Source organism: Homo sapiens, chromosome 10, assembly GCF_000001405.40.
Source record: "Homo sapiens chromosome 10, GRCh38.p14 Primary Assembly".
Taxonomy (NCBI): Eukaryota; Metazoa; Chordata; class Mammalia; order Primates; family Hominidae; genus Homo; species Homo sapiens.
Window position 1 is genome coordinate 106,486,580 of NC_000010.11, and position 1,153,433 is coordinate 107,640,012.

A 1,153,433-nucleotide genomic window follows, 5' to 3' on the forward strand; every position below is an offset into this window, starting at 1 on the left:
AAAGGCTTCCGCAATTCTAGATATAACTTTCAGATGTAAAAATTTCCAAAAGAGGAAGGACAATTTCTTAGTATATTTAGGGAACGCTTTCCTAGAAGTCTCCCTGAGAGATTTTCCCTTGCCTGCACTTGGCCAGAATTATATTGTAAACCAATTCCCAAACCATTCACAGAAAGAAGGAGATGAGATTCCTGGGACTGGCTTAGTGAAAAATATGTCCATGCTTAAGAGAGTAGATTGCCCAAACAAAAGTAGTTCTTTTAGACTCTATTCGTAGGCAACTTGCTGTGTCTATATGTGTATTGTATTATGGGAGAGTGAAGCTGGACACTGTGCTTTCACTAAATAGCACAGGATTCAAGTTTCATTGCAAACTTCACTAAAAACAACAAAAAATGAAAAAGCCTCCAAACAAACAACAACAAAACAAAACAAAACAAACAAACAAAAACCCAGCAACAATGAATGAATCTACCAATTTTTAAAATCTCACAGAAGAAACAGTTCTGTTTTAACTACTGGAAGATCTGGACAGTCTAAGTAAAATAGGATAAGGTAATTCATTTTAGATCTTACAGGGTTGTGGTCAATATTTTCTTAATGCTGCTGTGAGTGAATTCTGGATAAAGATGCCAAGAGCCCAGAATTTCTCGAAGGAAGAGTCAACAGACAATATATTCTCCCATGACCCAATGACTATTGCTTGTCTCCTTTAGAGCAAGCACAGTCTCTAAGGTGCTGACCATCAGGAAGTCAAGATTCCTGAAAAAAATGCAATTATGACATCTGTAAACCTAAGTAGTGTCAGGTTGAGAAATGGACCTCACCCCTTATCTTATACCTTTCTAACATTTGATGTGCTCTGCTCCTAAATTTTCAATATAATTTTTGATCCAATATTAGGTTGGTGCAAAATTAATTGCAGGCTTGCCCACAATTAATTTTGCACCAACCTAATACGAAAGTACAAGGGGAAAAATGTGGTTTTCATATATATTATAGAACCATTTAAAGAATATTTGCAGCCAGGTGCAGTGGCTCATGCCTGTAATCTCAGCACTTTGGGAGGCCAAGGTGGTGGGATAGCTTGAGCTCAGGAGTTCAACACCAGCCTGGGCAACATAGTAACATTTTGTCTCCAGTTATACAAAAAATAATTAAAAAAACAAAGAACATTTGGGGTGTCAGAGTTTATTAGTTCTTCAGCATTGCAAGATTTTTATGAATATAGAAAATTGAAACAAAGCACAAATATGACTATCAACTCATGGAGATACTTTCTACCTAATCCTCCTCTTAGTTTTATCAGGTTATGCCTAGGGCTACCATTAGCCCAGTGATTATGGGAAAATAAATGAGTGCAAAGATAATGTAATGTACTTTTCTTCTTTCCTAATATGATTTTTCTTGTTTAGAAGAAAGGGAAATGTAATAAGCTATAAGCAATCTGTTACATAAAAGAAGCACTTCACAGCCTTTCAGTTTGTCTTCTGACTTATCAGAAACAGAATTTATTTAAAAAATTTGTGAGTTAACCGAGCAATTGTGGGAGGTCCAAATTCTTTAGAGGTTGGAGTACAAGAATTATGATACTTTTTATAATCTAGGTGGTCTTCATGGGCCAGGAGCAAGAACTGGCTACAGTTGAACAACCCCTCTAGAGTTCATGCTGCGGTTCATTTACTTACGAGTCCAAAGTCCTGTCTGAGGAGCATAGTGTGACTTAGACAAAATCCATCCTCAATTTGTTATTTATCATTCTCAAGGCAAACCTCAGACAAGCTCATAAGGACATTTTTTTTTTTTTAGTTTCAAATCTCATTTGTAATCTAAATGCTATTGGTTTTCCTACTCTTTGCTAAACCAGATCTTGTTTGCTTTCCTAAGTGATTTTTAGGGGAGGGGGCAATTCTGAGGCACTTGGTCCTAAATCTCCCTAAAACTGAAAGTTTCAACTAAATCTCTACAGTATCCAGTCTCATAACTGTTACAAGCTTATTACTTAGATACAATTAGAGTCCCTTTTATTTTGGAAACAGAGACCATCAGAATCCATTACCCTAAGTCAGATAAATGTTGCCCAACATTTATCCAATGAGATATTATCTAATGCTGTTGATATACGGGTGACTTCACTCAATTTAAGGTTGTGGAGGTCTAATATTAGTGTCCAGACAAGAGGTCCCAAGCCACAATGTAACCATTTACTTATTCATTACTACTTACTTATTACTTTTACCCACAGCAGCTTGGGGAACTTGGGCAAATTGCTTAATGCTTGGGGGCTTTTTCTTCATCTATAAAATAAGGGAATTGCACTAAGTAATCCCAAAGTTCTCTTCTGCCTCTAAAATTAGATGATCATATGATTAAATGACCAACAATAATTGTGTCTACTAATCAAATGAGTCAAAAATTTGTTTTAAAGATGATAATGGAAATTATTTAGAATAGTGGGAATAAAAGAAATATCAAAATATATCCTCAGGAAGGTCTCTGCATTTGACATCCTCTGAGCCCTCAGAAACTGTAATCACTTAAACACATATACTGTAGGCAGAAAGAACAATAAATTTTGCAGGCTGCTTTACAGCTTAACTAAGTGCTTCTATGTCTATTACATTGATGGACTTTTACAACAAACCTCTAGATGGTTATTATTATTCCCACTTTACAGATGAGTAAACTTGGCTCAGCTGAAATAAATCCTTGACTTGGGGATTGAAGCTAGTCACTTGAAACCAGGTTTGAGATTTTGCTATTTCAACACATTCATAAAATCAGCGTTTTTCCTTAACCTTATTGTGGTGTTAGAGACTACATATGGTCCTTTCCCTGGGCTGACTTCTAATGTTCCTCTAAACCCCTTTTGTTTGTTAAGTCATTACACAATTTGAAGGATTTGACATTTTACAATGTCGTCTACCCATCAAATAATGCAACCTTGTCTCCATTTTTCAATTTTTTTGTCTCTCAATAGAGTTTTAATTTTTCTCCATGTAGGTAGAGTTTCAATTTTTCTCCACAATATATTAATTTATATTTAAACTTTTTAAAAAGCATTATGAGTTTTTCTCTTATAGTTTCTAATTTATTACAAATAATTGAAAACCCCATGTGTTTCATTTATTCATATATAGTTCATTATTTTAATTAAACATATTTTTGTTTTATGTTTTATTTAATTTACTTCATTATGGTTAACTTTTTAAAATTTTGTTTGCCCTTAATTTATTCTACTCTTTAATTGAAAAACAGAATAAAACAAATTTCTTGTCTTGCTGTAAATAATTGTATGCTCTTATATGCTGCAATCAAACAACAAAATAAAAGAATAAAAGCATATTTAAATCCCACCATTCAGAAAGAGATAAGTTTGAAAAGCATTGAGGTACATTATAATATAAATTTGTTCACTTTCAAAAAAAATTTTTTAGAGACAGGGTGGTCTTGCTCTGTTGCCCAGGCTGTAATACAGTGGTATGATCATGGCTTATTGCGGCTTCAAACTCCTGGGCTCAAAGAAACTACCACCCCTGCCACCTCAGCTTCCCAAGCAGCTGGGACCACATGCGTGTGCCATTACACTCTAATAGTTTGTTTTTTTTTTTTTTTTTTCGTAGCAATGGAGGTCACACTATGTTGCCTAGGCTGGTTCCAAACTGCTGGCCTCAAGCAATCCTCCCACAGTGACCTCCCAAATATGCTGGGATTACAGGTGTGAGCTACCATGCCTGGTCTTTGTCCTCTTCAAAAAATCTGTGTTCTACTGTTTGAATGTCTCCCCAAAACATTCAGGTGTTGAAAACAACCCCCAGTGCAAGTGTTAAGAGGTAAGGCCTCTCAACGCAATGAGGCAATTAGGACATGAGGGTTCTGTTCTCATGAACGGTTAATGTCTACCTTTATCTTGGGAGTTGGTTAGTTATCACAAGAATGGGCCTATTATAAAAATGAATTCAGCCCCATCTTGCTCCTTTGTGGTCTAGTGCTCCTTGCCCTATTCCCTCCCACTACAGGATGAGATAAAAGGCCTTTAGCAGGTGTGGACCACTTAACATTGAACTTCCCAGCCTTTAGAACTGTAAGAAATAATTTTTTTTCTTTACAAATTACCTGATCTGTGGTATGCTGTATAGCAACACACAATGGACTAAGATAGGGTGCTTATGAGGTGTTTATATTTTCTTTTTTTTCCTTTAATTTCTTCTTGCAACATTGGAATAGTATAGCATATACAACTATATCTTCCTATGTTTATCATTGTTCCATGCCACTCAAATGTAATTTTAATGGCTGCATATTTTAGCATATGGATTTACTAAAACACAATAGCCATAGTGAGTTGAATGGTGACCACTACAAAAGATATTTCTAGCTGAATCCCTGAAACCGGTGGACATTGCCTTATTTGGAAAAAGGGCCTTTAGAGATGTAGTTAAGTTCAGGATCTTGAGAGAAGAAGATTATTGTGGGTCCTAAATCCAATAGGTGTCCTTATAAAAGGCACACAGAGGAGACAAACAGAGATGAGGAAAAGGCGATGATACCACAGAGCCAGAGACTGGAATGATGTGGCCACAAGTCAAGGAATGCTGACAACCACCAGGAGATGGAAAAGGCAAAGAATGTGTTCTTCCCTAGTGCCTCCAGAGAAATGTGGCCCTGATAACACTTTGGTTTAAGATGCCTGGCCTCTAGACTGTGAAGGAATACATTTCTATGGTTATAAGCCACTAAGTTTGTGGCAGTTTATTACAGCAGCCATAGGAGACTAATACAATAGGGAATCTAATATTGTTAAACATTTACATTGGTTTCAATTTTAAACATTATCAGTAACACTACAATGTATTTGTGTTTATCTCTGATTTTACACTAGATATTTAATTACTGGCTGAAAAAAGTGTGAACAGTTTAAGACGATTTTCAGGGAAGTGGTAATAATTGCACTTCCAAAAGCTACATATGATGAACCCTTCCACTGTCATCTTGCCCACAACATGTATAACAATATCATTTTATATACTTGATAGGAGACAACACCTTGATATTTGAATTTGGAATATATAGATTAGTGTCATATTTGGATGTAGTTTCATAAGCTTATCAAACAATTATGTTTCTTTTTTGAAATTTTCTTTAATTTGCAATGTTTGTTTTGGGTTGCTTATGCAAGAGCACTTTATGTATCAGTGTACCTTGCCTTTTAAAATTTTACAAATTTACTTTTCTGGTATTTCATTTGTCTTTCCATTTTATAACATTTTGTAATGCATAAGTTTTATTTTCCTTCTTAATGTTGTCCAATATTATATTTCCCCCATTGTATATATAAAATTATATTTCCCCATTTTACATATATAATTATATTTCCCTCATTTATACTATTTAAGTATATATATTAACATATATAATACTTAATGAAATATATGAATAATGATGAATATAAATATATGAATATGAATAATAATGAAATATATATTATATATAGTTCACATATTATATATTAAGTATATATAATATATATTTATATATTAAGTATATATAATATATATTTATATAAGTATATATAATATATATTTATATATTAAGTATACATAATATATATTTATTTATATATAATATATATTTAATATATAATGGGGAATATAATTATATAATATAATTTATATAAATTATATTAAAGCATAATAAGCTTTAGTTTTGGCTGAAAAAGAGGGGAGGAAGTTTACAGGTACTAGGAAGGGGTATGGCAAAGCAAATAAGACAGCATGTTGTTGACCTTATTCCCAGCCCAATCATGAGCCCTGTGGAAGGAAGAGTTGCAACTAACAGCTAGAAGTTCTGTTTACATGTAGGTCTTATACACATATACTTTCCTACATGCTCCCTACATTTTATTCAAATAGGACTAATTTCTTTATGCACCACCTGCAATAGGCAGAATTCTAAAGAAGGCTTCCCACCCCCACCCAGATTCCTGCCCCCTAGGTATTCAAACACTAATCTAGGTACTTCTGTGAAAAAACTGCAGATGAAATGACAATTACTAGTCATCTGATTTAAAAATAGGGAGATTACCCTGTTTTATCCAGATGGACATAATGTAATCACAGGCGCCCTTAAAATCGGAATGGGAGGTAAAAGAGGAAGGAGAGATTCAGCGCATGAAGCAGACTGAACTCACCAACCCACCACTGCCGGAGGGAGGCCATATGAAAAGTATGACAGTGTTATCGGAAAGGGGTCCCAATCCAGACCCCAAGAGATGGTTCTTGGATCTCATGTAAGAAAGAATTCAAGGCGAATCCATAAAGTGAAAGCAAGTTTATCAAGAAAGTAAAGGAATAAAAGAATGGCTACTCCATAGGCAGAGCAGCAGCATGGGCCACTGGTTGCCCATTTTTATGGTTATTTCTTGATTATATGCTACATAAGGGGTGGGTTATTCATGAGTTTTCTGGGAAAGGGATGGACAGTTTCCAGAACTGGGGATTCCTTCTCTTTTTAGACCATATAGGGTAACTTCCTGATGTTGCCATGGCATTTGTAAACTGTCATGGTGCTGATGGGAGTGTCACTTAGCATGCTAATGCATTATAATTAGTGTATAATGAGCAGTGAGGAGAACTAGAGATCACTCTTATCGCCATCTTGGTTTTGGTGGGTTCTGGCCAGCTTCTTTATGACACAGCCTGTTTTATCAGCAAGGTCTTTATGACCTGTATCTTGTGTTGATCTCCCCTCTCATCCTGTGACAAGGAATGCCTTAACCTCCTGAGAATGCAGCCCAGTAGGTCTCAGGCTTATTTTACCCAGCCCCTATTCAAGATGCAGTTGCCCTGGTTCAAACAACTCTGACAAGAGGAATGCGGGCAGCCACCAAGTGTAAAAACTAGGCCCCACCAGAGTCACTGTATTAGTCTGTTTTCATGCTGCTAATAAAGACATGCCCAAGACTGGGCAATTTACAGAAGAAAGAGGTTTAATTGAACGTACAGTCTTGTGGCTGGGGAAGCCTCACAATCATGCCAAAAGGCAAGGAGCAGCAAGTCACATCTTACACAGATGGTGACAGGCAAAGAATGAGAGAGCTCGTGCAGGGGAACACCTCTGTTAAAAAACATCAGGTCTCATGAGATTTACTTACTATCAAGAGAACAGCACGGGAAAGACTTGTCCCCATGATTCAGTTACCTCCCACCCGGTCCCTCCCATAACAGGTAGGAATTCAAGATGAGATTTGGATGGGGACACAGCCAAACCATATCAGTCAGCAAGGAAAGAGCAGCCTCAGTCTTACAACTGCAAGAAACTGAATCTGGGCAAAAACCTGAATGAGGCCTGAAGTGGATACATGCCCAGATCCCTCAGAAAAGAACACACCCCTGCTGACACCTTGCCATTGGCTTTGTAAGACTGTAAGCAGAGTGCCCAGACTCTAAGTTAAGTGATGCAGCATCCAGATTTCTAACCTAACAATTGTGAGGTGATAAACAGGTATTGTTTTAAGCCACTAAATTTGTGGTAAGTTGTTATGGCAACAATAGGCATTGAATAGATCACTCTCATTTATACACCGCTTTATTATTCTCGGTGTATTTTGCTTTGTAAAGCTGGGATACCTCTGCACCTTTCCCTTGCCCCTCCACAGTCTGAGATGGAATAAGAGTGGGACACAACTCCTCCTTTTTCTTTTTTCTTCTCCTCATGATCACAAAACCCACACCACTACCTTACTGATGCTACAGCTGCTCACACTGAGGCTTTAGTCGTACATACAAAGAAAATAGCCATTCTTCACCGCTCTCGTAGTGTTTTACTTAAACATTACTTAAACATTTCCAGAAAGTGGCCTCAGGAGATTCAAATATGGAACCAAGTTGCAGATTGTTCCACATCCAAAAGATGTGCTAAACAATTCATTGGCAGCCTTATTGCCTCCAGCCAGACCACCAGGTTGCCCATTACCCAATATGACCGTGGCAACCAGATATGCAAACCTGCATGCCCTACCCCTGATGTCAATTCCTGCGCTTTGCCTCATAAAAAAAGCCCTACATGCTCTTTCTGGGGAGCCAGCCAGAGAATCCTTCCATCTCTGCCATCTCCCTCGCACTCGAGCACAAGCCCCAAAATAAAGACTTGTCTGGGAAATCTTCTTGGCCTCTTGTTAATTTCAGTTACATGGGAAGCCTAAGAGCCTGTGGTCTCTGAAAAATCTACTCAAATCTCACCTTCCCTTCAAGGCAACACCATTCCTACCACTCTCATAAAGTCTTTATAAACCTGAGACCTCTCACCTCCTCCATGTCCCCTGCTCCCTAGAATACTTTATACTTCTCTCAAAACAATTATTCTATTTAATGAGTAATATAGTTATTTAAGCACAAACTATTATGTTCCCTCTAAATTAAAACTTATAGAAGGCAGCCTTAATTTCTATATTAGCCAGTTTTTTCTGTGTCACAAAAAATTCCAATATCTTAGTGGCTTATAACATTCAAAGCATTTATTCTGCTCTTGCTTCGCAGGTTAGGCACAAATTAACTGATCTAGTTTGAGCTCTGCTGGGCAGATGTGCTGCAGCATGCCCATCCAGCTGTGTTTGGATGCAATCTATGGGTTGGGCTTAGATGTGCTGCATGTATCTTCCTCCTTGGGCAGAAAGGGAAGTACTTAGGCAACCTGCTTTACATGGCAGATCAAGAAATACAAGAGGGTACTAACCACTGAAGCACATTTTAAGCTTTTGCTTCTATCACATTCATTAACAACTTATTCACCAAACGAAGCGTCATGGCCCAGACCACAGTGAAGGAAGGATACATTCACCCACCATGGATCATGGCAATAGGGTAGATTTATAACTCCGCTTTAAGAAAGGGAGAAATTGGAACCTATAATTCAGTTCACCTAGGTATTCTTCATGATGATATTCTTAGCCTCCCCTTATCTGATATAAACAAAATGTTTAGCACATTGTCTTCTGTGTGTTTGGTGGTTGGCATGAAATTGATTTACTATCCCTCCTTGGCCATACTACAAGAGAGTTGTTCCCTTCCTGGTCATTCAAACACATATTCCCTTTTATCATTCTTATAAATGCACTTGCCTCTGTTCAATTTAGCAGTTGGTTCATTTATCATTTTTAAACATTATTTTCAGCATGTACTTTTTAGCTCCCTGGATAAGTCATGAATTCCTAAAGGAGAAACTGCTTCATTTACTTACTCTAAGGCTCCCACACAGTGTTTAGCTGAGGGCTGAATAAAGTAAATGCCCAATAAATACCAGATGACTGTTATTTCCCATTAAAAATGGTAAGACTTCTTCTTTGGGAATTTTCAGAATGTGTTGCCTGTCTTTCTATACGGAAAACATCAATGGTGCTCAGCTCATTACAAACCTGAGTGCCAGCCTTAGCTACATTTTATTTAAAGAGGAATAATTGGTACATAAATTCTCTCACAGAGCATTGAGAAGCTGATATATGACATTTTCTGTCAATCTGGGCTTTTTCTATCAGGGTAACTGACACTGTTCTTGAAATTCCTGTGGATAAAGTGCACATCTGTGCTGTTGGGGGAATTAACAGAATTCCTCTTTGCTTGTAACAAGTTATTGGTGATAATCTAAAGCTACTATTTGTGTGGTTGCCGGACACGTTGAGTTTTCAGAGGAATACACAGCATGAAGAAAGCCTGGAGGTAGAAAGAGTGCTACTGCTGTCCTGGATCACATTCTATAGGATAAAACTGCAGGCAGAGAAAGCTCTTCAATATACTCTTTTAGCTGTAAGGTAATAACACCTCCTTGACTTCATTATTATTCATAGATGTGCCTCTGACAGGTTAATAAACCATTCTAAAGGACTTTGGCATTGCAAGTCATGCTATTAAGAAGAACCATGACATTAGAAATTAGACTGAACAAGTTTCTTAAGAATTTCCAGGTGGTTTTATCCCACAGCAGTTACAGGAGACTCTGAGGCACGCTCTGGCTTCATCATAAGATCAGTTGACGGCAGAGCCATTGGTAAAAATAATCACTTTGGCGTGTATACAAAAAACAAATGACTGTCTGTCAACCAGAGGAGCAGAATCACATGGGCTTAATACTCTCAACGATACTTAAATGGCTTGTGCTCAAACTGACTTAAGTAGACCCTAACACTATAACATTATTATACAGTCCTGCAGCTACTACAGAAAGAGAGAGAGACAGAAAGAGACTTTTAATGAATGACTGCCTGCCTACCAAAGTAATGGCTTCAACAAGGCTGAAATTCCACAGCATCATTATTTTTGGAGATTCTAGAAATCATGCTAGAAGGTGTACAGAACCAAAACTGCCTTTGCAAAATTATGACAATAAAAGAAATCTGACATGCTCGACTCCATTTCGCTTCTAACCTCTGAGCTGTCCTTGGTCATTCCTGGGTGTAGAACAAGCTAACTTTGGGAGAAGAAATTTAGTTTATAGTTTAACCTTAACGCAATGATGATAATAGCCTTCCCTAAAACTAAACTTCCTTTATAAAACCCATGAAAGGCCACAGGTTAGGATTATGAGAGGGGCCTGAATTCTGCTAAGATGTAGGCATAAAGGATAGCCAGCCGTTGTTCTGCAGGTCACAAAATTTGTAACGTTCCCAATTATTACTGTAGATAACATCATTATTGTAAAACCTAAGATTGGCCTTTTGAGATTTTTTTTAGACTTTTGCATTTCTGAAGATCGGCTGACTCTCCTCTGGCTGCAACTCCTGACTCAACATGTCTTGTGGCCTCCATCCAGAGGCAGAAGCAGTGCACGAGGACCATTTTCCACACTCCCTATGATTTCATTCCCAACCAATCAACATTTCCCACTCCCTAGCCCCCGGACCATCAAACTATCCTTGAAAAACCCTAACCTCTCTGCCTTTCGGGGGACTGGTTTAAGTGGTAACTCCATCAACCATTATGGCCAGACTTGCATCAGTTAAACTCTTTACTACAAAGCCACAATCTCAGTGAATTGATTTTGTCTATGTAGTGGGCAGGAAGAACCCATCAGGTGATCACAGGACTTTATATCACAAATATTCCATTTAAGTCATGGCAATACACTGACTTTGGGCAAATCAGTTTATCTTTTGGGGCCTTCATTGTCTCACCTATAAAATGTAAAATAATTTTACCTGCCCTCTTTATTTCCTAAAGTTGTTGTGAGGGTTGCATGGTATCATATTTTGAAATGGTCCTATAATTTAGAAATAATCATATAGAAAGAGATCAATGGTGAATATGTTGCATTTTATAGGAGAGGCAACAGGGTTCGGAGAACCTAACTGACTTTCCCAAAGCAATGAGTTAATTATTATCTGTCAGTACTTATGCGATAATGAACATAACGATAGCAATAAACATAGCTAGTACTTACTGAAAATTTACTGTGTGATAACCACTCTTTCAAGCATTCTGTATGTTAATATACGTAGTCCTTTCTGAAACAAACTATGAAGTAGCTACTCTTATTATCCACATTTTTCCGGTGAGCAATATCAGAGAGAGATTTAAGTAACTTGTCTAAGGTTATGCAATTAGCAAATGGTAGAGCCAGTATTTCAACCCGGGAGTCTAGGTTCAGAATCTATATTTACAGAACAAATTACGGTCATATTTATGTTTTTTGCAGATGTGAAAGATCCGCTTTCAATCAATTCCCAACAGTTGATTGAGCCTCAGTGATGAACATTAGGATAATACTTGCCACTTTCTAAAGCCTCATTAGTAAATGTAATCATTTTCTAATCTTGGGGAAGTTGTTCTTTTTTGTCTAGGTCTTTGCATGGAGATTTGGTGACTGTGTTGGTGTTTTACTTTGTTTTATTCTATTTCCTTTATTGTTCGTCCACCAATTTGTTGTGTATTATATCTGAACCCCTTGATCTGTGAATCAGCCCGGCTAAACTCTTATGTCTTGTATCATAATACACTTTACAAATGAAATCTCACCCCATGGCTTACATTTCAGTCCTGACTTTAAGTTAACTACCAGGCTAAACTCAGTAACTGTTCTAGCAACTGCCCTCACTAAAAATACATATGGGATTTATAATCAAGTCTTGATAATCTGCCCTCGGTAAAAATCATTGTTAGTCTTTTAAAAATGAAGAACTCTGTCTCCCTTTCTGTCTCTTTTTCTCTTTCCCTCTCTTTCTCTCTCTCACACACACAAATATACATGCTCACGCAGAAAAAAATTTCTAAAGTGTCTTGCTGTTTGATTTAAAAAAAAAAAATGGACTTTGTGCTACAGACCAAAGTCTAGGTTAGTCATTAAACATTTAAGATATCATGTTCTTGGTATTGAATGAAAAGCTCCCAAAATTTAGTCCATGATAGTTCATTGCCAAAATAAAGAAGCGAAAATGTAAAGCCAGAGTGAAATCGTTCTGCACAGTTGCTTAAAAGCTGAAGATTGTCTGGGGATCATTATAGGATTTAGTGGCTGTTTTATGCACACACATATGGATTACACATGGATTACAAAAAGTCAACTGCATAGTAATTAATTCCTCTGATACTGTGTAGTTAGGGTTGATAGTTAGGTAGACATGAGCAGTGTGGGAGAGGATTCCCCCCGCTCCCGCCCATAAATGTCAGACAACCATCAGGTGATGGTCAGGCAGTTGTTAAAACGTTTCTCTAAAATAACTGGTTGCAGCCAATGCCAGGGAAAAGCAGTCTCCCAATAGATAGAAAACACCTGAAGCTGGTGATCAGCAGCTTCCCAATAAGATCTCAGGATTTGGGCAAGTGGGCTCAAGCATGCACACTAAGAGGCAAAATGGTGGAGTTTAACTGGTATATGCCCTTCCTCTAGGAACACTTGACTGGTAAAGGAAAAACACCTCAAATCAGTATGCACACAACTTCAGTAAACACACTGTGAATGGGACCCCTCCCAAGTGCAGACAACCTGCTCCAAGGAAAAATCTAGGAAGGAGAGATGCAAAACCCTGAAATCATACCAATACATAAAACTCCAAGTCAAAGGTCAAACAGGGCAGTTGGATTTCTCAACCTGCCCTGCTGGCCCTCTTCCAAGTGTATTTTGCTTCCTTTTTCCTGCTCCAAAACTTTTTAATAAACTTTTACTCCTGTTCAAAAACTTGCCTCGGTCTCTCACTCTGCCTTACGCCCCTGAAATGAATTCTTTCCTCTGAGGAGGTAAGAATCCAGTTGCTGCAGGCCAATATGAATTCATTGGTGCCAACAGTATCACAGGCTGGGCTCCTGATACATATGTTATATAACTATATAGAGAGAATTATGTTATATAAATATGACTGTTAATATTTTGTTTGACAAATGGTGAAAACATGTATATCAAAGTGACGCTAAAGTGGCTACTTTGCAGATTAGCCACAAGAATCCTTTGCACAGGGGCACCATTGTACAGGTACACAAATCTGTAATTTCCTTTTTTTTTTGTTTGTTTGTTTCTGTAGAAAGTCCACATATGCCAAGCTTGCTAGGTAAGTGTCACAACAGTAGTAAACTGCTGATTTTACAAGCCCAACTTCTTTCCCCTTCCTTTTTGGAACAGGATTATAGCTTTTATTTGAGGAATCACCTCTTCCCAGGTGCATGTGGTTTTGGTACAACTTCTAGCCAGGTAGACTTTCATGACTACTGGTGACATGAGTCAGGCCAGGCTGACTCTTCTTCTCTGAAATTTGTCTCTTCAGAAGAATAATATAAGCCCAGGAAATGTGTAGAGCTGATCAGTCCCAGCTGTGGAGATCTCAGTGTACTTTCCATTTTAAGTCTTCTTACCTCTACCTAGACTTTGTCCTTTCTAAAAATAAAAACCAGTACTTAATTAACTATTTTATCTAGCATGTTTTTGTTAAATAAAAAAAAAATCCAGATTTAGTAAGAAGAGACTTTATTCAAAATGTTTATTGCAGTGAAGGATAGAGGAAGAGAAGGGGTTAATGTAATATGAGGAGGGGCTCTGTTGCAATAAAGAGAAGGCTCTGACCAAAAGATCTGCAACCATTCTCAAAGGTTAGGAAAAAAGAGTTTTTCTTTTAAACGGAGGAGTAAACAAGATTAAACAACCCAGATATGGGAAAGTAGGGTGAAAGGGTGGCTTGATGAAGAGTAGAAGAGAGAATGTTTTGCCCTGAGGCTAGCCTATTCTTAGAGGGCTATTAAGGAGTTGTTTGCTGCCTTAGGCTGAGGATAGGTCAAACTTCAGGGGGCCTAAGGGAAGGAGACAAACTCAACCAGAGTTTGGTTAACAAGCATTTTGTTGAAACTGATCAGTGGGAACAATTGGTTCAGCTAATTATTCATGAAAGTAAAAAAAAAAGAAAAGAAAAGAAATGAAAAAGAAAAAGGAATTTGTAGGGTCTGTAAAAGGTCTTGCCATAGGTAAACAAGGTGGGTGTCCATGAATCATATTTAAGTCATATAGTGAAGGGTGGTTCCTTGAAGCTGTTTCCCAGAACACAAAGAGGATTTCTTAAACATTGTGGTTTTCAGGATCCCAGGGTTTCAGTAAAGTTTAACATTGACCATTTCTATTGCTGGCAACAAAAGAATATGAAATAATGTACCACCTCAATCCCCACATGGTATGATCTGAAGCTGCTTTTAACATCATATGTCATCTGATGCATGATGCAAATAAAAGAAGAAAGAGAGGGAGGAAGGGAGAGAGGAAGGAAGTGAGGAAAGGAGAAAGACAAACAAGCAAAACCTATCCATATCATGGGAACTGGAGAGAATAGCAAGTCCACCCAAAACTCATACAAGAAAAGGGCATACTGCTCATAACCTAAAAACATGCAAACCTGGGTCAAACAGGGTCACAAATGACTGCTCAACATGTTTTATCCTCCCTGTGAAATCTTTGGAGATGTTTTCCCACCTCCCTACTGTATCACAGAGAAAACCACCAAAACCTGCCTTGCACACTAAACCTGGTGCAAGAACTGCATACACATGATGTAATGCATTGTCTCAAATGCCTCATCCTCCAAAATAAGAAAAGGAAAACCATGAAATGTGAGATACATTAATAAGACAAAGAACTTTTCTCTTTGTATTTTCTAGTCTTTGTTGTGAAGATGTTCACAGAGTTATTGTAAATTTCTCAGCATCATTTCAAATGTGAGTGCATGCTAGATAAATAACCTCAAAGAATTCCTGATGGGCACACTGCATAATAATCCATAATCACTCCAGGAACAAAATAAAGCCCACTTAAAATATCCTCTTATTTGAAGTAAAATGTATCACAGTACAACATACTCATTGCAAAAGACAAGAATATGCAAATCTCCTCCCCACCCCTTTGACCATCATGGTTGATGTCCTTATTACAGCAATTGGTCAGCAAAGAGAAAACTTGGTAGTAATACTCAAACAACCAACATAAGGTTAATACGGTTTTTTAACAGAAAGGAAAATAATGATACTTGACTTGAAATGCCTATAAGTTCCTCATTAGGATCTCAAAAACACATTATAAATTGTCATTTTTCTCCTAGGACATGATTCGATTGTTTCTGGCTTGTAACTGATCATCACCTCTTTATGCCTATTTTATGGAGTCCCCTCATGAACAGCAATCTGCTTCTCTTAATAGCACCTTCTTTATAGAGCACATCATTTTCATTTACCTGCTCTTGGACTGTGTGTTAAATCCAACTAAATCAATTTTAACAAGCCCCTTCTTCAATTGTGAAGAGGCAATTAGCACCCAGTGATGTCACCCAAATTCCCGTAATTATGAAGCAAATGTCTTCCATCTTTCTTCATAGTTTTAAAATTCTGACGACTTGGCATTGTTACTGGTCCATTCACGAATAGAATTTAATTTGTCTTTTTTTAAAACAGTCCCATTTCCCCTAAGTTGTCTGAGTTATATAAGAAAAGAAAATATCCTGACACCCAGAGAAATATCTATGAAATACCTTAGTTTTTATGATGCTCCTGCCTCAGAGGAATTCTCTATTAAGAAAGGGGTTGATTCTAGGAGAATATGGTGTCTAGTTGACAGAAATTTTCTGCTCCTTCTCTCATATTCTACCCTGATCTGTCTGCCTAAGTGTAAAATCTTCTCACTAGTTTCTTTTTAGCTTTCTGGTTCTTTAATTCTGGTCTCATTACATTATGCTAATCCTCATCTTGCTGAATTTGTTGCCTATTAGACCACATGCTGAAATAATCAAAATCCCTCTGTGTTAGAGTCACGATCTTTTTATCTCTCTCTTGGCTGAATGCCTCCTAGATCATTTCAGGATGCAGATCTTTCCAGTGACTAGAAGTCTCTCTTCCCATCCCAGCCTCTTCTATATCAAATACCATAAGAATGGCAGTGAGCTGTTTGAAAATTTGATGCCTTTGATTATTTAAAAGAGACCTGTTCTCAAAGTTCCCTTTATTTCGAAGAGGAGACAAAGTTTGTTTCAGTCTGGAAATGGATTTAAAGTTGTCTCAATTCTATGTCCAGGGAAAATGGCCTATGTTATAAAAGCAGATCCATATGTTTCTATATATGGTAATTTCACTGGAAGTTTCCTTTTTTTAAAATCATAGATAAATGACAACATGCCATGGCTTGCTTTCTATGTTTATTTTTATTTATTTTCTTTTCTTTTTTCTTTTTTTTTTTTTAATTGAGACAGAATCTCACTCTGTTGCCCAAGCTGGCTGGAGTACATGGGCACAATCTTGGCTCACTGCAACCTCCGCCTCCCAGATTCAAGCGATTCTCCTGCCTCAGCCTCCCCAGTAGCTGGGATTACAGGCATGTGCCACCACACTCAGCTAATTTTTGTATTTTTAGTAGAGACAAGGTTTCACCATGTTGGCCAGGCTGGTCTTGAACTCCTGGCCTCAGATGATCCACCCATAGTGGCCTCCCAAAGTGCTGGGATTACAGGTGTGAGCCAACATGTCCAGCCTCTTTCTATTTTTAGAAGGAGGAATGAAAGCTATCCTTTCTTTTCTTTGAAAAGCAATACTAAAAATATTTCAAATGCTTTGACACTTAGAAGAAAAGTAGAGAAAATGGTATTGCATATTTAAATATTATTAAACAATGAACATTTATTGTCATGTATAAGCTGCAAGATGGAGGGAGGAGTAAAAAAAGAGTAAGGTGACTTAACACTGTCGTACCTTCAATGGCACTAATGATCTCATGGGAGAAAAAGAGAAAAACTTAAGAAACAGCATAGAGGTCCTTTTGAAAAACCTAAGAATTTTTAAAAATTCTTTGGGTTAAGTAATGAAAGGCAAGGGCAAGTAGCTTGTGAACAATCTCCTGAGCAATGTTGTTCTGTGTGTTTACTGGGCTCCCAAGCCTGAAATTATCTTCCCTCTATACCACCTAAATGTGTTCACTTATCCTCAAGCCATCTGAAATCACATTAATTAAACAAATTGTGTTAAATAAAAATGGTTCTTAAAAAATAAAAATGCTATTGGGAGTGTTATCATTCTATCAGTACCTCTGAATCCTGTGTGAATTATTCAGTTTGCATTTATTTGACAAATAGATAAGACCAGAAGTACCAAGGAGATGGGACAGGAAAGGAGGGTGTACTCTTGGGGCATGAGACATGGTGGGGTGGAAGATAGGCAAGAGTGGGCCATCACAGTGGGAGGTTTAGGAACATATAAAAGCCTAGATGACAAGTAGAAGGTAAGAGAAGTAGAGAGACAAAAGAGGCTCCCAAAATAAATCTTCTTCTTCAGTTTGCCTAGAGTCAGCCATCTCCTCTAGAATGGGGAAGAAATGGTGCTACCTTCTATTTAGATCCTCACCCCTTTTTGTTCTTTCTTTTTTTTTCTTTTCCTCTTATCTTTCACTTTCACTTCATCTTCTCCTCTTACTCTTTCTCTTCTCTCCATCTTTTGATTCTGTGCTTCAAAAATTCAACCACCACACCAGTATTATATATATTCAGTTGCATTACATGTTAAATCAGTTTGGGGATCCTGGTCTGACAAAGGAATTATCATTCTAAAAGAAATGTGTTAAGAATTTGCAACAACCAAATTACGCCACATTTTGGAACAAAAACAATGTGTAAATCAGGTCCAGAATACCATCGGCACGCTAAGGCATGGATTACATAGCTTCTGGTTATACTGATCCTTACTGATTTCCCAAGCATAGCCAACTCTGGGTGGCATGGGCCTGCTTCCAGCTCAGATTCGTGACAAACGTGCTGGGAAATGATAGAAACACAGAAGATAAAACACACTTTTTTTCCCTTCCCCAAAATTACCACTTTTTTTTTTTTTTTTTTTTTTTTTTGAGACACGTTCCACTCTGTCACTTAGGCTGGAGTGCAGTGATACCATCTCAGCTCACTGTAGCCTCAACCTCCTGGGCTCAAGGGATCTTGCCACCTCAGCCTCCCGAGTAGCTGGGACTACAGGTGTGTGCCACCATGCTCAGCTAATTTTTAAATTTTTTATAGAGATGGGGGTCTTACTATGTTGCCCATGTTGGTCTTGAACCCCTGGGCTCAAGCAATTCTTCCACATTGGCCTTGCAAAGTGCTGGGCTTACAGCCTGAGCCACTGCCCCCAGCCTGCCACAGCTTTGACTGTGCTCCTGTTGGTTATATCCATTCAGAAATAATCTCGTTAGTATCACTGTATCATAAATGCTTCCTTGCTTTCATTTTATTGAATATTTTTGGAATCCATCCAAGATACTTTCTATTCTTGATCACTTCATTAAAACCATGAAAGAATATGTTCAGGGTTTAATGTTGTGTCCTGATATTTTTCTGTATGAATCTTATATCCCCAAAGTCTGACCAGAGTTGATAGAAATAGATCTTTCCCTTACAGGGAAGGAAATTTTAGTGGAATAGGTCTTCCTTTCTGAATGTAACATTTTCACATAGTGTTTGTTAATTCATGGATGTATAGCTATTCTTGAGTTTACCATGCGATGTTGGTTAAATCATAACTGAAGTCTATTCTCTAGTTTACCAAGGGTCAAAGCCTATTTCATTTAAGCCACACTTGTACTCATTATATACGGCAAGGTATAAAAAGCCAAAAACTACAGAGTACAGAAATGTTCTATACACTCATGGACTGATAGATAATTATGGGTGTGGTTCCCTTTAGTAGAGCTACCATCTCCATTACAGATCCACCATTAGGCCAAATTCCGATATCCGTAGCATGTTTTCTCTCATCCTCATTCAGTCTTTCCTACTGCCATTGTGTTTCTATCTACAATTGCAGAGAAAGTCCATCTAAATTCATGATTTCATTTGGGTCACTTATAATTGCCTATTTTGATTCCCATGAGAACCTGGCATTAAATGGTTAAACAGTAGACAAAAGGTGGCATTACTCGGAAGAGGCCTTAAAACACAAGAATATAATACAACTATGTCTGTAATTTAGTAAATATAGTCAATATGGTAAATTTTAGTGTTGAATTAACATATGAAACAAAATAAATGTACCACCATATAAGAATAAAATCAGTCCTCCAGAGAGCTAGCAGATGGTTAAGCTTGGATTTAGAGGTCTAAGAATTGTCTTGTTACTTCTATAACCTTCATGATACCCTCTTACCTTCTCATCTAGGTGTGTAACATGCATCCCACCCAAAACATGTGCTTGCAAATAATGCTTTAGAGAGTAACATGAACTTAGACAAGCCTATGGACCATCTGAATTCAGAATCTGCTTTTACCTGTGGCCACAGAGGTCTATTTACCTCCAATCTCTAGCAGTCTACTAGACTTAACTGATCCCATAAAGCTGTACCAAAATTCTTCCAACTCTTCAAATGCAAAAAAAAAAAAAAAAAAAAAAAAAACAGCCTTCTGTTTTTGGAGTTCTACCTCTGGCAGTTTCTTCCTACTTCACTCTCACGAATTCAGGGCACAGTAAATGTCTCTTACCAGGCTAGCTCAGCTTCTATGATATACTCTCATAGTATGCTAGTATGCTCTTTGTTTCTCTGTTAACACCCACACACACTGTAATAAACTCAGTTTGTGTAATAGTACAATGAGTTTAGAGATGAGATGATACAAGGTTGGCATCTAGAATGAAACAACTTCCCTCAGAGGTCCTCAGAATTCCCTGGGAGTGGCAGCCTCTCAAGCAGCACTGTCTTGGTACATTCTGTGGCCATTGCGAAATTCCCCAAACATTCTGTAACAAAGGTTATAAAGATGGTCCTTGATTGGCAGGTGTCGAGGGAGAACTTTGCAAAAGAATTTTATGCAAAATTGGAGTTGAGTTCCAGGGTAGACTGGGTACGGACCTCATCCTCACTGGTTAGAAACAATGGAAAACCCCACATGGAAAGTCGCTGGTTTAACAGCATTGAGGCAGGTTGGATCCCAGGGCCAGAAGAGGAAAGTGATTAAAATAAGATAGGAGATGGTGTTTCACCATTTCCTTACTCAGACTCTATTTGTATCACCTAAAATTCCTCGGATATGCGCTTCCTGGGGAAGTGACTCATTCCTTCTCATGACTGCTTCATGCAGAACACATAATATCTTAGGTAAAGGTAGTAAATACATTTTTAGGTCTGTCACAAAGGGCTGCCATTTTTGCCCTCTGTCACATCTGGTATCATCTCCTAGGTACCAAATTAATTGTTTTTGTTCTCATTTTTTAGGAATTTACTGGCCACTAAATAATCATGTCAACCAGCCTGTTTTTGACTGGAGGCTTAGGGAAACACTGTGCTGGGAGGAAACAGTCCCAAACTCCTTTCGCTGTAATTTCAATCTTGTTCTTGTTTTATGTGGCTTTCCCTTGATTGTTAGATACACATATTTCTGGTAGGATCTTTTTCTTCTTCCTTTCTTCTCTACTGCTATTCCAAGGACTTAAATTTCCAGTCAAGTACCTCCTAACCCCACATTTCTTTATAGATTAATCTTACAGTATAATCACACATTTTTAAGGAATCCTTTCTACTAAATAATAACTAACATTTGTTGAACTTTTACTATAGACTTGGCACCATTTTAGGCACTTTACATGTATTCGCTCTTTTGATCTGTATAGTAACTCTGTGGAGAAAGGTACTCTGCATGCTCTATAAATGAAGCAATTGAGACACAAACACAGCTAGTAAATGACAGACTGGGATTCAAAGCCACAGAGTCTAGCTTCAGAGCCCAAATTCTTAGCTACATCATTTTAATACGATTCAAGTGTCATCAATGGGGTTAAATATATGCCAGCCCCATCACAAGATACAGCAAAATAATAGCAAGCACTTCACACAAAGCTAAGATCCAGATTAAAAGTTTGTGTTGAAATCACTAAATTAGCAATTTCAACTTCTGAAACATAAATTGGATTGTAATAGATATCAATGGGAGGTCTTTGTTTAATCTGGGAAAATAATTATAGTCACCAATGGTATGGCACCTGCTATAAATAGGAAAAAGCAGTGGCACAGATCTACTGATGACTGGTACTATCGTATCTACTTTGGGAGATATGGATTTAATATTGGATCCAAAGCTGATTTTTAAAGGTCTGACCTTTAAAAATCTACTTTCCTAAGGCTCCATTTCCTCATATAAAAATGGTGCTGGGAAAAAACATTTCGCTAGATGTCTACTACATGACAAGCTCTCTGTTGATAATGTGGATGCATTACTTCATTTAATAGTCTGATAGGTGTTTAGCATCATCTCCAATATATAGGTTGAGAACCTGAAGGTCACAGAAGTTAAATAACCTGACCAGAGACAATGGCTATTCAGTGACACAGCTAGAATTTGAATCTAGTTCTACTTGACTTTAATATCTCTCAAATTTCAGCTGCACCACACCAGCTTATAGAGATAATATACTTGCTTGTAGAGATAATATGCTAGGACAGAATTTTGAGTTTTGAATGCAGAAATGTATAAGAAAAATAACTAATGTTATGACATACCTGGTAAGCATTCAATGTTAGCTTAGCAGGGAGGCAAACTTGACTTTACAAAAAGTTTCCAAATTTTATATATTGGTTCTCTAAAGCAGAGATATGGTATTATAATCAGCTAAAAAATATTTATTAGTCACATTAAACAGCTTTCAGGATATCTCAACATCAGAAGAATGGATGTGTTATTTTAATTGTGGGGTTCTATGCCAACTATATAATTTACCTAATACCTAATAAAGCCTACATGTCCAGCTCTATAGAAGACACTGTCCACTGTTGGGCCCTATAACATGCCACCCAACTCTTTTCTATTTCAGTGTACATGGACTAGAATTTCAACTGCTGGCACATGGATACGTTTGCCATTCATGTCTGTCTTGGGACTCCAGAGCCTCTCTGCCTCTCTTCCCTGTAGCATGAAGTATCAGGGAATTAATGCCCACTAAGAGCAGCCCCCAAATAATGACTGAAGACAATTGGTGTATATATGGCCCAATTTCATCACTTCTCCATTGGTATAACTCTGGGTCCATGTTCCACACTATTTATTTTAGAGTTTTCCAGTTAAACTCACAATGAGTCACCCTAGTTGTTTACCATGGAAAGTAGCTTATTAAGCTACACATTCTTTATTTACCTCCTACGCTTTTCCATCTCCCTTCCCTGATTTCTTTACTAATCTATTTGCAATCAAATATTTGTCTCAGAATCTGCCTCTGTGGGACTGTAAAATAAGACAGATTACTTCAGACAATCACATTGGTGGAATTTGAGGACACCAAACAAAAACTCCTCTCTCCCTGCAGAGTTCTGTATTAATTAAAAGTTGTTGTAAGGGAATAAACCAAGTAGAGACCAGAAATATCTTTATTACTCATAAATCTGTTGAGTATTTCTGGGCAAATTACCCTAACAATGACCTTCATAACTATGCAATAGCACCCTCAGTATCAGGTATCCCTGGACAGGGTATCTCCTGCTCCTTCCAGGTGAGAGGCAGCCCCCCTTAGGAAATACGGCAGAGAGAGTAGAAGCAAATAAGTCTTTGAGTATATTACCCTGATAGAAGGAAGAGAAGAGATCTCTCCATCTCTCTGGGGCAGAGTAAAAATGCAAAGAGAAATGAGAAATACTGTACTAGTTGGTATTAATCCACATGAAAAGAAACATCAAGAGTAGAGAAAACATGCTTCTAATATGTATTTAAAAACTTTGAGCCCATTAATATGTAAGACAGTACTTTGAACTTTGATGCTGATTTCTTTTTTTAAAAAAAGCTAGATTAGAACTTATATTATTATTATTATTATTATTGTGATGGAATCTCACCCTGTCGCCTAGGGTGGAGGGCAGTGGTGCAATCTTGGCTCACTGCAACCTCCACCTCCCAGGTTCAAGTGATTTTCCTGCCTCAGCCTCCCAAGTAGCTGGGATTACAGATGTCTGCCATCATGGCTGGCTAATTATTGTATTATTGTTATTATTATTTTTAGTAGAGATGGGGTTTCACCATGTTGGACAGGCTGGTCTCGAACTCCTGAACTCAGTGATCCACCCACCTTGGCCTCCCAAAATGCTGGGATTACAAGTGTGAGCCACCACGCTCAGCCGCTCAGCCTAGATTAGAACTTTTAATCTAATGTCATTCATAAGGAGCAACTAGTTTTAAGTACAACTTTTTTATCATTAAACATTCCTGCATTTCTTTAACATCACTGAGAAAATGAGAAAGAACAAAGGAAGATTGTTTATACTGTTATCTAGCCTCTTGTCAGCCTTAGATTCTACAGATGATAGCTAGACCAAGTTTTACAATCTTAGTACAAATCCTAAATTAGTAATGTGTCTCAAATTCTTCCTATTAAAAGAAATTGTCAAAGTCAGAAATGGGCAAAACATCGCATTTACAGGTTACATTACAAAATATTTCTCTGTATCATATTAGATATAGATTATCATTATCATACTTTTAAAACTTGAAATTATATCATTTAAAAGCAAGCTTACAGCCTTAGCAAATAAAAATTAAGAGTACTTTGATAATGATTTATAACTTTACAATTATAAAGTTAGGAAATTTCAAGGTGTTTTAAGATATTGGACTGAGGTAAATTATAGTGAAACAGATGACCTTAATACTATATTATAACAAAAAAAATCATTGTATTTAGTAGGCATTCTCCAAAAAATCAATGACCAATCATAAAAAAATTTAATTTTATATCTGTTTACTATTGGGAATCTAATTGTGATCAAAGTCATGCTAATAGGCACCATACATTTTGGAAGTCTCAACATTTCTATTGCAGATCAAATAGCTCTCCTTGTATGTTACACAACTTGCCTCTGCCCACTGGCAAACTCTTACAGGCTATTTTGACCTAACTCATTTACCAATTGCCCCCTGAACCCCAAGCCAGCCACTGAAGTCTGTTGAACTACAGTCATTATTGTATTTAACAAACTCTATTATGTTCCTCTACCGTATTTTCAGGTTTCTGATGACAGATGCTGTGTGTTATGCCTCACCTGTCCCAAGCACCCTGCTCAGAGCCAGACAAGTATTAGACAATCTGTAAATTTTTTCAATGACCATTTGACATGAGACATCTATATAGTTCAGGCCATGAGTTTGAAACACGTACCATTAATATTGTCATATAAAAATTATCTTTCCTATATTAAGCAGCACAAAAATCTGGAGTCTCAACTAAATGATTTATCCAGGAAAGTGTAAACTTAATCCCTTTGACTATCTTATTCCTTTATTTAATCCATAAAGAGTAGAAGAGAATATATGAATAAAAATTAAACTTATCCCACCTATACATGTAATACTCTAAAGCATGAATATCTCTCTTTAATCAAAATGGAAGGATAGAGGGCACTTGAGACACTCATCAGATATGTGTATCACAAATTGCCTGTGATACTTTCCTTGCCTAACATTTAACCCAGCGCTTAGGGAAATAACATCCATTATTAGGTCTTCTATCTCTCCACTGAGTTATGATACAATGCTTTAAGATAATCACTCTATTATTTAAATACTATTCATATGTCTTGGGAGAGATATAGGCAAAGAAATTGTTACCTATTGAACTTTACATGGGAATTAATACAATAGTAAATCCCAAAGTATAAGACATTATTAATTTAAAACACCACTAGTGCAGAATTTGTAACATCTTTGATAAGAAGTTGATTTGTAGTTTTTTACAAACCATATATAATCACACATAGGTATACATACACAAACTCACACACAAAAGGATAATTTATGTCAAAATTATAGAATTAGAATTAGGTTATGCTAGGCCAAATCAACTCCTTTAGAATTTTTTAAAACCTGATTTTTTTCTCTAACAATACAAATAAAACATATCTGTGATAGAAAATTAGGAAATGTAAGAGATGTCACCCGTATTTACCTTCAGGCAGATTTGACTATTGATATTTTAGTTTATGTCACTGGTGTATATACTGAGCTTGAGTCTTTTAAGTCGTTTCAGATTTCCTAATAGATTTTCTTTCCTTTTATTTCTTGTATTTCACACTTTTCATTTATTAAGCAAGCAATGACGTAATTGCTCTGAAGAGCTTTGGAAGTATGAGGTAAGATATGGCATTTCAATATAGTTGACTGTACATGATTTTTTAAAACACATAAAATGGTGTTAAGTTAGCAAGAAAGGATATTATTAATTAACACAGATAGTAAAGTCAATGATCTATTGGGAGAAGAGAACCCAAGACTTCTTGGAGGAGATAGCATAGGCTTCCCTTACCTATTTTATTGTTGATTATACAGAGTAAAGCAAAATCTATTCATGAATTCTTCTCAGGGAAAAAATAGCCTAAACTCACTATAAGAAAACAAAAAGGCAACCAGAGTCCAATGGTTTAAATCTATGTGAACCAACTACCATTGCACTATGAACATTTATTGAGGTTCTACTATTTGACACTACTGGAATTTATACCAGACTGAAAAAAACCTTAATATTTATCTGTCTTTGTGGATCCCACTTTTCAGTGGGAGAGACAGACGTCTAAGAAATAGTAATGTCAATTATAATTATGCAACAATGTAGTGAAGGCCGTGGTCAAAGTACATTTGAATACTATGAAAACAGGAGGTGGCAAAGGATTTGCTCTGCCCAAGGACTAAAAGGGGTTTTGTTTTACAAAGGAAGCCAAGAAAACCCATGAGTTAATACATTTCAAACACTGATGGATTTTGGAAATTAGTTGTTTGTGTATGTTTGGCATCCATTTACCCATACACCAATAACTACACCCTGATTTTTCAAAGGGAACCCATCTGTCTTCTACTTTCATTCCAAATTTTGACCCATGCCTAGCCAATTAGACACACTTTAGGCAATCCAGTTAGAGTAACTGATTCAAAGATGGCCCTAGGACCCCAGCCATTGAAATACATGTATGGGAATTGTTTGTTTTGTTCAGCTGATAGGTAAAAACCCAGTGCTGTGTATACCATAAGAAGGTAGAAACCTGCTTAGAACACAACCCAAGGATAGGACAGAAGTTACACAGAGAGAAACAGACTAAGCTCTAATGAAATTACTTGAGGTCCTGAGCATAGCTATGCCTAGAGCAAACTCCAATACTGGGCTTTGTAATGATATGACTTTGAGGAAGGGAGGTGTGCAAAAGATTTCCTATAGCTTAACACCCTTTGAATTAGTTTGCATTCAGTTGAAGAGTAGGAAATGCTAAGTGTTCTAAGGAGTTAATGATGAGCACCTTAACCTAAATGCAGTGCAAAATATAAGGAGATAATGATAGCACCAAGTGAACAAAGAATAACATTTTTTCTCTAAGAAAGAACCTATATTTATAAAATGTTGTCCCCACCAACACCTGGCATGTGACATGATATTCTGCTTTTATAACACCCCTACCAAGAATAAGAGCCTCTTTATTCATACTTCTATGAGTCATCATCACCAAACTGTTAGTGTTTGTGCTGATAAAAACCCTCCTAGGAACCCTGAATGCTTTGTTTGTTTTGTTTCAGACAGATTTCCCCCCCCTGCAATTTCTCTTATTGACATGCCAGCAGTGTTAGAGACAGATGGGCGTGATTCCGTTCATTGTTACCTTCTGAAATGAAAGCTGCCACATAATAATTACCGGTGAGAGGGTGCCTGGTTGTGGTGTCACTAGTCGCAGCAAAATAGAGATGGGTTTATTTAATCTCCCCCTCTACAGCAGGCTATTTGTCTCATTATGGAATAGGGAAGCTACTTTTTTTTTTAAAGGGAACAGGATAAAGACACAGCTAAGTAAAGATTTGCATGTTTTGAGTGATCGTAGAATTGGAAATTGCTCCCGAACTGGAAAGCTACCAGAAATGAACAATACTGATTAAAAAAAAATGAATGGAGAAGATAAGAGAAAGTGTTTGCTGCTGTCAAACAGAATGGTTTTCTTTAACTTGATAATAAATCATCCTTGGGAAGTATAAGAGGGTCTTTAACTACCAACACAAATCTGGTTAATTCAATTAAGCAACTAATGACATTTAAATTAACTAGATCAACAGCCACTGTTAAAACTGGTACAAGACATGATTATAGTAGGTTATGGAGACAACAATGTTGACATTATTCACTTAAAGAATAATTTTTCAGAAAGGCCAGAGAAAGAAGCAGAATTGAGTATAACTGAATAAAGCGTCAGCTTTTTATCACAATTGAGAAATGTGCTCACTGTACAGGACTAGAAAGAAAATTACAGGCTAAAAATACTAAGTAACAATGCCAGCTGAGTATCCCAACAATTGATTACGAACTAGTTATGTGAAACTAATTGGGTAGGAAGACATTCCCTGGCTCTGTGTGTGTGTGTGTGTGTGTGTGTGTGTGTGTGTGTGTGTGTGTGTGTTTGCTTTGTTTTGGTGAAGGTTTCTTTTGCTGGGAGAATATGACTGCAGTCACAGAACAATGGCGGATTTAGTTCAATCACTCTAAACAGTGGTCAACAGCAGCAGCACCATCCTACAACCTACTTAACCACAATCTATTGTTAGTTGCCATTACATTTCTTAGGCTAGCTGAATGTGTAGGACAAAGCTTAGCAAAAATTATAGCTTTCCCCAAACAACAACAAAAAACCCCACTAATTTCTCAATGAGATAGGAAGGTGAGATGCAGAAGGTTGGGCCACCCAGATATTTTGAGAGTAGTGCATTCCAAAGCCTGTACTTTTCTAAACTGCTACAGTGATATTAGCAGGCATTTATTTAGAGAAATTGGCAAGCATGTTGTAGGGAGTCTTGAGTTGTCTAAGAAGAAAAATCAAAACAAAAATTAAAAATAAAAGAAACAAACAACATCAGAAGATGGTATATGCATTGGATAAAGAGCCTACGGTTTTCTAGCAGCTGTAATGGGTCTGGGAGTTTCTTGCTTCCCACTCATTGCACAGACACACCCTCCCCACCCCCACCCCCGCCCTCCCCTTGGTGATCCTAAGGCAGTGGCCCATCAAGTATATGGGATTCCTATTGGGACAAGGACTGACTATGGAAGTTCTATCTCTTGTAATGATGCTTCCTAGAAGTTGGATTCGAGAAAGGATCCCAGCCTTTATCAGGAGGCCAATCTCTCTTCTTTTCAATGGCTTTGTTATCAAAGCCAGAAAATTAGTGCTTACACACTGTAAGCCTCATGCAATCACTGAGTAAATCATGCTGAATTGCGAGTTAGCTATATTTTCTAAATTTGTATCCAGTGGCATCAATTGTCATCACAATCAGTTTGTAAAGGCATTTCCCTGCCAGTGATTTTTAAGCCTGACTGCACAAGAATCTGGAACTTGGAGTCCACTGGTGGATCATATAATTAGTGTGTTAGCAAAACAAAGGCATGCTCTTTGCCGGTTTAAATCCAACCCTAAGATCAACCCAAGCCCTTTTCCGTTCCCCAATCATCTCTTTATGATCATCTCTCCTTTCTCGAAATGTTTTTAACATGTAATGTTCATGTTCAAACCCGTCCCCATTCCAGAACAAACAACAAAATCATGTGTTCTGCCAGCAATTCTGACGTTTACTAGGACCAGCATTCCTCAGGCTACTCAGGCTTAAAAAAAATGTATGGCCTTTGATTCCTATTTCTCACTATTGCTTACTTTTATCTAACCATTTGCTAAGCATTATCAGTTCTACTATTGCAATTTTTCTTATATTTTTCTATTATTTACAACCTCATGTACTACTTCAAGAGCTTTCTCACTTACCTATCTCTTTTTAGTCTCTTCTACTGTAATATGGTATAGGTCACACACTTAAAAAAATAAATGGATGTATGAATATTCATCTCAGAAACTTTTTCTGGTTCACAATTACCCTCAACAATTGCTCCCCATTCATTTAACCTTCTCTCATTTCTACCATTTGTTACGAAACTTTTAAGTGACAGTAATTTTTGGACTATATCACTGATGAGCCCACTATTCCCTAGGAAAAAGTACAGAGAGCTATGTGGGTTTTTTGAGCATTTTCTCATTTTAATTTTTCATGATTGATTGTTTTGACTTCTTCAAATGTTTAATGTTCATTCTCCTTGAGTAAATTTTTTAAAGCATATAAAAATGTATTAACCATGAGATGAGAAAACAGAAAAAAAAAAACAGATCTGCATTACTACGAAATGCAGATCTCATCAAAGAGGTATTGAGTAAAACTTGCTTAAATGGTGACAGGTTGAAAAAAATCTTACCCTAAACATAGTAGTTGGAATAGATTAGGGTTTTGCTGGAGTGAATTAGGCTTCATGCACAATCAAGTATATGCTTTATCATTTGCTTTGCTGTGACCAAATCTTGAGCCAACAAGAAAGGAAGAGGTAGTTTCTGCACAGAAATTTTTCATGGTTTTTACAGTTATCCAGTTTCTGAAAATACAGGTTCTCTCTTTTTATTCCAACTTCCGAGCACTTAGAATCCCATTTGGTTTTGATTAACTCCCACATTTCCACCTGCCTGCAAGATGGCTCTGTTCTGAATACCTCCAATTGAACACAGTCAAATTCAATTTACCACATCTCCACCATAAATCATCTCTTCCTTGAGAATTCCCAAGTTTTGTGCATGGGTCCCACCTTTGCTCAAAGCTTTCTGTGGCTCCATTGTCAAAGGTATTAGGTCTAAGTTAAATAATGTGTGAACAGGTTTATTAAACAGCAAACAAGTATGGCATTGACAGACTCATCACCACCTTTGACTTATTTCCAAGTTTTGGCATGTTCCTTAAAATCAGTAATGAATATAAGATGCACATACATCTATAATCACCTTCTAGGGCTATGTTAAACTAGGCAAAGCAAAAAATATAATAATAATTTAAATAAAGAAAAATACTTGACCTTATATGGAACCATAATAATTCCTAACAATTACATGCTACTTGCACTTTGCCAGGTCACTGCTCTAAGAGGTTTACCTATATGAACTCACTTAATCATTCCAACAACCCTATGTAATGAGTGTAATAAAAGAAAAATACCACAGTTTCCACCCTTTCTAATATATCCGCCACTGTCGGATTAATTTTTCCAAATCATAGCTGAGAGCATAGCACTTATCTCTTATAACTTTAAATATGTTTCTATTGATTAATAAATAATTTCAACTGCCCAACCTGAAATTCACAGTCCTGCACGTTCTGACTCTAACTTTCCTGCCTGTCACCTTCGACTCTGCTACTATAGCTCCATACTGCTGGCTTCTATCTATAAACATATCCAGTGCTTTCCTGCTTCCACATTTTTTCCCCATACTTTTCCTTCTACTTCTCCTAGATCTGCAAAATGAAATTATACATAGACTTTAGCTATCAGTTTTTGTCACCAGTTTTTTTTCTGAAGATTTTAATTAACTCACCTGCATTTGACCTCCCCATCTATGAAACCTAATATATTGTTGCAAATCTCTTAGCATTTACCATATTCCCCCTTGAAATTCAGCAATTTATGAGTATATTTTTCTACACTATGTTGAAATTTCATTGAAAAAGAGTATTTGCCACTTTTCTCTTTTTTTTCAGAACAGAATGAAATAAGTTGATGAATAAAAAATAATTAGAACAGTGTCTTACACATGGTAAATGCTCAATGAATAAAAGGCACTATTAGCTAGAGAAACTATTCAATTTTCATGAGAATCCAGCAGCACCATGGTCCTTTGACTTAAGTGCCGTTTTTCCCATTTTAGAAGTGGAGAAGCTGCATCTCAGGCAGGTTAAATGACATTTCCGTATTTTTATATGGCAAATGGTAGTACAAGCAAGGTTTTGAACAATACCTTTTTGATCATAAGACTAATGCTTTCTTTAGTATATTTTGCCATCTGTCAACACAGTGGTTCTCATTTATTAAATTCATTACTGGATTCTGAGACTAAATTAAGTATTAATATGTTGTTAATTTGAAGTATTAATGTCAGGTCAAGCCTAGCTTAGTGCCTCTGGTTATAAATAAAGTTTTATTGAGATACAGCCATATCCATTTGTCTACATATTGTGCATGTTTGCATTTATGGCACAGTAGCTGTGACAGAGAGCCATACAGACTAAAATATTTCCCATTTGGACATTTATAGAAAAAAATTTCTGATCTTTGTTCTATGTCCATGATTCTCAACCCTGATAGACATTTAGAATCACCTACTGTGGAGTTCCACCTCTTGAGTGCTTATTAAATTGATACAGAATGGGAACCTGTGCATTTGTGGTTTTTAAAAACCTTGCAGTTGATTCTATTGTGCAGTCAGGCTTAAAAATCACTGGCAGGGAAATGCCTTTACAAACTGATTGTGATGACAATTGATGCCACTGGATACAAATTTAGAAGATATAGCTAACTGGCAATTCAGCATGATTTACTCAGTGATTGCATGAGGTTTACAATGTGTAAGCACTAATTTTCTGGCTTTGATAACAAAGCCATTGAAAAGAGGAGAGATTGACCTCCTGATAAAGGCTGGGATGATTCTAACACCTACTTCATTTCCCTAAACAAAACTACATTTTATTTCAGAGGATCAAAGGCAGTTAATTAGAAGATTATTTGTGCCTTGATTAGAAGTCTCACTTGCTGAAAAATACAGAATGCCACTTATATTAACACAACTGAAACAAGTGGAATACAACTTTTGTGCACTTGTGTTGTCAATTATATACGTAATCAGCTTATAATTGTCACCACTGTTGTCATGACTGTCTCATAATAATGATCCTTGAATAAGTGTACATATACACACGATCTCCATCCAACATTTATGTAGGAATGTTTATAAATCATGCAATCATATTTTTTTGGCTCTGTGTGTGTGTGTGTGTGTGTGAACAACAGAGAGGCGAACTACCTAAACACTATGAAGATTAAGTTTTGTAGCTTGTGTCCTTCTAATTTTATGGCAATGTGATGGTCTCGGTGAACTATGAAAAGAAGTCAAAAGAGGGCAAAATCTGTAAAAAGAATGTCTCTAGAGTTTTTATACTCACCTAACTCACTAAAGGTACTTCCACCCAATCCTTCCTACAGGGTTTGTGGAGTTCCTAGTGAGGTAGGAACTACCTCTTCCTACTAGGAAGAATATTCGGAGTATGGAATAACCAGGGTTCAGAGTTTAATATCTGGTGTCATTAGAATGAGTTATGGAAGCCAGAGAGGAATAATGCTAAAGTTATACCATTGCTTTTCTAACTCAACTCTATGAGTTAGAAACTAAGCCTGTGCCTGTAATGTCCTCACAGAGAGCTGAATTCTGCGTCACTGAAAAGAGAAGAGAGGCCACGATAATAATGTGGAAAATAATGTTAATAGAAATCATTACTTTTCTCCCAGAGGTAATGGAAAGAAAGAATCTACCCCTGGTTGCCTCTCTTGGTAGCTTCCTCCCTTTGGAGGGTGTATTAGAGTTCTAATATTAACCATCACAGGAATGATTTCTCTGGCTGTTGAGGCTGCCAAAGTGCAACTGTCATTGGTCTTTATTTCTCTCTTGGCTAGGACTAACATGTTAAAGGCTCAATGTGCCACTTGGCCTTTCTGCACTTGATAAGCTACAAGGTCAGCTACTATCTTCCATGCAACCAGCTGGGTAAGTTATTAGGAAGCCTATTCTAAGTTCTCATTCCTGCTATGTTCTTTAATCAAAACAGGCAGAAATGAAGCCTCCTCCACTGATTCAGAATTTGGACAGGGGATGCATGTGATTAACAGTTTCAAACCCTCAACAGTCGTTTCTGGCATATTTACCATACTTCATATGATTCAAAGCATAGGCCCTTCATAGTAGCCCTGCGAGGTCACTGAAATTGGTACTTATTTCAAATCTCTTTTGAAAGTCTCTGGCTCTCTCCTCCTATTGCACTCATAGAGCTGTAAAATAATCCACTGCAATTTATTTATCCATCTGTCCATCCTTGCACCAGATTTGTCCCTTTTGGCAGCACACAGGATTGCCCAAAATTCAGGCGTTCCTTCCTTAACAAGCTCCAACAGTCGAATTATCACCCCCAAGAAGTCTTCAATTCCTTAACTAAGCATAAAAGTCACAAACCTGATGGTATGGGCACACCTAGATAAAGAGAGTAAAAGAAAGTGGGACTGCCAACCTCACTCTCTAAATAAAAATTGTTGACCTGGTACCACGCGCTAGGCACTGGAGATACAACAGCAAAACAGCAGTAGTCTCTAGTTTCAGAGAGTTTACAGTCCAATGACCAAAGGGTACTGGTACATTATCTTGATTAGCCATTGGATACTCTACAAGCCCCACTTTAATGCGTTTGTTTCTTAGTTCTGTTGCTGCTCCAAACCTGTACCATGAAAAGAAGGATATATACTCATAATACTACAGCTACAGGGACGAAATGACAAAGCTTATGAAAAGGCATTTGGGCAATCATCATTAGAGGGCCTGTTTCTCATTCCTACTCTTCTCGGCTTTGTTTTAAAAAAGAACGTGAAAGGGATTTTGTGAAATTGGATGCTCTTCTTTCCCAAATCACAAAACCAGAAAACTGCCCCTCATATATAAAAAAGCAGCTCATTCATCCCCATGGCACCTCATGATAAAAACAGAATTTATAACTTAAGGTAGAAATACAGTAGTAGGAATAAACTTTTAAAAGTAAAAATTATGTTTCCATTTAACTGACTTATGGAAGAATTATCAGGGGAAAAAAAAGATAACGAAAACAAGATAGAGAAAATAGCCAGAATTGTTTCAAAACATTATAGAACATTTTTAAAGAGATAGCCCTGAAGCATCAAAGGCTGTTTAAGATTCAGCAATTAAATAAACACAATTTGTACAACACTCTGAATTATTATTATCTCGGTAATGAGGAACATTTTTCAGAGATTTGTTCTGCATTAATATACTGGAAAACAGATGGTCATAATAATTTTAAGAACACATCAGGAGTTAATTTTGACCTCGGCTTGCTTCATACATCACAAATCACAGATCCTTAACATCGGAGTTTGAGTGCAAATTCTGTCTTTTTATGTTCTTTTCTTTTTTAAAAAAATCATAAGCTCCAAGATTTCCTTCTTGAAAGAATTCATCAATCTCTCATAGTTTGGAGACACAGAAGGAAATTCGGAAGAATTCTAATCAGTTTGGGTATTAAATAATTGCAATGAATATTGTAATCTTTGCTAACTTAGTCATTATCACTGATTTGCTTTTCTTAATAAGCCAAAACACAGGTATCAAATTATATAGTTCATAGTATACTGGTATGTTAACAACGTATTAGTGCAGTTTTTATATTTTGGGAGGTTGTTTCCTGAATCTGACTTTCATCACGGTGTTCTTCTTATAGTTTCTAAAACCGAAGGTCTGAAACCAATAATGTTACATTTCAAAGAGCATGCAAAAAATAAAGCCCTGCTATTTCTCAGCTGAATGTCATTCAAAAAGTTACTTAATTTCTCTGAAGATTTCCCATCTATAAAATAAGTACAAAAGTACCTCCCTAAGGCTGGGCACGGTGGCTCATGCCTGTAATCCCAGCACTTTGGGAGGCTGAAGCGGGTGGATCACGAGGTCAGGAGATCAAGACCATCCTGGCTAACATGGTGAAACCCGTCTCTACTAAAAATACAAAAAATTAGCCGGGTGTGGTGGCAGGCGCCTGTAGTCCCAGCGACTCGGGAGGCGGAGGCAGGAGAATGGCGGGAACCTGAGAGGCAGAGGTTGCAGTGAGCTGAGATCGCGCCACTGCACTCCAGCCTGGGCGACAGTGCGAGACTCCATCTCAAAAAACAAAAACAAAACAAAACAAAACAAAAAGTACCTACCTAAAAGTTTAACAAGAAATGAAAGAATTTTACAATATTTGTTTTCATTTCTCCAAACAACCCACATCAACCTAGTCATAGCAATGATTCTCACATTCACCATTTTCCTAATTACTCTTTTCTGACATGTATATTAATCTTTATATAAAGAAAGATAATTTTGCTAAAAGGTATCTGGATTCTGAAAAAATGCTAGAAACAAAATTATCCATGGTTCTTACACTGAATTCAGGTTTTGGACGTGAGATGTGAGTTTTGGCACCAGGTGTGACAATGGTTAATAGCTGCCAAGACACTGCTGCTGCACTCTAAATATATTACCATTTGCCCATGTGAATTATCTCCTCATGTTTATTGAGAGAACAGTGCTTACCTGAAATGCTGCAGTATCATAAAATCATTCTTCAAAAATACATTCTGGTTGAAGGGGCGATATTTCAGTCAGACAAGATTCTCAGGCTGTAAGGTTTAAGTAATTAAGTCAAGTAATCAATGGGTTTTATAGCTCATAATGGATGAATTAATCTTTCACTTAAATAACCTGAGTAGCTAAAAGCTTTTGATAATTTTCTCATTATAAGATTCAGTTGTTTAAAGACAAACTATTTTCTGCAACCGACCAAGCAAACTCTGTAAATCAAGTTTCTGGCACCTTGCTATTACAACCTCATATAAATATCTTCCTTTCTGAAGAAGATTTTGGGTTCATAGAATATTCATTGTGTGCCTGGCCACTCTATCAAGAAAAAAAATTATACATGATTAAATAGAATATATTTTTCTGCCTTATTTGCATAATAAATCAGATCTACACTTGGTCACTGAGTACTAGTTACAGCATCTAACAAGTTGTACCTTAAACCTAACTCTCAATTTTCAAATAGAAATAATTGTAAAGGGATATAAAGTCTTTACATTGTGAAATTACAGATGGATCTTCAAGAATATGTAGCCTCTTTTAATATAAGCATTGCAGCTATGTGGTGTCATAGCAAATAATTCTACCAATTAAAACAGTTTGGGGTTTGACCCACTACACAATGGCTGATATACCTGCTTTTGAGATTACTACATATTGTGTTAGGGTATTATAGATAAAAACTTTTCTTGCAGCCTAACCTCAAATAAAAGCAATAGTATGTCTTTGCTTACATCACTGTGTGTTCTCCCCATTTCCTGTTTGGATAAGAAGATATTAACTGCCCTATCCTCAATGGAGATGTATACCAAGATAACTAGACCCAAATCATATAGTCACCATTAAATATTTAAATTATTAAAGTATTAAGATGGAAAGTAACAATAATCCAAATTTTATCCCCATTATGATCTTATAATTAACCATTAAGTGCATAATAATATATGGAAAAAACTTGTCTGGGGCACGGTGACTCACACCTGTAATCCCAGCATTTTGGGAGGCTGAGATGGGTGGATCACCTGAGGTCAGGAGTTCAAGACTAGCCTGGGCAACATGACAAAACCCCATCTCTACTAAAAATACAAAAATTAGCTGGGCATGGTGGCGCACATCTGTAATCCCAGCTACTTGGGAGGCTGAGGCAGGAGAATCACTTGAACCCAGGAGGCAGAGGTTTCAGTGAGCTGAGCTCACGCTATTGCACTCCAGCCTGGGCAAAAACAGTGAAGCTCCATCTCAAATAATAATAACAATATATGAAAAAAATACCATTCAGGCCCTCTGTGACAATATTACAATTGAAATTTACTCTACATGTAGACGTGTACACAATGAAAAAAATATATTGAATGTAAAATACATGCATTAATAATGATGCATCTACACAGTAAAGTGGATGCTCCCAAGTTGGAAAGCTAAACTATGTTCTTCCATTATTTCAGACACATCTGAAGACAGGTGATTCAGGTCCTCCAGAAGCCTATTTATATAATAGATCTGGTGGCCTTCTGAGAAATTACTCATCTCAAGAGAAAAGGAAGATGAGGAACACTAAGTTGGTACATGGACAATAGAACAATGCTGAAGAGGAAGATCAATCTTGAGTGGAGAAGAGTATTGACTACCCACAGCTTTATCATCCCATCTTTATAAATTTAGATCTGACAGTTAAGTCCATTAGTTATAATTTTGCAGTGGCTCATGCCTGTAATCCCAGCACTTTAGGAGGCCGAGGCAGGAGGGTCATGAGGTCAGGAGATCGAGACCATCCTAGCTAACATGGTGAAACCCCATCTCTACTAAAAATACAAAAAATTAGCCGGGTTTGGTGGCGGGTGCCTGTAGTCCCAGCTGCTCAGGAGGCTGAGGCAGGAGAATGGCGTGAACCTGGGAGGCGGAGCTTGCAGTGAGTGGAGATCATGCCACTCCACTCCAGCCTGGGCGACAGAGCAAGACTCCATCTCAAAAATAAATAACTAAATAAAATAAAATCAGTAATAATAGAAGAGTTGCCTTTACCAAACTTTTTGAAAGCAATAAGGAAATGAATTAGTTCTATTATGCAACCTAGGTAATAGAATAAATCAAAAGTAGGGGAGTGAAATATTATCTTTCTTGGCATCATGTGTTGGAAAATGTGAAATATGTAAGTTAGTGTGAGCAAAGAGCTGGACCAGAGAAAGAAGGAAATGGCATAGCATATCAAGGAGTCTTTGATGGCCTCAGCAGAAGACAATACAACAGAGGAGGAGAAAAACAAATAAAAATAAGCAAGAGTTCATGAGCATGTATCATTCTTATGCCTTTGTGTCCTCATAGCTTAGTTCCCACATATTGGGTGATGGGTGCACCAGGATCTCACCAATCACCACTAAAGAACATACTCATGTAACCAAATACCACCTGTACCCCAAAAAGCTATGGGAAGATAACAAAAATAATAAAAAGTAAATACATAAATAAAATAAAAATATACTTCATAAAGAAAACAAAGAGTTCATGAGCATGTAAGATGCCCCTTGGAGACTTCAATAACTGTTTGGATTGAGCTACATTTTTGTAACCTTTTAGCCTGATAGTGTAAGTGATACATACAGCATAGAAAAAATAGAAAAGGCACAAATTAAAGCAAATATAATTCATGTGTGAGCTCATCAAAATCAGGAAGAATTAGAGGAAAGTGGAGTTCTTGTAGGTGAGCACAACAAAAAACTATAACCATAACAAAATTATGTTATTACTGCTATTGTGATCTCAGCTTACCCCTGAACAGGATAGTCTTGTTAATTTTGTAGGATCACATTAGTATACCACAGACATGAATGTATACCATAGATATGGATACATAGGGATGTCTTATGACTCCCTCATTAAATAAGCCATTTTCTCCTAATTCTTACAAGTCAACTTTTCCTGTCACTTGTATATTTGCAAATCTAGGCAATGACATCCCTTGAAACATGGAATCATCAGGCCAACAAAACATCTAGACAGCATCAGATGTATTTGCTCTTCTCTTAGTTGAGTGCTAATAACTCTTGGCTTATTTTCTATTTCCTGGAATTTCTTTAATACATACTATAGCAGTTTACCTCCTTCAGAAGCAATCAACATAGTGATTAATATTGACCTATGGAATACAATTTCATATCATTAACAGAGTGAAATCAACATCAGTAGCAAAATGATGCATATTTTAAGCATGATTTGGCCCCATTTCAACAGTATTTAGTATACTATTATACCTGAAGTTTTGTCATTTTCTCAGAAAATTGAATGTTCTAGAGTGATACTGTCTCCATTTATTATTGCTTTACCTAATATTCATGTCTACAATGCCATCAGATAGTAACCTAAATATTGTACCATGACAGTACAATACAACTGAGAAAAGCTTGATGCCATGGTATTAAAGGCAAAATTGATTATAAGACATTACAAAAGAAAGTATCCTTTATTCAAAAATTTTAGAGTACAAATTGATTAGAGATTTGAGCTGAACATTCTGTGACAGAGTGAGCTCCAGATCCTTAATCAGTTTCTGAATATTTGAATCTCAACAAATTGCACATTCCCTGACACATGATAGATATTCAAGAAATGCATATTGAATAAATGACTGAATGAATCCTCTAGTTTTGAGAATGCAATAGAGCTGCAAAGATCTACTTTCCCCAACCTCTGTAAGATGAGCCATGAATAATAGAATCAGATTACTGGAAGTTATTAGGTAACTGCTCTTTTGCTGACATCGGTCACATGGGATCTGTCCAGGTGGTCTTCCTGTTCATTCTGTATCTCTCTGTTCAATCTACATATTAATCATCATTCCCACCATCTCACTTCTGACTCCTTTTCCCAAAGCTCTTCATTCTTACTGTAAGTCCTGTGGATTTCAATTTCTTCTCCTGACTTTCAAGATTTTTCATGATCTGTGGCCTACTGAAGCTCCTTCCCTATTGTTCTCTTTCCCTTGTCTTTATCCTGTTTCTGCTGGAAATACTCATGGTTTCCTGATCCATCAACATTCAACAATCATTTCCACCTCTGTGATTTATGCCATCAAGTTCTCCATGCTGCAAATATTCTTTGCTCCCTTCTCCCCTTTCTAATCCCACTCAGTCTTTGATATCTGGACTCAGGCCCTGTTATGGTTTGAATATGTCCCCCCAAAAGCATGTGTTGAAAACTTAGTTCCCCAGTGCCACAGTGTTGGAAGATGTGGGCTACTAGGAGGGATCAGGTCACAAAGACTCCCCCCTCATGAATAGATAACTGACAATTATAAAAGGGCTTGGTGCTATGAGTTTGATGTCTTGCTCTCTCACTCTCTCTTGCCTTTCTGCCATGAGATGAAATGGGAAGAAGGCCCTTGCCAGTTGCTGCTACCTTAATATTAGACATTCCAGCCTCCAGAACCGTGACAAATAATTTTCTTTATAAATTACCACGTCTTTGGAATTCTGTTATAGCAACACAAAACAAAGACAGAAGTCTGATACCAGAAATGGAGCTGTTGCTATCATAAACACCTGAAAATGAGGAAGCAGTTTTGGAACTCGATAATGGGTAATTTGGAGAAGCAGGTTATAAGAAGCCTATACTGTCATGGATGGAGCCATAAGGGCCATTCTGGTGAGGGCTCAGGAGAGACGAGTTGTAGAAACTCTGAAATTTCTTAAAGATTACTTAAGTGATTGGGATCAGAATATTGATAGAATTACAGATAGTAAGGCCATTCTGATGAGGTCTCAGATAGAAATGAGGAATAAGATATTGGAAACTGGAGTAAAGGGCATCGTTTTTACACAGTTGCAAAGAACTTGGAGGAATTGCCTCCATATCCAGGGACTTTGTGAAATGCCGAACTCAATGGTGATGAACTAGAAGAAATATCTAAGTGGCAAAGCATCCAAGATACTGCGTGGCTTCTTTGGCTGCTTACAGAAAAATAAGAGAAAATAGAAATGCCTTAAAGATGGAATTTATAATTATAAGGGAAGCAGATATGAAAGGTTTGGAAAATTTGCAGCCTAGTTATGTAAAGAATAAAACGATGTGTTTAGGAGAACAAACCATGAGTGTGGCCAAGCAAGTTTGCTAAGAAGATTAGTATGGCTAGAAGAAAGCTAGATTCCATTCATCAAGAAAACAAGAGAATAAACCTGATAACCCTTCAGAGATTTGAGGCAAGCCAGAATCTTGAAGGCAAGTCTTCCCCACAGAGGTGCCAGCAGAACCTCGGGATCTGCTGCCCCGGCACCATCTTGTCTCTATTCCCTGCATTCCAGCATCATGCTTTTCAGCCACCCCAGCTTTGGCTCAAATGGGCCTAGATGTGGCTTGTGCCACTACTCTGGAAGCAAATCCTTAAACCATGGCAGCATCCACATGGTGCTCACTCTGCAGATGTACTGAATGTACAACCTGTGGGGTCACCGCTGCCTCTATCTGGATTCCAAAGGATGTCACTGACAGCCTAGGGGCCCAGGAAAAATTTGTCACAGGGGTAGAGCCGCTGCCCAAAGGATGTCACTGACAGCCTGGGGCCCAGGCAAAGACTTGTCACAGGGGCAGAGCCACTGCAAAGATCTCCTCCTTGGGTAATGCTGAGCAAAATGTGGGGGCAGAGCTGCTACAGAGATTCCCCCACTAATGCAATGCCTAGTAGAGCCATGGCAGCAAAGCCATCTCACAGACCCCAGAACTATAGGTCCACCAGCATGCAACTGTAACCTGGGAAAGAAGCAAGTATGAGACTTCATCCATTGCAAGGTACTGAGTACACCACACCCAAAAAAACCATAGGGATGGGGCTGCCTGAGGCCTTGGGATCCAGTCCCTGCCCGTGTGCCCAGGATGCAAGACATGAAATCAAAGGAGATGATTTTCCAGCTTTAAGACTTAACACTATTTCTCTTGTTGGGTTGTGGACTTACTTGGGACCAGTTATCCCTTTCTTCTTACCTATTTATCACTTTTAGAATGGGAATGTCTATCCTATGACTGTCCTGCCATTGTATTTTGGAAGCACACAAATTGTTTTGATTTCACAGGCTCACAGATGAAGAAAATTTGCCTCGGGATGAATCCTTCCTTGAGGCTTCCCCATATCTGATTTATATGAGACTTTGGACTTTTGAGTGGGCACTGAAATGAGTTAAGACTTTGGGGCTATTGGGATGGAATGGACGTATTTTGCATGTAAGAAAGACATGCATTGTTGGGGTCAGGGAAAGAATGCTATGGCTTGAATTTCTCAGAAAACCATGTCAGAAACGTAATCCTCAATGCAACTCTAATGGGAGGATTTAGGTCTTGAGGGGTTCACCTTCATAAATAGATTACTACCAATGATAAAAGGGCTTGAGGCTACAAGTTTGATCTCGTTTTCTCATGCTTTTTTGCCTTTCTGCCTTCCACCATGGGATGACGCACCAAGAAGGCCCTCACCAGATGCCTGTACACCGATATTGGACTTCTCAATCCTCAGAACTGTGAAACTAATCCTTTTTATTTATAAATTACCCAGTCTGTGTTATTCTGTTACAGCAACACAAAATGGACTAGGACAGGACCTGTGTGAACTTTTTGAACTACTGATCTTTTATTGATCTCTTATTCATTCACTGTTAACTTATTATGTGCAAGATACAAAGTCACTAGCTGGCAGAGATGCAAATATCAGTATGACACAGGTCTGGGTTTTTAAATTCTTATATTTCAGAAGAAAAGGTCAACATGTAAATAATTACAATGTGAAGAGATAAGCACAAACCTGAGTGTGTACAGACCGCTATGGGAAATACATTTGTAACTCTTACGGTCTTTATCTCATACTTGAGAATGCATTGTACATTTATTGTCTTTGTCATTTTCAGATGTTGTATAAGTATTCAACACATTTCCGTTTTTCAACTTTTCTCTTAAATGTGTACACAGAACTGAACACATTGCTGAAATTCCGTTCTTTGATTACAAAACTGAAGGTTAAACCTTATGATTTCAGTGGCCTTTCAGCCTGTGCATCTCCCAATTGCAGATGTATTCTCATTTCACCCAGCAAATGAATCCATATTTCTAATCCATAGGCCTCCAAAGACTTTAATATTTATGAAAAATGCATCATTTCTATATCAGTACAAACCAATTAGTAAATAACTTGTTTTTGAAAGGATTATAGTATTATAAAAGCTTACAATCTAAACAGACATATATTGATATAAAGAGAGACTATATATCTATGGACCTTTTCCTGTCTAATCTCACTCCATGCTTTCTTCCCCTGGGCTTTGACTTTGACGTTCTTTATGTGAAGAAGATTGTCTCAAAGAGTGGACAGAATTGGGACCCCCTTTGGTCCCAGTCTTACTTCTTTCACTAACTTGGCAAAAGTGGCATCCAGAAGCCACATAATCATTCACTATTTCTATTTCTTCCCTTTAGAAGGAGATGAATTGTATATATCTTGTTGACTTCAGTGAAGATCACGTGTAACTTTTACATGTGATAATAAATATGCAGTGCCTGGCATATAGCTATCATTTAAGTGGTAAGTATCATTTTTTATTAATACATTGTACATTTTACACATGTATTTTTATCCTCTAGTAACTTAGTTTTACTCATTAATCATGTCTTTCTGAATCATCTCTAAGATCTTAGAGGGCAAGAAAAATAAAAACATGTAAAAATATTTTTGTCCTTCAAGTGTCTGGGTGCATATTAATAAATACTAAATACATGCAAAGTTAATGAATAAATATATGAATAAATACAGTGCTTGCTCTGGGCCCCACTTAAATAATGAATAGGTAACACCGAACCTCAAGAATCTTATGGGTTAATGGTTCTATAACCATGGATTCTGACTTCCTATGAAGACAATAAATTTTATAGAAATCCCTAAGAAAATAATTTGTTTTTTATTAAAGCTAAAATGGAAAGAAATAAGCCAAATAATATTAAGAATTTACTCATTTCACAAAGAATGGATGCTTCTTGATGTTGGAATAAAAGACTTTAGCTGATATAACCCTTTATTAAATATTGTTTCTAAAGCTATCAGATTTAGACAAGGTGTTTGAAATTAAGTTTGGTGTGGAAATAAGAGGAAGTACATTAACCTAGCTAATTCTTTTTCAATTTTATGCTAGAAGAATATAAATTATTTTTATCAAAATTAGTGTTCATAGTACTGGTTCTTTGATGTCAATATCAGCTCAGCTGCCCTCCCAAAGCACAAAGTCAGTGCAGGGGCTCAGAGGTTTGTATTTCCCACTCAATTATCTCCAAGAAAGATATATAAAGACATATTTGCACGAGTCTAAGATATATTTGCATAAGTCTATATCTCTAAGGAAGATATATAAATATATATTTGCATGAGTCTAAGACACCAGATCAAGGGAAAGAAACTGAGGGCCATCTGCTTTTCATATTTTATTCTAGTGGGCAATAGGCTTTAGAATGGCAGCTAATTTCTCATTGTAGTCCACAGGGCACACTTGCTATTAAATGAAAATGGTAAACTGGTATATAGAAAATATTCAGTAAATCATAGGTAATGTCTTATCTAAACTTCAAATCAGACCTATTGAAGAAGGTGTTATTATTCTTATTTTGTAGATAATGGAATGGAGACTCATATACATCTTATAAATCTGGTGTCATATAGACCTAGATTTGAAACATGGCTTTGCCAATTTCTAACTCTGTATCTTTGGGTAAAGTGTGTCCTCTCTCTACTACACCACCTGTGCATTCTCCCCTCCAACAGCTAACTTCAGTGGAACTCATATTTTGTGGAACTTCCTCATTCATGATCTGATCTTTATTCTTGGACTATACAGGCTAGACATTGATTAGTACTGAGCTTTCTTCAACTTTACTCCTTTCATATCAGATGCATTCAGATGCATAGCCTAGCTCTCACATTATTTTTATTTTTTTTTTTTTTTGAGACAGAGTCTCACTCTGTCACCCAGGCTGGAGTGTAGCGGTACAATCTCCACTCACTGCAAGCTCCGTCTCCTGAGTTCACACCATTCTTCTGCCTCAGCCTCCCAAGTAGCTAGGACTACAGGTGCCTGCCACCACGCTCAGCTAATTTTTTGTATTTTTAGTAGAAACGGGGTTTCACCGTATTAGCCAGGATGGTCTCGATCTCCTGACCTCGTGATCCACCCGCCTCGGCCTCCCAGTGTTCTGGGATTACAGGTGTGAGCCACTGCGCCCGGCTGCTCTCACATTGTTAGTGCCAAGGGAATTTAGAGCTTATTGTTTTGCTTATACATGGCTTAAACTCGTGAGCCAGGGAAGTATACTAACTTTTCATAAATGATTTGTCTTTTTGATAAAATTTCACTTGATAATTCAGAAAACTACAGGACACCTTCAGTAGATCAGAGCCAAATACTACACAAACTTTTTTACAGTCTTTTCAGATCATCAAGCTGAATAATGAATCTGAAGTTTCCTGATGTCTTTTTTGCCTTGAAGTTTAAATTAGATGTGATATCCCTTGGGTACCATTCAAAAGAGTTCTAATGACAGTGTAAAAATATTGAAAGAAACTAAATGAGATACTCTTATTTAAATATACATGACTATATATGTACTACCTTAACTTCATTGAAATGAAAAGGAAAGAGCTAACTTCAATGTTAATATCATTCTCCAACTGCCTGACTTTATATATAAATGCCAATAATTTGAAGGTTTTGCAAGATGGACATTTATAATTACTGCAGATTTCATTAGCTAAAAAGCCAAAATTAGAAGGCAAAAATTAGATTTTAATGAACGATTCTTAGGAAGGATGTCATGAATTGGTTTCTGGAGAATATAATTATGACTTAAAAATCAAGTATATTAAATGAGTCCAGGAAAGGACTAGATAGAGTAAAGATTAAAATAACTTCAAAGGCAGGCCCCTCTTGAACCACTCTTCCCAACCCCTGGGGGAAAATAAAGTAGAAAGAAAAGAAATAAGAGAGAATAATAAATGTGTGTTTTAAAAATGGAATTTGTACTTTAATGCTTTATAGTTGATGGGAAATATTTGAGTTGACAATTTTTACAGTTGTGATTTAACACAGTAAATTAAAGGCTTTTGTAGCGAGTAAATAGATTCACAGTGATTGGTGCTGAAATTCAATGGCCTTCCACAGGTTATTGTCCAAATTCTGCCTTGTCAGACTTCATGAATCCAGTGCCATCTTCGGAGCAGTTAATGACCAAGATAAATTGAAGGTATGAGTTTTCCAATGCAGCCTGGGAAGAGATCTGCTGCTGATGATGATAGAAATAATAAGAACAAGTAATATTGCTTTTATAGCCAAATGCATAGAGCAGTTTTCCATGCCATGCAGTGTGCTAAACATTCTATATACATAAAATGTATTTACTTGAAGAGATGATTTAACAGGGAGGTTTAAGAGTCAAAATATAAGAAAAACCTTCCCTCACAGTCTTGGTTTATTTCTAGTAAGTATTGTGTATTGTGTCATAATAGTTTCATATCAGTTCAAGCTGCAGGTTCATTTATATTTTTAAAATAATAAATAATTTAAAAAAGTAAAAGGAAAAGAATGAGCTCCCTCTACTTAGTAGTAATCATTAAGTATTAGCATTTTATTGTAGAAGCTAACACTTATAAGAAGTTCTGAAATCACTGTGTCTACCTAAGAGTATTGTGCATGCAATAGATCACAGAGAGCTAGTGTTAGTCTTGCAGGGGAGAAAGAATCATAATTCAGTCTAGGTAGTGGTCCAGTAATTCTCAGTTGACACTTGTGGTCATCCATAACCCCTTCCTTTTGGCTAAAATTTATCTTCCTTTCTATGGTCTCATTCTGAAATCTCTCTACCTCCTGCGATTTTTATTTTATAAATGAAACAAGGATAATTTGTATAGCTCTTTCTTTGTTTACAATTCTGTTGTGGGGGCAACAATAGTAAATCATTTCAAAAATGGACTCTGCTCAATCGTTAGAGACATTTTGATCCTTCTGAAAATTTCATACTAGTTTGGTGTTATTGTTTTCATGAGAATGCAAATTGTGCATATGTGTATGTGTGAGAGAGAGAAATGATGAATAAGGAATGGACTCATATAATTATAACAGGGAGATACAGCGAACACACTCACAGGCACATTTAAGGCCTCTGATACCTATCTTCTTTTTTTCTCTATTCCTCTGCAAATCTTAATTATAGAATAACAAGACTATTGCCTGTATTTGCTAAAGTATTGTCTCTCCTGCCACAAAATATTTGCTAATACTGAGTCTTTACTACCTCCATCTCTATTGAAATGCAACTCGCTTTTTAGGAGTTAGCTGAAATGCCACCATGTTTGTGAAGTCATCCATTACCAAGCTAATCACAATCCCCCCTCTTCTTCAAAAGCCTTAGAAATATCCTATGGAAACATTTTATATATTGTGATGCTATGTTAGTCATCCATTTTCTCTCTTACTACTTGAAAAATGCTTGAAGACAAGGTCCATGACTTCTGTCTTTATCCTCATTACTGCTCCTTGTTGAGAACTCGGCATTTTGTACAAATTCAATAAATGCTATTGAATAGTGTGTGCCTGAAATGAAATTTAGGTCCTATAGAATTATCTACTTCAAGATCTCATTTAAAAATAGTTCTTGCAAATAAGAATTCATTACTTGAGTTTATATACCTTAGGATTACCTTTTTTTTTTTTCAACCAACTCATTTCAAATAATATAAACTCTAGGATTAAATGCAAACACTTTGCAATCAGATTACCTAGGTTCAAATCTCAATTCTGCTGCTAAATAACAGACAGCTTGGGCAAGTTACTTAACTTCCCTTTCCCTCAGTTTCTTCATCTGTAAAATGGACTTGATTATAATAATACTGATTATTATTACCCATCTTCTAGGGTCATTGGGATACTTAAATATAAGTACATGTAATATAAATATATGTAAAGTGCTTAAAAAGTACCTACCAGCAATAGTGTATGCTGTGTAAATAAATAGTAACTATATTGCTCTCTGTTGGACAGATGAGAGATTTCAAACTGGCATCCACAGGCTGAACCTATTCTACAATTATGTTGTGTTCAGCCTAACACTGTTGGCATACACAATACTTTTGAATTTGTTGTCAATATTTACAGAAGGATATTTTGCATAAAATCCAGATTTTCTAGATTCTCTTAGGAAAAAAAATGGATAAAACAGAGGTCTTTGTTTCTCAAAAGAAAAAAAAATCAGCTGGAAGCGAGCAAATGATGCCTGCCTCATTTAGACAGGGCATGTGTTCTCTGGTGTTCTGGGATCCACAGCTGCTTGCTGCCTCCCTAATCCAGAGCCCACATGCCAACATGCTGTTCCTCACATCACAGCTTATCTAACGCACTCATCCAAGCTGTCTAGGTGGATGAGACTTCTACTGAATGTAGAAATTAAATGTAGAAAATTTTTAAAAATTAAATTAAAAAATAATAATTCATGAGTATATGATAAGTCTCACCTATAACAAAAGCATACCTAACCTGTATGGTAGGTGGATGAGTCTTCTACTGAAAGTTACAAATTATGTTAGTGCTATATTAATTAAAAATACTTTTTCAAGATATATTAAACATAGATAAACTGGATATTGCTTAGAAAAAAAGAAAAAAATTAAAATATTGCAGAGAAATGTCTTAGAAACATTCTACGGAATGTAGAAGGCTCTAAAATTAAAAAAAATAATAATTCATGAGTATATGATAAGGCTCACCTATAACAAAAGAATACTTAACCTGTATGATAAAGTCACTATTGCAACAACTATGATTTTGACCACCTCTGTTACTATTAGTCAGTGTTTATTGAGTAAACAGTATTTACCAGGTGCTATAATAAGCACTTAATATAAAGTATTTCTAGTACTTAATGAGAAATCTGCAAGTAGGTATTGTCAATTTAGGTATAGTACCAGTGAGGAAACAGAGGTTCAGTGAAATATAGCTACTTCTGCTGGGTACTGTCCTGCAGACCCCAGCTGTACGACGGATGAATAACGTACTCAGACACTGATATTCAATGAAAGAGTGGGCTAGGGGGCCAGGCCACTGACTGAAAGAGTTGTAGCAGCCATGGCCCGGAATAGCTGGTCCTGCTGGCATTTATTCAGCACACATTAAATGACAAAGGCTTTGAGTCAACACCACTAGAGGGTAATTAACCCAGTCGCCCTCTCCCCAAGAGAGACATCCTACTCTCAAAAGATCAAAGGTTAGTTTTAGGACCACATGAGTAAACAAGCTATTTAGATAAACTCCCTTACATTCCTTTGTACCTACTTTAAGCTATTTACTCAAGGTGAAGATTAGACTGCCTTCAGCCAGATCTATGACTGAAGCTTATGCAACACCCCCAGGCTTCCAAGAAGGTTTGTGACTATTTCTTATAACTATCTTTAAAATGCTTCCCACCAGCCTGCCTGAACTCCCTCATACTTGCCCAAAGTCAGTGCTGGTGTCAGCAAGACAACCCAGTACCATCTGGCTCCACACCCACAGTGTTTCCATCATGTTGGCTGACCTTCTCCTTGTCAACCTTTCTGGCTTCTCTTACACAATGCATATCCACAAATAGGGGAGGACTGAAAGGGGGTGATTTTAGCTCCATTTTACATATGAGGAATTAAGTATAGACAGACCCCAAAGAAAGAAAATGACAGGGGTGAGCAAGCATAGTCCTGAAACAAATGCAGACCTTGTTTATCTATTAGAAATATTATGAAAATATAATTCAGAAAAAAAGATATTGCCCCCGTCTATACTACAGCCTGCTCTATTCACATCTTCTGAAGTGAGACAAAAGCCTTTAAAGATATAATTTTCCAGCTGTTGATGCTCAGCTCTGTTTTAGAATACGTAAAAACTTATTGTTTGAAAGCTTAACAACCCTTTTCTAATGAGGCAGAGAAACAGTGCAGTTCCATTAACATACACACTGGTAAGTATATTTCAAGCAAGGGAAAACTCACTGTATGTATATAAATAGTGAATTAAGTACCCATTATTTATTCTCATTAAGACACATAACAAACATTTTCATAATTCTACTAAGAATTATGTAGCAGTTGCTTGTTAATTTTTGTTTATATTTTTATTGAGCTCTTTGGAACTCAAAATACTATTGTTTTGCTGAATCATTTATAATACTGCTAGAAATTATACTTTATGATGTCTTTTGGGGATGGAGGATCCATTTTTGCATATCCTGTTATCTTTTCTGATTCTCCAGGAAGCAAATAATTTAATGCAATACTTCAGTTTCAGAATAAATTACTTTGGATACCTTGAAATTCTCTCTTCTCTCTTTCCTTCTCCAGAAAAAAAAAATAGAAAAGCAAGCCATAAATTGCCATAATAATTGTCAGTTTTGATAGCCAGTTATAAATTATGTTAGTGCTATATTAATTAAAATTTTTTTCAAGAGATATTAAATACAGATAAACTGCATATTGCTTAGAAAAAAAAAGAAACAAAAAATTAAAATATTGCAGAGAAATCTCTTAGAAACCAATTCATTTAAGCCCTAGAATTAAATCCAGAGAATGTATAAGCTCTTAAATGTTCACGATCACTCCACTATGGCAGCCACTGTGTAAGTTTACCAAAATTATTTACAAGAAAATGAGCTGTTACCTCAGAAAAGGGGAAAAACTTGTCTCAAAATCCTTTATATTTGTCCAAATTTTTACACTTACTAGGCTCCAAGCAAGCATTAAGGGCAGAAGGAGGGGAGAAGAATCCTAATAAATAACATATGGGGGAAGAATCTCTTTATCTCAATTTACATTACAATGAGTATTGACAACCATAAGCAAAGTGACCAAATCACCAATCACTGGGATCTATTGGAATGCACCTTAATCTTATTTAGATTTACCAACCCATTCTGTAGTAATTGAACATGTCACAAAATAATGCCTTCCTTACTGTAGTATGAAATTAGTAATGACTGTAAATAAGGAACAATCAAATTCACCTATTTTAACAGTGAACTGTCACTATGTTGTTTTTAATCTATATGTACAAAATAATTCGTCATTTATATAGCACCCAATCCCTTGAATATGTCAACACATTAATCTGGCTTTCTGTCTCCTGCAAGTTCTCAATCATCTTTACATGAACAAACAGTCACATTGTAAGGCAAGCAAACATCCTAATATACTCCTGCTATTATTGTTCCTTGGAAAAGATCCAGAGCCTCAATAAGGCAGTGATTGGAAATGCACAAAGTATTTTAATATCCTAATTATTTTGATTTAACTTCCTCTAATAGTTTGAATTGATACTGAATTTATTTAGAACCCATTAGAGGTTGTTTTTTTAATTCAACAGATTATAAACACAGGCTGAACTTAATCTCAAGACAAAATTAATTATTCATGCTTCAAATTGCCAATACACTTCCAAAAACCTGCCACCCCCTTCTACATTCAGGCTTTTATTTTAATTCCCTTTCCATTTTAGGAAAGTAATTACTGGCAATGTGTATGTCATTCTGAAGAGCAGTGAGACCTTCTACCCACTGATCCAAACACAAAACAGACACTCAGAGCTACAGGGAGAGAAGCTGGTGGGCATCATCAATGCAATATCACCACCACAGGCTACCATTCCCTTGCAGCTGAGCTACCAGGATGAAAAGGACAGAAAGTCACAAGAACTCTCTCTTGCATTCATGACAAGAGAACCAATCACTAAATTGTCTCCCACACACACAGAAAACTCAAGGCTGTCTTCAAAGAACACAATGCACTTCTTTGAAAGTTAACACTTGCCGTTTTAGTCATTTTACCGAGTGTAAATTGTTGTTTTCGAAAGGAATGGGTTTTTGACCAAATGGAAACATTACATATTCGAACTTGTTAGTAACCCACTGTGGCAACGCAAGACCTTTTAATTCTTAGGTTCCCAAATCTGAGTAGGGTTAGAGAATAACAGTGATGATTAATCAAAAACCTACCAATGCAACAAATGGTGCTAAGCATGTCACACGTATTAATCCAGTTCAAGTTTCAGAGAGGCTTATAAGTTCTATCTTAATTAATTTTACAAATTAAAAAACAAATACAAAAATTAGAAAGATGAAGCAATTTGCCCCAAATCCTGGAGATGGTAATAACAGAGGCAGGTCTGTATACCATCCCTGACCCCCACCCCTTTATTTATTTATTTATTTATTTATTTATTTTGAGATAGACTCTCACTCTGGCTTCCAGACTGGAGTGCAGGCAGTGGCGCGATCTTGGCTCACTGCAGCCTCCACCTCCTGGGTTCAAGTGATTCTCCTGCCTCAGCCTCCTGAGGAGCTGGCACAATAGACACACACCACCACGCCCAGCTAATTTTTGTATTTTTAGTAGAGATGGGGGGAGGTTCTACCACGTTGGCCAGGCTGGTCTCGAACTCCTGACCTCAAGTGATCTGCCTGCCCTAGCCTCCCAAAGTGCTGGGATTACAGGCATGAGCCACCACACCCATTCTGCTCTGTTTACCTCTTAACCTAAGGTGCTTAACCACCATGATGCTGCCACTCAGCACCAGTGGCATCTGTATATTTATTCGTTCAACACATAAATCAGAACATTGTTGCATAGGGCCTTGGTTTGTGTTTGAGGCTGTGAAAAATACTAAGATGGTTAAGACATGATCCAAATACTCAAGAAACTTCTAATGTAAGAGGATAGATATACTTCACAAATAAGCATTTTGATTATAAAGAATGAAAGCAGCAATTATGACAAAAATTTAATTTTCCTTCAATAAGAGATGCCGAAGAATGTATTAAATAGATGGGAATAAAATAACAAGGGTGAATACCTTCTAGGTCAATCAGGTAGAATCTGGAAGACCTGCAGTGCAGGTTAGATCTATCACTAAGTTCAGCATTGCCTTGGGAAAATCTTTGACTGTCTTGTCCCAGATCCCCCATCTGTGAAGAGGAGGATAGATTACCAAATCAAATATAAAAATAAAATATACCAAAAGTCAATAGAAAATAATACAGCACTATTTAAATATAAGATGATATTTTCTCTAGTTTCAGCTGTGTAACTCATTTCATCTCTGTCTTCTGACGTCAGGTGACCCACCTGCCTCGGCCTCCCAAAGTGCTGGGATTACAGGCCTGAGCTTTGTCTTTTTCTTCTCTCCCGGCTGATTTTCCTAAGGTGGGAAGGTTTGATTAGTGATGTTACCCAGAACCTTGGGCAGAGCAAATTATGAGACAAAAAACAAATGAGAAAATGGTTCAAGAGGTTTCCCTTTCTTTCATTTTAGTTGAAGGGGCAGAAGCTCCATAAGTCATCTATCCCAGTAAGGGATGTAATTTATTTCTCCGGTTGCAGGACACAGTATTCCAAACAACTACTGTTAGGTCCTTCTGTGTCATCCTACCAGCCTACCAATTAATAATCTCAGTAGATATAATGGCCAAATACGACAAGTTTCTAAACCATAGAGTACTCTGCTCCTTCTCCTTACTCCCTCCAGTGATTTGCCCTTCTTTTTCATACTATCTACTCAAACTGCAAATAATCTGTTTCACTTCCATACCCTCAATAAGGACTTCCTTGGTGAAAGTTTGGCTGTTTAATGAAAATCCCTGAAACTGACTTCTGGCTTCAATACTTCATAGCTGTATGAGTTTGAACTAGTTACTTAAAATTTACCAAGGGTTTGGGCGCAGTGGCTCATATCTGTAATCCCAGCATTTTGGGAGGCCAACATAGGAGGATCACTGGAGCCCAGGCGTTCAAGACCAGCCTGGGCAACACTGCAAAACCCCGTCTCTACAAAAAATAAAAAAAATTAGTAGTGGTGTGCGCCTGTCCCAGCTATTCCAGAAGCTCAGGTGGGAGGATCGCTTGAGCCTGGGAGAACGAGGCTGCCATGAGCCATGATAGTCCCATTGTACTCCAGCCTGGGCAAAAAAGCAAGACCCTGTTTCAAAAAAGAAAACAAACATAGAAACAAACCGCAAAAGTTTACTAAGGTTTAGCCTACTGTAGGAATTTAAATAAGCTAATGGACATAAAACATTCAGCACAGTGCTTGGCACATAATAAGTGAAAGAGAAATATTAACTTGTGCTACAATTCATAATCCCCAAAGCCTTAATAAACTCTTTCTCTTCAATGTAGAAATTTTACAACATTTTTTTTCTGTGCCGCTCATTTGGTCATTAACATAAACTTTTTTTGTTTTGGTGACCCCCTCTTTTAGAATTTTTTAAGTGTGGCTTTCTAATTCACTTTTGGGGAAAAGAATTCATGAGCTATTTGTTTCTGCATTTTCCATAGCATCTAGCAGAATGCATTGATATGATGGGCACTCAGTCATATCTGTTGTGTGAAAAAATGAATAAAATGGGTGACTCACTTGGCTCCTGGAGTGTGGCCTCTGGATATTTCACTTGTTTGTTCCTCTGCCCTGACAAGAGTCTGATATTTGCATTATCTCCCAGTCTGTGAACAGCTCCTGCCTTTTTCATACTCTGCTGCATATTCTAGGCAGCCAGCTTTCAGCTCTGCACTCCACTGTGGCTTATTAAGAAAGAATAAAACTCACACTGGCAGTGCTGAAGGCAGTTAGACTCCAGGGCACCCAAGCAGAGTAGGAGTCTGAATATTTTGTTAATGGACAAGAAAACACATTAAAAATTCAAGAGTAGCTTTGAAGCCAAGTGTGCAGAAATGCACTCACCAGATGGGCGCAGTGGCTCATGCCTGTAATCCCAGCAGTTTTGGAGGCCGAGGTGGGTGGATCACTTGAGGTCAGGAGTTCGAGAGCAGCCTGGCCCACATGGTAAAACCCTGTCTCTACTAAAAATACAAAAGTTAGCTGGGCATGGTGGTGCGTGCCTGTAATCCCAGCTACTCGGTAGGCTGAGGCAGGAGACACTCTTGAACCTCGGAGGTGGAGATTGCAGTGAGCCGAGATAATGCCACTGCACTCCAGCCTGGGCAACAGAGTGAGACTCCGCCTCAAAAAAAGAAGCACTCAGCATTCAAGACATTCTTTCCAGAGAGAACAAAGGTGAGTCTTCACTTGAAAACAGACCCCATGCCTACTACCTGAGACAGAGGAGTGTCACCGAAAATGTCTGGGCCTAAAAGTGAAAACAGGAAGGATCAGATTCCTATCAGTCACTCTCTATGTCAGTTTGGGTAAGCAACTTGCCTATGAACCTCAGTTTCCCTTGTGCAAAAGAGAAGGAACCAGATGTCTTCTCACATTCTTTCAAAATGTACAATTATATGAATATAAAATGTGTCATACATGGAATGAGACACAGCATGGTAAACCAGAACAGCATGAAGGAGTTTGGTTAAAAATAGGAGAAGCATGTCGATGTCCAATTCAAGAAAGTTGAAGCCCCATTTTAGTGGATCAGGCACATATAATTCAGCCAACATTTGACATTATTCAAGATAATCACTTGATTTGGAGTCAGACTATAGACAATAGAGGGAAAGAAGTTAGGTGCCATGTGATACAACTCAGAACCCCTCCTAGAGCAGTGCTCAACATAAATAAAAAACAAGTTATCTTATGCTCTTGATATTTTAAAATGAGTTTGCCTTAAAGTACATGTTGTTATGAAGGAAAGCACACACTTTATTTATTTAATTGCATCTTTTAAGAAGTGTGACCTGAGTGACAGAGACACTGTACAATGTGTCCTTACGAGTTCTTGGAGAGAACAGGTTATGAAAACAGGTGAGGTTTTTTAGTTTGTTTTTTTCATCTTTTCTGTTCCAAGGGAATGTTAATTCAAGGACAGGTGTCTGAATTTAAGGAATTCCTTGTCCTGCAATTCTTAAGAAATGCAGATTAGAGACCAAGTTCAGTGGCTCATGCCTGGAATCCCGGCACTTTGGAAGGTGGAGGCAAGCAGATCACTTGAGCCCAGAGTTCGAGACCAGCCTGGATAACATAGAGAGACTCCATCTCAGTGGAAAACAAACAAACAAAAAGAATGCAGATTAGAAAAAAATCTAAAAATTTCCTACAATCACCCCATGTCCCTCTGACACCTATATCCCTACACACACACACACACACACACACACACACACACACACATACAGAGAAAGAGAGAGAGAGATCCAGTATCAGTGTCTCTCCCAGAGGAGACACTATGGGTAAAGGGGAGAAGAACAGAAGGTGGTGGAAGAAGTTGTGTGCCATTTCTAACTATTTTCCAACAACCCGCAAATGTTCCAAGTTGCTTGGCAAGCATGCTACACATAAAATTAAATCCGAAGTGCTAATTTGGCACAATTTTTTATTCATAACATCAATTCTCAACATTAATTTTGACTTTTTTTTAAAAGATTTCCAACTGGCAGTGAAAAATTACTTGGCAAAGTAGTATTTGGTGAGAAATATGATGGCGTCCCTGCTTCTGGCTACAGGTGACTAGTGTTCTTTGCCCCTGCTTGGTAGATGGGTGCTATTTCCTTCCTGGGCCTAGTAGCCAGTTTTTACTCCAACTCTGTGCTATTGACTCTGGAGAGCTAAATGGAACTTATTTCCCCACTCATGACTTGGTTTGTAAGCTCATAAATCACAGCAAACTCTCTGAAATCCATTCGCTCAAGCCTCCTCTTGATAAACCAGAGGTAGACACCTGCTAGAGGTCAGGAGACTGGCTCAGAGATCTGGGCTCTATACCTACGTACTCTGTTAGGGTCACTAGTAAGTCATTTCCATCATTAAAACAATGGCCAGTTGGAACATTTGCCATTGGAGGTATATGTTTGTGCATGTCTATTGCCATAACCAGGAAGGAGGTGAGGGTTGTTTGTGCCTGCAACTGAGAGAGAGGAAGCGAGGTGCAGGGTGGCTATATAACATGCCATTGAAAATCAGAGTGCTTAAGTTTAGGTAATAAATCTTACTAGCCTGTGTCTTAAAGTTGTTTTCTCCACCCACAAAATTCAGGCATTTCCATATCACCCTTGTGATTTTTGCCACATCTGTGTGCTCATATATTAATAAATATTTTTATTTACCTTGCTTTATTTTCAAGCCAATATCCATCTCAAAGCTTGTCTTAAAAATATAATCCATAAAACTGTAGGATTTATTTTCTGCTCATGTAGTTTATAATGCATAGTAAAATAAACACAGAAAGTATTAAAAGTTTTAAAAAAGTATCTGTGTAGCATCTGAAAAAGTGTTTTCATCGTCAGTAAATTGTATAACACACCTAAAAATACTGCTCTATAAGATTCACCATCACTGATATTAAAGGTCAGCGCACTCGTGCAAAAAAAAACAATTTCTTGATGAGAATGTTTTTGCCTATTGTACTTTTCAGATAAAACCAAGCACAGCTGGGGTATGTTACAGAATTCAGGCTTGGAAGGGACCACCAAAAACCTAAAGTCTACTTGGGAAACCACCTCCATGTATATGAGATAACCAGAGTACATTAGTTAATCCAAAAGAAAATGCTTTATGATTGGAAAGACAATATAATATACAACACAGAGCAATGCTATGAATTAATGGTTTTAGACTATTGAGAGAACAAAGCTCAACCAAAGTCCTTTTCCCTTTGAGAAAGAGAGATAAACCTAAATTTATCAATAATCCCGCAAAAAATCTTGGACCAAAATTAACCGTGAAGAACTCCTTAGTAAACCACACTCTATTTAATACATTTAGTTAATTATAAAATTTATCACTTAAAGTGATAAAGGTAAACTTTGGTTTACCATCATAGACTTTTTTCAGAGTTAAAGGTACAGCAGAAAGGATCAGGCTCTGATGCTGTACTTGGATGTCAGATGTAAGTATTAAGAACTGGCCGGGCCTGGTGGCTGATGCCTGTAATCCCAGCACTTTGGGAGGCCGAGGTGGGCGGATCACGAGGTCAGGAGATTGAGACCATCCTGGCTAACAAGGTGAAACCCCATCTCTACTAAAAATACAGAAAATTAGCCGGGCATGGTGGCGGGCACCTGTAGTCCCAGCTACTCGGGAGGCTGAGGCAGGAGAATCGCTTGAACCCAGGAAGTTAGAGGCTGCAGTGAGCCAAGATCGTGCCACTGCACTCCAGCCTGGGCGACAGTGTGAGACTCTGTCTCAAAAAAAACAAAAAAGAAAAAAAGAACTGTGGCTGTCTGGGTAAGTAGGAGCTCCTGAGCTCAGTGATTTGCCTCGCTAATTGTACAGGGCATGGAGGGAGACCAAAGTCCTGGGCAGGCAAGCAGGTACCTTGATCATGCCCTGTGGGCCCATATCATAACTAGCCTTACCTATTAATATAAATGGCAGCTTTATCAAAAGCAGAACAGAGAGTAAAATGTAGATAGCTCAGCCCAATTTAACTTTAATCCTAGGAAAAGTTAGAACTCTTGCTTTAAGATCAGACTTAAAGTAAAGTGAAGAAATTTTGCTCCTGAAAGACATATGTCCACTAGGACATATTACAAATTTTACTACAAAGATGTGAATGGGCTTTGGCTGCATTCATATGTATATGCTTTTGTTGCTTATGCTTCTGGGGCCATATCCAAAAAAATATTTGTCCAGACCAATGCCATGGACATTTTCCCTTATGTTTTCTTCTGGTTTCAGAGTTTCGTGTCTTATGTTTACATCTCTAATCCACTTTGAGTTGATTTTATATAATGTGAGATAAGGGTCTAATTTTACTTTTCTGCATGTGGCTATCCAGTTTTCCAATACCATTTATTGAAGAAACTGGTTCTTCCCCTATTGTGTGTTCTTAGCACCTTTGTCTAAAATCAGTTGGCTATAAATGCATATATTTATTTCCAGGATCTCTATTCTTTTCCATTGGTCTAAATGTCGGTTTTAGGCCAATATCATCCTGTTTCTGTTATTACAGCCATTTTGTTAATTGTTTTCTAGCTGTTCTATAAATCCTTTGCTCTTTCTCCCTCTGTTGCTGTCTTTGCTTATGGCTAAGTGACTTTCTCCACTGATATGTTTTGATTCCTTGCTTTTTACTTTCCTGCTCTTGGATTTTGCTTTGTCATTACCATGAGGCTTGCAAAAAATATCTCATAGTTATAACAGACTATTTTAAGCTAGTAACAAAGTTGATTGGAAAAAAAAAATCTCTAATTTGACTCCACTTCCCCTCAAATTTTGAATTTGCATTGTCAAAATTTATACCTTTTTATATTGCATATCCTTTAACAAATTATTGCAGTTAATATTATTTTTAATATTTTTGTCTTTTATCCTTCCTAATAAAGATATAAGTGATTTACATACCACCATTACAGTATTCTGAATTTGACTATGTGCTTATTTTTATCAGTTTTATACTTTCAGATGTTTCTTCCACTTTATCTCATCTCTTAGTTACTGGTTGCTATAAAGTTTGCAGAAGCATCCAAAATATAAAAAGGTATAAGCCTTACAACAATATTCTTTCATTTTTTTCTTCTGGTCCTTTGGGCTATTCTTATCATTATGAATTTTTTAACATAAATTTTAAAACCCACAATCAATTGTTAATTTTGTGTTAAGCAGTTTATTTTTTAAGACACTTAAAAATGAGGAAAAATGTCTTTTATATTTACCATTGGTAATTATCTTCATTTATTTATGTAAATCAAAGTGTCCTTCTGTCACCACTTCCTTCCACCTGAAGAACTTTTAAAATATTCTCATCGTACAAGTCAGCTGGCAGAAAATTCTTTTAGCACTTGCCTGAAAAGTTTTCTTTTACTTTAATTTTCAAAGAACTTTTCTCCTGGGTATAGAATTCTAGATTATCAGATTTTTCCCCACGAGCACTTTAAAATTTTGCTCCATTATCTTCTGGCTTGCATAGTTTATGAGATTTCTTTTAAAAAAATTTTTTATTCTTGTTCCTCTTCATTTGGTGTGTTCTTTTTCTCTGTCATAATTCTTAGCTTTGCTTCTCAGTATTTGATGTGTCTTTTATCTCTCAAAGCTTTTACAATTTTTTGGCTACAGATTTTTATCTTTTTTATTATAATGCGCTTTTTTGTGGATTTCTATAATGTGTCTGTCTATTGTTTTCATCAAATTTGAGAAAATGTACTTGTTTATTCAAATATTTTCCTGTCACTTCCATTTTTTCTGGGACTCAGATTATATGTATGTATATTAGATCAATTGATGCTATTTTATACATCACTTAGGTAATACTCTTCTAGTTAATTTTGCTTTTTGTCTTTTTGCTCAGTTTGGATACATTCTATTGCTTCAAGTTCAAATTTGATTATATTTTCTTCTGAAATTTCTCATCTTCTATTCATTTTATGCTTAAGTTTTTAAATTTGGGTTTTTTTAAATTCTTAATTTCTAGGTGCTTGTTCCACTGGTTCTTTTATGTATTTTTTCTTCTCTCATGTTAATCTTTTAAAACCTTTTCATACTTATAAAAGTTGTTTTAACATCCTTCTGGACTAGTTCTATTATCTCCGTCATTTCTAGTCATGGGTTTTCTTTGTTTGTTTGTTTGTTGTTTTTTCCCTTGAGACAGAGTCTCACTCTGTTGCCCAGGCTGGAGTGCAGTGGCACGATCTCGGCTCACTGCTGCCTCTGCCTCCCAGGTTCAAGTGATTCTCATGCCTCAGTCTCCTTAGTAGCTGGGACTGCAGACACGTGCCACCACGCCTGGCTAATTTTTGTATTTTTAGTAGAGATGACGTTTCATTGTGTTGGCCAGGCTGGTCTCAAACTCCTGACCTCAGGTGACCCACCCTCCTCAGCCTCCCAAAGTTCTGGGATTACAGGCATGAGCTACCACGCCCAGCCACTGGTTGTGTTTTTAATGACTTATCTTTCTGCTGGTTATAAAGTACATTTACCTGCTTCTTGGCATGTCTGGTAATAGCTCAATATTGTGAATGTTACATTGTTGAGTGCCTAGATTGTGTTGTCTTCCTTTAAAGAACACTGAGCTTTGTTCTGTCAGGCAGTTAAATTATGTATGGGTTAGTATGATCCTTTTGCCGTTTGTTTTTAAGCTTTTCTTAAGTGCATCTAAACTAGAGTAATCTTCATTTCAGGGTAGTTCAGCCTCACTCTTGAAGTATCCGATTTCTGGGAAATTTACTAATTACCGTGACAGATCACTGAGGACTCGACTCTGACTGGTTGAAGTTTCAACGTCTCTTTACTTTCTGTGAGCTTTGGGTCGCTCAGCCTATTATTCTGTGATTCTTATTTTTTCATCTTTGTAAAGTTTCACCCTTTGAGAACCTTACAGAGATATTTAGGTATCTTTTTCTACATTGCTTTCTCTTTTCCAATGTTCTAGCTACACTTGTAGATACTTCAGTCTCCTTGAACTTTGATCTCTATTTTTTCCATTTAGCAAGATCGCCAGGCCCTTTTTGTTTTTCCCTTTCCTGTACCAATGGTTTGAAAACTGTCACTAGGTAGAGAGCCAGGAAAATTGTAGTATTCACTTCATTTATTTTTCATCTCTCAGGTATCATATTCTGGCACTTCCTAGTGTCTGAAGTCTGAATACTGTTAGTCAATCTATTTTGCCAGGCTTTATAGTTGTTTATGGTGTTTTTTTATGCTCTTTTATATACAAAAATGGAAGGAAACCCCATACTTTCCATATGTATTTTAAATTTTTATAAAGTATACTATGATTGAGCATTTTCACAAGACACTTTGAATTTTCAACTTTCTGAATCTCATATAAAATACTGAATTTTGTATTTCTGTCATGCCAAATAGCTAATAAATCATAGTCTTTCTCTTTTTAGTAGAGCAATTCCATTGCAGGAAAGAACAAAGAAGACTTTAAAGTTAATCCTTGCATGATATCTGAACAACCTACAACATGTTTCTGCTTCATTGGTAGCTTATATTTGAATGCCTCCCAGAAGAAATCCCATCCCATGATAGAACACTCAATTACGAAGTGCCTTCTTAAATTGGCCTAAATTCTTTCCTCTTATACTTTCTAATATCTGGCCCTTATGTTAGCCATTGGAATCATTCAGAATTTAATTTTTTACATCATTCGCATCTGATTTGTATTCAAATCAGAAGTGAAGTAGTGTATACAGAATGATGTATGAGTACGGCCCTCAAGTTCCCTAGCCATTCTCTAGTCCAAATTAAGCATTTCCTGGTCCTTCAATTATTTCTCCTATGACATGACTTAGTTCATTCCAGACCACTTTGGCTGCTCTGTTTTAGACACACCTTGTGGAAATTATCAATGGCTCCATTTGTTTAAATACCATGCATACTACTCACAGTCAACAAGCATATGTACAGGCAGCCCATAGCAAACAAAAAGCATGTCTTTCCCATGTATCCAAATTTGGTATACATTTTCTCACTCTCCCAAATCAGGATCTATGTAGAGCTCATTTTATTAGCTCCAAAAAATTATTGGCATGGGACAAATTATTGGGAACCTCTAGGTTCCCAAGACTGTTGAATCTTCAAACATTAAAATGGGAAGGGAGTGAGGCAAATTATTCACATGGCGTAAACTCAGTGGAAACCTAACATAGTTCAGGTCGCAGATGGGAATTATTCTTGCTGAGTTGTAAATTAGTGACATAGCAGTTAATGTGCACGATTGGCTTTTACTAGATCCCTTTACACTCCTTAGAGTAGACAGTGGAAGTTGACAATGCATCTAGAGACAATATGGTCTGTAGTCACTAAATCAGCACCCAGGCTGTGTTGACATGTGCTTGAGTAGAATAAAACAGTGCTGGATACGGCCTCGTCTCTGGTCTGTGTGGCCTCTCCAAATTCGATCTCTAAACAATCCTTGAGACCCACTGCCCTTCTTGCATTTTTTTTATCCCCTTTGTCTCTCTTTTTCTTCAACCCTCCCCCACCCAAAATATCTAGGTTCCACATTCTAAAGTTTCTCTTCTATTTTATATTCTTTCAAAAATCTCTTATCTATGCTAAGTTATTCTTATTTCCTTGAGTACTCTTTTTGTTTTAATTTCTGCTTTGCCATCTTATAATGGTGAAGGATGATTTGCTATTGACTGAGGCATGCTCAACATGACTAATCATTAGGGAAATGCAAATGAAAACTACAGTGAATTATCACTTCACGCTTCTCAGGATGACCACTATAAAAACAAACAAACAAAAAAAACCCCCCACAAACTGCCGGTCATGGTGGCTCACATTTGTAATCTCAGCACTTTGGGAGGCTGAGGCAAGGAGGATTATCTGAGCTCAGGCATTTGATACCAGCCTGGGCAACATGGCGAAATCCCATCTCTACAAAATTTAGCCTGGCATGGTGATTCATACCTGTGATCCTGTCTACTCAGGAGGCTAAGGCAAGAGGATCACCTGAGCCCAGGAGGTGAAGACTGCAGTGAGCAGTGATTACACTGCAGCACTCCAGGCTGGGTGGCAGAGCAAAACCTTGTCTCAGCAAACAAACAACAATAACAACAACAGAAAATAAGAAGTGTTCACAAACATGTGGAGAAATTGTAAGACTTGTGCACTGTTTGTGGGAATACAATGCAGATGTGTTCAGCCACTATGGAAAAGAGTATGGAGACTGCTGAGAAAAGTAAAAATAGAATTACCATATGATCTAGTAATGATCTGTTGCACAATGACGTGCATTTGGTTAATGCTACAGTACTGTATACTTAAAAATGGCTAAGATGGTAAATCTTATGTTGTGTACTTCCTACCACAATAAAAAAAATACAGTGGATACATGTAGTAAGGGCATTTGACCTTTTTTTTACAAGGTGGTGCTGAAGGCAAAGAAGGAAGCTCCTGCCCCTCCTAAAGCCAAAGCCAAAGTGAAGGCTTTGAAGGCCAAGAAGGCAGTGCTAAAAGATGTCCACAGCCACAAGAAAAAAAAAGATCTGCAAGTCACCCACCTTCCGGCGGCCCAAGACACTATGACTCCCGAAGCCCCCCAAGTGTCTTCAAAAGACTGCCCCCAGGAAAAACAAGCTTGACCACTGTGCTATCACCAAGTTTCCACTGACCACTAAGTCTACCACGAAGAAGATAGAAGACAACAACACACTTGTGTTCATTGTGGATGTTAAAGCCAACAAGCACCAGTTCAAACAGGCTGTGAAGAAGCTCTATGACACTGATGTGGCCAAGGTCAACACCCTGATTAGGTCTTGTATTAGTCAGGGTTCTCTAGAAGGACAGAACTAATAGGATAGATGTATAAATGGGAGGAACTTTATTAGGGAGTATTGACTCACACGATCACAAGGTGATGGTCCCATAATAGGCCGTCTGCAAGCTGAGGAACAAGGAAGCCAGTCCAAGTCCCAAAACCTCAAAAGTAGGGAAGCCAACAGTGCAGCCTTCAGTAGGTGGCCGAAGGCCCAAGAGCCCCTGGCAAATCACTGGTGTAAGTCCAAGAGTCCAAAAGCTGAAGAACTTGGAGTCTAATGTTCAGTGGCAGAAAGTATCCCGCAAAGGAGAAAGATGAAGCCTGGAAGACTCAGCAAGTCAAGTCCTTCCACGTTTGTCTGCCTGCTTTATTCTAGCCATGCTGGCAGCTGATTAGATGGTGCCCACCTAGGTTGAGGGTGGGTCTGCCTCCCTCAGTCCACTGATTCAAATGTTAGTCTCCTTTGGCAACACTCTCCCAGACACACCCAGGAACAATAGTTTGCATCCTTCAATCCAGTCAAATTGAAACTCAATATTAACCATCACAGTCCTGATGAAGAGAAGGCATATATGTTCAACTGGCTCCTGATTACAATGCTTTGGATGTTGTCACCAAATTGGAGTCATCTAAATTGAGTGTGGATGGCTAATTCTAAATATATATAGCTTTTCACAAGAAAAGAAAACAAAAGAAAAGAAAAGAAAAGAGAGAGAGAGGAAGGAAGGAAGGAAGGAAGGAAGGAAGGAAGGAAGGCAGGCAGGCAGGCAGGCAGGCAGTTGAAACAGTAAGCAAAATTGACGGTCTTTCCTAGAGCTCATGTGGATGTTTTAATTCTATTGATGCCAGTGCTAGATTTTCCCATCAATGAATATGTCTTAAATAAAATCTTTTTTTCAGAGTGGGAGGCAGAGGGAATAAAAAGAGGGGGTTATAGTAACCATGATAGGGGCTCTAGAAATGAGGCTACAATTTAGCCATCAAACTAAGGCAGCTAGGTTTGCAGAACCAAAAATGCAAGTTGTACTATTGCAACTACAGTAGCCAGTGCTTTAGAAGTTTGAACATTAGATTAAAATCAACACCTTGACTTGAACTTGGAAGCTGACCAAGAGCCAGTGTAAATTAAAAAGCTAATGTCCTGAGCCGGAAGTCACCCAGCTGGCTTCAGAAGAAGCTGCACATTAAATTCAGGCAAAGGAATGCTTCCGTGTTATCCACAAAGTGAGCTGTACCTTATGAGGTTAATATTGCTGTGACAAGTCTAAAAGTCACTAAGTGTGGCCACAGACACACACACACACACACACACACATACACACATACATACATGGTTCTATAGTCACATGAGAGGATTCTGCGGTTTCTGCCCATATGGCATACATTTCTCCCTCATCTCGTAAGAGCATCTGATTTTTATGTGGGGGAATCACAAGTCCTAGTCAAAGTGGTTGGGATGGTGCTGACCCACCCTAAGACTGAGCTAGACAGACAACCTAGGTCTTGTCAGATAATTTCTTCCTGCTGGTCACAGAGATGGGTTAGCAACTGCACATAATCCAAGCCAGGCTTACTAGTGTTATTTATCACTAGGGTTTAGAGAAAGTCCTTTCTATTTTAGCACAAGTGACTAGCAGGACAGGTAGGAAAATGGACAGCCCATTTAGGAAGGGAATTACTGAGAAAGATACCCTTCTTCTGCTGCAGTTACTAAGCTGAAAGAACTAAGTTTCTAGAAGCCATTCTAGAGACAAAGAGTGAAACAGAACCGAGGGGTGGAGTTACTTTCCAGACGATACTTTGCAAAATCCTGGATGCAGGTGTGCTCATAAAAACCCTTTAGGCCTAAGTCAGTTTGCATTGGTAGTCTATTATTTACAGCAGGAAGAGGCCTGAAAATAACACTGTACCCAGTTAAATGATTCTATAGACATTTTCTCTTCTTACTATGTCTATATCTAATATTCTCACCTGATCTGTAAGTTCCCTGAGGCCCCTTCGAAGGACTCAATCTCCTTTGTTACTTATCATAACACATAGTACTATCCCTGGGACATAATAGATGCTCAATAAATAATTGGTGATTAAGTCCTCTCTTCCTCAACCATCCTCTACTATTTCTGCATTTGGGACTCCAAGGTTCTAAGTGGAGTATATACTAGTGAGTGTATCCAGTAGTTTATTTGTTTGTTTGTTTCCTTTTTCATGAAACTCAGTGTGTGTTTTTAGAAAATGCATGAAGTTTTTGTTTTGTATTAAAACCAACCCTCCACTCTCAAACACACACATACACAAGAACAAAAGCAGCCTCTTCAGACATCTCTATATCTCAGTACGCTCATTAGGAGTGTTTAATTATAAGCTGCTGGAGTTTGAATTACCACTCATTAGCTATGTGACTTGAGTAAAGCATGTCACCTCCCTGTGACTTAGTTTTCTTATATGTAAAGTTGATTCGTAACAGACTTCACTTCATCACATTATTGTGATGAAATAATACTTCACATTATTGTGAGTGAAGTCATTAAATACATATGAAATATTTAAAACAGTGCACAGAGTAGGTTCTCAACAAACGCCAGATTTATATTGTGGATAAATGTAAGGATGAGTAAAGACTTTTCTTCATAGGGAAAGAAAATCCCTCCAAATGATAGATGAATAGAACAAACAAGCAAAACAAAACAACAAATGAAAACATTTCATTTTTTTCTCACAGGTGCCATGTTTATTTTTCTCTGATGATTACTTAAAGGAATTGTAGAAACCATTATTGGTGGAAACTGAATACATTTTTCTCATTGATCAGGTAGCAAAATGGTACTCACTAGGGTTTAGAGAATGTCCTTTTCATTTTAACACGAGTGACTATCAGGACTGGTAAGAAAATGGACAGCCCATTTAGTCCAGATAGTTACTCCATAAGCGCCAGCTCCATGGCTGCCGACAGACTAGGAAAGAGCCTGTGCCACTCTGAACCTTACTTGGCTCAGTCTTGGGCATTGATCATATATTGCAGTGGAGCTTTGCTGCTGGAACTCATTAAGAAGGAACCACTAAGAAGGAGCTAATCTGCCTTTTCCTGAACTGATCCCATCACCATCACTGCCTCTTTCCATTTGCCCCCAAACTTGTACTTTCGTTTTTGCTGTCTCCCTACTTGTTTTCAAAGCCAGTGCCTAAATTTCCATTTCTCTACTTCTCCCCCATTTGTTTTAACAGGAAGAAACCATTTAAAAATTGGAGAAAGGATGTAAGATTTTTCCAGGAGAGACCATAGAATAGGCAGTAGTGTTCAAACTTAAAAGTGGACCACTTTTTTTTTTTAAAGGGGAGAAAAAGCTTTCCAAATCTCGGAGAAAATATTTTATATCCTAAAATAAGAATCATTGATTGGTAGGGAAAATTTAGGGACATAAGATTCTTCTAGTTAAAATTATGGCTTTGCTCATTATTGAGGTACAGCTTTGGGAGGGTGACGTAGCTTCCTTGAGCCTCAAACTCCTGGTTTGTAAAATGAGGATATAGTAAGGACTGTCTGAGAGGATGGTTGTGGTGACCAAATGTGTTAGCATGTGAAGAGGGTATGAGTTGCTAGACAAGCAGCAATTTTCTTTTCCCCTCTTTCCTTACATGCTTTCTCCTTAGTGAAAGACAGTAATTTACCTAAGAATAAATTTGATTAACTTCAAACTCTGCATTCCATCCTAGAATTCTCCAGAACTTCTAAATGATTTTTTTTAATTTGCACATATTAAGGTTCATTTTTTGTGTAGTAAAGTTCTGTGGGTTTTGAAAATTGCATAATGTTATTTATTCACAGTTATAGTGTCACAGAATAGTTCCACTGTTCTATTCAGCTCTTCCTCTGTTTCTTCAGAACCCCTTGCAATCAGTTTTTGATGACAGTGAAATAAGCTACTATAAACATTTGTGTGCAGGTTTTTGTGAGGACATCAGCTTTCAACTCACGATTGAAATACCTAACAGTATGATTTTTCAAACACATCGCAAGACTGTGTAGAGCTTTTTAAGAAACTGGCATTCTTCCAAATGGCTGTCTTATCTAGTGGACCCCCCAAGGAGTATATGATTCCATAGGAGTGTGAGTCTTTGAATGACTTTGGCTGTGTGGCAGACAGACTCTAAGGTATATCACAATAGTACACAACTCTGGTATTTGTGTCCTCGTGTAATTTCTTCCCCTTGAGTAATCATGGATCTGTGACTTGCTTCTACTCTCACCAACAGAATATAACAAAGCGATGGGATGTCACTTCCATAATTACTTCATGTTATATACATCTGCGTCTTGCTAGCAGACTTGCTCTGGAGGATCTCCTTGCAGGATTAATGAAGTAAGTGACCATATAATTAAAACTCACATGGGAAGGAATGGGGATCGGTCTACAAGAATTTCAGGTGGCCTTTTGGAGCTAAGGACAGCCTCTAGCTGACAGCCAACAAGAAGCAAGGTCCTCAGTTCTACAACTGTGGGAAGATAATTCTGCTGACAATCTGAGCTTGGAAGTAGATGCCTCTCTGGTTGATCCTCTGTGTGATAACCTAGCCCTGGTCAACACTTTGATTGCAGCCTGTTAAGACAACTACACAGAGGAAATAATTATGCCCATATGCCTGGCCCAAGGAAACTGAAGTTCAATTTTCATTGTCATCTGTCTTAACATCTTAGTGGTTTACTCATTAATTAGTGAGTTAAGTAAAATATTTGACACTTGTTAATTTGATGTTGTATTAGTTAGAATTCTCCAAAGGAACAGAACTGATAAGATGTGTATAAATATGGAGGGAGGTTTATTATAAGGGATTGGCTCCTACAACTATCAAGCCTGGAGAGTTGAAAATCTGCAGTGTGGGCCAGCAGCCAGAGACCCAGGAGAGCCAAAGGTGCAGTTCCTATCTGAAGGTAGTTTGCTGGATAATTCCCTCTTGCTCAGAGAGGCCAGTCTTTTTATTCTACTTAGGCCTCCAACAGATTGAATGAGGGCTGCCCACATTTTGGAAGAGAACCTACTTACTGAAATTCACGAATTTAAGTGTTAATCTCATTCCAAAACACTCTCCAAGTTGACACATAAAATTAACCGTGACAGATATTTATATGAGACTGAAGATTTTTTTAATAAATTATCTTTTAACAGAAGGGTAAGAAGTGTTAGCAGCCGTGTTGAAGTGTTGCCATTTCAGAAAACTTCACTGAGATATAAGTGAGAGGACAAGCCCTGTGGGAAATCAGAACATTCCAGGAAGAAGTGCAGGGGCCTGGTGTAAGAGTGCACTTCTCTAAAAGACAGGCAGGAGGCTAGTGTGGCTGGCACAGTGAGAGCACAGGACAGAGGAACAGGGATGGAGGTTGGAGCTGTAACAGAGCGACAGATCATAGGCCACTGAAAAGATGAAGGATGTAGGGTTGTAATAGAGTGAAATGGTGAGCCATTTCATGGTATGAACAGAGAAATAATGAGTTAATTTTGCAATATGTTTTTTTGATATAATTTCAATTAAAATAGGCCTTAATGGCAAAAAGTCAGGTACTATTTCAGGAATGTCTAAGATGCCATTTGAACTGCAGTTCAAAGTATTTAAGTAAATTATCGAAGATCACAAAGGTAGTAAGTGAAGGAGACAGGTCTGTTTCTCTTTTCCCTATGATATGCTGTCATCCCAGTCACTCTCAGCAGGAATCATCAAATTAGTCTAGGTAGCAAAAGACCAAACTTCTCTTTTCTTTTCGGTGAGCTCAGGACTAGGATTTGTATGCAGTGATGAAAGCCACTTCTGCCTCCTACTAATGGTCTTTGGCTTAAAAATGTCAGCTTGTTCATTTTCCCAGATTTCAATCTACTCAGTGATATAACGAAACAGGTTTTTTCCCCCTTTCCTTCAGTCAAGAGGATAAGAAATATTTCTCTGGATAATGCTATTACAATATTCAACAGCAGCTCTCTGGAGAGAAAGGATAATTCAAAATCTTAAATAAGATATTCAATTTGAGATTAGTTAAGTGGTTATTTGGCTGAAAGGGATTTGACAAACAAGAAGCACTTCTCTATCTTCAGGTAAAGGAAATATTCAGTTGGATTTAATTAGCAGTGGGATTTTTAAAAATGAGGATTCTAAGACCAAGTGCAAAATACGGCTCTGTGATTCCCAAGTATATTTTCTCAGAGATCGTAGTTAATATACAGACTGTAGTCATGCATTTTATTAACAGTTATGGTCTTGATCAATTCATTTTAAAATCACACAGCTTTCAAGTCTGGTAATTTTAGGCTTGGAAGAACATACATCATGAATAAATGTTGGCACTGAGTTTCTTTAGAACTCCCCGGTAAGCATATTCAGCCCTGGCATGGCAGAAATACTTGCAGGTTAAAGTGAGCCCTTGTCTTTGGATTGTCTTTGTGAGGATTTCTTCATGGGGTCTGATGGCTCAAAAACAAGGATACCATTGATCAAAATCTAAATGATGATGAAAATTACACAAGTTCTAACAGTGGGAGATAGTGAGTAGCTAGTTTTGCACTGTGAATATTTTACATGTTCTAAGTGTGGGAAGACCTAGGCCACTTCCTCATTTGTCCTTTTGTCCCCCACTATTCTTATCCCTGGTGTGGAAGAAGGCTTTAAGTATGACATATCAAAATTCTACTCTGAGAGACAGTGGGTATTAGAAAGTAAGAGGCTTGCTTGTTTTTGCAATACTTCATCCATGAAGAATGTGAGCATTTAATGCAAAAGATTCATAATGGAAAAATGTAGCTGCTGTGAGGTAAAGTCATCCCCAAGGAAAAAGTGACAGAAAGGAAGGGAGAGACAAAAGAAGGGAAATGTGAACTCTGGATGGCTATGTGAACCCCAGGTGTCCCTGTAACATTGATGGGGGAGGCAAGAGGGTAAGACAAAAAAAGATTTTCTCTGGCTTCTGAAAATTATGGGGCTTATGGAAAGCTTTCTGAGACACTATCATGCTTTTCCACATTTATAGGGCATAAGTGTATGTTAACGTTTATTTTTTGTTGTTGTTGTTTTGAGATGGAGTCTCACTCTGTTGCTCAGGCTGGAGTGCAGTGGCACGATCTCAGCTCACTGCAACCTCTGCCTCCTGGGTTCAAGCAATTTTCCTGCCTCAGCCTCTCAAGTAGCTGGGATTACAGTTTCCCACCACCACGCCCGGCTAATTTTTGTATCTTTAGTAGAGATGAGGTTTCACCATGTTGGCCAGGCTGGTCTCAAACTCCTGACCTCAGGTGATCTGCCTGCCTCGGCCTCCCAAAGTGCTGGGATTGCTGGCGTGAGCCACTATACCAGGCCCATATTTGTTTTAAGTTCAAAAGAATGCCTTACATATAATATAAGGCTTAGAAGATGAACATATGCATTTATCTTTCAATTCTTCCAGTGATGTACTGTAGCCAGCTCATAACGGCTTGTGAGAACTGATGGCTAAGTTTTTCTGGAACTTGTGAGGCAGTTATTAACCATGGGTAGCTTGAAATTGGCCATGGTAGAAATATTTACACACTGGAATCCAGCAAATGGTACACATCAGGGTTTCCACCCACTCACCCACATGGAGAGCCAGCTGTTAAACCTTTCTCAGCACACTACTGAGGTTTTCCTCTCACTGCTCAACTCCATGCCATGTGTTTTTCTTCACTTCCCATCCTGCTTATAACCTTCTCCTAGATACCACAGACAGCACAATCTCTGAACACACTTGTCCCCACACAGTCCAGCTCCTTCCTGACCTCTCACAACATTCGGCACTGCAAACTGACCTCATCTTCCCTTTCCTCCTGCTATCATGTCCCGTGCAATTCTGAACTCTTTTCTTGATTCCTTTCAAAAATTCTGGTTTTTTCCTCCTTCTTGCAAATGTATCCATTTTTCAAGAGGCTAAACTGAACCGTCTTCCTTCCTTCCCCTTTGGCCAAGCCATTCCTTGCCGAGTTTATATTATTGCTTATTTATATTATTGCTCATCCCCTATTTTTCATGGTTCAGTTCCAGGTTAGTATTTCAACAGCCTGCTAGATGTTTGCACATGGGAGGGCCACTGATATTACAAAGTCAATCTTTGCAGAAGCAAACACATTATCTCTCTGTGTCTCCTCAACATGTCCTCTAACTTCTTTATTCTTGCCAACGACGCCATCATCTGACCAGTCCCATATACCCTATCTGATGACGACAGATAGTTTAAAAATAAGAAAATTTTGAATAGTTCTTAACATCTAATTTACTGAAAGTCTTGCTAAAAATAACCCTCATAATTTATCCTCATAAATGTTTCTCCTGACGTTCCTCTTCTTCAACACACTGCCTTAGCTGAGGTCTCCTTGTTTGGCCTCTTTACCATTGCACCAGACTTCTGATTTGTTTTCCTGCCCCAAATATCCTCTGGAATGGGAGGCACCAGATGTAAGGTAAAAATCCCTAAGACATTCCAATGATAAACCATCTATATTGGTCTTATTAATAATTCATGTCCCTAAATTCTTTGTTATCTCCCCCTTCAAGAGTTGGAGCCCAGTTCCTTCCTCTGACTCCTGCCCCTGCCCATGTTTGAGAGTAGGCGGGACTTAGTGACCCACTTCTTTTTTTTTTTTTTCCCTTGAGACGGAGTCGGGGTCTCACTCACTGGGCTCACTGCAACCTCCGCCTCCCGGGTTCAAGCGATTCTTCTGCCTCAGCCTCCCGAGTAGCTGGGACTACAAGCACATTCCACCATGCCTGGCTAATTTTCTGTATTTTTAGTAGAGACGGGGTTTCACTGTGTTAGCCAAGATGGTCTTAATCTCCTGACCTTATGATCTGCCCACCTTGGCCTCCCAAAGTGCTGGGATTATAGGCGTGAGCCACCACGCCTGGCCAGTGACCTATTTCTAATAATAGAATAGAGCAGAAGTGACAGGGTGCAACTTCAGGGACTAGGTCATTAAAAGCATGAGGCTTCCTCCTCATTCACTTTCTCTTGGAACGCTCTAGGGGAAGCTATGTCATGAAATGGCATGAAGACATTTAGGCAGCCTGTAGAAAAGCCCATGTGGTGAGGAACTAAATGTTCCAGTGAAAGCCATGAGATTGAGCTATCTTGGGGGATCCTCCGGCCCACTCAAGTCCTCCTACGATTGTAGTACTGGCCAACAGTTTGACCACAGCCTCATAAACCCTTGAGTCAGAATCACCTAGCTTACTCACTTCTGGATTTCTACCTCTTTGAAACTGCAGAAGTAACAATGTTTGTTTTTTTAAGCTGCAACATTCTGGGGCAATATCTTATGCAGTGATAGATAACTAATACACCATCCATCTTACACTCTGCTCCAAAGTAAACTTTAAAAGCAGAGTTCTGAGCATACCATTTCACTGCTAAAAACTTCTAAAGGCTTTGGAATTGAATTTTCGTCTCTTGATAAAGACCTATCTTTTCAGTCTGTTAGTTAAGGCCTTCCATGATCTATCACCAACCCATCTCTTTAGCTTTATATCCCAAAATACTCTCTATTGCCATTGCTGTTTCAGCCAATCTGGAAGATGATCTATTCTCTGTTTAATATGCTCTTTCCTATCTTAATCCTGTTCCCAAAAGAAATGTAGTAAAGTTTTTCATGATGATCAGAGAGGCTTTTAGCTTCATCATTATTTGAAAACTTTTTCCTTAAGGAAATACAGACATGAATGCTTCTCTTAAGTACAGCAGAAGGATAGAGACTTAGAATGAAAGATGAAGAGAAGAATATGTTTTGGGTCAGCTGGGTGCGGTGGCTCACGCCTATAATCCCAGCACTTTGGGGGGCTGAGGCGGGCGGATCACTTGAGGTCAGGAGTTTGGGACCAGGCTGGCCAACATGGCGAAACCCCGTCTTTACTAAAAATACAAAAAATTAGCCGGGCGTGGTGGTGCGTACCTGTAATCCCAGCTACTCAGGAGGCTGAGGCAGGAGAATCGCTTGAACCCAGGAGGCGGATGATGCTGTGAGCCGAGATCGCGTGCCCCTGCTCTCCAGCCTTGGCGGCAGAGTGAGACTCCATCTCAGAAACAAAGAATATGTTTTGCGTCATCTGGTATTTCTGCAGATGAGGACACTGGAACAACTATTTTGGTTGGTCAGGAGCGTGACTCCGTCCTCTTTTCTGCTCCATCTCTCTATTGACTTTGGGCCCACTTCTTCCAGAGCTGCTATTTCTGAACTGTGTCAGGGTGTCCACCACTCTGGCTCTGCTTGACCAGGATGTATATGAAACCTCCCTGATATTAAAAAATTGTGCTCGATTTCATTCGTCACCTGGCTAGAGAAATTTATCTCTAATCCTTTTCTTTCTTTTCTTTTATCCGTTATATGTTTAAGTGCTGTTCTTCATGCTTTTACTTTGAGGAAAGTGTGCTTATGCAAAAACAGTTAACATTTTAAATTTTACTAAAAAAACAAAATTCTATCTCAGTCCTTAGGCACTAGTAGCTGCTTTAGCAAAGGCAGAATTTTGATTTCTCCTGCCTGGTGCTTTTGCGTTTACGATGGGGGCATCTCAAGTCCTGTTACACTCTGTCCATTTAATTTAGTCATGTGAGTAAATTGAGGCCTGTTCTTGCTAGACTCTCCCATGGGAACAGAATAGTTAGGCATGAGTCAGCCATCTGATATGCCTTTAAAGTAGGCAGTGACTTGTAAATGCTTCCATCCTCCTGAGGTGCCAAACCCCATTCAATTTTTTAATCTGGAAGATAAAAAAGTTATATTTTCTTCTTCAAGACTGTCACATAATTGTGTGACATTTCTTAGACAATGACAATCTACCAGCTTTCCTATATGAAAAAAGTGTATAGTCTGGGGTACTGACGACGTGTGCTGGGTAATTTTGTGTGCCAGCTTGGCTGGGCAGTAGTGCCCAGTTGTTTGGTCAAACACAGTCTAGATGTTGCCATGACAGCATTTTTTTTTCTTAGATCTTATTATCATTGAAATCAGTAGACTTTGAGTAAAGCAGATTACCCTCCATATTGTGGGTAAACCTCACCCAGTTAAACACCTTAAGAGAAAAGACTATGCTCCCGGGAGGAGGAATGAATTGTGTCTTAGGAATCAAGACTGCAACATCAACTCTTGTTGGGATTTGTAGCCTGCCAGCCTGTCCTGTGGATTTCAGTCTAAGGCCCCATTATCATGTGAACCAATTATTTAAAATATATCTCTCTCTATATGTATATATCCTATTGGTCTTGTTTCTCCAAAGAACCCAAACTAATACATGGCAATACTGCATTTATGCCATGTTTATCATCTATTAACTTAACCAACCAGGTATAAACATTTGTACTATTGTACTGCTACTAGCATTGCTTACTACTGCCACGGTTCCTAACCAGCATTTATTGACTGCTTAGTACATACCAGACCCTTCACTAAATATTTTCTGTAGATTATATTTTTAAACCACACGTTAACCATTTGAAGTTGCTGTATATTACATTTTATACAATTGAGTTGAAGGAGAAAAAGAAAAAATTTAAAAAAAGAGAGAAGAGGAAGGGCCAGGAAAGAAAAGAAAGAAAAGAAAACCTTGCTGGCCCACAACAATCCGTAAGAGGAAGATCCAGAACATTAATTCAGATCTAACTCCAAAAGGCATATTGGTAGCAGTACCCTGACCTTTGGTGCAGGACAATCCATTAGTAACTTGCGAATTGAGGCTCTGCCATTAGAGACTCCATGCACATTGATAAAAATCTCCTTTTGTAATTTCATTCACTGGCCCTACTACAGCAATTTCTAAGCAGCTGGCCATGGTGAGAAATGAGTTAATCCTGAGCTGAACAAATAAGAATGACTAGTTATTACCAAAAGGCAGTCTAGGAATCACATCTACAGAATGTCCTGCTTCTTTAGAATAATTGAAATATAGAAGAGTCACAGTCCATTTAGTTTATTTATGTGGCATCATTGGGCCGTCAAGGGTTTTACAAAAATAAGCCCTTTTTTTTCATTTAAAAATAACTGAAGCATTTCACTTTAAATGCCAGAAAGCATTTTAATAATTGTCAGTGGATCTTTAGAAAATATACTATACTCATGACACCTCCCCCACCAGAAAAAAAAAAGACTCAACATAATTCAAATGATCTTTCTGAAGTAGAACCACCATTATGACCATATACCTTTTGTTCATAGAGACACCTTCCAGGACTGCTTACATATTTAAGACTTTTTTATTCCTTCATTAAAGTGCCTTTGATGTCTTGGATTTTATACATTTCTCTGCCTCTTATAACTTTATTTTATTTTATTTTATTTGAGACACAGTTTTACTCTGTCATCCAGGCTGGAGGGCAGTGTCACGATCTCGGCCCACTGCAAGCTCTGCCTTCCAGATTCAAGAGATTCTTGCTTCAAGAATCCTGCCTGAGCCTCCCAAGTACCTGAAACTACATGCACATGCCACCACGCCCGGCTAATTTTTGTATTTTTAGTAGAGACAGGGTTTTGCCATGTTGGCCAGGCTGGTCTCGAACTCCTGACCTCAAGTGATCCACCTGCCTTGACCTCCCAAAGTGCTGGGATTACAGGCATGAGCCACCTTACAGACCTCTTACAACATTTTGATTACCTTATGCTATCTGCTGGTACCTCTCACCAATGTCATCAGCAGTCCTTATTGCTTCTATGCAGTGTATTTAAATCCAAAACCATTATGTTTACCAACACCTTCTTTTCAAAGAGAATTGTTATACTTCCGGCTCCAAATCTCACATTTAACTCCTTTATTTCTGGTTTCTAGTGCTTAACATATTACCAAATTTTCCTGATGCCACTTCCTCTAATTATTCTTTTTTCAAAATTTTATTTTTAGTTGACATGTAATTGTACACAATTTAATTAATTCTTATGTGACATATTCATACATACAATTTTCAGACAAGATTTATTAAAGTGTAAGCATTCTCCTCTCTTCCCTTCATCTAGTTGTTTAAAAGGAACCTTTTGGAATGAAGAATCAGGTGAACGGGTAGAGACTAGACCAGAGAGTAGATTTAAGCAGCAATCTAAACTGATTTACACAATAAAAAACCCAGGAAGGTGAGTGCAGGCCGAAGTGGAAGATAAAGAAAAAGCTGGAGGAGCACAGGTTTGACTGAGACTCCCAAGCAGTTGTGAGGGGAAAACTGGGAGGTGTAGAAAAAGGTGCTTTTGAGAATTGTTGCTGGAGTTATGAATCACGTCCCTAGCAATATTCCTTGAAAGATGCAAGTGAGGGTTAGAGATTTTTTTATTACTAGCTGATGACTAGATGGCTACTTTTAAAGTTATACGCTTCAGAGACTGTCCTGTGATTCAGTATTCAGATTGTGTTTGTTGGATGAGTGAATAGACTCATAAACAAATGCTTTCTTTTTCTCTTCCTTTTCAATTATTTATTTATTTGTTTATTTTTGAGACAGGGTCTCACTTTGTCACCCAGGCTGGAGTGCAGTGGAGCAATCACAGGTCACTACAGCCTCGACCTCCCCTGGCTCAGGTGATCCTCCCACCTCAGCCACCTGAATAGCTCAGACTACAGGTGTGCACCATCACGCCTGTCTAACTTTTTCCCCGAGACAGGGTTTCACCATGTTGCCCAGGCTGGTCTCGAACTCCTGGGCTCAAGCAGTCCGCCTTCCTCAGCCTCCCAAAAGGCTAGGATTACAGGCATGAGCAGCCATGCCTGGCCTCAAATGCTTTATTTTTCATGGGTTGAGAGACATCTCATGGCTTCAAACCATGGATTTTGTGGAAGTTATTTTTCTCACAGTTCTTGAACTTTTTTCTACTCATTCTAAGGATCTTGGCTGTGTTCTGCATAGAAGGGGATAGAGGAAGGTACCATGGAGAAAAGAACCATGACTAGCAATGTGGCTTAGGAAAGAAGATGCAGGAGTCTTTGCTTTGCTGTTAACTTATGTGTTCATGAAGAAATTGTTGAAACTTGATCATATGAGGTGTTGGTCAAGTCGATGGTCTAGCATGATGCATAGCACATAATCAGCACTCAAAAATACTTAGAGAATTACTTCTAATTTCCCTTTGAGCCCTAGAATTCTGTGCATCTATGATTCTAGCGAAGCAGTGCTGACTTGATTCTTAATATGGATATCCTCTGAGCTCTGAAAATTAGAACTCACGCTGAGTTACTTTCTGCCTCTGCTTCCCAGGAGTAGATGGCAGTCCCATTTGTAATGCCTCTGAAATTATGCAGAGTGGGCTGCTGTAATATGCTTAATAAACCATCCTGGCATCGCTTTTGTTTTGTTCCTACCACACATTCTACCAAAAAGAGCACATCTGCATATACACAAAGTACACAATCCTGCTGGGTTCATCAAAAAGTTTCATCTGCATAAGAGTTCAAGGCAAGTTGGTTACATGTTCACTTATTTTATTTGTTGTCCCCTAAAACTATGCAGAACTAGGACCAAGTCAGTGTTGATAACAAAGGAAAAAACGATAATGTGGAAAATGTGGAGGGAAAGAAAGTGCAGATAAAAAATTCATTTGAACCTGATAACAAACGGGTGGTTGCTTTTATGTAGGTGGCCCTTCTTCATGCCAGTTTTGAGGGACTGTCAAAGAAGCTCTGAAATTACTAATCAATCCCCAGAGAATTTGGAGGAACTGGAATCCACTGTGTCCCAGAACCAGTGCCACCAAAGATTAAAGTATGTTACGAGTCACCAGTTCAATCTGGGAGGTTAGGATGCTTTTAGATGTGGGTCTGGTGTGCCTGAGATTAGCTCTGAACGCATATTTTTGGTGAATCTCAGCTATTACTTTGTCTTCACTGCATGGCTTAGATGTGGGGACCTGGCCTTTGCCTCAGTTTTTTGCTGAGACTCCAGATACCTGACAATGGCCCCTTGAACCCAGATGCCCTGATTTGTCTCTGCCACCTTCTGTCCTACAGAGTTAGCCTTTGCCTACCTCCCATCCCAGGTCCCTTATTCATAACAGACTGATATTGATTATTGTGGATACCCAGGGACCACCTGGCTTACAACCACCAGCTAGATTGCTGACATAATCACTGATTGGAATCTTGAGGTAATGTGTTTCGCCTGTGGGCTTGGGCCCAGCACAGTCCATTAAATCAGACGCTACATGAAATTCAACAAGCAGTCTCTCCGATAGGTCAGTCCTTCTGCCCCACCAGTCCTCTCCTGCCTTGCTTTCTTATTCCTTCCCACTTGAGTTTCAAAATGCCTCATGACTCATCAGGACATCCCAAACCAGTTCTTTGCTGTTTGCAATAATACTGTGGGCTCTCATCAGTTAACAAAAACAAACAAACATACATATATATATGAACAAAACCAACCAAACCAAAAAAATGCTTAGTAAAATGTTTTCAGATATAATAGAGCCACAAGGCTTCATTCTGTATTAAAGAAATTTTCCACTCATGGGCCAAAGTGGAGAAGGAAGGTCTTGCCCTGCAATGAGGCCACTGAAGAGAAAATTCATGCATGAGCATGGGAATTCCGTAGGGGATCCCATCTCTAATAGGTTAAGCCATATCTATATATATGGCTTATATGTAGCACTCTGGGTGCTGTATGAGCTGCTGGGTTTCGGATGACTTAGTGTTGGTATTTGGAAAATACTTACTCTATATCCACTTGTTTACTGAAGTGAGTAGCAAATATCAGTTCTTTAGTTCAAGAGAGCTTAGACGGCCCACCTCCCCTGTGTACCATATCAACTAAGGTCGAAAGGAATAAGTCTCTATTTGTGTAATTCAAAGTGGGGCTGAGGCAGAATCTGGTATATGCATTTACAAGAATAGCTCTTTTCCTCGTGTAAACTCTTTCCAACAACCACATTTGGAGCAGAGAACTGCATGAGCATGCAGTTTTGTTGTTTTGAACCATCTCTTATTTGCGGCTTACCTGTAGGAAGACTGGAGGAGTGTATGGGTAGAGTGAAAGAGGATTAGGAATCATGGGTTGAAATTCTGACTTTCCTAGTTTACTGGCCATGTGATCTTAGACAAGTGAATTGAACTTTCCAGACTGATGTTTCCACATTATAAAATAAACATACCTACCTTAAAGTGTTTGCAGGTTTTAAATCATGTATTCCTTTTTCCTTATAACATAGTGAATGTACCACAAATCACCACCTTTAACTCTTCTCCTTTCCTATAGCCCATTGCCCTCTACTTATATCAAACTACTGATTCTTCTGTCTATCTCAACACTGTTTAGACTATATTTGTGTAAATTCAAGAGGCTAAAAAGATATATTTACAGTGCATTTGGAAATAACATCTAGAATGATGCACTAAACAAACAAAATAACTTTCCGATTTGTCTGCCATATTAAAACAAACCAAATCTGCCCTCCTAGATATCCTAGAAGCAATGTCAGTTTGTTTCTATAGAAAAATCCCATCTCAGGTCAATTATTTCCCATGTGCTTGCCAGTGTAGTACTTTAACCAGAGAGAGAGATTTTACCAACTTACATCTACCCTCCCTCTCCAGATGCCCAGATTTGATTCCATAAATCCCTATGGACATCTATTAAATCCCAACCAGGAGAAAAGCTCTGCAGAGCAAGAAGGAAGAACTGAATCTTTTTCTGGGCATTCTTCCAGACAGAAACTTGGCTGCGCATGTCACTAAGGACAACTGTGTCTGCCTTGCTTTTGTGCCATCTGAAATGCAGCACACTGGAGAATTTGGAAAACAGTCTCCGTTGTATTGAGCAGTTTTCTGATTTACTCGAGCACGTAAGTGGGCTTTGATGTGGAACAGATCCAGTGGGGTTTCTAAGTTTCCCAAGCTTCAGGCCCACCTAGTTTTCAAGTCTTCTTGAGCCACTCTTTGAGTTAGCTCAACCCTTCAATTATTATATACCCCAAAGAGGAGATTGACATATTATTCATCTTTTAGGAAAAAATACGGCGCAGAAGAAAAGCGAGCATTTTGGTGTCATACAGACCTCCTACTCCATGATCATGATGAACAAGTGAATCACTTCAGTTCTCCAAGCTCCACTTTCACCAAATGTAAAAGAAGAAAACCATTCCTACTTCGAGAGTTTGTGTGGATTAAATGAGATAATGGGTACACAGATGACACATTATATTCAAAATGGTAGCTGCTTTACTATTTTTTCATCATTCGTATATTTTTCACTCACAACTTCCTCATTCTACACTTTTGCTTCATTCACATCTTTTATTTTTAGGTAACGTTTAACTGTGCGCTTGGGAATTAAAATCTTGGTAGCCTTTGCCCCTTTGCACTTAGTGTTCACATGTGCTCACACCAGTGTTTTTGGCCCTGGACTTTTCACTGAGACTTTGGTTCACTCACAACCTGACTATCAGCATTGCTTCTGTGCCCTAGCCTTGGCCAATGAGAACCTCCTGCCTCCAGTTATTCGGCAGACACTTGGTGAGGCTAGTCTCTGTCATTTGTCAAGTGTGTGTGTATGTATGTATGTATGTGCATGTGAGGTATTATATCTTGGTGCTGTTATTAAGTAAGGTTGGCATTCTTCTTGTGGCTGAAGGGTGTTAAGGAAAGTGAGTGGCTGCTGGTTAGGCAATTAAGAAGGTTGCTACACAAGTTACAGCAAGGGTATCTTCCAGCAGGTTTGCATCTTCTCCCCTAGAAATAACTCTTCTGCCTTCACTTCTCTTGCTTACCCCAGTCATGATTACCGAGGAACAACAAAATCTTCAGACAGTATTGGTTTGCGATACTCAACACACAGTCAAGCAATGGGTCTAGGCCCATTAATAGCACATGTTTCTGTATGTTTATGAACCATAACTAACTACTATTACCATATTGTTGTTTTGTATCTATGCAAGAGTGTTTACTTCTATGTGTAGCTGCACATATCTAAATAATGTATAGGCTGGGCGCGGTGGCTTATGCCTGTAATCCTAGCACTTTGGGAGGCTGAGGCAGGTGGATCACCTGAGGTCGGGAGTTCAAGACCAGCCTGACTAACATAGAGAAACCCCGTCTCTACTAAAAATACAAAATTAGCCAGGCGTGGTGGTGCATGCCTATAATCCCAGCTACTCGGGAAGCTGAGGCAGGAGAATCACTTGAACCCGGGAGGCGGAGGTTGCAGTGAGCCGAGATCGCCCCATTGCACTCCAGCCTGGGCAACAAGAGTGAAACTCCGTCTCAAAAATAAATCAATAAAATAAAATAAAATAATGTATAAATATATATGTACACATATTTACCTTACACTTATACTGTAAAATGTTATTACATGCATGTATATATATCTGTATATATATGTCTGTGTGTACATGTATATTACATATATACACATGGATCACAAAGTTAAACTGTTTAAAAATTGTAAACATTTGAAATTTCATGAGTTAAACTGCAGGTGCCATAATTGCAAAATAATATTTGTATCTCAATATGAATTTAAATTGATACACATAAGGTAAAAAATTGTCTTATCTAGAGAAGTTGTTTTTAACTTATTAAAGGAATTTAAGTATATGCTGTCAACAATTATGAATTTTCCTATAACTTTTATATATTATTTACAATAATTACATAACTAACTTAATTAGCAAATATTAGAATATCTTAGAAGATATATAAACAAAGATCAAGGGAATTAAAACACCCATAGTTTTACAAGTTAGAAATAACCTGTGTTAGTATTTTTCATCTCGTTCTGTCCTTATTTTCTGTACAAATTATACTATGAAAGTCTTAAATTCTGCTTTCTCTTAACATCATGTGAAACATTTCTCATGTCCTTCTTTAGAAAAGAGTTTTAACGAAATTATATTTTATTATATGCATATATATTGATTGTTTGTTAACTAGTTTATACATAGTGCTTACTGAATCCTTTTTCTGCATCTACAAGCTGTTATTAATATTCACATAAAGAGAAAGATGTTATGAAAATAGAAATGCATATATTGAAATATTTTACTTAGTATTGTTTATAAAGTGTTTTATGATTATCTAGCGGCCTTGAATTTATTTTTAAACATTTCAAATCTTCAGCTGTTTTACTTTCCTTCAAATACTTCATAAATGTCTTTTTCACACCATGTTTTTTTGTTGGTTTGTTTTTGGAGACAGTCTTGCTCTGTTGCCCAGGCTGGAGGGCAGTGGTGCAATCTTGGGTCACTGCAACCTCCACCCGCCAGGCTCAAACGATTCTCATGCCTCAGCCTCCTGAATAGCTGGGATTACAGGTGTGCATCACCACACCCAGCTAATTTTTGTATTTTTATTAGAGAAGGGGTTTCCCCATGTTGCCCAGGCTGGTCTCAAACTCCTCGACCTCCCAAAGTTCTAGGATTACAGGTGTCATTCACTGTGCCCGGCCAGCCATGTTTTTCTTTAACAAGGGGTTCTAACCACAACTTAACATTGTTTGGGTCAAAGCCTGTTTCTAAATATTTGTTGCTGGGGTAGGTGGAAATTGGATGATGTTCTAAGGTCTGTGTAAGTGAATAGGGCTGCTGGTCCCTACACTGAAAGGTCTCAGGCTGAGGTGACAATTTTAATGAGGATTAGCACTATTTCCTTATCTTTTTCCTCTGCTGTCAAGTAGGGTTTCTTCCCTCTACCAGTACTTTTAAACTGCCACCTAAATTATAGTCAGTTCTGCTATCAAGCAGTTTTGAAAACATAAATTTGTTCTAATGTAATTGATATATTAAGGAAGAATTTGAGGATAATTCAAATGCTGTATTTGCTTATGCATGATTTTGTCAATGAGAAAAACTAGATGAATGCAGAAAACTGCATCCAGCTGAAATCAGCTGTGTAAAAGTACACAGAACACACACACACACCCCTCAAACATCTGCCGGCTGCGTCCACTTGCCTTGTGTGTTACAGCCACATTATCTGTATTTGGTATTGCAAATTTCTGTCTGATTTCAGGTAACTTCCCTTCTACCACTTCACAATAACTCACATGCTGTAGGCATTCCAACGCCCACTCTCATAAGCAAACTTCAAGTCTTTTTCAAGGTAAGTGTTTTGTGTATTTAACTATTCAGTGTGTGTAAAACTATGCTACCATTTTTATTCGGTTTGTACCTTTTTAAAAATGTGCCCGGAGACACATTACACTGAGATATGACAAAGTTTTTGTGTGTTGTGCCCCAGCCCCATCTTTTTTCCTAAGCTTTATGGGCTTTATTATACCATTTGGCATAGAGGGATGATTTTGGAAACACATGTTACATAATAGTGCAACTGAGTGTACAGATGATCTCTGGGAAAGACCCTGCTTATGTGCAATGGAAGAGCTATTTTCCCTTAAACTCAGAAACATTTCTAACTGTTGTTTAGGTTCAAAATTGTTTGTTTTCTGGGCACAGTTGTTCTAAGGTGGCTTTTGAACATACTGGGACCATGCAGGTGTCTAAATGGCTGTCTCCTTTTTAGCCTTCAGATCCTGAAGAGGTTTTTGTTCAGCATCTAGACATTTTTGTTTCCGAGGACCAACTCTCCCCATCTCCCGCCCCCACCCCTAGTCACTCTGGCCGCCCCGTCACCTATCATGTTATTTTTACATTTTGATATATTGAAATTATCTTATATGTTTGATGGCATTGCATATGTTACATTAAATTATATTATTTGTTCATTGTTCCTACTCAGGTATTACTTCATAAAGCCAGACATGTTTTCTGCCTTGTTCACAGAAGATTCTCACTGCCTAAAACAGTGTCCACCACACACTGATCAATAAATATCTCTATGCTGTAAAACACGGGTCTCTTTCCATGTGTTTAGCACAAAAACTTTATAACAGCCATTTCCTTGTATTTGTCCATCTGGAATTATTTTGGACTTCCCTACTATACAAGCCTCTGACTAACATGCATTTTCACAGTATTGTTAACTCCTTGGGGAATAGGAAAACACATTTTAATAGTAATCCAGAAATCAAACTTAGACCTTTGTTTTTTATGCTAGTTTCTAGCCATTTTTTTTTCTTCTTCTTAAACTGCAATTATTTCACTTAATGTCTAAGAATAGCTCTGGGAATACAGCAGCTTGAGTGGTAACAGAGATGGGCAGGGATATGTTGATTCTTGACAAACACCAACTGAACATGTAATTAGAGGTGCTAGCTGGGGTAGAGGAATCGGACTGTGAAGCCACCTCAGAGATCATCACTGAATAAAATGGACTTGCTCACAACACTAAGCTGAAAATCAAGGGCTGAGTTCCAGCAAACATTTATCTAGTGCCCCCTAATGGCAATGCCCAGTCCTAAATGCTGAAATAATAAAATGAATAAAATAAAGATCCTTCTGTAAACGAGTGTAGAATTTGGTGAGCAAGGCGTAAGTGCCACAAATAAACATACAGCCAAGTTCTAAATATGTGATGTTTAAAGAAAAATACGTGAACATAGTCACAGAGAAAGGAGCACCTACTACGTATTATTTATTGTTTTGAGACAGTCTCACTCTGTCGCCCAGGCTGGCGTGCAGTGGCGCAATCCCAGCTCACTGCAACCTCTGCCTCTCGGGTTCAAGTGATTCTTGTGCCTCAGCTTCCAGAGTAGCTGGGATTACAGGCATGCACCACCACACCCAGCTAATTTTTGTATTTTTAGTAGAGACAGGGTTTCACCATGTTGGCCAGTCTGGTCTCAAACTCCTAGCCTCATGTGATCTACCTGCCTCAGCCTCCCAAAGTGCTGGGATTACATATTATTATTTTTTAGACACAAGGTCCTGCTCTGCTGTCCAGGCTGGAGTGCAGTGGCATGATCATCGCTCACTGCAGGCTGGAACTCCTGGGCTCAAGCAATCTCCCCCAACCAACCCCTCACCTTGGCCTCCCGTAGCTCTGGGATTACAGGTGTGAGCTACAGTACCTGGTGCATTTGGGTTGGGGGAGATATATTGGTTATGATATGGGCTGGCCATGAAAGGGGTGCTGTGCCAGTCACCTGCCTGTGTTCTCTCAAATCCATTTCCCACTCCCTCGCGGTTCACTTTGTATTCCAGAAAACAACATTTCCCAGGCTCCACGGCCCACTGGCTTGTGGCTGGGTTTGTGCAGTTAAAAGGATCGGCAACAGCAGAGAAGACCAGAGCAAGGGAAAAAGCGAGCTACTTCTCCCTACCCCTCTGCTTGGGCAGCATCACAGGACAGGTAGCAGTCACGTCTCCTCCATGGCTCCAGCTCCTGCCAGACAAGTCCTCCATGACTTCAGTTTCAACCTGGTGGTCCTGACTCCAGGGCTCTGGTAATACCCAGATCTCTCCAGCACAGGGAAGTGAGAGGCTTCCAACTGAGGCTGATCTTAGAGTTGCCTCACCTGCTCCTATTTGGTATTTTTGTGCTTCCATTAACCCAGCAACACATTTTCTGTATTAACTCCCCTCTGTTTGACGTGTATAGGGATGCTGTCTGTTTGTTTGCCTGACACAGGTGATACATTGCTCCTGATAGGAAGGAGGTGCATGGGCTCTGGCCTGGAAAGGAATAAAGATTCAGGAATTTAGTCTGTGGGAATGGAAAGGTTAAGGGCCACCTAAAGTAACAGGAAGTTTCACACATGCTGAGATTGAGCTGAAGCAACACCACTCTGTGTCTCGGAGGCCTTCGGGAAGGCTAGGGAGGGTTTTATGCCTGTACAAATGTTTCAGCCAAATATCAGCACCAAATGATGCCCAGGGAGAAATGCCACTTACGTAGGCAAGCCACAGGGCTGAAAAGATGGATCCAGTCTACCACGTTATTTTCTGCTAACTTTAAATCAAATATTTGGGACTCTTGGGGAATGACTCACCCATAGTATTTGGAAAGGCAGAGCTGGAAGGGATCTTCTTTCAAATTATATGAACAAGAGCACTAAAGCTCTTATATGTTAAAATGATTTGCTCAAGGTCACACAGCTGGCATAGCCAGAGGCGAACTCCTCTTTCCTGATTCCAGGTCCACAGCTGTTTTTACTCATCTGCTGTTTTTTACCACTCCCCATGTTTCAGTTCATTCCATGCAGGTTCGGTCCTTTGGTAACCACAAGGTTATGAACAAATTTGAATGGGTTTGTTCCCCATCAATAATTTCGAATTCTGAACTAATAATAACGAACACGTACTCATGTACGTTCCAAAATAACCAGTTTGGACTAATTTTTAAATCAAAGTAATTTAATAAACAGACATTGTATAGTTAATTGAAATGCAGGTAGAATTCAGGTAGTACATACATTCTGCCTTGTTAGTAAAAAACAGCCAAAAACCTCAAGCCTGTGGTGTTTACTCTTTCTTATGCAATTAGCCTTTATGAAATCCTATACATGCAACACTTCTATATTTAGAATGAACACCAAGGGTTTAGGATTAAAAAAAAAAATACCTGAGGCAAAGACTTTAGAGACATTATCTGTTTAATAAATATGATTGTAAAAGCAATAAACAAGAGCAATTATACATTACACTACATAGTATTTAACAAAAAATACATCAAAAAAGTCATTTTAAAATTAGAAGTAGTTCCAATACTATAAGAAAACTTTTTTTTTTTTTAATTGGCTTCCTATAAAAATAAGTCGGCAAATGAGAGATTTCAATGCTCAGTTGGATTCCTGGAAAACACAGAACAGCTGCCAAGCACCCCACTGCTCTCAAAGTTGCTGTTTGGAACTTCTGAAAAAAAAGCAAAGCAAACCTCTGCATTTTGGACAGTGAATCCAATTAAAAATAAGGCAAGGTAGAAAGTGTTGCTTGGGTGGTTCAGGGTAGAACATGCACAGTTTGCCTTCTGGGATTTTGGAAAACGTTGCAGTATCGGATTTTTAGCTTGCCCTGAATCTTACCTTCCACATACATCCCTCCCTACACACTCCTCTGACCTTAAGCCCACCAAACTCCTTGTGTGTTTGCACCTGCGATTAGCGAGTAGGTAGGCACTTAGGTCCCTCCCATTTGTAGGCTCTCATTACTGCCTTCTGTTTGAGATTCAGCTGGAATGGCCTAGTACAATGGTTCTCAAACTTTAGTATGTATCACAATCACTGGGAGGGCTTGTTAAAATAGGTGGCTGGGCCCACTGTCACTTAGCAACAGAGAACACCACTATTCATCCCCTAGAGTTTCTAATTCAGTAGGTATGGGGTATGGATCCAGAATCTGGATCTCTAACTAGCCCAAGTGATAGTGATACTGCTGATCCAGGTACCACACTTTGAGAACAACTGGCCAAGGTCCTAAGAACAATGAGGTCCTCCTCTCTGAGCAGCACCTTGCCTCACTAATCTCCTACAGATGGGAGGGAGCTTTGAGGAGAGGCACATGAGGATCCTGGAGATGCTGAATCTCTAGCTGGCCATCTTTGGTCACTTCCCAAAATGCCAGGTATCTCATGTCGACCTCTATTTTTAATTAGGATTTACAGCCCATTCTTCCCTATGTCTTTCCATTCATTTATTTCTTCAACAAATAGTTTTCATACTACTACTCTAGGCAAGGCACTGTGCTAGAATAAGAGTGTTATACCTCTTTCATACTTTTCTAATTAAAATGAATTGAACTGCAACTCTGAGGACTCCCTGTGCTGGTTTGAGTGAGCCTCTTTTGATTTTCCAACACTTTGTCTTCCACATTAAATTTGGGAGACTCCAACTGAAGAGGATCAATGAGGATGTTTCCTATGAGATAGGAAGCCTGGCAGGTTGGGGATCAATTGAGTTCTACAAATAGGTGACTGCCTCAGGCCTAGCCCATTTCCCAGATTCATATGGGGTATCCTCAACCATAAACATCTCTGCCTGACAAACTTCTGACAGCAGCTTTGCTATTCTTTCTGTGCCTGAACTACATGAAGTCATGGACATCAGGATCTTTAGGACACCCTCATTATCACCAGGGCCTGTGTTATACCCTGTTGGCTTAGGGACATAGCAAAGAAGGAGGCTGAGCATACTAAGAGGTTTATCAGAACTTCTTTCTCCTATAGTTTATAGTGGGCTTTGCCCAGTCCATAATACTAAAGGGGCCTCTGCTGAACAGGCTTTTGTTTCCCTCTTTCTCTGAGCCTTCTTTCATGATTACCCTGGGAAAAATGGGGTTTCTTCATGCTTTGTGCCAATCTTTTTTGCCAATCAGTAACTCTCCTCCTTTATACAGACTTAAATCTTTACTTTAATGATACTATGATACTCAGAGGTCAGAGAGCACACATGAAATCACTGGGATCATCCTAAATAATCAAACTCTCACCCTAATGTAAGACAAGACCCCCATTTATTCTCTCAGACTGTTTGACACTCTTAAACACAAAGTCCATTAACCTGTTTCTCCTTCCAGTTAAAATCAGTTTTATTTCACAAACATTTCTATTCTACTGTGAGAGTGGAAATACCAGGTAACAGCAACCGTCACAGGAGGAAATTGCCCTGCGAAATTGTCACACATTCAAAACATTTCTCACAAGAATCTTCTGGAATCAGATCGCACGAGATTTTCGTTAAGGTGTGAGAACACCACAATTCATCTCTATGCTTTCTTTTCCAAAGTACATGGCCAGGTTTGAATTACTTTGCATATATCAACTCTTTCGCATACAGTATATGTTTCCAGGTGGGAAAAGGCAGGGATATTTGAAAAAGGCAGGTTCTAGAGGAAAAGACAAAGATACATGAAACTGAACCCTGCTGTGCAGGATGCAGCAAGGTCCATGGGCACAGAAGCTGGCATGCTTGGGAATGTACAAAACTGACAAAGGGCTCAGAAACTTGTGAGTAGTGGGGGCAGGGGCGGCACAGGCCAGGCCAGTATTTAGGAAACGTCAGGGTTAATGTCCAGAATCTAGCAATATGTTTGGGAAGAAAAACTGAGAACAGTTGAAGGACAACTTACTTGGGGTTTGGAGGGAAGAGATTCAAAGATATCAACAGATCATGGTCACACATGGATGACAAACAAATGTGAAGACAGGACAATGGGTAACTAATGGGATTCCATTTCCTACTGCAGTTGGGGCAGGAGTAGGGAAAGCTGCAAGGGGAGGCAATCATGGTGGAAAGAGGTGAACAGGAAACCAAGGTCCGTTTCTGACATGCTTTGCCTCCCTGCCTCCCTTCCTTCCTTATTCTACCGGCACAAAGGGATCTTCAACTCGCATCTTTGTTCCTGTGGCCACAGAGAGTGCAGAAAGCAGCCTTGTGGCCACTGCTGACCAACAGAGCTACCAAAGCTAACTTAGAAGGGAAATGACAGTATGGAAAGTGGAACAGAGAAACAGCTCAGGGTTTCAAACTCCTGTGCACGTCTTTGTGTCTTATGAAAGGAGCTGGGGTAGCTAATCCACCCATCAGCCTTTAATGCTAAAATAGCTGATAAATCTAGAGCCAAGAATATTTCCAAAAATACATGCAGATTTCCTTGGCCTATATATGTTATGAATTTTCTACAAACACGACCGATCAGAAAAAAGAGAGAGAAGAAGAAAGAGGGAGAGGGGAGTGTTTTCCATTAAAATAGAGCACCTGTACACTGCCCCTCCAGACATGTTCTCAGAGTATTGTCCACATGCACAGGCTTAAAGCTAAAAACCCTTGTTGTCTGTGTCTGAAGAATTAAAAAGTCCCGATGCAGTGAGTGTTTGTTTGTTTGTTTGGATTTTGATTGTTTATATTTTATGTTTTGTTTTGTTTTTGTTTTTGTTTTTTTACTGGCGTCCTCCATTCAAACATTTACATAGGTAGGGATTTCTTTTGTGCTTTGATTCTCAGCAACTATGGAAATACTTCCTGGCAAAATAGGAAACAGAACAACAAAGGAAAGAAAAAAAACACAAAGTTAGTGGTCATGAAGGATGATGTACTTGACAAGAGCGAAATTCTTTCCTGATCAGCAGGTCGCCTGTAGCCTTTGGGGGTTTTCCTTAAATTGCATACTGTGCCCCAGCAGATCCCCGCTTTGGCGTTGAAGGCGGAGTGGCGTGTCTTGCTCTTTGCAATCGGAGAGATGAGTCACCAGGTTGAGTAGAAGGGGAGGGAGGGGAGGGTAAAGCTACTCTCCTAAGAGAAAACGTGTAACACTTACTCATTTAATGACACTGGAAAGGGAAAGGTGTCAGAGACTTTGCAATGTGCTGCGATATCTTCCTGGAGAAGGAGGAATTACTACTTTAATAAAGCAAACAGAGGCTGTGCTTCATACCCTACGGAAATGCGACTGAGAACCAAACGATCCCCAAAAATGCACTTAGAAGCTTTAGGAATGAGTAGACAGGGTGAATGCTTCTCTGGACTTGAAGGCAGAAAAGACTTTTTTCTTTTTAGCCCCAAGCAATCACACATTTATTACCTTGCCTCTCCAAATAAAAGAAAGTGCACTGTGAAAATCGGACACCAGATGTGACTGCAGTTGTTATCATTATCTATGATAGGAGCCAGTCACTGCATTTACATTTCCCCTTAACACAGCCACAGACCTTTCCCATATTCATTTAAAGAGGGTTATGTTTCCGTTTACATACTCATTGTTTTCCAAGTAAGATTAAAAATTTTATGTAAAGGCCTTCTAGGTGGTTTGGCATTATCACATTAGAGTGGAGCATGAATGGTTATATAATAATTTATTCACTGTTGTCAGCAATGCAGGATCTAGATGTAAACATATAAGGCTTCAACTCCTAATGCCAACAGACAGGAGGAACCAGACAGAGAAATGGATCAGCAATAGTGGCTTCATAGGTTTGTCTAGCTTCCTGGAAAATTTCTGCTGCAATAAATAGCAGAATCTAGCAAGTGAACGTCAGATTCTCTATACCTCGTTGTTGGATTCCCATGCCTACTTCACAGGCAGAGAGAGAGCCATTGAAATATGAGAAAGTCCATTTTACAACTTCTGGTAAGGGACAGTCTAAAAAGAGGAAGAAATTTGCTAATCTGCTCTGTAATAGTCTCACCCACCAGTGGTCTCTCTCAGGATGCTCTACTGCCTGGATGTCTGCAAACATTATGCCTCTTGTCCTCAATCTTAGGTTCCAAATCTCCTGAGGGAAAGTTCCTAGACTACCAATAGATGTAAAAAAAAAAAAAATTCCCTGGAGGATCAGGCTGGCCACTCTCATTATGTCACTTCTCTACTGGTGTTCCAGAGCAGTTTGCCCTCCTTAAGAGCTGTATCCAGTTGAGGCTACCATGTTTCATTCTAGTCAATACATACCATGTCCTGCAAACCCTGCCCAGCCCTCTGGTCCACCAGCCTTAGCCTCTGAGGCCTCTCCTTCTTATATACTATTAAAGCAAATGCTTTGCTCTTTGCCCATAAACATATAACATTTTAACATTTTAAGCCCAATATTTTAGGGAGGGTTTTGCAAAAGGAGGAATAAACTAATGAGAGAAAAAAACTAGATAGAAGCAAGAGGTTTGTTTGTTTTTCCCCCATCCCAATCAGAGGAAGCAGGGAAAAAGCCATCTTAGCTGTTTCTCTCAGGGGTGTTAGAGCAAAAGAAAGTGGTTATGTCAAGCCAGAAAGGGGTTAGAGAGAGAGTCAGCCATTGCCTACTCAGCCGAACAGCTGGTGGCTACTGGGAATCATTTACCTATGAGCTGGGATTCCACCTTCTCATCTATAAGCTGGCCAGGCCTCCTTAGTTCAGTCTGAGGGACATTGGGCCTGCTTTCAGAGTGACTGACTGGACTGATCATCTCTTGTTCTTTCTCATTCTGCATCTGGGCATAAACATTAATCCCCGGGATCTTCCTAAAATATTAATAGAAACCATCACTGCTATGCACATCACTGTAACACATGCTTCTGAACCTGTCAGGGAGAAGGAAGAGGTCAGGGGTGGGGGAACGTGGATAGAGGGACACGCACCTTTTAAACTTGTAGATGACGAACACTGCCAGCCCCACAAACACCACTGAGAGCAGCATCAGCATGGCAGATCCACTGTGGGTTGGAGTGAGGTCCACCAGGGGGGCTTGTGGGGGAAACAGAGCAGAGAAAAATGAGCAGAGAACTGGGCAGGTGAGACTCTATGAGAGGCTCAAATGTTTCACACACAAGCAGAGGTAAGTCCTGGAAAACCATGTGGGATATACACACAAGATGCATGTCACATGGCTGACATGGGATGCATCTGAGCCCACCCCTACTCCCACCCCAAATGTTCCTGCTCTGCAGCAGAGCAATGAAAAGCACAGACCCCAGGGCCAGGCTGTCTGGATTCAGGTCCCACTCTAACTAGCTATGTGGTCTTGGGCAATTTGCTTCACCTTAATGTACCTTATGTGGTAAAATAAAAATAATGGTATATACTTCATTGGGTTCTTATGAGGATTAAGTGAGCTAATGTATGTTACGCATTGAGAAAAGTGCCAGGCACATAGTAAGTCATGTACCTATTAGATTTCATTTCTACTGCTGCTAGTATTAGTATTATTAATCAATATTTATAATATAATAATTATATTTTATTATACTCTGAGTGTAAGCTTTTTCCACAAAGCAAAACAGATTGCCAATAAAACCACCTGCAGGAATACATTTGTGAATTCAACCACCCCGTCACCCCTACTCCAGTAGTTGTCATGTGAGAAAAATAATTGGAAAGTTGTCATACGTGAGAGAAAGAACAGCAAAGTGATGGAGCATGCTTGTATTTTTGTACACAGGAAACTGATGGCCAAGTGAGTATTTCACGAGGGTAGCCGCGGAGATGCTGAAGGAGGGATATGCCACCTGGCTGTCTCCACAATCTCCCAAAAGCTCTGACAGCCCTCCCCAAGATGCTCCAGCCTCTCAAACACAGTGAGTTTTTCTCTCAGACAAAACAGAAGCCTCTGCCTCCATGAAAGAGTCTCCCTCCCTGAGTTTCCCCTTGAGGTGCAGTCTGGAAAACACTTCTCGCCACCTCTCCACCTTCCCCCATCTCACAGTCAAACCTGTTGTACCTGTAGACTTTGCAATTAATTTCTACCCTCTTAAAAGTTGACATTTTGCAAATGTAGTGCAGCTCGTGCATAAAAGACAAGCCACATGTACTCCAGGGAAGCCTTGGTGCTGACCTTTACCTTCCATCAACTTAAGCAAAGCCTGATACCCAGAAATACAGGTGACCTTTAATCACCATTTTCTGTGGTTTTCTCTGGTGTGAGCCGAGAGGGCAACATTCTAATCACCCAGGTAAAAAAGTTCAAGAATAAGTGACTATAATACTGATGGTCTCAGACAAGACTCTCAGTTGCTTCTGCTCTGTCTACTCTTTTCAGGATTACATCTCGGCCACTCTGTATTGATACTGGGAAGCATATTCCATCTAACCACATAGTTTTGGTGAAAAATGAAAGCCACCCCTTCCTTCTCAGAAAATAGTCATTTCAGGAGAGTTGGCTTTCAGGAGGCACTGAATATAAGGAACCCCCCCGCTATTTTCTCTCCCCTGTAAGTCAAACTTCACCTCAGTTTTGAAATGGGAATATGTAGGTTTGTGTGTAAAAGATGGGTGGGGTCCCACTGCCGTGGAACGCCCAAGGCAAATTTTCTTTTGGTTCAAAATTAGAAAACAAAGCTCTCAATGCCATCGGCAGAGAGGTTCAGAAATTCTTCAGAACTCACCCTGCAACTGGTAGGATGTCATCAGGGGAAGAGAACACCTTCCATTTGTCATAGACATTATCACAATTGATTTTCACAAATGGAAGGCAGTGACTATGATCCCCATTAAACAGATAACAATGAAGTTCTCATTGGTTAGTGTTGTTTTAAAAGGACTTAGTACTTACTAGTAAATGGAAGAACCAAGACTTGAACCTGAATCGTCATACATACACACACACACACACACACACACACACACACACACACTTTCTATATACTCAATCCTGGGCTAATTTCAGTAAAAGACATATTTCTGAGGATGGGGATTAGGACTAAGACTATAGCACAAAAAGCAAATTAACAAGGAGCACAAGTTAAAATACTAAGTTTTAAAAGGAGCAGTAGGAATAATAAATCATGTACGCTTACGTTTGGAAGACAGGTATGTGTATACATATATGCATATGTGTATATATATGTATGGATATGTATGTGTGCATGCAAACACACACACACAGAATACAGAAATGAAGCCTCATGTACCTACCACTCAGCTTCAACAACCATCAACCAACAGCCAGTCTTATTTTATCCAGTCCCCACAACCTCCAACCACTGGATTATTTTGAAATAAATCTTGGAAAACTTATAATTTAACCACCTATAACTCTAAAAGATAAGATCTCTCTCTCTCTCATCATTACCACAATACCATCATCACATCAAGGAAATTATATTAGGAAGATGTTTTAAAGGCAATATTCTAATGCAAACCCTTAATTTGTCAGGGAACAATGGAGGCTCGGAAGGGGCCACAGATGATTGGGATGGTTAGAGGTTGAAATAAAGCTAAACTTTTCACTCCTAACTAAATGCTCTTTCAGCATAACCAGAATACCAGTGATATGAAGCAACTAAGAATACTGAGCTTGCTTGAAAAGGTTGGCATTTGAAATAAATGGAAAACTGAGAGAAAATTACTTTGTCCAAGCTGTCAGCAACACAGCAAACTCGCATATGCATGCATGCACACACACAAACACATACACACACACACACACACACATGAACCTTTTCCCTTCTCTTTCCTTCCTCCTATCTCTCCCCATCCCCAGGTTGTCTTTCGATTCTAAATCATTTACACTTAAATCATCATTCTTCAACAAGCAGCATTAACACTGTTAAGTAATTAGCATATTATTCTGGGAAAATGAACTTCTGTATCCCAGTTCTAAAATGTGTGTTATCCATTCACCCTCCCCATCTCTGCATCAGTCAGTCATTTCTCAGAGGCAGGAAGCAGGAAGCAGGAAGCAGCCAGCAGCAGTGGCCAGAGACTGACTACCACTGCCCTCTGTTCCGTGGGTGGTGTCTGCTTGCTGATTGGTGCCTGAGTATAAAGGGACCTATTATTGCTCCATACAACAGCAGCTGCATTTCTTAGTTTGCCCAGCACTTAGGTGCATTTGTGTGTGTTTTGCTGAGGGATGGAAACTTGTGATAAATGGGCTTTAGCTTGTTGTGTGGAATTAGCATACTTTAATCCCTTTCCAGTTGCAGCTTAAACAAGGTAGACGTGTAGGGGAAAGTGCTGAGCAGTTTTTTGCCATTATTCATGCACAAAGTAAAACATGGATACCAGCAGTACTCCAAGTGACTCAACATTTTTAAGCCTGCGTACTTGCACATATCATTTCTAAAATCCTCTGAGGAATTTGGAAATGCATTGAATTTTTATATTTTATTCATGAGGACCTGGAACGATAATAATGGGAACACTTACAATAATAACAACAATCTTCTTGTGAAAAGTGATTGCCACGTAGTAAGTGCTAAATAAATGGTTATAGTTGTATGTATGAGAACAAATTCAAAATTCCACATTTGGGGTTAAGTAATGATATGAGCCCTTTTCAGAATCAAACCTGGCTCTGTCACTTATAGACTAAGTGACTTAAATTAAATCTCAGTTTCCTCATCTGCAAAATGGAGACGAAACTAGTGTTTAGTCTAGAAATTTGTGAGATTAAAATGAGATGGAATTTATAAAGTACTGTCATAGTATTTGGGACAGACTACATGCCCAATATTTCTAACATTGTCATATTATTGCTATCATATTTCTGAAAGTGTATTCTTCTACAGAAAAAAAATCCTGAAAAATGATGACAGTTCCCTGGTGAGATAATTTGGGGCAATGATACATACAACATTCCCCATATGGAGATTCACAATGCACATCAGTATATTAAATGATCACAGCAGCCCTTGCAGAAAAGAACACATTTAACTTTACCATAGTCTTTCATAAACTCATTTGACCACAGACCCTTTGCAGAACTAGGTTCCACATAACACTCTAGGAAATGCCTCTCCCCAGGCACTGCTTTCCCTGTTGCTGCAGTTTTTTCGTTTTGTTTTGTTTTGTTTTTAGATGAAGTCTTGCTTTGTCACCCAGACTGGAGTACAGTGACACAATCTCGATTCACTGCAATCTTCTCCTGTGTTCAATCAATTCTCTTGCCTCAGCCTCTCGAGTAGCTGAGATTACAGGCACCTGCCACCACGCATGGCTAATTTTTTTTTTTGTACTTTTAGTAGAGATGGGGTTTCACCATGTTGGCCAGGCTGGTCTCGAACGCTAACCTTGAGTGATCCACCCGCCTTGACCTCCCAAAGTGCTGGGATTACAGGTGTGAGCCATTGCACCCGGTCCCCCTTGCTGCAGTTTTGCCCTTTGCTCGGTTTCTTTCCAAGTTTTAAGGTCAATAACATGGTAGCATCACCCAGTGAAGCCATGCAGAACAATCTTATTGTTGTCCAGTGTTCACTTTCATTCTATCAAAAGGACATTCCTGGAGAACTGCTACTTGCACTATGACCCCGAAACTTTCAACTCTAATTCTAATCCAAGAGTTAGTGTTTTCAGGATGTTGTAGAAGTAATTTACCATACCTTGATATTCTTTTTTCCTCTCCTGACCCCAAAGTAGACTCAATTCAGGCTTGAGTTATATGCTTTGAATATCACAAAATCCATGTGGTCTGAAATATTTTTTCAGAAATTACAGTGATATGGGAATAGCACAGAGAAAGTTTATCCAGAATGCAGAATAGGCAGAAAGGCTTCCATTTACAGAGCACTTTCAGTTGTCCAATGGGCCTTCCCTCCATTTAGAAACAAATCCAATCATCAGAGTCTTAAAGTTTCCTATGTTATTGGGAAAAAGCCACAAGACTGCAGACTAGACTAGGTGGGAATTTCCAGGGAAGTCTCTTGTTAAAGTAGCCAATTGGGAGGCCATTAGACTGAGGCAGCTCTGGCGTCCTGGGTTCCTATGTAACCAAACCAAAACCCAAGTAAAGAGTAAACAGTCATATTCTAGGAAAACAAAACTTAAGCTTAATCAATTAGAAACCACTAGCTAATATCTAATGAGAGACTTTCTACTAGAATTATCCAAAGAAGGCTATTCCTCCATTTTAACCGATCAAATATTTTCTTTGCCTAGCTTTCACCTTCACCCCATAAAAGCCTCATGCCTTTTAGGGAGCCCTAAATCAACTGTGGTCTAGTGCTAACTGATTAATGAATCATTGTTTGCCCAAATAAACTCTTTAACATTTTAATGTGTCTCAGTTTGTCCTTTAGTAGCTCTAATGACAAGTGAAGCATTGTTTCTGAATTTAAACTGAGGGTGAATCTTCAGTAATATCCAGTGACAGGGAGTTGAGGTCACTTAGCCAAGTAATGACAAACATCAGTAACTCCAAGACCAACCATCATCATAATAAACAGACAAGAGGAGAAGAATGACTTATGGTTTTCTAAGGTTGGAAGGTGATGATTCCTGGCTACTATGTGAAATATTCCTCAAAGTGTAGCTTATGGACTACCTGAATCAGAATTACTTGGAGCACTTGTGAAAATATTGTTAGCTAGGCTTCACTTGAAAAAAAAACATGTATAGTCCAAAAAAAATTAGCCAGGCATGGTGGCAGGCACCTGTAGTCCCAGCTACTCGGGAGGTTGAGGCAGGAGAATGGCATGAACCCGGGAGGTGGAGCTTGCAGTGAGCCAAGATCGTGCCACTGTACTCCAGCCTAGGCAACAGAGTGAGACTCTGTCTCAAAAAAAAAAAAAAATGTATAGTCTTTGAGAGTAGGTCTCCAAAATCCATATATGTGACAAGGTACCCAGGTAATTATTATGTATAACAGTTTGAGAATACCGCATAGCAGGCCCCAGATATTCTCACTCATAAAACTTCCAGTCCTGTCTTTAGGGCATGCCTGACTTTTATATTTTCTGGATCACTAAAACAAAGCAAAAATACCCCCCTACACACACAAATGTTCCCCTTTGCTGTTGATAGTAGCTCAATCTGGTGATGGCTCCAGAAGAAAGTTTGTTAAACTACCTAAAAGCATCTCAAGTCTCCCCTAAGTGAGCAGTCAGCCTCATGTAGATATGGATTACATTGCTGGCTCAATCCTCTACCCTTCTCTGTGTCTAAACTTTGTGCAATGAGTTTGAAGCTTGTCTCACCTAAAAGGCAAGAGGTAAAATCTGTTTCTTCATGTCTTGAATCTGAGCTATTATTATAATCTGCATCTGGCAATGGAATGCAATGGAAGCAATGGTGTGCTAATTGTGAATTTCACGGCCTTGCATACCTCTGCTTTTTCTCTTGGAATCCTACCACTGCCATGTGTGAGCAAGACCAGAACAGTCAAAGGATGAAAGGCCATGTAGAGGCCAGGTTAATTATTCCAACCAAAGCATGCTAGAGCAGCCTGCAGGCAGCTGACCCGTAACATGTGAGACAGACCAGCCAAGATCAGCAGAGCTCCCCAACCAACAACCCATAGCTGATTGCAGACAGACAAGTGAATGTAGATAAGACTAGACGCATAAGCAAAAATAAATGCTTACTATTAAGCCACTGAACTTCTAGGTGGTTTGTTACATAGCAATAGCTTATTTACTTTCCTCAAAAGTCTCTTTCAACTGGTTAAACATTCAATTACCAATTATTACCTTTGAGCTCCACATTAGCCAATTTTTGGTATAGTCTTCTATCCCCACTCTCAGGGTGGCAGGGTAAAAGTAAGAAGACCATACATATTATTTTCAAAGATAAGACACTTTAAGAATGAAAGGGGGCGCTATTAAAGCTTACGCTGATATAGCATAGATAACCCAGGACAGTCCTGATCACTCTAGGTATCAGAAACTTGGTGTCTAAAGGGTAGCTTGTCCTATGTTCTGGCATCTTGTCTGTATTTTATATGTGTTATCCTTCCCCTTTGCTTTACTTTTTTTTTTTCTTTTTGCTAATTTCTCTTGACTATCTGCCTTGCCTTCCCCTGGGATACTGCATTTCTGACGCATGTTTGTGCCCCTGTTTCTGTTCATCTGACTGTTCCTTGCTGACCATTCTCTGACCAAGAGTTTCCAGACATATCCTCTAGCCTGGCTAACTCAGTCTAGTTACCCTGTAATCATTTCAGCCCCTTTTACGGTCCCCCGTAATCTCAGAAAAAAAGAAATGGTGAAGAAAGAATTTATTAGAAGCTAGGCCAGGCATGGTGGCTCATGCCTGCAATCTCAATGCTTTGAGAGGCTGAAGTGGGTGAATCTCCTGAGGCCAAGAGTTTGAGATCAGCCTGGGCAACATAGCAACACCCTGTCTCTACAGAAAATAAAAATATTAATTGGATGTGGTGGTGCGTGCCTGTAGTCCTAGCTACTCGAGAGGCTGAGGCAGACAGATCGCTTGAGCCCAGGTGTTCAAGGCTGTAGTGAGCTATGATGTGCCCCTGCCCTCCAGACTGGAAAACAGAACTAGATTCTGTGTCTAAACGAAGCCAACGAGCAACCTCATTGCTGCACGCTGGTAGGTAGATGAAAATATCACATTTAATCATATTGCGGGGAGGGATATATTTAGATATATATCTACATGATAAACCCACTATTGTTTATAACACCATAATGATTAAATAACTATGAAAAGCCGCTGGGTCTATGTATCTGTGCAACTACCTAATTACTTGAAGATAAAAAATATATTTATTTTGGGGAAAAATAAAAGGAAGAAAACATATCGGTACCAAGGCTTTACTTAAAAAAGACTTGTAAATGATTACTATGTAGATAATACGGTGACCGAAAACTAAAGAGACAGATAAACTTACTGGCTGTGGAAGAATTTCACCAGTACTAATTTCATCCCTAAATGGAAAATGTTATTGCAACAATTTACTTCACTTTACAGTTCAGAGTTCCACAACTCCTATTTGGCATCTGCATCCATAATGTTGTGGCTGAGATTATATTGTAGTTTCTAAAACTTCTTGACGAACGGTAATTCTCCCTTCAAGTGGAAAGTCTTTTTCTCAATGTGAAATTGTAGTGCAGAATTCATGATGTATCACGACCTAGGTCGAAATTTGAAGTTTCTTATTCCCTCCCAAATTTACTCATAACACATCCAGTGGTAGCAACTGAAGCCTGGAAATATTAATTCTCTAATATCTCTGTGATAACATCTTTTTATTACACCTGCAAAAGAAATTAAACCAGTCAGCAGCAGCCATAGAGGCCAAGATAACACAAGATAACAGTTTTATTAAAAAACCCACACATACCCTTGACAAAGGACAGTTTTCCTGAACCGAGCAGTTTAAATAAGGCAACTGATAGACAGACAGGAGGAGGTAGAAGCAAAGTTCCTGTGTATTTTTTTTGGGGGGGGTCATGTTTTTTTATTTAACCTGAGGTTTGAGGCTCTTCCTTTGATAAATATTAACCCTTTACCATTTTTATAATGTGCGTTTATCCAGAACTCCAGACGAACAGCGACCAAACTGGAAAGCCCAGCGTAGGGCAACCTCTGAATTCTGAAATATGTACAGACATATAGTGAAATGTAGCTGTATCATTTTATGCTCACACTGGCACATGAACAGCATCTAGATAATATTATTTGTTTAACTCTCATAAAACTCAAGGCTGTTCAATTACATCTGCCATTAAGATTCCAGTTCACACTTTAATCATGTTTCAACTGCTTCATGGCCACAGCTCTTGGCTGGCCTTTGCCATTCATCTAGATTATGGATTTAATATGCCCCAGATTCAGGGGCATGTTTCATTTTCTCCCCCTTCCTCATTGTCATTTGCCCATTCTGCCAATTAGGTTAGCTCCAAATATTCCAAGAAATTAGATTTTAATATTTATTACTAATTTCCTCCTGTACTTAATATCACAGGCTCTCCTTATTTAATTCATGCTTCTGTTTTAGTGGATGGCTTGAGTTGTAAATCAGATTTATTACTGGAGATAGTCGTTCACCTTTCCTTGTTATGCAGATGGATTTCTGTCTGTGAAAGGCTGTTGAACAGTGGTTGTTAAGACCAGTGAAGAGGCCACCGTCGTAAGCATCATTAGCAGAAACTTGCTAAAAATGAAGATTCCTGGGGCCGGGCGCGGTGGCTCATGGCTGTAATCCCAGCACTTTGGGAGGCCAAGGTGGGCAGATCACGAGGTCAGGAGATCGAGACCATCCTGGCCAACACGGTGAAACCCCATCTCTACTAAAAATACAAAAAATTAGCCGGGCGTGGTGGCAGGTGCCTGCGGTTCCAGCTACTCCGGAGGCTGAGGCAGGAGAATGGCGTGAACCCAGGAGGCAGAGCTTGCAGTGAGCCGAGATCACGCCACTGCACTCCAGCCTGGGTGACAGGGCAAGACTCCATCTCAAAAAAAAAAAAAAAAAAAAAAAAAAAAAAGAAGATTCCTATTCCTGGCTCCTTGGGATTCTTCACTGTGTGTGGTGAGGCTTAGAAAATCTCTATCTTTATAAAGCTTCCTAAGTTAATTGCAATGTAAAGTCACGTTTGAGAACAGCTGCTATTTATAGCAGATATCTCCCACCCTGAGTTGGAAAGAGTTTTCTAACTATGGGGCAGGGTTTCATGTATCTCAAATGCTTTGAGGGAACTAGTCAGCTCCAGCTCTTTTAGTTCTTTGAGCAGAAGTCCCACCATCCAAATTGCAGTTCATTTGCCCAGTACATAACTTACGAAGGGCACATAATCCCTAAAGGGTTGTTATTTGCTATTTAGGAGGTATCCATCTAGTTAGGCTTTTGCCTTCTCAAATAAAAGTCAGTGTTGCCCCTTGCTTGCCCTCTTTTTACTTTCTATTCTCATGGAAACCTTACCTATTCTGTCTTAGAAGAGTCAACAGGTTTTCAAGTCATTTCCCACTCCCTCCTTCTCCCCACCAAATATAAGGACTAAATTTACTCATGACCAAGGGTTCTCATGAGAACAAAGATACAGGGTTTGATAGAGCTTGAAAGATTTAAATCGGCAATTAAGGCTTTAACTTATCACCTGTCAGCAGATTCCCCTCACCTGATGATCTGCTATGAGATGGTAAATTAAAGCTCATAGTTGAATGTATATTCTGGTCCTGGTCTTCTCACCTGAGTTTCCATTCCATATTTCCAGCTTCCTGATGGGGTTTTTCACTTATATGTTTGATGACATCCAACCCAACATGAACCACCAAATTTATCGTCTTTGACGACGAAAAAAAAAAAAAAAAAAAACAAGCTCCACCTCCCAGGTCTCCATCTCGACTAAACAAATTACCATATCTTGCCACTTGCCACTTGAGTTGTAAACTTGTGTGTAAATACTTTGTTAAAAATAGAAATGATAATGGAGTTTTGCCCAAACCTATTATTAAAGGAAAAAACCCCAAAATCCTTCTAGCAGCCTTTTTTTCATTTTCCAAATTCATTATACCTTATCATCTCAAATTTGCATTAATAAAATTTCTTCACTAGCGCACAATGGATGATGGACAACAAAGTTTATAATATACTAGCATATTATTTTTCCTGAATTTTATCCCTCTCCCTTTGCTCATTATTTTACCCTCAGTAAATATACTAATTATGAATATTTGAGGGTATATATCTAGAAGCCCCAATCCATGTCAGACAACACATAATTTTATACATAAACCATATAATTCCACCTTTCTGTGCCTTTGTGCAACCTGGCCTCTCAACCTGCAATGCTTATTTGCTCTTTTTTTGGTGAATTCCTATTCAACCTTAAAGACTCAGCTTTACTGAATCTTCTGCATAGAACATTTTTTCATTCTCCTCATTTAGAATTTAGTAAAGTTTCATGCAACTAGTATTTGTGCCTCAGGTCTAGCCAGCTCAGTGTGAGTGAGGGCCCTCACTCATCTCATATGCCCTGATAAACTATAGGTTTAAAGGAATAATTTCAAAGTAAGGCATAGAGTCATGTGAAGAATAAGATGATAAATCTAAAAATGGATCCTGCCCTTGAGTACATTTCAAGTTACTAGGGTCAATGAGAAAACTATTGGCACTTTAGGGATATTTTCTTAACGGCTCAGGTTTGTTCTTCCACAAGTAACTATATGGATCAAATGGTGTGCATTAGATTCAGGGCCTTCCAGATTCTTGCTAGAAAAACTCTCCCTAAAATGACATCATAGCTGTTTTATGTTTTTGTTTTTGTTTTGAGATGGAGTCTTGCTCTGTTGCCCAGGCTGGAGTGCAGTGGCATGATCTCAGCTCACTGCAACCTCTGCCTTCTGGGTTAAAGTGAATCTTGTGCCTCAGCCTCCCGAGTAGCTGGGGCTACAGGTGCACGCCACCATGCCTGGCTAATTATTGTACTTTTGATAGAGATGGGATTTCACCGTGTTGGTCAGGCTGGTCTTGAACTCCTGACCTCAGGTGATCCACCCACCTCATGCTCCCAAAGTGCTGGTATTACAGGCATGAGCCAGTGCACCCAGCCCATTATAGCTCTTAAGATACACGATACAGAAGGCTAGGGCAAATGCATACACGAGAGATGGGGAGGACAAGGGAGGCATCACAGAAGATGTGAAGAAGGTTTGGCTGGTTTGTTAAGGTGAGGAGTGTGCAGTCCAAGGTACGTGACCATGAGCTATGCCATGAAGTGAAGCTGCTCTGACACTGAAACCATGTCTTCCAGTGGCCAGAGCAATAAAATAGGGACCAGTGATTCAGTCTCTTTTGGTAACAGTCGCCTGCCAGTCGTTCTCCCATTCTCTCTCAGATCTCTCTTTCTGGGACGTAGAACTCCAGGAAGGATAGGCCCAGTTTTCTTTCAACTGCCCATTCCCCACAATGTGTATATAAACAATTACAATGCATATTTAAAGAACACCTGCCATAAGAAAAAAAAATACAAAGATTCCCTAGATGCTTATTGTGTAAATGAATGCAAGTCTCCACTGATGAGTTATTTGATAAGAAGAAGCATGTCATGGGGACAGGTTCACAAATGAATAAACTGAATAAACTGGATCTGAAGGTTAACTGCGGGAATGGGATTTTGAATATATCTCTGCAGGCTATAAATTATGCATATAATTATTCATAAAAACAATATTTGTTAAGCACCTGATATGTGCAAGTTATCTGCTAGGTAAAATGATGAAGATGATATAAAGATATATGAAGAAGCTGATATAAAGACATGATGAACTATATCCAAAAGAAATTAAATAGGAGTGATTCAAAAGGTGATGGTCATGATCATCAACATCAGACAGATAAAGATCTAGAAATCCATGTGATTTCAGACAAGGGGAAGATGTTGTCCAGGCAAATGTCTCTGGAAAGATGTCATGCAAATGTTGGCATTGAACTGAGCCTTAAAGTACAGGTGGACAAGGAGAAATAGGTGAAGAAGTGGGGAGAAATATTCCAATCTGGAATATCATGAGTAGACGTACACTTTGGTCAAGACAGCAGTGCTTCCAGTCTAACACTAGCTTGACTGCATTCTATTCCCTTTTCCAACTCTTTGTATTGTTTTTGCAACATCATAGCCTTTGTTTGCTAAACATGGATGCCAGCTGCCATCAGGTACTAAAAGTCAAAGGGAGCCACTCAGGCCATGACCCTCCCTCAACCTTCTGGATAACATGTTTCTCATTCTCCCTTATTCTCATACAGGTTCAAGTCTCTCCTTTCCGCAAAGAGAATTTCAGAAACATACCTGTCAGGAGTGGTTAGACCCTTAAGAAAAACTGCATGAAAACCAAGAACCACAGGAATGGCTAGGAACAAAACAAGGACTACATTCAAAATTTAGCTCAGCTTAGATACCACAGTTAATGAATTCCCAAATGGAACGTGTTGGTGGGTGGGGGGCAGACACCATCCAGTCTCTAATGACATTCAGGTATCTGCAAATGCTTTCCTTGTGTTCCCATAAAAGCAAACAGGGAAGTGAATCTGAAAACCAAAATAAGGCTAGTAAATTCTTGAAAAGAGACAGTTCTTTTTCCTTGGAGACAAACCAAATTATGCATTTGCTTCTCTCACCAACAACATACTCTGGCTCAAACATTTTTAAAAGAAGGCTGCTGAACATCTGCTGAGCAATTAATGGGATGCAACAGCATGTTGTAATGGTCCCTGGGAAGGTATTAGCAATCCTGCTTATGAGACATGAAATGTTGCTAACAATGGTTCTTTTTTTTTTCTTTTAATTTTTATTTTCCCCTGCCTACAGGGGGGATGAGAGAAAGAGAAATAGAGTTGATGTGGAAGTTCTACATCTAATACTCCTCCCCACTGTTTCTCTTTTTTTTTTTTTTCAGGCTTCCTTCTCCTTCTCTTCCTAGCCACCCAAATATTAATGTGTTAATTTCAACCTAATAAAAGCAATTGTGGTGGCTCATGCCTGTAATCCCAGCACTTTGGGAGGCTGAGGCAGACAGATCACTTGAGCTCAGGAGTTTGAGACCAGCCTGGGCAACATGGTGAAACCCTGTCTCTACCAAAAACACAAAGAAACTTAGCCGGGCATGGTGGCATGAATCTGGTCCCAGCTACTTGGGAGGCTGAGGGCTTGAGCCCAGGGGGCAGAGGTTGCAGTGATCCGAGATCATGCCACTTCACTCCAGCTTGGGTGACTGGGTGAGACCCCATCTCAAAAAAAAAAAAAAAAAGAAACAAAACTGTGGCAAGTGTGTCTCGGCCCACCGATACCCTACCAAAGTGCCAAGTTTTCCATGAGTGAAGGGGGAATTCCCTCCACTGTTTTTTGTATATGTAGGGTCTACCACCCTATTCAAATATTTTTTTTCTTTTTTTCTTTTAATCAGGTAGCTAAAGGTAACGTAGGAGCAATCACCAACAGGAAACAGATCCCTCCCATATTTTACTTCCTTATCACAATTGCTGTTCCCGTTGACACGTTTGTCTTTTGCATAAGAAAATCGAGCCCTGAGTGACTGTGCTCCTGTGGACACCGCCAGCTCTAATGCGTTATGACCAGCATAGCCAAACTCAATATAGCAAAAGTTTCCAAAACTCAGTTATTCCATCAGCCCATGACATTATCTTTGTTTACTTATCAAACTGGAGCTAATTATCCACATATAAATCTATATCTACTCCAGTTGCTGAACTAGCCATGACAGAAAACTTAATAATGCCAGTTGATCAGGCTTGGAATTATATAGCCGAAAGACCCTACTATCAAAACTAACAGGAAAGATTTCTACAATGGTTGGAAGTCAAAGAATTTTCTCACTCTCTCCAAATTGGTCCAGGCTAAGATTGGGCTTTTATTTGGAAATGGATATTTTTTTCTTTGGTGACTTTGTGTTACACATACCTATACTGCAAGGGGTTCTTCTTTAAATCTCAGTGTGCATATCTGGGTCCCCAAAATATACCTCCCTTTTGCCAGCCCTTCTTCCCAGGAGTCTTAGTCCTGCTTCCGAAACTCCTAGTTATAGAAAAAACTACAAACATGAATTGGAAACATTTTTCAGTTCTTCCCAACTTTGCATTATTTTTTGTCATCTGGAGTTTTTACCAGTGGGATTAACATATCATGGTTATCAGGAATTGACTTCCCTTCCCACATGGAGCTATAAATCCAAGGACCTTTGGATGCCTTTGCTGTATTCAGTTTCTCTGGCCAAGCCAGCTGGCCAAACCAGTCTCAGCTAATTACCCACTTTTTGATCTCAATATTTCAGCTTGGTCCCAGCTCTAAACTATTTGTCATTGAAGAAAGTTTCCTTAAGTAACATTTAAAATAAGGTTTCCTTTTTTTTACATACCACTTCTCCCTAAAGTTAAATACGGTTAACATATCAATCTTTTAAAATTTTTTAAATTCACACATAACAATTATACATATTCATGGGGTACATAGTGATGCTGTGATACATAAGCATAGTGATCAGATCTGGGTAATTAACATATCCATCATTTCAATCATTTATCGTTTCTTTGTGGTGGGAACATTCATTATCTTCCAAAATGATCTGAACCATCATTAGAGCATAATGCAATAATCAGTTAAATAAAAACCAGACACAGATGGAGGAGAAGTATGGAAGGAAGAAAAAGAGTGAAATGTGAATGGCCTCCAGAATTGAAGAATGGGAGAAATAGGGTTAGTTCCAGGTCTAGCTTGACCTCCAGTGCTCTCCTGTTCAACAGAGCAAGGTCTCCGGACTAAAAAAGGCACTGTGTTCGGATACACCAAACCTAAAGATAGTGTTCATTCAAAGGCTGCTTATGCTATAAAAGCAAATTTTGCATCATGAAGGATAGACAAGTTGGCCACATCCCTTCAAACCCAGACTTCAGTATGGAATATCCGGCTTAGTTGTTTTTAATTTCTAAACTCAAAGGGAACAAGTAGTGGCTGATGAAGTTCAGTCTGCTACCTAAACAGGCTCCATGGTCTGATTAGATGAAATAAATCAGTGAATCTTTTTAAAACGATATTCAGTGGTTACTTTCTACTCAGTTGACATTTGTCAGTGGCTTGGCTATTAGGATGACTACAACTCTTGTTTCTGGAATTTGATCATTCTCCCATACAACTAGTCATGTGTGACTCTGCCATGTGCTACCCCCATTCACCAAACACCAAAGCTCAACATTTTGGGTAGGAAAAGGCCAGTCAGGACCATCAAATGCCCTGAGATAAGTTGGCAGTGGCAGCCTTTTCTTCAGAGAATTTTCACCAGCATACGATTCAGAAAGTGGCTTTTACCAGCAATAGCAGTTTATGAGGGCAGAGACTCTGTCCCCTATGTTGACAACATTGCTTGGCCCAGCGTAGGCAGGCACTCGGTAAATATCTGTTCAATGGATGTGTTAGGGTGAAAAGATGCAGAATAGGAGATGTGCCCTACTCAATCCTCCTTGCTCCTTACACTCATCTTTTTCAAGGAATGCTCTGAATCAGTCACACTTCTGTTCAAAGGTCTTGATGGCTTCCCAGACCTTTGATGGCTTACTCACTAAAGTAAGTACAAACGGCACACCCTGGCATGTTTCCACCCTCCACACCTCCATACTCCATGCTGAGGAACAGTGACTTTAAATAGTGGGATTGAAAAAACAACAAGAGCAATAAAATATTCTATGAAATCCAATAAAGAAAAAAGATAAAATCCAAGAAGGTAAGAAGTCAGTGGTCAGCCTGCTTGGCCTTCCGCTAGACCTAGCAGAGCCTCGTGAAATCTCCAGGAAACCAGAGAATGGTGCTTGCAATAGCTACTTTTTGTCCTCATTTACTCAGCATCCCCAAAGCCCTTTAGGCTTTACTTCCTTGGTGCTTTGGTGCTTAGAATGACCTCTTGCATTTAATGCTATCCATACTTTAAGGTTCTTCCTCGAAACCACCTACTCCATGAAACAATCCTGTATCATTTTGACAGGATATAACTCATACCTGCTTTAAATTTCCTATACAGCTTTAGTTGCTAATAATAATAACAGTAAAAATAAATATTAAAGCTATGTTTCAGACACTATCCTAAGTGCATTACCTGAATTAATCTTCACACAATCCCACTGGCAGAGATGCTATTACCATCTCTGAGACATACAGAAGTTAAATGTCTTTCCCAGGATTCCATAGTGAGTAACAAAGCCAAGATTGAAACCAATGTTCTGACTGGAAAAAAAAATCCAAGTGCTTAAATATGTTACGTAGTCTCTCTCTCTATAAGCATTTATGCAGTTTGCTCACTGACTACTCTCCACTGCCAATTCTTCCCATCCCACAGTACCACTGCCATTGCTACACCGAACTTCCCCACACCACAACCAGGTTATAAGTTTTGTGAAGATGAAGACCACTTTGCACTGGTGTTTGTACTCCATGGAGCACCAGCATGGTACTCTGCAAAAATAAGTACTCAATAAATATTGTTAATTTATTATTAATACATCACAACAATGTCTGTTTCTAAGTGCTTGTATTATCATTGAAAACTATCCTAAGCTACTTGTGTTATCATCTATTCTAAGTTACTTGTATTATTATTGAAAACTCTCCATAAGCTTAGAAGGAGGATCCCCCATCCTCACCACCACCTTCTCAGTTGAAGAGATGGAAGCTCAATGACATTAAGTAAATTGTAAGATCATGACCAATTCCAGGTTCAATTCCTGGGTGTGGCCCTGTACCACTCCTAAGTTCCTGCTATCTCTACTGCGTTACATTATCCTGAAACGTAAAGAAAGAAAATTCTTTGTAATATGAATATGTTGAAAATAAGACTTTGCAGAAAGACCCCCACAAATGTATTTGTTAATGTTATTTTCAGGATTTCTGATGAGATAAATAAAGCATGCTTCCATGTGAGACGTATATAAGCGGTTTGCTGACAGTTTTTGCCAGAGACTAAGTATAAAATATTACCTTCTCACTGGGTCACCCAGGTTGGAGTGCGGTGGCGTGATCTCGGCTCACTGTAACCTCTGCCTCCCGGGTTCAAGCGATTCTCCTGCCTCAGCCTCTCAAGTAGCTGGGACTACAGGCATGCACCACCCTGCCCAGCTGATTTTTGTATGTTTAGTACAGATGGGGTTTCACCACGTTGGTCAGACTGATCTCAAACACCTGACCTCAAGTGATCCACCCACCCCAGTCTCCCAAAGTGGTGGGATCACAGGCATGAGCCACTGAACCCAGCTGAAAGTGTCACCTTTTTCTGTTGTTTAACGGTTCTCCATTAAGGCAGAAACACCAAGCAAGGGAACCTCCAAGATCCGATGACTGATTTGATTTCTGATTAGCATTGTTACCATCTAGCCTTTTTATGAGGAAGGAAGCACGGACTAGGATTCCCTTTGCCAGAGCCACCAGCCAGAACCCCGGGACATGGACACTGACCCGCTGTTAAGTGAGCAGCATGGACAAGGACTCGGACTCCTGGCTTCAGCTCGAAGTGTACTGAGTTTTGGTTGAGCGTGTGGATCAGCAATTCTGATATCTGAAAAAAGAAGCATAGTTAGTGACACCAAAAGTGTCATACTGATTATAAACCAATAAGCTTAGAAATATTTACTATTTTCACCAAGGTATCACAATATTATACCCGTGAGTTATATAAATAAGGTTTATATGATTTTGATTTAATTCCAGAATATGCAGATACAATTATTTTTAAGCATGACCTGTCTTTACGTGCTAATTGCAACAAAATAGAAGAAACTATTAGTGAATGAAAATAATTATACTCTTTAAAAATTATTCTGTATGATCTTAGAAAACTTACCCCCAGTCTTTTGAGAGAACATTTGTTATGCATGAGGACTTAAAAGAAGTATATACAATTTACACATTCCGATAAGATTAATATATATTCATTTTACTTCCATTCTATTTCCCAAACCATGTGATTTTCACAAAACACTTTATGAATATTTATTGTATGGTAAATATAGTTCTGCTAAAATATGCAATTGAAACAAAGTACAGCCACAACGTAAGTAACAAATTGGCTAACCTTTATTTCATGCTTATAAATATTATCTAAACTGTTCCTCAGGCTGACACACGGATACCGGGCAGACCCATGGAATTCTGGACTATGAAATATTTAACCCCAAGCACGGGGCAAATAACTTCATTTGGGTAGAAATAGTGTAAGGTAAGGTTTTATGGATGAGGTAAAATGGTTCGTCTGTTTAGAGTAGAAAACCTAGCTCCATTTGCTGTGTCCTTTATAATGTTGAGGAATTTCTGAAAAGTTACGGGGATAACAACACTCCTATTATATTATTATTATTATTATTATTATTATTATTATTATTATTATTTGAGATGGAGTCTTGCTCTCTTGCCAGGCTGGAGTGCAGTGGCACAATCTCAGCTCACCGCAACCTCCACCTCCTGGGTTCAAGCGATTCTCCTGCCTCAGCCTCCTGAGTAGTTGGGACTACAGGCGTAAGCCAACACACCCAGCTATTTTTTGTATTTTTAGTAGAGATGGGATTTCACCATGTTGGCCAGGATGGTCTTGATCTCTTGACCTTGTGATCAGCCCGCCTCAGCCTCCCGAAGTGCTAGGATTACAGGCATGAGCCACTGCGCCCGGCCCACTCCTATTACTTTTATCTGGTCTGCTAGCCTTATTTTTAATATTCTAATAATCACTTAATATTTTACTTAACATGTTATTTAAGTCTAATTAGATGCTTTCTGACCATCATTCTGCTAATTAAATTCTTAATTTTTTTTTCCTTTTCTATTTGTTGAGTTTTATTTCCTTCAGTGAGTTGCCAAAATAACGCCTTTAATCCCTTTATTTGTTAAGCAGGGCCTGATGGCTTAGTTTGGAAACAGACAGTCACCTGCAGAAGCCCCTGATTGGTGACAGAACTGAACTGCCCCACAGATAAACTTCTCTCCTGAACAACAGGAACAGAGGATGACCATCACTGCCCAGTCGTTGAGCACCTGGGATCCAGAGCAAGCCCAGCCTTTCAAATGCTGTCATTTAGCAAACAATGCAGAAAAACAAGATTGTCATAAAACTATGCTGAAAACAAAAACAACTTTATTCTGTGTATTAGGCTACTTCTTTTCTTGGGTGCTGGGAATCAACCAGAATGATTCAGGTTTACAGAAGTGGATTTCTGGCCGGGCACAGTGGCTCACTTTGGGAGGCTGAGGTGGGTGGATCACTTCAGTTCAGGAGTTCGAGACCAGCATGGCCAACATGGTGAAATCCCATCTCTACTAAAACTACAAAAAATTAGCCAGGCATGGTGGTGCACACCTGTACTCCCAGTTACTTGGGAGGCTGAGGCCAGAAAAATCACTTGAACCCAGAAGGCAGACGTTGCAGTGAGCCAAGATCATGCCACTGCACTCCAGCCTCAGAGACAGAGTAAAACTCTAATTCAAAAAAAAAAAGAGGAGGAGGAGGAGGAGAAGGAAGGGGAGGGGAAGGAGAAGGAGAAGTGGAGAAGTGGATTTCTAACACAGATTGCATACAATGGTTTTCCTCTGTGTTCTTATCTTTTAATTGGCAGAGTCTTTATAGGAATCAGACAGTGGAGTTTTTAGAGGTCTATCACAAAGGTTTTAGCTATGAAATACACACACATACATGCACACACACAGATACAGAATTTCAGAAAAAATATTTTTTATTCAAATATGAAAGACTTGGTCAAAAGTAATGAGGGAATTAGCCTGTTTTGCCAAATTTATCACATGGACTAAAGGGAACTACATGTATTTGTGGGAGAAAGACTCCCCACTTTCAACCAGGTGAAGCCATATTTCTTTCTTTCTTTCTTTCTTTTTTTTTTTTTGAGACAGAGTTGGAGTCTTGCTCTTGTCGCCCAGGCTGGAGTGCAATGGCGCGATCTCGGCTCACTGCAACCTCCGCCTCCCTGATTCAAGTGATTCTCCTGCCTCAACCTCCTGAGTAGCTGGGATTACAGGCGCCTGCCACCACATCCGGCTATTTTGTTGTTTGTTTGTTTGTTTTGTATTTTTAGCAGAGACAGTGTTTCACCATGTTGGCCAGGCTGGTCTCGAACTCCTGACCACAAGTGATCCACCCGCCTCAGCCTCCCAAAGTGCTGGAATTACAGGTGTGAGCCACTGTGCCTGGCCGCAATATTTGTTTCTTATCACTGAGAATGTTTTCTCTTCAAGTGAGATATACCAATAGCTAAACCAGAAAATGGAGTTTATCAAAATAACATATTTTTAATTTATAATCTCCAGGAGAGACCCTTGTGAAAATAATTAACTACTTGGTTTTGTTTTGGTTTACAACATTGTTTCATTGGCTCTATCTGTGTCACTTACAAAATTTTAAGAAGGAAATTTAAATTTAAAAATTATCTGGTAACAGAAAGTACGTTTCATATATTTAACTTGCATCAAAGGACATTCAACAATGAACACATGCTTTGTGAGAAAAAATTTGCATAAGAAAACAAAACTAAATAAAATTTACATTGCATATAAGAATAATCTCAATTAGAACCATGTGCTTTTCTACTGAAATGAGTATGAAACTGTTGACAGATTTTGACAATATTTTAGATGTTTTCCACACCACTTGTAGAAGTGTTTATCCTGTATTTTTTCAAAAGATTACAAGTTGTTACATATATTCTAAAGGACATTATATATGCTGTGAACACTATTTTGGTAAAGTTGCTTGCTTCTTACTATCTTTTCTAGCAGAACACATCTTAGGTGTCAGTGCTGGCATCTTCATGGAAAGGAACATGGAGCTTAAAGGAAATACCAAAGTTTATTCAGTTAATATTTGAAGAGTTGAGACTAGACTTTGGCTTTGTTTGACTCCTAATCCTAGGGTATCTCCATTAAAAATATTTTCCTTGAACAAGCTGACAAAGAGAGAGACAGCAGAAGAGAGTTGGAGAGACGTCTGGCAGGATAGGTTTATAAGATGAGAAAATACAGCACTTATATTAATTATGCTGCCTTCTCTCATTCATCTGTGAAGCACCCGAAGTTAAAACATCAGCCCCAATGCCCAGTGACCAATATGGGCTACAGGAGTGGGGATTTCCTAACACCATCCTCAGAGGGGCCACTTTCTGTTCACCAGTTGCATAATTGGGTAATGTTTGGGAGAGTCTTCGGCTATAGAAAGGAGTAGAATAAACTGCATTCTACTGGAAAGTATGGCAACAGCCTAAATGAGAAGAAAAACACTTGCCTGATAGAGACTCAAGTGAAATACTGTGTGATTTCTAGGAGGGAGACTGAACCTGCTAAAGCAAATTGAATTTATTTCTTTTTCTTTTTCTGTCTGGTGAAAAGCGTGTTGTCTTAACAAATTTCATTTATCCTGTATACAGTCATCCCTCTTCTGCTGCTTTCCAGCACAGTCCATTTTCTATTCCACATCAGCTAAACAATCACGCCATAGAAACAACACATTATTCTTGGTATCTGCCTATTTGGTGGAATATGCCTATTATTCAAGTGCAACCTACATTTCATTTAAAGTCCCACTTAAAAGGACAGTGGAGGCTCAATTCGAATTTTAGGAAAGCTATCATCAAAAGGATGTCTTGGGAGGGACCTGTGACAGGGAAAACACCAATGTTCCTCATTGTCTTCTTCACACAAGAGGAAGATTGAATGCAGCACTCAGAATCAACTAGATATGGCTGTGGGCAGGGCCTTCAATCAAGAAAGGTCAATTTTTTGCTCACATGTCATATCCATGGCAGCTATGCAGTGGTGTTGGGCTCCCTGTGGTCACACAGGGACACTGGCTGGTGGAGCGGCCATCACAAGCATTTCCATTCATTACATACAGCACAAGAGGGAAAAGGAGCTAGCAAAATTCTACAATGTGCATTTGAATACTTTAGCTTGGAAGTGGCACATATCACTTCTGCTCCCACAGTCCTGAGGCTCTGCCCCAGCAGAATAGACTCATGGTACAGTCCTATCATGTACCCTGAAAGCAGTGGGCTGGAAATATTTAGTCACACAGTGATGGTTACCACACAAAGAACACATTCAACATCCAAACAATTTCTAATGAAATCAAGAGGGGGAAACACTATCAGATGATCAGAAGTAAAGTGGCAATTCTTGAAACATGAAAAAATAAAAGTTTTAAGGACAGTAGAGTAGTTTATAAATTCATAGAACACATAACCCAAATAAGTGGTACAAGGTAAAAATGCAGATGCAAATGGGCTTAGACAAATGTATTAATGGCAAAGCTACACTGGGCTAAAATACGAATATTTATTCTGAAGGTGGTAGGATGAATGCAAATCTTACTGAACTTAATAGCATTCTAGTGCCATGTTTAAAGAGGGTGTTGCCTGGGATGACCTGGGAGCTGGCTCAGTTGGTCAGTCTTGATTCTGCCACACTATTAAAGTCTCTTCAAGTAGCAGTTGAGGAATATTCCTTTTGTGTTAAACAGAGGAAGATCTTTCCCAATTCATACATTTTTTGCATTGAATGACAGGGAAGCAATGGAGCCAAATACTAAATTCTAATTAACAGTAGCTCAATTTCATTCCTTCATAACACACACACACACACACACACACACACACACACACACAAACACACACACAAATTTAGCCTGATTAAAGTGCCTAAGGGGTCTCCTGGATAATGGTTCATGAAGACACAAATCCGTCATAAATATGTGTTTCCTTTGGATTTCCCATCACCCACTTTAAGCTTCTCTCTACCTCCTCCTGACACATTTGCTCTGGTCCACCTCTTACCTCCTCCACTTTTGGTTATAGTTCTCCTACTTCAGTGACCTTCCTTGTAAACTCCAGAGTATTTTTGTAATTTGACTCCCCAAGTTAAAAAGATCTGGACTGATAAGCAAAATGTGTGGATATACAGAAAATAGAGATTATTAATTCCATTTCATAATAAATTTCTATTTTCTTAAAACTGTCACCCTGCTCCCTATCGAGATCTGCCTTTCCTTTCTTCCTTAGGTTTCAGGCTCTGCATCTGCCAACCGTGTAGAGTAATAAAAACAGCCAAGGAAGAAATATATATATTTTTGTGGTTGACATTTTTTTCACATCTTTTTTGTTCTTTTTAGATGTTCTAATGTCCTTTAAGGATCCTGAAAGACAACACACCTAGGCTCCTTATCTCCCCAGCACAGCATCACAAACAATCACGATAGAGCATGGCGGTCTTTCCTCCCTACAGGAGAGACAGAAACAAATTTATTCACCCCTGAGGACTCCGAGGGGAGCAAGGAAGTGGGATGCTTGAGGGGCAGGGCTTGCTCCACATCTAAGCAGCTGGCCTCAGGACAGCAGCACGCGCTCCCCTTGATGAGGCCAGCTCAGGGCACAAGAGCCTTTTCTCACTCACCAGAGATCCCAAATAAAGGCTGGTGGAACCCTCCCAGACAGAGGTCACTCGATTAACCCAGCCCGCCTCATCCTGATAACAGGGTCAAGTACTTCTCACTGTGAAGAATTTTCAATTTATTTCACAGACAAGATAGCTCGATCCAAGCCAGCATCGCTGCTCCCCAGGAAGGCTCTCAGAGGAAGCTAAGGAAGGAGGACTGAGAGTCCTTTGCTGGGGCCCTGCCCTCCCATTCTTTAGGGCACCTCTGTCTAGGATCCCAGTTCTTTCACTGCAGGGGGATCTGTACTGCACCTTTACAAGAAAGGGGGCCAAGGCGTGAAATGAGGGGATAAGGACAGCCCTTCTCAAGTTTCCGCTGAGATTTAGAGTACAGCCTTCAAAGGAGGGGGTTCATTTCTGTTCTTTGGGTTTGCTTTGCATTTGTCTTAAATTTCTGTATAATTTATGATACCAGAAGTCAGTTGCGTTTGCCTCCCAGCATTCCCTCTCCCTTCCCCACATTGTTCTTTGAGGAATCCATGTCCTTGTCTAGTCTTGGTCCATTTGGTTCAGGGAGGGTATAAAACGTCTCAGTTGTCACTGACAGCACATTATCCCCAAGACTGCAGGGACTAGCTAAGAGATGACCACTTTAAACAGGTCAGACAAGTGAAAACTGTGAACCTGCAACTCTCGCTGGTGCAATCAGGTGAGAGGTACCGTCTTTGGATTGGGTTGATAAACTGGCTAAATAGAAGTTGGGGATGCCTGTGGCCATTCTTGCTTTCCTATGTGTTGGCTTCATTCTCAGGCCAACTTCCCATATGGTAGCCAGGAAAACAGACGGAGAGAGAGGAAGAGAGGGAAGTAATTTGGTGATACTTTTGAGTGGTTCTGAATTCATCTATGCCTCAACTGTACCTCTGGACTTCTCAATTAAATTAATTCAAAAACTCCCTTTATTTTTACCCATAAAGTTAAGTGATTAAGTCAGAGCAGAGAATGAAAGGACCCCTCCTGGATTGAAAACTATGGGTCTCCAGGAGACTCCCCTGTCTCACAGGGTCTAGACATGCACCTTGGTTTAATAAGTTGATTTCAGGTGCATTTTTCCATCAGGGTAATAATGTTCTCCACAACTAAGACACTAATTTCTGATGTGCTCTGTTTGGCATTTGTAAAGTCACTGTGTCTACTTTGCTTTGAGTCCTGGAATAGGCTGATACACTGGCATTTTCCTTAAACAAATTTACAGTCTCTAGCTTGGTACCTTACTTTCTTTTCATGCTATAAATCTGCATAACTCGCATGAGCTCATGCCATTCAGATACATTCCTTCCTTATTGTCCTTGTTTTTCTCCATTTTGAGTAACTGCATTCATTAATGTTTTTTCCCTTATTCCCATCATCCTCTCTTCCAATACATGCCCTTGACTATACCAGTCTATTTAATAGGCCTAAACTCATTTTTTTCATTTTCCACATCTCTTCTTACCATATAATGAACATGAATGTAACCATTATCTCTATATCTCCAGTGAACATTTTACTCAAGGCCAAGTACTTTGCTATATCATTTCTTTAATCCTCCCAGACACCCCATGAGATAAGTGTGACTTTGGCTCAATTATTCAACTTTTCTTGTCCTCACTTTCCTCATCGGTAAAATGGACATAATAAATATCAGAGGTGAAACTAGAAACTGGTTGATATTTACGTAAACCTGTGTTCTAACAAAATAGACAGACTCTTCTACATGTGTGCCAATTCTAAGTCACACAGCCTTCAAGCAAGCTAGTTAGTTTCAGATCTCTGATGACATGGTTCACCAATGACTGATACAGTCTGCCTTGAGGGCCACACTCAGCTCTCTGAGAATGCCTTTGCAGGAAACACCCAGAAGAGACAGAGAATGAAGGGAAACAAGAAGTCTAGAGAAAGCAGACAGTCAAAGCAAGACACATCCATACATAAGTATAAGAAGTTTCACAGAATGGACCCCTCTTCTTTCCAAATTTCCCCTCAAATAATGATGTAGAAAATACAACACTTTTAGAAAAAAACATGGAAAGTGTGAGAAATAAAAGTGCACAGATGATGTGGTAACTAGGAAAAAAAGGTGACTCTAAATCTGTACCCTCTTCCATACTTGAAAAGATTAAAATCTGGATTTCATGAAAAACCAGTAAGATTTAGAGGAGGTACAACTGCAAATGTTCCTATCTAAAGGCTTTGGATAGGGATCTGCTTTCCCTCTGGGTTCTTGACAATGTTGTGATAAGAAATAATCTATTCTTTCTCCCACCAAAATGCAGTGCAGATAATAATTTGTAGAGTATGATGGGAAGCTGAGGTGGGGAGTGAGGTTAGATGCAAATCTGAGGAGTTACCTGCTGCCCACCCTTCACCTCCACTTCACTAGGAAATGGGGTTCAACAGGGCTTTCCATGAGAGCTCTGCTCTTCATTACTTGCACACAGAGAAAATTATACAGGGGAGCCTTCTGCCAAGTGAAAAAGTGGCAGCTGAAAAGAAGGTGTGTGCTAGGAGGTGGGCCATGCCATAATTTGGGGTTGTTTTTAATAAGACTATTATAGAAGTTTCTCAAGTCATCCTGGAAGACTAAAGATCATGGGGCTAGATTATGGGTTTAGTAAACAGAAAATCTCCAAGTACTGGAAGGGAAACAGCCAATATTTACTTAGTGGCCGAGAGGAATCTTATTTTTAATCTATTTACCTGGAAGAACTGATAAATCAAAATCATTTCGTTTCTAAAAGTGCAACTAGGCCAAGGCTGATCATTTTAACTGAATGGACAAAGAAGGATAACAACAACATAATTATCCCCACTACAGAGACAGGAGAGTCTTTTAAAGTTAAAAGGAGGAAAGGGAAGAAAAAAGAAGACTAAAGGGGAAAAGAGAAAGAGAATCACACAAATACACACACAGATATACACACACACACACACACACACACACACACACACACACACACACACACTCAAATGCTCCAGAAGGTAGTGGAGATGAGGAGGAGGTGAACCCCACAGGGCAGTAGAGTTGCTCGGGAGCTAATGTTACTCATTACAAACACAAATTAGATCATCAAAGGATTAGTCATTTGTATAAAAGTTGAACCTGTTAAAAAAGATATGCATGTCATGTCATTTGCTTCTCACGGCATTCTTGTGACAAGTATGATATTGTTCAGCAACTTGCTTTTTTTTCCACTTGATATCACGGACAATTTTTTGTGTTGGTATACATAGATTAATCTAATTCATTGTAAACTCCACAGAGTATTCCACACTGTAAATAATTTAGCCGTTCCCTGCTGATATGGTTTGGCTGTGCTCCCACCCAAATCTCATTTTGAACTGCAGTTCCCATAATCCCCACTTGCCATGGGAAGGACCCAGTGGGAGGTAACTGAATCATGGGGGCAGTTACCTCCATGTTGTTCCCACGATAGTGAGTTCTCACAAGATCTGATGGTTTTATATGGGGCTTTCCCTGCTTCACTCTACACTTCTCCTTGCTGCCACCATGTGAAGAAGGACAGGTTTGCTTCCCCTTCCGCCATGATTGTAAGTTTCCTGAGGCCTCCCTAGCCATGCTGAACTGTAAGTCAATTAAACCCCCTTTATAAATTACCCAGTCTTGGGTATGTCTTTATTAGCAGTGTGAGAACAGACTAATACACCTACCATGAATGCTCTTGCATGTGCTTTTGGTGAAGCTGTAGTTAGGATCACCAGTTTATGGGTCAGAAATGGAGGCTTAGAAAGTTGAAGACTCCACAAACGGTTGAAGCTGAAAACGTCTCCTTTTCCAGGGGACTCACCTGCTCCAGGTCATCAGTTGACCTTTTGTTTTCTCCAGCTGGATCCTGATAGGGTAGGACAAAGAGTTCAGCAGTGGTGGGTAAGCCAGGGAGCACCGCCACCAGGATGTGCTGGCCTGGAACCCCTGTGGCCTGAGGGACAGACACAGGGGCTCACATTAGTGCTGCAGAGAAGAAAGCTGAGAAGGGACCAAGTATTTGGTGGGGGGATCAGGGGTAGGCAGAAGACACCACAAGGGGCCTGAAAGCAGAGGCCTGGGCATATCAGGCAGGGAGTATGTGAGAGACAGCACTGGGCTATTAGGTCCAGGCTCCGGAGTCAGGCTGTCTGTGATTTAATCCCAGCTTCAACACCGTGAGACCTTAAGCTCATTGCTTGTGTTCTCTATGCCTACATTCCTTTAAATAGAAGACAGGACAGTTGCAGTACTTGCCTTGTTCATGGCTGATTTTGAGGATTAAATGAGTTACACATGAAGTATTTACAGTAGGGCCTGGGGATTCAAATGTTAGCTCTTTTTGCTAGAGAGCATCTCCAAGGTGGTGACCATGCCAGTGAGAAGACCTTCACTTTATCATCTGCCCCTCATGCCTTAGCCCTTTCTAACCTAGCTTCCTCCTTCGTCAGCCCACTGGAGTTACTCTTCAAATAGACCCACCACATCCTAACCACCTAACCTAAGAGGACATCCCCATATCACAACCCTCAGGAGGCCCCTGTTGACTTTTCTGCAGCATCAGACCTGATGACCAGCCCTGTTCCCTGAAGCACCCTGAGCCCTCCACTTGGCCACACTGACTCTTCTGTTAAAATTACAGATATCACTCAAGGACTTCTTGTTTATCCTAGCTCACTGTTCTCTCTCTTGAGCTTATACCCCAGGGTTTCCCCTGAATCCTCTCTCTAGATGCTTCTAGAATCAATAGCTATAATCCCAGCTTCTCTCTCCAGCAGTCCAATTCTGATCATGTTCCTTGTCCAAAATGCTTGCAAGAATTCCCAATGCTAACAGGATTAAGGACATATTCAAGGCCTTCTGCAATATGGTCCCATGCTTCCTTTCCAAACTAATTACCCACAACTCTTACGCTTTTGCCAAATGGGATGATGTACAATTTCTCAATATTTCAGCTTTTTCCTGCAAATGTTCCTGTGCATGTTATCTCCACCAGAATGTCTTTTCTCTGCCTTTGCTATTTATCCTTCATGAGTCATCTTAAAGCTTATTTATTTCATTATTTCCCAATTAGGTGATTATTTGTTTTTGAACTCCACTGTGCTGCATTTTTTTTTGAAGTAGCAAGAAATTCCAGGTATTAGGTCCTCACCTAATGTTATAAGTTACTTAGCACAATCCCAGGTACTTCCTGGGTGTATTGTGCTAAGTAACTTATATTATTTGATGTGACCTCCAACAACGTTACTATTATAAGTAACTTATAATATTATTTTAGGCAACCTCCAACAACAACCCTTTGAAGCAAATATGATTACACCTCACTCTGCAGTGAGAACATATCATATGCTGGGGTCCTCAGGAAGCTGACTCTGAGTTTAGCATGCAGGATGTTTACTAAGAAGTGCTCTTGGGAACAACACCTATGGGAGCAAAGGGAAGGAAACAAACATGGACAAGGGAAAACTTGAGCTGCCATGTAGGCCCATGACAACTTCAAGAGACCCCGAGGGGAGACAGAATGGCCCTTCAGAGTTGTCTTAAATTGGGCTGAGATGGCCAGGACTTTACATAACTGCACCAGCCTGTCATCAGACATGAGCCACCCTAAGAAGTGACACGACTTGGAACCCAGCTGGTGAAGACTCTGCCCATAGCCCTCCCAGAAAAGACAATAAGTGTCTCCCTGAACAGAGATCTGGGTGGTGCATCTCAATTTCCACTCCAGGAAAGATGGTGGCTGTAGGAAGATTAGACAGTGGCTCAAGGCCATCTAGGAAGTGACTGCTGATGCTTTTGAAGCCTGGTCTGACTGTGAAGTCTGTGTTGGGACCCAGTGCTCTGTACCTCCCTTCTCCAGACACTGACAAACAACAGCTCCTATTACAGCAAACCCCACACTGTTTTATGCCCTTACTAGACTGTAAACTCAGAGATTGTGCCTGAATAATCTTCATTGTACACAAAAATGTTTATAATGACATTCAATTAAAGATTTCATTGTGAAATGTCAATAGCAAAAGCCATTTTGAGGAAGAAAAGGCAAACAATTTAATACTAAATTTTGTTTCATAATGAATAGCAAGAAAACTGCAAATAAGCTGACTCTCAGTTGTACCTCTCATAGGGTTTATTAGTGTACACTTGCCAATGTGGTCCCTTGGGACTTAAAAAAGTGGCCAAGTGCAATTACTGATCTCAAAGTCAGTGCAAATTGCTAGGAACCAAGCTCTGCATCAACTGCTTCTTGGGATTGGGTGACTAGGGAGCCTTGAAAACTAGAAGGTATTAATACCACCACCACCACTGCTATAACCCTGCCCTGAGGGATAATGAGTCAATCTGTTTATTCTGCATATTCCTGATTATGCTACACAGCAGGCTAGAAATCCTGATGAGCAGTAATTTCTAGCCTAATGGACAGCTGGTAGAAAGGTGGAGGTACAGGGCATCTGATCTCTAAGTAATAAGTGTGAAGAGAAATCAGCCTGGAAGGCTGGACATTGCTGAGCTAGTGCTTGGTTGATACATCACCTGGGGGAGTTGGACAGATAGAGGACCTATGGGGACACAGGTCCCTAGAATGCTGCAGATGAGAAGAGATGGACAGTGGGTTCGTTAAAGAGCATAAGTCATCCTTCTTGGACAGCAGAGGACAAAAACCAGTTGTTACCCTAGAGACGGATGGCTCAGAGTAGAAAGGCCTATTCCTTTTAGGGTTGTAGTCTGGTAGTCGTGCCTCCTGGTGGTGATAATGTGTAACCACCAATCATGTCACAGATGCTGAAAGCCATAGAGACAGAGGTGGGTGGCATTGCTCAGAGGCACATGAAGATACCCCTTCTTTACCCCAGTATTCCATCTATCCCTGTTTCTCCTTGGAATAAGGAAGAGGATGGCCCTAGAGTGGAGTGGTTAGGAAACCACAAAAATCAAGATTCAAACCTTGATGGTTTGACTCCAGAATCTGATCTTTAAGTGCATGACCTTGGATGAGTAACCTAATATCTCTGAGTTTCATTTCTTCACCTACAGAATGGGTAGTTCTGAAATCACGGTTTCAACATCGTAAGCTTATTTGGGGGATTAAATGTGTTAAAATAATGCAAAGCACTCAAAAGAGTATCTAGAATATTTTAAGTGCTAACCAAATATTAACAAAGGTAATGAAGACAGGGAAGACCAGCTCCTTGCAAGAGGCTGGATGTAAGATCTGTTTTCTGATCAGGAGTTATCTGAATGCCTTTATTTCATCATCTTTTTGTGTCCTGTGGCACCATGTGTTGGAAGCAGGAAAGAATGTTCAGCAAACCTAAACTGATTTTCATTCTGAGCTAAGAATATGCCCTGGGAGTGGATAACTCACTTCTGATTTTCCGCGTTTGCACAATAAGCTCAAGCTGCCCCATGAGCGGCTATCCCACTCCTCTGCTCACTCATGAAAGTAGAATAAGGGGCCGACGCAGTGGCTCACGCCTGTAATCCCAACACTTTGGGAGGCCGGGGCAGTTGAATCACTTGAGGTCAGGAGTTCGAGACCAGCCTGGCCAACATGGTGACACCCGTCTCTACTTAAAATACGAAAAAAATAGCTGGGCGTGGTGGCAAGCACCTGTAATCCCAGCTACTTGGGAGGCTAAGGTGGGAGAATCGCTTGAACCCGGAAGGCAGAGGTAGCAGTGAGATGAGATTGAGTCACTGCACTCCAGCCTGGGTGACAGAGTGAGACTATATCTCATAAAAGAAAAAAAAAAAGTAGAACAAGGAGGGGAAGATGTGCCTAAAAGAAGGTGTCTTCTCTAATTGCCAGTGACATTTGCTCAGGGAAGGATAAAACACAACCACCTTGTTATTCTCTGAGAAACCTTAGGAAGCTTTGTCAAATACACAAAAGCCCAGACATTGGACTCAGGCCCTTAATTTCAATTTTGCAGCTCCATCCTCTATTAGATATGAGAGTTTAGGCAAGTTACTTAACCTCTCTAAACTTCAGTTGCCTCATCTACAAAGTGTGGATAATAATTCCTTTTTGGGGCTGTTACAGTACAGAAATTTCTTTAAAAAAATGAGGAAATAGAAATATGACTAACCATCATATACTGAATGCTCACTGCACTGTTATGCTCACAGTTGCGGAAGTTGGAACCTGGGACCACTCTTACTAATTGTAGTCAGCCGAGGACACTTACATGCTGAGTTCCTTCACTGGCAGGTACAGTAGCTGGTTTTATAATTCCTAATGGCCTAATTGTGAACTCTGCTACAGAAATGTGGACAAAGGAGTTTAGGATGTACTTGTCCTCCTTCTCTAAGCAGAACAAGAGTCACAAGAGGCAAGGACCCCATGTTTGTCCGTGGTTCCATAGTTGCATCCCCTTTAGGGCCTTTGAGGTCTCTGCATGTGTGGGGCTCAGCTTTGCAGACATCAGGCCAGAACTTCCCATGGGCTCTAGCTTCTTCCTGCTGGGTTAGTTTGTTTGTTTTTGTACAAAGCTCCCCTTTCTGTGAAATTCTTCAAGGACAGAGAGAAAAGGTACCCGGGCAAGAGAAGAAACTGTGTGCACTCACTTCCACCAGGGATTTTTTGATGACTCGACCGATGTCCCTCCTCCACTCAGGGATGTCCGGGTTGTAGTCATCCAGGTTTGGAGAAAAGGACAAGCGAAGAGACCGGAATTCCTCTGGGGATATAACAGTAGATGGAGTACTATAAGTCAAATAGTCCTGTCAAGAGGTTTGTTAGACTTTATATTTTATACAAAATGGAGGGTCCTTCCCCTTCACTTACCATAGGGACCTTTTTAGAAGGCAAGCCACTACCCTGTGAATATCTCACCAGCCCCTTCTTTTCTTTTTTTGTTTGTTTTAAGGAGCGGAGAGTTTAATAGGCAAGAAAGAAGGTAGAAGAAAGAAGGAAGAAGCTCCCCTGTATAGAGACAGAGGGAGGGGGCTACAAAGCTGAGAGAGGAGACCACCCCCCCAGACTACCCCTGGCCCCCCTTCCCCCCTTCTCCTTTCCTCTGTCTCCCCCTTTCCCCCTTTTCTCCCCCTCCCGCCCCCACCCCCGCAGCGTGACCGATACCATCCAGTTATATGAGGAGGCAGTGTCTGATTTGCATAGGGCTTAGGGATTGGTTTGACCAGGCATGTCATTCATGATATAGACAGGGAAAAAACTGGCCCTCTCACCCTAGCCTTTTAGTATGCAAATGCAGGGTGCCATGTTGTTCTACACACAGAGGGATACGTGGGGGCAGCCATGTTGCCAGTCACATGTGAGGGCAAGGGCAAGAACAGGGCAGGGAATTGCCATGTTTGGTTGGACCCAGTTTCTAATGGCCAGCATTTGCATACCAAAGGTTGCCAGCAGGCTCTAAGAGCCCGTAGCCCCTTATTTTCTAAACCAAACCCCTAACTTTGTTCCATGCCTATCTTTGCAGCCTTTGCCTATTATTCCTAGTTCTAGGTTCTGCGCTCCTGGATAGTAAATGATCTGGAGCAACCTGAATGCATGGTAGGTTTATGACCCTGGGCCTCTTTGCACACACCGTTCTTCTGCCTAGAACGCCCCATTCTCCCCACTGTCCATGCACAAAATATTCAAGCTCTAGTTGAAGCACTCCCTGGCTCACTACCCTCCCCCGGCTCACTACCCTCCCCCATCACATTTTAATTTTCTTTTTTATGGCACTACTCTGTTTTGTACATACTTTTTATTATTATTATAGGATTATGGAATAATTATTATGATTAGATATTTATAATTATCACTGTAATCATTCTATTGCTATCGTTTGTTTGCATGGAAGTTTCATTTAATGGAATTTTATGTTATTCAGGGATTTTCTTCATTGTCTCTGTAGCACCTGAGTTAGTTTGGTTCTCCAGGAAGCAAGATGGTGATTACACAGGCAAGGATTATATGAGGGGAATTCTCTGTGCGAGAAAGTGGGCAGGAAGCCACAGGAGTCATGGAGAACTATCGACCACCGTGCATGCATATAGGACAGTCAAAGAGAGGAAGAAAGAGTGGGTGACTACTCTGCAGTCTGAGGAAGGTTCAGTAAGCCTGTTCAGGAGTCTTGGAGCCAAAGTCGCTGGCAGAGGAGTCCCCTGCGTTCCAGGAATGGTTCAGCCTTAGTATCCCTGCTATACTCTGTCATTGGCAGGGTAAGTCCCTGGAAGGTGGAGCCCTAGCCCTAGCTTGGTGATAAGCTTCAGAGCACAGCACTGGTGGCCTTGGTCAGTTACACTCTCTGGAGTTGGAGGTCTGTGAAGCCCATTCTTGTGGCTTCAACACTCCTTACCCAGCATAGTGTTTGGCACATAATAGACTCAGATCATATGGCTCCCCTAAAACCTGCCAGTGCCTCCACATTGCATTTAGTATAAAATTTAGATTCTTACCACAGCCTTCCTGGCCCTACATAACCTGGTGGGGACTTCCTTTGTCCTGTCCTACCTGGCTTTCCTGCCCTCTCTGTGCTCCAGGACCTGTACTTCCCTGTGCTCCTCAATCCTGCTGGCTCTGTCCATACCAGCTCTCTCCACTTCACTGGACTGTAGCAAACTCCCCTCTCATCATTCAGTCTCACCCCGAGAGGCCTTTCCAACCACCCAACCTCAGGTAGCCTCCCTTCCACCATCCCATGCACCCTTCATCACTGGACCCTTTGTCTCTTTTTCACACTCAGCGCTATTTAAATTATTTTGTTTTCATTGATATGTCCTTCAAACTGGAATATAACCTCAATCAGGATGATGGCTCTGTGTTCCTGGCCCTTGTCTAGCACACAGTAGGTTTTCAGTTACTATCTATGAGTCATTTATAATTAATAAACATTTGTTGAATAAATGTATGCTTAACTTATGGTGTAGCCTTCTCGAAATTTATGCATTTATTTATTTAATAAACATTTTTTATGTTAAGCATGCCCTTTTGTTTCATTAGGGTCCAAGCGACATTGGGGATGCCAATTTACATTCAGGAAGCACAAAAGTTCACTTGTACATTTCCTAACAATGCTAAGGAGTTATCAAACACATGTTTCGAAGACTCTGACTTTATAAGGTATGTTTTCGTGGCAGTTAATATATTCCAAAGAGGTATTGTTCAAAGCTTGACTATTTTATGAGTCACTGGTCACCTATGTGAATATTACCTGATGGGGAACAATGAAATGCACGTTAACTAAATAGTGTGGTAAACAGCAGTGCCAAAGAATCACCCATTAAGTCCTCACTTCTTGCTATGAAGATTTAAGTTTATGTCATTCTCACTTTCTCCGTACCTCTTACCAAACTGCAGAGACTTCATCCACAAGGGAGAATGTTTATCTTAGTAAAAGGACACAAATGAGAAAATGATGCAGCTCCCTCCGTAATTACTTAGCATACTAACCAGCATGGCAGGGAGGCAGAATGGCAGGGAAACGTACTTAAGTTGATTCAAGAAATAGGGGATGCGTGTGGGCGGACTGAAAAGGGTAAACACCAATAATATAATATTTTTTGCAGCTGTTGAGAGAGATAAAGTCTATACACTTGCGTATTTTTATTTACAAGCAAACTTGTGCCCTGGAGCAAATTAGAAGAAACAATGCAAACTAGATTTTCTTTCTTTTAATTGATTGTGTGGCTTTGAGTAGACAAACCTTCCCCTGTCAATTTCCCAAATGTGATGCTTTTTTCAGTCCCATCATGACAATAGGACTTCATGTTCCCATCAATCTCACTAAATTTCAAACAAGTTTCTGTTTCTTCCTGACTGTAAGCTCCTGGACTTGCTTTTCTTAGAGTATTCTGGAAAACTTACAATTGTAAATTCCTTCTCTGTCCCTTGAGATGTAAAACTTCTACAACTCATGAATGTCTTTCTCAAGGACCTGGGAGCCATTCCTTTGAAATGTAATCATCAAGAAAGATAGCACCCCTCCCTATCTCCCAGTCTCTGCGGGAGAGTAGGAGACTGACTTCCCTAAGCAGTGATTAACTCACACAGATGGTCTAATCACACTGGAAACCCACGTGCTTCCTAAAGTTCTCCAGTATTTTCCCACTAGCTAACCCCAGCGTTTACAAATCTTCCTGCTTTTTCTTTCAGCTGGGTTCAATCTTTCCTGTTTAACTTTGCCTGCTCCAACTTTTGTTTAAGGAGTCACACCTGTCATTAAAACTGTCTGATCATGGAACCAGGTGTGGTTACTCATGCCTGTAATCTCAGTACTTTGGGAGGCTGAGGAGGGAGGATCGCTTGAGGCCAGGAGTCTGAGACCAGCCTGGGCAACATAGGGAGACCCCATAACTTTCCGATTATGTATATGAATCTCTGGATAACTCAACTGACCAAAGACAAATTAAGGGTGGCCGATGGTGCAGGAATTTGGTTAGAAGAGGAGGAGAACCTTGCCAAATCTCTTAACGAAGAGACATATGATAACCTATTTTTATAAAGAGTGATTCACCCTTGGGTGATACCTGTAAAGAAATTGTAGAAAGAGGAAGAAGCAAGCATAGCAAGGCATGGGAGGTGCTTACAAACATACCCTCTGGATTCAGAATTCTTAGCTCGTTTATTATACTTGTCTCATGTTTTCTCATCCGTAAAATGCATAATTATAGAATATTTCTCATAAATCTGAGCAGATTTAATAAAGCAGATCAAACCAAATGCTTAGAACAGATGCCAGTGGCTAGCAAAGTCTTCATCAATGTCAATTACTATCACCACCACCATCGTTATGATCATATTTGTCACCAATCAGCAGAATGACTTTAAGCCAGTAATTCCCTATGTCTGGGCCATAATTTCCTATCTATAAAATGATGGGCTGGACCAGATAAGGCCAAGATTTAAGGTTTTCTTCATGATTCTAATGACATCACCAACATGCATAACCAAGAGGACATCTGTTGGGCTAATAGGTCAGTGCCCATTAGTGCAACCTGTGACATCCAAGAGGGAGAGAAAGGAAAAAAAAATCCAGTGAAAATAAATGAGAATCAGTTAAGTAGGATAGTTTCAGTGCATGGGCCCTGAGTCTAGATGGGTTGGGTTGCAAACCCAGCTGCACCACTTGCTAGCTGGGGCAAGTTATTCATCACTCTGAAAAAAATGGGGATCATAATATCACCTGCTTTACACTAGGGTTGTTATGAAGAATAAATGCATTCCCAGCACCCAGAAAGGAGATGGAGAAGGGAAGAGAGGCAGACTTTGCCGCACTCTATACACAGCCACTGTTTGGCCACCTCGTACCTTGCTAATGGGACATTGGTAGGAAAATCACAGCCCTGGTTTATTTCTTATTATCTGGGCTGATCAAGCCTTTCAGGAGGAAGGGAGAGAGAAGAAATTATAAAATCTAACACCCAGCCATGAAAGGAATAGTGTCCTTAAGGCCTTTTGATCCTTAGATGTGTTCAAAGTTGCTTACAAATTATTTTCTGATTTTGAAGGTCAAGTTGGCAAGATGAGCATTAACAGAACCTGACTCCTCACAGGAAAATCCAGCCCCAAATTATCTCATCAAAATCAACTGATAAGGGAACTGGGCAATTGACATTATTTGGACCACGAGCTAGGCTGTCTGTCTCTCTCTTGCTCTTTCTTTTTTTTTTTTTTCTTTCGAGATGGAGTTTCTCTCTTGTTGCCCAGGCAAGAGTGCAATGGCGCGATCTTGGTTCAGTGCAGCCTCTGCCTCCTGGGTTCAAGCGATTCTCCTGCCTCAGCCTCCTGAGTAGCTGGGATTACAGGCATGTTCCACCATGCCTGGCTAAATTTTATATTTTTAGTAGAGATGGGGTTTCACCATGTTGGTCAGGCTGGTCTCGAACTCCTGACCTCAGGTGACCCACCCGCCTCGGCCTCCCAGTGCTGCGATTACAGAAGTGAGCCGCCGCACCCAGCCTCTCTTGCTCTCTTTCTCATCCTCCTTCCTTCCTCCCTCCTTCTGCCTCCTCCTCTCTCTGCACAGCATTTCCTTCTCCTATCTAATTTCCACTTCTTATATTTCAAAAGCTAATTTTTCAGGATTCATATGTACCATTTCCATATTAATAATAAACATTTTTGCCATGTACTAGTAACACTTAGTGCATATCCATATGACTATCTTTCTATGCAGAAAAAGATTTACCAAAATGAAATCAATCCATCAAGTATTTTTTTTATTTCCAGTTTTCAATCAATGACTCCATCTTTTCATTTCAGTACACATTCATTCCATCTAATCCTGTGACCATATTCAATTTCCCCAACTGATCACAAAATTAGCCATTTGTTCAAATATCCCGTCTATGGCTATGTACGACATCTAATTGTTATGACCCTTCCATCACTCTCAATCTAGCAGATAATTTTTTTTATGATACAGATTTGTGGAAGAGGTTTTTAAAGTATTTAGACAATGGCAGATTTCCCTTATTAGTCAAGAATTTTAAAGTTGAACTTAAAAAAAAGAGATTCAACATTAGCTATTTTATTTTGTAACTGGTATTCAAATATTACTAACAATCTAAGTGAAATGAGTTAGCCTTACACATCCTAAAATCCACTTTACACTATGAGTGAGTGAATAGTCACTCTACCTCTAAGAAAACCCTTTCTGGATCCCGTGACGCTGTTTTACCAGTGATTCAAATTTCCCTACAGGAGAAGATGAGACTCGCCTCAGCTCTTTCTCAACTACTGCCCTCCGTTCTCCAGGTAAAAGTCACAGCTGGGGGATGGTCTCTGGCATCATGGCACAAGAGAACCTCCTCTGAGCATGAAGACAGCAGTAGATCCACTGAGATGGGCACTCACCATATACTGCGATGGTCTTTGTGTCTTGTAGGATGGCATTCCCAGCTGAGACCTGCACTGTGATGGTATTCATTCCTTCTGAAGTAAATCTGAAGGATATGCTTCCCTCCAAGGTGATCAAAGGCTAAAATAAACAAGGGCCCAGAGTGAAGGGAAAGCTCTTTAGTTACAGGTGACACAGCCACTAACTGTGAGCCAACAATAGGCTGTCTAACCCAGCAGAGGCTCTTCCTGATGTACCACAATGGCACTGAGTCCCTCTATGCCTCCCTATCATCTCAAGCCCAAAGCAGAAAAGAGGCTATTGGAGCAATGACTCCAAGCAAGTCTGCCTATTCATTGTGAATTCCTGATATCATCCTGATTCAGGGCTGGGGAGATGGATAGGTCTTGCTTGCTGGTGGAATGTATGTCTCTCTTTATGCATGACCTACTCATATCAAGCAGATCCCTAATACAAGGAAATGATCAAAGCAAATGAGAACGGGGGCTCATATTAATCCAGATGGAAGCAGCAGTCACTGAAAATCTATAAGCTGCCATGTGTTCATCTCCAGGGTGTACGATTTCTGTAGAATTACAATGGAACATGAATCCGGTACACCAAAACCATACACTAGTTAAACAGCAGTGGCCTTGTGTGCTGGCCCGCTTTGAGAAGCCTCATCAGCAGTTTCCTGGAAGTAGCTGCTGTGGAAACAAGCACTAATTGGATAGTGGTTTGAGGATTCAAAACAGAAAAAAAAGAAAAAAAAATTTGGCGTGGTGCCTGCAATACAATCGACTGCTAGGGTCCTAGAGGAAAAAATATTAGCCTACTGACCTCCCTTGACACACTCCTCACAAACATTTATTTCCCATCTTTTCTTAATTAATTTAAAAATCAAAATTCATTTAATTCCCTGTATGGCAGAAAGAAGACTAACGCCCAGCATGAGAAGCCTTTTCAATGGGGTCTCTTGAGAATCTGGTTTTCTTTTAAAAGGAAAAATAAAAAAAATAAAAAACAATAGGGGGTACAAAAGGAAGTTGTTCAGTACATTCACCTTTTAGTACTAGTTTTCAGGGAAATGACATAGATTCCTGCTCTTCCGCTATGGATAGAGGGCCCACTATGGGCTGAGTTCACACACATAGTTTCAGGTGAAATTAAAAAGGGTCTCTTTTCAGTTTAGTTATGGTTGCAGTAGAGGTGAGAGGTTCTTTCCACTGTTTAGGTTTGTCCTGGGCCTGTGCAAAATTATATCTCCAGCTAAAGCCAAGTTTCAGCTCCAGAGCAGAAAAATGTTTTTATTAAAATAAGAGACATCGTATTTGAAGAGCAAAGTCACCAAGTGAAAGCAGCTCTGATGGAAGAAGATGGAGTGTTTCAGTCCAGAGCAGTTCATCCCAGTGTCCTTTGGGGCCTCAGCTCTATTGCCTAACTTACATTTGGAAGCACTTTAATTTCTGAGAATGGAATGAGTTCAAAACTGAAATAGACCATGCAGCCTGGTGTAGAGGAAAGAAACATTAGTGGAGGCATCAGAAGGCCTTAAATTTGGCCTCTTATGAAGCAGCTGGAAGAGATCAAAGCAAACCACTCCAGCTGCACCACCCTCACTTTTCTCATGTGCAAAATGAAAGACTTAGAGTAAACAAGGTGTTAGGTCTCTACTAGATTTAAAATTGCCACTGACTTTTGAGCATAGGGAATATTTGGAAAAACATATAAAAGTTAAAGCTGACCTAAATAAATAAGAGTTTTGATTTAGGGTAAGAAGGCCATTGGGGGTGGGTTGTAATGGAAATCTATTGCTTGCGCCTGTCCAGTTGCATCCAGTTGCTTCGTTTTCTTTTGGTAATCACTTCTCCCCTTCTGTAGTTCACGTGGTTCCGAGGAGACTGACTTCTTCACCTCCCTCTCTACCCCCAGCACTGTGATCAAGGCCTGGCCAGTAAGACTCAATTTCAGGACTGTTGTTAGAACTTTCAGGAAATAGAGTTTAATTTCTCTGCTAAGCTAGGGCTGCTAAGAGTCACTACAAAGACAAGTACAGCTGGAGAAAAACGTAAACATAGAGGAAGGCAGAGATGAAATGCAGAAGGTGGAGAGGGGCCAGAGAGAGAGAGAGAGAGAACATAATGATGAGATACTTGAGCACCAAGGGAGCTTGTTGTCCTTGAAGCTACAACTGCTTCTACACTCTAGGGTTCATAAGCCATTTCATTCCCTCCTTTGCTTCAGGCAGCGTGAATTGAGCTTCTGTCCCTAGATCGCATGTGGAAGGTGAACCCACCTCCGTGTTGTTTCCGTACCACCACACGTAAGTGAGGGTGCCCACTTGGCTGGGCCACAGCACTGCCGTCGCATTGACCTCTTTGTTCTTTGTGGTGACAAAGGGAAGAGACAGGTGCACGTGCTCCAAGGGACCTGAGGCACAAGAGAAAGAGAGGCCATGGATGGGGAAGAGCTTCCTCTGCTCTGTCCTCCCTGCTCTGAAGAGATCACACATTTACTCTTGAAGCCCCCAAAACCTGGCTGCCATATTCCCCAAAAGAAGTGTTCAGATGCTTTCCCCACTTTGGAGAAAGAATACATTGAGCACAATTGCATCTTGACATTTTGCACTTACCAATCTTTCTACCAGTTCTAACACCTGAGTTAGGTGTGTGTAAAAGTTAAAAAAAAATTACAGGTAACTTATGAAGTCCTTAAGAACAGGCATCATTTGGGATTTCACAAGGCAATGCAGTCTTTCCAAGAGGTTGTATCCCTGGTGGTGAACCAGAGTCATGAAGACCTCATAGAATCCATATTGATGAAGGGTGAATGGACAAATCTTCAAACCACTCTCTATGTCATTACCCTTTATTATTTATTGGGTTTTAAAGGTCTGTGTATGTGTGAATGTGTTCGTGCATGTGTCTGCAAAGCTGTCTAGTTAGGTAAGCATGGCACACACACTGTGTTTGGGGTTGAATTAAGTTAATTCAGGACAGAGGTGTGTGTGTAAGTAGATAGAGAGCTCTGTGGTTCTCAGAAGATGCTCACCTAAAATATAGAATGATTTTATCTACAGAGGCCTATAAAAACTGGAAACCTTAATTAGATGTACCAACCTCACAAAGATATGAATGCCCTCTTCATAAAGAACCACTAGGACCTTTCCTTCAACCCTCAATCTTCTCTTTGAGTCACTGTTTCCAGGCAAAATGCAGCTTCCTATGCATTTGCCATCCCCATCTTTGTCCCATGAGGTAGAGGAGAGAGCAATACCTTGGGTCTATTCACCTGGTTTATTACCTCCTCTTCTGCTTGCCCTGTAAATGTGTTTCCCAGAGTCCTGTGTTGAGACTTTTTCACTCTCTACAGACTTTTCTACTAGGCAACACCATCCACACCTTAACCTTCAAATATCAAATGCATGTGAAGGGCTCTAACACCCCTTTCTGGGCTCTAGACTCCTTCTGGGGGGGTCTAGACTTCTTTGCCTCCAGCAATCAAATGTTCTCAAGGACCCTGTTATTTCCCTCTCCTGTATTCTCTACAGTTTGGTGATTAACACTCATATTCATCCAGGAGCCCACTCCAGAAACAGAAAGTCAATTTCAATTTCTTTTTTGTTATTCACATCCATTTAGGAAACTGACGATTTGGTTTCATAAATCTCTCTAAGATATTTAGCTCACCCTCCCTAATCTGGCGCCCTGGTTCATACTCTAAGCACGTTCTCACTTATCTTCCAGATTTTCCTGCCTGTAACCTTTCACCACCCGAATCCATCCTCCAAATGGCTGCAACAGTAATTTTTCTAGAAAGCGAAGCTGATCATGTTACTCATACTTGTTCAAAATTAAGATTCCCGTGATTGGGAATGTGATGTGGTGTGGTGGCTCATGCCTGTAATCCCGACACTTTTGGAGGCCGAGTTGGGTGGATCATGAGGTCAAGAGATCGAAACCATCCTGGCCAACATGGTGAAACCCCATCTCTACTATAAATGCAAAAATTAGCTGGGCATGGTGGCATGCACCTGTAGTCCCAGCTACTCAGGAGGCTGAGGCAGGAGAATTGCTTGAATCCGGGAAGCAGAGGTTACGGTGAGCCAAGATCACACCACTGCACTCCAGCCTGGTGACAGAGCAAGATTCCATCTCGAAAAAAAAAAAAAAAAAAAAAAAAGATTCCCATGATCCAATTATGATAATAATGATAGCTAACACACATTGATTTAAAATTTGTGAGACAGAAGACAGAGGCTGAAAACTTCTTGAGGGTAAGAATTCTTCATATTTATCTTCATACACAAAGACTAGCAGAGTTTCTAAGACATTATAGATGCTCAAGTATTCACTGGGTAAAACAAATGATATAACTTCCCATGTCCGTCTTTGTGCATGCTACTCCCTCTTTAGAGAATGAAAAGTCTGGTGATCAGCATACAGAATCAAACTGATCTTCTGGCCTATAAAGCATATGTTGAGAAGCAGTTGATTATAAGCCAGAGCAGTTCAATGAAATAATAAAAGGGTAACATTTACTGAGCGATGACTACAACTAAATGTTCTGCTAACGACTCTGTTTTTCTTATTTTATCCTCACAAAACAATCTTATGAAGTAGGCACTAATATCCTCCCCGTTTAGAGATGAACAAAGTAACGTGACTTTCCCCAGGTCATACAGCTAGGAAAGCAGTTTGGTTTCAGAGCCCTTGTTCTGAGCAGATGGAAGTGTTTGAAAGAACCTTTCCAGTCAAACAAAATAGCTATTAAGAGTTGCTGCCTCCTCATCAGGTAAATATGTCCCAGGCATTGGAAAATGCACTTTCCACCTGGTTTCATTTATTGCACAAGTCTTGCCATTTCCCTATCAAATGGTTTGTTCCAGCAAGCCATGTCCTGGTCCACCCCAGGGCCTTTGCTTCTACACACCTTTCTTATGGCACCTGTCAGTCTTCAAATCTCAGTTCCAGCATCCCCTCCTCTGTGACATTCTTCCTGAGTCCCTCAATCTGCGTTAAATGAATACATTAGAATACAATGACTAGATAAACTATGCTAGAAATGCTAGTTCCATTCTAAAGAGGTTCATTTTGTCTCTCATATGTGAGCTTTTTTTTTTTTTTTTTGAGACAGAGTCTCACTCTGTCGCTCAGGCTGGAGTGCAGCGGCACGATCTCGGAGCATTGCAACCTCTGCCTCCCAGGTTCAAGCAATCCTCCTGCCTCAGTCTCCCGAGTAGCTAGCTGGGACTACAGACACACACCACCATGCCTGGCTAATTTTTGATTTTTAGTAGAGACAGGGTTTCACCATGTTGGCCAGGCTGGTCTCGAACTCCTGACCTTGTGATCCGCCCGCCTCGGCCTCCCAAAGTGTTGGGATTACAGGCGTGAGCCACCACGCCCGGCTGAGCATTTTTTAAAAGTCATAAACCAGCGTAAGAACAATGCCTATATGTCATTGTCTCAATGAAAAATTCGAATCTTGTTAGTAAAACATGGTAATTCATTCACTCAGTTTTTTTATTTTTATTTATTTTTTTATTTTTTGAGACAGAGTCTCCCTCTGCTGCCCAGGCTGGAGTGCAGTGGCATGATCTCAGCTCACTGCAACCTCCACCTCTCGGGTTCAAGCAGTTCTCCTGCCCCAGCATCCCAAGTAGTTGGGATTACAGGGGCGTGCCACCAAATCTGGCTAATTTTCGACATCCGGCTAATTTTTGTATTTTTAGTAGGTACGGACTTTCACCATGTTGGCCAGGCTGGTCTCGAACTCCTGACCTCAAGTGATCCACCCACCTCGGCCCCCCCAAAGTGCTGGGACTACAGGCGTGAGTCACTGCGCCCAACCCTCACTCAATAGTTTTTGAGTCCTGTGATCTGTTGGGTATTATTCTAGGTGCTGGGGATACCTGGCATTTGGTGGAGCTTAGGTATTTCTGAGGAAGGAGGGTGCTGAATGCATAAAGCAGAAGTCGGTGACAGAGTGCTATTTTTGAAAGTGTGATGATGGAAGACCTCTCAGAAGAAATGGCATTTGAGCAGCAACCTGAATAAAGTGAAAGACAGCACCAAGTATCAATTTTGAAAGCTCCAGGGTGAGGGTAGAGTAAGTGAAAAGACCACGAGGAAGAGGGATGCCTGCCATGTTTGAGAAATTGTCTTATTATTTTTTCATTTATTTTCACATAATCACGTTTTGGTCAATGACGATTTTTTTTTTTTTTTTTTTTTTTTTTTTTTTTGAGACGGAGTTTCGCTCTGTCACCCAGACTGGAGTGCAGTGGCACGATCTTGGCTTGTTGCAACCTCTGCCTCCTGGGTTCAAGTGATACCCCTGCTTCATCCTCATGAGTAGCTGGGATTACAGGCGCCTGCTATCATGCCCAGCTAATTTCTGTATTTTTAGTAGAGACAGGGTTTCACCATGTTGGCCAGGCTGGTCTCGAATTTCCAATCTCAGGTGATCTGCCTGACTCAGCCTCCCAAAGTGCTGGGATTACAGGCATGAGCCACCATGCCGGGCCAATGATGAATTTTCTAAGAGAAATTCAAGACACATAGTACGTTGGCCTTGTAGGCCCTGAAATACATATGTGTTTGTATAAGTTCACGCATACATGCATATACATTATATATGCATACACATATTAAATTTATCTTTCAGATTTCCACAGCCTCTTTTATTCATTTACTTTTCACGGGTTTAAAATACCTGGTTCCTGCTATCCAAAAGCCTATTCTTTGACCATCTCTGTTAATCACAGAGGGTGCAGTATGCCCTATGGAGCCACAGAGGTGAAACTCCAGACCCTGGAGGCCCCCAGCTGGCTGGCTGCGTTAAGTAGGATGCTGAACTGGCAGATGCGGCTCCATCAGACAGGTGCCTGCAATGCACAAAAGGGACAGTAGGTGGCGCTGCATCATTCCATATGAATCTTCCTGGAAAGGTGGTTGAGAGAAATGGGGAATTGTGTGAACTGGGTTTCCCCTCTCTTTTCTTGTTTATAGCCCTCCTGTGCTGCAGGAAACAACTGACGCCCGTGAGGCTGCACATTGTGTGATTCTGTGTGTGTGTGTGTGTGTGTGTGTGTGTGTGTGTGTGTGTGTGTGTACACTGGCTGCTCTGGCCTGCCTGCAGCATTTATGATGTGGAGACCTTTGGCCACCTAAATATTGTGCACATATCATATTGCTATTTGTCTGCAATGTTTAAAAAAGCTACTAGAAGAAATAAGAATGATTCAAACTATTAAGCTGAGATCCTAAAACAGAGTTTCTCAAATTTCACTGTACGTTAAAATCATACTAATCTCTTCAAAGCAGATTATGATGCCATACTTCCAGGAATCCTAATTCAGTGGGTCTGGGATAAGACCCAGAACACCACATTTTTATCATTTAATTTGGGGGCAGGTGGCTCATTAAGCCACACTTTACAAAATTCTAGTCTGACGTTTGCTGGTCAATAAAATGATGGTGTGAATGGTCGAAAAACTACGTGGGTTTTCAAGCTACACAGATCATTTTACTCTAAGATGGGGCCAGAAAGTCATCTGCACATGGCTCCTATATAAGGGAACAGATAAGGGAAGCAGTTTAGGAAGGACTACAAGATCCACCTTATCTTTTTTTTGTCCCCAATTTCTGTTCTGCAAGTTTGCAGTCTTCAGTGATTTTTTTTTTTCTGCAAGACTGGCTGCGACAAGGCAGCTTTCTGAGCAGAAATCTGCATGCTCTCTAAAACCTCTGCCCCATCCGACTGAAGGCAACACTGGCTGCAGCACGTGTCTCATTAGTTTGCAAACTAGCAGAGCACAGTGAATACTATCCCCAAGGAATTACCAACTGTCAGGCTACAGGAGATTACCAGGCGCCCAGCAAGACCGGCCCACTCCCAGAAACACTATGCAGGAACATCGGCTCCATTTGTTTCAGATGACCTTTGCAAACCCATCTTTTTTTTTCAAACCCTCTGGTTTGGAATCAAATCACTTTTCTGCACTGGAGAGTGGTCGGAATGTGTATGTGAGACAGGCAATGGGCTTTCAAGATTGCCCCTGAGGGTAGGAACTGGGGAGGGGCAGAGGACAGGCTTGGTGAGCTAAGAGTTGCTGCTAATTCTCCTCTTCCTCATGATAGAAAAATCAAGTTTTACTAGGTGCCAGGGTACCATATATTTTGCTTGATGGGACTTTTGGGAACGAGATGTGCATCTACTTGACAGAGGAGAAAATCAAGGCTCAGAGAGATGGAGTGACTTCCCCAGGAGTTTGAACCAAAATCTGGACCTAGTCAGAATGCCCGACTCAGTCCAGTGCTTTTCTTTCCCCTATAAAGCCACCTCTCACTGCCATATCATGGCACTTTGGCATCCACAGTCACTCATGACACCCTCCATCTTTAAGATGCCTGAGAGTGTGACTCGGTTATGTTCTTGTTCTGACTTGCTTTGAGCATAAAGTGATGCCAGAGTCACAGTGCTTCTCCAATCCTTGATTTCTCCATCTGAAAGAAAAGGCCAGAAGTCTGTTATGGTATAGATGTGAAGATGAGCAAAAAGAGTTTGTGGGCATAGCAAAGCACCCTGGATCTTTAGGAGGGAGGCACTAACCAAACATGTCAGAATCTGCTGAAACAGTTATATGAGTTTATATGTATGTGAGTTAGCAAACAGCTTCAAACATGAACTTGCTTTTAACACAGTTAGTACCAAAAAGCCAGGCTTAGAAAGAAGTTCCATTATATGAGGCATGCTTATCCAACCACTTAACCCAAGATGAGTCTACAAAATTAAAATCAGAACACGAAACATTCCATTACAAATTATCTTCCTCTAAGGTTAAGGTCAAATATTTGGTCCAATCAACTAGGCTAATGAAATGAAAGAATTGCAAATGAATGAAGAAACTGGTTTCTTTTAGAAGGGTTTCCGCAGCCCTTAATCTTAAGCAGAGACAATCTCTGTGTGTGTTGTTTTCCTCTCCAGGATTTCGTTAACTAGGGAGGAGTTTTGCAGGGGAGCAGTAGACACCTCAAGGGGTATGATCACACACACAGGAATGAGAAAAAAACCTACAGAGTGACAAGGAGGTGAAGCTATGGAAGATTTAATGGGAGACCCTGAAAAATTTAGATCAGAAGCTGATACTGGCTTTTAAATCAGTATTTACATGTGATTGGACTACGGTAGATGTATAACAAATTTGTGGTATATGGAACACAATTATAATTTGTAAGGAAGCTAGCTCTCTAGCAAAATCACCCCTTATAGAATAAGCTATGAGATAATAATATGGTCTAGGTAGGAGCCATTCTTGGCAAATGTGCTGTCATTTTTATTGCAAGTTATTTTTGCTACTAATCATTAATGTTTGTGACGTATTGTTAAAGATTTTAGTATGATCATTTCTATGATACCATTGCTATCATTTCCCTACATACTAACATATAGGGAGGTGTTATGTCTTAGTAAGTGGAAAGTCCTGAAAGTCTATATAGGACGAGTTAGGGATGGCAGTTAGATGGACAGGAGCCCCCGTGATGAGTACTGAACTATGTAGTTGTGTAACAAGCACACTGCTTCTAACCAAAATGTTTATGTTTCTTCAAGATGATCTGTAAAGAGTAGGGAGTAGATAGTAAAAGCTAATGGAGACAGCTCCTCCAATCCCAAGCCGCTCTTGGCACTGACACTGACCTTAGTTATCAAGAGCTAGGATCCTTGCGGCAGGTGGACCTGAGTCTGAAGCATGGTTCTGCTAGGTAGTAGGTGGGCCACTTCAAACAAGTAACTTAAGCTCTCTGAACCTCAACACTTTTTGTAAATAGGGTTACTAATAGTGCCTACTTCAAGGGACTGTTTTGAGAAGTGAGATAACATATATTAAGAGCCTGTTTAGCACAAAGTCTGGAACACACTGTAAACTATAGCCAAAAATAGGCAGATTGAGTTGGCATACTGAGAATCATGTGTAACTTTGTCAGACCCAAATAAAGGAGTGCATGTTTCTTTGAAGCACCTCTGCCATGAGAGTACAGGAGACAGAGATCAGAATTACTGACATGTTAGGAAGACTCAACAACCAAAACACCTTTTTGTCATCCCCTAATAGTCTTGCCCTCTCACTGGACCACAGCAGCTAAAAAAGAAAATGTTCTAATTGATACTTTCTGTATTCAATTTTGTTCCATGGGCAAGGTGCAGAGGAGAGGCATGGAGTAATAATGGCTGGCCTTGAGGCTCTTGGACTAAAACTTGATATTTGAACAAGACCATTCATATAAAGGAGCTGCTTTCATTTAAAGGAAACAATTTCTTTAGTAACCAACACAAGTCCTATGACTGGGAAACCCCTTACACCTAACATGTTAATGACACATGTTTTAAGCACACATAACTTAGAAGTTATTATTGTCTCATCATACTTACTCACATCTTTAGAATCCCCAATGAGGGAAAAGCTTTAGCATTTCTTGGAACTGTTTCCTACCACAGTTTCCTTAACACTGTTTTTATACTCTTTCTCTCTACACCACCTTCTCTCTAACACCAAGTCATCCACAGATAGAAGCCCAGGAAAAAGGAGCAAAACCCTAAAAGGATTATTAATAGCAACATATTATGAGAAGACAGAAATAATCAGATGGGGAGAAATTTCTTTACTTGGGCTAATTCTCAATGCATTAGATTGAGTGGTGCATGTGGATTGTTTTCAACAATTTCTGACCCCAGCAAAACCAAATTTCTTTGTTTCAACCAAATAGCTCTGCAAGTTACTTAGGCTCAGCCTCCAGATTCAAGTGTCATATCTTCAAGGCACCCGGGGTAAGCAGAGGAAATGCAATGAGAATTTGAAGCAATCCAGAGAGTCCAGGATTAATCAAATTCTACTCTTTGATTTTCTTCTCACTCTTTCCTTATTTTGGTCTCTTAATCATTTCTTCCCCATTCCCCTTCTGCTAAAAGATAACTAGTGTACTTCTTCTAGATATAAAATTGTGAATTCAATTTGAAAAGGACACAATATTTAAGATAGGTCATAAACCAACAACAGTAATAACATACAAGTTACATGTAAGTACAGGACGGCGCTGTCAGAACCCAGACTGTTGTCCACCTGCACGGTCACACGGAAAATGCCCACGTTCTGATAGACGTGTTTGATCCCATCTTCCATGGAGCTGAGATTGACGTAAGACACCGCGATACCATCGCCAAAGTCCACTTGGATGAGTGTCCGCTGAACATCACCCTGAAAAACAACCCAACATCAGAGGAAATGAGTTAGTATTCGGCTGCTCCTGCCTAGGGGACTGGGGACTACGGCTTGTCCTAGTCCCTGGCTCAGGCATGATGGCAGCCCTGGCTCACTCCTACAGCTAGGAGCATCTGCCTGCCTTTGACAGAATCCCTGTGACATTCCCTGGCAGGCAAGAGTTTGCTACGATGGATACACTCCAAATCTGAAGGACACCAACTACTGTAAGTTTCAGGGGTTTGAAAATTAATAGTGCTTGATTATCAGCTGCAATGTGATATTCAATTCCTCCAAAGGCTTTGGTAATAGTCTTAGCATCCACAAGGATAAAAGGTGTACACACACAACTTTAAAAATTTAGCTTACCTGGGTCAGGCACAGTGGCTCATGCCTGTAATCCCAGCACTTTGGGAGGCTGAGGCAGGCAGATCACAAGGTCAAGAGATCAAGACCATCCTGGCCAACATGGTGAAACCCCGTCTCTACTAAAAATACAAAAATTAGCTGGGCGTGGTGGCGCACGCCTATAGTCCCAGCTACTCGGGGGGGCTGAGGCGGGAGAATTGCTTGAATCTGGCAGGCAGAGGTTGCAGTGTGCCAAGATCATGCCACTGCACTCCAGCCTGATGATGGAGTGAGACTCCGTCTCAGAAACAAAGAAACAAACAAACAAAAACCCAAAAATTTTAGCCTACCTGACTGACATGGTAATGGACCACTCCACTTCCTGTGTCTTCAAGACCACCCCTCAACCTGAATACCCCTCGTTATTTCTTGTTCCCTAATTGTATCATAGGAAGGACGGAAGACACTTTGCCTGATATCTGATAGGACACTGTACGCAGCCCTATTATTATCTGAGATAATAATGGTTAATTCTTTTATGCTTTAGCATTTCAAGCTATCAAAATGATCTCATGTTATTCTTCACAGATTCTTAGTCTAGTCTGGAGAGAGGAGTAGGCAATCTTCTCCCACTTTACAGAGGAAGAAGATGAAGTCAAAAAAGATGTCATCACTTGTTCAAGGTTAACACAGCTAGTAAGTGGCGGTCCTGGTATTCTAACTCACCTTTCTGCACTTCCAGGTCATTCATTATAGAGAGAATATAGCACTGTAGGTAATCAAGGCTCCCCTGGCATGAATTCTCATGTGCCATTAACAAGCTGGAAGACTTCATGCAAGTCATTCAGTCTCCTGCAGTCTCAGTGACAAATCTATGAACTGGGTATAATAATACCTTCCTGTCTTAAAGAGTTGTAAAAACTATGCAGTAAATTAATTACAGATTAATTAGTCATCTGTAAAACGCTACATAAAAATGACTATAAATCAATGTAGCTATAAAAGACCTACAATTGTCCCTTTAAAGCTTAATTGAAATTGTAGGATTCCAAATTTCCCATGGGTAGGCAGAAGAAGATACATTCTGCATTATAAAATCCCAGACCTGTAAAAAAAAAAAAGAAATGGCCTTTGGAACAACAGTTTAGATTCTTAAGGAAAAAAAGTTGCTCAGACCCCATTGACAAAAACCAGCTTCCTTCACACACAGTCCATCCTTTAACAAATTTTGTTGTTGTTGTTAGCCTTTCCCACTTTCAGGAAAGAAAAAAACAAAAACCTTTGAACTAGAAATGTATTTTCGATTAAGTAAGGTTCATATGGTATCATATTTTTTGAAAAGGCCAAGTTTAAAATGTTGACATTTAAAAGATTAATTCACAGGGAAAAAGAAAAGCAGTTCAAATCCTATGAATCTGTGTGACCTACTCCTCTGCTCTATGCCCAGCCAAGCATTGTGTGTGGGGCTCACAGCAGCAGACTCAATAAGTACATAGGCACAAATTCTCCCCTAGGGTAAACAGAGAAATTCCATTCAAAACTACAAAATAAATATCCAAAGCCCAGACATTGTGCACTTACTTGAATTCCCTTCACTAATAAATATAAATGTCAACTATTCTTGCTGACGTGTCCTTCATTTAAACAACCAAAGTGGACTGATCAACTTCTCATTCTGTTTCCAGTTAGTTTCCACCCCTAGTTTTCAACAGAGTTGCTGGGAAGCCAGCCCTAGGTGTGGGCAAGGGGAAAGAGCCCACTTTTGAAGCAAGTATCTGAGGGAAATAGCAAGGGTATCTGGGGTTATCCATGGAATAAAACAAGGAATGCAGTTTCCACTAGAGAGGGGGGAGGACATGACGGAAGAGGGAGACAGACAAGTTTAAAGTACTTTGTGGTGACAGAGTGAGCATCAGGCAGGGGCCATCATTTGCTAAAGGACAGAGGGGAGATTCACACCTTCAGTCAACTCTACTTCAGCCTCCATTGAGAGACAGCAGACACTCACACAGCTGGGAAGAATACAACTTTGGCTGCCATTGCTTGAGTCTACCTTGCCTTGCCCTTTCTGTCTGGTCTTCATCACTTCCATTTTGTTGTCCTGGATCAAGACCAGTTACATAAAAACCCTCCAATTTCTATCTCTCTTGATGTCTACTGTCTGTCTTGCTGGGTTTTGTTTCATGATAGGATTCTTCATTGTCCATTCATGGAATGCTCTCTGTGTATATAATGGGTGAAAGGATGGAGCTACTCAATGTTTGGACTAGGGCATTAGTAAGGTTTCCATTTCAGAGTCAGGTTATTAGGGTGTTAGGTCAGGTATTTTATATATAATTATATAACAGATCATACTTTACATGATAGAATCAGGTATTAGGTTTAACATGCACCTGACAGCCCCTGAAGACAAAGACATGGAATACTCCAATCAAATGTGAAGTCCCCAGGACCTCCTGATATTGGGATAGGCCTCTTGGCTTGGACTCTGCACTAGGAGATAAGAATGTCAAGGGGCCATGTATGACAGCAGAAGGCAGCTGATTATATTCCTGCTGTCGCTTTCCACTAAAGGTGAACAAACTGGATTCCATGCCTTTTCCTTCAGGAGCTCTCAGGTAAGTGGTAAGGCTACGGCCACTGTAACAGCTTCACGCTGGGGCTCATCTGTCATCAGATTCCGGTGTTCCTGGGCTCAAATGACCACTGGAAGCAAGGATGTCAGCCACTTTCAGAGAATAAGAAACCGAGCAAAGGGAAGGCAGCCCAAGTCCTAATAACTATTGAGTAGACATACTCACCCTACCGGCGCTCTGGTCATTCACTCATTCACCCAACAGTCAGATATTTATTGACTGTCTATCTCATGTCAGTCACCAAATGGGAAAATGTTATTAAGCAAGCAATAGCCAAACAAACAAAATAAATATGGCCTGGGCTTTCATGAGCTTACAGACCACTAGTGAAACACATGCACTTTAATTAACTAATCATGCAAAAAAAATTATTGCAGGGTGACATGAAGGAAAGGTACATGGAGTTGTAAGCTTTTGTAATATGCAGGACTGGAGAGCCGATCTGATTGGGAACTTCAAAGAAGGCTTCCAAAAGGAAGTGATATCTGAGCTCAGAAGACCTGAAAGAAGAAGGTAAATTAACCAAATGGAGGAGATGAATGAGTGAGGCACAAGTGAGAGAGTGCAGGCCAGGGGAACAGAGGGAACAGATGTGCAAAGGCCCTGTGGTAGAGGGAGATAGTACGGTTGAAGAAATTAAAAAAGAAGGAGGAAAAAGAGAGAGAGAACAAGAACATGTTACCAAATGAGGTTAAAGCAGAGAAAAATACCTTCTGGGACTTGTGGGTCAAATTCCTGATTTTTATCTTTCTCCTAAGAGCAATGAGAAGCCATTAAAGTGTTTTACTTTTTAAATGTTTTTAAAATTTTAATTGATAATAATCACACATATTTATGGGGGTATATGTGATATTTCAATACATATATATAATATGTAGTGATAAAATCAGGGTAACTGTGATATCTATAACCTTGAATCTTTTTTATTTCTTTGTGTTGGAGACATTCAAATTCCTTTCCTCTAGCTATTTTGAAATATATAATAAATTATTGTTAACGAAAGTTAACACTGTACTGTGCTATAGAATATTCGAATTTATTCCTCCTGTCTAACTGTGATTTTGGACACATTAACCAATCTCTCCCTGTCCAGCCTCTTGTAGCTACCATTCTACTCTCCTATTCTGTAAGATCAACTTAATGATTCAAGTGTTCTAAGTAGGGGTTTAAGGGAAGATGGCATGATGATATTTTTAATTCAAAATGATCACTCTGGCTATGATATGGAGATGAACTGGAAGTGTGTTGGAAAGCCAATTTGGAGGTATTCTAGGATAGATGATAGTAGATTAAACAAACAAACAAACAAACAAAAAATCTCCAGCAGAAAATTATATGCACCTTTCTGTCAAAATTAACTCTCATAGTTTATTGGTTTTGAAATCAGTGATTCTGGGCCTTTGATATCAACATCTTTTTTAGGAGTTTTATTTCTTAATCTGGATGTCCAACTACTACCCAAGACCCAGCACTGTTTTGAGGCCTCTGAGAGGATGCCCAGTCCTGCTGCAGTCTGAGGTCTGCAGCCGATGCTAGGCTGTAGCAAAGGCTGAGGCCCTCTCATTCTGATTGTTGAATATTAGGTCTTCTTGTGGTCGGATACATCTGAAGATGAACACTATAGCACAAGCAGATGCTATTCTTATCTGATTTTAATATGATGAAAAAGCTTTACCAGGAAGCTTTAGGACTGTAAGTACTAAGGGTGTATTAATAAGGCTGGGAATGGAAAGACTAAATTCATTGTGGACTGAAGCATAATCACAAACAAAAGTGTCATGATACACGCAGCCAAGATTAGCAAACTTCGCTAGGAAAATGAGTTGCTGGGTGGTACTAGGGTAGACTGTGTCAACTCCGGCGGGGCTAGGAAGTGTCTTGTTAATGTATCTTCAGTGCCTTAATGCAACACCTGCGAATGATCCTTTTTAGTTCCATATAATTTGAAAGTTGCACATTTCTATTGTGTGTTTGTCAAAATGCTTTCTTACATATTATCTCATGTGGATGTTAGGACATCTAGGAGATAGAAAGGACAGATGTTATTTATGTTTGATATAACAGAAAAACTGGAGCACAGAGGGGTTAAGATGCATAAAGTCACGCAGCTAGTTAGACACCTGCAAAAGGGTTTAAGATGATCTGTGCTTTGACTTGACCTATTCAGTTCAGTTCTCTTTGAGTTTCTTTAATTGAAATTACTCGCAATATTTCTTTCAGACCAAGAGGAAGGTGGTAACAAAGATAAAGCATTATTTTCTTTTCTTGCTTGACTGTATTCCTGGCTTTGACTCTCTTTTCCTCTCTAACGATGATAGGTTGGCATTTACTCAATACTCTGCTTCTGTCTACCCACTAGTAAGACAGTATCATGTTTAAGCCGTAAAGAAGATAGAGAATATGAGAAACAATTGGTATTCATAATCAGTAGTCAGGAAAGTCTTGTGTATAATTAATTGAAAAATACTTCAATCTAATAACTCAAAAGAAATCATTTCTGAAACTAAATCCAGGCTGGCAAACATCTAGACTATTATAAAATTCTTCAGATCTAATGCTCTTTAGTCACATGTCCTAATACAGACACAGAATTGAGAAGACTAGTTCAAAAGAAGTGCCTGAGAAAGGCACAAAACCCACATGAAATCCACGTGATGATTCTATTCTCCAAGGGCATTGCTGACGTCTAGAATAGAAAAACAAATTTATCAAATGGCCACCAGGAAGCCAATATTAACCTGAGCAATGAAAGGTGTGTGAACCTATCAGTTCCTGTAACACAGATTCAGAGAACACTGGGACAATAAATGCTATGGAAACTCCTCACGGACAGCCTCAGTCCAGAAGTGAGACTCCAAGATGTCCCTTAAGGCATCAGAGACCCATTGCAGATAGACACCAGGCTCGTATATCAGAACCTGGTCCATGCAAGCATGACAGTGGCCCTCACTCAAGCTTCATCAACATTTTTCTTGGAAGAAAGCAGAAACCACATTGCAGAAAAATCACTAGTATAACCCATTTTTAATAAAAAAATAAGCAACAAATAACACAGTAAATATACCATAAATCTGTATGTGTTTGTGCGAGTACAGAGAAAGGTGAAGCAAAAGGTAACCCAGACTGTTAATATTGATTACCCTGGGAGTGGAGTGAAGTGAGGGGCAGGAAGGGATCAGCTGGATTCAAAGAAAGGAGGAGTGAATGAGGGGAAATAAATATTTCTCCAAATTTAAAAGGGGGTAGAGTACTGAATAACACAAGAAACATTACAAAATACAACACTATACCTCTACTATTACTATAAATATTTAAATATGGGTTAAGTACATTGGAAATAATCAATGTAACAAAGACTTTGTTTTGACTGATGATGGAATACAACCAACTGAATTTGTTGTTATTTTTGTGTTATTTTGACCACAAAGTAAGATTTTTCACACATCATTAAGCGGCACTGAGTGACAGAAAGGAAATCAGATATTTCAGCCATTTCTTTGTATGACTAAGGATATTTAGGCAGAGTAGGGATTATGAAATAAAAGTAGCTCACCATTATCCTGCATACCCTACTCTAGGGAGGTAGACTCAGGTTAGCAAGGTCTCGACAAGGAGTGGAAAAGGAAATAACAGTTCAACGTACCCTGGCGTGCAGAGAAGAGATTTCATCAGCCAGTGTAGTAAATGCATGGCATGCGACTTTGTATACAAAGTGAGAGTGCAAGTAAGATTGATCTAGTTGGGTGCAGTGGCTCATGACTATAGTCTCAGCACTTCACGAGGCTGAAGTGAGAGGACCACTTGAGCCCGGGAAGTCAAGGCTGTAGTGAGCCATGATTGCACCACTGCACTCCAGCCTGGATAACAGAGTGAACCACTCTCTCACTAAAGAAAAAAAAAATAGAAAAGGAAAACAATTGCTCTACAAGATCCCCTGGGTGGTCACTAAGGGAGAAGACAGAGAACATTTTTTGAAAGTTTACTGTGTCAGAAATAGCAACTACTTTCTATATATTATCTTATTTAAACTTTGTATCAGTCTGTTTTCACACTGCTATAAAGAACTGCCTGAGACTGGGTAATTTATAAAGAAAAGAGATTTAATTGACTCACAGCTCCACATGGCTAGGGAAGGCCTCAGGAAACTTACAATCATAGTGGAAGGGAAAGCAGGCACGTCTTGTAGGAGGAACTGTCAAATACTTATAAGACCATCAGATCTCTGAGAACTCACTCACTATTATGAAAACAGCATGGGGGAAACCACCCCTATGATCCAATCACCTCCCACCAGGTCCTTCCCTCGACACTGGGGATTATAGGGATTACATTTTAAGATGAGATTTGGGTGGGGACACAGAGCCAAACCATATCAATCTTCAACCCTAAAAGAACTCAGACCTGTTCAAATTTGCCTAGAGTCACAAGACTAGTTTGAATCAGGCTGTTCTTAACTCCGAGTCCAGCACTCTTACAACTCGTTCACAGAAAACACTCAAACTACTCTGTGGTGCTCATTCCCAGATGGGTGCTAAAGAATGAATTCACTGATGTGTGAAACCAAAGAACTTTGTAAGCTTCGCTAACTACAACCCTTTAGAGGAATGCCAAAGTGATGTAAGATGATCCCAGTGTAATATGCCAGGCTCTGTAAAATACCCCAGAAGCTACAAAATGGGTTTGTGAGGATTCCTGGTAGTGTGAGTGTTTGACAAAGTCTGAGATGACTAATCAGGAAACAACTGTTGAAACTGTGTTGGACCTTCTTGTGTGACATTTTATAATAGTAAACTGAGCTTTTCTAGAACAGTTAAAAACCAGTCTAGGATAAAAGGCAGCTGCACATGCCCTATCTTCTGTTCCCAAGCAAGTTCTTTGTCCTCTCTGGCTTCTCTTCCAAGAGGTGCTGGCACTGCTGAAAGCCAAAATTTCCTCACCAAAGCAGCTAGGACAGAGTGTTCCCAGGATGTCTGGTTTGAATCATGCTGTATAGGTGTTTCTTCACTTTCAAAACTGAGCTCTGGAAGATGACTCTAAAATGTCCAAATCCATGCATAATTACGGAGTATTGTCAGTCTTCTCCCCTTGCCTATTCAAAGATGGTTTTCTAAAGCACACGTCTTTCTCCAAATGTGCAGACCTCCTGAGCTTCTGTGCAAGCAAAACCTACAGTGAACTTAGATGCTCTGACCTGGGGGATGAAGAGTCGCCAGTGAAGAGGATAGTGCAGAAGGTTTTACAATTTTTCTAGAGAACTCAGATCTGTCAAGACCATGAATTTCAGAGACAGCACACTTTGAACACATCAAATCATCTGCCTAGATTTATGACATTTCACTTTCTCTCAGATGAAATGAAGATGGCTGTTTTTTCAGGCCCTTCTAAGAGGACTCAGATCCTTGGGACTTGCCTAACTAAATACCCAAATACTTCTGGATCTAATGCCCAGATCAAGGCATTCCAATAGGAACATCACAAAGTGGTTTGGTCCTTCCTTTAGAAATGGATGATAGTACCATGTATTTGACTGAATCCCAAATTTCCCTTTTATGTCTTCTGTACTTGGTGTCTGGTTTAAAATGCAACAGAATACATAAGACAGGAGGAATACTTAGCTTGTGTAAGCAGATAATGACTATGAGCTGGGGCCTCTGTACTCCCTCTAGATATTATGGTACAGAGAGGTTCAGAACCTTGACCCATTGCACTTTGGAAGCACTTTTTAGATAATAAAGGACATTGCTATACTGTTACCACTGCATGATGTGGCTGTAGGAATTACATCAGCAGGCTCTGGCTAGAAAACTAGGGGGCTGCCAAATGACATAAATCTTAAAATGTTTTTGAGTGACTTTTGGAATTCACTCATAAAGTAAAGACATTCAGCTATGTAATTAGAACAAAACTATATATACTTTAAAAATGGTAGGAAGTTTCCTTTAGGAATAAATCTCTATAGAACCAGGTTTCCTAGTAGTAAAATATGTAACAGAAATATGTTAGCTTTATTAGAATAAAGAAAAAAAAAGGCACGGTACATTCATTGGGAAAATACAGAAATACATAAAATAATGACAAAGAAAATTAAAATCACCCATAATTATATCACCCACAGATTACCTTGTTGGTGAATATCATTTTAATCAATGAGAATGCACATGGACACAGATACCACCCCTATAACACTGGAATCACTATACTATTTTTAGCATTATGCAGTCAATATGTTTAAATAGCTTAAACTTTTATACCTAGTATCACTTGGTGGTCTTCACCAAGTCATAAGACCTCTTCTATGAAATGGATATATGATTTCTTGCCCTGGAAGTCACTTCATCCCCCTTCTAAATTATTAGGTTGTTGTGTAATTTATTTTAAAGAGGTGCTGTATGTGAAAGAGGTGCCCTACAAAAGTCAGGTGGCAACCTGGGAATTAGAAGACCTAGTTTTGTGTCCTTCAAAAAACATTGTTTATTTGGACCTCAATTTCTCTACCTGTAAATTAAAGATGGTAGGACCTGATGATCCTAATTGTCACTTCCAAGTCAGATAATCTGTGATTTTTACAATTCTATTATTCTTGTTATTGGCATTATTGTGCATCCACATATACATATATATATTCTAACGTCAATTTGAGCTGCTGAGATAAGCTCAGATCTCAGGTAAAGATGCAGAACTGATTCAAGTGCTGCTGTCATAGGTAGAGACTTACCACTGCACATTAATGGTAGACCAGCTTGAGGACTGAGCGGCTGAGCAGAGGGTCATGGAATAATAAATGGCAAAGTGCAAAGCCAGAAGCCTGAGGAAGTTACTCACTCAGGCGAGGATTGCATGGTGTGGTGAAACCCTGATTCAGGGGTAGTGACCACCCATGTGGATGAAGTGGGACATTAGTATTGTTAGGGCCTCAAGTAGGCAGACTAGGAGATTGAAAATCCAAACTGAAGACTATTTCATGAATCTAGCCTCTGGGATGTTTGCCGAACTGGAACTGTCAGTAATGAGCCAGGTATCTAAGTCAGACTAAAGTTCTTAGCAAACATCTTTTCTTTGAGACCCTAAAGAACAGCAATATTCCAATATATGTGGATTAGTTTTGAGGGGAGTGAGAAGTGGAGACTTAGAAAGAGTTGCTAACCAATCCAACTTGAACTTCAGACATTAGGCTTCCGGCTAAAGACAACCTATATTGCCTGCCTCATTTCCTTCAACAACAAAAAGCAAGAAGAAATGAAGTGGCTCAATTACCTTACTAGAGTCAAAGAGAATAATGCTGAATGGAGTAAGGAATAACATAGGAGAAAGCCTCAAATCTCTAAGGCTCATCGAAATCAGCTTCCACTCCTTTGTATGGAGGGAGAAAACAGTTGAGGCATCTACGTCAGAACTAAGCTGGCTTAGAAACTGATACCTGCCTCACGAGGTCAGGAGATCGAGACCATCCTGGCCAACATGGTGAAACTCCGTCTCTACTAAATATACAAAAATTACCTGGGTGTGGTGGCACGTGCCTGTTACCCCAGCTACTCGGGAGGCTGAGGGAGGAGAATTGCTTGAACCCAGGAGGTGGAGGTCGCAGTGAGCCAAGATCACGCCAATGCACTCCAGCCTGGCAACAGGGTGTGTCTCAAAAAAAAAACAAGAAAGAAAAAGAAACTGATGCCTGCCTCAACATAACACTGTTTATTAACCCTTTGTGCCACCACTAAAGGCTCCAAATAGCCTTTTCTCCAGATGAAAAAGCAGGTCAAATTGTGTCATGAATTCAGACAAGTGAGTATCTTGAAGAAATTTTTATCAACAGCCATCTTCTCTACCATCTGATGGCTGACAGCATCCTGCAATACTTATGAAGTGTTATTACACTGTGGGTACTTTAGTGCTCCCATAAGTCTTTCAATGTATGTGAAATTACGGATCATTGAAACCTGTCTAATGAGGACACAGTCCTCATGTTTTGGAGTTAAATCTCACAAAAGTGATAATCATGAATTTTCCTTATTAAGTTTCAGTCTTTGTATGTAAATTGAAGTATTAAGACAATGAGATACAGATCAAAGTTTTAATTTTCGTCCCTAGCCTCAGATTTAATTTAAAAGTCTTAAATTATGCAGAGAATTGCATCTCTTTATTCTTACAGCTGCTTAAAACAGATTTAATTATCTTCCTTAATATGCAGATACTACTTCTGCCTACCAGTTCTCTCAAACGAATGCCTCCCAAATCAGTTTTGTTGAGTTCTTCAGACTGATTGGGGCCTTTGCCATTTATCCTGTGCCTTCAGGTTCTTGCATTGGATTTCTCTGGGAAGCTGAGTTATTGTGTTGAAAGTCTATAGGCTCATTAGGTTCTCATTAGTGGTCCAGAGGACATCCATCTTGAGTGAGTCTCCAAGCACAGAGATGCCACCTCTCACTGCATGCTTGGGTCTCAGTGCAAAACACCTTCAATCAGCTTTCTAAAAGTCAGGCATGGTTTGAAAATGTCCGGCATCTTAGACTCAACTTTATGGACTTCTCTACTCCTCTTCCAGTTGGTTCTTGGATTAATTGTTCTTTATTTTTAAGGCCATAATGATGCATAAATGCATTGTGTGTGCTTGTGTGCGCGTGCATGTGTGTTCTTCTTGCATCTGCCACAGTGAGTCTGGGATGGAAGTACGACTGCTCCTTTGCCTTCTGCTGCTAATGAAGGTTCTGTCATGAGAGTACACTTGGAGAGAACCCTAAAAGCAGCAGGAAATGAGGCAGGTGGTATTGATGACATTGGAATTTTTCATCAACCTCAGAATAGCTATGTGGCTCTCTGAGTAACATATCAGGTGAGCTAAGTTGTGGGATTTTGGAGGAATTGTGTTATGGAGGTATTTCTGTCATCTAGGTTTTGAGGGTGACCCCATATGCTATTTGCAGGAAAGAATCCCATTTCTTGCACATATTAAATCTGTAATTTTCTGGCTTGAGTACATACTACTGTATGTAAAATTGCAAACTAGTATCAGTGTACCTAGCCTTTTATTATTTTCTGTCAATAAGAAGTGCTCCTCTTTGCTACGGTTTTAGCCATGTTTTCATTGATATTCTTATGCTAGAATTAGGACATGCATTCTAATGCATGTCTAGGAAAGGATTAAGGAAGAGATTTAGATTTCAGATGAAGACTTTACCATGTTTTGACTGTTTTTCAAATGTTAAGAGTCTTTTAAGTTTCAGTTTTATCTCTATGCTTCTTGGGGAAGGCTATCCAAATCCACATACATTTATTGAGTTTCTATCAATATGTTAGGCACATTGTACAGAGATGTGGGAACTGCAATCAGGAGTGACATGATTCTTACCTTAAAGATATGTATAGTTTACTGGCGGATGCCAAAAATATTATTACAAAATAATGCAATAAATTATTGCATTATAATTTATTATATTTAGATAATTTATTATTAATCTTTTTTATTTCCAATGGATATAAGGTGTTAGGCACTTTCTACTTCATGTCATTAGATTTTTACTTAAAACTCAATATAACAGAGGTCCTAGTCAAACCAAAACATATATTCCCACAAACTAAAGTAAGTCCATTAATGAATGAAAAGTACATGATATAAAATTGGCTCTTGGTAAAATATTTGTCAAAGAACAAATAAATAAATACAAACATCTAACTATTTGCTGAGACAGTTGATTCCTCAGGTCTCTAATGGTTTAGATGAAATGCAGAGGAGATGGAAATTACATGGAGAGGTTTGTATGCAAGTAACTGGGACAAAGAAAAGAGGCTTAGATCAGTCCGTAAGCCAACCTAGCTCCATCGAAGGAAGACAAGACTGTAGGAGAAAGTTGAACCATGAGTTAACATGGATAGAGGCACAAGCTCTGGTACTCACATGAAAAAAATATTGTTAACAACTTGGGGAGGTGAATCTTTTGCCCTCTCTGCATTAATCACACTGTGATGTCATATAAGAACCTAGCAGGGACCTCTAGGTTTCTTTGGTACCTAGAGGACTTGCTCTTTACAGGCATCAGAAGCATGATCTTTTGACATCAGAAGATCCCTGTTTTTATAAAGAATTGATATCAGAAATGGGGCAAGACTCAGGCACTATTTTCAAAGTAAATTCAGAAGGATCAAATTCAAATAAGAAATGCACTCATATGGATTTTGAGGAGAATAAAGACACCATGTATTGCTAGTAGGGGCACATGCCAGGGATTTTTTGTCTTTGTTTTGGATTTAATTAAAAAATATTATGGCTTAATTTATACCCAAGCCTCTGAAGAAATACACGTATTCTAAATTCCTTGGGTGCTGCATTCATATCCTATGTTTTTGCAATATTCTTTAGAATAGATAAACAGTGTCAGGCACACTAGGCATTCAACAAAGGCATCATTTTCCAAAGAGGGGGAACCCAGAGAGGATTTCGCATCTCTCTTTGCTGAAATGTTTTTCCACAAATGGATCCCAAGCCATTAGTATTCTCAGAGAAGCCAGGAGGAAAATTTTGGTAGATTTATTGATTAGTGTCTAAGAATATAAGAGCCACAGGCCAAACTGGCTTTGGTCATTGATGATTTGGCCTTTTCTTTCTACTCCTTGATCTTTGTGACTACTTATAATCCCAGCCGTGGGTTTCTACAGAGGCTTAGGAGCTACATGAAGTTCTTCTTAGAAAATGGTTCCTTCACCATAGAGAGAAGCAACAGAAAGACAAGATACCATAGATCCTGGATTAGACCCTAGGCTCTAATAGTTAGCATTTGTGTGATCTCAGGTAAGTTACTTGCCTTTCTGTGCCTCATATAAAATGACAACAAAATGACAATAACACCTATTTGCATAGAGTTGCTGTAAGATCTACGTGAGATAATTCATGAAAAGCACTCACAAACTGGAACAGTGGTGCTCAATAAATGTTGGATAATCACATTATTATCATTGTGTCAAGTGTCAATTCTCCTCAGCTTTTCAGAGACACTCTGTGTCTCTTCATTCTGCATTGCCAATCACGTGCACCTCCCGTGCCTACGTATATAATCCAGAGGGTCATAGAGAAATTGAGGGTCTTTTTCTGCAAGGAGGAGTCTGAATCATTAGCACAGCATCTCACAATCACATGTGAGGTCCTCAGGGCCTCCTGATATAAAGAAGATGCTCTTGGCTTGGTGCTCTGCACCAGGAGAACAGAGTGTCAAGAAACCAGATCTGACAGCTGGAGGCAGCAGATTTCATCCCTGCTGTTGAAGCTTTGCCCACTCAAGTGGAGTGAACTGACTTGTTATCTTTTTTCCTTCTTGTGCCCAGAAGGCATGAATTCACATATCTTCGAACCAGATTCCCCAATCTGTTCCCACATCACTCAACCCAGTGTGAGATGCCTGATGATGATCTTTATTACATGGAAAGCAGAGTTGAACAGATGAGAACCAGGCCTCTGTCCCTGAAGTGTGTTCTCTATCATTTGCACAAAGGTTGGAGCTAATCAGAAGTGAAAGTTCTTGTTTCAGATCTTGCTATATTGTGTTCTTAGAAACGGAAAAACTTTCTGAACTCTGCTATAGTATAAACATCTGCTGCTTCAAAAGATGACAGTTCTCTGGGTATCAGGATCAGGTGTCTCATGTCTCTGGGAAGAGAACTTTCACATTCACCTTGCAGGTAAACACAGGGTGGAAGGTCGGCCCTAAGCATACCAGAAAGGTTTTTCTTATTTTTCCTTTTTTTGCCCAAATACCTAGATATAAAGTACTATATTTTATATGGATTTCTGAAATGATTTTTAAGTAAGCTTTTTGTTGAGTAAAATATACATTAAAAATGTACAAATCACTAAATATACAACTTGATTTTTACAAAGTGAATGCATCCATTAGCTGCTGCCCAGATGAACCAACTGAAAACTGCCAGTACACTCAAAGTTCTCCAATCACTCCGCCTCCAAAGTTAACAATAATTTTTCCCTTCTATTACCATGAATAATAATAATAATTATTATTATTATTGAGACGGAGTCTAGCTCTTGTCACCCAGGCTGGGGTGCAGTAGTGTGATCTCAGCTCACTGCAACCTCCGCCTCCCAGGTTCAAGCAATTCTCCTGCCTCAACCTCCCAAGTAGCTGGGATTACAGGTGCCCACCACCACGCCCAGCTAATTTCTGTATTTTTAGTAGAGACGGGGTTTCACTGTGATGGCTAGGCTGGTCTCAAACTCCTGACCTTGTGTTCTGCCCGCCTTGGCCTCCCAAAGTGCCAGGATTACAAGTGTGAGCCACCACACCCGGCCACCATGAATTATTAACAGCTTTGACTATTTTTGCATTTTAATTAAATGGAATAATGCAACATATATTCTTTTTAGTCTGACTTCTTTAGCTCAATAATGGATATGACATTTATCCAAGTTTTTTGCATATAGCTTTAGTTTGCTCTTTTTCATTGCTGTATGACATTCCATTCTGTAAATATACTGTAGTTTATGTATTCTACTATTCATGAATGTTTAGATTGTTTCCAGTGAGGGCTCTTACGAATACTTTTGCAATGCATATTATCTTACATACATTCTGGTGCATATGTGTATGCATTTCTGATGAGTATATACTTAAAAGTGGAAACGCTGGGACATAGGTGGTATACATGTTCAGCTAGAGCAGTTAATGTCAAACAAGTCCCAAATGGCAGTATGTATCTACACTCCAAATAGCATTATATGAATGACCAGATGCTCCACATACTCAATAACACCTGATATTATTAGCATTTTTTTTTTTTTGAGAGGGTGTCTTATTATTTTTTTTTTTTTTTTGAGAGGGAGTCTCACTTTGTCAACCAGGCTGGAGTGTAGTAGTGCAATCTCAGCTCACTGCAACCTTCACCTCCTAGGTTCAGGCGATTCTCCTGCCTCAGCTTCCCAAGTAGCTGGGACTACGGGCACGTGCCACCATGCCCAGCTCATTTTGTTTGTAGCTGTTTTTTGTTTGTTTGTATTTTTAGTAGAGATGGGGTTTCGCCATGTTGGCCAGGCTGGTCTTGAACTCCTGACTTCAAGTGATCTGCCCACCTTGGCCTCCCAAAGTGCTGGGATTACAGGTGTAAGCCACTGCACCCAGCCTATTATTAGTCTTTTAAAATGTAAACCTTCTGATGGTGCACAGTGATATATTATTATAAATTAAGTTGCATTACATAGGGATGTTCCGAATTTTTTCATATGCTTATTGGCTATTTGGTTATTCTGAGTCATTTGTGCATTTTCTGTTGAGTTACCAGTGTTTCCCTTATTAGTTTGTAGAATTTATTTATACTCTTCTAATTATGATTCCCTCATTAAAATTATGTTTATTTTGCATAATAAAAATAATAAAAAACATAACAAAATAATTTTATTATTTTATTACTGTAATAATACCTTTTCAATAAGGTATTATTACAAATACTTTTTTCCCTCTAGGGCTTAATTTAATAATAATAGCTTATTGAAAACGTATTATTATAGATACCTTTCTCCCCTCTAGGACTTAATTTTTTATTTTTGAAATAATGCCTTAAATAACAGAAATTCTTAATTTTAATGTAGTCCTATTTAAAATTAGTATAATTAGGCTGGGCGTGGTAGCTCACGCTTGTAAATCCCAGCACTTTGAGAGGCTTAGGTGGGCAGATCACTTGAGGTCACGAGTTCAAGACCAGCCTGACCAACATGGTGAAACCTTGTCTCTACTAAAAATACAAAAATTAGCTGGGTGTGGTAGCTGGCACCTGTAATCCCAGCTACTCAGGAGGGTGAGGCAGGAGAATCGCTTAAACCTGGGAGGCGGCCAAGATCATGCCACTTGCACTTCAGTCTGGGTGACAAAGGTAGACTCCATCTCAAAAAAATAAAAATAAAAATAAAATTAGTATAATTATAAAGAGATTTGTTGGTATAATTCCTTTATACTAAATGGGTTTTCTTTGCTGTTTTAAAAAAGTCTTTGCATAACACAAGGTCATGAAGATACTCTTCTGTGCTTTCTTTTAGAAATGTTAGTATTGTTGGGCACGGTGGCTCACGCTTGTTATCCCAGCACTTTGGGAGGCCAAGGTGGGAGGATCACTTGAGTTTAGGAGTTCGAGACGAGCCTGACCAACATGGTGAGACCCCGTCTCTACTAAAAATACAAAAATTAGCTGGGTGTGGTGGCATGCCCCTGTAGTTCCAGCTACTCGGGAGACTGAGGCAGGAGAATCGCTTGACCCCAGGAGGCAGAGGTTGCGGTTGAGCTGAGATCTTGCCACTGCACTCCAGCCTGGGCGACAGAGTGAGACTCAAAAAAAATAAATAAATACATAAATGTTAGTATTAGCTTTCAAATTTTGATTGACAATCCAGTTATAATTATGTTTGTATATTATGTGAGATAAAGATTCATGTATTCCCATATGGATATTCAAAATTGTAGCACCCATGTATTGAAAAGATTATAATTTCTCCACTGTACTGCAGTGTCTCATTTGTCATAAAGTGGGTGGGTGTGTGTCTATATATATATAATATATGCATGTATATATGTTTCTTGACTCTCCTTGTTCAGCTTGTTTATGATATACATACATATATATGTATATATATGTGTGTTTGTATGTGTATATATATATATATATATATATATATATATATATGGTAATGTCAGTCATCCAAATTTGTGAGTCACCTTCAAAAGTATCTTTGCTATTCTTCAGGTCTTGAAATTTTGTGTAAATTTTGTGATCTTGTCAATTTTAATACACAAAACATGCTGGAGATTTTTATTCAGATTGCTTTTAATTCAAGTCAATATGAAGAAAATTGATGTCTTTTTATAATACTGAGTCTTCCAATCCATGATCAGGATGCATCCCTCCATTCATTCAGGTATTTTTCAAAATTTATTTCCAAATTTGTGTTGTTTTCTGGGTAGTGCTATTGAAAATAAGTTTTTAGATTTGAGTATAAATGTTTGTTGTATTTTGATGCTATTATAAATTTTACACACACACACACACACACACACACAATTTTCTACTTGTGTAGAGGATTTATATGTCCAGGTATCAAGACTCACCCTAACTCTAGTGAAAATATCATGTGTTTGAAATTAGTAATTAAGATAGGTTTTAAATTCACAAGGGAACAGAATAGAGTGCCTAGAAATGGAACCACAAATAGTCAATTGATTTATGACAAAGGCTCATAGCAATTCAGCGTGAAATGAACAGTTTTTCAATGGTATTGGGACAATTGGATATGCATGTGGATGAAATATAGAAACCTGAAAGAGCTTTATTCAAGATAAATCATACACATTAATGTGAAACCTAAAGAGAAATCTTGTGGTATGACTTTTTTCACAATGTTGGTTTAGATAAAGACTTCTTAAGCCTGACAAAAAGCACTGAAGTGACAAAAATCACTAATTTTCAAAATATAATTACTGATATTTGAGTATATATCTACCGTTTTTTAATTTTAATTTTAATGTGTTTGAGACAGGGTCTCGCTCTGTCAGCCAGGCTGGAGTGCTGTGGCGCAATTATGGTTGACTGTAGCTTTGAACTCCTGTGCTCAAGTGATTCTCTCACCTTAGCCTCCCAAGTAGCTGGGACCACAGACACACGACACCACGCCTGGCTATTTTTTTTAATTATTTTTATTTTTTTGGTAGTTGTCCAAGCTGGTCTCAAACTCCTGGACTCAAATGATCCTCCCACCTTGGCCTCCCAAAATGTTGGGATCCACCGCACCATTCCTATATCTACCATTTTAGTATTTGTTTTCTATTTGTCTCAACTGTATTATATTCTTTTTTTTCTCTTTTACTTGTCTTACTTTGGATTAATGAAACCCTTTTAAAGTTACTGTAATTCCCCTGTCAGTAGCTTGATGATAAGATTCTCTTACTACTTCTTCAGTTGTTACTCTAGATATTGAAGCACACATTTTGGATACGTTGGAGTCTAATATATATTAGTATTTTTATCTCTTTATAGATATATCATGAACCTTAAACTACTTTAACTCCACTTAATTCGCTCCACATACTGTGCTATTATTCTGATGTATTTTAATGCTACATATATTTTAAATCCCACAGCTGATTATCATTCTTGGTCTGCACAGTTATTATTAATTTCAATTTACCCCCTTTCTTGCTCTTCATTCCTTCTATTATTTTGTGTGTGTGTCTCTGTCTGGGTCATTTTCTTTATGTGTGAAGAATTATTTTTAGCATTTCTTTTTATAGACATTGGTTTACATGACAGATATTGCTATGGAAGGAAGTGCTGGAAAGGGAAGGGAATGGTCCCTTTAAATGATACAGAAGTGGGGGAAGGGCGTTGGTCCCTGGCTAGGGCTCCACCCCTGGGCCCCTGCCCTGGGACCTAGGTGAGAACAGGCCCTCCTGCCTTTGCACCCAAATGTTGTGTTTCCCAAGACCACCCTAGCCTGCCCTGCCCCCATCCTGTGCCTATAAAAACCCCTGACACCCTAGCAAGCAGACACACAGGCAGATGGACATGGAGAGGAATGCACCGACAGGCACCAGCATGCCAGCAGGCCACCGACCAGGAGAACTATCCTATACGGAGTTTAGCTGGGGCACTGAGTGGCCGGACTCCAGTGGAAAACCTTCCCACTCCATCCCCTTCTGGCTTCCTCCATCTGCTGAGAGCTACCTCCGCTCAATAAAACCTTGCACTCACTCTCCAAGCCCAGGTGTGATCCGATTCTTCCAGTGCACCAAGGTAAGAACCCGGGATACAGAAAGCCGTCTGTCCTTGCGACAAGGTAGAAGGTCTAATTGAGCTGGTTAAGACAAGCTGTCTACAGACCGCAAAACAGAAAGAGCACATGGTAGCAAACGCCTACTGGGGCTTCAGGAGCTGTAAACATTCACCCCTAGACACTGCTGTGGGGTCAGAGCCCTGCAGCCTGCCCCTGTATGCTCCCCTAGAGGTTTGAGCAGTGGGACACTGAAGAAGCGAGCAACACCCCCATCACACGCCTGTTAGGGGGACAAGGGAACATTTCTTGTTTCAATATCTCTATTATTGTTTATCTAAAAAACTATTTGTGTTTTCTGCAGCTCTTCAAAGGTGTCATTCCATTTTCTTCTGGACTTTTTAAACACCTCTGTTTGATTTTAGATTTCAGCAGTTTGAATGTAATAGCTCAGTGATTTTTCTTTGCACATATTCTTCTTGAGTTTGCTGATTCTGTTAAATCTATAGGTTAATATGTTGATATCTTTCATCAGGCTTGGAAAATTCTCAGCCCTGATCTTTTCAAAAATGATTCAGGTTCCTTATCTCTCTCCTCTCCTTCTGAGGCTACAATTGCATCTGTGTTAGACCTTTTTATCATTTTCCATTTGTCTCTTACTGTTTTTTCTCTATATTCTATTTCTTTCTTTTATGCTCTAGATGGCGTATTTCCTGCTGTCCTTTCTTCCATTTAACTTCTATTCATATGGGTTCAATTTCCTGTAAACCTAAGTTCTTAATATCAGTTATTATATCTTTATTTTTACAATTTCTATTTGGTATTTCTTATTGATTACCACTCTGGGGTTCAATTTTCCACCTTTTCTCACATTCATGAACATAATAATCATTGTTGTTTTACAGGATATCTTAAATAAACACTATATATCATCCAACTGTTGTTCTTTTCTGTTTTTCCCCCCTCTTGGTCCTATATCTTGATATACTTGGATATTTCTAAATGCCCAACATTTTATATGAAAAATATTAGGTAAAGCTCTGGTTTATGTTATTTTCCACTAAAGAAGGTTTACTTTGGTTTCTAACAATCATTTTAGAGTTGAAGAGAGTCACTCTAATCGATTCAGAGACTGAAGTGATTTCAGATTGGATTTCTGGGTACAGAGGGCTTGTTCTAATTTGGGTTTGCCTTCACTCCTAGGATAGAGATTTCCAGAAGTTCCAAGAACCAAGTCTCAGATAGTTCACCAGGGCCCTCCTCCTTGATAGGTCTTGAATTCAAATCTTTATCTCCCCGAAGGGTGATACTTCTAAAACCTTTAACTTCTCAGCCTCTTATTGAGTGCTTTCTATGTTTCCTGTGTTACTTGGGTATTATGAAATACCTCAGGGAGGAAAAAGGCCCTGTATGTGTGCTGCTTCCCTGTGCTTTCCTTCTCCCTGGGACATGACCTCATCAGTCCTAGCTTTGGAATATCCTCAAAGTCCAATTTTTATCTCCCAAGCCTTGTGAGTTTATTAACACCTGTTTAGCCAACACTTTCTACTCGGCCTTTTACTGGAAATCTGAAATCTGAACCTCCTCTATAGTGTGGCATATAAATTGCTAAAGTTCTCGAAAGGAAAATATAGCATAAAATGTTGGACTCACTGCAGTCAATTTCCCATCTCTTAAGAAAGGAATTTTAGCTTCTCAATCCTCCTGATAGTTCTCTTAACTCCTAGTCCTCCTTTTCCTCCTCTTCATTTTTCTTCTTCTTCTCTCTCTCTCTGTCCCTCTTGCTCTAAATATATACGCATATATTTGGTTTACTGCAGGCTAATCTGTCATAGTCTCAAGCAGAAACCTCCAGAGTTTATTTATGTGAAATATGAGCAACTCCAATTTGCCTAAATTGGCCTGTGTTTTTCTAGTTCCAACTGAAGAATTTTTGGGCATCTTAGTATTTAGAAGATTGGATATAATTGAGAGGCACACATCAAGGAGATAATCAGGAAAGGAGTATGGGGTTACACAGTCTGTAAATGGCCCTTGGACCAGAGATATGCACATCGTTTGAGCTAGATTTCAAACTCGTTATTTCACAGTTATTTTTCCTATGAGAATCAAAATACTAAAAATTTTCATCAAACCTGACAAAGCAATCATAATTGCTTCATCTTTCCACCTTCTTGTCACACTCCAGAGCCTCCGACTTCTCTATACCCCAGCCTTGCCACTGTTTTGTTTTTCTTGAAGCACAATGCACAATGCACAACCTGTGAACTTGTTAGAAATGTATATTCTTGGGCCCTACTCCAACCTACTGAATCAGAATCTTTAAGGATGTGGCCAAGAAAACTGTGTTTCCAAATGCTCTCCAGGTGATTTTCTTATACATGGTAAAAACTGAGGGTCCCTGGACTATCAGCAGAGGAAGTTGGAAGTCAATGTTATGTATTTTAATCCTGGGTGTCATTGTTAGCCTTTAAAATTCCTTCATATTTACAGAGCTTTACACAATGATAACCATAATTAGGTACCCAGAAAACGTGACTGAGGACAGGACTGTTTGGTTTAATAATCGAGATGATTTAATGTAAGTACTTATCCTTTGGAGACCATCTTCCCCATTTACAAGATGACAGAATTCCTGTGTATGTTCTAAAATATATAAGATAAATTTCATCTTATCCACCATATAAATTTCAGACATTTCAGACAACCATAATCTGGCAAATAATAATGTATGCTTTTAATGATATCCCTGAGGTGCTACACAATACAAACTCTTAACTGCCAAAGAAATTACACTCAATTATGTTTACATTGGCCTCAGTGCTATATGCATGACCATCGTGTTGCCCTTGGAAAAGAAAACCCTGCAGGCTGAGAGGGGATGAAAGTATTAGCATCTCTTAGGTTAGTTTAGTATATGTACGTATTAAATTATTTCAGGAATGTTATTTATGTATTCTGAGAAAATGGATTTTGCTAAAAGTGCCAATAAGGCAAGATTAAATCCAACAGATCCTCCAAGAGTAAGAGATTAAGTATGAGTGAAGAATAACTTGCAGTGAAATGTAAGTAATTAAAGAAATAGATCAGGGAAGGTGAAGTGATAATAAAAGAAAAACAAGGAACTAAAAGTAAAATAAAAATTTTTAAATAGCATCTAAAATGGAGAAAGTTGAAAAAGATATGGAAACAAAACCATGGTTTATTAAGAAAAATCACTGGCCCTAGAAAGTAGGGGGGAGATAGGAATCAGTCCTACCTCTTCTAATTGCACCATGAGAGTGACGTTGTGTCCTTGTTCCGCTGTCAGCTTTCCATCAGCCGTGACTATCCGCAGCCCCCGCGGGGCTTTCCCTGGGCACTTCTGCGGTTTGGCAGTGTACTGTTCCCTTACGCCATCAGTGCAATTATTGGAAACCACCTTCCTGTACCTAAATGGAAAAAAGCTCAAGTCGTAAACCAGCTCATTATAATGTGAATCATTCCCACTTTTTAAAATTAGACATAGTGCCTAGCCCTGAGGACCATCAGTAAGCACCTAACCATCTTTCATGCTACTATGAGGAGTAGGGTTAATTCATATAAAGCACCCAACAGAGAGATAATCATGGTCACACATTGTATCTATTACTAGCATTGTAACTGAGTTTTATTCATCTATTAAATTAATGAATCACTTCATTTTGAAGTTGTGGGAAATGCACAGAAATAGAAGATATAGCCCCTACTCTCACTAAGTTTATAAGCTAGTTGGAGAGACATAGATGGCTAATCTAGGAGATAATTCAAAGGCTATATAATTAAGGACTAGAATGAGTAATAAATATCGCAAAGGAATTTACAATTCAGAGAAAAAATAGATTATGATAGATATATGACTCAACATTCACAGATCTCATAGAGACTGCTACAGTAATGGTGTAGCACAGAAAACACTGGCTAAACTGGATATTTCTACTCAGTCTTTCATGAGAGGTTATACTGGCTAAATGATCAAACCTCACATTAAAGAGACTTCAGTTTTTGCAGATTGATGCTCTTTTGCTTATTTCTTGTTTTAGCTTTAACAGGGAAAATTATTCTACAGAATTAACCTATATAATTTATCAGATTCATAGAAAATTAAAATGTACAATTTTAGGATGACAAACCTTTAAGATTTTTGAGGTTCAGCGTTATCTAGCCATTATCGTTTTATACTGTTGGGTCTGCAGCAACCACTTTATGTATGTATATATTTGATTTCCCAAGTTTATTTGCCTAGAGTTAGTGGTAGAGCCCAAATAAGATGCAATCAAAGCTTACTTTCCACTCTTCTAGACCAGAGGTCAGCAAACTTTTTATATAAACAGCCAGATAGTGAATGTTTCAGTTTTGCAGGTTATGTAGACTTTGTCACAACTACTTATCTCTGCACTTACTGTATGAAGGTGAACACAGACAACACATAAAAGAATGTATGCAGCTGGATTCCAGAAAACCTTTATTTACAAAACTGGCATAGTTTTCCAATGCGTTTAAGTCTAGTGAATGTCCTTTCCTCTGTGAGAAAGTCAAAGGAGATACTGTCTGGAAAAGTACTTTGAACACTATAGATCACTACAATGTCAATTATTAATGCTTATCTCATATGTTAAATGTAAGAATTAAATGGGTTAATGTACACAGAGTACTTAAAAGTATCCTAATACTCTGCAAGTGCTCATAAAATATTACCAATTATTTCTATTTAATATTATTACTATTTTTCTTCTCTGTTCAAAACCTTCATGGACTTCATATGACCTTAGGATAGCTGTAAATTCTGTAGGCCTGGGCATGAAGCCCTGCACTAGCTAATTTTATTCTGCTTTCCTGGACTCTTTCTCCCTCATAAGCCCATGTCCATTCTCTTTTTAATCTTCTTGAGAGTACTTCTGTTTTCCTCTCTCTCTTTCTGCTTCAGTGTCCTCCTGCATGCCCTAGCAGCTGCCTAAAATTTGCCCACCCTTTAAGGTACAGCTTACTTCTTGTCTTCTCTAAGACAATTTCCCTGAATATAAGAGTAAAATGGCAGGAATTTCATATTTAGAGAGTGCTTACTATGTCCTAGTTATTGTGCTAAGTTCTTTACATAAATTAACTCATTTATCTTCAGAAGTATCCATAATAAGGAAGATGTAATTATTCCCAATAAACAGATGGAAGAATTGAGATTCATAGGTGTCAACTAGTTTTCTCAAGATCAAATAGCCAGGACCTAGACAATTTGTCTCTAGCACACATCCCCTCTTTACTACTGCACTGCTACTTTAAATGGAGTAAGATTATCCCTCCTCTAAACCCTTAAAAGAATCCTTACGATTTACTTGATAGGAATTCTTTATACCTTGTATGATTTTCTTCCTGGTGTGACTGTGTGAAATTCAAGCTCCTTGAGGGCCTCCTTGTGTTCCAGATATTCAAAGCTGGTAATCAGGAGGTCCATACCAGTAACTGTACCAGTTTAAATGTGGAAATATCTGCATAATAATTGGTTATTACCACATCCCCAAACCCTCCAAGCATCTCACTTACCAACCCAGCTATGCTGATCCCTGTCCTTAGAGTCCTTGCTTCTCACAATTAGGAAACTTATGGGTTAACACCTAGCCTATGAGGGGGTCACCAAAACTCCGCTCCAGACATAAGATAACTGCCCATGCTGGTTGGTCATTGTTATGCCTAAGCAATTTGAACATCATTCCATCTGATTTTTTTTTTTTGTTTGAGACAGTCTCGCTCTGTTGCCCAGGCTTTACTTGGCTCACTGCGGCTTTATTATGGCTCACTGCAGCTTCCACCTCCTGGGTTCAAGCGATTCTCTCGCCTCAGCCATCCAAGTAGCTGGGATTACAGGCATGTGCCACCACGAATGGCTAATTTTTGTATTTTTAGTAGAGATGGCATTTCACCATATTGGCCAGGCTGGTCTCAAACTCCTGGCTTCCAGGGATCTGCCCACCTCAGCCTCCCAAAGTGCTGACTAAAGACATGAGCCACCACGCCTGGCCTCATCTGATATTTATTTTTTTAAAAATCCTTTGTAGTTGCTTTTAAGTATATGTAAAAGAGAAAATAAGGGCAGGTGAGAGAGAGAAGGAAATAAAACACAAAATGCAGACACTGGTGTATGATAGCATCCTGGTACCAGCAATAGTAGCAAAAAAATGACCAGTGATGTCACCCAGGTTAATTGTGGCATCTCAGTGAGTTTCACCATGCATCAGAGACTGTCTACAGGTTTCAGAGGCAAGGCACTGTGCAAACTGAAGTCAGGTTATGATTTTTAATCACTCAACATCCAAGCACACCTGTGATTCTCTCTTGGTGGGCAGCTATAGAAACACTGGTTCACCATCACCACTAGCATCATCAGCTAGAGAATATTCTTTTGTTTGTCACTGTTCTGATCAATCATTACCTTAGGCTTTCCTGAATCCTGCAATAACAGGAGTTCTGCTTAAATCCAAAGCACGAATCCATCCCCCCGGGACTATGCCACAGAAAAGGCTGTTGGTAATTTTTTTAAATGCTCATTAAAAACCATTCTGAAACCATTTTATTTCCTGTATGAAAATGGCATCACATTAGCCCTACCAGACCTGTCCCTGAAATTTAGAAGAAAATTGTGCCGTAATACAGAGTTCATTTACTCAAGTAAGCACACACCTGCTTTTTGCATTACAGAATGGTTCTATTTTCATCCCAGCAGCTGTCCCTGGGTCTGAGTTACATAAATGAATAATGCATTTAATATGTTATTAAATGGGGCTGCTACCTCCGTAATAACAAGGCAACTTATGATTATGTTGGACCTGCGCTCTGAATATTACTGGGATGCATTTAGTTGGTAAAGCATTCTTCAATCTGCCAAGAAGAAAAGTGCTTTGTAATGGCAAGGGAGTCTTTGTACAATTACTGAAAAGGAAACATTCTGCAAATGTGCCTTTGATATTACCGATGGCTCACCAGTAGATAGGATCTTACTACTCCAACAACCCCAATTTTTAGCTATTCTCTTCCTCCCTATTTTGATATGCTTCTGTCACATTTTCCTTTTTGCCCCTACCCTCTTTGACTTTGCTTCTTTGCTACCTGGAAGTCTTAAAAAAGATGAAGGCAATAGGCTGGGCATGATGGCTCATGCCTGCAATCCCAGGACTTTGGGAGGCCGAGGTGAGCAGATCATGAGGTCAGGAGATCGAGACCATCCTGGCTAACACAGTGAAACCTTGTCTCTACTAAAAATACAAAAAAATTAGCCGGGCTTGCTGGCGGGCGCCTGTAGTCCCAGCTACTCTACTCGGGAGGCTGAGGCAGGAGAATGGTGTGAACCTGGGAGGCGGAGCTTGCAGTGAGCTGAGATTGCACCACTGCACTCCCGAGCGAGATTCTTTCTCAAAAAAAGAAAAAAGAAAAGAAAAAAGATGAAGGCAATATTTTTCTTTGTGAAAGTAAAACTGGAAGGAAGCATTAAAAGTCTTTGTAATCTGTGACTTTTCTATTTAGTAGGTTTTTTTTTTTTGACATTTTGAGGTGGTGATGGCAAGATACAGATGTTTTTGAGTATTCAGTGTATACTAAGGTGACAGTAGCTTAGTAGCTTAGTAGATCTCAACCCCGTCTACCCTTTGGAATTAGCTGGGGGTACTTTTAAAATAGATGGATACCCAGGCTCTGCAAACAGAAATGCTGATTTAATTGAGAATTATGGGGATCAGTTTGTTTTTGTTTTTAGGTTCCCCTGGTGATGCTAGTTTGCAGCCAAGGTTAAAGACTACAAATTTAAGAAGTCAAAAACAATAGATGTTGGTGTGGATGTGCTGAAAAGAGAACGCTTATATATGGGGTAGGAATGTAGATTAGTACAAATTAGTACCACGTCTATGGAAAGCAGAATGGAGATTTCTTAAATAACTAAAATTAGATCTACCATTCAATCCCGCAATCCCACTACTGGGCATCTACCAAAAGGAAAAGAAGTCATTATAGCAAAAAGACACCTGTACATGTATGCTTATCACAGCACAATTCACAATTGCAAAGATATGGAACCAACTTAAGTGCCTATCAGCTGATGAGTGGATAAAGGAAATGTGGTGTACATACACCATGGAATACTACTCAGTCATAAAAAAAGAATGAAATAATGTCTTTTGCAGCAACTTGGATGGAGCTGGAGGCCATTATTCTATATGAAGTAACTCAGGAATGGAAAATCAAATACCACATGTTGTTACCTATAAGTGGGAGCTAAGCTATGGGTACACAAAGGCATAGAGAGTGGTATAATGAACTTTGGAGAGTCAGAAAGGGTGAGGGAGGAAGGAGGGTGACAGAGAAAAAACTACATATTGGATACAATGTATGCTACTCAGATGACGGATGCACTAAAATCTCAGGCTTCATCACTACACAATCCATCCATGTAACCGAAGACCACTTGTACTCCAAAAGGTATTGAAATAATATATATAATAAATATATATTATATATCTCAAAAATATATAACACTATATGTGTGTGTGTGTGTGTGTGTGTGTGTGTATTTTTTTCAAGAAAATAAATAAACACTACTGACCTGAAGGTTAAAACTAGTGTTGTAGAACCAAATTGTCGGAGTTTAAATTCATTCTCTTACTCTATGAATTTGGGCAATTTACCCATCCTCTCTCAAATCTTTGATTCTTTGCCTACAAATTAGGGATAATTATGGAATCTTTTCCTAAAGTTCTTGGGAAGATTAAATGAGACAATGCATTGAAAAGGGCTTAGCATAGATTTCAGCACATTTAGAACGTTAATAAATATTAAAATATAAAAAGTTAGAAAAAAGTATTTAAGTATCAAATATTAACTTGCTATGATATTTCAAGTTCCCCCAAAATAAAAGTGACGTTCTTATTGCCAAGGTCGTCTTAAGATGAAATCCAATTATGTCAATTCCTTTCTTAAAATCATTCAAAATTTCCCATGGGCTTATTCTAAAGAGTAAAGTTCAGGTTTAAAGTAAAGATCCACGACCTGACCTCAATGCATTTTTCTAGCATCATCCATGGCCTGACATGCGCCCTGAACCAAGCCATTCTGTATACTAAATGCCTTCTTTTGCCTGTGCTGTTCATTCTGCCCGGGATGCTCTTTCCTACTGGCAAACTTCTACTCATCCTTAAAAAAAAAAAAATCAGCTTCAAAATCATGCTTTTTGTGAAACCTCCTCTTCCCTTTTGTCACGGTAGTTATCACATGCAACCAAGGTGAAACTGGAACTCTAGGTCTTCTTGTACCCCAGGGGGTGTTACTGTCATTGAGCAACGGTGGTCCTCATTTGCACTCACAATAAAAAAAAAGCATAAATAGTTTAATTTCTTGGCTTGTGCTATGTGCATTTGCTTTCAAGGGAAAATACTGCCTTGTTACAATGACACTAGGCTTAATGAAGCAGGAAATGAAGGAAGCCTTGGGGATGGAGAAGGGGGCTAATTCTTGATAGAGTATGTGGCTAAGACTTAAAATCTTCCAAATCCACCACCTTAGTAATGTAGGTGTGCAATGACAAAACAGCTATATGTGTTATGTTCATGTGTGTAAATTAAAAGAGCTATGTAACTATAGATCTCTCACATGAAGATACAGGGCTACGATGGCATGGCTTAACAATTAGGGTAGAGAGAGATTCTTCTACCCCTGCATCCAGAGAAACTGCTTCTGAAAAAGCAGTAGTGGTGGCAGCCTAGATTTCCTGATCTCCTATTATATATACCAGAATAGGGATTATACCAGACTTCCAGGCTGACAGACCTCATTGGTGGCTGTATATTAACCATTGTGACTCTTCATCAATAGACACAGGCAGCCCCAAAATGGTCATTTATTCTTTAACTGGGATCCCATGTGACAAAGTATGCTCAGGAGTGACAATGTGTCCACATATCAACAATAATCTTATGTAGCAGCCATAGCATCAGCAATCAGGAATAGACTTCCATGGCTGGCTAAGCAGGCTTTCCAAGTTTCTCTCTTCAAGGCAACAGCTCTTTGGACTATTCCCCTCAATGGAGTAAACAGACCTAGAAATTAGCGGATAGGCATAAGACAGAAGACCAGGTAAAAAGAAGAAAGCTTCTCTTGCATTAAGCAGGATGGAAGCAGACGTCATTTAATTTGAATAGTAATAGGAATGTGACTTCATTTTGAACATGAGCTTGATGAAATGGTGAACTGGGACATATGGCCACACACACTTCACTAAATCACTTAATATCGAGAATCATACTGATTGAGAATGGCTCACAGAATCCACTATCTGAGCCTACCAGTTGTACGACTAAGTTAATATGAATTTGTTTTCTATCTTTTGAGGGCCTACAGTCCAAGGAATTCTAATATTGAATCCTTTCAATTGGTCATGGAAATGTTAAAGCTTGAAGGGGTCTCTAAGATCATCCAACACTATCCTTTTGCTTTTCACATAAGGAAAAGGAAACACAGTTTAGAGAGTTGCACCTCACACAGGGGATGACTGGCACGTCTGGGACTCTGGACTAAGTCTGGTGTTCTCTTGCCACTGTACCATAGCACCAGGATAAGAATTGTTAATGCCAAGGCCATTGATGTGGGCAAGAATCGCCATGTGAGAAAGCAAGTCTCCATGTACAGTGATATTCACCTTTTCCTTCATTTCCCAACCCCAGTGTCATGCATGAAAAGATGGAAAACCTCATTTAAGAAAGGTTTTCTTAAGAAAGTTTTCTTCAGAAAGTTGACTCTGTAGCAACCAACAATTATTGAGTGTGTGCAGTGAGGCTGTATGGTTCTTGGCTAGAAAACAGCTACAGAGGCCCCTGCAGTGATGAGTCTGTAAATAATGCAAGTGATTGCCTTTTTGTGGACTTTAAACACATGCACCATTTTTAGGGCCAATTATTCTCCTTGACGCACACTGAAAAGTATCCTTGAGAGGAGATCAGACCAAACATCAAAACCCCCACAAGGCAACCAAAACAGAATCACCTGGAAAAGACCAAAGCTCCAGAGACACTGGAAATAGCAAATCCAGGAAGTGGCAGGTTAGCAGAATCTAAGTGTTTTATGGCTTATGTAGAGAGGAAGTTTTCAAGTTTTTATTTTTAATTGACATATTATACATATTTATAAGGTACAGTGTGATGTTTTGATACATATATACATTGTGTAATGATTAAATCCATCATATCCATCACCTCAAACATTTATCCTTTCTTTGTGGTGAGAATATTCAAACTTCTCTCTTCTGGCTATTTTGAAATCCACAACATGCTATTATTAACTATAGTCACTCTACTGTGAAATGAAACACCAAAAGTTATTTATAAAAAGCATCTTTTAAAACATTCCAAATGTATCTTGATAGTATAAACATAACTATTTTGCTAGAATTTATGTGTGTATTTTTTCTTGGACCCACTGTATATTTGTAAATAGATACCTAACTTAAACTTTTTAAAAATGTCTTTATTGTATAAATATCCCCATTGGAATCTCTTGAATCCAGGAGGCAGAGGTTGCAGTGAGCTGAGATCACGCCACTGCACTCCATCTTGGGCAATAGAGTGAGACTCCGTCTCAAAAAAAAAAAAAAAAGTCCCCATTGCATATTGAGAAACTAACCCTGAAGAGCAGTAAGAACTGTCTTTGTACCTTCTTCCATGAGGAATTAATGGCCCCTATAAAGAAACTCTACAGATAGAAATTTCTAAACGTACTTTATAAAGCACCTCTAGAAATATCTCCAGCTTAATAGCAGGAAGAAATCTTTCCCTTGAGAAGATTATCTTGGTTTCTTAGAATAAACCAACCCACTGCCCACTTTATTTTATATTTACAGAATCTTTTACCACTGGCATGAAACAAGTAACATGCTAGTTAATTTAGCAACTTAAATTTTGCAGTATGCTCCCCGGTTCCAAAACAGTATAAACAAGATTTAACCATATATAAGTATCACTGAATGAGCTTGTGCTTGTGGATGTGCATACTGAGATATTTATAGATACCGAAAGAGAAACAAAGAGGAATAAATTTGGGGTTATTTCGGCACTAACATGAAATAAAATACAAATGAATACTGCTTTCATTTTATTTGAGCAAAAGGAACTCGTTCAGTAATCAGCTAAACACATTATCTGGCCTGAGTGGCATAAAGGGACAGACGTGCTTTGGTGTACAGTGCTTTCATCACTTTCTAATTATGTAACTTTATGAGCCGCATAGGTTACTATTTTTGTTTTACAAATGAGAAAACAGAGACTTACATTAAATATGTCTCAGATATTATTACTGCAGTGACAATTAAACATCAAATACATGTCTGGACTGTGGATTCATAATAAAAGTAAGTTTTTTCCCTTCTTTCTTTACTCTAGAGGAGTCTTCAGACAATAACTATTGGTGATGACACACATTTTGTAAGGTGATGACTATGTGCTAGGCATTGTGCTACATGCTTTACATACAGTGTGACATTTAATCAAATTCTGAAGGCAAATAGCAAAATGTTATAGGTTAAGGAACTAAGGTCAAGGAAACAAAGTCACTTACTAAACATAACAGTAAATGGCAGAGGTTAGATTGAACATCCTTAATTGTTTCATTCCAATTACTCACTTTTTCACCGAACAAAACATCCCCAATTGTATTTCACTCTCAATCCCTAACAGGCTAAGGCCCCAGTACCAGCCTCCTTGCTTTCCACCTTCATGTCAAATGACATGTAGAAGCTGTGAGGACAGAGGCTGAATAGAGGCAGGGAGCCAATCGTGGAGAACACAGCAGGCTCTACTGTTCCACTGTGTGGGTATGAGAAACCCTGACGCCACTGGACCAAGGAGCAGGACTGGTGGTTACAGCCACCTGGAGGGACATTCTGCACCAAGTTCACTTTTTATTCCATCCATCCTTTCTAAGTCCTAGCCAGCAACTAAAACAAAAATTGTGCAACCATTCACTTCTACATAGTAAAGATGATAAATATTTTGGCATCTCATCAAAATAGCATTTTATTGGGCACAATAATAACCGATGCCAGGATTTCCCCATCATGGAGAAGCAGGTAAACCTGAGAACACTGCCATATACACAGGGTAATAAGCTGACAGTGAAAGTAACCATAGACATTTATAAAGTGAGTTATTTAAGAACTTTTTTTTTTTAAAGGAATGATTTCCTGCATGCTTCCAAATAAACTCTCAGAAAGGTGATGCTGGGAGGTTTGGTCATTCACCCCACTTAATTCATTTTCCCACTGCATGTCTGTATCATGAGCTATGCTGTAAGAAAAGTGTGAGACAAATGAGGTGCCCAGGGAGCAACATTTATGAAGGGGCTCACTCTCTGGCCAGCCCTACACTTGCGATTCCTTTGCACTTCATCCCAGCCCTGAGGCTAATACAGATTCTGCACTGACTGAGCATGAGGTGACCATGGATGGCTTAAAATGGCACTGGACACAGGGTTCCCAGTGGCTGCTTAACTCTATAAGCATGCAGGCATTGGCATCTGGGCTTGTCCTTGAGAAAACTACTATTGTGGCCCTTCCCCAGGATCATTTCTTGTTCTTTTTGCATGAAATGACCTTCCTCACCTTATTAATTTGGCTAAATCCTACTTCTCCTTCCCCTCAGCTTTCCTTTACAGAATCCACTGGCATTTGAATTTTAAAGGAGGACGGCACTTAATACAAATGAATCTCTAATTTTTGGGACTCACAGGCAGCCCATGAGCAGGAAGCCAGTGTTTTAACCCTTACAAGGGAGAGATGTGGCAATGTCTGATACCCAGGTCTGAGACGTACCCAGTTGGCTGAGTGGAATTTGCATTATGAGCTAACAGAAACACCTCCAATTGCCAAAAGAGACTTAATTATCTTTGTATTATTTGTATAACAAGTTTTATGGGATGAGAATATTAACTGCAGCATTATTTATAGTGGCAGAAAAAACAAAATAACCCAAACATCCATGGAAGAAGGATAACTGATAATATTATAATAATACTTAATACTATGAAATTAAAGAAATGAGAAAGTGCCCTTATATACTCTGGCTTAGAAAGATGTTTAAGACATATTTTTGAATGAAAAAGGAAAATAGAAGAACAATGTATCTAGTAGGAAATCACATATAAAAACAACCTCCCAAATTAATTTGTGTATTTTCTCTTGGGACAAGTATTTACTAGCAAATGCAAAGACAAGTATTTAGAAGTATGCATATCAAACAGATCACAGTTGTGTGGGGAAAGGGGGCCAGGATTGGGATGATGATGTAAATTGGCTTTTAAACATATAAAACATACACATTTATTTTGTAACTAAATATTTTTTAAGTAAAAATCTAAATGTATAGTGTCAGCATTATTAGTGGCTACAAGATTATATACTGAATCTGCTTATAAAATACCACTGAATCAACACATAGCCAAATGACATCTGTGGTGAGGGGCTGAAGTGACATTAAGGGAGGCAGAAAGTTCTTTTCCATCTTTTCCAAGTTCACCAACATTTTACCTCTTGCCAACTCTTGAGTTGGCTACAGACACTGCTAATGTGAATTCAGTGGTGTGAGGCCTTCTTTGTAGATGATTTCAGGCCTTTGTCCCAGCTAAGGGTCTTCGTGTTCCTAATGCAAAATGTGTAGCTTAGACAACATGCTGATCAGTGGGGTTATTATTGACAACCACTCCCGTGACTTTAGTGTATAAGACCCTATTTGGGTATTCACTCCTCCACCTGTGAGCATCTTACTTATGAGAGCAGGACATTTACCATACCCGCTGATGGCTGGTATTTATCATATGTTCTCTTTACACTAGCTTGCTCACCAATGCTGATGCTTTTCTGCAAAATCTTTAAACGGAACAGACGAAACCAGTGGACGTGGCAACTTAACAAAAATCATTTGGGGTCAGATGCTATCGTGTAATACCCACAGAAATGAACAGGCCCCTGAGAGTTAAGGTGGAGTCCTAGAAGGTAGTGTTGTAATTTCGTGACTACTAAACATAACAACTGCATTGACCAACATTTATATACCTGGATGCTTATTGCTAAGTCACATTTTAATTGACATTATGATTTTAATTTTATATGGCATAGATGGTATTCTTTTTGAATATAAAATTACTTAATCGTCACTGATGTTTTATTTGATGTTAGTCAGAATTTATAAGATCTCAGATGGGCCAGGCGCGGTGGCTCATGCCTGTAATCCCAGCACTTTGGGAGGCTGAGGCAGGTGGATCACGAGGTCAGGAGATCAAGACCATCCTGGCTACTATGGTGAAACCCCATCTCTAGTAAAAATACAAAACATTAGCTGGGCTTGGTGGCGGGTGCCTGTAGTCCCAGCTACTCGGGAAGCTGAGGCAGGAGAATGGCGTGAACCTGGGAGGCGGAGGTTGCAGTGAGCCGAGATCGTGCCACTGCACTCCAGCCTGGGTAACAGAGTGAGACTCCATCTCAAAAACAAAGAGGAAAAAAAAGATCTCAATGAACTGAAGAGTGAGGGGTCACAGGTATCATTCAGCCTTGGTCTATGATTGAGTAGCATCTGGAACAATTTGATCCCTCTGTGTTTCAGCCTCCTATCATCAATACCAAAGACAGACTAATATAACTTCCTTGACTGATTGAGCTGGTTAAAAAAAAAAATCAATTCTTAAATTAGCTTGAGGGGTTTCCAATGCCCTTTACAGTATCTAAACATGCTAGTACCAGCAAGTAATAAAACTCCTGTCTTTTGCATTCCTTCCCCATTAAGTTTAGTTATTTTATTAACCTTTTCATTTTTTTCCTCCATGGTACTATGCTAAGACCTCACTGACCCATTGCTATAAAAGTGTTATTTATATTTCCTTGGATGTCGTGTTATCATTCAAAAAAATCATAGCTTATTCCTTTATTCAAAGGTTCTAGGAATCCCTAACATCAGAAATAGGAATCATTACAATCCTTTTCTATGTGTTTTCCTTCCTTGAAAAGAATAGTATCTATTATTTTGATAATCTTTTATAAAAATTAAACACATTTAAAATTTCAAATACAGAGTACATAAATGGAAGTCTCACCCCCTCAAGTGGATTCTCTGTACTGTAGCTGGCTCAAGAAAGGAGAAGGGGCTTTGTCAAGTAAAACTGGCTGATTGGTAAGGTTCCTATCTCCTTACTTCTCCTTTCTCCTTCTTCCTTCCCTTTTTTTTTCTCTCTCTCTTTTTTTTTTTTTTTAATAGATGGGGGTTTCCCTATGTTGTCCAGGGTGGCCTTGAACTCCTGGACCCAAACGATCCTTCCACTTCAGCCTCCTGAGTAGCAGGGACTATAGGCATGTGCTACCACAATAGCTTCTTTTTAACTTTTTATTATCAGAACTTTCAAATATGCATGAAGAAAAGTAATGTAATAAATTCCCATGTACTCATTACCCATCTCCAAAAATTATCAATACTTATCTGCTTTTTAACACATTAAAACAAAACTCACAAAAATATGTATCTCTAAAAAATAAGACTTATTTTTTTCTTAGCCTAACCAAAATGACTTTATCATGCCTAAATATATAATTCTTTAATATCACCTATGATGGGTAACTTAATATGCGAACTTGACTGCGCCATAGTATGCCCAGATATTTGGTCAAATGTTACACTTCTGTGGGTTTTTTGTTTGTTTGTTTGTTTTGAGACAGAGTCTCACTCTGCCGCCCAGGCTGGAGTGCAGTGGCACGATTTCAGCTCACTGTAAGCTCTGCCTCCCCTGGGTTCACGCCATTCTCCTGCCTCAGCCTCCCAAGTAGCTGGGACTACAGGCACCCACCACCACACCTGGCTAATTTTTTGTATTTTTAGTAGAGACAGGTTTTCACCATGTTAGCCAGGATGGTCTCGATCTCCTGACCTTGTGATCCGCCCACCTCACCCTCCCGAAATGCTGAGATTACAGGCGTGAGCCACTGCACCCGGCCACTTCTATGTATTTTTAAATGAGATTAACATTTAAGTCAGTAGACTGAGTAAAGCAGATTGACTTCTCTAGTGAGGGTGGGCCTCATCCAATCAGCTGAAGGCCTGAATTCAGCAGGTTGACAGTTCCCAAAGTAAGAGAGAATTCCTTCTGCCTGATGGCATTCATATTGGAACACTGGCCTCTTTTCCTGCCTTCGGTCTTGAACCGAAAGATAGGCTCTTCCTGGGTCTCAGGTCTGCTGGCCTTTGGACTAGAACTACAACATTGGTTCTATGGTTTCAGGCCTTCAGATTCGAACTACAACTATACTGTCAGCTCTCCTGGGTCTCCAGCTTGCTGACTTACCCTGCAGATCTTGGGACCCACCTACCTCCATAATCGAATGAGCCAATTCTTTACAATAAATCTCTCTCTTTTTTTTTTTTTTTTTCTTGAGACAGAGTCTTACTCGGTCACCCAGGCTGGAGTGCAGTGGTGCAATCCCGGCTCACTGCAACCTCTGCCTCCTGGGTTCAAGTGATTTTCCTGCCTCAGCCTCCTGAGTGTCTGAGACTACAGGCGCACACCACCATGTGCAGTTAATTTTTTTTTTTTTTGTATTTTTAGTAGAGATGGGGTTTCACCATGTTGGCCAGGCTGCTCTCACACTCCTGACCTCAAGTGATCCGCCCACCTTAGCCTCCCAAAGTGCAGTGCTGGGACTACAGGCGTGAGCCACTGCTCCTGGCCAATAAATCTCTTTCTAAATAAATATACATCCTATTGGTTTTGTTTCTCTGGAAAGCCCTAACTAATACATTACCTGAATTAGTATATGTTCAATTTTCCTCAATGGCTCAAATGTGCCTTTTTACAGATCATTTGTTTGAATCAGAATTTAAATAGGTTCTACACACTATTTTAAAGTTTATAGATACCTACTACATTTGAGACAAATTTATGATTTTTTTTCCTTATTATGGTATTTCTTAAATAATATTGCATAAGCCCCATGACACAGAATATTAAATACCAAATTTCAGAATGTGATTCTGGATTTACAAAGGTCAGAATGCATGTTTAAATGTGTCAAGACTGAACATAAAGAGAAAGCAAAATACATTCGTATTAACACTAGTATACTTTTGAAAAGTCAGTGAGTTCCTTTTGTGATTCCAGGTTCCACATCTATAAAACAGAAAATGCAAATATTAAATATCTATTTGGCCTTCCTCATCATGGATACAATGACGGTAAAAGGTAACTTCACAGGATTAAATAGCTTGAAAACAAAGTGTCGAGAAAATGAAGACACTTTTAATATCATCATTGTGATCTTCAATCAAGAAACATTTCTCTTTTTTCAATTTGCAACTGGAATCTTATTCTCACATGAAACTTGCACTATTAGTGCAAAGTTGTGCTTCATTGTTAAAATGAACAAAAGCAATTACATTGTGCTGTAAGGAAATATGCTTGGTCCTTGATCAGAAGTAATTCTGTCAGTATAACACGTGCTGAAAGGCAGCAAAGGTTGGCCTCTCAAGGTCACTACTCCAGACACTTACCCAGTACTATTGAGGTAACTCTGTCCCAAGCTGCAATCCTTTGACAGAGAGGATGGATTGAACCAAAATGCCGGCAGGCACTGGCCATTGCTGTGTCGCTCATAACCATAGTCGCTGTTAGGAAAGAGCCGAGAAAAACCTTTCACTAGGTGGCAAAATTACTGAAAACAATTCTACATCAGTCCACAGCCAAGTTCCACACTAATCAATTAGTCATAACAAACAAAAATAAAAACAAAAAAAAAAAACACAAGCATTCCCTGAATCAATGACTTCTCAAAAATAGAACTTTTTTCATAGAATATCTATCAATTAATTATTCAGGAAAATATCCTACACAACTGGTCATTCCATTTAAACACTCTCAAGCTGAGAGAGTAGATTGTGCTCTCATTAGAACGATACACAATACAGGTGGCTGGGCCCAGAGAAAGCTGTAATGAGAAAACGGGTGTGGTGGAACTCAACCCTTGGTGAGAAATTCATCGCAGAGTTTAACACGGCCACATGTGGCACAGTCCTCATTACTGGTGATGTCTTTGGGATGCTCTTCCAAGACATCTGGATCTACCAAGAGAACTGAGCCAGGTCTCTCTGTGTACACTCCATATGCTTCAAAGTTACAGCCAAAAAGGAAATGTCCTTCAGGAGTGTCTCGAGCATTCCCCTAAGGAAATGTTTCACACTAGGCAGTTAGCGCTGCCACTTGGGACTAACTGTTTTAAATCCTCTCTCTACTTCGGAAATAGCCAAAGACTTCCCTCTCAGCCTCCTCTCATTCATGCTTCCAGGAGCCTCTGAGTTGCCTGATATTCTTGGCAACTGGCAGATGAACCTGGGCACAGAGAATGACAACAAATTGCACCTCCACATGCACAGACAAATTGCAGGCAGCAATCGGCAAGCATTAGTATGAACTGGCCCATCTGTGTAATGGAGGTGAGATGCTGGCACACAAGGGTCAGTAAGGGAGAAATAGGCTCAGCTCAGGGGCCTGTCACCAGGCAGCTGGTACTTAGAATTTTGCACATACCAGCAGGATTTGGTGCTGGTTCAATGCAGCATGGGTAGGAAGACTTCAGAATTGCTGCCTATAGGACAACCAGTGTTTGCTTCAGGAAGTTACTTTACGAATGCTGGAGAGGGACAGGCAAGGTCATTTGGGGGACTGTCCAGGAGAGGGCCAAACCAAGGAGAAACACTCAGTGACAATCACCTTTCATTACACTACAGCCAGGTGTAATCACCGAAACTCCAGCTACCGGTAGAACCCCAACAAGGTTGTGATGAGCCTTCCCAAATATTTTCAGAAATCATGCAGTGACAGAAATCCCACTGGACCAGAAAACCTTACAATGAACTCCTTCATGATTCATTTCCCACTTCTCAGAATGCATTTCAGCTGGTGGGATGAGTAGCCGATTCCAATCACAAATGAATGCAGGGATTGGGCCAAGACTAAGGGGCACGAGAGACACGGGAGAGGAGAAATCTAATTGCCTTCCTTATCTGGTATTCCTTTCATTCTGGACTAGCTTACAATTGAAAAAGAAAAACAACAACAACAACAACAACAACAAAAGACTGGCTTACTTTGAAGCCTGTAGAAAAGATTCCCAGAGAAGCAAATGTTTCAAGGAGAAATCAGGACATTGGGACATCTCATCTCATCTCATTTTTTTTTTTCTCTTTGGTTTTCTACCAGAGAATAAATTTGCCTCCTGCTAAAGAATGGCTGTTTCTTAAGGCAAAAGCTAAACCACTAATGTAAGATGCTAACTTCCTTTGCAAATCTTCCTTGAATACAGTAAACGAAGAAGCAGCAGTGGCTTCAGAAAGAGGGATGCAATGAATGACTTAAAATCTCATGGTAGTTTTCCCTGTGAATGCATTTCAGGATGTTAGTCCCAAAGGGTAGTACAGAGATAAAATATTTTTGTCATTGTAATAATATTGCACTGACTAAAACAGAAGTCACACTGGGGAGGCCCCTGAAGATTTCGATGATTTGAGCTCCCTGAAGATTTGAGCTCCAATGTAACTGAAGCTCTGTTGCCCTCTGGCTGAGCCCAAAGAGATACTTCATTCGCTCTTGGCTTGGCGTCCTCACCAACAAGGGGATACAGCTGTGGGTTACTGGTCTGACGGCTGGCTGCCACTCTTGTCAGACCTTCTTAGTACTATTTATTCAGAGAATATCTCCAGATGTCTACCATAAGAGAAGGCTTAACTTTTCTAAGATATGTGATGTGTATGTACACAGTATCTCAGTTCAGTCACTGATATTTTAATGATTCAATATGTAACCTGAGGTTGCTATACAGCTAGAAATAAATTGTTGAAAAATGACTTTAGTTCTTATACGGGTCAAGTATTAATTTTTTAACACATATGTACATATTTAGCGATTGTGTTTTCTAAATTAAAAACAAATAAACGAATACATGAAAACCAAAAAGAAGAGGGAAGAAAACAATGGAAAATGAGATGGAAAATATCAAGGGAGTTACCACCTACTTGTCCTCAATACTTTGTAAGCCTTACCTGAACAATTAACATTGACAACAAGCCAAGGGCTTCACAGTGCCCACAAGCTAGCTTTCTGCTGAGCAAATGTCTCAAGAAGGACTTTATGGCACTCTGAGTTTAGTTTAACCTCTAAATGTCTCAGTACTTCTCCAGTTTAAATTAGCTTAATCCTGGTAAAGCAAAAAGTCTCCTTTATCACTACGTTCACCGAGTTACAGATTTGCAATGCCATTGAATCCATCCTTGCTCTGAGTTCAGCAACATCTTCCATGAATCTCATAAGCTATGGTCAGCTAACTACGAATCGAAAACTTGCAGGGACAGAAAATTTTCTGCCTTAAAAGGCTATTATTCCACTACAGGAAATCCTAGATTCTAGAAAGCTTTCATCTTGAGCATAGATGTTTGTTTGCTCCCTAAAAAGTCCACTTAGTGTTTCCAGTGTTGCTGTTTGAAGCAGCACAGAAAGAATCTGCCCATTTTTTTTTTTTTTTTTTGAGATAGTCTCACTCTGACGCCATGCTGGAGTGCAGTGGCGCGATCGTGGCTCATTGCAATCTCTACCTCCTGGGTTCAAGCGATTCTCCTGCTTCAGCCTCCCGAGCAGCTGGGATTACAGGTGTCCGCCACTATGCCCAGCTAATTTTTCTATTTTTAGTAGGGACGGGGTTTTACCATGTTTCCCAGGCTGGTCCCAAACTCCTGACCTCAAGTGATCTGCCCCACTCAGCCTCCCAAAGTGCTGGCATTACAGGCATGAGCCACCATGCCCGGCCAAATCTGCCGGTAATGAAGATAATTACCAGCCATCTTCCGAGTCCTCTTTCAGTCTAAAGAAACTCTTGATTATCCCACATACACATACACATAGCTAGTAAACTATGAGGTAATTTTATAAGAATATGAAGCTGGCCACTTAGCCCTATGTATGTTACTATTATTTCAATTCTAAGCTTTCATTCAGGCCCATGTGGATTTGATACACCAAATGGCTCCAGGAGATAATTGCACAAGCTCACCAATCAAAATCAGCCTCAGTGCAGACACAGGGTTCAGATTCCATAGCTCCTGCATATTTTCCTTGCATACACTTCCGCTCTGATTTTCGCTTCTTATATATCCTTTTTGCTCCCATGATACATGCTTCCCCCTGTAAGCAGAGAAGGATCACAGATACTTGGGCACATAGCTTGGACTTTCTCTGCTCCACATGAGTGACATTTAGGGAGACATTTGCACATCTTAGTGTAATGTAAACTTTGGTAGCCCTCTTTGTGCTAACAACATTTTCCTTTTGCGGTCTAGAGCCCTATTATACAACCTGACTATAAAGGCAATCCTAACAATCATTGAAGATTATTAAACAACATCCTTAATTTTGTGTGCACTTATCAAGCCTTTATTTGGCAAAGTGTTGGGTGCAGTGCTATGAAGGACACACAGACTCAGCCTGTACCTAGTGTATTGCCAGTAAATCTGCAGTAATTAAGTTCAATTCCCCTATAATAAAAGATGTATACAGTTGGTCATTTATGAGGGCATGAAAGAGGAGCATTGCTAAGAAATATAAAGATCAATTTTGCCTCGATTTATTATGCCTCTGCCCACACAACTTTACAGCACAGATTTTAATGTTCCTCTACCAGACAAGCGAGAGAGCTAAATTCAGTGTTTTCCCACAAAATAAATAAAAGCTTTGAATATCACAATGCTTGTGCATCCCAAAGGAGAAAATATCAGCAATGTAAATGAACGATTCTATTGTTAAGCCTCTGAATAGGGTGGGTGTTTCCAGCTAACGCAGGGCCCACTATCAGACACACTCCTCCTTTTGTGTTTCTGAAAGATCAGAGTAGAATTTTGCTTTATCTACTGTACACCGTCTTTCTTGAGCAAACTCACTTTAACTGGCTTCATTATACATCTACATTTACATATATTACTTAGTCTAGGTTTGAGGTATATGACGTTTTTCTGCCTGAATATGGTGATGGCTTTGCAGCAGGTACTTCTACCAAATCCTTTGAGAGATCTGCGGAACGACTTGTACCTTGGGAAATCAAGGGAGAGACACTTCCATCCAAGCATTTTGATATAAGCTGGATATGTGAGAGGCCAGGACAAATGAAAGTTTCCTATTAATAATTCTGCATTCTCATACCAGAAGTACCTTGCAAGGAGGCAAAAAGTACCATATAGTTCCAAGGAATCAAGGCAAAGGGGAAGAAGGATTTCTCCGGCAACACTCACCCAGCATAATTTTGTTATTTTATGTCTCTGCTTGCATTGCTAGATAAAATTGAAGATATCTTCCTCATCCCTGCCCCCACCATGCAACCATATGACATTCTCAGATGAAATATGTTTGGATCTGAGTGCTGAACTGGTATTTCATTTTGATTTGTAAGCCTAAGCCAAGCACATTTGAATTTTATCTCATTATATCCTAGCACAATAAAAACAGAAATGACTTCACAACAAGCTATTAATGGTGAGTTTGTTCACTGCTGTGGAACACAAATGTGTAAGAAAACAGTAGATGGACATTTTGGCCTAGAGCATCCTAGTTCCTATACCTTAGCAACTAGCTTTCCCCCAACACCACTCATGCTTCCTGCCCAGGCCTTAGTCTCAGTTCTTTTCCTCCTACCTGGCTGTGCAGCTGCCAAGGTCTGTAGTCCTCTTCGGCACACCGTCTATCAAAAATGGACTTGTAATCTACTTTGACCAGCTGCCATTCAGAGCGGTGGCTGAAGTGTCCAAACACTCTACAGAGTTCATGGTGATAAAAATAATTACAATGATAACAATGTAATGAGTAATAACAACAGAGAGCATTTGTGGGGCGTTCACCCTGAGCTAAGCACATTACATGAATCATATCATTTAATCCTCAAAACGCATTCATGAAGAGGGTACTTTTTTTTTTTTTTGAGACAGAGTCTCGCTCTGTCACCAGGCTGGAGCGCAGTGGTGCGATCTCGGCTCACTACAACCCCTGACTCCCTGGTTCAAGCAATTCTCCTGCCTCAGCCTCCCGACTAGCTGGGATTACAGGCACGAGCCACCACACCAAGCTAATTTTTTCTATTTTTAGTAGAGATGGGGTTCCACCATGTTGGCCAGGATGGTCTTGATCTCCTGACCTCATGATCCGCCCGCCTTGGCCTCCCAAAGTGCTAGATTACAGGTGTGAGCCACCGCACTTGGCCGAGGAGGGTACTATTACTGGATCCACTTCGCAGATAGATAATATGAGATTCAATGAGTTTTGTTAACATTGCAAAAACAAAATCAAGTCATAATAACAGGCAGAACCAGACCCAGAGTATTTAATTCAAGAGCCCACTTGTACATATTGTGCCACAGGATTGGTTGAGAAAATATGGTTGAGAAAAACAATCATAAATGCTGTATTCTATGTGGTCCAAGATTAGACTTCTAGGTTATCTTGCTAATGTACATAGTTCCCATGGTTTCCATGCTATTTTACTTTCCCACCAGCCCCTAGTGAAAGTGATCAGCAGAACCAAGTACTAATAATGGTTTCCTACACTGTACATTCTACTCTCTTTACTCAGAGAGACTTAAGTATTTACTGAGATGTTTGAATTACCAACCATAGGTTTGAAGAAAAGCCATGAAGTGGCCTGTTGGGTCAGTTTTTTAAAATCTGTTTTGAAAATATAAAAATTGAAGAAAGACAAATTATGGAATGCATTGCTAATTTAGCTACGTCTCTCATTGAGAAAAGTGTAGCTATTAGGCATATTAGATTTTTATTGTTGTTTTCTACCATTAAAAAGCAGAAGTGGTAGGCCAGGCGTGGTGGCTCACACCTGTAATCCCAGTACTTTGGGAGGCCGAGGCAGGTGGATCACAAGGTCAGGAGATCGAGACCATCCTGGCTAACGTGGTGAAACTCTGTCTCTACTAAAAAAAAAAAAAAAATTATAAAAAAATTACCCGGGCGTGGTGGCAGGCACCTGTAGTCCTAGCTACTCAGGAGGCTAAGGCAGGAGAATGGCATGAACCCAGGAGGCAGAGCCTGCAATGAGCCGAGATCATGCCACTGCACTCCAGCCTGGGCGACAGAGTAAGACTCCGTCTCAAAAAAAAAAAAAAAAAAAAAAAAAAAAAGTAGTAGTGGTAGGGGAGAGAATTAGCTTACCAAGTATTGACTTTGGCTTGAAAGTTTTCATTGATGACCAGATCAACTACTTTATAACCTTCCCTTTCTACTTTCCATGTCCAGTTTTCCAAAGGAAGGAACTCTCACAGTTTCATACTTGAAATTCAAAGTCCATGTATTGAAACCCATAGGCAGCGTCATTAATCTTTCACAAATTAATGATCATCACATTCCAGACAAAAATGAGTGTAAATGCAATTTCACAATAACAGACTGTTCTCATGATTTTCCTAATATGCCTCACAATTGGGTTAGGTAAAGAGCCAGGGAAAAATACAATGCTTTGTGGCATTTTGATGAAACTATGCTCTGACTTAAAGCGAACTCATTCCTATATACCTGAGATTTTCTACATATCCAGGTTCTTTATTACTGAAGTTTTAAATGTACAGCTTTATTTCCTATTGAAATCATCACTTCTAATTTCTCTAAGCGCCTCAGTCTGGGTCTCCTAAAAACTATCAGAGAACCAAGAAAATAGCTGCCCACATTTTTCTTCCCTATTTGCTGTACACTCTTGCAGTAAGATGCAACAACCTTGAACCTAACAGCTGCAAATCAAACAGGCTTAGCTATAAAACATTTTTGTGGATTACTCTTTTCTATGAAGGCTGGACCACATCATACTTTTCAACTTACGTCATGATGAGAGTCTCTTCTCCAGGCTCACCCAGAACCCCATCCACAAAAAGTGGAATAGATGTGAAACTGTATTTGCTCCAAGATCTCCCTTCATCAAAACTCAACCTAATGATATAAAAAATATCAGTCATCAGATCTCCAAAGGAAAAAAAAATGTCATTTCAAAGGAAAGATACTCTCAACCCAGAGATAATACATTTTAAAAGTAGCTGAGATTTTGTCAAAATGAGCCTTTCATATGAATAAGTATTCTTAATTATATCAGAAAGTAGAAATACAGTTAGCCAAGCCACCGGGACACAGATGTATTAAAACATCAATAAAAGCAGAGCTACATTAAATGAGAATAACTATAAGTCTTTTATAAAATTGTTGAAAGTTTGGATATTTTATTATATCTTAGGCCTCAAGCTCTTGACCCTGTCCAAAACCTCTCTACTGTCTAACAAGTCTTACAGGTGATCCTGAAGAGCGATGACCTTGTAAGACTTACTTAGATTTCAACCAACCCATCTCTAAGTGACCAAGTCCTCAGTGTGTCCTTCTTACAACCATAAATCCTGGTTGACCTTACTGAATGAATGAGTACAAGATAGGCTCTTGAAAGCAAGAGAAGATAATTCTTCAGTCCTGATGGTCACTGGAATGCTCTAAATGCTTGTGTCCTCTCTAAAATTCAAATGTTGAATATCTAATCGCCAATATGATGATTTTAGAAGGTGGAGACCTTGGGAGGTGATTAGATCCTAAGGGTGGACCACCCATGAAAGGAATTAGTGATCTTTTAAAAGAGGCCTCAGAGAAGTGCCTTGCCCTTCCACCACGTGAGGATACAGCAAAATGGTGCTATCTATAAACCCAAAAGTGGAACCCTCATCAGACACTGAATCTGCCAGCATTTTGATACTGGACATCTCAACCTCCAGAACTACAAGAAATTAATTTCCGTTGTTTATAAGCCACCCAGTTTATGGTATTTTGTTATAGCAGGCCAAATGAACTAAGATGGCCACCGAGGACCTTTTCTTTGCTCTGCATTTCTTTATGAATGCCCTTGCCCAAGCTTAGCCTTTCTTTTTTCTCTCTTTTGCAGCTTTCCCTTCAGTCATCAAACTGACTAACAGTAGAAGGAAAACCAGGCTTTTGATTTTGGACAAACTCATATACGGAGAGAACCACTTTCAAAAACACAGTTAAAAGAGCCTATTGATAACTCCTCTGGGAGTTAGTCTTTATACATCCATCTGTGGGACACGCACAGGCAGAATTGTGGAATATCACCTCAAAAAAGAAAAATAAGAAAGCAAGATCAGGAGAAATGAGACTGGAGCAGAACTGTCATGCACTGATCATCTCTGTGTGGAATGCAAAAATGGATATGGATATTAAACTCCAGGAGATGTTATTTGGGAAAGGTGACTGCAAGAAGTCAAGCTATTCAGAGACTATACCTGATCATGAACATTGTTCTACCTGTAATCGTGCTGAGAGAATAATATACTGGTGAGGGTGTGAGGGTGAAAGTATTATCACATTTGCAAAGTATAATGCAATTTCTCTCTCATGGAGTAAAACTCTCCCTCTCTCTCTCTCTGTCTGTGTCTCTCTCTCTTTCCTACCTCCACTGTTCTAGTAGACCTTGACATTCTGAAACTGGCCCAACTGTCCCATAGAACTGATGTTTATGGTTTCTTTGAATAAACACAGAAATTGATCCTCCTTGTCTTAAAACTTGAGAAAGTTACATTTGTCTTATCTGAGTTCTTCTCTCAGGAAACCAACCATCAGGCCTCCCAGGTAGTATCAAGGAGCTGAAACTTACCAGATAAAGACATCTGGACAATGAGAAGCCAGACTACTTACCCATCATGATTGCCTAATTGACAACTTGCTTCCTGTTGACCACTTCCTCTTCCTCACCTCCTCTTCTTTACCCTTCCCTAATTCCTGTTTCCTTACACCTGGTTACATTTCTTCCCTCTATATAAACCCCTACTTTTAGTCATCAGAGAGATGGACTTGGGACTGATTGCCCATATCCTTGGCTGCAGCACCCACTTAAAGCTTTCTTCACTGGCAATATTTGTTGTCTCAGTGGATTGGCTTTTTGTGTGGAGAGTAACAGGACCTGAACCAAACCTCGGCATTTTGGTAACAGATTTACTACAGAAACAGACACGGTTTGATAGCCTGACTCCTAGACTGATCTTAGCAGTTCAGGACCATCAGGTGCAGATTTCACAGGCAGCATGTGCCCTTACCAAAGATGTCGAATTGGGAGAGATGTGTGTTTCATAGCAACCAGGACTCCACCTTGATCCAGGTACAAAACACTGTGCTCTTCTTCAAAGATCTGGATGAGGAAAACACATACATGGACACACATCCACATCCACACATACCCAGGCTTCAGAGAATCAGTCTTCACATGAGAACAAAAATCCTTCCCATGATAAAAATAGGTTTCCCTAAATCTTTGCGAAAATAAAGCTATAGAACAGTTCTTCCCAACATGGGCTATTATACCATTGGTGTTGTACAAAATAATTTTAGGTGTGTATAAAATAAATTTGAACAATGAATATTTATGGGTTCATGCTTAGATTCCTTCATTTTCATGATAATTTCTATTGATTCCCAGTTATGATGATGTCAGAATATTGGTTAACTGTCATATATTATACATCTCTAGACAGAGGGAACCTTAGAAATCATTTACTCCAATAGTCTCATTTTCATAAATAAGAAATCTAAGGTTTAGAGAGATGTGGTAACTTGCCTGAGATCATGCATACAGTAATGGATAGAGCTTGGACTTGCTGCATTACAGTGCCCTTTCCAGATCTTATTATTTTGAAGTTTCCAACTGTTATCAAAGAAAACTGTTCTTGTTTAATTAATAGATGTTCCACCAAAATCATGGTGAGTTCTGTTGTCATCTTTGGGTACATGTGTCATTTGGTCTTTCTCCAAATGTAGAGAAAGAAATTTGAAGTCAAATGGAGACACAATGGAAACAATCTCTAGATCCTTTCTGTATAAGATGCATGCTGTTTTCTCGTCAGATTATTAGTGTAGCCTTGCCTGGAGTTACATTACAGACAATCTTCTTCCAATTTGTTTATTTCTTATACCCAAGATGCAACCCAAGACTATAGAAGTAAAGACTTCTTTGCCTTGCTTGCGGTGTTGGAAAGAAGAAAATGGGATCCTGGCTCTCTATTCTCCAGAGGAAGTTTACTTAGAATAGTCCAGGTTTCTACATACCTCCAAGATCAATTGCTATGGAGTTTCTTATGCAAATTTCTTCCCTTCCTCCTCCGCTCAAAATATCAGAATCCCACTGAGGATCTATAGAGGGTCTGAAGCTAAGAAATGGCATTTGGAATATAATGTGGACACCTCTGACTAAAATTTAAAGGAGAGTGCTCTCATCACTAAGTGTGATTACCTGTGCATTAGATTTCAATTTACAGTGCTAGTTATTGTATGATAATTAAACGTCAGTAGGTTATTAAAACATATTGATTGAAGTATAACAACCAAGCATTAGGTGCATATCTTGTTAAGATTGCTAAACCTCATTAAATGCCTGTTTTGTAAGCTATGGGTATCTAATTTTCATTCAGAAGAAAGGCAGGAAGCACTTAAGCTAAACACACTGGTTTAAAGTATTCCATTTCTACTTTCTCTAACATATGCATCCTGATGGTTATTACTCTGTCTTTTGCACATGAGATTTAAACATCTCAGAACACCACCTGGGTAATGGCCATTTCTATATCTGCATTCCTTCCTATTCTGACTTCAAGGCAAGGGGAATTTATGGAGCCAACTCAGCATTAGATATGTAATCTACCCTTAAGGCTGCATATTCCCTATATGATAAACCCTTAGGAATTCTGGTTTTCATCTGTGGGAAAAATTTAGTCAGACTTAATTTGGTTTCATTGTGACTTATAAACACCCTTACATACAAGCTCTGAGTAAGGAACATCTTTATTAAATGATAAAAAATCAAATTCCATAAATATTTGCTACACTCCAACATTTAAGACTTTTATATAAAAAGGAAAAATAAACATATTCACAGTCATTAGGATTTATGTGTAGCACCGCTGAAAAAAGTTCCCAGATTTGAACCAAGCTGGGCAATTTTTATGTTACTTAAACTTCAGCGATTTGACCCAGGGTATTTTCTTACCTGTCTCCAGGTGTTCCCTGCATCTGAAGAGACAAACATGCTGATGTCAGTGTCTGACAATTCAGAACCTATATTACCTAGAAAGAGAAAGGTGCCATTAGTGAAAAGAACTTTCTGCAAAAGCAACAATGGACTATATTGGCAGGTGCACTGCCTGAGAAAGATTTTGACTGCAAGCATTCTGTCTGTGCAGGGGTTTTCTGCAGACTTGCTTCAGGTCCAATGGTTTAGGTGCCTTTCAAAATTATTTTTAGCTTGCTCATTAAGTTCCAAGTACAGATATCTAGCTTCTTAAAATAAACTTCCAAGTACAGATATCTAGCTTCTTAAAATAAACACTATTTACCACAGCCAGCAAACCAGGTAAGCTTCTTACCTGATGCCACTATGATGCTTGGAGCTGTGTCTTTGCTGGCAATGATCCCTGATGTGTAGGGATTCTCAGAGACCTTCAGGTGAAGGTGTAGTGAGCAATAGGGCTGAAAAGAGAAATAATAAGTGCCACAAAATCACATAATCAAAATGGTCATTTGAAGCTCAGAATCAGATCATCCATCCATCTAACCAACCATCCCATTTACCATACATCCATGCACCACTCCAACCACCCATTGTATCTATACCTACCCAACATCTTCCATCCCCCAAATATCTAGTGTCCACTAAGTGTAAAACAGCCTTCAAGTTAGTAAAGACCACCTTCATTTTAGGTATAATCTAATTTGGTCTTTGTCATTACAGAGCTTACAATTTATATAGAGGGCATGAGATCCTTCCATTAATTACCATAAAAAGAGAATCTTTTAACAGCCATAAAAAATGAAGAGACAAAATAGTATGAGATTCTAGAAGGTGGAGAGACTATGCTGAACTTTGAATCATGAATGACTCCAAAAAGAAAACAGTGCCTGAAGCAAAGATGGATAGGCTATGAACAGTAGGTAGATGTTCAAGACGTTAAAGAATATTTCAAGCCTGAGTAACAGCAATAACAAAGAAAAAGAAGCAGAAAAGCTGAGCAGCACAGTATGTCATCAGAAAAGACTGAAGAGGAGAAATGGGATATGAAGCCAGGAGAGAAGGTCAAGTCAAGCTGGGAGGATTTTGAAAAAGTAGGTTGGCATCTCTTAGTCATTCTCCATTTGAGACCTTGGTCTCAGTTGTATAGAAAAAGTATGTGAAATTATCCAAATACCCGCCAGACAACTGACCCAGTATCTCTACCAGGATATTATCAGAATCAGAAATATTCAATATAAAAGTCACACTTGTAGACAAAATGCACTAGTAGTAAAAATTTAACTGAAAATGTAAGGGACTTGTTTGTGCAGAAACCTCATTCAAATTATCTGATTGAAATATCAACAGTTTTCAAGAAAAAAGGATAATAAATCTTATATGAATTTTGTTTAAAATAGTTCTTGTACTGAGTTGTCAAAAAATATAAGTTTGTGTTTGAGCCCACATTTCTTTTCATATCTCAGGAAGATTACTTTCTAATCTTATCAACTTGAGTTTCTGGAATCACCAGTGTATCTCTGTTATTACTTTTATTCTGCTCTGTAAGTTTCAGCCAGCAGACATTCAGACACCTACAGATACAATGATTAAATTTATATAGGATGGAGTAAATGACAAAGTGAAAATGAAACTCAGGAATAAAAACAGCCAGAACGCTGGTGAAATAAAACAGCAGATCACAATGGGATATTTTCTTTACTGCCAACAAAGTAAAACTCTCAAGGTGCACTAATAGTAACAAATGATTGGTTTTGCATAAAAATTTCATGTAAAGCTTTCAAAAAAAGGAGTTTTGACTTTATAATGTTCTATAGGACTAAAGAAGACAGCCCCTATTAGAAGAAATATCAGGCCTAGACTCTTGGCTTTTATTTGTCCAAGAGGAAGACTAGAACAGATATAATTAAATGCTGTGGATGTTCCAGAACAGCATAGTACAACACTCAGATGATGTAAGACAGGGTAAACCAGGAGTGCAAAACCAGTTTTCCATGAAAGTCTTCCCGATAACTGCAGCCTATCAGGCTCTCCTCTCCTCTAATCCACAACAATTTGTTTCACTATGCACAATCTTGTATTATCTATTTCAGGTACATACAATTATATCTCTCTAAGAATACACTCTATAAATAAAGATAACTGATTAAGTACTGTTTCGCATCTTTTGTGAAACCTAGCATAGAATCTAAACAAGATAATAAATAGAAGCTTGCAATATCAAGTAATGCTTTTTTGTTGGGACATGAAAGATATCACTTTACTATTTTACTCAGAGCAATGCCAGGAGTATGTGGGCTGGATTATCAACCACATAATCTGAATAATGTTGTGAGCATCTGTATGGCATTCCAAGAAGTAGACTACTGCTTGCGGATTATCCCTAGACATATGAGCTTAACAGAGGACTTTCTGCACCACCAAACAGAGGAGGACATCCCTAGCCAGGAGAGCACCCAACTTTCAATCTTAAGCCAGTTGCTTGCCACTGCTGGAAGATTTTGAGTTATTTGCCACCTGACCTAAGGATTATTTGGTAAGGGGCAGTTGCCATTACAAAAGAAAGATGTCAGGCCGGGCATGGTGGCTCACGCCTGTAATCCCAGCACTTCGGGAGGCCAAGGTGGGTGGATCACTTGAGGTCAGGAGTTCGAGACCAACCTGGCCAACATGGTGAAACCCTGTCTCTACTAAAAATACAAAAATTAGCCAGGCATGGTGGTGGGCACCTGTAGTCCCAGCTACTCGGGAGGCTGAGGCAGGAGAATCACTCAAACCCGGGAGGTGGAGGTTGCAGTTAGCCAAGATCACACCACTGCACTCCACCCTGGGTGACAGAGTGAGACTCCATCTCTAATACAAAACCAAAACAAAAACAAACAAAAAACAAACAAACAAACAAAACAAAAAACAAGAACAAAGAAAAGATGTCATTTTTCCATTGGCTACCTCAGCATGCCTCTGTTGCTATGGCTTTCAGAGGGCTGGGATACATTAATCTGAGGAAAAAAGACACCAGTTCACTCAGTAACAGCAACATTAGAAATGATCTTTTGGTGTACTTTTTTCTCCACTCTCACATTTGTAGTACTGGATTGCCCCCAGCTGGTATAAGGAAAATATTCTGTGGCTTTTTTCTTTCATTTTCTTCAAGGAAGTAACATAGTCTACACAAATATTTAAGGAAAAAACAGTGTGAAGTGATTCATCTTCACTTTTTTAACTTAAGCTGTTGTACTGACCAGTTTTGGACATTTGTCCAAGTTAAGTCATAAATAATTAATATAGTTTATATTAGTATATTTTATTATAATGCTTATCAAACCCCTCCAAGTTTCTGAAGGACACAGGACAAAGCTCTCCAGTCCTTATGCACATTTTGCCCAGGCTGGGGGCACATCATAGGCCCCTCTCTTCATTTCTCTTGTCTTCTGCCTTCTTTTCTCTCATTAGCAAATATGTGCTGAGTACCTACATATGCTAATAGTCACAATAGTTATCTCCAAGTCAATAGAGTCAAAGCACAGCCTGTTCCAAAGGCAGTTCTCTATTTTCCTGACCTTTCCACATTAAGAAAATGTAGAAATGTACACCCAAACCACCAATGCCAGCAGCTGACCTACAGAGGACAGAATGACCAGCACACATGCTTGGAAGCTGCCCTTTGCATCCTCACACATAGTCACAGGCCATGGCATATCATCAATTGGTAAATTCTAGGAGCAACTAGACTGTTAGTCTGTAATCTTTTCTGGGTCAGGTACAAAGTTTGGGGATCTGATGCAAATGAAAGACCAAGAAAAAGTGCACAGACACAACCATACAGAGTTTTTCACTTAATTTCAGGGAGTCTGCAAACCCCGAAACCCATAAGTGGACCTCTAGTTACTAGTTACCTTTCTTTGCCTGATTCTTTTAACCAATAAAATACTTTGGCTATTCCAAGTGTTCAATAAATGTCTGCTGAATTTAACTGATCCATTATTATTGTTTACTTCAAATATTTATCATTTATTCCTCTTGTCTAACTGAAACATTGTACCCTTTGACCAATATCTCCCTATTTCCCCCAACTTCTAGCCTCCAGTGACTACCATTCTGTCTCTGCTTCCATGAGTTTGATTGTTTTAGGTTCCACATAGAAGACAGAAATGCAGACTTGGTCTTTTTGTACCTGGCTTATTTCACTTAGCATAATGTTCTCCAGCTGATCCATTAATTATCTACTGTGTTTCTAGCATTGTGGATCCCACTGGGGAATTACCATAAAATGGAAGACATTTCCCCACCATGTAATAAATCAACTTTAAAAGCTGTTATATTACTTAAGGGTCAACCAGCTTCAAATCCCAATTCTTTCTCCTCAGCCTCTGTATCAACTGCCTTTAGATGCTATCTTCATGGTACCTTTATCTCCATGGTATCTAATCTGAATATTGTACTGAAAGGACAGATCAGAGCTTTTGTAAAGAACAAGCTCCCAAATAGTATCCCCAACACTCTCCCTCCCGAAATACATACTCATTTGTATAATTTCTTTCTTTGAGTTGGAACTCAAATTTATTACATCTTCAATAAAGAGTCAACGGCAAAGAGGAAGGAGGCCCCTGGAACAACTGGCTGGGTATGGGGAATTCAGCTCCAGCCCAAATCAGCAAAATATATAGAGTCACAGACAATGGAAGAAAGGTGAAAAACAGATTCTCCAATGGAAGAAAGGTGAAAAACAGATTCTCCTGGGGCAGCTGTCTGCTCAGCTCCAGTAGCAAACTGCCAGATAGGCCGGGCACGGTGGCTCATGCCTGTAATCCCAGCACTTTGGGAAGCCAAGGTAGGTGGATCATGAGGTCAAGAGATCAAGACCATCCTGGCCAACCAACATGGTGAAACCCTGTCTCTACTAAAAATACAAAAATTAGCTGGGCATAGTGGCACACACCTGTAATCCCATCTACTCGGGAGGCCAAGGCAGGAGAATCACTTGAATCCAGGAGGCAGAGGTTGCAGTGAGCCGAGATCGCACCACTGCACTCCAGCCTGGGTGACAAAGTGAGACTCAGTCTCAAAAAAACAGAAAAGAAAAGAAAACTGCCAGATGAATCCACAAAGTCAGCGCCTCTTTCCATTAAACACTGTGCTTTCCCTAAGGGCCCAAGGATTTGTCACAGGCTCAGTTCAGCTCACATCTTGCCCCTTGGGAGCCCAATCCTGAGGCATTGGACGCAGGTGGACCATGACCTGTAATATTCTATCTAATTGTACAATGCAGTCTTCAGAGGAAAGAAATCCCAGCTGGGCCCTCCAGGCAATCAGTCTAAAAGTCCTAAAAATATAGCCCAAATTACCCTAGATGTTTTATTTCTATAGCATAGATTTTTACCAGGAACACTGCATTCGGGCTGCAATTCTGAACTTATTCCACATCTGTAACAGCCCTGCTGAAAAAATCTCTTTTCTAATCACTAGGCTGTGCTTTCAGTGACACTGTCACTTTCCAAGTACTCACAATCGAAATCACTTTTTATCTCATCTCTGCCACCAGCTCCCAAGCCTAAAGAAGGTTTTTAACAGTCTTCGTCTCCTGTAGCTCAAAGATTTTCTTTCCTATTTAGTGCCTTTGGCAGATTTTTGTAAAGTGATTTTGGTCTCTCCTCCCTGCTTCCCTTTGTCATTTTCCCCTTCTCACCTGCAGCCTGCTTTCTGAAGCTCAGGTTGAAACTACATTAAACAACAGGGTTAACTAAGAAGGAAGGCTGGAAAACTCCCGAGTTCCATACATCTGTGTCCCAATAATCCCTCTTTCTTCCATCTTAATGAGCTTCCTGCTTTTGTTAACTTTGGGTTCCACTTGAGCCCACGAGCTTCAGAAGGTAGAAAATGTGACAAATCCTCCAGTGGACTCTCAGAGGGAATGAACAGCTTCCATTAAAATCCAAACGCGAAACTGTCACAACACCTTTCGATGGAGTGCACACTCCCAACGTGGCACCCCTAATGTTGAGCCCCTACCACATGGGTTGAGCCCCTACCACATGGCAGGTATGATTCCTGGAGTTGATTCTTTGGAGTGGTCAAAAACACAGGCACCGTCCCTAGGTTCATGAAGCCCACACTTCAGCAGGCAAGATGGACAAGAAAATTAAGTAGTACACCTGCTCATTTCAGATAACAATAAGGACCATGAAGAAAAAAAGAGTTAAGACAAATACAACTTTAGGGGATGCTCAAGAAAGTTCTCTAAAATTAAGATAATGAAGCAATGATCTGAAGGCCAAGAACAAGCCAGACAAAGAGAAGGGCATTTTAAGAGAAATTATAACAAATGCAAAGACCCTAAGAGATACATGAACATGGTGAGTTCACAGTATGCAAAGAAACACCCCCTCCTCCACTCTGGCTTACATATAAGGAAGAAGGGGAGGAGGGAGAGGCTGGAGACCAGGGAGGAGAACTACACAGGGGCCAGATCACATGGGGCCTCATCGGTCATGATAAAGTATTTTTATTTATTCTACATGTATTAGAAGCCATTAGAAGGTTTAAGGAAAGAAGGGATACGATCTGATTTTTCAAAAGTTCAAGTTGATAACATTTACACACAATTTTAAAAAACAGCAATCTGATATATAGTAAAATAAAGTGGATCATTGGTTGTGCTGGGCTGAGAGTGTGGGTTCTAACTGCAAAGAGGCACAAAGGTATTTTTCAGGGCAATGGAAATGTTGTCTTGATTGTAGCAATGGTTATATCGGTATATACATCTGTCAAAATTCATTGAACTATACTCTTAAAATCGGTATGTAAGTATATTTTACCTCAAAATAAAGTTGATTTTTTAAAAAAAATGGTCCCATTGGCTGCTGTCTAGAGAAGTGATTGCCAAGTAAAAGTGGGAGGACCAGTTAGAAGCCTGCCACTGTGGATCAGGTGAGCAACAATGCTGGCTTGGATTAGGGCAGTCCCAGTGGTGATGGGGAAGTAAGCTGATATTACATTTATATTTTGGAAGTACAACAATAAGAGTTTCTGACACTGCGTTGGGGGTGAAGCAGGGAATACCTTGCTAAGTGCTTAAAAGCCATTTTTAATGGTTCATTTATGATGCCAGAGTCCCCAGGCAAGCCCATTTAGGTGACATGGTTAATTATCTCTCATAGGCATTTAATCTCCAAAGTGCAGAGTAGAGACCAGCTTAAGGAACTGGCATATCCCATGCATCTTTGGTTAAGCAGCACTACGCTCCAACTTGCTATAGCTGAACTAGGAAGGTGGCCCTGTTTTTTAAAATGCCACCAAACTGTGCCTTGCGTAGAGTAGGTATTCAATAAATAGCTGCTACATTTACTTACTCTGTCACTGGCATTGTGCACTTACTATAACAACTGGCTTTTTCCTCCTCTTAAGTTGCCAGTAATAAGGATAGAAGCTGAGTGGGAGGCTGAATTTTAGACTGCTTCCCTGATGCACAGTGACAACTGTGATATCCTCTGCAACTAATAAGGTCAAGCTATGGCTGCTGGCATCTTCTCAACTAGAAGGGTGACCCGCCTACAGCTGTAAGAGATGAACCTGCAAAGTGACTGTCCAGACTTTATGGGATGGAAGGAAGCAAGCTGAGTGCGGATAACATCAAAGTCAGAACCGCATGAAGAGTGTGAACAACTATATATGTGTAGTTCATACACACACAACCCCCTCCCCTACAAGCCCTTCTTACTCAAATGAAGTGGTCCTCCCTCTAGGCTTACACAATCAGCTGTCCTTTTTCTAAATGTAGACACAACTTCTGAAGTGTTTTACAGACATTGATAGTATTAATAATGTTTGCAATTTGCAATTTGCCTCTTCCTCGCCTCCTTCTGCATTCACTCATTACTTATCTGTGTGTCAAAATTGGGGCAGGCATCAGAGCTACTAAGAGGAATAAGACGTGACCCTGCAATCTTCCATTTATTAATCTAGACACATTCAAGTAGACAAGTAGACTGCAAACTCCTTGAAAGCAAGATTCATCTTTGATCCTCCTTTTGGATGCCATCATATATCAAATATATAAATAAATTCATACTAATCTATATACTGCCCAAATGTAAGGCAACTAAAAGAAAGCCATACTTTAAAGTAGGGGTCAGCAAACCTTTGTAAAGGGCCAGATAATAAATATCAGGCTTTTTTTGTGATACAGATAATAAATACCTTGGCCTTTGTTCACCAAACAAAGTCTCTCTCGTGACTACTCAATTCTGCCTTTGTAGAGTGAAAGCAGCCGTCAACAATACATGAATGAATAAGCATGACTGTGTTCCAATAAAACCCTATTTAGAAAAACAAGTGGTGGGCCATATTTTTCCCACAGGCTATAGTTTGCCAACTTCAGTTTTACGGAGTAAGACATAAATGAACAGAATATATTGTAAAGAATACCAATAAGGGTATAAATCAGTGGTTCTTACCTTTTTTGAGTCATAAACTCCTCTGAAAATATGATTAAACATCTCCACAAGAAAATACACCTACACGACTCTGCATTCAGTTCATCAACTCTACAGCTGAATTTATGTATCATTAGTTCTGCAACAGGTTACTCATGAGAAAATAGGTTGTTCAGTGTGTATCCTCACCAGGGATAGAAACTGTCATATTCTCCCTCAAACTACCATTTGAGGCCCTCATCAGAACTTGGGCGGGAAACAAGGATCCTGGAAGGGCACAAGAAATATGCCCATGTTCTCCCATCTCTTTGGCACATCACACTAGGCAGTGCTGTGAGTTTTCTACACCCTTTGCCTTCACGCCCTTCCCCACTCCCTTTTGTTCATCAACTGAGCAAAAGTCCCAGAACTATCCTCACCCTCTGTTAAATATCCATTTCCATCCCTCTACTGTGTGAGGCATTCTGCTTCAATAGGAAGACTCACCAGCAAGCAGTGCACGGGGTCCCCCCTTAGATCCGTGTCCGGCGCCTGCAGCAAACGCCAGTCTCTGCCTTTGTTATATGTGATGAAAGTCTTCACTTGGTTGTCAATCTTCTTGTTAGCCAAGAACATTCCCTTTATCCCTGCTACCTGGGAAAAATTGACATGGCTGAAAAATACATCAATTTGAGAAGGGATATATTTGTTTACTTTTTAAAAAAAGAAGGCTGTCAAAGTCAGCTGAGAGCACTTGCCTTGGAGGAAAGAAAGGTTGACGATGGGGGAAGGAGGTGGCTCAAGGTATAATGACTTCCTAGGCTACTGGACAAACAACAACAGATTGGTGATCCTTATCATATGGGGGTCACAACAGGAGTTTGATAGGGGTTTCTTATTACCCCTAACATAGGCTGACAGGAGCCCGCAGTTGCCAAGAGATAAATTCTCATGGTTTCAGCTCTGTTGCTTGGTAAGTAATAATAAATAAATAGGGGCTACTTCTATTGTATGCTAGTGTAGCACCCAGATCTCACTTAATCCTTAAAACACTCCTCTTTGGTATCGTTTATTCTATTTCACAGATGAAGAAAGCTCAGGCTCATCCAAACAAAGTGACTTGCCTAAGGTCACACTGCCCAAGGGCACACAGTAAGTATCAGACTCAGGATTATTAACCCACAACTCTGCGGCTTCACAGCTCATGCTCTTAATGCCTACCTCAATTATCAAGCTATCTGCAGGCTTGGGCAGTTGAAAGAGGCAGTTAAAGCTCCTGAACCAATTACTGTTGCTTTATTTCTATGTAAGATCTCTCTGTTAAGCCACCAGAATACACGGAACATAAGAGGACAGCTTTTAAATTTAAATAAATGGTGATTTCCCTAAATCATCAAATACTCCCTACTTTGTTTTTATAACATGGTTGTTCTCAGCCTAAACAGATGCTATTAATTATTTGGCTCTGAAAATATGATTGTCTCCTCCCTTCTATATGTTAGGTAAGAAGTAGTAATTAGTAATTTGTCAAACTATTACAAAAGCAAATAATTGTGCATTACATTTTTCTTGTGTTTTGGAGTTTATCAAACACATTCATGCATATTTTACCCTGCTTGCAACTGTAACAGCTCAGGAAAACTGGAGGGCAGTGAGGAAAAGGACTGAAACATGTTGAGTAATGCATTCCAATGCTGCATGTACATTACCTCATTTAATACTCAGAATAACCATGGAATAATTATCATTAGCCACATTTTGAGGATGAGGAAATAGATACTTTGACTTGGTGGCTTTCTGGAACACACCTAGGGAGTAAGTGAGCAGGCTAGCAAGCCTATTTGAACCTACTTAACTTGGGCCCTTTATAACACGAAAAATTTTTAAGCAGAATAGTGAAGCAATTAGCTGTCACCTCTCCAGACCTCGCCAAACGCCAAGCACTATGTCCAGCATTTTATTTACAAAACCTCCAATACTCACTACAAACCTGCACCTGCAGCTTTTACCCCAATTCTACAGATAAAGAAACTGAGATCACAGAAAGTTGAGATTCACACCCAAATCTGCCTGACTTCCAAGATTGTTTCAACAAATACAGCTTGAATTTGTCAATTCTAAGAGGTTGGGTTTCAATCGATAGAAGACACACATTTTGCCTTTGCTTTTGACAGTCAGACCTCATTAGTGTGTACCTGCTGATCTGGCATCTGGGATAATTTATAGTTGGGCCAAATTTGTACTCTTTTGAAACAACAAGCATGTTAAACAACTAAATGGTATAAATGAGCTGCAGAGAGGAATACTTTGAACTATCATACTCAGGAAACAAGGTGCATTCTGTGCAATCAGTAGCAGCCAGACCAACTTCTTGTGCATTGTCTAAACTCAACAAATGTGGAAGGCATAAACTCCAGGAGCACTCTACCTCACAACAGCAGTGTGTTAATTACAAATAATATTTAGTAATTTACTACACCAGCTCCGCAAGGGCTTCCCACCAGGGAATTCCATATTGGTTTTGTATATGTTCAAGAAGCTGTTACATACTCAAATATGAATAAACTGCCAGTTCTTTAAAAAATTAAATTACGTAAATCAGAATTTCACAAAGTCATACTGGTCCTTCCTCTATACCATTCCCAGAAATGACAAATGACCATGTCTTAGCCATTCAACACTCTAAAGGGTGACAATAACTGCAGAAGGAATAAAAATGTTACCTATTCCAGTAGTTTCATTGCCCATTTTCCTTCCTGCCCTCTCCCTCTTCTGGCAAGGGTGCCAGCGCAGGGTTATACATGTTTGGGAGCTGGTTCATTTGATTCGCAGAAGTGGCGACTTTATTGGCCCCCGACTGCTTGGCATTATCAAATGCCACTTGAGCAAAGAGCTGTGCTTTGTAATTCATCTCTGGCAGCTTGGCCTTCAGGTTTATCTTGAGGAATAAAAACTTGGCAAAGTAAAGGGAATGTGTATCGACAGGGGATAGAGCTGGAGAGGGTCTGCTTATTGCTTATTTTCCTCTTGCAGCCAAGGCACTTTGTCCATTTAAGGTAGGGTTTTTTATTTTGTTGTTTTCTTTTGTTGCTTTGGCCTGGTCTGCAAATGTAGTCAGCCCTAGTCTTAGGTTTTTGTGCTATTCACTGTTCCTTTCACTCTGAGCTTGAGAAATCCGTCTTTCTGTGTGTCTCACGGAAACCCCTAGGCACGCACAAGCCACCTTCTTCCAGTACTCTATTCTAAGGTCTCATCCTACGTTTCTTGGAACCTCTACCCTCTCACTGTAGGACTTTGGCTATCAAGGGGACTAATACCAAGCATTAGTGCCCCAAATGTGGAATGTGTGTGGGTGTACATGGGTGTACCTGTCTATGCATGTAGTATATGTCTCTCTTTGTGTGAGTGTAAGGTCTGAGGTTCCACTGAGGATGAGGGAGCATGTTTATGTTTCTAGATAACCTCTCTGTATCCATACTGCATGCATATTTATGGAATAGAGTGGAGCTAAGGGATGGGGTAGGGTGGGGTAAAGTAATATTTCCTACGGAAGCCATGTCTTCCCATAGACACAGAATTTCTGATGACAAACCTCCCATGGGAATGGTACATCCCACTGTTGGAAGTCTGTCCTCCTTTGGGAAAAGAATTGTTGCCTTTAATGCCCTTCTGAATTCTGCATAAAGATCTTTAAGAATTCTAAGTGTGCTGGAATGCTACTTTAGTCCCTTTGCTTCTCCTACAGAGAAATTTGCTACCAGACATCTCAAAAGTAATTAATAGTTATTTCTTATTATTTAATATCATATAAGTCAAGATATCATTTTAATTAGACTAAATATGAAGTGTTATAGCTCAAACCTTAAGCCTAACACAAAGTACATCGGTGCATTTCCTGTTGCCAACGTGATGGTCTCAGAACACTTCCTTCCCTTCTCTTATCTGACTCTCTTTGTTCACAAAGGCCACCCCCAACTCCCTGAGAAAGCCTCCTGATGTGCCTCTACCTATTCATCCTTAAAGATTCAGCTCATAAACCTTTTCCAAAAACCAGGATCTCTTTTCATCCTGATTATCCCAACACTTCTCTGTTCTTTAATTTGTCTCTCATACAGATGGTATCTGTATCTTGACTGTCAAGAACTGTGGGATCTTCCTAGGGGACTCAATATTCCTGTAAACATCTCTAGTACTCCTTATGCTCTTTATCATAAATTAATTCCAATTTGGTCATCCCCTGTGTGACCTCTCACATTATGGTCTCCTACTCTAATACAACCTTCGGATTGTCATTCACTCCACCAACCTGCTCTTTAAAATTAATAACAGTAAAGTAACTTTATACAAAGAACCCTGTTTGTTTGTTTGTTTGAAACAGGGTCTCTCTCTCTCTGGCACCTAAGCTGGAGAGCAGTGGTGTGACCACAGCTCACTGCAGCCACGACCTCCTGGGCTCAAGCGATCCTCCCACCTCAGCCTTCCAAGTAGCTGAGACTACAGTTGCACACCACTATGCCCAGCTAATTTTGGGTTCTTTTGTTTGTTTGTTTTGTTTTGTTTTTGGTAGAGACAGGGTTTTGTCACATTGCCCAGGCTGGTCTCAAACTCCTGGGCTCAAGCAAGCCACCTGCCTTGGCCTCCCAAAGTGCTGGGATTCCAGGTGTGAGCCACAGCGCCAGCCCCTGTTTTTTTTCCTACTGAAATAGGTAGTAAGAGTTCTGCATTAGAAGGTACAACACCCAAGCCTCTGGTAACCACGACTGGGGAGAAGATGCGAGGAGGAGAAATGGGGAATGACTACTAATGGTTGTGGAGCTTCTGTACTGGACAATGAAAATGACCTAAAATTGTGGTGGTGGCTGTGCAGCTCTGTGAACACACTAGAAACCACTGGATTTTACATTTTAAGTGGGCAAACTGTATGATATGTGACTTACATCTTAATAAAGCTGTTTTAAAGGAAAGATATAACAATCCAAATTTATTGATTATTAAATTTCAGGTACCAGAGGTTGAACATCCCTAATCCAGAAATCCAAAATGCTCCAAAACTTGGAATGTTTTAAGCACTGACATGATGCTATAAGTGTAACATTCTACACCTAATCATATGTGATGGGTCACAGTCAAAACACAATCAAAACTCTAAAGAAAAGAAAAATATTTAAGGTGATGAATAATCTCAAGTATACTAATATGTTATTTACTAATTATATAAATGTATTAAATTATTATATATACCCTGAAAATGTGTGCCTATTATGTACCAATAAAAAATAAAAAATAAATTTCTAGAATACAAAAAAACTGTTTAATGCACAAAATTATTAAACATATTGTTTAAAATTACCTTCAGGCTATGTGATAAGGTATATATGAAACATAAATTAACCCTGTGTGTACACTTGGGTCCCAGTTCCAATATATCTCATTATATATATGCAAATATTGCAAAATCCAAAAATGTCTAAAATCTGAAACCCTACTGGTCCCAAGCATTTCAGATAAGGTATACTCAACCTGTACATGAAAGGCTTTGCAAACATGAACTTGTGAATCTTTGCATGCTTTAGAATTCATATTATCCTTATTTTACAGAAGAGAAAACTGAAATTCAGATGTGGCTAATCACTTGCCTAAGGTCATCCCATTGGAGAATCTTAGATCTGGACTCCAAGTCAGTCTGTCTAACTACAGAGTCTACACCCTTAGGCCTGTGGCTGTACTGTCTCTTCGAACTTCTCTCTCATCCTAGAGTGGCCTGAGAGAAATATCGTATCAGAATGTTCTACTCAAAGAAATTGTATTTTATTCAGTCGTTAGTACATTTACTCTAGCCATTCAATAAATATTTTCTGAGCATCTACTACGTATCATATGATCTTCTAGGCACTTGGCAGATATAATATGTAGAAGATCTCAACAACTATCTTTTTTGAGAGTTAGAATGTGCTAGGTGCTGAGAATTCCTATTTCTTTGGTGACTTAAAGAAAAAAACACAGGTATCTCCCTTGCTTTTTAGGTTTACTTTCTGGATGGTTCTGTCCTGTTCTTATGGGAATCAGTCTTCCCATAAATATCTCTAGTACTTCTTATGCTCTTTATTATAAATCAATTCAAAGGAACTTACATATTTGTGTAAGAAAACCTTTTGTAAGTTCCATGCAGAGGCTAAGTTGGGAAGACTCCTGTGCAAGAGTTTTTGCTTATTTCTGCCTTTAATGCTGACTAAAAGATGAATACTACCTACCACCCTCTCAGTCTCAGACTTAAATTACAAATCCTAAGTGCCAAAATTTCAAAAAAAAATTAAAAAGATGAAACAACGACTGTGGCAAGAAAGAGAACATATTCATGGCCACAATTTCTTTGGGCTTTGTGGATGGGATATTTTTCTCGAGAGGACAACAGGAAGGATAAACATGAGGCCGGGGTGCCTTCACAATCAGGGAACCCACTGGCCAAGAAAAACCTAAATGTTCTTTCCTTCTCTGTTGCCTCAACCAAAGAGCACTCTCCTCCTCAAACAGCACTCTCCTCCTCTAGAGACAGTAGCCTGAAATAATAGTACATTCTTTTATTATTATTATTTTTCCTTTTTTGAGGAGGAGTCTTGCTCTGTCGCCCAGGCTGGCACCATCTCGGCTCACTGCAACCTCCACCTCATGGGTGCAAGTGATTCTCCTGCCTCAGCCTCCCAAGTAGCTGGGACTTCACCACACCCAGCTAATTTCTGTATTTTTAGTAGAGATGGTTTCGCCATGTTGGCCAGGCTGGTCATAAACACTTACCCTCTGGTGATTCTTCTGCCTCTGCCTCCTAAAGTGCTGGGATTACAAGCATGAGCCACTGCACCTGGCCAATAGTACATTCAATATCCTGTAATAAATGTATCTTCAATAGGACAGCATTTTTCTTCCCTACCTCCTAAACTAGATTGTAAGAGGCAGTCTTGCTCCAAAAAATCAAGATGTATGCTATATTATCATAACCGTTGAGTTTTCTCTTTTAAAGAGAGGGTACTCATAACGTACAGAAGACACTGTGTGTAACAGAACATGCCCTGGTCACTGGCTGTCCTTCATGACACCCACCAGGGCTCACTCATGTATGCACACATTCTTGTGTATTCTGAATTTGTCAGCCAGGTGGCTTCACTCCCAACACAACCCTTTGCACTCAGCTGGGGTGAACTGTCATTGTCTATTAAGCCAAAGTGCTCTTCATCATCATTAATTAATATTCACTTCCCAAAGGAGAGAAGGTACCATCCAAACCTGTCAGGCTCCCTCTCATCATCCACACTACACAAAACCATCAGGCATCACTCTTCTCACAGACACTCAGCACATTTTTTTTTTGCTCTGGCCACCATCAGACATGCAGCCTGATGCACTGCATGATGCACACGATGCACCGGACCATTCATTCTATTCAGGTGTGATGGAGTTTTAGGACACTTGTTTCCAGGCTTTTCTTACACAAATACATCCACCCGACAAGACTGTGAGCCATGTGTAAATATAGCCTGAACTTAGCTGTAACTAAGGACTTGGTACTAAAGGTGCTGCATAGATAGGTCTCGGGCAATCAAACTTCTGATTCTCTTTACATTGACTTTTCCCCAGATCATTTTCTTCTTCCAGTCTTCTGTTTTCACTGGTATGCAAAGTCTAACCCTATTTACCCTGCCCTTCTACGTTCTTCAGTCTTAATGCTGTCACTCTTCCACAACCAAATACAAGCCCAGATGCTGATCCTTCAGGAAAAATGTGACAGTCTATAGTTGAGAGTTTGCACACTCTAGGGTTTAGGTCCTAACTCTGCCACTTACCATCTTTGCGGTCTTGCAAAAGTTGCTGTATTCCCTCTGCCTCCATTTACTTATATTTGAAGTGAAAGTGACAACAGTCCCTACCTCATAATGTATGTACTGAATGGGAGAGTTATGGAAGGTTCTTTACACCATGCCTGGCATAAAGTGGCCCAAAATATTAGCCATTATTAATGATATCAATTAATGATATTAATGATAACAAAATTCATTTCTAGTATTTTTGCTCTGTGGCCAACTTTCCTGGCTCTCATTTCTTGGCTCTCTTGAATGGAGTCCAATTGACACTGATGGAAAATTCTGATATTTCAATAACTAAACCATACAAGCTGTACCCTCAACACTTTGTCTCCAGCATTTCTCTCTCTCATTCCACACACACACATAGTTCTAGGGTAGAGAACACAGAATCTGTAGCCAGGTTCCAATGTATTTGCAAACAAAATGCTTAATTTTAATGAGCACAGTGCTTCCTTCTGCATTTTTTAGAAAGACCCGTCAGCAATGCACATCCTTGATACACAGATCCATCTACATGTTTATACATTATACAGTTCACCTCTGCTAAAATAGCCTGAAGAGCTCACAAAGGCAGGAATAGCACATAATTGGCATGAAGAAGCAAACAAAGAACAAAGGCCATCCTCTTCAGTCACCCCAAATGTGAGCAGACATGCACTCCATGTATGCTATCTCTGTAACCCCCACCTCATGTGTTGCTCATCTTTGCTCCTTAGTAATTCATTTATGGATTTTCTTACTTCTCATTTATCTCTAAACTCTCATCATTCATTGCAATTCTACTGGGAAATTCATGCTGGATGGCTTTCAGCTTCCTGCTAGCCAGAACAATCAGATTTAAGGGAACATTTGTGCCAGGCTCTGTGTCAGCCAATATTCTTTCTATCTAGGTAATCAGCAGATACGGCACTGCCGTTCTGATCACATCAATTTCAATTCAAGTTGCTGTGAACTGTCAGGCTAATAAAACAAAGACTCCTCTCTCCCAGCCCCAGGATGCAGAGCACCTTTACATAATACAGTCACATCACTGCTCAAAATGATGATAATAAGAGCCAGCAGTTTCCCTACAGATAGTCAACTGCAAGAGAGGCACAAAGGGGAAACACAAGATTAACAAAGCAATGTTTGGCATGTCCAGAGGTCGCCTTGTTTCCTCTTTTCATTTCATACCTGTTACCGATGTTTGAATTCAGAAAACTAGTCATGAAAATAGCTGCAAACAACAAGACATTGCAAAGTCATTCCTGTCTAAATTTGTCATTTTTTCATCATCAAGGGACCAATTAAAATGGTTTTTATTTCTGGCAGTAAACAAAATTTATCCAGAGAATCAATTCCATGTTGACACAAAAAGAGGGAAGAGGATAATCAGGAAGGGGAAAATGGAACCTGAAAGTCAGAATATGTTTTTGGGAGACTAAGGATAGAACGAGGGCTAGGAAAGAAAACTGGGGATTAAGCTTGGGCAGTTGCTTTGACTTCATGCCAGTGGATGCTCAGAGCAAGAATCCTTCCATTTCAAGTGTTCAGTCAAGGCAAGAAAATGCATGGCATTTCAACAAAACATACTTCAAGTTAAAATGTTTATAATCTATTTACAAATGAAAAGAGAAATGTTGCAATTTACACTTATTTATAAGAAGACAGCTACTTGGTATAGGCCATAATCCCAGCACTTTGGGAGGCCGAGGCGGGCAGATCACAAGGTCAGGAGTTCGAGATCAGCCTGGCCAATATGGTGAAACTCCGTCTCTACTAAAAATACAGAAATTAGCCGGGCATGGTAGTGGGAGTCCCAGCTACTCGGGAGGCTGAGGAAGGAGAATAGCTTCAACCCAGGAGGCGGAGATTGCAGTGAACCAAGATCACGCCACTGCACTCCAGCCTGGGTGACAGAGTGAGACTCCATCTCAAAATAAATAAATAAATAAATAAAAGACAACTACTTGGTATAAAGAATGTCACGTGGCTGCACTAATTTCAGTATGGGAAGATGTAGGAATCCAAAATAATATAAATGTTTTGGGCATTTACACAATGCAGGGAGATGTTAAGGCTATGAGAGTAGAAGAACACTGTAGTGGTGCTTGAACACATTGGAAAATAATATTAAAGCCCTGTGCTCCGTGCTTTGAAAGGATTAACTCATTTAATCCTCAGAAAAATCACATCTAGTAGGTTTCATGTTTATCTCCATATTTTAAGCAACGAAACTGTGGCTCAGAAATTACTGGATTTGTCTCAAGAATACATACAAGTGGCATCGCTAGGATTTAAGCACAAGCAACCTAAATCCAAAATCTGTACTCTAAATTAAATTTTATTCAACATGAAGATGAAACTAAATCATCACAATATGTAAATTTCTTCTAGAATACAGTCTGAGGCTGTCATACATGATATTGTATTTATCTGAAACATGGGCAGGAGAAGAAGTGGAAAAACTTATGAAAGTATGAAAAAGTTTGCAATGCATTTTTCTAAACATATACACATAAACTAGACCCTATGCTAGTCTGCCATAATTTCTATTACAAATACCTGGGCTCTAAATTTGGCATACAGTTTACTAACATGCTTTTATACATACACAGAAGTTTAGATACTAGAAGAAAATCACTAAGAACCTCTGAACGAGAAGGAAGATAGAACACATCATTGAAAGGAATTACAATGATAGGTTAAAATTTCTTAAGTGAAATTAGTTTCTTTCATACTGGATATACCCTTACTTCTTAGACAAACAATCTCTTGACTCACTGCTCTTGTTCTCAACTAAATGACAGTGTCATTATGACTGTACATATCTGAATCCATTTTAGATTTTTTTCAGCTAGAATATAGGTATATTGTTACACTTCCCAAATTCTGACTGTTTTCAAATGGCTTATTATAACCTATTATAAATCTTTCATAGCGCATGATAAGAGTAACGAATGGCTAAAATCCATGCCAAAGCAGCAGTTTTCTTTCTAGCTAACTGTGCCTTCAATGGCAATTAAAGCATTGGTATTTATCATGAAAGCCAACCAATCCAACATACATGATTTTCTTTTGAATCTTGGCCATTTTGAGAAATAAAGACTCTGCTAAGCTCTGTTCTTGATGTTGTAGTTGTTTATTTTATTTTTCTGGATTTAGGAGACAAGCACCTGTTAATCTTATCTCATTCTCTGGCCCTGTGAGAAAAAGGCCATTAGCCAAGGGAGCTTATTTAACCAGAAAGGTCTTCAAGTCCAAATGGAGTGTCTTCTGCTGGATGCAGGAGACCTTATCCCCTTCATTCTTTCTTCTGAGAGACAAGGGAGTGCATCCACCATCCCTTTACTCACAGCCCTGTCTGCCTTTCAGAACTATGTCCAAACATCACAAGCAGACCACTCTCATCAAACCCTGTAATTGACTGCCTCCCCAGACATTCCGCAAGTCCACAAAGCCTTCATGTCCTATGGAGTTTGTCAAAAAAGAATCCCTCCCAGAATCCCCCAGAGATCTTCTGTGGATTGCAAATTAACTAATAAAAATGTTCTGCAAATCTTTCCATCTCCCAAGAGAAATGAGGCCACATAAGGAACTGTATTAAAATGACCAGGAAAAGAGTCCATGCGGGGCTTCCATCAGCCAGCTGGGCACTGCTGTGGCTTAGGACCACATATGCCTCGTGACATACCTCATAGAGGTCGATCATGATGTTGCCCTCAGGGCCTCTGCTGCTCTGGACATTCTCCAAGGCCAGGGTGAAGTAGACACCACGTGTGTCTGAGATGTAGAGGTTGTACGTGTCATTCTGGTTCCATTCTTGGACCGCTGCGAACACCTGATTCTCATCGGTGCTGATAACATGCATGTCCTGTGAAAAGACACAAGGTCGTGAAGAGGGAAAAAGAGTTTTATACATTAACCTGGCAGGCATCCAAAGAGTGTGGAATCAAATGAGGAATACCAGAATGAGCACTTTAATGGAAGATAGCTTCCTTTTGCATATATAAGAAATAATAGTTAAGCATTAATCATATATTTCCTTTGTCACTTGTGGGGTTAGGCAATAAGGTCATGAGAAAATAGGATGAAGGGATGTTTGATAGACCAGTTTTAATTGCCTCATTACATAATTCGAAAAATGCTTTCTTAAATATGTATGATTCGGAGAATCAAGCATCCTGATATTTTTGCCAAGCACAAATATGATACTTGCTCAGAAGGCATATATGGGGTAGATATGAGGAAAAGCTGGAGGAACAGAGAGAAAATAGACAAACCCTGCATGTCTCAGCATGGCTCATGGACCAGCAGCAAGGACATCACCTGGAAGCTTATTAAACATATAGAACCTTGGGCCTCACCTGGTGAATCAAAATGTGCATTTAATAAGATTGCTAAATAATTACCATGCATATTAAAGTTTGAAAAGCACTGCCCAAAGGTTCAGCAACCCCTAGCCAGTCTCCTCTACCCTCAGCCCTAAGAAAACATTCACCAGAGAAACCCAAAGTACTAACCCTCATGTTAGTGTGTTCAAAGACTTAGCTGCTTATCAAAATCTAAACTGAGAGGTTCTGCAGGAATCCTCCAGTGAAAAAGGGTAAAAGATAGCCTGCATAACTGATGATGTTTTCAGAGCCTGTTTGTCCTGGAAGATAGAATTAAAGCAAAGGTAGCGCGGAGGCAGTAACAAGTGCCCCTGGGGTGGGAATTTCAAATTCTTTTTCCCCCATTCATAACTCTAGAGAAGTACAATGGAAGCTACCACAGTCCAAAGCTTGCTGACTCAGACCAAGGCCTGCTTTCTTCTTTATGGGATGTCTGTTCATATGCTCTAGCCTGCATTTTACCCTTTGCCCAAGATAGTAGTCATAAAACAACTTCCAAAAACCAAAAAAATTAAAGCTAAGTAACCAAAACAAACAAACGAAAACAAAGATTGCATATAACCACAAAGGTAGAAGAACAACGTAGAACAATTCTTGTTTTCGGCATCACTTAGTGCTCTAATCTTTCCAGATGCACCATACTCTATTTTTGAAAAGCTTTAGGAAATCTGACAATCTTCCTGTTAACAATTCCAGTGCGGGGAAATTCCACCTAACTACTAACCTAAATTTCTTATTGTCATATATGCCCATGTTCTCAATCAAGCAGCATTTCAGCTCTGACTCTCCTCTAGACGTGTAGGAACAAGACTCCCTATCCTCTTTACCGTTTATCACAGTAAACTCGTGATCCCAGAGGGAGAAGTCCATATCCAAAGGGCTTTATATTCCTCACCTCTACTCAGGTTCCATATGACATACTCAAGTTTGGTAACATTTTTGTAGAAAGAACCCCAAGTGGATAGGTCAAAAAATGAATCCTGCCCATTAATTTAATGTGTGCTTCTATCTGTTGAATGTCTATTTACATTTCTCCTGGTAATTATTGCTCTCTCTAGGTATCTGCAGGGGGATTGGTTCCACAATTGCCCTCAGATACCAAAATCCACAGAAGCTCAAGTTCCTTATATAAAGTGGTGTAATATTTGCATGTAACCTATGCACATCCTCCTGTACACTTCAGATCATCTCTGGATTACTTACAATACCTAATACAATGTAAAGGCTATGTAAATAGTTGTATCATTTATTTAATTTGTATTACTTTGTATTTTTTTTAATATTTTCAATCTGATGCAGAACCTGAGGAGACACAGGTCCAAGTGTATGGATTGATGTTTTTTGAAAAACAGCCTCATCCCTCTCAGATATATTTCTATATTAAATCTAAACTTTTTCCTACTTTCTTCTACCAGCAGCACAAGAAATGAGCTTTTAGAACCGGCTTTCAGAATATTCCATTTCTCTGGCAACAGCAACTGAATAGGTGATGGGCAGGTGGCCCACATAAGGTCAATATGACATGTTTCTGGAATGACTGCGGAGTTATTAGGGAGAGACAAAATTAGTATCTCACTATTGGTTTTTAAGCAGTAAGAATAAAAAAGAAAACTCCAGATCTGCTGGAGATATATCTTGGAGGTAAAGGATGAAACCAATCCTGATGAAAACAGGCTCAGCGGATGGAGAGAGATGGCCCAATCCTGTGACATTTTTTTGGTCCCTAAATGTGGACATTTAAGAAGCTCATCCCACCGCCAGACTTTTCAGTTAAAGAAGACAGTCTAGTAAAGTGGCTGAAGAATGGACTTTGGAGTAAAACTAGTTGAGTTCAAATCTTGGCTCTATAACTTAGCCATGTGAATGAAACTCTGTGTCTCATAATTTCAATCTACAAAATAGAGACAAGGATAATAGGTCCCCCATGGAGTGGTGAGGATGAAATCAGTTAATCAGTGTTAAGCACTCCTAATAGTGCCTGGCACTTAGCATATGCTCTAGGTATGTTAGCTACTCTCAGTTAAGTGAGCCCTTACATCCCTTTTGTTGATTAATCTAGGTTCATGTGACCTTTCTGTTTATCGCAAATACTCAAGTCCTAACTATATACACGATAAGAAAGTGGTTCACCCAAGTGTTTTTGTTGTTATTGTTTAAAATAAAATTTAAAATTCTTTGAACCAGGAGAAGCTATACCCAAGTGTTTGGTTTCTTTCTAATGGAGAGACTTGTCTGTGGAAATTAGCTCCAGAGCTGTTCCTGCCTTGACAACCAAACCTCCCATGGCTCCCCATCCTATAGGGTAAAGACCTAAATCCTTACCTTGGCCTTGAGAAACATCAAACAACTATTCCCAATTCATCTTCCCTTCTTTGTCAGTAAGATGCAGCATCATCCCTGAAGCCAAGTTAAAATATCTCAACAATAACCTGACCCCCGCATAGCTAATTCCCACTTCTGTGATTTACAATGAATCTCTGCACTGGTGAACCTCTGAGTTTCTCACAATAGACATTTGATTAAATAATCCTAGGCTGGAAGAGTAAAGTGCATCACCTATACCGGCCACTTCTCCCAAGACTTTATTTTGTAGATTTGGATAGGAAAACACAGATGTATCAAATATTGTGGTCTAGGTCACTTAGAGAACTAATCACACAATGATAACAGATTAAAATGGCCATCTCTAGATATGAGCTGAGTTCCAATCCTTCCTTTGTTTCATGTAATTATGTTGTACAGCCATTTTCAAATGATATTGGTCTTAAATAGTTTAATTGAAAAGTTTAAAATATTTATATATTATCCTTCTTTTTTCTCCTTCCCTAAATCCTGTTTCTATTGGGAGAAATGCGCTTTTTCTCCCAATGTGGCACTTTATGTTGAATGCTTTAACCGAATCACAGAATTTGAGAGCAAGGTGTGATCTTACAGATTTTGTATTGAAGCATTTTCTAAAGTCTGCTCCATAGGACGACAATGTTGTTAGGATTTTAGTAGACTTGAAAAGGAGGAAGGGATCCTTTGGTAAAACATATTAATTAATGGTGAATTAAAGAGCTTTCTTGCTTATTGGATGTTCTAAACCTTCAACACACCAGTGAGCTACTGTTACTCTCTAGGCAAGAAACACAGAATGAAGTTTATTCCTTTTTTCAGACATATTTGACCACACAACCAAATTCTCAGGAAGGATTACTAAGGACATTTTATTCTAAGTAACACATATGAGAAAATATTGTTGTGAATCTAAGCTCCTTATTTAAAAAAAAAAAAAATAAAGAAAAGAGACATTGACAAACCAGCCCAAGGTTTCAAAGCAAGTTAGTGACAGATCTGGGTCCCTAATCCAGGTCTCCTGCTGCAAATCAAGCAGCCTTCACATCACCTGCATCCTGGTCCACATCGATCTTCCACCACGGAGACAACTAGATCCATACTAATAATAATATTACCTTGCTTTTATAGAGTATCTGTCCTCCAAAATGCTCAAAGCACTTTCGTATGTATTGCCTCATTTATCTCACTTGAGTAGCTCAGAATGGGTTCCCAGCAAGTTAAAAGAAGGAAAACTCATTACTTTCCCCTGTCTGGAGGGCCACATGCTCTTAATGGCAATGGCAATATTAAAATCTCCCTACCCACTGTCATTCTTTACTATTAGTAAATATTTTTTTGAGCACAGCTCAGGGTGACTATGATCTTTCAGGAGTTGATACAATGGTAGTGGGTGATTAAAGAAAATTGAGCATAAAAGTGCTGGTTTGTCTCAATTCCTTTGGTCGGCATGAAGCTTTGTTCATTTCCAGTTGCACCAGCCCTGACAGGCCATGAAATATATGCACCTTTGTTGCAGATCATTCCACCCAAGCTGGGGTTTCTTTTTGAAGGTATAATGGGATTGTAATAAAGAATCTCATTGCCTTAAATAATAAACATCCACCCGGACTAAATAATACATTCATCTGCTGTACTAGCCCCTATTTTTTCTGGGAACAAGCTAAATTAATCACTGCATTCTACCCTCAGAACCCAGATAAGACTGAGTAATGGAACATGCTCTTCTGGGAGAACAGGAGGAAGAAGACAGATGCAAATTTGGGTTCAAAGTAAAACTTTTTCCTTCCATATTGGCTAGATGCCACTGCGGGCAACTGTCAGCAGTGATCTGTGTGATGGCTATGAACAAGCAATGCAAAGTATCTGTTTCCCAAACCTCCAGCAATGAGTCTACAAACATTTCTTTGATTTTAAACTATGATTTCTGGGGCTCCTTAAGTCAATGGGATTTTCTTCTTAATGCCCCTGACAGTATATGGAATTTTGATGGGGTGATGATGCTATGTTTTAATAACAGAAGCTATTAATTTACTAAGAAAGTATAATATAAAAAAGTACTACCTTGAGAGTCAGGAGACTTGAGTTCTAGCCTCAATTATGCTACAAATAGCATTTGATTTCCACCAAAACTTATGTCACTTAACGAGTTTATTACCGGCCAGGCTCAGTGGCTCACACCTGTAATCCCACCACTTTGGGAGGCCAAGGCAGGCGGATCACGAGGTCAGGAGTTCAAGACCAGCCTGACCAATATGGTGAAAGTCTGTCTCCGCTAAAAATACAAAAATTAGCCAGGCTTGGTGGCACGCTCCTGTAGTCCCAGCTACTCGGGAGGCTGAGGCAGGAGAATCGCTTGAACCCGGGAGGTGGAGGTTGCAGTGAGCCAAGACTGCGCCACTGCACTCCAGCCTGGGTGACAGAGCGAGATTGTGTCTCAAAAACAAAACAAAACAAAAACAAAAACAAAAACAAAAAACAGTTTATTCCCAAGAGTGCGCATAAGATGAGGATATGGTCTCCATTTCCACATCCCCCTTGAACAACAGCAGCATGTCATTACATTGAGGATAATTCTTTTTTTAAGGTGCAAATCCTGCAAGTCAACTACTTCATTTATTAGTCAATCAAAGAAACAACAATTTATTTCAATGCTCAAGAGGAAAAAAACAAAACAAAACCTGGCTCTGTTGTATTTATTGAGTTAACATGTTCATTTCTCTGACAGACCTTCCTAAGAGATTATCAGAGGTAATTTGAACAACACTCAGTTTTCCTTTTACATAGTGATGTTATCCAATTCTCATCTAAGGCACAACTTAAGTGTTGTAAATTCTTGTCTTACTGGAGAAAAAAAAAACAAACACTTAAGCCAAATCAAGAACAACAAGAACTTAAATGTATCCATACACAGACATACATACAGTTCTGGATAATTACCACAGTCATTAATCTCTCAGCAGCTGAAAATAACAACCACGAACATAGCTATAGTTCTTTCAAGTTAATAGTGCAACTCAGTGTGTGTTATTACCTCTAATGGGCTGAGGCTTACATCCCACCTTTCACTACGTTAGGGTGAGGGAAGGGTGGTAGCCAAGAAAGAGAATTCATCCTGGAGAAACCAGAACAATCTGTTACCACTGGCTCTCCCGGGAGAGGAGGCGTGCTGTGTCCTTGTGTTATGTCTATTATATGACTTCCTGGGCAGCTATCTGGTGTTGGTTCAAGACAACATACGACAAAGTGATGGATGAAAATATAAGAGAAAGAGGCATGGCAACTCAATTAAAAAAAGTTAGGTATGTTCTTTGTGCAACCCAAAGGCTTCAAAGTTGAGCTATAACTCTCTTTAAACCTGCATAGTCCCTTTCTTATAGCCACATGCATCTCCCTTGCTCTAAGATTAAGGCACAGTACATTTACAGTTCCTAGTCACTTCAAATACATCACGATGGCAGCAAGATCGCAAATACACAGCTCTGAGCTCCCGAGTCAGTTTGACCTCCACTAGGTGGCGCTCCATATTAACGCAGTTCTTCAGCACTTCTGGAAAGACAGCCTGGGGATGTCAACAGTTGAGGGTCTTTAACTTTTGTTTGCCTCTGTTTTCCAAAGGATATGCCTTTGGGGAAGTCTAAAAAATTAGCTGCGACTCAGAACTCTAAAGACAACCAGTCTCATAAGTTTACAGGGAGCTGACTGGCTGAGAAAGCAAAGGCTGGTGCCACGTCACGGCATCACTGCTCAGTAAACAACTGATAATCAAATGGGACAGAAATGGACGGCAGCTGTTGCACTGATACATAACACATCCAAAAAATATTTTCTGTCTTGTTAGAAAACCAATACATATGGCTTGAAAATCTTTACTATTGAAAAGCAAATCAATTATTAAAATTCATATGAATGTTCCTATAGCAACAATCTCAGAGACAGAGAAGAAAGAAAGAAAGAAAAAAGAAAGAAAGAGAAAAAGAGAAAGTAAGATGAAAGAAAGAAAAAGAGAAAGAGAAAAAAAGAAAGTAAGATGAAGGAGAAAGAGAAAGAAAGAAAGAAGGAAAGAAAGAAAGGAAGAGAGAGAGAGAAAGGAAGGGAGGGAGGGAGGAAACAAGAGGAGGGTAATAGGACTGACCAAAGAGACAGTAAGGCAGAGCAAACTTGGGAAACAGAGATGAGAGATGTAAAGAAAACATGACTATGAGAGGCTGAAAGAGTCCTTGGGAAAGGGATGGAGGCTGGCTTCTGTGAATGAGAGTCAAGAGTGAAATGAAGAAAGTGATTTAGGCCATACCTTGGGCAAAGCATATTTCGGAAGCTTCATTTGGGCAAATGCATTCCTTCGGTAGGACACGTAGTAATGTGGCCGCCCTCCTGATGTCAGCTGGATCATAAAAACAAGACTGTAAGAAGCTCGAGCTACTGTAACAGGCACAGGTCACAGAACAGTCACCTGAATGGAAGGAGGAAGCTTCCAACACAACAAATGGCATTAATGTCTATTGCGGACAAGTGTAAAGAATTGGCCTTCAGTTCAAACACAACTTATAAAGACATATGAGCTGGTCAGCGGCCCAAACTGAACCTACTGGACAAAAATACAATTCTTAAGTTTGCACTGTGACTCAGATGCCAGAAAACATTTTGAGTTATTTTTTTCAAATGGGGTACATTGGCTGATTGCCATCACCAGCCCAGGTCTCTAGACCCAAGTCTATGACCCTACAAGTAGGTCCCTGTGCCATATCAGAATGAAATGGCCCAACCCAAACAGTGGCAGAGCTGGAGGCTCACATCTCTGGGCACTGAATTCCAGTTTGATGGTGTTACACTGATGATTATGGGCACATGGCACAGACAGGAGTGCTGGCATATTAGATGGAAAACCAGGCTAGGATTGGTGTCCAAATTCAATCTAGGTCTCTTCTATTTAATTTAATTTTTTTTTTTTTTTTGAGATGAAGTTTCACTGCTGTTACCCAGGCTGGAGTACAATGGCACTATCTCGGCTCACTGCAACCTCCGCCTCCCAGGTTCAAGTGATTCTCCTGCCTTAGCCTCCAGAGTATCTAGGATTACAAGCCCTTGCCACCACACCTGGCTATGTTTTGTATTCTTTTAGTAGAGATGGTGGGGGGGAGGGTTTCACCATGTTGCCCAAGCTGGTCTCGAACTCCTGACCTCAGGTGATCTGCCCGCCTCGGCCTCCCAAAATGCTGGGATTACAGGCATGACCCACTGTGCCCAGCCTTTTTGAAAAAATTTTTAAAGCTAAATCTCACTCTATTGCCCAGGGCTAGAGTGCAGTGGCACAATCATAGCTCATGCACCCTTCAACTCCTGGGCTCAAGTGATCCTCCCCAGGAGCTGAGACTACAAGCAGGTGCCACCACAGCCAGTTCCCCTCCAATCTTGTCCAAAGCATGCAGCCCAAAGAATCCTGGTGGGTGTGAGAGAGGGCAGGAAGGTACAGAGGGCAGGTAGAGAGGGCAGGTGTGGTCTCCAGCCAGCACATGAGCAACCTGCAGGCACAGTGTCAAGGGCACCACCACGTCTCTCTCTCTCTCTCCTACACAGCCACTCTTAACCCCTCTAAATGCCTGGAGTTTCAATGACAGCTGGAGTCTGCATACTCAGAATGTCAACAAATGCGCATGTTCATCACATTAGGAATGTGACTTGGAAAGTTATCATCTTCACCGTCATGTGGCCAGATGACCTCTTAGGTCTAGTGAGGGGTTACAGGATGTTCATGGTGGCATGGGTAAAGACTGTGTGAAATTCCAAATGCAGAATTGATTCTCATTTGTAAGTCATAGATGTGGATCACAAAGTGTTATTAGAAACCAGAAAAGGTTCCTGGGAGCAGCACTGATACAGAAATGAATTATTATAGACAGAACCAATACATGTAACTATTCGAATGTCCATTGACAACTTGATGCTGAAATTGTCAGAGTATTAATTACTAATTTCCCTGAAGAATAAAGAAATGGTGTGTGTGTGTGTGTGTGTGTGTATGTGTGTGATCATATGTGAAACATTTTATAAGTACACAGGGTGGTAGGCATTTAAACAAATTGCATCCTCAAAGCATGTAATTAAATATTCCAAATCACAATTTCTTGTCGAAATAAATGTAATACTGTCTAGAATGGGTCTTTATATATATATATGTATACTTTTATATATACGTATAAGCTATTTAGTAATTGTACCTTTGTCATTTTTAACATGGAAGGTGGTAACTGAGTTTTAAAATGCATTGTCCAAACAAGCTTAAATTTTTCCTTGAATGCTGAAAAGCAGTGCAGCGTATTTGCTTCTTGTCTCTACTAACAACTCAGGAAACGTCAGCTTCTTAAACTGTTCTCCACTCTCTTGGGGGTGAAAAACCTGGCTGAATACATCTGCTCTGAAGTGTCTTTATTCTAATCACAGTTGGTGCATGACAATAAAAGCTGATTACTCTCCCCCTGGCCTCTGCCTCCCACTATCTCCAGCCACCCCACAGCTTCCCTTCCCATTCCTGCTTCTCCACTTTTAAGGTGGGTATTGGGGAGGGGGCTGATTGGCTGACCCTTTCCCAGATAGAAAGAGACTGACATATTTGTTCAGTCCCTTTGATAACTGGGAGCTTCTTTGGAATGCAGGTGTGGGGGACAGATCGTACTGTGCATCATCCTAGAGACAATCTCACTACTCTGTGCGATGCCTTCATGACCCCATGTTGATAAGATCCTCTGGACACAGCCCAAAGAAATTCATGACTAGTCTGTTAGTATAGAAGATTCCACACTCACTAATTATCCTTTTATTGAAAAGATAGTGATTTTCCCCTCTCTCCCTACCTCCTTCCCTCCCTCCCATCCTCTCTTTTTGACTCTTAATGGAGTGTAAAGCAGGCAAAAGGGACAGAAACAAGGAAAAGAAAGGTTTCTGAGACAATCAACAGAAGTGGATTTTTCCTACCTGAACAAACACATAATGATCCTGAACAATCAAAGAGTCTGGGTCAATGTAGCCTGGAAAAGGCTGATTCCTGTTGGCCTCTGTACAGTTCTGCATTCGGCAAGTTAGATAATGTGAATCTGAAAAACAAAAACAAAAACAAAAACATGGGGTTGAGGGGGATATACAGACAGAGATTTACAGTCAGGGTGGACGTTTGATATTTCCCTTACCATTTCCAATTTTTTTTTTTTTTTTTTTTTTTGAGATGGAGTCTCGCTCTGTCGCCCAGGCTGGAGTGCAGTGGTGCGATCTCGGCTCACTGCAAGCTCCGCCTCCCGGGTTCACGCCATTCTCCTGCCTCAGCCTCCTGAGTAGCCGGGACTACAGGCATCCACCACAATGCCCGGCTAATTTTTTGTATTTTTAGTAGAGACGGGGTTTCACCGTGTTAGCCAGGATGGTCTCGATCTCCTGACCTCATGATCTGCCTGCCCTGGCCTCCCAAAGTGCTGGGATTACAGGCGTGAGCCACCGCGCCCAGCCACCATTTCCAGTTCTTTAAACAAGCCTCACAGTCTTTGTTAAATACGTTATTGTCATTGTTATTATTATTTAAATTATTATCATTATTATTTTACTCACTTGCTCTCAATACCACCTACATCATCTCCTGGTGCTTCCACCAAGTCTTGATATCCTAGAATACTAAATTCTTGCTAATTATTTTTTTCCCTCCCAAACCCAAATGAAAATATTTTCAAAAACTGGCAATAATACTTGGGATTTCATGGTCAATTTTTTCTCATTAGTAGGTTTCACCTTCACACTTTGATCTTTGACAAAGAGGAAAACACACATACATCTAATCATTCATCATCTAATGATAAAAATGATGTGGTTATAAGATTCTAGGTTAAGTAAGATAAGGGTTTTTCTTTCATAATTCATTAGAAGTAAAACAGAGCCGGGAGCTGTGGCTCATGCCTGTAATCCCAGCACTTTGGGAGGCCAAAGCAGGTGGATCACGAGGTCTGGAGTTCACAACCAGCCTGGCCAAGATGGTGAAACCCCGTCTCTACTAAAAATACAAAAATGAGCTGGGCGCAGTGGCAGGCACGTAAAATCACAGCTACTCAGGAGGCTGAGGCAACAGAATCACTTGAACCCAGCGGGGCGGAGGTTGCAGTGGGCCAAGATCACGCCACTGCACTCCAACCTGGGTGACAGGAAAAAAAAAAAAAAAAAGCAAAACCGAATTGGGAGGAGTTCCTTGAGTTAAGACTTTGCTTTTACTTTACAATTGAATCAGTTGAGACCCTGGATCTCACCTGGTGATAAATACAACATCAGTAATGACAACTCTTACGTCAGTTTGGTCGCTATTGCTGGAAATACATTTTATCAGGGAGGCTATTCCTGTTTTTTGAGCACACTATCCTGGCCTCTATCTAATCAGATTATGTTACTCCCTTACTTAAAACTCCTTTTGCCTCATTGTATTGAGAATAAATTCAAACTCTCCACCACCCACCATGCCAACCCTCCAACCTCCCCCACTTCTCACCATGCTAATCTCTTCTACTCTCTCTGTGATTCTTCTAATCCACCCTACTTTATGTTCAGGAAGTTGGCCAAACTTTCTACCACTTTAAAGACTCTTCATTTGCATTCCCTCTGCCTAAAATGCTTCTCCCCAGGCTGTTCTCAAAGCACGTTCTAGATTTCAGCTAGCTCACTGTTACATCTGAGGATCTTCCATAGTTATTCTTTATCACACACCATCCTATTAATTCTTTCTATGGAATTTATCACAATATAAAATTACCTTGTTATTTCTTTCTTACTGAGCCGTGCTCCCATTAGAATGTAATCTCTATAAAGACAAATGCCTTTTTTGTTTTTGTTGTTGTTGCTGTTATTCACTGTTGTGTCCACCAGATCCTAATACTGTTCCTGGCACACAGTAGGCAATAAATGAATATTTGTTGGAACATGCCACTTATTGAAATATATCCTTTTGAGTATAAAAAAGGAGTTATTTTACTTGTTTTTGATGCTTAATGAGTAGGTGGGTTTGATTTTAAGATATCAGAGACTTATGCAGAATTCTATTTTTCCAAATGAAAATATCAGAAGATGATTATTTACAGGAAATAGAGGTGGGGAATAGTATGTAGAGATAGATAAGCTAGATATAAGGATTCACTAAAGATTTCTCTTAAGAAAACTAGGAAGGCGGAATTGTCCAGGACCACCTTTACTTAAGGAACTTATGTGTACCTACCTGTATTCTGCAGAGTGCCACTAGGGGGCGGCATGCACTCTTGCTCCCTCTGACCAATGACTGATGGGGTTTCTGATAACCTCTCAGTAGACAATGGTGGAGAGCCTTACACACCATCTTCCTTCACCCCACTGCCATTTCCGAAGATGGGGATAGCTCTCAAGTGCTTTAACCTGTCTAGTCCTGGTGAAGCCACCTCCAAAATTAAATTAGAGTCCTCTATTCTTCCTTCCTCATCTCCTTTTTCAGGCATTCCTGTAATTTCACGTTAGAGCAGAACACAGGATCTTTTTCCTTAAAGACAGTTTCTGGGACTATCCCTTCCCAGAACGATCCTCCGTCTAGCACACAAAATCTTTACCTCACAATTTTACACTCCACCAGACTGTTTTACAGCTTTTAAGTGACTTCTGTTTTCCAAAATGTAGCTTGGGGGTCATAGAAACAATGGAGATTTATGACGATAAGAACTGGGCTTGAATTCTGGTGTGGTTTATTTATTAGCTGTGTAGTTCATAAGAAATCCTTTCATCTTCCTGAGTCTTGCTGTTACTGCAATGCTAACCAATGTTCCATCTTGGTTTTTCTGTTCATGGTACTGAAAGCGAATCACTGAGACAATGAGTATTGCTAAGGAAGAAGACTTGAATCAGATGCCACAGCTGAGGAAATGGAAGATCAGTCTCAAATCTATCTCCCTGGCAAACTAAAATTAGGAGTTTATATAGCAGGGAAGAAATGTAACAATGTGTGGGAAAATAGGAATTAGGGGGTGTAAGGAAGAAGAGCTGGTCAACAGAAAGCAAGTTGTCAGTTAGGCAATCAGGATGAGTGAGGGGTCTGGTATCTCATTGTCTAGATGCAGTGATCTGGTAAGCTTAAGTTCCTTGATGATACCTGGGAGGCCTGATGGTTGGTTTCCTGAGAAAGGAACTTGGATAAGAACTCGGATAAAACAAATGTAACTTTCTCAAGTTTGAAGACTGGAAGGATCAATTTCTGTGTTTATTCAAAAGAAAGCATAAACATCATGTTCTATGGGACAACTGGGCCAATTTCACTGCCTCCTTCATCTATTAAAGGAGGATGCCAATATCAACTATCTTGTACTTTAGCTGTAAGAATTAAAATAACATATATGCTAAATGTTTTGAAACTCAAATTCATACAAATGTTAGTTGTTATGATTAAGAATGATAATATTTCTGTTTTCTGTTTTGCCACCTTTCATAATGATGAGAAATTTTGGGAACACACTTAAAAAGACTAGTTAAGCCAAATTTAAATATTCCAGTTATATTTCTGAATCAGGTTCTTTGGCGAGCTACTGAACACCCATTGTTCTCTGGCTTTTTGCTGAAAAATCCAATATCGGATCTGTCAGCTCATCTTTTCTCCATGTGACTCAGAAGTTCCCATATGCAAGGAGGAATGTTGTCACTCTAAACCTACTCAAGCCTTCCTTCTCCACTTGCCATTGGTTGTTTTAGAAGAGGGTATTTAAACCTAGTACTGGTACATGAGAAGTGAGGAGAGAGCTTTTAAGGGGAATCTGAGAGATATCAGGAGATACAGCAGAAGATCTTCTGCCTCTGTAAACACTGTGTCTCAATGTGAATGGCTCTAGGTTTCTGGTTGCCCAAAGGAGCCAGTCTTACAGTCAAGCTTATATAACGAGTATGACAACTAGATGGAAAGTACCCATTTCCTAATGACATCATTGAGCTGTTGATGGTACTGAGCCTCAAGCTGCCCCAACCTCTGTGCTTCTTGTTATGTGAGATAATGAACAAAAACAATGGCTAAACACAATGAGAGTTTGATTAGGAGGTCTTGACCTTCAAATTACAAATACAATTTCCAACTAGAATTTTTAAGACTGACACCTAATGAGGACTTGATGCATACACAATTCTTGTTTTATTTGTATTAGTGTCTGATGGCTCTTTTCTTTTCCTTAAGACCCTGTACAAACATAAGATGGAAAATAATAACATACCCTTTTCATGTTTCTAATTCACCTATATAGAAATTATTAATCTAAGGAATTTAGGGAGAAAACAAAGATGGAATTTAACATTTGTTGTTCATCTGTGAGCCAGGCAGTCTGAAGCATGTTCACATAGCTATAGCACGTTTAGTCTTCACAACACTGCAGAGTATACCAACTGACTTTGCAGATAAAGAGAATGAAGCTAAAAAATAGTGATGTGTAGAAACGGCAGTATGTGGTTGCAACGTGGTTAGACTGACTCCAACTTTGGTTTATTTCTAGTATACTGTGTTGCATGAAAAATCCCAGTAAGTTTGGGGCCAATTTTTGTTAAGTATATTTTGGCTTCTATCTAAGGTTCAAACAGATACCCCAAGATACAAAATAAGAACACCTTAATATTTTTGTGTGGTAATTTGGCAATATGAATCAAGATACTTAAAAATGCAGGACCAGCCTGACCAACATAGTGAAACTCCATCTCTACTAAAAACACAATAATTAGCCAGGCATGGTGGCACGTGCCTGTAATCCCAGCTACTTGGCTGGGAGTCTGAGACAGCAGAATCACTTTAACTCAGGAGGTGGAGATTGCAGTAAGCTGGGATCACGGCACTGCACTCCAGCCTGGCAACAACAGTGAAACTCTGCCTCAAAAAAAAAAAAAAAAAAAAAAAAAAAAGATACCCTTTGACCTAGGGTTTATTTCTGAGAATTCTATCTAAGGAAAAAAATCAAGGATCAATGCAAAGATTCAACAACAAAGATATTTATCAGTGTTATTTATAATAAAAAATTTTGGAGAAAACATAATGGCCAACAATAGAAAAAGAACTTAATAAACTATGGAACATTTAGAGTTTGCTATTAAAATCTTGCTTTTATGAGGAAATGCTTAATATATTTTATATTATAGAAGTAGGTTACCAATTAGTAATATTATTCCAATGTTAATTTCCTAGTTTTGAAAAATATACCATGGTTACATAAAATGTTAACATTAGAGGAAGCTGGGTATAAAGTACATGTATTCTGTACTATCTTGGGTGACTTTTCTGTGTATCTAAAATTATTCCAAAATAAAAGTTTTTAAAAAGTAGGTTACCAAAATACGTGCATTATGGACCTGAGTTTTTTTGCAAGTCGTATATATATCTATAAATGTATGTTTGCACAGGAAAAATAAATAAAAGATATATATGAGATGTCAACAACAGCGGAGAGCCACTAATGTGAAAGAGTTGGCAATCTTTACAACAAATCCCTAGTCCAGCCCTTCTACAGCCGGGCAAGTAGGGGAGCGGGGAGTCAAGATGGACTTGTGAGATCAACTGTCTCTAATCTCTCTGCTTGTTCTTTCTCTACTTCCCATGCCTCATATTGCTGTTGAGCTGTGCAATAAGCCTATCTTTGGTCTGAGAATTACCAAGTTTAAAATAGGGACACAAGAAAAGCCCCGGAAGAGGTCTTCAAACCACTTCTTGCTCTGAGTGGCTCAAAGTGAAATTTGCAAGCTGAAGGGGAAATGAACCATCTTGAACAGTCTGCCCGTGGTAAAGTGTTCCTGGTTTGTTCCCTTTCTCCTCCTAATGGAAAACAGAAAGAAACTGGCTGCACTTCATAATAAGGGACCAAGCACTCATCCCCCTTGGGGCTTGCTGTAATAGTATTAAGTATGATGAACTCTTTCCATATTCAATTCTGGTGAGTGTATGATGTGATTCCATAGGAAGTATCTTGTAATTTGGCATTAATTAATGTCAATTAATGCATGCAACTGCTAGACATTAGAATTAATTTCATTACTTTTCCTACACAGATGTTTTCCTTGCCATAGGTAATTAGGACACTGTGCTGTTCTTTTCAAGCATCTTCACTCTCTGCAACAGCTGCTGCTTAGAATAATGCAATCCCCATCCACCCAAAACCTGTGCTGTTCTAGAGAAGGGAAGCTGCTTTTAAAAAGGTAGGCTTTGAACAGAGGATCAGAGGTTTAAATGCAGGCTCAAGGCCTGCTAGCTTAGTAAATCACTCCACGTCTCCAAACGCTGATCTAGAAAATGGGAACAAACAATATCCATCTAGCCAGAAGTTATGACATTTGATGACCTTAGTCTTGAAATGTGTTGAGTCTAGCGCCAGATTAGACTGTACTCACATAATGATAGCTGTAGTTGGTATTTAAGTCCTCTCTCTGTAATCACCAATACTGCTCACTGTGTCTCAAGCTAACCACCTGTAAAGTGCTAAGGATATTTCTACCTGAGGCAGCTTCTTTCTTTTTCTTTTTTTTGAGGACAGAGTCTCACTCTGTCACCCAGGCTGGAGTACAGTGGCAGCGATCTCAGGTCACTGCAACCTCCCGAGTTCAAACAATTCTCCTGCCCCAGCCTCCCGAGTAGCTGGGACCACAGGCGCATGCCACCACGCCTGGCTAATTTTTGTATTTTTAGTAGAGACAGGGTTTCACCATGTCGGTCAGGCTGGTCTCGAACTCCTGACCTCGTGATTCGTCTGCCTCAGCCTCCCAAAGTGCTGTGATTACAGGAGTGAGCCACCACACCCGGCCACTTCTTTCTTTTTATATTCAATTTTTGTTTGGGTTAAAGATTTTTTAAGTACGTTTTTAAAAACACCATGAAAAAATATTCTCCTTATATAATAATTAATACAAATACAGATCTTCTGCATAGGCAGCAGACAGCACTGCCAAATAAGTAGGGCTACAAGGAGAATGTGGAAGTCATCTCTGCACCCAACACACAGGGCCAATCAGCAGGTGTGGCAGGTGTTCCGTCTTCCTGTTGGAGCTATCTTCTAGGTCCTAGTTCCATCTCCAGCATGGCGTGTGACTCTGAGAAGGTCATCAACCAAGCTCAGTTTTAGACTATTTCTTTACATAATGAGAGTTATTAGAAGCTTAGAAACAAAACGGATGTTAAAAATCAGACTATGACTTTAAGATCCAACAAATCTTTACCATAAATTATCCACTGAAACCTGTTTCCTTCCCACTGCTGCCAAAACAAAACAAAGCTCTGTGATGTTGCTGGCAAGTCTGTGTCTTGAGGGCTTCTGCTATTTCTAAACAGCATGCTTAACTCCTGGCTGATTCCCTATGTTCATTCAGAGTTCTGCTGGCTTGAACAGCCTTTTCCTTTCCTGTTACTCAGTCCAAATACTTCCTGGACCTTCTTCTGTGAACTTTTTCCTGGGGCTTAGACAAACCTTTCCATCCCCAGAATGTCTTCATTGATAACAGCAGCAGCAGCACTAACCTCCAAAATAACCAGAGCAACCTTTCCTCGGGGTCAGGAACTGTGCTAAGTGGATCACATGTTTTTTTCTCTCTTAAATTTTGCTTAAAATCCAGGCCGGGCTCGGTGATTCACACTTGTAATCCCCAAACTTTGGGATGCCGAGGCGGGTGGATCACTTGAGGTCAGGAGTTTGCGACCAGCCTGACCAACACAGCAAAAAAATATATTACAGGTCTCTGGGACTCTATCCATCCATTCTATCATTCAACAAGTGTTTATTTAGCACCAAATACTTTAATTTTCCCTAATATTGTAGACGTTTAATTATAAACAAAGCTAGAAACGATGCAGGCAAGCATAAGCACTTTGAAACTCACCTATTCCTCATTGTTTCCACTTGGAAACAATTTAAATCAGCAATTTAAGCAATCTGTTTAAAAGCAGAACAGATTTTAAAGCCCATACAAGCGCATATAACTTTTCCTTTTGTTCTACTGCTCTATTACTTATTTTGAAACTTCTGTATTAAATGTTCTCACTCATCACGCACGCACACACGTGTCAACACGCTGCTGTTCATATACACTTAATTCCTATCAGGATTCTAGTGCCCTCTGTCACATGTACCAGCTAGAAATTGAGAATGTCAAAAGTGAGATTCTAGTCTTGGTTCCAGAAAGTCTACACAGAGGACAAGATACTTCTGTGAAAATTATAGACTTACATCAAATGTTCTAGCTTGGCATGATGAGTGTGATTTAGCATTGCTTTCTTCTGTGAAATTTCTTGATTTGGGACCAGTGTAATTGACTAAATATTGTATTTTATTGTTGGCCTTCAGGCATTCAGGAGACCATGACTACTACAGGGAAAATTCTGGGATCATAAAATTTAGCCAAGCATGAAACTAAAAACTGGGAACATGAGAGAGAAAACAAAAGCACACTATTAGGTTGGTGCAAAAAGTAACTGCAGTAATTGCCAAAAACCGCAATTACCTTTGCACCAATCTAATAATATAAATACAGAAAGTTCACTGTCCAATTACAATGCAGCATGGTGAGCGCATTCTAGGATGAATGGAAGTGCTATGGGCTTGCCGGTGAAATATTTAATCCTCATACCTCTGCACAGATGTTTTACTCTGTGCTAGAAACTTTTCCTGTGACTCTGAATTTATTTCACTTTGTATCACACAGAGCTGTGGACTTGTTATTCTTTCATGGCCTATTTAGTCCTCTTTAGGCTAGAGACTATTTTACTATTCAGACTATGTTATAGAGTGAATTACTTTCGTCAGGGATGGGGACATGATGGAAAAGCTGAGGGAAAGCCTAGAAGGCTGCCTGGAATGATGACAAGGATAACTCATTATTCCAGAAAGAAGGAGCACTGGGCAGGAGCAGAGAGGCAAGAGAGAATGTGAGATGTGTTTGGGGAACACTGGCTGTGTGTTTTGCGAGAAAGTCCTACTGGAAACCCACACTAGAACCTAGTTTAGTTGGGTAAAGACAGAAAATCATATACAAAGTCACACTCAATCATGGAGAACTGAGAAGCACATCACATAACTTTCTGTGTCCGCAATTGGTTCCTTCTGGTGGGTTCTTGGTCTTGCTGACTTCATGAATGAAGCTGCAGACCCTCACGGTGAGTGTTACAGTTCTTAAAGATGGTGTGCCCGGAGTTTATTCCTTCAGATGTTCAGATGTGTCCAGAGTTTCTTCCTTCTGGTGGGTTCGTGGTCTTTCTGACTTCAGGAGTGAAGCCGCAAACCTTCGCGCTGTTACAGCTCATAAAGGTAATGCAGACCCAAAGAGTGAGCAGCAGCAAGATTTATTGCAAAGAGCAAAAGAACAAAGCTGCCACAGCATGGAAGGGAACCCGAGTGGGTTGCCACTGCTGGCTGGGGTGGCCAGCTTTTATTCCCTTATTTGGCCCTGCCCACGTCCTGCTGATTGGTCCATTTTACAGAGTGCTGATTGGTCCGTTTTTACAGAGTGCTGATTGGTGCACTTACAAACCTTTGGCTAGACACAGAGTGCTGACTGGTGTGTTTTTACAGAGTGCTGATTGGTGGATTTACAAACCTTTAGCTAGACACAGACCGCTGATGGGTGCGTTTTTACAGAGTGCTGATTGGTGCGTTTACAAACCTTTAGCTAGACACAGACCGCTGATGGGTGCGTTTTTACAGAGTGCTGATTGGTGCGTTTACAAACCTTTAGCTAGACACAAAGCACTGATTAGTGCGTTTACAAACCTTTAGCTAGACACAAAAGTTCTCCAAGTCCCCACCCAATCCAGAAGCCCACCCAGCTTCACCTCTCATGTCCAAATTAAGTTTACAAAGACAGTAGGGAGTAGGGGAAGGAGTTAAAGAGCGACAGAGACAGAGAGAGAAGGATAAAAAGTAGGAAGAAAAGAAGAAAGCAAGCAAGAATGAAAAGTGGAAAGTGGGGAGGAAGAAATGAAACCATTTAGCTCATGAAGGAGAAAGCATACAGTTTCCAGTTTCTTCTCCAGGTGTTTTATTTTTATTTTTGGAAGGGGGAGTGAGGGGAGAAGGTGTGCACATTTACTTAGATGTGTCTACACGCTATAAGATTAATTTCAGAACAGAGAGACACTGCCTCTAAGACATGTGGATATATTCAATGAACAGTTTCTTTCTTTCTTTTTTTTTTTTTTTGATGGAGTCTCGCTCTGTCGCCAGGCTGGAATGCAGTGGCACCATCTTGGCTCACTGCAACCTCCGTCTCCCAGGTTCAAGCGATTCTCCTGCCTCAGCCTCCCAAGTAGCTGGGACTATAGACAAGTAACACAGTGCCCAGCTACTTTTTGTATTTTTAGTAGAGACGGGGTTTCACCATGTTGGCCAGGATGGTCTCGATCTCTTGATGTTGTGATCCACCTGCCTCGGCCTTCCAAAGTGCTGGCGTTACAGGCATGAGCCACTGCGCCCGGCCTCAATGAATAACTTCTTGATTATTTTTATCACCCTCCATACCAGCTATCATACCTGAAACATAAGAGATGCTCAACAAAGAACAGTATGGCACAGTCCTTGTCTCAGATAATGGAATAAAGACAGATGACACGTTTGCCCGCCCCTCTCTCTATTCCAGCCACCTGGCCTTCTGTTATGCCTCAGCCATGCTAAGCATCCTCATATCCATATCCTTTGCATGTACTCTTCCATTTGTCTGGAATGCTCTTCCACCAGGCAGACACACAAGTCTCTCCCATATTTCCATACAGACTTGGCTTAAATACCAAATGCCACCTTATCCGAGATTTCTTCCTTGATGGCCCTCTTTCTCTGATCACTCTCTATTCTCCCTACTCTGTTTTTCTCACACATTTGTAGCTCCACTTCTCATACAAATACTTCATGCATTTTTTATAACATCTCCCCTAACTAGAAGGTAAACTTTATGAGAGCAGAGCCTTTGCATCAATTCCTAATCATCCCTCATTCATGCCTAGAAGAGCATCTGATGTGGCGTAGATGTCCAACAATATTTTTTGAATGAATGAATAATAGGTCCAGAGTGAAACAGACCTGGCTTTAAATCCTAACTCTGAAACAATGGAAAAAACACTTAATCTTTGTAAGCCCCACTTCCCCATCATTAAAATGAGGAAAATAAGAATAGTGTCTACCTCCAAGGATTGTTATAAGTAAGGCAGCTGAAAAGTATCTAGTGTGCTCACACCAGATAAATAATAGGAATATAATGCATGATCCTAGCATCACTGTCACTTGAGAATTTAGAGGACAAAGGAAGAAAATATGTGAGTAAATGCCGATGCTACTTTTTTTTTAAGTACGATGCTACTTTTTTTTTAAGCCGGAGCCAGAAACATTAGAAATTTTTCACTTGGGGATTACCACACCTGCATGTTATATGGAGTGCTGCTATTGTATTCTGAGGGATACCAAGGACCCAAAGCCTAGATCTTTGTCCTAAAGTTAAGGCCTGTGAGTGAAAAGTTTTCTGTGCACCTTTGTTCTCTCAGCCTCAGCATGGAAGATAAGGGCACAGAGCTTCATGCAGGTGGGTGGGCACCTGGGAAGCAGAGGAAGTGGCATATAATGGCTACAAAGAACCCAATTTGAAAGCTGCCCAGCTGAGCCTGTTGTTGTACTGTCACTATCAGGCTTTTCAATGCTGTGCTAGGAGGCCCGTGTTATCTTATTTCATGCTTTTCTGGGTGGTTGTTAGGGCTGTCTTCAGGCTACTAAATCAGAGAGGTCAAGTGGATATCACTAGTCATTGAAATCAAGAGCCTTTTGCAATACGAAATATGGGGTCAGAATAACACTGCTAGAAAAAAAAAAAGCATAGTACTAGATTCTGGCTATACTAGCTAAACCTTGATGCTTTATTTGGGGATAGAAGAGAGGTGAGAATGTGCATTTTCTCAGCATGTCAGGAAGTGGTAAGGATCTGTTAGAATCTGAAGCTGACCAGAAATGGAAACGTCTAACCTCTTCCAAGGTCTACCTTGGAAGTTATTAATAAATTGACTAAAAAAAAGATAAAGGAAGACTATGAAATGCGGGGTCTAATAATGGCAACTGTTGTGCTAGTGTTGGAACTTTGGCCAAAGTGGGGGTAGCAATCTGATATTTTTAAATGTGTGTATCAATGCCAAAGGTTTCATCTTTTCTATTCAAAAGATTTGATTTTTTAAAGTTCACTGAAGAAGAAATAAAGGTAGTGACGAAAAACAAATAAAAATTCTCAACCTCACTCCTAATTAAATAAATACAGATTAAAACAATAAGGATATGCCTTTTTAAAATTTGCTCTCAGATGGGTTATATTTGAAAAGTCTTTGATAATGTCCAAGATTGCTGAGGGCTTGCAAACACAGGCATTATGATACTGATAGACTATTTATTGTTGCAAATATTTCAGAAGGCAATCTGACAATGTTTACAAAAATTTGAAATGTATATAATCTCTGACCCAGGAATTTTCCTTCATAAATTCTCTTTCCGTAGTGTTTGCTGCTTACGCGAGCTTGAATGCGGACTAACCAAATAAATAATATGTGTGTATGTGTATATATTCGCATTGTTTGAAATAACCAGAGGTCTGTATATCTACAAAGGTCTCTATAATTTAGTAATTACTAAATATAGTTGACTTTATAATGGAGTTCTATGTATCAATTAACCATGAAGTTGCTAAATTTATATGTGCTGATATGAAAAGATTTTTAACTTATATTTGTATGCACAAACACTAAATTTGCCACAACAATTTTTCAACAAGAACATGCGTGTAAGTATACGTGTCTATACATATACATACTCATCTGTATAAGCCTAAACAATTTCTGGAGAAATATAGCAAATATATAAATACACACACACACACACACACACACACACATATATATATAACAATAAAAAGATAAGAGTTTATATATATATATACCTTTTTATTGTTATCATTGCTATTTTTGTTGGTATAAAAGTAATCTATATTCATAGTAAACACACTCTGTAGCTGAGATATTGAAGACTTTGAGAACTGAGATCTCTATTACCTCCCCAAAGCATTTCAGCAGCGCTTACCTTATCCAGATTTTGACATACTTACTGTTCAATACGGAAACTAGGTTGGAAAGCTGGTGGATAGGAAGTAGAAAATGAGATTTCCAGTTCTTACCCAAGACCAGAATTAGTGGGATGCATAGTTATATAAAGTTGTGAGTTTCTTTTATTTCTGCTTGTTAAAATGCTAGTTTGAGGTTCATTTCACAGAGTTCTCAGGCAGTCATTTTCACAGTTGGTTAAAGGGCCAAGGTTTGTTGTTCCCCGGTGAATGAGATTAGTCCTTGGGAAACTTGTTATGAGGTTACTTATTCATGAAAATAAACACTGGGACCAGTAATTGTCCCCTGTCCCCTGTTCCTGCTGGCACAGATCACCACCAGTACAGAAACATTCAGGTTGCGGGTTGGGCCTTTTATTTCAGAAGTAAAAGGGAGAAGCAATAATGGCCAAAGGTGGTACTGCAGGTTCTCTTACAGATGACCATAATATACAACTATATATCCATGTGTAATTGCCATGTGAAAAATTCTGATAAAAGTTATGTTATTTTCCTCCAAAATCAAATATGCATAAAATGTGGCACCCAGTTTCAGGGAGGTAGTAAGTCTCTTGCATTCATCTGTTAGTGCTCCAGGACTCCACAGACCCAGTGGTTAAAGATCCTTCTTTCAGTAGATATACCTAAACAGTGACACATTAATATATTTATTCAACAAATATTAAATGTTTCATCTGGGTGTGGTGGCTCATGCCTATCCCAGCACTTGGTCAAGGCAGGAGGATCGCTTGAGCCCAGGAGTTTAAGACCAGCCTGGGCAACATGGTGAGACCTTATCTCTACTAAAAACGTAAAATAAAATAAAAAAGAATGTTTTGGGCTCTAAGTTATCTTTTGGACATAGAACGGAGATTAAATAAGATACAACTTTTCACACAGCTTTCAATCCAACAGTTTGGTCAACGTTTTCTCTTTAACTATATGCATTACACACACACATACACAAATGCACCTATGTTAGGTAAATCAATAGAATGTAGGTTTCCTTTTTAGTATTTTAATGTACTGGGCTCCTACGATGCACACACACACACACACACACACAGAATATTTAAACAATAAAAGATCTGCTTCATGGATGAGGACCTGTCAATTTGTCTTCTTTGAACTCAGGGGCCAATAATAAATGCCACATCCAATAAATATGTTCAAAAATTTCCAGTAATACCTCCCGTGATTGATTGTAGTTGAGCCTGCTCTTTTCAGCTCACCTCCCAAGGCAGAAAGTAATACAATAAAGAATAACATCCTTGTCACAGATGTAAACTACAAGATATCTACATATTAGAGGATAGTTGGTAAGAAACATCAGTGCCAACCATAGACTCTCACAGAACAAAAGCTTTCTAAAGGATCTAAGATAAAGTACTAGTTTATATAAATAACCACACATTCCTATGCAGACACTTGTTGCTTTGGGAGCAAAGGTTCAGAATCTGTGCCATGGACCCCATCAGCAATCTGAGAAAGCCTGTGGACCCATTTTTTCAGAATGTTTTTAATGCATAAAATAAATTACCCAGAATAGACCAAAAAAAACTAATTCAATTAAATTTAAATAAAGTTATTAAAAGATTAAAAAACAAATATTTAATACCCTTGTATGTACTTTTTAAATTAATATATTATATATCAAGATCTACTGGCAGGTCTGATAACTACTACAATTTTGAGGAAAGAATGAGCATAAATAATATTTTCAGATGTAATGACTGTATTATGATATAAAAATTTCTGTGATTTCTATTGCAACAAAGTCGCTTATATTGCTAATACTACTCGAGTTAATTTCCAACCCTTACAATTGAAAGTAATCTTGTAAGTTATAAGGTTTATAAAAATAAAGATATAAGGCCGGGCATGGTGGCTCACGCCTGTAATCCCAGCACTTTGGGAGGCCGAGGCGGGCGGATCTCAAGGTCAGGGGTTCAAGACCAGTCTGACCAACATGGTGAAACCCCATCTCTACTAAAAATACCAAAATTAGCTGGGCGTGGTGGTGTGCACCTGTAATCCCAGCTACTCAGGAGGCTGAGGCGAATCACTTGAACCCAGGAGGTGGAGGTTGCAGTAAACTGAGATTGCACCATTGCACTCCAGCCTAGGAGACAGAGTGAGACTCCATCTCAAGAAAAAAAAACAAAATAAAATAAAATAAAAATAAAAAAATAAAAATAAAGATATAATTCTTTTTTCTCATGTAAAAAACTAAAGCTTTCCAGAGCTCACCTCCCCTGAAATATGGGAACTTCAATGGAAACAGAAATTAAGTATAACATGTAATCTAGGGACATCTGAAATAGACCAAAACTAAATTTTGAATAACAAACCCAGATAAGAATTCACAACACACTCCATGGGGAAGAGCCAAACTGGCAAGTGGGGGATTTTTCCTGTGTCAAATGTCTCAGTATCTTGACTACAAAATATGTGAACACACTAAAATCAGAAAATAATTTCTGGTTCAAAGTCAAAAACATGATGGCCAGGTGTGGTGGCTCATGCCTGTAATCTCAGCCCTTTAGGAGGCCAGCGTGGGTGGATCACTTGAGGTCAGGAGTTTGAGATCAGTCTGACCAACATGGCAAAACCTCATCTCTACTAAAAATACAAAAATCAGCCAGGTGTGGTGGTAGGTGCCTGTAATCCTAGCTACTGGGGAGGCTGAGGCAGGAGAATCCCTTGAATCCAGGAGGCAGAGGTTGCAGTGAGCTGAGAGTGCACCACTGCACTCCGGGCTGGGCAACAGAGAGAGACTTCATCTCAAAACAAAACAAAACAAAACAAAATAAAAACATTATATTATTGTAAAGTATATTTGGCATATACTCTACAGGATGTACAACCTAGAATAAAAACCATGGGTTCCATATACATAAACAATAATGAATGGGGTCGGGCGCAGTGGCTCATGTCTGTAATCACAGCACTTTGAAAGGCCGAGGCAGGTGGATCACCTGAGATCAGGAGTTCCATACCAGCTCGGCCAACATAGTGAAACCCCATCTCTGCTAAAAATGCAAAAAACCAGCTGGGTGTGGTGGCGGGCACCTATAATCCCAGCTACTCAGGAGGCTGAGGCAGGAGAATCACTTGAACCCAGGAGGCGGAGGTTGCAGTGAGCTGAGATCGCGCCATTACACTCCAGCCTAGGCAACAAGAGCAAAACTCCATCACATACACAAAAATAAATAAATAAATAAATAAATAAATAATAACAGTAATGAATGGATGGAGAAAAAAACAGAGGATCTCAATTAGGAAATGAGAAAGAGGCCAGCCATGGTGGCTCACGCTTGTAATCCCAGTACTTTGAGAGGCAGAGGCAGGCGGATCACTTGAGGTCAGGAGTTCGAGAGCAGCCTAGCCAACACGGCAAAACCCCATCTCTACCAAAAATACAAAAATTAGCCTGGTGTGGTGGTGCACGCCTGGAGTCCCAGCTCCTTGGGAGGCTGAGGCAGGAGGATGGCTTGAACCCAGGGGGCAGAGGTTGCAGTGAGCCGAGATGGTGCCAGTGCACTCCAGACTGGGTGACAGAGTGAGACTCTGTCTCAGGAAAAAAAAAAAAAAAAAATAGGAAATGAGAAAGAGATAACACAGAGATATGAAATTCGTAGTGCAGCTGATGAGACTGTAACCTGATTTTGATAAATACACTGTCAAACTTTGCCCACTACATTTGCTGACACCTTGCTACCCTGACCTCTCTGTGCTATTTACTTCCAACCTCCTCCTCTCTGTTTATTTTGTTGTTGTTGTTGTTGTTTTAACTGGAGCCTTGGTTATTGAGACAATCTCTTTCCCTCTCTTTTTTTTTTTTTTTTTTTTTTACACTGTGACAGGTCAGGTGTTATGCTTGGACCCTTTAAAACAATTGGTAGATTTTTTTTTTCCTGTTTTGTTTCGACAGGGCTAACTTTTCAAATTAAATCCTTTTATTGAATTTTCACCCTTGGATAGTTTCTGAAGATGCTGCCTTCGCAAAAAAAAAAAAAAAAAAAAAAAAAAAAAGTAAAATAAATAAAATTAGAACTGATACATTTCATGCTTTGTGAAAGCTAAGCCTGAGATGACAGTTTGGCATTATCAACCGCCATGCCTTCAGGGAGCACAGGAATAATGCTGGGTGTAAGAAAATGTGCAGATCACAGAGAGTGATGGCCTCATTGTTTTTAGGATAAAGCGTCATGTGCATTGGATGCCACAAGCCAGAAAACAGCAGCATATGCCCAAAAGCTTGAAAATGAAAGCAACCCGGGATGCTACCAATTCCATCCAGAGCTTCCTAAACTAGGGGTGCAATCATGGGAAACAGACCCTCAAGCTCTTTCACTAATTTTCTGTTGTGGAACTTTGCTACTCAAAGCATGTTTCACAGACCCGCAGCATGGATATCATCTAGGAGCTTGTTAGAAATGCAGACTCTCGGCCGGGTGCGGTGGCTCACGCCTATAATCCCAGCACTTTGGGAGGCCGAGACGGGCGGATCACGAGGTGAGGAGATCGAGACCATCCTGGCTAACACGGTGAAACCCCGTCTCTACTAAAAATACAAAAAATTAGCCGGGCGTGGTAGCGGGTGCCTGTAGTCCCAGCTACTCAGGAGGCTGAGGCAGGAGAATGGCCTGAACCTGGGAGGCGGAGCTTGCAGTGAGCCGAGATAGTGCCACTGCACTCCAGCCTGCGTGACAGAGCGAGACTCTGTCTCAAAAAAAAAAAAAAAGAAAAAAGAAATGCAGACTGTCAGGCCCCTACTGAATTACAATGCAGATCTTAACAAGGTCCCTAGGTGGGTAGCATACATGCTAAGGTTTAAGATGTGAGGCTCTAGCATTTTCAGACAACCTGGTAAGTGAGGTGAGATAGCCACTGGTAGCCCTGACAACTGGTCAGCCGGGTATGCCATCATTCAACATATGCTTAGTGAGATCTCTCTACATGTAGATGCCATGGCATGTGCTGGAGACATAATGTTTTTGTTTTGACATGGGATCTCACTATATTGCCCAGGCTGGAGTAAAGTTGCTATTCACAGTTGTGTTCACAGTGCACTACAGTCTTGAACTCCTGGGCTCAAATGATCCCCCTGCCTCAGCCTTCTGACTAGCTGGGACTACAGATGTGTGCTACCATTCCTGGCTCTGGAGACACAATACTGAATATGATATACATGGTCCCTGCTCTCATAAAACTTACAGACTGGTGGCGAGAAACGGTTGTGATCGAATAAACACGTAAAAAGAAAGTATAATTTCAAACAGAGAAGAACATGATAAAGAAAAAAAATAGTTGTATAAAAGCAATCAAAATAAGAAACTCATTTAGACTGAGAGTTTACGAGAGGCTTTTCTAAGAAATAGGCGATTAACCTGAGGTCTCAACCATCCACAGTAATCAATTATGCTCGATTGGTCAGGGTATGGGCAAGAAAGAAGGGTATTCCAGATAGAGAAAACAGCATGTACCAAGGCTTTATGGCAAGACACATACCCCTGTATGTTCCAAGAATTGAAAACCCGCCTAAAGGCCTGCAGGCAACGAGTGAGGAGAGGGCAGACTAAGATTAGGCTGAGGGAATGGGCAGACACAAGTTATGCTGGAGCTATAGGTCAAGATGAGAATTTAGCTCTTTATCATCAAAGCAATGGGAAGTAAGCAAGACTTTTTTTTTTTGAGACGGAGTCTGGCTCTGTCGCCAGGCTGGAGAGCAGTGGTGCGATCTCAGCTCACTGCAACCTCCGCCTCCTGGGTTCAAGTGATTATCCTGCCTCCACCTCCCAAGTCGCTGGGACAACAGGCACGCACCACCACACTCAGCTAATTTTTGTATTTTTAGTAGAGATGGGGTCTCACCATGTTGGCCAGGATGGTCTCTATCTCCAGTAAGCAAGACTTTTAAACAATGATGTGTTTACTTTTGCATTAAGAAAATATTGATCTGTTATGTAGCAAGAACTGGACCTTGGAATCCAAGATAACATCATCTGCTCCAGGGAAATGGAGACGTCACCACCAGAGCGAGCCCCCTGAGGAGGTGGGAAAGCTGCTCTGACCTGTTGAGCTCATTCTGTGTCAGGCACAGTGCTGGGCATGTTACATGTGGCAGCTTTGCCTGGGTTACAGAGGATGATGGTCAGCCTTGATCCCTAACCTGTGCCCCAACTGACTCTGTCAAAAAATATATTCACTCCCCCAAAAGGGAAACAAACCTTTAGAGATGAGAAATCTCATGGTACATGCATAGTAATGAAAAATGTGTGGTTTCTGGGGAGTTTGGGTTATAGGGTTGACCTGCTTTGTTTGGCTGTAAGCTGGTAAAGTGCAGGACCTTCTGCCTTTGTGTTCAGAAGAGCCAAGGACTGGTAGGCACAAACGGCAGTGATTAGGGTGCTTTTGAATTGTGAGGGATATTTTAGAAACTGGGAAGGTCTTGGAAATGAGATGGTCACTCTCTGGGCCAGCGCTGGGTAGCCTACAACAGCCTCATTGCTCTGTGGTAATTGTGGATAGTCCATTCTCTTCCTCTCCTCTACATCTGAGACCTCTTCCTTTCTCCCTGTCTTTTCTCCCCTCACCCTCTTCTATATACAGTTTCCCCCTTTTCTCATTTTCTTTTACCCCCTCACCTGGAGTGCTCTATCCTAGGCCTAGCGGTACCCCTGCAAATGCTTAGCCCTTCTGAGGATCCTCTGTACCAGAGAAGGGGAAGGAAACATTCATTGCTGGTGTTAGTAGGTCAGGCACTGTGTGAAGTATTGTATATGCATGGGTTTCTTGAATTCTCACCTGAATAGGCTCTGTGAGATAGACATCACTGTCCTCTACTTATTTACCATATTAGCTTAGCTATATTATTACTTAAGCTTTCTATGCCTTTGCTTCTTCATATGTGAAATGAGAAAAACAACCTACAACATTGTCATGAGGCTACAAAGTGTAGTCCTGTCCTTCACTGCAGCATAACCACCCGGAGTTGATAAGAACTACTGACAGGTGAGCAATTCACTCAACTGACTCTCCTCCTGCTGCCTCTCATGGGGACACACAGAAAAATTCTCTCTCTCTCTTTTTTTTTTTTTAATTCTTTCCAAGTGTTTTGTGAATCTCCAAACAAGACAGTGAGGCATGGCCTGGATGGTATCTGACAAAATAAGGAGACTGAAGAAACAATTCAACACAAAAGAGTAGCAGCAGCAACAACAATGAAACACTTTAGGAATCAAGAGTTTGGAAGTATTCTCTTTACCTGGAAAGACACTTTGATTGGATGAGAGGGCTGTGCTGGTATCACCACTATCAAAATATGCATATTTCTGGATAACCTATATATTTATATTTACAAATATATGTGAAAATATATATTTATGAAAAATTATTAAGACTATTTTGTATTACTGAAGACAGGAAATGTCTTCATGCCTAAATCACACGATTATTGCCACTGTGCCACTGTGCCTGCCTACCTATCCTTAGCTCTTCCGAACAGAAGATACCTGCACTTTACTAGCTTAGAGTCAAAAGAAGCAGGTCACCCCTGCAACCCCAAATCCTCAGAAACCACACATCCACTATTACTCTGCATACACCATGAGATTATTACACAGACTCAGTTCATGACAGAGTCATAGAACTAATATTACTATGAGTATTGCGGCAAAGTTGATTTACTTACGACCATCCACAGTTCTGGCCTCAAGATGCACAAGGTCTGGTTCTTTATTTGACCCCATCACAGACCTAAAAAATGGAGAAACATGAAAAGAAACATCCATATTAATGACTTCACATGTGCCTTAGTGGAACTCGGCAGAGCCCCCAGACTATTAATATCCACAGGCATCTAAACCCACAATCCTTAGAATATATCTACTCTATGTATTTATACAGCCTGACAGTAAAATTTCCACTTAAAATAAAAATGATAATGAAAACTACATTTGATGAAAGGCAGGCTGCATTCTAGCAAGGATGTTGCATGTTATTAGCTGGGACTTGCATACAGGTCCTACGCATGTTGGGTGTGTACTCTTGCAACAACCCCAGTGACAGTGTATTAAACTTTCAAAACTTATTAGGCAGGCATGCTGCTTCAGCTGGGTGACTTGATCAGCGATTCCCATAGCACACTGATCTAATTAATTTTTTCACTGAAATTTGCCAAACCACCTACGACTGCCCTATGAACAAACCCTGTGACTCAACCAATACAGCAGCAGTTACAGCAGAGTGATGATTCTCTGTATTGTCGAACCCGTGTGAAGAGAAATAGATGCACCTCACTTTCTGATACGTGCCTGAAACCATATGTGTAAGCAAAATAAAAGCCTATTTAAAATGCCTTGGAGACACATATTATTTTGTGTAATCCTGCAGTAAGCTATATTAAATAGAAAATAATTATTATTCTGGAACATAAATAATATGGGCAATCACGCTTTATCTCTAGGATTTTTATACAATGAGATTAATTAAACTTGGGAACATCTGCACTTTTTGAAAAAATCAGGCTTTGCAGAACTTTAATTTATTCCATTTCTACACAGAAAACAGCGAAATGCCTCCAAACTGGTCCCTCTGCCTGCCCCCAGCCACTCAGCCCAGCCACTCAATCAAGGCTAGAAAATGCAGATGTTAAAACTACTTATCCCTGGGCCGGGCGTGGTGGCTCACGCCTGTAATCCCAGCACTTTGGGAGGCTGAGGTGGGCGGATCACAAGGTCAGGAGATTGAGACCATCCTGGCTAACACGGTGAAACCCCATCTCTACTAAAAATACAAAAAATTAGCCGGGCGTGGTGGTGGGGTGCCTGTAGCCCCAGCTGCTCCAGAGGCATGAACCCGGGAGGTAGAGCTTGCAGTGAGCCGAGATCGCACCACTGCACTCCAGCCTGGGTGACGGAGTGAGACTCCGTCTCAAAAAAAAAAAAAAAAAAAAAAAAAAAAAGTACTTATCTCTCCAGAGCCTAGTGCGGTATCCACGACCCTGCACAGACTGGGTCCATCTCACTTTTGCTGCCTCATCTCCTGCCACACTGAAAGATGTTGCCATTGTCTGAAAGTGCCACACTCATTTCCTCGCCCCTCTGTGAGTCTCTAAGCTTCTGCCTTCAGGTTGAGATGCTCTTCTCCAGCTTCACCTAACCCCTGAATCATAGTTTAAGACACAAGTGAAAAGTCACTTCCTCTGTTAAATATGTCTCATTTACGACAGGGAAAGGCTTTTCCTCCGATCAGCAAGTGTTTGTTATAAATCCTGTAAGGTCCTTATCAGAGTTTGTTATAAAGAATTATTTTTGTGTTTTTCCAATATGAAGGCATCCTCTTCCCCCAACAGACACACACACAACACACAAATACAAAAGATACACACACAGAGATACCCAATAAAGCTACTGGAAGGTCTTCTCTTTACACACTTTATATTCATAGATATAGTTCCTGGTATATAACAGACAGTCAAATGTGAAATGAAAGAAGGAAGGAATGAAGGAAAGACTAAAGAAAAGGAAAGAAGTTAGGAGGAAAGGCAGGGAGGACAAGAGGAAGGAGGTAAAGAGAAAGAAAGCGAAGGGGCTATAAAGGTCTGCGGGTTTTCTGAAGTAAGTACATTAATCATTGTCCTAGGGTTATTCCCAGAACTCTACTTACTTAAACTCATTTTTCCAACTCAAAGAAGCTGAGTGGCTAGCTGGCTTAATCACTCTTCATCTGGAGAAAAGAAGTCTCCTTAAAGCCCTGTTATCGCTGTCAATAAGTTTTCTCTGATTGATACATGGCCTGCAATTCAGAGCCTATGCTTGAAACATTAAATCCTACTTTGTTCTTCCCCTAGGAAGCAGATATTTCCTAATAAGGGTCTCATAATTTCCCTCATATAGACATGGGACATGCATTTGCACATTTTAATCACTGGAATCTGCTTGAATCCAGGCAGAAAGTGACCCTTTCATCAGAATTTCAGTTAAGTACTGCAGCGACTACTAGGCTTTGGGTGGTGACTCTCCTCACACTGAAGCATTAACTGGATCCGCAGGTGACCTTTTCTGACAAGACTGCAAGTCATGAGCATTAAAAAAGAAAATGAGCTGCTTGACAAGCCTCAATCCAGAAAGCTCAGCAGTTAACTGTTTTATTTCAAAATGGGCAGTTACATGTTGTTCAACTGTCCACCTTGCCTTAAGTTTCATCCTTGAAATGACTACCACCACTTATTCCCAGGAGAAACGCAGTACCCCAGAAACACAAGGTTAAAACTAGCATGCAAGCCTATCTACTTGGCTTACGGCTAGTGTCAACGGGAGGCAAAATAATTACGCTGGATTCAGTGTAGCTTTCCATGTGCGTATAGTCTCAAATAAATAATAGCAGTAGTTTTTAAAAATCTTGTATTATCTTTAATGGCAAAGCTGTTGTTTCCAGTGACATCTCCCACTGCCTTATCAACAAACAAAAAACAGGCAAGGCCAGGTGCAGTGGCTCACGCCTGTAATCCCAGCACTGTGGGAGGCTAAGGCAGGCGGATAATGAGGTCAAGAGATTGAGACCATCCTGGCCAACATGGTGAAACCCCGTATCTACTAAAACTACAGAAATTAGCTGGGTGTGGTGGTGTGTACCTGTTTCGGGAGGCTGAGTCAGGAAAATCCCTTGAACCTGGGAGGTGGAGGTTGCAGTGAGCCAAGATCACACTGCTGTACTCTAGCATGGGCGACAAAGTGATACTCCATTTCAAAAAAAAGAAAAGAAAAGAAAAGAAAAGAAAAGAAAAAGAAAAAAAAGAGGCAAGAGCAAAACAGAGTTCTCTGTTCTCCCCAAATCTACTGTGGCTAACAAACCTCCTTATTCTGCCTAAATGTTTTCTCATCTATAGTAAAACAATTACAACTACAAAACAAAGCTTTACATATGAAAGTCAAACCACAGTGTTTCCAATGATTTTTATTTGATGATGCCTCACCCCTAGACCTGTGGTCCAAGAGTATCTCTAGCAGTTACAGATGATAAAGAATTATTGCTGCTTTTACTTTATGGCCTAGTGAGTTCTTAATTGCTGAGGCCAATCAATGCTGAATGTCTGTATAAGTGCTGATTTTAACGGTCCTGTCATTGACCAGATACCTTAGAAAAGCATATCATTGCAGTTGACCCAAATGATATCATTACTCTAGCCTATATATGCTGCTAAATTTTAGCTGGAGCTACAGAGTTAGGTAGCATTCTGTGTGTTTTAAGACCAACTATGTGTTTCATCCTCATCCTCATCATTAAACATCACTGTCATCATCATTATAATCATCAAAGAAAAACAGCATCAACATAGAATTTAATACAAAATGAACTCTTCATGGTCTTACTTGCAGAATGAGATCTTGAGACTGATATTCAAGCATCTCTATCCAAAGACGTTGGTAAATCTGACTTCTGGTATTAAGTATAAGGGATTGGGCACCTTTGTTTTATGCCTCTAGATTATCCGACACATATCACTGTCATAGTTCATAATGATTTGCTACATGTCTGCATAAATGACTCTCTTAATACACCGGACTCCCAAAGGCAAGTGTTCTGTCTTTTATCACTGAACTCTCTCTGCTTGCCTAAGTACAGAGAAGCAAGTTTTCTCAGTAAATACATATACAACATTTTTGCACCAGTCAATATTTACTAACATCCAATACAGCATGTTATTCTTTCTGGGACTCAGAACCTCTCTGTAAATATATGATAAAAATTTTGTCTAGGATATTTTAATTATTTAAAAAAAGGCAATAGGTAGATGTATCTTGTGTACCTTTACACTGCCTTTATGTTGAACTAGGAAAATGAACTCCCTTCTTGAAGTGAATTTTATGGAAGGGAAAGGGAGTCTTTCTGTGTACATCCTGGTGTCTGCCTGGGATCTCCTCTCATCCTTCTTCTGCCTTCATAACTCTTATTGCTGTGGCTCAGCTGCAGATGACTGAAGTTGAAAACAGGCTTCTCAGTGGGGGTGCCACTTAAGCCAAGTTGGTTATCCTTTCTGAGACTTTCAGAATGATGAACATACTTTTGCACAGAAAAAATTAGGCCATGTTATAATTGGTGACTCATTTGTCAATCTCCTTTATTGACAGACAGACTCAAACCTTTCTGTACCTCTGTGCCAGGCACCTGCATGCCACAGATAGATTAGCAAAAAGCATTAACTGAATGGCTTTTGAGAAAAGAGAAGTACACAAACCAGCCATATCAGCATGTATTAATTTATCTGTATATGTAACTTTTGTTAAGTTAGTTAACATCTCTGTGCCGTCACTTTTTTAGTCTTTAAAATAAGTTAACATAATTTTTTCTATATTTTTCCTATAATATACATCTTTAAGTACCTAGAAGACTCCTGGCACAGAGCTAGGGCTCAGGAAATACAGTTAATTTATTTCTTCTCTTTTTCCCCCTTTTTATTTCAAGAAATGGGTGGGGGAATATTAATACCTAAGAAATTAAAATGTATGCTGGTATTAAAAAACTCTTGACCAGGCGTGGTGGCTCACACCTATAATCCGAGGATCACCTGAGGTCAGGAGTTTGAGACCAGACTGGCCAACATGGCAAAACCCCGTCTCTACTAAAAGTACAAAAATTAGCCGGGCATGGTGGCGGGCAGCTGTAATCCCAGCTACTCAGGAGGCTGAGGCAGGAAAATCGCTTGAACCCGGGAGGTGGAGGTTGCAGTGAGCCGAGATCAAGCCAGTGCACTCCAGGCTGGGCGACAAGAGCGAGACTCCATCTCAAAAAAAAAAAAAAAATTCTTGACATATCATGGATGCCTTGCTAACAGAAATGATCTATCAAAATTATTGATTGTCATAAGTCAATAGACAAAAAATGAGTCAATGGCTCAGAGATCAATTATATGAATAAATACAATTCAATTATTTATTCATTTATTTAGTCAGTGAAACATTCCAAACCCCTACTATGAAATAAGAATGAGGGCTACATAATTACTGCACTTAAGAGCTTTAGAACTACAGAAGAGGCAGTAACCCAATGAAGAAAGGGTTCTAACATTCAAGGTGCTATTTGAAGACACAGGAGGAATGACCTTTCACCTGCAGATGGAAACCTGGAGGAAAAGCAAGGTCCAGGAACCCTTTGGAGTAAATGAATCAAATCTTCAAGTATATGCAGCAATAGGATCAATGGACAGAAGGAGTGAAGAGCATTCCATTTACAGACAAATAGCAGGTACTGGGGCCCTAGCTCAAAGAAAGGATGACCCATATATGTATCTATTGTAAGTCAATAGGATGGATCCAGTGTTTCCAAAGTAGATTAGCAAAAGAGAACTGAAAAGACACCAGGGGCCCAATCAAAAAGCACCTTTTGTGTAATGCTCAGGTTTTGTATTTGATCCTAAAAGCCATGAGATGGTGCTAAAGAAAGGTAAGCGTATACATTTATAAGCAGGTGAAAAGACTTCAGTCCTGGTCTATGTGTGGTCCTCGCTATTGAGGGAGTATGAGGCGAAGTTGCACAGGTCATCTAGATGAGCTTTGTTGATGAAAACAAGACAAAGCCCATTGCAGCCTCCTACATCTATACTTCCAGTATCTTAAGTAGGTTTTCACATTTAAGAGCTATTTTGAAATAAAACCTAAAGATCACTAAAGACAAGAATATGAATAAAAACAAATCACACTCTGAAATAGTATACCAGTGACATAGCAGCGCAACATCAGCCTTCTGAAATACAATCAGCCAAATGCAGCCTTTGTAGACATTTTCTACAGAGAAACTCAGAAATGTCACTAGTTTATCATTCGCCTGGCATTTTGTCTGAGTTTATACCAGCTTAATATAGTGCCCAATAAATGCTGCAGAGCCACAAAATGTCCTGATGTAGATAACCGCAGAGCAAGTATTACAAAATAAATATCATGATGGGATAGCACCTATTTATTCAGATTCAGAATTGCAGTTAATGGCATATGGGAAGAAACGAGGAGGGACCTGCAGAGGAACAGAGGCTGGAAGGTTGGAGACCCCTGCCTTCCTCTTCATGTTCCCACAGCCCCTCTTCATAAACAAAGTCCATGAGGGCAACAGGTCCTGTCTGCTACCAAAGTGCCTGGCAGGTATTGGCAGTGACATACCTTGGTTTCCTCTCCTACAGTCAAGGGTTTCCCCTTCACCTGCCACTATAATTAGGCCCTCAGAAAAACATCATCAAGATAACCCTGGTTAAAAAAAAAAAAAAAAAAAGATAACCCTGGTTAAGGCCACAGTTTTTGTTTTTGAATAGATCATCTTAGCCTGAGGTCTCGTCTGCGTCCAACACGGGCAAATGGGCCAGATAATCTACAAAGCAGCCGAAGGTGCCATTTAACCTCTCCCTTTAGCCTAAGAAACATGTCTGCTTTCTGCTTTTATTCCTCTGGCCCCCGACACTGTCAGTCACATTGGTTCTCCAGAACCAAAGGTGCCTACTAAAAATAACAAATAAATAGATCAATAGATAAACAGACAGATAAAAACAATGCTTAATCTCCTCAATGCACAATGGCCTACTGAGAATCAGCATTGCCAGCAACCTGAGGCCCTCCACGTGCTGCATTTTGTCATCCTTACTCCCCAAGCCAGAAGCCCAAGTGTTTATTTCTATGATGTCTGCAGCAAAGTGTGTGTGTGTGTGTGCATGTGAGTGTGTGTGTATGTGTAGGTGTCAGGGAGCAAAGTGAGGCACGCAAGTCTGACCTGGAATGAAGAAATACATAAAGCTCAGGAGAGCAGTGAGGAGATGAAGATGTTTATTGAGCAAAGGGCTTGGTAAATAGGACTAAAAGTTTAAACAACAATGTTTAGAAACAAGCAACCTGTCTCTAAAGACATCACAATGACCAGACCTAAACCAGCCAAGAAGAAGCTTTCTGCAGCAGCTCTCCCCTTCCTTTCCCCACTTTCCCTTTTCTAATTTAATGACTTTGCTTTTTCCATCAGTGTTTGCATTTTTCTGTTTCCTTCTTATTTCCCCACTTTTATGCCCCCTCTTTGTCTTTGTTGTTTCTTAAATAAATATTTTTTTTAAAGAGGGGGGTGGTGCAGGCATGGTGGCTCACACACTTTGGGAGGCCGAGGTGGGTGGATCACTTGAGGTTGGAAGTTCGAGACGAGCCTGGCCAACATAATGAAACCCCATCTCTACTAAAAATACAAAAATTAGCCAGGCGTGGTGGCACACATCTGTAATCCCAGCTACTCAGGAGGCTGAGGCAGGCGAATTGCTTGAACTCAGGAGGCAGGGGTTGCAGTGAGCCGAAATCATGCCACTGCACTCCCCTACCCACCCCCACCAAAAAAGGATAAAAGTATGTGGGGGGTCTAGAGAGATACCAGGGACCATGCTCAAATCAGTGCTCCTGATCCCCAAACAAAAATCACAGTGCCAATGAGATACAGAGAAATGCACTTCAACTGATCAAAAAGAGCATGAGATTAAGGTAAAGGAAAAGCTTAAAATATTTTTAATAAGGTTTCTTTTTATCTTTTTAAACTTTAGTGGTATCATACCCTGCATATTTTTAGCAACTTGTTAAATGTACTCAATAATATATCTTGGAGATGGTTCCATACCAGAACAAAAAATTAATGAGATAAATCTCTAACTATTTTATTGCAACCTATTAAATGAAAATATCCGATTTTTTCAGTCGTTGTCTATTGATGGACGCAAAGAAAAAATATACATAAATGGGGAAGAAAAAACTGGAGATACACATTAAAAATTCATAATTGTAGTCACTTTTGGTAGAGTTTGGGGGTTGTGGGTAATAGTCAAAGGGATCCTTATCTTTATCAGTAATTTAAGAACTTTTATAAGGAAGATGTATATATGCGATTGTCTAATAATTAATACAGCTGTACTATTAATAAAAAGAAAATATTCTCCATCTGGAAAATAAAATCTAAGTGGGTAGTAAATGTGAGCAAATCACAAAGGGAGAGAAAAAAGGATGAGTGACATTTCTGTAGGGAGGAGACCTGGGATTTTCTCAAATCTTGAATACTTATAAGTCAGACACCATCTTAGTGAGAGGGCCAGGAAGGTGAAAGCCTAGAAGAGTTGTGGTCAGAGAAGCAGTGCTAAGGACTTCCTGGAGGGGTGTGCTTGTGTTGATGTTAAAATCAGTGTGAGAGGAAGGAGGCTGGAGATCCTGCGTGGGGCCAGAGGGGCCACAGTGACAGAAGACAGGGAGAAGAGAGAACCTCTCCACTTCTCCTCTCTTTATCCATTTCTGTTAAGGACAAAGAACTTCAGACTAGAGGGTAGAACAAATATAAGTTTAAAGGAATTGCTCAGCGCAGTGGCTCACACCTGTAATCCCAGTATTTTGGGAGGCTGAGATGGGAGGATCGCTTGACTCCAGGAGTTTGAGACCAGCCTGGGCAACAAAGCCAGACCCCATCTCTATTAAAAATTTTTAAAAAGGCCAGGCACAGTGGCTCACGTCTGTAATCCCAGGGTCTCACTATACTGCCCCGGCTGGTCTTGAACTCCTGGACTCAAGCAATCTGTCCACTTTGGCCTCCCAAAGTTCTGAGATGACAGGCGTGAGCCGCTGTGGCCAGCCAGGGATTGTTTTAAAAGGCAAGGTTAGTGGACTAGGTATTTGAACTACAGACTCACTATGGATGATCAGAAAGGTTGGGTAAATATTAAAAGTAATAAGAGACCAAGCAAAGAAATAAAAGAATCATGAGGCCAAAAACTGAGAGAAGATGGAAATTCAGAGAAGAAAGTCCAGAGTTTGGCCCACTCTTCCCCTGGGGAAAACTGTCATTGTCTTGGCTGGGCATGGTGGCTCATGCCTGTAATCCTAGCACTTTGGGAGTTCAAGGTAGGTGGATCACTTTAGGTCAGGAGTTTGAGACCAGCCTGGCCAACATGGTGAAACCTCATCTCACTAAAAATACAAAAATTATCCTGGCGTGGTGGCACATACCTGCAATCCCAGCTACTCAAGAGGCTGAGGCAGGAGAATCACTTGAACCCAGGAGGCAGAGGCCGCAGTGAGCCAAGATTGCACCACTGCACTCCAGTCTGGGTGACAGAGAGAGAGAGACTGTCTCAAAAAGAAAAAAAAAAAAAAGGAATTGAAAATTTAAACCAGGCCGGGCGTGGTGGCTCATGCCTGTAATCCCAGCACTTTGGGAGGCCGAGGCAGGTGGATCACGAGGTCAGAAGATCGAGACCATCTGGCTAACACGATGAAACCCCGTCTCTACTAAAAATACAAAAAAAATATATATATATAGCTGGGTGTGGTGGCGAGCGCCGTAATCCCAGCACTTTGGGAGGCCGAGTCGGGCAGATCACGAGGTCAGGAGATCAAGATAATCCTGGCTAATGTGGTGAAACCCCGTCTCTACTAAAAAACACAAAAAATTAGCTGGATGTGGTGGTGGGCACCTGTAGTCCCAGCTACTTGGGAGGCTGAGGCAGGACAATGGCGTCAACCCGGAGGCAGAGCTTGCAATGAGCTGAGATCACGCCATTGAGCTCCAGCCTGGGCGACAGAGTGAGACTCTGTCTCAAAAAAAAAAAAAAAAAGAAAATTTAAACCTGAGCATTTTGCTGCTGGAGATAACCTGACCCCATGGAAATGATATTCTATAAGAGAATTCCAGAACAGCTATCTCCACATGTTTTGTTTGAACACATCAAGCAAGGGGGGGAAATTAGGCACCCCCAATACATGATGGTTTATTAGATATAAGTTGTGGAAATGCAGTACAGTACTTACATACTAACTTTAGAAAATATACACAAAATAGAAACTAAAATCGGAGCAAAGAATAATCAGAAAGTATCTTCTTCCCACACCTCAGTGAATCACCAATTACCCCCCTAGGGTGTGGGTGCAGGTAAGTCACCATGGAGACTGTTGCTCTAAACTGAGGATTCCTGGGATATCCTTAATATTTAACACCAGGCATGGCAGATGGTTGATTCTGAATTAATTTTTTAATGAATAAATAAATAAATTTTTGAATATGTTTACTGAGTAACTACAAATGCTAGGTGTAGTTCTAGACATTAGGGGTTTAAAATTGAATAAAAAAGAAAAATCCCTGTACCTTGTGAAGCTTACAATTCAATATGGAACACAGAGAAATTAAAAATAAACATGTCAGGTGATGCTCATAACATTTCTTGAAAGCTGTGTGAGGAAAAATATATAAAATACAAGGCATTTAGCTCCATCAGAAAAAAAAACCCATTGTTCCCCGGTGTCAATCAATGGCTGGTTTCCATCTATTAAGTGTGAGATTGATGTCATATAGGGCCACAAGGCTGTGCTCTTGTTGGTGTCCTGCTCATCAATTGTCAACAACTTGGGTGAAAATACATGTTGTGTGCCTAGAAAATTCATACATGACACAAATTCAGGAAAAATAATGAAAAGATAAGAGAAAGACAGTGTTATCTCTGAAAGCAATTTACTTGCCTAAGGGCATAGAGCTAATAAAAGATACAATCAGACTGGAACCTAGGCATTCTAATTTCTCTAGGGCTCTATACACCACCTGTAAAAAAGAGTAGAGATAATAGTACCGAATAATACGATTGTTGTGAAAGGTAAAAGACGAAATACGTGTAGCTACTACTACTGTCAAGAGTATGAATCAAGGAATCCTTTAGGGACAGAAAGTCTGTTAGAGATTAACTAGTTCAAATACCTCCTGTTACAATTAAGAAAGCCCAGGCTTCCAGAGAGCAAATACCATGTCCAAAGTCATACCACTCAGAGTGTATCAAGGTTGGAATTACTAACCCAGGTCCTTAACTCATGTCAATAATTCTTTTCATAGAAAAAAAAATTACCCCTTAGTGTCTGAGGCAAGACAGTGTTAACTAGGAAGATAATGTGTGTCTTACACACTAAAAAGATAAGGAGAAGCCAGACGTGATGACTCACACCTGTAATTCTAGCAGTTTGAGAGGCTAAGGCAGGTGGATTGTTTGAAGCCAGGAGGTGAAGACCAGCCTAGCCAACATGGTGAAACCCCGTTTCTACTAAAAATACAAAAATTAGCTGGCGTGGTGGCATGCACCTGTAATCCCAGCTACCTGGGAGGGTGAGGCAGGAGAATCACCTGAACCCAGGAAGCAGAGTTTGCAGTGAGCCAAGATTGCGTCACTGCAATCCGGCCTGGGTGACAGAGTGAGACTCTTTGTCTCAAAAAATAATAATAATTATATATAGAGAGAGAGAGAGTGAGAGAGAGAGAGAATGGAAAATCCTGACATTTCAACATCCTGCAAGCGTTAAGTGTATTGGCATACATGAGCCTAGACATATATGAGGGGTCCCATGTCCCAGAGATTGGAAACAGACTAGATATTAATTTCTTCAGCTTAGACCTTAAATAGCAGGGTTTCTAAGTTTGAAGGTGGCTTTTTTGCAGTCACTTGCAAAATGACTAATACATTCTCTCCCTTCTCAGAAAACACAGTGTCAGTTTTTACACGGACAGCTCAGTGCCTGGCCTGTAGGTAAGGCTGGTTTAGCTATCCTTGTAGTCGCTTTTCCATACTTCGTCAGATTATTATGACACAAAGTCTTCTCTTGCTTTATGGTTGGGTATTGGTACTTCTGCAAAAATACACTAAGAGGCTATTGCCCTCAAATACTTCAACTGAGAAGGAAAAGAGATCCAGTCAGTAAAGCTTGGAAGGGAGTAAGAATAGAATTGGGTTAGATATAGGAGGAAATTAGATTGATCTTCATTGGAGAGGCAATTCCTGGGGTGCGAAATGGCAACTGCTCTCCTTAGCAGAGGTTGAGTATCCCTTATCTGAAGTACTTGGGACCAGAAGGTTTCAGATTTTGGATTTTATTTTTCAGATTTTAGAATGTCTACATATACATACTGAGATATCTTAGGGATGGAACGCAAGTCTAAACACAAAATCCATTTATGTTTTATAACACCTTGTACATATAGCCAGAAGATAATTTTACACAATTTTTTTTTTGAGATGGAGTCTAGCTCTGTTGCCCAGGCTGGAGTACAGTGGCACAATCTCAGCTCACTGCAGCCTCTGTCTTCTGGGTTCAAGTGATTCTCATGCCTCAGCCTCCCAAGTGGCTGGGACTATAGGCGCATGCCACCACACCCGGCTAATTTTTGTATTTTTAGTGGAAATGAGGTTTCACTATGTTGGCCAGGTTGGTCTCAAACTCTTGACCTCAAGTGATCCACCTGCCTCGGCCTCCCAAAGTGCTGGGATTACAGGTGTGAGTCACCACGCCTGGCCAATTTCATACAATACGTTTATTAGTTCTGTGCATAAAACCAAGTTGTGACTGCATTTCGACCAGAACCCATGGCACGAAGTATGGTATGAAATTTCCCACTTGTGACATCATGTTGTCACTCAAAAAGTTTCAGATTTTGGAGCATTTATGGTTGGGGATTTTCAAATTAGGGCTGTACTACCTGTACTTTGTTTGTTGATGAAAAATTTCTGGAGTTCTGAGTATAAGGTGTGAAGGGATTTGAAACTGGGCAAAGACAGGGAAGCTATTTTGTGAAAATAATTTAAAGGCTGTGCCAGTTTGCTTTTGAACTCATGTAAACTCCTTGGCCAAGGAAACTAGTGTGATGACAAAAAAAGAAAAACACACCTCTTAATTTATCTCATTTTGGGGTCTGTTTTTAAATCAGTAGTCCACTATGGATGTGAATTCCTAAAGTTGGTTTTGAAAATATCTCAATGTGACAAAGAAAAGAGAGAAGTGGAGGAGGGAAAGGGAAAGAGAGGGAGTAAAAGAGAACATGGGAAAGAGAGGATAGGAGAATGAGAAGGGCAAATGAAGGCATTGGAGACAGAATGAGGATAGAAAGGGAGGAAAGAGAAGCCAGAGAGAGGAGACTTTCTTCGCTATGACTATTCCACAGGGGTCACCATGCCCTCCTGCTGCCTGGCTGCCACCAGTCCCACCACACCACCATCCATCTGGAAATATGTTTGACTGCTTTATTATTATCATTATTTGTATATTTTATTTTATTGAGAAGGAGTCTCATTCTGCCACCCAGGCTGGAGTGCAGAGCAATGGTGCGATCTCAGCTCACTGCAACCTCCGCCTCCCAGGTTCAAGTGATTCTCCTGCCTCAGCCTCCTGAGTAGCTGGAACTACAGGTGCATACCACCGTGCCTGGCTAATTTTTGTATGTTTAGTGGAGACGGGGTTTCACCATGTTGGTCAGGCTGGTCTCTAACTCCTGACCTCAAGTGATCCACCCACCTTGGCCTCCTAAAGTGCTGGGATTATAGGTGTGAGCCACCGCACCCGGCCTGTATAATTTATTTAAATAGCATGCTTTAAAAATAACACCGCTGTGAAAAATCTGACTGCAAAAGGAGTATGTATTCATTGAAAATATAATACTAAGTATACAGAAGTAAAAAAAAGGAAACTAAAACATTCTTACAATCCCTCCATCTAGAATTAACCACCTTTAATATTTTGCTGTTAATCCTTCAGTACTTTTTCAGTGTTCGTGTAGGCACTCCTTTTTCTTTTTAAGACTTTTGCATCATATCACGAACACAGCGTAACACACGATGTAATATTAGAACACACTGTTTTGCCAGCCGTACAATATTCTATAGTTGACTTAACTAGTTTTCTGATCACAGAGTATTGGTAATATCTATCGTTTTACTTTTATTTATTTATTTATTTATTTACTTGACATAGAGTCTCGCTCTGTCACCCAGGCTGGAGTGCAGTGGCGCGATCTCAGCTCACTGCAAGCTCCACCTCCTGGGTTCACGCCATTCTCCTGCCTCAGTCTCCCAAGTAGCTGGGACTACAGGCGCCCGCCACCAGGCCCAGCTAATTTTTTTGTAGTTTTAGTAGAGACGGGGTTTCACCGTGTTAGCCAGGATGGTCTCAATCTCCTGACCTCGTGATCCGCCCACCTCGGCCTCTCAAAGTCCTGGTATTTCAGGCTTGAGCCACCGTGCCCGGCCATCATGTTACTTTTAGACATGATGCTGCACTGATGATCTTTGTAGGTAAATATCTGTATGTGTCTCTAATCTCTCTAGTTTTTCAATAGGAACAACTGTTATAAGAGGAGATATTGTAGTCTTCCCTTACCCACAAAGTTTAAGTCCATAAGGTATAAGAGTGCTTACAATGTTTAGAATATTTACCTTATGACTATACCATATTTTTCATGTATTTTTTAATTGGTGAATTTAGAACCTTCATTCTTTGTTTTGGGAATTAAAATGACTTAAACACAGAGGTTAGTAGCCTGCTTACAGGTCTGTTTTGTTTTTGGGAGCAGCCAGGCTTGCTTTTTTCCTTGGTTAAGACAGAGGAGAGACAGGAAAAGGTAAAACAGAGTGTGAGTGTGAGTGTGTGCATGTGTGTGTATGTGTATAACATCTTCCTTTTGGAAAAGATGTGTGAGTTGCCCAACTGAACAAAGAGGAAAGCTCAGAACTACTGGGTGAGAACCCCACCTCCATGGTCAACCAAGAAAATCAGTCACAGAGAAAGTGCATTTGCTTCTGACGTCTCCATTCCAGGTCAGACTCTAAAATGCTCCTTAAAAAAAGACCAACAAAAAGTTTATTAGCCAAAAAGTCTTGCCCTTAATTAGTAGGTCAACAGGGATCCTCTTGACAATAGCTCAGAGCCAGGGCAGAGGGACACCTAAAGTGAGAAAGAGATATTAGTAAAGAAACAATAAGGGCCAGGTGCGGTGGTTCACACCTGTAATCCCAGCACTTTGGGAGGCCGGGCAGACCAAGAGGTCAGGAGATCAAGACCATCCTGGCTAACATGGTGAAACCCCATCTCTACTAAAAATACAAAAATTAGCTGGGCATGGTGGCAGGTGCCTGTAGTCCCAGCTACTCGGGAGGCTGAGGCAGGAGAATGGGTGAACCTGGGAGGTGGAGCTTGCAATAAGCGGAGATTGTGCCACCACACTCCAGCCTGGGCGACAGAGTGAGACAACGTCTAAAAAAAAAAAAAGAAAAGAAAAAGAAAAAGAAAAAAAGAAACAACAAAACACAATCTAGAATTGAGCTTATTCACCTTCATTAGCACACTACAGTAATAATTGCTGTAGGCAAGATTGGCTATGAATACTATAGTAGGCAAAACGCATGTTCTCAACGTATCTCTCCAAAATCTTGATCAATTTTCTGGTTATATTAACATATGTTCACACACTTTTTGATACTTATCCTGCCAGGAGTTAGAGCTTAATTCTCCTTCCTTTGAGTGTGGGCTGAACTTAGTTACTTGCTTCCAACAAACAGAGTATGGGACAAGAAAAAGAGTAACTTTTCAATGGAGAAATCTGGGAGCTTCCAACAAATAGAGTACGGGACAAGAAAAAAAGTAACTTTGCAATGGAGAAACCTGGGAGACGCCCCCTTCACCAAGTGATCAAAGTTAACATCATCAGTAATAAGACATATTGATATCTTGTACTCCTTGATATGAGGTGATGAGAAGGGTACATCATTTCTTTGATATTCTTCCCAACAATCTATAACCCTGTAATCATGAGAAAATATCAGACTAACTAACCCAATTTGAGGGGCACTCTACAAAATACCTGACTAGTACTCTTCAAAACTGTCCAGGTCATCAGAGACAAGGAAAGACGGAGGAACTCCTATGGATTTGAAGAGACTAAAAAGACATGAAAAATAAATGCAATTTGGGATTCTGGATTGTACCCTGGGTCAGGAAAAAAAAAAGCGGGGGATATTAGTAGAAAATCTGGAGAAAACCAGACAGTCTCTATTTTAGTTCACTGTTTTTTACCAATGTTAATTTTTTATTGGTAAACATTGCACCATGGTAATGTAAGATGTTAACATTAGGTAAAGCTGGGTGAATAGGATATGGGAACTCTCTGTATTATCTTTGTAATTGTTCTGCAATTCTAAAATTATTTTTAAATAAAAGAGGAAAAAAATCCTATGCCCAAATCTTATTAAGGACATGAATTAGAGCAAAGCCACAATTTCCTACAAAGAGGAAAGTAATCTATTCAGTAAGTCAGCCTCATCACATGGAATGGACTGGTTATACTGTCATTAAAGAAGGTAAACAACTGTATCACTTCAGCTGTCTTATATTTATGATTCAGGCATTTCGACAATCACAAAATAATTAAGCTACTTCATTTTTCAAAAAAGTGTTAAGGTTGTTTTAGTGGCTCTTATTTCTGGGATGTTTTTATTTTTGATTTATTCATAAGTAGAAAACAATGCTGACAGCCAGCGTTCTTATTTATTCTTGGGCTTCCCTGGTTACCACAGACAGAACCTGATAGCAGATGACAACATAAAGATGTTGGGTCCAGGAGCTGCTGAAATGTGAGGTCAAATGTGAGGCTTGTGCCTGATGTGGTTGTCTGCTATGTCTCTTTTGGATTCCTCTCTCTTAGGCATCTCGCTTTCCTTGACTACTCAATTACTCAGGAAGGCCAACTGATCATAGAAGGCAATGGAAGAGCTGGTTTGTTCCCTGGGATGGTGAAGCAGAAGCTATCCCAAGTGCATAAATATTCTAACAGGTTTCATCCTGTCACAATAGAGTCATAAAATTGCTCTGTTCAGCACATGATAATGGCTTTGTAATTCAATTATTGGTAGTATTTGTCTTCTGGGATTTAGCTGCCTTAAACTTCAGCACTCATGTAAAACCCTTTACCATAAATCTCATAAACGCAGGTTCTGTCCCTCACCCCAGGGCACATCTTGCCATGCCTGTGAAAACCTTGACAGCTTTCTCTAAATTATAGAATTGTCCTGTTTAGAGGTGTTGATGTTTTAAGTGCCAGAGTCAACAATAAAAAATAGTGGGACAGCTCCATTTCCTCTAGTTATTCTCTTTAGAGGAAGACAGATCCTGACAGACAGACCAAGTTCCATTCCCAAACCAAAATGATGTTTCCATCCATTTCTCTAGCATTTTTTAGAAGAGATTCCTGCAAGTCATAGGGGGTCAGATGAGATGTCTTCTAAGTTATCTTTGATCCTGAGATTCCGATGCATAAATACATCAGGGCTCATCACCTACATAGATTCACTAGTCTTACAGTTGGTTTTAGAATTTTCCTCTATCTACTCTGCCTTTCTTTTGTGCTCAGTCAAATAAGTCAACCTTCAGTTTTTGGGTCTTCTCTACTCTTCTGTCTTGAATTTAGCATTCTGCATCTCGGTAGTTATCTACTATGACAACCCTATTTAACCTTCAATTTGAAAATGTACTTAAAGATACAACATGACAGATAGATAGGAAGCATAAGTGCTCGTGTTCTATAGCACAACAGGGTGACTACAGTTAACAATAATCTATTATATATTTTCCAATAGCAAGAGGAGAGGATATAGAATGATCCCAGCCCAAAGAAATAAATGTTTGAGAAGATGGATATGCTAATTACTCTGATCCGATAACTATATATATATGTATCCCATAAATATGTACTATTACGTGTCAATTGAAATATTAAAATAAATAAAATGAATAAATAATGCCACCTCATTCCCATCATCTGTCCTACATTTTTCACTCACTCAGAAAATATTTATTGAGCACCTCTTCCATCCATTCCAAAATGCAAATTTTTTCTCATTTTAACATCTTGTACATCAGTAGGTATCTTATGATTGTTCAAATGTTATACAGGCATACTTTGATTGCACTTCTTTTTATTGCTCTTCATAGATACTGAGTTTTTTTGTTTTGTTTTGTTTGTTTTTTACAAATAGAAGGTTTGTGGCAGCCCTTCATGCAGCAATTCTATCAGTGCCATTTTTCCAAAAGCACGTGCTCACTTCATGTCTCCGTGCCACATTTTGCTAATTTTTGCAATATTTCAAACTTTTTCATGATTATAACATCTGTTACGGCGATGTGTGGTCAGTGATCTTTGATGTGACTATTGTGATTGTTTTTGAGTGCCACAAACAACAACCATATAAGACTGCAAACTTAATTGATGCAAACTTAATTGCAAACTTAATGGCATGTGTGTTCTGATGGCTCCACAGACCAGCGATTCCCCCATCTCTCTCCCTCTCCTCAGGCCTCCCTATTCCCCGAGATGCAAGAATATTGCAACATTCACTTATTCGTGCTAGTCTGGAACGAAACCCACAATATATCTTAGATATACCTGTAGTTTAATTGGCAGCATTTTTTTTTGCTGATACATAAAATAATAATGCACCTCCATTTGATGAAAATTTAGACTTTATGATAACATTACATGCCACCAACTGTTCTAGGCACTTTGCTGTCTCTGCTCTGTGGTCAATTTCTTCTTACACCTGTGTGTGAGTGTGTGTAACAATCCTTTCCTTTTGTCTTCTTCTCCCACATTTACCTATGTTTTCTGCAGAAAATATGTCAATATTGATTATATTGACTAATCCTACATCTCAGCATTTTGCTTTCAGGATATAGAAAGGGGAAGCATGACTCAACCAGAGGAGGAATATTACCTAAATATACATAATGTGGCATACACAAATGATTTCATTTTGGGGAAAGTTATTTATCACATTTAAGTTATGGAGGAACAGAAATGCCATCATGCTAGGTAGAAGCATAATTTTGCTTTTGCTTTTATTTGGGAGTTATACATGGTTTCAAAATACCTGCACAGGTGACAAGTTTTCAAAGGATAGACTGTGATTTACTTCTGCCTGAACTATATTTCTCAGAGTCTCTGTAAGGTTTCATATTACAATTCACCAATAGGAAATATGAGATTTGGAAGGCAGGAAAGGGGCGCAGTCAATTCCTTCCAAGACTCATTTTAGTTAGAGGTAGTGAGAGGCAGATGCAGATGTCCCGACAGGTTCTAGTTTGTCCTTGTTCTTCTCTTCCCAATTCCATGCCCAGTTTTACTTGAGACTGCCCGCCTTGTGACCTCAGGCCCCAAACCTGCTTGGCTGCAAACTCACTGAGCAGTAGCTATGCAGGGAAAATATCCTTCCATATGCTTCCTTAGGCATTCTCTTTGCAGTCCTACCTAAGCAGCTGCAAGCCCCTTTATGGAAGGAACTGTGTTTCCTACATCTTTGTGGCCAGAATTTGGCCTGTAAAATCACTCCATTGAAACTAATTAAATGAGTTGAATAATATAAAATTGAGAAGCTACAAATAAAACCTTCAGCTGATTTTCTATCCACTGTTCCTGATTCTGGACAACAAAGAAGTAAAATACATGCACACATTAAAAATTCCCATTGAAAATATAAATTATTCAATCGAATCAAAATGAGATTGCCACATTTCAGAAACACATTAATATCCAACTCTTCCCTATTCCTCCTTTTAGCAGCAGTTAACATTTACTCATCACATATGTAACCAACCTGAATGATCTCATTTTAATCCTTACAATGAGTATACGAGGAAGATACTCTTATGAGGACCATTTTACTGATGAATACTGTAAGGCTTAAAGAAGTTAATTAAAGAGCTCAATGTCACACCCCTTGAAAACAGGATTCTGGCAAAGGTATTCTGACTCCAGAACTCCAATTTTTACACATTAAACACCATCTCCTATTGACTAAAGGCAACATTCAAAATCGATGATTGAATGAACAAGGATAAGCATACAAAGACGTGAAGCAAACTTAGAGGCCCTTAATTTGAAAGCTAAGTGAGGTGTGATCACTAGGGCCAAGTAAACTCCTCCTAATAAAATTATAAATTAAGAAGACACAATTATGAGGATTTTTTTTCCCTCTTACCCTCACTCATGGTAATCACTTGCATTCTGCCATCATAGGAATTCTTAGTGAAGTCTCGAGAAGTGACTGAATATTGTTCAAAGATAGAGAAGCTGCAGCCTATGGGGACAGGCATCATCAAGATAAGGATCACAGGAATCAGTGATGGCCATTAGTGAATGAAGGTCGCATGAAAAGTGATGGGCTCACACTGCAGAAGGGGAAATTTAACTTAATTTGAAGGTAAAACTTGCTAATCACAGGAAAAGATTAAGAAGTGGAGGAGGGGCCGGGCGCAGTGGTTCAGGCCTGCAATACCAGCACTTTGGGAGGCCGAGGCGGGCGGATTACGAGATAGGAGATCGAGACGATCCTGGCTAACACGGTGAAACCCCGTCTCTATTAAAAATACAAAAAATTAGCCAGGCTTGGTGGCGGATGCCTGTAGTCCCAGCTACTCGGGAGGCTGAGGCAGGAGAATGGCGTGAACCTGGGAGACGGAACTTGCAGTGAGCCGAGATCGCACCACTGCACTCCAGACTGGGCGACAGGGTGAGACTCCCTCTCAAAAAAAAAAAAAAAAAAAAAAAAAAAAAAAAAGAAAAGAAAAAGAAAAGGCCGGGCGCTGTGGCTCATGCCTGTAATCCCAGCACTTTGGGAGGCCGAGGCGGGCGGATCACGAGGTCAAGAGATGGAGACCATCCTGGCTAACACGGTGAAACCCCCTCTCTACTAAAAATATAAAAAAATCAGCTGGGCGTGGTGGCGGGCGCCGTAGTCCCAGCTACTAGGGAGGCTGAGGCGGGAGAATGGCGTGAAACTGTGAGGCAGAGGTTGCAGTGAGCCGAGATAGTGCCACTGCACTCCAGCCTGGGCGACAGGGTGAGACTCCGTCTCAAAAAAAAAAAAAAAAAAAAAAAAAAAAAAAAAAAATGCGGAGGAGGTGCAAAAGCGTTAGCAAGCAGCATTCATGTGGAGATCATTAACAATAAAAAAAGAAGAAGAAATACCACGCCTCTCAAGGTAATAAAAATTTTCTTATCTAGCACTCCTAGTGCAGGCACTAGAAACGCCTCAGTAGACCTTGGGAAGGGATCTCTGGGAAGATTCTCTGCCACTTCTCCCTGCTCCTTATCCAAACCATACAGGATTCTACTCAGAGGGCAGGGGCTCAGAATTAGAAGAGACTGCCTCAGAGAATTAGGGAAAGTGTAAAAGAAGAGCGAACAAAGTCCATTCTCAAAGAAAAGGGCTTTCTGAGTTCTTCTCCTGAACTCCATATTCTGAAATGTATCAAGACCTGTCAAAATCAGCAGTAAAGGACAGGCTCGCACTGTGAGAGCAGTCTAGGATGAGTCTTTCTGTTTTTGCTTGAATTTCTCTGGTTACAGGGATCTCATTACTCCTTAGGACAGCCTAAGGAGTTAATAAATAGCCTAGTGCATGGAAAAGTGTGCCTTTCATGGATCTAAAATTTTCATTCCTTCAATATATATACTCCAGTGATTTAGAATTCTGGCATTTTCATGCTAGAGGGAAATACAGAGGTTACCTACTATAGCTCTCTAATTTAACTAATGAGGTCTACTCAAGATATTTCAGTCTCTGCGTTGATGGATTTACATGTGTACATGTACAAGCATGTGTAAATCTGATGAATTTTAGTACCCTGTGTGTGTGTATGCACAAGTTTCTGCTGCTCTATTTACTGTAGTACACAAGATAGAAATATGTTAAAGGCAGAGCCTTGAACCTTAAAAAACTTATCTTCTAGAAGGAAATGAAAAGAAGACAATAAAGAAATATATATGGAGAACATACTAAGTGCTAAGTTACTTAATGGTAATAATGATAATATGTCATTTTTAATGCTAAAAATAAGACTTTGTAGCAGGAAATTGAAGCTTGGGCAGGTGAAATTGTTTCTTGGAATCACCTAGTTAGTTAATAGTAAAGCTAGAAATTTACACCTGAATATGTTCATCCTAAATCCATGCTTTTCCTACCAATCACATATATAGAGCTGCAATCTGGTACATGGTATGATATATTACATTTTATCTGTGACATCATCACATTTAAATTCAGAGAAGAAAGAGATTTCTTTTGTCCCCAAAAGCAGGAAGAACTAAAGAAGGCTCCATGGCACAGGTGGGCTTTCGTATACGGCCAGAAAGATCCACTGTGATCCTAATAAATGACAAAAATCCTCACACAGCATCTTTGTATTCAAAGACTAAAACTGTCCTGGCTCATAATAGGTGCTAAAAATTAATCATTGCTAAAATAAATAAGGACAGATATAAGAAGTATTGACAGATCCATAGACTTACTAGTGCTTACTATTACTTACCTGGACTCCTGGAATTTAGCATACAGAATTAGAGTGGGTAGTAGGTCAGAAAAAGTACATTCAACCCCACAATGGCAAGAACCTAGTTAGATTCTTCCTCTTCAATTTATGTTGCAAACAATGAGGAATGAGACAAATATTTGATTGGGGAGACACAAGAGTCCTTGGGCAGTGATATAGGAAGATGAATGGAGAGGCTTTTTCATTATTTCTCATTGGGGTGTTGGTGGTGGAGCTAAACCAGGGTAATGCTAAGGAGAATGGGGGAGGAAGTGGGCAGGGATAATACTATGAGGGAAGAACTGACACAACTTGGAAATCCACATATTTAAGAAGAGGTAAGACAGCAGAGATAAATATGACCCAAGAGTATTCACACTGGGATATGAGGAATCAGGAAATATGGAAGCCTATTTTTAAAAAGCTGATTCTAAATGGTAAGATATTCCACTGCCACCGCAACATAAATTGAAAGTGAGTGATGGTATTCATTTTGAAGTTTTTTGCAGACAGTGACCTGCTTCATAGCTTTGAGTAAGAGATGAGGCAGAGTATCTTGGAAAAAAAAAAAGCCATACCCCCTTCCTAATATATTATCGGTATATCTGGTCATTTTTATCTAATAGAGTTTTATGCTCTTTCTCTCCTTTTTTTGTAACCTTTTTAGACTTCATCCTATTTCCAGTTTGCAGAACCTGGAGAAGGAAAAATGCAGAGGCTCAGTCTCTTGTTACTGAATCCACTAAATTCACCAGGGGGCAGGAAGAGGAAAGAGTTACAGCCATCTCGCGCCACATTCTCTAAGTCTCTTTGGTGTGGGTGGCTTAGAGAAGTCTTAGGGGTACTGTGCTGAATAGCTGGTATATCTGAAGGAGGAAGAGGAATGGCCATGGTGACCTCGTGTGTATATAACAAACTATCAAACAATAATAAGAGGGATAAAAACCTGAAGTTGGCTCGGCAGCAATATTCAACAAGGCCTTGAGAATGAATGGTAATGATACGAGTCAGAATCAGAGAGAGAGAGAGGCTATTTTATATTCTGGAGTGTTTTCTGATCATGGACAGGTATGTTAGCAAAAGTTTATGAAGCTGCCTCTTTCGTGTCAGCCTTGATACTCAAGGTTAGAGGAGAAAATTTGGGGCAGCGATAATAGGCCAGGTATATTAAAAAAAAAAAAAAGTCACTTCAAGGACTAGCGGTGAGGCCCAGTGGATATGGATAAAGTATCTGCCAGTGTAGGAGTTTTACGTAAGAAGAGAACTCAAGCTCAAAAGCCAGACTTTATTGGTCCATAGCACAGTGGGCGCCATGAAGATACACTGGAGGTAGATTATAGCATAGTGTGCAGATAACACAGGCTCTCTAGCCAGACATACCTGGGTTTAAATTTCATTACTATTGTCTACTAGTGGGAAACATTAGGCAAAATTATATAAGATTGTGTTTATTTATTTACCTTATTTATTTCTCCTCTGAAAAAGAGGACTGAAACATCTCTGGATAATGGGTACCTCTTGTTGATGCCTTCGCATTATCTTCCCCACGTCTTTTGGTAAAAGCACCTTAGTCTCTCCTGGGGCATCATATTCCTTACTTTCTGTCCATGTGGTTTAGTAAAGTTGATTCTAGCCCGAGGTCTATCTATGGGCATTTTACCTAATCAGAGCCCATAAGATTTAATGCTAGGAGTTTTTCTGGAACAAGCAAGAAGTCCTTTTCTTTAACATTGGAGTGAATTGGGAAGATAGAAGCTTCTAGAGGCCACTGCAAAGAGATATTTTGCCCAAGTGAAGCTAAAACAGAGGAAAGGAGAGTGGAATGATGGGGAGAGATCAAGCTCTTATGCCTTTAAGAAGCCTATGGATACAGTGGAGTCTAATAAAGTTCCTTCTGACTTTCCAGACCCATAAGCCAATATCTCTTTAAAATTTTTTTCTTCTTAAAACAGGATGCATTTTTCTATCACATATCTTGAAAGAGTCTTGATCAATAAACTATTTCACATCAATTATTTGAGGATTGATTTAAACGATATATGCAAAATACTTAGCACAAGGCTTGGCACACAGTAAATGCTCAACAAATGGGACTTGTTGAAAAAGATGGGGAATGGGAAGTCATTCACATTGACTGGCATTGAACTGTGGGGAAGAATGAGAATGTGTATACATGCTGAAATGCACTGAGTATAGCATAAGGATAAACATTTATCCTTCTGCTATATAATACAGATGTCATATAACTCCCGGAGGGACATCCTTGAAACATAGCTGGCATTCCAAAATAACAAAGGTTCATTGCTGAGTCAGCTCTTGATTTTCCATGTGTGAATTAGTCACAGAAAATATGTATCACCATTCAGCTGTCCCTATTTCAAGCCAGCTGTCTGTATGTCAGAGCAACATAATCAATAAGGTAAGGCTGAACCTATTTTTAATTAAGTGAAACAGCCCCAAGATTGCATTGTCTTTTGCATAATTAATAGGTTGCTGAAGAGTTTCTAATGAGAAATGCCTTCCATTGCTTTATACTAAACTTGACTCAGATCCTAACAAACCACACTCACCATCCTCCAGTAGAGAATTTGGCTTTTGGCAGGAGGTTTCCTTATTTAAGGCATTTGGATACCACTGATCGTCCACCACCATGTTCTTTGTTCAGTGTCAAATGCGGCACCTTAGCTTTTACCTACTGAAGTGCTAAACTAAAATACAATTTCAAAATTTAAAGTTTTTTCTCCTGTCTTTTATTGGAGGATGAGAAGGGAGTAAGTCTTGAATTTGAACTGATCTTTCAAAACCTGGCTGTTACAAATTATGTGTTATGTTGGATAAACAACATCACTTCACTTTTCTGTTTCATCAGAATGGGGATAATAACCGCTACCATATAATCTTGTTAAGAGGATCAAATAGCATGATTATCATGTGGCTAGCTAGACCAATGTAGTTACTCAACAAATATAAATCCCCTGATGGAATTATATCCTTATGACACTCAGTTCTCCCATCTCTATATTTTTTCCCTAAGAAGAAAACCCATCTTCCCTTACAGTAACATAATCTTTGTGTGTGTGTGTGTGTGTGTGTCTTTTTTTCCCTTTTTAGGAATTACATTTCCTCCAACCTTGAACCATGCAGTTTGATTAGGTCTCAACCCCAGACTGTATTTCAATTCTTGGGGTAGATATGTGTCTGACCTACATGAGTAATGAATTATCTTGTATGTCCTTGATCCAAGCCAGGCCTCTCAGATTCAATCCCTGGAAATAGAGAAAAAGAGACAGACTGGCTTGATGGGGCTTCTAAGCTGTTAAAATGTAAGCCTAGGCTGGGCATGGCGGCCCACACCTGTAATCCTAGCACTTTGGGAGGCTGAGGCAGGCGGATTGCCTGAGCTCAGGAGTTCAAGACCAGCCTGGCCAACACGGTGAAATTCCGTCTCTACTAAAATACAAAAAATTAGCCAGGCATGGTGGCCTGTGCCTGTAGTCTCAACTACTCAGGAGGCTGAGGCAGGAGAATCTCTTGAACCCGGGAGGCAGAGGTGGCAATGAGCTGAGATTGCACCACTGCACTCCAGCCTGGGTGACAGAGCAAGACAATGTCTCAAAAAAAAAAATAAATAAAATAAGTAAGCCTAAAGCTGCTAGTGTCCACTGCTGTCACAAAATGGGGAAAGCAAACCTGATCATAAGACAACACAAAGAAAAACAAAACTAATAGAGATAGAAATAGATATGAATAATATTAACACTGGTAGCCAGTGGGCATTCAATATGGTTCTTAGGCACAAGGCATGTAACCAACTCACAAGAAGCATCTCATTTGATGAAGTAGGTATTAATTATTTTACAGGGGAAAAAACTGAGTCACACAGAAGTTATGTAACTTCCCCATGATTTTTTTACTTAGTAAATGGCAATGCTAGAAAGTAAACCTCAGTGTCCTTGAACCCCTTGACCTGCAAGTTGTACTGCCTCCCAATATAATTGATTTCCAGCACAGGAAAGAACAAGACCACTGTTGCTGTCAGTTAAATTAAAAGGACACCTATTCTATTAATGGTAATATTATGCTGTCTCTTACATGATGTCCTATATATGTAAGTCAGTTTTAGAAACAATCTGAACTCCTTGGAGGAAAGTTCTTATTTATGGTTGCTATGGTAGTATTAATAAAACCAGCTCAATACTCCCATACACTGTTCTTTTAGATAAACATAGAAATTGACCCTTCTGCTGTTAAAGCTTGAAACTTGTATTTGTTTTATCTGAGTTCCTTCCTCAGGAAAGGATCTTCAAGCCTCTCAAAAAAAAAGTATTAAAGAACTGAAACTCACCAGATCATGAACCAGATGCCTCCTTGCCCCTCCCTAGTTCCTGTTTTACACCCTGTTACATTGATTTCCTGCTATATAAACCCATACTTTTAGCCAGGGAGATGGATTTGAGACTGAGCCCCCGTCTCCTTGGCTGCAGCACCTGATTAAAGCCTTCTTCTTTGGCAATACTTGCTGTCTCAGTGACTGGCTTTGTGTGCAGTAGGGTCTTGACCAAACCTCCAGTGCTTTGGTAACATTATCAGAAACCACTGTGATAACGTAAGAATAAGCTGTTGCATGCCATAATTATTTCACAATTGCTATTTATTACTTCCAGGGGTGGCATGACCATTGCTACCAGAAATAAAAATAATTATCAATATGTTAGGTGATGAGGAAAAAATATGAATTTGCCTTCATTTCTTCTCTAGGGAAATTCTATGTTATTACCCATGGTAACTTAACAATTTGATTTAACACTAGAGAAATCTCCCTCAGTCCCATACACACCCCCAATAGCCAGGTTCCAAGCAGAAATGATTAAAGGAGGTTTCTTTTAACTACGCTTGCTGAATTATCCTAGATAGCCCCATAGTTCCTACATAATTTGAAGTAACTGGTTTCCAGAAGTGAGTCTAATAAATATTGCTTTGATTGACAACTTTTCTGTCAGCTTAAGGTAGTTGCTCAGAGTTAGAAAATACAGACCATGTGGGCAGAGACCGAGATTTTCATCAACAGTCATGGTACTATGCAATTTACGAGTTCCCATGCCTTCTCTAGAAAAATCATCCAAGCTTAAGGAACCCTTGTGAGCCATTTGACAAGCACAGTTGGCACTGTGGTCAAAAGAACTTTGGGCTCTCACCACTGATATGCCTGAGTGGGCTAGATTTCCAGGGCTCACAGTCCCAGCCAAGAACGTAAGGCTAAGAGGCAGAGACAAGAGCATTTGTTGATTTAGTAGAGCACAGACTGTGGTGACAGACAGCCTTCATTCAAATTCTGGCTCTGGCACTTTCCAGCTGGGTAACTTTAGCCAAATTACTTACCTTCTCTATGCCATAGGTTCCCTATCTGTTAATGATGATAATGAGAAGCTTACTTCAGAAGGTTGTTATGAGGATTAAATAGCTTAAGTTTAAGTAGTGCTTGTTGCACTACTAAGACGTGAATGGGCAAGATATGTCTGTATTCAAAAACAAAAGAAGGAGGTTTTATTTATTTTACTTAACACATCAATCAGAATTCACATACAATAATGTGTAATGGCTTTTATAAAAATAATTTTATGGCTTTTGATTAGAAGAGCTTTGCTGATCAAGCTTTCACATAGAAGATTCCTTCTTCAAGGAATAGGAAAGAAAATATTGCAATTAGCACTGGCGGAAGCAGTGGTGAGGTCTGTTCAGGTTATAATAATGCATAAATAAGACCTCTGGTGACATAGAAAACACTGTATATATGTACCATTTACATGGGAAGTGTTCTCATCTCAGTTCCTTTCTCTTGCCCATCCTTTCAATATTTTTCATTGTTTCTATTGGTAGGAACCAACTTCTGCCAAGCCCTACTTCCTACCCTCTAGTTCTGGGCACCATGTACAGATATTTGCAGTCATTTGAAAGTAGGACTTGAGAAAAGATTTGTCCCTCATGCTTTTTCATTAGCAAAGCAGCAACTCCATTTCCAGGATAAACTAGGGGGACAACATTCATTTATTTCAGTCCTTCATTTGCTTACTTTCTGAGGCCTTTCTATGCACATATAACACCCCCAAAAAGGGAGAGAATGAAAGAAAAAGACATGAACCCTCTCTTCCATAAACTAACTTTATACTTTACATGTAAAACACACAGAGATGAAGGTTTCTCATGAATACGATACAAAATTAGTAAGAGAGGGAGAAAAAAACGCTGACCAGAGAAGGAAGATTCAGTAAGAGACAGAGTTGAGATCCTGGAGAAAGAAGATGTCAATTTGGACTTTAGAAGCAAGGCTCACAGCATCCTGAACAAGAGCACCAGAGGGAGAGAGGTAAATAAGCTTCTGTGCAACAAAAACCTCCTTTAGTTACAAATGTCTCATTATGATAGGGGAAAAAGTGGTATCTTACCATATAGAAGTCCCTGTGTTATCTCTGAGCCAGTTTGTTTGCAAATAGCTTGTCTAACTTTTTCAGGCAGTTTTGCTAGCTTTTTAAGAGATTTCTCTAATGTAGTTCTCTGGCTTTCAACTCCCACAGGGGTTTTAGGGCAGTGTTTGAAAATGAGAAAGATAAAAATGCATTCCTCTTAGAAGTTCATATAAAAGCGAAAGAATTGGAGTGGAGGTGGGAAGCTATTATGTACTTCGGTGATCTATTCTGCCTGTAACTCTAAAGGCTGATGAGAGGCAGTGTGATTTCAGGAGGAATCAAGAGGAGATACTTTCACTGCCCTCATTACAGGGAGATCATTGGCTCCTAAAAGGTCACTGTCACAGTGATTCTAAATGACATGAATAAAGGATATTTAAACTCTTGTCTGAGCCAATTCCTTGTAACACGGTTTATAGTAGTAAAAATCTTGAAACAACCTAAATGTCTTTTCCACAGGCAGATTAGAGAAATTAGGGTAAGGTAGAATCACGTCTTTTGGCAGGAGGTAGGATGTACATTCAAAGGTATTGATAAATATTAATATCAAAATCACACTAGAATGTTCTGTGATTTGTTCTTACTTTGCCAGAATCTAAGATCTTGGAAACTTAAAAGCCACAGTTAACTTCTGATATTTTTCTTGTTTTCAATTTTACCCACCCATTCCCATGGACACAGCCACCTCTAGTTTAATTAGGGGGATGAACTGAGGCAGTTAAAGAAAGGAATGCTATTTCCTTTGTCCCTTTCTTTCTCTTGCTGCCCCCTTCTCTCTCTCTTCACGTATTTCTCTTTTCCCATACACAGATTCCCGCTAACATATATAGTTTATGTTTTGCATTAATTAGGCATAAGATTTACCTCCAATCTATATTTTTAGAGCAAAATGATATGTAGTTAACTAAAAATAATGATATATGCATAATAAACTGCATCCCTCAAAAAAAAACAAGGCATAGAACAGTGTGCACAGCTACCATTTATGTAAATGCAAGTATCTCTATCTATATATGTTAGGGACTGAATATTTTTGTCTCCTCAAAATTCATATGTTGAAACCATAACCCACTATGATGTGATGGTATTTGCAAATAGGGCCTTTAAGAAGTGATTAGGTTTAGCTTAGATCATGAGGATAGGGTCCTTATGATGGGATTAATGCCCTGATAAGAGGAGGAAGAGGCCGGGCGTGATGGCTCACGCCTGTAATCCCAGCACTTTGGGAGGCCGAGGTGGGGGGATCTTGAGGTCATTAGATCGAGACCATCCTGGCTAACACGGTGAAACTCCGTCTCTACTAAAAATACAAAAACTTAGCCAGGCGTGATGGTGGGCGCCTGTAGTCCCAGCTACTTGGGTGGCTGAGGCAGGAGAATGGCGTGAACCTGGGAGGCAGAGCTTGCAGTGAGCTGAGATCAGACCACTGCACTCCAGCCTGGTGACAGAGTGAGACTCCGTCTCAAAAAAAAAAAAAAAAAAAAAAAGAGGAAGAGAGATCAGAGCTCTCTCTTTCTACCATGTATGGACACAGACAGAAGGCAGCCATCTGCAAGCCAGAAAGGGAGTCGTTAGCAGGAACCAAATCTGCCGGCACATTGATCTCGAACTCCCCAGCCTCCAGAACAACGAAGAATAAATATCCGTTGTTTAAGCCACCCAGTCTATGGTATTCTGTTACGGCAACCCAAGCAAAGTAAGACTACATACACACAAACACACACACACACTAACACACACACACACACACACACACACGCACATTTGGCAATTCACAGAACATTTCTAGAAAGATAATTGAGAAACTAGCAATAGCAACTGTGTCCCACATGACAAGGGGAAGGCCGGCCAGGCATGCTGGCTCACACCTGTAATCCCAGCACTTTGGGAAGCTGAGGTGGGTGGACCACTTGAGGTCAGGAGTTCAAGACCAGCCTGGCCAACATGGTGAAACCCCATCTCTACTAAAAATCCAAAAAGTAGCCAGGCATGGTGGCGTGCACCTATAATCCAAGCTACTGGGAAGGATGAGGAAGGGGAATCATTTGAACAAAGCAAACAGAAGTTGCAGGGAGCTCAGACCGCACCACTGCACTGCAGCCTGGGTGACAGAGTGAGACTGTCTAAAATAAATAAATAAATAAATAACAAGGAGAAGGCCTACAAGATCTAAAATCAGGAATGAGAGGAAGATCTACTTTTAGACTAAATAAAACCTACTTATTTAGACTGAAAATCTTCATCTGAATATGCGATATATGTGTATATAATGCTTTTAATAATAAAAAGTCACTATTAGATTTTTTTAAATGTCTGTCTCAAAGGTTCCACCAAAATATAACAAAGCAATTCTCATAAAGCCCCTGCAGTTCACTAACCTCCATAATCCATTTGAGGTTTTTCAAGAAGACTGTGACACATTTTTTAACATTCTCTTAAAGTGTTTCTTACTCTAATGTCACATCCTGCCCTGAGGGGATGTGGGCATGTCCCAATAAGAACAGACCTTATGTGAGAGCACTGGTGAGAACAAGATTCCAATGGGCATTTACTAGGTCATATCTGACTAGGTCATATCTTAATGTGCTACAAGATAAAGTGAGACTTACCAGTAGAACCTGTTTGGTACAACCCCTTCTTGGATAAGCTGCCATCTTCTCCCAAATTCAGCAGAGCTGTATAACTGTAAAGAACAGAAATTACTCAGCACTATGGTTCTATAGTACATCAAATACACAAACATCAGTTCATTGGATCAATAGTAATAATAATAATACCCAACATTTACTGAACACCTGCCATATACAAGGTGAGTGCTCCATGTGTACCATCTCTATTCCTTATACAAATTCTGCAAGTCAGACTAATATCATCATTTTACAGTTGAGGAAACTGAAGCTTAGAAGGATTAACCGACTTGTGAGAAATTACATGTCAAAGAAGTGGTTGAATGAACTGGAATGCACACCCTGTTCTGCCTGGCGATAAAGTCAGCTGTGCCACTTGACCTAGCATGTGCTGAGCATTGTGGGTGATGCAAAGAAGTGCAAAATCTAGACCTGGTTCTGGAAGAGTACGCAATGTAACCTGAACCTGGCTCACATAATGAGAAATGCACGAGGCAGCCAGTGAGAAAATAATGCAGAAGACAGGAGCCAATTTAGGGATGCTTTCCAGATGCTGTGGTGAAACAGCTGGGACCTGAACGAATGACAGCATTCAAATGGACAAAAATAGCATTATTCACAAAAGGAACAACATGAGTTAAAGTGGTAAGATAGACAGGGACAAGATATAAATAAGCCTAGCTTATCTATGTAAGCTTATCTAAGTAATAATTACACATTATTCAGGCATCTAGCCAAGGAGAATCTGTAACTTTTTCTTTCTAAGTCTTTTTTATTATTCTTTTTTTTTTTTTTTTTTTTTTTTGAGACAGAGTCTTGCTCTGTCGCCCAGGCTGGAGTGCAGTGGTGTGACCTCGGCTCACTGCAAGCTCTGCCTCCCGGGTTCACGCCATTCTACTGCCTCAGCCTCCCAAGTAGCTGGGACTACAGGTGCCTGCCACCAAGCCCGGCTAATTTTTTTTTTTGTATTTTTAGTAGAGATGGGGTTTCACCATGTTAGTCAGGATGGTCTCGATCTCCTGACCTCATGATCCGCCCACCTCGGCCTCCCAAAGCGCTGGGATTACAGGCGTGAGCCACCGTGCCCAGCCTATTATTCATTCTTTGGCCATCATGCCTGGGGGAGACTGGTTTCCTGGGTACATTTCATGTTTGATATATTTTATGAGTGCCAAGGAGAGATGGGTGACAACTCCCCTCATAGAGATAACAGAAGATGGGACAGGTCACACTGTCTTAACTGAGAACTCAAACAGCCAGTGTATACATGGCCTGCTTCTTGCTCTCAGCATGTCCTGAACACCTGGTATTTCAACACAGAGGACTGTACAACAACAGCAGGCACCCAACCCGAGAGTATCCGCTTCTCTCTCTCTCCCCTTTGTCTTCTTTTTTTTAAGCCCGGAGCTCTACTTCTTTCTATAAGTTTAAAGGGAACAGAGTTCATACCATTGTGGTGTGCCTATGTCATATAGATATATCGATATTTAGTAACATACAAAAATTAATGCAAATGTAAAAGTATCAGGACAGTTCAAAATAATAATATGTCTGGGTAACAGGCTGAACTCATATACATGCTGCAAGAATAATATATAAACTCTGTGTGCTCCTATGGCTATACCAAAGGATTGCTATTCCTGCTCCCACAGAGAATTCATCTCTGTGAGGAATTGTTGGGCGCCAGCGTTTGTGGTTCTTTTTTTCTCTTGTTAAATGTATCCCCTAAGCTTGAATCTGGAGCCTGTGGACCACTCAGGTATGTCCCATGACATTTGTTTATATCTTCAAAGAGCAACTTTGTTATTTGTGAGCATATAGAGGCCCCTCAAGTGGTGGGTATACAAAACAATCCACTAAACCAAGCCTCTCTTATTCAGCTTACTGAGATTCTTTCAATTTACTCTCTCCAAAGGTAACTTTCGGTCCTGGTGGGCTGGCCCTGTCACCTTCTCACACATGCCCTGCTACGCCTTCACTGAGGCTGCCCACTCTGGCAGAAGTGGCTTCAAGACTTTCCTTCTTCAACACCAGTCTTGTTTTCAGAGCCAGATGAAAGGCCACCTCTTCTATGAACCCTCCTCTACCTACTAAGATTCCTACCGGTCTCATCTCCAAAGAACTGTGGAACAAGAGCAGATGCTATCAAACTACCAGCCACGTATTTATATTTAATTCTCTTAATAGCCTTTCAAGAGAACCTTTCACAAATGCAAGGCAGAAATTCCTTTCTATCTAAAATTACTCTAAAATATCTAAGACCACTTCCTGCCTCTTTAATGAGATTGCAAAGCTTTTAGATGTTGGAAATCCTATCCTTCTACGTGTACGGGTGCCTCAAACACAGTAGATGATAAAGGAAAAAGATAATGATTTTGTACCACGTGAATTTCCTAGTCACGTTTCTACCTAATAGAGAACACAGGTTTCACAATTGGTGTACAAAGAAAATTTATCAGAGGAATATGTTTTGCTTCCATGGATTTATAACTAGAGGCGTATACCTAAAAAACAAATAAAACACACATCCACAAAACCCTATAAATATCAGTATATTTGAAACTCCCAAGGATTTGAAAGCAGAGTCTTGAATATTCACTTTTAGACAAAATTGCTCTATATTCTCCACCTACTACTTCAGACATTTTCTCCCTAAAAAATTAATTGTCCAGCCTGGTGTTATACCGACCAAAAAGAAAACAACAACTCTGCCATTCAAGTTAACGTGTTAATTAAACCTACAGAGTCTGGAAGCAAAGTGCTCCTCCACAAAGAAGGGAATGGTATCAAAGCATTTTACCCAATGACTGTCTCAGCCACCAGCGGAAGGCTTTCCCTGTAGAATGAGTCAATGTCCTTTAATAAAATTCATAGTGTTGGCAGCACCTAAGTAAGATTTATTTCCCTCCCTGTCTGTCTCTGACTCCAAGGTTTCTTTTGACTGTCAGAACACGGAACTGAGAACTATCATTACTATCTGTCACATCAGAGAAAGCAGCAGCAGCTTTCTCTAGCTATGCCAAGCTTAGAGAAAGATAGAAAGATTAGGAAGAGAATGAAAGAGTACTTAAACTAGTTTTAGGAGGGCACTATTCCTCTACTAGTGCCGTGTCATGAACTTAAAAATGCCATTCTTGGCCGGGCGCGGTGGCTCACGCCTGTAATCCCAGCACTTTGGGAGGGCGAGGCGGGCGGATCACGAGGTCAGGAGATTGAGACCATCCTGGCTAACACGGTGAAACTCCGTCTCTACTAAAAATACAAAAAATTAGCTGGGCGTGGTGGCCGGTGCCTGTAGTCCCAGCTACTCGGGAGACTGAGGCAGGAGGATGGTGTGAACCTGGGATGTGGAGCTTGCAGTGAGCCGAGATCGCGCCACTGCACTCCAGCCTGGGCAACAGAGCAAGACACTGTCTCAAAAAAAAAAAAAAAAAAAAAAGCCATTCTTGGGTTTGATTTTGTTTAGCTAACATTAGTATAAATGTTGAAAAAGAACTGAAGGAGCAGAAATGTTAGAGAACAGGGAAAGATTCTGGTTATATCTGCAATAAGAATGCAACACAGAAAATCCTTTCTGTGTAAAATCATTCTAAAGTATCTGTGACTACATTGCATTAGTAAATACAACTTAATGAGCACAAACCCAACACTCACCTGTGCTCAAGATCTATTAGCAGCCTTAGGGCCTAACCCTCCACACTGTCATTATGCTACTCTGGGGCTATTAGCACTTCTCTCTCTATCCTGACATGTTCCTCTCCTGAAGGGTTTTTTTTTTTAAGACATCTTTCACATTGGCTTGTTTCCTTGCCATCTGTCTTTGTTTGCTTTAAGAAGAATGCAGATAAAAATACACTTAATTCCAAAGGATGAAATTGCCAGGGTTAGTTTCATTGAGAGCTTTGAGCCAACTGTTAGGCATCTCTGGCGCCATCCTCTGAATGTCTTTGGAGCTGCCAGTTGGGTGGTAGGCACTGACAAAGAGGGATGCCACAGCAGGGCAAAATAGCCTGGGGGAGGGAAAGAATGGGATGCACTGGTTTTGCTCAATTCCTAGTCTACAGCAGATGAAGATGGGATGAGAGAAGGGTAGCAGCCATTTCCAACTTTCATTTCCACCTTAACATTCACATTTTGGTTAAATCCCTAGAAGAGTGACAACTTGCTACTAGATAAGAAATTCAACTCCTTGTGGTGATCCACAAGCTTGCAATTGTCAGTGTCCCTAGAAAGTCTTTTCAATATTCCTAAATCGGATCAACGTATCCTCTCTTTTCAGATTGTTAGACAGGTGCACGTGATAGAATTCTCTTTTGCAGCTGGGAAATGAGTGAAAGAGCATCCATTTCAAAGAAATTTGTGCTACGAGAATTCCATAGAAGCTAAGAGTTGTGATAACGTTTTAAGTCTTTGGTTCATGGGACCAGATGTTGTTCACCACAAAGCTTCCCACGGTGGCTTCCCCGGTCAAGGGGTAGTTTCCTGGGGATCCTCCACACAGGCTCCTTAGGAGGCGCCTGTGTTGGCGGAAAACATCCTGCTGTCGGCTCTTTTCAAGGTTGCCTGCCCACTCCTCTTTCCTTCTCTCCTCTTAACATTTTGGAAGCAGGGGGCCTGCAAATTGTACTTCTTGAAAAGGCTGACAGAAAATCCTGCCAGTTCTATTTTATTTGCCTCATCCTAATACTGCCCTGGGGATGGCCTGGGTACAAAGCACTCATCCACCTTATGACTCTCTGCTTCTCACTGCTGTTCCTCCATCCTTTTTTAGCAAGAAAGAGATGGTACCTTAAGGACTTCATATAAATTCCTAATGCCAGGCCTGAGGCATCACAAATATCAAGTTCTTTTTTCCATCACCCTCAATAGGAAGAAAGAGAATCAGTCCAGAGAAAAATGCGGTCCTCAGAAGTATGTTCTGATGCTCTGGTTCCACAGCATAGGAGGGGGCCACGACCCATGCAAAGGGGAACCAAAATCTACAACACTTAAAAGGATTCCATAAACTTCACTAAGAGCTGACACAAGTCTTTAACTTGGCTGTTCCGTACAGAGAGCAGATAGTGAAAGAGCCATGATGCCCAATCCAGACCCCCACACCCAACCCTGCCCCAATAGATTTAAGTTTCTCAAAGAAAATGTTGTGTATTAGTGATATCACAGACAACCTACAGTAATGTGTAATATTTTGTGCACAGTGTTGTAGTGGCCTATGTTGTAGAGAAAAAGTTTGGAATTTGCAAAAGAATTCACAGCGGGCTTTGTAATACAATTAATATGTCTTAGAATGAAGACATGCAGAAAAAGTGTTCTAGGGGAATGGGTCAGTCTGTGCAAATAAACAGAGCAGCAAAACTCAGGGTGATGTTCTCACATTTCTTTGGTCAATAGCAAGAGACCCAGTTTGGCTGGGATACATAATAGAGTGAAGTGGAAGCTGGGGCTACAAAGAGAGCCTGGAACCAGGCTGGGTAGGTGCAATCTTACCAATACTTGTGGGGAGCTGATGTAGACTGGATCCAAATGTCATTAAGGTCAAAAGATAAGAGTATCAAAGCTGAACAGTCAGGCTTTGCTGATGAAGGCTGGGCAGGAATGATGGCCTATTGCTGGTTCCACCAATCTCTCCTACAGCTGGATTTATCAAATTTGTCACTGCCCATTCCCCAGCTGTCACTGAAGTCTGTCAAATGCCCTACAGTTGAGGGTGGTACTCTGAAGCTTGGAAGATTAGACTTACGGAACTAGAGCCGGTTGGGAAGGGAGGGCCAATATATGACTGTGGGCGAGTTTGATTTGTGAACACCTCCTGTGCATTCAGGTCTGGAGGTATATAGGAAAATGATAAGATAAAATCTTGGCCTTAAAGATTCTTATATATTTATTTATTTATTTATTTTTGAGACAGAGTTTCGCTCTGTTGTTCAGGTTGGAGTACAGTGGCGCCATCTCGGCTCACTGCAACCTCTGCCTCCAGGGTTCAAGAGATTCCCCTGCCTCAGCCTCCCCATTAGCTAGGATCACAGGCATGCACCACCACGCCCGGCTAATTTTTGTATTTTTAGTAGAGAGGGGTGGTTTCACGATGTTGACCAGGCTGGTCTCAAACTCATGACCTCAAGAGATCTGCCTGCCTTGGCCTCCTAAAGTGCTGAGATTACAGGCATGAGCCACCACGCCCGGCCCCTTAAAGGTTCTTAAAGACAAGCGTTGGTGGCATAGAACAGATGAAGAACTAGCTAAAAATTTGGACAAACAAATACCTCTCTTTCAAAGCCTACAAAACTATTAAATAGCACAATTGTGCCTGTTCAAATCTTAAACCCAATTGCTTGTTTTAAAATGTTCATTTCTCCTTATTCTTGTAGCTCTATTTTTTTTTCCCGAAATCATTAGAAACAGGCAAATCAAACTGTTCCAGGTAGCAATTGAAAAATAATGATACAACCTGTTTAAACACAGTATCTAAGGTGAACGTAGTAGGCCTTCCTTGTTTGCATATGATGGCATTTCAGCTTGAGAATTCGTTTTATAAACAAGTGTTGGGGTTGACATTTAGCGAGCTCCCTGGTTTCCACTCTAATTGCCAGTTTTGTACTTGGATACTTAAATTACTCACATATTCATGAGGTTAGAAATCAGATCTGACACTGGGAAATTTCAAGCACATGAAAATCCTGCCAAACCAGCATGGTATATAATGCTCAACATATTTCTTATAAAAAACTGAGTGCCTTTTAACTTAATGCAGTGCCTTGGGGAAACATGATGGCATTAGGTAGATATCAGTTTCCTAAGTGTTTGTGCTTGTGCAGAAATCATTTGAATATCCCCAGGGGGTTGAATTTCAAGGATCAATTTGTCTTTATCTCAATCTTGCCCTTTTGACATTAAGGGGCTGCTAGGTCTATTAAAAAACAAATAGAGTTAATGTGAAGATAAATACTTTAATATTTAATGGTTTTCTATTGTTATAATCAATAATATTTCTAAGTACCACATATCTGTCGGTCCTGTTCCATTCATTCTGCTTCCATGGGACCTTTTAGTGATTGTCTAAAAAGGCATTTAAATTAAATTGATTAAAGTGCCTGTAGCTCTGCGTACTGGAAAGGCACAGGGATAAGACAGCCTCTGCCTAAGACATGCTTTGTCTAATTCCAGCTGCACCACACCAGGGGTGCTTTCTTTCAGGTCTTTGGATAATACACTGGCTGGCATCTATGCCATGTTTGCTATGTGTCAGGCTCTGTGTTCATATTTTGCATGCGTTATCTCAGTATCATCAAATAGTCCCATGAGCCAGGTACTCTTATTATTGTTCCCACTTTACAGTTGGAGAAACTACATTTAAACGACCTGTTGAAGGTCACAGAGCAGGGGTAGGACGTGACAGAGCAGAGAGCTGATCCTCTTACCAGCTCACTCTACTGTCGGTCAGTGGTGAGAAACCTTAGTATGACTGAGATTTTGAAAGCGCTGGCATCTATTTCTTTATTAAGTAGTCAATATTTCCCAGGGAATGTCTGCCATTGAAAGCAGCCATGATAAGTATTGCCCTTCTGTGAAGGCTCACTCAGGAAAAGAAAGGAACAATTGGCTGGGAGCGGTGGCTCACGCTTGTAATCCCAGCACTTTGGGAGGCTGAGGCAGGCAGATCACAAGGTCAGGAGTTTGAGGCCAGCCTGGCCAACACAGTGAAGCCCCGTCTCTACTAAAAAATACAAAAATTAGCCGGGCGTGGGGGCGGGTGCCAGTAATCCCAGCTACTTGGGAGGCTGAGGCAGGAGAATCGCTTGAAGCCAGGAGGCGGAGGTTACAGTGAGCTGAGATCGCGCCATTGCACTCCAGCCTGGGTGACAGAGCTAGACTCCGTCTCAAAAAAAAAAAAAAAAAGAAAGAAAGAAAGGAACAATTAAAAGGAATAAAGAGAAGATTTTTTGTTTATAGATATGTTTATAGATATACATGTAGAATAGATATGAAACTTTAAAAACATTGCAGGACTGGTAGAGAGAGAAAGAAGGCAGAGAACTAAAATTAGTTCTTTTTTAATAAAATTCACTTTTATGCATGTTACTAAAATTCTGTCATTGGCTGTTCATCACATTGGCAGTCCATTTTTCCTTTTCTATCACCATATGATTTTAACTGAAAGTCAGCCTTCATTTCTGAAGAGAATGCCAGCTGTTAATATTTAGAGTTTCCAGCCAGGCACAGGGCTCACGCCTGTAATCCCAGCACTTTCAGAGGCCGAGGCGGATCACTTGAGGCCAGGAGTTCGAGACCAGCCTGGCCAACATGGTCAAACCCAGTCTCTACTAAAAAAATGCAAAAATTAGACAGGCATGGTGGCAGGTGCCTGTAATCCCAGCTATGCGGGAAGCTGAGGCAGGAGAATCGCTGGAACCCAGGAAGCAGAGGTTGCAGTGAGCCAAGATGACATCACTGCACTCCAGCCTGGGCAAGACAGTAAGACTGTCTCAAAAAAAGAAGAAAAAATTAGATTTTCCATTATTTGTAAACAGAACCTCCCTATCAAAGCCTGTTTTCTGCCTTTAAAAGTATGTTTTGGTATCTGACACATATGTACCAAAAAATGTTGAAGGGAAGGCCAACATACAGGCCTTAGGATTTTCTGTTTATTTCATAAACTGTGATCCTTTGGAATTTAAAGAAGATCAGGAATGAAGCAAGTTTTCCACATGTTCTTACTTGGACTCATAGAGCTCCAAAATAAGCGAGTCAATATAAACTTACAAATATTCTAGAACTGCCACAAAATAAAGGGTGGCCCACCAAACTGTCCTAAAAGTTTTATTCTCCCTCGACAAAACCGATCATTTATTTGAATGTACTTTTTTCAAAAAATCGCAAAAAAAAAAAAAAAATTAACATCTTCTCAAATAAAATCAAAAGAGAGACCCATGAACAAAGAAAAACAAAGATAATGGGAAAGAAGAAAGGACAACCACAGGGCAGCAGATGAGGTTTATTTGTCCTATGCAGTGCTTCTTTTTAAATTTCTGAGGTCATTGTTACACACATAAAAATAAGAAAACTTCACATTGAAAACAAAGCAGAATTACTTCTCTCAAAAAAAGAAAGAATTCTGAAGGTCTGGTGACATTGGACCCACCTTCCTACATGGCAAGAACAGCAGGCTAGAGCTTGACAATATCCCTCCCTCCTTCTAAATGAACACCTGCTCTCCAACTTCCCACAGCCTGGACCCAGCCTGTTTTGTTCAGTTGTACTTCTTGCCTGTTTGTATAGGAACTGCGTTCATGCTCTACGTGGTCTTGAACGTCCACAAGGGTGGGAATTGCACAGGACAGGAGAAGAGCAGCCCTTCCTGCTCCTGGTAAGGGGCAGCAGGCCCTTCTCTGGAGCTACCTGAAGAAGAGGTCTGGATAAGGACAGCAAGGGGCCTCTGCTCTCCAGCCACTCAGCAGCAAGAGTCCTGACAGCGTTCATGTTGGTTTCACAACATGGCACTCTCCCCTTTACAAATCACGTCTCCGTTGCAAATCCTAACAGAGGCTCCAAGAGCCCTTACCCCGGCATAGACAGCAAAGCTGAGGTATACACAGATTCTTATACTTCTCTCCTGTTTTTTTTTTTTAAATTTCCTTACAGTCACATCTGCTCTTTGTTTTCTCTCATTTCAAATGTTTCCCAACACATCATGTTTAGTGAGGTGTTTAAGACAGACTGAGAGATGCCGTTGGAGGCAATGTTTTATAGCACAGTTTGTACACTAGTTTATTGCCAAATTGAAATAAAGATGTAATCTGGCAGGCTCAGCCTTCTGCTAAGCCTTCCTTGGGTGGTTTCCTGTATTGAGGCAAGAAAGTCAGCTAGCAATGAAGTAAAGGACTATATCTCCTTTCTCTTATCTGCTCAGTTTCCAAATGCAAAGAATTTTTTTAAATGGGTAGAATGCTTGGTTTGCCTACTGTTTAAATTATAGAAATAAAAAAAGTAAATTAATAAAAGAAAGCAACATTTTGGTGCTCCTATAATAAATGCCATGGAATTCTTCATACTTTCCACAAGGATTCATTGTTTTAAAAATGTGAGGGGTGGGATTGTAGACACCAAGTAGCCCCCTGTCCATTTGAAACAGAATCTCTATAATTGTATCTATAATGTTCCTTTTTCTGAAGATTTCAGGGCTTTCCAAAGGCACATCCTCACATAGGCCCTTCAGAGGCCAAGTCCAGCTCCTATGTCTTTACTCGATAAGTCTCAGGGCAGGGTTTCCTATGAACGCAGGCTACTTATTTAAGAATTTCAATGGGTAAAAGGCTCCACACATTTTCCTTTCAGTCATTCTAGTGGTGCCTGGATAGCCACATCCCCAGACAAGATAGCATTTACCTCTTGGCAACTATGATGGTGGTCAATTTTATGTGTCGACTTGGCTAAGAGATGCCCAAAGAGCTGATAAAACTTATCTGGGTATATCTGTAAGGGTTTTTTTAGAAGACATTAGTGCCTAAATCAGTAGGCTGAGAAAATCCACCCTCTCCAGTGTGGGCAAGCATCATCCAATCCTTGGAGGTGTTGAATAGAAAAGGCAGAGGGAGGGTGAATTCCCTCTTTCTTTTTGAGCTGGGATATCCATCTGTCTCCCCTGGCCCTCAGACATCAGAGTTCCTGGTTCTCAGGACTTTGGACTTGGACCAGGACTTACACCATTGGTTCCACCCCCAACCAATTCTCAGGCCTTCAAACTTGGACTGAATTATACCACTGGCATTCTTGGTTGTCCAGCTTGCAGATGGCAGATCTTGGGACTTATAAGCCTCCACAATTACATGAGTAAATTCCCATAATCAATCAATCAATCAATCAATCAATCTCTCTCTCTCTCTCTCTCCCCTCCTCTCTCTCTCTCCTCCCCTTATTGGTTCTGTTTCTTTGGAGAATCCTTAATAATACAACCACCTAGATGTTGAATATCACAAATAGATTTCTCCTTCTAAGTAAAAACAAAAAATATCAAAAACCTTGGTTTGTGAATTCTGAGGACATTTGGCCATACACATTCTTCCCTGATTAAAACCACCTTTTAAAATCTTAATATGACCTCCCATAGGACTGATATCCAGTAAAATTCTATCTTGGACCAGAAAGGAACACCTGTTCAACAAAACTCTTTGAGTCCCTTATAATGCCCACATCAAAAAGCCTCCACTGGGATTTAGGCACCCAAAATGAAACACAATTAGAGCAGGGTACCGCAGCTCATATACGGTCTATCCTGCAGGCCGGAGCTCCAAACTCTGTCCTTAGGAGCTTAAAAGTCACATGCACTGAAGGAGAGAAAAAGCAATGTCAGGGAGATAAGGGGAAAATAAATGTGGCTATGTGTTCAAAAGACGGAGAGTATGCCTTAAAAAAACAAGGAAGCCAGCAAATAAAGAAAAAGAGAAAAGAGGAGGACCCTGTTCATAGGAATTGCCACCTCAATAATGCATTTTCTAAGGGATTGTTCACCACAATTTGATGTAAAACAGCATCCAGCAGAGATAATACTAAGTAAGATCCTAGCTGGGAGATCTGCAGCAGTGACATTAGCAGCTGTCACAGAAAAACTGATGAGCAATACTTACATGAAAGAATAAATGTTCCTGTTTCCTAGGCAAGGGCAGTCACTGGCCAGCCAACACCAGCACATGGTCCTCCTTGTTGCCACACATCTCATCAGTGCTAAAAGTTCCACGACCCATGGGGGACTGTCAGCTTTTATTTCCGTATCACTGACCCACCTGAGTGGCCACAGACCCTCTCAACTTGACTTCCAGCCAATGCCATCAGCTAACGGCTGCGGCTCACTCCCTTCCAGCGAATGCCCCACTCCCTATTCTGTGATTCAAGCCTTGAGATACGGAGGTCTTCTCTGATTCCTACTTGTAGAGCTGGCTATCCATGATGTGTTTTTTCCAGTATGATTTATCCTTCATCCTCTCTTAAAGAAACAGAGAGGTCAGTAGAAAGCCTGGCTCTTTCCCATCTGTTCATCTCAAAATATCACCTTCAAAAACGAGAACCCTGGCTGGGCGTGGTGGCTCATGTCCGTAATCCCAGCACTTTGGGAGGCCAAGGTGGGTGGATCACAAGGTCAGGAGTTTGAGACCAGCCTGGCCAACAAGGCGAAACCCCGTCTCTACTAAAGATACAAAAAATTAGCCAGGCGTGGTGGCACACACCTGTAATCCCAGCTACTTGGGAGGCTGAGGCAGGAGAATCGCCTGAACCCTGGAGGCAGAGATTGCAGTGAGCCCAGATTGCGCCATTGCACTCCAGCCTGGGTGACAGGGCAAGACTCCATCTCAAAAAAAAAAAGAATGAGAACACTATCAAACGTCAGGTAGCCCCTTACCCCATTTGTAGAATATCCACATGTGATACCAATTAGTGATTTTTCCCTTTGAGAAAATGTGTTAACCTCTTAGATATTTAGATCCTTGGCCTCATACAGAAAAACAACAACAAATAAATGAAGACTGCTTCCAACTTTAAAATGACAGGATTCATTGGGTCTGTGGTCACAAAGGGTACCTTTTGGTTCTTACCCTTAGCATCTGATGCCAGGACTGCTGTAATATCATCCCAACTGGTCTTGTTTTTGACCTCATATTACCACAGTTTATACTGATATTACTACTGATTAACGCTTGAAATCTATAGCCCTAAACATATCATTCTCTGGATGCAAATTTCTGAAGGCTCCTAATTAAGGAAACAAAAATTAGTTTTCCTAAAAATCAAACAGCCAAAACAGTGAAAAATAATAAGGATTAGGTTCCAAAGTGTGTGTGTGTGTGTGTGTGTGTGTGTGTGTAAATTATAACTAGCTATAACAAATTTTAGTTTCAGCCAAATAGAAAAATTTGCAATTTTGTAAATGTGATTTTTACAATTTCATGTATATGACATTCCTGTTGTAAAAAATTGGCCTCCCCTACTGTTACAATAGAAATCCGACATATCCATTAAAGTCCAGCTGAAGTCATTTTGTAAGACTTCTAGAGTAGACAGATCACTAGATCTCTATCTCCTGAACTTTGAGCTACCAATTTAATGTAATTCATCCAGTCCCTTGTATATAATATTCAGTGACAGCACTGCCTTTGTGGCCTCTCTTAAACTATTGGTCAACTCATATGTGTTAATCATCTATCTCCAGATGGATAGAATATTGTTATTTTATATCAACACTGTATCATGCATGGCACTTAAAAGAGATGTGGCATCTAACATTTGTTTCTTTTTAAATCACTTTGGAAGGGTACCTACAATTATAATTATCCATACAAACACATTTTAACGCAAAGGAAACCAACGCTAAATACTATTCACCATAAGTAGCTGGGATGAAGTCACAGCCCAGGCATCCTAACTGGTCTTGTATCATCCACTCTGCCACAGTGACCATGGGAGGCACTCTTTGAAGTGCTGGGAACGAAAGGGTTACATATTTGGGCATCTCCTCCAGCATAACTGCAAAGATGCAAAGCTTTTACTTAGGCAGGTAAATCTGGTCCTCGCTGTGCCTCTGGCATCGGTGGGGGGGAATTAACCAACTGTCGAATAAAATGTAACAACCCTGTGGATTAAATGACTAATACTCTGTCTGAGCTGGTCAGGCTTCGCCTCTGTTAATTGCACCATCCTGGACCAGATGCACTGTGGCTTGACTCCAGAAACAAAATTGTACATTCTGCTGAAAGGGTAGCCAGGCTGCTCAACAGGAAAAAAAAATGAATTGTAAATTCTTTCTATTTTTAGGATTAATGTGCATTTTATTTGGCAGTAGGGGCAGCATGAATAAAACTCCAATCTTAAGAATTTTAATTTGCTTCCTTTAAAATGCTCCTGTCAGTAGAGACCTTGGGAAGTTGCTCATACCATTCTCCTACCTTCAAAAATGCCACATATCTATGCAAACCCAGACAAATGAAACCCCAGAATATTCACCTCACTTAGTTAAGTCCAGTATTTCTTTAAATTTATATAATTTCTAATTCATGATCCCTCTAAGGAGAATTCTCAGAATGACTTCACTGCATAATGCATTTCACAAGGAGTATTCTAGTATTTCACCAATTATCCCTCTGGTTTTTATGGCCAGAGTCTCTCTCACATTTGCCTGTGTAAATGCTGTTTCTTTTCATTTTAATTTAATTTTATTAGCTATTGCTAGCCTTTTATTCTACCTGAGAAAGCAAGTTCCTTAAAGGCAGGGACCATATGTATGTTATAGTATATATGTCGTATAGAGTACATAATATATATTATAGGATGACATTTTATGGGTCATATGCACATATACACACACACAGCTAATACCATGAGCTCATTTAATCCTTTCTTACGAAGTGGACTTCTTCAACTTTACCACCAAGTGAAGAAAAGTTCTGAGATGACTAGGTTCTGCATAAGGTTACCTATATACATCATTATTGTTCCTCTGGCCATTTCTCTCAGTGTTTTAGAACAACCCTGCTTCGTGTTCTTAAACTTTTCAGGGTTATGCTTCCCTTTAAGAGTTTGAGAAAAGCCATGGGTCTTTCACCAAGAGAAATGATCACCAATCCACAAACATAAGACACTGTCTCCAATTCAGTGGGGGTCAGAGGCTCCTGACTGCCTTAAGCATCTATGCTGAGAACTGCTTCTCCACCATGTCTTACTTAGTACACCTAATCTTTATTTGGTAAGTGGTTTCAGATATTTACATGATTTAAACAAGCAACCTGAGACTCTCCTTGCTTTCCCTTGTCCCATTAGCACAGAGGTCAGGCTACTGCTCAGAACAAAAATGATCACTGAGGTGAAATGGAGAGATGATTAAATTAGCACTATTTTCCCCGGAGAACCATGCTTCATTGTCTCAAACAAGGTAAGTATGCTCACCTTTTGGTCTTGACTGTATGCCAGAATCCAGTCTTCTTGTTTGGGGTGAAAAAGCAAGCTTTGAATGTAGAAGTTCAGCCGGTACTTTTGATAAGTTGCCCCTTCATCTGAGCTGATCAATAAACTGCTCTCAATCTCCGGGTCTGTGAGTAACATTATCTGCAGCAAAGAATTGTTGGAGAAAGAAACAACAGAAAATTAAGTTTACAAATTTGCAAAACTTGAAAATTAGCTAATTTTTGACAAGGGAAGGACAGGGGCAGGCAAAGAATGCTTGGCCAAACAGGGACCTTGACTCTGTCAGGATTATTTTTCCATCTTGGATCAATGCTACAGAAATATTTCTACAAAGAAATGAAGGGAGTAGGAGAAGCTGGAAGAACGAGGGATGAAATAGATAACTGTATTCTCTTCTCTTTTAGGGGACTCTTTGTTTTATTTCCAAGGTTATTTCCTGAACCTGGAACACTTACCCTTCTTCCCTTCTTCCTACTGTGCCTTATGCACTTTCCATTTTGGGGGATTAACAGACTGGTTATAGTCTGCTGTGGGAAAAGTGGAAGAGAAAGAGGATGGAGTCCATTGTTTTTCTTCCCTACCTCGAATCTTTTCATTCCACTTCAATGATTTCCTACGCCATCCAAACTTAGCCTGATTTTCTGAGTCTTAAGTCAGTCTAGGCTCTAAAGCTTTCTCTAGGAATTTCACAAAGGCTATTTTACCCCACCACCCTCATCACCTTCTAGCCTACTATATAATTTACTTATTTATTTTGTTTCTTGTCTATATAACCTCTACTAAAAAATAAACCCTGTGCGAACAGAGATAGCTGTCTGTATAGTTCACAGATGAATTCCCAGCAGCTAGACTAAGGTCCAGTATGCATGGTACACTGATAAATATTTGTCGAATGAATGAATAAATGAATGCATAGAAAGATGCCCAGAACACTCTGAGATATGGATGGAAGCTTCACAACTTCTAAGTCTACATGACTCTCTAAAACTCTCTGAAAGAAAAGTTGGTTGCTCTGCACAGTCTGCACCACAGAAGAAGCTATAAATACGTAAAAATTCACAGCTTCAGACGTTTTACACTGTCTCATTGGGATGCCCAATTTTGTCCAGAGCAATGGGATCAATCACAATAGCAGCAAGATGGAGGAGCTGCCTTCGAAACTGCCTTAAATCCTCATTTTATGCCTTCACGAATGTGTGATAAATTACTTCATTCCCAACTCTCTGTGGGTCTTTCATTCAAAGTGTGCACCTAATGTCTCCAGACAGGTGGCCTTAATGCTACCCGTTGACCTCTTCCCCATCAACTTATTAATTGGTACTTTCTGAATTTGGTTCAGGGAAGCATGAAATATGTGTTTAATGTGTTGCTGTATGAAAAGAAATCACTGCAGCCCAAGGATTAAAGATTACCAGCTGAGGATGCTGCACTTCCAAGAAAGAGAGAGAGAGGGGAATAGAATCATATCTTAAAAGAGCAGAGTGCCAGGCAAACACATGGAGCTTTCTCAAGCATTTGGAGGCAATCATATTAAAGCCTCTGAACAGTTAGTGTCATCTTTGAAAGTGGTGTCCTGTCACTGTAAATGGCACAAAAGGATTGCATGCCAGACACTCTGCCCAAACTCTGTTTATGCTATCCAGGACGAATTTAAGGTTCCTTGCTGTTCTTTCAACCTCCCCTTCTTGAAGAGGAGAAAAGGGATGTAATGGGGTGAAGGCAATGCTGTTGCTATCAGCTACACTCCCGACAAGATGAAAAGCGCACACAAAACTGAAGACTAATTGCCTCTTGTACCATGTTCCAGGAAAGCCACTGCCCACCAACCATAAATTCTGACAAAGTTATGGATTTCTCTGTCTCACATTCACCAAGCAGACGGCGTTCCCTCATCAGATGGCCGACAAGGAGCCATCAGGTAATCTACGAAGTATAAACTCATATGGCTTCATTAAAATCTAGTGTATGCATTAAGCAAGTACATTTAGATGGCTCCTAAATTCACAGGAATATTTCCAAGTGAGTTCATATTTATGAATACATAAAACCTGTCATTTTTTGAATAACAAATAAGCCATCAAATGATCATATTGTTTTGTGTCTCCAATCACAATTAACAATAATGTAAAACAACCTTTTTGCACTACTGCCGAAAAGTCATTTCCATGATAATATGAAGAAGCTCAATTTTATAGAACATCTATTGTCTCAGGCAAGGTGATTCCCTTCCCCACTCTGATTTTCTAGTTCCCTGTTAGCCAGAATATGCTTTCCTCTTTTCCCATGAGTATAGATCTCCCCACCTGCTTCTCCTGGCAGAATACTTAATCAAAATAAAATTAAACACAATTACAAACTAGGCCTACAGAATATTCCCAAAGCAAGCTGATTTTTATCAATCACTTTAAAGTATTTTTGATACCCATTTATGCTCCACGTGATCAGACTGCATAAGACATCCTGTATCAGGTAATATTGGGTGCGAGTGGCAGAGTAACGCACATATTTCCCAACAGATGGAAACTTAATATTATAAAAATAAAGCGACTCGTATCTTTGGCTTTTTTTCTGGATGTTGAAAATAGGCAGACCAAAATCCCACCTTCTCTATGCAGCCCTCACCTAAAACTCTCCATCTGAGAATTTGACATTTTGGAAATAATGGGAAATAGAAATTTCCCGGTGAGCTTTATAGGTATGTCTGTACTACAGAAACATTCCAGTGGCTGCTCTCTTAAATTTCTGTTCAATTCTACTCAGAACAAACAGGTCAATCTGGATCCATTTTTCATTAGTTATTTTTCTTATTGCAGAAACAACTCCATAAGACCTCTGGTAGAATTCAAAAGAAAAAGAAAACAAACTCATGACCCTATCATTGCAAGTTAAACCATGTTTGTGTTTCTTTCTACTTCTTTATCCACATCTCTATATCCTATTGTGGATTGAGGATTTTATTCTGGTTTTTTCTTTTAAGTTTGACATTATGGCCCATATTTTTTTTTTTTTTTTTTTTGAGACAAGAGTATCGCTCTGTTGCCCAGGCTGTAATGCAGTGACACAATCTCAGCTCACTGCAACCTCTGCCCTCTGCCTCCTGGCTAATTTTTGTATTTTAGTAGAGATGGGGTTCGCCATGTTGGCTAGGCTGGTCTCGAACCCCTGACCTCAGGTGATCTGCCTGCCTCAGCCTCCCAAAGTGCTGGGATTACAGGCATGAACCACTGTGCCCAGCCCCCCAAATATTCATTTTTAACTGAGCCATAGACACACAAATGCACACACGTTAACACACATGACTGTATAATGTACTCCAATTAATCACAACCTTCAAATTAATTAAATTATGATTGTTGTAATGACTGAAACATAGTATGTACCTAATTGTTAATTGAATAAGTAAAATCTTATTATTTTAGTCTTAAATTCAAATTCTTTAATAATTTTGCTTCAAATGAATTGATGTTTGTCCTACCATTTTATCAGTAATAAAATATAAATAAGCTAATAAGTAAAAAATTTAATGCGATCTAAATAAAAAAGCCTTAACATACTTGAGAAACAAACACTGAAAATAATAAATATGATCCAGTCTTTAGACATAGATGATATTGTTCATAAATGAATAAGTCATATCTTCTCACAAGATTTTCTGCTCAGAAATATTTTCAAAATAGTAAGTTCAAATTAGCAAATATTCTTCAAAAACAATAGATTACATTTCTTAAAGATGCCTAACAATCCCTATTTTTGCTAGTTTAGAATGACTCTTTATCCCCTTCTGACTCTTCATGTAACTTTGAACAAATAATGTTTTGTTGTGTTTACTTCTCTGTATTCTGGAGCATGTTCTGGACAACAGAATTTTAGCATGCCTTTGTAAAAGGCATGAATCCAAGCTTTGCAGATTCCTAAAGTAAGCTCTCCAAAAAGAGAGGTCATTGTCTGCCAGGATCAAAGCTTGTTCCATAGTAGGTCCACATACTGTTGTAAATGAATAAAGGAATGAATAAATGAATGAGTCCTTTTCATTCCTGCCTTCTGCTGCCTGCAGGCCAGGGGCCCCTGCAACACTGGGATTTCCAGTCCCCTTGAGCAAATCCTCGCTGTTCTACTTGAGGCAAGGAAGGTGAAGATAAGAGAAAGACACTGCCTTTATCAGGAAAGTAATTATTCCCTGTTCAGTTCCACCCATGAGTGATTAGAACCAGTTTACTTATGCCTTGCAGGGTGTGCCGACTGACTGCACCTGCAGATGAATTGTTTCCATAGAAAGTCAATAATGGCAACACAGGATCCTACCACCCAACTCCAAGCAATCATTCATCACCCACTTCAGAAGGAAGAAGAAACTTTATTTGCTTTTCCTAGAGTAGACAAATGAACATGAAATGCAATTTATAGATTTCAAATACGTCACTTCTCCTTTTTTTTTTTTTTGGTATTAGTCCTTCTGACAGCTCAGTGTCATCAAAAATTAAATGCACTTTCACTGTCTTTAGTTTGCTCCAGATTCAACATATGGCTACAGGAAGTAATTCTACAAAAGGTTGGCAGGCAGCTTTCTGATCCTTCCAGTTGTCGTCTCCTGCGGGCCTTCTTCCCAGAGGAATGCTGCTACTATTTAGTTTTCCAAATTCTTTTCCTAGATATGCTGTTCTTGGAATTCCACCATTTATTGGTTTATGTGGCGTGGAGTTAATAAAAAGTTCTTCACCACCTCCGGGCATATACTTTTTCGTACCATTTCTTTGGTCCTAATGGAAAAAGTATTTATTTTATATGTTGTTCATTATTTGTTGGCTCATTTGTCTATTCTTTGTCATAAATGGGCTGGAATCAAGCAGAGGTAATGGGCTGCTGTGTGGATATCTCTTTTGCTTTACTCAGAGCTTAATTCAGCTCCAGATGCCCATATCACAGGTGCATAATAAATGCTTTTCATAATGATAATGACAACAGCAAAGAAAAACAGCAACAGCAGCAATTAGGCACTCCAGTTATCTACTGCTACCCACTTTATTCAAACAGAAATATTTCTCTCTATAAACAGAATAAAAGTCTATTTGCAAACCTCTGATCTCAAAATTAAAATCAAATTAAGCAAAATGTAATCAGAGAAAGTAAGTCATCTGCTGACCAATGAGGGTGGAAAAGCTACCTATTCTCAATGAGGGCTGAGTACTTATCCTTCCCAGATGAGCTGAGGGAAAGAGCAATTAAGTGCTTATCAATTGGCAACTATTTGGAGGACAGTGTTAGGGAAAGTTGAACAGGATCCCAGAATGAACCATGGAAAGAAAATCACAGAAATACAAACAGTGAAGGAAGGGGAGGAAGGGGATTAAAAAGAAAAAAGCTCAAATCAAGCACACACTGATAGAAATGAGTCAAATCAAGCACACACTGATAGAAATGAGTCTGTAAGAAGATGGAAATGACACAACCAATTTTCCTAAATCCCATCCTTCCAAACTCAGCGAAGCTTACCTATGTGCCATCTTTGTTTATTAGCACAAAATCGCGTCATTCAATACTGAGATGAACAGAACATTTAGGCAACAGACTGTCTGCTTGTGACCTGGAAAGTGATTCAGTGAAATGACTGGGAAACTATGGCATTGTATTTTAAAGAGTTTATTCTGTCCTTTTGATTTCAAACTGGTTTTCTAATGAGGATCCACAGACTCAGATTTTTTAACGGAAAAAAACAAGCATAAAAAACATTTTTTAAGACAAGATCTTGCTCTGTCGCCCCGGCTGGAGTGCAGTTGAATGATCACAGCCTCAAACTCCTGGGCTCAAGGGATCCTCCCATCTCGGCCTCCCAAAACACTCAGATTATAGGCATGAGCCACCATGTAAGGCTGGGAAGAAACATTTTTTTAAGGAGCATGTAATTTCAGTCCTTCATATGTGTGTTAATTGCCTTGTCAGGAGACCCAACCCATTAATTATTATTTGTAACAATAATGAGGAGTCATTCAGTACCTCTTGGCCAATTCCACAGAGTACATAGAAGATGAGTAAGGTTTATCAGGAATGACAACATATGAGTTACAGTCCTTGGAAGATGATTCAAAAAAGAAAACGTATAGGACATCTCTTCTTATTTCACTTGGGACTACTGAACATAGTCTTCTCCTTTGAGACAATTTAGAGAAACCCAAACGTACAAACACTATTTTACTGTAAGAATCTGCTTCCACCATTGTGAATGGCACTGAACTTCTATAAAGGAAATATATGTCCACGTATATATTTCCATGGCGGGTTGATCCACAGGGCTGAGCATGGGGCTGGTGCACCACAGACTTCTGTTCCACAGGAAGAGCCATAACCTAATCCTAAACCTGGCTCTAGTCAATGTCTTCATGAATGTGTACTTTTCCTCACAAAATAGAAAAGAAGGGAGTGTGCTTAGTGAAGGTCATTCACACCATGAGAAGAAAGGTAAGCTACAATCACAAGAAATAGTAAGGGGCCTGGGTTTAAAAACTCGGATTTGAATTTCTTCTCTGCTATTATCAGTTGTGCCACTTTGAATACCTTATAGCTCATTAAATCCTTTTTTTGAGTCTCAGTTTCCTCATTGAAGACAGTAGTGATACCACAAACAAGTTGCCATTTATTGAGCTGTTGTGTATCAGGCTCCCTGCTAAAGCTTTAAACTAAATTATTCCATCAGATTGTTTATGAAAACTACTTCAGGTAGATATCATTATGTCCATTTGATATCGGGCTTAGAGAGATGAGGCAATTTGCTCAAGGTTGCACAGCTAGTCAGTGGTAAGGTTATCTATGTCATGCCCTGCAGAGATTCGTGTGAAGATCAGATAAGATTATCTGTGCAAAAGCACTGTTAAGTTTTGTGCAAATATTGCGTTTACCTCACAAAGGATGACATATATAGTACTTTATGTTCTGCTAAAATATGATAGTTGAATTCCAAAAAAGAGAGGGAAAGAGATTTAAATCTGGCATTACAAATATCTCATAAAAATATTGCCTAGATGAAAAAAAAGAGACAGCAAGAAGAAATGGGGTGTAAGATAATGGAGAATTCCAGTAACAAGTGTAAGACGACACTATATTCTTGAACAAATAAAGATAATTTCTTGGTTTTAAATATACAGTCAGAAGATCAAAACAGCCAGTTATGGTTCATACCCCAGATTTTTCACAATGGCTCTGGCTTCCTTTACCTTGTCCTTCCAGCATGATTCTTCCGTAGATTGGATTTTATGCTTTATCATAAAAATGGATGGGAAAAGGATAATAGGAATGGGCAAAAATCTCTGATGTAATGTTCTTATTGGTGGAGAAACATTTTCCCACATGCTAGTTCGCAAAGAAGTTTATGCTAAAGCAAATAAGAACTATTACAGTGTAACTATTTTCCTAATAAGTGCATCCCATGCTTAACTGTCATTTAAAAAAAAAACAGACTCATTTTACTGGAGAAATTGCTATTATTAATATCATATGAGGTGACAGTGCAGAATATGGAATATTCACTAATGCTTAGCATTGGGTCATCTGGTTTAAAAAACTAAACCTGGGGCCGGGTGCAGTGGCTCACGCCTGTAATCCCAGCACTTTGGGAGGCCGAGGCAGGCGGATCATGAGGTCAGGAAATCGAGACCATCCTGGCTAACACAGTGAAACCCCATCTCTACTAAAAATACAAAAAGTTAGCTGGGCGTGGTGGTGGGTGCCTGTAGTCTCAGCTACTCAGGAGGCTGAGGCAGGAGAATGGCATGAACCCAGGAGGCGGAGCTTGCAGTGAGCCAAGATCGCGCCACTGCTCTCCAGCCTGGGCGACAGAGGGAGACTCCGTCAAAAAAAAAAAAAAAAACCTAAACATGGTATTTCAGAGGGAAATAATGATGTACACATTCAAAGAATGTTTTTATTATTGCAGTCACTATGAGAACTAATTAAATACCTTGAGAATATTTGAGCCACCTTAAAAATCTCATTATCCTATAGCCTCCGTTCCAACCCAATCAGAACACACTTCCATCAACATTACAAGTCCCAAAGTAACTTCTCTCTTAAATCCCCAAAGGTCTATAAATGCCAAAAGGTTACATCATTTTAAAATGTTAGCTGCTATCAGAAGGAGCCATGATGCTAAGAGAAACAGACATTCATCTTCTTTGCTCATGGGAAACTTTACAAGAAATGATGTTCATTTAATGATAAGAAATCTCTTTATTCCACAAGAAATGATAAAGAAACACAGGTGAGAAGGAAGAGAGAGCAGGAAAGAGAAGCTATCAGTCTATCTTAACATTGATTTAAGTGAGGGAAATCCATTTTTGGTAAAATCTGTAAGTTGTGTACTTGACTTTAGAGTTTGAATAAGTGTCAAGTTGAAAGTCAGGAAAGTAAAATGAAAAGTCCATAGACATTAATCCACTCTAAAAATCAGTGAACAGAATCCATCCACATTCTTCATCCCTTGCTGTATTTGTATCATCATCCTAATGAAGGAGTTCAGGAAATGCCACCCCAAAATACCCTGCTTTGGTACACTGATTACCTCAAACTGAGGGCTCTTGGGGAACAGCCAATGCTGGCAGGAGCTCTCTCTGAGCTCTCCTTATCTGTCTGAAGACTGATCTAAAATAACTCAATTGTCATAATTTCCTTCCCCAGGAATCTCATCAACCAAAGATGAACTCAGATTACAGAAGAGACTAGAAGTTGACATTACAACCAGACTCGCTATCACCTGTTCTTCTGAGGGCCCATTTGTCTTTCCCAAAATTCATTTACTTTTCCCTAAATTGCCTACATCCCTCCTCTCCTCCTTCCTATGAAGTGGGCATATAAGCTTTTAGATCTCACTGGGTTTTTGGTATTCACTTTTCTTTCATGTGATGCCCCTGTACATGTAATACATTTGTTTACCTGTTCTCTTATTAATCTGTCCAGTGATGGTTTATTTCATGGACTCAATTATAAAGCACTCAGAGGGTAGAGGGAATTTTTTCCCTTTCCTACACTAACAAGTACGTTTTAATTTTACTTATATTAATGCTTCATGATAAACTGGCAAATATACTAGGGTGTACTGGGGAAGATTAATGAAGTCTCAGCCACGTGAGACCTTGCTAATGTATTTGACTATTAAAGCTTTCCTGAAAAGACTACGGAGACCACCAGGGATTTCTCTTATACAGGATTTGCAGATTAGTGAAGTGAGAATAGCCTGGTGCAGCTCTACTGCAGAGCTCTTTGGAAGATGGGCCTAGAGGGGGTCATCCAGGAGGAAGCCTCTCATATTAACAATGAGGTCCATTTCATGTAAAATTTTCCTTCCTTCTTCAGTTATTTAATGACAAACATTGATCATCTCAAGTTGTTGATGAGAGGTGGAAAAGGGTCAATGTGCTTAATTGACATGTCAGAGCATAATTACATCATCTGCTGCTTTCCTCTCTCTTTTTGGATTTCAGTCACAGCAGGAAAGACAGCAGTGCGGTGTTTTATGAAGATGATTTTTTTCATGACTGCATATTCTAGGTTTAATTCTATCTCAATATACATACCTCAGAAGCATTAGAACTGACATAGTATACTAAAGAGAAAAGGAGTTCTATTCTACTTATGTATTGTATAACAATCTATCTCAGAACAGTGGCTTCAAACAAGCATTTTGTTTTGTTTAAGATTTTGTGGGTCAGGAATTTGGGAAAAGCTGAGCTGAGTAGGTAGTCTCAAATCCACATGATGTCAACTGTGGTGGCCAGAGTTGGATATTTCACTTCCAAGATGGCTCCTTCATTCCTGTATCTGGTTGGACCTCTCCCTTTCTCTCTGCATGACATCACATCCTCCAGGACCCCCCATGTGGCTGAACATCACATAACATGGCAGTTTCATAATAGTTGAATTTCTTATATAGCAGTGGTTTCCTTCAGTGTGAATGTCCCAAGATCAAGTATTCCAAAGGGCTAAAGTGGAAGGTGCAAAGCTTTGCATGACCCATCCTTGGAAGACCCAGGACATCAATTTTGCCACATGCTATTGGTCAAAGAATTCTGGGCCAGACTTAATGGGAGGAAAAAAATAGACTTCACCTCTCAAGGGAAGAAAAGCATGCACACGCACACACACACAAACACACACACACAGAAGCAAGCCATATTGAAGATAAGTAACCACAACTATCTTCTGTAAAACTTGTCACATAATTTTTAAAAATAGATATGATAAAAAGTTGTAATTATTATATTCAATATGAATTAAAATGTCCTCATAATCATAGAATTCCTGGGATATAGATATCTTGAAGTTGCCAGAATTTTCATTGGGTCTTACCTTAAACTTTTGAAGGCTGAAAAATTCTAATCTGTTATCAGATTAAGGTAAGTGTATTTATTGAAGACCAAGTGAATTGCATTGTTTAGTCCCTCTCAGGGACATTAAGGGAGCCAAGGTTGAGTAATTTCAGTGTGTGAATTTTCAGGGTACATAAATTACCCAGATTAAATTATAGAAGAATAGACCAGTTCAATGTCCATTAAAGTGTGCCTAAGCAACTCTCTAATAAAAGAACCTATATCTAGGCATTATAATCCCCTCATTTAATTAAGGATCTGATATCATGAAATATGGGTTTCTTAAGAGCAAAGTAGTCCTTGCTCTTCTATGCTCACAGAGAAAGCACTGATATCATTTACAACATAAACCAGAAATTGAAAATAGGATACTTAGTGTTCCCTTCAGTTTGGAAAATGGATCTTAAAATAAACCTAATGATTTTCAGGTATCCTTGGGCTAACAACAACAAAAGGCCATTTAGGTCTGAAAGTGAATGGTAAATGTATTCTAGAAACATAAAGAAAGTTCAATTTTTATCATGCCCAGGCCCACATAAAACCATCTAAAATTTTTATTTTATTATTTTTTAAAATTGTATTTGCATCTGGCTGCATAGCTCAATTCCTGCTGCTGCTATGCCAACCCTATAAAACACTCATCTGCTCCAAGTTATTACCAACAGGGAATCCACACTTCAAGAAAATAACCACAAAATCAGCTCTCTTGACATCAGTGGTATTTCTCAACACCCCAAAAGTATTTTGTATGCAAAGGGAACAAAAATGTTGCCTTCTTTAAACCGTTTCAAACAACACGATCTTTTATGGATCTGGCCTAGTATCTTTTATACAGCTAGTCACCACAATTGCTTATAGGCAAGGATCCTCATCAATCAGAATAATTCCTAATCAAGGGGCTACCATGAAGTCCAATTATAAAAGCTCCAATTCTGTTTTGTGACTATACAAAAGCCATTTTCAGACCCAGGTTCATATTCATGATAAGTTGAATAAGTTCATGAAGATACTGTCATTTTAAAAGTTGTCTGATCTTGATTCAAGAGCTGCCTTGATCATATGAAAGACAGTTCATAGATGGTTTGGCTTTCTTTGAATGTGTCATGAATAGGGTGAACATACATTACATGTTGCCTTTGAAAGTCTTGGCTTATTCCTATAGCACCATCATAAATATTATTACTGACATGCAGATATGACTTGGATGATAAATTAATCAAACAGTTATAAAACCAACAGAGCTCATGAGAACTCACTCACTATCATGAGAACAGCATGAGGGGAACCACCCTCATGATCAAGGTCTCTCCTTCAACACCCAGGAATTACAATTCAAGATGAGATTTGGGTAGGGACATAAAGCCTAACCATATCATTCTGCCCTGGGCCCCTCCCAAATCTCATGTCTTTTCATATTTAATAACCAATTATGCCTTCCCAACAGTCCTCCAAAGTCTCAACTCATTTCAGCATTGACTCGAAAATCTACAGTCCAAAGTCTCATCTGAGACAAATCAAGTCCCTTCTGCCTCTGAGCTTGTAAAATCAAAAGCAAGTTAGTTACTTCCAAAATACAATGGAGGTACAGGTATTGGGTAAATGCTCACACCAAATGGGAGAAATTGGCCAAAACAAAGGGGCTACAGGTCCCACACAAGTCTGAAATCCAGCGGGGCAATCATTAAACTTTAAAGCTCCAAAATGATCTCCTTTGACTCTATGTCTCACATTGAGGTCATGCTGATGCAGGAGGTGGGCTCCCATTGTCTTGGGCAGCTCTCCCCCTGTGGCTTTGCAGGGTACGGCACCCCTCCCACACCAGCTGCTTTCATGGGCTGGTGTTGAGTGTCTGTGGCTTTTCCAGGGGCACAGTGCAAGCTATCAGTGGATCTACCACTTTGGGGTCTGGAGGACGGTGGCCCTCTTCTTACAGCACCAATAGGCAGTGCCCCAGTGGGCACTCTGTGTGGGGGCACTGACCCATTTCCCTTCTGCACTGCCCTAGCAGAGGTTCTCCATGAGGCCTCTGCCCCTGCCTCAAACTTCTGTCAAGACATCCAGGCATTTCCATACATCCTCTAAAATCTAGGTAGAGGTTCCCAAATCTCAATTCTTGACTTTGTGCACATGCAGGCCCAATACCATGTGGAAGTCACCAAGGCTTAGGACTTGCACCCTCCACAGCAATGGCCTGAGCTGTGTGGTGGTCCCTTTCAGCCACGCCTGCGACAGAGGGCACCAAGTCCCTAGGCTGCACAGAGCAGCAGCAGTGCCCTGGGCCCGGCCCACAAAACCATTTTTCCCTCCTATGCCTCCAAGTCTCTGATAGGAGGGACAGCCATGAAGTTCTCTGACATGCCCTGGAGACATTTTCCCCCTTGTCTTGGCAATTAACATTTGGCTGCCTGCTAATTATGCAAATTTCTACAGGCAGCTTGAATTCCTCCCCAGAAAATGGGTTTTTCTTTTCTACTGCATTGTCAGACTGCAAATTTTTCAAATTCATGCTCTGCTTCCTCCTGAATGCTTTGCTGCTTTGAAATTTCTTCTGCCAGATACCCTAAATCATCTCTCTCAAGTTCAAAGTTCCACAGATCTCTAGGGCAGGGGCAAAATGCCACCAGTCTCTTTGCTAAAGTATAGCAAGAGTGATCTTTGCTCTGGTTCCCAACAAATTCCTCATCTCTATCTGAAACCACCTCAGCCTGGACTTCACTGTTTATATCACTAATCAGCATTTTGGTCAAAACCATTCACCAATCTCTAGGAAGTTCCAAACTTTCCCACATCTTCCAGTCTTCTGATCCCTCCAAACTGTTCTAACCTCTGCCTGTTATGCAGTTTCAATTTATACCAGTACTCCACTCTCTGCAGTACCAATTCACTGTATTAGTCTGTTCTCACACTGCTCTAAAGAACTGCCCAAGATTAGGTAATTTATAAAGCAAAGAAGTGTAATTGACTCACAGTTCTGCGTGGCTGGGGAGGCCACAGGAAACTGACAATCATGGCAGAAGGCAACTCTTCACAGGGCGGCAGGAGAAAGAAGAGGTGAGCAAGAGGAACTACCAAACACAAAACCATCAGATCTCTTGAGAACTCACTCACTATCATGAGAATAGTTAGGGTCGGGTGGGGACCATCCCCATGATCCAGGTCTCTCCCTCAACACCTAAGGATAACAATTCAAGATTAGATTTGGGTAGGGACACAAAGCCTAACCACATCATGGTGCTTCTCAATTCATAAACAATTGATACTGGACTTAATTCCTTCAATTTGTTACTGTAACATCAGAGATTTGTTCTAGGTCCTGATGCTCAACAATTGGTACTGGACTTAATTCCTTCAATTTGTTACTGTAACATCAGAGGTTTGTTCTAGGTCCTGATGCTCACCACACAGAAAGCCAATCACTGAGACGATGAGTTATTACCAAGGAAAAAGGCTTTAATCCGGTGCTGCAGCCAATGAGCTGGGAACTCAGTCTCAAATCCATCTCCCTGACTGACTGAAACTAGGGGTTTATATAGCAGGGAAGAAATGTAATCGTGTGTAAGAAAACAGGAACTAAGGAAGGGCAAGGAAGCAATCAAAGTGAAAGAGGGGTCCAAGCTTCTCATTGTCAGGATGTGGTAATCTGGTGAGTTTCAGTTATTTGATACTTTTTTTTGAGAGGCTTGAAGGTCCTTTCCTAAGGAAGGAACTCAGATAAAACAAATGTAAGCCTCAAGCTTCAATTGACCAGAAAGGTCAATTTCTATGTTTATCCAAAACGACAGTCTATGGGACTATTGGGTTGGTTTCAAATTCAGAATAAAAGAATGAAGACAAAGAGTGCTCCTAGTGATGGCCGGACAGGTTTTTAAGCTACTTGTCCGATGTCTAGCTCTTGCTAGGTATGAATCTTTGTGTCAAAGATACAATAATTTTGTTTCTTTTCATTTAGTCATATTATTTGCTTTAAAGTTTAGGTATTGTGTTCACATATGAACAAGAAAAAATATGCATTAACTGCAGATATTTTTGAAAAATGTCCCCAAAAACGTACTCAGAATAAAAGAACAATCACTTAAGCATCACTATGCAGAGATTATTGTCACTGACACTTTGATATTTGTTTTCAATCTTTGTTTTATGCATATATAGATATACACACATATACATAAATGTTTATGGGTGTCAGAAAGAGACACAAAGTGGGAGAAAGAGAAATTTATACAGCAAGAGGGTGTCGTGTGACACTTCCTGCTTTTTAACCTGCTTTTCCCACTTTAAAGCCGCACTTCGAAGATTTTCTATGGTTTTCAATATTCTTCTGTGTTATCATTTTTATTGGTGATATAGTATTGATTGTACAAATATGCCACTATGTAATTAATCTCTTATTTACCAGGTTTCCAATTTTCACTAATATTATGATTAATGTAGATTAACATTTCTGTATGTCAATTACTATTTCCTCAAGTAATTTCCTAGTAGTGAAATTTATGGATAAAGAATATGAATTTTGGCCAGGTACGGTGGCTCACACCTGTCATCCCACCACTTTGGGAGGCCGAGGCGGGCAGATGGATCATGAGGTCAAAAGATCGAGACCAACCTGGCCAACACTGTGAAACTCTCTCTCTATTAAAAATACAAAATTAGTTGGGCGTGGTGGTGCACAGCTGTAGTCCTAGCTACTCAGGAGGCTAAGGCAGGAGAATCGCTTGAACCCAGGAGGCATAGGTTGCAGTGAGCTGAGATCGGGCCACTGCACTCCAGCCTGGCGACAGAGCAAGACATTATTTCGACAAAAACAAAAAAAGAATATGAATTTTGCAACCACTTTTGATACACACTACCAAGTGTTTTTCAGAAGAGTATACTAATTTAACTGGAAGTGCCTATCGCAACACTAGGTTTTGTCTGTCTTTTTATATTGTTTTCTAAGATGACTGGAGAAAAAGATGTATTTTATGTCAATATATACCACTTTCATTCCTAATGACAGTGAATTTTTTCATTCCTTTTTCCCTCCCTTTTATCCTTTTGTCATTTATGTTTACTCACTTGAAATCCTCATTTGATACACAGACTGGTCATATTTTTCTCCATTTAAAATTCTGGGTATGTCTCTTTTTCTTATTGATTTGTATACATTGTTATTCTTACTTCATAGTCTGTTTATAAGTCTGCTTATGCACACTTTCTATCTTCATCTACATTTCTGGAAAAAGACAACACAGTAGCATTCTGCACATATTATACACACATAGACATGGGTGATCCCAAGTGCGTATTTCAAGCTCGAAGACAATTAAGAAATTAGAAACTCTAAACTGCATATTTCAGTAATTGCGTTCCCGAAATAAAGGAGCTGTAGAAAAACATTATTTCTCCTTTTTGTACTATGTCATCAATTCCCAGTCAAACCTTTCTGGTTATCCTTTTATAAATTCTAAGATGTTAAAAAATAGCTCATTGCACAAAAAACTCAAATTTGTTAAACTGCTATTTCAAAAGATTTTATACTCACATGACGTTTTTCATTTAAGCATTACACAGCGCTTTACAAATGTTAATTAGGATATTCCAACTGGAAATTGAAACAAACCTCAAGAGAGTGAAATTAGGCATGGAGAGACATAATCATTCCTCCAAGATTATTCCAGAGCATCCTTGGCATTTCCATGGCTCACACCCAAGTACCTGGTTTCCCAGGACTGCATCTTAACCATTAGAGCACATAATAAGCAGGTCTTCGTAAGCACGGGCTTATAGAGTAACTAACCAACATTTTAAAATTTGTCTAAAACATAAGTGAAAATGTGAAATAAATAGAAATTCTCTCTTTGACACACGTTACACTCAATTCATAAGTGATACACTAAATGGAACCTTATGTGCCTTGTCTATAAAATATTTTAATGAATATAATAAATATTCAAAAAAATTAAAATTTTTAGAATCCTTTTTTAGGCCTTTCAAGAACAAATAGAAAAACACGACTTTTGGAAAAACATCACTTTTTTGAGAGGAAAATTTCATTCTTTGTGGGATGAGCAGATGTTCATCATTCAACCATTCATTTCATTTTTTTTAAAATCTAATTTAAGAAGTTTCTGCAACCAAGTGACAGTCCCTGTGCTTAAGACTTGGGATTAAATAATGAAAAAGACACTAAATGCCTTATTACAACAGATAACACCACAAAAATAACAGATCAATGAAACTACCATTGCAGAGCTATTGAAATGTACAAAATTTTACTAGAACACGGAAAAGCACTTTTTTTTCCTATTGCTGGAATAAGAGATGTAACCACAGAATACCTGACACCAAAATTAGTTCTGAAGGAAGTAAAGGTGTTTAACAGAATAAGTAGGAAAGATTCGTGACAGGGGAATCACGTATGCAAAAGCAGAGGAATGCGGGCATGCATTACATGTTTTGGTAATGGCAAGTTCCTCAGTTTGGCTAAAGTTAGGCAAAGCAGTCTACAGCCAAGTTGAAAGAGACTTACTTGCCAGGTAAAGCGATTTTGACTAAAGCAACAGAACCTATTTATTCAGGGGCATACATACAGAATCAAGATTTTTAAGCAGGGGAAGAGAAAGAGTATAGCTCATTCAGAATGATCACTTTGGAGGTAATACAGAGATTGTGTTAAAGACAAGAGAATGGGGGGCAGGAAGTTCAAGCTAAGAGGTTATTACATTGGTTCAGCTAAGAGGAGTGTTTCAGAAACACACAATAACAGCGTTAGGCAAAAGAAAAATACTCTTAAATCCAGGCAGATGACCAGTTAAGCATTACCCAAAATATGTCCACCAGGATTCCAAGCATACTTTATAGCTATTTCCAGCCAAATGTATAAGTACTGGCAATTCTGAAAATACTTTTCCAAAACACACTACTTATAAAGCTACTGCTGAGTCTGACAATCAATCCTCTTTAAGGATCTAACAGGAAGACAGAATAAACAAAACATATGTCTCCCCAATTTAACACTTGCCAACAATGTAAATGAGCACATGTGCCTTTTCAATGTTCAACAAATTCCTGAAGCCACAGAATGTATAACTGCCACAAAGGAAACCATCAGGCTACAAAGAATGATTTCAGTGGCAGACCTTTTTTCTTTGGCAAGTAGCATAGTGAAATGCAAACATTAGAACCCCATAGTCCACAGACTGACTCTGACCAGCACCCGAGTTCTATTTGATGTAGATAATATTGGCCCAAAGAGCACTGTTTAACAGATTTTCCAACAATGTCCAGATGTCCTGGACATTATTCCCATATGGCCATACTCTACAACAACTCTAGAACTGCTATCCCCTATAGAGAGGTCATAAGCTTTCCAGGTTACCACCACCCACATCATCTTTTGTTATCTTGTTAAAACTAAAAGCAGGTCTCTGTTGGCATTTCTTATTGATGTAAGGGGAAAAAAGCATACATTCTTAGCTAAAACAAAGTATTGCATCCTTCTGGCTGTTCAAACAGAACAACAAACAGATTTAGCGGGCAGAGAGCACATTAAACACTGGAAATATTCCTCACTTCCTACAACGTCCTATGCTCACTAGCATTGTTTCCTTTTCTTTTTCTTTTTTTTTTTTTTTTTTTGAGACAGAGTCTCGCACTGTCGCCCAGGCTGGAGTGCAGTGGCACGATCTCGGCTCACTGCAAGCTGTGCCTCCCGGGTTCACGCCATTCTCCTGCCTCAGTCTCCCGAGTAGCTGGAACTACAGGCGCCCGCCACCACGCCCGGCTAATTTTTCGTGTTTTTTAGTAGAGACGGGTTTTCACCGTGTTAGCCAGGATGGTCTCGACCTCCTGACCTCATGATCCGCCCACCTCGGCCTCCCAAAGTGCTGGGATTACAGGCGTGAGCCACCACACCGGGCCCTCATTGTTTCCTTTTCTTAAAATAAAGTTTCTGTATTCATAGACTCCCTAGTCACTCCATTCATCTACAATTACCTGTGTAAGTCAATAGGTATTTGAGTTGAGACTCCTGTAGGAGCTAAGATCATAAACTTAACCAGGGGTCCCCCAATTCTGCTCACTCACACGACCTTAGGAAATCACTTCTTATGTCTGATCCTTTATTTCTATAGCTATGAAATGAGGCTAACAATACACAATTCACAGAGTGGGTGTTCATTATGATTTGATGGAGCTAACACAATGAATGTAGCATTTTCTAAGTGAAATTAAAAGTTCTAACACCATAAGAATTCAATAGTCATGTAAATTTGGGGGATACCAGAATGCAGAAAATAAAACAGGTTCCTTTGGTTTATTAAAGTCTTTGGAAAGTGCATCCTACAGCAAGAAGAGTCGAAGATAATTTGTCAAATGTATTCAAAGATATAATCTAGTTGTTTTTTTTTGTTTGTTTTTTGTTTTTTGCCCAGGAAGCTTCTAGAGAACTAAGGTTCTGAGAAACATACTTTGGGATACTAGTGATTGGTTAGTATCCCTTTTTGGTACATAGTAGATACTTAACAGTTATCAACTCATTCTTAGAACTGGATCTAGAATTTCTGTAAGGTTTAGATCAAATTCAGCTTTTTCAAGTTTATCTGTGAAAACAAGATGCAAAATAATAACAATAGGAACACTGAGGACTAGACCACGTGATGTGGGGTTGCTGGCTAAAAGAGGGGTAAGAAGCTCTGGCTATAATGATCCTTTCTGTTTCGGGAGATGATCAAATCCATAACATTCTGAGCCATTGAAATAATGGGTGTTCGTGTGATCTTTGGTATTTATAGGCATCAAGGTATTTGCTACATATTCTGAAGTTATCCAGTATAATGAAGGAAATTTGCTACAACTCTAGAATTAAGAAAGAGATTGAATGGGAACATTCTGTAAAGGTGGGTCAACCTCTAAGAGACAGCAGGGGGAGGCAGTGTGCCGTGGAATGAGATACGGGGTCCATCTCTGCCACTGTCTAGTTCTAAGACGCTGGGAGAAAACCAACTAACATCTGTGAGCCCAAATTTCATCATGGTCAAATGCTGAGTTAGAAGAGAAAGTTTCTAGTGATCTTCCAGTTCAAACATCATGTGGTTTTTCTGGGGTGAGAGATGCATGCTAGTGAGGTTATGAACAAATCAAATTTTAGTGAATCAAATCTTATATACCTATAAATTGATATTACATTTTCCAAAAATGCCATTTCTCACCATTAATTGATCTTCCTGTGGCACTGGATCTTAGCATTTTAGTCTTAAGTTTTGCCCTTATTTAGCAAAACATACAAGGACTGCCTGCTATTTTTTAAAATGTCTGCACTGCTTCTTTGTGTAAAGTGAAGAATTTCTACATTTACATGTTGACAGTTCAGATTTTCTAAAATCAAGGTAAACCTAGGGTGCCAAGGACACAGCAGACATTAAGTCTGTGCTAAATGGAAGCTTTAAATTATAGAAACTTCAGCATGTTTCTAAATCTAAGATCAGAAATTTTCAAGAAGATGTAGATCTTCTTGACATACAATGTTTCTCACCAGTCCCTTTATCAAATTTGTTTTTTTCCCTGAAGGAAAATTCTTCCACTGCTGCATTATACTCATAAGTCCCATCCCGGCAAGACTCAATTGCCAATGATACTTATAAGATTATATTTACTTCTTTGAGCTAAAATGTAAAGGTCATTTTCTGTATTAAAGCTCAGCCTTTAGGCTAAATATCTTTCTTCTCTTTTCCTGGGAAAGAGTGAGAGAGACAAAGATTGACAGGGACAGGGACAGTTGGGGGTGGGGAGAAAGAGAGCGAGCAGAGTTTGGGAACTAGAAACTTTTACTAATGGATCTGAAATTGGTTCCCTGGATCCTAACCAAATTTAATTTGTCTAATCCATAGTTTAACTAGAGTTTCCACTCAAACCAAAAGTAAATCTTACCTAGAAAATAATGTACCTGGCCGGGCACAGTGGCTCTTGCCTGTAATCCCAGCACTTTGGGAGGCCAAGGCGGATGGATTACGAAGTCAGAAGATTGAGACCATCCTGCCAACATGGTGAAATCCCGTCTCTACTAAAAACACAAAAGTTAGCCGGGCGTGGTGGCGGGTGCCTGTAGTCCTAGCTACTCGGGAGGCTGAGGCAGGAGACTCGCTTGAACCTGGGAGACGGAGGTTGCAGTAAGCCGGGATCACGCCACTGCACTCCAGCATGGGCGACAGAGCAAGACTCAGTCTCAAAAAGATAATAATAATAAAAATAAAAGAATGTACCTTTCTCAGACAGGATAACAACCACTTTTTTACTTATCTTTCATCTTTATTCTAAGAGATTCAGTAAGATTCTTTACTGGGAAAAACACTGTCATTTTGCTCTGGCTCTTTTTATCTGCATCAAAGTGTTTCAAAAACCTCTGAGCATTTTGGAATTCCTAGACAATGGCATTTAACTCAAATATACAATTTTTTTTTTCAAATATATCATTTGCCTAAATTTCTCTAAGACTGAAAAGTAAACTACATGATGTTGTTAACTCTTGGAAATCCTGACCCCAACATCTATACTTAGGTGATTTTCATGAAAACCACACAGATTTTCTTCTAAACTCTGAATACAATCCTTTTCCAATTTAGTCTCTTGCTGAGGAGTTGCTTTTTTTTTTAGCAGTGCCAGAATACATGAAAAACAGAGGGTAGAAACAACCAACCAGGTGCATTCATGAATTTTTAAACCAGGTCTGCTGAAAAACATGCAAAACAAAACCTCTCCAAGCACGCTTGGGGTAAAACATCAATCTGAATATTATTCAGTATCATCTCCATGTCTATACCAGCCCCAGCAGATGGCCAATTTGCTTTTACCACCTTCAGTCCATGCAGCCAGATGCTCCCAGATGATGGCTTTTTCAGACTGCATCTCTGATTGTGCAGTCCAGGTACCCAGGGAGCAGGGCAACCCCAGAGTGGCACACAGATGTAAAAAGTAAAAATAACCACATAATCCTCTAAAATGTTTTTAAAACTAACCGTAGGCAGAGATGGGCTAAGATATAAAGCAATCTGACACAGAAAGTTTACCGGAACTTTCCTTGAAATATGAGGTACCATTTCTTATGGGTACTGATATGGTTTGGCTGTGTCCCCACCCAAATCTCATCTTGAATTCCCATGTACTGTGGGAGGTACCTGGTGGAAGGTAATTGAATCCTGGGGGGCAGATCTTCTCCATGCTGTTCTTGTGATAGCGAATAAGTCTCACGAGATCTGATGGCTTTATAAGGCAGAGTTTCCCTTCATAAGCTCTGTTCTCTTGTCTGCATCCATGGGAGAAATGCCTTTCACCTTCTGCCATGATTGTGAGTCCTCCCCAGCCCCGTGCAACTTTAAGTCCATTAAACCTCTTTCTTTTGTAAATTGCCCAGTCTTGTCTTTTTTTTATACTTTAAGTTCTATGGTACATGTGCACAACGTGCAGGTTTGTTACATATGTATACATGTGTCATGTTGGTGTGCTGCACCTATTAACTTGTCATTTACATTAGGTATACCTCCTAATGCTATCCTTCCTCCCTCCCCCCACCCACGACAGGCCCTGGTGTGTGATGTTCCCCTTCCTGTGTCCAAGTGTTCTCATTGTTCAATTCCCACCTATGAATGAGAACATGCAGTGTTTGGTTTTTTGTCCTTGCGATAGTTTGCTGAGAATGATGGTTTCCAGCTTCACCCATGTCCCTACAAAGGATGTGATCTCACTCTTTTTTGTGGCTGCATAGTATTCCATGGTGTATATGTGCCACATTTTCTTAATCCAGTCTATCATTGTTGGACATTTGGGTTGGTTCCAAGTCTTTGCTATTGTGAATAGTGCCGCAATAAACATACGTATGCATGTGTCTTTACAGCAGCATGATTTATAATGCTTTGGGTATATACCCAGTAATGGGATGGCTGGGTCAAATGCCATCTCCATCAAGCTACCAATGACTTTTTTCACTGAATTGGAAAAAACTACTTTGAAGTTCATATGGAACCATAAAAGAGCCCGCATTGCCAAGACAATCCTAAGCCAAAAGAACAAAGCTGGAGGCATCACACTACCTGACTTCAAACTATACTACAAAGCTACAGTAACCAAAACAGCATGGTACTGGTACCAAAACAGAGATATAGATCAACGGAACAGAACAGAGCCCTCAGAAATAATGCCACACATCCACAACCATCTGATCTTTGACAAACCTGACAAAAACAAGAAATGGGGAAAGGATTTCCTATTTAATAAATGGTGCTGGGAAAACTGGCTAGCCATATGTAGAAAGCTGAAACTGGATCCCTTCCTTACACCTTATACAAAAATTAATTCAAGATGGATTAGAGACTTAAATGTCAGACCTAAAACCATAAAAACCCTAGAAGAAAACCTAGGCAATACCATTCAGGACCTAGGCATGGGCAAGCACTTCATGTCTAAAACACCAAAAGCAATGGCAACAAAAGCCAAAACTGACAAATGGGATCTAATTAAACTAACGAGCTTCTGCACAGCCAAAGAAACTACCATCAGAGTGAACAGGCAACCTACAGAATGGAAGAAAATTTTTGCAATCTACTCATCTGACAGAGGGCTAATATCCAGAATCTACAAAGAACTCAAACAAACTTACAAGAAGAAAACAAACAACCCCATCAAAAAGTGGGCAAAGGATATGAACAGACAATTCTCAAAAAAAGACATTTATGCAGCCAACAGACACATGAAAAAATGCTCATCATCACTGGCCATCAGAGAAACGCAGATCAAAACCACAATGAGTAACCGTCTCACACCAGTTAGAATGGTGATCATTAAAAAGTCAGGAAACAACACGTGCTGGAGAGGAAGTGGAGAAATAGGAACACTTTTCCACTGTTGGTGGGACTGTAAACTAGTTCAACCATTGTGGAAGACAGTGTGGCGATTCCTCAAGGATCTAGAACTAGAAATACCATTTGAGTATGTCTTTATCAGCAGCATGAAAATAGACTAACACAGGTCCTAAAAGGGGAATTGCCTTCTGTCACTTTATTCTTCAAGTTCCTGCAAGAAGCCTAGGATGTCTAGATTCAGAAGTGACTGAAAGCAGAACTATTATATGCATTGCCACAAATGTAACATTTGGTTATAGAGATCAAGCAGGACCTATTACAGGGAGTCAGAATTGTCTGCCTGCCCTATTTTTCTACAACTTAGACCAGGCTCTTGATTTTGATGCACTGCTACAGCTGGATATGTTGTCTCATTTGTAATTGACCTATAGAGGGTGATACCTTCTAACACTAGCTCTAACCTCTCAAGCAAAAAATAATAATAATCTATTAATAAATAATTAAATGTACCAGTAGGACTCACCCACCAAGGAAAGTAATTGGTCATGTCCATGAATCATTTTGAAAAATAAAAAAGTATATGCTAAGTGATACTTACATAAAACCTCCATATGACTGTAAGACTTCCTAAAGGTTGATATCTCTGTTTAACAGAACATTTCTAGGATTGTGTACAATACCATACACAAGGGATTTCTGTGTCTGTGTGTTATAGTTCACCAACATACCATCAACAGCAGAGATTGAGGGGCCAAAAGATACATAGGTTCTAGGTGAATCTTTTTTTTTTTTTTTTTTTTTTTTTTAAGATGGAGTCTTGCTCTGTTGCCTAGGCTGGAGTGTAGTGGCGCGATCTCGGCTCACTGCAAGCTCCACCTCCCGGGTTCATGCCATTCCCCTACCTCAGCCTCCCCAGCAGCTGGGACTACAGGCGCACACCGCCACACCCAGCTAATTTTTTTGTTTGTTTGTTTGTTTTGTTTTGTTTTAGTAGAGACGGGGTTTCACCGTGTTAGCCAGGATGGTCTCGATCTCCTGACCTTGTGATCTGCCTGCCGCAGTCTCCCAAAGTGCTGGGATTACAGGCATGAGCCACCGTACCCGGCCAGTTCCAGGTGAATCTTAAAAAGAAACAGAGGGTCTCCTAGGCCTTCAGTGGGCTGGATTAGGTGACCTTCCTCAGTCCTTCAAAAGCACCCTGGGATTAATGCTATCCCCAGATCAATTCTACTTTGTCGTTATTTCCTTATTTGTGTATCTCCTTTTCCAGACTGGAATATCAATACCACACACTGGAACCTTTCATCGTCTTTAGTTCACTATCTCTAGGGCCTCTACATAGTAAGTTGTTAATCAATGTCTGATGATTGAATGGACAAACAAAATATTTTCTTAATTTTATAATATGTATTTAGAAATTAGCTCATTAAATATTTATATGAACACCTAATTTTCACATACTATCATATTAAATATGTGCTATTCATAATTTTAAGGAAAGCAGGAAGGACAAGAGAATAAACAGAAAGAAGAAAATAGGAAAGGAATAAAGGCAAGAGAAGGAAGGATAAAGTTTCTAAATAGTATGGTTTGGGGAATTAAGAAAAATTTCTAAATGTGCTTTATATATTAACCATAATTGGTCTATTTTTTTTACTAATTTATAAAACATCACAGTAATAGCAAACATTTAATAGCCCTTACTATGTGTTAGGCTCATTTTAAGGGATTTGCATATATTAACTCATGTAAACCCACGAATTTATTGGGCAGGAACTATTAGTATAGCCATTTTTTTTTTTTTTTTTTTTTTGAGACGGAGTCTCGCTCTGTCTCCCAGGCTGGAGTGCAGTGGTGGGATCTCGGCTCACTGCAAAGCTCCGCCTCCCAGGTTCACGCCATTCTCCTGCCTCAGCCTCCCGAGTAGCTGGGACTACAGGCGCCCGCCACCACGCCCGGCTAATTTTTTTGTATTTTTACTAGAGATGTGGTTTCACTGTGTTAGCCAGGACGGTCTCGATCTCCTGACCTTGTGATCTGCCCTCCTTGGCCTCCCAAAGTGCTGGGATTACAGGCGTGAGCCACCGTGCCCAGCTAGTATAGACGACAGTTTACAGATGAATATGCTGAGGCACAAAAAAGTTTCATGACTAGTCCAAGACCACATAGATGATAAGTGGCCAAACCAGGATTGAATGTAGTTAGTTTAGCTCTAGTGTCAGCGTTTTCATCCATTATGCTATGCGGCTCCATCTCGAATTTGCAAGCATTTATTAAGTACTTTCATTCTCAAAGTTCACGCCATTTGGTCAGGCACAGGAGGGATATACATGTCTAAGCCACTGCTTTATATTATCAGTTCCTTTACCAAGTACATGTCATATCTTCTAAGACAGAAAGTTGCATATGGAGAGTAAAGACAGAGTCCCAAAAAGAGCATACATACTGTAGGAGTACAGAATCAGAAGAAATGTTTAAGGATGGTGTAGTCAAAGAAAGTATTATGAGAGTGATAAGGTGAGCCTGGCTTCAGGGAAGATTTGCATCCACAAAAGGCAGAGAAACATATGTACAATGGAAGGGCCACTTAGCAAAATTTAACTTTACACTTTTTTTGAGACGGAGTCTCACTCTGTCACCCAGGCTGGAGTGCAGTGACACGATCACAGCTCACTGCAACCTCTGCCTCCCGGGTTCAAACAATCCTTCTGCCTCAGCCTCCAGAGTAGCCAGGATTACAGACATGAGCCACTAAACCCAGCTAATTTTTTTTTTTTTTTTCGAGATGGAGTTTCACTCTTTTTGCCCAGGCTGGAGTACAGTGGCATGATATTGGCACACTGCAATCTCCGCCTCCCAGGTTCAAGTGATTCTCCTGCCTCAGCCTCCCACGTAGCTGGGATTACAGGCATGCCCCACCATGCCCAGCTAATTTTTGTATTTTTAGTAGAGACGGGGTTTCACCATGTTGGCCAGGCTGGTTTCGAACTCCTGACGTCTGCTGATTTGCCCACCTCGGCCTCCCAAAGTGCTGGAATTACAGGCGTGAGCCACCGTGCCCAGCCTAATTTTTGTATTTTTAGTAGAGACAGGGTTTCACCATGTTGGCCAGGCTGGTCTCAAACTCCTGACCTCAGATGATCCTCCCGCCTTGGCCTCCCAAAAGGGATTACAGGTGTGAGCCATCATGCCCGGCCTGACTTTACAGTATTTTTTAAAACTTCGTTAAAATGCTGGCTCAAGGCAAATTATGACAGAAAGGAAAGAACTATCCTTTAGTCAGGAATGATCTTCTCCCTTCTGATTAGGGAGACTGGGCTACTTCTCTTTCACTTGATCACATGTGATGGCCTCAATAGTCTGTAACATATGTTGACACGACACCAACCTAGAACGCAGACCTTGGGCCCAAACCTCTGCTCACCAAACCAAAATCAGCCAGCTTGCAATATTTATAAGAAACTTAACCAATGTACCAATAAATGAAAATCGTGGTTCAAGAATGAGGGTAGTATTCTTGATGAAACAGATTTATGGTAACAAAATTATTCATTTACATATCCATATCTTTCCAAAGAATAATATTTTGTATTACAAAAGGGACACACACTTATATGGAAAACATACCAGGGCACTTGACCACACTTATAAGAGTATTTATTGTAAAAGGCTAGTTTTTATCAAATCATTCACCTACAGATAAACGCAGAAACTTTGATGTCTAGCACTAGTTTTCATTCTCACAATACTTTGTACATTTGAGTGATTAGATTCTGTCCTCTTGATAGCATGGCTGAAGCTTGTTGGTCAGATTCCAATCTGTTCTGGGTACTGGTCATACTCAGTATCTTCTCTCCAACCTCTATCAGCTCTTTAGGTCTTGTTATCTCAATGATACATTTTGGTGTCTCTCCAGCTTATATATTGTTTATTGACTGATGTGAATAATGTAGGGAGGGTAGAACATTCTTTGAAGGTTATGAACAACTGATAAAAGAGTTTCTGAATGTAGTGTCTGTCAGAATTGTTACAGCCAAGGGATGCAATGAAATAGATTACTGTGCATCTTCTCCCTGGCTCCCAATCTAGGTTTGCAGCAGAGAATTTCTGGGAACCATTTCCCATTACAGTTGATTTCTGCAAGGACATTTTTCATATCAGAATCTCTAAACATCTACTCTACAGATGACTCATGTGAACAAAAGTGACACACGACCATTTAACAATCAGCCTATTTTACAGGTTAAATTCCAGGAGACTATGGGGCCAATTTGTGGGGATAGCATCTGAAAAAGAAAGGAATTTCCAAACCTGAGTGTTTCATTAGAAAGAGGAAGTCAGTTGGGCAAGCCACAGGTAATCTAAACAAATTGATGGGAGAGAGTGAAAAAGTACTCATAATTATTGTATCAAAGAAAATCTCTTCATTATCAAAAATGAGGAGAGTGTGCTTGGGGACAAATATGGCTACTTGCCATATCAGCTGCAGTTTGGAAACATAATTAACAACTGTGTATGGAAATAATTAATCTTGTGCTGCAGTGATCCATGATTGCATGACTGCACTCTAGACTGGTTACAGAGTGAAACTCTGTTTCCGAAGAGAAAATAAAATAAAATAAAATAAAATAAAATAAAATAAAATAAAATAAAATAAACCTAACAAATTGAAAATCTTAACAATTTAGTTGTAAGAATAATCCTTCTACGTGGTAAACAGAAGGAAGAAACATCGCTTAACCACAACAAAAATTAAAACAAACACACACAACTTAAATTCAATCAATAAAGTAAAAAGTTTATAAATATATACCAGAACCATTACAAAGAACAAAAACATATATACAATTCATAAAATAAAAGAAATGCCAAATGTAAGATGCTTGAAAAAGGAAGACGAGAATGTAATCTAATTTTGAAATATTTTTCAGTAGAAGATAAGCTTCAGTTATCTAGGAAATCCACTTAAATAGACTTTTCCTAGCATGGTGCACTCACAAGTGATAGTGAAATATATGGACCTCTTCATGAACATATATTACAGCAACCCCTGGTACAGAAGCGTACTCAGAATTAAAGCAGGTGGTCCCAAAAAGAATATCATTGTTTCTAAAGATAGATAACCCATTACATAGGATATAAGCGCACTAAGAAAATGGTATTCATTTATATTTACTTTTGCAAACTAGCTCCTGGTTATTCAGTATTTTCAGAATGACCATTCACTGATGCCCTAAGATTATGTGCAAACTATAAATATGAGAAAGTGAATTTCAAAACCATTTGTATCAACCTCAGAACCCAATTGTCATAACCTTTTAAGCCCTCCTGAGCACTACAGATTTATCACTCCCCAGGCCTTCCAAAGGACTTGAAAAGGTATTTTATCTCAATATACAGCAGTTAAGTTCATTCACTGTAATCACTTGCTAATGGACATCATAGCTGCAAATTAAACTAAAATGGTGTTTAGAGATAACAAATCAATGGGTTAGATTAAAGGATATTATCAAACAAGTAGCAGAGAGTCTGATAAGGATCCTACGAAACTAACCAGGGAGATTTGAAAGGATTAACTTACTCCTTGAAGAGGTACCTCTGATGTTGTGAGGCTTGGAATCTATTACCTTTGGGGTCCCCATGCAGAAAGCCAGCAGCTGCAAACTACTACTTAGTTTTACAAAGTAAAGGTCAAGTAAAGAGAGCAGACTGCAGTAGACATCAAAGGAACTACAATATGTTAAGTAGAAAGGACCTCATGACATTTATAGGAGATCTTAAGGTTACTATCCATTTAACTGATTTAAAAAAGATCCTATGATGCTAAGTGCTTTATTCCCAATGCCAGGAAGATGAGACAAGTTGCCCAAGGCCACCCTGCCTGTTGACTCACTTGCCATCTATAGCTTCCAATACTAGTTCATGCCATGACAGAAATGATTTATTTGCCTATATGGTATCTGGATGTGGCATTTATTAATTTTTTCTGGATATATACATATAAATCATAATGATGCAAAGGAAATAGATTTAAAAAAAAATCAGCCGGGCGTGGTGGCTCACGCCTGTAATCCCAGCACTCTGGGAGGCCGAGACAGGTGGATCACGAGGTCAGGAGATCGAGACCATCCTGGCTAATACGGTGAAACCCCGTCTCTACTAAAAAAATACAAAAAATTAGCCAGGCGTGGTGGCAGGTGCCTGTAGTCCCAGCTACTCGGGAGGCTGAGGCACGAGAATGGCGTGAACCCGGGAGGCAGAGCTTGCAGTGAGCCGAGATCGCACCACTGCACTCTAGCCTGGACGACAGAACTAGACTCCGTCTCAAAAAAAAAAAAAAGAAATCATGGAGTAGGCCGGGCACGGTGGCTCACACCTGTAATCCCAGCACTTTGGGAGGCCAAGGTGTGTGGATCACGAGGTCAAGAGATCGAGATCATCCTGGCCAACATGGTGAAACCCCGTCTCTACTAAAAATGCAAAAATTAGCCAGATGTGGTGGTGTGAACCTATAGTCCCAGCTACTCAGGAGGCTGAGGCAGGAGAATGGCTTGAACCCGGGAGGCAGAGGTTGCAGTGAGCCGAGATCAGGCCATTGTACTCCAGCCTGGGTGACAGAGTGAGACTCCTCCTCAAAAATAAAATAAAATAAAAATAAAATAAAATAAAATAAAATAAAATAAAATAAAATAAAATAATCATGGAGTAGCGTCTACCTACCCATGGATATAAATCCTGAGAGACTACAGCCCTTCTGATGAGAGAGGAAGCCTTTTTTTTTTTTTTTTTTTTTTTTTTTTGAGATGGAGTCTTGCACTGTGGCCCAGGCTGGAGTGCAGTGGCATGATCTCCGGTCACTGCAAGCTCTGCCTCCCGGGTTCACGCCATTCTCCTGCCTCAGCCTCCCGAGTAGCTGGGAGTACAGGTGCCCGCCACCTCGCCCAGCTAATTTTTCGTATTTTTAGTAGAGACGGGGTTTCACCATGTTAGCCAGGATGGTCTCCACCTCCTGACCTCGTGATCAGCCCACCCTGGCCTCCTGGAGTGCTGGGATTACAGGCGTGAGCCACCGCACCCGGAGGAGAGGAAGCCTTTCAAATAAAGAAAACTCCACCTTCCCTATTATTCATGACAAATGCATAATTGCTTGGCTCTTTTCAACATCCCGCCTTACTCACATACTATCATGCTATAAGTGGAGCTAAGATTGTGTATTTTAATTCCCATAGTCCTGAACACAATATCAATAAAGGCATGGGGAAAAAAAGCACATATGTTCACCATCCTACTTCTCGTCATAATTTAGTATAAAATTCAGGGAAACCCAATTAGTTTTCCCTTTATCTTTCTCTTTAGATTACTTCTCTAAATACTTAGCTTGTACTGCAGTGTTGGTCAATGACACTATCAAAGGTTTTCTGCTAACATAACAATCTGCTTTGAAGAAGGAAGGAAGGAAGGAGGAAGGAAGGAAGGAAGGAGAGAGAGGGAATCTCAGTCGGAGAGTGCAAGGACTGCAGATAAAGAACTTTCTCCTCCTAATGTTTGTGTGTAGACAGAGACCACATAGCAGCACTGAATGGTAAACTGTCTTTTTTGAAACTTGAAACTTCTGTTTAAATGGCATTTAAGACATGATAAAATAAATTGTTTCATTCACTAAGCACTGGGACTCCCAATTACATCTCTCCTCTAAGAACCCCAAGTCCCTATTGCCTGCCCCTGCTTTTTGAGCTCAGATGTTTGTAGATCCATGCAAGAAAAGTAATTTCTCTTGGTTGGTGATTTCTGGCTGTGGTTTTGCAGGTTTTTCACTGAGATGTAAAACAAAGGCCCTGACTACTCAGTCATTTAAGGAAGACTCCCTGGAAACTTTCTGCAAAAGGTAGTAATATTAACAGCAATTGCCCTGGCCAGAATCCATTGCAAGTAATTGCATTCCACCAGGTAGTTTATAACAAAAGCCTCTTCCCATGCAGTCTTCTGCATCTCTGCCAAGAATACAGCAGCAGCTAAGCTCCAACTATGTTTGGGTCAAAACAGTTTCTGGAGTGAAGTCATTTAAGGAATACATACAGTGAGCCCCAACTGCCACAGCCTCCTTTGTTGTCTGCAATGATTGCTGTATTAGTTTGCAATGTCAATGCATTCTTTACATCTTCCCATTTGCCAAGATTCAGCTCAAATCTCTTCTCTTCCAATGAGTCCTTCAAAAGCCTCTCAGATTGAGATCAATTGCACCCTTTTCCGAGTTTCTTCTTCTACATGGTATTAGTGACTCTATTTTTATTTATTTTTATTTTTTTGATGGAGTTTCGCTCTTGTTGCCCAGGCTGGAGCGCAATGGCGCGACCTTGGATCACCACAACCTCTGCTCTTGGGTTCAAGCAATTCTCCTGCCTCGGCCTCCCGAGTAGCTGGGATTAAGGCATGCAGCACCACGCCCAGCTAATTTTGTATTTTTAGTAGAGACAGGGTTTTTCCATGTTGGTCAGGAGGGTCTTGAACTCCCGACCTCAGGTGATCCACCTGCCTTGGCCTCCCAAAGTGCTGGAATTACAGGCGTAAGCCACCGCACCTGGCCCGGTGCTGTTTTTAAATATTAAATTCAGCTCAATAAATGCACATCCCTTTGTGTTTGTGACCTCCTGGCCCTCACTCCCATGCAATGAGCTAACAGAATATGTGTTATTATCAATATTTGGAGATAAAGAGTGGCACCCAAAACTGTGTGGTTTTGTGTGCACAACAGAAAAGAGTTTATTTATTTTATTTATTTATTTATGTGAGGCGGAGTGTCGCTCTGTCGCCCAGTCTGGAGTGCAGTGGCGTGATCTCGGCTCACTGCAAGCTCCGCCTCCCGGGTTCACACCATTCTCCTGCCTCAGCCTCCCTAGCAGCTGGGACTACAGGTGCCCGCCACCTCGCCTGGCTAATTTTTTGTATTTTTAGTAGAGACGGGGTTTCACTGTGTTAGCCAGGATGTTCTCCACCTCCTGACCTCATGATCCGCCCACCTTGGCCTCCCAAGGTGTTGGGATTACAGGCATGAGTCACCGGAAAAGAGTATATGTAAAGCAAAGTTTCTGAATGTCTTTTGTTAGCTGGAGGGGTAATCAAAACCAGAGGACTCCACTACTTTCATCCCATTTAGAGATCTTTGTTCTCAATCTGAAACTCCCTCCACTCTAGAGGTGGCAATTTCTTTGCATGTGTTTGAATAAACCAAGTCAAAATAATAACTTCAATGTATAAGCCTGCAGGAATCTGGAAGCAGTTGTCCCTTTTACCGCCAGTTGTAAAGTAAACAAGACATGGGATTCAAGCCAAGTCATCAGACTCAGATTCAGTCTTTGCATGATGATTTTCTTTTTTCTAGACAAGGCTTTTTTCGTTCTTCTTCTTTTTGTTTTGTTTTGTTTTTGTTTTTGTGGTTGTGGGGGGAGGGGCGAGAATGGGGAGTAATAGGTATACAATAAAAATAAATAAATAAATAATAATAATAAAAAACCTCCCAGACTAAAAGTCTCGAAGTTCTTAGACATTGGAAATGAAGTTGACCTTGGGCTTGGCACAGGGACAGAAGATGCCAGGGTTGGAGGAGCTTACTTTTCTCTTGGCTGAGATGCTCTGCTGCCAGGCTGCCCTTTTGAGAAGATGGCATGATCCAATCTGTACTGGGCTCCCAGGAAGGCTCTCTCATCATGCCAGGATCCCCCTGCTAGCCCTGTACAATTCCACTCATCACGGCAGGATCTTGAAAGACATGACGGCCAAAATGCAAAATGGAGATGAGTGACAGCCCAGCTTTGGCAGCACTGGGCAGAGGAAGGCTGAGCTCCTGAGTACAAAGGAAGGGGCTAGTAAAGGTGACATCTGGTGGTATCTGGACCATTTATTCTTCCATTAGTTCTACAGCCTTCACAGACTCCCCTTCACTATATATATATATAAAAAATCTCCAGAATCTGTTTGTAGGCTGATATGAGCACCTGGCTCTCTATTAAAGTGAAAGAACCCTCTTCTGTGTATTTGTGTCTGTCTCTTTTCAAACAATAGTCCTTTTCTTCCCTTGTGTTTTGTTATTTCACTTTAAGGCACATCTACTGTTTGTGGATGGCAGAAGGGAGGCACTACAATTATGGAATAGAACATGTCCATGATTAATAGCATCTTTTTGTGGGGAGGTGAAAAATGTTTAAGTTAGCCAAAAGCAGTGGCCCACGCCTGTAATCCCAGCATTTCGGAAGGCAGAGGCGGGCGGATCACCTGCGGTCAGGGGTTCAAGACCAGCCTGGCCAACATGGCAAAAGCCCGTCTCTACTACAAATACAAAAATTAGCCAAGTGTCGTGGCACGCGCCTGTAGTCCCAACTACCTGGGAGGCTGAGGCAGGAGAATCACTTGAACCTGGGAGGCAGAGGTTGCAGTGAGCTGAGATCATGTCACTGCATTCCAGCCTGGGTGACACAGTGAGACTCCGTCTCAGGAAAAAAAAAAATGTTTAAGTTCAGTGACAGGCAGTAGCCCACTAGTCCAAGCTGCCTTAAAGCTACATCAGTCCAAATTTAAAGCAATATAACCCCCTCTTCACTCATCTTGCAGGCAATGATATATGTTAGAATTTATTCCCAAATTTGTTTTTTAAAAAAATACCTGCAATTTTTTAAAAAAATGTTCTTCTTTCAAGGGCTCTTTGAATAGCACTTTGTATCTAATAAGCCTATGTGGGATGCCTGTGTTTCATACCAAGACAGAGTCACTTGCTGTGCTAAGGAATAAAGTTAGAACTCTGGAATAATGGAGTGGAACTTTTGAAAAACAAAATTCCAAGAAGCTCCCCTCCCTGGGCTTAACAAATGTCTTTGAATACACCATAATAGTGGCCTCCCAGGGCTCTGGAACGTTCAACTGCTAGTAAGCATTCTATGCCATGAAGTAACTAAGAATTATGAATTCCAGTCCCTACTTCAATTCCTAAGTGGAAGAGCAGAGGGGAAAGTGCTACCTGCTCACTGTGCTCTCCTAATGCACTCCTAAAAGCTGTGGCTACCCATTTCCTTAAATTTCAAAGATGCTCTGAGCATGTCTATGTACTCTCCTTCACCCATCCAGCAGCCAAATGCAAAATACAGCTGTCTTTCTAGGAGAGAAATCATGAGGCTAGTTTTTATGTCAAAGGGACAAATGGAGAAAAAGGGTATAATTTCTTTTTTTTTTTTTTTGAGATGGAGTCTCACTCTGTCGCCCAGGCTGGAGTGCAGCGGTGCATTCTTGGCTCACTGCAACCTCCGCCTCCTGGGTTCAAGCAATTCTCTGCCTCAGCCTCCCAAGTAGCTGGGATTACAGGCGCCTACCACCACATCCGGCTAATTTTTGTATTTTTAGTAGAGACGGGGTTTCACCATCTCGGCCAGGCTGGTCTTGATCTTCTGACCTCATGATCCACCCACCTCGGCCTCCAAAGTGCTGGGATTACAGGCATGAGCCACCAGAAGTTTTCAAATCAAAACTTCCACTGTCCAGTAGAGGACTGCTGGTTTCAAACACATAACTTCAATATTTATCCTTGCATCACCAACACCAAGAGCCTTTTCATAAAGAGAAAATGTAACCAAGAGTTTCACTGAAAAATAATGCCTTCCTGTTGGCACAGCTCACCTCTGTTTAGTAAAGTGTAGTACTTGGTCTACGTGCAGCAGAACTGCAGGGAGATGGAAAAGTGGCACATGCTTGTTAAAATGCAGATTCTCAGAACTAACGACCTAGAATTTCTGAGAAATAGGCCCCCAGATCTGCAGTTTAACAAGCTCTCTAGATGATTTTCATATATGCGGACGTTTAAGAACCTCAGTAGTAATTTAGGCACTTCATCCCACTAATCCCTTGAAAGGCAACTGGGCATATCTTTAGGATTTTCATTTATATTGGGAAAAGCAAAGATATCAAAACATTCAAGCAGCAGTACTCTGCTATAAATGGCTAAGAAACAGAAATTACTGTTACTGCTTGCTTCATTGAGCAGTTGCTATTAACTCCCAGGCACCCTTGGGGAAATAATTGTGGCCCTAAGGAGATTATACTCTTTAGTTACTATGTAGAGAATGTGAATGTTAACCAAAAAGCTCGAGAAAATCTCCAGGTTGCCACATCCTTGCATGGTTACCAGCTACATGACCTGGACAATCCACTCACTGAATCTTCATTTCCTCAACTTGAAAATGGAGTTTATCATACTTACCTTGATGGTTTCAGAGTTTGTTTGTTTGTTTGTTTGTTTGTTTTGAGATGGAGTCTAGCTCTGTCGCCCAGGCTGGAGTGCAGTGGCCCGATCCTGGCTCACTGCAAGCTCTGCCTCCCAGGTTCATGCCATTCTCCTGCCTCAGCCTCCCGAGTAGCTGGGACTACAGGCGCCCGCCACTGCATCCTGCTAATTTTTTGTATTTTTAGTAGAGACGTGGTTTCACTGTGTTAGCCAGGATGGTCTCGATCTCCTGACCTCATGATCCGCCCGCCTCGGCCTCCCAAAGTGCTGGGATTACAGGTGTGAGCCACTGCACCCAGCCTGGAGTTTTGTTTTGTTTCTGAATCTACTACCACCATACGTGGGAATGTTCTCAGTACATTTCACATATGCATGTCTTAGAGCTTACAGTTTATTATAATCACTGATTTGAGAAGCTGGAGCCATTGCTGTTCTATTTCTTCTTTAAAACGTGTGAGTGTGGGTTACTTTAAATACCACTTAGCTCAAAAGGCAAAGGCAGATTTCTAGTTCCAATTTAGGTCTAGTTGTAAACAGCTTTCTTTCTAATATTTGTCTTTATATCTTTCCCTGTGGTAGTTCTATTAGTTTCTTTTATAAATCTGATATAGAAAAAGTGTCTGTCACTGAAAAAGTGGGGGGAGAGTTATTCACTAGGATCCATGTGTTCAGTGTTTAATAGAGTAAATGCAACATACATGTATGCATGTATGTATATTATGTATATATTAATAGCTATTTATACTACAGAGGAAATTTCATGGAAGAATAGGATCTCTCTTTTCTAGGGAGCTGAGAAAGACTAGTAGTTCCTACAGAAAAAGCAAGTACCTACAGATTTAATGGTAGTATATCTCAAAGGTTAAAGGTAACGATAGAGCCACAAGATTTGATCAGAGCCCATGAAAAAAGCTGTACAAGGGAAAGAACAAGTTCTGCTCAGCACGCACATGCAATAATGTAGTGACCATTTCTCAGCTGTGGCTTCTCCAAGAATCATCATTTAGGGCAATGGTATCTAAGCAGATCCTTGCACCAAACATCAGCGAACTGTATTGTCCCTCATGACACTGGCCACAGATAAGTGAGTAGGACAGGCGCATTTCTTTGTTTCTTTTTCTTCTCTTTTCTTTTTTTTTTTTTTTTTTTTTTGAGATGGAGTCTTGCACTGTCGCCCTCGCTGGAGTGCAATAGTGAGATCTTGGCTCACTGCAACCCCTGCCTCCCAGGTTCAAGCTACTCTCCTGCCTCAGCCTCCTGAATAGCTGAAATTACAGGCACCCACCCGCAAGCCCAGCTAATTTTTTGTATTTTTAGTAGAGACGGGGTTTCACTATGTTGGCCAGGCTGTTCTCAAACTTCTGACTTCGTGATCCTACCTACCTCGGCCTCCCAAAGAGCTGGGATTACAGACATGAACCACCGCGCCCGGCCTGACAGGCGCATTTCTGAAATGCATTCCCTCCAATGGAGAAAAGAAACCCAGAGTAAACGAATGTACGTTGTGAGTAAAGAGAGGCAGCTGTAGGCCACCAGGAAATCTTAAAGTTAGAACAAGAAATATTGTCTTGTTACAGAAATGGCATGACATCTCCCTGCCATTGAAAATCTATCTTGATTATTGTTGGCAACTCTAATCTTAGAAATACCAAGGGCCAGGCAGAGTGGGCTCACGCCTGCAATCCCAAAGCTTTGAGAGGCTGAGGCAGGAGGATCACTTGGGCCCAGGAGTTTGAGACTAGCCTGGGCAACATAGGGAGACCATGTACCTACAAAAAAAATGTTTTTAAATTAGCTGGCAGAGGGGACAGTGGGCGGTGTCATGTGCCTGTCATCCCTACTTACATTGGAGGCTGGGGTGGGAGGATTGCTCCAGCCCGGGAATTGAAGGCTGCAGTGAGCTATGATCACACCACTGCACTCCAGCTGAGGCTACAGAGTGAGACATTGTCTCAAAACAAAAACAAAAGAAATACCAACGAGAAAATCCATCAACTTCCTTTTATCTATTATATTCATTCATCCATGCATGTATTTATTCATTGACTTATTGGCAAGTATTTACTGAGTCCTTCCTAGAAACCAGTACTGAGACCTGGACTTACAACAAGGTTTTCTTGGGATCCTCGATGTAGAATCCTTTTCAGACTTCTGAAAGCATCAAGCTTATCCTGTAAATCTGTCAAGGCTGTTATCCAGAAATGACAAGCTGAATTATTTTACATAAGGCAACTTAAAAATATGACATATGGTTTGCCTTTACATTTTCTCTGTGCTTTGTATTTTATCTGAGATTATATAATTCGTATTTAAAACGCGAAATTTATTGAAGATCTACAGAGGGATCAGCCTGAAGAACACTAGTAAAAACTAACCTTCCAGACAAGAAAACTGGAGCAAGGTTTGGAAAACAGTAAACTATGATAGAAGAACATAGACCAGAAATGCAAAGATCGGGGTTCTAGTTAAAGGCAACCAGTCACTAACTAGGCTTCACATATAAAGCAGCAATGCCTTAACCTCTCCTACCCACCTCATGGTATTTTTATAAGGATAAGATGATTACACATTCATACTCACAGTTCTGTAATCATTCTGAAAATATACTATGTTGTAAATATACAAGGTGGTCTTGGCCGGGCGCAGTCGCTCACACCTGTAATCCCAGCACTTTGGGAGGCCAAGGCGGGTGGATCACGAGGTCAGGAGATCGAGACCATCCTGGCTAACGTGGTGAAACCGCGTCTCTACTAAAAATACAAAAAAATTAGCCAGGCGTGGTGGTGGGCGCCTGTAGTCCCAGCTACTTGGAAGGCTGAGGCAGGAGAATGACGTAAACCTGGGAGGCGGAGCTTGCAGTGAGCCCAGATCGCGCCACTGCTCTCCAGCCTGGGCGACAGAGCGAGACTCCATCTCAAAAAAAAAAAAAAAAAAAAAGGTGGTCTTATATTCTGTCCTTTTATTTATTTTTTAGTTTTTGAGACGGAGTCTCACTCTGTTGCCTAAGCTGGAGTGCAGTGGCATGACTTCGGCTCCCTGCAACCTCCACCTCCTGGCTTCACGCCCTTCTCCTGCCTCAGCCTCCCGAGTAGCTGGGATACAGGTGCATGCCACCACACCCAGCTAATTTTTCTATTTTTAGTAAAGATGGGGTTTCTCCATGTTGGTCAGGCTGGTCTCGATCTCCTGACCTCGTGATCCACCCACCTTGGCCTCCCAAAGTGCTAGGGTTACAGGCATGAGCCACCTAACCCGGCCTCTGTCCTTCTAATAAATGATATTTGGAAAGAAAAAAGGAAGGAATAAAGGGAGGGAGAGAGGGAAGAAAATAAAATAGCAACAAACTAAGCAGTTGTAGATACATAATATCCAGTATCCAATTTCAACAAGGCCCTCTCCCACATATTTATTTCAGTGTTCTTTGTAATTCCCCCAAGTTAGGTATGTATGGGAGGAACATAATGAACCATGGGCAAAACTTTGTATTTATAATAATTGAAGCCAAATGGTTTGGGTTTGATAATCTTCTGGGCTTTATCAAATGAGCTTGATCAGTTTCCACTGGTACCTGGGTAAGAGAATGCTGACTTGGGTCTCCAGGGAGCCAGATGGCCTCCTACTCATCATATTATACTCTCAGTCTATACCACCAAGGCCTGTGGGGTAGGATAAGTGAGATGCTATGGCTCTCGGGAATTTTTAAGCCCTCATACAAGTATAATCTTCACAAGTCTATAAAATTTCAAATAGTAAATAGAGGGGAGAAGGGAAATATAACTGCAGAAACCACTTCCTCTGCAGATCAAATAATTAATTGCATTTTCTGCATGTGGTTGTTAGCACTAAAAGTGCAAGGAGGAAGTGGGAGGAAGAGGCTACTTCTACAAGAAGAGGCCAGTTCTTTCTGTCAAGCTTTAACTTGCTTAGATCTTGAATTTTAAATCAAACGGGGAAAGGCAAATTTCAAGCTCTATTTACTTTTTAGCAAATCGGGACTTCTTGTCTCAATCTGAGTAAACTCAGAATTCTTTTTGGGCCACTGTGTTTGTATTATGGCCATTTCTACCAAAATAATTTGGTTGGTAGAATTTGGGTTCGAATCCCATTAAAATGTCAGCAGCATCAAACCCTTAGCACAACAGAAGGTAGTGGAAATAGAAGAGTGAAAAAAGTTACAAAGGGAATTATAAACCTTTCAATACCTTTTCATTTTTATTTCTCTAAATTAGCACATCTTTAAGGCTACTGGTCAGTCAGAAGTACCAATCTTGCTACAATGAACATCTGTGATTTCAGACAAACTAGTTCTGGCTCCAAATGCCCTAAACCTAAATTTGATTATAGGAAGAAACTTACGTTTACCTGAGAGGCCACCAGCCTAGCAGTGTGCTGGTAACTCATATAATTTGATAGGTAGAGGGCTCAGTGCCTGATGTCCCACATGCTGGGACTTTGGTCTCTCTGTCAGCTTGCCATAGAGCATACCCAGCTATGCCTAGGGCAGAACGGCCCTGCAATTTAGCAACAAATCATCATCAGGAAGTAATTAGAGAGCTCTGCTGTTTTTTGAAGCTGGGATAATCCTACAGGCAACTTCCCAATTTTTTCCTAATTATTTTATTTATTTAGGGTCATTATTTATGTTGACACAAAAGGTCATTTAATTGAAAATGATTGGTAATTCTGGTGGTCTGCCCCTTCTTTTAAAGAAAGCATACATTTTCTTTTGCAGGTCCCTCTCTTCTTGTTTGAAAAAAATAATAATAATAAAACGAAGACTAAAATGAATGCATCCCACCAGTTGCAATGGGCATCGAGCCAGAATTACAGCAAGCACTGGCGCTGCAGGGGTAAGAAACAATGGATTTTAATTGGTGCCTAGGGGTAAAGGTCAGCTCTCTTGGAACAATGGGCATCTATGGTAGTAATTGACTGAGTCCTCTGTGGGAGTCTGTAAATGTCAGCAATGTACTTCCAAATGGAAGCACAAAGGGCTTGGGCCCAAGGAACAAAGACAGTATTAGTGAGTGGAGAAAATACGTAAATCAGTTCGTTAAATAATGCACTAATAAAGCAAAAGTGGTGGACACACACAAACACACCACATCACAGAGATTCAAAAGAAAACAGACTACTTCAATATCAAATACATGCCTTCCTATAAGATCCAACCTCTCTTTCCCCAGCACAAGTTCAGCTGTTTTCCTGGACAGCCTGGAATCCAAACACTTTAATTATTTGAGTCAAGTTGGATGGGTTTGGCTCCTAAGAAAAGCTACATCCATCCCGGTGAAATCTGGATGCTGATGGGGATAGCATCCACAATTAAAGTTGTAGTTATTCTTGTTCAAGGGAATTTGGGCCCTTTTTAGAAAGTAGTAGAGAAAAAGATGAAGTACTAATCATTGGAACACCAGGCCCCTCCTGCTTCCCCACAAATGCTTGGCTGCTTCTTTTATTGCTATGTTTTACTCCATTTTTCTCATTTCCTCATCTTTCCCAATATTCACCCACTCCTGTGATCCAGACCACCTCCTCAGGGTCCAATAAGTTTAGAGAGACTGTATTCTCTACATCAAGAATTTACATAAACGATCTATCAAAGGAACATTTTATGAGCTTTAAGAGGCAAAAGAGTAGAATATGTAACATAATAACACATTATTAAGATTCTAGAGAATGAAAGATACAGTACCTTTACCAGTATAAACTCGATGCTCATTTCCAACTACATAGTTCTCCCTTCCATCTGTGAGCTCTCTGCAGACAGGGCCCTGTGTTATGCATGTTTGTATCTCTACTGCCTGGCAGTCAATAAATATTGGTTCAACTAAATGATATTTTTCTGTTGTGAATGTCATGACTTTGTGTTATGCTGATCTGCTTCATTGGTCAGCTTAAGCCCTTTTATGCTGCTTCCCTGACTATGTGAGATTACAGCCCTCTCTAAACTCTTAAAGCCTTTGTTGTCTGTACAATCCACTCTACTACCTTATATTATTTAATTGCATTCCTGAGCTGGGATGGTAAACTCCGTAAGAGCAAAGCGAGGTTCATGTTTCTTTTATATTCACCTTTATGCTTGCAGAGAACAAGGCACAAGCCAGGTGTTCAATAAAACATGTCAATTAATCTCTTCTTAATATTATACCCCTAAATTTCATCAATAGTTCTGACTGGCCAGTAGTACTTAAGATACATGCTGAATATATCAAATCTATAATGTGAATTTTAGTTGTATTAATTCAATATTAATAATGTCACCACTGCCCATTTACTGATTTTACAAGCAAGACAGGAAGAAAGTTTATTGCACCTGAAAATAAATTACATTATTACATAAAAACTGTAATTCAAATGGGTCATGAGGATTTTTTTTTTTTTTTTAGATGGATTCTTGCTCTGTCACCAGGCTGGAGTGCAGTGGCGAGATCTTGGCTCACTGCAAACTCCACCTCCCAGGTTCAAGTGATCCTCCTGCCTCAGCCTCCCGAGTAGCTTGGACTACAGGCACGCACCACCAGGCCCAGCAAATTTTTGTATTTTTAATAGAAACGGGGTTTCACCATGTTGGCCAGGATAGTCTCGATCTCTTGACCTGGTGATCCGCCTGCCTCGGCGGGATTACAGGTGTGAGCCACCACCTCCAGCTGGAATTTTTTAGGGTTTAATTAGCATAGTAAGATAGCAGTGGAAATTAACATGTTTTACGAGTCTAAATAGACACTCTTAATCATTTAAATCTGAAAACTACGTCAAGATATGCATTGTGCGCTTGTGGACACTAGTTTCTCATAGTACATACACCGAAAGACTGTTTTCATCTTCCTTTCCCCTTCTCCTTTGACAAATATTTGCATCTCTGTGAAACCTTCCTAGTCTCCAAAGATAGAGTTCTATGTACATAGCTATCATGATACATAAGTACTGTGCTGTAAGAGATTGTTTATACATTCATCTCCTCAACCAGACTGTGCAATCATTAAGAGTAAGAACAACCTCTTATATTTCTATTTCCCAGTTCTTAAAAAAGATCTGGAACAAAATAGGCATTTAATACCTTCTGGTTGAGTTGACAAAAGACAGCATAAGGCATGGCCATATAATTTGGAACAGTTAAGAAGAGTAACAATGAGACTAACATTTGTTGAATGCTTGCTAGGTCTCAGACACTGTTCTTTGCTGGTTTTGACTCTTTATTTCCCATAACTACTTTAGGATGTTGACACAATCATTATATTTTAGTTTGGAGAGGAGGAAACTGTGTCATGCAGGGGTTTACAACAAATAAACCAACAAATAAAATGTTGTCTAAGGGCACACAATTATTATGTAGCTTAGCTGGAATTTAAGGCCAGGTCGCCTGGCTCCAGGGTCCATTATATTAAATACTGTTCCACAACTAATGATGCCCCTGAGCAAAAATTCATAATGACCACCTTCAAATAACAAAGTGTATCTCCGCAGTGACAGGAAATAGGTGCTGAGTTGGTATACGTGACGAGTGCAGAAAATACAAGGTATACATATAAATACAAGAGATCATTGCACAGTGGTATGAGGGAGTAGCTAAGAGAGCATTAAAAGGACAAAAATCCATTAAGTGTGGGCAGCAGCGATGATATTTGAATCTGCTGCAGGGGAGCTGGAGAACCTAGATCTAGGCCTACCACACCCCCACACTTGAGTCATAATTGTGCTTTCCTTCCTGGCAAAACCGATTTCAACCACAGCCATCAATATCTTTTACCCCTTTGAAACCACTCAGGAAGAACAGAAAGATAAGGGTAAATTGTACTCCCTCTGAAAGTCTTAATAAGTTCCTGGTAAATTAGCTCTCCTCTCTCTGAGAGATCTCCAGAGATTCCTAAACTTCTACTGCTGAAAATATTTACAATTTTATTATTTCTTTTTCTTCTGCCCTCTGTCTTCATTGTGCTCTTTGTATTAGCATTCTCCCATTACTCTGGTTACTTTAAATTCTGCACAGTAATCTCTGTCGTCTTCTCTCTCGGCTTTACCTCTGTATCCTTCCTTCTATGCCTCTTCTCTTATCTGTGAGAGGCTGTGCATTCCAGATATTTTCTTTTTACATATCTTTTGTTTTTTGGATACATCCACATTGTCATTTTCTCCACTATAAGCATGTTCATTTCCTGGTGCCAGATGCCATCAATCAAGGCAACACTTAGTATTCTACTCCCCAAACACACATACTGCCCCAAGCAGCCAGGAAAAGATTTTTCTCTCCCAGCTGTTATATTGTATATATCCCATACAGCAGGCCTTTTCACCTATGAGCATCTAAGCCTACCTGTTACCTACAAGCTATAGTTTTTGTTCTGCAAAACCTAATTTAAGTACTTGACTTGAAAGGTTGTAAAACAAGAGCACATTAGAGGTCAAGGACCCAGTAAAGTAGGGAAGTGATGCTTTGAGGAACAAAGGGACAAAACCATCAAAAGAAGATCTGGTCAAGGGAAAGGTCAGGTCAGCAAAAGAAATGTTTGAATGGAAACAATTTAGCCCCTGAGGCTGGTGGTGCACTCTTAATTTCTCCAGGGGAGAAATAGTGGTTTTATTAAAGATTCATCCACATTGACTTTGTTTTCATGACAGCACCAGGAGAAAGCTTGGGGCAGTTCTGATACATTGGAGTGAAACATCTCCACCCTAGTAAATATCGCAAATTTCCTGTAGCGGACAGCATTCATCTCCATCCATCTTATATAAGAGCAGCACAGGCTATTCACTAGAAACAAATGTTCTAGATACAGTATGTCAAACACAAGATGACGGAAACCCCTGAGAAACCACAGGGAGTGTGCTGGAAGCAAACAGACCAGAATGTTGAAAAGACCTCTGACCATTTTCCACAGCAGAGCATAACTTGGAACCAACCAGAAATAATGCATTTGACCTTCATAAAAGGGTAATGGATGGGCACTTAATATTTGGCCAGCCAGACCTCAGAGAACATGAGCTCTAATAAGGACAGATGATGAGACAAAAATAAATAAATAATTAGACAGATAACTTTAAAAACAAATTGTTCTCAAAGAAGATTGCGCAGATAGTCTATTATGCTTACTTGAAGAATGGTCAGCTTCCAAAAGGTTTCCTTTTGTATTTGAGAATTTCTGATCACTTGGCCACAGAGGCAACCTATTTTCCAAGAACCACTCAGTGATATAAAAAACATGCAGTTTCCAGATCAATCTTCATAATATTTAGAGAGTAATTTAGGCTATCATTACCTTGATTAATTTCATTTGTTAAAAAGGTATCAAACCAAAAGATAGAGTCTATTTTTTAATGAAAAAAGCATTATCTAAACTTAGAAGAGATTTATAGGTGGACCTATCTATTACCTTTCTACCTATTTATTGAGCTAGCTAAATACCTGTATCTTTTAAAAATACATAAATGTAGCTAATACAATTTTGAATTATAATGTCAATAACATATAAACTTGATCATCATACAGATATAACTTAGTTTTTAAAGTCACCAATTCATGATTAATATGTAATGCATTAGATGCTTCTTATATGTGATAGACATAACACTTACAAATGAAGAATAACAAATATGTTAATTAAGCAGGAAGCTTCTTTCTATCAAAAAAATACTTTGTACTAGGCAGGGCATGGTGGCTCATGCCTGTAATCCCAGCACTTTGGGAGGCCGAGGCGGGCGGATCCCGAGGTCAGGAGATCAAGACCATCCTGGCTAAGACTGTGAAACCATGTCTCTACTAAAAATACAAAAAAATTAGCCAGGCGTGTTGGTGGGCGCCTGTAGTCCCAGCTACTCGGGAGTCTCAGGCAGGAGAATGGCGTGACCCTGGGAGGCAGAGCTTGCAGTGAGCCGAGATCGTGCCACTGCACTCCAGCCTGGGTGACAGAGCAAGACTCCATCTCAAAAAAATAAAAAAAAAAAAAAGTACTTAATGCCACATGAAGTAAAGCAGTAAACCACCTCTGAGAACCAGGCAAATTAGCAGATATGGGGGACAAGAAAAGATAGGAGGAAGGAAAAAGTAAGTTTTGGAATGTATGCATTGATCAGAATTTACTGCCTGAACCTGATTTATCATTAATTAATTTATTTTTTACTACATCAGTGTTAGATAGACACAGATAATATCCCAGAAAAATCAACTAGGTACTTAGTGTGTAATGTAACATATTGTATTAAAATTTAAGAGTGTAGTTTTATTAGCATTTTTAAATTTATGAATGTTATAATAGGTGCTTTGATTTATATAAACTAATATAGAATATATGGCAATTTCGGGTATAGGTCAGTGTACAGAGAGGAGTGTCTTAGATCAGTGTTGTTTTTCTCTATGTTCCAAAGAGCCCACGAGTTCCAGAGGCTTCCGCAGGGACTTCTTGGAGTGACAAGGGGTTGTGGAGTGGGCACTGCTCCTGGCACTCCAACCCTGTTTCAAAGAGAGCATTCTGCACTTATTATTCTGTAGCTCATTTGAAACCCAGGGGATTACTGTTGGAAAATCACTCCAAGTAAAAAGAGAGATGCAGCATGCTTTCTTGGATTTTATATTTTTAATGTTCAGGAAGAAAACAGAACAATGCTTCATGGACTGAAACAGTATAAACACTCAGCGGTACCCAAAAAAAGATCAAAGGAGAGGACCTTTCCCTTTGGCCATCATTCCTCAGGTTAAGTGTAGGGAAGTAAGGATTTACTTACTACACGTCACTTTTATTGAAGTTTGGAAAATGCCACTTCCACTATGTCTCTGAATTCATGTGTGGTTTTTTTTTTTTTTTTTTTTGAATATTGCTCTGTTGTGCCCAGGCTGGAGTGCAGTGGTATGATCTCGGCTCACCACAACCTCCACCTCCCAGGTTCAAGTGATTCTCCCGCCTCAGTCTCCCAAGTAGCTGGGATTACAGGCACCTGCCACCGCACCCGGCTAATTTTTTTGTATTTTTAGTAGAGACAGGGTTTCAGCATATTGGCCAGGCTGGTCTCAAACTCCCGACCTCAGGTGATCCACCCACCTCGGCCTCTCAAAGTGGTGGGATTACAGGTGTAAGCCACCGCACCTGGACCATTTCTTTATGAATGAAACATACATCCTTGTTAAAAAGATTAGAGGCAAATGGATGATCTTGTGTACAAAGTGACAGATGAAAGAGTTAAGGTGGAATGAGCAAGTGTTGCTTGTCCGCCAAGGGAATGTCATGCACCCCCTTTGATGTATTATACAATACGCTAGCTCCTCTTGGCCTCCCTAGATAATGTCAAGTGAGTGCTATGCAAAGTCCTGGCATTTAAAATATTAATCATGTTCTTCTTGGTTAGAACAGACAAAATTATACATTATGACCTAGAAATGACTAAAACCTACAGAGATTCTTTACTGTTCTTGTTTACTCACTTGAAATAATTAAATTTATAGTTAGAGAAAAGAAAGGAGTCAAAGCTGATTTCACAGAGCATTTCATTTAAGTTTCAGCCTAGGAGTCCAAAAGCGAACCAAAGTTCAATTCAAATATTCAGTCATGTATTGGACACCTACTGTATACCAAAATCCTATGCTCGGCACGTTAAAGAATACATAACTGATTAAGGCACTTTATGCCATCTAGGTCCTCGCATTCTAAAGGGAGTATTAGACATGGTCAAGAACAACTATAATCAGAAGTGAGAGTAAAGTGCTAGAAAAAAGAAAACGGATGTCTTGGAGATAAGAGGGAGTGAGCAAGTCTCCTCAGGGAAATTGATTAAATTTTATGGAAGAGGTGGCATTTAAGGTTCACTTTCAAGGTCTAATGATCTTAGCTTATCATTCCCCAGCTGCATGTAACTTCAGACAAGTCACTAAACTCTCTGGGACTCAGTCTCCATATCTGTTAAAGAAAAGAGTAGAATTTTAATATCCCCAAAATCTTTTAGATTCAGATTCAATGATACGTGATTCTTCCTAAGAGAAGGTGGCAGATCCTATCAACCATTCCTCTTTGCTGTCCTCAAAAGTCACATACATGGGCCTGGCGTGGTGGCTCATGCTTGTAATCCCAGCACTTTGGGAGGCCGAGGCGGGTGGATCACCTGGGGTCAGGAGTTCGAAACCAGCCTGGCTAACATGGTGAAATCCCATCTCTACCAAAAGTACAAAAATTAGTTGGGTGTGGTGGTGCATGCCTTTAGTCCCAGCTACTCAGGAGGCTGAGGCAGAAGGATTGCTTCAACTCAGGAGGCGGAGGTTGCGGTTGTGCCACTGTACTCCAGCCTAGGCAACAGAGCAAGACTCTATCTCAAAAAAAAAAAAAAAAGGCTGGGTGTGGTGGCCCACACCTGTAATCCCAGCACTTTGGGAGGCCGAGGCGGGTGGATCATGAGGTCAGGAGTTCAAGACCAGCCTGGCCAAGATGGTAAAACCCCACCTCTACTAAAAATATGAAAATTAGCTGGGTGTGGTAGTAGACGCCTGTAATCCCAGCTGCTCGGGAGGCTGAGGCAGAGAATTTTTTGAACCCGGGAGGCGGAGGTTGCAGTGAGCCGAGATTGTGCCACTGCACTCCAGCCTGGGCAATAGAGTGAGACTTCATCTCAAAAAAAAAAAAAAAAAGTCACATACATGATACACAAACTACTCAACCAAATGACAAGAGGAATTAAGCATGCTCAGATATAAAGAGACAAGAAGTCAATAATCAAACCCTTATTTAGAAAGTGCCACATATAATAGGGTAATTAAAACTTAAACATCTGGAGAAAACACAGTGTTTAATGCTGGTATGTACCAAGAGACCCGTAGGAATGACCAATGTATTCTGAGGAGCTAGGGTCCTCTTTATAGAATGAAAGTCTTAGAAGAGTCTCTCAGCAGGAATGATGTAAATTAAGTGGTGATAACACAGAAATGAGAAAAAACTGGAGTGTGAAGGGGGTGCAGAAAACATAAAGAACAAATACTGTCTAGTTTTTTCTTTGCTAGATAGTGTGCTGAGACCACAAGGATAAAACAACTAAAAGAATTGGCTTTTCCAAGTAAAAAACCAAAACAAAACACTTTTTTTTCCTTTTATTCCCCAGTGAATTCCACTAGGGGTTTTATATTCTTTAATCCTTGAAGATGTTACACGATCCTTGTGAAGGGAGAACAGCTTGGGTTAGTTGGGGGTGATGGGAAAGGTATGGCTGATAAAGACACACAGAGTATATAGAAGTTTTCTTTTTAGGCAGAATACACATCAACTCAGAGAATTTGAGAGTGAAATTGAGATTTCAACTTTTTTTTTTTTTTTTTTTTGAGACTGAGTCTCGCTCTGTCACCCAGGCTGGAGTGCAGTGGCGCGATCTCAGCTCACTGTAACGTCCGTCTCCCAGGTTCACGCCATTCTCCTGCCTCAGCCTCCTGAGTAGCTGGGACTACAGGCACCCGCCACCACGCCTGGCTAATTATTTTGTATTTTTAGTAGAGACGGGGTTTCACCATGTTAGCCAGGATGGTCTCAATCTCCTGACCTCGTGATCCACCCGCCTCGGCCTCCCATAGTGCTGGGATTACAGGCGTGAGCCACTGCGCCCAGCCAAGTTTTTTTTTTTTCTTTGCTACATTTGTATTAGTTCTTCCCATCACCTTCTGCATCCCAGCTGTTCCTTTCCGGTACAGGTTAAATCATCTTTTCTTACAGCAGACTTTATGTGACCAATAAACCTCTGCTGACACAAACAAGCCTTGGGATTTATCATGAACTGGGGTGGGGGGAACTGCTCTCCCTCTGAGACATCGTGACAGATAGCCAGCCTGCCTCTCCTCTGGCACTGGGACCACTCAGCCTTTTCTTCTGGGCTAACCTCATATATCAGCGGCCAGATGCAGGTTTCCTTTGAAAGAACAATCTAGGCTAATACCTAGGACCCCTCTTTCTATCTCTTAGTCAAGATTTCTTACACTGACATATGTTGAGATTACAGTTTTTACTGTAACAGACCTAGCCAAGGAAAGCTGCTGTAATTTACAGCAGGCTTGCAGGGAAACAGTCGATGGATGATCATTAATTTAAACTGTAAATAAGATCCTGCTTTATTCTGGACTCTGATCCCCGGTAGTACCCCTAACAAGCTGCCTGCAAAGGCAAGGCATGAAGCCTGCTGTTTCCAACATGATGATTGAAGAACTGCTCTTGTCCGCACAAATGGCTAAAAATAGCTATAAGAATGTGAAGGCAAAACAGGTTTCCGGGAATGCTGAGAGTTACCCTGATGTTGTCAGTTTTATTCCAGTTGCTCCCACTAGCGTGAAAAGCAGAGAGAAGTATCTGGTACAAAAGATTTTGACTTGCTAGATAGCACCGCGGAGACCTGAGAGAATTAATACAACTTTTTAAAGGAGTCTGCCCTTTTCACTGGAGGATAGCTTAAGTCCTAGAAGAATTGGAGCAAATGTGAGCACTGCCTTTGTTCTGCATAATTAACAGAGCCTGAAATTTCTTTCTTTTTGTTTTAACATAAATTCTCATTGATTGGAGAAAATATATTCACACTTTAAAATGTTGTGCAAGTACTATCTCTTTGATTCAAATATGTCCTTTGGGTGGGCGGAGTACATATTTCATGGTGATAAATTCACCTTATAAGTAGAAAAACTATGCACAAATATACTGCGATGTCAACTTTATTGATTTGTGTACCATTGTTAAGACGTTCATCGTCCTCCAATATTTCTTAAATCTATCAGCATCTCAGAAAGTGACCATGAAGGCCTCATTTATCTATAGAGGAAAAGATCCCTTCCTTTAGGTTCACTCATAACATTGTGATTTAAACAGCTCAGGACCACCTCTGCTCTGAAGGGTAACAGTCCCAGAGAAAGCCATTCCCTCATAGTCATGCACAGGGACTTCTCTTTTTGTAGAACTAGGGTGTGTCAAGTCTTAAGAACAGTAAAATGCCCATGGCTAAATGCCCTTTTAAACGTCCTTCAGATAACTATGGACTAATTATGCAGCCTGATTCATGGTATATTGACTTGAGTGGATTTGATGGTTAGGCTCTTTGCTGTATTATTACCTCTCTGCTTCCCTTCCAGTCTTAGCAGCTATATCTGGACTTGAGCATCTCACTCCTTAAGTCCTGCTCCTGAAACAATCCTGGAGTTTCTGGATCATCACCATATATTCTGCAGCTACAGAAAAGCCTATAGTCAGATTTGATATTTGGCATCTTTTTTTTTTTTTTTTTCATGTTTCTCTCTAACAGCATCAGTGAAACAGAGACTATCATTGATTACTCTGAGGTCTCTTCCAGGCATAAATGTCTTCCATTTTCCTATATTAGTTTACAAATGGAGAAAATGTAAATGATTCACCCAGAGTCACCTGTTAGGTGGAAGTAGATTCAAGGCAGGGACTTAGATTTCTGAATCTTAGTTCAGGGATCTTTCAATTACAAAACGTCATGCCACATTTAGTACTAGAATATAGGACCTCTGAGGATGAGTTGCTGGCTTATTTCTCTTTACATCCTACAGTGCATAGCACATTGCCTAGCATACAGTTTGTTGACTGTTAAATTAAATTTGCTAAAAATGTGAACTAGAAGAAAAATTAAGAGAGATTGTAAAAATCGATACAAAGCCAACAAACAACTAAATTTCATCATAAAAATAAAAGATATAAGTTCAGTTCCTTAATTTGGGACTGCATACAGCAGATCAAAATTGTTTAGGTGTAATTGTTGATGAAGTAGCCAGCCAATTAAGGGAAGATAGGAATGTTTGGGTGTAGTTCTAAATTTGTGAGGTTGACAGTATTGGTTGTGTGGTACTGTGGCCATCAGCCACCCACAGCTATATCAATTTAAATTAATTAAAATTAAATGAAATTTAAAATCCAATTACTCAGTAACACTAGCCATATTTCAAACATTCAAAAGCCATAAATTGTTAATGTCTAAAGTACAGAAGAGCTTAGAAGAAAATTTCTATCATCAAGTTCTGCTGGACACTTCAGCAAGAAAAAAGAATGAAGAGAAAACATTAATTAAGCTTTTACTATTCTGTGCTAAGCACCTGAAATGCCTAATTTCATATAATCCTTACAACTTCCCACACGAGGTAGGTAGGTACTGTAACTGTCCCCCTTTTAAACCGAATCCCACTGTGCTTGGAGAGATTAAGTAAATCACCATGCTTATATACTTGGTAATAGGTTTAGCTGGGTTTTCTCTCTTCTTCTTACTCCAGAGTCTATGCTCAACTGAAAAGTTATGCTGTTTCTACTGAAGAACTTGAAATGCTTACAGCCAGAATGAACATTACACTTTATATTAGTGGTTCTTAATCCTAGATACCTATCAGAAGCATCTGGGGAGCTTTAGTAAGATATAGTTACCTGAGCCCTAATCCAGAGCAACAGTGGTGGGGCTAGAGCTTGCACGTTTGGGGACCACTTTTGACAAGCAGCCAGAATTGAGAGTGATTGCTTAAGAGATATTTTCATCACCTTCCATATTCCAGATGGCAAAATGCAGACCCTACCCAAGGTCACTAACAGTAGCTAATGAAAAATCTGAGATGAGAACATAGACATCAGTGCTACCTTCATAACACATTATGGTTTAGGGTATGTTAATGAATGACACGTTTCTATTTCCTGATTAATACTATTAGTTCATGTAACCTATGTACTACTTAACAATCGTATGTCAGAATTTGGAATTTGATAATGCAAGTTTATGAAAATAAAGGTATAGATGTAGTACCACTCCCCTTCAGGGACAAATAAATGTCTTCCTCATTTAAAAACAATATTTTCTTCCTAAAAAATGACATACCTGAGGAGTAGATAAGCTCTCATAATAGGAGATGTATGACATAGTGGAAAAAGTATGACTGCTAACCAAGACGCCTTAACTCTAGTCCTAATTATGGCCATAACTCTGCAATGGGCACAAACTATTTCTTTCCTCTGAATCTCAGTTTTCTTATCTGTAAAATAACGGTGTTGTAGATGATGATCTCCAAGGCTTCTTGAAGCTAAGATCCATGCTCAGAAGGGACTAATCTTATCACTCTTTCCAAGCTACTCTATTCTGCTAAATGCACTGCATTCATCCTGACATTTGTGTGCAGACTGAACAAACTTTAAAAATGAAACTTCCTATCTGCTGCAGGACAATGCATTCACTTAAATTCTAGTTAATCTATTTGTTCCATGTCAAGGAAAAACTGGGACATCAGATGAAAATCCATCTTTTCTGCTGTCTTGTCAAGACTCATTCTGACTCTTCTGATTGACTGGTCAGAACTCTTACTAGAGAGTCAGCAGCATCCACCCAACAAGACTCATTCTTTGTAGCTGCCTTTTGGAAATGGTAATGATCTACCTATCCCTCACCCTCTTACATTCACAGCTGCTGATCTGAAAATTATGATGTGTCAGACATTTTACAATCTTAACATCCATCAACCCATCTTTACATTTCTAATCCCAGATTAACTGTAATGGATTTTTAGGTAGCTAGAGTGGTTAGCCAACCAAGACAGAAGTCACATCATGAATGAGTAGCATGCTGAATATACATTTCTTACCTTACGCTTGTTGGTAGGACACACATAGAGATAGCTCAAAATGGTTTTCAAACCAACTTTATCATTCAGCTTCTCATAGGTTGTTCCATAATCGGTTGACCTATAATCCAAAAAGAGCATTAATGAGGACAGAAGTATATGTCATTTGGCTGCTTGTCAGTATAATGCATGCTTTACACAGTAGAATGGCTCTCAGGAGGTTTCTCAATGATTCATGTAGTATATAATGATGCTTAATTATGTACACAGTAGCATCATGTGAGTGGTTAAAATTTGCATTTAGATTGAATTGGTAAAAATTAAAACTCCATCTCTCTACTGCTCCTTAATGTACGCACATTGCATAAAGAATGTGGTTAATTTAAAAAGATTAAGAGATGAGGGTGTCCCTTGATTTGACCAAAGAATTAAAGAGTTTTTAGTCAGATATGACATTTCCAAACTTTTACTTTATGTTTGGCCCAGTAGAAAAGCAGGTTCTCCTGATTTATCAACAAATTGTGTTTTCTTTCATGAGTCAGGGAATATATGGTGGGTCAGTCCCTTCAAAGGTCAGTCAGTCTTTTCTTATTATTTAAGAGCAAGAAAATGTCTCAATAATCAGTGAGATTTCATGAATTTCATACTCCATAGCCTTTTCCAGTGTTAAGCAATCCTGAGTCAGGAGGACATGACTTCTCGACACTGACACTGTTTTTTCCTATAGAGCCTCTCAGCTTTAGCCATTGGTCAATAAATTATTCACTCGGATTAAATAAATTGCTTTTAATTACCTTCTCTATGAAGGTCTACTCTATTTCAGAATTTTAATCTTATTATATCATCATGACAACTATGTACAATAGGGATTATTATCTGTCTTTGATGAAAATGGCTGAACTTCAGTGACTTATTCAAAGAAATTTAAAAAATTTCCTGATAAATGGACAGCTAGAAATTGAATTCAGGTATTTTCGCCTAGGCCCCATGTTGCTTTCATTATACCTCAGCTTTTTTTTTTTTTCCTTTTTTTTTTTTTTAAAAAAATTTAAAGAATATAGGGCTGGGCACAGTGGCTCACGCCTGTAATACCAGCACTTTAGGAAACCAAGACGGGTGAATCACTTGAGGTCAGGAATTCGAGACAAGCCTGGCCAACGTTGCGACACTCCTTCTCTATCAAAAATGCAAAAATTAGCCTGGCCTGATGGCACATGCCTGTAGTCCGAGCTACTTGGGAGGCTGAGGCACAAGAATCACTTGAAACCAGGAGGCAGAGACTGTAGTGAGCCGAGATCACACCACTGCACTCCAGCCTGGACCACAGAGCAAGACTCTGTTTCAAAACAAAACAAAAAAAGGCCAGGCACACTGGCTCACACCTGTAATCTCAGCACTTTGGGAGGCTGAGGCAGGCAGGTCACGAGGTCAGGAGTTTGAGACCAGCCTGGCCAACATAGTGAAACCCTGTCTCTACTAAAAATACAAAAATTAGCCAAGCATGGTGGCAGTCGTCTATAATCCCAGCTACTCGGGAGGCCAAGGCAGGAGAACTGATTAAACCCGGGAGGTGGAGGTTGCAGTGAGCCAAGATCGTGCCACTGCACTCCAGCCTGGGCGGAGTCTTGTCCAGAGCAAGACTCCATCTCAAAAAAAATAAATAAATAAATAAAAAGGACATAGACATAAAATGATATAAAATTTCCTCTCAGCTTTCTTTTCTTAGGAGATTGTTTGTAAAATTCATTCATTCATTCATTCACATTTGTAGCACTCCTAAGACTTACCAGACAGTGTTGCTAAGTGTAAGGACATAGCACACAGCCTCTACTCTCAAGTATGTCACAATTTTATTTGAAAGAAAGAAATATAAACAAATATTTAGAATATGTTAAGTGCAAAGATAGAGATATGAGTTAACAATGCTTAGAAATTAAAGTTGATTTAATTCGAAAAACACAAAAATTGTAATCATCTTAATTAATTTCTGAAACTGGTAAAAGTTACAAATTCCTATAGGCCATAACGACTAAGCAGAATTGCATGTTAACAACCTCACTACCATCCATTCAGTATACACAGTGGACCAAACACTGGAGCAAGAAAGCTGCATAAAAGTGATCCTGGAGCTAGGAATTAAGGATTTATTCTGGCTGGAAATTCAAGATATTTCTTCCTAAAATTTATACATAGATGGCAAACAGAAAACGGTCAACACTTCAGAGGATTTAGATGCCATTCCTAATCGCTGAGGAACAAAGTACTACGCAAAACTTCTTGAAAGAACTATGAACCTTGAAAATGGGTAAGTTTAGAAAACAAAATTAGAAAGAGCATCACAGACTAGATGTTACCTTTGTAACAAAAATATATACCTGGCTTATTTCAGGACCAGTCTCTGCACTACTATAATCAAACACACATTAGCTTGATAGTCAAGAATATTTGAGGAGCATTCCAGAGCTATTTCACAGGATATCTTATTAATGAATCACAACAAAACTTCTTAACATCTTCCTTCCAAATCTATCTTTTTCTCCAAAATTCATAGCTTGTTTGAGGGAATTCCCTGGTATTCTCTAAGAAATATCGAAGAATTCTTTCCTAGCCCAGTCCACTTTGTTTTCGCTTTTTTTTTTTTTTTTTTCTTTTTTGAGACGGAGTCTCACTCTGTCACCCAGGCTGGAGTGCAGTTGGGTGATCTCTGCTCACCGCAACTTCCGCCTTCTGGGTTCGATCGATTCTCCTGCCTCAGCCTCCCGAGTAGCTGGGATTACAGGCACACATCACCACATCCAGCTAATTTTTGTATTTTTAGTAGAAATGGGGTTTCACCATGTTGGTCAGGCTGGCCTTGAACTCCTGACCTTAGGTGATCCACCCGCCTCAAACTCTCGAAGTTCTGGGATTACAGGTGTGAGCCAAGGCACCCGGCCCCTAGTCCACTCTTGGTGTTTTGTCTTTTTTTCCATTCTTATCTTAACCTCCTGAGTCAACATTCTCTTTCTTGTGTGTCTCCCGCATCTTGCTAGCCTTATTCTATCTCCTTTTATTGTACAGTTTTTTCTATTCATTATTCTGAACAATACTCACAAGTTCCAGAACAAAAAAACCAGATGCAAAATCTACCTGGGGGCGGGGATGGTGGGAGAAGAATGAAACATGTAAATACTGCTATATTAATAAATTTAGCCTGATGATAGGTGGAAATCGGTAAGACTACATGAGAGACAAGAAAATGGTTCAATTTTCCTAGTGGAATAATGAAAAAAGAGACTAAAAAAGTAGGAACTAGTCTATAGAGAGTGTGAAGAGTTTCTTATAATTTCTATTAACTTGATCCCTGAGCTACTCGATGAAGATTTTCACATTTAAAAAACAAGCCATAGAAAGGCAAATGAGGATTATATTATAAGGATGCTACATACAATCATCCTTATTTGCATGTGTGTGTGTGTTTGTGTGGGTGGGTGAGTGGGTGAGTATTAAACTCTAATCCCAATGTGACAAGATGACAATAGAGTGACTTAGTCAGATTTACATTAGCAACATTTTTTTCAGAAAGCTTACACTATATTATTGGACATTTTTATCTTATTGTAACATAATTCATCCACCAATCCAGATCCCTCAAGGTATCTATCATTATTTTTTGGTGCCATCACTTGTTTCTTGATTTTACAAAGCTCAAAAGTTAACCCAAATTTTGATAATTCTCCACTAGAGCAGAATTGCCTATTTAAACATCATGGCTTTGTAATAAGCAATTGATAGAGAGAAAATGATGCATTTTCACACATCCAAGTGGTACAGATCAGCGGTTGTCCAAGCGTGTCCCAAAGAACTGGAATTAGATAGAGTGTTGACAAGTTTCATCGGTAGAACCAACAATCAGCCGGCGTACATTGGTATGGTGGTACAGAAGTAAAAATAGTAAATACTTTCAAACCAGTTGATAAATAGTTACTGCACCAAGTTCTCTGAGTAGTTGTTCCTGCGAGGCTTATCACCTATGGTCTCTCACTCAGGGGCCTCTCAAGTTTCCTCACAGTCTAGCAATCAAAAGATTGAGGCCTGGCACAGCAGAGATCCTCAAAAAACTTGCTCCAGCACCAAGACCAACACACCTGTGCTGATCTGTCGATGCCTTTGCCAATCAGGCTGCTCCCCAGTGGGGGACACAGTGACCTTGGGTTGGCACTGCATCATGGAAGGCAATTTCTTTCTTTTGTTATTATTATTATTATTATTATTATTTTGAGACGGAGTCTCGCTCTGTCACCCAGGCTGGAGTGCAGTGGCGCAATCTCGGCTCACTGCAAGCTCCGCCTCCTGGGTTCACGCCATTCTCCTGCCTCAGCATCCCGAGTAGCTGGGACTACAGGCGCCCGCCACCATGCCCAGCTAATGTTTTGTATTTTTAGTAGAGATGGGGTTTCACCGTGTTAGCCAGGATGGTCTCGATCTCCTGACCTTGTGATTCACCCACCTCGGCCTCCCAAAGTACTGGGATTACAGGCATGAGCCACCACGCCCGGTCATGGAAGGCAATTTCTAGTGCCCCTCTGTAAGTCCTGATTCACAGCTAAGAGATGCTTCCAGTTCTAGTCGCACATTTATGGGAGCTGTAGTCTCCTATGGACATGAGCTCTAAAAGAGCAGAGGATGCTTTTTGCCCAACAAAGAGGTTAGGCAGCAGACTGGCTTGTGAGCCGATATGCTGGTTAAATATTTTAACTATCATCCCTAGGTATGGGAGAGGACATTTTCCAAGAACAAAAAATATTGAGAAATATGTGATTAGGCAACATTTAATGTTCCTTTACTTCATAACTTTTCACAAACTATATTATTCTAATATACATTGAACCTCTTAAAAGCATATTTCATGCGACATTTTCCAAACATATTTGATGATAGGATCCATTCTTGAGGGATATCTAATGAGATTAGTGTTCTGAGCAACACACTTGGGGAAGCATAAGATCAAAGACAAAGAAAAAAAAAGAAAGGTATGGATCTTAATTTCGTAAGAAAGAGGAACTATAAAATTATCTTAAATGAAAATTGCAAACAGAAATGCCAGCCTGGACTAACCATAAAGTGACTACTGTTGTAATAGAAAAACAAAAAACAAAAAAAGGAAAGGATCTTAAAATGTGTATCTTAAATAGTCATAATTAAGATGCGACATATGCAGCCTTGAATTCTTCACTTGTACCATTTTTAAAAAATCATTTCAAAGCAAGCATTTTTATTTTCAGGCTTTGTTTACAGGTTGACTTATCTATAAATGAAAAAGAGAGCTTCTGTCAACACCTATACTGTGCCAGAAGAAGCTAAAAGCTTAACAAAATAAGCATTCCATGAAAATAAATCTGCAAGTGATTAAATCAAGGCTTACTTTCTTCTGCTTTTGATCTTTAATCCTTACACTACGTTTTTACAAATATATCTTAGTAGCTTTTAGAACATTTGAAAGTATGTCTCTATTTAAGTATTTACTGTATACACAGAGCTGAAATAAGTCGCTCTGTGGAGTTCAGAAACCACCATCTGAGGCATCCCACCCGCCTTCCAAGAGGTTATTATCTTTTTGAGGTGGCAAAATCTCCTATCACGCTTGAAAAAAGGATCAGTATAGGATACAGCTAGTTTCCATAAGAGTTGCAGAAATGCAGTGTGTGACTGGATTTCCTTCACTATAATCTTATGCCATCAAATGGGATGCTAAATAAACACAGAATCATTGTAATCTAAATTAACCCATAAGCACAATGATTGGCACAGAAGCAAACTATAAATGATAGCTTTTGTTACTCATTTTCTAACATTTTTTTCTTGATTGTTTTTGGTGTTCTTTGCTCAATACTTACTAAAACCTACAACGTGAACCCTCAATGAAAACCCCAACCACTGAAAATAATTTTGAGTTAGGTTGCTTAGAAGAAAAGATATTCATAAAGCAATTACAACATTTTAAAAATGTAGCATAATTTAGTCTATCATATCTTGAAGGATATGTGCTAGTAGTTTTAGGTGGTACTTGGATCACAGAGTTAATGGTAAGAACTGGAATATAAGCAATAAAGATTCCACACTCTGCTTCTATAATAATTATGTCACAATTCCATTTCTGAATAGACCATTATGCTTAAAAATCCTAACAGAAGCCGGGTGTGATGGCTCATGTCTGTAATCCCAGAACTTTGGGAGGCCGAGGTGGGTGGATCAACTGAGGTCGGGAGTTTGAGACCAACCTGACCAACATATAGAAGCCCCATCTCTACTAAAAATACAAAATCAGCCGGATGTGGTGGCTCATGCCTGTAATCCCAGCTACTCAGGAGGCTGAGGCAGGAGAATCGCTTGAACTCGGAAGGCGGAGGTTGCAGTCAGCTGAGATCGCGCCATTGCACTCTAGCCTGGGCAACAGGAGCGAGACTGCGTCTAAAAAAAAAAAAAAATCCTAACAGACAACATCATAACAACGAATGCTCTTTGAGTACATACAATGTTATCTGAGCTCTTCACATGTAGAATCCTATGAGATGGACACTGATATTAATATCACATGTTACAAATAAGGAAGACTAAAAAGTGTAACTAGCCTGCTTAAGACTACAGAACTTGGGAGGTGCGCCGGGCGCAGTGGCTCACGCCTGTAATCCCAGAACTTTGGGAGGCCGAGGCGGGCAGATCACGAGGTCAGGAGATCGAGATCATCCTGGCTAACACGGTGAAACCCCGTCTCTACTAAAAATACAAAAAATTAGCCGGGCATGGTGGTGGGCGCCTGTAGTCCCAGCTACTCGGGAGGCTGAGGCAGGAGAATGGCGTGAACCCAGGAGGCGGAGCTTTGCAGTGAGCCGAGATTGCGCCACTGCACTCCAGCCTGGGCGATAGAGCGAGACTCGGTCTCAAAAAAAAAAAAAAAAAAAAGATCTTGGGAGGTGCTGAGTGCGCACTGGCCAGCATCCTTAACTCCATACTGCCATGCCTCTGTCAAAAGCCACCGGGAGAAATCTGCAGTTAAGGAGATGTATTCAGAAAACCTAGTTGAGCATTTTTTGGTAAAAGAAACATTAACTAAAACTCTTTGAGGTTGTATATGGTGTAGACCAAAGCCTGGCTTTTCTTTATACCTATTAAAAGGCAGACCTGCCAGGGAAAATTGATTAAATAAAAAAAAAAAAAGTATAAGCAGAAACTCTCACAAGGATCTATGAGGAAAAGAAGGTATATCCTTTATCTGATCCAGCCTGACTCCTGTGAAGGCTGAAAATATGGACAAAGTGATTGGGCTCAACCAGTTAATGACTTGATGATGCCTCATTAAGATTAGCAAGATATCTCAGTCTAATAGAAAAAGCAAGTTCTTGAAGCAAAACACAACTGGAATTAGTCACTCACTGTTACCCACTGCAGTGCCTACATGTATTAGTTGGACTCCTAGCCCACTTATGTTGCCCAGTGCAATGCCAATACGTCAAAACTAGATTCCTATTCAGCTTTAACTCTGCTTATTTTTAGCAAACAGGATGTCTGTGGTCAGGAGTTCCTTCTTAGAAATAAACCAGCTGAAGTTAGCAAAATCCAAAACTGCAGCTTACTCAACCTCTGAAGAACTTCTAGCTTCATTATAATCCAATTTCCATGCTGAATGACACTCCCACCAGTATCATGACAGTTGACAGTCACCATGACAATGACTGGAGCAGACCAAGAAAAAATAGAAAAGAGGCAGCTCCTTGATTCCAGGAAAGTCTCACTCCCTTCAAAAGAAAAGCATAAATATTCCTCCCCTTGCTCTTCAACCCAACCCCCTATGTTAAAGATACCCTGTATTTGTAACTGCCTGGTTCTCAGGAGCTGGGAAATTAATTTATGAGCTATGTTCCCACTTCTCCAATTCCATGATGATTGAATAAAGACAGTACTGCTTGACACTCACTTTCAGTTTTGTGTATTGGCTTTTGCAACACCAAACAGGAAAAAGCCCCCTTTGGGGTAACTGAGACCCCCAATAACATCACTATCTAGTAGGCGGTCAGTGCCCTGGTTTCTACAACAAATAAATCTCTCAGTACTCCACAGAATTTCATGTATAATTTGCATTCCAATTGTCACCTAATAGGATTGCAATATAATTGTGAGCTGCCTGATACCCAATCCCTCTCTTTTCTCTGCCTCCTCCCAACTCCACTCACATTCCAGTCTTGTCCCTTCACTTGGAAAGGTTTTTTTCCAGATACCTAATAGACAACTGTCTTATTGCTTTCTGAACAATGCTCATGTTGTATGAAGTGACAGCCTCCCTCACCCACCCCTCAGCACACTCTGCCCTTCCTAGGTGCTTTTATTTTCTGTTCACAATATTTATCCCCATCTGATAGATTTTTACTTATTTTTATTGTGTCTTTCTCCATGGGAACAGGGCTGATGTCTGTTTTGTTCACAGATGTCTTCCTAGCACTCAGAACAGCGCCCTGGGCACAGTAGGCACTATTTGCTTTTGACTACTTGCTAGCCTGATGGAGGCTTGCTTTTCTTGTGTTACCCAGTGGACTTCCATGAAATAAAAATTGAGAAGCTCATATGGTTTGGCAAGGACTTTTGGCTACAATAGCCCCTGCTGTTAGAAGATAAAATCAGCCGTGTGGAAAGAAGGGACACTAGGGTGGTGACTCGGTTCTATGCCCTCTACTTTTTTTAAATTAATAACCTTGATTTTTAGAGCAGTTTCAGGTCCACAGCAAAACAGAGTGGAAAATAAGTAGTTCTCATATAGCCCATCCCTACACATGCATAGCTTTCCCCATTATCAATATCCTCCTTCAGAGTGTTACATTTGTTACAATCAAAGAACCTATAACGAAGGATAATGATTACCCAAAGTCCACAGTTTACATTAGGGTACATTCTTGGTGTTATACATTCCATGGGTTCTGACAAATGCATAATGACATGTATCCACCACTTGACATCATAGAGAATAGTTTCACTCGGTCAAAAATGCTTGGTCCTCTTCCTATTGATTCTTCCTATTCCCCTAACCCATACTAACCACTGATCCATTTACCCTCTCCATAGTTTTGCCCTTTCTAGAATGTCATATATAGGCATACCTTGTTTTATTGCACTTTATTTTACTTTGCAAACATTACATTTTTTACAAATTGGAATTTTGTGGCATCCTGCAGGGAGCAAGTCTATTGGTGCCATTTTTCCAACAGCATGTGCTCACTTCATGTCTCTGTGCCACATTTTGGTCGTTCTTGCAATATTTCAAACTTTTCCATTATTATCGTATCTGTTATGGAGATCCGTGATCAGTGATCTTTGATGTTTCTATTATAATCATTTTGGGGTGCCCTGAACCATGCCCATGTAAGATGGCAAATTTAATCAATAAATATTATGTATGTTTTGACTGCTCCAACAACCAGCTATTCCCTATCCCTTTCTCCCTCCTTTTCTTTCCTCCCACCCCTCAGGCCTCCCTCTTGCCTGAGATAAATGATATTGAAATTAGGCCAATGAATAACTCTACAATGTCTTCTAAGTGTTCAAGTGAAAGGGGGAGCTGCATTAAATAAAAAGCTACAAATGATTAAACTTGGTGAGGAAGGCATGTCAAAAGGCAAGACAGGGCAAAAGCTGGGCCTCTTGTGTCAAACAGTCAAGCTGTGACTGCAAAGAAAAAGTTGTTGAAGAAAATTAAAAGTGTTACTCCACTGCACACAAGAATAAGAAAGTCAAACAGGTTTATTGCTGATATGGAGAAAGTTTTAGTGGTCTGGCTAGAAGATCAAACCAGCTACAACATTTCCTTAAGCCAAAACATAACCCAGAGCAAGGCCGTAATTTTCCTCAACTCTATGAAGGCCAAGAGGTGAAGACGCTGTGGAAGAAAAGTTTCAAGCTAGCAGAATTTGGTTCATGAGGAAAAAAGCCTTCTCTATAACGGGTAAGTGCAAAGTGAAGCAGCAAGTGCTGATACAGACACTGCATCAGGTTATACAGAAAATCTAGCTAAGATCATTGATGAAGGTGGCTACAGTAAACAGCAGATGTTCAATGTAGAGGAAACAACATCCAATCAAAAGACGATTCCATTAGAATTTCAAAGCTAGAGAGAAGTAGCCAATGCTGGCTTCAGAGCTTTGAGGGACAAGCTGACTTTCTTGTTGGGGGCTAATGCAATTGGTGACTTTCAGTTGAAGTCAATGCTCTTTTATCTTTCTGAAAATCCTGGAGTCCATAAGAATTATCCTAAATCTATTCTCCTTGTGCTCTATACATGCAGCAATGAAGTCTGAATGATAGCACATCTGTTTACAGCATGGCTTATTGGATATTTTAAGCCCATTATTGAGACCTATTGCTCAGATAAAAAGATTCCTTTCAAAATATTACTGCTCACTGATAATGTACCTAGTCATCCATGAACTCTGATGGAGATGTACAAGGAAATGGATGTTGTTTTCATGCCTGCTAACACAACATCTATTCTGTACTCCATGGATCAAGGAGTAATTTTAATTTTTAAGTAGTATTATTTAAGAAATACACTTTGTAAGGCTACAGCTTCCATAGATAGTGATTCCTCTGAAAGATCTGGGGGCAAAATAAATTGAAAACCTTTTGGAAGGGATTCACCATTCTAGAAGCCATTAAGAACATTCATAATTCATGGGAGGAGATGAAAATACCAACATTCATAGGAAGTTGGAAGAACTTAATTCCAATACTCATGGATGACTTTGAGGGGTTTGAGACTTAAGTGGAGAAAGTAACTGTACATGTGGTGACCATAACAAAAGAATTAGAAGTGGAGCTTGAAGATGTGAGTGAATTGCTGTAATCTCATGATCACACTTGAACCAATGAGGAGTTGCTTCTTATGGATAAGCAAAGAATGTGGTTTCCTGAAATGGAATATATTCCGGTGAATGTGGTGTAAACATTGTTGAAATGACAGCAAAGAATTTAGAATATTAAATAAACTTAGTAGATAAAGTAATGGCAGGATGTGAGAGAATGAACTCCAATTTTCAAAGAAGCCCTACCATGTGTAAAATGATATCAAAACAGTATTGCATGCTACAGAGAAATTTTTCATGAAAGGAAGAGTCAATTCATGTAGGAAACTTTATTGTTATTTTATTTTAAGAAATTGCCAGAGCCACCTTAATCTTCAGCAAATATCAAGGCAAGACCCTCCACCAGCAAAAAGATTATAATTCACTGAAGGCTCAGATAATAATTCACATTTTTTAGTTATATTATATATATATATATATATATATTTTTTTTTTTTGGATGGAGTCTTGCTCTGTCGCCAGGCTGGAGTGCAATGGCATGATCTTGGCTCACTGCAACCTCCACCTCCCAGGTTCAAGTGATTCCCCTACCTCAGCCTCCCGAGTAGCTGGGACTACAGGTGCACGCCACCATACCCCGCTAATTTTTTGCATTTTAATAGAGACGGGGTTTCACCATGTTGGCCAAGATGGTCTAGATCTCCTGACCTCATGATCCGCCTGCCTCGGCCTCCAAAAGTGTTGGGATTACAGGCATGAGCCACCCTGCCCAGCCATAAAATATTTTTGATTAAAATATGTACATTGGTGGCCAGGTGCAGTGGCTCACGCCTGTAATGCCAGCACTTTGGAAGGCTGAGGAGGGCAGATCACTTGAGGTCAGGAGTTTGAGACCAGCCTGGGCAACATGGTGAAACCCCATCTTTACTAAAAATACAAAAACTAGCCTGGTGTGGTGGCATGCGCCTGTAATCCCAGCTACTCGGGAGGCTGAGGTGGGAGAATTGCTTGAACTCAGGAGGTGGAGGTTGAAATGAGCCAAGATCACAGCACTGCACTCCAGCCTGGGCGACAGAGTGAGACTCCATTTCAATAAAATACACACACACACACACACACATTGTTTTTCTAGACATAATGCTATTACACACTTAATAGACTGTAGTATAGTATAAACATAACTTTTATATGCACTGAGAAAGCAAAAATTCATTCACTTGCTTTATTGTGATATTTGGTTTATTGCAGTTGTCTGGAATCAAATCCACAGTATCTGAGGTATGCCTATAGTTGAAATCATACAGCATCTAGCCTGTTCAGATTGGCTTCTTTCACTTAGTGATATACATCTCAGCTTCCTGCATGCCTTTTCATGGCTTGATAGCTTTTTTTCTAAGTGTTGAATAATGTCCCTTTGTCTGGGTGCACCATAGTTTCCAGTCACCTACTGATCTCAGTAAATCTCAGTTGCTTCCAAGTTTCGACAATTATAAATAAAACTTCTATAAACATCCATGTGCAGAATTTTGTGTAAACATGTTTTCAACTCCTTTGGGTAAATATCAAGGTATGTGATTGCTGGATTGTATATTGAGTATATTTGTTTTGTAAGAAATTGCCAAACTGTCTCCCAAAGTGACTGTATCATTTTGCATTCTGACCAGCAGTGAATCAGAGTTCCTGTTGTTTCACATCCTTGTGGGCATTTGGTGTTCTCAGTGTTTTAGATTTTGCCCATTTTAATAGGTGTATAGCAGCGTATCATTTTTTTTATTTGTAATTCCCTAAAGACATACGAGGTTTAACATATTTTATATGCTTACTGGACATCTGTATATGTTATTATTTTATTATTTTATTTATTTTTGTTTTTTGAGACACAGTCTCACCTTGTCACCCAGGTGGAGTGCAATGGCATGACCTTGGCTCACTGCAACCGCCATTTCCCAGGTTCAAGTGATTCTCCTGCCTCAGGCTCCCGAGTAGCTGGGACTACCCTTGTGCACCACCAGGCCCGGCTAATTTTTGTATTTTTAGTAGAGACAGGGTTTCGCCATGTTGGCCAGGCTGGTCTCGAACTTCTGACCTCAGGTGATCTGCCCACCTCAGCCTCCCAAAGTGCTGGAATTACAGGCGTGAGCCATTGTGTCTGGCCTATTCTTTCATGAGATGTCTGTTCAGGCTCTTTGTCATTTTTAAAAAATGGCTTTAAATATAAATTTCTTAATGTTGAGTTTTCTCTGTTTTGTGTTTTTGAGATGGAGTTTCGCTGTTGTTTCCCAGGCTGGAGTGCAATGGCGTGATCTCAGCTCACTACAACCTCCGCCTCCCAGTTTCAAGCAATTCTGCCTCTGCTTCCTGAGTAGCTGGGATTGCAGGCATGTGTCACCATGCCCGGCTAATTTTGTATTTTTAGTAGAGATGGGGTTTCACCATGTAGGCCAGGCTGGTCTTGAACTCCTGATCTCAGGTGATCCACCCACCTCAGCCTCCCAAAGTGCTGAGATTACAGGCATGAGCCACTGTGCCTGGCCCTTACTGTTGAGTTTTAATAGTTATGTGCATGTGTGTGTATGTATTTCCCCAATTTACTGATACGATTGACAAATGTAATTGTATTTAAGGTATACAATATAATGTTTTCATATAGGTATACATTTTGAAATAATTACCACAATCTACTTAATTATATGTCCATTACCTCAAACATTAACTGTCTGTGTGTTTATGCAGTGAGAACACTTGAGTTCTCTAGGAGCATATTTCAAATATGCTTTGCATTAACTAGAGTTACTATGTTGTAAATGAAGTATCCTGAACTTATTCATCCAATAGTGAAAAGTTTTTATGCTTTGACTCATATTTCCACTTTCTCCCAACCCCCAGCCACTAGTAACCACCACTCTACTCTCTGTTACTATGAGTCTGGCTCTTTTATAGATTCCACATGTAAGTGAGATCATGCATCATTTGTCTTCCTATGTCTGGCTTATCTCACTTAGCATAATGTTTTCCAAGTTAATTCATGTTGCGGTAAAAGGCAGGATTTCCTTTTTTTTTTTTTTTTTTGTGATGGAGTCTCGCTCTGTTGCTCAGGCTGGAGAGTGCAGTGGCGCGATCTCGGCTCACTGCAAGCTCCGCCCCCCAGGTTCACGCCATTCTCCCACCTCAGCCTCCCAAGTAGCTGGGACTACAGGCATCTGCCACCACGCCCAGCTTATTCTGTTTTTGTATTTTTAGTAGAGACGGGATTTCACCGTGTTAGCCAGGATGGTCTCCATCTCCTGACCTCGTGATCTGCCCACCTTGGCCCCCCAAAGTGCTGGGATTACAGGCGTGAGCCACTGCACCCAGACAAGATTTCCTTTTTCTAAGGTTGAATCATATTCTACTGTATATATAATACATTTTCTTTATCCATTGATTTCTCAGACACTTAGGTTGTTTCCGTATCTTGGCTATTGTGAATAATGTTGCAATGAACACAGAAGCACCAGCTATCTCAAGATAGTGATTTTATTTCCTTTGGATATGCACCCAGGAATAAAACTGCTGGATCTATATGGAGCATATTTAAACTTTTAGGAGCCACCACATTGTTTTCCATAGTGGCTGCATATTTACACTCCCACCACAAGTGTACAAGGGTTCCCTTTGCTCCACATCACTTGTTATCTTTTGATATTTTGATAAAAAACATCCTAATAGTTGTAAGGTGATATTTCATTGTGGTTTTAACTTGCATTTCCCTGATATTAGTGATGTTGAACATCTTTTCATATACTATTGGCTTTTTATATGCCATCTTTGGAAAAATGCCTATTCGTGTTCTTTGCCCATTTTTAATCAGGTTTTTTGTTTAATTTTGCTATTTACTTGTATAAGTTTCTTATATATTGTGATGATTGTTTCTTTGCTATGCAGAAACTTTTTTGATTAATATATTCCCACATTTTGCTTTTGGTGTCTGTGCTTTTGGTGTCAAATTAAAATAAAATCATTTCTAAGACCAATATTGAGGAGATTTTCTTCTATGTTTTCTTCTAGGAGTTTCATGGTTTCAGGACTTATGTTTAAGTTTTTACTCAATTTTTAATTGATTTTCATGTATGATATAAAATAAGGATACAATTTCATTCTTTTGCAGGTGAATGTCCAGTTTCTCCAACACCATTTACTGAATTTCTTTTTTTTTTTAATTATTATTTTTTTTAAATTATACTTTAAGTTTTAGGGTACATGTGCACATTGTGCAGGTTAGTTACATATGTATACATGTGCCATGCTGGTGCGCTGCACCCACTAACTCGTCATCTAGCATTAGGTATATCTCCCAATGCTATCCCTCCCCCCTCCCCCCTCCCCACCACAGTCCCCAGAGTGTGATATTCCCCTTCCTGTGTCCATGTGATCTCATTGTTCAATTCCCACCTATGAGTGAGAATATGCGGTGTTTGGTTTTTTGTTCTTGCGATAGTTTACTGAGAATGATGGTTTCCAATTTCATCCATGGCCCTACAAAGGACATGAACTCATCATTTTTTATGGCTGCATAGTATTCCATGGTGTATATTTGCCACATTTTCTTAATCCAGTCTATCATTGTTGGACATTTGGGTTGGTTCCAAGTCTTTGCTATTGTGAATAATGCCGCAATAAACATACGTGTGCATATGTCTTTATAGCAGCATGATTTATAGTCCTTTGGGTATATACCCAGTAATGGGATGGCTGGGTCAAATGGTATTTCTAGTTCTAGATCCCTGAGGAATCGCCACACTGACTTCCACAATGGTTGAACTAGTTTACAGTCCCACCAACAGTGTAAAAGTGTTCCTATTTGTCCACATCCTCTCCAGCACCTGTTGTTTCCTGACTTTTTAATGATTGCCATTCTAACTGGTGTGAGATGATATCTCATAGTGGTTTTGATTTGCATTTCTCTGATGGCCAGTGATGATGAGCATTTTTTCATGTGTTTTTTGGCTGCATAAATGTCTTCTTTTGAGAAGTGTCTGTTCATGTCCCTCGCCCACTTTTTGATGGGGTTGTTTGTTTTTTTCTTGTAAATTTGTTTGAGTTCATTGTAGATTCTGGATATTAGCCCTTTGTCAGATGAGTAGGTTGTGAAAATTTTCTCCCATGTTGTAGGTTGCCTGTTCACTCTGATGGTAGTTTCTTTTGCTGTGCAGAAGCTCTTTAGTTTAATTAGATCCCATTTGTCAATTTTGGCTTTGGTTGCCATTGCTTTTGGTGTTTTGGACATGAAGTCCTTGCCCACGCCTATGTCCTGAATGGTAATGCCTAGGTTTTCTTCTAGGGTTTTTATGGTTTTAGGTCTAACATTTAAATCTTTAATCCATCTTGAATTGATTTTTGTATAAGGTGTAAGGAAGGGATCCAGTTTCAGCTTTCTACATATGGCTAGCCAGTTTTCCCAGCACCATTTATTAAATAGGGAATCCTTTCCCCATTGCTTGTTTTTCTCAGGTTTGTCAAAGATCAGATAGTTGTAGGTATGTGGCGTTATTTCTGAGGGCTCTGTTCTGTTCCATTGATCTATATCTCTGTTTTGGTACCAGTACCATGCTGTTTTAGTTACTGTAGCCTTGTAGCATAGTTTGCAGTCAGGTAGTGTGATGCCTCCAGCTTTGTTCTTTTGGCTTAGGATTGACTTGGCGATGCGGGCTCTTTTTTGGTTCCATATGAACTTTAAAGTAGTTTTTTCCAATTCTGTGAAGAAAGTCATTGGTAGCTTGATGGGGATGGCATTGAATCTGTAAATTACCTTGGGCAGTATGGCCATTTTCACGATATTGATTCTTCCTACCCATGAGCATGGAATGTTCTTCCATTTGTTTGTATCCTCTTTTATTTCCTTGAGCAGTGGTTTGTAGTTCTCCTTGAAGAGGTCCTTCACATCCCTTGTAAGTTGGATTCCTAGGTATTTTATTCTCTTTGAAGCAATTGTGAATGGGAGTTCACTCATGATTTGGCTCTCTGTTTGTCTGTTGTTGGTGTATAGGAATGCTTGTGATTTTTGTACATTGATTTTGTATCCTGAGACTTTGCTGAAGTTGCTTATCAGCTTAAGGAGATTTTGGGCTGAGACGATGGGGTTTTCTAGATAAACAATCATGTCGTCTGCAAACAGGGACAATTTGACTTCCTCTTTTCCTAATTGAATACCCTTTATTTCCTTCTCCTGCCTGATTGCCCTGGCCAGAACTTCCAACACTATGTTGAATAGGAGCGGTGAGAGAGGGCATTCCTGTCTTGTGCCAGTTTTCAAAGGGAATGCTTCCAGTTTTTGCCCATTCAGTATGATATTGGCTGTGGGTTTGTCATAGATAGCTCTTATTATTTTGAAATACGTCCCATCAATACCTAATTTATTGAGAGTTTTTAGCATGAAGGGTTGTTGAATTTTGTCAAAGGCTTTTTCTGCATCTATTGAGATAATCATGTGGTTTTTGTCTTTGGCTCTGTTTATATGCTGGATTACATTTATTGATTTGCGTATATTGAACCAGCCTTGCATCCCAGGGATGAAGCCCACTTGATCATGGTGGATAAGCTTTTTGATGTGCTGCTGGATTCGGTTTGCCAGTATTTTATTGAGGATTTTTGCATCAATGTTCATCAAGGATATTGGTCTAAAATTATCTTTTTTGGTTGTGTCTCTGCCCGGCTTTGGTATCAGAATGATGCTGGCCTCATAAAATGAGTTAGGGAGGATTCCCTCTTTTTCTATTGATTGGAATAGTTTCAGAAGGAATGGTACCAGTTCCTCCTTGTACCTCTGGTAGAATTTGGCTGTGAATCCATCTGGTCCTGGACTCTTTTTGGTTGGTAAACTATTGATTATTGCCACAATTTCAGCTCCTGTTATTGGTCTATTCAGAGATTCAACTTCTTCCTGGTTTAGTCTTGGGAGAGTGTATGTGTCGAGGAATTTATCCATTTCTTCTAGATTTTCTAGTTTATTTGCGTAGAGGTGTTTGTAGTATTCTCTGATGGTAGTTTGTATTTCTGTGGGATCGGTGGTGATATCCCCTTTATCATTTTTTATTGTGTCTATTTGATTCTTCTCTCTTTTTTTCTTTATTAGTCTTGCTAGCGGTCTATCAATTTTGTTGATCCTTTCAAAAAACCAGCTCCTGGATTCATTGATTTTTTGAAGGGTTTTTTGTGTCTCTATTTCCTTCAGTTCTGCTCTGATTTTAGTTATTTCTTGCCTTCTGCTAGCTTTTGAATGTGTTTGCTCTTGCTTTTCTAGTTCTTTTAATTGTGATGTTAGGGTGTCAATTTTGGATCTTTCCTGCTTTCTCTTGTGGGCATTTAGTGCTATAAATTTCCCTCTACACACTGCTTTGAATGCATCCCAGAGATTCTGGTATGTTGTGTCTTTGTTCTCGTTGGTTTCAAAGAACATCTTTACTTCTGTCTTCATTTCGTTATGTACCCAGTAGTCATTCAGGAGCAGGTTGTTCAGTTTCCATGTAGTTGAGTGGCTTTCAGTGAGATTCTTAATCCTGAATTCTAGTTTGCTTGCACTGTGGTCTGAGAGATAGTTTATTATAATTTCTGTTCTTTTACATTTGCTGAGGAGAGCTTTACTTCCAACTATGTGGTCAATTTTGGAATAGGTGTGGTGTGGTGCTGAAAAAAATGTATATTCTGTTGATTTGGGGTGGAGAGTTCTGTAGATGTCTATTAGGTCCGCTTGGTGCAGAGCTGAGTTCAATTCCTGGGTATCCTTGTTGACTTTCTGTCTCGTTGATCTGTCTAATGTTGACAGTGGGGTGTTAAAGTCTCCCATTATTATTGTGTGGGAGTCTAAGTCTCTTTGTAGGTCACTCAGGACTTGCTTTATGAATCTGGGTGCTCCTGTATTGGGTGCATATATATTTAGGATAGTTAGCTCCTCTTGTTGAATTGATCCCTTTACCATTATGTAATGGCCTTCTTTGTCTCTTTTGATCTTTGTTGGTTTAAAGTCTGTTTTATCAGAGACTAGGATTGCAAGCCCTGCCTTTTTTTGTTTTCCATTTGCTTGGTAGATCTTCCTCCATCCTTTTATTTTGAGCCTATGTGTGTCTCTGCACGTGAGATGGGTTTCCTGAATACAGCACACTGATGGGTCTTGACTCTTTATCCAACTTGCCAGTCTGTGTCTTTTAATTGGAGCATTTAGTCCATTTACATTTAAAGTTAATATTGTTATGTGTGAATTTGATCCTGTCATTATGATGTTAGCTGGTGATTTTGCTCGTTAGTTGATGCAGTTTCTTCCTAGTCTCGATGGTCTTTACATTTTGGCATGATTTTGCAGCGGCTGGTACCAGTTGTTCCTTTCCATGTTTAGTGCTTCCTTCAGGAGCTCTTTTAGGGCAGGCCTGGTGGTGACAAAATCTCTCAGCATTTGCTTGTCTGTAAAGTATTTTATTTCTCCTTCACTTATGAAGCTTAGTTTGGCTGGATATGAAATTCTGGGTTGAAAATTCTTTTCTTTAAGTATGTTGAATATTGGCCCCCACTCTCTTCTGGCTTGTAGGGTTTCTGCCGAGAGATCCGCTGTTAGTCTGATGGGCTTCCCTTTGAGGGTAACCCGACCTTTCTCTCTGACTGCCCTTAACATTTTTTCCTTCATTTCAACTTTGGTGAATCTGACAATTATGTGTCTTGGAGTTGCTCTTCTCGAGGAGTATCTTTGTGGCGTTCTCTGTATTTCCTGAATCTGAACGTTGGCCTGCCTTGCTAGATTGGGGAAGTTCTCCTGGATAATATCCTGCAGAGTGTTTTCCAACTTGGTACCATTCTCTGCATCACTTTCAGGTACACCAATCAGATGTAGATTTGGTCTTTTCACATAGTCCCATATTTCTTGGAGGCTTTGCTCATTTCTTTTTATTCTTTTTTCTCTAAACTTCCCTTCTCGCTTCACTTCATTCATTTCATCTTCCATTGCTGATACCCTTTCTTCCAGTTGATCGCATCGGCTCCTGAGGCTTCTGCATTCTTCAGGTAGTTCTTGAGCCTTGGTTTTCAGCTCCATCAGCTCCTTTAAGCACTTCTCTGTATTGGTTATTCTAGTTATACATTCTTCTAAATTTTTTTCAAAGTTTTCAACTTCTTTGCCTTTGGTTTGAATGTCCTCCCGTAGCTCAGAGTAATTTGATCGTCTGAAGCCTTCCTCTCTCAGCTCGTCAAAATCATTCTCCATCCAGCTTTGTTCCGTTGCTGGTGAGGAACTGTGTTCCTTTGGAGGAGGATAGGCGCTCTGCGTTTTAGAGTTTCCAGTTTTTCTGTTCTGTTTTTTCCCCATCTTTGTGGTTTTATCTACTTTTGGTCTTTGATGATGGTGATGTACAGATGGGTTTTCGGTGTGGATGTCCTTTCTGTTTGTTAGTTTTCCTTCTAACAGACAGGACCCTCAGCTGCAGGTCTGTTAGAATACCCTGCCCTGTGAGGTGTCAGTGTGCCCCTGCTGGTGGGTGCCTCCCAGTTAGGCTGCTCGGGGGTCAGGGGTCAGGGACCCACTTGAGGAGGCAGTCTGCCCGTTCTCAGATCTCCAGCTGCGTGCTGGAAGAACCACTGCTGTCTTCAAAGCTGTCAGACAGAGACTTTTAAGTCTGCAGAGTTTACTGCTGTCTTTTGGTTTGTCTGTGCCCTGCCCCCAGAGGTGGAGTGTACAGAGGCAGGCAGGCCTCCTTGAGCTGTGGTGGGCTCCACCCAGTTCGAGCTTCCCGGCTGCTTTGTTTACCTAAGCAAGCCTGGGCAATGGCGGGCGCCCCTCCCCCAGCCTCGCTGCCGCCTTGCAGTTTGATCTCAGACTGCTGTGCTAGCAATCAGCGAGACTCCGTGGGTGGAGGACCCTCCGAGCCAGGTGTGGGATATAGTCTCGTGGTGCGCCGTGTTTTAAGCCGGTCTGAAAAGCGCAATATTCGGGTGGGAGTGACCCGATTTTCCAGGTGCGTCCGTCACCCCTTTCTTTGACTCGGAAAGGGAACTCCCTGACCCCTTGCACTTCCCAGGTGAGGCAATGCCTCGCCCTGCTTCGGCTCGCACACGGTGCGCGCACTCACTGGCCTGCGCCCACTGTCTGGCACTCCCTAGTGAGATGAACCCGGTACCTCAGATGGAAATGCAGAAATCACCCGTCTTCTGCGTTGCTCACGCTGGGAGCTGTAGACCGGAGCTGTTCCTATTCGGCCATCTTGGCTCCTCCCTGATGCCTTTCCTTTCTAGGAGAGAGAAAGGCATTCCCAAGACACCCAAGAGCCTCTATTTGGTAAGGTCTCCTTTACAAATGTGTATGTATCTCAAGCTCACAATATTCCTCAGAGCTCCAATTACCTATGTCTAACTCATTTTTGACACCTTCATTTGGATGCCTCATGGGAATAGATTTCAAATCTATCAAGTCCAAAAAGGAGTCATTTCCACCCTGCCCTCATCTCCCCTGCCACCCACCACACACACGCCCTACGGCCCTATTCTAGGCCTAGGAGTCTACCTATCAGTAAAACATCACTATCTTCTAGCCAATTGCAAAAAAACACAGAAACTTGGAGTCATTTTTGTTCCTGTCCCTCATCTCTCACATGCAATCCAACAACAGGTCCCAGTGTTCTACCATATCTCCACTGCCACTACCTTAATCCTAGCCACCTGCACCAGCTAGCTTGAAACCTACTGAATTTCTTTGTATATTGTATATGACAGGCCTTCATCAGATAGGTCTTTTATAATTTTTTCCCAGTCTGTGGCTTGTCTTCTCATTCTATTGGTATTATCATTCTCAGAGTTTTAAAATTTAATGAAGTCTGGATTACCCATTTTTTTCATAGATTGTGACTTTGGTCTTGTATGTAAAAAGTCATCACCATATCCAAGGTCATTTAGGTTTTCTCCTAGTTATCTTCAGGAGTTTTATAGTTCTGCATTTTACATTTAGGTCTATGATACATTTTGAGTTAATTTTTGTGAGGGCTGTAAGGTCTGTGTTCAAACTTCCTTTTATTTGTATTTATTTTTGCCTGTGGGTGTCCAGTTGTTTCAGCACCATTTGTTGAAAAGACTTTTCCTCATTGCATGGGCTTTGGTCTTTTGTGAAAGATCAGCTGACTATATTTATATTGTTCTATGTCTGGGCTCTCTACTCTGTTCCATTGATCTATGTATCTGTTCCTTCACACAATAACAAACTGTCCTGATTACTACAAGTTTATTGTAAGTCTTGAAGTCAGGCAGTGAGTGCTCCAATTTTGTTTCCTTCCCTTACTACTCAGTTGACTATTCTGGGTCTCCTACATCTCCATATAAACTTTAGAATTATTTGTCAACATCCACAAAATAACTTGCTACATTTTAATTGAGATTGTGTTGAATCTATAGATCAAGTTGAGAAGAACTGACATCTTGGCAATATTGAGTCTTTCTGTCCATGGATATGGAATATCTTTTCATTTACTTAGTTTTTTAACATCCTTTATCAGAGCTTCATAGTTCTCCTCATACAGATCTTGTGTGCGTATGTTGTTAAATTTATGTCTATTTTCTTTTTTGGTATGCTAATGTAAATGGTAATGCGTTTTTAATTTCAAATTCTGCTTGTTTGTTACTAGTGTATATTACTTTTGTATATTAACCTTATATTGTACAATCTTGCTACAATTACTTATTAGTTTTTTCATTGTTGTTGATTCTCTAAGATTTTATACATAGATGCTTCTGTCTCTGCAACAAAGATAGTTTTATTTCTTCCTTTTCAATCTGTATAACTTTTATTACCTTTTCTTGTCTTATGGTATTAGCTAGGACTTCCAGCTAAAAAACAGTGGTGAGGAGATATTCTTGCCTTGTTCTGATCTTAGTGGGAAAACTTTCGAGTTTCTCACCACTAAGTAAGATGCTAGCTGAAGGTATTTTGTAGATGTTTCTTGTCAATTTAAGAAAGTTTCCTCGGCTGGGTGCGGTGGCTCACACCTGTAATCCCAGCACTTTCGAAGGCTGAGGCAGTCGCATCACAAGGTCAAGAGATCAAGACCATCCTGGCCAACATGGTGAAACCCTGTCTCTACTAAAAATACAAAAATTAGCTGGGCATGGTGTTGCACGCCTGTAGTCCCAGCTACTCAAGAGGCTGAGGCAGGAGAATCACTTGAACCTGGGAGGTGGAGTTTGTAGTGAGCTGAAATCACACCACTGCACTCCAGCCTGGGTGACAGAGCGAGACCCTGTCTCAAAAAAAAAAAAAAAAAAAAGAAAGAAAAGAAAAAGAAATTTCCCGCTATCCTTAGGTTGCTGAGAGTTTTTACCATGAATTGGTATTAAGTTTTGTTATTTTCCCTCATCTATTGGTATATTATGTGATTTTATTTAGCCTGTTGATGTGATAATTACATTAATTGATTTTTGAATATTAAACCAGCTTTACATATCTTGGATAAACCCCACTTGGTCATGATGCACAATTCTTTTCAAACATTATTGGATTGAGGGGTTTTGCATCTTTGTTCATGAGAGATAATTGTCTGTAAGTTTGCTTTTTTCTCCTAATGTCATTGGGTGGTTTTTGATATTGGAATAATACCAGCATCATGAAATGAGCTGAGAAGTATTCCCTCTGCTTCTGTATTCTGCAAGAGTTTGTAGTAAATTGGCATAATTTATTTCTGAAATGTATGGGAAAATTCACCAGTGAACTGACTGTGCCTGGTGCTTTCTGTTTGGAAGATTATTAATTATTGATTCAATTTCTTTAATAGTTACAAGCCTATTCAGATTTCTACATTTTCTTATGTGAGTTTTGGCAGATTGTGTCTTTCAAGAAATTGGTCCACTTCACCTATGTTATTAAATTTGTGGGTAGAAAAGTGTACATAATAGTCCTTTATTGTCTCTTTAGTATCCATAGGATCTGTAGTGCTCTCTCCTCTTTCATTTCTGACATTAGTATTTTGTGCTCCCTCTCTTTTTTCTTAGCCTGGCTAGAGGCTTATCCATTTTCTTGATTTTTTTTTTTTTCCAAAAAAACAGGTTTTGGTTTTGTTGATTATCTATTTTCAGTCTTGTTGATTTATGCTCTAATTTTTTATTATTTCTTTTCTTCTGCTTATTATCAATTTAATTTGCTCATTTTTCCCTAATTTTCTGAGGTGGGGGTTTAAATTATTGATTTCATATTTTTTCTTTTTAAATATACACTTTCAACATTGTAAATTTCCCTCTAAGCATGGCTTTTACTGCATCCTACAAACTTTAATTAATTTTATTTTATTTTCCTTTACTTCAAATTATAGTTTCTCTTGAGATTTTTTCTTTGATCGATGTGATATTTAGAAGCATGTTGTTTAATCTCTGCTTATTTTGAAAATTTTCAGCTATTTCTTTTATTGATTTCCAGTTTAATTTCATTGTGGTTGAAAAACAGACATTGTATAATTTCTATTTGCTTCAGTTTGTTAAGGTGTGTTTTATGGTTCAGAAAGTGGTCTGTCTTAGCAAATTTTCCATGTGATCTTGAGAAGAATGTGTAATCTGTTGGTGTTAGGTGATATTGTCTAGAGATATCAATTTTACCCTGTTGGTTGATGGTGTTGTTGAGTTCAAATATGTCCTTATAATTTTTGCCTACTAGATCTGTTCATTTTTGAAAGACGATGTTAAGGTCTCCAATTATAATAATGACTTCATCTTTACACTTGCAGTTCTAATCAGTTTTTGCCTCATGTATTTGGACACACTCATGTTAGGCATGTGCATATTAAGGACTCATGTCTTCTTGGCATATTGACTCCCCTTTATCATTATGTAATGCCCCTCTTTACCCTGATAATTTTCTTTGCTCTGAAATCTGCCCTGTGTAAAATTAATATAATGACTCCAAAGACCTTCTAATTAGTGTTAGCATGGTATATCATTCTCCATCCATTTACTTTTAATTTGAATGTATCTTTGTCTTTGAAGTGGGTTTCTTGTAGACAACATATAGTTAGGGCTTGTTTTTCTCATCCACTCCATCAATCTCTGTCTTAATTGGTATATTTAGGCCACTGACATTTAAAGTGATTATTAATATAGTTGGATTATTGCCTATCACATTTTTACCATTTTCTTTTTGTTTCCTTTATTCTTTGTTCCTATTATCTTTCACATGTTTTCTGTCTTTTGTGATTTTAATTGAGCATTTTATACGAATTTATTTTCTCTCCTTTCTTAGCCTATTTGTTTTCCTCTTCTTTTTCACTCTTTTTAGTACTTGCTGTAGAGTTTGCAATACATATTTACCACTAATGAAGTTCACTTCTAATAACAACACACTACTTCATGGGGAGTGCAGGCACTCTGTCATAACAACTTATTCCTAATTCTCCTTCCCAATTCTTGTATTATTGATGTCATTCATTTCACCTGTACATAAGCATACCTAAGTGTGTATGTGTGTGTGTATATATATACATGAGCATACGTAATTGAATACATTGTTGCTATTATCTTGAAGAAAGTGGTATCTGTGAGATTACTACTCAGAAGAATAAAGGTTTTTGTGGTACATTCACTTATTCATTCTGATGCTCTTCTTTTCCTTACATAGACTTGAGTTTCTATCCTGTATCATTTTCCTTCTCTCTGAAGAACTTCTTTTAACATTTATTTCAAAGCAGGTCTACCAGTAACAAACTTCCTCAACTTTTGTCCGTCTGAGAAAAGTCTTTATCTCTCCTTCACTTTTGAAAGATAGTTTTGCAGGGTACAGAATTCTTGATGTTTTCCATTATTTTTTCCTCTCAGCACTTTAAATATTTCATCCCACTCTCTTCTTGCCTGTATAGATCTGAGAAGTCAGATGTATTTTTCATCTGTGCCTCTTTACAGGTAGGTGTTCCCCATTCTGCCTTAAAAAAGTTTTTTTTAAATCTTTGATTATCTGAATTTTGAATATGATATACCTATGTGGGGTTATGATGGTTTTTGTGGTTGTTGCTTTGTTTTTTGACATTTATCCTGCTTAGTGTTCTCTGAGTTTTCTAGATCTGAGGTTTGGTACATTATTTTGCAGAAATTCTCAGTTATCATTGCTTCATACATTGCTTGTTTCTTTCTCTTTCTTTCCCTTCTGTTATTCCCACTATACATATATTACACTTTTGTAGTTGCCCCACAGTTCTTGCTCTGTATTTGCACTTCGATGGTCTTTTTTTAAGTTTTGGAAGTTTCTGTTGAGGCATCATCAATTTCAGAGATTCTTTTCTCAGCCATGTCCAGTCTACCAATGAGCTCATCAAAGGCATTCTTCATTTCTATTACATGGTTTTCATCTCTAGCATTTCTTCTTGATCTTTTCTTAGAATTTCCATCTCTCTGATGACATTATCCATCTGTTCTTCCATGTTGTCTGCTTTTTCTATTAAAGCCCTTAGCATGTTGATCATACATTTATAAAAATTATCGGTTTTTCTAATTCTGATATTCCTATCATATATGACTCTGGTTGTGATGCTTGTTTAATCTTTAGAAACTGGATTGTTTGCCTCTTAGAATGCCTGAACAGCTGACATGAGGTACTAGGTAAAAGGAACCATAGTCAATAGGCCTTTAGTTGTGTGATGGTAATACGGGGAAGCGAAGAGGGAGACACAACATTTTTTTTTTTTTTTTGAGACAGAGTCTCGCTCTGTCACCCATTCTGGAGTGCCGTGGTGCAATCTCAGCTCACTACAACCTCAGCCTCCCTGGTTCAAGCTATTCTCCAGCCTCAGCCTCCTGAGTAGCTGGGATTACAGGCATGCCTCACCGCGTCCAGCTAATTTTTGTATTTTTAGTAGACACAAGGTTTCACCATATTGACCAGGCTGATTTCGAACTCCTGACCTCAGGTGATCCACCCACCTCGGCCTCCCAAAATGCTGGGATTACTACAGGCGTGAGCCACCCCGCCCAGCCAGGCAAAACATTCTTTAGTTCTATGATTAACTCTCAGATTTTTTGGGAGTCTTTGCCCCTGGAATGTGAACTTTACCAGTGCTTCTCACATTTCTTCCCTGCTTAGGTGGAACATAATAGCTAGAGGAAGTTGCAGTTGCTTATTTCCCTTCCCCCTAGTCAGTTATGGTCTGACAGATCCCCAGCAGGTGAGGCTCTGTTAACTAGTTTCTCCTGAGGGCAGGTCTTGTTAAGACAGAATGCTCTGGCGTATTTCAAAATGGTTACTTTTGCCCTCTCCCTGCTGGAAGTACGAAGGTAAGTTCCCCCACCAGTTGTCACTGTGGGGAGCTGGTAAAGCTCCTGGAGGTAAAACTCACAAAAGTATGAGGGCCTCTCTGATTAGGTCCCCACGAAGTTCTTAACTCTCAGACATGTCCACACTGAGCCTCCTGCAAACCATCAACTACTGTTTAAGTTTTTGTAACTTAGCACTGGTTCCTGTGGAAGTTTCTGCTTGTTGAGTTTCTGCTCAGGTAAATTGTGATTTGCTGTGTCTGACTGTTGGTCTTTCCAATTCGGGGGACAGCATTTGTCCTGTGACTTCACTTGTAGGATGATCTGAACAGAGTTGTTAATTGTTCAGTTTCTTTAGCTTTTAACTTGCTAGGAAAATGGACAAACTGTGAACTTCTTACATGCTGGACCAGAAACCAGGAGTTCACCTCTCTTCCTTCTGATCAGAAAATCTCTGCCTGGCACCCATCTCCTGATTACTCTAAGTGCCCTGAAAGCAGTGAACATATCTTTGTTCACCCCCAGATCCCCAGTCCCCAGGACAGTGCTGGCACAATCAGGTGGCTTCTCCACATGAAGGGTGAATGAATGCCTAATGGGCACGTACTGAACCAGGGATGAGCCAAGCTGCTCCTTCGGTAAGGCTTTAGAAAGCATACAGATATCCTGCCCATCTCCTTCCCTACCCAAAACCCCACAGACGGAAGATGCCTTATTTCAGAAACACAGAGCCATACTGCCAAGGTCACAAAGCAAAGACTCAGGCTATAGAGGGAAGCTTGGGCACAGGAAGCATCAGGGCATTACTCAAATCACTGCCAACAAGATGTCCTGAAAGCGGAACAGTGTTCACCTCTAAATCAAGCAGCTGCAGCGTCTGTGTTTTGTTTCTTTCTTAAAATCATTAAGAGCAGCCACTTCCATTGCTCCTAGTGCATTTGGTGGCATAAAAATAGCTCCGAAAGCCAAGGGCGCATTGGGTGCATCACAGACTCTGCTCCTTAATAACTTAGGATGCATGAGGTTAAAGCAGTGAGAATAATTTAGGGTTTGGAAAATGTTTGCGAGTGAGTCGACATTTAAATAACTTCATTATCATTCATTGACAGATTTTTTTTAACCTGTCAGTGCAACTGATATTTCTATTACCATGTTATAACAAACCCCTGCACATTTTAAATACAGTCACTGGATTCCACTAGTCTACCCACTGTCAAGAAAATATCTTCAAATCCATTTTTCATAATACCTCAAGAATATAATAGGCAATCTACATCAAACGATGACGTGGAGCTGAAGGAAATTGTCTCCTGCTTTCTAAGGAATCTGCCCCGAAATACGTTTGCCTGTCAGCCTAAACATATAATTCAAATGTGCTGCCGAGACATTATGGTGCATTCTGAGCTGAATGAGCTTCCCTCTCTTTCCTGGATTCCCTGAACCTTTCAGCGTAACTTGCAGAATTAGCTAAGGGGATTAAACAGTAGGTTAAGGGGAAGTCATGTAAAATTGACATAAAAATATTTCCATTCTGTCATGTATCACAGAATTTTTAATATCACATCAAAAGCTTTTATTCTTTAAATATGTTACTTTTATGTTAATAAGGGATAGAAGTTCTCATCTATCTAGCAGTCTGTTCCATTTTTCTTCTCCTAATTATATCTTTATTCTGTGTTCTTGATGTTTCTAGTCATACAGATCCGGTGAGATAAGAAATTTGGGTGCATTTGGCTGGGCGCAGTGGCTCACGTCTGTAATCCCAGCACTTGGGGAAGCCGAGGCAGGCGGATCACGAGGTCAGGAGATTGAGACCATCCTGGCTGACAAGGGGAAACCCCGTCTCTACTAAAAATACAAAAAAATTAGCTGGGTGTGGTGGCAGGCACCTGTAGTCCCAGCTGAGGTAGGAGAATGGTGTGAACCCAGGAGGCGGAGCTGGCAATGAGCCGAGATTGCACCACTGCACTCCAGCCTGGGAGACAGAGCAAGCCTCTGTCTCAAAAAAAAAAAAAAAAAAAGGAAAGAAAAATTTGGGTGCATTTGATTGGGGTTGTGTGCAGACAGTGACTTTTCTGCTGTAGGTTACCCTTACCACTGACATGTCTGCTGGTTTATTTTTGAGTATAAAAGTAACTTACATTGGCCCTGATACCTGGATCTCTATTTTGCATAAGAAAGGGCAAAGTAATTTAAGCAGAGGTCTCCTGTTCATCTTTTTAGGAGCAAATTGGAGTACTATCCTTCACTAGATGATGTCCATGACATCCTTCTTATACAAACACACAGTTGTCTGTGCCCAATGTATCCAATATGTACCATCCATTCTAGTTCTTACTGCCATTCCTAGGGCAGGCCATCACTATTTCTGCTGTGGCTAGAACTTGTTGCAGTAGTCCAGGTAAATTTACTAGCAGCTCCCCCTCACAGATGCGGCCTCTCTCATACCTCCATGTCTTTGCAAAGGCAATATCCACTGCTAAGCAGACAAGCTGGTACTGGTGAGGAGGGCATAGGGCACGTATTCCTTCTCATCTTTTAACATTCTACTCCACAGTTTTCTTCCCAGGGATGCCACTCCTGACCATGCCAATCAACTAGCAGTCAGCCTTTGTTCTTTCTTCCATGACAACCCAGATTCCCTGGCATTGTATCGTTGTTGTCAATGCTCACAGTTGTCTGTGCTAATAGACTGCATTTTCTAAAGGCAGGGATAGACAATAATTTATCCTTTCACTCTTCTTTCAGCCGATCACAATTCATTCATACACTTCAAGGCTGGAATCAAATATCCTTTCTTTTTTTTTGAGACTGGGTCTCACTTTGTCACCAGGCTGGAGTGTGGCGGCGCGATGTTGGCTCACTGCAAGCTCCGCCTCCCGGGCTCAAGCGATTCTCCTGCCTCAGCCTCCCCAGTGGCTGGGACTACAGGTGCGCACCACCATGCCCAGGTAATTTTTGTATTTTTAGTAGAGACGGGTTTTACCATGTTGGCCAGGCTGGTCTTGAACTCCTGGCCTCAAGTGATCTGCCCACTTTGGCCTCCCAAAGTGCTGGGATTACAGGCATGAGTCACTACCGGCCAATATCCCTTCTTTCATTGAACCTTTTCACATCCCTCTGCTGAATGGAATGCCTCTCTCCTTTATACTGTATGTGATTTATTTGAATCTCTCCTTATTGGCCTTTATATGCTGCCATGTATTACATTTACATGCGTTTGATCTCGCTTACCAGATGGCCATCTACTAGGAGCAAAATGCATTTATGCTTACTCTTCTGTATCTCTCTCCACCATTTAGCTGCTTCTTACAATCCAGAAGGTGCTCAGTGTTGCTAGGTTGAACCGAACACACTATCCTGTAAAGTTCTCCTTTATCACCAGAAAATTCAGTTTGAAAAATTTCACATTTGGGTTTTGCATTTCCTTTTGGAGGGTTTGGGAGCAAGAAAACTTCAGGGCTTCCAGCTGAGTTTGTGTTGGGTAGGAATAATTATGAGACATAAATATAAGAGAGATTAGTGACTCACTAAGGAAGAACTCATACAAATGCATATGCAAAATGTATTATATATCAGTTTGTTTAAATGTCTATAAATACAGCTATGGAAAATAAAATATCCATTTGTCAGTTATAAGGGTAAAGATAAATTTGGGAGGAGAGCAACTTATCTTTTTAGCTTTGTGACATGTTCTATCTTTTGATACAACCCCAATCTCCAGGTACTTCTAGTCTGACAGGTAGAGCATCCTTCATCACACTGGGGTCAAATCTTCATAGGCTGCATTACCCTACACTCCTGAATTATGCGGTTTATGAATAACAGTGAACATTTATTGAATGCTTAAGATACCACACACTGGGCTAAGCACTTCATAAGGATTACCTCACTGAGTTCTCTAACATCGCACGAGTTAAGTACTGGTATGATCCACATTTTACAGATGAGGAGACCAAGACTTAAGGAAGATGATCAGCTTGCCCAATGCCACATAGGAGTGATGAACATGGCCTAGATTCAAACTCAGGCAGTTAGGCTCCAAAGTCAGCATGCTTAATACAGAGATATGGTGAATTGTCCATTTAAATAGGGTACTATTCGTAGAATGATGGCAGTGTGTCTGAAAAAGAATAGATTTTTCCTAATGGAGCTCCCAGAACTTACATCACCTGCCTTCCAAACAACGAACCACTGCTGTTTGTAATATTGGCGAGTTGTCATCCTAAATTCAATTTTTTATTAGAATGAGGATCCTTAATCCAAGCTTCTAGTAAACTAGTTCAACTGTATTAAAGGTAACAGGGATTACTGCAGACTTCCCCCCAGTTGTGAATGCACTGTACTTGAAATGAAATGGCATACATACACACGTCCTTTATCTTAGAGCCCTTGTTAGAAAATGAATTGGAGCTCCAATTCTGCCAATGTGTTTCACTCTCTTCTCACACGGTACTCAGTTGGCTGAAGACGCAGTGTTATTGTCCCGACTTAAGAATATGCAAAAATAGGCCAGGTGCAGTGGCTCATGCCTGTAATCCCAGCACTTTGGGAGGCCGAGGCAGGCAGATTGCCTGAGCTCAGGAGTTCGCAACCAGCCTGGGCAACAAGGTGAAACCTTGTCTCTACTAAAATACAAAAAAAATTAGCCAGGCATGGTGGCATGTGCCTGTAGTACCAGCTACTTGGGAGGCTGAGGCAAGAGAACTGCTTGAACCCAGGAGGCAGAAGTTTCAGTGAGCCAAGATCGCACCACTGCACTCCAGCCTGGGGGACAGAGTGAGACTCCGCCTTAAAAAAAAAAAAAAAAAAGAATATGCGAAAATAAATAAAATACTTACCAAATGAAGTCAATGTTACTTGGCTCTCCTAGCTTTTCCATCAAAACATACATATGCAAATTATGAAAAATGTATTCTAGAAGGACAAGCTACGAAACATATAGCAGTGACAATGGAATTTACTTGATCCCTTAAATTTAAAATGGTTCAAATACCCTCAATTGGCCGGGCGCAGTCCCTCACACCTGTAATCCAAGCACTTTGGGATGCCAAGGCAGGTGGATCACGAGGTCAAGAGATCAACACCATCCTGGCCAACATGGTGCAACCCCATCTCTACTAAAATACAAAAATTAGCCAGGCGTGGTGGCATGCACCTGTAGTCCCAGCTACTCGGGAGGCTGAGGCAGGAGAATCACTTGAACCTGGGAGGCAGAGGCTGCAGTGAGCCAAGATTGTGCCACTGCACTCCAGCCTGGTGACAGGGCGAGACTCCATCTCAAAAAAAAGTGTAAGCTGTCCTCTAGGTGTCATAGTATAATGTCAGCTTGTTAGGTTTCTTTCTTTTCTTCACCATAGATGATGAGATTTTCAGTCTCATAAGATACATGTTTAACTGAGCTTTTGTTACCTTTAGTTTTCCAAAGGTTGAATGAGGTAAAAAAATGAGTAAATCAATTCCTCATCTGTAATTGGAGACAACTGGACCAGCTGATCTCTAGCTTTGACTCTAACATTTAAGAATTCCAGTATCAGGGAGTTTTAGGGAACTGAACATCTATAGTGAAACCTATTACACACGTGAAAAGTTAAACTTATGGATAAATATCATCCCCAAATCACTGGAGACATTCAGGGTCAGAGTGTCAGGGTGAACGCACATCTTCTTTGTGTATTACATCCTGTCTGTTTTCTACTTAATTTCTTGAAGGGTGAAATAATTGATGCTATCCAGAAAACATATGCTTGCCTATTTGTGCATATCATTACAATGTCTTTTAATATCACCATTTATTTTGTCCCTACCCATTACTTTGAGGAAACCTAAAAATCCTAGAAAATTAGAGCTTCAATGACATTTAGAAATAATCTCATCTCTCTTCAATGTTTTTTTTAAGTGGCAGAAGAGTTTACGCCCAAGTTAGTCCTCATTAAAACACCTGTTCTCCATTTCACCCCCGACCCAACACACACAGTTTACCTTCCTTATTAACTGTTTCACACTTTCATACAATTTCATAGGATCAATAAAATAGTTTTCATATAATAAAAAGTTTGGCTGGGCGCGGTGGCTCGCGCCTGTAATCCCAGCACTTTGGGAGGCCGAGACAGGCGGATCATGAGGTCAGGAGATCAAGACCATCCTGGCTAACACGGTGAAACCCTGTCTCTACAAAAAAAAAAAAAAAAAAAAAAAAAAAAGTTTCAGCATTCTGATTCTGCAGATGAAGTAGCTGAGACTTAGATTAAAGTAAGTCAAGCATTTAGTTGAGACCAAAGTCATGAAAAGAATCCAGGTTTTCTGATTCTCATGGTAAGATATTTCTTAGAATTATACATTGTCAAATATGCAAAGGCACCTTCAACTCGTCGATTAAAAAAATTTTGTAAAGTCTATCCATTTTAGAATTAGCTAATACTGTAAGAAAAAATCTGATAATATTTCTTTAGAAGTTGATTTCCCCCCAAACAAACAAACAAAACAGAAACAAACAAAGAGGGCTACAAATGTAAAAATCTGTGTCCTGCTACACTTCAGAATCATACCCAGCTGAAAACTGTAGTTACATTTGGGCAAGAGGCAAGGTCTAAGAGAACATTAAAAATAAAAATATTATATGAAATGCTTACAGAGGGCTGGGCACGGTGACTCACACCTATAATCCCAGCACTTTGGGATGCCAAGAGGGGGCAGATAACTTGAGGTCAGGAGTTCAAGACCAGCCTGGCCAACATGGTGAAACCCTGTCTGTAGTAAAAGTACAAAAATTATCTGGGTGTGGTGGTAGACACCTGTCATCTCAGCTACTCAGGACACTGAGGCAAGAGAATCACTTGAACCCAAGAGGCAGAGGTTGCAGTAAGCTGAGATCGTACCACTGTACTCCAGCTTGGGCAACAGAGCATGACTCCATTTCAAAAAAAAAAAAAAAAGTGCTTACAGAGAATGCATTCCAGCATCCCTCATGAAATAGAGATGATTTTTTTTTTTTTTTGCCAAGATCCCCTTCAGTCACTGATCTCTATTCCTCCAGTCTGCATGTAGTGATTCCCAACCAACTCACAGGCAATATCTGTTTCACAAAATCTGGATGGTAGAGCTGACAGAGGGTGGCGCTCTAATATGCACCATCACACTAGACACACTGACATTTGCCCACAAGTCCCAAGAGAATTGCCAGATTCCCATTGCCTTCAGATTTTCCTTAAAAAAAAAAAAAAGCAAAGTAATACAGGAAAAGCTGCCAGTCCCATCTCACAATCTTTCCAGAGTCCCTTCCCTGGATTCTTGAATGCTTTGAGATGAACACTGTGTAGACGAAAACACTCAGATTCTTCTTGGCTTGGGTTCTTTCTGTGGCAAAGGCTAGACCTGAACAGCCAGTAACAGATGCTGGAAAATGTTCACCCAAAGCCCAAGACTTTGATTCTTCAAAACCCGCACAGTATGTAGCCTGTGTGAAGTTAATTCAATTATTAGAAACTTAGTATAGAAAAAAATCTAAAGTTGGCTCACTAGAAACAGGTAGTGTGCTTGGCTGTCATGGAGAAAAATGAAAGTAGTGAGTAAATACATATTCAACTGAAACAACCAGGTGCTCACATTGGGACTAATCAAGAGAACAACTCAGTCCACGGAGAACAGAGAAAAGCAAGGCAGAATGACGGTCCACCAGGGAGCAACACAAAGCCAGGGTAACCTCCCCCGCCCAGGGAAGCAGCGGGTGAGTGTGTGACTCTGGGAACCCACGCTTCTCCCGTGGATCTTTGCAACCCTCGAGTCAGAAGATCCCCATGTGAACCCACTCCACCATGGCCTTTAGTCTAACACACAGAGCTAAGTGGGGGCTTAGCAGAGCAGCCACTCGAGCACATGCAGAGACGTGGGAACCTTAGATACTCGGGCTTTCTGAGCTTCCCGGCAAAAGCAGCTGAAACTCTGGCAAAGCAGGAGGTTAGACCCTCATATACACCCTCAGGAAAAGGCTGAATCCAGGGGAATGAGTAGCATTCATCTTCAGGCCCTACTCCCACAACACATCAGGATAAGACCTGCTGATGCGGAACTCCAGCCAGCCACTGGTAGCAACAATTGCACCTCACTGAGCTGGAGCTCCTAGGGTTGGGGGGTGGGGTAGGGGTTGCCATATTGGCTGTGTGGCAGACTTAGCTTTTTCAGCCTTCGGGCTTTGGAAAGACCAAGGTAACCAGGGGCTGAAGTGGATCTCCAGAACAGCACAACTGCTCTATGAAAACGTGACTAGACTGCTTTTTAAAGAAGGTCCCTGATCCTGTTCCTCCTCACTGGGTGGGGCCTCCCAAACCAGGGTCTCCAGCCACCCTCAGTGGTGTTCACTGGCCAACAGAGGTTTCAAACCTCCCTGAGACAGCTCCCAGAGGGAGGGGTGGGCCACCAACTTTGCTGTTTTGGTGACTTAGCTGTCCTGCCCTTTGGGCTTTGGAGAGACATAGGTGACCAGGGGCTGAATCAGACCCCTGGCACAGCACAGCTGCTATACAAAAATGTGATGACAGCTGCTATACAAAAACATGGCCAGACTGCTTTTTAAGCGGGTCCCTGATCCAGTTCCTCTTCACTGTGTGGGGCCTCCCAACCCGGATCTCCAGCTACCTCCTACAGGTGCATTTGAGCTGGCAATGGGTCCATACCTTCCTGGGACAGAGCTCCCAGAGGGAGGGGCAGGCAGCCATGTTTGTGGTTTTGCAGCCTTCGCTGTTGATCCCTCCAGGTACTGGAAAACCCAAGTTGACTAGGAACTGGAGCGGACCCCCAACATACCACACAGCAGCCCTATTAAAAAGTGGCCAAACTGGGCCAGGCATGGTGGCTCATGCCTGTAATCCTAGCACTTTGGGAGGCCTAGGTGGGTGGATTGCCTGAGCTCAGGAGTTCAAGACCTGCCTGGGGAACATGGTGAAACCCCATCTCTACTAAAAATACAAAAAATTAGCCAGGCGTGGCAGCGGGCACCTGTAATCCCAGCTACTCAGGAGACTGAGGCAGGAGAACGCTTGAACCTGGGAGGCGGAGGTTGCAGTGAGCCAAGATTGTGCCATTTCACTCCAGCCTGGGCGAGAGAGCAAGACTCCATCTCAAAAAAATAAATAAAATAAAATAAAATAAAAATAAAAATAAATAAATAAAAAGTGGCCAGACTGTTTGGGAGGCCCAGGCAGGCAGATCACCTGAGGTCAGGAGTTCAAGACCAGCCTGGCCAACGTGGTGAAACTCCATCTCTACTGAAAATACAAAAATTGGCCAGGCGTGGTGGCATGCACCTGTAATCCCAGCTACTCAGGAGGCTGAGGCAGGAGAATCACTTGAACCTGGGAGGCGGAAGTTGCAGTGAGCTGAGATCACGCCACTGCACTCCAACCTGGGTGACAGAATGAGATTCCGTCTCAAAAAAAAAAAAAAAAGTCGCCAGACTATGTGGATGCCTGTTCCCATATCTCCTCACTGGCCACCCCCGACTAGGGCTATTGAGCCAATAGCAGCTCTGTAACTTCCTGGACAGAGCCCCCAGGGGTAACTGAAAGCCTCTATGCCACTGACTCTGCAGTGGAACTGCCCTTGCTACCCTCCAACAAACAAAAGAGCAAAGACCCTAAGTGCCTTATCCACACCACCAACAAGCTGCAGTCAACCCAAGAAGAGGAGGTCACTCCATCTCCCATGGATCCCCTCCAACCCCACTCATTACCAGACAGGGAACCTGCAGGTTGGGCCCATCGCACAGACCCGCTATCCTGAGCTGATTACACTGAGCGACTGCTGACCTGCATCTCTCTGGGGTAGAGTCCCCAGGAGACATGCAAAAGACCTTTAGCCACACCACTACTAAGGTCTCTTCCTCTGCTATCTCCAAGTTAGGGAAGGAACATAAACCCTGAGATTTCCCCAGAGCTGCAGTGGGCAGCCCAAGAGTGCCAAGCTGCGATCTGCAGCCAGAACTCAAGGGGGAGAAAAGCCCACACTTTCAGAGCACTGAGAGGGAACAAGGCTGCAAAGGAGAGGAAACATGGGGAAGCCACACAACCGAGCAAGGATCTACCAACTGACAAATACACCTAAGCACCACCTACTGGATCATACCTCAAAGCCTCAGCACCAAAAATATCTTGCTAAAAACCCCACTTGCTAAAAGAAGTCAGCTTCAAATAAAAACGCTGCAGAAAACCTCGACCCTGTGAGAACATTTAGAAAAGACATCTATTGACTGTACTTAATCTACACTGCACTTAAAGGAACACCCACATGCAGAGATGAGAAAAAACCAATGCAAAGCCTCTCGTAACTCAAGTGGCCAGAGTGTCATATGTCCTACAAGTCACCACACCAGTACTCCTCCAACAAGAGTTCTTAACCAGGCTGAGCTGGCTGGTTTTTGTATTGTCCATGAAAACTTCCCCAACTTTGCTAGAGAGGCCAAAAGTCAAATTCAGGAAATACAGAGAATCTCTGCAAGATTCTACACCAGAAGGTCATCCACAAAACACATAATCATCAGATTTTCCAAGGTCAAAATGGAAAAAAAGAATGTTAAAGGCAGCCAGAGAAAAAAGGTAGGTCACCTACAAAGGGAATCCCATGAGGCTAACAGTAGACCTCTCAGCTAAAACCTTATAAGCTAGGACAGATTGGAAGCTTATATTAAATTTTTTTTTTTTTTTGAAACGGAGTCTCGTTCTGTCGCCCACGCTGGAGTGCAGTGGTGCAGTCTCGGCTCACTGCAAGTTCTGCCTCCCAGGTTCATGCCATTTTCCTGCCTCAGCCTCCCAAGTAGCTGGGATTACAGGCACCCACCACCACGCCCGGCTAATTTCTGGTATTTTTAGTAGAGATGGGTTTCACCGTGTTAGCCAGGATGGTCTCAATCTCCTGACCTCGTGATCCGCCCGCCTTGGCCTCCCAAAGTGCTGGGATTACAGGCGTGAGCCACCGCACCCGGCCATATTCAACATTCTTAAAGAAAAAAAAATTCCTCACCACAGATTTCATATCTGGCCCAACTAACTTCCTAAGTAAAGGAGAAATAAGTTCCTTTTCAAATAAGCAAATGTTGAGTGAGCAATGGAACACTAAGTATAGAAAGGAAATACCACTACCAGCTAATAGAAAAACACACTTAAATACACAGACCAGTAACAGTATAAAGCAACCACAAAAACAAACCAGCATAATAACCAGCTAACAACACAATGACAGGATCAAATCCACACATATCAATACCAACCTTGAATGTAAACTGGCTAAATGCCCCACTTTAAAGGCACAGAGTGTCAAGCTGGATGAAAAAGCAAGATCCCATGAAATGCTGTCTTCAAGAGACCCATCTCACATGTAATGACACCTATAGGCTCAAAATAAAGAAATGGAGGAAAATCAAATAGGAAACAGAAAAAAGCAGATATTGCTATCCTAATTTCAGACAAAATAGATTTTAAACCAACAAAGATCAAAAAAGACAAAGAAGGGCATTACATCATAGTAAAGGGTTCAATTCAACAAGAAGACCTAACTATCCCAAATATATACACACCCAACACAGGAGTACCCAGATTTATAAAGCAAGTTCTTAGAGATCTACAAAGAAACACAGACTCCCACATAATAATAGCGGGAGACTTCAACACCCCACTGACAGTATTAGATCATTGAGGGAGAAAATTAACAAGGATATTCAGAACCTGAACTCAATATTGTACCAAATCAATCTGATAGACCTCTACAGAACTCTCCACCCAAAAACAACAGAATATACATTCTTCTCATCGTCATATGGTGCATAACTCTAAAATCGACCACATAACTGGACATAAAACAATCCCTGGCAAATGGAAAAGAACCAAATTCATACCAAACACACTCTCAGGCCACAGTGCAATAAATGTAGAAGACTAAAAAAATTGCTCAAAACCATGAAATTACATGGAAATTATGCAACATGCTCCTGAATCACTTTTGGGTAAATAATGAAATTAAGGCAGAAATGAAGATGTTCTTTGAAACTAATGAGAACAAAGATACAATATACCAGGATATTTGTGATACAGCTAGGGTAGTGTTAAGAAAGACATTAATTTCTGCATTAAATGCCCACATCAAAAACTTAGAAAGATCTCAAATTAACAATCTAACATCACAACTGAAAGAGAAGCAAGAACAAATCAACCATAAAGCTAGCAGAAGGCAAGAAATAACCAAAATCAGAGCTGAACTAAAGAAAATCACGACATGAAAAACTATTCAAAAGATCAATGAGTCCAGGAGTTTGTTTTTTGAAAACATTAGTAAGACAGACATGCCACTAGCTCGACTAATAAAGATGAAAGGAGAGAAGATCCAAATATACAAAATGAGAAATGATGAGGGAGGTGCTACCACCGACCCCACAGAAATAAAAATAACCATCAGAAACTACTATGAACACCTCTATGTATACAAACTAGAAATCCTAGAAGAGATGGACAAATTTGTGGACACATACACCCTCCTAAGAATGAACCAGAAAGAAATTGATTCCCTGAACAGAACAATAACAAGCTCTGATATTGAATCAGCAATAAACAGTCTACCAACCAATAAAAGCCCAGGAACAGATGGATTCACAGCCAAATTCTACCAGATATACAAGTAAGAGCTGGTACCATTCTTACTGAAACATCTCCAGAAAACTGAAGAGAAGGGACTGCTTCTCAACTCATTCCATGAGACTAACATCATCCTGATACCAAAACCTCGCAGACACACAACAAAAAAAGAGAAAATTTTAGGCCAATATCTTCGATGAATATCAATGGAAAAATCCTAAGCAAAATACTTGCAAACTGAATCCAGCAGCACAGCAAAAGTTAATCCACCATGATCAAGTAGGCTTCACATCCAGGATACAAGCTTGGTTCAACACAGGCAAATCAATAAATGTGATTCATCACATAAATAGAACTAAAGACAAAAACCACAGGATTATCTCAATAGATGCAGAAAAGACTTTTGGTAAAATTCAACGTCTTCTATGTTAAAAACTCTCAATAAACTAGGTATTGAAGGAACATACCTCAAAATAATAGGAGCTATATATGAAAAACCCACAGCCAACATCATACTGAATGGGCAACAGCTGAAAACATTCCCCTTGTAAACCAGCACAAGACAAGGATGCCCTCTCTCACTGTTCTTATTAAACATGTTATTGGATGTCCTAGCCAGAGAAATCAGGCAAGGGAAAGAAACAGAGGGCATCCAAATAGGAAAAGAGGGAGTCAAACTGTCGCTGTTTGAAGATGACATGATTCTATACGTAGAAAACCCCATAATTTTGGCCCCAAAGCTCCTTCAGCTGATAAACAACTTCAGCAAAGTTTCAGGATACAAAATCAATATACAAAAATCACTAGCATTCCTATACACTAACAACAACCAAGCAGAAAGCCAAATCAGGAACACAATCCAATTCACAACTGCCACAAAAAGGATAAAATACCTAGAAATACGGCTAACCAAGGTGGTGAAATATTTCTAGAATGAAAATTACAAAATACTACTCAAAGAAATCAGAAAAGACACAAACAAATGGAAAAACATCCCATGCTCATGGATAGGAAGAATCAACATCTTTGAAATGTCCATGCTGGCCAAAGCAACCTACAGATTCAATGTTATTCTTATCAAACTACCAAAGATACTCTTCATAGAAAAAACTATTTTAAAATTCATATGGAATCAAAAAAGGGGCTCAAATAGCCCAGGCAATCTTAAGCAAATAGAACAAAGCTGGAGGCACCACATTTCCTGGCTATAAACTATACCACAGGGCTACAGTAACCAAAAGAGTGTGGTACTGGTACAAAAACAGGCACATAGACCAATGGAACAGAATAGAGAACCCAGAAATAAAGCCACACACCTATGACCATCTGATCTTCCACAAAGTTGACTAAAACAAACAATAGGGAAAAGACTTTGTATTCAATAAATGGTGCTGGAATAACTGGCTAACCATATGCAGAAGATTGAAGCTGGACCCCTTCCTTAGACTGTATATAAAAATCAACTCGAGATGGATTAAAGACTTAAATGAACAACTCGAAACTATAGAAATCTTGGAAGACAACCTAGGCAATACCATCCTAGACATAGGAACAGGCAAAGATTGCATGACAAAGACACCAAAACCTATTGCAACCAAAGCAAACATTGACAAATTGAATCTAATCAAACTTAAGAGCTTCTTCACAGCAAAAAAGAAAAGAAAGAACAAAACTATCAACAGAATAAACAGATAACCTACAGAATGGGAGAAAATATTTGCAAACTATGCATCTGACAAAGGTCTAATATCCATTATCTATAAGAAACTTAAACAAGTGTATATAAGAGAAAAACAACCCCATTAAAAAGTGGGCAAAGGACATGAATGGACACTTCTCAAAAGAAGACATACATGCAGCCAACAGGCATATGAAAAAAGATCAATATCATTGATCATTAGAGAAATATAATCAAAACCACAATGAGATAACATCTCACACCAGTTAGAATGGCTATTACTAAAAAGTCAACAAATAACAGATGCTGGCAATGTTGCAAAGACAAGGGAACACTTATACACTATTGGTGGGAGTGTAAACTAGTTCAACCGTTGTGGAAAGCAGTATGGCGATTCCTCAAAGAGCTAAAAACAGAACTAGCATTTCCCTCATCCTCAAGGAGCTAAAACCAGAACTACCATTCCACCCAGCAATCCCATTACTGGGAATCCCATTACTGGAGGAATACAAATCATTCTACCATAAAGACACATGCATGTGAATGTTCATTACAGCACAATTCACGATAGCAAAGACATGGAATCAACCTAAATGCCCACCAACTACAGACTGGATAAAGAAAATGTGGTACACATACACCATTAAATGCTATACAGCCATCAAAAAGGACAAGATCATGTCTTTTAGGGGAACATGAATAGAGATGGAGGCTATCATTCTTAGGAAACTAACACAAGAACAGAAAACCAAATACCCCATGTTCTCATTCATAAGTGGGAGCTAAATGATGAGCACTCATGAACACCAACAAGGGAATAATAGATTCTGGGGTGTAATTGAAGGTGGAGTGGGGGATGAGGGAGAGGAACAGAAGAAACAACAATTGCCTACTTGGCTTAATATCTGGGTGATGAAATAATCTGTACAACAAACCCCCATGACATAAGTTTACCTATGCAACAAAGCTTCACATGTATCCCCCCAACCTAAAATTAAAGTTAAAAAAAACTTGGTGTAGCAATGTAGTGTGATAGTTCATTTATTTATTCAACAATTATTTATGGAGAGTCTACCATGTTCCATGACTTGTTCTGGCCACTGTCAATGAAACAAATAAAGAAAATAAAATACAAAATTGATGTCCTCATGGAGCTTAAATTCTAGTGGAAATAGAGTATGAACAATAAACAAACATATAAGTAATTTTTAAAGGGATGGTACATACCATGAAGAAAAAGGAATCAGTTATGGAAAATAGATAGTTAAAATGGAGCATACTACTTTATATAGCATAGCCAAAGAAGGCCTCCTTGAAACGCATTTGAGAATAAATCTGAATGACATAATTGGGCCAGGTGCATGTGTTGAGGAAGTATATAAGAGGCAGAGAGAAGATCAAGTGCAAGGACACCAAGTCAGACCAAGCTCAGGATATCTGACTTATGACCAGGTGGTGAGCATATTTGAGGCAAAGTCTGTAGCTGAGGAAGAGAGCTGTAGCAAAGATGATCATTCACCACGATAACTGTGCCTAAACCACAATAAGCCTTGCAGACCATGTGAAGTCAGTGGAGGGTTCTGAGAAAGGGGAGAACATGACTTTACTAAGGTTTTAATAGAATAATGGCTCTGGAGTTACACTTGGAAGCTTAGCTCCCAAATGCAAAATAGGGATAGGCATGCCTATTCTCCTAAGAATGTTGGAAAAGTTAAACGAGATACTCCCTAGAAAGTTCTCAGCATGTAATAAGCTTTACCAATATAAGCAGTTACTACTGTGGTTGCAATGGTTAGTCATAATAATTTGCTTCCAGGGAACACAGGAGATATAATCTGAGGTACCAAAAGACAAAATTAGATAGGACAGAAATTTATCATTATCTTGAATCTATTTATCTTAAATCTCAAGGGAAGAAACAAACATAAAGAAAAAAGAAAATAATGGAAAGTAAAGATGCATCATGTTTCTTAAAATTAACATAATTTCCTTGGCCAGGTGTGGTGGCTCACACGTGTAATCCCAGCACTTTGGGAGTTCGAGGTGGGCGGATCACAAGGTCAGGAGTTCGAGACCAGCCTGGCCAATATGGTGAAACCCCATCTCTACTAAAAATACAAAAAATTAGCCAGGCGTGGTGGCAAGCACCTGTAGTCCCAGCTACTTGGGAGGCTGAGGCAGGAGAATCACTTGAACCCAGGAGGCAGAGGTTGCAATGAGCCGAGATTGCACCACTGCACTCCAGCCTGGGCAACAGAGTGAGAAACCAGAAATAAATGGGTAATCCCAGCTACTCAGGTACTCAGGAAGGCTGAGGCAGGAGAATTGTTTGAACCCGGGAGGCAGAGGTTGTTGTGAGCCAAGATTGCACCACTGCACTCCAGCCTGGGCAACAAGAGCAAAACTCGGTCTCAAAAAAAAAAAAAAAGAAAAGATAATTTCCTTGATATTTATATTCCTAGAGGATATTTAGCAGGGCATGTTAATAATAGTGGGGCCTATGTAATTTGCATGTTGGGCTTCAAGGACTGAAATACTCCATACTTGAAACCAGGTATCATTTTCACAAAACTTCAGAAAACACTGTTTGAGGAAGGTGAATTGGTGGCATATAATGTTAGAGAACAGACTTTCTGATACCATGGCCTACATAAACTCTTCCTAAACCATTTTGGCCCTATGACTTATTTATTACCCCTGCCAAAGTCACCTACTTTAATTTTCTACATACGTTCCTGCTTTTTAGATGCCTATTTTTCAAACTATATTTCTCTAATTCTCTCAAAAAATAATATATCCTCCAATTCACCTCAATTAGGCAGCATTTTCAATTTTCAATAGCTGGCTCCAATTTCTAATTACACCAATAACTCCTTCACCTCGAGGCCTTTGTAATTCTCTCACTTCAGAACATTTAGTGTTTATACGCCTACCTTACAAGAAAAGCGATCAGGGGTCACCCTTCCAAAAAGAGTCAGTGCCAGGGCTTGTCACAGTAATGGGCTCTGAAGTCGCCAATGCAGGTTTTGCCAATGACCTGCTGAGTGACCTTGGGCAAGCTGCCCAACCTCTCTGGGCTGTGCTTTAAAAATGCTGATTGACCTCACAAGGTTGCTGGGAGGAATTACTACTAATCAACCTGATTGTGAAACATTTAGTCAATATAGAGTACTTTATAAATATTTACTAATATACAATGAGCTCACTGCATCTAAGAGCCAGGAGATTTGCATAACCACAGAAAACTCTGTCTGGACCCCACAATAGCAGTCAACATTGTGCCTGAAATGGTTTTTTAAATCTTATATATTATCAGCATTCTGGGATGATTTCGGTTTTTTATCCTAAGTGAGGAGAATGAACTAGATCAGGGAAGCTTTAGAAGTCACTTACAAGTCAAAGAAAACAATGATCTAGTCCATTAAAGTGGCATAATTATATGCAGAAAACAAATTATTATGACATTCATAATAAAGTGTGTGTACAACTGAGCTTATCACTCAAGAAACCAAGTGAACTAAGGACAATATATGACAGACACTGTTTTGGTTACTTTGGATACAATACTCAATAAAACAAGCAAGGATCCTACTCTTCAAGAGCCTGCATTTTAGCATAAGAGACAATCAATCCAACCAATCTGACTGTTGACATTTTCTTGTTTACATATGTACTCAGATGAAAACAAAACTGTGTTGCAGTAAAAAGTGACAGTACTTTACATTTGATGACCTTGGAAAACCTCTCCTAGCAGATGACATAAGCTGGGAGGCACATGGCTGTGCACTGGAAACAGAACAAACTACAAGTGCAAATGCCTTTAAGATGTATTAGAGGAACCACAAGACAGTCATATGCTTATAGTTCAGACGGTGATGACTAGAAAGAGGCAGGCAGTTGCTAGATCACGTATGGCCTTTATTGGAGTACAGGATAAGACATTTGGATTTTATTATGTGTAAAGTAAGAAATCATATGAGGGATTTCAGCAAAGACATATCATGAACTGACAACATTTTTGTGTTTTTTCTGCTTGTTTTGCTTTGTTTTTATTTTTTAATGTATTATTTTATTTAAATAGCTTTTGGGGTAAAAGTGATTTTTGGTTGCATGGATGAATTATATAGCGGTGAATTCTGAGATTTTAGTGCACCCATCACCTGGGTAGTGTACATCGTACCCAATACGTAGTTTTTTATCCCACATCCCCCTTCCACTCTCCTCCTCCTGAGTCTCCAGAGTCCATTTTATCACTCTGTATGTCTTTGCTTACTCATAGCTCAGCTCCCACTTCTAAGTGAGAACAAACGGTATTTGATTTTCCATTCCTGAGTTACTTCACTTAGAATAATGGCTTCAAGCTCTATTCAAGTTGCCACAAAAGATATTGTTTCCTTCCTTTTTATGGCTGAATAGTATCCCAGGATGTATATATACCACGTTTTCTTTATCCATTCGTTGGTCAGTGGGCACTTATGTTGGTTCCATGTCTTTGCAATTGTGAATTGAGCTGCAATAAACATACATGTTCAGGTATCTTGTTCATATAATGACTTATTTTCCCTTGGGTAGATACTCAGTAGTGGGATTGCTGGATTGAATGGTAGATTTACTCTCAGTTCTTTAAGGAATCTCCATACTGTTTTCCATAGAGGTTGTACAAATTTACATTCCCACCAGCAGTGTATAAGCGTTCCCCTTTCACCATATTCATACTAACATCTATTGTTTTTTGACTTTTTAATAATGGCCATTGTTGCAGGAGTAAGGTGTTATCTTACCATGGCTGTAATTTGCATTTCCCTGGTGATATTGAGCATTTTTTCATGTTTATTAGCTATTTGTATATCTTCTTTTGAGAAATGTCTGTTCATGTCATTTGCCCACTTTTTGATGGTATTATTTCTGACAACATTTTTGAGGGATAATTTTGGCTGCTGAATAAAATACAGAGTGACAGAAGTAGAAAAAGTAGGGAGGCCAGTTAAGTGACACTGATGGCTTGGACTAGGGACTTATGCTAGGAGTCATTTCTGGGCTTTATTTTTTCAGTTAGGAGTATAGGCTATGATCAGTTATCATTTGCCTCAAAATATAGTCATTTATAATTATTTTGATTTATAAATCAAAATAATTTCTATTTATTATTTATATTTTCTAGTTATGACTTTTAATATTTCTTCAATTTAAGCTCTTCTTCAGCATAATTCTGATTCAGTGCCTGAACCTTCCTTTTCACTTAGAACCAGGCAATTGCTGAAGCATTCTGGTTAAAGATACACTGTAAGGAATGCAGCTTCTCTGACATTGAGGGCGCGGTTTTTATAATCAACATGAATAATTCAGCAGTGCATTATTTGTGCTTTATTATTGTTTGCTTCAACTTGAACTGTAGTTAGAAGTTATGAACTTTTTTTTTAATCAGCAGAAGCTCATCCATCACTCTGCATCCCTTGCATCTACCAGGTTATAAAATTCACTATTTATAGCAACAATTGCGATGTGAAATGAGAATCAGTATTTTGTTCCTCTGATACCTAACCTTAGGTCAAGCACAGGATCTAGAGATGGATTTTTACAGGAAGTGAAATGAAAGCACACTGCTGGAGATTAATGCCAGTCTGGTTGCTCTAGGGAATGCCCTCTCTGGCTGCTTCCCAGAAGAAAAATGGTAAGTAATGTGGATTGTATGTCAAATCTACACAGTGGGTGGCAGTGGAATGACGGACAGGATGCCCAAGTGGTCTGGCATCAGAGTCCATGAGCCTAATTTTCTCAAAATGAGTGATGATCTCCTAAAATCCTGTTCAGAGATTGCTTGGGAAAGAAGTCTCCAGGACTCATTACTTAATTCGTTCAGTCTTCAGCTCTTTATTATATCATTTATGTTGTTAGCTCTGCTCTAAACTTCTTTCCCATGTCACAATATAACTTCTCGTGTCTCTTGCAAATACTACCAACATGAATAGCCACTTTAATCAGTCCTTCTCTTCTGATAACTGAAGAGGGGGCATTTTCATGTCATTAAGAGGTTTTTTCAGAGTAAGCTTCTGGAGGACAAAGACTGTGCCTGTACTGTTTCCTTTGTAAAGTGCCTAGCATAAAGTCTTTACTAATTAGACATTTACCTAATGATTCTGATAATTATGAAGCTAATGAGAATCACTGGTTATTTTTATACCTCTGAAAACATTTCAACTCTTTTGTGCTTTAATGTCTGAAAATCTTTAGGGAGAACTTTTCTTTTGCCACAGCTTGATTTTTCTACAAATTATGAACAATACAAAATCTTCTCAAAAATTCAGGGATCAAACTCAGGCTGGTTAATGGGCTGTAAGAGAAAAATGCTAGCATCAGTCTACTTTTGAACAAGTAGAACTCTATTCAAAGAATAAAGTGGGAATGGGCACACTAGCTCATGCCTGTATTCCTAGCAGTTTGGGAGGTCGAGCAGGGAGGATTGCTTGAGGCTAGGAGTTTCAGACCAGCCTGCACAACATAGAAAGACCCTGTTTCTACAAAAAAAAAAATTAGTTGTGCATGGTGGTGCAATGCCTGTAGTTCCAGTTTCTCAGTGAGTTATGATTGTGTCACTGCACTCCAATCAGGGTGACAGACCGAGTCCATCTCAAAACAGAACAAAACAAAAAACTGAATATAGGCCCAGCAAAAACATGGGTAATGTTTGGTGACAGGTGGGAAATAAAATAAATATTTGACCTACGTATCTAGGATTTGTGGGATTCGAATTCTAGATTAGAATCTGGGAATATGCCGGTCCTGACAGAATCCAGTCCCTCGGGGAAGCCACACTCAGTGTACAGCTTCAGTGAGGAATTACTCCTACAGATGAATCACCTTTGAAATGCAGAACCGTATTCTGGTTCTGTGGTGCAGAGAAGAGAGGCAATGGGAGGAGACATGCCACAAAAAAGCAGGCAGATTCTTCCATAATACCTGGCAGGGTATTCTTACAGACATAGTGTCCCACTTTTCAGAGGGTGGAAACAACTCTCAGAGTAGTAAGGAGGGTTCCAAATGTCAGTTTGTCTGACTCCAAAGTCCTTAGTCATAATCTCTACCCGATACTATCTCTCTAACATACTATCCAAGAGTGAATTGAATATTGCTGGTTTCTCTACTCCTACTCCTAGTCTATGAATGTCCCCATGGTATAAATGGCCAGGTCATACCATACATGACTTCAGGTCTCTGTTTCTGGCAAGGTAGTAAATTTTTATGAGCGGACCAAGAGCAGACAGGGCTTTTTTTTTTTTTTTAAGTCCAGATACTACAAAATTCCCTCACCTTGCCACTGTTTCTCAGCTGGGGTACCACTGTCTTCTGGGGGACTCCTTGTGGGAGGTTATAAACTTGTCACAATAATTCGGGATATACATACTGCAGGGGGCCTGGGAATATGCTATGTTCTGAATGTTTGTGTTCACCCTAAAATTCATATGTTGAAACCTAATTACCAATACAATGGTATTAGGAGCTGGAGACCTTGGGGCGGTGATTAGGTTATAAGGGCAGAGACCTCATTACTGGGATTAACACCCTTATTAAGGGGCTGCCTTGCCCCTTTCTGCCATGTGAGGATATCATCTATGAACCCCATAAAGAGCCTTTGCCAGACACCAAATCTGCCAGTGCCTTGATCTTAAACTTCCCAGCCTCCAAAACTGAGAAAAAAATTTGTTTTTTATAAACTACCTAGTATATATATATATATATATATATATATATTTTATAGCAGCCTGAATGGACTAAGACAGGAAGTTGATGTCATCACACAAAATTTTTATATGTCCCTCTGGGTTTTTGTGTAATTTTGTGTAAAATTTATATGTAATTTTACATATAAAAATTTCTAGGTTTTTTGCATTTTTTACATATACTAATGTTTACAGAATGTGACTCCCATGTAAGTGAGGAAATACTGTATTCTTTTTTAAAAAATTTCCCTGGGCGCAATGACTCGTACCTGTAATCCCAGCACTTTGGGAAGCTGAGGCTGGCGAATCATGAGGTCAGGAGATTGAGACCATCCTGGCTAACACGGTGAAACACCGTCTCTACTAAAAATACAAAAAAAAAGTAGCCGGACATGGTGGTGGGCGCCTGTAGTCCCAGCTACTCGGGGGGCTGAGGCAGGAGAATGGCGTGAACCCGGGAGGCAGAGCTTGCAGTGAGCCAAGATGGCACCACTGCACTCCAGCCTGGGCGACAGAGTGAGACTCCATCAAAAAAAAAAAAAAAATTCATTGATAACTTACCAAGAGTGAGCAATGGTGAGCATGCCGTTTAAGAAAGTCACATAACTGATGACCACACTGCTCACGGAACTTGCCAACCCTACTCACTTGTATCAGTCTTCACAGCTCTTCTGACAACTTTATTACTTTTGGCAGTGTAATGTCTAAACACTCACATACTAAAATACATTTTTAATCCATTCAGTTATTATATATTACACTCTTTTTATCTCTACATTGTATTACAGTTAGGGGATTATTTAGTTATTTTTAACCACATGTGTAGGTGAGTGTAAGTAGGCAGAATTTTCCCTCCTCCTCTCCTAAAGATGTTCTTCCCTAATGAATAGGTTAGATGACATGACAAAAGGGACTTTGTAGATGTAAGTGTGGTTACTGATCAGTTGTCCTTAAAATCAGGAGATTATCCTGGATTATCCAGGCCGACCTGATATAATCTCATGTGCTCCTAAAGGCAGAAGAAAAAGAGAGATTTAAAGTGTGAGAAGGACAGCCCCTGCCATTGCTGAAGATGGAGAGGGCCAAGTGAGGAGAGCTGTGGGTGGTGTGAAGGAGCAGAGAACAAGCCTTAGCTGTCAGCCAGCAAAGGCACAGTGAACTCAGACCTACAGCCTTAGGACCTGGATGTGCCAATAACCTGAATCAGCACAGAAGAGAATGCCTCCCCAGAGCCCCCAGATGGGAGTCCAGCCAGCTGATACCTTAACATCAGCCTTGTGAAACCCTAAGCAGTGAGCAAGCTGAGCTCATCTGGACTTCTGATCTACAGAATTGTGTGAGGTAATATATGGATACACTTTTAAGATGCTAAATTTATGGTAATTTGTTAGGAAGCAATAGAAAGCTAATGTAGTTTCATGTGAGATATTAGTTCTGCTAAAGCTAATAACGACAGCACAAGGTGGTTGGTGGCTAAGGTGCCTGGAACGCAAAGTGTTCACAGTATCATTATTTGGAACCTGGGACAGGTATTGATCAGGCTTCAATAATAGTTCCAAATGAAGTCTTTAGGTATGAGAGTTCCATTTGACTTGTTGAATAAGCATGCTCTGTCCTTCCTGATAGTCAAAGGTACAAAAAGAATTGTTGCACTTCAGTCTTATTACATTTAAAGATACTATGAAATAAAGACTAGCTTTGGTGCTAAAAAACTATAAAATCATCTTTTTTGTGTTAAAAGAAAAAATACCTATGAACATATTTAGGAAAACAAAATTTTTCAGTTGAAGAGTTCCTAAATATGTCACTGAAGGGCATTAAAGGGCCAATTTTCTAAAGGAGAGTCTGTCTGGCATTTATGAAGTGGGGAGAAGGATACAGTCTGTTAAAGATTCAGATTCATGGGTTTCTTTCCCAAAGCTTCTAAACCAACAGGTCTTGGAAGTGCTCAGAAATCTATAGTCTAATAAGCTTCCTAGAATTAGTACAATCTACTTTGAGAAAAGGTTTAGGTAAGGGAATTATATGAAGAGTGTTTGAAACTCCAGAGGATAAACAAATAGGCTAAAAATAACCTAACAAACAATGAAGTAGAAGAGAAATGGAAGAAGAGTATCAGTATAACTCTTTGTGCAAACTCAGCTACTACCCTAAGAAACAAGCAGTAGGCCATTTCGAAAGCAGAATAAGCCGGGCACGGTGGCTCACGCCTGTAATCCCAGCACTTTGGGAGGCCGAGGCGGGCGGATCACAAGGTCAGGAGATGGAGACCATCCTGGCTAACATGGTGAAACCCCATCTCTACTAAAAATACAAAAAAAATTAGCTGGGTGTGGTGGCAGGCGCCTGTAGTCCCAGCTACTTGGGAGAATGGCGTGAACCCAGGAGGTGGAGCTTTCAGTGAGCTGAGATCACGTCACTACACTCCAGCCTGGGCAACAGAGCAAGACTCTGTCTCAAAAAAAAAAAAAAAAAAAAAAGAAGCAGAATAAATCTCCTCAAAGGACATGACAAAGAGCAATGACTTTAGAACAGAGAGGTTATGCGGTCCAGTAAAATGACTTTGGGCTTTAGGGACAGCTAGACCTTCATTAACATCCTTACTGATTCACTCACAAAGTCACTACAGGAATTTTCTCCATCTTTTTAAGTTTTAGTGTCTTCCTCTGCAAAATAGGAACAGCAGTGCCTAATCCTTAAGTAAGTGTTGAAGATTAAAATAACTATCGTCATTTTGGCAAACTGTAGCTATTTAATAAATACCTATTCTTTTGTCTGCTCTCTGTTAGAAACAAAAGCTCCAAAGGTGACAAATATATTCCAAATTGACTAATCCCACTCCTGGTCTTTAACCTTTTCAGAGAAAAAAGCTTGCATCCCATTATTTTTTAAAGGCCAGAAAAGGAAATTCATTAACATCTCTTAGTCATTTGTTCCAGTAACATCATTTATACCAGAAATGCCTTCTTCAAATCCCACCTAATAAAACTGGAACCTATTATCTATCTACAACATGTACTCATGAAGTAGAGAAGAAATTAAAATGAGACAGCTAATGTCACTAGAGACCAACGGGCTTAACAGCAAGAGCTAAGAAGATTCAAATTTGTTGCCACCTTACTAAGCCACCATTTTTAGAATAGATTTCTTACCCGATATCCTATTTATCCCCTGTGAATTGGTAATAATTATGGTAACAATCCCCCTTTGATATGCTTGTATTCATTCAACCAACATGTACTGAACATTCTATTGTATGCCATAGGCCCTGCAAAATACTGTGGGCACAGAAATGAATAGAAGTTGGTTGGTTGCTCCCTAGGATCTCTGAGGGCAAGCTTGGCTAAAGTGAAATCTAAGTTACTACCTCTTTCAGATGCTCCACGGAGGCAATAAATACCTAAGTTCTCTGTGTCTGGATTTAGTACAGTTGCTTCTGAGTTATTATTTGTCATTCCCAGCTTCACCCAAGATACCTGGAGAATGAACTGCAATTCCCCTGGTTCCACCATTATGCTGTGAATCTGAGCATACTATTGGGAATATGGTCTACCAGAGGTATCCAATCTTTTGACTTCCCTAGGCCATATTGGACGAAGAAGAATTGTCTTGGGCCACACATAAAATACACTAACATTAATGATAGCTGATGAGCTTAAAAAAAAAAAATCACCAAAAAAGTCTCATAATGTTTTAAGAAAGTTTATAGATTTGTGTTGGGATGCATTCAAAGCCATTCTGGACTGTGAGTTGGGCAAGCTTGGTCTAGGTCAACATTTGGCAAACTTTTTTCTGTAAAGGTTCGGGCACTACATATTCTTGGCTTTGTGGGTCATAGAGTCTCATTTGCAATTTTTCAACTCTCCCATTAGAGCATGGACAATATGTAAACAGATAGGTGCAGCTGTGTTCCAATAAAACTTTATTTATAATCAGGTGGTAGGCAGAATTTGGCTGTTGTTGACCCTAGTCTAGATACTTTAGGCTAAAATTCCTAGTTGCTGACTTTTTAGCTTTTTAACCTGAGATTACACACGCACACTCACACTCACACACACACATACACACACAATCTATTTGTGTGGAGGCGGGGACAAAAACACAAAAACAAAACCAAAACAGTGGTTTTCCTTACAAAGGGATTCACTAGAGAATTTTAATAAGAATGAGATTAACCATGAATTACATTGGATGGAGACGCAGCACAGGCTTGGATTTGGGGCTCTGCACTTGACAACCTCCTGATGATTGTTGAGGTGGAACACTGAATGACTCCATTTCAAAAACAAACACAAAACCCCAGCAAAACTTTCATAGAATCAGGTTCCATTCTGATCACACTGAATGACCATCCCCACATACACATTATATAACATTTCGACTACAAAAGCCGTATGATTGCAGAAATGATTGTTGAAAGACCTAGAAGAGGTTCTACAGAAGGTGTCCCAGCATCTTTGGAGATATCCATCCAGTATGTTTTCCTCACCATTTGTAGAAAGCCACTGGCATTTCAGAGTCAGATGGTTTTCAATTTGATTTGATTTTAGAAGACCCACTTGTAGCCGACCTGAGATACACGTATGACCAACATAAGCATGTTATAGGCCTTCAAAGTGCTTCTGAATGACGGGTGAGGTTTATAAGTTTAGCATATGTTGTCAGGAATGTTAATAAAATCTTCATAGATTTTTTCTTTTACCCTTCGATCTTGCAGATTCTACGCCATGCTCAAAGACTGAATGGGGGCCATAGGAGCTAAAGTGCAACATCATTTAAAAATATAATTAGCAAATGTATTTTTTTTTTTTTTTGAGACGGAGTCTTGCTCTATCACCCAGGCTGGAGTGCAGTGGCACGATCTCGGCTCACTGCAAGCTCCGCCTCCTGAGTTCACGCTATTCTCCCGCCTCAGCCTCCCGCATAGCTGAGACTACAGGTGCCTGCCACCTGGCTAATTTTATTGTTGTATTTTTAGTAGAGACGGGGTTTCACCATGTTAGCCAGGATGGTCTCGATCTCCTGACCTCGTGATCCACCCGCCTCAGCCTCCCAGAGTGGTAGGATTACAGGCGTGAGCCACCACGCCCGGCCTTCAAATCTATTAACCAATGGTCTTGGTTGTATATCTATTGCCAGCTCTACTCATTTCTTTGACTTAAGCTTCTCTGACTCACCAGGGAAAAGAAAACGATGATGTTTCTGATCTTGCACAGGTAAGTTGACCTTTCATACAGTGTCACAGCAGGAAGAACCTGGCTTGTTCACTATTTTTATATGTTGGCATCTGCAGTCCGGTACAGTCTTGCTCAAAATTCATAATACACCCATAGCTAGAGTTCTGAGCCAATAGATTGTTATTTTTTTTGCTGAGAACATAAGTCATTTCTCAAGCCTTAATATATATCTACAACCTTGCTTCCTCTCCCTAATTCTGTAAACTACTTAGCATCTGGGAAAGCTGTAAAAACTTACTCTGTCTTCTCTTATTTCCTCTTTTCCTCTCTCCTTCTTTCTTTCTCTCATTGTAACTATATTCATGGCACTCCCGCAATGTTCTGTGAGAACTAAGGCTCTTGGATTCCACTGATATGAAAATTTAAGCATTAAATTCCTTTTTACAAGATTTTGAATAGTCTAGCCACAGCCTATTGTGGAAAAAACAACTTCCTCTCAAATAGAGTGCTGAGATAACGTAAGATTATCTAAGCTATAACCACCTTTCTCTGGAAGCATCAAAGATTGTCTTTTGTCTTATATTCTGGGAAAGCTTTCCCACTCAGCAAATGAGGCACCTTAACCTTCACATTCTATTTTTTTTTTCTTTTAAATTTATGGACACCATTTAGGGAGATTTCAATTCCCATTAATAATATGTGCAATTGATCTACATTTAAGAGAATTTAATCATGTCTTGGTGACAAATTTAGCTTAAAGCAGAGCTTCACTTAGGACTTCCAAGTAAATTTCCATTGAAAAGGTCAATTTCTAACATTTGTCAGTTAAAGCCCATACCAGACAAATTAAATTCTCCTCCACTTGTCTGCTGCGTGAACACTTTCAATGCTGAATATCACCAGCGGTTGTCAATTAGGAAAACTGCCACCCTGCCCAAAAAAAATCATAATTGAGAAGTTTTTAAAAGAAGACTTGAATGTTTATCCAATAGTTAGAATTTTTTTTCATACTAAAAAGTGATCTATCTCATAGTGGCAATGAAAAAACAAAATAAAACACTGTCTTACTGGATTTTGAGTAAAATCAATTCAATGGTATAAGTATGTGAACATCTATTACTAGGAAAGAAGTCAGGGCAGGGCCTAAACTTTTACTGAAGCTTGAGTTTCACTGGGATACAAAAGCACCTGAGCAATTAGAAATTAACATGTAATCATCAAGGATAAAGACTGATAAAATCATGGATCCCTTGTTATACTGAAGACAGTGTGTGATTTTGGATAGTAGAAAATCTATGTTGTTTAGAATTTCTGTGGAAGGCTTTACAAAACAAGAAGGATATTGTAAATAGCCAATTTAGACAGATAAATAGAGGCTAAGTGCTACAATAATCATATAATTTTTTCTTCTTGCTTCTCTGTATTTTCTAATTTTCAACTGTATGTATGATTTTTTTTAGAAATATAATAAAGTTTTTAAGGAGAAAATTGGGGGGGGGGAACTTGAAGAAAGGGGAAAGAAAAAATTAGTTTTCAATTTCCTCTAGTCAGCCTCAGATCAAATAGAACTGGATGTTCTGGTTTCTCTCCTTTTTGGATCTCAATTATTGAATGCTTCATAATTTAGTCTGAAGAAAAGAATTCATGGCCAAACATCTAAAAATGATTTTTGCCCATGAGGTCAGCAGCAAAGGAAAGAGATTTGGCAGGTCTTACAAGAACTCTTCTTTCATTGTTGCAGGAAACGTGAACAACTAACAGGGCTATCTGGAGGACAGTGAAGGAACAGGCAGCCTCAGAATAGGGGAAGCAAGGATGCTCAATGTATGATTTACATGCGTATCTTCTAATATAGTGTAAGAAAAGGTAATGGTAGCCATGTGATATTGTTTGGCTGTGTCCCCCCCCAAATCTCATCTTGAATTGTAGCTCCTATAATTCCCATGTCTTATGGGAGGGACCAGGTGGAAGATAATTAAATCACGGGAATGGTTTCCCCCATACTGCTCTCATGGTAGTGAATAAGTCTCACGAGAACTGATGGCTTTATAAGGGGAAATGCCTTTTGCTTGGCTCTCATTCCCTTTTTGCCTGTCACCACATAAGACGTGCCTTTCACCTTCCCCCATGATTGTGAGGCCCCTCTAGCCATGTGCAACTGTGAGTCCATTAAACCTCTTTCTTGGCCAGGTGCAGTGGCTCACTCCTGTAATCCCAGCACTTTGGGAGGCCAAGGTGAGCGGATCACCTGAGGTCAGGAGTTCCAGACCAGCCTGGCCAACATGGTGAAACCCCATTTCTACTAAAAGTACAAAAATTAGCCTGGCATGGTAGCAGGCACCTGTAATCCCAGCTACTCAGGAGGCTGAGGCAGGAGAAGCACTTGAACCCAGGAGGTGGAGGCTGCTGTGAGCCAAGATCACACCACTGCACTACAGCCTGGGTGACAAGAGTGAGACTCTGTTTCAAAACAACAACAACAACAACAACAAAACCCAAAACCCTCTTTCTCTGTATTGATTACCCAGTCTCAAGTATGTGTTTATCAGCAACATAAAAATGGACTAATACACCATGGTGGATTATTTTCTACATTATTTTCCTGGATTTCTTCCAGAAATTAGTAATTCTTAGTAATTCTTAGAATCAAACATCACACACACACACACTCTCTGTTATCTTGGGTTGAGTGACAACACTAACTAAGCTGTCCCAAGATTATAGAGGAGGCTGTCTTTTCCAAGTACCCTGTGATTACTATCGATCTGTTCAGCTCATTGCAACTCAACCTTACCAGGCTGGTCAGGAAAGAAGGAAGAAGGATGGATGTTATTAAAGATCCTGAATACCTACTCTGCAGGTATCATTCATTAGAAGTAAACTAAATGTACCAACATTCACACATACAGAAAAGCTATGCAGCAGATCCATTCTCTTTCTAGAATCCAGACCCTATAATGCCATAAAGCTCAGACAGATTTAAGTGGAAGTTTCTACTGTGAAAGTGTAACATGGAAGTTCAAATGTATTAGACGATACAAATAACTGAGCAAAGGAAAGGCTAGAGTAGTTGTCTTCAGCAACCAGCAGTTATTTATTAAGCTATCATGTGCCCAGGACTATGCCAGGCACTAAGCAGAGAATGTTTAGAAAAAGAAGACCAGGGACCTAGAGACTGTGACCTTGAAAATATAATGGTCTTCATAAATGAGAGTTGATGGCTTCTGAAACAGAGTAGAAATATCAATTACAACAAGTCTTACCAACAGATTCATAAACACCAACAGAGTACCAGTGAAAGCACACATCAGTCACATGAGACAGTATTAATGTATTATCACTAATTAATATTAATATATTGTTTAACAACTGGCCATAATTGTGCTTTTTCAATACATGTAATAACATTCAACAAATTGTTAAAACTAAGCAACTGTTGATACATTAAAATGAAAATGACATTTAAAATATGTTAATGAATATTATTTTGAAACAATATCACTATTTGAACTTAGCAATAATTCACATCTTTACAGTATTTTGGGTTAAAAAATAGAAATCAAGATGGCAAAATCATGCCTGACATTCAGTAATTTTAGATGGATTAGAGAGTTATCAGAAAATGAAAAATGTTATTACTTTGGTATAGAGACTATAAGTTCAAATATAACCTCAGGAGGCTGAGGCAGGAGAATCACTTGAACCCAGGAGGCAGAGGTTGCAGTGAGCGGAGATCACGCCACTCTACTCCAGCCTACACGATGGAGCAAGACTCCATCTCAAAAATAAATAAATAAATATAACCTCCTAATAAAAAAGCATATATAAAGTGCTTAGAAAATAGCCTTTCAATAAGTGGTAATTATTAGCAGTAAGACAAATAATTAGCTTAAAACATACTCCTGCACTGACAGTTACAGAATCACTCTTAAAAGGATCTAGTATTGAAGACTTTGGAAATTTGCTTTCTTAAGCTACATTCTGTAATGTTTACATGACTATTATTTTTTCATTACAAATACATTGTTTTCTAACCTGTGGGCAACTTATTGATATACACAGTATTCTGTATTCTTTCTGTTGCATACAGATACACTCTAACTGAAGATGGAGTGACTACGTAGACAAAGCTGCAAACTGCATGCTCACCTGAACAGGTTACTCTTCCCTCTATCATTGACTTATTATGTAACATGAAGCAAATTCCAAATTCCCAACTCCTTGGGCCTTAGTCTTGCCAACTATAAATGGCGACAGTACTGGCTCCTCTCTGCAATCCATGGTGTCATACGGATAAGTGAAATAGAATCTGAGAACGTTCTTTGGGTTTTTATAGAAAAATATGGAACACAAACTATTCTTCCATTCTTCAGAAGCTGATTTGAGGTAATAGTTTATAGAATAAATGGAAAAGAAAAAAAAGTAAAATACTATTGGCCCAATACAGAAGTTAAGTCTCAGGCCTTCTAACTTCATAGTCTCCTTATAAGATCAAACTGACTGAGGCTGCTCAACAATTGGAAGGTATTTGGTGCTGGTGCCTGTACATTAAGGAGGTTCGTGCCTTTAACATTTTTTTCATGATAGAAACAGCACTGGAAAAGAAGAAAATATCAAGACTATCATCAAAATAAGCAAAAGAACCAAGACGGCCCTATTTACCATAAAAGTAGGGTCAGTATTTAGCTAAGTACCTGGAAACCATAGATGACCAATAAATATTTCTTGAATGAAAGTTTTCTATCCTGGTTTTACTAGTGGGAAATCAATTAGCCTTGGTTACATTACATAAAATGAGGGTAGTAATAACGTGCCTTGTTGGCTTCACAGGTTTCTATTCCGTGACCAATTTAAGTGTCACTTCGATAACCATCTCAAATGGAAATAACCTACTCTCCAACTGGAATGAATATCCTATTTGCATGTCAAAAGATAAATATAACCAACAGTGCAAAGCATGAAATGGTATCTTATATCCTCAGATTGTAAGCTGGTAAGAGTAGGAGAATCTATGTCCTAGACCTTGCTCCAAACATTGTGCCAGCCACTGCAGGAATGGAACGGAGTTTACGCTGGATAAACTAATTAACCACAGATGTGAAAGCATCTGTAAAATTTGAAAGTATTTAAAATCACAAGGTGCGGTTTTAGAAAGGTTTATGTGACACAAAAAACTACTGGGAATAAAGATGTGAAAAACATCAAGGTCATTCCAATAAACGCTTTTTTTCAATAGGAGGTAAAATTTTTTGTAGAAAGAATACTTGTCTTTACTCAAAAGTATTCAGAAATTAGAAACAATTTTCTACAGGTTCACAGAAATACGGGGAAAGGCAAGTTGTTACTTTTTGAGATACTAGGTTAAGCATCCTCTTCTCTGGTTCCCCAGGCAGCCAAAAGCTTGGCAGAAAGCTCAATCTCCTTGCCTCAAGACACTTAGTGCCGTAATGGACATACAACCTAGCCAATGCCCCTGCCAACTCTCTTTTCAGCACAGCACCAAGGAACCAAGAAAAACAGACAGCAATTGTAGGGCCTTACCACCCCAAATGTGCTCCACTGACCAGCAACAATGGCGTCACCTGGGAGCTCATTAGAAGTATAGACTCTCACACCATACACCATCCATAACAAAAGAGAGCCCCAGGTAATTTGTGTGTCTATTAAGGTATAAAAAGCACTTCCCGGCCAGGCACGGTGGCTCATGCCTGTAATCCCAGCACTTTGGGAGGCCGAGGTGGGCAGATCACAAGGTCAGGAGATCAAGAGCAACCTGGCTGACACAGGTGAAACCCCGTCTCTACTAAACATACAAAAAAATTAGCCGGGCACAGTGGCTCACACCTGTAATCCCAGCACTTTGGGAGGCCAAGGCAGGCAGATCACCAGGTCAGGAGATCAAGACCATCCTTGCTAACACGGTAAAACCCTGTCTCTACTAAAAGTACAAATAAATTGGTCGGGCGGTAGTCCCAGCTACTCGGGAGGCTGAGGCAGCAGAATAGCGTGAACCCGGGAGGCGGAGCTTGCAGTGAGCCGAGATCGCGCCACTGTACTCCAGCCTGGGTGACAGAGTGAGACTACGTCTCAAATAAAAAAAAAAAAAAAAAAAAAAAGCACTTCCCTAGACCTAGCTTGATATTAGGACACCCTGCTCTTCTGATGACTTTACACTACTATTTCTCAATTACACTACTATTTCTCAAAGTGCAGCAGGCAATGGAACAACCTAAGGGTAAATTATCTGGGGTTTTTGTAAAAATACAGACTTCTGGGTTCTACCACAAACATAGTAAAGTTACCGGGATGGCAAGCAGAAGTCTGCATTTTAAATAATCACTCAAAGTGATTCTGATGCACAATTAATTTTATGCACTATTCTTCCTTGTTGACTGAAAACCCTTGGCTATTTCCCTCCCATTTCCCTTTCTCACTGGGAACTCTGACATTTCAGGTTGTCTTTCTCTCCCTCTCCCCACTCACCATTTACAAAGATTGAACCTTTTTTTCTATCTCTAAATAATCTAGGGATTGTTTTCCTCTAATAAAATGGCTACACTCTTGATTAAGGAATGTGATAAGACTGCCATCAATTACCTTAATTGATCTGACAACCTGATTATACCTAGAAAGGGGAAAATTTCCTCAGTGGAGCCTTATTAAAAAGGAGAAAAAAAAACAAAGGTCTATATAATTAAAATGTGATCGCTAGCGATGAGTATGTAAAATCAGCCCTGAGAGGCATTAGTGATGGGAAAACTTTTCTAAATGACATCTTAGGAAGACAAAGGAACAGAAACTGGTCAAATAAATCAGTGGGCTACTAGGGGAGAATGCTGAATAGAAACACAAGGGACTCGTCTCAATTCTTAAGTTACCAGAAGTTTTGAAATTAACAAATCCACTCGTGGCTTACGATGTAGAGAGCCCTAACATTGGCCCTGTTTGTACCTCTATGAACCAAAGTGGAATGTCAGTTACTGGCACCATTTGTGGTTTTACATTTATATACATACATTTTTTTTTTTTTAACTGGGAAATCATGCTAAAAGTAAAAGCTTGAGACCACATCTCAATAGGAATTGAATAAATAATCCTATGAAGCAGAGTTCAGAGCATCGATTCTACTTTATAGTAACCATGACAGCTCCAGCAAAAAGAGCAGCAAACAACATGTGTTCCTGATTCAAGGATAATTCCTCTAGTAGTATTTATGATACATTTTCTTCTCTGACTCACTCTTAGTGGAACATATCTTCTGAATTTATCCCCTACTTGAGTAACCCCCAGGCCTTCAGGAACAGTAAAGCAACATGGTTCCCGTATTACTTTACATAACAAAAATATCTAGGTCCTAAGAGTGCTAAGAAACAGAATATTATTAATTAGGATGAACTGTCACACTGGAGTACTTGATGAAATTAATCAAGCTGATGATTGGTCTGGAGGGGATAGGAAGCTGTTTTTATAGTGCACCTGTAAATTGTGCTAATAACCGGTGGCCCCTTAGAAATCTGAAGAAAAAGTATTTTTAGATGAACAACAAGTTAGCAAAAAGTTGATAGAGTGATCAGAATCAATGAAAATACCCCTTGTACAGTGAGTATTGAGTAGGTATCAAATATATGAATGAATGGACAGATTTGAGTTTCCTGTTCTCTTGACCTATGTCAAGACAACAAAGTAATCAGAAGTTTCAATGGGAATTCTTTTTTTTTTTTTGAGAAAAGACCTTGCTCTGTTGCCCTGGCTGAAGTGCAGTGGCATCACCATAGCTCACTATAACCTCGAATTCCTGGGCTCAAGTGATCCTCCCACTTTGGCCTTCCAAGTCACTGAGATTACAGGCATGAACCACGGCACCCTGCCAGGGATCTTCTTTAAACTGAGTATAATGATCCTCTTTGACAATTACACAGAATAAAGATTAAAAAAGACCAAAAGGAATCAGCATCAAAGAAGATTTTTGTCTTAATTTAGGGCTTCAACTAAACCAATCCATTTTTAGTTTGATAAAGACATACAGGAGAATTAACAGGCTGTAGTTTTGACAATCTACTCCCATGCCTAAATCACTTAAGAAATGTACTGTTCTTTCATTTCGTGTGAGGGTCCAGGGCTGGGGAGCAGGAGGTAAACCATTCCTTCTTCTACCACAGCGTTCTCAATTGGGTAAGCATCAAAATTGCCTTAATTCTGACCAATTCACTCCAAATGTAACATTCTATGCCAGACTACATTTGCACGTGACCCTAAATATGCTTCACACAAAGCCTTCTCCATGTCTCAGAGCAAAGGTTCCTGGCATTTTATAACCTACATGAGTTTGCTACTAGGCTGATCTGCAGATGTGAAATTGAATGAAATGGACCGAGATTTCCCTTGAAGCCAAATCAAATGGGAACACGTGTCAACAAGTCACCAACACTCTTTGGTGACCCTAGAGTTAAACAACGGTTCAAATAGGATTGCAACTGCAATCCACTTGTCTTATTCGTAAACAACCTTTTATTCTAAGTCACCTGGAGTTTGACTTAGTTTAAACAGATGTGGTTATTTACCTACTTCAAATAGTCTCTGGACAATGCCTTCCATCACAGCATATTAACTGGAAAGCTCAGCGACTGTGTAATTTTTATGCTCCACAGAACACCTAGCACATTTCACTCTTCTGGGTAGGCACTTACCAAACTTTTTTCACAGTTCAAAGCTTTAAATTTGAATAACAAAGTTGTACATACATATATGTTGGGACTTTATCAAGACCCATGATTTATCCACCCATTTATTCATTCATTTATACATTCATTCTACTTATTTCACAATTTTTCATGAAGTCTTCTTTAGGCAAGATGTAAATATAAATGAGGATAGTTCAACCCTGCCAGAGTTCATAGTGTGTAGTATTACTGGCCAAATAAAGAAGTCAAGTCTCCAGCCCTCTAACTTCTACATGTCTCCAGATAAATTAAACTCCATTTACCAAAATAGGTTATCTAAGAACTGCACATTTCAAATGAAAAATTTTAACTGTATTTTTTATAGTGTCTAAAACTCACTCAATAAAATCACAGAAAAAAAAGAGGCATTTGGAAAGCCCTTTTTTTTTTTTTTTTGAGATAGAGTTTTGCTTTTTTTGCCCAGACTGGAGTGCAATGGCATGATCTCAAGTCACTGCCACCTCCGCCTCCCAGGTTCAAGCTATTCTCCTGCCTCAGCCTCCCGAGTAGCTGGGGTTACATGTGCCCGCCACCACGCCCAGCTAGTTTTTTGTATTTTTTTTTTTTAGTAGAGACAGGGTTTCACCATGTTGGCCAGGCTGGTCTCGAACTCCTGACCTCAGGTGATCCACCCGCCTCAGCCTCCCAAAGTGCTGGGAATACAGGCGTGAGCCACCGTGGCCAGCCTTGAAAACTTTTATCAATTGCCATTCCCCTATCATCACCCAAGCATAGGGCTTTTGGTCACCTTCAATAAATACCTTCAAAAATAATAATGGATGAAGCCAACAAAAGGAATGAGAAACATTTGTTTTGATCTAAAACATTTAGTTTAGCTCAGATTTTATAACAACACATACATTTAACTATATTTATTTTTTATTCTTTTTTCCTTATTAGCCTATAAGCTCTCTGAGGGCAGGGGCTATGTACTTCTCATAATTCATGTATTATCTGCACCTAGCACAATGCCTGGCATATATTACATGCAATAATTATGAAATAAATAAGTTAATGATGAAATAAATCAATGCGGTATAATTTTACACACCGAAAATTATAAACATCTCTAAACAGCTTTCAAATTAAAACATGATGTTGCCACATGTTGCATGCAAAAATTATTAGAAGGTTACTGCAGATCATTTCAGTGCATGAGGAAAGGTAATTTCTTTTTTCTTTTGTAGAAGATTCACAGGAAAAAAATGCAAGTGGAAAAAAATAGGAGAAAGAGTGGAGTTCAGCTCAAATGACAAACTAAACATTTTTATTCAATACTTCATAGCCTTCAAAAATGGATAATTATCCCTCCAGCTCTTCGGGCCAGCAGCATGAGGTTGAATACATCATCAGTTCTGATATTAAAACATGAGTTTGCAAGTAAACAGGAAGTTTATCTTATAAAATGGAAGCTTTTTATTTGCACAGAAGTTTTTCATTAATAACAGAGATGGACTTTCAACTACTTACTACAGCTGTGGCTCTCTCCCTGACATATGGAGCTTCTTAAAAGAAAAAAAATACAAATTAGGAGAATTTTTCAGCAAATTCAATTCCTTTTCTCTCCCAGAGGGGTGGGTGGAAGCAGCAGGTGGCAAATTCGTTTTTATCTAATAACATTTGATCATGTGACATATTTTATTTCCACAGTTGATGTAACTTAATGAACAGCAAATTGGGAAAATCCGTCAGCATGTAGGAAGTTAGTGGGGCATGTGTGCATGTGTGTGTGTGTGTGCGCGCGCGCACGTGTGCGTGTGTGTGTGTGTGTGTGTGTGTGTGTGTGTGTGTGTAGGGAGAATAGAAAGGCCTCTGTGGTGCAGATAAGGGGAAAAGGTTGCTGTTACATGTTCTGGGTAGAAAACTTTTTTTTCTTTTTTTAAAGACATTAGTTCCAATCCATGTTGACAGCAGTCTAAAGGAATTATAAGGGCTAAACAGACCATCTTTATTAAATGAGATCTGGTGATCTCAGGCAGGTCCTAAAAGAAGTAGATATACAAAAATAAACCCCAAGGCTGACAGCAGAAATGCTGGAGACCTCCATGGTAGAGTTATAAGTGCTGTGTGGAATAAACTCGCATAGCCAATGAAGGAAGATGAGGAACTGAGGAAGCCATCAATCTGACAGTTTCCACTAAGAAAAGCAGTTGCTCATGAGTTTCAAACAAGGTTATACTTAGTTTTAGGTACATGTAGTACCAGAAAAACAGGCTTTCTAAGCTGGTAAAATAAAAAAAAGACTTGTTATTTTATCACATTGCTGACATTGCCAAGGATCCTAAATTCTAGAAGAAAGCCAGGAGTTCTGGCTAGTTCAGAAACAGTGTAATCTTGAGTAAACAGTTTTGTCACAAGCCTTGGCTTTCTCAACTGACGGAATGGGGATAATGAGAGTAAACACATTATTTGGCATTTGAGAGGATTACATGAGTATTTTTTTGTAAGTACCCCAACATATTAGCTTTTTTCATGATTGATATAAACCAGATGTCAACTGGGAGAATTCCTGATGAAGAAAACCAGGTAAATTTGGCCTAGTCAAGCTTTCATACTGTACTCACCCTACTTCATCTGTCAGATGAGTGCTAAGACCTCACAGTTAGATGATTTCCTGCTCACCTTCCTCAAGTCCGTTTTGTGCTTTCTCTGTCCCTTCCCTTTGTAGCAGGGGTTTTGAAACATCTGGAATTCCTAGGAAATGATATGAAACAGCTGTGCTAGAGGTCCTCACTTACCTTAGACCCTCATTAATTCTATGCATGACCTGTGATTTTTAGGTTTTGTTTAAAAGGTAAAAATAAATTGGAGATGACCAGGTGTGGTGACTCATGCCTGTAATCCCAGCACTTTGGGAGGCTTAGGTGGGCAGATCACCTGAGGTCAGGAGTTCAAGACCAGCCTGACAAACATGGTAAAACCTGGTCTCTACTAAACATACAAAAATTAGCCGGGCATGGTGGCGTGCACCTGCAGTCCTAGCTACTTGGGAGGCTGAGGCAGGTGAATCGCTTGAACCCAGGAGGAAGAGGTTGCAGTGAGCTAAGATTGTGCTACCGCACTCCAGCCTGGGAGACACAGTAAGACTCTGTCTCAAAAATACTACTACTAATAATAAAATAAATTGGAGAGGATGTGGAGAAACTGGAACACTTGCATAATGTTGGTGAGACTACAAAACGGTACAACCACTATGGAAAATGGTATGGAGGTTCCTTAAAAAATTAAAAATAGAATTGCCATTTGATCCAGTAATCCCACTCTTAGGTGTATGTCCAAACAGAGTCTCAAAGGGATATTTGCATGCCCACGTTTATAGCAACAATAGCCAACAATAGCCAACAATAGCAACTCAACTACTCACTGATGAATGGACAAAATGTTATCATACATATACATATATGTGTACACAAACATATATATATGTGTGTGTGTGTATATATATATATGCCTACATACATATAATATTTAGCCTTACAAAGGAAGAAAATTCTGAAACATGTTAGAACATAGATGGAACTTGGCGACATTATGCTAAGTGAAATAAGCCAGTTACACAAACACAAACACTGTATGATTCTACTTACATGAGGTATCTAAAGTAGTCAAATTCATAGAAATGAAAAGTAGAGGCCGGGTGCAGTGGCTCATGCCTGTATTCCTAGCACTTTGGGAGGCCAAGGCGGGTGGATCACCTGAAGTCAGGAGTTTGAGACCAGCCTGACCAACATGGTGAAACCTCATCTCTACTAAAAATATAGAAAGTAGCTCAGTGTGGTGGCAGATGCCTGTGATCCTAGCTACTCAGGAGGCTGAGGCACGAGAATTGCTTGAACCCAGGAGACAGGGGTTGCAGTGAGCCAAGATTGCGCCACTGCACTCCAGCCTGGGTGACAGAGTGAGACTTTGTCTCAAAAAAAAAAAAAAAAAAAGAAATGAAAAGTAGAATAGTGGCTCCTAGGGATTAGGGGTAGGGGAGAAAAGACAGTTACTTAATGGATACAGAGTTTGAAATTTACAAGATGAAAATTTTTTTAAGATCTGCTTCAAAACAATGTGAATATATGTAACACTAGTGAATTGTACAGTTAGAAATGGATAAGATGGAATTAAGATGGTTAATTTTAGGTTATATGTTTTTTACATTGTTTTACAAAACAGATTAAAATGAACTTTGACACACTAGATCCACTCTCCCTGGAAACTTTCCCCAACTAAAGCACCAACCCATAACATATTACAAATATTAACACTTTATATAACTGAAGCTCAGTGTTAGAGTTCACAGGGAGAGATGAAATGACTCAAGGTCACAGGTTCAGATGTTCTGACACATTACTCACTCCATTTCCATAATCTATGCACCAAATACTGTTTTTTTTTTTTTTTTTTTGAGATGGAGTCTTGCTCTGTCTCCCAGGCTGGAGTGCAGTGGTGCAATCTCGGCTCACTGCAAGCTCCACCTCCCGGGTTCACGCCATTCTCCTGCCTCAGCCTCCCGAGTAGCTGGGACTACAGGCGCCTGCCACCGCGCCCGGCTAATTTTTTTGTATTTTTTTAGTAGAGACGGGGTTTCACTGTGGTCTTGATCTCCTGACCTCGTGATCCGCCCACCTCGGCCTCCCAAAGTGCTGGGATTACAGGCATGAGCCACCTCGCCTGGCCTGTTTTGTTTGTTTTTTAAAGGCAGGGTCTTGCTCTGTTGCCCAGGCTGGAGTGCAGTGGTGTCATCACAGTTCTCTAGACTCAAGCAATCCTCCTGCCTCAACCTCCCAAAGTGCTGTGATTACAGGCATAAGCCACCATACCTGGCCCCCAAAACTGTTTATGTGCATTGGTCCAGAAATGACAAAGGTTTTTAGAATTTATTGTCCATGATCAATTTGCTGTTGCCTTTTAGGATCCTCTATCTTTCAGCTTATCCTTAATGTGTGTCCTACATTAAAAAAAAGATATACCTTTTCTATTCACTTCTCCTTGGCCTGACATCTTAATATTTTACAATCCCATCATAAAAACATCAGCTTTTGTGGTTGGGTTTTTCCAACACCTCCATACCATTTCCACACTGGAAATTCACCTCTGGGTATCTGTGTGTGTACATGTATGTGTGCTTGTGTATGTGACTCAAAAGCCATTATTCCTTCCCAACACTCAAATTTCCTTTCAGGAAATTAACCTCTCTATCACTAAAAAAAAAAATGTCATGAATAGGGGCCAGAACTAAAGGGGCCAAAATCCTTGTCCTTCCACTATGCAGAGCCACAGAGTGAGACTGTAACCAACGCTTAGTCAATGGTACACGTGAGCTCAGGACTTTGAACTTTGAGAAACATAAGAATGGAACAAACATTCGGTGTCTAGGCATTTGCTAAACAGCATCCTGACTTGTTAAGGTTCCTATTTTTCAGTCCTCTGGTGCAGCCTTGGCCACTGGCCATTCCTTCGCTGGGACCCATGGCGATTCTGTAAACATCAGTTATCCTGCAGATAAATTCCCCTTCAGTGAAAACAGCCAGAGTGGATTGTTGTTGCTTTCAACTGGAAAACATTGCCTGACGATGTTTATTTCCACAGCTCTTTCAAAAGAGCAATGCCGTGGTTGTAATCTCAAGCTCTTAGGGCAATGTGAAATCCCCTTATTCTCCTGGTTCTATATGGAAAGGTTTTGAAACTGTCTCCATGTTTCTAATTCCAGTCTTGTCATTTTGCTCTTCAGATTTCTTTAAACCCATGCTGATCAGATACTGTTCTGCCCAATGATGTCCTAAAAACATCTATTAAAATAAACCCACTTACAGCAGAGCCTGCTAATCACCCTCCCACCTAATTAGATGTCTGACAGCCAACATCGGCAGGACTGCTGTCCTTCTGCTGGGCTTTCTATGCAGGAGTTTTACAGGTACATTAGGAACCAGTTAACCACCTGTGTCATAATCTTCTTCCTCTGTTTACTCACGAAAAGAGAACCATTTCAACCATTCCGAAATGAGCATGGCACTGGAAACCTCCCAGCATCAAACAAATGGCCACTGTCACTGATCAAAAGATAATTTTTGCGTAGGGGGTCAGGGGTAGCTGTCAGGGTGCAAATCTAGGATACGCTGCTGAGAAGATGTAGGTGGTGTGGCTGACAGCAGCTGGAGCCAGACTTGTGGGGGAGTGGAAGACACAGGGCTGCCAGCCTGATTATATCATTCTCCTTATTCCCTCTTGGGTTTTCCTTATTTTTTCCCAAAGAAATAGCTCCTAATTGTAATGATCAATTCTGATGGTTCTTTTTCCATTCCAAGCCATTCATTGTTGCCTTTATCTTTATTATCTCCTTTTCCCACAAACCCAAAGGCCCATTTATTTATATTCTGTCCCCAGCTCCTAAGTAAAGGAACTCACTGCCTGGTCTTGACTTCTTTGGTCAGAATAGTGCTGGGTTTTGGCCTAATTTCTTTCTCTAGTTTATAGATTAATTGATTTTAGATTTACATGGTCCTTAGTGGTTTACCAGGTGGATTCTTACTCCATAAATCATTCATTTCTCAAAATAATCTTTCCAGGTAGTGAAGGACCCATTCCAAAGTCCTACCAGTAGAACGTGGTAGTGCTGAGAACACAGAACCAAGCCATATTTTTTTCTGTAATAGTTATAAGCCAACCCTATTCTAACACATTTGCTCTTCCTGTCAGTCACATGAACCCAAGTGGCAGCCATGAAGTTCCCTCTCTGAATTCCTCACTAAGCCCTGGGGATTTAACAATATGGGTTTGGCAAGAAAAGTAAAACATTCTCTATGTAGACTGAGAACTAAACTAGGCATTAATAGGAGAAGAGTAAGGGAAGGAATGGTGGATCCTAAAGAAAGATAAATAAGCAACATCCTGCCCTATTACATGTCCCAGTCCTCTCCCCTCAAAAGCGTCCAACTCTCTCTCCAGCACCCCATGTGGATAAGCTGCGGGACTATGAAGTCAGTTGTCTAGTCTGAAGTTCTAAAAATCATCCAGGGCTGCGCCATCTCACTTACTTCCTTTTCATTCCACCTGTTTACTATTACTTAAATCCATCCTGCCACCAGGGCTTTTTTTTTTTTTTTTTTTTTGTCCAAAATTTTTACAGTAGCCTCTGAACTGGTCTCTATGCTTCCAGGGCTGCATTTCCACAAAGTATCTTCCAAATGTCCCTCGAAGATCTTTCTGTGTAGAGTCTTTTAATGACTCCCAAGGGCTTTCAAGATAGATTCAAAATCCCTTAACTTCCTTCATAAGTTCCTGGCACCAGCATGGATCTTTAGATTCAACAATTACCACTTGCCCAAATGAATGCTTCCTTCCAAGTATACAGGGTTACATGTAAATAGCAGAATAAGCCATGTTATTTCACTATTCCATCCTTTTGCACTCTTCCTCTCTATATATTATATACGTATATGTATGTGTGTATGTACATACACACACACATATTTTTTTCCTCCATGAGATGTCCATCTCTTCCTTCTCTGCAAGGCTATTACCTACTCCTCAAACCTCAGAAAAGAAGCTCAAGGGACATCTCCCTTGGGACCATCCTTCCCAAACCGCACACTAAATAGGCATATTTTCCGTCAAGAATTCTCATGATTGCTCTTCCTATGAATTTTCATTACATCCTGTTTTTGCATTTGAAACAGTGAACGCTTACCACACTGTTGGCTTACTTCTCTGTTTGTAAAAACAAAAGTATGAGCTACTTGAGTTCAGAGCCCATGTCTCAGCCATTATATCCCCGGTACCTTTCCCTGTGTCTGGTAACAATGCCTGTTTAATAGAATTGAAATCAAAAGCTATATTGCTTTTGATTATACAGTATACAATGTCCACTTATATCCTATTAATAGCCCTACTGCTCTCTGTGGCTTTTCTCTAGTTGCAAGAGTCTCGCTCCCCTTCAGTGATTACAGAGTCAGACAGCACATGCAGGTGAATTAACACTCACTGTAGCAGCCCTCAACCAATGGCCAAAAAGAGGTTATATAAATACATCCCTCCTATAGGATAACTCAGAGGTGTGCTCTACACTGACTCCTACACTTTCACAGTGAGATTAAGCTTCAATCATCCCCACTGGTGAATGGCTCCAGTGGCTCCGTAACGTTGGCTGACATTCCATCCCTAACTTCCCCACTCTCCAAACTTTATTTTCAGGGGTTGTCTTGCAAATAAATGACTTATATCCAAATCCTACCCTCATAATCTGTTTCTGGTTGAACTCGACTAAGACAGTATCCAATACTATGTTTTTAAGTTTAAAAACAATTATATAACTCAGTGAAGTAGGAATTCATATCATCCTTATTACACAGATGAGGGAGCTGAGGCACAGATAGGTTAAAATTCGGTAAATTTAGAGCATGTCATTGAAAGGACAATCTATCATAAACTTGTCTGCATATTTTGGTTTTGGTTTGTGTGTGTGTGTGCTTTTTTCCCACTAACTTTCTTCTTCTGATCTCTTTAGCATCATTAATGAAAATGCTCACATATCAGTGGCTGATGGTGCCCTTGATTCAAAAGGCAGCCCTCTGGAGAAGGATTATAGCCCAGCACCTAAAATAGCTGAGCCTGGCAACTCAGTAGAGTGGTAAACTAAACTTTTCCCTAAAATAACACAGAGATCACTCAAGGGAGTCAGCAGGAACAGGGTTGCCATTGTGATTACCCAGGATAGGAGGGATTAATTCACAGGTATTAGAAAGCAGCCCAATGCAATGCACAAAGCAAAAGTACATTTCTATAGTTTTTTTTATTTTGTTTTGTAATTTTTATGCAAACCAGACATGGTAGAAAGCTACGTAAGAGACAGAAATTTATCTACAACATAAATAATGGAGAGGAAAACACATCAAGGTGTTCAACTTTATAAAAATTAAAGGTATGCAGTTTTTTGGTTTTGTTTTGTTTTGAGGCAGTGTCTCACTTTGTCACCCAGGCTGGAGTGCAGTGGCATGATCTCGGCTCACTGCAGCCTCAAACTACTGGGTTCAAGTGATCCTCCTGCCTCAGCCTCCCAAAGTACCTGAGACTAAAGGCATGTGCCACTATGCCTGGCTAATTGTTTTGTATTTTTTGTAGAGATGGGGTTTCACCATGTTGCCCAGGCTGGTCTCTGACTCTGAGCTCAAGTGATCTGCTCACCTTGGCCTCTGAAAGTGGTAGAATTACAGGGATGAGCCACTGTCCCTGGCCACAAAGTTTAAAAAATTAGATTTTACTGGCCGGGCGAGGTGGCTCATGCCTGTAATCCCAGCACTTTGGGAGGCCGAGGTGGGTGGATCACGAGGTCAGGAGATGGAGACCATCCTGGCTAACACGGTGAAACCCTGCCTTTATTAAATATACAAAAAAATTAGCCAGGCATGGTGGCGGGCACCTGTAGTCCCAGCTACTCGGGAGGCTGAGGCAGGAGAATGGCATGACCCCAGGAGGTAGAGCTTGAAGTAAGCAGAGATTGCGCCACTGCACTCTAGTTTGGGTGACAGAGCGAGACTCTGTCTCAAAAAAAAAAAAATTAGATTTTACTATTCTATCACAATATTAGCAAATACTAAAATATGATAATGTACAATACTCATGTAATTAGTAAAATAGGCACTCTGGTATAATATCAATGAGAGTATAAATTGGTGAAATCTATTTGAAAATGCATTTGGCATTTTATAATAGGTTTCTTGATACAGACCCTCAACTTGACCTAGCAATTTTTAAAATAGTCCCTAACCTTTAGTCCAGTATCTTCCCCCCATGGATTTGCCTTAAGAATACAACTCACACCCATATATACTTACATACAACAAAAATTTGTCTTGAAAATTATCAAAATATTATTTATAATAGCTAATTAAAAAGAAATCACCACATGCCCATTAAGACAAGAAAAAGAAATAAATGATTTAACCATACATTAGAATACTTAAACATTAAAGTTTGAGATTTTGAAAACTAAAAAATGGCATGAGAAAATAATATAGAGAGCTTAAAAAATGCACGGCTTATAATTTCATATATGGCATGAACTTATTTTAAATATTAATAAATCAAGATAAAAGAAAATCACATGAAGAGATTCATAGGTATAACTGGTGGTGGTCTTATGGGTTACCTTTTTATTTACATGTATAAAATATGCATGCATACTTTTTATATTTACATGAAGTTATTTTAAAACATGAATTTGCTATACTTAGGAATTAAACCTATAGGTGGTTATTCCTGCATAACAAGACACCAGGGATTAAATTAAAATTACTGGGCCAGATGCAGTGGCTCACGCCTATAATCCCAGCACTTTGGGAGGCCAAGGCGAGTGGATCACAAGGTCAGGAGATTGAGATCATCCTGGCTAACATGGTGAAACCGTGCCTCTACTAAAAATACAAAAAATTATCCAGGTGTGATGGCAGGTGCCTGTAATCCCAGCTACTCAGGAGGCTGAGTTAGGAGAATCGCTTGAACTCAGGAGGTGGAGGTTGCAGTGAATGGAGATCACGCCACTGCACTCCATCCTGTGTGACAGAGCAAGACTCTGTCTCAAAAATAATAATAACAAAATAATTAGCTGGTAAAACAAAATAATTTATGTAGTGCTCTCTTTGCCTAATTCATCCTCCAAATCTGGAGGGTTCATGCTTCCTTTCTCCATTTTAATGTTTCCAACCATAACATCCACCATTGGAGAGTCTTGTGGTTCATGGGCATTTGCTAATTCTAAGGATTCATGGACTCTTATGAAAGCATTTGTTTTTGCGGTTTCCATTAAAATGGCAGTTGACAAGTATACAAAGCAGTAAAGCCAAGGCCATACATCTGGTAATGAATTGCTTTCCTGACTGAGAAAAAAGAGGTTTACTGTGAGTGCCAGTTGTTTCTTGTCCTCTCCAAGAGTTGCAGCAGAACAAATGTTACAGAATATAAATCTACAGTCCAAGACAATCCTATTGTTACTTGGCTCTGTGTTAATTTCCGACACCATCATCTCTCCATAATCAACAAATTTGCCTGAAATTTTGTAAATTAATGAACATTGTTTGTTTTGGAAGATCAAACTGACTCAGCAGGACTTTTTCAGAGAAAAGAAAAGAGTGACGATTTTGAAGGGAAAGCAACAAGAAACCAAATGTATTTTTAATTACCTTTAAATTACATTAATAACAACATTCTCAGTAGGACAAAGGGATCAAATTCTACTTACTATGAGATTTTGCATTAGCTTGGGAAAATGTTTTCTTTCTGCTTTGGTTGGTTCTGCTTTAGGTACTAGTCTGTAGATATTTGCAAATCTCATAATTTATGTCCATGCTTGTATGCATGGGACAAAATAGTTTTATTTGCCTGTTTATTGTGGTCTCTCTGAAACAAATGATGGGTTGCATCATTACCACTGCTTTCCTTATAATGACTTAGAAAAATCATCCTTCTTCCCTCAATCCTCACTTAGAATCCAGCAATCAGAACTCTTATCTCTTGAAAAACACAGCTGTTTTGTGCTTATAGATGAAACAGAGATAAATTAATTGGCAACGCCTAAGTTTATGAAGTTGCTACTGAAATCATAGATATAATCCAGCTCCTTTAAATTTCTCTCCAGAATACTTTCAGTAGTTGATACTAGGAATATCCTCAGTATACAGATCTAATATCATTATTTATCTTATAGGTGGTCATGGAATTTGCCAAATTTAGCAGATTTATACCAAATTTAAAAGTTAGACTTGGTCTAAATGTTTATTTAACAAACTTTTACTTCGTGTTTTTTATGGTCATTGAATATCTTCAGCTCTAATCAAGACACATAAGGGCCTTCTGGGAATTTACCTTCTACTGGAGGAAAGGAAATATACATATCAATGGCTCAGCCCCAAAAGGGGAAAAACAAAAAGTGCCACAGAGAGGAATGCATGTAAGTACCATGGGCATCTACTGATGGGGAAAAAAATCACAGCTCTGGGTGTGTGAGGATTGTAGAGGATTGTTGAGGAGAGCAAGCCTGGTGCCTAAACTGAGACTTGGGATAGATCATTAACTGTCAGGGCATCCAGACCTCCATCCCATACTTTGGACAAACGCACAAAGTCATAAAAAGATGCACAGCTACGTGGCGGAGTGCAGCTAAACTATCTAAGTAAGATTTTAGCTAAACTATGCCATGTTTAGAAAAATCTTACCTAATTATCCCACAAATGGATCCAACTGATAGACCCGTTTTGGCCCATTTGTATTGAGATATTCCATCTAGACTAAGAGGAAAAGTTGGCAATGAGGACTTCTGTACTAGCAATGTTAATTTACTAACTTCAAGAAGTCAAATTACGTAATTAAACACATCTTAAATAAAAACAATGTTAGAAATCAAAAATGCCCTACAAAAACTATTGAAAGAGGAAATAATAACTGCAATTACAGACTAATTAGAAAATAATGAAAATGCAAATATTGCTGTCAAAAACGGAATATAACACAACTCTACTGTGTAGATGAATACATGTTTAACTTTAAATACTTTCATAATAAAGTTAAAAAGTAAATATTTAATTGAAGAAAGTAGAAAAATAACCACAATTCTAAAATAGCAGGAGGAAGCAAATAAAAGTAAAGGCAGAAAAGGTTGATTTAGAGAAGGAAAAATAAAAGAAAAATACCAAATTGCTAAATAAATCCAAGAGTTGTTTCTTAGGAAAACATAATTAGTATACTATATTAAGCATTAATGTATGAACCTGGTGAATTTATTTAGAAAATTAAGTTGGAGAAGGAAAAGATAAATGCACAATCTTTAAATTATAAATAGATTCCTCTTTTCAATTCCATGTTGATATATTTGAAAATCTAGGTGGAATAAATACATTTCTAAGAAAAAAGATATTGCCAAAATATAATAAAGAAAAATTTTTAAATGTTACCAGAATTGTGGAGCAAGACTATAAAACTATTCTTGTCCCATAATTAGAAAACTATTCTTTCCTCCTCCCTACATTGCCCTGTTCAAGAAAAGTTTGTAGTGGATGGCTATTTTGCAAGTGATTTAAACATACATAAATTTCATTTCCAGGTAATTTTCTAATTAAAATAGTTATAATAGAAAGGAAAACATTTGCAAAACAAGCTGAGAGGGTTAGGGCTGTTTTTCCAATACTACATCATTTGGCTTTGGTCCAATCTCCACTTCTGTGAGTCTCACCTTCTCCCTCAATAACACAAGCAGAGGGTGCATGTTTACACAAGTGTGCCTGTATGCATTTGTATGTATATCAGAATGATAAATGTTATCGCATGTCTGCTAACTCTATCAAACATTGAAACACTGAATTTTAGAATTAAAAGGCTCTAATTAGCTTTAAAACAATCCCATAATGTATTATCAGTCTCTCTGATAATCTGCAAACTTTTTGTACTATCTCTGAGGTCATAACTAACTTAATTTCTATCCTCTCATAACTCAATCTCATCTACCTCACATCAACACTCTTTCATCCTTTGGGAAAACTTTTAGGTTTAACCACTTGTATTAGTCCGTTTTCATGCTGCTGATAAAGACATACCCAAGACTGGGAAGAAAAAGAGAAAAAGAGGTTTTTGTTTGTTTATTTGTTTGTTTTGAGACACTCTGTTGCCCAGGCTGGAGGGCACTGGCATGCTCTCGGCTCACTGCAAGCTCAGCCGCCTGGGTTCAAGCAATTCTCCTGCCTCAGCCTCCCAAATAGCTGGGATTACAGGTGCCCACCACCACGCCTGGCTAATTTTTGTATTTTTCGAAGAGACAGGATTTGCCATGTTGGCCAGGCTGGTCTTGAACTCCTGACCTCAGGTGATCTGCCGGCCTCGGCCTCCCAAAGTGCTGGGATTACAGGTGTGAGCCACCGTGGCTGGCCAGAAAAAGAGGTTTAATTTGACTTACAGTTCCACATGACTGAGGAGGCCTCAGTCAGAATCACGGTGGGAGGTGAAAGGCACTTCTTACACGGCAGCAGCAAGAGAAAATAAGGAAGAAGCAAAAGCAGAAACACCTAATAAACCCATCAGATCTCGCAAGACTTATTCACTATCCCCAGAATAGCACAGGAAAGACTGGCCCCCATGATTGAATTACCTTCCCCTGGGTCCCTTCCACAACACGTGGGAATTCTGGGAGATACAATTCCAGTTGGGATCTGGGTGGGGACACAGCCAAACCATATCATGACTATAACTTAATTAGAACAATAACAGGTGAGTCTGAGTTCAGATACAAACCTGAGAATCCAGATACATAAATTAAATGTTCTGCTTGGATTCCAAAGCATCTGTCATCAATAGAGTATGGGATGTTCAACTGTAACACCCAGGGAAGGGGCTGAGTACTTGGTTGAGGAAATGTGCCATGGACTAAGTTGCTGTAATATCAAAGAATCAGCATCCAGACACAATAAAGGTATTATAGACCTAAAACAATGCTATTTCACTGTGCTTTTTCTTCCAAGCTAACATATTGACAAAGATTGAAAAAGAATGATAATACTCATTGCTGCCAAGTGTGTGGGGAAACAGGCACCCAAATAACTTGCCAGTAGATGCATATTTAGTGCAACTGTTCTGGAGAGTAACTGTGTACATGGTTTTGCAGAATCTTTGCAAGATTTTCTTATTATTTCCTAGCAGTGACTTTGCTAGGTCAATGGGTTTTATCCCAGTATTACATACAGTAATAACACACTGGAAAGAAACTAATGCTTAATAATAGGAATTCCAATAAATATTTTATGACATACCCATTAAATATTGTGACATATTAAAATAATATAGATTCATACTGACTGACATGAAAATACGATTAGTACACACTGATAGGAGAAGAAATAAAGGATACAGTTCAAATATATTGTCATTAAACTAACTACTTGTGTCCATACATACAGAAAAAAAGGAAGTATATATACCTAAAGATTAACAGTTTTTATCTGAAGGTGCTAAGATTACAGTGGATTCTATATTATTTCAATTATTTTAATATTGAAGTCTTAAAAATAAGTAAATATTACTCTGATAATCAGCAAATTAGTAAATATGTTCTTATTTTGATGACAAAAATGAGTATCCATGAATAATGTTAAAAAATTATGTCACGGTTAGGTGCGGTGGCTCACACCTGTAATCCCAACACTTTGGGAGGCCGAGGAGGGTGGATCACCTGAAGTCAGGAGTTTGAGACCAGCCCGACCAACATGGAGAAAATCTGTCTCTACCAAAAATACAAAAATTAGCCAGGCATGGTGGTGCGCACCTATAGTCCCAGCTACTTGGGAGGCTGAGGCAGGAGAATCGCTTGAACCTAGGAGGTGGAGGTTGCAGTGAGCCGAGATCACACCACTGCACTCAAAAAAAAAAAAAATTACATCACATATACAGAAACTCTATTAATACTGAAATTACTTTCTTGGGAGAGTTTTATTAATAGCCACAGACCATTATCCTTTCTCTGACATCTTAAAAGTATCCATCATTTGTCACTCAGCATATGGTGCCTTAAGTTCTTAATGACCATTTTTCTGGGTAGAGATCTCTCTATACAGGTCAGGACTATATGTCATTTCTTATATGTATGTATTTATATGTCCCTCTATGGATTTGAATCCCTGGACTCTAAATGGCAGCTGATATAGTGTCACACTCAAGTATTTTCATTTTTTTTCCCTAATGTTGTCGGGTAACAGTTCCACGGGTTATGAGCTGTGGGCATATGCCAGCACCCCTTGTCCTAACTTCCTAACTGGCATATGTCTTAAATACGGGTTAGGAGTTTTTACCATTGAGTTGTTCTAAGAAGTTTCATGAGCACACCATTACGTAGAATATAGATGTCAAACTTGAAGCTGATGTAACAGCCTATCAACACTGATAGTTTCCAGGAGCCCTCCGCTGGATCCTCTTTTATTCTAATGAGCATTTTTGTCCCTTCTCTGGGCTGGAATGAATGACTTCTGTCCCCTCTCTGGGCTGGTGTGGATGACAGAACTTTCTCGGATTCAGCCACAGCTGAAGAGAGCTATGGCTGAAGCTCTGCTCGGGGGAATGTGTCCCCTGCAAGGCCCAAGCTGGATGCATCTTCAGTGGGATTCATTATCCATTCTGTCCATTCTTTCCCAAGAGCCCAGCAGCCCTTACACACAGCATGCCATTAACAATGGAGGAAGCCTGCCACAGAACGGCGCTCTTTGAGGCAATGGAAACTACCCTACGTGAGCAGGCTGCACAGCTCCGCTTTTCCCAGTCAGCCTCTGAGCAGTTCATTGGTGACTTCAAGAACGAATCCAATCTACATCTATGGAAGCCATTAAAATCTGCCCTAGGCATCTTCAGCCTCCACCACCCAATTTCTGTTTCTTCAGCCATCTTTAAACTGTCCATTTACTCCATTATTTTTTTTTATCTTCATGGTACTTGTATCCTCCCTGTCTTCTCTGCTCCTTCAGATTCTTGGGAAGAAATGTTTGCCTGTCTTCCAAGGTCAGCTCTTTCTTGAGATGCACACCTCAGCTAACCACACAACAGCCACTAAGCAAGCAGTTCCTTGCCCTCTCCACCCTTCTCCTTCACTGGGTGTGGTATCCTAGGCTCCTTGATGTTTGGGAGAGAGGTTCTGACACGGGCTTTTGAAAATCCACAGAACATATGGTCTTTGAGGACTGCATTCAATTTTCTCCTGGCTGCCTGGCTGCCTTGCTTGCCCTCAATCTATTGCTCTCATGCTGAGGACCCTTGCTGATTTCACTAGGGTGAAAAGAATGCATTTCCTTTTGTCACAAGTCACCATCTTTTCCTTGCAAAGTAGCTATAGGTATAGAGTGGAAGGAGAATACAAATGACAGAGAGAGAGAGAGAGAGAGAATATACTCAGGAATAGAAATTGAGAGGTAGAAATGCAGACTCACACCCAGATGGTTACAGAGAGAGGGATTCTTTGCCCCCAGACCATGCATCAGACCAGCTCTGAAATTCACATTCTCATTTCTCTACTTAACCTCTGCAAAACAGCATATGGGCATGCCTTTCCTAGTTACTATGCATTACTGTCTAAGTAGGGGGTGGTGGTGTGTGCTTATCTATCCAGCTGACAGCTTAAAATCCCTTTATCCCACATCCTTCCCAAGAGTTGTGTGCATTCTGTGAATGATTAATTTTTTAAATTATTTTTGGCTCCAACCTGGTTTCTCCATCTCTTTTACAAATCACCTCCAGTGGACCTCCACTGTCCATGAAATTCGTTCTCCTTTCCTCAATATCTATGCACGTATACACACACACATATGCACTGACCAAATGATACCTATCCACCCAATATGATTGCAGGTATTGCTATGCATGTGGTTGCTGATATGGGGGGAATGGTTAAGTCTCCAGAGCTTGTCACAGTGGGGAAGAATCCATGTTGTATATCATGGCAAGAAAATGACTTTAAAAGCTATATAGCAATTTTCACTCACTCTTACCTACATACTGGAATTTAATAGCCATGCCTCTCTGTTTCAGCAAGGCCAAATAACTTATCTAAATATATAATGCAAAGCAATTCTATTCTCTGTGGCTTCTACCTCTAAACTAATATCCGATTTTGCTCTCCTTGGCACATGCAACAAGTTTTAAATATAGTTGAGGTGGAAGAAAGTAGTTGATAACTGGGCTCTGGATACAAGAAGGCTGATTTCCTACTGATGTGAAATTTGGGATAATCTACTTAACAATTCTATGCCTCCGTCTCTTTACATTGTGTGTGTGTGTGTGTGTGTGTGTGTGTGTGAGACAGTATATATATATAGAGAGTGAGCGAGCTCACAAGCGAGAGAGAGGGCCACATTTTATATAGTTAATGACAGTATCATATTATGGGGTTGCATGAAGCTTAAATGAGAGGAAAAGGTGCTCATCTGGCACCTGGCGCAGAGTTAATCCTCTTAAATGTTTGCCTTAGACAGGGGGTCATACAAGAGGTCTCATCCCATCAGTCACTGAAGAAATGTGTAGTATCCAGACAGATCATTACCAATGATATAAGTTAATATAACCGTCGCTCACAGAAGGCAAAAACAGCCCTAGTAATTTGACAGTTGTTTTTCAATAGCACAGTTTTCCTCCACTGAACATATCAAATTATTATCTACTGAACAAAGATACACATACAATAATAATGTGACCAGAGCAGTATTGCCCATCCATGGTCCTTCAGTGTGCTGCCAGCAGGATTCTACCTGATCCTGGACCATGGCACGTGCTATTGTTCACTTTTAATTTTTTTCTTTAAATCAACGATATTTCTTAGTTTTGTTCTAAGATAATAACTATGACATCATAGGTCTAATGAGCCGTTAATCATTGCTTAATGTGCATAAGTAGCAATAACTAACATTTTAAATCTGTCTATCCACGTTTCAACTATGATAATTACCTGGATTTGGAAGCAGAATAATAAGACTTGAATTACTATCCCATCTAGGTCTTATATATTTCTGATGCCTGTTCTTGGGTAAATCACTTAAACTCTCTAAGCTCCAGGTGCTTCATTTGGACCAGTTCACAGATCTCTTGTAAAGATCAAGGAAGAAAATGCAAGTCAAAGTATTCTGTAAACTGTAAAGCATGGTGTTAATTTTCAGTAAATGTCCAAGAACTCTTTGTTGCGACTGATGACACCAGTAGATTAGCTTTCAACAACAGAAAAGCTGGCTTTTCAAAGGGAAGTGAATGTCCTTCATTCATAAGCTCCCTGGTTGATGTGTCTCACTCAGGATTTACAGCAGAGTGTACCACCATCCGGTGACACATTGAGATTCCCTTCTGTAGTAGCAGGGGGGTCACTGCTGGTATAGCTAACACCACCCTCGTGTCCACTGAGGACAACAAAACCTGCAAATGTCCTTTTCTTCTCCTCTTAAATTTCATATTTTTTTTTTCAGTCACACAGCCTCAGCCCTATCCTATTTATAGATTAGCTGCATGCATCAGTACCAGAGAACCAGGATCACGAACTCAGTATTGGGCAGCGTAGTCCCCACAGGCGATGTCACTGACCCCACTAAATACTGTCAGCACCTGCAGTCACAGCATTGGCACCTGGCATTTCTCGGCTGATCCAAGAACTCCTGTGGCTTTGCAGAGTACTTACACCAGTGGTTCTCAACCCTGGTTGTCCATTAGATTCACATGGGGAGATTTTTCTCAATGCCAATAACTGGGACCCATCCCAAACCAATTTAATTAGGATCTGTTGGTGGAAGCGGGGGACTCAGGCATCAGTTTATATTAAAAGCTGCTCAGGGACTGGGTGTGGTGGCTCACGCCTGTGATCCCAGAACTTTGGGAGGCTGAGGTGGGTGGATCACGAGGTCAGGAGATCAAGACCATCCTGGCTAACATGGAGAAACCCCGTCTCTACTAAAAAATACAAAAAATTAGCCGGGTGTTGTGGCGGGCATCTGTAGTCCCAGCTACTCAGGAGGCTGAGACAGGAGAATAGCGTGAACCCAAGAGGTGGAGCTTACAGTGAGCTGAGATCCTGCCACTGCACTCCAGCCTGAGCGACAGATTGAGCCTCCGTCTCAAAAAAAAAAAACAAACAAACAAACAAACAAAAAAAGGCTGCTCAGAAGTAAAGGCTTCTTCTGCCACTTTAGGTTAACTGTGGCCAGACGGTAAGGCTGCACCTACTGAGCATGGAGAAAAGTAAGAATGAAATCCAATTATTGTGCTTAGTTTGGCCAAATCCCATAAGTCAGAATAACTGAACATGAAACAAAACAAAACGAAGCAAAACACAATAGTGCCCACCCCGACAGTCCACCTGTACCGCTTTTTTTTACGAGATGATCCTTTTATTTCTTACATGGGAAGATCTTGTTAAAGTGTGAATTTCTGATTCTCACTCCCAACCTAAAGCAATCAGAATCTCTGTTTGCCAGGGAATTTGCATTTCAATAGGTATCCCAGAGCACCTAAGCCCACAAAATTTTCGGACCACCACTTTCTAAGTGATTGCATTAAGGATCACTGTATAATCCTTCTGGGGTTTTCTGCCCTGATTGCAAAACAAAAAGAAATATAAAATATAGATTCCTGGTTCTACCCCATGCATCCTTGGTGTAGTGCCTGCATTGCTTTTTTTGTTTGTTTGTTTTGTTTTGTTTTTTAATGGAGTCTCATTCTGTCGCCCAGGCTGGAGTGCATTGGTGCAATCTCAGCTCACTGCAACCTCCACCTCCTGGGTTCCAGTGAGTCTCCTGCCTCAGCCTCCTGAGTAGCTGGGACTACAGGCGCACACCACCATGCCCGGCTAATTTTTGTATTTTTTTAGTAGAGATGGGGGTTTCACCATATTGGCCAGGTTGGTCTCAAACTCCAGACCTCGTGATCCACCCGCCTCAGCCTCCCAAAGTGCTGGGATTACAGGCATGAGCCACTGCGCCCGGCCAGGCATTGCTGAATTTTTTTAAAGATTCATATAGAGTTCTGATTAAAAGCCAGATCGTGAGCCTGTGTGATAATGGCAATGCCACTGGACTGCAAAGAAAAAAAAAAAACGCAAGGCTTACATTGCTAAAGTGTCTTTTCTTTGACCAGGTGTCATTTCCTAAACAAACTCCTCCATGTCAATTCTCTTCAGAGTGAGAAAAAGAAAGTCTCTTTCTTGTCCATTTGCCTTTTGCATACAGAAAGGGACACAAATTTAGAAAGTATTTAAAGCAGTGGGCGCTTCGAATGTTCATTATTCAATGCCAGAACCAAAGCCTCCCCAGGCATTATTAAACACATTGATGAACACTGTGGCTGGATTTAGAGAGAAGAAAGGTGCTGCTGGAACTGCAATACACCAATTCTTCATTTAAATATCTTGTAAGTAAAGACCCAGGAACTGACTTCATGGATTTTCATGTGGAGGCGATAGTATTTACATCTCAAAAGCCTACTCTACGGCTTTCTCAGTTATGCTGGCTATTGGGGATTCCTGAATGAGCACAGGATGAAATGCAACTTAATTCTATCTATTAAGGAGACAAGGGTTTCGTAGCTGGGTGCTGTGTATGGTGAGGAGGTTATTATGGCATGAACAAATGCAAACTCAAGCCAATTATTGCTTCAACTCCTGCTGAGCTTTTCAGTAGAACTTTAACGCATGCAAAATGGAGTACTAGTTCTTGTCTCAGCTCATAACTTCACACAGAAAGATCATTTTTCCTGTAAATGCTGAAGGCAGGGTGAAGCCCCCAGAGCAGGCCACTCAAATCTCACTCAGCAGGTGGCCATTGGAACTGGGCATCTGAGGGACAGGAGCCTAAGAAATGTCCTTGAGTTGCTACATTCTTTTAGGAGGCAAAAGTGAAAAATAAGAGCCACCTGCCACTCACAGAGAAAAGAAAATACAAGTTGAGTCCCTTCTGTGCTTGTAGGTCCTCCCCAAACCAAACCAAACCAAATCAACCAATACACACATCCAGCCAGTGGGAAGATGGCTGTGAAGTTCCCATCTCTCCCAAGTCTGTGATTGACTTCAAAACACTATCATCAATCATGCTAATAAGCACTTAAAAAGTAAATCAAAGGCTATTAAAACACTTTTGACATTGAGCTTGCTTCCTCAAGCAAACTATAAATGCCCAGAATTTACAACATTTGCTGAAGGAAGGGAGGAGGATGCTGGGTTTTAAAAACAAATTTATTAGCTTGTTTCTTATGCTGTTTTTTTTCTCCTTTCTCCCATTGGGACAGTAATAAACTAAAACTGCTAGATGCTGTTACAGACTGTTAAATTCGTAGTTAAGGTTCATATCATTATCCAAGCTATTCTGGATTTCCGGGGGGTGATTTATAAGTATGTGCGAGCAAAAAGCCACAAAACACTGTCTCTTTTAACTAAAGGGGCCTGGGGCTATATGACCAACATCTATACACAATGTGCCAGGCAGTAAAATAATACTGTATGTCACTCCCCTCACATGCAAAATACTGGACAGAACCAAGTAAGACTGTGAAATAAACTGAGATCAATGGCGGCCATGCTCTGTCATTATTGTGCATGGTGACTCTGGATAAGTCATTTATCCTCTCTGGACCTCAATTTCAACTGAAAAAGGCATGAATTGACCTAGATAACTTTTTAAGTCCTATTCCAAGCTACAGTCCTATTATCGAATTATCCAATTAGCTCATTAGCCAGCACAATATTAATCAGTTACCTCAGGACTTATACGAATGACTAGCGTGGGACCTTAATTCTCATCTCTCCAAATTATGGCGGTGGAAGTGGTGCCCTCTCATGCTGGCAAATCTGATTTCTAGCCATTCATTCACTTTCTCCCTTCAACACATGCTCAACATTGATCTTGGATTTATACTCCCATTGGCTCCTTGCTCAGTTTCCAATCAGTGGTGCTGACAGCTGGATGTTCCCATTTCAAGCATGTGGAGTAACAGACACGAGACTGTGACTGGGGCAAGACAGCATCCACTAACAGAAGGATGAGTGTCAGGTTTTCATTAAGCAGGAGCACAGTGGTTGCTTATCTTCAGCTCAGTTCCAGACCTGCATTTGGTAACTATGCTTAAGTGTCTCAAACTGACCTCAAAGTCAACTTTTCCAAACCTGAACTTGTGATATTCTCCTCCAAAATGGGTCCTGTTTTAGAGTTTCTTCTCTCAGTGAATGGCACCACTATCTGTCCTGTTAGGCATGCTAGGCACCTAGCCCTCATCTTTGACACCTCTATCCCTTTAACTGGTTCATCCCCAAGCCCTATCATTTACTCCCTGAGAATTTCTTAAATAGAAACAAACCAATGCATTTCTACCAATAAAACCTTAGCTTATGCATTATCCTTTCCCTGTTTCTATAATATTTTCCTACATGATTTGGCAGCACTTCCTCTTCGACCTTTCAAAATGCATATTTGCCCACTCCTTCCCCTCCTCATCCCACTCCACTGCCATCCTGCCAACCTCCCTCCTCCTCCTCCCTACCTGTGTGGTCTCATTTCACACCCCACTCTCCCAGGCCCACTCTACTCTAGTCACATTGGAGTCATTTCCATTCCTCTTTCTTGTTGTGCTTCTTGGATCCACATGGCGATTTCCCAGAGAATTTGATATGCATGATATATTTGGGGAACATAGTAGACTCACACTGAAAAAAAGCTGAAAACTGAGGTTGTGTGGCTGTTTTAAGTGAGGAAGAGTGGCTTCATTACAGATGTCTGACTTCCAATAATGTATTGCCCCCTTCCAGTTTGTTGCACTCCCAGAGTGTTTTGGGACACCTGGACCAAGTGAGAGCAACAAAGTAGGAAGAGCGAGCCATAACCTATTTTGAAGGGACCTGGCTCCAAATTCTCCTCCAGGAGGAGCAATGGAAACTTCTAGGAGAAAGCCAATTGATAAGAAAGGTGCAGGAAAAGATTGCTTGCAATGAAAGGTATCCTAAAAACCTTGATGGCTCTATCGAGACTTCCTTCTAACCTACTTCACCTGGTCAATGTCTACACACCTCTTGCTCATCACTTTACTGAAAAAATCTTCCCTGTCACTCTTGCCTAGGTAGAATCCTCTAGCATAGGCTTTCATAAAGATAAAGATCTGCACATCCCAGTACTTAACTCTGTGAATACATTATTCAATTAATTATTTTTTTATTTTAGTGCATTCTCTTTCACTAAAATGTAAACATTCTGAGAGCTGAAATCATTTCTGCTTTCGGTCACTAATATGTTTCCAAGGTCTAGTACATCAAAGGCACTCAAACTATTTATTTAATGAATGAATGAAGTGGAAAGTTGATTGATGGCAATACATTTTTTTTCCATTATACTATTGGCTATTCCAGGTCCAATTTTTTGTTTCTAATTGTGTATGTGTGTGTGGGGGTATACACATACACACGATTGTATATATGATTATATATTATGTATATATGTATTATGTATATTATATACATATATAATTATGTACATAATTATGTATTATATATAATTATGTGTATCTATGCACACGATGATATATAATTGTGTGCATATATATACACACACACACACACACACACACACATATGCACAATTAGAAATCAGAAATTGGACCTGGAAAAAAAATTTATAAAATAATAAATTATATAAATATATATATATTTCCATTAAAGATCTCTTCTACATAAAGTTGCTTATATCAGCTTCACAAAGTAGAGGGTTTACTTTCCAATTTTTCTTTTATTTTTTTGAGACAGAGTCCCACTCTGTCGGCCAGGCTGGAGTGCAGTGGCACGATCTCAGCTCACTGCAACCTCCATCTCCCAGACTCAAGCAATTCTCCTGCTTCAGCCTCCCAAGTAGCTGGGATTACAGGCATGTGCCACCATGAATTTTTGTATTTTTAGTAGAGACGGGGTTTCACCATGTTGGCCAGGCTGGTCTCGAACTCCTGACCTCAGATAATCTGCCCGCCTCAGCCTCCCAAAGTGCTGGGATTATAGGCGTGAGCCACCGCACCCAGCCCACTTTCCAATTTTTCTTTTTTATCCTGTCATTTTTCACCTGGCCAGCTCGTTCTCAGCTGAAGTATGATGTTCTTGGAGAGGTGTTCCCAGACCATCCAATCTAACAAAACTCCTGTATAATCTCTCTCAGGGCAGCTCTAATTTTCCATTCCAAATATGATTACCCCAATATACAGCAAATTTTGAGTTTCTTTTTTTAACACTTGTGTTTCTTGATAAACTCTAAGCTTCTTGAGGACTGGCACTACATCTATTTTGCTATAATTGTAATTAATACCCAAACCTTGCAGAGTTCCTGGTACATAGTTGGTGCTCAGTAAGTACTGTTGGCTGAAAAATTACTTCCACTAAATGGTCTATAGCTTTGGTATCCTCTGCATCAAGGCTCTATATCTCTTGAGGAAAGACATGATATTTTTGCTTGTTTAGTATCCCCGATGGTACTAAACCCACAGTTAGATTAGGCTGGGGATTATTAACCCTGGAGGACAGATGACTCTTTTTCATGCAGTACATGCCCCGTGTACTACAGCATGTTTAGCAACATCCCTGGCCTCTAGATGCCAGTAGCATCTTCCACACCCTGTTGTGACAAGGAAAATGTTTCCAGACACTGCCAGATATCCTATGTGGGCAAAATCTGCCCCTGACACCCTGCTGAGAAGCAGTGGATTAAGTGCTTAATTTAATCAATGTTGATGAATAGATTGCAAGGTGGCTTGGCAATCTCTGGGTTCTAAAGAGTCCCTCAGACTCTGAGAGAAATTGTTCCACTACAGCCAAGGTACAGAACAAATATCTAAAAATATCTGTCAGCTCCTATGAGTGGTGCTCGCTTCAAGTGCTTGAAACTGATGCCAATTTGGCCAGGAGCCTATGCTAACTTCTTCCTTAGTAATTGTTTTCTCAATAGCTGCAGCTCATTTTGAACATCCTTGGAACAGTACATAAATTTTTATCTTATTTACTATTTCCTGAACTCGCCAATTAAGTTTCCATCATTGTAACTTAAAAAAAAATCTTCCTGTCCAGGACATCCTCCTGAGGGTAAGAATATGCACCTGTTTTACTGAAGTGCCTTCTGCCAGACAGCAGAGAACCCAAGAAAAGACATTTCTTTTTATTTTATTTTTTGATACGGAGTCTCGCTCTGTCGCCCAGGCTGGAGTGCAGTGGTGCGATTTCAGCTCACTGCAAGCTCTGCCTCCCTGGTTCACGCCATTCTCCTGCCTCAGCCTCCCGAGTGGCTGGGAATACAGGTGCCTGCCACCACGCCTGGCTAATTTTTTTGTATTTTTTTAGTAGAGATGGTGTTTCACCATGTTAGCCAGGATGGTCTCAATCTCCTGACCTGGTGATCCACCCGCCTCAGCCTCCCAAATTGCTGGGATTACAGGCATGAGCCACCGTGCCTGGCTAAAGATGTTTTCTTAATAGCGAATATCCTGGTTGAACTTTGTCATTTGCTACATACCCTCACATACAATGTCTCACCAAACAGTATGCATACTGAAGAGAGGGGAGACAGGGAGACAGGGAAGAGGAAAAATAGAGGAGGAGAGGGAGAAAGGGGGAGAAAGGGAGAGAGTGGGGCAGGGAATATTCAGTGGTCAAAAAAGCAAAAAACAAGCAATTATCTCCTCACCAGAAGTTTCAACATCTGGGCTCAGATGAACAGAATAGGCAAGGCTGAAAAAGTTTTATACTTAATTTTACTGAAAAATTAACTACCAGGAGCTTTCATAATAACTTCCTGTTGTATAATTTGAAAATAATTGAAAATTGTATAGTGTATTATATTTTTTTTTCCTTGGGACAGTATCATTCTGTTGCTCAGGCTGGAGTACAGTGGCATGATCTTGGCTCACTGCAGTCTTGACCTCCTGGGAGCAAGCAATCCTCCTGCCTCAGCCTCCCATGTAGCTGGGACCACAGGTGTGCACCACCACACCCAGCTAATTTTTGTATTTTTCTGTAGAGATGGAGTTTGCCACATTGCCCATGCTGGCCTTGAAATCCTGGTCTCAAGTGACCCACCAACCTTGGCCTCCCATAGTGATGGAATTATTGGCATGAACCACCATGCCTGGCCTGCATATTGTGCATTTGAATGTCTTCTACAGTACAGACCACTTAAATACTTCTATTTAAAGAGGTGATGGTATGATAGCTATGCCCTTTTCACTGAAGAAAGGTAAAATATTTGCCAAACCTCACACAATATTAGTGTGAGGTACTTTCACCCAGGTCTTCTGATTTTAAACCATATGGGGTTTTTCCCCCTTCAGATCCCAGTGACTCTTAAATGGAAAACATCTAATACTACTGATTTCCCATTTTCTGTCCTGTGAGTTGTACTCTTTTTCTCTCTCTTCCTCTGGAATATGGTCTGCCTGGGAAGAGGATGTTTACTGGGACCCCTGTCCAGGAACATGTAAGGATTCCTGAAGAGATACACATTGCTTCATTATCAGATACCTTGGTTTAAGTGCCTTGGCTGGATTCTGATAGGTGTGTGTGTAACCCGCAATACCATAGAGCATGAAGTGAAAAAAATGGAAATTCCCTGCGCTATTTGGTTCAGGAGATGCCTAACGGTACTACATAGTAAATGTCATGAAACTACTCAAAAGCATTGGATAGGTTTTTAGTTCTTGCTTCTAGCAAAAAAATAAAAATGTATAAATAAAGTCACACTTTTTTCTATAGATTGGGAGCAACAGAATATGAGTGGAGTGACCATGTATGTCCTGGTTGGCTCAGGACAATCCTAATTTATTCCCATTGTTTCAATATGAATATTTATAGTGCCCATTCTTAAAAGGGTTCTAGTTTGATCAAGTTAAACAATATAGTCATGCTAAATACGGCTTGAGTTTCACAATATACCTGATTGGTTTAACATATCATCAGGTTTCAGATTTAGTCACTTTTAAAATGGGTATGCTTCCTCCTCAGAGGTTGCTGATGACGATAGAAAGGTTTTAGGGAGTAGGTGGTAAATGCCTCCTCCTTCCAAAGTTATATCATCACTTCCCAAAAAAGAAGCTTTGGACAGACACCACTGTTACCCCCAGTCACCACTTTACACCAGAACAATGACCCCAATGAAGAGAAATGCAGACAGTGAGCACAAGCTGCAGGGAGCCACCGCCCACCCACTGGGACTCAAGACCAACATTCACATCCAAACCTATGTCTGTAACCACAGTGGTAAGCAAACATGACTAGTAACTTAAAGCATGGTCTTTCTTTAGGTTTTCTTCTTCGGGAGCAATCTCCCTTGCTCCTGGATACAAACTCTGGCAGGCCCCCGGGCTTTCTATTTATTCTTTTGTAATAGATAGTCCCAGAGTCACTTTAAATCACACGCATGGTCTTAATTTCTGTAAATAAAATGTCCGGCTGAAGATAGTAATCAAAATCCTGTATACAACTATATTAAATCCACCCCTTCTCCCTCCCATGTCCTCATCCCTACACCCACCCTGTCCCTGAATTCCCCCACCCTTTTCAGGCTGCCACCTGCACTGCAGAAAGGACGTGTGGTCATCTGCTCTTTAATGAGCCTAATGGAGTTTCTTGACTCAACTTGCCGCCTTGCTCCAGGAAAGCAAGAGAGAAAAGCGTGTAGGAAGTGAGGGCTGTTCTTTTGTGGCTGGGAGGTTTCCAGCACTCTGGGCCTGGCAGATGGTGAAAGTGACTCTTTTTCTTGGGTGCGCTCTTTAGAATCTCTTGCTGGATCTCTGCCTTGTGGTCTTATGACCTGGATGGGTGCATCTCCAGTCCAAATAGTGGGTGGAGTCACCCTTCTCAACTGCTTGTCACCTGGCAGCTCAACTCTAGCCCTCTTCACCATGAGGCCTGCTTGTCCCTCCAGAGAAGTCTGTTGAACGAGACCTGAGAGGACCCCAGCAACAGTCTCCATGGCATGCTCCTGGGAAAACACTCCCATTTTTCCAGCTCCAAGGCACCACGGCAAGAACATCTCTAGCTCATCGTCTTGCAGGTGGTCAGCTCTTGCCTCTCCCTCTTCATTTCCCAGGCAGGCATCAGATCTCAATCTACAAACCATTTTGATTATCTCAGTCAAGTGTTATGTTCCAGTTTTTAAAGCCCCAAATTTGGAGAGATACAGGTAAAGCTCTCTTGAAGCCCATACATTCATGGGGCTCAAAGTGAGGGGAAGACTCCTCCTACCCCTATGTGATGGGGAAAGAAAATAGCCCAGAACTCTGATGCCTTTTTCTCAAGTTCTCTTCACTCAGCTCCTTACATACAAGACCTACAGAATGCCTCTGCTTCCCTGGTCCTTATCAGGCTCCACTGATGCAACAGGAACCAAATTCCTGACATAGGGAAAATGGACTTCAGAGCATAATTTCATCTAGATATATCAGACTTACAATGTTCTCTCACTTTCTCCTCTCTTAATTCCATTTCAATATTCTTTATCTGACTCCTCTATTTGATTGAAGAGCGCAAATCGTATTAAACAGAATCATTATATAATCATTTAATAACAAATGTTATTAAAAAGAATCATCTGCTTAATAACTCAGTGCAAGGGACACAGGGAGTCGGGAGGAAGGAGAAAGTCTATCTCACACATGCCTTGGAACCATGACATCCACTGCATTGCTACCCCTATAGAAACTATAAGGACTCAATAAAAACAATAGGAAACTATAAACTCTGTCGGTATTAATGCTAAGGGTCCAGTGCCCCAAAAGGCAAAACCAGGTAAGCAAGCTGACACCTATCCTCCAACTATTACAAATTCAATCTGAACAATGCTTATTTCTTTGCTATGTTGCCTGCATTTCCAGAAAAGCCCTCTCTAGGGTCTGACCTCATATAATTCACGCACCTTATTCCCATAAGGGAAATCTAAGAAATTGCTTTCCATCGTGCTGCATCTCATACCAAGTTGAGAAATCCCCTCTGATCTGCTGAACTTCTGAAGTCCCAGAAGTAGAAAAACATTAAGAAATATAAGAAAGGTCAAAAATCTGAAAATGCCACTTGTAAATGGACAGTCTTATTGAGCAGACAGGTCTCCTCAGGTGGTGAACAAAGCTTACATTAGAGCTTAGGAAAGAATGAAAGGGATAAGTTTCTTTCAGCACTTTAATTTTGAGCCAAGGACAAAGTTATGAATTTCAGAGGCGGGTTCCAGGTGACATACGCTAAACACACAACTACCACTGAGCACTAACATAGAACCTCAACAGAGTAAGAAATGACAGGGTTGCCTTGCTAGGGATGTGGGAGATAAGAGCAGCTGACTTCTCAACATGAAGACTACAGCAGACTCTGGCACCTGGATAGATCTTCTGTCATCCCCTGAAGGGCTTCCAACAATAAACAAACAACACAAATAGACAAAGAAAAAACAAAAGCCCGTTGATAATAAAGTCAAAACTTTGATACCATCAAATAACGAAACCAGTCAAAGACATTTTGGGGATTTTTTTTATTAGGCTTCTTTTAAGGGTAGCTTTAGGTTCACAGCAAATTTAAGTGAAAGTACAGAGAGTTCCCATATGACTCCTGTCCCCCTCCCTTGTACACACACAGCCTCCCCTGCTATCAACATCTACCCTAGAGTGGTACACTTGTTGCAACTGATGAACCAACACTGACCTATTATTATCGCCCAAATCCGCAGTTTACGTTAGGGTTCATCCTAGACTTATATATTCTACAAGTCTGGACTAATGTATAATAACAATGTGTCCACCATTTTAGTATCATATAGAATAGTTTCGCTACCCTGGAAGTCCTCTGTGTTTGATCTATTCATCCCTCCCTTCCTGCAACCCATGACAACCATGCAGCCTTTTCTTTTTTTTTTTTTTTTGACATGGAGTCTCGCTCTGTCCCCAGGCTGGAGTGTGGTGGCGCAATCTCAGCTCACTGGAACCTCCACCTCCCGGGTTCAAGCAATTTCCCTGCTTCAGCCCCCCGAGTAGCTGGGACTATAGGCGCACACGCCACCACACCCAGCTAATTTTTGTACTTTTAGTAGAGACGGGGTTTCACGATGTTGGCCAGGATGGTCTCGATCTCTTGACCTCGTGATCCGCCCGCCTCAGCATCCCAAAGTGCTGGGATTACAGGCGTGAGCCACCAGGTCCGGCCAACCATGGACTTTCTTACCGTCTCCGTAGTTTTATCTTTTCCAGAATGTCATGTATTTGGAGTCATAGATAATGCAGCCCTTTCAGATTGGCTCTTTTGCTTAGTAATAAGCATTTAATTTTCCTCTATGTCTTTTTATGGCTTAATAGCTCATTTCTTTTTAGCTGAATAATATTCCATTGTATGGATGTACCAAAATCCATCCACTTACCAAAGGACATCTTAGATGAATTCAGGTTTTGAATGAACTTTGTGTGAATATATAAGTTTTCATCAATTCAGTTGGGTAAAGGCAGCTTGATTGTTGGATCTTACAGTAAGATTATGTTTAGTTTTATAAGAAACTGCGAAACTGTTTTCCAATGTGGCTGAACCACTCTGCATTTCCACCAGTAATGAGAATGAGAGTTGCTGTTGCTCCACGGCCTCACCAGCATTTGGTGGTGTCAGTGTCTTGGATTTTAGCCATCCTAATAAGTGTTAGTGGCTATCATTGTTTTCATTTGCAATTCTCTTACATGGTGTTGAACATCTTTCCCCATGTTTATTTGTCATCTGCATATCTTCTTCGGCCAGTTATCTGTTCAGATCTTTTGCCCGTTTTTGTTTGCTTGCATGTTTGTTTGTGTTTGATTTTTTAAAGAAAGCTTTTTTTATTATTGAGTTGTAATAGTGCTTGTATAGTGTGGATAACAGTTCTCTATCAGATAGGTCTTTTGCAAATATTTTCCCCAATCTGTGGACTGTCTTCTCATTCTTTTGATAAATGGCTTTAAAATAATAATCTGGCTGGGCGCAGTGGCTCATGCCTGTAATTCCAGCACTTTGGGAGGCCAAGGGCAGATCATCTGAGGTCGGGAGTTCGAGACCAGCCTGACCAACATGGAGAAACCCCATCTCTACTAAAAATATAAAATTAGTCGGGCGTGGAGGCACATGCCTGTAATCCCAGCTACTTGAGAGGCTGAGACAGGATAATCGCTTGAACCCGGGAGGTGGAGGTTGCAGTGAGCCGAAATCGTGCCACTGTATTCCAGCCTGGACAATAAGAGCAAAACTCCATCTCAAAAAAAAAAAAAAAACTACCTTTTAATTAAAAACAATTTGCTTTAGTGAGAAATGCATGATAATGATAGTGTCTGAGGAACTGCTCAGTGATTGAAAGGAACATTTTATTGTATTAGATAAATGATATGGTAAAAATAAAGCAAAGCAAAATTAAAACATGCAAATAAAATTTTGATAATTTTTAATATTATGAAAATTCCACAGTTATCGATCTATCTATCTATCTATCTATCTATCTATCTATCTATCTATCTATCTAATTTGCATTGGGCAGGAGCTACTCCAAAACATATGGAGGCAAAAGGCAAAAGAGGAAATTGAAAAGAAAGGAAGCGTAAGAACAAGAGGATAGGTGGTATGGAAGGACTTTGTCAAAAATAATTGTCCACCATCCTCACTTTCTATTTTTACAGATGTTGGTGCTGCTGCTAGTGACAGCCCTGAGAAACAGATGAACAGGGATTCCCAAGTCTTTTTTTTTTTCAATTTTTACATTTAACTGCATGGATTTTTTTTTTTTTTTATGTTAAGGCAACCTGATTGCAGTGTGAATTAATGCTTTTCATCTTGACAAGAATGGACAAGCAAGATGTATTCCTTGTGTAACTTTCATAAGTATCTCAGGTTTATATGTTTTCATTCTGTTTTCAACAAACTTCAGATGTTCTGATCTATGCAAACTGACAATTCTTTTCCTCACTCACAAGATATATTTACATTAAAGAAACACATACTTTCTAAACCATATTTACTTCAAAAATTATTTTAAAAATAGTACTTTTATATGCTATATTATATATCATATCTTATGTACTTAAAAATCATTTTGTAATGATTGAGTATTTGCAAATTAAAATATCAAAGCTCTGGCAGTATTGCTCATTTGGAGAAGAGGAAGACTCACAATTCTGCATAAATGATTGTCTTCTCTATTGTTTGTTTTTTTTTTGTACAGCAGAAAGGCCCTTTTCCCTATCCTATCTGCCTCTGCCAGAGGCCAGAGCAGCCTCAGATTTTCCTCCAGGGCCCTTTGTGGGCCAGCACTCAGGCTGCCCTCTCTGCATGATTAGTGCTGCACAAGGTATAGCATTCACTCCATGCTTCTGGATTCCTGGATGGGACCCACACTTAACTGGCTGTCCCTGCAGCAGAAACTTACTCAAATTACACTGACACCCTGCTTAGCATGAAATTAGCTTGAAATACAGAGGCTAAGAGGTGGCCCCTCCTGATGGTCTCAAGCTTGCTTACTGATATGTAACCTCTTCATATCCCAAGACAAAGTCAGATTGAGTCTCTCCAATGCCAGCAGCAATCTCTTCCCTCACTGTTCCCTCCACTTAACAAAGGCTTTTGAGAAGTAAGAATATTTTAGCTCAAACAACAAGCTTTCACTTTTATATCTAGATAACCTAAAATTTGTTCATGCAGCATTTTACATATCATTACTTCAAGTATATTTCTGTGTTTTTATGATGAAATTGTACCTTCCCAGCAAAACAACACAACAGAGAACAATTGCACTGTATATTTGATGGTAACACTAGAGCCCAACGGAGGGTCCATTCCATGGAGAGATAAAGCTAATGATTTTGGTAAGACTTGGTAAGGGGCTGCAATGACAGGTTTATTGGGCTCTCTAAAACAGTTCTGTTCCTGGACAACTGTGTATAAACAATTTATGAAAAATAAATAATGTTTTATAGACTTTATCAGAAATTTGATATTTAAACAATTCTAAGACACTTTGGAAGAAAAAAAAGACTGAAAAATAATTTCCTAGATGGCAAATCACGAGGCTTATATCAAATATTATCCATCAATGCACAACACAGGAGTAGATTCAAGATATGGCAAGTGCATTCAATCCCAGCTAAAGCATAGTTATTTGTATCCTTAAGAGTTATGTTTATCACAGCATTCTTTGTGGTAATGAAAGAATAGAAATGACCTAAATGATAAGCAGGGGGTTAATGTTTTTAAGATAAAAATAAAGTAAATCCATACAAGCCATTATGCAGCCATTAAGAATATGTGCTTTTTAAATAATCGTGTGCCTTGAATAAAAAGACTAAAGTCAAAAATAACTGAGTTTTAATAGTAGCTTGCTTCCTAACCAGCTATTTAATACTGAACTCATCTCCTTATCTTCCTGAGCCTCAACTGTCTCATCTGAAAAGTGGGGATTAAAAAAAAGTAACTGCCTGAATGGGCTGCTGTGAGAATTAAATGAGATGATACCCTTGAAGTGCTTAGCCAATTATAAAGTTACCTTTTATTGAACATTTACTATTATTAGGTTGAGGCTCATAAAACTGCCATTTTTATAGTTCAAATGTAGTCAACATTTGAAAATCTCATATCGTTAAAACTAACAAGACAGTAAACAAACTAGAGTATAAAGTCTCATCCATAGGAACAAACACAAATATAGCAGGTTTTTACTCTGAAGTAAAATAATTATTAATGGATTTTAGTAGCATTAATGGATTTTAGTAGCATTAAGATGGTACTAGATCAAGGGTCTCAAACCATAGCCATTCTTCCTCCAAAATTTCTAAGGAATATATATACACACACACACACACACACACACACACACACACACACAGAGAGAGAGAGAGAGAGAGAGAGAGAGAGAGAATGACAAATGTCTATGTTGGTTGTAGTATGAGTTTATCCATCCAGTTACTGGAGTGAAAAATAAATAGAAAGAAAAACAATATAATAATACATAATACAATACTACATGGCTCAGAGTTGTCACCACAGTTTTTTGGAGGTAGGTACTTGGATGAGAGTGACAGGATAGAAAAAACCTGAGTGCATGATCCTGTCATAGCCAGACCTTGAGCCTCTAATGTAATACTGTGTCCAGAATTGGTGGCTTCTTGGTCTCACTGACTTCAAGAATGAAGCTGTGGACCCTCGCAGTGAGTGTTACAGTTCTTAAAGGCAGCGTGTCCGGAGTTTGTTCATTCTGATGTTCGGATGTGTTCGGAGTTTCTTCCTTCTGGTGGGTTCGTGGTCTTGCTGGCTCAGGAGTGAAGCTGCGGACCTTCACAGATGAGTGTTACAGCTTTTAAGGCGGCGCGTCTGGAGTTGTTCCTTCCTCCCGGTGGGTTCGTGGTCTCGTTGGCTTCAGGAGTGAAGCTGCAGACCTTGGCGGTGAGTGTTACAGCTCATAAAGGCAGTGTGGACCCAAAGAGTGAGCAGCAGCAAGACTTATTGCAAAGAGCGAAAGAATAAAGCTTCCACCACTGTGGAAGGGGACATGAGCGGGTTGCCACTGCTAGCTCGGGCAGCCTGTTTATTCTCATGTGGCCCCACCCACATCCTGCCGATTGGTAGAGCCAAGGGGTCTGTTTTGACAGGGCACTGATTGGTGCGTTTACAATCCCTGAGCTAGACACAAAGGTTCTCCACGTCCCCACCAGATTAGCTAGATACAGAGTGTTGACACAAAGGTTCTCCAAGTCCCCACCAGAGTAGCTAGATACAGAGTGTTGATTGGTGCATTCACAAACCCTGAGCTAGACACAGGGTACTGATTGGTGTGTTTACAAACCTTGAGCTAGACACAGAGTGCCGATTGGTGTCTCAATCCCTGAGCTAGACATAAAGGTTCTCCAAGGCCCCACCAGAGTAGCTGGATGCAAAGTGTCCATTGGTGCATTCACAAACCCTGAGCTAGACACAGAGTGCCAATTGGTGTATTTACAATCCCTTAGCTAGACATAAAGGTTCTGCAAGTCCTCACCAGACTCAGGAGCCCAGCTGGCTTCACCCAGTGGATCCCGCACCGGCGCTGCATGTGGAGCTGCCTGCCAGTCCCGCGCCGTGCACCCGCACTCCTCAGCCCTTGGGTGGTCGATGGGACTGGGCGCCGTGGAGCAGGCGGCGGCGCTCGTTGGGGAGGCTCGGGCCGCACAGGAGCCCACGAAGGCGGGGAGGCTCAGGCATGGTGGGCTGCAGGTCCCCAGCCCTGCCCCGCGAGGAGGCAGCTAAGGCCAGGCGAGAAATCGAGCGCAGCGCCGGTGGGCCGGCACTGCCGAGGGACCCAGTACACCCTCCGCAGCCGCTGGCCCGGGTGCTAAGCCCCTCATTGCCAGGGGCCGGCAGGCTGCTCCGAGTGCGGGGCCGCCAAGCCCGCGCCCACCCGGAACTCCAGCTGGCCCGCAAGCGCCGAGCACAGCCCCGGTTTCCGCTCACGCCTCTCCCTCCACACCTCCCTGCAAGCTGAGGGAGCCAGCTCTGGCCTTGGCCAGCCCAGAAAGGGGCTCCCACAGTGCAGCGGTGGGCTGAAGGGCTCCTTAAGTGCCGCCAAAGTGGGAGCCCAGGCAGAGGCAGCGCTGAGAGCGAGCGAGGGCTGTGAAGACTGCCAGCACACTGTCACCTCTCAATACCCCACAGAAGCAAAGCCACATGTGAGCATGCAACCTCACATCTCACATAGACTATTAGCAGAGGTGTCCTATTCTCCCGGGAAGGGAGAAAGAGGAGTAGGAAAAAGAAAGGCTAAAAGGTGTCTCAAAAGGGGAAAAGGAATTAACAGCTTCTGACCACCTACCCCCAATACCTATTTTTTATCTATTTTTTGCCTTTTAGCAAATAAACTTTCTGTATTTTTCCATTTTTTAGTGAAAATATATATACCTATATATATATATTCACTGAATTATAAAATTAAAATTATATATATAATTTTATAGGAAAAATAGAACAAATCTTTTTAAAATTGCAGTTACATGCAATTAAAGCATGCTGATGATGAGACATATTAAATCATCCATAAGAAATGCACAGGCTCTCATAGGTATGAAAGCAATGGCTCCTTCTGTGTCACTTTATCTCCATGAATATGCTTCAGTAGTTAAGAACTGCTTCATGTTCAAGGGTGGCTTAGCCTTAGAGGAGAGACTTAGAAGGGGATTATACTTTTAGATCAGAAGAGAATGAATTTTTCCCCAGAACAAATGATTTCTAAAACCCTTAGAAATTGTGCATTACTCATCCTTTTTCTATCTTCTTTCCACTATACATTTTATGTGGGATCCCTGTGGCAGTTAATAGAAAAATTCAAGTCACAAAAGGAAAGAAAGAAAGAAGGGAAAAGACCTGGGGTATCAGAATTAAAAAGAGATGTGAATTGGCCCATTAGGGAAAACTGAGATCTACAGAGATGTGGCTTATGTTTACTTTCCCTCCCTACTAACATGGCCTTTTATAAAAAGAAAAGCCCTGTCTCTTTTCTTTTTCCGTCTCTAACAATGAAACCACACTGAGAGAGATTAGAGTGCTAATCAGCTTCTGGAAAAGCAGATCAACCAAAAAACGCCTACATTGCAGGCTTTCTGGTTCATTTTCCCTCCATTGTTTTAGTAGCCTGAGTTTATGGGAAATCAAACTTCGTCAACTTAAGCTGCTGTTCCTGGCTGAATTTTGGAGTAGTCAGCAAGGTTCCTATAACAAACAAATGACCACACACAATTGTGAGGGCACAGGCATGTGCACGTGCACACACACACACACACACACACACGTATTAATCAGAGCACTTGGTTGCTGAGATCCCAGCAAGAAAGATGAAAATAAATGGAGTATGGTCATTAAAAATCCTAAACTAATATTTCGAATATGGCATAAAATGAATGCTTGCTAACAGAGAATGGATGGGAGGACCTCTTTTGCTTAAGAAAATTAATGATGGCCGGGCGCAGTGGCGCATGCCTGTAATCCCAGCAGTTTGGGAGGCCGAGGAGGGTGGATCACAAGGTCAGGAGATTGAGACCATCCTGGCTAACACGGTGATGAGACATATTAAATCATCCCTACTAAAAAAATACCAACCGTCTCTACTAAAAAAAGTACAAAAATTAGCCGGGTGTGGTGCTGAGCGCCTGCAGTCCCAGCTACTTGGGAGGCTGAGGCAGAAGAATGGCGTGAACCCGGGAAGCGGAGCTTGCAGTGAGCCGAGATCGTGCCACTGCACCCCAGCCTGGGCGACAGAGCGAGACTCTGTCTCTAAAAAAAAAAAACAAAAAAACAAAAATGAATTAAAAGGTTAAGACAGATTGGTTACAAAATCACCAGGAAAGGTCACTCCTAACAGACTCATTATGCTTATGCTTAGGGTAAACAGTCATCAGCTACCCTGCAAAATAAGTGGCAGGGCTGCTGTATATTGAATACAAATTATTTGCAGAACCCTCAGCTCTCCTTGCTTCATTTTGCTACTGGGATACACGGAAGCTGGCATTGTATGTTCATGTGTGTATTTATGTATCTGAGCATCTCATTATAAATTATTATCTTCACATTCAAGAAAATAGCCAGCTCACAGGCACAACACCAACACAGGAGGGCTTTATAACATCGCATGCTTGAATCAGGTGCATTCTGTTTCATCTTGCTTTGTTTTGGTTTTTTTCTTCAGAATTTGGAAAGATATGATGGTTCTTAGGAGTCAGAACTTTTTCTTTTTTTAATAATATGGTTAGTCAGATAAGGCTTCTAGGTGAAACTTCTTCAAAAGTCCAGGGAACCTAGTGTTCTAATGCTTCCCCACTAACTCCTTCTGAAACCACATCTGCTCAAAGCCTTCTCAATCAAGACATGGGGAATCTGCCCTTCAAAGAAAAGGTAATTTCAGCAGATCTCAGGGGAGTTTTGCAATCAGAATTTCCTAAGATACAACTGTGGTGGAACTGGCTATGAAATGTATTAATGCTGATAACTGTGGTTTTATAATCCCCACCAATTACCACAAATTATAGCCGTGTGATTCTGGAAAAACCACATGCTGTGGAGTTGAATCCTGGAAAAATATACACTGGTTGTCTAATTTCCTTCCTAATTTTAAGAAGACTCATAAAAATCCTTGCCCTACCCTTCTTCTCCTAGAAGACTCTCAGGGACCAAAAATACTTGAGAGGCATTTGTACTTAAATCCTATGTAGCGAGCTCCAGAAATACTTTTTTGGCTGTTAATTAACTAATTCAATGTTGATAAGCCTACTTAATGTACACTCCAGTAAACCAGTACATACAAAGAAACGTGGTCCTACCATCAAGGGGTTTACAGTAGCAGTAGGACAGAAAAGTGATGAAATAAAGTCAACACAATGGAGCTACAAAAACAACTGCAAGAGCAGAATCTCAGAAGTCAGAACTCACTGAGAAGAGCATGGAAGCGGGTGGGGAAAATACTTGGTAATAAGGACAGGAAACTGTTTCACCATGCTGGCCTTCAGTGTAAAGTCCTCTGAAAGCTGGCAATCTCCCCAAGTGCACAAATACAGATGTTTGCTCGTTTGTAACTCCTGAACCAGAGAGCCACTAGCTCAGAGGCATCATCGTGGGAAAGCCCCCTGCAGTTTTCAGAGATGTTGCCTTATGAATAATGGAAACTTTCAAGAATGATTTTGGTTTAAGAACAGGGATAAGTCCTTTTTTTAGGGTTGTGTATGTCAGCACTCTGCCCTGGTAAATTATCTGCAGACAGCATAGTCTATCAAAATGAACTCACTGCTGTTCATTTTTCCTGCCTGCCATGCTGTGTATTAACTATCATCCATTATTTTAAAAACATTTCTGGAATCAAAGGTAAGAGCAAAAAGAAAAACAAAAGGGTAATAGGAGATAAATGCACTGCAAATGCTGGTCATACATGCTAGTAAGACAGGAAAAATATCTCATGGGGAAAAACAAAAGCCAATTTTTCCATAACAGCAGTAATATTCACAGACTTGAATGCTTCCAGGAAGCTTAGGAAAGCACAGGGTTTGGGGACGTTGACAGTTATACCCTGGGGATGTTCTCATGGGGAAAGGTGTCAAGCAGATCATTAGTCAATTTGATCCCCCATTTACAAAGCACTGATGTTATGTGAATTTTTATCCCCTTCCATACACACTGGTAGAAGCATACTATAGTATTAATATAGTCTACAAATATATTATTATTTTTGAGAATTACATGATTTTTTTGATATATTTGAGTATATCCTGAAATTTTTAAAAAAACAAAGTAGAAAGCATTGTCTTGAGTAAAAATAACTTCACATTTGGCTGCTGATTGCTCCCCTGATACCATGCATTTGGCATCAAATCCCCCTTTCCTGAAGCAACTCACAGCACTACTGTCACCTGTGTTATTACTGGAATCTTAAGTTGTTATTTAACTTTGTCACTGGTGACAAAGAAAAGGTATACCTTGCTGCCTTAGAGTGATAGTGATCTTTCTCCCCAGTTCCCACCACATGTGTGTATGCCTGTCTCCAGCTCAACTTATGCTTGCTTCTTGGACAAAATGACACCTTAGCAAGACTCAGGAAAATGAAAATGTTAACTATCCAAGAGAAACAAAGCACCATAATTCCAAGAAATCCAGACCAAGTTTTGCTCTAAGGACACCCTTGACAAACATGCAAAATGAGCTTGTCTGCTCTGCCTTCTGTAGAATCAGAAGCACCTTCAAGGTGAGCACTCCCCTCGCAGCAATGGTAAATTTTAGCTGGTTTGTGCCAACACAGTTGCAAGCTAAATGCTTAACTGGGGATTAGACTCCAATTCAAACCACTTTCCAGGCACTGCCTCCTCACTTTATAATGTTATAGAATGATTATCAATAGCTGTGATTCTGAAACCAATCTGAGACCCGGGCCTCTGCAATTTAAAGCATATCAGTGATCTCTGTCAACATTAATTTTCCCCATCCTAATTTGTATTTCTTTCACACCACAAAGGGATCTAAGTTTATGATTTACCTGGACAGCACGATCGTGTTCAGGTCTAAATGCAAAAGAGATTACATGTAGATGATGAATTTGCATCCTTGTAAATGCAGAATATTTTAGCCATGACAAATGGCAAGATGGGAGAACATGTTCACTGAAACTAGGAAGCCCAGAAATAAGGTATCAGCAACACTAATGAGCAGCTCAGTCAAGCAAACCCCAGAAAAATAATGGGCCAAAGTTCATCGATTCTCTGTATTTTCCAGATTAAAATCACCTGGGTAGCTTTTACACTACCTGTGTCCTGGGCTCAGTCCTAGAGATTCTGATTCAATTGGTCTTGGGTGGGGCCACACATATACTATTTTAAAATGTCCCCCAGAAGATGTTAATGTTCGCAGGATTGACAGCCACTGAGTATAAAATGTATTTAGCATATTTCCAGGCTTAGGATCAATAGAATGGTAGCTAAAATATAATCAATGATTTATTAATTCATTGATTTATTAAACAACTAGTTAATGAGTACCACTATGTGGTAACTCTGGTGCTACAAGGCCAAGAAGTTGCAAACTAAACACTTACTCTCAAGGAGTCCAATAGTGAAACACAATGATATCTGAACAGACAGTTGTATCCAGGATGCCCCCCCACCCCCAGCTATGGCAGAGGAAAGCACAAAGGTCAAGTTTTACCTGCTCCAACTCCCAAGTAAGGATAGCTAACACCCACAGAGGACTCTACAACTTGTAGAGCACACGGAGCATCATTAACTTTACCAGATATCAATAGCAACTTCAACTATGAAAAACATTTTTGGCTGGGCGCAGTGGCTCATACTTGTAATCCTAGTACTTTGGGAGGCCAAGGCAGATGGATCACCTGAGGTCAGGAGTTCAAGACCAGCCTGGCCAACATGGCGAAACCCCATCTCTACTAAAAATACAAAAATTAGCTGAGCATGGTGATGCATGCCTGTAATCCCAGCTACTTGGGAGGATGAGGCAGAAGAATCACTTGAACCCAGGAGGCGGAGGTTGCAGTGAGTCGAGATCACACCACTGCACTCCAGCCTGGGCAACAGAGTGAGACTCCATCTCAAAAAACAAAAAAAAAAAAAAAAAAGAAAGAAAATTTCAAAAGTGAAAATATAATAGACATTGGCGTGGATGTGGTGAAAAGGAAACGTTTATACACTGCTTATGGGAATGTAAATTAGTACAGCCTCTTGGGAAAACAGTATGGAGATTTTTTATTTTTTATTTTATTTATTTCTTTTTTTTAGATGGAGTCGCGCACTGTCACCCAGGCTGGAGTGCAGTGGTGCGATCTCAGATCACTGCGAGCTCGGTCTCCGGGGTTCACGTCATTCTCCTGCCTCAGCCTCCTGTGTAGTTGGGACTACAGGCGCCACCACCACACCCGGCTAATTTTTTTTTGTATTTTTAGTGGAGATGGGATTTCACCGTGTTAGCCAGGACAGTCTGGATCTCCTGCCCTCGTGATCCACCCGCCTTGGCCTCCCAAAGTGCTGGGATTACAGGCATGAGCCACTGCACCCGGCCAGTATGGAGATTTTTTAAAGAACTAAAAGTAGATCTACCATTCAATCCAGGAACCCACTACTAGGTATCACAATTCACAATTGCAAAGATATGAAACCAACCTACATGCCCATCAACGATTGAGTGTATAAAGAAAATGTGGTATATGTACATCATAGAATACTACTCAGCCATAAAAAAGAACAAAATAATGTCCTTTGCAGCAACTTGGATGTTGCTGGAAGCCATTATTTTCAGTGAAGTAACTCGGGAATGGAAAACCAATTACCATATGTTCTCATTTAATAAGCAGGAGCTAAGCTATGGGTACATAAAGGCATACAGAGTGACATAATGGACACTGGAAACTCAGAAAAGGGAGGGCGGAAGGGGAAGTGAGGAATAAAAAATGACATATTGGGCACAATATACACTACTCAGGTGATGGGTACACTAAAATCTCAGACTTCATCACTATACAATTCATCCATGTAATCAAAAACCACGAGTACCCCAAAAACTACTGAAATTAAAAAAATACTTACAAATAAAAAAAAGAAAAGAAAATAATTTTTGGAATACCCACTTACAAATGAGGAAACTGAGACTCAGAAGCATTTAGGTATTTTATAGTTAGCTCTTTTCCCAGTTAGCTTTTACAATCAGAAGAGCTGAGTTTCAGTTATGTTTCTACCTCTTAGAATGTGCCTAGAGGGTCCTTAAAATATTTACTCTTCACTGTAACCTAATTGATCAAATTATTATTATCCCTAATATAGAATATAGAAATAAATGTCCAAAGAGATATGGAAACTTGGTGGAGATAATATTCTAATATTTACCATTTTAAGTCCTCTAATTTAGTAGTCACAAAATACCTGGCTTCCTACCTGCAAAATGATAGTGGGTTGACCTGTCTGGGTCTACCTGCAGTCAACCAATAATGAGTTATAATGGATACATTTTTTAAAAAAAATTCCTAGAAGAAATAGGAACAGCAATGTTTTATCATTAGCATTCCAAAATATGCAAGGATACCTGCTGTAAACAAGGCAAATATTTGGGGCAGCAATTATTAGAAATGTAGAATGTTAGAGCTAGGTTGAAAATCAGTCTGTCTAGTACAAATTCTTTTTCTTAAAAATGAGAAGACCAAGATTCTATGAAATAAAACAATTTGCCCAAGATCACACAATTAGTGGCAGTGCTAAGTTTAGAACACAGGACATGCTCACACCTACTCTCAATATGCACAGAACATACTATTTACTTCTCACAGGATTCATCAAAGTGATAATGTCCCTTTTTACTGTTTTGATTGTCTTTGCAAAAGTTTGAGGGAAATTCAAGTAGGTGAAGCTATTTCAATTTGCATTTAGAATTTCTAACATTTCTAGAAAGTACTTTGAAACTTGAGAATTAAATTTAAGAACTGGTAGCCTGTAAACTCAAATTACCCCTATTATCATCTGATTGGAGCATATCTGAATGTTAACTATTCTTTACTGCCTCCTGAAAATCTGCAAAAGTGATCTTTGCAGTATGGTGCAGGAAGCTATCTATTCTTAAATACTGACTAATTGCTGAAAATCTCACTTCCCCTTTTCTCTAATTTTTGACTTGGCCTCAAGCCATCAGTTGTGCTTAGACTTTGGGACACAGCCCTTCACCAGTCTTTTTCCTTCCTGTTTCCATTTACATCCTGACTGGTATCTCATGGGCACTCAGTTGCATAATCTTCTAAGGCAAACAACAAGATGGTTGCTAACTATTCCATGGAATCCTGTTCCCAGAAACAGCACAAAACTGAGATGAAATGCAGTGAAGAGCTACTCAAGTCCAAGACAGGAACATAGATTTGGTTAGACAATCTCAGAGCAGGCTTTTTCCTAACCCTAGTGCATCTTTCAGTGGACCAACACCAATACCTTCTGGCATCAAGCAGAGAAGAATGTATGGAACATGCCACTAATGGAGGGAACTCACATTTAATGAGATCCTACTATTCATCTGGAGCTTCAAATATCTTCTTCCTTGCAATAAGTCTATATGAGATAAATATGTGAGGGAATAAGTTTTTGTGAATGCTGGCAGAGCTACTGTTCAGGAATTTCCTGAACTCTGATTTCCTCCAAAGATCAGGTATGGCCTTGATGATGAGAAGACTGGCATAAAGCCCTGAGAAAAGTTGTATCTTCATTCCCTTAAGAGGAAGCATCAACTGCAAAGACTGCTCTTGAATATAATGCAAGGTTCAACTCTAAGGGGATAATGGAAAACAAAATAGTTGACTTCTCAGATATGGTAGGAAACTATTCTTCAAGGACAAAATTACTAGCAATTCTTCATGACCACTCTACTTCTGATAAACTTATGCTGTGGTTAAATACTATAAACTCAATCTAATCTTAAACTAGCATATATGTGTCCACTCCAGTCTAAAATGCAGAAGTACTAATAACCCCATTTACCAGATGATACGGTTTGGCTGTGTCCCCACCCAAATCTCATCTTGAATTGTAGCTCCCATAATCCCATGTGTCATGGGAAGGACTCATTGGGAGGTAACTGAATCATGGGGGTAGGTTTTTCCCATGCTGTTCTTGTTATAGTGAATAAGTCTCAGAAGATCTGATTTTTTTTTTTTTTTGAGATAGAGTCTTGCTCTGTTGCCCAGGCTGGAATTCAGTGACATGGTCTCAGCTCACTGCACCCTCCGCCTCCCAGGTTCAAGCAATTCTCCTGCCTCAGCCTCCTGAGTAGCTGGGATTTACAGGTGCCCACCACCATGCCCAGCTATTTTTTTTTTTTTTGTATTTTTAGTAGGAGAGGGTTTCACCATGTTGGCTAGGGTGGTTTTGAACTCCTGACCTCAAGTAATCCACCCTTGTCGGCCTCCCAAAGTGCTAGAATTGCAGACATGAGTCACTGTGCCTGGCCAATCTGATGGTTTTATAAAGGGCAGTTCCCTTGCACATGCTCTCTTGCCTGCTGCCATATAAGACATGCCTTTGCTCCTCCTTCACCTTCCACCATGATTGTGAAGCCTCCCCAACCATGTGGACTGTGAGTCCACTAAACCTGTTTTTCTTTATAAATTACCCAGTCTCAGGCATTTCTTCATAGCAGTATGAAAATGGTCTAGGCTGGGCACGGTGGCTCATGCCTGTAATCCCAGCACTTTGGGGGGCTGAGGCAGGTGGATCACCTGAGGTCAGGAGTTTGTGACCAGCCTGGCCAACACAGTGAAATCCCATCTCTACTAAAAACACAAAAATTAGCCGGACATGGTGGCAGGTGCCTGTAATCCCCACTACTTGGGAGGCTGAGGCAGGAGAATTGCTTGACCTCGGGAGGCGGAGGTTGCAGTGAGCCAAGATCAAGCCACTGCACTCCATCCTGAGCAACAGAGCAAGACTCTGTCTCAAAAAGAAGAAAAAAAAAAAAAAAAAAGAAAGAAAGGAAGTGGTCTAATACACCAGTTGAAGAAAATGAGGTCCAGAGAGGGCATCCTTAACCACAGCTTGGACAGATTAGGTATCCATCTCAACTCTATCTTCTTTACAAGGATAAATAATTCAGAAGAGAAGAGGATGTAGAAACTAGGGCCTGGCAGGGAGTGTCAAATCAATGAAGAAAGCAGGTCCAGGAAGTAGAGAGAAGAGGGACCAAAATTCAAAATCTCAATCTGCTCTAGTGTACAGGCCTATTTCAGGAACTTAGCACATCAAGTTGATGTTTGTCATTATACACTGGCTTGGTAGCTACACCTTGATCTTTGCCCTACTACAACGAGTCTAATAAGAAAAATGGCCTGAAGATATTTTCAGTCTGATGATATCCTGTAGAGTTTTATGTTTGGAGAGATGGGGAACATGGATGACTTAGTTCCCAAGAGCAGAAGTGGCAAATTGATGGACCTCAGGCCACCACGCTAGCTAGTATAGCTAAGCTAATCAGGACGACCATGGATACAGCCATTACAGATGCACCCTGCATCCTGCAGTCCAGACAGTAGCTGATCTCACACTATTCCTTCCTCCTTCCCACATGCTTCCTGGTGACAGGAGGAGCAATTGTATCATGTGCTTAGATGGCCCAAAGAATAAGCAGGCAGCAACCATTTGAGTAACAGTTTTGCGGTTCTGTAGATTCCATAAAACTACTCAAATAAACAAACAAAGTGGTTATTCTAAGCAGAGTCCACAAATCCCTATGTCATATCAGCATCAGAACATCAACCCCTGACTTCTGGGGAGCTGCCAAAATGGGAACTCAGAGGCCAGACCTCTATTAACAGTGCAGCACTTGGTGTCAGCAAAACTCTGACTGCTAAGGTTATTGTAGGCTGGGACATCCTGCTGCCTAGCAAAAGTATAGTCTCCATGTTGTGACATTAATTTGTTAAGTTTTGAAGAGAGAGATTATTGGGACTGTGTTTTTGTAACCCTAAAGGGAAAACGTCCCATGTAATGTAGAAGGAAGAGAATAGTGTAAATTCTGACTCGTTTTTGAGGTCAGAAGTGATAGATTCCTAATTGGGAGAAGGGCAATACCAAATTTAAGAAAAATAATCTAGGAAACTGACAGATAATGGCAAAATTAGAAAGAAAACTGACATCACAATAAATACCAATCAAGTTCCAAAGATTTCCGGACATTTCCCTTGCCCCAGCAAAGAGAATGTATTCATCAACCTGCAGGCATGGCTAATCCAAGTCTTCGATTATTTCAAAGGGTATACGTTTGGAATAATGCAATGAATATAAATTTCCCAATTAATTTGGTTTAGGATTGGAGATGGGGAAGACAAACTTGTGAAATTATCTTATTTCTTTCAAACTCAGATAGTTCACACTGGTCTGACTCAATGTTCTCATTCAAAAGGGGCGATGATGCAGGACATTCAAAGATAAATTCCTTTCAAAAGTCTTTTTAAAGTTTTGGTCCCCAGAAGTGATGGCAGAAATAAATATACATTTCTGAAAGAAAACGCAGTCCTGTGCCTTTCAGGAATTGATTGCATCTCCTGCTTCTGCAAGCTAAGAAGTCATAATCCTCTGCAATCACAGATTGTTTGAAGCCAATAAACCAAAGGTGATGACCTTGCTAATACATCCCAGCAGGAGAAAGAAATAAAGCTGTGCTGAGGAATAACTCTTCAGCACACCATTTCCCTTTGGAAGGAGGAGAAGAGCTGAAAGCACCCCAGCCTGATTTATGGAGGAGCAGTACTGTATTTCGGAAACTTCACCTGAAATAAGAAAAAGGTTTTTCTAAAGTTCTCCAGTACTATTGCTCTCATCTTCCTCATCCTACGATATAATGCCTGTTGAGCCATGGATACTCGCTTCAGTGCCACACATACCTCTGGTGGCCTTTGCTCAAAGTTGAGCCAGGTCCGTAGTGGAGACCTGTGTCCTGTTTCCTAAAGTGAACTGTCAGGAGACAGCACAAGGTGCAGCCCTTGGGACTGGGAATTCAATGCGCCAGACATTACATTTGTATTTGAACAAATGTACCTCTGCTTTAGCATTAGATAAGCTTCCAGCACTCACGAAAGCATCATTACAGACATTCAGCATAGCAGTGTCAAGCAACCTGCTGAAATTAAATTAATATCTGTCACCTCCCTCAAGTGCAATGACAATAGATTAGAGCAAAACATGACATTTGAGTAAACTATATTCTGTTAACCATTGATTACTTGTGATAACTAATATGGGACATGCTTTATATGAATTAAACCCACAGATGACACAGATAACATATTTTTAAAAAATCTCCTTTCCTCATTACATTTAACTTGGCGCTTCTTGTTACTGAACATACTACTATGCACCAAGGTCTGTACTTGGTGTTGGGTATACAAAAATGAAGAAGGTAGCATGTGTCCTTCGAAATGTTCCTGGTAAAGGTAAGAGATGAATAGAAAGTGCTTACAATTCAAACCAATACATTCAAAAGGAAAAATATGTAAAACAGAGCACATGAGCAGTAATTTATTCTCTGTGTGGCTTCTTTTTAAGAAGCCATTCATATCTATACTATTAAAAGTAGGCTTGGCTGGACATGGTGGCTCACGCCTGTAATCCCAGCACTTTGGGAGGCCAAGGTGGGTGGATCACCTGAGGTAAGGAGTTCCAGACCAACCTGGCCAACATGGTGAAACCCTATCTCAACTAAAAATACAAAAATTAACTGGGTATGGTGGCACATGGCTGTAATCCCAGCTACTCGGGAGACTGAAGCAGGAGAACTGCTTGAACCCGAGAGGTGGAGGTTTCAGTGAGCCTAAGTTGTGCCATTGCACTCCAGCCTGGGCAACAAGAACAAAACTCCATCTCAAAAAATAATAATAAAAAAAATTATTCTCTGTGTGGATAGAGATGGCTAGGGAAGGATCCCACAAAAGATGGTCCTTGTGGGGTTCAAAGCCTGGGCTCTGGAGCTCGACTGGTTCAGATCTCTTCTTTACTGCTTAGTATCTTTATGACCCTGTTCGGGTTACCTCCCTATGCCTCAGTTTCCACGTCTACAAAAAGGGTATAACGATAGTACCAATCTCATAAAAATATTTTGGGAATTTGTTAATACATATAAAGCACTTGAAGCCATGCCTGGCATATAGTAAATTGTCAGTATAAATGGCTATCAGTATTATTTTGTAGGCAAATTGAATAGAAGGGGAAAGGCATCCCCAGCAAAGACCACAGAAGTACAAGATCCAAGATTTGTGTTTGTCTGTTGGTGTTGTATTATTAATGTATGTTTAGTAGGTGATCCACACTCAACATCAGTGTCACCATAAGCCTATTAGATAAATATACTTTTTCTGATGAGGAAATGGAGCACAGAGACTTAAAAAAAAAATCTCCCCACAGTCTCAGAGCTAGTAAATGGACAGAGCCTGGATTCCTGCCCAGACAGCCCAAGGCCAAAGCCCACGTGCTGACCCATGACATGGATGGCCTTCCAAGGGCACGTGTTGCCTTGGCAGAACCTATAAGTAGTTCACCGTGGCTAGAACACACAATACCCTTCCTTTATTGAGAATTTTAGTAAGTGAAATGAACAATACCAAGGAATGTGGCTCCCAGTAGGAGAGGGATTGGAGAAGCCAAAGTAAGGTCAACTTAGACTCCAGAAAACCAAACTCTAAAAAATATATTTTTAACTATAAAAGGAAAAGAAATTTTGGAATGGGCTTCAGAGTAAGGAGCAGGGTAAAAAATGGTGACTAGCAAGAAAACCAGTATTACTTCAGCCTAATATCTGAGCGACTCACTCTGTGTTGACAATGGTATCACAGGGACTGCCGGTTGTGGTTAATCTGTAAGTCTTAGTTCTGGGAATAGACAGTTGCCTGGAGAAAATCTCCCATAACCAGGATGGAGAAGGCTGCTTAGTGTTCCCCAAAGGTGTGGAGGTGGGTTGTCACTCACAAATAACTCAGGGATGTGGGGGGAATTGACAAGTAGATCTAGTTGTTCCATATAAATGCAGAAAAATAGCAGTGCCTTCTCCTAGAGAGCTGAGTGAATTTCTTAAAAGTAGCTTTTATAAAAGGCTTTTCTGATTAACTCCACCTGCTCTGACCAGTTCCCATTCACAGAGTTCCCCGGGGACAAGACATGTTCCAAGTTTTATAATACAAAAATTCACACTCCTCTGGGTATTATTTTTTAAGTGTTCTTCAGGCTCTTAAATATGAATGGATCGAAGGTCCTACTGTTTCACTGTTTGTCCTCCTCCCACCTCCGGCTTCCCTTTCTTCTTTCTCTATTTGGTCAAGACCTCTTATCTACCACTCAAGCCCCTCAGTTCCCCAACCTCTTGTCCTTCCTCCTGGAATCATAACCAAATGCCTTCTTGTGTGTTACACAAGGCTCACTGGAACAAAAAAAGCACAGTCATGCTGACCCCAGGGTGTGGCTTCATCTGGATCTCAGCATTATTCAGCACAGTGCATGCCAGCTCCTGAGCTGTCCCTCTCCTGTCTTCTCAGTGACTCTTCCAAAATGTCAAGTCCCATCTCACGTCCATCTCCCACTCAACATACAACCAAATGGCAGGACACCCCTTAACCCACATGGCTCAGGAAAGCTGATTTGTGGGAGTCCCTATCCTGGCATCCTTGCCTCCTCTCTTGGTAAAAGGAAAGCTCCCCTCGGTCCACCCCTTGCCCTCCCTGATCTACTACGACTGGATAATTCCTCCACCTGACCTTGGATTCCATACCTTCTCTACCACTCAATTCTCTATCAGTTCTCTATCAGTTCTATTCTCCACTAATTTTTCTATATTTTCAGTCTCTTTTCACTGATTTCTCCCTGGGAAATGTAAACATGGCCAGGTTTGTTCTCACTTAAAGAAAGGAAAATGTTCCTTTAGTCTGTCACCTCCTTTCTACAAAATCACGTCTCTTCCTTTTATTTCCCTTCACAGCTCCTTCTTGAGAGAGCTGTCTTCATATCCTGTCCCTATTCCCTGACTGCTCATCCACTAGTCAGAGGTGCTCAGTGGGCATCACTAGGACAGACAGATGTACCTTCTCAGCCACCTGTTACCCAACCTTCCCTCCGGCACTTCAGCTGAGCCAATGTCTTCTGCATTGATAAATTTGGTGGCTACTTCACACATATTTTTCTTACTTAACTATCTGTGGTGTTTAATGTTCTTCTCACTTGTTCCTCTGCCTAATTTTTCTTCCAACTTTCAAGCAGCAGCAACTCCAACTCCTCCTCAGACTTCTGTATGTCTAGGAACTGGGGATCTCCTCAGTTTTTCTCTCATTTTCTTCTGCACACTCTCCCTAGGTTCCTATGAACACAGCTTCTACTGCTTGAGCTCATGCCTTCCAAATATGTCTTCACATCAGTCCTTCTGCCTGGACTCCAAGGCCATGTATACTTTAATTATCTGAAAATTTCCATTTGAGTTGTCTAACTCTATCTCAACCTCAATCTGTTAAAAAATAAATTAATAGGCCAGGTGCAGTGGCTCACACCTGTAATCCCAGCGCTTTGGGAGGCCGAGGTGGCCGGATCATGAGGTCAGGAGATCAAGACCATCCCGGCTAACACTGTGAAACCCCATCTCTACTAAAAATACAAAAAAAAAATAGCCGGGCATGGTGGCAGGTGCCTGTAGTCCCAGCTACTCGGGAGGCTGAGGCAGGAGAATGGCGTGAACCCGGGAGGCAGAGCTTGCAGTGAGCCGAGATCGTGCCACTGGACTCCAGCCTAGGCAACAGAGTGAGACTCCATCTCAAAAAATTAATTAATTAATTAATTGTCTCTTCACCTCATCCCCATCTCCCATTCCAAAATTGTCTTCCTCCGTCTTCTCCTAGAAAATAATCTCACCATCCTCTGGAATGTCCAAGACAAAAGTGAGAAAGTCATTGCAGATATGTTTCTCCCTTTCACCTTCTAACTCACCCAACAACTGGTCCTGTGCTTCTTTCCCTTACAAAATCTATTAAAATCACCCCCACACTCTATATGTCATACTCCATTTTTCCACTCTCTAAAAAGGTTGGCCCCTTCTCATCTCTTACTTCTTGTTTCACTGACTACTTTGTTCATGGTCACCAGTTTTGTTCTTTGCCAGGTGAATCCATAACATGACACCAAGGTAATTTTTTGTGTGTGAAATTCATATCTCATCAACCCTTTTACTTGCCCCAGACCTTTCAAAGATGCATTAGTTCCTCTGGGATAAATGTCAGAATACTTAGCACAGAACTGACCAATTGCACACACAGACTGTATTGTGATTTAGTGCAATTTCCTCAATAAGCCATGCTGCCAGCACCTAGAGGCGCCTGAAATATGGGATGTACTCACTAAATAATCAGCCTCCCTTACTAGTCTAATTCCTACTCCTTCTTTGGATTCAGTTCAGGTCTCTTCTCCTCCAGAAAGCTCTTCCTTCCCCACCCAGAGAACCTATGGTACTTCTACTATGGCACTTGACATACTGACATAATCTCTCATGTATTTATCTGTCTCCCCAACAGGCTGCAAATTACTTAAGGACAACAATATGATCTTCTTTGTATCTGGATTTATACCAGTTAGCATGGATCTATGTATGTACGTATTTATACATTCAATTAATTTGCCAAATTTCACCTGAATACCTTTGTGCCAGGCAATTTCCTGGACACAGAAAATAAGACAGACAAGGTCTCTGCCCTCAGCGAGTTTATATTTTAATGGTGGCATCAGACAATAGAGAAGTAATGAATAAAATCATTCTAGATCATGACACATGTAGTGAATGAAAGAAACAAAGAGAGCTATGGTAGAAAGAAGCAAGAAAGAGCCTTCTTTTTTTTTTTTTTTTTTTTTTTTTTTTGGAGATGGAGTCTCGCTCTGTCACTCAGGCTGACATGCAGTGATGTGATCTTGGCTCACTGCAACCTCTGGCTCCCGGGTTCAAGCAATTCTCCTGCCTCAAACTCCCGAGAGGCTGGGATTACAGGCATGAGCCACCACACCCAGCTAATTTTTTTGTATTTTTAGTAGAGACAAGGTTTCACCATGTTGGCCAGGCTGGTCTTGAACTCCTAGCCTCAAGTGATCTACCTGCCTCGGCCTCCCAAAGTGCTGGGATTACAGGTGTGAGCCACCATGTCCAGCCAAGCCTACTTTTAATAGTATAGATACGAATGGCTTCTTAAAAAGAAGTTGGTATTTGGATTATGACCTGAAAAATATGGAGGATCTGGTCATGCTGAAAGAATAAAGAGACTTTGTGTTCCTAGAAGGTATGAAATTGTGTTCTGAGGATCTTCTGACTTTCTTTGTGCCCAATACAGGACACTATACTCAAATAGCACTTAATTTTCATTGTTTGATTGCTTATTAAGCTTAAATTTTGACATAAAAGGACAATCCAAAACAGTAAATACATAGGAAAGCCTTCTGAGGAACTATGAGGATGTGGAAGGTAACTGGATGGTGGTGATCTGTATCTCAAGGGACTTCACAGATGTAGAATTTTACCACGTGGTGTTCATACCAATGTACTAAAATGGGAATTAATATTCTAAATGCTTCCTGAATCTATAACCAGGTTTGATATCAGAATGTCAGTTGCTTTGCTTTCTCTAGTAAAATTTTTTGCCTTTGCTTTCTCAGCTTATATTGGCAAAGTTATTAGGACCTCAGGACAGTGTTTGCTTTCTGTGTATTTCATCTATTACTTGCTAAAAGGAAAAGTGGGGAACTCAGCAGGGTGTCAATCACTGAGGCAAACAAGGAGAGCAGGGGTGCAAGCTGAGGCCAGACTCTCACAGATGGTCTCACACATCTCAGGAAGGTCTATAGCATCTTTTGGATGAATACATGCAGATCCTTATAGAACGAGCTTTCACATGGTGAGTTCTAAGATTTTGTTAAAATCAAGGGGGCTGAACAGGAATGCCTAGAGCTCTGTGGAAATAACAGATTCCTGCCTTGAATCTCTGGGCTTTTCCCACTTGGCACTGGTTATGCTCTTCTTCTTTGACAGCAATGTCATGGAATTTCTCGAGGTCACGTAGCACATTATTCAGAACTGTATCACCTACACATAAGGCAGTAGGTTAAAAATTTAGGATAGAAACAAGTGTATGACATAGGCCTGGCTTTCAGTGACACTAAATCATTTCATAACATACTCTTCAAAGCAAAAAGCATTTAATGATACTTAATAAGACCAGTTCTATTTTGGGTATGAACCAAATGAAAATAAGACATGGTCATAGTCTTTGGATTTCCAGGTTAGTATGTGATATGGTTTGGCTGTGTCCCTACCCAAATCTTGTCTTGAATTGTAGCCCCCATAATTCCCACATATCAAGGGAAGGATTTGGTGGGAGGTAATTGAATCATGGGAGCGGGTCTTCCCCCATACTATTTTCATGTTAGTGTGTAAGTCTCACGAGATCTGATGGTTTTATAAATGGGAGTTCCCTGCACAAACTCTCTCGCCTGTTGCCATGTAAGACGTGGCTTTGCTCTTCCATCATTTTACACCATGACTGTGGGGCCTCCCCAGCACTGTGGAACTGTGAGTCAATTAAACCTCTTTCCTTTATAAATTACCCAGTATCAGGTATGTCTTTATTAGCAGCACGGGAACAGACTAATAATACAGTATGGAAACAGACAAACATCACAATAACTTATGCATACATTTTACCCTGCATTTAGCACACTTCTGTAACTATCCACTGAAAGTCTGCTCTTAACTAGATTTGGGGTTTCTGTAGGACAGGAACAATTATTTACTTATATGCTTATTCCCACTGACTATCTAGTACACTGCTTGGCATGGCATACAGGTAGGTCTAAGAGATGTTTGTTGAACAAAATAAATATACATCTGATAACCATTATAAGTCAAAGATACATAATTCACTACAAGATTAATGAGAAAGAAGCAATTATTTTTGCCTGAGGAGTGAGGGAGAAAGAGAGAGGTCCACAGTGCCACAGTCCAATACACATATGAAAAGATGATCACCATCACTTGTGGTCAGGAAAATACCCATTAAAATACACTGAGATCAAGACATCACTTTCATCCAAAATACTGATTTAAAAGTTACGTATTGAAAATTCCAGTCCTGATGAAAGCCTGGGGAAATCTGCAAACTATTATTGCTTGCACGTGTATGATTTGTTGCAACCTTCTTGGAATGTAATCTCGAGTATCATTTACAATACAAATGCATTCATTTTTGATACAACAATATCATCTTAAGAATTCTATTGTACTTTATAAAGGTAAAATTACCAAAGTAAAAGGATATGTTTACAGATATGTTTATCGGAGCACTGTGTGTAGTAACAACTCTTGACGAAATGAACTAAAGATCTATCGGAAAGGTAATGGAGAAGCAGTGTAGCACAGGCATTCAGAGAATAGTCAGGAGCCAGCTCTGTCTGACTAGCTGGCTGTCAGACCATTAAGCATGCTACTAAATCTTTCTAAGTCTTACTTCTCTCATCTAGAAACTGGAGCTACAGGCTGGGCGCGGTGGCTCACGCCTGTAATCCCAGCACTTTGGGAGGCCAAGGTGGGCAGATCACCTGAGGTCAGGAGTTCAAGACTAGCCTGGCCAACATGGTGAAACCCTGTCTCTACTAAAAATACAAAAAAATTAGCCGGGCCTGGTGGCAGGCACCTGCAATCCCAGCTACTCAAGAGATTGAGGCAGGAGAATTGCTTGAACCAGAGAGAGGCAGAGGTTGCAGTGAGCCGAGAACATGCCATCACTCTTCACAAGAGTGAAACTCCATCTCAAAAAAAAAAAAGAGAAAAAGAAACTAGAGCTACAAACAGTACCTATTTTATGGGGTTGTTAAAAGGATAAAAGAACTGAAAACACTTCTTGGTATGTAGGAAGCAATACATAAGTTAATTAAGCATGCAGTTGTTTAATTCGATATACTGTACAATATGCATACTCTGGGATGCTTACAAGCCTGGCCCATTTTTTTCAATGCATTCATCTGGATAGACACCCAAGAGTCATTGGTAAGTGAAATAAATCAGGTTGTCATAATCCAGTGAATAGTATACTTCTATTTTCTTAAACAAATGAAAAAGTAGACCTATGGTATGTATATATCTGTTGACACTTTTTAGTTGAGTCACAAAGATATGAAGAGAAAAAAAACAATAACTCACCACTACAGATATCAGGAAAGCTGAATCTAGGTGGTATGTAAGAAACTATTTACAGTTTTTTGAAAAAAAAAAAATGTATCTGTGTTTTTTCTGGCTCATTGTAATGAGCATACATTACTTTTGTGATTTTTTTTAAAAAAACATAGTTTAGTAAAATAAATGTAGGCAGGGTAGAGTGGCTCACGTCTGTAATCCCAGTGCTTTAGGAGGCTGAGTTAAGGGGACTGCTTGAAGCCAGGGGTCCAAGACCAGTCTGGGCAACAAGGTGAGGCCCCATCTCTACAAAAAAATTTAAAAATTAATCTGGCACAGTGGTGTGTACCTGTAGTACCAGTTACTTGGGAGGCTGAGGCTGGAGGACTGCTTGTGGCTGCAGTGAGCTATGATTATTCCACTGCCTCAGTGACAGAGCAAGACCCTGTTTCTTAAAAAAAAAAAAAAATTAACTGTAGGCCGGGCGCAGTGCCTCACGCCTGTAATCCCAGCACTTTGGGAGGCTGAGACAGGCAGATCACAAGGTCAGGAGATTGAGACCATCCTGGCTAACATGGTGAAACCGCGTCTCTACTAAAAATACAAAAAAAATTAGCTGGGCGTGGTGGCAGGCGCCTGTAGTCCCAGCTACTCTGGAGGCTGAGGCAGGAGAATGGCATGAACCTGGGAGGCGGAGCTTGCAGTAAGCTGAGATCACGCCACTGCACTTCAACCTAGGAGACAGAGAAAGACTCTGTATCCAAAAAAAAAAAGAATTTTAATTGTGTAAGTTCAGGAACCACAACCAGCTCCAAGTGACACAAATATGGAATGGGAGTTACAAAACACAAAAGAATCTAGAATCCAAAAAGCCACAATCCAGAACACCTCCGGATCCTGCCTGAACGCTTGACTAGCTCCCTTAGACTCTGGAGAGGTACTAAACATTTGTACGCACAGGTGTGAACAGCATCATTAAATCTGTGTGACATGAAGGATTCTCTTGCCTGGAAGTTATCACACTCTGGTTTTATTATTATTATTTTTTCTTTTTAGGATGTGCATATAGCCTTGTGTTTGTAGCAGAGTGAAAACTGGATTTGGTAGCAAAACATCTTTCAAAGCAGGGACTAACAATCTGACCCAAGCCACCCACTGCTCTTCCCCTGGACGTGGCGTGGAGGAGAAGGGAGGCGTTGGGACTCACTCACAGGGCTTGCAGAGGGCTAACAAACACACAGGTGAGTTCCCTCCAGCCTGAACCTAGGGAGTTCTCCAGAGAGCACAGGCTGCCCTCATCCCTACACAGCCTCTGACTCAAGGCCATTATTCACAAACACTACTGGGGAACTTCTCTTGATAATCATGATGCGTAATGGCCACGAAATTGTGTCTCCTGAGAAAATGGGACAGGGCTGGCTACCAATACAGAATCACATCAAAAGCCTAACACATTCTCTCTCCTTAAATTGCACTTGCTTTGTGCCCCTCCAAAAGCAGGTTTTGCTGTTTGAGAAGTACATACTTCTGGAGACCTACTTAGAAGCCTGCTTGTGTCCCATGTGGATCTGAGAACAGGACACTGAATTTGAGAAGTCAGCCATGTCAGGCAACCTCTAAGATAGACAGACACTGCAGGTTGTGTGCTGCTTTAAGAGAGTAGACTTCCAGCTCCTTCCAGAATTGCCTAGGGCTTTCTCACCAGCTAAGCCTCTCTCAACAGAGTACTGATTGCCCTAGTATAACAGGGAAAAAAAAGATGAATATATTTCTTCTCAGAAGTACCATATTCTAGATTTTGACAATTTATCTATCTCAACCTTTAAGCTTATCTTGTACCAATATGATAAAACCACCACGCTCTCCAATTCTCAAAGCTTAATCCACTATAAAGTGAAGACAATTTTAAGGTGCAGTGAATTGTTCTGCATCAAATCATCCCCCTTTCCTCTCATTTTGACTCCCTGAGTGAAGAACAACACAAAACGAAACAAAAATCACCAACTTGCTCCAAGATTAATGTGTAATCAATGACAAGACCAACCGGGAGCAAAAGCTCATTAATTTGGTACAGTGACATCTCGTTCTGTCTTGCCTGGTTTGTTGATATCCAGCAAGGCTTACAGCCCTAGGACATCACTATAAGGTCAACAGCCTCTTGGCCTCTTGACTACCCTACCACCTCAAGGGCATTTGCCAGTTGCCCCTTTCTGACTCTTCAGCTGCTAAAACTTGTAAAGAATAAGGGCTCAATTGAAAAGTGCACGTATCTACTTGTTGGACAAGAAGCCATTTCTCTGTCACCCAGTATTTTTCAGGAGTAAGGCAATTGCTGCTCAGAATGTTACAGCACGTAGAAAACCCTATTCACTCTGTATATGGTGTTTGTACGTGTGTGTGTCTGTGTGTGTATATATATACACACAATACATATATAGATATTATATAATAATATACACATATATTTCTATAAAATATCCTGTTGCTTGTTTGGGTATAGAAAGATCCACCAGAAGGCAGAGCTCTGGAAGACAGATAAGCAATGAACGTATGGAGTTCAGTAACATGTCTGTAAGTCTATAGGCTACTACTTGCTAATTGTGCGACCTTGGGCACACCATAAAAATGAATTAAGAGGATGTAATAACACATGTCTAACACTCAGCATCATGCCAGACACACAGTGAATACCCAATAAAGGTTTCCAGTATTGTCATTATTACCATTATCATTATTATCACTAAACGAGCAAGGTGTTGGGTTCAAGGACTCAAAGATGAGTTACGAAGAGAAAATATCCACATGAGGAAAGTAAAGAAGCAACACTTATCTCATATTTTTATTACAACACTTATGGTTGTGTGAAAGTCTATTTACATTATATCTGTCTTATTCTGGGATCTGGCATTTCCGGGCGGCTGCTTCAATAACTTATTCAATACAATTACATAAGGAGGGATACATGCAAGTGTATTTCCCTCTCACCTTGACTGTCCACAGATCTTTGTCCCCCTCTAAAAAGGAACATCTGGCCGGGCACGGTGGTTAACGCCTGTAATCCCAGCACTTTGGGAGGCCGAGGTGGGTGGATCACGAGGTCAGGAGATCGAGACCATCCTGGCTAACATGGTGAAACCCCGTCTCTACTAAAAATACAAAAATTAGCCAGGCATGGTGGCGGGCATCTGTAGTCTCAGCTACTAGGGAGGCTGAAGCAAGAGAATGGCGGGTGAACCCAGGAGGCAGAGCTTGCAGTGAGCCGAGATCACGCCACTGCACTCCAGCCTGGGTGACAGAGCAAGACTCCGTCTCTGAAAAAAAAAAAAAAAAACGGAACACCTGGAGGACAGAGCCTATCTGCTGTTGATCTAGGTACACACACACCTTCCCCTCACTGGACCAGATCATTCCAAGGCATAAAGGAGTTAATCAATACAACACTGTTGAATAAATAAAAGAAATAAAATACAATATAATAAAATTATCTTTGGATGACCATGAAGTCTGTTGTGCTCACTGCTCTGTTTAAAAACACAGTTACTGAGCACTAGCTATATGCTAAGTCTTGTACTTGGGGCCATGGGTACCTTGCAGATGTCTAAGACTTGCCTGAGGTCATAGTCCCCAATTTTTGGCATAGGCAGGTTTTCTGAGCATAAAGTACTGAAACCTCCCCAATAGTCCCATAGACACTTCTTTTGGATAAAAATAGGAATTGGCCCTTCCTGTCTTAAAGCTTGAAACTTAACATTTGTTTCATCTGAGTTCCCTCCTCAGGAAAGGCCCTGGAAGCCTCTCAAAAAGTATCAAAGAAGTAAAACTCACTAGCTCATTGCATTCAGACAATGAGATGCCAGGCCTCTCATTTTATCTCCTTACCCTTCCCTAGTTCCTGTTTTCCAACACAGTTACATTTCTTCCCTGCTATGTTAAACCCCTAACTTTAGTGAGTCAGGGAGATGGATTTGAGACTCATCTCCCATCTCCTCAGCTCTAGCACCCGGTTAAAGCCTTCTTCCTTGGCAATAATAGTTGTCTCAGTGATTGGCTTTCTGTGCAGTGACCAGAAGGGCTGAGATTGGATCCCTGGTGTTTTGGTAACAGTATGAGCTGGTGCAGGAGAAAGTCAGTTTGTGCTAGGCCACCTAGTTTCCCTCAAGCAAGGCTGTGCTAGACAACTCAGAACCATAAGGCTTTCTCTTCCTGAGCCCTGTCCTCTACCCACCCAGGCCTGTCCCACTCCTCCTCTGTATTAACATACCTATGGAGGTTTCCTAAACTCTTGAGTACGGGCACTGTGAGCTGTTCAAAAGTCCTACCGAGGTTTCATATATGACACATTATATATTATATTATATTATATTATATTATATTATACTATGTTATATTATATATTATAATATGAAGTATTATACATATTTTTCCACCTTATTCTCTGTTTTCTAAATTACATTTTCAGTAAGGTATGTGTCATTCCTATTAAAGTACTAAAATGACCAGGCGTGGTGGCTCATGCTTGTAATCCTGAGAGTTTGGGAGGCTGAGGTGGGAGGGTTACTTGAACCCAGGAGCTCAAAACCAGTTTGAGTAACAAAGTGGGACCCTGTCTCTATCAAAATAATAATAATAAAAAATTAGCCTAGGGTAGTCGCAAATATTTGTAGTCCCAGCTACTTGGGAGGCTAAGGTGGGAAGATCACTTTTATCTGGGTGTTTGAGGCTGTAGTAAGCTGTGATCATGCCACTGCACTCCAGCCTGGGTGACAGGGTGAGATTCTGTCTCAAATACTACTACTACTACTAATAATAATAATAATTTAAAATAAATAAAATTACCAGTTTCTAATATATCACATACCTGAAGTAGTCACACCAGTATATGACATATGGCAAATGACTATTAGGCGTATATTTTAGAAATATATTATGTATCTGTGGGTATAGTGTGTGTGTGTGTGTGTGTGTGTGTGTGTGTGCATGCGTGTGTGTATACGCATGGTCATCTCTCAGTACCTGGAGGGGATTTTTTCCAGAATCCCCCATGAATACTAAAATCCGCAGATGCTCAAATTCCTGATAGAAGATGGTGTAGTAGTTGCATATGACTTACTGACCTTCTCCTTGGTATATTTAAAATCATTCCCAGATTACTTGTAACACCAAATAAAATATAAATATTATGTAAATAATTGCTATACTGTATTTTTTTACTTGTATTGGTGATAGTGTTGTGTTGTTTTTAAATTTTTTTCCCCCAACAGTTTTGATCCAAGATGGGTTGAATTAACAGATCTAAAACCCACAGATAGGGAAGGCTGACTATATGTATATATATATAGTCATGTATCACTTAATGAGGTGGATGAATTCGGAGAAACATGACCTTAGGTGAGTTTCTCATTGTGTGAACATAATACAGTATACTTACACAAACCTCGAAGGTATAGCATACTACTTATGTAGGCATAAGGTACACCCTATTGTTCCAAGACTGCAAATCCATACAGCATGTTACTGTGTTGAACACTGTGGGCAATTGTAACATCATGGTATTTGTGTATCTAAATATGTCTAAACAAAAGAGATACAGGAAAAATACAGTATAATTTTATGGGACCACTATTGTATATGGTGTCATTGACTGAAATGGCATTACGCAGTGCATGACAGTATGCATCCTTCAGTGAAATTCATCTTAAGATTGAGAAGCCAGCAGGTCATTCGCGCCACACTTTCCCAGATTTCACCCAAGTAGACTGCTCCTTCAGAAGGGAAGCCTGATACTAATGGGATGTGATGCCATTTTTTAAATTAACCCTTTCCACTAAGTTTGAAAAGGACATTCTTCTTAGACTGGGCCATCAGTAACAATGCCCCTTCATGGAGAGAAAAGCATACTGAACCTGAGCTTCCACAGTCTAGGGCAACCTGCTCCTCAGGCCCTGCAGGCATGTTCTTTCCACTGTGCAGGTGGAGAGTTATGACTGCGTAAGCCTCTGTCCCAGTGAGACAAAACTGCATTATCTATTAAATTTCTAATATGCAGACTATACTTTATATGGAAAATGCACTGCAGAAAAAAATGCTGGCTTTTACTCTTATACATGGAGATCCATTAGAGAAATCTATCAGGGAAGTATGAAGTTGCTCAGAGTCACAGAGATTCTGATGAAGGGTTACAGAATTGAAGCAATATAGTAGGTGCGGGCTCCTTAATGCACAAAAAATTATACTTTTATTAAGTCCCCTACCAAACTTCCCACACTTTCAGTTACATCCCTGTAACCAGGGACTATATCCAGAACTGGAAGCTTAGTTTTCAGGCTTCAGGCTGTCTTGTGGCTTGAAGGTTGGGTTTCATTGGGGGCTTGTCCCTATCTGCCTAGGAATTTGTTGGCCTTCTACTACTATCACAATAATTTTTCAAATGAATAGGTACAAATCCCTTAGCGTAGAGGAGCTCCTTGAATACCAGCATGACTGGGCAGTTGGGCTACCATGGGTCTAAAATCATGGATGGGAAGCTCCTCCGAGACCCAATATGTTTTTCTCTTTCTACCTACGGCCTGCACCTCCCCCATTTTGAGCCTATAAAAACCCTGCCCTCAGCCACACGTTGGGACTACCCGCCTTCTGGTAGGGACTACCCACTTTGGGTCTCCTCTCCACTGAGAGCTGTTCCGTCACTCAATAAAACTCTTCTTGGATGCAGGACAAGAACCTGGGACCCACCCAACAGCGAGTGAGAAAGGAGCTGTAATACTGTAGCCTTCCTGTCCTCTGTTGGCGCCAGGCAGCTGCCCCACACAACGGGAAGTAGCAGTGGCGCTGGGCCAGCCTAGGAGGCATGGGCTAGAGCAGAGCAGTGGGACTGAACGAGCTGTAACACGAATGAGGTGAAACCCACCCCCACCCTGTTTGCTGCACTGTGGCTGGTGGGAAGGAGAGAAGAGCTATGACCCTTCTGGGGGCCTAGACCTCGGCTCCCCAAGCCAGGGCTGTGTTATGCTGTAACACCCCCTTTGCAGTTCCATGATTGCTGGTGTCCCCGAGTTTTTAAGGCGCCACCGCATTCCCCTCGTCCAGACACCAGCGCCCAAGGCGGAGGCCCCTTGTCATACACCTGGTCCAGCCACAGCCTTGCACAGAGCCAATGCTGGAGCTGCCCACCCCATCACAGCAGCTGGCGCACCTGGCTTGCCCTTGGCAGGCATGAGATATCAACCAGTAGTATGAGCTGAGTGCAGCCTGATGGGCTAAGTGGGCAGAGCAAGCCCTGTGGGCACAAGCAAAACTCAAGCAGAGGCACTGCCGGCTGTGGAGGTCTCTGGCTGGCGAAGAGGCACTGAAAAAATCCTGTATCATTTCCATACTCTATATGTGTGAAGCAATACAGTGTGAATCCCAAAGATAAGGGTGTGCATGAGTGTGGGTATGCATGCCTGTGCTGCTGGTGAGCTGCAGGACCACCATGGAAGGGAAGTTAGTAAAGGAATGTTGCCCTGGGCCAGGCGCGGTGGCTCATGCCTGTAATCCCAGCATTTTGGGATGCTGAGGCCAGCCGGCAGATCACCTGAGGTCGGAAGTTCAAGATCAGCCTCACCAACATGGAGAAACCACGTCTCTACCAAATATACAAAAAAATTAGCCAGGCGTGGTGGCGCATGCCTGTAATCCCACCGTTTTGGATGGCTGAGGCCTGCAGATCACCTGAGGTTGGAAGTTCAAGATCAGCCTGACCAAGATGGAGAAACCCCATCTCTATCAAAAATACAAAAAAATTAGCCATGCGTGGTGGCGCATGCCTGTAATCCCAGCTACTCGGGAGGCTGAGGCAGGAGAATGGCTTGAACCCGGGAGGCAGAGGTTGCGCTGAGCCGAGATGCGCCATTGCACTCCAGCCTGGGCAACAAGACCAAAACTCCGTCTCAAAAAAAAAAAAAAAGTTTCCCTGGTAGAGAGCCTCGTTCTGCAGACCTAGAGGCTGTGCTGATTCTTCTGCAAAGAGACTTCCAGTCTCACTTCTGCTCCAATAAACTCACAGGTCAGTGAGACAGTGCATAAACACAACCTATCATACAGGTTAGCAAAAGAATCTGGCTGACTAAAAGAATTGGTCTATAAAGAAAGTAAAGCTCTGGCCTGCCTGGAGATAAAGCCCAGCGCATCACTAAAGGAAACAGAGAAGAAAGAGAGAAAGCAAGCAGTGCATATCACCAGGAACCTTCCTGCCAGGAAAAAGTGGGTGGGACAGCAGTAGCAGGCATCATGCTTAAATAACACGGTAATTATTAGCTCCATTTATCTACATACCTCCAAAGCGAGCTCTCTGTGATGCTCCCCAGGTTATAGTCATAGAGCTTTGTCAAAATGAGAATCACCTGAAGGCAAAAGAAGAAATCATGGTTAGTCTCAAACAATTACAATCTCTTAGAACTGAAATGGCCCAAGGGAGGGCTTAGGATTCCTTTAATAGTCACTTAACATAATTGAATGAATTGTTACAGCATTTGCCACACTGACTGGGGAAAGGTTGGCTTGTCTTTCTGCCTTCCACTGAATTGCTTAGGCCTATCCTCTCCCCAGCTTTCTCCCTGTCACCCTGCAGCAAGGGTTACCTGCTCCTGCAGGCATTTCTTTCCCTAGTGGGTTTAGCGCTTTTAGGGAAGGCTGGCAGAGCTGCCAAATATGCACACAACTCAGGTACTCACTGAGCAGATGCCTGGGAGAAAGGAAGGTCAATGATTAGTTTCCAGCCCTAGTAGCTGGGTGCATTGAGCAGATTACCCAATGTGCCTAGCTACCATCTTTTTGGGAGACAGCAAAGAATTATTTGAAAGAATGTCAGTATGCTCATTTATTAAGGGGGATGAACAGTAATGCTATCTCCCAAAAGAATTGCTGTTTGAAGTTAAATTAGGAAATAAATACAAATTACATATCTATTAGCATGTGGTTTTTTTTTGTTTTTTTTGTTTTTTTTTTTGGAGATAGAGTTTCGCTCGCTCGTGTTGCCCATACTGGAGTGCAGTGGCACGATCTCGGCTCACTGCAACCTCTGCCTCCCAGGTTCAAGCAATTCTCCTGCCTCAGCCTCCCGAGTAGCTGGGATTACAGTTGCCCACCACCACGCCCGGCTAATTTTTTGCATTTTTAGAGATGGGGTTTCGCCATGTTGGGTAGGCTGGTCTCGAACTCCTGACCTCAGGTGATCCACCTGCCTCAGCCTCTCAAAGTGCTGGGATTACAGGTGTGAGCCACCGCACCTGGCCTAGCATAGGATTCTTAAATGTTAATTCCTTCCCTTTGCTCTATGTGAGCTTGGTTTTAACTTTCTTCTGACTTCCAATTTCTAGGAAAGCCATTAAATAGAAGCCACATTGGCAGGGCTAAACGACAGCATTTTAACGAGCAAATCTATTTCATGGGGTCCAGATAATTACCGTGTAATATATTTCTTATGGAACCCTCCATAAGAAACAGAGAAAATCAAAAATTAGGAACAGGTCTCAGGAAAGAAGCCGTAGAATTGTGGAATGCTAAATTTAAGCTATATTCGCTCCACAGCAAATCCTCCTCCGAAATAGAAAGCAGCACTATTTCCAACTTTACCCAGAGGAACCTAAACTATTTCATTCTTTCAGAATTCAACGAACATTTATTAAACATTTATTAGGAGCCCAGGATTTTGTCTGACGCCAGAAGAGAACACAAAGAAAAACAGATTCCGTCTATGAGTCCGTGATCCAGTTAGGACAGAAGCGCTCATGAAAGAAAAGGGAAGTTGATAAAGAGCTATATACCCCTTCTCAGTCACACCAAAACCCTTCCCGTTACAGCTGCTCCGGAAGACAGCTTCTTTTGGTGTCTGCAGCAATGAACAGAGTCCACCTGGTTATTTGAAATACATGAGCCCAAGCACACTTGCGAAGATTCCACAGAGCAGTGTGTGTTCCTAACCACTGATTTCTCCACCTTTTACTTGCTCTTCTTACATAAGGGAAAAACATTATGGGTTTGCTCAGTTTTCTGTCGAAGTTCGTATTTTCCTCCTGGTACTCATAACCTAGAACATTTGGCCCAGCCCAGCTGTTTCCAACTCAGCAGAAAAATGTTGACATTGATTTCCTGAATTCTTCTCTGAAGGCCAAGGGATCAGTTCTAGCCACAGTAAGCATAGAACATTCTAACCTTAAATTCCGGGGCTGTAAGCTGCTGAGGAATGCTGAGTCCAAGTTCCACTCTACTAGCACAGCGTTTGATTTACTGAAGGCACAAGCATCAGTGAACACATTCTTAACTTTTTAATTTCACAGCAAGCAAACTGGAACTCCCTGACCTTAGGTTTGTTCTGAGTTCAAGGAAAAAAAAATTACAGTAACTTAAAAACAGGCAGAGATCCCTGAGTACCTGTCATCTAAGGCCGCCCCTCTCCTAAACTACAGCACAGCTTCCTTCCTTCCAGGTCCTGTTCAAAACTTGCTTCTTTAGCAAAACGTGAGCATGTGTGAGGTGCGGGGCACCCCATGGACACATCAGATGGCATGCCTGTGGTGGGGGCATATGCTTAACAGATCCATGTGCCAATTAAGTCGCTCTCAGTGCTAAATTTCAATCACCGCCATCCCAGGAACGCTGATCAGTGGCAGCAGGGTGGCTGTTTGTTTGAAGACACAGAATGATGTTCCTACTCCACCTCAGTACAATTTTGCCGAATAAGCCTATAAATCCCCCACCAAGAAAATAGGGGTGTGGGCATAAAGCATTTCTAGGTAGTTGCTCTCCTGATACAAGACCGCAGTAAACTAAATAATGAAGTTCAGCTGGTCACAGGCTGTGTCTCCCATTCTTGTGATGAGGGAATTCAAAGGTGCCCCGGAGAAGGAACCCTTTAACCCAGCATGTGATGGTGTGGAGCCACTTGCACAAGCACACAGAAATTGTTTAAGCAATCCCAGGGCAGGCGGGCAGGGAGGTAGAAACCGCTCCCTGCCTCTTCTTGCAGGGCTAGTAAAACTGAAATGCCAGTGATACACTCAGGCAGTTTATCAACACAGCACCAGAAGTAGAGTCCTTTATGACATTTGAAAGCATATCTGCTTGAATCAATCTATTTAATCTTTCTGTTTTCAGAACAAGAGCAAGAAAGAAGGCACAACTGCTAACCTTTAGTTTTCAATCGATTATTTGAGATTTCTTTTTCTTTTTTCCCTTCACTGCCTCTGTGCATTATTTACCATCTTATTACTGAACAACGATGCATCCTTATGTTAGATATGTTTTGCTGTTTGTTTGCTTTTCTGTGACAGCAATACTATTTCACAAATCAGTTTCTGTTAAGGGATCCAGAGCCAAAATCACTACATTTAAATGAGAAAATGTGAAAAAATGAAATTGCCTCCCTATTCTGGTTTTATTCTCTGTTGTTTTTGTTGTATTTTTCAAACTCAAAATGGGGCAAAATGAAGCTGTTTTGTTTGCTTTCGTTTTTGTTTTGAGATGGGAGTCTCGCTCTATTGCTCAGTCTGGTCTCAACTTCTGGGCTCAAGGGATCCTCCCACTTTAACCTCCTTAGTAGCTGGGAGTGAGGTGCAGGACACTGCGTCCAGCTTTCAGTGGAACTTTTCAATTAAGTGAAATGTTGTATGTGCTTAAATAATATACACATAATTTATTTTTATTCATTCAGCACACAATTTTCATGTATAGAAAAACTGAGTTCAAGTGTAGAGTATTCAAGTTCAATCAAAAAGCAAAGCTGTTTTGATGAACACATATACATCTCAAAATGCATATGAACATATATACCCCCACACAAAGTGGCATATCCATCAGCACCCCATTTATTTCTGTATCTTGTTTTCATTATACAGTGTTAAAACATCCCTGATTCAAAACAAGTGGTCACAATATGGTACTAGCTTTTTAAGGTTCCTCTCTAAATCTTAGGATATTATCTTTAAATAGCTATGACCCAAATTATCTAAGACTTGATAACCTCCACCTATGCCATACCAGGACCTCTGCATCCAGTTATTTCTGGGATTTCCACAGTGACATGCTTCAAGTATCCCCCTCGCCAGTCTAGGACTTGCTGTCAGCACATGACATTTGTACTTCTTTCACTGTGACTCCTTCTTGCCACATCTATCGCTTACACAACTTTTGGGAGGAACTTCACTTGGTCCATACGTTTTCTCTTTTTCTTTTTCTTTTTTTTTTTTGAGATGGAATCTCGCTCTGTCGCCAGGCTGGAGTGCAGTGGCGTGATCTCGGCTCACTGCAACCTCCGCCTCACAGGTTCAAGCAATTCTCCTGCCTCAGCCTCCCGAGTAGCTGAGACTACAGGTGCGCCACCACACCCAGCTAATTTTTGTACTTTTAGTAGAGATGGGATTTCACCATGTTGAGGAGAATGGTCTCGATCTCTTGACCTCGTGATCCACCTGACTCAGCCTCCCAAAGTGCTGGGATTACAGGCGTGAGCCACTGCGCCCAGCCAGTCCATACTTAGAGAGAGGATGCCAGTGCCCACTCACCAAGCTGCTGTTCTCAAATCACCCATTCCTTGGAGGGTAGAAGGGTGCCAGAAACAGTGCCAGGTCAGGTTCTGTGCAGGAATGGGAGAGGGTCCAAGGGAGTGGGCAAGGGCTTCTTCTCCCACAGCACTGAGCCACATTTTCATAACCCGGGCTCCCAAACTATTAGTGACCCTTTGCTCAGGCCCTTACAAAGCTCCTACTGAATAATTCCATCAACTCTAGCCCTCACTCCTTCTGGATAGGGAGTTGAGAAACCATCACAAAGGACTCTGTGAGAGGAGAATGTCAATTACATTCCTCCCTTCTAGCCCCAACCTCTTTCTGCACTGGGTTACAGAACAAAAGCATTCACAAACAGATGCTGGTATATGGATGACTAATAAGACTGTTCCACTGTAAATTACCAAAAGTCAGTGAAAAATATTCTTTTGTATCAAAACAGTAGGGCAAAAAGCCTTATTTACAGGTATGCGTTGAAATGAACTAACCTGCCAGCAGCATAAGACAGGCAGTCTCTCCTATGCCAATTATCAGTCATGTAACACCTTTGACTATGACAGCATGGTTTTATTATTAACATAAAATATAATTTAGAAGTGAAACTCCAAACATTTAAGGAACCTGAGAACACCTTCCTGGTAATCTGGTTCTACATACAGCAACTTTTGAAAACTTGTGTATTAACTAAGTAGTAGATGGTAGAGAACCAAAATTTTTCTATGCTTTTCTAAACAGAAGCACAGGAATTTTCCATTTCTTTTCTTAAAAACAAAAACATAGCGTCTTCCTCTCTTCATTTACTAAAGAATTCACCCCACAGAAAGTGCGATGGAAGTGAGGCAGGAGACTGGAGGAACTTATTTCCTGGTCCTGGCAGGGTGAAATGAAGAAACCTGCAGAACTAGCAGATGACAGCAAAGGCAATCTCTAGTTGCCCTCACTGCTCTCCTTAGCGTAAGACACTCCCACCAGTGCCATGACAGTTGAGAAGTTCCATAGCAACACCTGCAAGTTACCACTCCTTTTCTAGAGATTTGTGAATAGCCCACCCCATAATTTGCAAGTTATTAAAAGTGGGTATAAATATTGCTAGCAAACAGCCCATACACTGCTACTCTGGGCTCTGGGTTAGCCCTGCTCTGGAAGGAGTTGCCACTCTGCTATACATTGCCACTTAACAAACCTGCTTTCTTCTACCATCAGCTCACTCTTGAATTCTTTCCTGAGTGAAGTCAAGAACCCTCCCAAGCTAAGCCCCAATTGTGGGGTTCACCTGCTTTGCATCAGGAGGTTGGGGGGGTGTCAGTGGATTTGTAAGGATACTTAGCCTGCCTACTGCTCATCCAAGGATGTCTTAGAAAATGGGGACATATCAGGGCTGGGCGTGGTGGCTCATGCCTGTAATCCCAGCAATTTGGGAGGCCGAGGCAGGAGGATCACCTGAGGTCGGGAGTTCAAGACCAGCCTGACCAACATGGAGAAACCCCATCTCCATTAAAAATAGAAAATTAGCCTGGCATGGTGGTGCATGCCTTCATCCCAGCTACTTGGGAGGCTGAGGCAGAATTGCTTGAACCTGGGAGGTAGAGGTTGTGGTGAGCCAAATCGCAAAATTGCACTCCAGCCTGGGCAACAAGAGCAAAACTCCATCTCAAAAAAAAAAAAAAAAAAAAAGAAAGAAAAGAAAAGAAAAAGAAAATGGGGACATATCTCTTCACTCTTCAATTAATAATAATTTGCATTCTTGTTTTCCTCTATGTCCAACTGTGGAAGCAGTATCAAATCTCAAAAGAAACAAAAGTATGGGCTTAGGATTAGAGTACACAATCCCAAAATGTCTTCCATTCCTTATGGTCTATATTTCCAAATCCTGAATAATGTAGATGATGACTAGGTCCTAGTCTATAAAACAGCACTATTTCTTTTGTATTTCTCTCAACCACTAGTGATTCAGGGATGGCATGGGCTGGTGCTTCGTGTAACACATGGGAAGACTCCACAGCACTTAGCCATACTAATGGTCATAATTGCTCTTGCCTGGGGTGGGCCATAGTCTGGCTTGGGTGAGCAAGGGAACAACCATATTGAAGATGCCAGCATGTTGGGCGGTGCTGATGCTGGCCACCTTTGTCCTGCTCCCACCATCTTACAGCAGGCCTTAGTGTTTTTTCATTGTCCAAGCTCCGATAGCTACCTCTCTGCTTATTTCAGCAGCTTGCTGGAGACCAATTGTTTAGACGTATTTACAGATCCTGAGGAAAGCAAATATGGGGGAAGAGAATAATAAGGAGCCTGAAGAGATTTGGAATAATCTTTCATGAGAATCAAAGAGTTGGATAAAATAAGAGAGCAGTGTTCAATGGCCAGAATTTTTTTTTTTTTTTTTTTTTTTTTGAGACAGTCTTGCTCTGTCGCCCAGGCTGGAGTGCAGTGGCACGATCTCGGCTCACTGCAAGCTCCGCCTCCCGGGTTCACGCCATTCTCCTGCCTCAGCCTCCCAAGTAGCTGGGACTACAGGCGCCCACCACCACGCCCGGCTAACTTTCCGTATTTTTAGTAGAGACAGGGTTTCACCGTGTTAGCCAGGATGGTCTCGATCTCCTGACCTTGTGATCCGCCCACCTCGGCCTCCCAAAGTGCTGGGATTACAGGTGTGAGGCACCGCACCCGGCCAGAAATTTGTTTTTGATTGTTTTCTTGGCACTCCAATTTTAGGGAAAAGCAGCAAACTCACAGCACTAGTTTTCTTCAAAATATGCATGTTCCAGATTGTGTGTCTTTGGCTAAGTATTTATTTGACTTTCCAACTTAAACAGAGGTTCTCATTCTTTTGGGGACCCAAGAATCCTTTAAGAATATAATCTGATACAACTTATGGGCATAAAACAATAAATATAACTTTAATAATATTACTCATCTCTTGAATCCTGGGGGGGGGCCATACATCCAAGAATAAGAACTTCCATAATTTTCAGAAAACAAGAGCTTTCTTTAGAAGAACTTTCAGCTCCAAAATTCTGCAGATTTAATTTAATAAACATTTATTAAGCTTTGTTAAAAGGCAATAATTTAAAAATACATGCTGTGAGGATACAAAACAAGGAATGATATTTGATATGAGTCTCTGAAAGCTCAGTCTTAGGAGAGGCAGACCCATACACAGGTACTCACGAAATATGAGGAAAAAAGATGTGAAGCAGGAGGGAAGTGTTTCTATCTTTCAAGGAGCAAGTAAGAGAGATGTAATCAAGAGATATTTCTTAGAAAAGGATGCATTTAAGACAAATCCCAGAAGATGAGTGTGATTCTGATAAAGACGAGAGGTATACAAAGGGTACTGCAAGGAAAGGAACTGAGGGAGAAAGCTCAGAGAGCATTAAGAAAAGGTCAAGTCTTCTGGTTTACCTAAAGGTTAGAGTATGAGCAGGGACCCAACACAATATCAGAATACAGAGATAGGCTTTGGCACTATTGTGGAGGACCTTAAATATTAGGCTGGTAGTGTGCTCTGCTCAAAACAGAAAAGGCTTTGGAACCAGAAGACGACCAGATTTTGATTTTTAATTAATTATTTTTTTTATAGGCAAGGCCTTACTCTGTCACCCAGGCTAGAGTGCAGTGATGCACTCATAGCTCACTGCAGCCTTGAACTCCTGAGCTCAAGTGATCCTCCTGCCTCAGTGTCCTGGGTGGATGGGACTACAGGCACACACCACTATGCCTGGCTAATATTTTATTTTATTTTATTTTATTTTAACTTTTTGAGATGGAGTCTCACCTTGTCACCCAGGCTGGAGTGCAGTGGTGCGATCTTGGCTCACTGCAACCTCTGCCTCCCGGGTTCAAGCGATTCTCCTTCTTCAGCCTCCCAAGTAGCTGGGACTACAGGTGCGTGCCACCACACCTGGCAAATTTTTTATATTTTTAGTAGAGACGGTGTTTCACTGTGTTAGTCAGGATAGTTTCGATCTCCTGACCTCCTTATCTGCCTGCCTTGCCCTCCCAAAGTGCTGGGATTACAGGCATGAGCCACTGCACCAGGCCTAATTTTTTTTAGATATAGGGTCTTGCTATGTTGCCTAGGCTGGACTCTAACTCCTGGCCTGAAATGATCCTCATGCCTCAGCCCCACAAAGTGCTGAGATTACAGGTGTGAGCCACCATGCCTGGCCAAGACCAGATTTTGAGTCCTGGTTTAGCCACCAGATCTAGTAGAATGCCGTTTGCAGCAAGAAACAGAATGCTAATAGTGACTCAAGCAATAAGTGGTTCATTATGTCATATAGCAGGAAGTCCAGAGTTTACGCAGTTCCAGGACTAATTTAGCCCAACAATGTCATCAAGGACCTAAGCAATGTCCACGTGTCCCCTCTGACAGTGTCAGCACTCAGTGCTACTTACCCTCATGTTTGCAAAGTGGTCATAACACTTCTTTTCATCACCTGAAGATGTGGCTATACTCAGCAGAGTAAAGAAAGGCCTCTGGTGTATACATGGGTTTTTGTGGTTTTTGTTGTATTTTTTTCTACCTAGGGAAGAAACTCTTTCCCAAAAGCCCTGCCGGCAAAACTCCCTTTACCCTCACCAACCAGGATCCTGCCACATGCCCACATGCAGTTCAATAAAGATGGAGAAAACAAGGAACTGGTATTTCCACTTGACATTTTCTATGATCAGAGGTGGGTTCTGCCAGCAAAGAAAGAGTGGGGAATGGCTGCTGAGTAGCAAATACTAGGGTGTACCACTGTGTGATTTTCAGTAAGTCGCCTGAGTCCTGAACTAACTTGTAGCGTCTATTTGATGTCTACTCTGTGTGCCAGATATCATAATTAAGAAATTTCAATTATCTGATTGTTTTATGATGATGAAATTGAGCCACAGAGAAGCTAAGTAAGTTAAATTACTAAGCCAGTAATTTGAAGTCTAAGTCACATCACATATGGAATCCTAATCCCTGTGCTAAACTTTCCTCTCTGGTATCCTGTCTAATATGGGCATGATGATTACTAGAGGCAAGGCAGAACCACTGAAATGCCCTCGCTTTCTGTTCATTTCAAAAACATTTATTGGAGCCCTGTTACCTGTCAGACATGGTACTAGTCACAAACCCTTCTCTCACTCTGCCTTCTTCTAGACATTGCTGGAATATATTTTCCTGATCATAGACATGCTTGAGTTTTTACTCTTTACTGACCTCAAGTCAATGGCATTTTGTGGTCATTTTAAAATTTAATTATTACGTTTTTTAAAGTTTTGAACCCTGGTAAAATCCTCTTCAGGAACTGATCCTTCCATTTAAATTACTGGAGAACTTGGCTGCTGCCGGATCAGGGGTTCCTGACAGCGAATGCACATGCAGCTAACTGCAGATTTCCACAGATGGTTTTACAGTATCATCATTTAGATTTAAGTGAATGCATAATTACACTCTTTTTGAGTTATCAAAGGGGAAAGAAATCAATAATGGCTAAGCTGGATCAAGGTGCTCCAGAGGAGAGTTGAAAGGGTGATAGAAATACATATGCACGCACACACCACACACACTCACACACTAACATGTGAAGTCAACAGACAAAAGTAATCTGGTCTAGACAAACATACTTGACGAAATGAAAAAATGGTAGAAACAGTGGACTAATTTGGGGTACAAGAAAGCATCCAGAAAGCAGTTAGTGGATTTTTGCCTCTGAAAAGTATTTAATCCCTAAATGCCCTTTATATTTTGTAGCAGCCCACACATAATTTAATGTCATGTTTATTTATGTAAAATCCTCTGCATGGCACTGAAATTGAGTGAAACAGCCACTGCATACCCCTTGAGGAAATTAAAAGGCAAGCCAACCAACAGTGTTGCAGACAGAGCTAGGGACATACAGATAACCGAATCAACATTAGACACAGCAAATTGTAGCACATGGAGAGCCCTCGTGAAGAGCAAAAAACTTTTTGTAAATTTGCTATACCCTCCTGACTCTGTTTCTCCACAGAGCCAGAGGTCATTTGTAGCTAAGACATAAAATCTGCACCTGAGTTGCAGGACTCTTCCTGTGCCAGGAGCTGCCATGTGAGAAATACTGCAGCTCTCACTCAAGGGAACTCATGGGTTTTCTCCCTTTGCTGAAAGCTAAGTTCCTTCCTGCTAGTAACAAACCCAAAAAATAAAAATAAAAATAAAAAATAAGCTTATAATAAGGTTAAACCAAACTATCAGACTCTAGTCATAGAGTCAGGTCTTTATATTCAGTAAATAAAACTAAACTTGTCAAATCCACTAGACTTAAGTTGCTTTTTGATGCAAATCTTGAAAATAGGGGACACATTTAACCTTTGACAGGTTCTTCTATTTCCCAAGTTCAGAGATGCTATCCACTCAAAAAAAAAAAAAATGCACTCCCTCCAAAATCTATTAATTTCACATTGCCAAACCAGAGAGTCTGAGGACACTTGTCTTGTTTCCTCCCCTGCCACCTCCTTCTCCCGTTCTTTATTTTGAATAATAAAAAGAGCATAATTCTCAAAATATATATCCATATATAATACATAGCTGACCACTGCATATTCTTCTTCCTCTTGGTAAATTATTCTGCCTTAAATGATTTTGACTTTTTTTTTACATTAAACCAGGAAAATAAGGGAGATGCTAAATTAAATATTTTTTCTAGAAAAAAACCAAATAGCTGCACCAATGTAATCCCAAAAGAGTAGCAAGATGAGATAATTATACAAAATGTGAGGAAAATGCATATTCAAGACAAGATCTTTCTACATATGGATAGTAAAATAGAAAAATGAAACAGGCCTACAGACCCAAAGCCAAGGCTTCAAGACCTGAAATTAACTGGGGCCAGGGAATAGGGGGAGAAGCTGGCAACTTAGCATGGTTGTCTCCAGAGCTGCAGTTGGAGGAAACCACGTAGCATATCTTGCGCAAGCCCATTGTTTTATAGTTAAAGAAACAAGCGATAAATCCTGTTCTCATTCCCCTCCAGTGCTTAGAAGGGGAGAGAGATTATATTCAACCTTCTTTAAGCTAGTACCTACTCAAATTAGCTCACCTGATACACAGCTGCTCAAACACAGAAAATGCACAGAATTCTCAGTTTAGAGCTGTAAAACAATAAGGAAATATTTATTGTATTATCTTCTCTCTGAAAGTCTATTAAAAAAAAAAAGACAAAAAATGCCGGGTGTGGTGGCTCACGCCTGTAATCCCAGCGCTTTGGGAGGCCGAGGCAGGCGGATCATGAGGTCAGGAAATCGAGACCATCCTGGCTAACACGGTGAAACCCCGTCTCTACTAAAGAAAAAAAAAAAAAAAGTTAGCTGGGCGTGGTGGCGGGTGCCTGTAGTCCCAGTTACTCGGGAGGCTGAGGCAGGAGAATGGCGTGAACCCAGGAGGCGGAGCTTGCAGTGAGCCGAGATCGCGCCACTGCACTCCAGCCTGGGCGACAGCGAGACTTCGTCTCAAAAAAAAAAAGAGAAAAGATGTACCAATACTTAAGAGGGATACAACCCAGGTTTTGTAGGAGCGAGATGGAAGGGAAGTAAGAGCTGGAGAAATTCTCTTCCAACTTCCCTGATGTGATGATCTGAGAAAGACAGATTTCCATGCTCTCAAATCAGTATCTGTCTGAATTATAGACACTATCTAAATATTAATATTCTTTCTATGTGAGAACCCACACACAAAGTGAACACACTATTAAGCAGCAAACTGTGTGTTAACGATGAGGGGCCCTTCTGTTCCTATGCCTTTATATATTTAGCTTCAACAGGAAGAAATGAAGCAAGTCTTTCCATTTCCACTTCGCCATCTTGTTTTTTTATGCTGTTTATTCACAGGTCTGAAGAAGTCAACTCAATTCTAAAAAGTATTATTTTTCAAGGTTAACACAAGACACTTGCAGGAAGCCAATAAATAATGCTATGCATATTACTGTGTTCCAAGTGTCAGAACATAAACCTCAATAAGAAACTGGAATAAAAACTGAAAAGAATGCAAGCTTTTAACTTTTTTTTTCATTATCTCCTCTCATTTACCATAAAGTACAACTAACAAAAGCAACAAGAATAAAACACCAGAGAGAGTCAATAAGCAAGTATCAGATCTTATCTTTTACTATGGGAAAGTCTTAATGTAGGCAAGGGAGGAAGAAAAACATTTTACTCTCTTAAGAAATTATAGTCAATCAACAATAACAACTGACTTCTCTATTAGCAGATCTTTTGTTTGCCTTGTCTGAGTGCTAAGGTGTGGTGAGACACAATTTGCCTAAAAGGAAATTCAAAACTTAAAAAAAATCTGGCTTGAAACTAAAATTTAGGTAACATCTTAAAATTCCAAGTAAAATGTATTAATAAAGAACAAGACTTTCTGTTAGGGAAAAATCCCACGGAGGTTAAGTGATTTTTATATATTCCTTGTCTTTTAGTCACAGAACCAAAATGTTTCCATGTGATTCTAGTTCTAATTCTTTACAATGGCATGGCTAGTGGGTGGGTATAAAAATTTAGCATTTTGTTACTCTTTTAAAAGAAACTTAAAATTGGAAGGGACTGGAAAGATTATCTAACTCCATCTAACTCCAACCACCTCATTTCACAAATAGTGTAGGTTATACTTTTAGAAGAACCAGTTCCTGAATAAGGAATATCTGAGAGCAAAAAATAATCTTAATATATCATTTGCTGATTTTGTCCCTGAAGCAGGCCTAGGTACAGAAGGAAGGACTGGATTGGGCCAGTTCTGAGATGGAAGAGTTGAAAGAAGTAGATCTAGGACCAGGACTAGACCCAGGTTTTGTGGGGATGAAAGTTATTCAATGTTGAGCTTCTCTTTAAGAAAAATAATACAAAGTCATAAAGAAAACGAGATCTAAAACTTCATATTTACTAGCCCAAGAAATTAGATCACAAGAAATTAATAGTGCCTTAGAGATAGACATACGTTTGTTCTGAGATATGTTCAGGTGGTTTAGCGGAAATGAGTATACAGAAATGCTTTCCGATTCCACCCTGGCTTCCTCTCTCCACCTGGAACAATCGACACCTCCTCAAACTCCCAGCATTCAAAGGAGCCAGTGCCCATGAAGGCTCTGAATCTTAAGCTTCATTAGCTTCACTGTAAATTCACCTTCAGATAGGACTCCCCATTAGATGCTCATTAAGCCTTTTCAATGAAACTATCCATTTTAGCAGTCCTAGGCTATGAATCAGGAGATATGGACCTGAGCCCAGGCTCCGCTGCCAATACTCTGTGACACTAAGAAAGTCAATATACTCTATGGCCATACCACCCTGAACGCGTCCGTTCTCGTCTGATCTCGGAAGCTAAGCACGGTCGGGCCTGGTTAGTACTTGGATGGGAGAAAGTCAATTTACTTCTTTGGGCTTCAGTTTCCTCTATGGCTGCACTACACGTTTGCAAGGGTCTCTTCCGATTACAATACCATTCAATGCGGAATACCTTGGCCTACTCTATCTTCAGTGTTGCCAGTCTTAGTAGGTACTATTGTCATTGTTCAAACTAAGAATTCTGAGTAGTCTTCCTTGACTCTATTATCCCCTTCTTCCCTCCAAATGTAACCAACATCTCTTTTTTTTTTTTTTTTTTTGAGATGGAGTTTCACTCTTGTCTCCCAGGCTGGAGTGCAGTGGCGTGATCCCTGCCCACTGCAACCACCACCTTCTGGGTTCAAGCGATTCTCCTGCCTCAGCCTCCAGAGTAGCTGGGATTACAGATACGCACCACCACGCCCGGCTAATTTTTTAAATTTTAGTAGAGATGACAGGGTTTCGCCATGTTGGCCAGGCTGGTCTTGGACTCCTGATCTCAGGTGATTTGCCCGCCTTGGCCTCCCAAGGTGCTGGGATTACAGGCATGAGCCACCACACCCAACCAGTCTCTAAGGTTTATATACCTCTCCCATCTAACCTCACCTCAACCTGATCTGGGCTACATCAACCAAAAGACCGCAATGCTTCTGACAACTCTTTTTATTTTTTTTATTTTTTGAGACTGAGTTTTGCTCTTGTTGCCCAGGCTGGAGTGCAATGGCGTGACCCCAGCTCACTGCAGCCTCCAACTCCCAGGTTCAAGCAATTCTCCTGACTCAGCCTCCCAAGTAGCTGGGATTACAGGCACCCGCCACCATGCACAGCTAATTTTTTTTTTTTTTTTTTTTTTTCAGTAGAGATGGGGTTTCACCATGTTGGCCAGGGTCATCTCAAACTCCTGACCTCAGGTGGTCTACCTGCCTCAGCCTTCCAAAGTGCTGGGATTACAGGTGTGAGCCACCATGACCGGCCTGCTTCCAACAACTTTTACAGCATCTTATCTTGCTTTCCTCAGGTCACCCTTTACACTGTTGCCACCACGATATTTTAAAAAATAGCAGTCTAAACATCTTTCCACACTCCTTAAAACATGTCTGTAGCCTCTCACTGATCTTAAAGTTTAAATTTCAAAATATGACCTCTAAGTAAGAATGGCCTGGCTCCTGTGCTCATGTTCAAATCAGCATCACGCCAGTGCCCCATATCCTCTCAGAATTCCATGTGAACTAATATGTAATATCCTCTTGCTGACCTAAGGAATTCCAGTATTTGTGGATCGTCTGACTGAATGACTGTGGTTATATTGATGATGGACTTTTCCAGGCATTAACAACATGTTTCAGTTACATGAGCAATTATTGTAACTAGCCTCTTGAGTTGAGTCACATCAGAATACCCTGAGAAATTGCAATCTACCAGCATTGCCATTTTATCAAATTCCAATTTTAGGAATGACATTCCAAATACTTTGAATTTCCTCTTGAAAGCTTAGGCTGATTAAAGGATTAAATGTTACACATAATTCAATGCTGTGTAACTCTTTTGTGAGGGCTGAGTAGTTGTAAAACATGTCTATGATCTAATCCAAAGGTTTATTGATTTTCCTGTTCTTTCGTTCAAGAGTGTTAGCTTTCATGCACAGCTCTGTGGGATTTTTGAAGGTTGGCCAGGACACTGCAGAGATCCACTTTCCATTCTGTCAGTTTCTTCTATCTAGGAAAAGACAGCCCTGGGTCAGTGCAAATATAACAGGGTGCAGATTTTGAATCAAAGTCTGAATTCCAGATTTTTCAGCTATTTCCTCTGAGACTCTCAAAATCTCTTCTTCTGTGTAATAGGAGCAAGGCCAAATAGAGTATGTATGGTGGCAGGGTGAGGGCTAATGCAAGAGGTTGAAAGGGCTGGATTCTGGTTACAGAGCCAATTTTAACACTTTGTATGACTTTAGTTAATTCATTTAACCTGTTTTTATTATTAAAGGGGACTGATAAAATTAGAAATCCCCAGGCCAGGCACGGTGGTTCATGCCTGTAATCAATCACGCCTGTAATCCCAGCACTTTGAGAAGCTGAGGCAGGTGGATCACCAGAGGTCAGGAGTTTGAGACCAGTCTGACCAATATGGTGAAACCCTGTCTCTACTAAAAATACAAAAATTAGCCGGGCATGGTGGCATGCACCTGCAATCCCAGCTACTCAGGAGGCTGAGGAGGAGAATCACTTGAACCTAGGAGGCAGAGGTTGCAGTGAGCTGTGATCGCACCACTACACTCCAGCCTGGGTGACAGAGCGAGACTCTGTCTCAAAAAAAAAAAAAAAAAAAATTAGAATTCCCCTTCTAACTGGATTATCACTAATTGACTTTATTTTTGATTTGTGTCATTCTCCTAAGCATTCTGAATAACATAATCTATCCTTCTCAACTATCCTTTACAGCAATATGTCTTACCTTTCTTCTTTTTTTTTTTGGCCGTAAAGTTTGAGTGACTTGCCCAAGATCAGCTAGGTGGGGGGGCTGAGATTTGAATCTGAACAGTCTGAGTCCAAAGCTCAGTGCCGTAGACAAGAGTAAACAGACACCTGCTCTCATTACCCATCATAGCTGTGTAGAGACTCACCAAGCTGAAAGGTTTGAGTTGAATGCTTTAGAGATGAATTACTATGGGAATAAAGAGAAGGGGACAATCTCTAGCTAGATGCAGGTAGGGACCTTTTCAATCTCTTACAACCAGCTAGGTGCTTCACACACAGTATGTCATTTAATCCATTCTATAGCAATGGGGAGATGTTTTTTGTTGCTCTCTTACAGAAGATGAAAACTGGCTGGGGCTTGGGTAGTATGTATTTAATCCTGGATCTTCTTGGCTTCTGATCTGGAAGTACGGCCTTGAAGGATGGCTTGTGCTAGCTCTTCTACCATTGAGGCTGAGGGGTCATCTTTGTATCACATTCACTGAGATCTCCGTGGATTCCACGGGCAGAGAGCACAAACCCTTGCTCGACCCTCAGCAGGTATAAAACATGAAGGGGTCATGTTCAGAAAAGAGGAGTGAAGCTTCTCAAGAATTTACAACAAGACCATCTGTCTTCTCCTCTGCTCAGGGAAGACTTTCCTAAACTGAAAATCACTCCAATGTCCCCAGTTCAAAGAAAGGAGATTTCCAGTAAAGAAGGTTAAGGAAGGCTAGAAACAAATGATACCTCTATTCCAAGTGGGAACTCTGTTGCAGGAATGGGTAAGTATGTCCCTGCTGCTTCTCTCACTTTATAATCCCTTAATCCAAAATCAAGACACCAGTGAAATTTAGAAACCCAACACCCTGTCTGCTCCAGAAAATGCAAATCTCCCAGGAAAGAATCCACTTGTTTCCTGGCCTTGTGACAAGGCTTGGGGCCATTGTGAATCACTCTCTGCCAAGAAAAAGAGCCACTGTTCACAACATGGAATAAGACTGCAAGGGGGTCTTGTAGGTGACTCACAGAGCCCCTGGGGGCAGGAGAGACAAGCATGTCTGCTAGAACTGCTGCTGCTGGCGGCTCTAGAAAAAAAAAATCTATTTTCTTGAAAATTGAACCTCTCCTTTAGGTTTCCTTCCATTTTTTTCCCCCTTAAATCGTCCAAGATTAATGTGGCAAAAATAAAATGCCCCACAGGCTGCTCATTTTGACACTTACTACAGCACATAAAAGTGAAGAATTAGCATGGAATGAATAATTTATTTAGTGTTTTACGTTGTTTTAAACAAATCACTTCCATGAAAGCAATGTGTATTCAAGCAATAAATCACTGTTTAGCATTCTGTCAGGAGGAAAGATACCACTTGGCAGAATTATTGAATGGCAGTGCCTGGCAGGGAGGCAGGCACAATAAAGATAAAGGTGATGTCCTTGCAAAACAGGAATTTGTTTGGATCTGGAGTAGGATAGGGTGGAGTGAGAGTCAGTCATGAGGCTTTTTCTTCCATTTACAAGGGTTAAATGAGCACCTACTTGTGCTACTACATTTGATGTTATGACTAGCACAGGGTAACTTGCTATGACATCATAGCTACTGTTATTTATTTTATGATTGCAATTACTGTGGCCAAACATGGGGCCTAAGTGATGGGGATATTCCATTGCAACAAAACAATGAGTTCTATGCTCTTAAATTGATCCTTGGGGTCTTCAGACAACTTTATATAATGTGATAAGTATTATGATAGAAGTGTATGCAAAATGCCTAGTAGGGAGACGGGAATCTGGAAAGGTTTTATAAAGATGGTTTCACTGTATCCAGGCCTATTTAGCCAAAAGGCTGGAAAATGTGAAGCATGTTCAATACAGAAGGCTTTGTGAGACCAGAGGAATGCAAATGTGAAGCCCAGTGATGTTTGGGTGGAGAGTGAATATGGTGATGTGGTACAACTCAGTGATGGGGAGGATGGCACTGAGAGAAGGGTGGCAGGAGAAGCTTAACAAGAGATCCACAAGGATGCAGGGTGACCTTCACACGCTCTAGAGGCTGTGGCCCCTGGATAAATTGGCCCTAGACACCAGAAACCAAAACCAGATTCAGTCTCCAAAGCAAGGGTTTGAAGCTATTACTTATCAGCCCTGCTAATTACCAACCCTGTCTGCAGCAGAACTACAGTAGGAGAAACTGGCTCAGGTCAAAAGAAAGAAGGACCCTGGTACTCTTCTTAAAATCAAGTCAAAGGTAGAGCTGCTCTATTATCCCAGCTTTACGCAGTTTTGAGAATGAAAATGCAATCCAAGGTTTTGTTAAGGGCGGAAACAAAACAGTTCCTTGGGAGCTAAACTACCTCACATGACAAATCTCAAAATGTCTCTACTTTTTAAATTGTCAATGCCACAAACAAAACCTGAGGTCTAACATTCACATCAGCAATGCCTGCAGCCCTCCATCACTCCTGGCAACTCCTGACAGTTAGTGCAGGCTGATAATTCCTACCGCTTACAACACAGAAGGCCAAAGGCTTGGGTTTTACACATCTGGAGGAAAAGCAAAACCCTCCCATTCTGTCAACTACTTCAGGGAGTTTCTCAATTATCTAATTTCCATCTGATTTAAATAATAATAGTAACAGCATGCTTCCCTCAGAGTTTAGAGATCCAAAATTTCCCAACCTTACCTTAAATGGTTTAAATGAGAACAAACTTCCAGTTTCTTTTAGGTAGTTTCAACTTTGCCAACATTTTGCTGAAAGCTGAAAACAACACTTCTGGCTACTAGAATGAAGGTGACAGGCACTGAGAAATGTCATGAATCTGACGCTTCTCATCACCTTAACCATATTTGCTGCTTTTTAAAAAACTGTGTTGGTGTCAGCATTTTATCGGGCTCAGAGAAAACTCAAAATGCTGTTGGCTACAAGCCAGCCAGAAATGCTTCACCCTTGGGAAGAAATGAATCAAGGAACAACTAACTATTGAAGGTTTACTATGTTCAAGGAAGAGCTGGTAGACCCTGAGGGAGAAAAAGAAATGCACAAAATGTAATTTCTGCCATGCAGTAATTTACAGTCTAGGTAGAATCTGATTGTCACTCTCCTCTTCAGAAACACTGAAGGTTCCCTTGCCTACAGGATTAACTCCTGATTCTTCAATAAGACATCCAAAGTCCTTTCTATATAGCACATATTTCCTTTCTGGTTGTGTCTGCTGCCACTTCTTGCAATTCTGCAATCCTGTAATACTGACCTTCTTGCTCTTCTTTGAACCACAATGAATGTTCAGGCCCCCAGAGCTTTCTCAATTTCCAATACACAGTTAAAAGGCCATCTCCTGGCTGGGCATGGTGGCTCACACCTGTAATCCCAGCACTTTGGGAGGCCGAGGTGGGTGGATCACCTGAGGTCAGGAGTTCAAGACCAGCCTGGCCAACGTGGTGAAACTCCGTCTCTACTAACAATACAAAAATTGGCGGGCAGTGGTGGCGCACCTGTAATCCCAGCTACTCAGGAGGCTGAGGCAGAAGAATTGCTTGAACCCGGGAGGCAGAGGTTTCAGTGAGCCGAGATCATGCGATAGTACTCCAGCCTGGACTCTGTCTCAAAAAAAAAAAAAAAAAAGCCATCTCCTCCATGAAGCCTTCCCAACCTCTTTTGACAGGGAAATCTGTTGCTTCATCTGTTTTTTTTTTTTTTAATTTTCAGTTCTGGAATACATGTGCAGAACATGCAGGTTTGCTACATAGGTATATATGTGCCATGGTGGTTTGCTGCACCTATCAACTCATCATCTAGGTTTTTTTGTTTTTTTTTTTTTTTTGAGACGGAGTCTCGCTCTGTCACCCAGACTGGAGTGCAGCTGCGCGATTTCGGCTCACTGCAAGCTCCGCCTCCCGGGTTCACGCCATTCTCCTGCCTTAGCCTCCCGAGTAGCTGGGACTACAGAAGCCCGCCACCACACCCGGCTAATTTTTTGTATTTTTAGTAGAGATGGGGTTTCACCGTGTTAGCTAGGATGGTCTCGATCTCCTGACCTCATGATCCGCCCACCTTGGCCTCCCAAAGTGCTGGGATTACAGGCGTGAGCCACCGCGCCCGGCTGCCATCATCTAGGTTTTAAGCCGCACATGCATTAGGTATTTGTCCTAATGCTCTCCTTCCCCTTGCCTCTCACCCCCAATTGGCTCCGGTGTGTGTTGTTCCCCTCCCTGTGTCTATGTGTTCTCTTTGTTTAACTCCCACTTATGAGTGAGAACATGTGGTGTTTGGTTTTCTGTTCCTGTGTTTGCTGAGGATGATGGCTTCCAGCTTTATCTGTGTCCCTGTAAAGGACATGATCTCATTCTCTTTTATGGCTGCATAGTATTCCATGGTGTATATGTACCACATTTTGTTTATCCAGTCAATCATTGATGGGCATTTGGGTTGGTTCCATGTCTTTGCTATTGCAAACAGTGCTGCAATAAACATACATGTGCATGTGTCTTTATAGTAGAATGATTTATATTCCTTTGCGTATATACCCAGTAACAAGATTGCTGGGCCAAATTATTTCTGGTTTCTAGATCCCTGAGGAATCACCACACTGTTTTCCACAATGGGTGAGCGAATTTACACTCCCACCAACAGTATAAAAGCGTTCCTATTTCTCCACAGCCTTGCTAGCATCTATTGTCTCCTGACTTTTTAATAATCGCCATTCTAACTGGCATGAGATGGTATCCCATTGTGGTTTGGATTTGCATTTCTCTAATGATCCATGATGATGAGCTTTTTTTCATATTTGGCCGCATAAATGTCTTCTTTTGAGAAGTGTCTGCTCATATCCTTTGCCCACTTTTTGATGGGGTTGTTTTATTCTTGTAAATTTGTTTAAGTTCCTTGTAGATTCTGGATATTAGAATTTTGTCAGATGGGTCGATTGCAAAAATTTTCTCCCATTCTTAGGTTGTCTGTTCATCAGTGAACAGACAATCATCTGTGCTTCTTTAGTATCATGCTTCTATTATGACTGAAGCAAATTACTTCTATTATTTGTTTAACCTGTGTCATTCATTGGATTTTTTTTTTTTTTTTTAATTTGTTCCCGCTGAATTTTGTTTTGTTTTTATAATTTCTTGTGCTAGGACAGCACCTGACATAAAGAAAGCACCAGTATATTTTCAGTGTATTACTGACAATTACACAATATACAAATATGCATCTTTTAAATATGAGCCAATATGGGACAAATGAGATTATTTGTGCTGGAATACCAGCAACCTTGACACATAGTACGGCTTCGATAAATAATTTGTTTAGTCCAAATCATAAATGTCTACTAAATATCATAAAGAATGTTGAACTGCAAATTGCTTTGCAAAATGGTAGCACATTCCCAAAATGTCAGAGTTCGAGTGCGCATGATATGTTTGTGGTTCATCATTTTTTTTGAGATGGAGTTTTGCTCTTGTTGCCCAAGCTGGAGTGCAAGGCACGATCTCGGCTCACTACAACCTCTGCCTCCTGGGTTCAAGCGATTCTCCTGCCTCAGCCTCCTGAGTAGCTGGGATTATAGGCACCCACCATCACATCCGGCTGTTGTTTTGTATTTTTAGTAGAGACAGGGTTTCACCATGTTGGCCAGGCTAGTCGCGAACCCCTGACCTCAGGTTATCCACCCACCTCGGCCTCCCACAGTGCTGCAATTACAGGTGTAAGCCACCATGCCTGGCCTGTGGTTAATCATTTTAACCAGCCTGGTGGGAGATCAGAATGATGTTAGAAAATATGACTGAAAAGATAGAGGATGGCCTTTGTGAGTGGTCTCTAATTCCAGACTAAGAAATCCCTAGGAGTCTTTATGTGTATAATAAAGTATGGAAAACGATTATAGATTTTTGAGCACAGAGGTGACACATACAGTACTAGAAATACAAAGTTTAATCTGACAGCCATGTAAGGAGCGGATTAGCAAGTATTAAAGTTTTTCTTAAAAGACTAAATAGTGGCCGGGCATGGTAGCTCACGCCTGTAATCCCAGCACTTTGGGAGGCCGAGGCAGGCAGATCATGAGGTCAGGAGTTTGAGACCAGCCTGACCAACATGGTGAAACCCCGTCTCTGCTAAAAATACAAAAATTAGCCAGGTGTGGTGGCGTGCACCCGTAATCCCAGCTACTCAGGAGGCTGAGGCAGGAGAATCCCTTGAACCCAGGAGGCGGAGGTAGCAGTGAGCTGAGATAGTGCCACTGCACTCCAGCCTGGGCGACAGAATGAGACTCCATCTCAAAAAAAAAAAAAAAGACTAAATAGTAAGTATTTTTGGTTTGTGGACCACAAGATGTTTGTCATTACTTCTCAATGCTGCAGTTGTATCACAAAAGCAGCTATAGACAATATGTCAACAAATCGGCATGGCTATGTTCCAAGAAAACTTTATTTACAAAACAGGCAATGAGCCAGATTTGTCTCTCAGGCTGTAGTTTGCCAACTCCTGGTCTAGAGACATAAGTGGTAGAGAAGACATTTAAGAGTCTATTTAAATGTACTGGTATAAAATTTTGGAGGCTTGGCCCAGGGTGGTGGGAGTTGAAATGGAGCCAAAAAAGAAAAGTTGTTCCAGGAAAAAAGAGGGTGAATAATTGCATACTTTATAGGAAAAGGTAAGAGAATGAACAATATCTTTTTATGGTTTTAAACAAAGAGAACTGGGAGCATAAAGGCACCTTTGACAGGCAAGGTCTTCTTAGTTACCCACTCCAGAAAAACTTCCTTAGGAAGTTTGTAAGACAGTAATTAAAAAAGATATGCATGTGGAACCCAGAGTCAAGATAATCACAGAATTCTAGAGAATTCTGGTGCTACAGGGGGATTTAGAGATTATTTAGTTCATTTTATATTGTATCAGATGAACTGACCAGCAAACAACAGTGGCCTCAAATCATGTTTGGTTTGTCCTACAAATTATTAGCCCTCAGTATGTTTCTAAAATAAAGTGGCTCAGTTCTCAGCATTGAAAAATATCAGACTGGAGTTTTTGCTTCTCTAAAAAAACAAAAACAAACAAACAAACAAAAAACAAAAAAAAAACTGGAAGATCTGGAGGTACTGCGCTTATCTTCCCACATAACAAAATTAGCTGGAAGAGTGTGGCAGCTACCTGCTGCTTGAAGGATATGGGCTCTCCATTCAGTCACAGGAGCCCTCTGCCATCACTCGTGTGGCCCTCTCAGGCATTTAAGTTTGTTTAGGCTGATTTCAATGAATACGCTATGGAGTCAGACTGCCAGGCTGGTGCCCTCACTCTGCCACTGTGGGAGGTAACTTAACCTCTAGATGCTCCAGTTTCCTCATCATGAAGGTATAGAACATTGTCAGCTCCTACCTCATTGGATTACGATGATAATCAAGTGAAATACTGTATGTGAAGCCCAGCCACATGGTAGTCCTTCAAATGTTAGATATTGTGATTATCATCATTATGGTGAATGAAAGCTTTTTAAAAAGTTAAATAAATTGCCCAAGTCCACATTGGCAGTTGGTGGCAGAACCAAAGACTCTAGAGCAATTTCCAAAACCCTGAGCATATTCCACCACAAATACATTGAGGATTATTTGTAAAATCTAACAAATGCATGCCCTGAACCAAGAAGGAAAACAAACAAAAAAAGCAAATCAGAGATGATGTTGGGCCAATGTGTCTAACCATTTCCATGGGTTATGCCCAAACGTAGCACATTGGAACAAACATGTAATAATTGTATGCCTGTGATCTACTTTTTTTGCCAAAGCTACATAAAGGAATTATAAACATTTATTCTACCACTGGTAACAGTAAAAACCAGGCCACATGTTAAACCAAGTTTGATGACTTTTAGTTGCCTTCTATCTTGGAGAACAATAGTAGGTAGAAATACTGGCAAAAATACCCTGGAGCAACTCTGTCCTGTTTATAAATTCTCAGTCCCTGCCTGTTTCAAAAGTGGAGGAGAAAAAGTGCTAAGTCGACCAACTTTCACTAATTAGTTATTTCTATTAGGTGACTGCAAATCAATGACAAGCAAACTTCTCATACCTTCACCCTGGCTTAGAAATTTTTCTGCCACTCACCATCTATCACTCTGCCTGTAAGTGGCCTTGCTGAGCTCTGTCTAAATAGCATCCAGTGCTCCTGTTATACATATTTCCTCTTTTCCGCAGCCTACAAGAAAATATGCTGGTGGTAGCTGTTTGTAATATGCTGAAAGCTTTATAAGACCAACTGTAATGCAAAGGTCATATTTTCTAAGCTTTATAGATTGCAATTTGTAAGGTTATAATGTCACATGCTGTCAATAATTCAAAGTGGAGAATTATAACTGTTAACAGGTCATCAATTCTTCATTCTTCTCCTTCAACACTCATTCCCCAGGGGGCTTTAATTTATTTCGTTTAAGCTTGATTCCTTGAACTTTGAACTGAAGGTTTCATTTGTTTATGAGGAAAAAAAAAAACAACTGGGTGACACAATGCAAGCAATTCCTTAAGTTTCAAGGGATCTGAACCAATAAAAAGATCACAATTTAGATAGGAATGACTCAGAAAGTCTATTTTCCAGGAGTGTAGTGTTATAGAAAATGTGTTTAGGTTGTCAGTATGCAAGAAGCTTAACACTTACCCCTCCCTCCAGATAAATAAATAAATACAACAGGAAGGAAATGTTGCTGAAAACACTGAATACTGAAAGCTAAAGGAGTTTCAATCTGTTTGCAAGAATGCATTTGTGGTAATTGTCTGCCACCAGGAGTCTGTCCAAATGCTTTCTTTGGGAGAGTAATTAAATCTGAATTCTAGTGCAATTGTGAGTGCTGAGCTTGTTGCACCTGGCTCTTTTTTGAGGTTAAAAACTTTTTTGAGTGTCTGATGAGAGCTATGGATGCGACATACACCACTTCTAATAAACACCAACTACAAACAAAATGCTGGGACAACTTTCTAAAGTTCATTTATTTAACTCTAGGTAAAGAACTTCAATTATAAAGATGCAGATTATCTTTCTCATACAACCAACATTCTTTCAAAATAGAGCACAGAGGCAGATGATGTAATCACTTCCCTTGGGTACTTATAATCTCAGAGGACTCAAAAGAATAACTGCATTTTTCATCTTTGAGGATTTTTTTTCTCGTCTCCAACAATAGCCTGAGGCATACTAAAAAATGGCCGTGCTCAGGAAAATAACCAATATCCAAAAGAAGAAAGCAGGACAAGGCTCCTCATCACATTGCCAAGGAGCATATAACAGACTGTTTTGTTGTTTGTTCTTCCTGTCCCTCTTTCCTGTGAATGTCCTCCCAACTACTCGATGCTCCTGGTGTCTATTAGGGTTTGAAGTCTTCATGGATCTCCTAAGAGAAGCCCACGAAATAGTGCAAGCACAAAACATCCATTGCGGGTTCCTGAGTTTCTGACCCCAACACCCATTCAAACATATTGACTTTCATTGTTTTTGTGGAGTTCCAAGTTCCAGGTCACCAAGAATCAGGCATCCATACATTAGCCGAGGCACAGTAATTATTTCTGTTAAGGATTTAGGTACCTAGGAGTTCTCAGGTATAATTTAAAAAATTGGAACGTAGTCTTCGATTAGATTGTGTAGAAAAGGTTGAATTAGATCCTTTAACCACAAGATAGGCCATTACTGAAATTTAGTCAAAGAAAATATAATCTTTAGACTCAACCAAGACTTGATGCCTATGATTTTCACTGTGCTGACTTGTAAGGATAATATTAATTTGTATGTGTGTGTATATACATATAGCTAAGTAAATATTGACATACAGAAATTGCTAACAAAATTGTACTTCTGCCTTCCATGGTAAGGATCATACTTTTTCAACATACTGTATATTCATTAGCCAAGACAGCTTAGCTTGAGATTTCACAGTATGTTAGTCCGTGAAATGCAGAAATGTAAACAGAGAACTGTGCCCAGTTTCAAGGATGACAAGCTGGTTTAGATTTTAAGGGGGAGTAGGGGGCACATGTCTTTCACCAAACTATTACCATTTCCAGAAATCTATTCGAACTCAACATTTAAGAACAATATCTTTTCAAGGCATTCAACCGTTAAGACAAACTCTGTTGCCTTGTTTTTCTTACGGATTTGACTTTGCCCTCAGTTCCTTAAAGGAATCACTATTACAGGTAAAAGATACAGCCAGGATGATTAAGTATACTAGAAATAACAAAGCTTTGGCTTGCTGGCTGCAGTTTACTAAAACTGCATTCCAACATTATCAGAATATTAGCAGTTTAAAATTCACCCATTAATATGTTGCTCCCCTAGTGTTAATTTCTAAGAATAGGAAAATAACCAAATAAAGAACACCTGATTAGTCCTGAAGGCAGCCTATTGAGAGCTTTTTGATACCAGAGATCTTACTATATTCACCTTATATCACAAGTGCCTAGCTTCCTGGCACAGAGATTTAATAACTGTTGATCAAATGAATGATATACCAAAGGTGCTTAAAAAAAAAGACATGCAAATGAGTGATTTTTAAATATTTATTTTGGCATCAATATACAGTTTATTTCCTCATTATCTCAGAGGAGGTTATATATATATATATTTCTATAAATATATATACATCTCTATATATACACATATTTCTATATATAAATATACATATTTCTCTATATATACATATTTCTATATATAAATATATATACATATTTCTATATATAAATATACATATACATATTTCTATATATAAATATACATATACATATTTCTATTCTTAGAAATTAACACTAGGGAAGCAACATATTAATGGGTAAATTTAAAACTGATAATATTCTGATATATATATAGTTGCTTGTATTATTTACAGTTACACTCTAGTATTATTTTCTTATATACTTTACCTCATAGGTAGTAGACAACCTAATGTGTAGAATTCTAAAATCAGAGGAAATCATTCTTCTCTTTCCACAGGACAATGAGGACCCTATCAGCCTTGCTTTTATTCTGTGATACAATAATTGAAGAGTCAGCTATCTAAGTAAGAAGTGCTTCCTATTTCCCAAGGAGCTATTTGTCTTTTCTTCACTATTAGAGGTCCCGTAAGCAACACTGCCCATGGTCTCTGAAACCAGATTTTGCCCCTATTTTGTAGCCAGGAATAGTAGCCAGGAACACTAAGGAATAGTGTTCCCTGGTAAAGATTTAAGTTCAAACATACGCTGCCATCTCTGTGTCTGATTTTACTACAAAACACTAAATTGAAGAACTTAACACGGAAGAGCAGCACCAGCAAAACTGGAGCCTAAATCACCTAAACCGTAGCAATTGTGGGAAATTTTCTAGCAGGAGGACCAAACAGCATAATTCTTGTTACCTTTAAGTTGTCTAGGGCCTTAATGGCAACTTGTAAAGGTCATATCTAACTTGGTATTCAGAAGTAGGGTGATAATTAATAAGAAAGCTGGTGAAATATTTTAAAGAAAAGCCAGTTATTAAAAAATTGTAAATGCAGGAACTAATGGCTTTTACCAATTCCTGGGTTAATGGAAGTTAACAATACACGTTATGTATCACAGGACTTGAACCACATATTTTAAAAGGCTGACATATTTTAGTCAATTATAAAAGGGAACCATAAAGACAAGGACGTCCTACTGAAGTATTATCTCAATAATCAGAAAGTCGGATTTTAGGAAGATAGCATGGCATCTTATGGGTAAGAGTGATTAGTTTATATTTTTTACATATTTCCCACGGACACAAGCTTATTTACTCACAAGGAAATTGCCCAACAGATGTCTAAAGCATTTCTGATTCCTTTGCAAGACTTTAGACAGAGCTAAACTTAATTTCTCAGAAATTAAATAGTGATTTCCATTTTTTTTTTTTTTTTTGAGACAGAGTTTTGCTCTGTCATCCAGGCTAGAGTGCAGTGGTGCGATCTCGGCTCACTGCAAGCTCCACCTCCCGGGTTCACACCATTCTCCTGCCTCAGCCTCCTGAGTAGCTGGGACTACAGGTGCCCTCCACCACGCCCAGCTAATTTTTTGCATTTTTAGTAGAGATGGGGTTTCACCGTGTTAGCCAGGATGGTCTTTATCTCCTGACCTCGTGATCCGCCCACCTGGGTCTCCCAAAGGGCTGGGATTACAGGCATGAGCCACTGCACCTGGCCTACCATTCTTAATTGTAAAAGTTACTATTATCACCACCATTCATGTGGTAGTAAAGAGCATGAAATTAAATTTTATCTTTATAGACACACACTTTTATACTTATTTCACAGCTGATTTCAATCCTGAAACCTCATGGACACAGGAATATGATGAAAACATTAGTAAACATGAACCACCTTCTCATTAAGTTGTTGAAAAATATAGGGCAAGCAGGCCGGGTGCCGTGGCTCATGCCTGTAATCCCAGCACTTTGGGAGGCTGAGGTGGCCGGATCACCTGAGGTCAGAAGTTCCACATCAGCCTGACCAACACGGTGAAACCCCGTCTCTACTGAAATTACAAAATCAGCTGGGCATGGTGGTGCACACCTGTAATCCCAGCTACTCAGGAGGCTGAGGAAGGAGAATCGCTTGAACCTGGGAGGTGGAAGTTGCAGTGAGCCAAGATCACATCACTGCACTCCAGCCAGGGCAACAAGAGCGAAACTCCATCTCAAAATGAATACATAAATAAATAAAAAATAAATAAAATAGGGTGAGCAAATCATGTAGTCATAGTTCTGTGATTGCCATGCATATCCTCCAATGACTTTTGAGTGGAAACATTACATGAAATACGTTATAAACCAAGTTGAAGTTGATTTGAAATTACGAAGTGTATTTTTTCTCTTATAAAATATATCCTTATGTCTTATGCTACATAGAAAACCCAGAATTACGCTTAAAGGCACTCTAAATGCCTTGAAGAAAAGAATGGAAATAGGAAAGGAAATGAATGTCTACAGAGTGTCAGCTATGTTCAAGACAACACGTGAAGTCTATTCATGTACTATTATTTCACTTAAGCTTTTTTTTTTTTTTTTTGAGATAGTCTCACCCTGTCACCAGGTTGGAGTGCAGTGGCACGATCTTGGCTCACTGCAGCCTCTAACTTCCCGGGTTCAAGCGATTCTCCTGCCTCAGCTTCCCGAGTAGCTGGGATTACAGGCGCCCACCACCACACCCAGCCAATTTTTGTATTTTTAGTAGAGACGGGGTTTCACCATGTTGGCCAGGATGGTCTCCATCTCCTGACCTCATGATCCTCCTGCCTTGGTCTCCCAAAGTGCTGGGATTACAGGTATCAGCCACCGAGCCTGGACTCATTTAAGCTTTCACAACAGCCCTATGGTTATTGGCAATCTTATAGATGATGAATATGTGACACAGAGTACCCCTTTCCCCAAGGGTTCAGTCATTAAGTGTAAGATACAGGACCCAATCCTTGTCTATCTCTTCATAGATCTAGTAAGCTCCTTCCACATGCTTGTGTTCTAGTGGTGATCATGATGTAACAATTAAAAGTTAAGAATCAACCTCATATTAGGTGATAGTCATGTCAGAAATGAATTGTGGAACAATGAATACTATGTTTTAGCAGTTTACGATATGGCTAAATGTGGGTTCCTGTATATCTATCTTAAATGAGTTAAGTTTTTTGAAAACAAATTTGGAAACTTTTAACATATACATGATATATATGTACATACAGCATGTATATTCATATATGTATAACCTATATATACACATACATATGTACAGCAAATATATATACAAACACACGTGTAAAAAAATGATAAAAATCCCCAAATTTGGTTTAAAAAACTTACATATTTAAGAAGCTCAACAGCTCAACAAACCCAAAGTAGGCTAGATATAAAGGAAACCATACTTAGCCATACCATAGTCAAACTGCTAAAATATTCATTATTTCCATAATTTATTTTAGACAAGACTGTTACCTAATATGAAGTTGATTCTTAAGAATATATATACAACCGTGTGTGTGTGTGTGTGTGTGTGTGTGTGTGTGTGTGTCTGTGAGTGTGTAACTTTTTTATACCCCATCTCTCTCTTTCCTCACTGGTACTCTATGTACACAGATTGTAAATTGCTTGATATTTTTCTCACAGGTACTAAAGCTCTGCTTATTTTTTGAGACTTATTCTTTCTTTTTCCTCAGATTGGATAATTTCTATTCGTCTACAAGTTTAATGACCTTTCCTTACACAGTCTCCACTCTGTCCATTCAATAAATATTTTCATTTTAGATCGTATGTTTTCACTTCTGGAATTTTTATTTTGCTTTTTTCATGAGAGTTGCCACTTCTCTTCTGTGACCCCCATCTATTCTCTCATCTTTTTCTTTAAGCCCTTAAACATATTTGCAATAGTTGCTTTAAGTCTTTGCTGTTAGCTCTAACAACTGGGCTATCTTCAGGTTGGTTTCTCTTGGCTACTTTTTTCCTTGACAATGGGTAACATTTTCCACTTTCTCTGTATGACTAGTAATTTTTGATTGTTCATCGAACCTTACGGATGATGTTGCAGGGAACTGGATCTTTTCTTCTTCTGAATAATTTTTTCACTCCTAATAGGCTTTTAAAAAATTACTGGCTGATAACCTGGAACATGCAGAGGCTTAGCTTTACATTTTCTTTGGATGAGACTCTTTGGATTTTCACTTAGGCTTCTGGAAAATTCCTTTATTCTGGTACATAGTCTTTATTTGTAAAGTGTGTTTTCATGGAAGGCTCAGCTACTTACTAAGCTCCTCTAAGATGGCAGAATTCAAACTCCAAAGTCTGTTTCCCCTGCAGTGATCAGAAACTGAAATCCTCTCTCAGCTCTTTCAGTCTTGACAGTAGTTTCTACCTGCTCCTTAGAATTCAGGAATCAGCAAGTATTTCACTCAGATTTTGAGGCTCTAACTTCCATGGCTTCTTCATTCTTGGGACTTCTCCACAATCTCTAGCTACTCTGGAAGCCCCACGTTCTACCCATGGACACCTGTGTGCAGCAGCTCTCTTCTTGGCGCATAGCCACCCAATGCCTTACGGACCGGGCAGTGCCCTCAGGGGAGAAACTGTATAAACATAGTTCCCGCCTACTGAGGTTCTCCTCTTTCATGGATTAAAACCCATTCAGTTTCTGTCTGTTGCTGATCCCTCTCCAGTGCCCTCAAAGATTTTTTTCTTCTTCCTCAGAATTTATAATTATTACCTGCAGAAAACCTGGTAATAAGCTGTTCCACTATCACTCTGGGGCTCCTTCTTAAAATAACAACCCTGTCTTTTTCAAGTTCTGTCTACTTTCTTAACCCTATTTTAAATAAGATAATAATTTTTATTATATTACAAAATCACTTGTTCACTTATGTCCTAGGAAGATTTTTCTTTTCTTTTCTGAATTTATCCAAGGTGAATTCCCTCAGGGCCAACTTTAACAAAAATTGATAAAAACAGAAATATACTGACCCTGTTATAGTAAAGGCCATTTCACCAGACTCATCTTCCTCTCTCTCACTATATTACAGAAGAATATAGGAAGCTATCAATCTGCCATTTCTTTCCATGCCCTGTGACTTTTCTGTATTGTGACCAATTAAGCCATCAACAGAAGTAGTGGGAAAGGCAGACGTTGATCGCTAGCTCACCTGCCAACTTTGGACAGCATCTTTATTCTATAGAGTCATGCCATACTCACTTCCACCTGGGGAGCAAAGGAATCTAGCCACTTACTTCCAAGTTCTAAAACGTTGGTGGCTTTAAAATTGTTATTTTTTCAGATGTGTAACAGAGGAAGGACAGCATTCATATATCAGCTGATAAGAAGGCTGGTGGATGAAAAATATATTATCTCTCACTACCACTGGCTAAGGTAAGACTGCTTAACATTAGTTGGAATTAGAGGGTTGAGAATTACAGCAGTCTCTCAGTTGGACGTCTTAGCGTCTGAAAAAATCTGCCTCCTTCTGGAAAGAATCCCTTATCCAGGAAGCTACTGGGTCAAAAAGTGAGTAAATATTCTTACTTTTTTTTTTTAGAATTCTGCAAGAAGGTCACCTTTTAAGGCTAATGTGGGACAGCTCCTAGAAATCTTTTGACTGCCTTTCCAGAATTATACACTCGCAGGATGCCTGGGAATTGGCAGAGTAGGAAAAATGCATTAATATTTAACACTCATATAGCACTATAAATGGTTGCAATGCTCTACAATAAATAAAAAATCAGGTCTCAAAATGTGACTTTTTAACACAATTGTAACACTGAAATATTTTCAGAATTTGTAATAAACTCCCAGGGGAAAAAGCCAGAAGTCCCATCACTTAAAACTATAGTATACTAAGCAAAGTGGTAGAGAATATTCTATAAAATAGAATCTTGTACTGATGAGACAAGGATCAAACGTCCCTAGGAGGGGCTTTTTTCCTCTAATGTAAATGGTGTTAGAATACTGCAAGTGCCTCCCAGGCACGGTGGCTCACACCCGTAATCCCAGCACTTTGAGAGGCTGAGGCAGGCAGATCACAAGGTCAGGAGTTTGAGACCAGCTTGACCAACATAGTGCAACCCTGCCTCTACTAAAAATACAAAAAAAAAAAAAAAATTAGCTGGTCGTGGTGGTGGGTACCTGTAATCTCAGCTACTCAGGAGGCTGAGGCAGGAAAATCGCTTGAACCCAGGAGGCAGAGAATGAGGTGAGCTGAGACTGCATCACCACACTCCAGCCTGGGTGTCAGTGAAAGGCTCCACCTCAGAAAAAAAAAAAAAAAAAAAAAAAAAAGAATACTCCAATGCCTTTCCTAAAATTTCCTTCGAGGCTGTCTATCTCCCTTGGTAGTACCTTGATTCTGCCAGGTCCACTAACAGCAGTAAACTTGATGTATGGGAACTTAACTCTCACTCCTTTTCTCTACTAGCCATCTTCAAGCATGATCTGTTCCTTGTTTCCATTCAGCAGGGCACTTTTGACACTTTAAGGTCCACTCACAATGTAGTTTTCCCAGCAGTCTTTCTACTTTCTAATCCTCATCCTCTCCCCCTTCTTGCATAGGGCTTTCTGGTTGCAGCAACAGGCACTGTGTCCCTTCATTTATATACATTTATATAAACCATTCCAAAGCAGAACTTCTCTTTATATACTCATATTTTTTCTGTTTTTTTTTGTTTTTTTTTTTTTTTTTTTTTTCTGAGATGGAGTCTCACTCTGTCGCCCAGGCTGGAGTGCAGTGGCGCGATCTCGGTTCACTGCAAGCTCCACCTCCCAGCTTCATGCCATTCTCCCACCTCAGCCTCCCGAGTGGCTGGGACTACAGGCGCCCGCCACCACGCCTGGCTAATTTTTTGTATTTTTAGTACAGACGGGGTTTAACCATGTTAGCCAGGATGGTCTCAATCTCATGACCTCGAGATCCACCTGCCTCGGCCTCCCACAGTACTGGAATTACAGGCATGAGCCACCACACCCGGCCTACCCATGTTTTCTTAATTCAGCCTGATTCATGTTGCTGTTAATGTTAAAGGTCATTTATTGAACAGGTGCAAAGAAGGGCCACCTTGGAAACATTTCTTTTGCAATGAAAATACCTCTGGAGTAGTATAGGGCTTTCCTTTTTAGATTACCTGCTCAGAAACAAGTAGCAAGAGGAGACTGTTACTCTCCTAACATATCTCATCCAGTCAAGCTCTGACTAAAGCAAACATTTGCCCTATTCTAAAAACAAGGCCTTCTAACAGATTTGGAAGTCTACTGCTATTTCAAATTTTTCTTTTTTTGAGATGGAGTTGCTCTGTTGCCCAGGTTGGAGTGCAGTGACGTGATCTTGGCTCACTGCAACCTTCACCTCCTGGGTTCAAGTGATTCTCCTGCCTCAGCCTCCTGAGTACCTGGGATTACAGGTGTGAGGCACCACACCTGGCTATTTTTTGTATTTTTAGTAGAGATGGGTTTTCACCATGTTGGCCAGGCTGGTCTCGAACTCCTGACCTCAAGTGATCTGCCTGCCTCAGCCTCCCAAAGTGCTGGGATTACAGGCATGAGCCACCACACCCAGCCAACTTTTTCTTTCTTCAGAACGAATGCTGGTCCTTTTGTCATGACGTGTGATAGTACAAATCACAAGGGCAAATGGGGACCAAACGTTTGTAATTAAGAATGACAGGACTTAAGGAGATCGGAGAAAATGTAGACCTTCACATCTCCCATTTTCCATTTCTACCTGCATCGCATTTACTTAGTTAATGCATAAGGTCTACTTCTGAAAAATTGTGAGTACACTGTTAAAATTAAACAGACAAAAACCACCAATTAAAATAAAATCTCATTAAAAGAGGTTGTAACTTAAGAAAATGTATAAATACTTCTTTTATTTGAGGCACACTACTCTTTTGCAAAATGAATGATTTTAAATTTGTGATTTCACAGTTATAATGCAGCTAAAATAATCTTGCTTAAAGGAACCTTCATGCCTAGCCATTGGTTACTGGAGGTCAGTTCTTCCACATCATGTTGAAAAGAAAGCTGCCACTTTTTCACCTGTTCAGTATTCCATGATACTAACTAATCTGACTTATGCTTATGTTCACCCATTTGTCAAATACCAGGTACAGCATAGAACTTTATGTTCCATTGCCTTCGACTTACATTTTATATTTGACACGGAAGGCCCTCGGGATACAGGAGAGCTTTCCATCCACACCAGTGCCTATTCAGCACGTGTTCTAGCAGCCAGAGTGTTATTTCAGCTTTCATGTTTTCTGGTTGCAGAAGTCAAATGGCTCAGTAATTCTCCCCACAGTGACATGTTTGACAAGCTGGATAGGAAGATGACACCCACATCCTGGCCTTTCTATTCCTCAAATAAATGAAACTAAAACATAAAACAATGAGAGCACTTCTAGTTGGATTTAACTGGTGAGCTGGCCTGAGATGTTTGAAAGCCCACAGATCTCAATTATAGTGGGCAATTCTTACTTGAAAACTGATTTTCTCTGAACAGATCTTCTCCATGTGAGTCCTCTACTTATGCCTGTCAGCTTCACTGACAAAAGTAGTTATGCCTTTTGAAACAGAGTCAACAGAACCAAGAATGGGTAAATCCATGATTTTTGGCTTTGAATATCACTAATAATTATCTGTTTTTGATTAAAAAATTATTACTCCTGGAGCAGAGCTGGATTTTAACTCCCCGGTACATTACAAAAATCACTAGAAGGGGGAAAGGGAAAAGAATAGGGAGAAAGACAGTAAAGAGAAAAAGACAGACAAGGAAAGAGGAGAGACAAGAAGAGGGAGGATGAAGTTGAGGTTGTATAAAGTCATTTTTGCATTTTCCTTTTGCAGCTTCCTTTTACAACTATGTAAACGTCTCATTAATTTCTACATTTAGAATCTGATTCTGAGCGTAAAAGTAAATTACTCTTTTGGATCTTTTTTATCTCCACTTCCACCAGTGACAGATCTGAAAAAGACGAAATATTTTATGCAATTAAACTTTGCATGTTATAATGTGACTCGTTGTGAATATTGCCTCAAAAACTTAAGAGTGAAGAGAGATATAGAAAATAAAAAGGTGAAGACTGAGCAATCAACACAGGATCACAATGGACAGGCTGTTGGATGCTTGTTTGTATTTACTTCTCGGTACACACCTCTCTCAAGCACTGTTCGTCATGAGCTTAAAAGCACAGGCATGGTGGACAAAGGAGCCCCTGACTTCCGTATATTCGTCCCAATATTCACAGTGCTCAGACTTCCTCTCCTAGTCATGAGAATGAGGAAGTGGAGTGGTCTTCTGGATAAGCTCAAGCCAGGAAAAGAGAGGCTGGTTTTGGACTTAAAAGCAATAGATCATGACAGAGTAAAAAAATACCATACATTTACTAACATTTTTTCCAAGATGGAAAACCTATAGGTAGTTCCTAATGATCTATATTGCAGACCCCCTTTTTCTAGTCCACTCTAAAATCCAACTAATTCTTTTTCTTTTCTTTTAGGAGATGGAGTCTTGCTCTGTTGCCCAAGGTACTGGAGTGCAGTGGCACAATCACAGCTCACTGCAGCCTCGAATTTCTGGGCTCCAGTGCTCCTCCCACCTCAGCTTCCCTAGTAGCTGAGACTATAGGTGTACACCATCACACCTGGCTAATTAAAAAAAAAAAGTTGTAGAGATGGGATCTTGCTATGATGCCCAGGTTGGTCTGGAACTCTTGACCTCAAGCAATCCTCCATCTTAGCTTCTCAGAGTGCTGGCATTACAGGCATGCACCACTACACCAGGCCGAGCTAATTTCTTTCTTCCTTTCTTTCTTTCTTTTTTTTTTTTTTTTTTTTTTTTGAGACAGAGTCTTGCTGTGTCACCAGGCTGGAGCACAGTGGCGCGATCTAGGCTCACTGCAACCTCTGCCTCCCTGGTTCAAGCAACTCTCCCGCCTCAGCCTCCCTAGTAGCTGGGATTACAGGCATGCACCACCACGTCCAGCTAATTTTTGTATTTTTAGTAGAGACGGGGTTTCACCATGTTGGCCAGGATGGTCTCTATCTCCTGACCTCGTGATCTGCCGGCCTCGGCCTCCCAAAGTGCTGGGATTACAGGCATGAGCCACCACGCCCAGCCGGGCCTGGCTAATTTCTTACAGGGCTTTCATGTCAGGTTTAGATACTGTATCTCGAGTCAACATTCTAAGCAACTCTTTAGATGCCCAAGTAGGGCTGGAAACCCTACCCATACATGTCTTTTCAGGAAATCTTTGTGCATGGGCTCTGACAGTAGACTCCTCACTTGTTTGTGACATCAGCTTTACACAAAGCTGCACTGGTGGTTTTTATTACATCTCAGTGCAAACTATATTCACACTTGAATATCACTCTCAAAGCATCCCTGCTACTTTTTATCAGTCCCATTTTACAGGTGAGAAAATTGAGTAGCAAAGAGATACATGACTTAACTATCAAGGACACAAAGGACATGATAGAGGCTGAACTCTGAATTAGAATTTTTGACTTCCAGAAGAGTATGCAGGAATTTCTTTTAAAAACTTATTTTCTTAAAGCTAAAAACTAGATAGTATTTTATTCATTCTGTAACAAGTATTAGCTCAAATCAGGTACAGTATCATGCCCCAGTGTTCACAGTTGAAACTGTCAACACTTTGTTTGAATGTATACATGAGGGAAAAAAAATATTCTTTTAAAAGTTGAAAAGCAACAAAGTAAATTTTATTTTTCCAAGGATGTAACATAAAGAAGGGAAATTTTCATATATAGAAGGGAAAATGAGGCCAGGTGCCGTAGTTCATGCCTGTAATCCCTACACTTTGGGAGGCTGAGGTGGGCAGATTGATTGACTCAGGAGTTTGAGACCGGCCTGGGCAACATGGTGAAACCCCATCTCTACCAAAAGTACCAAAAATTAGCCAGGCAATGCGGCCCATGCCTGTAGCCTCAGTTACTCGGGAGGATCGCTTGAGCCTGGAAGGTGGAGACTGCAGTGAGCCAAGGTTGTGCCACTGCAGCACTCCAGCCTGGGTGACAGAGCAAGACCCCATCTCAAAAAAAAAAAAAAAAAAAAAAAAGAAAATGAGAAGCAAACAAATTCATAATTCATGGTCTTAGTAAAAACAATAAACCCACTTTGCTATTAATACAAGCCCATTAAAACTAATTAAATCTAGTCCCAAGGACTTTCAGGAAACCTGCATGATACTGAAATTCTCTTACCTACAAAATTGATTTTTGGGGGGTCAGCTCTTTATGTAAAATGACTACAGCACGACAAAAATCTGTCTGGAATATGCTGAATGTCTTAAAAATTAGGAGTCAAAGAAAGTAATATAATCAGGTATCTGTTTGTCTACCAGTATATGTTACTATTCAGTATGTAATTCAGTGCTAAGTAATCCGGGAATTAAAAAAATAGGATTATACCATAGAAGTATCAAATAAGGATGGCATAGACACAAATATAGCAATTGACCCATATTTAAGCCAACAGACAGTTTGGAAAAGGACTCTGAAACCATTTTGTTCTTGAAAATGCTATCAATTTAAATGGCAATTTTGATTTTAGCAGTTGATTAAAACTATTTCAGACAGAAGTATATGCCACTGAGCTGTTTCTGCCCTGAAGTAAAAGTAATGGTTCAGATTCAATTTAAATTTTGCTGGCAAACGTGCTATTTAGCATTACTTGAATGTGAAAATACTGGTGAAGGTTTAACAACTCAGGATATAACATTCTGAAATGGTGCTGAATATTTTTGAAGAGAAGGAGAAGATGAAGAGGCAATAACTCATTGAGAGCAAACTGGCTTAAGAGTTGACATTTCCTAGAGGCAGGCACCAAAATGTATTTTGCCCTTCCACCGTTTCTGCATAGAAAGCAAAGTGAATCTATCCGTTTCCTCATAAAAGTTAAATGGAAACCTTGTCAACAGAATGACTATTAGTAATAACTGAACGTCGGAAAATAAAACATACAGGAGAGTGGATATTAGCAGTTAAAAAGTAAGAACAGCCGGCCAGGCATGGTGGCTCACGCCTGTAATCCCAGCACTTTGGGAGGCCGAGGCAGGTGGATCACGAGGTCAGGAGATCGAGACCATCCTGGCTAACATGGTGAAACCCCGCCTCTACTAAAAAAATACAAAAAATTAGCTGGGCGTGGTGGCGGGCGCCTGTAGTCCCAGCTACTCGGGAGGCTGAGGCAGGAGAATGGCGTGAACCTGGGAGGCAGAGCTAGCAGTGAGCCGAGATCGCACCACCGCACTCCAGCCTGGGAGACAGAGCGAGACTCCATCTCAAAAAAAAAAAAAAAGTAAGAACAGGGTAACAGAGAATAGAAGAACAGCCTTAGAAATGAGTTTGAATAAAAAGGTACTACATCTGTCTGGATGGGCAGGAAAAGTAACGGGATTTGTTCAGCAGGTTGTATTGTTTTGTTTTTTTCTGCTATGCTCTGGCATGGATTATCAAAGTGAAGCTACCCACAGGTTATCCTACAAGTTGGGAAGGTATGGGGAAAAAAACGTCCTGCGTGGCTGTGGAATTTTGCCTTCACTTCACTGGGTGAGATACATGTTCATAAAAGTTATCCGAAGTGTTGCTTTTCTAATGCATCAAATTGCTCTTTTCTTCCTAAGTTAGGGCTACATGGGAAGTTGAGCACTGACATTGCTCAAAAAATATTCGTCATGGTAGAAACAGTAAGCAATTGCAGCAGCAGTGGTAGTGACAGTAGCAGCAACAATAATAATACAATGCTAAGTGATAATTTAAAAAAAAACAAAATCATGATTTTCATACAGGCATAAAAAGGATTTGGGTCAAAGATTTTATTTTACTTATAACAAGGGAACCTGGCAAATGTTGTGACCAGTCAAAGGAGAAGTTCAAAAAGCACCACTTTTTACAGATTAAAAGAATGTAGAAATGAGGCCAGGTGCGGTGGCTCACACCTGTAATCGCAGCACTTTGGGAGGCCGAAGCGGGTAGATCAGGACCACCCTGTGATCATGTTCAAGTTCAAGACCAGCCTGGCCAAGACGGTGAAATCCTGTCTCTACTAAAAATACAAAAATTAGCCAGGCATGGTGGCCTGTAATCCTAGCTACTGGAAAGGCTGAGGCAGAGAACTGCTTGAACTGGGGAGGCTGCAGTAAGCCAAGACTGCGCCACTGTACTCCAGCCTGGGCGACAGAGCGAGACTCCATCTAAAAAAAAAAAAAAAAAAAAAAAATAGAATGTAGAAATGAAATGTACAAATGCAGGCAAAACTACCTGGGGTCAGGGGAGTCAACTGAGCCTCTATACAAGGGAACAGAATTTACTTGTCTATAGCTAAAAATTATTTTGCACTGCTATCATTCATCTACAATTTAAATAATTATAAAATAGCTTTCATAGAATCAGATAACTACCAGAAGGGTATGCTACAGACAAAATGCATATTTTTCTGCTGAGGCACATTTTTCTCCCTATACCAGTGAATTATTTGAGCTCAACCTTGGCCCCTAGGATCCTTAGAAATCAGTTATAACCACACATGAAAGTCAAATGCACAAGTTCTCTCAGACATTATCCTGACCACCACTTGCCTTTCGTCGTACCAAAAAAATCAGAAGCATATTGTTTTCAGCCCTACAATTTTCCCATTTGCAAATGAGGCATCCCAATGATATCACAGCAGGCAAGAAAAGTGCTGATCATTCTGGATGATATGACCAGAGTGTGTCGCCTGCATAATGTGATTAGTGCTGGTACTCTTTGGGAAGATGAGACAGCCCAATTTGTAAGAGACTTAAACTCAATGTTTCCAATACTCAGGAAACCTTGCTTAGTGCCTATCTTGCAGTTATAAAGTAATATCCATGTTTTTTTTTCTAAAAATGAAAGGAAATATGTCTAAAATCACAAGAGAAACATATGGGACTCAATTTCCATTGCTATTTTTTTCTTGGATTTTCTCTTCATTTAGGGAAAAGGAAAGAGGTAGGAGGACTGCATAACATTCTCTTTAACATCCTTTTTTTTTTTCTTTATAAAGCTGCACCAGATTAGCCTGGTCCTTTAAGCCCTTACATATAGCGCTGCCATTCCAAGGCAGGTACCACATTAAATTATTCTCTGATATTCTTTCTCCTGGTAATTTTAACTCCCCTGAAGGCAAGAACCATCCATTACTTACCTTTAGACTCAGCACCTTGTCTGGCCCACAGTGGGTGTCTTATAAATAGTTGGTGAACTCCGCCTGTCCCCTGAGCCACACTCTGTGTGCCTGCCCTCACCTCTGTGTCCCTGACTGTCACTGCCTCTGAACTTACAACTCATTTTCCCATGCTTGCAGCTTTGATATGCTCCTGACACTTCACTGCTGCCACAGATTCTCTTATTTTGACCAAATGCTTTTCTCTTTGACAACATCTGGACTATACTAAATTACTTATGCTGCTACAGAACAATTCTCCCCAACTCAGCCCCCAGTAAAACACTGCCCCAATTCATCTCATCTCTAAGCATGTTACACTCATCCACATAGAAGCCATGTTGCAAGTCATCTGAAGGAAAACTATAAACAAGACCAGACAGAGTTTCCTTTACTTAGGAAACCTTTCAAAGTAGCATCAGAAATGAGAGAAATATATACTCCTCTACTAATGGCTTTCCTAAAATGTTTATATAGACACTGTGGTTTCAAGGGTAAGAGTATAACCTGGCCATTTTGCAGAAAAACAACAACAACAAAAGACAGTAAATAAATTCAAAACCATGCTTCTCCTTGGTGAACCACTTCTCTCCAACACACTAAGTAGCATTCTTTCTCCACTGTCTCCCAAGCTCCTTCTCCACCACCTCCCAGTAACCGCCCTCTCAAATGGCCACTTCCCCTAGTGGGAGGTGCATGGGTAGGGAGAGGAAAGAGGAAGGACTTTGCATTCGTGACCATATATTCTGGTTACTTCCCAGATTCAGCAGATTTGTTCACTGTCTGCTTCTAATTAAGGAGAAGACCTCACTTAAATGCAACAGACGAGCAGCCTTGCAAATAGAAGAAGAGAAGCTTAATGTGCAAAGCCTCCTTGTGCGAATGTCAGGCCCCATAATTTCATAAACATATTCTAATACATACATTCACATGTTTATATCCGCTGCTTTTACATAATTCGTTGGCCTCTTATTTAAAAGTGCCTGAGCTAAGGGTAGTGTGTAACTATTCATGCAAAATAATAGCTACAAGAATAAGCTCGGCTTCTGAAAGCTCATGCCTTTGCAGTGTCAAAATAACAGCACTCATACAGCTGGCTTGATTACCTGAACTACTAGGGTCATTCACGATGGCCTTTCTTGTCATGAGGACTCCCAACCTCTGGCTTCTTTCATTTTTTTGATGTTCAATTAAGAAACACATTTTGTTTTTGCAAGGAGACCTAGGTAGGGGTGGGATAATGGAGCAAATGGCACAATTTCATCTCACACTCCTTTTATTCTTAAAGGTGCACTTTAACATGACAACCAGTCTTAAACTATTTTAAAGGCTGACAACTTGACCTGGAACAAAAATAAGCTGTATTAGATACTTTCAGATATACAGTTAATGCGAAACCACTATTATCTTTTTTACATTAAGAGAAGGGCAGAATGCCATCCCCTTTCATTTCTCCAGTAAATCAAACTGAATTATTCATTAGCACGAAATGTTTCCAATCCACCCCCTACCACATACACACACCAATACCTCATTTTAAAAAACTGGTGGTTATATCTCCTCTAAAAATAACCTCTCTGATACACTGAGCTCCAAAAGTTTAGGACTTTGCAAAGATTAATTTCTGTGGTTAGTAAAGCTAACAGTCTCTAGAGTAGAATCAGACTGCAAAGACAAGAAATGAGCAATTAAGAAGTATGTCCTTGTATTATTTTTCAGTTCTCCCATTTGTTGCTGACTACAGAAGTTTGGCGCTGAATAATTCTTGGAATCTGAGGTTGGTCAGAGGTGACTCTAAGTAAATTCTTCAGGAATAAGTAGTAAGAAAACTTCTAAAGTACCACATTTTGCCAAATGAAGACAGGTCCTAAAATGCCTTCCAAGAGCCTGCATTAAAATATAGATTTACGTAATTCAGGTTTAATGGAAAAAAACAGGTAATGCCCAGCACTTCTAACAACTAAAAACATACACACACGAACATACACACACATAAACTGGCAAATATGGACACACACACCACTGCCACCACCAAACATACATACACACACACAGATGCACACACACAAATAGGCAAACATCATTTGTCTTCTCTAAGATCAGATCTCTGGGCACTGAAGTCTGTATTTCACATGGAATCTCATTTTCCATCTTCTACTCTGACAGTTTTGCATCTGCTGTGTCCTGTTTCATTAACAGGAGCTCATCAGAGCCACATCAAAAAGTGAAGATGCATGGTTGCTATTACCATTTATAGCACCATTTGTTTCATTTAAGAAAACGTGCTTAGTCCCTGGCCTTAAATTACACAGAAGAAACAGGATTCTGGAGTTCAGGGTACACATTTTTTCTCTCATCTCTTCACTTTGTCAGAGGAGAAATCACTTTGAGTTGACTTACAAGACAAACTGTTTCCATTTGCACCAGCAGAAGCTTGGCTCTGGCAAACAATAATTTAGCTTCAGGGACTTCTGAGCCATTCTAGTTTCCAAATCAGGCACTAGCCTCCAGATTATACCTCCTTAATTCAGGTTTTACAAATTCAGCCAGGGGCTGGGCTCAAATTTACTTCCTCATGATGAAAACGGGATTTCTGAAGTGTAACAGGATAAGGGGAAATTTTATTATCTTAATAACTGATACCAGAATTCTTCTTAAGAGTAACATTGGATTTGGTTGAAAATATACCTGGATCATGGTTTGTTGTTTGGAAAAAAAAATCTCAGCAGATGTCAGCTGGGCCAGGCATCACAGGAGGGAAAGTTTGGGGTTTCTAGGGGCAAGCCAGAAAGAATCAGGTGAGGAGGGAAGCAGAGAAGTGGGAGAAGGGGAGAACTCACCTATGATAGGGCAGAAAACTGTACTCCCAGTGACACCACATCACCCTCTCCCCATCAGCAATTAAGTCCGCAGAATTAACAATGATTTGAAATAAATAATTTTTTAAAATGTTGTTACTGTAAAAAACAGAGAGAAGTTTGTACCTTCTGTGTGCAATGCACACCCAGCAGTTGATGTCAAAGTGGTCCTGAGAACATGCTCCCATCTTTCCCCCCAAAACCGGCTGAAATGTTGGGAAGATTTTTAGGTATGAGTCCATTTGGCTGGGCACAATGGCTCATGCCTGTAATCCCAGCACTTTGGGACGCCGAGGCGTGTGCATCATGAGGTCAGGAGATCGAGATCATCCTGGCCAGCATGGTGAAACCCCGTCTCTACTAAAATACAAAAAAAAAAAAAAATTATCTGGGCGTGGTGGCACGCGCCTGTAGTCCCAGCTACTCAGGAGGCTGAGGCAGGGGAATCGCTTGAACCTGGGAGGTGGAGGTTGCAGTGAGCTGAGATCGTGCCAATGCACTCCAGCCTGGCGACAGAGCAGGACTCCATCTCAAAAAAAAAAAAAAAAAGTCAATTTTACCTCAAACCTGAATTTCTGTATGCTTCAAGCTAATACCTGGCTTACACAAAATGGAGGTTTCAATTAGTTTTTACAGGCAAGAAGATTGAACAAATAAATACAAGATAATAAGTGATATTCATATATCTAAGATACTCTTCAACATATGGGCTCAAATAAATATAATATGAGGCCAAGTATGAAGTGTGAGACTAGGGGTGAGGGGAAGGGGCAATGCCAGTTTAGGGAAGGGTAGGAAAGGAAGATATCAGTGACTATTTTGAGAGAACACTAGAAGATGGATGTTATTTGTAGAAGCAAAAATAGTGGGAGATTTAATAGAGATCATGTAAAGAATTTTTTTGTATAAATTTCTTGACATCTTGCCACTTTGGGTTGAAGGATAATAAAAATGTTTTCCTAATGACTACCAGGCTAGTCTCTGGAGTGACTAGCCCAAGTCTTGAACAGAGGAGCTCCTTAATGTTAAATTGAATCCCAAAATGAAGCTCAGCATAAAAATAGGCAGAGAGGCAGGAAGGGGCAGAGTGTAGACAAGGCATTTTTAAACGTGTAGTTTGCCTGGAATTTAAGATGTGTGACAGGGATTGTTGTAAAGGGAATATGGTTATGTTGGGCTGGTGCCAGATGTAAAGGTCTCTAAAATGAAATGTCATTACCTCTTTAGGCAGTGGGGAGTGCAATGGGAGGACTCTTGGCCAGGGAAATGTAGGATGAGGCACGTTTCAGACCAATTACTCCAACATCGTATACAGAACAGAGGGGGGTCAAGTTTGCTGGTGAAGAAGCCTGGTAGAAGGCTTTTTAGTAATCTACTTATAAGCAAAGACATGGGGGTTCAATCTGGGATAGGAGTAATAGGAAGGAAGGAAGTAGGACATTGTAAGAGATAGAAATAAACGATTTAGCAACCTCCGTCTCCCGGGTTCAAGCGATTCTCCTGCCTCAGCCTCCCATGTAGTTGGGATTACAGGCACGTGCCACCACACCCAGCTAATTTTTATATTTTTAGCAGAGACAGGGTTTCATCATGTTGGCCAGGCTGGTCTGGAAATCGTGCCCTCAGGTGATCTGCCTGCCTCAACCTCCTAAAGTGCTGGTATTACAGGGGTAAGCCACTGCACCCAGCTGAAATAAACTGTTTATAAGCAGGTATTTGCTTCAAGTCAGCTTAACAGCTATTTATTAAGCATCTTCTATGTTCTCCGGCAAAGGCAGTTAAACCTGGCTCTAAAAGGATTCACACCAATCTGTTATTATTGGTTATATGTGAGATTTGAATTGAAAGAGAAGGAATTTATTAACTTTTCTTTCTTCATATATTTTCCTTTCCTTTGGGTTCTTACAGTAGTAATGTGTCACAATTATGATTCTGAAGGAAAAAATATCCAAGAATACATAAATCTTAAAAAATGTGTTACACAGCAAATGAACACAGCGAAGACCACTGAATTTGTATGCCAAGGACAAGAACGGCCCTGAGCAAATTAAAAATCATCCTATCTCATTATTAAAGCAGGCCCAGGAGCATCACCACAAAAGGTGTTAAGCTATTACTTTGTGGTTTTGAATATAGCCCTAAGTAATAAAGCCATGATTCAATTTAAAATGTTACATTTTTCATGCTTCTCATTAAGCCAAACTAATATCTCTCTCAATAATTCTGAATTAGTAAGGTCAGACCGTATTGGAACTAAAAATAATTATGGAATGAGTGAATCTTCCCAGTCTCCTTTAATTACTGTGTCAGACCAGGAGCCTGGGAAAGCTCCTACCTGAGACTAATTTAGGAAGCTTTGAGAAACAGCCACTCTTTTGGGCCATTAGATGCCTTGTCTCTCTCACTGTGAGCAACTGTCTCCAGCCCACATAGCACATAATGAAGCAAAAACTATAGCTAATGAGTTCTCATTTCTATAGCTCCCAAAACCTGGGAGAATGTAAGAACACATAGCATAGCTTTCCTGAATATGCTATATTACATGAATTGTATGTTTGCTGGAATTGCATACCTGCAAACTAAGATAATTGTGCCTAGAAAATCCAGGCTGCATTCCACACAGAGAATGTCGTATGTGTCCACCAAGAGGCAACCGGTAGGTTCCATGATTGTCTCTTCATAATGGAACAAGTCTGATTTTAAAACCTAGAGGAAATAACAAGGGTTATTTTTAAACACAGATGTAAAAGTGCCAGATGCCTTTTGTCCTACTAATTGCTGACATGCATCATTCAAGGTGGGAGTTGTTACTGAGATTCCATTAGGGGACTGACAGTCTTACAGAAATCAGCTTTGGTTTGTATCACTGGGCCCACTCATTACTATAAAAAGTTGTTCTAGGCCGAGTGTGGTGGCTCACACCTGTAATCCTAGCACTTTGGGAGGCCAAGGCAGGTGGATCACCTGCGGTCAGGAGGTCGAGACCAGCCTGGCCAACATGGTGAAACCTGTCTCTACTAAAAGTACAAAAATTAGCCAGGCATGGTGGTGGGTGCCTGTAATCCCCGCTACTTGGGAGGCTGTGGCAGGAGAATCGCCTGAACCTGGGAGGTAGAGGTTACAGTGAGCTGAGATCACACCACTGCACTCCAGCCTGGGCCACAGAGTGAGACTCCATCTCAAAAAGGAAAAAAAAAAGTTGTTCTACAATAGGTACTTAGCAGCATAAGTAATATATTTGCAGCTCATATCAGCATCCTTCCAATGGGGTAGCAATATAAGAATATTTTGTATATTTATGTATAGCCAAAGTATGCATGTGTTGTGTGTATAGAGAGAATAATAAATTCCCATAAGTGTGTGTGTGTGTGTGTGTGTGTGTGTGTGTGTGTGTGTGTGTAGTAATCCACAGACTCACTTCCTCTTAGCTATCTCATACAACAAGAATATTAATCTTTTAAATAAGGGCCTAAGGCAGAATATTGGATCTAATGCATTCTTAGTGTCTATTTCAGATCTAAAAATCTAGCCATAAAAATGCACCATCATGTCATCATGTTGTACTGTAATCCTTAGGGTAATGACATTATCTGCAGTGTCGGTCTAATTCTGGATGGAGTCTCTGGCCTTGTGAAGGAGGCTGCCTGAGATGAAGGCATCTCACAGAGAAGATCCTACCTCTGGCTCAGGACTAGTGTGCCTCTTGTTACATAATTAACATGGCCCTGAATAGTTGGGAAGAAGGAAGGGGGCAGGGAATAACAGAAACTCATGATTCAAAAGCAATCCACAACAAATCCCTTTTTAAAGCAGAGAATACGGCTGGGTGCGGTGGCTCATGCCTGTAATCCCAGCACTTTGGGAGGCCGAGGAGGGTGGATCACAAGGTCAGGAGATCGAGATCATCCTGGCTAACACGGTGAAACCCCGTCTCTACTAAAAATACAAAAAATTAGCCAGGCGTGGTGGCTGGTGCCTGTAGTCCCAGCTAGTTTGGAAGGCTGAGGCAGGAGAATGGCGTGAACCCGGGAGGCGGAGCTGGCACTGAGCCGAGATTGCGCCACTGCACTCCAGCCTGGGCGACAGAGTGTGATCCCATCTCAAAAAAAAAAAAAAAAAAAAAAAAGCAGAGAATACTACTGGCATTGTATGTAATAACTCCTGATATCCAAGTTTGTATTCCTAAACAGGTCTCTACAATCATTTTTCAGTTCCCTTCTTTGGTAATTCCTGTATTAGTCTGTTATCACACTGCTAATGAAGACATACCCAAGACTGGGTAACTTATAAAGAAAAAGTGGTCAGTGGACTCACAGTTCCACATGGTGGAGGAGGCCTAGCAATCATGGTGGAGAGAAAAAGAAGAGCAAAAGGATGTCTTCCATGGGAGCAGGCAAGAGAGGTTGTGCAGGGGAACTCCCATTTATAAAACCACAAGATCTCGAGACTTATTCATACTGTTCTCATCAGAACAGTATGGAGGAAATGACCCCCATGAGTCAATCATCTCCACTTGACCCCACCTTTGACTTGTGGGGATTATTACAATTCAAGGTGAGATTTGGGTGGGGACACAGCCAAACCATATCATTTCCTGATTAAACCTCGTGATTTACCAGAAGTGGCTACTCTTCTGGGAAGCCCTCCTTACAATACTCTTCTATAGGTCCATACTTTGGGCTGCAGGCTGGCATCATTAAAAATATAAAACTTTTCATCTGCACTCTAGTCGAGGCATTTTTAAAGGACAAAATTATAAATTCCCATAAATATGCTGGTATGTGTGTGTGGGTGGGTGGGCCTGTGCGTGTATGTGACAGTGAATTTCTAAAGAAAGCCAAAGCAGTGACCCTACAAAACAAAAGCAGCAAGTCATCCAGCCCTGATTAAACTTTCTCCAGTTGCCTGCCAATATGGAAAGATATTTTAATGTAAACCACTGAAAAACAATATGCCTATATAGAGTAAGAGCCCCGGGGTGGTCACAGCTAAGAAAATTCCAGCTACAGCAATCAACTCTAAGGAAATAATTGAGATATGGTCAAAGATCTCCGCATAAGGGAATCCCATCACGGCATTATTTATAATAGAAAATGAAAAGCCAAGAGAGGCTTGGTTGCTCGCACCTATAATCCCAGCACTTTGGGAGGCTGGGGTGAGAGATCACTTGAGCCCAAGAGTTTGAAGCTGCAGTGAGCTATGATTGTGCCACTGTATTCCAGGCTGGGTGAGACAGAACGAGACTTTGTCTCTTTCGGGGGCGGGGGGTAGGGATGGGGGTGGAGAAAAAGCTGAACACTATGTAAACTTTAAAAACTAGAGATTGTTCTAAATACAGAAATTTTAAATGTGGAATCATATAGATATGAGAAATTATGGTTTTTTTTGAAAACTTTCACAAATAAAGGCTGAAGATAAAATTTTAACTGAAAGACAGGAATTTTTTAAAAACTGCACAAGCATTATGTTCTAAAAGTTGTATTCCCTTTTTTCCATATGAATACCTACATATTATGTACACTTTATAATAAATGTTAACATAATTATCTCTTGGTAAAATTCTGCACAATTTATTTTCCTTTTTTGTACTTTTCTGTACCCTATGTATTTTCCACAATAAGATTATTTTACTGTTGTAATCATGGGGAAATTTTATTTAATGAGGTGGGACCATACAATATTTTAAAATGACAAAAATAGGCATATGATTCTCACATATTTTGTGATATTAAAATTATATGAAGATTTCAGTCCCATTTTTATTCGTTTGTTGACACCTAACTATAACTATCCAAATGAGAACCTATAATTATTTGGAATCAATAAATATTTCAATTTCTATACCACCATGATAGAAAATTATATCAATTGCCCATTCTTGATTTTGTGGTAATTTGTTGAGGACTGAGGTGTGTCATCTTTAGGCTGTATTTTGACCCACCTCCCCTTCATATTTCCCTACATTGTCCAATTTAATACATATCACAGCACAGCAGCTTTATTTCTTTATGCCTCTCCTATTAGATTTTGAGTTATTTGAAGACTGAACTCTCATTTATGTACTCAATACATACTTATTGACACCTTAATATACCATAAACCCTATTCTAGGTCCTCCTGGTAGAACAATGCAGCAGGAGAGAGGGAGGCATGGATGACAAAAAGCTCTTAACCTATATCCTTGTGTCTGTATCCCAGCTAGCCCTGTGCTTAGCACCTGACAGGTACTAGAAAAGCAGCTGTTCAATGAAAGAAACAAGGAAGACAGGGAGGAAAAACAGGTGTATTAAATCAGAGCAACAAGAGAATAAATAGATGGCACAGGGAAACACTATTTAATATAAGTAATGAACAGGTGAAAGAACCCCAGAAGGGTAATAAGTAGTAAGTCAGAACTGTTTCTTTCTGGAAGGCAAAAGAAATTGGACTTTCAAAGAAGAGAACATGAAAATAGTAACTTTCCACCGGGCATGGTGGCTCACGCCTGTAATCCCAGCACTTTGGGAGGCCGAGGCGGGCAGATCACGAGGTCAGGAGATCGAGACCATCCTGGCTAACACGGTGAAACCCCATCTCTACTAAAAATACAAAAAATTAGCCGGATGTGGTGGCGGGCGCCTGTAGTCCCAGCTACTCAGGAGGCTGAGGCAGGAGAACGGCGTGAACCTGGGAGGCGGAGCTTGCAGTGAGCCGAGATTGTGCCACTGCATTCCAGCCTGGGTGACAGAGCGAGACTCCGTCTCAAAAAAAAGAAAATAGTTACTTTCATAGTACCTCCCACAGAACTGCAGATTCTTCTATTATTCTCATTCCTTTTAAATTTATATTTTCATTTTTCAATGATTATAAACAAATTTACATACTCAAATGCGCTTATAGCAAATCTTAACATTCCAGAGACGAAGTGTTAATTTTTTCTAGGTTAAGTCATTTCCCTTGTATCTCCATGTCCCGACTAGACCTACGCTTAGCATCTAGTTTGTTCTCAATTTTGTAGTAATTAGTTTTTGTGTTAACCTTGGTCTAAAACTTCCCCTGCAATCCCTGTGTAATCATTTGAAATGTCTTCAAAAGGTTCATTGACTATGAAAGTGGTAACTGTGTGTGGTGATTAAAGACAGTCACACATTCTTTGGCCTCCTCCCAAGGCAGAGAGGGGGTCTTTGTCTTGTCCCTTTTAACTGGTGCAGGATCTTGTTTTGACAATAGACCACAGTAGGAGTGACACTGTGCCATTTTCCAGATGAGGCATTAACAAACTGTTAGCTTCCACTTCTGTCTTTTGGAACACTCTGCCTTAAAACCGAGCTGCCATGCTGTGAGGAAGCCCAAGGAACCCTTTGGAGAGACCCTAATGGAGTGGAAAGATGTCCCCTGGCTGAGTTTCCAGGCAACAGCCAGTACCATCTTACCAGTCATGTGGGTAAGCCATCTTGAAAACAGATCCTCCAGCCCCCGCTGAGCCTCTCTAGTTCACGCCTCATACAACTGCCACTGGCAAGTCCTGCCCAAAGTGAAGATTCATGACCAAAATAAAGATATGTTGGAGTTTTAGCCATAAAGTTTTAGGGTAGTTGGTAACACAGAAATAGGTAAGTAGAACATTCTGGATGAATCTTTAGAAAACATTATAAAAACTCAGACCTGTGTTTGTCCTTCACACATGAGCCTTCTAGTAGAGAATACACTAACTACACTTCAGCACCTCTAGGCCACATCCCATTGAATACCATGCGAGGCTCAGGCCCAATTACGCTTACTTGATAGCTGTGCAATAACAAACGAACATACAACATATTCTTCACTTGTTCTTGGCCAAAAGGCCAGGAGGTGATGAATATACAACATACTCTTGTAGAATTTCAGTGCTGATCTAAATTTCAGCTCCTCCCATGATAATATTATAAAGTGCTTTGTATGTTGTCTAAAGATTTATTTATTTGTCTATTGTAGGTTAATTATTCACATTAGAAATGGAGTATTAGTTTAATAAATTCTTTTTTAAAAAAGACTGTGATAGCATCAATTAGATTCAAAATGAGAGGGCAGTTTTTTCTATACTAACATCATACGATTCTTCATCTAGTGCCAGTGACAACTTCAATAGTACATAAAATAGTAGAGTTGCCAGTATTTTTCATAAAGCCACTCAAAAAGACAGTACAATTTCATTGGTTTCCATTTTTAAGGTGATAGAAGTCCAAACCCTCAATGTAATTTATGCAGTACAATTATGCAAAGCAGTGTTCAAGCCAAGTCACAAGGTCATTTTTATATAAAACACAAATATACATTCTAAATTTTCTCTGGGACAACTAAACATGTAAATGTTATTTAAAAGAGCGTGCAAAGATAATTCAAATACCTTGATTAAAATGCAGTTGTAGCATTTAAGATAAATGGCTTCATCACATGAAAGATGTTCCCACAACAGACAAAAAGTTAATGCCTCTAATATTGTCATTGAAATAAGTAGATTGATGAATAGGTTGTGTTAAACGGTACAATTAGAAACAATATTTGATAATGTATTTCAGAGATGGAGCTAAGAAAGTACATTCTGCATACTGGATAAATTTGCTTAAGTCTGGGTTATATGAGACCATCAGAATTCAACAGCACTCAAAAATGGTTATTATATGGGCCGGGTGCGGTGGCTCATGCCTGTAATCCTAGCACTTTGGGAGGCCGAGGCGGGTGGATCACGAGGTCAAGAGATCGAGATCATCCTGGCCAACATGGTGAAACCCCGTCTCTACTAAAAATACAAAAAATTAGCTGGGCATGGTGGCGGGTGCCTGTCGTCCCAGTTGCTCGGGCTGCTCAGGCAGGGGAATCACTTGAATCCGAGAGGTGGAGGCTGCAGTGAGCCAAGATTGCGCCACTGCACTCCAGCCTGGTGACAGAGCGAGACTCCGTCTCAAAACAAAACTAAACAAAACAAATGGTTATTATAACTCTCTATTTTGTTTGCTTTGGTAAGTTCTGGTCATACAGAGATACCAGGAAGATTTGTTATTTGGTTAAATTATTCCACGTCGATGCAAAAAAAATTCTGAAGGGTCTGAATTAGTTTTTCAAATACATGATCAAGTATGGCAAAAATGCAGTGACATCTGCATATAGACGTTGAAAAAGCAACAACAGGAAAAACTGTAAAATGTTGTGACCCTTATAAAAGCTATTCCCCAGATATTATCAGGCTGTTTTTGTGTGTTGCATGGAGTAGCACCATTTTCAATTACAGTTGCTTAGACAATACAATATATACTGTTCACAAATCACAGACATTTTAGAATTATTTGGGCAGAGAGTTCCAGATTTTTATTTTTTAACTGAAGTGTTCAGCTCTTCTGATCAACACGAAGGGCAAGTATGAATGTTTAAATTGAGAAGAGAAATCACTACTTTTCTGTTTCTCCTTAAAATAGAATATAGTTTTTAGTAGCAAAATAAGCATAACACAGGACACAATGTTATTGAGTTTAGGACTATGGATAAAATATCTGGAATGACATTCAAAGTTAAGTTTGTACTCAACATATAAAGCAAATAAATTCTTCTGTTTCATGTAGTTGCTGGGACAGGCACCAAAATACGCAAGATTTAAAAACATATATATAATTGAAAATATCACAATCTCATAATATGCACAAAAGTATTTTCTGACGAAAATGTTAGACTTACTAAGAAACCTGTTTTTTGACTTCCTTTAAATTGCTCTTTCACCTATTGAGAGATGCAAATAATTATTATCAGAGCGACAAAGAATAGGTGCATAGGGAGACAATACGTAATATAAGTAATGAAGTAAAAGAAACCCAGGAGGGTCACAAGTCAGAACTCAGAAGTGTATCTGGTACCGATTCAGTATGGAAAGAAGACTAGTAGAAAAACTGAAGTATATCTTAAGATTGAAATTTGAACTGTTGAAAAACTTATGATGTGGAACTATGTATGGAAGCCAGTATAGTCTCAGTTCTGAAAAAAGAATCTAATCACTGCATCAAACGTATTTCTAAAATTAGTAACAGTCATCCACAACACCTGTTTTCAAATGTTTGTTCATCAATATAACTTCAATATTTGAAGCCATGGAGTTTGTAAGCACATGAACTTATACATTTGTTAAATGAAATGCTGTTTTAATACTTTCTAAAGGATGGAGTAGGGGAGATTTCACAAAAGATTTCATTTATAAAATTGGTTCCCTGCTAAATAAGTTTGAAAACCCACTGGGCCAGAAAATTTTTCAAACAGTCGCTCTGCAGGACAGAATATGAAAGAAAATCCCAGCCATGCTTAATCATGCTCCACTGAGTTGAGGCCTAGTTACTTGCTCACAAGGCATAACTTTATTTTTTTTGTTTCCGTAGTTTCTCTGAATGAGTTCTTCCATTTTATGGAAAAGAAAATGCCATTCAGTTAAACATCCTGCATCGGTGAACATCCATCACTCAGTTCATCTCCCCTGCAGATGTGTTTCTCCACCGCTTTGTGACGTCAAGCTGCATCAGGCGTTTGCCTTATCCACAAAGCACAAAACTTGGACCATCAGCCCAACTCAGGAAAGTTAATAGGAGCTGATTGAACAACTGAGCTAACCGTGGGGCCTGTGGGTCATTTTGAGAGGCCTCAGATCTCTGAATAAGTTGGCGGTCCCCTTCCTTTTGTAAGACCGAGTTCATAAGCAGCTTCCAATGGAGATAACAGGCAATCGCAGTGTCTATTGGCAGAGGTGTCCTGCATGGCTTCTTTTCCGCTATAGTGAATGTGTCTTGCAGATAATTTCAGTTTCTCTCACAGAGCTTTCAAACCAGATATCACCCCACTGAGACAGGAACACAGTGATTTTTTCACATGCTCCACCAGAAAATGCATAAGTCAACTGAACCACATGGAGCCAAGCCTTGTGATTCTTCAACATGCTGTAAGATCTGCCTAGACGGATGAAGGCAATTCCCACACACTGGGATGAGCAGGAGGACAGGAACCTCAGAAGGAAAGAAAATAATAATAATTCTGCCCTAATCACCAAGTAATGCTGACAGGTGACTGATAAATAGCAGCTTCCTTTATGGACCTCTTAACTTTTTGGCTGTGGACAAAATAAAGCCCTCTTTCTTGGGTCTGTTTTAGACCCACTCTCCCTTTCACAGAGCATTATCCACAGCATTGAAAACTTGTCAGTTCGTATTCCTTAAACCACTTTTCACTTCTTATGCCAATGCCGCCTCCTATGGGGGAATAATTGAAAGTCTGCAATGGAATGTAGTGATTAAACTCATCAAGAGCAGATGATAAGAAACACGACCTTCCACATAAAAGGGAGAAAAGCATGTTTGTCTCCAGACAAATTCATGCAAACCTCAAACAATTGCTCTCCTTCTCTTGTAAATGCTGTGTCTTTGCTTCTGCCCTGCAAGCTACCCAATGATCACTCCATTAGATGCTACATGGACTCTTGTTCAATCATTAACAGCCACAAGGTTTACTTCACAGCTATCCACAACTCCTTGCAGAATTCCAATGCTCCAAAGAACTGGACAAGTTACCTCTTGCAAAACTGGAGACCAATGAGATGCCTAGAGATTTGTCAGATAATACAAGAGAACAGACAGAATGTTTCACCTTCTCCTTACAATTCTCCTACTTATTTTTAACCTCCCCAAACACCAAAAGCCATTTGCTGTATATGGGGGTTCTCTATCCCCAGGCTGTTTTACTGTATGCCATGGAGATCCTAAGTAAAGAACCAGCTAATTTGCCATACCTGGAATATTCTGGGTTATAAAACACTAGATCACAAGGTTGTCTATTTAAATATTGATATATCACAATTTTATATTTGTAAGGACTGGTGAAATAAGGAGATCTTTATTTCTAAAAGAAAAGAAAAGCCCACAAGTATGTTTACTGTTTTATCATTTTTTTAGTAATTTTTAACATCAGAAGCAGTTCCTCGAAGATAACATGTTCAAATGTGCCCAGACAACAGGTAGAATCAACTGTTATTGCAGCAGATTTTTTTTCGTGAGTTCCTCCAAGACCTTGTCTAAGACTGAAACAGGGACATTTTTGCTTAGTTGCAATTTCACGCTTTCCTTCCATTTTCCAAGTTGTGGTTTAGCCTCAAGGAATAGCCTTGGGTATCAATCCAGTCTCATCCCTCACACCCTCTTCCCATCTTTATGGCTAGACATTTGAGATATGTCAGCAGAGGTTTGCAGAACTGCAGTGTAGTATAACAATTAAAAGCCAAAGTGCTGGAGTTGAACAGGCTTGAGGAAAAAAAATTCACACAGGGATGCTCACAGCTCATAGGATTTTTGGTGGGAATAATGGACATGATACATAAGTGTTTGATAATAAATAATAATAGCTAGTATTCATTTAGCTTTTATTATGCTAGCACTTTTTATATATTAACTTTTATTTTCACCATAGCTATGAGAAAGATATCATCATCCTCATTTTACAGGTGAAGATTGAGACATGAAGAGGTTAAGGAACCTGCACAGAGAGGTGAAGTTACTTGTCCAGTGTCATAGAACTAGCTCATGGAACAATCAGAATTGGAACTAAGGTAATCTGCCTCTAGTGTCCACATGTTCCACCACTACTTTGTAAACAGAACCTGGTACAGAAGGACTGTTAACTCACTGTGACCCTTTTCCTCCATCACTTTCTTAATCCTATAGTTCCCCACAGATACCATGGGATTTATCATCTTTATACTTTTATTTATAACATTGTGCATGTTTTGGCTAGCTCCTCTCTTTCCCCATTTCCTTAACTCTTACCAAATATGAAGGATGCATCCTAAGCTATGAACTCCACTAAGATGTCTGCACCTGTCTCTTCCAGGTTGAGTTGCTTGTTTCTCTTCTACACCTCCTTAATGCCACTTCATGTCTTGGCCTCCTATTATCTGTCAATGTGTCCAATTTTCTCCCTTGGTGGAGTTCCTTAAGGTCGAGGAAACAGCATTCAATTCCATATCCCTAGGGGCTTGTAGAGTACCTGGTACACAGTTGGTAGCTAATTAATGTTGAATAAATAAACAAATAGAAAGTCTGAACACTGCCCCTTGGCTTTTGGCAGGCTCCCTTCACAAAACTAAAATTCACCTGCCTTAAGTATGTTTGGAAGAGGTAGGGCAAGGGATCAAGCTACTAGGAAAAGTTGGGTAATGTGGGTCACATTTAACCGAGTCCAGGTTTCACTGAAATTCAGCAAGAAACCTTGCAGAAGTTAAAATAAATGGCGTGGAAAGGTTTCAGATCTAGCCAGGAACTCCACTGAGCACTGAGATGGAACCTGACACCAAGCAGAAGGTAATCAGATCTGGGTTAACCTGGAGTCACACACAGATAGCCAGCAGGAGACTCACTTTTTCTTTGAGTAGGCTAATAAGAGACCATTGTCCATTGTATTTTATTTCATTGCTGTTCTCTCCCTTCCTGCAGTATCAGTAGGATTAACATCAATAATGGGGCTGTCTTTGTATTTACACATTGTAATTAAGCCTAGATGAAACCTAAAGAGCTCTTTAGGGATATTTATTAGCATCCAGAACCACCTCAGCTTGTAGGCTACCTTTGGCCAGTGGTTGGAAGACAGAATTAAATAAAACATCCACTGTGCAATGACACCATAAATTCCCTCCAGGACTCCTCCTGCCAGCGTGTCTGACCTCCTCATGCTACAAGGATACAGAACCAGGTTGTTGAAGATTTTGTTTCTAACAAGCTTATCATGGTTTAAAAGGTCTGTAAAAATGAGTCACCCAAGTGACTCTTGACTCTAGTTCCTGCTAATTTAGAATCTCTAGATTGCCACAGAGAAGGCCCACCCAGTTATTTCTGGCTACCCTTGGAGGGGGCTTAAAAAGAGAGAAAAGGCCGGGCACAGTGGCTCATGCCTGTAATCCCAGGACTCGAGGCTGAGGCAGGCAGATCACAAGGACAAGAGATCGAGATCATCCTGGCCAACATGGTGAAACCCCGTCTCTACTAAAAATACAAAATTAGCTGGGTGTGGTGGCGCATGCCTGTAGTCCCAGCTACTTGGGTGGCTGAGGCAGGAGAATTGCTTGAACCTGGGAGGCAGAGGTTGCGGTGAGCCAAGATCATGCCACTGCATTCCAGCCTGGACCAGACAGAGGGAGACCCTGCGTCAAAAAAAAAAAAAAAAAAAGAAAAGAAAAAAAGAGAGAGAGAGAGAGAGAGAAAGAAACAAAATAGGGGAGAAGGAAGAAAACATCTTCCAGCTTTTTTTCTGGCCTTTGCTTAGTGTTGCAGGGCATCAGCCCTCTTGTGGGGGCCACTGTCCATTTTTGTGGATACTTTAGAGCTGTTAAAATGTTTCAAGGTGTCAAAAGTTTGCAAAGTTTTCTATGGCAAAATGAGAAACTAGGAATTGCCAAAATGCTTCTTTCCTCCTTTAGGTCACAGCCAAAATGGAACCGAATTCCCTTGCTTTCTGTTATGTTATAGCAGCAGTTCTCAAAGTGCGGCCCCTGGACCTACAGCATCTGCATAACCTGGGAATCTGTTAGAAATGCAAATTGTCTGGTCCAATACCAAAATTTAAAAATGCTGGAGGTGGAACCCAGCAGTCTGTGTTTTAAAAAGCCCTCCAAATAACTCTGATGGACATTCACGTTTGAAGATATTTTACAGAATTTCTAGAGAAAAAAAGTTTTACTTTTTTAAATTTACCTTTTCACCACATAAACTTATTGCATACAATTTGATGAGTTTGAATATGTACATATTCTTAAACCACATTCTTTTCTCCCTCTAAGGATGCTGATATGAATTCCTAAAGGAAGGAATAGCCAATTGTGGTTGGAATATGGTCAGGATCACCCTTCCCTTGCAACTACTAAGAGAATATATTACTGAATCAATATCCCATGCTTAGGGTCAGGATGAATTCTTTGCAAGGAGGCTCCTCAGACCCTTGTGAACACTGACTTCTCTAGGGCAGCTACAACCTTTCACCAGAGTATACCCTATATCTAAATCACCGGTAGAAACAGATTACGCTTAACCCTATGATTCCATGAAGGAAATCATTCATTCAACGCATTCTACAAATATGTGTTGAGCACCTACTGTATACATAGTACTGTTCTTCCCTTGGGATATGTTAGCCAACAAAGCCAAGACCTCTGCTGTTGTGGAGAGATAGAAAATAGATGGGCCTTACTCAGTAAGTACATTGTATGGTATGTCAGAAGGTGACTTGTGTTATTGCCATCACACACACACACAAATAGAGCAGGGCAAGGAGGTTTAAAGTGATGTTCTTAGGTTTCATTCAGAAGGTGGTATTTGAGCAAAGAGTTGACAGAGATGAGGGAGTTAGGCATGCCAGTAACTGAGGGAAAAGCATTTAAGGCAGCGGGACAGTGAGTACAAAGGCTCAAAAGCAGAAACATCCCTGTCTTGGAGAGTGACAGTTCTGGAATCAAAATACTGAGAATTGATGCTGTATATGAAAACAATATCCATAGTCACAAATAATTTCAAAATGGAAACTATAATAATACAATATCATGCAACACATGGCCTCCTGGCTCTCTCAATGATCTATAGTCTTCAACAATGAGGACAGATGTTTTGCAAGGACTCTTTCCCCATTATCTCCTTGAGAACATTTGATGAATTAGAAGAGTTCATTTGTATAATTTTGAATAAAGGTGACAGATTTGTAAAGATCTCAAAGAAGCAACTTTGGAATAGAAAATACCTAAGTCAAAATAGACTATTAATATAAGAACTACATATTGGGTATAATGTAAATGACTTGGATGATGGGGACACTAAAATCTCTGACTTTATCACTATACATTTCACCTGTGTAATCAAAAACCACTTATACCACAAACCTATTGAAATAAAACAAATGTTTAAAAATAGACTATTAGCAATCAATTATAAATTAATAGGAAAAGACAATTGGCCGAGCAGGTTTAAGAATGTCATAAATAATAAAAATTTGAGAGAGCTACACTACCAGATATGAATATTTTTAATAAATCTATAAGACAGTATGGAAGAATAGACAAATTGACAAACATGGAAGAACATAGAACTCAGAAATTGGCTCACAAGACATACGTGCATAATATATGACAAAGGTTGCACTGTAGAATAGTCAGAAAAGATGGCTTTTTCTATAATGGCACTGAGTCAACTGGATACGTCCATATGGGAAAACAGAAAATGAATCCTGACTGTTAAGTTACACTACACACAAAAATCAATTCAATTAGCCAGGTGCAGTGGTGCACACCTGCAATCCCAACTATTCGGGGATGCTGAGGCATGAGAATCACTTGAAGCTGGGAGGTGGAGGCTGCAGTGAGATGAGATTGTGCCACTGCACTCCAGCCTGTGCAACAGAACAAGACTCTGTCTCAAAAAAGAAAAAAAAAATCAATTATAGGTCGATTGTACATTTAAATGTGTAAGGCAACACAATGAGATTTCTAGAAGATCATATAAAACAAAATCTTTGTGACCTTGGAGTAAACAAGGATTTCTTTAATAGGACACTTAAGCACTAACCATAAAAGCAAAAACATGGTAAATTGACTATTTTAAAATTGGAAACCTCTACCCAACACAAGAAACCACTATCAGAGTGAAAAGGGAAGGTATCCAGTAGGAGAAGATATCTGCAATCCATATAAGTAATAGATGACTCATACCATAAATATATAAAGAATCCTTCAATCAAAAGAAAAGATAGCCTAACAGAGAAAAAAGAGGGCGAACACAAGAAATTCACAGGAGAGCTAAACAGCTAATAATCATTTTTGAAATGTTTAATTTCATTATTCTTTAGGAAAACACAAACGAAAATCACAGTGATATTCTGTACATACTAATTAGACTAGCAAAGAATAGAAAGACATGAAAATATTGACTTGGTGAAATGTGGAGCCACTGGAACTCTCCTACATGGCTGATGGAACTGTAAATTGCATTAACTACTTTGCAAAAGTGTTTGAGAGTTAACATTAAGCCATGCTTACTCTATAACCCAGAAATTCCACTTCTAGATGTAACTGACAAAAATGCATATATTTGAGCCTAAAAGACATGCACAAATGTTTGTATCAGCACTATTTGTAGCAACTAAAAACTGGAAACAATTCACACACCCATAAACCATGAAACTGATAAATTAACTCTGGAATATTTATACAATAGAAATTATAAAGCAATGAAATGAGCAAACTACCGCTACACGAAATAACCAATATAAATAAATCTCAGAATCACAAGTCTGTGCAAACAAAACAAAAAACAGACACAAAATAATAGTGTGTATAATTCTATTTACAAATGGAACAAAAACAGGCAACAACAATCTACGGAGTTGAAGTCAGGAGTATAGTTAGCTTTGACAGAAAAGGCAATGATGGGGTTCAGGATTCACTACTCCAAAATATAGTACCATGACATTTGAGGAAACAACAAAAGCAGGAACTCACTCTCTGATCTTCTATTGCCTTCTTCCCCAAAGCAGACCACAGAATAATTTTTTTTAAGTTTTAAATTTTTTATTTCTATATATTTTTTGAGACAGCGTCTCACTCTGTCACCCAGGCTGGAGTGCATTAGCACGATCTCAGCTCACTGCAACCTCCACTTCCCTGGTTCAAGCGATTCTCCTGCCTCAGCCTCCTGAGTAGCACCCAAGTGCGTGCCACCACGCCCGGCTATTTTTTTGTTTGTTTTTTTGTAGTTTTTTAGTAGAGATGGTGTTTCACCATGTTAGTCAGGCTAGTCTTGAACTCCTGATCTCAAGTGATCCACCAGCCTTGGCCTCCCAAAGTGCTGGGATTACATGCATGAACCACCATGCCCTGACACAAAAAAATTTTCTGACCTTCCTCTGAAGCAGCTCATAAGACTCTCATGAGACAGGTGCCCACCCTATACCCAGAGGAAATGAATGTCCTTATCTCTAAAGACACAGTGGCACAGAGAAGAATCTGAATAAACTGGTCTTGCTAAGTTCCCCCTAGTTGATTTTCATTAGATCACATGCCCTTTGTCCAAGCACACTTCTCCACAACTCTCCACTTTTTTTTTTCGGAGACGGAGTCCCGCTCCGTCGCCCAGGCTGGAGTGCAGTGGCGCAATCTTGGCTCACTGCAAGCTCTGCCTCCTGGGTTCATGTCATTCTCCTGCCTCAGCCTCCCGGGTAGCTGGGACTACAGGCACCCGCCACCACGCCTGGCTAATTTTTTTATTTTTTTTTTGTATTTTAAGTAGAGACGGGGTTTCACCGTGTTAGCCAGGATGGTCTCGATCTCCTTACCTCGTGATCCACCCGCCTTGGCCTCCCAAAGTGCTAGGATTACAGGTGTGAGCCACCATGCCCAGCCAACTCTCCACTCTTTATTAAACCTAAGCATAAAAAATACAAAGGGTTCCCTGTTTCTCTGAGTTTTCATTGCTGAAGGCTCCTATGTCATATAAAACTTATATTAAGCTTGTATGCTTTTCTTTTGTTAATCAATTTTTTTGTTATAAGTGCCTCAGCCATGAACCTAGCAATAGGTAAAGAAGGAAAAAAATTAAAAAAAAAAACAACTTTCCTCTCCAACAGCAGGCAGCAGGACAAGATTTTCTGGAGCTCTAGGAATGTTCTGCCTCTTGATAGGGGTGATGGTTTTATAGAAATGTTTCTTTTATAATAACTTTTTGAACAGTGACTTCATGATTTGTGCACTTTTCTGTATGTACGTTACACTTTAATAAGAAAGAACGTTTTTAAAACTGAAAGAAAAATAATCTAGGCTTTTAACAGTACCGTTTGGTGGAAGCAACACTAAACCAAATAACTTGAAGTTCCAGCTTCTAGGCTCAGCTCTGCTATTCAATAGCTATACAATTTTAGGTAACTCACTTTAACAATCTGAGCCTTGTTTTTTTGCATCTGTGAAGAGGATCCCAGCTCATATCTCAGCTGTAAATATTAAATGAGATTACACTTGTGAACTGTTTTGTAAACTCCTAAGCATCACATAAATATATGATGCAGACTAGTGGGTAAACTGTATTTGTAGATTGTAGATCTAGCCTGTAGCCATTATATATGGCCTGTATTTTTTAAAAAATAAACATTTTTGAAAAATCAGATGTCATAAACATTGCTTTTCAAGTTACTATTAAATATTAGACGATCATGCAGTCCTTGGCTCAAATTCCTGATGACAACAGCTGAGTAAAGGTTGAGTAGTGTCTGTTTTTCAATGGACCATGTACTCTGGCTCAGCATAGTCCCTATCATTCATTTTTATTGACAGAATGACTACCACAGAAATATGAGTTGGGAATCCACAGAAAATGTTATTGCTAGGATTTTTAAAAGCTCGTCTAAATTAGAAAGCTCAATCAGATTGCAAAGTTCCAGACTGAACTTTTAGTTCAGGATCTGCTGAGAAAGAGAGAGCTCATTCACTCTGCCATTTCTTTCCTGTGATGCATAGTTCAGTCTCTGCAGGCTCCTTCTAGCAGGCAACCCATTTAATGCCCTAACCGTCCAAGCAGGGGAAATGCCATTCAATCAAAAGGTATAACTATAATTTCAGAAATGCCAAAGGCATGCTCAGATGGGCTGTACATTTATTTCCAACAGCAGGTATCTGTCAGACGTGCACTTCGTGAGGTGTGCTGTACTGAGCCCATTGGGGCATGACTATCTCTGTCCTTTTGAAACTTACAATCTACTTAGGGAGGCAGCTACTGCAGAGAAGTCTGTTGGATAGACAAGGAAAGTAAATGCCAGAGCAAGAGCTGCAAACAGAGTGAGTGCTCTGGGGCCCCAAGGAAGGAACAATCACTGTGAACTACAGAAAATCTGACAAGGAGTTTTAGAAGCAATGAAATCATTAAACATATGGACCTAAAATTCAATGAGCCAAGGCCATCCCACTCCTTCTTCCTAGGCAGTGACCATGAAAGGCAATGACCTCTGAGATGAAGTCAATTTGGGATAAGTGCTTTTACCTCAAATTATCCAAGTCACTGTGCCCAGACAAGAATGATAAAAACAAGATATGAATAGGACTAATGTCTTTACCTTTTATGCTAACCAAATGCACAGCCTCTAATCTTAGGACTTCACTAATGGCCTTAAAATAAAAATGTTCCTTTCTTTAGAATTGCATGTAGTAAATAGACTGCAGTACAGAATCAGAACAAACTCAAAATGAGTAGGCCTGTAGAATTCTGTTCAAATCTGATACCCAAAAGTGTTATCTGGAATATCTGTCCTCTTCAGCCCTTGGGGAAGGAGGAAGAGGGAATGCTGGCATCCATAAGTTTGAAGAATTTAACTTTTGTTCGTATAGATGTTAGCAAACTAAAGACACAGAACAAAGCTTTAGGGAGAAAATCTGCTTGATTTAGCATTTATAGCTGTTTTTGTGGTTAAACATAATCTATTAACAGTGATCAATATGCCTCAAAAGGTGCTTTCAGGGAATTCTGTTTGGTGATTTATTGTTTGAACCCAAGCCCTCATGCAGTGTGGGAAAATAAATGGGCTGAATTTGTGTGTCCTGTTTTTCTTCCTGTTATAGCTTTCCCTACTCATCAAGAAACAGACCTTTCTAAAGAATTTTGGAGGCTATGAAAAATTTCAGACTTGATTGGGTGGTTTATTCAGAGGATGTTATTTTAAGGAATTTTGGACAACACAGAGCAGCAATCCCTAAACTTTCTAAGCAAAATATTTTTTTTCTACAGCACTAAATTCTCAACTTAATCAACTTCACTTTTCCTGTCTCTATATACATTGTACACGCTTTTATTTATAGATATAGAGCATTCATTTGGGTAATTAAACTTTCTCCACTTTTTTTTTAATAAAGAAGGAAACAATTTTAAAAAGGGAGAAAGTCTTGCTATTTATTGAATGTCTATTGTATTCCTGATATTTTGCATACAAAGAGACAGGCATAGGGTTTGGGTGCACACATGAATACACTGCATGAAGCAACAGACTTGCATTTGGGATCATACTATAAATGCAAACTGTGTGTGTGTCCCTACAGTAGTTACACCTGGGAAGGAAGACCGGCTATGTGGAAAAACTGTTCGTGAATTTAAGAATATGCATATTTGGCCAGGCGTGGTGGCTCACTCCTGTAATCCCAGCATTTTGGGAGGCCGAGGCAGGTGGATCACGAGGTCAGGAGATCGAGACCATCCTGGTTAACATGGTGAAACCCCGTCTCTACTAAAAACGCAAAAAAAATTAGCCGGGCATGGTGGCGGGTGCCTGTAGTCCCAGCTACTCGGGAGACTGAGGCAGGAGAATGGCGTGAACCCGGGAGGCAGAACTTGCAGTGAGCCGAGAACTCGCCACTGCACTCCAGTCTAGGCAACAGAGCGACACTCCGTCTCAAAAAAAAAAAAAAAAAAAAAAAAAAAAAAAGAATACGCATATTTATCCCAACCCCTCCTCCCAAATGCAGGGCAGTTTTAGAGATTTCATGTTTCTTTGTGACCTTCTTGATCTAAAAATTCACTAAGAGCAAGTATGTTAGAGTCAGGTAGGCTTAGTCTTGATACCTAATTCTATCATTTCAAACTGTTATAGGCAATTGATAAAGTATCTTCCCTAAGAGTTAAAATATCTTTCAATGAAATTTCAAACTTTTTCACTAGCCTGATCAATTATTTACATGGCTTCCTGAAGTTCCATATTAACCACATTTTGCTTTGGTTTAAGCAAATATCATCTTCTACTTTACGTGATTGGTGGAAGCTGTGTTTTATAAATACTTTATATTAAGATTTTTAAATAAGATGTAGTGATTTAAAAACCAGAGAAATGATATTGTCACAAACATGGAAGCAGAATAGCTCTGCCAACTCCTACTTGTGGAGATCGCTCTGATCTCCAATATTGAGCAATTAACATTTGAGTTATCTTTCCATGAGAAGTTTTGATGAAATTTTAACGGCCCTCTCCCTCATTTCCAGGATGGAGGAGGATTGCAGGGGCTGAAGGGAAGGAATACGGAGGTTTCAGAACCCACAAGCAAGTGGTTCTTGGCATACCCTCTGCCATATGCAAAATTTGGGCATCTCTTCTCTCTTCTATTTAGGATGTTCATTTCTTCCAAAGAACTCTGGTGAAGGCCGGGTTAATTAACTTGCATTCTCATTAGAACAACACAAATGACGACACACACTGGTCCGGAGTCCAGACCAATCTTAAATCAAGACTTTAAGTGGAACCATGACTGAGGTCCAGTGGCAGCTGTAAAGGACAAGTGAAAGATTATTTAGCAGAATTTCCGAATGTTAGCTTTAGAAACAACCCTTAATTAACAATCATTGAGGTCCCTTATGTGCTAGGTCCCATATGCTTGGCATAAGAGATCCTTAAGGCAAGCTCCTTGGACTCAAGGAGTTCACAAAGTAGTGAGCTCAAGATCTCCTACAGTCATTAGCATGTCTAACACCTCCACTGTTATGTCTAACAATAAGGCAGCGGACACAGGTGATAGAGCAGTACCAAACAAGTGACTTAACTCTGTAGTCAAGGTTAAACACTGGTGATTAGATAGTTCAACTCCACCTTCATTTTGCCTGTGGGTTAACTGTGGTCTACAGAAATGCATAATAAATTGACCAGTCAGAAGAACAACACAGCAGTGGTTCAGGGTTTAGGGTAAAGAAAGCACTTGAATTGCTTGTTAAAATGTGGATTTCTGGGTCTTACCTCCAAGATTCTGATTCAAGGTGTAAGATGGGAGGAGCTGAAACACACTGGGTAATCCTCCCTCTGCTACAGCACAACACACTTGAGGCACTTTTCAATAGAGTAAAACCCCAGTAAATGAAAGGCTTCGGCTCCATAGTGGGAGGCCTGGATCTGAATCTGGATGTGACACATGTTCAGAGACGATAAGTGGTCAGTCCAAGTTCACGGTGCAGTATGTGTTCAGTAGAGAGGGAGTCATAACAACTACTTGCAGTGCTATTGTGAGAGTTACATCAGATAATGCATGTAAATTGCTGAGTCCAGAGCCTGTATGTATGTAATTCTAGCCATCATTAGCTGCTGGCCACATGGTGTGCTATTGCAGAATCAGGACCCAACCCCAGGGCTTTTTATTCTTAGTACACTGCTTTTTCACTGCCACACAAGGATTTCCAGGAAACACTGACATTCCTGCATCAAACCGAAACGATCAAGGGCTCTCCCTCTCAGGCTAATAACTTTTCTTTCATTTTTCTGCCACTCTGTCCCCAAACCACTTCTCTGGGGATTTTAACTGGTTGTATTCATTTTAGCACTGCAGAATTTTAGTCAATATATACCCTTATTTTTCATGCACCAAATTTAATCCCATAAACATGTGCTAGAGGGCACAGGTATCCAAAAAACACAAAGCAGAGCTTGTGACATAAGAATTTTTATAGTCTTAGAAAAATAACACAAATTCAAACTAATAATTCAAGATAGTACACGATTACATATTAATATATAGTAGAGACCGGAAGGACTAATGAAGTTTAAAACAAGGAGAGGTCAATTTGTCCTAAAATGGGAGGAAAAGATGTCAAAAAGGTCATGGAACCTCAGTCAAGCAAGGAAAAATAGAGGAATTTGCTGTTATTTTGAAAAATTTCAAATATTTACAAATTAAGAGAAACTATTATAATTCTTACTTCCTAAAGCTTTCAAATGTGTGGTCAGAGGATCAGCCACATCAATGTCACCTGGAAGGTCTTAGTTTATTTGTGTTGCTCTAAAAAAAAGAGAAACAAAAAGAAAAGAAATAAAAAAGAAAACCTAAGGCTGGGTGACTTATAAAGAGAGGTTCAGGTCATTTGAGGTCAGGAGTTCGAGACCAGCCTGACCAACATGGTGAAACCACGTCTCTACTAAAGACAGAAAAATTAGCCGGGCATGGTGGCGTATGCCTGTAGTCCCAGCTACTCAGGAGGCTGAGACAGGAGAATCGCTTGAATCCCGGAGGTGGAGGTTGCAGTGAGCTGAGATTGTGCCATGGCACTCTAGCCTGGGTGACAGAGCAAGATTCCATCTCAAAAAAAAAAAAAAAAAAAAGAAGAAGAGAGGTTTATTTGGCCCCTGGTTCTGAAGGGTGTGCAAGAAGCATGGCACCAGCACCTTCTTCTGGTAAGAGAATCAGGCTGCTTTCATTCATGGCAGAAGGGTAAGGGCTGGTGTGTGCAGATCCCATGGCAAGAGAGGGGGTGAGAGAGTGAGAAGAGAGTTACCAGGCTCTTTTTAACAACCAGCTCTCATGGAAACTAATGAGTGAGGACTCATTATTACCAAGATGGCATCAAGACATTCACAAGGAATCTGCCCCCATGATCCAGATATGTCCCATTAGGTCCCACTTCCAACACTGGGGGTCAAATATCCAAACTGCGGCACTGGAATTTGGTAGAAATACAGAATTCCATGCCAACTCTAGATTTCTGTAACAGGAATCTACATTTTTAATAAGATCACATGATTTGTGTGTAGGCTTTGAGAGGTAGTAGCATAATGAGCACAAAAGTACCTATCACCCAGTTTCAACAAGTAGCAATACCTGGTCAATCTTGTTTTATTTGTACCTCTGCCCATTTTCTCCCCTTATTTTTGGATTATTTTAAAGGAAATCCCATATACTCTATCACTACATTGGTAATTTTTTCACAGAGTACATCTTTAAAAGACATGGTCCTTTAAAAAAAATGGCTGCAAAACATTTACTGCACCTAAAATATAGTAGTTTATGACTATTATTAAATATTACAGAAGGATTTAGACAGTTAAGGGAGAAGACAATACTCTATTTTGGAAGAATCAGCAGAGATTTAACTAGCTGGCTTGGGGCTAAGGGTTAGTATTATCAGTACTAGAGTGTTGTGAAGCTGAATAATCAACCACAAAATCACCTGATGTGAAACACAGTGTGTTACCAGTAATATTAATTATGTCCAATGACTTCTGTCAGGTGTTATATCAAGGGTCACACATCAAAATCTAAAAAATGAAAGGCACAGTCTTATAAATGGGTTGCTTAGGTAGTAAAAAGTACTGAAAATGTTAAAACCTTTAACCCTGCAAATGGTTAGTCTATAAAGAAAAATAAATTTCTAACACTCCAGCTGAAAGTTCTAGCTAAAACAGATTTAGAACTATCTGCCTGTCAAAGTCTGAAAGAAGGAATCAACCCCAATAAATGCTAGCTTGGGTATAAACAGTTCTTGAAGGCTCAAGCAGACTCCAGCTAAACCTTGTAACCTCTGTGGCCTTTCATGGATAGTGCCTCTCTTTTGAATCAGGTGACTGAAATTACAATGGAAGCCTGGACATGAAATAAACTATCCTGGAAGCTATTTAGAGGGTTAAACTAGGGCCAGCTGTGGTGCTATTGTTTCATGATGTTTAGTGTATTTGCATATAGAGAAGATGAAGCAAATCAGATACACTGGATACAAGCCCCAAAACAAAATAACTGATGACAGGGTAAAACAAAATGGTCAATTTCTGTTTCAAGGGTACTCCAAAGAGAATTTAAAAACTTTGACACGTTTTAGGAAGATAAATTCAGATGGTCAGGCAAAGGTTAACTTCTGGAGGACCCTTGATGTCAGGCTGGGGAGCTGGAACTTAATTCCACAGGCAGTAGGAACCACGGGAGTCTTTTATGGGATAAAAACAGCACTTCAGGAAGGTGCATCTGACAACGGCAGTCAGCAAGCGTGAGAGCCCACAAGTGGGAGGACCAGCAAAGGGATTGCTGAAATAATGCTGACATGAAGAGATAAGCCCTGGAATGGTTGAAGAAGGTCAACTGAATGTCAGCCTTGAGAGCTACATCAGCCTCCCTTCACACAACACAAAAGCTCTTGTCTCTGCCATCCAGGACCCCATGAATTCCAACCTGAAAATCCACCATAGGTTGCAGGATTGAGATCCCCCCACACACATCAAAAGGAAATCACAGGCATGGAGGTAAGGAATACATGACCCAAATCTGCAGATTTTCAAATGAATTTGGGTTAAATTTCCTTTACACATTGGAATGTTTCAGAAAGTTTATAACAAGATGGAGAAAAAATGTTGTTCACCTGGATTTCTTTAGGTGAGCAGAATAAAGCATTTATTAAGAGGAATAAATTTATTTGAAAGAGATGCCCTGATTAAAGCTTGTAGTAGAGGCTACTCCTAAAAGAAAGTTTTTGGGTTTTGGCCGGGCATGGTGGCTCACGCCTGTAACCCTAGTACTTTGGGAGGCTGAGGCAGGCGGATCATGAGGTCAGGAGATCGAGACCATCCTGGCTAGCATGGTGAAACCCTGTGTCTACTAAAAATACAAAAAATTAGCCAGGCATGGTGGTGGGCGCCTGTAGCCCAGCTACTCAGCAGGCTGAGGCAGGAGAATGGCGTGAACCCAGGAGGCGAAGCTTGCAGTGAGCCGAGATTGCGCCACCACACTCCAGCCTGGGCCACAGAGTGAGATGCCATCAAAAAAAAAAAAAAAGTTTTTTGGTTTTGTTAAAGAGAAAGAGACGCAGAGAAAGAGAGAAGAAAAAAGATAAAAGAGGAGAGCAAGTGTCATGGGGGAAGCGGAGCTGTGCTGAGTGTGATGTGACACCCTGCCATGCCATGACCCTTCACATTGACAGTAAAGCCACCAAATTACAAGATAATTGACATGAGTCAACTTGTACATCTCTGGGTATAAACCAGTTAAAGAGCGGATTGTCAACAAACCTGAAACCTAGCCTACATGTGCAATTAAATTTCTGTAAGTCAAATATGAGAGCATTGCTTAAAGGGACTCTCTAATGCGTCTTTAAAAATATGAATAAATCATGCCCCAATTTATCTAGTTGGTAATTAAGGTGCTTGACTATCAGGGGTATATGTGTATATATATATATAAAAATATATATATAAATATATAAAATATAAATATATATCAGATATACATATATATACATATATATATGTATATATAAAATGGAATGGTCCTGTAACTTCTCTCTGAAGGCATGACGAGAAAGAGAAAGCCTGGTTATGTGATTCGTAAAATATTCACTGTTTAAAATAGAATCAGGGGATGGGATAGGCAAGGAAGATTTGGAAGCCCTCCAGGATCTGGCTGAGTGATGTGCCTCCTCTCACCTGGATAATGATGTTGTTAGGGGCTGACTGAGGGATGAGTAGGGTGATGGTGGCTCTCCATTCCTCACTAATGTCCCCATCCGAGCATCCATTTTCTCATTTATGATCTCCTTGACACCGACTCTATTTACATGACATTGGGATTAATCAGCCAGGAGTTTTTAGCTGCAGGAATCAGGCAATCCGTGTAACTCAGCGTGGCAGCGTGACATTATCACCAGCTAAGCAATATTCGCTCTGTATGATCACCATCTCCAGGGAACTTGCTGTGTGATAGGACTTCAGGTGCTGAAGTCATAAACCATTACACTCATCCCCGAGCAGTCGTATGACACCTTTCCTCAAGGACAGCCATGGAAAACCACACTCTGGATCCAGCCTGATTTATCAGCAGGATCAGCAAGGGCACCGCAGAAGTTTCAGTCATCAGCTGCTGCAGGGAAAGATACCCTTTCTCCACTTCTGTGGCAGGTCCATATATACAGAATTACTTGAGACTCCAAACACAAACCATTATCTCTGTGGCAAATTATCTCTGTGGATTTCTGTCAAGTTACCCCTACCACTGTATCACAATTACTCGTTGGCCTGCCTGTCAGCCCCCAGGAGAATGTGAACACCTTGATGGGAAGAACAGTATTCACAGTTCTCTACCTGGTGTCTGGCACAAGAGAAGTCCTCAAAATATGTATGGTGAATGAGTGAAAGAATGAATGAATGAGTTTTGGTGAATGAGATAATGGTTATTTTATCAAAGAAAGAAAACAGAAGTTGGTGTTAAATTTGCTTCTCTTCTTGTCGTATTTTATCGCTCATGAATTGAATTAATGAGCAGTTCTTAATAGGAAGGAGGTGCTTTCTAGCTTAACTTCTGCCAGGTAAATCAGTGGCCACTGTATCTTAAGCTGGTAAAGCCACTCAGATGGTTGAAAAGGAATTCCAGCGTTTACACTAACATATATTGGAAGAAAGCATTAAATAGTTTCTCACATGACTACCCTTAAATGCTCAATTCCCCATCCTTTTCCTCTTGTGAAATGGGCATCAGGGAACAGAAAGAGGCTCATATTCAAACACACTTGGGTTAGACTCCCATCTGCACCACTTCCTATTTCTGTAACCTTGCCAGACTTGGTTTCCCAAGAGCCTCTGTTTTCTTATCTGTAAAACCAGAGTGGTAATCTAGACCACATGCAATTTTAGTCACTACAATACAGTGTAAGTGAAACGCTGAGTGTAAAGTTTCTAACATATTGCCTGGGACTTCATAGGTGCTCATTAGTAAGAGCATCATTTTAATCAATCGGTTCTCTTTAGAGAGATTAGCAATATTTGGTTTGTGGGAGTAATGGGCTATATTGGTTAAATCCTCAGGAACCCCTTCATAATTCAATCAAGCACTGTTGTAGAAACCAACCAACAATCCAACCATGGAAACAGTGTTTTAATTATGTGCTACATCTGCTGGTGTACCCCAAGGTTTTCATCTGTAAGCAATTCAGTCTCTCATTATCTCTCTCCTTTTCACTGAAGGGCATCACAGATTGCATATGCTTACTTCTAAATCAAGGAAGAAGGAAGTAGATGTGTGACCCCTGCAAGCCACTTAATCTCGCTTGACTTCTCTTTGTTCATCATTAAAATGAATCAGTTGGACTAGACAATCTCTCGGGTCTTTTGGCTCAATGGTTTGTGATTATAGGAAAGGAGTACTCATAGTTCCTAGATACCAAATCATTAAGTCAGTCCAGTTAAAAACTATTAAACCAACTGAAGCCAAATAATTTTCTTAACTTTGCTTTAGTGGGAAGATTACTATATAGTAAGCCCATAGCATGTACAGATACTTTGCTAGATGCTCTCTCATGGAATGTCAATCAATAGTTATACTTCCATTTAAGCAAATTCCTAGACAAACCTGACTTTATGTTTGTTTTTATAAGAGGATGTTTTGGTCATTCACTGGCACGCTAGCATCATTCTGTAACACTGGGAGGATACCATAAAGGCATTTGCATGATGGCCAATATTCTCTTTCACTAGTCAGAAGAATGGGTTTACCTGTTTTGGAGCACATTCGTCAAAAGAATTCCCACTAAATCTACTTATGTGGGAGCTCCCATCCTCCTCACCATACACTTCTCATTCACGCATTCAACTGCAAATATCAGTCTTGGTATTCCTTTTCCTGCAATTCTCCATAACCACAGTGTGTAGCAAACATTCAGTAAATGTTAGCTCCCTCCCTTCCAGCAAAATCCTAAGAGTGAAAGGAGAGCCACTTCATTTTAATCCTATTGCCTAAATTCTCAATGCATCATTCAATTAATCCAACAGACATATATTGAAACTTTATTTTGGTAAGAATTAGGTACTCTAGATACGGGAGAAGGTAAATAAATTAGGCCATTGATACTTTAGACATTACAATTAAGAATGGGGAAGAGACACAAACCAAATACACCCACACACACCTACATGTATATATGCATACAAACTCATTCTATTTTCTCACTCCTATCCAAGTTTTAGGTTGGCAGCCAGGCCCTTTATCTTTCTTGTATTAGGGACTTACTAGTGTTGAAAACATAAGCCACATTCTAGGTAGAGGGAACAGTGTATGTGACATCTCTAAGTCAGGAAGGAACATCACAGCAATGAAAGAGTTGATGGCAGATGCGTTTGGAAGGCAGAGAGTGGAAAGTAGAGGAGCCTAAAGTGAGCCTTGGAGGGACAGACACATGCAGCAAGCAGTGCCATGTCGCACAATAACTTAGAGGTTCTAAAAGTATTTTAACCGTTTTTCTACTTGAAAAAAAATTAAAGACATCAGGAGTGGTCTACTCCATGTTGCTTTTTAAGTTTTAAGAACATCTCTTTTGTTGGGTCGAGTGCCAGTCTCCACATTCAATACTTAAGTACCAGGTGACCGCAGAGAAGCATAATAATAGCATTATTAAAAGTAACAGCTGTCATTTATTGAGAATGCCTAAAGTTCTAAGCTAAGTACTCTATATCCATCATCTAATACTCATCTTCTATCTACACCCTGAGGTAGGCATTATTTTTGTCCCTAAGTGACAGATAAGAAAATGCAGTTAAATATCTTGTCTGAGGTCAATTTGTAAACCCCAATTTGTATGATTCTAACTTCTCTACGCTTTTGCCTGTGTCCCACACTTTATGTCTCAGTTCTCCACACCCATAGCTCTGCTATCTGGACAAAGGAAAATCACAAATACAACAGGTGTAGGCACATATTCATAAGAGGTTTTAAAGCTGAATTTCACAGAAGTAAAAAAAGCAATTTAACTTGGTGTTTTCTTTGTTTGGAGGCATATTAAAAAGTTAATGAAAAAACACAGTAGTGGCAAAACTCACTTGATTTTGAACAGGAATAAAACTTTTCTCAATTAATACAAGTCATCATTTTAAAGGCAGGCCTCATTTTTACATTATGCCGAGTTTAAAACTGAAAAGATTTTTTAAAAACCAAAGAAAGGGAAATGGAAATAAAGAGGAAAGCTATACTAGAAGGAAAACTGATTGGATGACAACTAAGAAAATGACAAAATCACAAGGACAAAAAAGGAACAGGACAAACAGCAGAAGAATGAATGAAAAGGGTCCCACTGTAGAGGGCAGAGGAGATGCCAACTCTTCTGCAATTCACCCAAGTCTCAGAATTTCATGCTTCCCATTACCGTTCTTAGAGAAACCATCAGATTAAAAACTACTGTTCACAGTTCTCAAGCTGTTCTTTTCTCAGAAACTGGTTTGTTTCTGAAGGGACAGCTCAGCCTATGTGGAGGGTATTCATGCAGACGGAAGCAGAGGTCTACATATAAAATTAGACAAAAAAAGTCAGAAGTTTCTCATCTTGGTTTGAAAATATTGATAGAACAATCTCCTTTTTTCTAACCCCTGGACCATGAGAATTATTACATGTGTCAATAGTTTCTTCTTTCATTTATAGCTAAGCTCCTTCATTTGGTTTCATCAAAAAGTAACTTTCTAGTGATCCTTTTCAACCCTTGCCAGATTTTTTTTTCCATTTCTAATGCATTTTTTTCTAGCCATGGCCCACAATAATCACCAAATTAGCAATCTGAAAGCAACTGATCATGCCTATAGCCATTTCAAGAATCAATGCCTAGGGCTTGGAGGCACAGAGTAACATCACTTGGCAAACCGCCTTGAATGACTATTTCCATTCTTATTGAAAAAGACTGACTTTTCTGCAAGGTTTCTGTTACGTTAGTAGAAAAGAAAAACATTGCATTAATAGCCTCAAAATGTGAATGACAACCAATTTGTATCTCTCTTTTTTTTTTTTGGTGGGGGGGAATAGGGTCTCACTTTGTCACCCAGGCTGGAGTGTAGTGACACAATCATAGTGCACTACAGGCTGGAACTCCTGAACTTAATTAAACAGTCCTCCCTCCTCGCCCTGTCAAAGTGCTGGGATTACAGGAATAAGCCACCATGCCTGGCCAAAATGACATCCTCTCTGAGCTTACCTCTCTAACACTTCAAACCATATTTGTGTTCCACACTAAAACTCAGCATCTTTTCTGCTTCTCTTTAGCTCCCATTCCCAACTTTTCTTCACTAGGACCCTGTGTTTCTGCTTTCCAAAGCCAGAAATCTGGACTAACACTGACATGTTATTCTTCTCCATATGTTATTCCATCATGTTTAGAATCCCAGACATATGCACAGTCCGGCATACCAGTGGAGTGAAAAGAGTGCCCATAGGACTCAGTGGTAGCATTTGCAACCTTTTGATAGAGCCAAGAACAGACAGCCTTACTGCTTCTCTGTGGGACTAAGACTCTGAAGGATTGCAGTTTGAATTGGATCTGTTGCCCTAAGCTGCATTCCATATATATAAATAAATAAAAGACACGTAGACACACATGTCCATTAGTAAGAACTCTTGTTGCAACAATTAACAGGCATCAGCTGGGACTAATTTAAGCAAGAAAGGGCAAAAAAGGGGAAGTTATTACATTTATAAAGAGGCATGGCATGGATCAAAAGCCTTGAGGGCTGAAATTAGGACATAAAAACCATCAAGATCCCCGCAGTGTTCATTGTCCATGTTTTTCCTTGATTTCTCTTTGCTTACCTGCATTTTTTTCCTTTCTTTCGCTCTTCAGTTCACATTCTGGGTAGACCAGGTCCACCCTGGAACTCCTAGAGTTTCTGTTTTCTGTTAGTTACAGAAACAGCTGCTGCCCCTCAATTCTACCTCTAGTTTCCTGGAGTGGGAAATCTGATATCAACCAGCAATGAGTTAGAAGAGCTGAGTCACTTGCTATAAATAAGCCTGCTGAGAACCTCCCCTTGTTGCCCTATGGATATGTGGAGATGTCTCCAGAAAAGAGGGGTCTTGTGAGTTGGGCGATTCTCCACAGCATCTAATGCCGCAGGGAAATGACAACAGAGCTGTTATTGCTGAAACTGTTCACTGAAAGAGGCAATCATTCAGGGCTGAAACAACACAATTAAGGCTCCTTCCCACCCTCTCTTCACTCTGCGCACTTAAACTACATGATACCCTCACACTTACTGCTGCAGTCATCAACCTAGCAACAAGAATTGACTACTGCAAGGATTTTTGCCACAATCACCACTGAACCTGTCCACCCTGAAATCTGCCTGTACAACGAGCTCACCATCTTCTTTTTTAAAGGACGGCATATGTATTTAGTCTGTTCTCACACTGCTATAAAGAACTACCTGAGACTAGATAATTTATGAAGAAAAGAGGCTTCATTGACTCACAGTTCTGCAGGTTGTACAGGAGGGCTGGTTGGGGAGGCCTCAGGAAACTTACAATCATGGTGGAAGGCAAAGGAGAAACAAGCACATATTCTCACAGCCAGCAGGAAAGAGAATGTGCGCAGAAGGGAAGTGCCACACACTTTTAAATCAGCAGATCTCGTGAGAACTCACTCACCATCACGAGAACAGCAAAGGGGAACCTCACCCCCATGATCCAATCACCTCCCATCAGGCCCCTCCTCCAACACTGAGGATCGCAACTCGAAATGAGATTTGAGTGGGGACGTAGAGCCAAATCATATCAGCATGTTTCTAAAAACCAGTATAATGTGCCATGCTTTCCCGATCTTATTTTTCATAAAGCCTCAGTCTCACAGCTATAAAAACACAATAAATAGTATGATTCTTGGCAGGGGCATAGCATAGGCTGAGCAAAGTGTCTGATCTCTATAGCAAACAGGTGATGATAGAGAACTCAAACAGAAACATATTCATCTAAAAGTAAACACCAATTTCTCTATGCTAAGCTCTTACTCCAATTAAATTAGCAAATTACCACATAACAGTTCAATAAGATAGAGATTCCCTTGTTTTACAGACTACAGATCAGAGAGATTAAATACTCCCATTAACAGTATAAAGAAAGCGGCTAGAGTTTAGCTAGCTAGTTGTTTTCCCCTCCTTGAGGCTTATCGAAGTTTTTGCTGCTTTTCTTAAATCCTCACCCCCATTCTCTTATTTTCAGAATTCTGCCATCTCTAGTACAAGTAAGTGGGTTTCTGCTTCCAGGAGAACTTTCCAGCCATGTGGGGTGAGGGAGCCTAGAGCTGGTGAGCCTCCACATAAAGAAATACAGCGTTAAGCAAGGCAGCTGCATGTGGCACATTAATCACTCCTGATGCTCTGGGAGAAGTGAGATACAATTATAAGCCAGCTAATCCCCTAGTTCGTTGGTAGTGGGGTGGGAAAACTGTTAATCAGCATCACAAACACATTTGGAAAGAGGCTTCCAATAGACAGCTTGGAGAGAACAGAGATAGGCTGATCAATTCAACAGGAAAATCTCTTATTTGTCACATCTGGAAGCACCCTGGTTAAGTCTTAATTAGATTGGGTAGTAAAGAAGATCTCATAAACACAAATGGTGGGGAGGGGTAGAGAGGGAGCTGAAGGCTAGTCAGTCAATACAGTTGGCCATGCTCCAAGTATCAGAAAAGAGCCCAGAGTCAGGAGCACAGACACTGCTTCATCAGGGAAGTGTGCGTGAGAGGCATTTGTGCGCTTTCCACCTTTCTTTCCTTCATATATCAATTAAAAAACAACACTAATAGGCCGGGCATGGTGGCTCATACCTGTAATCCCAACACTTTGGGAGACCGAGGCGGGCAGATCACCTGAGGCCAGGAGTTTGAGACCAGCCTGGCCAACATGGAGAAACCCCATTTCTATTAAAAATAGAAAAATTAGCTGGGTTTAGTGGCAGGAGCCTGTAATTCCAGCTATTTGGGAGGCTGAGGCAGGAGAATTGCTTGAACCTGGGAGGCACAGGTTGCAGTGAGCCGAGATCCCACCATTGCACTCCAGCCTGGGAAACATGAGCGAAACTCCATCTCAAAAAAAAAAAAAAAAAAAAAAAAAAACAATGTTCATAGAAGAAACAAAGCCTCTCTGCAGCTCCATCTAAAACCTAAAGAATGAAAGAACCATCTCTCCCAGCAGGATGAATTAGTTGGACATTGACTCCCAGCCTTTTTCACCAGAACTCCTTTTACAATTTTTCCCCATAAACGGTATGTTTTATTTTCGTAATCAAATATAAAATAATTTAATCTATTCACTCATTTTTAACTAAATTATACAAGAATGCTAACCTGATCTCTGGATCATGGTGATATAATCAATGTAATCATTATCCAGTTGAAGAAATATCTAAAAGCTGGAATGACTTGGCTATTCTGTATAATCAAGAACACAAATGCATGTACAATTTTAATTGGGCATCTGTAATATAAAAAAGCTTAGTATATTCATTACCACCTTTTTTTTAATCCCAAGAAATTTCTAGATTAGATGGAATACACTGACCCAGATCCAGATGATTTCCAGGCCCCCTACATCTTTTTAGATGTGGAGACTTATATTCTGTGCCAGTGTTTTTCTAAGGCAACTTAGAGCATTTGGTCCAGTGAAGCTTCAAAAAAAAAAAAACAACAAAAAAAAAAACACAGAAAAACTTCACATGTAACATTACGCATGGTTCTCTTTGGAGGAAAGCATAGTGAATCAGGTGCTGTGCTTCTCATCAAGAATGTGACTTCCCATTACATGATTAAATGAGAGTACCTTCACCTGAACCCCGCAGCTTAGTGCCCTACCATTCAAGCAACGCCATACCAGCAGAACCATGCTTTTGCAGAATGGAGTGAAAAAACTCTCATATTTATCATTAGTAACAAATTAAAAGTGAATCAGAGAACTATGTATAGTGTTAAATCATCTGGAGCTCCACGGTCAATCAGATTTTCTACAGATGAGGCATAGGGCTCACTAACTGATTGCAAACATCACCTACAATTTGGGCTTTTCCTCTTCTAACTTGCTTTGCCTGTCAATGGAAAAGCTCGTATCTCACTTAAAAGCTATTTCACATTTGAGGATCATTAAATCACTAATGTGTTTTAGAACAGACTAATAGGTAAAGGGACAGCACTTCTAGAATACTTACACTCTTAAGTGCTTTACTTGAATGGTCTCATTTAATCCTCACAAATATCCTATGAAATCAACCTTATAAGTATAGTTCCCATTTTATATCTCAATATTATATATTACAAACAATATATAAAAATATATATTATGTTTATAACATATATATAATATATATAGTTTGTAAACAATATATATATTGTTTGTAAGTGCAGAATCAGGATTTGAACACAGACAGTGTGATTCTTGAGCCTACATATTTCTAGTATCCCATAACGTTGTATTTGCTAGGAGTAGAGAGAAATTAAAAGCCCATCTGTATGTATAGTTTCATTTGATCCAGCCTGCTTGAAGGGGAAAATGTGAAAATGTTTTAACACTTTGGTCATAAGAAATGTTGAGTTATTAGATCCTTTCATTTTGATACAGCAATAAAAAATAATATGAATAAAAATAGTATAACAACTATTTTCTCATAGAATTTACATTGTAGGTATTCTAAGTAATCTACAGATAATTTAATGTAATGTGTATAGGTTTTATGCAAATAGTACACCATTTACATAAGGACTTGAGCATCTGCAGATTTTGGTATTCACGGGGTCCTGGAACCAATCTCTCATGGATACTGAGGGACAATTGCATTCGTGAGATAGAAATGAGGAGTCTTGAACCAGTGCCAGTATTCTCTATGCTCCCAGACACATATAATACAGACCTATGATAATTGAGGAGAGAGTTGATGACACTGGCATAAGTGAACTTAAGTCCTCTGCCCACCAAGCCTAGAGGTGATCTCATCAAGCTATTTGGGTTGATTGGCCCAAAGAGTCATTGCATCTCCCTGAGCTGGTTCCATGGGACTGTTCTTAACAGAGATTTCAACACGTAAGAGCTATACCTGATAGAACAGGCTACTGCCTCAGATCCAAAGCACTGAGACCTTTTTAAGCAGCGCTTCCTTCTCATCCTGCATCTCACGAATACCCTCTGTGAAAATATCTGTACCCAGACCACCACCCAACTCTCATTTGAGTGAAGGAAATCTCATGGTTAAGAAAATGCCAAATTCTAAAACATTTAATTGGATGCTATAATCATCCTCCTTATCGTTCAGGCTTCTATTTATAAAGAAGGCTCCATTCTTGCTTGTTTTCTATGTGATCATTTATGTTTTAAATTAGGAACCAGGCTGGGCGCGGTGGCTCATGCCTGTAATCCCAGCACTTTGGGAGGCCGAGGCAGGTGGATCATCTGAGGTCGGGAGTTTGAGACCAGCCTGGCTAACATGGTGAAACCCCTGCTCTATTAAAAATACAAAAATTAGCTGGGCGCGGTGGAACACACCTGTAATCCCAGCTACTCAAGAAGCTGAGGAGGGAGAATTGCTTGAACCTGGGAGGCGGAGGTTGTAGTGAGCTGAGATTGCGCCACTGCACTCCAGCCTGGGTGACAGACTGAGACTGTCTCAAGAAACAAAACAAAAAATTAGGAACCAAATATATGAAGTCAGTCTACCAAAAAGCTCAGTGATGGTGAGATGCTTCCATGGTGACACAAGTTATGTAACTGGCTGTGAAGTGTGTGAGGGCAGGCTACCGCAAGCTCCTGGGGAGGAGCAGTAGGCCAATGTACTCATTTCAGAACTGCATACAGCCCTGATAGCTTAATAAGAATCAAACAACCATAATATGTTTGCATTTCTATCTGGCTCCCGGACTCAAAGAAACTTGAATAAATATTGGCACATTTTATAAATGAGCTGTGGGAGTGGGGAAACCCAGCATCTTTCTCATATAAAATCAGTTCCAGGCAAAATTGTGGAGAAACTTGGTGCAATTTTCAGAATACTGAACATTATATTGTTTTTCCTGCAAATAACTCATCCAATTCTTATAATATCCCTTTGAGGTAAACACCAGAAAAGGATCATTAGTCCCAATTGCTTCAGCTAGAGAGGCTAATAGGAGAAACTTGCTCATCAAGAGCCAAACCAAATTTCAAAGGGAGAAACTTTCTATGTGCTTTGTTTTGAGGTCACTTTATTGATTTTTATTTATTTATTTATTTTGAAACTAGGACTCACTCTGTTGCCAAGGCTGGAGTGTAGTGGTGCGATCTTGGCTCATTGCAGCCTCCGCCTCCCAGGTTCAAGCGATTCTTGTGCCTCAGCCTCCTGAGTAGCTGGGATTACAGGCGTGCACCACCAGGTCCTGCTAGTTTTTGTATTTTTAGTAGAGACAGGGTTTCACCATGTTAGGCTGGTCTCAAACTCCTGGCCTCAGGTGATCTGCCCGCCTCAGCCTCCCAGTGTGCTGGGATTACAGGCGTGAGCCACTGCACCCGGCCCTTTATTTGTTTTTAATTCCTCCATGTAGTTATTTACAGCCAAGTGTCACCAAACAAAGCTATAGAGGAAAAACGGAGATTCATCAAAGACTGAATTGAAGCTTCATAAGCTTCCCTAGATGGGGAAAACGAAAAGAAAAACAAATTTCTCCTACAGCTGTAGAAAACATGTAGGAAAAACGTAGGGAGAAGCAGCTGAGAAGGAAAAGCAAGCAAGCACTTAGCCATGTAATGTATACGGGTCCTAAAATCAGACAGAGGACTGTCGTGGGGTGGGTGGGGGGGGAGAGACAGCATTAGGAGATATACCTAATGCTAAATGACGAGTTAATGGGTGCAGCACACCAACATGGCACATGTATACATATGTAACAAACCTGCACATTGTGCGCACGTACCCTAAAACTTAAAGTATAATAAAAGAAAAAATCAGAGGTGACTTCCAGCTCTGAATCGGCTGCCTAGTAACTATGTGGTCTCAGGCAAACTGCTTAAATTCTCTTTGTTTTAAACTGGTAAAATGGGGATAAAGAGGAAAGTAGACACTGCCCACCCCCAACCCTGGGCAGGGGGCGGGGGGGGAGGTGGTAGTGGTGAGGACTAAATGAGATAATGCACATTTAATATTCAATATTATACTCTGTCTTTTAATCCCTGCTCATAGATTAGCAACAATTAGTTCTTTTTTGGAGACTAACAGAAAAGTTACCAAAACCGAACTTCAACCAAAGTTTATGGCATGATAATCTTTCAATCCTGAATGCTAATAAAAATGCCAAGGGATCACCTTTAGAGTTAATGCAAAATAAAGAGGAGTCATTTACAAAGCAAAACATAAATAAACTACTAAGCACAATTAAGCTAAGTAATATGAAAGTAATCTAAACAGTGTAAAATTAAAAAAAGGATGACTTTCTTTGTAAACAAAAAGGAAAAAGAAATCACGCCTGTAATCCCAGCACTTTGGGAGGCTGAGGCGGGTGGATCACAAGGTCAGGAGATCGAGACCATCCTGGCTAACAAGGTGAAACCCCGTCTCTAATAAAATACAAAAAAATAGCCGGGCGTAGTGGCGGGCGCCTGTAATCCCAGCTACTTGGGAGGCCGAGGCAGGAAAATGGCGTGAACCCGGGAGGAGGAGTTTGCAGTGAGCGTAGATCGCGTCACTGCACTCCAGCCTGGCGACAGAGAGACTCCATCTCAAATAAAGAAAAAAAAAAAAAAAAAAGGATGACAAACTTCTGAAAGTATGCCAAACTAACTGAAAATTCTGGCCCTATATAATGTTGCCCTCTTGTCTGTCCTGTAGAAACTTCTAAAATGTAAATGTGCCAAGAATATTTTAATATTCTTTAGCATGAGCCAAAGTCACTTAAATGTTCTGGTCTGATTCTTTCCTGCTTCTCAGAATAACTGAGCTCAGCCCAATCTTTCTGGAAAAGCAGCAGGAAGAAGCATCCTTCTTTCCTCTCTGGCTCCCCTGCGGGATCAGCTGGAAGGGATGGGGAGCCTCTCAGTCTCAGCAGTCACCAATTAACCACCTCCTAAGAGCTCAGCAGCTGATCTGTTTTTTAAAGAGACTAGACATCTTCCACCACTGCAATCTATGTTAAATAGAACTAGACATCTGACCACAATAACCGAAGGTTAAATAAACATTTCTTCACAGAATATAGTAAAATAAGGCTACTTACTAACAACTAAGGCCCCGGAACAGTGGTTCACGTCTATAACCTCAACACTTTGGGAGGCTGAAGTGGGAGGATCACTTGAGGCCAAAAGTTCAAGACCAATCTGGACAACATAGTGAGGCCCCATTTCTACCTAAAAAGAAAAAAATTAGCCAGGCTCCTGCTTAAGTCCAGGAGTTGACGCCGCCATGAATCAGGATCACAACACTGCAGTCCAGCCTGGGTGACAGGGTGAGACCCCAACTCTAATAAAAATAAATAAGTAACCACTAAACCTAGTAAGACAGTGGCAAAGTGATAACATTTATATCCTTCCAGGATTCCCAAGTTACTGTTATCACCGCACTAACCATGCTACACAATAGGCAATGACTCCATAGAGTAACACCCTACTCTATGATATGTGTGTTGCTTTAACTAATGGCCCAGGGTTTTGGGGTTTTTTTAGTTTTCTTCTTGCCATGTTAATTTCTCTGGGGGCTTATGCTCAGATCAGTAGGAACGTCAGCGGCAATTTTCCTTTATTGACTTTGGGTTGCACTCCACATTTAATTATGCCAGATAATAACTGCAGAAATACTATATGGAATCCAAGTCACATATCCAGAACACAGGGACAGAACATTTGTGAATTCACCCCTTATGGTATTTGGCCCAAGACTCAAGGACAAATTTCTTCACTGAGCAGCTGAGATGTCACAAGTAAAATACCCTCTAACTTTAGTATGTAAAGCCAATCTTTAGTTTATAAAGACAAGAAAAGCACCTTTCTGAATTTAGGCCAGTGACAAGAACTCTCTAAGCCTCAATGTCCCCTTCTGCAAAATGATCATGATTAATATCAGCATGCATCTCATAAAGAAACCGGATTAGGGTTGTTGTAAGGATTACATAAGATGATGTATACTGAACACTTAGCATAGTACCTGGCAGAGTAGCCAAAAGGATTTGGTAGCAGCAGCAGCATCATTAGCACTTAAAAAACTAATGAGACTGGTGAAACTCTCTGAAAGTTACATGGTATTTACCAGCGTTGGAAATGTCAATACCTTTTAACCCAGCAGATGTATCTCCTGGTATCTATCCTAGAGAAATAATCTCATACACAGCCCAAAGAGCATGTAAAACGCTGTTAATATAATACTTGTTTGCTATAACAAAAAAATCCTCAAATAACTTAAATGCCTATTATTGACAAAATCATTAAATAATATTTTATTGTACAATGTAATACTATGCAATAGTGTTAAAGAATAAGGTAGATTTACATGTACTGACACACATAAAAATCTCTAAGATGTATTATTGCTAAGCAGGAAGAAAAATGCAAGTTCAGAACAAATGTGTAATAGGAAATAATTTGAATTTAGGGAAAAAACAGTAAAATACGATATATTTTACCACATAAATTCCCACATAGTGATTTACCCAGGAGAGCACATTGGAAACAGGGTCTCTCTTGCTGCTGCAGTTAAGCATTTGATGATGTTGTCTATCTCTGCTACTTTCTGAAATGTCCTGGCCAAGAATGAAATATACTTAGATAAATGTTGAGTTGCAAAGCAAGAAAGGACAACTTCTAAAGGGGATTAAAAAAAAAAAAAAAGAAAGAAAAGCGAGAAAGGAGATTTCTGATAACTTCAGCATTAGGATCCAAGGGGGCCTGAAGCTAGGTCTATCAGCTTGACATTTTAGTTACAGGAGCAATAATTCCTCTAGTTACGGAGTCAGTTTTAGTCCCACATGTGATTTTTAATTTGCAATTGAAATACACTCAAACTCCCAGTTTTTTTTCCTTCCCCTACACCCATGGTTTTTAAACATTTTTGTTCCTATATTCAACAGAATTTTATATAGAGGCCCAGTATGTAAATCCAGCTATCTAGTGAAAGGTGAGGAAGTGAGAACACAGACCTCAGAACCCTTAGATTGGTCCGACAGAGGGGCTAAGGCACTACATTTGAAACAAGGCTTTCAGAGCATGTGTCTCTGTTTCCTAGACAAACCAATTAGTGTTAAAGTGCCTCGATTTCTTTATCCCAAATGAGAATAATAATATGTTCCCTATCTATCTTTTAGGCTTTGATAACATGAAAAGCACAGCTCTTAAGGCATTTTGGAAAAATGCAAATCTTTCTTAAATTAAAAATTCTTGTTCCAGTTTCAAAACTGAGTCCATAATAAAGATTTCATTAACCTTAAAATGCACTATTTCAAGCAAAGAGATGGTAGCCTTTAAAACTTCACAGTGCTGTCAACCCTAAAATACAGCAAACTCTTAAGCACATCTCCTGTAATTATGCTTGAAATTATCACAGTAAATAAAAGGTGATGACAAATCAGACAGCCACGGATCTCCTGTTGTGGTTTAGAACTTGTATCTATAAATTTCATTCTGTCTTTGAGTCTGGTGTAATCATTTCTGGCATTGTAGAATTATCCAGCAGCGCAACAAAAACAAGAACTATGGAATGACAATAATAACAACGAATAGCTTTACACTGGCAGGAAAGGGCCTGGCATTTACCAAATTCTAAAACAGAATTCTCAAAGAGACTCACATCATCTAGATTTATAAAGAGCTTTGGGGAACATCTAGAATCAGGCTGGTAAATAAGTTTTCTCTCTTATGCTAACTTGGATCTGTTGGGTAGTGACTACTTTTTAAGGCCATCCTACTTCCACATGAATGTGTTGTGACAGATGGGCAATATCTTCCTTGCACATGGACAAATAAAGGGGTGGCTCTCATGCTGTGTACAGGGAACCCCTGATTTTACCAGCGGGGAAGTGAACTATTTTTTTTTTTTTTTGAGACAGAGTTTCACTCTTCTTGCCAAGGCTGGAGTGCAGTGGTGCAATCTCGGCTCACTGCAACCTCCGCCTCCTGGGTTCTAGAGATTCTCCTGCCTCAGCCTCCCAAGTAGCTAGGATTGCAAGCACCTGCCACCACACCTGACTAATTTTTGTATTTTTAGTAGAGATGGGGTTTCACCATGTTGGCCAGACTGGTCTGGAACCCCTGACCTTAAATGATCCACCTGCCTCGGCCTCCCAATGTTCTGGGATTACAGGCATGAGCCTTGCCGGAAGTGAACTATTAAACACTGACACAGCTCAAGAAGGCCATGTTGGAGCTTCTGTGGTTATCCCAAGAATAAATTTATTTGTTAAGATATTTAAACTAGATTTCTCAATTTATCCCAAAGATCCCAGGCTTCTAATTCATTCTTTTTCATGCTCTGTCACCCATTCAAATACACTATTAAGCTAAAAAAATTTTGTCAGAAGGAAAAAAATAATGAAAGAGAATTCTGTAAGACAAACCTTTTTAATCATAAGAAAACACTTCCAGGGAAATGTTAAGACCTCTCTCTGGATCCTCAGTCATTAAGATCTAGGCTGGGTAAAAAAACTGGAAAGCATCTAAGGAAAAAGTAAACCCCGTTTTGCCCCATGTCTTCAGGGAGGAGGACATAGCAATGGGAATTTTAACAAGACTTTTCTGTCACGGGTTCTCATTCAACCTGCAGGTTTTATGTTGGAAGGTAAGTCTTACAATGTTGATTCCGCCGTCTGAATGATTAATGTTCTCCCTTGCCAGATAAAACGATGCTCTTTTTGTGGAGATATAAGGGAAACAGGCAATAACTGCATTGAGTTTTAGGAAGAACAGCTCTCCAGCAAACAAAGCAATACAGTTTTTCTGATTTTCTTTAACATTATTTAACAAGTTAACGAGTCTTGGTACTCATTCTGGTGCGCTCCTTCCCTTCCTGTCAAGCTTGCTAAGTATCTAATTTCCCTATTGTCTTCAGCTGTTCAAGGTCATCATGGCCCCCAAGCCACCCTCCTCCCTGCCACAATCTGGCCCTGTCCTATCCCTTCAGCCTCAAGTTTCACCACCACCAGCCCCTTCTGCCAGCCCTATGATGCCTACTAAATTCGGCAATGGAGTGTTTCATTGTGGGATTTCATGATTAATGCCTGTCTACCCCACTAAGATAAAAAGCTCCATAAAGGAAGATCTGTGTCTATGTTCAACACATAGTCATTGAATGGAACCAAATCATCTTTCCGAAAGTCCTGCTCACTTCACGTCTAGGTTTTTGGTAATGTTCCATAAAAGTAGGACTTCCACAGCTTGTCCATACTGATATTCTCCTGGCGGGATGTGACTTTCCTTGCTGGTGTTCCCATTCTTGTTCACACGAACAACAGGTTGCCTACAACCATCAATGTCAATTCTTTTCTAATTTTTCTCTTCTCTATCCTGCTGGAAACAACAAAAAAAGCCTGTGATGGAGAACCATGTATAATGAAATCAGGAGATCTTTCTTTTTAACCATTTGTTTTCAATATTTTTCTGGTGATCTTCACCTTGATTCTCAATATCAATCTTATCTAACCAAATAAATGCCTAGTCATCACCTCATTAAACAAGAAAACAAGGAAAAGGAAAAGAAAGAAGTCAAGATATCCTGCATGACTAACATGGCCAAATTCTGTGTTTAGCCTTAAGGATTCAAAATATAAATAAATACATAAACACACACACATGCTTTCCCCCACAAAAGAAAACTCACAAATAAATAAGAAATGTGCCCTGATTTTAAAAAAACAAGCAATGTAATTTATGAAATAAACAAATAAATAAGAAATAGGTCCTGCATTTAAAAAATGTTTCATTCTAATTTGTAAAAAAAAAAAAAAAAAAAAAAAAAAGTTGGCAGGGCACCGTGGCTCACACCTGTAATCCTAGCACTTTGGGAGGCCAAGGTAGGTGGATCACAAGATCAGGAGTTTGAAACCAGCCTGGCCAATATGGTGAAACCCTGTCTCTACTGAAAATACAAAAAATTAGCCGGGTGTTGTGGCGGGCGTCTGTAGTCCCAGCTACTCTGGAGGCTGAGGCAGGAGAATCGCTTGAGTAGGTTGCAGTGAGCCAAGATGGCGCCATTGCATTCCAGCCTGGGAGACAGAGTGAGATTGTGTCTCAATAAAAAAAAAAAAAAAAAAAAAAGTGACAACTAAACAAATGCAATGATGTATTATAGGTGCTGCATCAGATAGATGGAAAGGGGTGTCAGTTTTATATTGAAGGGTTAACACATGCTGCAGGAGATGGATGGCATTTGACATAAGGCTTTAGGAATGCATATGAAACTGATAGTGCCCTGAAAGATAGGGAGTTTAGGCCAAAAGAGAAGGATGCGCATTTGAGTAACTTCAGATCCTTCAGTCTGGGGTATCAGGCCTTGAGAGACCAGGACCGTATTATGAAGGACCATCAATGCCAGGTTAAAGAGCTGGACTTTATTCTGCAATGGGGAACTGCTAAAGGGGAGCGATCCAATCAGACTTTTGTTTTAGGACAGTGGCTATAAGCTTAAGTGTGCATAAGATTTACATACATCAAACACTGAGATTCTGATCCAAAATACCTGATTTCATTATAAGGGTCCTAAGAAGCTGAATTTTAATTAATCCTGGTGGTTTTCAGGTAAGTAGTCTGAGGTCCATACTTTTCCTAAATTTGCTGCAAATAGGAAATTGCAGCTGCCACTATTGACCAGAATGAAAAGGTCAATAAAATGAATCTGACCTTTCCCAATGTTCCTACTGTACAACTGGGAGGTATTTTCAGGGTATGCAATATCTGACTTGAACTTCATATTTGTAGAGTGTTACAGGGCATGGACAACTTGGGCCCAGCCATGCATTCTGGTTTTCAATTCAGCTCATCACCAATTCTCCACAGAAAGGGAAAAGGGTCAACCTATCCATTAGGCAGAGTTTGCAGAATGCCTAAGGCACACACAACAGTTTTAAGGGGCCATGCCAATATTTTAATTTATTTTAAAGTCAGGAAAAAAAATTTTAAGTTGAGAAAAATGTTTAAATTAATAACATGGATATATATTTATGTGTGTGTATGTGTGTGTGTGTTATGTGAATATATATCTTCTTTTTTTTTTTTTTTTTTCTCAGTTGTGTTCTTATTCTGTCACCCAGGCTGGAATACAGTGGCATAACAACAGTGTACTACAACTTTGAACGCCTGAGCTCAAGCAATCCTTCACACCTCAGTCTCCCAAGGAGGTGGGACTACAGGTGGATGCCACCATGCCTAATTTTTTTTTTTCTTTTTTGAAACGGAGTCTTGCTCTGTCGTCAGGCTGGAGTGCAGTGGTGCGATCTCGGCTCACTGCAACTTCTGCCTCCCGGGTTCAAGCGATCCTCCTGCCTCAGCCTCCTGAGTAGCTGGGACTACAGGCACGTGCCACCACGCCCAGATAATTTTTGAATTTTTAGTACAGACAGGGTTTCACCACGTTGGCCAGATGGTCTCAATCTCTTGAATTCGTGATCCGCCCACCTTGGCCTCCCAAAGTGCTGGAGTTGCAATCGGGAGCCACTGTGCTCGGCCACCTGGCTAATTTTTAAATTTTTTGTCTATTTTGTTCAGGTTGGTCTTGAACTCCTGGCCTCAAGCAATCCTTCTGCCTTGGCCTCTAAAAGTACTGAGATTACAGGCATGAGCGACTGTATGTGGCCACATTAATATGTTTATTGATAAATATATTTAACATATTTATGTTTATCAATAAATACATGTAATATATATTTCTGTACTACTAATAATATATCTATATAAATACAATCAAAATATATTTTTATGGATAAAGAGACCCCAAATGCAAAAGTGCCTAAGGTCTACACAAATCAACATACAACCCAGAAAGGATGGGTGAGAAAATGCAGAGGTTTAAAAACTCTTTACACATTGGGCACTGACATGAGCCTCATGTACGTCAGAGGGTGGGAAAAGAAGTGTATTTTTGATATAAACAGGAGGCAAAGAATCTGAAAAGAGGAAGGGCTTTGATTCCAAAGAAGGGATTATTTGGCTTTCTAAATTTCTGTGTTAGTTGCTGAAATCTAAAAACCTCCCAGAAAAATGCAATCTTGAATTAGGATAAGCCTCTCATGAGGACCCAAAACACTGGGTCTACCAGTTAGCATAGAAGGTATGAAAGAGCATAAAGCAAAGAAGGCTTGGTATTTCATAAGCAGTCCCTCTATCATGATGGTGGCTACATATTTGGATTTCATAAAGTTTCCAGGAAAGGATCATCTGGCATTCTGTTTTGTTTTGCTGTATTTTATTTTATTTTATTTATTTATTTTTTGAGATGGAATCTCGCTCTATTGTCCATGCCAGAGTGCAGTGGCACAATCTCATCTCACCGCAACCTCTGCCTCCCGGGTTCAAGCCATTTTCCTGCCTCGGCCTCCCAGGTAGCTGGGATTACAGGTGTGCACCACCACACCTGGCTACTTTTCGTATTTTTAGTAGAGACAGGGTTTCACCATGTTGGCCAGCCTGGTCTTGAACTCCTGACCTCAAGTGATCTGCCCACCTCGGCCTCCCAAAGTGCTGGGATTACAGGCATGAGCCACCATGCCCAGCCAGCATTCTGTTTTATTTTAGATAAAGTCCAGATGTCAGTAGAACAAGTCATTAAAAACAAAACTACCATAGTGGATGTCGATAAGCCCACATGACATTATGCAACCCTTTCCACTTTAAGATTGTCTGTACAGCCCTGATAGGTTATTATTTTGTTACTGTCGCTTTAACTCACTTTTCTACCAGAAATTTTATTATTAGGCATGGTATCTATTTTACGTAAGGAAAATGGGTTATTCTGATTATCAGAAAAAGTACTTTACATATTTTTGTTAAAGTTGCTCTTATATTCAAACTTCTCACTTTAGCATTCAAAGCCCTTCAACACTTGGCTACAGGCTAACTCCACACTCTGTTCTCACTTTTACTGCACTCTAGCCAAAACGGACCATTTGTCACCGCAGTGCGTTGCCAATATTTTCCCAATGTTATGTCCCTGCTCCAGTTGTTCCCTGAAAATGGAGACCCATCTTTACCCAAGCCCATCTCTCATACCCCTGTTTAGGAAGCTTGCCGGGTGCGTTGGCTCACACCTATAATCCCAGCACTTTGGGAGGCAGAGGCAGGCAGATTGCCTAAGCTCAGGAGTTCGAGACCAGTCTGGGCAATGTGGTGAAACCCTGTCTCTAAAAAAAAAATACAAAGAGTAGCCAGGTGTAGTGGCACATGTCTGTAGTCCCAGCTATTCAGGAGGCGGAGGTGGGAGGATCACCTGAGCCCGCGAAGTCAAGGCTGCAGTGAGCCGAGCTGCAATCATGTCACTGCACTCCTAGGCGACAGAATGAGACCAAGTCTCCAACAACAACAAAAAGACTTTACTCTCTGGCTACCTGGATGGGGCCTTTCCTTCTTTCTAAGTCTTTTGATACTGTTTTGTACCTTTCTTATTGCCTCAATCATTTTAACACCATATTTTAGTTATGATTAGGTATTTTCTGTCTTGATTATCAGACTGAAAGTAAGTGCATTACAGAGAGTGAGCTTTAGTATACAGCAATACATATAAGTGGTGCTCAGTAATGCCTGACAAGGTCTTTGTAACAACATAAATTACCTTAGCATGTCATCTCACTGTCTTTCCACTTACTTTGCCTCATTTTTCTTCATGGTCCTTAACACTACTTTAAATCCTATACTCTACGTTTATTTGTTAATTTGTCTTTCAATTAGGGTATAAATTCCACCAAAGTAGGAGGGCATTGTTTCATTCACTGCGGTAGCCCCAATGACTAGGACTTTTCCAGGGATGTGATATTTGCAAAGTAAATATTTTTCAATGAATTATTTAATAATATCTAATAAGTACTTATAAATGAATATTTTATGGCGTACGTGAAGATGGAAAACGTCTCATGACCTTCAGAGTTGAGCTATCTCCCCTATGGAAGCTTACTTAAGTGTACCTCTTCACACCCATTCACATCGTAGGTGACACCATTTTTTGGATGGAGTAGAAAAGCAATCTGTATTCAGCCCAAAGGAAAAACCATAGAAGGGACAGAACCAAAAAACAGAAGGGTGGCTTTTATGAAGGAGCTATTTTGACACAGCCACATGACACTAAGGCCATGTTTAATGACAGTAGCGGTAAATTTGTGTTTCAGAAACCTGTACTAAGGACTCTTTAAAAGGAGAATAGCAACACATTGAGGGCAAAAGAGAGTGTCTGAGAGAGAAGCAGACAATTATTGCGGCACTACTCACAATAGCAAAGACTTGGAACCAATCCAAATGTCCAACAATGATAGACTGGATTAAGAAAATGTGGCACATATACACCATGGAATACTATGCAGCCATAAAAAATGATGAGTTCATGTCCTTTGTAGGGACATGGATGAAATTGGAAATCATCATTCTCAGTAAACTATCGCAAGGACAAAAAACCAAACACCGCATGTTCTCACTCATAGGTGGTGGGAATTGAACAATGAGAACACATGGACACAGGAAGGGGAACATCACACTCTGGGTACTGTTGTGGGGTGGGGGGAGGGGGGAGGGATAGCATTAGGAGATATACCTAATGCTAAATGACGAGTTAATGGGTGCAGCACACCAGCATGGCACATGTATACATATGTAACTAACCTGCACATCGTGCACATGTACCCTAAAACTTAAGGTATAATAAAAAAAATACACCCCAGGGCAGGTGGTGAGCTCTGCTGCCTGAACCCAAAATTTCAGCCATCTAAGAAAATATTTTGTCTGCTACATGCCTGGGTTGGGACCTGTCGTAAGTTTAAGTGCTAAAACTTCTTCATTGTTACATTTCTATTACTGGGAAACTCCAGCTTCTTTAAATAAGAAAACTTTCCCTTTTGTTTTTCACTTAGCATTGAAGTTTGTCTTTAATGTATTATTCAGGTTTGGGCAACGATTAATTAATCAGAACCCTTTTGTACTGGGAGACTAGAACTAAGTCTTGGCTAAATCACACCAGATGCTCCAAATTAGATTCTGTCAAGTGGATGACGGTATCAAACATTCTTGTTAATTATGCAGTAAAAATTACAAGAGGCTAAAGATGAATTTGGATTTTTAGGAGTAAAAATTTTCCTGGTGTCTTGGATATATGTACGATGCTACCAAAATTCCACCTTTGGCTAATATTTTGTGTGAAGAGAGAATAATTATTAAACGAAACGTAATATATCTCAGCTTAGAAGTTTCGCTTCAAGCCCATTTAATGAGGGATATCAGTGCATAAAATTAGTTTTTCCACAAGTGTACATGCATATTCCAAGTGTTTCAAGGAATCTGGCCCACTAAAACATGATCCTGTGAGAAAAGGTCTAATCAGCCAAAAACCTTAACCCTTAACTTTAAAAATTAGCCTAAGGGGGAGATTCAGTCAAAACAGATATATTTGTTAGTTGTATTCCTGAATCTCAGGTATTAGCGGATTCAGTTTAATAGCTGATGCTTACACATAATGGTTAGATTTCTTTCTCTTTTTTTTCTGGCAACTTACTTTCTAGGGCTGACAGGTTTTTACAGAAAATGGTCACTTTTAAACACCTGACAGAGAAAAATCACATGTGAGAAATGAATCAATCAAAGAACAGGAGTGTATGCTTCAGACATAAGGAAAATTCCTTTTCCACAATCAGAAGCAGCTGATTCCTGTGAGGAGAAGACTCTAAGACATTGCTTTCTGATTCTGAAGGATGTATTTTGATTGTAGAACAGTTCAATAGAAACCCCAGTGAGAATAATGGCACTCTATTTAGGCTTTATTTCCAGAACCTTCTAGTCCTGCTAAAAGTAGGCACAAAATGGCTTTAGTGGCACCTCTCCTCAAAACTGAATTCTGTATAGAATTTAATATGCCACAAGTTCATCTTGTCAGCAGTTGAACCAAAGCTCCTGTGTACTTCCAAGAAATGGATCAATGGACACTTCAGTCCATTCTTACAGCACAGAGGAAATGGGACTGGGTATTTTCTTTTTAGAACCAAAAGTATCAACCAGGCCTTCTTAAGTATATATATGGTTTTGCAGGCTAGAGAGTGAAGCTCTCTACTATGTCAAAGAAGAGTGGGCTGAATTTTCCCATTGCTCAGGCATCATCCCTCCCTCCACATCTTTACAACAATCTAGATGAGTCTTCCTTATTCATTCACATATCCTTTCAGTCTTTTATTCATTAAATCGTTTAATATATAGTATGAGCCAGGTTCTGTGTGACATAAAGTTTTCTTCCTTCTTTCCTTCCTTTTTCTCTCCCTCCTTCCTTCCCTCCCTTCCTTCCACAAATAACAATTGAACACCTACAATGGATCAGGCACTCTTTTAAGTATTAGGCATACAGCAGTAAGCAAGAAAGTCTAGAATATTGTTCTCAAGGAGCTTATAGTTTAGTGGATGGCAGCACACAAGTAAATAGAAACAATAAATGAGAACATTTCAAATTTCAGACAGCCACGTGTTATGAGGATAAGAAAACAAGGCAGTGGGATAGAGAGTGCCTAAAGTTGATGTAATACTTCAGATCTTTCCAAGGAGCTGAAATCTTACCAGCCATAAAAATATCTAGTAGATGAGCAATTGTCCAGGCTCTGAGCTGAGAGCCATTTTGTCAAGTCCATAGTACAGAAAGCTCAGTATGTGTCTAGAATATTGAATTGGAACCTGAAAGATGTTTACAATCCAGTGTGGAGGTTCTTAACATGTTTCTAGTTGTCAACGCCAATGGGTGTATGAAGAAAGTTTAGACAGTTTCTCCAGAAAAACACCCATCCATGCTTCTAGGCACACACTAAGTATTTACTATATTAACTCAGGGGGTTCATGGATCTTTTGAAGCCCATTTGTATAAGCCCTGGAGATTCATGGACTCTTGTCAGAGTGGTAGAATGATTTTTAGTGTTATGATGCTGCTCTTAAAATAAGATTGAACTAATTTGTACTGGCTTGCATGTCTGTGCCAAGCATTTTCAGATACATTAATAATTTAACATTTATAAAATGAAACCAAGAATTCCAGAGATGCAGTGAGTTGTTTAAGACACGCTAATTCATGAAAGGGCTGGTACTTGAACCCAACTTTTTAGATGCTAATCCTACCTTGCCAATATCCTCTTCCTGACTTAAGGACTAAGAAAATTGTTGGCACAGACTTTTCAGTGACATAAATCATCTCTGTGTCCTACCCTGCCTTGGTCTTATGGACTACTGGTGTTGCACAGAACTGTTTTGCAAAGTCACCCTAAATGGACTTTTACAGTCTAGCCTCAGCCTAGGCTTGGATCTTTTGTTATTCATGCTTCAATTGTTGCTACCCACACCTAAGAATTTAGAATTTAGTGTCATCTGCAGGTTTCATTAGCAAGCTGCTTATTACAGCTCTTCCAGGTCATTAATGAAGCTGTTAAATATGTCTGGTTCTGGACTTCCCTGTGGAGGCCTGCTGGCTACTTACGAGAGACTCATTTATCATTTCTCAGCACTGGGAATCTATGGACAGCCTCAGACTCAGGGATGACACTCCAGTCCAAATCAAGGATCATTTTCAGATTTCAAGATATGTCTAATCAAGTTGCATCTCAGGTAACTGAACCTTGAGAGGTATCACTCACTGCTTCTAAGAAAAGTGGCCATATAAATTATCAACCTATTGGGATTCTTTTTTTAAGTTAAAGGAGGTATAATTACCCAGGACAACAAATGTGATGAAACCCTACAGGCTAAATCAGGCTGAATGTCACCTTAGTTCTCCACATCTTCAGATTCAAGTATTATTTACTGAGCACCTACTACTTGGTAAGCACATTTGTTAAGTATCAGCACTTTAAAGGATAATGCAGACATAAGTTAAATTCCAACCTCCATGGTCACAGAAACACTTTCAGAACAACGACATTACAGAAATCTTAAATCTGCTTCTGGACTCCCAAGGATTTATTTTCCTCTTCTTCTCATATATCTCCATGAATTCTTATTCTGCTACCTGTCAACTTCTGTTCTATAATGGGAATTTTTTTTCATTGAAATTTGTAAATTATATTCTAGTGAAATAGGCCCTTATTAGAACATTAGTGATAGAAAAAGGCCTGAAATCCATATTTGTAGAAAATGATCCTTTCTTTCTCATTGTGTTCCATAGAAGATTCACAGCAATCAAAGGAACTCTTCTCTTTCTCCTCTAGCCATTTTTACTGAAAGCCATGTAGCTCGCTATTACTTTAAGGATGTAATCCACACAAATCAAATATCAGCTACTTTCTGAATATGGCAAAACCATGAGTCAATGATATATCTAACTTTGGAATACATTTCCTATGTGTAAATCAAAAGCCTACAGTCCAAAACCATGCTTTTCCCTCGCTTATAGCCACTCAATTATTTCACTCTACTGTCTAAGAAACCCTGTCCCAAGTCAAATTCTATTTAAACTCTTTAATTGTGATTTCCGCTAGCAGAGTACTGATGCATTAGTCTCTCCAAATATGTAACCCCTACTTAAACTTTAAAATGCATACCTCCGGGGAAATCCACTTTACACACTTATGATTTATTATATTGAAATAAGAACAGCTTTTAGCAGGCTTTTTGCCATTACTGGAAGCCTTTAAAATATTTAGTTCAAGAACAAAACAATCCACGGGTCACAATTTGCCAGAAGTAAATGATGATAGGCAAAGGTTAGGTACGTAGTTGTATATAAACTGCAGAGTGAGCAAACACATATTTATTCTTTACCAGTTGTATATTTCTTCTTCAATTAGAATTTTTAGTCAATTGAAAAAAAAATGTCTCCAACTGGAAAAAAGGGTTGACTTGTATCTTTGAAGAGTTACAATATTTGAAACTCACATATGGATAGCAATACAAATTTTTCCCACTGAGTTCACTGAAAACGCTTGCAAAAATCTGCCTGGGGTAAAAGAAGAGGCAAATCAAATGATTCAGAAGCAAAATACGTTTCATTATAAATACAAATAAGCAGATGCCCTGGTGTCTTGTGAAGATTTTGCTTTCTTTCCTTCACTGCTAGGGGTTTCCAAGAGCTCCTTCAATCATATAGTTTACCTCCTGCTGCACACACCTTGTCTGCATTTCTGAAATGCACATGCCTGTCTGGCAAACAGCACTCGTTTCTATACAGAGTCCCTATGGGGGTAAAATCACCATTGAAGTCAGTAGTTTTGAACCTTTATTGCACACTTTAGAATCCTCTATGGGAATAAAAAACTGCTGATACCTGGAACCCATCCCAAACAGATTCAGATTGAATTGATCAGTAGGACCCAACTATGAGAATTTTTAAAAGCTCTCCAGGTGAATCTAATATGTATCAAGTGTCGAAGGCTACCGATTCAGATAAAATTTATTTGTAAATGACTTGACAACAAGTGGTTGAAAACGAATATGCAGTATGATTCAGAGAGGGGAAACTAGAAGTAAAAATATTCGCAACAGAGGTGATGCAAGTGAAAATGTGAACAACAATGCAAATATTTTAACTACTTTAACATTTTTACTGTGATAGGTTGGTGAGGCAGACTCTGGAACAATGCAGAATTCTAACTATAATAACATTTTTTTAAAAAAGGTATATGTAATAATTGGGAACTTTTGTTGGGGGGTTTCCTGAGGAAGCTTCAGCTGAGATCTAAAGAATGGGAAAAAATGGACCAGGTAAAGACAGAAAGAGTCCAAGTAGAGAGATTCCCATGTATGTATCACCTATGTGACAGAAAAGAGCTGGACACGTTTGGTGGACAGAAAGAAGGAAAGTCTGGCTGGAACTGAGGGCAAAAGGGCTAGAATTTTAACAGGGAGTCAAGGATAACCATGGAAATGTCACATTCAGAGCCTTGCTGAAAGTCTAACTTGACAGTCTGGGGCAGGCAGTGAAAAATGGGTCATCTAAATGCTGTGAACTCTACTCCCTGGGACATTCATTAATTAATAGCCAAACAGCAAACCACAGGGCATGAGCTATGCTAGCCAACAACCAGAGTTGTCTAAGTTGTTAAATTCAGCCCCAACATTTATTTTGACCTGACGTGAACAAATTATTTACCATCTCTTTGCTGCATCTGTATAATGCAATTAATAGTGAACTTTCCTCCTCAGGCTTACTAGGTAAAGATAAAGTGGTATCACATTTGTTGAGCCCTCATCAATACGACATGCCTAATAAGTGTTGGCCACTCTTATTAGAACTTAGAAGAGCCCATCAGATAGTCAGAGACACAGACATGAACACAGATACCTCTGATCCAACAGAGAATGTGCTGAGGACCAGGGGGAGCTGAAATATAATGCTGGAAGAGCACAGAGTGGAAGGGATTAATTTTGAATCATGGGACCAGGGAGGTCTTCATGGAGAGAGAAGGAGGTGTCTGGGAGAAGCCTTGAAGAGCACACCACATCACCTTCCTAGTTTCTTCTAGTTTATTTTGCCTACATCAACAGCTCTTTTATCCCTGTTACTTTCCGTGTTCTAAACAACATCAAACTCAACATCAAATTACTAGTAATCTCTCATGTTAAGCCAGAATTTAGAAGAGAAGCAGAGATCTGGCACAGGGGAAACAGGCATTGATGTAAAGGAATAGATAGTGAGTTTAAGTTATACAGGCAGGACTTAATACATGTCCAAAGTTTTCCTAGGTTACTTGCAATGACGATGACTTTGGTACATTTTTATTACTTACAGAAAGATAATTTTAAAAAACACTTTAAAAAAGCAAAGCCAGTCTTGTATTTTTACCTTTCACCAGTGGGCAGAAAATATTGCTCTGGGCACATGAGTGCTGTTGTAAGTGTGCTCTGCAGGATTTGAGCAGGTGATAGAACTCATCCATTAATACACAAAGTTCTGCACTTTTTTTCCTACCAGACAGCAGCAACAGCCATTTGATTCAAAGGGAGGGGAGACCCAACAGAGGGACAAGAGACTAGAAAAATAATACGGCTGAACATTTCTAATTAACACCTGGAGTTACCTTGTGGTTTCTTCAGAAATAGAGACGAGATCAGGATATACCAGGCACCAGTCTGCTAAGAGCACAGACTAGCTCAGCATGAGCCATGTCAGGACAGAAACGAGGAGACATATTCTGTTCAAGGGAGTTTCTATCAGAGCCAGTCCATAACTACCTTTTTTCTTCTGAATACTGAAGTCACCTAAGGGGATTGCTTTGAGAGATTGCCCTTCTTTACAGACTCCCCTTTGGCAATTTGAGCTCCAGCCACGAAGAAACAAAGCTATTTAATTTCAGAACCCAGTAGTTTCTTTATGACATTTGGCAGAAACAAAAAGTGAGAAGTTGTAGAATGAGCTGCTTGTAGACATTGGTTGTTACAGGGTAAAAGTGTCGGGGGGGCTTCAATCACAATAAACGTCCTATCAACCATTATAAATAATGTGCTCAGGAATGAGAAAGGACCTCAGAAAGGAGCCTAGATGAAGCAATGTACTTTTATGGTTTAGTAAGCTGAGCAATAGGGCAGGACTCTAGAGATTCTAAACTATCACTATGCCCTGAAAGAACAAGTCATTTACTGAACTCTGCTCTTTTGCCTCATTGGGAAAGCATGAAGCACGATCACTGCCCCACCTTGCAGGGTGACGCAGAAGGAGAGCTAGGAGCCATCCATGTGCAAGACATAGATATAATGTCCTTCTCTTGCCACTGAGCTTTCCTTTTAATTTTAATTGTTCTCTGCCAATTTCTGAGAAAGAGAATGAGGTGTCATGTATTCTGGAGGCACAGAAACTTGGCTTTGCAGAAGGCAGCAACTTATGAGGACAGAGGAAAACTATCTCTTATCATATAATTAGCACATAACCATCGATAGCTAATTCAAACACTTATGGAAAGCAAAATAACATTTCTCTTTCTCACTCAACCACTTATAAGTGATAAAAAGCAAGAGGACAAGAAATGGGGAGATAAGTTAATTCAATTTGCAAATGCAATGGTAAAACGTGTTCTCTGCTCACCCAAACTTCTTCCAAGACAGACAGAGAAAGTCAGAGTTCTGTGTCTAACTTTACTATAATTTTACAGTAAATAACCCTAACCCAGTAATGTAGGAGAGGTTCATGTCACCAATAGGCCAGGTAATGGATATATTTCAAACAAGACAATTTAAGCTGAGTTTATGTTCATTCCCTATTTATGCCTGTCCCCCTTTCAGCGTGCCCTGGATGGCTTTCTTGTCACCGTGTGCACGGAGACTTTCCTGATTGGCTTTAACATCCAGTTCCCGCTTTCTAAATCCTCAATTGCTTGACCACTGACCTTTCCCTGTCCTGAATGTTATCACTAAAACTTCAAAGAGCATGGCTAGGACACACAAAGAAGTAAAAAACACACCACTAGAGGATGAAAGACTAGAAAAGAATGAGATCAGCACTGTTGATTCTTAAATCATCAGTGGATAACCACTTTATGAAAGAGATCCATCCCCAGAAAAAAAATTATTCATAAAATGAGTTTCTTGAACACAAATCTTACTTACAAGGGGCCATCATTATAAATTCAGCAAATGTATTATTTCTTATACACACAGAAACACACAACTCAGTATCTAGGTTTAGTTCTTAGAGAAAGGAATTGATTAAGATAAAGCCCTGTTCTTTATATACCTGGCATTATAAAACTCTATCAGTCTCTGTCTCTTGGGAGTCATATCCTCAAACCTGGGGCTCGCTTTTCCCAATTTCTACCTCTGCAAACAAGGGCCCAATTGCATTCAACTCCAAACCCAAACCAAGTAATTCTTTCTTATGTTAAACTAAGCCAGATAGAGTTTCCACACTTGAGCTGTCACTGGGTCTCCTCTCTCTTCTGTTGTCCTCTCTCCTTTTCTCTCCCTCTTTCCTGCCCTCTCTAAATCTGGTTTCTAACAATGTCTAATAGAACTGCATTATTTGATTTGCCGAGCATTTTTGTTGCTGTTGATGGAAAAAGAACACATATATCCTTTTCACAATGCAACTGTCAAAGGACAGAAATAACAACCTTCCTATAGTGGAAATATGTCCACGGACCTTGTGTTTTGTTTCCTTGTTTAGAGAGGAGTCTCACTATTCTCCCCAGGCCGCAGTGCAGTGGCTACTCACAGGCATGGTCATCGCACTCTACAGCCTCAAATTCCTGGCTTCAAGCAATCCTGTGGCTGCAGCCTCCCAAGAAACTGGGACTACAGGCATGACCCACAGTGCCTGGCCTTACTGGCCTTGTTTTAAAGATATGTAAGAGACCTAAAATCAACTTTTAAAAAAAATTTTTTTTTTATTTTTTATTGAGACGGAGTCTTGCTCTGTCGCCCAGGCTGGAGTGCAGTGGTGCGATCTTGGCTCACTGCAAACTCCACCTCCCGGGATCACGCCATTCTCCTGCCTCAGCCTCCTGAGTAGCTGGGACTACAGGTGCCTGCCACCATGCCCAGCTAATTTTTTGTATTTTTAGTAGAGATGGGGTTTCACCGTGTTAGCCAGGATGGTCTCGATCTCCCGACCTCGTGATCCGCCTGCCTCGGCCTCCCAAAGTGCTGGGATTACAGCCATGAGCCACCATGCCTGGCCTAAAATCAACTTTTATTCAACATGACAGAGAACTAGGGATTTCTGGTTAATACACATTCTGGCTAATATATAATTTTTATTTAAATAGCCAACATGGATTGTCATTCAAAAAACCTAGAACGTGTTAGTATATTATTAACAAAGAAATTACCTTGACTATAATTTTCTTCGATGATTCAGAAGGCACTTCAGGCTGTCTTACTATCTCAGGAAGTAGGAATTCCCAGTGCATAATGCCTGAGTTTGAATCCCAGCCCTGTCACCCATCTGTATGGTCCTGAGCAAGTTACTCACCACTTTTATGCTTCAGTTTCCTTATCAGTAAAATGGGACAATAATACTTATCTCATAGGGTGGTGAGTTAGAATATAGAACTGTGCCTGTCACATGGAATCCAAAAAATAAATGTTAGCAATCACAAATACTGGAATTACTAAATACCATTATATGAAAGTACTGGCTGACATGAAATTTTCATTTATAGTTCCAGTTACCTAAGATTTTATTTTCAGGTAATACAATTTAAAGCATTTCAAATCTTACTCTGTTTGAATATCAAATGGCAATAAGGTAAACACAATTTTGCAACTTTTTCGAGAAAACTAGGGACATCACCAACTAAAAAAGCACATTGCTAATAGCGCTGCACCGGGTTTTTATCACGTGCTAAAACTCTTCCCTATAATGCATCTTGTGATGGAAAACCAATAAGTAATTTTTATATTTTCATTGATCTGAATTTGTTTCTATGATTAGTGTTCATATAAAAATTCCTTAGCATAATCTAAATCATCTCTAACACAAGACATAAAAACCTGTCTTTGTTGTTTTCTCACTAGAACCTAGGGTTACAAGCAGGCCAGCCAACAAGCTCAAAACAAGGGACTTCACTCCACAGAACTAGAATGAGGCCAAAAGCAAATCCCACGCACACATTATAAAGACACTCTTTCAGCAACAGTGACAAATGCAAGCATTCTAGTTTCGCTGAAACTGTGACATGATATGGCTATAGTTTCCTACACAATCTTATTTTTCAATGTTCTTTATTTCAAGATAAGGACCTTGAAACAAAAGCAATTACTTTGCTTTGTTTTCCACTGTTTAAAGGCATTATCTCTGGTTGAGACAAAGGCTCTATGCTGCCTGGTAACTGCCCAGATGACAGAAGAGATGCACACAATCCCAGTAAAACAAGAAGCCCAGATTTCCTGGGAGGTCATAAGTGACAACAAAAGAAAAAGTCACTGAAACGCTGTGGATGTCAGGTTCAAGGACCTGCAGCTCTGCTCTTGTAAAGAATCCAAGGGATTCTGTATACAGGATGGGCCTGTTTAGGGCTTTGACTATGAGCTTTATTATGAAAGGACCTTTGGAGCAACAGGAGATGAGACAGTAATGAATTCTGTAAAATGAAAGGGACCTCAGAAGTCCGTCTGGCACATCCTTCTACCATCAAGCAGGCTTATGATCCACAAGCCAGAGAGTAGAGACCCTACTTTATTTTATGCTTTTGGATGTTAAAAACAAAAGTAGATTAAAAAAAAAAACCCTCAGTAATCTACTCACAGACTTGAGAGTAGACGTTCTACTAAATGAAATAAAATTGAATTACGAAGTACATTAGAATGCCAGAGATTTGATTATTATGAGGGTCAAAGAATGCTTCTGACAGATGACACAGTGGTCTTTAATCTACCATGTGTCCTCATACACAGAATCCTTATCATTGATAGCACATAGCTGTACTCTAGCTGACAAATCGCCTGCCAGACCTCATCACACACACACACACACAGTATCCCATATCAGATATGTACACATGCACACTGGAATATTAAAATGTAGACAGAAGGATGGAAATGACAATGAGGATCTGAAGTTTACATGCTGTCTTCAGAATGTTTTATCCATCTGATTTTCAATCATTTATAACACATCCAATAATCTGTTTTCCCCTCATCTGTAAAAGTGGGGTACTAGTACTGAGGAGGGTTCTTGCGAGATTAAAGTTAATTAAAAGATGAGAAAGCCATTTGAGGATAGCAAAATGTAGAGTGAGGCAAATTTCTTTGCTGTAATTTTTTATTGTCATGTACTTAGTGAAGCCTCAGACGTAGCAAACCTAAAAATGGAAGCTGCCAGACCTTCTCTGCACTCTGTTCAGACAGGATGGTTCAGTCCTCATATTTCCCAACATCCTCTCAGGCCTCAAGGACCTTCCTTGGGATCAAAGTCATTTTTCTGTGCTCAGGAAAAGGAGCTGCCCAATCTATATCTTTGCCAACAACCCTTTTCCCTTACTTTGTGATATTTGTGACCATGAGTCCCCGGCTCACGGTTTTCTCCTCTCTTGACACTTGCAGTCATGTTTACTCTTAGACAATATCTTTTTACATGAAAAAATGTACTAAATGTGACTCATTTAGCACTTCCTTTATTATCTCATACCGTGTCTTTCTTTTCAATGAGATTTTTAAGGAGCTTTAAAAAATCATATTTTAGTTAATTTTATTGAATCACAAGCCTCTAAACTAATGTCTTAAAAATTCTCAATAAATGTGTACTGAATGAAGTCCTCACATTTTCAAATATCTTTTCCCTTTCTCTTTCCAAGTTAAATAAAAAAATTTATCTTCTGTTTCTACTCCAGCCAGATATATCTATGAGTAAAAAATAACAGTAATTTTGCCTGACAAGTATAAGAGCTATGCTAGTGATGTATTCCATCAAGAAAAAGGAAAGACAATTTTAAAGAAAATTAGACATAAAAATGAACCAGTTCACTCTCTGCAAAGTAATCTGATGGTGTTTAACGAGAATTTTTACCATTTCTTATCATCTGTATCAGGGAAGAACATATACAAACAAAAGATAAAGGATAAAAGAAAAATAACTTGTTCAAAAACATCCATAATGAATACTTACAACATGAAAGGTAAAAGGAATAAATTCCCAAGCAAACATTAGTATGGTATCATAACAAAAAACTACATATCTAATTAAAATGCTTACTTTCAGTGTATGAAAGAAGAAAAATGACTATTTTCTAGTAATAGTTTAAAAATTTAGAACACACTATTTTGTAGTAAAAGAGATAATAAAGATGCCATCCATCAGGTTTTTCGACATCTCTTATGTAAAAGCCAATGCAATACATCCCATTTATACTACAGTACAAGAGAAGAAAACCCTATAATTAAAAAGCCAACATTCTTCCCTTTTTAAGATGATAGCAAAAGCTCCATAACTCGTTATGTTTTCCTTTTTGCCTTTTGTGAACAAGTCAGAGCAAAATGTAAGGCTCCAATACAACAGATCTTGAGTTCTGGTCTAATTATTTTCACTCCTTTCATTATTTGCTTGCTTTATTTCTCACATAACTTATGGCTTCATTTTATCTCTCTCATATAATGTTAAAATAACTTAAAATTATTTTGGAAATAAGTAGGGCACACTAAACACATGAATGACTCATTAAAAACTGCAAATATGCTGATTACATGGCAATAGAGAAATACGTTAACAGAATAAGGTTAAGTGAATAATATATGTGAAATAAATATTAGAAGAGAATCTGAGCGGACATATTGGTAGCTAACCTTTATTGAGATTTTACTCTGCATTAGACACTGTTAAATGTATGTCACACTTTATTATATCAATTAATCTTCATAGCCATCCTCTAAGGCAGGTATTGGCACCCCACCTCCAAGTCCCTCATCTTTAGATGAGGAGACACATAAAGAAATTCACTGATCTATCCAAATTCATGCAGCTAGGAAGCTACCTGTGTACAATTTTAATATGTAGAGTTTATTTTCTTAACTTCAAAGAGCTTAAATTTATAACAATAATCTTTATTTATAAGGAGAATTGACATTGAATTTAATCTCTTCTAAATTTCATGGAAAAATACAAGCTATCCCTTTGATCTTCAGCATATTTTGCTAACATTAACATTTTTAATTTATTAATATTTCAATAGTATTGTTTTCTAGTATTTCAACCACAACATGGCAGAGGAATGAGGTGGATGAAATTAGTTTGGGTGGTGGCACATTTAGGTTATAATTACAGTTACTTTAATTATAATTATAATTATAAACATAATTATAATTAAGGCACCTTTTTAATTAAAATACTCATGAAAACAGAAGGAGATGTAATGTTAAATCACCACAGGAAGCTAGAACTCTTGATCACCCATCTACCATAGCTAACGATAATTAATGCAGCCTAGCTGGGACATGAGGTCAGAATTTCAGAGCCAAGAAACTGGAAGTTAGCTGCTCAAACACCCCAGGGAGACTTTGCCACAAAAGAGAATGCAACTGCTCTATTGTGATCCGATTTGCAAAGCACCTGGGTTTATGACATGCCTCTATTACCTCCTTTCCTCTTACGTCAGTATCTCTTTTCTCTCCAATTCCCATAACTCAACAAGATCAAGGATACTGCATCTTGAAATGTGAAGTCAGTGGTAAGGATGTGTGAAGACACAGGTGTTTTTTACAGTGTTTCAGTCTGCTGTTTTGTTTTTGTTTTTTCAAATAATTCTTTGAAAAGGGGGAAAAATCCTATTGCCTATTTCAAATTACCCAGGAATAAATATGCTTCTATAAAGCCAGACAATCAGCCAGAGGAAGTAGATGACCTTTCCTTGACTCGTAAGAACCTTACTAGGCTCTGTGAGAGGTTCTGTGATGAATGACTGTGAGACACCACAAAGTTAGCTAAGAGAGGAATATGTACCAGTATAATTATATTCCTACATACATGCTTATGCACATCTGTAAAATATGCATCAATAAATATAAAAGTAAATGGGTATGGGTATGGGTAGGTAAGGAAAAGCATCAACATGCAAGGAGTTACTTCTGATTAGTGGAATATGGGAGTCTTTGTTTTCTTCTCTAGTTGATTTTCCATTTTCATGTTTTCTAAAATAGGTAGTCATTTTAAAATAAAACTGTTTTAGAAAAAGCTTCAGAAGAAATGGGGATACTTGAATACTTGTATGTTACTATTTCTATGAGAGGAGAGCACTCCAAGCTTGTGGAAAGCTGACAAAGTTCTGCAGGACAAATCATTTAAAATCATTTAAAAGCTGGTAGCTTTTCCCATTCTGGTTAATAAAAAGTAACCATGTGTACCATATCCAGAAAAACCAATTCTCAAGCACTAGGATGTCTGACACTAGAAGATGTTTAATGCAATTTAATATCCTTTTGATAATTTGAAAGGCAATTCACAATCTCATGGTTCCTCATTGTCATCATAAAAAACAAATTCTCACTGACTATGAGTCTAAGATAAGCCTGGTTATTTGAGTTTTCATTTTTGTGTTCTTCCTGACAGGGACTTAGCTTTATATGTTTAACAATTTATATGAGCACATGTGGATGCAGATGGTAAGATTGTGACATCAATCCTTAGCTCTCTTATACCAAAGTTACATAGCTGAATGAATTTGCAACTTCTTCCTCATTCCCCCATATTCCCAATGAGAAATGGAGAGTTCATGACAGTAACTCTCTGGCTGCATTGAAATCTGAGTGCATTTTAAAATACTTGAAATGAATGTAGAATGGGAAGAACAGTAAAGATATCAGACTTAAAATATTCAGTAGAATTCAACACTTTCTAGGCCTCATTGAGTCGAAAGACATTAACCAACCATCTTCATTATTTATACCCCTATTCTATCCCCACTCCTTTCACTAATAGTTTTTATTCACAAATCTTTAAAATCCTTTTAGACAGCAATCTGTGGTTTTCAATTTTCCTTTTGAAAGGAGTTGAAGTCATTTCTATTTTAACATGTAAACATTTTTTCTTAGCTAGGGATAGAAAAGATTGAATACGGTACCAGCAGCTGGGCCTTACCTTCTTAGAATCCTAAACCCCGATCTGGAAGGGACATTAGAAATGATTTATCCTTATTTGTCCCGCCCTCATCTCCTCTGACACCCACAATCAATTAATGCATTTGGCTTGATTAATTCTAAGTCTTCAACAACCTGACACTCAAAGATATACTTTTCCTACCCGGGGGAAATGGTGAGGAAAAGCAAATCCACTCTAGCTCACAGTTCCCGCTATTCCCAAGAAAACACTGTTTGGGAGCCAGAGGTGATAACCAGTAAAGTGACTGCTCTGCGAAGCCTTTTCTCCAGTCTGCTTCCCATCATGCTCCAGTTTATGTAGGCAATCTTGTATACTGACCTGCATTTATATGCTGGAGTTTTATTCATACTTAATCCTCTGAAGGTGTATTTTTGAACATCTATCCAGAAGTGAGATCTACTAAATTCTTTCCTTCTCCTCTCTTGCAGACAGCAACCTGTTTTGGTGTTGATAAACTGTGTTATATATTTGTGTAATTATGCCATCTCTGTAAGCTCTACAAGACTTTATTATACATGCCTACTAGTCCTGGAACAGATTAGAAGAATTAACTATTTTTGCAAATAGCTTCCATCTCTATGATCTCCATCCATCTTCAAGACAACCACGAAGGGTAGTCACTGTGATTTTTATTTAATAGAGGAAGAAAGTGAATTTCAGGGTTTGTGCCTAAGGACACCATCTAAATAGTGGCAAAGCAGAGTAGAGAACCTGAGGGAAGGCAACTCCGGCCCCCAAGCACTGTTTCCCTGGGAACAGCTGGAACTATGAGCTCGAGTGGATTTGCTTCTCCTCACTGTTTCCCTCAGGTAGGAAAAGTATATAATTGACTGACAGGTTGTTGAAGACTGGGAATTAGTCAAGCCAAATGCATTAATTGATTGAGGGTGGGGGGAGGCAGGGATGGGATGGATAAGGGTAAATCATTTCTAATATCTCTTCTGGTTCAGAAATCCAAGAAATGTCTGTAACATGAATGAGCATTCACTTTCCCTACCAACACCACAGAGCCTAAGCGAGCTTTGCACACACTCGGTATCCCTAACTAATGTTTTGGCTCAGCCATGAGAATGCAGCAAATCGTATTTAATAAAAAGAGCCACGGTTAACACTGAGTGCTTCAAAACTTCTAATATTATGCTGAACATTTTCTTTCTCTCTTTCTTTTCTTTCTTTCTTTCTTTCTTTCTTTCTTTCTTTTCTCTCTTTCTCTCTCCCTCTCCTCTCCTCTCCTCTCCTCTCCTCTCCTCTCCTCTCCTCTCTTTCTTTCTTTCTTTCTTTCTCTTTCTTAGGGTCTGGCTCAGTCACCCAGGCTAGAGTGCAGTGGCGTGATCTCAACTCACTGCAACTTTCGCCTCCAGGGCTCAAGCGATCCTCCCACCTCAGCTCCCCAAATAGTTTTGTTTGTTTGTTTGTTTGTTTGCTTTGTTTTTGTTTTGTATTTTTTGGCAGAGATGGGGTTTCTCTATGTTGCTCAGGCTGGTCTCGAACTCCTGAGCTCAAGAGATTCACTGGCCTCCGCCTCCCAAAGTGCTGGGATTGCAGGCATGAGCCACCACTCCCAGCCCTAGGCTGAACATTTCATCCATAATCCCATTTAATCCTGCCAGAAATGCTAAGGATGAGTACTATAATTTCTCTCATTTTAAAAAGTTGAGGCTCAAGCTCCCAAGCTCAGTGAGTAGCAGAGACAGGATTCAAACCCAGACTGTTTGATTCTAGCACCAATGGCTTAACCAATACCTTCTCATTCTAATAAAAACATATTTCTCTAAACCTTCATAAAGTAAGCACTCAGTCTCTACAGAGACTGAATCTTTGAAGAGAGGTGGAACTCTTAATGGTCACTAATATTTTTATGACTTTTTTTCAAGTGTTAAGTTTGCATCAAATTAATCTACCTGACTCCTTTTCTCATTTGGTCTGGAATGGAGAGGGCAGTTGTAGCTCTGAGCCCATGCTTGGGGTTCCAAGCATCATGATCACTTTCTATTGCCATTTATTCATGAAATATCTTCTACACTTAACCCTGGAGTTGTCACTGTACTTTGATCCAAGAGCCTCTAATCCCTTCAGGCAGAAAACTACTCTGTGAGTTGCTACCATGTTCATTATCCTTCAATTGTTTTACAAATAAAAATGTTTTTGAGTGAAATGGGAATGTGTTATGCAAGCCGAAAGGAAATCTAGAAATATTACTTAGTATCTTTAGTCTTCCTTTTCAAATATGGTATCTATCTGAAAGTGAAAAGCCGCCATCTGCTACAAGGCTCTACAAACGAGTCTATTGCACTAGACACTGGAGACTCAAGGCTAGTGAGGAATGAAGTACAATGATCAAGTCATTGAGTTAATTATCATTAAGCTTTGACTCTCATCTTAAGATTCAAATGTATACTTTGTTGTAGTAATTTAATCATTTCTATTATTTTTTTAACACTGTCCAAATCCTTTTAGTAAAAACTCAAAATGGGACTGAGTTCTCTAAAAAAAGATTGAGAGCTATAAAAGGAGGGAGAATAAATAGTGTGTTCCCAACCATATAAATGGAAGGAAAGGAGAATTGACACTGTTGACTTGTCATCTTGGGATATGGAAAATCATCTTTCTAGCCATAGTTGGGCCCTCTGTAATATAATCTTGCTTACTAGTTAGCCAACCCTAATACTAGAGGTGGGATTATCACAGAGAAGTTCTAGCCCTATTGTGTCAATCACAGCTCTTTGCTAGTTAAGGAACAACTCAGAGATATAAAAAATTGGGAATGTGGGAGGGGTACAGTAAAACCACAGACAGTTTATTTGAAAGGTAGCATTGTTTTATGGGAGCTGGCTGAAACTCAAACTCATACTGGAGATGAAGCAGCTCCAGAGATTTCAGCTGTGGGATTTTGATGTCATTTTTCCTGAGTTCTGGCATTCATGGACTCACCTGCTCTCTAAATGTGTACTATCATTTCTCCTTACTCCTTACTGACATATTAATAGTTTCCCTGGATTCAAATCCAAACCTTAGGAAAAAGAGTGGCTACTTAGTTCAACTTAACTTTTTTTTTTTTTTTTCCAACAGGTTGCTGTGCAGTTTGCAGACACTTATCTGGGTAACCATCTCCTAATCCTTGCGTGTATCTGGGAAAAGATCATATTGGCCTCATAGACTTGTTCCTGCTGCAAAACTGCAGGTAGCAACAGTCCCTTTGAAATGGAAAATAAATTAGTTGAGAACTCCAAAACATCCCGGTGTAATTGGTGTAATTTTTGTATGCATATAACTATATTGATAAGATATAGGGAATGCTGTGTGCTTTTTAGGAAGAGTAGGCATGAAATTGAGTCCATAAATACAGCTTTTTAGAAACTGCTACTTTCATGATTTTATATAAAATGATTTAATTTATCATTAAGAGAGGCATGCAACAGCACATAAAAGCAACTGGAATCGGACTGAGTTCAAATACCTGTTCTTTCAATTATTAACTGTGTGATCTTGAATAACTCACTTTACCTCTCTGATTCTCATTCAGTTTCCTCATCAGTGAAATGGAGATAATAAATAGTACCAACCTCACGTGAATTGTTGTGAGGATTACATATTTGTTAAATAAATAAATATATGCTAGTACTCAGAAAGTGCCTGGCACATTAAGAGTGCTATCTCAAGTGTTAACATTAAGGATGATGATGACTCAAAGCTCCTATCTCACAAAGGTGTCAAGAGGAAGAACAAAGAAAAATAAACAGAAACGCTGCTTCCATGGCAAGCTTGGTACAGAATAGTTTTGTTAGCCCTCTTAAGACTCCCTCTCTCATTCTTTCTCCGAGGTTTTGCTTGCCCCTACCAAAATGATGTTACTGAGAGGCATGCGAATTGCTTTCAGTAATCATCATCCTCCTTCCCCTCCCTAGTTTGGAGGAATTCTTTCTAATCTGCTTTCGGGAAGCCTTTTACTGCAAATCTGGAATCCACTCAAGATCTGGGCTTTTGGAAAGAAAGACTTGAAAGATCTGTCAATGACAACCATTGTTTTTCCTATCAATTTCCTCACTGAGGCAACTGAACTCCCAGCACACTACCTGCTTGTATTTGGTGAAGCAGTGGACGATAACAAGGGGGAACAACAGACTAATTCCTCAGGATATTATGAAGTCACACATGCCTTATACCAGTTAAACCTTATGACAAATCACCAGGAACCAGGTACTAACATGGTTAGTCTTTTTCTGAAGGTTAAGTGACCAACCAGTAAGTATTTGAACTAGCATTACTTCAGGCATAAGTCGGCCTGACTCTAAACTTCAAGAGCTATAATCTATTTCAGAAAGCTCACCATGAACTGCCGAGCATGGTGGCTCACGCCTGTAATCCCACCACTTTGGGAGGCCAAGGCAGGCGGATCACAAGGTCAGGAGATCAAGACCATCCTGGCTAACACGGTGAAGCCCCATCTCTACTAAAAATACAAAAACAAAATTAGCTGGGCGTGGTGGTGGGGGCCTGTAGTCCCAGCTACTTGGGAGGCTGAGGCAGGAGAATGGTGTGAACCTGTGAGGCAGAGCTTGCAGTGAGAAGAGATCGTGCCACTGCACTCCAGCCTGGGCAACAGAGCGAGACTCCGTCTCAAAAAAAAAAAAAAAAGGAAACCTCACCATGATCTTTTTTTTCTTGGGGTGGAGGGAGGCATCGCCCAAGTACAATAAGCAATTATATATATGAAACCTAACTGGTGAGAGACAGCACATCACTGATAGATTCCCAATGGTGCCTAAACACATACTTGTTATTTTGTTGTTGCAGCTGGTTATTTCATCCACCTTTCTGACTATAAACTGAGTTCTCAATCCAAAATGTGTGTTGAATTTATTCTGACATTAAGGGTATACTATTGATTGAATAAGCACGTCCAGAGGAGTGCAGCATCCTCCAGCTAAGGTGGTCATCCCGGATATGCATTGAGAGATATATGACCCAGAGAAGAGGGGATGTGATTACAAAACTGTGACATCTACGTTTACCATATCACCACCTCCAGAGCTGAATTCACCTCTATTATTTCCATATTTCTGAAATTCTGCTGCAGACTACATTTTAAAAATCACATGCCTATTTTCTTTTCTTTTCCTTTTTTTTCTTTTTTCTTTTTTTTAGACGGAGTTTCACTCTTGTTGCCCAGGCTGGAGTGCAGTAGTGCCATGTCGGCTCACTGCAACCTTCGCCTCCCAGGTTCAAGCGATTCTCCTGCCTCAGCCTCCCGAGTAGCTGGGATTACAGGCACCCACCACCACGCCTGGCTAATTTTTGTATTTTTGGTAGAGATGGGGTTTCACCATGTTGGCCAGGCTGGTCTCGACCTCCTGACCTCAGGTGATCCACCCACCTCGGCCTCCAAAAGTGCTGGGATTACAGGCGTGAGCCACCTCGCCTGGCCCATGTGCCTATTTTTAAAAAGCACCTTTGAATTAGATAAATTCGTTTTTGTTTGAAAGAAGTAGTACAGAATCCAAACAATGTCTTATGCAATGATTATCACCTTCAATGCAAAGAAGGAATATTTACCAGCTGCCTCTTTAAAAAATAAGATATAATTCACATATCCTAAATGTTACTATGTAAAAGCATGCAATTCAGTGCTTTTTAGTATATTCAAAGATTTGTGTGACCACCATCACAATCTAACTGGAAAACATTTTCATCACCCCAAAAGAAACCCCATAGCAGTAACTTCCCACTGTCCTAATTCCCCAGCCCCTGAAAACCATGAATCTACTTTCTGTCTGTATTCTTTGTGGAAGTGTCTACTCAGAATATTTCATATAAGTGGAATCATACAATATGTGACTTCTCGTGCCTGACTTCTTTCACTTAGCATAATATGTTCAAGGTTTCTTCATGCTGTAGTATGTATCAATACTTCATTTTTATGGCTGAGTAATATCCCATTATCAGTGTATTTGTTCTTGGGTTGTTCCCACATTTTTCCTAGTACGAATAATGCTTCTATGACCATTCGTAAACAGTTTGTGTGTGTGTGTGTGTGTGGACTTATGTTTTCAGCTCTTTGGTGTACATAGCTAGGAGTAAAATTATTGGATCACATGTTAACTCCATGCTTAACTTTTTGAGTGACTATCAAAGTGGTTTTCACAGTAGCTGCACACTTTTACACTCCCACTTAATGGTCTCTTTCTGCACTATGAGATAAAAAGAGTTAATGAAAAATAACAGAACAAAATTGCAGAATTTAAAAGCTAAGTGTCACGCACTTATCCTCCATTTAAAGCATCTTTCCCTAGGCCTCCTACTATGATTTGGTGGCTACAAAATCAGAGTTCCAAGAAAGACAAATAATTTACTTTCATCGTTTATAAAATCCATTTCTTTTATTCTTTAAATCCATTCTATTGGCTCTCACAGAACACGAGTAATACAGAAAAATAATACCTCGTTTGTGATTGAACTGTAGCAAAATTTCACAGTAAAATTTCAAAAAGCAAAAATTTCAAAACAAAAATTGTCATTATCACTTACTTAATGACTATGTTACTGAATACTCTTTTGGAGAATCTAATTCATGTACACAGACACACACATACATATATATATAATTCTCCTGTGAAGAGCTATGCTATATAAAGAGATTTGTAATTATTGTAATAGAAGGTAAGATATCTTAAAAAAAAAAATAGTCCCATAAACGAGGCTTGCTACTGACCTCAGTCAGTAACCAGGAGGCTTTCATGTGGCATCTACTAGGTGCTTGACACTAAATAATGCAAAAATGCAAAACGTAAACATTTGCTTTGGCTATATCCAGTCTAAGGCTGGGCACACGACAGTGACCGGCAGGAGTCAGAGTCACAGTCCATATGCCTCAGAGTCAAGTTGCCAAAAGAGGGAGCATGGACCCTGGCAGAGAAAACTGGTTGTCCTCCGCAGCACCAGCCTTTACGGCAGAAAAAAAAATGCTGGTATTTTTTTAAGTGGTTGTTTTTATTTATGTTCACTCTCCAAATAATTCTCAAGCCTCTTCTTCTTTTTTTATCCATCTATATCTCCTTTACTACCGTAACAGTGTTGAAGCTTTTACGGGCCAGGGCTCCACTGAAAACTTAACAAAAAGAAAACTTCTCCTTTGAAAAGTGTCTGTGTACTCAACTTTTACACAGAGTTGTGGGAGCTTATGTGAATCCCCTGAAGCCAACCTATGAACCTCTTCGAGGACACCTGCCTGCATTATGGTGAGTCATTTCACCCCTGGAGCCCTTGCAATGTGAATAAGGATGTCCTCCTACAGTTGTTCTGATGAAAAATGTGATCTTTTCTTTGTTGAATTGTCACTGGGCGCACCACATCCCTGGAAAATCATCCCTCTAGATTAATCTACTTCCTTGGATCTAAGAACTGTACTTATGAAAGCACCCTTCAATTAGCATTTTGCCAACTGGCACTACTAACAAAGACAGGTCCTAACACTCACACTAGTCAGTCCAGTCAGCGGACAGAAACCACATCACTTACTTAAACAGAGAGAATTTAAATTGAAGAATTGTTAACTATTATACTATTGTTAACTAGATAATTGAAGATGTAAAAAGAGAACTTGAAGATATTACAGAGGAAGCAACTACAGAAAGCAGCTACCCCAGGGCTGAGGGGAAAATGGAAACAGGTTGGCAATATGAAAACTCAGAAATATAGAGGAGAGACCCAATGAGGTAAAACTCTGAAGATGGGATGCAGCATGGCTCCTCTGGCATCTCTGGTGGAACACCAGGCAATTTGTTCCTGGAGTGTTGGAAAAACTGCAAACTGGATGCAGCTGCAGCTACAGGAAAGAACTCCTGCTGCCCAAGTGAAGATGCGTTGCTGGGATGAAGCTCAGGGTAACAGGAAGGAGACAGGGAGCAAATAAGGAACCAGCCCTGACCTCCTCCTCCAACCCTGCAGTCTTCCTGAAGCACCCTCTGCTTGCAGAGCTTAACAGGGAGCCTGCAGGCAAAGCAGGAAGGCTGCAGAGGCCTCTCCAGCTTCCCAAAGCAGAGTGCAGAAGGGTAGGTTTGGAGCTAATAATAACTGGCACGCAAATTATCTCAATGAAAAGTCTCTAGATTTTGTTAAATTCTGAAATCAGCAATTGAAAAAGTTTTCATCTGCATAATAGATGCCTTGGAACGGCTAATAACCCCGCCACCTGCACTGAGCACTCCCTATGCTCTAGAGTGTAACGATTTAGTTAATATAATCTGTAATTTCACTTAATCTTCATAACACAAATTCCCTGCTCTCTGAATATACACACATACATGTATTTATACATATATCTTCATATACTTACATATATTTCTATATACATACATACACATATATATATACACACATATATAGACACATGGCGAGAGGGAGAGAGAGAACGAGAACACTTGCATTATTTGCGTTAACTCTAGAGATCTAGAATAAATATTATATATTTATTCCTAAACAGAACAAAATAAATTAAAAAAGAAAAAAAAAAGAACCACCGAGATAACAAGACTGGGAATGTTTGAATAATTGCCCAGAAACTAAACGCATATCTGACCTCCAACCCTGTGCTCTTAACTACTCTATATTACTATCCACAGCCAGCTCGGGACACCAGATCTCCTTCTAAAAAGGCCACTTTCCTAGTAGGGCACTCAGCGATATTCAATGACACTGATACAAAGGCCCCTTGTGCCCTAACGCTGCAGGGTTACTAGAGTTCACTGGGCTAGGAAAGCACCAGGACACTGTCTGGGTGATGTCTGCTGTGTTCCTATTAAAACCCATTCACTGTCTGGTCTCAATTACTTTTAATTACAATGAGCTACGGCTTCAATTGCATACAGCACAGATATTCTTGTATAATTCTTTCCTAATGATACTACTTTAAACATAGAAAAAGATTTGGAGAGATGAGATCAGCCAAGGTGGAAAGACCATGAATAAAAGCATAAAGAGATGCAACTAATTTTCTAAGGAGCATTTCCGCTGACTTTTACAATACTTTAAAAACACATTTTTAAAATATAGCAAAATTCTATGAGATGAATCTCCATAGGCATTCATTTAATGCATTTCTTCAATAAAAATATTTATCCAGCACCTATAATTTGCCAAATAGAGGTGACTCAGATATGGCCACTGCCCTCAAGGATTCTGCCCTCTAATTGAGGGGATTCTACCATCTAATTGAGTTTACCCTCAATTAGACTTAGAGACATGAATTCAATAACAACTACTACATACTGAATACTAATGCTGGCAGCCACTGTTCAAAATGTCTGATATGTATTAAATCGCTAAATGCTCACAACAATCTATAAGGCAGATAAGTCTTAGTATCCCTATTTTACAGATAAAGAAAGCGAGGCTCAGAGAATTTAAGCTATTTTATCCAAGTCATATAGCTAGTAAATGCTGGAGGCAGAATTTGATTCCAAGTACTCTGACCCCCAATCCTCTGTATTTACCTAGGCCATGTTGCCTCCCATAAAAACAATAAAGAAATGCTAAATGTCATGTGGCACTATGGACACCAGTACTATATGGTTGGGAAAGCAAAGAAGGTTACTTTCAGAAAATAACATTTCACCTGGGCTTGGACTTTTTTTTTTTAACATAGAATTTATTTTTTAGAGCAGTTTTAGGTGGAATGGAAGGTACAGAGATTTCCCATATATTCCGTGCTCCCACACTTTTACAGCTTCCTCTATTATCAATATCTCACACCAGAATGGTACATTCATTACAACTGATGAACCCACATTGACACATCGTCATCACCCAGAGTACAAAGTTTACATTGAGGTTCATTCTCGGCCTTGTCCATTCTATGCATTTGGACAAATTTATAATGGCATGTATCCACCATTATAACATACGAAGTAGTTTCAGTGCTCTAAGAATCATCTGTGCTCCACCTATTCATCTCCTGCACTCCCCCAACACCGGGCAACCACTCATCTTTTTACTGTCTCCATAGTTTGGTCTTTTCCAGGATGTCATACATATTTGGAATCACGCATTATGCAGCCTTTTCAGATTGGCTTTTTTCATTTAGTAATATGTGTTTAAGTTTACTCCATGTCTCTTCATGACTTGATAGCTCATTTCTGATTAGGGCTGAGTAATACTCCATTTTCTGGATGGTGCCACAGTTTCTTTGTCCATTCACCTACCAGAAAGCATTTTTGTTGCTTCTAAGTTTTAGCAATTATAAACAAAGCTGCTATAAACAGTGGTGTACAAGTTTTCGTGTGGACATAAGTTTTCAACTCCTGTGGATAAATTGCAAGGAGTGCAATTGCTGGATCATTTGGTAAGAGTATGATTCGTTTGTGAGAAACCACCAAACTGTTTTCCAAAGTGGTTGTACTATTTTCCATTCCTAATAGCAATGAAGAAGAGTTCTTGTTGCTCCACATCCTTGTCAACTTTTGGTGTTTTCAGTGTTCTCAATTTTGGCCATTCTCATACATGTGTAGTGGTATCTTATTGTTGTTTTAATTTGCATTTCCCTAATGAAATACGATGTGCAGCATTTTTTTTCATATCCTTACTCGTCATCTGTATAACTTCTTTGGTGGCATATCTGTTAAGTTCTTATTGTTGAGTTTTAAGAGTTCTTTGTAAATGTTTTTTAAATAAAGTATATTCTCTGACTGTTTTCATCAATAACAGTAACTCACCTTTATTGATAAGTGTTTATTGTTTGTTAGACAGTAGATATTCAAGGCACATCTATCCAAAAGTGGGATGATCTACATCTCTATAAATCAGCCTCAATGATTTGACATTTCAATAAGATACATTTGCATGGAAAAAAACTTCAACATATTCTTTGGGAGTTTTGTAAACTGAGCAGTTTGGTTTTATAACTAATTAGAATATACTGAATTTGAATTTTATATGTTAAAATCGAGAACTTGAGGTAATGAGAGCACAAGCCAGAAATGGTGGCTCCATAATTAATCCCAATTTAAAAAGTCATTTGCTTATTAGAAAACAGCATGATGCAGTGAAGAGAGTTTGGAATTAGTCTGGTTTTGCTTTCCAACTTTTGTATGATGAAACGGATTGAAAGCAAAGCCTAATGAAAACAAAGGTCTTCTATGATGCAGTTTAAGTGCCTTCTGAATCTCACTTTCCTCTTCTGTGAAGTTGACATCAACACTTTCATTGGAATAAATGTTCTAGGCACAGAAGATGGCAGAGGGTATTTGATAAACATTATCCTATAGAAGCAGGATTGTTGATACTGTTACAGAAAAAATCATGAAGACTGTCAGGAATTCCCAAATTCACAAACACAGAAATGTATCTTTGGGCTCCTGAATTTCTCCATTCATATGCTTCTAAAGTTACACATTTCCTATGCACAGATTCACAGAGAAATTGTCTAAATTTGTACCTTTCAATAAATTTTTAAAAATATATATATGGGTAGCAACTTTTGCAGTAGCTGGGGAACTTACTGAAACCTATTCTTCAATCATTCTTTCTTGTTTCCATACAAATTACATGGTGGGTGTGTTCCCATCAAGAAAAGCTACAGCTGAATTCAATTTTCTGCTCTTTAATCTCTCTACACTTTCCATTTTCAGGCAACGATTTTCTTAGGGAGCTTCACATTCATTTTATTATTGTCACCAGCCATATCAGCTGACTTTCTTCTGATGTCCTTTTTGAGAAAAGAAACAAAACTTTATTATTTCAAAAGGGTGACACCAAAAAAAAATCAAGAATATAGGGAATAGCTACTAATTAAGTGACTTTCTGTACAGTGCTTGAAATTCAAATACTAACTTTGACAAAATTGCCAATTATCTCAGATCATGGGCTTCTGAGAGCCAGCTGCCCACAGGTTAGTGATACTGTGAATACTAAAGTCTGTTGCTAGGTTTTCGGCACCGTATTTGCTAGAACATTAGTACTATGAGACTGTATCTAAATACTTATGCTATAGTGAAATAAACTTAGTACTATAGCCTTCTTGGTGATTCATAGAGCATATTAGCATGTTAAAGTCTCCAAAGTCCTACACTCAAGGAATCTACTTAATATTGCATAAGCCAGCATAGCCCAAACATGTTTGACTTTGGAAGCTTTTTTAATATTTTGGTTAACACCTATTAATATTTTACAGCACTGGTATTTCTCATAGTAATCTCTTCTAAACTGTATGCACAATACACCAGCGAGCACAAAACAGTAACACACAATATTTGAACAAACTACAACACACAATGTTTAAACAAATTTTAATTAATTCATCCAACAAACATTTCCTAGTAATTACTCATATATGAAAGCAAGTTGTTTATTCACATGGTTCATTAGCATAATTCACTATCCTGTTGTGAGTCAACATTTAATGAGCCCAGGGATGGGCTTTTGGGAGAACAACATGTAGCTCTTTGTGGGTAAATTAAGGTACATATTTTATTTTAGCTCCCATTGAGGTGAACATCATGGTGAAGTGGACGCTCCTAGGTGTTCCCTGGAGTTTACTTTTCTGAGGTTCTGATGGTGGCTGTTATTCTACTATATCCCCGAAGCCACATTTTACAATGTTGTAGGAGGAGTCTGGGACATTGGAATGACTAAAACATTTTCATCATGAGAATAGTTAGTGTGTTGATTCAATATATTTAACTCCTTTGCGAAAAATCTTATATTGCAGTGCTCACATCTGATATGCACACTTTACCTGTTATGCTATTTCAAGATGAAAGCAGCTTGATTATTTGCATGTGTTACTTCTAATGACTCTACCTCGGAGGGATCTGCTCTATTTTTTCACAACCAATCACTTTTATCTTCCTTCATACTTTCAGACTGTTTCTATTGACCTAAAGTTTCACATGTTTCTGTTTTATTTTTCCCCTCTAATGTGTTACTAGCTTTTCTCCTGTGGTGTCTCTGAGGTCCAGTATATGGTTTAGCCATTTTTCTAGTTTTGAAAATAATTATTTAAGTAATCAAATCCTCAACATTGAATACCATTTAATAACTATTTTCGGTCCAATTAGATGACATATTTAAGGTTACCTGTTGTATACATTCTAAACTCAGTCTTAAAAATGCTTAAGAAATACATACTATAAACTCTTGCTATTCTTATAAAACTGCTACTACTTACCTATCACCAGTTATTTTCAAATTCATAAATGTAAAGGCATAATTTTTCTGTGTTTTTTTTTTAGATGTTTACATAGAACAAGTGCAGGATGAAACTTAGGAAAACGTACATATTTTATAAAGACAGTTAATAATTGGTGATGTTTATTTAAGATTTGTTATATAGCAAGCACTGTATTAAGCATTTCACATACTAGATCTCATTTAACCCTCATAAGAATCTCTTACATCCGTTTCACAGTTAAGAGAACTGAAATGCAGAGGTGAGTCCCTGGATCAAGGCCATTACTCTATGAAACACAGAAGCAGTTCTCAACACTGGATCTCTCTGACTCCAGAGTTTTCCCTATTAACCACTATGCTTTGCTGCCTCCAGAAAATCTACTCTAAATATACTACATATGGCAATGGAAAAGAAGAGATTTAGATAAGCATATGGTAATTAGAAAAGAAGGGGGCATTTAGGAAGAAAGTTAGGCAAATGCTTAGAAAGAGAATTAGGGTGAGAATTTAAAAAATCAGGAAAATCTTTTTCACTGATTTTGCAATTCCAAACCATCATTTAATGTCTGGGAAATTCATGGTCCTCATCTGTTAAGTGGAATTGTTGTTTCCTAATCACTTATGATGAATATAAAGTGTTAGGTGAGTAAAGAGAAATTAGAAAATTTTAAGGAACACTAAATATTAGTTTCAAAGTGTCCTTCCAATGTGATGTACAACATTAAATACTGTGTAAAATACTTTGGGACAGTGGGTCTATTTTCAGTAATTCACCAATAAAAATATTTTACTATAGTAATTTTAAATGTTCTAAGACCACGGTGTTAAATAACTTATACTCAGTAAAAGGAGGTTCCATGCTGGAGTAGTAGAAGTGTTTGGGACAAAAATATAAAATAAAATAAAAAAGATTACTCATTCAATTTAGCCTAGTTCTAGCTCAGATTTCAGACAATTCAAAATAAGATTAGAAATGAGAAGCTAATTTATCACTCAAGGGACAGAAGCCTGTTTGTGGACACTCAATTATAGGATCGGGACTTTGCATGTGAACGCCTTCTACATAGCTTCTTGCCCAGATCTCAGGCTGAAGTATTCTCTGGTGATGAAAACAATTCCAAAAACAATGAATGCCTTTGTTCTGGACACACCTCTTCCATTCAGTTGTGTTCTCTATCACTCCCTCAGTATCAGATCTTCTTTTCATTTTTCTCCCATCTATGCCCAGGGACTCTTCATATTTTGAACTACCTAAAGCTTTGTACTTGATCATTTTTCAGGACCATCAGTGAACTTGACTTACCAACACCCCTCTCCTCTTCCAAGAAAACTACAACCCATATTTCCTAATTTAGCACTTAACAATATTAAGGCCACTTACTGTTTCACTGTGGTTGTATTTGTGTAAAGTACTCTCTGCAACTAGCTTGAGATCCTCTGAGGTCAGCTGTCACATTTTATCTTACTGTATTTTTCACAAATTACACAAAAGGTACTCAAGGAGTTAACTGCTTAAAAATGGTGTTGAGATCGGCTGGGCACGGTGGCTCAGGCCTGTAATCCCAGCACTTTGGGAGGCCAATGCAGGTAGATCACGAGGTCAGGAGATCGAGACCATCCTGGCTAACGTGGTGAAACCACGTCTCTACTAAAAATACAAAAAAATTAGCCGGGCACAGTGGTGGGTGCCTGTAGTCCCAGCTACTTGGGAGGCTGAGTCAGGAAAATGACATGAACCCGGGAGGTGGAGCTTGCAGTGAGCTGAGATTGCGCCACTGCACTCCAGCCTGGGCAACAGAGCAAGACTCTGTCTCAAAAAAAAAAAAAAACTGGTGTTGAGATCATAAAGAAAGACTCTGAAAGACATGGTACCTTTCACTAAATATAGGATTTTTACCATTCTTTGGAAGAGTTCCATGGATGTGCCAATACAGACCCTTTCTGGAATTAGGCCATTATTGTTAAGTGACTACAAACTACACATATTTAAAATGGCCACATTCTACATTGTTTGTCATAATGGAGGGTTGGTATTAGTGCTTCCCCTGATCTCAGTACTGATTCCTGAAGAAGACAGGAAAGAAGTGAACAGTCACCACTTGCTCTAGGAACCATCACTGCTAACAATTTTTTGCTACATCTTGCCAGTGTAAGGCAAAGAGCCAGAACACAGAAAGGCTGCTAGAGGCTGGGATGTCAGCTAATTAACCCTCAGAAGAAATTTGTGCCCCAATTCCGAAAAATGGGTGATAAAAATTTGAGGCCACAGATACTTCAGAAGCAAACCAGGAAGGCCCAGAGTGAGTCAATCAATCTGACTAGAACCCTAGAAAATTGACAGCTCTGTGGAAGTCAGTACACACGCCACAGAAACATCACCAAAAGGAGAACTCCAAGCTAACACAGAAGCCAGGATTTACTGGCCAATAATTAAGGTATCTTGGATGGACCCCAGCTCTTGCCTTTGGCTAGCTTACAACCTTCCTCATGAGCAGCTCCCACCTAAAAGATTAACAAAATAAAATGTATGATAAAAAACAAGAGAGATTTAGCTTTCAAATTGTAACATAATTATGCTCATGCAATCCAAATAATTCTCAGCAGTCTGAAATTCCTCAGAGACACAAATGAATATATTACAAACACTCTGGTCATAAAGCCCATGTTTCCCAGCAATAAAATTGCTGCAATAAACATTTGGGTTCTTTTCCATTTTTAGGACCATTTTGAACAACCTGCTTCTAATGTATTTCATTAGCTTCCTCAAAGTCTTCCAATGAATGACAAAACCTCCAGTGCTTTGAGTGGCTGACATTAAGCCATAATGTTGTTTTGCAGTGTGTAGTCTTCTCACTGCCAAGCAAGCGTTTTCTGTTATGTTCCCCTGCATTAAATCTCTCCCAGAAATACTGTCTGCAACCTATAGGCAACTAGTAAAATGAGATTATCTCCCTTGACCCCAAGTCACTCCAGCATTAGCCAGAAGGGACTGTGAACACTAACAATACTTTGAATTTAAAGACAATTTTTGTCCTCAGGTTAAAAAAATCTTGTACTTTACTCTTTGAACAACCACTCACAAACTCTTCCCTGAGTCGCGTGTGGTCTGGTAACAACATATTTATTGATAAGCTTTTCCACTGAGTAATCAGACAGTGCATTATTTTATAAAGAGCTTGGTATGTGAAAGGCCTTCAGCAGTTCTGTAACCGACACAATAAGAAAGTATTGCACTTCCATCAGAGACATTTTACATACAAGAGCTGAAAGTTGTTCCACTGCTATGATATTTCAAAAAGCAATTTTTAACAAGTTCTGCTCTTTTTCATCCTTAAAACCCAGTTATTAAAACAATAATAACACACAATCTCTTAAATGAATTTTAACCTCATGTTGTCAACTGATCTCAATAAAATCTTATAGGAAACTCAAAAGGCACCTTTTGTTACCAGAGTGTCAGTCCTCACCAGGACCCTTCTTTCTATTCTGCATTTTCTGTCTTTCATGATTATAGCTAATATATTTCTTAAGAGTTACTGTGTTAAGTATATTACATTTATCATAACATTTAGTCACACAACCATAAAAAAAAGATATCATTGCTATTCCCATTTTATACATGAATCAACAGAAGTTCAGAGAAGTCAACCAACTTGGTCATAAGCTAGTCAGTACCATAACTGCAGTTCAGTTTCAGATCTAATCCAAAAAGCTGTATCTCTAAACACTCTGCTGAACTATCTCTTTAATCTTTCCCTACCTATACTAGAAGAATCCAATCTCATCAAACTTTACAACTCAATGGATAATGGTAAAGTAAGAAGACATCTGAAAATTTTTCCTGAAATACGTCTCAGGTTACCACGTCACAGGCTAACCCCAAATAAAATTATCTAATAGGAATCTGCCATGAATTTCTTCACAGGGAATTTTCTATAATTCATTCAAATAGAGGAAAGTTGACTTGATTGCTTTTTATATATGATGTGAACATGTCTATCACTATACTAAACCATTGTTGCATAGACCCACAAGACTTTCCATTTAGAGAACTGTTCTCAACTACTCCTCAAATCTGCCTCCTGTGGGTGAGAGACTTGAGAACTTAGACCCTTGAATGCTGCTTTCTTTCTTTGCATTCTGTAGCAATTAATTCTCTCCTTATTCAGAAAAAGCTACTAATAGTTCATGTATTGTTGCTTATGGCTATCACTTAGTCTATTTATAAATGCAGCAGATTTTTGAGACAGTAAATATACAAAGACACAAAGAAAAAGAGTGAAAAAAAGCATGATCAGAAGAAAAAAGAATAAGGAAGTAACTGCATGAATAGCATCAACTGAAAATACAAGAACAACTCAAAGATAATTGGCCCTTCCTCTGGCTATCTCAGTCATGAGGTATTAGCATGAACCAGAAAACCACAGAGAAGAATTCACAAAGGAAACCATTGCTGTGAGCTACATGAACTAGCGGGAAAGTGCTAGAAAAATTCTCTCTTTGTCTTTGGACTCACAGCAAAGATAACATGCAGAATATTGTGTTTGTATGTTTGGGAAGAAAGAAAATCACTATAAAACTGATAAGAGACTTCCTCCAAAGAGACAGTGGCAGTTTCCCATTTGGCATGTTTGAAGCAATAGCACCATTTCTTAATTGTCCAATTTGTTGTGAATAGCCTAGTTTTCCTTCAATTTAATTTCAGGATTTGTTTGATTTTTAATCACACCTGCACTTTCGGAAACTCTCAGAGCAAAGATTTTTCTGTCCTCAAGGCATGGTTTCCCACCTGTCAGAACAGGGCCTTGACTGCCCTCAGAGGCTCTGAGGTGAAAATGAAATGGCCTCGAATGTTTGGAACTTTACTTTTCCTACTCTTTAAGAGGAGATTTTTGTTTGGTTGGGTTTTGTTTTGTTTTGCTTTGCTTTTAAAGTTTTTTGTTATTGGTGTTTATACTACTTAATTATCATTTTAATTCACACAGTGCTGTTCAAAGGTGAAGACTTTTGTTTTATTTTGTTTACTACTCCGAAGAAGTGGTGCTTCTCCTTTCTTTTTTTTTCTTTTCTTTTTTGTTTTTTTAGAGACAGAGTCACGCTCTGTCGCACAAACTGGAGTGCAGTGGTGTGATCTCAGCTCACTGTAACCTCCACCTCCTGGGTTCAAGCAATTATCCTGCCTCACTCAGCCTCCAAAGTAGCTGGGATTACAGGTTTGTGCCACTACAGCTGGCTAATTTTTGTATTTTTGGTAGATACCGGGTTTCACCATGTTGGCCAGTCTCGAACTCCTGAGCTCAGGTGATTTGCTCACCTTGGCCTCCCAAAGTGCTGGGATTACAGGTGTAAGCCACTGTACCTGGCCTGGTGTTTCATTTTGTTTTGTTTTTACAAATGTCCTTTAAGTCCAAAGTCCAAGAGCTGGATTTCTTGATGTGAGAAGAAATCTGTGAAAGTCAGCTGCTTGGCAGATCACAAGGTCAGGAGATCCCAGACCACCCTGCCTAACATGGTGAAACCCCGTCTCTAGAAAAAATACAAAAAAAAATTAGCCAGGCGTGGTGGCGGGCACCTGTAGTCCCAGCTACTGGGGAGGCTGAGGCAGGAGAATGGTGTGAACCTGGGAGGCAGAGCTTGCAGTGAGCCATGATCGCACCACTGCACTCCAGCCTGGGTGACAGAGTAAGACTCCAACTCACAAAAAAAAAAAAAAAAAAAAAGAAAGTCAACTGCTTGAATACAGTATTTGAAAGGGTTTATTATTATTATCAAAGGAAAGGTAACAAAATGAAGATGGAGGTTTTCTCTTCTGGCTCATTGCCTCTGTCTCTGAGGAGAACTAGGAACTGTGGTAAGCAGATTTGAAAGGAAGAATAAAATCTAAAGCAACATCCTATGAGGTAAAATCATTGTGGACTGTCAATCTTATAGCTCATATATTTCAAATTAGACTTCTGGTTGTGTTTTATTTCAATTTTTTCCATTCGATTTTCAAATGATTTTTATTGTCTGTTTGTATTGTTTCTCATATTATTATTCCAATCCCATTTTACTAAACATGTTTTTAAGTTAAAACCCTTGATGACTAAGACACAACCACTTAGAAGATAAGACTGTCATGGGTCATACTTTTTTTCTTATCTTTACAAGGCTAAAATGTGGCCATTAGTAGTTTGTGAACCCAAGGAATTCTTCAGACCAATTACTTCCACAATTCTAAGAAATGGGGCACATTTTCAGAAGATTCTTAACCTACTCCTAGCCTTACAGGTGAGCAGTTATTCTAAGTGAAAGCTTTTCTTCTTCACAAGGAACTCACAGCTTTAAAGGAAAGAGGGCAGGAGGATGAGGGCTGCATATGAGCACTGTAAAAGGAGGCCCTAGAGGGGAGTGGGATGACTCACGCTAATCTACTATGATTCTGACTGGAATGGGGTTATACGAAGGGTTTGAACATGACACCAAGGCTTTAGCATGGCCCTCTCAACCTGCTGTTAAGGTGAAATGTATGGAATGCTGTTGGATATTCACTCAGGTTTGGATTACTCTGACATATCCTTCCATTTCCTACCTAACACAACTTTCTCAACTGTATTCACCTAAAACTATACAGAATATTAACTAGAGCTGATGTGAATGTCCACAGTAGGGGAAAAGGTGGGTTATTTTTGTTGTTTTTTGTTTTTTTTTTTTTTTTTTTTTGAGACCGAGTCTTGCTCTGTTGCCCAGGCTGGAGTGCAGTGGTGAGATCTCGGCTCACTGCAAGCTCTGCCTCCTGGGTTCACGCCACTCTCCTGCCTCAGCCTCCCAAGTATCTGGGACTATAGGTGCCCACCACCATACCCGGCTAATTTTTTTTTTTTTTTTTGTATTTTTAGTAGAGATGTGGTTTCACCGTAGCCAGGATGGTCTCCATCTGCTGACCTCGTGATCCGCCCGCCTCAGCCTCCCAAAGTGCTGGGATTACCGGCATGAGCCGCCACACCTGGCCAGGAAAAGGTTTTAAATGGACAAGAACTATACTATTTCTCAGTCTCAGAAGACAAATCTCTGTTTAAGCCACGGTATGTATAAAGACTGCAGATGTGTTTGTGTATGTATATGTATGGGAAGAGAAAAGAGGGGAGAGAGAAGAGAGATTACTGAATTTTCTGGCGTAAAAAAAATAGAACATGAAAAAATAAAATGTAATTTTATTTTTATTTATTTATGAATGGTTAATAATAGTCTACAATAGTTACAAATGCAAGCTAATCAAATCCACACTTTGACTTCTCCATCTGAAAGGTAGAGGTACAGTAATGCATTCCTTGATGTATTTCTTAACTAACTTCCTGACCCATAATGAGACTAAGTAAATTCTACAAAACCACAAATACTAAGTATTCAAAAGTTACTGTGAGTTTATTTTTATAAACTACAGCTTCCAAAATTATTTGAGGCTCTAATCTATCCCATTTCCTGGAAAACACTAGAATCAATCGTTCATGAGACTCTGATTACAAGCTTATTAAAACATTGATGATCTACCAGATATAAACTCTAGGGCATGCAAAATTTCAGAAGCACAGCTTCTGAAACCAGTGTCTGGTCTTGATGAGCGTTCAGAGCAGTGTGAAGCCCTCAAAGCTTTTGTTTTATTGAAGAGATCCTGGGTTCCAGATTCATAAAATCTTAGAAGCACAAGTACCTTAGCCTATTCACAATTGAAGAGAAAGAGACAGAGAGACACAGAAAGACAGAGATAGACACAGATAGACAGAGATGTCACTAAATATTTCTTCTGTCTCTAGGTTTCCCTAAATCACTCTATCTCGAGGACCCTGAAAACTACATTGCCTTTTTACAAAAGCCTGATTCGTCCTCCGGTAATACCATTTAAACACAACAAATAAAAATTGGCCAGAGTATCAACATACAATATCTCTACTGACTTAACATGGCTCTCCTCAAATTGGGGTGACTCATCATTAAGACTGAAAATGGTTAGTTTTATGCAAATACTTGTGAAATTTACTTCCAAAACAGAAGAACATGATTAGAGCTCATTTTGCAGCTTGCCTTTTATGGACAATCATACTGTGCTTTATTTTATTAAACACTTAAATAATTTATTTACCATCAAATAACATCCTCATTAAAGGCTACAATAAGGGAGATAGATGTCACTCTGAAGACATATGGGATAAAAAAATGCCAAGGGCAGTTTTGAAGAGAATTGGATAAGTGAAACAAGTTCCTGAGAGCATTTACTCCAGCTCAGAAAATACAGAAGTTTGTTGACACCCAAACATATGTGACACATTGAAGATGGATCTTTAAAGATCCTACTTGGCTGAACACTGTAGAATTATATGAAGAATCCTTTTCAACAACCATACAATGATTTTCTCAAGAAGAGTAGACAATGAGCATTTTGTATTACGCCGAGGCAACTGCATTGAAGACACTAGCTCTACATTGTACAATCACTCACAAAGCAATTGGAATTTGACAATAAAACAAACCAAGGCCTTTTCCCCACTACCAAACAAATTTCCAAGCCGTATTGTTGAAAAGAATGCAGTTGGATAAAGAAGTCCAAAGCCTAGAAGTGACTTGAGGTTTAAAGCACTTCACAGATGCTGTCAAAATAAGGATTTTCAAAGCTTGTTTTCACAGTGGAGAGAATTCGGGCACTGGAGAAGCATCTGTGTAATCTCGTCTAAGCACAATACCTACAGGGCTCATTGCTTTCCAGAGACATGGAATCATTTAATAGTTTCACAATTCAAACAGAAGTCCTAATCCATTGTATATTATAGTAAAACCCAGCCAAGACTACAAAAAATGTGAATATACAGATGCAAAATTAATCCACTTCTCAAAGCTTGGAAGTGAGCAGATGATGCATTTTATGACACAGGTGGATTATTTTGGGAGGTTGGGGGCGGATACCTAACCTCATTTAAAGACAAGTTTTTAATAACTAAGAGAAGTTACTACATAACAGCTTAAAATATTGAGATATCCTAAAATTATCCTATATTGCTTATATTTCAAATAATAAATTTATCAAACTATAAATAATATGGCATGTTGGAAAGACCATTAATTAGGAATCAAGTAGGTCTAGATTCAACATTTTCAATATTTTGACTTCGCCATTTATAGCTGTGGACTTTAGGCACATCTGAATTATCTCTTGGGTTATATGGTTCTCTTTTTTTAAAGCAATTGGAAGAACACATACATCATATAGCCATTAGTTGTATTAAGTGACCTACCAGCATGGTTTGGGAATACAGCACTCTGTTAGTCACATTATTTAACTCCACCTAGAAAATATTACCAGACACATGGGTTCAGTGGCTCACGCCTGTAATCCCAGCACTTTGGGAGGCCAAGGCAGGTGGATCACCAGGTCAGGAGATCGAGACCATCCTGGCTAACACGGTGAAACCTCGTCTCTAGTAAAAATACAAACAATTAGCCGGGAATGGTGGTGGGCACCTGTAGTCCCAGCTACTCGGGAGGCTGAGGCAGGAGAATGGTGTGAACCTGGGAGGCGGAGCTTGCAGTGAGCTGAGATCACGGCACTGCACTCAGCCTGGGCAACAGAGCGTGACTTCGTCTCAAAACAAACAAACAAACAAAAACAAAATACTACCAGACATGGAAAGAACACTAGACTGAGGGTTTCAATTTTAGATTTTATTTTTATTCTTTTGTGGCTTCATCTCTTTTACTTTAAGTCCGTCTTGGGGTTGTCTTTGGTGAGACAAAATAATTGTCCCCTATAAAACAGAAGGAACTCACTACATTTCACCTGCCACCATTTGGCTTGTCCCCTCAAACATGGAGCCTTATCAGAGGGGTCAAACAATCCTTCTTTTTTTTTTCCTGGAAAACATGGTATTGCACAGTGGCTCTGGCCAGTCCAGTCTTATTAAGTAGCTTTATCCTTGATCCATATGTCTAGTGTTCCTGGAGAAACATGTTTTCATTTAATAAATAAAAGACAATGTAATATAATGGAAAGTTCCTGATACATCTACGTTGATTGGTTCTATTACTTCCCAGCAGTAATATTAGACAGTTTTAACCTAACGGAATAGTCACTAACTTCTCTCTAAATAATACCATATCTTGAGTCATTGTAAAGACTGAATAAGAATGTATGTAATATACCAAGTCAATTTCCTACCACCTGGTCAATGCTCAATATACAGCAATAGTGAAGATAAAGAAGGTGACAAGTAGCACAAGATTAACTGGAAAGTTTCTAGAACCTTATATAGGGAAGGTCATGAGAAGTCAAGCGTTTGAAGAACAAAGGTAACATTTACCATGAAGATGTGGCAAAGATGGAATTAATAGCCGAGGAGGGAAAATAAATATCGGCTTAGGCCTCCTAACTGTCTGCAGAAATCTTCCCATAGCTCCTGCCTGTTTCCCTTTTGGTTGCTAGAGTTTCCCAATTGCTGTGGGTTGGGTAATTTGCCTAACCAGCTGAATTTATTTTATTTATTTATTTATTTATTTTGAGACGGAGTCTCGCTCTGTCACCCAGGCTGCAGCACAGTGGCGTGATCTCGGCTCACGGCAAGCTCCGCCTCCCGGGTTCACGCCATTCTCCTGCCTCAGCCTCCCGAGTAGCTGGGACTACAGGCACCCACCACCACGCCTGGCTAGTTTTTTGTATTTTTACTAGAGACGGGGTTTCACCGTGTTAGCCAGGATGGTCTCGGCCTCCCAAAGTGCTGGGATTACAGGGGTGAGCCACCGTGCCCGGCCTGAATTTATTTTTTTTAAAGGCTTGATTTTGTTGTTGTTGTTCCCACCCTTTCCCCTGAATACTCTGCACAGTTACACTGGAAGTAGTTAAATTCACCATTTTATCCATAGATCTCAGAATTGTGAGACAAAATTAAGATAAACATTAGGGAGGCAAGCACCTCCCCTAGGAAACGCAATGACCACAGGCAGCTTTTACTCAATGCACTGCATCTGAAGGCAGGCCCTGGGGGGGACGGTGGGATTTCCCTGATTGGGTGGGGCATGGCAGGCACTCTCTGTCTGATGTCTGTGACTGGTTTTCCTATTCTAGAGTATTTCCAGTTCACAGGGGAAATAACGCAAATGGATACGGCAGGCCAACGATGTAACAAAGTAGGCATATTGTTCAGTTGTTTCACCCACCTTTTCTCAGAGCCAGCTCTGATCGCTACTGCTGGATGATCAGTGGCTTTTTGTCTTTAATCTCTGGGCACAGATCACTGGAAGAGATATGGACAATTGAACCAAAGTGGGACAGTTAGCATGTGTCTCCTACTCATCTGTAATTTAGATGCAGAGTTTGAGTTACATAAATGGTAGGGCCTTAGAATAAAATTTCATGAACAACTTCTATTGTAGCCCCTGAATTTGTCATGGTTCCTCCATTTCCCAGAAACTTCCTGTTCAGCTTTTCCTAGAATTTTAAGGATCTGTGTAATTTCCAATCAGTGCCTCCTCTACTTAAGCTAATATGAGCAAGTTATTATTTGTTATTAAGATTATTTGTTTCTATTATTAATTCTATTACTAATATTAATAGATACATTAATCTAATTCAAATTACCATTACCATCTGACTTAGAATCTTGTGATATACAAAAGACATTCATGGAAAATAGGCTGGATCGATCAACTGCTAACCTCTAAAACATCAATAGTCATAATCACCCAAAGCCAAATTCCTTTATTTTTCATTTAAGTATATGACAAACCTTTTATTTTTTTTAGAATTTTACTTTTTAATTTTGTTTTGCTGGCGTCTTTGTTAAGGCAAACTAAAAGTTAAATCCAATGTTTTCATAAAATTAACAAATATTAATAGTAAAGCTCATATTACTTGACATGAACTAAAAACTGTTTATGGGGTAAACAAAAAGTGGCATAGATATTCTAGTTATTATGTGATTCCCATCCAACACATATGAGTAGTGTACATAGCCTATCTTTCTGACCTTCAGAAAAGACTAGTTTAAGTTATCCTAGACACATGAAAATCTATCTTGTCTTTAAAAATCTGCAGAAATTAAAACATATTTTCCATGTGCTTTAATATCATCTAATAGATACTATTTCTGGCGAGTCAGAAAATATCTTTCCTTCTCACTGCTGTATCCTCATCACTTAGCACAGAGCCAAACCTTGAACAGGGGACTCAAACTAGTTCTTATATAAATAAATTAAGGAAGGAATAAACAAATGAAAAAAAGGTAAAATAACCTAACAAAAAGACAAAAGGATTTAAGTCTGATGCTGTCAGGCAAAGGCAAACAGGTTATTCCAGGTGTAAAATGAATACAATGATATTTGTCACATCTATATTTTCCCAAACCCCATCTTTAACCACATAAAGCACTGAACACAAGAAAAATGGCACAAAACTAGATTCAAGTTACTGTAAGTTCTTACAGTCTCAAAATGAACCCACCCATGTCTAACAATACTTATTCCATCCAGCATTACAATTTTTAAAAGGGCTCTCAGATGGCTGCGGCTCTTTTCAGACTTAATTGTGAAGAGGGCACTAGGAAGAATGATCCATCGACCCACCAAATCCCTTAAGCCTGTGTTTATTTCACTTTGCAACTCACCCAACAATGACATAGAGGCATTATAGAATGAAAGAAGGTGGAGAGCCTGATGGCTTCCACGCAGAGGGGTTCAGGTCTCTCTCTGGGATGAACCAGCCTTCTTAATCTCTTCCCACTCATTCACGATTCCTTGTACAGGGGGCAGGAACACTGCGAGCACTTTCCCCAGCAGTGGCCTGTCCTAGTTTATGCATCCCTAAAGAGAACCCTGGAGAAGCATAGGACTCATTGGACACCACAAGAGAGGAAGTAAAGGAGAAAGGAAAATGGAATGGGACATGGCAGCCTCCAGTTACCATGTAAGTTGTGGAGAAATCAAATGTTTCCCTTATGTGACTAATCATTTTGAGCATTGTCCCTGTAGAAAGAGAGCACAGAGGAGTTTGGACTTGTAATTCAGGTTGGGTCACGGCTTCACGAACATTACCTTCCTCATGAGTAAAATAATGATAGTACTAATGATGACAATTATGACTGATAACAATAAAAACCATTTCTATCTTCCAATATTTTTGGAGATATTAAATGACAGAAGGTAATTACTATGTAAAATTTAAAGCTACAGATAGATGTCCCCTATTATTTTTCAACTGTGCAGAACCTTCCAACACTAAGCCTAGATGCTTAGCTGGGGTTGGGAGATTCTGGGCATGATAGAGATGGTAAAATTAGAAACAACAGCCTCATTGACTATACGCATAATTTGAACCAAAGCCCTTATTTTGATAAGCAGATTTCTGAAAGGGTTAGCCAGTAAGATTCTGAGCTGGGATGTAGAACCCAAGTTATTCCCAGTGGAAGTGATATAGAAAGAGACGCTGTCAGAAGCAACACTGGATCTAGAATTGATTGTCCAATACAGCCAGGTATCTATTCTAAAGTACACACACACACACACACACACACGTACACACACAATTGGTGAGTGAAATGAAAGAAAAGATAGCCAGTGACCTAGAAGAGAGTAAACACATGGGAAAGAAAAGCTCTATCTCCATGAGGTGTCTAGAGGAAAAAGTAAAAGCGAGGGAGACCCAAGCCCTCTGTTATGGTTCATCATGGGAAAATACCAACAAAAGTAGTTCATGCAGCATCCTTTACCACATTTTGTCACAAATCTCATCACGCAGCTGCTGCTGACATGACTCTTCTACTAATCCCTTCCTGCCTATGCAACAGAGCTGGTGAGTAGCCCCATTTGAGCCTTCCCTGATAAATCCCATAATCCTCACCACCTGCTTATGGGTTCCCCAGCATCGGTGATGACTGACTCCTTAGGATTCAAAGCAAATGCTGCTGTCCTCTCTCCCTTTTCTATGAGTCAGCCTTCTGATGATAACAATCCATTGTTTCATCATTTAATGTGGTCATATAAACAGGAGGAGGATGGCTGAGATTAAGATGGGACATTAATTTCCATTTCCTGGAGGATAAATCTTCTGATGTTTCCAAACTTGTGCCTCTGGCCTCCTGACAGTCCCATAAACTTGGGAAGATGAATGGAGTGTCTGTTTTAAAGTCATCTTTAACATTTTATGCATGGGCATGAACTTCAAATTCCAGAGACCGAGTTCATTTGCTGCTACATTAAGGATCCAGGTGGAGGAGAATAAGTCACCGAGATTCAATCATCTTCTGAAATATTGCTTACCTGAGAGTCCCTTCAAGATAGAGTAACTGCTGGAGACCCCCATGTGCCTCTAACAGCTGGACTTTGGTCCTTCAAAGCCTAAATGATCCATTTGGCTACATTTTATTTTCTTCAACTCTTTTCACTCTTCCAGATGGTAAAATGCAAAAATCTTAATATTCTGCAATGGCCAAGTAGCTGCCACACAGTTTCATGACCCATCACTCACTCTCTGATTATCCTGTCTTTATGTATGAATGAGCTCCTACATAATGCCATCAGAGTACACGACACTGCACATCAGTATCTAGCAGAGTACCTACAGGACCAAAACAGGCCAGTAAATCTAAGAGATTTCCGAGAAGAGCTGCAAAGGTGATTTAAGAATATTGAAAGTTGATTTAGGAAGGAAGATAAAAAGATCTCTTGCTTAAGCCAACTATGAAAATGTGGTAAAGCAGGTACATCCATACATCTGAAGTTCAGAAATGCTTCTAAGCAGAAGGATTGGAAGCCATACTAAAGGCAACTGCAAAATTGGAGCTTAGGAAAGAGAGAGACTCTCAAACTGCATGATACATCCTCTGTGTGATTCTAAGATGCCAAGAACGCTTCAGGAGCTGATGTTGCCCAAGACTGACACGAGCTCTTTCTGCAGTGAAAACCAGGATGAGAGACAAGAATTCTTCAGGAGATCATTGTTTATGGTTGTGGAAGCTGAGTAGTATTGAGGGATAATATCATCCATATTGCATGGTGAGAGGCAATGCAAGCATAGGGCTTGGCACACACTTAAGTGCTGAATGCATGACAGCTAGTGCTGCTCTACTCTCAATGGTATCGTTCTCCCTGCCTTGCACATGACAAGGCTGCAGTCCAATATGCCTGCCAGTCAGATGCTGGGCTCCTTCATTCTTCTTACTGAGCTCCCATTCAGGAATCAAACACATACTACAGATTAGCAAAGAACAGGCTTAAGAACTAAGCAACCTGCTGTGAGAGAGCTATCACAACTTTATTTTTACACCCTTTTCTCAATAACCATAAGATGCCAAGTATATCTTTTTGTGGCTTTTCACTGGAAAACCAAGTGCAGGACTTGAGAAACAGAAGGCTTTATATTTTACTTCTAAGTACCTATGCCAGACAAATCCTGAAAAGCACTTTCAGCTTTTTGGAAAATATTCCCAGGTTCACGGGCTAAAAGAAGACCATGAAAAAAAAAAAAAAAAAAAAAAACCTTACTGCTTCATGATTCCAACTTTTCTCAAGTTCAATAAGGAAAGAAACCATAGCAATAATAATGCCAGGTAATGATTTAAGTTTTATGAGCTAGGGAGCTTTCTTTGGTACTTTTCAGTCATTTCTCATTTAATCCTTACAAAAGCCTCATGCAGCTTATGCTTTAGTGGAATTCTTCAAGATTCCATTGCTAGTAAGCACTCAAACTACAATTTGAACTCAAGCCGCCTGACTGCAGAGCCATGATTTTTTTTAACCAAGATGCAGTACTGGTTCCCAAAATGTATGACTGATTTCCACATATATGCCCAGCACATACACACTTCGATTGACCGACAGTGCTGCATCCCTGGTCTGAAACATCTCCGGTCTGAAACATGCTTCAATGTCTGAAATAGCATCCTGAATGACATCTCTTCATTATACCCTCTCCCCTTCACTCTATTCTCAACTAGAGCAATTCACTTACAAAGCGAGTCTTTCGGCCAGGCGTGGTGGCTCACGCCTGTAATCCCAACACTTTGGGAGGCCGAGGAGGGCAGATCACAAGGTCAAGAGATAGAAACCATCCTGGCCAACACAGTGAAACCCTGTCTCTACTAAAAATACAAAAATTAGTTGGGTATGGTGGTGTGTGCCCGTAGTCCCAGCTACTTGGGAGGCTGAGACAGGAGAATCGCTTGAACCCGGGACAAGGAGGTTGCAGGGGGCTGAGATCACATCACTGCAGCCTGGCATCCAGCCTGGCGACAGAGTGAGACTCAGTCTCAAAAAAAAAAAAAAACTGAGTCTTTCATGTCACTCCCTGTTTGAAATCTCCCTCAGAATAAAAGCCACATTCCCTATGGTGGATGGAGAAGCCTTACACAATCTGCCTATCACTACCTCTTCCACCATGATCTCTCTGGCCTCATCCCTTTCTGTTCTCTACCTCCTTCACTCTGCTCCAGCTCTTGTAACTTTATCTTCTTGCTCTTTCTTGAACACAGTGGGGTCATTCCAGCCTCAGGAACTTTTTACTCACCATTCCTATGCCTGGACCGCTATCCCCCAGAAGCACACATAGCTCACTCCCATGCCACCTCGAGATTTTCGAATTCTTATCACTCTATTTAAAACTTCGAAAACCCCACTTCTCCCAGACTTTCTAACATTCTCCCTTACTTTATTTTCTCCATAACAGTGATGATCATATAATGCCCTTTATATATTTCACTAATGTATATATTTTCTCTTTTTTAATCAAGAATATAAGATCTATGAAGGCAAACATTTTTTTTTAATTCCCTCCTACACCCCCAGCACTCAAACAGTGTCATATGGTAATTGTTTATTATATGAATGTATAATATATCATCTTTAATATTCTAAGAAACATCCTTCAATCAAATAGAGAATCTTAAATCACTGGGAAATCCTTTCTGTTAAGTATTCTTCCAAACTGACATTAAGAAACTCCAATTTATTATTGCAGTTGGAAAACATTTCTAAATATTACTGAAATCATATTTCTGTTTCACAATATTTTTCCTTAAGCACTTTGTTCTCACTACAAATAGGCTATGAAGGTGAGGTATATAATTGCAAAAAAGGGGGAATGACAGATATAAACTATAGAATAAAAATTATTCACCTATGACTTTCAAAAAATGGTTTTTAATCAAGGCTACAGATCATACAACAGATTTAGAGCCCAAGACATTTTGATTGGCAATAATTAGGTACAAGAAATAGAAGTGGCTTTTGTTTAGAATTTTTTTAAAAAAGGCTCCATATATCAGTAGTTGGTAATATCAGAGAGGACACTATGCATTGAGTAGGGAATGATAAAGATATAGTTTGCCAGACCAAAAGCAAAAGTAGCATTTGACTTGGTGGGAGGACCCCTAAGAACGGGAGAAGCAACATGGTTAGATGTTAAGTATGGTCCCTGACACAGCCAGCCCCTTCACTCTTTGCAGTGAAAACCTTCATTTGGGAAAGTAATAGAAGCGTCATAGACAGGTTTGATGATCTGTCGGCAAGAGAAACTCATTGCCTGATCTTCTGGAACATGGGAGAAGGCAGTCTTTCAGAGTGTCTCTCACCAACGCGGGACAGCTCTATGCTGCTAACAAGATGTAAAAATCCCCCCTGGCCTAGTGTAGGACACAGATGTTACCTAAGAGCACTGGCTGGTCATTAAGTCAAGAGGTGAAGTGACTGTGGAGGAGAAAGAGTTAGAGTAAATGGCCCAAGCTAGGAATTAAGTGGCAGTCACAGCCAGTCTTGGGAAAAAATATAGCACCCACAAGCATTAGGATGGGGACTTAGTCTATCAGAGGGCTGATGCCAATGCATAACACAGACAAGGAAACAGAAGGCAATCTGTCTCATCTACAGTTGCATCAGACACAGAGTCAATATGAAAGGCCAAGGGACAACATTCTTTAGTGGGAGCCTGCAAACAACCGAAGGGTACACATTGACCTGACGCCACTTCCCCACCTCATCATGCTGCATGTAGCCATGAAACTCATAGTCTCCCTGAACCCAAGCAAAGAAGAAAGAGCAGAGGAAAAAAGCCACTGAAAGTTTAAGTGTCTGTTCTAAAGAGTTGGATTTATCCAGAAAGCAATGAATTTTAACTGGAAGTCAGTAAGATACATTCAAGTGGCATATAAGTATTCCTTCCTTAAGCAGAAATGGGTGCTGGCGAGCAAGCAGTATTCAGTTATGCAGAAATAAAGTTATATTTCTACCCACCTCAGTCACAGTGTACAAATTTTAAATCCACTCTATATGTAAGGGCCAGTGATTTATCAGTGCTGAATTTTACAGTAAAATAAAAATTTAAAAAGTTACCAATGGCTAAGTATAGGGCAGAAATCATGAGGAATATTAAAAAAAAGGTTACCTCCCATCCAAGGAGAAACACGGTAAAAGGTGATTCAGCTAAAATATTATAAAGCCAAATATGAAAAATATATGCCCTGCTTACAATAAACCTATAATATAGCCCCAACATAGTTATTTCCAATTGGTAAGTGGAATTCAATTTGCATTAAAAAAAAACAAGAATAAAGATACACTTTACAACTTATCCAGGATTTTTCCTCTTGTATATATGAAACCCTCACTGTTTATTCCCCATTTCCATCCAGCTGGAAACAACCATATCCATTATAAGATTACACAGCACTAAGTGGGCACGGTTACTCATGATTTGCTAATGGATGAATTGCATTTTATCCAGTGTTTGCAGTCACCTTAAATGCAGATAATATATGGCAAGTTATTGTTGCAAGAGGCAAGAAACAGTCACAGTTATGTTTCACTGGCATTTAACAAATGAGGAATAAGACGTTGAAGCCTTTGTGCTTTGCTTTAACAAGTTTTAAAAGGTAAAAGGGACTGGCTATGAGGTAGACAGATCACTAGGTTTGAAATCATGTTTTACCACATACTATTGATATGACTTTCAACTTCTTTCACCTTGAAAAGGTTAAGTAGTTACCTATAGGGAACACAGAGATCATGTACATGAAGACTTAGCTTTAGCAAAACAACTTACTATATCATATGCCCTTAGTAAAGCTTTGCTACACCTATCAATATTTTTATTATTTATTTATTTATTTTGAGACGGAGTCTCCTTCTGTCGCCAGGCTGGAGTGCAGTGATGCAATCTTGGCTCACTGCAAGCTCCACCTCCTGGGTTCAAGCGATTCTCCTGCCTCAGCCTCCTGAGTAGCTGGGACCATAGACACCCGCCACCATGCCTGGCTAATTTTTGTAGTTTTAGTAGAGACAGGGTTTCACCATTTTGGCCAGGCTGGTCTCGAACTCCTGACCTCAGGTGATCGGCCCACCTCGGCCTCCCAAAATGCTGGGATTACAGGTGTGAGCCACCGCACCCGGCCCTATCAATATTCTTAAAGGCCAAATTCCTAACAAAACGGATCATCAACTCACTCTTAACCCAAGATTCTCTCCATAAGCTCCTTTTTTCTAGTTTTCATGTAGATTGCCCATCTCATTTCCCCCATTCACTTCTCCATGCTATCCCAACACTAGTTTTCTCCAATCTTCAATCTTCAATTGTTTTGAACAACAATTAATGTGCTTTAAGGAGAATAACCTCTCTCAATATTGAGATCTTTTCGCAAAGTCACAGAAACACACGCATTCACTTTTACCATGTCCAATTGTGATGAATGCAAGGTTCTGGGAAATGACTGGCCAGTGTTAGGACATAGTTTTCAATAAAGGAACTGAATAAAAACCTCTGTGCTCAGGGAATGAAATCCAGGAGCACAGCCCAATTTGTGATTTATTTTTAACAAGTGAATGAGAAATGGAGAAATTAAAAAACACATTTTTGGAATCAGAAATCTTTCATCTGATTTCTTTGTTGCATGCTTTTAAGCAAATTATTTATTTATTCTGGGACTCAATTTCCCTACTTGTAAAATAAAGGCAACAAAACTGGCTGGATCATTTCCATTTCTTTCCAGGTTCTTTCCTACTTTCCATGTCCACACTGTGTGTCATAGGATGGCAGTTTTGGTGCTATAACAACTGGGCCTGCAAGGTGCCTGTTTGAGTTCATAGGAGCAACTGGCTAGGGTTCCAAAGCTGGAATGAGAGAAAGACCAAAGTCTTTATACTCTATCCCACCATCCCACTCCACCCCTAGCCCCAGCCTCTCTGCCAGGCCACACATTAGCAGAGGCCATATTCTTCTTACCTGTGCCTGCAGCTCTCCTCATCTGTGCCCTCCCTGCTATTATGGCTCCCTCTCGATTCTGGTCACCAAACTCTCAGCCTCTTTAGGACCAGAGGTGATAGCTGCACATCAGCTAGTGCCTGGGTGCTTTCTTATTGCTTATAGGTTTCCTTTAGTTCTGACTTTTAAATAGTCCCTTCATTAAGTTATCTTTAATTTCTAATTTCCATTTGAGTGTGCCATCTCTTTTCTGCCAGAATCCTGACTCACTCAAAAATCTACATCCTTGAGCTATTATAAAAACATGAGACAATGTAATACAGGAAAAAAATGCCCATTTTATGTCTGTTACACAGTAGGGTGATCGATGAATATCTGGTAAATCTTACTTATAAAACAGTTATTTTTTGCAAAGCACTATTGTGATAAGCATTCTCCTTGTGCAGGTCATGTCTTAGTCACATGTAGACAATCATTAGGTAAGCTGCAAAGTGGCCAATTTTTGTAATATCTAGTTTTTGTTGTTGTTGTCTATGTCAGGCATAATATCCAGGTTGCCAAATATTAGTAGGTTATTATGATGTTTCTCAGTATGTCTTTCTTTACCAACTTATCGATATTGAACTCTTTTATCTTTCCTCCCAAGTGAATCCAACTTAGCTCCTGAGTCTCACACCTGTTTCCCAAACATCTAGCACATCACTTAGTAGACAATAAGAGGTCCAGAAACAACTATTGTTTCTGGGAGCTGCTTGCCATACTGAAGAAGTAGTCAGTTGTCCTGATGCAGACTGGTGAGCTGTCTCTATTGCCTAAATCAATAATTGTATGTTTTGTTTTGTTTTGGTTTTTTCCACCATTCAGCATTTAGGCTATCTCCATAAAAGATCTGGTGAGTGCATATGTATCACGTGTCAGGAATGCATATCAAATTGAGAATTTACTGTTTTCTGTCTGGGCTCAGCCAACACCTCGTTGTTAAAGATGACACTATTTTATAAGGGAAGAGGAAATTTAATTAATGCCTTTGTGGCATAACTTCTAACAATTTTGGAATGACTTCTTTCTGGAATTGAAATTAGTTCCTTGAAGATATTGCTCTAAAGCTCCATATTGACAATAATTAGATTTATTTTTGGTAATCTTTACACATGCATGACTTCTCCCATGTGGCTCTCATGTATTACTCTGGGAAAACACATATTAATATTCCCATTTTAAGAATAAGAAAACCATAACTTAGAGGTGTTAAATTCCAGGCACAAGGTCACTAAGTAAATGGCAGACATAGGACCAGAACTCAGATCTTTGGACCCCAAATTTCATTTTTCACTCAATAACTCTTCATGAACAACCAACAATGCGTACAGTACTGAATTAGTCCCAGCACAAGCTTCTGCACTATTATGGTGTCCATTAATTAAGGAAGTTTCAGTTGCTCTGTAAACAATCTATAGTGAAGACATATATAGTGTTAAAGGTATTGACAAAATTCTACAGCGCTCCAGAGGATGTAAAGAAGGAAAAATTCTGAGAGTAGTAAAGTTGGGTTCAGTCTTGATTGGCAGATAAAAGTTTTTCAGGGCAGCTTGATACAGGATATTTTCTTTCTCTATTAACTACATAGTATATGATATATCTCTCTTTATGTTAACTCAAATTTAATTCTCAGGGACTCTTGATTGAGAAGATTTTTGAGTGTGAGACCACTAGAAAATACAAGAAGTCCACATGTCCATCTCTTAATATGTGACCCTTTCCATGAGCATTTCCAAATACTGACCTAATCAACAGTTAAACAAGATTCCCTAAAGGAGTGGTCTATGTGCTATGCATAGACCTTTAGCCTTTAGCCACATGTAACTATGTAAATTTAAATTAAGTCAAATTAAAATTAAATTAAATTTAAAATTCAGATTCTCAGTCACACTAATCACACTTAATAGTCTATTAATAGTCTCATGTGGCTAGTGGCTACAATATTGAACAAAGCAGGTATTCCATCACTGAAGAAATGTATATTAAACAATGCTGGTATGCATTTGAAATTTGTTTCCTTAAAACTACTGAACCAAGGAACCATAGGTTAAACTAATACAACCATAAAGAATACAATAAAATATTATAACTAAAAGTGATCTAGATTCATTCTTTCATTTGTTTTGTATGGTTTAGTGCATACGTATTAAGTGCCTACTATGTGCCAGGCATTGTACTTGAAGTAAGAGATTAATTAGCAAAATATACATGATTTCTGACCTCACTGATCTTAAAACCTGGAGGGAATACAGATAATATAACATGCAGTTTCAACAGAATGTGATTATTTGCTATTACCTCTAATTTTGTCGGAATCACAGTAAATGGAAACTCTCTTGCATTTGCACATGCAGAAAGGGGCAGACATGTCTGTTCCTGAGAAGCTGCAATCTTTCTGGGTCACATAAACCATCATGCTAACTACAGGAAAGTTTCCTTCCAGAAATTTCCATAGGTTTTTAAGATGTGAATTTAGCAGCCAGCATTTAAATGTTTTTACCTCACATATATTCAAATATGAGTTTTTCAAACATGAGAGCACATTTTGTAAATCGTAATAAGAAATAAGTAAATAGGCCGGGTGCGGTGGCTCACGCCTGTAATCCCAGCACTTTGGGAGGTCGAGGTGGGTGGATCACGAGGTCAGGAGATCCAGACCATCCTGGCTAACACAGTGAAACCCCGTCTCTACTAAAAATACAAAAAACTTAGCTGGGCGTGGTGGCGGGCGCCTGTAGTCCCAGCTACTTGGAAGGCTGAGGCAGGAGAATGGTGTGAACCCGGGAGGCAGAGCTTGCAGTGAGCCAAGATCTCACCACTGCACTCCAGCCTGGGCAACAGAGCAAGACTCCGCCTCAAAAAAAAAAAAAGTAAGTAAATAGTCTCTTAGGCAGACTTTATGATACAGTCAAAGCTATCTTGTATCTAGGGACATCAGAGAAAAGAGCAGGTATTGAAAATCTCAAAGAAAGAGCTTGAAAATTGAGCTGAACAATTCTCAGATGAGGCAGCACCAGTTCTAAGCAAGGACTTTGGTGGTTAGTGGGCTGGATCTTGATTACTCTCTCCTGACATTATTTTAAGATCTAACTCCTACAGACAGTTCAGGAGAAAGAACAAGGGAATACCCACATAAAAGCAAAAGTTTATCTGTCAAGATTCTTAATGTTACTTTACACTTCTCCCTCTTTGAGAAAATAATAATTCTTTCTGATGAGAAATAATGGAAATGTATTTTTAAAAATATTTTTCTAGAGACAGGGTCTTGCTCTGCAATGCAGGCTGCAGAGCAGTGATGCAATCTTATAGCTCACTATAACTTGGAACTCCTGGACTCAAGAGATCCTCCCTCCTCAGCCTCCTGAGTAGCTAGGAGTATAGGCATGCACCACCACACTTAGCTATTTTTTTTCTTTTTTGGAGACCAAGTTTCACTCTCATTGCCCAGGCTGGAGTGCAATGGCGCGATCTCGGCTCACTGCAACCTCCATCTCTCGGGCTCAAGCAATTCTCTGCCTCAGCCTCCCAAGTAGCCTGCCACCACACCTGGCTAATAGTTTATATTTTTATTAGAGACGGGGTTTCACCATGTTGACCAGGCTGCTCTTGAACTCCTGACCTTCAGGTGATCCACCCGCCTTGGCCTCCCAAAGTGGTGGGATTACAGGCGTGAGCCACCGTGCCCGGTCTATTTTTTCATGTTTTGTAGAAACATGGTCTCACTATGTGACAATCAATGAACCAACACTGACATGTCTGTATCAACCAAAGTTCACAGTTTACATTAAGGTTCACTGTGTTTAAACTCTATGGGTTTTGACAAATGTATGATGTCATGTAACTACCATTATAGGCTCATACAGAATATTTTCCCTAAAGTAAAATTCCCCTGTGCTTCACCTAGACAGCCCTCCCTCCTGGTCTCAAACTCCTGTCCTCAAGTGATCCTGCCATCTCGGTCACTCAAACTGCTGGGATTATAGGACTGAACCAATGCACCGGGGTTGAATATGCTTGAATAAAAAATAGTAACCTGAAATTTAAGTATGTCAAGCATAACATTTCCAGAAACAAATCTTCCATGGGCTAATTATGTGTGTGTGTGTGTGTGTGTGTGTGTGTGTTTCTGTTTGGGGAGAGTTGACTCAATAGTCTTTATAATAAAAATAACTGAAATGTCTTTAAGTATGACATTTTCCAGTCAGCTATAAGTTCTATCATGCTTTATCAACTCTCAGTTGGCCCAGTTTGTATATACATGTAACCTACATGGCCCATTTAGTCTTTCAGTTTGCAATCTCTGATCTATAATGACTTTGCCTATTACCTTTGTTTATTTCTATAGAACATTTAGTGTGTGTTTTCAGTATGGCCTGGATCAAACATAAGGGAGCTTTCTGGACCTTATGAAACGATTTCTATCTTGGTCATCATTTTCCCCTAATGACTAGCATAATGCAACACATGATATGTATTTGTTACATCAATAAGTGAAGAATGAACAAATGCATGTTTAATAATAGTCATTGCATTTTAAGGACTTGTCATTATCGAGCCTTCATTATTTAATCTTATTATTGATTTAGACACTGTGGAGCTGGTTCTGATATGAGAGGATTTAATGTATGGGAAGGAAAACGTATGGCCCTTCTCATGCAAGCCAAGCTGCATGGCTCACTGTCCTGAAGCTGGATTTGAGACGACCTCTGGATATAGGGAAGTCATGCAAAATGTCAAGGTGTTGGGATCCGGATCAGGATATAAAGAACAAACAAGTGTTCCCAAGTGAAGACTGGTTTCCAGCAGTGGCAAGATATTGGATTGTCAGTGGCTGGCATTTTTAATGGTATCAATTTTTGGAGTTACATATAAAAAGGGAATCTAACTATGATTTGTTAAAGGTGCTTTATTTTGCTTCCTATGCTCAGTGGGCATTTAGTTAGCGTTCTACCTAAGCACTATAAAGAAGAAAGGAGGAAAAAGCCTTACAAAACCAGAAGACTCTGAGCATCTACATCTTACATGCAAAGCGATAAACTGTGGTTCTTCGGCTTAACTCAGCCTTTTCTATTCTGCTAACTAAATAGGCTAAAAATGCACACACAATTAGAGGGGCAAGTATTTTAAAGAGTATATAGTATAACATATTATAAAATATAATGTAAAAATCTTTACATTTTGTGAACAGAAAAATGTCCTACAATCCCTGTCCACAATATTTTATTAGCATTATGCTTACCCTACTGAGGAGTCACAAAAATTGCTGTAATATTGCCTCCAAATGCTTGCTATCAATCTTCCGTCTTCAGTGAAATAGCACCAAAATAATGCAGATAACATTTTTTGCCTATCTAATTCGTTCTACCCCCATACCTTTCTCCTTCCAACACTCCTGCCCGGGCAGTTGCCCATAGTCACAATAAACTCAGGAGAATATGACCACAAAGCATGGTGTAATTTTTATAAATTTTTGAATTATTACTCTTTGACATAGTTTCAGAATTTGGACTTTGGCATTTTTATTTAAACTTATCACAAGCAGAGAGAGAGTTGGATCTGCTCTGCAATTAATCATCTCTGCGTTACATTTCCCACAAAACAACGTTAAGAAACAAAGGAACAGAAGCCACGCTAACCCAGCCCTTGATGTGCAAATAATTGGCCTGGCCTGGCTTTTGTCATTGTGGATGGCAGTAGTCCCGACTAAGGTTTATTAATATATGCTCTCTAGACAAACAGAACACTGGAAGTCCTGCCCATCCCCAAGCCCTGTGAAATTCACAAAGCATGCCTCAGCTTTTCTTGCTCATTGCTTTTCAATGCAGCTTCCTCAGCATAAGGTCTCTTTGTCCAAAAATACTGATTTTGATCTTCCTACTTTTAAATACTGTAGAGTGCCTAAGGCTTGAAAACTACACATTTCTGTGCTCTTGGTTCAATATGCTCAGTGGGAGAAATTTATCATCGGAGTTGTTGCTGTTGGAGAAATACAGAGATCTCCTTTCCCCTCAGTCCCCAAAGCATCTGTTGCCTGGACTTTTGTTTGTATTAATGAAATATGCCATCTGCATTGTGCAGGCATTTACATTTCAGTAGGAAGCAGAGAAGGGAATCCCAATGAGGAATCCAGTAGCCATTATAAAACCCCTTTGTTCTCCTTCATGTAAAACTCAAAGACCAAATCCTCCTAAGCACCCGTGGCCACTGCCGTGGGCTTCATTTTAGAGCCAGGAAATGTCAAATTATAACAGACCATCATTTCACTGTGAGTTGCCTCAAAGGCCACTCTTCTATTTGGACAAAAGATTGCACTCATGGTTTTTCTTCTGCCTTAATGGATGGCAGATTCGTCAGAACCTTTTTGGACACAAATGATAGAAACCCAACTGTATTAAGCTTCAACAACAAAGAGAATGTACTGCCGGTGCAACTGACAAATTCAAGGAATTGTACTGGATATTCAAGGAAATGTACTGCCAGTGCAACTGAGAAATTCAAGGAATGAATCCCCAGGTCTGACTGCCTCAAGGTGCTAAGTGATACTGTTAGGAATTAGTCTCTCCCTACCTCTCAGCTCAGCATTCCTTGCTTTGGGTTATATTCAAGCAAATTCTCACCAAGTTTAATCCTCTTCCGCTGAATTTTACCTCCTCTGCTTTGCAGCCCTAGTTTGAAAGAAGTTCCTATTATCCACTAGTTCCAAAAGAAGTCTGGAAATTGAATATGTTTGGCTTGAAAGGTCTGGCTTTCGTCACCTTCCTTCTCCTGAAACAGTGTTTCTAGCCAAGGGAAATACTTCAGCCTCATGGCAGACCAGTCACCTCTCACCTCAGGATCTGGAGTGTGGGAACTGCTCTACTGTACACACGTGGACTGAGACTGGAGAACAGTAAAGGAACATAAGTGTGATGTTCCCAGAAAAGAAAAAAAAAGCATGTTTAACAGGCCAGAGCCAGAGATGTCCATTCCAGGGAGGGATGGCTGAAAGACCTTCCAGGATTTGGCAATTTGGAAAAGTACTTAGCCTCACATGATCCTGGTATGAAAGAGCTCCCTTTTTTGCTCTGCCATCCTTTACCAAATTCCCTAAGGAGTGCAGGAAAGTTATGTCTAGATCCACACGTACTGCTTATCTTTTTCAGAGACACGTGAGGTTCTAAGTTATAGGAAAGAACAGGTCAGCAGTTTGTTGCCAGAGGTAAGAAACAAAGAGCTGGCAAGTGTGAAACAACCTTAGTTGTGTGGGAAATAGGATCTGGAAGAACTGAACTAGAGGAGCCAAGAATGACCTGAATGCCTGTGGTATATTCAGAAGAATCAACAGGAGAAAGAAACACTGGCCAGAAAGTCTAATTTTATTTCTCAATAATCAACATATATTTGAAAAGTGCACGAAAATTGTAATACTGATAATACTGATACCGATCATAATACTCAAACAGTTAACATGTATTCAGCAAGTAGTGAGTTAATAACTGTGTTTAGCACTTAACATATCTAGCCTAAATGAAGAAATGAGTTCTGGGGGCGAACACAGATGTGGCTCCAATGAACTGTCTGGAGGGTCAGGAGAGCCTCAGGACAGAACATGGTGTCTCAGTTAAGATATGAAAGGCAAGTAGAAGTCAGAGTGAAAGGAAGGCTGATCTAAAGGCAAACAGAGTGTATTAGGGTTCTCTACAGGGACAGAACTAATAGGATAGATGTATATATGAAGGAAGTTTATTAAGGAGTATTGACTCACACGATCATAAGGTGAAGTCCCACAACAGGCCATCTGCAAGGTGAGGAGCAAGGAAGCTAGTCCCAGTCCCAAAACGTCAGAAGTCGAGAAGCCGACAGTGCAGCCTTCAGTCTGTGGCTGAAGGCCCGAGTGCCCCTGGCAAATCACTGGTATGAGTCCAACAGTCCAAAAGCTGAAGAACTTTGAGTCTGATGTTCGAGGGCAGGATGCACCCAGCATGGGAGAAAGATGGAGGCCGGAAGACTCAGCCAGTCTACTCCTTCCATATTCCTCTGCCTGCTTTTATCCTAGCCATGCTGGCAGCTGATTAGATGATGCCCACCCAGATTGAGGGTGGGTCTGCCTCTCCCAGTACACTGACTCAAATGTTAATCTCCTTTGGCAACACCCTCCCAGACACACCCAGGAACAATACTTTTCATCTTTCATTCCCATCAAGTTGACACTCAATATTAACCATCACACAGCACATATAAAAAGTTCTTGTGGTAGGTCTGAGAATGTAGTGATCAGGAAGGAAAGGGTAATTCTTGATGGCTGAAGCACCACATGAGAAGGGTGCAAAGAAGGGAGAGAAGCATAAAAAATAGTCCAGGAAGTTAGGAAGGCAGAAAACACATTCATAAGCTAGACTGGATTTGGACTTCCGTGGACCTCCCAGAGCTGATCAAAGGAAGAGATGGTTATGTCTCTGCTGGTGGGTGAAGAAAATGAGAAGTTTGGATGAGGATCTCCTTGTCAAATATTCTCAAAATTCTGAATACTAGGTACATTCAGATGATACAAATGAGACTCACTCTTAAGAGTGTATTATATTGAACAGACTTGACCATCATTCCAAATTTGGCAAAAGCAAGATGCTTTTCCCCAATAGTAATCATGCGATAAGTTAATCAATTTATCTACAGGTTGAGTATCTCATTCTGGTATTTCCCAAATGTAGAACAGTGCTAGCATATCACAAGCTCAGTAAATGTTTGTTAAATAGATGTTATGAACAGATGAGTATTAAATGCCTTTTATTTTGGGTCAAACCAGACCTGACAACTACCTATTTATTCTGCATTTATTTATCTCCTGAAGAAGTGCTTTTCTTTTACAAACTATATATCTAAATATTGAATGGCATTATAACAAAAAACTATTATATCTATTAAATATCTTTGGGGATGGCTTTTGTAGAATCACCAAGGAAAAATCACACTCAGCTCTCAGTATCAGGAATAAAGATTCTCCTTTTTAACCATATTTTCAATCAAATTAAAATTATCAATCCTAGAAATATATGTGTACTATATAGACTGAATGTTTATGCCCTCCCCTCCCAAATTCATATGTTTAAACCTTATACCTGGCATGATGGTGTTTAGAGCAGGGCCTTGAGGAGCTCATCAGGTCTTGGGGGCAGAACCTTCGTAAATGGGATTAATACCCTGACAAAAGAAGCCCCAGAGATCTCTCTCATCCCTTCTGCCATGTGAGGATACAAAGAGAAAATGGCCATTTACGTACAAGGAAGCAGGCCCTCACCAGATACCTAATCTACTAGTGAAGTGATTTGGGGCTCAAGGTCCCAGCCTCCAGGACTTCGAGAAATAATTTTTTGTTGTTTAAAAGCCACCCAGTTATGGCATTCTGTTATAGTAGCCCAAACAGACTAAGACAGGAAACTGTTACCCAGAACTAGGAGTGCTGCTATCCCAAACACCTAACAATGTCCAGGTGACTTTGAAACTGGGCAATGGGTAGAGGCTAGAAGTGTTTGGAAGTGCCTGCTAGAAAAAGCCTACATTGCTGTAAAGAACCTTTAAAAGTGATTCTGGGTAGAAATCTCAGAAAAAAAGAAGAGATGCAGAGAAAGCCTCAATCTTAGAAAATACCTATGTAATCCTGAAATTAGGAATATGAATGGCAAAGGTCATTCTGATGAGGTCTCAGACAGAAATAAGGAACATATTACTAGACAGTGGAGGAAGGTAATCTTTGTTATAAAGTGGCAGATAACTTGGATGAATGGATTTTGTGTTTCAGTGCTTTGTGGAAGGTAGAATTTGTGAGCAAGGCAATCGGATACTAGGCTGAGGAAATCTTTAAACAAAGCACTGAAGGAGTGGCTTGGCTCCTCCTGACTGCTTATAGTTAAGTGTGAAAGAAATGAGGTAACATCAGCAAAATAGTGGAATAAGAGCTCACCTAATTGTATCTCCCACAGCAACAATAATTTTTCAGCCACCCACAGACAAAATAGCCTTTGTGGGAACCTTGGATTAATTTAGGAGGTTGTGAAATTCCAGGGGAGCCCGATATTCAGTAGGGCCATTTTGAGAGGGCCAACTCATGCCCAGATGGCAGACTTGGTGATCATGGTTCTGACTGCAGACCTGGAAATGGCTTTATCCTCTTGTGGACTCAGCTATGGCCCCATTTTCTCTTGGTCTTATTATAAAAATCATCAGCAAAGAGGCCCAGAAAAATTCATGCACACTAGTACATTGGCAGACAGGCCAGCCAAAGTTGAGTCTGGATGTAGACCCTGAAACAGCTCTGAAACCCAGTTTTAGACACTCTTAGCTGTGGACAGAGAGGAGGCCTTCTCATCCACGAACGCAGAGGGAGAAATGCCTGCCTGAGTCCCCAGGGTAGGCTTGCCAAACTCAGCCCTACAGCAGATCTTGAAATGGCACTAAAACTCAGCTACAACCCCTCTGAGCTGTTGGTTGTGAGCAATCCTACATGCCCAGGCATCTGGAGGGAAACACACTTATCTATGATCCTAGAGACAGGACTGCAGACCTTAGTCTCAGCTGTATATCCTGAAGCATCCTTGCATGTACTGGGCTGTCCTTGCATTCCTATAAAGAAGTACCTGAGACTGGATAATTTATAAAGAAAAGATGTTTAATTGGCTCACTGTGCTGCAGGCTTTACAGAAAGCATGGTGCTGGCATCTGCTTGGCTTCTGGTGAAGCCTCAAGGAGCTTTCAATCATGGTAGAAGGCAAAGGAGGAACAGGCATATCACATGGCAAAAGCAGAAGCAAACAAGAGAGTAGTGGTGAGGTGCCACACACTTTTAAATGACCAGATCTCAAAAGAACTCACCCACTACCATGAAGACAGCACCAAGCCATCAGGAATCTACCCTTATGACTCAAATACCTCCCACCAGGCCCCACCTCAAACATTGGGGATTACAATTCAACATGAGATTCAGGCAGGAAGAAAAATCCACACTATATCATTCCACCCCAGTCCCTCTCAAATCTCATGTCCTTCTCATATTGCAAAATATGATCATGCCTTCACAACAGTCCCCCCGTCTTAACTCATTCTAGCATCAACTCAAAAGTCCAAAACCCAAAGTCTTATCTGAGACAAAGGAAATCCCTTCTACTTATGAGCCTGTAACATAAAAAAAACAAATTTGTTACTTCCAAGATTCAATGAGTGTATAGGCATTGGATAAACATTCTCATTCCAAAAGGGAGAAGTCAGCCAAAAGAAAGGGGCTACAGGCTTTATGCAAGTTTGAAACCAGCAAGGCAGTCATTAAATCTTAAAGCTCCAAAATAATCTTCTTTCACTCCTTGTCCCACATCCATGGGGGTGATGGTGCAACAGGTGAGCTTCCAAAACCCTGGGCAGCTCTACCCTTGTGGCTTTGCAGGGTTCAGCCTGAGGCTGCTCTCACAGTGTGTTGAGTGCCTGAGACTTTTCCAGGGGCATGGTGCAAGCTGCCAGTGGATCAACCATTCTGGGGTCTGATGGGTGGTAGCCCCCTTCTCACAGATCCACTAGGCAGTGCCACAGTGAGGACTCCGTGGGGGGCCTCTAACCACAGATTTCCCCTCTGTGCTGCCCTAGTAGAGGTTCTCTGTGAGGGTTACACCCCTGCAGCAGGCTTCTACCTGGGCACCTAGGCTTTCTCACACATCCTCCAAAATCTAGACGGAGGCCAAGCCTCCTTTACTCATACACTCTGTGAATCTGCAGGCTTAACACTACATGGAAGCCACCAAGGCGTATGACTTGCACCCTTTGAAGCAGTAGCCTGAGCTATATCTGGGGCCCTCTGAGCCAAGGATGGAGCCAGAGGGGCTGGGATGTGGGGAGCAGCATCCCAATGGTGTGGAGTACAGTGAGGCCCTGGGCCCTGCCCCTGAAACCATTCTTTCCACTTAGACCTCTGGGCCTATGATGAGAAGGGCTGCCACAAACCTCTCTGAAATACCTTTTCCCCATTCTCTGGGATATTAACACTTGGCTCCCTTTTAGTTATGCAAATTTCTCTAGCAAGCGGTTGCTACGTAGCCTGCTTGAATTCCTCTCCTGAGAAAGCTTATCCTTTCTGTGTCACGTGGCTAGGCTGCAGATTTTCTAAACTTTTACATTCTGTTTCCTGCTTAAATATAACATCCAACTTTAAGTCATTTCTTTGCTCCTGCATCTGATAGGTAGGCTATTAGAAGCAGCCAGGACATATCTTGAATACTTTGCTGCTTAGAAATTTCTTCTGCCAGATACCCTAGGTCATCACCCTCAATTCCAAACTTCCACAGATCTTTAGGACATAGATCACAATACAGCCAACTTCTTCAGCAAGGTATAACAAGGGTTCAGTTTCTTTGCTTCAGTTCCCAAAAGCTCCTAATTTCCATCTGAAACCTCGGCAGCCTGAACTTCACTGTCCATATCACTAACAGCATTTTGGTCACAACCATTTAAATAGTCTGTAGGAAGTTCCAAACTGTCCCTCATCTTTCTTTTTTATTCTAAGCCCTCCAGATTTTTTCAACCTCTGCTAGTTACCCAGTTTCAAAGTTGCTTCTAGATTTTCAGGTATCTTTATAGCAATACCCAACTCATTAGTACCGATTTTCTATATTAGGCCATTCTTATATTGCTATAAAGAAATACCTAAGACAAGGTAATTTATAAATAAAAAAGGTTTAATTGGCTCACAGTTCTTCATGCTTAATAGAAAGTATGGTGCAGGCATTTGCCCAGCTTCCGGTGAAGCCTCAGGGAGCTTTCAATCATGGTGGAAGGCAAAGGGGGAATAGGCATGTCACATGGCAAACACAAGAGCAAGCTAGAGAGTTGGGGAGGAGGGGCTACAGACTTTTAAATGACTAGATCTCATGAGAACTCACTCATTATCACAAAGATAGCATCAAGCCATGAGGGATCCACCCTCATAACCAAAACCTCCCACCAACTCCCCCCACCCCCACCACCACCACTGCATTGGGGATTACAATTCAACGTGAGATTTCAGTGGTGACAAATATCCAAACTATATCATTGTGACTTGGTTTTAGTCCCTTTAAGCCATGGCTGGGGTCAGGACTGCCTGCCCAGGTACATATTCAGTGACCTAGGAGGAGCCCTCCCAGGGACCTGGAGGAAGTCACTCCCAGTTGTGCAACTGGTAACAGGCCTGCTGTCTGCATACCTTCAAGTGGTTCTTCATCCCAGTGCCAGCCCTACTGGCCAAGGTACTAATGGTATCTTGTCCACCAAGAGGTCAGACAAAAGCCATGCCTACCAGAGACACTGGTAACAGGCCTGCCAACTGTGGGTCCCCTCGTGGACTCATGTGATCCAGCTCAATCGCCACAAGACTGCAATCCTATAGGCAATCCCATCAGCTCAGAGTCTCAACATGAGGAGGCTTTTCCTGCCAAAACTAGTCTGTAAAGACTAGAAGCGGTATTTGCTCCTGCAAATGCATAGCCATCAATGCAAGGCTACAGCGATAACAACAAATCAGGCAAACATGACACCACCAAAGGAAACTATGAACATTCTATAATTGACTCCAAAGAAATGGAGATCTACAAATTTCCTTAAAAAAGAATAAAAAATAATCATCTTAAGAAGCTCAATGAAATGTAAGAAAACATAGACAATTTGATGAAATCAGAACAATGCATGAACAAAATAAAAAGTTTAATAAAGAAATATAAACCATAATAAAGAATCAAACAGAAATCCTAGAGCTGAAGGATAAAATGACAATATTAAAAAATTCAACAGACAACTTTAACAGCAGACTCCACTATGCAGAAGAAATAATTAGTGAATTCAAAGACAGGCCATTTGAAATTAGCCAAGTCCAGGACCAAAAAGATAAAAAGATTTTTAAAAGTTGAAGAAAGCATTAGGGACCTATGGGACAAAAATCAATTGTACAAATATATAAACTGTGTGATTTCTGGAAGGAGAAAGGAGAGAGAGTAAGAGACAGAGAATTATTTAAAGAAACACTTGCTGAAAACTATCCAGACCTTTGGAGAAATATGAGTATTCAGATTCATGAAATTTAAAGGATCCCAACTAAGATCAACCTAAAGAAGAAACTCCAGGACACATTATAAATGAATTATTAAAAGTCAAAGACAAAGAAAATCCTGAAAGCAGCAAGAGAAAAGAGACTTGTCACATATAAGAAAATCTGCATAAGGTTAACAGCAGACATCTCAACAGAAGCCTTTCAGGCCAAAATGGAGTAAGGTAATATATTCAAAATGTCAAAAGAAAAACTGCCAACTAACAATATTATACTCAGCAACTGTAATGCTAAAGGGATTCTTTCAATTTGAAAGAAAAGAGTTATTTCTGTTTCATGTAACAACATGAAAACATATTAAAGTATAAAGCTCACTGGTAAGCTTAAGTATGTAGTCAAATTCGGAATATCCTAATATTATAATGGTGGCTTGCAAATCACTTTTAACCCTAGTATAAAAGTTAAAAAGCATAAAAAAAAACTATAGCTATAATAATTTGTTAATGAACACACAATATAAAAAGATGAAAATGTGCTATCAATTTTATAAAAAAATGGGAAATGGGGCAGTACAAACATAGAGTTCTTGTATGCAAAATAAGGTAATTTGTTATCAGCTAAACTAAAATATTATAATTTTAGGATGTTTTACGTATGTTCCATGGTAAGGTAACCAGAAAGGAAGAAATCTCTAGTAGATACACAAACCATAAAAAGAAAGAAAACAAAGCATACCAATACAAAAATTCAACAAATCACAAAGGAAAACAGCAAGAGTGGAAGAAAGAAACAAAGGAACTACAAAATTGTAGACAATTAAAAAAATGTCAATAGTAAATCCTTATCTATCAACAATAACTTTAAATGTAAATGAATGTAACTCTCTAAAGATACAGAGTGTCTGAATGGGTTAAAAAAAATCAACAATATGCTACCTAAAATAGACTCACTTAAGCCTTAAGGACAAACATAGACTGAAAGTAAAAAAATAGAAAAAGGTATTCTATGAAAAATGGCAACCAAAAGAGAGCATGGGTGGCTATACTTATATCAGACAACATAGATTTTCAGTCAAAATCTGTTAGAAGAGACAAAAAAGGTAGCTACATGATGATAACAATTGTAAATATATATGCACTCAACACTGACGCACCTAAACATATAAGGCAAAAATTTCAGAAATGAAGGGAGAAATAGACAGCAATCAAATAATAATAGGGGACTTCAATAACCCATTTTTCAACAATGGATAGATCATCCAGAGAGAAAATTAATAAAGAAGCAGTAGGCTTGAACAACACTATAAAACAAATGAACTTACCAGACTTACAGCAAACATTCCATCCAACAGCAACAACTACACGTTCTTCTCAAATGCACATGAACTTTCTCCATGATAGATTATACTTTGGGCCACAAAACAATTCTTAACAAATTTGAGAAGACTGAAATCAACCCACATATATTTTCTGACCACAATGGTATAAAACTATAAATCGATATGAGAAATAATTATGAAAAACTCACCAATATGTGGAAATTAAACAACATACTGTTGAACAATCAATGGTTCAAAGAAAAAAATCAAAATAGAAATGAAAAGCATTTGAGACAAATGAAAATAAAATACAACATACCAAAATTTCTGAGATGCAGCAAAACCAGTGCTGAGAGAACTATATAGTGATAAATGCCAACATCAAAATGAAGAAAAAGGCCAGGCGCGGTGCCTTGCATCTGTAATCCCAGCACTTTGGGAGGCTGAGGCAGATGGATCACGAGGTCAAGAGGTCAAGACCATCATCCTGGCCAACATGGTGAAATCCTGTCTCTACTAAAAATACAAAAATTAGCCCGGCAAGGTGGTGCGTGCCTGTAGTCCCAGCTACTTGGGAGGCTGAGGCAGGAGAATCGCTTGAACCCGGGAGGCGGAGGTTGCAGTGAGCGGAGATCACACCACTGCACTCCAGCCTGGGTAACAGGGCAAGACTCCATCTCAAAAAAAAAAAAAAAAAAAGGAAAAGAAAGAACTGAAACAACCTATTGTTACACCTCAAGGAACTAGGAAAATAATAAACTAGGCCCAAAGTCAGCAGAAAGAAAGACATAATAAAGACCAGACCTGAAGTAAATGAAATAGAGACTAAAAAGAAAAGATCAACAAAACTAAGAGTTGGTTTTTTTGAAAAGATATAAATAGACAAAGCTTTAACTAGGTTAACCAGAAAATAAAGAGAGCCCAAATAAATAAAATTAAAATTATAAAAGCGACCCAAAACTGGTAATACAAAAATACAAAGGATCATAAGAGACTACTTGAGTACAGTTATTCACCAACAAATTGGATAACTTAGAGGAAATAAATAAATTCCTAGAAACATTCCACCTACTAAGATGAATAATGAATAACTAGGTAATTTGAATAGACAAATAACAAGTGAGAAGATTGAATCAGTAATCAAAAACCTCCCAACAAAAAAATTCCAGGGTCAATTATACCAAACGTTTAAATAATTAATGCCCATCCTTCTCAAAGTCTTTCAAAAAATTAAAGAGGAGAGGACATCTCCAAACTAATTTTATGAGGCCAGCATAACCTTCAAACTAAAGCCAGGTAAGGATAATACCAGAAAATAAATTACAGTCCAGAAACCTTGATGAACAAAGATAGATGCAAAAATCCTCAACAAAATACTAGTGAAACAAACTCAGAAGCACATTAAAAGGATCATACACCATGTCAAATCAGAAGAATGATTCAACATATGCAAATCAATAAATGTGATGCACTACTTTAAAAGAACAAAGGACAAAAATCATAGATAGTCTCAACATATGCAGAAAAAGCATCTGACAAAATTCAACAATCACTATAAAAACTCTCAACAAATTAGATGTAGAAGGAATTTACTTCAACATGTTAAAGGCCATACATGACAGGCTTATGGGTAGTATAATACTCAATGGTGAAAAAATTTAAAGCTTTTCCTCAAGATCAGGAATAAGACAAGCATACACACTCTCATCACTTCTACTCAACATAGTAATGGAAGTCCTAGCCAGAAACATTGTGTGATAATAAGAAAGAAAATGCATCCAAATTGGAAATGAAAAAGTTAAATTGTATGTTTGCAGGTGTCATAATATTATATACAGAAAAACTTAAACATTCTACCAAAAACCTGTCAGAACTAATAAATAAATTCAGTAAAGTTACAGGAAATAATATCGACATACACATGTCAGTTGCATTTCTATCACCTAACAAACAACTATATCCAAATTGAGATACAGAAATTGAGATCCCATTTACAACAGCATCAAAAATAAGATACTTAAGATAAATTTGGCCAAACAGGTGAAAGATACCTACACTAAAAACTATAAAACACTGATGAAGGATATCAAAGAAGACATAAACTAATAAAAACATATCCCGTGTTTATGGATTGGAAGAATTAATATTGTTTAAACGTCCATATTGCCAAAAGTGATCTACAAAGTCAGTGCAATCTCTGTCAACATTCCAATGACATTTTTCATGAAAACAGAAAAAAAAAAAATCCTAAAGTTCATATGGAACTACAAAAGACCTGAAATAGCCAAAGCAATTTTGAAGAAAAAGAACAAAGCTAGAGGCATCACACTGCCTGATTTTAAAGTATATTACAAAGTCATGTGATCAAAACTGTACGGTATTGGCATAAAAACAGAGATACTAACCAATGGAACAAAATAGAGATCTCAGAAATAAGCACACACATATGTCGTCAACTAATCTTTGATGAGAGTGCCAAGAATATACGGTGAGGGGAAAAAATCACTTCAATAAATGATGCTTGGAAAACAATATCCATACGCAGAAAAATTAAATTCTTTTACTTAAACCATATATAAAAATTAACTCAAAATGGATTAAAAACTTCAATGTAAGATCTGAAACCGTAAAACTCATAGAAGAAAACATAGTTTAAAAGCTCCCTGACATTGGCTTTGGCAATGATTTTTTGGATATGACAACAAAAGAACAGGCAATAAAAGCAAACACAAACAAATGGGAGTACATAAAACCAAAAAGCTTCTGCACAACAAAGAAAATAACCTACCTAGTGAAAAGGCAGTCCATGGAATGAGAGAGAATGTTTGCAAGCTAGCTTTATAATGAAGGGTTAATATCCAAAATGTTTAAGAAATTCATACAACTCAATAGCAAAAAAGACAAATCCCTGATTAAAAAGTGCACAAAGGGCCTAAGTAGACATTTTTATTCAAAGGAAACATATAAATGGCTATTTGTATGTTTTCTTTGAAAAATATGAATAGGTGCTCAACATCACTAATAATCAGAAAAATGAAAAATGAAACCACAATGAGATACCACTTCATACATAGTAGGATGGCCATTATCAAAAAGACAAAAGGTAATTATTGGTGAAGGTGGGAAAAAATGAAACGCTTGTCCACTGTTGATTGGAATGTAAATTGGTATAGCCATTATGTAAGACAGTAGGAAGGCTCTTAAAAAATTAAAAGTAGAACAACATTATATGATCCAGCAATCTCGCCCTGGGACTATCTCCAAAGGAAATGAAATAAGCATCTTCAAGAGATACCAGAATCTCCATATTCATTGCAGCATTATTCACAATAGCTAAGACATGGAATTAATCAAAGTGTCCATTGCTGGATAAATGGATAAAGAAAATTATATATACACACACATACATATATAATGTATTATACATAATGTACACACACACATACATACGTACATACACAAGCAATGGAACATTATACAGCTTTAAAAAGGAAATCCTGCCATATATAAAAACATGGATGAACTTGGAGGACATTATGCTAAGTGAAGTAAGCCAGACACATAAGGGCAAATACCGTATAATTTCACTTATATGTAGAATCACACTCATAGAAACAGGAAGTTACCAGGGACTAGGGGATGCAAGAAAGTGGGAAATGTTGATGTAAGGGTACAAAATATCAATTTTAAGATGAACAAATTCCAGGGATCAAGTCTATGGCAAGGGTGGTAATGGATTTATTAATTAATTTGTTATAATCATTACACAAAGTATACACATATCAAATAATCACGTTGTACACATTGAGTATATATGATTTTTATTTGCCAATTAACTATTTAAAATATAAAAGAAATAATCTTGCTATCAACAGATTTATTAAATGTCTTGGTTTAATTTTATTCCAAGAGCTTGGTATTAATGAATAATCATAGAAACTATATACAAACCAATACACTAAAGAGTAACACAATTATTGTTGATATCCAAATTTGTCAGAATTAAAATCCAATTTTCAGTTTAAAAAAGAAAATGAGAGAAATGAGTTAAAGAGGGAATTATTAAGCAGAAGGGAAGGAGAACTTGAAGATTTGAAAAATTCTTAGCCTATCCCTATTGCAAAAAGTGAAAAAGCATGGCCAATTGCCTATTTGAAAAGAAGATTAATATGGGTGTGAACTATGAACTTAATCCACCACCCAAGCAGGAAAACTGCCAGTTAGAACTGAAAAGAAAAGAAACAAAAAGTAATGAAGGAAAGCTATCAGGCTTTGTTGTTTTTGCAGCATGGGACCAGAGAGGTATATATCTGAGAACAGACATTATTCTTCAATACAAGAACAATGACCCCGGAAGGCCATTCAGAGACCATCAGGACTGCTTTCTCAGGTTCAAAACAGGGGATCATTGCTTTGCTCTCAACAGGCCAGAAAGCCTCTTCTCAAAGCTGTGAGATCAGGGCCCCCCAGAACTGTGAGGTCATGAGTACCCAGGAAAGCGCTGGGGGTGAGAACCCTGCAGAGTAGAGTTTCAAGTTCAGGACTTCTTCCCTAGTGGGCCTAGAAGGTGAAATATTAGCTCCAGTGGGCTTGGAGGCACAGCATGGAGCCAGAGGATTATTCTTGACCCTTAATTCCTTCCCTTCTCAAGATCTCATGAAGTTTGCCTTGTAGTTTCAACTTACTTGGCCTCTGTTACTCCCTTTCTTCTTTCTTATTTCTCCCTTTTGAAATGAAAATGTCTAGCCTATGCCTGTCACACAATTGTATTTTGGAAGCACATAATATGTTTTGTTTCAAAGGTTCACAGCTTTAGAGGATTTTGCCTCACAGTGACTCATACCTCGAGTCTCACACATACCTAATTTAGAAGAGACTTAGAAGAGACTTGGGACTTAGACTTTACAGTTGATGCTAGGATGAATTAAGATATTTGTGGCTAATGGAATGGAATGAATGTATTTTTCATGTAAGAAAGACATGAATTTCGAGGGGCTATGGACAGAATGCTATAGACTGAATGTTTATGTCTCCCCAAAATTCATATGTTGAAACCTTATCCCCAGTGCAATGATATTTAAAGGTGGGGCCTACAGGAGGTGTATAGGTCATGAGGGCAGGACTCTCATGAATGGGATTAATGTCCTTATGAAAGAGACTCTATAAATAAGATCCCTTCTACCTCACATTCTACCATGTGAGGACACAGCCATCTCTGAACCAGGATGTGGGCTCTCGTCAGACACCAAATCCGTTGCTGCCTTGATCTTGGACTTCCCAGCCTTCAAAACTGTGAGAAATAAATTTCTGTTGTTTATAAGCCACCCAGGTTATGTTATTGTTGGAGCAGACAAAACTGACTAAGACAATGTGTTTATTTTTTCTTTAGCTACTAGACAGTTTGCAGTAAATCCAGGAAACAATCCATCAGTTGAATGGGATCATATCATATGCATATGCCCATGACACATTTATCCTTGGGCTTTATTTTTTTCCTCCACTGATTTATCTAACATCCAATGTCCTTTGATTTAAAAATTAACTCTATCTCACTCCATAAATCTGTGAGGGACTTTGCAAAAAATTACATAAAAGGATAAACAGACCGATGGGTGACTATACAGATGAATTGATATCTAGGTAAATAATATCTATTCAGGTCTTTGCACCCTTATCCATTTCTACTTCCTTTCAGACTTTGAGGATACCTGCAATAGTAACTACATTTTTTTCTTGTCAGAATAACCATATACTGAGTATGTCACATTTTGGTTGTCTCCTCTATTTCTGGGTACCATAAAATAACATATAACTATGTCTGAGCAATGGATACAGACAAGACATGACATGTAAAACTTCCAGGTCAGAATACTTATAATGTGAGGTCCTCCACAGCTCTCTTTTCCAATCTCAAGAACCAGCAATGCCACAGTTGGTGGACTCTTTAACACTTGGGTCCCTGAGTGATAACTATGCAGATGAGAACTCCCACATGACTCACACAGGTCATATTGTTCTTTGCTGCAGCATCAACTAATCTATCCTGAAAGCTATATACCATAATGAAATGAGTACAGAGCCAGTGAAATGGAAGTGGTGGACAAGCCTCCAAAGTAGCTGAAACTGGTAATATAGGAAGTGAAAGGAAAAGGCAAAATATCAAAATTTCACTGCAGATTTTGAAGTACACTTTCAAAACTGCAAAAGAATTGGTAAGGGTTTAGAGATGAATCATGAAAGTGACTAGGATAGACATAGAAACAGCAAAGAAATATTAAATGTGCTCTTATTGTTTACCTACAGAATGGTGGCCCTTTGTACATTTCATGCACTCAGCTGAGGTATTGCAACTAGTTTTAAAGAAAGGCTATGGTTTGTATATAAGGGTTGCATTTCAAGAGTCTCTAGCAGTAATCCAATTTAATCTTTCAAGGGAATAATACAAACATGGGATTTGTAATCAGAAATATCTTACTGTGGCTGAGGCTTTGAAAATGTTACTTTGCTTTGCTTGGCCTTGATTTTTGTTTTATTAGGAAAATGGAGAGTATTGTACCTATATGCAGTGTTGATGAGATAATCATATTAAATAATCCAAGAAAATCTTTGGCCAGGGAAAAAGTTCATTTATTATTAGAAGCCTTCAAATATTTTATTTTACAATAGGAAGTCTAATCCACAGAGAGATTAACCTAGTTGTCCATGTCATGGAGCTAAGAAAAATGTCTTCTAATAACCTATAGAATTTGGGTATTTTTCATATTTTCTGAGGACTAAACAAGTAGATAGGTCACAAGTTAAGTCAAAATTAATTTCAGATAGATAAAAGAGTGAGAGTATTCATCATCCAAAAAATGGAGTGGTAGAAAATGAAGGAGGCCTGAGAGTCTCTATCTATGGAACTATCCGTTTACAGCCAAGACTGATCACAGCTAACCACAAATCTGCCCTCACTTAGAAAAGCTTTCCATGGTTTCTTCCAGCTAATTCCTATATGTTTTAATATCTTTTCAGAGCACAAAGCACATGCCATCTAGGATGACTACCAGGCTTTCCATCATGGCCTGCCTTATAATATATCTCCTGTGTTATTATCATTCTTACTGTTTATTAGACTTTAAATTGGTTTTACCTTTGCAAGTGAATATATTTAATGTCAGAAATAATTAGAAGTCGAGATTTTTGAGGGTAAGTATTGAATGAATGTTAACTACTTGGCATCTTCATACATCATATATAAATGTATCATACATTATACATCAATACAGCATAAAGCATCTCTTACAGTGCTATGCACATAGCAGGCAGGTAATTTGTATTTGCTGAATGAATAAATAAATACATGAATAAAGAAAGTAATAAAAAAATTCACTGCCTGTAGGCAAGTACCTGGAAGACATGATTGTACAGTATTATATTATTCTATTCTCTGATGGGAAGAGTCTGATTTAGACTAGAAAATTCAAAACAAGTAAGAGGACATCGAGACTAAGCAAATCACAGCAGTGATACTTATTAGTTTATAGACAGAGACCAAAGACTTATAACATGGATCACTTGAAATAAGGACCAGGAAATTCACAGAAGTAGGCAATCTCATAATGCACAGGATAACCTAATAGATCTTTCCACCTGTTATTCCTCTAAGGGAGGACTCTTTCCATGAAACCAAAGATGACTAACTTGAAAGGCAAAGCACGACTGCTTAAACCGGCCATGCATCACTGGCACCAAACTGCTACAACTGAAAATGCGGAAAGCAGGCTATCCACATTCAAGCAAACCCATTTAATTCCCATACTACATCCCTTCTTGTAACATGCTCCTCATAGGGGAGACCACAGTGAGGAAATCCCTAGGTTCTATGTTTCAGGTCTCAAGTGAAAAAAAAGCAAGAAAAAATGATCTATGCTAAGGAGAAGAGGGAGATGGGAATAGGATGGCTTTGCTTAGGGTCTATATGCCAAAATGCAGAGGATAAAGAGAAAAGCGACCAGCACTTCGAAAAGGAGGTTCATGTTAGAAGGTAACATGGCACAGTGAAAATCACAGGTGTCTTTGGAGCCGAAGTCTTTAAATTTATAACATGCAACTTAGTGTCTATAATCTCAAGCAGTTTATTTCATTTTTCTGAGCTTCAGTTTCCCTTATAAACTGCGGACAGTACCACCTGTTTCTCAGGGTTGCCACAGGATGCCATGTGATTATTCATGAGATTGTCTGGAATATAGTAGCTCAGTAAAATATAATCCCTCTCTGTCAATCCTGAGAGCCATTTTTGACAAAACAAAAAGTTTCAGAATGTTGAGAAGATCCATAAAATGCATGGACCTAGGCAAAGCAGGAGCTCAGAGCTAGAACTGGTTACATGAGCAGAAGAAGCATCCCCACTGCTCTCAATCAAAGACTTGGGTTCTCAAGGACAAAATTCATACAATGACATCTTTGGGACCATCCCTTCTAAGCTTTTAAGTTGTTTAAAGGAAAGTACAACAAAGAAGGCTAGATGATGCCTGTTATTACATTATTGTTAAGACTGGAGGGAAAGGCATTAAATGTAAAATGGCTAACTGTGATTTAACAACATTATCAAACATGATTCTACAGTAAAAAAAAAAAATCACAGGGTATTAAGTAACATCATATCAATTCCCCAGGGAATATCATTTAGAGACAAGATAAAACTGGCATAACAGTACATACAGTTGGAGAATTGTTATGATAAGGGACAAAAACACATTATTTTCTTGTGTATGCATCTCTTTGCATAACAAATATAAAATGTCTGAAAGAAATACACAGTGGTTCCTTTTGACACAAGGACTGTCTGTGGTTTGGGCATGGGGAGAGGGGCTATCAAAGGAAACCAATATTTTTATCTCCATTTTCACCTTTTAATACAAAAATGTATTTATTATATAATAATACAAATGAGGGAAAAGGAAAAAAGGAGGCAAGCACATCTACCTCCAAAAATTAGTTTGGTGGACAGGGAGTGTCCCAAGGGAAAAAGCACCAGCCACCTGATGCTGCTGTGAATGTAGATGTGACCCTCTGTACTTAGTGCCAGTCTTGAGAAGTGCTCCGGAGACTGGTTTTGGCTTTGTCTATTCCAGAGGGCACAAAGAGGTCACCTCATAAGGGAAAATACCCGTTCAAATGACATTCTTATTTCTGTCTCTCTGTTCTCACAACTAAGCACAATACAAGCAAGGGCCTGCCATTCCTGACCTTGGTCAACCCTGATATTTCGTCCATGTACTATTTCTTCCATGTACTTTTCCTTCAAGTAAAACCATTAGAAGTCTGATTTTCATTTCCTTCCTTCTTTTCCCATTCAAAAAGAGAAGTGCTGAGTAGTAAGTAGCAAGAGTTCCACTCCAATGTCAGGGTTCTGTGGCTCTTGCCTCTCTGATCACTTAACCAGGAAAGGTAAGGAAGAAGCTACTCAACCTAATTATAGATAAAAATAGCATGGCATTTGAGTGTCTGTGCTTTTATCTGAAGAAGGAAATAAGGTAAGACCCTAATCTTAAATGATGCATATACAAATAGCGGTAGCATTTAGTTATTTTTATGGATAAAATAGCTTTTTAAGTTAATTTTCTTTAACTTTGATGCTGATGGCACAATAGCATGATGGCACCTCTGTGTCATTATAAAATGTCTATCATCTCCTTACGGACTAAAAGCAGGAAAGAAAAAAAAAAGTAGTCCTGTTTCAGGCTCCAAAGTGAGGCACCGATTTAGCACTTGTCTTCTCTTCTGAATTTGCAGCTGGAGATAAGCTAAGAATTGGGCATGAAGAGGAAAAGGAAGGAAAACTCAAGTTGAAATAACGATAAGCAAATGCTCAGAGTTGTTGATGTCATCCTAGACATTGTTAGAGAGGCAAAGACAGTATCAGTCATTTTGACAAGCCCCTTCTGTTCACTGTTACTGCTTTCCCAGGGAGGCTTTCTTTCACATTTAAGATGAGAAATCATATTCCTCTCCACCCACAATTTCCCCTTTCTTTTTTTCACTTTGTTAAAACATCTAAAAATCATGAGGCAAAGACAAACTGGCAAAAAAAAAAAAAAAAAAGGAAGAAAATGAACAAACACAACAAAACTGAATGAAGCCCAAAGTGTCTGAAGAGCCAAAGCAGCTCCCAACTTACAAGGGGGTATATGGTAAACATTCTCAATGATGTTGCATCTCCCCAGTAAATAATAAAATAATTGGTACTTGTATTCACAGTTTTGCCCACATCTGATGTTGAAAGCTTAGACTAGATGAACTAATATGCATATGTAATAAAGCAATATAGAAGATAACCATACTGTTCAATAAACAGTAAAAGAAACTAAAATGGACTGGAATTATTTGAATGTTAATTCTTGAAAGTAAGTTCAATTACAGAACCTTGCAGTGGATAGATGGAAAGTCACAAGGCAGAACCCTTTGAAAGCAGGGAATATGTCAAAATTAGCCCAGTACTTAGCACAAGAGAGAAACACAATAAATAGAATGTATCATAAGTTAATGCTGCAAATATAAACAAGAAACTGAGATGTGTCCAGAGTTGAAGATGATATATTGGATAACTTTTAGAACGCTTAATTTAACTCAAAATGTAAGGATTTTCTTTTACCTACAGGATACAGCTTAGTGTTTAAATTTGCAGGCCCTGGAGACAGAAAATAAGGGTCTAAATCTATGCTTTGTCATTTACTAGCTAGGGGACTTGAACATATTACCTACTGGAAGCTTCAGTTACTTCATTTGAAAATGGAGACAAGGTTGCAAGGTGTGGTGGCTCACGCCTGTAATCCCAGCACTTTGGGAGGCCAAGAAGGGCAGATCAGGAGGTCAGGAGATTGAGACCATCCTGGTTAACACGGTGAAACCCCGTCTCTACTAAAAATACAAAAAAAAAAAAAAAATGAGCTGGGCGTGGTGGCGGGTACCTGTAGTCCCAGCTACTCGGGAGGCTGAGGCAGGAGAATGGCATGAACCTGGGAGGCGGAGCTTGCAGTGAGCCGAGGTCCTGCCACTGCACTCCAGCCTGGGCGACAGAGCGAGACTTCGTCTCAAAAAAAAAAAAAAAGAAAAGAAAATGGAGACAATGCAAACTGTGAAGGTTAGAGTGAGAATTAAATAATATATGAAAACTTTTTGTACCACGCTTCAGTGCTAGTGTGTTTACAGGTATGTGTTGTTATTGTTCTTGCTGAGCCCAGGAGCCCTAGGAAGAGATATGTGTTCAGCTGGCCTCCAAGTTCATGACTCGTTCCAAAATTAGGTCCTAATTTTGATCTCTGCCTGCAATTGAGACAAGACCATCTGAAATGTATTTAAGTCTTGTTCCCTTTGCAACCCTGGTTCCAATGTTAGAATTAGGTATGTAATTAGAAACCTGTCAGATAGGTAACATAAAATGGAATCAGGACCAGTCAGGTTTTAATTTTTCCTTTTTTTCTCCCAAACCGGTGACTATGAAAACTAGCTCCAAAATGCTCTTAACTGAGCACAGAAAACTGAAAAGGAAGGTAAACGAACCATTAATGGCATCAATTCTTCCCTGCAAACATTTTGCTGGGAACTGGTGGTCGACGTGATCTGAGCACTAGTGGGGCAGCACAAAAAAAGATAAAAGAAAAACAGGTAATCTGAGTCTATGAGTCAGTGATCCATCAACTTGAGGACTCATGTAAGAACAAAATCAAAAGTGAAAAACAAACAAAACGAAAAACAGAAAACCAGCCAAACCTGATAAAAAAGCAACCGTGTATGAAACGTGTAATTTTCTCTTTACAAAACTCACAGAGCAGACAGCATCTCTCCAATTTGATCAAGGAAGTGTCAGCCTTTTGGTCAGCAAAATGCAATTGTGGAAAGCTGAATTCTACCTCACTGCCCACTCTGCTCAGCTTTCTTTTCTTTCTTTCTTTTCTTTTTCTTTTTTTTTTTTTTTTTTGAGATGGAGTCTTGCTCTGTTGCCAGGCTGGAGTGCAGTGGCGCGATCTCGGCTCACTGCAACCTCTGCCTCCCAGGTTCAAGAGATTCCCCTGCCTCCGCCTCCCAAGCAGCTGGGACTACAGGCATGCACCAACACGCCCAGCTAATTTTTATATTTTTACTAAAGATGGGGTTTCACCATGTTGGCCAGGATGGTCTCGATCTCCTGATCTCATAATCTGCACGCCTTGGCCTCAAAAAGTGCTGGGATTACAGGCATGAGCCACCATGCCTGGCCCCGCTCAGCTTTCTTAAAGCAAAATGCCCATTTTCTTTATTTCAGAAAGGCCTAGAAGTTTCACAAATTTGCTCAGCTAGAAATTTTCAAGGATTATAATGATATTTGACTACTTCAACATGAAAACTGCTTTGGATTTACCTTTGGAAGTTGGGAACAGCTTAAAGCATTCTGCCTGGATGTGCTTGATCTGACCAGGAAGGCTATCTTAGAAATGTCAGGAGCATGGATATTCACTCGGTCACTACTCACTCATCTTATTAGTGGTGGCTATACAATTTTTGCATACAGAAGACATTGCTTAACGCATTTGCATATGGGAAAAATCTCTGAAAGTGTGGCTTTTGGGACTGCATCAGAAGGCTGGGAAGCAAATAATGAAGGTGAAATAAGGGGGAAAACAGGCTTCTAGCCAACTTGAAAATCAGTATTTCTTGCTCATAACAGGAAAACTAATTCAGTACCACCAACACCTGGTGGTTTGTGTCTTAATTGAATCATTCAGTTCTTTTTTTCCCCCTCTGCTACTAATAACTGAAGTTTAATAGGATTTTAACATTTCCAGCAAAGTGGCACATATCCCTAGCTCTCTCAGAAGAGGTAATTGACCACGATTGTATTAAACCATCATTATGGGAAATGCTTCAGGTCCCAGAAGAAATGCTACCAATGCTTGTAAATTGGAATGTCCTTCCTTCCTTTTGTCCCTAAGGTGATTTTCCAGTAAGCTAACGTGTTGGGCAAATGTCTGTAACACGTGATTAAACATGATTCAATCTAATTAAATACTTATTTAAGGTCAATTTATCTCTGCTTGACTTTATTACCTCCTGTTTGACCTTGGCCCTTTTCTTTCCTTCCTGAATAAGTCTTTGCTTTGGAAGCGTCCCTTGAGTGACAATAATCCTTTTCATTTTAGGCTCACTTTAAGCCTAACCTCTTCCAAGAAAACCAACGATCACTTCATCCTATCTAAAACAAACAAACAAACAAACAACAAAGCACTCTCCAATGTCTGCTCCTAGTTTTTAAAATTACAAGTAAACACTTAGATCACCAGCCTAGAAAAATATGACTTACCAAGAGTTCCAAGCCATATAGTCAGCATCTTTGAAAATTGCCCTGCACCACCCAGAAAACTGTGATTCATAAATAAGAAAAACGTCTTCGATAGACAGGTATCTACCTTATTAAAATTCTTACGTTTAGATTGTAGTCAAATTTTAATGAGAAATAAAAATAATCTGGCTTCCTGTTGACCTTTAAAAGAGAAGAACCTTGTGAGATTCTGTATTCCATTAGCTTAATCTATACCATTTCCAGCCTTTGGGATGAAGTCAGAAATCCTCGTTAGGAACCTTTCTCTGCATATTTGTGGAGAGTCTGTCTCCATGTCATCAGCTCATTATGAAACACTAAGGAGAGGGGACACAACAGTTCTGCTCATTGCAGAGGCACTTCTTTTGATGGATGTGGATTTTATCTCCTTTAATCGCGGGCATTTCCCTGCATCCCAGTTGAGAGGGAGGATCTGTGACCTCAACATAATTGTATTAATGAATCAGTTGCAAGCAGAAGGGACACAGTCTGTCCATGACAGAAAAACGAGCCTAAAAGATATGTTAGGAACTAATGAGTAAATTGGGAGAATACTTGTAAGCACTCTGCTTGCCATAAATAGCAACAGCAAGGGAACAGCATACAACTTAGCGCCACAGGCAAGTAGCCTTTCCATCCCAGCCCACTCACTTGAGCCCAGCAGTGGTTAACATGATTTACAGATCTTTGATGGCTTTGGAAGTAAATGAGATGCCAACCCCAATCTTGTTTGTGGCAGGCTGATTATTCAAAGATATGTAATTGCATAAAACAAAAAAAAATGCTCATGTTACATTGGCTTTTCAAGGAGGTTTGCTGATAAAGAGCTAGATCTTGCCATTAGGTAAGAGAGATTCTAGATGAAAACTAACTGATTCAGGATTCTATGCTGTCATTTGGGGCATTTCTTATTCTTATGTGCCTGGAACCAATGAATGCACTTCTGCTTGAATATAGCTCCCTTACTTTCAGCACCATAGTTGAAATTCCAATTTTCCAGGATATATCTGTTTGGGCCTCCATAGGTCTGGACTCCTCCACTACTTTGATTTCCTTAGAATACATGTTGTGTATTGGTGATTCTATGTCATTGGCATGTCTTTCTGTTCATTTTCTTAAGTATTCTTGCATCCTTTTTGTGCATCTTCCCCACAGGCATAACTTTGTCTATGATTTGGTTAATTCTTAGGACAGCAGGGAAATGGGATCATGTTCCTGAAGATAGCAGAGGAACTTAAACAAACAATTGGCTCTAGTCAAGTCCTCTGTGAACATCTCACGCCTTTTCTGATTTTGCATCACCTCACTTGTGCTTCCATCCTGCATAGACAGCTTTCCCCTTCTGCCCTCATGCTCAAAGGCTGCCTTTCCATCTGGCATTGTTCAAAGGCACACAGCCTTACCAGATTTCTTCCACCTGGTAGGTAGGGCCCACCTCCACCTCTGAATGTGAGGCAAACTGAGAGAATGGAGTGAATGTGGCAATAAAGGCTGGTTTTTGAGTCAGGCATACCTGGCTTTAAAACTTATCTCTTTCCTTTACTAGCTGTGTGAACTTTGGCCAGTAATGTATCATCTTGGAACCTCAGATTCTTCATTGTAAATTGGTCACACTTATAGTGATTTCAGCTATTTCACAGATAGAATACAAGTATTTCTGCAAAATAGCTATGAAAGGGACTGGAACTCAGGAGGATCTCAACACATTATTTTATTTTCCTTCCAGTATTTCCACTTACTACTTGTACACTCTTCAATATAAGTATAAGGTCTTACAATCTTCATAGGCAGGAAACAAATTCCATAGCACTTCCATTTCTACTTAGGAAATTTAAGTAATCCTTTTCTCCAGATAAACATAAGCCCTTCTTCCAGAAAAAAATAAACTAAGCCTAAATCATGTTCTTCATGAGAAAGAATTTACACAAAAGAAACAAGAGATTAAAGTGTACTTTGGGTGAACACAACATCGGGTTGCATGATGTCCCATCTTGCTCTCACAGTTAGGGAAGTTGCAAATCTCAAGAGTGACCTTTCACAGTCGCTGGGCAAGGAGGAAAGGCAGAAGGGGCAATAGAGTCTAGATTTTGAAATCATCAGTCCTGTAAGTGTTTGATCCCATCACTGTCATTTACCAGCTGGTTGGCTTTGGATAAGTGTCTGAACTCGTTTTCTCATTTCTAAAATGGAAGTAACAACAGTACTTTGTGATGATTAAATATAATGAAACAAACCCATGGAATGTGCTTAGCAAAAACACTCAAACACACACCTGAACCACAGCATAGGGAACTGCTGAAGAACTGCTACCATTAGTTCCTTAAGGAACATTTTCCTAGCTGGGACTTCATTAATCCTAATACCCCTTTATCGTGGAGATGGAGCACTTCTTCTATTTTCTCCTTGCTTCATAATGCTGATGCGTGATGTTGATTAACATCAATTCTTTGGCATTTCTCCCCACTGCCCTTTAGCTATGATCTCAATCTCCAATAAGGTGTCCTGGGTCTTACTCCCAGGTCGTGCCACTATTCCTGGTGATGAGACTCTGATAAAAATACATTAAATTCTGCAAACTTCTTAATAAGAGGTCTGCCTAAAAACATATAATGCACATCTGAAGTCCTTTTAAACCAATAAATTATTTGCAAAAAAGGATGCTCTTTCTCAACACCAGTCCCTGAGCACAAACTCGTACAAATATCAAGGCAATAACAAAAGTTTCCGTTCAGATTCAAGACACCAAGTACAAGTCTTGCTGGAGCAGGCTTCTTCAGCTGGTTGCTATTGACAGCAGACTGGGTGAAATTGTTCTGAAGTACCACATGCATGATAATAGCTGTCTAGATACAGCAAATAGATATAAGCAAATGAATGGTCTTGGAACTGTCTGCTGTCATTCATTTAAAAGAGAATCTCTTGGAGGCTGACTACCTTTGTTCAAAAATAAATTTAACTAGAATTTAGTTGCCGTGGGACGAAAGAACATAGAATAAATCCATCAGGCTCAAGCGAGAGCTGCCAGTTCCTTCAACGTTAAGAGAAATACAATGATTGGGCTCAATTGCTCACTGGCATAAAAAGAAGGGAGAAAAAAGAATGTTCAAATAACTCTGTTGTTATCAAAGGCTGCACATGAGCCTGAACAATAACATAATTGCCTTTGTTCATTAGGGAGAAACCAGGTGGAGACGGTTTAATGTCTTAATTAGGAAAATATTTCACACGAGCATAATTTAAGTTTTAAATTTTACCCACTCTTCCCAATTTGTCATTTAACTTGAAAATGGGAGTGTGTTCTTGTCATCTTACATTCCAAAGGCTTCTTCGAAACAAACCTCTTCAAAGGAAGATCTTTAAGACCCTTTTCAACTGCTCTTCTAATTCTCCTTTCTCAGTGCCCCTAATAACTTCTTTGATGGCTTGGATGAAATCTCTTTTTACTTATTGATTTTAGTTACCCCATCACTCACTCTATTGCTATTGCTGGATTCTGTGTGAGAGACCATTGATCATTTCCTTAACTTCACAAAAGCTTTGCTTTGCTCAAGTGGGAGTTTCTGTGCTTGTTGATGTATGTTTATCCATTAGGAATGAAATCATGTTGCTCTGCCTTACAGAGGATCCACCTCATCTAACTTGAGCAGACTTGATAATGTCTTCAATATGTCCAAGTTTTCTATATATTCTAGGGAAAAAGAACAAACTATCAAGGAAGAAAAAATGTTTCACATGCAATAAAGGACCATCCAACTGGAGGGAATCGCTGTCTTCCAATCCTAATTTTAAGACTTCATTGTGAGTTAAGAGAACCCAAACTTTCTCAGTCAAACCACCAATAATGAGACAATCTGAATAACCTAGTCACTCTAGTGTCCTTATGTAGAAGCAGAGGAAAATTTAAAAAAAATAGGTTTCTCATCTTATGGCTACTTTTATTTACAGAAGGAACAAGTGGACTCTGCTATACAGTTACAAACTGCAGAGCAACAAATAATCAACATTTCTCAAAATCAAGCTTCATACTTATAATAGTTTTAAAGTAGAAAACATATTGCTAAAGCAGTAACAGATGTTAAATAATTTTGAGAGGTAAACCAGGTATTAAATGATTAATCAAAAACTTTCCAAAATCTATCCAGAAGAGCAAAGGCTGGGAGCAACTTATTTAGAGTTGTAAAAGGAGTTCAACATCGTAACAACGGCCTCACATGGCTGACAAGAGCTTCTGTGCAGCAGACAGGCAATGGATGGGAGCACAAAAATGTAAAGTCTTTCGACTTAGAATCTAACATCTTTTGTTCCCACTTTGGCCCTTATCCTACCTGAAGGTGAACAGATTTCCCTATGGACTCTGGACCCCAGAGCTCCTTCCTCGCAGAAAGTTTTCTTTTTTTTTTTTTAATCCTAGATTACTCTTTTAATTGGAATTAAAAAATACATAAATGAAATTTACTATCTTAACCATTTTTCAATGTACAATCCAGTTGCGGTAAGTACCTTCAAAATGTTGTGTAACCATCACCACCATCTATTTCCAGAATGTTTCCATCATCCCCAAACAGAAACACTGGAGCCATTAAGCAATAACTCCACGTTCCTCCCTCCCAATCCCCCAGTAACTTCTAGTCTACTTTCTTCTGTCTTTACAATTAAATTTGCCTATTCTGTATAACTCATAGAAGTGATAAAGGCTAGAATTTGAACTCACTTTTCAAAGCCTCCTTGTTGCAAACACCACGTGTAGGTGTCCAGGTCCTATATACACTCTCCTGCTCTTTATAGTACCTGTCCTTAGTTCTGAGCATTCTTGCATTTGGGCTTCTTTTGTATTTCTTTTAATGTTTGTCCCCTGGTGTTGACACAGACATTATTATTGGCATGTCCTCTTCCCAGGTCTCTGACTTAGATCTTTCACATCACATTTCTGCCTTATCCTCTGACCCAACTCCTGCTCCTCCAAGTCTTACCTCTTTTTTCTAAAACTAATCTATCAACTATAGAGCCTCCCTCAAAAACTGCTGTTCCCACAGTCTAGCTGCAGACCATCTCTTGGATGTTGCAGCATTTTGGATGAAAGCCTCTCTCTTTTGGCCCGATGCAGTGGCTCACGCCTTTAATCCCAGCACTTTGGGAGGCCAAGGTGGGTGGATTACCTGAGGTGAGGAATTTGAGACCAGCCTGGCCAACATGGCGAACCCCCCCATCTCTACCAAAAATACAAAAATTAGCCGGGTGTGGTGGCAGGTGCCTTTAGTCCCAGCTACTCAAGAGGCACAAGAATCTCTTGAACCCGGGAGGTAGAGGTTACCATGAGCCTAGATCACATCATGGCACTCCAGCCTGGGCCACAAAGCAAGACTGTCTCAAAAACAAAAGTCTCTTTCTTTTATACTTGAGAATAATGCTAGGCAGAGTCTGCTACACAGAGGATGCTATCATGAAAATCCTCTGTGACAAAAATCCTCTGTGACTGAGTTATCGTCAATCCACTTTACAGACTGAGCAGCCGAGGCACAATGATAGGTGGGAAAAATCTTATCTTCCTTTCTTTCCACTTCTTTCTTGTCCACTGCCCTTAGCCTCCGTCCAACAATGAACCACTGCTGTTGGCTGAAAAATAGAAAATTTGTTTTCCATCAATGTTTCTTTCTTTGAGAAGAAAGTAGCAAAGTAAAACCTAGAAAGTTAAACTTCTCAGACTCAACTAAGTAAGAACTTATAGATAATTCTCTTTTGCCTAGCATTTAAAGGCATCGAATACAGGTCAATTTCTCTCTCTCTCACCCTCTCTCCCTTTCCCCTCTTCTTTCTCTTTTCTCTCATCTTTCCCACCCATCATCCTTACCTCCTCAAGACAGTCAGGTTTTATAAACTCCAGGCAATCCCATTATTTATTCCTATACCCAAGCTTTAGCTATGAATAGACAATTTCACATTTTTCCTATCCAAACCCACCTATTCTTAAAAATTCAGTGAGAGCCCCTCTTGTTTAGCACTATCCCACCCATTCTGCTCTTAATTCCGGTGCCATATGTTAATTTACACAACATAGCACTTAATTTTCAAATTAGTAGTTCCTTAGTTCTAGACTCAAGCTCCTTGAAAACTGGAGTTATGATGTTATTTGTACCATGTACCCATCATGGTGGCAAGCAATCTTTAGCACGCTAACAGTAGACAACAAATACTTGTTTCTTGATTCGATAATTCAGTCACAGCTGGGCTGAAGTTTATCTCCGTACTGTCAATGAAATAAAGGGCTGGCTAAGCAAATTAATACTGTAAACATAGAGAATTTGGCCTACTTTATGTGAAAATCAACACACTATTTTAAGCAGCACTTCCGTGCCTAGTTCCATTCAAACAATCGATGTGCTGATTGTGATTATTGTCTGTTTGTTAAAGCATTAACCAGATTCACTAAGATTACCACGTTCAACAGCCCCGTTGTTACTCTATGTGTATAACCATATTTCTGCTATTACCCTTCTCATATATTTCAAAAATAAAAAAAAATAAAAAACGAGACCTTGTACAACTAACTCAACATACACACAAGCTTTTCCCTTCCTTTGAAACAACAATCACACTTTTGGAAGAGTCAGAGCAATTTTGTTTCGTCCCCCTTATCAGTGTGGGGACAAAGGGAACTTTCCTTACACCCGCTGAAGGTTCAGCCTCTGGAATAAACTAGACAGGAGAAAAGACGTACAAATTTATTACATTCATATTCACAGAGTCTGACAAAATAAGAGATTCAAAGAAAGGCCAGATTGGTTGAATTTTAAATAGAATTTTGAACTACAGGAATAAATAGGAGCTTGAAGGCTCCTGCAGAGAAACTATGAGAAGGTGAGGGGAGGAACTGCACTGTGAACGAAGGTTGTCTTTTTGGGTGGATACAGCTTTTTAGGCAGCAGTCCTCAGAAGAACAGGATCCATGGACCTTTGGTCTCCTTTCCAGTGAGCTAATCTTTTGATTGATATTATAGGGAGGGGGCTCAAGACAACTGCATTCCTTCTGCAGAAAAAACTTCCCTTACTTAGATAAGGGAACTTCAGAGAAAGTCCCTCCTGTGTTTCAGGAGGGAAGGGTAGAATGCCGGAGAAGGTCAGAAAGACCTTGATTTTGAGGCTATTTCTGAAGCCTTTCAATATCCTTTATTTCAGAGTACTCAGTGTGCTGAAGCAGTACATTTGGGGGTATCATTTTCTGAGTTCCAACATCAGGTACAGAAGATGTTTTTACAGGAGTTAGAAACCCAGGCTGCTGGAAGGCCTTTGTGGGAAGAACCCACAATTCAGCCTCATTGCATTTCTTACTTTCTTCCCTTGTGTCTGTTTCACCAGCCTTGGTGCATGTATGTAACTGCTGGCACTTGGAGACAACTGTTGCAGTTTTCTAACATTCAGAACTTTAGAAATGTGCCAACCAAAAACAAATCTAGCTGTATCTGTGAAATGAATGGAAGTCCAACAGATCCCCAGCTTTCAACTTTAGATTTTCTTCTGTCTTTTCTGTCTGTCTAACAAACATAAATAGCTTACTCAAGCAGTCCTTTACACTGTGTCAAAAGACTGCTGAACGAAGAAAACATATGCAGAACTACAGCTTCCAACAAACTTTGCCACAAATTGCTGACATTTCTGTGTGAGTCAGAATTCTCTCCCTATGCACTGCTACTGTTGCTATTATTACTACTAGTAGTAGTAGCAGTGCTAGTAGTAGTGGTGACAATAAAGGAGTCAGAGGGTCTTCCTGGCCCTGGGAAAAGTAACTGGCATACTTTCACTCTAATAGGTTGGGGACCAGGGGGAGTTAGAAACTGATGTCAGGAAGGAAAAAAGGAATTATGTGGCCACAATTAATTCCATCAAGAAGTAACTATCATTTTACTGCAAATATTTCACAACTTTTTAAACTTTACGCTTTTAACTCCTACTGACCAGCCTCCCTTCTTTCTACCTCTAACTAAAGTGAATAATTTAAGATTTACATTCCATCGGCCAGGCGCGGTGGCTCAAGCCTGTAATCCCAGAACTTTGGGAGGCCAAGGCGGATGGATCACGAGGTCAGGAGATCGAGACCATCCTGGCTAACATGGTGAGACCCTGTCTCTACTAAAAATACAAAAAAATTATCTGGACGTGGTGGCACGTGCCTATAGTCCCAGCTACTTGGGAGGCTGAGGCAGGAGAATGGCTTGAACCTGGGAGGCGGAGGTTGCAGTGAGCCGAGATCGCGCCACTGCACTCCAGCCTGGGCATCAGACCGAGACTCCATCTCAAAAAAAAAGACTTATATTCCATCATTCCACAGTAGCTTAGTGTAACTGGACCACAATGTAAGGGTTGGGGTGGGATGAGAAATCGGACAAGTCAGCAGAGGAAAAGTCATTATCGTTCCAGATACACTATAGGGAACCCGGAAGGATTTTAATGGGAGTACAACAATCAAATGCATCTTTCAAAAACTTAACTCTCGTTGCTCAGATGATGTCCTGGGCCCTTAGTTGAGTGGCCATGGCTTTGCCTGTGATAAGAAACACACAAGGAAGAGATTTGGAAAGGAGAAAAAGGTGCTGTGGGAATGACACTCATGCTTTTCTGCAGGTAAATATGTACAAATACATCTTTCCCATAAACTCCATGTGGGTGAGGATCTGTCCTGTCTGAACACAGGGCCTAACACATAATAGGAGCTTCCTAAATGTTTTTCAAATTTGAAATTTAATTCAAATAATCAAAAGGGGACTGTGGGAAAGAACAAATACATGGGTAATTATTCGTTATGGTAAATAATTTATTATGGTAAGATCATTAGTTTCTTTTAATGATTTTATGTCCTTTCTAAAACAATTGGAAAATTATTTGCATTATTCACATATGTGCCTCTCTCCCCTATTGAAATATGAAGTCCAGAAGGCTGAAGACTATATTTACTTTCCCAGATGGCACTGAGCACAGTGCTTTGCACATAGTACATGCAAAATTAAATGCACTGAAGTATAAAAATGGCTGATATCCTCTTCTCATTAAGCATTAAAGAGGCAAAAGTATCATACACATAGATCAGAATTCCCCTCAACAAAGAAAAAATATACCCAGACAATTATGTCACCAAACGTAACTTTAATTGTATCAAATAAACACAAGTTGCTGGAAAAATCATGAAAGGGCATTGATCAAACTATCCTCCTTAACCAGCACCTGCCAATCCAGAAGGGTGCTCCTTATAGAAGCTCTGATATAGAATATACATTGGAAGTTTCCTAATGGCTCCAGCTATCAGTGTATCTGATTAACACCGTATTGTCCAGAAAGCAATTACGTCCAAGCATTATTCTCTACAATTTTGTAGAAGAAAGAGAATATTATAATGAAACGACATATATTAAATACCCAGTAAAGTGCCTGGCCAGTAGGAGACCCACAATACCAGACAGCCATTGTTGGGTTTATGTTTCTTTTTTAAAGTATTATTAAAATCACATGTCCTTTCATAAAATAATCCCAGGTGATTTCTAGAATCAAAAGCCAGAAGACAGATTAGAGAAGCTACTAAAAGCAAAGAGGGAAGAAAATACAGATATTACATATGGTTGTTATAGCAACTGAAAGCAGCCCCTGATCTCTCTCTCATTCTTTCCCACCTCTTGCTATGATCCTGTTTTCAAATAAATAACCTCTGGTTTTTCTTTTAAATTGTCCATCAAGATGAAAGGAAAAGGTGGCCCTTGTTTAGTAGTAAAGAGTGCAGTTGTAGAAAAAAAAAATTGGGGAAGAAAAAAAGGATGAAAAGAAAAGATAACTTAAAATCAAGGAGGCAACATTGAGAAATCCATTTACGCAAAACTTAGGAGGACGTTTTTCACCAAAGACTTTTCACAGGAGTGACTCTGGAACCCATATGCAGGGGAGAGGACAAAAGTCCTGGCTTTCTTCATACAAGTGACCTTCTGAAATCCTAAAAACCAAAAAGAATGAGAGAACGGAGCTCAAACAATAAGTCTTTACTTTCCTGAGCCAAGTTATGGGTTCCACATAGCCTACAACAAAAACACAATGCATCATGTTCAGATTGCATAGCCATCAAAGCTTGAAAACAGTGGGTTTGCTGCAGTAGTAAAGGGTCTTGGAGACCTCAGAGTTTCAGTGCAGAAAAAAAACAAGGCTTAGAGAGGGAAAATGACTTGTCCAAAGTCACAACTGGTAAGTGAGAGGCCGAATTAACAATAATATCCAACACTTGCAAAGTGCTTAGGTACAGCAGATGCTGTTTTAACTGCCTCACATATATCATTTGATCTTCATAACCACATTGATTATTAAGTCCAGGTTAAATATGAGAATGGAGGCACAGGGAGGTGAAACATCATGGCCAAGATCACCCAGCTAGTAAGCAGGAGTACCAGGTTTCAAGCACACGCTATGTGATCTCCGGTTTCACATTCGTAGCTAATTCGGTCTACACTGACAGCCTCCCTGCACTCCACCAGAACTCCCCTCCGTCCCCTGCTTCCTTTTGCAAATTTGAGAGGACCAGTCAGCTCCACCTAACTCTATCTGGGAACAAATTCCCCTCAAATCACTCTATCTTCTACAGATGTAAGGCCACAGTCTAGCCCCTACTCTAGATAAAATCTTGTCCAGTGTTCCATTTTGGAAAGGAAATGTTTCACCAACAGAAGAATCTGGGGCTCTGTGGTCGTAAGGCTCCCCATGGGCCCTTTAACTCTTGGTTCCCATAAGGGTATCCCTTAATGTAGCTACCAGCCTGCTGACACAGCCATCATTCCTCCAGCCTGGAAGCCAGGCACTAGAGAATGCTGAGAAGTAGGAATGGCAGAGGATGAAGCCAACCTTGGGTGTTATGTAGGCACTGGATGACACAGGTGCCAGAGCATTCCGAGGCCAACTGTACTGATCCTACTGGGTCCCAGTCTTTTTTGACCTAGAGGAACACTTTAATCTAATCTCATCCTGTCCTGGATGTCAGCATATAGTATACCATTCTTTCTGACCAGACTCTGCATCCTCCATCCCCGACAACTCAAATTTCAACTCCCTGAATTTATTTTTACTGCCCTGCCAGACTAGCCTACATCCCCTCCATATGTACTAGAATGTATCAAAAGTTCTGCAATAGTGTCAGTTACAAGAATATTCATAGCAAAAATATCTGTCCCAAAACTGAAAACTACTCAAGTATGCACCATTGGGAGCATGAGGCCAGGTGTGGTGGCTCCGCCTGTAATCTCAACACTTTGCGAGGTTGAGGCGGGCAGATCACCTGAGGTCGAGAGTTCGAGACCAGTCTGACCAACATGGAGAAACGCCATCTCTACTAAAAACACAAAATTAGCTGGGCCTGGTGGCACATGCCTGTAATCCCAGCTACTTGGGAGGCTGAGGCAGGAGAATCGCTTGAACCCAGGAGGCAGAGGTTGCAGCGAGCCAAGATCATGCCATTGCACTCCAGCCTGGGCAACAAGAGCGAAACTCCGTCTCAAAAAAAAAAAAAAAAAATTCAATACTGTTAATTTTATACGCTTTTTTAACTACTCAATTCCAAGTTCCATGAAGGCAGAAGCCATGTGTATTCTGTTCATTACAGGATCTCTGACACCTATTACGTTCCTGAAATATAATAAGCCTTCTATATGTGTTAAATGAGTTATTGAGTGGAAAAATTTCCATTATTATCACAATAATCACAGCCAAAATAATTTCTCTTATATTTTCATTTCTGCAAATGGTATGGTGACTAGCACATAATAGGTGGTCAATTAATTTTTTTTTAAATAAAAGAATGAATCCTCTATCTCCTAAATGATCTCTCCACCCCTTAAATCCTTTCTGAATTTCATGACTAACCATTCTTATTTTCATGTGACTTTCCTTAGTTCATTCTTTACTTAAAATATTTACTGGCTCCCCACCTGTACATAAGAGAAAGACAATACTTGGTGACTAGGATCTGAACTATCTTTGCAGATTCGTTGTTTATTATTCTTTACGAGGATCTATCTGTCCAAAGAGAATGTGTTTTCTTACTGCATCCTTTTCATACACAGTTTTTCCCCTCCTATTTTTCCTTGCTTGCTCCAACCCTCAGTAATCCTACCTTCCAGTAAACTGTGCCCAGGGTTGATGGTCTACACCACTCATCAATCTTTTACCCATTCTTCGTCTAAGATAGGCAGACAGAGACATCAGTTCACATTTACATTTTATTTCTCATGTAGATTATTCACACTTTGAGGACAAAATATCTTCTTTCAGGCTTAGAAATTATTTTTAAGAGTAAAGATTTTCAAGGCAATTTAATTGTTCATAAGTGCACTTCATGTGTAGAGTACATCTTAAAATTTTAGGAGATTTCTCACTGAAGCCAAATAACATATTTTGAGGAAAAAAATGTATGTGCCAGGCCCCTGGGTAAGTGAAGCCTCAGTGCCTCTACGCGGTCCATACTTTCCGCTGTCCCTCACTGCAGACTGACCCCCACGAGCAGGCTGGAACAAATGTTCGTTGCTTCAAGATATTTCATCCCAGGGACAAACATATTCCTTTCCTAGACTTTTCACTCTTTTCCTCTTCTCTAGCCACGTAAGATGGAGTTTTGTGTGAGAAATTCCTCTGGTGCCAACCAAATGAGGGTAAACAAAATCCATCTCCCCTGGCAAAGTTTCTCCAATCTAATTTGTGTAATTACCTATCTCCCTAATGATGTGCTTGTTTACAGATTAAAGCTATGAATCTAAGCATGAAAATAAGATTAAATCTGATGAATTAAATTCCCATTTGCTTAAATCTTCTGGATATTCTTTCTTTAAAAAGAAATTGCAGGTAGAAAAGAGGATAAGTCACTAGTCTTGGAAAGCCAGAAACACACTTTTTAAAAACTGGAACCAAGCTAGTAATAGGCAGAGTTGTGCACTTAGTTTTAGCCATGTTGATATAAGATTGGCTTATTTGGAAACTCTGAAGAAAAAAAAAGTCAAGACAAAATGCAATTTCTATTACTATTTATCTATCTAAAAGCTTTCTAAATGAAATAAAGACACTGCCACCTAGACCCTGTGATCTGGTCCTGCAATCAATTGGTGACTGCAGTGAGCTCCTAGCAAATTCTAGGGGATGCCAGAGAGATTGGGAAGAGAGAGAGGGAGAGAAAGAGAAAAGGAAAGACAGAGGGGAAAAAACAGACAGCAGATTCTCAAAGGTATAGTCAGGCCCTGACACATATACACAATCAGTAGAGATTGGTGAAGCCCAAATACATGACGCAGTTTCATCACCAAATGGCTGCTATGATGCTCTCCATATGCCAAACCATATCATCTAGTCTTTTGGCAAGCTCTTCACTGAACTATTTATAGTGATTGCAGTCCTTTCCGAAAAACCTGGAATGACCAACACATGATATTAATAACCCAGACATGGCTAATAACTGGATCATATTCAGCAGCTCCATGCACCTGGCCAAACACTAAGTGCTTCACGTATGTCCTCACCACACTCCTATGGGGTTGCTAGCATCAGTCCCGTTTTGCCTTTGGTGAAATTGAGATGTAGAGTGTTTAAGTAATTTCTTTGAAGTCACCTGGCTAGCAAAAAGTGGAGAAAACTCAAACCCAGGTTCATGGGCCTCCAGTGATTATCTAAAGCATGATATTCCACTCCTTCATCAGGGCAAAGCTAACACTGCAACAGCATTCAAATTAAATCCAGTAATAAAATAATCTCCATCTTGACCTCACAGCCAGTCATGTTTTTCTGTTATCTACCATTCAAAAAGAAAATACATGTATATTTATGTTTATGTGAACACACATTAAATATCTCAAGTTTCAGCCACCAAACTTTCCTTGCAGAATCTATGAAGTTGAGTTTACCACAACATCACAATAATTCTTACATACTGATTCCAGCAATACAGGGCTTCAAAGACTTCTAGAAGTATGCTATGTTAAAAGTTGTTAAAATTCAAACTTCTAATTTCATGACATGTGCAGTTTTATTGTCAGCAATAATTCCACAATATCATTTTTGTGGTTTGCTTCTTTGTGGCTGACTTGTAAATGTTGAGTTTTCAAACAAATGAACAAACATTTGTTCTTATTGGCCCATGTTGTCACAGACTGAGCTAAAATTCCACGTTTACTGTGAATGCCTATAATGTTTTTTAAGTGAAATGCATTCTACAACCTGCCTTTAGTAGAAAATTCTTACATTATGAAGGCCAGCTGTCTTACCAACCATTGTGATAAAATAGCTAATATTATGTATATATATTCTTGTATATACCTATACATAGTCCCATAAGAAATTGCTTTCAAGACATCTATAGCTCTATTGTCTCAAGACATCATTCGATATCCCAACATATAACACACATGGTAATTCTGGCTGAGCATTGGACAAAATGCTTTACATGCATGATCTCTTGTAATACTCAAGTTAACCCTGTTAGTGGTCACAATATTAGTTTCATTTTATGAATGATGAAATGATCTTGGAAAAATTAAATGACCAGTCCAATATTTCCCGACTGGTAAACGGCAGAACCAGGAATTCAAACCCAGTCTTCAACTACCACATTACACTGACAGTGTTTTGAACCCTTTATGAAAAGCAAGGGCATCCACACTCTGAAGTCCTTCACAGCATATTTAGTTCAGTCTCTACAGTCCTCAGATTTCTCATCTGTAAAATGAGGACACTGGAGAAGATGACCTCAGAGATCTTTCTTCTTCGTAAGCGACCCATGTTAACTACACTCAGTTACCAAAATCAGACTGGTGGAAAAGCAAGGAATGAAAGGTGTCTGGCAAAAACCCATGTGCACTCAAGTAGAGTTCATAAGATTCTGGACTAAGCAACCCCCTGGGCTAAGTTTTATCTTGGCTACTTTTGTAGAGAGGAACTCAATGGAGGGGAGGGGCACACACACATTATTTAATACTGAAACAAATTAAAATTATTATTGTCTCCTCCATCTAATAACATAAACTTCAGCATTTCCTTCCAGAGCCTATTGTTAACATTGTTCATATTCTCCAAGCTGAGGAAGTATGCAGTGAGCCCAGTGGGGATTATTGGACTATTTTTCAAAAAGGTAGTAGTTATGTAACACAGACTTGCTCTGGGGCAGTGCTCAGATCACTGGCTCAAAATTGTTCCTGGCTCATTATCATGTAATAAAAAGAAGTTATTATTACTGTTCCTAGTCTGTGTGTATGCAGAAGTCCCACGCAGAGTGCAGTGGTAACGGGCATGGGGCAGAGGAATCCCTTGGGTTTCCAGTTAAGGCCCTAATTGGGTCTATTTTAAAGGCTGCCTGTAACAAGGAGGAGTTTGTGCCTTTGATCATGACTCCCTAGATGCCTGGCTTCCTGTTGCACTCAGGAGCTTCCCCCAGCACAGTCCCAGCAGTATGTCCTGCACACAGGGAACTATGCTGAGGCAGCAGAGTGATTTTCTGTCTGTGGCACCATCCCTTCACTTCACTGAATATTGCACAATCAAAAACACCAGCATTCACCTTCTTGTAAAATAGTCTAATTCCTTCTCCTAGACTTGCAGTGCTATGGGAAAGCAGTTCTTGGCAATTTAAAACACACCTGAATCTCCTTCATTCTAAGGAGTGGGAAGATAAAGTGGAGGAGGAAAAGAGATTGGGGCACCTTGAATTATCCTCCCCAAGCAATTTAATCACTTTAATCTCCCATGGCTTTCCTATTCAATTCTAGGGAAATGGACCCTGGCTTGGCCCTCTTATTTGCTACTTCCCAGGGGCCATTCTCCATTTACTTGTGGTTTCCAAGTGCAGCCTTTGGCAGAGGTTTGCGAGGAGGAAATGATATTAAAATGTGTGCCCAGGAGATGCAGATTCTAGCAGAGTTCCTACTAGTGACTGATTTTTACAAACGCCAGCTTGTGGTGGGGAGCTTGGATTTTGTGGCACAGAGAACCCGCGCTGCAAGAAGCAGCTAAAACCACAAGTGTTCTTCTTCCCTAAGTGTTCAACTACACTCCAAAATGTTTTAAATCCTCTTCGTTAAATGACACTTCTCAAGTACTAGTGTGAGAAAGGCACTGTGTTAGGCATAGTGATGAAGAAAGTAAATGTCCTCTATTCCTTAAAGCTACTTAGTATTCACTTTGAGTATTTATTAAACATCACACTCAGAAGATTTATCCACAGTCTAAATTTATATATTTTATTTGTGCACTGGTCTATATTAAAATGTCTTAGTATGGCTCAAATGCATACTTTCTATTCCTAGAAATCCCTCTCAATCATTAGTACTTCAGTCTAATGTCCAGTTTCACCTGCGGTTCTTCTCCCAGCTCTTCTTCAATGCCATCATCACTAGATCATAGGTAGGGTGACACTGACAGGGTTATGGAACAGATAAGGCCTTGGTTATTGTCCAGTCTGGCATTCTCATTTTGAAATGAAGGAAATAAGCCAGAGAACTAAAATTACTATCATTAAATACACAGGAAATTTGTGATGGAACTGGGGCCAAGACCAACGTGTCCTGACTCCTAGCACAGGCCTCCCTGTATGTAGTTTCTAAAATTGCTAAGGTCACATATGTTATACCTCCAGAAGCAAAGGATGAAGTAGTATATAACAGACAAAGGATATCACATCACTCTTGATCATACACATTTTGTGACAGACTGTGTGCACTGGCCCTGCCCTCTATAGTGTTATCTTGAGAAAGTAGGTGTAAAAATCACAAGTACCATCGGTATCCATGGTCAGGCACTCACACAATGCCCTGAAAATGAGTTCAATGGATGAATTACTCCTACAAGTAGCTTTGCAACTGGTCTCCCTTTTTTCTATGTTTCACCCATACAATTTATTTTTGCTATATATGCTTTTCTTCCAAACTAAAATGCTGATTATGTCACTCCTTTATACATTCACAATAAAGTCCAATCTCTTATTTTGTTTTGTTGTTTTTGTTTTTGAGTCAGGGTCTGGCTCTATCGCACAGGCTGGACTGCAGTGGCACGATGTTGGCTTGCTGCAACTTACACCTCCAGGGCTCAAGCCATCCTCCCACCTCAGCCTCCCAAGTAGCTGGGACTACAGACGCACACCTCCACACCCAGCTAATTCTTCTTTTCTTTTCTTTTTCTTTTTGAGATGGAATCTCCCTCTGTCACCCAGGCTGGAGTGTAGTGGCTAGATCTCTGCTCACTGCAACCTCTGCCTCCTGGGTTCAAGCGATTCTCCTGCCTCAGCCTCCTGAGTAGCTGGGATTACAGGCACGCGCCACCACACCAGGCTATTTTTTCTGTATTTTTAGTAGAGATGGGGTTTCAGCATGTTGATCAGGCTAGTCTTGACCTCCTGACCTCGTGATCTGCCCGCCTTGGCCTCCCAAAGTGCTGGGATTATGGGTGTGAGCCACCACGCCCGGCCTAATTTTCCTATTTTTTTTGTAGAGATGAGGTTTCACCATATTACCCAGGCTGCTGGTCTCAAGCAATCCACTCACCTCAGCCTCCTAATGTGCTGGGATTACAGGTATGAGCCACTGCGCCCAGCCCCAAACTCTTTCAATCTAGTTTGCAAGGCCCTTTTTTGTAAGATGCCAGTTTTTCTCTCCAGCCTCATCTCCCATCCCATCTTCCGCTCTGTATTCTCCCTTCCTTTCATGGGCTGTTCCCTTTTGTGCTCTGAGGGGCCACACATGCTTATCCTTCCCCTTAGAGCTTGCTTGTCTCATGTTTTCATCTGGAAAATCCTATTTATCTTTTATATTTGCCAGAAACATCATATGTGATATCTTCTTCAAAACCTTTGCTGATACCCTCACCTTACTCCACTCCCATTTGGCTAGATTCTCCTCCTTTGCACATACCAAATTATATTTCAACTATTTAATTCTCCCCTTAGACTTTGAACTACTTGAGAGGAGGACTATTTCTGTGTTCTTAGCCCTACCAGAAAGTTAAGCACATGATAGGGTTAATAATACTAAAACAAAGATGAAGAATTAGTAAACAAAACTCAAAACTGTTGGGCACATGCATCCATATTTTTAACTATTACCCTTTCCTTCCTCCTGTAACTCTTTGCTGACCACAGATGATGTGCCTGATATCAAAATGGTCAGCCACAGAGCTAGGCACACAACTCTCACATCTCATCATATACAAGGCATATCCCTGTGGAACACCACCTGGGTTTAAAGAAAGAGCATGACTCTGCAGCTAGCTGGCCTCTGCCAAACAAACAAGAGCCCATGGCCTTGCCATATTGGGCACTCCGTAGTGAGCAGCTGAACCCCAGCTGAAGAGCCAGGTTCAGCACTGTCTCATAGGGAACAGCTCCACCTGCTGAACTCCTTGACATTCCTCTCCCCCTTCGGCACAGCTTTGCTAGAACCTATCAATATAAGAGTGGTCACAATTTTGAGAAATGACAGCATCACGATAGAGACAGAGAGACATTTTGCATTCCGTCACTTGCCTGCATTTTTTACAGGATTATAAGGGTATATGTGTGACAAATATCCACATCACGCTGTTAAAAAGGGGAAAAAAAAGAATAGTTACGTCAATATACCAAGGCTTTCTACAGTGTCTCTTTTAAAGAATTAAGCCATCAGGATGCATGGTGCTATTTAATCTATCTCCCTCTTCAACAAGGTGGCAATAATCTCTATCTTCCAGTGGATGCAGGGGGAGGTGTAAAAGCATTTATATTTCTCTGCTTATGTCCATCAGCAAACAACGTGATAAACACCAATGTGGGTGGTAGTGGGAGATGAGATGGGGCAAGCAATGAATAAAGCAGAGTGTTTGGTAGGAAAGTCTTGGGCAAACATATTTGGCATTTCCTGATGGTACAAGTTTGTTAAACTACCAGGAATTCTAGAAAAAGCGAATGTGACTGAATTAAATGACCAAAAGAAGAAAATGAGGAGCCTGGAGAAAGGCCAGAAGACCAGCAACTTCTGGGAAGGAAACATTTCGTCAGTCATCCCAGACTGGCAGATTACAAAAATGGTTTTGTCTAAAAGATGCAAAAACCATTTATTATCCTGGTTTTCTTTCTTGATGGTGGTCCAAATACTGCATTTTAAGAAAGTCTGTCCTACTCTAAATCACTGTGCAGGAAAATTTACCCACGTGCACCAAGTGTTTTAAGAAAGAAATAAAATAGAATTATAAACTCATGATTTTGAAAACAATTGAGCATAAATAAAATTTAAGCAGGTCTAAAAATAATAAAGTCCATTAAAAATACAAACAAGTTGGCTACAGGGAAGTTTTAATAATAAATCAAGGTCAGACAATTCAAATTTTGTTCCAATTGAATTCAGGCAACTTAAATGTTAGGGTGAAATACAGCAAGTTAGCAAGTGCACACACACAATCTAACTAAAACAGTTTCTGATTTGGGAGAAAAGAGGACAACTTTTAAATAGAGAGAAGCATTTTCCAGGTGAGAGAAGAAATTATTATAAAAAGAAAGGAGCCCAAATTATTTGCAAAATGACTATCATTTTAGCTCTATTTTTAAGTCAGTGCCTTATTTCACTATTACTGAACTTTACACAATTTCATCATTTTGTCATGTACACATAAATTTTTTGTTTAATCATACCACTGGGGCAAGCATCCTGGTTTTCACAGGGAAGTAGCTCCACAGTTTTATTGCATCCTTATATAACAGAATTTGCCTCAAAATTTGAAGACAAAGCAGAGACACTGAATGAGATTATCCAGTTTCAGGTATAAGTATAGCTTATGATATAGATGTAGAAGCAGAAGCAGATACATGTGTGTCTGTATAAATGTCCATCACATACACCCACACACACAAATACAACTCACCAATGTCCATGATAAGGAGAATCCTAAGCGTTTGTCTCTTTAGATACAGATTTCTGTAAATGCATTTTTTACGGTATTTAAACCATGACAACCAGCACTCCACCTATTGCCTAAAAATGTTCATCTGATTTCAAAAAATGTTTCCTCTAAATGTTTTCAATTAACTCCTAACGAATGAGTTAGCTTTGGGGGTTTTGAAAAGTCTACTTCCCGAAAAGAATCCTGGATCATAACGTCTCAAAGACTACAGAACGTGAGTGGATGCCCCATGCTCTTAGCTTATGGAGGATCGAGGCTATGACTGGTTTTCATCATGAATAAATCCCCAGCACCTGGTGTATGTCAGGTATACACCAGGTATCCAATTAACAATCACTAAATACAGGAAAAACTTGAGGCTACTTGAAGATGATATGTCATAGCGTCCTAAACGCAGTAGAATATAGTGGTTAAGAGCTGAGCTTTTCAGACCCCAACTGCATGGGGTCTAAACTGTCTGGTGTTTTTAGACCCCAACTTCACAACTCCCAATTCTACCATCTGCTTTCTATGTGACCTTGGGTGAGTTACTTAACCTCTCACCCTAGGTTAAGTAGCTTAACTAGACTTTAATTTAGAGAATAATGATTGTGACTACTTCCTATTGTACTGGGAATAGTACAATTCCTTGTACTCATGTCTAGCGAATAATAACAGTACCTACTTCCTATTGTTGCAGATATGTGTTTCCCCTCAAATAGTGCCTGGCACATAGTAAAAACCCAGTAAGTATTAGTTATTATTATATTAACTATCACCCAACCCCTAAGTCCTTACCTACATTTAATTGAAATTCTATCATACCCCAACTTAATTGATAACCCCAGCAACTCTCAATTTACCCCTTCAGGTAAATGTGCCTGAAAGAAAACGTAAGTTTAACCTACAATTCTTTTTCTTATTGGCACAGTGCTCTTAGGTCAGTCCATTATCACAAATGCAATTTTATCCTTCTCATAATGCAATATGTCCTCGTCATTTTTCAAACGTTCTTGCCCTGCTGAGACTTTGCAACATGGGCGCTGGTTCTCAGTTCAGCTCCTTAAATGAAGAGCAGGAAGCTATTTTCTCCCTCAGGCCTTTGGCAGTGCTAGCCCTGACTAGACAGCCATCAGCCCATCCTATCCACTGGAGCAGCATGCTTTATCAAAGTGCACCCCTACCCTCCCTGCCACAAGGGAGCTGTTGCCTCCAATGCATCTGATTTGATCTGAATCTACGCTTCTTTCTCTCTCTCTCTGTCTCTCTGTCTCTCTTTCTCTCTCCCCTCTCTCTTCCTGTGTCTCATTTTTGGCCACTTTTGTAGAACAATTTGGATGAGACAACTCAGACAGATTATACTTCAAGAATCAGGATAGTGAAAACTATCCAGGCAGACTTTCTTTATGGTATATCAATGCTGACCATTTATCTTCTATACCAAGAGAGGTAAATAAAAAGATTCTATATTGCTTTAGTGTCCTGAAAAATATGCTTATTGCAAACCACCTATGTGCCAAATACTGGCATATAAAAATAAATGAAATGAAGCCTTGCCCTTGAGAAACTCACTATTAATTGGAGCACACACTAGATGATGCTTAGTGCTTGGAGGGAGACATACAGAGAGTGACCCGGCACATAAGATCAGATATTTTCTTCATGATATTCAGGCTTCCCTTCTTCTTGAAAGTGTTGGAGAAATCGTCAGACAGGAGGTGATATCCAAATGAGGACTTAAATAATGGAAAGGATTTAAGTGGACACAGACATGGCAGATTGAGTTTTTAAACAGAGGCAGTAAAGTTTTAGGCAGCTTGAGCAAAGGGGCAGGGACGGAAAATAAATGATCCACTTTGTGACTGGAAGTCTACAATGGTTAGGAGTGTGTATGCCTTTGAGCCAGGAAAACCAAGGGTCCAAAAAACACTCTCAAGTTGGCATGCAGATGACAACCACAGGACCTTTACTGTGCCTCACTGCTTACATTCTCTCCAATCTCCTAAATCAGGCCTTGGCAAACGTTCCTGTAAAGGGTCACAGAGTAAATATTTTAGGTTTGTGAGCTATACGGTCTCTGTCACAACTATTCAACTTTGTTGTTGTAGCAGGAAAGCAGCCATAGACAATATGTCAATGAATGAGTGTGGCCATGTTCCAGTAAGATTTTATATCAAATAATTTTCACATGTCATGAAATACCATTCTTTAGATTTTCCAGTCACTTAAAAAGGTAGTAACCATCTTTGGCTTGTGGGCCATAAAAAACAGGTGGTAGGACAGATATAGCCCATGGGCTAAAATTTGGCCACCCCTGTGTAAATTACCTCAAATCCTACCTGCAACAAAAGATAAATTATGTCTTTCCCTCTAATGGGGAATGCAAAGGTTTCTTTAAAGATATTTTCAATACCTGGATTTAAGTTGAGTAAGAGGTACTAGGGTACTTATAAAGTTGGTGAGCTTTTAAGGCAAATATAATTTTCCCTTCTCCCTGCCCTAAGATTTTAATCTAACCAAATGAACATCAAGGAGACTTTCATAGAGGGCATTAAACCAAGGCTTAGGTGATTGGAAGGGAGCTAATTCCTACTCTCTGGGGATAGTCATTTATTTGTCTCAGGGCATATTTGGGATCTGCTGAAAAGCTCTTTCTTACCTAATTTTTGTCTTAAAATAATGAAATTCCTAAACTGATTCTCTACTACCTAGCAAAAAATGCTAGGCAAAAATTTCTAAAGTCACAACACCCTAAAACCAGATCGGGACCTTGTAACATCATCTCAAACAGCAGTCTGCTGAGACTTACGTGCAAGGAAAGAAGGGAACTGAAAGACCACGAAGGTATCTCTTCAACTACTCACTGGCTGGTAAGCCAGCCCTGAGAGCACAGCTCCCTCTGTCTCTGACTATACATACATTTCCGCCCCAGTTTCATCCTTTCTGTTCTTTTTTTCTTTTATTTAGAAGGTAGACAAGAAGAACGGAAAGGGCCAACCAATTAAAAGCTAACTTTGCTTTCTGGGACATTTCCATGTATTTAGCGTACATACACTGTCTCCAGTTGGCAAGGCATAACTAAGTTTGGATAACACTGGAGTGGAATATTCTATTGCATTTTCTTACTGCTGTAAAAAAAAATCGCGCTTTAATCATACGTGGTAACCATCCGATTCATCCCAATATACTTGTATCTAATACTGATTTGAGAAGCATGTCCAAGAAAATACCAAAAACAACCACTGTTAAGGCTCTAAAAGCAGAAACATACAGAATAACCAATAAAAAAATCCCATCACCATTGTGCTAATCAGATTTAACTGTGAAGAGAGAAGATAGTGATGCTTTAAAATGGTTTTGTGTACGTGCACGTGCATGCGCATTCTTGATTGTGTGTGTTGGTTGGGTGAAGATTTAGGGGAGCAATTTATCTCTGAGAAAATCAGATTCCTTTGTCCAGTTTGAGGACAAGAACACAACATTCTAAGATGTGGAATCTAATCTGATATTTTAAAACACTGTTAGCCTTGGTTCCAAATATCTTAGACATTGAGACAATGAAGAAAGTGTTCAACCAGTCACAGCTTGGTGATTGTGCTAACAACCTAAGATCAACCCAAGACCCAAGATATGAAGAATTAAAAACAGGCACTAATGACCTTTTCTCCTACCCCGCCCTATTCTGTCTGCAAAATTTTTAATCTTGTATAAAGACCCAGCTTAAATGTCACTTCCCTTTAAAACCTTACCTCCCACTCAGGCAAAATTAGGTGTCCCCCAGTCATCTTTGCTCCCATAGCACTTTGCACAAAACTCTATTATGGCTATTATGCACTTATCACAGTAAATTGCAATTTATTGTTTATGGGTCTATTTCCACCAGAATATGCACCCTTAAGGGTAAAGATCAGATCTTATTCATCTTTGTATTCCCAGCGCTCAGCACAGTGCTGACACAACAGCCACTTCAAACATGTTTTAGTATTTTTATTATTAAAGAAACGCATGCCCATGCTAAAAATTCAGAACAGCATAACTGGTATAAAAGGAAAGGTTAAAAGTTGTCTTTCCACCATTCAGAACATCAGTCCGACTTCCAAAACAAAATCACTCTTAAGAGATTCTTAATAATGCATAAATACTACATGAACCCCTTCCACTCCACACCCATCTGATGAACATATGGCTTCAAAGCCATCACACATGCAAGAGTGGCTACCTGTGCTAACCATCTGACATGGTTGGGTGCAAAATCACTCAAAGCAAAAGGCAAGTGAAGCACTGTGCTTTTGGAAGGGCACCGTCTTCTTAGGACCAGTTCTTCTATGCCCTTGATTTGATTATAAGTTCTTCTCACTCACTGATATGGTTTGGCTGTGTCTCCATCCAAATCTCATCTTCAATTGTAGTTCACATAATCCCCACGTGCCATGGGAGGGAACTGGTGGGAGAAAACTGAACCATGGGAGCAGTTACCTCCATGCTGTTCTTGTGATAGTGAGTTCTCACGAGAACTGATGGTTTTACAAGGGGCTTTTCCCCGTCTTCACTCTACACTTCTCTCCCCTGCTGCCATGTGAAGAAGGAGGTGTTTGCATTCCCTTCAGCCATGATTGTAAGTTTCGTGAGGCCTCCCCAGCCATGCTGAACTGTGAGTCAATTAAACCTCTTTCCTTTATAAATTGCCCAGTCCCGGGTATATCTTTATTAGCAGCATGAGAATGAACCAACACAGTAAATTAGTACTGAGTAGTGGGGCACTGCTGTAAAGATACCCAAAAATGTGGAAACAACTTTGGAACTGGGTAGCAGGCAGAGGCTGGAACAGTTTGGAGGGCTCAGAAGAAGACAGGAGGATGTTAGAAAGTCTGGAACTTCTAGAGAATTGGAAGGCTCAGAAGAAGACAGGAAAATCTGGGGAAGTTTGGAGCTTCCTAGAGAATTGGAGGGCTCAGAGACAGGATGGTGTGGGAAAATTTGGAACTTCCTATAAACTAGTTGAATGGCTTTAACCAAAATGCTGATAGTGACATGGACAATGAAGCCCAGTCTGAGGTGATCTCAGATAGAGATGACAAACTTGTTGCAAACTGGAGTAAAGGTCACTCTTTGTATTAGTCTGTTTTCATGCTGCTGATAAAGACATACCTGAGACTGGGAAGAAAAAGAGGTTTAATTGGACTTACAGTTCCACATGGCTGGGGAGATCTCAGAATGATGGTGGGAGGTAAAAGGCATTTTTGGTGGCAGCGAGAGAAAATGAGGAAGAAGCAAAAGTGGATACCCCTGATAAACCCATCAGATCCCATGAGACTTATTAACTATGACGAGAATAGCACAGGAAAGACCAACCCCCATGATTCCATTACCTCACCCTAGGTCCCTCCCACAACAAGTGGGAATTCTGGGAGATACAATTCTAGTGGAGATTTGGGTGGAGACACAGCCAAACCATATCATTCTTGCTATGCAAAGAGACTGGTGGCATTTTGCCCCTGCCCTAGACATCTGTGAAACTTTGAACTTGAGTTAAATGATTTAGGGTATCTGGTGGAAGAAATTTCTAAGTGGCAAAGCATTCAAGAGGGAGCAGAGAAATTCTGGGGGGAGAAATTCAAGCTTGCTGGAGAAAGTGGCATAAGTAACAAGGAGCCAAATGTTAATCACAAAGACAATGGGAAAAATGTCTCCAGGGCATGTCAGAGACCTTCACAGCAGGCCCTTCCATCACAGACCCAGAGGCCTAGGAGGGAAAAATGCTTTAGTGGACCAGGCCCAGAACCCACTGCTCTGTGCAGCCTCAGGATATGGTGCCCTGCATCCCAGCTGCTTCAGCTCCAGCTGTGGCTAAAAGAGGCCAATGTACAGCTCAGGCCATTGCTTCAGAGAGTGCAAACCCTAAGCCTTGGCAGCTTTCACATGGTGTTAGCCCTGTGGGTGTGCAGAAGACAAGAACTGAGGTTTGTGAACCTCTGCCTAGATTTCAGAGGATGTACAGAAATGCCTGGATGTCCAGGCAGAAGTTTGCTGCAGGGGTGGAGCCCTCATGGAGAACCTCTGCTAGGACAGAGGAGAAGGGAAATGTGGGTTTGGGGTCCCCATGCAAAGTCCCCATGGGGCACTGTCTAGTGGAGCTATGAGAAGAGAACCACTATCCTCCATACCCCAGAATGGTAGATCCACCGACAACTTGTTCCATGCATTTGGAAAAGCTACAGACACTCAATGCCAGCCCATGTAAGCAGCCTGGATGGGGACCCCACACATGGGACCTAGCGGGAGGTAACTGAATCATGGGAGTGGCTACCTCCATGCTGTTCTCATAATAGTGAGTGAGCTCTCATGGGATCTGATGGTTTTATAAGGGGCTTTCCCCCCACTTCACTCTGCACCTCTCTCTTCTGCTGTCACATGAAGAAGGATCTGTTTGCTTCCCCTTCTGCCATGATTGTAAGTTTCTGGAGGCCTCACTGGCGACACCGAACTGTGAGTCAATTAAACCTCTTTCCTTTAAAAATCACCCAGTCATGGGTATGTCTTTATTAGCAGCATGAGAATGGACTAATACACTCACTGACACTTTTGCCTTTTATTTTCATCTCTTCCTCTCTTTTTATGATTCTCCTGCTTTGTTTATATGCCTCCATCACAGCTCTGTCTTTGTCTCCCAATATGACTTTCTTTGCCTGTGGTCTCTCCGTGTCTCTTTGTCTCTCATCTTTCCTTTTTCTTCCTCTTCTCAATCTGCCTCTGCTCTCTGGCTTTCCTTCTGTCTCTCTCTGCCTTTGTCATGAACTTATGTTCTTTCTCTTCCCTTCTCCCTCCTTCCCTCTCCCTCCTTCATTTTCTCCCTCTCCCTTTTCTTCTCTCTCTTATTCATTTTCTGTCTTCCATATATCTGTTATTTATGTCTCTCTGTCTCCTTCTCTCTGTTTTTTTTTTCCATCTCTCCTTGTTCTGGAGCTCTCTTTCCAATCAGTGCTCACAATCAGTAAACATCCTTACTGTGGCCTTACGATACTAATATTTCGTTTTTAAGAGTGGAGACTTAAATGTTGTACATTGGTGCTTATGTTGCTGTGAATGTATACAGACATATAAGAGCGCACATATTTATTATGTATATATTTATATGTACTTATATGATATGCAGATGGAGACCAAAATAAAGACAGAGATTGAGATTTAAACTGAAACATATATTGTTTAACTGGGTGAATGGAGGTCACTGGAATTTCTGGGATATATAGTCAGGTTGGTGAAACTACCATGGATCATTCTCTCTGGAATCAACAAAGGCGATGATAAACAAAAGGCCTGGTAGCACATGCTGCTGCATACTCAGGAAACAGACAGAGTGATCTTGCTCTTTTGCAAAAAGCCTGGACAGCAGACTGTCTCCCAACAATAGTGATTAAAAGGGAAACAGGCAACTTGAATGTGAGCTCTTGTACAGTTGTTGCCTGGAATTCAGTTTTAATGAGGCCAAGTTCACAAACTCGTTTGCTCTCTCTTTCATTTATTTTCATTTTAAAATAACTTTTAAAAATAACTCAAGCAATACACATTTATTAAGAAATGACAAAAAGAATGAACACAAGAAACCTTGCATAGAATCCTAACATTCATCATTATCACTGGCAAACATTTTGAGTCATATCCTTTCCTGCTTTTTTTCCCACAAAAGTTTAATTTTACAGTATATAATAATTGAAAAAAACTGTTTCAAACCCTTACTATTTCCAGTATATTTCTTTTCTTTTCTTTTTTTTTTTTTTTTTTTTTGAGATGGAGTCTTGCTCTGTCACCTAGGCTGGAGTGCAGTGGCACCATCTTGGCTCACTGCAACCTCCACCTCCCAGGTTCAAGCAATTCTCCTGCCTCAGCCTCCCAAGTAGCTGGGACTACAGACACCCACTTGGCTAATTTTTGTATTTTAATAGAGATGGGGTTTCTCCATGTTGGCCAGGCTGGCTTCAAACTCCTGACCTCAAGTGATCTGCCCGCCTCAGCCTCCCAAAGTGTTGGGATTACAGGCGTGAGCCACCACGCCTGGCCTCCAGGTATATTTCTAGGGACTTGGGATATATGAGAGAACAACATAGACAAAAACTCTGACTTAATGGGTTTATGTTTGTACTATTTTGTAATCTTTTATTCTGGTATTTTGTGGACAGTTTCCCACTTAAAAATATATGTTTTTATAATCAACCTTTTAATGACTTCATTATTCTACAACACACAGGTACAAAGTTATAGGTTGTTCACAACACATGAAAAAAAAACACTTTCCCAAGGAAATAGCAAATAAAATTGGAAATATTTAGTAAGCAAATATTAAGTGGAAACAGCTAGAGTTGCTGACAGGGATGCTAAGAAGATTAGGACAGTGCCCCAATCTTCAATTTAAGAAAATAGAACTGGACCGAGAGAACCTAAATGCAGAAACAGAAACAACATCATGAATGTCATATTACAAACATCTTTTAATAGGCCATACTGGAGCACTATTAATATCAATGAAACTGTAATAACAGCTAACCCTTATTGATGATTTAGTATATGCCAGATGTTCCGTTAAGAAGTTATATTATCTCTGTTAATTTCTGTTAAGAAGTTATACTATCTCTGTTAATCATCAAGCCACCATATAAGAAATATACCATTAGTACCCTCATTTTACAGATGAGGGAACTAAAGACAGAGATAAAGTTAATTGCACAAGTTCACATATCTAGTGGATAGTAGAGTCGGCAATTAACCCAATAAATTATATTTTAAATCATGTGTACTTTCTGCCATTTAAGACATATTGTGGTTATGTGGACAGCCATGGAAGATAATTTTTTAGTATACATTGAATGACAGAAATTTCACCTGGGCTACACTGTACTGTCCTGTGTGATTTATAGAGCCTTACATTCCAATAGGTCTTCACTGTAGGGGGTCATGGTTTCTATTGAGAAGCTGATAAACACTGTGGACTGCATCTCTTCATGGGAAAAATTAAAGCATATTAACACAAAATTATGCAGACAATGGAAGAAGTCCATGGACTCTTAAACTCATGTGCAAATCTTAAGGAAATGATTTTCAAACTTGAGTGTTCCCAAGAATCTCCTAGGGAGTTTGTAAAATATAGATGCCTGGTCCCTTCTCCCCATCAGGTCATTCAAAAGCAGGACCCATGAGGACAGTACTTTGAGAAACACTGCCCCAGGCACCTATGAGTGAGCCCATGCCTGCCCAGTTAAGAATTCTTCTACCATTTCAGCAAAATGCAAGTCAGGGCGAGCAGGGCTGCACATGATAAATTTCTAAACCAGGGTGCTGAATGTGCCCAAAATAGCCTTTTTCCCTTTAATGATTATAATCAAGAATGTACAGTGGGAATTGCTGAGATAAGGGGAAGATCTTTCGCTTTTAATCTGCCCCACCGACCCATCCACCACCCGGCCCCAAACCACCAAAGGCCCTGCAGCAGAAGGATTGATGGCCCATGATTTTGTGTCTCAACAGCTCCTGTTACTCTGGTTAGGGAAAGATGACTAGAGGCGTCAATCTATTGGTTCCAGGGCACAACATGATTAGTTGGTTGTCTGATAACATGATTCTTATTAGCACTTTCTTTAAAAAGTGTACACGTTGTGCACACTGTCACTGTAGGGTCATTAGTCAGCAGGGAGAAACCAAACAGCACATCCCACACATCTTCCCAGGATAACAAGATGACACACATTAATAACCCCCAGAAGCCACTTGTGGGGATGGACACAGGTGAGGGCTTCAACCCAAACAGCATCATGGAGCGGGTTATTGCCAAGTAAAGTGTCAGTGACCTGACAATGGGGTGAAGTGAAAGGAAGACCCCCCAAGATATGTCATTCATATAAAGAGCTCCCCTACCACCCCATCTGCACTGAATTGTGGAGTTCTTTCCAAAGAAACTCAGAAATAAACCCATTCAAAAATAAACTTATACAAAAATAAACCCATACAAAGCATGATTTATAGCACAAAGAGCTTTGGTTCCAGAAAGGGCAAAAATCAAATCCCAGCTCTGCCACCTGCTAGCTGGGTAACCTTGAGCAAGTTGTTTAAGCTTGACTTCTACAGCTTTAGAATGAGGATAACAGTACGTAGTTCATAAAGGTGTCGTGATAATCAAGTGAAATCATGTGGTGATGTTCCAGATCATATTTCCAGAGAAGCTGTTCACTAAATTGGTGGTTATTTATATTATTTTTGTTAAAGGAGACTTCTGATATAATCAATATGTCTTATGTAGATAGAGTTGTCCCTGATATTCAGCAAACTTTCCTTTGCTCTCTTCTTCCACTCTCACCCCAACAGTTAGAAGTAGAAAAAGCTACATCTGGTAACTCAGTTATAATCCTTGAGCAAGTAAAACCCATTAGCATCAACAGGCAGTCCTTCAGTTTGACTACTGCTGCTCCAAAATGTTGATTGACACTCTAGGTTTCCTATATGGGAAGACGTAGTGAGACCACCTTTAATATTATTTTTAACTAGCTTTTATCTGCATAAGAAAATCAAAGAGAGGAAGAGATGGCTATACCTCCCTTCTACCCCAAGCCGCTATTGCAATAAACCCAGTCATGAGTAGTCTCATCTCTGAAGTCTATTAGCAGTGGAATACATATGGCAGACAGGTTATTACTGGGAACCTCACTTCCAGAAGGTCCCATCATCACTCTTTAAGGTAATTTCAGTGGTTTAAACAATGCCAAGAGCATGACTTTTCATGAGGCTCCTTGTTTTGAAGCCCAAGACAAACAACTTGAAAAGCTGAACCTGGAACTCAGGAGCTCTACAGCCAATATTCACTCTTCTTCCCACAATGGAAAACCTTAAGGATACAGGTGCATGGGCTTCAGACAAACTACAAGGCTAGGGTGCAGCTGTGTTCTAACTCTTGCCTGTGATGGGCTTCAGACAAACTACAAGGCTAGGGAGCAGCTGTGTTCTAACTCTTGCCTGTGATGGGCTTCAGACAAACCACAAGGCTAGGGTGCAGCTGTGTTCTAACTCTTGCCTGTGGCAAGCCAGCAGTGGGTCAAACCAAGAATCACTCCTACAGTGTGACCAAATGTTATTTGACCTTCTTCTTCCACTAACTGACCTACTTAATAGGAACATCTTGTTTTTTTTATCTGAGAGTGTAGATGATATTTGTCTTTCCTATCTTATAGAATCGTGGTGAGAAAAAATACCTTAAGTAATGGAAGTAATGTGTCGATCTTTGAAAACTGAAGCATTTTGCAAAGAGAAAAAAGGGCTATAACTGATCTAAAGTGGTATAAAAACATTCAGGAGTGCTATAGAAATAGACACAATATCTTTCATATGTGTGTAAAATCTCACATAGGATTTCCGACAGAGCATCCACGTCCTTTTTTTACTCCTATCTACATTCTAGGATAAGCTCTGTTCTTTCATTCTAAACGTTGCACTCTAAGATTCCACCTTTGCTTCTTGCCAACTGTTTGCTTACTCCATCCGTACAATCGGAGCAGAGTTTGAGCTCCTTGACAGGAACCACTGCACTTTTATGGAGCCTGGCCTCACCTCGCAATGAACACATCTCTTCTCTGCCATCCCCTTTGGCCACTGCAGAGATGCTGTTTGGCCAGTTTCCCCTCCAGGAGACACAAGTGCCTTCTCTACACCTTTTAGCCACAAAATAAGGGACAGTAATTAAGACATACACAAAAACAGGACAAATATTTTACATACATTTAGTGGCTGAATATAAGCTGGCAAGGAGAAAAATTAATTTATCCTCAAGGCAGCCTGAACAGTGATCTCTCTCACCAATAACTTAAACAAAAGAAAGTCCTTTTGTGAAAACTCTGTGTGGAAAGTATCAAGGTAAAAATGAAACAATGATGACTCCAGCTAAGATTTAATGTGCAAATAAGGTCAGTCATGTCTCTCAATGACCATAAAGGTTTTTATTTTCCTACTGGGCTTGGAATGTACCCAAATTTACTACAAGATTGATGTGTATATTTTTTGCTTAACTCATATTTTTCAATCATTCCTAAGGTTAAAACTTTCGTTAAACATAGTTTTTAAATCAAGTAATTTAAATTCCTGGATATAAAGAGGAATGTTTACATCTCTTCCCTTGACCTTTGGTTATGACATCCATTCAGCTAAAAATATCCTTGTAATAATCTCCAACTGTTACTTACAATCTTCTCTACATTTCAAGGTTTCTCTGAAGTACCTACTCTACAATCCAGCTTGAAGGCCATCCCAGCCAGAAGATGCCCAACTCTCCCCTGACTTCCTACAGCATGTTCTGTCCTCAGAGAACGTACATCTCCTGCTGTCTCTTAAGAAGTTTCTTTGGGTACAAGACCGAGAGCTCATTGAGGGCAGGAATTATTTCTTTTCATCTTGTGTAGCACTTCACAAATATCCCTATGCCAGTGAATGACAAATATTAGGAGCTCAATAAATATTTGTTGAATTAAAACTAAACACAATAATTTGCGTAAGGCTCTTGGCATAATTTTGGCACATAGCAATTACTCCTAAATGGGAGCAATTATTATTTTCATATATAAATGAGATTCATGTATCTGCTTTTTTGCCCTATCCTATGAACTTCTAAGGTCTCTCTTTAAAAAAATGTGGATGTAGTTCTGACAGTCAACATTCATGTCAATGTTCTCTAGAAAATCTCATTAAATAACTAAGAGATTTTTACTTTCCAATTTCACATGAGGCATTTTTTTGGGGGGGAAGGGGGGTCCAAAGTTAGCAAGTTCCTTAACATGAAGATGTAATACAATAAACCCAATAAACTATGTTTTGCTGCAAACCCATGTGCACAGATTGAAATGAAGGCCTGCTGGGATCTCACATTACTTGATTTCCCCTAAACAGATATGCATATGAACTGAGGAAAAAGGAAGAACCTTGTGAAATAAAAGGTTTGTTCCCTTACAGGTCAAGGGTATAGGTCATTATGTCATTTCTACATCCCCAACACTCCTAGTGCACTTTACTTAGTAAATGCAGCAGGTATCCAGTATCTGTATGAACAAAGTATTAAATTAGTTTTGACCTGTAATGGATTTTAGTCCATTAGTGCCATTTTACAGAGGATGAAATTGAGGCTACAACATTTCAACATGCTATGACTACGTATCTAATTTTTGTATACAGCCAGTATTATAACCCACAATTCTTAATTCCCAGTAGAGAAATCTTTCTTCCCATGAGTAAGTAGCATTTATTGAGCATTTACTAGGAATAAAGCACTTTGTATCCACGATGTCGCCTCCTGAGGAAAAAACCTCCGAAAGATATACTATCCCCATATTTTAGATGGGGAGACTCAGGCTCAAAGAATTTAAGTGACTTACTCAAGGCAACGTGCTGATTTAGCAGGACAACTAAGATTCAAACTCAAATCTGTTTGATTTCAAACCCATTGCCTTCCAAATCACACCACATTAGCATTCATATAGCATTAAGTACTGAGAGAAGGAATTACGTGGACTTGCTAGAGAAAGCTAAAATCTTTCATCATTTTACTTTTTAAAAGGTCAGCTCCTCCCCACCGAAAAAAAAAAACTGTATCAAAATGTATAGCCAAGTCAAGCATTCACAGCCAGTGTGTCTATAATATCAGATTTGCCATTAAATTAGAAAAGGAATCTATTCCTGAGGAACAACTGAGCTGAAAGCTGAATGATCGCAGGTTACCTCTTGCTCACTGAATCACCAGGTGCAGATTCCATGTCTCACTGAAGATGAAGAGGTGGGTGGATGAGAGAACAACCAAAGCACTACTTAAGGTAAAGGGTGCAATGTGACAGGCACATGTTAATGTCCTCGCTTTTCTACAAGGAGATGGAGCTTCCAGCTAAGAGTACGTCCTCCTCCACCATCATCAGAAATCAACTCAAGATAGGATTATCTAAAATATAAACTCCAAAAGGTCTGAGTTTTTCCGTCCTACTTTAAAGTCCATTGAACAAGCCCTTCTGTGCAGTCTGGGAATAGGATCACTTTGGGTGACAGTCTCTGTTCTGCCACTGACCTCCTGTGTCTATTTGGCAATTCATTTAGCCTCTTGGAACCTCAGTTTCCTCCTGTATGTAATGACAATAATAACACCTACACATGACATTTCTGTGAAAAATTAAGTGAGATGATGAATGTAAAGCATCTACCCCAAAAGTTGGCCCAGATTGGGACTCAATTTATTCACTAATGTTGGATGGTAAATGTCAAATCCCAGAACAACTAGAAGCAAAGAGGTACACAGAAATCAAGCAGTCCATCATGTGCTATGAGAAATGTAACATTAAAGATGTCATCATGGAAAAATAGAAGTCAAGTAAAACCCTCTGTTAACAAATCTTGTAATACAATTGCCAGTGAGAAAGGGGCAGAGTGGTGAATTGAAATACTAAACTTAACTCCGGCATAAAAATATGAAAAAGAGATATTAACACCCGTCACCTACTTACTACCTACAAAGGATTTTATAAAGATTAATGCTACAGCACTTTAAAATCCCTTGGAAATAAGGAATAAACACATACACCATTATGCATACATATAAAGGCAAATATATATTTTAACACTCTAAGGATTACTATATAAATTTAGATCAGGGCACAGCATGCCTGGGATGAGTAGGGTGGGAACAATATGTTCTTGCTTACGACACCAAGCTCATGACAAATGATTCATACCCAGCACCTTTCATGCCAGAAGATCCCCCCAGGTGTTCCACCAACTCTAGCAACAGTTTCCATCAATCGAGACTGCAGTACAGAGGAATCACATCACACCCACAGACGAGGCAAAACAGACATGTCTTTATACAACTGCTCAAGTCCAACAGCTGAGGGGGCAGGAAAGTGAAGGGAAGGAGGTGAGTGAACCATCCAGAATTCCTCACCAGATTGACAAGCAGCCTATAATTACCATGCATTTGCACCTTGAATGCAGGTGTTGTCATAATCAGAGACTCTTCATAGCAAAGGCTTTTTGCTAAAGGTGAGAAGGGTTCACAGGATGTGCACTGCCTGTGGTCCTGAATGGGTCTGGGGGCAGATTTATAGGGGAGGACATCTAAATGTGAAAAGATAAGAGTCCCCCATGCCCCTCCACCACTCCAATCTGGCCCTCGGGTTTAAATTAGTGGATTTCCCACCCTGGGGTAAAGTGAAGTGCTGTTGAGAGTTCCAAACAAGTGTATGAGGCTGTAAAGTCACACTGCCCTCTTATGTATAGCCTGGCTCCTAATTCTCTGTAGTTAATCTGACCGGCATAGCCCCCACTTTAGAGATGAAAAAATCCACATTCAGCGGACACTCAACTTGCCTCGGTCAAACCACAAATAAGCAGAACTAGAATTCAGGTCTCCACTCTGCTTTGCATTCTACAAAACGGCCAAAAAAAAAAAGTTTATTTATGCTTTCTTTCCCTTTAAAAAATATTTTAAACTTTCTCTGAGTCTGGTCCAGATACGTAGGACTGGCTTTGTTTTGGAGGACATAGATAAAGACTATTTCTCTTTCTCCACTATCTGTATGTATATACTTAAAAAAGAAAAAGAAGAAACACCTTTGTGTGTGATGACCAGAGCAGAGACTGGGTCAGCAGAGGTCTTTATGGAATAAGAGACTTCAGGGGGCAGAAATCTCACCTCATTAGTTAACATGATTTGAGTGATCAAAACTTTAACACTCATCACCTCATTTCCTACGTTATCTCAGACCTGCCTGCATGTTCAATGCCCTGAACCTAATAAGCCCTACTAGAATTATAAGCACCATTTATTATTATTTTTTAATGCTGGCAGTGCTTGGCACCATTTCCTAAACGGAGGTTAAAAATTTGCCAAAGATGTATTCTACTTTTCTCTTTCTTTCCAAGATCTTTCAAGAGATGAGCTAAAAGAAGAGGTCTAATGGGTGAGTGATATTTTACAGCTTGAATTACATTAAAAGCCAGAAACATTCTGAGTCCAAAGTCTTTTACTTCTTAATACAACAAGAGCTAACATGTTTGATGTGTTTCAAATCTCCCCTTAAAGCCAGAAGCTTTGAGTTAATCACTTAAAGCAGTGTGAAAGTTATTCAATCAGTTTAAGAAGATTCGAGTTCAAATTAGAGGATTAATTTTAGTGGCTATGATATGAAAGATATAATGGTTAAGGTAAGGAATGAGGGCAAGGGTCTCCAGAACTTGAATGGAAAGAATTTCAGCTTCATTTATTTGATCAAACCACTCCTGAGAACCATATAAAATCACAGACTCTGTCATGAAGGAGGAATTGTAGGGAAAACCCTGCTACTACTCTCAGGACAGATACATCAATGCTAAATATTATCTATCATGATGTGCCTTAATACAATTTATATCTGTGTACCCAAGGAATTCATGATGACAGATTAGTATTTTAAAATGTTCACAACTCTCATTAAAAAGCTGACAATGAGCACAACTCACTAAAGTGGCACTTCTCTGGGAAGGTTTCTGGGAATTACATCACAACAGAAAACGTTTTGAAAGGTTCCAGACTGCGTAAATTGTGCATATTACAAACACTACAATCTCAATTACCTGGTTGAAGCTGTAAAACTTGAAATTTTTTTCCCCCATTTTACCCATCCTTGGTTGTTATGTTCTTGTCTATGTCTGGAGAAGTTTCCACACTTTAAAATCACTTTTAGTTATTACAATCAAAGCTGGTTCTCTACTATTTCAACTCACTGAAGTTTCTAGGTTCAATTTAAACAGGAATAGCTCCCTCAGATTGCAGACATGCAAGCTTTTCTGAAAATCTAAAACCTTTCCTGATAGGACCAAAGCTCATGGACTTGCATCCTAAGTCCCCTGGAATCCAGCCTCCTGGAATTGAGCAATCCCTTTCCTGCCTTCATAAAGGGAATGTTAAGTCTTTATTTGTGCTCTTCATTAGAGGAGGTCAGGCAATGGGGGAGAACAGGGAGTTGTTGTCACTGGGATATATCTGATCTTCCTGGGACTGACCATGCCAGAGAACAACCGCTCATTCACGGGCTGGAAAGCCCCAGTTCTCAAAACACCCTCGCTTAGCGCTGTTAGAAGATGCTGGAGAGTTCCTGCCCTGAAACTTGCATCCACTTGGTCCCTAAAGCAGAGGATACACTAAAGAACACCTTATATACTCTCCACTGCAGTTCTCCCTTGTGGAGAAGAAGGGGTTAGGAGCTCCGCATGAAATTAAAATAAAATAAAATAAAACGCCTACATATATGGGTCTTCTTAATCTTCTTTGAGCCAGTACATAGGTCTGGCAAGTAAAGGGAAAGTCACTTGAGGGGATGTCAGCTTGCCTGGAAATTTAACCCTTTCATCTCTGTATTAGGAGAACTTTAACCCCTCTGTTTACCTGGTCTTCAGTTCCACACACCAATGCGACCAAGGCAACAGGAAATAGGGATTTGACTCCTCAGTTTGAAGCTGTGGCATTTGGAGAGGACTCTGATGGTGTTGGTGGGAGAGATGGGGAGGTTGGTCTCCTAGTAGGTGATGTTAACTCTTGGGGGAAGTGGGCAGAGACCAGTTTGCAGCATCTCCCATGTCCAGAAACCCTATTTCCCCCCAATTCTCCATCAGATCACACAGCCGACTTTAACCCTTTCCATCTTTCCACCCCTTTACCCTCAGTCCCATTCTACTCACGCTGCTGTTGTGGCCAGACCAGTGGACCATGGCTTGGTTGTGTGCTGAGTCTCCCGTCAGCGCAAACGTGGTGCTGGTCAGTCTCAGCTCCTCCATCCGGAAGCGGGTGGCTTTGTCCGGGTCCCGCTCCCGAGTCCCAGGCTCCTGCTGCCCTCCATCTCTTAGCACTCCCCGGGGGCTCCGACTCGCGCCCTCTCCCCGTTCTGCCTTCTCCTGATCCGCTCCGCTCCGTCTCCTCCGGCCGGAGCGTGCAGCAACCGCCATGGATGCCCCAGTGCCCCGAGCCCGCTCCAGGGATAGCGCTCGGTCCCCGGGGGCCACTGAGAACAGGGGACGCACTACGAGGGGCAGGGGCGTGGCAGGAGCCCTGCCTGGCCGCCCCTGGTGGGAAAAGCCCCTAGGGGTCGAGGCCGAGCGTGGAGCGGAGCTGGGGTGCGGCGAGGGGCAGCAGGAGCCGCCGCCGCAGACGCCCGGGGCGCAGAGGATCAAGAGCCCCGCGCCGGCGAGGAGCGCGCTCAGCCGGGCTTGGGAGCCGCCGCCGGCGCCAACTTTTCCCATCGCGGGAGCGAAGAGCAGCGGAGAGAGGGGTCCCAGAACGAAGGTGGCGGCACGAGCTCTGCGCTGGCGGCTGTGGGGGGCCGGCGCTCAGGACCCCAACTCCATCCAAGTTGCGCCGCGGTGGGGGCGGGCGGAGGCGGCGCCGGGCAGGTGGCGGCCGCTTGCCCGGGCTGGGCTTGTGCCGAGCGCGGGTCCGGACGGAGCGAGCCGCCGCCGCGCGGGGGTGGAGCTGAGCTGAAGTCACTGGCGGAGCGGGCGCGGGCGCTGGCGGGCGACGCGGGAGGGAGGGCAGGCGCTGCCGGGACTCCGGGCGCCGCGTCCCGCGGCCGAGCTGCGCTGCGCACCGGGTCTCCGGGCGCTGGAGGCGCCGCCGGCGACCTCCCCTCGGCCTCGCAGGCGCTGCCGCCGCCTCTCCCCGCCGCCCACTCTGCGCCCCCGCGGCCGCGGGTCCCGGCGCTGAGTCCGCGCACCCTGCCCGCGGGGGCGGTCGACCCCGGGCTCCCGGAGCAGTCGATGTGTCGGGAGCTTCCTATTCCTGCTTTATTGTTTCTATGAGTCTATGTTGCTGTTTCCTTTTTTCTCCGTCTTTCTGGTCTTTTCTAGTTGAGGAGATAGGGATGGGTGGGCTTCTGCTCCTTCCCTCTCTTATGCTTCCTGAGTTGGCATCTTGACCTTACCCGCAGCAGAGCCTGTGTGTCCCAGCCTGGGGGGAGATCCCGGAAAGGCAGCAGCAGAGAGTGATGTAATTAAATGATCTCGTGTGTGAGTGTGTGTGTGTGTGTGTGTGTGTGTGTGTTAGTTTGGGGGATTTTTTTTCCCATCAATTTTAACGCTTAGATTTCTCTCCTAACCTCCTAAAGCATTCACTGAATTTGAACCCAATCTTCCTGCATGCAATCATATTTAAGAAAACGCTTTCCACTACGCGTTTTTTAAGCGTATATATCTTGGTTTCCCTAAGAGACTGCAAACTCATTGAGGACAGGAAGATCAAATTTCGAGCAACTTGGAGGAAGTGACCTGTTTTTTGTTTACCATTTTCCTCAGTACGTGGCACAGTACCCTACATGGGAGGAAATCTGCCAGTCATTAGTTCAATAAATATTTATTGTGAGTCTAATGCATATCTGCATAACAAATAAATACAGGAAAGGAGGCACAGTACTTATAGTTATTCTGTGTCACTTGGTGCCTGGCCCAGTGCTACTGCCACATGCTTTGAGATCCCTAATAGCAAGTCTGTGATGGTGCTCTGCCACTGGTTTGCTTTGGGACCTCAGACAAATCACAATCTGTCAGCTTCCTAAGCTTTAAAATTAAATGGTCACATTAGATGACCTTTAAAATCCCTTCCGCTCCTAAAATTCTATAATTGTATGATTATAGTATCTGCCCAGCCTAGCACCCTGCTACTATTCGTAAGTTCAGATGAAGATTTATAGCAGGTGAATGGGCTTTGAAAACGGCAAAGGATTTCTCAAAATCCAATCCTTTTTAAAGTAGACAGTTTGCTTCTAAGGGTTGAAATGGTTTCAGATTTCTTTGCAGTCTTCATATACGTAATATTCTCTTAGGTACATGTTATTACATTATTTAATGAATATTTACTGATTGAATAAATGAATGACACAACAAAATAGTACCGATTCCAGTTTCTAGTTACATTTTTGTTCATTTTCATACTAGAATAATAACCTCACTGAAAAATCTGTATACCGTGTTTGCGATGAGGCCAAGTTCAAAGTAATACAGAGTGATAATTACTCTTCAATTAATGAAATTCTTTCTAATGTCCAAGAAAACGTCTGTTATATCAATCCAATCCAGAGAGGTGTTGTAAAATATCGGCCTAAGTTCTTGTTCTTACGACCAGCGCAGAAAAAGTGCAAATGCAAGGAGGGCAGGCTTCTCAGCCATTAAACTTGAGTACCTAAAAGGACCTAAAAGAGTGTCCTGTTTGTCGTTAAAGAAGAAATACAAGCAAAAGCTCCTTTATGCCTGAATCCTCCAAAACAGAAAGGCTGTCTGGCAGGCTATGGCCTCTAGATGGAGGAGAGGAGAGCCAGAGGTCCTCTCTCCTCCTCAAATTGCAAATGTTCTTTGTCAAAACCCAGAGCGGTAGTTTTTTCTTTCCTCAGAAAGGTTTTTAGAGCTTTGCAGGATCATTTACTTAATGACTTCTTTCTATGCCCTGCTAACCTCCTTTCCAGTCTGGATAAGTACATGGGAATTCCTCCAAGAAAGGAAAAGCAGATTAAAGAATCAGAACCCAAATAAATTATCATCCAAATATAGGCTGGAAGAAGCAAAATGGAAAAGAAGACATTAGTGGATTCAGATTTCCTGGCTTTAGTCTATCATTGCCCTACCACCATTTATGTTATTTTGGTTTCAAAATGGAAGCGCTTCCTGAAGAATGCTCGTACAAGTAGAGTAGATTTTTCCTTCCCAGAATTTACAACCTCTTTTCAAACACACCTGTCAGAATGATCCCTTTAAAATGAAAGCATTTGCAGTCCATTTGCTGGGAGTTCATAGAGAGCAGGCAAGTTTTTAATGCCTGATTTTAATTATTCATTTGAGACAGAAGTTACACAAGTGTGGATGACATTGGCTGCAAGCCGTATTGTTCATATGTAGATAGATGGATTCATTTTATTTCTTATGGCTCTGCTCCCCGTTTACTTTTGCCAACAAACAGAAGCGGAAAGTACCAGTAATTTCCTAAATTATTCCCCTTATCTAGAAGACTCCAATAAATAGGCTAATCATGGAGGGGAGTCTATTTCAAGATGTTTTCAATCCAACAACCCACTAAGCAATCCAATAGATTTTTATTAATATAATATAATAAGAATGAGTCATTTGTTAGGAAAGTAATTGATATCAAAGGCTAGTAGAGAACATAAATCTGTAATTCCAATAAGGAGTCTTTTCATTGTGCACGTGACAAATATGCCACGACTTCATCTAAGTTATCATCATTTCTCATCTGGACTACCACAACAGCCTCTTACTGCTCACTCTACTCCATAATTGCACTGTTCCGTTCCTTCTCTCCAATAGTCATCTCCAAAGATGACACAAGTACAAGGGCACAAGCACACTCAGGTGATCCATTTTTGTGCAAGATGAAAATAATAGAATTTGGTGATATATTTAGTTTTAATCAGAAAGATTAAAATTTAGCCTTGCTAAAATATTTAATTATTGATTAATATACCTATGTTATATACAGTTTTATATACAATATAAACATATGTATATATATTCATATATATGCATATATATGTATAAAGAGAGAGACAGAAGCAGATAGAGAAAGAAGCAGAGGCAGAAAGACAAAGAATATGAACATTTAGTCATTGTATACTGATTGGTGTGCACAATCAAAAAAGTGTGGACACTCTGCCCTACAAGGCAGCAAAAGTAGTCTTTCAAAAGGATAAAAAATATAATTTATTGTAACTGCTTAATACTTCCTGCCAGCTTACCATCACAAACAGAATAATATCCAAACTCCTTACCATGGCTGACCAAGTACTCACTTCTCCATCACATTTGGCAGGATTCTCTACCCTCATCCTAATACGCCAACCATTAGGGGCTATCCTTTTCGCTGATGTGCCCAGTTTTTTCCAATTCGTGACCTTTGCACATGCTGTTCCGCCTGCCTAGAACGTCCACCGTCCAACCCCACTTCATATGGCTGACTCCTCTTTTTTGAGACCTTCACTTTAAATATACAACCTTAGAGAGACTTTTCCTGAACCTCTGCCTACAGAAGAAATTTATTCCACATTTTCTGTATCAATCTCTTGCCAGATCTTTCTAAGCGTATATTACAGCATTTAATTATTTTACTTAAACCTGTTTTTTGTTAATAACTTCCAAAAAATCCACATGTGGATAAAGGCCCTGTGCTCCTTATTTCAACATTTATTTTCAACATTAACCTCATTTCAACATTTCTTTCAGTGCCTAGTTAATTAAGTGCTCAATAAATAATGGCTGGTTAGCTGGGTGGCACCAGTATAACAAGCCTAGGAGCACAACTCTTAGTAACTAGTACTTTGTAAATCAGATATATACTCTATGCCAGAAACTATGCTATGGAGTTTAAATGTACCAGCTCATGCCTTTTTTTTTTTTTTTTTTTTTTTACAAAGCTTATATCACATAAGTACTATCATTCTCCCCACTTCACAGATGATATTAAGTAACTAGGGTCACACAGCAATTAGTGCAAAGAGACAAGGTTTCTACGTAGGCATTCTTATTCCCAGTATGTTCTTGATTTTATGAAATACTGTTTTACTCCAAATCCAACTAATAACAGATAACACTTATTGATGATTTTCTATGTGTCAGGCACTCTAATTGGCTTGAAACATTTTTAGTAATGCTGAGCAAGCAATTTTGGGAACAAGTGTGCACTTTTTTTAGGCTGAGGGGAATATATATACTCCCCATTTCTATTTGCTTTTATTTTGTGTGTGGGAAGTAATGTTAAAGAGAATGTTATAACCACTCCCCACATAATCTTACAGCATAAGCTACAGGTTAACTGTCTCATTGGTTTTTTGTCTTCCCTTTTTCCTAAGTCTCTTGATTTTTGATGGCTACTTTGGCTTCAGTTTGCACTAAATCACATTTATATGCCTCATCGTTTGAACAATGTCTTTTAATAGTTCTCAAAATATTTGGCTCCCCTTGGATACCATTGAGACAAAGTGTCTTGTCTTGCATTTCAGATCAATTTCATGAAGAACCACAGAAAGAAAACTGGGGAGAATAATATGCAGGCTATTCTCATTGCCTGCCAACAGAATGATGGGATTTTTAAAATCTGTCCCTTAAAATACTTTCAGGTATCAACAAATACAGACCTAGCTCTGAATCCAGTAATTGTACCCGTTCTCATACACCCAATCTAAGTGGTGTTAGTAGGAGCACATAAGCCCTCTTATCTTTAAAAACAGGGCTAAGATTATCTACCTAACTCATAAGGATGTTATGAAAGTTAATTCTACCTTGGACACCCGTTGGAGATAACAAAACTATCTTGGATTTGTGTACCCTCTGTCTCATCACACCTCTAAACAGTTTTTGTTTTGCATTTTTCCCCCTAGTTTAATAAATCTTGCAGCAGCTCCAAAAGATAGGTAGGGGGCAGTTTTTGCCTGTATCTTACAGAATACAAATAAATTTATCTAAGGTCACAGACTCAAAGACAAGACTTAGAGCAGATTGTCTTTTTATCCTTTTCCCCCCTGTTTTGTCCAATTCTGTTCCCAATTTGTATATTCATGAATTAAAATTCCACATTATTTTTGTGTAGCTATTATGCAGTGCTTATACAATCATTTCAGGTTTCAAAGGATAGTTTGCATAATTAAGTAGGAAAAGAGAAGCATGAAATAATATCACTGTCATTATGTAAACTCACATATGCATATATATTTTTCCAATTTTAATATTCATACTTAAAGTGAAATAGATAAAAATATACTATGATTAAATAAGTTTATTTAAAGATTGTATTATTAGATTTTTGAAAATATACCTTTACCAAAAAGTCTGAGAATGCATTAACATAACTTTATTATAGTCTTAAAATGATCTGAAAACTGTAAAATGTAACTTCTGTGTTCTCTGTTTTCTGTCTTTCTCTAGCCTGTAAGTCTAATATAAAAAGGCTTTGATGTACTAAATCACGAAACCAACTTCATAACATGTTTTCTGGTCCAACTTCCCTAGAAATACAAATAGGAAAAATAAACTCAGTTTATTTTAAACTAAACTTGGAGCTACATTTCACTTTTGTTGCTTCAGGAATACTGACTAGAGGAGAGAAGACAAAAGAAACAAAATGCTACCTCAAAAAACTCTTTAAAGGCCAATGATTGCAAAACCAAAAGCTTCTATATGATAAGAAGTCTTTGGTTATATTTGTCCCCTGTAACAAGAACCTATCCAAAGATGAATGAGGTTAATATAAAGCCCAATTCAGTAGACTCCTGTGGCATAATATTCCAGCAGAATACAACTCTATAAAATGTACAGTAGCCACTGAAAAACAAGGTCTTTGGGACCTCTCACTCAGAGCAAAGAGTATCTTACAGAAGAAGGAGGAAACAAATCAAAGAATCAGTAGCACAGTTGGACAGACATTAACTATTTTATGCTGCTTCCCATTTCTCTGTTTGATCTGGACCAAGAGCAGGCCTCCAGTCCAGATATTCCCAACAGTATGCTAAGCTCTGGTAGTGGCACAGAGGGACACCAAAGAGGAAAAGAAGAGAGGCGGTCAAAGGCACAAAGTCTGTTGTGTCTGTCTGTCTTGTGCTGAGAGGCAGTACAGTGTGGGGCTTAAAATCCTAAACTTGAAAGTCAAAATCCTGCTTTTAAATCCCGTGCATGTCACTCACTAACTGTACATTATCATTTGACTTTTGGAATCCCTATTCCTTAATCTGCAAAATGTAGGTTATATCACCTTCCTCATGTGAGACTGATTTACCTGAGACAGAGTGAACACTCAATACATGTTAGCTGTTAAAGTTGCTTCATACTTCAAATACCAACTTCAGTTTGACACTGTTCTTCAACATGCTTCTCTAGATGGGAGACAAGGAGTTAAAATCCATGTATATTTTTTAAAAATCAACTTATTTCCAGCTAGGGTAAAAACACAATTTAAAGACCACCATACCCCAGCAGATATAAAAAGAAGAGTAGAGAACAGGTGTTGGAACGCAGAAGGTTCACTCTGGAAGCAAATTGAAAGGATGGGATAAACTACCACCTTCTTAGTTATTGCCAATCTGGTGTTCTGTGTAAAACACTGTACCATCAATCTGCATCTTTGCAAGCTTCTAGGACATCAACAGTAGATTGGGCAAGAGACTGAGCTTTTAGCTATGTACTTGAATTATTCTTTGCAGCTTGAGAAATTAACTTTAGAAAAGGTCCAAGGGAATCCCCCTTTTTTTTTTTTTTTTTTTTGGCACAGAGTCTAACTCTGTCTCCCAGGCTGGAGTGCATTGGTGCTATCTTGGCTCACTGCAACCTCTGCCTCCCAGGTTCAAGCAGTTCTCCTACCTCAGCCTCCCAGGTATCTGGGATTACAGGCTTTGCCACCATGCCTGGCTAATTTTTGTAGTTTTAGTAGAGACGGGGTTTCACCATGTTGTCCTGACCTCAAATGATCCACCTGCCTTGGCCTCCCAAAGTGCTGGAATTACAGGTGTAAGCCACCATGCCCAGCCAGGGAATCCCTTAATACATCCCTTATTCAACATATGCAATTTATCTTTTGGAGATACTATAGAGTGTGAAGATATGAATGAGCTTTAATAAGCTGCCTAGATGTAGATCCATGATTGTTGAAAAACTGTTATTAGGATCCACTCAACTACCTGCTCAGTTACTATCATCAGGTATATCTCTATGAGGTACATTATTAGCTGAGGCCTGTTCATTTTCTAAAAGGAGCTGTGGTTCTCCAGGGGTGGTTTAATGAGTTCCTATCTAAGAAGTCAATCAGTTCATTGTTAAACTGGTATTTTATGCCTGTTATCCAAAGGCCCAATTTCTGTAGAGGCCAGCAGCCAAAATCTTTTTCTCCATTTCTCCATCTCTCATCCAACTCACTGATACTTCTAGATTTTAGTAGCTTTATCTTCTTAGACTTCCATTAACTACTTTTGTTTCTTTGATATCTGCTACCATAGTTTAACCCCAAATTGATGGCCTCCTTCTTTGCAGCATAATTCTTGGTCTGTGCCTGCCATGTCCTGTGCCATCATCCACTAGATCTTGGCATGATATTAGGAAATGTTTGAAATTTATCCACAGACTTTTAAAGGTTCTCATTATGGAGATCATCTTGTAATGTACTTTTTGGTTCTATTGTTGTAGGTGCTAAGTATGTAAACAGTATCTCTTTTTTCTATATTCTCTTGGCACTCTATGCCTATTCTGACATTGTACTTTTTTAATTCTCATCTTCTAAGTTAGCCATCTCCTCCATTAGACTGCAAACTCCTGTAGGTTAGGGGATGTGTCATCTATCTCTTAACCTCAGTCCAAAACCTAATGCAGGCACAGAGAAGACAGTGTTTCTTGAATGAGTGAATAACAAAGCTAATGCTCTCACATTTTTAATAGCCTTTCTTAATATTGTCAGATGATCAGCACTAGAATGAATCATAAACACCCACCACAAATGTCACATAAAGCTAAATTTACACCTAAGAGAAAACTTGAATCAATGAATATGGCAATTTAAGGCAAAACATCATCAACTGAAAATGTTCCTGTTTTCTAACCTATTGCTATTAGCTGAAGTTAGTTTAAAGAGAACCCTGCCCGGTAACATTGACAATGTTTGTTAGCATTTTTAAAATATTTGAAAATTATATTAAAATTTAACCCACATCCATAAGACTGTCAAAATCTTAATTATATGTTGTTTCTGTGATTTTATTTTTACACACAAATACAACCACAAAGATGAAGATAGAAATCTTTCTCAGCATCCGAGCAGGATCCTGTACCTTCTCAGTCAACAATACCTATGTGCATCCACTCTGACAAAAGTAATACCTCTTCTGACTTCTATAACTATACATTAATTTTGCTGTTCTTGAACTTACTCAATTAAATCAGTTTGTACTCTTGTGTCTAGCAGTGCAGGGGGTGTTAAATGAAGAGATGTAGGTCACGGAGTACAAAGTTACAGTTATATAGGATGAATAAGTCTAGAATCTAATATACAATATGAGGATTATGGTTATTAATATTGTATTATATACTGGAAATGTGCTAAGAGAGTAGATTTTAAGTGCTCTTACCACACCAAAAAAAGTAGGGGAAGGAGGAGTAACCATGTGAGGGGATGGAGATGTTAATTTGCTTGACTTTAGTAAAGATTTCACTATTTATATATACATTAAAACATCATGTTATACCTCATAAATATATTCAATAACAGCTAAAAGGGAAAAGAAGTTCTTAATATGATGTAATTCAATTTATCAATTACTTCAAACCTTTTCTTTATGGCTAATGCTTTTTATTTTCAGTTTAATAAATCTTTTCCTACCTCATGTTTGTGAAATTTTTTCTAGAAGCTGTATTGTTTTATCATTTATATCTATAATCCATCTGGAATTTCTTTGTATGTATATGGCATGAAGTAAGGTTCAAGGTTCATGTTGTAGTATATGGATATCAATGAACTCAGCACCATTAATTTAAAATTTAAGAATCCTTTTCCTATCATATTGCCATGGCACATTTATTGAAGTCAAGTGACTACGTGTGTGTGATTGTTTCTGAATTTTCTATTCTCCTTAATGCATCAAGTTTGTCAAATTTTGTGCTAACAAAGCACTTCTTAATTATTAGAACATCATAATACATCATAAAACCTGATATGAAGTCCCTTAGTTCTTCCAGCGTGTTCTAGAATCTCATTGTCAACTTCTAGGAATGATGGACTTTTTAATAGGATTGCATTGTATGTATAGATCAATCAGGGATAAATCAGTATTTTAAAAATATTGAGACCTCCCATCCATTAATATATTATTTTTCTGCATTTATTTTGATCTTTAAATTCTCTTAGCAATATTTGTTAGTTTTCCAATATGGAAATCCTGCACATCCTTCTTTTTTTGTCGTTGTTTTTGAGATGGAGTCTTGCTCTGTCACCCAGGCTGGAGTGCAGTGGCGCCATCTCGGCTCACTGCAAGCTTCGCCTCCCGGGTTCACGCCGTTCTCCTGCCTCAGCTTCCCGAGTAGCTGGGACTACAGGCGCCCGCCACCATTCCCGGCTAATTTTTTGTATTTTGTTTAGTAGAGATGGGGTTTCACCGTGTTAGCCAGGATGGTCTCGATCTCCTGACCTCGTGATCCACCCGTCTCGGCCTCCCAAAGTGCTGGGATTACAGGCATGAGCCACCGCACCCGGCCACATCTTTCAATACATTTATTTTCAGTTACTTAAGGTATTTGGTGGCATTGTGACTATGATCTCTTTATCTTAATTTTTAATTGATTATTGCTAGAATATAAAAACAAAATTAATTTTATATTGACCTTATATCTGGTGAAATTGTTAATTATACTTATTAATTTTAATAATTTTTAGGGCCCTTTAGAATTTTTATGTACTTAAGGATATGTGCATATTAAAATTCTACTTCTCTATTTGAAATATATCTACCATTGATTGGTTGATGATTGTTTGGCTAGCAAGATGAATATGATATTGAATAGAAATGGTAATAATTTAAAATATTGTATGGGGAAAATTGGCTCAAGAGCAGGGGGAAAGGTTTTATTATTTCACTGTGAAGTATGCTGTTTACTGGAGTTTTTCTTGCCAATCACTTTATTATATTAATTTTTTAAATTCCTAATTTGCTGACATTTTAACAACACGAATAGGTTTTGAATTTTATTATATGCCTTTCCACATCTTGCAATATGGTCACGTTTTTCTCCTCTGTTCTGTCAATATTAACTAATTATCAAATGTGAAGCTAATTTTACCTTCCTAGAACAAACTCCACTTGAACAAAACATTTTATTTTATTATAGTGTTGAATCTGATTTGTTTATATTTTGTTTAGGATTTTTGCAAGTATATTCATGAGATATCCTGTCTTTTAATTCCCTTTTGTATAATGTCCTTAATGGATTTTGAAATCAAGGTTAAAGTGGCACCATAAAGCAAGCTGATAAGAGTTCACCCTTTCTCTATATTCTGGGGGAGTTCGTGTAAGATTAGTGTTATTTCTTCCTTATTTGTTTGAATGAAATAACCACTGACATTACTTGGATCTGGAGTTTACTTTATGGGAAGCTTTATTTACTATTTATCAACCTATTTAGATTTCTTTCTTTCTTTCTTTCTTTTAGATGGAATCTCGCTCTGTCACCCGGGCTGGAGTGCAGTGGCGTGATCTTGGCTCACTGCAACCTCTGCCTCCCAGGTTCAAGTGATTCTCTTGTCAGCTTCCCGAGTAGCTGGGATTACAGGTGTGTGCCACCATGCCTGGCTAATGCTTGTATTTTTGGTAGAGACGGGGTTTCACCATGTGACCCAGGCTGGTCTCAAACTCCTGATCTCAAGTGATACTCCCACCTTGGTCTCCCAAAGTGCTGGGGATTATTGGTGTGAGCCACCGTGCCCAGCCAGTTTATTTCTTTTTGTGTTTGTTTTGGTACATTGTGTTTTTCAAATACTTTATTCATTGCATCTGAATTTTCAAATCTATTGATATAAATTTGTTTTATTATTGTATTACTCTTATCATTTTGCTATCTGTTAGATCTATATTAATGTCCTCTTCTTGATTTCTGATATGGGTAATTTTTGTTTTCTTTCATTGTCCTTGATCAAACTTACTAGAAGTTTATCAGGTTTATTAATTGTTAAAAGCAAATTTGAGTTATTCTTTTGTATATTTTGCTTTATTTCTGCTTATATACACACATATATATGTGTACATATATTTGAAACTTTTTATTCCCCTATAATCACTGCTTTAGCTGCATCTCACACGTTTTGATATGACCCACTCATTACCACTTAGTTTAACTTTTAAAATATCTCCATTGTTATTTCTTTTTTGATTCATGAGTTATTAAAAAGTATTATATGTAATCCTTCCTTCCTTCCTTCCTCCCTCCTTCCCTGTTTTCCTTCCTTCCTTCCTTCCTTTTCTCTTTCTTTCTTCCTTCTTTTCCTGCCTTTCTTCCTTTCTCTCTTTCTTTCTCTCTCTCTCTCTTTCTTTTTTTCTTTTTTTTTTGAAACGGGCTTTCCTGTCGCCCAGGTTAGAGTGCAGTGCAGTGGTGTGATCACTTCTTGCTGCAGCTTTGACCTTCTGGACTCAAGTGATCATCCCACCTCAGCCTCCTGAGTAACTGGGACTACATACGGGCACTACTACGCCTGGCTAATTTTTTTCAGTTTTTGTAGAGACGGGGCCCCAGTATGTTGCTGCCTAGGCTGGTCTTCAACTCCTGGTCTCAAGCGATCCTCCCAGCTTGGCCTCCCAAAGTGCTGGGATTACAGGTGTGAGCCACTGCACCTAGACAAGTATTTCTAATTATGTTTTTAAATTTTTGTAGTTTTCTTTCATTGCAATCAGAAAGAATGTTGTACAAATTCAATTATTTGAAATTCGTTGAAACTTGCTTAATGGCCTTTGCTATGATCAATAATGGTAAATGTTCCAAGCACACTTGAATTAATGTGTATTCTGTAATATTTACCCTTAGTGTTTTTTATATATATAGTGTTTTATATATATAGTGTTCATTAGGTCAAGTTTGTTAATTATGTTGTTCAAATATTCTATAATTTTATTAATTTTTTTGGCTTAATTTGTACTTACTAAGAGAGGTGTATCAAAATTGTCAATCATATGTGTGTGTTTCTCCTTGATTTGTTTTCGATTTGTTATTGACTTTCTGAAGATGTGTTATTAGGGTCAAATATACATAGAACTGCCATGTCATCTTTTAAAATTTATACTTTCATTATTGTGAATTCTCCTTTATGTTATTTTTTGCCTAAAATCGACTTTGTATATTAATATAGTTTTGCCTTTTTTTAACTTGTACTGTATTTATTTTCCATTTTTTGCCTTCAATGTACCCTAAAGTCTGTCTTTTAAAACACCACATTGTTTCTTTCTGCCTGTCATTCTTTGTCTTTCTTATAAATTCAGCTTTTTATTTTGAGATAACTGTAGATTCACAGTAGTGGTGATAAATAAATACAGGGTATTCCCATGTACTCTTTGGCCAGTTTCCCCCAATGGTAACATCTTGCAGAATTACAATCAGGATATTGATATTATGACATCTTGACATAAAGTCACAATATGGAACATTCTCATCACCGCAAAGATCTTTATGCTGTCCTTTAAAATATATATTTTTAATTGACAAATAATAATTGCATATATTTATAGGATCTGTTGCACAATGTGGTCATTATAGTTAAAAATAATGTACAGTATATTTCAAAATTGCTAAAATAATTAATTTTTTTACTTTAAAAAGATTTATTTATATATTGTGCCTATTTATGGTAGATGTGAGATTTTGATACATTCTTACAATATGTAATGATCAAATCAGCGCATTTAAAATATCCATCACCTTGAATGTTTATCATTTCTTTGTGTTGGGAACATTTTGAATATTCTCTTCTAGCTATTTTGAAATTTGCAGCAGATGGTACATATACACTGTGGAATACTATGCAGTCATAAAAAGAAAGAAAATCATTTCTTTGCAGGGACATGGATGGAGCTGAAAGCCATTATTCTCAGCAAACAGACATAGGAACAGAAAACCAAATACCACATGTTCTCACTTATAAGTGGGAGCTGAATGATGAGAACACATGGACACATGGAGGGGGAACAACACAGAGTGGGGCCTGTTGGAGCATTGGGGGTGGGAGGAAGGAGAGCATGAAGAATAGCTAATGGATGATGGGCTTAATATCTAGGTGATGGGATGATCTCTGCAGCAAATCACCATAGCACACTTTTACCTATGTAACAAACCTGCACATCCTGTGCATGTACCCCAAAACTTAAAAGTTGGAAATAAAAAAAAGAAATTTGCAGTATATTGTTGTTAACTGTAGTCACCCTACTGTGCTAGCAAACAGTAGAACTTACTCCTGTGTAGCTGTATATTTGTACCCATTAACCAACCTCGCTTCATGCCTGTCACCCTTCCTAGCCTCTGATAACTATAATTCTACTCTCTACTACCATGAGATTAATTTTTTAAGCTCCCACAAATGAGTGTGAACATGTGATATTTGTCTTTCTGTGCCTGGCTTATTTCACTTAACGTGATGACCTCCAGTTCCATTTATGTTGCTGCAGATGACAGGATTTCATTCTCTTTAAAATTATTTTATATATATATATATATTTTTTTTTAAGACAGAGTCTCACTCTGTCACCCAGGCTGGAATGTCACCCAGTGGTACGATTTAGGCTCACTGCAACCTCTACTTCCCGGGTTCAAGCAATTCTCTTGCTGAGTAGCTGGGACTATAGGTGCATGCCACCACACCCAGCTAATTTTTGCATTTTTAGTAGAGATAGGTTTCGCCTTGTTGGCCAGGCTGGTCTCAAACTCCTGACCTCAAGTGATTTGTCTACCATGGCCTCCCAAAGTGCTGGGATTACAGGCGTGAGCCACTGTGCCAGTCTTTGATTCTTTTTTTATGGCTGAATAGCAGTATTTCATTGTATATATATACCACATTAAAAAAAATCCATTCACTCATTGACGGACACTTAATTTGATTCCTCATCTCAGCTATCATGAATAGTACTGCAATAAACATGAGGGTTCAGGTATTCCTTTGATATACTGATTTCCTTTCCTTTGAATAAAGACTCAGTAGTGGGATCTCTGGATCATATGGTAGTTCTATTTTTCATTTTCTGCAAAGTCTCTATATTGTTATCCATGATGGCTGTACTACTTTACATCCCACCTACAGCCTATGAGAGCTCCCTTTTCTCTGCATCCTCAACAGCATTTCTTATTTTGTGTCTTTTTGATAATAGCCATTCTAACTGCAATAAGATGATGTCTCATTGCAGCTTTGACTTGCATTTCCCTGACGATTAGTGATGTTGAGCATTTTTTCATATACCTGTTGGTATTTTGAATGTCCTAAAAGAATTTATTTTTATTGTTTTCACTACAAAGAAAAGTATGTGAGGTGCTAGATATGTTAATTAGCCTGATGTAATCATTCCACAATGCATACATGTATCATGTTGCCCTTGTATAGACACCACATACTCTCCTTAATTCCTAGAAACCGTTAATTTGTTCTCCATTTATATAACTGCATCATTTCAAGAATGTTATATAAAAAATGTACAATATAAACCTCTTGAGAATGGCATTTTTTACTCTGCATGATTCTATGGCAATTAATTTAGATCATTGTGTGTATTCAGCACTGTAATCCAATTCCTCTGCATATTTGCCAGCATTTGATGTTGTCACTATTTTTAACTTTGGCCATTAAAATAGGTGTATAGTGACCTCACATTATGGGTTAAATTTGCATTTCTCTTATGGATAATAACTTTAAGCATTTTTTGAAATCTGTGTATCTTCAGTGAAATGACTCTTCATGTCTCTTGCCCATGTTCTAATTAAATTGTTTGATTTTACATTGTTGAGTTTTGAGTGTTCTTTACATATTTTAGATACTAGTCCTTTGTCAGATATACGGTTAGCAAATATGTTTTCCCACTCTTTAGCATGTATTTTTATCCTCTTAACAGGGCCTTTCACAAAACAGACTTTTTTTTTTTTTTTTTTTTTTTTTTTTTTGAGACGGGGTCTCTCTCTGTCACCCAGGCTAGAGTGCAGTGGTGTGATCACACCTCACTGAAGCCTCAACCTCCTGGGCTCAAGCAATCATCCCACCTCAGCTTCCTGAGTAGCTGGGACTACAGATGTCTGCCACCATGCCTATCTAACTTGTTGTTTTTTATAGAGATGAGGTCTCACTATGTTGCTCAGACTATTCTCAAACTCCTGGGCTCAAGCCATCCTCCTGCCTTGGCCTCCCAAAGTGCTAGGATTACAAGTGTGAGCCACTGAGACTGGCTTGAACAAACATCTTCAGTTTTGTGGAAATATGATTTGGTGTCAGTTCTAATAACTCTTTGCCTAATCCTGGAGTCCCAAGATTTTCTCCTATTCTTTGAAAAAGTATTATAATTTTACACTTTACATTTATGTTCATGACTTAATTTGAGTTAATTTTTGCCAAAGGTGTTGGCTGGGCTTAGGTCAAACTTATTTCATTTTATTTGTATTTTGAATAGATATTCAATTGCTCCAGAACTATTAGTTGAAAGGCTCTGACCTTTGTTTTATTTCTGATTCTGATAACTTTGTCTTTTCTCTTTTTTTCCTTTGTTGGTCTTCCTATGGGTTGTCAATTTTTTTATATTTTCAAAGAACCAGCTCTTTGTTTCATTGATGTTTTCTACCATTTTCTGTTTTCAACTTCATTGATTTCTGCTCTTATAATTATCATTTGTATATTTATTCTTACTTTGAGTTTATTTTTCTGTTCTGTTTCTAGGTTCGTGAGATAAGAGTTTAGATTTTTGATTTGTGATTTTTCCTCTTTTCTAACACAGTCATGCAACACTTAATGGTGGGGATAGGTTCTCAGAAATGCTTCCTTAGGATATTTTGTAGTTGTGCAAACATCTAGGCACAAGCCTAGATGGTATCGCCTACTACACACCTAGGCTCTAGGCTATGTGGCATAGCCTATTGCTCCTAGGCTACAAAACTATACAGCATGCTACTGTACTGAATACTGTAGGCAATTCTAACACAATGGTAAGTATTTGTCCATCTAAACATATTTAAAGATAGAAAAGGTACAGTAAAAATACTGTATAAAATATTATAAAATAGTAAAACTGAGTAGGGCACTTACCATGAATGAAGCTTGCAGGACTGGAACTCGTTTAGGTGAATCAGTGAGTGTGTGATGAGTGAATGTGAAGTCCTAGGACATTGCTATACACTGCCGTAGACTTTATAAATACTGTACACTTAGGCTACAATCATTTATTAAACATGTTTTTCTTTCTTCAATAAAAATTAACCTTAGCTGACTGTACTTTTTTAACTTTATAAATGTTTTAACTTATTTATAAATGTTTTAACTTATTTATTTATTATTGACTTATTTATTTATTATTAACTTATTTATAAATGTTTTAACTTATTTAACCTTTTGACTATTGTAATAGCACTTAGCTTAAGCTTAAAACACAGACACGTTGTACAGCTTAAGAGAAGTGTTCGCTTCTCTTATATCCATATTCTATAAGCTTTTTTCTATTTTTAACTTTTTAAGTTTAAAAAGTTTTTGGAAAAACTAAGACATAAATGCATATATTAGCCTAGGTCTACGCAGGGTCAGGATCATCAATGTTACTGTCTTCCACCTCCACACCTTGTCCCACTGAAAAGTCTTCAGGAGGAATAACACCTATGGAGCTGTCATCTCCTATGATAGCAATGCCTTATTTCTGACAGAACTGCCTGAGACAGTTTTACAGTTAACTTACTTTTTTTTTTTAATAAGCAGAGGAAGTACACTCTAAAATAATGATAAAATACACAATGGAATATTATTCAGCCATAAAAAGAATGAAATCCTGTCATTTGCAACAATATGAAAGAACTAGAGGACGTTATGTGAAGTAAAATAAGCCAGGCACAAAAAGATAAATTTTGCATGTTCTCATTCATAGGTGGGAGCTAAAATTTAAAGCAATTGAACTTACAAAGATAGAGAGTAGAATGACTGTTACTGGTGGCTGAGAAGGATAACAGAGATTGGGGCGGCAGGGAGTGGGGATGGTTAATGGGTGCAAAAATGTACTTAGATAGAATGAATAAGATTTACTGTTTGATAGCATAACAGGATAACTACAGTCAACAATAATTTATTATATATTTTTAAATAATGAAAATAGTAGAATTGGAATGTTCCTAACATAAAAAAAATAGATGATTAAGGTGGTGAATACATCAATTACCCTGATATGACTACATTACACATTGTATGCCTCTATCAAAATATCATGTGTACTCTATAAATGTATATACCTATTATATACCCATACTAAATAAAATAATAAAATTAATTTTAAAAAATGGGCAAAAGATTTGAATAGACATATCCCCAAAGAAGAAATACAAATGATCCACAAGTAAATTAAGAAAGTACTCTACATCATTAATCATTAGGCAAATGCAAATCAAAACCACAGGAAGGATGGTCAATTCACCTTTAAGAATTGTTATTATTGTGAAATTAAGATAAAAAGTGTTGATGAGGATGAAGGAATATTGGAACCCTTGTACACTGTTATGAGGAATATAAAATGGTGCAACAAGTATGGAAAATAGTATAATGGTTCCTCAAGAAATTAAAAATAGACTACCATATGTTTCAGCTATCCCACTTCTGGACAGGTATTCAAAAGAATTGAAATCAGAATCCAGAAGAGATATTTGCACTCCCATGTTCTCTTTATCATTTTTCGTAATAGCCAAGATGTGAAAACAGCTTAATGAAGAAATGGGTTAAAAAATATTGTATAAACTGAAAGAATTAGAGATGCAAATAAACCAACCCCAAAGCTAGCAGAAAACAAGAAATAATTTTCCTAATCAGAACTGAACTGAATAAAATTAAGATACAAAAAAAAAAAACCATTGAAAGTTCAACGCATCAGAGTTGGCTTTTTGAAAAGAAATCGATAAGATAGTCTGCTAGTTAGACTAACAATGAAGAAAAGAGAAAAGATTGAAAAAACCCAATTAAAAATGACAAAAGGGATGTTGCCACTGACCCCACAGAAATAAAAATAACCATCAGAAACTACTATGAACACGTCTATGCACACAATCTAGAAAACCTAGAAGAGATGGATAAATTCCTGGACACATACAACCTTCCAAGACTGAACCAGAAAGAAATTGATTCTGTGAACAGACCAATAATAAGCTCTGAAACTGAATCAATAATAAATAGCCTACCAACCAAAACAAGACTAGGATCAGATGGATTCACAGCTGAATTCTGCCAGATGTACAAAGAAGGGATAGTACCATTCCTATTTAAATTATTCCAAAACATTGAGGAGGGACTTTTCTCCAACTCACTCTGTGAGGCCAGCATCATGTTGATACCGAAACCTGGCAGACACACAACCAAAATAGAAAATTTTAGGACAATATTCTTGATGAACATTGATGCAAAAATTTTCAGCAAAATACTTGTAAACCGAATTCAGCAACACATCAAAAAGCTAATTCACCATGGTCAAGTAGGCATCATCCACAGGATGCAAGTTTGGTTCAACATATGCAGATCAATTAATGTGATTCATCACATAAACAGAGCTAAAGACAAAAAAAACATGATAGACACATAAAACTCAATAGACACATAAAAGACTTTCAATAAAATTCAACATCCCTTCATGTTTAACACCCTCAATAAACTAGATATTGGAGAAACATACTTCAAAATAATAAGAGCCATCTATGACAAACAAACCCACAGCCAACATCGTATTGAATCGGAAAAAGCTGGAAACATTCCCCTTGAAAACCAGCACAAGATAAGGATGCTCTCTTACCACTCCTATTCAGTATAGTATTGGAAACCCTGGCCATAGCAATCATATAATAGAAAGAAATAAAGGACATCCAAATAGGAAGACAGGAAGTCAAATTATCCCTGCTTGCAGATGATATGATTCTATACCTAGAAGACACCATAGTTGTGCCCCAAAAGCACCTTCATCTGATAAACAACTTCAGCAAAGTTTCAGGATACAAAATCAATGTACAAAAATCACTACCATTCTTATACACTGACAGCAGCCAAGTCAAAAGCCAAATCAAGAATGCAATTATATTCACAAATGCCACAAAAATAATAAAATACCAAGGAATATAGCTAACTAGGGAGCTGAAAGTTTTCTAAGAGAAGAGCTACAAAACACTGGTCAGATAAATCAAAGACAACACAAACGAATGGAAAAACATCCTGTGCTCATGAATAGGAAGAATCAATATCGTTAAAATGGCCATACCACCCAAAGCAATTTATAGACTCAATGCTACTCCTATCACACTACCATGGACATTCTTCACATAACTAGAAAAAGAAAACTATTTAAAAATTCATATGGAACCAAAAAAGACCCCGAATAGCCAAGGCAATCCTAAGCAAAAATAACAAAGCTGGAGGCATCACGTTACCTGAAGCCTACTTGACCATGGTGAATTAGCTTTTTGATGTGCTGCTGAATTCAGTTTACAAGTATTTTGTTGAAAAATTTTATATCAGTGTTCAATGGCAAACTATACTACAGGGCTGCAATAACCAAAACAGCATGGTACTGTCACAAAAACAGATATATAGACCAACAGAAGAGAATAGAGAACCTAGAAATAAGGCCACACATCTATGACTATCTGATCTTCAACAAAGCTTACAAAAACAAGTAATGAGAAAGGACTCCCTATTCAATAAAAGGTGCTGGGGTAACTGGCTAACCATATGCAAAATATTGAAACTGGACCCCTTCCTTACATCATATAAAAAAATTAACTCAAGATGGATTAAAGACTTAAATGTGAATCCCAAAACTATAAAAACTCTGAAAGACAACCTAGGCAATACCGTTTAGGACACAGGCAAAGATTTCATGACGATGATGCTGAAAGCAATTGCAACAAAAGCAAATATTGACAAATGGGTTTTAATTAAACTTAAGAGCTTCTGCATAGCAAAAGAAACTATCAACAGAGTAAACAGACAACCTAAAGAATGGAAGAAAATATTCGCAAACTATGCATCTGACTAAGGTCCAGTGTCCAGCATTTATAAGATACTTAAACAAATTTATAAGAGAAAAACAAACAATGCGATTAAAAAGTGGGCAAAGGACATGAACAGACACTTTTCAAAAGAAGACCTACATGCAGCCAACAAACTTATGAAAAAAGCTCAATATCATTAGAGAAATGTAAATCAAAACCATAATGAGATATCATCTCACACCAGTCAGAAGGCTATCAATAAAAAGTCAAAATATAACAGATGCTGGCAATGTTGCAGAGAAAAGGGAACATTTATGCACTGTAGGTGGGAGTGTAAATTTGTTAAACTATTGTGGAAAGCAGTGTGGCAGTTACTCAACAGAACTACCATTCAACCCAGTAGTCCCATTACTGGGTATGTACTCAGAGGAATAGAAATTGTTCTATCATAAAGACACATGCACGCATGTGTTCTTCGCAGTGCTATTCACAACTGCAAAGACATCACATCCACCTAAATGTCCATCAATGACTAATTGGATAAAGAAAATGTAGTACATATACACCATGGAATACTATACAGCCATAAAAAAGAACAAGATCATGTCTTCTGCAGGAACATGGATGAAGCTGTAGGCCATTATCCTTAGCAAACTAATAGAGGAAGAGAAAACCAAATACCACATGTTGTTACTGATAAGTGGGAGTTAAATAAAGAGAACTCACAAACACAAAGAAGGGAACAACAAACACTGAGGCCCCCTTGAGGGTGGAGGCTGAGAGGTGGGAGAGGAGCAGAAAAAATAAGTATTGGGTATGAGGCTTAGTACCTGGTTGATGAAATAATCTGTACAAAAACCTCAGTGACATGAGTTTACCTATATAACAAACCTGCATAGGTACCCCGATCCTAAAATAAAAGTTAAAGAAAAGAAAATATGGTATACACATATAATGGAATATTATTCAGCTTTTTTAAAAAAGTAAATTTTGCTGTATACAGCAACATAGGTGAGCTTTGAAGACATTATGTTAAGTGAAATAAACCAGTCATAGAAGGACAATTACTGCATGAATCCACTTATATGAGGTATCCAAAGCAGTCATACTCAGAAGCAGAAAGGAGAATGTTGGCTCTCTGGGGCTGGGAGCAGGTGTAACTGGGGAGTTGCTATTCAGTACCTATAAAGTTTCAGTTATTCAAGATGAATAAATTTGAGAGATCTGCTGTCAAAGATTGTGCCTATAGTTAACCCTATAGTTAACAATACTTTATCATGCACTGAAAAATTTAAGAGGGTAGATTTCAGGGTGTTCTTATATCAATTTCTTAAAAAGCAACAGAAAAGACATTTAAAAACTTTTTGAGTGTGTTTAGTTTCAGAAGTTGATGATACTGTGTCTTGGTGTGGATTTTCATTTTTTTTTCTTTATATCCATTTGGTTTTTGACTGTGTAAGTTTCTTTCCAAATTTGTAATGTTTTCAGCCATTATTTGTTTGATTTTTTTATTTCTTCTCTTTCTATTCTCCTTCTGAGATGCTGACGACACAAAAGTTAGATCTTTAGTTGCAGTCCCTCCGGTCCCTAAAGCTGTTCTCAACTTTTTTCATCATTTTTCCTGTTTGTTATTCAGATTGTTTAATTTCCATTGCTTCTCTTCCAGTTTGCTGTTTCTTCTTCTGTCCTCTCCATTCTGTTCTTGAGTCTATCTATTGAGTTTTGTGTTTTAGTTATTTCATTTTTCAGCTCTAAAATTTCCATTTAGTTCTTTGTATATTCCCTTTCTTTGCTGTGCCTTTCTATTGATTTGTTGAGACTTTCTGTTTTTACATATGATTCAAGATTGATCATAATTGTTCATTGAAATATTTTTAATGGCCACCTTAAAATTGTATTCAGATAATTCTAACATTTCTGTCACCTTGGTGTACACATTGATTGCTTGTCATTTTTTCATTGAGATTGAGATCTTTCAGGTTCTTGGTATACTCAGAGATTCCTGGTTGAAACTTGGCCTCGTATTTAAGCCTTCTATTTCAGCTACTTTTTCCCAACAAGGGAAAGAATAGGGGTGGGAAGTGGGCTGCCTCATTACTGACAGAAGAGGAAATAATTCCATGTTCCTCTCTCAGTCTCTTTGATACAGGCAGGGGTGTCTTCCTCAATACTTCTGATTGGAGTAGGAGTTCTGGTTCTTCACTAGGCCAGCACTGATACCTCCCTGACTGGCAGGAATTTGATACAGTTTGGATGTTTACCTCCTCCAAATTGCATGTTGAAATATGACCTCCAATGTTGGAGATGGGACTAGTAGGAGGTGTTTGGTCATGAGGGTGGATCCCTCATGGATTGCTTGGTGCTGTCCTTGTAGTAACGAGTGCATTCTCACTCTGTTTGCACGAGAGCTGGTTGTTTAAAGAGCCTGGTACCTGCCACCTCTCTATCTTACTTGTCTTCGTGCCATGTGACGTGATAGCTCCACATCCCTTTCTGCCCTGATTGTAAGCTTCCTGAGACCTCACCAGAAGCAGATGCCAGCACCACGCTTCCTGTAAAGTCTGCAAAACCATAAGCCAATTAAACCCTTGTTATTTATGAATTACCCAGCCTCAGGTATTTCTTTATAGCATTGCAATAATGGACTAACCCGGAGTTTCCTGTATTTCTCCTTGCATAGCCTTCAATGACACCCAAGTGAGAGTGGCCCTTGCTACCAATGGGCAGCGGTGAAGGTTCCAACTCCTCACTGACCGTCTCCAGTCCAGGATTTCCACATGAGCTCTACTACAGGGAGAGAAGGGCTTCTTTACTGCCTGGTGGGAATGAAAATCCTGGCTCCCTACATTGTCTTCTCTGGTCAGGGGTGCTTGGCGCACTGTGTTAGAACATGAGAAAGATGCAAGTTTGGTCTCTCCACTTAGTATTATCTGGTACGGGTGGGATGGGGCTACAGTTTTTCTTTCTGTGATATTTGGCTTGAGTAGCACAGTCACTGAGTAAAAGTTTTGTGTCTTGCTAGCCTGCATCTTTTCTAGTCCTTTGGCTGGAGAGACCTGGCTTTCATTAGGACTTTTGTGTGTGTGTCTGTTGGCATTTCTTGGTTGCCAACTTTTTCAAATCCATATCTGTAATATATAAGGTAACAAGAAAACCAGGGAATTCACCACTATGTCTTCACTTGTGCTTCAAGGCCCGTAGCTGATCTCCCATCTTGTTTGTACCTTTCAAAGTCATTTTATGTTTGCTTAATATATAACGGTTTAAGTTCTTAAATGTACCACCATCATGAATATGGAGAAGTATGTCTACTCCATTTTCCTAGAAATTAAAATCAGTCTTTGTCTTTTAATTGGAGAATTTAGTATTTTATATTGTTTGCTGTCACTGCATAGTGCTGTATAAGAAATCACATTTCAAACCATTAATTTCAAGCTGAAATCACAAACAATAGTCTTTTATTCATATTCATCCATCTGTAGGTTGGCTGGGGCTGGGTATTTTTGGTCAATTTAGCAGGAAGTGGCCAAAGGTAGAAGATTGTTCACACAAGTGGTCTATATGTGTGTCATCCCCCTTGGATCAGCAGGCTATCTGAAATGTTTTCTTCTCATGGTGATGGCAGAAGACACAGAGAGCAAGCATGACTATCAAAGTGTATTTCAAATCTCTTCTGTTTCTTATATGCTATCATCTCATTAGCCTAAGCACGTTGCATGATGGAGCCCAAACCCAAAAATCTAAAAAGCTCACTCTACGCTCCACGAGATCAAAGTAAGTCACACAACTAAACTAAGATCCCAAAATTCTAATTAAGTAATGATACCAGGCTACAAGTTCATGATTACACTTTCTTTATTCATTCTTGATGCTTTATTTCACTGTTTTGCCAGTTTTAGAAAATTATTGGCCAGTATTTCTTCAAATATTGCTTCAGAATCTTTCTGCCTCTCCACTCTTTCAGGACTGCAATTAGAATTGCAATAAAACTGTTATGCTCTTTTATGTATTTCCATCCTTTTGATTATAGCGCTGTGACATAATTTCCAGTGAAACAATGTTTTTTCTTCTATTACATTCCATTGAATTCTTAGGTTCAAATTACAATTTTTTCAGTGGTAAAATTTGTAATTGACTTTTTTAGGGCTTGCAGGCATTATTCTTTCTTTCTTTCTTTCTTTCTTTCTTTCTTTCTTTCTTTCTTTCTCTCTCTCTTTCTCTTTCCTTCTTCTCTTGTATTTCTCTCTTCTCTTTCTCTCTATCTTTCACAGAGTTTTGTTCTGTCACCCAGGCTGTAATTCAGTGGTGTGATTACAGCTCACTGCAGCCTGGACCTCCTGGGCTCAAGCAAACCTCCCACCTCAGCCTCCAGAGTAGCTGGAACCATGGGCACGCAGCACCACACCTGGCTAATATTTTTATGTTTTGTAGAGATGAGGTCTTGCCATGCTGCCCAGGCTGGTTTCAAACTCCTGGGCTCAAGCGATCCACCTGCCTTGGTCTCCCGAAGTGCTGGGATTACAGGCATGAGCCACAGCACCCAGCCTTTTCCTATATTTTCTGGAACATATTAATTGTAATTATCATAAAGTACCTGTCTATGTGAAATGTGAATCATCTGTGTATCTGTTTCTATTGTCTATTTCACATGCTCTCTCTCTGTCTCTGTTTCTTTGTCCCGTTTTGTTGTGTGTGCTTGTACTTTCATTTGGGTCCTAGACAAAACACAAATATTTAGAGGCTGTAAATGATGTTATCTCTATTATAATTGTAAAAATATTTCTTCTGGATGAGGGATAGAATACACAACCTTTATCTGTGTGAGATTGGGCTTTAGAGTTTGTCAGAGCTGCTGTATGTTCTGGGGTCTCAAACAAAGCTATGAAAGGGGCTGCTCTACTTCAAAGGGCCTTGAATTTCAACTTTTTTTGTGTGTCTCTAGTACGAAATCACTGTGGATCTCAACTCTTTAATATTCCAGCAGCTGCTAATTTCTGCTACTTTTCTTGAAGTTTTATCCTGCAATATGCAAATCTTGAATTGCAAACAACTCAAGGGCAGATTACATGCATATTTTATACTCAGTTACACATTTCCTTTATTTGGAATATTTGCCCTTGAAGTCTTAGCTGCTTTGTCCACTCTAAACTCAAGCTTCTGTCTCCTTGGCCCAATGTGCTCGCTCCTTTTAATTAGGAAAATTTTCTTCCATGCAGGAGTTGACAGATTCAGGAATAAAGCCTTGGGAATATGGAGCTTAACTCATTGTGTGAATTGTAGCCCCTTGATTCCTCTAGGCATAGTTTTTTTCAAGGCATTTTAAACAGTTATTTTATGTTCTTGTTTAAGTTTTCAGTTGTTTTCAACAGGGGGATTGGTCTGATTCCAGCTATTACATATTGGCTATAACCAGGGGTCCAAAATATCAAAATGCTCTTTTGTTTTCATGTGACCCCTTTAAATATATCACTGGATTTCAGTCATTGCCAAAAATGTATGACATTTTTATGCTAGACATTTATTTTTATTGACAGGATGACAGAAATTCTTGTCCATCCCTGTCACCTATAGCCCTTAACTTGATTTTGAAACAGCTAATTAGAAGAAAGAAAATAATGAGGAAAAAAAAGATTGCAATTATAATGATCTGTGAACTCTGTAGTTTTTTTGTCATTAAAGGTGTATGTTCTGGGCTGCTAAAATATCACCCATTTTCAACCATCAGCAAAATTTTCAAGATGATTCAGATGGAGACTTTCACTGTTAAAGAAATGTATTTTTTCCCTTACTTTGAAAAGTGTAAAGAGTAAACAGAAATGAGTAATACTATAAGACAGTTTAGAAGTATCTACCCACATTTGTTCAGCAACAATTGGTAAACTGTTGGAGACATAAATTCTCATGCCCACTCTGGACCTACTAGATTATAAACTCTGGGGATGGAGCCCAGTCCTCTGTGCTTTACAAGCCCTCCAAGTGATTCCGATGCATGCAATAGATTGAGAACAACTTTGCTCATGCTGGTGGTCCAGAGACTATACTTCGAGAAACACTGTCCCAGAGGAATGATACCTGGCACACAATAGGTATTAATAGATGTTTATTGATTAGTTAAATAAATAGACCGGATTGATAAGCAAAATTTATGCATGCTGCTATTTTGAATCACTTGCGAGTTGGAAGCAAAGTTTCTAACTCAAAATAGCATTAGGATCACAGATGTTGCTTGGACAGGTTACATTTATTGAATCTTATATAAGAACTTCACACTCATAAATGTTCTATATTCTTCAGTGTTAGGGAACTCCAAAAATGGTACCAAAGGAGAGCTACCCTTCCATTTTCTTGCCCTATAGCAGCGAGATTTAATGTGTGGTTTCCAAACCAGCAGCATCAACATCACCTGTGCACTTGTTAGAAATGTAAATTATTTGTCCTCAACTTAACTCATGGAATCAGAAAGTTTAAAAACTTTCCAGAGGATTATGATGCACCCAAAAGTTTGAGAGGCACTGCTCTAGGATATGTATTTTTTAAAATTGGCGATGAATCACACAGAAAAGCTAATTAAAGGTGATATTCTAATTAGGCATCAAGGTAAAAGAGATGAAAAGCTCTAAAGTTACTTTCCACATTAATTCATGGAAACGTTCAAAGGAAATTCTTTAAACCAGTTCCACAAATTTTGAAACTCTTAGCTAGATTATACATATATATACACACAACCCTCTCTGTGTATTTATATCAATAGCTATATGTATTTGCACGTTTGTGTCTGTCTGTATGAGTGTATGTGTTTGCGTGTGTATATGTACACACATACACACATGTATACATATCAAAGAAAGGATTTTGTAGGAAAGACCAAGCAACTCTGGAGGAAGGGTGCTCTCATTCCTGCACACAAATCCTTGCTAAGTAGGCATTCCTGAAAGAACACAAGGAACTTAATGCATGACTTCTGTGACCAAATATCACAGTCTAACTCCCACTCATGAAATATAGATGGTTCTGGGAGGGCTATTTTGTGGTTATCTTGCAATAAGCCTGTACCTCCAAAATTGGTTAATGCAAAGGATATGCAGGGTTTTCTGTTGGACCAGAGCTGGACATATGGAAGAGTAATATTCAGCCTGGGCCATTGTGGCTCCAGTCCAGTAGTGCCAACAAGAGGTTTCAGGAATAAGAGTTTCAACTCCTAGCAGCAAGAACTAAGGTGCATCCCCAGATATCTAGGGGTTGCTGAGGTTAGGGTAAGCCACTGCCCACAAATTGATGCTGAGGGTATTTGATCTACAGACTGAGGGGTCAGCAAAGAAACTCCAGAGAGTCTCTGAGAGCATCCAAACAAAACAATTTAGCTCTAAACTGTTGCCAAGTGCACAGAGCAGAAAACTAGCTTACGGAACTATCTTTTAAAATAAAAGATTCCATTTTCCTTTTCTGCTCCACCCTCACCCCGTTCCAGCTATGTAGGAGTCAGAAACTATCTAACAAGGTGGGGTGGTGAAGGAGTGAAAGCACTAGGTAATGAAATAAAAGATAAGTCAATGCTGCGCCTCTTCTCCACTGCATCCTTCCAGGAGATGCAGGCTTCTGCAGGCTGGGGAGATGAGAGCATTTTAATGCTAAGTCAAATTCAAAGTCTGCATTAATGATTTGGACTGGACATTCTAATTTCTGAATTGGGACCAGTTTGTTCCTTAAAGTAGCTCCAGGCTATTTTATTACCAAAAGAAATGAATAAAAATATCATGGACTTGAAGTTTTCTTCCGGGGCAGAAAAACTATCAGAACTGAAGAATGGCGAGAGACAAAAATAAAGTTGTGTTTTGATTATGTCAGGAGTCGTGCTTGTTCAACATACTGGTTACACACATATTGAGCCTTAAACAACTTGATTCGAGTCCAGGAATTCTAAAAACATCAGAGCCGAACCAGTTCTCTGCATGCGAAGCCTGTCCTACGTCAAGTCCACATGCGGACACGTGCCCAGATGCTTAAAGGAATGTCGACTGTGAATTTTATGTTTAAAACAATTTATAAAAATATGAGACAATTTTATAGAGGCAAAGTGGTATAATAAACATGGAGATTCTGCTTTTGTTTCTGGTCCTTTCTTTAAAAACTAGGTCTCTCACTCACTGGCACTGATCTGGAGGAAATCCTACATTCTTTAGGTCTCATTTCCTCCTTTGTGTAATGAAGAACTAGGCTAGGTAATTTTTAAATGTTGGCAGTTATGATTTCATGACATCAGTATAAAAACAAATTAACATCTGAAATGTGCATTTTGTTCAGGCTCTGGCAATTTACTTGAGGTGTGATTTTTAGCAAGCTTCCTAATTTCTCTATGTTACAATTGCCTTACCCATAAAATGCCCGGCTTGCATTTCTACAGGTGGCTGTGTACCTCAGAAAGATTATGAGTGTTTTGATCATCAGAATGATGGCCTCCAAAAATGGCTTTGCCCTTATCCCTGGAACATGTGAATATATTACCCTACATGGGAAAAGGGGCTTTGCATGTGTGATTAAATTAAAACACAGAGAGGAGTAGGTTATGCAGGATTATTAAGGTAGGGCTAATCTAGTCACAGGGCTCCTTAAAATATGATGGCCATCCCCAGGTGTGGTCAGTGGGAGACATAATTATAGAAGAATGGTCAGAGAAATACAAAGTTGCTGGCTTTAAAGATGGAGAAAAGTTGCTACAAGCCAAGGAATGTGGATGGCCTCTAAGGCTAAAAATGGCAAGAAAAGGAATTTTTCCCCAGAGCTTCCAGAAGGGAACACAGTATTGTGACTCCCCTGATTTTCGTCCAGTGAGACCCAGCCAGACTTTTAAGCTCCAGATAATAAATTTGTATTGCTTTAGCTAATAAATTTGTGGGAATTTATTACAGCAGCCACAGAAAACTAATGCAAGTGTGAACATTATTAAAAGTCCAAAACTGTATACAAACTCAGGCTCTGCTGGTGGTAAAGATAGATATTCTAAAATGATGTGAAACGAACACTGATTTTTTTAAAAAACATACCAGAATACGACCAAAATGTGGAAGAGACTCTAAAGGTTATCTAGGGAACTTGCTTCTTTCACTGCTCATTCTTCTTTGATCCAGATGGTATGTTCTGCTCTTATATACTTCATGCGCAGAAATTCAGCAAATACTCTTAGTCACCAATTCCAGAATATCACAATTTTTATTATGGCAAAATTCATTTTATTTAAATAAGGACAGATTTTATAAAGCACATAATTAATTTATTCTTAGTTGGGCTAGCATGAAGAATAACAAAGTTTTCTCTATACGTTAATATGGGAATCTATTCCTGCATTCAGTAAGTTTTGAGCTAATGCCATAATTTAGTCCCTTATTCTTGTGTTTTGGTAACACCTGCAATTTATTTGGATATTGGGATTATTTTAATTTTTCGATGTTTGGTGATTGCCAAGGTAGTGCCTCTTTTTTTAAAATAAAAACCCACCCTTTTATACCGTGCTCTGTGATACTGGGCCTGGGACTGTGAAAATTACATTTCTCCTTTGTGGGCTGGCTTGCTGTTAGGCTCGACCAACAAGGAAAGCCAGATCGAATCTGTAAGACTGGAAATGACAAACAAACTTGCTCCTGTTTGTGTCACCCCAGAAACTGCTCTTCATCCTGGCTGTGGTGGCTGGTTTCTGTATCAGTGGCTGATTCCAGTTTGTTGTTCTTCCACAATACAGAACTGGTCCCTTACTGCTGCTTCAGACATATCAGCATGTCTTGCTTAGAGGTTTGAGGTCCACCTTGATGGGGGTACGTTTCTGAGATTCTGAGACACTAGTCCAGCCTACCAGATCCCCCTCTTCCAGGGCTGAGTCTCAGCTCTGTGGTGTTCCCTTGTCTTCCATCTTCTTCCATTTGTTCTCCCCACCCTCGGGGTCATAGCTACTTGCTCTATGATCTCCATTTGCTTTTTCACTTATCTAACATCTGGTCAATTGAATTTGCTTTGTTAAAATTTGGTCAGTTCTTCTTTATTCTTGACTGGAACCTGAATAATATAGAAATGGATAATAAGAATAGTTTCATGAACAAACCCTTAAAGATAGGAATTATAGATTGGTTTGTCTATGTCTTTGGGATTCAATGCAGTGTTGTACTCCTTGATAAAGGTAGGCAGGGCTGGAAGGCTAGTAACCCATAGCATTTAGTGAAATGATAATTAGTTAAATGATCATCCTGGCTGTTTGTGATTCAGTGACCTCGTGTGATTCAGTGACCTTGTGCCATAATGGCACAAAGGATGATAACAAGGATTTTGGTGTGGAATAACTGCTTCTGAGTGTTGCGGAGTGCTTAAAGAAAGAAATCACAAGCACAGGCCATAGTTAAGGAACCAAAAGACTTTTGTGGTTGCCCCCCAAAAGAATGTCTTATTCTTGTAGCCACAGGGTTAAATTAAATAATCCAGACACAGAGATTAATTGTGAAAGTCACAAAATTTCAGTTTACATTGGATTTGCAGCTTTGCCAAGTATCTCATGTGAAAGGGCATTTATTGAAAAGTACTGGGGCTATAAAATTAAGCTTGGGAGTATTGATTGGACTGAGATAAGGCTGAAAATCTTGAATTTTCCATTTATTTTGAACCCTTTTCTTCTAATAGAAACAACCTATTTTCTTGTGTCTGAAGAGTTTATATCTCTTTCTTGAAGACATTATAATAACTGCCTGGAGAAGAGGGTGTCTTACAGGAGAATGCCTATTCTTCTAATTCCCACCATATAAACACCCTTATTGCCACTAGGGTCATAAATTAGAATTCTAGAGTCACATCTTAGAATCCTTTAGGAGAACAAGCACAAATTATAATCCAGAAGAAAATAGCTAATATTCTAAACAGTTTCCAAGATTTTGTTAATTTAAACCAGCAGAAACCTGGGAAATATATATGAGAATGGATTTTTTTTTTTGAGATGGAATCTCGTTCTGTTGCCCTGTTGCCAGGCTGGAGTGCAGTGGCAAGATCTCAGCTCACTGCAAACTCTGCCTCCCAGGTTCAAGTGATTCCCCTGCCTCAGCCTCCCAAGTAGCTGGGACTACAGGAGCACACCACCACACCTGGCTAATTTTTTGTATTTTAGTAGAGACGGGGTTTCACCACGTTGGTCAGTATGGTCTCGATCTCTTGACCTCGTGATCCACCTACCTCAGACTCCCAAAGTGCTAGGATTACAGGCATGAGCCACCGCACCTTGCTGGGAATGGATTTTAACAGTGTCTTTGGTAGCCCCTTAAAGATAAAGCAAGGTAGAATATACAGTAGAATGAATATTTCTGTCCCCCTCCCAAAAATTCATAAAGTCATATGTTGAAAAGCCTAAGTCCTAGGAAATGGGTTTTGGAGATATGGGATTGGGGAGTTAATGAGGTCATGAGGCTAGAGCCCTTATGATTGGATTAGTGCCCTTATGAGAGGAGACATAATAGAGCACTAGCTCTCCTTCTCTCTCTAGACCCTGTGAAGCTACAGTGAGAAGGTGGCTGTCTACAAGGCAGGAAGCAGGCCCTCCCTCACCAGACATCTGATCTTGGACTTCCCAGCCTCCAGAACTATAAGAAATAAATGGAACTTTTTAAAGCTACCTAGTCCATGTGTTTTCATTATAGTAGCCCAAACTGACTAAGACAGAATATAATCCTTGATTAGTCCAAGTATTTTGATGCATGCACATTTATCACAAATACTAGACTTAACTTTCACTACTCTAGAAGAGCTGACAAGTTTCGTTGGTTGATTAAAACTAGAATTTAATGGTTTCCCTCGTTTAATGTGATTGAGATGCCCAACTTCCCTGAAATAACATAAAGGAAAGAATTCAAAGTTTCAGGAAGATGGAAATGTGGAATATAATTAGTATTTGAGGCTTGGATATTCATCATCCCCCCACGACATCCCTTAAGAGTGCCCAGAAGACAATTGGTTTACTAAGGCATTGAGATATACATTAGTAATAAGAGTACTAGTGTCCTTGATAAGCTCTGTGATCACTTTCCTATCTAGGCTGCAAAGAGAAAGAACTCCCTGATGTCAAAGGAGATGATAGGATCCCAGAAGAACAAAAGACAATTGGCAGCACATAACTACCTTGGACGAGGTGGGAATATTTACCATAATGAGCTGCAAAGATGTGGTGGAAATCAGAGTATTTGGACCTATAGGGAAATTTTGAGGATTGCTAATTGATGAAAATGCTCTAGGAATAAATGGTTGGCCTAGTAGATATTACTTGCGCAATGTAAAACAAGCAAGCAAGCTAGCAAACAAACAAACAAAACTTCTAATTCTGGTGGGTTAATTGCTATCATTGAGAATCATGGACACTCACCTAGTTTTTCTACCACAGTTAGTTCACAGATCTGCAGCCACTTGTTTAATGGAGGAATCTCTTCTCCCTAAGGATGGGACCTACCGTGTAGCCACAAGTATATACGTAAATATTCCTCCACCTTCCCAAAGGGTATGAGTGCTTTAACAAAGGAAATAGAAATATTTCCTTTGTCAAATATTCCTCTATATAGAAATACAGAGCATTTATCATGCTCAATAGATATTATATTTGATCTGTGTATTGATGCATTCTCCCACTACCATAAAGAAATACCTGAAACTGGGTAATTTATAAAGAAAAGAGGTTTAATTGGTTCATGAATCCACAGGCTCTAATTGAAGCGTGGTAGGGAAGGCCTCAGGAAACTTACAATCATGGCAGAAGGTGAAGGGGAAGCAGATACCTCTTACCTGGCAGGAAAAGGAGGAAAGGGTCAGAGGGAGGTGCTACACGCTTTTAAATAACAACCAGATCTTGTGAGAACTCACTTGCTGTCATGAGAACAGCAAGGGGGAAATATGCCCCCATGATCCAATCACCTCCCTCAAGGCCCCTCCTCCGACATTGGGGATTATAATTTGACATGAGATTTGGGTGGGACACAGACACAAACAATTTCAAACTGACAATAATTCCTAGGAATCCATAATATGACAGTGGTCTTCAAGTTAATTAGAGGCCAATGGAGTTTAGGCAATAGATGGAGTTTTGGTATGTGTTTGAATTACAGTAGATTCAGTAGTTTCATCCATACCCTGTGTATATTGGTATATTTCCTCAGTTGTCTAATGAGGAATTCTAACAGACAGACTTTTAAAATGTCAGAAGGCACACATTGTCTCTCTGACCCATAGATTGACTGCTATTGTGAAAGGAAAAGCCAAGTGGAAGCCCCTGGAATTTCTCTTCTCCTACCATAATAACAAAGGAAAAACCACACCATATCCTTATAGGATTGCAAAGGTTAGTGCTACCACCAAAACCTTGAAATATTTGTAAGTGCTGATACCTATTGTACCTCATTTAGTATTCCTATTTAGCCTATGATAAAGGGAGATGGAACTTTAAGAACAAATGTGAGTATCATACACATAATTAGGTCGCAACTATAATGGTAGCTGCTGCTGCAGATATGGCAAGGTGACTCGAGAAGAAAATCAGTACAGCCGCTGGCAACTATAACACGTCTTCAGCTAGAACATGCTTTTATTCTCTATCTCACTTTGCAAGATCTATCCATCAGAGGTAGTTCAATTTTACCCCATGATTCATCCTCACAAACTTGCTTCCTGGCAACATCAAATCTTTTGCTGTCACTCATAGGCTGCAGAAATCTTGAATGCCTTAAGAATGGCCACTATGCTGAGGGTATTGTGCCGATCAGATCAGATGAGCAGAAAATATCAATTACTTCAGTTGCTTTAGTAAGACACCTGCCAGCCAGATTGTGGGAGATGAACTTTATGAAATTTCAGTGACACACCACCTTTGGGCAATTTCTTAATGTCTGATGGTCTGAAGTTTGTTGAGATATCCCCTTCAAGGTGCAAGACAAGTTGCTTCATCATGCACTGTTACTATTAAACGGGAGGCACATTTAATAGTAACTGGTGGGGCTGTTTAAATCTTGCAGGCAGTTTAGATACATTTTAGTGTACTATTCTAACTCTTTTTACTGAGAAATCCATTGGGATAGAGAGACATCAGCTGTCCAGTACTCTCCCCTCCATGGTTTGAGTTTCAGCTCCACAAAACTTGACCTTCAAGCTCCTTAGCTACTGCTCTAGGAATAGTTCCTTATCAGCGGTCCCAGTCCTGGCTCTGAAGTGGTCCCAGTCCTGGTCCCAGTCCAGGCTCTTCACCTGGCTCTGAAGGAGCTCCTCTAAGTTTTTGGGGTACCAGTACCAGACAAACAACAGACCCTTCTCAAAGACCTGAGTGCCCAGCTTTCTGTAGCTACTTCTAGCCTGTACACTTAATAAGCCCAACTCCTTCCCTTCGTCCACCCAGTTTCAGGGGTAGTAACTGTTTCCTCTGCCGCTGTGATACCTCCAATTCCTATTTTTCTGTTTTTTCAGTTCTCTCATACCAGGTAACAATACATTCTATTGAATTCTTGCCATTAAAATAGAAGGTTTTGTGTCCACCTTCTGGCTGGAAACTGACTGATACTTAAATGGAAATATGTTTGTGAAATTGACTTTGCTAATGTTTCCTGACCATCTAGTACTGAGAAATTGAAGGAGGAAAATGTTTCCAAAGAACAAAGTGGGATGATTTTCTATTCAGAGAATTAAAATAAACAAACAACTAATAGTGATACTACATGTACAAAAGTCTCTCACTTAACATCTTAGATTATGTAACTACAATTTTCATAGACAAACAATGGCTTAGTTAATTTACATTTTTATTTGGTTCTATGTTTTGCTCTAAAGTTCCCTTAAACCATTCCTAAATTTAGAAATATAAACATTTATTCTCCAGAATTTTGACACAGCTGGGTCTCCTTTCTCCCTTGCATCTGTGACTTCAAATTCTTTTAACAAATAAACAATAATATTTTCATCATCTGAATTGTCCTCTTGTAGCTTCCAGGCTAGAAAAATAAAATGTGATAGTGAATGCATTTGGTTTTATGGTTTAGACTATCTCTCAGAAGGTCTTACGTTTTATTCAATCTTAGGATGTTTCAGATTTTGGGGGTTGATGATGGTGATTGGTAGTTGGTCAAAAAATTTTAATTAGATCCAGAGGGGATTTTGGCATGTCTTTGTGGTATAATGTTAGAATTATTGTTTGTTTAGTGCTCTCGATACTGCGATTTATAAAATATGAGGATATACTTGGTTTCCTAGTTTTCAGCTTCCCTAGTTTTTCCCATGGTTCTCTTGCCTGCTTCTCATGGGAAGGAGATGCTGCCATCCACTGAAAGATGTGAAGTCAGCAGAGACTTAGCATTTCCCAAGACCTTCTTGCAGACTTGAGCCCCCATGCGGAGGAGACTTCTCTACTTCTAGCACCAAAAGTTCTGGCAATAATTTTGGGAAGGCACCCAGAGAATGCAGGGGATATAATTATCACACTGGGGACCACCTGCTTCATGGAGTTACCATTTTAAAGAGAAAGGTGTGTAATGAGACACAAAATTTCCTTAAAAAAAGTGGGGAGGGTGTTGCTCAGAAAACGCTACTCTTTCCAGATTTGCTTTTAAAGGAAAAAGGAAAATGATTTCATAAAAAATGAAAACATCACTTTCAAAAAAGAAAAAGGGAAGTGTTACAGAGCAATCTCAATGGGGACAAAATCTAAGTAGTCTAGGAGAATCATTTTATGTACTTTTCACACATCATTTATTTTTAATTCAATTTATTGGAAGTGTGTCAGTGTCTGAGAAGCTTCGACTACTTTAGCACAATGAAGGGTGAAAGGAGCTGAATTCGAAGGTGGATTGGAGTTACTTAAACTATTGGGAACGCGTGCTTTCTCTTACATAAGACAGAATACACAGTGACCAATGGCAAGAAATGTTCTCCACAGCACTTAGGATAACAGGATTTGGTGGTTCAATGTTTAAATGTTAAAGTCAGACAGACAAAGTTCAAAATTTTAGCACAAATTCTCCAAAAGTGGTTCCCATTCAACATTTTTCAAGTTCATAGTTTGTTAAGATGACTGTCAAGACTTTGGTAACAAGATGTTAGCATAAGACCTATCTTGATCTAACACTAGGCAACCACTCTTACATAAAAGCCTGTGTTTACTGCACTATAATAACATGCTCCACACTAAAAAGAATGGTGAACTCAACTTTCTGCTTCTGGGATCCAAAAGAAAAAAAATTCCCTTGTTATAACTCTAGTTTATTTATCTGGAAAGTGGAGATTATAATATTGCCTTTACTATAAAATTATGTGTGAATTAATAGTGATCATTCTCTTAATTCATGATGTACTAAGTGTGTCATGCCTGGTTTAGAGTAAAGGTTCAATAAACATTAGCTGTCACTGTTATTATTTTAAGAGAAAACATGTACCTAAACCTTTTTTGTTGTTGCTGAGATGACAACAACAGCTTGTCTCCCAAGCTGGAGTGCAGTGGCATGATCAACGTTCACTTCACCCTCGACCTTCTGGGCTCGGGCAATCCTCCCACCTCAGCCTCTCAAGTAGCTGGGACTACAGGTGTGTGCCACCACGCTCAGCTAATTTCTGTGTTTTTTGTAGAGATGGGTTTCACCATATTGCCCAGGCTGGTCTCAAACTCCTGGGCTTAAGCAATCCCCCCAAAGTGTTGGGGTTACAGGCATGAGCCATTGAGCCTGGCCCCTAATCAAAATAGGAAATAAGAATGCCAGACTGGGATAGGAGCACAGGCAAATTTTGCTGGGGAGGTGAAAATATAGGCATTTTTAAAAATTCTTCAATTTCACACCTAAAGTTTTTGAATTTCACTGTATGAATGTTTTACCAGAAACGGGGGTGGGGTAAGAACCATAAACATTGAACTCTAGTTAGTATGTTTGTTTTTGTCAATGGCGTGTTTGCTGTTGTGAGGCTACCTTCATGTATTGTAGGACTGAGGAAGTGAATATGGAAAGTAAGAGGAGCCACAGTTCTCATTGTTGGAAAAGGGAGTTACAAATATAAAATGGGAGAATACCACAATATACTGTATTGTGTTGAATTAGAATTGAAAATATCAATATAAATATACTGACACTTCCAATTATACACACACATACTGTAGTCCCCCTCTTACTCGCAGTTTGGCTTTCTGAGGTTTCAGTTACCTGTTGTCAATCACAGTCCAAAAATATTAAATGAAAAATTTTAGAAATAAACAATTCATAAGTTTTAAATTGCATGCCATTCTAAGCAGTCTGATGAAGTTTCATGACAGTCACTCCATCCTGCCCAGGACTTGAGTCATCCATTTATCCAGTGTATCCACGCTGTCTACACTATTTGCCCAGTAGTCACTTAGTCACTTAGTTGCCATCTTGGTTATCGAATCATGGTCATAGAATCACAGTTCTTGTTTTCAAAGAAACCTTATTTTACTTAATAATAGCCCCAAAGCACAAGAATAATGATGCTGGCATAGTGTTATAATTATTCTATTTTATTTTAGTTATTGCTGTTAATCTCTTACTATGCCTAATGTATAAATTTAACATTATCATAGGTATGTATGAATAGGAAAAAACATAGTACATAGTACCTACAGCTTAGTACTATTCACTATTTCAGGTATCCAGTGAGGGTCTTGGAGTGTATATCCCATGAATAAGGGGGGATTACTGCACGCGCACACACACACACGGATATCCAGTGGAGTCTGCCCCAGCATGAGCCCAGAATGCCAGTCGTGATCCTTCTGCAACTTTCCTGCCTCAGCCTTTTAATAACCATTCTGCAGCTCTCTAGAAATAGAAGCAAAACCACCTGTGAAGTTGCCTGCTAGCAGCCTACCTGTGACCTGGGTGGTCCCACAGATCTGCAAGCCCCCATGGCCTGCATGCTCTGATGACCTCCTACCTCTGTCAGCTCTCTACAGAATGGTGTCTATTGCTTGCCCACCTACTCCAAACCAGCTCTAGCTTGGCCAAACCAGCAAACTTTTCTGCTGTCTGGTGGGCTGAACCACAGAAGGGGCCTGAACTCCTTTTGATTTTGTGCTTCCTTGGCTACCCTCCCTCAGCCCTAAGATACCATAGAATGTTTCTTTATATCTTATAATTGCTCTTTCATTGCAGTTAATAATGCTTTATGTTAAGCTTCTCCTATTTAATCCCCTGGTGCCTCTGTCTCTTGGTTAAACTCACACTGCTACATGACCACATAACTAACATAATCATTATTAGAACTAATTTGCATTTTGTGTTCTTTGATATGCTGTGCTAAGACAGACAAAGAATGTCTTCCACCATATTTCTGTGAAAGCTATATAGCCTGAACTTTATCACCAGAAAACACTGGACAACCAAGTTGAGGAGCAAACTAAAAAATGATTGATTTGTACTGTTTAAAAATGTCAAAGTCAAGGAAGAATTAGAAAGATTAAGAAATTTTATGGATTAAAGAAAACTAAAGAAACTCAACTGGCATCTATACACAATTCTTAATCCTTCATTAGATCTTGTACCTGGTGAAAATATTTATAAAAGATGATATTGGGCCATTTGACATAATTTGAATATCATCTTTTGAATTAGATAAGAATATTGTATGACGTTACGCTGATCATTAGAGAAATGCAAAATCAAAACCATGATGAGATATCATCTCACGCCAGTCAGAATGGCAATTATTAAGAAGTCAAGAAATAACAGATGCTGGCAAGGTTGCAGAGGAAAAGGAATGCTTTTAAACTGTTGGGGGGAATGTAAATTAGTTCAACAATTATAGAAGACAGTGTGGTGATTCCTCAAAGGTTTGGAATCAGAAATAACATTTGACCCAGCAATCCTATTACTGGGTATATATGCAAAGGAATATAAATCATCCTATAATAAAGACACATATACACGTATGTTCTTTGAAGCACTGTTTACAATAGAAATGACATGGATTAACCGAAATGCCCATCAATGAGAGACTAGATAAAGAAAATATGGTACATAAACACCATGGAATATTATGCAGCAATAAAAAGAAACAAGATCATATCCTTTGCAGGGATGTGGATGAAACTGACAGCCATTATCCTCAGCAAACTAACACAGGAACAGAAAACCAAACACTACATGTTCTCACTTATATGTGGGAGCTGAACAATCAGAACACAGGGACATAGGGAGGAGAACAACGCACACAGGCCTGTCGGAGGAGGGTAGGGGGTGGCGGGGAAGGGCATTAGGAAAAAGAGCTGACGTATGCCGGGCTTAATATCTAGGTGATGGGTTGATAGGTGCAGTAAACCACCATGAAAGATATTTACCTATGTATCAAACTTGCATATTCTTCATGTGTACCCCGAAACTTGAAAAATTTTTAAAAATATTTATCATGTTAGATTTCCTGATTTTGAAAATTATACCGTGATAATGTAAGAGAATGTCCTTCTTCTTGGGAAATATATATTGCATAATTTTGGATAAAGGGGCATAATATTTCCAATTTGCCCTCAAGTAGTTCTGGAGAAATATGTGTGTGCATACCCACATGCACACAGATAGAACAAATTTGTCAATATGTTAAAAACTGGATAATTTAGATTAAATGTATATAAATATTTCTTGCATTATTCTTTCAAGCATCCTAAGTTAGAAATTACATCAAAATTTCTAATATTTTAAAAAAGATATGTGAGTCCAGAGTCTGGCATGATGTAAGTCTCAAACCACTTAACCTCCCACTGCCTCTGCTGGAGGGTGTCTCTGCATTCTGCCTCCAAAGGGAGTAATATCTTCACTAGACACTAGACTTGGCCCTACTCCTGCTTTTTAAAATCCCCTATGCCTTTCTCTCTTTGCTACCTGGAATAACATTCTCCCTTCCCTCTGATGGCCTAAATCCTTATTTCCAAAGCCAAACTCTGGCTAATATTACTGACATTAGTTAAAGAGGTCTCCCTAAATTTTTAGTTTAGATCACACTGGTTTCTCTTCCCTAAAAATGCATTATGCTTTCTACTTCATGTCATCAAATAATAGCTCTAAAATATTTTGGAAGTGCTTTTATCTCCTTTCTTTTGGAAGGGCTAATGCTTCACTACATAATGTAGTGGAGTTTGCTGGTTATTATTTTTATTTTTACTTTTTTTTTGAGACAGAGTTTTGCTCTTGTTGCCCAAGCTGGAGTGCAGTGGCGTGATCTCGGCTGACCGCAACCTCTGCCCCCAGGGTTCAAGCGATTCTCCTGCCTCAGCCTCCCGAGTACCTGGGATTACAGGCATGTGCCACCATGCCCAGCTAATTTTTTGTTTTTAGTAGAGACAGGGTTTCTCCATGTTGGTCAGGCTGGTCTCGAACTCCTGACCTCAGGTGATCCGCCTGCCTCAGCCTCCCAAAGTGCTGGGATTACAGGCATGAGCCACCACGCCCAGCCTAGTTCGTCAGTTTTTTGAATTGCCTCTCTCAGCTACACAATTCATTATCTTATTACCTTGTGGACGTTGCCTAACCTCTCCGTGCCTCAGTTCAGTCTATACAATGGGAATAACAATAGAACCATACTCATAGTGTTATTGGAGGATGAAAAAGGTTGATTTATGATGTAATGTACAAAAAGCACTGAGAACAGTGCCCTCATGTAGTAAATGCAACTTATTTTTTTAAAAGAGCCATTACAAGGCCTAATGCAGGGAAAAGATATTTATTACACCCTTGTTAACAGGTTGATTGACTTATATAGTCTTTATTTTCCTCCATATTGTGAAATTTTTAAGTCCATATCACAACCCCTTTATATTAGTTCTTCATAGCAACTATTATTCTAGACATAAAGATTTTCTTATGAAAGTAATAAAACAAGCCAACCATCAACCAATCAACTAATAAGAGCAAGCCCCCCTCCTCGTACGGTTACTGTAAGAAGTGTTACAGTGTTACTGTAAGAACAAAACACTAACTGCTAAAAAACAAAAAAAGAAGAAGAAATGAATAGAGAAATCCATTATACACAGTAATTGACGCTCATTGTTATTTTTGGCTCTTTTCACACATTTTAACGCTTGGGATTGAAATCATTTCAGCTAAAAAGCTTCTCTGAGTTGAGAAGCTTGGATTGATATTGACTGCTTGCTTGGCAGCAAGGAGACCTGACCCAGCTTTAAAACGAGGGAGCTTATTTTCCCACCGAGTCAAGGTAATGTGGGAGGACACTGCCTCGAGTTTAGGGATCTCAGGGACTCTCCTGAAATTTGTGAAAATTAAATCAATATATGGAACATTTATAACATGCTGCACTAAATTCTTCTGGGCCCAAATCTCTGTCTTTAAGTCCCTTAACCGTATAATATGTGTGGATTACTGTTATAGAGGGCAACATGACCTAATTAATAAGAAGCAAAAGGATTTGCAGATTCACAGGAAACAACCGTCAGAGCCACCTGAGGAATAGTGCTCAGCAAAAACTCGACAGATGTGCTGTTGTAGGAAGCATGACCTTGAAGTTTGGGTGGGATTTCAACTCTGAAGAAAAGGGTGAGGAAATACTAATGAGTTGTGTTTGGATTCACGAATACGTTAGAACTGGCAAACAATGAGACACCATCCTCAGGCGGTAGTCTGTTCAGTTTAATTAGAAAGACAGAAATTAATAGTAGTAGACTCAAATATTTAATTAGAATGCCTTTGGTACAGAGAGAGTACTCCTAACTAAATTATAATACAAACATTCATCTCATAAACCATGAAAAAGTGATTAAAATCACCAGTAGGTAAAAGCCTTATTTATCAACCTATATAACATAACAGACAGTTCTGTAGCATGAGCTAGGAGTTTAGAACTCCACTGAGTCACCATTGGTATTGATTCCCCAGATGGTAAGCGAATGGGCCATTCTTTCTTTACAAAATAATGCCTTTGGCTTATGCTCAATAAATCATATACTCTGAGATTCATTCCGCAGGGGTGGTAGCACTCAGCCAGCTGGTCCTCTTGTGACAATGACCCATATTCACATAATGGTCATCGTAGTAGGAAGTCTGGAGCACAACAACAACGTGAAACTGGCCAGCCCATGAGGTCATGGGGCTGCCCACCAGATGGCCTCTGAGCTCCAGTCTCCAGCTGAAGCTGAATGAAGTAATTAATGACCACTGACATGAGCATCACACTTTCAAATCTCTGGCAACATAATGATGACCTTTTTCTCCATTATCTTTTTCATTGTTATTTTCTCTGAAAAGATAATACCTCTGAAGGCCAAAAGGCCAGAACAAGAGGTCAGGTTGGCAAGGATAAACGTGGAATTGATTAGAAATGGGCTCTTCCTTTAGGATTGGAAATGACAATTTAGCATGATGGTTGGCACACATTAAGAGATAAGTAAATGAGCCCATATTAAAATTATTATAGTCATTTGCTTAATATTTCCCTCTTCTGACTATACAGTTCTACTGCCTTTCTTGTTTTGTACCATGGTCTTCACAAATTTCCATATTGGTTTTGAAACCCAGAACATTGATTTTGAAATCTAAACTGATTATGTCTCCCCTCTGCTTAGTCTCCTTCAAGGATTTCCCACAATTCTTATAATAAAGACCCTATAGCATGGAGTTACAAGCATGATCTCATGTCTCCCTTCTTCTGTAACCTTATCTCATCATATTTCCTGTAAGTCTTTTTGCTCTAGTTCCACGAAAAGAGGTTTCTTTCAGCTGCTGGTAACTTCCCACATAGGCCTTTGCACGTGCAGTTCTTGATGCTTGGAATGCCTAGCTCCTCTCTTCTTTACCTTATCACCTACTCATCCTGCAGATCTCAGCTGAAGTACATTTTCTCAGAAAAGTTCTCTCTGACCTTCCTGATAAGCTGTCATAAACACTCACATTATCAGATGCTTTTCTTTCTCAGCATTTATCACAGCTGTAAGTGCCCATTTATTTCCATGATGATTTACTAATGTCCACTTTTCCCACTAGACTATATGCTCCATGAGGGCAGGAAAAATGTCATCTTTTTCAGTATTGCATCCCAGAACTTGGCACCATATTTTGTACACAGTGGTTTTCACAAATAATGTTCTGTTCATTAAATAAATATTTATTGAGCACCACAGAGCTAGATTCATGACAATTGCTTAAAATGAAAAGAGAAAAGAAAGAATAATGGTCATGGAACCATAACATACAATCAATATAATATATAAAAGGAAATGTATAAAGGATAAAAGTTACCACAACAAGTTCAGTCTTCTGCAATGGAAAGTTTTCTTGTATGACTCATTTGTGTGTGTGTCCCTTTTGTCATAAGCTTCTGGTTTCCTAGGGACAACACACTCATGCATAAAGCCAGGACTACTTTTGAGACACCAAATCAGTAGTAAAGACTTGTTTAGAGCTCTGGGTAAATCAGCTTATTGAAAATAATTTTATAAATATTTAAGATAATTTTATATATATAGTTTTGAAAGTTCACTTAAAAGTATCTATTTAAATTATGTGTCATGGAGTAAAAATATCTGGTAAAGAATAGCTAAATCATCTTATCTGCATAGAAATGATAGATCAGCACCATAAAACAGGGTTAGAAAAGAAAAAAAAAAAAGAAATGATAGAACCAAGACACTGACTATTGGCTGAAAGATAATTTTACAGGCTAAGCTCATTTATGTCACTTTAGAAGTGTCTAGAAAACATCATTTTTCAGAATAAAAAATAATAATTTCCAAATAAAAAAACTAACTTTTAAGGAAAGGTTTGTTTTCACTTATGCTTGAAAGCATCTGTTTGAGTGTTTGTATCCATAATTTACTGAACTGTGGAACAAATATACTATATGACATCTGCCTGAGGCATTGGATTGTAAATATTTCATGGCTTTATAAATGTACCACGATTAAGTATGTTTTAGTAGTCAACTGAATAATGTTTTACAGCATCAAAATGAAAAAGTTTCTCTTTTTTGTCTTTACCTGGGAGCTTTGAAAATATATCACAAAGTTCATTTTATTTCTGATATATTAGGACAAAAACCAAAGTTCCCCCGGTAATTCCAAAGACAGAAGGAAAAGAGTCCTGAGTCTGGGTCCACAATTCTCCCTTTTTTTTCCTTTTCTTTTTTTTTTTTTTTTTGGGAGAAAATGCTTTGAAAAATTCTAATTACAAATTTTCCGCTAGACCACAAATTTGTTCTTATATCTGTGGTATGCATAATAATATCCCAAAAGTGTCCACATCCTAACCCCTAGACATGTAAATATATCATTTTACATGGCAAAGAGACTTTGCAAATATGATTTAAAGATCTTGAGACGGGAGGTGACCATGGAATTAGGGATCATAATTAGAGGGAGAGGTTGGAAGATGATACGCTACAGGCTTGAAAATGGAGGAAGAGGCCACATGCTAATGAATGCAGGCAAGTTCTAGAAGCTGGAAAAGGAAAGGAAAGGGATTGCCCTTTAGTAGTACCTTAAGAAGGAATGCAGCCCTGCCAACACCTCAATTTTCATCCAGTAAAATCCATTTCAGACTTCTGACCTCCAGGACTATAAGGACTATAAGATATTGTTTGCTTTCTTTTAAGCCACTAAGTCTGTGGTAATCAATGACAACCATAATAGGAAACTAATATACTATGAAATGACATATATTTGATACTCAGAGTATTAAATACATTAATATTGAGTGAAATAAATTAAATGTTAAGTGGGCCTCAAACCAATCAATGAAACAAATAAAATTGAAAACATTTTTTAACACATTATCTTTCAATGTCTTTGGTAGTCAAACATATCTAATCAGACCATCCCTTGGGTTTTCTGAAAACCTGGAACAATAGACAAATTTGCTTTGAACCCCTAATTCCATGTCCTGTTGAAGACCAAAACTTTCTAGCCCTGAAATAATACAGCATTTAATAGGAGTGATAAGGCAAGTTCAGGAATGGTTATAATACAGCAGAAAAATAGTATGGCCACAGATTTTTAGAGCGGGGTGGGGGAGAAGAGGGGAGAGGGAGATGGAGAGAGAGAGAGAGAGAGAGAGAGAGAGTAACCAGTTGAGAGAACCAGGGTTTGCTTGTTAAAAAGATAGCAATTTTAGTTATGTAAAGGTGAACACCTTTATAGGCAAAGGAAACAGCGTGAGTGAAAATGTGATGTTAGGAAATAATGAGGCAGAAACAGAGAAAATTTGCAGTTGTGAGGGAAGAATGTAATTGGTAGTTTGACAGGAATAGCATTGAATCTGTAGATTGCTTTGGGTAATATGGCCATTTTAACAATATTGATTCTTCCTATCCATGAGCATGGGATGTTTTTCTATTTGCTTGTATTGTCTTTGTTTTCTTTTAGCAGTATTTTGTAGTTCTCATTGGAGGGATCTTTCACCTCCCTGGTTAGCTGTATTTCTAGGTGTTTTAATTTTTTTGTGGCTATTGTGAATGGGATTGTGTTTATGATTTGGCAATCAGCTTGGACATTATTGGTGTATAGAAATGCCACTGAATTCTGTACATTGCTTTTGCATCCTGAAACTTGGCTGAAGCTGTTTCTCAGATCTAGGAGGCTTTGAGCAGAGAAGATGGAGTTTTCTAGGTATAGAAGCACATCATCTGCAAAGAGTGATAGTCTGACTTCCTCTCTTTCTATCTGAATGCTTTTTATTTCTCTTGTCTGATTGCTCTGGTTAGGTCTACTAGAACTATGTTAAATAGAAGTGGTGATAGTGGACATCCTTACCTTGTTCTAGTTTTCAAGGGTAGGGCAATGTTTCCAGCTATTGCCCATTCAATATGATGTTGGGTTTGTCATAGATGGCTCTTAAAATTTTGATGCCTAGCTTGTTGAAGATTTTTAACATGAAGGGATGTTGAATTTTACCCAAAGATTTTTTTGGATCTATTGAGATGATCATGTGTTTTTTTGTCTTTCATTCTGTTTATGTGACAAATCATATTTATTGATTTGCTTATGTTGAGCCAAACTTGTATCCCAGGAACAACGCCTACTTGATTGTGGTGGATTAGCTTTTTGATGTGCTTCTGGAATCAGTTTGCTAATATTTTGCTGAATATTTTTGAATCTAAGTTCATCAAGAATATTAAGCTGTCATCTTCTTTTTCTTGTGTCTCTGCCAGGTTTTGGTATCAGAATGATGCTGGCCTCATAGAATAAGTTAGGGATGAGTCCCTCCTCCTCAATTTTTTTTTGTAATAGTTTTAGTAGGATTGGTACCAGCTCTTTTTTACACACCTTGTAGAATTTTTCTGTGAATCTATCTGCTCAAGGGCTTTTTCTGGTTGGTAAGATTTTTATTAGATTAAATTTCAGGACTCAACATTGATCTGTTCAAGGTTTCAATTTCTTGCTGGTTAAACCTTTGGAGGTTGTATGTTTCCAGGAATTTATCCATTTCTTTTATATTTTCCAGTTTGTGTGCATAGAAGTGTTTGTAATAGACTCTGAGGGTTTTGTTTTGTTTGTATACCTGTAGGATCAGTGGTAATGGCCCCTTTGTCATTTCTGATTGTCTTCATTTGGATCTTCTCTCTTTTTTTCTTTATTATTCTTGTTAGTGCTCTATCAATCTTATTTATTCTTTCAGATAAACAACTTTTGGTTGCATTGATCTTTTGAATGGTTTTTATGTCTTGATTTAATTCAGTTCGGTTCTGATTTTGGTTATTTCTTGTGTTCTGCTAGCTTTGGGGCTGCTTTGCTTTTGTTTTTCTAGTTCCTCTGGGTGTAATGATAGGTTGTTAATTTGAGACCTTTCTAACTTTTTGATATGGGCATTTAGTGCTATAAATTTTCCCCTTAACACTGCTTTTTGCTGTGTCCCAGACACAGTGTTGAGTTTAGGTCCTGAATGTTTCTTTAGTTTTCTTCCTTGATGATCTGTCCAATATTGTCAGTGGAATGTTGAAGTCTCCCCGCTATTATTGTGTGGTTATCTAATTCTTTTTGTAAGTCTCTAAAAATTTGTTTTATGAACCTAGGTGCTCCAGTGTTAGATGCATATATATTTAGGAAAGTTAAGTTTTCTTATTGAATTCAACCCTTTAACATTATGTAATTTCCTTGTTTGTCCTTTTTGATCATTGTTGATTTAAGGTCTGTTTTGTGTGCAATTAAAATAGCCATCAGTCCTTTATTTGATTTTCCATTTGCTTGGTAGATTTTTCTCTATCCCTTTACTGTGAGCCTATTGGTGACATTGCAAGTGAGATGGGTCCCTTTAAAACAGTGTTGGGTCTAGCTTCCTTAACCAACTTGCCACTCTCTGTCTTTTAAGTGGGCATTTTTTAGCCCATTTACATTCAGGGTTAATATTGATATGTGCAGATTTGATCCTGTTATAATTTTTTTAGCTGGTTATTATGTAGACTTCATTGTCCAGTCGCCTTAGAGTGTCAATATTCTATGTGCTTAAGTGTGTTACTGTGGTGGCTGGTAACAGTCTTTCATTTCCATGTTTAGCACTCCTTTAAGGACCTCTTTAAGGTAGGGCTGGTGGTAATGAATTCCCTTAATATTTGCTTATCTGAAATTGATTTTATCTATCCTTCACTTATGAAGCTTAGTTTGGCTGAATATAAAATTCCTGATTGGAATGTATTTCCTTCAAGAATGCTGAGCCAGACATGGTGGCTCATGCCTATAATCCCAGTGCTTTGGGAGGCCGAGGCAGGTGAATCAGTTAGGTCAGGAATTTGAGATCAGCCTGGCCAACATGGTGAAACCCTGTTCTACTAAAAATACAAAAAAAAATTAACCTGGTATGGTGGCATATGCCTATAATCCTGGCTACTTGGCAGGCTGCAGCATGAGAATCGCTTGAACCTGGAAGGCAGAGGTTGCAGTGAGCCATGCCACTGCATTCCAGCCTGGGCGACAGAGTGAGACTCCATCTCAGAAAAAAAAAAAAAAATAGAAAAGAATGGTGAATATAGGCCTCCAACGTCTTCTGGCTTGTAGAGATTCTGCTGAAAGGCACACTGTTAGCTTGATGGGGTTCCTGTTGTATGTGGCCTGCCTGTTTTCTCTGGCTGCCTTTAATATTTTTTTCTTTTATATTGTCTTTAGAGAGTCTGATGACTATGTGTCTTGGGAATGGTCTTCTTATATAGTATTTTACTCCCTCTCTTTCAGGGACACCAATGAGCTGTAGGTTTGGTTTCTTTACATAATCCCATATCTTTTGGAGGTTTTGTTCATTCTTTTTTATACTTTTTTCTTTACTTTTATCTGACTGAGTTGATTTGAGGAACTGGTCTTTGAGCTCTGAGGTTCTTTCCTTAGCTAGGTCTATTTTGCTGATAATATTTCTGATGGTACACTAAAATTCCTGTAGTGAGTTTTTCAGTTCTATCAATCAGTTTGGTTCTTTCTCAAAATGGCTATTTTGTCTTTCATCTCTTGTATCATTTTACTATATTCCTTAGATTCTTTCGATTGGGTTTCAACTTTCTCTTGAATCTCAGTGATCTTCATTGACAACCAGATTCTGAATTCTAAGTCTGTCATTTCAGCCATTTGACCTGGTGAAAAACCATTACTGAGGAGCTAGCGCGGTCATTTGCAGGAAAGAAGACACTCTAGCTTTTTGAGTTGCCAGTTCTTGTGCTGGTTCTTTCTCATCTATGTGGGCTGACGGTTCTTTAATTTTGGAAGTTGCTGTCTTTTGGATGGGGCTTGTTGCTATGATATTCTCTGAGGTCCTTGAGGGTTTGATTGTGGTATTAGTTGGGTTCAGTCGACTGGCTTCATTTCTGGATGATTTCTGGGGTCCCAGGTTCAGCTCACCACTCCTGGGCTTCATGCTCTAACACTGGGGTGCTGGGACCAGGCTTGTCCTCTGGCCCTCGAGGTTAAGCACCAGCTGCACTGGAATGTCTGAGGTGTTCCTGGTCTACTGACAACAAACTCTGATGGGGGAGTGCCAGCAAAAACATTTCACTGGGGGCAGAGGCAGTGAGGTCCACATTTGAACGTGTGTGCCAGTAGCAGCCGGGTGGTGGTGTGGCTGGGTCTATGTGAGCATGTGTGCCAGCAGCAGGGCAACGGCACTGGGGGGTTCATGTGCTTGCCTTGCTGGTAGTGGGGCAGTGGAGTCTGTGTGTGTGTGAGCACTCCCAGGTGTGGGGCTGTGGTGGCGGAGTCTGCACATGAAAGCACACCGGCAAATTGATGGGGGTAGGCTGTGATGAGTGCACATCAGCAACAATGTGGGAGTACGCTACGGGCAAGTTGCAGCGGAAAGGCATTTGGGGGAAGCTGTGGGCAGGTAAATGTCAGTAGGGACCCATCTGCTAAAGCTGTCTGATATTTAGGTGGGATCTGCCACTGAAGGAGCTATGATGGCAGCTTCCAGGAAGTGTCCCCAATGGAATTCAAAGTTGTACTGCAAGTGGGCGTGACCAAGGAGGGGGCCCAGAAGAGGATGGCAGACAGTGGGGTCCTCAGATTAGACTGGCCCCATCCCATGTGCAAAACAGCACTGCACTGTCCAGGTCTGACAGTCAATAAAGGCCAAAGACACATAGAAGTTCATGGTGGGCTTTGGGGGATGGGTGTCCCTGGCTGTGCTCCACTGCAGCCCTTCCTACACAAAACATTCTGGGCTCCACACAGGATGGTGTGCTGTCTCTGTCACTTCTTCAAGTACCTCTCCCCGCCAGCTCAATTATCCATGGGGGTTGTGGAGTCTCCTTCGGCTAGGATTCTGGAGGTCCATGGTGAGAATGGGCCACTCCCTGCCTACTTAACTCACCCTTTCCACAGGAGCCACTGACGGCTAGGAATGAGTCCTGGTACTTGGCAGCTCTGTGCAGGGCTCCCAGCTTCCCCACTCCCCTTCAGCCCAGGGTTTGTGTCCTCCCTCCATCCACTCTCAATGTCTTCCTTCCAAAGATCTGCTCACAGTGTGCCAGTCTTCTTGATGGGCTGGTCTCTCAGTGGGAGTTGCTCTTCCTGGCTGCATCTAGTCAGCCATCTTGGCTCCTGAGGCTCATGTTTAATTTTTGCATATATTATTTCTAGCTTCAGTTTGTCTTAAAGAAAGTAAAGTTTAAGTAGTTACATATTTTGAAATGTCTTATGTGACTACATAAATATTCATAATATTCATTTCCTCCCCACACAATATAATGACAGAATTATTTGCTTAAAAGACTTTGGTAGTTCCCTTTGGCTGATTTTTTTTGTTGACCCACAATTATCCATCCTCTCCTTGTTAAAAATAAGGCTTTTATCTAACATGGGGCCCTTCCACCAAAGACTTCATTTCCCTTTCTCCCCTATACTTCGGTGTCACCAGGAGACTAACGGATCTATTACTCAGATTTATTTGAATGATCAATGAAAGAAAAAAAATCATATATTTTCTTCATTGAATGGCAGTGTGAGAGGAAAGAAAAGGCACATGACTTTAAGTCATGAGGGCTGGAACTATATTTAACAACTTTTAGCCAGTTATGGGTCATTTGTCTAGGCTAGCTTCAGTTTACTGAATTATACAATTGGGATAATAGTATCTGCTCTTCATCCCTCTCCAGTTGTGAGTGGTCAACTGGTGTAGTCAAGTATTTCACAAGGATTGCTGATATTGGCCACCAATAAATATTTAAGCCAGAAAGGACTTTTAGAAATTCAGTGCTGTCATTTCACAGGTCAAAAAAAAAAAAAACAAACAAACAATAACAACAACAACTACAAACGGAATGCACCCAAACTAAACCAAAAATCTCTGAGGTCCAGGGAGTTGAATGACTTGTCCAAAGTCACATGATCCTTAGAAGCTGGGTCAGAAAAAAAGCCTTTTGATCTCTGACACTGGGCCTGGGAATTTTCAATTACACCACCCTCAGCCCATATTCTGAGGCTCAATGCAAACCTTTGTTCTTTCTCCTCTTATTGGGAAACAAACAACAGCAAAAACTGTACCTCTGAGTCATTCATTGAGCCAGTTGAGTTCATATTTATCTCCAGAGCCTGGCTGCTTTGTGACCTTTCCTGTATTCCATTTTTTAGGCACAAGAAGGAAAGCAGTCCTCCCCAGATCCACTGGTTCACATAATTGAGAAGTCTCTTATTTGTATTCCTGTCAATGTCAATTGAATGCAGGAAAGCCTGTGTTTAGGATAATAACTGGTCTGAAGTTTATGAAACAAGATTGATACCAGCTTCATAAAACTCAGGCAAAAGCAGTATCTTTTCTACATCTTGCTATGCCTTTCATTCTAGGAACCTTTATACTTGGTGACTACTGAAAAATGTAATTAGTAAAAATAAAGGCAAAAATAAAAATAACAATTGAAAATATCTTCTAAGGGCCATAATTTTTGCTAATGTTCTGAACTTCTTTATTGATTTAATGACAAGGGAGGATATACTTACTACTTTCTCTAGTTCCAAGTTTATTTTCTCTTTTTTAAAGAAAGTGAAAACTTCTGAGTATGTGCTTAAATGTCAACATGTTTAAAAATCACCTAGCTTGTTTATGCATTGGATATTTGGACAGCTAAAATGCATGGCCCCAGCTAAATCCTCAAAGTTAGGGTTGTTAGAAAGACATAATTTTTGTGAAATGCAAACTTCTGGAAAATAAGTCAATTATACAACTTTCTAGAAGTCTATCCCACTTCATCTATTCATTTTTGCTCATAAATACCAAAAGCTTGTGACAAATGTAGGGATTTGGTATTTAAAGATATTCTCATCTCTCATGATTTGGTACCACTCACACTTGGCCTTTTCTTTCACCTCTCTAGTTCACAAGCATGATACATTAATCAAATTAACAAGTCATTATTTCCAACACACATACTTTCACTTTTCTTAACTATTGAGAGCCTACTGTGTGTGAAGTCCAATTTTAGGCTTTTTAGCTGAGAAATAACACCATTTGATTTATCTTTGTTAAATTTTACTCCAGATTAACAAAAATGTATTGATGGCCTGTTGTGATCTAGCCTGCATGACAGTCACTTGGGAGCAAGATAGTAATTAATGGCCCTTGCCTCTGAAGAGCTTACAGCCTAGTTGAAGATTTGACATGGCAAATATTATGATGGCAGCAAGCAGTAATGGGTTGGGAGACAGACTAACAAGAGATAGTTTCCTAGAGGACATAGCCCTGGGATGACTCTTAGAGAATGACGGGCTTAAAAAAATGATTAATGGCATTGAAAGTTGAAACAGGTCAAAGAGGGTAAAGAACCAATCAGACTTCAGTATTCCTCGGTGGAATGCAAAAGTTTGTAGACTTTCTCCTTTCTCAAATGTCTTCAACCTTCAATCTTGAGTTCTCATGTACATATTCTTCATGCTCCATTCTTTATTAAAATACTTGATCAAAATGCTGACTACTCCAAGAAGCATTTACTGATGCCCAAAGAAAAAACTTATTTATGTTTCTAATTGTGTATCTAATTGCCTTTAAATAGACTGGAAGACTTTTCCATTGGCATCTATACCTATTTTATATGTCTTCATTGTATTTTGCAATGTGCACGTAGCCAAAAAAATTTTCATAGCCAATTCAATTTATTCATATAAACTCAAACACCGTTTCAACAAGTTCTGCCTCACAGACATTCTTCTACATTTATTAGGTTGCCATAACTTCTATTTGTTACACACCTTTATTGCTGACCACTTTTGGAGTAACCAATGTCACAACTTCCCTTTATTTACACTTGCATGCCTATTATTTTGTACCTATAGTCTTAGACCTGACAGTATCCAAATTCATCGATAATTTTCAAGTTTGGTTGAATGTTAAAATAAAAATGAGACCACTGGCCGGGCACTGTGGCTCATGCCTGTAATCTTAGCACTTTGGCAGGTCAAAGCAGGCAGATTGCCTGAGCTCTGGGAGTTCGAGACCAGCCTGGGCAACACGGCAACTCCCCCATCTACTAAAAATACAAAAAATTAGGTATTTTGTATGGTATAGTGGCATGTGCCTGTAGTCCTGGCTACTCGGGAGGCTGAGGCATGAGAATCGCTTGAACCTGGGAGATGGAGGGTGAAGTGAGCCGTAAGCCAAGATTGCACCACTTCACTCCAGCCTGGGTGACAGAGCAAGACTCTGTCTCTAAAAACAAACAAACAAAACAAACAAAAAAAACAAAATGAGACCACTGAAATGTAGAGGAAAAACAATCATCTTTTATATACATAGTGTTGGCTGAATTAGATATCCATATAGAAAAAAAAAAGTATCTTTGATCCTTTCTTCATAACCTATTCAAAAATTAGACTTATTATAAGGCCTAAATATGAAAAATAAATTTAAATCTTCTAGATGAAAACATGGGGGAATAACAAAAATGTTGAAGTAGGCAAAATTTCTTAAGCATAACACCACAAGCACGAATCATAGAATAAAAGATTTATGATTTGGATATTGAGGTGGACATAGAAATGTGATACCCAGATACCACTTGAAGGAAAAAGTTGTTGCCCAGCTGCTGGGAGGACTGTCAGTAGACAGCATTCAGCCATCATCTCACTTTAGGGATTGCCTTTGGGGCAGTGAGTCAGTTTTTTCAAGGCAGTGTTTTTCCAGAGACAGCTATGACCAGAAACTGATTGAGAGACAGGTATAAATTTCTGCCATTTTCGCCCAGTGCAGGACAATTCTAAGAGGTTATATATGCTCCAGAGCTTTCTTTGCATAGCTGAGACTAATGGGCCTGCATCATTGCCCAACTTCTCCCTTTCTCATTTCTTCTTGTGAGTCTTGATCCAAAGGGTGGTCTCTATAACCATTAGGATCACCAGACTCTCTAAAATACCTCTTGTCTGGAGAGTCCAAACTGCATTAGAAGTCATTCAAATTAAGAACTTATGTTCTTCAACATATTAAGAGAGTAAAAAGGCAAATTACTGCCTGGGAGGTTATTTGCAACACATATGGCTGGGTGCAGTAGCTCACACCTGTAACCCAGCACTTTCAGAGGCCAAGTTGGGAGGTTAACTTGAGGCCAGGAGTTAGAGACAAGGCTGGGCAACAGAGCGAGATCCCATCTCTACAAAAAAAGGAATTTAAAAACTATCCAGACATGCTGGTGTACACCTGTAGTTCTAGCTACTCAGGAGGCTGAGGCAGGAGGATCTCTTGAGCCCAGAAGTTTGAGATTGCAGTGAGCTGTTATCATGCTACTGTACTCCAGCCTGGGCAACAAAGTGAGAACTTGTCTCTAAAATTAAAAAATATATATATTTGCAACACATATATCTGAAAGTTGTTTTGCATCTAGAATAAAGAACTTCCACAAATCTACAGGAGAAGATGACCATTATATAAAAATGAAGAAAGGGATTAATCAGGTACTTTACAAATAGAATATCTAGATGGTCCATAGGCAATTCTTCTGTCATCAGTGAGATTACAAAAATTAAAACAAAAACCCACACCAATGTAATACCACTATACATCAGTATTCGAAAGTTTGAAGATTATAATAATTGACAGTGCTAAGTACTGATAAGGACATGGAGCAACTGGATAACTCCTATCTTGCTGATGGAAGTGAAATCTGTTCAACTACTTTGAAAAATGTTTTGGTAATAGCTACTGAATGTGAATATACAGCTACCCTATGCCTCAACCATTCTACTTTTGGGTATACACCCAGGAGAAGAGTGTTTATTTTCTAAATGACTTGCATAAGAGTATTTACAGTAGTACTATTTATAATAACAAAAATTTTAAAAATGAATCAAATATCCATCAACCATAACACAAATTTTAAAATTGTGATACATTCATGTAATCAAATAATAGGCAGCAATAATAAATGAATGAACTACACAAAACATTATGGTTAAACTGTACCTCTTTAATATTGAGTGAAAGAAGCCAGACAAAAAAAAAGACATACTGTTTAACTGCAGTGATCATAAGTTCTTAAAAAATGAACATGGTATTGGAAATCATCATGGTGGTTTTCTTGGTGGGGGAAGCATTGACTGGGAGGGAAACTGAGGGAGTCTTCTGGAGTGGTGGAATTGTTTCAATGTGTTTTGATCCAGGAGGTATTTACATAGGTATATGCATGGTAAAAATTAATTGAACCACACACTTAATAATTGTTCACACTATTGCATGTATGTTATACCTTAGCAAAAACAACAAAAATCTCTTAAGGACTCTCTCTCTCTCTCTCTCTCTCTCTCTCTCTCTCTCTCTCCAGACTCCACTGTCCAGAGAGAGATTTAATTTGACCTAGATTCTATTTTACTTTGGAAAGCACCCCTGGTGATTCTAATCTGCAGCCAGTGTTAAGACCCACAGATCTAATGAAACTTTCTCATGTTATCTATCACAAGTAAAGGATGTCTTGTGTGAATGTCAACCTTGAGAGTCAAGTGGCTTACCCAAGGGAGCATACAACAAATCTGATGCGTGCCCAAGCTGGCCTGGGAACCACACACATCTCCTAGTTTCATTGCACTTCAACCATGACTGCCTTGTATTGTCATTTGCCTCATGTTACCAAGTAAGGACATTCTCATTCAGTGCTTTGCAGATCCCATCCCAAGTCTTCACTTCACATGACAGCAAAGTACACCTTCCTGAGACTCTCATCTTGGTTCTATTAAGTTCACCTCGATGTGCTTAGACTTGAAGAGGGACAGAATTTGTTTCTAAGCAGAATTAAACTACATTTCACAACATAGAAAGTTTCACTGGTCCAGATTCGATAAGCTGCTGGCAATCCCAGAGACATCTACATTGGAAAATCTTTACAAGGACAAACATCTACTGGATTGTCTCTCCCTTGGGGTTTTGTAAGAATTGAAGGGGATCACATGCATAAAACTTTTACCACAGATTTGCTAAATAAATAGCAATGATCATGTGAGAATAATTGTAACACTAATAATGATTATAATTCTTTAAAAACATAACCACACTAGTTATCAATTTCAGTAAATGTAACATTAGTATGATATTTTTCTCTCTTACTATTTGTATGCCAATTTCATCAGTTGACTCAAAGAGTGTTCCTTAGAGCATTATTTCCCCTCCAAAACAGAATCCAGTCCACAGTCATGTAATGCATTTAGTTGTCATGACTTTTTAGTACCTTCTAACCTGGAACATTTCTACAGCCAGTTTTTGTTGCTGCTGTTGTTTATAACATTAGCATTTTGAAATAATAGAATTTCCCTCTTCCTTTGTTAATAAACTGTTACTCATCTCGTATATGTCTAATGTTTATCCATGGTTCAATTAGGATATGCATTCTGTGCCAGAATACTACATAGGTAAAGTTAGGTTTTTCCTGAGTTATCAATCTAGAGGCACATGATCCCCACAGTGCTTTCATTGATAATGCATATTTGGATTACTCTGCCATAGTATTGCCTGGTATTTATGCTATATAATTATTATTATTTTTCTTCATCACAGGTAATAAGCACTTGGTTGGGAGATCCCTTAAGATGATGCAAATACTCTTGTTCACATCAGAATTTCCTCATAAGTTTACTATCCATTGATGATTTTTGCCTAATCTAATCTTTAGTATGACGGTTTCAAAATGATGACTTTCCAACTCTCATACTCCTTGCACATTTATTCACAGGCCCTTGGCATTCTATTGTAAGCAAAAGCTTTCCCTTCTCCCTCACTTATTTATTTATCTAGTTAGCTATATGTATAAGTCTGTTCTCACATTGCTATAAAGATACTACCTGAGACTGGGTAATATAGAAACAAAAGGGGTTTAATCAATTCAAGAGTTCTGCATGGATGGGGAGGCCTCAGGAAACTTATAATCATGGCAGAAGGCCAAGGCAAAGCAAGGCATATCTTACGTGGCGGCAGGAGAGTGAGAGAAGGGGGAAATGCCAGACACTTACCAAGCAACCAGATCTCATGAGAACTCACTCACTATCATGAGAACAGCAAGGGGGAAATCCGCCCCCATGATCCAATCACCTCACACCAGGTCCCTCCTTTGACACATGGGGATTACAATTAGAGATGAGATTTGGGTGGGGACACAGAGCCAAGCCGTATCACCATACAAACTCACAAGTTACTATTTTTCCAATGCATACTAATGTTAATGATCAAGGTGTCACTTCAAACTGGCTCCTTAGTCATTGTAACATGCCTTCATATATTTTTTCTTAGTATTTTCTTAATTTTTCTCCCCAAAACATGTTCCAGGCTCACGTTTAATCTACCCTTCCCTGGAATCAGCTGTTTGAGTTCTTTATCCATTTATAGGTGTCATGATCTTTTGAAGCTGACACCACAAAAGGCAAACAATCATGTCCATCCACAAAAATGAATATTTGTGAGGTAATTAGCAGATGTGTTAATACCCTCATAGCATGAACCCTCTGTGTTAACCAAGTTGGTCCCTTAGTATCCGATGTATATCACATCTGATCCTGCCTCTCTGCCTTTAATCATGCTGTTTTCACCATCTGTGATGCCTTCTCCACATAGGCAGAGATCCTATGTGAATATTTCTTGTTACTTATTGCTATTTGCCCTAACTAATTTCTTTTCTCCTCTGTGAAGCTGCCCCTGACTGATGTGGAAGGCTGTGGAGACCTCTTTCTATGACTGTTTGCCTTGAACTGTACTGCTTGGCAAGATATTTAGTCTGTACCTTTTTCGGTAAAACTAGCAGACACTTCTCAGACTAGCTTAGCAAATGAAGAAGACATCCTAGAGGATCCCAAGGGTATCTCCTTGAACCCAAGGGCTGGTCTTTCATGGGCCTAATGAACTTCAACCAGGATCTGGAAGTCTTGGGAACCCAAGCTGCTACTCTATCCATCTCATTTTCCCTCTTGTTCCTCCTCTCTATTTTCCTATGAATATTTTCTTTATACTATATTTATAGAGAGGTTTTATGAGCTACTTCATTGTACATGTTCCAGTTAGGACTCATTCATTTCTTGCAAATTTTTTCAGTTCACATGCTTAAGCTCCCAGCACATGCATTTCTTGCATATCCTTTCAGTTCAAATGCTTAAGGCTCCCAGGAATTACAGTTTTGAAGAGGGAGAGATCCTGTTGGTTCAGTTTGATTCAGTTGTGTACTCTTGAGCCAATTGATTCTGGCCCAATGAGTGTGTCTTTGTGGGTGGTATTAGAGAGATTCTAGGCCTTAGAAATGGAATGGAGGGTAGTATGGGCTGTGTGGACAATCAACAAAGAAGTCTACTTTAGCATTTGGTAAAATACTGCGTACTAGTCCATTTTCATGCTGCTGATAAAGACATACCTGAGCACTGGGCAATTTACAAAGAAAGAGATTTAATGGACTCACAGTTCCACGTGGCTGGGGAGGTCTCACACAATCACGGTGGAAGGCAAAAGACATGTGTCACATGGTGGCAGAAAAAAGAAGAGAATGAGAGCCAAGCGAAAGGGATTTTCCTTTATGAAACCATTAGATTTCATGAGACTTATTCACTACCACGAGAACAGTATGGGGGAAACTGCCTCCATGATTCAATTATCTCCTACTGGGTCCCTACCACAACATGAGGAAATTATGGGAGCTACATCTCAAGATGAGATTTGGGTGGGGACACAGCCAAACCATATCATTCTACCCCTGGCCCTTCCCAAATCTCATGTCCTCACATTAAAAAACCAATCATGATTTCCCACCAGTCCCCCAAAGTCTTAACTCATTTCTCTCTGTGCATTAAGTCCAAAGTCCACAGTCCAAAGTCTCACCTGAGACAAGGCAAGTCCCTTCAGCCTATGAGCCTCTAAACTCAAAAGCAACTTAGTTACTTCCTAGATAAAATGGGTGTACAGGTAATGGGTAAATATAGAGATTCCAAATGGGAGAAATTGGCCAAAACAAAGGGGTTACAGGCCCCATGCAATTCTGAAATCCAGCAGAGCAGTCAAATCTTAAAGCTCCAAAATGATCTTCTTTGACTCCATGTCTCACATGTGTAATTGTATAAAGCATAGTAATTGTGTCTTCTAATTGTGTAAAGTATAGTAACTATACAGTAACACTGATGCAAGAGGCGGGTTCTCATGGTCTTGGGCAGCTCCACCCCTGTGGCTTTGCAGGCTATAGCCACCCTCCTGGCTGCTTTCACGGGCTGGCATTGAGTGTCTGTGGCTTTTCCAGGTGCACAGTGCAAGCTGTCAGTGGATCTACCATTCTGGGGTCTGGAGGACGGTGGCCCTCTTCTCACAGCTCCACTAGGTGGTGCCCTAGTAGGGACTCTGTGTGGGGGCTCCAACCCCACATTTCCCTACCACACTACCCTAGCAGAGCTTCTCCATGAGGCTCCCACCCTTGAAGCAAACTTCTCCCTGAGCATCCAGCCATTTCCATAAATCCTCTGAAACCTAGGCGGAGGTTCCCAAGCCTCAATTCTTGACTTCTGTGCATCCACAGGCTTAACACCACATGGAAGCTGCCAAGGCTTGGGCTTTCACCCTCTGAAGCAAAAGCCCAAGCTGTGTCTTGGCCCCTTTTAGTCATGGCTGGAGTAGCAGGGACACAGGGCACCAAATCCCTAGAGTGCACACAGCAGAGGGACCCTGGGCTGGGCCCATGAAACCATTGTTTCCTCCTAAATCTTGGGGCCTGTGATGGGAAGTGTTGCCTCAAAGGTCTCTGACATCCCCTGGAGGCATTTTCCCCATTGTCTGGGTGATTAACATTTGGCTCCTCCTTACTTATGCAAATTTCTGCCAATGGCTTTTCTCCTCATAAAATGGGATTTTCTTTCCTATTGCATTGTCAGGCTGTGAATTTTCTGAACTTTTATGATTTGTTTCTCCTTTAAAACTGAATGCATTTAACAGCACCCAAGTCACCTCTTGAATGCTTTGCTGCTTAGGGATTTCTTCCACCTGATACCCTAAATCATCTCTCTCAAGTTCAAAGTTCCACAAATCTCTAGGGCAGGGGCAAAATGTTGCCAGTCTCTTTGCTAAAAATAACAAGAGTCACCTTTGCTCCAGTTCCCAACAAGTTCTTCATCTCCATCTGAGACCACCTTAGCCTGGATTTTATTGTCCATGTCAGTGTCAGCATTTTATTCAAAGCCATTCAACAGGTCTCTAGAGAGTTCCAAACTTTCCCACATTTTCCTATCTTCTTCTGAGCCCTCCAAACTGTTCCAACCTCTGCTTGTTACTCAGTTCCAAAGTTGCTTCAACATTTTCGGGTATGTTTTCAGCAGCACCCAATCTACCAGTACCAATTTACTGTATTAGTCCATTTTTCTGCTACTGATAAAGACATACCCCGAGGATCAGCCAATTTACAAAATAAAGAGATTTAATGGACTACAGTTCCATATGGCTGGGGAGGTCTCACAATCATAGCAGAAAGCAGAAGGCATGTCTCTCATGGCAGCAGACAAAAGAAGAAAATGAGAGCCAAGTGAAAGGGGTTTCCCCTTATAAAACCATCATATCTTATGCGACTTATTCACTACCCTGAGGACATTATGGGGGAAACTGCCCCCATGACTCAATTATCTCTCACTGGGTCCTTCCCACAACAGGAGGGAATTATGAGAGCTACAATTCAAGATGAGATTTGGGTGGGGACACAGCCAAACCATATCACACTCCTTGAATAAGTCTTCTAATTGTGTAAAGTCTAGTAACTAGTATTGACTTTGCAACAAAGTCATAAACTGTCCCATGGACAGTTTTTTTTTCCTGCCCTTTACAGTTGATAATCAAATTTCTTAGATTGATTTGTCTATCAACAGATCAGGTCCAGGAGCAGGAATAAGGTAAAAGATACCTTGGTATCCTAGTAAGTAAAATGATATTTGGCCAGGTGTACTAACTTTTATAGCATGGAGATAATGCCAGTGTGAGAATGTAAAAAAAGAGCCCCTGGGATGATCTAACTTAATGAGAACAAACTGGGATAGAGTGAGCAGGATCTGGACCAATTATTTCACCTTGAGTGAGGAGACAAAATACTCACAAAATTAACACAGGAAAGAGAGACCATGTCACCTCTGTGGTCAAATAGTAAAGTGTCATAATAAAGTTTTCCAAATGATTCTCAGGTCAGAGAGAACCAGCTGGTGGGTGTGCATCCCATGGCCTCAGCATCCTCAGAAAGGTTTGGCATAGGAAACTGAGCTGCTGGAATGAGTCTTTGGCCATAAGCTCTCCTTTCTAAGTCAGTTTCTATTTTCCCAGTGAAGCTTCACTCCCTGTCACAGGAGAATATTGTTCCAGGTGCATAAAGGCTCACGCTGGTAAAGAGTTACGAAAGTCGGTTACATCTTAGTATGAATAATGGCTGGAACCAGGGTTATGTGCCATTTTAAATTTGAATGTAGATTATGAGGTCTTGTTTTGTCTGGATTTGAATTCCCCATGGTTCCTGGCACAATATTAGTTATACTGTGAGTTTTTCCAGTGATTTACTTATTTGTCCTTATCGTTCCCACTTGGCTCATGTTTCTACTACTTGTCTACCAAACTGTAAGTGGGAATTGGAGTCAGGAGAACAAGGGCTGTCAAAGTCAAAATAAATATGAAATGAAATTTTTTTCTCTCTTAAGAGAATTTCAAGTTTCAATAGTAAAGCTAAATTAGACCTAGCTGTGCAGTTGCCTCCACTGGCTACTGTCTGGGTAAGTTTGGCCTGTATCCCCAGGCATTGGAGGTGAGAACTTTTAACTTAAACTTTCATCAGTGAGGAGATGGCATCTCAAAAATATAGAAACAAGATAGGACAATATAAAAATTTACACTTGGTCATCATTTAACAGGCTATACAAAACTGTTGGGAGGTAACACATACATTCCCTATTGGAGAAGGATAAAACTCTCAATAAAAATGTAAACAATACTTGAGTTCATCATTTAATATCAATTTCTTGTGCACCTCTGCAAGGTAAAATGCTATAATATATAATGGAGAGCCCATGTCAAATGAAAAGTGACACCTCATTAATACACGTACATTGGTATACAATTTTTCCCCAAGATTATTGGGACTTCTGAGAAGATAGTAAATTGCTATTTTTTTCAGAAAGAAAAAAATAAACAATCAATTCAATAATCAGGATTTTAGAAAACAAAGCCAATTTAATTTTCCCCCAAACTTGGAGCAAAGCGTTTTATCAAATATTAGAAGCATTTTCTTCTTCTTACATCTCATTTTCTTCTTCTTATACCTCTCTTTTTCTTCCAGCCCCAGCACTCTAGTTCTCTCAATCCCGGTATAAAGTTGAACAAAAAGAAAAGCCTTAGTGCTCTGAGAACAACATTTGCAGAAAGGAAGAAAATTCCAAATTCTGAAGAACTCTGGAATTTTTCCTTCCAATGACACCTAATAGTCATTTAGCTATGCTGATAGTCATAGACACTTTCTGAGACATTTGATTTCAGCTACGCCAAGCTTAGGCAGAAAAGCAAGTGATGAATGAGTACTGTGTAAGAAGAGATTGATCAAATAGTTGCAAATTACTTTTCTATACCCATAGAGGCCACTCTCAAAGCATAATCTATATTCCCTCAGATTCTCTTTTACAATTTTGGTGTATCCATCTCCCAGTTTCTGTGGGCTTTGCTTCTTTTCCCCTCAACAGCAGGCTGACAGTGAAACTTAAAGTGAAATCGCACCTTTGCTTTGCTTCTTTCCTTTATTTTTGTTATCTTCTAACTCTCTTATAAGTCTTCCTGGGAGAAGTATCATCATACATTACTTGCACACAAATCCTCAATACAGGCGCCAGTCCTAGGGAGCTTGACATAAGACACTTGGTACCTGAAATGAACCTAGAAAGCAGATTCTAAGATGGGATTTTGGAGTTGGATTACTCACAGGCATGATGGCAATAAGTACCTCATTACTGGAGCTACGTGGTGTCTTAATAGCTTCTGCAGGCTGCAGCAGTGTAATTGCTAGAACTTCCACCTGCAGTGAAGTGAGGATGCACTAGCTTATGTAGTATATCTGACACTTCGAAATAAATATAAGGAAATGGTAGTTGTAAGGACTGTGGAATTGTTTGGTTGTCATTAGATGTCACTGAAAGGGAAAATTACAAGCTCAAGTCAATCATTTATCAGATTAAGGTATGGCTTGAATATCTTTGGTGGCATTTAAATTGACCCTCATCTTCTGTAGCTGAAGGGCTAATTGTGCCAAAGATCTGGACCAGGGCTTCATTTTAAGAGACTCATGGGAAGGTGAATTTTCATTCTCAGCAATCTGCAATAGCAAAGTCAGGGCCCTGATAAAGAAGGGGTCAGACAATGAAACTTGAGATAGAAATATATGGGTAGATGCATTTGGCAATTTTGAACCCCTGTATTTCATTGAATGCTACGGGCCTACAGAATGCACCAACTCCCTCTTGGTAGAAGATAGAAGACTCCTCTTTGTGAAATATGCTTTGAAAGGCAATGCTTGTCTTCTTCCGGTGTACTCCCAATTTCTCTCCAGGCCAGTAGATCAATTGCCAGGTTCAGTTGTCAACATAACTCCAATGAGAAAATGCCATCCCTTCTAAGGGAGCATGAGAGTTATTAGAGTTATTCAGCAATGGAGCTTTGGAACCTGGTTTACATGTACTAGCAGATAAGAGAAAGACATGGTTTTGAGGTAGCTCTTGAGGGTGTTGAACTTCTGTGTGTGTGTGCAAATATAAAGCTAGCTCAATGAGAGCCTATCAATATGGGTGCACTCCCCTGTGGCTCGGAATTTAATTCCTGGCAAGGGCCTCTGGAGCTAATTCTGAAACACTGCTAGATTTGCTCATAATTTAAAAATTAGGGTAGCCAGACTACCATCAGAGAGTGTTAGAGAGGAATATATTGTATAAGACCAGAGAATCTACCTGCTGACTGTGTTTGTATAACAGGCCTGGAAGAAACTCAGTGTAGCAAGATGAAATGAAAAAAGCTCCACATCACCAAGTCAATCCTAAGCCAAAAGAACAAAGCTGGAGGCATCACACTACCTGACTTCAAACTATGCTACAAGGCTACAGTAACCAAAACAGCATGGTACTGGTACCAAAACAGAGATACAGACCAATGGAGCAGAACAGAGGCCTCAGAAATAATACCACACATCTACAACTATCTGATCTTTGACAAACCTGACAAAAAGAAGGAATGGGGAAAGGATTCCCTATTCAACAAATGGTGCTGGGAAAACTGGCTAGCCATACGTAGAAAGCTGAAACTGGATCCCTTCCTTACACCTTATACAAAAATTAATTCAAGATGGATTAAAGACTTAAATGTTAGACCTAAAACCATAAAAACCCTAGAAGAAAACCTAGGCAATACCATTCAGGACATAGGCATGGGCAAGGACTTCATGTCCAAAACACCAAAAACAATGGCAACAATAGCCAAAATTGACAAATGGGATCTAATTAAACTAAAGAGCTTCTGCACAGCAAAAGAAACTACCATCAGAGTTAACAGGCAACCTACAGAATGGGAGAAAATTTTTGCAACCTACTCATCTGACAAAGGGCTAATATCCAGAATCTACAATGAACTCAAACAAATTTACAAGAAAAAAACAAACAACCCCATCAACAAGTGGGCAAATGATATGAACAGACACCTCTTAAAAGAAGACATTCATGCAGCCAACAGACACATGAAAAAATGCTCATCATCACTGGCCATCAGAGAAATGCAAATCAAAACCACAATGAGATATCATCTCACACCAGTTAGAATGGTGATTATTAAAAAGTCAGGAAACAACAGGTGCTGGAGAGGATGTGGAGAAATAGGAACACTTTTACACCATTGGTGGGACTGTAAACTAGTTCAACCATTGTGGAAGACAGTGTGGCAATTCCTCAGGGATCTAGAACTAGAAATACCATTTGACCCAGCCATCCCATTACTGGGTATATACCCAAAGGACTATAAATCATGCTGCTATAGAGACACATGCACATGTATGTTTACTGCGGCACTATTCACAATAGCAAAGACTTGGAACCAACCCAAATGTCCAACAATGATAGACTGGATTAAGAAAATGTGGCACATGTACACCATGGAATACTATGCAACCATAAAAAATGGTGAGTTCATGTCCTTTGTAGGGACATGGATGAAGCTGGAAACCATCATTCTCAGCAAACTATCGCAAGGACAAAAAATCAAACACCACATGTTCTCACTCCTAGGTGGGAATTGAACAGTGAGAACACTTGGACACAGGAAGGGGAACATCACACATGGCGCCTGTTGTAGGGTTGGGGGAGGGGGGAGGTATAGCATTAGGAGATATACCTAATGTAAATGATGAGTTAATGGGTGAAGCACACCAACATGGCACATATATACATATGTAACAAACCTGCACGTTGTGCACATGTACCCTAGAACTTGAAGTATAATAAAAAAATACATATTTAAAAAATTTCAGTTAGAAAGGAAGAAGACATTCAAGAGATCTATTGTATAACATTCAGGCTATAGTTAATAACATTGTATTCCTGAAAAGTGCTAAGAGAGTGGATGTCAAGTGTTCTTATCACAAAAATGGTAATAACTATGGGAGGTGATGGATTTGTTAATTAGTTAGATTTAACCATTCAACAATGTACATGCACTTCAAAAGTCACGTTGTAAACTATTGATACATAGAATTCTATATGTTAATTAAAGAAAGAAATAAATAAAAGAACAGTGACCAAAAAAAAAAAAAAAAACCCAAAACAAAACACCAAGAAGATTAAAAAAAGAAGTACAGCCAATGGTAAGTGGAATGTGATAGTATGGGTCAGCTATTTTTTGGAGATAGGAGGATGCAGACCAGTTACATCCTGGAGATTACAGCAATGGGGACTATAGCTCATCTTGCTAAACTTCTTCTTGAAATTTTCTCTCAGAAATTGTGTCCAATAATAAGTTTGAAAGTGTATCACAGCATGCAGTAAATGTAATGTGAGAAGCAAGTGGATTTCAGTGGCGCCAGTGGTAGACTAGAGGAGGTACTGGTGCTGTCTTGCTCCTACTGCCTCAAAGCCATTTTACTGTTTCTGTGAGCTCACTCCCAGCTTCTATGTGCTTTGTTTTGCTATGTCTCATCCTTGTGACTTTCTCCAGAAGACTGACGTTGGGCTATTAGAAACTCCTCGCCTGCAGGCTCATATCAGAGGTTCCTGGAAACTTTTATCTGACTGGCATCTCTTAGCCACTGACTGAAAGGTCAATGAAATCTCAACTCCTTTGCCTGAAAGTGGGGCAAACCTTGAGTTGTAGATTTCTATTCCGGAGTGCCCAATGAGATCAGTCTGATTTTTTTTTTTTGTTTTTTTTGTTTGTTTGTTTTGCCAATCATCACATCTTTTCCTGGCTTTCTCCTCTTCCCTGACATGCTGTTATCCCTTGCTTTCTTCCTGATTTCTCCTGGGAGCATGCTCTTAATAAATCACATGCACACAAATCCTCCTCTCAGGGTCTGTTTCTGGAGAATCCAGTGTAGGACACATACACGCAATCTCTATTTTCATTTTTTCACACCCCTTTGATTAACACTGTGATAAGTGCATATTACACATTTTAAGAACCTCAGTTTAGTTAAAAATAACTGATGAAAGTCCCTCCTTTGGAGGTGTCCTTTTAATCCTCTTTTTGAATAGGCCACCACTAGAGAGCTGGTGCAGATGGAACAGTCAGGATTAATTTATTTTTCTCAGAAGAAACAACAGGTTAAAATTGTGTGTGTGCATGTGTGTGGTATACATACATATAGAGGTAGAGACAGAGAGGGAGAAGGAGAGGAGGGACAGAATGAGCTAGAGAGAAGGACAATCGGCAGTCACACAGGGTGTATAGACAGCATCTCTTCTTTCAACGCATTTCAACATACATTTATTCACCCTCTAAAATATGTGTAGGATAATGATGAATATGTCACTCTCTATCCTGAGAGCTCATGGTCTAATGAAGAAAAGATATGTAACTTTTAGTAATTCTAAGGCCAGCCTTTGGTAATCCAGGGTGCTCTGTGAAAAGTCTCCTAATGAAGGTGAATATTCCCTGGTACCCGTGATGATGGAGAAATAGTAGTCAATGCATGCTGCCTGGAGGATCCTTGGGAATGTGGAATTTAATGACCTTGAATTCTAAAGCAAGGTTTTTTCCCCTAAGAGTAAGGCTGTAAAGGCCTCAAAAGCTGTGGTTCTATGCTTACCACATGTCAAGTAAAAACTTTTATGGAGTTCTTATTTGCAATGATATTTCATAATAGCTCGTGTGAAGATTTATCAAGATTGTTGAGTCATTTCCTGAGTTTGTGGTGTGACTGTAGAATAATGACATTGATTTATTTAAAAATATAGACCATGATTTGTGTAAAAAATAGATATTTCCTGTGCATAAAAATTCTTAATCTCTTGGATTGTTCTTGTCTCCTCTGTAAAATGGGGGCTATAATACCTTGCTTGCAAATATTGGAGCTGTGCTTTACTTAAAGTCCCTAGCGCAATCCCTGTATAAAAGATTCTCGGTAAATTTTTCCTGTGATTCCATTATGGGGTATACCATTCCCAGGGTTAATGAACAGTAAGTTATTTTTTAGGGAATTATCAAGAAATAAAACCAATTCATATACATCAATGATGGGCCAAGCCACATGCCTGAGGCTAAAGAAAAAGCCAGTAATATGGATCCTGAGTCCATTTAAAATTTTTATATATTATTCAACATTGATTGGTTTTGCATTAATGTTGATTTAAAAGCATTGGATTAAGACATGATTTCTTTTGACTATTGGCTTTTTTGGAAGTCTCTAGAATTTGCCCCTAAGACAAGTGCCTCACTCACCTCACCTTAGTTCCAGTGTCGAACACATTCTCATTCTCTTATTGATGTTTCTGCTCTTATATTGGATGTCGTGCTGTGCTGCCTAGATTTCCCTGGCTACGGATTACAGTGGCCAGTCCCACTGAGGCCAAGAGCTACTGGCATCTCATACTGGTGCTGAGTCCCTTCCAGAGATCACCCTTAACTAACAGTAGCCACCTTGTCTAAATCACATTGCCCTTCTCAAGGGCATCCACATACAATGAATGGTAGGTGTGGGACAAAAAGTCCAGTCCCCTTGTCCTAGTTTCAGAAGACTCTAAAGGGTTATCCAAAGTCCCTGGAGGATTGTTTGAGGCTTTTGTTGTGGCTGCATACCAGCACAACTTCTCCCTCTGCTCAGTCTTACTTCCTTCACTTTCCCCTACAGGAGTTGATTCTAAGAGCATTCTCCAATACATTTCCTGGCACCCCAATATCCATCCCAGAATCTGACTCCCAGGAACAAAACTTATGACAGTTGTGACTAGGGGTGGTCTGAAAGAGGAGATCTTAAGACGGGATTTCAGAGCCGAAGCACCCACTGGCAGGCTGGCATTGAGGACCCCATCACTGGTGTTATGTGCAGCACAGATAGGCCCTGGCACAAGATAGCAATACAATATTATACGTTTTACCAGTAGGAAATTGAGATCGTATACCTGTGAAAAGAAGTGCACCAGAAGGTGCAATATATCTGATACTTGAGAAATACTGGGAAATAGAAATTAGGAGAACACTGTTACTGGATGAAGAAGATAATAAGGCCGGGTGCGGTGGCTCACACTTGTAATCCCAGCACTTTGGGAGGCAAAGGCGGGCAGATAATGAGGTCAGGAGTTTGAGACCAGCCTGACCAACATGGCAAAACCCCATCTCTACTAAAAATAGAAAAAAATTAGCCAGGCTTGGTGGCGGGTGCCTGTAATTCCAATTACTCAGGAGGCTGAAGCAGGAGAATCACTTGAGCCCAGGAGGCAGAGGTTGCAGTGAGCCGAGATCGTGCCACTGCACTGTAGCCTGGGTGACAAAGCAAAACTCCATCTCAAAAAAAAAAAAAAAAAAAAAAAAAAAAAAAAACAAAACCAAAAAAAAAAAAAAAAACAGATAATAAAAGGCTGGGGGCAGTTCATTAGTAATTAAAAATTGGATATGAAAACCAGAGGACCTCCTTGTAAGCATTTATACAGATTCACATATCCTGCAGCTAGAAGGCAGAAAAAGAGGAAGACAGTCATAGGACTTACTGAGAAGACTAATAGAACTTCAAAGAGTGTGTGGGGTTCTCAGTCCTGGTAGGTCTGCTAAGGCAAGGTCAGGATCCTAATTGGAAAGAAATAGGACTTTGAGGAATAGGATTAGGTTGATGAGCAAAAACTGTTGATTGACTAGATTCCCTTCAATTCTCTATGCTTAGAGAAGTATCCTACTTTTCCCTATTACTCCACACCTCCACCCTCTTCATTGAAGATTATGCAAAAGCCTCTGCTTTGCTTGATATGGTTTGGCTGTGTCCCCACCCAAATCTCATTGTGAATTCTAAGTCCCACAATTCCCACCTGTCATGGGAGGAACTTTGTGGGAGGTGATTGAATTATGGGGCTGGGTCTTTCCCGCACTGTTCTCATGATAGTGAATGAGTCTTGTGAGATCTGATGGTTTTAAAAAATGGGAATTTCCCTGTACAAGCTCTTCTCTTGTCTGCTGCCATGTGGGACGTGTCTTTCACCTTCCACCATGATTATGAGGCCTCCTCAGCCACGTGGACCTGTAAGTCCACTAAACGTCTTTCTTTTGTAAATTTTTCAGTCTCAGGTATATCTTTACTGGCAACGTGAAAACGGACTAATGCAGTGCTAGACAGCACCTCCATTCTTGGCCACTAGATCAATAGATAGGGTTAATGCACAACAGGATATAACCAGCAATTTCTGGGCTTGTTAAGGAGGAAAGGGACTATAAAAAGAAGTGAAGACCTAGCAAACATATACAGACAGAATTTGGGAGAGTGTATTTGGAACTAGATTCTGAGGGTGTGGAATAAAGCGTGGTAGAATATAGAGTTCGACTTGGGAGAGTTTCTTGACATGAAGCTACTTTCTTGGGATTTGAAGAAAGTGAGGCCCTTCACTGAGTGAAGAAGAAATGCCAGAATTTTTATGGAAGAAGGTAGATGAAGGAATCAAAAGACATAGAGAAGTGGTCTTAGAATTACATACCATATAAGTTTTGAAAATCCACTAGATGAATGTTTTTCCATCGGAAGATTTGAAAGACCATCCATTTATCAAAGCAATGAGGAATGTGCTGCTGAACAGGGAGCCAGTGTCACTGAGAAGCTCAGAGGTCTCTATCCTCTCCTGCCCTGGGTTACTATGTAGTCTGAAGAGATGAAGGCCACCTGGGCATCCCACAGAGCATCACAATAATGAATTTATTGATGACATCATGCTAATCAGACCAGATAAGAAGTGACAAGTTCACTAGAGGACTTGGTAAAAGACATGCACTTCAGAGAGTGGGTTATAAAACCCATGAATATTTGGAAACTTGCTACATCAGTAAATTATTTAGGGATCCAATGAGCCATGCTAGGAAATCACCTCCAAAGTAGAGGACACTATTGCATCTCACAATGTCTGAAGAAGCAGCACATGAAGAAGGAAGCACAATGCTTAGCAGAACTTTTTGGCTTTTGGAGGCAGCAGTTGTATCTTTGGAATACTGTACTGACACACATATTGGAGCACATGAAAAGCATCAGGAAAAGGCTCTGTAGTAGAACCAGGCTCTGGTACAAGCAGCCCTGCTGCTTGTTCTATATGACATGTAGGGCCCTGTGTATTAGAAATGACTGTTAGGAAAAAATGCAGGAGGAATTTCTAGCAAGGCTAAGTAGGAGACTCACAATGTCATAGTGCAGTGTTCTGGAGCATGACAAGGTAATCTGCAGTAATGTATTAAGCTTTTAAAACCAGCCCTTGGCAGGTAACTGAACCCTAATAGATACAGGATATTTGATAATGAGAAATTAAAGTCCATTCAGGCAGAAGTGTTCACCATGAGTTGGGTTCAGATACACCCTCCAAACCACAAGAGCACGAAGGCCCAGCAATAATGCACACTAAGATGGAAGTGGTACATCCAGAGTCAGGCATGAGCGGAGCTAGAGGGCACAGGTAAACTGCAGGTGGCCTAGACTCCTGTATTATTCACCACTATTGCCCCGGTGACTTTCTACCAGTCCCTGCTTGTGGCTGCATGAAAGGTCCCCATAATTCTCTGTTAGAGAAGCATGAAATCCAAGCTTTGTTATTCTATACAATCAAGCAGACTAAATGACTTGGCCAATTGATAGCAGTCAGCCTCTGTAATTGGCCACCCCAGTGCTGTCACAACAAACTCCTGAGCCAAGTAGCTATGGTGGCAGACATGGAAGCAATGTTTGGGACCAACAGCTTGAGCTCCCGTTTACAATGTCTGTTCTAACTAATCTAGATGCTGAATGCCCAACTATCCAGATAGAGACAATACTGAGTAGGACATCATCCTTTGAGAAGAACTAACTACCTACCTGGTGCCAAGTGTGTCCATTTATCCTCTTCCATTCTGTAAAGGATAGTAAGTCCTCTTGATGTGAATAGGTATTTTTTTCAAATTCAAGGAATAAGTTTAATTTTGGGGCTAATGGACCCTCCGTTAGCCAGTACTACTATAATAAGTCTTAGAAAATGTATGATTCACCACTGTGGGCTGCCATATGAGACTGCATTAGAGAAATTGCCCTACTTTTCAGCAAAGGAGGTGCAGCAGTGCACATATGACCATGCTATCCATTGCTTCAATTACAAACACACCACCCAGAAGCTGCTGGCCTGCCAAAGTGATGAAACAGCTTGTTGAGGGTATAATTAAATCCCCAGCTTGGAGTGGACACCTTGTGAGGGTAGGCACCAACTTCTAAGATGATGTATGTCTTCTAAATCAATGCTTTTTATCTTGTCTGATGTGTCTAACAGCTAGAGTACGTGGGTCTGGTAAGTAAGGGGTAGAAATAGTGGTAGTCTACCACAGAATCACTCCCAATGACCCACTTGGAATGATTTGTTTTCTGTCTTCCCAGTCCTGGGCTCTGCAGGTTTAAAAGACTTGGCTGTCAGAGAATGAATGCATCTAAAAGGAAAACACTAAGAGAACCATTAAATTGTAAGCTATGACTGCATCCCCATTACTTTGGGCCCCTTGAACTGAGGGACCAGCAGGAAAGGGGAGATGTTGTAGGTGTTGTCATGATAGCAAGACTAATGAATATGATCACTGGGAGGAAGTAGAGATAATTTTCTACCATGAAGATGAAGAAAAATATGATCCACATTTTTGTCTCTTGACACCAATGTGGGCAGTTAATAGACAAGAGCAACAGCCACAGCCTGAGAAGGGTCTCAAGCTCTTAGGAATACAGATCTGAGTTTCCTCACTAGCAAGCAAACTAGACAAGCAAAGAGGAATCTAGAATGCATAGTATAAAAAGGAGGTGATGGCCAGCCATGGTGGTTCACGCCTGTAATCCCAACACATTGGGAGGCCAAGGCAGGAGGATCGCTTGAGGCTAGGAGTCCAAGACTAGCCTGGGCAACACAGCAAGACCCTGTCTCTAAAAAAAAAAAAAAGGTAAAACAAAAAGAAAGGAGGTGATGAGTGTAGTTGTGGCCTCAAGACAAGAGGCAGTGGCAGGGGTAATTTTTCCTATACTTCCTCTTGTAAGTTTACTTTAATGAAAGACGTCACCTGAATCCTGAAGAAGTGGCTTCCAGAACATATATGAAGCAAGTGAATCCAAGTGACTCATGGGAAAAGCTGCTGTGGATGCTGTGTGGCACCTTCTAATCCCCCCACTTCAGAACTGAAGTTCTTATTCCTCTAACTGCACATGGTTTTGGAGACTAATATTTTACACGTGTATCCTCCAGATCTTGCCTTCGGCTGAATAGAAACACCTTGCCCAACATCGTACCCTCTTCTCTGGGGGCAAATGTGGAAATATAAAGGCCCAACACAGCTGTACCCAAATTTAGAAAAACTTCAGAGAGTCTTTCCAATCTCAGGGTTCCCCTTAAGATCAGCTGAGTCCTTTGTTATGACTGCATCACAACTGAAATTTCTTCTTAACAATTCTACTTCCTTCACTTTTTCTGTGGGTGTTGATCCTGAGACCTTTCCTTAAAATTGTTTCCAGAGTCTACTTCCTGGGTGCCCTGAGTTTTGACAGCTTCCCTCCCCAAACTGCACCATCCCTACCTTAAAACTCACTCTTCTACTGCCCCCTAACATACTTGCACACAGGCTGAATAGTCTAAAATTCCTAATTTCTTTCCCTGCCTTCCCACTAAGTGAAGGTTCGTTTTTAATTTGTGGTACTGATTTTGCTTTCTCTGTTCAGTAAACTTGCCCTTTGCAATTAATTCCAAGGTTGTAGTGCCTGTGTCCAAGTGAAAGTAAAAACATGGTATGCATTATTTGCCCGTTTCAATAATGTCAAACCTCTTGCACCTGATGTGTTTGACGGATTCTAAATTGAGAAGCATTTGAATTGAGAAGACCTGAGCCTTGTAAATGTACTTGTCACTGCTGAGACATCATCCTCAAAGACAGCATGAGCTGAGGATGCACAGAGGGCACGCCACCTAAGTAAGATGAACACGAAGAGGCATTTTGGAATTCTGTTTTATGCATTAGCAAATAAATAAGCCCAGCTCAACCTATATGGGAGAAATTAGGGAAAAAGGGGCAAAGTGTAGCCTGAAGTCTTTACTCACAGGGGTCACTCCCAGGGCTTTTCATCTTGAAATTTTTTAAAAAAATAACTATTAATTTTCTCCAGCAGAGTGTCTTGCTGTCACCCAGAGCGGGAATACCAGCCATCGTGGCTGACATCTTTTCTCTCACGGTATTTAGTAAAATTAAACTGCCAGTCTTCACTTCTCCTGATGGCTTCAGTACTGTACACTTTTCTCATTGAAGTTTTGTTTTTTCCTTCTTTTCATTAATTTTAAAGAAGGTCTTGGTGGGTTTAAAGCCCTTATGTTCAGATTGGCATCTCTTGATGAGACCTAGGATACTGCAGGTAAAGACATCAGGACAAATGAAGGTTGGCAGCATAAAAGAACACATTTTCTCCTTTAATGACTTGAAATTTTCTGAGTAGAGAAGGCTTGGGCGAGTTCTAAGCCCAAAGAAGGCTTCATTGTTGCTGAGGGGTAGACCTGTGAACTGTGTCCCAGGATAATTCAGACTGGAGATGAGGAGTGATCTTCCTGCCAGACAAGTAGGGTTGCTTGCAGGACAAGTATTCACTCACCCAGGTGATCACATCTCCAAACTGCTCCACCAGAGGCATCCCTGGAGGTGGTATTGTGTTACCCTTGTTATCGGTTCATTTGCTGGAGCTACATCACAGAGTGTGTTTCATGGATTCAGGACCTGATACAGCCCTCGAATCAACTGGACTCTTCAAATTTAGCAACACGGTGTAGAAATTGTTGAAGCTGCCATTGCACTCACTCACCTTCTCACATCAAATCACCCATCCAGCTTGATTTTCATTAAATCATCCATTAGGCTAGTTTGCTGTGGAGGGTCTCCTCATTCAATTTCTTGGTCTTTTCTTACCTCTTATTTTCTCATTTACATAGACTCCTAAAGCACTCATGCTGCATTCCTTAGGCCCAGCCCAGAATCACATTCTGTTCTTTCTCTAATGTTATTATTCTCATTTCAAACCCATATCCCTTTACCCTCCTAATAGCTAAATTTACATTCCCTAATTATATTCAGAAAGTTGTATGGCTATCAATGAGTTATACCTCTTTAGAAACCAGTTTACTTAGCTAAGAGTTAGAGGAAAGCACACTAATAAAAGAGATTCAGCTAGAGATAAGAATGAAGTTTTATCTCATATGGAATATTTACCTTTTAAAGGAGAGTACGTACTAACCCAAGCCTGCATTCCCTAAAAACATACTTTTGTCTTATTCATGTTTCTCTGTCCCTCTGTATTTTCCACAGTGCATTGAATAAGTGGAGAGTTCAAATAAAAGTTGAATTCACTGCAATCAAATGGAATTAACGTTAATGAAATAAACTCTATGGAACATATTCCACGTAGCTGCTTATCTTTGCAGTTAAAATCAGAAAGACTCAGAATCTGATTTTAGCTATCATCATATAATTGGGTAAGTGTGTGTTTGGGACAAATAATGCCACACTCCTGTTTCAATTTCCTCATCTATAAAATGGGCGTAATAATATTACCTATCTCAGAAGATTGATATGGGGATTGCATGAGATATTCATAATATGCTCCGCATGTAACATTCACATAGGTAATGCATGTTAATAATAATAACAATAATAGGAATAATAATACAAATAGTTATTTCCATCTCTTGTGACTGTGGACTTAGGGTCAATTTAGTGGGTCAATCCTTAACTATTTCTTTGATTCCTTTGAAGTGCAAGAAAAACAGAATTTCTAATATGTAAAATCCCATTATTATTTCTAAAAATAATACAAGGGAGTGAGATCATTGTGTCTGAATCTTATTAAAATAGAGCAGTTGGAAAACTTTTTCTGTAAAGACCTAGACAGTAAATAATTTAGGTTTTGAAGAAAACACATAGCCTCTGTCATAAATATTCAACTCTGCCATTGAACCATAAATGAATGGGCATGGCTGTATTCCAATAAAACTTTATATATACAACAACAGGAAGTGACCTGAAGGAAGTGAAGCCAAAGGAAAGTACTGAGTAAGTGAAATTCACCATTGAGTGATGCCTCATTTGAATGACTTTCAAGGCCTTGTTTTCCATCCAGCATCAGGAAGACACCACTCTATCCTAATAATTAACTGTACATATGTGCTCAACAACAACAAAAACAAACTCCACACACACACACACACACACACACACACACACACACACACGTGTGGATTTGGTCCCTGGGTTACAGTTTGCGTAGTGCATTTGTGGTCACGGTGGAATAGGTGAATCAGGGTTGATTCACTATAATTTCCATTAAGGGCTGACTCTAGAGTTCCTCTAGAGTTAAGGAACTCTAGAAAAGGCCATCCTCTTCCCACACAGAGGTGACATAGTTATATCAAGAAATACACGCTTGGCACAGAGGCTAGTAAGATATAAATTGAAAGACAATACTAGGACATGCAGCCAAGGTAAACGGATTCAACAACTAACTTCAGTATGTCAATCTAGTGTTTTCAGGTTATGTTTCTTTGCTGAGGAAATGCTTGATTAGAAAATTAGTTACTGTACTGGGCCTCCAGTTTTAGTCCATTGGACCTTAAATGAAAAATAAAGGGTAGAAAGGATTTGCTGTTTTTCTGTACACATACAAATGAGCGAGAATCCAGGGAGGAAAATATTAAGTCTTCAATTTTTGATGTGCATTGTCTCATACCCAGAATGCCTTCTTTCATTAGGCTATTTATAGGATGTGTTCACAGCTGACTTAATTATGACACAAAATCAGTGAATGGGAGAGGCTTACCCCACTGAGAAAGAGAGAAAGACTAAAAGAGGGAAACCTGAACTCCAACCAGGCTACCACTGAAAGTTTACATGGGAGAGCTCTGGCCATGCCACCAAGCTCCCTGATTTTTTCCTCCAGCCTTTCAGTCTAGGTAAAAACAGTGCAGACTTCAAAACAAGTCTAGTAGTCCCCACTTCTGAGGAGACTCCACACTTTAAAAAAAGAGAAATTTAATGGCAGAAACTGTCACCAATTAAGATAATTAAAATGATCAAGCAACCAGAATAGAATCATCAATATTGGACAATATTCCACAGTCTCTGACCAGCCTCAACAAAGTAACAAAAGTACCAAATTCTTTAGAAAATCACTTCTCAGTGATTATTTATACATAAAGTTACACTAGTTCAATCTGAGTCTGATGATAATAGATCAAACATAATTATAAATTGCTCAACCTTCATGAGCACACCCCTAGCTTAATCTGTATATGGCCAGATAACAGTATGTGGATTTTTTTTTTCCTTTTAAAATTTGAGGCTGTGGTTGGAAATACAAATTGCCAAACAAAACCAAATTACAGAAACCAGTCTATTACAGCTTTCAGAGAATCATAAGGGACATTAAACTTGAATGAACATTACAAGAGCTAAAACTCAGCTTGAATTGAGGCACGTTCATTTCAATTGTATTTGATTATTCTTGTTATATTATTACTATGTTCATAACTGTTGTGATATTTCAGTACAGAGTGATTTCTCCCCAAATGTAATGTGGCTTGAAATCAAGAATGCCAACAGTGGTTTGTGTTGAGCCCCATTTTAGAGGCAATTCCTCAGGCAGTAGTTCATTCTGGAAGCTCAAAGCAATTTGCTGGTCAGAGCTTGAGCACTTGTAATTGGAGAGAAAGATCCTTTGGAAAAAACCACCAAATTTAAGCCTAAGCATTATCTTTAATAATTGCATCTTCATGTGCTGGTGCTGCAACTACATAATGTACCAGGCCTTCGGACAAGGTGCTATCTCTGTTGTAAATGCCTCCCTTCCTTTAGTCTTCCTGGTAAATTCTTCCTCTTCGTTCAGGTTTCACCTCTAATAGACGTTCCCTTTTATTTCTCCATGTAGGGTTGATTATAAAAAATGTATAAATAATAATGATAACATTTATTGTTTTCATGTGTGTAAAACTATAGGTTTTATCTATAATATGTTGCATTTTAATGCAAATTAAAATATAGATTTTAATCTTCTGTTTACATACCCACCTTCTGCAACAGACTATTACTTTCTCAAGAGGGGAAATGTTCTTTGCTCAACTTTGTATTTGCAGTATTCAACAAAGTGATGACACCGAATAGACATAATAAATATTAATTGAGTAGATTTCTACCACTGTGAAATGAGGATGATGGTATCTGTGCTTTCCATCTTATGGATTTGTTGTAAGAATCAAGTAAAATAATGTGTATGAAAGTTCTGTGTTGACTAAAACATACTCTGCACATATCAGAAGTTCTGCTAATCTCTCAACTAGACAAATATCATCTGTATTAGCAATCACAGAGATCCTTGTTAAAACAGCTGGAATCTCAGTGTGGTGAGAACCCAAGCTCCTTTCCTCCTCAGCTGCTCAATAAGAATAGAAAAATCTAACGCATCCTATGTTAAAAAGCTGAAGTGTCCATTGTGGTTCTTCTGAGGAAAATGTAGACTCTAGAGAAATGTAGAGTGTGATTAGATGATGAGACGTTTTGAATTTAAAATCCCATTAAATATTTATTTACAGATATTCTTCTGCAGTGCACACTTTGTCGAACAGGTTTGCCTCTGAAATGTGAAGTCTTTCCCCTCCTCTGAAGGAGTTAGTTAAAGAGAGAAAGGTTATATGGCACTTTCTGCTTCATCGTGATGCATGAGAATGTGCATTAGCCCAAATGTTTACCCACAATGAATTAAAAAATAAATTGTGTATATGGGTGCAGGGAACTACTATAGAGCAGTTAAAATGAACTGTTACTAATGCTGTAACTTGAGTGATTCACATAGGCATGCTATTATGCAAAAATGCCAGTGTTTTAACAGAAAACACACTATCTGATTCCACATAAGTGAAGTGAAAGAATAGGCAAAAAGTAGTATGTGGTGATGGAAGTCAAAATAGCGGTAAATTCTGGATCAGTTTTTGAGTGAGAAAGAGACTGAGAGAGCCCCAAGGGAGCTGGAAATGTTCTATATAGATATGAAAGTTATTGAGCTGACCATTTAAGATTTATGCACCTCGCTCTGTGTATGTAATTTCTCAATAAAAAGTGTGACATAACAAAGGAAGGTAAACCTGCTTTTGGGGGATGAGGTCCATGAGGAAAAATACATGAGAAGAGACACAGATTCACTCTTCTCTCTTTCTAGATTAGACTGGTTGTCCCTAGAGGGAAGAGATGATGACTGGCTTACCTGGCTCTGTATCTCGTTAACATGCTCATTCTTTTGTTGTAGATACATTTTGGGCTGCTTTCAATTTGTGCTATGATGAATAAAGCTGCTCTAACATAATTTACATGTCTTTTTCATGGTTATCTGTACCGATTTCTTTTGGTTATATACTTAGCTGTAAAATTATATGTGGCACCTAATAGGTGATTAATAACCATTTGTTAAATAAAAATGAACATATGAGGAAATTAATGAGTAAATAATCTTAAAAATGATCCATGCACAGTGCAGGGACTTCGCTCCCTTTAGGGGAAGAGTGTTGCAAAAGGCTGGAGATGGGATGCGAAGGGATGAGATCTGGTTCCTAAAGCAGGACCTGATACCATTTACCCAGGGGCTGATTTCAATCCAGAAAGAACATATATAGTGACCCTGCCCTGAGATGCAGGCTACAGCAAGTGGGGTCAGGTAGAGTCTGCTACTTGGGTATGCTCAGCAATCACTGGTACGGCCCCTGTCCCTTTGTGTGAGTCACTGAAGGGGTCCAGGAGGAGGAGCAAGAGGTACACAACTCCGGCTCTGCTTATAGGCAACACTCTATCATCTGGATGAGTCACTTTAGTTTTCCGAGTGTCCCTTTGGGTCATCTCAAAATTGGTGAAAAGGCAGATCACTGCGCTTCTCTGACATTCCTGATTCCTGAGAGGAGAGTGAGGGCAGCTGCTTGTGGGTTGTGGCACAACCTAAGCAACTTACAACAGCCAGTAAAAATTTTTTGCAGTATTGACTTTCAGTTGTCAAATTTGTACAAATTTGCTCATTTGAATGTATAATACACCTATGAGTTTTATTATAAAATAAAGTTTATTATAAAGGCTTCTAAAGGCATAGAACTCTGAAACCCAAGTCATGTTTAAGTCTTGATTTCCAAGGGCTCTTGGCATTATTATCACATACTCTGGATGTTGGTGAATTCAGTAGTAGATGATCTGCAAAGCAATTTCCTCAAGTTCAAGAAGACAATCCTCTTTCTTCCCCTCTCAAAAATCAACTGGCAATTAGTTATCTTCTATTTCTTTCTTTCTGTTTTTTTATTTTTTATTTTTTGAGATGGAGTCTCGCTCTGTCACCCAGGCTGGAGTGCAATGGTGCGATCTTGGCTCACTGCAAGCTCCGCCTCCTGGGTTCTAGCAATTCTCCTGCCTCAGCCTCCCAAGTAGCTGGGACTACAGGCACCCGCCACCATGTCTGGCTAATTTTTTTTTGTATCTTTAGTAGAGATGGGGTTTCACCGTGTTAGCCAGGATGGTCTCAATCTCCTGACCTCGTGATCCACCCGCCTCGGCCTCCCAAAGTGCTGGGATTACCAGCGTGAGCCACTGTGCCTGGCCCTGTTATCTTCCATTTCTTAGTATCCTAGCCTGAAAATAGTTGTCTAGTAATTTATGAGCCAGCAAACTTATATAACTTATATAGGTTTCTTCATTGTATCTTTGAATTCAATCATTCTTTACTAACTGATAAACTCTTGCCTTTATAGTTATCCTACATTTCCAAATCTGTGATCAAGTAAGCTAGACATCAAGTGAAAAGTTACTCCAGTTTCTAGAAAATTGTGCCATGATCATTTCTTAGTGCCTGCGACAGTTAGTCCACTTACTTCTGAACAATAAGCTGTTGAAAAACTTCATTTAGAATTTGTATTCATTATTTTCATGTTTTCTTTCTCTTACTAATTAGATTCATAATTGCAAGACTTGCTCTGACAGTAGTAAACAACTGTGTTTACCATTTAAGAAGAATGCCTGTGCTTCTGAGAATTAATAGATGATGACAAGTGCCACGATTGTGTAGCAAATTAATATAATATATTCTAATATGAAAGTTGCTAGGGAGACTTTGCCGACTTTCCTCCTCCTGCTGTCTCATACTCAGCGAAAGCCTGTGAGGGGCCAAAGGGAAATTCTGCCTAGGCTTCAGCCCTCAGGAGAACATTTCCACAATGAAAATGGAGAAATTATAGAACCCTTAAATCGGAAGGCTGTCTCCACTCCTTGAAACAGGAAGGGAGGAGCCCCTGTCCCAAGTAGGTAAATTTGGTTTAAAAAAAAATTATTAAAAGTAAGGATATAATTCTCAGTTTGAAAGATCATCCCAAAGGCACATCTCTCAGACATCACAAGTAACAACTGCATGCCATAGAAAATAATTTTTCAGCCTTAGAACACCAAATCATCAATATGTTGTCTTTTGAGAGAAACAATTCCACGTGAGAAATAGGAACTAATCTGAAGAGGAAAAAATGTGCTGCTGCCTTTACAACAGACTCTTTATTTACATTTGACAATACATGCCATAATTATGTGTATTGAAACAGATCCCTGAAACCAACTGGTGTCTCATGTAACAGTAATTCATATTTATGGATCACTGCTGACCTAGTCTTTCCAACCACACAGATGATAGAAACTCCCTTGCTGAATGAAACAGCCTCTTGGAATCAGCATCATATATTGTTTGCTTGAGCTGAATGAAAGTAAATAAAACATGAGATGGGTATCAATTATCCCTGATCTTCTAAAAATTTAGAAAATAATGCCCGAAGATGAACCAAGAGAGACTGATGTCTTGGTTTATCTTTATAAAAACAGACATTTTAATTTTATTTAAAGATTAAAATGAGAATTAATTATTTTGTGATAAATAAATGTGAGGGTTATCTTCAAGAAGCAAGTTATTTGCTTCCGACTGCAGTAGAATTCATATTTAAAATAACTGTATTTATACACACATACATATGTTATATATAATATATATGCATGTACATACACACACGTATGTAATGTATATAATGTACGTGCGTGTGTAGTTAAAAAAAATGCATTCAGGGAAGCTTGCATACATCCAAAGAGTACAGCTTAGCATCCCAGATAAAAACTCAGATCATTACTCATACTCCAGAATCCTACCCATGTACTCTCTCTCAGTCTTTATTGCCACCCCCTCCCCCACGCCCAGGTAATGTTATTCTTGCTTCTATTAACATAGATTAGTTTTGCTTCTTTGGGAATTTATATAAATAAACTATCTATGAGTATCTACTCTTTCATATCTGTCTTCTTTGGTTGAACATTGTGTGTATGAGATCCAGCCACACTTCTGCATGTAGTTGTAATTTACTCTTACTGTATATATTATCAAATTTGTAAATATACTACAAAGCTTTCTTCTATTGTTGATTGATATTTGAGTATTTTTCTTAGATTCATTTTAAATGATGTTCGAATGAACTTTTTATAATTCTATAATTGAAATACATATTATATGAGATACAAAATAATATGTTAAACTGTAATTTGGGAGAACAAACAAATAGGTGTCAAAGAAAAATTGTACCAGACAGAACTCAACAGGCAAGGAAGACTTTAATAAAGAATATTGCAATAGGTGAGGGAGATTAAAGTCAACTCCACTGAAACAAAAGGCAGGTGAAATTTTAATCACTGGAATGAGCTAGTGGGATAGTGCTGGAGGACATTAGGGTGGAGATTAGCTTGGTCTATGTGATTAGCCCCTCTATGTTTCCTAACTGGCTGTTACTGGAGTTAGTTTGTACTTTCCCACAGAGACAGGAGATAGTGGCACTATCTTACTTGATGATTATATTTCAAAGATATGGCTCCCAGGTCCTTAACAAAGACTTTGGTTATAAAACTGGCAAGAAGCTAGGAGAAGACTTACATCTCAAAAAGGCAGAGAAAGAATTTATAATTGCAAATTTTCTAAAGTAAATGCTCTAGGAAAAAGAAAGGGCCTATGGTGAGGAAGAAATCTGTTTAAAGTTTAGTAAACTAAGGGGAATGCTAAGGTAATATTGATCATTGGAAACATGTTCAAATATTACCACATAACACTATTGCTGGTTAATTTATTTTTCATTGCATTTATTCCACTCTGCAATTTTTATTTTTTCTACCTGTAATAAATATTTTAATCAGTCTCATTATAGATTATTGGCATCTACTAATAACTGAAAACTTACCATGTACAACCAAGGGTGCAGAAAAAAACAAGGCTTCTTTGAGCAACATGCTCCAGAGGGAAGAAGGAAAAATGAGGTCAGTGAACAAAGGATTTATGTAAAAGTTTACTGATCACCCTGAGTTCATGTCAGAGAAGAAAAGCAAACCAGCCCTCCAATCCTCCAATCCTTTTGATGACCTGTACAAGCAGAAAAATATACAGTTTTCAAAGAAATGTGTCCAAGGAGAGACACATTTTGACGTCAACTATGTGATCATCATAATTGAAAATATGAGGGAAAAGAGACACACAAAGATGACAATAGCTCAAAACTAGGATGCATTAAAATGTTATGCTATATAGCCCTGGAGGCCCTTAATCTCAAGGAATGGTGACAGAATTGTACTTGGATTAATTTCCCATAACTCTCACGTTTCATGAGAATTCAACATATATCTCTACACTGCACATCATTATTTCCACCCATCCTATGCCCAACTTTTCCTTACTCTTAGATAATTAATTCCATTCTGAAGCCCTATTCTGTAGAATGTATATAAATATCAGAAATATGACATAACCAACTTTTTATGAAACTTTCCCACTTATGACCTCACAGTTTGTTTACATCTGTACCAGCAGACTGCAATTGTATTGAAGAAACACCACTGCTAAGCACCATCTCTTTGGGGGAGAAAGTTTGAAAAAACTGGGTTAAATTAATTACAAATAAAAAAGGTTTCTGTATGTAAGCAATTCTTGGAGCCTTGAGTCAATTGTGATGCTTCAAGAGAGTGAGAATTTATTATGAAACATTTCTAACTATATTTGACTAAGTAATTCTTTGTATGTTTATGTAATTGTGTGTGTATGTGTGTGTACATGTGCATATTTAAAAACTATTTATCATACATGGAATATACAATACTTTGATACACAATGAGGACTAAGCTCTGATTTTTTTTATCTTGCCCAAATTCCTATCTAAGAGGTCGGTAGAGTGATGCCCTACAAACCACAAATTCTCATCAGATGAGTTTTATTTAACCGCATATATCATGACCTACTTTCCAATTTGACTTGACTCTAGCATAACATTACGTGACAAGCAAGAAAGTCAAAATATTTTACCCCAAAACATGTTCCTTTGCCATATTTTGAAATGGCCCTGCAAAGCTGTCCTTTGTGGGAGGAAATTTGTATTTGTAAAGAATCTCTGTTAACATAGCTAGATCCTTTTCTTCCAGGCACTCTTAATCCTGAAGATATTAATTTAGAGTCTAGCACCTTTTAAAGGTCTGAATAGTTAACATTTGTCATCTATTGTCTCTAAGGGCAGCCACTATAACACTCCAAAAGAACCTTGGTCTCCACGATCTTTTATCTTAACCCAAATATTTCCTTTCTATTGATCCCAAGACTTTAGACAAACTCACTCAATTGTCAACCAGAAAATGTTTAAATTTACCTGTACCCTGGAGGCACCGCCATCCCTACCTGCCCCCACTTTGAGTTGTCCCACCTTTCTGGACCAAACCAATGCATTTCTTAAATGTGTTTGATTGATGTCTCATGCTTCCCTAAAATGTATAAAACCAAGCTACACCCTGACCATCTGGGGCACATGTTCTCAGGACCTCCTGAGGGCTGTGTCATGGGCCACGGTCACTCATATTTAGCTCAGAATAAATCTCTTCAAATATTTTACAGAGTTTGCCTCTCTGTCGACAACACTGATTAGAATCTCAAAACTCAAGTGCCTACAAGGATAAGACATCTATTGCAAATGAGTAAAGGAGACAAGGTAGGGACTTTGACAAACTGGGAAGAGCATGTTCATAAAAAGTGAGCAGCCACTGCTCTGCTCCCACTGATTACTGCCATACAGAAATTTCACCAGAGTATTTTCAGATCTTTTGTTTTTCCAAGAGAAGAGAATAATCCAGTTATTTATGTGAAATCTTCCTATTTTTGGATATTAGCAAATAACTTGGGGGTTTTTAAAACACTGCATAGGTAAAACAAAAGAACCTGACACACAGATTGAATCCACAAGCTGCCAATGTGTAACCTCTGAATAGCATGCATCTGCCACTTTGTGGCATCTTTTGCAAACCATAGTCTTATGAGGATATTTAAATCATGAATTTTATTATGTAAATTTTATGTGCAGAAAGAAAATGTTAATCCTTTTATTGAACATTACTTACCCGGCACTGTTTTGAGCACTCAAACCTATAATATTTCATTTAATCTTTACTTTGGGAAGAAATACATGGTTATCCCTAATTTTCAGACCACAAAATAGAGGCTATTAAATAGATGAAGTAGCATGTACAGGTCAAAATATTAGTAAGTAAAAGAGGTAGGATGGAGGGTATGCCTGACATTAAGTCTTGATGCCTGACCATTAATGCTATGCTGCATAACTCTTCCCTTCTATAAATCAGTGTATACATAATGCATGTCCAATTACTGTCTCTTTAGTTTATACGACTGAATGTAAACTTGCTGAGGACAGGAACCATGCTGCATATATTTTTTTCCTCACACTTTAACGTTTTGTTAGACATATAAGATGTTTTAGCAAATGCTGATTTAATGAATTGGTGTTTGGATATGGGCCTGTTTAGTTTTTCTTACTCTACTGCAGGAAACAATGCATAAAGCTGAGCATTTTGTTGGCTCTTGATAATTAAAGTGAAGTATATTTTTTGAGTAATATTAAAGTAGTATAGGGTGGTGGACAAGACAATGCATTTGTCTTCCTGTCAATAACCTTGAATTTGGTGCAAGTTTATCACTAACTAGTCATTGTAGACCTTAGTCTTTTCATTTCTAAATTAAAAAAAAACATAGATTAGAAATCCCTAATTTCAATAACTGTGTGATTGGTTCATACTGTTGGGAGATCAAGCTTAAAAATTAAAGAATGTACTGACTCTCAGACTTAAAATTCCGACTTAGGGCTGGTTTCAGATGTGGCTTGAATCATGTCACCAGGATCCCCTCCTCTCCATCTCTTAATTCAGCGTTGCTTTTCATTGTGTGTTGGCTTTCTTCTCAAATGGCTTTCTCCTTGTAATGTGGCTGCAGAAGATCCACATCTTATATCATTTTATCTTGAGGTCCAGCTGAACAGAGGAAGCTTCCTCTTCCCTAGGCCTTGACAGTTGTGCAGAGCCAGGCCCTCATTGGCTCCAATGAGGTTGAATTCCTATCTGTGAACCAATCCCTACGGCTAGGGAGATTAGACCTGTTTACAAGCTTATACTATAAGTGTAAGAGTTCACATTAGAATCTCCTGAGGAGCTTTGAAACATACTTACACTGTTTCCCACCCTAGAGAAATTAACTCAGAATATCTAGAGGTGAGAGTCAGGCATTAATTTTTTTAAAGCTCCCTTTGTGATTCCAATGTGAATCCTGGTTTGAAAAACCCCAGTTCAAATAATTTAGGGCCCAAACCTGAAGTTGTAACTAAGGCAAGCTCATTTCAAACACATGACCTGAGCCTTGGTAACGGGTGATACTTCAAATGAATTTTGGGCAACTCTTTAGCAGATGATGTTTGATGCATACTGGATTTTAAAAATCTTCGGCTCCACTATTTTGAACAAAACAAATGGGGACTCCTTTCATTTGTTCCCATTATGCATCCCTTTTCCCCTTCCTATCATAAAGTGAGAGGTAAGATTCCCCTGGGCTCCCACAGTCATGTGGCTTGGCATATCAAGTAGCCTGAGAGCTGGGAGTTAAAACCTGAGGACATTCATGTCTCTCTTTCTAGAAGTTATAGTCTGTACATTGGTCATCAATGGATGCATTAAGGCCTCCCCCAGAGATGGCTCCTTACAACATTACCCTGTTCTGCAAATTTACCTGTGACTTCCATCCACAGTATTCACATCATTCTTATGCTCTCTTGAGAGTTAATTCTTCTTATAAATAACTGACATGTTCTCCTGAAGAAAAATGTATTTCCAGATTCATGAAAATGTAAATTAGGATTTTTAACTACAAGTTCAACAGGCTGGACTCATTCTCTGGCAATAAAGCATGTCAGAGCAATATAAAACATCTAGAAAAAACAAGCTGTGCCTTAAAATAATACCCAGACACCTGACTGTATCTTCCAGAAAATAGAGACTTTAGCTGAGGTCCATGCATCAGAATCTCAGAAATTCTGAAATGCTCTCAATTCTAGAGAACTCATCAACATCATTTCAGTGCTGTAGCAGGTATCTTCTATGCAAAATAATCTCTTTCATAGTCCAAAAAGCTAAATGTATTATACCTAAATACATTTCCCTGCTAGGCATTTCCACCTCTGGCTTCTCTAACATTCCTTGCACAGGGGTCCCGCCTGTTCACCATGTTCTCTACAAAGATCTTCAGAGGTATAACCATTGATAGTAAAAAGACAACATAAATTCATACCTATGTTATGACAGGCACTGCCTCAGTTCTATATAGTAAATGCTTTCTCTGCAGCCATATGAGTTAAGGAGCATTCTAATTCACTTCCAAAGGTGACAACCCTGATAACCAGAGAAGTTAAGTAACTGGTTTTGATTTTACACAACTACTAAGTTGAAAAGTTAGATTTGGAACTAGAGATATTTTATTATACCAAATCTTAAGTGTTAACCTATCAAGGAATCTAATTTATTTTCCACAAGGAAACAGTGTCTGAGGTTTTGAACTTTTTAAGAGTAGTACCTTGTTCATTGTGGAGTGCCCTGGACCTCGTCCAATGCTTGGCACAGACTGGGTGCTCATTAAAGAATTGTTGAATGAAAGAGATAGGCAGGTGGGTGGTAATGATGCATTTGGCTGTGAAACGATGTTTCAACCTCCTACTCTTTTAACTCATACTCAAATTTGACAGCTCTTTGACCAACTAAGTCTGTTATCATCAAGGAAATAGGAGCTTCCATATTCCTCCTGGCAGGTTTGGGGTACCAGATTATTTCTTTTTTTTTTTTTTTTTTTTTTTTTTTTGAGATGGAGTCTTGCTCTGTTGCCCAGGCTTGAGTGCAGTGGCATGATCTCAGCTCAATGCAAGCTCCGCCTCCCAGGTTCAAGGGATTCTCCTGGCTCCACCTCCTGAGTAGTTGGGATTTCAGGTGTGCGCCACCACGCCCAGCTAATTTTTGTATGTTTAGTAGAGACGGGGTTTCATCATGTTGGTCAGGCTGGTCTCGACCTCCTGACCTTGTGTTCTGCCTGCCTTGGCCTCCTAAAGTGCTGGGATTACAGGCGTGAGCCACCGTGCCCGACCGTTTATTTCTTTTTATTTGTTCTCAGGCCAAAGAAGTAGCAAATGCTTTTCTGAACTGTATAACTGCTTTTTCCTTTCCTATTTCATCTGATGTCTCTGTTTTGGCCTTATCGCTAAATCAGTGCATATAAGAAAATGTATAGTTTTAAATACATATAAAAGACAAAAAAGAACAATCCAAAAAAATCAGTGATTGAGAATGTTACCTGTGAAGATGGAAAGAGGAGAAAAAATTAAACAATAGGAAGGAAACCATATAAATGTAGAGATCAATACGGTTTCCAAAAATAGAAAAAATTCAATAAAATTGATATATGTATCTTTGAAAATAATATTAGTAATTCTGTAGCTAGACTGATGAAGTACAAATAAAGAACAAACAAATTACCAATATCAGAATGAGAAAGGAGGATATTACTACAAATCCTATAATTATTAGTAAGACAATAAATAAAGTTGTTCCACTTTTGGAAAGGTTATGTGAGAAGATCTGTAGACCTGCTCCCTAGTGAAACAAACATATCTTGTGAGTATTATTAAAAAGCAACAATAACAATTTAAATTTTCTGGAAATTATCCTATGGGCATACCATGAAGAAACATTTACTCAAGAAATCTACTAAACCTTAGAAAGAATGGTGAATTTGTGGCACTTGGTCTGTGACCTGGTCCCTCCCTCCACCTTCCCTAATGCAGCATGGTGCACCACTCTAGATGGGGATAGCCAAAAAGGCAATGGTCCCTCTATCTTCAATTCTCAGTCAAAGGATGTGGCCTTTCACTGGGACGGACATGTCCCCCATATTTCACATCACTTCTCAGCTGCAAATTGCCGAGACTAGATTCCTGGAAAGTGTGGCTGAGAGGTCAGGGAATCCCTTCCTGTACTCAGTCCCTAGTCACAGCATGGAGGTTCTACCTTAGGTACAACAGGCCTAGAATGCTGAGCCTTTATTGGTCTTACTCCAGCTTGCTTGTAAAGTGGAGATTCTATGCTGAGGAAGGCAAGCCAAGAACATTAGAAGCCACTGACCCTGCACAATTCTCTACTTACAAAGCTGAAGTGTTGTTTTGAGAGAAGCAGACATTTTATTCTTGTCCACAGGTTTGGAGCTGTGTCTTGGAAATTTTGCAAGGAGAGAAGCTGTGTGTAAGAAAGAGCTCCAAAACTTTCTCTGAATGAACTGATTTCATTTGAAAAAGAGGGTGGAGTAGCTGAAACTAAAGCCACTCTTGAAAATAATGGGGATTTTGGTGATAAATGATGAAAGGTAGGCTGATAGAAGAAAGCATCAGCAAAAGTGAAGACAGACTAGTAGAGATTATACAATCTGAGAAGAGAAAGGAAAGAGAATGTAGGAAAATGAACAGAGCCTCAGAGAAACATGGGCTACCATTAAGTACACTAACATATGCATTACGAGAATGACTGAAGGAGAGGAGAGAGAAGAAACAGAAAATAAGTAATAGTTGAAAACTTTTCAATTTTGATAAGAACACTAATTTAAAATCTCAATGAAATCCAAGTAGGATAAATACAAACAGACCCACACCAAGACACATCATAGTAAAAATATTGAAAGACAAAGAGAAAAATCTTCAAAAAATTCACAGAAAAAAAGAAAAAAAGAAGAAACACTTTCAGAATAATTATATGAGGTCATATTATTCTCATACCAAAAGTAGGAAAAAACATGAAATAAGAAGAAAATTGAAGTCTAATATTTCTTATGTATATAAATGCAAAATCTGTAATAAAATACTAGTAAACCATATGTAGCAACATATAAAAAGGATGATAGACTATGATCTAGTTGGATTTATCCCAGGAATGTATGGCTTCTTTAATATATAAAAACAAATTAATGTACTACATCCCTGACAGAATAAATGACAAAACCCAAACGATCATTTCAATACATATAGAAAAATCATTTTATAAAATTTAACACTCCTTCCCGATAAATAACTCAACAAGCCAGGCATAGAAGAGCTCTTCTATAACCCGATAAAAGACTTCCATGAAAAGTCCCCAGCTAAGATCAGACTTAATGGCAAAAGACTGAATGTTCTTCCCCTAAGGTCAGGGAAAAAACAAGAATGACTTCTCTCTACACTTCTATTCAACTTTGTACTGTGGGTTCTATACAGATAAATTAGGTAATATATGTAAATAAGTAGCATCAGATCAGAAAAAACAACTGTCTCAATTTGCAGATAATATCATCTTGTATATAGAAAATCCTAACGAATACACTAAAAATTATTAGAACTAGTAAACAAGTTCAGTAAGGTTAGAGGATACAAGGTCAATATAAAGAAATCAATTGTTTTTCTATACACTTGCAATGAACAATCCAAAATTGAAATTAAGAAAGCAACTACATTTATAATAACATGAAAAAGAATAAATAGTAATACATACAACATAAAAAGCAAAAAATTATACTCTAAACCTACAAACACTGATAAAAAATTAAGGTACATGAAAAGTAAGTACATGAAGACAGTTGATGTTTATTGACCAGGAGACCTGATATTTTTAGGATATAAACACTTTCCAAATTGATTTAAAAATTCAATGCAATCTCTTTCAGAATCCCAGCTGTCTTTTTAGTAGACATTAATATAATAATTTCAAAATCTATAAGCAAATTCAATGGTCCTACAAGAGGTAAACCAAACCTAGGAATATTAGGTGTTCCCACAGGAGAAAAGAAATCTAAAAGTTTGGAAAGTATATTTGAGGGAATAATCAAAGAAAACTTCCCTGGCCTTGCTAGAGAGCTAGATAGAGCTATCCAGATACAAGAAGCTCAAAGAACACCTGGGAAATGCATTACAAAATGATGATCACCTAGGCACATAGCCATCAGGTTATCTAAAGTCAAAATGATGGAAAGAATCTTAAGGGCTATGAGGCAAAAGCATCATGTAACCTATAAAGGAAAACCTTTCAAAGTAACAGCAGATTTCTTAGCAGAAACCCTACAAACTAAAAGGGATTGGTGTCCTATTTTTGGCCTCCTTAAACAAAACAATTATCAGCCAAGAATTTTTTGTCCAGTGAAAATAAGCTTCATAAATGAAGGAAAGATACAATCTTTTTCAGACAAACAAATGCTGAGAGAATTCGCCACTACCAACCCAGCACTATAAGAACTGCTAAAAGGAGCTCTAAATCTTGAAAAAAATCCTTGAAATACACCAAAATTAAATCTCCTTAAAGCGTAAATCTCACAGGACCTATAAAACAACAACATAATGAGAAAGAAAAAAACCCAAAAAACCCAAGGTATTTAAGCAACATATAGCACGACGAAAAAAGATATTCCATGCAAATGGACACCAAAAATGAGCAGTAATAGCTATTCTTACATCAGACAAAACAAACTTTGAAACAACAGCAATTAAAAAACAAAACAAAACAGGGACATTATATAATGATAAAAGGACTAGTCCAATGGGAAAATATCACAATCCTAAATATATAGGCACCTAACAATGAAGCTCCCAAATTTATAAAACAATTACTACTAGACCTAAGAAATGAGATAGACAGCAACACAATAATAGTGGGGGACTTCAATACTCCACTAACAGCACTAGACAGGTCATCAAGACAAAAAGTCAACCAACAAAAAATGGACTTAAACTATACCCTAGAACAGATGGACTTAACTGATATTTACAGAACATTCTACCCAACAACTGCAGAATATACATTCTATTCATCAACACATGGAATATTCTCCAAGATAGACCATATGATAAGCCACGAAACAAGGCTTACAAATTTAAGAAAATTGAGATTATAGCAAGTACTCTCTCAGAACACAGTGGAATAAAATTGGAAAGCGACTCCGAAAGAAACCCTCAAAACCATGCAAATATACAGAAATTAAATAACTCACTCCTGAACTATCATTGGGTCAACAATGAAATCAAGATGGAAATTAAATAATTATTTGAACTGAATGATAATAGTGAAAAACTATCAAAGCCTCTGGGATACAGCAAAGGCGGTGCTAAGAGGAAACTTCATAGCATTAAATGCCTACCTCAAAAAGGCTGAAAGAGCACAAATAGACAATCTAAGGTCACACACCTCAAGGAGCTAGAGAAACAAGAAAAAAAAGCAAACCCAAATCCAGCAGAAGAAAACAAATAACCAAGATCAGAGCAGAAATAATAAAACTGAAACAAAAAAAAATACAAAAGATAAATGAAACAAAAAGCTGGTTCTTTGAAAAGAGAAATAAAATTGATAGATCATGGGAGAGATTAATCAAGAAAAGAAGAGAGAAAGTCCAAATAAGCTCAGGTAGAAACAAAACAGATCTTTCAAAGCTACTATGAACACTTTAACGTGCATAAATTAGAAAACCTAGAGGAGATGAATAAATTCCTGAAAATATACAACCCTCCTAGACTAAACTAGGAAGAAAGAGAAAGTCTGAACAGAACAATAACAAGCAGCAAGATTTAAATGGTAATTAAAAATTACAACAAATGAAAGTTCAGTGCCAAATGGATTCACAGCCGAATTCCATCAGACATTCAAAGAATTGGTATCAATCCTATTGACATTATTCTAAAATATAGAGAAAGAGGGAATCCCCTCTAAATCATTTTCTGAAGGCAATATGATCCTAATACCAAAACCAGGAAAGGACGTAACAAAAAAGAAAACTACAGAACAGACCAATATCACTGATGAACATCGATACAAAAAACCTCAACAAAATACTAGCTAATCGAATCCAACAGCATATCAAAAAGGTAATTCACCATGATCAAGTGGGTTTCATACCAGGGATGTAGGGATGGTTTAACATATATATACCAGTCAATAAATGTGATACACCACATAAACAGAATTATAAACAAAAATCACATGATCATCTCAATAGATGGCAGACAAATCATTTGATGAAATCCAGCATCGTATATGTTAAACACTCAGCAAAATTGGCACAGAAGGGATATGCCTTAAGAAAAGCCATCTATGGCAAGCCCATAGCCAACATTATACTGAACAGGGAAAAGTTGAAAGCATTCTCTCTGAGAACTGGAACAAAACAAGGATGCCCACTCTCACCACTCCTATTCAACATACTACTGGAAAACCTAGCCATAGCAATCAGACAAGAGAAAGAAATAAAGGGCATCCAAATCAGTAAAGAGGAAGTCAAACTGTTGGTGTTTGCTAATGACATGATTGTATACCTAGAAAACTCTAAAGTCTCATCAAAAAAGCTGTCACTTGTAATGAATTCAGCAAAGTTTCAGGATACAAATTAATGTACACAAATCAGTAGCCCTGCTATACATCAACAGTAACCAAGCTGAGAATCAAATCAAGAACTCAACCCCTTTTAAAATAGTGGAAAAAAATAAAAAATAAAAAAATAAAATAATACCTAACCAAAGAGCTGAAAGACCTCTGCAAGGAAAACTACAAAACACTGCTGAAGGAAATCATAGATGACACAAAGAAATGAAAACACATCCCATGCTCATGAATGGGTAGAATGAATATTGTGAAAACAACCACACTGCCAAAAGCAATCTACAAATTCAATGAAATGCCCATCAAAATACCACCAACATTCTTCACAGAACTCGAAAAAATAATCCTAAAATTCAAATGAAACCAAAAAATAGCCCACATAGCCAAAGCAAGACTAAGCAAAAATAATAAATCTGGAGGCATTATATTACCCAATTTCAAACTATACTATAAGGCCATAGTCACTAAAACAGCATGGTACTGGTATAAAAACAGGCATATAGATCAGTGGAACAGAACAGAGAACTCAGAAATAAAGCCAAATACTTACAGTCAAGTGATCTTCAACAAAGCAAACAAAAACATAAAGTGTGGGAAGGACATTCTATTCAACAAATGATACAGGGATAATTGGCAAGTCACAAGTAGAAGAATGAAACTGGATCCTCATCTCTCACCTTAAACAAAAATCAACTCAAGATGGATCAAAGACTTAAATCTAAGACCTGAAACCATAAAAATTCTAGAAGATAACATCAGAAAAACCCTTCTAGACATGGGCTTAGCCAAAGACTTCATGATCAAGAACCCAAAAGCAAATGCAAAAAAAAAAAAAAAAAAAACAAAGATAAACAGATGAGACTTAATTAAACTAAAAAGCTTTTGCACAGCGAAAGAAATAATCAGCAGAGTAAACAGACAATCCACAGAGGGGGAGAAAATCTTTGCAATCTATACATCTGACAAAGGACTAATATCCATAATCTACAAGGAACTCGAAAAAACCAAACAACCCCATCAAAAAGTGTGCTAAGGACATGAATAGACAATTCTCAAAAGAAGATACACAGATAGCTAACAAACATGAAAAAATGCTCAGCATCACTAATTATCAGGGAAATGCAAATCAAAACCACAATGCAATACCACCTCACTCCTTCAATTATGGCCATAATCAAATAATAATAATACTAAAAAGATGTTGGTGTGGATGTGGTGAAAAAGGAACACTTTTACACTGTTTGTGGGAATGTAAACTAGTACAACCACTATGGAAAACTATGCGGAGATTCCTTAAATAACTAAAAGTAAATCTGCCATTTGATCCAGCAATCCTACTCCTGGTTATCTACCCAGAAGAAAAGAAGTCATTGTATGAAAAAGATAATTGCACACGCATGTTTATAGCAGCACAATTTGCAATTGCAATAATATGGAGTCAGCCTAAATGCCCTTCAATCAATGAGTGGATAAAGAAAATGTGGTGTGTGTGTGTGTATATGTATACCATATACATATACATATATATATATATACACACACACCATGGAATACTACTTAGCCATAAACAGGAACAAAATAATGGCAATTGCAATAACCTGTGTCGAATTGAAAACCATTATTCTAAGTGAAGTAACTCAAGAATGGAAAACCAAACATGATATGTTCTTTCTCACTCATAAGTGGAAGCTAAGCCATGAGAAGGCAAAGGCATAAGAATGATACAATCTATTTTGGGGCCTCGGAGGGGAAAGGGTGGGAGGAGGATGACAGATAAAAGTCTACACACTGGGTAGGTACAGTGTACGCTGCTCCGGTGATAGGCACATCAAAATCTCAGTAAACACCACTAAAGAACTTATTCATGTAACCAAACACCAGCTGTTCCCCCAAAACATATTGAAATAAAAAAAGTTATGTTTACACTATACTGTAGTCTATTAAATGTGCAATAGCGTTATGTCCAAAGAAATGCACAGATCTTAATTAAATACTTCATTGCTAACAACAACAACAACAACAACAACAAAAACCTATAGATGAAGATGGCTTTACTGGTCAATTTTACCAACCATATTAAGGGGAAAATAGTATGAATTGGACACTAATGCTTTCAGAACATGGAGGAGAAACAAACATTTCCAAACACATTTTCTGAGACCACATTCATCCTGATAGCAAACCAGATAAATACGTTATAAGGAATAAAAATTACCAACCATTTCCCTCATGAATAGACAAAAAAATCTTTATGATAGTATTAGAAAATCAAATCCAAATTGTGTAAAAATGATAGTATATTACAGCTGATTGACATTTATATCAAGACTGCAAGATTGGCAAGATTGATTTAACTTCTGAGCAACAATCAATTTTATTCATCATGTTAACAAAATGAAAAGAAACCCCATGTGATTATCTCAATACATGCTGAAATAGCATTTGACAAGAGTCAACATACATTCATTATAAAAAAACGGAACAAACAAGGAATAGAAAAGAACTTCCTCAATCTGATAAAGGAGATTTATGAAAAACCACAGTGAAAATTATACTTACAGATGAAAGAATAAACATCATCTGGTTAAGATGGGAATAATACAGGCCTATATATTCTCAGCAATTCTATTCAATATTGTACTAGAGGTCCTAGTCAGTTTCATGATGGAAAAAGATTAAATTAAAGGCATAAAGACAAGAGAGGAAGAAATATAACTATCTTAATTTGCAGATTATATGTCAGTAAGTTTTTAAAAAATCTACTAGACTAAGAAGTGAATTGTAGCAAGGTCATATGATACAAGTTTCATAATCTTGAATTAATTATATGCGTATATACTAGCAATAAGCAATTGAAAATAAAATTACAAAAGCAATAATATTTATAATAACATCAAAATTTGAACCACTTAGATATAAACAGAGCAAATAGGTAAACTATTGCATGGCCAGAAGACCAAAAATTACTAACAACTAAAACTAATATTTCTACAAGAAATGTTAAAAGACCTAACTAAATGGAGATGTATGCTATAGTTATGGACTGAAGACTTAATCCTATTAAAATGTCAGTTCTGTCCAAATGTATCTATGTATTCAATACAAACCCTGTCAAAATCCGAGTAGTAGTTCTAAAAATAGATACAATCTGATATTAAGATTTTTCAGTGTAAAGCATTTAAAATATTCAAAATAATTTTGAAAAGAGCAAGTTGGAAAAACATAACACCTAATATCAATATTACTACAAATGTAGAGTTCATATGACAATATCATATTTCCATTAAAAATAGATATAGAAATAAAAGGAATAGAACAGTAAGATCAGAGGTATTGTGTGTGTGTGTGTGTGTGTGTGTGTATTCAATTGATTTACAGTAAAAGTGTCAGGGTAATTAAATATGTGAAAGAATAACCTTTTCAAGAAATGAAGCTGGAACAACTGGTTATCCATTTAAAAAAAAAAAATAACCTTGACGCTTACATTATGTAAAAAAATTTACTCAAATGATCATATGACTAAACTGAAACCATACAATATTAAGCAATAATAGGAGAAAATCTCCATGATCATTAAGGAATCACAATTTTCCTCGATAGGCCCTAAAAAGCAAGAACCACAAAAGAAAAAAAAAATTGATTAAGTGGACTTTGTAAGATTTAGCTTTTGGCCAGGCGTGGTGGCTCACTCCTGTAATCCCAGCACTTTGGGAGGTCGTGGTGGGCAGGTCACCTGAGATCAGGAGTTTGAGAGCAGCCTGAACAACATGTTGAAACCCCATCTCTACAAAAAAAAACAAAAACAAAAACAAGATAAATTAGCCAGGCATAGTGGCGCGCGCCTGTAATCCCAGCTACTTGAGAGGCTGAGCAAGAGAATCACTTGATCCTGGGAGGTGGAGGTTGCAGTGAGCTGAGATTGCACCACTGCACTTCAGCCTGGGTGACAGAGCGAGACTGTCTCAAAGAAAAGAAAAAAAAAATACTTAGCCTCATGCCTGTAATCCCAGCACTTTGGGAGGCTGAGGCTGGCAGATCACGAGGTCAGGAGATCGAGACCATCCTGGCTAACACAGTGAAACCCCATCTCTACTAAAAATAGAAAAAAATAGCTGGATGTGGTGGCAGTTGCCTGTTGTCCCAGCTACTCTGGAGTCTGAGGCAGGAGAATGGTGTGAACCCAGGAGGCAGAGCTTGCACTGAGCCGAGTTAGCGCCACTGCACTCCAGCCTGGGCGACAGAGCGAGACTCCGTCTCAAAAAAAAAAAAAAAAATATATATATATATACTTAGCATAAGTTTAAAAGTTAGCACAGACTATCTTTGCTGAAATGAGGGTGGTATTAATAGCTACTTTGAAGGGGTGTTGTAAATGTGAAGGGCGCACTGTAGAGGCTTCTACAGTGTTGTCCATGATTCCTGGGGCTGTATACCACGTTTCCATAAAGACGCATACATTTTAGATTCAATTCCCCCTTCCTTAGCAATGCTTTTACTGTATTGATAGCTTTAAACATTACATACCTATTTTTTAATTGTATGTTTAGAAAGGCTGGGGGGTTTACAACTCACTAGTTTTCATAGTCCTGCTTATGAGAGCTGATTAGTCAAAGGTCGAGGCAAGAAACATTCTTCATAATCTTGTAAACATGAGTATTACTTGTTATTCACATAATTACTGCCCTCGCAATCGCGATTATGTTCAAAACCCACAGAGCGCTGCAAGGTATGTTAAACAGCTAATATACTTAGGCACCGTGCTAAGTGATTTATACCTATTGTCTCATGTTATCTTTATGGAAACCTTGTGAGGCAGGTCATATCCTAAATTTATAGATAAAGAAACTGTGGGTTAACTAGGGCCACTCACTTGTGACATGAGTCACCCTATATTTGATTCCACACCACCCTCATTCAATACCGTACAATTAGCTGGCTAAATGCACTCACCTTCATTCATAATCTAGATATGATCAAATAGATGTCCTGTGACAGAAGCAGTGGCAATGAACCAGGCCTATCTCATTCTTACTACGTTTCAAAGTTATATAAAACACCTGATCCTTCTTGAAAAATCTTTGGCATGTGAAAATCCCTGAAATATCTTTGATCATAGAATCACAAAACTAGTTAGCTAGAGGCAAAGTGAAAATATTTCAATTCAACTCCTTCCTGTTTGAGATGCCTCGAAGTATCAGATGCCTTGCTCAAAGTACGTTGGAAGACTAGAGGCTTAGCTTGCCAAATTCCAAATTCTATCCTTTTGCAGTAATTCCAACTGTCTCCAATAATATGCTAGATACAAAATCTGGGGAGGATGAGAATGCACTGTGAATCAGAGGAAAACAGGCAATCCTGGAGCTTTCCTTACCACACACCGAGAAGGATGGTGAGGACGTAATAGGAGCCGGCAGCGAGTCTCCCGGAGCCGGTGGTGTGGAGGAGGTGGGTGAGCCAGAAGGCAAATATCATCAGCATCAGACGCGGGACAGACAGCTTATTGATTTTCTTTTTACTTTAGTCACGACGCAAGTCGGTAAATAGCAGATCATGTCGTGGGAGCCAAGCTGGAACCTGGCAACATCAAGAAGAAGCTAAACATTGAAGGGAAGGCTTACTCTTGCCGCAAACGTCTCACATCCATCAGTCTCTCGTGTGCAGCTCTTTAGGTCATAATTAGGTAATTAATTATGGCATTCTGTCAAGTACTGCAAGGTGCCACAGTTTCCTCCCCAGCGTCCTATAGTTCTTTCTAATGTTCACATTTAGATGAGAGGAACAAGGAAGCTTGGTTGTTTCCTTCCTGGGAGGAGGCTGGTGCATGTACCTCCATTATCATGTGCTGGTAGATGAGAGGTGTAAGACTGGGATGGGTGGAACCTCTGTTTATGGCCCAGCATCTGCTGAGAAAAACCTATTCGGCGTTAAGTTCAGAGGTCTTAACTTCCAGACAGCCAGGACGCAACTAAATTACAAACTGTAACTGTCACCCAAACGTTTTTAGTGCCTCAACCCATCAGATGATGAAAGGGGTCATGGGCTGTGATCACCAGGAAGATCTAAGGCTACCGTTATCAAATGGGTCAGGAAAGCTTATGTTTGGCCCCTAAACGATCTGCATGGGTGTCTCTTGGGCAGCATCGGTGGCAAATGAACGAAAGCATCGACTTCATCCAGAGAAAGGCCTGCTAACTTAACTGGGAATGAGGGTCTGTGTCACGCCACCAGGAAGTTAACCTGTATCAGCAGAGGCCCTGGGATAGAGGGAATATAAAATCGATGGTAGAAAAAGAAAATAAGTTATCTGTCTAGGCCTAGAAACCAGCTGTGGTAGTGAGGGTTCTAATTAATATTACACATCTTCTCCTTATACATTTCATCCAAGAAAAGAAAAAAAAGGAAAAAAAAAAAAAAAAAAAGAAAAGGTAGCCTGCCAGAATCCTGAAAAATCTCCTCCCAGAACTAATATAAGTAGATCAAAGCGCCCCCAAGAGGCAGATTGTAGCAGACACAGTGTCCCATTGCCCACACCTAATCCCTTTAGGATTAGCACACCCATTGTCTCAGCTGCTGGTAGGTAGATAGCCAATAACTCAAAACCTCGTTGCCCTTCTTAGCATTCGCACTTGGGTGAAGAGAGCCATTTGTCCTAGATTAGGCAGGCCTCATCAGTGAGCGGGAGATAAGAGGGTAGAACGGCTTGGAGGATCAGCGGAGGACTTTGTTGTCACTGTACAGCAGCCAAATTGATTCCTATGCCCATCCTGCTTCCTTTAATCCCCAAAGGTGTTGATTCCGACAGTAACCCTCTGTGTTCCTCCTGTATACATCCTAGGAAGCTAAACTGTGACCTTTTCTCTGTCCCGTGCCTTTCATGCTTTGCTGTAGTTTTGTACTTAACACCTGGGATAATTATTCGTCAGCTTTAGTATGTTTTGTAGGCAGATATATGGGCAATAGATTGTTCCCAATTAATTAATCTGAAAATGCCTATACGTTGCTGTAAATTGTGAGACACAGTCTCTCAGGGATAAAATTCTAGAACTGCACTTTTTTTTTCTTCTTTTAGCACTTTAAACAGATCCTTTACTTTGCTTTTTGTTTTTAATTACTCACATGATTAAATCAGCCCGAAGGCTATTATTGTTTTCTTGAAGGTAATACATCCTCCACCCAACTCCCCCTACTTCTGAATGCTCTTATCATTTCGTTGCTTTTTTAATTGTTTACATGTGATTTGCTTAGGTAGAGCTTTCTTTGTAATTTTTCCTCCTTGGGATTCTTAAATATGATTGCATCTTGTCAGTTAAAAATGGTTAGTATTTCTTCAAATTTTTCCTTCTGAAATGTCTTACTTCGTGCCTTGTATATCTTTTAAACATATCTCATGAGTTTTTTATAATCTTCATTTTTCTATTTTCTATCATTTTTGGTCTCTGCCTCAAATTTAGATATTTTCTACAGGCTTTCTGCTATTTCAAATCTGACATTATATATACCCAATACTTAATTTTAGTGATTGAATTTTTCATTTCTAAAATTTTTGTTTTGACACATTTTCATGTATTAAGTCTTTGTTGAGAATTTCCCTCCCTTCCTCTATTTTTGAATATATGAATTATAATTATTTTAAAGTTCCTGTCTGGAAAGTCTAACTTTTTTTTGAATTTTCCTCTTTTTTTTTTTTACCCCATTTATTTGGTGGGTGGCACTTAGTCTTTGTTTTTTCCGTATATTACAATTTATTGATTGAATGATGGACTTCTAAATGAAATGAAGTTGGGAATCTTGATGATGCTTTCTTTCTGCAAAGATGCTTAAATTTTGTCAGGCAAGTCATGTTGCAGCAAGTAAGCTTTATCCTCTCAAGAATGGTTCTAGGTTTTACTGATCTATTTCAGTTTTGTGTTTAATTCTAGATAATGGTCTTGACTCCTAAAGCTAAGACTTTTTGGGATATCGAAGAGATCCCAGGGTGTTTATTAAGGCCCTTCTTGGCAATATTTGAAATCCAATTTTCATCTCCTCAGCACTGAATGACTGCTGGTATCTCTGCTCCTTAGATTATATTTTGTGCTGTGTTTCGTGGAGTTTTCCCAGTGCATGAAGAATATGGGGATACTCAATGAGAATAAAAATGAGAATATTTGTATGGAGATTTTGGGACTTCTTTCTATGTGATTCTCTCTCTTCCAAGACTTTGTCTCTCATAATTCTGCTGTCTGGTGGTTCTGGAATTTAATCTCTGACACTTAAGATTCTTAAATCCACTGAAATTGGTATTTAGTACTTGGAGATATGTTCCCTGCACTGCACAGTGGAAAATGCCCTCAGAAAAAAAGTCAAAAGTAATGTGTTGCTCACCTGTGTATTTTCCTTGTCTCTCATATTATGGCCCCTCAGGTACTGTTTGAGTTGGTTGCTCTTCAATGCAAACATATAACCATATGTATCACATATGTATGTATGTGTGTGTATGTGCAGTTGGCCCTCTGTATCTGTGGTTCCATATCCATGGATTCAACTTACTGTGGATTAAAAATATTTTAAAAATATTGCATCTGTACTGAACATGTACAGACTTTTTTCCCCTGTCATTTTCCCCCCAAAAACAAAGTATAACAACTGTTTATATAGCATTTACATTGTCTTGGTTTTATATGTAATCTAGAGACGATTTAAAGTGTGCAGGAAAATGTACAGAGGTTATATGCAGCCATACACCACTTTGTATCAGGGACGTGAGCCTCTGCAGATTCTGGTATCCTTAGGAGGTCCTGGAACCAGTCCTCCACAGATACCAAGGGAGGACTATATTGATAATTTTTTTTAGTGGGAGAGTTCATCTAATCCAATTTATAAGCTGGATCTCTGCCTTTGCTGCTAACTTTATTTGTTTATCTTTTACTTCAATTTGGCTTACACTTCAGTATTCTAAAATTTTTGTTATTCTCTGAACACTGTTTTCTCTTATACCTTTCTTTTTACATATGGTATTTTCTCTTTTTTCAATACTTTTCCTTACCTTATTGACTTTGTAGGGGTTTGCTTGTCCTTTAAGTTAGCACTCAGCCATCTTTTTTTTTTTTTTTTTTTTTTTTTTTTTTTTTAGATGGAATTTTGCTCTTGTTGCCCAGGCTGGAATGCAATGGCGGGATCTCAGCTCCTTGCAATGGCTACCTCCCGGGTTCAGGTGATTCTCCTGCCTCAGCCTCCTGAGTAGCTTGGGATTACAGGCATGTGCCACCATGCCCGGCTAATTTTTGTATTTTTAGTAGAGAGGGGGTTTCACCACGTTGGCCAGGCTGGTCTCAAACTCCTGACCTCAGGTGATCCACCCGCCTTGGCCTCCCAAAGTGCTGGGTTTACAGGTGTGAGCCACTGCGCTCAGCCAACCTGTTTCTTTTCTCCCACCAGGATGAATTGGTTGATTTTCCAATATGATACCTACAATTTCGGTTGACTGCTTCCATAAATAGAGGATTTTCATCCTCTATTATAATCAGATGTTTATTTTTCTGTCTTCTTCTCTAGATTGTGAGTTGTTTTTTTAATTAAGAGTGACTCTTTTGTACGTTTCAGTATCTTCAGAGCCTACTAGTGCTTGACACATGACATGTGCTAGGTCGTTTTGTAGTTGGTTTATCAATGAATATTTTTGCTTCTGTCACTATAGATTTTGTCTTCAAAGAGATTGCTTGAAAGAGGTGACCTTTGAGCCCTATTATTTATTGAAGAGAAGGGCTTGATGAGATGGAAAGTCTCTTCTGTCACTATCAGTCTGGGAATTTCCCAGTAGACAACAGGCAGTAATCCCAGGCTTTCATGTTGGTTGAATTATTTGGACATATTAATTATAGTAAGATTACTTAATCCCAACACCACTTTCCCTCCTTAATTCACATTTCCTCCCTACCTCACCTGTACATCCTTATAAAATGCAACACATTCATTCTACCTTGACTAATACTATTTAGCCTTACATATTTCTCCCTTTCCCCATACTTTGGGAAATTCAATGTATCCTTCAAGGGTCAGGCTATATTTCCTCCATTTCACGAAATTTTCCTAACCACTCCATGCCTCACTGTTTCCTTATGTCTCTGAATATATATCATTAGGCTTTCTGAGATTCATACTATTATTTGCCAATTTTTTTTCTGGGGATTTTATTTTGTCCCCATAATAGATGCTGCTTGAGGAGAGGTAGTAGGGATTTTATCTTCCTCTTATTTTTTCAACACTCAATATATCAGCACATTGGTGAGCTTACAAGGGAATCACAGGAAATATTGCCCAATTAGATGTTTAGTCATATGTCTTTCCTGGCTGGAAATGTTGCAATTATATTTTCTAATAAAATATTACCCCTACTTTAAGCAATATTATCGTAAGAGCTTAGTGACTTTGACCTTATCCAGTTTTCCATACCTTTACCACTATTTTGTTTACTTAGTATTCTTCCTTATATTGACTTTAAATTCTATTCTATCAACACTACTCACCTATGCACATTTAGCCTCATCCCAAATATAAAATCATTAGTTAAATGGCCGACTTAAGCTTTATTTCTTCCTGATATCTGCAAAACGTTATTTTAAATAATTTTTTTCTGTACCACCTAAATTCTCCTGCATGTCACTATGGCTATACTGAACATACGAGGATTAAGGCCGTCTGATCTTCTTTCTACTCTGTCTTCCTGAATTGCAGAAACACATTGTACTGCAATTAGATAACATTCCTGGTGTGAGGCAGCTTGGGTAATTAATCCAAGCTCCACTACTTACCTTTTGTTCCAACCTTGGCTTTTACCTGGTTGGATTAATTTTCATATTATTAGCTTTGAATACAGATTTGCTCTTTCTGTCTTAACTGTTCAGACTGAAAAGTTAGTTTAGTAGTCTGCCTGGCCTTTTAATTGGACTGCTCCTCATTTTGACCATGCATCTCCATCTGCTTCAATTTAGCCCAGTTCTTGTGAATTGTAGTAATGGTTACAAGGTGAAATGGAATCAGACACATGTAGCTAAAGGAAGTCACTAACGATGAAAGCTAGTCATGCACTCTAACTCTGCCAAGCAGTAGCGGAAAGCGTATTCACTTATGCATCAAACCCAGGTCTGTCTGCGAGTGATCCTCAGAAATGCATTTCATTTCCTTAAAGCTCAATTTTCTCCTCTGAGAAAAATGTGTGAATATTAATATGTGCCTGCTGGGGTTTATGTGATGATTAAGTGAGAACAGAAATTAAATGTTCTTATTATTCCTACCAAAAGAAATACTCAATAACTATATGGCATTATTATTATTATTATATTATTATACTTATTGCTATATCAGTACCACTATTTACAATGGGCCCAAATAGCTGGACCAACTCCAGATATTTCATTTCTTGGCAACTTTTAGAGAATTCAGAGTGTTGCCTGCTGTCTCACTCTGGCCTGGCATCTGGGACTCCAGCTCTATTGGCTGCTTGTGGAGGCAGCTGTTTCCTACAAAGGCAAGTCTTTTCTCAGGGAACCATGAAAGCAGAGAAACACAAAACAAAAACTGAAAGAAGTAATTCTGTTTATTATTTTTTCTGAGATGAATATTTGCTAAGAATTAGAAGGCAGGACCCAAGAATATAGGAATTATTCAATGGAAAAAGATATACAGTAGATTAGGAAAACACATATTAGTTTGGGCAGGTGACATGGCAGCACCCTTCCTGTCAGGGAGAAAAGAGAAATGAATGTTGAGTAGTTCACCTTCAAAGGGCAAGTGAGCAGAGGTCTGATTAATTTCTTTATTGAGGCACATTTTTCTCCGGAGAAAAATTCACCATATTCAGAGCATTAATTCCACATCCACCAGTTTGCTACTTTTGCACTTGTCATCCATTAGGCCAGAGTTTGAAGTTTTTGATGGTTATTTATCATTGGCAAAAGGAACCCATCAGCTGCAGGAGAGAGTAAGCTTTTGCCCATGACAGTGGGGTGATAAACATTGCTTGGCCTTTTTGCTAATTTTAATCAACAGTAAGTAGTTGCTGCTTGCTGAAAGCACATGGAGAGGTATTTAAGTGCCCTGGTCCATGGTGGTGGAGGCTGAGTTGATAAGGAAGCCAGGGATCAGACAGCCCGGCAAAGTGACCATGGTGATGATCAGGTGCAGAGTGAATTGTCTTCATCCCAGTGACATAATCCAAGATAGTTTCCATGAGCATTTTCCTGTGCATGAAAATCAATTGCAAGTAGAAAAGAAGCTGTTGCTTCTGGAGATATTGATTAAAACATTGTATTTACATGTAGTTATTTGGCCAGATATCTCAGTCCATTTGGGCTGATGTTACAAAATTCTATGAACAAAGTGGTTTATAAACAACGTAGGTTTATTTCTCACAGTTCTGGAGCGTGAAAAGCCTAAAATCAAAATGCTGGGAGGCTCAGTGCTGGTGAACTTCCTGGTTCATAGGTGGTTGTCTTCTTGCTGTGTTCTCACATGGGAGAAGGAGAAGCAAGCTCCCTGGGGTCTCTTTTATGAGGGTATTAATCCCATTCAAGAGGTCTCTGTCCTCATGACCTAATCACCCTCCAAATATTATTACCACATTGAGGATTAGGCTTTAACATATAAAATGAGGGAGGAACCATATCAACAATCTGTAGCACCAGACATTCATTGAGTACTGGGTTGAGAGGCACTAGGTATTTAGCAATGCGAGTCATCTGGGTTGTTCTTGAGGCTGAGATCTCAAAAACACTCAAAAAGTCAGAGGATATAAGAGAAAGAAGACAATCACATATATCTGTGCTTGAGTTCCAGCTCTACTTCTTATAGCCATGAAATACTGAGCAAATGATTTCCCCTTGCTGAGCTTCAGGTAAAATGGACAAACTAAAGCTCAGAAATGAGAAGTAATTTTTTAAATCGAGTTAATAATAATACCTGCCTCAAGAAGCTGTTTTGAGGATCAAGCGAAAAGGTGTTTGTGAAAGAGCCTGTATTAGTTTATTATTATTTCTGTAAAAAGTTACCACAAACTTGGTGGCTTAAAACAACACAAATTTATTATCTTACTGTGCTGCTGGATGGAAGGCCAATGCAGTACAAATTGGCTAAAGTCAAGCCGTTGGAAAAGCTGCATTCCTTCTGAAGGCTCCAAGAGACAACCTGCTTCTTTGCCCTTTCTAGTTCCTAGAGGCTATCTGCATACTTTGGGTCAAGGCCCTCTTCCTCCATCTTCAAGGCCAGGAATTGTGGGTCAAATCCTTTTTCATCATGTCACTCTGAAAGCCTCTTCTGCTTCCTTCTTCCACATTTAAGAACTCTTGTGATTACATTGGGTCCACCTAGCTAATCCAGGATCCTCTCTCATTCTTAAGGTCCTTGACTTAATCTGATCTGTTGAGATCCGTTTGTCATGAAAGGGGGTTCAAGGATTAGAATGCAGTCATTTTTAGGGCAAACATTATTTTGTCTGCTACAGAGCCCCAAACCTATGGGAGTTCTGCCGATGGTGCTATTGGCTTATTGGAACATAGTGGGTTTTTATTGAAAAGTTGAGGAGGGATGACAGCTATGTTTATCTCTCTTTCACCATTGTCTTAGAAGTCACTTCACCTTTCCTTGGACCTAGTCTGTTAAGAGATAGGGTAGTTCATTTACCTCCATGCCTTGATAGGTCTATTTAAAATATTTTGTGTTTAAAAAGTTTTCCATATTTTGCAAGGCTGGTGTCAAGCTGCCAGATGTGGGGACAATGAGCCAAATTGAAAGTTATCAGTCAAGCTCTTACTCCCTGAGACAGTGCGTGCAAGAGGCAGATGAAAATATAGGTTCCAGATCCTCAGTGTTTCGCTTTTCCCCATGGAATGGCACCAGGCTAGGATTGGATGACAAGCAGTGCAGATGAAGGAGTCGCCTCACTGCTGAGAAGCCATGAAGAAAAGGCTTTTGCCTTTTTCTGGACCCAGGGGGCCAGAAGAAGGGGTTGGGGGAAAAGGCAGGAGTGGAAAAATATTTTATTTTCAATTGTCAAATAATATTCATTAGATTTATGGGGTACAATGTGATGTTGCAAAACATGTATACATTATGGAATGTTCAAATCAGGTTAATTGATATATTCATATCTTGAATACTTATCTGTTTTTTTGATGGTGGTAACATTTTAAATCTGTTCCTTTAGCTGTTTTGAAATATACAATACATTATTATTAATAGTTACCATGCTGTACAGTAGAACACCAGAACTTATTCCTGCAGGCTAACTGAAACTTTGTACCCTTTGACCAACTTCTCTCCTTTCCCAGTCCACAAACCCCTCCTAAAGCCCCTCGTTACCACCATTCTACTCTACTTCCATGAGTTCAACATTTTTAGATTTCACATGGAAGTGAGATTATGCAGTGTTTGCCTCTGTGCCTGGCTTATCTGACTTAGCATCATGTACTCTAGGTTTATCCATGTTGTTGCAAACAACAGAATTTCCTGTTTTTAAGAGGCTGCATGGTATTCCACTGTGTTTAATACCAATTTTTACAAATCCATCTGTTGATACACACTTCAATTGTTTCCGTATCTTGGCTATTGTGAGTAATGCTATAATGAACAGGGAAGGGCAGATATCTCTTCTACATACTGATTTTAATTCCTTTGGATATATACTCAGTAGGGGAATTGCTGGATCCTATGTTAATTCTAACTTTTGTTTTTTTGGGAAACCTCTACACTATTTTCTGAAATGACTGTACTAATTGATAGTACCACCACCAGTGCATAAAGCTTCCCTTTTCTCCACAAGAAGCGACAGAATTTTGAGTCAGAGTGAAGAAAAGTCAAGGCCTTTGATAAAGAGGCCTTGGGAGAGGCTCCTGTGAAGTGCCTTGGAACTTCCAATATGGAAGTCTCTAAATGGATTTGGCTGAGCCTGAGTCCTTGACTGCAATTTCCTTCAGAGAACTGCAGTGCACTGACTATGTACTGGGTCTCGTTGGCAAGTACAGCTTTCCCCCATAAGGCCTGTCAGGCAGAGCCCTGTAATTGCCTGTGGTCAGGCCTGAAAGATCACACATAGGATTTTGGCTTGGGCCAGACTTGGTAGGTGGGATGCATTAAAAAACAAACAAACAAAAATATTAATTGACCACAGAGTAATTGCTATGACACTTTGCAGTTGTAAAATGGTACTTTCTTATGGAAAAAAGCATTACTCATTTGTGGGTATAAATGACACTTAGAATTGCAGGAAGTGATGTATAAGTAACCATGTTTGTCATAAAATGTTATATACTGACCTTTCCCCATGCAATTTGCATAGAATTGCTATAGAATCAGGCCTGGAATTAGAACTTGAATCCTAAAACCCAAGTCCAGGTTTTTGCTTGTGAATTTAGGCTGCTTTTTGGTAACTGAAGCAGGGATAATTCTTTTTTTTCCCCCTTAGTTTAATGTATGTGGTAGCAGAAAAAGCAAGGAATCTTTTGGTCTATACATGTAGCTGATTTTAGTAGGATGTATAGATTTTAGCCTAGAGAAAGATGGGGCTGAGGCTAGACAATCTTTTGTGATCATTTTCTTCATTCCCATTTGGCTGAAGCTGGAACATTTCTGGTGGCACATCTTCCATGACTTTGTCCTGCTGGGTTTTAAATAATTCACATGATTGCCCTCTTACTATTTTTCCTGGAATCTTATTCCACCATGTAATGAAGCTATTAAGGAGTTCTTGACATGATACTCTTATGTTCAATTCTGGAGAAATTTTCTTTTAGTCAGTTTAACCTCAATAAGGAGATCAATAAGTATAAAAATTAAAAAGCAAGAAAAGAAAGTAGTAGCGAAAAAGGACAGGGGTAAGGGAGTGGCATTTTGTTTGTTGGGTTGGTTTTGTTTTGGCTGGAGGGGAGGAAGGAATGTAGACGGGTAGTGCCAGGACACATTAAAGGAAAGGAAGAGTTGAGGAGAGAGAAATAAACATGTCTCTCCGAATGGATCTGAGGAGGCACTAGCAGCCAAGAATCAATAGCAAATTCCCTGTCTAATTTCTTCAGTCTCCGTGTGAAACAAACCTCAAGGTTCTGATTTTGGTAACTTCCGTGCATGTGGTCCAGTCTCAGGTTGTTAACTTCAAATTGATATTTAACCATTTAAAAATCCATTTGTACCTATGTTAATCTGCGTAACAAAAACTGGAACATTAGCACTGGAGAGTTTGGGGAATGGAGCGAGAAAGGTGGTTTTGAATGAGATTTATCTCTTCCAAATTTAAAATTGTAACATATCTGTTGCTTTTTTCACCTACAACCACTTCACTCCCTTCCCCTATCCCTGAAAACTCCCTCCTATTCTCAGTTTTGAAACTGTGAGTTCTCAAGGTACTAGATTTCTACAACTAATAGGAGGCTGGCAGGTAGCACTCAAGAAGGCTCTGTCATTTCCAGAGATTACAAAAAGCACCAGATTCTTTCCCACTGAACCCATTAGGGTAGTGGGAAGCAGAGTTTCCAGGTGGGTGCCACAAAGGGTAAGGCATCTGATGGCATTCTTGGGGTTTGCTTGTACAAAGATACTCAGGTGTGGGAGGGATGTTCAATGAAATATTTCTTTATATCACCCCAAACAGCAATGTTTTAAGAGGAATCAAGACGTGTTTCATCTTACATCCATTTGATGCCATAGTTTTGTTAATGGTGGAAGGTGTCCAGGTTCTTGGCATTTTGAACAAAGAATTGGACAAAATGCACAAACCAAGCAAGGAAGGAATGAAGGGATTTATTGAAAATGAAAGTACACTCCAGTGTGGGAGCAGGCCCAAGCATAGGAGCTCAAAAGCCCTGTTACGGAATTTTTGGGAGTTTACCCCCTAGAGGATTCCATCGGTTATTTGGTGTATGCCCTATGTAAATGGAGACGATGAAGTTACAAGGTCATTTACTTGGTCTACGCCCTATGGAGAGGATATTTCCTGTCACAGCTGAAGTGTGAATCGATTGGCCTTATGTTCCCTGCCTCCAGACCCTATTTTCCCGCCTTTTACTCTTTTGTTCACCCTCCCTCCATCTCCTAGCACAACTAATGTCGTTTTTGGAATAAAATTCGAAATCTTTAACAGCAGACTGTGACTGATCTGGCCCTTGCTTGTCTCTCCAGCCTCATCTCTGGCCATCTTCCCTGCATACTGTCCACACTGGCCATGAGCAATGTCCTAAAGAGTGGCACATGCCTCCACACCTAAGAGGCCTCCACATGCTGCAGTTTCCTTGTTTTTACTGTGCTATCCAATACCATCCTCTTTCTCCAATGAAACCTCACTTATTGTATTATTGCTTAATTATCACATCCTCAGAGAAAAGTTCTGACCACCCTTACTCCCATACTAGATCAGTTTTTCTGTCATAAGTTCTCATAAGATCCTATACGTTTCCCCCAAAGCAATTATAGTTAATCACACTATTGCATAACTAAACACGCAGATGTATCTTTTCCTGCTGGAAAGAAAACTTTATGAAGACAGAACCCTGTCTATTTCACTGTCTGGTACCACTGGTCCTTAGGGCCGTGCTGCTACAGAGTACATAATGAGCAGCTTTTTGTTGGATTAGTCACTGTATGTTACAACCACATCTGAGAATGAATGGAGAGCAACTGCCCAAATTCAAAGACCTTTGTGAGACCATTAAAAATAATTGAATTGAGAAAACAAAGCATTTTCTACATAGAAACATGTGTGCTGCCTTTTTAAGTCATCAAAGAAATATTCCAACTGTGTGCTAGTATATTGTTATAATTCCTGTTTATACAACAGAACACCCACACTCCAAACACATAGAATATCTCTACTTAATAGCTACATTTTCTGTTGTGGATGGTGGACAATTTCTCCTATGCTTCTGTATCTTTTCATATATGTGTCCATATGTGTTTGTGTTTGTGTATATTGTGTGTACGTTTTATTTCTAATTCAATCTGTAAACACTAAAAAGGATAAATTTACTTTTTTACAGCAGAAAGTGCACTGTTAAGTAAACTCTATTCAGTGGTGTGCTGGGGCTGGGTTATATTGTCTTGTGAGAGCTGATCGTATGCTCTGATCAACTTTGTCCATTCATGTCAAATATGTAATACGGAGTCAGAAATGGTGGGAGTATTTACATCATGAAAAGTGGCCAACACTAGAAATCAGGGCTATTTTTTTTGAGAGTCTGTTGCTAAGCATTTACCAGCAAAAAATGGTTATAATACTAGTTAAGGTTAACAATAATTGCCTATGTCTTGAGAAAATTAATAGTTTCTCAGAGTAGTCTACAGTTAATGGATTGGTGTGATATATCAATTAAGAGATCCAAATTCATGTAGATGTACAGACTGGATTAGATGAGTGAAGGGATTCCCTGTTAGAGATAGGCAAAATTTCTCCACATTCAGAAACTGAATTATTCAAAGATGTGAATACAGTGAACTGGTAAATTTAAAATCCAGCATTTACAGGTGTCAATTTTAAAAAGAGGCAATGCTAGTAATTTTAGGAGGAGAAATCTATTCCAGAGTTGTTGCTGGGATAAAAGGACATGGGTATTGTAAAAATATGAGGGAGTAAAAAATATTTGATGGGCTTTTTAATAGGAAGACTCAGGAACTTGAAAATTATGTAAGCAAAAGCATAAAAATTGCTTAAAATAGTTATTGTACTAAGTCTGCATTGGTGAAGAGCATTCCACACAAAGTGGTAGAGACAGTTGAAAACAATGAATCTATTTCAGAAATAGGGTTTTATAATCACAATTTTTAGAAAATGTATGAGTTGGAATTGAAAGTTTAGCCAAGCATGATACTGTAACAACCTAAATCGAACGGCTAAAGATCCAATAAAAGATGATCAGAGATGAGGTACAGAGCTCAGCCCAAATCTGTGGGATCTGGGGGAAATGATCCCAGTTTCCTGTGATGTCCTCAATCCTTGTAGATTTCCTTTCACCTAGACTCTGCTGTACTCACTGCCTGTTTTACCCAAAAGACAGTGAGATTTTGATGCTTCTGGTAGTCATTATCTTCAGAATGTAGCATCTTTAGCTATTCTCTTTGCTTTCTTTGTGCATAGCATAAAACATGGCTGAAAGTTATGTCAAGTGTGAAAACAGTCATTCTCTGCATCTAAGTCACATTTCATTATTCTCACCTCCAGTACTAATAATCTCCAGGCACATCCTACCAATGCCTCTTATATATTTTGGTCCTACTGCTGAACAGCTTTAAATTTTCAGGCCTGGCTAATTTATACAGACACCCTCTCATGCGATGTTAAAGCAACCACAGCATAGCTCTCCTGGGACTAACTAAAACAATGGGATTTTCTTTTCTTTTTTTTTTCTTTCTTTAAATCAAATAGTAGGTCTCAGCCATGCAGGTGGTCCAGCTTTGTTCACTGCTGTGTGTTTTAACTAAGCTTGTTTTTGAGTCATACTGTAGGTTCCCTGCTGAGTGTTCCTGGGTCCTAAGGTTCTTGCGGGTTCTGAGAGGGCCTCTGTCTTCTCTTATTGGACTCTGTGGTGGATCCTTCAAAGATTATTGATTTTTAAGGTATTTGGTTTTTATAGACTGATTTAGTTCACACTAATTTCTGAAATCCACCCAAAGTTATTTGTGTTTCTGTCTTCTGCTTGTGAAACCTTAGTTTTAATATATAAGCACATAATCTGAAGCTAAGAATAAGTGAAAGAAAAAGACCCTTTTTCATTTCATTATTGTTATTATATTTTTGTTATTGTGGTTTTAGCTAAAAAATTAGCAGAGAGCTAACCAGAGAAACTTGTGACTTTGTTTTTAGACATTAGGTTGGATGGCAAAGTGAAATGTGGTCTAGAATAGAGTCTAATCCTGTGTTGCTACCACCTAGCTGAATGACTTTAGCAAGCTACTTCATCGTTTCAGGTGTCTCTTTCTTCATCTGTAAAATAAATAACTCTAAAGCTCCTTTTTCTCTAATATTCTATGAAGACATAGCACATAAGTCAGAATACCTTAGAGAGTCTGGAGAGGGAGACACCTGCTGTAGTCCAGTGAATACTCATATAAGGCTGAAGGAAAGATCAATACATATTAAACTGTCAAAACGTAATGCCTTTATTTTCTCCTAAAAAGGTGTATCATCCATACTGTATCCATATATAATGTTACTGCAACAAGGCAAGATAACAGAAAATAGCAGGGGAGATAAAAACAAATCTTACTATTTGTCAGACACTGTGCTGAATGCTTTGCACATATCATCTTCTTATAATGCAATAGCTTCATGGGGCAGGCATTATTATCACCACCTTACACATGAGCCTTAAAGAGGTTAAGTAATTTGCTTAATGTCATGTCACTAGTAAATTATGTATATTGTATTCCAATCCAACTCACTCTGATGTAAATAACACTGCCACCCCAAGAGGGAAAGAGACTGGTACCATCCCATATCTTTTGTTAAGTGGCTGGATCTAACACCTGGATAAGTTGATTCTGGATAACTCTATAGTCCAACTCTACAGATTCTGGAGAACTCTATAGTCCATCTCAGTATAGACTGCAGGAGATTTTGTTCTGGGATGTGTGAAGGAACCTGGAACTCACATGTATCTTTCAGTAGGGTAGCTCTCTGACTAAATAAGAAAAATAAATCTTGCTTATATCAGACTGTTGCTATCTGTCCTTTGGGGGAGACAGCATCTCTGCCATGTTCATCAGCAATGTCTCCAAGGCCATGATCCTTCAACTCATCATCCAGTTTTCTGAGGAAGTGGAGAGTGAGTGAAGTTGATTGATTGAATGGTCCTGTGCCTAGAAAACAACAAAGTGATTTTAACCCAGAGCCATGTACTACATTCAGCTCATTGCTAACTGCAAAGACATTCATCTATAAAGTAAACTCACTGGGCTGTTTATTCCTTTTTATTGTTTATAAAAAAATATTTATTTTTATTTATTTATTTATTTATTGTTTTTTTGTGTGTGTATGTGTGTGTGCATTAAAATGACAATAAACTGGAATTAATGTGCTTACTCTGAACCTAAAAAGAAGATACTTGGTGGATACTGAGGTAATCTTTATGCTTTACCAGGAGGGTATACACGCTTTGAGTTGTCTGTGAAACACTGGAGTATGTTAAGTTATCCATCTATTTTTGGAGTGGTATTCAATGACTAGGCAACCCTTGCTAATGTGATGAAGGCACAGATTCTCCATGTCAGCCAAATCACTCAAGGGAACGTCCTCTAGAACTTCTAAGCTAAAAGTGACCTGAGGAACACTCTAGTCTAGTTTTACACTGGCCAGGGATGAGATGTTGTGCCCATTGAGAATCTAATACAGGACTTTGACCCTCAGTAACAGATATCCCTCTGTATTCATTGGTAATTAGTTTTAAGTTGTAGGAAAACCTCTTGAGCTAGTTTAAGATTAAAATTAAAATATACTTAAAGGTTAAGAGAAGGTCACAATGAGGCAGAAGACAGGTTCTGAGTCTCAGGAAGGAATGGAAGCAGAAAAGGGAAAGGTATTAGGCATGTAGGGAGCTCCTTGGGCCTCTCACATTTCTGCTTTATATGATCATTTTTGTCATTCTCTGGAGACTAGCTTTTCCCCTACACTCACACTTAATTACATGGTAGAAAGGGCTGTTCTTTGTGTAGAACAAGAGTAGTTGTTCTATATCAATGAAAGTTTTTCGATTGGCCCAACTTGTATTGGATGTTATGGTAGACTAAATTGTTGGTTCTAATTTGTCACTTCCTTGTAGAAGAACAATAACATTCACACTGTTGTTATGCCTTTGTGTTGGGTGGATACTATCCTTTGGGCATTGGCATGTGATTTGCTTTACTTTGGCTAATGGACTTTAAATGGATATGGCAGAAGCAAAAGTTTTAACTGTGCTCAGACGGTTATCCTTTTATGCTCCAGTGATCTGTCATTAGAAGAATGTACTCTACATTGCCACTGTTCCTTCAGCTTGGACCTCAGAGTAAATGTACATGAAGTAGACATAAACCAAATCTGCAACCTGGAACTAAGCCAGTTTACATAACCCAGACTAAAGTCCTTTTGCAGACCCATAAAATATGAATAAGTACTTGTTGTTGTAATCTTTTGACACTTTGGCATGATGTAATATGTAATGTTATTGTGCAATAGTTGACTGATAAAGAAATTGGTACTGAAAGTAAAGTGTTAACGTAACAGATGTCTCAAATCTTGTCTTTAGGACTGTTAGTAATCGGTGAGAAAACACTGATTTGAAGCTAGGAAAGTGGAAATCCATTTTATGTGGTGGCAAAATATTTGGTAAATCTCTCTCTTACCTGTGGTAAATTGGAAGACAGAAAATATTCTTAATAAAGTTGAACATTCTGCCAGGTGGTTTAGAAGCTTAATATTGAAAATATTAGTTGATGGCTACTAGGTGAATTTGATAAGTTACATTAAGAAAAAAACTGAAATCAGGAAAACAATTTGCAAATATAATTGATAAGGAATATATACAGTCCATATATTCTAAGATTTACAAAGTTAAAAAATAAATCTCTTTATCATTTCAAATATCTGGACATTAAAATGCAAAGTTTTAGGATGAATTCCAAATTGTGGACATTATCTTTAAGACATAGCTTAAGGGCAAAAGAAAGTCAATGACGTGGTTGTCATACTGTTTGTTAAGAACCTCTGGAATGGGTGTTGAGTTTTATCGCAGGCCTTTTCTGCATTTTTTGAGATAATCATGTGGTTTTTGTCATTGGTTCTGTTTATATGATGGATTACGTTTATTGATTTGTGTATGTTGAACCAGCCTTGCATCCCAGGGATGAAGCAGACTTGATGGTTGGGGTTAATCTTTTTTGATGTGCTGCTGGATTCGGTTTGCCAGTATTTTATTGAGGATTTTCACGTCGATGTTCATCAGGGATATTGGCCTGAAATTTTCTTTTTTTGTTGTGTTTCTGCCAGGTTTTGGTATCAGGGTGATGCTGACCTGATAAGATGAGTTAGGGAGGAGTCCCTCCTTTTCTATTGTTTGGAATAGTTTCAGAAGGAATGGTACCAGCTCCTTTCTGTATCTCTGGTAGAATTTGACTGTGAATCTGCCTGGTTCTGGGCTTTTTTTGGTTTGTAGGCTATTAATCACTGCCTCAATTTTAGAACTTGTTATTGGTGTACTCAGGGATTCGATTTCTTCCTGGTTTAATCTTGGGAGAGTTTATGTGTCCAGGAATTTATCCTTTTCTTCTAGATTTTCTAGTTTATTTGCACGGAGGTGTTTACAGTATTCTCTGATGGTAGTTTGTATTTCTGCGGGATCAGTGGTGATATCCCCTTTATCATTTTTTATTGTGTCTATTTGATTCTCCTCTCTTAAACTAGGTATTGATGGAATGTATCTCAAAATAATAAGAGCTATTTATGAAAAACCCATAGCCAATGTCATACTGAATGGGCAAAAGCTGGAAGCATTCCCTTTGGAAATCAGCACAAGACAAAAATGCCCTTTCTCACCACTCCTATTCAACATAGTATTGGAAGTTCTGGCCAGGGCAATCAGGCAAGAGAAAGAAATACAGGGTATTCAAATAGGAAGAGAGGAAGTCATATTGTCTCTGTTTCCTGATGACTGGATTGTATATTTAGAAAACCCCATTGTTCCAGCCCAAAATCTCTTTAAGCTGATAACTAACTTCAGCAAAGTCTCCAGATACAAAATCAATGTGCAAAAATCACAAGCATTCCTATACACCAATAATAAACAGAGAGTCAAATCATGAGTGAACTCCCATTCACAATTGCTACAAAGAGAATAAAATACTCAGGAATACAACTTACAAGGGATGTGAATGAAGGACCTCTTCAAGGAGAACTACAAACCACTGCTCAAGGAAATAAGAGAGGACACAAACAAATGGAAAAACATTCCATGTTCATGGATAGGAAGAATCAATATCGTGACAATGGTCATACTGCCCAAAGCAATTTATAGATTCAATGCTATCCCCATAAATCTACCACTGACTTTCTTCACAGAATTAGAAAACACTACTTTAAATTTCATATGGAACCAAAAAAGAGCCTGTATAGCCAAGACAATCCTAAGCAATAAGAACAAAGCTGGAGGCATCGTACTACCTGACTTCAAACTATACTACAAGGCTACAGTAAACAAAACAGCATGGTACTGGTATCAAAACAGATATATAGACCAATGGAACAGAACAGAGGCCTCAGAAATAATGCCACACATCTACAACCATCTGATCTTTGACAAACCTGATAAAAACAAGCAATGGGGAAAGGATTCCCTATTTAATAAATGGCATTGGGAAAATTGACTAGCCATGTGCAGAAAACTGAAACAGGATCCCTTCCTTACACCTTATACAAAAATTAATTCAAGACAGATCAAAGACTTAAATGTAAGACCTAAAACCATAAAAACTCTAGAACAAAATGTAGGCAATACCGTTCAGGACATAGGCAAGGGAAAAGCCTTCATGTCTAAAACACCAAAAGCAGTGACAACAAAAGCCAAAATTGACAAATGGGATCTAACGAAACTAAAGAGCTTCCACACAGCAAAAGAAACTATCATCAGATTGAACAGGCAGGCAAAGAATGGGAGAAAATTTTTGCCATCTATCCATCTGACAAAAGGCTAATATCCAGAATCTACAAAGAACTCAAATTTACAAGAAAAAAACAAACAACCCCATCAAAAAGTGAGTGAAGGATATGAACAGACACTTCTCAAAAGAAGACATTTATGCAGCCAACAAACATGAAAGAAAGCTCATCATCACTGGTCATTAGAGAAATGCAAATCAAAACCACAATGAGATACCATCTCACTCCAGTTAGAATGGCAATCACTAAAAAGTCAGAAAACAACAGATGCTGGAAAGGATGTGGAGAAATAGGAAGACTTCTACACTGTTGGTGGGAGTGTAAATTAGTTCAACCATTGTGGAAGACAGTGTGGTGGTTCCTCAAGGATCTAGAACCAGAAATACCATTTGACCCAGCAATCCCATTACTGGGTATATACCCAGAGGATTATAAATCATTCTACTATAAAGACACATGCACACATGTTTATTGCAGTGCTATTCACAATAGCAAAACTTGGAACCAACCCAAATGCCAATCAATGATAGACTGGATAAAGAAAATCTGGCACATATGCACCATGGAATACTATGCAGCCATAAAAAAGGATGAGTTCATGTCCTTTGCAGGGACATGGATGAAGCTGGAAACCATCATTCTCAGCAAAGTAACAAAGTAACATAGGAACAGAAAACAAAATAGACTGCATGTTCTCACTCATAAGTGGGAGTTGAACGATGAGAACACATGGACACAGGGAGGAGAACATCACACACCCGGGCCTGTAGCGGGGTCGGGGGATAGGGGATGGACAGCATTAGGAGAAATACCTAAATGTAGATGACAGGTTTGTGGTGCAGCAAACCACCATGGCATGTGTATCCCTATGTAACAAACCTGCACGTTCTGCACATGTATCCCCAAACATAAAGTGTGAGGATGGATAGATAGATAGATAAAAAGAACCTCTGGAAGGATTAAGAAGATACAATGGTAAACTTTTGGCTGAAGAAAAAACATTCAGAAGTGTAAAAGGCATGACAACATAGAAACCTGATAAACCCAATGTTTTCTTAATTGCAGATTGAAAACTTTTCTATACAGAGAGAAAATGGGAATCTCAAAATTACAAATGGCAAAAGGACTTCAAGTGATGTATAAAGGTTCTTTATTTACCAGCTTTCTCCAGCCTTGCTTCCATCAAGTTTGACCTGTGTTTCTCTGACCCAGAAAACCTGAAAACACAGTTGGATTTCTTGTCCTAGGCCACCTCGTCAAAATCTACACCTTGCTTGATGTGTCTTTCTCTTAGGCCTGAATAGATGGTAATACAGTGAGACAAAGAACAGCTGAGATGAGTCACCGACAAGCTTTCAAAAAGGAGATGGCTGTCAGACAGAGGAGACAGAATGCCTCAGCATTTTATTGTGTTCATGAAAACTGTCAGAACACCTAGAAAGACATTTAAATAATAATGAGTTCTGGTCAACCAAATGAAAAACAAAAGAAATGTGAGTATCTTTCTTTTCCTTTCTCTTTAATCATTAAATGTGAAACACATAGAAACATATAGCATTATTGAGAAGGGTCTCATCAAAGTTTTATTTTTCCAAGTCAATTCCACACTTGATAAAGACATGCTTGGGCACCAGAACAAGCTGGATATAGAGAATAGGCAACAGAATGCTCATGTCTTCATGCCAAGGCTCCACTGGCTTGTAACTCAGACAAAAGTCAGATGCCAAGGGGCTTCTGCTGGCTCTATCTATAGATACTCAGTAGATGCCAATGCTTAGATCTTAGTGTAGGTATACATATTCCTTTTATCTCCAAGAGAAAAGAATAGGGATTCATTAAGCTAATCAGAATGAAAATGGTTAGCCACATATAGCATGCTAGACTTGGAGTCAAAAGACCTGTGCTCTGGGACAAATATAATCTAGCCTATGTAACACACACATACTCTTAAATTTTACTTTTTTTCTCCATTGGTAAAATGGGGAATAATAAGAGGTAAAACAAAATGCTTCTGTATTAATCTAACACAGAAAAAATTTCTCATCTTTTATTGCTTCATTTCCTCCATGATTCTCTCATACTTATTCTGGTTTTACAGTGTAAGATGCAGCTTATGCTTGGCCCATGTCTGTTGATGTTGACATTCTAGATGCATAAAAAGCACTTCCTCTGGTTCTCCTGTGCTAGATTAGTGAGCAAAGCAGCCTGTGCTGAAGTCCTCATGGGAGAGGTAAAGATAGACTGAGGGGATAGGCATCATTCTATAGTGTATGTTTTCCAGAAAAACAATCTAAAACCCACCTATTAGAAATTATGTTCTCCTAAAAGATATTTTTGTTCAATCTTCCACCAGGGACAAGACTAGAATATTCTAGCATGCCTCTTCATTTCTTCTTTTTCTATTCATCTTCTACTGTCTGTCAGCCACACATTTTCTTCCTTGACCTAATAAAACAGCCCAGTGACTATGTTTGTTAACTTGAGTTTGCACTTGGAGCCTTTCCTTCTAGCCAAGAAACATTCCTCTAAGAAATTTTTTAGTGAATAACATTTTCTCCATTCCATTCCATTCCATTCCATTCCATTCCATTCCATTCCATTCCATTCCATTCCATTCCCCATCCCAGAACTTCTGTTTAAAGGATGCAGGACTGAAGACCTTGCTAAACACACATCAAAACAAAGCCCCTGTTTTCTTATTTTAAAAAAGACTTACTTTTTAATCCAATTGTCATTAGTACTTTTGGATTATTTTTCTTAAAATTGTTCACAAAATTTTGTTAGTTTAGGCCCCACAAAACCTAAATTCAACTGGGCCTTCCTCCTATATATAATCTCTTCTAGAATGACTGACGAGAAGTCTGGAAATGCATCCATGAGGATGTCCACTTGGTTTTCGCTCAATATTTCCATGCTGCCCAAACTTTGCTCAAGGCAAGAGGGGCACTATAACAGAAAACGGAAACTAGATGACTGTTGTCAATGTCCCAGAGTCTTACAGGTTCAATTGTGGCATTGCCTGTCAAATATGAGAGATGGTTAGAGGCACAAAAGATGGGTAGGATTTTGTAAAAAGTTTTGTTTTTAATTTTTGTGGTACATAGTAGGTGTGTATATTTATGAGGTACACAAGATGTTTTGATACAGGCATGCAATACATAGTAATCACATGGAAAATGAGGTATCCATCCCCTCAAGTATTTATCCTTTGTGTTATAAACAATCCAATTATACTCTTAGTTATGTAGACATGTACAATTAAATTATTATTGCCTGTAGTCACCCTGTTATGCTATCAAATACTATGTTGTGTTATCAAATACTACTCATTGTTTGTAACTATTTTTTTTGTACCCATTAACCATCCCCACCTCCCCTCAGCCCCTTACCACCCTTCCAGTCTCTAAAAACTATCCCGCTACCATCTCCATAAGATCAGTTATTTTCATTTTTATGTTCCACAAACAAGTAAGAACACGTGATGTATATCTTTCTGTGCCTGGCTCATTTCACTTAGCATAACGACTTCTGCTTCCATCCATATGGTTGTAAATGACAGGATCTTATTCTTTTAAATGGTTGAAAAATACTTCATTGTGTATATGTACCGCATTTTCTTTATCCATTTGTCTGTTGATGGACATTTAGGTTGCTTTCAAGTCTTGGCTACTGTGAATAGTGCTGCAACAGACATATGGGAGAGCAGATATCTCTTTGTTATAATGATTTCCTTTGTTTTGGGTATATACCCAGGAGTGGGATTGCTGGATCATATCTATTTTTAGTTTTCTGAGGCATCTCCAAAGTGTTCTTCATAGTGGTTGTACTAATTTACTTTCCCACCAACAGTGTATAAGAGTTCCCTTTTTGCCACATACTTACTAGCATTTGTTATTCCTTTTCTTTTGGATATAAACCATTTTAACTGAGGTGAGATGACATCTCACTGTAGCATTGATTTGTATTTCTCTGATGATCAACGATGTTGAGCATCTTTTCAGATGCCTGTTGATCATTTGTATGTCTTCTTCTGAGAAATGTCTATTCAAATCTTTTGGCCATTTTAAAATAAGACTGTTAGATTTTTTTCCTATAGAGTTGTTTGATCTGCTTATATATTCTAGTTATTAATCCCTAGTAAGATGGATAGTTTGCAAATATTTTCTCCCACTCTGTGGGTTGTCTCTTCACTCTTTTGATTGTTTTCTCACTGTGCAGAAGCTTTTTAACTTGATGTGATCCCATTTGTCCATTCTTGGTTTGGTTGCCTGTGCTTGTGGGGTTTAATTTAAGAAACTTTTGCCCAGACCAGTGTCCAGGAGAGATTCTCCAATGTTTTCTTGCATCAGTTTCATAGTTTGAGGTCTTACGTTTAAGCCTTTATTGCATTTGTATTTGATGTCTGTGTATGGCAAGTGATAAGGGTCTGGTTTCATTCTTCTGCATACGGATATCCAGTTTTCCCAGCACCATTTTTTGAAGAGACTGTCTTTTTACCCAGTGTATGTTTTTGGTAACTTTGTCTAAAATGAGTTCACTGTAGGTGTGTGATGTTGTTTCTGGGTTCTCTATTCTATTCCATCAGTTGATATGTCTGTTTTTATGCCAGTACCATGTTGTTTTGGTTATGATAGCTCTGTAGTATAATTTGAAGTCAGGTAATATGATTCCTTGAGTTTTGTTCTTTTTTGCTTAGGATAGCTTTGCCTATTTTGGGTCTTTTGTGGTTTCAAAAATTTTAGGATTTTTTTTCTATTGCTGTGAAGAGTGTCATTGGTATTTTGATGGAGATTGCATTGAATCTGCACATTGCTTTGCACACCATGGACATTTTAACAATATTTATTATTCCAATTCATGAACATAGAACCTCTTTCCATTTTTTTGGTGTCTTCTTCAATTTCTTTCATTAGTGCTTTATAGTTTTCATTATAGCTAATATTTCACTTATTTGGTTAGGTTTATTCATAGGTATTTAATTTTATTTGTGACTATTGTAAATGAAATTATTTTTGCTTTCCTTTTCAGATGGTTCACTATTTATTAACCTACAAAATGCTACTAATTTTTATATGTTGATTTTGTATGTTGCAACTTTACTGAATTTGTTTATCAGCTTGAATACATTTTTTGGACAGGCTTTATGTTTTTTTAAAAAAAATATAAGCTCATATCGTCTGCAAACAAGGCTAATTTGACTTCTTCCTTTCCAATTAAGATTTCATTTATTTATTTCTCTTGTCTGATTGTTGTAGGTAGAACCTCCAGAATGTGGTGAATAATCAAGGTAAAATTGGGCATCCTTATCATGTTCCAGATCTTAGGGGAAAGGCTTTCAGTTTTTCCCAATTAAGTATGATACTAGCTGTGAGTTTATTATATACGGTTTTTATTATGTTGAGATATGTTCCTTCTATCCCCAGTTTTTTGAGGGTTTTCATCATGAAGAAATGTTGAATTTTTATCAAATGCTTTTTCAGCATCAGTTGAAAAAATAATATAGTTTTTATCCTTCATTCTGTTGATGCAATGTATCACATTGATTGATTTGTGTATGTTGAACCATCTTGGCCTTCTTCATTTTTTGGAAATACTTTGAGTAGGATTGGTATTAATTCTTCTTTAAATGTTTCATAGAATTCAGCAGTGAAGACATTGAGTTCTGGTCTTTTTATTATGGCTTTGATCTCATTACTTGTTATTGGTCTATTCAAGTTTTAGATTTCTTCCTAGTTCAATCTTTATCAGTTGTATGTGTCTCAGAATTTGTCCATTTCTTCTAGATTTTCCAACTTATTGGCATATTGTTGCTTATAGTAGCCATTAATGATACTTTGCATTTCTGCAGTATTGGTTGTAACGTCTCCCTTCCTGTCTCTGATTTTATTTATTTGCATCTGCTCTCTTTTTTTTTTAGTCTGGCAAAAGGTTTGTCAATTTTGCTTAACTTTTCAAAAACCAACTTTTTGTTTTATTGATCTTTTGTATTTTCTTCATTTTAATTTTATTTATTCTGCTCTGATCTTTTTCTTTTACCAACTTTAGGTTCAGTTTGCTCTAGCTTTTTCAGTTCTTTAAGATGCATCCTTAGGTTTTTTATTTGAAGTTTTTCTTCTTTATTTGATGTAGGCACTTATAGGTATACATTTTCCTCTTAGTACTGGTTTTGCTGTATCCCTAAATTTTGGTATGTTGTATTTCCATTATCATTTTTTCCAAGAAATTTTCCAATTTCCTTTTTAATTTCTTCATTGACCCACTGGTTATTCAGGATCATGTTAATTTCCATGTAATAGTACAGTTTCTAAAACTCCTTTCATGAATAATTTCTAGTTTTAGTCCATTGTGGTCAGAAAAGATGCTTAAAATTATTTTAGTTATTTTGAATGTTTTAAGACTTGTTTTGTGACCTAACATATTGTCTATTTTTGAGAATGATCCATGTGTTGAGGAAAAGAATGTGTATTCTGCAGCTGTTGGATACAATGTTCTGTAAATATCTATTATGTCCATTTGTTCTGTTGCTGCTTTTAGGATCCTTTCTTTATCCTTGCACTTTGGGATTTTGATTAAATGCCTTAAAGGAATCTTTGGGTTAAATCTGTCTGGTGTTCTAGAATCTTCCTGTAGTTGAATATTGATGTATTTCTCTAGATTTGGGAAATTCTCTGTTATTATCTTTTAAAATAAACTTTCTACCCTATCTCTCTCTCTCTCTTTTTTTTGATGGATTCTCACTCTGTTGCCCAGAATTGAGTGCAGTGGCGCGATCTCAGCTCACTGCAACTTCCGTCTCCTGGGTTCAAGCAATTATCCTGTCTCAGCCTCCTGAGTAGCTGGGATTACAGGAGTGTACCACCATGCTCAGCTAATTTTTGTATTTTTAGTACAGATGGGGTTTCACCATGCTGGCCAGGCTGGTCTCAAACTCCTGACCTCAGGTGATCCGCCAGCCTCGGCCTCCCAGAGTGCTGGAATTACAGGGGTGAGCCACCTATCTCTTTTTTTTACCTCTTCTTTTAGGCCAATAACTCTTTGGTTTCTCCCTTTGAGGCTATATTCTAGATCTTATAGACATGCTTCATTGCTTCATTTTTTAAAATTCTTATTCTTTTGTCTTCTCTGGCCATGTATTTTCAAATAGCCTGTCTTCAAGTTCACCAATTCTTTCTTCTGCTTGATCAATTCTGCTATTAAGACTCTAATGCATTCTTCATTGTGTCAATTGCAATTTTACCTCCAGAATTTCTGCTTGATTCTTTTCAATTATTTTAATCTCTTTGTTAAATTTATCTGATAGAATTCTGAATTCCTTCTCTGTGTTATCTTGAATTTCTTTGAGTTTCATATTTTGAATTCTCTGCATTAAAGTTCACATATCTCTATTTCTCCTGGATTGACCCCAGTGCTTTATTTAGTTCACTTGGTGAGGTCATGTTTTCTGGGATGGTATGGATACTTTTAGGTGTTTATTTGTGTCTGGGCATTGAAGAGTTAGGTATTTATTGTAGTCTTTGTAGTTTGGGTTTGTTTGTACTTGTCCCTGGGGAGGCTTTCCAGATATCAGAAGAACTTCACTGTTGTTATCTGAGGAGTATCTGCTTTAGGTGGCACCTCAAACCCAGAAATTTTATGGTTCTTGCAGACTCATGGAGGTACCGCCTTGATGATCTTTGAAGAGATCCATAAAACTTGTCTGGATTATGAGGCAGAGTCTCTTGTTCCCTACTGTTATTTTCTTCCAAACAAACAGAGCTTCTCTCTATTCTGAGCCACCTGGATCTGCAGATAGCGTGACACAAGCACCCCTGTGACCACTACCACTACGTCTGTGCTTGGTCAGACCTCAAGCCAACTCAGCACTGGGTGTCACCCAAGGCTTGCTGTAACCACTCCCTGGTTGGTTTAAGGTGTAGGGGCTCTACGATGAGCCAGTGGCAATGTCAGCCAGGCCTGTGTCCTTCTCTTCAGGAGGGTGGGTTCCCTTAGGCCCTGGATGGGTCTGGAGGTGCTGTTCAGGAGCCAGGCACTAAAGTAAAATACCTTAGAAGTCTATCTGTTGTTCTATTGTACTGCAGCTTGGCTGGCAGTCAGAACACAAGACACAGTCCTTCCCAATTTTCCCTCCCCTTTCCGAAGGCAGAGGTGCACCCATGTACACCACCACCACAGGCCCATGTGGAGTATTGCCAGACTACTGTTGATGTTTTCTTAAGGCCCAAGAGCACTTTCCTCACCTTGTGGGGAATGCTGCCTGGCCTGGGACTCACCTTTCAGGGCAGTGGTCTCCCCTCTAGCCCAGAGCAGGTCTAAAAATGCCATTTAAGAGCCAAGTCCTGGAATCAGGGACCCCAAGAGTCTGCTTTGTGCCCTACCCACTGTGGCCGAGCTGGTACCTAAGGTGGAAGATAGGGTCCCCTTTACTTTTCCCTTCACTTTTCTCAAGCAGAGGAAGTAGTAGCTGGAAATGTGCTGAGTCTCTCACTTAAAGTCAGCAAGTCACACAATCTCACCCAAGGCCCACTGTGTACTACCTGTGTATTGCTAATGGTTACTCAGGGCCCAAAGATTCTTCAGTTAGCAGATGATGGATCCTGCCAGAACTGGGTCCTTCCCTTCAATGAAGTGGTTTCCCTTCTGGACAAGGGTGTATCTGGAAATGTTGTACTGGAGGTAGGGCCTCATGACTCTGACTGGTGCCCTATCCTGTTGTGGCTGAACTGGTATTTAGGATGCAAGACAAAGTCCTTCCCACTTTTCCCTCTCCACCTCAAGCAGAAGGAAGGGGTCTCTTTTGGAGCCACAAACTGTGCAGCCTAGGGTTAGGGCAGGGGTAATGCCAACATTCCCTTGGCCACCCTGGCAGTTGTCTCAGTAGGTCACATGCATCTCTCCCTGTCCACTGGCTCTGGACCAGTGCAGCACTAGGAGTCATCTAGGAGTTGTAGTCTTTGTGTCCTAGACTGCCATTCAAGTTATTTGGGGTCCCACAGTACTTTAGCCTGCAGTTCCAAGGCTTGCAGGAACTCAAGTTCTGATCACTGGGATCAACAATTAACCTCTGGCTAGGGCTGGCTTAAATGCTTTCTCCGTGGGTGGACATCAGCTGACTTCGGTCCAGTTTTGCTTTCTGCTATAACAGGGCAGTGGTGAGTTCAATGTCTCACAATTTCTGTGCTCTCCTGCTTCCCAAAGCGTAGAATCACTCTCTGAACCAAGTTGTTGCTGCTGGAGGATGGGAGAGGAGTGTTGCTGGCGATTCAAGATTGTTTTTCCTACCTCTTTAGTGCCCCTTTCAGCTATTTGAAATTAAAAAGAGGTACTGTGGGTTCTTACCTGATTATTGGTTCTTATGAAGGTGTGTAGATAGTTGTTAAATTAGTGTTTCTGTAGGTGGGGGTGGTACAATAGATGGAGCCTTGTATTCCACCATCTTGCTCCACCCCAAGTCCAAAATTCTTTGGAAAGGACATTATTTTGGCACTAGTAGGAAGTAAAATAGGGCCATTAGACCTTAAACATGTGTTTGGAGTTAATAAAATTACTTTATGGGGAAATCCTAAAATCCATAGAAAAGAAAACTAGTAATTCACTATGTAGGGTCACTGGAGAATTTTAAAATGGGCAGTGGGGCAGCACATACTATTTTAAATTGCTAACCTTGTCTGTTTTAGAAGTTGTCACAAAGTAAAATAGAAGATTTTTTTTTTTTTTTTTGGATTTCAAAGAAAAATGCATTTCAAAGGAAACAGCAAATAGAGTGTTTAAAATCACCGGGTATACTCCAAGAGAGAAATCTGAAAGCAAAACTATCAATTTTAAGTGAAGGGATGAAGCAAGGAAGTAAAGGCTTTCTGATGCTCTATGAGATGTGATTATTAATGATAGTAGAATCTTTTCAAAATGCCCCAGTAGGTCATGTATTGTGCTGTTTTACAATATAAATTCAAAACAAACACCTGTTGCTTCTTGGACCTCACTGCCTATTGCCTAACCAATACCACATTTTTTTTCCTCTTACTAACCATCGGGCTGAAGTCCCATTTCTGAAAAATAAATAAAGCTACTGCAAAATAGCAGGAAAAGGAACAGTCTTCACCCCAACCTCTCTCACTATAAGCACTTCGTATTCCTGTGTGTTTGTAAGGTTTTTCTTAATGTTTCAGTGGGTTTTCATTGCTTTTTTTTTGCTACTTTCCCATAAGGTTGCCAGGTACATTTAAGGAAGAAATAAGAGTTCTATTTCTAACATGGTCTTTAAAAATGAAATTCAGAGAAATAAATATTTAGGATCATTTCTGAATTGTTGTGTTGTATATTTATTGTATCTCCATAATGTTAAAAATTTTCAGTTATTTTGCTGTTGTCTTACCAACATGATGATTATTTGAACAAAAAATATATTTTTAGGCACTTTGAAGGATGCAGAGTTGATTAGGATGTAGTCAATGCTTTCACAGAAGTTTTAGGTGAAGAAAAATAACACAAAAGAAAAATATTTATAACGTATGTCAAGTTATTTACTTTATCTGAAGTTGCTTAAAATGACCAAATTCGAGCGTACAAGTCTGTCTGCCCAATAACAGCAAATATAGCATTTGCACCTTTATAGTCTCTTACATCAAGAACAGTACTTGGCATAGAGTAGATGTCTAGTTATGTCTATAATCTTTAGAATTATCAGAGAGACAGTTCTACAGCCATACAGAATGTAATTGGGCAGCTAAAAATGCATTAGACACTTTACTATCAGGGTGATGCTGGCTGCACAAAATGAGTTTGGAAGTATTTTCTGTAATTCTATTATTTGGAAGAGTTAACAAGGATTGGTACTAATTCTTCTCTGAATGTTTGGAAGAATTCAGCTGTGTAGCCATCTGGTCCTTGGGTTTTGTTTCTTAGGAGGTTTTTTTTTTTATTACTACTGCAATTTTTCATTTGCTATTGGTCTGTTTCTAGTTTTTTTTTTTCATGATTCAGTCTTGGATGGTGTATGTTTCTAGGAATTCATCTATTTCCTCTAGGCTTTCCAATTTATTGGCATTATAATTGTTCATAATAGTTCCTTATGATCCTTTTACTTATGATCCTATTTATTCTGTTATGTCGCTTCTTTCATTTCTGGTGTTATTTATTTCTTTTCTTTTTTCTTCTTAGTTAGTCTAGCTGAGAAGTTTCCCATTTTGTTTATTTTTTCAAATAACCAATTATAGTTTGATTGATTTTTTTCTATAGTTTAAAAATTCTCAATTTATCTCTGCTCTGATATTTATTATCTTCTTCCTTCTGCTAACTTTTGGTTTAGTTTCTTCTTTTTTTATTCCTTTGAGGTATAAAGGTAGGTTGTTTATATAAGCTCATTCTTTTTTTGTTTGTTTTGTTTTGTTTTTTCCTTTTATAGAGACAGATCTTGCTCTGTCACTCAGGCTGGAGTGCATGAGCATGATTATAGCTCACTGCAGCGTTGATCTCCTGGGCTCAAGCAATCCTCCTACCTTAGCCCCATGAATAGCTGAGACTGCAGGCACACATAACCACTCTTGGCTAACTTTTTAATTTTTGATAGAGACAAGGTCTCACTGTGTTGCACAGGCTAGTCTCAAACTTCTGGCTTTAAGCGATCCTCTTGCCTCTGCTTCCTACAGTGCTGGAATTACGGTCTTTCTCTCTCTCTTTTTTAATGTAACTGTTTATTGTTATAAACATCCATTTTATTATTGCTTTTGTTGCATCCCATGAGTTTTTTCTAGACGGTGTCTTAATTTTTGTCTCTAGATATTTTTAAAATTCTCTTTTGATTTCCTCTTTGACCCAGTGGCTGTTCAAGAGTGTGTTATTTAGTTTTTACATGTTGATTAATTTTCCCATGTTCTTGCTGTTATTGATTTCTACTTTTATTCAATTGATTAAAGACATAAATATAAGACCCAAAACTGTAAAACTATTAAAAGAAAACAAAAGGGAAATTGTCCTTGATATTGGCCCTGGCAATGACTATTTGGATATTACAGCCAAAGCTCGGATAACAAAAGTAAAAACAAACATGTGGGATTGAATCAAACTAAAAGCTTCTGCACAGTAAAGGAAACAAACCACAAAATTAAAAAGGCAGCCTTAGCTAGCCACATGCAAAACATTGAAACTGGACCCTTACCTTTCACCATATATGAAAATTAACTCAAGATGAATTAAATATCTAAATGTAAGACCTAAAACTATAAAATTCTTAGAAGAAAACTAGAAAAATCTCTTCTGGACGTTGGCCTAGGCAAATAATTTAAGACTAAAACCTCAAAAGCAAATGCAACAGAAACAAAAATTGACAATTGGGACCTAATTTAAATAAAAAGCTTCTGCACAGCAAAATAAACTATCAACAGCATAAACACAGCCTATAGAATGGGAGAAAATATTTGCAAACTACACATCTGACAAAGGACTAATATTCAAAATCTATAAGAAACTTAAACAAAGCAACAAGAAAAATCAAATAACCCCATTAAAAAGTGGGCAAAGAACATGAACAGACACTTCTCAAAAGAAGACATACAAGCAGCCAACAAACATATGAAATAATGCCCAACGGCACTAATAATCAGAGAAATGAAAATTGAAACTGCAATGAGATACCACCTCACACCAGTCAGAATGGATATATTAAAAAGTAAAAAATAACAGTGAACATGTAGAGAAAAAGGAACATTTGTACACTATTGATGGGAAAGTAAATGAGTTCAATCCCCGTGGATAGTAGTTTGGAGATTTCTTAAATAACTAAAACTAGAACTATTATTTGACCCAGGAATCCCATTACTGGGTATTTGCCCAAAGGAAAAGAAATCATTCTACCAAAAAGACACCTGCACTCATATGTTTATCACAATAGTATTCAGAATAGCAGAGTCATAGAACCAACCTAGGTGTGCATCAATAGTGGATTAGATAAAGAAAATGTGGTACATATACATCATGGAATACTACACAGCCAACAAAAAGAAACAAAACCATGTCCTTTGCAGCAACATAGATGCAGCAGGAGGCCATTATCCTAAGTGAATTAATGCAGAAACAGAAAATAAAATACTGCATATTTTCACTTATAAGTGGAAGCTAAACAAGGAGAACACATGGACATAAAGATGGAAACAATTGACACTGGGGACTCCAAACTGGGAGAGGGAGAGAGGGGACAAGAGTTGAAAACCTACTTATTGGGTACTGTGTTCCCTATGTGGTGGTGATGAGTTCAACAGAAGCCCAAATCCCAACATTATGCAAAACATCCATGTAACAACCCTGTACATGTATCCCTTGAACCTAAAAATTAAAAAGAGGCAGCCTTTGGATTAGGAGAAAATATTTTCAAACCATATATCTTATAAGGGGTTAATATCCAAAATGTATAAGTAGCTCACACAACTCAAGAGTAAAAAACCAAATAAACTGATTTTAAAAATGCAAAGAGTCTGAATAGACATTTCTTAAAAGAAGAAATCCGTATGACCAATAGGTATATGAAAAGGTGCTCAGCGTAATTAATCATCAGGGAAATGAAAATTAAAACCACAATGAGAAATTATCTAGTACCATTTAAGATAGCTGCTGTCTAAAAGACAAAAAATAAATATTGGCAAGGAAGTAAAGAGAAGAAAACCCTTAGGTATTTTTGGTGGAAATGTAAATTGGTATAGGCAGTATGGAGATTTCTCGAAAAATTACAAGTAAAACTGCCTGATGACCCAGGAATCCCTCTGTTGCCTGTATGTCCAAAGGAAATGAAATTAGCACCTTATAGAGATATCTGCACTCTCATGTTTATTGCAGTGTTATTCACAATTGCCAAGGTATAGAAATAATCTGTGCCTATCAACAAATGACTGGATTAAAAACATATGTTATATACATTTATGCAACAGAATATTGTTTAGCCTTAAAAAAGAGATACCACCATTTACAACAACATGGTTGAACCCAGAGGACATTATGCTAAGTGAAATAAGCCAGCCACAGAAAGAAAAATACTATATGATCTCACCCATATGTGGAATCTAACAAAGTGGTGTTGGATAAATAGAAACAGAGAGTAGAAATGTAGTTACCAGGGGCAGGGAGGGGAAAAAATGGTGAGAAGTAGGTTACTACTATTACCATTATTGCCTTATTTATTCTACCTAAGTACAAAAATCTATTGTATAGCATGAGGACAATAGTTAATAATATTGTATTGCATACGGAAAATTTGCTAAGAGAATAGATTTTAAATGTTCTTACCACAGATAAAATGGTACTATGGAAGGTGATGGATATATTAATTTGTTTTACATGCAATGACAATTTATAAACTATGTATATAAACTATATAAAACCATTAAAACATCATGTGGATACCTTCTATATATACAATAAAATAAATTTTTAAAAGAAGAATAAGACACAATCACTCAACTCACTGGAGGTGGTGAGATGATTCATAATTCAGAACAATGTAAGACTTAAAAAAAAGTAAGTCCTTACAAAGGACATGGACAGACATTTCTCAAAAGAAGACATCCATGCAGCCAACAAATATATGAAGAAAAGCTCAACATCACTTATCAGTAGAAAAATGCAAATCAAAACCACGATGAGATACCATTTCATTGATAATCCCCAATACACACACAAGAAGATACATGAATAAAAATATGCTCACTGGAGCCTCACAGCCAACTTGAAAGCAACTGCAGAAGCCTAGAGGCTTTGCAAACTCCAAAAGCGAGTGACTGCTAGGGGTTGGTTTAAGCCCTAAAGGAGATGAATGCTCTGAGTCAAACGACCTCTCCAAGTCAGTCATTCAAAGTGTCCTTTCATTAAAATCTCCACACTGAGGAGTGGTACAATCTAGACAAAAGAAAGTCTAAGATAAAAAGTGAAAGACAGAAACACGATTAGGAGCCATCAGGAAATAAGGAAGCATAGTTTGAACATCACACCAAAACAACAGAAAAGGATACTCTAGAGCCACAAAGCATACAAAAATGAATTTCTTATATAATGAATAACAAAAGAATTTTGAAAATCATATAAAAGTTCTTATAAGAAAAAGAGAATAAGTAGTAGAATAATATTTCTACCTCAGTGAAAACATGCCAGAAAAAGATGAGAATTATATATCAATGAAAGATAAATTATGTAAAGATAATGACACAATGTATATAAGTCATAATTAGAAACTCTTGGACATGTCTTAGATCTTAGTAAAGAATTATCAATAAAATGTAAACAATCATTTTACAATCAAAATTAACTATGAAGGAATGGAGAGTGAATAATAATGCAAAAACAAAGATGAAGAAACATAAAAAGGATTTGAGAGGAAGTAGTAAATTTAAGGATATGCAAGAAGATTCAGCATGATATATTAGGTATCTCAGAAGAATGACAAAAATTATAGAAACAGATTCAAGAGTAAAAATTATAATTCTAAGTATTTTTTTCTGAAAAGAAAAAAACAGGTTTAAAATTATGTGTTAAATAGGCTAGTTTTATACTTAAGGAAAATTGACCCTGAATGACCAATACTGAGATATATTTAGTAAAATTTCTAAACTTTAAAGAAGAAGAAAAAGAAAAACAAACAAAAACACTTCTGAGTATCCCAGCAAAGTTGCCACAACACTTATAAGTGAAGGAAAATCAGTTTATCATCAGTCTTTTCTACAACAACAGTTGAAGAAGTGTTGTTTCTAGAAGAAAATATAGTGATACTTTTAATATTCCCAAGGAAAGAAAATGGAATCAAAAGATATTTTAATCCAGACAAATTGACTTCCAAATATAAAGATGGAAAATAAATTATTATGTATAACAAATAACTCAGGGAATATTGTTTCTATGAGTTCTTCTAGGGATTTCTTCTGGAAAACAAACTATAGAGCATCAAAAACAAATATATAAAGAGACAATAACATAAGGACACGAATATAGAAAATAAAATAATTTTGATCATTTTTATAAATAAGCACTCTGTGTGTGTGTGTGTGTGTGTGTGTGTGTGTGTGTGTGTGTGTGGTGTGACTATGCTTGATTCCTGATAGGAAAGTTGGGAGGACTTAGAGGATTGCCTTAGTGGGAGTAAATAAAAGATGGAAGTGAGTTGTGATGGATGTGAGCCTGGAAGGTAAAGAGGGATAGCAGGGATGGTACTCAATTCGAACGGAACAAAACAGTCAGGTAAAATAACCAGAGTAGTCATGAAGGAACATATTCCCAAATATTGGGAGAAGACAGAGTAGAGATGGGGGTCAAAATTAGAGATTTCTTGTAGAAAGGCTCCAGAGATAGTTCTTCCCCTGAGCTGGAGTGCCCCTTAGTTAGAGGTTGAGATCCAAGAGGCTGACTGGAGTGGACAATCCCAGGCTGGAGGCAGGATTCCAAATGGATGATGGAACAAAGAACAAAGAGTTTAAGAATCAAGCAAGACAGCAGCAAACAGAAAGTGATCTCGAAATATTTTCACAAACAGCATTGGAGAGTTTTTAACTCTCCTTTACTTGTGAGTGTATACGTAGGCCACAGCAATATCAAGTTGTTTTAAAGTTTCAGAATTAGCTTCAAAACTGTGGGTTGATGGCCATCTAAAAAGAGGGAGAGGCATCTGTATTAGTTACAGTTCTTCAGAGAAAAAGAATTAATAGAATGTGTACATAGAGAGGGAGATCTATTTTAAGGAACTGGCACACACGATTGTGGAGGCTGGCAAGTCCAAAATCTGCAGAATACACCATCAGGCTGGAGAGAGTCTGAAGACAGTTGGCTGGCAGAATTCACGCTTGCTTGGGAGAGTTCAGTCTTTTTCTATTAAGGCTTTTATGTGATTGGATGAGGCCCATTCATATTATAGAGGGTAATGTGCTTTACTCAAAGTGCACTGATTTAAATGTCAATCTCATCTAAAAAATACCTTCATAGAAACTTCTATACTATGTTTGACTAAGTATCCAGGCATCATAGCCTAACCAAATTGACACATAAAATTAGCCATTATAGCTAATTCGCAATTATAGCCAAAATTAGCCATTATATCATCCTAGATTATAACAACACCTCACCTTAGTCAAGAATTGAGATTGGAAATATACTGGACATGTATATCCTGAAATGGTGGTTTCTGACTCCTGAATTACATTCAATGACCACTGCTTCCTGTCCTTCCATATCACTGGGAGGAATTAGCAAAATGCCACTTCCACTTTGCCAATTATACAACTCATTGTGGTCGTCAATTTTTTGATGTTATTTTTTCACTTTCTTTACTCTTCTTATGTCCTACACACCACTTTTACCCTGTCAGTATGGTCTATTTTTTATATTGTGTCATAAAAACATGAAGTATCCAACCCCTCTCTCTTTGTTGTTTTTGAATGGAAAAATTCAAACCTGGTTAGACCTCTCTATATGTCAATTACTGCCAAATATCTATTTCCAGCTCTGACTTTTACTAACAATTTTACCTGATTCCTTAGCATTTTCACATGGAAAAAAGGCACTGGAAACGTAAAATGGCCAAAATATAACAACTGATTCCCTCCATAAACTGTCCTTCTTCCATCTTCTCCATGTCAGTAAAGCCACTATTTGCTATCCGATTGCTCCACCTAAAAATCTTAATTTTTTGATTTTTCTTTTCCCCTCAACCACCACAACAAAATATCACGCATATTACCAAATTCATTGACTTTTTTTACAACAAATATATTGAATTTATCTACTCCTCTGTACCTCTACTACCATCATTCTGTACATGCCATAATCATCTCTTACCTGGATTACTACAATAGTCTCCTAACTAGTCTCCCTTATCCTAGTATTGCCCCTAACTCTTCCTTACCCATTTTTCACTGGGTAGCTAATGGGATCATTAGAAGTATAAATCAATGTGGTTGTCATACTTAAAACTCTCCAATTCAATGTTTCATGCATTGATGGTGCAAATGTAAAATAGAATAGCCATTTTGGAATGTGGTTTAGTAGTTTCTCATAAAGTTAGACATATATTTCTCATAAAACAAGCAATTGCACTCCTAGGTAATTATCGTAGAAAAGTGAAAACTTATATTCACATAAAAACATTTATACAAATGCTCATAAAAGCTATGTTTGTAATAGCCAAAAGCTAGAAACAACCAAACATCTTTTAGTGGGTAAGTGGATAAACACACCATGAAGTAACCATAAAATGGAAAACTATCCAGCAACAAAATGAACTATTAATACATGCAACGACTAGGGTGGATTTAAAGGTGTAAATAAAGTATGTAACATCACTTTTGATGCTTGGCTGCTGACTCTTTCAAACTCCACTACTCCCTCTTCCTCTCTTGCCCCATATGTGGGCCAGCTGATAAAAAGGCTTGAAGTCTTTCTTTTAATGCTGGTGGAAAGTTAAAACCACACAAGGTCTGGACTGCACATGGGAACCTACATCCCAGTCCATCTTTCTATCCAATCAACAAAGCCAGTAGCTCCTTTTTTGTTTGCTCAAGATAGTTCCAGACCCATTTGGAAGCATGCCCTGCTCTCCCCCAAAGCCTCATGATGTGAGCATTAAATGTTTTCATAGCCCTTTGGTTGATGTGTGGCATTTAAACCAAATTTCAGGTCAATTGTTCTTTTCGTCTCTGTAAGATGAGCATAACAAAAGGACATGATGCTGAGTGAAAAAAAGCCAACTGCAAAATGTTATATGTTGTGTGAATCCGTGTATATGACTTTGCAGAAATGAAAAACAGTAATGAATAACAGATCAGTACTTGTGACTGTAAAGGGGTAGCAGGAAGGAGTTTCTTTGTAGTGATAGAACAGTTCTATACCCTGATTGTGGTGTGAGTTATATAAATCCATACATGTGATGTGATTTCACAGTAATACACACACACACACACACATACACTCTACATGTAAAACTGATGAAATCTTGTCTGCAGTTTAGTTACTAGTGTTTTAGTAGTGTTGTATCAATGGACATTTCTTGGTTTTCACAGTGCGTAGGTAGTATAGTTATGGAAAGCTGCTTGGAAGGCATGCTGGAGCACTGTCTGTATTACTTTGGCGACTTCTTGTAGGCCAAATTATTTGAAAATAAAAAGTAAGATAAAACAAACATTTAAAAATCCTCTTCAATGTTTTCTCATCTTCCTAGAGTCCAATCCAGAACTAGACCTTGAATTTTTGACACCCTCAGTCCCTGACTCCCTCCTTAATCTCATCTCCTGCTATTTCTCTCCTTTGCCCACTGAACAGCCACATCAGCCCTCTTCTGTTACCCGGAGCATGCCAGGCTCAGTCTTAGCTTAGGACCTTTAGAAGAGCTTTTGTCTCTGTCAGGATTATTCTCCTTCTGGATTTTCATGCGGTTCTGGGAGAACACTAAAGACAAAATAAAATCACAGAAATTTCTAGCATCATGTCATTTACAGTGCAGGGGAAGAGATGACTATTGATCAAATGATGCTAATAAAAAACACTTGATAAACACTACAGGCAAGTAGCACATGGTTCTGTGAGCATCAATAGTAAGGAGGCCAGATCTAGTCTGAAGATGCAGTGAAAGCCTCTGTGAAGGAGTGACACTTGAGCCGAGATGTGAAGGCTACGCTGAATTTATCTGCGTGAAGAGCAGCAGCAGAGAGCTCCATGTAGAAAGAAGAGCATGTCCTCACTTATAAATGGGAACTGAATGATGAGAACACATGGACACAATGTGGGTTGGGGGGAGGGTACAACACACACTGGGGCCTGTCTATGGGAGGGAGTGCATCAGGAAAAATAGCTAATGGATGCTGGGCTTAGTACCCAGGTGCAGTAAACTGCCCAAGTTCACCTATGTAACAAACCTGCACATCCTGCACATGTAACCCCGAACTTAAGAGTTGAAGAGAAAGAAAGAAATAGAGAGAGAGAGAAAGAAAGAAAAAAGAAAGAAAGAAGGAAGAAAGAAAGAAAGAAAGAAAGAAAGAAAGAAAGAAAGAAAGAAAGAAAGAGAAAGAAAAGAAAGAAAGGAAGGAAAGAAAAAAGCAAGCAAGCAGACAGGAAGGAAAGAGAGAGAGAGAGGTAAGGAAGGAAGGAAGGAAGATGTACCAAGGTCCTGTGACTGATGGGATGGTGGGTGGAGAGGAAAGAGGAGTGTCACAAGTTGCAGGATAAAATTTAGGGACCTAGGAAGAAGCCATAACACTTAGAATCTTAAAGACCATATCAAGGATGATTTTGCTATGATCCAGATGACAAAAGACTCCTCATAAGGCTGGCTAGAAACTAAAATTCCCCACTTAGCAATTCATTCTTTTCAACTTAGAGTCTAAACACATATGGGAGGGAATTATTCTGATGACTTGATGTAAATGATTTCTCTGAAAACAGATTTTATTCGGGGAGGAGTGAATGCTTTCTCTTACTAAAATCCTGAGCGAAGGAAAGGAAAATACTGGGTGGTTACTTCACACTTCAGTCCATAGAGGCCCTTATAGCAATGCCTCAGTGGGAGCAGGAGAGTGACATATCTCCTAGTTGTTCCTAGTGGCCAAAACCTTTCTTCTCTGTGAATGGTAAGGATCACATCTAGGACCTGGAGGTCAGAAAGCAGCAGCCCTAGAGCTATCTATGTGTTCAGAAAAACCAGCAAGAGCTCAGGCCAGTGTGATGTGGTGTGTCTGCAGAGCAGCTGTGGAGCCTGTGTTTTTATACTTTCATAAATTATGTGATACAGGGAACAGCTATTGCTTGGAGCTCCTGAGTATTTGAAAATAAGAGTGACACAAGATTTGGCTCAAGTTAGCCAGGTTGCTAAGCAATTATGGGCATATTGTGATTCTAGATTTCACCTTCCTCTGTCTCTTCGGGTTCCTTGAAGTGTTACAGTTTCTTTTATCTTTCGTTTCTCCTGCCCTTCTTCTTGATTTTTCTGTTTCCTCCTATCTTCCTTTTGTCTTTTCCCCTTATTTTGAAAAGGAAAGTCACAGGTGTTTGACAACCCAGTGCTCCCTGTATATCTTATAGTCCGCAGTTTGATCATCAACAACCAGTTTCCAAATTTTACAGATGGTCACTGTCCACAGGCATAAGAGTCAGTTATACCTTCAGGAATACCTAGAAGCTTTTTTCTTCCAGTTAGTCCCAGAAAATATAAACCTCCTCTCACTTCATATATCACCCCACGCACCTGTTTTTCAAACCCCTGCTCTTTTAGATTTTAAGGCCTCTGATGCAATGACAAAATTCATGAGGGTGCCTTGAAAACCAATGGCAGGCCAGGCGTGGTGGCTCACGCCTGTAATCCCAGCACTTTGGGAGGCCAAGGCAGGCAGATCACGAGGTCAGGAGATAGAGACCATCCTGGCTAACACAGTGAAACCCCGTCTCTACTAAAAATACAAAAAATTAGCCGGGCGTGGTGGTGGGTGCCCGTAGTCCCAGCTACTTGGGAGGCTGAGGCAGGAGAATGGCGTGAACCTGGGAGGCAGAGCTAACAGTGAGTCGAGATCGTGCCACTGCATTCCAGCCTGGGTGACAGAGCGAGACTCCGTCTCAAAAAAGAAAAACAAAAAACAAACAAAAAAAATCCCAATGGCAGAGAGAGGCTGCCCCACATGCCCTGGCTGAGACCATCCAGTTCAGCGGGACGGACCTTGTAGGAGTATCACTTCAATGGGTAGGATGTATTTTCTAGTGCAGTGATTGATTACTTCCTCTATAAATTAAGGAAAACCTCCTTAGCTGAGGAGTGTCTTATTAAGAAGTCTTTCAAGCACTAAATGCTTTCAGCATTCTCTGGGCAGTAATGGCATTGCTAAAGTCATGGAAAAATACAGCGCTTCCCTTTGTGACATTAACACCTTCCTAAAAATCAAAAGTTTACTTGCTAAGGCCACAGCAGAAAGGATTTAAGGCAGTGTCTGCAACTCCAATCAGTAGCCATATCTTCCTTGGTTCTCACTTAGCATGGAATCTTTGAGTTCTTGGAATGGGATCCAAAGTTTAGCTGTTTGAAAAGCCAAATATGGAGAAATTACTCTTTGGGTACCCAACTGCATACATTGAAATGCATAGGTTTTCTCTTGTGTTTTTATGTGGGCAGGAGGATATTTAATTGTTGATTGATGCAGGAGGGATGGGGAAAGAGGGGATGGAGCAGAGAGAAATGAGGGGAGCATATCTCTGCCCAGCTGCTTGGCTCAGTTTTGGTTCCTGAAGAGGGAGTGGTTAGGGGAGACTGTGAAGAAGCTATTTTAATTGGAGTTCTGTGAGTCCGTGGTCAAAGTAGCATAAATTGTGAGTAGCAGCTCAGAAGACACAATGCTGTGTGGAGCTTGGAAAGAACCATTTCCCAGTGCTGCAGGAACTTTGGGACTGATGGATTTTGGAGCATGGAGCCTGGTTCCCCAGATACAGGCATTAGTGTTCTCACAAGAACAGTAAATGGAAAGGAATGAGACAGAGAAGGAGAGACAGATCAGAATAGACTAACTGGCTGATAGATGGGGCAATCCCTGGAGACTCTTACAGATTCTTGGGAGGGTTCTGATGAGGTATTTTGTCTACTTTATTCTCCTGGAATTAAGCATCATTGAGGACTTAAGTAACATTAAGCAAAGTTTGGGGCCCTTATGTAGAAAGAGCATAGGCCAAGATACTAAAGTTCTGAGTTTGGGTCCTGCTTTGACTAGTAATGGAATGTAAGCTTTTGAATAAATTAGTTCCTTTTTTTGTGGCTGCAGTTGTTTTTTCATTTTAAAATTAAGAATTTGGGGCTAAAGACCTATTAGCTTCTTTCAGATCTAGTAATCTAAACCTTTTTTCACTTCTAAGCTAAAGAGATTCTTGAAAATATTAGAAGCATTCAGATCAAGGTGTTTCCATGCTTACACCTGTTCAGTCAGTCCCCGTTGCATAGGGAATGAGACCTGAGCCTGGCTCATGGTCTCAGGGTGCTTCTGCCCTAGCCCTTTTTTCCCTCTCTGGTCTCTCTACTATTTCTTCTAAAGTCTCCTTGCTCCAGCTGCATGGGCCTTCTTTGTATTCTTTTAATCTTCTAAGTTCATTCTTACCTCTAGACCTTTGAAGATTTTCTCTCCTCTGGTTGGAAGACTCTTCTCAGAGGTTGTCACAAGCTGGATTCTTCTCATTATATTGAGAAATAGTTCAAATGTTTGTCAGAAGGATCTATAAGTAAAATCATAACCCCCACCCAGACGTTGTCTCTCACATTTTCCTGTTTTAGTTTATTCATAGCGCTCTTGATATTCTGTAATTATCTTGCTTGTTTGCTTATTTGTTCTAACTCTTCGTCACTGAAAATTAAGCCTTTTGAGAACAGGAAACTTGTTTGTCTTATTCAGCACTTAGAATAGTGGCCAACCTATAAAAAGTGTCAAAAATCCTTCATTTAATGCATGAAATAAACGAATAATAAAAAACTCAGCATCCTCATTATTGACTGGTCACAAGAGTGTCTCAGAAGCAATAGCGTCTATAGAAAAGGGATCCTTTTAAACTTTAGCTTAGATTTGAGGATATCGTTTACTCTTTCTATGTTTTTGAGTACTTACACATAAAATAGGTGACTTATTCACCTAGATTTCAGCCAAAGTGAAGTCTGAAAACAACAAAGGAATGTTTTCAAATCATGTGAATAAGAGTAACATTTACGGATTACTTAGTCTGATCTGGGCCTTGTGCAAGGAACACTGGTACTGTTTATCTCCTTTCATCCTCACAGCAAAATTGTTATACAGATGTTTTAATTCTCATTTTTTTCAGGTGAAGAAGCAGTAAGTCACTTTTCCAAGCCTCATAGCTAGTGAATAACAGGTTGAGAATTGCAGGTCAGAGAAACTCAGATTTTGTGTCTCTGCCAGATGGCTTCCCACATACTTTATAATGTTACTGCTATGCCTGAAAAGAATTAGTTTTATGACATTTTAGGTCCAATTGATGCTGGACGTAACTCCATGTGGAGCCTAACCTTGTCTTCTATTTCTGGCAGACAACGGAGAAAAGAGAGGTGTTGTCATTTAGAGGATATATAAAACCAAGGTCTTTGCCACTTATAGTCAATAAAATCTTCACAATGCATTTTCCATGACTGTTCTGGATAAATTCCAGTGGGAGCAATTAGCTTTAACACCTTTAAATGTCTGCAATACTTTCAGTTGTTTAGTGTATTCTGAGTGTCCACCTAATTTGTAGTACATTAACCACGAACTGTGAATGTCAATTTCCTCCAAACTCCAGAAGAGAATGCATCCCAAGGAGGAAGAAATAAGGCAACCAATATATTGCAGGATATATGATGGATACATATGAAGGATAGAAACTCATGAGAGTGAAAAGAAGGGAGAAGAAGAGGGAAGAAGATACAAGGGAAAGGTAGAAGAGCTAAAAAAGGAATAAAATATGATCATAATTATAACCATAATCATAGTAACAAACATTTATTGAGCTTGAATGATTATTATGTTCTAGTTCATATTCTATGAGTTTTCAATTATTAATTCATGCACCCCTCAAAACAATTCTATGAAGTTGGCAATATTATCCACATTTTGCAGATACGCAAACTGAGGCACAGAAAATGTAAGTAATTTGGTCAAGGTCACTGATATATGCAAGAAACAGATGCCATATGCACTGGATGTAGAGTCTGCATTTTTAAGCAAAATGATATAAAATCTGATGGCATGGCTAACCTTAAATATGTTTCTTTGAGGTGGAGTTATGGAGAGATCGTTGTTTGCCTGTGTGTATGGTGCATTAAACAAGTCTCCTCACCTCAAATATCTTTCTCTTTAGGCCATCAATGATAAATGAAACATCTTAAAAGATGTATTTCATTGTAATAACTACTGTATAACATACTGTTTTAATGAGAACACGGTATAGTTTGCTATGCATATTGAGTAGCTCTGAGTATCTCTCCTCTCTTCTGGGTTAAAAAAATCAAAGAGAAATAGGGAGAGGCACCATTACTAGTAAACCTAGAATGGAGAACCCATCTTAGACCAGAGGATTGAGAAAGCCTTTCTCTTTCTTTCCCTATTGAAATGAACTGAACTCTCACCTAGTGACAAGGTGAGAACATGGAGGATGGTAGATTTACTCTTGCAGGTCTAGCCTGGTCCTCTCACCAAATGGGAGATGCAGCCAAACCATTTCCAGGGCTTTTCTCTCCATAAAGCATGCAGCACAGGCAAGAAATTAAAGGTCAGGAGATTGGGCTTACATAATCAGATAAATCACTCCTCTTATTAAAAAGAAAGAGTGAAGGGTGGAGCCATAGAGGATGGGAAGCACACCTTCAATACCCTTTTTTTTATTATTGGAATGAAAGAAAGCAAATAAACAGCACTCCTCATGAAGTAAAACAATCCTTTCCAACTGACACCATCCAAGAGGAGATAGCAATGAACAGGCACAGAACTAGAAGTTGAAATGCCTTGGTGTGGAGGAACTGGAGGATCCTGCACATGGGTATCAGTTGAAGAGGCCTGAACTGTGAATGGATCCTCTTGAGTGCCCGGAACACAGCATGAAGGCTGGATTTGACTGTGGTGTGACTGACTGTGATACCACATAGAGGTAGAAAGTTGAAAGGAGAACTGGAGAAATGCTAAAGATAACCTGTTCTCCTCTTTTTCTTAATTTTACTGTTGGCATCTGACGCTAGTGTAAAAAGTAGACTGAAAAGATCATATTATATTATTAAGAATAACAACTGCAGCTGCCATGATTTCATACATTTTTCTAAGCAGCAACTTATATTTAGTTACTTCTGTATATGGATACTAAATATATCTGTCATAACAAAGTAATGGGTGGTTACTCTGATCATTAATAATTCTTAAGGTAGTCAATGCAATATTGTTAATATATTGGCCACTTTGAATGACAGGGTACCCAGGAAATAACATGTCATTCCCTAGTTTTCCATTGCCAGTTGGTGATAATTGCAATTCAGTAAAAAACATAGAATGAAGTATTCTGGTGTTTTTTATAATAATGTCAGTGGAAACAAGATAAGTTGGTATTATAGATGCCATTAAACATTATTCAGATAGGAAAACTGTTGTGAATGTAGGAGGTCCAGTTTGCCTTGTTGAAAATGTATTGAGCTTCTCTTCTCAGATAAGATTTTTTGTTTGAATGCATGTGTTCCTCCAAAATTCATATGTTGCATTTAAACCTGCCGGTCATGGTATTAAGTGGGGCCTTTGGGAGGTGATTAGGACATGAGGGCAGAGCCCTCATAGGTGGGATTGATGCCTTACAAAAAAAGCTTGAGGAAGAGAATTAGTCCCTTTTACCCTTTCACCTCTCACCATGAGAGGACACAGTGTTTGTCCTCTTTGGAGGATACAGCAACAAGGTGCCATCTTAGAAGCAGAGAGAAAGTCCTCACCAGACATTGAATCTGCAGGCACCTTAATCTTGGATTTCCCAACCTCCAGAACTGTGGAAAATAAATTTCTATTATTTATAAATTACCCAATCTCTACTATTTTCTTATAGCTGCAGAATGGACTGAGACAATTTTGTCATCTCAACTGGTGAATCATTTCACTAAAGATTTTTAACTATCAAGTGTTTTTCAGAGATTTTTCTTTTAGGAATTTATATGCATTGATTATTTTGAAATTATACATACAATTGGGGCAGGTGGTATCTTTTTACAAATTAACATTTTCACAAAAACATTAGTGTGTATACATCTTGAACTCTTTCGGCAGGAATAATAATTTCAGATGACAATGTATGGATGGACTAAAGTGGCCACTCCACAAATTTATAATAGTGTATGCTGGTGTTTACAAGCTAACAGGCATTGAGACCTGTTAGCTTTTCATTTTCTTTTCTTTGATTTATATGGACAACATAAATTAATCCATACATGGCATCACAGTTAATGGGAATGTGTACTCTACTTGTTCAATTAAATAAAGAGATATGGGGACACTTTTGTTTCTTCCCTATGTAACTATTAAATGTTCATGGAATAAAAACGCATGGTTGAAACTATTTTATCTTTACAGGTTCTGTACATTAGTGAGTTTTGAATCATTTATCTCTTTTTCTGTTTTTATTTATCTGTGACTTCTCATGCAGACAAATTAGAGGGTTGGTAAACAAACAGGTCCACAGATTGTCAGAGTTTTAGGAAACTTCCTTAAAGATCAGCTGGGTCTCAGGTTGCAAAACCTGTCTGCTACAAGCTCATGCAGTAAGTTGGAGGCAGAGTAGAAATGACAACTCAGTTTCTCTGGACTCCAAGATATTTTCATTATATAATCCTTGTTGGTATATTTACCACAGTGCAAAGTAGGTAAACATAGCTTTATTTATATGACTAGCCCCTATTATGTACCAGGGACTGTGCTATGGCACTGGAACACAGCTAGCTGCGAGCAGAATAGACACAATCCCTGACCTTGGGGTAAGAGGTGAGATGTTAAGACATCAAACATTACTGTAAAAGCAATAGAAATCTATTGAAGAATCTGACGCAAAAGTTTGACAGGGTCAGAGTTATGTACTACTAGACTCTTACTACCTGTCTGCAGAATGGAATAGATAAACAAGGCTATAATCAGAGAGTATGACAACAGATGAACAAGAATTATGATGCCGAAGATGAAAAAATGTTTGGGAAATACATTTTGGAGAGTGAAACCTTAATTTGGTGTTTACTTAAAGACAGGAGAGATACAAAAAGAGGAGCCAAAAGTAACTTCTTATTTTCTGAATTGAGTGACTTTGTTGATGTTGTTGATTTTCACTGCAGGGGGAAAGAATGTTTTCAGTTCTGGTGATATACTCAGAGAGAGACGTCCTGTTAGCAGTGGGACATTCAAGTTTTGCCATAAGCTGTGGTATCTAGATTATGGGTAGTTAACTAAGCTGTATTAGTGGAGGTGTTCAGCAATAGATCAACTATAGAATGCAAAGGAAAGAAGCTTACAGAATAACAAGTGAAGGATGAAAAAAGGGGAAAAAAGGATAAAATGCTGTACAGGACACTGGGTATTGGTCACAGATTAAAGGAAAAAATTAAAGGAGTCAGTTTATGAAAGAGGGAACTGTCCGCAGTGTTAAGTAATGTCAGAGAATAATAAAGATAAGGGCTGAAAACAGTTCACGATGTTTTAGAAAAAATAACTTATTTTTGACAACGGAGTGAGAAATTATTATGATATTATGAGGAAAATAAGCTGAATTATAGTGGGTTGAAAAATACATGACTACAACAGGCATATATCAATTTCTCAGGAACTTCCTTTTTGGATAGTGAAGAACTAGGGCTATAGAGGGGTCTATGTGATCCTAGAAAGGCTTTCTAATTATTTAAAAAAATATTTAGAGAAGTGGCCAGGCATGGTGGCTCATGCCTGTAATCCCAGGGCTTTGAGAGGCCAAGGCAGGTGGATCACTTGAGGCCAGGTGTTCAAGACCAGCCTGGACAATATGGTGAAGCCTCATCTCTACTAAAAATACAAAAATTAGCTGGGCGTGGTGGTGCATGCCTGTAATCCCAGCTCCTCTGGAGGCTGAGACAGGAGAATCGCTTGAACCCAGGAGGCAGAAGTTCCAGTGAGCCGAGATTGTGCCACGGCACTCCAGCCTGGGAGTGAGATTCTGTCTCAAAACAAACTCTATCATCTATCTATCTATCTATCTATCTATCTATCTATCTATCTATCTAATCTATCTATCTTTCTATCGAGAGAGAAAGAGAGAGAGAGAGAGAGACATATAAGCAAGGATAAAAGGTGGAAAATTAACGAAGAAAACAAAGTCCCAGAAGGGCAGGTAGAGAAGATTTTCAAAATATAAGTGGAATGATTAGTCTTGGAGGGAGAATGGACACATTTCTTACTGAAATAAGAGAGAAAGAGAAAGAGGTGTGTGCTGATGGAAGCCATCTTATGGGTGCTGGGCCAGTATGTTGGGACTTTTTAAAAAGGCTTCTATTTTTTTCTGGGATTTGGAGCTAGCAGTTACTGATGGAGGACCACAATTTGTATAAGGGATTTCCTGTGCAAAGATGCAGGGTTCCACCTGTATTACCCCTCAGTCCTTTCCTTGCGTGTAATTTTACACACCAACAAAAATGAATTCTGTGAAAGCAACCTGGAAGACAGATGTCACAGCCAGCAATAGGTGCCAGACCTGTTGTGAAGCAATCCTTCTGACTGGTTGGATAGCAAATTTTTAGAAATCTTTAGAAATTGCAAGCTGAATCCATAAACATAATTTCATCCACTTCTTGCGCAGTTTTATGCTTAAGACCATGTTGAAGGGAGGCCTTCTGCTCCAAAGTTATGTGATTGTATACTCCTCACTTAGTTTCTTATTCAGAATTCTTATCCATAATATGGAGGAAATATATACCTCACAGAGATATTGTGAAGATCAAAATAGAACATATATGGACATTTCTAGTAAGTATTCTTCACTTAACAAGCAAATAAATCCCAACACCAACTACCTTAAATAATAAATGTAAAATACAAGTAGGAGATGAGGCTGTCTCATGGAATTCAAGGATAGGAAACCTGCCAGGCTTTGCAAACAACTAGAACCAGGGACTTCAACGTCTTGTCCTTCAACAAGGATTTGTTCCTTGTCTCTTGTCTCTGATCACCTCTCCATAGCTACTTCATTTCCACCCCACCTTTTAATGCAAAATTTCCCCTTCCATCTCTCTGGTCATTGGACATAAAATATGTTCATCGATTTCCAGATCTTTATTATTTCTCCCATGGACATGGAAACCATGAGCAAACAATCTCTTTTTTAGTCCAAAAAATGATGGGAAGAAACTTGCATAGTTTGGTCTTAGTGTCTCATCTGAATCAATCAAATGTTAGCAGGAATTCAGAACAACATGCGGCAAAATTGTGCTTCTTTATGGCAACCGTGAGGTTGATGGTGGGGGTGTGGGTGGGGTGGGGGCTAGTCCCACAAAAGTGCCAATGTGAACAGAAGAAACAAAACATCAATACATAAATCACGATGCGCCACATCTGTGGATGATATTGGTGCAATCATAAATAATTGGCTATTATAAGACTATACATTATAATCTATTATCCACTAGTCCCTGTATTCTTCTGGATTGTTTTTTTTTTTTTTTTTCACCTTACAGTTACATTAAATGGACCCACCCCAAGTCTTTTTTCTACTTTATTGTTCTATTTTATATTTTATCATAGGGTACTGAAAGTGTCCTTTCCTGCCATCTAATGGAACTATTTCCACAATCACACACACATACACACATGCCCACATATGCACACATACACACATATGCACACATACACCAGACACACACCAAATGTGGGACGGGAGACTCCCATCTACGTTTCTATATTCTCCTCTGATTAGCATCTTCTCCCTCTGGCTGAGGTGCTCTTGGAGCTTCTTGCTAAGGAGTATTGTTCTGATGAACATCAAAGTATTCATAGTGGCAAAGATTCCACTGACTCCCTATCCTGCAGGAAATTCCAATTTTTGTCACTTGCTTCTTTAATTAAAAATAAATAATATAAATAAAGTATGATTCAGAAGAAACAAGAACAAATTATAAAGCATTTGTGCAAACATAGCCTTAATTAAACATACTGTTTCTTAAGTATACTAATTCCCTTCTACAAGTCTCTGAAATTTGTGTTGACTTTCAACTGAAATAGTCTCTCCCCAAAGCTTAGTAGGGGCTGGTCACAGTGGCTCACGCCTGTAATCTCAGCACGTTGGGAGGCCTAGGTGGGTGGATCACTTGTGGTCAGGAGTTTGAGACCAGCCTGGGCAACATGGCGAAACCCCTTCTCTACTAAAAAAAGCAATTAAGAAAAAAAAAGTAGCGGGGCATGGCAGGAGCCTGTAGTCCCAGCTACTCGGGAAGCTGAGGCAGGGGAATGGTCTGAACCTGGGAGACAGAAGTTGCAGTGAGCCCAGATCCCACCACTGCACTCCAACCTGGGTGACAGAGCGAGACTCCATCTCAAAAAAATAAAATGAAATAAAAAATAAAAAAACTTAGTAGGGCTTCTTCCCTCACGCTTGTAGATCTCTCTCTATTCAAATGTCACCTTTTCAGAGAGACAGTTCTTAAGGGGCACTTCTGGGAATTGCCTGTCACATTAATTCTTCTTTATTGGACTTCCTCACTGAGACTACATGTTCCATGAGGGCAATGGTCTTGTCTGTTTATCATTGTATCCCCAGCACTTAGAACAATTCCTGACATATAGAAACACTCAGATATTTTTTTTGAAGAAATATAAAAATAACTGACAAAGAGAATCTGGACCTTTCAGAAACAATGTAAAGAAGGGATTAAACAATGTAAAGAAGGGATTAAAATCCTGATTATATAGCAAAATAACCTAAATCCAAAGCAGCTTTATGATAGACCTGATATTACACCACTGATAAGGACTGAGAAAGACTAGAACAAATAGTGATTATACCTTGTTTTTCCCTTTAAGCAGCACCTATTGCGGACAGGATCTTGATGAAACTTCACTGAAATGCTACAGTCAGCGTGTACAGGAAGTTGGATTGGCATATGGACCTTTGAGTCACAGAAATATGGTTTCCAATACAAGTTAACTATTGCATTATTATGCAATAGTTATTTTTCTCTGGGTCTTCTCCTGAAATGGGAGTAATACTATCCACCTCATAGACCAGTCGTAGGACCTAGGTAAATGTATGGATGTAAAGTGATTAGCCCAGAATGTAGTCTACAGAAAGACTTCAAAAATATTGACTATTACTGTTATCATAGGATGTGAATGAGAGAAACAAGGCTTCTATTTGGAGTTCAGTGAATGATCTGATAGGCCTCTGAAAAAAACATATGCAAAGTCCCAGGTCTGGTCCTTGACAAGAAAATGCCGTTGTAAAGTGATAGTGGATGGGAAAAGTCACTTTCAACCTGGCCGTGACCAGAAAAATAAAATGGTAAAGGACTTGTCATGCTGTCTCAAAGACAGGGATCCCTTCTGATCAAGTATCAGCCAGAAAGTGCTCCTATTTGGAATGGTTTACAGTTCTCTTTATGGGGCCTTTATGCAGACTGGAAAAAGGCACTTTTTCCAGGATAACAATAATTAGAAAACCCTGATCCTTCAGTGTCAAGGGATCCCATGGGGACCACCCTGCGGAGCGAGTGAGGCAGAGGTTCCTGGTTTGGCAAGAAGAGAGGTCCTGGATTAAGTTTCAGCTTTATGATCTTTATGCCCAGGGAAGCTTTCTGCAATATCCTGATCCTGCAGCAGTTCCCAGAGCTGGTGTCACCCAGTGAGCCTAGCCTACACGACACAGTACCATAATTTGGGAAACCATTACCCATTGCTTCTGAAAAATCAGAATATGGCAGAGAAAGGATAAAAGCAGGAATTGTGAGGTTATTCAGCTGTAGACTGCAACTTCACTAGCCTCCTCTTAGAGGGAGGCTCTGGAATTTGTTCGAGAGAGAAGTTGAGCTTCGTTTAGACAGTTTTGTTGCAAACAAACACCCGCAGGGATCGAGGCCATTCTTCCCTCCCAGATTATGTGGACACTTATTTATCTGTTTTTATTATTTCTTTTTCTATAAAAATTGGGAGGCTCTTGTTGAGATACAGTGTTTGCCCTCTGGATGTGTTTTCTTTTTCCTGTAAACACTCCTGTCTCCATAGTTTTGCACTTGTTGGTCAAGGGAATGATTGGGAGCATAGAAACTGAAGTTCCATTTTACTCATTCTGCCAGGAAATTGTGAATAAATTGGGACGACAAGAAGAACTACAATTTCTGCCCATGTACACTATTTTCTGATATTGTTGGGGAATTTGGAAAATATTTTGTCTAATTTTCTGCACTTTAACTCAAATTGGCATAATGTGTCATGTTTCTGCGCCTGCTCAAGGAACTTTGTGGCTGTTGTCAATTGTATCCAATGTAAGCTCTCTGGCTGGATGTCGAAGTTTCTGTTTGTTGGCTTATTCTACCCAATTCACCATTATTTTTCCCTTTTTCAGAAAACTCTTTTCCAGGCAGCTTAGTCTCTTCATTGCCAGACATCTTTGCCAAAAGTATTTAATTTATTTTTTATTTTAAAAATCCAATTTAGTTATAGCAAATAATACATGAATTTTGCTGTGGAAAAATGCTAAAACTTTAGAGAGCTTGTGTGGCAGAGATTGGCTGGTTTTCAAACAAATCTGTGTTTTCTTAATGGTCCATGACCTAACATCTAATTTACTCCACATAAAGCATCTTCCAGATAGTGGTGTTGAGAAGAGGGTGTGCTTCCCCCATTTCCTCTCTCTTTCCCCATCAGTCAGCCGAGGATGACAGGATAATTTCCAAATTACATGTTGAACATGGTGAAGCCATAACTTGGTTAGCCATGATTTCTTAGCCACCACTTTAAGAAGAGCCACTCAAGAGAGCTATACAGTCCAGAACATCTACATTGAAACTTTCTTGTAAGACGTAGAAAAAATAAACCTTTCTTCTCATAGGACTCTGAAATTTGTGGACTGTTTGCTATAGAGATATCTGATTCTACAGGTTGCAAGAACTTCCAAGGTTGAGAGAGTGAATTGATACTGTGTCCCTTAATTAACTGAAAAAAATTTAACCCCATCTCCATAAAAGTAATTAGTAATAGCCATCAAATAAGAAGAGACTTATAGAATAATGGAAGAGCCCTCAAACTTGTCTGGCTATTAGAATTTCCCAGGTAACTTCAAAAAATAAGAATGCCTGGATTCATCCCCCAGATCCATTAAACCAGATTCACTGATTTAGACCTAGCGCATAGGTCTAAATCAGTGTTAGCATTAAAAAAAATAAACTCTCCAAATGAATCTAACATACATGTAGGATTGAGAACTGAATTTGATGGACTTTGAAAACAGGTGGCACATGAAAGAAACAGATGAGTGTAGAGGGAGGTAGGAGCCACAGTGAGATTGCGCTTCTCACCTAGATCCCACCAGCCCTGTGTGTCAACAACAATTTGAGGATTCTTACTAATGCACTCAATTGGGGAAAAAAGCATGATTAACATATATAAGTTTCAGCTTTTTTGTTTTACTTAAGAGGATTGGAACCTGGTGAAAAAGGTAGTGAACAGACTGCCTCTAATGAAGGCTGAGACTTCAGGGTGATACACTGAAATATGGACCCAACAGTCCCATTACTGGGCATATATCCAAAGGAATATAAATCCTTCTATTATAAAGACACATGCAAACATATGTTCATTGCAATGCTATTCACAATAGCAAAGACATGGAATCAACCTAAATGCCTATCAATGATGAACTGGATAAAGAAAATGCACTACATATACACCATGGAATGCTATGAAGCCATTAAAAAGTATGAGATCATGTTCTTTGCCAGGATATGGATGGAGCTGGAGGCCATTATCCTTAGCAAACTAATGAGGGAACAGAAAACCAAGTACCACGTGTTCTCACTTACAAGTGGGATCTAAATGATGAGAACACATAGAGGAGAACAACACACAGTGGGGCCTATCAGAGGGCAGAGGGTAGGAGGAGGTTGAGGATCAGGAAAAAATAACTAATGGGTATTAGGTTTGATACCTGGGAGATGAAATAATCTGCATAACAAACCCCTATGACACAAATTTACCTATGTAACAAAGCTGCACATGTACCCATCACCTAAAAATAATTTTTTAAAAAGAAATGTGGAACTGACGTCATTTCTCTGGGTTCCCTCTACCAAGGTGACATAGGTGGTGGGGGATAAGATGGGTAGGTGGGGAGAAAGAAAATAAAGAAAGAAAATTAAAAAATCATGAAAAAATAAAAATAGATCTAAAAGAAAAATATATTTCAAGGAAGAGAGGAAAGTTATTCACAACTTCTCAACTATTACTTCAAAGAAATAATTTACTTCATAAAAATAATTTTCCTTTAATAAAATAACTGAAAGACAAGATAAAAGGGTGACAGAAGGAGATGGCAGAGAACACCGCAGGTTTGGGTAGCAAATTCAAAACAACGTCAAAAGTAACACATGAATGGAAACAAGGAATGACATTGACATCATTTTGAATTGAATTACTGATGGAAAGGAAATGTTTACAAGAGCATATAAAATAAATTGATAAACATCTTTCAATGTAAGGATAACTGGAGTACTTAATATGAAATATAATTCAATCAAATATATAATAAAACAAGTCCAGAATTTTTTTTTTTTTTTTTTTTGAGGTGGAATCTCACTCTGTAGCCAGGCTGGAGTACAGTGGCGTGATCTCGGCTCACTGCAACCTCTGCCTTCCGGGTTCAAGCGATTCTTCTGCCTCAGCCTCCCGAGTAGCTGGGACTACAGGCATGCTCCATCACACCTGGCTAATTTTTGTATTTTTAGTAGAGACGGGGTTTCACCATGTTGGCCAGGATGAAATGTTTAGAATTTTTAAAAACTGTATCCTAATATTGAAAGCTCATGAAATATTCCATGACAATTTGATATAAAATATTCAAGCTGCTAGTTAAACTACTGAGCATCAAGAATACAGGCAGACATTTCATACATCAAAAATAAAAAAGCACTTATAAGGCAAAAATAAATCAGATGAGCCTCAGATTTCTCTACAGCAACAATGTTCTGCAGGTAGGAAATTATGGTCCAAAAATATTATAACCACCCAAGGTATTCAAATATAAAGGCAACAGGTAGGCCCTCAAAAACATGAAATATCTCAGGGAATGAAGCATCCACGAATCTCTCTAATTAAAAGAAATCCAATGATCAAATCTTGTGATTTAAGATATTATGAAAAGGAATCTTACAAAAAATGGATAAACTGCACATTCAGGATAGATGGCGGGCAGTAAATAAATGTATACATAAGACAATGTCAAATTTTGCTTACAGAAGAGACTATTAAAAGAAAGTTTTTGGTGTAAAATAAAGCATCAGGAGGGAAGAGGTAAGGGAGAAGAAGCAAGTCTGAGCAAACTATTATCCTTGTCTTTCACAGTAGGAGTGAACTGTTATTACATTAAACTGAAACACGAGGTTAAGAAAACACTTTCTCATGATTTTTTTTCCCTTAGTTTTTTTCAACCTTTAAGCTATAATTTAGGTAATAATATGTCTATGGTAATGCATCATACATTTTAAATTCAAGAACTCCTTTACTCTTTTGATAAGTTAAATAAAATTGAAATTAATACTTTTCTTTTTAAAAAAGCATCTCTCTACAGTATAAAGTCATATTTAATAATACCTGTATAACTGTCTATTCATAATTTTGGAATTGTGTGTACCTAATATAAAAGATGGTTACTTTCTGAGTGGCGTGATGTGGAATGTTATATTAAATGTGTAGTGTGGAGCACTGAAATACTTAAACATGCATCATTTTCACAAAGGAAAAAGTAGAAGCAAAATGCAATAGCTAATGGTAGTAAACTGTAGGTATAAGGATGTTTATTGTTTTTTCTTGTTTCTGTATTTTGATGTACATGTAAAATATCCTTTCATGACATTCAAAATCTTGTTCCTACACTGGAGATACCTGTTTTTATAATACTACTTTTGTGGGTCTCCTTTCAGACCCTTTTATCTATGTATGTCCTAACATACTTACATATGGAGTCTCATTTTTATTTATCTTTATGTAATATTCTCATAACTGTATATTTTGTTCCACTGCTTTTTCTTTTGAATTGCTAAGTTATGAATAGCTTTACATAAAAGATAAAGATCTATCTTATTTAACTCTGTGAAGTATTTTATAATATAGACAATCACAATTTCTTTAGCTATTCTCCCACTTTTTTTGGTTATTTGTTTCCAAATCTTTGCAATTTAATTAGATGCTAAAATAAGCAACTAATTAAAGTGAATATTTTTGGGGTCACAAGTGAATTTTTCTAAGGTAGATGCTGAGAAGTGAAAATGATGGATTGTTAGGAACACAGATTATTTTTGCTATCCAAAATGTCTTTACAAATTTACATTCTCATCAGAATTATACATTTCTAAACAAAGTTCTTCTCCAATTCTAATCCATGTACCAACTCCCTACCTACCTCAACTCACATTTTACAAATCTTACCTTCAGAGTGAATTGATGATCCCAGTAAATGCTTGAGTCAGTCTCTCTTTTTCTTTGAGTGTGTATCATGATTTCATGTGGGATAAATATTAATAAATAATTGAGCCATTATGTGATGAATGTTCTATGGATAAGTAGAGAGGAAAACCAGGGAACAATCAACCCAAGCTTTAGAATGTGTCAATGTCAAAGGAAGTTTGAATTGTCTTAAAAGGTAAGATTATGGTCTCTGAGTATAGCAGGAGGGTGAATGTTCCTGGAAAATACATAAAAATAAAATATTTGAAAAACCAGGGTTATAGTTACAAAAACTTATGTACCAGGCAGGTAACACACTGATGAAATTGGTCAAGGATTAAAAAAAAGAGCATAAGAGAGAAGATAATGTCGTGACCTCATTGTTGGTAGACAATAGTAAAGGCGAGAATAGTGACCAACTGAAGAGCTTAGGCCCCATCTCCAAAGCAAACGGTTACTATGCCCATCTTCACTGCTGTGAGCCTTTGATGATCCAATGTTGTCAGGTATGATTTTTGCAAGAGAAATTAAAATTCTGAATAACTGTGTGGAACTTTTTGATTTTTACATGCAGGTTATTGATTCAAAAATACACATATTTAAATATTGTGAAATTCAAAGAAAAATTTTAGAGTAACAAACTCATTCTGATTTGCCTGGGACTATCCCAGTTTTAAAATTAAAAGTCATGTATCCCAGGCAAACTAGGACAATTGGTCGCCTTCATTATAGGATCACTCCTTCTGTGGCCCATATCTAGCTCAAGGGCTGCCATTTGTAACTTCAGAATAACTCCTCATTTCGAGGAAGTGTAAGGGGTTCCATTTCCACTGTGAAGTTTTAAGGGAAGGTATTGCAGACTAGGGTGGGAGAATTGGTAGAGGTAATGTCATGTGTATGTATTATTTGACATTAAAGAAACAATAACCGTGCTTATGAAGAACTAACTAGTCTGAAAGTTCATTGCAGCTTTGAAGCTTGTTGGTATCTTCCAAAAGCCAAAACTTACTACCTAGTTAATTGGTTTATTGCTGAAATTAAGCGAGAGATAAATTCCTCCACAGTCACATAGAATCCCTGATCCTCTGTACAATGTTACTTTCCAATTATTAAGGATGCTACTACCTTGAAATTCTTCTTCTATGCCTCTATTTCCCCTGCTGCAGAAGATTTCAGCATTCAGATTCAGATTCTCAAGTACCTTCAGCAACCAGCTCTTAGGTTTCTCTGCTCCTCAAAAGATGCAGCAGGAACAATAAGTATTATTTTTGATGAGAGAAAAATTCAGCACTCCTATCTAAGGATTTGAGTTGCACTGATCACCATAGTAACTAGACAAAAATATAATTTGAATAATACATTTGAAAATGATGTGGTACAGAGGCCATGCCTGGGAGGAAGGGAAGAAAGAGGGAGGGAGCAAAAAACACACATCTCAGTCCTTTATAGAATAATGCAAATATTTGAATTAGAAAATGCCAATGTTGAATCATTAAGAGTTCATTTTATAGTGAAAGAAAATGAGATGTAGAGAGGTTATGTGACTTTTCCAAGTTCACCCAGTAACTATAGCTGGGGCGTTAGTTCCTGTCTCCTTAAGGCAATGTATTTTTGTTAAAAAATAACTATTTTCCCCAAAAGGTAAGATAAGCTATTTTACTGGCAAATAGTCTTTTCTTGTTCTCAAAATGGATAATGAGGAATATTGCATATTGCACTGTTTAGTGTTCTTTCAAAAGCCAATGTTGACATAGGGATTTTATTTGGGGGGTGATTCTAAGACATACTAGAGGAAAAAATGGGGAGAAATATTGATTAGTAAGAGGAGGGAGTCAATAGAGGATGCATTGTCAAGTAAAGCACTGTTCGGTGTACAAGGCTTAATCCTTCTGGAGAACTCTTGAAGCCAGAATGATATATGTTTCAGAGTTATTTCACCCAAAGAATGAAAAAGGATATGCATTTGTATATTAGTACTAATTAGTCCTTTATTGAAGGTTATTCCCAGGTGGTACTGACTCTCTAGAGCGGCCAGCATACTGAACATGTAGCAGACCAAGCAGAAGTGATCAAAGAACACTTCAGATAAAGAGAAGCGTGTGATTGTAGTTGGAAGACAGTGGGGTATAGACAGCGTATATGCTAGGCATCACAGACTCTATTACAGTCCACCTCCTAGGCCATGTATCTCAGGGATGTGTTAGGTTTACTTTGTCCTGTCACCGATGAGACAGAATGAGAGAGACAGAGGTAGAACTATAGTTTTTACCGCTGCCATTGTTACTAAAACATCTACTGCTGTACAAGATCTTTCTTTTTTACCAACCATTCTAAAACCCCCTTCAAACTTGCACAGCACTTTGGCTACTCTAGATTGATTAGCCTGTAGCCTAAACCAGACCTGTATCCCTATGAGGTATGGTCTATTTATTATGACCTTGTTAGGTTAAGGTTGTTGTAGTTGCCCATTTGTGGTTATTACTGAGGACAGAAGTAAAAAATATACCCAAGTGAATACCTTAAATTACAGACTTGAATCTTCCTTCTCATTGTGTAGCAGCAACCAGGTCTCCTCATGATAATTAGGAGGATTACCCTTACCAGAATAGAAACTCCTTTCTTTGCCAGCTAATATAATGGCAATAAGAGACCAAATGGCCAGTAACATCTATATTCTTAGGTTTAATAGAACTTTTATTTTGTCTCTCAGCAGAAGCATTCTCACCTTGGAAAAACAGATTTTTTTTTTTAAATTTTTTTTTGAGACAGAGTCTCGCTCTGTTGCGCAGGCTGGAGTGCAGTGGTGCAATCTCGGCTCACCACAACCTCCACCTCCCAGGTTCAAGCGATTCTCCTGCCTCAGCCTCCCATGTAGCTGGGACTACAGGCACACACCACCAGATTTTTAATACAGCAGAACGAAGTCCCCAAGTGTATCACTGGGCATGATGGTGAATCCATTCCTAATTCCACATTCAGGTTTCTCACTCACATGTTTTCCCTACTAGACAAATTACCTCATACAGTGGCTGTTGTTTCAAGGTATAAAACAAGTTTTTAAAGAGCAGCACCTTAACACCTCAGAGAACGATTCCCTCTAGTGCCTTAGATATGCTTTACAAGGTCATTTCTAGATTCTCGTAACTGGTAATGTCTGAGAGATACAGTATATGGGAGTATGAGTAGATTCCCTGGTCATTTGCATTATCTTGCACCTCCTTCACAGTGAAATGGATGTCATAATATTTAGCACGTGATGGACAGCTCCAATAATGTATTCACGTGACATGCTATGGTCAGGTGCTTAACATATACAAGACCAGGTAGCACGGCAGATGTTGCTTTATTCATTCACTTAATTAAGTATAAGTGAATTTATACCACATGAATCTTATATGCACAGCTTGTTGAATTCTTCACATGTAATCACCTAGTTAAATCTAAAACATCAAGATATACCCTATATCCAGAACCCTGGAAAATCCCCTCGTATTCATTTCAAGTCAATATTCCCACAGAGGTGGTCTTGAATTAAACCTTCTAACATGTAGATTATTTTAACCTGTTTCTGAGTATCATGTAAGCACATTGGTATGTTGTACTATTTTTGTTTCTGGCATCTTTTACTAAAGTTTGTGAATGTCATTCATGTTATGTGTATCAATAATTTGTTTGTTATAATTTGTTTTTTTAATGAATATACAATGATTTACTCATTCTGCTGTTAATAGACATTTGTAATATTTCTAGATTCTGGCTATTGTAGATAATGTTATACTCATATTTTGTGGGATTTATGTAGAGTTTCTCTTGGGTATGTTCCTAAGACTGGAACTCAAACACAGGTATATATTTACCTTTTATAAATTACAAAATAGCTTTCCCAAGTAATTGAAGTAATTCACACTCCCAGCAATAATTGAAGGTTCCAGTTGCTATTATTTCTCCTAGCATTGGCACTATGTTCTTTATTTTACTTACCTGATGGTTTGTGGTGTTATCACATTATGCTAATATTTGCATTTCCATGATGAGTAATGACGTTGAGCAAATTTTGATATGGTTATTAGTCATTTGGTTATTCTCTATGTTTTACTTATTTTTTTCTGTTGTTGATATTTGACAATTATTTTTCTATTCTGAATATAGACGAATCAAATTCTGTTGTCAAATATAAGTATTTGACAAGTATTTGGCCTAGAGAATGTTGTACTTTGATAGACAGATGTTCTTAATAGGCTTTATTGAATTTCAGAACTTTCATTTATCTAAGTACATTATTCAGAAATTGAAAAGGCAAAACGTAGACTTTATAGACCATATAGTTGTTCTAGTTACCTATTTCTCTGTCTCTCTCTCTCTCTCTTCCCCTTTCCCCCAATTTTTTCTTGATCAGGATTTATAGTTTTTTTTAAATTACTTTAATCCCTTCAAAGAACTAATCTTTAGCTTTAGCTATTGAATCTCCCTTTAAAATTAATTTTATTATATCTATTATATCTCTTTTATTTATTTCTATTTCAATTTTTTTCTACTTTCTTTGGTTTTAATTTGCATTTCTTTTGCTCCTGTTCATAATTGGAACCTGAGGTCTTCAGTATTCTTTTTTTTAAATTTGAATTTTGACTGTAAATTTCTCTTCTAATTGCCGTTGTAATTTTCCAACATTTTAATATAATTATTTTGAAACATATAGCAATGATCAGAAAATTTTATGGTAAAAAACACTACTCACCCTCTATATTTTACTATTAATATTTCACTATATTTATCTGATAATATTCCTTCCTTCCCCACTCCATCTTTTTTCTTCCCTTTCTTTTTTCCATCCTTCCTCCCTATATATCATCTTTATCCCAATAACTAATAAATCTTATTTTTCATACATTTAAAAACACACTGTAGACATCTGTACCCCTATAAATGTTATGTTACTTATGAAATTAACTAGTATTTAATTTTCAATTTTTTTTCCTTTGATGTAACATTACATAAAGGAAAGTACACAAACCTTCAGTCTATATTTAACTGAGCTTTGGTGAATGCATATAGATATGTAACCCAAATTCCTACCAAATTGTAGAACATTACCACCTGAGTTGTTTCCAGTTTGAGGCTTTTGTAATTAAAGGTAAAATGAAGATTCTTTCACAATTCTTTACAATTATTTCTATGAACATATGTTTCTATTGATTGTAAGTAATCATCTAGGAATCACACAGGAAATATATGTTGAGTCTTATTTTAAAAACGACTAGGAAAATTTTGAAAGTGGTAGTACCATTTTACATTTTCTTTTACAATGTATGAAGATTTAGTTGTTCCACATCCTTGCTGACACTTGGTATTGTCAGATTTTTACATTTTAGTCATTCTGAGGTGGGAGGGGGCATGTAGTGTCAGCTTGTTGTAGCTTTAATTTGTAGTGTCCTAATGACTAATGATATAGACCACATTTTAATGTGCTTATTGGCCATTACATAACTTATTTTATGAAGTGTTTGATTCTTTTGCCCATATAATAGATTGGTATTAATGTAATATTGGCTTGAACTTATTTTATGGATGTTTAAATAATTTTTATATCTTGGACACTAGTCCTTTGTCATACATGCTTTGCAAATATTTTCTCTAAATAATTAGCTTAGCTATTTATTATCTTTAGGTTGTATTTTAATTGTGTGTAACATAATTTTATTTTATAGTTATTTATTTTTGTAACCAGTCTCAAAAGCCTATTATTAAACCTCAAGTCATAGAGATTTTTGTTTGTTTGTTTGTTGTTTTAAATGCTTATGATGTTACCTTTAGGTCTGATGATTTTTTATATCATGTGAAACAGGGATGAGTTTCATGTTTTTTCATGTAGATATATTGCACCATTTCTAAAAATGCTTTTCATTCCATTTCTATTTGGCAACTTTGTAAAAAAGGAAAGTGCTCTATTAAGTGTAGGTCCATTTCTGGACTATATATTCTGTTCTATTTATCTATTATCAATTTATATTCCAGTATTCAGCATATCTTGATTATGGTAGTTGTATATCAAGTGTTGACGTCCTCACACTTTGCTATTTCTCCAAGTTTACTTTACACAATCTGGGCTCTATGTATTTCCTTATACAATTTTGAGTTTGCCAAATTCTATAAAACTTCTGCTAACATCATGATTGGGATTTTTTTGTTTATAGATCAATTTAGGGATAATTAAAACCTTAAAATATTGACTCTTCTAATCCATGAACACAGTCTATCTCTTCATTTATTTAGACCTTTTAAATTTTCAATCAGCAATCTTTTATAGTTTCCTGTGTAAAAACCTATTGAAAACTTTAAATTTATTCTTAAGCTTTTTGTTTTATACACTATCATACATTGAATTTTAGTTTTTTGACTTGCAGTTCCAATCAATCATTAAAGTCAGGAAACAACAGGTGCTGGAGAGGATGTGGAGAAATAGGAACACTTTTACACTGTTGGTGGGACTGTAAACTAGTTCAAGCCTTGTGGAAGTCAGTGTGGCGATTCCTCAGGGATCTAGAACTAGAAATACCATTTGACCCAGCCATCCCATTACTGGGTATATAACCAAAGGACTATAAATCATGCTGCTATAAAGGCACATGTGCACGTATGTTTATTGCGGCACTATTCACAATAGCAAAGACTTGGAACCAACCCAAATGTCCAACAATGATAGACTGGATTAAGAAAATGTGGCACATGTACACCATGGAATACTATGCAGCCATAAAAAATGATGAGTTCATGTCCTTTGTAGGGACATGGATGAAATTGGAAATCATCATTCTCAGTAAACTATCGCAAGAACAAAAAACCAAACACCGCATATTCTCACTCATAGGTGGGAACTGAACAATGAGATCACATGGACACAGGAAGGGGAACATCACACTCTGGGGACTGTTGTGGGGTGGGGGGAGGGGGGAGGGATAGCACTGGGAGATATACCTAATGCTAGATGACGAGTTAGTGGGTGCAGCACAACAGCATGGCACATGTATACATATGTAACTAACCTGCACATTGTGCACATGTACCCTAAAACTTAAAGTATAATAATAATAAATAAAAAAATAAATTTTTAATCATTAACTTATATATTACAAATGCTAAATCAATAGATTTTGTATATTCATTAGTATTATCTATGTAAACACTCAAGTTACCTGCAGGTAGAGAAATATTTATTTTTTCCATTCCAAATTATTATGCTTTTATTCCTTTTTCTTGCTTTATTCTAATGCCTGGGACCTTCAGAATAGAAGTGATAGTGGAGTGCATTCTTGCTATGTTCATAAAGTTATGAAAACAATATTCAGTCTTTCATTATGCGCTATAGGGTAAGCTTTAGAATTTTATTGATTGTCATTGCCAGAATTTTATAGAAATCTGATTATAAAACATGTACTCTTTTTTTGTCTTATTTTTCTACAGAGCATCATTATTTTGAGATTCATCAATGTTGCTGTGTATAATTAATTCATTTATTTATATTTCTCTGTATGTTGCTCATTTCCTTATATTGTTCACTGTGTTGCACAGATATAACAGAACATTTCACCTGTTCACCTCTTGATAGATATTAGTTTACTTCCAGTTTGGGCTACTACAAATAAAGTGGCTATAAATATTGGTGTATTAGTCTTTTTATGGACATATTCTTTAATTTTTCAAGAGTAAATATACAGGTTGAATAGCTTTATTGTATGATAGATGCATGTGTAAGTTTTTAATAATCTTTCAAAGTTGTTCAAGTTATTTATATCATTTTATTTTCCTTCTGGAAATGTATGAGGGATCCAGTTTCATAACGTCATTGACAACACTCGGTATATTAAGTCTTTGATTTTAGCTATCATAATAATTATGTGATAGAAATATGTTATGGTTTTCATTTGCATTTTACTAGTGACTAATGAAATTGTGGCTTTTTCTTGTGTGTGTTTGCTATGCATATAGCATATTTGGCAAAGTGTCTGTTCAAATTTTTGTATTTTTTAATTTAGTTCTCCGTAGTCTTATTATTTATTAAGTTTCGAGTTGTTTGTATAGTCTGATTACAATTTATTTATATAATCGTGTGTACATATATGTTATGTGCAAATATCTTCCCACAGTCTGTGGGCATCTTTATATTCATTCATTCATTCATTCATTCATTCATTTATTGAGACAGAGTTTCACTCTGCTCTTGTTGCCCAGCTGGAGTGCAGTGGTGCAGTCTTGGCTCACTGTAGCCTCTGCCTCCTGGGTTCAAGCAATTCTCCTCCCTCAGCCTCCCAAGTAGCTGAAATAACAGGCACCCACCACCACGCCCAGCTAGTTTTTCGTATTTTTAGTAGAGATGGGATTTCACCATATTGGCCAGGCTGGTCTCAAACTCCTGACCTCAGGTAATCCACCCACCTCAGCCTCCCAAATGCTGGGATGAGGCACCACACCCAGCCAAATTTATTTAACAGTATATTTTATGGAGTTTAATTTTTTAAATTCAGTCTAATAGGTATAGATATAGTGTTATTATGTGCATACAAATTTATAATTGTAATATCTTCTTGTTAGAGTGACCTTTTCTCTCATGAATCTCCCTGTTTTTGGCTTTTAACACATCTTTTTATAAAAACATTTTTTGCCTGAGATTAGTATAATTACACCGTATTTCTTTTTTGTTGACTTTTGATTGGTATCTGATTTTTCCATTCTTTTAATTTCTGTTTTCTTAATTTTTAAGTTTGTTTACTTATACAATGCATAGATGTTTTTCCAGTCTGAAAACCTTTTTCTTAAAGTTCTTATTTCATTCACATGTAAGGTAAAGGATGACATGTTTGTTATTGTGTATGTCATCTTGCTATTTTTAAAATATTTTATTTTGCTATTAATTTGTCACCTTCTTTTGCACTGATCATTAATTTGTAATTTTTATTGTCTTGTATAGTATTTATTCCCTATTTACTAGTTCTGGAGTGGTTTACCTGGAAATTTTTTAAAAGGTCATCTTTAATGTAGTCTATATTTTATATTTTTGCCATGTCCCGATTTTAGAACCTTACCAAGTTACAAATATATTAGCCCTCTTGCATTTTTCTATCATTATGCATTCTACTTATGTTTATTAGACTAAAGATTTTGCTATTGTCATGGCTGTAGATCATTTTATATTTACATTTATATTTTCTAATATGTTAATCTGCTATTGCTCTCTCATTCTTCCAGACTGGAAAGAAAGGAGCATTGATATAAATCCTACAGGCATAAAAAAATTAAAATTTTGTGAAAAAATTATAAAAATTACAATTGTGAAAATATTATGCCAATATTTTAAAAATATTGAGTGTAGCAAACAAAATACTTTAAAAATAGAACTGGCCAAATCTGACAGTAAAATAAATAGAACTTTGAAGATTTTTATATCTGTTAATGAATTGAAGAGTATTATTAAAAAGTAAACTTGCAGCAGAAAAAAACCAAACCCATATGAATTCACTCGTTATTTTTTCCCCAAAATATTTAAGAAAAGGCTGTCATCAATCTTAACAAACACTTCCAAGGAATAAAAAAGGCAGGGCAAGTTCTGTCTTTTTCTGAAGCCAGCATAATTTTGATTCCGAAATCTGACGAGGACATTACAGGAAAGGAAATTACAGACTGTACTGGATGTCCTAACCAATGTCATATGACAAACAAATTAAAGAGAAGTCATATGAATGGGAATAGAGAAAATACAAGTATCATCCTCAAATGATCTTATTTTTGTACCAAGAAATCCAAAAACAAATCTTAAAAAAAAAAGATTGTACTTAATAAGTGAATTAAATGAGGTCCCTGGATTCAAGGTCATTATAGAAACATAGAATGTATTTTATTTAGTATTCTATAAACAAAGAAAAACAAAGAAAAATGATACAAATAAACAATAAAAAGATGCTGATCTTCATTTTGAAATAAAATTTTTATTTTAGAACGCTTTTAGATTTATAAAAAAAAGTGAGGATAACACGGATAGTTCTCATATACCTCTCCCCACCCTCTAGCTTTCTCTATTGTTATTGACAACTTGTTAGTATGGCACATTTGTGTTTTTTTTTTTTGGTGTTGGTTTTTTTTTTGAGACGGAGTCTCTCTCGTCGCCCAGGCTGGAGTGCAGTGGCGCGATCTCGGCTCACTGCAAGCTCTGACTCCCGGGTTCACGCCATTCTCCTGCCTCAGCTTCCCAAGTAGCTGGGACTCCAGGCGCCCTCCACCACGCCCAGCTAATTTTTCGTATTTTTTTAGTAGAGATGGGGTTTCACCATGTTAGCCAGGATGGTCTTTATCTCCCGACTTCATGATCCGCCCGCCTCAGCCTCCCAAAGTGCTGGGATTACAGGTGTGAACCACCTCGCCTGGCCAGCACATTTGTTACAATTAATGAGCAAATATTGAAATAATTTCATTAACTTAAGTTCACACCTTATTAAGATTTACTTTTTTTGATCCACTTTACTTTTTCTGTCGTAGAATCCCACCCAGCATACCTCTTTATACTACATTTGCTTGTCACTTCTTTTTTTTCTCAACTTTTGTCTTTAAACTTTAACTATTTCCTTAGGATGATGCCCAGTCATGGCCTTTGCAGATGCATTACTCATACTTTTAAAAAACTTTTATTTCACTTTCAGGGGTACATGTGCAGGTGTGTTATAGGGGTAGTTTGTGTATTGGTGAGGATTCTAGTGTGCTTATTACCTAAATAATGAACATTGTACACCATAGGTAATTTTTTAAACCCTCATCCCCATCCCACCCTTTTCCCTTTTGGAGTCCTCAGTTGTCTATAATTTCCATCTTTACATCCATGTGTACCCATTGTTTAGCTCCCACTTACAAGTTAGAATATGTGGTATTTGATTTTCTATTTCTGAATTAGGATTCTTTGGGCTGCAACAGTTTCTTGGACTTCTCTTGTTTTTGGGGACTTTGAAAATTTCGAGAAATACTGGTCAGGTATTCTGTAGAATATCTCCTAATTGAGAATTGCATGATACTTTTCTCATATTTAGACTGGGATTATGGGTTTGGGGAATACAAAGAACCTAGAGATAAAATGATACCTTCATCACATTATATCAAAGAGATATATTATTAATATAGCTTATTACTGTTGATGTTGACCTTGATCATCAGGCTGAGGTTTTGCTTGTCAGACGTCTCCACTGTAAGTTTCTCTCCCTTTCTCCTCCCCTCTTTCCATGCTGATTCTTTGGAAGAAGGTCAATATGCACAAACCACACTTAAAGAGTGGGGCGTTGTGCTCCGCCTCTTTGAGAACAGAATATGTATATAAATTATTTGGAATTCTGCATAGGAGATTTGTCTCTTCTCTGTCATTTACTTATTACAAGAGATTTGCTTAATTTTTATGTTTGTGTTAATTTTTTAATTAAAAAATTATTATTATTATTATTTTTTGAGATGGAGTTTTGCTCTTGTTACCCAGGCTGGAGTGCAATGGTGCGATCTCAGCTCACTGCAACCTCTGCCTCCCAGGTTCAAGTGATTCTCCTGCCTCAACCTCCCTAGTAGCTGGAATTACAGGCATGTACCACCACGCCTGGCTAATTTTATTTTTTAGTAGAGATGGGGTTCCTCCATGTTGGTCAGGTTGGTCTTGAATTCCTGACCTCAGGTGATCTGCCTGCCTCAGCCTCCCAAAGTGCTAGGATTATAGGTGTGAGCCACCACGCCTGGCCTAAAAAAATTATTTTTAAGTATGTAGATATTTGGGGGTTACCTGTGATAACTGAATACATTTACCTAATTTGCAAAGATCAAATGATAATAATTGGAATATAGGTCACCTTAAATATTTGTGTTTTCTTTATGCTAGAAACAGTCATATTATTCTCTTTTAGTTATTTTGAAATCTACAATAGATTATTGTAAACTGTTGTCATTCTACTGATATATCAAGTGCTAGGTCTTACTTCTTCTATCAAACTATATACTTTTACCATTAATCAATCTCTCTCCCTTCCTCCTTCCCTTCCCCATGTCTGGTAACTACCCTCCCCACTACTTTTCTTGGCCTCTAGTAACCACCAGTATGCATCTCTGTGAGATCTACCTTTTTAAACTCCTACATATGAGTGAGAACAGGCAACATTTGTCTTTCTGTGCTTGATGTATTTTACTTAATATAATGACCTCCAGTTCCAACTGTGTTGCTGCAAATGACAAGATTTCACTCTTTTTTTATAGCAGAATAATATTAAATTGTGTATATATACAACATTCATCTTATCCATTCATTGACTGCTAGACACTGTGGTTGATTTGTTGTCTTGGCTATTGTAACTAATGCTGCAATAAACATAGGACGCAGATATCCCTTCAATATATTGATTTTATTTCTTTTGAATATATACTCAGTTGTAGAATTGCTGGATTATATGGTAGTCTCATTTTTACTGTTTTGAAGAATCTCCATACTGTTTTCTACAGTGGCTGTACTAATTTTACATTTCCATCAACAGTGTATTGTACAAGTCTTCCCCTTCCTCTGCATCTTCACCAGCATCCTTATCCACTGTCTTCTTGATAAAGGCCATTTTAACTTGGGTGAGATGATATCTCATTGAGGGTTTGATTTGATTTTTTCTGATGATTAGTGATGTTGAGCATTTTTTCATATATCTCTTGACCATTTGACCATTTGTATGTTTTCTTTTTTTTTCATTTTTATTTTATTTTATTTTTATTATACTTTAAGTTTTAGGGTACATGGGCACATTGTGCAGGTTAGTTACATATGTATACATGTGCCATGCTGGTGCGCTGAACCCACTAACTTTTGAGAAACAGCTACTCAAGGCTTTTTTTTTTTTTTTTTTTTTTTGAGACAGAGTCTGGCACTGTTGCCCAGGCTGGAGTGCAGTGGTACAGTCTTGGCTCACTGCAACCTCTGCCTCCTGGGTTCAAGCGATTCTCCTGCCTCAGCCTCCCTAGTAGTTGGGATTACAGGCGTGCACCACCATGCACAGCTAATTTTTCTATTTTTAGTAGAGACTGGGTTTCCTCATGTTGGTCAGGCTGGTCTCAAACTCCTGACCACAGGTGATCCACCTGCCTCGGCCTCCCAAAGTGCTGGGATTACAGGCATGAACCACTGCACCTTGGCCATCTATTCAAGCCTTTTGCCCATTTTTTAAATCAAATTATTTGTGGATTTTTTTTTTTTTTTTTTTTTGCCATTAAGTCGTTTGAGCTCCTTATGTATTCTGGTCAATTCTTTACAATAGATTGCAAATATTTTCTCCCATTCTGTGGGTTGTTGATTGTCTTCACTTTGTTGACTGTTTACTTTACTGTACAGAAGATGTTTAGCTTGACATAATCCTAGTTGTCTATTTTTTGCTTTTGTTGCCTGTGCTTTTGAGATCTTACGCAAAAATATCTATACCCAGACCAATATACGGGAGTATTTCCCCAATGTTTTCTTTTAGTGGTTTTATAATTTCAGGTCTTAGATTTAAGTCTTTAATCCATTTTTATTTGTTTTTTTCTATATGCTAAGAGGCAGAGGCCTTGTTTCATTCTTCCGCATATGGTTATCCAATTTTCCCAGCACCATTTATTGAAGAGATTTCCCTTTCCCTAGTATATGTTCTTACCATCTCTGTCAAAGATGAATTGGCTGTAAATGTGTGGACTTACATCTGGGTTCTCTATATGGTTGCATTGGTCTTTGTGTCTGTTTTTATGCCAGTATCATGCTGATTTGATTACTATTTCTTTGCAATATATTTTGAAGTGAGTTAGTGTGATGCCTCCAGCTTTGTTCTTTTAGCTCAGGATTATTTTGGCCATTCAGGGTCTTTTGTGGTTCCATGTAAATTTTAGGGTATTTTTTCTACTTCTATGAAGAATGTCATTGGTATTTTACTATTCAATTACACTGAATCTTGTAAATTGCTTTGGGTAGTATTGCCATTTTAACAATATTGATTCTTCCAGTCCATAAGCATAGAATATCTTTTCCATTTGTTCGTGTCTTCTTCAATTTCTTTAATGAGTGTTTATAGTTTTCTGTGTATATATCTTTCCCTTTTCTGAGTAGAACATCACGACATCTGTGAACAAGGTTAATTTGATTTATTCCTTTCCAGTTTAGATGTTGTTTATTTCTTTCTCTTGCCTAATGGTCCTGGTCAGGAATTCAACTTTTATGTTAAATAATAGTGGTGAAAGTGGGAATCCTTTTAATATTCCAGATTCTAAGAACTGGGAAAAAAAAAAAGGGTTTCAGTTTTTCCCCATTCAGTACCATGTTTCTTGTTATATATGGTCTTAATTATTTTGAGGTATGTTCCTTCTATAGCCAGTTTGCTAAGTCTTTTTATCATGGACTGATGTTGGATTTTACTGAATGCTGTTTCAGCATCTATTGAAATGATCGTATGGTTTTTGTTTTTGGTTCTGTTAATGTGATGTACCACATTTATTGATTTGCATATGTTGAACCATCTTTGTGTCCTTGGGATGAATCTCACTTGATTATGGTGAATGACTTTTTAAATGTGTTGTTGAATTCAGTTTGCTAGCATTTTGTTAAGGATTTTTGCATTTATGTTCATCAGTGATATTGGTCTGTAGTTTTTTTGTTGTTGTGTTCTGTCTGGTTTTGTGTTAGGGTACATTTGGATTCATAGAATGAGATTGGAAGTATTTTCTGCTCTTCATTTTTTTTTTTTGAAGTGTTTGGCTAGAATTGATATTAGCTTCTTAAATATGTGGTAGAATTCAGCAGCGAAGTCAACAGGTCCTGGGCTTTTCTTTGATGGGAGACTTTTTATTATGGTTGCAATCTCTTTACTCATTGTTGGTTTGTTGATATTTTCTATTTCTTCATGGCTTAAACTTGGTAGGTTGCATATGTCCAATAATTTATCTATTTCTTCTGAATTTTTAAATTTGTTGGTGTAAAGTTGCACATAATAGACTCTAATGATTCTTTGTATTTATATAATCATAGTTGTTGTCTCTCCTTTTTTATTTTTGATTTTATTCATTTAGATCTTCTTCTTTGTCTAGCTAAGATGTGCAGATTTTATCTTTTCTAAAAAACAACTTTTCTTTTGGTTGATTTTCTGTACTTATTTTTAGTCTCAATTTCATATATTTCTGCATTGATTTTTATTATTTCCTTCTGCTAATTTGGGGTTTGGTTTGTTCTTATTTTTCTAGTTTCTTGAAAACCACGTTTCAAGAAACTCTTACGTTGTTTACTTAAGAACTCTACTTTTTTGATATAATCATTAGTATGTGCTTCTTAGCATTTAACAGTATCTCTTAATACTGCTTTGGTTGTAACCCCAAAATTTGGATATGTTGTATTTTCATTTTCATTTGTTTCAAGAAATTTTTAAATTTTCTTTTTAATTTCTTTATTGACCCATTGATTATTCAGGAGTACATGCATCAGTGTAGTTTCTGAGGTTCTTCCTCTTATTGATTTCTAGATTTATTCCAGAAAAGATACTTGATATGACTGCTACTTTTTTGTATTTTTTGAAACTTCTTTTGTGGTCTAAGATATGGTCTATTCTGGAGAATGTTCCAGGTCTGTGCCTGGGCATTGTAGAGTTAGGTATTGTAGTCTTCAAAGTCTGGGCTTGTTTGTGCCTATCCTCCTTGAGAAGGATTTCCAGGGACTTTTGAAGGGACCTGAGCTCCAAGTCCAATATCACTGGGTTTTTACAGACTCATAGAGGTATCACCTTGGTGATCTTGGATAAGATCTGGAATAATTCTCTTTACAAGGCAGAGACTCTTCTTTTCCCTTACTTTCTTCCAAACAGTCTCTCTCTCTCTCTCTCTGTGCTAAGCCACCTGGAACTGGGGGTGTGGTCGTGCAAGCACTCCTGTGGCCACAACTACTGGGACTACACTGGGTCAGACCTGAAGCCAGTACAGCACTGGGTCTTGTTCATTGTAACCGCTACCTGGCTACTACCTATGTTCACTCAAGGCCCTAGGGCTCTACAACCAGCAGGTGGCAAAACCAGCCAGGTTTGTGTCCTTCGCTTCAGGGCAGCAAGTTCTTTCAGGCTCCAGGTGGGTCCAGAGATGCTGTCTGGGAGCCAGAGATCGGAGTGAAAAAATCTTGGAAATGTGCTTAATGTTCTAGTCTACTGTGCCTCAGCTGGCACCCAAACCACAACATGAAGTCCTTCCTGCTCTTCCCTCTCCTGTGCACAGGCAGACGATCCTCTCTCTCCCTGTGGGTCCCATCACCACTGGCCCATGGTGGGTTTCTGCTAGTCTACTGCAGATTTTCACTTAAAGCCCAAGGGCTCTTCAGTCAGCTTGGTTGAATTCTGCCAGGCCTGGAACTCACCCTTCAGGGCAGTGGGCTCCCCTCTGGTCCATGGCAGGTCCAGAAATGCTGACCCAGAGGCTAGGCCTGGAATCGGGGACCCAAGAGCCTGCTTGTTGCTCTACCCTGTTCTGGATGTGCTAGAACCAAAGGTGCAAGACAAAGTCCCCTTTACTTTCTTGTCTGCTTTTCTTAAACAGAAGGAGTCTTTTACTGTAGCCACCGCAGCTAGGAATGTGCTGGGCCACACAGATAGTCAGCACATCTCAGAGCCCCAGGCCCACGGCATACCACCTGAACATCACTGCTGGTTATTCAGGGCCCAAGGGCTCTTTAGTCAGCAGGTGATAAATCCTGTCAGGACTGGTTTCCTCCTTCAAGGCAGTGGGTTCCCCTTCAGGCCAGGGTGTTTCTAGAAATGTCTGGGAGCTAGAGCCTGGAAAGGGGGCCTCATAACTTTGGCGCCCTATCCTACTGTGGCTGAGCTGATTTCCAAGATGCAAGAGAAAGTCCTCTTTATTCTTTGCTCTCCACCACTTACGCAGAAGGTAAGAGACATTTTCCAGACCGCAAGCTGCACTCTCTGGGTTTGGGGGAGGCACGATGCAAGCACTTCTTTAGCTGCCCTGGCTTGTGTCTACCTAGCTCATGTGCCACCTTAGTCCTCTGGCTCTGAGGATCTGCAGTCTTTATGTGTTCTAGACTGCCTTTCAAGTTTACCTGGGACTTCAGAGCACTTTGGCCTGTGGTGCCGAGGCTTGCTGAGAAGCTATAGTTATAACTGATAGGATGGGTGATTCCCCTCTGGATAGGTCTGATCCAAATGCTCCCTGTCTGTACCGGCACTGACTGAGCCCAGCACAGCTTTGCTCTCTGCTGTGACAGGGCAGCACTGAATTCAATGTAATGTCCCCCAGTCACTGTGATCTCCCTCCTCCAAGTGCACAGATTCTCTCTGGCTGCTGGGAGGTGGGGGCAGAGACTGTGTTGTTCAGGGAAAGAGTGGCATCTGCTATCCAAGACTGTCTCTGACCCTCCTCAATGTATCTCTCAAGGAGATGAAGTCAAAACCAGGTATTGTGATTGCTCATCTGATTTTTGCTTCTTGTGATGGTGCTTTCCTGTGTGCAGATATTTGTTAAAATTTGACATTCCTTCGTGGGTAAGAACACTGTAGGCTTCTATTCCACCATCTGGCTTCACTCTCAAGATGGTCTTTTGTATAATTAGGCTATACAAGTTAGATATCCCTATCGGAGAAAAGTGAATCTGAATTTCTACCTCATATCATGTATAAATATAATTGCCAGATGATTGGTTGTAGACCTGAATCAGAAAGACAAATGAAACCGTTAAAGGAAAGTAAAGGAGAAAAACTTCATTACCTTGGAGTTGACTAGATTTTCTTGTAGAGTGACAAGCAAAGCACTACATTAAGAAATGAAAGAAGTAATACATTTTGCTATATTAAAATTCAGAACTTTGGCTAATTAAAACACATATTGGAGATGGAAATGCAAGGAGTAAGAAGATATTTGTGGTACATTGGACAGAGTAATCATGTTTATTGTTAACCCCTAAAATTCAATAATAAAAATGGAGAAATATTTCAGTAGAAAAGTGGACACAAAAGATGTTTACACACTTGACAAAATAGGATATTCAAATGGCCAGTGAAATTGAAAAGTGCTCAACTTCATTTATCATGGAGAAATCCAAATTAAAATTATAAGATAGCATTACAAAACCATTAGAAACAGTAAATTATTAAAGATGGGAAATATAAAGTTCTAATCAGAATATTAAAACTCTCATATTATAATAGTGAGAGAAAGGGTAATTTGGTACAACTATTTTGAAAATTGGCACTACTATTCAAGCTGGACATATTTACACCCTCTGAACTAACAAGACAACTCTTAGTTCTCTATCTAAGAGAAATATGTACAAACATTTTAAAAAGGACATTGACTAGAAGGTTTTTTAATAAGCAAAACTGGAAGCTATATAAATTCTAACCAACAGTAGAATGGATAAAAAAAATTGTGTTCTAGTCACACAATGGAATACACTATGGCAATGAGAATATAAAATTCATGAATGATCTTACAATAGGGACAAATCGTATCTTACAAACACAATGTTGAGTGAAAGAAACCAGACACAAAAAGTAATAGAATTCCACTTGCATAAAGTACAAAGCAGGCACTACTAATGTATACTGTTAGAAGTCAGAGTGGTGCATTTCCTTGGGGGATAGTGACTAGAAGACAGCATGAGCAGAACTTCTGGGTATTACTAATGTTCTATATTTTGTCTGGATGGGTTTAGTTTATAAAAATTCACTAAACTGTATATTTACGAATGGTGCTCTGTCCTTCAATCATATTATATATCAAAATTAAAAAACACACATGCACAAACTATCATTTTGGGTTGAGCTGACCTCACAGTTGTGTACTTCTCTGGCATAGGTACTCTGGATTCTTCCTACATTAAATCCAACAGATGCTCCCTTTCCCAGTACAACTAGCTGTCCTCTAAGGAGCTAGTGCCTGCTTTTCTGTACCACGGCTTTCAGTTTTCTTCTCTGCCTCTCGTGTACCTCATTTCCTAGTTCTGCAAATATTGAAAGAAGGTGCATTCTCTTTACTTCCTATTATTTTGTTTCTTACCCACATATCACTCCATTCTCATCTTTTCTGTGTTGTTCATCTCTACCTGGAGATATAAGATTTTGCACATAGCAGGTATCCAGACATAGCCCTAATGAAGCCATGATGTTTATAGCGAATCCCAGAGCCAAAAGAATTTTCCTATGGGCAGAGAACTAATTTATCCACCACAGGATCTTTCGGACAGGACTTCTTTGAAGGTGCAGGATGGTAGATACTTGCAACACCTGGTTTTACATCCCACTTGTAGTCTGGTGGTTATCCTTCTCTTGAGTCAAAGTTCACTTGAATTTGAGAGTGGGTGTGGTTCCAACTCACCCTCTCTACAGATCTTCTGAGTCCTTCTCAATGCCTCTTCTCTAATCTCTCTAGGATTCATTTGGTGACAGATGAAAAATGTTCAATACTCTTCCCCAGGAAGACATTTCCTCACATTGTGAAATATGCATTTAACTTGTGTTGCCTCTGGTAACACAATTCATCTTACCCAAACCATTATTAATAATACAATGTTTAACCCCCAAATGCTTTGGATGACACTGATGTGACTGAATGTTATTTAAAAGCATGCTTCTAAAATGCCATCAATTATGCTTCCTTGGTTATTTTAATTTTCTTTTATTGCATCTTGGCAATGCATAATAAGCCTATATTGAAAAAACGAGACATTATACAGCATGAATTAATTAAACAATTTTAACAGATCCTGTGGCAGTGCTTTTAGAGCTAACAATGGCAAACTCAGATAAATTTTGAAAAAAAATTACCTGTTTTTTTCTCCCAAACACAACAGAAATTATAAATATGTTGGAAATAATTTTTTCCCTTTTATTTTTTATGTATTTTTTTAAGTTCTTCTAAAAAGAGCAACTCTTGTTCTAGGCAAGAGAAAAGACAGGAACTGATTACCTTTTACTGGTGGATCAGGTTATTCTAGAACAGAGAAGCTGTTCAAGTGTCTGCTACACTAAGTGTCACTTATACATGTGATTTATTTCTTGGCTGATGTTCTTTTATTTTTTGGCAGGAGAAGAGAATAAGTGAATGGTGTTTTCAGTCCACTCTTGACTTCACATTGTGACATATGCATTTTATTTTTAAATCTGCATAGTCTTTCTTCAAATGTCATCTCGAGTTATGTATTATTTCCTGGAGTTTGTGAGTCTCCATCTAGCCTGATGTAGCAACAGATTGGGATGCATTTGCATAGTAGTGTAGTTACTTGCACTCTGGAATCAAACAACTATTTTAACTTTCAGTTTTGTTATTTACTAGCTGTGTGACCTCAGGCAATTTACTTTGTTTTTCTGAACTTTAATTTCTTAATCTGCAGAAGAGCCAATGGTGTAACTCTCAGTCCAAGGTCAAAAGCCGCAGCATTTGGAGGGCTGTTGTGCAAGTCTTGAGGTCTGAAGGCTGAAGAATCTGGAGATCTGATGTCCAAAAGCAGAAGATGGGTGTCTCAGCTCCAGAAGAGACAGCATGTATGAATTTACATTTCCTCTGCTTTTTTTGATCTTACCAGGCCCTCCACCAATTGGATGGTGCCTGCCCACATTGGGTGAGGGGAGATCGTCCTTAGTCTACTGATTTAAATGCCAGTCTGAACATCACAAACATACCCCAAAATAATGATTTACTAGATATCTCGGTATCCTTTAATCTAGTGAAGTTGACACTTGAAATTAACCATCAGGACCATCCTAAGGCTATTTTTAAGTTAGTGTGTGACAATTACTTACTTATGACTGTCTCTTTCTTATTTATTCTTGTAATCCAGATGCCCAGAGGGCCTCATGGTCACCAAATATCCAGGTTAAACTAATTTAAAACAAATTGAAACTAATTTAAAAATTAATCTGGGCCGGGCACGGTGGCTCACACTACAATCCCAGCACTTTGGGAGGTTGAGGTGGGTGGATCACTTGAGGTCAGGAGTTCAAGACCAGCCTGGCCAACATGGTGAAACCCTATCTCTACTAAAAATACAAAAAAATTAGCTGGGCGTTGTGGCGTGTGCCTGTAATCCCAGCTATTCAGGAGGCTGAGACAGGAGAGTTGCTTGAACCTGGGAGGTGGAGGTTGCAGTGAACTGAGATCGCACCACTGCACTCCAGCCTGAGCAGCAGAGCGAAACTCCATCTCAAAAAAAAAAAATTAATTTAGTTCTACCACCACCATCAGTTAGATAATATATGAGGCATTTTTCAAGATTTTAGCAAAGCGCCATGTGACTTCTGACTCAGCGTTACTTCTGATTCTGCATTCTGAATCACTACATTGCTGCTTCTCTGTGTGTACCCTCTCCCTAACAATTATCAACTTGAATGAATCCCAGTGCTTTCTTGTAACCCTAGTAGATCTTTCAGAGGATTTTTAGATTTCCTGAGGAGATCTGACAGGGACAGAGTTGACATTATGGCTTGCAAAGCATTCTGCTACCTTTTGGGCTGTGCTGTCCTCTGCTTATCAATTTGCTTTCTTTCCACTTTGTTATGGATTATTCCCAAGAATTCAAAATTTTTCTCTGCTTATAATGCAATTCATCTTCTTTCTGATTCTTGATACTTTGGCACCCACTATTCCCTTCTATCCAACACAATGATCAAGATATTCCTTTACAAATAAAAGAGAGCTTTTTCCCTGAGAGAATTTCAAGCATCAGCTGTTATGATAATCCAATTTTTCTTTTTGAAAACCTAAATCAGGAAAACTACAAAATACATCCCTATAGATTAAAATGTAAACTTGAAAAATGAAAAGGCACTGACTTTGTGTTGCTTAGCACTCTCAAAGTCATCAAAAGTTTAGTTCTCCCCAAGCAATTTATAAATTTTGAGTGATTCCAAAGGAAATACCAACAAAGGTTTTATGGAGCTGGAAAAGTTGGTTTTAAAATCTGTATGGAAAAATAAACACATAAAAATAGGGAAATACTGAAAAGGAAGAACTGTGAAAGGAATTAGCTCTATCAGACTCGAAAACATTACAAAGCTTCTGTATGAAAACTGCGTTACTCACAAATGAATAGGCAGGCAGTGAAATACAGTGAAATAGAACAGAAATTCAAGTAGACACAACAACCTATGGAAATCTATGTAATAAATGTGGTATCTCTAATTAATAAATCAAAGATAGACTTTAAAGTGAATAATTACAAAACTATTGAAAAATTCACAGTATTAGATCTAATCATCACACCATACACAAATACAAAAATTAACTATACAATTCTAATCCAATTCCTCTATAACCCGAAAATAAGGAAAAGCTCTGTAAGTATGACTCAAAAATCTAGAGTTCATAAAAGTAAAGACTGATAAATTTGACTATAAATAATTAAAAGAAAAATAACTTTTTCATGGTACAAGCCTTATAAGCAAAAATTAAGAGAAAAAATTAGAAAAATACTTGTAACGTATGTCATAGACAAAGGTTGATATCCTTAACATAAAAATAACTTACAAAAATTGAGAAAGGTACTAAACATTCCATGGAAAACTAGGCAATAGATGCAAAAAGTAAGCTGTAGATGTGAACAGAGAATTCACCAGGGAGATATTAAAATGGACCTTAAATTTACGAGATATTCAAATGCAAATTAAAGCTAAATTAAGATACCATTTCTCACCCACCACATTGGCAACAATTTGAAAGTAAGTGCAGCTTGGGGAAGGAAATTTGGCACTATCTAACAAAACTATGTGTGAATTTGTGTTTTGTCCCAGAAATTACTCTTCTAGGAATTCACTCTGAAGATACACTCTCAACGATACAAAATCTGTATGCAAACATTTTAGCATTATTTTAATTGCCAAATATTGGATGCCTAAATATCTAGACAGAGAAGACAAGCTGAATAAACTATGTTGTATTTATGAGGCTTCAACAGAGAATAAAGAAAATACGAACTAAAATGATGTGATTTCCAGTATGAAGAAATCTGAACACAGGAAAGGATATATACTGTGTACGAAACTTGTGGAGAGAAGAATATCGCATCTCTTTACAAAGTGAAATAGAGGGAGGATAATGCGATAAACAATGAAGCTAATAGTTACAAGGACTTCAGGAAATGAGAAAAAATAGAGAAAGGACTTCAGGAAATAAGAAAAAATAGAGAAAGGAGTGACATTATATAATATAAAATGGATACATTTATACAAAGAGATATTGTAGTTATCTATTTTGAGTTATGGAAATACAAAAAATTAAATCCACAAAGGAGAAAGAGCTAAAATTAAAATTATACACAAACCAGGATATTTATGATTGTACCTCTGTCTATTCTGATATATTATAATTTGATACATATAAAGCTCACAATATTTTATTTCTTTTTTCTTGTTCTTTTATTTTAGATTCGAGGATACACGTGCTTGTTTGTTACATGTGTTTATTGCATACTGGTGGGGATGAGGCTTCTAGCGTACCGGATATCCAAGTAGTGAACATTGTACCTATAGGTAATTTTTGAATCCTTGCCCTCCCCAGTGTCCCCAGTGTCTATTATTTCCGTCTTCATGACCATATGTACCCATCGTTTAGCTCCCACTTATAAGAGAAGATGCAGTATTTGGTTTTCTGTTTCTGGGTTAATTTACTTAGGATAATGGCCTCCAGTTCCATCGATGTTGCTGCATAAAACATAATTTCATTCATTTTTATGGCTGCATAATATTCCATGGTATATATGTACCACATTTTCTTTACCTAGTCAACTGTGGATAGACACATAGGTTGGTTCCATGAATTTGCTCTTGAGAATAGTGATGCCCATGGTGAAAAACATCCAAGTGCAGGTGTCTTTTTAATATAATAATTTGTTTTCCTTTGAGTGGACATCCATTAGTGGGATTGCTGGGTCGAATTATCGTTCTATTTTAAGTTATTTGAGAAATCTCCACACTGTTCTCTATAGAGAATGAACTAATTTACATTCCCATCAACAATGAATAAATATTCCCTTTTCTCCACATCCATGCCAACATCTGTTATTTGTTGACTTTTTAATAGCCATTCTGACTGGTGTAAGATGATCTCTCATTGCAGTTTTAATTTTCATTTCTCTGATGATTAGTGATTTTGAGCATTTTTTTTCTCATTACAGCATTTGTTGGCTGCTTGTATTTCTTCTTTTGAGAAATGTCTGTTCATGTCCTTTGCCCAGCTTTTAATAGGGTAGTTTATTTTTTGTTTTGTTTTTATGTCTTATTGAGTTCCTTATACATTCTGGATATCAGTCCTTTGTCAGAGGCATAATTTGTAAATATTTTCTCCCATTCTGTAGTTTCTTTGTTTACTCTGTTGCTTATTTCTTTTGCTGTGAAGAAACTTTTTAGTTTAATTAAATATCATTTGTCTATTTTTGTTGCATTTGCTTTTGGGCCCTTCATCATAAATTCTTTGCATAGGCCATTGTCTGAAAGAGATTTTCCTAGGTTTTCTTCTAGGATTTTTATAGTTTCAGGTCTTATGTTTAAGTCTTTAAATGATCTTGATTTAATTAATTTATTTATATGGTTAGATATAGAGGGTCCAGTTTCATTCTTCTGCATATGGCTAACTGATTTTCCCAGCCCAATTTATTGAATAGGGTGTCCTTTCCCCAGTATTTATTTGTGTTGACTTTGTCAAAGATGAGTTGGTTGAGACACATGGCTTTATATCTGGGTTCTCTATTCTGTTCCATTAATCTATGTGCCAATTTTTGTACCAGTACCATGCTGGGTTTTTGTTTTTTGTTTGTTTGTTTTTTGTTTTTTGTTTTTTTTTTTTTTGAGACAGAGTCTCACTCTGTTGCCCAGGCTGGAGTGCAGGGGCATGATCTCGGCTCACTGCAAGCTCCGCCTCCTGGGTTCACGCCATTCTCCCGCCTCAGCTTCCCCAGTAGCTGGGACTACAGGCGCCCGCCACCACGCCTGGCTGATTTTGTTTTTCTTTGTATTTTTAGTAGAGATGGGGTTTCACTGTGTTAGCTAGGATGGTCTCGATCTCCTGACCTCGTGATCCACCCACCTTGGCCTCCCAAAGTGCTGGGTGAGCCACCATGCCCAGGCTGCTGTTTTAGTTACTGTAGCTTTATACTAATAATATAATTTGAAGTCAGGCAATGTGATGTGTCTGGATTTGTTCTTTTGTTTAGGATTGCTTTGCCTATTCAGGGTCTTGTTTTGTTCCATTTGAACTTTAGGATCTCTTTTTCTAATTCTGTGGAAAATGATGTTGCTAATTTTATATGGATTGCACTGAATCTGTAGATTGCTTTGGGGGATCATTTAAGCGATATTGATTCTTCCAATCCATGAGTGTGAGATGTTTTCCCATTTGTTCGTGTCTTTCATGAGCGTTTGGTAGTTCTCCCTGTAGAGATCTTTCACCTGCTTGGCCAGATGTATTCCCAGGTATTTTATTTTTTAAATGTTGCTATTGTAAAAGGGATTGAGTTCTTCATTTGGTTCTTAGCTTGAATATTATTATTGGTGTGTAGAAATGCTGCTGAGTTTTGTACATTGTCTACAGCTATACCACCCTGAATGCACCTGATCTATTAGATTTTTCTTTAACTTTTAAGTTCAGCAGTACATGTGCATGTTTGTTTTATAGGTAAACTTATGTCATGGGGTTTTTTTGTACAGATTATTTCATCACCCAGGTATTAAACCTAGTACCCATTAGTTGCTTTTTGCGATCCAAAGCTGAAACTGTATCAGTCTAGACTAAAAAGCACAGAGACAGCTCTGAAGGAAAAGGGACCTCTGAATATCCAGTCTTCTACAGCAAGGAACAAGGCCACTCAGCTGCAAACACAAGCCATGTTTCTTAGAAAAGGAAAAGTAACTTTGAGGGGGAAGAAAAGAACCCAGAGTCTGGATAAAAAGACACAGGCGCCCATTGTGTGTGTGTCTGTACACCCATATTGGGAAGTGGGGGAAAAATAACTTTTCTGTGTTTTCTTCTGACATTTTGATTGTTTGTTTGCTTTGCCTTCTTCCTGGCACAGTCATATTCTTACCTAATATCAACGGAAATGATAGAAATAGCCATTGCTCTGTGTCACTAAAACACCGTACTATTTAATCCTTCAGCCTTAAAATTTTGCCAGTAATTATTCTTGAAAAAATCCAATGGATTCCATAAAATTATATCAAATTTCTATACATTTTCAACAACAAAACAGTAAATTTTTCTTTTAAAAGTTAGTTCAGAAATATGTTAATTCTGTAATTATGTGAATTAGAATATTGGAAATTTTTTTTTCTACTAAATTGAAAAATGTTTAAAAAATTTTTTTTTAAATCATTAGGCCTTCCAGTCCATGGACATGAGATGTGTTTACATTTATTTATATCTTCTTTAGTAATGTTTTATAGTTTGTATTGTACAAAACGTTAACATCCTTGGTTAAGTTAATCCCTGTGTTATATTCCTTTTGCTGCTATTGTAAATGGAATTGCTTTTATAAATTCCTTTGCAGATTTAGTCTATAGACATACAAATAATTTTTTGTGTGCTGGCTTTGTATCCTGTTATTTTGTTGAATTCATGTATTAGTTCTAACAGTTTTGTTGGTGGAATATTTAAGGTTTTATATATATAAGATCATATCATCTGTAAACAGAGATAATTTTACTTCTTTCTTTCCAACAGGGATGTCCTTTATTTCTTTTTCTTTATGAATTGCTCTGGCTAGGATATTGAAAAAAGGTGGTGCAATCAGGCATCATTGCCTTGCACCTGATCTTAGAGAAAATGCTTTCAGTCTTCCACCATTGAGTTTAATATCTGCTGTGGTTTTTATATATGACTTTTATTATTTTGAGGTAATTTCCTCCTATTCCTGGTTTGCTGAAGGTTTTTGTGATAAACATGTATTAAATTTTATCAAATGCTTTTTCTGTATCAATTAGATAATCATGTTTTATTTCTCTTCGATTTTTTAATATCAGAGTAAAAAGGCAACCCACAGAATGAGAGAAAATACTTGCAAATTATATACTTGAGAATGAATTAATATCTAGAATACAGAGAATTTCTAAAACTAACCACAACAACAAAATGATTGAAAAATGGGCAGACTTTAATAGACATTTCTCCAAAGACGATATACAAATGACTGATAAACACATGAAAAGACGTTCAATATCACTAATTCTTAGAGAAATGCAAATCAAAACCAAAATCAGATACCATCTCATACCCATTAGGATGGGTATTATATTGAAAGAGAAAAAAAACCCAGAAAATGACAAGTGTTGGTAAGGATGTGGCATAGAGTAACTGGAACTTCTGTGCACTGTTGGTAGAATGTAAAATGGCACAGCTACTGTGAAAAACAGTATGGCAGATCCTCAAATAATTAAAAATAAAATTAGGATATGATCTAGTAATCCACCTTTGGGTATATACACAAAATAATTGAAAATAGACTCTTGAAGAAATATTTGTGCATCCATGTTCATAGGAGCATTATTCACAATAGCAACAACGTGAAAGAAACCCAAGTTTTTGTTTTGTTTTGTTTTTGTTTTTTTTTGGAACGGAGTCTCACTGTCGCCCAGGCTGGAGTGCAGTGGCGCGATCTCGGCTCACTGCGAGCTCCGCCTCCCAGGTTCACGCCATTCTCCTGCCTCAGCCTCCCGAGTAGCTGGGACTACAGGCGCCCGCCACCTCGCCCAGCTAATTTAGTAGAGACGGGGTTTCACCATGTTAGCCAGGATGGTCTCGAGCTCCTGACCTCGTGATCCGCCCGCCTCGGCCTCCCAAAGTGCTGGGATTACAGGCGTGAGCTACCGCGCCTGGCCAAGAAACCCATGTTTATCAGTGCATGAATGGATAAACAAGATATGGTGTATGCATACAATGAAATACCATTTAGTCTGAAAAGGAAGGGAATTGTGACTCATGCTACAAAATAAATGAACCTTGAAAACATTATGCTAAGTAAAATAAGCCAGTCACAATAATGCAAATACTGTTTGGAGCCACTTATATGAGGTACTTGGATAGTCAAAATCGGAGAGATAGAAAGTAAATGGTGGGTTCCTAGTGCTGGAGTTAGGAGGAAAGGAGGAATAATTGTTTAATGGGTACAGAGTTTCAGTTTTACGAGATGAAGTGTTCTAGAGCTAGATGGTGGTTATGGTTGCACGATGTTCTAAATGTGATACAACTGAACTGTACATTTAAAGTGGTTAAGATGGCAAATTATATTTTGTGTGTATTTTACTGCAATTATGAAAAATTGAGAAAAAATAATTAGGATGGGGCATTCTCTTTCTTTTCCTCATACATGTAAATATTATCTTCTAGACGCTTAATAATATGACCCAATGTGTATTTCATATACATTACCTTAATAATTTTACACATATCATTTTATTTAGTTTACAAAACTTTATTATTAGGTATTATTAACTCAAATTTACAGGTTGTGATTATACGTCTCCAAGGTCCATTTATCTGTATGGAATCACTGGTCTATGGACAAAGTTGAGATTTGATTGTCTAATTGACCGGAAGATTCATTCTCACAGGAGAGGCAGGAATGCTTTGGAACATTTGCCAGGTTCCCATCCCTAAAATTCAACATCATTAGAGCCCCTGCTCCATCTTAGTGTATGGGAGCCATAAAATCAAACGTTCCCTTCGATGGTAGCTCACATAATGGCAGAGTGTGAAAAAACAAAGAAATTGGCTCAGGCTTACCACCCAATGCTAGTTGACCTTTGTAGTGGTTGTAATGATTATAAATAGTCTCTAAGGTTTTGCCTCTCAGATTTATAGAAATAGGAGACTGTTCATTATTCCATGGTATATATGTGCCTTTTCTCTCCCCTTCCTTTCCTTTATGTGACTTTAAGAAGACCATTTTAAAAAAGAAAATAAAATATGCATTTATTTGAAATCTATGAGTGTCTCTGTTTCATTAGAGTTAATTGTAGATTTAATCAGCAACTATTGGGTTGAAATAGGATGCCGTAGTTCTCACAGGATTTTCTGAGCCCCTGATTCTACCTACCCAAGTCCTTTAACATAGTGCTAAACAAGGGTCTGTGTTTAATACTTTTTGGTTCTTCTTTCACTTTATCCTAATCTCTGAGTTTCTACTAGAATTCACTTCTGCCTTTATATTCTCAAAATAAACACTCATGTCTATCCATTGCCATCCTAGTTTTCCATCAACCCATGGTCTAAAAACTTGAGTTATCTGTGGGGAAGCAGACACTGAATTTTACTGCATTATTCAACTCTACTGTCATATATAGGGAGAGGGGGCAGGTGACATGGATACATAAATTATAAAGGCAGATTCAAGTTGTGCAGAGATGGAAATAGTGGTCCTGTTTTCTGATTCCCAACCAAAGAAGCTGTTAGAAAACAGTCTCCCAAGAATGCCTGGAAAACTAAGTTTACTTTATCATGCAACAGCACATAAAATAATAAAGCGTTGGGATGTCTCCTGGGAATTTTACTGAGATAACATAGCAGTATTTTATAATCGTAGCTACTTTAAAGATTGTACAGAAACTACTTTTAAATTGTATTCTGAACTACTAGAAGTATCTTCAAACTTTCAGGATTTTTTTCCATGTATGAATTATCATTGTAGATTGCTGTGGAGAGGTTTCAAGGATAGGAGAGACTCAGTTATTTTTTCTGAGGATAAGTTGAATTTTAACATCTAATTTTCAATAACGTGCTCTACAAAAAAATTCATTAGCATTTCTGGGAGAGAATTAGCTAATTAAAGATTCTAATGTCTATGATCAATTCAAATTCATTCCGAGGAACACTCCACAGCTCCTCTCAATATTAAACATCGTTGCTAAACGTTTGAACACATTACAACTCCATAAAATACCATGCTCTACACAAACATAGTACTTAAAAATCTAGGGGTATTCAAACTGTAAGTAACAATACATACCACCACTAATGAAAATAACAATGGCCTCAACTATAATGGCATTTATAGTTAAATTGGAAAGTTGAACACTTGTAGGTATATTATAGTTTTTACAACAATGTCATAAAGAACCTAAATTCTTTCTACTCTTACGTTGTCTCTAAGCTGGTGATTTGACTCTTACACTTGCAACATCATGCCTTCCTCCAGGAAACAATTTTTCACATAATAAAAGTCCAAAATAGGAAAATGAAGGCAGAAAGAAAATATGGTTTTCCCTATGACTGTCATTTTATCATGGAGTATTTTCTAGAAGCCCTCAGATCAGATAGATCTATATATTTTATTGATCAGATCTATGTCATATAGACTCCTCTAACTTCAAAGAAGAGTGATACAATACCTGTTTGTTTTTTCAGCCCTTTATCAATATCCAGCACACAAAAAGTAAAATTCACGAAGTATGACATCTAATTTAAAAATTATCAGGCATGAAAAGAACCAGTAAAAAAGACCCATAATAATCAGAAAATTAATCAATAGGAACACATAAAGAAATAATGAAAAAAATTATAGACTTGGTAGACGATGGCATTGCAACAGCTATTATAACTATTATTACTGCTATTATAAGAATACTTCTTATTTTTAAGAAGCTATAGTAAAAGTTGTACCTCTTAAGTAAAAGCAGAGACGAATTTTTTTTTAAATCTAGAATCTCTAGAGAAGAAAACTACATTTTGAGATTAAAAAATATAATTGAGGGGATTTAAGGTAAAGTATGATTAGTAAACTGAATGCCATAACAATGGAAACTATCTAAAGTAAAACGCACTGAGGAATATAAAGATTGAAAAATGTTGAGGTCGTTAGTGAGCTTTAAGATAACATCAAGCAGCTCGACATACATGTCATTGAAATCTCTAAGAATAAATGAACAGAAGGGGATGAACAAGCAGAAAATGTTTGAAGAAACAATAGATGAAAAATTTCCAAATTTGATGAAAACTATCATTCGAAAAATCCACAAAGCTCAATATAACCAAAGTACAGGAAATACAAAGAAACCTACACAAAGTCCCCTCATTGAAATTTCTCAAAACCAATATGATGAGAAAACCTTAAAATCAGCCAGTGGAAAAAAAAAATACATGCAAAGGAACTAAGAAAAAAATCAGAACCAACTTCTCCTTGGAAACAATGCATCCCAGGAGATAGCAGAGCAACATTTTTAAGTACTGAAAAAAATCTGTTAAAATAGCATTCTATAAATAGTAGAAATATATTTCAGTAATGATGGGGGAAAAGTTTTGATACATCCAACCTGAAAGAATTCATGAACAGGAAATATTACAGAAAATATATCAGGCAGAAGAAAAACTCTATCAGATGGAAATTTGGATCAATATAAAATACTCATAATAGCAAAGATTGATTAAAAATATTATTTGAACAGCCTTTTATCTATTAAAGAAGTTGAATTTATAGTTTAAAAATTTCTCAGAAGATTCTGGGCCATATGGCTTCACTGGTGAATACTATCAAACATTTAGGGAAGACTAATATAAGTTCTATTTTTAAAATTCCTGATAAAAAGAGAGGAGATACTACTCCCGATATTATTCAATGAGGCAAGCAATAAGCATTATTTTGATACTAAGACAACATTAGAAGACAATAAGTTTTTAAAGTCCCTCATGAACAGAGATAAAAAACATTCTTAACAAAATATTAGCAAATAGAATCTAACAATATTTATTTAAAAATGGTAACACCATAATCAAGTGTAGTTTATCTCAGGAATTCAATGCTGTCTTGAAATAAAAACGAACAAACAAAACCAATGTAATATACTATTTTAATTTTTTTAAAAAATCAATCAAGGCTGAAAATTATCTAACAAAATCAAATATCTAATTTTAATCTGTGTAAAAACTCTGAGTTCTAAGTAGGAATAGAAAGGAAGTTTCTTAACCTGGTAATGAACATCTTTGACCAAGCTCTTATGAGACTTCATGGTGAAAGACGTAATGCTCTCTTTACTTTTATTACTGGAATTTCCAGCTAGTACAATAAAATAATAAAATGAAAGAAGGCAACAGAAGTCCAGATTGCAAATTAAGAATTAAAACTGACTTTATTGGCTGTGCATGGTGGCTCATGCCTGTAATCCAGCACTTTGTAATCACAGCCTAGGTGGGATTATCACTTGAGGTGAGTAGTTCAAGACCAGTCTGGGCAACATGGCAGGAGGTCGTCTCTACAAAAAGACAAAAAAATTAGCTGGGCATGATGGCATGTGCCTGTAGTCCCAGCTACTCAGGAGGCTGGGGCAGGAGGATTGCCTGAGCCCTAAAGGTCGAGGCTGTAGTGACCCATGATTGCACCACTGCATTCCACCCTGGGTAGCAGAGTGAGACTTTATCTCTAAATAAAAAAAGTAAAAAATAAAATAAAATAAAATAAAATAAAATTGGCTCTATTAACAGGACATATGATTGCCTATGTCGAAAAATTTATTAAATTTAAAAAAGGCCTACTATAACTAAAAGGAGAGTTTAGTAGATGGTTGAATATGAAATTAGTATACCAAAAGAAACCAAATGTGTTTCATATAATAAAAAATAAAAGTTTATAATTAAAAATATCATTTACAATGTCTCAAAATATGAAATACTTAGGGGTAAATCTGATAAAGAAGGTGCAAATTTTGTATAGTGAAAACTAGAAAATACAGAGGACTGAAATTACAGTAGATGTAAATAAATGAAAAGATATAACATGTACATGGATTGGTATATTCAATTTTATTAAGATGTCAATTCTCTGCAGGGCGCAGTGGCTCACGCCTGTAATCCCAGCACATTGGGAGGCCGAGGCGGGCGGATCACGAGGTCAGGAGATGGAGACCATCCTGGCTAACACGGTGAAACCCTGTCTCTACTAAAAATGCAGAAAATTAGCCGGGCATGGTGGCGGGCACCTGTAGTTCTAGCTACTCCGGAGGCTGAGGCAGGAGAATGGCGTGAACCCGGGAGGCGGAGCTTGCAGTGAGCAGAGATCCCGCCACTGCGCTCCAGCCTGGGCGACAGAATGAAACTCTGTCTCAAAAAAAAAAAAAAAAAAAAAAAAAAAAGTCAATTCTCTACAAACCCAGCAGGCAATAATTGGTAGAAATTGACAAATTGTTCTAAAATTCATAAGAAATGCAACGGATCTAGAATTGCCTGTATAACTTTGAAAGAGAATAAATTTGGTGACTTCACATTACCTTATATCAAGACTTTGTAAATAAAGCTAAATCATCAAGATAATGTACAATTAGCCTAAAGTTTGACAGATAGATAAATAAAACAAAGTAGTAACAAAGTATAGAGTTTAGAAGTTGATTTTACTCATATGGTCAATTGATTTTTGATAAATATACAAGGACAATTAGAGAAGAAAGAATAATCAGGTCAATAAATGCTTCTGGAAAAACTGGATATCCACATTTAGAAAACAGTAAAAGATCCTTATACCATACGAAAATGAACTCCAAATAGATTATAGACTTCAGTGTAAAAAACCTAAAACTATAAAATTGCTAGGTGAAAACATAGGAACAGTGCTTTATATCAGGCACATTTTCTAGATATAGCAACAATAGTAAAATCCATAAAAAGAAAAAAATTGATAAATAGTATTTCAAAAGACACAGTTAAGAAAAAGAACATACAAGCCACTCTGGGATAAAGTATTTGCAAATGATACATTTGACAAATGGCTTGTATCCAGAATATATAAAGTTTTCATTATTAAAACAGATATGTCACATTTGTACATATTTATGGGATACATTTGAAATTTTGTCACATGTATAGACTGTGTAATGATCAAGCCAGCATATTTGGGTGTCCATCACTGCAAGCATTTATCATTTTCATTTTGTTGATCCTTTGTATTCTCTTTAATCTCTATTTTGTTTAATTTTTCTATGATCTTTATTATTTCTTTCCTTCTATTAATCTTGACTTTTGTTTGTTCTTGCTTCTCTAATTCCTTGAAGTTCATCGTTAGATTGTTCGTTTAAATTTTTCTATTTTGAGAAAGGTATTTACTGTTAAGACTTCCCTTTTAGCAATGCTTTTGCTGTATCCCATAGCTTTCGATACGTTGCTTTGATTTTCATTTGTTTTAAGAAATTTTTGGTTACTTCCTTAATTTCTTCCTTGAACCAGTGTTCATTCAGGAGCATTTTGTTTAATTTCCGTGTGTTTTTACAGTTTGCAAATTTCCTCCAATTTCTCCTATTTACTAATTTCTAGAATTACTCATTTGTGGTTTGAGAAGATACTTGATATAACTTTGAATTTATAAATTTGTTGAGACTTGTTTCATGTCCTAATATATGGTCTATCCTGGAGAAATTTCCATGTGCTGAGAATGTATATTCTGTATTTCTACCCCCTGCAATCCCAGTGCCAAAGCATGCTGTCCAGAAGCCTAGGGATTATCCAGCCCACTCCACCACCATTTGCATCTAAGCATTCCTCCTTGGGCTTCAAGATGGATCCACCCAACCTGCCACTACCACAGCAGCTTACATGCACCTACACATACCACCTGTGGACCTAGGGACTGCCTCACCCAGCCTGTCACAGCCACGAACAACAACTACATGAACTGCTTGGGAGTGAAAGGTTTGTCTTACCACTACTATTGCCATTGCCAATGCCACATCCACTGCCTAGAGGCCCAAGAAGGCACTGACCTACCTGGCCCACTGCTGCAACTACTAGCATTCCAGCAATCTACCTGGAAGCCCGAGAATAAGCCTACTGGGACACACTAACACTGGCACCAGTGCATACGACCCTAGGGCTTAAAACAGGCACACTCAGCCCACCACTACCACCACTGGGGCCTGAGAACCGACCCACCTGGCATCCCTGTCCCCATTCAAACTTCAGCAAAGCCTTTACTAAAAACTGAACCCTAGGCCACATAGGAAAGCACCCTAAAAGACAAACTTTAAATGTTAAATAGTATTGCCATAGTCTAAAGAAGAAAAACAACCACTATCTCCCTGTAGAAAAATAAACATATCTTACAGGAAATGCAAAGCAAACAAATAATCAAAAGTAAGATACTTTTGTTTATTTGAATCAAAAACTGACACAATATTCAATGATTTTTTTTTCAATATTCATTCATTTGCTTTTAGCTTTTAGGGGGTATTTATTTATTTAGATTTTGTTTACTTGCTTCTTTTAGACATTTAGTGTTCCCCCATGAGGAATAACAAAATAGCATGTTATGTAGGCATAATTTTCCCATCATTTATTTCCCCCAATGTTTTAATGTTTCCTTTAAAGTATTAGTCCATTTTCACACTGCTGATAAAGACATACCTGGGCAATTTACAAAAAAAAAGAGGTTTAATGGACTTACCACGTGGCTGGGCGGGCCTCACAATCATGGTGGAAGGGAAAAGGCACATCTCACATAGCAACAGACAAGAGAAGAGAGCTTGTGCAGGGAAACTCCCGTGTATAAAATCATCGGATGTCGTGAGACTTACTCACTATCACAAGAACAGCATGGGAAGGACCCACCCCCATGATTCAAATATCCCCAACCAGGTTCCTCCCACCACACATGGGAATTGTGGGAGTTACAATTCAAGATGAGATTTGGGTGACACAACCAAACCACATCACTTTATGAATATGATTTTCCATTTCTTACCTATTAGAAAAATAATTTCAGAGGAGTAACTTGAATGCCATATAGATTTTGGAGAAGTAGCTCAGATTCCATATGGAACTCAGAAACCCAGTTGTCATATCCAGGTGATGAATCACAGAGCAACTTTCAAGAAAATTTTTCTTGAAAAACTTTTTCTTATGTCATTATACTCAGACCTGGCATTGTGTGTCTAATAGAGGATTTAATACGGGGAATTAAATCTTGTGACATATAGGAGAGCATTGACTCTTCTCAGGCTTATTCATCCAATTGGTTAAAAAGGAAAAAAGATCTCTGAAATTTTAATTTCAACAACATGAAAATAGTTAGATGCTTTGTCCAAAATATTTTTTCCAACTAAAACATGTTTTAAAATTATATTGACAAGAAAACAATTACAAAAGTTTTAAACTAATGACACAATCCCATGGATAATTTCCTCTACATAGCTCAGAGAGATAAATGAATGAATCATATATCATAGCAGGAAGCAATTTCCCTCAATGAGTTCTACCTGCTGGAATCTCAATTCATTACAGATTGAGTAAAAGCTTTTATTTAAAATAAGACTCTTAAACTGGATCTGGAACAAAACCCAAACCCTGAGGGGGTCGGCTATGAATATATTTAGAACTTTCCACTTTCTGGAAGCACTTGTGATCCAAATGTCTCTCTTCTGTGCACAGTAGCTTGGTAAAGTATTCCAATGACACAAGTGACTTCCAAGTTTGTTCATGTTCATGTCTCCTTAACGTGGTTTAGCATTTTTCTGATGGGTTGCCATCATGCAGATGTCTTAACAATATTCCCCTCTCATTTTATCTCTGTCTTTTCTTCAGTGTGGCACAAATATATGAATGTGTGTCAGTTAAACAAGGAGCCTTAACAAACCAAATGTCAGTCCCTGGAAATTTGAAATGGAAAGTTAAATGCAGCCCAAATCCAGAGAGCCTTTGGTATTTTTGGATTGTTTAAAACTTACTTTGTAAGGATTCATACAGAAAAAGTTGCTTTTATACCATCATTAAGAAGTAATAATGTAAATCTCTCCCCCCAGGTTAAAACAGAAATTAAGCAGGTAATACTGCTCATCTTTCTTTTCCTAACAGCTCTTTTTGCTTGGCTTGGTATTCCTTCTAAGGAATAAACGAACAAAATAGCTTCTATGAAGGACTTAAGATTCAGAAAGGGTGAATGATTTACAAAAAGTTAAAAAATGGACCTCATGGAATCAAGATTCCAAAACAATTCTTCTAATGTTCCTTTTTTTACACTGGGCTCACATGTATAATTAGCCTTATGTTGAATCTTGTCATGTGTGTTATTCTTGACTCTTTACATAAAACATGTGTTAGTTTTCCAGTGCTGCCATAACAAAATGCCTCAAACTGGGAAGCTTAAAACAACAGACATTTATCATCTCACACTTTTGGAGACTAGATGTCTGAAATTAAGTTGTTGGCAGGGCCATGATTCCTTTGAAAGCCTATAGGGAAGAGTCCTCTTTACCTCTTAGCACCAGCAAAGGCCATCAATCCTAGCATTCATTGACTTGCAGTGGCATCTCTGCGTTTGCCATCACATGGAATTCTCCCTGCTTTCCTATCTTTCCATAGTTGTCTTCTTAAAGCAACACCAGTCATACTGGATTGAGGTCCACCCTGGTGATCTCATCTCAAGTTGACTAAATTTGCGAAGACTCTATTTCCAATTAAAGTCACATTCACAGGTATTAGTGATTAGGATTTCAACATATCTTTTTCTGAGGACACAATTCAATCCATAACATACAAGTCCTTTATAGAAAAAGAAGGTGTTCCTGGTCCTCTTCAGGATCACCTGGGTCTTCCAGCATAATGTTGATCACATTAATATTTGATGTTTGGTACAGAACATTGATTTTGTAGAATATTGAACGTAAAAAGACTCATAGATGAGAAAACATCTTTAGACAGATGAATAACAAATCTGGGAGATGCTCAAGTATATTAAGACCCATCCATTAATGGAAGAACAAGATTCTTGTACAAAGAGTTAAGCAATCTGGGCTTTGGCCCTATCTGTGGGATAACTTAACTATTTTGAAGACCTTGTAACAATGTTTCTTCATCAATCATAAAACATATCTCTTCTGCCTATTTAATTGAATATTGTGATTACAAAAATATAATAGACCTGAAAAATGTTTAATGCCATGCAAATTCCTAGGTATCAGTATTAATCCGATCCTGTGTTGCCACAGTGCTCTCTTATGTCTTGGAAAAATTACGAAGGCATAGCAGATGGTTGGTGTTCTTTCTAGGTTCACTTGGATCTATTTTATTTTCTGGGCCTCTAAACCATATTTTAGCTTCAGTGAGCTTTGCACTTATGGGTTTCCACCCACGACTTTCTTCAGAGTATGCCCTTGGGTATAGAGACACTTTACTTTCGTGAACATCCAGAAAGTCCTGGGGGTTATACCATGCCCTCTGTTCTACAGAAGCTCACAGCCAATAAATACTTGGTTAGGGAATACAAGAGCCCAGCTTTCTTTTATCAATGTGGGATGAACTGAAAAATTTAAACCCTAGAGCTTCTCATGTGATCAGACTGAGGATGGAGCTTCAGTTGAAATTAGTCTTAGTTTGGTTTCTTCCTTTTCATTAATGTACTTTTCACCATTCACTTACTGGTTTAATCTTGTGGTATTCCCTTAACAAAATATTTGAACATGTATTCTAACTCTCTAACTCTGATGGCTTCTTTAGACAATATGACTTAAGATACTTTTTTCTGTGTGTGTGGCACAGCCTCACTCTGTCACCCAGGCTGGATGGAGTACAGGCTGGATGGTACGATTATGGCTCACTGTAGCCTCAACTTCCTAGGCTCAAGCAATCCTCCCACCTCAGCCTACTGAGTAGCTGGGACTATAGGCATGCATCACCATGCCTGGCTAATTTTTCTTTCTTTCTTTTTTTTTTTCTCACTATGTTGCCCAGGTTTTTCTCAAACTCCTGGCCTCAAGTGATCCTCCTGCTTCAACCTCCCAAAGTGCTGGGTGGGATTACGGGCATGAGCCACTATTCCCAGTCAGCCAACAGTTGGTACTTCTAAGAATAGGATTCTGGAGTTGGTGCACTCGTCGACTAACTGGCAATGAAAAATCCAACATGGGTGGAGAGTGGAACGGTGATAGCCACTGGCATGCTGCAGCATTACAATTGCTGAGGCTTTTATCTCTGTTTGACTGGGATGGGATACTGATGGAAGAGGTAGTGCAGTATCTCTGGGACTTGTGAGATATGAGGAAAATAGTAATTATAAGGACACTGGGGTTGAGTGACTGCTGCTGAGCACCACTGAAGCTCTGAGAGAGAAAATGGCAAATGTGACCAGTTAACAACATGAGGCAATATATCAAATCCTGGTGGTTTACATGGCAGCATTTAAAGTGTCCTTTACCAGTAACCAGAGAGAAAAATGTAGTGACCACCAAGATGGGACTTAATTGTAGAAATTGCAGAACCTGAAAAAAGGCTGAATTTGCAGGGTTGGTAGCTCTGCCAAATCAGGCCCCTGAAAGGAAATAAGTGGAACCCTTAAACGCAGGATGAGAATATTTGGTTGGGCTTGTGAATGTTGACCCTCCAGATTCCCCAGAAGACTTTGGACCTGGAGAAGAAGTTTGCTTCCCCTGTTTGAGACTGTAGTCCATATTTTAGCTAAAGAGTATGCAGCGACCTCAAACGAGGCAGATACCTACAAGGTCCATCCTCTGGATGTCAGAACAACAACCAAGGTCAAGTCTTAACATGGCCTTATTGGAGAAGTACTGTGCCCGCTAAGGAGAGAGGGGTTTATATTTAGAGATTATACACTGAAGAAGACCTGCATAATATATCCAGGTGGGAGCTGAATAATAATACCTTGACAGTAGATCTTGTCTATATAGGGACCCTCTCCTAAAATTTAGGACTTGATACCCAACCCAGCACCCCTGGAACTGGTTCTAACATGCTTCTAGGATGGCTACTAGAAGGTTGGAAAAACTAGTGGCTCACATTAAATGAAATAGATATGCCAGAATTACTTTGGCAGGGTAGCTAGGTAGAGATCAAGGATTCAGATAAGTTGAAATGCTAAAATACCTATTAATATTACATAAGACTTAAAGTGTCATCATCAAGTCATGTTATCGAAGAGGGTGCAAAAGATATTCCTCTGCTAAAATGGTAAGAAGCATGCTGGAGGAGAATGCATTGACACCGGTGAGCAGTCCAGCTATGGACTGCTCTTTTTAAGCCAGAGATGATAGTAGGAGATGCTGTTAAAAAACTGGGCTCCCTAGTTTCACTGGCATAGATAGGATTCTAGAATGGCAGAAGCCAGGGTTAGAACATAAATATCAGAGGAACGGTGGGCATAATTATCATAGACATTCAGTGGGCCTTGATTTGTGGAGATGGCTGACAAATCATGTATTCTTCAGTTCAAAAAAGATGGGCAGTTGAATATCTGACAAGAAATTGCCATATATATATATATGAAATGAAATATTCTAAAATTATATATAATAAAATATTCTTATATATAAAATAAATTATATATATAATAAAAATAAATAAATAATAGATTAACAGAAGGTTTGTGTCAGATGTGCCAATGAAACGCATTATACCTTGCCTGGTTTCCAGATCTGAGCTAATTCTCAGACACAAAACAAACCACTTGAAAGAGAGGTGAATACATCTTGAGAAACAAACAAACAAAACCTGTAGTAGCTTAGCAAGCGCAATGGCAGTGATTCTAAAAGTCGATATTCCTTGAATTACCAAATTAACTGTACATAAGAGGAAGCAGGAAAGCAGGATACTTCGATCTCTACAGAGCCAGTTAGATGCAAGGGCTAGCCTGAAACATGGAGAAATAAAATTTTATAAGGCTCAACAGTGGCGTCAACTTTGCAGGAAAATGATGCGGAAATATGTGATCAAACATTATTCTGGATATTTCTGCCAGGATCATTTTGAATAAGATTAATATTTAAACTGGTAGACATAGAGTAAAACACATTGCTTTTCATGATGTGGGTAAGTTTCATCCCATGAGTTTAGGCCTGAATAGAAAAAAAAGACTGATTTCCCTGGAGCAAGAATGGCTGGCAGAGGCTTTCACAGTGGAACTGCAACACTGTTTCTTCCGAGGTCTCCAGCCTGCTGGCTCACCTTGCAGATTTTGGACTTTCTATTCCTATCCTATTTCTTCTCTTTCTTGGGAGACTCCTGACTAATACAGGCTCCTTCCAATAAAGTGAAGTGTATGGGGTTCAAGTAATGAGTAGAATCCAGGCCTGGGTCAGTGTCATAGGTAGTTCTTAGATGTCTAATTTTAATGCTGGAAAATCTGAAATCATTCAAGAGATGCTCTATGGTAACACTGAGTTTGTAAGACAAGTTCAGACACTAGGAGAAAAAAGCACTTTCAGGGACCCCTGATAAAGTAAGAGCACCTGAGGGTCAAGTAACTAGTGGATACCTGGCTTAGACTGTAGCACAGTAATCACTTCTTTGCTTCCCATATACATAATTTTAATGGACATAATTAAAACTTGGCACAAAACTCACATTAGTTCTTTGACATGTTGAAGGAAGAGCTATTGTTGTAGGAAAGGTGAAAGCCTCTGAAAATATGTCTTGGCCATATTAAATCAAAGGCAACTGAATTAGAAAGGCAGAGATTAGTACGATCTTAAAGGACCTGGATAACACAGGAATGGTGGTCCCCATTATTTCTCTCTTTAATTCACCAGTATGACTCCTCAAAAATCCAGATGAGTAGCAATTGACATTATTAGACTACTGTAAACTGAACTAATGAGCAGCTTCAAATGCAGCTCTATGCCAGATAGATAGATAGATAGATAGATAGATAGATAGATAGATAGATAGATTAGTACTGATCAGCCTGGTCTCTGGTTCATAAAATTTGGCTCTTGAAATGCTTCATATGTTGTTTCCAACAATCATCATTACAGGGGAATTACAAGAGTTTCACATTTGCCTGGAATGAACAACAGTAAACATTCACTCTCTTGCCTCAGGGTTGTGCTATCCCCTTACTTTGTAACAGTAGAGCCTGAAAGGTCCCAGATCATCTGGATATCCCAAAGACTTTCATGATGATCAACTGTATTAATAACCTTAAACCTATTGAACAAGAAGTATGAAGTGCTTTGGGAGCACTGATAACACATGTGTACACCAAATGGTAGGAGATAAACTGTACAACTATTTAGGGTTCTGACACATTAGAAAAGTTTTGATTTTTTAACCTTTTTTTAGAGATGGGGGCCTCAATATGTTGTTCAGATTGTCCTTGAACTCCTTACTGTGCTTAAACAATCTTCCTACCTCAACCTCCCTAGTAGCTGGGACTACAGGCATACATAACCATGTGCCCAGCTCAGAAAAGCTTTTAGGGCTCAAGTGGTTTGGGGCATTGATGAGACAGCACTCCAAAGTAAGTGACAAGTTACTGCATTTGAATCTTTGTATCACAAGAAAAGGAACACAGAAGTTGTTAGACCAATTCAAGTTCAAATACTGCACTTAGAAATACTGCTATGTCTCATTTACACAGTGAGGCTGATAGCAGCCAGCTGTGCATGAGGGCCAGGGGAAGAAAGGGATTGGCATTAGGTATAGGCTGTGATAAAAGCAGCCCTGTTTCTAGGACTATATGACCCAGTGAATATTATAGTAATTGATCTTCATTGGATAAATAAAGGCACTGTATAGATCTCCTGAAAGACCCAATAAGAAAGGCAGAAGCCTAGGGTTCGGGAAAAAAAGCATATATTCTGTAACAGATAATTGTTAACCATTTAAATAGCAGCTTCTGATGACCTACTGGGCTATGGTAGAGAAAAAGTAACTGGCCATGATATAGCAAGTGATATGGTTTGGCTTTGTGTCCCCACCCAAATCTCCTCTTCAATTTTAATCTCATAATCCCCATGTGTCATGGGAGGGACCTGATGGGAGGTAATTGAATTATGCTGGTGGTTTTCTCTGTACTGTTCTCTTGATAGAGAGTGAATTCTCATGAGATTTGATGGTTTTTTAAGCATCTGGCATTTCCCTGCTGGCACTCATTCCCTCTTCTCATCCCTGTGAAGAGATGCCTTCCACCATAGTTTAAAGTGTCCTGAGGCCTTCCCAGCCATGTGGAACTGTGTGTCAATTAAACTTCTTTGCTTTATAAAATACCCTGTCTCTGGTATTTCTTCATAGCAGCATGAGAACGGACTAATACCTCAAGTGAACATAACCAGTGTTGTCCATCACGAGCTGAGAGCTTTCATATCCACAATCATAAGAATCAGGCAGGACCAATAATAATTTATTATACAGTTAAAGCAGCATATCAGGAATCAGCCCTCAGTAGGATGAAATGGCCCTAGTAAGCTGCGTGAAAAAAGAGGAACAGATTCCCATGTGACCCACCATTGTTGCACCAGTGCTGCTCCTATAAACTTCCATTGGCTTCTGAAAGATTCTGCATGACAGTCTGAAAGAGGAGGAAAAATATGTCCAGGCTTTGTTCACTAATGGGCTATGTGGGTAAATTATTCTAAGGCAACAATAATAGATTAATGGTGAGCTACATCTTGCCTATGGGTGTCCTTGAAAGACAGTGAAGAAGAGAAATCCTCTCAGTAGGTAAAGCCTAAGGTATTGCACTTTGTGTGGGGGAAAAAGGAAACAGCCCAAGGGAATTCTAGAGAGTAGCAAATGACTGGGTTGTTTTCTCAGAGGCTTGAAGGACTGTTACTAGAAAATCAATAGGAAAAAGGTTCTGGAAAGAAGTATAGGGATGATATATGGGGAATTCACAAAGTATAAGGATCTTTGCATCACATTTTAATTTCCCCCAAAAATAATGCATTTCAGAAGAGGAATATGGACAGATTTATATAGAAACATGACAGATTTATCATATGCAACTTGTATACCTAAACCCTGGTTACATTCTTTGTAAAGGCCTAGAAGACACTTCCTTCAATTGGAAGGTTGATAAATATATCAATGAGAGGAATACAATGAAACTTGAATCACTGTATTTTCTCTTCTTTGTAGGCTAGATATGACCATGGGTAATTTCTCCAATTAGATAAACGTTCTCATTTTACTGGTAATGACACAGGGCAGGTCAACCCCCAAATTGGGCTTAACCCAGGAGAGTTGTTGGCTTCACCCAGGAAAGAATTCAAGGGTGAGTTGGTGGTATTAAAACAGCAACTTTTATGGAAGCAGCTTGTTTACAGCAGCAGCAGAGGTACTACTCTTTGTGGAGCAGGGCAACCCCACAGGTGTGTGCCTACAGTAGCTGTTTAGTTCTGCAGTCATATTTGTACAAACTTTTAATTATAAATAAATTAAGTAATGGATTACGCAGAAATTTATAGAAAAAGTTGGTAACTTCTGGGTCACTGTGTCATTGCCATGGAAAAGGGTGGTAACTTCCAGGTGTTGCCATTGTCCTGGCATCTCGTATGGGGAGATGCTTTCACCTCTTCCCTGTCTTCTCTAGTCCTGAATCTGGTCCACTGTCTGAGCCCTGCCTCCAGAGTTGAGTCCCACCTTCTACAGTGGATGGTATTCTGGAGTAGCAGAGGCAAGGTGGCACAGACAAAATGGACACATTTATTATTTTAAAAAGGAAGCAAAAAGGTATAGATAATCAGGATTGTTTTAAGCTTCAGAGACCTGTGGGTATGGTTATTTGAAAACAATTTTCTTAGGAATTATATAGATAGGAAATCAACCAGAATATATTTCTCAAATCTATATAATACAAATATTCCAGGTCTAGTAGCCCAAATCCTGATTTAACTTATCACAATTGAAAGTCATAATATCTCTCCTAGTTTTCAGACTCAAGCTAATTGATATATACATCGCTTTCCATACATTTTTTTATGATGAGACATCTAAAATTTACTGTTATTTTGAAATGAATGTTATTATTGACTCCAATGACCCTACTGTGCAACAGATCTCAAAATCTATTTCTCTTTTCTACCTGAATCTTTGTATCTATTGACTGACAATTCTCCATTCCTTCGCTCCCTATCCCTCCAACCTCTAGTAACCATCATTATGATCTATTTGTCTGTAAGTTAAACTTTATTGGATTTTATATATACATGACGTAATGTGGTATTTGTCTTTCTGTGCTTGGCTTATTTCACTTAGCATAATGTCCTCTGATTCATTCATGTTGTCACAAATGACAGGATTTACCCCTTCTTAAGGCTGAGCAGTATTTCATTGTGAATATATACCACATCTTTAATCTGTTCATCCGTGGATAAACAGTTAGGTTGACTCCATATCTTGGCTATTGTGAATACTGCTACAATGAACATGAGAGTGCAGATATGCCTCTGAAATACTGAGTTCAGTTCCTTTGGATATATACCTAGAAGTGGGATTAGTGGATAATATGTTAGCTCTCTTTTTAGTTTTTTGAAGAACCTCCATACAGTTTTCATAATGGTTGTACTAATTTTCATTCCCACAAACAACAATGTATAAGAGTTCCCTTTGCTCTGTATTCTCTCCAACACTATCTTTCATCTTTTTGCTAAAAGTCATTCTAGCATGTGAGGTGATATCTTACTGTGGTTTTAATTTGCATTTTTCTAATGATTAGTGTTGCTAAACATGTTTTTAAAAATGTACCTGTTTGCCATTTGTATGTCTTCTTTTGAGAAATACATGCTCAGGCCTTTTGCCCATTTTTAAAGTCAGGTTGTTTTCTTACTATTGAGTTGTTTCAGTTCCATGTATATTTTGGATATTAACCGTTTATCAGATACACAGTTTGCAAATATTTGCTGCTATTCTGTGGGCCAGCTCTTCACTTTCTTAATTCCTCCCTTTGATGTACAGAAGCTTTTTAGTTTGATGCCATCCCATTTTCTGTTTTTGCTTTTTTTGTCTGTGCTTTTGGGGTTATATCCTAAAAATTATTGCACAGACCAAAGTCTTGAGGGTTTTCTCCTGTTTTCTTCTAGTAGTTTTACCAGTTTCAGGTGTTGTATTTAAATCTTTAATATATTTTGAGGTTTGTTTTTTGTAAATGGTGTAAAATAAGCGTCTAATTTTATTCTCCTGCATGTGGATATCCAGTTTTCCCAACATCATTTATTGAAGACTGTGTCTTTTCCCCATTTTGTGTTCTCGGCATCTTTGCCAAAAGTCAATTGATTATAAATGCATGGGTTTATTTGTAGGTTTTCTCTTCTCTTCCATTGGTCAGTGTACCTGTTTCTGTGCCAGTACCATGCTGTTGTGATTATAATTGCTTTATAATATTTGTTTGAAACTGAGGAATGTGATGCCTCCAGCTTTGCTCTTTTTGCTTAAGATTGTTTTGACTCTTGAAGTCTTATGTGGTTCCATATGAATTTAGGTATAGTTTTTTTTTCTGTGAAAAATGACGTTAGAATTTTAATATGGATTACATTGAATCTGTAGACCACTTGGGTAGTATGGATTTTTTCACAACATTATTTTTTCTAATCCATGAACACAGTATATCTTTCCATTAATTTGTGTTTTCTTCAATTTATTTAATTAGTGTTTAATAGTTTTCAGTATATAGGTCTTTTATCATCTTGTTTAAATTGACATGTAAGTATTTATTTTGTTCCTATTGTAAATGGAATTGTTTTCTTAATTTCCCCTTTGGATAGTTTGTATTTATTATACAGAATGCTACTGATTTTTGTAGGTTGATTTTGTATCCTGTAAGTTTGCTGAATTTATCAGTTTTAATAGTTGTGTGTGTGTGTGTGTGTGTGTGTGTATGGAGCCTTTGTGTTTTTCTCTATATAAGATCATGTTGTCAGAAAATAGAAAGAGCTTCATATAAGTATATACTTTAAGTCTTCCTTTGTACCTTCCCCAAAGGGAACTATGACACTACTCCAGGAACCGTGTACTGTACCAAAGGGATTATCCAGACATGTTTGATATTACCACACACTGGCTCTGAAATAACATTAATTTCTCATACCCCAAAATGCCACCATAGATAAATGCCACCATAGATAACCAAAGTCGTGACTGTGGTGGTCTTAGTTCACATTCAATTTACAGTCAGCTCAATTGTTCTACAGACCTATCCTGTGGCTATTTCCCTAATTCCTGAATGTATGATTAGAATAGATATACTTGACAATTGGTGGAATTCTCACATGGGATCTCTCACCCATGGGATAAGAGCCATTATAATAGAAGGGCTGAGCAGAAGCCCCTGGAATTTTCTCTCCATTACAAAATAGCAAACAAGGAACAATGGTATATCCCTTGGAGAATAACAGATTAGTGCCACCACTAAAGACTTGAGAGACACAGTGTTGATGTAATCATCAACACTTCTTTAACTTACTGTTTTCCCTGTGAATAAATCAGATGGATCTTGGGAAATGACTGTGGGCTATGTTGAGCCTAATTAGGTAGTAACTCCAGATTTAGATTTACTAGGGTATATCAGCACAGATTTTGACAGTTGATAGTGAGTCATTGATCCAGCTAATTATTTTTTCTTCATTCTAATTTGTAAGAATCACCAAGAAGCAATTTTATTTTACTGGGATAGATGGGTAGAAATCACGCACTCAAATACATTGTATGTTGCCTTCACAATCTAAAAAGGCCAATCACACAGTGTGCTTCTTTTATGTGGTAGATAATGCGAGGGGTAGTACCTGGTCTTCAGCTTCTGGGATGCTTCAGGCGCCTCTGCATCTATCCATTACCATGTCTGATCATTAGTGACTTACTGTTGATTCACAATCAGGCATCTGGTGGTGGGCCTGGAGGTGCTGTTGGTAAGCAGGGGACTCAGTCTAAAAGACAAAGTGGGCCTAGAGGAGTAAGGCACTAGAGCAAGCAGGGATCTGCAGGGGTGTTTCTACATCTGTCCATCACCATACCAACCTGTGAAAAACTCTTGAGAGATATTTACTGCTTCATCTCTGCCTTCCAGGTTTCATGTAAGTTCTTCTATTCATCATCTTTAATCCAGAACAATGCAGAAAAGAGGGGGGTGGGGTTCGGAGAAACATAGATCCCAGACTTAGCCAAGTTGTCATAGCATAGTCCGGTACACAATTTTTCTTTTTCTTGGCTTATTCAATTAGTTGTCAGCAGAGGTTTGTTTAAGTTGCACACTGGTATTATGATTTTTTCCATTCTTCCTTTTTGTTCTGTCAATTTCTACTTTATTCCAAAACTATGCTATTGGGTAAATTAGAATTTGATATTGCCTTGTTGCATTAGCCATTTATTATTATGAGATTGTCCTCTTTGTTGTTAGTAATCATGTTCGCATTAAAGTATATTTTATCTGATATTTATTTACTGGCTTTTCCTGCAAAAACTGATCCCAGGCCTCTAGCAGACAGTAGATCCACTGAGGTGTCAGCTGCTTCTCACAGATGCACAGCTTCCCACAGACCTCTTCATGAGCCCCCTATATGTGATCCCATGTTGGTGGGTGAAAATGCTTGGCTTTTAAAAATTTCCCTGTAGGTTCCAACTTGTCCACCTACAACAGTACTTCAGGCAGACTGAGTAGTGAGTGATTCTTTCTCTGATACTGAATTTCCCTTCCAGATGTTCAGTTCCTTGGCTCCTCCCACCTTATTCCTTTATGTCCATAATACTTTTGATGGCTGTTTCTTCCACAGAAACTGAACTGATACAATCAGTAAAGATACAGAAGATGTAAAAGTAACAAGCTTGAACTAATTTGTATATGTGTGTGTGTGTGTGTGTGTGTGTGTGTGTGTATACATGAAGTATAAAGTATATACTTTAAGTCTTCCTTTGTACCTTCCCCAAAGGGAGCCATGACACTACTCCAGCAACTGTTGCATATGTGTGTGTAACAATGTATGATGCAAAGCTGTACTCCATAATGACAAACTTCACATAATGTGATCATCTCAACAGACGGAGCCAACACTTTTGGCAAAATGCAGCACTTTTGAATGATAAAACTCTTAGTAAACTAATAATAGAACTTCTCTATCTAATCAGATATGTCTAAAATCATGAATAGTAATAAAATGATGAAAATTTTGTATCTATGAGAAGAAGAAAATATAGAAATCTGATTTCAATTATTCTATTTAATATTTTGCTAAAGGGCCACCCAGTGGAATAAGGCAGGGAAAACAAAATAAAATAAGAATGGGAAGATAGAAAATAAAGCAGTTATTACTTACAGAATCAATAATTGTGTATTGTCAATCCAAAAGAATCTATAAACAAATTTAAGATGAATAAATGATGTTAATAAGATGTCAGAGCACCAGGCTAATAAAAATCCATTTTACTTCTATGACTTTTTCAACAAAAAATGAAAAACACACATGTATAATACCACACAAAAAAGAATATGTCTAGAAAATAAAACAAAATATGTACATGATTTCTACTCTGAAAAATTACAGATCTTCACTGAAAGTAATTAAAAAAGACTGCAATAAATACAGGGGAATATCCTGTTTGAGGACTGAAAGACTCAATAGTGTAAAAATGCTAATTCACCCAAACTCAATCTGAATCAAAGTTATATATTTTATGTTGCATTTCCTTGTATTGAGGACATTCCAAATCTTTCTTCTAGCTATTTTGAAATATACAATAAATGATTGTTAACCATAGTAACCCTACTGTGCTGTTGAACACTACAACTTTTTCCTTCTATCTAACTGTGTATTTGTACCCATTAACCAACCTCTCTGTGTTCTTCCTTTTCCCTACCTTTCTGAACCTCTGGTAACGACTATTCTACTCTCTACATCCATGACATCAACTTTAAAATTCTGCATATGAGTGAGAACTTGTGATATTTGTCTTTCTGTGCCTGACATATTTCATTTAATATAATATCCTCCAGTTCCATCTGTGATAAATGTTTCAGGTGATGGAAATTCCATTTACCTTGATTTGATCACTATACATTGTTTGCATGTATCAAAACATCACATACACCCCAGAACTAGGTATAATTTTTACATATTAAAAAATCAAAAATAAAAGTAACTATAAAAATGATACAAAAATTTTCTTACATCAAACCAAGTATCAAATTCATATAGAAGTGCACATATTCAAAAGTAGTTAAGGCAATCTTGACAAAGACAGCCAGAGGACTTATACTACCAAATAGAAAGGCTCATCATAGGGAGTGCATGAGGTAATGTCCTACTGACACAAGGCTAGACAACTGAGCAGGGAACAGAATATAACCCAGTAACAGTTCTGCAGAATTACAGTTAAACAATTTATGACAGAAGTGAGACTTTAGTGAGGAAAGGATGCTGTTTTTCTTTAACTAATGCATGGTGCTGCTTCAATAGATAGACAAAAAGAATATGGAAAAAATGTATTTCATCTGTTCTTCACACCATTTACAAACATTAGCCTTTTAGAGGAAAATAGAGAATGTCTTGATGACATCAACGTGGGTAAATCTATGAGACAGTACACAGAGTTTGCTATCCAAAGAAGAAAAAAATGACAAATTTAAGAAATCCTCTTTATGAAAAGGTACCAATAAGAGAGTGAAAGTTCAATCCAGAAAGATAGAGAATACATTTATAATACATATACCTGCTAAAGGACTTGTATTCATTACATATATATATATATATACACACACACACACACACACGTACATATATGTATACACACACTTGCATATATATGTAGACAAACATATATATATGTACATAACTTTTACAAATCAATAAAAAATGAGAAAAAAGTTGAAGATTGGGCAAAAAACACTAGCAGGCATGTCACAAAGGACACGTTTTAATAACAAATCCATGAGAAGATGCAGCTTTAGTAATTAGTAGTAAATACAAATTAAAAATATAAGAAATTTTTAATACTTTACTTACACCAAAATAAGCAAAATGATAAAGCTAAAAAATATCAAGCGTTCTAGAAGCTGTGAAGCCCCCAGAACTCTCATGTACTATAGTGGGAGTATAAATTGGTTCATTCACATCAGAAAACTTTTTGTCAGTATCCAGCAAAGTTAGACATATATATGTATGAGTATTCACATACGTATATATTTTAGATACATTCCATTCTTATCTATGTTATTCTAAATAATGTGTATACATATAAATTATGAGATATGTACTAGAATGTTCACAGCAGCATTACTTGTAAAGGCCAAGAACTGGAAACAACCGGAAAGCTAATCAACAGTTGAATGCATGATGATGAAATACTTTAAAGCAAGGAGAATGAACAGTCTATAATTATATACAATATTGATAAATTACATGCACAAACTGTTGAACAAAAGAAACTAAACTATATCCTATGGTTTGTACAAAAAGTTTACACTCATATAAAGTTCAATAGTAGTCAAAACTAATCCAGAGGTGAGGGTAGTATTCATCCAAGTGAACCCAGTGGCTAGAAGTAAACATAAGAAGAGTATGTTGGTGCCAGTAATGGTCTGTTCCTTGATCAGGGTGACACATTACGTTTGTGAAAATCCACGAGCTTTGCACTTATGTATCCATGTAGTTTTCCAAATCTGCATTACATGTCTAATTTTTATGCCACAGAGTACGTGCCACCTAAAAACAAAAGCTAACTTGCTAAGCTCTAAGAGGTAGAATTAATCTTTGGTGAGGTAAATCCAATGCATGCTGCATTATATTACCTAGCTTTCCCTGAACGTAAAACTACAGCGTGACAAGATAGTGCAGTCTGTTATCGTGAAGCAGATAAGGTAAATGTGGTCCTTCCTCTTACAGTATGAGCCTTCATGATGACACCAAATCTATCCAGAGACAAATGTTCAAGTGGCCGAGGAGCAACATTCCTAGATCTTTCTACCTCCTATAGTCAAAAATCAGAATAGCAAAATGCATCTCAGTATTTCCCTCTACTGTATAAGGAGGAGCTAAATCTGCCATCTGCTCTTCTTTTGTTCTGAGCTAGATCATATTCTTATTTCTTTTGATTATTGCTCCTATTTATGCTCTGCAACACAGATGAACTTATAGATGAGAAAGAAGGGCTATTATTCCCCTAGAAAGGGGAAAAGCAAAATCCATTTAGAAATATTTCTTAAATAGTGGTCTGTGGTTGATGAATTATGCATGCAGTAAGCAGCGACACTCCAGCTCTCATAACCAGAGGGGAAAGCTGCAGTCCTCACTTTCCGGCTCAACTGAACAGGGGCCCTGGCTGCCAGGGAATGACAAGTCATCTCATTTAAAAATCGTACTCTTTCCTGAAAAACCAAATGGAAGTTTAAATCAGGTAAAACGTGGCACCCTAGGAGCTATCTCCAGTAATTTGGCATTGTTACACACACTCATACAATGAGATTGAAAGCACTTTGCTGTGAAAATGTGGAAACCTGGGGTCTTAGCCCAGTGCTGTCACAAATTAGTCATTTGACCTTGCTGTTTACCCAGACAGGGCCTCAGTTTCCATATCTGAAACTAACCAAAATTTAGATTAAAAGATCTCTAGGTCTCATCTTCCTTTAACAATCTTTAATAAGGGAAGCATACTTTTATAGCAACATGTATATTATTAAATAATTTCCATGTGAGAGGATAATTAAGCTAGTAATATTAAGCTTCTCCTCTGTGTTCCAGATGTGTAATAGACGTTTAACACAAAAGTAGTATTATCGTTGCCATAATCCGTTCCAGGGTTTTCTGTCTAGCATTTAATGATGATGGACATCTTTGAAAATATGAAAAAAGTCATATGTTTTGCATATTACTCCATATTTTGTTTCACAGATGGATATATTTTTTCTCATTAGCATTACATTGGCTGTAGAAAAGGACTGCGTGGTTTTTAGACACATGCAAATGCTACTTAATGAGCACACCTTATTCTCCTTCCTTGTTTTCTGGTATTACTAACTAGTGCGGTAACCGTGGACAAATCATTCCCTTTTCCTATGCATTGTTTTCCCATTTCACATATTAATAGAACTTGTTTAGATCCATGTTTCTCAGAGTGTGCTTGGCAAAATACGTCAATCCCCAAAATAGTTCTGTGATCAAACAAATTGGGAAGATCACATATTTCATATCCCCTATATTTTCACCTGGGAAGTAACCATAAATATTCTAAAGGCCTTAAAGAGTTCTGTGATGCAGAAACCTGCTTTATTTCAGAGTTGATCTCAGGTTAATTTATTGAGATAATTTTTTATCCTTGGCTGACAGCCATTAATAATGATCCCTCAGATGAAATGATCTAATCAACTTTCTTGGGGATCCTTCAAACTTGATAATCTCTGATATGGTTTGGCTGTGACCCCACCCAAATCTTATCTTGAATTATAGTTCCCATAATCCCCATGTTTCGTGGAAGGGACCAGGTAGAGACAATTGAATTATGGGAGCACTTTCCCCCATCCTGTTCTCATGATAGTGAGTTAGTTCTTACCAGATCTGATGGTTTTATAAGGGGCCTTCCCTTTCACTGGGCACTAATTCTCTCTCCTGCCACCCTGTGAGGAGTTGCCTTCCGCCACGCTTTTAAGTTTCCTGAGGCCTCCCCAGCCATGTGGAACTGTGAGTCAATGAAACCTCTTTTCTTTATAAATTTCCCAGTCTTGGGAATTTCTTCATAGCAGCATAAGAATGGACTAATACAATCTCCTAGGTTTCTTTTGGTTCACATTTCAATGTAATATGGAAAGGTGGATATTTCTCCAGGTATATTATTTGTCTATTAAAGTGGGCTTGATGTCAATGTTTCTGGTTCTAAATTCAGTTTTGCAATGGCCATTGTGTGACCTGAGGCAAAATCATAATTTCTCTGCGCCTCAGTTTCCTCATCAAAACACTATAAGGATGTTATAAAATAAAAAATAAAAACATAAAACATGTAAAGTGTAACTCAAAATCAGATAGCTTCTCATGATGTAAAAATGAAAACAGAGTGAAGAACTGAGTTTGAAGCCATAATAAGTATGGGAAGTCTTAACCCCATATACATCTAAGGTAACCTCAGATGTGTTCAGTGATTTTTGAAATATTAGAAAGTTGAAGTCTGCTTTGAATCTCAAATGAGATAGTTTTAGGGCAAAAAAAAAAAAAGAACAAAACTAAACTATTAAGCCCTCTGCTCCCCTTCACATAAATGGAAGTCTTTTTGTTTTTTTTTTTTGAAATTGTTACTTTCAAGAATATGCATGCCATTCCTACATAAACAACCAAACAACTATCATACTATAATGGATCATAGGGATTAGAGATATCCATAGAAGAGGAAGGCACAAGAATTCTCAAAGGCAGCCAGTGATGTTTAAAACACAGCTCTGACTTCTGAGAGCTGAAACTAATGGATATCAGAACTGACAGGGCCTCCTTGGTGTTCTAGACACTCTCTTTAGTAGAAACTAAATCCCACCTATAAAATCCTTCAAACATGGTTGTCAAAGACAGGAAATCCTTCCACAATAAATCACTTTTTTCTCTTCTAAAGAGGAGGATATGCTCTTGTATGACCCAATATGTTCTTATAGAAAAAGTTACTTGGGTAGAAAAACAGCTACAGATACTATCTAACAGAAGACATCATAATGACTGATTAAAACAATGCCTGTCTCTGACACACCTCTGAGAGGAGAGCTGTGATACTTAGACAAAGCATATGCTGCTGCCTGAAAATCACTCCTGGTGTAGGACTTCAGGTCATTGTAAGAAATTTTGATATAACAGAGGCTCAAATGGGAGCACTTGTCAAGTTAATGGATTCCTCTGTATCCCAGAAAGAACAGTGAAGGATTCAATAAAGGTTTTATTTTTCCCGTGCTCTTGCTTCACACCCATGATCTCTCTCATCTTTAGCGGGGTTTGGAGAGAGAGCCTATACGTATATATATATCATGGCCCTAAAGCTGCATCTTTGCTTTCCACACAGGTTCCCCTTTATAAATCTCACGTTGCTATTTTAATTTCCCTGTGTGTCTCATATTTTTATGAGACTAAAGCCCCTTGAAAGCAAGGGGCTTTACTTCTCTAGTTATTCTCTCAGCATTTAGGAGGCTGGTCTCAAAGTTTGAGCTGAGTTAAAAAAATACGTATTATCTAACTCCTTATATACATATTTAGAAAGAGAACAAATGAATGAACAAACGATATGTGAATTTATGGAGAAATCCTAGTTTCATTTTTTCAGATTAAATATCTAACATTTTTTAATGAGATGTCAAACTGTATTGGTCAGGGTTTCCCAGAAAAGCAGAAAAAAATATATACTTTAATATATATATGATTTATTAGAGGAATTGACTCATGTGTTTACCGAAGCTGAGAAGTTCCAGGAACTGCCATCCGCAGGCTGGAGAACAGAAAAGCTGGTGGTGTAATGAAGCCCCAGGAACCAGGAGCTCCAATGCTCAGGGCAGGAAAAGATGGATGTCCCAGCTCAAACAGAGAGAGGGAGTGCATTTAACTTTTCTCCACCACTTTGTTCTATTTATGCCCTCAATAGAATGGATGACGCCTGCCCACACTGGTGAAGGTAATCTTCTTTACTAGGGCTACCAATTTAAATGCGAATCTATTTCAGAAACACCATCACAGGTACACTTGGAAGCAATGCTTTGCCAGTTATCTGAGCAACCCTTAACCTAGTCAAGTTGACATAAATTAATCATCACAAGCCCACCCTTTCTCAAACTGGCACCCATACACATCTCCTTAAACTCTACTTCACCTCCAAATAAAGATAGTAACAGTCATAATTTTGCTTGACATAATACAACTATCCTACATTCAACCCAAACCACACTAATCCCTTCCTCAGAAAGGGTAAAGTCCTTGGGTCATGTTTACTATTTTCCTGATAATGTATAAATTAAATATTATGCTGTAAGATTAACAATGCCTAAATAACAATATATAGTCAATACATCTTATATGATAAGTAAATAAGAGGAAGGAATACACAGATATTTGCTTAATAATTGTATATCTCTCAAAACAAGGAAGAAATATTCATGACAATTACAGTCCTCATGTCTGTAACTACTCACATGGTTGTAACTGGTCTTTAAAACTACCTTCATTTACTACCCATTCTGAATTCCCTTTGCCTTCAGCAAGTACTGTAGCTCACTGTTTGTTTGTTTGTTTACCTGGTGGGGTGAAAAAAACCTTTATTCTTGAAGAATCTGGGTCATTTGTAGTCCTGCCTAGGTTGTGGTGGTGGTGTTTTCCATTGACCTTAACCACAGAGCATGGATAGTAACAGACACGCTAAGATATCTCCTGTATTCCAGACACACCCTTTCTTACTTCCATTGTGGAACAGTAGTATGATTTTCCAATGGTAGTTTAGATCAATTACCCTAGCCAACACCATAGTTCTCTTCTCGGCCTGTTGACTCAGAGGCATGAGGAACCCAAAGTGGCCAGGTGGCAGTCTTAACTTTAAGTTCAATGAACTCGTTATTGTTCGTCCTCGTGGAAACATTTCCCCCCCCCGGAATTAAGACCCTTAGAGCATAAAGCCTTGAGAACACAGAGTGTAAATTGTGTTATTGAGTCACTAGGGGTAATAGTGTGTTGCCACCCCCATTATCACCCCTTGATTCCTGGACTCATGAATCCTGGACATGGAAGAAACAGCACCATAAATTGGATGCTGATTCAGAGCATATACAGCCTTCTGCAGAACTTTGCCCCAGCCCTGAAATATGTTGCCAACTAGCTAGTGCTGTAACTGAAGCTCCAAAAGGCCATTCCACTGTACTATCAAACCAGCTGCTTCAGGATGGTGAAGAACATGGTAAGACATGAATTTCATTAGCATGAGATTACCATGCCTCTTTTGTGGTGAAGTGAGTTCCTTCATCAGAAACAATATGTGTGGAATATCACAATGGTTAGAAGGGCATTATATATGTTCACTGATGGTAGTTTTTGCAGAAACGTTGCATGCAGTGAAGGCAAGTCTATAACTAGAGTGTCTATTTCAGCAAGAACAAAACACTGTTGCTTTCATGATGGAAGTGGTCCAATGTAATCAGCCTGCCACCAGGTAGCTGGCTCATCACCCAAGGGACTGTTACCATATTAGGGCTCAGTGTTGGTTTCTGCTACTAGCAGTCTTGGCACTCAGTAGTGGCTGTAACCAGGTTGGCTTTGGTGAGTGGAAGTCCATTTTGCTGAGCCCATGCATTACCTTCATCCCTGCCACCAGGGCCATTTTTTTAATAAGCCAACTGGGTGATGACAGGGTTGTCTGGGGAAAGAGACCAACTGGTATCCATGGAATGGGTCATTCTGTCCATTTGATTATTGAAGTCCTCTTCTACTGAGCTCACCCTTGGTGAGCATTCACATGGGATACAACTTTCACATTTTTTGTTCACTTGGTGATATCTCTCTACCTAAACCTTCCCCAAATTTGTCACCAATATTTCAATCATGTTTTCCCAAATATCTGACCATTCAGCTAAACCATTGGCCACAATTCATACTTCAAAATATAATCACAAATCTGGCCATTTCTCCTTCCAAGAAAAGTATGAAGCCAGTGAACTGTTGAAAGTTTTGCCTACTTGGAAGATTCTCCTTTCCCAATGTCCTCAAGGATGTCCCAGAGAGGGACTCTAGTGCTGCAACTGTCCACATTTAGGTAGTGCCTGTGTATCGTGAGGACCATGAATACTACCATCTGTAAACCAGGCCTTAGTCTTATCTTCCTCTGTTAACTGATCATAGAGAGTTACCCATAAGGCCATAAGTGTAGGTTGGGAGAGAGAAGACAGTATGGCAGGAGCAAGAACCATGGGCATTAGAGACACTTCTTCATGTAACTTACTTCAACTTCAGGGTCTGCTTTGGGCTGAATGTGTATATATTATTTCCATCTAATAATGAAGTGTTGCTATGCAAGCTCAGATTTATGACTTGGTGGGTTAGATAACACCCAGTTTATGATGGGCAGCTTGGGTCGTATAGTAGTTTAGTGGACTATGGTCAAACATTTAGTTTCCACTAAGGCCCAGTAATAGGCCAAGAACTGTCTCTCAAAAAGAGAGCAGTTATCTGTAGATGATGGCAGGGCCTTGCTCTAATATCCTAAAGGATCATGCTGTGATTCATCTATAGGGGCAGGCCAAATGCTCCAATTGGTGTCTTTCTCTGCCTCTGACACTTCAGGCACCACTGAATTTGCTGAATCACATGGCTCAAGAGGCAGAGCACATTGCAGAGCAGCCTGAAGCTATTGCAGAGCCTTATTTTGTTCTTGGGCCCACTTATAATGAGCAGCTTTTCAGGTCACTTAGTAAAGAGTCCAAAGTAATACACCCAAATGAGAATATGTTGTCTCCAAAATCCAAAAGGCCCAGTAGGTACTGTGCCTCTTTCTTGATTGAGGGAAAAGCCCGATGGAACAACATATTTTTCACCTTGAAAGGGATGTCATGACATTCCTCACACCACTGGACCGTTAGAGGTTTTGCTGAGGTAGAAGGCCCCTGGATTTCAATTGAATTTATTTTCTACCCTCTGACATGCAACTATCTTACCAATAAGTCTAGAGTAGTTGTTACTTCTCTCTTACTGGGTTCAATCAGCATATCATTCATGCTACATCTTGTAGGAAAAAAGGATGATCAAGAACCCTGCAAAAGAAATTCTGACATAGACCTGGAGAATTTATAGATCCCTGAGGTAGGACAGTAAAGGTGTATTGTGGGTCTTGCCAGCTGAATGCAGACTGCTTGTAGTGTACCTTATGGACAGGGTAGGAAAATGGAATTTTCCAGATCAATAGCTGTATACAAGGTGCTAGAATATGTGATAATTTGTGCAAGCAATGAAACCACATCTAGTACAGCAGTTGCAATTGGAGTCACCACTTAATTAAGCTTGTAACAATCCACTGTCATTCTCCAAAATCCATCTGTTCTTTGTACAGGCAAAATAGGAAATTGAGCACGGATGTGGTGGGATCACCAACCCTGCATCTTTCAAATTCTGCACCAGTCTCTACAGTCCCCCCAGGAATGCATCACTGCTTCTGATTTACTATTTTCTTAGGTAGAGGAAGTTCTAATGGCTCCCACTTGGCCTTTGTCACTACAATAGCCCTTACTTTGCAGTTCAGGGAACCAATACAGGGTTTCTACCAGCTGCTAAATATGTCTATTCTAGTTATGCCTTAAAGACTGGGGAAATAACCACAGGATGCATTTGGGAACTCACTGGGCCCACGGTGAGATGGTCCTGATCAAAAATTGTATTGATCATATGACCTCTATAAGCTCCAGCTCTGGATGAAGGGTCATGGTGATGTTTTAGATGTTCCGGAGTCATGTCAGAGCCAGTGTCCAGTAGTCCTTAAAAGTTATGTTTACTTCCTTTACTCCAATTCCTAGTTACCCTGTTTAAAAGGCTGTAGGTACCTTTGGGGAAGGTTGGGAGAAATATTAACAGTTTAAAATAAGTTTTTGTTAGTGTACCAGCGTTCTTCCTTGAGAGAGAATAGCCTTGCTTTCACTCAAGGGGTTCTGGGTCTGTAAATGCCTTAGGGCTTAGAATTGACTGAGAGGCTTTGACTTTGTTTATATGATTTGAGTTAGACTTTTGTTCACTTGAACAAGAACTTTTCTGCTTACAGGTCAAGTAAAAATTGAGTGGGCTTCCTATCTATTTCACTTCGAGAAACACCAGGATTAACTAGCCAACACCATAGGTCTGCATGAGTCAGATTATTCTGATTGCTGCATTGAATCTGCTGTCCGGTAAGGAAACTATGCCCAACTTTCTTTTGCTGGTTGGGTGCCTCTGCTTGGCCCCTGTCACTCTGGGATCCAATTATGCCTATTGTATTTAGGTTTTCCAGTTGAGTGGCTGCAGTTCTTACTGTGAGGTCTCATACAGAGAAGAACATTCATGGACTACTTCAAGGATGCTAGGGCTCCTTTCACAAATTTATATCTCAAAATTTCAGTGAAAGCCATGTCTTCTGGAACCTCCTAGTGTGGGAGAGTAGGTCTTATATGACAAATCTACTCTAATTTTCCAATCTCTCTAAGCCTTAGTATCCCTTCCTCTACATTAAACCAAGAAAGGTTAAGTGTCTTTAATTCATTCACTGTGAGCCATATTTTGATCCATGTTTCAGCCAACTAACCAGCCAAACTGTTAGAGCCCTTTTTAACTCTCTGAGCTGTAATGCTAAATGAAAAATCTTTGTTTAGTGGGCCCATGTCAATAAACTTGGTTTGATCCAACTTTAGGCTCCTTCTACTATTATTATATACCCTTAATATTATCCCCATGCATGTTCCCTAGATTTCTGCTTGTATAAGTTAGAAAATTCAAGTTGTTATTTTGGATTATGGCATACCTCATTAGAGGTCATACATTGTACCTCACCTTTAGGGGCCTGCTAGGGTCTAGATATAGGTCTAGATGCAAAGATGGGTGTTGGGAGTGGGCCAGGAGTATAATCAGCATTGCCTTGCATGGAAACTGCTTTAGGGGAGGCCATTACCATTTTTTCAGTCAATGAAGGGTTAATCCCCTCAAATAAATGTGGAAAGACCAGTGTGGGTGGCCACTTCCTCTGGCAAAAAAAAAAAAAGACTATGTCCTTCTGTTTTCCTATTTTCTTCCTTAGATTATATCCTACTAGAAAGCACAACTATATCTGCCTCACTCACCCCTGAATTCCAGTAGGAATTGGCTTGCATGATTATGAAAGCCAGAAAGTTCCACAATTTGCTGCCTGTAATCTGGAGAACCAGAAAGGTTAATGGTGTTACTCACTCTGAGTCCCAAGGCCCAGGAAACAGAAGCAAGGATGTCTGAGGACAGAAGAAGATGAATATCTCACTTCAAGCAGAAAAAGAATGAATTAACCCTTCCTCTACCATTTTGTTCTATTCAGGCCCTCAATAGATGGCCTCTGCATTGTTGAGGGTGACTTTTTTACCCAGTCTACCAATTCAAATGCTCTTCTTTTCCAGAAACATCCTTATAGACACACCCATAAATAATGTATTACCAGCTTTCTGGGAAAATCTTAGTCCAGTCAAGTTCACACATAAAATTAACCATCACACAAACATATAAAGAATACCTTTGTAAAGAATAGAAGGCATTACTAAACTTACCACTTTGACACTTAGATTGAGAATATCTGTATATGCCTTTCTGTGTACTCAGAAGTAACTATTATAGTGATCTTGGCATTTTCATTACCTTCTATTGTTTCCTTACAGATGTCTAAGGAAATAAATTATTGTTTTGGCATATTTTTAAAATGATATGATAATGAATGTTATACATTCATTAAATTGCATTTTTCTGTATTCATATGCAACTTGCCTTTTGCAGTCAACATTATGTTAGGAAATAAAATCATGTTGATATATATGTCTATTCTGGATGCTGTGGTACGCTGTTCAGATTTCCTTTTCAGGATCCTCAGAACGGAGCTACTCATTCCTTCAGCAGCTGGCTGTTTTGGCTGCTGATCACTCTCTGCTGAGACCCTTTCCAGGCCTTTCCTTCCAGATTCCCTTAGCTAAAGGGATCTGCCTTGTTCCACGTTACACCTCCCCAGTAGCAACTGTCCAATGACTGGTGGGTGAAATTACAAATATATAACCCCCTTTCCTGATTTTGGATGACTTTGAAAAGTTATCCCTATTTCAGAGCTCCACGTAGGATGAGCTGAGCTCTTTGCTCTGACTGCATCGCCGTAAACATCTCCTGCCCAGTCCTACCTCCTTTATTCCTTCATAGGTGTTGTTCCCAAAAGCAATCACTCATAAATTTTCTTGGTACAATGTCCGAGTCAGAGACTGTTTTCTGGGAACTTGGCCTCAGACAATGCTTTCTACATAAGTTGTTTTTACTGCTGAATAGCATTCTATTGTATAACCATATTACAATTTATTTATCCATTCAACTATTGATGGGAATCAAGATTGCTTTTAAGATATTTAATACTTATAGATCTTTCTGTGTGCATATTTGAGCAGAATTAGTTAAGAGTAACCCTACAAACGTATTTGTTGAGTTATAACTTTTCTATCCTAACTTTGAAAGGAACTATGAGGAAACTCCAAAATTATAAAATTTGCATTACTCTGAATCTTCATATCAAAAACTTCCGTTTTCCAAAGTAGCTCTTGATATTTTGGGCACTGACTTCTATCAGAGGATATTCTTTCCTGTCAAACTTGCCTTAGCATTGCTTCTCAATGCTCTTAAAAAATCTTTGATGTCTACTCAAGGACAAGGGCCCTGTTCCTCCTGGATCCAATAGGATTCCTATTCTTTTACTACAGTTGTGTGATCTGAAGTTATTATAGTTTCCCAGTGTCCAACATGTAAGAATTCCTGTTTCTTAACTTTCAACTGTTCAGAGCTTTTTCATTTTACACACAAGTTCTAACATAATTGAATTCTGCCTTTAAGATAAAAATAGATTGTGTTTATCTAAATACTATCTATGTTAACATAACTTTTGGGGATCTAATTCATATGCTCCTATTCCTCCTGTGTTTTGACATCTGTAATATCCTGTTCGGGGGATCATAACACCTCAAGCAATAACATTGCTGTTTAGATTATCTGATTCATGTAACAAGCTGGGCTTCAACTTAGGTATGCTTATCTTTGAGTTATTCATATTCTAATGTTTACAATACAGTTTATTAAAAACAATTTGAACTCCATAGTAGTCAGGTTATCCTTGAAAGAAAAACATATGTTAATTGATCATTTAAGAATTTACTGCCTAAAACAGAGCCTTCTGTCTCAGAGCTGACATTATTACTGACATTTTTTTCTTTATTAACAGTTAATTTTGTCTCCAGCATTCTTGTACGAATGGGTAATTCCTACAAATAAAGTAGGAATTTATAGAGTTTGAAAAAATGTTTATTGTACATTTACATTTCTATGTATTTATGCTAGCTTTCGAATAAGACTTTAACTTTGCTTGTAATTTTGTGTGAAATTTAAATCAATGTAAATGTGAATTAAACAAGCCATTTCCTTTATATATGACTTCACTGAGACCCAGAGTGTAGAAACCTCTTTTCCTGTTTCACTAGGGATGTAGTAGATGTAGGAATAGGACTCAATTCCACTTTCTTGTGTCCCATAGTAACTCTTCTGACTTTCTCTTCCACTTAAATATAACAAGAAATCCTGTGATCCCTAGAATGAAATCATTTTACTTCATAATATGGAGGCCAAGACTATCCAGTTTTTGCTCTTGTTGGGTTCCTTCCTTGCCTGGGATGTCTCTGCTCTGTATTTGTGACTGTCTCACATGAGATGGAAGCTCTTGCATACAGAAATAGCTTTTTGTACTATATGGATAAAGAGCAAAATGTAAAAAAAACTCTGCAGTTTTCATTAACTTATATTACGGAAACACTTATATAACATTTTGTTAAATATGCTTTTTCTAAGGAGAAATAATCAGACATATCGATTATGGAATAAGAAAAACAAAAATAAAAAAGCTTTCAACAACTCATGATCAGGAAATAGGACATACAGAATACACTTCATTTTTCTGACTCCAGGGAAAGCTCTTACTGTGACATCAACCTCTAAATATTTTGATTGAGCTGTCAGTGTAGAGTGTTGTAGTAAAGTTAACATTTCAGAAACAGATAATCTAGAGTCTTTATGCCAATTTTACCATGGATGAGCTACGTGATCTTAGACAAGTCACCTTAGCTCTCTAATTATTAGGTTCTTTTACTGGAAAACAGGGAAACATACCATTTACTTTAAAATGCCTGGTTAGGATTAATGACAATATATAAAAATAAGTTAGCCCAATGCCTGGCTCATAAAAATGCATTGATAAATGAGAAATATACCTAAAATGAATTATGTGAATATAATTATTTTAATTATTTCTATGCATATTATAATTCTTGAAACTCAAGTACAAGCAAATATTCTCTCTTCATTTTTTTTTTTTAGATAGAGTCTCGCTCATGTCACCCAGGCTGGAGTGCAGTGGCGCAATCTTGGATGACTGCAACTCCTCTCTTGGGTTCAAGTGATTCTCCTGCCTCAGCCTCCCAAGTAGCTGGGATTACAAGTGTGCACCACCATGCCCGGTAATTTTTTTGTATTTTTAGTAGAGATGAGGTTTCACCATGTTGGTCAGGCTGGTCTTGAACTCCTGACCTCAGGTGATCCACTCACCTCGGTCTCCCAAAGTGCTGGGATTACAGGCGTGAGCCACCATGCCCAGCCTAATATTCTCTACTCTTAAAACCTGTAGTGCAAGGGGCCATTTCTCACCTTGAGAAAAGGGATTCAATGGACTGAAAGAGAGACATATCCCATGTAAGCAAGAAATAATGAATGTGCAGTCCCCCTGGGAACACTGAAGGGAAGCACTCACATGGTATTGTCAACAGAAGCCAGTGTTTGACTAGGGAGAGTTCAGAAGCAGTATCCAACTTCCTCTCAGGGTGACTCCTACCTTTCCTGAATCAAAGCAGCAACCTGACCTGCTAGGACCACCAACACTTCTCCTGTAATCACACTGATGCCCACAGGGCTCCACAGAAACATCTTCCACACATTCCTCCCTGCTTCAGTGTCTATATAAATACCTGGATCCTCTCACTGGCCACACTTAAGAGTCTTTGTACATGGATGCTTTTCCTGTTTTTCCTCTTTTTTCACTTCATTGCCTTTGCCTCACCTTTCCCCGCCTTCACAATTGCACCTAGGGTATACATACTATGTAGAGACATAGCAGGAAATCAGGAAACCCCGAAGTGAACATAAACTCAGCCAAGAAAATCACTAGGGACTGACAGCAGTGACAAGGCAGAATTTGCTCACATTCAGGAATGATATATTCATTTCCCACCTTGCCTGCCCCTGCTGTGATTTTTCTGGGGCACAATTCACAGCCCTGAGAAGGGAGATGCTGTTTTCAACTTACAGGAACCCACGGACTGCTCTCTTCCACAGACTCCTTGGCTGTCTCCTGGCCCTCAGTTTGGAGCAGATGGAGAGCCTGGGGTATTTCTGCATATTTGCTATGTGAGGTCCTCACCTACTGAGAGCTTCTCTCCCATCCCCACCATTTCCTCCCACTCTTTAGAAACAAGACAACTGCCTTAAGACCCAATCATTTTGTTTTCAGAAAATTTTGCCGCTTCACACACTACTGCCTAATTAATGTTTCCGTAAAGGGCACTGAACTTGGTTTAGGGTATCTGGGATGGAACTAGGCTGTCGCTCACTTGCTCCATAATGTTGGGAAAGTTATTCAGCCTCTCTGATCCTCCATCTTCTGACTGTTGAAACACAGATAAGCTCTCACCCAAATGGTAGTTGGGAGGGGTATGAATGATGTATATGAAGATGCCTTATATATAAGAATTGCTTCCTGAAAATTAGCCAAAGTTAATATCATGTCATTCTTCTGCTCAAGAGCCAATAGTGGCTCCTTATTCCTTAAAGGTATGGGCCCAAATTCATTTGCCTTCTGTCTTCTTACACAGGTATCTGCAACCCCAGATTGTTCTTATGTGGCTGTGGCTCTGTTTCCCCTTTCATGTTTCTCAAGTGTATATAAATAATATACATATTACTTTCCATTGGCTGATCACCTTTTTCTGTCTTGCATGCACAATGAGCTCCCTTTCCCCTCATTACGTTGACTGAGATTCTCCCTACAGGTCTCACCTTCCCATATGTTTATTGATAAAAAATGTTACACAGCCACAGAATCTGATCACTTCCGTAGGTGGATGTTTTGCAGATTTAATCACCAACTTTGCATTTACTCATCTACTCGTTCAGTAAATAACCCCAAGAACGCTGTGCCAGACACACTGTTTGGAATTCAGGGATGAATAAGGCAGATAGAGTTGTGCTCTCAAGTAGTACATAATCAGAGGAAGAAAATAGAAAAAATGGACATAGAGAAAATTGCTTACCTTGACAGCAAGCACTGGCTTCTCTCTTGATGAGAGACTGATTTGTTGAGTCATTTAAGTTAAAACCTATGTGTAGAAGGCAATGCTCTGAGTATCTGATGCTAAATGTTGGTAACCTAAATTTATAAAGGAAACAGATTTGAGTTTCCAGGGCAGCCTTGAAGGGAGAGGATGAGGAGCAGACATGGTACAGAGATGCAGACACCCTTTTCTGTACATGCAGTCCCCTTCCTCTGATTTCTCCCAAAATATGTAGGGAAGTATATTTTACTGTAAAATGTGGGTAGTGAATGCTATTACCTTGGATGCTTATGCTGCTGGTCTGAGGACCATACTTTGAGAAGCACTATTTTCTGAAGGAGCACAAGACTGTTTCTAAAAGGGTGAGCCATAATAAGACTTGGGAAGACCATCAAGATAGGAGACAGAGCTGGCTTCAGCAAATTTGTGAAATTAGCTGAGTTTTTTTTTTGGTTCCCTAAGGTTTCTATAATCATTATTGCACTAATAATTGTTCAGTACCCTATATTTGTTCGCTGAAGTTCCAGAAGTAGCATAGGACCAAAATTTATGATTTCAACATGGCATCTTCCAAAGTTTCCATGGCCCCTGTGATTTGCTTTTCACCATTGGCAAGTGCAAAATATCTCATAATTATGTTCCCATCCAGTCTTTAAGATTTGATCCAAATTTCCATGACACCTCTCTAAGGATTATTTGTGTTTAACACAAATACATCTGAGATATTGAGATAGAGATTGGAGAGAGATATTTCAAGGAATGGGATCTAGGTGGCAAAGGATTCAGGCCATACAGACAACCACTTACTAACAACTTCTGTCCACTGAGACTCACGCATGTTATTACTCAGCACGAGGTCCACCTGTTAGTGAAATATACTTTTCTTTTATGACAAGCCATACCTGATATGCTTGCATACACACAGACTCATACCACATACACTCACACAAATTAACACACACATAGTCACGCACATTCATACTCCGCAAGAAACAAAGCCAAAAATTAATCCTGCTTCTTCTTTTGGTTGATTCTGCCCGATTTGTGCCAGGGGAGATCAGGTCTAAATATATATAAACACCAGAGCTTCTCAGTTCAATTAAATGTCCCTTGCACACCTTAATTTGAGAGGAAATTACTGTAAATATTTTATTTAAAATTTAATAATTTTATTTTGTTTTATTTTTATTAATATTTTGTTAAATAAAAACATATTTGTTAGATCTTGGATTGTAAGCATGTTAAAGCTAGAAAGTTAGCAATATTTAATAAAGTAATTGTAGGTTAAGAAACTATTGTCCAGTAAATAACTGTTTTAATTAAAACAGTTAAAAGATGTAAAAGATAACTTTTTAAGTAGGAATACAAAAAGGGTTTATTAAAAATTTTACTGGACCAAATGGATGTTTCAAGTTTTAGGAGACAGAAATACAGAAACCCTAAGTATATTTCATTTTATATGCCAAAAGTTTATTTTAAATAGCAGCAAATAGTGAAGTTGGGGAAAAGTCTGCTATGACTGGATTATCGCTAACATCCTTGGTGTAGCACTAACTTGGGTGTCAGTGCACACAAGGCTGGTGTCTGTACTTTTTCACTACCTTCTTCTACAATATCACCCTCAGCTTTAGCTGGGGATTAATATGTTTTTATATCTATCCTCATTGCTGCCACCCTAGGTAAAGCCATCATCCACTTCCGTTGGCACTAGTCTCATTTCCTTCTAGCTGGTGTCCTGTAGCTATTCTTGCACCCTGTAGCTCATTCTCCTCACTGGATTTAGAGTAACTGTTTCCAAACCCAAATACAACTGTAGGAGAATGAGCTCTTTAAAAAAACAAACAAACAAACAAACAACACTCAATGACTTCCCATAATTCCTTAGGACAAAAGTCTATATCTTTAATAAGCAATAACCTCTCCAATATTCAATATTGTTTTATCCCTGTCTCCTTTTGTATTTTGAAATTGCACAAAACCCTTGGGGATCCAAAAACTGGTCTTTTTTTCAGTGTCTAAGAGACCTTGTTCCAGCCTCCTGTGCAATGCTTGACCTTTGTAAACACCTCACCTGTGCCATGAATGCTTTTCACATATCATCCCCATCTACCCCTTTATCTATTATTTCCTCTTTATTCTTTAGATCTTTGTTCAGTCATTCCTTCCCAGGAGAAGCTTTCTCTGAGTCTCTTACCCAGGTCATATCCCCAATGGCACACTCTCAGAACACATGTAAAATACTGAATACAACTTTAATTTGACATCTTTATCCTCTGTTAGACTGTAGTCACTATCAATGCAAGCACATGTCTGTCCTCACCATTGAATCCCATTTGCTTCAAGGACGGGACACAGAAGGAATTGAATAAAGTCATGGAAAATGAAACTCAGGTTGGTCTTCTCACTGGCTTCTTAAAGGAATGAGCACATTGTGATCCTGCTCTGTATCGTGGAGAAAGACCCAAGGAAAGTTCCCATTTCCAGTTAAGCTCAGCCTAACCTCTCTTAATAGCTATTCCTAGTTCTGCCATTCATTAACTCAACTTATACTTTCCATAAACATGTGTAACAAGTATCTGTACTCCTGTTCTATGTGTAGGAGACTTCCCACCTCATAAGTATTGAAAGAAGGCAGAATTTACTTCCCAGTATGAAGTGAAGATGCTAGCTACTCCCTTTTCCAACTTCTCCTATAGCTAGGATGCAGGGATGTGATCTAGACTCTGCAAAACAAGTGCACTCATGTCTACTTTGATTTCAAAGCTAGTGAGGCAAAAAAAGGTAAAACACAAGAGGTGGTGGAGCTCATGTTGGTGAAGATGGCGGCAGGAAAAAAAAAAGCATATCCGAGATCCAGAAGCAGTAGTGGTAACAGTTCACTCACTCTTAGGTACCTGGGTACAGTGGTAACATCATGGGACATGTGGCATGACTTTGGCTATTTTTTTTTCTGTGTGGTGTGCAAGCATGGCTTTTCAGTTCTCTACGAAATGCATTGAACTACTCAATGTCTTAGTAAATTCACTTTCTGCTCAAATTAGGCAGAGTCAGTGTCTTGTAATTTCAGCAGAAAAATCTAACTCACTAGCCTCATACATATAGTCTGAAAAGAAAGATATGCAAGTAAATAGTCAATTACTATGTAATGTTACTCAAGGGTTTATTAAAACCTATTTACAAATGGTCCATATGTCTTGCCTATACCAGGTCCTAGGACATTCTAGATTCCCTACTTGCTTGCCAACAATATTTATGGGAAGCAGTAGTTCCCTGAAAAAGCACTCTCAACATGAAATAAGATTTCCTTTTATTTGCAACGCCTTGCCTCAGAAGGCACCTGCTGTTTCCTAGAGGTGAGAATTCAGTGGAAAAACATATATGTAGTCATATTGTTTGTCATAAAACCTCTGTGCTACAAGGGACTCTAAAAATCACCCCAACTAAACCCAGTTTTGAATTTCCTTTCCTTTTCTGCAATGCCCAAGTAGCCATTGCGCTTTGGCTTTGAATATCTATAGTGACAAGGAACTTGCAATACCACATCAAGGAAACTCTTTCATCGTTGAACAGTCCTAGATTTGAAAAGTTAGTTCTCAAATTAGCTCAAAATACATTTCTATCCACTTTGTTGATACAGAATAAATCTATTCCCTTTTCCTCAGTTTGCAATTTATATCATTTGTCATGTTATTTTCCTACATCTTCCTTTTCAGTCCATGTTAAAATAACAGTACAATGTAGAGCTTTGTTTGCTCCCAGTTAGGATGTAGAAAGTTATCAAAAGCCATCACTCCTTCTTTAACAATACAAAAGCCTGAATAAACGAAAACAAAATAACACCTTCTTTTAAAGCCATTAAAGAATCTCAGACACAAGGAACTTAAATAAACTAAATTTCAAAGAGGATCAGTCTATTCCTAGGTGAGCAAGGTCCATTGGCTGCTTTTGTGCTTGGAATTAGTTGCCTATTCTTTTTATGGGTAAGTGGGAGAGCAAACCTACAATATGTGAAGAGAGTTTTCCGGTACAAGGAGAAATCAGGAAATTTTTAATGACATTATGGGTTGTTAAGTACTATAACAGTGCAGACCCTTAAACATAAAATTATCGCTCCTCATGATTTTTATATCTTGTAGTGCTTCGATCTCAAAGGCCTGCTATAGAGAAGAATGGAACTCATCCTCAAAACATTCAAAAGTGAAGTTGAATTGAAACTAAATAAAGCTTCAGGTTGCCCTCTTCAGATTAGCAACTGATTAAAATTAAGTGATTAGCCCTTCCCCATAGCTGCCTGACATAGGAAAAAGCATGAGGTCTCTGGAAAAACAACATGTATATTGTCTACTTCAGTCTCTAATGTTTTATAACAGTATCTGCCATACAATAAAAAATAATATAGGATAAACAACAAAGCATAGAAATACAACCCATAATCAAGAGGCAAATTTCCCAATAAAGAAAAGAAAAATCAATAGAAACACTCAAAAACAACCTATGTATTAAAGTTACAGGCAAGGACCTTAAATGTATCACATATCTGTTAAAGAGTCTGAAGTGAAAAATAGACATGTGGGAGCATATGGGAAATTTTGATGAAAAAATGAAAATTCTCGGCAGGAAACATATAGACATTCCTGAATTTGAGTTATAAAAAACCCCAACATCTAAAATTAAAAATTCATTAGAAAAGATTAGCAGCAGAATGACACACAAGAGGAAAGATGGTTGAACTCCAGGATAGGTCAATCAAAATTATCTAAACTAAAAATCAAAGACAAAAATAAAATAAAATAAATTAAAAACAGACCATTAGATACCTGCAGGACAAAATTAAATGATTTAACTCCATAAATTAGAGTTGCACATGGAGATACATTGAAGATATAACGAAAAAAAGCATTCCAAAGTAAAGAATGACATCAGCCCACAGATCTAAGTACTCAGTAAGCCCCAAGCTAGAGAAATACAAAGAAGGTTACACCAAGGTAAATCAAAAATTTTTTTAAAAAATTGTAAAAGTGGCCATAGAAACAGAAATATATTACATTTCGGGGAACAAAAATAAAAATGCCATTTGATACTTTATTGGGAACAAAAGACAACAGGATTATTTCTTTAAGGTGATTTTAAAAACTTGACAATCTAGAATTCTATATACTGTTGAGAGAAAACAAAGCTGAAATAAAAATAACTTGATATAAATAACAGCTTAAAGAATTAGATGCCAGGAGACCCATATGACAAGAAATGCAAAAGGATATTCTTTAGGTAGAATAAAATCTGGGTAGATGAAAGCCAAACCTTTATGAAGTAATAAAAGGACCACAGTGGCAAATATGTAGTAAAACATCATTTTAAAAATTTATACTGACAGAGTGAGTGGCTACTTAAAGCCAAATGAAACTTCAAAGTATTACAGAGTTCACAACACATAAAGAAATACAAGGATTCTGCTTTCTCCATATGCTCACCAACATTTGTTATTATTTGTTTTTGATAGCAGTGATCCTGACAGATATAAAATGCTATCTCATGGTGGCTTTGAGTTGCATTTCCCTGATGTTTGTACATTGTTGGTGGGAATGCAAAAATCATGCAGCCTATATTTAAAATAGTATGGAGGTTCCTAAAAAATTAAAAAATAGAACCAACATATGATCCAACGTTCGCAATTCTGGGTATTTATCCAAAAGAACTGAAATTAGGAAACTGAAAAATTATGGAAGTTTTAGTAAGGTATAATTGACATCCAGAGATCTGCACATATTGAATATATACAATTTGACAAGTTTAGACATCTACAAACACCTGTGATACCATCACCAAAATCAAAGTAAAAGACATATCCAAGATAACCAAGTTTATGCTGTTTAAATGAAACACATTTGGAGCCTTATTTATCTCTTGCCTTGATGGTTTCACCTGTGTCCTACCATGTCTCAGTAGAACTCCTACACTCCTGTTGCTGCCAGATTACTTAATTTAGTCAATTCTTTCTCTTATTATTTACTTACAAATGCAAAAGGTATTGACCATCTACTATGTGCCAAGTACTGTGCTGGTCATGGGTTATACAAAGTGAAAACAAAAACAGAAGTCCATACGTTCAAGGAACTTAGAATCTGCTTAAAGGAAAGCCCCAAGACTCATTAGGCAGTGTGGTGGGAGGCTAAGAACCTGAACTCTGACATCGAAAAAATCTTAGTTCCACACACAGCCTATTATTAGCCGTGTGATGTGCCCAACTTATTTGCACCTCTATAAGCGTCAGCTTGCTCATTGTAAAGTTATTTACTTCATGTGAGGATAAATGAGATATTTAGTACAGTGTGATCTTGTAGGAAATACTTAATAAATATTAGCCATTGTTGTTAAGTCAAATAATAGAAGAGTATTCTGGGTATTGTGAAAGTACAGTGGCGGGGAAGATGGTAAGCAAGGAGAGTCAGTATTCAGCGCTTGGCAAAAGTCAGTTTCCACACTGCCGTTTTAATCTTGTCTTCTTTTTTATTTGAATTTTCTATTCCAGTCAGGTTGCTCAGCACACAACTTGTGCACTCTCCATAAGATATTTATTAAAACCTAGTTTCCTTGTCTGGAAGGTGAGGAAGGTGATAAAAATGTCTCTCTCAAAAGGTTGTCACAAGGATAAAGTGAGAGGATATAAAAGTTAAATTAAAAAACTATACAACTCTTTATTATCATTTCTTCTACTATGATCACTTTGCTCAAATGATCGGTTTTAACTGGAAATGACTATCTATTCTTGATTATTGAAATTCTAACAATTACTAAAATAAACAAACCAACCAACCCAAGCAACCAACCAAACAAACAAAAATAAGACAAAACTCCATTTTGTGTTTTCTAACATGGTTCGATTCAAGTTCTTCTACCCTTAAGAAACCCTTGTCCACCTCATCTCCTTTTTATTAGGTAAAAAATTTAAACCATTTTATTACATTGACAATATAATAATTTATGTGTGTATGTTTCATACCCCTTCTATAACAATTAAATTCACGGGCTGTAATGAAAGACTGGGTTCAAACCTCAAAGCTTTCTCTTAAAAGCCAGTTGATTTGAGCAAATTATTTCAGCTGTATTTGTCTCAGCTTTCTCATAAGGAAAACAAGCATACTAACAGTGCCTATTCCATAGGTATAATACAAAGACTAAATGAGTTAAAACAAATGGATTGTCTAGAACAATACCTCGCATATAGTTCACCCAATAAGTAATAAGCCACCCATATTATTATTGAAAAAAAAGACTGCCTTTTTCCTATAAAATGCCAACTGCTAGTCAGTTTCAAAATTATAACCCGTAAGATAATGGTTTCTACAGCCCAAACAATTCTCCAGCCTCTTATAACTTATTTCCTCCCCTGTTAATCCAGCAACAGTTCTTTAAGTTCTGGGAATTTCACTGTATCCTCCTAGATAATTCCCCTCCCCCACCACTTGGTCTAATGTGGATCATCTGAGACATGGTAGGATCCCGATGAAGCCATCCAGGCAGGAGATAGATAGAGCTCCAAGTGTGCTTTATTTAAGCAGCATAAACTTGGTTATGCTAGATATGTCTGTTCTCTTGATTTTAATGCTGGTATCACAGGTGTTTGCATATGTCTAAACTCATCAAATTGTATACATTAAATATGTGCCGTTCTTTTTATATCAATTATATCTCACTAAAACTCTCACGATTTTTCAGTTTCTTAATTTCAGTTCTTTTGGGTAAATATCCAGAAGTCTTATTTCTAGATCATTGTTGGTAGTGATTTTTGAAGGAAGCAAAAATAAATAAATAATAAATGGGGTTTTGATTAGTTCCTATCCTCAGTAAAATTATTCCACTTTGGACAAATACATCTAGCAGCCAATTGAAAAAATAATACTATTCTGTAATACTTTAAATAGCTATCATGATATTGCTTTTGTATCCCCATGGAAACCTTCAAAGATCTTTCAAATACCCGCCAAAAGAAATGAAGTGTAAATTTTAAGCTAACTTTCCACCTTTAGACTTTATAATCGCTACAGATTCCTCAATCCTGCTAAGAGTTAGTATCTACCTTGGCTTCTTCCTGGGAGTCAGAAGGGGCTGTGCTCCAGTCAGTGAACATTAGCGGGAATTACCTCAATTTCCACCGCCGCTGGACCTCACCAAGATGCTGTCTGTCAGGCCAGTAAACATTCCTGGCACCTTCTTCTGGCCCTAAGACTCCCCAGAGGAAAGCAAAACAAAACAGTCTTTCCCTCCTATCCTGTCTCTTATTCTACAGAACCAGTACCTTCATTGGTTAAGTTCCTACAGACTTTGACTAAGAAAAGTAATTTTCTTTAATGACCTTCAGCCCTTTCTCTCAGTCTGGGAGGCAATTTTGATGGGGTTACTCTGGTAGAGTAATTAAGCCAGATTTTCATCTGTCACTAAAATGTTGCCTTGGTATTTGGACTGATGTGTTTGGAATGGGTTTGGTTTCAAGCTGTGAACTTAAAATGCCCACAGGTTGCACTACCCAATTCTCTAAAAATAAATGTACCCTATATTAGTCCCACAACATTTTCCATTGTGTTAAAGTTCCCAGAGTTACCTTTGGTAGGTGTTGCAATCGTCACTCAAAAGGGTTTTGAAGCTTCTAACGTTAAAAAAGACAGAGACTCAATGGCAAAGTCTTTTTTAATTGGCCTCCCTCTTCCCCATCACTTCCAAAGAAAAGTAATAGTGCTGAAAGGATTTTTACATCAATAGAAAATTCTTCAAAGATTTCATACTGATTACACTTTACTCCTACCTAATTTTGAGGGGTAAGGTAGCTTATTTGTCTCCTGCAAACCAGCATATTATAACAAGAAGCAATTTTTCACTTTAAAAAGTAGTCATGGTGGCAGTAGTGGTGGAGAAGGAAGAGGAGAGCGAAGGAGAAACAGATATCGCTTTAAATATCTCCTGTTTAGATTTATTATTTTTTCCTGGGATAGTAAGAAAATTATTTTTGAGATTTCTGGGCATAATTGAATGAGTTAAGCCTTGAAGATGCCAAAGAAAATAGTTCTTATGGTATCTCATCTCTTTGTTTTCATATTGATTTGTTCATTCCTTAATTTAGTCACAAAATATTTTAAGTGCTAACTCTGACCCAAACTCTGTATAGGACCCTAGGAAAGAGTAGTAAATGATTTACCTGTCTTTCTCGTTCATGGTTTACCATTTAATTATATATATATAAACAAAACATTAACAAAATGATTACTTGTGATCTACATTAAAAAGGAAATAAACAAGATGCTATAAGAGAATATTGAGAAGCTTGGGTAGGAATATGGCAAATACCATCCAGTAGGAATGTTGGTTCATATCCCTTACTTGTACATCTCTGAAATAAACCATCCCTTCATGAAATTAGGAAATAAGTGTTGTTCCCTGTGAAGAGGTAGTAACTTAGCAGAATAGAATGTGTAGAGGAATGGCCAATAAAAGAGATGCAGAGCAGAAAACTTCCTGGCCTTCCTATATTCTTGAATGTAGTTAATAATGTCCCTGATCATGCTGATTCACTGGCAAGGTTTGGAGATTCACATTTTAAAATACCATATATATCTAGTTGTTGAACTGATTGCAGCTTCTAGTGCCTGAGAGACTTTCTGCTCTTCTCTTGCATCAAGAGGATAGGTAAAATGAGAATTTATCTCATGCCTTTCTTATGAAAGCCCATTTGAAGTAAAAGTTGTACATCAACTCTCAGATCAAAATGGCTACTTCTGCTTCTGAGTAATTTAAATAACCTGTCAAAATTGAGATTTCCCAAGTCCATTTTGTGTTCAGAATTTGCAGGTAAGCTCCTCAATATCCTGGCCTCTTATCTCAGTAAAAATATGCCCAGAATTTCTAGTACTTTCTTTCTTCATTAACCCCACAACTTTAATTACAACCAATTACCTAGCATTCCCTTCCTACTCGCAGTCATGGCTCTGTATGGTGTGGCAAAACGCTGTTCAAAATATATAGTTCTATTAAGCACCTGACATGTGCCAAGAATTGTGTTTTTTGTATGGAACGGATAGAGACAAACTAGAACCAGTTCCTATTCTTAAAAAATTCAAATGCGAGTGGGAATATAGACTCTCTAAAATATATTCTTAATGTTGTGTCGTATATTTACTATTTTTTTCTATTTGATTGTAAATTCTGTGTCCCTGAATTGTCATTCCTAATAGTACTGAACCCAGGAACCCTGTGCTCAATAATCGCATGTGTGGCCTATCCTCCTGTGAATTATGCTCTTCCCAGACACATGGAAGTACACCTTTCAGAGGCTGATGGTTATCATTCTTTCCTAAAGAATTGATTGTGCAACTGACATTCACTGAGGGCTTGATTCTCCTCGCCTCAGAGCTATAACCCAGTTACTTGTTGGATTCATTCCAATTCTCTTCCCTCATCCATTTTCCACTCTAGATTTTTATTTACCAATGCAGATAAAGGTTATGCTTTACAGAGCTCTTCTAGCTTTACAGTTAACTTCTCAAATCCATTTTCCTGTCACTGTTTGTTAATTCACCAACGTATTCCTTTTAAAAAGTAGAATAAAAAAATATGTTTATTTTCATCTTATTTTACAAGAATCTTTGTAGATTGCCCTTTGAGACTTGATTCATGGATCCAAGATCACCTGAGACGCAAAACTTTCCTGGACTTTCTGCTAATAATTCTTTGTGGCCTTTATATTATTTTATAGCGACTCTATGTCTGTGGTGGGACATATTAAAATAAACCAGGACATATTAAAATAAAAACAAAGTTGGATGAAGGCGCATAAACACATACAGCTGGAAGCATCCTCAGGGACTATTCCCCAAATCACTCATTTTATGGAGAAAAAACCCCTGAAACTCAGAGATTTAAGACATTGACTACAGCTACACAAAAACTCAGGGAAAAGTTTGACCAGATCTGCCTTCCCCTACTGTGAATCTCTAATTTGCTTTATACATCACCATATCAGGATTTAAATTTCCTTTGTGCCGTTTATGAGGTATTGTGTATAGAAGAATTGGGAAGAAGAAGAGGCGATGTTTAGTTTTGATTCTGTGGTTAAAATAGAAGAATCCAAGGAGGATCTGCGAAGTGTTTGAAGAATGAGATTCTGGATTTGTATGTTAAAAATAGAAACCATGGGCCAGGCTCAGTGGCTCACGCCTGTAATCCCAGCACTTTGGAAGGCCGAGGCGGGCGGATCACGAGATTAGAAGATCGAGACCATCCTGGCTAACATGGTGAAACCCCGTCTCTACTAAAAATACAAAAAGTTAGCCGGGCGTGGTTGCGGGTGCCTGTAGTCCCAGCTACTCTGGAGGCTGAGGCGGGAGAATGGCGTGAACCCAGGAGGCGGAGCTTGCAGTGAGCCGAGATCGTGCCACTGCCCTCCAGCCTGGGCGATAGAGCGAGACTCCGTCTCAAAAAAAGAAAAAAAAAAAAAAAAAAAGAAAGAAACCATGATGAAAATAACAACAGTAAATATTGTTTATCAAGACCTTATTTAAGCCAGTCATAGAGCTAAGTATTTAACACATATTACTTGACTTTCACAAAGCCCTATGTGGTAGGAATCTTTATTAGTCTCATTTCACTGAAGAGGAAACCAACACTGACAGAAAACGTGCCAAGAATTTCTCATCAAGCAAGTGGCACGACCTTGAACATGTTCTGAGTCTGAGCACCTGGTTGCTCAATGAGAGGAAGGGGAGAAAGAGAGCATGCGCATGGGCTTTCTGTTTTCAGCCATACAGAATCTAAATGGGTAATGAAATTTGACATCTTCCCAGTTAATCCTTGGTTATTCTGATGTGTCTCATTAACGGGAGATTTGCTGCAGAATGTCCCATTCTGTTAAAAAAAAATACAATAGTTTGACTCTCTTCTCCTTAGATCTCAGAATTAAAGAATATTTTAGAGTCATATAATTAGACAATCAGCCTCTATACAGCCCCTACTTAACTGTCTCTCAGATGTGGGTGTGTTTTCAAGTCTCAAAAGAAAGAATCTATTTTTTTTTTTTTGTCTAGACTTAAGCAAATATCCCCATTTAACTAAGGAAAAACTTAAAACATTAAATTACTTAGTAACATCTTTAACAGGTTCAGCATACATTCAGAAGGTAGAAAAATATATATTTCCTTCAAATGTTTACCATAATTGTGAATTGTTTGTATAATATTGATATATTCTCTTAATTTCTAAGATGGTAGAGGTGGTGTTTGTACTGGGTAAATGTCCAGCATTCTCTTCTGTTACATAAATACCTAAGTACTTTTCCATATGTCAAGCTCTGTGTTCCAAACAACTTTTAAAAATGCTTGCATTGCTAAAAATGAAAACAGGAATGAGGGCTACAGGTTACTAAAGCCATTTGAAGCAAAGACACAAGTATAGGCTATAGTTTCCATCTAGGAACTTGAAATACCATTGGTGATGAGTACAAACTCTGATATCTGATATCAAATGTATCTCATTCTGAATCCCAGTCAATAATTCCATTAAATTGAAATGATCTGAACATTCCAATCAAAGGAAAGAGATTATAGAACTTCATAAATAGTATTTCCCAACCATCCATTGTCTATAAAAATGGAGTTTAAAGATAAAGCCATAGAAAAAAAGTAAAAGGATGGAATGAAGATGTATAACATGCAATTTTTAATTATAAGAAAACTGGACTGGCTATATTAGTATCAGACAAAGTAGACTTTAGAAAAAGAAATGTTACTGGAGATAAAGAGGAATAATCTCATAATTATGAAAGGGTTAATTCATTAAGAAGATATAATTTTTCTAAATAGTATGCACCAAATAGAGCTTCAAAATACATAAACACTTGTATTTACCAAAAGTCTTATGCAAAAATATTTACAGCACCTTTATTTATGTATATACTTTTTGCTGAGCTGTAATCTTTTATTTCATGCTTGCAACTATAAATTTATTAAATCAATCACTAGTGCTACAACTACAGATGTATAGATATATTAACAACTTAAAATCGGTTTACTTTTTTTTTCACCTTTTTAGGTTCGGGAGTGCATATGCAGTTTTGTTATATAGGCAAAGTTTGTATCAAAGGGGCTTAGTGTACAGGTTGTTTTATTACCCAGGAAATAAGCACAGTACTAATAGGTAGTTTTTCAATCCTCACCCTCCTCCCACCCTCCACCCTCAAGTAGGCCCCACTGTCTGTTGTTCCCTTCTTTGTGTCCATATGTACTCAATGTTTAGCTTCCACTTATAAGTGAGAACGTGTGGTATTAAGTTTTCTCTTCCTGTGTTAGTTTGCTTAGGATAATGGCCTCCAGCTCCACCCATGTTTTTGCAACGGACATGATCTCATTCTTTTTTTGTGGCTGCATAGTATTCCATTTTCTTTATCCAGTGTACCATTGATGGGCATTTAGGTTGATTCCATGTCTTTGCTATTGTGAATAGTGCTTCAGTGAATGAATGCATGCATGAGTCTTTATGGTAAAATGATTTATATTCCTTTGGGTATATACCCAATAACGCGATAGCTGGGTCAAATGGTAATTCTGTTTTGAGTTCTTTGGGAAATCACCCAGCTGCTTTCCACAATGGCTGAACTAATTTACATTTGCGCCAGCAGTGTATAAACATTCCCTTCGCTCCACAATCTTGCCAGCATCTGTAATTTTTTGTTTTTTTAATAAAAATTATTTTAACTGGTGTGAGATGTATGTCTTCGTGGTTTTGATTTGCACTTCTGTAATGATTAGTGCTGTTGAGTATTTTGTCATATGTTTGTTGGGCACATGTATGTCTTCTTTTGAAAAGTGTCTATTCATGTCTTTTGTCTGTTTTTTACAATGAGGTTGTTTGTTTGTTGCTTGTAACTCTTTTTAATTCCTTGTAGATTCTGACCTTTGTTGGATTTTTGTCTGTTTTTTTTTAACGAGGTTGTTTGTTTTTTGCTTGTAACTCTTTTTAAGTTCCTTATAGATACTAGACATTTGTTGGATGCATAGTTTGCAAATATTTTCTCCCATTCTGTAGGTTTTCTGTTTACTACGTTGAAAAAGAGTTTCTTAATTAGGTCCTATTTGTCAATTTTTGGTTTTGTTACAATTGCTTTTGGCATCTTCATCATGAAATCTTTGCTAGGTCCTATGTCCAGAATGGTATTTGCTAGGTTATCTTTCAGAATTTTTATAGATTTGGGTTTCACATTTAAGTATTTAATTCATCTTGAGTTGATTTCTGAATATGGTGTAAGGAAGGGGTCCAGTTTCAATCTTCTGCATACGGAGAATCAGTTATCCCAGCATCAGCATCTTTATTTATGATAAAAAGCTGAAACAGCCAAATGTCAATAGATTAACATTTGTGTATATTCATACAATGAAATACATTTGAGGAATAAAAAAGGTATGAATCATTGATATAAGCACAAATGTACATCAATTTTTTTTGCTTCTTCATATGTCTAGTAATTTTTATTGGATGTCAGATGTTTTTAATGTCACATTGTTGAGTGACATTGTTGAGTGACATTGCTTTTCTCATCTTCTTTGAAGGTACTTTGGGGTTTTTTTCAGGTGTCAGTTAAGTTACTTGTTGAACTACTTGATACTCTTTAGATTGTTTTTATGCTATGTTAAGTCCTAAAGAGTAATAGTCATACTAGGTCTAGTTTAATCCACTTCATAAGTGATGAAATTGTTGGCATCTATGAATAACCTGTATTTTGAATAAGTTTCCTTTATCTAATCTGGCTGAATGTGAGCATCTCTTAGCTTTGTGTGAGATTTAGAAAGTTTTTTTGAGCTGACAGCTCTCAGGTAGTTATCATTTTTACCCCAGAAATTGTTCTTGTTCATCCTCATTTTCTTTAATCTTACATACTTGCTGCTTAGTTTTTAGACAAAGACTCAAGAAGTCTCTTATAGTACCTTCATTTCCAGCCACCTCAGTACCTAGAACTGTAATTTCAACTCAATGAGACTACTGCATTCTCCTTAGCCTTTCTACCCATGCAATTTTGTCTGGAAAGTGTTCCTAGGTAGATAGCCTGGGGTTACCATAGGGCTCAGCTTATTTATTTCTTCTTTCTCAAGGAACAGAGCCACACAGTAATATTGCTCAATGCCCCAAAACAGCTGTTTCATAGATTTTGTTCAATTTTCTAACTTAAAATCACAGGATGATGAGAAGTTCTGCTTTTGGAATAGCGGCATCAACAGCTACATGGACCTGCTTCTGGGAAAAACAAGTGTAACTGGTAAAATTTCTAATTTAAAAAGAGTTAAAGTTTTGGAATTGTCTTAAGAGCATACAACAAATGAAGAAGCATTTTTATTTTTTATTTTTGTGAGTACATAATAGGTGTGTATATTTATGGGGTTCATTTGATACCTTGAGGCAGGCATGCAATATGTAATAATCATATTATGGGAAATGAGGCATCTATCACCTCAAGCATTTATCCTTTTGTTAAAAACAATCCAATTATATTCTTTTAATTATTTGTAAAAGTACAATTAAATTATTATTGACTATAGTCACCCTGTTGTGCTATCATATACTAGGTATTATTCATTCTTTCTAATGACTTTTTATACCCATTAACCATCCCCATTTCCTTTCCACCCTCCCTACTACTCTTCCCAGCCTCTGGTCACCTTCCTTCTATTCTCTATCTCCATGGGTTCAATTGTTTGAATTTTTATCTCCCACAAATAAGTGAGAACATGTGAAGTTTGTCTTTCTGTGCCTGGCTTATTTCACTTAATGCAATGATCTCCAGTTCCATCTATGTTGTTGCAAATGATAGGACCTTACTCTTTTTATGGCTGAATAGTACTTCATTATGTATAAGTATCATATTTTCTTTATCCATTCATCTGTTGATGAACATTGAGGCTACTTCCAAGTTTTGGCTATTGTGAACAACATGAGAGTATAGATATCTTTTAAATATACTGATTTCCTTTCTTTTGGGTATTTACGTAGCAAAGGGATTGCTGGCATCTCTATTTTTAGTATTTTGAGAAACCTCCAAACTCTTCTCCATAGTGGTTGTATACATTTACATTCCCACCAACCGTGCGTGAGAGTTCCCTTTTTCCCCACATCCTTGCCAGCATTTGTTATTGATTTCCTCTTGGATAAAAGCCAGTTTAACTGGGGTGAGATGATATCTGATTGTAGTTTTGATTTGCATCTCTTTGATGATCAGTGATGTCGAGCACCTGTTCATATGCCTGTTTGCCACTTGTATGTCTCCTTTTGAGAAGTGTCTGTTCAGATCTTTTGCCCATTTTTCGATCTGATTATTAGATTTTTCTCCAAAAGTGTTGTTTGAGCTCCTTATATTTTCTACCCATTAATCCCTTGTCAGATGGGTAGTTTACAAATATTTTCTCATGTTCTGTAGGTTGTCTTTTCACTTTGTTGTTTGTTTCCTTTGCTTTTCAGAAGCTTTTAAACTTAGTGTGATTCCATTTGTCCATTTTTATTTTGGTTGCCTGTGCTTGTGGGGTGAAGAAACATTTCTTAAAAGAAAATCCATTAAACCTCAGTGAGAACAGCAAGAGTCTGTGTGATATGAGTTATAACTTGCTCCTCTCATCCTAATGTTTCCAGATCAGCATCATGGATGCCCCCACTTTGGGAGGATGTGCTCAAGAAAAACAGGGTTCCTTCTATTCTGAACTCCAAAATAAAGGATAAGGTCAATATCTCCCTCAAGAGAGTTGGTCATTTCTCATCCCCATCCCTACAAGCTCACTCACATCCTCCAAGTAAATTACAGAGGCTCAAATCCAAGAGAGTGTGGCCAAGAGTGTGGCCCTTCTTCCCCTTACAAATAGAGCAGAAGCTCTATACTAGGCACAGCAGGCTAATGAAAATAGGGCTCCAATTGCCCTTTTACAGCTCACTCACAGAGTGAAGCTTCCAAATGGGGAAAGGCAAGCCAGAAGACTAGAAGGTACTTCCCCAACATGGCTCTCTTCTCATCAAGCAGAGGTACCCTATAAGAAAAGTGGACCACTGTTCCTGAATCTGCAGCTTCAGATCAGTAATTGAGAGAATTTCCTCACTGGTAGAACTAGTCCACAAGGGCAGAGAGCTCTGAAGCTGTCCCCAAATAAACAAACTTTATTTGAAAAAGAACCTGGAATAGCTCAAGCCTAAGGGTGCTTCCCCGCTTTCCCCCACTTAAGATTGGATGGCAAGCAAATGAGAAAAGGCATGTAGCTAAACCACAGACTAGCTAGTTTACCAGAGAGAAAAATGAAAAGAGACCACTAAGAAGAGCTTCTCCAGGGACAGAACAAACCTCAAAGACTAGTCTCAAAAACTACCTCAGCAAAAGAGCTCCAATTTAATTGGTTCAGATTGTGTAGTAATTTATGCCCTAGGGCATAGTTGGTAACACTGGCAGAATCGAGCATCAAATAGAAGAAACTAAAAGGTCGATGTGATGCCAACAGGGACATAGAACTTAGCAAAGAGATCAGGGAGCGTCTGAGAGAGACCTGCTAAAACCGCTGTCAACTGAGGTTGACTTAGCGCATTCTGAAGGCTGTGCTCTCTGATCAGCAACTTCAGAGACTTAGTAGCTTTTGTTTTAAGAACCAAGTTTTCGATGTCTGTTGTACAGTGTAAGATAAATGATAGAGTGTTTGTGAGATGAAATGAATTGACATTTATAAAGCATTTAGCACAATGCTAGTGTGGAGTATTTGGTCTATAATGTCAATTGCTCCCCAGAATAACTGAAAATAAGACAGTTTATAAACTCAATATTAGACATTAAAACTTTTATCTATGCATATATTCCTAGCATTATAATGGTTCCCAGAGAAGGCAAGAAGAAAAGAGCTTAGTTCCTATCCTTTAGGAGCTTACATTCAAACCAGGGTGACAGTAAGTGGAATCTAAGACAAAATTTAGTTACTGTGGCAGAAGTAAGTATAGAATGCAATGGAAATACATCGGAGAGTAGAATGAATATGGCCTGGAAATGGGTGAATTGTAGGGAGGACTTAATGGAGAAGGCTTTGATTTGTACCTTGAGTTGTGCAGAGATTGCTGTCAGACACAGGTTGAACATATTGATTTCTTTCATTTTTAATCCTTCAGGAATAGTATCTAGGTGATTATTGAGATAGACTAGAGCAGGCATAAATCAATAAGAAGAAGGGTTTCATAAGAAAACTGGAGGGTGCACCCTCATACCTATAGTACATTTTGGCTGGTAAAATTATTTGTTTCCAATCCACTCGCAGTAGACCACGGTATTCCAAGCAGACCTCAGTCGCAGAAAAATCCACCCTCCACATCATTCTTCCCAGGAATTGGCCTTAGTAGGACAAATGCTCTTCAAACCTGCACAGCATTAATTCCATCGCTGTTATTCTATTGCTGTTTCACCCCACCTCATCTTATGATGATCAGAAGAGAAAAAGCTGAGGAAAAAAAGAGACTGTCAAATACAGCCCTTATATTTGCTAATAGATATGAAAAAAAATGCCCCTTGAGCTGTGATTGGTTTTGCTCAGGCCTGTTATTCTCAACCTCTGTGTAGTGCTGTATACATGTCTATCATTATTCCTCTAGAAGAAAAGATAGGGTACTGATAATGGATTATGAAGCATTCCTCACACTCCATGATGAGTATAATATAATAAAGATAACTGCCAAGAACTATACTAGGTCCATCAAATATTCACTCCCTAATTTACACTTTAGGTATTATATCTGAATGAGTAAGAGTGAATAGATATTTGTCTTATTTTGGTTTTCCCATAGCAGACCCTGAGACAGGGATTCCAGGCAAGGAGTTAATGTGAGAAGTGATCCCAGTGAAGTGGGTAAGTAAAACAGAGAAAGGAAGAGTCTTTCTCTGTAGAGGGATGCTTATCAAGAAAGTTACCATATACCTGCTTAGTATAGCTTATTATATATGCAAATTGAATCACATGTAATTATCACATGTAATCAGCTGTATTTCTATCTCTCTATATATAACTATAGTTATAGTTATATATATTTATATGGTTAACTATATTATATATACTTATATAAATTGTATCACAGATGATCACGTATCATACGTGTATGATGTGTGGAACAGGTTCAAGTGCCTGTTTGGTTTTAAGATATGCATTATTATTCTTATTTAATATTTTAGAAAACTTGCAAGGAGAGGTGAAGTTGCTTCTACAAGGTCAAACTTATCATTAGGAACAGAATAATAATAATCTGAGCCAGAAAAACTGTATGGTTCTCAGTTCTTAAATTTCTAGTTATAAAAGTTTAACCTATACCTCACACCCATTAAGATGGCTACTACAAATAGAAATGAACAAACGTTAAAGAGGATGTGGAGAAAGGGAAACCTTGTACACTATTGGTGAGAATGAAAAATTATGCAGGCACTTTAAAAAAATAGTATGACAATTCTTTAAAAGAATTAAAAATAGAATTGCCGTAAGATCCAGCAATCCCCATTCTGGGTGCATATTTCAAATAATGAAAAACAGGATCTCAAATTACTATTTGCATACCTATATTCATAGCAGCATTATTCACAATAGCCAAGAAGTGGAAGCGACACAAATGTTCATCTACAGATGAATAGATTAACAAAATGTTTATACAAACAGTGGAATATTATTTGGCCTTAACAAGAAAGAAAATCTTGCCATATGCTATAACATGGATGAAACTTGAGGACACGAGGCTAAGCGAAGTCAGTAACAAAAAGACAAATATTGTATGCTTCCACATATGAGGTATCAAAAGTAGTCAAATCCATAAAAACGGAAAGTAGAGTGGTTGTTGCAGGGACTGGGAGGAAGTGGAAATGGGGAATGGTTGTTTAGTGGGTATAGAGTTCCAGTTTTACAAGATGGAAATGTTCTGGTGAATTGGTGTACGACAATGTGAATGTACTTAACACTACTCAACTGTACACATAAAATGACTAAGATGTTAAAAACAAACAACATTTAAATTGTATATTACATATATATATAAAGATTATTCTATGTGAATTAAACCTTAATAAAGCTGTTAAATAAAAGTTCAAATCAGTTTTCCAGTTAGTTCCTTAGAACTGGAGGAAGCCTTGCTTTGCATGTAGTTCAATCACCCACTCAACGCAGGAATCTCCTCTTCTTAATTCACTCCCTTCTAGATAAGCTCATTCACCCTGGATGACCCCAATTATCTGAAAAAAAAAATTTCCCCTTATAATTGAGCTTAAATTCACAAATAGGTATTACCTACCATTAGTCTGAAGATCCAAAAACAATATCAAATATCAAAATCCCGTTCTGCCCTATCTGGTCTTGTAACTCTGCCTCAGAACATGTCTTTTTTTCCTGTGGCATATCTCTTATGATAACGAGAATGTATGTAGGACTCAAAATCAAAGGCATCCAAATGTCTAACCAGGAATTGTTTGAAATTTGACCAGAGTATTTAGGGTTGTTCAGAAAAGAGATGAGCCCTCCATTCTTCACACCTTCCCCCATGTTTGACATTTACACTCTGTTAATAAATCCAGAGAGGACAGTAGGAAAGAATACTCAGGATATTCAGGATGTTTCTTATATTGAGAAATTTGTAATGCAAAGGACCATTGGAGCGTGCAAGGGTGCAACGCTGCTGACATGTCAGACCACGGAGTTTGCTGGGTTGTTTCCTATTCTTTCTTTTCACAGATCTGTCTCCACCATGAAACATTATTATCATTACCAGCATGCCATGACTTTGAACCTAAGGCCTTAAATTTGCTCTCCATGTGCTATGCATTAATAAAATTGATATACTGTCTATGTACTGAGTACAGTGAGGGTTAATTAAAATACGTAAAGTACTTCGAGGCCTTTTCCTTAAAGATGTGAGCTGAGTGCATTATTATTACTATAAATACAAATTGAAAAATACAATCACATTCTCCCTGTAGACATCTGTACTGGAGATTTTTGCTTCCAATTCTACAGTGCTCATGATAAGGTGATAACATAAGCAATCTAGCAGCAAAATTTATTTTTATCTGCATTCTGGAACAAAGATTTAACCTCTTGAGGAACAACCCAAAGTTAAAACGTATATAAATTTTTTCCACATGTCACTCCGTGGAGTTTAATTCAGATAGCAGATTTTTTTTCATCCCTTCAATTTCACAAAGGCAGGGATAAATCAAGATAGATACAAGGTCTCTTTTGTACCAAATATATTTTATTATCTAATCTTAAACCCTGGAAGATGATTTGTACCAATGCCCAACAAGTTAGTCCAACTCCAAAAGACTCTGTGCATGCTGAGACGAATTGGAAATGCAATGTCATAGGAGAAAATAATAATAAAAAAATTGAAATCCAGAAACTAATCAAAATTAAATACCTTTAAAGGTAATAAGACCCAGTTTTTATGATTTGGTTAAAAATTAGGTAACATTATCAGAGTGATTTGGAGCAAATTGCTTAGTCTCTGTAAGTCTCATTTTCCACATCCTACCTTATTCATGTGAAAATGGATCAAGGAAATGCTTGCCATGGAGCCCAAGGGCAGATGATCAATAATTGGTAGCTATTACTGGGGAAGCAGTTTATGATGGTGGTTATTATGTTAGGTCCTGAAGTCAGACTGCCCATATTTGAATATAGGCTGTGACATTTACAAATTGTGTGATCCTAGGGTGGTTACTTAATACTCTTTGCCTCCTTTTTCTATTCTCTAAACTGAAATAATAATATTGCCTATTTCATATGATGAGGAAATTTTATGAGGTAGCATGTTGACAGAGCTGGAGCAATGCCTGAGTCACAATAAGCATTCACATAATGTCAGATGTCACTATTATTATCATTGCCATCATCACATCACAAATGCAAGTTTTTAGGATATAAAAGCTATGATATTCCATACAATGGAATACTATTCATCAATAAAAATTAACGAACTAGTATACAACAGTGTGGAAAGCAAAACTATAGGAACAAAAAATAGATCAGTAGTTGTCAGGGGCTGGGGATGGAGAGAGAGATTGACTATAAAGGGGTAGCACAAATTTTAGGGGTGACAGAATTGCTCTGTGTTTTGATTGTGGTGGTGGTTACAAGACTGAAAGCCTTTGTCAAAATTCACAGTAATCTACCCCAAACAGAGTGAATTTTATCTTATGTAAGTAAATTTAGAAAGGCAACTAAAAAAAAGTGAAATATGCAATTTCTATTGCCCAAGAACTTCATTCAACTCAAAAAGAGTCTTTACTAGACAAGTCTTTAGATTTAAATTTCTAAAAATTAGCATATAATAACATGTAAGGTTGGTGCTGGAGAAGAAAACTCTCTACTAAATATAGCTTCAGCACTTTCCTAAATCATTTGTAATTGAGTTGTTGACTATTTAGCCTTTAAATACCAGACCATAGCTCCTTAATGGAGCCCTTTGTTCTCCCCAGCGTCTTACAGTGGGACTGAAGTATTCAATTTTTAGAGGCGGTGGATCTATTTATTACTTGGGTTGTGGTGATGGTAACAGGAGTAAAATTTACATATGTCTAAACTCACCAAATGGGATACATTAATTATGTGCAGTGTTTTGTATGCTAATTATATCTTAATAAAGCTTGGGGAGGGGGAAATCTTTTAGGTTAGAAGGCCTCTCAGATTATGGCATTTCATGTACTTACTGAATTAGCCATTTTTAATATAGGAGTTCCTAAATTACTAACATTTCCAAAAGTGATATTTGATGGCAAAAGTAATATCCTTGTGAAGTATTAAGTGATTTTTATGAAAAAGTCAAATGAGCTGACAGAGCATAATAATTACATTGTCAAAGAATACAAGATTCCGCTTTCTCAAAGCCATCTATATTGCCTGGTTTTGGATGCACAGGCTGTCATCAAGATGGTAAGATTTATTTCTCCTCTAATTGCACCATGGCAGCCGGTATTACACGCAAGATATCTAGGGTGCCCATTGTTCAGAAGTGTGCAAAATCCATGGCATTGCTTATGTACGTGGTTATGTACACAATTAAGAGAATGGCTTGCATGCTGATGGAACTGAAAAATAGAGCTTGTATGAAGTCCTGGGGTGGTGCTGTTCAAATGTTTTAAAATATTTTTAAAAACTGTGATTTATTCATCAGCAGGAAGATTAAAAGCATTTTCCTTCCACAATAGTATGTTCCAGACTCTAAGCTCAGAGGAACTGCTCACCAGAGATGTTTGTCCTTTTTTGTGGAATTTCTGTGGTTTACTTTCTTATGCATTAAGTATGGAGTATGCATTATTAACCCATTATGGGTATATCAAAGTCTGTTTGTGGCCTATTCATATAACCTTGGAAATTTCACACATAAATCATTAGAGAAACGCAATGATCTAATGCTTAGGACCAGGGAGCACAGTCAATAGTTGGCATTGTTCTTTCGAGCTGCTATGTGTGTCATTGGAGGACAACCTGGCTGATCTGCATTTACTCTAACACCTCAAATGCTCATTTCTTTTCAATATCATGTATTTAATGGAATTTACGGGACACCTATGGGGACTACCTTGCTTTTGGCTAAAAACTTGACGCCAACACACAGCAACATATATGTCTCACTCAGTTCTGATGATGCTTTAGAATAGTGCTGGTGAACTAATATTTGTGCTTATGGAAAATTAGAGGACAAAACAAAACCCTAAACTGTGAAGTGACATGCTGAATTGAAATTAATTAGATGCGTCAGTGGGTGGCACCGTAGAGCTTAGTTATTCAGAGTGCAGTTTTCAGCATCGGCTTTCCTAAGTCTGAATCTGAGCTTTGCTGATAACTAGTTGCATGTCTGTGAGTCAGTTAGTTAAGCTACTGTTTCTTCATCTGTAAAATTAGGATTATATTACCTGCTTCATCAGCTACTGTATAAATTAAATGCAATTATCTGAGTAAAGTGTCTGGCATTGCTCTAATTAAGGCTGTGAATGGCACCCTAACTGAAGAATCCTATCACTTACGAAGGCTTCATCACTTTAACACTCATTTGCACCTTGCAGTGTTGAATACTTTTTCTTTCCTCAATCATACTTCGGTAGGCTCTCCCAAATTTTTCACCTATCTCCCATTCATCGTCCTCATCTTGACTTCTAAATGTGTTTCTTTCTCATGCTCTTCTTCTTTTCCATCTTAAATGCTGTTGCTCTCCGGAGCTCACTCTGGATTCTCTTCTCTTCTACCTACTCTCCTTGAGGGGGTCTCATTTACAGTGACACTTCGTGTAATATTAACTCATATACTACTCAGTCAGAGGTCTATATCTATAGCCCACAGCTCTCTCCCTAGAGACCAGTGTCCTCAACTATCTACTGGGCACCTTCACCTAGGGTCTTGAAGTTATCTCCACCACAATGAGTTTGACTAACCCATCCCAAAAACACAACAGATTGCACTGTCTTCTATCTTACTTTCTTTACTGTCTGCCATTTTCACCCAGCCAGTGATGGAAGCCATTAACTTGAGAATCATACTCAATTTCTCTGCTCATCGCCCTCCACATCTAGTCAGTTATAGAGCAGAGCTGATACAACCTCCAGATAGATCTCAATCCCGCCCTCTCCTTCTGAAAATCCTCTCCCAGCTGCCTCCACATCACATCCTCCTAATATCAGTGACCCCTGCAGCCACTTCTCAGTCTCCACTCAAGTAATTTTGTGGAATCTCTCATTATTTTTATGTTGCAAGAAACTTCTAATGGAGTCTCTGTTTCCTAATATTGCCCTTCTCTCTCGGTTTCCTTCTGCAGGAGAACCACTGATTCAAAGATCTTTCTGAAGTTCCTACTTAAAATACTTCAAAGACTTCCAGTAGTCTTTAGGATGAAGAGGAAAAAAATTCCCTTATATTGTGGGCCCTGCAATCCCATAAACTTCCTGACTGAACAGCTAATGTTTTCCTTCTATTTGTAGTTACAGTGCATAATATAGACTGTAATTTGGTTTGGCTCTGTGTCCCCACACAAATCTCATCTCAAGTTGCAATCCCCCGGTGTCAAGGGAAGGGTCTGGTGGGAGATAAATGGATCATAAGGACGGTTCCCCCATGCTGTTCTCATGATAGTGAGTGGGTTCTCACAAGAGCTGATGGTTTTAAAAGTGTGTGGCAGTCTCCGCTTTGCTCTCTCTCTCTCCTGCCACCTTGTGAAGAAGGTACTTGCTTCTCCTTTGCCCTCTGCCATGATTGTAAGTTCCCTGAGGCTTCCCCAGCCATATGGAACTGGGAGTCAATTAAACCTCTTTCCTTTATAAATTACTAAGTCTCAGGTAGCATCTTTATAGCAGTGTGAAAATGGACTAACACAGACTGGGTCCAAAATAAACATTTTGATGATTCCTAGAGAATGAATGTCAACCTCTTCAATTAATTCCCTGCCTCTCAAAATTCCACAATAAGAGTCCTTTACTCCAGTTGTAGAAAACTGCTTGCAAGTCTCTTACACTCCTTGCTACTTTTTCATTCCATGTCTTTGCATGTTCTATATCCTCATTTATTCAACTTTGTACTATATCTTGGGGACTTAAGGAGTGAAAAAGATAAACACGGTTTTTGTCCTTGGAAACATAATAGTTTAGTAGGAAAAAAATTAAACAGGTATTTAAAATATAAGTGGAAATAGTATTGTAAGTTTCCTGTAGATCTGGTTAAAAAAGGAGAAAAATGATCATAAAGAAATAAGTAACTCTCATGTTTATTCCAAGAACTATGATAAACCCAACAAAAATGATAAAGATTTTTAGCAACTGACTTAGATGTCTGTGAAATATTATTGGGTAAAAAAACTAGCTTACTAAACACATGCTTTTCTATCCTTTATCCACCTTATTTACCACTACTTTTTTTTTTTTTTTTTTTTAGATGGAGTCTCACTCTGTCACTAAGCTAGAGTGCAGTGGCGTGATCTCAGCTCACTGCAACCTTGGCCTCCTGGGTTCAAGTGATTCTCCTGCCTCAGCCTCCCGATTAGCTGGGACTACAGGCACACACCACCACGCCTGACTAGTTTTTGTATTTTTAGTAGGGATGGGGTTTCACCATGTTGGCCAGGATGGTCTCGGTCTCTTGACCTCGTGATCTGCCTGTCTTAGCCTCCCAAAGTGCTGGGATTACAGGTGTGAGCCAATGCACCCAGCCCTTATTTTTTTTTTTTTAATTTTTAGCTCAAGTACTACCATCTCTTGAAAATACTGCCTGACTACCTCAGTCATCCTCTGCATTTTCTTGCCACAGTAGCATGGGAAATTTGTCAGACCTTTTAAAATAAACTTTTTATTTTTGAATAATTTTAAATTTACAGAAGTGTTATAAAAATAGTGCAGAGATATCCTATGGACTCCTTCATCAATTATCATCTTAATTACCATGGTATGTTTGTCAAAATAATGTTCCACACTGAGTGATAAACACTGTTGTAAAACAACAAACAAAAAAACATAGCTCTATGAATTATTTGTGTAGCACAGACCTCCCCACCTCACCCCCAGTGCATGGCCTGCCACGGGTTGGTTCCCTCTAGAGACTGTTAAATGGTCTTCCACCATTTGGATAGGTTAATATGGAACTCTTTCTTTTTCCTTTAGCCTCAATTACATGTTTCTATGACAGGATTTTGTGAGCAAGTACAGCTGCTAGTTTCTAGGTTTTTGCCTTTTTCTACCACAACCTGTATATACAGGAAAAGGACAAGGTCTTCTCAGTAGGTGGACCATATCTTAAGAGAGAATCACGAGAGCATCTCAATCATTCTTGCCCCAGTCAAGGGCCTGGGCATTTTTATCTTTTGTCCAGCTGTCTAAGTACAGTATTGATTACCAGCCCTTTTCAGACATCTCTTAAAAGTAACAAAAACAAGTAAATGAAAGTCATTTGAGGATATTTGAAGGGTCAGTGGATACCCAAGACCTTGTGATTTTAAGCAATGCTTTCAAGCAGTTCCTACAGTATCTATATTTAACTAGTCCTTTATTTTGTCTGTACATAAATGTTTGAAGAAAGTTGTTAATTCTTATTTTGACGTTAATATGCATTGCTATTCTTAGCATAGACTCAATTCGGCTCCCGAGTCAATATCTTCCTATGGCCCCTATATATCATCTATGTAAACTTTACCAATATTGACCAAACACCTGCTGTGTGAGCAGTCCTGAACTAGGCACTGGGGAGAATAATCTTAAGCAGAAAATACCCTGCCCTTGAACACAGAGGTAGGTGCTCAAAATCACTAGACTTTTGTTAGATTTGTTGTCTTAATATGTTCAAATGACACTAGTAAATTGGCTTTACCTATTCATAGTATGTTGTTGCAAGAATTAAATGATCTAACAAATAATATTCATAGTCACATGAATACTGAAAACAGATAACATTTATATAGCACTTAATATGTGCCAGGCATTCTTTCAAGTGTGTTCTATTAATTGGTTTACTAAGAAAAAAATCTGTGAACTACAAAATATTCTAAAAATCAATGTGTGACTGCTATTCTTGAGTATGAGGCTACATCAAGCAGAAGTTAACTCTTCAACGTGGAATGAGCTTCTGAAATAAATTTTGTGGTGTAGCATTTACATGCTGGCAGAGGGTCAAAGAAAATGAAGGCCAAAGAGGCCTGGAGAGACTACCCAGGGTTCAGAGCTATATTTGGGATAAAGAGCTTGGAGGGCCTGGGTCTGCATCCCAACCAAAGTCATTCATGGCATCATCATTATCCCCTAGTCATTGTCATTATTAACATCATCATTGCTACCAGTTCTTATTATTTCATGATCACTTACTTCATGCGAGGCACTTTGCATGCGCTATTTATTTAATCTTCACACAAGGAAATCCTGGGAAGTAGGTATCATCATCCTCAATTTATAGACAAGGAAAGTTAGGCTCAGTAAGAATATATTACTTATAAATATTATAAAACTAGTAAGTTTTATAACTGGTAAAACAAGAATTTGAATCTATACATGGCTGAATTGAGTCAAAGTTCTTTCTTGTACCTTTCATGTCCTTTCTGTAGAAGGGAATCATGATAATTCCCACCACCCAATTGTAGCTCCGAAAGCAAGGTCATCATTCATTCTACCTTTCCTCAAGGAAGCTAAAGGATGCCAGGAATAACAAGGCCTAATGGACAGGAGGTGGTCTGTTTTTCTAAAAAAGAATGAGATTTGTCTTAATGAAGGGTAATTAACTTCAGGAGAGATTACATAGCTTCTGCTTTTACATCATCATTATCACAAGCTTGTAAGTTTTAAATATTTCCATTTCCTTTCTGTCATTGGCTGTTCTCAAACAGTAAAGAATGCAGAATCAAATCTTGTCTATTTCATATTTTGTCTGATTCACATAATCTCTTTGAGTGCAGGGATAATGTCTTCTTTTAGATCCTTTTTAGTCTCACAATATTTGTTACTGGTCTGGATGTATATCAGGTATGACAGTTAATCTATTAATTCTGTGAACATTGGGGGTAGAATGTGTTTCTGAAAGAAATAGGGTATTTCAAGTTAGAGAACATCAGGTTAATCTTGTCTTTGCCATTTATTATATGTCCTTTTATAAGAAGGTACTTTAGTAATCTTATTCTTCTCATTTGAAAAACTGGGATTATGTTCCACAGAGAATGGGTGTAAAATTAAAATAATATACGTGATGCAAAAAAGCAGGTCCATTGCTCACTTGTTCAGAGTAGACATTAATATTCACTCTTTTTATGTTTCCTCCAGTAGGATTAGTCAAACTTCAGAAATCTTCTCAACACAGAGTTTCATACAGTATCTACCCACTAAAATGAAGTTGGTGTGTAGCTTATGATTTTTATATTGTTCCTTGCCTAATAGGAGAAAACAGCAAGCAAATAGATAATTTCAACACTATGAATACAGGGAAGGAAAGATAGAAGAGAATCCTTAATATATAAAAGAAGAAAGAGAAGGAAGTTGGAAGGGCTTTTCAAGGAGTCAGCATCAGTGAAATGAAGATGATCCTATAGCAACACAGAAGTAGAGGATACATGGGAGAATACAGAAAAAACATATGTAGCCAGTCACAGGCTAGATGACAAAAATCTTATAAGACAAGCCAATTCATGATTGGAAATCAGGGGAGTGGACTATGATTGTACTTCAGTAAAATTATTCTGACCACAATGAAGACAATGGATTGGTTTAGGGCAGGGCTTGAGCTAGCAAGATGTTTTTATGGGTTATTAAAGGAATGTAAGTGAGAGAAATTATGTCTTCAACTAAGATAACAGCAGTAGTAGTGTTGTAGAAAAACTGGGTTCTTGTCACATGACCATGAAAGATTAGGCTCAGAGACACTTCGAAGGGTGAGGGGGAGTGGAATTTATTGGGCAAAAAGGAAAAAAACTCAGCAGAGCAAGAGGGGTTCCTGTTAACAGGCCCCCATCTCACAGATTGAATCCCAGGTTACCACCCAGGAACAGGAGAGGCCAGGCTCCTCTCCTCTGCAAACTGGGCGAACTTCCCAAGGCCCCGCCCTGTCCTCCCAGTACACAGGTGGGCATTATTCAGAAAGAATCCCTCAAGGAAAAAGGGGGCCTTCATCCAGGAAGGCAGTCTGGTTTTTCAGCCTTCAGGCTATTTTAGGTTTGAAGGTGGGGTTTTCTGCCTCCTGTCTCTATTAGTAGGAATAGAGGAAGTTATTAGAGGAAGTTAGAGAGACTTGAAAAATGCTAAAAGGCAAGAACAGAGTACATCTTTTGACTGACTCTTATGAGAGAGAAGAGAAGAAGTAAAGTTGTTGCAGAAGTTGAATGGCTTTAACTGCAAGAGAGATAACAGAAATCAATGGACAAACAGAACTGGTTGAAAAAAGACAATAAGGTCTGTTGTGATGACTTTGAGGTGATGAAACGTGTATTTGAGGGAAAATCCCCAGCAGTCAAATAGAAAAACTTGCCTTGAATAAAGGAAATAAGTTAAAATAAAATCTATATCTTTAGGATCCATCAACACATAGAATATAATTAAAAATAAATTTGTGGATAAAATTGTCCAGGGTGACAGTACGGAGAAAGAAGGAGAGAATCTGAACACCAAACTTTGAAAATAGAGACATTTAAAGAAAACACTTACTAGAAGAATTCTGATAAGGAAAAGAAAATACGAAATTATGGAAGCCCACTCTACAAAAAGTTTATCTAGGGAGGAGAAAGAAATACATTATTTTTTTCAAAGAAACCAATGAAGGCTATCAAAATGGTTACCTAGGGATGTGGGTAGTGAAAATTCAGTAAAATTCACATGGAAATGGGGTAAGATGGTGTCTTGGTTTATCTGTGTTGCTATGTAGAAATACCTGAGGCTGGGTAATTTATAAAGAAAAGAGATTTATTTGGCTCACAGTTCCGCAGGCTATATAAGAAGCATAGTGTTAGCGTCTGCTTCTGGTGAGGATCTCAGGAAGCTTCCACTCATATAGGAAGGTGAACAGGATCAGGCATCACATTGTAAGAAAAGAGGAAAGAGAGATGGGAGGAAGGAGCCAGGCTCTTTTTCACAATTAAATTTCCTGGGAGCTAATAAAGCAAGAACTCACTAATTACTGTGAGAATAACATCAAGGCATTTATGAAGGATGCATCCCTAATGATCCAAACACCTCCCACCAGGCCCCATCTCCAACACTGGGAATCAAATTTCAAATCAAACTCATTCAAATCAAATTTCAACATAAGATTTAAAGGGGACAGACATCCAAACTATAATACATAGGCAAGAATCTAGGCAACTGAAACAGCTTTAGGAAAACTGAAAGGGAAGAAGAAAAAAAAGTCTTCATAGTTTCTCAACCAACTAGGGGCAATAGAGCATTCATTATTAAATGATTTATTGGGGAGTTAATTGTAAACTAAAATTGGAATAATTTCAGTGTAAATATAGTCTTCACAATCCACCACCGTATGTAAGAAGATCCCTTAATCTAAATTTGGCTCAATTCACTACCATTAACAAGTTCCAAAATCATAGCCCCTGAAAAAATGGTAGTCCGCCATAAGTTTTTCACCAGAGATCTTCTAGTGACCAGCAGTAGCTCTGTAACTGTGATAGCATTCATGGGTCTGGAACTTACTGTTATTATTCTGAGGTTCATATTTGGAAGGAAATGCCAATTATGTTCAAGTGATTTAAAAACAGTAATTTAGAGTTATGTTTCCAATCCAGCCTCTATTCCTCAAAACCTTTCAACAGCAACTTTTTCCTAAATTGTTTCAGGAATAGAGAATACATACAGAGCTTTCTCAAATCATGATGATCTGATCAATGACTTCTGTTAATAACTGGGTTTTTCTTTTTGGTGTCAGGGCATTTGTGCACCTTCTGCGGTAATGTGATTATCTGAGAGTACAAGAGGATGCATGAAAAGTTGGCTGGTAGAAACAAGATTTGGAAGTTGTAAAGCAACTCTGGCAACTGCTTAGCACTGATGGCTATTGTTTAGTCTGCACAATGTCATCCAGCACAATATTCAATATTCTTTTAAAAATAGTCATGAGCATTTCAATTCAAAGCACAAACATGGATTTTTGTTTTCTTGTGAAAAATCTGGGAACCTGGCCCCAGTGATCTCACATTGCCTTCGTCATCACCATCAGCAGGAACTGAGTCAAGCTTGGCCTTTAGCATGTACTCTCTAGTTTGTCACTTTCTCCACTTCTCCCTATTTCCCCTTGGTCCTAAGTTCCGGTGAAAGTTGTCTTTTGTTGCTGTTGTGGCAATTATGCTTAAATTTTCCCCTAATGTTTAGAGAAAAGTCAAATATTATTTGGATACACATACTTAGCAGAAGTAGGTAAATTAAGGTAGTGCAAGATAGAGTTATGCTTCAACAAGAAAAGAAAGAAAGCGAGAAAGAGAAAGAAAAACAGCACATAAGTCTGTGGAAATGGATTTCTTGTTTACTATGCAAACCAAGTGCAGGTATGCATGAAAAAACACGCTATATGAGAAAAAACAAGCAATGTAAAGCAAACAGAAATCATGTGTAGATGTGCAAGAAATATCAAACCTGCTTAACAAATTTTTATCTCTGTATTAGTCAGGAGCCAGTGAGGAGATGTAACTTATGTCAATTAGTTTAACAGAGAGGATTTAATATGAAAAATAAAAACTGCATATTGAAGAATCACGGACAGCAAATGTAGGAAGCAGCTGTGACCCCCCGGGGCTGGAAGAAAATCAAGGAAAACGTTGTACTTGTTCAACCTTGAAGGTATGTGAAAGGGCCTCTGTAAAGTTCAAATCAACCTCTGAGAAGGGGCCTGGTGAGACTGCAACCCAGACTTTTGCAGAAAGTAGTGCCAGCTGGTATGGGTGTCTTTGAGGAGAAATGATGAGACTTATTCTGCCAAAGTTGGACAAACTGAAAATTATAATCCCAGCACTGCTAGTCCTGGAATGCACTGCTGTCACTAGGATGGAGAAATGTTGCTAAGTGGACACTAATGGGAACAGAAGGAAAACTAAAACTGAAACAAAACAGAAACAGGAAGAAAACCGAAAAGACTTAAGTTCTTTCATCCTCTTCAAGCCTTCCAGCCGCCTTCTAGTGCCTCCGTGAGCTGAGCCTCTAGTAATTGGCTAAGTCAAAATGTGGTTTTCAGAGATCAGGCCCTAGCATCACAAAATAGTATAAAGAAAGAGGTTTTGAAAATGAAAGTCAATAGCCTAATGGCTGCTACAGCTATCTAACTGGTCCTTTATCTGCTAGAGTTTGTAATCTCGGCCTTAAAGATAAAATTAAAATATTTAACAGGCCCCTATATTTGTATAATACATTATGATCTATAATGTCCTTTTACACATTGATTTGTGTCAACTTCATGCATTTAAGCTCCACAATTATGAAAGGCAGGAATGGCAGATATGGTCACCTCAGTTTTCCATATGAGGAGAAGGAGGTAGATAGAAGGCCATTGATATGCCAGTCACATGAATGCAAAAGTCAGAATTGCAACCAAGATACTCTGTCTACCAGCCCATTGTCTAATCACTGCAGCACACTACTTCTATAAATCCACAGGTAACTGGACTCCTAAAACTAATGAAGTTCACAAATCCCACTGCCTTAGGGAGGAGAACACTGGTGTTTGGCATGGCTCATTGTCCCAGGTCAGAGATGAAACCCATTTGTTTGCTGACTGGTTTTATTAAGTTCTGAAGAAAAAAATATACCTGTCTCCAGTGGAAGGTATTGGGCTATCTGAGGGCAATTGAATTTAATGTTTCCTGGAACACCAATTTTATGTCTTGTAAAAACCCTGAAGGAATGCAACTCAGCTTATTACCCTAAAAGAACCATGTCTTGGTTTGCAGGCTATCTTCCAGTGCCAGTAAGGAGCATAGCTTCTGAGATGCACAGTGATATTTTCCTATCATCATGGGAAAATCTGGGTGAATTAGGGGGAAAACAAAACAACAAAAAGGCTTCCCTTCCTTAAAAAACAGTATTGCCACCTGCCAGGAAATTGGAAAAATAGGTACACAAATCTGTCAATGAAAACAAGATGAAAGTTACCTTCTGGACTGGTGCAGTGTACATCTTGAACAGCTGTAAGTGGTGGCCTGTGTTTTCTCAGTTACTAGTTCCACAGACTATTAAAAAGTTTTATATAAGGCAGTGGATTATAGATAGTTATGCTTAATTTGTATTTGCTTTGTTTCCATTATTGTACGTGTCATATCCTTTGATGGGTTTTATGGATGTCCAGACAGGAGCATAATTACATTCCTCAGTTTTCTTTGCCCAAGGGGAAAAATAAATAAAACATTTTCTTCAGGGACCAACTACAGGGAAAATATACTGTGAAATGGATCTGGAACAACACTCATCCAAAGACACACCCTGAATTTCCTCCCTTGTTCACTGCCCTTTACCTCAGCTTTGCTAAGGAAGAGAAGCCTGGTATTTTTTTTTTTTTTTTACAAATAATGATGTATAAGTATCTGTTGGGGTCAGGTCGAGACAGTTACTTCTTATGCTTCATGATTCCCCAAGGAGATTTTATTTATTTGATCCCTGATCCATACAAATGTGCATGGAAACACACACAGAATCCAAATTTTGGATTTCTGGGTGAATACTTTTATTTCATGTTGCCAATTCTCTCGTTCTCTGCCCCCTCTAAAAAAGGAATCACTAACCTGATAAGAGATATTGGGGACAATCTGACATCAACTGGATTATCTCAAACAGGAAGGCGTTGGCACTTCACTGAAATACAGGGAGTGGGGCCCATCTATTTGGCTCTATTTCTTTCTTCCTCTCTCCTTCACTCACTCATGACTATAAAATACATTTTCTACCCTAGAAATGGCATGGGCTTTCTAGTAAAGTTGTTAGCTCCTTTATGACTGGAGGAATTACAAAAATAACCAGGCTACTGCTTGCCAAGTATACTGGAGAGAAGTGTTAAACTTTGAATATTGAACTAGATAACATTGGAAATTGTGTACATCCCAAGATTCTATTTTTATAGATAAATTCCACTAAATTTTAACTCTAAAATTCCAAACAAATGTATTCACGAAGGCCAGGAGGGCGTAGTGCTTAGGCTTGTGAGCTTGGAGTCATGTTTTTGTATTGCATTCCCAGTTCTGCCATGTAATTTCTTGGTTATGTTGGAGTCTCAGTATCTTTTCATAGGAAATAGGAACAATAAATTAATAATTAAATAAATTATATTGATAAATAGAAACATTTTGATCACTGAACGTAACAAAGGTATATAGTACAGTGCTTGCCACCTTACAATTGCTCAATGAATGAGAGCTGTGATTATCATTATTAGTGAATGCAATTGAAAGCAGAAGGAATAATAAACAATTTCTCCAGCAGAAAACTAACAATCAACAGAAGGAATAATAAACAATTTCTCCAGCAGAAAACTAACAATCAAACAAAACAGTGGAAGAGAGTTTGAGGAGAACAAAGGGATACAGATCTTTCGTTGGCTTGGAACCATACGGATCTGGGGACAGATTGTCATCACAACTCAGTCCGTTTGTAATATTGACCTGAATTTTAATATGCACCCCTAACTCAGATTCCTCTTTCTGCAGATTTACAACAACTCTATTCTAGAGCCATTTTCTAAGCACCAAGTAGGAGTTACAAAACCAGGGACTAAGTAAATATAAATCATTTAGTCATTCATTACTTCAATAAATATTTAATAATATCTGTCACAGTCAGTGGATGAGGTACTAGAGACCAACTGGTGAACAACACTGGCTTAATCCTTACCGTGATGTAATGTGACTCACTCTTGGAGTGGTGGTAAATGAGGGGAACTTATACAGGCAAATCTCTCTCTCTCTGTGCCTCTTTCTCTTTAGCAAAAATGGAAAAATTCCTTTGTCATATGACTTTGCAGCTTCTCTCAGCAAGAAGTGGAATCTCCTATTCTTTTAACCAAGGCTTACCCGTGTTACTGTTACTTGATTTGGTCAATGGGATGTATAAAAAATGCTTCTCAGTCTCAGAAAGAAGCATGCAATGTGCATGTCAATGGACTTTGCCATCTCTTGATATTATTGGGAGCCCTGCAATATATGTTTACATAAGTCAGAATAGTATTAATTCTTTGGGCAGGAGTGTGTGTATTGATTTGGAAGTGGCATGAAGGAGCACTCTGGAACTATTCCATATCATTATCTGGGTGGTAGTTAAACAGGTATGTGCATATGTAAAAACTAATTGAGCTGAAAAATTAAGGACTTACACTTATGCATATTGTCCCTGTTTATATACACACATGTGCACACATGCACATGCACACACACACATAACCAAGGGGCAATGGCTCATGAGTTATAAAAAAATTGCATGAGTATAGTATCACAGGAGCTAGGGATAATCATGTTCAGCTATGATGAATGTGGTCAAAAGATTGAGTAAGATGAAAATAGTAAGTTTGTACTGGATCAAGCAATGTGGGGGTTGTTGATATACTTGGTGAGAACAGTTTTCATGGAAATAGTTGGGGAGAGATCCCATTTTGGAGTAGGTTTAACAGTGAATAGGCGGTGAGAAATTTGAGATGGTATCACATCTAAATAACTCTCTTAAATACTTTGTTAAAAGTAACAAACAAATGGATTGGTGATAAAAGTTAATTTGGGAGAGAGTGTTTTAAGTTTAGGGATACTAACATATGCTTGTATATAGATAAGAAGGATCTAGAAGACAAGACAAAGTTGAGATAGCAGAAGAGGGGAAGGATAAATGAAGGAGAAACATTTATTTTATTTTATTTTTTATAGCCATTTATAGTCTTACCAAGGAGAAGCATCGAAAAAATTTAGAATTTTAAAATAAAATTACTACTCTACTATATTTTCATTGGCAACCTGCTCCATTAGTAGGAACGTAATATATGTGAGGTGTTATCATTTCTATTAGTCCTAATCTACGCTTTACTGGATGAGCGACCTAGACTCAGCTAATCCCTCCTTAATCCCTAACTGTAAAGGAAGAGTCTTAACATAAGAATCTGTTAATTCTGTGACAGTTACAAATTCTAGGGTTTTTTTTTTTTTATTTCATCTTGATCACTTCTGTTCTATAACATGCAGCCACAGTTTTCTTACAAAGATCACAAAAGATTACAGACAGAAAATATCCCATTGGCCAAATCAAGTAACACACAAGCCTGGATTAAAATCTTAAGAGACTCTACTTCTTATTGAGAGGAGCTGCAAAGTCACATTACAAAGAAATGTTCCCACTTTTGCTAAATAGAGAGCGAGACAGAGAGAGGGAGAGAGATTTGTCTGTGTATCTTCTCCCCACTAACCTCCACTCCAACAGTGAGTCACATTACATTATGATGGCAGGAACCAAGCCAGTGTTGTTCATCAGTTGGTTTCTAGTGCCTCATCCACTGACTGTGACAGATATTAATGAATACTTTTGTTGAAGGAATGAATAACTGATTGATATGTAAGACTTCATACATAACACTTGATATGTATTAATACATGGATATGTAAGATTTGATATGATAACACTTTGTGCGTAAAAAATAACAGAGAAACTGATTGGTAATAAAAGTTAATCCAGGAGAGAGTATTTTAAGATTAGGGATACTAACATAGACTTGTATATTGGTAAGAAAGATTCAGGAGACAAGACAAATTTGAGATAGCAGAAGAGAGGAAGGACGAATGAAGAAGAGACATTTACCAATTGAGAATTTTCTGAAAAAGTTACCATTATATTGTTATTGGCTACTTGCCCCATTAGTAGGAATTTAATACATGTGAGGTGTTAATATTTTTATTAGTCCTGATCTACCTTTTTAGTGGCTGGGGGACCTGGACTCAGTGAACTGCTTTGTAACTTCTAACTGCAAAGGAAGAGCTTTGACATCAAGATCTCTTAATTCTATGACAGAGTTACAAACTCAAATTTCTTATTTCATCTTGATCACTTCTGTTCTGTAACATGCAGCCACAGTTTTCTTATAAAGGCTATAAAAGAATAGAGACAGAAAATAGGCTGAAAAGCTCCCCCCGGAAATCTAAGATTTATCAGTAGAGTTGTCTTCGGGTAGACTTGTCTTTAAAATTCCCCAAAAGGCCCTTGTGACTGTTCAAGTTTTAATCTCTCTCTTTCATTTCCACAAAACAAGTACATTTCCTCCTTCCACTGTGAAATTGTCTTGTCACTTGTGACATTAATGTAGAGGAGAAATCCTTTAAAGGCAGCCTTTGCTTCTCTTGATCTTGCAGCATGCCTCAGCCAAGGCATCCTCAAGTGCATACACAGCTAGAGGGGAGAGTATGGGCTTTGCTTTCTGCATTTCAAGGAGAGTGGGAGGAGAAAGTGGGGAAGACCGCTGGCCAAGATCCCTATATCTTTTCATTTCATACTACTTTCTCTGACCTAGACCAAAGATTATTAAGGTTGAAAGGGACATTGGGGAATCATCTAATCTACCTCCCACCCCCAATCCTTTTACAGATGAAGAAATCGAGTAGTAAGGTGATTTGCCTAGGACTTCAGTTAGATATTAACAGAGAGTGTCTCCAAGTCCCTCTCCTGTGCCTTGCTATTCATTCATCGAAAAGTTTGCTTCAGGTGGGCTGGGCTATGATGAACTCCATGTGGTTTTAGTGAATGATTCCTAAACCTGAGTGATCATCAGACTTAGCTGTAAATATTTTAAATACTTTAAAAACCTACAGGCTGCCAGATCCCATTCCACACGGTGTGATATCTAAATCTGTGCTAGTGTTTTTGTCTCAGAATCTGTAATTGAGCAGAGAAGAGTTAACATAACAAGTCTGATCTTTAGAAGGATCTTCTTCTATGCTGGTTCTTTGCTGGTATCTTAGTACTTAGATGCTATAAAGTTCTCTAAGTGATAAGAATATATGCCTGCTTGGGGCATTGATCACCTGATATTCTTCTGGGAGTCTGGAGTTTTGATATTTATTACTGATCATTGTGTCTATGTAACCCATCCCCAATAAAAATCCTGGACTCTGAGTTTCAAGTAAACTTCCTGGGGCATAAGAAGTACATGCGGGTTACTGCATTTCAGGACTGGAGGGAGGGTGTGCTCTGTGTAGCCCCTTTGGAGAGAGACTAGAAAGGGTGCTGGTGGATTTGGAAACTAGAAACTGCTTGATGTGTATTTTTGCCTTGTGGATCTGGCTATATCTTCTTACTGTGTCACTGCAATAAATCATAGTCATGAATAAAATTATATGCTGAGTCCCTTGGGTCCTCCTAGGGAAGCACTGAACTTATGGGTGGTCACTGGGCCGCTGAAACAAATTACGTCAGATACCGTGGCACAAACAGTGACAACAGTGTTGACGCAGAAAAATACAAATATCTTCTGATATGTCTTATGAGCAGCCAGTTTTGGAAACCTCTGGACAAAACCGTGTTACATAAAAATATGTAATAATGGGACTGTTGTATTCTGAGGAATCAAGGAAATGTTCTTTATTTATATCTGATAGACTTCTTAATAGTTTCAAAAGCAAAATTTTGATATTTCATCCCAAGTCATCTCGCTGATATCCTTTCTCTTTCAGTAAATGGCAATTTCTGTTTCCTATTCTTAATTTTCTCAGGCCAAAAACATTAAAGTCACTCTTGCTAGGTACAATGGCGTGGGCCTATAGTCTCAGCTACTCAGGAGGCTGAGGCCAGACGGTCCCAGGAGTTTGAGGCCAGCCTTGGTTACATAGCGAGATCCTGTCTCTAAAAAAACAAAAACAAAAACAAAGAGGCAAACAAAAAAATCACTCCTAATTCTCCCCTTCTTTTCATATCATATGTAAATCATGATTATTGTAGAGACTCAATTCTGATAACTTCATAATAACTCCACCTTTACAACTCCGGATTAAATTGTCGTCTCTCACCTGGAATGTTGCACTAGTGCCCACTCATCTCCTGCCACTTACCTCGTGGTCAGACTGCTTGCCTCATGCTAGCCCAATAAGCCATAGGTCACCTTATGTCACATCTATCCTCAAAAGATGCCAATGGCTTCCATCTCTGTCAAAGTAAAGTCTAAAATCCTTATCATGGCCTACAGGCTTCTTTATAGTTTAGTCCCAAGGACTGCTGTGTCTAATCTCTTCCCTCTCCATCACAGGCCTTCGCCTCCAGCTACACTGTCCTCCTTGCGGTTCTTAAGCTGACCAAACATGCTCTTGCCCCAGTTTCTTTGTAATTGTTGTTCCCTCGACCCACACTTTTCTCCCAAATGTCAGCCTGGCCCGTGTCCTCACTCTCCTCGGATCTCAGCTTTAATGTCACCCTATCAAGGAAAGCTTTCCTCAGAAGCCTAAGTAAAACCCTTCTTTACCTCCCCTTATCTGTTTTCTGACCTTACTTCATTTTTCTTCAAGGCATTCTGGAAGCCCTGAAATAGTTATGTGTGTTTGTCCATTTGAGTATTGACGTCTTTCTCTTGGAATTTGTTGTAAGCTCCATGAGCCGACACTTGGTTCTGTTCCCTGACTTATCCAGTGTCTAGGACAGTAACTGACTCTGGGAGGTAAGAAATATGCTGAATGAATAGATAAAGCAGTGATTGTGCAGGATGAATAGGAATTTAGGAAAAGGGGGTAGTGAAGGGAGAGCATGCTGAGATGGACTTCAGTGAGAAGTATGACGAAGAGAAGATGTGAGGTTGGTTACTTCAGAGACACGGACCGTGCAGGTGAGGCACTGACACATTCTGCAGTGGCTGCAGAGAAGTCTGACCCTCTTTGGTCCTTCTTTTGCTTTCACTTTGACATTCGTTGCAGTCAGAATGATTTCCTGAGTTCTCCATGTCAAGACTGTGCATGGACACAGTGGATTGACACAAATGATATGAAAACAGTTCTTTCCAGCCTGTTTTGCTTGAGGCCCTTGGTAAGCTTGAGAAGCCCTCCCTGCCAGGGCTGCTTCTATCGATGGAGCTAGATCACGGGGCTGCTCCTCTGGGGCCCTGCAGGGCTGCATTAATTAATAGGAGGAACGGCCTTTGACCTGCCAGAGCAAAACATGCCAAGAAAGTGTATGCCTCTTTCTTTCTTTCTTTTTTCTTTTTTTAATTTGATTTTTAAAAGAAGACTATGAATTTCAAATAAGCCAAGACTACAGAGGAATTTGCGAGGGATTAAAAAAAATCTCCAGCCCAGGACCCAAAAACTCTTCAGAGTTTGAACATTTGTTTGGAGGGGGGTAAAAGTGCTATGCATTTTAAAAGCAGAATTACAATAAATAGAGACTCTCTTTCTCCTTTCTCTCTCACATACACTCTCTCCGTCCCTCCCTCCCCAGATGCTTTAGGGAATAATAGGACAAGTAACGTTTCTATTACTGATAAAAATATATGTTTTATGCATACTCTGGAGAAATTTGCCAGCTGGTCTATTATGGCTAGAAGGGAGCTGCCATGGAAAATGATATTCCACTCAGGTTATTTGGATATTTGCATGTTTTGCAAGAAAGACAGATGCATAATTATGGAAAGGGGATTTGGAGCTAAAGTAGTAGGAGCAGGTATAAAAGTAGATGCATTTGAGATCACTTTTTCTTTCACTGTAGATACGACAGACTTTAAACTGGGTTAGACATTTATTCAGATACAGTTATGCTCCAGAAATCTGAAGTGAGAATAGCTTTCCTCCATGGCGTCTTGCCAGCCAACACTATGACCAACAACAAAACTCAATTACTGAGTAACTATTGCGCGTAAAAGAATCATAGGGTCACCCCAGTACCAAAGAGCAACACAGAGCAGTGGCTAAAAATGTGCTCTGAAGTCAGACCACTGAGATCAAGCAAGGCTCAATTCTATCATCTTACCAGATCACTATATTTGGACGACTGAGTTAACCTCTCTCTTCTTCTCTTCTGTCATAAGTTGAATTATTGAAATTATAAAATTATAAAACCTGAAAAGATTATCAGATTTTATAATTAGACAATGAAGGCCCAAAAAATGAACACTGTCATTATTTACTGTCTGGGGCACTAATTCTATAATAAATCAATCACAATGCCAAAAAATATTATTGTCGTTTTGAATTTAAATGCATTGTTCAGCAAATTTTTATCGAATTCTTTTTATCAAGAATACATTTTAGTTAACCCAAAATATACAAAATATTACTTCAAATTGTATTCAAGTTGCTTTTAGAAAAGCAACGCAGCATTGTGCATTATTTTTCTACAAAGTCTCCTAAATTCCGTGTGTATTTGACATTTGCAACACATCTCAATTCAGAAGAGCCGCGTTCAGAGGATTTGAAGGTTGGTGGCAGCTGTGTGGGACATATCAAATTCTTAAAATGTGCTAGACACTAGTCTATATGATGTGAATGACAAAAAAAAATGATGCTTCCTTCCTTTAAGGAGCAGGCAACATGGGTCAGACATTCAGTGCCCTCCTTTTTAGCTCTATTGAAAAATGAGCTAGACAGTCACACTACTGAGGAGTAAAACAACTGAATTCAACCCCCGCCAGGAACTGCAGCTTTGTACCCATTACAAATCTCTGCCCCTCCCTTCTCCTGCTCCAAGTCTCTGATAACCACTATTGTAACTTCACATTGGATTAGTTAATTGTTTATTAATTGTTTATTATCTAATTGAATGTGAGTAAACTTGAGTTTATTATCTAAACCCAAGTTAGACAGTAAGCCATAAATATATATTACTGACATCACAATCGCCTCCATTTATAATCAATTACTGAACAAATTGTACCAAACATGTGTACTTAAAATCCAAAGGAGAGAGACACTGATGTGATCGATGGAAGGACTACTGATGAGTAAAATCCCAAGTTAGATCTTATAGGATGAATGCATCTTTCCTGGATTAAAAGAAAGGAAAGGATATTGCAAACCTAGGAATAAACTGAGCAAGTTATGGCATTTGGAAAGGTAGGCCTATTTAATTGGCAGCGAGTAGGTCCTCTTGGCTGGAGCAGATTCATCTTGTTTAGATCAATAGAGGAGATAATAAGATTAACCTTATAGGTTAATGGTAGAATTTGGTTGTAGAAGGAAGTTTGAGGACAAAGAAGAATTTTCCAGTGAAGGACAGGTCTATCTAAGATTGCAGGGTCATCCTCAACACCAACATCGTCACAGGGAAGTCTTGAATTGCATGGACCATGAGTAGATAATGTCTGACATTTTTCTCATGTTTAGATTCTGTGGCTTACCTCTAGAAGGCCTGCCAAGGGGATAATGGGCTTTAATGATTTCATCACCAAATAACCATGAGTATGTTCCTCTCTCTGTTTAGTGGTGCATATGGTGAGTATATCGTGTGGATGGACAGAAAGGCTGCTAGATTCCCCCTCCAATATCACTTTCACCTGAATGGCTGTGAAGATTTAATGATTTAATTTCTATAGAAGTTCTTTGTAAATTGTCACAGGCAGTGTCAAATTGAGATTGAGGAGCATAGAATACAATTGACATTTTTGACTTACAATCAGTTGTGGCAACAAGGCAATAGACAGAGCTAGACTTTGACCTCCAGGACTCCTCTTTTCCATACCAGTGCCATGCATAACACTGCCTCCATTTTTAAGACAACTCTTCATTTTTTCTCTCTTTAGTGGCAAATACTGTGTAAGTAACTCCCCTTCTCTCAACTTCGCTATGAAGCAGATATTACTGCTACCACATTTCCCAGATGAGGAAAGTGATACTGAGATAAGACAGGTAAACAGCCCAAGGTCACACATCTTTAATGAGCAAAGGCAGGCCTTGACCCTAGCCCACCTCTGCGAGATGCTAAAATCTGGCTACAAAGTCTTGCTAAAGGATTTCTAAGCCTACGCCACACAGGCTTTGGAGTTAAAGGCTGCCTGCCTGCTGCTCCTTACTTGGGATTCAGGGTACCCAGGGCTCCCCACTATGGCTCTCTTGACCCCGATTTATCCCTGTGCCCCCTAAATGCCCTTTGCCTTTTCTTCTTAGTTAACTGTGTGCACCTTTGAAAATTTATATAACTATGTCTTCTTGTCACTAACAGAAAAGCTACAGCTATAAAATGGAACTTTCTGGAATGAATGGTTATATAATGATGCTCTGTGAAGGAAAAAGATATAACTTTCCTAAGGGTAGCTTTTGGTTTCGACCCATTTATGAAGTTCCCTCAGACAAGTATCTCAAATGCTTTGTACCTCAGTTTCTTCATTTATTAAAGAAGAAAACATTGGCTGCCTTCTCTGTTCAGGAGGGCTGATGGGAGGATGAAATCAGATAGCTCAAAATGGAGAAAACAACTAAATTATAAAGCTCCAAACAAATGGAAAGCATTGTTACTTGGCAGGAAGCTTTGCTTGTAGAGAGTCACGTTAACAAGGACTGTGGCAGGAGAATGGCGTGAACCCAGGAGGTAGCGCTTACAGTGAGCCGAGATAGCGCCACTGCACTCTGGCCTGGGCAAAAGAGAGAGACTCCGTCTCAAAAAAACAAAACAAAACAAAACAACAACAACAACAACAAAAAACAAGGACTGAACCCATATTGTAGTGATGACACTGACTGCTGGAGTAAGCTTGTGCATGTCCCTTAAAGTCTCTGAGCTTCAGTTTTCTAATCTGAAAAACAGAGAAACAGAGTTTCTCGCAGGATTTCTGTGAAGATTAATTAGGGTTTTTCTTAGAACTTAATTGTTTACAAATCATTCTAATATTTACCACAATTGATTATTGATTGGAAATAACACATTAGAACATCTGTAAAATGCAAATAAATATACAAAAAGGTTAGAGATCAGTATGGTTTGCTGAAACAACTTCAGGTAACTGGGGGCTTTTGTAGGCTGCCAAGCAAGCCTGTATAGATCATGGCATAATCAGCCTAAACGGTCGTGCTCCACAGTCTGAGTCAGAACAAGTCTGAAGTCTAAGACACAGACTTTTCTTCCAGTTGTGGGGGGCGTTAAAAAGACTTGGTGCATAGAAGGACGGTTACTCTTAATAATAATGTCTTCATCAGAGCATGTGCTAGGCAAGTCCCTGCTGTCCCTACTGTCCAGAGGAGGGAGGGAGAAGTGGGGAGCTACCTTCGTCCACTCAGCCCTTCCATCCTTGGGAGAGCGCGTGCAGCAGTGTCTTGCTGTGCAGGCTAAGCTGGGCAGCCCAAGCACTTGGAATGAGGTCAAGAACTTTTCTGACTCCTTAGGTACCTGCTTCCGTAATTTTTGTCTGCACTTGAGACTTACTCAGTGGCTGTGGCCTGGAAACTTTCTGGCTAGCAAAGAGATGGGCTTGTCCCTGAAATCCAGGTCCCAGAAATAATTCTGGTGAGAGCTATCTTTTTCAAAGCAAAAAGCAGCATAAAAAAGGTAAACAGGTTATCCTTGGGCTTAATATGGGCCTCGGAATCAAGTATACAAAACCCAGCTTTACTATTCAGTGTCTTTATATTTCTAGGCACATGACATGGTCTTCTTCAATCTTGGTTTCATCATCTCTTTAAAGGGGATAATAATCCCAGCCTTTCTAGTTCATGGTAATTAAATATTATTAAAAGAGATAATATATAATGAGGTGAGCATTGTAATGAACACATACTAAATGTTCAAATATGAAAGCTATTACTTTAATGTTTTTTCATCTTTTAGGAATATAGACAAAAACATAACATATGTATTATGCCTTTGCCTACTGTGTCAAAGCGAAGGCCTTTATTTAATGCTGAACTTAGGCAAGGCAGTTTGCTGAAGCTCTGGTGAATACAAATAAATTTACTTAGTAACCCTTGTCTTTAAATAGCTTCCAAACCGGTAAAATACAGCAGGAAAAAAATGAGTCGCAAAAGGCAGTATAGGGGCCAAATGAACAGTCAAGATGAAAAGTGCTACAGGAACTGAGATGAGAGAGAGAAATGATATGGGAAAACATTTAACAGAGAATCTTTTCTTGTTTTATTTAGTCCATCCATCTGCCAGTCAGCCTGTCAATTATTAATATTAGTGAACGCCAATATTGTTCCAAAAGCCATACTAAAGGTAATGTTTGAGTTGGGCCTTAAAAGGTAAATAGGAAGGGTATGGAGAGGGTAGAGAAAGTGGGATTAATTTCCCTATGTATTTAATTGGGTGTCAATGTAAATTTAAAAAATCATATTCAATTTTTCCTTAGCTGTAGATGTAACTACTTGCTGATAATTCCCATATGTTTGTCCTCATCCCGAACTCCTCTCTCTGACTCTGGGAAAGTAGTTCTCTCCAGATATGCTAATAATATCTCAAATTTAACACATTCTTACATATATTGTGAGCATTGTCTTTTCATAAAAAAATGAGCACTATGTTAGCTCCTGTCTCAACTAAGGTCATTACTATCTATTAGGAGAAGATTTCTGCCCTGGTCCTGAGTGTCTTTGCTGGGTATGCAAGAGTACCCAAAGGCCTAACTGTTCTTTAAACCAGAGTCATTTCTACTGCTAGTCATATAGATGTTTAAGCAGGCCAAGATGACTGCAACATGATGCAGTATGACCACCTACTCCCCAAAGACTGGGGACTGTCCTATTTAGTGCTTGCTATAAAATATACTGGGCCCTTAGCCCTGGGTTCTTCAGCTGCAATGCAACCCACCGAGTGTGTAGCTGCAATCTGGACCCATCACATCACTCTGTGGGCCTTGGGGCCAAGGGAATTGGTACTACTATGCCAAGACTCCTATTCATTGCTGCTGTGCAATGATTAATATCCTGTCTTGTATTGATCCACTGAGTCTCATTGTCTGCTTCTGCTCTGTATTATTACTCCTTGCTCTATGAAATTGTTTTTTTTTTCTGATACCATCCAACCAATATTCCAATTTCTGCACCTCAAAAATTACCTCTCTCTGGACCTTGCAACCGTGCTGTCATAAGATCAGAAAATCAAAACCCCGCCACTCCAAAGATACATTCTCTAGCTTTTTTCTCCACAGATTTCCTAAATTTATTCCTTTTATCTGAGGACTTATTCATCTCAGACAGGTCATCTTATAATTTAGTGATTGCCTGTTTAGGGTTGAAGTAAGAGAGCCTGGATTTGAATCTAAGCAGCACTACCTGAAATCGTTATGATTTGAATGGCTTCTTAATATCTTAGTGACTTGTTCTCCTCTGATATAAAAGTAGGCTAGTAGTAGTAACTAACTTATGGGGTTGCATGAGTATTATGTGAGTTAAAATGTGTAAAGCACCTGTGACAGTGCTCAGAAAATCGTAGGGGCCCCGTAAATGTTAACCGTCATCATTATTATTTTCATCATAAACTTTAGCCTTATGGCATTTTAAACACCAAGGCGTAGTCTTCAGAGCCATATCTCTCAAATGCTTGAAGGTCTTTCTACTGGTTTAACAACAGGCACAAAGGCAAATTCTCAATCTTTGGCTTTTAAAGATCTGAAGTCATTCTACTTTCCCTTTGATAATCTCTATCTAATGCAACATAAATTATGTTGAACATGCCTTTCTTCTTCAAAAACAACACATCCTTTTATTTCCTTTTCATTGAACTTCTTCCTAGTTTTCTCAGGTTTTTTTTTTCTTCCTTCATTTTTCTGTATTTATATTTCTTATTGTCCTTAAATGACTATGCCTATTCTATGTCTGAGCACAGTGAATAAAACATTAAATTTAATTAAAAATTTAAGAAAGAGAAGGAATGAGAAAGAAAGCACTAGAAATACCAGTTTCAAAATTTTGTGCATTGAGAAATCATTATTTCCAAAAGATTTTCTAAGGGCCACTGTCCTTATGACAATTCAGTGTTCTATATATGTTCACAGGTTATTTTTTTATCTTAGGAGAAATAAAAATCCTTACTGGATAATCCTTATTTATGCGTGTTTTTAAACATACTCATACTTCCCTCTATTGTTTGTTTCATAGAGAGCACAAATCAGATTTGGATATCTTATCTGGGATTTAAACAAATACGTTTATACATGAGTCTATCAAAATCCTTATTTACATATAAGAAAAAATATATGCTCAGCTTTGCCCAAGAAAGTCCCAGTTGATGCCTATAATTCTGGTTTAATTATTAATAGCTCTCATTTCAGTCTCAAAAGTATCTCCGTTTTGATGGTGAATCATATTGGCATCCTAGTTATAAGAAAGTTTTATGACTGAGGTTGTACAAGAAATCAAAAAGTTGCAATCAACTATTATTTACATGGTATAAGATATGCAGATGATCCACCAAAAGCATTTATTGAGTGTCCTCTGTGTGCTCAGCTTAGTATTACATATTCCTTTGAATGACGACCTGACAGGGAGATACCCTGACCTGTGGACTTTCTCTTTCTGTTTTCACCTTCATCTGGGGCCATTTTACCCAACCTGGAGATGTAGGATCATAGAATCTCAGGTTAAAGAGTTCAAAACAATTCTTGTGGTTCTGATTCTCAGATACCTAACTTGGACTTTTTTTTTTTTTTTTTTGAGATGGAGTCTCGTTCTGTCACCCAGACTGGAGTGCAGTGGCGTGATTTCGGCTCACTGCAAGCTCTGCCTCCAGGGTTCACCCCATTCTCCTGCCTGAGTAGCTGGGACTACAAGTGCCCACCACCATGCCCAGTTAAATTTTTTTTGTATTTTTAGTAGAGATGGGATTTCACCATGTTAGCCAGGATGGTCTTGATCTCCTGACCTCGTGATCTGCCTGCCTCGGCCTCCCAAAGTGCTGGGATTACAGGTGTGAGCTACCACACCCAGCCTAACTTGGACTTTCTTAAAGGAAAAAGGAAAAGCTCAATGCTGCCTCATTTCAGGAATAGTTGGATTTGTGTGTTCAAAAAATGTCATCAGGAGCTATCTCTACCTCTCAGTTTTGCTTTCAGCTATGTTGGTTTCATTCTCAAAATGGCTTTCTCCTTACAGAGACCCTGTAAGATCCAGGCTGACACTCTTGTAGCTACACATCCTTTAGTGAGACTACTTTGGTTGACACCAGCAACCCTCAAAATTCATTTTGACGAGATGGTTTTTGGGTTATGAATCTGCATGTAAGTAGGAGGCTTGGAGATTGAATAGGTGGATCATCTAGGCCTGAGTCATATATAGACTATATATAGATACAGAAGAAGCTGGAATGAACCAACCCAAACCACATGAACTGATATTGGGAATTGTTTTCTAGGAATAGAGAGGAGCTTTTACCAGAAAACACCTACAGAATGGCAAAACTGGAAATCACAGTCCACTCAGGTTCACCATGGTCAACCAACTGCAGATTAATTGCTCATCATTTATTTTCTTCATAAAATAAATGTTTATTTTTAATCTACAGGCTAAGATGGGTTTATTTTTTGGTTCTTGTAATTGAACATGTGTCTGTGCATGTGCCTGTGCACATCCTTTCTTTTTTTTTAATTTTTTGTGCATGACTCCTCTTTAAAGAATAACTAAGGGTACCAGGCTTCCTCTTCCTCTATCTTAAGACTCTTCATCTCAAAGCTTTCTCCAACCAACCATGGACAGGGGAAAACTATGAAGAATTCGAATATGCATGAGTGAGTGTTATGGGACGGGCCCGGATGCGCATATATGACTTCCACCTACATTTCATTAGTCAGAACACAGGGCCATAGTTGAACACAACTGCAAAGGGAACTAAGAAATGTAATTTATCTCTGAGCATAGAGGAGCTTAAACCTAATTCCCTGAATCTAATAAGTGGTTCCATTTTGTTTCCTGGGGTAAGGGAAAAAAAGTCTATGTCCGCATGCAAGAAAATGAGCTTCTTGCCTTGTTCTCTGTGCCTGAATCCCAGCTTTTATAGGGTTCCAGTATTTTGAGACATAACATTCTGATACCTTTAGAAAGATCCCTTAGCCACTACTTATCCAGGGATCAGCTCTTAGATCTCTGGTTTGCAAACTCCCAGCCAATCCTTGTCCTGTCCTGGAGGACATTCTCCAGGCCAGTAAGACTCTATTATGACATCCCTAACCTTATCACAACTCCATCCCCAAACTGACCACAGTAACTCTTATTGTGTTGATTGCTCTTTACCAACTTGTTTTTACTGCAGGAGCCATTAGCATTTACTTTCCCATGTTCAGCAATTTTTATGGCATTATTTCCAGCCGTGCTTTAGGTAACAGTCTGTCAACCCCTTGATAACAATCCCAATTTATCGCTAAGTTGTAAACATTGTCTCCAAGCAAAGATTGGCCTATAGGGTCTAAGCCCTGAAGCAATTTTATTTTTACAAATTCTAAATAAAACTTATGTTACTCAGAAGGTAATTCTGGGTGGGTCATGAGAAGAAGAAAAGGATTAAAACGTGGAGGAGAAGAGGGGAGGGAAAGGGGAGAGAGAGAGGAAGAGGGAGAGACAGAGAGAGAAAGTGAAAGGAAAAACTATCTGCAAAGCTTTGGAGTTCTTTCAAAGAAGAAATAAGAGAAAAAATATGTCACCACCTGTCAGAGGATAAAAGAAAGTAAAAGAATAAAACAGGTAAAACAATAAGATAGAGAGCCAAGAAAGCACAAACAAGGGGCAGGTTATAACTGAAAAAGTGTGTAGAGAAAATATTATGGAAAGGCATAGGAGAGAGGCCAGATAAGGGGCCTGTTTGAAAATATGTCTCTGTTTCCCTGCTTTAAACTCCTAACCAGCCATCATAGAATTCATCAGCAAGCACTGAATGATCATGTACAATTTGCTGGGCACATGTGTTATGTGTGTTCCCACAGATGCATGTTTTAAGGTGTGTATCCCATTTGAGCAATGGTGGATAAGAGGCAGAAGTGGAACAGATTCTCAGAGGTACAGGCTTTCAGAAGAGGGAAAGATCTATGTCAGCTGGAGAACTCAGAAAAGGATTATTAAGGGGAATGAGGGTTCAGCTGATCTTAGAAGTTTGAGCATGACCAAAACATAGAGATAAAGGCTGAGATCACTCTTAGTAGGAAGAGAAGAAGAAGGACATGTAAAGGCTGGACTTAATCAGGAAATCTGTAGTACGGGAACTGCAGTTGATGGAAGGATTTGATGGAGGGAGAGAAAGAGAGAAAACAGAATCAGATTAGAGAAAGTAAAGGAAAAAGAGGAAAGAATAAGAAAATAAAATAGAGAGAATGGGGGCGGGTGGAGAATTTAAAAAAAGACAAACTTTCAGAGACTTACAGATTTTCTGGGTGTAGAATGATGTTGTTGGCCTCACAGGGCACTGCTAAGAAGAGCTGGCCCTGCTCTGAGGCTAAGCTTCTGTAACTGTCCACTTGGAGAGTTGTAAGCTGAGAAAGCACAGGCTGACCCTTGGTCAGATGTCCTGAATTGCAGTCAGGTTGGCAGTGAAGCCATGTGATAACCCTGAACATCACCAGCTGAAATGCCAGTGTTAAAAGAGAGACACAAGCCATTATCAGTCTAATTCCAACATCCTTACCATGTCTGTTTCAGATACATTCTGTCTATTCAAATTCTGTGTTTTTTTTTTGTTGTCGTTGTTGTTGTTTTTGCCTTTTAGTATGCTTTTGTATTCTGTTTTTTCTTAATAGGCCATGATATACCATGTCAAAGGGACTGCTCCAAATAGTCCTTTAGTAATGTGGCAATAAGTTGTGGATGTGGGAAGTATTCTACAGCAGGTCCTGAAATAACATCATTTCCTTCGACATCATTTTGTTATAAAACCTATGAGAAAAAAAATTAATTCCCAGCTGGGGTCACTGTCTATGTGGAGTTGGCACGTTCTCCCTATGTCTGCAGGTTTTTTCGCAGGTATTTTGCAGTTTCCTTCCACATCCCACAGCTGTGCCCCTGAGATGAACTGGCATGTCTAAACAGTCCCAGTCTTAATGAGTGTGTGGTGTGTGTGTGTGTGTGTGTGTGTGGATATGTGTATGAGTGTGTCCTGGTATGGGATGGCATCCTGTCCAGCCACCTGAGATTCTGAATTAGAATAAAGGAGTAAATAATTATCTTGTTTTTATTAATCTTTGGGAAATGTACGTATAGCTCATATTTATTTTACTGTTTAATATTAGAAGTGTTTTGGGTTTTATTTAGAAGTTTGAGGATGTTGTTATGACCAGAAATATGCCATAGGAACTTAACTCTTGTTTATGTCAATTAGCCTGAAATAAAATTGGTGTCTTTATAGTCTGTTCACTTAAAGTCACAATTTTCAAGAACCTATCTGTGACTTTGATGACATACTGTATAGTTCTCTGATTAGGTTAGTCTTTTGGTAAGCATATGTATGCCTCCGGACTGAGATTTTACGTGTATTTCTCATTGTTTTTCTCTCCCCCTAGGTGGAGCAGAGTGGCTGGAGTGGGCTTGATTTGTGTGTTTCCCTTCTCATTGGAAGGCTAGACCTGACTGGAGTTGAGTATTTCTCTTCCCCCAGGTCAGTTAGGCTGTGATAATACCCCAGCAGCTTAGGTTCTGGTTAACTAGTTTCCCTTGAGTGCAGTCCTCTTTAAGAAGAACAGAGTGTTCTGCTGTATTTCAAAATGGTTCCTTTTCCCCTCCCTCTGCTGGAAACCCAAGGGGATTTTTCTCTGATATTTACTGTAAGAACTGGGTTGAGTGCCTGGAGGGAAAACTCACAAAAGTGGAGGGTGGGCAGTGTGATTGGTCTCTCTGGAGTTTTTAACTCTCATGCTTGTTTGCACTGAGCCTCCAGCAATTCAGCAATTTGTCAATTACTGTTCAGATGCTCCTACCCCAGCCCTGGTTCTCTTGGCAGTTTCCACCGTGCATTTCTGCTCCAGTAAGCCTTCATTCCCTGTAGTTGCCTGTCTGTCTCTCCAATCCTGGGGACAACAGCGGTTTGCCCTGTGTTCTACCCTTTCTTCCTGATCCAGCAAGAGTTTGTTTTTCCATCCATTTAGCTTTTTACTTGTTAGAATAAATTGATGACTTCTAAGCTCTGTAGGTGTGGAACCAGAAACAATAAATGCAACCGAAGACTTTAAAATTGAATTTTACCAATGTATACCCATACCAGCAGTGAGTGTTCCAGATACCTTCCTCCTTATCACTACTTAATATTGTCTGTCTCTATCATTTTAGTGATTTTGGTGGGTATGTGTAGAATAATTTCACAGTGCTTTTAATTTACACATCACAGATAACTTAGAAATGACCATATTTTTTATGTGATGCTTGTCATATCTTCTGTGAAGTGGTGGTTCAATTATTTTATCAATTTTCTATTGGGTTTTAGCCTTTCAATCATTAATTTGAAGTTATTGTCATATGATTGTTATTTGATTGGTATATGTTCGTAATTGAATATATGTATTGCAAACATTTTCTCCTTGTCTGTGGTATCCTTGTTCATTCTCTTAATAGTGTTGCTTAATGAATAAAAGTTCTTAATTTTAATGAAATGTATGATTAATGTTTTATTTTGTGGTTAGTACTCTTTGATATATATATTCAGGTAATCTTTGTCTTCCCCAACATAATATTCCTCAATTTTCTAAAGAAGATATACTTTTAAAATATTTAATTTATGATCATTTTCAAATTGATTTTTTAATGTGTGGTGAAAGGAGGGATCAAGGTTATATCGATAGATAGGTGTATATATAATACATATAGATACAGAAAATGACCTAGTAACAGTATTAAAAGGCTTTCCTTTACTCTCGGAATGTCTCTGTTAATTTACAAAATTATTAATTTTAATATAGTCCCGTTTATCAATATTTTCTTTGTTTAAAACTTTGTGGAAAAAAATGCCAACCTCTGTGTCACAAATATATACCCCTATGCATTTTTAAAGAAAATTTAATATTTTTCATTTATAATTTACATTTGCAACCTAACTGGAAGTGAGTTTTTATTTTCTGGTAGAAAGAAGTATATATGTCTGTATATGTGTACGTGTGTGTATGTTTGTCCCAACATGGATATCCCACTGATCAGCATCCTGTATTGATATATTCATCCCTTCCCTTTTATACTATAGAATTCTCTTTTGCACTATAGGGAGACCATATACATGTGGGTCATTGCTGACTTTTCTACTGTGTTTGAATGTTCTATTTGTCAATCTTTGTGCCAGTACCACACTGTTGCTATTATACTAGCTTATATTTAAAAGTTTTTTTCCCGTAGTGTAAGTTCTCCAGGTTTGGTCTTCCTGAAGATTGTCTTGGCTATTTTTTCCCACTATGAAATGCCATGTGTATTTTAGAATAAACTCATCACTTTCATAACACCATGATATCTATAATGTGATTGTATTGATATTATAAAAATTTGAGAGAAGTTGAAATATTTTCACAATAGTGATTTTTCCAATCCATGTAAAAGATAAATGCCCACATTAACATAACTTTAAATATTTTAAAGCAATCACATGTGATTTTTTGCATACTGTTGGATACTTTAACGAAGATTTATTCCCAAATATTTGATGACTTTTATGCCATTTGAAATAGTATTGATTTTTAAAGTTTCTGGTTATATTTCTTTGTTGCTGATATATAAACTGACTTTTATATATAAACCTTGCTGCCTTGCTAAATTCATTTATTAATTTAATATTTTTATGTAGGTTTCTTTTAGATATTTTAAGGACATATGCATCATTTGAAAAAATTGAGATATTTGTTTTTTCAAATTTTTGTAAATTCATGCCTTTTATTTATTTTTTCTTATCTTATTGAAATGGTTAAAACCTCCAGTAGGTTAAACCAAGGTGATTATAGAGGGCATACATTTCTTTGTCCATAACTCAGCAGGAAATCATTTAATATTTCACCACTCTTAATGATGGCTGATCATATTAAGTACTCATTATATTTAATATCAATATAAATCTGAAATTATCTTTCATTACTTAATCTATATTTTTTGTTGATAAGTCTTGATGGGGAGTATAATTTTATTATTGTTATCAAAGAAACAACTTATTTTCTCTATTTATTTCACCAAGCAAATGTTAAATTTTAGTATCATGATAGCTTCATAAATTTCTTATTTTTTGTGTGATTTTGTTTGTTTGTTTGTTTTAATTCTAGCTTCTTACAATGAATGCTTTACACAAATCCATGGCCCCATAACATATTTCTACCATACCAAATGGCTGAGTGCCTTCATTTCAGAGTTGTCCCAGTCCTAAATGTCTGCTGCTAGAATTTTCTAAGTAGATGTCTTGCCTGCACCATGGCCTTCTATGCTATCCTTTCTAGACCTTAAAACTGAACTTTCAACCCCTTCGTCTGGGTGTGTACTCAGGACCAAAATGTGGTTGTAGGTTCAGAACATCCTAGACCATTCTGCTGAAATCTTAAGTTCTACCCATGCCCTCTGCACAAATTTATTGCAATTATCATATTAGGAAGGCAGATTGTTAGCTCTACTCTCTGTTAAACATAATACCCATTTAGCTCTGCAGACAATGAACTTCTCTATGAGTCTGCATGCACGCGCGTGCACACACACACACACATACACACACAGCTAACTGAGCAGACTGCTGATTCCTCAGGATACACAATGAATAAGTTAATGTCTGGCTCAGAGGAGGTACTCCAAAATACGACGAAGAAAGAGTGAATGAATGAATTTGAAAGTACCTGTTTACATCATGACTTATTGATTTATTCATCAAATACATAGTGAATGAGTAATAATAGTTTTGCAGCTTCAGACATGAAAGTAGTGGAAAAAGGTAAAGCATGTATAAATAGGCACAAGATACAGGTTTTCTTCAATTGATTTACTATTCAAGGAAAAGAAAATGAAAAAATACATGGCAACATGAAAACACTGTCATATAAGTGTTGTAAAATATGGAGTATGGCAATAAGTTAATTCACTTAATGTATAAAATATTGCATTTAATCAATTTGTGTTAAATTCCCAATCTACTCCAAAAATTGTGCCAGTTGCTGTTAGAGAAAAGATGCAAAGTACAGAGATATCAGTGACACAATCCTTGGTCCCCAATGGCTTAGAATCAAATAAGGAAGAAAATGCATTTAATATATAAACACTAAGGTATTTGTAAAAATGTGGTTTATGTATGTCTTATGCATTACATGCTAGAATATATCCATTGCTTCATTAATGCAGTCAGCATCCGTTAAGGCCCACCATACATTGGGTATGTGTGGTTGTACTAAGATGTGCTAGACTTCGAAGGCAATCAAGCAATATTTCTAGGAGGCAACATTTAATAAGGTAGGATCGAAATAAGCAGAATGGTCAAGGCATTTGAAGTAGAATAAATGGCATAAGTAAAATTTCAAGGACAGGAACAAAAAATACCTGGGCACACATATTGTTTAATTTGGATGAGAAAGAATTATAAAGTAGACAGTAAGAAGAGGAGATTGGGGGTAAGGAGAAAGAGTTAAAGAGTTTCTTAAGGTCCCAGCCTTTTCACCATTATAGAAAGACTCACTTTAAGGTTCATCTGTAGGTTCATTCATGGCATTTAGCATTCTCAGATGAGTTCAATTCAACACAACACAGTGAAATTCAATACAAATTGATTGAATGCAAGATTTTATACATTAAGGAATTAACTTACTGTCATGATGCATGTTTTATACCACTCATTTAGCCATTTAGTGTTTGGTATTCTTCAGACCAGTCAGCTGATCTGTAAGCTGGGTTATGACTCAGAATTTCACTCACAGCTACACAAAGTGAAACAGTTACTCACAGAAATTTGAGACCACACAGTCTCCATTCTGTCAAGGAGGTTCTCTCTGGGCTATTAGTTGCTCAGAGAATCATATTCCCTCCATGTGATCAGCTCTTATTGATGGCAAAAAAGACAAAGCAGAATACTTTTTACGATTAGAACCTCAAAAGGAGCCCGTAAGTGTGTGCTGTGTCGGGAGACAGGCTTGAGTGGGATAACAATGACTCTGGATAAGAATGTAGATGACAGTCCATCCAAGAGAGCACATTGTCTGTTTTCTCTCCGATTTTTGGCAGCCCGTGGGTGGGTACATGACCTCAGCAGAGAAGCACACAAAATTGATTTATAAATTATTCATATATCATGTTTTAATTCTAAAAGCTGGATATTAACTTGACTAATTGGCTCTCAGTTGGAAAAAAAAAGAATTATGAGATACTAGTTTCATATTTATTAGCCAATTGTAAGCAATAATTTCAGCAAAACCTAACTCAGAAAAATATATTAAACGTTCAAAATCTTTATTAATATGTATTTTATTCTTTTAAATTATTTGACTGCATAATTATTATGTATACTGAGAGAAAATAAAAAACTCAAGCATGAAGAAGAAAATAAAAAATATTCATAAATCTACCATCTAAAAAGCGTTGTAAATTTTTCTATGTAAAACTACATATTTTTCTCCAATTTTTTTTCTCAAAAATGGGCTTATAATATAGTATCCTGGAACTTTTGAAAGCAACTAAATAAGATAATACCTTAATAGTTTTATCATATTGCATCACATAGATGTGTCATAATTTATTTAGCCAATTACTTATTGTTGAACATTAATGTTGTTCAAAATGTTCCAATACTATAAACAATGTAGTAATGAACATTCTTATATTTGTAGCTTTGCACAACTCTCCAACTATATACTTAGAATAAAATATAGGGTGTACTCAACCAAGAGGTGTAACACATATATTTTACTCAAAATTTCAGCTAATTATTTCCATCCTTTTTATCATATGCTAAGTCTGTAGCTTAACTTATGTCATGAGTTTGTATACAGATATATAAAAACATGAAGTAACTAAAATTTAACAAATACAAAGCAAAATTCTACTTCAATTTTCTTATCAGGTTGTGAATAGACTTGCTGAATTAACTTCTAATATTCATCTTCTTTCTTTGGTAAGTTGATGAAATGATCCCTATTTTAAATAGCTGCTGAAATAACCAATGCTTGTGAAAGTGTTTGTATATAAAGAGCTTTTGAAAAAAAACATGGAAAAATTTTTATCTATGCTTAGACTGCATAGGACTTGTGACTCAGTTTTAAGAACTGCACATGAATTTGAAATTGCTATTTGAGATATAAACAAAAAACTCACCCAGGACCAATGAATTCTTGGATTCCTGGCAGAAGAAATTGTAAGACTTCTCAGTAGAGACACACGAATGCATGGATCAGCCATAGGAAAAAATAACTCTACATAAGATGAGATTTAAAATAATATAAACTAAAATTTACAGGATGTAACTGATACAGGAGGGGGCAGGGAAGTGCTGGTAAGGGAAGGGCGTGGTCCTTGGTTTGGGGTCCACCCCGGGGCCTGTGCCCACGGACCTAGGTGAGGACAAGCATTTATGTTTTCCTGCCGAAATGTTGCGTTTCCCAAGACCACCTGGCCTGCCAAGGTGGTTTAACATCTTCCAATAATTTGACTTCAGTATTCCCTGCTGGTTCCTTCTCACATACACACTGAAGAATGCTTTCTCAGCCTGATTTCCATGTCTGAGTCACGTGCAGTCCATTTTAATGTCAACCCCATTTGTGTCCCCAGCATCAGCTCCTGAGCTACTGCACTTCTCCAGTGCTTAGGAGTTTAGCTCATTAGGTGCTAAATTACTAGCACCAGAAAGTGACAAGTTTCACTTTGCAAACTTTTACCACCATAAACTCACTCAATAAAAACAAAAGAAGCCATAGAGAAGCAGGGTTTGGGGGATCATAAAAAAAATATATGTTTCAGGCAGTTTGTATTTATCCAAGTGGCAGCATTGAGTTAATGCTAAGGAAGTAGACAGCTTCAGTTAATGAGATGTATTATTTAGGGAAAATAGAGCTGTCACTATTTCTTGCCATGTAAAGCAGTGGATTTGTTACTTTTGAATGCTGGCTGCATTAACCAAAACATCATTTATTCCTATTGAGATGTTCCCCCAGAGCTGCACTTTGGTTAATAAAGATAAACCTTCATGTTGGTTGTCAAACGATATCTTCCCATCCTAGGAACCCTTCCAACAGCAACCTGGGCACTTATTCCCTGAAAAGATTTGCTTAGTGTAAGATCTTCATGTGTATTTCAGAGCTTCGGTGGATTCCCTTAACTGACCTCTGGAGCACTTTCTGTGACAATGTGAGATCTATACCTGTGTGGTTTGCTGAAGCATGAAATCTAAAGAAAACCACAAACGAACAAAAAATTTAAGAATTTCAGCCCCATAACAAACTTGCATGTTTTCATTGGACAATTATCCAGCTTCCAGTCTCCCTCTCTCCTCTTCCTAGCCAAACTTCCCCAGATGTCTCTTCCCCTTCCTCACCTCTCTCTTGCTCCCAAACCACTCTATTTTAGCTACAGCACCATCACTCCACCCCAAGAAGTTTTACTATAGTCAAGAATGGGCTCCACGTAACTAAACCAATGAGTAGTTTCAGCTGTCTTCATTTTTCACCTATTATAAGTATTGGACACTATTGATACATCCTGCTTCTTTAAAAGCTATATCCAGTTAGTTTCCATGATTCTATACTATTCTAGTTTCCTTCTTATCTCTATCGCCAAGTTTATTCCTCTTCACCCACAGTCATTAAATGCTGCTGTCCCTCAAGGCTCAGTATAAGCTTTGATCCTTCCTCTTTCTATCATCTCTCTCTAGAAGACCTCACCTACAGCTACAGCCTTGAATGCCCTCTTTTTGCAGGCATCTCACAAACTGGCCCGCGACTCTAACTCAGACATCTCCCCCAAACTCTGGACTCACTTAACCAGCTAAACCTTTGACATCTCCCAAAAGATGTCTCATAATCTTCATCAGTTCCCAAAATGTCTAGTCTAAATGGCTGAGTTTCTTTCCCAAGCATGAACCTCCTCCAAAATCACTATGTATTCTTCTCCCTCAAACCAGAAACTTACGTGATATCCCGAAAATAGCCCCCCTTACGTTTCATATCAAATTTATCATACATATTATCTATTTTTCCCCTTAAATATTGTTCATATCTATCCACCTTTTTTTTCATTTTCATCCCTTAATTTAGGGCCCACCATATAACAGGAACTCAATATTTAAATTTTGAATTAAAGAATCACTAACGTCAACACTCTAGTAAAAGCCTAGCCTGCTGCAAGAGCTTCTGAATTGATCTCTTCAGTCCAGATTTACCCCAATACAACAATTCTCCACTTTCCCAATTAGCTGGAAGCTTTATGCACACAACAAAAAATAGGGTTGTCATTCACTTTTTCCCACTGTAAATGAAATGTTAATCTTCAAGAACCACATCAATTATCTGAGCTCTCTCTTTATAGGCCCATCACATCCCATGCTCTGTCATTTCCCTCATTGCAACAACCACCAGGCTGCTTTAGGCCCTTTCCACTCAACATACTCTCTACAGACATGGTGTCCTCTCTCTGGTCCAGTCCTCTACTCCACCCCAATCACCTCCTAATTGATGCTTACTCATCCTTTATATCCAAGCTCATTTCAGCCCATTTCTTCAGAAAAATTCGTAACAACCTCCCTGACAGGATCAATCATTTCTATGATGTGCTATAAAAGCACAAAAATTAAATGCTAACTTGTTAGAATTTTTCTTTATTTGTAACTACATTTAAAATATATTTCTGAGAGCACAAGTTCATTAGGACAAGGATGTCTTCTTATATTCACCATTGTTTCCCCAGAAACAAATAGCTCAATATGTTTAATTTTACATGTATATGTATTTTATATGAATATGATTTGGCTTATGTAATATATGTGTGTGAATAAATATTTGTATATATTCTTTTTAATGTATATTTTATATATATATGTCTATCTATATTGTGGTTTTAGACAATTTTATGTCTCTGGGGCTCAATTTTCTCATTTATTTAATGGGGCCAAAATAATAATATCTAAAATCTTGCCTGTGTAGATGTAACAGAATAAAATATTAACAATTTTGACAAAACTGATATTAAAATAATAATTACATGGCAAAAAATAACTGTATACTCAAACTCAAAGCACAGCAGAAAAACTGTGAGATAATATTTGCAATATATATCACAGATAAAAATTCATGTCCTTAAATATAAAAAACTTTTTGAATGAGTGAAATATTATCAAAAATATAATAGCAAATGGGCAAAAGATATAAATGGATGGTTCACAAGAAGAATGTAAATACAAAAAAGACATTTAACCTCCCTCATAATGAGAAAAACGAAAATAAAACTGTACTGACTTACCCTTTCTCAAGTATCAGATAGGCAAAAATGAAAAAAATCATATGACAACATACTCAGTGAAGATGTAGATAATAGTCACTCTCATACAATTCAGTATGAAAAAACATTAGTAAGCACCTTATGAAAATGAACTAGAACTTGTCAATAACCTATAAAACTACATGTATGTTCACATTTCAGACCAGAAATCAATTTCTAAAAATTACTCCTGTAGATACATCTCCAAATATAAAAAAATACATATGTGTGAGGTTATTAATTACAGCATTGATTATAAATAAAAAATACTGGAAACAAACTGGGTGCTCATACATAGGAGGGAGATTCAGTAAACTAAGGTATATCCACAGAATGGACTCAATATATCCAGAATAGAATGATGAGGAAGAGAAAGATTTCTATGACATGGAGTGATTTTCAAGAAATACAGTTAAGTGAAAAAGCCAAAATAGAAAGATTAGAAAAAGCATACTGTTCTTAGCCAAGGGAATCCTAAACCAAAAGAGCAAATCTAGAGGCATCACATTACCCAAATTCAAATTACACTAAAAGGCTATAGTAACCAAAACAGCATGGGATTGGTGTAAAGGTAGATCCACAGACCAATGGAATAAAATAGAGAACCCAGAAATAAAGCCAAATACTTACAGCCAACTGATTTTTGACAAAGCACACAAAAACATAAACTTGGGAAAAGACATCTTATACAATAAATGGTTCTAGGAAAATTGGATAGCCACATGTAGAAGAATTAAACTGAATCCATATCTCTCATCATATACAATTCAAGATGGATTAAATACATAAATCTAAGACCAAAAAAACCATAAAAATTCTAGAGGAAAACCTAGAAAAAATTCTTCTGGACATTAACCTAGGCAAAGAAATTATAACTAACAACCTGAAAACAAATGCAACAAAAGCAAAAATACATAAATGGGACTTAAATTAAAATGCTTCCACAAGGCAAAAGAAAATAACCAACAGAGTAAACATGCAACCTACAGAATTGGAGAAAATATTTTCTATGCATCCAACAAACAATTAGTCCCCAGAATCTACAAAGAAGAACTTAAACAAATCAGCAAGAAAAATACAAATAATCCTATTAAAAGGGGGCAAAATACATAAGTAGACATATCTCAAAAGAAGATATGCAAATAGCCAGCAAACGTATTTAAAAAATGTTCAACATCACTAATCATCAGAGAATTGCAAATTAAAACCACAGTGAGATACCACATTACCCCAGACAGAATGGCCATTATTAAAAAGTCACAAAACAATAGATAGTGGTGCAAAAGTGGTGAAAAGGGAACACTTATACACTGCTGGTGGGAATGTAAGTTAGTGCAACTTCTATGGAAAACAGTATGGAGATTTCAATTTCTCAGTGAACAAAATGTAGATCTACCATTCAATCCAGCAATCCCACTGCTGGGTAGCTACCCAAAGGACAAGAAGTTGTTATATCAAAAAAGATACTTGTACTTGTATGTTTATTGCAGGACAATTTACAATTGCAAAGACAAGGAATCAACCTAAATGCCTATCAACTGAAGAGTGGATAAAAAAAATGTGGTGTATATATATACCATGGAATACTACTCAGCCATTAAAAAAAGAATGAAATAATGTCTTTTGCAGCAACTTGCATGGAACTGTAGGCTATTATTCCAAGTGAAGTAACTCAGGAATGGAAAATCAAATATCACATGTTCTCACTTATAAGTGGGAGCTGAGGAATGGGTACAAAGGCATACAGAGTGGCATAATGGACTTTGGAAACTCAGAAGTGGAGAGTGGGGAAGGGGATGAAGGAAAAAAAACTATCTAAAGGGTACATTGTACATTACTCAGGTGATGGTACACTGAAATCCTAGACTTCATCACTATACGGTTTATCCACATAACCAAAAATCACTTGTAGCTCTAAAGCTAATGAAATAGAAAAGTTAAAATAAAAAAAACACAGAAAAAATACTAACAATCATGCAGTTTAAAAAGAAGGAAAAGTACTGAAATTCCTTGATTAATATCTATCTTTTCTGCTAGCCCATAAATTCTGTGAGAATGGAGATTTTCTCTGATTTGTTCACCACTTATGTACAGTACCTGAAGTATCATAAGTGCTCTATAAGTGCTAAAATAAATTGAAAAAAATGCAGATATGTGTTTCAACACATTCAAATACAATAAAAACTTCTATATATATAAAACATATGCTATTTTTTGTGTAAGAAAGATGGGGGAGTGAGAAAATATGGATGTATCTTTTTATTGTACATATAGGAAAGATTCTTTAGAGATTAATGAAATTGGTTAGTTACATTGCTTGGGTGAGAACAATGGAAAGAATGGAAGGAATGGGGATAGGGTGGAGAATGAAGCTTCTCCAAGCATACCATGTTGAACCATCTGACTTTTAGACCCCTGCTAATGTTTCAAATAATTAAATGAAGGGAAATAAATAATAAATAAAACAATATGTGGGGAAGTCTAAAACAAAATACAAACAGAAATGCATTTTTTAAACCATATTTGGAGAAGTCATGTAACCACACTGGAGGAAGAGAAAAAAAAGAACAAAATCAGGTAATTTTCAACAGCATTTAGATTACACACTTCAGGCCAAAGACAAAATTAACTTTGGAAATATGTTGGACTCTGGTTAGTAGGTTTCTTTTTCACAGATAGATGGGTTAACAGTTCTAAAACTACTTTCTGTGTATTCTAGATCTAAGCAAATAAGTAAATATATTGTAGATACTAGAAGCCAGATTTCTCATTGTCAGAGAAGGAAGCTTTAAATATGGAAATGCGGAAGGATAGTATGAATGCTCTAGTATTTGGAAGAATGAGTGTGAACTGGATTTTAATACACATAAATAAAGAAGTAGTTAAGAATGCTTTAGGCTGCATGTATATTCATACATATGTGTATGTTTGTGTAGGATTTTGTGTATATATATACATATATATCTTTAAATGTAAATCTGTTAAGAAATACATATAGATATAAACCTATGAGTGTATATGTATCCTTGTATATATATTTGTATATCTATATGGCTTCTAACTCTATCCACTGAGAGAGCCTAGAAGCGATAATACCCTAGTAGCAATGAGCATACCTAGTAGCCACATCTTGATTTCTAATCACATTTTCCACTTAAAAAGTCCAGACATTTTGGATAAACGGCTGATTTCAGGGATAGAGTGGAACAATAAAAGATGTACCTGAAATATTATTTTGTGTCATAACGTGATGAAGTGCTCAATGAATGCCAGTTCTGTGGGGCAACACTTGCTAAATCTGGGATCATTTGAGTATATTTAAACCCATGATAGTAAAAATTTTAATCCATACAATAAATTAATAACTCATGAGTCCATGTGCATAACAATAAATAAATAAATAAATAAATAAATAAAGCTCTTCTTTACAGCAGACATTAAAGTAATAAATGTAGGACTGATGGAATTAGAAAATCGAGTGGCAGTCATTATTGTAATCCTTGTCTGAGGCAAGACTCCTCAAGAGGTAATGAAACTGTTAAGTAAAATATTGACAAGTAACTATTTGAAAGGAAACTACATAGTTTCAAAATATATCTTTACAAGTTATTAATTAAAAAGGGGAAGCATAAGAACCTGTACCTTGGAGAAACCAAGTGATCATAGTGAATATCACCAGAAAGGTGGTAAGCCCACACCACGTTCCTCCGAACGTGATTCACCGAGAAGGACAGAAAAATCCCTTAGTAGAATTCCAGGCAATAATGATCTGAACCTAATCATTTAGAAGTATCAAGCAGGGAGTTGTGGCTCGTGCCTGTAATCCCAGCACTTTGGGAGGCTGAGGCGGGCGGATCATTTGAGGTCAGCAGTTCAAAACCAACCTGGCCAACATGGTGAAACCCTGTCTCTACTAAAAATACAAAATTAGCCAGGCATGGTGGTGAGTGCCTGTAATCCCAGCTACTCAGGAGGCTGAGGCAGGAGAGTTGCTTGAGCCTGGGAGGAGGAGGTTGCAGTTAGCAGAGATCGCGCCATTGCACTACAGCCTGTGTGACAGAGCAAGACTCTGTCTCAGAAAAAAGAAAAGAAAAGAAAAGAAAAGAAAAGAAATATCAGACAGGCCCAATTTACGTATATTCTACAAAATACCTGCATTTTATTTTTTTTTAATGTTAGTATCATGCAGTACAAATTTAAGAAGGCTTCTGGATTAAAGAAAATTAGGGAAACATGATAACTTTTTGCAACAAATAATCTGATTTTCCTCTGGAAATCATTGGAACAATGGTGAAACTAAAGAATGTTGCTTTAATATTAATTTTCTGATTTTGATAACTGTACTGTGGTTATATAAGAGAATAGTCTTACTTCTAGGAAATATACTGTAAAGGAACAAAGGGGCATCACATCTGTAATTTATTCTTAAATGTTTCAAAAAGTATGTACACGTGTGTCTGTGTGTGTGTGTGTGTGTAGATATCGATCGAGGCATAGATAGACACATGGAAAAGAGAGAGGAAGAAAACAGAAGGGCCTGTAGAGAGAGGAAGTGAGAATGAGAGAACGTTTTCATGTGAGTACACACAGGAAACAAAAAGCACAAGAGGAAATGTTAACATTTGGGGAATCTGGGTGAAGAGTATGTGAAGATGTCTTGTTCAATTCCTACAACTTTTCATAAGTCTGAAATCATGTCCAAATAAAGTTTAAAAGAAAATAAAACTTATAATTCTATGCATTAGTAAATAATCTTCTGGTCCTGGTCAAAGCCCAAATGGTAACATGATATGACTAAGATAAGACAATTTGTCAGAAGCAGAGCTACGTGTAGAACAAAGTCTCAGGTATTCTTTTTACTAAACAACAATCAACAAGTCATCAGTTTTCCAAGTCCTGTCTTCTTATGCCCAAAGCAGATATTGATAATCAGTTAATAGAGCCATGGCGCGGTCTCAGTATCCTCCTCAATTCATTGCTTCAGGCAACCTTTAAGATTGAAACCTATTTCCCATTCTAAATATCACACCTCGCTCCCTCGAATTCATACTGCAGTGGAACTATCTCACACCAGAATCTTTACAGAAGGTTGCTTTTTAGGTGGTAACAGAAATGAAGTACAAAATAAAATTTTCTACTTTGAAAGCAAGCTATGTGCTATAATTAAATAAATTTTAATAACTTAGGACTAATCTCTTCCTTGAAACAGAGTTCTTTTGGTCTGAATGCATGTAGACAACCCCTTGTTCCTTTTGCCGCAGCCGGGCGAACAGGGCCCTCACTTTCCCCACTAATGAAGCAGAAAGAGGAGTCTGTTAAAACATCCTTTCAGGTTTGGCTTAAAGTTCTAAGACATTAGCCATTGGTCATTGATCGTTGCACCTTCCTCCACCATAAACTCCACTTTGAGCCTAGAATGCTGCTTCAGAATCTCAGTGTAATGACCCAGATCATCATTTCCTATGTGAGTTGACACTGTGATAAAACTCACATGCTTTTACAGGGATTCCACCTTCCTAATTTAAAGTCACTATAAAGAGTAAATGACTTCTACCAGATTCTTTCATGGGATGTGGCTGGGGGTGAGGTCAATGAGAATGGGAGAATTAAGGTGGGAAAATAAAACACCTGAAGGACATTGTATGATTAATGGAAGGGAAAAGAAATCTGAGAGCTGAGCCTCAAGGTTTCAAAGTCATCCTCTGCTGATTTTCTAATATATCAGGGTGTCTGAGGTAGACAGCTGCATTTGCATCTTAAAGTGTAGGTCAGATTATGCCATCCTAAACTACGGTATATTTTTGCAGCATATTCTAGTCTCAAGCAATGGGTAGAGTTCCATTGCCCAGGTAGCCGAACATTAAAGGGATGTTTAAGAGTTTCTCTCTCTGCCTTTTTGAGAACCATGTTTTGGCACAGCTACCTCAATGACACAAGGCTATAGATTGATTACATGCATTTAGGCCAAAGGAATGCTATTTGCATGGAAGAGACTGGTCTTTAATTACTGAAATTTGTTTAATAATGGCATGTCTTTCAGGGGAACCAACATGTTTATGTATTAATCCTTTAAGTAGTAGTCTTGGTCCCTAACTTGGAAAGTGCAAATTGGCAACATTTAACTACTTCAATCCAATTCCCCAATCTCATTTCCCAAATTTTCTCCACTGAGAGCTGCCAGTGCCCCCAGGGTGCATATTTCACATAATTAAGCTTTATAGCTAGAGCCTGTTCTGAGATGGTCAGCTGCCTGAATCCCATTGAAAATGCAGACAGAACAGAAAGTGCAAGGCTGATTCACACTTTTGGATGCTCAGACATTGCCCTGGTTGCTCTCCGGTTTGAAACAATTGGAAGGGAGACTTTTATTCTGCATAGGAAAGACTCAGTCACGCCCCTGAGGAAGGAAGTCATCCTCTGGCTGGTACCAACACAAAATTGAACCAAGGGGCACATAAATTATCATTATCAAAGACGATCCTATATTTATAATAATTTCCTGTATCTTATTGTATTTCTTCATCTTCAGGACAAGGCTGCAATTGGTACAGTCTTTGTGGCCATTTTTTAGGTTAAGAAAATGAGAATTTTTCTATATCTCATCCTTTTGCTAAGATGGTTTAAAATTCAGATTTTCTGACTCTAAAACCAGTGAGTTTTCTTATTACACCTCTAACAATGTTATTTTCCCTGCTAATTCTTTGATATATTTACACACATGCACACACACACATATATATCCTCTCCTTATACAGGGGTCAGACTGCGGTATAAGGCTGGTGGTCTTAGAGAGAAGGGCAGGTATAATGTCGGAGACGAATGCCTGATATCGGAGGAGACATCAGTAGATAGAGTCTCCTGTGATCAAAGATTACTAAGTTCATTCTGATTTTAGGGCAGAGATGGTCTACTTACAGCTGGTAGGGTGGATCTGGGTCCATAGATTTAACTATAACTGTAACGAAGACAGAGTTTCCTGGAACACCAAGGGTCCTTATGTTCCATATTCCTTCCAGTACCAGCACATGGCAGCCCAAAATAAAAATGGTATTGAAGTAATTGGAAATATTTCCAATAAAGCACCAAAGCCAAGATTTGCTATTTAAAGCTCAGTATTAGCTGAAGCCAGACTTTCCTTGGAAACACATACACACACGAAGATCTATTCAATCGTATAGAGATAAAAATGATGAATTGGCAGATGCACGGGTTTAACCATTTGTAAGCAGGGTAGGCAGGATTGGGGCAGTACCTCCCTTATTCCCAAACTCTCTCCACATTCTGGCTACCTCACCATGGCCACACAATGCCTTTTCCAGCAGGTAATTGCCTGAATTTAAGGCTGCACGATATTTTATGAGGAAATGCCACTGTCTTTTAGATTATAGCAACCAAGAAAAAAGTACTAAAAGCCTGAAACAAAACAGTGTTGCTGGTGGTATGGCCTTCCTAGACCCCAGGGCCATCCTTGATAATATTTTCTGTGTTCTCTAATTTCATCTCTGCCAAAAGCCATTAAGGTGTATCAGCAGCCATAAAAGGCAGACTCCCAGGGAGGAAATTGTAAGAAACATTTCTGGGGTTAAAGTTAGCCTCACACCAAATAGTCCTATGAGGAAAAAATACAGCTGACAGATTTATAGGATTTCTCTTACAAAAGAGACCTTGCTGGACCACAGGTAGCAATATAATCTGCTGAATTCTCACACTGCAGGGCCTTGCTTTATACAAGAGTAATAGGTTTTATAAACTTAATCTCATTATATCCATTGAGGTAATTCACTAGGGCAATTCAATATGTGAAGGAAACCTGCAGTGAACATTCTGAAAACTTAAAGACGTGTTTTGTTTTCTTTATTTTTTAGACAGCTTTGATACACAATTCACACACTGTACAATTTGCCCTTTTAATATAATGCCATGGTTTTTAGCATATTTACACAATGGAGCATCCATCACTACAATCAATTTTGGAATATTTTCATCGTCCCTCCAAAAAACACTGCACTTCTTGGCCTTCAACCAAATCTCCCCATTTACCCCAGCTCTCCTCAGTAATATATTTCTGAGTTGATAGATTTGTCTATCCTGGACATTTCATGCTGCAGCAGGTTAGTCCTGACTTTTTATCATAATGGTCATGAGGTTCCATGAAACCGAGAGAATAGAAGCATGAAAGGTCTCTTGAGGCCTGGGTTCAGAACTTCTAATGCATTCTATTGGCCAAAGTGAGTTAAAGATCAGCCCAGATTCAAGGGGTGGAGGAATATATTCCACCAGTTGATGATGAATGGAGAAGCCATAAAGTCCCATGTCAAAGAGTTACGGAGAAGTTTGGGATTCGAGCCGCCATTAAAAAATAGATCTACCATTGTGATAGTATATTTTATCAAAATTCTGCATGTGTTATCATCATTCTTAGTTAAAAACATAAGAAGATATATTACTAAATAGTCTGGCACTGCATACTAGTCTTTATAAAATGACAAGGCAATATCTGTGGCATCTAAACCAAACACCTATATACTGATAAAATTTTCTCTCTACCTTCCCAGCAAAGCATTCTCTCCAAAGGTACCTCTCAATGTATCCTGGGTCTCATGGACAACAAAATTAAACTCATTATTTCCTTCAGAAACTTATCTTTTTCCTCCTGTATTTTATATTTAAATGAATAATACAATCAATTATCCAGTTACCTAATTGTGATACCAAGGAAGTATTTAAGATTCCTATTCCCGGCTGGCTTAACGCACATTGTTCAACAAGTCCTACATCTCTACCTTCAAATGGCTGTTAATTCTTGCTTCATCTCTGCATTCAACCGCCACTGCATTATTCCAGGATCTCTTTATTTTCAACCTGAATTATACAACTTTTGGACTTGTTTCTCTGTTCCTGTTCTCATCTGTCTTTAATCCAAATATCCACAGTTGTGCTGGTGTAAATTTACTATATTATGGCATCTCTCCAGCTAAATGTCATCCAATGATCTTCAACTATTTCCCACTTAAAAATCCAGGCTTCTTACTACAGCATTCAAGGTCTTCTCTGATCTGACCCCTTCTTGCCCCTCCATTGTACTTTCATTTTCTTACTTTGCTGTGTTCTTGCTCAGCTCACATCATACACATCTCATCATACACTTCTATTTGCCTCAATGTTCTTCCCTCTAGTGTCATAGGGGAGGGAGGACCCATGGTATTTAAGAGCAAGTACATTAGAGTTAGATACTCTGATTCTGACTCTAAGAATGTTGAGTTCCCACTTAATGATGCTGAGCTACCCTTTTCTTATTAGTATAATAAAATGGAAATAGTAATGACATCTACCTCATAGGGTTGTTTAGGGTATTAAATGTAATAGTGCATGCAAATAATTTAGCACAGTTACTTGCACAAATAAGCATTCCATAATGTTAAACGTCAATATTAATATTTCTATCACCTCATTTTTTTGCTTCTGAAGACCCTTTTCATGTTTCAAGACTTAAAGCTTACATCTTTGAGCACCCATTTTGGAATGGAATTCTACTATCCCATTCTCATTCTTCCAGTGAGTTCCCATCAAATCCTAGGCATAACTTCACTACAGCATTTGATACATAATATGGATTTCTCCTCTCTTTTTGTATGCCTGTATCCCCTCCAAAACCTATAAGCCACCTAAGAGCAGGGATTGTGCTTCATTCAGCTTTGACTGCCTTGTGTCAGTAAATGCAAGATTCCCTTGTGAAGTTATGGAAAATCCAGGCCCAGCTTTAGCAGAAATGAGTATATGCAGTCATAGATGGAGACGTGGCTAGGGAATTAGAATTTCTTGGCTCAGTGGACTTTATTTACTCAATCAACTTCCAGGTCATATCCTGACAGCTGAGTATTGACCAACAGAAGAGCTTGTAACTCAGGCATCCTTCAGGAACCTTGGATCAAAACAATTGTGATCCTGCCAAGCCTTGGCTCAAGGCAAGGACAATTGCCTTTGATTCTAAACCATTTAGGGAATTCCAAAACTAGTGTTAGTCAAGGACTCCTATATAGGTTTATTTATTATGAAAAATATCAAGACTGAGAAACTAACATTTTGGGAAATTACTATTATCAACATCTGATAGAAACAGGATGACCACATTTTGTTGAATGTAAATTTCCAAGAGCAAAAAACATGGGAATGAGGCCGATTTCCCATCTTAAGCACGCAGGATTTCAAATCAATTTCTTATTAACTTGATAACATTGCTTTTTCTAGAAAGGTCACTATTTTTTGTGTTAAGAATATGCTCTTGGCCAAGCATAGCGGCTCACACCTGTAATCCCAGCACTTTGGGGAGGCTGAGGCAGGTGGATCACTTGAGCTCAGGTGTTTGAGACCAGCCTGGGCAACATGGCGAAATCCCATCTCTACAAATATTACAAAAACTACCCACCTGTGGTGGCACATGCCTATGGCGCCAGCTACTCACTCAGGAGGCTGAGGTGGGAGGACTGCCGGAGCGCGGAAGGTCGAGGCTGCAGTGAGCCATGATCATGCCACTGCATCTAGCCTGGACGACAGAGCAAGACCCTGTCTCAAAGAGAAGAAATATGCTCTTTAACCTTCAGGTAGTATCTGCAATTTGTAGAGAAGATTGTTTTCCCTTATCTTTTATTTCTTATTCTAGTCTCTGGAACTTGCTTATCAATCAGAAATGCATTTGAGGGATTGAATTTAAGCAATACATTTAACATACATACCTCTTAGCAGGGTTTTTCAGTATAAGTCTCATTTTCATAGATTCTTGCTCTTGATTCCAAATTATTTTTGTGACTCTTTTCCTGATTGTCTGGGTTATCTGGCAATTATTTGTAGACTCAGGAGCTTGAGAGAAGTCTGGAATTTCTGCCTGCCAATTTGTAGTTTGACTTTCAAAACCCAGCTCTTTGCTTTTGTTCTTATTTATCTTTCTTAAATAAAAAAAATAAAAAAAAAGGGCCAACCCATTTTTTCTATTTGTCTTTATTCCAGAGAACATGGTTTATATAAACTATTTAACTATTGCAAAAAACACTTCTGATCCTTTCGTTTCCTATAAAGGGAGTAATATTTCACCATCTCCATGATATGTTTGTATCCTATACAGGAAGAACAATGAGACATGGAGTGAAAAAATTTCCAGTAGCTCTACTCCTTTATCACTGGACAGACAAATAGCTCACTGCATGTGGGTTCCCATATACTATTTTATTATGAAAGATAAAACATTTAGAAAGAGAAGACCTCTTATAATATAATTCCATTAAGCTCTCCTCACCTCATATTTTTATGTTTTATGTTTATTTGATATCATTTTATGTAATTATTTGCTGTAGTGCTCTGATTTATACTTAACAAGGTAATTGTATTACAAAATAAATGAGGCTTGAATTGATTTGCAGTAAATGTATATAAAAGTTATATTCTTGGTTGAAGTTCAAATACTGTGGGAGGAGTAAGAATGCAGAAACACATGCCCATGTACAACTGGCCTCCACCACACACATTATACACCAGGTTTTCCTTAACTGGGACCATAGAGGACTAAAGCCATACTGACACATACATTATGTCTCCATACTGTATATAAACATAACATCTAAGTATTTATGAATATTCTCTTCCCTCTTTCAAAACAAATACACCACATTAATCCCTCTTTCTTGTCCTTGAGCTAGAACTTATATATTTCTCCCAAATTTTATACAAAATATAGCCAAATGTGACATTAAGCTTTTCTCCAAAGCCATGTATATTTTTAAAAATTATACGATTATCTGTTAATTATCTACATTTATTTACTCTGTGTCATAATGTCAGGACTGAATTAGGCAAAATATATTTTTCCCCCATCCAAAGGCTTCCTTTTAGAATCTGCCAATAAAAGGCAGGCTCCTGAGGAAGAGGGACAAAAAGGGATGTGTCTCCTTTTGTAACTGTTACATCTGTTAGCGTCACCCAACGAAGGAATTTAATGCAGTAGCAACACCTGATTCCTGCCTTCAACTTCTTTCAGCACTCTTAAAACCAGCTTAGGAGCCCCTCAGAAGCACTAGCAGTAAGTAGGCTGAGCAGCATTTCTTGGAAATCCAAACCCAGATCCACAAGATCCCTTTGAGGATCTCCTGAATATCAGCAACAGACAAGCAATACTTACTCCAGAGAAGTCTCATCCCCAGTTCTGCAAGGTCCTTTCTCTAAGTTCTTGAGGTACCAGCAGTAACTAGGAGCCAACCTGTCTTCACTGATCTTAGTTCCGCCTGTACATGACCCCTACTATGAAATTCAAGATTTTGATAACTCTGTCTTTATCCATTTGTTCTCCTAGCCTTATGGGTATTAGTTATTTCCTGCAGTTACTACTTCTATGTTACCATGCTGTTCCATTTTTGCTCTTTCATCATTCTACATCTTGGTTAACAATACTCTATGTAAAACGTTCACTGTTGAATTACAGAATGTAATATCTGTTTTTCTTATTAGACTCTGATGTATACTGTACCAGTAGTGGCCCTAGAAAGCAGATATTCAAAGTTTGAGATTCTGGAATTGGTGTGGTTGTAACCTTGTCCTTGAACACAGAATTGGATTACTTACAAATGTAAAACTGGATATAAGTTATTTATAGTACATAGTTTTTGTTTTTGTTTTTGTTTTTACAATTCATTTAATTATCCACCTGTGTAACTCAGGAATTCCACGTGGGTTTAAATATTACCAAATTAATTGAGATGCTTAGGGATAGAAAGAGCACCATAATTATTATTACAATAAAAAAATAAGCCAGACAAATTGAAATTAATTTTATGAGTTTTTAAAAATTCATCAGCAATCTTGAGTTTTCAGGGCAAGCGCCTAGCCCAAAATTGAAGAAAGGTAGGCATCTTTAGGCAGAGATGGTGTATGAATACTGGACTACTTGTGACAGGCACAACTGGACACCAATCACAGTACCCAGAAAGGGTCCTTGGTTAAATTGGCGGAAGCTGATCATGTGCTGTTGAACATGTGAGGCCCCTAAAACTCACACAAACTGGAGAAGTCTATGCCCTTTTCAAGGATTCTTCTCCATGAACCCTGCTGAGTGCTCACAGACAAGATTGGAAAAAAGTAACTAAATGTTCTTTGTGGTACAGAGCTGAGAGGAGAGGGGAACAGGAGTTTATGCAGAGAAGGATGCTCCTCTATCTCTGCTCAGGAAAAAAAGCCTCAACCTATGCTGGGAAGGACAGAAAACATGGATGCCCTTAGGGCACAGGTGAGGATTCATTGCAACTGAGGAAAGCAAACAGATAGAAAAGTCCCTATCTTGGAAGGTAGGCAGGAATGTGTGCTGGGTTCAGAACTACAGCCAGGGTAAGAGCAGGATCACTGTGTAGGGGACACCCCGAAGACCCAAGACATGGTGCTGGCAAAGAGAAGGCATGAAACTGAGAATGGATGAGCATTCAGAGAAAACAAAAACGAAGCCAAAAGCCTCTGGGAAGCAGCCTCCTCTTTAAATAAAATGTACGGCTACAGGGATCTGAAGAGTGTGATATGCTGGCAGTAACCATCGCAATAGAAATCTCATTGGTCAAATTTCTAACTAGGTTAATTCAAGCCCCAGCACTAAAGGCCAAGCAGAAAGAAAATGTGCCCAGGCATAAAAGCTGTTTATCTCAGTCTTTACTATCCTTTACAAGATCTCTGGCTTTCAAAAACAAACCACATTAAGAAATGTGAAAAAGCAAGAAAAGGCCAATACTACCAAGAGATAAAACCAGTCATCAGGATGAGACTAAGATATGACACCGAATTTAGTATTATCTAATAGATGATTTAGAATAACTATGTTTAATATGATAAAGTTTTTAATGGAAAAGTTGAATAATTACAAGATCAAAGTAGGTAGTTTCAACAGGGAGATGGGAACTGTAAGACACAATCAAATGGAAAAGCTAGAAATGATAAGCACAATAAAAGAAATTAACAGTGACTTCAGCAGGCTTATCAGAGAAGGAAAGAATCAAAGGAACCTGAAGATGTTTCAATAGACATTTTCAAGCAAACAAAACAGAAGATAGAAAAAGAGAACAACAACAAAAAAACATTAAGACATGTATAGAACAATGCATGTAAGGGTAATTAGAATCATAGAAGAAGAGATATAAATTAGGCTAAAGGGACATTTGAAGAAATAATACCTGCGAACTTTCCAAACCTAATGACAGTCATCAGACAACAGATCTAAGAATCTCAGAGAACAGAGGCAGAATAAATCCCAAGACCACTACATTTAGCTATATCATGTTCAAACTACTGGAAATAAGAGTCAAATGGAAAATCTTGAATGCAGACAGCAAAAGGGAAACAAGATATCCCATACAGAGTAACAAGTATAAGAATTATTGAGGAAGTAGTCAGCCATTCTTGTGTAAAACCAATCAATGTAGATGGAAATACAATGACATCTTTAAAATGATAAATTGAAAAACAATCCAGACAACAACACATTCAACCTAGAATTCTATGCCTAGAGAAAATGTGTTTAAGTAATGGAGAAACAAAGACTTTCTCATACAAACAACTACTGAGGGAATTCATTGTCACCCCAATTCTACATTGAATGTTAAAAAGGAGGTTTTTAGAAACAAGGAATACGATATCAAACAGAAACTTACATCTACACCACGAAAAGGAAGGGCACTGAAATTGGAACAAATGAAGATAACTGAAAATTACTTTTCTCCTTTCCATTGCTTTAAAAGATAAGTGACCGTTTAAGGCACAAATAGTTGATAGCATATGCAAAACTAAAATATCTGACAACAATAGCACAAATGATGCCAAGATAAATTAGAAGAAATACAGTTATATATCTACAGCCATACCACCCTGAATGCAGCTGATCTTGTCTGGTCTCGGAAGCTAAGCAAGGTTGGGCCTGCTTGGTACTTGGGTGGGAGAAAATATAATGTTGTATGATCCTTAAACAACACATGAAGTCGTATACTTGAAAATTGAATAAATTAAATATGTAAGATGTATTCAACTCTAGGACAACCTCTAAAAACAATTTTTTAAAAATCATTATTTAGAAAATTACCAATTACAACATAACAGAAAATGAAAGTATTATAATCCAGCAAAATATTTGAAAGATCTGGATGCTGAAAAAAACAAAGCTTTGAGAAAAGAAAGCAAGATGACCTTAATAAATAGTGAACTATATAATGTTCTAATGACAACTAAATGGTCAGAATTCAACTCTTTGTCATTGTGGGACTGAGGTCTCTGTTTTCTTGCTGTCAAGCCAGGATTTTCTCTTAACTCCTTACAGCCACCTGAATTCCTCATCATATTACCCCCTCCATCTTTATAAATCATGGTGTCAAGTCTTGTTCATGCTTCAATTCTATCTGATTTTACTTCTGTCACATCTATTCTGCCTCCAGCCAGAGAAAATTATCTGCTTTTGTGGGCTGGTGTGATTATTTTAGGCCCGTGAGGGTAATCCAGGATATTCTCCCCATCTTAAATTCTTAACTTTAATTATATCTGCAAAATCCCTTTTGCCATGAAATATAACATTTCACTGGTTCTGAGAATTAGGATGTGAATATATTGGGGAGGGGAACATTATTCTTCTTACCACAAAAGGAATCAATAAAAAGAGTGAAATAATAGTGTTAGAAATCACACACGTGCACACACTTATACACACACACACACTATGAATGTTTTCAAAGGACTTTTCAATAATATCACAACAAAAAGTCAACAAATTTGAGAATAGGTAGGTCAATATCAATTATCTAAAATGAAATAAAAGGGGCCGGGCACAGTGGCTCACACCTGTAATCTCAGCACTTTGGGAGGCCAAAGCGGGTGGATCACCTGAGGTCAGGATTTCGAGACCAACCTGACCAACATGGTGAAACCCTGACCCTACTAAAAATACAAAAATTAGCTGGGTGTGGTGGCAGGTCCCTGTAATTCCAACTACTTGGGAAGCTGAGGCAAGAGAATCGCTTGAACCCAGGAGTTAGAGGTTGCAGTGAGCTGAGATCACGCCACTGCACTCCAGCCTGGGCAACAGAGTGAGACCCCGTTTCAATAAATAAATAAATAAAAATAAAATGAAATAAAAGGAGGAAAAAATGTTAAGAAAATACTGAACAGAACATTTAAGAATTGTGGGAAAACAGCTTTTCTCTAACATACATGTAATTGGAGTCCCAGGTAGAGGAGAGGAAGATGGTTGTTTCAGAAGTGTTTAATGTGATAATGGCCAAGAATTTTTCAAAATTAATAGACAAGAAACCACAGATCCACAAAGTTCAAAATTCCAATTAAGAACTTGGAAAGGCAAAAACAAGAACCAAACCCACGACCAAAAAAACCGAGGCCAGACTAAACCAAACCAAACACACACACATAGACACACACAGGCATTATCATAGTCAAACTCCTGAGGCATAAAAATACAAGAAAAATCTTGAATGTAGCCAGGGCAGGGGGAATATATAAAGTACAGAAGAAGACTATGTCTGGGTAACCACAGATCTCTTTTCAGAACATAGCAACTTAGAAAACAATGAAGTAAGGAACACCTCTAAATTTTAAAGTAGAAAGCAGAGAAACACCGAAAGAACAAAAAATTACCTGGTCAGATTTCTATAACCACAAAAAATATGTTTCAAAAATAAATTAAAAAAATGGTTTTCAAACAAACCTGAGAGAATCAATTGCTTGCAGAACTGAACAATAAATATTAAAGAAATGTATTCAACTGCATAATCATTTCAATACTTGCACAAGCACATTTGAAAAATTCTGTTACAAAAAACTTTCGGGGGAGGAGCCAAGATGGCCAAATAGAACAGCTCCAGTATACAGCTCCCAGTATGAGCGACGAAGAAGACGGCAGAAGACGGGTGATTTCTGCATTTCCATCTGAGGTACCGGGTTCATCTCACTAGGGAGTGCCAGACAGTGGGCGCAGGTCAGTGGGTGCGTGCACCATGCGCGAGCCAAAGCAGGGCGAGGCATTGCCTCACTTGGGAGGTGCAAGGGGTCAGGGAGTTCCCTTTCCAAGTCAAAGAAAGGGGTGACGGATGCACCTGGATAATCGGGTCACTCCCACCCGAATATTGCGCTTTTCGGACAGGTTTAAAAAATGGCGCACCACGAGATTATATCCCGCACCTGGCTCAGAGGGTCCTACGCCCACGGAGTCTCGCTGATTGCTAGCACAGCAGTCTGAGATCAAACTGCAAGGCGGCAGCGAGGCTGGGGGAGGGGCGCCCGCCATTGCCCAGGTTTGCTTAGGTAAACAAAGCAGCCTGAAGCTCGAACTGGGTGGAGCCCACCACAGCTCAAGGAGGCCTGCCTGCCTCTGTAGGCTCCACCTCTGGGGGCAGGGCACAGACAAACAAAAAGACAGCAGTAACCTCTGCAGACTTAAATGTCCCTATCTGACAGCTTTGAAGAGAGCAGTGGTTCTCCCAGCATGCAGCTGGAGATCTGAGAACGGGCAGACTGCCTCCCTCAAGTGGGTCCCTGACCCCTGACCCCCGAGCAGCCTAACTGGGAGGCACCCCCCAGCAGGGGCACACTGACACCTCACAGAGATGATAACAAACTATCTCTCAGACCACAGTGCAATCAAACTAGAACTCAGGATTAAGAATCTCACTCAAGGCCGGGCGCGGTGGCTCACGCCTGTAATCCCAGCACTTTGGGAGGCCGAGGCGGGTGGATCATGAGGTCAGGAGATCGAGACCATCCTGGCTAACAAGGTGAAACCCCGTCTCTACTAAAAATACAAAAAATTAGCCGGGCGCGGTGGCTGGCGCCTGTAGTCCCAGCTACTCGGGAGGCTGAGGCAGGAGAATGGCGTGAACCCGGGAAGCGGAGCTTGCAGTGAGCCGAGATTGCGCCACTGCAGTCCGCAGTCCGGCCTGGGCGACAGAGCGAGACTCCGTCTCAAAAAAAAAAAAAAAAAAAAAAAGAATCTCACTCAAAACCGCTCAACTACATGGAAACTGAACAACCCGCTCCTGAATGACTACTGGATACATAACGAAATGAAGGCAGAAATAAAGATGTTCTTTGAAACCAACGAGAACAAAGACACAGCATACCAGAATCTCTGGGACGCATTCAAAGCAGTGTGTAGAGGGAAATTTACAGCACTAAATGCCCACAAGAGAAAGCAGGAAAGATCCAAAATTGACACCCTAACATCACAATTAAAAGAACTAGAAAAGCAACAGCAAACACATTCAAAAGCTAGCAGAAGGCAAGAAATAACTAAAATCAGAGCAGAACTGAAGGAAATAGCGACACAAAAAACCCTTCAAAAAATTAATTAATCCAGGAGCTGGTTTTTTGAAAGGATCAACAAAATTGATAGACCGCTAGCAAGACTAATAAAGAAAAAAAGAGAGAAGAATCAAATAGACACAATAAAAAATGATAAAGGGGATATCACCACCAATCCCACAGAAATACAAACTACCATCAGAGAATACTACAAACACCTCTACGCAAATAAACTAGAAAATCTAGAAGAAATGGATAAATTCCTCGACACATACACTCTCCCAAGACTAAACCAGGAAGAAGTTGAATCTCTGAATAGACCAATAACAGGAGCTGAAATTGTGGCAATACTCAATAGTTTACCAACCAAAAAGAGTCCAGGACCAGATGGATTCACAGCCGAATTCTACCAGAGGTACAAGGAAGAACTGGTACCATTCCTTCTGAAACTATTCCAATCAATAGAAAAAGAGGGAATCCTCCCTAACTCATTTTATGAGGCCAGCATCATTCTGATACCAAAGCCGGGCAGAGACACAACCAAAAAAGAGAATTTTAGACCAATATCCTTGATGAACATTGATGCAGAAATCCTCAATAAAATACTGGCAAAACAAATCCAGCAGCACATCAAAAAGCTTATCCACCATGATCAAGTGGGCTTCATCCCTGGGATGCAAGGCTGGTTCAATATACGCAAATCAATAAATGTAATCCAGCATATAAACAGAACCAAAGACAAAAACCACATGATTATCTCAATTGATGCAGAAAAGGCCTTTGACAAAATTCAACAACCCTTCATGCTAAAAACTCTCAATAAATTAGGTATTGATGGGACGTATTTCAAAATAATAAGAGCTATCTATGACAAACCCACAGCCAATATCATACTGAATGGGCAAAAACTGGAAGCATTCCCTTTGAAAACTGCACAAGACAGGGATGCCCTCTCTCACCACTCCTATTCAACATAGTGTTGGAAGTTCTGGCCAGGGCAATTAGGCAGGAGAAGGAAATACAGGGTATTCAATTAGGAAAAGAGGAAGTCAAATTGTCCCTGTTTGCAGATGACATGATTGTATATCTAGAAAACCCCATTGTCTCAGCCCAAAATCTCCTTAAGCTGATAAGCAACTTCAGCAAAGTCTCATGATACAAAATCAATGTACAAAAATCACAAGCATTCCTATACACCAACAACAGACAAACAGAGAGCCAAATCGTGAGTGAACTCCCATTCACAATTGCTTCAAAGAGAATAAAATACCTAGGAATCCAACTTACAAGGGATGTGAAGGACCTCTTCAAGGAGAACTACAAACCACTGCTCAAGGAAATAAAAGAGGATACAAACAAATGGAAGAACATTCCATGCTCATGGGTAGGAAGAATCAATATCGTGAAAATGGCCATACTGCCCAAGGTAATTTACAGATTCAATGCCATCCCCATCAAGCTACCAATGACTTTCTTCACAGAATTGGAAAAAACTACTTTAAAGTTCATATGGAACCAAAAAAGAGCCCGCATCGCCAAGGCAATCCTAAGCCAAAAGAACAAATCTGGAGGCATCACACTACCTGACTTCAAACTATACTACAAGGCTACAGTAACCAAAACAGCATGGTACTGGTACCAAAACAGAGATATAGATCAATGGAACAGAACAGAGCCCTCAGAAATAACGCCGCATATCTACAACTATCTGATCTTTGACAAACCTGAGAAAAACAAGCAATGGGGAAAGGATTCCCTATTTAATAAATGGTGCTGGGAAAACTGGCTGGCCATATGTAGAAAGCTGAAACTGGATCCCGTCCTTACACTTTATACAAAAATCAATTCAAGATGGATTAAAGACTTAAACGTTAGACCTAAAACCATAAAAACCCTAGAAGAAAACCTAGGCATTACCATTCAGGACATAGGCATGGGCAAGGACTTCATGTCCAAAACACCAAAAGCAATGGCAACAAAAGCCAAAATTGACAAATGGGATCTAATTAAACTAAAGAGCTTCTGCACAGCAAAAGAAACTACCATCAGAGTGAACAGGCAACCTACAAAATGGGAGAAAATTTTCGCAACCTACTCATCTGACAAAGGGCTAATATCCAGAATCTACAATGAACTCAAACAAATTTACAAGAAAAAAACAAACAACCCCATCAAAAAGTGGGCGAAGGACATGAACAGACACTTCTCAAAAGAAGACATTTATGCAGCCAAAAAATACATGAAAAAATGCTCATCATCACTGGCCATCAGAGAAATGCAAATCAAAACCACAGTGAGACACCATCTCACACCAGTTAGAATGGCAATCATTAAAAAGTCAGGAAACAACAGGTGCTGGAGAGGATGTGGAGAAATAGGAACACTTTTACACTGTTGGTGGGACTGTAAACTAATTCAACCATTGTGGAAGTCAGCGTGGCAATTCCTCAGGGATCTAGAGCTAGAATTACCATTTGACCCAGCCATCCCATTACTGGGTATATACCCAAAGGACTATAAATCATGCTGCTATAAAGACACATGCACATGTATGTTTATTGCAGCATTATTCACAATAGCAAAGACTTGGAACCAACCCAAATGTCCAACAATGATAGACTGGATTAAGAAAATGTGGCACATATACACCATGGAATACTATGCAGCCATAAAAAAATGATGAGTTCATGTCCTTTGTAGGGACATGGATGAAATTGGAAATCATCATTCTCAGTAAACTATCGCAAGAACAAAAAACCAAACACCGCATATTTTCACTCATAGGTAGGAATTGAACAATGAGATCACATGGACACAGGAAGGGGAATATCACACTCTTCAGACTGTGGTGGGGTGGGGGGAAGGGGGAGGGATAGCATTGGGAGATATACCTAATGCTAGATGACGAGTTAGTGGGTGCAGCGCACCAGCGTGGCACATGTATACATATGTAACTAACCTGCACAATGTGCACATGTACCCTAAAACTTAAAGTATAATAAAAAAAAAAAAAAACTTTCAGCAATTTGGAAGGGAATTTTCTTGATGTAATGAAGGAAATATCCATGATAAAGAGCATCTATGAAAAAGTTAAGCTAACATACTGAATAGAAAAATGTTGAATGCGTTCTGCCTAATATTGAGAACAAGGCAGAAATGCTCCTTTTTCTTCTTTTATTTGATGTTACAGCAGAGGTTCCAGTCATTGAAATAAATAAATAAAAAGAATTAAAATAAATAAAAATAAATTATTTTCATGAAGTCTTACAAAACTTGCAGAACAACTGTTAGAACTAGTAAGTGCATTTAGCAAGACTACAAAATATATTACTAATAATATCTAAAAATCAATAGTATATTATAATCTATCTGCAAAAAATTAGGCAAGTGAAATATAACAGGTTTGAGTCAAAACCCACTCAATGTACCCTTTACATTAGTGTGTTTATGGTATATAGATCTTGCCTAAAAAGGAGGGAAAACACTTTACACAAATACTGAAGTCTAGTTAATAAATATTTAGAATGAAATATAATGATGTATGCAATTTATGTAAGTATATTAAAATGAGATGGATAGAGTATGGACTCATGGACAGATACATGATAAAATACATATAGTAAAATGTTGTGGGAGAATATAGGTGGGTATACTAATGCTCACTGTAAACTTGATGTGATGATGCAGGAGCTTTGGGGAATCAAGTGAATGATGTACTTTATCACTGGGGTTGTCATTATAGCTGTAAGAGCTGTGGGAGCAGAATGACTATTTGTAACTACTGGAAAGCTCACAAAAAGATTACAAGCTCTGGGCCTTAAACCCCTTAAATAAATTATGGTAAAAGAATTATGGTAAAAAATTATGGTAAAAGAATTAGAGTACATCAATGATGTACTCTAATTCTCTAACTCCTTATATCTGTAAGGATAACCTTAGTGATAATTACCCTACACAATATGATTGTTTGGGTTGCAGAATTACAACGTAAGTTGAATTCAAAGACATGCTGTGTCTATTATGTGATAGTCAAGGCATTGATAGAGATGGGATGGGGTTCTGAAACACCTCTAAATTTTCCCTCTGAAAATTGGAGGGAACAGTTAGATAGATTTAGTTGAGGCAAATAATTTCAAGACTTTGAGTCTCTGCTTCTGTGCTGACTTCAGAAACATCCTGCCCTCCAATATCAAAGAAGGGTAGTGTTTCAAGAGCCCCCAGCTACACTGGGGCTCCAGCATTAGCACAGCTAGCAACTCTGCCCTAATGGAAGATGAATGGGAGATGGACAGGGTATTTGCAGTGTGCCTTTCACAAGATACTTCTTATACCTGGTGAACATCCTAAGGCCTGGTTGTCCAAAATGTGAGCAGGGGTCCCAAACACAGGAAACTTGTTTATACTGGCAGACGTCCCTGTGACTCTTTCCTGACCTGTGTCCAGTTTATGCCTACCTGGCCTTCTCTCTGGAGCTGGGAATCCAACCTTGTGTTCTCCCTGATATGCCATGGAAACAATGGCCTGGGGTAGCTCATGGTTTTTCAGATGAAAGGAGCAAATTCAATACATCACCACAATAGGAAACAAGAGCAAGATTTTTACTTAGAGATTCTGGGCAGAGAGGGCACAATGAGTCAGGAGGACAGTTTTCCACCCCTGGGTCATGCAAGGCAGGAATGAAGAGTCAGGCAGAGAGAGACACTATGTACAGCAACTAGCAATATATATAACAGAATAGGACATGGGTCACTTTAAGTTCACAAGCAAATGCCCAAATAGTCCCTTTTAAGGAAGTGGCCCCAGAAAACTCAGTGTGTTAGGTGGGAAAGATGCCTCTAAGCTCCACTTTGGCATAGGCTTAAGCCATTTAGGTGTGGTCTTCTACTTCTAATGCCTAGGCAGCAATCTTTCCTGCATTATTCTTGTTACCCGTAGCCTGCCCTTTACTTACAAATCCTGTGGTACATTCACTTTGTTGAAATAACTAGTGCAGTTTTAATTTCTTAACTGCTCTCTAATACACCATTCTAATACATCTTTTTAAAAAATTCTTCATGAGGGCCGGGCGTGGTGGCTCATGCCTGTAATCCCAGCACTTTGGGAGGCCAAGGCAGGCAGATCACCTGAGGTTGGGAGTTCGAGACCAGACTGACAAACATGGAGAAATCCCATCTCTACTGAAAATACAAAAAATTAGCCAGGTGTGGTGGCACATGTCTGTAATCCCAGCTACATGGGAGGCTGAGGCAGGAGAATCACTTGAACCCAGGAGGCGGAGGTTGCGTTGAGCCGAGATCGGGCCATTGCACTCCAGCCTGGGCAACAAGAACAAAACTTCGTCCAAATAAATAAATAAATAAATAAAATTCTTCATAAAACAGTTTCAAGATCTTTTAAAAATTGATATTAATAATCATTCTTTTTCTTTCATATTTTTGGGTGTTATTTATTCCTTACTTCCAGACTACATGGCAGGATTTTCAGATCATACTTTACTAAAAAGTCTAGTGTTAAAGAAAACCCCACAATATTTCTTAAATTTAGAGACATTATTTTATATTACATAATACTGACAACATAATTTATACTTTTCTTTCCTCTTTTATATGCATTGTTTCTTACAGCAATAGTAGCTATTGAGGAAACCAACTGGTCAAATCAAACTCATTACTTTCTACCCACCCCAAACATATACTTCCTCTGTGTTTCCCACCAACACCATTCCAATCATGTAGGACAGGAGCCATATGGTCTCAGTTGTGATGACTCAAACTCTGCCACTGTGGCACAAAAATAGCTATAGTTATTATGTAAACAAAGGTTATATAAGGTATGGTTATCTTCCAATAAAACTTTATTTACAAAAATAGGCAGCCCCTGGGAAGTAGTTTGCCTACCCCTGAGGTAGGTGTTATACCCAATAATCATTTTTAACTCTTACGTCCAATCAAATTTCAAATGCATATCAGTTTATCAAACACTCACAGAGTATGTGCTCTTTACTGGACGTGATTAAGGTCCAGCTCTTATCTCTGAAGCAAGCTGCGTAGATATCTACTACTATGTAGTCTTACTGTCCCACTATAAAGAGCCTCATACTTGGTCTTCCATCTAATTTCTTTCTAAACCCTTCAGATTTGAAGGTATTCTCTCTTTAGAGGTCACAGATATTTTGTGCCACTGATATGGCTTTGATGAAGGGAGGAACACCAGGTTCTTCGTTTCGAGTTGAATTAGATAAAATGACACCGATACACGTGGAGTGGTTTTAAGGAGAGGAGAGTTTAATAGGCAAAAGGGGAGAAGGTAGAAGGAAGAAGCTCCCCAGTACAGAGACAGAGGGAGGGGGGCTCCAAAGCCTAAAGAGGAGACCCTGAATTCGGAGGATACCAGCCAGTTCTATGCAAAGGCTGGAGGAGATGGTGTCTGATTTCCATAGGGCTCAGGGGATTAGTTTGACCATGCATGTCGTTTATATAGACCGTGAAAAACCTGGCCCTCCCATCCCAGTTCTTTAATATGCAAATACAGGGCACCATAATGTTCTACACATGTAGGGATATGTGGGGGCGGCCATGCTGTCAGGCACATGTAGGGGCAAGGGCAAGAGAGCAACAGTGGGAATTGCCATGTTGGGTGGACCCGGTTTCCAACGGCTTGCATTTGCGTATTAAAGGTTGCCAGCCTGGGTCTAAGAACCAGGACTTTCATGCTAGACAAGAAACACTTTTTTGGAGCTGTGAAAAAACCTTCCATGTACCCCTTTTCCTCTCTATCTGCCTAAAACAATTTCTTAATAACTCCTACCACACCACAAGAATATGTCAACATAGCGCAAGTCATGGATACAGAGAGAACGGCATTTCAAAGGCCAATTAACTTATTTGTCATTAATCATCTTATTACAGAAGAACACAAAACACCTGAGTAAGTGGTAATGTACAGCCCAAGTTCCCTTTTGTTATTTCTGGAAAGGTCCTCACCTCTAGTATAAATAGGGTTGTTTTAAAACGTGAAATCTAATCATAATATTATTATATGACGATACACACACAGGCATACACACTAAGTAAAGGCTCCTGCCTTTGTTATTTATGATTCTGGAAATGTAATGCATGCCTCACTGGCCCTGCTGATGATGTCTGCAAGCATCTTTGTTTGATTTTTTTAAAAGCTGGAAGCAACAATGCTGGATGTTGACTTGTTAATGAAGAAAGAGATCTAAGACCTGAGACCTTTACTTAGTCAGAGGTTATTTAGCAAATCTGGTTGGCTTTGGATTGAAAAAAAAAAATCTATTTTCCTATACTGGAGAGAAAAAGGATGCTAAAGAGGTGAATGAGGTTACCTGATCATCACAAAGTGCCTATGCTGCCTTTCTGCAACTAAGGCATTGGAAATTGAAGTGTATAATAATACAGGCACTTCACCCTTTCTGAAACTGGTCACACTGATGGTGTTTGTATTATTAGGTTTGCTTTACACATTTACCATAGTTTCCTGCCCAACCAACTCCTCTTGAGAAAATTCTGTGTGGCTCTATGTACAGCTATGCACTAAATATTGGCAGGAAGCCAAGCATTAATTGGATAAATATCACCCCTTCTGGAAAAATATTTTTCCCAGGTTTTTCTCTTGTATCTCCCCTTTCCATTATACCTCGTCCTTGAATTATCTGTATTTACATACTACAGAAGGCACTTCAGGATTCAGGGATGAGTTGAATGACTGGTAATTAATTGCTCTATTGGTGATAGAAGACTTTATAGGAGCCATTGCTCATAAAACTGGCACAGGTGTTACCATCTTTCTAGAGGCACCTCTTTTCTGACTTCCCTAATCCCTTGATTCCAGGCACAACTCTCTCCTTCGGGCACAACGTAATGTGGATTGGGCTGTATGTGTATTCATGTTTCTATTTCATCACCATAACCTTACAAAGTATCACTTTACTCATTTATAAAAGGGACAAGCCCATGGAATGGAAGAAGCATTAGAAAAGGTAATGAATGAAATACAAATAGCACCTTGCATCCCACAACATGTCTGCTCAATACAAGGTAAACATATTTAAAGCTATGTTAGAGAATTTTAAACCTGAAAGAGGCCTTGAGGAGAACTGAGTCCATAGGTTCCACTGGCAGGTGCCTGCAACAGAATAACCAGGGATTTCTTGCTCCAAACACTGGTGCTCAGCTTTCCCGTAGACCTAGTGAATCAGACTGTCTCCTGCTTTCATGTTTTAAAATTGTCTTAGATGATTCTGATGAGCAGTCAGGTTTGTAAGCCAGTACATCATTTACTCCTTCTTCCAATGCTCAAATCTTCCTCTCAATGGCCCTGTTATTTGTTCTTCTAGCTTCTTTTCAGTGATAGTGAACTGACTGTCTCCAGGAACAGGCGTGTCCTCATGTGACAGATTTGCACAGTTCTTCCTTCTACACACATAAAAGCTGTCATCAGTATTGTCCATTCATTAAAGCCAATTCTAACCATGGGGGTTATGAATAAACAAATTTAACCACTTTTTTTTTCTGTTTGAAAATGCTCCAGTTATATGAAAAGATTTATTTTCCTACATCTTTTCTCCCACGTGTCTAATGTATCCTGATAAAGCCCCTGTCCTGGAGTCCCAGTTTCTTGTTTACTAGATTTTACCAAATGCTATTTCATTGCTAGAGTTTCAGTGGCCTTATCTTTATACTTTTCTGATAACTGTCCCTCTTTAAAGTATTTTCAATGTCTTATTTCAGTCACTTCTTCCACAAACATGTTGCAAATATATTCTTGCCTGTAAGCTTTTGCAAAAGGAATTTTAGGTCTTTTTTGCCTATATGATTTCTATATTCTCAATCATAATGTAGGTTTTTTAACATCAACACTGTGATTTTTCATATGAGAATCTGAAAATGTAGAAGTAGGTAGGGTTGAAAACCTTAAGACTCACATGGTGCAACTCCCTAACTCTTAGATCCATTTTAGAGACAAGACATGGACATCCTGGTGGACTAAGTGGTTTCCTCCTATCTCCTGCTACAAAAGGCTCCTTATATTAAGATATTACATTTGTATAATGCATAGAATTCAGGCTAACAGCCTGCAGACATGTTGTTTTAATTTATTATAGCCATATATATATATAAAGCTAGCAATTAAAAGTCAAAGATTTCACATACTACTCTGGAAAAGAAACATTGAAAGAGCTTGCAGTTTTAGGGTAGCATTCTCAAGTAGTAACAGTGGGCTGGAGCTAAATGGTACATACCCATTTTGACAGAATTACATGCTCCACATTACCTGTCTAGATATTGTAGACAGTTAATTGTACCTTGCCTCTCTCTTATATGTATGTTTTTTACTTGAACTGTAGTTTAATACTACGCAATACCCAGAATTGGCATATACATACCCATATATTAAAGAGGTATACACATGAAGTTATCTGAGGTTCTTAACATGTGAAGCAGTGCACAGCATTTTAGTGGTTTGGAGTAGTTTAGAGTGATTTGGAGTAATAAGCCTCTCTGCTTGAAATCTCCAGTTTACCACTTACAAGCTGTGCAACATTAGGCAAGTCATTTAATTTTTCTGAAACATGATTTCTTTCTCTGCAAAATGGACAATGTAACATTGTTGGGAAGCTCAAGGAAGAAAATGAATGGAATAGAAACTTTTAGCCAAGGGCTTAATAAAATTAGCTATCTTTATTTTGTACAGACTGGGTACCAGAACTCATATCTCCTGGACCGAAAATGAAACTGTTTCTATTGTGCAATTCTGCCACACATCTATGTTTCATGTGTGTCCTTGGCCACAGTTTCTGGAGCTTCATAAATGAAGTCCCTGCTGGGGATACCAGCTGGTTCTAGATGAGCAGTGGAAATATCTCAACATCCTGCCTCAACCTGCCCTGTCCCCAAAGCTTCTTATGTGGTGAACAGGAAAAAGGCTCTGTGTGACATGACACTTCAATAATATACAAAGGTTGGGTTGTGAGTAGGATCAGATGCTTTTATGTCTATTTAAAAACAATTGGTAAGTAATACAAAATTGAGAGAATCAAATTACAAGATTTGTTAGGTAAATGAGTAGCCTGGGACTCTACCTCGTGGCCTTTGCAAATCCTAAGAGTCTTATACAACATATTGGCTTTGTGTATGGCTTCCCTCTGTTGAATCTGGAAAATTAACTTATGAGAGAAACTTGGGCTACTCCGCATCTCCAGGCCAGAGACAGTCTTCAAACTTCACATTCTCAGTAGCAATCTCTTCTCTTTCCTGTCCTACCATTTTTTAAATGCTTAGAATGTTGGGGGCAGTGTGGCTGTGTGGAGAGCAGGAATGTTCTTGTTTTTTAAGATAGCATTTACTCATGCCTCAGAAACACCCCGAAAGAATCAATACTTCCTCATAAACATTTTCCAGAGTTTGGTCTTGCCTCATCTGGTGCAGAATCATTGTTCTTAATTGTATAAAAGAAAAGTGAAATTTCTTTTTTTTTTTTTTTTTTTTTGAGACGGAGTCTCGCTCTGTCGCCCAGGTCGGACTGCGGACTGCAGTGGCGCAATCTCGGCTCACTGCAAGCTCCGCTTCCCGGGTTCACGCCATTCTCCTGCCTCAGCCTCCCGAGTAGCTGGGACTACAGGCGCCCGCCACCGCGCCCGGCTAATTTTTTGTATTTTTAGTAGAGACGGGGTTTCACCTTGTTAGCCAGGATGGTCTCGATCTCCTGACCTCATGATCCACCCGCCTCGGCCTCCCAAAGTGCTGGGATTACAGGCGTGAGCCACCGCGCCCGGCCAAAAGAAAAGTGAAATTTCTAAACTTATCCAAGACCTTTTAAATTATATCCTCAGGAGTGGATCCCAGGAAAGTGTCTTTCTCTCCTTTTTCCCTTCAAACCCTCTAGATTATTGAAATACACTGAAGTTTGAGAATTAAGTAATCCATGTTCAGAGAAATGTGATAGCCTCTGAACTAGGCATAGAGATGAAGAGAGAATTGGCATCACTCCAGCAACAAGTGTTACTGTAAATTTAGACATATGAGGAATACAAAGCTGTAGGTCAAGCTCTTTAGAAGTACGCAGGTTTCCTTGGCTCTGAAAATGTAAAAAATGAGAACTATGTAAGAAAATAAGAACTTCCATGATTAAATATGAGAATGAATTTTGCTAATAATAATTGCTGTAGGGTTTTGGGAATGGGCCAAGGAAGCATAATGGGAACAATTTGGAAAGGAAGTGATACGATTTAAAGTAGGTCTTAAAATATGTTCAATCTTTACATGGATGGATAAAAGAGAAGGGGGATTTTTATGGTGGCAGGAGGGAACTACATGAATAGATGTGAGGTGTTAGTAAATACAGGGGTTTAGGTTAATGAAGGATTGAGAGGGTGTATTGAAGATAGAGGTATATACAAAGTCATGTAGGTGCTTATGAAAGTAGTCAGGACAAGGGTTGAGATCCTAAACTTCAAAGTAGATCGTTATGCTTTAGTGAAAAGGCGATCTCTTGATCCAGCACAGTGAACATACAAGCCTTTCCATAACAGTGAAATTTGACCAGGCATTTGAGCAACAGAGTCCCTTCTCCCCACATAAGACTTTGATCTGGAAATGTGTGGACAGGCTTCACTTTGGGCAAACAAAAATGAAAACCATATCCAAGGCAGAATAAAGCATTTGTAAAGCAAGGCAACCCTATTCAAAGAGCAGGGGGAAGTGAAAAGAGGGAAAATAAGTGGAAAGCCAGAGATTTACCTTTCTCTGCTTGTTGCTTTAGCTATGTCTCAAGGGGCTGCTCCCCCACTCTGCAAAACCAGACGGTACCTCTCTGGTAATCTGTGTGTGCAGCAGGATCAACCTACAAAGCATAGCTTTATAAAATACAGTTGCTGAAATGGGAACTGGCAGCCTCATTCATTTTAAATAAGACTAAAACATAAAATCACATTCTTTTTCAAGGTTTCAGATTGCATTTCATATTTCTTATGCTAAATCCCAGATCACTTGAAAACCCCACAGAAGATTAAACTCATGTTCTTTTTCTTATACTCTTACAATACTGGCAAAATAAAGTTTTTGCCCTTCCTTTTTTTTTTTTTTAATCCTTTAACCAGGTCAGTGTCATTCATTCACACTGCTCTGAGACTGTGCTAGGTGGCACAGAGAGTCTCTAAGGCACGATGTGGACAAGATTTAGTGCTGAGGAATTTGGTTGAGATCCTAGCTAAATATAGCTCAGTGGCAAGGAAGGTCTTCATTTTATGAGAGGACTTCAGTGGGCATAAAAGACCAACCTATTGTAGCAAGGCTGAAAAACCCCATAATCTGGGAAAGGTATTACCAGCCTTATTCCATGTGTTGGTCTAAAAATCAGTGTGATTCCTATTTTACACACTGGTTTAACCTAGCATATTTGCATACTTGCTCAGTTTAGTGAATGTCTGTTATCATTTTAGTCATGCAACTTGGAATCCCCCTTCCTTAATAAAAAATACCCTCATTTCCCTCTGAGGAGCTAGAACTTCCCTAATCTCACAATGTGTGCTTTGGGTGGAGATGAGTCTACCTCCAGCTCCAAAGGAGGCATCTGATTTAGCCCTGAACCTCTTTTTTGACCACAAAGTTGGATGCATAGGTAGATAGAGGAATAAATTGGAGCCAATAAAACTAATCTTAGGATATGGTTGAAACGACCAAAAAAAGGAGGTCTTTTTTTCTTTGCCTTCTATAATTTCCACAGCCATCTTTTCATCACAATGGGACAGCCTGTCTGAGAATGAGGCCAATGCAAAGAAGAAAGTGGAGCCCACGTACAGAGAGATGATACATTGATGATATCATGTGTCCTAGATTCATGCTTCATATGAAGGTAAATTTTACCTTTGATGTTTTGTGTGTTCATTAAAAAATACAACATTATATCAAGATACTGAGGTAGCATTCAATGGTAAATGTCAGTGGTATGCTGACTGCCAAATATTTGCCAACTGGATGGGGTGTGTGTGTGTGTGTGTGTGTGTGTGTGTGTGTGTCAAGAGGGAGATGAGGGTAAAGCTCTGATTTACAGTGTTTTCTAATCTCCATAAACATTCTCCTATGCCAACTTTGAGCTACCAGCTTGAGGTCACTGAACATAGTCCTGGGAAGAGATGTATACTGTAGATTCTTGCAAGCTGATGAGAGCTAGCTCCAAGGTATCACTGGTTAGATTATATGCTAGCTTTCAGTAAGTCTAAAAAATTTTTCTCCTAGTATTTATCAGTCATTTTGGAAACATTACACCTTTTTCAAAAATCCGTAAAATATTGCTATGAGACATAGTGATGCCTGGAACACTTCCTTTCCAGTTTGTCAGCAGAGGATGAAGAATAGCATCATCTCCCATTAACACAAGGGTAGGGATAGGTTTAGAATACTTCAGATACATCATACAACTCTGACTTAGTAATGGGAGGTAAGAGGTGATCAGAACAGAAGCACACATATCAGAAAGACTTCATACCTGTGTGGCAATATTTAGATTTATCTTTCATATGGAAACCTGGGAAAGCCAGTGAAGTTTTCTGAGTCTCCCTTTGCACATCTTTAAAATTGGTTGGTTACTAATACCTAAGTTACGGAGTTGATAAGAGAACTAAATCTGATAAGCTATGTGAAAGGGCTTAGCATAATGTGGAGAACATGGTGAGTGTCCAGTAAATATTAGTGATAATGATCATAACTATTAATATAAATAAATAATCCACTACTTTTTTCTCTCCTCTCCTTCTAGGAGTCCCATTATACCGATACTGAAACACTGAAGTCTTGTTCGTGTCTTTTTTATGTTTTTCAGATTGGGTAATTTCTATTGATCTGTTTTCATTATCATTGACTCTGATTTTCTTTTGCTCTCCAATTGGCTGTAAAGACCATTGGTCCATTTTTCAATTTATATGTTTTAATTTGAGATCCTAGAATTTTCATTTGTTTCTTTACAAATAATTAATCTGTTGATTTTCACTTTGAAATCACTCTTTTTCTGTTAATTTAACACGTGATATATTGACATTTTTTAAATTGATTGCTCTTTCTCTGAATCTTGCTTAACATTGCCTCATTTCATTATGCTTTTGGTAAATTTTGATTGTCTACTAGACATTTTGAATGTATGATGCACTGTGGACTCTGGCTTCAGTTATCTTCCTCTGAAGTGCATTTATTTTTATTTTAATAAGTACTTAAATTATCGACTGATCACAATGAAGTTGTGCATTCTTTGGTTTACAATTTTTTTTCTTCCTTCAGATTTCCCTTAATTCTATGGTCAGTCTTTAGTCCTGGGACCTAGCCTCTACTCCTAAAGCTTACCCCGTCTGGGGTTTCAGTGGAAAACCCAAGGTGACTACCACTTGTCTAATGGTAGTATCCAAGCTCCGAATTCTTTTTTTTTTTTTAACCTGTGGTAGAGAACAGCTGAAATTTCCACTCAGCTTTTTCAGATATGTACTTATTGCTCTCTTCTACGTTCTTTGGATATATGTGAAATTCAGGGTCAGCCACGATGTGAGAGGAGTTCACAGGTAAATTGTGGAGCCAACCCAATGTGGCTTTCCCCTTATCAGGACTAGTCTCTCAATTTCCAGATACTTTGTCAGCTGCAGTCTCTGTCCTCTAACACAGTGGTCCCCAAGCTTTCTGGCACCAGGGACTGGTGTCACGGAAGACAATTTTTCCATGGACTGGAGGTGGAGGCGGAGGCAGAGGCGGTGTGTGTGTGTGTGTGTGTGTGTGTGTGTGTGTGTGTGTGTGTGGTTTCTGGATGAAACTGTTCCACTTCAGATCATCAGGCATTAGATTCTCATAAGGAGTGCATAACCTAGGTCCCTCACATTCACAGTTCACAACAGGGTTCGCACTCCTCTGAGACTCCAATGCTCTGTTAATCTGCAGGAGGCAGAGCTTAGGCGGTAATGCTCCTTAGCTGCTCACCTCCTGCTGTGCGCCCAGGTTCCTCACAAGCCACAGACTGGTACTGGTCCATGGCAGCTGGGGGGCTGGCACCCCTGCTCTAGCATACCAAACCAACCAGCCTGCAGCTTTTTACCTGAGTTTCAGCAATCACATACCACACAATGATGTGAAGTAACCCTAAAATAAAATCTGTAACATACCCAGTGCCACTTCCTTTCTTCAAAGGTCAAATGGTCAAATGGTCTCCAGCTTTTGCCTGATTTTTATCATTCTCTAGTGCCTTCAAACAGTATTTTTACCATTTTTCCAGAGTTTTAAAGTTTATTAAAGAGGAGTAAATGTAACACAAGATACTCTCATGTTATTGGAACTGTAATCAACCCATTCCTTTTCCATTTGTATCATTTTAGGCGGTTTCTATATTTCTCACCTATTGAAATTCCTCATTCTTGTATTCTAGAAATAATATGCTTTTAAAAATGTTATTTTTAGCATTCTGGTGCCTTAGAGTAGGTGAGGGTATAGCTTATGCTGAGTTCTTCACATTGAATGAAACTTTCCAGAGGTAGTTATTAAATGGCTTTCTTGGTTAAGCATTCACCACTAATTTCATTCAAATATATTCTGGTAATGAGTAAACATCAGTTTTTCCTACTGCTAGAAATAATTCTCCCATGTTTTCATTATGATCTAGGGTCCTTTTAACAAGCTCCTAGAGAATAGGTTTCTTACAGGTTTAAGTGGAAAAATAATTTCACATGGGGTATTTGTAGGGTCCAGAGGTGACTGACATTATCATGCATTTATGTATTATTTCTCAGGACTCAGAGCCAATTGAACCTGTACATAGACAATAACCTGAAAGGCAAGATAGATGCAGGTTTGGGCTACCCAGAAACAGTTGGCATCTTTGGTAGTGTCAAGCCTGGCCTCCTTTTGTGCAGACTGAAGTTTGGCTTGTGTTTTTCCATCAGCCTAAGCTTTTCCACTTACCCTCAGTAAACCTAGGCTCTATCCCAGCTGCTTCTAAATTTGCCAAGTGTAAATGAGCTCAGGCTGCTGAGGAAAAAAAAAAAAAAAAAAGCCTGGGACACTAAGGAAAATAGCAGAAGAAACTCTTCAAAACTCTTTACCCCCCAGTGACTTATGAGACAGCTTCTAGAATAAGCAACTACAATCTTTTCCTCCTTCTTTGTTATTTAAAAGAAAACATCAAACCAACACTACTTAAAGTTTAATTATTCTGACTAGGAGGGAAGTTCTTATCTCAGCTGTGATCTTAATTGAGATTGATTTGAAATCTAGCTAAGAGTTCTCCTTGACAGGAGATATCACAGAGGCAGACAAGTTTAACGTTACCCAGCGAACTTGGTGAGATGCAGAATCCCCTTCCAAGTTTCTTAAGGCATCACTAGCAGAGGAAAACGGTAACGATTTGTCGTTTCGTTTTGTTTAGGATCTATATATACTCTGTTACCAAAAGATGGACTAAACTGTGTCATCTGGTCCTTTTCAAATGGAAGTCCTAATTGACAGTCTTCAGACTATCAATCCTGTGCATCAGCTATTATTTGAGTTATCATGCTATCATTCCAGAGAACCCACAGTCAGATGCCAGTGTAGGTGTTTCATATTTTCTATGTTCAAGGAATTATAAGATGTTTTGGAGAGATAAGGAAATAAGTTTAGCATCACACACACTTACCTACATAATCTATGGTGTTATTGAGCATCTTGGTTATACGTTTCATTTTTTGTTGTTTGCTTTGGGATGTAGCTGATTCAGCTGTAGGTGCACTCAAGTGTGTGAATGCAGGCATATGCCATTTAAATTCATGAATTACATGTCCATACATTGCAATAAGACTTTCCATTTATTAATTCATTCATATTTAATAAACAGTAAATGCAGGTGTTAGTTTCAAGTTCAGGTTCCAGTCCATGCTGAGGTCCAAAGGGAGTGGGTGGATGAATGACACATAGCTGGAAGAACACTCAGGGGGCCGTAGGTAGGTGAAATATGGCTTTATTCAGCCACTCTGATCAGTAGCTCTCTTACACTGTCTGCTCTGTCTTGGCTGCTCCCACACACGACTGCGCGGCCTGCTCTTTCTTCAGAGTCAGCAGCTTAACTCTTTCTCTGGGCACAAGCTGGCCAGGCTGTGTCCTGGCCAACCCCCGCCCTCCGTTCATCTGCAAAGACAGACAGCTCTGGCTCTCTCTCTCTCTCTTTCTCTGGGTGCGGGCACACCTGTACATTGTCAGCAGAGAAATTATACCTTTTACAGACAATAGCAGCATAGGGCCAAGGGATGGCCTCCCCATGTTATGGCTACACAGCTGTGACAACAAGTGGAGTTATATGCCTGCGCTCTAAACTTGCTGAGTCAGGTGGGATGGAAACATCCTACCTTGGCCTATCCTTGACCAAAGCACAGCCATATTCCTTACAGCAGGGCACCTGGGGTAACTTGAAGCTAGCCAAAATTTGGTTGGAAGAGATAGCTGGTTATGATGGTGGGAAATGTGGTGCCAGGCACCTTTCCAATGAAACATTTTCCTCCTGATAGTCTCTTACTGGGGCCAATTTTGCCACTACAATTTACTTCTTTGGATTGGGTCATGGCTACTTTGAAATAACTTTTTTTTTAAGTACTGTGTTCAGTGGAGGAGAGGTGGGAGAAGTTTGGAACAAGGAGGTGACCAACTTTATTTTTAGACATGCTGATTTTTAGTTGTCTGTGGGCATCGGGATGAAGGGGTCAAGGTGGATACACTTGTCAGTATTCAGGGAACAGATTGTGGTTAGAGAATTATGTTTAGAAGGGTCTGTATATCCAAGCTAACAGAAACCATGGGTGTTTATGTAATTAGCTAGGGAGAGGTTTAAAACTAAGATGAGATGCTTGTTGCTATTCTATGAAGCAGATATTATTATTCCAATTTCAATAGAAGAAAATTAGTCCCATGGAGTTTACTTAATTTTTATTTAATCACTAAGTCGTGATGCCAAAAATAGAACCAAGTTCTCTTAGTCAAAATTATCATTTGTTGAGTCATGATCTCTTTCTTGCCCACAGGTAGCTATTGGGGCCCAGCATGCATAAGGTACTATAGAGCTAAGAAAACAAGCAGAAGGCACATGATTGGCCCCCAGGCAAGAGTGGGACTGTACGAGTTTAGAATGAATCTCTTTGTCACTATTTACACCACTTGTCTCTTTTAGGCCTTTCATTGTATTATTGGTCACTTCTTTTCAAGTCACGGTCTGTAGGCCCTGCTGGAATCTTTTTCTGAAGAGGTCTAATGGTTTACTTTTGTCAAAGAGGAAAGAACTGAACTTTTCAACCAAACATTCAAGGTCCCCTGAGTCTGGACTAACTGTGCTTTCCGGTTTTATTTCACGCTTCCTCCCAGAACGGAGTCTTTCCTCCAGCCAGACAGATCTTGTCACTATTCTCTTGTTTTAGTGATCTATTTCTATGTAATAATATGCCCCAAATTTAGTAGCATGAGCAATAAGCAACAGTCATTTTTATGCTTGCCTCTCACAACTCTTGGAGTTGTCTGAATTAAACTAGGCATTCTTTGCTTGAATTTCTCATGCAATTGAAGACAGGTGGCAGCTGGAACCGACGCCATCTTGAAGGCTTCTTTATTCACAAGTACGGACCATGAGCTGAGAAGACTCAAAGATCTGGGGGATTAATCTCCTAGATTTCTTCAGTCATCTTCTTCTTCATGTAGTATCTCTGTGTGGTCTGCCCAGTGTGGCAGCTTTGGTGTAGCTGGTGGGTCGGGACCCTGGTGGATCAGGTTTCCAAAGACACCTACCCCATAAAAGAGAGAGCTAGGCAGAAACTAACATCTTTTGTGATTTAACCTTGGAAGACATGCAGCATCATTTTTACCACATTCTATTTGTTATAAGCAAGTCACTAAGGCCAGGGCCATATTCAAGGAGAATGCAACTAAACTTCGGCTTTCGATTGGAGAAGCGTAAAGTCAATTCGTGGACATGTTTTAAAAACATTATCCCACCCCAAAAATCTTCCGTGCTTTCAAGATTCTTGCATTGATAGAGATAGATACCATTTCCTAGGGCTAACCTATTTCTCCACTCATCTAAGTACTATATATATATATATATATATATATATATATATATATATATAAAATTGTTTTTTTTTTTGAGATGGAGTTTTGCTCTTGTTGCCCAGGCTGGAGTGCAATGGCGTGATCTGGGCTCACCACAACCTCTGCCTCCTGGGTTCAAGTGATTCTTTTGCCTCAGCCTCCCGAGTAGCTGGGATTACAGGCATGCGCCACCATGCCCGGCTAATTTTGTATTTTTAGTAGAGACAGGGTTTCTCCATGTTGGTTAGATTGGTCTCAAACTCCCGACCTCAGGCGATATGCCTGCCTCGGCCTCCCAAAGTGCTGGGATTACAGGTATGAGCCACCATGTCCAGTAAGTACTACATATTTTCATATCATTGTTAACTGTCACTTCCTCTGGGGAGACTTCACTTAAGTTAATAATCACTAATGACGTCTGGACCACTTTCTGCAATACTCTACACTATATGCAATACTAGCTATCATTTTTCATACACATGTCTACCTCCCCAACTAGGAAGATATAGTGAGGTTTTAAAAGATAAGAACGTGTTTCAAAGGTTAATTCACTGATTAATTCAGGATATTAAGGTGATATTTATTATGTCACTATTATTTAATAATTGATAAATGATAGACATTTCTTCATTACGTTTCTGACCAGGTTTATAGTAAAGCTCAGGTCTGAGGACCAGGAAGCTTCACCTCTAATTTAGAAACTCTTGATAGAGCAAATCCCTTTCTCTTTGAGTCTCAATTCTATAGTATTCATAAAATGCAAATAAGGTCCCTTTGGGCAGGAACTTGGAGAAGGGCAAACTAATTACCCTCACACTGCAGTGTAATTTTTGGTATGATATCCCTTTTGAATTCAGCAAATCTTGGAGGCTGTTACAGTTTATGCTCTTCAGCCTTTTTTCTTGGTAACTAGGTGGCAGTAGCTTGGAGAAGCCTCTAATCTTGGCAAATAACCATTAAAATAAAAGGTCTCTGGGAGCCCCTGGGGGAAAACTTTATCAGGAAACCAATTAGTTTAGGTCCAACCCTTGACTCTTTCTGTTCAGAATTTTAAAACTACTGCCTTATATCCTGTTTTATTTTCTTAACCTGTAATTAATTACTGCCCATTACAAATTCCCAGACCACAGGAAGCCTTTATCTGCAACATTAGGTCACTTGGAAGAAAGATTAAATCTGTAAAGAGAGGATACTGAATGACTGAAGGGTTTCAGGACTGAACATATTAACTCCAGAGATGGCTTCCTGATTTGGGGAATAATCCAAGACATTCTGTAACCCATACGTACAGAAATCTTCCATCACGACTGTGTGATCCGCTTGAGAACAGCAGGTGTTCCTGAAATAACTACCACTACCAAGGCTAGATTCTGGGGGATAGGGAGATTGTCAGGTCATGGCCTTGATTGTGAAATGAGTGCAACTTCTTCCCACCAACGAAGAACTGAAGAAGGACAGATGCAGCCACTTGTATCATTATGACAGATCAAACTAATTATGACAGATTAAACATATCTTTGTTACATGGTGAATTTTACTCGAATATAGTTTCGAGTAAACTTAGCATCTTAAAGATTTTAAAATTTTTATTACTTAGCCCTCACCCTACATACAAACAAGGTTATGTTGTATTGTAGGCATGCATTGTTTCACTTAATGACTAACATGAAGTGAGTATTGTTATCCCACATTTAAAAGGAAAAAAACTGAAGTTCAGAGAAGTTAGGCAATTTTTAAGGATCACAGATTATCAGTGGTAGAGATCTGATTTAAATTGAGGATCTGCTGTTTCTAAAATACATGTTCTTTCTGCTAAATCCTGTATACACACATACACACACATACTATATCTATTCAAAAAATATAATTCAATTAGAGAGTGGAATATCAAAGAAGAACTTTTTCAGATGTATTTTATTGTTATCTAAAGTTGTATCTCTAATGGCTAACATGGTGGCTAGCATGGAGGGCAGGCTTAGTAGGTAGTTATTGAATGAATACTCTTGTGAGTTGTGACAAGGGAAAGGATACAAATAAATTGTTGAGAAGTACAAAGAAAAGTTGAGCTTGCTCTTAAAAAATGGGACAAGTCTGGGCACACATTTGACAGGAATTGAGTGTCAGAAAAGGATTTCCTTGCACATGGGCCCCCATGAGCAAAGTGAGGGGTTAAGTCTTAGTAATTCAAAGGGTGAACAAAAGGTTCAATGGGAAATGAAACCATTGAAGGTGGAGTATCAGACATTAACCTAATTGTTAATAGGTAGAGAAAGAGACACTTTTTAGTTAAGGCAAATTTTACTCCAACTGAAATCACTCTAAACATGGGATCACAGGTAAGGCTGAACTTGACAATTTGTTAAGGGATCTGATCATGCCATCTGAATTGACCTGGTGCAGGGCTTTATTCAAATGCCTTATCATAAAATGAAAATAGAGTTCTCCTTCTGTTCATCATATATTCATGTTTATTTTAATGTTTGTTCTGGGAAGATGGGCTATCACATACCTGTGAGGGCAGTGTTACAGGAGGTTAACTTGTCAACATAATTTACCTCAGGGGGAAAATGGTGTTTCTATGATGTTTATTTTTCAACTTCAGAACAATTATAATGCATTTTAGAAAATAAAGGGAAGTCATAAGAACTCTCTAATGCAGCCTGTTCCAACAACAAAAAAAAATTTCTAAGTCTGGTATTTCCAATCCAGTCTTAGAATTTTTTTTTTGTTGGAACATGCTTCATTAGAGGATTTACTTTTAAGTGAGCAAATTTAGTGGAATTATGTCCACACTGCAAAGCCAACACTTGTTCTACAAAGCAGAGGGAAGATTGAAGCAGCAAGGGAAGTTGTCTCCCCCACATCAAGGAATCCTATTCACATTTGCTGGAGAAGCCTAACACTCGGAGAAATGAGCTGGGAAAATTTCACATCACCTTCAATTGGTCCTTTTCCCTCCAGTTTGTCATCCTTTTCCTCAACTTTTTAGTGGATGATTAGGTATGCTTCAGGCTTTAGGTCCCTAAGAGCTTTTTAGGAATGACAAAGGAGACATGATATCAACATGTTACTGCCTCAGGAGAAGAGCCTGAAGCAGACCAGTTGGTGAAACAAAATAAGAAAGGCTGAAGTTGAAGTCGCATTTCTACACATACTTACTGGCTGTAAATCGTAATATCTATACTCATATGACTTTCTCCTATGTGTATTTATTGAATGAATGAATGAATGAGAAAATAAATGTGTATTATTTTTGCCTCCTTCTCGTCCCCTCTCAAGCACATTAATTTAGCACCTACTGTATGCTATGCCTCTAATAAATATGACCCTATCCTTGTCCTCAATGATTGTGCAATCCGATTGCAAAAAGGCAATGTGGAGGACTATGACTCAAGATTCAACATATAAGGAAAAGAATGATTCATAGAAAGGTTAAAAACAGAGAGTGATCACCACGATGTGTTCAAAGGGTCAAAAATAAACTCCCAGCTCAATAGCCCAGGAGCATTATCCTTACTTTGCAGAGGTGATAGAGGCACAGAGAAACTAAAGTATCGTTCTCAATCAAAATTCTACTAGCAGGTAAAAAAGGACAAAAAACCCATTATTTCCTTTTATTACTATGAACTGTTTCTCAAGAAAATAGAAAATATTAAAAAACTACCATAAACAGAAAAATTCTTATGTTCAAATAACTTATAACAATGAACACACAATGCCAGCTCACATCTGCTTAAAATACTGAACATTGGTCAAGTTTGATTTACAAATTATGACCCAGACAAATCTATAAATGCATCAAAGCTTTAGAATTCTAGCATTAAAGGTTCATTCCCCTGAAAGCAAAACACTTTCCCTCTTTCCAGATTTTATGTCATTCTACATAGTAGCCAGAAGGGACAATTAACCATCTTTTGAAGACATTAATATTTACATGCATTATAGATTATATAACCCAATCTTGATTTCCCCCTTGCACAATGGCAGTAAGCCCCACCTCAAGAGTCCAGAACTGGGATATTCTCTAGTTCTGTAGTAGAGACTGCATACTCAGTATTGAAAAATACAGAATATTAGGGCCCTACAACACCCTCTATTCACTTTCATAGCAAATATGATGAGGAATCCAGTAAACACATAGCCTGAATCTACCTCATAGTCCTCTCTTGCAATGAAAATCACCTGTTCTTTTTGCATATGAAATGGAATTGAATATATGATTTATTAATATTTTAGATATTTCATCTCATGGCTCTACACACATAGACACACATATGCATTCACACATGGCAAGGGAAAGAAGTGAAAGAAGAAAGAAGAAACAGGCCCTACTCTTAGAAAACACTACACTGGTAAGCAATCGTTTGTGAGCCCCTTGACAAAGACTAAATTTTTAATTCCCATGTCCCCAGTGCTCACATCTGGTCTCAATAATTGCTTATTGAAAAACTGAACAAATGATTCAATCTTCATTCACTTACTATTCATTTATTTATTCATTCAAAAATATGTATGGCATTCTGTTTTGTAAAGGTAATGGCAAAATCATAATGGGGGAAGACAAAGATTATGCTGTGGGCTGGACTTACATGGAAAGGATTTACCAGAGCTATATGATAGAGTTAGAAAGGGACAATTTAAAGGAAGAAACAAACGAGGCATGGAAAGAGGGAATGTTTTACATAATGCAGTAAAAGCCAACCTAAGCATAGATTTATATGAAAGAAAATATGCTTCTCTGCACCTAGTAGGAATGTTGAGCTGCTTTGCTAGTAGTAAGCACTGTTCTCACCTGGTTCTCCCATTAAGATTTTGTGCTATCCTATTTCAATGAACTGCTTTAACATCCAGATAATTCAGCTCTACTTCTTCAGAAATAGCCCTTATTCCTTTCACTAATTATTTGGAGATTTTCCATCGTTTACTTTTGTAGTTAGCAGGTGTTAAATTAAAAAGAAAAAAATATGAAAGGACCACCACCAACAAAAAATGCTCCACTATATACATGCCCCATCACAAACTCTAGCACCAATCTTCCTTAGTCTCTTCTATTGCCGAATTCTCTGTCCTGTTTTGTACTATCATAGTGTTGCACTTGTACTTCCTTTTCAAGGTTCCCATTACTTGCATTCCTCTCTTAGCTAACCCTGAAGAAACACGCATCTGTTCTCTCTGGAAAAACATTTCTGATTCTCTGAATCTAGCCTGGGCTAGATGCAGCTCATTTTTTAGCAACCTATGCTAATATCAACAAAAGGTTCATGTTACAGAGGGAGCTGGATCTAGGGTCTCAAATCATGCCACCAAAATACTTTTCTTTTGTTTTCTTCTCTCTTTGTTTCTATGTTTGAATCATTCTGGAGAAAACTTCTTCTTATATTGGGCCCTGAAGACATCTCTGAAATAAAACATTCATATTTGAGATTTACTTTAACAAAAATAGCAATTAACACTTTCATTGGCCAGGACTGGAGTCATGGGCTTACCCTTAGAACAAGGATGCGCAGTCTACCCAGCCTAAATTACAGGGACCAAGAATGGAACGGGATGATATCTTAAAAGTCAATTGGAAGGAGCTTCAAAGTGTGATTACACAGAGGAAAGGATAAGTTAAACAATTATAGGGATTTAGGTGGATTGAAGACAGAGTGACATTGAAAGAGTTGGAGAACCGTACTCAACAAACACACACAGGCACACAATACTGAAAAAAATGAAGAAATACTAGCTCTGATATTATAATAGTATTCAACAACAAAAAAGGGCCATCTTTCCTTTGTGGAACTGTTTATCTGGCAATTAACAAAAGATCTTTGCTGAAATCATGGGTTTAAGACCCAAATTAAATTTGTAGTTTTGTTAGGAGGTGCTGGACAGTAGCAGTTAGAGAACAGGCTTTTGATAATAATTACGTTGATGCAGATATTTAGCCAGAATTCTGTGGACATTATCTCATTTAACCAGCCCAACAATCTGGATTATCATTATCTCTGTTTCACAGATGATGAAGAAATAGTCTTTGCAATATTAAGTAACCTGCCCAGAGTCTTACATGTGGAAAATGGTCAAAAGAGGATTTGATCTTGAATCTGTGTTTATAAAAGCTTTGTCTATTCCACTGTGCCATGAGGGCTGCTTTCCTTGTCTCCTGTTTGATTAGCAGGCAAAATTTCAGTTTTTCATTTGGCACATTGAAATATTCCATTTTCCATCATTTCTCATATATAAACCTCCCTGACTCTAGACAATTTTTAGAGAAAATGAACCCAATTTTGCCAAGCGGCTTCTTCCGTGGATGCTTACTGGTGAAGCATCATCCGGCAGTAGGCTGAAATCACACAACCTTAGGAAAGCCTAGTTCTTCCTCTTCCCAAGAGAATGGATGTGAAGGTGTACACAGACAGTTGGCTCCTATGCCAAATTTTGGCTTGATTACCAAGATGTACTGGCAATAATGTGAAGGTTTGTTTACATGGCCTATTGCCTACCTGTCTGAACTATGGACCATCTGTGTATGAGTTGCCTAGGCAATAGGTTGGGAATGAGCAGACCAAGATTTATCTGCACTGATTGTAAGCAGAAAATGAACTTTCCCAAGTAAAGATTTGATTTTAAAAAATCAACCTGAAACAGATTCTCTAGATACAAATTATTTTGGAGAAGGGAGAAGTGACTGGTTTTGCTAATATTGCAATTTTTATGTTTTTGTTGTTCCTTAAGATAAAGCATAAATAACTGACAGAAGAGAAATGAGCTACTCAATGAATTATAAACACAAATGAGTCCATAAAATATTTACCTGCAATGAAGCGTATTTGATACTATTTGACAGTAAGTATACACAAACCTAAAACACTATTGCAACAAGAATTATTTTTAACGTGCTCCTTTTGATATTTTTTAATTGAAGTCTACTATTGTCAAAACTTAACAGGGACCTGTTAAGTTTTGGGGTCATGTTTTTGTTACTCTCTTTTCTCCAAAAACCAATATCTTAGCTATAGGGTGAGATACTAGCATCTCTTCTTGTTATTTATTATTACAATCATCATAAATTTGACTATTTGCAAGTAATTGTATAGGTGCATATTTAAGAGTAATTACAGCTATCCATAGAGTTTTGGGGGAAGTAAAAGAGACACTTAGAGATCCACATCAAATTTGGCAGTGAAGTTTGTGGGAAAGAGCACATTATGGGGTTAATGAGGGTCCCTGCCTAACTGTCCTGCATCCACATCTTGGCTAGTGTTAGCTCCCTATACTCTAAAGCTTGTATAACATAGCACAGCATGGGTATTAAGAGTACTGCATTCAGACCGTCTTGCCTAGATTCCTAGCTCCACCACTCCCTAGCCACATGACTGTGGGCATGGGCGTGCTGCTTCTCAGATTCCTGATTTGTAAAAGGTGGATAATAGAAACTATGCATAGAGTGGTTATTGGGTGAGATTGGGAGAGTGAGAGATTGAGCCTGGTACCTGAAATGTGTAGACAGAGGTAGGTAATCAATACTGGTATTCTCCTCTTGGACTTTACGAGTGGGAATAATATCAATCTGCATTATTTCCAATCTCTGCATTCTATATAAAACCTCATAATCTCCCAACACATATTCTGGACAGGTGTTATTGATCCATTTCAGAACCTGAGACAGCCAATGTGCCTATGCTGTGCTGACATAATTCTGAATTGCAGCTCAGGTAGGGAGTTTAACTGGAGGAAAAATGGGGAGGTTGGCTAAGGTGATCAGAATGAGAACAAAGATTGACTGATATTCCCAATAGCTTCTGTTAAGCTCATTTCCTTTCAGGAACACTCATCCTTCATTAACCCAGAATGATGATTTACAAGACCTTAAAATTAGCTTATTTTGGAAATTTATCAATGCAAAGAGTAAAATAATAAAAGTTTCAGATTCATATAGATGCTTCCATAAAAATGACAGTAAAATTTATCTGTACAACTTGGAGTGTGGGGGAGGGAAAAACAGAAAATATCAGCTAGCAGTTATCCTTAATGAGTGGGGAATTACTATGGAACTTATTCTTTCACTTATGTGGAGATTGATTAACTCTCAAATTAGATAATTACTGTATTAATGCCGGGTTTACATATAAGTGAATGGGATTTGATGCATAGCATCTACCTATAGTCCTTGATTTGTACAAGATATGATGAGAAACTTCTTTCATCCTGATTTTCCAAAAAAATTCTTAGCCCAAAGTGAGAAATAAATGTTTTCTAATTGGAAATTGAAATATAGGAAGAGTAATCGAAAGGACTGTCTTACCTTGTCCTACTGAAAGGCAGTGAAAAACAGTCTACCAAATATTTCTTCTTCCTGCCTTTATCCAGTTGAGCATTTCTTCTCTTCAGTACTTCTGTCTCCCTTTACTTCACTAGAACAAAGTCAACGGTGAGAAAAATTGCCAAATACTCACTAAATGGGTGTCAAATAGAGAACTGAGAGCTTATTGCAGCTTATGTTCCCCTAAGCAACTCTTGTTTGTTTACATTTTGTAGTATCTACCAGCTCATAATAGCTGTGACAACAGGATGACACTGACCCTCTCATCTTACTTGACTGAAACATCTATTGCCTTTGATATGAGTTGAGTCAATATTGTCTTTTCTAGGTGTTTTGAATTAAAACCAGGAAAATTGGACACAGAAAGTCATTGTTTAATGTGGAATTTTGCAATATGTACATTTCAGAGTTGAAGAAGCTATGTTCTACAGAAATGAGGGTTTTATAGCAGAGAAAGAAGAGAGTTCTGAGAGAGAGAGAGAGAGAGAGAGAGATAGAGAGAGAGAGAGAGAGAATAGAGAAACAAAAATGAAAATGTCCCAGGTTCTCGAAAGTTTTAATTTTTCAGGATCTGAAAATTTCTGGATGTCTGGCTGCATGTTTAGTCAAGTCACAGTGAATCTGACAGAGGCAAACTTTGCTGATTAAGACAATTATTTGACTGGTTCATTTTCTTAAGCTTTCCGTGTCTTTTTTGTAGGATAATCATGTTAGCGGTTGTAGGCTCTGGATGCTAACCTGTTTACTTTGTTTTTTCGACCATCTCTAGCTTTTAGACATTAATCCCACTTTTAATAAGCGGTGCTCTTTGAGTCTCAATTAACAAGTCAAAGCAATTTCTGCTGCTTCTGATCAAGGATTGATATTCTTTTTGTGGGCCATACATCACCTCAATCTTTCTAGCCTAAGTCGGGGGATCATGAGATGGGCACATATTCCTTCCACATCTTCTTTCCAAACACTATTCCTCTTCATAATTAAGCTGCTCTTTCCCGAGCATTATCATTAGTCCTTACAAGAGACACAAAGTAGATTTTATTATTTTCATTTTCGGATTGACACATTGAAACTCAGGAAATTAAAATAACATGTTCAATACTGGAGTTGGGACATCGAAGGGTTGGAATTTTAATTGAGGATCGCTGGTCTCCTAAGCCAAAGCCTTTTCTAGGACCCTACCACCTCTTGTTCTTTCTCAGTGTCAGGAATTTAACATTGGATTAATTACTTACCTCATTCCTTTGGGATTTTTATAGTATTCACCGTCAAGAACCATAAGCACTTTTGAATTTCATTCCTCATCACAATCCCAAGAGGAATGTGTCTATTAACATTTTAAAGATGAGGAAACTGAGTCTTGGAACTTGCCAAGGACACAGCATTTATAGATTGCAGTGTTGGACAGCATGCCCAGATCGGTCTGACTGTTCTCCCAATCCACATCACTTGCTCCAGATCTTTACTCCCTCTTTTATTTTCCAGCCATAATTAGCATGTGTTAAACTGGGACACTTGGCTTAGTCCCATGCTACTCTCAAGACCAGATGATTTGATGTACTAACTTAGAGAAACAGAAAGGGAAATGGAGGTGGAGAAAAATAGAGAAAAGCACTGCTACTTGCACATTAAAAAAGGAATGGACAACTCATTCAATGAACAAGAAACCCCTAGGTCTAAGTTGTCCCTCAACCCTAAGAAAAAAAATAGGATGGCTGACTTTGAAGTAACCGCCTTCTTCCAGCTGTCATACACTGACTTTAGCTCCCATGCTGGAAGTTGCCACCTTATAGCACGACTTTTGTTCTTATTCCATCAATGCTTCTGATATTCATTTCAACCTGATTACACCCTTTCTCTATGCTCAGGTCATTGCATAACTGATTATGTTCTGCAAGCCTTCCTTCTGCCCTCTCGGTTCCTTCCTTCTTGTCATGCCTCTTCTTTGTTCCTTTGTTCATTCATTTACTCATTCTCTTCACCACCACCTTCATTCTCTTTTCCCTTTCCTGTCACTCCTCTATGACATGCATTAGAGAAGGGAGAAAGGGGGAATAATCTACTCATCTATGTGTTCTATTCAACCACATGCCTTAATATCTTGTTTCTATAACAAGAAGTAATTTTGCAAGGACATTATGGGACTCTTAACTATAAGTAAGAATCTCTCTTGTCCTGGAGACATGTAGCTTCAGTTACTTACATTTGGCCTGCATTCTAAAGCTTATACATATAACCGGTCCAAAGATTTTACTACTGCCTAACCTAACTTCTTTCAGGTGCATGGCCAGTTTATTCTTGCTTATTCTCCAGCTTTCCCCCAAACCCTCTAAGAGAGCTCTTTAATAAGGTTGAACCTGTGACAACACAGATGGAGACAGTAGAGACAGAAAGCAAAGAGAGCAGGCCGACAGGCATAGGCAATAAGCAAGTCATCATGCTCTGTGCACAGAATAAAGAGTGTTGATCCCTCAGCTACACAAACTGGTTGTGAAAATAGGGAAAACATTAGTTTTTGGAAGTTAAAGCTCAGTTAATATGTGACCAATGACATATTACCCCATTTGACACAGTACCCCATGTCATGGGATACTAAGTGTTTTCTGTGCTAGCAGTTATGAGAAAATTTCAGAATATGGCTTGTAAAAAATTTTTCTTCTCAGATTATAAAGCCTTGATTTTCAGGGGGGGTTTAAAAATAATCTGTATGAGGCCCAGCGTGATGGCTCATGCCTTTAATCCCTGAACTTTGGGAGGCTGAGGCAGGCAGATCACCAGTTCAGGAGATGGTTAACATCCTGGAAAACATGGTGAAACCCTGTCTATACTAAGAAACACAAAAAATTAGTCGGGCATGGTGGCGCACATCTGTAGTCCCAGCTACTTGGGAGGCTGAGGCAGGGGGATCTCTTGAACACGGGAGGCAGAGGTTGCAGTGAGCTGAGATTGTGCCACAGCACTCCAGCCTGGTGACAGAGCAAGGCTCTGTTTCAATAATAATAATCTGTATGTATATATGGTGCATACAATTACAGATCTGCAAGAATAATTACTGTGATTGATTGAGTGCCAAAATACCCCAATTTTTCAGCCCAACACATATCCACAACATTTGTAAAACAACTTGTAACTTCTCATTCTTCCCTATTCCCACTGTTAAAGGTGGAATTGATTGTCCCACCTTTCAGCCCCATGATAAATCTATTTGTAATTTGGCTAACAGAATGCAGGAGAAGTGATAGTGTCCGAAGCCACTGTCACTAGGCCGGTCCAAAGCCGAGGCCTCAAGAGGCCTTTCCAGATTTTATTCTAACTCTCCGACCCCCGACCCCCGACTCTGACATGAGAACAAATATGAGTTGGTCTTCTGGAAAATGAGACTATTAAGAGCAGAGCAAAATTATCCCATCCAAGACTGTCCTTGCCCAGTCGTCCCTGACAAAGAGTCTTTTTTTTTTTTTTTTTTTTTGAGACAGAGTCTCGCTCTGTCGCCCAGGCTGGAGTGCAGTGGCGCGATCTCGGCTCTCTGCAAGCTCCGCCTCCCGGGTTCACGCCATTCTCCTGCCTCAGCCTCCCGAGTAGCTGGGACTACAGGTGCCTGCCACCACGCCCAGCTAATGTTTTGTATTTTTAGTAGAGACGGGGTTTCACCGTGTTAGCCAGGATGGTCTCGATCTCCTGACCTCGTGATCCGCCTGTCTCGGCCTCCCGAAGTGCTGGGATTACAGGCATCAGCCACGACTAAGAGCGTCTCAATGGTTCCTTCAGTTTGCCAACATTTGCGACAGGTTTCTTCCTGACTCTAGGCCCCTGACTCCCTTTCCTTAGAGCATTTTCTTTTGAAAACTTATAAATGCTTTCTCTGCCCCTTTAAGATATAAAGCTTTAAAAAGAAAAAAAAAAAAAAGGCTCTGGACAATTTTAGAGCCCAGGAATGTCCTTCCCAAAGACCTGAGAGCCATCGCTTTGGAATGTAGTCATTGAGGAAGATAGAACCCTAACTTCCAGTCTCTGTGGAAGGAGCCTAACTTCCATGGCACCTTGCTCCAAGTTGTGAAACTACCTCTTGTCACAAAGATATGAGAAGTTTATTTTTCCTTTGGATAAAGCCAATTAGCAATCACAGACGACCTATGACTTCCCCCTAACATCCTCCAGTACTTTCCCACCAGTTCACCCAGGGCTTCAAAGCCCTCCCACCCTTTGTTGCAGCAAAATTGAATTCAGGTTGAGTTCTGCCTTCTTTGCCTATTGCAATAGATTTGAGTAAGGTTTTTCTTCCCTATTGAACTTTTTGTCCAGTAAATGTTTTGCTTTGACATTCTCCAACGGACATAGCAATGAACTATAGGCCACAGATATGTAAGTCCAGATTGGATCAGCTGAGCCTGACACATATCTGCAAATTTGCCCAGTCAACTTGTGGTTTCATAAGTAACAATAAGTGTTTTTTTGTTGTAAACCACTGAATTTTGGGGTGGTTTGTTATAAAGCGGCAATTAAGAGAAATTATGCAGCAGAAATTGGTAGCTATCTGTGAGGGTCTGCCATGACTAAAGCTTAAAATACTTGGCACTGGCTTTGAGACAGAGACACAAGTGAGAGCTGGAAATATGATGAAAAAATTATTATAAGTGGCTGGAAAAATTTCAACTTGTGTTATACATTAGTGAAACTATTGGTAAATAAATCTTCTGCAGTAACATGGCAGACAGGAAATTTATCTAACAATCTTATAAATACGAGTAATGAGATTTTCAGGAAGTAAAAGCTAAGAAACTACGGGAAGATGAGCTAATGAAATTACCCAGTTTGCAAACGGAATGTAGAGGAAATAATACAGGAGCCAAGAAGGCTTTAGAAATAAAACTATTGTCATCTCCCACTTTTCTACTTGATAAAAGATATTTCAAAGTGAAATGAAACCTGGGTGAGGGGGGGCAGATTAAATTAAGGGTATGGCTGTTGAGTTGTTTGTTAAGACTTAAAGAATTAAAATAGCATCTAATGGACCCCTTGTGATGGTTAATTTTATATGTCAACTTGGCTGGGCCAAGTGGTCATATGTGTGGTCAATGTTGTTCTGAATGTTTCAGCATAGGTATTTTTGAAAGAGATTAATATTTAAATTAGTGGCCTTTTAGTAAAGCAGATTGCCCTCCATAATGTGGCTGGGCCTCATTCAATCGGTTGAAATTTGACTAGAACAAAACAGTGACCTCCCCTAAGCAAGAATGAATTCTGCCGCAGATGGCTTTTGGGCTTGAATGCAAAATCAGCCCTCTCCTGAGTTTCTACCCTGCTGGCCCTCTGAAGATATGGGGCTCATCAGCCTCCATAATCACATGAACCAATTTATTAAAATGCATCTCTTTATATATATATGTACAAAATGCATCCTTTATATATATATGTACATGCATACATACATATGTGTATATACATATAATCATATATATTATATGATCTATATCATGATCATGATATATATTATATTATGATATATATATTATATATTATGATATATAATATAATATATAATATATAACATATATATTATATATAATCATATGTATTTATATAATCATCCTATTAGTAATGTTTCTCTGGGGAATCCTGATGAATACACCTCTTTATCTGGATAAAATGATTTCTAAGAATTTTTAAGAAATTTTTCCACAACAATCTGTTACATTTGAGGTGGTATTAAGACTAAACATAAATGCTTGTCTCAGAAATAAGTATGGAAGTGGCATATATTGAACTTGAATTGAATTTATGTATTGAATTGAGTGAACTTATGTCAAATCCATAGAAATTTCCCTAATTTTAAAGGGACTATAAAGCCAAAGATTATGCCATCCTTGACTATAATTTTAAAAAGCTTCTTGGTCTTGAAATTACTATGGGCTGGAAATGGGTTGAAAAAATGGCTCAAAGGATATATTTTCCAATATCTGCTTCATAAGACACCAAAAGAGCAGATTAAGAAGAACGTCTCAGAAGTCTTTGGGGCCCGACCAAGCAACACTTCAATCCCAAGAGACAAGCAACTTCTGCCCAATATAATTTTTGGAATTGCTGTGGACTAGGAACTGCTACAGCTCTCATCTTCTTCCCCTTCTTGAATGGGAGTGTCTACTGTAGCTATTCTGTTCCTATTCACTGTTTCATATTTTATATCAGGGATAGGTGGGATAAAGTATATCTTTTTGATTCATAGCTCTTCAAATTAAGAGATGCCTTATTTGAGGTGAAGTAGACCAATTGATGCTGAATTTTGAGTGGGATGCATGATTGGATTAGACTTTAGAGTTTTTGAGCATGGGTGGGTGCATTTTTCTTGTGTGAGGATGTGAATAATTGTGGCCAGAGAGTAAACTGTGGTAGATCTATTGCCAACATAGTGCAAATTGTCTACTTGTCTCTGTATCTATGCCCTCTGCAATGTGACTTTGGAGGTACTCTCATTAAGCAGTGGATTCTATGCCCCCACCTTTAATCCTTGCTGGTCTTATGACTTTTTCCAGCCCCTAGAATATGACAGAAACAACAGTGTGTCAGGTCTAGAAGCCATGCATGCTTCTGCTCTTTCTCTTGGATATCTGCCTCCACCATGTGAACAACAACAACAACAAAAAAAACAAAAAACTACTCTACTGAAGGATGAAAGATTACTCAGATCAGAGCCAAGATATGTTATTAGGGGCCATCCAAGATTTCTCAGCCCTTAACTGATTTGTCTGCAGACTGCCAACACATGAGTGAGCCCAGCTGATACTTGCCAAACCTGGCCTGGACCTGCATAACTGCTCAAATCATGAGACTTATGTGAAATAATTAATAGCTGTTGTGTTCAGCCACTAGTTTTGGGATGCCTTGTTGTACAGCAATAGCTAAGTGACTAAATTATATATCATATTTCTACCAGGGAAATCTAGGGGGAGGCATCTGTGACTGTCTGCATCAGATGAGGCTCTATGCTTACACTCTCCCAGTCCCACTGGCTGCCTTGTGGCTGCTTTTCCACAACACAACAGACAGGTTGTTGCCTCTGGCCCTTGCTTATCTCCCAGATAGATGTAGGTTTCTCCTCTACCTCTTTCAATAATTTGCTCAAACATAAATATCTTTGGGAAACCTTTCTTAACCACATTATCTAAAATCATTCCCTGTCAGTCTTCTCTATTTACTTTCCCCCATAGTTCATATCCACATTGAACGCACTCATGCTACTAAAGTGAATATGCTATGAGGACATGGATTTTACTATTTGTTTTCTTTAGCGCCATATATCTGGTTAACTATACATGAAATAAGAATGAATACATTAAATTGGAGAACAAAAACTAAATGTAAAAGAAAGAAGAAAGGAAGAAGTAAAAACAAAAAGAAATGAAAGAAAAGTCATTGTAATAGAAGAAAGAATACTAACAACATGTAACTGTAACTTATAATTTTTTATTTATTTATGCATTTATGCATTAAATAAACAAAGCAAAATTTACTACAAGCCATTTGTATAAAGTGTGGTGACAAAAGCTAGGTCTGGTACTAGTGATAATAATAATAGTAATAATAAAAAATTACATAGGACCCCTTTCTTGAGAGGCACATCCTCTCCCTTTCTTGAGAAGAAAGGGACTAGTATGTGCCCACGGATTTAGAAAGGCCACCTGGAAAAGTAACATTTTGATTGGATTGAATATATACATAGGTTATCAACAGAGAAAGTTATTTCAGACTGAAGTAAAAACAATTTATCAAGGAACATAGTTTATTTGGGAAGTGGCCAGAATGTAATTGTAGCTATGGATGGAATGTCAGATTGGAAGGAAACTGTATAATTTTTTTTAAGACAGGGTCTTGCTCTGGTGCCCAGTCTGGAGTGCAGTGGCATGATCTTGTCTCATTGTGGCCTTGAGCTCCCAGGCTCAAGTGATCCTCCCACTTCAGCCTCCTGAGTAGCTGAAAAAACAGGCACACACCATCATGCCTGGCTAATTTTTTGTATTTTGTTTTTGTAGAGATGGGGTGTTGCTGTGTTGCCCGGGCTGGTCTTGAACTCCTGAGCTCAAGTGATCTGCCTGCCTTGGCTTCCCAAAGTGCTGGGATTACAGATGTTAACTACCATGCCAAGTGAAAATGTATAATTTTAAATATGGCATGTCAAGAATTTGGAATGTTGTCTTTAGGCAATACGAATCCAGGAAAAAAAAAAACTTAGGTGAGAATACACTGATCAGATTTAATTCTTATGTCAATAGGTAACATAATCCAATTTTGGAAGATAAGTGTTTTCAGATACACAGAAATTATTTGGATCTCTGGACAAAGGTGGCATAATTCTTCTGATAGGGCCACTTAATAAAGGTCCTAAGTGGAGCTAAAGAGGAAGCCAGGATAAACCCTTTTAGGCTTTTTGGAATACATCTTACTGTAGCTGCAAAAGGGATGGGGGCTTCTGGCCAAGCCTCTAAAGCGCCTTGCTACCTGCCTATGCATGAATCATGCTCTACTTCTAGATGAAGTATGAAAATGACATTCCTGAACTCACCATAAATAAATTAAAAACCTCAAGTCCTTTTTTCTAGTAGGGTAAGTCCTTATACACTAACCTAAATATGCTCTTTTCACTTATTCATATTGTGACAAAGTAATGCTACTTTATGAAATGACTGGTAAGGATTTAAGTTGCAGCCCAAGGCCAGGGAGCGAGGCTAATTAGGCCATGTAGGAATTGAACATTTCACTGTAGACTCTGCATTCAGTCTTAAACATGGGCAACATAATAGTATTTTTGAGGCAATATTTTTCAGTTCCTTTCACAGGATTTCCTGGTTGAGTCAGGAAAATATCAGTTTTTCCCAATGCACAGCTGGCAAGCAACAGAGTGGACAGGGACTGCATCTTTCCATAAAATTTAAGGTAGAATTATTGTATGAGATCTTGAAAATCTGATCCATTTTCAAGTCTCAACCTTGTGCAGTAAATATAAAAAATCAAGCCAAAATCTCTGCTACATACTTTCAGCGGTCTGTCACTTCCCTCTCTCCTCAGTGTCACCCCACTGGATATGACCTGTTACTTCCATGATGGATTGAGCAGCCGAAGTTCTTCAGCCTGCCTCTCTATTATGGAGACTCCCTGGTACTTGACAAAATGCATCAGTGAGGTTCTGATGACCTGGGTGGGCCTCCCTTGCTGCTTGAATGGCCATGTGCACACAAAAGCAAATGGTGTTAAAGGATATGGATGAAGCAAGTGACTTTCCCTGAACAATGGACCTGAAAAGACATGGAGAAGCTCACAGAGGGCACTGGAGACGTGTCAGCAGAACTTAGAGAAGCTGCTCAGCACACCCCAAGCACAGAGGCAAATATGAAAACAAATGGAGGATTTGCAAAGGGATGGCTGTTCACCAAGAAGAACAGTGGAAGAGAAGTGGAGTCCTAGCAGGAGGGCTGTGAATTTTGTGTAGGGTCCAGATTAGGGCAGAGGAAGCACACGTGCTCACAAATTTTCTGTATGAAAAGGGGCTTGAGCACAAGATTGAGAGAGCTGAAGTATGTAGTAGACTCTATTTTTGCCTGCCTGACATCTATTCCTCTTTTAATGGTGTTTCCTCCTGTTTTGTGTTGGTGAACCTCTGTTTTCCTATACTCAAATTACGTTGGTGAGATGAGGGTGTGGTGTCCTTCCCTCAGCTCCAGGGATTGAAATGAACCTCATGAATGGTTCAGAGAATCACATCATACCAGATATGATTTTTTTTCTAAGGTAGACACAACCCACTCCTATTAAAGACAATGAGACAATACAATCCAATTCCATTTTTGGGGTTGGGGGGTAGAATTGCTGGGAAACAAAAAACAAAACAATTTTTTTTTTCTGCTGAACTTTAAGCTCTTTTGCTATAAGTCTGTAGCTGCACAGGGCCATCATACACAGGAACTGGATTCAAAATGAAGCCACAACAGAAAGCAACTAGATCAGAAAGATGCAACATGGCCAATTACTAATACAATTGTCTGAGTTCCTGAATCCACACTTGCCTAGACTTACTAGCTAAGTTGGCTAATGAGTCATATTGTGTGTTTAAATGTGTCTGGGTTAGATTTCTGTCACTGCTAAGCAAGTGTTCTGACTTATACAAAGTATCAAAACATTGTTCTTAGGCTATACAACCCCCTTGCCCCCTAACTCACACTACAACCCATGAATTATAGCCTAAATCAAGGCTTATATACAGGTAGTTTATTCTGGGAATTAATTCCAAGGAACGGGGTGGAAAGTGAAACAAGGAAGGAGGGGAGGCAAATCAGACCATGTAATTGCCAAGTTTATCACCACTATAAGCAAATGAGGGTGGATCCCATAAGGGATTTTATGAGAAACCATGTAGAATGACCTTCAGTATTGTGCATGTGAGAAATGGAAAAGGAGAATATTCATCTATTGTTTTCTCTTCCTGTGCATCATGATTGCCCCATAAAGTTCTAAATTCTTTCCACTTCCAGACTTGCACAGACATCAGAAATGGCTGAGTAGGTTCCTGCAGGGTTCTTCTCTGCAGAGAACAGGAAGCATCTGATATATTCCATTCATCACTCTACTCAGATCCACCTGTGCACTCATTGAGTCCAATCCATTAAAATACTCTCGTATTAGTCTGTTTTCATGTTGCTGATAAAGACATACCCAAGACTGGGCAGTTTACAAAAGAAAGAGCTTTAATGGACTTACAGTTCCACATGGCTGGGGAGGCCTCACAATCATAAGGGAAGGCAAGGAAGAGCAAGTCACATCTTACGTGGGTGGCAGCAGGCAAAGAGAGAGAGCTTGTGCAGGGAAACTCCCCTTACAGTACCATCAGATCTCATGAGACTTATTCACTATCACGAGAACAGCACAGGAAAGACCTGCCCCCATGATTCAATTACCTCCCACTGGGTCCCTCCCATAACACATGGGAATTCAAGATGTGATTTGGGTGGGGACACAGACAAACCATATCATTATGCTCCTGGCCCCTCCCAAATGTCATGTCTTCACATTTCAAAACCAATCAAATCCACAGTCCAATGTCTCATCTGAGACAAGGCCTATGAGCCTGTAAAATCAAAAGCAAGTTAGTTACTTCCTAGATACCATAAGGGTACAGGCATTGGGTAAATATAACCATTCCAAATGGGAGAAATTGGCCAAAATAACGGGGCTACAGGCCCCATGCAAGTCCAAAATCCAGCAGGAGAGTCAAATCTTAAAGCTCAAAAATGACCTCCTTTTGACTCCATGTCTTACATCCAGGTCTTGCTGATGCAAGAGTTGGGTTCCCATGGTCTTGGGCAGCTCCACCCCTGTGGCTTTGCAGGTTGTAGCCCCACTCCTGGCTGCTTTCATGGGCTGGCATTGAGTGTCTGTGGCTTTTCCAGGTGCACAGTGCAAGCTGTCAGTGGATCTACCATTCTAGGGTCCAGAGGACAGTGGCCCTCTCCTCACAGCTCCACTAGGTGGTGCCTCAGTAGGGACTCTGTGTGGTGGCTCCTAGCCCACATTTCCCTTCCACACTGCCCTAGCAGAGGTTCTCCATGAGACCCCACCCCTGCAGCAAACTCCTGCCTGGGCATCCAGGCATTTCCATAAATCCTCTGAAATCTAGGTGGAGGTTCCCAAACCTCAATTCTTGACTTCTGTGTACCCGCAGGCTCAACACCATGTGGAAGTTGCCAAGGCTTGGCACACAGCAGAAGGACCCTAAGCCTGGCCCATGAAACCATTTTTTCCTCCTAAACCTCTGGGCCTGTAATGGGACAGGTTGCTTCAAAGGTCTCTTACATGCCCTGGAGACATATTCCCCATTGTCTTGGCAATTAATATTTGACTCCTCATTAATTATGCAAATTTCTTCTGCTGGCTTGAATTTCTCCTCAGAAAATGAGATTTTCTTTTCTATCACATTACCAGGCTGCAAATTTTCCAAACTTTAATGCTCTGATTCCCTTTGAAAACTGAATGCCTTTAACAGCACCCAAATCAACTCTTAGGTTGTGACAAACCATTAATTTCTTCAAAAGACCTAATACACCAGGATTAGTGAAGCAAGCTGTAGTAACTGTTGCCTCTTGAATGCACAGTTGAGGCACTGCTTGAATTGACATTCTCTGAGTGTTGGGCAATACTTTTAAACCTAAAAAGCTGGCCAGGCATGGTGGCTCATGCCTGTAATCCCAGCACTTTGGGAAGCTGAGGCAGGCGGATCACCTGAAGTCAGGAGTTTGAGACCAGCCTGGGAAAAATGGTGAAACCCCTTCTCTCCTAAATATAAAAATTAGCCAGGCATAGTGGTGCACACCTGTAATTCCAGCAACTTGGGAGGCTGAGGCACAAGAATTGCCTGAACCTGGGAGGTGGAGGTTGCAGTGATCTGAGATCGCACCACTGCACTCCAGCCTGGGTGACAGAGCAAGACTGCCTCAAAAACAAACAAAACAAAACAAAACTTAAAAAACCAATATTCATTCTATGGTGTTGTGGTCTCAATAGATAGAATATATGAGTCTGACATCTATGGGGTAAAGATAGGTGTAGGCCTGCTTTCAACACTCTTAGCAAATTACTTGGGACATTCATGCATTGTGCTTTTTTGGATACAGAGATTTTTCTTCCTGATGAGGGAATACCTTCACCATGATTAGGTTGACCAACATGTTCTATGACTATCCAGGTTTTCAACTAGCGGTCCTGCTTTCCAGAATACACCTAAACCCCAGGCAGCTGCAGGGGCACTTACTCAGTCACTTTTGCCTCTGTATGCTGGTGGCTCAGCATGCAAAGAAAAAAAGTTTTCATAGATGCAGGGGTCTTTTATGCTGATTATCAAAAGGTAGGGTGCTGCTTCATTATAAGGACATGAAAAAAGACTGTGTTTGACCATTAATATGCTGGGGCATATTAATGCCCCAGCAACTTTCTTGCTCTATTGTAACCTTAAATAGGCAAGTTCAGCAACCATAGGTTGATAAGTACATGTTACCAGGGCCTCAGGACACTCAGAAATAAGTGTCTGGGTTTCTGATAGGCATATATTTCTGGTAGAAATATAACCCAAATTGGCTTTTGCATATAAGGTAATATATTGGCCATATTAATTAATAAAATAAAAAATTGATCCATGGTTCAAATAGTTTTATTAGTAACTCAACAAGTAATTATAATTCTTTTCATATTTCTCTTCTACGTTTATTTTGTGATGGCTTTATTTCAAAGCAGGTTCACATGCATGGTGGCCCATTGCAGCTACAGGTGTACAGCAAATATGCAGCCATAAAAAATGATGAGTTCATGTCCTTTGTAGGGACATGGATGAAATTGGAAACCATCATTCTCAGTAAACTATCGCAAGAACAAAAAACCAAACACCGCATATTCTCACTCATAGGTGGGAATTGAACAATGAGATCACATGGACACAGGAAGGGGAATATCACACTCTGGGGACTGTGGTGGGGTCGGGGGAGTGGGGAGGGATAGCATTGGGAGATATACCTAATGCTAGATGACACGTTAGTGGGTGCAGCGCACCAGCATAGCACATGTATACATATGTAACTAACCTGCACAATGTGCACATGTACCCTAAAACTTAGAGTATAATAAAAAAAAAAAATTAAAAAAAAAAAAAAGTGTCAAGTTTGGAAGTGATTTTTTTTTTCTTCCACATTTCTAACAGAAGACCTAGAAATGAATCTTGACTTCTACAGTGCATTAAGGCACTGGACTTAGATTAGAGCTCTCTCAGAAAACATAACCTAAAACGAGAGTTTGTGTACAGGTAGTTTCTTTGGGCAGTAATCCCATGTAACAGGAGTAGGGGAACTGGCTTTTATTTCACAGGTTAAGATACCAACGGCAGAGTTCTGCCAAACTCTATATCCCAATTACAAATAAAGGTTCTGGGATGAGTCATTTACCTATGGAACTTAGTATGAGATTAACTTGGGTCAGTACTCCACTTAAAATCTGCCTACCAGTAGTCCACATTCTAGGTGCTACTATGCCTATTCCAGAGCACTGACTGATATCAATCCTAATTCAGACACTCTACCAATAACCATTGGTAATGATAGGCAGGCTCCTTTCTCTGGAATACAGTTTTTCTCATAAGTCACCACAGGCCCCTGTGGAAAAGTAATGGGATATTAAATATCATCCATATAAGCAGTGGTATTGCAGAGTCCTTCCTAAAGCAGACACAGCCTCCTCTTCAATCAATGAGAACTGGATTACATTTGAAACTCAGTGAGAAGTCATGATTTTTCAGCCAGCCTTCTATTCACCAGCTCTTATGTCCATCCCCTACTCAGCATTATATTCAGCTTCATTGGTCAAGCACCCTTAGGTTCATTCTGACAAGTGGTTCTCTGATTTCTTCCAGTAAATAATAGCCAAATATTGCAATATTGCAGGAGGTGGAGGAGTGTATACTACTTTCTTCTACAGTATGCATTGTATTTCTCTACTTGGATGATGCTGTAATGTGCTCATATTTACTAGTATGGATGCAAGAGGGAAGCTGAGGAATATTGAGAAAGGCAGGCATCTATTTGTTAGGTATCTGACTTAGGGGAAGTATTGACCACATCTCAAGGCCACTTCTTGTAAGGAGAAGGTTGCTGCTACTTCTGGCTGTGTGGGATTAGGGAAATATGGGTGCTATGGTTTGGATGTTTGTCCTTTCAAACCTGTTGAAACTTGATTCTGTGTGTTAGAGGAGGGTGCCTAATGGCAAGTGTTTGGGTCACTGAGAAGGATCCCTCATGAATAGATTACTGACCTCTCTTGGGAGTGAGAGAGTTCTCACTCCCTTCATTCCTACAAAAGCTGGCTGTTAAAGAGCTTGGCACCGTCCCCTCTGTCTCTCTTGCCCCCTCTCTCACCATGTGATCTCTTCACACACTGGCTCCCTTTTGCCTTTCATCATGAGTAGAAACAGCCCGACACCCTCACCAGATGAAGATGCCCAATTTTGCACTTTCTAGCACAGAATCATGAGCCAAGTAAGTGATTTTTCTTCATAAGTTACCTAGCCTCTGTATTCCTTTATAGCCACATAAAATGAACTAAAACCATAGGCATTTACTTCACTTATGCTTATCTATTCAAATATCCCCAGCTCAACACTCAAGATCTCACTTGTGTCTTCCTATAATTCTGATTGTATCCTAACAAATTTATTGAGCCTTTCCATTTACTCAACTTTGTAGCTACACTAGTTTTACAGTTAGATCCTAAGTGCAATATTTAGCACAGTCACCCTGTTGCTTCAGGAGCGAAGGATCTATTTAGATGCTTCCCTGGAGTCATTCTAGCTCCCATGTTATGCCTTCAGTGAATAGCTAGCTAGCTTTGTGTGTGTGATATTCATTTCTCATATCTTCTAAAGCTGCCAATCAACTTTATACCATTTATACTTTAATTGCTTGCATATGGTTTTAATATCAGCATTCAATATAAGCTGATGTGTCCCCTTCATCCCATCTCAATTTACTACCAGTGACAATCCTGGCGATCATGATGCTTTTATGTCAGGTGCTGTCACCATTCTACTTACCACTAGTTTTGGGAGACATCGTTGTTGAACTATGAGTAGTCCAATTTCATAACCCAGACCCAAAGCTTTGCTTTTTAGGGTACTTTCCATTTAAACACTCTGATATCTGGCTCGTCTTAAAAGAAGAGCCTGAGGTAAGGACTTGCAAGCAGTTAGTATCTTGGGGAAGTGACAGCAAGGAATTAAAGATGAGGATTTCCAAGAGTGAAAAATTGAAAGAAGGCAAGCGAATTCAAGGATGAGTTATTGAGTTTATCACAACTGTAACTTAACCCCACTATAGATCCTCTGCAGTGTCATTTAAAATAAAGATAGGAATTTTCCACCCAAGGTGCAGACAGGGGCTATTATCCCCTTGCTCTATTTCTCATTGATCATTTTTTCTCACTGGAGTGTTAAATCTCTTCTATGTCCAGATTTGTGCATGCATCAAAATGTTTGGGTGGTTTTGAACAGGTATCCAATTCAGAGTTGGCAGACATATTTTGGGGTAGAAACAAGCAACTCAGAGGAGGCACTAACAACTTATAACTACATGCAACTGGTTGCTGCAGCAATGGCTAGAATAAACAAGTGGATGGACTAGGAAATGGGAAGTTTGAGTAACAGTGATATCTCATGGAGCACATATCTCCACTCATGCATAGAGTGTGGGACAAATGTTTTTTCCTTCAGGTTCTTTGTTAACACAATCTCCAGTGCCTGTTTTGGGAGTTTACAAATGCTTACATAATTTTAGGTCAAGGAACCACTCTCTTCCTGCTGCCTGAAATTCTTCATTTCACGTTTTCACAAAATCTACAACCTTCATGGTTGTTGCCTTTTCTCTAGCCAGTGTACCTTTTTCCATTTCAACAGTTACTTATGTTAAATCTTTCATGTGCAATGATATTGAGGAGATCCAGTGATTAACCAGAGATATACCTCACCTTCACATTGCTTTGAAATCACTAGAGAGAAAACATTATCAGAACTTTCATACTGTCATATTTTTCTTACTCTTATTTCTGGCAACACATTTTGTGTCCTTGAGTTAAAGGATACTATTCCAGGGCTTCAGGAATGAAATAAAAAACAAAGCAAAAAAATTGAGACATGATTTGGCTTCTCAGAGGTTTAATTTGGTCAAACACAGACTGAAAACTTTGGGATATTAATTCAATCAGTTGGAGAAAAGTTACCAGGCATTGAAGATAAAGTCTAGACTCAAAAATTCAGGTCCTTTGGGAGAGCAGAAGTATAGAGGTGGACCTTATTCTAGGTCAGGGAACAAATGCTCTTGGGGAATTTTTTTTTAATGGCAGAAACATATCATTTTCAGAGTTGACATGGGGAGGAGTGTGGGAGGAGGGAGAGGATCAAAAAAAATGACTAACAGGTACTAGGCTTAATAGATGGGTGATGAAATAATCTGTACAACGAATGCCCATGACACAAATGTATTTATGTAGCAAACCTTCACATGTACCCCTGAACTTAAAACAAAGAAAGGGAGGTTTCAACTATTATCAATGGATTTAAAAATCCAATAGTGATTGATACTTTGTGAGACAGAAATTTGAATTTGAAATACCAGCTAAGCTAAGTTGCAGCCTCGCCTCTGCCCAGCGTCCAAGTTGAAACACATGAAAAGACAGCATGGTGGGTGTCAGAGGCCTAAGTTTTTCATGCGTTTATGGAAAGCAGCTGATTTCCAAAGCAGAAACAGTGATCCATGTTGATCCTGGATCCCCTCTGGAACAAGAATAGGGAAAGGTAGGCAAGGATGGTGAATATGTGCCAAATTAAAACAAGCAATGAATCTACCTGGACCTTATACTGAAAGGGTCTGTGAGGCCATTCCTTGGCTGAGTGCAAAATAGTTCCATGGTTGATTAGTGGTGAGTGACAGCGGAGTGAACATCAGCACAAGTGACATATAATTAACATCCCTGATAAGGGCAACATAAATGTTATCTTGGTATGGGTTCCCCTTAACGCTTATCATAAGAGAAAGCCTTATGAGAAGGTAGTTTATTTATGAATGAAATTTCACAGAGCAGGTGTAAGGGGATGGGAAAATGAAGAGGAAAAAAGTGAAGCCAATACAGGAGCAAAGTGTTGATTTGGCCATTGTTAGGTAGGCTGATCTTCAGGCACATTCTGGGGAACTTATGAGTCTCAACATTCCCTTCTCAGGGAATGAAAGGTGAAAGCATGCATTTTTAAGCCCCTGGCTCATTGGTCAAGAGTAACCTCCAACCATTGATTCACTGAACTTTTGTGTTGTGTGTTCATGAGGTCAAATAAGTTATTGTCAGTATCCCAGGCCACAACTGCATTAAGCAAGTGGTAAGAGGCCCAGGGCCTGGGGAAGAACTCGAACAAATCTGCACAAAGTCTTGTTGAACTGGGGACCACAACTATGACTGAAATCAGATAAAGGGCTGGGAAGAAAAAGTAGTGCACAGGAGGTTCTTGATACGTATATTCTGGCATCACTCTTTCTCTTCTTATTTTTTGCAACAAGCCTATGCTGACTCTATGAATAAAACTTGACCAAATCTTACCAGTTTAAGGGAGTATGCACACAAACAGTAACATTCACAAGCATAATATTGCTTGGGATTTGCCCAAGTCCGGATTTCATATTTGAGTAGTAAATCATGCCATTCAAGCTTAGGACACAACTGCTAAAAGGCAACAGTGTCAGTGAAATAAAATGAACAGTGCTGCATGCTAACAAAATGAGGGAAATCCCTTATTCTCTATTTTTAAAAAGATACTAGCCTGACCCATATTTATTATTTTTTCTGAAAAAATTTGTTTTCCCAGAAGCTTTTGAAAAGCACTCCAACAGTAATGTAGCAGAAAAATGATAGATGTTGAGAAATTAAAGTGCTCTGGGTTATAAACTTGTACGTCTTTGTTTCCCATGCTCTTTTGATGAGCTTGCAAAGTTTTAGAACTCTTTAATTTAAGATGAAGTGGTTTTATTTCTCTCAGATACAGTGGAAATAGTTTCCTTATCTATCATTAGAATGGTTTAATACTTTCATTAATCCACACATCATAAAGCATAAGGGGAGTTTTATACCGACTCCAATCAGTCATTGTGCCTGCTTCAGAATGGAAAACGGTTGTTTTCTGCTGATTCTAAGACAGACTTAAGGCTAGTATCTTCATGAGCCATCACAATTAGAAAAGCAAGATGAAGACATAAAAATGCTGTTATCATCTCCTCTCCCTTGGCATAATTTGGATTATTGCTATAAGCTGCAGAATATTTGCAAATATATCAGGGATCCTTGAATTTGTGGCAAGACATAAATATGGGATATCGAGAGGCACCAGGGCTGCCTCTGGGGCGTGGAGGATTGGTTTCCTGATACCATCTAGAGAAAACCTTTGAGACTGAGCATCTCATCCTCCTGTTCCATGGCCAAGAAGGTAGGTCAGGTTTGAAACTAGGCAGCTATGTCATGGTACAGGAGTTTCAGCCACTGTTCCTGCACAAACTCCACTGATGTTCTTATTTCACTGGTCTACTGAAAATAATATATTCGGAATACCTTTCCTCTTCTGACATAGAGCACTTGGTTTTCTATCCAAAATGGGCTAGAAGGAGGAAACAGGCATCTATAATATATATTAGTAAAATTTTCAGTCCTCAGTGATATGGATTCCAATGAAGGTAATCACCAATTACCTTAGGTGATTATTTACTCTGGTGTAATTGAAAGGAGAGAGTGTGCTAAGAAGAAGACGACACTGAAGAGCCGGCAGACTAGTCAGAATTCACAGCAGCAAGACTCTGAATACTAAAACACAGACTGTCCTCATGCAATTCCTAGTGCACGAATCCCAGCCTTACTGCACAATTATAAATGGCGTACCCTAGGCATCCTAATAAATGGTATGGGTCCTAGCACTGAGGAACAAAAATGGAGAACTTAGAAAAAAGCACAAAGAATAAAGGGTCAAAGGAAAGAAGAAAATATAGGTCAGGGATGGCAAACGTACAGCCCTCCCCTGTCCCACACACGGCAAAAAGCATGTATCCTTATCCCAAACTCCAAAGACACTAAGTCCTAATCCTGGAGAAATAAAGGCTATCTAGAGAAGAGGAATTATATAAATGACCAAGAAAATGTCCTTCCCTCCATTTGTAGAACGTTCTTGGTTTAAAAGACCATTTGTAATCTTACATATGTGCTGCCTCAAGTGCTTGCATCTTCATGCTTTAATAATATCTTAGTTACATATGATGTTTTAAATTTTCGAGGTATTTTCACATAAATTACTGGCTTAATTTTTTACAACCATCCTGTAAAGTAAGGCAGGTATGATTGATTGTTCTGATTCAAAGAGTTAAAATAAGTGAGGCTCAAAGAAGTTAAGTGACCTTTCAATTTTACATTTTTTTAGAAACTGGAGGAGCGACGATCAAAGCACTTGGCTTCCCTGTATCATCTGTATTGAAGTAATTGTCCAAGATTGATTTAAAGAGAAAAAATATGTCTGTGGCTAAAAGCAAGTTGGAAATCATTAAAGTAAACATTTTTAAAAGTGCTTTCCAGAGAGGAACAAGAGAGATACTTCCCAGGTTTCCTGAAGTCTTAGTTGTGACCTATTTGGATTTGAAAGCAGCCTTAGGTAATCTAACAATTTTGTCCCCAGTCAGAACATTATGTAATAGTGTACCACGGGTGAAAAGAATACTTCTGTTTTTTCAAGACAATAGTTTTATTCACTGAGACCTGAATTACTCTTTTAGCTGACATACGTGGAATGGCTACAAGTGCTATTCTGCACCAAAAAAATACCTGGCCTCGTCAAAACTATGAAACAAGTTCCACACAATCATTGCCTGCAGGTATGCATTTTGTATTGCTGAAATACGCTAATCCATTTGTGTATACACTGTTGGCTTCTAGTTTCAGGAAGTAACTAGGGTAAAAATTTTTGAGTTACTTTCTGTTCTCAAATCCACAATTGACTCCTGAAATTGTGTGCTCAATTTCTTGGTAGAATGAAATAATACTACATATTTTCTTTACAGGAGGAAAATGAATTCAGTAGAAAAAAATAAATCTAATGGGGATATATCATTCAGTGAAGTCTTCCTCTGATGAAGAACTTAAGGTTCCCCTAACTTATCACTGTAAGAAAAGAGTTATGGTAAGACACACTTTTTCCATGTTAGTCTTGAAGCATAACCATTAGTACCTATTTACAGATCATCTGTTGAGTGTATACTGTGCTAGGTTGTCTGTTTTTCTTTATCTGCCAAGATATTTGGAACAACTTGTGGTGCAGGGACTCTAAGTGGCTCAAGTGATTCCTTTCACTAGAGGAATATTTTGAGAAATTATATTATATTTTGGCTTTATTGATCTAATGCAGGCAAGGTTACTTTGTCTCCAGGTGACAAAATAAATTTGGAATCTCTACAGTATTATGAAAGAAGCCCTGAGCATAGATTAGGGAGACTGGAGGTAAAAGGTGGAACTAGGAAAGAAGAACGGAGAGGCAGACCTACAGTTAGGAAGGAAGCTGAAAGAAAACGAAAACCACTGAATTTATAATGGAGAATTTTAAAATAGGGTGGTAGGGTATTCCTTGGATTTACCTATCCCTAAAGTTATACACTAACTAAAAATTGTTGGATTGTTCACCAGGCATTCAAGAACTAATGCCAGATGGAGGGGATGCCAGGCTGTGTGCACACATAAACACACTTTTTTTTTTTCAATGAGCTGCAGAATTTAATCCAAATGTTGTAACTTGACATGCATGGCCACTCACCATCAGCCTTGTCACCTGCCATTTTTCCATTTTTCTCCCTATGTTCCAACCAGAAAAGGCCTCATGGGAAACTAGCTGTCCAGGACACTAATCTATAAAGAGCACTAAAATAAGGCTTAAGTTGTTATTAAAAAAAAAAAAACTATTTTACTAACAGCAGCTCATTTCAGAATAATTTTACATTGGTTCCAAGTAATATTTTGCTGGGCTGCTTTGAGTCTATGCTGAAACATCCAAAATGCAAGCCTGAATTTCATCCTCTGGCCACTATAATTCCATCTATGATGAGCGTAACCAAGGAATGAAGTTTGGCTAGAGGTGAATTCAGGGTAGAGGCGTACTTTTCACTATAAGTTAAACCAAGCAGCTGCTTAACAATCCCCCTCCTTGACCTTTATCCCAATTAACAATAAGCCAGAACTTTTAAAATAAATCAATATGCCTGTGTGTGTGTGTGTTTGTATGTGTGTGTATTTATATTAATATCAATTTATTCATAATTGTCTAAAGGGTCAACTGGCTATTAACCTGTTCATGTCCCTACCTGCATTTATTGGGCCCTAGTCCAATTACACTGAAGCCCCCACCCCCATCTCCCCCACATTCCTTCAACATTCTGGGTACTTCGTTGTCCTTGTCCATCCTCCTCCATGAGAATAGAACACATTTAAAGTTCCCACCGCTCCCACTTGGGTCATAGCCAATAATATCATTTTTCTACTCAGTGACTCTGCATAAAACACACCAGCTTTTCCTGTTGGCTCCATTTGCTTCTTCCCCTGGAATCTCATTGCACTTGGTTCAGATCTCAGTTTTATCATTTATCAGGCTAATTGCAAAGACTCTTTTCTGTAATAGGCTTTGAGTTCCCCATGGACAAGGGGAACATCTTATCAGTTTTTGTAACCCTGGTGCCTAACCCAGAACCTAGCACTGGAGAGGTGGTCTATAAGTGTCTGTTAAATTAATTCTTAAATTCTCTAATTTGGGTGGTAGTCCTGAATGAGTAGCTAACCAACTGTTTAACCTTGGAGAAGCATCTCAATTTCTGTGATGTGATGCTTCAGAAAAATAATAAAACTATCAATGTCACACTTACTTTGAAACATTTTTTTTTCTAAAATCAAAGAAACATGCTTTTTAGAAGGTAAGAAAGCACTCTGCAACTTCTATACTGATACTGACACACAGCAACATAGAATAAGATTGATCAACGTCAGATCAAGGTCCAGGCTGGTACGGAGCACATTACTGTAAAAGTTCAAGGTTTAATTATAGGCCCTGTCTTCTGACTAAAGTAAATATGAAGTTAATAAACACCACAATTTGAAATCTCAGTTCTTCCAAGGACATCTCCAAAGGGTGGCATTCATTGTCAGCAAGTGTGTGATGCTCAAAGGGCCTAGCAATTGTTCTGTGCCTGAGCATTTCTTGAGACACTCTGGAAAGTGGGAAATAAATCTTGGTATGGACGTTGAAATTAAGGCTTAATATGGCAAAACCTGCTAAGAGGAATATAAAGAGAAATGTCAGCAAGGAAGGTGTTTCCATACCCTCTTTTGAAATGTTATATAAAGTGAATTCCACTCAAAAAGTAATAGTTTCAACCGAAATGTCTAGGCTTATTTATTATTACATTCTCTACTTCAATTATAAAAAAGAAATGAATTTAAAAATCACACTTGTTTCACTTAAATTATTATAATCATTGTCCACTGATGGTGAATATATGTTGTTTAGTTTGTCCTGAATTACAGATCAATTTATTTTAAAGGTCAAATTATGGTGTGACAAATTACTCCAAAACTTAGTTGCTTAAAATAGCCACTTTATTATGCTTGTGGATTCTGCAAGTTGGAAATTTTGCTATTATTCAGCGGGGTGCTTACGTCCTTTTCATAATGTCTGGGTCTCAAAGTTGTGGGTGACTCAATGGCTGGAGGTTAAAATCTTTGAAGGGATAATTCATTGGTGCATTTGGCACCTGGATGAAATGACTGAAAGATTAAAACTGCTAGTCCTAAAGTGTACATGTGATGAGTCCATGTGGCTTGGCCTCTCTTCAAAGCATGCATGTTTCAGCGTAGTTAGACTTTTTATGTGGCAGCTTAAGGCTCCAAAGACAAGTGTTCCAGCAAATCAAGTAGAAGTTGCAATTGGCCTAGGAACCACGCAGTGTCTCTTCTGTTTCATTGTACTGATTACATGCAAGTCATCTGCCCATGTAGATTCAAAGAAGAGTGATCATATTGGTGAATGTAATGTCAAAAATCCATAGGCCAAGCACAGGGGCTCAGGCCTGTAATCCCAGCACTTTGGAAGTCCAAGGCTGGAAGATTACCTGAGGCCAGGAGTTTGAGACCAGCCTGGGTAACATAGAGAAGTCCTGTCTCTATAAAAAATAAGAAAAAAAAAAAATTAGCCAGGTGTGGTGTCATGTACCCGTGGTCCCCGCCAATCAGGAGAATGAGGTAGAAGGCTTGAGCTCAGGAGGCTGTGACTAGAGTGAGCTGTAATTTTTCCACTGCACTCCAGCCTAGGAGACAGAACTCGATTCTGTCTCAAGAGAAAAAAAAAAATCACAATTATTAAAAAAAAATTAAACTGCAACCATTCATCTTCTGAGAACAAACTTTATATCTCTCCCATATCTAAAATACTCTCAACTGTTTTGGAGACACCTACCTTCCCTCCACCCACACTGAATCTCATTCATTTTATTGCCAGGTTCAAGGTCCAGCATATCAACATTTAAGTTAGTTCCCGTGTGTATGATACTCCTTGTGTGTGCTCCTCTACTGTGATTCCTCTAGATCTGACGAAGCATGCTCTATAAAAAGCAAGTAATTTACCCCATGGATAACAACATATAATGTCAAAACAGACGTAGAATATCTGCTACAAAAGCTTTCATTCAAAAATTGGGCAAAAGGGAGGCAGCCAGCAGTCACTGGGTAAAATCACCTGAAATTCAGCTGGACACCTGTGGGTAGTTTTGTGATTAGGGCTCACTCTCACTTCTTGGGTATTATTCTCCATGACTTTTGGTTCTACCTTCTAAGTCATCTTTCATAAGAAATAGTCTGTAGTTGTAACAGAGTGCAGTCGTCACCCCTTCCTCCACATATCCATTTTCTGTGATTTCCATTACTCCCGATCAACTGTAGTCTGAAAATACTAAATGGAAAATTCCAGAAAGAAACAATTCATAAATCTTAAACTGCATGACCTCCTTAGTAGCATAATGAAATCTCATGCCATCCTGCTTCATTCTTCCCTATCCCTCCTGGGTGTGAATCATCCCTTTGTCCAGCCTGTGCATGCTATCTACACTACCTGACTGTTATTCTCTTAGTAGACATCTCAGCTGTCTTATTGGCAAGTAACCCTTATTTTACTTAATAATAATTCCAAAGCACTAGAGAAGTGATACTGGCAATTTGGATATGCCAAAGAGAAGCTGTAAAGTACTTCCTTTAAGTAAAACAATGAAAGTTCTTGACTTAATAAGGAAAAGCAAAAAGTTGTATGCTGAGGTTGCCAAGGACTACAGTAAGAATGAAACTTCTATCCATAAAATTGTGAAGAAGGAAAGAAATGTGTTCTAATTTAGCTGTTTCACCTCAAACCGCAAAAGTTACAGCTAGAGTGTGTAATATATGCTTGGTTAAGATGGAAAAGGCATTAAATTTGTGGGTGGAAGACATGAACTGAAATGTGTTCCAATAGACAGCAACCGGGATCAGTACTACACATGGTTTCAGGCATCCACTGGGGGGTCTTGGAAAGAATTCCACATCTATAAAGGAGGACTACTGTGGCCAGCTCATCTGATTTCTGCCCACGGAAAGTTGGGAACTCAAAAGCCTCTCTTCATTTTGTATAGTGTTCCTGTTTGTCAAAACTGGGACTTAAAAGAAAAAACAACTATAATATTACAATACAATTTTTGGTATTGTAATACAAACCATTACAATACAATTTTTAAATGATTACGAATTTCCTGTTTATCATTTTATAATCCACTCAATTAAGCCAAAGCCAAACCTACAACTCTCTTAGAAATAATCCCTTCTTGACCTTAAACACCCTATGAGTTTTCTGTGGAAAAATGCTCTTAAGGTTCTTAGAAGCCCTATTGTTTAACAGAGGACTCTTAGAAACACGCCTGAGAATCTTTGGGTGCCTTTTATGTGCCTGAAGTGTCTATAAAGCACTGACTTAGCTCTGAGGTCTCAACAAAGGATCTTACAATTGAGGTCTGTACTTGATCTTTGCCCTGAGGCTGCTTATTACTTCGAGAACCTTCTACTGATTGAACAGACTTTTCTGAGCATTTAACATTTCTTCCAGTTTCCGTTAGACAGACAACCGATTGGTTCATTCTTTAGCTCATAACTCTCCTCTTCTAACTTTACTATACGCAGCTTGAAGAAGGCAGGTGGCACCTTCAACACTTTCTTTAACTAGATTATCAAGTTCATTCAATATATTTTCTATTTTATGAGAGGTGACAGTTTTGCTGAACTTTCAGCCACTACATATCAAGATTCTTCTTTCTTCTAACTTCAAGTAAGAGTTTGCTCGTTATCCTTTCAGACTTCACCTACAGTCTTCTTGAGTCTCTTCCAGCTTTCACCTGCCATCTTGTCTCAATGCCAGTGTCACAATTTAAATCCTTTTTTTATTGCATAATGAAAATTTCCAATCCCCCTTGCATGTGATTTAAGCTGGGAAAATAAGATCCTTGTTCAGGCCAAGACTATTTCTTAAACCTTTGCAAAACAGAGTCTTCACTTTTGGAGGGCTAACCTATGTAGAGAATTTTAGGCCTAGAATTAGTGGAGACCATTTTGCCACCACTTTTTTAACAGAGCGCAGACTTGGCTCCTTGACACTTGCAAAGCCAATAAAAAGTGCAGTGAAAGGAAGGTGACTTTACTTCCAGAGTTAGCAGTGGGCAAGCAGCCAGCTTATGCTTCCAGAAACCCCTTCAAACTTTAGGTTGGGAAGAGGAGTTTTTAAAAAAGGAACTTGGAATGGAAGGCATGCAGGAGGGATGTTGAGTATAAGTTCTGTGTATCTTGTTCTCGTGGCTATCTCAAGCCACGGTCCCCCTGGAGTGCAGGCTGGTATCATCTCAGCAATGGCTGGGTTGTAGACTGGCTACCCTGAGGTAATCTCTGGAATTTTGCAAATGAGGTAATCTCTAGAATTTTGCAAACGTGCATGAGATAAAGGAGTACACAGTGGGAAAGGAAGGGAGGGGAGTTTTAAAGTATCTTTCAAGGCTATATTTTAAGACTAAGGAAAAAGGTTTCTACTGTTTGTTTTAATGTTACATCTTGAGAGAGAAGAAAGGAGACAAGAAAAAATGTTTTAAAATATATTTTGAAGCTAAATTACTAAGTTACACATTTTGACTTCAGTAATTAAATTAATATGGAGAAAAGAAAGCTGAAAGATGGAAAGAGAGAGATATTACTGATGAACTTGTTTCTAGCTTTGCCTAATGTCAGAAAAGCCATCTGGACTTTTCAATGTCATGAGACAATAAATCTCCTTTTTTGTTTAAATAATTTTTACTTAAGTTTTTTCATAATATATCTCTGAAAATACATATTCAACCCTCCACCAACAGCTCTGCTCATTCTGCCCCATCTACATGGAAGGAAGCCTCCTTCCTCTCTGCATAGGTTAGTACCACCTGTCACTCAACCTTTGGTCAAGGCCCACCTCTGCTGAGAAATCTCTCTCAGCCCAGCAGATAGTAATGACCTTTTTCTCTGACTACTCACTGCACTAGAGATCTAGGACTCAGGTGCTTTAAGCTGTATCACATGGCATTCCAAGTTGTCCTTTTATAGTTTGTCCTTCGGAGATAAAACTAAACTTGGTTAAAAGTCCCAATTGCACTGCCCTTGAAAGTCTATAGCCTCTGCAATGACCTCTACCAAGTTAGGAGATCTACTTTCTCTTGGCCCCCCAGCCTCCATGTTTGACACTACACATGACTTTTATGTTTATTTCCACTTTGGATTTGGACATTTAAATTCCTGAACTACTTTTTCATAAATATTTCACTGATGTCAAGCATTGATGGGTTCTGCAACTGAACATTTGTGTATCATTGGGAGAGAGTGCAATCCATAATGCAGTTTTCCACCATCTTATTCATTTCCCCACTACTTTTTTAGCTTCCTCCAACTCCTGTATTCTCAGTCTCCACCCCCACATTCTAAGAGCAAAATAAATCCTTCTTATTTTACCATACAGATTGGTTTGGTGGATATAATTTTTTACTTAGTAATATACTATCCCAAGGGGTTTGTCCAAGTATTTCTTTTAAAAATGTATAGTAAAACCTAAGAGAAACCTCAGTAAATACAATGATCTCCACCTCACTACAACTTACACATACGTTGGTTTTCTAACTAGGCTTTGGTAACTGTGGCATAATTTACAAAGGAGAACAGCTTTAAGTTTAGATAGGTTTGAGTGGGAATCCTGACTCCACTGCTTTCTTGAAAGTCACTTACCCTCTAAGGACATTAATTCTTTCATGTATTAAATTGAGATCATGATAGTTACTTCAAAGATGAACCAAGGTGTATAATGTGCCCTGGGAAGCTCCATAGATGTTCGACGTCCAGCTCTGCCTTCTGCGTTCAGCACTTGTCACGTTGCCTGGCATGAGCAAGGTGCTCAGTAGACAACTGATGATGTAACCATGGCAGTGCCCTGAGATTGCAGCATAGTACTATACTCCAGATGCAACTGGGCTTTACACACTGTGGTTCTGACTGGCTTTTGAAGAAAGTCCACTCCTTTTAGCCACTGGGAGCCTCCTTCCTGGCATGGGTTATACCTATATATTTTTTTCAGTGTACTAAATTTCCAGCCTTTGCTCAAAATTGTGATTCAGAAATGTGAATAAAACATCAAAAACAAAACAAAACAAAACAAAACAATAGATTTTGTGGGAAAAAACTTAAAAAAGTAAAGAAAAGCCACTTTCTTCTGGGAAAACCATAGGTTCTGTTGACAAATGTGTGTGTGTTTGTGCGTGTGTGTTTGTGTGTGTATTAGTCTGTTTGGGTCACCATAACAAATAAATAAATAAACTGGGTGGCTTATAAACCAAAGACATTATTTCTCACAGTTCTGGAGGATGGAAATAACTCAAAGCAATGGCAGATTGAGTGACTGGTAAGGGCCCACCTCCTGGCTCATAGATAGCTGGACTTCTTCTCACAGTGTCCTCATATGGCTAAAGGGGTGAGGGAGGTCTCTGGGGTCTCTTTAAGAGGGATCCTAGTCCCACAGGGCTCTATTGTCGTGACCTAATCACCTTCCAAATGCCCTGCCTCCACTCCACACACCCTTACATTAGAGATTACATTTCAACCACCGAATTTAAGGGGAACACAAATATTCAGGCTTTAGCAACACACACACACACACACACACACACACACACACACACACATTTATATGGACACATTGAAGAATCACCACCTAGAGTAATGCCTAGTAAAATTCCTAATGATGCAAAACAAAAATCTTACAATGAATGCTTGTAAGAGAGACACCCCATCCTTATTGTCTGCTACATCTTTGGATGAATCACATTTAAGCTTGCTCCAAAAATTTGAACGTTCTTTTTAAAGGTCATTATATTTAGCTAATGAAGATGGCAACATTGACTGTCAGAGGCATGGCTGGTAGTCTCCAGGAGTATAATACCACTGCATGTGTGGAACTAATGATATCTCCATTTTTGGTTCAAGATATTGCAAAGAATAATTTAGTTTTGCTTCAATTAAAAAGAACAGTCTCGAAAGCTGTAGAACCCATGCCCCATATGAGATCTGGTAATACTAAAGGAAAGGAAAACCCTTTAATCGGCATCAACTCTTCTTTGATAAAAATAACAGAATCAATTAAAATGTATGCCAACCTCTCCTTGAAATGCTAAAACCCAAATAGAAAGTCTTATTGTAGTTTATCAAGATAAGGAATTCAAACATACTACAAAACAATGAAAATGTAACTCAGAGAGAGAGAGAAAAACACTAAATCACACCAAAAGCATCAAACTGCGAATGTGTTTCCTTTCATGATTGTCAATCAGTAATCATCTCTTTCGAAAGCAAGGCACAATAGATAATTAAAAAAGAGAATGGACACAATATCTGCCTCTGAGCTATCAACATCTCACTGATAAAACAAGACTTAGGGGTCATTTACCGTGGCTGCTATTCCTGTGACTATTTTTGCCTGCACTAAGTTTTTGTGAACTTCAATGGCGAGTTTTGGCTTCCTTTATTTATGCATTTATTCTTTTTGTCTGTAAATATTCAACTGAGTGAGGTACTTAAGAGTCCTGAGCCTAAGCCATCTGAAAATATTTTGTATTATCTGAAATCATTTTGCTGTCATTTTTTCCTCTTATTCACCTATTCATTTATTATCAAAATAGCTACTAAATTGCCCATTATGTCTACAGTTCTATAGTATTAGACATATAACATTGATAGACACACATATTTGCCCTCAAATGCATTCTAGTCTAGAAATAGAAAGATAATTAAATAGGCAATTTCCCTATAGTGAATTAAATGTTTTGAGGGGTTAAGAATGAGATTTTTCAGGGTAACCCTTCCTGGTCAGAAATGTCATTGTGGTAGCTTTGTGTCACCTTGGATATGTGTAAGGTGTCAACTATGGTTCCCAGAGATCCTTTTCCAGTTATGGGGAGCTACAAAAGACATTACTGTGTGAGATTTGGAGAATAGGAGGGGAGCAGTAGTCACTGAGCAGCTTCTGCACATTGTGAGGGACCTGCTGATATACCTCATTGGTGAGAGACAGCTGCTAGATCTGCAACTGCTCCACCTTTTCTGGATCCTCTTGTAACTTTTCTGACCTCTGGGCCAGATGTGCATGTTTTGCTCCACAGCAAAGGGGCCCAGCTTCTGCAGGATACCTACACCCCTAAGATCAGAAGCAACAAGAACTGACACATGTTTTTTTACTTTATTCTCCTGGGGCTCCAAATTGTGCCTGTGGGTTCCAATTTATTCTTATTCTCCCCCACCCCCTCGACATGTATAATCTCTTCTCAACTTCCTGACTCATGGACTTCAAATTCTAGCATCACAATGCAAAGGCCATATTCTTATAGAAATTGCTTTACCAGTTTCCACAATTGAGTGTGGTCCAATGTCTATTAAAGGCAACTTTATACACACACACACACACACACACACATATATATTTCTTATTGGTTCTGCTTCTCTGATTGCGTGCTTACTGATGCAGTCATTTAGTTAACAAAGATTTGCAGATGCAGGTCCCCATGGGGATCTGCAGGAGGATCTTAATAAGATTACCTGTCTTCTCTCAAGAGTGTTGTATTGTAAAACTAAATAAGGATCTATCTATCTATCCACCTTCTAATTATCTATCCATCTATATGTCATCTAAAACAGTACCTTAGCACATAGTGAGTGTCACGTAATATAATTACTTATCTCTGGCTCTCTTTAGGCCTAATCTGGGTTCAAGACTCATTCTAGGTCAGCGGCCATGAGTAACCAGCCCCTTTCTAGGATTATTTTTCCATCGCCTTTTCTAGAGTATCTTGAACATTTTTCTCAAGAGACATGATAGAGAGAAGGGCCTGATCTTTCTGTAAGAAATATCCCGATGGAAGATTTCTCCCCTGTGGAATGCTGATCTCATCTCTGCTCAGCATACTGTTGAAGGAATCAATAGGTTTTGTTCTTAAGATGATATATGTTCAGAAATCTGACACTTCATTTTTGTCACTCATATACCAGAAATAACCCCCTCCCTCTTGCCTGGCAGATTCCCCAGTCTTTCAAAATGAAGGCTTTGAAAGTGAGGATTTGCCATGAATATGAAAATTATAAAGTTGGCATTTTATCTCAGCAGATCATTTATCCTACAAAGTACTGTGTGTAAATTAGAATTTCTTTTCTTCTCCATCTCACACCCCCACTTTTTTATACTTAATTAAATTTATCTTTGTCTGACTTAACCTTCAGAAGTTTGGGTCTCCATGCTCTTCATCAAGTGCCTTCCTGAAAGCTTCTGTTTTGGGCAAACTATGTTACATGGATTCTTCTAGTAATGTGCCTGGAAATGGAAGCTGAGCAATTTGCAATCACCTCATGTGTTCCAGTACTAAAAAAGCCTCTATATAATTGCAATGCAATTGAATATGTTTAAAAAACTAATACAAGTAGAATGGTTAAAGACCTCAACTAAGAACATTTTGGATGAATTTATAAAATACGCCTTTACTTTAGAAATTAATGCACTTTGTTTAGCTCATGAGAAGATGAATTTTCTTAAGCTATGATTAAGAATACATTTAAATTAAAATGCACTCATAAGATAGAACATGAGAACTTAAAAGTCTCATCCAACTTAAAACATTCAATGGAAGTAATTTCTTTTGTCTACTTAAACATAGTTTATGGCATCTATATTGTGCTAGAGGGACAATAACAAAGTTTGTAACTCAATGAGAACACCAAAATTGATTTAAGTTTTTTTTTTCTTCAGAGCATATCTTTATTTCAATCACCATGAGAAAGTAAAGGCTTAAAATTCTAATTTAATTTTTAAATAACATTCAAAAAGTTGTCTTCTTCTCTAAGAAAACTTCCTAGTGATTTATAATAGTGTAACATATTTTTTCTTCGGAAAGCTGAAGTAACTTGTGCAGTTTATCTTGGAGTTGTAATGGTGGAGGAAGATTTCAAGTGAAAGCTAATGAAAAAGATTAAATTATCTAGGAAGCTAAAGTTGTAGTCTATTATAATTATTATCAACATAGTGTGCTATTTAAGACACCTGAAATCTTTTGATTAATTAGCATAGCTTAGGAAAAGCTAATAACTTTACAGCTCTTCACGCCTATTGCCATGTGTATAATTTGATGTTAAACTATAAAATATTGACAACCGGATTCCAAAAATAATAGAGAAATGAGAATTAGAATTGTCAGAGTTCTTCCTAGAGCCTATAGCTCTTGAGTCCAACTCTGGTGACTATGGATTTGAATGGGCATAAGGGAAAAGGGAAGGGGGCTTGAAAAAATATATAAAGCTTGAACTGAGCATGGTATGTGGTGGAAGGGGGTGAGGTATGAGTTTAGAAACCATCATGACCTGGCCACAATAGACACTGGAAACTACTAGAGGGAGGAGGGAAGGAGTAGGTAAGGATTGAAAAACTGTTAGATACTATGCTCAGTACCTGAATGACAGGATCATTTCTACCTTAAGCCTCAGCATTATGCAATATAATCAGGTAACAAACCTGCACATGTACCCTCTGAATCTAAAATAAACGTTGAAAAAGAAAAAAAAAAGGAAAGAATCCATTGTGACTACACAAAACAGCATCTCTGAAGCCTCAAAGAATCTAGAATTACTGTGAATAAATAGATATTTTTTTTCCAATGAACTTAATGAGAATAAGTGCCTTTACCATACCTTGCAATTTCTGAAAACTAAATGACACTAATTTTCAGACTGAAATAGTTTGCTATTAGCTCAGCACAATAAATGAAAATAGATCCAAAGCTAGGGGCATATCTGTGGAATTTCAGAATTCCAAATACAAAGAGAATTCCCTAAAAGGTTCCACAGTGGCTAAAAATGTATGGCGTTCAGAATGTCATCAGACATCTCAACAGAAGCCTCAGGTGCCAAAGACAGCAAAACCGTAACTTCAATAGCATTATGAGGAAAAATCATAAATATATTATTTAGAAGTGCCAAGTAAATATATCTAAATCATTAAATAGGAGTTTCTCCCAGGGAGCAGATTTGGAGATCATAAAATATTAGAGCAGAAATTTCTGTGTTTTGTTCATTTTTATATTTGATTTTATTTATTTATTTATTTTTGAGACAGGGTCTTACTCTGTTTCCCAGGTTGAAGTGCAATGGCCTGATCATGGCTCACTGCAGCCTTGACCTCCAGAGCTCAAGTGATTCTTCAATCCTCAGCCTCCTGATTAGCTAGGACTACAGGTGTGTGCCACCACACCTGGCTAATTTTTCATGTTTTTTGTAGAGATGGGATTTTGCCAAGTTGCCTAGGCTGGTCTAGGACTCCTGAGCTCAAGCAATATGCCCATCTTGGCCTCCCAAAGTGTTGGGATTGCAGGTGTGAGCCGCTATGCCTGGCCTATATTTGAGTGTTAACTTTAAAATTAAAAAACATTTAAAAACATAAATTGAAAATGGGGAACGTTAAGAGTTCTATGATCAGTGAGAGCTTCCAAAAAGGTATGAATGATCCTCTGCTCTGAACTAGATCAAATGATCTCCCAAAGCCTAAAAATATTATAATATAAAGAACAGTTAAGGTTTGCTAAAAATTATCACAAAATGACTTGATTTGTTGTCCCATCCAAACAAATGTGCCAATGGGAGGAATTCTTTTTACCAAATTGGAATGCTTTAGTTGGCGCCAGCCAGGTCGATAGGAAGATATTCAGCAAAATTAGTACAAAAATATATCCTTATTCAAACTAAGATTTTTAGAATGTCTTCACTGAACTTTCTACTGTATTTGGAGTTCTTTCCCAGGTATTCTTATGCTTGCGCTGTGTACTAGAGGCTCAGAACACGTCCAATCCAAACCTCCTTGGTAATCACGGTTCCTCAGACCCTCCTGAGGCAAAACTGGCCTTTCTTGGGTTTACTTTTCTGGATATTTCAATCACTTTTGTGCCATTGTCCCTGCTGGATGAATCTTTGGTCCACTGTAGGAACTGAGACTTAATAAATAATATTAGATACATTTAAATTGTTCATTATGGAAAGGAACACATTTTATTAGTAGATAACTACTTGTAAATAACCTAGAAAGTTGGATTGACAGTAAACTCAAATATGAGTTTTCAGTGTAATATGGTCTTCAAAACTGTTGATGGGATCTTTTTTTAATTTTTTTTTTTTATTTTTGAGACAGAGTCTTGCTCTGTCACCCAGGCTAGAGTGCAGTGGCACAATCTCTGGTCACTGCAGCCTCTGCCTCCCATGTTCAAGCAATTCTCCTGCCTCAGCCCCCTGAGAAGCTGGGACTACAGGTACCCACCACTACACCAGGCTAATTTTTGTATTTTTAGTAGAGACGGGGTTTCACCATGTTGGTCAGGCTGGTCTCGAACTCCTGACCTCGTGATCTGCCTACCTAGGCCTCCCAAAGTGCTGGGATTACAGGCGTGAGCCACTGCACCCAGCTGATGGGATCTTACCAAATAGTTATAGCATTTTCTGTCCTCTTTCTTGTTGCTATTCATATTACAGCTAAAGTTCGAACTTTAGAGGCAACCATTTAGTAGACTGAGATATACAGTAGTAGACTTAGAGTAGAGAGACTGGCATGTCTCCACTCCACCCAGAGGAGGGACACTGCAGGGCGTGAAGGCTGCCTTACCTGGAGATGAAGCTTTGGTGGAACATGAAGACTGGGTTTTAATACCTGAAAAAGCTGCCCTTCAGGGAAAGAATGAGACCAATCTTGCTGCTGTTGTTGTTGTTATTTTGTTGTGTAAAGAAGTAGAACTAGCACAAGTTGATAGAGTTTCCTCATAAAGAAGAGATACTCTCTGATTTAAAATGTTTGCATAAGAAGATTGTGATCTCTCTATCCCTGGAGATCCTTAAACAGAACCAATATTTTCCAAGATCAAGACTGGTTCTGAGTGTTTTATAATTTTGTAGAATTACTCAAATGTGAGAACAGACAAACAAGTATTAGAAGGTGAAATGAGGTCAATTATAAGAACCTTTGAATTGTATTACTCACCCTTGTACACTCTCTACCACAAATATCAACTCCTCAGCAGAATATCTTATACTGAGTCAAATTGGGTACTTGCCTTACTGAGAAGTGTCCATGGACAGTGAACTATCTCTAGGACAGAGGTGGCAAATACATGCCCTCTACGCTTCCTTTCACCCGTCATTAAAGACTCAGAATTCTCTTCTGTTGTCAGGGTGCAACCTCAGAATCCTCCTGAAAACAATACCCCGTCACTGTAAATTGGAGTGGCATGCCAGATGCAACCTGCTTGCCATCTCTGCTCCGGGATACATTTGACCTCTTGCCACATGTCCCATCAGCACATCAGCAACTGTATTCATCTACCCGAAATTCTCTTTTTTATCTTCACCACGTTGATACTTATCTTGTACTTAGTAATTCATGCCTTGGTGCTGACTATTTCATTTCATTTGTTTGTTTCTTTGCTTTTTAATAGAGCCACCACATAAAATTATTTTTTAAATGGGCTACTGTATACAATTTTTTTTTTTTTTTTTTTTTTGCGAGAGTCTCTCTCCGTTGCACCAGACTGGAGTGCAGTGGTGCTATCTTGGCTGACTGCAACCTCCGCCTCCCAGATTCAAGCGATTCTCCTGCCTCAGCCTCCCAAGTAGCTGGGATTACAGGCCTGTGCCACCACACCTGGCTGATTTTTGCATTTTTAGTAGAGATGGGGATTCACCATGTTGGCCAGGCTGGTCTTGAACTCCTGGCTGCAAGTGATCCACCTACCTCGGCCTCCCAAAGGGCTAGGATACAATTATTTAGATTGTGTACTGAACAACTCTAATGGAGTCTCATTTACATTAAAAATGAATATAGGCATATAGATAGACATAAGTCTATCTATAAGAATAAGGTGAAATGAGATCAATAATAAGAACCTTTGAATTGTATTACTCACCCTAGTGCACTGTCTACCACAAATATCAACTCCTCAGCAGAATATCTTATACTGAGTCAAATTGGGTACATGCCTTACTGAGAAGTGTCCATGGATGGTGAATACTTCTTTATTAATGTATAAAAATTAAGTTTTGTATTAATAAAATATATTAATATTAATATTTTAATAAAAATTTTACACCATGGAATACTATGCAGCCATAAAAAATGATGAGTTCATGTCCTTTGTAGGGACATGGATGAAATTGGAAACCATCATTCTCAGTAAACTATCGCAAGAACAAAAAACCAAACACCGCATATTCTCACTCATAGGTGGGAATTGAACAATGAGATCACATGGACACAGGAAGGGGAATATCACACTCTGGGGACTGTGGTGGGGAGGGGGAGGGGGGGAGGGATAGCACTGGGAGATATACCTAATGCTAGATGATGAGTTAGTGGGTGCAGCGCACCAGCATGGCACATGTATACATATGTAACTAACCTGCACAATGTGCACATGTACGCTAAAACTTAAAGTATAATTAAAAAAAAAAAAAAACCAGAAAGAGAAAAAAAAAAATTTTATATATAGTAATGTTCAACAAATGATAGAGAATTTTCTTATTTGCATAAAAGCTAGTGATGAGATTCCATTAGCTTGTAAACAATTAGAATATAAATTGAACTAAATACATATTTGAAACACAGAGCAGTAATGAATTTTCACCACTATCCCATCCAATTTTCACATATCACAGATGAGAAGCTTCAAGCCCAACAACGGTGAGGTGACTTACTGAGAATCTTACATAGAGCTTAGGTAGAAATAAAATAGAAATCTTCTTGGAAACAGTCCTATTCTCTTTTACATAGTTTTCCTCTAATGGGTTTGGGGGTCTGGTCCAGAATACACAAAGCTGTCTAGACACAGGTAGCAAAGCCGTGATAATGGAATAAATGGCATGGGATTGACATTGCATAATAACAGGCCAGCCCTGAGGGAGGTCACAAAGCAGCACTGTTTCTGAAACTGCTATTTACTTTTTGATGTCCTTTCACACACACAAAAAAAAAAGACAGAAAGAAAGAAGAGTTCAAGTTAGTTGTAGGGGAGAGGAGGAAAGTAATTTTCTGTGGAGAGAAACAAAGCTGTGACTGAGAAAGGAGGTTCTACAAGACATTTGTGGGTGTTGTGGATTACGACCAGGGTAGGATTTAAGACCATCTATCATCCAAAAGCACTTTCAAATGTATCGGGGTAGGGGGAAGCAAAAGAGCCCAAGAAGAGATTAGTCACTATAGAGACATCATGGGTTATCATTGAGACTTGATGAGGTTTATATTAAATAATATTGTTAAAGGCTTGATGTGACATCAAGTAATGATGTAATATAGTAATTATAAAGTGATTATAATTAAATTTCTGCAATGAGCTTTATAGGCAAAAAGAAGATGAAGGAAATAAGATGCAAATTTCAGCAGTGAAAATGTTGTCTATGGAATAATTAATCAAAAAGATTTAAAATGATGGACATCAAAGAAAATCTCTGCACTGCTACCTTTCATTACAGGAAGAAAGAAGAGCTTCTAACATACAGCTATAAAGCAAGTGCTTCCACCCTCAGCACAGATAATTATTTATAAAAAATAATAAACACAGTTAAAATCACACCTGTCCCTATCACAGCATTATGTAACACTCTAGAATCCTGAGCTTCCTGTTGACATAGTTTGAGTTATTCTTATTAATTTCCCTAATTTATTGAACATTACTCTGTGTTCTTTATACACATCAGCTTATCAAACTCAGTCCTCGCAAGAACTCTGTAGGGTAGTTGTTATTTCTACCAATTTGAAGATGAGGAAACTGAGTCTCACGGAGGTGCAGTGATTGCCCAGAGTTTCACAGGAGAAAGTGGTGGAGTCAGGATTTGAACCTTGGTCACCTGGAGGCCAAACACTTTGGTTTTTCTACCATCTCCTGCTGCCTCTTATTAGGCCACTTGATTCTCTGCAAAGCATCAGTACTCCTGCTTCTTAGATTCTAGATTCTTCCTCTGGGATCCTCAAACATGTCCACCTTGCACACATGGCCTCTGAGCTGGAGCCTTGCAAAATGAGCAAAATATAATACTGGGTGAGAATGAAAGGCAGAATGACTGAGGATTAAAGAATCTGCAGAACCAGCTGACTGACTTTGCCTGTATGTTGATTATTTCGATTCACCTCTTTTGCTATCCATAGGCATAAATTGCACAAACCTGTACAGCTGACTGATTCTGGTCCTAGCCCTTAACTTCTGATGATGTCCTTTAAAAAAAAAAAAGCCAGTTTCACTACAGTTGCATCTGCTCATCCTTTAAGCTCTTTAAATGAACTCCATGTTTATTCCTTGGCTCTTAACATGGAAAAAAAAATTTTCATTTTTTTCCATGTTATTAATGCTGTTTTTAAAGAGTCACCCGTGCTTTTCCTTTATGTCTTTGACATGAGGAAAGTCTGTAACATTAGAGGACAAAGCCAATAAAAGAAACCCTGCCGTTGTTACTTTCTTAGCACCCTCAGATGCCTGTTGATATTCACATTCAGATAGGAGAGAACAGGAGGAAGCCACTTTTAATCGAAGCCCACATGCACAAGCACACATGCAGAACAAAAAAGCTGGAGGTGGGGAAAGACACCATATTGGGACGTGTCAGGGACTGGATTCATCCTTGAAACTGCACCAAGTGGAGAGCTTGGGTGGTAGCTACAGCTGTCTTATATCTTAAATGTTGAGATAGAGCCATGTCAAGCAAATGATTAAATAAATAAAGGACAGTTGCTTTTCTTGAGTGATACTGATCTTAGAGTCAGCCTCAGGTCAATAGCTATTTTTCTTCCCAGAGCAGGACACTTAGAGACACCAAATAAAAAAAAATAGAGAGAAAAACAGACATCAGATAGTCTATTAGTGAAATATATAAAACCCAGGACATTTCAAAGAGTAAGTTGTAATAACATTTCCAAAATTGATTGAATCAACCTTTAGATCCAGAGAAATGAAGTAAACAAATTTGAAAGCAAGTGAGAAAATGACATAACCAAGGTCTTTAGAATTTCTTTACTTGGCAGGTGTCATAGTGAATGTTTGCAGATGCTTTGACAACTGGATACAATTCTCAGAAGATTTAGATTTCTTAATTAAAAAAATTATCTCAACTTGTTAGGAAGAAAACACTGCCTTAATTAATATTAAGGGGAGAAAATTCCCAATTTCTACAGAATTTCCAAGAGCTTTTAGTGATAACTCTTATTAACATTCAGGTAAATTGTAGAGATACACATACATTTCCATCACTGCTGACACTGTATGTTGGTGAAACTATCTCCATTTTTTCATCCATTTCCCCCTTACCTCTTCTTATTGTAGAGTCTGTAGAAGGTAAAATATCCAATTTCTAAGCTCTTTTGTACTTAGAAATAGGCCATAAGACACAGTGCTGGCCAAAAGCATAAACATAGACAGTTGCTGTTTCCACATCTGTCCCATTATCTCCCTTCCTGCCAGAATACAGACTGGAGGACTGGAGCACAGAAGCCTTTGTCAAATGGTGAGGTGACAGTCGTGTAGAAACATGTACCAAGGGAGGCAGGAGGAAAGAGATCAGGGGCCTGCATAGCACATGTTATCACATGGAAGTTGCACAGCTCGGGATTCCCTAGATCTGGATTCCATTAATGTGAGGAAATATGAGTTATGGACTAATATGGAATGTATGCTAACATGGACATGCACTCACATGGATGTGCACACATGTGCTGGCATGGGGTATGCTGTATGTGGGACAGGTACTAACCTGGGGCATGCACTAATATGGGGCATGCATTACATGGGATATGCCCTAGCAGGGGGTGGGCGTTAACATGTGTTGTATGCTAACACGGTACATGTGCTTATATTGGGTGTTTGTCAAAATGGGATATACACTGGCATGGCACATGTGCAAATATGGAGTGTGTGTGAACACAGGAGATTGGCTAAAATGGGATGTGCGTTAACAAGAACATGCAATGATATGGGACATGCTCTAACATGGGATACACACTAACCTAAGCTGTGCATTAACTTGGGATATGCCTACTATGTGCTAGGCACCATTCTCGGTACTGTTTATATCTACTGTCCTGTTTACTTCTACAATTGTCTCTTTCAAATCTCATATAATTTACCTCACTTCCAACCAGCTTTATGATATCATTGAATAGTACTTAAATAATAAAAAGAGGAGATTATATTTTTCCGGGTGTTTGAGTTTTAAAAATCTTTCAGTGGAGCATGGCATGATATGTTTCTTGCTTTAATCATCTTTATTCTAAAAATAAAATGGGAAATAAGACCCACGTATACTACCAAGTGTGTATCTAAAATTATTTCTTACATTTATTAAGTAAGTAATATGCATTAATATGGGGTGTGCATTAACTTGGGAGATGGCTAATGCGGTATCTGTACGATTGTGGACACGTGCTAACTTGAGATGTTAACTGGCTAAAACGGAATGCCAGTTAACTTGGGATGAGCTGACCTGGGTCATGAACTGATATCAGGCGGGTGCTAACATGAGAAGTGTGCTCATGTGCATACATGCTAATATGGGTTCTGTGTTCAACCTGCCTTAAGTATGCCTGAGAGAAAAATCCAGAAAAAAAAATCAAAACTCCTGATTACTGAAGGAGATTCCACGTGACTAAAATAACCTTCTGAGAACAGAAAAATAAATATTCAGGAACAAGGGGCACTATAATTTTCCTCATACAACAAGAAAGCATGAGAGAATGCTAAGGGAGTTCTGAGAAGGCTGCAGACTCTGTCAGTGGATGAGCTTCAGTTGTGTGGAGCAGAGGTGAGAGAGCTTTTCTTTTGTTAAACCTCGTAAATGAGCGCATTTTTCATTCCACTCTTATTAGGTAGGTCAGCAGCCTCTGGAGTACGGAGTCGCCATATAGCTCCAATTCCTAGCACACACAGTGCCTTGCATAAAATCAGCACTTCATCTGTTGTTAACTTTGATGCAAATGGCATAGATTCGTTAGATTATTTTGACTCATCCAGAAAGATACATGAGAATAGTTTAAACAGGCAAAAGTTAACTAAGTATTTGTTACATACGTCATATAAAAATAATCAATAATGAGAAATATATCTTTTATTTGGACTACAATAAGCCTAATGAAAATATAATGTGTGTGAGTAAACATAATTTTATTCTTCAACCAGGCTGCTGACTAGAGAAGTCTGGCTTTTACATCTCCTCTCCTTTTCGGCCTCAGATATTAACAATTTTGTAAAAGGGAACTAGATTAATAATTTAACAAAGATGAGCTGAATATTTTCTTCTATTATTTTGCCAGATAAGCAACCATGCTGTCTTACTTTAAAATCAATCTTAACTACATTTTCTATTATGTACTTTCTGTTGTTCTAAACAAGACTAATTTATTTTATGCAAGTCACTGAGCAACTACCACTAAAATAAAATTGAATCTGAACCTCTCTTAAGAAACCGCTTTTTGTTCTAAATTTTTAAAAAATCAAGTCTTGTGAAATTCCATTTAAAATTATTTTTCACTCGAAGAGATTTAGGCTCTTATAAAAACCATTCATTTCTGAAACATTGAAGAGAGATTTTTTTCTAAAATAATTTTGTAATGTTAAAAAATCTACTAAGCATTTTGAAAATAGGAAAGTGCTTCTCTGACCTCATGAATATCCTCTCTATAAAACAGGCAATAATTAATATTTTGAAGAATTTCCTAATGATTATTTGTTCAAAATCTTACCTAAAATGAAACAAGCTACTGGGAATATTTTTAATATTATTTATAAAAATTAGCATGTTAGTATATGATTCAAATGCTGGATTTTTTTCTCCTGTATGTTCTTCAGAGTGAATGATATTTTCAGATGTTATAACTTAAATAAAATTTCAAGACATTGACATTTGGTCAATGACCAATAAAATTTTATACTATAGTAAATGTTCATATACTCTCAAATAGTTTAATACACAGCCATTGCCATTTATTTAATAATCTATCAAATATTTAGTTAGCACCTACTTTGTGCTAGGCATCATTCTCAGTACTGTTTATATCTACTGTCCTGTTTACTTCTACAATCGTCCCTTTCAAATCTTGTATAATTTGCCTCACTTCCAACTAGCTTTATGATATAATTGAATAATTCTTAAATAATATAAAGAGGATATTATATTTTTCTGAATGTTTGAGTTTTGAAAATCCTTTAGTTGAGCATGGCATGATATGTTTCCTGGTTTAACCATATTTATTCTAAAAATAAAATGGGAACTAAGACCCATGTATACTACAAAGTATATATCTAAAATTATTTCTTACTTTTTTAAGTAAACAAGTATTTTAAAGAAAATAAAATAGGATCATGCTCTGGTCCTATCTGTACTGGATTTATTCAGTTAGTGTCTAATACATTTTCACAGGAAGAGGTACAGGAAGTTCATCATGACTTTGTCTTCACACTTTCAATTTGGAGCCCACAATTATGTCTCATAATTTTTCTTTGTAACATTCACCAAAACCTTTGAGGATGTGGTGGTAGAAGCTTTCAGACCCACTGGCTTTGGCCCTCATTAGTTTCTCCTATAGAATGTATTTTTCTTTTCTCCCTTCAATGCAGTTAGTGTCAACACTACAGCAACCTTCCTTATGCTGCGTGTGTGTGTGTGTGTGTGTGTGTGTGTGTGTGTATGTGTGTGTGTGTGTGTGTGTGTTGAGTTATAGGGAAGATTAAGAGCACAGTTATGGAATAACAAAATAAGCCACTGTCTGAATCCTGATTCAATTCCTTCCTGGATATAATTTATAAATTTCCTGGGCCTGATTTTTCAAGAGTTCAAGCATTGCACCCAAGAGCTTTTAATAAATGGCAGATGTGTTTATTCTTGAGTGTTAAACTATCTGTAATCTCACTTTTGTAGCTGGTTGATTGAGTGTGGGTGGGACAGATGGGGTGGTTCCCATAAATACAGTATAGATATAATAAATACTAGTTGAACTGAATGACTTCACTCAATATTCTGTGTAAAGAACCCTCAGCACACTCAGTATCAGAAAGAAGCTCACTCTTTACCCAATTGCTGATAAATGTATAAAATATGCGCCCATCCAACATTGACACTTCACTTTTCATAATTTTTCCTGGGAAAGACACTCCAACCATTTGAATAATTGCCAAATGATTTCTACATCTGGACCTAATTTTCCATAGTTCACTAATGATAGCAGAAGAATCATGTCAGTTAAAAAAAGTTAATATTTATAACAGCTAGTTCAGCAAAATTGGGAAAATTGTTTGGACACCTTATTTAAAAAAAAAAACTGTGGAAGGACATTTACTTTCATTCCATGCCTTTATAAACTTGCTCTTCTTAACATCTTAAAAAAAAATATTGCCAAGTTCCAACTTGGCCTTAAGATTGAATCAAATTAGTCTGTCATAATTAATTAAGAGAGAAGACATTTTGAAATACACTGTTTGTTTTTCAGCCTCAGTCTGACATGTCGATGAAAGCAATTAGCAATAAGTTCTGCTACCAAGAAAGCAGCCTAGCCCAGGGGACACAATGCATTTGTGGACAGCAATTCAGTAATGAATGTTACTCTAATTTCCATTTAACTATGCTATGTTCTCAGAAATAAAATATACTTTTAAATTTTATTTCAATAATTAAACTCCTTTTCTCTCTCTGTAATTTTAGTATGAAAGTAATAATCTAGAGCAATATATTCAACTTGGTGAGCCAGAGCTGATGAGTAGATCCCAGTAGATCACAGAGGTCAGCTAGTGTGAGACAAACACCACCTCCAACAAATTAAGCAAATTAATTTTTTCTCTACTGAACAAAATATTAACTAGTGATAACTAAAATGCCATTTTTAAATTCCCCCAATTCTCTCAAGTAGTACTGAAGCTGCTTACGAGATCTGAGGAACATACTTGTTTATCACAGGAAACTAGGAAAGGTAATTGCCATCTTTTAGCTAATTACAATACTTTTTGAAAGCAATGACTTGAGGCCAGGCAGGTAACTAAAGCAATACAAAGGCCATAATTAAGATATGTGACTATTATTGCTTAGTTATGTTCTCTAGATCTTTGAGTGCTTCAGATGAAAGACAGGAAGAAGTAAGTGTGCTTCCCGATTTATCTGCATTTACATTCACCTCAGCCCATCCAATGGACGAAGGACAGGCTTTATAACTCAGATGCCTTGGGTATTACTAGCCTTGGTTTTAAACATTATTTGTAATAAAGTATGTTTACATCCCTTAGCCCTAAGACATAGTGTTTCCTGTTTGACCTCACCAAGTGCTCAAATTTTCCTTAATTTTAGGTTTACCTTAACCAAAATTGTGATTTTTTTTTTTTTACAGTTGCAAAGTAAATAAATTTTGGCTTATGCTTCAAAATATAAATAGTTATTCCATGTACTTTTCACAGTTAAATTTTATTTATTGTATCTAAAATTTCCCCCAACTGTTAGAAATTAGGGAGAATGTATCACCTCACTTCTAGTGTGGTTGTGAACTAAAACATGGTGCAAGAGGCAGAGGGTGAAAATTCTCACCAAGTATACATTGGACTTGAATCAGAAAGATGTTAGCTGTATTTAGCAGAATACCTCAATTAAAACAACTTAGAATATGCTTGTTTCTTTTGTCACTAAGCAAGATATAGAGGGTCCCAGGGTCTATTCATTAAACATAACAATGACACCATCAATGATCCAAGTGCTTCCATCATTCTCCTTAGCTGTGTCCAGCTTGCTGGCCTCAATACTCAGGTCTATGCTCTCTAGATCACAAGCTGGCTGCCACTACCACAGATAACATGCTCACCGATGTCCACATCCAAAGACAGGAAGAAGAGTATGTTCGCTACATCTCTTTTGTAAGTCCCCTGCTTATCTCTCCCATCTTACCTCCCTCCACACTTGATTTCTCTTGGTGCACATTCTTTTGCCTCTTTGAGGTCCCATTGGTCTGTTAGGTCCCAGCTAATCCCAAAGTAGGCTGTAAATTAAGTACTTTATTTGAAATTTTCAGCCTTTGTAAGTAATAATGGGAGCACACAGAGAGACAAAAGGTAATAAACCACATTAGTACAAGTGATACAATCTCTGAGTCTTAAACATACAAACTCCAGCAGTATATACAGAGGATCCTGTCCTTATGTTGAAGTGGGAGGAGTGGGAAGAAAAGAGAAAAATTTGAAATGGGAAAGACAGGGAAGGACCCTTAAACAGGCTTTTCTCATATCTAAAATTTATCAGGGGATATGAGTCAGAGAAAATTAATCAATGTCCAAACCTAAGAATTTTATTTGTTTGAGAAATCATATAAGATGTCCTTCACTGAACGATGCTTCACAATGCAGTTCAGAAACTGCATGGTTACTTGGCAGACAAGTGTCTCAGGAACCCGCATGCTTATATTGTGGGTGTCACACATAGGACATCCAAAAAGAGGCTTTGAGTTTTGGCATTTAAATGGTCAGAATATGGGAAGGAAAATTGTAGCCTTCAGAAACAGATGTGACTTTTGAAAGATTGCCACTTATTTCCTTCAAATTCAGAAGTTTTGTTTTCAAAAATTTATGGTTTCATCCCAATTACTGCATATCTATCTTTAAAATGTTTTTGCTTACACTAAGATTTGGGAGGCATCTTAGAATTTGAGAGCTGTTCTTTTCTGGGGATTACTCGTAGTTATTTTTACATAAGAATTCACAGAATCATAGAATATCAGTTAGAAGAGAAAGTAGAATTTAAACCCAACACCTCCATTTCCCAGAAGAGGACATGTAAGCCCAGAGAAATGCAGTGACTTGCTGTATGTTATCTGAGGATCATTCACTATGATCAGGTGGAAGTCATCCCAGGAATGCAAAGATGGCTCAACATACACACATACATAAATATGATACACCACATCAACAGAAAGAAAGATGAAAAACATGATTATTGCAATAGATGCAGAAAAAGCATTTGACAAAATGCAATATCCCCTCCTGATAAAAATTCACTACAAATTAAGAGTAGAATGCATGTACTTCAACACAATAAAGTCTGTATACGAAAAAACCACAGCTCACGTTATACTTAATGTGAAAAAGCTGAGCGTTTTTCCTCTAAGATCAGGAGCAAGACAAGGATGCTCACTTTCACCATGTCTAGTACACATAATACTGGAAGCCCTAGCCAGAACAATTAAGCAAGATAAAGAAATAAAAACCCTCCAAATTGAACAGGAAAAACATAAATTGTCCCTGTTTGTAGATGACAGGGTGGATAGATGTCTCCGTCTTATATAGAGAAAACCCTAAATATTCCACTAAAAACTGGTAGAACTAAGAAATTCAGCCAATTTGCAAGATTCAAAATCAACATACAAAAAATCAGTATATCTGTACATTAATATTAAATTATCTGAAAAACATTAAGAAATCAATTCTTAATTGCTAACACCTAGGAATAAACTTAAGCAAAGAGGTGAAATATCTCTAAGCTGAAAACCACTGATGAAAAACATTGATGAAAGAAGTTAGAGAGAACATAAATAAATGAAAAGACAGCCCATTAGAAAACATGTTCATGGATTAAAAAATTTAATTTTGTTAAAGTGGCCATACTACCAAAAGCTATCTACAGATTTAGTACAATTCTTATCAAAATACCAATGACATTCTTCAAAGAAATAGAAAAAAAGATTCTAAAATTATATGGAACCACAACAGACTCCTAATAGCCAAAACAATGCTGAGCAAAAAGAAAAAATCTGGAGGCATTACACTACCAAATTTCAAATGTACTACTGAAACAGCATGGTACTAACACAAAAACAGAGGAATAGACAAATGGAGCAGTACAGAGAGCACCAGTGCAAAATTCATACCTTTACAACTAACTGATTTTGCATGAAGGAGCCAAAAGCATACATTGGGGAAAAGATGTTCCTTCAATAAATTGTGCTTGGAAAATTGGATATCCAGTGTGCAGAAGAATGAGTCTAGATCCCTATCTCTCATGATATACAAAAATCAACTCAAAATAAATTGAAGACTCAAATGTAAAACCCTAAATCACAAGAGTACTACAAGAGAACAAGGGAATGTGTCATGACATTGGGCTGAACAAGCATTTTTAAAATAAGACCTCAAAAATGCAGGCATCAAAAGCAAAAATAGACAAAAGGGATTACATCAAACTACAAAATATTTGCATAACAAAGGAAACCATTAATATAATGAAGAGACAACCTACAGAACAGGAGAATTTAGTTGTAAGCATCTGACAAAGGGTTAGCATTCAGAACATATAAGGAGCTTAAACAACTCAGCCAAAAAAAAAACCCCAAAAAACTAAAAAACAAATAACCACATTAAAAAATGTCCAGAAGACCTGAATAGACATTTCTCAAAAGAAGACATACAAATAGCCAATAGTTATAGGAAAAAATGCTCCACATCACTAACTATCAAAGAAATGTACATCAAAATCACATTGAGATATGACCTCATTACAGATAAAACGGCTATTACCAAAAAGAGAAAGAAAACAATTGTTGGCAAGGATGTGGAGAAAAAGAGAATACTTGCAAACTGTTGAATGTAAATTAGTACAGCCATTACGAATACAAGTATGAGAGTTTCTCCAAAAATTAAAAATAGAATTGCCATATGATACAGCTAACCCTTCCTTTGGTATATATCCAAAGGAAGTAAAATCAGTGTGTGAAAGAGATATCTGCATTCCTATGTTTATTGCAGCATTACTTACAATAGCCAAGGTATGGAATCAACCTAAGTGTCTAACAATGAATGAATAGATTAAAAAATATGGTATGTATACACAATAGAATACGAGTCAGTCATAAAAATTATGAAATCCTGTCATTTGCAACAACATGCATGGACCCGGAGGACATCACGTTAAGCGAAATCACCAGATACAGATAGAAAAATATCACATGATCTCACTCATGTGTAGAACCTGCCAAAAACAAAGAGTTTATATAACAGAATCTGAGAGTAGAATAGTAGTTACCAGAGACTGAGAGGGTATGGAAAAGGGGAGAATGGGGACAGATTGGCCAAATAGGTACACAGTTACAATTGTATAGAAGTAAGTTTTTGTGCTCTGTTGTACAGTAGAATCACTATAGTTAACAGTAAGATATTTATATTACAAAATAGCTAGAAGTGAGGCTTTTGAATGTTCTCACCGCAAAGAAGGATAAATGCATGAAGGTGATGGATATGCTAACTCTCCTGATTTGTTCATGTGATTATATAACATATATATGTACCAAAACACCAAATTGTATCTTATAAATGTGTAGAATTCCAATGAGTCAGTTAAAAATATTTTTTTAAAGTTTAAAAAGAAAAGAAAGCTGGCTCCTTCCGTCATTAGTTTTACAGTTAAATTCATGCCACAAGGAAATAAACACTGGATTGGAAGATGCAGCACCTGTTCTCAGGGTGAATATATTCCATCTGAAGATATACAATTACACATGAAACAGTTTAATCATGAGTCACATAAGATGCTCAGCACAGTAATTCAGAGAAGGATTATTGGCAAAAGAGGTGAGGCATCTGCTTCTGGGAGGTTTCTGTGAGAAGAGAACATAAGAAATACAAAATATAAGGGTATTCTATCTGGAAATCATAGGCATTTTGAAGATTTATTTTTGTCTGCAATAAACTTTTGATTTATTATTATTTCCACAGGTAAAGTATATAACAAATAATTTAATGGATTCACATATACCTACCTCCCAGATACAGAAATAGGACATTACTAATAGATTTTAAGCCATCTATAAGCTTTCTCCAAATTTCATGTGATTATTTTTAATATATAGTTCTAACCGTCTAATATACTGGAAGTTAATTGGAGATAAGTGTCATCAAAGGCAAGATTTCACAATTGCTTTTCATATGTGAATGACCAATCACTCATGAAGCATGTTGTAGTACAGCAAAGGAACCACACATGAGCAAAAATTATGACTTTTGTCTGATTTTCAGTACAATGCTAAAGTTCCAGTTAAACAGTGGTTTCTTAGCTTAATAATAGGCAATGTAAGTGCACTTTTCCCAGATAAAAAAAAATTCCTCAGAAGATTTCACCTGTGAATAAATGGGATGGCTTATTCAGAGGGACCAATGATAATTGGGTGGTAAGAATTTAAACTCAGTCCTCCTGGCTCCAGATACAGGGCTGTTTCTTTATCCATCACCATCTATTTCAAAGATATTTCAAAAGCTTACGCTCTAAAGGTCATCCTAGACTGGTTTCTAATACTGATTTTATTGCACATATTTGTTCTTGAGCAAACTAGGTAACCTATATATGCCTCAATTTGTTTACATGAAAAATAGAGATAATAGTATTATACATCTTTGTTATGGAGTTGCTCTAAATATTAAATGAAATAATGGTTGTTTAATGCTTAGCTCAGTGTCTGACATCAGTATATGCTCAGCAAATGATAGCTATTATTATGTTCCTTTCTCTTGAAGAAGATGGTTTGAAAATCTAAGAGCACACAGTGTCTGCATTTGAAATGTCCTTGTAAGTGGAAGGGTTTGTCATGCATGACGTGAATCATGTCAATATCAAGTGGGAATAATCATTTCTGTGTGCCAGTTATCCCTGGGAGTATAATTGTAACTATGTTTGGCCTATGGTCTTTTAAATTATATCTATTATGTAATTATAGTATATTATCTTATATAATTATATTATATATAATTTTAAAATGTATACATACATTTATATGTATGTATGTATGCAAATATGTATACATTCATATGTGTATATATAGGTATGTTTTGTCAATAAGGGTGAATCCTGGCTCTTGTTTATTCCTGATTCAGCTTAGAAACAACCCAGGCTATTTCAAGGGCATGGCATATGACACCTTGTGTTCTCAAAGCCAAAATACTCCTAATGGCAAATCTGCAAATTCTGCTTGAAAATGAATTCTTAAAGACCATTCTAGTAGATGTTTTGGATGTGAAACTTTTCATTTCCAGGAAGGTTGAAGAGATTGTTGCACCCTAAATAATACGGTCCTTGCAAAAGCTCCAGGAAGAGCACTTTAAAGATGCATATACTAAGATGTGTGTTCGGTCTCCTCTGGAGGGCACTCTAAAAAATTTGCATATGCAAACCCTTTGCGTATTTACCAGCGCAGGTGATGAGTAAAAGTAGGTTTGAATCAATTTAGTGGCATTTTTACACAGAGCTTTAAAAATTGGATACTGTGAATGTCAACTTCCACAAACCCCACAGGCCTTTCTTTCAGCCAAGCACAAATATTAAAGCGAACAAGAGCATTCAAAAAGAAATAGCTGGAAATATTATTTCACGTGGAATGCAAAGGAAGGTTTATAAGCAAACAGCTGGCCTTCTCCAAGGTACTTTATAATTTAATCTGTTTCATATTTTGCTTTTCCAAGGGACTTTGAAAACTTCTTCAGGAAGAATGAAGATAACTGATGCCATTCCTTAGAACTGCAGACCATTGCTGGGCTTTGCGTTGACTCAAGAGAAAGCATGGGTAGGAGAAGGGCAAGCTCATTCACCTCATCACAGGAAAAATAATTGCCAGAAACTTGTGAAGTTTCAAGTTCTATTTCCTACGTAAAACCCCTGACTACCACCCTTCTCTTAACTTACATGACTTTTTCTCTCTCCTAGCGCATACGCTAGTCACATTCATCTTCTTTCTGTTTCTTAAGTGTACCAAACTCATTTCTCCCTTTCCAATTTTTTTCTCCCCAACCACTACATTTATTCCCATTATTCAGAGTAAAATTTGCATCTCCAGTAAAGATATCCTAGGAGTCTAACATAAATTAAGTCCTCATGCTATCTTCTTTTATAGTAGCCTGGATTCCTTCTTTATAAGAATTCTATATTGTATTATTACCTTGATTGCCTATTTGATGACTGTCCCTTCATTAGAGTGTCAGTTTTAGGCAGGCAGGGGCTTTGTGTAGTAAATTAATGTAGTCATAGGATATAGAACGTTGTTCAGATCACAGTAATCATTAATGTTGCTTTAACCAATGCAAGGAGAGGGACTTTTAGCTCCCTCGAAGGTACATTGCACTTGGCAGTCAACCACCTAGAAATCAGAATAAAATTAATAAATATGAATCTTGGAATAATAGGAATGCCTAGTCAAAAAAGAGTAAAATTAAGCAGTATTTGAAAATAATTGTGACCTAATAATTTATCATAGGTTTCAGTATTTTTCTTCTTGCTTCACTTCAGTTAAACTGACATAAAAGAAACATTGTTTCTCAAATACCCAGGGACACTGGAAAAAGGTGTTTGAAGATAATAGTGTGTCAATTAAGGCAAAGCTGAAGGATCCAGTCCTTTCTCTGGGAATTGACTGGGCTATCTCTGCAGAGAACTGCCTGAAAAGTCACAACTAATGCCAAAGCCCTGTTGCTGTAAAGGAATTAACACAATTCCAAATCCCTGCTTGTCTGGAGCAACAGAATACAAGGTGCTCTCAAAAAGGCTCATCTGGATACCTCAGCATACAATATTTTATTTTTATTTTTTGAGACGGAGTTTCTCTTGCTCCCCAGGCTGGAGTTCAATGGCGCGATCTCAGCTCACGGCAACCTCCGCCTCCCGGGTGCGAGCGATTCTCCTGCCTCAGCCCCCTGAGTAGCTGGGATTACAGGCATGCACCACCACACCCAGTTAGTTTGGTCTTTTTAGTAGAGATGGGGTTTTGCTATGCTTGGTCAGGCTGGTCTCCAACTCCCGAAGCATACAATTTTTATCCTTTCCTTATTAAGTCAAGAATTTTCACCTTTTCACTTAAAGGAAGTGATGGCAGCGGCAGCCATTTGGAGTGTCCCCTGCAAAGATGCCAGCCACAGCAGGAGAGGCACAGCTAGGGTTGTGCACTCCACCCAGTGGGAGCCAGGAACAGGCAGGACATTCAGCCCCTACCGAGTTGGCGGGAAGGGAGCCCTGTGCTCCCAGGCACAGCTGCATATGTCCAGTTGCAACTCCGGACCCAGGCATCCCTGTGCTCTCAGGGGCCCAGGAAACTACCCCCCACAGCAGTCTTGGAAATGCCTGCACCCACTCCTGGCCTCTCCCTACTCCCAGTGCCTACTCCGACTTTGGAGCAATGTTGTGGCTGAGCCCGGGTGCTGTCACCACCCAGCTGGGTGTGTGCACACTCAGGGTGGTGCTGACATGCCAGGCCCCTGCCGCCTCAGCCCCCTCTGGACTTTGGGCACCGATGAGCGTGGGAGGGAGGCCAAGGGGCTGAGGGCAGCTCAGCGTGGGCCTGCAGGCCCCCTTGGAAAGAACAACCTGGGTCCAGTGAACCGCATGTTGATGGTGGGAGGCAGAAAGATTCCTGAGCTGAAAGGGCGGGTCTGGTGAAGCCCCACCTTCAAGCCAGGGATAGCCTGAAGCCTGGAGGCTGAGCTTCCAGTTCTGGGTGGAGTCTGCCTCACAGAGTGATAACTTATGGTGCTTTTTCTGCGCCTGCTGATGGCCACCCATGGACCAATCAGCACGCAAGTCCTCCCTCCTGAGTCCATAAAAACCCCCGGCTCTGCCAGAATCAGACAGATATTAGGACTACCAGCAGAGGGAGGGAGCTACCCACATCCAGTCTCCTCCATAGGACAACCTGTCTGCTGAAAGGGGCTACCCACTACAAGTCTCCTCTCTTCTGAAAGCTGGAGACTCCTCAGGATGATCTGCCCGTGGAAATGAGCTACCCACTTCAGGTATCCTGAGAGCTGTTCTGCCGCTCAGTGAAGCTCCTCTGTGCCTAGCTAGCTCTCCAGTTGTGTGTGCCTCCTTCTTCCTGGATGTGGGACAAGAACTTGGGACCTGCTGAATGGTGGGACTGAAAGAGCTGTAACACAAACAGGACTGAAACACTCCCCTGTCCAACTCACGCTGTGTGCGACAAGAAGAAGAGAAGACTTGTGGCTTTTCAGGGAACCCAGACCTAGGGGCTCCCCAAGCCAGGGATGTAACACTCTTTTGGGGGCTCTGTGGTTTCTGGCGTCTCCAAGCTTTTGGGTGCCACCGCATCTCCCCGTCCCGGACGCCTGTGCCTGCAGCAAGCCGCTTGCAGTACGTCTTGTCCAGCTGCAGCCTCACATGGAGCCGGCGCCTGTGCCAATGCCTAGAGCTGCCTGTCCCGCCACAGCAGCCAGGCAGCTCTAGGCACTGGCTGTGCCTGGCTGTGCGCAATGGCCGAACCCTGTACGCGCTCACCAGCATATTCCTTGCCGCTCTGCACCTGACTCGCCCTTGGTAGGCGTGGGATCCAGGCCAGTTACACAGACTGAGTGCAGCCTGCCAAGCTGAGTGGGCAGCAGGGGCCAGTGGGCACAAGCAACACTTAGGCAGAAGGTGCCACCAGCCACAGAGGTTTCCGGCTGGCAAAGTGACACCCCAAGGATCCTGTGACAGAGTGCTTTAGGGCTTCTCTTTGCCATATCCAAATTGCCAGCAACACTACTTTTGCGCTTTCGGGAATATCGCTGACTGAAATAAAATGAGAGTTTTATTAAAAAGGAAGAACAGTAGAGGAGATAATGGAAGTCAGTCAGCCATGTCTGCCACACCTATGATGGTCTCATGCAGATAAGCTAAAATTAAATAAAATAAGGTTCATTCTAACGCAAGTACTGCAATCCCATGACAGTTGATCAGATAATTGAGACAGCTGCTAAGTGACTAATGGGTGGGGAACAGAGACAGGATGGATAGGCTACACAAAGGTATGATTCACATCCTGGGTAGGAAAGAGCCAGAAGGCATGAAATTTCATCATGCTATTCAGAACAGAACACAATTTAAAATTTATGAATTGTTTATTTCTGTCCTGTTCTGTTTAATATTCTCAGAGCACTGTTGATTATGAGTAACTGAAATCTTGGAAAGTGAAAGCACAGATAAGGGGAGACTACTGTATATTTAAGGTATTCAACTTGATGCTATGAGATACATACATATAAAATAGTCACTTTAGTGGCACAATTTAACATATCTACATCTCACACAGTTACCTATTTTCTCCCCTGTGACAAAAGGAACTATAATCTACTCATTTAGCAAAAGTCCTGAACACAATACACTATTAACTCTAGTTCTCATGTTGTACATTCCAATTTTCCACCTGTTTATCCTACATATTTGCTACTTTGTATCCCTGGAGCTACATTACCGCATTTCACCCCCACCCTATCCTGACCCTGATCACCACTGTTTTATTTTCTATCTTTATATCATTTGATGTTTTTAAAAATAGAGTTTACATATAAGTGAGATCATATATTTTTCTTTTCGTGTCTGGCTTACTTCATTTAGCCCAATTAAAATTCGATTTGTATCAGTATCTTTAGAAAGCAACTCATCTGAGAAGTCTTCTCTTGCTTCCTTCCTGGGGGGTCCTGTTGCCCTTTCTTTGTGCTTTCGTAGTGGCACCATGACTCTCCTCTCAGCTGGTATCATGTTGCAGGGCAAACATCTGTCTGTCTCCTCTCACTGGATGATAAGATACTTGAAGGAAGGGATTGTATCTATTTTTTGGACCGTCAAAACCACGACTATAATACCTCAATAAGCATTTGCTCAATGAGTAAATGAGTATATGAATAAATTAGTGTTATTTGCTTCATGGCCTGGATTCCTCCATAGCAGAACCTTATCTGCATGAGACCAGCATAGGTGTGGCAGGTATGACTGATTGACTTCCCAATATCTCTTCTATTCTTCTTCCCTTTTAATTATATTTCAGTCAATGGTAGTGCCAACTAAAATATTCATTTTCTAGTTTTTTTTTTTTTTTTAAAAAACTAGAAAGTTTAAATGACAGTGCTTGCCAATGAATATAAGGAAATATGTGTTGGAAATTTTTGGAAATATGTTGCTTTTTTAACGCAAGCATTATCACTTCTTGTTGCTTCCCTCTTTTTTTCTGCCTATAATGCTGACACAGGGCAAGAAAAGAAGTCTTTCTGCAAGATGAGAGAGAGAAATCCATGTGCTAAGGTAGAGGGAGATAGAAGGAGCCTGGTTCTTTGAGCAGCCAGGATTACCTAGCCCTACATGATTAAAAATGGAGCAGCCAGGATTACCTAGCCCTCCTTTTGAACAAGCCATTATAATGGATTTCTTTTATATACAGCCTAATAAAATCCATAACTGATAGCACTTAAAAGATTGCTTGAACTAATTGCTTTGGATAGAACAAATGAATAGGTATATAACTATGGTAATGAGCAGGAAAGTTTCTGCTTTGGTCCCCAAACCTAATGCCTATAGGATTCGGGATCTATTTCTAGGTAAAAATGATGATTTTGTCTTGTACCTTGCTGGGATTCAGTGATCCTTTGTGTTAAGTTCTATAATGCAGAAATGCCCGTGGACTGCTATGCCAGATTCTTCTATGATAATACTCTCTCCAAGACTGTGTCTTTTAAACATGCACAAATTCATGCTCAATCCCATTTCTGACTTGAGATATAGATAATATGTGTAGAAGAAGGCAACATTGAACTAAAAATGAGAAGTTTTCTATTTCAGCCTTACTCTTTTGCCACCTGATGGTCAAGTTATATAATTTTTTAATGAGTTTAAAATCACGGCAGGGAAGCTGCAACCACCTGTCACCAAATTTCTACTGCAATTGTGACCAAAGCCTGAAATTAAAACTCTTTTGACTGTTTCCCCATTTACCCTTCCAAGTGCAGCCTACTGAGACTCATGGAATTAGCATCTTAAAGAAACCCACACATCCCTTCACACTCCTGAAAACCACTGCCAACCACCCCTGCTTTCTCACAATTGTTCTCCAGGACTGCCTGTCTATAGCTGTCACCATTATTCATGCAACGCCCCCACCGAGCAGAGATGGAGAGAGAGATTGAGTTTGCTCACCAGTAAGTTGAGCTGTAAACTCAGGAAAATTGGGCTTCGCAAGGATGGAGAGCCTAGAGCTTTGACAGGCTGTGCTTCTGAGGAGACATGGAGTAAACCGCATTCTCTTTATTCATCACTTAGTGAAAGAAAGAAACACCCTTTGTGAAGTTGTCTCCACAGAGGTATAGCACCTATGGCCACTTTTCCTTGGGGACCTTTAGAAACAAACAAACAAGGCTGCTTCCCCGTCACTGTGTAGAGAGTTCATGCTTTTAATCACAAGGCATATGTAGGTGATAAGCTCTCAATGGTAAATGTCTCAAAAATTATATCTGTAGACCAGATGTTTGTCACAGCTACTGACCCTTAAGATGTAGGCAAGATTGCCTTAAGTGTAGGACACACATGATTTCATGGCCTTTGGGAGTCCACAGCTCTCCCAAAAGATTTCTGTGAATTTCCATGTGGGTTTCAGCTTCCTTGATTTCCCCTGCTTTGGGGGGCTGGTAATTTTTCTCTTTTTTCTTGAATTCTGATCCAGAACAAAGCTTAGTCCTTTAATGCTTTACTCATCAATACCCCAACTGCATACTTAATTCACTCATTTTACATCAGTGAAGACTTAGAGATCATGAACAAAATATTACATATGGAAATCATACAGTAATCAACATCTTAGTCTTTATTAGACACTTTTCCTCCCGAAGGATGTTTCAGCACTCTACAGCTCAGTATCCAGGCCTAGTCTTCTCTTCTTTGCTAATTTCTCATTTTCTCCTCTAGTCAGCCTCCTTCTTTGTTCTAGACTCACCACTAGATGCTAATCAGGGAGTAATGTCGGGCGAGACCATTGCAGCTGTGCATCACCAGATCCTTGAAACCAGACAGACCCCCAAATTCTGGATTTCTGTGTGTGTATGTGCATCTGTGTGTTGTTGGATGTGTCAGTAAGGATCTCTCTGTTCAGAATAGACTGTGAGTTTTAGAAATTATGAACACAAGGTACCAGACATTCTAATATGCTATAATCCAAACCACATTTTCTAGATTTACTTTTACCTCCTGAATGGGATCAAAATCTATCATCAGATTGGCTTTACACCACTTACACACTTACAGAGTGACTTTACACCACTCCACCCACTGGCCACCTTTCTGAAGCTTGAATGTTTGTACAGCACCCCACCCCAGCATAAAATGGAGATAAAAAGGATTTGAAGTTACGACACATTGAAGTAACATGGATTATTGGAGCTTAAGTCATTTTTCCATATCTTAAACTGGTGTACAAATAGTCTGCTTTACGAAAACCCCCACACAAGGGATGTGAAGGACCTCTTTAAGGAGAACTACAAACCACTGCTCAATGAAATAAAAAAGGACACAAACAAATGGAAGAATATTCCATGCTCATGGATAGGAAGAATCAATATCGTGAAAATGGCTATACTGCCCAAAGTAATTTATAGATTCAATGCCATCCCCATCAAGCTACCAATGACTTTCTTCACATAATTGGAAAAATCTATTTTAAACTTCATATGGAACAAAAAAAGAGCCCGCATTACCAAGACAATCCTAAGCAAAAAGAACAAAGCTGAAGGCATCATGCTACCTGACTTCAAACTATACTACAAGGCTACACTAACCAAAACAGCATGGTACTGGTACCAAAACAGACATATAGACCAATGGAACAGCACAGAGCCCTCAGAAATAATGTTACACATCTACAACCATCTGATCTTTGACAAACCTGACAAAAACAAGAAATAGGGAAAGGATTTCCTATTTAATAAATGGTACTGGGAAAACTGGCTAGCCATATGTAGAAAGCTGAAACTGGATCCCTTCCTTACACAAAAATTAATTCAAGATGGATTAAAGACTTAAATGTTAGATCTAAAATCATAAAAACTCTAGAAGAAAGCCTAGGCAATATCATTCCAGACATAGGCATGGGCAAGGACTTCATGATTAAAACACCAAAAGCAATGGCAACAAAAGCCAAAATAGACAAATGAGATCTAACTAAACTAAAGAGCTTCTGCACAGCGAAAGAAACTACCATCAGAGTGAACAGGCAACCTACAGAATGGGAGAAAATGTTTGCAATCTATCCACCTGACAAAGAGCTAATATCCAGAATCTACAAAGACCTCAAACAAATTTACAAGAAAAAAACAACCCCATCAAAAAGTGGGCAAAGGATATGAACAGACACTTCTCAAAAGAAGACATCTATGCAGCCAACAGACACATGAAAAAACGCTCATCATCACTGGTCATCAGAGAAATGCAAATCAAAACCACAATGAGATACCAGCTCATGCCAGTTAGAATGGCAATCATTAAAAAGTCAGGAAACAACAGATGCTGGAGAGGATGTGGAGAAATAGGAACACTTTTACACTGTTGGTGGGAGTGTAAATTGGTTCCACCATTGTGGAAGACAGTGTGGTGATTCCTCAAGGATCTAGAACCAGAATTACCATTTGACTCAGCAATTCCATTACTGGGTATACACCCAAAGGACTATAAATCATGCTACTATAAAGACACATGCACACGTGTATTTATTACGGCGCTATTTGCAATAGCAAAGACTTGGAACCAACCCAAATGTCCATCAATGAGAGACTGGATTAAGAAAATGTGGCACATATACACCATAGAATACTATGCAGCCATAAAAAAGGATGAGTTCATGTCCTTTGCAGGGACATGGATGAAGCTGGAAACCATCATTTTCAGCAAACAATCACAAGGACAGAAAAACAAATGCTGCATGTTCTCACTCATAGGTGGGAATTGAACAATATCACTTGGACACAGGGCGGGGAACATCACACACCCGTCAGGGGATGGGGGCTGGGAGAAGGATAGCATTAGGAGAAATACCTAATGTAAATGATGAGTTGATGGGTGCGGCAAACCAACATGGCACATGTATACCTACGTATCAAAACAGCACGTTGTGCACATATACCCTAGAACTTAAAGTATAATAATAAAAAAAAAGTCCCCACACCAACTCCCTAAGCTTATACCACTGAGGAAGCTGAGGACTCTTTATTAGTGTCTTATAGGCACTGCTAAAATAATATATCATAAATAGGTTTAACAGTAGTCTAATCTATTACCCTGCTGGTGTTTGCCAAAAATAAAGGAAAGTAAACAAATGAAATAAAAACAAAATGAGCAAGTGAAGAAAAAAATCTATTTCATGCAGGTTATAACAAGATGTAATATATGTTTTCTCTTTACGAGAGTATTTGATGCTCTTTATATTAAAGATTACAACAATATGTTATGTGAATACGTAATAATGTAGCTATATTTCCAGTAATATAGAATAATTTTAGCACTTGTCTGTGCCAGGCATTTTCCTAAGCATTCATATAAATTACTTCATCTAATTTCACCATTCAATGAAATAGATATTCTCATCATCCCTATGTTTCAGATAAAGAATCTAAGGCTCAGAGAGATTAGGTTAATAACAAAAAGTCATCAAACTAAAATGTGCACAACTGAGATTTAAAAACGTAGATCTGAATGAATATGGAGTCTACTTTTAACATTCCTAAAATTCAGTTTGCATAAAAAATTCATGAAGACAGCTATTGCATAAACATGGCCCAGTGAATTAGTAAATGGGGCTAATATATGGATTATAGGGTCAAACAAAGCTAGGGAGTATGTTTCCAGGTAGCACATCAATTTCTGTAAATCCTTGAGAACATTGGGTACTCATAGACAGGATGAGTTCTTAATCTAAAATGAAGAAATAACGGGTGATCAATACTTATATACTTCTTGATTAGACCTAATCTTCAGCAATATCCTACCCCGAATTTCACCTCCAACAACACTACTTTTGTGGGGAAGCTGTTAATATATAAAAGTCCATCTGTTCACTTGAGAATAAAGGACCACTCTGCTCCTAATCCAATGTCTGTTGCTTTTACAACTTTGAATACAACATCAGAGGTTAGCTTTGATATTTCCTCAAGTCTTTCTGGCATTTCTAGTGAAAGAGAGAACCTAAAACGGAGTGTAATAAACTTTATTACCCATCTGCATCTCAAATGCAATATACATTAACTAGGATGCACATGGATTTCCAAGTGTGATTGTATTTTCTAGTGTGCCTCTCTGGGAGGGAAACTGTCTCAATCACCAATAGACCATATCTAAAAACTAACAGGTTACTTTGTTGTGACCAACTCTCATTTCCCAAAGTCTCCACCCAACATGGACCCTATTCTGTTGCATCAGTTGGGTGAACATTCTCCCGTTTTTGTATTTTCTTTGCAGCATGGACATTGGGTGTGAGCGCGTTTTTTGGAAAAAAAAAATTCAGTGTTCCATTAATGAGATAATGTATTTATTTATTATGACAATAAACACAGCTGCAAAATGGACCATAAAGAAATAGACGACTTGCAGATTTCTGTGCCCAACCTGTCAACTGTAATTGAGAAATAAATTAAATGATCCATCTGCTTTGCATCATCTACTCCTTTATTTTTGTCAGTATCCATGGTTTTAAAAACTAATTACTCACTAAAAAAATCCATATAGAATTTGAATGACTTTGTAACGCAATTTTGCCATCCCCCAACATACTGTGCTTCTTTCTAATACATTCAAATCCAATAACTATGATGAACTCTTTCTTTTATTAATAGTTTTCACTTAATCATGCCAATACTATTGCATTTTCTCTTTATTAGTGTCTTATAGGCACTGCTAAAATAATATATAATAGGTTTAACAGTAATCTAATCTATTACCTTGGTGGTGTTTGCCAAAAATAAAGGAAAGTAAACCAATGAAATAAAAACAAAATGAGCAAGTGAACAAAAAAACCTATTTCATGCAGGTTATCACACAAGATTCAATCTGCTTTCTAATAGTATTCAGAGGTGAGGGTTAAAATAGCCAACTGCAACTGGAACTAATTAACTATGATTGTACCATTTTTTAAAAACTTCATTGTTATAATTATCTCACTGAGAAACCACACATCAGAGCTGGGAAAGCAGCAATAACTTCTGCTTCTCACATGCTTTCATGTTCATGCTTCTCTGCTCCAGAACTTTCGTTTGTTTTCTTAAACCCCCAGGGACATCCCTGTGACAGCCCTATTAAAATATTTGCAGCATTTGCTGTGAGGTCTGGTGAGAAGACAGAAATATAAAGTGCTCTTTCAAAATGTATTTATTGATATCTTTTTTTTTTATGACAAATGAATTCCTTGTTAACCGTTAAAGAAAAAGAAATGGAAAATATAGAAAATCAAAAAGAAAAAAGTAGAAATCATATATACACTATCCCAGCAAATATAACCACTGCTCACATTTTGTTGCCTATTCTAACAGCATTTATCTATTTATTTGTACAGAAATTTTAAAAACAAAGTTGAGATACTATGAGGCTGTTTTCTAACTTATTTTTCTCAATTAATAAGATAGTTTTCATGTCTATATTGATTCACAACATCATGTTAATGGTCACGTAGATACGAATTATGTTGTCAGCTTTCTATTGCTGTATACTTTGGCTATGTGAGCATTGCCAGTATTTGGTTCTGTTTCTTTCTGATTACTCTCCTAAAGTTTAGTAAAAGGATTGCTATTATACTTCCCTGTAAAATGAAGATGCTTTAACCCATTTGTTAGAGATTCAGTGGCTTAGTAACATGAATTATTCTACCCACTCTTAGAAGTTACTTTTTTAAAATAATGGGAAAGATGAAAAGCAGATATTGTTAAGAGTTTGGGGTCAAATGCTTTATTCATGTTTTCTGCCTCTTCATTTCCTATTGTCATACAAGCCAACCTCCCTGCCAGGACAGGGTCTTGAGACTTCTATGATGGTGCTCACTGTGGGGCATATAAGGGTTCAGGAAGTAAAGCCCCTTTCTATATACCATATACCACTGTGCATCTTCCTCTCTGTAGCTGTCTCTTCACACAGTGTGAAGTTCAACCACAAGCGTTTTTATATTGCCTATAATTAGATGGCTTGGGAGAAAAAAAAAAGCCTTATAACATAGAGTTTAGTTTCATTTCTGAGGATAACAGTAGAGAGGTTATATTTTTGAGACATCTTTTTTCTAATTTCTTTCTCTTTCTTCCCTCTCTCTCTCCTCCCAACCCCCTCTGTGTGTCTTTTTATATCTCAGCATAGTGCTTGCCAAGATACAAATGCTAGACAAGACAGTAGATTTGATTATTTCCCACAGTGGTTAATAACCTTCTGTGCAGAGGGTCAAGAAGGCACATGCACTCTTCGCTTGCCAAATAAGCCTGATCAATAATATCCATTTTTTTTGCTAGTTAATATGTTTCTTCTTTTTTTAAAAAAAATTCCTCCTTTTCCCTGTCTTACTTTCTCATTTTTCTGGTTTATTTATTTCCAAAGAGACTAATTGCATTCAGGTCCTTGTCTTTGGACCTGTTTCTTGGGAACCCAATCTAAGAGGACTCCTTGAGTCAAACTCTGCTCATTACTCTCCACTGCTGCAGAGTGAAACCCATGCTTCTTAGCTCTTATAGCTAAGATCTGTGATCTGCACCATTTCTCATGTCTGTGCCCAGCCCACCCTACAGTGCACCCATTTCTTTAAAAGTCAGATTGAGCCCCTGTTGTTCCCATGGCCTCCCTATATTACCAACCCTGCTCTTAGAGTTCTTCTATTACTTCAGCTTGGTAGGTCCTGTAACAGAGCTTTCCTCTCATAAGTTATGTGATTTGGGGCAAGTAACTTAACTTCATTTTGGTCTCCTTTTAGCCATTTGTTGTAATAGGAAAATAGTAGTCCCTACCTTATGACACATTTGTGACAATTAAAAGAATTCATAAAGCACTTATCAAAAGTGTCCTTCCTCTTAGGAAGTACTCAGAACATGTCAGCTTTTGTTACACCAGCCCCCAACCATCCAATCCTTTAAATTCAACTTCAACTTCAACCATCTCCTTCAGGAAACCTTCCTTGTGCCCTCAGCTGGATTTGAACATTCTCTCTCCTGACTTCACATTTTCTTGATATTTCTCCATTGGCATTCATTTTTACAAAGCATTTTAATTAAACATATTACTTTTCCTAACTAGACTATATAAGGCTAAAGAAGCTATCTCTTTCTTTCTGTTAGGGTTGGTTGAATAACACCCCTCTCCATAAAAATAGATGTCTACTTTCTTTCTTTCTTTCTTTTTTTTTTTTTTTTTTTTTTACTTTAAGTTCCAGGATGCATGTGCAGAACGTGCAGGTTTGTTACATAGGTATATGTGTGCCATGGTGATTTGCTATGCCTATCAACTGGTCACCTAGGTTCTAAGCTCCACATGCATTAGCTATTTGTCCTGATGCTCTCCCTCCCCTCGCCATCCCCATCCCCGCCGGTAGGCCGTGATGTGTGTTGTTCTCCTCCCTGTGTTCATGTATTTGGAATGTTCAACTCTCACTTATAAGTGAGAACATGCGGTGTTTGGTTTTCTGTTCCTGTGTTAGTTCACTGAAGATAATGGCTTCCAGCTTCATCCATGTCCCTGCAAAGGACATGATCTCATATCTTGTTGTGGCTGCATAGTATTCTGTGATGTATATTACAGGACACATATCCAGTCTGTCATAGATGGATATTTGGATTGGTTCCACATCTTTGCTATTGTGTGAATAGTGCTGTAATAAACATAAGTGTGAATGTATCTTTATTATAGAATTATTTATATTCCTTTGGGTATATACCCAGTAATGGGGTTGCTGGGTCAAATGGTATTTCTGGTTCTAGATCCTTGAGGAATCGCCACACTGTCTTCCACAATGATTGAACTAATTTACATTTCCACCGACAATGTAAAATTGTTCTTATTTCTCCACAGCCTCACCAGCATCTGCTGTTTCTTGACTTTTTAATAATTGCCATTCAGACTGGCATGAGATGGTATCGCATTATGGTTTTGATTTGCATTTCTCTAATGATTAGTGATGTTGAGCTTTTTAGAATATGTTTGTTGAATGCATAAATATCTTCTTTTGAGAAAGTGTCTGTTCATATCCTTTGCCCACTTTTTGATGGGGTTGTTTGTTTTATTCTTGTAAATTTGTTTAAGTTCCTTATAAATTCTGGAAATTAGACCTTTGTCAGATGGGTAGATTGCAAAAATTTTCTCCCATTCTGTAGGTTGCCTGTTCACTCTGATGATAATTTCTTTTGCTGTGCAGAAGCTCTTTAGCTTAGTTATATTTCATTTGTCAATTTTGGCTTTTGTTGCAATTGCTTTTGGTGTCTTTGTCATGAAGTCGTTGTCCATGTCTATGTCCTGAATGGTACTGCCTAGGTTTTCTTCTAAGGTTTATATGGCTTGGGGTTTTATATTTAGGTAAAAGATGTCTACTTTCTAATTCTCAGAAACTATGCTAGTTACCTTATATGAAAAAAATTGATTTTGCAGATACTATTAAAGATCTTGACATGGGAAGACCATTCTGGATTATCCAGTTTGATCTGGCATAATTATAAGCAACTTTATAAACAGGTGTCAGGAGATCAGAGTAAGTAGTAGGAGACTAATGACAAAAGCAAGAGATTGGAGAAATGCAGCCATAAACCAAGAAATGACAACAGCCTCTTGAAGTAAAAAGGCAAGAAATACTTTCTCCCCAAAGCCCCCAAAATGAACGGAACTTGCTGAAACCTTGACTTTATACGAGTAAAACTCATGTCAGACTTCTAGCCTGGAAGTATAAGAAAATTAATTTGTCTTATTTTAAGCCATTAAGTTTATGGTAATTTGTTATAGCAATGGCAAGAAACTAATACACCACTGATATGGTCTGGCTCTGTGTCCCCACTCAAATCTCATCTTGAGTTATAATCCCCATATGTTGTGGAGGGACCTCACGGGAGGTGATTGGATCACGGAGGTGGTTCCCCTATGCTGTTCTCATGATAGTGAGTGAGTTCTGAGGAGATCTGATAGTTTTATAAGGGGTTCCTCCCACTTTGCTCTGCACTTCTCTCTCCTGCCACCTTGTCAAGAAGGGTATATTTGCTTCCCCTTCCACCACGATTGTAAGTTTCCTCAGGCCTCCCCAGCCATGCAGAACTGTGAGTCAATTAAACCTCTTTCCTTTATAAATTAGTCTCAGGTATTTCTTTATAGCAGTGTGAAAACTGACTAATACAACCAAGCAATAGGATTTTTTGACTACTGTAGTTGTTAAATAAATATTTGATGAGTAAATTAATTGCAAACATATCAAAAGCAGTGAAAAGATAGAGTTCATTAAGTAATCATTTGAAAAGATCTTAATCAACTCTCAAGAAAAAAAAGAAACTACTAATTTCATAGCTATGTTATTCTCCCAGGAAATAAAACACTGAGTCTCATCTACCCATCTCTATCAGAGGTCAGGGTGGATTCTACTGTGGTTTATCATTCTAAAACAGGAAAAAATGAATAATGACAAAAGAGAAGACAGTGATGGGTTTTTTTTGGTTTTGTTTTAATGGCACCACAAATTCCTAGGCAAATGTGTCAGTTGAATTCTACGCTATGTTTATGAAACACAGCTCATCTCCAGGGAGCTAAAATCTGCGCAAGGAAATATTGTTGTCACTCGGCCACGTGACTCTTTCAATTACCTTCTCTGCTTCTGGATTTAAAAATCTGTTCATGGTACACACAACACACACACACACACACACACACACACTAATCACCATGTTAATATGGTAATTTGGAGAGTTACATGGAAGAGCTTCTGTCTTGTAATTGAAGAGCTGTTCCTCATTCATCTACATGGGAACCCAGCACTCTAAGTGCAAGACACTGCCAATTTCTGAGACTAGGCCTACTAGCATTGCAAAGTAAAAATTAGGACAACATTTCCATCAAAGAAATGGAGTAGACCCATTTTTTTTTTGTTTGCTCTTGCATTTCTCCTTCTTCTTCTATGTTTCTTGGGATTTGCTTTCCCTGGAGTCACACAATCAGTCAATCAATTTGTATATATCAAGTGACTGACTGAATGCCTACTAGCTACCTCTTACCCAGCACTGCTCATATAAGCAGAAAAATCTGCCATGATATGCATTAAGGGCCTGGACAGGTCAGTTCTCAAGCTTATGGTAAGAATGAAAATACTTAAGGATGGAAACTATGTCTTGAATGCTGCTCTATTGCTCAAATAATATCTAAAGACTTCAACATTTCCTTTCCTAAGCATTAAAGTCCATAAGATGCTGTCCAGATGACCAGGGTTCTCCACTGGTTCAGGCCAAATTCACAAATTGCACTGTTTCAATGTTTTAGGCAAAGTTCTTCTTTCTCACTAAATGTAAACATCTCTTGGGAAAATCTATGGGCTGAGAGTCCAAAAACCCACATTAGAATGGCTATTATCAAAAAGATAAAAGACAACAAGTGTTGGCAAGGATGTGGAGAAAAGATAACCCTTGCACACTGTTGGTAGGAATGAAAATTAGTACAGCCGTTATGGAAAACAGGACGGAGGTTTCTCAAAACTAAATATAGAGTTAGAATTATCATATGATCTAGCAATCTCACTTCTGGGTATATATCCAAAAAAATTGAAATCAGTATGTTGAAGCAATATCTGCACTTCTGTGTTCATTGTAGCATTATTAACAATAGGCAACAAATGGTATAAACTGAAGTGTCTATCAACAGATAAATGGACAAAAAAATGCTTATGTACACAATAGAATACCACTTGCCTTTAGAAAGTAGAAAATGTTGTCATTTGCAAGAACATGCATGAACCTGAAGGACATTATTTAAGTGAAAATAAATCAGGCACACAAAGACAAATATTGCATGATCTCATTTATGTGTAGAACCTAAAAATATAAAAGCAGAGAATAGAATGTTGGTTACTGGAGGCTTGGGTTTGACAGGAAGTGAGGAGGTGGAACAGGGAATGGAAAAATTTTGACCAAAGAATACAAAGTTTCAGTTAGACAGGAGGAGTAAGTTCTCAAAATCTATTGCATAGTATGATGATGATTATTATTAGCCATAGTTAGTAATGTATATTTCAACATTGCTAAAAAGATAGATTCTAAGTATTCTCACTACAAAAAAATAGTAAGTATATGAGGAGATGGATATGTTAGCTTGATATAATTTGTGCCACAATGTGTACATGAATGAAAATATTACATTGTACCCTAGAAATACAATTATTATTCATCAATTACAAATAAAAGTTTAAATGTAAAAAAATCCACATTTTTAAACTAACTCTGTGGTCATTCATAAGGATGCTTTGGGTTAACATTAGAAAACCTAATGTCAACTGGCTTAAACAGTGAACACCTTTATCATGTGAAGAGTTTGCCAGTTCAAGGATCATTAAGCAGAAGCTTAGCAGCAGCATCCCAGCATGTGCTTCTTCCATCTATGCTTTTTCAGCTTCATAGTGTTTGTCTTGTACATCAAGCTGCCCTCCCTCATGGTCAGAAATTATTTACTACAGTTCCAGTGTCATACTCATATGACAACATCTCACCAAGGGTGCATAACTGTCTCTTCTCATGTGTTTCTTTTTAAGAGGAAAGGCATTTTACCAGAGACTCCACCAGAAGATCTACCCTCACCCTCCTTTGGTCAGTCACATGGGTAGCCTAAAACCAATCACAAGAGGAAAGGAAAAAGAGAAAGAAAAGAAAAAAAATGGCTTAAGTTAATGTAAGCAATATGTATTCCCTAAGTCATATGTGAATGAGTTAACACCCAAGTCTGGCTTTAGGGTAGGTAAATAACAGTGTTTATTACACTACACTTTGGATTAGTTGTATAAATCTATATAAGGCTCTTAGGTAAATTAAAATATATATATGTATAATGGAAGCGTAATTGCTATCTTTTAATTTTAGTGTCACTGAGGAAATCTAATTGGCCTGGTGTTTACAATGTATCTGCTAATTGTGAGTCACTGATATAGATCTGCAAAGCCTTCAAAGATGACTGAAACAGTTTCTGCTATAGTTTTACATCCTTTTGGACAATCTGAAAGAAATGAAAAAAATAGCTATAAAACAAGCACATTATATAAAGCCACAGAAGAAAGTTAAAGATTTAATTTGGCCTAAGTTGAGGAAGACATCTAATTTAGGTAAGAGAAGAGTAAAGGAGTCAAGATACGCTTCATAGATGAAGTGGCATTTTAGACAGACCTGGAAGGTTTGGTCGAATTCAACAGATGAAGACGATGAGGCCTAGCTCCTCAGAGGGAGGAAGGGCATGAGGGAGATGGACAGTTGTTGTAGCTGCCTTTTAGCTTTGGTCATTTTTTTCTGAGGAAGAATACCCCAATTGTTATCTGTAGAGGCATCTGGCCTACCTTTTCATGCTTTTTCCGTCTAGATGACTTCATACACACCCTAGCCCCTGGAGTGTGTGTAATCATAGGCACATAATTTAGGCTCATCATTCTATTTTCCTGTCCATAATAGTTGGTTCAGGTCGAATCAGAGCTATCATCGAGGATCTTTTTTGAATTACTGAGAAAATAGACATCTTTGCCACTGGATTTGAAATGGGGATTATGCAGGCCTAAAGAATCTACAGACATTTTGCCATCACATAGATCTGAGACTGAGTCAACAACTAGTTAGAAGGTGGAGATGCTGAGACCTGGCAATATCATATGAGCCCTCAATTTAACCACATGAAGTAAACCAGCATTAATCTCTTGCATTACTTGGGTCAGTAAATTTGTTCTGCCAGCCAAGATTTTTTCTTGTTTTCTGTAGCTGAAAGTCAGACAATATAGAATGACTCAATGGCTCCTCTTGTTTAGTTGGGATGACTAAAGAAAGCTTGACTATTTCTGAGAAGTTTAGTATTAACAATCCATAAGAGAGGATAGAAGTTGAAAGAACAGGCAGGCCCTACCATTAATAAAAACATAGCTTTTCTTGGATGGGCACCTTCCCTTAGCAGATAATACTTGTGGTCTACTGAGGAAGGTTACTGGAATTTATGTATTGGTAGCTGGTACTTTTTGGTAATGCAAGCTGACTGTTGCCAACAGAACTAAGGGCTCTGAATACAAATCTCCCAGTGAAACACTTTAAAAATAGGTTTCTTGTGTTAAATAACTTTATGAATCAGTGCAAATGCTAGTCTCCTTCTTGAAGAACCATAATGAGCACACACACTTTAAATATAATGAGAAATCTTGCTATATACACTTTAATTAACTTAAATAGAACCTGGAAAAGATTAATGCTGGAAGCCTTTTAATAAGGAATATATAATAATATTCTCAGGAATTAGTACACAGGATAAGTTCTTGCAAGATCAAATCTACACCTATTGTACAGAGTAAAGACTCAGATATAAAAACAATGCATCTGTGCTTCGTTGTATGAAATGGTTTTATTTCAACTGGGGTTGCCACCGGAAAAAAAATAAAACATGCTTTAAGAAAATTTGGGATATTTTTTGGCTCCCTATCCTACTTCCTTAGCTTTCATAGAAGCAGTGCCTGTTAGAAGGGGACAGGATCTGAGCATCATCTATTTAATGCGAAATGAGAAAACAATACACAAGTAAGGGTCAGTGATTTGTCCAAAGTCCCCAACTTGAGTCCTTGGCAGAGCCAGAAATAGGAGTCTGACCTCCTGACTCTGGCCAGGGAGAATATCATGTAGCGGTTTGTTGCTAAAAGCCTTGGAATTAGGCTGTTCATATTTCAATCCCAAGCTCTGTGATCTTAGATGTGTAATTTATTCTTCATAAGCCTCAGTCAACTCATTTGTAGACTGAGGTTGATAATAATTGTACCTTGGTAATAGGGTCATTGTATGAAGTAAATGGCACAATAACATGTGAAAGCACCTTTCCAAATGCCTGTCTTATGCCAGGTACTATCAGGCATTTTGCCCAATTACTGCCTTATATCTGGGACTATCCCTAGAAGGGCTCCACATAAGTTTGAATCTCTGATGTTGCTGTCTTGAAATTTTTGATAATTTTGAACAAAAGATTTTGCATTTAAAATTTTTACCCCTTAAATTATTTATCTGGTCCTGCTAGCCTAATGTTTGTCACATAGTAGGTGTTCCACAAATATTAGCATAGATCAGAGGATAGATTATTAACATGCTCTTATTATCCTTTGGCAACATAAATAACTCTTTAATGCTTATTACCTCCATCTTTTTTATGAGATTTAAAACCTCTTTAAAGGCTTTTGTAATTTATTACAATATTAGTGAGTTTAGTGATTTAATCATCATTCCAATTAGTTGGTGTGATTATATAAGGCTTTCCAATTATAGTGAGATTTAATGTTTAACAACCTACCATACCCCTAGGAGATGAGTTGAGAAGAAAATCAGACTCTCCATTACATAAAACCATCCTCTTGTGCAAGGGCAGGAAACTTCTACTTGGCATATAGAAGATACACAGCCTGTTGAGAGGGTGGCTGTAATTTCTCTTTGATTATATGGTGACTTTTTGCTAATCTGGCTATAAATATCTAGTGAGACTAGCCCAAATTTACCTATCCCATCACTTCTCAAAGTACATTTTGAAAAGTATGTCCCATTTAAAACAAAATGAAACAAAGCAAAAACAACAAACCAACAAATAAAACTTATCTAATAAAAGGTACTTGTAATCAAATAATTTGGGGAAGATTTCCCTATACTATTCCGTACATAGAGAGTCTCATTGTACATGAATATATAAAAGGCTGTGCTATGGGCCACAACCACTTAATTTTCACTTAATACACACTAAACATATTATTTAATTCTGGATTTTTTTCAATTAAAACCTATTAATAGAAGAAACACACCCAGAATAGTGGAGTAAGGACTGCCAAAAAATCTACTCCACCATAATAGCAATGAGAACATTGGCAAAATTTATAAAAATCTGCTTTTTCAGAACTCTGGAAATTAACTTAAGGCTCACAAAACTTTCAGAAGCCCTCATTCAAGAAAAATGACTAAATCTCAGCAAGAACAATAATCTTTGCAATGTCTTAATTTGTCTTACTTCCCTGCCCCTCACTCCAGGTTTGAGATTAGCCGGAAAACCAGTAGCCTCAGAACCATGTAATCTGTGAAAACCAGTAATCTGACATTCATAGGATGGGTCAGAATGAGTTTGGTGAGCTCCTTTTATTAAAAAAAAAAATTGTCATCACCAGAGAATTGTCACTGACATTTCTGGGAGCTCATTGGAAAAATACCATTCACAAAGTTTGTTTTATTTATCCTAAATGAGAGCTAACTCACAGAGGAAATTCTTATCCCCATGTGCTTGTTTAAAATTACCACTAGCAACTATTTAACATTTTAGTTACTTGAATTGATGAAGGAGTTGGGTCAAACAAAAAGCTAGATAATAAACTTAAGCTAAAAATCTGGAGAATAAAATGACTACAGGGAGTTTTAAAAAGCTCTTATAGAGAAAAAAACCCCGGAAGGCCACAGATATATAGAGAGTTGGGCTCATGCCTAGGAAAAACTTGAGAAGGCTTTTATCTTTCACCTATGGATAATCTTGAGGCTTTGTACAAGAAAGAAGTGAAGACTAATGAAGCTGTGTAAACTACTGCATAGTGTTGAAGATATGCCCCAATACACAGAAAGCTTCTCAGCAAAGTATGGTACAAAATTTAATAAAATTATTTAATAATTAGCAGACCACTAAACTTACCAAACAAAGACTTCAATGGCTATACATGACAAAGCATGCAGACTTTACAGAATCAGTCCAGGATCATTATTAACCTAATACATAGATATAAGAACAATAGACACTAAGGAAGAAATCTGATTCCACAGTTGTCACATTTAACAAAAAATATAAAACATACCAAAAAGCATACTGTATGAATAGAAAAAAATCAGCAAAAATAAATTATTCCTGATGATTCTCCAACACTGAAGTTACTAGAAGAAAATTTTAACCAGCATATGCATTTTTTCAAAGAACTAAAAAAGTCTACAAAATTAAAAAGAAAATATGAAAGTGTGACCTATTAGAGAAAATAAATATACAGATTGAAATAATATTAAAATAAAATAACCAAAGGGAAATTCTGCAGAACAAAGGTACAATATTAGACATAAAAAATTCACTAGAAGATTTCAACAGAAGATATGACCTGACAAAATAAATAATCAGAAAATTTGAAAATAGGTCACTTCAGACTATTCAGTCTGAGGAAAAAGATTATTCTTGTTTGAGAAACAGGAAGCAAAAGGAATGAAGGAAATGAAGACAACCTCAGAATCCTGTGGGATGTCATCAAGCATACTAACACATGCATAACAGGAGATCCGGAAGAATAGGTTAGAGAGAAATGGGGGAAAGTACATAAAAATAATAATGACCCCAAATTATCAAATGTGATGAAAAACATTAATCTGAATATTCAATAAATTTAGTTGGATAAACAGAGATTCAACCTAGATACATCTTAATTAAATTCTTGCTATTCAAAGACAAAGAAGAAGTACTAAAAGCAACAATAGAAACATGACTCATAAAACACAAAATGTCTTCAGTAAAATTAACAGCTGACTTCTTATCAGAAACTATGGAAGACAGAGAACACAATGTGCTGACAAAAACTATTGTCAACCAATAATTCTATATCCAGTGAAACAAGCATTCAAAAATGGCATTCCCAAAAAATAAAAAATGAAGAGGATTCATCACCAGTAAAACCATTATACAAAAACTATTTCAAAAGAGTCCTTTAGGCTGACATATAATTATAGTAGAAAGTAACTCTAATCAACACAAAGAAATAAATAGTACCAGTAAAGATACTAGTAACTGCATAGACAAATATAAAACATTATGTATAATTTAGTTTGTTACATTTTTCATCATTATCTGATTTTAAAAATTTAAACTTAACAAAACAATAGTTATATATGTGTGTTAATGGATTATAATGAATAAAGAGATGATATATATAAATAATACAGCAAAGTGGGGAAATGGGTATGAACCTATAATGAGACAACATTTTTTTGTATACTATTGAAATTAAGTTGGCATTAATAATACAAATGACATTATTTGAAATTAAGATGTTAATTTTAACCATAGGGCAAAAACAAAAACAGTTTGAAATATAGTAAAATAAATAAAAAGTGGATTAAAATGGTGTACTAGATAATCTCTTTTTAACAACATAAAAGGCAGCAATAGAGGGGAAAACAACAAAAGGTATAAAAAATAGTAAAAAACAAGTAACAAAATGACAATTGTAGAGCCCACATTAGCATTAATTACATTAAGTATAAATGAATAAAACACTTCATTCAAGAAGCAGATTCAACCTTGCTGTGTATGGGGACACACATTAACTCAAAGCCACAAATAAGTTGAATGTACAATAATGAAAAGTAATGTACTATGCTGACCAAAGAAAATTAGAGAGGCTTTAGTATAATTGGCATAAATAGATATTAAATAAAATATTGCTAAATAAAAAAGGACACTTTTTAATGATAAAGGGGCAAATCTATCAGGAAAACTTAAACACTCATATATGCACTATTAAAAGAGTCTCAAAATTAATGAAATAAAAATCGGCATAATATGATGGGCAAGGAAAATTCAACAATAGTTTTAGAAACTAATATTCAACTTAGAATCATCTATTTCAATTTCAAACGTTTTTATTGCTGTATCTTTATGTTCATTGATTCTTCCCTTAGTGTGTCCAGTCTACTGGTGAGCCCATCAATGGCGTTCTTTATTTATTTTAGTGTTTCTGACTTCTAGCATTCATTTCTGCTTTTCTTTTAGAGTTTTTTCTCTCTGCTTCTATTACCCATATATTCTTTTATGTTGCCCACTTTTTTCTTTGCAGCAATAAGCATATTAATTACAGTTATTTAAATTCTCAATCTGATAAGTTCTACATCTCTGCTATATCTGAGTCTTATTTTTTTACTTGCTTTATCTCTTGAGATTATATTCAATGCCTTTTAGTATGTCTTGCAACTTTATGTTGAGAGCTAGAAATGATGTATTAGGTAATAGAAATGGAGGTAAATAGGCCCATAGTATGAGGATTTATGTTTATCTGGCTAGGATTTACATTGTGTTCATTGTTTGCTATAGCAGTTGGTGGCTGAGGCTTCAATTTCCTCTGGCATCCTTATTTTTGTCTCCTCTGTTATTTCTGAGTTTCCCTAGGAAATGTTTATTCAAGTCTTATATTTGCAGTTCATTTTGTTACAATCCTCTGTTGTTACGCAAGAGAATTGTTGATGTGGTGGTAAGGTGTTGGAGAATGTACGAGTCAGTTTTTATGCTGCTGATAAAAACATACCTGAGACTGGGCAATTTACAAAAGAAAGAGGACTATTGGGCTTACAGTTCCACCTGGCTGGGGAGGCCTCACAATCATGGCAGAAGGTGAAAGGCATATCTTATGTGGTGGCAGACAAGATAAGAGATCTTGTGCAGGGAAACTCCCCTTTTTAAAACCATCAGATCTCGTGAGACTCATTCACTACCACAAGAACAATGCAGGAAACACCCACCCCCATAATTCAATCACCTCCCACAGGGTTCCTCCCATGACATGTGGGAATTGTGGGAGATAAAATTCAAGATGAGATTTGGGTGGGGACACAACCAAACCATATCATGCCACTCCTGGCCCCTCCCAAATGTCATGTCCTCACATTTCAAAACCAATCATGCCTTTCCAGCAGCCCCCCAGAGTCATAACTCATTTCAGTATTAACTTGAAAGTTCATAGTCCAACATCTCATTTGAGACAAGGCAAGAAGACCCTTCAACCTATGAGCCTGTAAAATCATAAGAAAGTTAGTTACTTCCCAGGTACAATGGGGGTACAGACATTGGGTAAATACAGTCATTCTAAACAGGAGAAATTGGCCAAAACAAAGGGGCTGCAGGTCCCATGCAAGTCCCAAATCCAGCAGGGAAGTCAAATTTTAAAGCTCTCACATGATCTCCTTTGACTCCATGTCTTGGATATAGGTCACATTGATGCAAAAGGTGGGTTCCCATGGTCTTGGGCAGCTCCGCTCCATGGCTCTGTAGGGTACGGCCTCCCTCCTGGCTGCTTTCACAGGCTGGTGTTGAATGTCTGTGACTTTTCCAGGCACACAGTGCAAGCTGTCATTGGATCTACCATTCTGGGGTCCAGAGGACAGTGGCCCTCTTCTCACAGCTGCACTAGGTCGTGCCCCAGTACAGACTTTGTGTGGGGCCTCCAAACCCACATTTCCTTCTGCACTGCCCTAGCAGAGGTTCTCCATGAAAGCTCTGCCCATGTGGCAAACCAGCATGGGCATCCTGGCATTTCCATATATCTTCTGAAATCTAGGAGGAGGTGCCCAAACCCCAGTTTTTGACTTCTGTGCACTCACAGGCTCAACACCATGTGGCAGCTGCCAAGGCTTGGGGCTTGCACCCTCTGAAGCCAGGCTCCAAGCTCTACATTGCTTCTTTTCAACCACAGCTGGAGTGGCCATGATGCAGGGCACCAAGTCCCTAGGCTGCACACAGCACGGGTATCCTGGGCCCAGGTCAAAAAACCACTCTTTCTTCCTAGGCCTCTGAGCCTGTGATGGGACTGCTAGAAAGACCTCTGACATTCTCTGGAGACATTTTCCCCATTGTGTTGAGGATTAATAGTCATCTCCTCATTATTTATATAAATTTCTGCAGCTGGTTTGAATTTTACCACAGAAAATGGGATTTTCTTTTCTATTGCATTTTTAGGCTGCAAATTTTATGCTCTGCTTCCCTTTTAAAACTGAATGCCTTTAACAGCACCCAAGTCACCTCTTGAATACTTTGCTGCTTAGAAATTTCTTCCACCAGATACCCTAAATCACCTCTCTTAAGTTCAAAGTTCCACAAATATCTAAGGCAGGGCCAAAATGTCACCAGTCTCCTTGCTAAAACATAGCAATAGTCATGTTTGCTCCAGTTCCCAAGTTCCTCATCTCCATCTGAGACCACCTCAGCCTGGGCCTTATTGTTCATATGGCTTTCAGCATTTTGGGCAAAGCCATTTCACAAGTCTCTAGGAAGTTCAAAACTTTCCCACATTTTCCTGTCATCGTCTGAGCCCTCCAAACTGTTTCAACCTCAACCTGTTACCCAGTTCCGAAGTCAATTCCACATTTTTGGGTATCTTTTCAGCAGCACACCACTCTCTTGGTACCAATTTACTGTATTAGTCCATTTTCATGCTGCAGGTAAAGGCACACCTGAGACTGGGCAATTTACAAAAGAAAGAGTTTTATTGGACTTACAGTTCCACGTGGCTGGGGAGGCCTCACAATCATGGCGGAAGGTGAAATCATGTCTCACATGGCAGCAGACAAGAGAAGAGAGCTTGGGCAAGGAAACTCCACTTTTTAAAACCATCAGATCTCTTGAGACTCATTCGTTACTACAAGAACAGTGCAGGAAAGATATGGCCCCATAAATCAATCACCTCCTACCGGGTTCCTCCCACAACACATGGGAATTGTGGGACGTACAATTTAAGATGAGATTTGAGTGAGGACACAGCCAAACCTTATCAGGGGGAAAAAAAAATGGTTCTACAGTCTTACAATTATTCTCAGTCTTTCAGTGAGCTTCTGTCCCTCTGTCCCCAGCTTGTGACCATCACAAATGTCTCACCCTAAGTGAGCGTGAAAGGCTAGAGTGTGGAGTCAAATATTACCCTCCCTGCATATCAATTAGGTTCTGATAAAGTAGTTTCCTTTGAAAGAAGGTGAGAAGAAAACTCTGTAGGAATATTTCAAAATGGTTACTTTTAGTATCTCCCTGCTAGAAGCGTAAGAGGATTGTTTTCTGATCTTCACTTTGAGAATAAGTCCCCTGAGATTAGGTCCCAGGATTTTTTAACTCTCAAGCTACTTGACAGTCATTCTTTAGAAATTTGTCAGTTATGGTTTTTTTTTTTTTTTTTTCTAACGGTTTCTGGCTCCAGCATCTTTAGATCCTGGTAAACTATAATTTGTCTGTGTTTGCCTAGTTCTTCCATTTTCAGGAAATTATTTTGTCCTGTGACTTCAGTTCTCTGATGGATCTAATCAGTTGCTGATTTTCAGTGTGTTCAGTATTTTTCTTATTGTAGGATGACAGCAATCACTTCTTTACATGTTGGAGTAAAAGGTCAGAAATCTAGATTTTTAAATGACATAAAGAACAACTAGGCAGAAGGCTAAAAAGGAAATAGAAAACCTGAGCCCCCAGGTAAGTCCACTAGATATAACAGACAACTACAGAAAAATTCACCTAACAACAACAAAACACAGAATCTTCTCAATGTACACGGAACAACTGCCAGGGAAGACTACATGTGAGGCCACAAAGAGGCATCCATAAATGTAAAATAGTTAGAAATCATACAAAATATAGTATATGACCACAATGAAATAAAATTAAGAGTCAAAAGGAAAGTAAAATTTGGTAAATTACAAATATAAAGAATTTTTAAAAAATATTCTCCTAATCAATAAGTTAAAGAAAAACACAGTTAATTAGAAAATAGTTTCAGATGAATAAAAACAAAATCACATGTCAAACTTATAGGATGTAGATAAGAAGTGCATGGAGGGTAGTTGGTAGCTCTAAACGTCTCTAAAAGAGGGAAACTTCTCAATAAGATAAAGGATGTCTATGAAAATTTCAGTGCTAACATCATATCCAATGGAATAACACCGAATACTCTTCCTCTAAGATCTCAGTCAAAACAAGTCTTTCTGGACCCACTGTTTCTATTCAACATTTTACTGGGGATTGTAGGGCAATTAGGCAAGAAAAGAAAATGAATACATCCAGTATAGAAAGAAAGAAGTAAAATTATTTATACTCTCAGATAATATTATATTGTATATAAAAAATTCCAAGGAAACCACATGCATGCACACATATATGCACACACGCACACATATGCACACACAAAAGTATAATGATAAGTAATTACCAAGTTTTCAGTATGAAAGCCAACGTACAAAAGTCAATTGTATTTCTATGCATTAGCAATTCAAAACCTGGAAGTGAGATTTAAAAAGAAGTCTACTTATAATAACATCAAAGAGAATAAAAATTTATGAATAAATTTAGTAAAGGAGGTGCTGGATTTGTACACTAAAAAGTACAAAACATGGTTGAAAAAATTTTAAATGACCACAATCAGAAAGATGCTTTAGTATACATGAATTGAGACTTTATATTGTTGACTCTACATTACTCCTTCAATTGATCTATAAATTCATAGCAATACCCAGCAATGTTCTAGTTAAATATTTACAGAAATTGGTAAGTTGTTCTAGAATTCATACGAAGATGCAAGGGATTCAAAACAACCTTGAAAATGTAGAACAAATTTGGAAGATTATTTGTCAATTTCAAAATTGATTTTAAAGGTACAGTATTTGAAACAGTGTGGTAGTGGCATAAAGATGGACATACAAATCTGATTACCTATCAATAAGTCTTTAAATTTATAGGCAGTTGGTTTTCAACAAGGATGCCAAGACAATTCTGTGGGAAAGAATAGTATTTTCAACAAATTGTACCTGGATAACTGGATATCACATTCAAAAGAATGAAGTTAAATTTCCTTCTTCCTTAAACCATACATAAAAATTATTTCAGATTGAATCATAGGACTAAATGTAAGGGCTTGAAAACTTAAAATACATTAAGGAGATTCCTTAGAGACCTAAAAGTAGAACTACCATTTGATCTAGCAATCCCACTACTGGATATCTACCCGGAGGAAAAGAAGTCATTACATGAAAAAGGTACTCTCACACGTATGTTTATAGCAGCACAATTCACGATTGCAAAAACATGGAACCAACCCAAATGTCCATCAATCAATGAGTGGATAAAGAAACTGTGATATACATATATACATATATGTATTAATATGTATACACATATATGTATATATGCATATATGTTTTTCATGTATATACATATATACATATGTATATATGATGGAATATTACTCAGCCATAAAAAGGAATGAGTTAATGGCATTTGTAGCGACCTGGATGAGATTGGAGACTATTATTCTAAGTGAAGTAACTCAGGAATGGAAAGCCAAACATCGTGTGTACTCACTCATAAGTGAGAGCTAAGCTATGAGGATGCAAAGGCATAAGAATGACACAGTGTACTTCAGGCACTCAGGGGTAAGGGTGGGAAGGGGGCAGGGATAAGAGACTACAAATAGGGTGCACTGTATACTGCTCAGGTGATGGGTGCACCAAAATCTCACAAACCACCACTAAAGAACTGACTCATGTAACCAAACACCACCTGTTCCCTGGTAACTTATGGAAATTAAAAAAAATACGTTAAGGAAATTATGAGGGTAAATCTTTGTGATCTTGCATTGGCGATGATTTTTAGATCTGACACCAAAATCACAAGCAACAAAAGAAAATATAAATTAAACTTCACCAAAATTTAAATCTTCTGTTCTTCAAAAGACAGCATTAAGAAAATGAATAGACAAATCCAATGCAAATCGAAATCGAAATCACAATGAGATACCACTTGGAGCCCACTAAGAAGGCTACAATTAAAAAGATAATAAAAGTTTTGGTGAGGAGTGGGAGAAATTGGAACCCCTATACATTGCCGGAATGTAAGATAGTGCAGCTATTTTGAAAAACAATTTGGTAATTCCTCAAAATGTTAAACGGACTTACCCTGTGACCCAGGAATTTTGTGTGTGTGTATATTTTATATATATGTGTGCATACCATATATATGTATATGCATATATGCATATAATATGTGCATCTATATATTTCATGTCTATATAAAATAAAAATGTCCCCACAAATGTTCATAGCAGCATTATTCATAATAGCCAAAATATGCAAACAATCCAGTATCTAAGAGCTGATGATGGATTAAAATGTGGCATATGATTAGAAGACTGACACTACCTAACTTCACGACTTACAATAAAGCTGCAGTGATCAAGACAGTGTGGCATTGGTAAAGGGGTCAACAAATCCATCAGCGGAACAGAGTAGAGATCCCAGAAATAGACCCATACAGTCTAGTATCTATTGACTAATAGATATTTGACAAAGGAGTAATGACATTTCAAGAGAAAAAGACCAGACTTTTCAATAAGTAATGTTGGAACAATTGGACATCCACACTCAAAAAAATGAATCTAAGTACAGACTTTCTACCTTTCACAAAAGTCAACTCAAAATAAATCAGAAACCCAAATATAAAATAAGAAGCTATTCAACTCCTAGAATATAACAAAGAAGAAAATATAGATGACCTTGAATTTGGTGATGACTTTTTAGATATAGTAACAAAAGCATGATCCATATTAAAAATGCAGTAAGTTGGACTTCATTAGTAATATAACTTCTGATCTGTGAAAGGCACTTTTAAGATAGTGAAAAGATAAACCACGGATTAGAAGAAAATATTTTCAAAATGCATATCTGATAAAGGAATAATATTCAAAATAAATAAAGAACTCTTAAAACTTAATGGTAAGCCAAAAAAAAAAAAAAAAAAAAAACCCACACAATGATAAGAAAGCAAACAACAAAATTGAAAAACGGGCAAAAGATCTGAACTCAGTTTACCAAAGAAGATAGATAGATGTCAAATAAGCATATGAAAAGATGCTCAACATTATATATAATTAGAGAATTAATTGCAAATGAAAATGAGGTGCAACTACACACCTATTAGATCACTAAAAGCCAAGGCAGGGACACCACCAAATGCTGGTGAAGATATAGAACAACAGGAGCTCTCATTCATTGTTGGTGGGAAATTCATACTAGTATAGCCACTTTAAACATTAATTTGGCAGTATTTTACAAAATAAACATACTCAGTCCATATGATCTAGCAATCTTCCTCTTGGTATTTACCCAAATGTGTTGAAAATTTATGTGGACATAAAAATTTGCATATGAATGTGTATAGCAGCTTTACTGATAAGTAGTAAAATCTGGAAGCAACCAAGATGTCCTTTAGTAGGTGAATTTATGAACACCTTGGTACATCTGTACGATGGAATACTATTCAACAATAAAAAGCAATGAGCCATCAAGCCACAAAAAAAAAAAAAACACAGAGTAATCAGACATGTATATTGGTAAGAGACAGGGGCCAATCTGAAAAGGTACACTCTGTATTAGTCCAACTGTATGTACTTCTGGAACAGCCAAAACTATAGGACAGTAAAAAGATAAGTGGTTGCCATGGACATGGATGGAGGAGGGAGAAATACATAGTTAGGTCATAGGGGATTTTTAAGATAGAGGAACTATTTTGTATGATACTGTAACACCAGATAGATACATTTTTTCAAAACACATAGATTATACAACACAAAGAAAAAATTAATGTAACCTATGGACTTTAGTTAATAATAATGTCAATACTGGTACTGTCAACAAGGTCAATATTGGCTCATCAAATGTAACAAATATATCACACTAATGCAAGATATTAATAATTGGAGAAACTGTGGAGGGAGGGGAGGGGTGCATGTGGGAACTCTGCACTTTATGCTCAAATTTTCTGTAAACCTAAAGTTACTCAAAAATAAAGTCAATTAATTATTTAAAAAGGAAAAAATGTGCTATCTTTATTCTATGGAGTGTTATTCAGCTACAAAATGAAACAGCATACTGATGGATGCTGCAACATGGATGAACGTTGAAACATGCTCAATGAAAAAAGCCAGTGACAAAAGACATTATATGATTCCATTTATTATATTAATGTCCAGAATGGACAAACCAATAGATACAGAGTGTAGATTACTGGTTTTCAGTCTCTAAAATAGGGAGAAATAGAGAGAGACTGCTAATAGATTTATTTGGGGGATGATAAAATGTTATAAAAATGTTTGGAATAACAATTGAAAATTCTGTGAATATACTAAAAACATTAAATTGTACATTTAAAAAGGGTAATGATATCTAAATTTTATCTTAATATAATTAATACAATTGTTAAAAAAAATCCCCCAAACAATATTGACCTAACACAGTACAATTTAATAACTGGAACTTCAGTGTAATTTTATTGAAAGTTAACTAATTCAAGAAAAAAAAAGGATTTTGTGCTTAGATGACTAATCTTTTAAAGATACAGCAGCACCAATCACTAAAAACACATTCAATTTAGAAAATATTGTAGTTTTCATTGGTGAATTAATTTGTTAACTGTATTCAAAATAAATTGCTAACGTGTCATTGAAGATTTACAAAATATTAACAAACTACAAATCATATTATCATGTAAGACTTGGGAAATGTTCATTTATATTAATAATATGGATTCAAATCTTTATATGAAACAAAATGCATCTATATTTGATTATGGTGGTATAGTTTCTCATTCGAATGGGATCTGAGATGGGAGAAACCATATTCTACAACAGTGCTGTCCAAAAGAATTTTCTGAGATGACGGAAGTGTTCTGTTTCTGCATTGTCTAAATTGGCAGGCACTGCCTGCATGTAGGTACTAAGCCTTTGAATGTGGTTACTGCAACTGAGGAACTTTATTTTTATTTAATTGCACTGATGTAAATTAAAATATATATTTAAATACCAGCTAGGGGTGCTAGTACTGAAATCAGCTGAGAAATGGGAGGAGAAATTCAGTGGCTTCTTTTTTTCTGCTTCCTCAATTGCTCCCCCTCTTCCTACCCTCCTTACCGTGATTAAATAGTATCAGTCATAAAACAAGTGCTAAATGAATAGGCTAAAAAACAAGTGATGATCTTTTTCTAAATCTGCTTACACATGTATTTGCTGTATTAGTAAAATAATGAGTTTTGATTTTAAATTCCTTCATTTCTAATGCATGCTAATCAAAATTTAGATAAGTGTGATATAAAGGTAGCACTTACTATCAGCATTAGCAAGTATCAGAAACATTTAGAAATTCAAATGTTTTTCTAGGAAAATGGTAGAAGTTAATCAACCAATCTCTTCAAGTAATGCTCTCATGTCAATGTATTAATTAAATCAAACATGAATTATTCCCTTTCTTATATATAAACATTCTATCTATAATATAAATTAGTTAACAGTGGCACAGAATTAATAACATTCAAGAAATTCAGTATTTTGTTAAGATCTAAGTTATACTGTTTCCCTATTGATATAGATTGTAGGTTGTTTTTATTTGGATTTGCTTTGTTTTTATTCCCCTGAGTATACAATGACATTCGCTATCTGATGTCAGCTTGAGACTTCTCAGGGTTGTCTGTGTTTATATAGTTTATAAGATTGCTGTTGCCTTTCATGCATGTGTTAGGACAATTGTTTCCTTTCTGCCAAACCTAATCAAGGAATTGTTTTGTCTATCTTCTCTCTTTCTCCAAACCACAGCCCACTCAAGAACAGTTTAGCCCCTGAAGTGGGCATAATATTATTCTTGTTCATAAACACAGTTATTTTAAATCACGATTGAGAGCTGTGTGTCTTATATTACCATCATACTTTCATCTGTGGGAAAACCCTTTTCTCTATTACAAAGACTAATACCTTTCGATATAAGAGATGACAGCAACCCAACTCTGAAATAAAATCACTTGTAACAAGTTGCCTTTGGCTAATTGAGGTCAGCTGCACTGCATGTTAAATTCTACTTTATAGACAGAGAGAGGGGAAGGGAGAAGGAGACAGCGGGGGTGGAGGGCACGGAGAGAGGGAGAAGGAGGAGAGTTAGGAGGAAAGTGAGAGGGGAGAGCGAGAGAGCCTGAGAAAATTCTGCTTGACACAATTCCTTGTGCAGCATTGTGTATCTCAGGGATGAGAGGAAGATTCAAACTGCACCTACCATTGAGAGCTTCTGATTTGACTTGGATACGGAGGGAGGATAGAATCTTGTAAAATTGTAACAGTGTCATGCTAGTATTATTTGTCACTACCTTGAATTCATTAACTCTTTCCCATGCACCGTTCCAGGTATTAGGAGTGAGAAAAATGAGATGGCCGCTTTAAAATTTACATTCTAGAAGATGAGTTAGAAAATAGGTGCAAGATCTAAGTTTATTACTGTATCACCTTGCTTCCATGAAGCAATTTCCTTACCCATTACGTTTTGCTATGTAGCAAACCATACTCAAAGTTGGTAGCTTAAAACAACAAACATTTTTAGCTCACAATTATGGGGGTCCATTGGGCAGTTCCTCTGGTTGAACTCAGCTGGGCTCATTATGAGTCTGCAGTCAGCTGGCAGTAGCTGACGGATTGGCTGGCAGTTGGATAACCTAGGATGAACTCATTCCCAAGTCTGGCATTTGGCAGGTTGTCAGATGTGGCAAAGATATGGGCCTGTAAGCTTCAGCTTCCTCACACACTGCAGGAATGCAAAAGCAGCAATAGCCAAAGCTGCAAAATATCATGAATCCTGGGTTCAGAACCAGAACAAGGTCACTTTTGCCATAGGCAAGTCAAAATGCCACAGCACAGTAAAAAGTGTGGAAGATTTAAACCCCTTGTTTTAATAAGGGGTACTGCAAAGTATTGTGGCAATTTTTGACACACAACTGCAGTCTCCATTGCAAATCTTTTAGCATTCTGCAACCATTATTTTCCACTAATTGTTATTTCTGTTCATTCTCAAGAGGTGATAATATTTTTAAATTAAGAAAAAATGAACACAGTAAATTATGTTTCTGTCGAGCAATATGTGCATAAGAGATTAAGCGAACAGGCAAATGCCCAAATGGCACACAATTATTTCATGGCAGATTAAGAAAGCTTCAGCAGGTGCTATTTTTAAAACCAAGATGCTCTTCTGTAGTGACAGATGCTGCTGCTCTGGGGATGTCTTTCAATAACAGAATACTTTCACCAGAAAAAGAATTTAAACTGGTATGATTGTGTCCCCAGAACAAAGGTACTCTAGGCACTAGAAAGCCCTAAAGATACTGCAGTTATTGATCTTGGTTTGCTCTTTCAACGCATCCACAAAGAAGAGAATGTACACGTGTCACAATTCATAACATTTGCAAGGCACTTTGGTGCAACAGTTCAGAAGCATTTAATAATTTAAGTTTCATTGATTATGACATTGCTTCCACGGTATATTCCCCACCAAAACCCCATAATCAGCTACTATTCAGGAATAAAATTTTTTTCAATTAGCCTCTAGGAAAGAGGGGTTTCCACCACAGGTCTGGGAAATCTGCAAATTTTAAAATGCAATGTAACTAAAACATACATAATGTAACAGGAGTGCAGTCTGAGTGAAATGATCTGAAAAGAGAGTATAAAGAGTAGAAAAATCGAGTGCTCAAACATAGCAGAATCCTAAAAGATCCTAGTTACAATAGTCATGTAGCTTTCTACAGCATAGAGACCATCCCCTACTTGATACCTGCATCCCTGTTATGAGGTCCATATTGTGAAAGCACTTAGGGGGGAAAAATAATTGTAATAATGGACAGCTCACTAGTTTTGTGTTTGTAAAGTTTTTAAATTATCTACTTATGCATTTATATAACTTTTTAAAGTCCACAATTTAACATTCTCTCTGCTAGCAAGAAAAACAATGTCTGGAGGTATTTTGAGTTGTCACAAGTGTGGAGGAGAGATGCTACTGGCATCCACTTGGGAGAAACCAAGGATGCTGCTGAACATCGTACAGTGCACAGCACAGCCTCCCACAACAAACAATGATCAATTCCAAAATTTCAATAGTGCTATAGTTAAGAAACACTGAATTACATTAGAAAGCATGTGAAATAGACTCTACTTTGAGAACAAATGTATAATGTGGCTATACACAACCAAAAGTCCCAGTGTGTAATTTGTTATTATTAACTTAACAGGTGTGATGGTTAATACCGCGTGTCAATTTGATTGGACTGAAGGATGCAAAGTATTAATCCTGGGTGTGTCTGTGAGAGCGTTGCCAAAGGAGATTAACATTTGAGTCAGTGGGCTGGGAAAGGTAGACCCACCCTTAATCTAGGTGGGCAAAATCTAATCAGCTGCCAGCTAAGTTAGGATAAAAGGCAGAAGAATGTGAAAACACTAGACTGGCTTAGTCTCCCAGCCTACGTCTCCCATGCTGGATGTTTCCTGCCTTCAAACATTGGACTTCAAGTTCTTCAGCTTTGGGACTTGGACTGGCTTCCTTGCTCCCCAGCTTGCAGACAGCCTATTGTGGGACCTTGTAATTGTGTAAGTTTAATACTCCTTAATAAACTCCCATATATATATGGGAGATATGTATATATATCTCCTATTAGTGCTGTGCCTCTAGAGAAGCCTGACTAATACCAGGATATGGCTTCACTAGTGAATTCTACCAAATATCTAAAATAGAATTAACATCAGTTCTTCTCCAACTCTTCCAAAAAATTGAAAGAGGAAGGAACACTTCCAAACTCATTTTTTGAGGCTGACATAAACCTGATACCAAAGTCAGACAGTGACACTAGAATAAAATTACAGGCCAATAACCCTGAAGAATATATGTGTAAAAATATTGAACAAAATGCTAGCAAACTCTGTCAGAGTAAGGGTTTAGAGAGAAGGACTCATAGAAGATCACTTAGTTCTAAAAGTTCTTTTGGGAAAGTAACTTTCTTCATTTAACTTTTATTTTAAATTATTTTAGATAAGTTAAATAACAGAGAGTTACAGATAGTAAGTTCCTCTACATCTTTTACCCAGCTTACTGTTAACATCTTATGTAACCATAGTGCATGTATCAAAACCAAGAATTTAACATTGATACCAAGCTAAAACTATAAATTATTTGGATTTCAACAGTTTTGCCACTAACGGCCTTTTTCTATTCTAAAATTCAATCTAGGATTCCACATTGCATTGAATTATCACGACCACATGAACTTTCTCAATCCGGGATGATTTCTAAGTTTTTCCTTGTCTTTTAGGATCTTGACACTTTTTAAGAGTACTAAGAGTTTCCTGGAGTGTCTTTCAATGTAGATATCTGAAGATATCTCATGATTAGATTGGGGTGATGTATACTTTTAGAAAAGATCACATAGGGCCGGGTGCGGTGGCTCATGCCTGTAATCCCAGCTCTTTGGGAGGCTGAGGAGGGCGGAACAAAATGTCAGGAGTTGGAGACCAGCCTGCCCAATATGGTGAAACCCCGTCTCTACTGAAAATACAAAAATTAGCCAGGTGTGGTGGTGGGCCCCTGTAGTCCCAGCTACTTGGGAGACTGAGGCAGGAGAATCACATGAACCTAGGAGGTGGAGCTGGCAGTGAGCTGAGATCGCGCCATTACACTCCAGCCTGGGTGACAGAGCAAGACTCCAACTCAATTAAAAAAAAAAAAATGATCACAGAAGAGAAGTCTCAATGAACCCTTCTCATTGCATCAAATCAGTGCATTATACACACATACGTATGACATGTCCTCAGCTTGCAGACAGTCTATAGTGGGACCGTGTAATTGTGTGTGTGTTTTGTTATTATAGTGTTCCAACTTTGGTCATTTGAAATCCTTTCCATTTGGCCTCTGCCCAATTTCTCCTTAGTTTCTTTAAGTAATATTTTCCCTTCCTGTATTATATTGAATAGAAATGAGTCACTTAATCTGACCAATACTCAAGGGAAAAGGAATTAAGCTTCACTTTCTGGAGAGAAAAATATCAAATAATTTGTAAATAGGTTAAAGCCACCAAAGAAACCAATATTTTGTCAGAGATATATCCAAGCTATGCAAATAATCTATATCTGAAAATATGCCCATTAATTTTACCATTTCTCAGTGGATCTTGCCTGAAGTAGTTATTACTGAGGCATTTCAATGGAGATTTTATTTTTTCTACAAATTATTTGGAATTCTTATAAAAGAAAAATATTCTTTGTCCACCATTTATGTATTTATTCAATCATTTGTTTATACAAATTTTGATGCATACGTATTTATTTCATGTGTTGTAATCAACTATTATTATTCATTTTATTGTTTATATGATGGAGCTTTATCATTCTGACATACCTCTATCCTTTCTTTTACCTAAAGCATCCATTTACTTTTTTGGTCCCACAAGATATTGCAGGCTTATTGTGTTTTCCCTCCTCCAGCTCTAGAATGAGCCATTTCTCCAAGGATCTCTGATCCCTTTTATTGAAGAATGATATTTAGAAATCAAGATCTGGATTCTAGTTATGTTCATTGCTACTGTGGTGTCATTACTTCTAGGTCCTGTCAAAGAAGAGAAATAGGAAATACGCTGGCTTATACTAACCCACACATATCAAGGCTTCTGTTTTTTTGGTAACATCACTTTGTGGAGGTATGACTGACTTGTAAAAAGCTATGCATATCTAATGCTTACATTAGATTAATTTAGAGATAAATATGCACCATGAAATCATCACCACTATCAAGGCCATAGACATCTCCATCAATTTAAAAAGTTTCCTTCTGCTTGTATAATCATCATAATTAACACTATTGATTAAAAACCCTTTACATAACATCTACTGTCTTAGCAAGTTTTAAGTATACAATACAGTAGTGCTAGCTATAGGTACTATGTTGCATAGTAGAGCTCAAAAACTTATTTTATGTGTCAGATAAACTCTACAGTTCTACTATTTCCACTTTTCCAGTTCCATTTATACATTGAGATACCATATTTATTTTTGCATAATAAACATATTTTCTTTGTCTCTCTTGTATATGTCCTTAGATGTTTTTATTATATGTGCTCGAAAATCTTTTTCTGCAAATGCCAACACCTAGGATATCTTAAGATCAGTTTGTATTGACTTTTCTTCCCCTTTAGGCTTTGAGTCACATTTTTCTGTTCCCTGCATGTTTAGTAATTCTTTTATTGCATATCAAATACTGTGTATTCTATACACTAGTGATTCTGGATGTCTCAATTGTCTTCCTCTAAAGAATGTTAAATTGTCTTATGGTAGGCAGCTGACTTGTCTAGTTTTGAACTGCAAACTCTACTGCTCCTGTAGTAGGAAACTGCTAAAACTTCTGCTTAATTCCCTCATCCTGTGTTCTTATAGCATCCCACCTGACCCCTTGGAATTTCTTCCTTGTAAAAACATCTCAATGTCAGACATGGAGACAGGCTGAGTTTATAAATAAATTTGCAGGCTTCTTCCTCAAAGTCTTTCTGTTTTCTGGGACTTTATTTAATTTTTAGTATATCTGTTGGCCCCAGACTCAGTCCTCTAATGTCTCAACCCAGTAGGACTCTTGTTTTGTGTTCTAATCACTCTATGCCCTGAGCCAGAGAGGATACCCAAGGTAAACTGTTGTGTCAATCTGAATAATCTCCATTATAATTTCTTTAAGGTTCAACTTCTTTCCAGATTTTGCTAACTTTTTCTTGCCTGCTCATGCCTTCAAATAGATTTTAAAAACATATTTATCATTGTGTACATTTATTGTTTATGGAAGGGTTATGCTAATAAAATCAACACCTTTATTACAAGAATTAGAACTCCCTTTAGTAGACTTTTGCTTATAAAATCATGTTCTCAAAATAAAGAAAAAAATGAATTTTTTCTAATCTTGGGTCACATCAGTTGTGTTTTGTACATTATTATTTATTCTTTAAAATATATCACTGTAGATTTTGCATTTTCCAGGGCTATTTGGAGGTGCTTAAGTCAAAATTTACTGCTTCTCTCTATTATGATGTCTTATTATTTTTTAACATATAAAACAGAAAAATAGCCAGCCGTAAGAGATGACTTTTAATATAAATAACAATTCTTACAATGCCAAAATATCTTTTACAAAAGGTGGTTATAAGGTATCATTCTTAGATTAGGCATTTCATTATCTAAAGAGAGTATGCATCTGATTGATGAACACACTGAGACAGATTCATTTACACCGTTAACTCATTTATCCTCTTTAAAAAGTATAATTTTCAGAGAGTATTATACTATATTGGTAATAATAATTACAGCTGTATTGTCAAGTTCCTGTATACCTGGTCTTATTTTTAGGACTAGACATACATTATTTCGTTTAATTTCTATAACTTAAGGTGTGTATTGAATCTGTCTTTCATAAATTACCATACTTTTGACAGGAAAATGAAATTTTTCCAATGTCTCCAATAAAGGGAGAAGTAGAACCAGGAGTTCAGAGAGGAGCAAGGAGATTAGAGGTGGAAAAATGCCACAGAGAAGACCTATGGAAATTTACAACATATAGAAATACTCAAGAAATTATATTGCTTTTACTGAATAGTGACATTAGCAAGATGGTAGAATAAGACCATTTTAGCCCCAAAGAAACAGATATTCACAAACACCGATGGGCAGGAATACCCCTTTAGGAACCCAGGAGTCCAGAAGATAGCACTCTATTTTAGCAAAAACTTGAACAAGAGACACTTTTTTTTTTTTTTTAAAGACAGGGTCTCACTTTGTCACCTAGGCTGGAGTGCAGTGGCACGATCTCGGCTCACTGTAACCTTGACCTCCTGGGCTCAAGTGATCCTCCCACCTCAGCCCCCTGCAAGTGGCTGGGACTACAGGCATGCAGCACCTTGCCTGGCTAATTTTTGTATTTTTTTGTAGAGACAGGCTTTCGCCATGTTCCCAGGCTGGTTTTGAACTCCTGAGCTCAAACAATCTGCCCACCTCAGCCTCCCAAAGTACCTGGATTATAGGCATGAGCCACTACATGTGGCCACAATACACTTTGAGGAGAAATAAGAATGTCACCGAGGGGTGTAGGAGTTCTTGGTTCTTGTCTTGTGAGAAAGAATTTGGCCAAGAGACAATTAGTAAAGTAAACAAAGGTTTATCGAAGGAAAATAAAGAGCGGAGAGTTTATTGAAGGATAGACGATCCCAGAGAGGAGTGGGCTGACCCGACTGGGAGCAGAAACACTAGCAGAAAGGCTTTAGTGGTAGCAGAGTTCATTTAAAGAGGGAGAGTAGTTTGCTTGAAAGAGAATGGGCTGGCAGCCCCAAGTTCAACATTGTGGTTTTTATTATATTGGACTCTTTCTTTAAGCTCCTGCTTCTGTCGTAAGTCTTTGTTTTGTCTTTGTCTAGTTTCATTCTTCAGCCTTTAGTCCCCACCTTTTCCCCATCTAGTTACTGCCCCAGATTTGTGGGATTCTCCCTTACTATCAGCTGATGCCCGTGTGCAGGCCTGATGTTGGATACAAGTCCAGCCTAATGGTGGCATTGCTCATTACTGCCATCCCAGGAAGGTCATATAGCCATTCATTCTGTACTTATTGCACCTGCGTATCTCTTAGGAATTTCTTCTTTGCCCTCTTTCTCTCCTTATCAGCATGTAGCTAGCTGCATTCTGATAGGTTAACTGCAGAGAGAGCAATTACTGGGCATCTTAAGGAGCATTTTGGGGGTGAGTTTTTCTGCATAGATATGTCCCTTCCTCTCTGCTCATATCTAGCATGAATATTTCTGATACTGTCTGGGGTGTGACATTTTCCAGACCTCCTCTTTTTAGGGGCTTCTCTTCCTACTCATATCTAGCTGTCTGCCTACTCTAACAAGAATAGTTTCAGTTTACTTGCATCATCCCTCTCACAAGACAGCACAGCTCAATGTCATGAGATAAACCAAGTGAACAAACTTCTAGCTAGACTAAGATAAAAGAGAAAAGACTCAAATAATAAAATTATAAATGAAGAAGAGATTTTTTGGATATAACACCAAAAGCAAAGGAATCAAGAACAAAAAGAAATAAATGAGACCACAAGAAACTAAAATGATTTTGTGTAATAAATAATCAACATGAGAGAAAATCAACTTTAAAGAATGAGAGGAAATATTTGCAAACCACATATGTGATAGAGTTAATATTCAAATGATCTAAGGAATTCATATGACTCAATAGCAAACAAAAAACCAAATAACTCAATTTAAAAATGGCCTAACCTCAATAGACACTTCTCAAAAGAAGACATAAAAAGGACAAACAGGTATATGAAAAGGTGTTCAAAATCACTAATCATCAGGGAAATGCAAATCAAAACCACAATGAGACATCACCTTACACCTCTGAAAATGGATTTTATCAGAGACAAAAGCGGTAAGTGTTGGTGAAGATGTGTATAAAAATGATGCCTTGTATGATGTTAGGAGTAATGTCAACTGGTTCAGCCATTATGGAAAAAATATGAAGATTCCTCAAAAATTAAAAATAGAACTTTCATATGAATCAGCAATCTCACTTCGGAATGTTTATCCAAAGGAACTGAAATCAGGGTCTTGAAGAGACAATCACAGTCATATTCATTGCGATATTCACATTAGCAATATGGAAACACCGAAGTGTTCACTGGATAGATGAATTGATAAACAAAGTATGGTATAAATTCTAGCACTTTGGGAGGCTGAGGTGCAAGGATCACTTGAGCCCAGAGGTTGAGGCTGCAGTGAGCCATGATTCCTGCATTCTAGGTGACAGAGCAAGACAATGTGCTTAAAAAAGAAAAGAAAAGAAAACTCCAGAAGAAAATAACATGTGATATATGCATATAAGGAAATATCATTTTATTTTATTTTTTATTTTATTTTTGTGTTGTTGCCATTTGCAACAACAAAAGAGATAACAAAATGTTGCCATTTGCAACAACACAAAAGGACCTGGAGATCATTATGCTAAATGAAATAAGCCATACACAGAAAGACAAATGCTGTATTATCTAACTTATGTTACAGTCTCACCAATGCACCACAATGTAGCAGTCTCTCATTGCCTGAGGTATCACCCCGAGTCCTTTGTCTCATGACCAAGAAGGTTAAGGAGCATAAACACCAAGGGTGAGGTTGGAGCAAAAGTTTAACAAGCGAAAGAACAAAGCTCTTTGCTGTGGAGAGGGGGCCCAGAAGGCTTTCACAAGATGAATGCAAACGCTTTTTTTATAGTTGAATGCGAAGGCTTTCACAAGAAACCAATGAGGGGCTGGGCATCTTATTTGCATAAGATGTGAATTTCTGGTAGCTCCACCCCATCCTCCTAGTGCGCATGAATGCCTGTAGCTTGAGTTACTCCATATTGCTTTGTTCCCCTTACTGCACATGTGTCAGACAGAATTTTCCATTGTGAGCATGTCTGGGCAAGTCACCTGTGTGGCCCTTCTTATCTTGCAGCTGTGGGCATGTCTTAGGCAACACCTCCTGTGCAAGTTCCCTTATCTGTCCCTGCAGGGTGTTCTTTTGCTTGAAATAATTCAAACAAGGACACACCCTAACTGCCTGCCTAACTGGTTTCTTCCTTTCTCCTCTCTGTCTTATACCTAGTATATAAAACAGTCAGACTCATAGAAGCAGAGAGTAGAATGACGGGGGATGGCGGAAAGGAATATGGGGAGATTTTGGTCAAGGGGTACAAAGTTAATACAAGATGAATATGTTCTGCTGATCTAAAGTTTAGTATGTTAACTATAGGTAGCATGTGAGACTTGATTGTAAGTGTTCTCATCACAAACACGAGAAAAAAGTTAACTGTATGAAATGATGGATGTCAAAAGTAAAGTAGAGGTTCCTCTTCAAAAACTTTCCTCCCCATCTAATTAGGAATAAATAGTAACATCTCTTAGAAACAAAATTTATTCAAAGACCTGTGCTAACATTCTTAAATATCTACTAGCCATAATAAAGAAATCAATGTACTTTATGTTCTTAGCTCCCACAATTTAGCCTAAATATTTGCCTTGGCATGCTTATACTGTTCTAAGCAAGCATTTGGTCATAGCCTGTTCCTCTTCCTTATTTGAAGATGTTTCATTGCCTTTCTCAGCATTCCACAAGTTACTTCCTCCTTCCTTTGCTCTCCTCTGCCTTTGTCTCTTTTAAAAAGTTCTAAGTTGCTAGCCAATTGGGACAAATACAGAATGTGGGGTCCTATTCCAGCCAATGGAAACTGGACACACCAGTAGGATGATGTGTCAAGTTATAGATTACCCTGTCTCCTTTGTTCAGTGTACTCTCATGGCAAAACTGCTGGTGAGTGTACCCTTTCTGCAGAAAGTATAAAAATGGCCTTGCTGAGGAAATTAAATTTATGTTCAAGTGCTATTTCTTTATGGCACCAGAGAACAAGCATTTCAAACATGGACATGTTAATTATCTTGTTTGTGGTGATTTTTTCACAATGTGTATGTACATCAAATCATTAGGCTGTATACCTTAAATATATACAATGAAAAACAAATTAAAGCTTTACCAGATTTCACAAGACAAATGACAGCTAGTTCCTCATTTTAAATCAATGTAATAATGAACAGTCCAGATTCATGATTAAGATCTAAATGTTATTTATAGAACAAGCAATGAGCCCTGTGATTCTGTAATTAATAATTTTTTACATATACATACATATGATACCACCTTTCCAAAAGTTATATCAGTGAGAAAATTTTAACAGTAAGCTAAGCTAACCCAACCCCCATCTTGCCCTTCCTTTAATTATTCCTGGGCTATTGGGCCAGGCTAACTTTGTAAGACATTTAGGCTACAGTTTAAATGATAATAGGTCTTGCCCAAAACTCAACCACTTTTGTAAAGCTAATGGGAGGCCAGTAGGCTGGGGGAAGGAGGTGAACCTGAGTCCTGCTAAAGCACAGACATAAATGATGGTCAGTCATTTACTCCTGAGGTTCTGCGATATACAACTTCCCCAATTACTCCTTCAAATAACATCACTATTGTATATGGGCCTTTTGAGATATCTTTCCAGGTTTTTGCAAGTTTGACACCCATGGCTCCACCTTGACTGCCAGTCCAGCTCCAGTGGCCCCAGCCAGAAGCAATTCAGCCCTCAGGAGAGCTCTGACCACCCCCCACCATGAGTTCATCTCCACCCCAACCAATTAGCAGCAAGCACCTGTTACCTGACTACCTCCACCCCTTCCCCTAAACTGCCATTGAAAAACCCCTAACCTATGAGCTTTCAATTAGATTATTTGAGTATGAACTCCATCTTCCATGTGGTTTGGCTGGCCTAGTGCTTATTAAACTCTTTCTCTATAACAATGCCATGGTCTTTCTTTATGCAGTGGGCAGGAAGAATCCCATGGTTGGCTGTGTGTATGTGTATATATATATTTGTATTTTGTTCCCATTTTCTGGCATGTAACTACTAAAACCCTTGTTATCCAAAGGGATAAGTGTCTTTTTGTATGCTAATGAGATGACTGAAGGCTGGGGCTTCTGGATAGCCTTGAATTGGAGTCTGGTTGCCAGAGAAACCAATCATATAATTAGAGGGCTGGAAGTTTCAGTCGTAATCCTGACCTCCATGGAAAGGAGAGGGGCTGAAGGTTGAGCTCCTCACCAATGGCCAATGATTTAATCTATTATGCTTATGTTGACAAAAAAGAAGCCAAATTCTGCAAAATATTTTAAGAGGTTTATTGTGAGCCAAATATGAGTGATTATGGTCCATCTTACAGACTGAAGAGTTCCTGAGAATATGTGCCCAAGATGGTTGGGTTGTAGCTTGGTTTTATACATCTTAGGAAGACAGAAGTCACAGGTTAAGACACAAAAGGGATACACTGGTTCGGCCTTGAAAAGTGAGATAACTTGAAGTGCAGAGAATCAAAGATCTTTTGATTGGCAATTGGTTGAAAGAGTTAAGCTTTGCCTTAACCTGAGAAGTTGAAATCAGCATTAAAAAAATTATGTGTTAAGATAAGGGGTGTTGGGCAAGCCAAGATTCTTTTTATGTAAATGAAGCTCCCAGGTAGCAGGCTTCAGAGGAAATAGATGGTAAAAGTCTCTTACAGGACTTTAAAAAGTGTCAGACTTAGCTAAATCTCTCCTGGATCAGGTAATGACCTGGAAAGGAAGGGGATTCTCTACAAAATGCAAACTTCCCCCATAAGAGATGGCTTTGCAGGGTCATTTCAAAATATGTCAAAGAAATACATTTTGGGGTAAAATACTTTGATTTCCTTCAGGGCCTGCTGTCACGTGATGCTAAACCATGGTCAGGTTGGAATTAGGTATCTTATTGCTACAAAGAGTCGATTGTCAGTCTTAAAATCGCTGATCTCTATTTTAATGTTAATGCTGGTCAGTTGTGCCTAAACTCCAAGGGGAGGAGGGTGTGATGAAGCATGTTCCACCTCTCTTATTGTCATCCCTGAAATAGTTTTTCAGGTTTCTTAGGCATCCCCTTGGCCAAGGTGGGGGGGTGGCGTCTATTCAGTCAATAGTGAGGCTTAGAATTTTATTTTTAGTTCATATCTACTTAATGAATCCTTCATAAAACCCCAAAAGGGACAGGTCCATAGAGCTTCTGGATAGCTGAACACATGGAGGTATCTAGAGGGTGGCATTCCCAAGGAGGCCAAATAAGCCCCACACCCTTTCTCCCATACCTTGCCCTACACATCTCTTCCATCTGTCTGTCCATCTGTATCTTCTCTAACAGTCTTTTTAAGAAATGAGTAACAATAAATAAAATGTTTCCCTGAACTCAAGCAAATTAATCAAACCCAAAGAGAGGGTCATGGGAACCTTGACTTACAGCTGGTCAGTTAGAGGTATAGGTCACAACCTGGGACTTTTCGTTGGCATCCGATGTGGGGGCAGTCTTGTAACACTAAACCCTCAACCTGTGGGATCTTCAGAGCTCTCTGTTGACAAGCTCAGGAAATGTGCCCACAACTCAATCTGAGTCACTGCTATCACATGTTGGAAAATCAGCATGGATTCTGTCAAAAACTCAGGCTTGCACTTCTTATGTGCGGACATGCACTCATTACTTTATTAATTCATTTAAACATCTATGTTTTATAATAGCCAGAACATTTAAGCTATATAGCTTATGATGGCACACTATTTATTTTACATTTATTGGTTAAACAATTATTCTAGACTAACAATTTTTGAAAAGGTTTATTTTACTTAAGAAATTCTAAGTGATATCTAAATATCTGATCATTATAGGATATTTCAAGACAATCCATGTGTTACAGTATATTTGTCTATGAGGTATAAGCTCTTTTAAAACTTAGTTCTCTCTCAATTATCTCAGATTTTAAAATAAATGATTTTTCTTTTCAAAGAAACTCATGCTTCGGATTTATTCCAAAAATATTTTAAGCTTCAATCTCTCTCCCTCTCTCTCTCTTCCCCCACTTGTCTTTCCTTAAATAAGAAAGGATTAAGGCATTAATTAAAATATGAAAGTCTATAGAAGACTTGCCCACCTAACAATACAAAATGTCTAATCATGAAAAGGAATATTTTGCTTACAGAATGACTAATTACAAACTAAATATTAATGCAAGCATATTCTTTTTAAGTGTATTGTAAGGTTTGTTTAAAATTCCCTTAAATTGAATAATTTTTATACTAACTGAAGTTCATGTATTTCAGTTACATCAAGTTCATGTAACTGAACTTCAAGAATAAAATATTGTGTGAACTCTAAAACCTAAAGTGTGGAACTGTATTTTACTTTGAATCATAGTCCTATCTCTACCTCGTTCTATGGGAGAGAGATTTTATAACATATTAGATAACCTCCATGCATGTAAATGTAGTTCAGTTTGATGACATTTCTCTTAGGGAAAATTTAAAAATAGTACAATTAGTTAAACCTTACCTTTTAGGGCAAGAAAAAGGGATAGAGTTCTTAATTCTATAGAAAGCCAGAGGGATATAGATCATATAAGTACAAGTTGGCTATTATTTCTTTTTCTTTTCTGCTTTCTGAAAGTGAAATAAAGCTGTATCGATGAAACAAAGGAGAAGTCACATGTTGCATAAATCTCTTTTACATTTTATTCTGGTTGGAAAACCAACTATCAGTTACTTGGCTTTCTACAATCATCTACATTTTTAATTTACTTTTAATATCCTTGAGCTTATTCCATAAGAAACACAAAACTAAACCAAATAACCTAAACAAATTAAATGTCTATTCTTTGACATGCAAAATGGATTGAGGTCTTCGGTTTTATTATTATTTAAAATGTCAGCAATGTTTTGCCTGCTGGGAGCATGCATTTTCTATTTTTCAATCTTTCTCAAAACAACTTATTGCATGTTTCATGAATCATGATGGCCAGGGATCTTAGTTGATGTTTTTCAAAATTAAAAAATAAACAAACGTGGTGCTCATGGTGGCATTTTCTTAAGTGGCTGTGGCACATGTAGTGTTGTCCAGTGTTTCTAGAAAACAATGCAATGAAAGAAACATTCTTGTAATAATTATTCTATTGTGTGTGACCTTCAGATGCAGAAATAATAGGAATTCATTGAGGGAGCAATCTGAGTTCCCTAACAGATTAATTATCCATTAAATCTGGAAACATAAATAATGATATGGTTATTATTAATTTCAACATGGAAAATGTATCTGATAACATAATGTAGATATGCCTAATTTCGATCCTTGGGGATACCTGTATACTCAGTTCATGGGCTGTCCTTTCATTTTCTGTGGCATCATCTATGACTTATTTATTATTATTTTTCTTTCTCTCTCTCCCCTCCCATGAACTCCATTTTGAGAGTTAGCATCATATTACCATCATCATGGAGATAGATATAATATCGGGAAGCTTTTCCAAACTAAGTGGGCTGCAGAAATCATCATGGTGGACGGAACACAGCCTAGCCCACCCACAAAAGGCTTTGTAATCCCTGACCCTCTCAGCTACTGAGCAGCATGTACTAGTGGCTTAATAGCATCTACTTTTCTGCATACAGATTCCAGCTCCCAGTGGACGTTCAGCCCCTAATAGAAGTAGATAACTAATGTGAAGTGGTTCATTAACACTGTATTTACTATGATTTCTGGCAACCCAAATGGCTTTGGCTCTAATAATAGTATAATACTGCCTCGTTCCACTGGGTTTCAATGGGTTCTCTTCCAACCCATTTTCAATTTAGTTGTTCTGATTATTTATTTCAGAGTAAGGCAAAATCTACAAAAAACATCAGTAATTGTTTTTCCAAATTACAACTTTGTAAGATTGCCTCCCAGAAGACATAGGGAGGACAGGGTGCAATCTCTATGTAAAAAGAAAAATATGGATGGGAAAAGGTAAAAATTCAGTATGACTTATCACATACTAAAATCAAAACAATGTTTCTGAGAAAGTAATGCTATGTTAGGAAATAAACTGGAAAGATTTTGGGGGCATAGTCTTGCATACACTTCAGCCTTGGGATCCAAATGTCAAAATTATATCCATATCTATATCTATGTCTATATCCGTATCTGTAACATCTATGTTTTTACTCTGCAGTCTTAATTCCTTTCCAGGCTGCACATAGAGGGCACTCAGACTTTTTTTTTTTTTTTTTTTAACCTGGGAAATCTAATATTTTATTTCTGGATGATTCTTTAGAATCCAAGTGCTTGATTATTATTATTATTATTATTTTGGATGGAGTGTCACTCTGTCACCCAGGCTGGAGTCCAGTGGTGCCATCTCGGCTCACTGCAAGCTCTGCCTCCCGGGTTCACGCCGTTCTCCTGCCTCAGCCTCCCGAATAGCTGGGACTACAGGCGCCCGCCACCACGCCCGGCTAATTTTTTGTATTTTTAGTAGAGACGGGGTTTCACCGTGTTAGCCAGGATGGTCTCGATCTCCTGACCTTGTGATCTGCCCACCTCAGCCTCCGCAAAGTGCTGGGATTACAGGCGTGAGCCACCGCGCCCGGCTGATTATTGTTTTTAACAATGGAATAATCATAATACAGATAATCATTTTAGATCACAATTCCATTTTCCAAGCCGTAAACCTAGACTGTAGATAGAGACTGTTGACATACACAAAGCCAAAAAACAGGCAGGAAAACAAAGGGACAAGAATAAGTGAATAAATAGAAGACAAGATGGTAGATTTAAAACACAGCCTTATTAATAATCACTTAAAATTAAATGGTTTACATAGCCCAATTAAAAGACTATCAGTTTGGCTCAAAAAGCAAGACACGGGCATTTGTGGTCTTAATAAAATCCACTTGAAATACAAAGAAAGACAGAAATTGGTTAAAAGGATGGAAAAGAAGAGCACTCTAACACTAATTATATCAAAGCTAGAGTGGCTATATAAATATCATAAAGCTAGATTTCAGAGCAAAGGATATTATCGGAATAAAGACAGCCATTTTGTTTTTCTTCTTTTTTTTTTTTGAGATGGAGTCTCGCTCTGTCGCCCAGGCTGGAGTGCAGTGGCGCGATCTCGGCTCACTGCAAGCTCCGCCTGCCGGGTTCACGCCATTCTCCTGCCTCAGCCTCCTGAGTAGCTGGGACTACAGGCGCCTGCCACCACTCCCAGCTAATTTTGTTTTTGTATTTTTAGTAGCGACGGAGTTTCACCGTGTTAGCTAGAATGGTCTCGATCTCCTGACCTCGTGATCTGCCCACCCCGTACTCCCACAGTGCTGGGATTACAGGTGTGAGCCACTGCGCCTGGCCAAGACAGCCATTTTCAAATGACGTTGATAATGACAGTTTATTAAACACATACAACAAATCTGAATGTTTGTGCTCCTCTGTGCAGGTCTCTCCTCTCCTGTATTCTGCCCTGGGAACTCTAGCTGCCTTTGCTTCCACTGACTCTCAGCTCTGCTCAACTTTAGGAGACTGCCAGCCTCTACTGGGTGGGGACCTTGCCATACCATGACTTAGATATGCTCTCCCAGCAGTAAACTGTTAATCATAGAGTTCATTGTGTGCATTCTTATTTTCAGGGGTCATTGTCTTCTGACGCCTGATGTCCAATGTCTTGAAAACTGTTGTTTCATGTATTTTATTTTTTAAGTTGTTTTGTGCAGGGAGGCAAATATAGCTCTACTTTCTCCTTTGCTGCAACTGAAATCTCCTATTTATTTCTAAATTTATTTTAGTGATTCATTTGCTCAACAAATCTATACTGAATGGTGGAGACTCTCTCTCTCTCTTTCTCACATGCACACACACACACACACACACAAACACACACACACACCCCACATGTTTGTCACCCCCCAAAATTTATAAATTTACTTCTTGAAAGCAAATTCCCCAATGTGATGGTATTTGGAGATGGGGATTTTTGAAGGTGATCAGATCATGAGGATGGATCTGTTATGAATGAGATCCATGCCCTTATATAAGGTGCTTCAGAGAGCTCTTTCCCCCTTCTGCAGTGTGAAGACACAGTGAAGAGAAGGCTGTGAACCAGGAGTGGGTCCCCAGTAGACACAATATCTGCTAGCACTTGTATCTTGGACTTCCCAGACTTCAGAACTATAAAAAAATAATTTTGTTGTTTTATAATCTTTCCAGTATATGGTATTTTTATTATAGTAGCCCAAATGGACTAAGACATGTATATATTCTCTCTCATAAAGATATGAAAGAGATAAGAGAGAGACAGAGACAGACAGATGGGGGAGGGCAGAGGGAGAGAGGAAGAGAGAGAGAGAGAGAGAGAGAGAGAGAGAGAAACCTCACACACTAAGCTAGTCCCCAAGAATAAAGAAAAACTGAAATATAGGCCCTGGCATTGTAAGCTTATAGCTCTGTGGAAAATTAAAAAAAAAGAATTAGAAAATAGTGTAATATAGGGTAAAAAAATAAACAACTAAGTAAAAATCATTGTTTTGTAAGGAGAGTATGATAGGAGATGATGTTTGAGCCTCCTTTGGGGTCTAGGGAAAGAAATGTGAGTGACGGATTCTAAGAGGAAACTGTGCTCGTGTGCATAGTTGCAGAATCATTTGAAAGCGTGACACTTTAAAAAAAATTAAGTCCCTTCTTTGTAAATTTAGACACGGGTCCTGCTATGTTGCCCAGGCTGGAATGCAGTGGCTATTCATAGGCACGATCATAGCACACTGTAGCCTCGAACTCCTAGCCTCAAGTATTTCTCCTGCCTTAGACTCCTGAGCAGCTGGGACTACAGGCACATGGCACTACACCCAGCTTGGAAGCATGGCACTTTAAATGGACATGGAATCAAAGAATATACTTGGGGGAAATTAGCATATAATGCCAGAAAGCTGACAGATCATGAAGAACCTGGTATGAATCCTAAGGCGTCTGAGCTTCATACTCTGAGATTTAGGAAGCCATCATGGGATTTTAAACAGGGAAGAAACAATTGATTTGCATTTTAGTAAAATCATACTGATAATGCAGAGATATGGATAATAAGAAACTAGACTGAAGTCAATAGGTTTGTGGTTCTTGTAGTAATTCAGTTGGGAAAAAATACATTGGTAACTTCTGTGGTTAATAAAGAGTTGACAGCTTGAGAAAAAATGTCTAATGCAAATTCAACATCTATTGGTGACAATTAGATGTGAGATTTGAGAAAAAAAATTAAAGGAATTTCTGTGCTTGGATACTAAAGATAGTGATGCCATATACGGGGATGATGAATACTGAATGAGATTGTGGAAGGAGAAGAGAAGTTCTGGATAGAATGTGTTGATTTATGGAGCTAATGGATTTTCTGCTGAAGATGAACAGGAGATTGTTAGAAAGACCAAGTAGAGATACTCTTTTAAAACCCAAGCCAGTCATTTTTTCACAAGTAGTAGTGGTATATGTTTCACAGCAGAGATGAGGCAAAAGATGGTTCTGGAGACATGAAATCGGGAAGGGTTACAGGAGAGTAAATTAGAAAGAACAGGGACATGGTGCAGGGAAGAGAGGGGAGAGATGACACACAAATTTAAAAAGTTCATTTTTCACAAACCTTGTGCTTGGTTTTGAAGGCTATGAAATCAGTTCAAGTTCCTTGTTCTCAATAGGATATCTCTGCTAATTTTTATGGAAACTTGGATTCATATTAATGGGGTTTTACAGAAGAGTGCAATGGGTTTGGGGTAGCTGTTTTAATGCCACAAGGGGCAGGCATCTCCAGTGCTGTTGTTTATAATGGCTCCGTATGGCCACCAATGAGCAGCATGGTGGATATGGATGAGAACCTCTATCATAAAGGTTTTCACCAAGCTCCTATAGCTCAGTGGTTAACTTTAAAGCCCCATCACCACTCAAATCAGCTGTCATTGTATATATCACTATCCATGTCACCCTTCCACCTTGAATTTTTTCGGGACTAAGCTGTTTGGAACCAGGCCAGCAAGCAATGCCAGAACACAGAACTCTCGAGGAGAACCAAGCACATTCTCCCAGAAAACTCGCAGCTCATGAAGTCAAGGGGAATGATGGAAGAAAGGCACAATCATTATAAATGGTGAGTAGAGTGAAGAGAGGCAGATTTCTTGCCTCAGAGCCACAGCGGGGACATCAGTCATCTTGTAGCTTTCCCCAAAAGCTTGGCCAGCAACAATGACACCTGTACTTAACCACCAAGATGATATATGATCTAATTTCAACCTTAAAATAGGGGCTTGCTCCAGAGTAAACAAGTCACAACTGTTATATCCACCATCTTTGCCCTTCTTGGTTGTTTGGTAAGCTGGAAATGGGGGGTGGGGGGGCTAGAATGGCTATTGCTTATTAATATGCAGTAGTAAAAAGCTTAAATGATAGAAAGAAAACAATCAAACCTCTGCTTTGATTCCTTCCTTTCTTCTTCCTGCCTTTGTTTTTCCCTCTCTTTCCCCCTTTTCCCCCACCTCTCTCTCTTTTATTCTTTTTTCCCCTCTTTCCTTCTTTTTGGTTTAAATAAAAATCGCATCCCAGATGGGATTGAAATAAAGTTCTCCATGCTTGTAAGTGGCAGAATACAATTTCTGTTCTTAATTTCCTTGTAGAGAATTTAATGAGAAAAATTTGGGAACTCTGTAATTCCCAGTAGTACAATGTACTATGCTTACAAGTCTCACTCCATCTAGAAGCAAAGAGCTGCTGTGTGAGCAAAAAGAATGGGAACACTTTACAGGTATCCTGATGTCTGCATGACAAAGAACTAGAACAAGAGACAAAATGAGAAATGTAGCAATAGACAGGCTTGTTCAATATAAAATTAAAAGGTAAGGGCAGCTGATTCTGAGCAAGTGCTTTGAACCAACCAGGAATCATGCCTCAAAGTCAGTTAAATCCACAAGCTCCCAAACAGCACTTCTGACCACAAATTAAGGACAGTCACGTAAGTATAATATAGAAAGAACAGATGAGCACCCACTAGTCTCCTTAACAACACAAAGATTGGTGACAAATGCATCATAAATATACATCATAAATAGAGATTATTAACTATCTCAGATCTGAAGCAGTAAAAAAAAAAAAAAATCACCAAATTCATTATTCATCTGTCTGTCCATCAAGGGCAATATTTTGTTTGCAATGTGATGGTCTAGCTTAATTAAGGCATTAGTGTCCATTAAAATGTGTTTTTGTTTTCACATTTTTGTTTTAACTTCATGTATTTTATCACTTCAAATCAAGACTTCCCTCAAGTTCTGTTTTTACAATTAACTATTAATTTTGAGCATGTGAAAAATAAATTTTTCACAGGAGAAGAAAGTAGACCCCTGCTTTGTTAATTTGCTGAATGTCCCTCTTTCCCTTTAATTCATCGATTTACTGAATGTTCTTCTTAACTCAAGGTACTTGACAGAGTTTCATCTGAAGCTTCACTATTTTGTGACTTCAGAATATGCATGATCTGGGTTATCTATCACTGAATAAAAGTTGTTGAGGGTTATTCAAATTGTCCATTTAAGAGTGCAAAAGAAAGGTATATCTAATGGAAAATCACTTGCTTGTCTTCCATGCTTTTATTAAGCAAACGCACAACTAGCTTCTTTAGTACTCCAGGCAATTTATATTCTCAAGCGCTATTTGTTGCCTGTTTAAAATATGTCTTCATAATAAAGAATTCAATGGAATCATTGGCTGGTTTTCCTGGATACTTAATCAGTGCACTTATCTCATATACAGTCATTATTTCCTCAGCTTGCTTTTTAGAAATACAATGTAAGGGAAAAAGACACAAGAAAATCTCTAGTTGAGTGTTACTAGTAGGAAAAATGCAGAGGGTCATTACAATCTTGATAAATAAAAGGCCCTTAGGAATGAGGCCCCCGTAAACTGCCCATTCCCCAGGCTTTCTCCTGCCATTGGTTGGCATGTCTTCCATGGGTCAAGTGTTTTATTTGCCTTCATTCCATTGGAAGACTTTTATCTAAGTGTAGTAGTGATGACTGAATTCTGGCTCTTGTGCATGACAAAGGAGCCAATGTCATCAGACCATGAGGCTGTTCTGAGGTTAACTTCTATGGTCAGTCTTGAGGACCCTATGTCCCCTCTGTCATGAGTCTACCACCAACAGGACTCTCATTGATTTTTCACAAAAATATAATATTTAAATATACCTGGATGACAGAAATACTGGAAAGATGTAGTCTATCTCTTTTCTATCTATAGAAAATTTCAATATACTATACAAAGCATGTGTGTTTATATTTATATTTATATAAATATAAATTTTTATATTTCATTCTTATTTCATAAGTGAGATGTTCGAAAAAGCAAAAGATTAAAAAGAACTTGTAGATGGACATTTACCTTTGTTCATTTCTCCCCCCTTTGTCTGGGCAGCATGACATTTATTAAACTAGAGTTCTAAGTTGTAAGTCAGCTTCCCTGCTTTCATCCTCTTTGTGAATGTTTCAGAATTTAGACTTCTACTTAATGTAGTAGGATGGATAGCATTATCACTTGATAGACAGCAACCTAGGCTCTCCTACTATTGGCATTTTTTATATTCCTTCTAATTTTCTGCTATATGTGAAGTTCCCTTTACTGCTTATATTCTTATAATGCGCTCATTTTTCAAATATTCTTATTCTAAGATCATATTTTCAGGGTAACAGCATTTACCCAGAGGAGTTATTTGAAGAGTGAACAGAGTTGTGTTTCAAATGCAGCCTTCTCAAGTTAGTTCCCTTCAACTTTGCTTTCTGTCATGTAGGACCTGAGTTTAACATGGCTGGAGAAAGAACTCAGATACAGCAGACTAGAGTTTACAGTTATAAATGAAGGGGATAGTTATAAATGAAGGAGAGAGAGACAGAGAGATAGAGAAAGTGAGAGAGGGAGAGAAAGAGAGAGAGAGTGGGAGAGAGAGACAGAGAGAAGAGAAGATGAGAGAGGCTCAGCTAGTGAAATGGAATGCTTTTAGACACTCTTAAGACTCTCATTTCACCAAGCCTCTGTTTCATTTTTTTCACAACTCTCCAGTTAAGAAAGCAAGATGAATATCTAAAAATTAATCCAAGCACATATTGTTACAGTAGATTGTTAGGCAGACATGAGCAGGGAAGGAGAGGGCCCCCACCCCCAGAAATGTTCAGGTGACCATCAGGTGATGGTCAGGTGGTTGTTAAAAGTCTGTCTAAAATAATAATTGGTTGCAGCCAGCACCAGGGAAAGGCAGGCTCCCAACAGACAGAAAACACCTGAAACTGATGATCAGCCGCTTCCAGGTAAGTTCTCAGGAGTTGGGCAAGTGGGCTCAAGCATGTGCATTAAGAGGCAAAATGGTGGAGTTTAACTGGTATATGGCCTTCCTCTAGGACACTCAACTGGTAAAGGAAAACACCTCAAGTGAGCCTGTGCTCAACTTCAGTAAACACACTGTGCACGCTCACCTCCCAAGTGCTGACAGGCCACTGCACATGCAGACAGCCCACCCCAAGGGAAGAATCAAGGGAGAAGTAACGCAACCCCAGAAGCATGCCAATGTATAAGACCCAAGTCTAAGGTCAAACTGCTGACTTAAATCTTTCAAGTCACCCACTTGGCCTTCTTCCAAGTGTACTTTGCCTCCTATCATTCCTGTTCTAAAACTTTTTATTTTATTTTATTTTATTTTATTTTTTTAAACGGAGTCTCGCTCTGTCACCTACGCTGGAGTGCAGTGGTGCGATCTCGGCTCACTGTAAGCTCTGCCTCCTGGGTTCACGCCATTCTCCTGCCTCAGCCTCCCCAGTAGCTGGGACTACAGGTGCCTCCACGACGCCAGGCTAATTTTTTTTTTTTTTTTGTATTTTTAGTAGAGACGGGGTTTCACTGTGTTAGCCAGGATGGTCTCGATCTCCTGACCTGGTGATCCACCCGCCTCAGCCTCCTAAAGTGCAGGGATTACAGGCGTGAGCCACTGCGCCCGACCCTAAAACTTTTTGATAAATGTCTCTCTTGTTCTGAAACTTGCCTCTGTCTCTCACTCTGCCTTATGCTTCTTGGTCAAATTCTTTCTTTCAGAAAGGTAAGAATTTAGATTGCTGCAGACTCATATGGATTTGCTGCTGCTTACAATATCACACATGATTTACCTAATATTTAAGTGTGGAAACACTGGGCAAAAAGACAATGAAATGCATCAGTAGAGAAACTCTAAAGATAAATGAAGGAAAACAGTAACAGCAACAACAACACATAATTTTAGACAACCTGTGCTAGACTATGATCCTTGGAGGACATGAGGAATCACTGGAAGAAATGGTTTTAAAAGATGTAAGACAGAAAAAAATGTCCAGAGAGAAGGCTTTCATGAATAATAGGGCCATTATCCATAGGCAAATCTTACTTTAATAGTGAGCTATTAGGAGTGTTTATATTTTCATAAGATTCGTATTTTACATTTTTTTAATCCTTTGCCAATAATGAGATGATAAATAAGAAATTAGGGAGACAGAGAAATACGAGAAAGACACAATAGGCAACGAAGAGGGAAGAAGCTAGGCAGAGACATACAGAAGCCCTCTGTTATCTACTAGGATATGTTCCATGACTCCAGTGGATGCCTGAGATCGCAGATAGTCCTGAACTCCACATGTATTATGTTTATACGATGTGATAAATAAGAGGGCTCCGAAGTGACTAATGAGCAGGTATGGTATACAGCATGGATACACTGGACAAAGGTACGATTCACATCCTGGGTGGGCCAGAGCAGGACAGTGTGAGATTTCATCATGCTACTGGGAACAATTTAAAAGTTCTGTATTATTTCTGGAATTTTCCACTTAATATTTTTGGATTATGGTTGACCTTGGGTAACTGAAATCCCATTAAGCAAAACTGGTGATAAAGGAGACTGTTGTATACATATTGATCAGCATTGCCTTAATGTTTCCCTCAGCTTGATTAAACTTTGGAGAGGATTCCTTCCGTCCCTAGACTCCTGACTTCCTTTTTCTTAGAGCATTTACTTTAGAAACTCATACTTATAAATCCTTTTTCTGCGCCTTTGAGATGTAGATCATTTTAAAAGCATCTTGCGCACTTTGGGAGGCCGAGGCGGGCGGATCACGAGGTCAGGAGATCGAGACCATCCCGGCTAAAACGGTGAAACCCCGTCTCTACTAAAAATACAAAAAAAAAAAAATTAGCCGGGCGTAGTGGCGGGCGCCTGTAGTCCCAGCTACTTGGGAGGCTGAGGCAGGAGAATGGCGTGAACCCGGGAGGCGGAGCTTGCAGTGAGCCGAGATCCCGCCACTGCACTCCAGCCTGGGCGACAGAGCGAGACTCCGTCTCAAAAAAAAAAAAAAAAAAAAAAAAAAAAAAAAAAAAAAAAAAAAGCATCTTGCCAGTTTTATCATCCAGGAATGTCTTCCTCAAAAACCTAGCATCATCTCTTTGAAGTATAATCATCAAGGAAGAGAGTGGCCATATCTTTCATTTTCTGTGGGAGCTGAGGGCTTTAACCCAAGTTGTACAACTACCTCAGGTAGTAATGAAGATATCAGAAGGTTTACTTTTTCTTTGGGTAATGCCAATTAGCAAACATAGATGGCCTATGATCGCTCCCTCATCCCAGTTCTTAAAACTCCACTTCTTTTTTTAGTTATTATTATTTGTTTGTTTCAGTGAGTTAAGTTCAGACTCATTTTTGGTCTTTTTCCTCTATTGCAATAGCCTTCAATAATGTCCTTCTTGCCTAATATTGCCCAGTTCACTTTTGGTTTGACATATATAATAAAGATAATCCCATCTGCCTTTTTCTTCCTATTTTCATCTTGATGCAACAGAGAATGAATAGACTTTGAATAAATATGGAACTGGCCTCTGCTTTGTAACATACCGGCTGTATCCTTAGACACCATCGTTGAGCCTCTCTCTCTTAATTTATAAAACAAACTATCATGCATGGTTATTATGAGAATACATGCAAAATTTCTGGTGCAAAAAACCAGTAAACAGTCCCTGACTGCATTTTTAATCAACAAATATGTTGTGTGCCCTAAGGCACATGTTCTAAATGCAACTCTTAAGTACCTTTCAGTTGTTGTATCAGTGAGGAATATGCTGACAACGGAGACTTACTTTTTGAAAAACAAAAAAAAAATGTAGCTTTCTCATGGGCAACTGCCTTTCTGGAATTAGAAGAGGTTCAGTGTTAAGATGGACTACTTGGAGTGGATATTGTATTATCATCTTCATGTCACATAGAAGTCACACATTTGTGATCAAAAACACACTTATTCCAAATAAAATTGGCTTTCTATCTGGTATTTTCCCTGTCCTGCATTTTATTTTGTCAGAAATGATGGAATTGTACACACACACACACATACATGTGTGTGCATATCTATATCTACATATTATGAAAACCAAAGTAAATAAGTTGGTTATGAAAGTGGTTCCTAAGCTAGCATGCTGATTTTGTATAAGTGACTATATCCATATCTGACAGATGTAATGCAGCAGTCCAGTTTTACTCAATGTGAAAGGCAGAGACAGTTAAACTCTAACATGATCTCTATGTAGCTTTATATTTTTGTTTATAGCAGGTTATTTTCCTAGGTGAATTTTATTCTAGCAGTGTAAAAATGGACAAATATATCATAATATAGTTGTTCACCTATATGAAGCCTTAATTCTATTACTGAGTATGTACTCAGGGGCAACCTGTCTTTGGGAACATGGCAGGTTCTGTCTCTTTCTGTCAGGAGAGGTTTGAAACATTGACTGGAAGTTACCTAGAAGCCCTGGAAATAGTGGTGCTGTGTAACTGTCCCTGGCTGTAACACAGAAGTGTTAGAATGATATGGTAGATATTGCCCTTAGTGAATTACTCCTACAACTTTTCAAGGTATTTAACTAACATAGTTACCAAGTGACAGATCAAATATCCCCCTGGTAGAGAAGTAAAGTTAGATAGCTTACCTATCAATAGTAATGGGCTTATATTTTTTTTAATGAGCCGATTTTTTCCTTCACAATGGCAGAGCTAAACTCCTTTATTAAACATTAAGTTTGCAAGAGCCCACCCAAGGCTTCCTACAAAACTTGATCATTCTTGGCACTTTATGACTTCTTTCCTTCTTCTCCTTCTGCTTCTTCTTCCCCTTCCTCTTGTTCTTCTTCATCTCCTCCCCCTCCCCCTCCCTCTCCCTCCTCTTCTTCTTCCTCCTCTTCCTCTTCCTCTTCCTGCTCCTCTTCCCTCTAAAGCCTCTTTCTTCTTCTCTACCATATTGATAAAAAATGTGTTTACCATGCAACAGATACACTATATACTAGGCTAAGTAGTTTACTGGCATTATCTCATTTCCTTCTCAGGAAAAATGTCTATGAAGTAGGCAATCTCACTGTAGCCATTATACAAATGAAATAGAGTGAGTTCTGCAACTTGCAGAAAGCTACAAAGTTTCTAAGTGCCAGAAATGGGAATGTCTAAATCTAAAGACAGGGGCTTTAACCACTGTTTCATAACACTTCTCATCTGAATGTGTCAATGCAGATGTCTTGGTACAAGCTGATGTGATTAATTAACTTCTTGTTTCATCCTTGAATATAATAGCAAAAATTAGTTACATGGTGGTGCGTGCCTGTGGTCCCAGCACTCAAGAGGCTGAGGTGGGAGGGATCCCTGGAGCCCAGGAGGCAGAGGTTGCAGGGGGCTGACATTGCAGCTCACTGCACTCCAGCCTGGGTGACAGAGTGACATCCCATCTCAAAACAACAGAGAAAAAAAGGAAAAGAATAACAATTTAAAATAATAAAATAAGATGGTAGTAGCATTAATGTACTGAGAGTAGGACTGGCTTAGGAATGCACAAAAGAAATATTCTTAATCAAGAGTAACAAATCAGCGTCAGCATTGGGAAGAAAATCCAGAGAATTAATGCCTAATCTGTTTCAATAAACAGGTAAAAGAAAGAAAAGTAATTGCTTTCGGAAGGTTTATTGGGCAAGGGAGGGGGTTAAGCAAGATACCTATGCCTTTCCTACTATTACTGTTAATAAATATTTTAATGCAATTTTATATTACCATTCATGAAAATTAATTTTTGGAAGGAAAAGACCAAAATAACAAGGAGTTAAAAATAAACTGGAAAGCCTGGAACTTCTTCTTCCGACCTTGATGCTATAGCTGAAACTGGACTTAACTCTCCTGCTTTCAACAAAGAGAAAACAACAAAGTAAGTGTAACAACTTTTTTCAATTGTCAGCCAACAGGCCATGCAAGACTCTGATCCCTGATGGAAAGATAATTAGCATAATGTCAGTCCTATAATTATCCTGGCTAGCGATAATTTCTAGATCACAATTTGAGAAGCAGAGTGATGTAACTTAGTAGGTTTGCTGAGTTGAACTCAGAGTTTAGAGTGCAGGAAGAATATCAGAAATCTACATTCAAGTCCTTGTGATCTTAGGGTTAACTACTAAGAAACGTACGCGAAACTCCATGAGACTGAGCAAAGAATTAACAAGAAACTGAAAGCTAAATAAATCCAAGAGTTCACACCGGGATTGGGGATTTTCAAGTTTTAACCAACTAGAGGGGAGAGTCGTTATGAACAGCTGGCATATTCAGTAGGAACCCAAGAAGCATTTGTAGTGTCAAACTAGCTAACAAATAAAGGCTACTCTAAACTTATCCCAATGAAGCCAAAATTGATCTTGAAAGAATTAAGCTTTTCCATAAGTAATTTAATTGCCTGCTAGATCAAAGTTCAGTGACCTGTAAATGTAGAAAGAACATAAAATCAAGCATACAACTTCAGAAAATTCGGTTTGCAACAATGAAAAATGACTAATCATGAGAAGAAATTTAAAATATTTACCATACCCAAGAGAGAAATTAATCATAAGAAACATGCTAAAAATAAGAGGTATTATGGGATTTGCAGAGAAGGATGTTATTATATTTATTATAAATAAATCCAGTGAATTAAAGGAAAAACAAAGATAATGCACAGAGAAATGGGTAATTTTAAAAGTAACCTAATAGAATTTGTAGAGATGAAAAATATCATATCTTAGAACTTAAGAAAAAAATCACTGGCATGTCAGCAGATTAGATACAGCAGAAAAAGAAACAATGAATATGAGTAAATAGTTACAGAAATTATGCAACTTAAATCAATCAGGAAAATAAAAGGATTAAAAATACTCAAGGATAAGTGACATTATCAGATTTTCTACACATGCGTAATTAGAGAAGGAAAAGAGAGATGGTGATGCTAGGGAAAAAAAGCCAACACTGTTCAAATTTTAGGAAAAATAAACCAGCCTACAAAGCCAAGAAGCTAAAATAACCTGAATCAAGAAATCACCAAGAAAGGGCATATTCTAATCAGATTGCTAAAAATATAGATAAAGATGAAAAAATTAAAGCACCAGAAGGGGAATAAAAGCATTACTTACAAAAGAATAAAAATAAAATAAAATTACATCTGGGTGACATCAGTGCAAATGATGTTGTAAGGACATCAGAAAATTCTCTCCTCTTCTCCATAAGGTAATGAGTACAGTTGCAAAAACTGTCAAGCTCAAATTCTTTCAAAACTCTAGAAATTAACCAAATGCTTGTATCAATTTGTGGAGCATTTATTTAAGAGAAATGACTGAACATTAGTAAGAATGGTGAACTTTGTGGTATTTTAACTTGTCCTATCCCCTTTCCCTCTCTCCAGCTCTGTGGTAGCCTTGAAAACTAATGGCCCCACAATCATGGTGAAAACTAAGGACTAGGCTGCCCCGACAAGGGGCAGAACAGGGTTGGAGGGAGCTCCTGCAAAAACCCATTCTCCCAAATTGTTCACATTTAGTCAGTCTGACAGTTTCCTATTAAGCTTCAGTCACTTGTCTTTTTTTTAAATCTACAAAAATTGTATATTTTTGTGTACAACATGTTGTTTTAAATATAAATACATTGTAGAATGGCTAAATCAAGTTAATTAACGTAAGTACTGCTTCACATATTTTTTGTGGTGACAACACTCAAATGCTACTCTGTAAGTGACTTTTAAGACTGAAATACATTGTTATTAATTATAATCACTACATTGTACAGTAGATCTCTTGAACTTATACCTCCTATAAAACCGAAGTTTTGTATCCTTTGAACTGATCATCTCAACTGTCTTTTCTTTGATCTAACTGCAAGCTCACTTGTTGTGAGCACAATTTAACCCAGGGGTGTCTGTATTTGTGTGTGTGTTTGTATGTGTGTGTGTGTGTGTGTGTGTGTGTACACCAGTTGTTTATCATCACATTTGCCTGATTGGAAGTACAAGCTGGGGCCAAAACAGCTCACTAAATAAAAAAGGAAATGTGAAAATAATAGTGGAAAACGCTAGTGAAATGGATGTTCATAGAGGGCTATTTTGAAAATCTGATATATTTTTGGGAATGTAGAAGACCACATGCACAGACACATGGCTGTACTCATGCCCAGAACTATGCACATGTCCATGAAAAACCTCAAGAAGACTCTACACTGCTACTTCTGTCTGACCTTGAGGCTCTGTGCAATCAAGAAGTTAAGGCTAAGACTGAATTGTGAACTTCCTGCCCAAGCATTGAGAGCAAGCACTAACACATGTAAAGAGGCTCTTGGCAGAAACTAGTAGGAGTATTGGAGTCTTCAATACACCATATTCAATAATGTATAGAACAACTCCTAAGAAGATCAATCAGGAAAAATGATGACTGAGGTTACACTATACACCAATTAGATTAACATATCTATAGGACACTCCACCCAACAGCAGGATTCTTCAGAATAAACCATACGTTATGCCATAAAACAATTCTCAATAAATATACAATAATTAAAATCATATAAAGTATGTTTTCCAGCCACAGTGCATTGAAATGAGAAATCAATGACAAAAGGAAATTCAGAAAACTATGAATATGTAAAATCAAATAATACACTTCTAAGTAACTAATACGATAAAAAAAAGGAAAATCAGAAAACACTTTGAAATGAATGAAAATGAGGATACAATATATCAAAACCTATGGGGTGCAGCAAAATCTGTGCTGAGAGAAGAATTTATAGCTGTAAATGGGTATATTGAAAAATAATGAAGTAGTAGTCAAATGACGGCACAGAAATTATTAAAATATGTCCATTCAGCTGAAAGGAAAATGATACCAGATACAACTCAGATCTAAACAAAAGAATGAAGACAGCCATAAATGTTAAATTGGAAAATATATATAATAAAATGAACTAATTTTTCTAATTTATTTAAGAGGCAATTGACTTTAAAGAAAAAATAATAGAGGGGTTTATAACATATGCAATGATAACATTATGACCATAGGGACATAAAAGAAGGCTTAGGGGAAAATGCGAGTTACATTATATGTGAAGTGGCATGATAATTATTTGAAGATGGATTATGATAAGGAAGCATATTATAAACCCTAGAATAATCACTGAAAAACGATTAACACAGGGTTATAGGTAATATGAAAATAGAGTACATAATATAAAATTCTAAATAATAGTTAATTATTCCAAAGGAAGGCAGAAAAAAATGATATAAAGAAGATATAGAAAGGTTAATAATAATATCAAGAAGATGGACTTAAAGCAAACTGTACCAATACTTACATTAAATGTAAATGAATTAAACACAGTAATTAAAAGTCAGATAGTTTCAGATTGTATAAAAAGGCAAGTTACATCTACATGTGTTCTATAAGAAATGATCTTTAAATATAAAACCACAGATAGGTAACAAGTAAAAGAGATGAGACAAGATATACCAAATACTAATCCAAAGAAAGCTGAGGTGGCTATATTAACATCAAAGAAGGCTTTAGAATGTTATCTATTAAAAGGGATTAAAATAAGGATAATTCATAATGAAAATAGTTAACTACTAAATAAAACACAAATACCTAAATGTACATGAATTTAATAGCAGAGCCTCAAAATACATGAAAAATAACTGACAGAAGTAGAAGAAATGGAAATATTTCTATCCACATTGAGAAAGAGGAGACAAAAAATAAGATAAATAGCACTATCAACCAAGTTGATTGACATTACATTTACAAAACATTACGCCCAACAACTGCATAATACACATTTATTTTAAGGATATGTAGAAAATGCACCAAAATAAAACATATTGGGTCATATAACAAACTTTTCAATGAATTTTAGAAACATTGAGGTCATATAGAGTAAGCTCTCTGTCAAAATGTAATTATATTAATAATGAATTTTTTAAAGGTATTGGGAAATAAAGCCCAGGTATTTGGACATTAAATGATGCACTTATGAATAACCCATTAGTCAAAATGGAAATCACAAGGGAAATTAGAAAACACTTTGAATTGAATGATAATGAAATATGATATATCAAAATTGTGAGATGCCACTATAGCCATAATTACATAAAATTTAAATTTTTAAATACACAAATATTTTAAAAGTTACAAACACACACATATATACAGACACAAGTCCAATGATAACATAAAAATATGTAACACATTAATATTCAAGAAATGAACATTAAAAACACAATAAAGTATCACTGCACATCACTGAAATGTTAGAAGTAATAAAATGGAAAATTTCCAAACTCTGCAGAGACACATAATTAACTCAAATTCTGATACATTGCTGGTTTAAGTACAAAATGATACAATTATGCTGGCAAACAATTTATTAAGTACTTTTAAACTTAACCATCCACTTATCACATGACAAATAGACATGAAAACATATATCTACAAAAGTCTTGTAATGCAAATATTCCTAAGAATTTTATTCACAGTAGCCCCAAACTGTAAATTGTCCATGAACGAGTGAATTAAAAACATTAAATATTCATAAAATACTACTCAAATACAAAAAGGGATAAACTGTTGATACACTGAAAATAAATGAATTTTACAAATATTTTGCTAAATGTAAGAAACCACATAACTCATAAAGGCCTGAACTTGTGAAACAACTTTGTAGGAACAGAGATCAGATCTGTGATTGCCAGGGGTAGGGATGACGGTGGATGACTGAGGAGTAATACTGAATATTTTTATTATGATGAAAATTTTCTACATCTTGGTTTGTTTGGAGCCACAATATGTACCTAACCTACTGTTTTTAAGAAACTGTGCTTTGCACCAATGGCAGATATGAGATATAACTAATAAAAGGAATCCCTTTGTAGAAATCAAAATGCTGAAAAGTTAGGCAGCTTGACCAAGGTTATACTTGGAGAGTAACAGAGCCAGAATTTGAACTAACATAGTTAGTTTACAATCTTTACAATCTTTTTGGGATTTAGCAAAAAGAATTTACAATCCTTTTGTGATTTAGCAAAATAACTCTGGCTACAGAGCTCAAGGAGGCAGCATTAAGATCAGAGATACTGAAAGCTGTTGTCATAATTTTGATGAAAGAAAATGAAGATCTATAATAAAAGGAGACCTTTTATTAGCATTCAAGCAGATTACAGTCCATTCATGCAGATTACAGTACAGACCTATAATCTTAAAGTTACTATTCAAGTTAATAAATGCCATGAATAGTGTTATAGAATTGTGATGGTTAATTTTTAATGTGTCAACATGGAGAGGTGAAGGTGCCCAGCTGTTTGGTCAAACACTAGTATAGGTATTGTGAAGGTACTTTTTAGATGTGATTAACATTTAAACCAGTAGATTTTGAGTAAAGCAGATTATCCTTCATTATGAAGATGGTCCTCATCAGATCAGTTGAAGGTCTTAAGAGATAAGATTGAGGTCCCCACAAAGAGGAAGAAATTCTTCTCCAGACTGCCTTGGCCTCAAGACTGCAACATTAACTCTTGTCAGAATTTTTTGCAGAATTTGAACTTGCCTTCCCCTACCATCAATCAACTGAGCAAGTTACTTGAAATCTATCTATCTATCTATCTATCTATCTATCTATCTATCTATCTATCATCTATCTATCTATCTATCTATCTATCTATCTATCTATCTATCTATCTAACCATATTATAGAGGGAGACAGAGAGACATATCTTATTGGTTCTGTTTTCTCTGGAGAACCCTGACTAATAAACAAATCATAAAAAAATGACTTGTTCTGTCCTGAGGCATTAGCAAAGACATCACAAAGAAGATAATTGGGTTGGGGCACAATTACTGCTTCTACCCTATGCCGGTCAGTGTTCTAAGTATTGCGGCTGTGCTATTTCATTGACTTTTCGTAACTCCTACTCTGTGAGTGATAAAATGCAATTTGCACATAAAAAAAATACAGCTAAGAAAAATAAGTCACAAACATTAACATAGTGTACCCAAGATCATTTGGTAGGTAAGTGATGAAGCCAAGAGATTCTAATTCAGACCATTTCATTCCTAACACTCTTGAGCACTGCCTTTCAAGGACTCACCTTGAAGGATGAACAGCTGTTTACCATACGCAGCAGAAAAGGAGGGGTATGGTGGACACAAAGAGCAGTGACAACGAAAAGACTGTATAGAATGGAGTTCTGTGAGTTCAGAATAAATGACAAAATAAATATATGAGGGAGGAGAAGGTGATATAAAATGCTGAAGCCAGGTTTTGAAATGCTATACAATGTCTTGGTGAATAATCTAGACCAGCTTTGATAGGCAGTAGGACATTCCTAGTTTGTTTTTAAGATGGCAGTTTGACATTATAGAGATAACTAACACTTCTTGAGCCCTTGCCAAGAGCAACACATTACTCTAAGTAATTTAGACATATATGCATTGTCTATACTTCATAACATCCTTGCAAGGTAGATGCTATTTGAACCTCCATTTCATAGATGAAGAAAGGAAGATCCTGAGAAGTTAGGCAGCTTGACCAAGTGTATACTTAGAGTGTAACAGAGACAGGATTTGAACTAACACAGTCTGATTGTAGAACTTACAATGCTTTTGCAATTTAGCAAATAACTCTGGCTACAGAGTTCAAGGAGGCAACATTAAGAGCAGAGATACTAAAAGCTATTGTTATAATATTGATGAAAGAAAATGAAGATCTAAACAAATTCTCTGAGGATGACAAGAAATTATGCTAAATTAGAGGCAGAAATTGTGTCTTTGACTACATTTCCTACTCATCACATAAATATTTGTTGATTGACTGGCTTCATAAATCATAAGCTACAGGTCTCCTAATGAGATTGTCTTCTTTATCTTTAAATCTATTGCTGAAAGGTTTCTGTGTTATAGGTAAGGTAATTCCCTCTTTGTTCCATATTCAGCTAGCCTGCCAGGAATCACATTTATAGATAAAATGGCTTCTTTCATCCCAGAGCTGACAAGCTAAATTATATTATTCTTTTTAAAAATATTTACAAATCATGCAAAAATGTATGCTGAAGAATTTACCACTATAAGCCTCTCACCTCTACACACAAAATATAATGTCCTAGCCTTTTCCCAAGACTTGGGGAGGGCTTCTTCTGTTTATAGAGGCCTTAGGGCATGACCAAACCTGCTAAGGGATAACAATTTCTGCAACCAGCATTCTGTTTGCATTATGACCTCATTTGGTGCTGCAATATAATGTGTACATACCATTTTCAATTTGTCTAGAAACACTATTTGGTGTCCTGGCTTAGTGTAACTGCCAGAATTATTCATAACTCAGGAACCAGGTTACATTTTCCTGCATAGACTATTCAAATAATAAGACTAAAGGCAAATAGGACTGGCTCTTCTTTGCCCACATTTTTCATTCATACCCATTGCTAATTCCTTCCCTCATTAAAAATAGAAATGTTGTCATGTTATGTTGTTGCAGGGGGTATCACAGAAAGAAAGTGATCATGAACCCATTTCCTGGGGATCGGAGGGCTTCATACCAGTGGTATGTATTTCAGGTGAACACCCCAGGATGTTGTGACTTCTTTGTAACAAATAAGTGAGTGGAGTTTTTATTTAATAGAAAATAGAGAGGAATCATTAAACCAAAATGGTCCTTACAACAAAAGCTAAAGATCCCGGAAATCTAAGCTTGCTGTGACTGGTTATATAGATTGCTTATTGCACAAAGACAATAAGTTAAGGGGAGGGTGAATAGGCGCTGGAAGACATTATGTGTTCCATTTGATAAGTCCTATGGCTATGAGGCAACCAGAAGGGATATCTTTATTATTTATTAATTTTTTATTTGTATAAATTTATGGGGTACAAGTGTAATTTCGTTACATGGACATATTACATAGTGGTGAAGTCAGGGCTTTCAGTGTATCCATCACCTGATTACTGATCATTGAACCCAGTAAGTAATTTCTCATTATCCCCCTCCAACCCCTCTCTCTTCTAAGTCCCTGTTAGCTATCACTGAACACTCTATGTCCATTTGTACACATTATTTAGCTCCCACTTATAAGTGAGAACGTGTGTTATTTGTCTTTCTGTGTCTGAGTTACCTCACTTTTCACAATGGTATTTGTGGACAAGCACAGGCTGAACTTGGTGTTTCCATATCATTGTTTATTTGCTAATAAGTTAGTATATTTTTACTTGTAAGCACTAAAAAATTTAACCAAGAACAAGATTGTGGTTGGGTCATAGAAAGAACACAACCATTGAGATTCTTAAGATCATCCCTCTGTCTCTGTCTCTCTCTCTCTCTTTTATCCTCATCCCCATTTCTCTCTGCATCAACCTCATTCTTCTCTACTACGTCATAGAAGCTTTCTTCTTGACCAAACACATGATTATTGAGAGCATCTGCCTTTCACATCTTACAGATCATAGGGAGAAACTGACCTAACGATTTCCCTTGTTCCAAGATTTAAAAAATATATTTGATAGGTGACTCATTTGTTGAGGTAAAGTCAGAGTCCTATCCTGAACCAATCAAGTATGGCCAGCAGTTTTATATATTCAGGAGGGTTTGGGGGAGGGAGGGAAATCTTAGACACTATAACTTGAGCTAGGGAGGAGTATTTCAAGAAGTAGATTTCTATGCCAAGAAGGGAATTAAATTCAGACAAAACACTTACATGCTCATTGAGGGTACATAAACTAGGAAAATTCCAAATCATTCACATGCATGAATTTACCTTCATTTAAAGAAAAAGACAAAAAAGAGTAGTGTGCTATACTCACCCAACTGCATCAATAGCTATGCACTGTGGTCCCTCATTGAAACCCAATCTGGAAGTTCTTTTCTCACATTTTATTCTATTTATATCCCAGCTACCCCTCTTCCTGCAGCACCAGGCTCAATTCATGTCTCACCTCCAAAAAGTTTTTACTGAGTTTTGTATTCTCTCTTTTCTCCATTACTATAACTTTGACAAATAGGTTTACAAATTGATTTCCTTAATGATACAATGTTTTGCATTGTTCATTAACTTTTTGGGCTCATGGTTCATCTCCCCTACAGAACTTTAAGCTCCATAAATCTTTTATAATGACAATTATTTTTACACTAACAACTAAGATTACCTTAATTTTGACTCCTGCTGCTTATATCATAATACTGAGTGTACTGTTGAGAAACACATACATAGGGAGAGATTTGGCAAATATAAGGTTGAACACTAACTGTGCAAAGTACTTTGCGGATTTAAGATCCCCAAAGCAAGTAAGGGGATGGTTTCTTTTCTGAGACACAAATGGGTTACTGAACACTGAATAATATGTTAAAGGAAAGCTCAAACACTTAGCATTTGTAAATGGTCTAACACAGAGCTTGGAGGGACCAGTATTCTCTTTCTCCTCTTCTTCATTTAAGGAACATCTTGGAAAGCAGAAGTTATTAATAAAATGTACAGAGGAAAATGCGTTATTTTCCATAAGAAAATGGAGTTTATGAACATAAATTTCCAATTCTGAGGCTTGTCAACTCAGACCATAAAAGTGGCTGGCATATAAGCTTACTAATTTGGACTAATTAAATGACTAGCCATTTGAATCTGGCGAGAGCCCCAATTATAAAGGGTATTTAAAAGCCACAACACCTAAAATCTGAATTTTTAAAATATCATCAGAAAACACTCAAGGGAGAGATTTTCCTGGAAATTCGCTGTTGAGACATAACTTAGGTTCTAAGAGATTGAAAAATCACTTGCATTTGGAAGTAACTTTTCTCTTTTGTACTTATTTACATTATTGTTTGTTGAATTTATTTGTTGAATACTTTCTCACATCTGTGTGTATTTTAAACTTGAAGAATCCATTTACATTTAATCTTTTATTGGCCCCATGAGTAAAATAAAGACACAGTTATGACTCTCTTTCAGGGGCAAACAAAGAAAGACTTAAAAATGCTCCCTAACTTGCCCAGGTTGCAGTGTGAATGAGGAATACAGTGGGAACACAAATCCATACACACGTATATCTTTCTAAGACCCCCGATGAGGTTACTACTGACCTGAAAGGCAGCACTACTAAGTCAGCAAGATATTTTTAAAAAGTCTTACTGTATTCTGAATTGTTAGAGAGAAAAACATGTTGATGTACCCAGAAGACCGAAAAAAAGCAATTATGGGGACAAAAACACCCCTCTCCTCTAGACTAATACATAAAGATATTATATTAGGTGCAATGTTTAGTAGATGTTTGAGGCAGAAAGAAGGGGAGCTCTTTTCTGCTAATTTGAGTTAAGCTTGTTTGTAATTCAAGTTATTATTTCTTTTTGTTTACTTGTTTCTATTAAAAAGATATATAGATGATAGATATATAAATATTCTCTCTCTTTATTCTTTCTGAACTGGTAAGATCAGATAACTGGAAACAAATGGATAATCTTTGTAGCTTACACCCTAGAATCTTCTCTCCTGTGCCCTTCATGTACTCCACTTCTGCAGAGCTATGTTTATGGAGGAAATTGGATTCACTGTTTGCCTACAGCAACACATTTAGCTGGTGGCTGTGCAGGTCCAATTAACTCTTTTAACAATATGGGTCAAATGAGGTTATTGGATTATGTTTGTAGCCAATTATAATTGTTTTGGTTGAATACTCTCTCTTGTAACCTTATTTACACTTAAGAAAACAGCATAGAAAAATATTTCATTGTGTGGAAGAAAATAGCCTAGGCAAATATTGGAAGAACAATTTCTCTTTTCTAGATCACGAAACATGACCTCTTATTTATGTTTGGGCATAAAGTAAAGCCTTTTTTGCAGAAATAAAAATAAAAGTGTTAGATATAAAACACTTTGAACACACATTATTCCCATCATTATAATTATCATTATTATCTCTACCTCACCATGAAAAGTAAAGCCTTTAATGGGAGGGACACAATGTGATAGGAAGAAAGGAACCCAAGAGGGAGACGAAGTAGACCAGGGTTCTAGTGTTGGCTTTGCGGCTGGTGAGTCATAGTCTCTCTGAACTTAATGCCCTCCATCTAGAAAGTGGAAATAATAAGCTTGTTACCACAATGATTAAACAAAAAAATGTACATGATGTGTTTTACCAAGTAAAAATAATACAATATTGGTTATAAACTAGTGTTGAATAATAGGAATTTCTTCTGCAGTTATTTTAAACTGTATTGCAAGGAGATTTTGTTCCATATACAGTCATGGGCCACATAACAATGTTTTGGTTGACGATATACCGTGGTGGTCCCATAAGATCATAACGAAGCTGAAGACTTTCTATCAGTAATGTCTTAGCCATTATAACATTGTAGTGCAATGCATTAGTCACACATCTGTGGTTAATACTAGCATAAACAAATCTAGTACGCCTCCAGTCATATAAAATGTCGCACATACAATTATGTGTGGTACATCATACTAAGTAATGACAATAAACAACTATGTTACTGTTATACGTAGTGACTTTTTTCTGTCATTTTAGAATATGCTCCTTCTACTTATTAAAAAAGTATGCTGTGTTATTCTAGCAGCAGGAATATCTAGTAGAGGGAATATGCTCCTCCTACTTATTAAAACAGTGTGCTATGTTATTCTAGCAGCAGGATCATATTTCTCCTATTTACTGTGTCTCTTAATTACATCATTTTCTTTTGTGCTTGATTTAATCTCATTTTGTTTTGTTCATCAGGGCCTCTGAGTATAAAAAGCCTACTGCTAATATTGCCAGTAAGAAGCTACAACAAGTGATTGACCTGAAAACAAAATTAGAAGTGATTAAGAACTACAAAGGTAGAACATCAATGATGATTACTGCTCACCTGTCAGACAGATCTCATTCCACTATAACTATGATCTTAAAGTACAAGAACTAACTAATAGAAGCTCTGAGATAATCTCCTTCACTGAAGGCAATGAGACTAACAAAAATTTGGGAAGGGCCTATATCAGATATGGAGAAACTTCTAATCATGTAGACTGAAGGCCAGACACAGAAGTGTACTCCTCTTAGCACCATGATAATCATGACCAAAGCAAAAAGTTGTTTGCAGTGATGAAAGAGAAGGTTTGACTTGACTGTGTTGTTGAATTTACTACTAGGTCTGGGTGGTTTAAATGATTCAAGAATCATTACTCATTACCTAACAGGAAAGTAACTGGTGAGTTTCTAAGTGCTCATATGAAGGCAGCTGAAAAAATTGGGGAAATTCTAGATAAGCTAATTGTAGAGAAAATTTACCTGCTGGAGCAAATCTGGAGTATGGCTGAAACATCTCTATTCTGGAAGTGAATGCATGAAGGGACTTTCATCCATAAGACCAAGTCAATGCCAAATTTCTAGCTCTCTAAGGACAGGATAACAGTCGTATTTGGAAGGTAGTGTTGTATATTACACATTGAGCCCTTTGTGGTCTGGCACGGTGAGTGTTACAGGGCCTGCAAGCATATCAGTAAGAACATATTGCCAGTGTACAACCGGAGTAATAAGAAGTGATGGATCAGTCAGCTCCATTTCCAAAATTCCCTTCTGAATTGCCATGTCAGCAAAATGGAGAAGTACTGTTTGGAAAATAACATACTTTCAAGATTTTGCTTATTGTTGAGAATGCTCCTGCACATCCTCCTTTATTGGTGATCTTCATCCTCATACCAAAGTGATGCCTGTCCCTCCAAATGCTAATTCTTTGACCCAAACAGTGGGTCAAGGATTCATAGTGATTTCTAAGCCTTATTGCCTGAGTAGGACCTCTGCCCAGGCTATTGCTGCAACTGAGGAAGACACTCATGCAATTCTGGCAGGATTACAACATCTATGATTGCATCAAGAAACTTGCTTGGGCTTGGGGTGATATCACCCAGGGATGTGTGAATGGCATCTGGAAGAAAATATTCAAGAGTTTTGCTCATGACTACAGAGAATTTGCCAAGAGTGAGAGGGTTGTAAAAATTGAAAAGGCTGTGATTGAGATAGCAAGTAACTTTAACCTGGGTGTGGAGAAGGATGATATTGAGGAGCTCCTAAAGGGGGTTCCTAAGGAACTGACTAATGAGAAGTTGGAATTGGAATAGGAATGCATTGCTCAAGAAGAGGCAAGAGGAAAGGGAAGTGCAGGAGAAGAAAAAGCGGAATAACCCTTAAAAAAAATCCACAATGAAGAGTTTAGTAGAAGCTTTTGCAGACCTCAACAAGCTCCTTAAAAAGTTTAAAAACATGGACCACCAACACCAAAAGGTCATGGTGTGTTATCTGCTTACAAGCAAATCTATGATTAAAAAAGAAACAAACTAAGCAAACCAACATGAACGTATTTCAGAAAAGACTGACACCTCCTCAAGAAGAGCCCCAGACAGGTCTTTCAGGAGGGATTCCAGAAGAAAGCATTGTAATCATCGGAGATCACAGGTCCGTGCATGTTATTGTTGCTGAACACCTTACAGTGGGACAAGATGTGGAGGTGGAAGACAGTGATACTGATGATCCTGACCCAGTGTAGGCTGAGGCTAATCAATGTTTATGTCTTTTTTTTTTAACAAAAAATTAAAAAAACTGAAACTAAAAAGCTTAAAAAATAGGAAAAATCCTATGGAAGTAGAATATAAAGAAAAATAATATTCTTGGGCCGTGCGCGGTGACTGACGCCTGTAATCCCAGCGCTTTGGGAGGCCAAGGCAGGCAGATCACGAGGTCAGGAGATCAAGATCATGCTGGCTAACATGGTGAAACCCCGTCTCTACTAAAAAATGAAAAAAAAAAAAAGATTAGCCAGGCATGGGGTGCGTGCCTGGAGTCCCAGCTACCAGCTACTCGGGAGGCTGAGGCAGGAGAATCGCTTGAACCCGGGAAGTGGTGGCTGCAGTGAGCTGAGATGGCACCACTGCACTACAGCCTGGGTGATGGAGCAAGACTCTGTCTCAAAAAAATAAATTAATTAATTAAAAAGAAAAATAATATTCTTGTACATCTGTATATTCTGTTTCTGTTTTATGCTAAATGTTATTACAAAAGAGTCAATAAGTTAAAATATTAAAGTTTATAAAGTAAAAATGTTATAACCAGTTAAAGTTAATTTATTGTTGAAGAAGAAAAAATTTTTAGATAAATTAATGTAGCCTAAGTATACAGTGTTTATAAAGTCTGTGGTAGTGTATAGTAATATCCTAGGCCTTCACATTCATTCAGCCCTCACTCACTCACTCACTCACCCAGAGCAATTTTCACTCCTGCAAGCTCTGTTCATGGTAAGTACCCTATACAGGTATACCATTTTTTATCTCTTATACTATATTTTAACTGTACCTTCTCTATGTTTAGATACATAAATATTACCATTGTGTTACAGTTGCCTGTAGTATTTAGTACAGTAACATGCTGTACAGGTTTGTAGCCTAGAAGCAATAGGCTATACCATATGGCCTAGGGACACAGTAAGCTATATTATCTAGGCTTGTGTAAATACAGTCTATGATGTTTGCACAACAATGAAATAGACTAATGACACATTTCTCAGAACATATTCTTGTTGTTAAGCAACACATGACTATATTAAAACTGTTCCTAGGGAATGTTAAGAAAAATGCTGTTAACTAATCATTTTTTTCTTCTCCTGTTGCAAATATGCTATGAATGCGAATAGGGTTTTCTAAAGACAATGGGAAAGTCCATGACACATAATTGAAAAAGTCACTATGATTAGGTATATCACCAGAAGACCAAGTGGCTCTGTAAGGAACTAAAGTTAAATGCCAACAACCAAGCAAATGAGTGATTCTGAGCCCCAGGACATGTTTTAAAATATAGGTTTCATTATTATACAGTTATGGTTAAGCCAAAAGATCAGAAAATGATGGTCATTGCAAAAATAATCTGTTACTTACAGTTCCCAAAAGGGGTGGGCGTGCCGCAACACACAGAGCCATGTGGGAAACTGCCATGGTCAGTCAGGAGGAAGAGAGAGAGCTGGGAAAATGGACAAGAGCCTTTAATTTGGCTTTTGCAGTGAGGAACAGGTGAGCTATAGTAAACAGGTTTAGGATTGGCTAGTTTGAATACTTTTAGTAAATTATGGGGCATAGGGGTTATCCCTAGTTGCCTGGTACCTGGCGCTGGGATGATTTGGGCAGGTGGATAATGACACTGACTGTAAGAGCCTAAAAGAGAAAATGTTGGGTTCTGTGGGCTCTGGATTGGTTATTTTGCATATGAAAAGTGCACTCCCTTAAAGGCAAGTCTTTTAGTATTTCTAGGAATTGACTGGCTCTGGGAGGGGCAGTCTTTCCAAATTCATCAAGGCCCCAGCTGTCAAAACATTAGAAGCACATGCTTAACCTAGGATGAATCCAAGGAACCTATCATCAGGTATTTGCAGTTGCATCTGTTGTTCAGCTTACACTCAAAAATGGCAATAGCTAACTTTTCTGACAATCTTTGTGAGGTGAGTTTTATTTGTATCTCCAATCTGCAAATAGGTAAAGAGATACATCAGTGAGGTTAAATAATTCACCCAAGTAAAATAGATTGATTTGATTCAGGTTATATGTGGGCGAGACCAAAGCCCATGTTCTTTCTGCGAGCCAAGAATGACTTAAGGTTATTATTCACAGATAGGCCTGTGTGTTTGTAGCACCTACTCCAGACATCATGTCCTTGAGAAAAGCAAAGAATAATCATAGAACAAGCACATATAGCATTGCAGGGGCATGCCCTGTGAACTCAGATGCTGGGAAGTTGTCTTGGGGAGGAGATGCATTATGGTACGTTTCATTTCTGGTAACTCTGAGGGTGACTGAGTGTTCAGGAGGGCAAGTCAACTCTAAAGTGGAGTCAAGGTGAAAAAGTGCCATGTCTGTGGTCAATATCTTAGAAAGTTTACGGATTTCCTTGTCCTGCTGACATGGAAGAGCAGGACAGTAAGATCATTCTATTTCCAACATCAATCCAGAAGCCTGGTGCTTTCTCTCTCATGTGCCACTGGCAGTGTGCCATTTTTGACAGACCAAAAGAGCAGTGAGCTGTCTTTAAGATCCAAGCATCAAGGTCTATTTCTTAGTATCAGACAGTTTAGCGATTAAGACACTGGACTCAGGAATAACACAACCTGGGTTCGTAGCCTAACTTCGACACTTACTAGCATATGATCATGAATGATTTAAAATTTTAAATCCACACCAAAACATGGGGATAATGACTAGACTTACTTTGTGGGACTATTGTGAGGATTAAGTGGGGAGAGGCACACAAAGTGCTTCATATAGTGTCTTACACAAAAATGCACTTGATAACTTTTTAATATTTTTATTAATGATTTTTAAAGTTTAGTACAAAATTTATGTGCAGAGTGGATTTCAATTTCTTTTGGTATTCTGTCAAGACTTGTTGAACACAACTGTAACAAAGCCATGGAACTATGAGAAAGCAATCTCTCTCTCTCTCTTCCTCCTTCCCTCCATCCCTCACTCTTAAACACCCACACACAGATATACACACACACACTTATAAATGAGCATCTACTATACATTTGCTTGGAGATCTTTCAGTATTTACATCCAAGTCAGTGTTACACTCACGTTGTGTTGCATCATATTTCAGGCCTACTGTATATTATGAGTATTTAGCCATTTCCTGATTAATGAATATTCAATGACTAGATGTTGTCCAATGATTGGATGGTTGTACGAAATATGGTGAGAAGCAGAAGATGAATCTGACAAGGTAGGAAAAAGCCAGATGACGCAGGACTTTCATGATATGTTAAGAAACTGTGATTTCATATTAAATACAATGTGATGACATCTATGAGTTTTAAGCAGCATGTCCATTACCACCAGTATTTTGTTACACCGTTGCTGCATTGAATAACTATACATACATCTTTAAATGAGTATGCAAGTATTTCTTTAAGTTAGATCGCTAGAAATAGAATGACCAGCTTCACACATTTTACATTTTCAGAGATATTAACAAAATACTCTGCAGAAAGGTAACTAATTGCTCATCTGAGCCAGTGTCTGGAAACCCACACCCCACCTGGCAAACCTTTGATATTATAATGTTTAAAAAATAATTTGCTAATTGTTGGAAGAGAAATTGTACAATGGTTTTGGATCTTGTAGCGGAATTATATTCTGGAGTTGATACATAAGGAAAAATATAATCAAAATAGTCCTAGGATGTTCCATGAATCATGCTTGAAGTATCATAAATAAAATGTAATTTGGGGGGTATACAACCCTCTATTGTAATTCTTATGTACCCTAAGCACAAGAAACACTGAGCCAGAAAAAATAAAGAAAATAAAGTTTATATTGCAGGTGTCTAGGAATTGAAATCCTTCTGCTTTTAAGACAACTACCAAATTCTAGGGTGAGTGGGGTCAGGGCACGTAATTCTGAAGTAAATTATTTCTACTTGTCTTCAGGGTTTATTCTATTTTGTATTTATTAAGTCTGTAATCTTACCCAATGTTAAGCATTTTTATCTTTGTAAAAATTATTAAGATAATATTTAAAATACCTATCAGAGATCTAGATTAAGAAGTGCTGTATAACTGTTTCTGACTTTGAATCTAAATTGTGCCAAATCTGATACATATTCTTACTGCTCTTTGAAAAGTCAGAAATTTGCTTTTTAAAAACTGACCTCTCCTCATGTGTTACCAAGTAAGAGTTCTTTCCCTCATGTTTGTAGCTATTACTTTTAGTAATACTGGAGGGAAGATGAACATGAGAAGGAAAGATTGATGTTAAGTTCCACTGTCAGCATTACATTAAATAAACATATAATGACACAATACTAGATCTCATTGTTTACTAACTTCTGCTGATTTCCACTGAGTTTGATAATATTTCATCTGTTTATAACTTATTATGATTTCTTTTCCAAGAATTGGTGGCTCACGTTCTCTGCTTCTATTCCTGTTCAGCTCATATTGGTTTGTTTTGTATTTCAAATCTTTCTCCACTTTATGCTTATATTTTTTATTTGTTTATGATGCTTTTTGATATACGAAGCATTTTATTCTTTATATACTCAAATATGCCAGTCTTTTCCTTTGTGGCTTTTTGGTTTTGCAAAATCTTAGGACATAACGCCTTTATAGCATTCATGATCTTTATCCATTTTATTATTTTAAAAAATTTGTAGGGAAACGGGAGTTTAGTGAAGTTAAATGGCTTATCTAGAAAGACACCAATTCTAAGTCATGGAGCAGGACTGAAACCCAGGCTTCCTGAGTCCACATTCTCTGATGCCTCTTTTCACCCTTGGTTGTTTCTTTCTTTGGGTTGGACAGAAGGTAGTGGCTCAATATACTTCCATGTCATCTATTCTTAAAATAGCGTCTTGGTATGTATAATTTTATTAGGCCTCTTTTTGTTCCAAAAAAGATATCTGATTCAAGATAGTCTAATAGAAAATAGAAAACAAGAATTCATTAGCTCCTTATTTTGATAGTCCAAGAGTGAATCTGTTCTCATGTATAGTTTTATATATGGGCTTGATACAAGTAGGACTATCCATTTTATCTGTTGTTTTATCTATCATCTATCTATCTATCTATCTATCTATCTATCTATCTATCTATCTATCTATCTATCTATCTGTCTAATCTCTGTCCTTGTCCTAATTATTTCTGCTCCTCTCTGCATGTCAGCTTTATTCTCTTCTGATTTCGATAAACTTTTCTACACAGTGGGAAAGATAACTGCTAGAAATTCCAAATCCAGTATCTTACAGCTTATGCTCTAAAAGGCAAAAAGGTGGCCGGGCGCGGTGGCTCACGCCTGTAATCCCACCACTTTGGGAGGCTGAGGCGGGTGGATCATGAGGTCAGGAGATCGAGACCATCCTGGCTAAAACAGTGAAACCCCGTCTCTACTAAAAATATAAAAAATTAGCTAGGCTTGGTGGCGGGCACCTGTAGTCCCAGCTGCTTGGGAGGCTGAGGCAGGAGAATGGCGTGAACCCGGGAGGCGGAGCTTGCAGTGAGCTGAGATCGCGCCACTGCACTCCAGCCTGGGTGACAGAGAAAGACTCTGTCTCAAAAAAAAAAAAAAAAAAAAAAAAAAAAAGGCAAAAAGTTTCCATCAGAAAACCACGAAGACAATAACCCTGATTATGTTCTTCTAAGTGATGTACAAGTTTCTGAACCAATCACTCTGTCCATGATGGGCCAGGCTTCTTGATTGACAGACCCACCAAGATGTGTGTGGCATTTCCCTACAGGAACACGTGCAGGAGGAAGAAGAAAGCAAGCAGGGCATTAAAAGCGGTGGTTGTCAATACCCATGACAGTGATTTTCCCAATATTTACTGTACCTGAGCAGTGGCAAAATCACCTACACCCTAGCTGCTCTGTCTAGATGAAAGGTGACTCATCTTCTATCTCCACATGGAATCTGAACTGTAGTAAAAGTATAGTTATATTACAAAGTCTCTTTATTGACAAGTCCTAGTATCCCTGGAATAAATCCCATTTGGCCATGGGGTGTATGTTCCTTTTAATGTATTGCTGGATTTGGTTTACTAGTATTTTGCTGAGAATTTTTGCAACTACGTATTTCAGGGTTACTGACCTGTAGTTCTATTTTCTTGAGGTATCTTTGCACGGCTTTGGTATTAGGATGTTGCTGGCCTCATAAAATTAGTTTGGAATTGTTTCCTCAATTCTTTCAAAGTGTTTGAGAACTGGCATTAATCTTTATTTTGTCAAGAAAATTTAAAAAATTGTTATATGAGTTATACAAATTGTGGGGGGTACACATATGATATTGTGATATTTGTATACAGTGTGTATTGATCACATGAGGGTAATTGGGACATTCATCACCTCTAATATTTATCTTTTCTTTTTGTTGAGGACATTATAAATCCCATCTTCTAGTTATTTTAAAATATACAATAAATTATTAACTCAAATTTTTCTATCCTACTACTGAATACCAGAACTTATTCTTTCTATTTAATTGTATTTTTATCCAAGTTCTCTTTATCCCCCTCTTCTCTTCCCAGCCTTTGGTAACTACTATTCTACTCTCTTCCTCCATGAGATCCATGTTTTTCACTCTCACATATGAGTAAGAACATGTGAAATTTGTCTTTTTGTGCCTGGCTTATTTCACTTAATACAATGACCTCAGGTTCCATGTGTGTTGCTGCAAATGACAAGATTTCATTCCTTTCAATGGCTGAATAATATCCCATTGTGTACATATACCATATTATCTTTATCCATCCATCTGTTGAGGGACCCTTAAGTTGATTCCATATCTTGACTATAGTGAATAGTGCTGCAATAAACATGGAGTGTAGACATCTCTTCAACATACTGATTTCCTTTCTTTTGGACATATACCCAGCAGTGGAATTGCTGGATCACATAGGAGTTTCATTTTTAGTTTCTTGAGAAACCTCCATACTATTTTCCATAATGGCTACACTACTTTACATTCCTGCCAGCAGCATATGAACCTTTCCCTCTCTGTGCATTCTTGCCAGCATTTTTTGTCTTCTGCCTTTTTGATAATAGCCATCCTAACTGGAGTGAGATGAAATCTTATTGTGGATTTAATTTATATTTCCCTGTTGATTAGTAACTTTTTTTTTTTCACGTCTTTTGGCCATTAGTATGTCTTCTTTTGAGAAATGTCTATTCAGGTCATTTCCCCATTGTTAAATTGCACTTTTTTTTTTTTTTTTTTTTTTTTTTTGCTATAGAGCTCCTTTTATATTTTGATTATTAATCCCTTGTTGGATGCATACCTTGCAAGTATTTTATCCCATTTTGTAAGTTGTCTCTTGACTTTTTTCATTGTTTCCTTTGCTGTACAGAAGCTTTTTAGCTTGATGTAATTTCATTTGTCTATTACTGCTTTTGATGCCTGTGCTGTTGAGCACAAAAAATCTTTGCCAAGGCCAACATCCCGTAGTATTTTCTCAATATTTTCTTCTGTAGTTTCATAATTTCAGTCTTGCTTTTAAGTGTTTCATCCATTTTAAGCTGGTTTTTGTATATGGTGAAAGACGAGGTTTTAGTTTCATTCTTTTATATATAGATATCCAGTTTTCCCAGGACCATTTATTAAAGAGGTTGTCTTTTCCCCAGTGTATGTTCTTTGCCCCTTTCTCAAACATTAATCCGCTGCTAATATGTAAGTTTATTTATGGGTTTTCTATTCTGTTCTGTTGGTCTTTGTGTCTGTTTTTATGACAATAGCATGCTGTTTTGGTTAGTATAGCTTCAGAGTATAATTTGAAATCAGTGCAATACTTTGGCTTTGTTGTTTTTTGCTTAGGATTGCTTTCACTATTCAGGGTCTTTTGTAGTTCTACACACATTTTAGAATTTATTTTAAATTCCGCAAAGAATGTCATTGGTATTTTGATAGGGATTGCATTGAATTTGTATATTACTTTGATTAGTGTAGAGATTTTAATATTACTTTTTAAAATTCATGAGCATATCTTTTCACATGTTCTCTTTAATTTTTTTCATTCATACTTTGTAGTATTCTTTGCAGAGATCTTTCATTGTCTTCAATTTCTTTCATTCATATTTATAGTTTTCTCTACAGAGATTTTTATTCTGGTTAAATTTGTTTCTAATTGTTTTTGAACGTATTGTAAATGGAGTTGCTTTCTTAATTACATCTTCAGATTGATGTTAGCATACAGAAATACTACTGACTTTTGTATACTGGTTTTATATCCTACAACTTTGCTAAATCCTATAAATTTACTGAATTTGTTTGCCTAATTGACATTTATAGAACCCTACACATAATGGCAAAATACACATTATATGGAATTCCCCATATATATTCACCCAAATAAGCCACATACTTTAAATAAATTTAAAGATTGAAATCATTCAGAATATGTTATCTGATCATAATGGATATATAGAAAATATATTAACAATGAAAACATGTGGGGGAGCATATTTGAAAATTAGATAACACATTTTTAAAGACTGTAGGATGAAGAAGATATCACAAAAAACCACAGGAAAATATTTTAATTGGGTACTAATGAAAAATTCAACAAAATCTCTGTGAGTTGGCTAACAGGTAAATTTATAACTAAAAATGTTCATGTTGGAAAAGAAAGAAGACCTAAAATTAATGACATAAGGTTTCATCTTAAGTCATAAAATAATGAGCAAAATAGATGTAAAATTTCTCAAAAAGTTGAGCAGAAATTAATAAAATCAGAAATACAGAAAATTATCAAAAACAAAACCTCATTACTTGGAAAGATAAACAAAAGGAATAAACCTGTAGGTAGACTAATTACTGAAAAGAGAGAGAACAAAAATACTATCATCAAGACTAAAAGAAAGGTTAACAATGCATACCTTAGAGACATTAAAAAATAAAAAAATTTATTAAAACATTTATGCCAAATATTTTGAAGACAATGATTCAGGCAAATTCTTTGAATAATGTTACTTACTAAGATCAACATGAGATGTAATAAAAACTGAAAAAAATACTAATTTTTATGGTATTTTCACTGGCAAATTATATTACCATTCAAGAAATAAATGACACCTATGACACATAATTCAATAATAAAAAGACACATGAACTGATTATAAAATGAACATAGAAAATTGAATAGAAATTTTTCTGGAGAAGATACAATTGGCTGACAAGCACATGAAAGATGCTTAATATCATTACTAATCATTACTAATCAGGGAAATGCAAATCAAAACCAAATTTGGATATTACATCATACTCACTGACACAATTATACCAAAAATACAGATAATAGCAAGAATAATAAGCAAGATAAAAAAATAACATGTGTATGTAGAGAAATTGAAACCCTTATACGTAGCTGGTGGGAATGTAAAATGGGGCAGACACTTTGGAACATAGTCTGGCAGTTCCCTAGGAAGTTCAACATATGGGCCAACAATTCCACTCCTTTGGTAAATACCCAAGAGAACAAAAACATATGCCCAAACAAACTTGTACACACATGATCATAGCAGTGCTATTTATAATAGCCATAAAAAGGAAATAATGTTTATCGACTGATGAATGGATAAACGAAATGAGATATGTACATACAATGCAATAATGTTCAGGAATGAAAATAAATAAAATACACATGCTAAAACATGAATGGTCCTTGAAAAGACGATGTTAGGTGAAAGAAACTAGGCATAAAAGACCCCAAATTACATTATTATATTTATACAAGAATTTCAGAATAGGCAAATCTACAGAAGCAGAGATATTAATGGTTGCTTAGGGCTGGGGAGATGGATGACCGGAAGAAACCGTAAAAGGCTGATGATGGGTATGGGGTCTCTTTTGGGTATTATGAAATAAAATGTTGTAAAATTGATTGTAATGATGGTTGTCAAACTTAATGAATATATTTTTAAAACCTTGAATAAATGTCTTCTTTTGAACTTACAGTATAATTTAAAAATATATATATATATATATAAACTTTGAATAACACATTTCAGATGGGCTAGATGATTAATTTATTATGTCAGTTTGGTTAGGCCATTGTATTGAGATATTTAGTTAAACATGTCCGGATGTTGTTGTGAAGGTATTTTTAGATAAGATTAACAGTTAAGTCAGTAGACTTTGAATAAAGAGAATTACCTTTAATCCTTAATGTGAGTGGACCTTAACCAATCAGTTGAAGGTCTTAAAGAAAAGCTGATCTCTCCAGAGGAAGAAGAAATTCTGCCAGCAGACTGACTTTGGACTAAAACAACAATATTAGCTCTTCCGTGGACCTTTGCACTGCCAGCCCACCTTGCAGATTTTTGACTTGCCAGGCTCTACAATTGTGTGAGTCAATTCCTTAAAATTACACACACACACACACGACGCTATAGCTTCTATTTTTCTGGAGGAACCTTACTAATACAATGAGAAAATTGTATAGTATTTGAATTACATCTTAATAAAATAATTTTTAAAAGCCCTTAATAAAATAAAAAGCAAGCCATAGAATAAATTATTTGCAATACATACATCTCAACAAATATGTATATTAATATTTATATAAAAATCCTCCTTCAACCCAATGATAAGAAAAACAAGCTAATTTAACAATGGACACATATTTGAACAGGTACTTTACAAAAACTAATGTAGAATGAGCAATAAGCACTTAAAAATGCTCAACCTCATAAGTTATCAGATTAATAGAAGTAAAACCAAAATGAAATATCACCATACAAATATTAGAATGGCAAAAATTAGTCATTAATATGACATTTTTGCAAGGATGTAGAGCAACTGGAACTCTTATAAACTAATAAAAGTAAAATGATATGAGTGATTTGCAAAAGTCTTAGTTATCATCTTCAAAAACTAAAAATGCACCTATCATAGTGTAATCCAGGCGGGCGGATCACGAGGTCAGGAGATCGAGACCATCCTGGCTAACTCAGTGAAACTCCATCTCTATTAAAAAATACAAAAGATTAGCCGGGCGTGGTAGTGGGCGCCTGCAGTCCCAGCTACTCTGGAGGCTGAGGCAGGAGAATGGCCTGAACCCGGGAGGCGGAGCTTGCAGTGAGCTAAGATCGCGCCACTGCACTTGCAGCAGAGCGAGACTCCGTCTAAAAAAAAAAAAGAATGCACCTATTATGTAACAGCCATTGCAATTCTGTTTTTACCCAAGCAGTATTTGTATAGGAATGTTCATACCACCTATATTCTCAATAACCAAACCCACAAATAATCCAAGTGCTCATTAACAAGTGAATGAATAAACAATATGTGGAACAACCATACAATGGAATAACATCCAATAATAAATATTAATGGACTATCTGTAAAGTCAATAAGAAGAATTAATCTCAAAATTGTTATGTTGAGTGAAAGAAGCCAAGCACAAAGTAATACCTACGGTATTTGCTTACATTCTGGAAAAAGAAAATATATTTATGGTGATGCAAAGGAGATCAATGGTTGCCTGAGGTTAGAGGTAAAGGGGTGTGAAGAGACATTTTTGGGGTAATGAATATGTTGCGTGATGTGTACAACTATGATGATGTTTTCACAGTTGTATACACCTCTCAAAAGTCAACATATTGTATATTTTAGATGAATGAATTTTATTATATCCTTTTTTTATCTCAAGAAAGCTAATTTTAAAATGAGGAAACTAGTCTGCTTTTTTGAAATATTTTTATTTGTGAATTCCATTGAGAATCTAATAAAAGCTGCATACTTGACCAAAGTAAAAGTGCATACCTTTAAATTACTGCCCACAATATCAGGGAGTAGAAGACCTGGTGAAACTCATCTTAATTTGGAATGAGAATTCTACATGGGGTAATGAAAATCCATGCTTAGGGAAATTGGTGTCGAGACTATACATTTTGGCAGTTACTGTGGATATAATCATCTTACATTCCTTCTGTTGTCTTATATGTGTTAATTGAGCCTCTTCAACTATAGTATTGGCTAAATATATTTACAGCATACACACAAAGAAAAACCTTCAAGGAACTATACCATGCTTATACTAAATAACTTTCAAGGAAAACCCAACTTAAGGTAATTTCAATTACTGTATTTCCACAAAGTGTTTCGTTAAATATTTAAATAGATTGTAATTTTAATAAATTTTTATTTATATATGTTTATCAATCTGGGAGGAAATTCACACAAAATAGCATAGATTTTGTTGTAGAAAATATGATCTATATATTTAAGGCTTAGGAGACATGGATAAGAAGAGCACAGTGAATTGAATGTCTCATCCAGTATACCTAAGATTAGTTTTGTGCTAAATTGATAAAATGCAAACTAGAAAAATAAAGAGAATTCTCTCTAGTTTATAGCAAGTTATTTTGCATGTAACATATTATTTCAAATTTATTAAATCACAAAATATATTTAGTGTGATATACCAGAGTTTTCATATACTGTATACTGAAAATAGACAGGCAAAATCCCAAATCAAAGTAAAACGTTATTTAAAATGATACTGTACACTCAAGAGCTGTTAGGTAGTTTTACATTCTTCACGTATTGTCTTATTATATTCTACAGTAAAGATATGCATTAGGGCAGAAAGACTTAGACCAAGAATAGTAGGATATTCTGTGGACAAATAAATAAATGTATATAACCATGTCAGAAAGCTACTGGACATACTCATAAACATGTTTTTCCAGAAACATTCTTACAGAAAAGTCAAAGGATTCTGAGACATCAGGCCAATGCTGTGACAGAGAATTTGACTAAGTAACTAACAGACAGAGTCAAGATCCTGGCACAGTTTCTGGGATAACTGAGTATAGGTAATGAATATTTAGAGAAGACTGACTTGCTGATATATATTTTTAATGGGTCAAATGTGGCCTTTTTATTTTGACATATTTTTAAACTTAAAATCTTAAAAAGAAGTATAAAAAATAAAATATATTATACACTTTAGCCATATTTACCAAGTGTTAACATTTTGATGTGTTTGTTTTATCATTCTCTGTCTCTCTGGCTCTGTCTTTTTATCTACACATTTATAATACACACACATGCACACATACTTTCTTTTCTGAAATACAGTACAGGAAGTTGGACACATACTTTTCCACCCTTAAATGTGTCAGTGTATATATGTTAAAAACAAAATCATATCATATAACTAAAGTACAATTAGCTAAATCACAAAAATATAATAGCATTTAATAATCATCTGTAATCCACAGTTCATATTCAAATGTCTCCAAGTTTTACAATAATATTTTTAATAACTTTGTCTATATGTTTGTTTCCAGGTTCAACATATAAGTCAGTATCACACATAGCAATTAGTTGATATGGCTCTTTAGTCTTCTATATTTTGGAAATATTTCACATTACACTCGGCTTTCACACACTTGACATTTTTTGAAGTGAATAGTCCACTTATTCTGTAGAATGTCTATCCATTTGCATTTGTCTGATAATTCAGTCATAAGTACATTCATATTATGTACTTTGGCCTATAAAATCATGTTGGTAGTGATTATCCTTCTCTATTAGGTAGCATCTTATACTGATGTGTCCCAGTATTTGTTGGTGATGTTAACTTTGATAAATTGGTTCTCATAGTTTCCCCATTTTTCCATTTCAAAGTTCTTATGTTCTGTATTTTGTTTAATAAATAATTTGTGGGGAGATGTTTTGATTTTATATAAATGTCCTCTTCCCAAAGAAATTTTCACTCACAACTCTTAGAAAGTATATTTTCAGGCATATTTACATCTATTTAAATAATGTCATAAGGCTTTATTTATCATTTCACTTCTCAGAGAAATTAACCTTGGCCCAAAAAATTTAAAAAGTAAATATACTCAACACATAAAAATAATAACAACAAAAAGCCCATTAAATATGTCCTAAAATCAGTTACAAAATACAGTTAAGCTGGATGATATTTCATAACCCTTTAAATTCTAAGATTCTATAACATTTTCAAAGCATAGGGAATGCCCAATATCCCAAATAGTTCTCCTTACACTACACAGTGAAATCCCTCCAGGATAATCCATTATGATAGTTATAATTGAGTATATTTATAATTCATCAACTCACCACATCTATAATATAATAATTCAGTTAGTGTTCTATCACAATTTTAATAATCCCCTTTATCCTCCTTCTATATTTTAGGAAACTAAGAATTCAGGCCATGTTTACTTTTTATATCTGTACTTGTCCTGCTACATGGGCCCTACTGGGCTCTCAATAAATACATTCTTAAGGAATGAATAGACAAACAAACTGAAAACTTCATATGGTTGCCTGCCTTCATGTCTCCAGACAAAGGAAGACATCAGAAGGTAAAACTCATTAACCAAGCCAAGCGCAGTAGTTCTCTACTGTAATCCTGTCACTTTGAGATCCCCAGGCAGGCAGATCGCTGAAGCCCAGGAGTTTGAGACAAGCCTGGGCAACATAGTAAAATCCTGTCTCTACAAAACAAACAAGCAAACAGCTGGGCATGGTGATGTGTGCCTGTAGTCCCAGCTGCTCAGCAGGCTGAAGCGAGAGAATCACTTGAGCCCGAGAGCTTGAGGCTGCAGTGAACTGTCACTGTGCTACTCCACTCCACCCAGGGCAACAGAGTGAGACCCTGTTTCAAAAAACTTAAAATTAAAAAATTAAAAAAACCTATTAACCAATTCTAAATGTATCACAAAAAATGGAATAAAACTAGGAGGAAAACAAAGAAGCATTCTGAAGCCTGATTACTTCCTAATCACCAATAATTCATTGGTCTTTCCATATTTTGAGTATGGCATTAATCTTACTTATGCTTTTCATTAAACAGTTTACCCTATCTTTGGTACTAGATATTTTGGGAGGAATATTTGATTCTTTCAAAAATTAGGGTCATTCCCTAAGCGGTTATTGGAGTGCCGCTAATTTCCTCAAACCAAGATCATACCCTCTCGTCCAAGAGCACTTTTCATATCTAACTCACATTTTGTGTTTTTATGAATAAATGTTTATATATGGGCCACAGAAATACATGACTTTCTGAAACATGGTTATTTTTCTAAAAAAAAATAAAGAAACGGAAACATATTTCTTTTTTTTTTTTTTTTTTTTTTTTTTGAGATGGAGTCTCGCTCTGTCACCCAGGCTGGAGTGCAGTGGCACGATCTTGGTCACTGCAAGCTCCGCCTCCCGGGTTCACGCTGTTCTCCTGCCTCAACCTCCCGAGTAGCTGGGACTACAGGTGTCCGCCACCACACCCGGCTAATTTTTTGTATTTTTAGTAGAGACCGGGTTTCACTGTGATCTCGATCTCCTGACCTCGTGATCCACCCGCCTCGGCCTCCCAAAGTGCTGGGATTACAGGCGTGAGCCACCGCGCCCAGCCCAGAAACAAATTTCTAACCAAAATCCTGTCTTGAAATCTTGCACATTTTTTTTTTTATTTCAGTGATTTTCTTAGGATTCAGTAGTTTTGATGTACACAAACTGTGTTTCTTTTGTTTGTACCAGGATAGAGTTAAGAATAACATAACAGGCATAATAACCAACAGGATTTTTTCTGCCTCTTGTGTGCACCCAAAGATATAGACAAAGTTTTATTCATTTATATCTCTCGGTATCCTTCGAAGTTTTACTCATTTATATAGTGTAGTCCCCATCAGGGGCCTCACATGCCCTTTAACAAATATGCCGCAACAGCTCTTCCACCTGAATTTCTGATGCCCAAGAAGTTGCCTAAGTGCCTGACAACCCCCTCTCTCCCCAAGGACAATTTTGTGTGCTAGGCTCATAGCTTCCAAGACCCTCTAATGATCTCTTCCTAGCAACTCATGTCATAGACAGTGTGGCTTGTCCTGTCAGGCTCTGCTGCCAATATGTGATCTACTGCAATCTTGGAGCCCCTGAAATCCTGGAAGTCTTAAAGCAGGTTGGGTCCTGGCTGCGGGGATTTTATTTGTGTTAACTTTGCCACCTGATTGCCAAGTAGGATTTTACTTTATTCTCCAATGTTTTACAAACCATTTAATGTAAGCAAATATTTTTATTTTTGCTTAAAGCACATCATTCTTTAGGACCCAGATAGGAGTCCATGAAGGCTGGACTGGGGGAAACTACCTAGCAAAAACGATGCTCTCCTCAGAATTAACCCTCTTTCCTGAGAATGAGACTTAGTTTGTAAGTCCAACTCCCTCGCCATAAATATAAATTCTCTCTCGTGATGCAACTTGGACCCATATACACGTATATAATTGGTGAACTGTCCCATTGCCAGCCATGACTTGTCAGGCATACATGTAGAATGGACCTTAAACTCAAGCTAGAGGTATACCTGCTTATAATTTAGTAATTTTTCAGGCAGGAAGGACTAGAGCTATTGATTTAATTCCTTTTTTTTTTTTTTTTTTTTTTTTGAGATGGAGTCTCGCTCTGTCGCCCAGGCTGGAGTGCAGTGGCACGATCTCGGCTCACTGCAAGCTCCATCTCCCAGGTTCACGCCATTCTCCGGCCTCAGCCTCCCGAGTAGCTGGGACTACAGGCGCCTGCCACCACACCCGGCTAATTTTTTGTATTTTTGGTAGAGACGGGGTTTCACCGTGTTAGGATGGTCTTGATCTCCTGACCTCGTGATCCACCCGCCTTGGCCTCCCAAAGTGCGGGGATTACAAGCGTGAGCACCGTGCCTGGCCGATTTAATTCTTCCATTCTGGGTGGAAACATTCTAGAAAGGAAGTATCACTCAGTTTCTTCTGTGTAAGAACATAGTGTTTACCCACTGAAGGATATAGAGAATAAGGAAATAACAGATCTGTAAGTTTCTGTGCCAATCAACTCTGAGTCGAGGTGGACGGAGAGGGTAGTCCAAGTGAAACAATATTGAGAAATCTGTTCTAGGATGTGACAAAGTAACATCAAGGGGTGTAAGGATCTCCTTCACTCTTCAACTTTTAACATTTAGCAGGTCATTCTAAGGCAGAAGACATAATTGTGAGTCACAGACACTAACCCATGGTACAAGAATTGTCCAGGTGTGTTCTCTAAAATATTAATTGCATCCAGCACCCCATGTTGTATAATTCTCTGATTAGATCCACTCTGGCTTATCTCTTGATTCTACAGCCATGAAACCTAACAGTTTTGGGTAAAAAGCACCTCTTGTATCCTTAACCTCTGCAACCCTCACCTCCCTTGCCATACCCCCATCAACTGAGGGAAGTGCCCCATGGGCACTGCTAAATATAATAAATGCTGATGATGCCATCATGAGACTGTATTTATGACCAAGGTGTCGTGGTTCTGTGACTAGTAAGCTCCCATTGAGGTTCGTCCAGTGGCCTTATCATCTGGCTCTGCTGACATCTCTAGCCACATCTCTCCCATTCGGCTCCTTGAACTCTGTGCTCCTGCCATGCTCAACTACTTAATGCTTCCCACTGTGCCATGATCTCTTCTGTCTCTGTGACCTCTTCCACCTCTGTCTCTGCATAGGACACTTTCCCCTCTTTACCCTTTTGTCACCTCTCAATCTTCATCGTTCTTCTTTCCGATCTGAGCTCTGAGGTCTTTCCTTCCCAGAAAGCTTTTCCAGTTTCTTTAGATGAGATTACATCCCCATCCTCACCCCTGTTTTCCCTCTCATATCACTTTTGTAATTGTGTGTTTCTCTTCCCGTCTAGCCTGTGAGCTCCTTGAGGAGACAGGAGCGATGTCTCACATCTATCTCCCAAGCTTAGGCAACTGCCCAAGATACAGAGGCACAATAAATACGTGTTGAATAAACAGGTTATGCCTTTACCACTTTATTATTTCTGTAATTTCTGATTGAGTGGGGCACTTCACACTCTCCACCTTTGTGATGCTGTTCATTTTAACAGGTGTTAACAGAAAATAAATTGCTATTGATGCAATTGTTACTTAGAATGTAAGACTGGCCTTTAAGCCCAGCTCTGTGCCAACAAAATGCAAGGACAGCCAACTGTTGGGAAGAATTTCCAGGAAGAAAACCAATTAGTTTCACATGCTTTGCTTAATATTTTATTTGCATTTCATGCCTCAAGTTTTAAGTGAATCTGTATTGGCAACCCACAATAATTGCTAGCTCACCTATTGTTTGTTCAGCTAATGGTTTGGTTAAAAGTACAAACAAAACTGAAGTCAGAGAGATGATGAAAGGCGTGCAAGAACGGGAGAAAGGAAGAAAGGAAAGAAAGGAGGATGGCTGAGACGGGGGGAAGGAGGGAGCAAGGAAGGAGAAAGGGAAAATAATTCCAAACAGGTTTCAAGATTGAGCTGACCCTGCCATCTAAATATAGCATGGCAACATGGACATATTGAAGATAAATGATTTACTGACTGGCTTAGAGGAAATCAGATAAATTATCTTCTACTGACTCCTGACTAGCCAACCTCAGAAACAACTCTCTTTTGAGAAAGGTTTTGTGATAAGAGATACATTAGCTATTTTTTGTTTCACCTGGTTACAGAGTTCTCAAGCTGCCTTAAATATCATAGAAGAATTTCACGTTGAAGTTGCTGATTTTATTCAGCCTCTTTGAACATGTCAACATGGATATTGTCCTTGAACACACAGCTCCACATGCCCATGGGCTGAAGAAGATGCTGAGAAATGGATTCTATATGTAAGTATAATATAGATCTGGTGCTTTGAATACAGCATCTCTTAGCTGCCTCACATCATGGGACCAGTGGGGAGAAATGTGTGGCAGAGTAGAAAATAATTTTCTTAGTTTCATGATTTATTGGACAACTCTATATAGGCTTCTGTGCAGAATATGAGGTAGAAAGACCATTAAGTCCAAGAAAACAGGGACTAAAGGTCTAGTGGTATGCTTAGGATTGAACACAGACTGGGCACATTATTGATATTTAATAGTTATAAGCTGAATTAATTAACTTCCTATGATTGTCTTGACTCTGTAAGGGAGAGGTATTGTCTCCTGAAAAAGTGTCACCTGTAGATACATTTTACTCTCTCACCTACCTCTTCTTCAGCCTGTTGAATAGCAACTTTATCCAAGGTAATTTTTGATAACCCTGTATTGCCAATGTGGCCATTTCATTGTCAGTGATGGACCTGCAAATCTCTCAATAAATCACTTTACTTTGGGGATGACAATCTTATTGTACAAAAATCCTTTAAAAGCCTTGGTGGGCTAATCGATGCTGAGCGAACCAAGACAGGAATCCAGAGTAGGCTGTGGGCATTGAGGAAAGTGACGGCCTCATCACAAGACAGTTATTGCAGGAAGAGGAAAGAAAATCAGAGCAGAAGCCAGAGCTGCAATTTCGTTTGTGCAAAATGAGTTTTTATTGCTGTGAAAATAAAAGGTGATTCTAATGCTTGCCTTTTTTCAAAGTAGTAACTTAAGCTGTACAAAGAAAAGGGGACTTAGTCATAAATTAAGGTTACAGAACTTTAAAGCACATTAGGAAGGCATGAGGGGAAATGAGAATGGAGAGTCACTCTATGTGAATCCCAAGTTGCATAGACACTGGTCCAAGCCAACCCCTAGGACCTATTCAGTCCTGGCCTCTCAAGGGGTAACCTGGTTTGGGAACTATGGATTGCTTCCTTAAAAATATGCCATTTAAATTAATATTTTTAGAAACAATAGAAGATAGCCTTGAAAAGGGAGACAGGAAAAGAGATGAGAAGGGAAATAGAAGATTAGGAACCCAAGCTGAGAGGCTGAGGCAGAAGAATGCTGTTTGAACTGAATTGAGCAAAAGCGAACAGTAAGAGAATAATTGTGGAAACTCCATGTTCTGATAGAGTGGACACGGGCAAAGCTGACCGCTAACTTTCTCCGTGTGAGGAAAACTTCTTTCAAAGGATGAGTATTTGACATTAAATTTACCTCTTATCTCATTCAGAAATATCTTTGGCTTCTAATGTGTTCAATCTTCTAATTTGGTGATGGATTCATTTCTTTAGATCTCCTTCATGCTGGCCAGAACTTTTGCTCACTGCCTTTGTACCAGGCATGAGCACTTACTCACATATGTCCTTCTATCACTTTCTGTTTCTCTCATGTCCAATTCCTCCACAACTTCCCATTAATGCCTGCTTTTTCTATGGTTCCATGTTATGATTTCCCATTGCTTTATTATTTAATATTTAAAGTGAGCATATAATTTATCATCCAAACTAGAAAACTTGAGAATAAGGAACAGGCATAAGCCATGCCTGTCACTGGGCAAACCTAAATATGTGATCAGTCTTTCCATAAAGTATATTTCCTGTGGGCATATATGTGGCAACTTATTACTACAATCTTTTGATTTTTCTTTAACCTTTTCAAATAAATTTGACTTGTGCCTTAATCTAAAATGTCATCTCCCATAGAACAGAGACTCTGTATTATTTCTTCTTTTGTTCCAATCATTGCATGACACTTTGCTAGCAGGTGCATAGCAGGTACACAGTGAACACACAGTGTGTGAATTTAAAACAAAATAAATGATTCATGGCTGATGATCACACAGCAGTTGTCCTCAGTTTTAACTGCTCATAATGATTACCTGGGAAATTAAAAATAATCAAACTTAATGATGTCTTGGTCCCATCTCCAAATATTCTGATTTAATTGGCCATGTGTCTAGCTTGGACACCAGGGCTTTTAACCATTACCAGGTGATTCTGAAGTCCAGCCAATATTACAGACAAGCCCGAGGGACTTCATTTCTCAAGCATTGTGGTGATGAAAACATATACTCTGTTGAGTGTAGAGGCCAGGAAGGAAGAACCCTACAAAAATCACACAATATCAAAAACCATGTCAGAATTGCAGGATTATTAAGCACTCAGACTTTAAAGCTAGATGGATGCAGATTCAAATTGAATAGGACACAACCTGCTGGACAGAATGACAAGGACACAGTAATCCAATTCGCTACCTCTGAAAAGCACTAAAGAGTAGTAAATTGTCCTAGATTTCTTCCAATCATTTCAATTTACAATATTCTGAGGCCCGGCGCGGTGGCTCACGCCGGTAATCCCAGCACTTTGGGAGGCTGCGTGGGCAGATCACCTGCGGTCAGGAGTTTGGGACCAGCCTGGCCAACATGGCAAAGCCCTGTCTCTACTAAAAATACAAAAATTAGCCGGGCATGGTGGTGGGTGCCTGTAATCCCAGCTACTCGGGAGGCTGAAGCATGAGAATTGCTTGAACCCAGGAGACAGAAGTTGCAGTGAGCTGAGATTGCACCCCTGCACTCCAGCCTGGGCGACAGAGCAAAACTCTGGAAAAGAAAAAAAAAAAGAAGAGAAAATTCTGACCTGTGGTCAGACATAAATGCAAAATTGCTCTGAAAACATAATCATTAAACTCCTATATCTCTAGTAAATCATCCTTTGCCCCGCCCCATTGTAGGAGTATGACTTTCCTTTAGACGTTAAAACAGGGCAGTGTCTAAAGATGGCTATTTTATTTGACTGCTAATTATGAGACTTTAAAGCAAGCAACAGAGGTTAAAGTCCTTCCAAGATTTTCCATTGATTACTGGTAAATCTCCACAACTTTGATGTTCAGCTTTCATGATGTGATCCCTGCTCTTCCTTCCAGTTGTATCCCCTGGAATCTACCCCATATATACTCCAGCTGTTCAGAATTGCTGTCCCGTGTTTTTTCTCACTTCTGCCAATGAATCCCTCTTTTACTGTGCCCTCATCATGCTTGACTGCAGCAGACAGAGGCATCGATTTTAAAGTGTCTCCTCATACCTGCATTTTTGGTTTCTATATCTGTTTTTTCATGGAATGTGAGACTTGCAAGGGCAAAGACAGGTTTAATGCGCCTCTACATCTTGAAAAAAAAACAGAGAGCAGGCCTATAACAAGTTTTCCAAAGGGATGAACAAGTGAAAGAAGGAATAAATATTGATTTTGCAATGTTACTGATAAAGGCAAACACAAAATTAGATCACTGACATCTATGAGGAAAATATGTTTGCCTAGTGATGAAGCAAAGGAAAAGTTTCTACCCACAAATTGAAAATGTTGATGCTATTATTTTGTTAGAAATGAGTTTGTTTCCTTTGCTTGGGAAGAAAGCAAAAATTGTCAACAAATGGCTTCCTTACTAGGCAAAAAGCAGTTTATTTGCTGGTCTGCCTGAATAAAAAAGGGAAAATAAGTTTGGTTGGTGGAGGGGCTTAAAGTTTTGCTGTTACAACAGAAGCAGTAACATTTAATTTTCACTGAGAGAAGACAGGAAGAAGAGCATGGCTTGAAATTCAATGGTCTCTATCATCTACTAACTGCTGGCCATTGGAAAATTAAACATGCCTCTGAACTCCTGTTTTCTAATCTTTGAACTGGTTATAACAACACATGCCTTCATTTGTCTAAATTGTAAATTAAGTGACCACCTTAGTTCAACATATGTGGCATATAAAT

General features: G+C 38.8%; 1 protein-coding gene, 4 long non-coding RNA genes and 3 pseudogenes across 24 annotated transcripts, besides 12 other annotated features; 6 read left to right on the forward strand and 2 right to left on the reverse strand.

Annotated features, from left to right (window-relative positions):
• Positions 48,628-49,368: an enhancer, noted in NCBI's record as "OCT4-NANOG hESC enhancer chr10:108294965-108295705 (GRCh37/hg19 assembly coordinates)". NCBI's record gives its function as "activates a minimal SCP1, AML or CMV promoter by ChIP-STARR-seq in naive H9 embryonic stem cells {active_cell/tissue: H9 hESC(naive)}" and the evidence as "EXISTENCE:reporter gene assay evidence [ECO:0000049][PMID:30033119]".
• On the forward strand, positions 63,508-63,908 carry RPL23AP59 (ribosomal protein L23a pseudogene 59; annotated as a pseudogene).
• On the forward strand, positions 81,256-84,653 carry LOC105378472 (uncharacterized). The gene is made up of 3 exons (XR_946298.3): positions 81,256-81,366; positions 83,863-83,952; positions 84,589-84,653. It is a non-coding gene; the product is annotated as an uncharacterized LOC105378472 (long non-coding RNA).
• On the reverse strand, positions 87,084-694,559 carry SORCS1 (sortilin related VPS10 domain containing receptor 1). 17 transcript variants are annotated; one of them, XM_017015617.1, is made up of 27 exons: positions 694,485-694,559; positions 469,934-470,001; positions 342,995-343,094; positions 289,955-290,113; positions 275,009-275,082; positions 243,471-243,535; positions 222,644-222,762; positions 219,966-220,055; positions 212,635-212,814; positions 201,613-201,759; positions 193,053-193,155; positions 192,677-192,753; positions 190,734-190,825; positions 188,470-188,577; positions 186,289-186,406; positions 184,658-184,788; positions 181,110-181,223; positions 165,803-165,974; positions 142,623-142,809; positions 133,849-133,982; positions 131,570-131,693; positions 125,332-125,444; positions 120,587-120,718; positions 110,772-110,871; positions 92,790-92,895; positions 92,512-92,672; positions 87,084-87,602 (listed from the first exon to the last, which is right to left on the reverse strand). In XM_017015617.1, the coding sequence occupies exons 1-27, from the start codon at positions 694,485-694,487 to the stop codon at positions 87,523-87,525; spliced, it is 3,057 nt and encodes a 1,018-aa protein (XP_016871106.1). In that variant the 5' UTR covers positions 694,488-694,559; the 3' UTR covers positions 87,084-87,522. The 17 variants fall into 17 exon arrangements, with proteins under 17 accessions (XP_016871106.1, NP_001374485.1, NP_001013049.1 ...); NM_001387556.1 differs by lacking the exon at positions 694,485-694,559 and adding an exon at positions 677,390-678,127; NM_001013031.3 differs by lacking the exon at positions 694,485-694,559 and adding an exon at positions 677,390-678,127 and having other exon boundaries at positions 87,084-90,706.
• Positions 128,345-128,947: an enhancer, noted in NCBI's record as "NANOG hESC enhancer chr10:108374682-108375284 (GRCh37/hg19 assembly coordinates)". NCBI's record gives its function as "activates a minimal SCP1, AML or CMV promoter by ChIP-STARR-seq in primed H9 embryonic stem cells {active_cell/tissue: H9 hESC(primed)}" and the evidence as "EXISTENCE:reporter gene assay evidence [ECO:0000049][PMID:30033119]".
• Positions 162,320-190,203, forward strand: LOC105378473 (uncharacterized). Of its 2 annotated transcripts, XR_946299.3 has the most exons (3): positions 162,320-162,566; positions 178,647-178,745; positions 180,721-181,130. It is a non-coding gene; the product is annotated as an uncharacterized LOC105378473 (long non-coding RNA). The 2 variants fall into 2 exon arrangements; XR_946300.4 differs by lacking the exons at positions 178,647-178,745; positions 180,721-181,130 and adding an exon at positions 189,566-190,203.
• Positions 224,848-224,937: a silencer, noted in NCBI's record as "silent region_2800". NCBI's record gives its function as "represses an Ori minimal core promoter by ATAC-STARR-seq in GM12878 lymphoblastoid cells {active_cell/tissue: GM12878}" and the evidence as "EXISTENCE:reporter gene assay evidence [ECO:0000049][PMID:35858748]".
• Positions 363,754-364,340: an enhancer, noted in NCBI's record as "H3K27ac-H3K4me1 hESC enhancer chr10:108610091-108610677 (GRCh37/hg19 assembly coordinates)". NCBI's record gives its function as "activates a minimal SCP1, AML or CMV promoter by ChIP-STARR-seq in naive H9 embryonic stem cells {active_cell/tissue: H9 hESC(naive)}" and the evidence as "EXISTENCE:reporter gene assay evidence [ECO:0000049][PMID:30033119]".
• Positions 377,464-377,523: an enhancer, noted in NCBI's record as "active region_3990". NCBI's record gives its function as "activates an Ori minimal core promoter by ATAC-STARR-seq in GM12878 lymphoblastoid cells {active_cell/tissue: GM12878}" and the evidence as "EXISTENCE:reporter gene assay evidence [ECO:0000049][PMID:35858748]".
• Positions 455,161-456,360: an enhancer, noted in NCBI's record as "P300/CBP strongly-dependent group 1 enhancer chr10:108701498-108702697 (GRCh37/hg19 assembly coordinates)". NCBI's record gives its function as "activates an origin of replication core promoter dependent on BRD2, BRD4, P300/CBP, MED14 and CDK7 cofactors, with strong dependence on P300/CBP, by STARR-seq in HCT116 cells {active_cell/tissue: HCT116}" and the evidence as "EXISTENCE:reporter gene assay evidence [ECO:0000049][PMID:35650434]".
• Positions 469,800-470,300: an enhancer, noted in NCBI's record as "NANOG-H3K4me1 hESC enhancer chr10:108716137-108716637 (GRCh37/hg19 assembly coordinates)". NCBI's record gives its function as "activates a minimal SCP1, AML or CMV promoter by ChIP-STARR-seq in naive H9 embryonic stem cells {active_cell/tissue: H9 hESC(naive)}" and the evidence as "EXISTENCE:reporter gene assay evidence [ECO:0000049][PMID:30033119]".
• RNA5SP325 (RNA, 5S ribosomal pseudogene 325) lies at positions 483,442-483,571 on the forward strand (annotated as a pseudogene).
• Positions 494,700-494,759: an enhancer, noted in NCBI's record as "active region_3991". NCBI's record gives its function as "activates an Ori minimal core promoter by ATAC-STARR-seq in GM12878 lymphoblastoid cells {active_cell/tissue: GM12878}" and the evidence as "EXISTENCE:reporter gene assay evidence [ECO:0000049][PMID:35858748]".
• Positions 677,843-678,036: a silencer, noted in NCBI's record as "fragment chr10:108924180-108924373 (GRCh37/hg19 assembly coordinates)". NCBI's record gives its function as "represses an EF-1alpha promoter that drives an FKBP-Casp9 reporter gene in an ReSE screen in K562 erythroleukemia cells {active_cell/tissue: K562}" and the evidence as "EXISTENCE:reporter gene assay evidence [ECO:0000049][PMID:32094911]".
• Positions 876,667-889,813, reverse strand: LOC105378475 (uncharacterized). Its single transcript, XR_946304.3, has 3 exons — positions 889,520-889,813; positions 882,591-882,626; positions 876,667-876,856 (listed from the first exon to the last, which is right to left on the reverse strand). It is a non-coding gene; the product is annotated as an uncharacterized LOC105378475 (long non-coding RNA).
• LOC105378474 (uncharacterized) lies at positions 881,248-918,257 on the forward strand. 3 transcript variants are annotated; one of them, XR_946303.1, is made up of 3 exons: positions 881,248-881,354; positions 893,017-893,140; positions 918,194-918,257. It is a non-coding gene; the product is annotated as an uncharacterized LOC105378474 (long non-coding RNA). The 3 variants fall into 3 exon arrangements; XR_946301.1 differs by lacking the exon at positions 881,248-881,354 and adding an exon at positions 889,992-890,172; XR_946302.1 differs by lacking the exons at positions 881,248-881,354; positions 918,194-918,257 and adding exons at positions 889,992-890,172; positions 901,709-901,825.
• Positions 931,857-932,016: an enhancer, noted in NCBI's record as "active region_3992". NCBI's record gives its function as "activates an Ori minimal core promoter by ATAC-STARR-seq in GM12878 lymphoblastoid cells {active_cell/tissue: GM12878}" and the evidence as "EXISTENCE:reporter gene assay evidence [ECO:0000049][PMID:35858748]".
• Positions 948,413-948,512: a silencer, noted in NCBI's record as "silent region_2801". NCBI's record gives its function as "represses an Ori minimal core promoter by ATAC-STARR-seq in GM12878 lymphoblastoid cells {active_cell/tissue: GM12878}" and the evidence as "EXISTENCE:reporter gene assay evidence [ECO:0000049][PMID:35858748]".
• RNA5SP326 (RNA, 5S ribosomal pseudogene 326) lies at positions 974,981-975,090 on the forward strand (annotated as a pseudogene).
• Positions 977,278-977,844: an enhancer, noted in NCBI's record as "NANOG-H3K27ac-H3K4me1 hESC enhancer chr10:109223615-109224181 (GRCh37/hg19 assembly coordinates)". NCBI's record gives its function as "activates a minimal SCP1, AML or CMV promoter by ChIP-STARR-seq in naive H9 embryonic stem cells {active_cell/tissue: H9 hESC(naive)}" and the evidence as "EXISTENCE:reporter gene assay evidence [ECO:0000049][PMID:30033119]".

Excerpts from the sequence above, each read along its gene's own strand:
- SORCS1 (NM_001387556.1), bottom strand. The coding sequence starts at position 677,947 with ATGGGAAAAGTTGGCGCCGGCGGCGGCTCCCAAGCCCGGCTGAGCGCG. Across the intron at positions 142,810-165,802 it reads TCATGGTGCAATTAGAAGAG|GGTGATGTTCAGCGGACACT; the intron begins GTAGGACTGATT and ends GTTGTTTTTCAG. Across the intron at positions 125,445-131,569 it reads AAAGACCATCGCAGTATATG|AGGAATTCCGGTCTCTTCGC; the intron begins GTGAGTGCCCAT and ends TTATATCCCCAG.